The sequence below is a fragment of the Talpa occidentalis genome, unplaced genomic scaffold (genome assembly GCF_014898055.3).
Source record: "Talpa occidentalis isolate TD23 unplaced genomic scaffold, MPIMG_talOcc4v2.1 talOcc4.4, whole genome shotgun sequence".
NCBI lineage: Eukaryota > Metazoa > Chordata > Mammalia > Eulipotyphla > Talpidae > Talpa > Talpa occidentalis.
Genome location: NW_023604295.1, coordinates 118420012 through 119573444, shown reverse-complemented (window position 1 = coordinate 119573444; position 1153433 = coordinate 118420012). Strand labels below are relative to the sequence as shown.

The 1153433-nt window shown below is 39.7% G+C and overlaps 6 protein-coding genes, 1 non-coding gene and 4 pseudogenes across 33 annotated transcripts; 8 read left to right on the top strand and 3 right to left on the bottom strand.

Annotated features, from left to right (window-relative positions):
• The first annotated feature begins 7330 nt into the window (after positions 1-7330).
• Positions 7331-7951, top strand: ARL14 (ADP ribosylation factor like GTPase 14). Its single transcript, XM_037526680.1, has one exon. It carries the CDS (start codon positions 7331-7333, stop codon positions 7949-7951), a length of 621 nt encoding a protein of 206 aa, XP_037382577.1.
• A 15425-nt stretch (positions 7952-23376) lies between these two features.
• Positions 23377-126145, top strand: LOC119256976 (arylamine N-acetyltransferase 1-like). Of its 4 annotated transcripts, none has more exons than XR_005127944.2 (3): positions 23377-23491; positions 28408-28560; positions 32365-32776. XR_005127944.2 is itself a non-coding variant. In XM_054700964.1 (3 exons), the coding sequence occupies exons 2-3, from the start codon at positions 28558-28560 to the stop codon at positions 122718-122720; spliced, it is 882 nt and encodes a 293-aa protein (XP_054556939.1). In that variant the 5' UTR covers positions 23391-23491; positions 28408-28557; the 3' UTR covers positions 122721-126144. The 4 variants fall into 4 exon arrangements, 3 of the variants coding, with proteins under 3 accessions (XP_054556939.1, XP_037382096.1, XP_037382095.1); XM_054700964.1 differs by lacking the exon at positions 32365-32776 and adding an exon at positions 121842-126144 and having other exon boundaries at positions 23391-23491; XM_037526199.2 differs by lacking the exons at positions 23377-23491; positions 28408-28560; positions 32365-32776 and adding exons at positions 110273-110341; positions 121842-126143.
• On the top strand, positions 32629-62099 carry LOC119258233 (peptidyl-prolyl cis-trans isomerase D-like; annotated as a pseudogene).
• A 1956-nt stretch (positions 126146-128101) lies between the features above and the next one.
• On the top strand, positions 128102-132445 carry LOC119256975 (arylamine N-acetyltransferase 1). The gene is made up of 2 exons (XM_037524700.2): positions 128102-128156; positions 131469-132445. Exon 2 carries the CDS (start codon positions 131475-131477, stop codon positions 132345-132347), a length of 873 nt encoding a protein of 290 aa, XP_037380597.1. The 5' UTR covers positions 128102-128156; positions 131469-131474; the 3' UTR covers positions 132348-132445.
• Positions 132446-209689: 77244 nt separating this feature from the next.
• Positions 209690-717260, bottom strand: PSD3 (pleckstrin and Sec7 domain containing 3). Of its 8 annotated transcripts, XM_054700957.1 has the most exons (17): positions 676160-676209; positions 634889-635745; positions 522634-522742; positions 477333-478413; positions 474198-474593; positions 422490-422684; positions 422310-422390; positions 420537-420649; positions 417955-418013; positions 404026-404115; positions 311454-311497; positions 288330-288523; positions 269906-269976; positions 248062-248219; positions 245336-245480; positions 233760-233903; positions 209690-218246 (listed from the first exon to the last, which is right to left on the bottom strand). In XM_054700957.1, exons 2-17 carry the CDS (start codon positions 635624-635626, stop codon positions 218031-218033), a joined length of 3834 nt encoding a protein of 1277 aa, XP_054556932.1. In that variant the 5' UTR covers positions 635627-635745; positions 676160-676209; the 3' UTR covers positions 209690-218030. The 8 variants fall into 8 exon arrangements, with proteins under 8 accessions (XP_054556932.1, XP_037382093.1, XP_054556936.1 ...); XM_037526196.2 differs by lacking the exons at positions 634889-635745; positions 676160-676209 and adding an exon at positions 579819-579871; XM_054700961.1 differs by lacking the exons at positions 474198-474593; positions 477333-478413; positions 522634-522742; positions 634889-635745; positions 676160-676209 and adding exons at positions 439441-439485; positions 461386-461660.
• LOC119258232 (dnaJ homolog subfamily A member 1-like) lies at positions 668923-670038 on the top strand (annotated as a pseudogene).
• On the top strand, positions 696363-696471 carry LOC119258317 (U6 spliceosomal RNA). Its single transcript, XR_005128188.1, has one exon. It is a non-coding gene; the product is annotated as a U6 spliceosomal RNA (small nuclear RNA).
• Positions 710220-710352, top strand: LOC119258384 (U2 spliceosomal RNA; annotated as a pseudogene).
• A 52074-nt stretch (positions 717261-769334) lies between the features above and the next one.
• SH2D4A (SH2 domain containing 4A) lies at positions 769335-822221 on the top strand. Of its 2 annotated transcripts, none has more exons than XM_037526194.2 (10): positions 769335-769363; positions 774345-774726; positions 784677-784836; positions 785526-785697; positions 800649-800729; positions 804523-804634; positions 806813-807011; positions 809922-810046; positions 819521-819741; positions 820212-822221. In XM_037526194.2, exons 2-10 carry the CDS (start codon positions 774546-774548, stop codon positions 820302-820304), a joined length of 1344 nt encoding a protein of 447 aa, XP_037382091.1. In that variant the 5' UTR covers positions 769335-769363; positions 774345-774545; the 3' UTR covers positions 820305-822221. The 2 variants fall into 2 exon arrangements, with proteins under 2 accessions (XP_037382091.1, XP_037382090.1); XM_037526193.2 differs by lacking the exon at positions 769335-769363 and adding an exon at positions 769698-769741.
• Positions 782229-783028, bottom strand: LOC119257869 (60S ribosomal protein L7a-like; annotated as a pseudogene).
• A 4758-nt stretch (positions 822222-826979) lies between the features above and the next one.
• On the bottom strand, positions 826980-1131633 carry CSGALNACT1 (chondroitin sulfate N-acetylgalactosaminyltransferase 1). Of its 16 annotated transcripts, none has more exons than XM_054700947.1 (13): positions 1131546-1131633; positions 1129753-1129919; positions 1127607-1127674; positions 1024414-1024475; positions 990124-990214; positions 976989-977074; positions 902264-903180; positions 862907-863123; positions 851724-851825; positions 842523-842701; positions 841577-841671; positions 832030-832111; positions 827235-829190 (listed from the first exon to the last, which is right to left on the bottom strand). In XM_054700947.1, exons 7-13 carry the CDS (start codon positions 902886-902888, stop codon positions 828901-828903), a joined length of 1590 nt encoding a protein of 529 aa, XP_054556922.1. In that variant the 5' UTR covers positions 902889-903180; positions 976989-977074; positions 990124-990214; positions 1024414-1024475; positions 1127607-1127674; positions 1129753-1129919; positions 1131546-1131633; the 3' UTR covers positions 827235-828900. The 16 variants fall into 16 exon arrangements, with proteins under 16 accessions (XP_037382083.1, XP_054556922.1, XP_054556924.1 ...); XM_054700949.1 differs by lacking the exon at positions 1127607-1127674 and adding an exon at positions 1030325-1030411; XM_054700952.1 differs by lacking the exon at positions 1024414-1024475.
• Between the last annotated feature and the right edge of the window lie 21800 nt (positions 1131634-1153433).

Here is a 1153433-nt window from a genome sequence, read left to right as displayed (position 1 = left end):
AGGTATGGCTTAGCTGAACTTTCTACTTAGGATGTCACAGGTTGCAGTCAAGGCTCTGCCCTGGGGGATTCTCATCTGGAGCTTAGAATTCTCTTCTAAGCTCATGTAGGTTATTGGCAGAATTCAGTTTCCTGTTGTTGTTTGAGGCCTCAGCTACTAGAGTTTGCTCCTCTTCATAGATGATTCACAATATGACTGCTCTCTTCTAGGCCTACAGGATAAATCTTCTGCTTCTAGTTTCCATCTTCAGGAAGTGCTTAGTTCCTTGGAAGTGTTGTACTGATTAGGTCAGTTCCAAGGATAGGCTCCCTTTTGAGTAACTCAGTGTCAACTAACATGGAACCTTAATTATATCTTCAAAATCCATTCATCTTTGTCATACAATTTAATCAAGAGAGACACCCACAATATTCACAGACTCATCCACACTCATGGAAACTGAATTATGAACCATGGGGTAGGAATTTTGGGGGCTCCTTAAGGGTATAAAAATTATAGTGCTGCAATAGACATTGTAGAGCTTATCATCTTCTCTATTAAACTTTTTAATTTTCTTATATCCTTGTTCATTTTGTACAGTATTTTATCTCCTGAAGTGTAGTTCCTGTAAATTAGAGCATATAGTTTTTTTTTAGTTGATGTTTTCATGCTCTTCAGATAAATGCTCATAAGGTAAATCTAGATTACTTTCTGAAGTGTTTGCACTAGTTCACATTCCCATCAATAGTGTATTAGGGTTCTTCTTTCTCCCCATCCTCTCCAGAACTTATTGTTTGTGCCATTCTCAGGGGTATGAAATGATATCTCATGGTAGTTCTGACTTTCATCTCCCTTGTAAAAAACTGTTAAGCATCTTTCCATATCGCTATTGGCCTTCTGGATACCCTCTTTGGTGAACTGTATCTTCAGCTCTGCTGCTCATTTATTAATTGGGTTATTATTTTGTTGTTGAATAAGTTTTTTTTTAAATATTTTGGATATTAATCCAATGTTGATTTTGTATTTTGTGAGTATTTTCTCCTACTAGGCAGGATGTCTTTTTAATCTGCTTATATTTTCTTTCACTGTGTAAAAGCTTTTTAGCTTGAAGTAATCTCAATTGTTTATTTTTGCTTCTGTTTCCTTTGCCATAGGGGACAAGTCTCCAAAGACATCTTTATCATTATGAAATATATTATCAACATTTTTCCATATATTTTATTGTTACAGGTCTTATATCTAAGTGTTTCATGCATTTTTTATTTAATTTTCAGAATCAGTGATCCAACTTCATTCCTTTATATTTGACTGCTCAGTTTTTCCAGCACCATTTGTGAAATAGACTCTCCTTTCCTCATTGTATGGTTGTGGCTACTTTATCCTAAATTAAATATTGATACATATGTGAATTTATTTCTGGGCTTTTGATTCTGTTCCATTTATCCATGTGTCTATTCTTATTCCAAAACTGTATTAATTACTGTTGCTTTATAGTATAGCCTAAGGCCAGGTATTGTTGATGCTGCTATTTATTATCTAATCTCTTAGGATTGTTTTGGCTATTTGAGACTTTTATAATTTCATATAAATTTGAATATTTTGTTTTATTTCCTTAAAGAGTATAATTTGTATGTTTGTATTGGTATATTTGGTATATTTATAATTTGGTTGTAAACATGGAATAGGGAAGCTCTGCATCTTCAGCCTCCTGTCATCTTGCTGGACTCCCCTTTAAAAGATTTTTAAAAAGAAATTCAGGCCTCCCTGGTGGCGCAAGGGGTTAAGGCGCAACCTATGAAGCTATCTGCAGCTACTGCAGCACAAGTTCGATTCCCGGCTGGCCAGGGAACAACCCACATGGCGCAGCAGACCTCTCTTGTCTCGCCCGCTGCTCCCTTCAGCAATGTATTTCAATCTGTCTGTTCTGTTCCCCAATCTGTCTCTGGTGAATCTTCTCACCCCCCACCCATCTGGCCTGTACCCCATTTCTTGTATGCATAAATAAAATAAATCTTTAAGAAAATAATAAATAAGTAAAAGAAGTTCAACCCTTAGTTACTTCACAAAGGGTGAATTCTCAGTTATTCTGAAAAAAGCAGCAAGACAGTGTTCACAGTGTATATACAGTAAATGTTGAATAATCACAGATTTATCATGAGCTAGACGAGATGAGCAGCTGCAAAGAATAGAGACTTATGCAAACCTATGCTTTGAATCATTATTTCACCGAAGTGAAAGAGAACCACATTAACCAAAGTTAATGTGGTCAGCTTGCCCAACTAGTTCTTTCAGGTATCCTGGGTGCTGATTGAACATACTCTCAGAGGATATTGAGAGCTTGGTATGCAGCTGGGCCTAAAGACATTGAATCATCTGCCCTTACATAAATCTCCATCTTCACCAAGGCAAAGGTTTGTAACTGCCCTTCCAAATTCCAGGCAGAACCTGCAGACTACCCTTCTACTGTTGTACTGTCTTCTTGTTCATTTTAATCTTATTTGGGATGGGGAATAAAAATGTTGGGGACCTGGGGAAGAAGTTCAGCATAAATGGTTTATTCTGTCAAGGGGATACTCTAATGATAACCACTAAATCATTTTTCTTCTAGAAAGGATAAAAAATTGCAGGTATTTTATTTTTTTATTTCCAAGGTGCCACCCACCATGTGGCCACCTTTTTTTTTTTTTTAAGATTTATTTTATTTATACAAGAACCGGGGTACAGGCCAGATGCACGGGAGGGTGAGAGGATTCACCAAAGACAGAGCAGGGAGCAGAACAGGCAGACTGACAAAATACACTTTTGAGGGGAGCAGCGGGCAAGACAGGAGAGGTCTGCTGTGCCATGTGGGATTCTCGCCAGCCGGCTGAGATCGAACTCGCGCTGCAGAGGCTGCAGACAGCTTCACAGTGTGGTGCTCAACCGCCTGCGCCACCAGGGAGGCCCGATTGCAGGTATTTTTAATGCTAGCTAATACACATCTTGCAAGAAGAGAGGAAGAAAAATTGCATCAATCATGTGCCAACTTTTGTGGTGCTTTGACGTGTTTTTTTGTAATAGAATTATTACAATACCCATTTTTTAAAAAATCACCATTCAATACTTAGTAAGTTCGAGAGGTTAGATTTGAACTCAGATCCAATAGTATGCCTGTGTGGGGAAAAGAAAATCTCTCAACCTTTGCTAATGTGGATGAAGGTACTGGCTCTGTCATGGAGAAAATAGCCCTTGGAAAGTTTCATAGATTGTAATATAACATTCTTCACATCAAAGAATCTAGGCTAGGATCACAAATAACTGCTGTTCATATTTTATGTTTGGGAAGAATGTATTTCTGACAACTGAGGTCTGAAAGTTTTACTTGTAACAAAAATGGAAAATTAAAAATTAAGCCTAGTCTCAGTGGTGGTTACATGCATGTTTTCAATTTGTGGTAATTCACTGAGCAGCACATTTATGATTTTTGCATTTTTCTATATGTATGCTACACTTCAATTTTCCAAGCATTTATTTTTGAAAATACCAATAAAATGTTATTGTAGGAAAACAGGGGCTGTTCCAAGTTTGCATAAGCTAAGCATATCACACAACCTTATTTTTACTTTTTTATCTGTGAAAAATAAAGATAGTAGAATAAGTTACCACTTTCTTCCAAATGATAAGTTTCTATATCTTGGTCAGCACATGGCTGAGTTTCTAATTTAGAACTTTTTGCCTCCCACCTCCATGGTATGAAATTAAAGAAAATGTTTCTTTCGTTCCTTTATTTTAAAACAATTTTTCTGTGACACCACAGAGCCTACCAGGAACTCTTCCACAATCCTACCTTTATTAGCATAATGTTAGAATAATTTACAGAAAACAAATACCTTGCCATCTTTCTTGATTGGGAAAATGAAGCCATAAATATTGTAGAATTATAGGAAAGGATGTTGAAACACTTACAAACTTTTTCATGAAAATTAGCATTGCTAAACAAATTATTTTACTGTCTTTCAAAAAAGAGCCATATTTTCATTTGGATATAATATTCATTCAGAATTTAACCCTTCTTCGTCGCTTCTCGGCCTTTTGGCTAAGATCGAGTGCAGAATTTAACCCTTAATTTCCTTGGCTGTTCTGAAAAGAAAGTACAGTTGGTCAAATGGGAAACAGAGTGAAGTCATATAGGTCTGATCATCCTCATGATAGCCCAAACAATGTATTACCCCAGTGCTGATAGTCAATCTCATAAGGAATGTAGTGCCAAATTTAATATGAAATAAATGTCAAGCTTTTTCTTTTAAAATTTAATTTTCCAAAAATACTGAAGGAGGGAAAAGCTCAGATGAGAGTGGACAGAATCCCTAAATTCCTCTTTGGAAATACAGGATTACCACGTATATAAGCTATTATTTTTCTATATTACTGTAGACTGCACTCTAATGTGATTATCTTATTTCATTTATGTTCTTTTTTCCAACATGTTATTTTGAAAAATTTCAAACCTGCAGAAGAGTTAAAAAAAAAATACAATGAATATCTGATACTCTTCACCTAAATCCACCAATTATTGACTTTTGCCATATTTCTGCTCTGCATTCTTTCTGTGTACGTACAAAAGTGTTTTTCAGAACAACTTGAATTAACTTGCTGGTATCATCACTATGTATTTTATTTTATTTAATTTATTTTTTAAAGATTTATTTATTTATGCACACAAGAACTGAGGTACAGGCCAGAGGCATGGGGGGTGGGAGGATCCACCAGAGACAGAGTGGGGAACAGAACAGGCAGACTGACTGAAATACACTGCTGAGGGGAGCAGCGGGCGAGTCAGGAGAGGTCTGCTGCGCCATGTGGGTTGCTCCCTGGCTAGGGATCAAACTTGTGCTGCAGTGGCTGCGGATAGCTTCATAATGCTGAGACTGAATCCCTTGTGCCATCATGGAAACCCCAATCATAATAAAATTTTAACCCCTTGCACCACCAGGGAGGCCCACCACTATGTATTTTAGCATGTAACTCTTTGGAATATGGGCATCCTCCTTCCTAACTACAATGCTAGCATCCCACTCAAATTTTAAATAGCACCATTTAATGTATAGCTTATAAGCAAATGTCCCCAATTATCATAATAATTTCTTTAAACTTTTTATTTTATTTTTTTTAAAGATTTATTTATTTATTTATACAAGCACTGGGTACAGAAGTGCGGGAGGGCGAGAGAATTCACCAGAGCCAGAGCAGGAAACAGAACAGGCAGACCGACGAAATACACTGCTGAGGGGAGCAGCAGGCGTGGCAGGAGAGGTCTGAGCCCCATGTGGGACCCTCGCTGGTGGCCGGGGATCATACCAGCACTTCGCAGCCCAGCGCTCAACCACTGCGCCACCAGGGCAGGCCCTTCTTTTTATTTTTGCAACAGATCTAATCAAAGACCACACAATGTGTTTAAGAGTCATGTATCTTATAATTTAGAGCATTTTCCCACTTATCCCTTTGTAACGACAAGGGTGTTTTTGAAGAGTCTAGGTCTGTTGCCTGGTAGCATATCCTACAAGCTAGATTTGACGGATGATTTTCTCATGAGATCTAAACATGTTATAGAAAAAGACTATGTGCATATATTACACAGACCATGTCTTTAATAAATGCTCTTCCCCCGCTGCATCTCAAAGCTCAGTTTAATACTGAACCCTCTCTAGATTATTTCCCTGAGGTCCTCCATCCTGAAATAATCTTCTAATATCCAGAATACTTTTAACTTTTGTTTGAGGCATTTGCTTTTTTTTCAATTTTGAATTATTTTTATTTGTTCATATATCTTTTACTTCCTCCCCAGTGAAAGTTACTAAGGGCAGATTAAGACATTTTCTATATCTACTTTCTAAAAGATTTCCTCCAAACTACTATTGATCTTTTTCAAGCTTTGGAAATCATTTAAGAGTTTGGAAATTATTTAAGAGTTCTGTATTTGCTTCTGAGTGTCCTTTTTAACATCATCTATTTCTTTTCTTATGGATGCACCATTTTCAAATCCTTATGGAAATATTAATTAGAACTTACTGAAAATTTTCTTCTTTTCCCTGAATTACCTCTGTTTAAGCTTTCTTAAATCCTTCTTATTTTTATTCTTGTCTTTCATTCACATGAAAGACATGTTAGATATTAAGCATAGAAACCTTTGAGCACTGAAAAGTTGATTGGAACTCTGTGTACATGAATAAGGTTCGCCAACTGCCAGTTTGACTACAGGGTAATTAAAGGTAGACATTATGAAGTGGGAACTCCCAATTGCCATACATTGAGGTATTTTCTGACATCATTCAATTTCTTTAGAAAAGAACCCTTCAGGTTTTGCTTGAGGAGTAACATCTTGTTGCTTAGTGGTTACATAGCAGAAGCGCATGTGTGTGTGTGTTTTCTGTTTCGTATTCAGACTTTCAATTAAGCCTCTGATTCACTCCTTTAGACCCTCATTTTACCCCTTCTCTCTATATCTGGTGCATCAGCACACCAAGCCTCAGCCACATCGTGCTATATCAGTTACCACTCATCTTCCCTCTATTTCCCATCTTCCAGAATTTAAAAGTCTCTCATTTTCAGATGAACTCTCCTATGTCTGGAAAAGGAAAGGACGTGTATTCAATTTGCCATTATAAAAAGGCTGCTTAATTTTAAAAGCCTTTGCATTATAAACATCCGCCTTCTCCTGCTCCTGTACATTTCATCTGGGGATGATGTGTAGATGATTAGTAAAGGAGTGAATATATGATTATGGGAGTAAATGTTCACATAACCTTGGGTGGTTTAACATTTCCTATTGAGTAATCTGGATAAGGGGAAGGTAGTGACACTTGCTTAGGAACATGTGAGATAAACTCTTGTGACTTCAGCGGTCTGGTTACTCATTTACAACTGGGATAGAATAAATGGTCAAATAAGTAGAGAAGTTTTACAAATCACTTGTAAAATTTAGTTTTTATTCTGCTATCTAACCATGTTCCTATGCCTGTCTGAGCCTTTGATGACCTCTAGACTTCCATCTGGAAGGAACAAGCTGGAGCATCGCCCAGATAAGCCACTCCTGTCCTTTTCACTCACAAGGAATTTCCCCCTTGAGCTACTTAGACATAGCCTAGTTACTCAAACCACAGACTCCTCAGGATTGGCTGGACTGCACATAAAACACTGCCCACAATTAAGTTGATAAGCCACAACATAAATACACGCAAGCTCCTAATCTAACAATGTAATATAAAGCATTAGCTCTCTTCTTTCCGCCTAACAATTTCATGCAAGATCTACAGAAGAAACATTGCCTCAGCCAAAAAAAAAGTCTTTAAATGAAAAAAACAAAAACCTGAAAATGGGTCTATTGAGTTCTAAAAATACCAAAGTCCAGGAAGCCCGAATTCTTCTGCTGGGACTTGACTCTGCAGGGAAGTCTACTCTCCTTTATAAATTAAAACTTGCTAAAGATATTGTGACCATACCAACAATTGGTTTCAACGTGGAGATGATTGAACTGGAAAAGAGTCTTCTACTCACGATCTGGGATGTTGGAGGACAGGAAAAAATGAGAACTGTCTGGGACTATTACTGTGAGAACACTGACGGGCTGCTGTATGTTGTGGACAGTACAGATAAGCAGCGACTAGAAGATTCCAGGAGAGAGTTTGAGCACATTTTGAAGAATGAACACATTAAACATGTACCTGTTGTCCTATTAGCCAACAAACAAGATATGCCTGGCGCTCTGACTGCCGAGGACATCACCAGAATGTTTAAAGTAAAGAAGCTCTGCAGTGACCGGAACTGGTATGTACAGCCCTGCTGTGCCATCACTGGGGAGGGACTGACTGAAGGGCTCAGGAAATTAACTGGATTTGTGAAAAGCTATGTGAAGTCAAGAGGAGACACTTTCGCATTCTTCAAGCAGAATGAGGTTCAAGCCATGAAGGACACATTCATGAAGTTGAAAGGGTAATTTTTTATCCCATGTCGAGTGAGAAAAGAAAATTGCTGAGCTGCTTTGCCTTAGATGTTATTTTAACTAAAATTAATTAAATAACTCAGAATAATTTCCAGAAGATATTATTTTTGGCCAAGTACTTTAGCAAACAATGTGGTAATGATGATTAAGAATGAAAAATTTACAATTTTGTGCAAATTTCATGATTTAAAATAATTGCATATGGGCTAAATTATTGATTTAATAATTTTATATGGCTGCTAAACAATATTTAAGTAAGCTGTTTGCTAATAGAGTCAGAATTCTTTCAGATTGTTTCTTGCTGTTACAGATGTTGAATTTCAACAATGCTCCTATGTAATAGCTGGGTGATGTAAAAAATGAACTTTAAATTATAGAGAGGAAAAAAGTTGAATGTTAACCCCTATCCCTAACCCCTAAATATTTTCTTCTGGATCCCTGCTGGCTTTTTAAATTAAATAATTTATTTTTTTGTTTAATTATTATTTAAGAATTATTATTATTTTTTGCTTTAAAAAAGGATAACTGGGGAGCCTCCCTGGTGGCGCAGCGGTTGAGCCCTGGGTTGCGAAGCAGCCCGCAGCCTCTGCAGCGCCTGTTGGATCCCCGGCCGCCGGGCGAGGGTCCCACATGGCGCGCAGACCCCTCCTGCTGCCCGCTGCTCCCCTCAGCAGTGTATTTCATCAGTCTGCTTGCTCTGCTCTCCACTCTGGCTCTGGTGAATCCTCTCACCCTCCCGTGCTTCTGACTGTACCCAGTGCTTGTATGAATAAATAAATAAATCTTTAAAAAAAAGAAAAAAAAGGATTACTGTGAACTTCCAACTAGGAGTCAAACAAAGAACACCAGGCTATCTTCTTCTGTAGAAGCAGAAGTTTGTTTCTTACAGCTCTGAGACCAGGGTAGCACCTTATTTTAGGGGAAGGCTGGAGTTTAAAGAGCAGCTTGAAGATGCAGGCTGCAGGCCCCCTCCAGTTTCAGTAGAATTCAATAGAACAGTCATTACTTTGGAACTTGTGTATATCTCACTGTACTGATAAAACAGGAGCCAGTCAGACTTTGCTCTCAGAGACTTTCGGTTCCCAAGGGAAACAATGCAAAGCTAGTGGCTGGAACAGGACAAATAAGTGCAATCACAAGGAAGATTCTTACATGGGCAAACAGGAAGTGCTTAAGGCAGAAGGTGGTATTTGAGTGGGTCCCCAACTCCCAGAAACCTCATGAAAGGGCAGGTTGGTCACTGGAAGTTCCCATCACTAGAGCACTCTCCAGAGGCACTGTGGGAGAGGGCAGAGAGGAGAAGGAACTGAGATTGAATTGAAATTCCCGGGGGAGGCTCAGAACTCCTAGCTAGGTCCTGGAACTAACAGATAACACTTTCTTCCTACCCCACTTCCAATAAGGTTCATTTAGGCTAGAAGCTTGCCTCAAGCCCCCACAACATTCCTTGGGATTTCAAATCTCAAGGCATAGTAACCAATGGTGCCAGCACCAGATTCTTTTCATGGTTCTCTTCTCTTGTCTTAGCCATGATCTGTTCAGCAAAGATCTGAGTAGCTACTTGTGTGCTACATGATAGGGATTCAAATATGGAAGAAAATGAGCAATGTTTGTGTACAAAGTCTGTTTCCCTCTGCTTAGCCCTCATCTTGACTCTGAATATTAAGCTGATATTCTTCTCATTGTGGTGATTATTACTTTTAAATCAATACAAATAATAAAGTAAACAAACACAGAATAATGGTTAACATTGGTTGATTACTTGTGTGTACCAGGTGTAGTGATAAACACTTTAATACATTCTTATTTATATCTCATTTAATGTTCATAAGTATCCAGTAGAAATAGGCATTATTCAAATCAAAACTACAATGAGATACCATCTCACACCAGTAAGAATGGCACGTATTAAAAAAACTAGCAACAACAAATGTTGGCGAGGGTGTGGAGGAAAAGGAACTCTCCTGCACTGCTGGTGGGAGTACAAACTGGTCCAACCATTATGGAAAGCTGTGTAGAGATTCCTCAACCTACTAAAGATAGAGCTTCCATATGATCCAACAATTCCACGCCTAGGTAGTTACCCAAAGGACACAGAAACATCAATTCCAAAGAGCACCTGCACCCCTATGTTTATAACAGCACTATTTACAATAGCTAAGCTTTGGAAACAACCCAAATGCCCAAAAATAGATGACTGGATCAAGAAGATGTGGTACATATACACCATGGAATATTACTCAGCATTCAAAAAAGATAAACACATGCAATTTGCAGCAACATGGATGGAGCTGGAAGGGATCATGCTCAGCGAAATAAGCCAGAAAGAAAAAGAAAAATACCGGATGGTCTCACTCATAGCATGAATCTAGAAAACCTAAATAAGGGACCAGGAAAAAGAATAACTATAAGAAAGAAAAAATCAAAATCAACAAACAACTATGAACCAGAGACACTCTATGGGGTGTGGGGGGCGGGGAAAGGAGGGCTTGGGGTCAAAATAAGGGGGTTGCAATTGTATGGGGAATATAAAAATTAAAAAAAAGAACTAGGCATTATTAACTCAATTTTAAGATGAGAATATTGAAACTAAACACAATTGAACAAAATTAATTACTACAACAAAATCTTTGGCATTTTAACTAAGGGGTGCAGAGGCAAGATGCAAACTCAGGTTTTTCTGACTTTGAGACCTGTGCTGTTGATTGCCATGATATTGTTTATAAAGAAGGTGTGATTTCTTTTTTGGTGAGTTTATAACACACAATTAAGGATAAATTCAAACTAAAGTAAAAATATAACTCTGTCATATAACTTAGCAACCTCACTACTGGGTGTATATCCAAAGGAAACAAAATCACTCTCCCAAAAAGACACCTGCACCCCAATCCTCATGTTCACTGCAGCATTATTCACAATAGCCAAGACATGGAAACAACTTGTGTCTGCTGACAGATGAATGGATAAAGATAATGTGTGTGTATAAATACTCATGTAATAAAATTCACTCATAAAAAGGACATGTTAAACCTGGAGGACTTTATGCTAAGTGAAATAAGTCAAAGAAAAAAAGACAAATAGTATTAGATCTTTCTTATATGTGGAATCTAAAAAAGCCAAACTCGGGCCTCCCCGGTGGCGCAGCGGTTGAGCGCTGGGTTGCGAAGCTGCTCGCAGCCTCTGCAGTGCCTTTTCGATCCCCGGCCACCGGCGAGGGTCCCACATGGCGCGCAGACCTCTCCTGCCTCCCACTGCTCCCCTCAGCAGTGTATTTCGCCAGTCTGCCTGTTCTGTTCCCCGCTCTAGTTCTGGTGAATCCTCTCACCCTCCTGCGCTTCTGACTATACCCAGTGCTTGTATAAATAAATAAATAAATCTTAAAAAAAAAAAAATGGTACAAACTTCCAATTACAAAAATAAATTCTGAGGATCTAATTACAGCATGGTGACTATAGCTAATAATACTGTATTATATATCAGAAATTTGTTAAGAGAGTAAATCTTAAGCATTTCTACCAAAAAAAAAGTAATCATGTGGTGATGGAGTTAATTAACTCAATGTGGGAATCCTTTCACAATGTACATGTATATCAAATCATCACTTTGTACACTTTAATATATTATTATATGTAATGTAAAATATGCTACAATTTTGTCAATTATACATTAATAAAGCTGGAAAAAGAGAAGTCCAGCCAGCACATATTACTTTTACATTAAGAAAGTACTTTGAAAGAACAAGCTACACAGAATAAATAAAGTACAAAAGAGATGTAAGAAACATGGTGAAAGACTGGAAAAAAACAAGTTTCTGATTTGGGATGATCTCACTATAGTGGCAATGTTAAATCTTCAAAGTAGAGTTTTTCTGAAGTTTCACAAAATGATTAGAACCTCAAAGATAGAACTTAAAAAAAATGTCTTGACCCTTAGTAGTTTCCCTATGTAGTTCTCTGGAATTTTTGTAATAAGTTTGAAACTTAGGAGTCAAGGGGCCTCCCTGGTGGCGCAAGGGGTTAAGCACAGCACTATGAAGCAGTCCGCAGCCTCTGCAGCACGAGTTCAATCCCTGGCTGGCCAGGGAGCAACCCACATGGCACAGCAGACCCCTCCTGTCTTGCCTACTGCTCCCCTCAGCAGTGTATTTCAGTCAGTCTGCCTGTTGTTTCCCACTCTGTCTCTGGTGAATACTCTCACCCCTCGAATCTCTGGCCTGTACCCCAGCTCTTGTATGCATAAATAAATAAATCTTAAAAAAAAATTAGGAGTCACTAACACATATATAGAAAATGTCTGAATAAAAATAGAGAAAATGTCTCTTGGTATTTCTCAGTATTTCAGTAGTCTGAATTAAGTCCTGTGGGCCAGTCTTGGCAAAATGTAATATTCAGAGAAAATAATTCCCCCAAATATTTTTTAAAGATTTATTTATTTATGCATACAAGAACTGGGGTACAGACCAGAGGTGTGGGGGGTGAGAGGATTCACCAGAGACAGATTGGGGAACAGAACAGGTGGACTGACTGAAATACACTGCTGAGGGGAAGAGCCAGAGCAAGTCAGAAGAGGTCTGCTGTGTCATGTGGATATCTCCCTGGCCGGGGATCGAACTCATGCTGCAGTGGCTGTGGATAGCTTCATAGGTTGTGTCTTAACCCCTTGTGTCACCAGGGAGGCCCTGTCCCCCCAAATATTGAAAGCAATTAAAGTCTTTTAGAAAGTTCTAGATGTATGTGGTGGATGTGGAGGGCAGATGCATTCTTATTGTAAGAGCAAAACTTATACAATAGCTTTTTCCTATCTGTCATTTCAACACCGCTCCCCCAAACAGCAGCTAGTCCTTAAATTTCTGCTAATATTCTCCCAGAAGCTTGAACACTTTCACACTTTACCCCTTTCTTCCCTGGTAATCAATCTATTTTCTTCCATCAGCCCCTTGTTTTCTTTTCCAAGTAGATTTTATTGTTTCCTTTCTTAGGCATTTCCCCCTCTTTGCCCTGACATCTCCCCTATGCCCGATAAAACATCCCTCTTCCTCCAACTCTTTACTGTGACATACTAATAAAGGCCATTTTTTTCTCACAAAATCTTATGGGGAGATATTATAAATATTAACACTATTTTAAAGATACAAGGAATGTATTAAGCAGTTAGTAAACCTAGTCCTCTCATTTCCAAGATTAAGAAAGCAGTAACATGTAATTATTACCATACAATGAATTTAACAATAATGTGGTACATATTTATCATTATATTTTTTGTTTCTATGAATCAAAGGAGACTATGGCTAGAGTATGTCTATCTCCCAAAGTTAGGAACCATTTTTCTTTTCTCCTCTCCTGTCCCACATCTATCAGCTTTCCCTTCAATTCCCATCACTATTGCCATTGGTTCTCAACTGGATGGCCTCATTGTCCACACAGAATTCTCCAGGAGAGGTCATCTAAAACTGAATATCACATCACAGTACTGCCTTGACTTAAAAGCTTCTATTCACTTCGTGGCCCAGCTGGTGGCTACCTCCTATTCTTCCCTATTCTCTCCCCCTCCAGGCACATTTGCCTTAATGCCCAGCTATTGCTCTTGCCTCTGAGCCTTTAAACCTTTCCATAATCTCTCCCTTTTCTTTACCCCCACCCCACCACTCATATAGACTAATAGTTACTTTTCAATTTGAAGTTTTATGACCTAGTGCTACTCAAATTGATATCCATGCACAAGAAACCTCACTATCACCTGCAAGTTGCTTAGAAATAAAAATTCTCAAAACACATCCCAGACCTAGAAATCTGAGGGGTGGGATACTGGGGGGAAGTTTCTTAATTTTATATTGTTATTGGTAATGTTATTACCCAGTTCTGTCATCATTCTTTTTGATGCGCAAACTGTTCCAAATTTGCCTAGGAGAAACCCTTTGAAGCCAGCTACTGTAATCTGTTTATATTCCATTTTAGCATTTGAATATTTAGTTCTTTGTTTGGGACAAAACTGAGTCACCTTGTACTTTCCCTACTCGGCTGACTCAGACCTGGGGTCCTCATTTCTCTAAGGAGCTCTGATCATTTTATTGGGAAATGGTATGTAGGAATCAAATTATGACACTAGCTATATTTATTGTTAGTGGTATGCCACTGCTGATTGGCCTAAGTAGGAAAAAAAAAAGGAAATACATATATATATAGTAGGACTTTCCCATTCTTTATTTGCATCCTTCTTCTTCAAAGAACTCTGATTCTAAAAAGCAACAATATATATTTATTCCTTTTCTTATTGCTACAACTAAACAAAATACTTTCAGAATCACTATACATAACCACTATCTCTAATAAACCCAGTAAGGAAAGTTCAAGATTTCTTTTTTAGTTTTGTCCTTATTCAGACTGCTGTGCTGGAAAGTTACTTGAATTGATTTTTGGTGTGGTTATGTTATAAACATTTTGATTTTAGGTTGATTTTTTTCCTATTTGTAGTGTTTTTTTGTGGGTGTGCGTGTAGAACTGGGATGTAAGCCAGAGGTGTGAGGGAGGTGGGGGGTGGTGAGATGATTCACCAGAGACAGAGTGGGGAGCAGAATAGACAGATTTCCTGAAATACACTGCTAGGAGCAGCGGATGAGACACAAGAGGTCTGCTGCGCCATGTGTGGGTTAGCTCCCAGGGAGAGGGGCAGAGGGCCAAAGGGGTGATAGAGCTGAGACTTAACACCTAGGCCACAAGGGAGGCCTTATTTGTATTCAGTTTTAAGGTCTGACTCTGCTTGATCTTTATGAGTTAATATATTTTAAATGTTTGAATTCATAGAATATTTACATGCTTCAAGAGTGAAAACTAAATAAAAATGTATATTCAGAAAAGTCTCGCTTCCTAGCCATTCCCACCAATCCCTAACTTGTAACCATTTTTGTTGTTTTTTATCATTTTTTGTTCCCTTATTGTAAAAATAAGTAAATACATCTAATTGTAGTTTTATTTTCCCCCTCCCCTTACATAAAAGGCCAATTTTTATATACACAGTAGAAATAATTTTAGGACAGATTTGCTACCATGCTCATATTAAAGAATAAGTTTATTAGTACAACAAACTGATTCTCATACAGTCTTCCTCAGGTATTACATAAGGTACCATTGTATTTCTAAATTATGTGAATTTTTTCTTTCACTTTAAAGCATTTGTAAGGCATGCTACCACTCGTTTGATATGCCTACTGTCATTGCCTATTAAGGGGAGCATGAGCAATTGTGGTGAAAAGATACACCCTCTGTTACTTCATTATCCACATTGTCATCTTTCTGCTCTTGTTTAATAGCAAAAGATACAGTTTACATTTATTCTAAAGTTTAATCTTGTGTAAAAATATATGGACCTTAATTTATAAAAAGAAAATCCACTTATCTATACACACAAATATATGAACTTACATAGAAAATACAAAACACACCAAAATGTTTGGGTGGTTGCATTATAGTTGGCTAGAATTCCTTATTGTTCTAAATATTTTCCGAGTTTTGTTTGGAGAGTGTGTGTTACTTTTATATGGGGGGGGGGCGCATTTGTTTCAAAAGAGCTATTTAAAACATGAGTGGATAATGCATGGCCTTAGGACAGTCATTTCAAGGCATTCACCTCAAATAAGAAATTCTTTTAAAAAAAAGACCAGATATATTGCAATGTACAGACACTTGGGGGCATTGTAACCAAGCTTTTATAATTTAAGGGGAAAAATTCCAGAAACCAAAAAAACAAAACAAATTATCATGTACTGATCACACCCTGTAGGTCAGAGTTTAAGTATTTATATTAAATACTCATTTAATAATAATGATAAATAATAATGATAAATACTCATTTATCATTAAATTACCTCTATGGGGTAATTTAATTATTCTCATTTACAGATAAGAGATCTCAGAGTCATGCAGCCACAGCATGGAATTGTGAAAAGCATTTACTATGACCTTTTAAATATAATCAAGCTCTTGCTGTTAGCTGTATGGTGAGAATTCTATACTGTACCTGTGCAAAGGTTTAATTCTCTCTTGAGTTATGACCTACTTCATGTTCTCAAATCACCTCCCCATTGCTGCACTCAGAGTCTAAGAACAGCTAGGGAGCAGGGAAAAAATATTTAACAAAATTTGGTTTTTCATTAGAATAGAAAATTTGGGAACTAGAAAGATATATTTTTCTTCCAATTTTTATTTTTCTTCAATGTGTGTTTATAGTCAATAGATTCTTTTTAGTAATTTGGTAATTTGCTTTTTCCTTCTGTCACCACATCCATCTAATAAAGATACTATACATCCTTCATATTACATGTCTTTTAGAACTATCATTTTTGTGCTACATCATTTTCAATGAACTAGATATACCATGGCTTATTTAACTCTTTCTCTAATATTGATTTTTTCAAGTTGCACTCAATTTTTCATGTAAATAATTCACCAACATGCCTCCATATTAATGGTTGCCTCTCATTTATTTATCTCTTCATTTACTTAAACATGACTGAAAAATGAATAAATACCAGGTACAATATCAGGTTTTGGGTTTCAAAATCTATTTTCCCAAAGATAATAGTTAAAGGTTGAAATACTTTATGTGTCCATAAATATAGCAGACTACTTCTTAGAAGGTCAATATGAAGTTATTCTAAATGAACTCCTTAAAAGGAAATGAGAGGTATAAAAACTTTTAGTCATTAGGTCACTGAGGACTACAGCATTGTGTTGAGGACATCAAAATAAGTAGATAAACTTGCAGATTTCAAATCACTTATGATTGGAAATGATAACACAATTTATAATAGTTTTTGCCCATGACTCAAAAATCTAGTCACAATAAAAGAAAAAAGTGACAAATTCAGCTATAAATGAATTAAAGACATTGCAGCAAACAATAAAATTCAAGACACAAATATCAAGCTGAGGGTTAATACGCAACTGCAGATCTAAAACAACATATATGTGTAAGTTTATTCATTGTGGCATGATTTGTAATACTAAAGTATTGGAAATAACCTAAAGGTTCTTCAATAAGAAATTGGTTTTTTATTTTTTATTTTTTTAAAGATTTATTTATTTTTGTACAAGAACTGGGGTACAGGCCAGAGGCGCGGGAGGGTGAGAGGATTCACCAGAGACAGAGTGGGGAGCAGAACAGGCACATTGACTGAAATACACTGCTGAGGGGAGCAGTGGGCGAGACAGGAGAAGTCTGCTGCATCATGTGGGTATCTCCCGGCCAGCCAGGAATCGAACCCGTGCTGCAGAGGCTGCAGACAGCTTCACAGCGCTGCGTTCAACCCGCTGCACCACCAGTGAGGCCCAAGAGATTGTTTTTTTTTTTTTTTTAAAAAAGTCCATTCCTAGAATAAAATACTATTCAGTCAAATAAAAGAAAGAAAAAGGGGATGTACTAAAGGGAAACTAAAAGAACCAAGAGGCAGTTAGACCCTAGTAGCAATGAATACAGCTTAAGGTCAGCTCCTGGTTTCTAAATATCATAGCTCACTGAAAGGAACCAGAGCTCCTTGATGAAACAGAAGTCAGATCTGGGGCAGGTAAAGTAGAAGGTGATCCTGAAATAGCTTGTGCCCGAGACAGGAAAAAACACAAAGGCTGATGGAAATAGGTCAAAAGGTTACAGAAGCGAATTAAAGGGGCTCCCACTGACCTATACCGAGACAATTTTAGCATCAAAAAGAATACAAGAGGCAACGGATTCTAGCAGATTGAATAATAAATAAAAATAAAAAACTGTAAGTCCATGTTAAAAAAATAACCAGAAAGGAAAGGAAATAAAAAAGTGTAGAGTGGAAAAGGAAAGCTCATTTACACAGAAAATTGTAGGGATAACAGGAAGGTCATTACTTTGCAAGTGTAAAGTGATAACTAACCTTGTATACAACTTATTTGTCTAATAAGATCACAAGATGATTTCCTGGAGTATCTTCTGGCTCTGTCTTTTATCTAGGATTAACAGACTTCGAAATGGAAAGCCTTGATGAAATAAAGGAAGAACATACTAAAAGATTCTTGCTTTAGTATCTTTTATTCCTTTTCCCCTATAGCTGAAAATCACCCTTTACAAGTCCAATATGAGCAGACCCCCCAGTTTCCGAATCTTGACTTCTGCTCATCTTTTGTCATGTACCCACAAGGTATATTGGAACTACATGCTAAAGGAGGTTTTATCGTGAACAAAACAAAATCAAAGGACAAATGTCAAATTGGGAGTTAATACTTGCAACATATGTCCTAGCTAAAAGTCTAATGTCTATAACTAAACATTAGATTGCTCATATTGTTATGTATATATTGTGAAAGCAGTGGAGAGAGAGATCCTGTTTAATTTGTTGAGCCAAATAGTGTCCTATTTCTAGTTTAAAGCATGGATTTTCTGAGGAAAGTAAAGTCTCTCAACATCTCGTTGATCTCTCTCTAAGAGAGACAGACTAGAAAGTCTATAAAAATGTTGCTCCCAAGCCTCTCTGGTGGCGCAAGAGGTTAAGACATAACCTATGAAGCTATCCGCAGCCGCTCAGCATGAGTTCAATCCCCTGCCAGGGAGCAACCCACATGGCCCAGAAGACCTCTCCTGACTCTCCTGCTGCTCCCCTCAGCGGTGTATTTCAGTCAGTCTGCCTGTTCTGTTTCCCACCCTGTCTCTGGTGAATCCTCTCACCCCCTGCATCTCTGGCCTGTACCCCAGTTCTTGTATGCATAAATAAATAAATCTTAAAAAAAAAAAATGTTGCTCCCACTTAGGGTCGGGTCTCCATAGCTCATGCACCCATCTTGCCATGTCTAGTCAATTCAGTCAAGGCCTAAATGTGGGCCATAAATGACTATCTTACTTCTAGGACACCCCTGATGCTTTTCAGTTAAGACTTTATTTAGCTGATGTTGAAGGGTAAATGCCAAGGTAGAAAGAGGTAAAGTCAAATAATGAATAATTCTTGTTCTAATCCCTGGCACTGAGAGTATGGTACCTAACATGGCAAAAGGAAAAAGTAATTAAATATGTAGAGATGGAAAGATTATCCTGGGTTATTAAAGTGAATCCAGTCTAATTTTATGGATCCTTATAATCAGAAAAACTTTCCTGGCTATTTTTCTGGTTAGAGGAAGATGTGATTACAGAAGAATGCTCAGCGAGATGCAATATATGGCTTGGAAGGTACTAAGGAACATGAGCAGCCTCTAGTGGTTGGAAAAAGCAAGGAAATAAATATCAATAAATTCTTCAGAGTTTCCAAAAAAGACTACAGAGAGCCTGCCAACACGGTCAGAACCATAAGATAATACATTTGTGTTTATCTGTTTTATAATGAAATTAATGTAAAATTAATATCCTTGCAATTCATAAATGCCAGAAGGATCATCCCTGTCAGAGAAAGCCACAAAGAAAAATATGTTAATAATATACAACTTCCTGCTTTTTTACCTTTTGACCCCTTTCACCCATTTCCTCTACTGAACCACCTCTCCAACCCCCTGCCTCTTGTAACCACTAATCTGTTCTTTGTATCTCTGAGTTAAGAGTTTTGTTTAAATTTTTTTTTTAGATTCCACAGTAAAAGAGATCATAACATATTTGCCTTCCTCTGAATTATTTTATTTAGCATAATGCTTTTGAGGACATATGTGTAGATTTAAGTCATTTATTGACTATGTGGTAAATTTATGTTATTTTAAGTCATTAATTGCGTGGTACTTTGTTACTGCAACAATAGGAACCTAATACATGCAACTGACAACATTTTTAGTTGAAGGAGCCAATGAACCATCCATTTAACAAATATTTAAGTCCTACATATGCCTGACATTGTGGGCCTGCTAGGCTTAAAGGACTGCTTAAGTTGTCCTTTTCAGTACCAAGTCCATTTGGTTCAGTCAATTTCCTAAACTTAAAGAATGCAAACTACTGACCCTGCAAAGGTTCCTCTCAAGTTAATTCCCTGGAACAACGAGTATACGTCATGAGGCATGATCAGGAATGCCAGGGGAGCTGTATGTAACTTTGCGTCCCAGGGAATGATCAGCGGAATGCCTTGCTAATAAGATCCGAACCATGAGTGGGGGTCCGAAGCTTGATTTTGATCTTCAAACAGGGGTCATAAAACTAATCCGGATCCTCAGACTCATCGCCCCCAAAAGCCTAGATAACTTAAGCATACATTGGCTTCCTTCTAACTTTTTTCACTTTGTTCTCCTGAGTAATTGACTCTGTAAAATCATTCAATCAATAAAAAGGCCAGGTTTTGCCTTCTTGGCAGCATCCTGCTATAACAGCTTGCTCCACGACTCCTGTTTCTTTGACAGTGTGGTGTTGCCTGATGCAACATGACACAATAGTGAATAAGATGGACTTCTCAAGTTTATAGTCCTGTAAGGACATTAAAGGGAGACAATGATTGAACCATACAATTAAGACTACTATAAGTATTCTACAAAGGTTAGTAGAGGGTGGCATGTAGTATTTAACAAGAAAGAGTAGGAAACTAGAATATGCAAACATGCACAGAGGTTGAAGGTACATCATGGATGAAGGTGTTTGAAACTGGATGAAGGCAACAGTCAGCAGTAAAGTTTGGCTGAACTATCAAACAGAAAGGAGAGGGAAACAAAAGTACAGTTTGGAGCCAACTATTAAAGGACTTAGAATGCCAGGCTGAGTTTGGACTGGATACTTAAAGCAACAGGAAGATATTGAGCTTTAGAGCAGGGAAGGCATCATGATCATACCTGCATTTTACAGAGATACCTCTGCTATAAGCTCTACTAGGACAGAGTCCAATTTTTTTTTTTGCTTACTTTTGTAGGCACCAGCATCAATTAGACGATGGCAGATTTATGCTGTGGTAACCAACAATCCCAAAAATCTCAGTGCCTTAAGACAAAAGAAGTTTCTCTCTTTCCTAAGCTGCATGTTCATCATAGGTCCATAGGGGGCCCTGCTTATCTTAACCATTCAGGGATATAGTCTCAGGAAGCTACCACCATTTCACAAGCTGTCTGTTGAAGGGCAAGAGAAAAGGAAGAGCTTTGGAACACCTTCACATGGCAATCAACTGCTGTGTCTGAAAATAAGAGGGCTCACATCCACTCACAACTCTTTGGTCTTGGGCGAAGAAATATACTCCACTATGTGCTGAAAACGAGTAAAAGTAGCAATGTTTGGTGATGTTTAATGATACTTAATGATTAAGAATTTGCAAATATTAATTGAACAAATGAATCAATTCCAGAAGTATTTTAGAGATCACTTGACAAAGTCTAATCTAGTGGAAAACAGTGACCAAGAGAAGGAAAAAGAGACAGGAGTCAGTGTTTAATCAGATGTGCAGTGCATGAAAGCAGCTTGATTACTAGATTGTCTGGAGGACAGTAGGAAGGTGATGACAACTTAGGAAAAAAAAAAAAAAAAAAAAAAAAAAAAAAAAAACAGATGAGAAGTACATACTGGATGTGTGCGTAGATGTTACTAGTAAGGCCCTGTAGAGAAACCTACATTTTGACCTCACCTTTCGCTGGGTATATCTGCAATCTCGGTTTCAGGCCTTCTGTCAATATACTGTTTCTCCTTTGTGTTGAGGCGCTGGGGAGCCAGTCAGAAATCAGAAATGGTCCCTGCTCTGGGGTCGATGGGCAAAGGTAAATATAAGGTGATATTCACAAACACCATAAACACTTTATGAGTAATATATGGCTATATTCCTTTTATAGTGATGAGAGTTGTTAACCACCTACAATATGACTCTGCTGTGTAATCTTGAGCCAATTACTTGATCTTTCCAAGCTGTTGGTCCTTTCATTTTTAAAGGATTTATTTATTTATGCATATAGGAGCTGGGGTACAGGACAGAGTTGCGGGGTGGGGAAGGGGGAGTTAGGATTCATTGGAGACAGAGCAGGGAACGGAACAGGCAGATTGACTGAAACACACTGCTGAGGGGAGCGGCGGGTGAGATAGAAGAGGTCTGCTCGCCATGTGGGTCGCTCCTTGGCCGGCTAGGGATCGAACTCGTGCTGCAGAGGCTGCGGATTGCTTCATAGCGCCCTGCTTAACCCCTTGCGCCACCAGGGAGGCCTGGCCCTTTCCTTTTTAAAGGTGATACTGTAACAGGGTGGTCCCCAGGAAAGGGGAAGGTTCCAGGTTCCCTGCCCCACCCAAATGGAGGGTGGAGCTGAGCAGGAAGAGAAGAAGCTGCAGAGGAGACTGAGGAAGGAAGGAAGCAGGATGGAGGAGGCACATGGGGCCAAGAGACACATGAAGAAACTGAGCTTGCCTTTTGGTGGTGGACTGGGTGTAGGGTAAGGAAAAACGTGAGGCTTTTCTGCCCTCCTGCCATCAGGATAGATGATGGATCCTTGCGGTCCTGAATGCATGCCTGATGGCGGGCACCTGGAATAGGGTGTGGGCATAGGTAGATGGGATTCACCAGGGCTAAGACTGGGCTTTTAAGGTCGGCATCACAGGGACACCAGCAGAAGCCAAGAAGAAGCAGAATGAACGGAAGAGCAGAGAAGCAGAGAGAATGCCAGAGAGCCCAGATAGAGTGAAGATTTGCTGGGGGCTGGGAGGACTGCCAGCCTCCTGGCCCCCCTGCACTCCTGCCTGCCATGTACCCGCTAAATCCCAATAAAAGACCTGCAAAAAGCCACTGAGGACTCTGACTCCTCCTTTACCCAATCTGCTGGATCAGAAAACCTGAACTGTGTCCATTCCTGACCCTACACTGGGTGACACAGATGTGGGTGAGAGACCCGAGGGGAGGTGACAATGGCGGCTTTTATCTTGATTTTGATTTTGCTCTTTTCCTTCCGGGCTTGTCTGGTTGTTTCTGACCCATTTCTGTGGGTCCCCACTTTAAGATGCTTTAGACTTGCGGCAGGCTTTGGGGCCTTGCTCTGGGCCAATCCCATTTGGATGGACTTTTACCCACGAGGGGACAGGTAACTTTGGGTGCTTGATTTAGAAACTAGATTCTTTGCCTTTCCTGTATTGTTTCCTAATTGTATTAAAGTTCCTTCCCATTAAAGTCTCCTATGTTTTGTGTTGATGCAGCGGATGGCAGAACCCATTTACAATAGGCAGGTTTGCAGGGTTTGGGCTGCCCCTCTCCCTGCCCTGTAACAGTACCACCTGCATCGAGGCCGTGGGGACCCTATAATGGAGTAAAGACCGAACCCTTAACAAACTGCACACCAAGCACACAGGGCAGCTTATAGAATGACCCCTCACCCTGGGCCGCGCAGTCAGATGACATCACCAAGCCACACCCCTGCAGCCGCTGCGGAACGCGGAAGAGGGTGGAGTAGACACCTTTCCAGGCTCTCGCGGCGCGCAGACATTGCGTCTGCCAGGCCTCTCCGGGCTTCCGCTGCGTGCTGACTGACGTCGGGGGCGTTGTTGCTCCAGAGCGCCTGCCAAGCTCTCCCGTGAGAGCGCCGCAGGGACCCCAGAGCTGGGGCGTTGGCTCCTTAAAGTCGGCGGCTTGCGCTGAGACTGCACGCAGTTCCCCACAGTGGGGTAGGTGCTGCCTTTCTGGAGGGTTAATAGACGAGCACGACCTCTAATCGAAACTTCGTTAAAGAGGTGTATATACATGTTGCCCAATTTCTCGTTCACTCTTTCACCCCTTTCGTCAGTTAAAAATTAGTTATTTTAAAGTTAAAATCATATAAATACATTTGTATGTAAATATACAGGAAAATGAATATATCCACCCCCACCCCCACCCCCACCAAAGTCAGTTTATCTTACTAATGAGGAGCCTGTGAGATGTTACAAAGAAGCCTGAGAACTACATAAGCAGTCTGTAAGGTCTTCTGATACGAATTTACACCTCTCCTCCTACCGCCCCTCCTTCCAATAATGGCTCAGCATGTTCTTTAGACTCAGCTAAAATTGGATTCATTTCTGTTTTCACCCACACCATCTTAGTGTGAGCCCAAATCATGTGAATATGACTGCCTTTCTAGGTCCCCAACCCCCAAATTCATTCTCTACAATTCCCAAAGGGATTTTCACAAACAGAACAGCAAAAGTTTCTAGATTATGTTGCTCCCTTTCTACTGACAGTTTCTCCCTTACTTGGAGATTTAAGTCCACATCCTTCTGCTTGTGTACAAAGATCCATAAGATTAAGCGTTCCTTTTCACCTACCTCATTTACCACTCTTGTCACTCCACTATGCTTCAGGAATCTCTGGAAAGCTCTTTCCCCTGAATTTTGCATTTGTCCCCTCTCTTTTTATGTTCAACTCTTTATCTTGATATTACCTCTGCAGAGAGCCATTCTTAGAGCATCCTTTCTAAAATGGCCACTCCATCATCCAGTTTTCCACATACTAAATTTATATGAACCACAAATGATCCTGGATAGTCAAAGAAATCCTGACAAAAAGGGGTAAAGAATGGAGGTAACACATTCCCAGATTTCAAACTATACTACAAAACTATCCTGTCTTTTATGGACACTTAGTTTATAGCAGAGAAGTCAAAAGTATACAATGGAGAAAGGAAAGTCTCTTCAACAAATGGTATTGGGAAATTTAGACAACCACATACAAAAGAATGAAACTAGACCCACTATACCATATGCAAAAAGTAACTCAAAATGGATTAAAGACTTAGATATAAGACCTGAAACCATAAAACACATAGAAGTAAACATTGGCAAAACACTCCACAACTTTGGTTTCAGTAATTTCTTTGGGCTCTTTACAATAAGAGAACAAAGAACCCAATCAAAAAATGGGCGGAAGAGCTAAACAAACACCTCTAAAAGATGACTTGCAGATCGCCAACAGACATGAAAAATGCTTCTCCTTATTTGTTAGGGAAATGCAAATCAAAACCACAACGAGATAACTACCTTATACCTGTGAAAATGGCTCATATAAAAAATACCAGAAAAAACAACTGCTGGAAAGTGGAGAAAAAGGAACCCTTTCACACTGTTGGCAGAATGTAGAGTGGTCCAGTCCCTGTGGAAAATTAAATGGAAGTTTCTCAAAATGTTAAAAATAGAACTGCCCTATGATCTAGCAATTCTATTCCTATGTATCTATCTGAAGAATGCAAAAACATTCATTTGAAGAGATCTGTGTACTTCTATGTTCATTGCAGGACTATTACAGTAGCCAAGATATGCAGACAACCTAAGTGTCCAATGACGAGTGGATTAATAAGATATGGTGTGTGTATATATATGTGTTTATGTACATATAAATATATATTTATATATGCATGTATATATAAATATATACATATATACACATATAAAATGGAATACTGCTCAGCTGTAGTAAAAGATGAACTTTTGCCATTTGAGACAACATGGATGGAACTGATAGGGATTATGTGAAACAAAATAAGTCAGGAGAAAGACAAACACCAGACGATTTCACTTTTATGTGGAATATAAAGAAACAAAGCTAAGGAACAGACAAAACTAAGCCAAAACAAAATTTTGCAGAACTGAAATTTGCAGAACTGAAGCTACCAGAGGAAGAGAGTGGGGGGGCAGTGGGGAACAAAGTATGGAGGGGGCTTTGGTTGTATAGTAACATATGACAGGTGTGAACCTATACCTCTGAAACATATATATGTTGTAACCCTTGGTTACCTCAACAAAACAATTTAATTAAAGAGGAATTAGAAAAGGGTAAACTAACCCAAAGCAAGCAGAAGGTAAGAGAAACCAAAATTATAGTAAAAATAAATGAAATAGAAAATAGTGAAAAAACAATGAACTAATAAATTGGTTACCTTAATAAAAAGATAACTTGGAAGAAGTTAGAATGTTCTATGAGGTCATCAGACACTTAATAAGCCTTAAATATATTCATAAGGAAATTTTTTTAACGTAAAAGTAAAATTATAACTTTATATATTTTTATACCATTGTTCATTTTTGTACAATGTTTGATTTCTCCTCTCAGGTGTTCCATAAAATTACCACCACCAAGACACCCGAGAACCATCACCATGGACTGTTGTGCCCTTCCCTCCCATTTTGATTCCTCTCCTTGCCCCTCCCCTGCTGAAAGTCTCCAATTTATCATTTGCCTACTAGTTTTGTCACTGATATTTTTCTTTTTCCAGAAGGAAATTCTTTATCCACAACACAAACCAAGCTATAGCAACACCCATTTCTCTAGATACTTCTGTGATATATTATTTACAAACATAGAAGGGCAAATAAGAAAAGGGACATATGTATAGAAATCTGAGTAATAGAAAACTGATAGTCCTGATGTTATTTCATGGATAACTGCATAATATTTATCTCTGATGGGAATTTCCTTGGAACATGGGTGTGTAACCCACACAGTGGCACTAGATGTCAGTAGATCTGACAGTAAATGAAATCTTCCTCTGGGAATTCCCATCTACAGCCCAGTTTATTTCTGCAAGTCTGTCAGATGTATTATTCTGCTTTCTAGTAGCAATAAATATTTTAAACTCAAGTATCACATAATCTTAAAAATTATGGTTTATAGATGTTTGAATGAAGTTTTGTCAAGTCATCCTCATAGTTTTCAGATGAAAAAGCATTTTTTTCAATTTTTCAATTGAAAAAGCATTTAATACTTAGTTGGGAGTCCTGAATCTGTTTGTTTTCTTGTGAATTTAAATTGTCTTTGCTTCTCTTCCTCCTCTGAAGGTAAAATAAGTAACAACATAAACAAAGAAAATAATACTCCATTGCTACAGAGATCATGGTGTTTTATCTTGACTATGTAATTACTTTTTGCTTTGATAAAAGTTAAAGCTAAATTTAAAAGGGCTAAATTTAAAAGGTTCATATTTACTTATTTATTTTAAAGATTTATTTATACAAGCACTGGGCACAGTCAGAAGCGTGGGAGGGTGAGAGAATTCACCAGAGCCAGAGGGGAGAGCAGAGCAGGCAGGCTGACGAAGTACACTGCTGAGAGGAGCAGCGGGTACACTGCTGAGAGGAGTAGCGTGCAGCAGCAGGAGAGGTCTGCGCGCCATGTGGAACACTGCCACGGCTGCCGGGGATCGAACCGGCGCTGCAGAGGCTGCAGGCAGCCTCGCAACCCAGCGCTAAACCACTGTGCCACTGGGGAGGCCCGGTTCATATTTATTAAATCTAATGTGTGACTATAACCATTGCTTACTGGCTACTGGAACTAAGGTCAACAATTGAACAAAATACCCTGATGTAATACTTGGGACAAACGTCTTTTACTTAATATCTGTGGCCATTTTGTATGTCATTCACCCAGAGGTGCATAAAGAACCAGGGACTGATGAAACATAATTTGTAAATTCTCTTAAATACCACTATGAAAAAAAAATAGCTTAAAGTGATAGAGCTTTTCTCATTAGGGGAGGAAAAAAATACTGCAGAGTAACACATTTCCACCCCGCTTCCCCCTCACCTGCAGTATTTAGCAGTGAGATGCTTGCAATTCTGGCAAAGAAAGAGAGTAGAGCACTGGGACAAACAGTACGTTAATTATTTTGTTTAGTCATTAAGAAGTAATTACCTTTCAGTTTTCCAGATACTTGCTAGAAAACTCATCAAAATGCTTAAGCTATACACAGAAACAGACTCAAGGTGAACGTAGACTCTAGTAATGAGCATGAACGGATAGATCCAAAATGCATGAAGAAAGCCTCCCTACTTACCAATCATGTGGATGAGATCTTTAGCATTGAATTGACATCCTTGTACTGAATATGTTGCTGTTAATTTTCATAATATAAATACTCCCCACAAAGGGTGGTGGAATGCTGATGTCTATTAGTCCCTGAGTGAGAATTGCTTTATGGTGTTAGTTTTCTCATTTGCACCTGGCAGATTGAAAGTCTTGGGAAATAATAATTGTGAGAAATTAAGAGGATAAGAGAGACTGTGTGCTGTGTGCCTGCAGACAGAAATCTGTACACTATTACTAGTTACTTTGTCCTCTCTGGTTTAAAGATTCTCCACAATCCTGGACAACTTCCTGTAGCTGAATATCTTTTTGTCAACAAACCTGTTATGGCATGTTTTGCAAATCTGAGCATGAATGAAGTATCCATCTGAATGACCAAGATGTCAGACACTCGGTCCCTAAGAGAGGAAGAGAAGCTATAAAAGATGGGTTTCCTCTTGGATCTCTTTCTCTTTGTACCAACCAGCATTCTTAGCTACAACCTTCTATGTCAACTAGATTTTTTTTTTTTAAGAGAGGTAATGTATTGTGGGGATCATACACGAACTTTAAAATAGATAGAAAGGCTTTGGTGACAAACAGGAATCCTGAGACAAGGCTTAGCAAAGATCAGTCCCACTGAAAGAGGGTGCTCAGGTCACTGGACACTCAGTAGCTCTGCTGCTGGATTGTGCCCCTATTCACTGCCACAATTCTGCATCTACCATAGCCACCATAGTAAGACAACCTTGTTCTCTGTGTCACCCCTCAGGATTCAAGATCTGAGTGACAGATCAAATTGACTGAGTCTTGCCACTTGATCGGCACACACAGAATATCTACCTCATTTTCAGTTTCCAGCATAGAAGGTTGGAACTGCTTCCTCTTCTTGGGATTCATATCAGATGGGACATGTGTTTGGATGGTAAGCATCCCAAAACAACTGATAATCTTTTAGCCACAAATAAATTTTGACCTTGGAGATAAAGATAACTATAAAATAAGTGCTCAATTGTCAGATGTGACTGCTGACTACAGTGCTAGACAATACAGTTCTAGATCTGTTTTTCAATTTGACAAAAATTAAAGGAAATTAGGTATAAGCTAAGACTTTGAGGTAATAGAAAAATCTAGAATAGAAGTCAGAAAACTTTTTTGTAGAGAGCCACATAGTAAACCTTTTAGGCTTTGAAGACCTTTTCCTCTTCCCTCTCTCCCTCTTTCCGCTTCTGTTCCTTCTCTTCCTCTTTCTGCTTCTGTTCCTCCTTTTCCTTCTTACTCTTTTTATTTCTTTTACAATTCTTTAAAAATATAAAAAATATTCTTAACTCTAAGACTGTACAAAAACAGACCTTAATCTGCCTTCATCTGATTGAGCATGTGGACAGTCTATCAGACAACTAACCAAGATTTTCCCCAAAGTCAGTGTCATGTGGGAATGGGTGAGAAACAAGAGGGATTCCAGATTGACTGAGGTCAGTAGCTGACGTCAAAAGTATGAGTAGGTATGAGCTGAGGCTAGAGAGAGAGGTAGGCCATAGACAGAACATGTAGTGCTCCAAGAGACCACAGTAAGGTCAGCGAGAAGCCACTGGAGGTTTTTAACATAAGTTTAACCATTTTGTGGGTTATTCATCCCACAAAAACAGGTTCTCACTTTAATGTACCCTTTAAGTCATCCTAGGAAATAGTTATTAAATAACTAAATCTGAATTATGAAGTGCAAAGTTTTAGCATCTTATTCAGATTGTTTTTCATATAGAAGTTTTTCTTCCTATTTTCTTCCTATATTAAGTACAATGTGTTCTCTGGTTAAAAAAATGTGTAAAGTAAACCTTTTCTTCACTCTAATTTATGAAATCGGATACTAAACACAGTTCTGCATTATCTAGATCCTCTACAAATGAAGAACACAAATTAAAAAATATTTTTTCTATAAACAAGCTAAATTACCTAGGGGAAAGTTGTTGTAATTCAATAGGATTTATTTATTATTTATCTACTACTAAAGTATAGGATCAATATTCCAACATCCTTAAAAAGTTACTTTATTCCTTTCATTTTGAAAAATCAATTTTGACTAAGCCCACAGATTGTTAAATGGAAAGGTGGGAAGACAGAGGCAGCTGGGCCTGGAGAGGGAGGAATCTTGAACCGAATCTCTTCCAGACAGAATGATGAACAAACTGACTAATTGTCTGGGTTCATGAGAACTCCCACTATACACCCCAGAGCATAGGCTCCATATGTGCATGCCGGGAATTCTGACAGGAGTGACAGCCCTAATCCCTATCTCTCTTTGCTTTGGTGACCTTTTAGAGAAGGCAAACTGAAATGTGTTCAAGTTTGTAGCCCTGAACAGATTGAACAAGACTTGAGGGCAATGTGGGAACAAGGAACGTATAAAGAAAGATGATTTCATCTAATATACATGTTCTCTAGTTATGACAGAGTAATGAATTTTGAAATATACCACATTCCTTTCCTTCCTGAGGTCCTCAGGAATTATGCCTCTTAGCCTTTAGCAATCCTTAAAATAGTAAAACCAGAACTGGGATTGAGATTTTTAGTCCTCTGAAAGGGAAAGTAAAAATATTCTCTAGGAAGGGTAAGGATAAAATGATAAACTAGAAACACCTAAAAAGATATGGTTGAAAGGATTTGAGAACAGTCAGGGCACTATTATCCTGGACTATGTCATTAAGACCTAGCATGGTGGCAGAGGAGCCAGAAGTACCCATTTGAGTGTGGAGACAAGTGAACAGTTGACTTACTACCTGCCAAGGTAGTAAAGGGTGGGTCTTCCTAAAACATTCAGATAGGTTTTTATTCCAGAATGTCCAGAGGAGAGTTTTTCTAATATGTGTTACCGTGGCATATGGAGCTAAGATCAATTGAGGCCCTGTGGATTTCAAGAGAAATTGTTACCATTACCTTAAGTAATGAAGATATAGAGTCATCTACAGAAATAACCTTTTTCATCAGAAAAACTTATTTTACAATAGGGTAAACATCTAGAGTGCCTCGTTTTGTTATATGTCATCTGCTCCTTGTCTCATGAGACCCTCTACTTTCAAAACATGAAAAGGTTGGGTAAAAGGCATATCAAATCCTAAGCAAAAAATGAACTATTAGAAGAGAGAGAACTTACAGATCAGGCATGACAGGGTGGAAACTGTATTTGAACTAAAGCACAGATTTGTATCAGACTTTACTATTATTTTAGACTATTTACAATAAGTTGAATTTACATTTTTATCTATGTGTTAACCTATCTGCTTTCTCAGTAGAACATGCATTCTAATTTCTAATTCTAAGATGTATTTACAAAGTCTAAATGCATAATAAGTGGTCTTTATAATTTGAATAAATGACTACAAAATTTTAAAATAGCACATACTTGAGATCATAGTTGTGAAGAGCATGAGATGATGCTTAGCACAGTGTCTGACACTCACAGTAAGTGCTCAACCAATGTTACCTATTATTTGAGACAGGAAGAAGCCAAGTTATTATGCCAAGCTTTAATATTGTAAGGTTCAACCTAGAGAGCATCACAGACCTCTAAGTATGCCTGAAGCTGGCATTTATAGTCCAGGAGATCTATCAATTTTGAGACTCCCATCAGTGACAAAAGGGGAAGGAGAGTGATGGAGGATCCAGTGCTCTAGAAGGAGAGCTAAAAAGAGGGCATTAGCCCCAAGCCAAGGAAGCAAGCCCAGGAAAGAACTGATATTTTTTGGTTAACAAGGTAGAAGCCCAGTCACATAATTTGAGAAGATGTCTAATACATGGGTCTTTGGTTTATAGGAATCAGAATCCTAATCAAGCTAAATCAAGGAATGGAAGTGCTTTATTACAAAGATATGAGAGTATTTTATGAATCAAAGGGAGAGACTGTAGAAGCTTTATGTAGGACTAGAATAAGAGGTAACACTAAACATTTTACAATACAAGAGTAACTTCAGCCTTAGCCCTCAATCCTCCATGATGTCACTCTGTTAAATATCTCTTCTCTGGTAGAGTTGGTGCATTTCTCTCTGGCTTCTTCCTCACTAATTACCACTCAAATCCAATTTTCCATTACTCAAGAAAAATAACAACTTAATCAAGGCCTAAGAGCCCTTTTAATGTCTGTTCTTCTCTTTTACCTGCATGTCTTATAATACTTATAAGACATGACAGTTACTGTCTCTACATTTTCACATGCCACTTTGCTTCAACTTTAGCTTTTCAAACTATTTTCTGACCCCACCACTGCATTAAAACTCCTGCTGGGAAAGTCATCTTTCTAATTGCTCAATATGATGACCATTTCTCCATTCCTGTGTCTCTGATTCCTCATTCCAACCAGGCTTGTCATTTATGCTCCCTCCTTCAATCCATGTATCAAACCTAATAATAATACCTTTTCCTTTAAACCGTGACTCTACTGTTTCTATATGTAGAATATCATTTACTCTTGTGGTTAAAATGCTGCAATATTTCAAAGCCCAGTCAATGTACCCTAGAACTCTTAGCACTCAGCTATTAGTTATCATTATCTAGGTAAATATGTTAACTTCCTTATGAAATTAACTCCTGGAGGGATTACACTATAGACTGTTAATCTCTGCATCCTTCATGGTTTGCATTTAATGCACTGTTTAGCATATAATTATTTTAAAGGAATATTTGAGGAATTTAATTACACTGAAATTTCTGGATAACCTCTTCTCCTCTGCCCAAGAACATGAATGGACTATACATAGTCATATCAAGGAGAAATTCCAAAAAGAACCAGAGCCTCTGAAAAGCCTCTCTGAGATGGTTGCTGTTGCATGAAGATGATCGAGAGGTGACCTGAGGACAGCAAGGAAAGGGCTGACGGAAACGTTTGAGAAAACTCACTTACACCAGGGCAGAAAACCGCTCAGGAGGGACGCCCCAAACTTGCTTTGTCCTTGGAGTCTCCTCAGTCGTTACCTAGCAACAGAGGCCCTCTAGGGCAGACATGTCCGATAAGCTCAAGGCCTCACATATGTGGTGTGTGTATGAGCTCACATACATGGTGTGCGAGGTAAGGTTGTTTTGGCTTTTTCTGACTTATGAAAAAACGCAGATGTCTCTGTACCTATGCCTATAAAACCATGCTGAGAAAAATAAAGAATCACTGCTCCTTGCTCATAGCAGCCCCCAGTCTGGTTAGTACTTCACGATCAGCGTCCCAGGTCTCCGAGTCCGCTAGAGGCTCACAGTTGCCACTATGGATGAAAGCATGTAAAGCTAAATGCCCAAATTTTATTATTCTGAATCTTTCCTCAGAAGGAGGCCAGGACCTCTCATCAGGAGTGAGTATTACAAGTTTATTGTCAGTAAAGAACAGTACTACTACTACTACTACTACTACTACTACTACTACTACTGTATATTTATCTGAATAGGAACTCCTCACAGTGCCCATTAGACCAGATGTGTGCGTGCGTATACACACACATGTACACATGTAAATATGCAAGTGCACATAAGTGCAGTAAATGAGATAGAAATGCATCATATTTATTTGATCTGTCTCAGTTCAGAGAAGATGTGAAGGTGCAGTTCTAACATGAGCTTTAGGTTGTAGGAAGTGTGGTTTCTCAAATGAGGTCATTCTATCTGGCATTTTTATTCTTTGTCCCCTATAATAGATCTCTCTTGTTTCTCATCTCACAAAATTGGTATTCTTTGATATTCCTGCTTATTAAAAATCTCCAACATAAACATAGCATAGAAGAAAAGCAAGATTATTGTAGGTACTGATGTGAACAGAAACACAGGCCAAGGGAAAATAATAGAAACCAGAAATAAACCCACACAAATTTGGACATTTAATCTTTAACAAAGGAGCTATGACCATACAACGATGAAAGGAAAACCTCTTTAATAAACAGGGTTTGGAAACTTGGACCACCACATTAAAAAAAAAAAATCAAACTAGATCATTACTTAACTCTATACACAAAATCAATTAAAAAATAGATTAAAGACTAGGGTACAAGACCTGAATTCATATAATATATAAAAGAAAAGGAGGGGGTATGCTGGATTTACTGCAGGGATGTATCTGCAAAGGAAACAAAAGCAAAAATAAACAGATAGGACTATATCAAACTCAAAAGCTTTTGTACACAAAAGAAACCACCACAAAAATGAAAGGAAACCTATGGACTGGGAGAAGATAATTTGCACATGACATGTCTGATGAGGGGTTAATTTCTGAAATATATAAAGAATTCATATAACGCAACACCACCACAAAATGAAAAAAATAGACAAAAATCCTGAATAGATACCTCTCCAAAGAAGACTAACAGATGACGTCTAGACACATAGAAATGTTCAGTATCACTTACATTAAGGGAAATGCAAATCAAAACCACAATTAGATAATACCTCACCCTGTGAGAATGGCCTATATCAAAAAAACTAGGAACAAGTGTTAGTGAGGGTGTGGAGAAAAAGGAACACTCATCCACTGTTGGTGGGAATGTAATTTGGTGCAACCTCTGTGGAAAACAGTATGGAGATTCCTCAAAAAAACAAAACAAAATGGAACTACCATATGATCCAGTAACACCATTTCTAGCTATTTGTCAACATAGCCTCTTTATAACTTGACACTATTGCTTTGCACTAATTTCCTTTATGAAGTTCTTATAAACACTACCATTACCTACACTTTGTGTGTACCTGTCCAAATACCCCAGCATTCCAGGTCTAGGTTCAACATTGTGGTAGTGTTTAGGAAAACACAACCCTCTGAAAACACCCTAAATCTCAACATGGAAGTGATTCCACTCACTTCTGAAAACCTAAAACTTTTTTTTCTTTGCAAAATTTTTTTATTTTTAAATTTATTTATGTTTGTTTTACATCATTGTTCATTTTTGCATAATATTTCCTTTCTCCTCTCAGGTGCAGTCCCTGTAAAATTCCCACCACCCGTTCACCCGTGCACCATCACCATAGTCCCTTGTGCTCTTCCCTCCCCTGTGGAGGGAAGCGGACATTCCACTTCCCCTGCAGAATGTCCCTGATTTATAGTTAATGTTAATTAATTAATTAATTTTCCCTGATCCCTTATTTGGTTCTCCTACATTCCTTCCATAAGTGGAACTGTCCAGTATTTTCTTTTTCCATCTGACTTATTTCACTGAACATAATCCCTTCCAGCTCCATCCAGGTTGCTGCAAATGGCATGAGTTTATCTTTTTTTGGATTGCTGAATAGTAGTCCATTGTGTATATATACCACATCTTCTTGATCCAGGCATCTATTTTTGGGCATAAGATATGGGTTGTTTCCATATTTTACCTATTGTAAAAAGTGCTGTAATAAACATACGGGGTATAGGTATCCATTTGAATTAACGTTTTTGTGTTCTTTGGGTGGATTCCTAGGAATGGAATTGCTGGGTCATATGGTAGCTCCATTTTTAGTAGTTTAAGAAACCTCCACACAGCTTTCTATAGTTGTTGGACCAGTTTGCATTCCCACCAGCAGTGTATGAAAGTTCCTTTTTCTCTATATACGCACCAACATTTGTTGTTGCTAGTTTTTTTAATATGTGCCATTCTTGCTGGTGTAAGGTGATATCTCACTGTGGTTTTGTTTTGCATTTCCCTGATTACAAGTGATACTGAACATTTCTTTCATAAACCTGTTGGCCATTTGCATTTCCTCTTTGGGGAAGTGTCTGTTTAACTCTTCTGCCCATTTTTTGACTGGATTGTTTACTTTGTTTGAAAACATAACTTTTATTGCCTATATTACTCATTGGAGGAAGTTTCATTTTCAGGCTTTTACTAACATATGCCTGTGTCTTATGTTTTCAACTATGCTGAAAACTCCTTGCGGGTAAGACTCAGAGCTTATATTTATTCCTCCGTAGTAATTGCTCATTACTATGAATGATTATCAATATGTATTTTTTATTGTCCAGTTACATAGACTGTATAACTAACACTCCATGGAAACTTTCTTTCCAAATTTAAGGCTCTGAAATGTCCACAAGTGAAATGCCCTGATTAACATCACAGAAATGAATTCAGTAAAGAATGCCCATGAAATGGGCAAAGGATCCTTAGAGCAAAAGGAGAAATAATCACCAATGGATTTTTACCAACTTCATGATTGTCTTGATTCCCAATTTTTTCCATGTGCTCCCATACTTGGAATGGCAAAGGACATATTTGATTTGTTCCAGATAGCATAGATGCCTGGTTTAAATTGTAAACTGCCCATGGTCACCCAACTCCTCAATCCAAATGAGATCACATAAGTGAAAAATGAAAATTAAAAGTAACATGTGAGTAAATTCCAGTGTTTTAAATCCTTTGGTTTGCAAACATCAATCAATGAGGAAAGGTCCTCTGGAACATTTTGACTCAAGAATTTATAGGAAGTGGTGGGCTGTTATTTAGCTAGCTTTATTAACATTTCTAACACCTGCCTTTTATTTTTGACATGGATTTGAGTAATATAAACCAGATAAGTATAATATTGTTGAAGACATTTGCATTATTTAGAACCCTGAAGTCTTAAGCCTAGAAAATTTGGGTAGTTTGGGTAGGGTAGAGTTAACTGGGTAAAATTAGCTAGGTTACCATACATAGTTTGATATATACTATGCAAACACTCAAAAACTTAAATATGACAAGGAAAAAAATCCTAGAGCATATATGTAGATATAATAAAAGCCTGAAGAACAGATTTTAAACATTTAAAATACATTGGTAACCCTAGGGCTGACATGCATTTACCGAAGATATTTCAAGGGCTCCTCTAATTGCTTTCTGTGGGTAATGCACAACGTGGCAATTAATTGTTCCTAAGCTATCTTGCCGTAGAGCTATTTGTGGTGAGGCATGCCAAGTTGAGGAAAGCTAGATGTGAGCTCATGAGCACAGTGTGAATCTCCGCTTGTAGCAGTGCTCTTTTAATCATAGGGCTAATTTTTATCACAGGTAAAAACTAGAGTCAGGAAGAAACTTGTCACCAGGTCATACGTAGGTTAGAAGCAGGCAGAAAAAGCAACAACACACTTTTGCATTAGATCTTCTTTTGATGCTTAGGTCAGGAGTTATTTCATTTCAATTCAGTACAAATCAATAGACATTTATAAAAATCTAGATGTGCAAAGTACAGAACTAAGTACTTGTGGATTTGAGGATAAAAGTACTAGTGGATTTGAGGATAAAAGAGACATTCTCACTTATAAATTCACATGTTGTATTTTCTTTTCCTCCATATTCCTGAATCTACTTTAAAAGGACTCTCCTTCCACCCAATCTGATCATATTCTCTTCTATCCATCTTCCACTATTCTATTTTCTATATCCTAGCTGCTTATTATGTCCCTTATCTTTTTTACTTAATTTTAACTCATTCTTCAAGACTTGTTTCCATTTGCATCTCTCTTTCCCAGCCCATCCCTGTCATCACAGATTTCCCATTCCCCTTATTTCTTTTATTTATTTATTTTTTTAAGAGGCATGTATTATTTATTTATTTATTTGTTTGTTTGTTTGTTTATTTATGCACTGGGTACAGTCAGAAGCGCGGGAGGGTGAGAGAATTCACCAGAGCCAGAGCGGGGAGCAGAGCAGGCAGAAGGACCGAAGTACACTGCTGAGGGGAGCAGCAGGTGGCAGGAGAGGTCTGCGCGCCATGTGGGACCCTCCTCCAGTGGCCGGGGAGCAGCCGGGGATAGAACTGGTGCCGCAGAGGCCGCAGGCAGCTTGGCAACCCAGTGCTCAACCGCTGCGCCACGGGGGAGGCCCGCATTCCCCTTATTTCTGTGAGGCTCACTTTCTGCATCATTTCTGTCACACTTAAAATGCTCTGTTTGTACTTTTACCCAATTTTTCCTTCATATTACAACTAATCAATATTACCTAGTATAATTACAATGCTCATAGTGTGATGGATATTGCCAAGGGCTAACCCAAAGATGTAATAATAATGCAGAAATTCTGAATGGACAATGAAGATACTCCAGTGAGTATCAGGAAGTAGTGTTTCTTTGATTTTCCAGCTAATGATTTAGTGTGGGTGTCTTAGCTTCTAAAATGAAAACTAATGACATAAAAGTTGGATTTTCTTTGATCAGCAAAGGAAGAAAAGATGTGGATATTATTTGGTTGACATTTTCAGTTTAATGAATGTTAATTTTTCTGTTGGTAAGTTATAGTACAGAGTAACTCTTCAATTCATTTCAGAAAGAATAGAAATTTCTCTTTTAATACAGACCAGCCTAGTTTGAAGAGAAAGGGGCCCAAATCATTGCTTCCCAGTTCAGTGAGATTATATTTTGTGGGAGCTTTGCATGTGAAAGGAATGTGAATCACTGTAGGACACAGGAGGAACTGTTGTAGGTAGTCTTTGAAGATGTCTTGTAGTGATCCCCACCTCCTGCCATCCATACCCTTATATAATCCTCTCCCTGTAAGTGTGGGTTGAACCTAGTGTATTGCTACTTTCAATATTGATTTTTAAAAAACTGTGAACCTCTTGTCCCCTTCCCCTCTTCCTTGTTCTCATTGATGAGGTTAGTTGCCACGTAATGAGCTTCCCTAGGCAGATGTCTAAGTGGTAAGGAAGTGAGGGAAGCCTCCGAGCACAAAAGCAGTAGGGAACTGAGGCCTTCAGTTCAACAATTTGTGAAAATGTATGAGCTTGAGTGTGAATCCTTCTTCAGTCATATTTTGTCACACTTGACTTAGATTGCAGCCTAAGAGACCTGAAGTAGAGGAGCAAGCTAAGCCACATTTGAATTTCTGACTTAGAGAAATTATGAGATAATACATGTTACTTGAAGCCAATAAATTTTAAGGTAATTGACTATTGCAGAAAAGTGTATGTAAAACACCCATGAAAGACAGCATTTTTCTTATGCATAGGAATTGAATAGAAACACTCCATTTCCCACAACTTAATATTTTTATTTTAATAGTACACAATCTTAGTAGTAAAGAGCATGATTTAGATCTTTTTTTAGAATCTGTAAAAAACCTCTTACTTAGGAAGTAAGCAACTATGAATGGCAATGCAGGACCACAGCCCCCTCTCTGGATTCCCTGACCAGTGGTGCCTATCCCTTGATTTGAAACAATATCTTGATTTCTTATGTCTTTATCATGAAATTTGGAATCAGTGAACAAAAATATAGAGGGTCAATTAGTTGAAGAAAGAAAAATGAACACAACATGATGTGTGTGTGTGTGTGTGTGTGTGTGTGTGTGTGTGAAAGAAAGAGAGAGAGAGAGAGAGAAATAATGAGAGAATGTAGTAGATGAGCAAAGACCCCTGAGAAAAAAGGAGAGATGAAATGATAAACTGCTTTGGCTTTTGGTGGCTGTCCCTCAGAGCAGCTGTAAAATAGTTCCTGTTATCTGTAGTCTCACCTCTGAGTTTGCCTCGGTCAGTCTCTGTTGCTTAAACCAGAAGAACTTTGACTAGTCTAGATAGCTGCATAGATACAAGAATTTTTACCCTCTGCAGAATAAAGGAAACCTTTATACACTGTTGGTAGGAATGTTAATTGTTGCAGCCATTATGGAAAACAGTATTCAGATTCCTCAAAAAATTAAGAAATTCCATATAATCCAGCTATTCCACTTCTGAGTATTTATCCAAAGAATATGAAGATACTAATTCAAAGAGATATATGTACCCTCATGTTTATCACAGCATTATTCACAGTAGTCAAGAGGTGGACATATCCTAAGTGCCTGTAGATGAATGAGTTGATAAAGAGGTAGTATGTATACACAATAGAATATTTTTCAGCTAAAAAATATGAAGTCATATAATTTACAACAGTATGGATGAATCTTGAGGACATTATGCTAGGTGAAATAAGTCAGATAGAGAAAGACAAGCACCATATGATTTTAGTCACATGACATTGAAAATAAACAAATGAAAAAATAAAATTAAAACAAACTCTTAAAATTTAAGAACAAAATAGTAATTACCAGAAGGGATGAGGGGCTGGGAATAAATAAATTGCAAAAAAAGAGAGTGATTGTATGGTGATGGGTGGAAAATGGACTTTTGGTGACAAGCATAATAGAGTACATGCAAATGTTGATTTATAAATCTAGCCTTATAAATTATATTTCTGTACAACTAAAATCTATATAATATTATAAGCCAATGTTATGCCAGTATAAAAAAAGTCACATCTAGCTATCACCCTATCATGAGTCAAATACCTTGACATTAAAAAAACTCCCCTCTGGGCCTCCACTGGTGGTGCAGGTAGGTGGTTGAGCACCATGCTGTGAAACTGTCTGCAGTCTCTGCAGCGTGGGTTCGATCCTGGCCGGCTGGCGAGGGTCCCACATGGCAAGGCAGACCTCTCCTGTCACGCCCACTGCTCCCCTCAGCAGTGTATTTCATCAGTCTGTCTATTCTGTCTCTGATGAATCCTCTCACCCTCGCGTGCATCTGGCCTATACCCCGGTTCTTGTATAAATAAATAAATAAATCTTTAAAAAAATCCCCTCTGTCTTTAGGACTTAAAAATCCTTATTAATATACACAAACAATACATAAATAAATACATTTAAATCTCCATTGAAATGCCTATATTGCTAGTAAGCTGAATGTCCAGAATTTAAGTTTAAGATAGCCTAAAATGATAGGAATTTAATATGAACTACCATGTTAATGAAAGGATCCTGAATTAGGCCCAAGAAATACTAACATTTTTCTCCATCATTTACCCCTAGCTTCTGTAATACAGTTATAAGATTTGATTAAAGAATAATAGCTGAATGGGAATCAAAGTATATCACTATTAATAATTGAACAAAAGCCTGTTGTTCCAAGAAGTGCTGTGGCCGAAGATGAATTCAAATTTACCACTTATGTTTCAGCTTATTTTTTTTACCCAAAGAATTGAAATTCTAGAATCAGCTCAGAGAAGAAGACTCCTGGAAAGGAAGAAGAGAGGATAAAGGTGGAGATCAGACCACAAGAATCTGAGTTACCCACAAAACTGCCATGAGTATAAAAAGAAAGCCCACCTGCCCTAGGAAGCAGGTTTTTGACCCAGATTTGTTTACCACATGGGTGCAAGGTAATGAGAAATTAAGGGTGAGAAGTGATGTCAATATCATGGTGGTGAAAAATAGTTCTCATTTTGTTCTCCTTTCCCCAACACCCCCGCCCCCCATCTTTTAACTGACTTATATTCATGAGCAAAAGTACAACTGTGCATGTTACGCACCACTCTCCAAGAAGCGTCTTTTCCACTTACACATTGTATAATAAGGCAGAAGAACCTTAGTACAGGTTGTCTAAATGGCAGGAACCTGAGGACCAGGCTCAGCCCTTTTGGCTGTAGCATAGGAGTACCTGGAGAGTGCTAACTTGACACCTAAAGACAACAGAACCTTTGTGGAAGTCTTGGTTTCCTGAGGAGAGATTTCAGTATTCTGTTCGAGGGAAAAAAATAGTATGAATATTGGAGAGACTATGAGGGACTTTGCCAGCTCCATACCTCCCCCAAGGCAGCAGAACATAGAGATGAACTAACAGATGGCGCCTCTCATGCAGGGAAAAGGGAGAGCAGGGAGTGAATGCCTGGCTCCCCCAGTTTGAGAGACACTGCTGGAGAAACCCATTCTCTATAGAGGCCAAGGTGGTGTTGAGGCTGGACTTCTATGACTGGGGGGAGTGAGGACCCCAAGAAATAGGCACATAAGTCTATCAGAGAGCATGAAAAGGATGCAGTTTCTGCTGATTGTGTTCAGGGCTCCAGCAGAAGTGTACCACAAGTCACTGGGAATACGTCAACTGAAGACCCTCCTCACTGGCCTACTGATACTTCCTATGTCCAAGTGCCAATGCCATACCTTCTTCCACTCTGTAGCCAGCGTTTGTGCATATTTCCAAGGGTGGCAGTGAAAGTAAACTTCAGTAAACAAGGACTGAATCAGGAAAAACAGAAAGTCTGAACAAACTGGTAAGTAAAGAAATGTAATCGGTGATCAATACCCTCCCAACACAAGAAAGATCAGAACCAGACAACTTCACTGGCAAATTCTACCAAACATTTAAAGAATAAATATCAATCTTTCTCAAAGTCTTCCAAAAAATTGAAGAGATGATATTCCCAGACTTATGAGGATAGCGCTCTGATACTAAAACTACATAAGGACACTTCAAGCACACTGTAGACGAACATACCTAATGAAATTTAGATGAAAAATTCTCCACAAAACATTACCAAAAAAATTAGCAAAACATTAAAAGGATCATAAACCATGAGGGAGTGGATTTATTCTGGGATGCAACAGTGGTTCAACATCTACAAATCAGTTAAGCGTGATACACAAAATTAACAGAATGAAACTTGAAAAATCATATAATCTGAATGATGCCAGCAGTATAAAGACATAAAAACAGCTAATTAGAAATTCAGCCACGAACTGCCTCAGCAGGAGCTGTGAGATCCAGCACCTTATGTCAAGGAACCTGAAGGACTCTTGCCCAACTGGGACTCTTACCCAAGGGACTGAGAGAAACTACTTGCAGTGGTAGGGGGAAACCTGGAGAATGCTGACCTGGGTAGATACACACAGGAGAGAAAGAATTGTAGAAGTCCAGTCTGCTGAGGAGATACTTGGCTTGAGAGTGGAACAGTAAAGAAATGAATTTGGACACCGCAGAGAGGGAGGACCCACTCCACCCAGGGCAACACTGCACAGGACCTTATCCAGCAGTGGTGACCTTCCCTGCAGAGGAGGTGGAAAGCAGTGAGTAATCCCTGACTACTCTGCTCGTGCAGGTCCCAGCTGGAGAAAGAAATCCATTTCTATCCAGCATCACCCTCTAGTATTAAGGTGGGATCTCCTGGCCAGGGCACGAGGTGGGAGGTTGGGGAGAAAGGGAAGGAAGCAGTAAGTAATCAAAGGGCATTAAAGGAATGCAGATCTGCTATCTGCTTCACAATTATGGCTGGCAGTTCACTACTATCCTCTGGGACTACGCTCCACAGGATCTCCAAACTCAATCTAAGGGCATTCCCAGCACCCCAAGTGGTAAGCCCACACCTCCCCAGATCCTTTACATACACAGCTCTGAGAAAAAGTTGGGTAATGGGAATGATCTCAGAAAAATGGATCAGAAAAACCACAAACTGGAGCTACAGTGCCACCTTCTGGAAATTAAGAGAAGTTTCCCACAATCAGTTTAGTAAGAAAAAAGAAGAAAATAATTTTTAGAATTCTACCACATGAGGGAGCAAGAAGAGTGAAGCAACTCTATCCACAATCAATCTAGGAAACCTCAGAGAAGCAGTATTAAATCACAATATCTCATCTGAAGATAACCAGTAAAAATACTTCAAATGTGAAAGCAATAACACAAAAATAAAAGAAACTCTAGAAATCAAGGAAGTATACCATTTCCAAAGGATATCAACAATTTTCTAACAACTGAGCTCAAAGCCATGAAATACAGTTATCTAGCTGATAAAGAATTCAAATAGCTGTATTGAAAAAACCCTAATAAGCTATAAGAAAACTCAAAAGGATAATTCGGTAATGTTAAGAAAAATATAAGTGAATGAAATGAATTCTTTACAAAGACAGAGGCATAAAGAAATAGAAATTCTGGAGCTGAATAATTCAATGAATGAGATGAATACAATAAGAGAATGTCTGTAGTAGAGTAGAACAGATGTATTTAGAAGAAAGGAATTTTGAATAGAATAAAGAGAAAGGAATAAAAATGAGTGAAGAAAACTAGTTTATCTGTGGGGCTCAATCAAACAGGGAAGTATCAGGATAAGAGGAATTCCAGAGGAAAATGATCGAGAGAAGGGAGCAGAGCATTTATTTAAAAGAGATAACTGCTGAAATGTCTCAGCCCTGGGGAAAGACATGGGCATCCATGTTCAAGAAACCAATAGATCATCCTATTATCTCAATGCCAAAAGAACTTACCAAGGCACATTATAACCAAACTATCAAAAATCAAAGGTCAGAAATTAATACTGATTCTTGCTTTTCAGGGAGAGAGGAGTCCCTGGGTTAGAGCTGCCCAGTGGGCCTGTGCCCACTTCCAAACACATCTGCAAGTCAAAATATCCTATCTGTCCACTCAGGCTGAGCCCTCCAACACTAGTATACCCAGCATCTCCATCATTTGATATCGACATCGGAGGAGAGCAAGTTGGTTGAATTGTCTTTGATTTTTTTTCAGATACTGTACCCAAAACTGTAGAAAATTTTCATTGATTATGTGCTAGAGAAAAAAGGCACTGGACCTACCACTGGAAAACCTCTCCATTTCAAGGGATGCCCTTTCTGAATTATTAAGATATTTATGATTCAGGGTGTTGACTTTTCAAAACAGAATGGGACAGGTGGAAAAAGTATTTATGGTGAAAAATTTGAAGATGAAAATTTCATTTATAAGCATGATCAGAAGGGTTTGTTGAGCATGGAAAATGCGAGCTGTACTGTTGGTGGGAGTGCAAACTGGTCCAACCACTATGGAGAGCTGTGTGGAGATTTCTGGACCTACTAAACATAGAGCTTCCATATGATCCAGCAATTCCACTCCTAGGTATTTACCCAAAGGACACAGAAACATCAATTCCAAAGAGCACCTGCACTCCTATGTTTATAGCAGCACTGTTTACAATAGCTAAGCTTTGGAAACAACCCAAATGCCCAAAAATAGATGACTGGATCAAGAAGATGTGGTACATATATACCATGGAATATTACTCAGCATTCAAAAAAGATAAACACATGCAATTTGCAGCAACATGGATGGCACTGGAAGGGATCATGCTCAGCGAAATAAGCCAAAAAGAAAAAGAAAAATACCGGATGGTCTCACTCATAGCAGGAATCTAGAAAACTTAAATAAGGGACCAGGAAAATGAATATAAGAAAGTGAAAATCAAAATCAACAAAAAACTATGACCAGAGACACTTTTTGGGGGGTGGGGGCGGGAGAGGAAGGATTGGGGTCAGAATGGGGCGTTTGCAATTGTATGGGGGAATATAAAAATAAAATTTAATATTTAAAAAAAAAATGCGAGCTGTAATACAAATAGTTCTCAGTTCTTTATTACAACTGTTCCAACTCCTTATTTGAATGGGAAACGTGGTATTTAGTCAAATAATTAAAGTAATGAGTGTGGCAAGAATACTAAAAAATGTAGAAGTGAATGGTGGAAAACCTTCCAAGTTGTGCATAATTGCAGAGTGTGGAGAACTGAAGGAAGGGGGAATTGGGGAATATTCCCAGTAGATGGTTCTGGTGACAATCACCCAGATTTCTCTGAGGATGCAGATATGAATTTAAAAGATGTACATAAAATTTTAAGAAGTCTTTAAATATATTGGAAAATACTTTTTTCAAATCCCAGAACTGAGAGATGGCCACTAAAAATATAAAAATATATAGACAAGTGGAAGCTTGAAAGGCTGTTATTAATAAAACAGATAGATGGCAACTGCAACATGTAGCTTTTAAGCTGTGTGCTGAATATTGGTGCTTGTAAGCTGAAGATTTCAAATTGGCAGGGAGCAATAGACAGTTGTTTGGAGACTCTTGAAATAGACCCATAAAATACCAAAGCACTGTATTGCAGAGCTTAAGGATGGCAAGGATTAAAAGGATCCGACCAGCACTGGCTGAATGTAAGAAAGCTCGGGAGGTAGCACCAGAAGATCAGCCTATCCAGGTGGAGTTGCTGAAAGTCAAACAAAAGATAAAGGCACTGAAAGATAAAACAAGGCAACGTGTGCAAAAATGTTGCATAATAAGTAATTCAGTTTGCTTAAATATATACATTGTATATAGGCAACAAGAAACTTGCAGGTTTTTTTCTATTATGACACCTAATATGTTGACACTTCAGTTTCTTCATCATTTATAGTTTAGGAAAACTGATAAGGTTCGCTCTTAATAAAAAATGCTACAAAATACAGTGAATTTGATTTTTTTAAAAATAAGTCTCTTTGCATTATTCACAAAGACTAATGGTGTCTAACCTATTTTTAAACTCTAAAAGATGTGTCTTAATAAATAAGCAGATGAAAGCTTAAAAAAATTAGTATGAAAGGAAACAATGGTAAGTGAGAATAACCTACCTAGGCTATCTACAGATTACTCAGGAGAAAATCTAGACTAGAAACTCTGACTAGAAGAAAGTAGAATGACATATTCAAATTGCTAAAGAGAAATAATTGCTTGCCAAGACAAAATTTCCTTCAGATATGAAGGAAAATAGAGACTTCTCTAAACAAAAGTTAAGGAAGTTCATTAGCACTGGATCTGCCTTGCAAGAAATGCTGAAAGGAAAAGGTATATTGTTACATAAAAAATATAAGCTGCGGGCTCCCTGGTGGCGCAGTGGTTGAGCACTAAGCTGCGAAGCTGCCTGCAGCCTCTGCAGCGCTGGTTCGATCCCTGGCTGCTCCCCGCCACAGAGGAGGGTCCCAAATGGCTCGCAGACTCTCCTGCCACCGCTGCCTCCCTCAGCAGTGTACTTTGGTCCTTCTGCCTGCTCTGCTCCCCTCTCTGGCTCGGTGAATTCTCTCAACCTCCCATGCTTTTGACTGTACCCAGTGCTTGTATAAAAAAAAATAATAATAAGCTGGATAACCAAAAGAGTGGCATCTTTACAGACAAACAAAAATATGTTTCTATCAGCATAAAAGGGACTGGCTTATCTTGAGATTTATTATGTAAGAGCCTCATAATAACATAAAGCACAAATCTAGAGTAAATTAACAAAAACATAAAAAAGGAAAAAGTGAGCATAATTAATGGGAAATTGCCAATTTATAAAGGTAGGCAAAAAGAAGAAAACAACAAAAGAGATACAAAACTACCTAAGGTGAATGACAATGGAAGCAGCAGGTCCTCATATATCAATAATCATTGATAATAGGTACAATAAATTTACAAATAAAAAGATCCAGAGTGGCTGGATGGATAAAAAGTAAGACCTAATGATACTTTGCCTACAGAACTCATTTTGGCTCTAAGGATACACATAGGTTCAGGGCCTTCCCTGTGGCGCAGTGGTTGAGTGCTGGGTTTTGAGGCTGCCTGCAGCCTCTGCAGCGCCAGTTCGATCCCTGGCCACCGGCGAGGGTCCCACACACACACAAAATAAATAAATAAAGATACTCATAGTTCAAAGTAAGTAATGGAAGAAGATATTCTGTGCAAGTGCAATCAAAGGAAATTTGAAATAGCCATATTATATTAGGAAAATATAGATTTCAAACCAAAACAGTAACAAGAGAAAAGAAGGTCACTATATAATAATAGAGTTAACAATCAAGAGATATAACATCTAATAATATTTCATCCAAGACCTAAATATATAAGATGTTCTACATCTACATCTATATATTTGTTCTACATCTAAATATATAAACAGATACTAACAGATCTGAAGGGAAAAAATAATCAATACATTAATAGTAGGAGACATCAATATTCCACTTTAAGCAATAAGATCTACCAGACAGAAAATCAACAAAGAAATATTGGAATTGAAACATACTATATATCAAATGGACTAATAGATATATAAAAAACATTCCAGGGGGGCGGAGCAACATGGCGGCGAGGAGACACTGCGAGTAAGATCTCCCATTAAAAAAAGTTAATAGGGAGGAAAAGCGGCAGGTCCCAGTGAGAAGTGGGACACGGAAGATAAACGGGTGACGCCAGCGAACTGCCCGAAGAAGAAAGTGGCCATAAAAGAGGACCAGAAGGGAGGGAAGCGCAGAACCCTGCTCCCCTCCCCCGCCACAGAGGCGGCACTCTCCCACCGGCAGAGAGGAGGAAACAACAAACCAAAACGGCCCACAAGAACAAACGACGCAGCAAGCGGGACTGTGAGTGGAAAGGAACTATTGCAGCCACCACACCCCGGGAACGGGAGCTGAGGCGAACCCTGCAGGATCCGCCGCGGCGGTGAGCGAACGGCTCCGGGCGCCATTAGAGAAGAACAAAGACACCGGGAGACGCGCACACAGCCCGGGCTGCCGGTAAGCTGGCGCGGAAACGCGGCGCGCTCGGGGAGCTTGAAAAGCAAGGGCAGACCTGGATCGCGGCTGCCCAGGTCCCCGCGCCTGCGACCTAGGCTTGCGGGGAGACGACCTAGGCTTGCGGGGAGACGCACGGAGGTCCTCACTGAGGTGAAGGTCCCTCCCTGAGTGAGCAGGAACCAGGCGCCCAGGCACGGGAGCTGTGCAAAAGGCGCCATTCCCGCGCCACTGAACTGGGCTACAGCCCGTGTCCTGGAACTGAGGGCTTTGAACTGAGACCCGGGGCACGAAAATTCGGGGCGTGGGTTCTCCACGACGGTGGGGCACAAGGCAGACACAGCACCCCAAAGCTGTTGAGGTGTACCCTACCATTCCCGCTCTGTTCTCTGTCCCACGGGGTGGGGGGAGGCAAAAAACAGCCCCCCAAGGACAATAGGAGAGATCTCTGGCGCCACCTAGCGACCAGGAAAAAAAAAAGTCACTAACACCCTATAAAACAGGACATTTCTTAAGACTGCTTGAAAAGGGCAGAAGGTTTCTGGAGGACCCAGTGGCCAGCCGGAAGTTATTCCACGCCAGGCCCCTTCCGACCAGCAGTCTGAGCCCACAGAGGGAGCAGGCACCCACGTCCGGGGCTGGCCGGGTGCGCAGAAGAGTGTGCCTGAAACCGGAGGCGCAGGGACTGCATCCCGCTTCGCCATTTGAGAACAGGGACATTTCTTCAGTAAAAACTGCCTAAAACCAGCAGAAAGCTCCCCCAGAAGACAGAGATGGCTCCTGGAAGAGCCAGAGGGGAGCGGAGAAGTTCACCCAAGATGTCAGTCAGTCCGAGCAACACAGTGTCCCAACGCATACGACAAATTAGAAAACAGACAGTAGGGAGTAGAAGAACCACACGCAACCTAAAAACTCCTCAGGAAAGAAGCACGCCACAAAAAAGAAAACCACTCCCCAGATTGCAACGACAGCAACTTGGAAGAACTTCTGAGCCTTCCAGAAAGAGAATTTAAAATTGCCATGATTAAAAAAGTGATAGATCAGAAGAAGGAAATTGAGTCCCTAAAGAGGGAAGTAAGAGAAATGCAGGAGATCAAAGAATTAATGGAGGAACTAAAGAACTCTGGGAAAAGCAATGAAAGCAGAATAGATGAAATGGAAGAACGAATAAGTAATCTTGAAGACACAGAAATAAAAAGAACCAAAACAGAAAAGGAAAGAGAAGTACGAAGGAAAAAGAATGAAGAAAGACTTCGGGAACTATCTGACTCCATGAGGAAAGGAAATATAAGAGTTATAGGAATTCCAGAAGGAGAGGAGAGAGATGTAGGAACAGAGAAAATATTCATGGATATAATTGAAGAGAACTTCCCAAATGAGAAGAAGGAGCTGAAAATTGATATACAAGAAGCAAGAAGAACACCAAACTTCCACGACGAAAGGAAAAACACAGCAAGACACATAATAGTAAAGCTCCCAAGAATCCAGGACAAGGAAAAAATAATGAAGCTGACAAGAGGGAAGAAACAGATAACATTCAAAGGAAAACCAATCAGGCTGACATCAGACTTCTCTGAAGAAACACTACGGGCAAGGAGAGAGTGGAGGGACATAGTCAACAGACTCCAAGAAAACAGATGCCAACCAAGAATACTCTATCCCGCAAAGCTCTCTTTCCTCCATGAAGAAAGAATATGGACCTTCCCAGACAAAGAGAAACTCCGGAATTTCATTGCGACTAAACCCCCACTCCAAAAAATACTACAAGGAATCCTAAAGCCAGAACCTCAGAGGGACGAATAACAACGAAAGAAGACCAAAAAAAAAAAAAAGTTATTAAAAGAATAAATAAATAAAATCAAAGGAAAGACAAACATAATGGCAAATACAGATGCTAACATATCAATATTAACTCTAAATGTAAATGGACTAAACTCTTCAATAAAAAGACACAGAGTTGCAGCCTGGATTAAGAAACAAAACCCAACCTTTGCTGTCTCCAGGAAACACATTTAGCTACAAAAGATAAAAATAGGCTCAAAGTCAAAGGATGGAAAACAATCCTACAAGCAAATGGGCCAAAAAAGAAAGCAGGAACAGCTATACTTATATCAGATAAAACAGACTTCAAACTCAAAAAAATAAAAAGAGACCCCAATGGTCACTACATTATGATTAAGGGGACAATACTTCAAGAAGAAATAACACTCATTAACATATACTCACCAAACGAAAGAGCACCAAAATATATCAGACAACTGTTGTCCTCTCTGAAAACAGACATCAGAGAAAACACATATGTAGTGGGAGACTTCAACACACCACTATCAACAATGGATAGATCAACAAGACAAAAAATAAGTAAAGAAACTAAAGCTCTAAATAAGGACCTAGAGCATTTGGGCTTAACAGACATCTATAGAACACTAAACCCAAAAAAACGGAGTACACATTTTCTCAAGCGCACACGGATCATTCTCCAGGATCGATCACATACTGGGGCACAAGACAAACATCAACAGATACACCAAGATTGAAATCATACCAACCATCTTTTCTGACCACGAAGGCATCAAACTAGAAATAAATCATAAAAGAAGGCAAGGAACTATCCTACCTCATGGAGATTAAAAGCCACACTACTGGAAGACCACTGGACTAACGAGGAGATCAAAGAAGAAATTAAAAAATTCTTTGAATTGAATGACAAGGAGGACACCAATATCCTAAATGTATGGGATGCAGCAAAAGCAGTAATAAGAGGAAAATATATAGCAATAGAAGCTCACATCAAAAAACAAGAAAGAACTCAAAGAAACAACCTAATCTCGAAGCTCAAAGATCTAGAAAAAGAACAACAAAAAACCCCAGAACCAGTAGAAGAAAGAAATAATAAAAACAAAGCAGAAATAAATGAAATTGAAACTAAAAAAAATCCAAAAGATCAATGAAACCAAGAGCTGGTTCTTTGAAAAAATCAATAAAATAGACAAACCCCTAGCCAGGCTCACAAAGGAAAAAAGGGAGAAAGCACAAATACACAGAATCATAAATGAAAGAGGAGAAATCACAACGGACACAGCAGAAATCAAAAGAATAATCAGCAACTACTATGAACAGTTATATGGAAACAAGTTCAACAATCTAGAGGAGATGGACAAATTCCTACAACTCTACAATCACCAAAGCTAGATAAAGAAGAAATAGAACACCTAAACAGACCAATTACAAGCAGCGAAATTGAAATGGTAATTAAAAACCTCCCCAAAAACAAAAGCCCAGGACCTGATGGATTTACAAATGAATTCTACCAAACATTCAGAGACGAATTAGTGCCTATCCTTCACAAACTCTTCCAAAAATTGAGAAGGAAGGGACAATACCAAACACGTTCTATGAAGCCAATATTACACTAATACCAAAACCGAATAAGGACAACACAAAAAAGGAAAACTATAGGCCAATCTCCCTAATGAACACTGATGCAAAAATCCTCAATAAAATTTTAGCTATCAGAATCCAACAATGTATCCATAAGATAATTCACCACGACCAAGTTGGATTCATTCCAGGGGCACAAGGATGGTTTAACATCCGAAAATCAATCAACGTTATCCAACACATCAACAAAAAGAAATATAAAAACCATATGATAATATCAATAGATGCTGAGAAAGCTTTCGACAAAGTGCAACACCCATTCATGATAAAAGCCCTTGAAATTCTTGGGATACAAGGAACATACCTCAACATCATAAAGGCCATCTATGACAAGCCAACAGCCAGTATCATTCTCAATGGTGAAAAGCTGAAAGCAATTCCATTAAGATCTGGAACAAGACAAGGATGTCCACTCTCACCACTGCTTTTCAATATAATACTGGAAGTCCTAGCCAGAGCAATAAGACAAGAGAAAGACATCCAAGGAATCCAAATAGGAAAAGAAGAAGTCAAACTATCACTATTTGCAGATGATATGATAATATACATAGAGAACCCCAAAATCTCCACAGAAAAACTAATTCAACTCATCAATCAATTCAGTAAAGTGGCAGGATACAAAATCAACACGCAAAAGTCAGTAGCCTTCCTATACACAAACAATAAATCTGAAGAAGAAGAAATCAAAAAAACCACCCCTTTTATTATCGAAACAAAAAAAATCAAATATTTGGGAATAAATCTAACAAAAGAGGTAAAGGACCTATACAAAGAAAACTATAAAACACTGTTAAAAGAAATAGAAGAAGACACAAAGAAATGGAAAGACATCCCCTGCTCATGGATTGGAAGAATAAACATTATTAAAATGGCCATCCTACCAAAAGCAATATACAGATTCAATGCTATTCCAATCAAAATCTCAATGGCATTCTTCAAAGAAATAGAACAATTATTGATGAAATTCATATGGAATCACCAAAAACCCGAATAGCCAAAGCTCTACTGAAAAAAAAGAAGGAAATGGAGGCATCACACTCCCAGACTTCAAACTATACTACAAAGCCATAATCATCAAAACTGCATGGTATTGGAACAAGAACAGACATACAGACCAATGGAATCGAATAGAAAATCCAGAAATAAACCCACAGATTTATGGTCAACTAATCTTTGACAAAGGAGCAAAGACTATGCATTGGAGCAAAGAAAGTTTGTTCAATAAATGGTGCTGGGAAAACTGGGTCGCTACATGCAAAAGAATGAAGCTTGACCACTACCTCACACCATACACAAAAATCAACTCAAAATGGATTAAAGAACTAGACATAAGACCTGAAACCATAAAATACATAGAAGGAAATATAGGCGAAACACTACGGGATTTGCACATCAAAGACATCTTTACAGACACATCACCCAAAGCAGTGATAGTGAAGAGAAAGATAAACAGCTGGGACTACATCAAATTAAAGAGCTTCTGCACAGCAAAAGAGACAATAACAAAAACAAAGAGAAACCCCACCAACTGGGAGAACATTTTTGCACCCAACACTAATGATAAAGGACTGATCACAAAAATCTGCAAAGAGCTGATGAGACTCAGCAACAACAAAGAAAATAATCCAGTCAAAAAATGGGCAGAAGAGCTAAAAAGAAACTTCTCTGAAGAGGAAATGCAAATGGCCAACAGACATATGAAAAAATGTTCAACATCACTTGTAATCAGGGAAATGCAAATCAAAACTACCATGAGATACCATCTCACACCAGTGAGAATGGCACATATTAAAAAAACTAGCAACAACAAATGTTGGCGAGGATGTGGAGAAAAAGGAACTCTTGTGCACTGTTGGTGGGAGTGCAAACTGGTCCAACCACTATGGAGAGCTGTGTGGAGATTTCTGGACCTACTAAACATAGAGCTTCCATATGATCCAGCAATTCCACTCCTAGGTATTTACCCAAAGGACACAGAAACATCAATTCCAAAGAGCACCTGCACTCCTATGTTTATAGCAGCACTGTTTACAATAGCTAAGCTTTGGAAACAACCCAAATGCCCAAAAATAGATGACTGGATCAAGAAGATGTGGTACATATATACCATGGAATACTACTCAGCATTCAAAAAAGATAAACACATGCAATTTGCAGCAACATGGATGGCACTGGAAGGGATCATGCTGAGCGAAATAAGCCAAAAAGAAAAAGAAAAATACCGGATGGTCTCACTCATAGCAGGAATCTAGAAAACTTAAATAAGGGACCAGGAAAATGAATATAAGAAAGTGAAAATCAAAATCAACAAAAACTATGAACCAGAGACACTTTTGGGGGTGGGGGGCGGGAGGGGAAGGATTGGGGTCAGAATGGGGCGTTTGCAATTGTATGGGGAATATAAAAATAAAATTTAATATTTAAAAAAAAAAAAAAAAACAAAAAAAAAACATTCCATCCAACTGGCAGAATACACATTCTTCTTAAGTGCATATAGAACATTATTTGGGATAGATCATATTTTAGGACATAAAAGAAATCATAGCAATTTAACAAGATGGAAACTATACATGTTATCTTCTCTGACCACAATGGTGTGGAACTAAAAATTCAACAACAGACAAATAGAAAATCTATATTTATGTGGAAACTAACCAAAAAAAAGCACAGAGGTGATCTACAAAGGCTCCAGAGCTAGAGTGACTTGAGTTCAAGTTATCTCTGCCACATAGCAGACTTCAGACAAGTTGCTACAATCTCTGAGCTTCCTTTTCCTGCTTGAGGAGAACATATCATGAGGGATGTTGTGAGACTTAAGTGAGTTAATGTATTAAAGTTTATAAGATAGACATTAAGCACAGAGTAAACACTCAATAAGTTCTAGTTGCTGTAAGAGGAGAACATCTGAGACAGAGTTTGTACCTTTTAATAGACTTTTTAAAATTGAGCTAATCTGGTCCTAAAAAAGTTTGTTCTAATGAGGAAATTAGGAAAAATGTACACATATGTGGGTCTGGCAGGTGGGTATACCATGACTTTCACAGGCAGTCATAATGTAATGTTCTGGACTCTCAAGGCACTGAGTGAGTGGTGGAGTAAAGGGAAAAGAGAAAAATGTATAGGAAAAGAAACCCAGTCAGAGTTTTAAAATGCAGTATAGCTCTTCTGGAATGCTGACTATCCTCAATACGTCTCCAAAAGGACAGTGCTCCCCTTACTAGTAGCTGAACAGTAAAAGAGATCCTGGAAACTCAGAGAAATGTTCTGAGGCAAAAATATCAGTTAGGGATTTTAGAGAAATCCTACCTCTGAAGAGAACCTTCTTTATAAATAACAAGTGCCCTTTTCCAAAGCATCATTTCCATTGGAATAGTGTGCACATTAAAGAGAACATAATCTTCTGAGTAAAAATATGCCTTTTTTTCCCCACACTTCTCTTATTTGGGAGTGAGTGGGAAGCTCTGTTCTGAAAGAAAAAAAAAAAAAAAAGAAAAAGAAAAAAACCTCAAAAGGAAAATACATACACTTCTCAAATACACAAATCTACCAAACAAACACAATTACAATAGCCTCTATTCAAATACATTCTATGAATTAGTGGAAGTGTTAAGCAGAAAAGAAGTTCTCTACCCTATTACACAAAAATTTGGTATGGTGACATCATCTTTGATAACATTTCTGAGTAAAGAAATCAATAGCTTACTTTAACATTTCTTTTTAAATTGCCATATCCCTTAATTAGGAGTTTCATGACACCCATTTCCAACCATCAAGTTTTGTGTGTGTGTGTGTGTGTGTGTCATTTCTTTTGGCTGGATCTACCTGTTCCTTTAAGAATCATAGCCTGAATGCCAAGGAGCTAATCTGCTATTGATTATTTCCAAGAATGTCAGGGTGAGGTATGATTCAGACAAGACTTTTCTAGTAAATTGACACTGTGAGGTATTTGTTTTTGTTTAATTTGTTTGCCATTGATTCTCAAATTGGGCTGGATTAAGGGTTAGACTAGTTCCCTAAAACCCCAACATAATCTATAAAATATACTTTTTAAAAAGTCACTAGAAATACGTTAAAAATCAAGAAAGCTCCATTTACCCAAACTCTTCTCATGTGATTGTAAGAGTGGTTTGGCAATATAAGGAGGAGAGCGTGGGTGGTGAATGATGAGTGCCTCAAAGGGCAAATACCTTCCAAGATAGTAGCCTGCATAATTCTAGGGTTTTTATTTTGCTAGATAGGACATGGATTGGAGGCCAGAGCTGCGCTGCTGCTGTGCAGAGTATCTGCTTACAGCAAAGACTGAGTCACTTTCCGTTTCCTCCTTTCCATTCTTTTGTCTGTCTTCTAATAAATATTGAACAAATATTCAAAGGAATTACAAATTATAAACCTGCTGAGGCACCTATGCCTCAATCTGTCTCAAAATAGCTCCATCAATTTCAAGGGATGTGGTAAAATACCCAAAAGATACAAAAAATTTTACTAATTAAAAAAAATGTGTGCTTTTTCACAGCACTTTTAGGAGAAGGGAAAGAATTATAAAATTTGACAAACCATATCAGTCCCCAGGGAAGTGAGCTGAGTGAAAATACAGGCTGACTCTTGAAATCTTAATAATAGGAAGAATCCTTGGCCTCCTACACATCTGTTTTCTAAAGAATTTGGATTAGAATTCCAAATTTTTATTTATTTATTTATTTATTTATTTTAATTTAAATTTTATTTTTATATTCCCCATACAATTGCAACCCCCTTATTTTGACCCCAATCCCTCCTTTCCCTGACCCCCACCCCCCATAGAGTGTCTCTGGTTCATAGTTGTTTGTTGATTTTGATTTTCACTTCCTTATAGTTATTCTTTTTCCTGGTCTCTTATTTAAGTTTTCTAGATTCCTGCTATGAGTGAGACCATCCGGTATTTTTCTTTTTCTTTCTGGCTTGTTTCGCTGAGCATGAGAATTTGGATCCCTCTTTAATCAATACTGTAGAATGCCAGTCTTTCAGGCAGACACTCTTCAGAGAACTGAACCTTGAATCTATGTTAGCTAGCCCTTGCTTGAAATATCTGATATTTGAGAGAGATGAGTGGCATAATTGTTAACTTCCCATTCCTAAATGCTAACCTTTTCCTTTGAAGTAAGATATCGGGAAGGAACAGACACTTTCAATGTTAAAAGCATAACATTTTTCTCTTGCTCTTACCCCTTTTTCTTGCTGAAAGCTACATGGCAAAGATGTTTGTTTTTTCCTATCTATAGCATCAACTTCAGCTGTATTTTCTTCATTCCCAACCTTCATTTTCTCCAGTGTAATTAATTCCAAGTTAATGCTTCTTTATCTGTTGCAAATTGGAGCTGACAGCATTGCCTGACATGATACTCAATGACTTTATAGACAGGTATTCAAAATAGATTTGTCCCTGCATTCAGTTTCAAAAAAATTCTATAAATAAAATTGTTTACTTCAAAAAATGAAAACTATGTAATCCATTGTTTTAATTTATTCTTACCAGTTAGGATAATGAGAGCTAAATTTAGTACATATTATCAATAAATGGTTCATTTTCCATTGTATAGAGGAAGATCACACACCAATTAGTGCCACCACAAATTCAAGGCCATCATGCTCCGGGAAGCTCTACATTGCTTGGCAATCCAACTCTTTCCCTAATTAGCATTCTCATTGCATAAAACTTGAATCACTTTTCTCCCTCTGCCTAACCCAACATCATTTCCCTACTTGCATATTCTATTTCTTAGTAACAAAATAGCATTGGGCCTCTAGTTTGTCTTACTCCCTTGTCATTCTCTCTTCTACTTTCGTATTTTACAACAGAAGAGGAGGTCCTCCTTCCTTAGGCTGGCCTCTTACTAGTACTAATGATAATACTAAATATCAATCACTGAATGTTTAGGAGATGGAGGCCAATATGTTAAACAGTTTATAAGTGTGAGCTCATTGAAATTTCCTAAAAATGAGAAAATTATTTCTCTTCAAGATTACATGGCTGATTTATGAGTAATTCAAGAGTTGAAACTAGATCACTGTTAAAATGAAGACATTTGAGTTAATCCCACTAAGGCTTAATACCTTAAATACCTGACCTAACTTTATTTTCAAGCCTCCTCCTCCCTCTGGCAAGAATGTAGTAATAACTGATCCGTATGGAATTTTCTGGTCAGCATCAACTAGTTAGCCTTTTCCATGCATCAAAGGAAAATAAAATAATCTGTCGCAAGGTTCTTTCCATCCCATTTAGGTAGTTTACCTAAGCCTGAAATAATTCCCTCTTCACTTATCTTGCCCTCTTTCTGCCTAAAAATACTTTCTATTTGCTAGGTGGGATGCTGCCCAAATTCATGAATCGTCTAATAAAGTCAATTAGATCTTTAAAGTGAACTCAGTTGAATTTTTGGTTTTTACCACCACCCATCTCCAGAGCCAGTATTTTTAACCCCTAAATTATGCTGCCATGCTGTGCTCTGGTCTCCACTTCCTTCTGTCTTCTCAGTGTAAGACTTAATTAACAATTCCCTCTCTCCTATATCTTCCTTTCTTCTTTCTCCCACACATGATTATTTAAAGCATTTAGATGTCTCTTTAGTCAATAGCACAGCATTTTCCAGTAGAGATTAAATGTGTTCATGTCTCCCATGCTAAAAAATGTTCTTTATACTCTAGAAATTAGAGGAAATCCTTTCTTTCCCTCCACAGACATCATATTATAAGGGGTCACTTCCAGTCATCTCTATTTTCTGGCATTCTGTTCATTTATAAAACCACCATACTCTGCTTCCTATTCTTACTGCTCCACTGAAACTGTGTCAAAGTGAATAAGTCTCTGTTTTTAAATCTAGTGCATTGTTTTTCAATTCTTTTCTCATGTGTTTAGTCGATAACATCTCACATTTTTGCTTACTCATCTTTGAACTTTCTCTTTCTTTGTCTATTATGCTCCCATTGGTGATAAATGTCTTCAACTCCCTGTAGAAATGCCTTCAATGAATTAAAGTAAAACATTTTTCTCTTGTTCTCTTACCCCTTTTCTTTGCTTTCTAGAGCCACTTTCTGCTGTTCTCCACCCTGTATTCACCCTGGAGACTATGTGGATCTCATTACTATGTACTTTCCTTGTCCTCTGGACCCAACTAGGTTCAATTAATGGAGAAACCTGACAAGAGATTGGAAAGAGGGAGGAGAGTAAGGGAGTATCTATTCCATTGTATTTTAAGGACAAACAATTAAAAATAAGAGGCTTGATTCTTTCTGCTTTACGGGGAGCGCCTCCTCCTCTTTTTTGAGCATTTCATTAGAAAAATTGTCATTGTAAGTTTCTTTTGAAATATATGCAAATCTTTCAGAAGCTAAATAAGTCTCTTGCCAGCTTTATGACCCAGGAATAGCTTTCTTAAGCACCTGGGAGTTATCTCCGTGAAATTTAACATCAAGAATTATAGCACGGGCCTCCCCAGTGGCGCAGCGGTTGAGCGCTGGGTTGCGAAGCTGCCCGCAGCCTCTGCAGCGCCGGTTCGATCCCCGCTGCTCCCCGGCCACCGGAGGAGGGTCCCACATGGCATGCAGACCTCTCCTGCCGCCCGCTGCTCCCCTCAGCAGTGTACTTCGGTCCTTCTGCCTGCTCTGCTCCCCGCTCTGGCTCTGGTGAATTCTCTCACCCTCCCGCGCTTCTGACTGTACCCAGTGCTTGTATAAATAAATAAATAATCTTAAAAAAAAATTTAAAAAAAAAAAAAAAGAATGATAGCACCCCTATCTCCCAGTTTTTCTTTTTTTTTTTTTTTAAGATTTATTTATTTATTTATACAAGCACTGGGTACAGTCAAAAGTGCGGGAGAATTCACTAGAGCCAGAGTGGGAAGCAGAACAGGCAGACTGACAAAATGCACTGCTGAGGGGTGCAGCGGGCGCTGCAGGAGAGGTCTCTCGCACCATGTGGGACCCTCGCTGGTGGCCGGGGATCAAACCAGTGCTACAGAGGCTGCGGGCAGCTTTTCAGCCCAGCGCTGAACCACTGTACCACCAGGGGAGGCCCTGTCTCTCAGTTTCTATGGGAGAGTAGGATTCTAACATTAATGGGTGCCCTGCTCCATATTGTAAAACTACCTCCCTCCACACTTTGTCCCAACTGCTAGCCACTTTCTGTAAACCAACACAGAGCCTGTAGCTAGTCTGACCCAACCTATGGCAGCTCACCTTAGTCCTGGTAGATCTCTGCTTTCATCAACTCCCCATTCAATCAGGGGTTACTTTCTTTCTCCAGAGAGAGTTTGAAGTGTCCTCCCCATGTGGACTTATGTTCTCTGCAATGGGGAGCTACATTTCTGGGCACAGAAAACAAAAGACACTAACCATGGGCAGGAGTCACTGATGGAAGGATCTTTGGTGTGGGTTGGGGCTATGCTCACCTACATATCTCCCAGCCTGAGGCTATAACCTTTCCACAGCTTTCTTAAACATCTAATATTTTTTAAAATATTGCTTATGCTCAAAATAACTCAAGTAGATCCTGCTGTTGCAAGTCAAAACTTCACCTGGATCAAACACATGCAAAGCTATTCTTATAATCACTGACCTGCTTTTTATTTTTTAAAAGCCTTTTGTTAAAGTCAAAATAAAAGAAGTATTAAGTCTCCTCACCTATTGGTTGACCTGACATTAAAAGACACATATTACATGAACACCACTAACATGAAAAATCCAGAATCAATAAATCCGTAGAAGCATAAAGAATATTACTGTGTGTCAGGGGCTGAGGGTGAGAAGTGACTATTCATAGGTACAGGTTATATCTGAAACTAGATACGAGTGGTGGTTTGCAACATTGTGAATATAATTAATGCCACTTAAATGCATAATTTAAATAGTCAAAGTGTTAAATTTTATTTTAAGTAAATAAAATGGTGGCTGAATAAAATAAGTCATTAAATACATGTAAGAACAAACAAACAAAAATGCCATTATAGGGAAGAGGAATGACTGCTCTGGTGCTGTAGTTGTCTCTAGTTTTGTTTTAGAATCTGGCATTGAAAGAACTGCAGGAGCTGGTGAATGCTGCTGAGATGACGTTGACTCCAGGTACATTGAGGGAGAAACTGGCTCTGCCTGAAACTAAGCACTGGCCTGGCTTTGGGAACCTCTAGATCTAGAACTAAAACAGATAACACTCAAGAGCACTGGAATTGGAGCTAAAGTACTCTGGAGTTGAAGAGTTAATGATGGTACTCTTACTAGGGTTGGGTTAAATTCTGAAACTAGAACTATTGTTGGAAATTAATGGAGTTTTGGGTTAAGTGCTGAAAGATGGCTTTGTGGTGTTCCCTGGAAATTGAATTGGAATTGTTGCTTGATTTTCCTCTGGCTCTGAAATTGAGACCTATGTAGGTTTGTTCAAACTCTAGGGCTTAAATGAGATCTCTATCTTGAGTCTGTTCTGGCTCTGAAGTTGAAGAAGGTGTAGTTCTTGGACTTCAAATAAAACTATGATTTCTTTTGGGTCGTTCAAGGGAACTAGCATATCTGCCTGTTCTAGCTCTTGACCTAAAAAGGGAGCTTTGGCTTGATCCTGCTCTGACTGTGATGCTGAGCCTGGTGTGGTTGCTTGTTCCATATCTTTAGTTAAATGAGAATTTGAGTTAAAACAGCCTGCTCTGACTCTAAAAGTGTAACTGGATATTTACTTGCTCTAACTCTTCAAATTGAATAAAAACTGGCTTGAGTCTGCTCTTGATCTGAAGCTGGAGATGCTGGTTTTTGATCTAACTCTTAAGTTTTAAAGAGAGCTGTGATTTTAGCTGGATCCAGCTCTAAAGGTGAAGGTAATGTCTTTGTTTCTTCTAGATCTTGAGCTTGAACAAGAGTTAATGTGGCTTCAGTCTCCTCAGATCTTGAAGCTGAATCTAGGTTAGGTGCTTGTCTTAGATGGTGAGCTTGAAAGAGAAATTTGCCTTTAGTATCCTCTTTGTCTGAAGTTGTAGATGGTGTATGTGCTTGTTCTAGCTATTTACTTGGAAAGAGAACTGTTGTTTGAGTCTGCTATGGTTCTAACATTGAAGGTGGTCTAGGTGCTTGATCAGTCTCTTGAGTGCAATAAGTCTATTCCTATAGCATTATCAAAATCTGGAATATTAGATAGCATATGTGTTTGTTCTACTTCTTGAGTTAGAATGAAGATAGTTCCTTGAGCCTGAACTAGCCCTAAAGTTGGAGCTGGCAATGGTGATTGTTCTGGCTGTTGAGCCTGAAGGAGTGTTGTGACTTGAGTTTTCCTTTGGTTCTAAAATTGTTGTTAGCATATGTGCTATTCTGACTTTTGAACTTGAATGAGAAATATAGATGATACTGATTTTTTTCTTTTCTGGTAATGATGTAGGTGCTTCTGGTTCTTGAGCTTGAAGAAGAGGTTTTATTTGATCTTATTCTTGTTCTGAAGCTGGAGATGCTATAGTGTCTTGATTTAGCTATTGATATTGAATGTTATTTTTAGTCTTCTGCTTCTGTTCAGATGAAACTGGAGTAGTTTCTACTCTTTAGAGGTAGAACGAGAACTGTGATTTGAGCTTGCTCTTGTAGTGTATCTGGGAATATTGTTCATTCTTTTACTACCTCTTAATGTTGAATGAGATCAGTTGGTTGAGTCAGCTTTAGCTCTGAAGTTGAAGCTTGTGTAGGTGCATTTTCTACCTCCTTAAATACAAAAAGACATAAGTCTTATGCCTACTATGACTTTGAAACTAAATGTGGATATGTGCTTGACCTGAGCCTGATGTTGCTCTGAAATGGGAGATGGTGTTTGTGTGTCTTCTAACTCATGATCTGGAAAGAACTGTGTCTTGAGTCAGTTCTAGCTCATAGCTAAATCTGGGATAAGTGTTTGTCCTATATCTTGAGCTTGAAAAATAGCTGTGAACAAGAGCTGGCTCTTGCTGTGAATCTGGAGATGGTGTAAATGATTGCTCCAGCTTTTGATCTAGAAAAAAAGGGTAATTGCTTAAGCTGCTATGGATATGCAGCTGGAGGTGGTATATATACTAGTTTTAGTTCTGGATCTAGAGAGAGATAAGTGTTTTGAATTAGTTCCATCTCATAAATAAGTCTGGGATGATGTATGGCAGGTTTCAGAAAAGCTTCTCTAAGTTTCCCTTCCAACTATAGTCAGCCATGGGCCATATCAAGACCTCTGACATCAATTTCTCAGTGGGTAAGGCCATAGTCACTCTACCTTTGTCCTTCAAGGAAGTCATACTGGCCAGGAGGTTTGCTCTGAAAGCCAGAGGTTATATCACCAAGTGGAAATGGATGTCCGTCATCAGGGAGAATAAAGCAACCCTCTAAATTGATTTCTCAGTGCCATCTTGCTTGCCTTACCATTACTTGGACCCCCTGCAATGTCTTTGTTCTGGTGAACACCTCTGGTGACAGATGCATGCCCAAAACCTATTGAAATCTGGGCTACTGGCTAATCAACAGTACCATGGACCCCATGTGCTATGCTCTATGAACAAAACATTCAGAACCACTTTAAAGATTCTGCTATTGTGCCAGTATGACAGAATGAAGCAAAATAATACCAGCATAATGTTTTGGAAAGAAAAGCATGTTCTACCCTGGCTCCTCATTCACAATACAGAGGCCCTGTACAAAGACGAGATTTCTCCTCAGGTCTCCCCCTCTCCAGTTTACTCCTCTCCCTACACAATCCCAGCAAAGGGGCTTTGGAAAACCAGGGCTGTTTTCCACAAACCACCCTGAAGAAAATGCAGCAGAGAGGGGCCAGGGCCCCCGGCAGGACTGAGCACAATAACCTCCTAAGTCAGATTGAGCACCATGGTTTGACCAGACTGAGTGTAAGTGATCTCCTTTGTTGAACTCTTCAATAAGAGCTAAATCAAATCGGGGCCCCTCTGAGCTCAAAGAATGAACCACATCCACATATTTGAATTAATCATCCAGATATGAATGTTTCCAAACATTTCTACCAGCTAGACTGCTTAAAACACAATAATAGTGTCACATTTGAATGTCATACACAGCAATGCAAAAGAGACATTCACTGTATTGAATTTCTTGCCACTGGGCACCTTCCATGCTAAATAGCACTTACATCTTTGTTACTTAACAATAGCCTGAGCTTTCTGGTGTTCATTGTATGAACTTCATCCAATAATAGGTGGAGTTTAGGAAGCCATGTGTCCTCTGAGAAAATGTTACACTTTGAAAAGTATGACTCTAAATTGATTTCCTTACATTTTCCAAAAATTATTTTATATTCACCTGTAAATTCACCCAAAATACTAAATGTTCTGTTTGGGAGAGGGGAAGGGTGCTGCTGTTGCTGTCGCCTGTGTTGCTGCCACAGTTGTTGTGTTTCCTTCTTTCCCCTTTGCTGGGGTTGTGTAGGGACAGGAGGAAACTGGAGAGGGGGTTGCTGAGGAGAAATCTCACCTTTGTACAGGGTCTCTGTATTGTCAGTGAGAAGCCAGAATAGAACCAGTGTGTTCAGGCGAGGTTACAGCAGTAGAAGTGTATGCAGTAGTACTTGTGTTTCTGAACTATTTTATTTTCTGCTGTGTTTATGTGAAGAAATGCTTATGCATGCTTCACCAGTCTTCAGGGGTGGTGTCCTTTGTTTCGTTTTTAAAGATTTTATTTGTGTATACAAGAACTGGGGTTCAGGCCAGGGGTGCGGGGAGGCAGGGGTGAGAGGATTTACCAGAGACAGAGTTGGGGAGCAGAACAAGGTGGATCCGCTGAAGTACACTGCAGAGGGAAGCAGCTGGGCACAACAGGAGAGGTCTGCCATGCCTTGGGGTTGCTCCCTGGGAAGCCAGGGGATCAAATCCTCACTTCAGCGGCTGGCCAGCACTGTCTTTAACCCCTGCACCACCAGGGAGGCCCTAGTGGTGTCCTTTGAAAGTGATTCTTTGAGGTCCACTTGAACAATAAATAAGGCATAGTGAACTTTCATGTGGCTAAGAAGAGAAAGTCATCCTGCTGCCACCAGCAAGTCTGCAATTCTTTCTAAGTAATAAAAAGTCAACCACAGCATCAACATAAATGTTTTAAAACTACTCTTTACCTAAACCCAGTGGGAAGTGAACAAAGTGACTTGCCACTATTGTGCTTGAAATCACATGTAGGGGTTCAGGGGAGGGGGATGGATGATGTATTTTTTTTGGTCAACATTCAACTACAGAGCAAGAAAAGCCATAGACTATTATCTCACATGTATAGCAAATGACAGAATGTTATGTTACCCACCTAAATGTCTAGTGAGCACCTATATTCTATGACTTGCGATGACCTGGCACTAATAAATTCATGAATGCTGCAGTGATGGGTGAGACTTTTGCTAGCTCCTAAAATAAAGGCATTTTTGTCCATGATCAGATGACTAATTCATTGATTATGAGGGGAATAAAAGAAGAACATGTTATGCTACCATGTTGCTGACCTGCCTCTCAGTATTTTGGGGGGATCTATTGATCATGGGCATTCCTGTCTTTTCTATCTATCAATCTCTCCTGCCTCCTGCACCATTTTTTTTTTTTTGGAAGTTTTTTTTTTTTTTAAAGATTTATTTATTTATCTCTATAAGCACTGGGTACAGTCAGAAGCGCAGGAGGGTGAGAGAATTCACCAGAACCAGAGTGGGGAACAGAACAGGCAGACCTACGAAGTACACTGCTGAGGGGAGCAGCGGGCACGGCAGGAGAGGTCTGCGCACCATGTGGGACCCTCGCCTGGTGGCCGGGGATCAAACCGGCGCTGCAGAGGCTGCAGGCAGCTTTGCAACCCAGCGCTCAACCACTGCGCCACAGGGGAGACCCTCCTGCACCATTTTTGAGCGATTTGCTGAGCATGGATTTTTAAATCTGATTTTAACATATTTTTATCTTTGCATTCTTCAGATTTAATATGTCTAAACATAAACTTATTTATTCTACTTAAGATTTGTCTTGCATCTTGAATCTAAGAATTCATGCTTTTGTGAATTTTAGATAACTAATAGCAATTACCTTTATATTTGCCTATTTTTGTTATTTCCTTCTAGAACACCTATAAATTATTCCCTGGATCTTCTCATTTTATTCATGTGTAACCTCATCTCTGATATTTTCAATGTATTAATTTCTCCTTGCTACTTTTTATTTGATTTTTAAAAATATGTTAGTTCTATACTTTTTTCTCCAGGTGCATTTAATTTGCTGTTCAATTAATCTGTTGAAAATTTATTCTTATATCTTTATTTGTATTTCTAGAAATTTTATTTTTTTAATCAAATCTGCTTGTCTTTTTATAGGATATTGTTCTTGCCTTAGGGTTTGAATTTTATGTCTATAATCATTTGGATCATCCAACTGTAAATTCTCCTCAGAGTATTATTAATATGATAAAGTTATTGGGCTCTAATCCTGCCATTTGTTATATTTTCTGATGGTAAATTGATTACTTATGTGATTTGTCATTTTTATTTCCATCCCATCTTTAGTAGTGTTCTTGTTTTCTATCAGGATTCATTATGGTCTTCATTATCTAAACTTTGTCCCAGAACAAATTTTTATTTATTTAAGACACACAGTGTTACTAGAGACATGAAACCTACTATATGTTACATTTTTTATTTTGAATTTCTGGTAATGCATTTTTCTCAGCCTGAGACCAAGCAAATTTTGCCATTAACTTTTACAGATTAAAAAATACTTTATTGTAATCTTTGCTTACAAAAATTTGAAGTTCTTTGGAAGTTCTAATTCTAAGTGCAAGGTTTTATTTTCAATGAATATGAAGGTTCTCATATGCATCAAATTCCAAGCACTTTCTACCACCTTAAAACCTACCTTACACCCTCTTATTCCTAAGGGTACCTGAAGCAGTAGCTCACAGATTCATACTTTGTTTTGTGTTCATAGAATCTGTGAAAATTGAGGCTATCTTGTGGATTTTCATCCATCATTTGTGTTTTGTTGCTGCAATTCTAGTGAGTCCCAAAGTCAGTTAGCTGGAGATGACATTTCCCAATGTCCTTAGCAACTGAATGTGGTCAGGCAATGTGATGTGGATGTAACCGATATGGGCAATTTCTGTCTTGTGTGCTCAAGGGAATCTGCTTGCCCTATTATTTTTCTTCTTCTTCCTACTACCTGATACATTGCTACATTAGCAACTGTCATGACCCCAAAGATGAAGCTTTGTGTTGAAAATGATACCATTCTTTTCTTCTTTCTCTCCCTCCCCTGCCTCTCTTATTTGTCTATTATGTAAAAAAATAAAAATAAAAAAAAAATTTTCCCCCTTCATGAAGCCCCTGTATTACTAAACTTAGCCCCTGTGGTCTAACTAACACTTGGGGAATCTATTACTTACTTGGATTAACCAGGTAAGATGTTTTCAAAATACAGGATACAAGATTAGGCTGAGATGCTTCTGAATGGAGATTTTTAAGGAATATGTTCTTTCTTTAACCAATAAAATTTAAACTTCTTTTTGGGATAATTATCATAAACCATTTGCCCTTTTTAGAAACAACTGCAGTGGACATCTTTCCTTATGAAATACACGTAAGTCATTCTTCAATTCTTCTATATAAAAACTTAAGTGAAAAATGCTTTTCACCTAGGAAAGCTAAGCTTCTCAAATGGAAAAAAAATCACCTTGAAATATTGTTCTCAAATAGTAAATTAAAATGTCCTTGACATCCCTTCAAATACTGTAAAAGGAATGGTGAATACAGACTTGAAATAATGCCACAACCCTAAGCTAGCCAGTGTTTGGGAAGGTTATCTTTGACTTTTCGGAGCTGTGTTTTATGTATTTTCTGCTTCTCAAATAATTCCTGTCAAAGTTTCCCTAAACATATTTGCAATAAAGGCAGGGGAAGTTTTAAGCTAAAGATTCTACAAAGGATCTATTTTGAATAAGAATGAATAGCACAGATGTAAATTCCATTCCTTTCTTCTGTGGACAGTTCCAATGTCCTTATGAATCAATTACAGAACAATATTTGAAAAATGAAACATGGCCTGCTTTGTCTTAATTAGCAGATGATAATTCTTGATGAGTGCTTACAGATCCACAGATATCTGGATGTCATGCTCCACCTTTCACTGTGACTTATTACCTTGATGATTCTAAGCACAGTCACAAAATAAGGTGTGCCATATTAGGATAGCCAACATTCAGTTTTGGCAACTTAACCCCTATTTTCAGCATGTACCAGAAAGGCTTGCTCATATGGATTTGTATCTTCAGATTAACCAATTCTCCCTACTTTCTGCAACAAACATGTGTGTTTGTGTGTATGTGTATGTACAAAATACCCAATGTTATATTTTTCTCAATCAAAATTTGTATATCCTAATCTCATAAAGTGTCTTCTCTGTTCATGATATTCTGAGCAATTAGTTCTTGTAATGATATTGAAAGAAGTTAAAACTTTGATTCCCTGGTGTGAAAAGTGGTGTAACACTAAAATATGTTTGTAATTACTTAAGCAGAAGAGGTACATGAATGCTCTGTGCTCCATGGACTTGCACAAAATACTCAAACAGAATTAAATTAAAGTCTTTGAGACAGTTGTCCTTACCAAACATCTCAGTCTCAGAATTATTGAATTAATATATATTATTCAAGGCTAATATAAGCATTTGTGGTAGGATTTTTAGAAACAGCATGAAATGAATCATTTCTATTTCATTTCATTTTTTTTAAAGATTTATTTATTCATACAAGAACTGGGGTATGGCCCAGATGTGCGGGAGCGTGAGAGGATTCACCAGAGACAGAAAGGGGAACAGAACAGGCAGACTGACGAAATACACTGCTAAGAGGAGCAACAGGTGAGACAGGAGAGGTCTGCTGTGCCATGTGGGTTTCTCCCCGGCCAGCTGGGATCAAACCTGCCCTGCAGAGGCTTCACAGAGCGGTGCTCAACCACCTGTGCTACCAGGGAGGCCTATTTCAACCACTGGCAAATTTTTTGATAGCCAGACATCTGACACCTTCAGGTTATTGTTTTCAAATGTATAACTATTATAGTCTTATTTATTACCACCACCTATGAGATTCATAGGAAGGAGTAAATGAAGAAAAAAGAACCTGTTTAAAAGCAGAATCCAACAAACAATTCCTCAATCTGAAATGTGTCCTTGCAACAATGTCAAAGGGGGAGATGTATGTATGTTCAGTCTAGGTGAATTGTTCTAAAGAGAGTGAGGCAAGAATCTAGAAAGTGACTTATCCTCAGCGTCATCCCTCCCCCTATAATTATGCTACATTTTGAGTTTCCACTTAGCAACATATGAAAAGCCAGATGTATGAGAATATTATCTTAACTGGAGTTAAACATTTGATTTGGTTCGAACTCCACAAAACAAATGGTGGCATATCTGTGGCGATGTAATATTGGGGTGAGGCCAGAGGTGCAGGGATGAAAGAATTCACCAGAGACAGAGTGGAGAACAAAAAAGGTCAATTTATTGAAACATATTGCAAGGGAGCAGAGGGTAGGTGGGAGATATATGTATGCCTGGGAAGTAGGATTTAAGGCTCTCTTTTATATTCTGTTTTTGAATTTTGTATTTTCTGTTTTATATTCTGTTTTTCTTACTTGGGGTGCCAGTTTGCACCAGTTATCTGCTGGTCTCAGGCACTGGTATTTAACACAGAATGTGTCCTGCATTTTTGGAGCTGGGATGGTTTTTCTGGTCATGGTGGTCAGTCATATGGCCCAGTTTCCATGACAACCTTTTTGATTCCTTATCTATGCAAGCCTCCCAAACTAGCCTGCTGAGCAAGGAGTGGGGTCTTAGTTTTTAACCTTATTAAATGATACCCTGGCAATATGTGGCATGACCATAACATCTTGGTTGTGCAAAAACACATGGTTCAGAAAGTTTTTCAAGATAGTGCCTGTGCAAATGGTATGAGCTAGCAATAAATTGAAGGTCCTTAAATTAGAGTTTTAGAGTCCTAGGATTCTGTGTACTAGGATTTCAATAGTTGTCATTTCAAGGAGCAGACCCATCCATTCATTAGATAATTTAGCAAAGTAATATGTAATAATGCCAAAAATTGCTTCCTTGGTATTATACAGAAACAGAGTAGGTGGCTTATTCCCTGCAATAATTTTTTTTAAGATTTTATTTATTATACATACAAGAACTGGGGTACAGGCCAGAGATGTGGAGGGTGAGAGGATTCACCAGAGACAGAGTGGGGAACAGAATAGGCAGATTGACTGAAATACACTGCTGACGGGAGCAGCGGGGGACACAGGTCTGCTGCGCCACGTGGGTTGCTCCATGGCCGGCTGGGGATGAAACACATGCTGCAGAGGCTGCAGATTGCTCCATCGTGCGGGACTTAATCTCTGTGCCACCAGGGAGGCCCTCCCTGCAATAATTTGAAGGTCATTGTATTAGTCAGAGTTCTTCAGAGAATCTGAACCAGTAAGACATACATATAGATAAAGTTAGAGACAGCGATAGATATCCCAAGAGATTTATTTTATGATTGTAGAGGTTGATAAATCCAAAGGTCTGCAGTAAGCAAGTGGGAGACCCAGGAAAGCTGATGATGAGGCTCTAATCTGCGTCTGATGTCTGAATACCAGGACATCCAATAATATACATTCCAAACTGAATCCAAAAGCAGAAAAGTGATGTCTCACCACAAAGATAGGTAGAAAGAGAAAATTCTCTCTCTACTCTTTTAAAAAATATATATTAATTAATTTATTTTCTTGCATTATTGTTAATTTTTCGACAGTATTTGATTTCTCCCCTCAGCTGTAGTCCCTGTAGTTCTCTCACTGCCCTAGCTCCTGTGATTCATCGTAACACTTTCTTTTATTCAAACTTTCAATGATTAGATGAAAATGACCCACATTCGGGAGAATTATCTCTTTTCCTCTGTCTACCAAATGAAATGTTAATCTCATCCAGAAATACCCTCCAGACACTCCCAGAATAATGTTTAGCAAAACATCTGATCACCCCATGATCCAGTCAAGTTGGCACATAAACTAATCATCACAAATCCACTCATTGTCAGCTTGGCACCCATATTTATTTCCTTAAATTATACTTAACCCCAAATAATGGGAGTAGCAAGGATGTAATTCCACCTAACAGTAGCCAAGGGCTACAAACTGCTCCTTATCAGCCTCTGGCACTTTAAACACTATTTGTCGTGCTGGATCATATGGCTCAAGTAGCAGAGAGGCTTGCATATTAGCTGGCTTTGTTGCAGAATCTTCTCTTTTTCTGGGAACCACTCAAAACCAGCAGTTTTCAGGCCATTCAGTAAGTGGGTCACACTAGCACACTCAAATAAGTAATATGTTCTCTCCTCAATCCAATAAAACCCACTAGGCGTTGTGCCTATTTTTGGTGGCAGGAGGGGCCACATGCAACAACTTATCCTTCCCCTTGGAAAGGATATCTCAGCCTTCCCCATGTCCCTTCACTGAGAAATTTCACTGAGATCATAGGTCCCTGGAAGATCCAATCAATATAATTCCATCAATGCAATGATCAGTATGATCTCTTGCAAAAGGGAAAGGTGATCAAGATCTCTGCAAAAAGACTGGAGAGTTGATATATTCCTAAAGTAGAATAGTGAAGGCACATTACTGGTCATGTCAAAGGAAATGAAAATGCTTCTGATGGTTCTTATTGATAGATATGGGGAAATATATATATATATATTTCAGTTTTATTTTCTAAGATCCATCTTTTTTTTGAACAATACAATTGAATGGGGATATGGTGGGATGCACCACTCCTGTGTACTGTACATCCTTATTACTGGCATTAATCTCTGAGTCCCTCCAGAGACATAGTGTTGCTTTTGCTTTACTCTTTTCTTAGGTAGAAGCATTTCTAGTGGTTTCCATATACTCTTTTCCATCATACTAGTTCTCACCCCACAGATTAGGAAACTAATGTGGGGATTCTGCCAGCTGCTTAGTATATCTATTTCAATTATGCATTGCAGAGCTGAGAAAAGAACCATTGATTGAATTGGGGGAAACACTGTGCCCACTGTGAGATGGACCTTAATTAAAACTCCTTTGATCACCAGACTTCTGTAAGCCTCTATTCTGGCTGGGGGACCATAATAATACTTTGAGTTTCCTGGAATTAGTGTTAGTTCAGAACCAGTGTCCAATTGTCACCAAAAGCTTGGAGTGTTTCCTTTTTCCCCAATGCACAGTTACTCTGGGGAGACTATAGTTACTTCAGGAGAGGGTTAGGAAAGATAAACCCTTCCTCAAAGACATCTGAATTCCCTTCATTCAAGGGGTCTTGGGTCTATAAACTAACTCAAGAATGGGAACTGATTAAGGGGTTATGACTCTATTTTTACGCTTACTTGACTTTTATGCATTTATGCTTATTTGGTTTAAGAATTTAGTAGTCTTATCTATTTCTAGGAACACCATGATCAACTAACTAACATCATAGGCTTGCATGAGTCAGACTATTCTAATTGCAGCATTGACTTTACTGTCCATTACGGTAATCATGCCCATCTTGCCATTAGTGATTAAATACCACCATTTGCCACCCTGGGGTCCAATTACTTCCATTGCATTTAGTTTTCTCAATTTAGTGACTGCAGTTTCCATGGAAAATTTTGACAGAGAACAGAGATAATGGGGCTTTTCAAGGATGTCTGAACTCCCCTCACATATTTATTTCTCACAGTAGTGGTGAAATATGTCTTCTGGACCTTCTCAGTGTGAGACAGTAGGTCTTAAAGGTCTTAAATGACAAATACACTGTAATATTACAGTATCTTTTAGCCTTTGAATCCCCTCCTACACATTGAACTATTTCTACCATGAAACCATGTTTCAATCAACCAAACAAACAGAGTCCTTCCATACTGCCTGGGCTGCATCATTAAATGTTCTTCCTTAGAGAGCCCATATCAACAAGTTTGGCCTGATCAAACTTTATGTTCCCTGCTTCTGCCATTATCCCACATTCTCATCCATTCGCACACACGTTCCCTGGAGAGCTGTAGTATACATACATATAGATATGTTGTACCTTCTGAATGGGCCAGGGATATTGCATACTTTATCATGGGTCACACTTTGCCTCTCCCCTTTAAGGACTTTCTGGGACTTGAGTCTAGTTATGAAGCAAAAAGGGTTAGCAACAAAAAAGAGTTAGGTATGAGAAGAATCAACTTTGTCATTATATGCCAACTCTTCCATCAACACTCTCGCTTTAACATAAGCTCTGCAAGGCTAGGGTTCAACTTGTAATACTGCCAGTCACTGGAGGATAGTGTACTTGATTTTCAGCAGTCTCAGCCCTGCAGCTCTTAGTTCAATGACAGTCAGGCAAAATGAAAATTTTCATCCATTCTGCCTTATGTTCTCCCCAAACTTCAGTGGATTGGATGAGACCCACACACTTTGGGAAGAGATCTACCTTTCTCTGTCTACTGATTCAAATGTTTATCTCATTTAGAAACTCCTTCACGGAGATACCCGGAACAATGCATATCCAAATTTCTGGGCACCCTGTGGCCCAGTCAAATTGACATGTAGAATTAATCATCACAGTCATCAAGATAGTGGCCTGGTTCAAGTCTTCTCCCTGATCTAGGGGCATGGCACTCACTACCTGCTCCTGCCTCTTGTCTTAGAATTCTTACCTTTAGAATAATTCTTTTTACAAGTATTTGGCAAGACCCATGAAAGAATGATTCTTTTTCCTGTTATTTTAATTTTTCTACTGTAGGCTCTGCATCTAGAATAAAGCCTGCCTCAAAGTAGGCATTGATATGTTTTTGGACTAAATGAAATTAGTTCTGATGTCAGGAGGCAGGGTCCAGGAAACAGGCTAGAATTTGGGGGAAGAACATCTCTCTTACAGATTTTGAAAGAGCAGGTCTGGGTTCTGGATTAGCTATCAGGATTGCATGTATGATAGAGGTAGTTCTCAAAGACAAGTTATCAAGTTTTAGAATTATTAACCTGAAAGCTTAAATTATTCCTGCTTCAAGTCATGAATGATTCTGTAGTCTATGGTAGAGCTAAACCTACTCAAGGAAGCTGAATGGCCCATGTGTGGGTGAGATCTGCAGAGGCTTCTCTGCATACATCCTTTGGGAGTACTCCGAGAGCAGCACTTAGGAAGCACTGAAGAAAAATAAGAAAATTCCATAGTCATCCTAAAATCTTCCTCTCTCCAGTGGGCCCTAGACTCACATAACGTAATTGCTAGTGAGAGGTTATTGATAGGTATTTATGAGAAATCAAGTAACATTTTAATCCTTTATAATTAACTAGACAAAGAGTCTGTTGTTGGCCTTATTTAGGCAATATGCTGAAACACACACACATGTACACACACACACACTCCCAAACACACACACATTTCCCTGTAGAAAACAAAAGAATGATATAAAATTGTAACATCTTTCTTTTTACTACTTAGAGATTTCAGCAGAAAATGCATTTGTCATGTTCAAATGTTTTGTCCTGCTTTCTGCCTTTTGAAGGTTTCCCCCCGGAAATCTGTCTTCCTATTAAATAGAGCATCTCCTTACCTCTCTTATCCATCTGGATGCTGCCAGATAATCTCCTAACCACCCCCATCCATATTCCAATAATAATCAAACTTTGGTTGTGATAAAAAGGTCATTCTTTCAACAAGTGTTTCTCTTTCTCCCATACCATAGAAAGATTGTATTTCCCAACCGCAGGGTTTTCATTTGCAAAATGGTGATCTTCCCTACTTAAAGATTGTCATAAAGATAAAAATGTCCGTAAAAGTGATTTGTAAATAATAATATGTGCTATAAAATGTTAGATATCATGTTATAGTGACAATATTTGGCATTTACAGAAACTCATAATAAAAGCACAGAAATACTAATGACTTTTTTTTTAAGATTTATTTATTTATCTATACAAGCACTAAGTACAGTCAGACGCACAGGAGGGTGAGAGAATTCACCAGAGCCAGAGCAGGGAACAGAACAGGCAGACCGACGAAGTACACAGCTGAGGGGAGCAGCAGGTGGCAGGAGAGGTCTGTGCACCATGTGGGACCCTCACCCAGCAGCTGGGGATGGAACTGGTGCTGCAGAAGCTGTGGGCAGCTTTGCAACCCAGCGCTCAACCACTGTACCGCTGTGCCACAGGGGAGGCCCACTAATGTCTATTTTACAAAAAAAAAAAAAAAAATAGTAGTTAAGAAAAGGATGATATCCCTTGTGTGACACAAAGTGAGCATTTGTGCTTGTATAAGCTTGACTATGCACAAGTGGTTTCTGGAAGATTACAAAAGGTATGAATAGAAGTTATTGCTATAAAAGAAGACTAAGATCTTTTTTAAAGATTTATTTATGCATATAAGAACTGGGGTACAGACCAGAGGTGTGGGGGGTGAGAGGATTCACCAGAGACAGAGTGGGGAACAGAACAGGCAGATTGACTGAAATACACTGGTGAAGGGAGCAGCAGGTGAGTCAGGAAAGGTCTGCTGCGCCATGTGGGTAACTCCCTGGTGGGGGACCGAACTTGTGCTGTAGTGGCTGCTGATAGCCTCATAGTGCTGTGTCTTACCCTTGCACCACCAGAGAGGCCCTAAAAGAAGACTAAGATTTAAGGTGAGAAGGAAACATACGCTTAATTGCATAATATTTTTGCTATTGTCTGAATTTTTATTATGTGGACACATTGTTTTCCCAATTTAATATACTTTTTGATAAAACATGGTGATAGGATGTTTTAATATAGTAATGGAACCTGATGAATTTTAAATGTTAATCCATAATTAGGTACTGGCAAAAATGTAATTCGTTTTAGAAAATGTCTATTAGAAACTGTTGTATTTTTAATCTCTGATTTAGAACTGGAATAAAAAGCATTAATTGGAAGCTTAGAGTATAATGTAGTTGCCAGCAGGTGACTGTTGTTAGGTCAGCATCATATCATAGAAGAAACACAGACCAAGATTAAAAGACTTCTGTTCAAAGCCCAACAACCTCTTCTTGTGAAATTGAGCTTGGACATTCATTTTTTCTTTCTAAAAATAGAATTAATTATCTCTGCCCTGTCCATCACATGAGGTTATCAGGAAGATCAAACGAATGATTCCCCTGGCAAGACAGACTGTATCTCTAAGGCACTTATCACATGTTTCTGCCCATAGGGGAAACTTTTCTTTTTGAAAACAAGAAAAATATGGGGGGAGGGAAGTGTGTTATGCCCAAGGTGGCAGAATAGGAGAACTTGTGCTTACCTCCTCCTCTGTTCACAACAAATCTGCACCTAAATATGGACTAACCTACACAGAAGCAGACCTGATGAATAAAGCATTCCCAACAAAGGATAAAAGGCAGCATCCAGATAGACAGGAGAGGTAGAGAGAGATGCTCTTTCTAAGGAAGAAACTCCAGTATCAAGAGGGTCCATCTCTAGCATCCTTGGGCAAAAATGGGAAGACATCTCTAAGGTGCGGAACTTTTCCCTGAAGAATGGAGGGAGGATTGTTCTTAATACCTAGCACCCAATTGTACAATCCAACATTGTAGTGACAGTCTCCTAGAACTCCTGTATTCAGGGCCAGAGGGAAAAGAATATAGGAAAGCTAAGGAAAATGTAGGAACTAAGAACCAGCCCTTACAAGACCTATGAGAGACTCACTTGTTCTGTGGCCCAAAGTCACGACACTGTTCTGAACTGTTTAGACCCATATGTAAAGAAATCCCATACCCCTTCCTTTTAGAACTGGCCTGGGAGGCAAAGAACACCCTGGAATAATTTAAAAGCAGAGTCCTCAGCAGGTGTCATCTTGACAACCTTTTGTAACCTTGTCAATAACTGTGGAGGCCCTATCTTGGAACCCATTCTCAGTACTATTAGACACTGAAAGTGAATTCCTGATGAGAAACTCTGCCTACTCCTGGTAAATAACCAAGCTAGGTAGGGGTGGAAAGATAAAAATCAACAGATTCCTCTTTGGAGACAAATAGGTCAGGCACCTGCTAGCCACCAACTGCCTGCTGACAAACAAGCTGTGCACCCTTATGGATATCAAGTACCCCAAGTACTTCACAAAGCATAGCTAGCTAGCAAGTAGACCCACAACAATTTTCACTCATCCAATAGCCCAAGGCCTGTCATACCCACCTTTTGCTAACTTGTGCATGTGTTCCATCCCCTGTAAGGTCCCAACTCATGTGCACCTCATCATGGTGGTAACCTCTGCCTGTGTCCCCACAAGGCACACCATGCCTACCAGGACCACTGCATACACAACAAGGCTCCATATCCACCCATAGCAAGACCCAAGTAGAGAACCCATAGTCACATTTGTAATACCTATTGTACCCACAAGGCCTGCTTTTTGACCCAAGTCCCAGGGTTACCAGGCTCCAGGTAGCTACCACCATCAGTAGGATGATGTGCCTCCTTCAGTTTATTTGGCTAGCTAAGACCATGTTTCAAGAAGCTAAGTGCCCACTTGACAATGTGCGCTGCTATTGGCACTGTGAAATTCAGCAGGCCCAGTGAACTCCAAAATGTAGTAGGCAGCTTAGACACACTGAATGTTTGATGGTGAGTGTGTGTGTTTCAGATCCTGGGATAGACAGGATCAACTAGTGTAAACTACTGAGAAATTTGAAAGCTAAGAGCTAAAGGAACAAGAAGTCCAAAAAACTGTCACTATATTAGCCTGAAAATGTCCTTGGTAGTAAGCAAGCACTGTTAAGAGATTTTGTTTCTTTTGCCTATAAGGGACCTCGTCTTATTCTGCCTGGATACTACCACAAAATTTAAAGACCTTTAACAGGATAGCCTGTGTACTATGGTGTAGACATCAGGAATGAATTATGGAATTCATTGTGAATTTCCAGATCCTGGAGGCCCAATAGTTGCTCACCATGCCTATGTTTCCATGAGGGTTATATCAACAGTATTCTTTATGCTATTTTTCTGATAATAAAAAATAAGAATTAAAAGAAAATTATGGCCAGTGGCGACCTTAGTTTTAAGATTGGAGTATGACGACGACAGATTTTTCATTCCGTCTCAACTGAGTAGACATTGAGTACTGATAAGTATACAGTTAACTAGTCTGTCTGATAGCCACTTTTCACATAGAGAAAGACTGATGAGTGACTTACAATCAAAGGAGACATGGACAAAAATCCCAAGGATGCAATTATGTTACCTTTTTATGTTAGGTTGAGTCCTACCAAATGTATTCTACTCAAAATGATCTTATAAGCATACTTTCCTTTAGGAAGAAAGAGATGTTGATCAAGGAAGAATTTTCAGAAATTACTTTGTTTTCTCCCAAGATCTGTAAATATCAGAATCCTGGAGGATTTAGAGTATTTAAGGAGTTATCATTCAATTATTTTAAAAGGAGTATTTCTCCTCTCTGGTTTAGGATATATTTATTATCATTATTTCCCAGTAAAGATATTGTGAGACTTTGCAACCATTTAAACAACAGAAACAACTGTTCAGCATATTTTGTTGCAATTTATTATTGGCTACTTTTATTATGAAATTCTTTTTTTCATCCTTAAAAGAAAGAACCTTAGGTCTCTTTCCCATCTGTTTTTATAGAAGGAGACAGAGTTTTTATGAGTATATTGGTTAACTCAAGAGGAAAAAATTAAATGCTCCAGATTTCATTTGCTTCTGCAGTTAAACTTTGCATAGCAACCAATCTTCAGTGCTATGCTTCCCCTCTGTGCTCCAGGATTCGCACATAAAAGAAATTAATTGCAGTGAGGATTTAGTACTTCCAAGAGTCAGAGGCACTTACATTCCAGACCATTCAGGATTAACTAACCTACTCTTGGCCAATCACAGGTTACTACATTACATAGGAAAAGCAGACCAATAGGATTATAAAATCAAATAAAGAGACTTTGGATTTGTAAGCAAAAGTTTTGGATTGTGATTTGAGGGTCCCTGGAATAATTCCCAACTGAGATTCTATGTGATTCTCTATATTCTGATTCCTTTGTGAGTAGACAGTACAGCATTGGCAGATTAGTCACTTTCTGCATCATTTATATTGATCACTCTAGGTAGTATTTTCTAAAATTGTCCTCCACAGACCACCAGCAACAATTATCTCCTGGGGTGCTGATTTAAAATACAAATCTGGGAGCCCCTCTTCTACACCTAAACTGAATCAGAATCTCTCAAAGTGAGACTTGGATATCTGGGGTTTTAATAGAAATCCCAGTGGTCTTACATACAGTGAGTTTACAAGCCACTGGCTTGTAAGGAGCTCTTAAGGAGCTCTTAATTCATTGGCCAGGTCCTATAATGTCTTGATTTGAAAGCACTTAGTTAAGACTAAAGAAATAGGACCTCTGCTGTCAACGCTGGACTGGGGACATCCCAGCATCACTGTTATTACCTCCCATAGAGTCAGGGGGTCACTGCTACATCATAATCAATAGGGGCGGTAACACTCTTGTCTGTGCTTTTTCCGTCACTATCCCAGACAGGGTATCTATTGATTGATCCTAGTTCATAAACCCCAGACCTGGGAAAATACATATACAATGTTTTTAGCTTCCTAGAATGAGATGAAGAGTTTGCCACCCAATAAGATTCACAAAATTGGGAAGAGCATTTTCAGAGTTTTGAAGTGATAACAATAAATGAGAGGTCCAAACACACTGTGATCATTGTGACAGACAAGACACTGTGGAAGCTGGAGCACGGGAACCAGAGAGGCTGTTCTTGCTTAACAGCCTTTGATGAGGGCTGATTAGAAAATCCCTCTAAAGAGGTTCACAGAACTGTTCATTGCTGATCTCTCTGAAACCACCTGTTTAAATTATCTTTGCTTCTATTATTGAATTGAAATTGTTGATACTTTAAATGTTTTAGAAACCCTCTATCTTTAGTCCTTCCACATTTTTTAAATTTTTTTTTAAGATTTATTTATGCATGCAAGAGCTGGGGTGCAGGGCATTGGGGTTGGTGAGAGGATTCACCAGAGACAGAGGAGACAAAGTGGGGAGCAGACCAGGTGGATCTACTGAAATACACTGCTGAATGGAGCAGCGGACCAGTTAGAAGAGGATGTCTGCTGCGCCATTTGGGTAGATCCCTGGCCAGGGATGGAACTTGTGCTGCAGTGGCTGCCCATAGCTTGATCGTGCTGAGACTTAACCCCTTGTGCCACCAGGGAGGCCCCCTTTAACTCTTTATTCTGGATATCTTATCTCATCCTCTGGATCCCTTCCTCAGCTTTCTACGACTCCTTTACGATTTTATGTGATCATTTTAATTTTTCAAGTGACAAGAATTTTAGGAATGGCATGTAAAAATCAAAGTAGCTAACCGTGACATAGTTGAGTCCTAGATGTTTAGAATTCAGGAAGATAATTCACTTCTCTAGACCTTTGTCACCCTGTATTTCATATGCCTGCATGAAGCATACAGGTTTATTTCCACACACAGATGTCTCCATATACTTTTGTTTCATATGCCTCCTTTTAAGTTTAGCTGGATTGCATTTTTCTTAAAAACTTAAAGCAAAAGGCATTTGTGAAATATGCAGTTTTCTCTTTGTAAGCTGTTTTGAAGTTTGTGTATGCTATAATTCACTACTATTATTCATGCTAAGATTCTGGGGGATTTTCACCCCTATATTGTCATATGAATTTAACTATAATTTGCTATTTTCAGAAAATGATTGATTAGATGATGCCTTAATGCAATCTTACTTGCTGAGAGGTCATGAACTTGACATGAGTCAGTTTATGTTATTTTTTATTATAGCAAGCCCTTTAAAAACAACTTACACTTTATAAAAATAATGATGTTCATTATAGAAAACTGGGAAAATGCAGAAACATAGGTATATAGCAAGTCATAATTCTGTACTTCTCATAGGCAACTCTAATGTTAATACTATGGACATATGCAGTAGTATGCTCATACATTTTAAACAATTAACTCTGGATGTAATTCCAATACAAACATTGGTTGATATTTTGATTTATTTTAATGAGTAAGATGAACATGATAGAAACAAAGCAGAGTTTCTATTCATTTGTAAATGACATGAGCAGCCTCTTTGCTGATTTGGATAATAGCTTTCAAATACTGAAAGAATATTTCCTCAATTTTTTGTGCTATTCATAATGTAATATCTATAAGCATAGCATATTTTAAGTTGAATATGCATAATTAATATTTCCCCTTCACTTTCTTAATTCTAGATTAAAAAGAAAACAATTTTTTAAAAAAGACATAGCACAGATTAGACAAGACCAGTGTGGGAAAGAAGTAAAGAGTCGTAAGTCTGGATATATTTTGAAGGTAGAACCCTCATGAGTTGCTACAGAATTGTAAGTGGGATGTGAGAGAAAGAGAGAACTCAAAAATGATCCCCAGGTTTTTGGCTCATGAAATTGAGTACATGGTGATATTAAGATGGGAAACATTGGAAGAGGAGCAGGTTTAAGGGAGGAAAACAAAATGTGCTGCTTTTAGACATACTGAGTTGAAATTTCCAAGTGCAGATGATTAGTAGGTCACTGAATATATGTGTCAGCAGTTCACAGGAGAGGTTAAGGCAGGAGATATAACTTCCAGAATAATCATACATAGAAGGTACTGAAGGCCATGAGGTTGGAGGAGGTGTATAAGAAAGTGAATATAAATATAACAGAGGGTCTCCCCGGTGGCGCAGCGGTTGAGTGCTGGGTTGCCAAGCTGCCCGCAGCCTCTGCAGCACTGGTTCGATCCCCAGCCACTGGGTGAGGGTCCCACATGGCTCGCAGACCTCTCCTGCCGCCTGCTGCTCCCCTCAGCAGTGTATTTCATCAGTCTGTCTGTTCTGCTCCCTGCTCTGGCTCTGGTGAATTCTCTCACCCTCCCGTGCTTCTGACTGTACCCAGTGCTTGTATAAATAAAAATAAAATAAATCTTAAAAAAAAAATTTTTTTAATAAATAAATAAATAAATATAACAGAGATCACAGAAGTGAAATAGGGGAGATGAGAAAAATCAGCAAAGGAGACTGAGAAGGTGAGGTGGACAGAAAACCAGAGGAGTAATTTACCTCAAAAGCAAAGTGAAGAGAGCATTTGTTGAGGAGAGAGAGATTGGAGGAGACACCATTAGTGTCCACCAATCTTCCCTTAGCTCTCATAAACAACGACATCCAAAAATAAATAGTAGACTTTAGAAGGAAGAGACACAGAACAACTAACAGGGCAAGGGTCACAAAGATGTGAGGATGTAGTAAAAAATAATGCAAATAAATTTGAAAACTGTTTAGTAAAATGGGTAAGTTCTGAAAATATAAATTACCAAGAATAAGGCAAATAAAATAGAAAACTTGATGTTTCCTATAACCATATAATTATAATCATTAATTGAATCTTCCCTCACAAATAAAGCAAACCAAAAATCCCAGATGGCTTAACATATCAAGCCATCAAAGTTTCAATAACTAGATAATTTCACTTATAAAAGTTTTCCAAGGGACAGAATGAAGATACTATTCCCAAATTCATTTTATAAAGCCAGTAGATCTTTGTTCCCAAAAATCAAATGAAGATAGTATAAGGAAGAAAATGATAAGAGGAGAGAGGATCTGTCATATGAAATGACTGAACACTAAAACATTGTTGCCCTGAAAGACATTTGTGAAGGCCCATATCACTTGTAGTTGCAGCCATTTTTTGGACGGTTACTCTTCCTTTGAGAAAGGAAGCACCAAGCACATGTCTCAGCAGTACCATGTAACACTTTAAAAGAGGGATATTGGAAGGTTTAGTTTATCAATATCAGAGTAGGAGACCACAGTCCTACCCTGTTATAAAGATCAACAATTAGGCAGCTATCGAAAACAAAAACAGTCCTAGGACTGCTAAAAGCAAGAGAATAAATACATAGAGAAGGGAGACACCTTCATTTCTCCTGCATCATCCCATTTCCCAAGGGAGTGATCACAGTTCACAGTGGACTGCTCTACATACAAACACATCCCGTACGTTTCATCACTGAAGGAACCGACATCATTTCAGCAGTCACACACTTTCTGCAGATTTCAGTAGTTTTACACCCCACTTATTTGTATTTACTGATGTCAGTTACTTGAGTCCCACCTCACCTCATCCCAACAAATCCCACCAGATCCTGACAAGCAAACTAACAGGAGCCTAGATCACAGCTGACCTTCCCTGCCATTCCCACTATCAGAACTATTCCCCCCTATCCCAGCTGTGCACTTGCATGTCATTAGACTGATGCCCATCAGCAGCCTCCATCCTACTCTAAAGGAGAAATGATGACATCATAGGAGAGTACAACCAATAGTCAGGAACCCTGTGGCTGCTGTGGGCCCAGATCAGGTTATGTAGTCTGTTACTGGCTTAGCCAACTGCATTCAAAATGCAGCTTGCCATCCAGATGTATATCTACATGCCCCCGGAACCAGTTTGCAATAAGTAGGGGCTGGCATGACATAGCAATGACAATAGCGCTGAAGACAGCCAGGATACTCACAGCTATCAGCTTAGATTTAGTTTAAGGGACATAAAAAACAAAAAGGATGCCATTTTTGTAATTTCCCTCTGCCCTAGTCCAGCTCTTTTGTATTTTATACCAGAAAGGATTTTATATACTCATATGTAACCCCTATTTTTATTATTGTCAACAGAGACACCGCTAGATTGCTTAGTTTTGTGGCCGGCAAGATTTACAGTTACTGTCCCACAGGACAGTACGTATTTGCATACTTTAATAACCGCTGCCAGAGGTTCTGACTTCCAATTAGCCTAAATCTACATTTTGAGTGAGATTCCTCTCTTTGGCATACTGAAGAGTCTTGGCAAATCCTCAAAAATTGGAAACTGTTAAAAATAAATAGGTTCTGCAATCACAGAGGTTCAAAAGACATCCAGGAGTTAGTGCAAGGTTGAATGATAAAGTTCATCTCCTACATAATGGCCATTCCTTCAAGATTGGAAGAGGTAAGATCTTTTAAAATTGCTTTCTCAGAAGAAGTTAGGTAAGAAATGTCTATGCAGTATGAACCAAATTTAATATCTTTCCACAGTAGCTTCCCAAGCCCTCCAATTTGCTTTGTGGCATACAATTCACAAAACACTAACCTGCCCCAATAGGTAGTTGAAGTGGGGAAGCTCAAGAAGTACATAAAGGTTAAACTCTAAATTCTTGCCAGAGCTATGGAAAATGTATCACACTGATGTTGTGAATTGATTTACTGTTTTGTTTTGGGCTAATGATAAAACTAAGAAATCCTAGAAGATACATTAAGCATCTGACAAGGGGCTAATTTCTAAAATGTAAAGAGCTCATGCAACTCAACAACAAAAACAACCCAATCAAAAAATGAGAAAAAGGCCTAAATAAACACTTCTTCAAAGGAGCCCTTCAGGTGACTAAAGTACATGAAAAAAAATAGTAAACATCACTTATTATGAGGAAAATTTAAATCAGAATCACAATGAGATATCACCTCACTCTTGTAAAATGGCCCATATTAAAAAAAAAAGGAAACAACAAATGTTGGTGAGGATGTGAGATAAAGGAACACTCATCCACTGTTGGTGGGATTATAACTTGATGCAGTCTCTATAGAAAATGGTATGGAGATTCCTCAAAAAAAAAAATCATACAATCTAGCAATATCACTGCTAGGTATTTATCCAATGAATTTGAAAATTCTAATACAAAAAAGAAGAGCATGATGCACTCTTGTATTCATAGCAATATTATTCACAGTAACCAAGACATGGAACCAATCTAAATGCCCAACAGACAACTGGATAAAGAAATTGTGGAACATATACTCAGTAGAATATTACTCAGCTGTTAGTAAAGATGAAATAGTGCCTTTAGGAATGAAATGGATGAATCTTGAGGCAATTATGCTAAGTGAAATAAATCAGAACATGAAAGGCAAATACTAGATGTTTCACTTACTTGTGGAATATAAATAACCAAAGAAAACAAAGTGGCAAAGCAAAAGCAAAATTAATTCTTAGACTCTGTTACCAGAGGGAATGGAGTGGGGGAGGAGGAAAAAGAGGTAAGTGAGGGAAGGGGATAAGACATTAGCAAGGAGTCATGGTGGAGTAAGTGAAGCACATATGGAGCTGTGAAATGTACCACCCAAATTATATAGTTTTGTAAACAGCTACAAAATAATAATATTCAAGGGAACAAAACAAAACAAAAACAAACTCTTAGGAACAGCATTACAGATGTGCTTTGAGCAAGGAACTTGACCAAGGCAATGCCTATCTATCTATCTATCTATCTATCTATCTATCTATCTATCTATCTATTTTATTTACAGAGTCCATTCCCCATTTCAGTGTTTGAGCACCATGAGACACACACTGTAATGTCTGAATAGCTGTGGGGTTGTTCCTCTCTTAGTTAACCATAACATGATATCTGGCCAATCTGGAGAATACAGAGAATTTCACAAAGTTGTCTTTCCATTGACCAATGTTCCTTGAGCAAGGAACTTGACCAAAGCAATGCCTATCTATCTATCTATCTATCTATCTATCTATCTATCTATCTATCTATCTATCTATTTTATTTACAGAGTCCATTCCCCATTTCAGTGTTTGAGCACCATGAGACACACACTGTAATGTCTGAATAGCTGTGGGGTTGTTCCTCTCTTAGTTAACCATAACATGATATCTGGCCAATCTGGAGAATACAGAGAATTTCACAAAGTTGTCTTTCCATTGTCCAACTTTCTTATTTTCCTCCTCCATTTTGTAAAATACTAACTAATCCACAGTGTTCATATAGATCTTCTTCATAAAATTTAGTACCAAAAAAAAAGGAGTGCATAAATTCTCACAGAGAGGAGGAAATCAATTAGTAAAATAGAAAGAGCATGTGCTTGAGTCAGGAGATCTATGATCTGAACTTAATTCCAGTATTTGTGAGCTGGGTCAGTCGGGATAGGTTACTAAGCTCTCTGCCAAACTTATAAAGGTTTCTGATTGGGATCAATGTAGATGACAAATTATGATCTAGAAGAAAATGTGTCAGTATTCAATTCAGAATAATCTCTGTAGATTTTATATATTGATCTGGAAAGATGCATTTTTATGTGGAAAAAATGTTACAGAAATAGCCTGTATAGTGCTACCAATTCTGTATAAAGAAGGAAGTGAAAAAGGAAGGAAAGAAGGAAGGAAGGAAGGAAGGAAGGAAGGAAGGAAGGAAGGAAGGAAGGAAGGAAGGAAGGAAGGAAGGAAGGAAAGAAAGAAAGGAGGGAGGGAGGGAAGGTGGAAAAATGGGAAGGAGAAGGGAAAAATAGATAAATCAAGGAGGAATGAAAATTTAACCTTCTACTTTGTTTTTTAAACCTCCATATAATATAAATCACATGTATTACTCCTGGGTTTTAAATTTCCCAAACAATGGTGAACTGGTTTTTGTTTTTTTTGTTTTTTTTTTTTTTTTTAATTTGTGTGTTCTGCTGACATGGTGCTTTACCTTATGGTCAGTGTCTCTTTGGTCTGAATGCATTCTGTGTGCCTGGCGATACCACATACCTCTCTAAAGGAAAACTTCCCGAATGCTGGGCAGAATATTTTCCAGTGCAAGAGTCTAGGGAAGATCCCAACTTAATTTCTTGGGCTTAGTATTCACGGCATTCCATCCACGGCACCTCACATCTACCTAATACCCTACAGTTACAGTGAAGGTGGTCTTTTGTCCAACTGTTGACTACCACGCAATCCTTTCTTGGGAATTATCTCCTTCAACCTCTCAGCAATTTCACCCCATCAAGCCTGTCTTTCCCCCTCTACATATAGCTATACCTTTTCTTAAATATTAATTATAAAATTAAAATATATTTATTGAGAGAATTCAGAAATAAAATCAATAAGAAAAAACAAATTCATCACCACTTTCCACTCTTTCAGTATATGACCATCAGTATTTATTCAGTTTTCTCATTCTTTTTCATTGATAAACTATAAGATATAATTTTACAAACTTTTTATAAGCTGTTATAAGATTTCAGATAACTTGGGGGTTCTCCAAGTCTGTTTTCTCCAAAGCATGATTTCACGAATGTATCTTAATTTATTGAACAACTCCCTAAATCTGGACTTGTTCCCAGCATTTTGTTATTATAGAATATACTACAGTAAACATCTTTAACAACATCTCTAATTGTGTCATTATATTAAATTCCAAGAAATGGAATTTCTGGATTATGACAAAAAAACATGTTCAAAGGTTTTCAAACATAACAACAAATTATCTTCTGGGAATGTTGTGCAATTAAATTCCTACCAGCAGCAAATAGAGGCTGTTTTCCTGCATTTTCATCATCTATGTTACAACATTTCTTCTAGTTCTGGATCGAGGTCCATTATTTTATGAATGCCTAGACTTTCCTTCGTATAAGGATGGTCATATTATGTCCTTCCACATCTTACTACCACCCCCAGTATTTATATAAATTCTGTAATATTGCCTCACTTGTTTGTATCTTTCTACCATGTTACTAGAGAACAGACTTCCCTCCAAAAGATGGAACAAGACAGAATTTTCCCAACATGTATCATGTTGGTATGCAGAACAAAGATCAACGGAGACCCTGGGGCATTAAGAAACTGTTCTCATCACCTTAAATACCTATAGGAATGAAGATTGCCCAGATCTAGGCTCATTTCCAGATAATTTATCAGAGAAGCTTTTCTATATGGCAAACATCTAGCTATGGAGCATGTGTTTTTGTCCTATGAGTCACCCTCTCTCATGTGAGCTCTCTTCTTGACTCCACAGACCCCTATTCTATTCATTAACTCAAGGACAAAAACCCTTTGTTTGTCTTTACTCTGTAATTTATAGCCATGTAAATTCTCCATATTCTTGTAACTAAATTTGTTCTGTTTTGCCTACTTACCTGTCTGATGTTAATTTGATTGCCAGCCCAAGAAGAATCCAGAGGAAGAGAAGTTTTCTCTTCACCCCATATTACCTTTGTGCAATTTTATTACAAATCCCTTAAGAGTGTGAACGTATTTTCAGTACCTTTTGTTTATTATCTAATTCTAGTACATTCCATTCCCTGCTAAATTCTACCTACATACTACATTAATGGTTAGCTGTTTTTAACTATCTGGTAAAATGTATCCACAGACAACAATTTACCATCACTGAATGGCACATTGTGAAAAAAAATCCAGTTGAAATTTTAACCATCTTTCATATTTATAAACCAGCTGTATCAATTGCTAAATAGTCTCTCTTTGCATATGATAATATGTAATTTTCAATTATGCATAAAAGATCATTTTATCCTTAGAATATCCCTCTATCTCAGTAGAACTAAAACTGAACAAAAGGTAACAACTCTGTAAATGTGTGTGGTAATATTTTCCAAACAGGAACTATTTTAATGATCTATCTCAACTGACTGTCTTAATGTCTTTCTCTTATATGAATGTCTTGTATGTTTAGTATTAAGAAACATGTGGCTCTCTCACTGTTCTTGGTTTAATCAGAATCTCCTCTAGGAAGAAGAGAAAGATATAAAAGAATGGAAGAAGGAAGAGAGGGAGAGAAGAAGGGAGGGAGGGAGGGAGGGAAAAAACCTTCTGACTAAATTAAATGCAAAGATAGAATATAAAAGATTCCTCTCAAGAATTGATGTTTTTTGGTCTCCCTGGTGGCTCAAGGGGTTAAGACGCAACCTATGAAGCTGTCCACAGCCACTGCAGCAGGAGTTGGAGTTTGATCCCCAACCAGCCAGGGAGCTACCCACATGGCGCTGCAGACCTCTCCTGTCTCACCCGCTGCTCCCCTCAGCAGTGCATTTCAGACAGTCTGCCTGTTCTGCTCCCCACTCTGTCGCTGGTGAATCCTCTCACCCCCAACACTTCTGGCCTGTACCCTAGCTCTTGTATGCATAAATAAATAAATAAATCTTTTTAAAAAAAAGCGTTGATGGTATTTACTAATGTTAAGGCCATATTGTTTCAACAGAAACCTCAAGTACAATAAGGCTCAGTGAGAAACCATAGAATGGCTGTTAGTATTACCAAGGGCAGCATATTTGGGGACAGAGTTCCTCACAGCATGAGGAACTCACTGCAAGCGCAGATGGCTGTTGATATATGTGGGGACTAATTTTCTATGCTTGATGTCTTAGATCAACTACTTCTGTGTTTGAACAAACTGGAACTCTCCTCAGCTAGAGCCTGCTAGCCCCCTTTTCCATAACTACGTTGATTAGTCACTTTAAGTTAAATAAAGGTAACTAAATATCTCTTGCCACTAGTTTTAAAGTATATGCTCATTCTGGTCTATCACCAATTTTCGCCAAATTGTTAGCTTCAAAATAACCTTTTTATTATGATGCCCTGTTGATATGTTTAAAGGGTAGTTTCCGCATAATCACCCTTTTTTTGGCATTCCTGAGTGGGCACAAACTGCCATTTCCTTTGTAAAATAGGCATCTTCCATTCCATTCATCCTATTGAACCATCAGTTTGCTGAATGTTTCGTCAAAATTAATGTCAAATTCTTTTTTAAACTGAAGTCCTGGATTTCTCCACAGAGCACTCGTTCAGGGTAGAATGGATTTAAAGTTGCTTTTCCTTTCAAAAAATCTTGGATTCACAGGGAAATGCAAATCAAAACTACAATGAGATACCATCTTACACCAATGAGAATGGCACATATTAAAAAAACTAGCAACAACAAATGTTGGCGAGGTTGTGGAGAAAAAGGAACTCTCCTGCACTGTTGGTGGGAGTGCAAACTGGTCCAACCACTATGGAGAGCTGTGTGGAGATTTCTGGGCCTACAAAACATAGAGCTTCCATATGATCCAGCAATTCCACTCCTAGCTATTTACCCAAAGGACACAGAAACATTAATTCAAAGAGCACCTGCACCCCTATGTTTATAGCAGCACTATTTACAATAGCTAAGCTTTGGAAACAACCCAAATGCCCAAAAATAGATGACTGGAGCAAGAAGATGTGGTACATGTACACCATGGAATATTACTCAGCATTCAAAAAAGATAAACACATGCAATTTGCAGCAACATGGATGGAGCTGGAAGGGATCATGCTCAGCGAAATAAGCCAGAAAGAAAAAGAAAAATACCGGATGGTCTCACTCATAGCAGGAATCTAGAAAATCTAAATAAGGGACCAGGAAAAAGAATAACTATAAGAAAGAAAATATCAAAATCAGCAAACAACTGTGAACCAGAGACACTCTATGGTGTGTGGGGGGCAGGGAAAGGAGGGCTTGAGGTCAAAATAAGGGGGTTGTAATTGTATGGGGAATATAAAAATAAAATTTAAATTAAAAAATAAATAAATAAACTATGGTAAATAAAAAAAAAAAAATCTTGGATTCAGCCATAGATTCTGACCCATATCCTTGTAGAGGTTGGGAATATTGCTTAGACTCCTTAATTTTCACAGCAAAATGTTAACCTTGTCAATTGTTCCTAGAAACTGAACTTTAAAGAAATGATTTTAATTAGAATAATGGATTATCTGCCTATCAAGTCCTCATCAAAGAATAGACTTAGAACATTACTTTGCAACTCAGCTGAGGAAATTTCTTATGAAGGATATTCAAGGAAAATGCCATCTATCACTTCTACAGGTGTTCTAAGTTTCATACAATTTTCTAAGGTGTTCAAGTTGAGACTATAGTAAAATGTCCCAATGATAGTGTGTGATTTGAATAGATGGACAGGGCAGATATGATTCTATTTGTATTTCAGGTTATAGCCACTCACCCCAGGGTCACACAGCCAGAGGGAATAGCACTTAACTGAAACCTCCTGAATCCTCCCCAAGAATCATTTTAAGCAAACATATGCTATACATAGTACTTTCTATTCAGTTGTATAAAATGACAATTTACAGTGAACAATTTAGAAACAATTCTTTCTTGTTCTTCTCTATTTTCTTGCCAACCTTTCTAGACCACACACATTTAGATTTGGTGAAGACTCAACAAATGTTGCCCTTGTTTCGGACTATTTAATTTTCTGGTTGTCCACATAACTTTTGCAAAGAGTAGCAGGGTCACATCAGGGTCACTGGCTTACTTTGTCACATAAGGCCTAATTCATCACTGGTGCACTGGCCATTAGCCAAGTGGATTTGGCTCCACGAAAGCTGTGGAGCATGAATAGAAGTGCCCACAAACCCACAAAACAACATTGTTATGCTGTTAGCTCAAACTCTGCATTGTCTTTATTCAGTAATCTGATCTCAAAGCAGCAATTTTCATAGAAAATAGATACTTTCCTGGGTAAAATTGGGAAGCTACTATTTTATCAGTGAGTCCTGTTTCTCTGAACTGGCAGCAACAGGCCATGATTAAAGGTAGATATTAGAGGGGAGGCAGCAGGCCAATGGAAAGAGTTCTTGCCTGCAGCCCAGAGTATGAACAACAAGGTGATTCAGAAGTGCGTTTAAGAGAATGAGAAGCTTTCCTGACAGTTAAGTGTTATGAACATGTATATATAATTTAAGTTCTCTCCTTTACTAACCTTCAGTTTGTGGGATTTGCAGTTGATTCTGGTTTTGAGATATAGTAATATCAGCTAAAAAATATATTAAAACTGTACACTAAATCCAATCAGTATTGAACTGTATATCACTCATGGTGCCTTTGATTGCTTGTAATAGAAAACATCAATTCAACTGACTCAACTGATAAGGAAGATGTATTATCTTGTATAGTAAGTTCAAAGGTAGATTAGATCCAGGGTGGCATAATTCAGTAGCTAGATAAAATTAGGATCTTATTTTCTTTCCATCCCATTTTTTAATTCCTTGGAAGATTTCTCTTAACCATTCAGGTTAAGTTTGTTTTTAGATGCCCCCTTAATGGTTATAAGACTCTGTAGATATCCTGACCAGAACAATGTCAGCAGAAGAGCAAGGGCATTCACTTATATATGTATGTATCTTTCCTTTTTACCAAGCATACCTCATGTTTTATTGGCCAAGATTTATGCTACTCCAATGCCCAAACCAGACACTGGTGAGAGGAATGAAGTCCCCATTGATTGCTTTCAATAAAATCTGATTTGTCCCCTGAGCTTGGGGATCTGAGCAGCTTCCTCTTAAGTCCCAAATTTCACAGAAGAAAGTGGATATCTGAACAAAACAAGGATCCTGATAGAAAAAATAAGTGTAGTAGTAGAAGGGAAGGATGATATTTTGGTAGACAATCAAGAGATCTGATATAAAGAAGTGTTATTCATAGTAACCATAAATGAGTATGACTTGAGACAGAAGATGAGGAACTTCTAGAAGTAAGGTGAAATGTCAGATGTCAGAGAAAAATGGCAGATCTGGGTCTTTGAGACAGTAGGTATCAGATCTTCCCTGACCCAGGTGCTCTGGAAAGAAGAGGCTACATATATGTTGTGAGTAAAACTAATATGTAATGTTGGAAGCTGAGTCCTACTTTTTAACCTTTAACTAAGAGGATGGGTTTGGTGGTTCTTAATCAAATCTTAAAGTGATTCAGATACCCAAGAAAGACCTGATGTCTTTGGGCAAGTAGATATGACAACATTGAGAATATGCTTGATTCAGTGCAGGGACTGCAAGTGACCAAGGGTCCCATTTGCTCCACATTGGATTTCTACCTGAAATCCATTGCTATGCTTGCACTAGGATCACACTTCTAAGCTCTTGATGGAACAAGTCAGAAATAGTATGGCAATAGGAGATGCTGGACTCCTCTCCAACAGATTTGTCTTGAAGACCCTCTAAAGTTTTCACTACATTTTCCTTACACCACGCAGCAATGTAGGATACTTTTACAAACCTTGCTCTCTCTCTCCCTTGTTTAGAGAGAGACTTATAAAGTAGTCTGATAGCTCTCTATGTCTTCCCAGATTTCCTCTCACTGACTTTTTCCCTAATAAAATCATTGCACATTTACTCTCATCTCCCCGTTTGGATTGACAAATTGCCTGAATTAAAACCAGCATTACCAGTAGTCTGAGCCCCAGATTTTAGCATAGGTATTTGCTTCCAGATCACCCACTACCAGTGAAGAGAATGCTGTGCTAAAAGTAGGTAGGGCACAGATAATCTCTGGCACATGGTCGAAGTTAAATTGCTAAAGATTACACTCGTGGGGAACTTGGAAATCATTGAAGGTGTAATGATTTTGACATTTGGAATGTGTGGAGAGAACAATATTTACATGAAAGTGGAATTGGCTGGCTACTCTGAGATGTATTGATGCACTGAAGAAAATTAATGAGAAACAGAACTGGTAACAGTCCTTCAAGGTGCTAAATGTGCTCAATGGCCAAGTGTGAGCATCAGAAGTCCTCTATGTCCTCTTAGCTCCCACATTGGAAGAGCAGTCACAGCTGCATAGTAAACTGAATTTCTGTTAGAGTTGCAGCATTCCAGAGATTTTAAAATCATAAGTCAAAGCAGGCTATAATGAGGTCAAGGTCTTGGTGAAGAAAATACGGAGCCTAAAATATGGGACAAAGATCTGGATAGAAGCCCCTAAGCATAATGATTCTCCAACTTCTCGGGACCACTTAAGTCTGCAGGGGTAATCCCCACCCATCTCCAGCTTAAGTTAGCACTTCTGCTGCTGCCAAGATTCAGAAGCCTCTCCTGCACAAGACAATTAGGTACACCCCTGGGGAGTCGGACTAATAAACAAATTCAGTACAGTGGCAGGGTCAAAATGAATATACAAATTTTTTCTAACACTAATAATGAACTATATATAAAAGAGTTTGAAATAATCTTATGTATCTCAGTAAAGAAAAGATAAAATACTTAGGAATAAGTTTAACTGAAGATGTTTGCTGAAAACTATAAAACATTGCTAAAAGAAAATTTAAACAACAATAGAATGATTTTAAAGAAAATAACTTATGTCTGTGATGAACATGAAGTATCTGTGATCTATGTAGACAGTCACATTTATATTAAATCCTACCTTTTATTAAAAGGGATTACATTTCCTGGAGATAATTTAATCAACAATATTATCAGTTGAACTTGATATTGTAATATCAATTCTGACTAATACCCTCTCTGACTAGTCTGAATTAGTGAAGGCTACTATACTTCAATTTTGAAGTCTGAAGTTCCAGAGAATTTGTAATATAAAAGTCAGTTCAAATTCTACTTAAGTTCCTGCTATGAACCAAGAATTATGTTTGGTATTTTTTCCTATTTACATTGAAGGTACAATTCTAGTTACTTTCTTTGAGGACAAGACATTAATAATTAATCCCAGAGGATATAAACTGGTGCATTTGAAAAATAATTCACTCTGCATGAACTAGATTTCAGAAAATAACATATGTCTACAACCATGCCATCCTGAACATGCCTCATCTCATCAGAAAATAATTTTTTTAACTAGTAGAAGGAGACTTAGAAAGTAAAAAGGACTTGGAATATTGAGTTATAAATTCATTTTATGAAACTTTAGAAAAAATTTCTGAAAAAATGCAGGCAAGGAAATGATATCTCTTTAGAATCATAAAGCACAAGCTAGCGAATTACAGCCCATAGGCAAAATATGACCTACTGCCTATTTTTGTATTATCTGCAAGTTAACAATTGTTTGTACAGTTTTAGATGATTGAAAAATAAGATAAATAGCATTTCATGATATGTAAAATTTATATGAAATTAAAATTTCGGTGTTCATAAAGTTTCATTAAAACATAGCCCTGCTCCCTCATTGACAAAGTTGTTGAGACAAGTAACTATATGAGTGGGGGAAAGCACTTACTATGTAGCTCTTTACCAAAAAGCCTGCTAACCTTTGCCAAGACAAAGAAATCTCTACCACTGTATAATTCTACCCTTAGTACAATGGCAGATAAATAATTTAGAACTGCATAATTCTTTTTTTAAAGATTTTTTTATTTATGCATACAAGAACTGGGGTACAGACCAGAGGTGTGGTGAGAGGATTCACCAGAGACAGAGTGGGGAACAGAATAGGCAGATCTACTGAAATACACTGCTGAGGGGAGCAGCGGGTGAGTCAGGCAAGGTCTGCTGCGCCATGTGGGTCAGCTCCCTGGCTGGGGATTGAAATTGTGCATCAGTGGCTGTGGATTGCTTCATAGGTTTTGTGTTAACTCCTTGTGCCACCAGGGAGGCCCTCTTTTTTTTTTTTTAACAGAAAAGGCAGAGTTATTGAGTGCTCTGCAAGGGAGCAGGGGATGAAAAATGAGGACCTCTTGTATACTTTCTTAAGGTGCCAGTTTGTGCCAGTTATCTGCTGGGATGTCTAGCTTTGGGTGTTGACTTTTGACACAGTGTGTCCTAACTCCGCTTCTGCATTTCTGAAGCTCTGCAGGTCATGGTCAAGGTGATTGGCTTAGGCCTGTTTCCCATGGCAACCTTATTGATTCCCTTTATCTTTTCAAGCCTGAGAGGAGGGTGCCAAATATTTGGAAAAGGGGTGAAGGTCTGGCTTCTGTAATTGCTTGGAGTTAAATTTTGGGAGCATAAAGATGGTCCTACCTAGATTATTGTCATCTTGGGAAAGTAGGGTATGGGGTGCTCTTGTGCTTTTTGGCCAGGGTCAATTTTAAGTGTTATGTGTTGTTTTGAGAGACTATGGATGGTGCTGGGATACCCAAGAGTCTAGGTCCATGTATTCTGTACCCATTTGTGGATCTAGGTCTCAAAACTCTGTGACCAGGAGCTATAGTTTGATGATCTGTAAACAAGATGAAATTAAACAAAAAGGTTAAGCGAGCAGGGTCTTAAAAGGACCTTACTGCAGGAATTTAGTATAAGAGGTGTAGTTCCCTCTAGCCTCTAGCTTGAGGGCATATTGTAGCTTCCTAGGAAAGATATGAAAGTCCTTTGTACCCTAAAATAACTGCTTAAGTCTAAAGTGACATGTTTATTTAATGGTTTCTGATTTTATAAACTTAGTGACACTGGGACAGGAAAATGAAATACATACAATATACTCTCAAAAATAAAATATTAGAGAAATTGGAATGGTAATATATGTTTACTGGTGTATATTTCTTTATTGTCAATGTAAAAAGTGAGAATGCCGAATATGTTGTCAATACCTCAACAGAAAGGAAAAACGTTAAGTTTTAGCTTTAAGAAGACCAATAAGACCAATAGCAAAATTCTTTGGGCATTATGAATCGAGATATTTTTAAATAAGATGTTCTGAAATTCTACACACTTTCCTTTTTAAATTAATAATCAATAAATAACCTATGTTCCTGTCATTAATTCCTTTCTGGTGGGGATTTCTCTTTTCACATTTAGACTTCCTGCTCCTCAGACTTTGTGTCAGTTCTCTTGTATTCATCTTGTTCCATCTCCACACATTTCCATTTTCTTGTGGATTTTCTTCTTCATGACTCAGTCTAATTTCTCTTCTTTTCCTTTAGCTTTGAGCCTTACTAACACCTGCTCATCTAATCTCTAGTTCCCGCCCTCAGATCTAGGATCCTATCCAAATGCAAATTCGTCCCCCACACCCAAACACACCTGCCAACTGCTCAGCACCACTTCACACAATCAGTATGCGGCTCTACTCTCCCTGCTCCAATTAAGCCACCATCATTTCTGTGAGCATATGGTCTCTACACTGCGTCCTATTCCCTGTATCCGGAAGGACGTGTCCTGCCAAGGACACATAATCAGACCTGGAAAGGCTCACACATTGGTATTTCTATTCCACGCCATCTTGAGAAACTACAAAGCATTAAAGGACATATTCAAAAAGATTCTTCTGTCTATTATTAGATTTGATCCTGCCCAAGAGCAGAAAGAGCAGACAAAACCAGCAAAGAAATGAAATTAATAATCAAGGCTGAAAGAAAAAGAAAAAGATGCAAGAAAGAGAATAGAAGAAGTACACACACACATAAAATACATCTGTGCTTATTAATGAAAATCTCCATATTCCACTCCATCACATAATATGTTTGGCACAGCCATCCTTTCCTAATTATCTAAATCTCATCATTCCTAGTTATACCCACTTATCTGGGTCTCAAGGAAATCCAGCTAAAAATGGGGTTTGTCTGTACTTCAGATTGAATCAATACTATTCCCTGCACGTGTAAATATCACTTTATTCTTTTCAAGTTTCTTTCATGAAATGGTCTTATTTATTTATAGTTGTTAGTTATAAACAGTGCAGGAGCTGCTCATTCAGTATTTGGAGCTCATTTGGAGCTTTCAACAGAACACACTTTAAAGTCAGAGACAAATTTGACTTGCAAGATCATCGGCAACTTCATTGCTTTGGGAAACTTGTCATTATGATACGAGGAGGCAGTGCGATATCTGAGCCCAACTTAAAATTATCCACTATGTCAAAAGTTATCACAATTAAACATCATATAGAAAAGTTAACTCAAAATCGATGAAAGACTAAATGTAAGGCCTGAAACTATGAGGAGAAAACACAGAAAAAACTTCATATCACTGAATTTGACAATAATTTCTTAATTGTGACATGACAACAAAAGTAAAAATAATGCATTAGATTACATTAAAAGTAAAATCTCTGTATTAAAAGATACAGTTAGCAGAGTGAAAGGGCAACCTATGAAATGGGCTAAAACATTTGTAAATTCCATATTTAATACTGGTTGGTATCAAGATTAATATATTAAGAACTCTTATAACTTAATAATAGAAAAGCAAATAATAAATTAATACATGAGCAAAAAGGTTTGCATGTAAATTACTTCAGAGATGATATACAAATGACCAAGAAGCATTTGAAAAGATGCTTAGCATCACTAATCATTAGTAAAATAAAAATCAAAACTATAATGATACATTATCTCACACTCAAGAGGATGACTAATACTACAAAAAAAAAAAAACCCAGAAAATAATAAGTGTTAGCAAGAATATGGAGAAATTGGCACCTGTATGTACCACCAGTATGAATGTGAAAAGGTGCAGCTGCTATAAGAAAAACAGTATGAAAGTGTACCTCAAAAATTAGAAAGAAAATTACATGAGGGGCCTCCCTGTGGCACAAGTGGTTAAGACGCAGCCTTGAAGCTATTCGCAGCCACTGTAGCCTGAGTTCAATTCCCGGCCAGGAAGGTGACCCACATGGCGCAGCAGACCTCTCCCAACTCGCACACTGCTCCCCTCAGCAGTATATTTCAGTCAGTTCACCTGCTCTGCTCCCCACTCTGTCTCTGGTGAATCCTCTCACCCCCCCACACCTCTGGCATGTACCCTAGTTCTTGTATGCATAAATAAATAAATCTTTAAAAAAAAGAAAATTACCACATGATCTAGCCATTCCACTTCTGTGTATAAATTCAAAAGAATTGAAAATGAGATATCAAGGAGATATGTGCACATGTTAATAACAGTGCTGTTAGTGTCCATTTGAATAGATAAACAAAATGTAGTATATACATACATACAATAAAAGATTATACAGCATTAAGGAATAAAATTCTTACACATGCTACTACATAAATGAACTTTGAGAACATTACCATAAGTAAAATAAATCAAATAAAGAAAACAAACACTGTATGATTGCACTTAAATGAGCTATCTAGAGTGACCAGTTTATGGAAACAAAAAGGGTAATGGCAGGCGACAGAGGCTGGAGGAGAAGGGAGTTGCTCAATGTATATATATTCCCAGCTTTGCAGGGTAATAAATTTTTGGAGATTTGTGCCTAACAATGTAAATACACTGAATGCCACTGCAATGTACACTGAAGTGTATTGAAATGTACTGAAAAATGATTAAGGTAGTAAATTTTATGTTGTCTGTATTTAACCACAATTTAAAAAAAAGCTTATTGAAGCTAATGCCCTCTCATTTTATAATACATTGCACATTCCCCTCCCACATAACTCCTTCCTTACCATCCTTTCATAACAAGTAGGGAGCAATTGTCATGAAAGGGAACAGAAGGAGCTTTGGCATTTGCTGTTTGGTGAGCTGACCCAGTGATTTCGAAGACCCTTGACTTGATGCTATATAAAGTAAGATCCAATTCAGTATCCTTAGAGCCATAAATAAATATAGCCCCAAATACCATTATTATAAAAATCTTACATGGGCACATTTGGGAAAGGTGTATGACCCAGTTCTAATTCTAAAGTAGTCACACAGGAAAATTGTGAGACATTCAAAGTTCAACACAGAATTCAGGCTGACATCTGGTTGAGTATTACCAGCTCCCAGAGCACTCCAAAAGACTCTTAGCAGTCAAAGAGGAAATGAATGAACTCCATATCCACTGCAAGACCTTCACCCATGAACTGAAGGCTCATACAAACTCCCAGTTGAGTGTGTCCCCTCCTTACCCCATTACCCTTTAGTCCCAGGAATCTTTTTGCTGAACAGGTTTCATGTTTGGGAACAGTATGGAACAGTGATGGACAGGAGAGAAGAGTTTATGGGGTCTGTGATGCCTTTCACTATCCTTCCCTTCTCTGTGAAATAAATAACAAAAAACCTTACAAACACACACACACACACACACACACACACACACAAATTTTAAAGTACCTGAATTTTTTGGCATGGTCTGGGTGAGTATAAACATGTCTCACTCATAACCTTTCTGGAGGAGAGAGATTTTTTTTTTAAGATTTATTGCGGCCTCCCTGGTGGTGCAGCGGGTTGAGCGCAGCACTGTGAAGCTGTCCACAGCCTCTGCAGTGCAGGTTCAATTCCTGGCTGGCCAGGGAGATACCCACATGGAGCGGTAGACCTCTCCTGTCTCACCCATTGCTCCCCTCAGGAGTGTATTTCAGTGGATCTGACTGTTCTGCTCCCTGCTCTGTCCCTGGTGAATTCTCTCACTCTCTTGCACCTCTGGCCTGTACCCCAGTTCTTGTATAAATTAAAAAAAAATCTTTTAAAAAAAGCCTTATTTATTTATGCATACAAGAGCTGGGGTACAGGCCAGAGATGTGGGGAGTGAGATGAATCACCAGAGACAGAGTGGGGAACAGAACAGGTTGCTCTACCGAAATACACTGCCAAGGGGAGCAGCGGGCAAGTCAGGAGAGGTCTGCTGTGCCATATGGGTCACCAACCTGGCCGGGGATTGAACTTGTGCTGCAGTGGCTGCAGATTGCTTCACAGTGCTGTGTCTTAACCCCTTGCACCACCAGGGAGGGCCCTGGAGGAGAGGGATATTAAAAGAGAAAGGAAATAGATGGAGAAGAGAATAACATGAGAGGGCTCAACAACTTCAATGGCTTACAATGCCCCCAAATTATTGCACAAAACAGTTATCTGTCAGTGGAATTTTCAAAGAAGATGTGATAACGTCTCTGAGCAGTAATTCCTATGGAACAGGCATTCCTATGCAACTAACTCTGGAGGTATCTTCTCAATATGTGTATGAATGACTAAACAATGGGAAGATCACCATTGAACAAATGTAAATGCTAATTAAGGAAAATGTGGTATAAATTCCAGAAAATTATTCCATTAATAGCAAAGAAAACTTGGAGAGTTTTTTTTTTTTTAAAGATTTATTTATTTATTTATACAAGCACTGGGTACAGTCAGAAGCGCCGGAGGGTGAGAGAATTCACCAGAGCCAGAGCAGGGAGCAGAGCAGGCAGAAGGACCGAAGTACACTGCTGAGGGGAGCAGCGGGCGGCAGGAGAGGTCTGCGTGCCATGTGGGACCCTCCTCCGGTGGCCGGGGAGCAGCTGGGGATTGAACCGGCGCCGCAGAGGCCGCGGGCAGCTTCGCAACCCAGCGCTCAACCACTGCGCCACTGGGGAGTCCCGAAAGTGACTTTCTAAATAGAGAAAAAGAAGCAATATTTGCAGCTCAAATACTATATGGTAGTCTATAATTTTGTTTGTGTAATGATTTTGTGAGATTTAGTTAAGTTTTCCTTGGGATGGGAAACTTCAAAGTTATGACAAATGGTGCTCACTACCCTAAATCATGGATTTATCTAAGGGTTAGACATCAGTTTTCCTTTTATCATATTTCACTTGAGCAATAATAATAGTCTCCTGATTGGCATCTCATCATCCATTCTGGCCCCTTCCAATTTGTTCTCCATTCTTCAGACATAATAGCTCTATAAAATTGTGCAGCAGGTTATATCATGGTCCTAGAGTTTCCTTTGCCTGGAACACTCTACCCCCATCCCACCTCCTATTTAAATCCTATTCATTCTTCAGGTTGCAGCTTAGAGAAAGCCTTCCTTAATCACTCATTCCCCCCAAAACAGTTCGATCCCTTTTGAGGAGCTTCAATCACATCCTCACACTTAGCCCTCATGCTTGTTTACCTGAATTTAACTTGTTTGCCTTCCTGTCTTCCCCTTACATTCCCCATGAGTTCCATGGAAACAAGGAGTAGACCTGACTGATTCATAACTGTATTCCCAGCAACAGCACAGTTTTCAGTCCATAGAGAACATTCAACAAACATTTTTGAGTGCCACTATCTTAGATTCTCTTCTGACAGGGGTCCAGCCTTCTCTCCAATAGAGATGCTGTTGCCAAAAGTGATGAAAGGAGGCATCATGGTAGAGCTGTCCCCACATCTTCCAACAGCCCCTCATTCTCTCCAACCTAAGGATGCTCAAGCATCCTTTTCTCTCATGCCACAAGGCAGAGCCAGTGAGAATACTTGGCTTCCAAGTACAACCGCACTAATATTAAGATATTGATCATTCTTTCCTTGATAAAAGCTTCTCTTCCTCTGCAACCCACACAGCAATTTTAATCATTCCTCCAGGCTGCTTTCTCTCTGTGACAGGATGACTCCATCCTCCAGTACTGAGTTCATTGCCTTCCTCAGAAGAATCAGGGGTGGTTAGGCACTGCCAAGGGAACTTGGATTTCCATGAAATGCACTCTCTCTTTTCATGGGTGTGATCTTGTTTCCTTTTTTCCATTATTAATAGAATAATTTCTACTCATAAATATTTCAGAGATTTCATTTACCTAGTGCTTGAAGACATAGATGAAGCAGGGGATCTTCCTACAGGGAAATTATATATGCACTTTAGGGAGCAGCTTATATATTCTGGGCTCAACTGCAGAACCCAGAAATTAATTGTGAAGGCAGAATTTAGAGGCACTAGGAGATTTACAGCCCATTAGTACAATCTGAGTGTCAACAACAGATTTAGATTGGCTTAAAATTGAGGTAGACGCTTACAAAGTCACTTCCCACAAATACCACAGAACCAGTCACACACACACCACCAAAAGAACCTAGATGAAAAATGCATACCTCCTCATTAGCCTTATTCCTTAACACTCCTTTGAGCAGACTTCTTTATCAAATATAGTTGGCATTGACTTTTGCTTAATTTGGAATTTTTAATGTCCCTTTTACCAAAGAAAAACAGAGCAAGACAATGTTTAAAGCAGTAAAAACATTTCATTCAGGGCAGTAGCAACAGGGGAAAAGAGACCTCAGTATTGAACTTGGCTCAATTTTTTGGTTACCGCATGGGTAAATGGGAATTTATAGCTAAGAAGCAGGGTAGGGTCTAGTAATTAGGAAACTACTTAAAGGAAGTATCAAGATAAGGTAGATTCTGGCTACTGGCCTAACAGTATCTGCTGAAGACAGGGCAGGCGGGTCAAATGTCTCCTGGGGTGGGAGTGGGGGTGTGGAGAATAAGAAACCCAGTTAGTTATTGAGGGTGATCAACTAGGCAGAGGAGGAAACTCTGGCTGAATTGACTTAGCAGGGTCTGGCTAAAACTGAATTTTACAAGGAAGTATGCAGATGGGCCTAGGAGAAGGTCCAGGAGCCAAGCTAAAGTTTGGTTGAACGAATCTTTGTTACTCCACATCCCCTACTGTCTATTCAAGGCAAGATCTTGGAAGGCTTATTAAGGTGGGCTCACATGTTATCCCTCTATTAGGTTTCCAGGGTCACTTCCTCACTTCTCCTTAATGCTTACTATTTGTACCTTTACAGGGTCTCACATGAAATTATTTGTATATAGAAATGCACTAAAAATCCCCAGAGGACAGCTATAACCTTTAACTTGTCTTTTTGTTCATACCTACATTGTGTAGCACATAGTGAGTGCTTAGTAAATGTTAACATACTGAATATCATTGAAATCCTTTGGATTTGTGGACAGAGTTCAAGATATTAAAAACTCATTCTGGACCTGGCTTCTTGCTCCCTAATTCTTTATGATTCATCCATTATTCTGCCTCCCCTTGAAAATTTGGAGTCTTATTGAAAATTAGATCATCAGGTTTTTAATACATTTGTTAAAATTAATTGCATTTTGTTTATGATAGAATTGGGAGGAAATGGAAAAGAGAAATCTTTGTCAAGAATAATGATCCACAGGGCCTCCCTGGTGGCACAGCGGGTTGAGCACAGCGCTGTGAAGCTGTCTGCAGCCTCTACATTGCTGGTTCAATCCCTGCTGGCTGGCGAGAATCCCACATAGTGCAGCAGATCTCTCCTGTTGCCCTGCAGCTCCCCTCAGCAGTGTATTTCTGTTATTTGCCTGTTCTGCTCCCTGCTTTGTCTCTGGTGAATTCTCTCACCCTCCCATGCCTCTGGCCTGTATCCCAGCTCTTGTATAAAAATAAATTTTTAAAAAATCTTAAAAAAAAAAAAAGAATAGTGATCCACAATTATTGTCAGGTACAAATATTCACAAATGTGCCATTTGGGGGCTTTCTGGAGCTCTCTTTCCTCGTATTGGGAAGGCTATCCTGAACATTTTAGTGAATATGCTATTCTAAGACATATAAATGGTCACACATTAGTTAACTGAAGGACAATGAGGAATTCACCCAATGAAGTAAAGTAGTATTTCCTGCTGCCCCCTACAAAAGGATGGAGCAAATCTAGAATGTGGGACTTTCTACAGGACATGAGGACAAAAATAAAGACAGGGGGAAGTCCATAAATCAAATGAAACCAAAAATGACTATGAAACACATTTTGGAAACAATTAGGAAAATTTGAATAGAGACTACATGTTAGATGCTATTGTGTAACTGATGTTAATTTCATATGTCAAGGAGTGGGGGCACATACCATGGTTTGTTATATATAAATGTTTAAAGTCATAGGCCAAGCTGACATGTTGCTAAGTGAAGGATATCCTCCCTCTTTCCCCCATTCCCCCTCCCTTAATTACATGAATAAAAATTTGAGTTCAAACATTTTCAGAGGGATAAGGGACATACCTCTCCCCTTGTCCCAGATAAGCATTCTTATCTTCTTTATTTACCCTCTCGGTTTAACAACCTTGTTTTCTTACATTCCACGAGGAAAACAACATCCCTAAGAAGATAGCATCAAAATTCCTAACTATCAAAATGATTAAGCAGGTTGGCACCAACGTGAATCTCCCCAAAAGGCAATATAGTATGACTTATGCAATATTTAGCAATGGATTTCTATGATCTTTATTCTATCCAAACCCATGTTGACCAATGTTTGATTTGCTATATAAAACCAAAAAGTACCAAATATTTGAAAAATGGGAGAATTATTTCAGGATCCATAAATCAGTTTTCTTCATGACTGACAGCCCCACTCTCAAAATATCCAGATGAATCATAAATATTGATCAATGTAGAGGAAGATCTTCATTTTATAAAATCAATAAATACAACTAGAATGCAGAAATACCTGTTTTTACTGGGCTTGAAAAAATCATAAAATCATTCTTTACCCTAAAATAATATGTACAGACTAAAGGCCTCCATGAGTTTCTTGCAATTCTTATCATTATTAGAATGCTTTCAATCAGTTGTTCCCAGACACTATGGTTTTTGTGGTGGGTTACTATGTCAAAATTTTTATAATGGATGTTTAAAGACATGAATAATTAAAGAATAAATTGTTAATGATAACATAAAAGAAGAGAAAATTGTTAAAACATTAAAAAAATTAGTTTTGAAAAATATTTTTTAAAAATCTGTTAACATCTTCTTCAACATGCTCCACTAGCTAGTCAATGACCTTCTGTTTTTCACCATATTTAATCGCATAATTATGAATTACTCCATTCTATCAATGGTCTGAGCTCCTACTAGTCCAGACCCAAAGTTGGTTTTTTTATGTGTGGAGCCAAAATTAAACATACATCCTTCAGTTTAAAGGCAAAAGTAATACTTGATGAAGATTGATTTCATATTCTGTTTCCTAAAATTTGAGCATGATAAGGGTGACACTAGCCAGAAACTCATGGGAAGGGAAAAGCAGCGTGACCGTGATGACAAGCCTCACAATATGCTGGCACTGTCTCCCGGGAGGACATCTGCCATCTCCTCCTGTTTACCAGGCAGCATTTGTGTATGCCGGGATGTGGGATGTGTTTGAGATAATATATGTGTAAATAGAATTCCCTTCTACCCTATAGGAGAAACACCTTTCTTGATTAAAAAATAAAAAGTGTCCTTTTCCATAACTTAATCCTCCCAAACTGGCAAGCTTTGGGCCATTCCAAGTTTTAATAGCAGTCTCCACAGAAGAGAAGCCTGTCCTTGCACTTAAAGTAGTTTCCTGTAGCAGTTCTGTTGATTACCAAATGATCCATATGTAGTTTACCAGTTTAAGCAAAAAATAGTAATTTTGAATCAAAAGTGGTCACAGTACCCACATTGAGACTGAGAGTATTACTACTACCAGAAATATTTATATATGTGTCTCCTATTTTTTCTAAATAAATAAAATGCTTTTTTGGGCTTACTCTTGTGTTACTTGGTATATTGAATTAAGTATGTACACACACATACACTTTTTTTGGGGGGAGGTTCTAGAGTTAAGAAACAAAACAAAACAAAAAGCAAGATATTTCCTGATCTCTACAAGTTTGACTTGGTAAAGAAAAAGAAAAGTTACAAACACACACATACATCAGCATGATAAATGCTATGATAGCAGGCACAATGAAATTTAAGACATTCTTATAAAGTTTCAAATACTTAAGGGCCCCATACTTCATTTAGTATCTATTCTTGGCAAGACTCTATTCTGATTTTTATCTGTAGGTGAATATTCTAGCATATTATCTTTCTTACTGGTAGACAGCAATTTTAATAAACAAGGATATTTTAAGAATCAGCAAGCACTTTAAAAAACTCATATCTGAGGGAATCACATCAGGTGTAAAGCCTCCATTATCATGTCTTCCTCAGACTTTTTCAAAAGTAAATCTCATTCACTCTCACAGTCTTATTTACGACCTATAAATGGATGGCTAACAATGTCGTATTTTACTCTTGATCTCTCTAACTGCTTACTCAAACTTCTGATCAAACTAAATTCTTATTCAAACTAAATTCAAATTCAAACTGAAAGTTTCACATAGTTTAGAAAGTCAGCTTGTCCAAAACGGAACTCAAAATGAGGACTACCAGTTATTAAAACTGATTTAAAGGTAAGTAACTAAAATAAATTGGTGCCGGTTCTGGAAGAGAATGAAATACAAGAGAAATAAATCCAAATACATGTAAAAGTTTACAACAGAATTAACATCACATTTTAAATCTGGGGAAAAGACAAATGATTCAATAAACAGTATTAGACACTTGGCTAGTTATTTTGGGAATTGGATAAGATGAATCCCTAGCAAAAGCCAAAATAAATTCCAAGGTACATCAAAATGTTACCTGTTAAAATAAAATAATAAAAGAATTAAAACAACATACAAATGATTCTATTGACAACGATGAGATAAAGGAAAAATTTAAGCATTGTAAAGGTCATATAAATTTGTTATTAAAATTTACAACATAGGGCCTCCCTGATGGCGCAACGAGTTGAGCGCCACGCTGTGAAGCTGTCCGCAGCCTCTGCAGTACGGGTTTGATCCTGGCCGGTGAGAATTCCACACGCGCGGCAGACCTCTCCTGTCTCGCCCGCTGCTCCCCTCAGCAGTGTATTTCTGTTGTCTTCCTGTTCTGCTCCCTCCTCTGTATCTGGTGAATCCTCTCACCCTCCTGCACATCTGGCCTGTACCCCAGCTCTTGTATAAAAATAAATAAATCTCAAAAAAAAAATTACAACATAGGGGCCTCCCTGGTGTCACAAGGGGTTAAGACGCAGCACTATGAAGCTATCCGCAGCCACTGCAGCACGAGTTCAATCCTCAGCCAAGAAGGTGGCCCACATGCAGCAGTAGACCTCTCCTGACTTGCCCGCTGCTCCCCTCAGCAGTGTACTCATGTCAGTCTGCCTGTTCTTCTGTTCCCCACTCTGTCTCTGGTGAATCCTCTCACCCCCCATACCTCTGGTCTGTACTCCAGTTCTTGTATGCATAAATAAATAAATCTTTTTTAAAAATTAAAAAAATAAAATTTACAACAAACAACTTTTAAAATGTTCCGTTGATAGATGTTGATTTGATGATAAACACCTGAAACAAATAATGTTATAATACAATGTTATATCAATAACATTTTTTAAAATTTCTGTATGGCAAATAAGGCATAAAGAAATTCAAACTACAAATGATTTGAAAGCATATTTTTAACATCTGACAGCATCTGACATGATAAAGGAGTAATTTCCTTAACACATGTAATTTATAAATCAATAAAAATGTTCAAAGTTCATAAACAAATAGTTGAAAGAGAAAGAAAATATAAATGTCTACTAAATATATAAACATTTTAATATTATTCAGAATTATAGAAAAAATAATGAAAACATTATTAAGGCAGCAGAGCCTTAAGGGTATACAAACATCTTCTTCAAACACTATATGATCCAGCAAATCCACTCCTAGGTATCTACCCCAAGTGTGTAAAGATACTAATTCAAAGGGACGTGTGCATTCTCCTGTGTTTGTTGAAGCATTATTTACAATAGCCAATCTACAGAAACAAACTAAGTGTCTAAATACAGATGATTGGAACACGCAATATGGAATACTTCTCAGTTATAAAAATGGTCAACTCTTGACATTTGCAACATGTTATCCTTTACTATCTAGAAATCCCTCATAGAGTCTGAAACTTGTAGTTTTTAATCTGTAAGTCTCTCTTATATACAATAGACCAAATGATGTGATGATAAGGTATAATGAGGACAGAAGCTTTTTATAGTCCTATGATTAGTCTCAAAACTTTAAGCCTAGACTGTGACCCAGGGTATGAATTTAAAAAATGCTTCCCATTCCCCTTAGGTGAGGCATGAATGCTAGAGAGGGCTGAAGGTGGGTATTTCTCTTACTCCACTTTGACTAGGCTCTAATAAAGTAATTTCCCAGGAGGGGTAGGGGGAATAGAATGCTTTTGGCTTATTTCCAAAAGATTATACTTCTTGTCCTTTTGCCAGATGCATAGGGAGAGTCCTCTTTGGTTTTCACAGTGAGAGTCTGGCAGGGTTCCTAGAGGAAAAACTTTAAAAAGGATGAAGTTTTTAACTTCCAAGCTCCAAGAATTCACCAATTTAAATTTTAAGTGTGCTTAATAATACTGAATTCAACTATGGGTTTCTAATCCCGGGTTTCAGTTCCCAGTAATCTACATCTTCTATGTATGTACCTCACTGTTCCTCTACTTTTTAAGACAACAGTTTGCCTTGTGTCTTCAGTACTCTGATTGATCTAACTGACTTTCAGGTGTTGTTGATTTCAGTGAAAATAGTAGATGGTTTCCAAACTTTTACTTGTTAGAGCAGAAACCATAAGACCTGGGAATCTAATTTTAAGCAAATTTACTTAACAAAAAAAATCTTGATTTAGAGGACAATGTCTTCCATCATCCAAAGGAGAGTTTTATCATCATCTTATCTTTGCAAACTACAGGTTTTTTTTTCTTCAGCAAGAAAGTTAAAATGATTGGTCACGATTTAATATTTGAAATACAACAATTTAACACATTCAAATCTTTATAATACACTGATTCTATTATTTATTTTTTTAAGATTTATTTATTTCTGTACACAAAAGCTGGGGTACAGGCCAGAGATACAGGTCGGGGGGGAAGAGGAATCACCAGAGACAAAGTGGGGAACAGAACAGGCAGACTGACTGAAATACACTATTATTTTAAGTATAATTATTTTCTTTCAAGTAGTATGCTTACAACTTTTCCAACTGCATGTATTGGAATCAAGAGGGTGATTATGGGCCTCCCTGGTGGCACAGCGGTTGGTTGAGCACAGTCCTGTGAAGCTGTCCACAGCCTCTGCAGTGCAGATTTGATCCTGGCTGGCCTGGGAGATACCCACATGGCACGGCAGACCTCTCCTGTCTCGTCCACTGCTCCCCTCAGCAGTGTATTTCGGTCAGTCTGCCTGTTCTGTTCCCCGCTCTGTCTCTGGTGAATCCTCTCACCCTCCCACACATCTGGCCTGTACCTAAATAAAATAATTCTTTGGGGAAAAAAAAGGGTGATTATGTTAATATTACTATTATCTCTGTATCTCTGTTTCTTCTTTGGTGAGGAAAGTAGTTCAAGTATTTCTTAATTCAGTTATCTTTCCATATGAAAAGTCTAGGAAATAGTCATATTTTGATTTAAAAGTTTGGATAGACACGTTACTGGAGGCTGGAGAAAGTTCTCCAGTCCACTGATGTCCCAGAATACAACCTCAGGTGTTTTTGCCCTTAGACAACAGGTCTGATTGTTCTCTAAGTCACAAGACTCCTTATACAAGCTCCTGTGCCAGTTCTTGCTGGAGATCTACAAGGGTCTGTGTTACTTGGCTAAAGAAATAGGACAAAAGGGCCTCCCCTGTGCGCAGCGGTTGAGCGCTGGGTGGCGGGCGAAGCTGCCTGCAGCCTCCGTGGCTCCGGTTCGTTCCCAGGCTGCTCCCCAGCCACCAGAGGAGACCTCTCCTGCCGCCCCACTGCTCCCCTCAGCAGTGTACTTCGGTCCCTCTGCTTGCTCTGCTCCCCGCTCTGGCTCTGGTGAATTCTCTCACCTTCCCGCACTTCTGACTGTACAGTGCTTGTATAAATAAATAAATCTTAAAAAAATCTATAAATAAATTAAAAAAAAAAGAAACAGGACAAAACTCAGAATTATGAATTTGCTATCTATATTTTAATTCCAGTTGTCAAATTTCTTGGAATTGGATAGCAAATAGTCATACTTGTTTAAAAAAGTTACTCTTCCATATGTGTCAAACTGTACAGCCCAAAACCTGCATGCTGGGATTATATCCTTTCCCTGCAACGTTTTATTAACAAGATCTGTTCTGCAATCCATTCCTCATCTCTGCTGGCAATACTGGGTATTTCCTCACACCTTGCCATTTAATAAATGGGAAGTTTGAAATATCAAGAGGAATATGTAGAACTGCTCACGTTCACTATAAATCAGCAAAGTACAAACTAAACAACCCTGGACTATCACTTTGATACATAAGATCAATAGATATTTGAAGTTTGCTAACAAGTTGTCAGTATATAAGGGCACCAGGAATAGTTCCACAAAAGAGCATAGTAATACTCAGTGAAATTAAGTATGCATATGCCCTGACCCCAAACATCTCTTTCCTGATGTATATCCATTCAAAACTTCCATGTTCATCTAGGGCATATGGGTGAAAGCATTCATCACAGTGATGAATGTGGTAACCAGAAATTGGAGACAACCTAAGTGTCCTTCATCGGTGGAACTGGTTAGCTAAATGGTCTTAGAGAGGGTTCCACATTATATATTTATACCCATCCTAAACATGGGCACATTTCAGTCACATTGCACAGTGCCTTTGTGTGAAGTGGCAGATGGGAGTGAAAATGGACCTTGAAAGGAATAAAAACAAACACATGGACCTCATAGAACTGATGAAGAAAGGGTGTCATCTGGGGAGCTGATTTTAACCATCCAGCTTCTTCTCTTCCTCTAGGTATATGGGTTTGATTTTCCTAAACCTCTTGAAAATACTCCCCTCCCACATTATACATAGGACTTCTGACTTCAGGGTCCCTAAGAGCAGGGATTATGTCAAATACAAAAGGTCACACCCCCTCATCCTCACAGTTATTTATGGATCTTTTTCAATGAAGAAATTTGATTGAGAGGTGCACAAGACGCAGCTGAGTCCTCACAACTACATTTCCCAGAAGTCTCTGGGTGTCTGGGGGTGGAGCACTTTGGGAGGCCAGGGAGGACACTTCCTGTGCTGGTCCTGTGAGTGGCAGGACTAGGCAGCCTGATTCCTGATTGTGGGTCCTAGTGGAACTCGGTGAGTGACTTGTTTATCCTTTGAAACTGGGATTTGATGCTCTTTTATACTCTGTTTTCATGGGTTTTGGGGGGTCTCCAGTTTGCACCAATTATCTGCTGGGATATCTGGTCTCAAACACTGGCCTTTGACACAGAAACATCCTGACCTCTGCTTCTGCATTCCTGGAGCTGGGCTCTTTGTTTTCTGGTTATGGGGGTGGGTATTATGGCTTTGTCCCTGAGGCAGCCTCATGGATTCCCTTATCTATTCAAGTCCAAGAGACTGGCTACTGTACCACACCTGAATTTCAAGTCCTGAGCTTGTTCAAAAGTTTGGAATCCTGTGCTTTCCTGCTGTACAGCACAGTGGAGAAGACTGCAATGCAAATTGTCTGGGGTAAGGTCACGGGGACCCTAACTATGAGGACTTGGGCAGGTCCCTTAGTGTCTCTAAAATGCATTTTCTCCAGCAATAAAATGGAGCTAAAATAGTACTTCCTTAAAAGGGTTTTTGTGAGGATTGAAGTATTTTTTATTTAAAAAGTAAGGTGGGGCCTCCGCTGGTGGCGCAGCGGTTGAGCGCTGGGCTGCGAAGCTGCCCGCAGCCTTTGCAGCACTGGTTCGATCCCCGGCCACAGGTGAGGGTCCCACATGGCGCGCAGACCTCTCCTGTGGCGCCCGCTGCTCCCCTCAGCAGTGTGCTTCGGTCCTGCTGCCTGTTCTGCTCCCCGCTCTGGCTCTAGTGAATTCTCTCATCCACCCGCACTTCTGACCGTACCCAGTCAGAAGCTTGTATAAATAAATAAATCTTTAAAAAATAAAATAAAAAGTAAAGTGTATAATGTGTGTTTGTTGAAACTGGACTTCCTCCTGGAATAATTATAACAGTGATTTCCACTTCCTCATATCTGGATTTGGTTTGTCTGAGGGGCCCAGTTAGTCCTGAGGCAGCAAGTTCCCCACAAGTCCTATTCCTCCTGCTCATGGGAAATTCTCTACTGATCCCCAAAGTGCGGGGAGTCTGGGTTGTCTAGTCTGCACCAGTTATCTGCTGAGATTTCTGGTCTTGAGCGCTGGCCTTTGACACAGAAACGTCCTGACCTCTGCTTCTGCATTTCTGGAGCTGGACAGTTTTTTTTCTGGTTGTGGTGGTGGGTTTTATGGCCTTGTCCCTAGGGCAGCCTTATGGATTCCTTTATCTATTCAAGCTTCCCAAAATTGCCTGCTGGGGAGGGATTAGGGAATTTTTTTCTTTTGACCTTATTAAATTGTACCCAACATTTCCCCCTCTCCCTAGAAGATAATGACTAATCTTTGGAAATGGGGCAAAGGTCTAGCTTCTGTAGCTGTTTCAGGCTGAATTCGGGGGCATAGTGTTGGCCTTACCTAGGTTATTGTCTCAGGAGAGTGGGAATGGGGTGTGAAAGGGCACAAGATGGGCACACTTTGGGCTTTCATACCAGCGTCAATTTTAGGTGCTAAGTGTTGTTCCAAAGAGCTACAGATGGTGCCAGTTGTTCAGAATGGGCTACCCAAGCGTTCAGGTCCATATATACTGCAATTGTTTGTGCCTCTAGGTCTAGATACTCCATAAAATATTCTGTGACCTCAAGATGTAGTTTGGTGATGTGGAAATGAGATGAAACTAAACAAAAAGGTTAGATATACAGGGTTTTAAACTCAACTGGTGGAATTTTTGTAAAAGAGGTTGTAGTCCCCTTCATGCTTTTGGCTTGAGTAGATATTGTGGCTTTCCAGGGAAGATAGGAAGAAACTTTAATTGCCCCATAATAGAGGTGGTGCTATAGCAAGGATGGGGAATATGCGGCAATGTTACATTTTTATAAGCAAACTAACTTGTGTTTGCATTTTCTCTCTCCTTCACACAAACATAGTATGAAAAAGTGGTAGTATTTTTTAATATTCATGGCAGTAGGCCTATTTTTGCATAATGTTAATAGGGAATTTTGTCCCCTTGAACTACAAAATTGGAACTGTGTTTCATTATGTGGCTTTGATTGAAGTTCTTCCAAGAGTTGAATTTGAGCTGAGCCAAGAAGTGGGGAACCTGCTACTTTGCTTGTAGGGTTCCAGAGACCTCCACTGGAAGTGGAGAAACTTGCCTCCAAGGGCAGAACTGGAAAATGTCAGAGAGGAAACCCTGGGAAACTTGAGAAAAGGAAACCTAGGTAGAATCTGGTAAGATTGTGGCCTTGATTCTGTAGCCTTCATGGACTGAATGTGGAGAGCTCACTCTCAACCCATATAGAGTATTTCAACAAAGCCAACTAAATTACTGTTTGTTTATTCTGCCCTGTGACTTTATGCAAAAATAGGTAAAATAGCTTGGAAGTAGATTTAATTTGCAATAGTATTTTGCTCTACTGTTGAATATTAAATCGAATTGGGTTCAAGATGGAGAGAAATTTATTTTAAACAAGTTAAACCAGTTTTAAGATTTTTATCTTGTGAGGATTTTCTATAGCATCCAGAATTTTTTCCTTTTGGGTTGGACTGATGAACTATTTTCCAGAAATGGAGGACTTTGCCACACTGGCCATCCCTGGACAATGCCTAGTGAAAGATTGTTATTTCCTTTGAAAGATGAGCTCCAGAAAGTACTGTCATCTGAGACTGCATCCTGCATCCTAGTATCCACATATTTGACCTTCATCATCATGGAAATGTTGACAAAAATTGAAATGTGGAAACTGTTGGGGGAAGAGTATGTCCTGAACGAAATCCACTGATGTTTTATGGGCTCCATAAAACATCCCCCACCTCCATGACAAGAAGATCTCAGGCACCGAGGATTGCAACTCCCATCTGTCATGAGTCATGGTTCTATCATGACTCCTGACTTCTTGAAAGGGGGATTGTTGGACACTAAGGGTGGAGTTAAACAGCCAGGCTTGTTATATAAGCACAGACATGGGCCTGCGCTCTTCGTTGCCTGCCTTCAGAGTGCTCTCAGGGTCCCAGCGCCGACTGCTTTACTGGTAGGATACATTCACCAATTAATCCTCTCTCTCTCTCTCTGTCTCCCTTTGGGTTCCCCCTATTTCCATTTCCCTTTGTAAATAACTTTTGTTTTGTACTAACCTTTATTGACTGTGCCTGCAGTTGGGTCTTGTTCAAAGTTTTTTAAGTGTGTGAGTGAGAACTCACACTCAGGCCATCCAATTCCCTTTTGGGGTTGCCCTGTAACAGCTGGGCACCGGCCCTGGCAGCCACCATATAGTGGGCCTTTCTCTTGTCTTTCTCCTCTCTTTTCTTTCAGCCTGGCTGGTCTCCTCACTTGAAGGCTGTGTCAAAAATTATGGGGTGAGAAACTGAGACCCTTGTTCCAGTCTCTGGAGCTTGTGCCAGATGTCATGGCAAGACGACTAATGAAGTGGACTGCTAGGATGGCTTGTCTTTCTATAATCTCTGGGTCCAGATTAATGTACTTTTTCATGAACTCAGCAAGTCTAGCCTGGAATAATGCAGGATTCTGGGCTCTTGAGTAATCTCCCTCAGTTTGTCACAGTTGAAGGGCTCAACAATTGCCTTCCGCATATCCTGAAGGAGGCAGGTTCCTGCTTCTAACACCAGGGTCTTGGAATTAGCAACTCCACTGGTAGTCAGTATTAGGGGCTGTCGACCAGAATATATTAGATTTTAAGAAGTCTTATGTAGTTTAGACTACTCCTATTCGTTTACATCTATGCTGCAATGGTTAACCATTTTTCTGTAACAATGCTTCCTATGAGGTTTCAATATATTATATTAAAATATTTAATATCCAGGAAGTTGTCTGTAAAATTACAGATTTTTATAGAAAATTACAGATTTTTATAAATTTTTTATAAATTTTTATAAAATTTTTATAAAATTTTTATAAAAAATTACAGATTTTTATAGAAAAGTTAATTACCCAGAGTGACAAAGACTATTAAGAGCAGATCTATTTCTTTGAAAAAGCTCAGCAATGCTGGTAGTGTAACAGGGTGGTCCCCAGGAAAGGGGAAGGTTCCAGGTTCCCTGCCCCACTCAAGTGGAGGGTGGAGCTGAGCAGGGAGAGAAGAAGCTGCAGAGGAGACTGAGGAAGGAAGCAGGATGGAGCCAGAAGGAGACCTGGAGGAGGTGCATGGAGCCTAGAGACATGTGAAAAAACTGTGCTTGCCTTTTGGTTGTGGACTGGGTGACACAGATGTGGGTGAGACCCGTGGGGAGGTGACAATGGCAGCTTTTATCTTGATTTTGATTTTGCTCTTTTCCTTCCGGGCTTGTCTGGTTGTTTCTGTGGGTCCTTTTCTGTGGGTCCCCACTGGAAGATGCTTTAGACTTGTGGCAGGCTTTGGGGCCTTGCTCTGGGCCTCAACCATTTGGAAGGAGTTTTACCCACGAGGGGACGGGTAACTTTGGGTGCTTGATTTAGAAACTAGATTCTTTGCCTTTTCTGTATTGTTTCCTAATTGTATTAAAGTTCCTTCCCATTAAAGTCTCATGTTTTGTGTTAATGCAGCGGATGGCAGAACCCATTTAAAATAGGCAGTTTTGTGGGGATTGGCAGCCCCTCTCGCTGCCTGTAACAGTAGGATAATCAGTTAACCAAGCCTAAGGGAAAGAGCACCAAGATTTTCAGATTACCTTAACAGTCTTTAATCTGTTTTGGAAAGCTACTAATAGCAGTTTTAGTCCTCTTTGCACATGAAAAAGAAATTAAAATTTGGTTTCATATAAGAACACTACTGACATTAAACTTAAATATTCTTATAGCAAGTCATTTGAGCACATAAAATTTCTTTTCTAAGATACCTCTCTCAGATTTTCAACCCTTTCTTTTGCTTTCCTATTTTTTACAGCATTTCATTTCTAAGATAAGCATTTCATTTTGACTATATTCTTCCCAAGACCTTCAAAATATCCATTCCCAATACATTCTTTCCTTTTTAAATATACACTTTACTTGCATTTAGAATTGTTATATCTTAGTTTTTAATTTCTAGATTGTAAGATATTGTAGTAGTTATACTATCATTGCTTTACACTGTATGACTTACACATAAACAGGTGCTTTAATTTTATTCTAGGTGATATGACATTAAAACTTTAGTTTCCTTACAATAGGAAGCAAAAAGTAAACCTGAAAGCTCAGTCATTTTTAGATGACATAATTGTAGATATTTAAGAAATTTTCATTATTAAACTTAGTAAAACCTTAGTATTACAAGAGATTTGGGCTACCATTTAAATAATGATAAAAAGGAACAGATTTAAGATGGATATACCAGTTGTAGCTTTAGTTTCTCTTAGGACTGGAATTCCAAATTAATTTTAGGGTTGTAAGTGGAATAACCCTATACACCAAGGTTTTATTTAGGCTAGTGAATAAATAAGCATTAGATAGAGTGAGAAAAACAAGAAAAATCAGAGAGGCTTAATATCATGTACATTTTCTGAATATATGTGAGTCTCAGTACAGCTGAGTAACTTGTCCATGTGGTTTTAGATGCCATTTTGAATTCCTTAGTTAAGACAAGGGAAGAAAGAAGTCAGTCAACACATTTAGTAGGGGAGCAAAAGTATTTCTCCTTCAAGGGAGGGATAATTGGGTTAGTCTTCCTAGAAAAGTTCTTTATCAAGAGAAGCTGAGGTAAAAATCGTTAAAAGCAAATTTATTTTTGTTTTTTCTTAAAGTTTCGTTTATGCATACAAGAAAACTGGGGTACAGGCCAGAGGTGTTGAGGGGGGAGAGGATTCACCAGAGACAGAGTGGGGAACAGAACAGGAGGATTTGACTGAAATACACTGCTGAGAGGAGCAGCAGGTGAGTCAGGAGAGGTCTGCTGTGCCATGTGGGTGGCTCCCTGGCTGGGGATGTGCTACTGTGGCTGTGGATAGCTTCATAGTGCTGCCTCTTAACCCCTTGTGCCACCTGGGAGGCCCCTCCCACCAATTTATCTTTGTTAACATAGACCAGGTGAATTGCTGTTTCTTGCTGAGTGCCTTGTGCTTTCTCTTTAAGTAAAACATTTAAATATAGAATAAAAGTGTTAGCACCCAACATTACAAATTTAAGGCATGAATGTTTCAAACTAAACCATTAAATTTTGAACTAGCTCTTGTTCACCAAAATTCTAGATTCTGATCTCAAAATTTGTTTTTTTTTTCTATTAGAATTTAGAATTTATATCAGCACTGTTTCTAATTAATCTCTGAAGGCAAAAGAAGATGACAGACAAAGATCTCTTGATTTTCATTTGAAATTTTGGCCATATGTATTAATTTTAAGAAATAGATATTTTCCAAGTATTTGTGAAGGCACTGAGAACTTTTATTCATTTTGTTTTTAAGTAGTTTTTACTAACTCCTTCAGATACGACAACTTCCCTTAACTTTGTATTTCTAAGACATGATCCCTTGACTTTACATTGTTTCTGCTCTACCTCACCTGAGACCAAAGATGTTTCTAAAACAAAAGAACAATTTCTTTAGGGACTATGCGGAGGATAGGAGAAAAGATAGACTAAGTCTTACTTTGCAGCTTACCAGTTTCTAGACTCTTATCAGAAATCTGAAGTTTGGAATGTAGCTCACAGAAAGCTGCATTTTCATTCTATAATTCTCTTTTGTCCAATTAATTTTAATAAGAAACTTAGATTTTAAAGAATCTCTAAATTTTATAGGCCTAATACGCAATTCAGAAGTTTTTTCTTAAACTGAGTCTGAAATTGACCTTTTTCAGACTAGAAAACACAGGGAAATAGAATTTTCTTCCTGTGGAACAGATCAGAATAGTATCTCAAGGTGGACAAAAGGAGAGATCAGTTCCCCTCACATCTGGAAGGCAGCAGAGTCATATCAATGATCTTAGCACTGGAGCAAAGGTGCAAGCAGCTGCTTGCTGAGAAGCAGCCCACCAGCCAGCTGCAGTGGTGTCCCTCACCTTGGTTCCCAGCATTCTACATTTTGCCTCTGCTGTGACAAAAAAAGGTGTAGCTGGAGAATGGTGTGATAGCTGAGGCTGCTGTCTATAGGCCATATCTGGTCCTCTCATTTGTACTGGGGGCAGGCAGGATTGCAAAGAAAGATTAAGTGTCTCTTCTTTAGAGTCTGGGTCAGATTTGCTCCAGATTTTAGGAGCGTAGCTTAAGGGCAAGTTCCAGGTTGCTGAGGTAGAATGTCCCATGATCTCTGCAGCAACAAAGGGAGAGTATCCGCAATAAACCAATCACAAAGAGGAAGCAGGGGCATCCCTGCTGCTAGGTCAGAGGGCTCCCACTAGCAAAAGTACTAAATGGATAACCATAGATATGGTTTGGGGACTTTGCTCCAGGGAACTAGGGGTCATTCTGCAGATGCCCTACAATCCAGAAGGGACAGTTCCTCCCAGGAACTAGGGTATCAAGTAATCTTTATGCTGAACTGGGATAGCTGCCCAGCCCAGGACACCCACTCATGGCCTCCTGATCAGCTATATGCAGAGCCAGCCTGAGTGACTCACTGATTGTCAAGGAGAAGTTCATGAACTAGGGTTGCCCGGTGGGGCAAGAAAACTCAAACACTGGTCACACAGGGAAAGGCAGAGGAGGAAAGTGAAAGCACCTGCCATCCCAGCTATGGCAGACTGCCCATCTCATGGGGACCTTGCAGGGACACATGCCCAAGCCGTGATGACAGCCAACAGATCTAAAGGGTTTCATTTACTTTAGACAAGGAATGCCCTCTTGAATTCCCTTCAGGCTTCTGCCTTCCCTAGTTCATTAAATTGGTTCCTTCCTGTCTTGACATTTCAGTAATTTAACCAGAATATGTTCTAGAGATAAGCATGCTTGATCAGATTTTTCTAGAATCTGATCTCTTTGATCTTTAGATTAAATTTTTGCTTCTAACCCGTGGAGGCATTTGATGAGTTACTACTTCTGAGTTATATTCAGCATCAAGCTCAAATATTGGTTCACTACAACATCTATCTTGTTGATTCAGGCCATCTGCTTCAACCCTTTTTAATTTGATCACATCACATGCATAACCAAATTATTCATTTTATTCAATTATAATCTTGAACTAATTTTAATATACAACATGATGTATGGCATGTCAGGTTGAAGTTATAAACATCTGAGTTTAAACACTCAAATGATTGGAAATCTTGGGATATGATTTCACGCCCTTTTGTCCTACTTTCCTCATTTTAAAATAAGTCAATATCTACCTTAATGATTAAATAAAAGTATAGATATAGAATTCTCAAGTAGTAAGTATTCAAAAAATAGTAATTATTATATCTAATCTTTTGTTTACAATTATATTTTATTCCAAATGAATTATAACATTTTAGAGGAAAAGTAATCAATACAAATTGTAGTTATATATTAGGAAAACTTCTAGCATTGAGAGAGAAATGGGGATCAAAAATTATAAATAAATATATAACAACTCTATTTGGAAAACCAAAACAGTCAGTGAATACGGTAAGCAAGTCTGCTTTTCCTTATCACTTACTTACAAGGTTGCATTCCAAGAGGAGGGAGCAGGGTGGCAGGACCATCCAGGCCTTTCAGCCCCTTCCCCTTCTTTGATGTTTTCCCCTTGTTGCTCATCCTCCAGCTTCATGACCTTCTAACTCAAGTTGTAAACTACCCATACAACCTATGTGAAATTAACCAAGTATAAAAAGAAGCTTTTTGTATACTCAGGGCCCAGATTGTATTTGGAGACCTTTCCAGTCTGGTGCCTACTGGTGTGATAATCACTAAACCTGTACCTGCTTGACCTTAGAGTGCCAATTGGTCCTTTCCAGCCTGGCAAACAGTTTCCCATAACATATTAAGTTACATAGAAAAAGACTAGAAAAAAATGCACAAGATGTTTGATGGTTATTTTTTGTGAGTGGTGGTGAGATTAGGAGAAATTTTCACTTCAAACACCTCTGAATTTTTCTCACATATCATAGAGGGCTTTCAATATAATTTTGAATATTCAGTAGTTTAACCAGAATGCATTCCAATGGTGAACATTCTGAATGAAAGGTTACCAGAATTTGGCTCTCCTGATTTACAATTTAAATTTTTGCTTCATTTCAGGAAAATGACTCTTAATTCTTTTTATTCACTTCCTATTTCACTTTTTGGGTTATCTTTCCAAAAGAGCCAATCTCTCTATAATGGATTATTTTGACTTCTATTTATGTTTAATGGTTTCTCTCCAAATGTCTAATGGTTTTATCTTTTCATTATTTTTTCTGAGTGCCAAGCTTTTCTAATATCTAAGTTTATGCTCTTTGTTGTCTTTTTTCTGTTGATGATTAATTATACACTAGCTCTGCTTTTACTATTTATTTTGTTTATATATGAAATCTTTCTGTCCATAATACTATGCAATTTTTTGTCTCATAATGAACTCTTTTCTGAGTTCATGTTAAATATTCTATAGCTCCAAGTACCTGTGATAATTTCTTTCAATTTTTTCAGTATATTTTTTACCTGAACAGTTTGTCTTCCCCCCCCCTTTGTATGCTGTATCCTTTTCTTCTTATTCTTGTATTATAATATATTTGCGTACTCTGATTTCTTAACATTCAAGCTTGTGAAATTATGCCTCCAATTTTTACTCATTTTTTGTATGTAATGTTGCTGGTAAGATACCTAAGGCAAGTGCTTCAAGGGGAGGTGAGTTAGTTACAAGAAATTCAAAGGCTGATTTTCTGTTTCTGGACTTGGGAGGTCTCTTTTTCTTCTAGGTGACAACTATATTCAGGGCCTTGTCTTATTTATCGGTCCCCAAATATTGCCAATTATAATTCTCACTTAGAGGGAGATAAGGTGCTTTCACTATATTTGGTTTTTGTTGTGTGTGGGAAGTGGATCATGAACATTCATGCCTCTTTGCTGATCCCAAGGCAACTACTCACTGGTTGGCTGCTTTTGCGCCCTCTCCTGCAACCAGCAAGCCACTCCCAAGACCAGTCATCCATTCTGCTCTCTCCTTTATCAATGCAAATCACCACTTTACCCCACTCCCCTCTGTTTTGGATATTTAAAGATTCTTGTATTTTGGTCCATCAAGAACTATCCTTCTTGTTTCAAGGAAGGAAGAGTATGATAAATTCTTAACTATTATTTTTTAGAGTTTGGGCCAAGAAAAGAAATACTCTGAATCTTCTGAATTAGAATTGAAAATTATGTTCTGTCTAACTTTGCTAGAAAGAGATAGCGTGCCCTTCTGAGATCTTAGTGTGCTCCCTAAGTGTGTTCACTGCTTCCCTTTAGTCTTTGCTCTTGAACTCATGATCAGGTCCTCAGGAAGGAGTCTCTCAGGGCACAGCTGAGCTATAAAGCCAGTATATAAACTTCATAGTGTTTTCAGTCCGTTATATGTTCTGATATCCCAAGAATTTTACCTTAATTATGTTTTCAGTAGAACACAATCCATTATATTGAGTAATAAATATTCAAATATATTTTGATTATAACATTATTTGAATAAAAACCCCTATCAAACCTGGCTTCTGTGGAATTTTTGGCTCACCATAAGAGAAAGTCAAGAGATAATTTAAGACTTGATTCATGTCTTTTCTCTCCGCCCTTCTTTTTATTCCTTATCTTCATTGATTCCTTATTGATATTATTCTTCAGTAAGTTCTTCCAGTAACTTTGTGCAAATATCCTACCAGCTGCAAGAGAAGCAGTTTGGTTTTGACAAAAGTCCCTCAATAAAATCTCATTGACCTAAATTGGATCACTTGCAATCCATGAACAAAGCATTAACCTAGAGCACATGTGCACTGAGTTGTTCTCACCTGTTCATTCAGCTCAATATGTCACCCATGTTCACTGCAGCATTATTCTCAATAGTCAAGATATAAAAACTTTTCTATGTGTCCACCGATAATTATATCATTATAATTAAACATACATTTATAATGATACACAAATCATTAAACAATTATTATTACATGTATATAAACTCAGTCATGAATGATGGAAACCCTGTCTTTAACAACAACATGGGTGAAGTTTGATGGTCTTAGGCTAAGTGAAGTAAGTCAGATATTTATGTTCTCATTTACATGTGGAATCTTCAAAATAAGCCAAACTCATAAAAATAGAGTGATGGTGATTGCCATGATGGGAAAATGGGGAGATGTTGGTTAAAGAGTTCAAATTTCCAACTGGAAGGTAAGTTTGAATATAATCACCACAAACATCAAACTGTAAAATTGTGAGGGAGTGGACGTGTTCACTAACTTTAATATAGTAATTATTTTGCCATATATACATATATCTATGTATAGTGTGGATATGTTTATCTATACTATACACCTTAAATTTATATGATATATATTAATAATATGAAAATAAAGTTGGAAAAATTAATAATAAATTTTTAATATTTTCAAGGAATTATAAGTTATTTATAACCACTGTGTGTCTTTATATATTGAAAATGCATTCAGTAGTAATTGATCTACTCAAAGAAATTCAAGGACAAAAGTCACACTATTTGTTTTTGTTTTGCTTCCCATGCCTTAGGGAATCATGGACATTGAAGCATATTTTGAAAGAATTGGTTATAAGAACTCCAGGAACAAATTGGACTTGGAAACATTGACTGACATTTTTCAGCACCAGATCCGAGCCATTCCCTTTGAGAACCTAGGTATCCATTGTGGAGAAGCCATGGAATTGGGCTTGGAGGCCACTTTTGATCAAGTTGTGAGGAAGAATCGGGGTGGGTGGTGTCTCCAGGTGAATCATCTTCTCTATTGGGTGCTGACCACAATTGGTTTTGAGACCACAATATTAGGAGGGTTTGTTTACAACGTTTCAGGCAACAAATACAGCACTGGCATGCTTCATCTCCTCCTGAAAGTGACCATTGATGGCAGGAATTACATCATTGATGCTGGATTTGGAAGTTCTTACCAGATGTGGCAGCCTCTGGAATTAATTTCTGGGAAGGACCAGCCTCAGGTGCCTTGTATCTTTCGCTTGACAGAAGAGAACGGAATCTGGTACCTGGACCAAATCAGAAGAGAGCAGTACATTCCAAACCAAGAATTTCTTAATTCTGATCACTTGGAAAAGAGCAAACACCGAAAAATCTATTCCTTTACTCTTGAACCGAGAACAATTGAAGATTTTGAGCCTGCAAATATTTTCCTGCAAACACATACAGCATCTGAGTTTTTAAAGGAGTCATTTTGTTCCTTGCAGACCCTTGATGGGGTTTACTGCTTATTGGGGTTTACTCTAGCCTATAGGAAATTCAATTATAGGGACAATATGGATCTGGTAGAATTTAAGACACTGAATGAGGAAGAAATAGAAGAAAAGCTGAAAAATATATTTAATATTTCCTTGGAGAGAAAGTTTGTGCCCAAACAAATTCATCAATATTTTACTATTTAAAAAAACAAAAGCGTCAGTATTCTTTCAGATACTGAAACTCTTAAAATGGAAAACATCAAACAGTTTCAAACCCAAGAAGAATACAACAATGAGCTCCTATGTTTTCATGACCTAATTCATAATTAGGTGAAGATTATTCTAAAGAAAATTAGAAAAGGGGGTGGGAAGAGCACAAGGAACTATGGTGATGATGCACGAGTGAATTGGTGGTGGGAATTTCATGGGAAATCATACATTGTACAAAAATGAAGGATGATGTAATAAATATATATATATATATATAAATATTTTATCCTAGAAAATTAAATCTGCATGTAATAAAGATGGACCCATTTTTCTGTCAAAAAAAGAAAATTAGAAAAGATTAAAAATGAAATAATTCCAACATCAAAAAATTTCACCTATAAATATTTCAGTATATATTAATCAATGAAAACTTTCTTTAGAAAGCATAATCATAACCTTATCAAAATTAAAAATAGTAAGGACATTTTAAGGATGTTTTGGTGTTTTATAGGGCTCTTGCTCATTTATATTAGAAAGCTTTCAACACTGGGTGAATGTTGAATTAATAGAAAATGTTTAGTGGTTTCTTAATAAAACATGGAGCAAATCACTCCATTAAACTCAACTAGCACTTAATCTGTGTCTAATTTTTACAAAATACTGGAGGAAAAGTTTGTGACTGGAATTCAACAAATAAGAATAAGATACGATACTTGCTTCTAAATAACCTCATGGAACACAGGAAGAAACTCTAATCAATACAATGTAATATATAAGACTTTCTTTTGCACACATAAGACTTTTTTCTAAATACCTCTGATTTCATAAGACTTAAAACTTAAATCATCTTCCTAAAATAGTATAAGATGATGATTTTTAACCAATGCATTGTCATTGGGACATTCCATTGTTATAAACAGTCATTGCAAAGGTTAAATAACATCTGTCTTTTCACTTTATAAAGTACATGGCTGTGTTCTGCTCCTCACTCTGTTTCTGGTGAATCCTCTTAACCCTCCTGCACGTCTGGCCTATACCCCAGCTCCTCTATGCATAAGTATATAAATCTTTAAAAAAATAAAAAATAAATAAATAAATAAAGTACATGGCTGTAACTACATTCCTCTGAGCTTCTTTTCTACTTTCAGTTTGAGGCCTCCCAGTTTGCAGACACTTTTTTTATATGCCCTGTAAATTCTTGAAATTTTTTTATTTCAAGTTATTTTATTTTTGGCAGTGCCAACAGCAACAGCTAATTTTTTTTCACATATTTTTTATTTACATTTTAGCCTAGAGCATCTCTCTTGTCAGTACTGAATGTGAGACCTATTCAGCAGTGGCAAAGGTTCAACTCAGAAAGGGTTAATGACCAGAAAGTTAATGACCAAGAAAACCTTCTTGGGCCAGAGTGGAATGTACGGTAACAGAAAAGTGGGAGAGGATTGGCCAAGTTGATAAACTGGCTAACTCCCTTTCCGTCCCTGCTTTGCTGCCTATGTCCCTAACTCTTAGCTCTGACTAAACAGCTCACTGAATACTTGCATTTGATACTGAACACCAGCCTCAGTTTCCCTCGGCCAATAAAAGGAAACAGAGTTTGACAAATTAAAGTGGTTTATTTTGTTGACAAATGAGGAGTGCAACAGACCCACGTCTGAAAGACAACTGTCCTGCTCTTTGGCAGAGTGCAGGGGTATTTATACAAAGGAAAAAAAGGGGGAAGATGTGCAAGCGTCTGCAAAGGGGAAGGGCTCGGTACAGAGACGGGTGGGCACCAGCTTGCTTTTTTCAACAACTGCTATTTAACTCCCCTTTCCTTGGAATGCAAGAAGACAGACCAGTCAAACAAGGGGGAAACTGCAAGAAATATGGGGAAGACAAACTTGTTAATGCTTATGTGAGAGACGGGTCATAAAGAAGGCAAACCTGTCAAATAAGGGGGACACTGCAAGAGATGGGGGAGGACAAACGTGTTAATTATTATCTGAGAGACCAGTCATCTGTAACTGCATCACATATAACCCTTTGTCTAGGGCTACAATTTCTGGAGAAATCCTAGTATTTGAGTGGCAGTTAGTGTTGTGGAATGAATGAGGCCACCCAGGGGGAAATGTGTCACTGGAGAAGAGAATGTGTCCTAAGAGTAGGGCACTACAGCCCTTAGAAGTGAAAGAAAGCAAACCCAGAACAGGAGTCAGAAGAAGCAGCTAATGAATTAGGCAGAAAGAGAGTCAGGGAACATGGAAGACAAGCCAAAAATATGATTCAAGAAGTAGAAGTAGGAAAGAACCAATTTTTTAAATATATATATTAATTTTTTATTTTTTTACATCATTGTTCTTTTTTAAACAATACTTGCTTGCCCCACCCCCTCAGGTGTAGTCCCCATAGAGTTTCCTTCACCAATGCACCTGTGCACCATCACCTCAGTCCCCTGTGCTCCTCCCTCTGTCCCTCTGATCCCTCTCCCTCCTCCTCCCCTGCAGGATGTCTCTGATTTATAATTGTCCGTCTTTGCTTTGTTTTGTCTTGTACTGTTATTTTTTTTTTACACTGATGTCCTATTTGGTTCCCCTATATTCCTGCTGTAAGTGAAACCATCCGATATTTTTCTTTTTCCTTCTGGCTTATTTCACTGAGCATAATTCCTTCTAACTCCATCCACGTTGCTGCGAATGACATGTGTTTATCTTTTTTGATTGCTGAATAATATTCCATTGTGTACATATGCCACATCTTCTTGATCCAGTCATCTATTTTTGGGCATTTGGGTGGTTTCCAGGTTTTGCCTATTGTAAATAGTGCTGCAGTAAACACAGGGGTGCAGTTATTCTTTTGAATCAATGTTTCTGTGTCCTTTGGGTAGATCCCTAGTAGTGGAATTGCTGGGTCGTATGGTAGCTCCATTTTCAGTAGACTGAGGAAACTCCAGACAGCTAGGAAAGAACCAATTGTTATACCAGAACAAGTGTGAACCAGGACTGTTCTGACACACCAGCACAACCAATGTTTTACTCATCTTACCTCCTTAAAAGAGTATGTTTTCCACAAATGCTTCTTGAAAAACAGCAGGTCAAATGAAAGGGTATCATCAATAGGTCCACAGCCTGGATCAGATGGTATCTAGGACTTTGGACCACAAAAGTACACACTTCTCAATCTTCCCAAGAGCTCAGTTGAGAACAGAGATTTGGATTCAGCCTTGTTCAATGATTACAGTCAGAAAGGAACCTGGTATTTTTCAGGAGACCTGGAAATCTGCTAGCTCTGAGGGCAGCGAACATCAAGCAGTTAAGAACTTTGTTTCTCGAGATGTTATTCACATCGCTGTACTCTTATTTGTAAAATCTTTATACACACATAGTGGGAAATATGTACGAAATATATTGCTCTATGTTAATTATATCAATAAAGAAAGAAGTTGTGTATTTGGAAAAAAAAAACAAAACATGGCTGAGGAGTCCAACTGTGTGAAGTATGGGCCGAGTTCTACCACTTACCAATTATGTGCTCATGAGCAAATTAGGAACCACTCTGGGCCTCAATTTGTATATGATGTGGGAAGAAGAAGAATACTTCCCTTATAATCATTAACAAGGATTTAATGACATAAGCAAAATATAGTGCTGTGAACAGAAAAACATACAAAACCCACTCCATATGTGTTAACTATAATTACTGTTGCTGTTGCTGTTATACTCAGTTTAAAATGTGCCTCTTATTATACAATTGAACACTAGATTCTGGAGTGTCCAGTGACCAGCTAGGTCTCCTAAAGTGGCCCTGTAGTTTAAGAGGCATATAGTCATAATTCTAAATCAGCTGCTTAACTATGGAAGATAATAAATAAAAATTCTCTAGAGGAGTATTTTGAGATATTCCTCAACAGATGTATATTAAATATACAAGAGTGGGCTCCTTACTAACACCATGCTATTTAATTCCCAAATGGAGATTTGAAGAGTCAATAGGCATATGAAGACCTGCTCAAATTTACTTTTCTGATTATTGTCAGAGAAGTTCAAACTATAGCAACTCTGAGCTGTCACCTGGACACATCAGATCAAGAGTCATTTGAAAGTTTCTTATATAAAGAGTCAATTGGGTTATAAAGATCACAGGAATCTTTTTACAGAAGAGGATGTAACCTTAATGAAATCCTCCATGAAATCAATGATCATATGCTCTGTCTCCCAAAACATCTCATTTCTGATAGAAATCCATGCAAAGTTCTCATGTTCATTGGCAGGTACCTGTAGGAAAGCATTTATCATAATAGTGTTTGTCGTAACCAGGTGTTGGAGACAGCATCAGTGTCCTTCATGAGTGGGACTAGGTAGTCTTAGGTTGGGTTCTCCTAAAACTTGATGCTGAGGGGAAGATTGCATTCAGTAGCTTATTTGGGACGTGAGTAAAGGAAGTACCAATATGCAATTAGGAAAGGGAGATGGCCCAGTTTGAGAGTCAATAAAGGGGGCATTAGTGTGGCAGGTTATCTCTCTGGATAAAGGGCACTTAATACCAGGGGAGAACATGGGGCAGCAGTGCTGCCTATGTTCCCAGAGTAATCCATGTGAGTGGGTAGAATATGAGGGGATTTATCCTCCAGTACCAATCATGCTATGCTTAGTGGTGTCACCACATTAAGTTGCAGTTCCATCCAGCCTCCCTAACAGAGACCCAGAAAAAGCCTTCAGGTTAAGAATCCCAAATTAGTGCAGTAGGACCTGAGAGGCATTATTGATCAGAACAATTATTGCAAAGGGAGAACTAAAGGTAAACATTGTGTCATTAAAGTAGTTTTAAAAACATAGTGTAGAGGAAAAGGCATAGGAAATGGCAAGATTTACAGACCAATATCATTAATGTATATTAAAGACACAAGTACAAACAAAGAACATTCTATATTATACCCAACCTAAACATGGGCACATTTCAGTCACATTGCACAGTGCCTTTGGGTGAAGTGGCAGACGGGATTGGAAATGGAGCTTGAAAGGAATAAAAACAAACACATGGACCTCATAGAATTGATGAAGAAAGGGTGTCATCTGGGGAGCTGATTTTAACCATCCAGCTTCCTCTCCTCCTCTAGGTATATGGGTCTGATTTTCCTAAACCTCTTGAAAATACTCCCCTCCCACATTATACATACGACTTCTGACTTCAGGGTCCCTAAGAGCAGGGATTATGTCAAATACAAAAGGTCACACCCCCTCATCCTCACAGTTATTTATGGATATTTTTCAATGAAGAAATTTGAGAGGTGCACAAGACGCAGCTGAGACCTCACAACTACATTTCCCAGAAGTCTCTGGGTGTCTGGGGGTGGAGCACTTTGGGAGGCCAGGGAGGACACTTCCTGTGCTGGTCCTGTGAGTGGCAGGACTAGGCAACCTGGTTCCTGGTATTGGGTCCTAGTGGAACTCGGTGAGTGACTTGTTTATCCTTTGAAACTGGGGCTTAATGTGAGTCCAAGAGACTGGCTACTGTACCACACCTGAATTTCAAGTCCTGAGCTTGTTCAAAAGTTTGGAATCCTGTGCTTTCCTACTGTACAGCACAGTGGAGAAGACTGCAATGCAAATTGTCTGGGGTAAGGTCACGGGGACCCTAAGGACCTTAGGGTCCTTGGCAGGTCCCTTAGTGTCTCTAAAATGCATTTTCTCCAGCAATAAAATGGAGCTAAAATAGTGCTTCCTTAAAAGGGTTGTTGTGAAGATTAAAGAAGCATATTTAAAAAGTAAAGTGTATAATGTGTGTTTGTTGAAACTGGATTTCCTTCTGGAATAATTATAACAGCGATTTCCACTTCCTCTGATCTGGATTGGGTGTGTCTGAGGGACCCAGTTAGTACTGAGGCAGCAAATTCACCGCAAGTCCTATTCCTCCTGCTCATGGGAAATTCTCTACTGATCCCCAAAGTGCAGGGACGCTGGGCTGTTTGGTGGGCAAGGATTAAAGGGATACAATGGTATTGGCAGGAGACTAGCGGGCAAAGTCTCCAGGAATCATAAACAAGAGTCAGCACCATCACTTGAGGCAGATTGAGGGTAACTCGCCGAGCACAGCTGTGCAGAATCCAGAGAGAGGAGACTGCCTAGGAGGAGGGCCCTGAAGCCGGGGGCCTTGTGGCAGCTCCGTTCTGGGTGTGGCTCCCAGTTCTGCATGGTGGCCACATATAACCCGCCTGCTGGCTCCTTCTTCATAAACTGCTCTTTTCCTTCGGAGGACCCTCATTTTGGTTTCTCAGTCACAAAACATCTGACCCCTCCCTCTCACACTCAACAGGAAGTTGCTAGCTGTCAACTATTTAGCTGCATGCTGTCCAGAAATTTATTTTGCCTAGGCTTTGTAGGCTTAAAAAATTCAGAGGCAGCTTTATAAACTAGCATATTTCACCAGTGAATCTTGGTGAATCTGCCCTCCCAAGGAGGGCAAACAAAAAAATGAAAACCACTCCAAGTTTCCTGCTTCCTTGGTCTCAGTACAACTGTCTTTAACTGAAATCACTAATTTTCCACAGATGTCCTTTCTGGGCTGTTTCACAGACTCAGTACACTAAGCACTGTTGAGGGATGGTGTGAGTATAGCTTACTCAGCAAATTTTTTTCCATCCAGAAAATCATTAGCTTGGATGCTTGTCCCTGGAGTGGCCTGGGTTCTACTGTCCTTGCAGTGGCCTCAGAGACAAAAGAAAAGGAAGGGTAAGGAAGGGAGAGGAAATATATAAAAAGGCACACAGAAAGAAGAGAGACTCAAAACATTCCTTAAGATTCTTCTATTCAACTCCTCAATTCTATTACTGGGTATATACCCTAAGAATTGAAAACAGATACTGAAAAAAGTACTTCAACACAAATGCTGATGGCATCTTGTTCACAACAGGCAATGGTGGAAACAAGCCAACTGTCCATAAGGAAGGAAGAGATAAACAAAGCTGGTACATCCATAATATTGAATATTATTCAGTCATAAAAAGGAATGAAGTATTGATATGTGTTATAATATAAATGAACCTTGAAAATATTATCCTAAATTAAATGAAGTATTCACAAAAGGCTACCTATTATATGATTGCATTTGGAATACAGTGCCCAACCCTCAAGTTCCCCTTACTGTCTTTTGTACAATAAATTCTCATGTCAGAGTAAAAACCAAAGAGCAGCTTTCCTGTCTGCCTATGACTATACAGATGCCTCTTTCACTGTCTCCATTTCCTAATGAATCTGTTCTTTTAAAATAAAAAATAGGGGCCTCCCTGATGGTGCAAGGGGTTAAGATGCAACCTATGAAGCTAACTGCAGTCACTGCAGCACGAGTTCAATCCCTGTCAGGGAGCTACCCACATGGCGCAGCAGACCTCTCCTGCCTCGCTCACTCCTCCCCTCAGCAGTGTATTTCAGTCAATCTGTCTGTTCTGTTCTCCACTCTGTCTCTGGTGGATCCTATCACTGCCCACACCTCTGGCCTGTACCCCCGTTTTTCTGTGCATAAATAAATAAATCTTTAAAAAAATAATTAAGATAATTAAAAACCAAAGACTTGCATGTTCTCTGTCACCTGTCTGACTCCGTCTTAGCCCGTGCTCCCTCTTACTCTGCTGCAATCACTCTGGCTCCCTAGACATTCCTTGAACACCCTAGGCAGTTTCCATTTTCAGACCTTTTCACTTTCTGTCCCTTCTGCCTAGAGGAGGATGGCTCATTTTTTCACATCCTTGTGGTCACCATTTATTTTTGACTACTTTATTTGAACTCAAGCTCTCTTTTTATCCCTGGCACATTCTGTCTCCTTTTCCCCAAAGCACTTATCATAATCTAAGAAATTTCATGCTTTATTTGTTTATTCAGTTCACTATCTGTTATTATATCCTCCAGAAAAGTGTAAGATTTTTGAGGGCCAACAAGCACTGATCAGTAGCAAATACACAGTGGGATTTCAGCAGACTATTTATTGAATGAGTCAATAAATTAATGATCAATGAATATAAATCTTTGAGTGGGGAAGAAACTTTGAATGGTAAGTTTCAACCAAAGGGGAACTGTGTGTGTGGAGTGCCATGATTACAACATACTCTATTATATAATGCTCCTGTTAGAAACTAAACCCTGTCTCAATTGATACCCATTTAAACCTCTTTATTTCATCACCAAGAAAACCACAGGTAAGCTATTTATCACTTCACGTATCACTTTTTTTTAAAGTTTTTTTTTTTATTTAAACAAGAACTGGGGTACAGTCAGAGGTGCGGGAGGGTGAGAGAATTCATCAGAGCGGGGAGTAGAACAGGCAGATGGACTGAAGACACTTCTGAGCAGAGCAGCAGGTGAGGCAGGAGAGGTCTGCCACGCCATGTGGGTATCTCCCTGGCTGTCCGGGAATCAAACCAGCGCTGCAGAGAGTGTGGACAGCTTCACAGCGTGGCGCTCAACTCGCTGTGCCACCGGGGAGGCCTTCACTTATCACTTAATTTGAATTTTCAACTTCTGTTGAAATGTGAAAGAAGTGCTAGCATTTTTCTAATGAGATTATGTCAAGTGTTGTATGTGAAGATAATGCATACAATGAAAGTGCTACACAAAAGAAATGTAACTACTGATATTTATAAACATTTTGTGTATTTACATATTTAAAATACATTTATATATTAAAATGCATCACAGTTGTCATTGATCTACTGAAAGAAATTCAAGGACAAAAGTCACACTATTTGTTTTTGTTTTGCTTCCCATGCCTTAGGGAATCATGGACATTGAAGCATATTTTGAAAGAATTGGTTATAAGAACTCCAGGAACAAATTGGACTTGGAAACATTGACTGACATTTTTCAGCACCAGATCCGAGCCATTCCCTTTGAGAACCTGAACATCCATTGTGGAGAAGCCATGGAATTGGGCTTGGAGGCCATTTTTGATCAAGTTGTGAGAAAGAATCGGGGTGGGTGGTGTCTCCAGGTGAATCATCTTCTCTACTGGGTGCTGACCACAATTGGTTTTGAGACCACAATATTAGGAGGGTATGTTTACAACACTCCAGCCAACAAATACAGCACTGGGATGATTCATCTCCTCCTGAAAGTGACCATTGATGGCAGGAATTACATCGTTGATGCTGGGTTTGGAAGGTCTTACCAGATGTGGCAGCCTCTGGAGTTAATTTCTGGGAAGGACCAGCCTCAGGTGCCTTGTATCTTTCGCTTGACAGAAGAGAACGGAATCTGGTACCTGGACCAAATCAGAAGAGAGCAGTACATTCCAAACCAAGAATTTCTTAATTCTGATCTCCTGGAAAAGAGCAAACACCGAAAAATTTATTCCTTTACTCTTGAACCGAGAACAATTGAAGATTTTGAGGCTATGAATACATTCCTTCAGACATCTCCAACATCTGTGTTTACAAGCAAGTCCTTTTGTTCCTTGCAGACCTTAGAAGGGGTTCACTGTTTAGTGGGCTTCACCCTCACCTATAGGAAATTCAATTATAGGGACAATATGGATCTGGTAGAATTTAAGACACTGAATGAGGAAGAAATAGAAGAAGAGCTGAAAAATATATTTAATATTTCCTTGGAGAAAAAGCTTGTGCCCAAACATGGTGATCGGTTTTTTACCATTTAGAATCAGGAGTCAGTCAAAATGACTCAGGATTTCTTCAGGTATTGATTTTTTTATTATAAAAAAATTAAATATATATAAAATCAGAGAAAATAAAATAAACTGCTGTTATTTATCACTCTGTTGATAAACTTTCAACTGGTCACCTGTTTCTCAGATTTCCTCAATGCCGCGACATTGTGTTGAAGAAAATCCTAGATTCAAGTTATTCATCTTTAAAGATGTCAACATAAATAATAACTTCTTCGAGAAGCATAATCACATTTTCAAATTTGGTATTAATAATGATGTTTTAAGGATGGTCTACGATTTTCTTGGGAAAGCAGTGATTTATGCTGGAAAACCTCCCACAGTGGTTGCTTGTTGAATTCCTAGAGAGTGTTTTCCCGTTACACTCTGAGGAAATTGTTTTTATTACGGTAAATCAGTCACTATTCAATATCCAATTTTTACACAAATATCACACGTGGAACTTATGATTTGATTGCAACAAAGAAGAATGAGACATGACATTGCTTCCAAAGAACTTAATAGTATCAAGACAAGGCTTAAACCAACACATAGTGGCAGGTGATTAAGCACAAAGAGAGTGACACAGTTAATAATTTCCTACATGGTTCTTTTCGCAACCAGTTTTTCAGGCGCGATTTTTCTTAATTTTGGAACACTAATATTTAGAATTTCAAATTCCACAACTGTCATGTCTAAAAGTGATAGTTATTGTGAATTTAAAATGCATCTATCTGTAAGAACTGAATATCTTAAAAACTATGTTAGCACACTATTAGCTAATACGTCAGTCACAAAATTTTATTTTTGAAAGTTAAGATGTTATAGACTAAGTTATTTTTCTGCAATGAAATCTTCCTTGCATTGTCTTTCATGGGTCTCAGTTACATTGTTTTACTTCCTGCTACGCTTTGAAAAAAATGCATGAGCTTCAAAGTACACAGATCTAAGTTCAAACTCTGTGGACACTGGGGAATTGCTTGAGTAATCTGTGACCCAATTTCTGAGATAAAATGGGATAGTACTTCCAGAATTCACTGCCAGACCTAGAGTAAACACTCAGTAAATATTTGTTACATGAATGAATGAATAACATCAGTAATGTTTTTGACACTGAGTCAAGATTTGAAGAAGTTCTTTTATCTTGCTTTATTTTCTTTCAAAAACGTACCTTCTCCATATTGCTTTATTTCCCTCTAGCTTGAAATCCTAGTCCTGAAACTCCTCAACCTTCCTCCTTTTTCCTTTATTAAGTATTAATAGGATATCAGCTGGCCCAAATCCGAATGTAGTTTTATGCTTCAGAATCAGAGTCCTAATGATATCTCAGATTTTCTGCTCACTATTGTCCAGTCTTGGAGTCTAAAGAGACGGTGGCAGAATGAAGACACCAGGTTCTCCTACTCCACACATTTAAAACCAGGTTATAGCTAAACAATGACAGTGGCCCCTAAATAACGGACAGATGGCTATTATATGCGATCAGAGCAGCAACATGGTGGAAAGAGATGGGAAAACTAAACTGTGTTTGGAGTGATACCACTGGGTACAGCACACAAGAGAGAGGGGTGGTCACCATATAGAGCCTCTTTGCTATTAATTCTAGGGCACCTAGTTGGCACTATACTGAAGAAAAGGCTGCACAAGCTGAGAACTCTAGAAGTAAGGGCGCAGACTGGTGAATGTTGGCTTGAACATGTGACTGCCAAATGAGAACTGTTGGAGCCAGAACTGGCAGGGGAGAGCCAGACCTGTGTCTGCGTCTGCTTACAGAAAGGCTATTTGCAGCCCGAGGCTGTGATATGCAGCCCACCTGCCTTATCCCCACACAGGGGCCAAGCCCAGAGACTAGCCAAATATTCCCATTAACTAGATTTTGAAGCACCTGGATCTTAATAACATAATATATGAGTGAACATTAAGTATATCTTGTAAGGGGGTGAGTGAGGAAAGTCACACTGGTATGTGTTTAAAGGGTGTGACTGGAAAGTTTTCAGATGTGAGGTTGCCTTCACTGAGGGCTGGCAGTGACCTTGGAGAGACTTACTGGTCAAGTTGTTCAATAACTAGGAACTGAGCTCTCCTCAGAACCTCACTGGATCTGGAGCACGAAGTAGCAGAGCTCCTGATACTGAGGAAGCACTGCCAAAGGGACAATATGATACAGGGCAGGTGAGGGACACCCCCAAAACCCTAAACCTCTCTGCTCTAAATAGATTTTGCCATTGGCTGCATCATGACAAAACATACCTAGTACATAAGACCTTTAATGGAAGGAACTTTATTTTTTTATTTTTTTAAAGATTTTATTTATGCATACAAGAACTGGGGTGTGAGCTAGAGGTGTTGGGGGCGGGGATGTGAGAGGATTCACCAGAGACAGTGGGGAGCAGAATAGCCAGATGTACTGAACGACACTGCTGAGGGGAGCAGTGGGTAAGACAGAACAGGTCTGCTGCCCCATGTGGGTAGCTTCCTGGCTGGGAATCGAATTTATGTTGCAGAGGCTGGAGATAGCTTGATGGCTGAGATTTTAACCCCTGTGCCACCAAGGAGGCCCTGGAAAGGAACTTAAATGCAATTAGTATACAACAAAAAGAAGGGAAAGAATATAGTTTCCAAATCTAGCACCTGAAGTTACTCGTCCCGCGTGAGTAAATGCCCAGCCACACAGGGTTGGCCCAAAGCAGGGCCACTGAGGCCTGAAAGCCTGCCCTAAGTCTAAAGCACCTTCCAGCAGGGGCCCATAGAAAAGGGTCAGAAACAGCCAGAAACAACCAGACAACTCTGGGAGGAAAAGAGCAAAATCAAAATCAAGATAAGAGCTGCCATTGCTAACCTCCCCACAGGTCTCTCTCCTGCGTCTGTTTCACCCAGTCCACAACCAAGAAGCAAGTGCAGCTGTTTCACATGTCTCTCTGCCCATGTGCCTCCTCCAGGTCTCCTTGCTCTCCATCTGTCTTCAGTTTCGTCTCCATGTCTTCCTTCTCCCTGCTCAGCTCCACGTTCCCTTGGGTGGGGCAGGGAACCTGGACTCTCCTCTTTCCCTGGGGACCACCCAGTTTTAAATGGACATGTTTCTCAGTGGTAGTGTTAGGGGGAAAGGATGTCATGAGCTAATTCCATACAGGCTTTGTGGACTCCACCCCAACTCCAGACCAAAGCCATCAACACACAAACCCCATCATCACCAAAGGGAGGGTTGCTGGGACCTGAGGGCAGAGTTAAGCTGCCAAGTTTGGTGTAAAATCAGACATGTGAGCCTTGAGTCTCTCTCTTGTTCTCCTGGCTCTTGGCTCTTCACCAGCTCTCAGTGTGCCATTGGGATTCCTGGTCGGCGGATCGGGTAGGATGCATTTAAGACTTTATTTCCCTCTTTTCTCCCTGAGTTGTACATTTCCTCATTTTCCCTTCCCTTGTAAATAAACCTTTTATTAACCTTTTGTGTGCCTGCAGTTGAGTATTAATAAGTCCCTTTTAAGCGTGTGGGTGAGGACCCACAGTCAGGCAACCCGTTTTATATCAGGGTTGCCCTGTAGCAGTAGCTCTGAGGGAAGATGATCAAACACCAGAAGCCTCCTTACTACCTTGCATATATACCTTGATCCTGTGTGGTGATTGACCAGAAGCCTCTCTACTGCCTTCCATACACACCTTGATCTTAGGTGAAATCCTGAAATTAGAAAACTTAGTGTCAAGAGTCACTGGCGGGCATTTCCCATGGCCGGGCTAAACATGATTGTAAATGAAGAAATTGCCATTTGCAGCATCAATTGCCTATGAAAAATGGACACGGATGCTGTTTTAACCAAAGCTGAAATTCAACTAGACTTTGTTCTTTCTGTGACACCAGAGGCCGACTGAACCTAATTAAAGACTTTCTTGATCAATGAATGGTGGGAATTGTTTCAACCAACAAGATAAAAATCTTACTGATTTGATCCCCTCTGACCATAACCTGTTAGTATCTGATCATACAACCATTGCCAAGCTCCCCTTCTAGCCACAAAGATGCCTGACACTTTCCCTCCAGGAAACCACCTGCTAAATGCGTGAGTTCCTCTGCCAGGCTTTTTGATCTTTGGACTTTTTCTTTCCTTTGTAGAAAGTAAAGAGATGCTGTCTTCTTGTGGAGTCTGGGGACTGAGTCATTGATTCATTGCACAATCCAGTAGGTCATGAGGGGGACTATTGCTACAGTGACCAAATGTCTTGAAGGCCAAGAAATGTGTAGCCTCTATAGAGGAAAGTAATTGCTTGCTTTCTTAAAGCAAACACTTAGTTGTTCTTTCTACTCCCCACCATCTCTTTAAATGCTGAGATTTCAGTATTCCCTGGGGGCAGCTTATCTTTTGCTCTGAAGGAACCTCTTTGTGGATCATTTTTTTGCAAATATGAGGCAAAGCTGTCTCCAGGAAGGAGGGCTTTGTAGAATAGCTGTTGGGATGACAATGCAAAAGTGAGAAGCTGAGAAGGAGCAATGAGGCCCTCTTGGGAGAGGAGCAAAGATCAAAAGGTGATGGATTATTCTCTTGAATAATTTGGACCTATGGAGCAACTTCAGGGTCCAGGTTAACATGTGAGTCCCTGAATGAAAGGGAGGCCATGTGCCCTGCTTTTAAGAGCATTTCTCTGACAATTCAGAACCTATATTAAATGGTGGTTCCCCGTTATATTTCTAAGTGGTTGTTTTAGTTTGCTGGGGCAAAAATACCACAGGCTGGGTGCTTATACAAAGGAAATTTATTTCACACAGATTTGGAAGCTAAAAGTCCACAATTGAGTTGTCAATAAGTTTGGTTTCTTCTGCAACCTCTCTCCTTGGTTTGCAGATGAACGTTTTCTCCCTGTGTCCTCACATGGTCTATGGTTGTTTGAGTTCTAATCCTTTCTTATAAGGATACCAGTCAGGTTGAATTAGGATCCATTTGTCCATGTGACCTCATTTTAGCTTAATTTTCTTTTTAATTGCCCTTCTCCCAATACAGTAACATTCTGAAGTACTATTAGTTAGGATATCAACACTTGAATTTTGAGGAGACACAGTTCAGCACATAGCAGTCTACCCTCATCCAAGTTCATGTCCTTGTATGCAAAATACTTCCACCCTATCGCAATAGCCCTGAAAGTTTTAATCCTTTCTAGGCACCAACTCTAAATCCAAAATCTTATCTAAATATTATCTAAGTAAATGGTAAAGGTGAGACTTGAAGTATGAGATTCATTCTGAATCAAAATTCTTCTCCACCTGAGAACTTATGAAATCAGACAAGTTACCTGCTTTCAAAACACAATGGTGGATCAAACAAAGGTTATCAAGCAAAGGATAGACAGTCACATTCCAAAAGGAAAAATCAGAAAAAAAATCAAAAGAACCCAAGCCAAGTCCAAAATCTAGAAGGCAAATTCCTTTTGATTTTGAGGCTGGCAAATAATCCTCCCTGGGTCCGTTCTCTGTCCTCTGTCCACTGGCAGAATCCCAACAGTCTGACAGCCTTTGTCCACTTCAGTTTAATTAGCAGCATTTCCACTGAGGTGGAAATGAGTCATATTGTAATTGGTCTAGAGAGGGAATGTCTAGCCACACCCCTGGCATCCTCTCCAGAACATGCATTGTTTTTTGCAATATGGAAAGGCTGAAATTTTTCAATATCTTCAAGCTCTAGTTCCTTTTTGCTTAACAATTCCTTCTTCAATTTATCTTTCTCCTCTCACTGTAGCAGTAAGAAGAAAGCTGACTATACCTTCAAGATTTTGCTTAGAAATCTCCTCAGCTAAATATCCAAACCTATCACTCACAAATCCCGTCTTCCACAAAACACTAGGACACAATTCAGCCAAGTTCTTTGCCACATCATCACAAGGGTTACCTCCCCTCCAGTGTTGGAAGTGATTTAAATGCCAATATTCTTACCAAGAGTCTCTTCAAAGCAATCTAGGCTTGTTTTAATAGTTACCTCAAAACTCTTCCAGCCTCTACCCATTACCCTGTTTCAAAACCACCTCTACAGTGTTTAGATATTACAGGTTCAACATGTTCATATTCAACATATGAATCTGGGAGGAACTTAACTCAATATATAACACTGGTTATTGTAGTATTCCAAGAAATGTTTGACTTTTTGAGATCTAACTTGGATTTGGTAATTTTAAACCTTTCTTATTACTTCTAGTGGTTTTTTTTTATTAGAAGTAATTATATAACTATAACTGTTCTATTGTAACAGGATGGTCCCCAGGAAAAAGGGAGGTTCTGGGTTCCCTGCCCCACCCAAAGGAATGTGGAGCTGAGCAGGGAGAAGGGAAGCTGCAGAGGAGACTGGAGAGGGAAGGAAGCAAGACTGAGAGCAAGAAGGAGACCCGGAGGAGGCACATGGACAGAGAGACTCGTGAAGAAACTGTGCTTGCTTCTTGGTCGTGGGCTGGGTGGCACAGATGTGGGTGAGACCCATGGGGAGATGAAAATGGCAGCTTTTATCTTGATTTTGATTTTGCTCTTTTCCTCCCAGACTTGTCCTATTGTTTCTGATCCTTTTCTGTGGGTCCCTGCTGGAAGATGCTTTAGACTTGTGGCAGGCTTTTGTGCCCTGCTTTGGGCCAATCCTGTTTGGTTGGGCATTTACCCACGAGCGGACGAGTCACTTCGGGTGCTTGATTTGGAAACTATATTCTTTGTCTTTTCTGTATTACACACTAATTGTATTAAAGTTATTTTCCAGTAAAGATCTTACATGTTTTGTCTTGATGTAGTGGATGGCAGAACCTATTTAAAGCAGGCAGGTTTAAATAGGGGTGCCCCTCTCCCTGTCCTGTAATACCATATATATAATAATATCTGCAGCAGTAGTAAAAAATTTTTTCCATTAATTAAGAAATAAAAATGTGTGCTGGGAACTATTTTTTTTTAATTGTGGTAACACTGGCTTATAATACTGTTTGTGATTTAGAGGTATAGGTGTACCAAGACCTCCTCAGGTTTTGATACCACACCCACAACCAAAACACCCACAGTGTCCTCCGCCACAGTCAGTTGTGCTGCCTCCACGCTTTGTTCTTTTCCTCATCTCCCCCTCTTCGTTCTCTGGCCCTGCCCCTTCCCCCACCCCCACTGGAGCTTCAGTTCCACAGGTGGAAATCTCAGGTTTGTTATTGGCCTGACTTTATTTGACCCCTTGCTTTGTTCCTCTATATTCCATATATAAGTGACACCAATTGTTATTTGTCTTTCTCCTTCTGACTTATTTTGCTTAGCATAACCCCATCTAGTTCCATCCATGTAGTTCCAAATGGCTAAACTTTATATTTAATAATAGCTAAGTAATATCCCATCGTGTATATAACCACATCTCCCTGATTCACCCACGTGTTTTTGGGCATTTAGGTAGTTTCCATGACTTGGCTATTATACATAGTGCTTCAATGAACATAAGAGTGTATATTTCCCTTGGAATTAGTGTTTTTTGTGTTCTTTGGGTATATACTAGTATTGGAACTATTAGGTTGTGTGGTAGAAGCATTTTATATTTTAGAGAAACCGCCGTACTGTTTTCCACAGGGCATGGACCAGTCTACATTCCCACCAACAGATTAAGAGTCTTTCTTTTTTCTACATCCTCGCCAACACTTTTTGCTTCTGGTCTTTTTTTATGTGGGCCTTTTCCATGGATGTCAGAGTGGGGAACAGAACAGGCAGACTGACGAAATACACTGCTGAGGGGAGCAGCGGGAGTGACAGGAGAGGTCTGTGCACCATGTGGGACCCTTGCTGGTGGCCAGGGATCAAACTGGTGCTGCAGAGGCTGCGGGCAGCTTTGCAGTCCAGCGCTCAACCGCTGCACCACCAGGGGAGGCCCCTGACCCATCTAACTTTTTATGGAAACCAAATTCCTGGCATTGGTTGGGTTTTCCTTGTGTACGCACAAAGGAAGGATGTGTATTATTTCTAAAAATATTGCTGAGCTACATAATTGCTACTTTTAATGCCATCATGTAAAAATATTATCTCATTTTATGTGGTTATTTGGTACAAAGTTAAAAGTTAAGTGTGTAGAGTTCTAGTAATTACCCAGGTGTTATTATTATTTTTTAAATCATTGCAGACCAAGGAGAACAAATAATCTTGTTCATTTTAATGTCAACAGTAAAACCAACAGACCGTATGATCTTAATTTTATGCTGTGCAGATAAAGTCTTCACAAATACTTCCCCCAGACTATTGTTCCTAGAAATAACCTCCCCACATCTTGTGTTCAACCACCTCATTCTTTCCTAGAACTTAAATAATTGCTTTGAGACAAATAAACTTCAAATCTGTATCTCAAGCTTCAAGCTTTTCTCTAATTTCTGATACCTAACATGTAATTATCTACCAGATATCCACACCTAGATAACTTGCCAAGCATTTGAAACTCACTATATCTAAAACCCAACTCATCATCATCCTGCCCTCATCCTGCCTATTCATTTTTCCCCGTCACATATGATCAGAACTATCATTTCCGCTACGTTCGACTTTCCCCCCTCCTTACTTCTTAATCAAATTCAGCACCAGCTCCTGACAAGTCAAGGCCACAGTGCTTTGGCTTTGCTCCCCTCTAGTCAATTTCCCTGCTACAGCCCTAGTTCAGTTCTGTTCTAACTCCCCTGGACTGTGGCAGGAGAGTCTTCACTGACCTCCCTACTCCGGATTTTCCTGTAATCAGATGCGTCTCCCCAGTTCTGATCCTATCATGTCACCCCCTGCCCCAAAGCCTTCAGTAATGTCTCTTGCCAAATCCTTCACCCTGCTCTCCAAGGATGTGTAAAATAACATGTGCAAATATCCTTTAAAAATTAAAGAGGGCCTCCCCGGTAGCACAGCGGGTTGAACACAGCGCTGTGAAGCTGTCCGCAGCCTCTAAAGCATGGGTTCGATTCCCGGGCAGCCAGAGAGAGACCCACATGGCGTGGCAGACCTCTCCTGCCTCGCACACTGCTCCTCTCAGCACTTCGGTCCATCTACCTGTTCTATTCCCTGCTCTGTCTCTGGTGAATTCTCTGACCTTCCTGCGTCTCTGGCCTGCGTACCCCAGCTCTTGTATAAATAAATAAATCTTTGAAAAAAAAATTAAAGAACACTATTTAAATGTTATTTGCTAACAAAGCTGTTTCTTATTGTTTTATTTATTTATTTTTAAAGATTTTATTTATTTCTGCATAGAAGAACTGGAGTGTAGGTCAGAGACTGGGGGGATTAGAGGATTTACCAGAGACAGAGTGGGAGAACAGGCAGATCTACTAAAATACACTGCTGAGGGGAGCAATGGGTGAGACAGGAGAGGTCTGCTGTGCCATGTGGGTTAGCTCCCGGGCTGGCCGGGGATCAGACTCAGGCCGATGAGGTGATAGCGCTGAGACTTAACCCCTACGTCACCAGAGAGGCTGGTTTTATTTTTATTTTTATTTTTTTAAAGGTTTATTTATTTATTTATACAAGAACCGGGCTACGGGCCAGATTTTGCAGAAGGATGAGAGGATTCACCAGAACCAGAGCGGGGAACAGAACAGGCAGACTGATGAAATACTGCTGAGGGGAGCAGCAGGCTAGACAGGAGAGGTCTGCCGTGCCGTGTGGGACCCTCGCCGGCCCGCCAGAGTCGAACTGGCACTGCAGGGGCTGCGGACAGCTTCACAGCGTAGCGCTCAACTGCCTGAGCCACCAGGGGAGGCCCCCTGTTTTATTTTTAATAAAAATCCAGATAACCCTTTGGAGAAACAAGCTTCAAGTGAATGTCTTCCTAAAGGGATTGTAACAGGGTGGTCCCCAGGAAAAGGGGAGGTTCCAGCCTCCCTGCCCCACCCAAAGGAGGGTGGAGCTGAGCAGAGAGAGAAGAAGCTGCAGAGGAGACTGAGGAAGGGAGGAAGCAGGATGGAGCCAGAAGGAGACCTGGAGGAGGCACATGGGGCCAAGAGACACATGAAGAAACCGCGCTTGCCTTTTGGTCATGGACTGGGTGACACAGATGTGGGTGAGAGACCCGTGGGGAGGTGACAATGGCGGTTTTTGTCTTGATTTTGCTTTTGCTTTTTCTTCCCAGATTTGTCGGGTTGTTTCTGATCCTTTTCTGTGGGTCCGCACTGGAAGATGCTTTAGACTTGTGACAGGCTTTTGGGCCTTGCTCTGGGCCAATCCTGCTTGGGTGGACTTTTACCCACAAGGGGAAGGGTAACTTTGGGTGCTTGATTTAGAAACTGTTTTCTTTGCCTTTCCTCTATTATTTCCTAATTGTATTAAAGTTCCTTCCCATCAAAGTCTCATATGTTTTGTGTTGATGTGGCAGATGGCAGAACCTATTTATAGCAGGCAGGTTTGGGGGGCCTGGGGTGCCCCTCCCCCTGCCCTGTAACAGATTTGGCGTCCAACATGATTTAGAACAGAGCCATCCGTGGTTAGTCAGTCCCATGGGGAAATCGGGTTTCCCTAAGGCACTGGCTACCATAAGAGCAAATGTGATTTTTGGTTTCTCTAGTGTGTTTGTTTCATATGTAGATTTGCTGTTGAAAAACTGGCTTGGGCTTTGTGAAGATTCTGTGTGTCTGTGCGTAATTTGTTTGTAGTGACTTGCTAAGAGATTTGATTTTGTGGAAATTGTTCTGTGCAGCAGTTTTACTCAAAAGATTAGGTAGTCTGTTGGACCATGTGGCCAGATCAAACACGGTGTCTGAGGCCACTTGGCAGGCTTTTGTAAAACTCAGAGGTTCTTGTTGCTAGGACTTTGGACCTTTTTTTCTTTTTGTGATCTCTGCTGTCTCATTAGAATTTCTAAAGGCAATAATGATTCTTCAGTTATATGTTGCTTTGTCTTTGACTACTTCCTGACCTCTGCCTGGGGAGTTTTGCAAGCCAAGCTTGGGGCAGTGTTGTCTAAATTAGCAAATGCATGCCTGGGTGTTAATAAAAGAGTAGCCTTAAGCAGTAACTGGTAATGGCTGGTAGCCTTGATGGATTCTTAGAGATAACTTGAATTTTTGCAAAGTCTGCATCAGAAAAATTAAAAAGACTTTGTCTGAGTCTGAAACGATTTGCTGCTGTGAATTTTATCTACACAATTTGTTTTGGGCATGTTTGCCATTTGAATTCTGGATTTGTTCAATTGCTGGTGTAAGACAAGATTCTAAGTTTCTGCTTCTTACTGAGGAAGGTCTGTTGTGGAAAGCACTCTTTATGGTGCATGATGTAACTACCAGGTTTTCATACCCATGTTGTTGCTGTCCCTCCCTAGAGTGGGGGAGGTGTAATCTGTGCTTTGATGTTGAATCTGCTTTCAGCTTCTGTCCCAGAGTGGCTTAACCGAAGTAAGGAGATGACTCCTTTTAATTGAAAGTTTATTGCTGATATTTTGATTTTGCTCTTTCAGGTTCTGTTCCAGGAAACCCAAGGATTGCCTACTTGGTGGCTAACAAGAGATGACTCCTTTTGCTTGAAAGATAACTGTTGATTTTGCTCTTTCAGCTGCTGTGCAGGATACCCCAGGATTGGCTTCTAATAAAAAGGCTTGAACACTGAAAACCCTAAAGTGATAAACAAGGTCATGTAACTCTTGTGATTAATAAAACTTTTCTTCCTATTTCCAAAGTCTTAGGTTTATAGGATTGTTAGGGGGAAAAGGATGACAACTGGAAACTGATTTCTGCCAGCAACACTCCACATTTTTTTGGACTTTGACATTTTTTTTCTGAGCCTATGGAGTAAAACTGCAGTTACATAATATATTCCACATGGCATAACTAAAAAAAACTGTCTTTGTCTATATGTTGTATGTTTGAATGTCCTTGTGTCTAACTGTCTTGGCCTCTAGAGATTAAAAACTTGGTATACATGGTGCCTGTAGACATTAAAAAAAAGTCTCTAGTTATGAGAAAAAAATCTAAAGGTTATGGCTTGATTGTCAACACTGTACTACTGAACTAAGCCGGTGCCTTCATGGAGATTGAATATTGTTGTTGCTGTTGTTTTCTGATGTTTATGGCAAAGTTTCCCAGAAAACTAAATTCAAGTAAAAAATGTGGCAGCCTGTCATTTGGTTGATCTAAGGAAATTTTGTGGAACCTCAGTAGAGCTCCTGAGACTCCACAAAGTTTCTCCCTTCCCTCCTGGGAAAGGCATTAGATGAATTTGTCCTATTTGGTTTCACTAGTAAAGTAAAACTAGAAGGGAAGCATTGTCATTTGGGAAAATGGCAACACTTTGACATGTACGGAAATGTTAACATTTGTTTTGATGCCTGCGTGTGCAGTTACTCTCCAGCTGCTGCTGCTGCTTTACCACAAGTTCTTGTTTCGTGAAACTGTAAAAAGGAATTCACAGACTTTTCAGATAGGTAAGCAGAGAGAAGCAAATCTTGTCTTAGAAAGAAAAGTTTATTTTAACAAAAAGGACAAAGAAGAAAGACTACCAAGTAAGGGTACCTGGGAGGGGCCTGCTTTACGAATGTTTGTACTTTCTTTCCCTCATTATCTTAAAATTTCAGTGGTCTCTCCCTGATTGGTTAGTGGCCAGGGGGCCTCACTGTTACTGAGCTGGGGATCTTCACATTTCTTATCTAACAGGTTTGTCTCTCCCCATTTGTTGCATCTTCCCCCTTGTGTGAAAGATTTGTCTTTATGGCCCAGTCTCCCAGATGAGCGCCCCTGCATTTTAAGGAAGAGAAAGTTAAACATCAGCTATTGAAGAAAAACAGGCTGGTGTCCTCTGGTTTCAGTGCTAACCCCTTCTCATCTCCCCCTTGCATAAATTTCCCTGCACTCTGACAAAAGGGCAGGACCGTGGTCTTTCAGGCATGAGTCTGCTGCCCTCCTAATATGTCAATAAATTAAACCACTCTCCATTTCCTCAAACTCCACCACCCTTTATTGGCAGAGGGAAACTGAGGCCAGTGTTAACAATGTTGTCCTTGGTCCTGGGATGTTTATTATTCCCAGCGGAATTAGTTACATTGTCCTTATCTCTGAAGCCTTCCTCAACTCTTAGGAGGTCCCCTCCTGCAATGTCCCTAAAACTGCCTAATTACCCTAACTTGCCCTATGGCTCAGTTTTCTAAAACGTGTATAAAACCTCATAGTACCTGATATGTATGTAAATTGTCAGTGGTGATTGTCACCTTGTAATGTTACAGGGCAGGGAGAGGGGCACCCCAGACCCCGCAAACCTGCCTGCTCTAAATGGGTTCTGCCATCCGCCGCATCAACACAACATAAGACACTTTAATGGGAAGGAACTTTAATACAATGAGGAAATAATACAAGAAAGGCAAAGAATACAGTTTCTAAATCAAGCACCCAAAGTTACCCGTCCCCTCGTGGGTAAAAGTCCACCCAAGCAGGATTGGCCCAGAGCAAGGCCCCAAAGCCTGCCACAAGTCTAAAGCATCTTCCAGTGGGGACCCACAGAAAAGGATCAGAAACCACCAGACAAGTCTGGAAGGAAAAGAACAGCTTCTTCTCCCTGCTCAGCTCCACCCTCCTTTTGGGTGGGGCAGGGAACCTGGAACCTCCCCCTTTCCTGGGGACCCCCCCGTTACAGTAATATTGTGTACTTTAATTGTTTGATATCTACAGAAATTGTTTCTGTAAACAATAGGGGGAAAGGCCTCAACAGATTCCTGTTGATGGAACATTTGATGGGTTAAAAAAAATTTTCCTACAAAGGACTGAATAGATTGTTGGAGATATACCTGATTTTTACTAAGTTTTGACATAATACTAGAAATTTTGTTGCATTTTGTTCTGATTCAACAAAGTTTTCTTGTTTTAACTGGCAGCAATGTTAAATTATTTTTTTTCAGCAGAGCTAACTTGTGCTTGCATTTTCTTTCCCCTTGATACCAACACAGCATGGAAATAGTGGTAGTAATTTTTAACTACTCATGTCAATGTCTATTTTTGCATAACTTCCATAGGGATTTCGTCTGCTTAAAACAAAAACAATTGGAGATGGGTTTCATTGTGTGGCTTTGAATGGAGTTCTTCCAGGAAGTTGAAACAGAGCTGAACCAAGAAGAAGAGAACCTGCTGCTTTGTTTGTAGGGTTCCAGAGACCTCCAAAGAAGGTGAGGAAGTTTGCCTCCATTGGCAGGACTGGACAACCCAGAAAACGAAAAAGCTCTGGTACCCGTGAGAAGAGGAAGCTCAGGGTGGAGTCTGGTGAGATCAACTTTGTTCTTGAAGCCTACGTGGACCAGATGCCAAGAGTTTGTTTGATCCTATATGGAGTATTCCAACAAAGCCAGCTAAAATTACTGTTTAATTATTCTGCCTTGTGATTTTATGCAAAAATGAATAACATGGTTTGAAAGTAGATTTAGTTTGTGAACTTTTGCTATGCGGTTGAAACAATTTGGGATCAAGGTTGAGAGAAATTTTTTACATAAGTGAACCAATTTTAAGATTTTTTTTTCCCTGTGATTTTGATATATTTACTGTTTTGTTTTAGCTAATGCCTCCAGATGTTTTTTTTTTTTTTTTTTGGCTTGGATAATGGACTATTTTCCAGAATGAAAAACTGTCGTACTGGGCATTCGTGGACAATGCTGCTGACTAATTGTTGCTTCTTTTTCATACGTTGTAAACCTGAAAAAAGACTGTCTCCTAAGACTACACCCTGAGATCTGTGCCACCACAGATATGGTGGAATAAAAATTAAAAGTGGGGATTGTAACAGGGTGGTCCCCAGGAAAGGGGGAGGTTCCAGGTTCCTTGCCCCACCCAAAAGGAGGCTGGAGCTGAGCAGGGAGAAGAAGCTGCAGAGGAGACTGAGGAAGGAAGGAAGCAGGATGGAGCCAGAAGGAGACCTGGAGGAGGCACATGGAGCCGAGAGACATGAAGAAACTGCACTTGCCTTTTGGTTGTGGACTGGGTGACACAGATGTGGGTGAGAGGCCCGTGGGGAGGTGACAATGGCGATTTTTGTCTTGATTTTGATTTTGCTCTTTTCCTCCCAGACTTGTCAGGTTTTTCTGATCCTTTTCTGTGGGTCCCCACTGGAAGATGCTTTAGACTTGTGGCAGGCTTTTGGGCCTTGCTCTGGGCCAATCCTGCTTGGGTGGACTTTTACCCATGAGGGGAAGGGTAACTTTGGGTGCTTGATTTAGAAACTGTATTCTTTGCCTTTCCTGTATTGTTTCCTACTTGTATTTAAGTTCCTTCCCATCAAAGTCTCATATGTTTTGGGTTGATGTGGCGGATGGCAGAACCTATTTACAGCAGGCAGGTTTGGGGGGTCTGGGGTGCCCCTCTCCCTGCCCTGTAACAACTCCACTAACCCTGGGGACTTTTATGTCTAACCCTATCTGCTTTGGGATATAGCAAATTTTCTCAGGAAAGGAACTGGTGTTTTCTAATCCATATAACCACGAGAATCCTAACTGGTTAACCTGACAAACTGTCTCCTACATGTCTATTTATACCTGTAATGTCATTTCCACTACTTCTAACCTGAAAGAGACCTGCTGATTGAACAGTTTGTTATCACAGTTAATGTTTAGAAGTCCAGGTTTTACTGGATGGGGCAGGAGAATGCAAGGTGGGGGAGTGGAGTCTTCTTCCAAAAGGTGGGGAGAATGGTCAGTAAATATTTCTTATGCATAAGGAAACAGGAACTCAAAACAAAGGTGAAGTGTGAATATGTTAGTGAACATGACAGTGATGGAAAAGTTGCTTGAGTTGTTACCAATCCATATTCTTCTTTTGGCCACTAGGCACTTGAACAGTTTCAAACACTTGGCCTGAGGTCAGTGCAAATTCTGCAGTCACAGCTGAGTGAAGTTAAAGTGATGATGGGAAATCCGTATTTGTCTCATTAAATTTGCACCATCTTATGCCCTAGCAAGGCTCTTGTCCACAGCTAGAATTCTACCATTAAGACAGGGTTTAATCTCTGAGTCAGGCTGACCTGTGATCACGGGAAAGAATTTTATGGAATGAAACAGATTAGAACATTTTATTTCCTCATCCACTTTCCACATCTCAGTACTTTATTTTCTGTCTAGGATCTCCTTTTCCAATACAGAAAATTTTTTCTATAAATGTGGTTTAGTCTGAGAAACTCAGTTTGATCATGTAAGACCTATTCCTTGTTTTGAATAAAAGCTAGAGAAAGTGACAGGACTCTCCAGAGATTTTTAATATAGTAACATTTCTTACATGTATGACATCACCTAAATCATTCAGTAATCAAAATTTCATCCCTTAATACTCCTTGACATTTTCTCTTCAGAAAGCAATTATTCTAGAACTAAAAAGAGAAAAAATAAAGAGAAGAAGGAAAAGAATATATTAGAAAGAAGGCAATATTGCTTTAATTCCAAAACACCCTCAGAAACTTCTGAGAGCAAGATGAATGGCAGGATAATAGACTGTGATTCAAACCAAAGACAATGATGTCCCTCCTCACAGCTTATCAGTGGACAACCAGAACATGCATCCTGCGAGAGCCATCCCTGCTATCCTGGTACTAAACAAGTTCCCTATTTGCTCCGATATTAGTGGGTAGATGGAAATGACCTACAAACAACTATTTTCTTAGGTGATTTAAAAATTTGATTTTTGGGGCCTCCTTAGTGGTGCAAGGGGTAACCTATGAAGCTATCTGCAGCCACTGCAGCACGAGTTCAACTCCAGGCCAGCCAGGGAGCTACCCACATGGCTCAGCAGACCTCTCCTGGCTTGCCTGCTGCTCCCCTCAGCAGTGTATTTCAGTCAGTCTGCCTATTCTGTTCCCCACTCTGTCTCTGGTGATTCCTCTCACCCCCACACCTCTGGCCTGTACCCCAGTTCTTGTAACAAATAAATAAATCTTTTAAAACAATAAAAATTTGATTTTTGAAACTCAATTTTTAAAATACCACAGTTTTCTTTGGGACCTGTCCCTAATTTTGAGGATACTGAGCTTCAGGGAAATTGGACACTCTCTGCACCAGTTAAGCCCTCGTTTCTCCATGTCCATATCATCTGCGGGTTAGTTCATAAAAGAGTGATTGACTGGACAAAGAGTTAACCCTCATAGTCTGTAGTTAGGAGGCAGGCAGTGAGGATTTAATTTTTTAAGAAAGGGTATACTGTAATTCAGATTATGTTAGCATGATTATATATCCCATATGCAAGTTGACACTTCACGAAAGTTGTGTGGTATTTTAAAATTTTTTAAATAGACTATTAGAGATGCAAGAAACTTTGGGATTATCTGATTCAACTTCTTTTTTCTAACAGTGAAGAAATGCAGACTTGGTGAAAGGTTGTATCTTCAAGGTCGTATGGCAGGTAATGGTCAGCTCTGGAATTAAGTTCTCTGTCCAACTTTGTTTTCTTATCACTTGAAAATTCCTAATTAATAGCTAACGGATTTCAGTAACACACTCATATTTCAAGAACTACTTTTTTCAAATTGTCTTCCCAGGTATCTCCACTTGAAATTAATTTCTATCTACTCAATCTGATTTTTCCCAGCCCTGTTCCATATTGCACACAAACCCTGTTTTAAATGTTGGAAATAAGAAAATAAAAAGATATTTTCAAGATTACACATGCACACACTCCTAAGAAGTAGCCAATTTAATCATCAAGGCCTTCAGTTGCCTACAAATTATTGTGCAAGTCTTTTCTCTCCCTATCCATTATCACTGTCTTGGCTTATGTCCACTTTTTCCCACCTAGATTATTTTAATATTGCCTTTAATTTAATCTGTACTTCATATAACTCCAGAAGCATCCTGTTAAGATATCAAATTTATTCATTTTCTAGACAGTAGATGCCGCGGACCAGCACAGCAGTGAACGATGAGGCCGTCTCAGGGTTGAGAGACTGCGCAGGGTGGTCAGGGATTCGGTTAAAGAAATGACAAACAGACACACTTCAATAGAGAGTGTAAATCTGAGTGCAATTTTAATTAAGTTAGTGGCCAGTATATATATGTTTTTTCTAAAGGCATAGGATCCGTGAACATCAAAGAAATCAGCTTGCTCATAGGTTTAGCTTATCATTGACAGGGCAGTGATTTATGTCCAAAATACATCTGGACCTAGCCGCATTCCTAAGTAGACAGGCTATTAACTCTTTCTTATATTCTTGTTGTACTAACTACTACTACTACTACCTACTCATGTTTACTCATAATTAATTGTCATGGGTGAATTTATATTATAATGCAGTTAATATCAAAGGTACTAAAGTCAAGCACATAATAGAAAGATTATTAAACCAACAATTCTATTATAACACAGTGTTTAGTAATGTTTCATTTGCATTAGCCTAATTATTAAATTACATATGTTTTTTAATTAGCAATCAATGACCAGAAAAAGGAAAGATTTTAGAAAGACAGTTGTAGCAGAATAAAGTTTGTGGGTCTTGAGAAAGCGAGATAAGTTTCCAGGTGGTCAGCATTTCTTTTAATCATCTTTGTGGCGGCTTCTGGTAGTTGTTATCTCTTGGCAGGCATTCTGCTTCTCTGCATCTTAGGGAGTTTGCTGTTCTCCCCCTGCGCGCATGGTTCCTTGCCCACGCCGGACCTCAGGGACCATGGCAACAGCCATTAGCCCTGACGGTCACTGCAGGGGGAGGTGCAGCAAGTAGAGACCTATTTTTCAGTTTTTCTTCTAACAGCTATCATCCATAGGATTTATGGTTCTGGGGGGCTGACTCTAGTCCTTGACTATGCATTTTCCTGATTCACATCTGGAAAATCAGTTTCCCACCCACCCCCTGCTGTGATTGCTGAACCATTTGAAAGTACTCTTCATGATACCTCACTTGTAAATACCTCAGTGTACAGCTTCAAAAACAAGGACATCCTTCTGCTGACCACACTCAAGAAATTTTACATTAATATAACAACATTATGCTCTATATTTCATTTTCCCCAATTTTCCCAATGTCCAGTATCACTGTTTTTTTTTTTTTAGATTGTTTCATATATCTTTATTCTTAAATATATTTTTTACATCATTTTTCATTTTTGTACAATGTATGCATTTTCATCTTGGTTATAGTCCCTGTACAATTCCTACCACTCTTGTTTTGATCCTACTTCTTTCTCACCCCCCTGTAGTGTGTCTCTGGTTTATAGTTGTTTGTTGATTTTGATTTTTAGTTTATTATAATTAGTTTTTTTCCTGGTCCCTTATCTAGGTTTTCTAAATTCCAGCTATGAGTGAGACCATCTGGTATTTTTCTTTTTCTTTCTGACTTATTTCGCTGAGCATGATCCCTTCCAGCTCCATCCATGTTGCTGCAAGATGCATGAGTTGATCTTTTTTAATTGCTGCATAATATTCCATTGTGATATCACTGGTTTTTAAAAAATTTGTTTTCCTTTATTTTTTATTTCAGATCCAATTAACCATCACATAATGGCCTTGGTTGTCAAGTCTTTTTAAAATATCCTTAACTCTGGAATATTTCCCTACCTTTCTCTTTTCATGATATTTACATTTTTTAATGATATAGTCAAGCTTTCTTATACTGTCTCATAGTCTGGATTTGTACACTTATTTTCTCATAATTACATTCAAACTAAATTTATTCCTGGCAACAACTTAAGTTACTTAAGTCCTCAGTGCCTTATGTTAGAAGGCGCTAAAACTAGGTTTTGCTACTGGTGATGCTGTTTGAGTATTTCTTTAAGATAATGTCCATGGGTGGGGGGGGGAATAAAAAAAAAAGATAATGTCCATCAGGTCCCTCCATTATCACGGTGTGTTTTTCCCTTTGTAATTAACTAATAATCCTTGGTGTGATACTTTGGAAAATGTATGAATACCTGTGACCCATCAGCTTTTTACCCAATTGCTTTAGCATTTGTCTTTTCTTTTTTTTTAAAAGATTTATTTATTTATGCATACAAGAGCTGGGGCATAGGCCAGAGGTGTAGGGGATGAGAGGATTCACCAGAGACAGAGTGGGGAACAGAACAGGCAGACTGACTGAAATACACTGCTGAGGGGAGCAGAGGGCAAGACAGGAGAGGTCTGCTTCGCTACGTGGGTTGCTCCCTGGCAGGCCAGGGATTGAACTTGTGCTGCAGAAGCTTTGGATTGCTTCCAAGTGCGGTGCTTAACCCCTTGCCCCACCAGGGAGGCTGGCTTTAGCATTTGTTGATGAGGTTGCTGGAGACAGCTATTACATTAGTGGTTCCAAAATGCTAATTTTCCATCATTCATTTTATTTTTATTAACTAGCATTCTTCTGTCAACAAATGCTTCTCTGTACCCTTTTCATATTACTGTAAATTCATAGATTCTTCTTTTATTCAATAGGTTAAAATCCATTACCATTATTGTAAGTTGGGAAGCTCCCAAATTTGTCCAAAGGAGCCCTTTAAAGCTGGTTCCAGTGTCCTTTTGACGTTTCCATTAGTTTCTGAGTGTTGCCTTACTTTTGGGCAGAAACAGAAGGTAATTCTAGGCTTACTTTGACTTTCTTTACCCTAGATCTGATATGAGGAATTTCTCAAGGAAGCCCTGGTTTGCGTTACTACTGCTGTTGTTATTGGTATTTACTGGGGAATGAGATTTAGAAATTAGGATCTGGCTACTGAACATGCTATTTGCTGTTGGAATATCACTTCTTAACAATTCTTACATGGACAGGGCTAGGAAATTTTTCTTTAAAGATTTATTTATTTTTATACAAGAATTGGGGTACAGTCCAGAGATGTGGGGGGTGAGAGGATTCACCAGAGACAGAGTGGGAAACAGAGCAGGCAGACAGACTGAAGTACACTGCTGAGGGGAGCAGTGGGCGCTGAGAGAGGAGAGGTCTGTCCCGCCATGTGGGTTTCTCCCTGGCCGGCCAGGAATCGAACTCATGCTGCAGTGGCTGCGGATTGCTTCATAGGTTGCGTCTTAACCCCTGCGCCACCAGAGAGGCCCAGAGAGCTAGGAAATTTTACATAATCTGCTCACAGACATGATGTAGTATATTAAGCACTGGATTTACTTTTATACTTTAAGCAATTAGAAAATTGGATAACAAGACACACAGCAGGACTGTGATACTGCAGACAAGAGAAACAAGCAAAGTAGTTTCCACAATTTCCTTGACTCTTTGTCTGGAGGCACATTGCAGAATGATATGATAAAGGGAGTTCAGGCAGAGTGCGTGGTCTTGTCAAACAAAGGAGACAGATATCAGACTTCAGAGTTTCAGATGCCTGGAAGTTACAGGGCAGATTTCCAGAGAAGGAGCTTTGAAGGAAAAAAGTTCTTTTAAGTCTTTCTGAGATAAGGTGTGCATATACTAGGTAAAACTCTGCAAGGCAAAGAGTAATTGTGCTAGGTGTTTGGGTTGCAAAGCTTCCAGAGGTCACACAAGGCTGGGAATACTGAGTCTCAGCTGGCCACAGTGGAGTGTCCTTGCAATCTGGCAAAGCATGAAGTAGAATACCAGCAGGCAGCGTCTGAATAGTGAGACTGACTATCACAAGAGCAGAGATCATTTTATTTATTTATTTATTTTTAGAAATATTTATTTATACAAGCACTGGGTACAGTCAGAAGTGGGGGAGGGTGAGAGAATTCACCAGAGCCAGAGCGGGGAGCAGAGCAGGCAGAAGGACTGAAGTACACTGCTGAGGGGAGCAGCGGGCAGCAGGAGAGGTCTGCGCACCATGTGGGACCCTCCTCCGGTGGCCGGGGAGCAGCCAGGGATCGAACTGGTGCTGCAGAGGCTGCGGGCAGCTTCGCAACCCAGCGCTCAACTGCTGTGCCACCGGGGAGGCCCGAGCAGAGATCATTTTAAACATGATGTAGCAAAGCATTAAAAACAAGCCTCAAAAGACTCAAATTGGACTGAAAGAATCTATCTTCCAAGCAGAATAAAGACTAGTGTTCTATAAACACAATAAAATCAGATAATAAGAGACCTCCCTGGGGGTGCCGGGGGTTGAGTGCAGCGCTGTGAAGCTGTCCGCAGCCTCTGCGGCGCAAGTTCTATGCCCCGGCTGGCCAGGGATCTGCCTAAATGGCGCAGCAGACCTCTCCTGTCTCTCCCACTGCTCCCCTCAGCAGTGTATTTCATCAGTCTGCCTGTTCTGCTCCCTGCTCTGTCTCTGGTGAATCCTCTCACCTCCCGTCGCTCGCCTCTGTCCGGTACCCCAGTTCTTGCATGCATAAATAAAACTTTTTAAAAAGTATTTAAAATCAGATGATCAATCATGTAAGTTGCACAATGTCCAGTCAAAAACTACTAGACATGTCAAGAAGCAGGAAAATAACCCCCAAATGATAGAGGTGGTGGAGTAATTAGACATAACTATTAAAATGACTATTGTAATTATGCTTGAGAAATTAAAAGAACATACATAAGGAGAGAAGTGGAAAATAAAGCTGAATTACAGAGATGAAAAAAGTTCAATTCTTGTTGATTTAATTTCATTTTTAATATGTAAAACATTAATGTCAATATTTTATAGGAGTCAAGCCAATGTTGCACAGAAACATTATGTAAAACATTAATGTCAATATTTTATAGGAGTCAAGCCAATGTTGTACAGAAAGACATTTTCTTTCTTTTTTTTCATGTATTTTTCTTTTTAAGATTTATTTATTTATACAAGCACTGGGGTATAGGCCAGAGATGCGGGAGGGTGAGAGGATTCACCAGGACAGCAGGGAGCAGAACAGGCAGAAAGACCGAAACACACTGCTGAGGGGAGCAGCGGGTGAGACAGGAGAGGTCTGCCTCGCCATGTGGGAATCTCCCTGGCCGGCCGGGAATTGAATCGGTGCTGCAGAGGCTGCGGACAGCTTCACAGCCCTTTATTCAAGCCGCTGTGCCACTGGGGAGGCCCCAGAAAGATATTTTCTAGAAGATCATTCTCCCATCAGTAACCAGTTCTATTAGTTTCAAGATAATGCTTTCTGTTTCTCTTTGCAAAAATAAACAAATATGTTCTCTCTCTATTTTACTTCCACAAACTGGTACAATATAGAAATGACTTTGCCCTTGCTTTTCTATTTAACAATATACTATGGCAGTTAAAAACTCTGTATCAGTTTAACCAGCTCATCTTCATAATTTTTACTGCTGCATATAGAAATCCACTGTGAGGATGAATTGTACTTTATTTCTTAGGATGGGCATTTAAGTTTTTTCCAACATTTTGCTATATAATTAGTGTTGCAATTTATAACTTTGTGTGTGCGTGTTTTTCATATATTGGAGTTTTATCTTCAGGCGAAATCCTTAAGAGTGGGATTGTTGGGCCAGAGGGTCAATGCATATATAGCTGGTGAGATATTACTAAATTCCTCTCTGTATAGACTGCACATTCTGCTCTCCTGCAGCACTCACTGAGAGTGTTTACTTCCCCCGCTGTCTTGCCAACAGAATGTAGGCCAAGCTTTTAAATTTTTGCCAATCTGAAAAAATGAGAAATTACATCTCAGTGTAGTTTGAATTTTAATTCCGTTCTATAGGGGCACAAAAAAAATTCCCTTCCCTTCCCTTCCCCTTCTGGTTCTTTCAGGCTGGTCAGGTAAAAAAATTAACATCAGATGGAGAATTTACATGATTGTAAATTTACATGATTGTAAATTCTAGAATAAATGAGACAGACTGATGGTTTTTGTTCTTGAGCTAATGAATAGGATGAGGGTCTGGGGTGTCGAGGGCAGAGGAGGGTGATTCAAATGACAAGGAGAGGGTTATGCCCTGCCATAAAATAGGTTTTTTTTTTTTTAAAGATTTATTTATTTGTTTGTTTGTTTGTTTGTTTATACAAGCACTGGGTATAGTCAGAAGCGCGGGAGGGTGAGAGAACTCACCAGAGCCAGAGCGGGGAGCAGAGCAGGCAGAAGGACCGAAGTACACTGCTGAGGGGAGCCGCGGGCGGCAGGAGAGGTCTGCGCGGGGACCCTCCTCCGGTGGCCGGGGAGCAGCCGAGGATTGAACTGGTGCCGCAGAGACTGCGGGCAGTTTCACAACCCAGCGCTCAACTGCTGCGCCATCGGGGAGGCCCTAAAATAGGTTTTTTAATCCAAAGATTATTTTTGGAGATGATCTGGGTCATCTGAACTGGGTCATCTCCGTTCTTTAAGGTCATGGTACAGTTTCTTTTCATTCCCATGGGGTCTCTATTGACCTTAGTCCCACATGCCAAGGTGAGACTTACCAGAGAAAGCTACTCTGGATATTTTGTAGACCTCTATTCTTCAGTTCTTTTCTGAACACTAAATGAAGAGACATCTCAGCTGTCGATCCTGGAGATATATATTGATCCTCCCTGATAACCGTATCCTGGGTGAAACCTGGTCCTGTCCTCGAGAATGTCATTACTCTCCTGCTGGGTATGTACTGCTCCACAACATTTGCAGGCTGTAGTAGTATGCATTGAGCACTGAGTTACAACTGCTTTTTGTTTATAGTCCCTTGCTCAGCCATATTTCAATATCTGTGTTAGAAAACAGGCACATGTGTAAAACCATTCCTTCTCTGAGGACCCTCAGGCCTTGAAGGTATGTCTGAATCACCAACCCAGACTACCCTTTTGTTCCTGTGGGGTCTTGAGTGTCCTTTTCTACCAGAAGTCCTTGATAAGGCTGTCTCATCCAAGAAAAAAGATTCTTTTGGCTTGCAATCACTGGGATGATATTTGGGTTTGTGAGATGGAGCTCCCCCAAAGGGTTAGATGACTTTTCCATTTGTCCAGAGTAGACCATTTTTGTGTTAACTCGTTGCATGGAACTGAGGTCAGTGGAGACCCTGCTGGTCTTGGGAAGAGTCCAATACCATTATTTGAAGAATACAGATTATTTTGAGTGGTTAGCAAGGAATACCCTAGAGTTAAGGAAAAGCTCTTATTTTTCCTTTTGTCCTTTGCCCTATCCTTACTGTAAGAAAAGATCACTGTTGCCTCTCTCTACACCTAGAACAAAGTAGTTTGAAGGGGGGTTATCAGTGAACATGTCCTCTCTTTCTGAGAAACTCAATGGCTTTTCTACTCTTAAATATGAAGTCACCCCCAGCTTGTCATGTGAAACCCCCTTCTGTCTCCTTGTTTCTCAAGGTCCCTTAGCACAGGATAAATAACCCTGGTTTGCCACGTTTTACTTTAGAAATTACACAGCCATGTAAATTATCCAAATCTATGTTTTTAAGTTTTGACTTTTTCCTCCTATTACTCTGATGTTAATTAGTTTGTCTAGCTTCAGAAGAACTCAAAGGGGAGGGGAAACCTACTATCTCAGAATACCCCCTAGTCACTAGGCAAATTCCCAGACCACCTGTGACTACAAAGAGATGTTATTTGAAATAGTATTTATTAAAATGCAATTACAGCTCCTTAGATCTTTCTTGCATTTCTAAGGAGGACCACACAAAGAATTCTTCCCAGAACAAAGACTGGTTTAAGTAGATTTTCTTTTCATTCTTAAATCTGAAATAGCTTGCACTTTCTCTTATTTACAACAATTCATCTCTACCTTAGATCTGCTTTTCTCATCAGCTTACCCATGTTAAATATGGTCCTCTACCCAAGAAAAGATGATGGAATTCTGAAAACCAGCCAACAACCTTAGTGCGCAGTACTATAGCTCTCATGTGAATATCCATTTCATTCATTCATGTATAAACAGACAATATCCCCAAGTTCTTGAAGCTGGAACCACTTTCAATACATTCACTATTCTTTCAAGTTACTGTCCCAGCTAGATTATAAACCCTTTGAGGAAATAGCTATCCCTTTTGCTTCTTCTGACCAATCAAGGAGTATTTAATAAACAGTTAAGAACACAAAAGAGTTTTGGAATTTTAGATATTTGTATTTATCCCACCTATAAACTATAAATTGGTTGATAGCAAGAACTAGATTGCATTCATGCTTGCATCCATTTCTCCTACCCCCTCAATTTTTCTTCTCCAAATCTCAACTAGTCATAATTTTAAAAGCTGTTAATGCACTCATTGCTTTAGTCTACCAATATTTTGTGACTTTTTGTGTATATAAACCACAAAAATTTTCTTTTTATGGGGAGAATGAGATGGGAAGATAAAATGTGAGGTAAAAAGACTGGAGAACTTATACTCTGAAAAGGAACTCAGGAAAAAGTGAGCAACTCAACATAATCATAGGAAAAGAAATTCCAGGGGAAGAAACTGAGCAGTAGAATTCAATTAGTTCAATGTAAAATCTTGAAAAAAAACCACAAAATGATTACAATTGTCATTTAAAGCTTGTTTCACTCAAGCATGGGTCCATTGGTAGTTCTGGATAAAGAAGATCATTGTGTAGCTGTCAGAGCTGATGGGCTTCCTTTAATTAGAATATGCTCTTATCCAAATTATAGGTTTCAGACAGAAGAAAATCACAGAGCTGGGGTACAGGCCAGAGATGCGAGGGACGGGGTGAAAGGATTCACCAGAGACAGAGTGGGGAACAGAACAGGTAGATCCACTGAAATACATTGCTGAGGGAAGCAGTGGGCCAGGCAGGAGAGGTCTGCTGGGATGTCGGGCCTCCTTTAGTGGCGCAGTGGTTCAGCGCTGGGCTGCGAAGCTGCCCGCAGCCTCTGCAGCGCCGGTTCCATCCCTGGCCAACCGGCGAGGGTCCCACATGGCGCGCCAGACCTCTCCTGCCACCCACTGCTCCCCTCAGCAGTGTACTTTGTCGGTCTGCCTGCTCTGTTCCCTGCTCTGGCTCTGGCGAATTCTCTCACCCTCCTGTGCTTCTGACTGTACCCAATACTTGTATAAATAAATAAAAAATAAATATTAAAAAAAAAGCAAAAAAAAAAAAAAAAGCTGGGATGTCTTCTTACTGTACTCACTACTGATTATGCCTTGAACAATGCATTCAAATACTCCCTGCCTCAGTTTCCCATCTCTGTAAAAAAGATGTTGGGAGTTAATGTACCTAGCTATAGGAATACTGTAAAGGTAAATTAGATAATGCATATGAAAGTGTTTTGTGACGTATTAAGCAGTACCTTTCTTTAAGACCTACTTTTTTAAAAGTATATTTATTTATTTATGCATACAAGAGCTGGGGTACAGGCCAGAGATGCGAGGGACGGGGGTGAAAGGATTCACCAGAGACAGAGTGGGGAACAGAACAGGTAGATCCACTGAAATACACTGCTGAGGGAAGCAGTGGGCCAGGCAGGAGAGGTCTGCTGTGCCATGTGGGTTGCTCCCTGGCAGCCGGGGATTGAACTCATGCTGCAGTGGCTGTGGACGTCTTCATAGGCTGTGTCTTAGCCCCTTGCGTCACCAGGGAGGCCTAAGACCTACTTTGTAAGGCACTGTGCTAAGCACTTTGCAAGTACAAACTTCATCCTAAGAATCATCCTAGGAGGTAATATATACCTGCACAGGTGAGGACACTGAAGTGCAGAGAAACTGGAAGCTTACTCATAAAAATTGCTGGGTGGGGGCCTCCCCGGTGGCGCGGCGGTTGAGCGCTGGGTTGCAAAGCTGCCCACAGCCTCTGCAGAGCCGGTTCGATTCCTAGCCACTGGGCTAGGGTCCCACATGGCGCACAGACCTCTCCTGCTGCTCTCTGCTCCCTTCAGCAGTGTACTTCATCAGTCTGCTTGCTCTGCTCTCCCCTATGGCTCTGGTGAATTCTCTCACCCTCCCGCGCTTCCGACTATACCCAATGCTTGTATAAATAAATAAATAAATCTTTAAAAAAAATTGCTGGGTGGGATATTGTGATTAATAACAAGAAATATAGATTTGGTTTTCATCCTAATTCCTGGTGCAGAGGTTCTAAAATTCCTGGAATTTCCTAAGTGATAAGAGTAATAAAGGAGTCAAAATTATTCCTAACAATCCCCTGTTAGCCAAATCTGAGTTATGTGAAAGAAGAAAGTATGTTAAGATGGGGCTCAGGAGACTCAGCCACATGATTTAGAGGATAGGAATCTTTAGTTTCCAGGAGAGAGAGAAGCTGGATGTTGAATCATGATGGCCAGTGATTTATTCCAACATGCATATGTCATGAAGCTGCCATGAAAAAAACAAAAGAGTTGGGTTCAGAGAGATTCCAAGTTGGTGAGTCAGAGCACATCCACTTGCCGCTGTGCAGGGCCCAAACCACACAGGGACAGAATATTTTCTGTTTGAAGCCTCAGTCTATATATCTCTTCATCTGGCTGTTGATTGATATCCTTTAATATCTTTCATAGTGGACATATAATCTAGTGAGTAAATAGGTTTCCTGAGTTATGTGAGCCACTTTATCAAATGAATCTAACCCAGTGATAGGAGTTCCTGACTTACAGCCAGTTGGTCAGAAGCACTGGTAACAACTTGGGCTTGAGATTGGCATCTGCAGTTTAGGGTGGTCTTGTGGACTGAGCCTTTAGGCTGTGGAATCTGATACTGTCTCTGGGTAAATGTTTCACACAGCTTGTTTTAAAGAAATGCTTGGAGGTGTAGGATAAATCACACACACACACACACACATACACACACTGGAAACTGGAATTGGGTGCAGAATTAGAATTGGTGAGCAGAATCTGTATGTGACAATTGAATTCTGGAGCAAGGATTTGAGTGGACTACAAATTCCATCTTCCGTCTACTATCCAGAAGATCCCCAGCAAAGTAAGAAGCAAATGCTTTTTCAGAGAAATCTCTTGAGAAGTGAATTGCTCCCTAACAGAAATGAGCTCACAGACAAGTAATGCAAAAAGGAGGGGGGTGGGGAATCAATGGCTGAACACGTGATCTGGGTTAAGGCATAACTCATGAGAATTTTAGGCAAGGCAGGTAAGACAGGACACAAAAGCCTGGAGCACCTGAAATTGATGGCATTCAGCCCCTTTGAGATTTCACAGGCCTCACTAATCTTTACCCAAAATGAGTTTCTTGTTGTGTACTTAGTTTAGCCAATTTTGGGTCCTGCTCATCCATTTTTTTCTAACAAACTCAAAGCAATGGAGACGTGGGTGATTTTCAAGTTTTCTATTTTTGCTTTCGTATTCCCCAAACAAGCCTGAATGAAAAAGCATTTGGTCAAATAGGTGTCCCTCCCACAAAGGAGCAGAGTCTGAAACTCAGAATGTTCCAGGCATTAGCACATATTCATCTAAATCCAAACCTCAGGTAGAGATGATACTATTAAAATGGAAATCATGCAAGTATGCTTGCTTTGGTAACTTGTTTTGTAAAATTAAATAGATTTCCAGAAACAGTCAAGCACTGGGGATATGTAGTTATTGTTTAAATCTGAGATAAAAAGACGCCCACTTTCAAAAGGGAAAGAACTATTAAAAAAACCCTTGTATCTTGAAAGATGAATATGAATCAGAAGAATGAGACAATCTTACCCTTGAGGGGGAGGAAAGGGCTTTTCCTTTCGGGACTGGAGATGAAAAATTTAAAAATAAGAATTCAAAGCTCCAATCCTCCGGCAGGGCTTTGTGACTCAGAATTGAATTTATTAGTCTGACAAATTGGTTTTTATAGATGCCTTGATTTGAAAACCAAATATACTGTTTGACTGATAACCTCACAAAGGCCACACAGCGCACCGAAATGCCCAAGAGCTGTTTTCACCGTGTTTTTTTTTTTCATACAGGCGACTGAGGACACAGAAGGGTTTGTTTCCATCACAAAATAAGGGCCTTAGCACCTGGGTTGGGATTGGTTGTCTCTGCTGCTCTGCATTGGGGACTTGCCTAGTGAATTGCTAACACTCCTATTGTCTCCTAACCAACAGCCAAGAGCAAAGGAGCATGGAAGCAGGACATGATAACGGTTGTGTGAGGGAGGCTAAGCCAGGACTGGAAGCCAGACTCAAGTCTGGACTGAAGGCCATATCATTCCGGAGCAGCCATTTTCGTCTGCTTCACTTTCTCATGAGGCAGAAGAGAAAAGTGAATGAGTAGGACGCTGTGAAGTCAGACACACCTTCCGTCTGTGGGTCCTCTTTGAGGCTCTCAGTTGCCCTTGATGTGAAATAAGGATAATAGTGTTACTCCCATTGGATTAGTCAGAGTTCTTCAGAGAAACAGGATCAGTAAGATTCATGAGAATGCACATGTGTACAGTGAGAGAGATAAAAAGATTTGCTATAAAGAATCAGATCATGTTATCATTTTTTTAAAAAAGATTTATTCATTTATGCATACAAGAACTGGGGTACAGGCCAGCGGTGCAGGGGGTGAGAGGATTCACCAGAGACAGAGTGGGGAACAGAATAGACAGATTGACTGAAACACACTGCTGAGGGGAGCAACGAGCGAGGCAGGAGAGGTCTGCTGTGCCATGTGCGTAGCTCCCTGGCCTGCCGGGGATCGAACTCATGTTGCAGTGGCTGCAGATAACTTCATAGGTTGTGTCTTAACCCCTTGTGCCACCAGGGAGGCCCTTGTTATCATGGTTATTATGGAGGTGGGCAAATCCCTAATACATAGGATGGGGTGGCAGACTGAAACCCCCGAGATCTGATGTTCCAGGACAGTCTGTTGTAGAACTTGGAAAAGCCAACGTTGCACTGGCGGTCCGAAGGGCATCTGCTGGAGGCTTGCCTCTTGCTTGGAGGGGAGCTGGGTCATTCTTCGTTTTTCTATTCAGGACTAAAACTAATTGGATAAAAACCTGTCCACATTTTGGAGGGCTCTCTGTTTTACACAAAGACTACTGATTTAAATGTTAATCTCATACAAAACACCCTCAAAGAAACCTCCAGAATAATGTTTGATCACTTGTTTAGGCACCATGTGACCCATCAAGTTCACAACTGAAATTAACCATCATACTAAGGTAATTCTAACAAAATACTCAGAAGTATTATTTCTGAAGCACATACCACAGGCTCATACAATAAATAGCCATTATTATTCTTCCATGTACCAAACAGTGACAAAGTCAGGAGTCCCTGAGGAGTCCTCTGCTCTTAAGACATTTCCAAATTAACCCCTTCCTCTCAATATCATCTCTATGTACTCATTCACTGGTTCTTGATAAGGAAACTAAACATATTTCAATCAAATGAATTGATAGCACAGGCTCATTTCACGTTCTGGCATTTCCACCACGTTGTTACCACTGAGGAGCAAAATTACAAGTGTGTACTAAATCCCCTGTCCCCAAAGATCTATTTTAATGATTACATTATTCCATCCATTCCCCTCTTTGAAAGATCTCTCTCTATTTCCTAGCATGAGAAAAACCAAAGAGTATATATGGGGAGGTGGAGGTGGAAAGAGGAGAATAACTTGAAAACAAAATAAATACATAACGAAGATAAACATGTCAATGAAACGGGCATCAGCTTTCTCTGGCATAGCACTAAATCCCACAAACCAGGAGACTGAGGCTCTGGGTAGCAATCCCAACAATCTGTTTTGAAGAAAACAGGCAAACAGTCTCACTTGTAGTTGTTGAATGAACAGAAGAAGAGCTGGCAACAACTACACCCTCCGTCACTGTGACAACCGCAGCAAACCTTGTCCTTCCCACCCACACAAACTCCCTGCAGCTTGCTCATTGCAGCCCATCTTGCTCCAGCCCATTGTGAGTCAGCATGGGGACTCTTGGAAGCTTTTCTGAGGTCTGGGGACAAACTGGGGTTTCTCTCCTGAGTTATCAGGGCTGCAGCGGTGCAATTCTCACATGTTCCCAGGGTGAGGTCATTTGATATAAAATTGCCACCTGTGACCACACCTTCATATTCTTTCTCATCTGAGGAAGGCTCTCTAGTATCAGTAAAATATATTTATGATGCAGTTTCAATGTGTGGTTTTCATGGACTCAATATGAGAAGAAACCTCAAAGGTCTAACTCTCTATGTACAAGACCCTATTACAAAGGTCCTGTCAGATAATCGGGAAGCACATCCTCCCTATTACAACGTGGTAAAATCAAGTAGGCCAGGTGCTCCTGAGGGTAGTGAGTCCGTCTGCTGGTCACCTCAGAATGAAAAACTGTGATGTGAGACTCAGTGGTACAACCAGAACATCCTTTCATGTCAGTGACGTGGTCTCAAACAAAATGAAAATAAAGGCTGGATTTGAAGAAGTAAAAAGCTTCTGACATTAAGTGGCAAATGTCAGTTTTTAATGCCTTTCCCATAAGATTAGAAACCACCTTGTCCCCAGTATGACCACTGCTTTTTCATTACCTAAACAGGGAGTTTTGGCACAGAGTCAGCAGTTAACAGAACTATCATTTGAGATTCTTAGGGAGCAGGAGAGGCCATGCGCACTCCAGGAAGCTTAAACCCAAATTTCACTTCAGCTAAGAGCTCATAAGTAATATATTATATTTGTTTTTATACAGTGTAAAAATCAATTCCACAAACATTGAATGTTTTCAGCTACCAACTTTGCCTAAGGACCAGTTTTTAAAAAATTTTTTTAAAGCTTTATTTTATTTATTTATGCATACAAGGACTGGGGTGCAGACCAGAGGAGCACCCAGTCCTCTCTGGTGAGAGGATTCACCAGAGACAGAGAGGAGAGTAGAACAGGTGGATGTTCTACTGAGGGGAGCAGCAGGTGAGACAGGAGAGGTCTGCTGTGCCATGTGGGTAGCTCCCTGGCCAGGGATCGAATTCATGTGCTGAAGTGGCTGGTCTTAGCGTGACAGGGCTAAGACCTTAACCCCTGAACCACAGGGAGGACCAGTTTTAAAGAATAAAGAAATAACCAGGGAAAATGCTGCTTTAGATTTAATTCTGATGGAAAAGAAACAAGCACTGGGGCTGTAGGGAGAAACTGAAGGGAAGAGGGACGTGTTCTTAAAGTCTTGTATTGAGCTCATGTGCTTATTTCGGGGCTATGAAACATATCTCTTTCGTGCAAGGCTCCACAATTGAACAGGCTTTAGTGGGGGTTTTTGTGTTGGTTTTCTGTCTCTGTTTACCCCCTTTACCCTCACACTCACAACCTCTGACACCAGATATGTGGGAGATTGTCCCCCACCTAGCAATACACTGCAGTGCCAGCTTGTACCCTGCAATTTAATCCAGTTCTGACACTCCTGCCTTGAGACCCTTACCAAAGGGTAAGGGTTCAGTTCCACAAGACTTCTGATGCTGATTCAAATCACAGAGCTTCTGACCAATTGGCTACAAATCAGAGGTTCCCAGAATCTCCTCCTTTGGTTGGATTAACTGGCTAGAGTAGCTCACAGAACTCAGAAAAAACAGTTTACTTATTAATTTTTTTTAATTTACTTATTTATATAAGCACTGGGTACAGTCAGAAGCGTGGGAGGGTGAGAGAATTCACCAGAGCCAGAGTGGGGAACAGAACATTCAGACAGACGAAATACACTGCTGAGGGGAGCAGCGGGCGGCAGGAGAGTTCTGCCACGCCATGTGGGACCCTCGCCGGCTGCCGGGGAGCGAACCGGTGCTGCAGAGGCTAGGGGTAGCTTCACAGCCCAGAGCCCAACCTCTGCACCACCAGGGGAGGCCCTTACTTATTAATTTTTATTAAGTTTTTGCTTGACTCAAATTTAGCTTTATTTATAAATGTTCTAAAAATAGAGATGTCATTCTACCCTCTCCTTAAAATATTAAAACTGCCAGTTTTTAGAAAAAACATTTACATAGTTTTAATCTTTCTGCATAAAAGAATAATATAGGACAAACATGTGTGGAATGGTCACAGACATAAAAACAAAACAGAAAATCCAACTTGTCTATCGTGAATGTTCTATCGACAAAATGAAGAATTTAGAATCACACCCTTCATGTATTATTCCAAAAAAATGGAAATGTGATAATTTGGAAAGGTATTTGCTTTACAATAAAGTTTTCGTAAATAGTATAGTTTTATTATGGTTATTTAGGATTGCTCTTGCAGGCTAATATGCATGCTGATTAAAAAAAATCATCATTATAAGAAGGGCACAGGCTTTTATTTTTATTTTTTAAGATTTATTTATTTATGCATACAAGAAATGGGGTACAGGCCAGAGGTGTGGGGGGTGAGAGGATTCACCAGAGACAGAGTGGGGAGCAGAACAGGCAGATTGATAGAAATTCACTGCTGAGGGGAGTAGCGGGCGAGACAGGAGAGGTCTGCTGCACCATGTAGGTTGCTCCCTGGCTGGCCGGGGAATCACCAAATAATTCAAAATTAAATTATCCAAATTTCCTATTTATCATTTTATATAGAGTAATTTAATTACTTTTTTTTTAAATCCTTTAAATTTTATCTAAGAGGATAATCACTCTTGCCATTAGAGCTAAGGTACAAGAAACTTCAAAACGTTAAAAAAAATTCATCCTTAAGAAGTGAGAGAAAAATCTCTAAAAAAAAAAAAAACCCCACAGACATGACAGTTTTATACCTTTTAATAATCTTCACCATAGCATGAACTTTTATTAATAGTTAGCAATCAAATGCAATTCGATCTGGGGTAATTTCTACCTATGATTATCTGATCTTTTTGTAATGAAATTTTAAGTACAACATTAAAAAAATCAGATAAAAAGGGACTCTCATTTTATTGTTAGCTTTACATTTTTGTCAAGTGCAAGGAGGGCTAGCTATGTATTTTCCAATAATGAGGAAGCTCATGCCTTCTGTTGCAGCTCTTCCTGAGTCTCCATTTCCCCTACTGATCTTCACCCAAATAATAAAAGTAACACAATTGCAACTGAGTTTACTATTATCAGTGGCACTCTCAACACAGCTCTTAAGATCCAGTGAGATGCATTGGCTGAGACTTGGCTCCTCTCTGAATCTTTCAATTCCCTCCTTGTTCCCCAAGGAGGGTGATTAAGGGAGGGTGATTAAGGGAGGGTCCTTTGTGCAGGGGGCACTGGCGCTTGCAGAGCAGGGCAGCTGCAGCAGTGAGTTCAGGGTAGAGGCCACAGTCACCAAACTGCTGGAGGCCCAGCTGATTGCACCGCCACCGTAGGGGAATTGGGGCAACCACAGCCTGCCCTTCAAATTTTTAATTAAAAATTTAAACTTTATCTTTAAAAACTTGTTTTACATTTCTTTCTTTTCACAAAAGAGGCAACCATATCTCTAAAATTTTCCTGAAATGATGGATACGAGCTGATGGGTAGAGACTAATCTCTAGGTAATTTGGGGTAATTTGAGCAACATGAACGCAAGCTCAGCCTGAGTAGTCTTGGCAACCACTCATGTGATGCACCTGTGTTGCTCAGATACTTCTGGAAAATTCTATCTCAATGTAGACAACCAACTCTCCAAAAGAGCTGCTGAGGACAACTAGAATGTCAAAGAACTTTGGGACTAAAGACACTTAATTGAGCCTGAAGAGTAGCAAACTCACTTTGTGTTGTTCCAGAGAGAACAAGTAAAAATTAATGACAGCTACATTTTTACTTGGTAAAGATTTTTACTTGGTAAAGATAACAAATAGTAATGTCCAATAATAGGGTAATCTAAATTTTGAGCATTCTGTCACTCAGAGGTTTAAACCAAAACTTAAAAGAATAGTTAAAAGGTTGATGGGAGCAACAAATTGTCATGGATCCAAAAAGAGATTTCTTTTTTTTGTGTGTAGAAGATTTGGGATGTAGGCCAGAGGTGGGGAGGTGTGGGGGAGGGGAGGGGGTGAAAGAGACAGAGACAGAGTGGGAAGCAGAAGAGAAGGTGGATTTACTGAAACACACTGCTGAGGGGAGCAGTGGGCAAGACAGGGGAGGTCTGCTGTGCCACGTGGGTTAGCTCCCTGGCCAGAGATTGAACTCAGGCCATAGTGGTGATTGCACTGAGACTTAACCCCTAAGCACCAGGGAGGCCTCAAAAAGAGATTCTAATGTAACCTTAGCTTCAATGAATGAGGGCAAAGGAAGCATACAGGCCTTATTTTATGCTTACTGTATGGCAGGTACTGTTAGTGTCATTGCTATTCTTGTTATTGATGTTATAATTAAGTCATTGCATATTAAAGAGGTTTTGCCACTAAAGTAGTGCCAACTATAAGAAGTAGTTTTCACCTACTACTGCAGTCTCAGAATGATGAAGTGTTTGACTATACCCAGGACAACTGTGGGAGTATATAATATCAAAGGTTTGTTGAACTGCTTTGTCAGAATCTTGCTGGTTATTTCCTAAAGTTAATGTCAATAGAATTTTCAAAAACAATGGTAGCGAGAATGTCAAAATTAAAAAGTATAGATCTATTTGTAACATTTATCTGTCCAGTGTTATTAACCTCTATAATTTAATTAGATGAAATAGGAACGTCTTTTTTTAATTTAATCTCCTTTCAGATAATTTAGTATATACACTTTTGAGAAAGAGTATATACACTTTTGGAACTTTCTTAAGAGGAAATATTTTGGAGTTAATTAGAATTGTATTTGTAAGAAAGATTTGAAATGTGCTGATGTAATTAACTTGGTCTCCACTGAACTCCTGCCTTTTACCATGCCAAGAATATGCGTTGGATATTCCATGTACAAAAAAGAAGAGGGACTTGTTTAACAAAACGGGATATAACTCACTGTCTGGAATCATAGCTGAACCCCAGTCTGTGTCAGTAAAAACCAGTTGCCTCAGCGATGCATAAGAAAGAAAAGCCTATTTTTGAATGTCATTAAGGAAATTTAAACATGCAGTCCTTAGACACTGCTGCCTTTTGAAGTCTTGATAGTCCCTGTGCACACTGGTGCTATTACAGGACAGAGAGAAAGACATCCCAGAGCCCTCAAACTTGCCCTCTCTAAATAGGTTCTGCCATCTGCCACGTCAAGACAAAACATACTCTAGGGGGTAAGATCTTCAATGGAAAGGAACTTTAATGCAATTAGTGTGCAATACAGAAAAGGGGAAGATTTCCAAATCAAGCACTTGAAGTTACCATCCCCTCGTGGGTAATTGTCCAGCCAAATAGGGTTGGCCCAAGGTAAGGCCCAAAACCCTGCCCCAAGTCTAAAGCACCTTCCAAAATGGGGACCTGTGGGCCTCCCCTGTGGCGCAGCGGTTGAGCGCTGGCCGCAGCCTCTGCAGCACTGGTTCTATCCCTGGCTGCTCCCCGGCCACCGGAGGAGGGTCCCGCATGGCGCACAGACCTCTCCTGCCACCCGCTGCTCCCCTCAGCAGTGTACTTCGGTCCTTCTGCCTGCTCTGCTCCCCGCTCTGGCTCTGGTGAGTTCTCTCACCTTCCCGCGCTTCTAACTGTACCCAGTGCTTGTATAAATAAATAAAAATAAATCTTAAAAAAAAAAGTAAAAAATGGGAAGGAATAGGAAAAAGAGTTGTAGTCAACAGCTGGTAGTGCAGTCTCCAAAGGGAGAGTTTCTAGTGTTTCCATCTCCTTTGCCTCTGGGCTAAAAAAAAGAAAAAAAAAAAAAAAAAAAAGAAGACAAAATGGGGACCTATACAAAGGGTCAGTAACAGCCAGACAAGTCTGGGAGGAAAAGAGCAAAATCAAAACCAAGATAAAAGCTGCCATTGTTATCCTCCTCACGAGTCTCTCTCCCACATCTGTGTCACCCAGTCCAGGACCAAGAAGCAAGTGCAGTTTCTTCACATGTCTCTCTGCTCCATGTGCCTCCTCCAGGTCTCCTTCTGGCTCTCCACCCTTCCTTCTTCATTCTCCAGTCTCCCCTCCAGTTCTTCTCATCCCTGCTCAGTTCCACATTCCTGTGGGTGGGGAAGGGAATCTGGAACCTCCCCTTTCCCTGGGGACCACCCTGTTACATAACCATAAGGGAAATACAAGAACGGGACAAACTCACTGAAAACTTGTAAAATCAACTGTATGTTATCCAAACACCTGGGTGCTGTGGGACTCTGAGGACCTCCAGAGCCCGAACTCCACACCTCCGCTGCCTGCACCTCTATTCAAGGCTTGTCTCTTCCTCATAGAGAGCCCTGCCCTCAGCGTCTCCCATTTCCTGTTCCTGGTCTGGATCACACTACATATGAGCGAACTTTCTAAAGCACATTGCGGATTAGGTCCCGCACCTCTGCCTGATATCCTCTCATCGTTTTCTCTTCCTCAAGAGAAAGATAGCTCTTTCCCTGGTCGTGAGGCCCCATGAGACCCTCGTGAGCTGCGGTGCTTCCATTTCTCACCTCGCCCCATGGACCCTCTGATATAGGCTTAGTCAGGGTGAGGTTTTTGGAAGTCCTCAACTGGTCTGTGTTCCTCCCTATCTTTTTGACTCCATGACTCAGATAGGATATGGTTGCTATCTTTGAAATAGTGTTTTGCTCCTTTGTTTTCGGCATATAAGCATTGGCTTATTTCTGGGTTCTCTATTCTACTCCATTGATCAGTCAATGCATATATGTACGTATGTAGGTAGGTATGTATGTATGTATGTATCTGTTCTCGTGATAATACCATACCATAAGATACCTAACATTACCCATCCCCTTATGCAAAAATGCCCAGCTAAGCAGGGTTGACCCAAAGCTGGGGTGCTGAGTCCTGAAAACTTGCCACAAATCTCAGGCACCTTCTGGCGGGAAATGCTTTTGTCTTCCTATCTGTATCTTAGTTTCCTCATCTGTAAGGTGGGGACTAATGAAAGCTTCTACCTCTTGACTGGAGGTTTGGAAAAGAGTACTCCAAGAAAGAACACCAAAGGGAACCTCCCTCCCCAAGGCTGAGTTTCATGTGCTTTTTCATATGTTCTGCTTCAGTGGATAGTGGAGAAATCCACTGGGTTTTACTGGGCCAGAGCCAGTTCTACAGCATCAACTCAAGGCTACTGAGCAAGAAACCAAAGGCCAGAACTGAAAAACTACATATTGGTAGATGGGGGCCACCAAATTCTGTACACAGCTGTGCAGAAAAAGCCAGTGGGAAAAGACCTCCTCCTGCAATGTGCCTCCAGTGCCCTCTATAGACAAAGTTCAGTATTGTGCACAGGGATTCAGTTCCATTAATACAAGGGGGGAAGAGGGATGGTGGATTTGGAACTGAAAGACAACAAACTTGTAACTGTTGTCTACCAGCATTCATTCATTCTTTACCTGTTGAGTGTACTTTTTTAGTAGTACATGGGCTACTTTTTTTTAGTAGTGCATGGACTACTTTTTTAGTCCATGTGATCCAACAGAGTATCATAGTGATTAGTGCAGGCATGACATGTGACCCTAGCTCTCTGTCTGTGTATTTATCTATGTATCTATCTATGTATTATGTATGTGTTATGTATCTATCACATATATGTGTATGTATGTACGTGTCTCTCATGTCTGTCTATCCGTTTATCCATCTATATGTCCAGCTAGGCTTATACTGAGTCCACAAGTTAAGTCATTGTTATTTTTAACTGGTTAAACAAGGGAAGACCCAAGGCTTGCTGCTGGAGCAGCACATGGAGACTTCCTATAGCAGAAAGCACTGTCCAGAGATGCAGAATAGTTGTGTCCTAATGACCTTGTTTAAGCCTAAAAGATAGTCTTCCTTGAATTTTTCATTATGTAAACAAATAAACAACTACTTTTTAAAAGCACAATTGAATTAGGTTATTATGTTTTCTGCTACTGGCAATAGAAATAGTCTTAAGTGATATAGGACTTAACTGAAATTGTAAGGGGGCACAGAGCCTTAAGTTGTGACATTTTCTGCAGAAGCCCTCACCAACCTGTACATGTGCCGAAAACACACAAATCATGGCTAGTGCCTTCTTTATATTTCCTCCTTTTTGGTCAATATGATAATTTGTTTCTCTTCTAGAAACACAATCATCCATTTTAGTGAGATTTTAAAAACATAATTAGCACTAACTTTCTTCGGTTATTCTTTATGAGTCTATAATGGTATTCTTTGCAATGTTTTCATTTCTTTCTCAAATTTTCCTTGACTAACATTCCTGAAACAAGGAACTCTTTGTATTGGTTTCGTTTGGCTGTTGTAACAAATCACCACAAACATGGTAGTTTAAAACAGTGGACATTTGTACTCGTACAATACAGAGGGGAGAGGTCTGACATCACGTCCACCGGCCACACTTACTCCACTGTCGCTAAGGAACAAGCTGTTTCCTTGCCTTTTACAGCATCTTAGAGCTGCATCCTCGGTGTTTCTTGCCTCATGGACCATTCAGAGTCCTCTTGTTGGTGTGCTTGCGTTGGCTTTTTCTAGATAATTAAGTCTGCCTCTGCCTCCTTTTCAGAAGGACACTGTAGTTGTATATTTAGGGCCCACCTATACATTCTAGTCTCAAGAGCCCCATCTCAAGATCCTTATCTGCAGTCTCTTGTACTATATAAAGCAGCATGTGTAGTTTGGGAAGATTAGAAACTAGATAACTTTGTGGACAGTCTCTCAGTCTCCCACAGCCCATGTTCTGTGTGGGAATGACTTATTTTCTATGGCACTCAAGGATGTGTGGAATTACAACAAGCAATAGGACACAGATATTGATGTCAATGCATCATTCTCTTAATTCTGAGTATAGATGTACAAAAGGGGGAGCTTAATCAGGCTAGAATGCAGACTTTCAGAAGGTGGATTAGGCATAGAGCTTGAATCCTTTGGACAGGTCTCTCCCAAAATATTAAGATAGGCTGTTTCCAAGATGATCCGAGCAGGCTTTATCCAGCACGTGTCACCTTGGCACATGGTGTGAAGGTTAGTCAAGGTCCTGGGATTCTGTGCTTTAAAGAATGAAATTATCTACTTTAGGGTCATCTCTAGAAATAACTTTTTTTTTTTTTATCAGATAAACCTATCTTGAGGCAGGACAAACATCTAAAGGTAAGACTTTGTCACATGAGGTCATTCCCTTCACATCAAGTGAGACCCTCTCCTCTCTCCTTGACACGTCATGATCCTAATTCCATTTCTTTTTTTTTTTTTAAAGATTTATTTATTCATTTATACAAGCACTGGGCACAGTCAGAAGCGCGGGAGGGTGAGAGAATTCACCAGAGCCAGAGCGGGGAGCAGAGCAGGCAGAAGGACCGAAGTACACTGCTGAGGGGAGCAGCGGGCGGCAGGAGAGGTCTGCGCGCCATGTGGGACCCTCGCCCGGTGGCCGGGGACAGAACCAGCGCTGCAGCGCTCAACCACTGCGCCACCAGGGGAGGCCCCTAATTCCATTTCTTAGCATAAGGTACAAATCCTCAGTGAACTCCATTTACATAAATTTCCACAGGAAACACACTGGCCCAGGTGAGTGACCCAGGCATCCATAGCAGATAGCATTTTTAATAATAGGTAGACCGACTGGGCCTCCCCGGTGGTGAAACAGGGTGAGCACAGCACTGTGAAGCTGTCTGCAGCCTCTGCAGCATGGGTTGATCCCCTGGAGAAACCCACAAGGCGCAGCAGACCTCTCCTGTCTTGCCCGCTGCTCCCCTCAGCAGTGTCTTCGGTCTGTCTGCCTTTTCTTCTCCTCGATCTGGCTCTGGTGAATTCTCTCACCCTTCCGTGCCTCTGACTGTACTCCAGTTCCTGTATAAATAAATTTAAAAAAAAGAACAATGATGTAAAAAATAAAAAAAAAATGATAAAAAAAAAACATGGGTAGACCGAGACCAACACAAAACACCAGGTTATCCTCACACGAGAGTCATGGGAGCCAGAAGACCTAGTTCTAGCCTGGTTCTAGTCCCATTCTAGCAAACATTTTCCTCACTTTCTGTTGCTATAAATAGGTGACTTGCACTAAACGATTTTAATGATTTATCTTTCATAGTCCACTATTATTTAGTTTTACCTACATGCCAAAAGATACTAGATTAATGTCAGTTACTTAATACTCTATACATTTTTTATCATAGAAAAAGTACTTATCGTTCAGGTACATCTACACAGACAATTGATTCATATATTTTATTTATACTAGTCAATTTGAGTAAAATTAGCAATCTGGTATCTCTACATAATCTTTTTACAAATCCTAATATACTGAAATTTTCCAAATTTTTGCTAGGTTTTTTTACTAGAGCATTTTGGGAGAGGTCCCACACCTCTGAAAATGCTTAAATACTTAAGACATGCAGGATACCTATTAAAGTAAAGGCAAACTTGTTTCTATAAAAGGAGTTTAATATCTTTAGAATTTAAAAAGTTGTCTTGAAACAATGGCAAAAAGTATGCATAATATATTTAGCCTTGAAAATGTCTCATGGGATTTTAATCCAAAGGTTATTTGTGCAGTTAATTTTTTTAAATAAATATTTATTTATTTTTTTAAAGATTTATTTATTTATGCACATAAGATCTGGGGTATAGGCCAGAGGTATGGTGGGTGAGAGGATTCACTAGAGACAGAGTGGGGAGCAGAACAGGCAGCTTGAATGAAATACACTGCTGAGGGGAGCAGCGGGTAAGACAGGAGAGGTCTGCTGCGCAATGTGGGTAGCTCCTTTGCTGGTTGGGGATTGAACTCGTGCTGCAGAATTTGGGGACAACTTCATAGGTTGCATCTTAACACCTTGAGCCACCATGGAGGCCCTGAACAGTTAAATTTTTATAAGAGGGGGATTCCCTGATGGTGCAAGGGTTGGAGACAGCGCTATCAGGCTGTCGCCAGCCACTGCAGTGCAAGTTCAATCCCCGGCCAGCCAAGGAGCTAACCCACATGGCACAGCAGACCTCTCCTGTCTCACCCACTGCTCCTCTCAGCAGTGTATTTCATTCAACCCTCCTGTTCTGTTCCCCCACTCTTTCTGTAGAATCCTGTCACACCCCCACACCTCTGGCATACACCCCAGTTCTTGTATGCATAAATAAATAAATCTTTAAAAAGAGAAAAAAAGTAAATAAATTTTTATAGGGTTTGCAAATGTTGTCAAGGATGAGGAAATAGCTAATATCAGAGGTTGAAAACTAGGGCCAGGTTCTGCAGTCTCCACTACTTCCTGTCATCTACGTCCTCCATGCATTTCTTTAGTCAAGTCAATTCCTGCCCCTGTAGGAATTCAAGTTTACTCTTTCGCTCTTGAACCAAAACATCAGAAATAAAAAAACTTAATTTTTATGAAAGTCATCTGGTAGAGAACACAGAAAATTCTCTTCTTTTATCATTTATGGATATCTCTCTTAAGTTGAGAAATACCAAATTTACAGGCACAAACTTAGCAAGACCTCCCAGGCAGCATGAGTAGGAAGGGAAATGTCAGAAGAACCTCCTTGTACAGCTAAAGCACTGCATTTGGGGGGAATATCTGAGCCACTCCTTGTAACCCAGGAGTGATTTCCATCCTTTAGTTGTCTCCAAACGCCGGCCCATGGCCATGATGAAGCACAGAGATTGCAGCTCCTTCTCCTGGGAAAGTTCGGCACCATGTGCTAAAGGGGCTACTAAATAGATCTGTGAGTGTCTCCATTCCTAAATAGACTTTAAATAATTCTAGAAAGATAGACTTTCATGTGTCTGAAAATACATGGCTTGAAATGAAATTTGCCCAAAATTCAAATTATAGAGCAAGGATAAATTATATTTCCACATTTTCTTTATAACTTTGGCACCATTTTGCATAGATGTTTTAATTTAATTTTATGAATAGGTAATACATTCACATGATTCAAACACCAAAATGTATTTTAAAAAATGGTTAATTCCCTCCCACTCCTCAACATATGCGTCAAGTTTCCCTGCCCCCACCACATGCAATTCTTTTTTTTTTCCTTTGAGACAACTATTTGCATATAGGAGCAGATATATATTTTTTCTTCTCCCTCCTTTTAAAAATAATTAATATCATATTCCTGCACTTGACTTTTTTTCACTTAATATATTCTAGAGATTGTTACCCATTAATATAGAAAGAGACAACTTATTCTTTTTTATAGATATAGTCACTGTATAGGTGTACCATAATTTATTCAGCTATGCCCTATTGCTGGACGTTTGGGTTGTTTTTAATATTCTGCTACTATAAACAATGCTGAAATGAAAGATCATCAACATATTATATGTACATATATATGTATGCATACTAGTATCACTATGGAAAAGGATTCTGAAATTAGAATTGTTGGGGGAAGATAACATGTATTTGTAACTTTCATAACACTGCCAAATGGCCCTTCATAAGGTTAGCATCAATTTATTCTATCACCACTAATGTTAAAAATTGTCTGTTTCCAAATGGGACTTCATCAAACTAAAAAGCTTTTGTACAGCAAAAGAGACAACAACCAAAATAAAGAGACACCCTTTTGAGTGGGAGAAAATATTTGCATTCCATACAATTGATAAGGGATTGATTTCAAAGATCTACAAAGACTCATGTGACTCAGCAAAAACAAAGCAAACAGGAAACAGGGCCTCCCCGGTGGTGCAGTGGGTTGAGCGCAGCGCTGTGAGGCTGTCCGCAGCCTCTGCAGTGCAGGTTCAATTCCCGGCTAGCCAGGGAGATTCCCACATGGCGGGGCAGACCTCTCCTGTCTCACCCGCTACTCCCCTCAGCAGTGTACTTCAGTCCTTCTGCCTGTTCAGCTCCCTGCTCTGTCTCTGGTGAATTCTCTCACCCTCTAGCCTGTATCCCAGTGCTTGTATAAATAAATAAAATCTTTTTTTTTTTAAAAAAAAAAACAAAGCAAACAATCCAATGAAAAAATGGGTGGAAGAGCTAAAAAGACACTTTTCCAAAGAGGAAATACAAATAACCAAGAGGTATATGAAAAAATATTCAGCATCACTTATAATCAAATCAAAACCACAATGAAATACCACCTTATAGTAGTGAGAATGAACAATATTAAAAATAAACTGGCAACAACAAATGCTGGCAAGGATGTGGGAAAAAAGGAAACCTCTTACACTGCTGTTGGGAATGTAAAATGGTCCAACTAGTATGGAAAGCTGTGTGGAGGCCCCCCAAACTACTAAAAATGGATGTACCATACGATCCAACAATTCCACTCCTAGGAATCTACTCAACAGACACAAAAACATTAATTCAAAAGGCATTCTGGGGCCTCCCCGGTGGCACAGCGGTTGAGTGCTGGGTTGCGAAGCTGCCCGCAGCCTCTGTGGCACCGGTTCGATCCCCGGCTGCTCCCCGGCCACCTGCGGAGGGTCCCACATGGCCTGCAGACCTCTCCTGCCACCCGCTGCTCCCCTCAGCAGTGTACTTCAGTCCTTCTGCCTGCTCTGCTCCCTGCTCTGGCTCTGGTGAATTCTCTCACCCTCCCGCGCTTCTGACTGCACCCAGTGCTTGTATAAACAAACAAACAAAAAAAAACAACAAATAAATAAATAAATAATAAATTAAAAAAAAAACAAAAGGCATTCTGCACCTATACTTATTGAAGCAATATTTACAATAACTAAGGTATGGAAACAACCTAAATGCCCCAAAAGAGATGACTGGATCAAGAAGACATGGTAGGTATACACAATGCAATACTACTCAGCAGTCAACATTTTCAGCAACATGGATGGAGCCAGAAGGGATTATGCTCAGTGATATAAGTCAGAAGGAAAAGGAAAAATATTGGATGGCATCATTTATAGGAGGAATATAGAGGAACCAAACAAGGGATCAGGAGAAAAAAAACAACAAAAGCAAAAACAAAAATAGCAGGCAAAAGATAAATTGGAGATAAATTGGGGAGGGAGAGAATCAGAACAGGGGTGGGTAGAGCACAAGAAACTATGCTGATGGTTGATGGTGGGAATTCTATGGGGATTACATGAAAGGAACAGTGATGTAAAAAAACACACACACACACACACACACACATATAAATTGACTATTTCTCCACAGCCTGACCCACAGAACTATTAGGTGTTCTATAAGTCTGTTCTGACTGTGTATTCATACACTGGTCATGTATTCATGTACTTGGTAACTGGTTTTAATAACTAAGAGTTTATTGTTTATGTATTTGATAGGGTTAGTCCCCACTTGTTGATCTTTTTTTAATAGAACTTTTGGGCAATTCATTTTTTTTCCTTTTTTCCATATGAAATAAGGAATCGCCTCAACTAGCTTTTTTGATCTGGTTATTCCCCACTTTGTGCAAGCTGCGTGTTGAAATACAACTGTGCACATAGCCCCATCAGCCATGGAGAGCTACATCAGCACACCTGTGTCCTGGATCATATTGTATGTCTCTCCCACTCCATGTTTATGAATCTGCTATAAATTGAGTAAAAGCTACCTCAAACCCACAGTCAACACCTGGGGAGCTTTGTGGTCTAATCTCATTTAGAATGAGGGTAGAATAGGTGTGCGTGTCTAAAGGAAAAATCCAAATGCTGTTACATAAAGGAGAAAATGATGCTAAAAGCCAGATTTGTAGAGACCTAAAATCCTCCCACAGTCTTTAGGATTAGGTGAGTTCCCTGTTACAGGTTCCAATAACGCTCTTGAACCCTGCACTACTACTTGTAATATTTTCATATCTGTCAACCCCACTAGAACATAAGCTCCTAGGTCTGTCCGGGTATAGTTGTATTACCAGAAGTTAGCACAGGGTTTGCCAAAATAAACATCTGTTTACTGAGTCCCAAGAGCATGAAGCCTACCAGTAGGAGAATGAGATTTAGAATCTAAAACTCTCATTCCATTCAGTCTTCTTTTCACAAAAGTCCTACATCTCAAAATCACCTGGGACTAGTGCACATAATTAGGAAAGCTATGGAATATGGTTGCCCTTGGAGATTCCTCAGAACTCAAGTTTAGAGAGTATCTTATTAGATTTGCAATGATGGAAAGAAGCAAATAAATGATGGCAGAATGAGCACAATCTATATAGAATATAATTTTTAATTAAAATACAATTGGCATTTAATATTATATTAGTTTCATGTGTACAACATAATGTTTCAATGTTTGTCTATATTGTGAAATGATCACTATAATAAATTTAGTTAACATCCATCACTGCATAGTAACAATATTTTTTCAGCAATGTGAGATTTTAGGATTTGCTCGCAGCAAAATTTCAAATATACAATACAGTATTTTAAAATATAGTTACCATTCTGTACATTATGTTCCATGTCTTATTTATTTTTTAGCTGGAAATTTGTACCTTTTAACCTCCTCTACCATTTTTCCCATTCTTCATCACCTCTAACACCCTCAGATTTGCACTGAATATTGCTTTGAGAGCATCATTATTTTTTACAAAATTGCCAATCTGTGAAACTAAAAAAACAATCCAAAAGATCAATGAAACCAAGAGCTGGTTCTTTGAAAAAATAAATAAAATAGACAAACCCCTAGCCAGGCTCACAAAGGAAAAAAGGGAGAAAGCACAAATAAACAGGATCATCAATGAAAGAGGAGAAATCACAACGGACACAGCAGAAATCAAAAGAATAATCAGTAACTACTATGAAGAGTTATATGGAAACAAGTTTAACAATCTAGAGGAGATGGACAAATTCCTACAACTCTACAATCACCCAAAGCTAGATAAAGAAGAAATAGAACACCTAAACAGACCAATTACAAGCAGCGAAATTGAAATGGTAATCAAAAATCTCCCCAAAAACAAAAGCCCAGGACCTGATGGATTTACAAATGAATTCTACCAAACATTCAGAGATGAATTAGTGCCTATCCTTCACAAACTCTTCCAAAAAATTGAGAAGGAAGGGACAATACCAAACACATTCTATGAAGCCAACATTACACTAATACCAAAACCGAACAAGGACAACACAAAAAAGGAAAACTACAGGCCAATCTCCCTAATGAACACTGATGCAAAAATCCTCAATAAAATTTTAGCTATCAGAATCCAACAATGTATCCATAAGATAATTCACCACGACCAAGTAGGATTCATTCCTGGAACACAAGGATGGTTTAACATCCGAAAATCAATCAACGTTATCCAACACATCAACAAAAAGAAATATAAAAACCATATGATAATATCAATAGATGCTGAGAAAGTTTTCGACAAAGTGCAACACCCATTCATGATAAAAGCCCTTGAAATTCTTGGGATACAAGGAACATACCTCAACATCATAAAGGCCATCTATGACAAGCCAACAGCCAGTATTATTCTCAATGGTGAAAAGCTGAAAGCAATTCCATTAAGATCTGGAACAAGACAAGGATGTCCACTCTCACCACTGCTTTTCAATATAATACTGGAAGTCCTAGCCAGGGCAATAAGACAAGAGAAAGACATCCAAGGAATCCAAATAGGAAAAGAAGAAGTCAAACTATCACTATTTGCAGATGATATGATAATATACATAGAGAACCCCAAAAAGTCCACAGAAAAACTAATTCAACTCATCAATCAGTTCAGTAAAGTGGCAGGATACAAAATCAACACGCAAAAGTCAGTAGCCTTCCTATACACAAACAAAAAATCTGAAGAAGAAGAAATCAAAAAACCATCCCTTTTTTATTGAAACAAAAAAAATCAAATATTTGGGAATAAATCTAACAAAAGAGGTAAAGGACCTATACAAAGAAAACTATAAAACACTGTTAAAAGAAATAGAAGAAGACACAAAGAAATGGAAAGACATCCCCTGCTCATGGATTGGAAGAATAAACATTATTAAAATGGCCATCCTCCCAAAAGCAATATACAGATTCAATGCTATTCCAATCAAAATTTCAATGTCATTCTTCAAAGAAATAGAACAATTATTGATGAAATTCATATGGAATCACAAAAAACCTCGAATAGCCAAAGCTCTCCTGAAAAAAAAAAGAAGGGAATGGAGGCATCACACTCCCAGACTTCAAACTATACTACAAAGCCATAATCATCAAAACTGCATGGTATTGGAACAAGAACAGACATACAGACCAATGGAATCGAATAGAAAATCCAGAAATAAACCCACAGATTTATGGTCAACTAATCTTTGACAAAGGAGCAAAGACCATGCATTGGAGCAAAGAGAGTTTGTTCAATAAATGGTGCTGGGAAAACTGGGTCGCTACATGCAAAAGAATGAAGCTTGACCACTACCTCACACCATACACAAAAATCAACTCAAAATGGATTAAAGAACTAGACATAAGACCTGAAACCATAAAATATATAGAAGGAAATATAGGCGAAACGCTACGTGATTTGCACATAAAAGACATCTTTACAGACACATCACCCAAAGCAGTGAGAGTGAAGGCAAAGATAAACAGCTGGGACTACATCAAATTAAAGAGCTTCTGCACAGCAAAAGAGACAATAACAAAAACAAAGAGAAACCCCACCAACTGGGAGAACATTTTTGCACCCAACACTAATGATAAAGGACTGATCACAAAAATCTGCAAAGAGCTGATGAGACTTAACAACAACAAAGAAAATAATCCAGTCAAAAAATGGGCAGAAGAGCTAAAAAGAAACTTCTCTGAAGAGGAAATGCGAATGGCCAACAGGCATATGAAAAAATGTTCAACATCACTTGTCATCAGGGAAATGCAAATCAAAACTACCATGAGATACCATCTTACACCAGTGAGAATGGCACATATTAAAAAAACTAGCAACAACAAATGTTGGCGAGGGTGTGGAGAAAAAGGAACTCTCCTGCACTGTTGGTGGGAGTGCAAACTGGTCCAACCACTATGGAGAGCTGTGTGGAGATTTCTGGGCCTACTAAACATAGAGCTTCCATATGATCCAGCAATTCTCCTCCTAGGTATTTACCCAAAGGACACAGAAACATCAATTCCAAAGAACACCTGCACCCCTATGTTTATTGCAGCACTGTTTACAATAGCTAAGCTTTGGAAACAGCCCAAATGCCCAAAAATAGACGACTGGATCAAGAAGATGTGGTACATATATACCATGGAATATTACTCAGCATTCAAAAAAGATAAACACATGCAATTTGCAGCAACATGGATGGCGCTGGAAGGGATCATGCTCAGCGAAATAAGCCAAAAAGAAAAAGAAAAATACCGGATGGTCTCACTCATAGCAGGAATCTAGAAAACTTAAATAAGGGACCAGGAAAATGAATAACTATAAGAAAGTGAAAATCAAAATCAACAAAAAACTATGAACCAGAGATACTTTTTGGGGGGGCGGGGGTGGGAGGGAGGGATTGGGGTCAAAATGGGGGGGCTGCAATTGTATGGGGAATATAAAAATAAAATTTATTATTTAAAAAAAAATAAATGAATAAAAGTAAAAAAAAATAAATAATAAAAAAAAAAAACAAAATTGCCAATCTGTACTTTGTATCTATTAGCTTGGTTAATTTGGGGGGGGGGAGGCGGGGGAGGTGAGGGCATTATTTGCTTATTTTAGGTACACATACAGTGAGATTTGTGGTATTTAACTTCTTCTGTTTGACTTATTTCACTTAGCATAATGCCCAGATCTGTTCTGAGAAATGAACCTTTAGGTGATTTCATTGTTATGTGGAGGACATGGAGTATAATTACACAAATTACACAAATGTATGTATGTATTACATACATACCAAAGCTATGGGGTATAGCTTATAGAGACCGCCATTGTATATGATCAAAATGTCATTGAGAAACACATCATTGCAGACCACGTTTCCTTTATCCATTCATTCTAGCTATGTGTCTCTTTTTTATGCCTATACACACTGTCTTGATAACTACAGCATTATACCATAGTTTGAAATCAGAGTTCACAATGTTTCTACATTGCTCCTCTTTAACAAGTTTGCCTTGGCTATCCTGGATCTTTTGTGGCCTGCACAAATTTTAGAATTGTTTTTTCTATGTCTGTGAAACATGACATTGAGATTGTGACAGGGATTTCAGTGAATCTATATATTGTCTTGAGAATATTGTTATTTTTTAGACTAATGACTCTTTGCAACAAATCAAAGAACTCATCCAAGAGGTTTAAATGATTGGCTACCCAAAACTGGAGAATTAAGAACAGCTCTGAAATGAAAATGTTAACTATTGTTAGCTCTTCCTGCCAAAAGAAATACTGGAACTGTTTTGGTTATATTGATTTATGTATTTGAATGTATTTCTAATTTAATAATTGACAAACTGTAAACTATGTTTTATAAATTTTCATCCATCAAGAAGAAACAGTGATGAATTACATTTCTACTAACAACCTTATTAGAAAAGAATTAAGTCTTCATAGAGGAGCTTAACATTGGTTTGAGAGGGGATGAAGTTTTCTGAGACAAATGGCTCCTGATCAAACTTGGTTAAAAACAAAAAAAAGAGTGTACTGTGTTTGCACTGACAGAGTTAGAAAAATAAATAGTGTTTTCTTCCTTTCAGGAATTTGCAACTTAAAGGAAAAAGGGCTTGTTCATGAAGTTTTCCCTTTTTAGTCTTTTTCCTGAAAAAAGTTTATGTAGGTATGTGGTTGTGTGTATGTGTGTTTGAGTGTGTGTGTGTGTGTGTGTGTGTTTGGGTCCAACTATACGTCTTCTTTAATATGTTTCACTGTTTCACTGGACACTCTTTGTGTCTCATGCATTTATTAATTACAAAAACAATACACATTATTTTTTGAAATGCAGGTGACAAAAAGGAGAAAAGAAACAGTTATAATCTTACCACACAGAGATAAGCTCAGTCAGTATTTTAGCATAATTTCTTCAAGCTCATGTGGCCTAATGGTGCTTACTGCAGAGAATTTTTAATTGACCACCATGTGTCAATACTACTTATTTCTAAGAAGTATTTAAATTTTTGTATTCAAAGCAATCTTGAGGTTAAAATATGCAGTCAAAACAATCACCAGATAAAATGATGAGGGTCAAAACAGGAGACTACACCCCTACTAGAACAGTCACCATTGTAAGACAATTATACCACATGCACAGTGGTGCAGCCTCTTAGGAAAGCAGCTTGAAAGATATTTTAGATACTAAATATATACTTAACATGTGACTTAGTCATACTACTCCTAGGTAGTATCTAGGATATTTACCCAAAAGAAATAAAAAGATATGTCCATAGAAATACTTTTCCGTGAATGGCCATAGTGATTTGTAATAGCCCCAAACTGAGAGTAATCCACTATCCAGCAAGAGGTGATTAGATAAGCAAACTCCAGTATATCTGTACAATGCAATATGGCTCAATGTAAAAAGGAGTGAACTATAGATATACGAAACAATATAGTCCAGTCTCAAAAAGCTGGTTAATATAAGCCAGACAATCAATGACTCCATTTATATAAAATTCTAGAAAATATAAATTAAGAAATAGTGACAGAAAGCAGATGAATGGTTGACTATGGATGAGGGTGGTGGGACAGAGAGGAATGAGAAGGGACTAGAAAGAGAACAAAAAGTTTCATAGGTGATGAAATGCTCATATATTGCAAATGCAATGTCCAATCGTACTTTAAACATTTACTGTTTAAATATTAATATCTTCAATTTGTATACTTTAAATATGCAGCTTATTTCATGGCAATTATACTTCAGTATATTTGTTTATTAAATAAAGTAAAACATTTAATTAAATTTTTAATTACATAGGTCTGACATTTTTTAGGGAAAGAAAGAACTTAAAATTCAGGAATAAATACTTGGAGCCTGACAGTTTTCCATAAACACAGAGATAAACACTGTTAAAGTTTGCTGTATACTTATTCATTTCAGATTATTTTCCATGAACACACTAACTCAAACATTATGATTCTCATTTTATTTTATGAGTGGAATCCTATTGCATATCCTGTTTGAACTGTTTGAATACTCTTCAAATTAACCAATAAACTTAAATGTCTTATTTATTTATTTTTAAAGATTTATTTATTTATTTATACAAGAACCAGGGTAGAGACCAGATGCGCGGGAAGGTGAGAGGATTCACCAGAGACAGAGCGGGGAACAGAACAGGCAGACTGACGAAATACACTGCTGAGGGGAACAGCGGGCGAGACAGGAGAGGTCCGCTGCGCTTTGTGGGACCCTCGCGGGCCAGCCGGCCAGGATCGAACTGGTGCTGCAGAGGCTGCAGACAGCTTCACAGCGCTGCGCTCAACCGCTTGCGCCACCTGGGGAGGCCCTTTTTTTTTAAAAAAGAAGGCAGAGTGAAGGTACCCAGTATCCTAAGGTCAGATTTGGAATTAGGGAACCCATGTCACTGTGTCAACAAAGAGCAGAGATATAAACTGAAAGTCAAAGATCATAAGTCAATTTGAAAATAAAGTAGAAAAAATGCCAATCTCAACTGAAAAAAAAGTATAAAATACTTTGAAATCAACCCAGTCAAAAATGTAGGACACCTTTGTGAAGAAAATTGTAAAACTCCATTAAGGACAGAAACAAAGAAGAAATAAATGGGAGCCATAACAGTTATATTGATGAGATTTTCTAATCTACAGATTTAACAGACAATTCCAGGGAATGTCCTGCTCCTTCTCCCTGGTTTTTTTTTTTTTTTTTTTGCACCTTGTAGTCTGAATCCAGTTTTGGGTGAAAGCTTAGTGGCTGGATCGGGCCTGGGTGGTCTTCTTTTCTAAGATCTTATCTCCATGGCCTCTGCAACAAGTATTAGCGCTTATCTGGATCCAGTCTATTAACTGAAAGATGTGAAAAATGAAATCAGTGAAGTAGAAGAGGCAAAACCAGGAAGTCAAAGGAAAAAGGGGTGTTGAACAATGGGAAGTGCTTCAGACAGGGTAAGTAGTAACTGAAAAATAATCATTTGATCAATGATGATTAAGAGAATGGAAAATTTGAGGGAATATTTTCTCTAGAGTCACATGGAATCTTTAGCAGGGATCAAGGAGATGAGTGGTAGCAAGTGTATATGATTTTTTCTTGGACAAAAAAGGAAACAATAGAGATGGAATGTTAGCTCAAAGAGAAGCATGATGAGGGAAAACACTTCTGCCTGACAGGATAGAGAAGTTATTGCAATATAACAGGGAACAAAGTTCTCAGACTATAGTTCTCAACCTTGACTGCCTATAGAATCACCCAAGAGGTTATAAAAAAGTCTGATGTCTTAGCCTCATTCTAGCCAATGTAATAAGTTTCTCTGTGTGGTGTGACCCAGGCATTGGGAACTGCTCTCTTAGACATCCTTTGTTCCCTGAATAAATGGGAATGGGTGAAGTCTGAGACATTTGGAAACAGGGAGATTTCAAGACAGATGGTACTAATCCCTTGGAAAGAAAAAGACAAGGTCACTTGTTAAGAAGAAGTAGGATATTGGCCAGTTTGGGGTCAAACAGATAGTGCAAAAGGTTTAGAACAGTCATTAGATTAAAAACAAATGTCCAAGAAAATAAATGTCTCCATCATCCTTTTGTTTCTGTGGGATAAGGTCATGTAATGAATTGTGTCCCAAATGAAATACAGCTACTGCAACTGGAAAACAATTCAATAATTCAGCAAGTTGCAAAACTTAAAACTTAAAAGCAATGGAAGGAAAATGACTAAATCAACTTTGGAAAATAAGTCACGCGGAGGATGACATCAGCTGTGAGGATTTAACAGCAGGAACATGTAATGTCTGCTCAAGTGGTCATTTCAGTAGAATGTTTTATTCTCCTACGGAGCCCATGGCTGAATCACGCATCTGTGTTGCATCTTTATGAGGGAGTTTTCATAATTTCTTTTTCCATTTATGAAGAGACTTGGGGGCGGGCAGGTGGGTTATAGAAAATATTAATTTGCCCAGGTTAAAAAAAAAAAAGAAACATAATTCTATAAATTCAAGTAAAAAATTTTCAGGGCTTAGAAAAAGAAGAGAAGCTGATACAGCACAACTCACACACAAAGACTTTAATGTAGTGGAAGTTTTAAAATATAGCTGCAGAACATAATGAACAACATGAGACAGGGACAAAGTGCTATAAAACCATAAAAACAAACTCAGAAGATATTACTTGCGTCTACTCATTTATTAGAGAAAATTTCACATGCACGATGCAAATGCAGCTCATTTTTAAAATGTGGCTTAGCATTCATGAACAGGTGTTAAGGGATACACAGAGTGAGAAGAGAGTAAGGAGAGAGAGCTAAAACTACAAAATATATCACTGTGGGGTCAACATAAGGATGAACTAGAAGGTCACGTCAAAGACTCTCAACAATGAGACTCACTGGAGGCAAATGAGCAATATAACCATGATGTTAGGATGTGTCTCTCAGTGGTTACATTTGTAGGAATGCTAACTGGAAAAGCTAATAGGATATCTGAGTGGAGAGAAAAAAGAAAATGGGTATTTTTTTCTATTTATGTCTTTTGAAATTTTTTTGTTTAAATATTAAAGACATTAATTAAAGTGTACAGACTCTAGTGTACAACTCAATATGTTATAGGACAGGGAGAGGGGCAGCCCAAACCCCACAAACCTGCCTATTCTAAATGGGTTCTGCCATCCGCCACATCAACACAAAACACATGAGACTTTAATGGGAAGGAACTTTAATAAAACTAGGAAACAATACAGGTAAGGCAAAGAGTCTAGTTTCTAAATGAAGCACCCAGAGTTACCCGTCCCCTCGTGGGTAAAAGTCCATCCATATGGGATTGGCCCAGAGCAAGGCCCCAAAGCCTGCCACAAGTCTAAAGCATCTTCCAGTGGGGACCCACAGGAAAGGGTCAGAAACAACCAGACAAACCCGGAAGGAAAAGAGCAAAATCAACATCAAGATAAAAGCTGCCATTGTCCCCTCCCCATGGGTCTCACCCACATCTGTGTCACCCAGTCCACAACCAAAAGGCAAGCGCGGTTTCTTCACGTGTCTCTAGGCTCCATGCGCCTCCTCCAGGTCTCCTGGCTCCATCCTGCTTCCTTCCTCAGTCTCCTCTGCAGCTTCTCCTCTTCCTGCTCAGCTCCACCCTCCCTTGGGTGGGGCAGGGAACCTCCCCCTTTCCTGGGGACCACCCTGTTACAAATAAACACAATTATATATCTACCACTCAGATTAACAAATAAAATATTGGGCCTCCTCTAGTGGCACAGCAGTTGAGCGCTGGGCTGTGAAGCTGCCCGCAGCCTCTGCAGCGCCAGTTCAATCCCCGGCCACAGTCTGTGCACATGGTGCACAGACATCTCCTTCCAACTGCTGTTCCTCTCAGCAGTGTACTTCATCACTCTGCCTGTTCTATTCCCTGCTCTGGCTCTGGTGAATTCTCTCACCCTCCCACGCTTCTGACTGTACCCAGTGCTTGTATAAATAAATAAATAAATCTTTAAAAAAACAAAACAAAAAAAAATATTAACAGCATTTAGCAATCTCTTTAAATCTTCCCCCAGGTACCCGCCAATTACCAAACCCTACTCCTCAAAGGTAGCCATTACCCTGACTTCATAATTGTGTTTGAATTTTATATTCTATGAGCATGAGCTTGTAGCATACTATTTTATGTCTATGGCTTCTTTCATCCAGCATTGTTGATATGAAATGTATTGATGATTGCATATGTAATTGTTGTTTGTTCATTTTCTCTGTTGTATTGTATTCCATTGTATGACTATAATACAACTTAATTCTTCAATCTGTTACAGGACAGGGAGAGGGGTACCTTAGAACCCCCAAATCTGCCTGCTCTAAATAGGTTCTGCCATCCACCGCATCAACACAAAACATAAGACTTTAATGGTAACGAACTTTAATACAATTAGTAAACAATACAGAAAAGTCAAAGAATATAGTTTCTAAATCAAGCACCCAAAGTTACCCATCCCAAAGTTACCCAAGTCATTTTAACCTAATGACTTTTACCCCTCGTGGGTAAAAAGTCCATCCAAACGGGATTGACCCAGAGCAAGGCCCAAAAGCCTGCCACAAGTCTAAAGCACCTTCCAGTGGGGACCCATAGAAAAGGGTCAGAAACAGCCAGACAAGTTTGGGAGGAAAAGAGCAAGATCAAAATCAAGATAAAAGTTGCCATTGTCACCTCCCCACGGGTCTCTCACCCACATCTGTTTCAACCAATCCAGGCCCAAAAGGCAAGTGTAGTTTCTTCACGTGTCTCTTGGCCCCATGTGCCTCCTCCAGGTCTCCTTCTGGCTCTCCATCCTGCTTCCTTCCTTCCTCAGTCTCTTTCCAGTTCTTCTTCTCCCAGCTCAGCTCCACCCTCCTTTGGGTGGGGCAGAGAACCTGGAACATCCCCTTTTCCTGGGTGCCACCCTGTTATAATTCTTCTGTAGATGAATATTTGAGTTGATTCCACTATTTGAGTGCTATGAATAATGTTGCCCATTCCTGTATATGTCTTTTGAAGACAAATACATGCAGTTCTCTGAGTATACACTAGAAATGAAATTGCTGGTTATAGTGTATTTGACCTTTAGTAAATACCAACAATTTTCCAGGGTGGTAACTTTGAGAACCATGACACCGGAGGGTCCTTGGTGTCTTCAGAGAAAAGAATTTCAGGAAGCACCCAAAAGAATCCAGGACAAAATTCATTATATAGAGACAAGAGAGGAAGCAGGTGGCCTCAGAAAGGGGAATTGCTGCTCTGAGCAGTAAAGCAGGAGGGTTTTAAGGCTTTTTCCCCTCCTGGGTGGGGAGGGGTCCCTCTTTATTATGCACACTTGCTTCCAGATTCCTGAACTAATTGGTACTACCCTTCCCTCCCTCTCTTTCAGTCTTGCAAAAGTGTAGTTAAAAGATAGTCCCAGCCCTCCCAGGCCTCCCAGGCTTTCTTTGACCCTTGAAACAAAGTCACAGCCTGGGCAGGGGCTGGCTCTGGGGGTGCAGAGATGCAGCTGTGCTCCCCTGGGGGAGTGTGTGAGAGCCCCTTTCTATGCTGTTCTATACTCAGGTGGATGGAGCTTCCTTTTCCACATCTTTCTCAGCACCGGGGAGTGTCAGTCTTGCTGACACCGCTGTCCTGCCTGGTCTGCAGGGGTCACTCTGTGGTTATAATTTCTAGTTCCTTTACTACTGTAATAAAGTAGAGCATTTTTCATATATTTGTTGGTCATTGGGTTGTTCTCTTGGTGATTGTTCTAGTCACATCTCTTGTCCATCCCTTTCATTAGACAGCCTCCTACTTATTAATTTGGAGGAAATCTTTCCGTCCTCTGGATATGTGCCTTTGTCAGTTATATGTGCTGTAAAAATCTTCCCCCACTCTGTGGCTTGTCATTTAATCTTTTTATGGTGTTTTTGATGAAAAGACATTTTTTATTTCAAATGCTGTCCAATATATTGATATTTTCCTTTATGTTAAGCATTCTGTGGGTCTTGCTAAGGAAATCTTTGCCTATCCCAAGGTTAAATTAAATTGTTCTAGAAGTCTCTGAGGCTCTAAGAAATCAAATCATTAATCTTTGTGATTAGGGATTCCCCCGGCAAAGTACCTCAAGCTGTTAGATTTATCTTTAATTAAATGCTGAAATAACTGCACTAGTCTTATACTTTGTATTTAATGTTTTAAATAGTAATCAAACCTAAGAAAAATTTTCCAACAGAATTTAGGGATAAATAATATGAGTCAAGAAATAAATTTACTTGTATTAAGAAAATGGAGAAGGCAAAACAAAAACAATCAACAAAACCCTGAAAGAAGCTAAGTAGGAAAATTCACCATGACAACATTGAATTTGAATCTGAAGCAAGGGAGAGACCAGGAGTCTTTTTATATCTGCTGTTAACTTTCTTGAGCTAATTTTGAGCCATTACTTCAGTGATGTACGTCTCCAAGTATATTTTTTTCTCTGAATGGTATATTTTCTTATGTCTTGCATGTTTGAGATATTTTTTGATTGCCTTCACATACCACATGACTAAGTAATAAATTCCTGGATCACTGTCATTTTTGCTCAAGCTATAAATACCTAATTTTTTCACGTGTTAAGTGTTGTAAAATATCTGAAGTTAGTCTGAATTTTTTTCCATTTACTGTAAACTAATTTTCCTGCCTGGATGCTTAACAGGAGTTTTTATTTGACATTATATTGAAAGGTTTTGCTGCTTTATTACCACATATGGAATATTCTTTGTTGATTTTTGCCTGGAATGTAATGAATGCTTATGATTATATGCTGTTATTTTTTATTTGCAATTTTTTCTTCAACTAAACCTTAATTATTCCTTCATTCCAATTAGTTTGCCATGTTCACCTGAATACCCAATGGTTTCCTTGATTTTCTATTACCTATTCTCTTAATCAGTATTGTTCACAGGATTTAAATGACTGTATCCTTTTGCTCTCTATATGCTGACCTTCGTGTTTGCCCTTCATCTTGACTAATTTTCTCAGTGTCAGTTCTGCATTCTTCTCTGTGTACTGAGGTCTTTAATTCCACTCATTTTTATGTTTCTTTAGGGACAAAAAGAATCTTGCCAATCTTATATTTTGCCTGGTCTTGCTTTTTTTTTTAAATTTCAGTCTGATAGCTGTTACAGAGACAATACATTTCTGTACTTTATTAAGGATGTTAAGCCATTTCTTTTGATTCTTATAGTCTATTAAAAATAGAAAAGACAGGCCTAAAATGAAGTTGTTCATGCCAGGAGGCCCTTCTAAACTTAATACCTAATTCAATTGCAATTTCAACCTCTCCCTGTAGTATAACTTTAAACCACTCAATGTGGAGTTCCATGGTGAGCACTAGTGAGGCCAGCGGCATGCTAAGACATCTCCTGCCTTCCCTGGAGGAAAAGCGACTCTACCTGAAATAATCTATCTTTTCTTTTATTAATAAACTTAGCACCCTCTTCCTAACTATAAAAACCTTCATTTTGTCCAAAATGAAGATGCATGCTGCCCTGTTCATGCATCTTACAGCGAAGTCACTTAGATCTCTAAATTTATTCATATGAATTTTGTTTTTTAACGAATTATTCATTTTAAATGACTGACTCTGTCAGAGTTTTCAGAACATTCTCCTTCTCTTTGTACTGATTACCTTCTTATAAATTCCATGTTGTCCTTTTCTGTTGGTGTTCTCACTGAAGAAGTAGAAACTCCTTTTTTGGGTTTTATTATATTAGCAGGCAAGCTGGGGGACACTCCAGGAACTCCCAAACTTGCACACTGTAATGGGGTCTAGTCGTGTACATTCTCCATGTGCATGTAATTAAATTTGCCTTTTTCTCCTATTATGCTGTCTGATGTTAATTTATCTGCTCAGTCAGTTTGAGAACCCAGAGGAATTAGGGGAATTTTCCCCTTTTCCCCTGCACCCCTAAAGTTTGTATCATGAAATAGAGGTTGGTGGGGAGGGCACAACAGGACAGTAGAGAAAAGAGTATTAACTGTCCGTTTGTTATTGGGAGTTGTTTTGGCAGTCAGGGAAGCCATGATACCCAGCTCTCCACTGCGTCTATGTACATCCCAAAGACAGTGACCCTCAGGTCAGGGAGAATGGGAGTGGAGAGCAACAATCTGCATCCCAGGAAATTTATACCCAAAGACTAAGCTTTGCAGATAGATGGAAGACCAGGAAGTGCCCTGGCAGAGGTGCTTATAGGAAGCTAGTCCTTTTGATCAGAGTATCAGAAAAGCAAAAAGAGAAGAAAGAGAACACCCACTTTGGCACAGCAGAGCTGTACTGGGTGAAAACCACAGCAAAGAGGGACAGAGCGAATGTTTAAAGACCACTGATGTAAAACCAGCTATAAATGCCCATTCAATTTCATTCAGGAAAGGAAAAATACATCAAAATATTGAAAAACTCCAGAAACATTGCTGTGTTATCAAAGCAATGGCAAAGCTATTGAAATGGAAGCGTTTAGTTAGGCAATCTCACACAATAGCCTAAGTATTTGATTTACTAAAACCAAAATTCAGAGGCTGAAAGGTGGTTTAAGGATACAAATGCACAAAATACAAAACCATGTGAATTATTTAAAAAGCAATACAGAAAACGATGACTTTTTGTACATTTTTAAAAAATGTGACTTGAAGTTATGCATGACTACCTGAAATGATAAAGTAAAGGAAAAAAATCATGAAATAAATAAGCTAATAGTAAGAACTGATGGACTGCCAATAAACATAGAATTGCTTAAATAATTACACAAAATGTTGTTTCAAAACCAAAAAGCAAGATCAAATGATCCTTTGAAGGGATAATGTAAATGCACAAAATTCATTGCTAATATCTGGGGCTTTAATTCCAAAGGAGTTCCTGGTGGGGACAGCTGAGCTCCATATTATAAACAAAGGGAATTCTTTTAGCAGTTACATTCTTTGCTTTGCTAATTAGAAAATGTATGTTTTAAGTGACTTTTAAAATTATTTATTTATTTATGCATAGAAGAACTGGGGTGTAGGCCAGAGGCGTGTGTGGGGGGAGGTGAGAGGATTCACCAGAGACAGAGTGGGGAGCAGAACAGGCAGACTGACTGAAATACACTGCTGAGGGGAGCAGCCGGTGAGACAGGAGAGATCTGCTGTGCCACGTGTATTAGCTCCCTGGCTGGGGATCAAACTCATGCCATAGGGGTGATAGTGCTGAGACTTAACCCCTAGGCCATCAGGGAAGCCCCAAATTGATTTTTTTTTTTTTTTAAGTAAAAGCATCCACTAAAAATATTCAGGCAGGATACATACTTCCCGAAACCTCAAGAAAGAGAAAAGCAAAAATAAAAAGGACATTGGTCATCCAAAGTAAAGACAGAGAGGAGGGATGGAGAAGAGAGGAGAAAGCAAAAGCAGAGAGAGAGAGAGAGACAGAGACAGAGACAGAGACAGAGAGACAGAGAGAGAGAGAGAGAATCAGCAAGGAAAAATGAATCAAAACAAATAGATGAAAAGGAAACCAAAGACAAAGATCCTCTGATTAGAGGAAAAACAAATTTTAGGAACCACTATAAAACAGAAAATTATAAATTTAAAATAAAAGCATAACAAGGGTCTATGGTGATGGTTCACAGGTAAAGTGGTGATGGGAGATTCATGAGAACTACACCTGAGGGGAGAAATCAAATATTGTACAAAAATGAACAATGATATAAGAAAAAAAAACAAAAGCATACAAATTGAATGAGACCCAAAGAAAGCAGGAGTGCTTCCTTTTAAAAGTCAATATTAAAAATAAATAAAGAAATAAAAATATTTTTCAACAAGTGACTTCACATGTGTGAGGTGGTAGCTCATTGTGGTTTTGATTTGCATTTCCCTGATAAAAGATGTTGAACATTTTTTCATGTGCCTGTTGGCTATCTGCATGTTGTCTTTGGAGAAGTGTCTATTTAGCTCCTCAGTCCACTTTTTGATTGGACTCCGAGGTTTTGTTTTTTTTTTATGAGTTCTCTGCAGATTTTGGATATTATCTCATTGTCAGCTGTATGATGTGCAAATATTTTCTCCCATTCAGTAGCTTATATTTTTGTTTCAAGCCCTCTGTTGTGAGTTAAAAAATGTTCTGAATTGTGAGTGCAAAGGCAGTATAGGCACACACAGCAGACTTGCATGTGGAATGCTAGAGGCCAGAGCAGTGGGTTCATACACTGATGAGTGCAGTAAATACCTTAATTGAATCACTTAGCAATGACACTACTACCTACAGGTGTGGATTCTGAAGAGACAATAGCTGTTAATTGTTAAAACCTGAGCAATTGCCAAGACTTTGAAGAGGAACTCACTGATATGGTTACTAATTTGTGTCATTCATGGTTGAAAAGACATCCAGTACTTCTCACAAGGAGAAGTGGTCGAGAAGCAGAATTCCAGGGTCTTTTGTATAAGGGACAGAACCCAAATCCAAATCCAACTCCACACCCTCCAGAGGGGTGGGGCCATGTGGGCACCTGGGGTTAAAACTCACAAACCACTCAGACCTGGAATTCCCAGGGGCAAAAAATGGGTTTGGTTTTTGCTACCAGGAACAGCCAAGAGCTCCCGGGAAGGTCTGTGCTAAGGTTTCCATTTTGCAGACATTTAAGGTCTCATAAATAACTTGAAATGAAACTAAATAATATCATGATTATGGCTGGAGCAGGCCTGGCTGCTCAGGGAGAGGCGGCCAGAAAAGATCATTTTATATTAATTTTTAAAATACAACTCAGGAGGAAGATATAATACTCGTGAATATTTATATACCAAGCAATTTACATTAAAATATATAAAGCAACACCTTTATATATGTATTTGGAAATGTATATGTATTTGGAAAAACATACATTTGAAAATATATGTATTTATATACTGTAGAGAAGTGTGGACTATATGGAATTGATATGAAACCACTAGCATTAGAAGATTAGCATCTCTCAGTCTTGACGGAGTCAGTGGCAAAAAAATAAACAAGATGTCGGATATAGGATCCCTTAATGAAAGAACTCATTTAAAACAAAAGAGTGAAACTTGTGCATTACAAAATGTGTCTTCTTTTTGAATACCTAGAACATTTAAACTCTTAATGCATCAGTCCCTAAGAAAATCCTAAAACTCAAAGAGCAAAAATGACACAGTTCATCTTCCCAGATTATAATGCTATAAAATTCAAAATTACAAACACTTAAATTGCTGTCACCTTTAATTTGATATCATTATTTGATATGAGTGCTTTTTAGGAGACTAAAACTGTAATAAGCTCTTTAGAAATATCTTCTACCAGTTACTATTTATTCAAACACAAAAGATATATTTAAAGTTATACATATTAGATTAATAATAATACTAAAAATGAAAATAAATTATTAACTCGTATTTTGTTGGAATAAAAAATAGCTCAGCTACCTTTGAATTCAGTTTTACTCTTAGACGCTGAACATGTACTTAGCTTATGACACAGCAATTCTACTGCATGAATTGCAATGAAATGAAGACCTATGTTCACACAAAAACCTGAACATGACTGTTTACAGCAGCTTTCTTTATAATTGCTAAAAACAGAAAGTAGATGAATATCCATCACCTAGTAAATAAATCACGGAGCATTCACCCAATCCTCCCGTGCTAGAAAGGAAGGAAGAACTGACACCAGCAGTAATATAAATGACTCCCACAGGCATTATACTCCTTGACAGGAGCTGCACTCCAAGGGCAGTACATGGTACGATTCCAATTAAGTGGCGTTCTGGAAAAGAAAAACTATAGGCGCAAAAATTAGAAGAGTGGTTGCCAGGAGCCAAGGGAACTTTTCAGGGTGACAGAAATCCATCTTAATTGGGATGGTGGTTACACATCTTGAGCATATTTTTCAAAGTTGATGGAACGTCACACTGAAAATGGGGAAGGTGAATAAACCTGATTTTTTTTGAATCTTGAAAAAATGTATCACCCGAATCAAACCCAAATGACTGGGAATGTGCAAGTTCAGGAGAAAGGACTCAAGATACAACAGAACAGCTTCCACCGTCATCTTTCTTGGTCCAAAGCAGCAAATGGCAGAGGGCTCATGTCCGTGGGGTCTCAGGATCCACAGTAGAGCTAGGCAGCTGCTTCCAGGGTGTGTCCCAGCAGGCAGCGTGTAGGAAGGGCCTGCGAATTCAGGCTTCTGCACATCACATACTTCTCTCGCACTGCATCTTCTACCTTCTTGCCACTGTACCCAAACCCTCGCGACTCTCCAGTTCCAGAATTTATGTGACTGACACCAAGAAGGAATAAGAAATTCACCTTTCAAAGAAAGACTCTAAAATCCCCAATCCAGTTTACTTTTTGAATCTTCATTTGCTCAATCTACTGATTCTATAAAGGACTAGTAGGACTTACATACCTCCTGAATCTTCCTTCAACAAGGAACTGCATCCTAAGAGGGAAGAGACTTAACTTAAAAGGAATAGAAAAATAGCAATGGATTGTTTCACATTTAAAAGCAGCGGGAAGGGAGACTCAGTGATACCAGGCTAATTGTAGAGGTGATAACCAAACAATTAAACCACATGGACTCCATAAGCACCATCAGCCAGACAGGTGCCAACCCTTGGGCCCTTACACTCACTGTTATAGGGCAGGGAGAGGGGCAGCCCAAACCCCGCAAACCTGCCTGTTCTAAATGGGTTCTGCCATCCGCCGCATCAACACAAAACATATAAGACTTTAATGGGAATGAATTTTAATAAAACTAGGAAACAATACAGGTAAGGCAAAGAGTCTAGTTTCTAAATGAAGCACCCAAAGTTACCCATCCCCTCGTGGGTAAAAGTCCATCCATATGGGAATGGCCCAGAGCAAGGCCCCAAAGCCTGCCACAAGTCTAAAGCATCTTCCAGTGGGGACCCACAGAAAAGGGTCAGAAACAACCAGACAAGCCCTGAAGGAAAAGAGCAAAATCAACATCAAGATAAAAGCTGCCATTGTCACCTCCCCACGGGTCTCACCCACATCTGTGTCACCCAGTCCACGACCAAAAGACAAGCGCAGTTTCTTCACATGTCTCTAGGCTCCATGCGCCTCCTCCAGGTCTCCTGGCTCCATCCTGCTTCCTTCCTCAGTCTCTTCTGCAGCTTCTCCTCTCCCTGCTCAGCTCCACCCTCCCTTGGGTGGGGCAGGGAACCTCCCCCTTTCCTGGGGACCACCCTGTTACATCACCACAAACACTGCTCACAGGAGCGAATCAACATCATAAAGCTAATTATTAGCACTCGGGTGGTAGAAATAAAGCATCTCACTGATAAAAACCACAAGCAAAAGACTCCAAACTTGACATGTTACAAACTCCCAGGAATCAAAAAAATCAAATTTGGGCCTCCCTGGTGGCGCGAGCAGTTAAGCACCGCACTACGAAGCAATCCGCAGCCTCTGCAGCACAGTTTTGATCCCCAGCCGGCCAGGGAGCAACCCACATGGTGCAGCAGACCTCTCCTGACTCTCCCGCTGCTCCCCGCAGTGGTGTACTTCATTAATCTGCCTGTTCTGTTCCCCCCTCTGTCTCTGGTGAACCCTCTCACCCCCTGCATCTCTGGCCTGTACCCCAGCTCTTGTATGCATAAATAAATAAATCTTAAAAAAAATCAAATTTCATCACGCCTTCCTATCGAAAGGCTAAGGTGTTTTAGGATGAAGCACCGAGAACAAGGAGTCCCTGCTACTGTAAGTTGCCAGCATGTTTTTTACCATGAGCTGAAAAGAAAAGGCCACTCCAGATAGAATTCAATGTTCTAGCCCGGGGCGGGGGCGGGGGCGGGGGCGGGGGCAGGGGTGGGTGGGTGTGGGTGGGATGGGGTGATGGGGGTGGAGAGGTGGGAGAAGACCACTTTGAAAGTCAGAGGGGAGGGAGGGGCTGAAGGTGCCCTTCAGGCACTGTCTTTCCTTTTAAGACTGGCTGACCATGTGTCCACCCCAAGATGCTGGCCCAGCACCAAGCTTCCAGACCGTTTCCGGGATGTTCTCCAAAAATGCTCTGAATCACGGGAAGCGGGGCAAGGAAGAGGGCGAGCAGTGCTCTCCACTTCCACTCCCCACCCCGCCCCCACGCAAGTACATTTCTAGTCCCCATCCAAACCCCAAAGGCAGGAGCACACAAGCTCGGAGTCCAAAAGTCATTATGAATTCCCAGGAGAAGATGCAAGTCTAAGTGAGCAAAGCAGTTTAATTAGACACATTTCTTCTAATGAGCTCTGATGGAGTTTACTGACATTCTGGGAGTAGCAGCTTACACTCCCTGTAATTACAGAGCACGGACACAGTAATGATGCTGCTTGCTGCCAGACTCAGAGGGACCGGGCATCTGCTGGGGCCTGTCCAGGTTCTGCTGCAGGAGCTAAGGCACAAGGGCTGACACCCAAAGGTAAAGCTGTGGCCTGGTCATCAGGCAGATGGGGGGAGGGGGCACTTCACGTGACTGGAGTGAAAACAAGGTGGTAGGGTACAGAGATGGCCCCGAGCTTACAGAAAAATAGTGTGGGGACAGGCATCTCACATCCACACCGACCCGCACAGCAAGCTGAGATCGTCCCCTAAAGGTGCTCAGACCAAGGATAGTGGCAGAAGCACCTGGTCAGGGAAGGTTTCCTATGGAACTGGCACTTGAACAAATACCTGGAGGATGAGTAACTTGAGGAGGAGAGAGGAAAGGTGTTCAAAGGGAACAGTGATGAGTCCCAGAGGTGGGGGTGGGGGGACAAGGTGGGGTGCTGAGAGGACTGCAGTTTCTGAAAGTGGAAGAGAAACGAGAGGTGAGAGGCAGGACAAGTGGGGCAAGGGAGCCTGATCTTCACTCCAAGTGCAGAGGGAAGTCTGAGAAGAAATCTGAGATGAGTTGGAACCATATGAAATCGCCACTTTTGTAGGTCAGAAAAATGGCGAATGTTGGCAGCCTCATTTAAATTCTCCTATTTCCAAGGGGACTATTGCCCGACTTTTGCAAGTCTGACTATTTGTGATGGCGCTTTTAATTCCAAAGCGATCTCCGCATTTTCTCTGACAGGTAAACCACACTTTGGTGCCAAGAGAGGAGAGCCATGGGGGCTGAGGCCATCCTGCCACTTGGTGAGCTGCGGCATCACTGTCAGACTGTTCACTTTCTTCTCCGCCTTCCATGCCCCATGCGGAGCTGTGGGCTCACCAGACAAAGTGCCAACTCCCTGCCCGAGTGCCCAGAGACACTGCCTGCAGTGTGATGAGGACACAGGGAGGTGGAGGACTCCTGAGATTCTCAAGAAAGCTGCTCAAGTAGCACAGCCTCCCCCGACCCCTGCTCTGGCTATCTTTGGCCCTGAGTTCTCAGCTTTTTGATGCTTCTGTTTATGTGAGACCAAATCCAGGTCACAACTCAACTGGACACCACTGTACTGGAATTAGTCATTGTTCATTTCACAGCACTTCACAGGTAGAGCTGGTAAAGAACATGTAAAGGGAAGATCATATAAACCAAATCCAACTACTTGGGCCTAACCACAGAGACATACGTGATTCAAGCCTGATGAGCAGGACCAGCACGTCACAAAACAGCTTTAATTGGGATGTGCTAAGACACACTGGGGATGTGGATTTCAAACCCCATGCAGCACAGTGGTTGGGGGGAAATATAAGGATGATCCTGGGATACCAGGAATAATCTGTCTCTGTCTGGGTACTGGTCACATGTGTGGGTTCAGTTCATAAAAATTCATTGAAGTGGGGGGTCCTCCCCGGTGGCCTAGGGGTTAAATCTCAATGCTGCCACTACAAGGGCCTGAATTCAAGCCCCAGATAGGAGCTAACCCACATATGGCACAACAGTGTCCCGCCCACTGCTCCCCTCAGCAGTGTATTCTGTTAGATCTGCCTGTTCTGCTCCCCACTCTGTCTCTGTTGAATCTTCTCACCCCTGCCCCCACCTCAGGCCTATACCCCAGTTCTTCTATGCATAAATTAATAAATCTTTTAAAAATTCATTGAAGTGTACATTGATGATATCAACACCGTTTATATGAAGATTATACTTGAAGAGATGCCAAACCAAGTGTTTGAGTTGATGGTGGGGACAGCCCTGTTTATAGTTTGGCAAGGGCAAAGGGTGTGTGCAAGGCAAGCAGACAGCGGACAGGTCACGCACGTAATGAAGGGCAGGCACAGCACTTGGAGGAGTTTGTGCACAGTCTGAGAAAGGCAGTTTGGATAAAGCTGAGGTCTTCTCTTCCAGCAGACAGCCTCCATGTCCATGTAGCTATCTTCGAAGGGGACAGTGGGCATTGGTGTGTGAAGTCACAGACTGCTTCACCCTCCCATCCAGTAGACACCATTGACAGTGTCATCTCTATTCTTCCACTGATGCAGGAGGGATGAGATGTTTTTCTTAGGAATCACATGTGAAGGGGAAAGTAAAAGAATGGGCTTGATGGGAGCTGCAAGGAGAAGGACAGACAAGTAGGTAAGAACCTAGTTCTAGAAGGATTGCAAAGCCGAGCACAGGCATCTAGACAGGAGGGTGGAGTGGGAGGCCAAAGTGGGTGCTATGCAGAAATCCCATCTAGGAATGTGAAGGTGGAAGTGGTAGAACCAGACACTTCAACTGAATGTTCTCTCCAAGGATGACCTACCTGCTGGGAGCTATTAAAAAGCTCCCAAACACATATTAGGATTTCTAGGTTTTTATTTATTTTTTTTTTTTTAATAAATTTTATTGTTATATTCCCATACAATTGCAGCCCCCCATTCTGACCCCAATCCCTCCCCTCCCACCCCCGCCCCCTAAAAGTGTCTCTGGTTCATAGTTTTTTGTTGATTTTGATTTTCACTTTCTTATAGTTATTCATTTTCCTGGTCCCTTATTTAAGTTTTCTAGATTCCTGCTATGAGTGAGACCATCCGGTATTTTTCTTTTTCTTTTTGGCTTATTTCGCTGAGCATGTAGGTTTTTAAATAAGTTCCAAAGTGCCCCAGCTCATGACTTCAAAGCATAGTACAAAAATGACCAAAGTTGATGGAGAAATTCTGTTTCAAAAATACTATATTATTTGAAGGAAAAATAGAACTTTTTATAAACCAAGCTATAAAATAAGCTTTTGAAAAAACCTTTTGGGAAGACATAGCAGGATTAGAAAAGGAGGCCAGATTCCCTACAGTTCAGGTCCACAGAAATCGGTGATAAGGTTTAAAGTCACCAAGGTGAGCTTGGTACATACATGCTTACATGAAAAGCTTCAGCTGGGAACTCTAGAAATTATTTTCATGTCATTTTATATTTATAAAATGTTCACAGTAAACACACACTTGTTCTGAACAGCTAGCACCAAGAGCCAAACTGAGAGCAGCAAAGCATTATTGACAATGTGACTTTGGTGACCATCCAGATGTAGAAGAGGCCCTAAGAATTTTAAAGGAGAAGACACTTGAGTTAAACAGAGGAGCCTGGAAGACAAATTCCTTATGGGTATTTGCTTGGACACCTGCAATATTATTGATGCAAATCTTTGTCTGGACTGTTTGAGGTGCCCTCAGAGTTTCTGGACTTCCTTTCAACACCTTAGAAGCAGCATCATTACTCAGTGTGGGGAAATGAAAAAAGCCCTTAGGTGGGAGTCAGGAGACAGAGGCCCTAATAACGCTTGTGACAGTCGTGGTTTCTATCTGCAGCCTGCATGTAATGCTTAAAAGCCTCCTCTTTCATTCTCAAAAGTGACCCAGTTTAAGTGTAAATTATGTGATGGGACAGATTGCAAAACGGCCATTCCTCTCTCTCCAACATCCTATCCAAGGTGACCTTTCAGCTTTTCTATCAAAACATGGAATCTTTGCCTGTTTGTGAATCTGGACTCATGGCTTGGATTTTGGCAATAAAACACAGTGAACGTGATATATGTGTCCCAAGGCCTCGCCCCGGCATATTTTGCATATTTTCAAGGTTTCTCTGCCCAGCTGCCATGAGAACATGGCTGAGGAGCTACTGGAGCCCAAACCATCAGGAAGGCAGGGATAACTCTACCAGCTGAAGCCACACAGACCAAACAGGCCCCGGGTGACCGGGTGTATTGTGAGTCTCAGCCTATCAATAAGCTATATTGTCATTGTACCAACCCTTGTAGTTCTTACCCTGCTTGCAAAATGCCTTCAGCAGTAGCCATAAGGACCCTGAAGAAATAAAAGTTTATTACATATAAGACCTTGAAAGTATACAGCATACCTGGGTCACATGGCAAGGTCAGTGGTGATGGGGGGAGAGAATAGGTTGGGGTTTTCTGCTTTTATCAGGGTTGGGGTAGAGGCCTATGGTTTCATGAGTTAGCTATTTATTGGTGAATATAAACCATAAAAGTGGGAATTTAATTGATAAAAAGGAGGAAAAGGCAGGCAGGTAAGCAAGAAGGAGGAAGGGAGGAAGAAGGAAAGAACCCAAGTGGCCAGTTAGCTTAATCAACCAGGATCTCTAACACACAATGGAGATTCATGGGACTGGGGGCACAGCCCGACTCTTAGATGCCTGCCTAGTAATGTGCACTTTCAAGAAATGCCTCTTCTAGGTGGGTGCCTTGGCATCCAAGCTTAAGTCAGGCACTTGCACTGCACAACGAAAATCCAGCTGTCAGGGTTTGCACTATACTTAGCAACTAACTGCAGGTGCATGCCAACATCAGAAACATCAGTGAACATCAGAGAAACCACCTAACTGAGCCCAGATTAAATTTATGGTTACTTAGTATTGTTAGCTAAATAAATGTCCATTTTTTATAGAACTAAGTTCTGCATTGTTATGCATCAAAAGCTAACTGATACAAATAGTCGCCCTAGTTCTAATCAACTACTTGTCTATAGCCATATAACTTGAACAAGTCCTTTAACTTTGCTGGAAGTTAAATGTGTAGTGAAGAATAAATGTCAGGAGGCACATAAGATTGCCTGTATTAGTTTCTTATTGCTGCTGTGACAAATTATCAAACTCTTTTAAAAAAAAAAAAGATTTATTTATTTATTTATACAAGCACTGGGTACAGTCAGAAGTGCGGGAGGGTGAGAGAATTCACCAGAGCCAGAGGGGAGAGCAGAGCAGGCAGACTGAAGTACACTGCTGAGGGGAGCAGCAGGTGGCAGGAGAGGTCTGCGTGCCATGTGGGACCCTCGCCCGGTGGCCAGGGATTGTTCAGCCTCTGGTGATACAGAGGCTGCGGGCAGCTTCGCAACCCAGCGCTCAACCGCTGCGCCACCGGGGAGGCCCCAAATTATCAAACTCTTGATGACTTATGATAATACAAATTTATTCTCTTACACATCTAGAAACTAGAACTCCCAAACCATTTTCAAAGGCTAAAGTTGAGGTACGTGCACCCTAGTTCCTCTTGGGGAGAACTGTTGTCCCTGTTTTTTCTAGCTTCTGAAGGCCACTTGTATCTCTTGGCTTATGAGTCCTTTTTCATGTCATTCTAGCCCTCTGGCTTCTGTCCACACATCTACTTCCTCTGATAGTCTTCCTCCCTTTATCAAGATCCTTTAGTATAATCTCACCACCTCCAGATGATAATCACATATGAAAAAGTCTTTTTGACATGTAAAATAACATTCAGAGATTGTAGCTGTTAGAACCTGACTATCTTTGAGGGCCAGTATTCAGTTAACACACTGCCAAGAATTCTATGCCTGTGAGGCATTCTGTTGAGTACCGGGAACACAGAAATGCCAAGCACTGTTCTAAAGTCATCATGGACAGAATCATGCCATGCGTGGAATGATTTCCACGGATTCTTGAGCAATAGTGATTGATCATTCTTTATTGTTTTGCTGCCACAGTTGCCTCTTGTGTAGTACATGTTATTGCTTGGGGTGATACAAGAGCAAATAAGTTTCACTGAAGGGCTTGAAGTTCAAGGGCAGCTATTCTAGCACCCCATCCTAAGTGAGGCATCCAGGCAGAGTGCTTACACCTCACAGAGTCTATACCTGCGGCGGTGATGGTTTGGTAAAGGCAGCTGGAAAAGGAAGTGGAAGCAGAAAGAGAGGACATATGTCAACTCCAACATGAGAGGAGGGATGTTCTAAATATAAGCGGTTCGTTCAAGTGACACTTTGTAGAGCAATCACCTGTCTGTGACAGAGGGTGTAAGAGAGGACAGAGGGTAATGATGAGGAGAGAGCGAGCCAGAGGAGGATGAGCCCTAAAGAAACGGGAAAGGAAAAATGCAGAATGGAAGAAAGAAGAAACAGCTCCATTTGGAAATGCGAATCTAATAAAATACCAAATGGCACAGGGACCACATGCAGGCAGCTCAGGCGGAGTGAGAGGCGGTGCCCGTGTCCCAGGCCTCCTGCTGGGCCCCGCAGGCATTTGTCTCCATTACCACTCCATCTGCTTTTATGATTAATTGCTTTTGAAGAAGCATCTATTCACAGTGGAAAAATATCAGAATATTAAAAAAAAATTCTAGGAATGGTAAAAATGAAGGCTTGTCATACTCAGGTTGAATTGAGAGGGAAAACAGAGCTAGTACCTGTGCTACTAAGAGAGAATTTAGAACGAAATTAGTTCTAAAATTTAGAACTAAAATCTGCCGGGGATTTTTGAGGTATGAGGACTACGCGAAAGCAGCCAATGTGGGGAAGACTTGCAATGTGCATCAGAGCAACAATAGCAATAACAATAACTAAATTTTGCTAAGCACTTAATTTGTCCATGTACTAGCTTAGGAGTTTTATTTTATTTTGTTTTGTTTTTTAAGATTTATTTATTTATGTATACAAGAACAGGGGTGTAAGCAAGAGGTGTGGGGGGGTGAGAGGATTCACCAGAGAGAGCGGGGAGCAGAATAGGCTGATTGACCGAAATATACTGCTGAGGGGAGCAGTGGGTGAGGCAGGAGAGGTCTGCTGTGTCATTGTGGGCTGCTCCCTGGCCTGCCAGGGATCCTACTCGCGCAGCATCTGGCTATAGCTTGATAGCGCTGTCTTTAACCCCTGTGATACCAGGGAGGCCCTTAGGAGTTTTATATGCAAATAACACTGAGAAGAAAGAATCTAGGGTACAGAGACTTCCTGGTTCTCATGGAATAATGGCAAGAATTTAAACTAAAATACATCCACAAAAACTATAAAAAGTCAGATCTTTTTGGCCCCTGCTCAAGCTCTTGGGCCACCTACCAATTTTGCCTGCGCTAAGTGGAGACATTTTCTGACTCTACAGGATGCCTGTCCTCAATGCATTGCTCTAAACTCCCGCATCATTGCCTGCTCCGTGAAAATGGATCCGAACCTTGAAATATTTTTTCTTTGCCTATTGGCACAGAAGCTTTGCCAGTAGAGGATCCTGGAGAAAGATTATAGAAGGGAAGGATTTTCCTTTTTGGAAATGGCTAGCTCATTCAGCAGGTTTCTGCAATGCCTCTTCTGGAGTGGATGGGGCTTTCCTGCTGCTTACTTCCTCAGCACTAGCTTCTTCTTCAGCACTTGGTTCCTGCAGGGAGCCTGGCTTCTGCTGTGAATGTGTTATCAAGTAGTCAGATTAATATCAGACAGATTAGTAGAAGAACAGCAAATTTTATACATGTATATATATTGATTGTAATATATAACAAAGCCTATATAGACCATAGTATATAATATATATGGGGAATCTACATAAAGGATTCCAAGGTCACGAGGAGAACTGGGGTATATATCCTAACGAATGGTGTAGGGGCCTGGGACTTCAAGAAAAGAGGGGGATTCACATAATGAGGAAATGACAAAAACCAGATGCTTTGTAATTAGATGTTTCTCTGTCATGAGATAGGTTTCGCTGATAGAAAGATTATGATAAAAAGCCTAATTCTGGGCCTCCCAGGTGGCGCAGCGGTTGAATGCTGTGTTGCGAAGCTGCCCGCAGCCTCTGCAGTTTCTGTTCGATCCCCGGCTGCTCCTCGGCCACCGGAGGAGGGTCCCACATGGCGCGCAGACCTCTCCTGCCGCCCGCTGCTCCCCTCAGCAGTGTACTTCGGTCCTTCTGCCTGCTCTGCTCCCCGCTCTGGCTCTGGTGAATTCTCTTACCCTCCCGCGCTTCTGACTGTATCCAGTGCTTGTATAAATAAAAAAAATAAAAAAATAAAAAAAATTAAAAAGCCTAATTCTGGGTAATACCTCCTATTTTCATTCTTCTAGGCAGATAAGGGAGTGGTAAAACATTCTCATGAGCCTGCAGGGTCTCAATTGGCTTCAGCTTGAAATAACACACCTGCCAAAGAGACACGTCTTGGGGAGGTCTGTTGTAAACATCTTGGGAGGCTTATCCTTCAGTTGTCATTTCCTTCTCATGTAAGACTTATTTAAATCTTTAAAACTAGTCTTCCTTGGTTCGATGATGGGTTAGCTATCCCCAGTTTATATTTCTCATATTCCTCTGATTTCGTTGTTCCTGTCTTTTGCCATCCCAGCGGTGATTTTTTTTTTTTTTTGAGATACCTACACCCCGTGTTTATTTTTTTAAATTTTTTAAAGATTTATTTATACAAGAACTGGGGTACAGGCCAGGTGCGCAGGTGGGTGAGAAGATTCACCAGAGACAGAGCGGGGAACAGAACAGGCAGACTGAAGAAATACACTGCTGAGGGGAGTAGCGGGCGTGACAGGAGAGGTCTGCCGCACCATGTGGGACCCTTGCCAGCCAGCTGGGATCAAGCCGGTGCTGCAGAGGCTGCGGACAGCTTCACAGCATTGCGCTCAACTGCCTGTGCCACCAGGGGAGGCCCTCCCAGCGGTGATTTTTGCACATGCTTTGGTTTGTCTGCATCTCAGGTCTCAAGGCAGTTGTCTGCGTAGAAGTGCTCCCTATAGTGCTGGTGTGGAAGTTTTCCCTACCTTCCTTGTGTAAGGCACCACACTTACAAAGAGTTGTCTGATGCGACCCCTGTGGTTCTGGTGGCTACATGCTGACTTTGAACTTGCTGTGGAGTGAAGCTGAAGGCCTTCATTCTAATGTCCCATTTGACCTTGTAGAATTGTTTTTACTACTGAAATGTAAAATTTTACATACTTACATTTCACATTGATAGTTTGTCCAGGTTCTCTGCCTGCTGAGGTATTTTTTGAATCCTGATTCCGTCACTTAGTATTATCTTTCTCTCCCAGCTTTATGACATACCTATTTTTCATAATCTTGCATTTTGCAGCCTCAGTCATTTTGCAGATGGGGCCAAAGACAAGCTCAGCTGCAGTACATCAACAATGTTGGTTGATATGTATCCTTTAATTCACACTCTTCAAGTGGGGGTACACACCCACAAACTTGACAGAACTTAGATCAGATTTCTCAATTTTACCCAGAACCATTTCATTGAAGACCATTTTGAATACTTTGTTATGGCTCAGCTATTCTGTCTACTGCATTTTAAAAACCTACCTAACCTTATAAAATAGGAGATGACTGTAGACTGAAATGGTTCATTCTTGGGGCCACCTTGGCATCCAGTAATTGCTGCTTCCCTAGTATATTCACTCTAGACCCATGCCCAGAATTAATATTAAACTTACTGGGCCACAGCATATAGAACTCCTCTCACCTCTAATATTAGAAAGATAGGTCTGTTTCCAAGGCATCTTATTGTTTATCACGTTTTAAATAAAAATTGATAATGATTCAACAGACTCATTATTAAGTCTCAGTACTGTGAAATAGAATTAATCTGGAGATGTGAATCTAGAGATGAGTTGCTAGTTTTCTCATAATACTATCTTAATTTGTCCTGGGTTTTAGTTTGCTCTCATGAGTATTTGTCTTTTAAAAATGGTATCTTTAGTCCCTTAGGTTCTAATATCACTAATTGCACAACAGAGTACAACCAGATAAGCAAAACTCCTAGCTCTGGAGGACAGACAAGTGGGCATGAGGATTCATGTTTTTAATTTTTAAAAGACTGAGATATAATCAAGATATAACATATTAGTTTAAGGTGTACAATGATTCAATGTTTGTATAACTCATGTTTGAGATTTATATTCCAAACAGAATTTTAGTGGAAGCCAAAGTATGTTGAAGGATGTATCTGCCCTCTCTTCCCACCCCAAACCATTTAGTTCTTTGAGATGAACACATCATAGCAGTTTCACTGTCAGAGAGCAGTTTTATCTATGTTGAGGATGTAACCCATGCCTTTGCTTCAAACCTTGCAAGCATAAGACACCCTTTTCAATATTCATATTAAGTGATTAGGGTGGAAGTTTATTTTTTCATTTTCCAAACTAGCAGATGTCATTTTAAGTTTGGTTTTGAGACTATGAATGAACACACCAGGTACCATATAGCAGTGACCAGCATTTGCTTTCTCAGGTGTCAGAGTAAATGGGGATGCAAATGAATTCTTCAAATCACCCCAGAAAGTTTTTTTTTTAAGTTTTTTTTTAAATTTAAATTTTATTTTTATATTCCCCATACAATTGCAACCCCCTTATTTTGACCCCAATCTTTCCTTTCCCTGACCCCAGAAAGTTTTGCACTTTCCCTGCTCCAAGCTTGAAATGGAGAATGGCTCCTCAAATTTTCCCCAACACATTTGTATGAATGCATTTTCCACAGAAGTTAATAGAGCTGAATCAGAGTTAACAGCTGGAATTTCTCACTACCTTTGCCAATTACCTTGGCCAGATCTCTCACTGTGGGCTTTGGGGTTGTTTGATGAAAGGAGGTGTCATTTTTTTTTAAAGATTTATTTTATTTATGCATACAAGAACTAGGGTACAGGCCAGAGGTGTGGGGGTTAAGAGGATTCACCAGAGACAGAGTGGGGAACAGAACAGGCGGATTGACTGATATACACTGTTGAGGGGAGCAGTGGGCGAGACAGGAGAGGTCTGCTATGCCTGGCCAGGGATCCATTTCGTGCTGCAGTGGCTGAGGATAGCTTGATAGCGCTGAGATTTTAATCCCTGTGCCACCAGGGAGGCCCTGTTTTGACTTTTATTTTTATTTTTTTATAAGATTTATTTATGCATACAAGAACTGGGGTTGAGGCCAGAGATGCAGGGGGTGAGAGGATTCACCAGAGACAGAGTGGGGAACAGAACAGGCAGATTGACTGAAGTACACTACTGAGGGGAGCAGCGGGCGAGACCGGAGAGGTCTGCTGCGCCATGTGGGTAGCAACCTGGCTGGGGATGGAACTTGTGCTGCAGTGGCTGCGAATAGCTTCATAGGTTGCGTCTTAACCCCTTGTGCCACCAGGGAGGCCCCTGTTTTGACTTTTATTTATTTATATTCTTTTTTGTGTGTTTTTTTTTTTGTTTTGACTTTTAAAGGTATTTTTTCTAGTTGCTTAAGCAAAAAACAAAAAACAAAAACCACATTTCCCCAAATGATTGAAATTTGTTGGATTTATTTCTTTCTAAAGTTTGTACATTTACATATATCATATACATATTTTAAATCCTTCACTATTTTGCATGATTTCTATGACATAAAAACCATTTCAATGCAATAAATTTTGTTGTTGTGAAACAACAAATTATCCCCAACTTATAAAAACACAGGAACAGTTATATTCATGAACATTTACACAATAGAGAAATGTACTATTTATATATCACAGCTTCTATACACATCAGCTGACTCACTGGTCTACACGGTTTAGGTTTTACTTCAACAGTGAAATAGGGTAATATTTATATACAATTATTTTAATAAAAAATAAAGCAATTGTAAAATGTAAACTTAATTTTCAAAATAGTCTTTAAACACTTCAACAATATCCACATAAATTACTGTTCCATTCAAAAGATGACCACCACAAATGCCACAATTTCCTAGGAGATGGCATTTCTTGAATCTGGTGGGTGAGAGTGAGGAACAGGTTTCCAGTACAAGATACGGTACCGCTAGCTTACCCAAGTCTGCTAATGCTGACAGTTTGGCCACTGAAAAGGAGTAGGCTGCTATTTTGTCACTAATTACTTTCACAATTTGCAGGGACATATGGCACCAGGACTGCAATGAGACTGAAATGATTGGTGAAGAAAACTTTGAAGGTAAAGGAATGTTCCACATTGTCCATTAGTTTGAGCCACAGTAAATATAACCCAGTTAAATAGGCTGGAAAAGTTCAAAGCTTATTTCATATTCACAGGTACAATCCCCCACCCTTCTGCCTGCACTGCAGTAATCAGGGCCAGCGTGCTACTTCTCCACCTGTGTAAATTTGTTCTAGAAATGGGCTTCTACGAGTTGAGGTAGAAGGGAAAGCAGGGAGGCATGAGGCCTTTAGCCGGCAGCTCTCATACAGACCGAGCAGAATTGCTAAGCAGTAGGCTTAGTGTTCCTTGACCCTTCCCACATAAATGAAATGTTACCCATTTCCAGAAATATGGACGCAAAGGCAAAGATATCAACCATCCCTGGGTAGAACTCAATGTGCCAGCTTACATCTTGCGGAGGCAAAATACGTGGTCTTGACTTCAGTCACAGGGTTTTTTTTTTTTTATACCCATGTCATGTGTCACCCCGTGACTCAGTCCCTCTGTGTTCATATCTTGCCTTAGCAGGGTCAGCTCGCCGGGACAGCTGGATTCCTAAATCCAGGAAGGAGCATGTGAAGCCCAGGATGTGCTGCGGCTCAGAAGCCCCTGTGGAGGAGGCGAGGGGAGAAGCTCCTCTTTGCAGAGAGGCTACACCATCCCCCGCTTCAGTGCTCTGGGGCTCGGGGTTCAGAGCAAGGAGCCTCAGGCCTGCAGTGCTGCCCTTAACTGAGCCTTGTGGCTGGGACACTTCTGGGAGAGTCTGAAGACTTACAAATGCAGGTTCAGGGGGGAACAGGAAAGGAAACTTCAAAATTTTCTCTAGCCAACATTTTCAGGAATTGAAGTTAAGGTGCTTATTTTATAACACTATGAATGAGAGCTCAGTTCTCTACCCTGCAAAGGGAAATCTATTTTAGCTAGGTTCCTTCTCACATCCATCTTGGCTGTGGTTGCTGATGGAAAAGTGCCTACCTGTTCAGCATACAGCTCAGAGGGGAGTTGGACGATCGGCAGAGTGCTCCTGTGCTAAGTGCTTGCTGCCTCTGCCTTTGCACTTCCTTCTAAAAGGAATGCTCTCCAGAGCGAGCAGCAATGCCACCATGGGCAATGGTGCATACCAGTTTTCTGGCACTTTCCCAGGCTTCTTTGGGATGCCAGGATGTGGCTACTTATGAGATATAAGGAAGCCGTCAACTTGATGGGCCACCAGAAAGGATGTGCTATGCATCTTCTCACTGATTGGTTAAAAGTGCAATGCATCTCTGCGTTAAAACAATGGAGCTCAAGCACCTCTCTGGCCCTTGGAAAACATTCCTGTGATGCAACGTCCACTTCCTCCGTGTATCACTTTTACAACACCTTGGCCCTCGCTGTCTTAAGTTGTGTAACTTAAAACATTTACTATGTATACATGTGTGCAAGTGTCTGTACACGTGAGGCTACTCCCCTCACACATCTAAGGTTGCAGTGAACTGGATCTGAATCTCTCAGGACAGAGGCCTGATCACATGCATAGCTGCCCCAAATGGAAGGCAGCCTGCTCACCCCACCCACTATCCCCCATCCCACCCCCACTTCAGTTTGGTCTAGTTAATTATTCTTGTTCCTATAGCTTAAAAAAAGTCTCCTTATGGCATTACAAATCAATGTGCATATATACTCTCTATAGAGTGGATATTGTTATCCATGCCAAATGGTTACTTGGCTTTATAACCTACATGGCTTTACAGTAAAAGTCCAAACATTTCAAATGATTAAGGCCCAAAATGAAATTGCTACTCCTTTTCTATATGATTTCTGAATCAAATGGATGTTTTTGCAAACCACTATAATTCTTAGAAGGAAATGCACTCTTGTAGAACACAGACCCTGCTGATCAGTCACAGAGCCAGTTCACAGCATGTCAAGAACAAATGAAGAAATATGATACATTTGCAAAAATAGTTTGAGACTGTAGAGTTAATTGAAAAAAAAAAATCAAGTGTAACTACCAAGAAACCACCACAGCCTGGAGCAGAAGACTGGTCTCCCGCTCCACAGCTCCAATTGTCAGAATCAGATACAAAGAACACGAGGCAGTGTGTTGACACGAGTACACTGCACCCCACCACTCACTCAACTGCACTCAATTGCTAATTTAAATACACCAAACATGCTGGTTAATAAAATTTTAATCTCTATGTTATCTATTTACACACTGTAAGAGAAGCAGTAAGCTCAAACAACTAAGGCCAGTGGCTCTTCTTTGGGGAGAGGCAGGAAAAGAGACCTAAGTATAAAAATATTAAATAAAGTTTTAACCTGGTCCATAGCCTGTCCTGCAATTCTTTTACCTGTAACACTCGATGCTAATTTGTGCAACTGCAAACCTAGACAGTTTGCAGTATAGGTACCCGATTTGCAGAATACAGTACCCGATCTTAGGAAGCCCTGATCAACTTCAGCGCCTGGAATATTTCTGGAAGGTGAAGAGGGCCAGGGCAGGGCACTGGACGGGTGGTTCCGTCTACTGTGACACAGACACAGGTACAGTGATGACAGGACGGGTACCGATTTCATTCTTCTGAAAGCTCTATTTTTCTGGGCTAATTACAACAATAAAGAACGTGTGCTGTAGAGCATCACATTTTGTAATAAGCCCAAAGTCATATGACTTATGTTTAAGTGCTCTTTCTTAATACTGAACTTGTAAGACTGCACAGGCTGGCTGTATTTTTTTTTGTTTGTTTTGTTTTGCTTTTTTCTTTCTGTATATCCCAAATTATGAGCTACACCCTAGGTATTGTACACAGTACACTGAAATAGTTTCACAAAGTTAGTTCAGAGTCATTTTTGCCCTGGTGATTCAAAGCTCAAAGACGGACTTTTTCTAGCATAAAATATTATTAAAAAATTTAATCAAAATATCATTTGAATTTAAGTTTAATAAAACAGTACCACTATATATTCTCTCAATAACTGCATTGTAATCCTATGAGGTTTTTACTTGCTTTTCATATCACACTGGTTATTAAGAACAAAAATAAATTTGATGTACATATATCGTCTATTGATACACAATCTACACATTGATACATATACACACACACAACTATAAATATCCACAAATACAACATTGGCAAATGACAGGAAGCATTTTCTTTGATGTCTGACATAGACATACTATCTACATGAATTTTCTCCAAAAGCCTGCAAAAGTACAGATACACACATAAACTACAAAGAATGAACCAAAGAGACTTAAGGAAACCTACTATATATACAAGTACTTAACTTGTAGTATTTTCTTGCTGTTGCATTCAAGTCAACAAACTGTCATGCAGATTCAAGTATTTACTGACATTCTCTCTAGGAAGACATTCTCTCTACATGCAATGGGCCAGTTAATGCCCTGAGCAGAAGGCTGCCCACCGGGTTTTGGACATCGTAGATACAAAGGACTTAGGTGCAAAGGCTTAGGACTTCAGTTCTCTCTGAAGAGTGAGACATTAAACAGGAATGTGAAAGCAGAAGCAGTGACAAAGTACCTCTCTATTGCTTGTTGGGATTATTTTGTGGTAAACTACTGATGTCTAAAGTCCTCTGGTGACTTGATAGGGTAAGATGTCAAAAGACTGTTGGAGACATCTGCTGCCCTGGGCTGACTGGCGGCCTGGCAGGGGAGAAGAGAGTCACAAAGTTCTAGATAAAGGTAGGTCCAGAGGCGTGTCTGCCTATAAAGCTGACTGAACACTTTCTGTCAGAGTAACTTATGCTCTGTAAGAAAAGCAGATGCTATTTAAATCCAAAGTCACACTATTCCACATTAACTATACTCTATTTGTAACAAGTCCTAGGATGTCACATTGGGTCTCTGTTCAACAGCGCTAATTTGAGAACTGAAAAAAATTCTGTCATTTGAAAGGTGAAGGGATTGTTCAGTGTTGAAGTGAAGGAAGGTGGCCACAAACTTGCTGAACTACAAGAACTAAAGTGCAGAGACTTGACCTACAAAGTCAAGAAACTCCCTGTGAAGTCAGGCTTAGTGAAAAAAGTTTAACAGATGATTACAAAGAAAAATGCCAAAGGAATTCAAATGACAGCTAACTAGACCCAAGGAAGTCTTGACAGTAAGACAATGGAGGAACTTCTTTGAGGTCAATTGCCTCCAATTATCAAGATTAGTTGAAAAGGTAGAAGAGCTGCAGTTCATGGCCAGAGCAGGGCCTGCCTTACATAAGAACATCTTCCCAGGCTCCTTACCTGAGAGAGGGAGCAGCATGAAACTGTGACTTTGCGCTTAGGCAAAGGGCCTCCCTCCCTGCTCTTAACCAGCCTCAAGGGTCTAGGGTTTGGCCACAGGGTGACAAATCAACTCAAGAGACCAACCTAGGTTGACCTGGAAAAGTCAGTCGATTTTCCTCTTCCAGAGTTAATTTCCTCATATCAATTTATATTAGGAAGCAATCTGCATCTTCTGAATTAGAATAACAGTCAAAGAAATACAGAGGGTCTTCTGCAGTCGATTTCTATCCTCTTCACCTAACTCAGCAACAAAAAATGCTACCTAGAATCTTGGAAATACAGTTCCACCAGAGGACTCTCCCACAAGCCGGTTTCTCTGAGGGAAATTAAAATGCACAGGAGTATTGCTTATTTTAACTAGGCATTCCTAAGAGTAGCAAAACAATATTGAAAAGAGTATCCTTCAAATCATGCCTATGGTATGGCAATAAAATAAGGATTCCACATGCTAGTCATTAAGTTTTGATTGCTAACAAGGAATTTCTGATACCTCCCTGTAAAAGCCAACAAACCCTAAAACATTCAGACTTTATAAATGGGATACTTTGAAGGTCAATTTTGCAGCAAGATTATCACCAAGGTATTTTGATGCCCATCAAAATATTCTAAACTAAAAGTTAATATGAAGTATATTTATGTGAAGAGGAATAATGAGTTATCACATGGAGAGAAACCCCAAGGCTCCCGGTGCTGAGATACAGGTGAGGTATGGGGGTGCGGGAGGTGGAGTACCGTTAGACAGAAAGAACGAGGAGAGATCCCCTGTACCATGAAATTAGGCATGGAGTGGATGTGAAAGGAAATGTCATCAATCTCTTCTGACTAGCTACTATGGGTCTGAACTCATTACAAAAGAAAATGTAGCTAGTATGGGCAAGATTCTGAGAATCTAGTCAAATTAGGGACCATTTTCAAGCATAGGATAAACTCTTGGACTACAAGATGCACCAACAACAGACAAGAACCTCCAGAGGCCTCAGGGAGGAAGTGTTCTGAGCCCTGCTCCAATAGATGGACAACTTCAGGCCAGGACAATCTGGGATGCTGTCTCACAAAACAAGATTTGCCATTGTTTTTAAAGTGCGCCTGCGCAAAGGTGGTACACCGAGGCTTTAAAAGTGCCCTTCTCATCCAGTTAGCTTATCCACATATCCTGAAATCCCTGGAGGTAATGTTAGTGAATCCTGTCCTGCAACGAGAACAACACTATAGTGGTGCTGATGCTAAGTCGGCATTTCAGAGCCACTCTACATGTCAGACACACCGCGGCTAGGTACCATTCCATGTCTATTATATAATATAATTAACTCACAGAGACATTCTATATACACAGACACACTCACACTGCGGGCAGACACATTCAAGCCAGTCAGGGATGTTCATTTTTCTTTAGCTATTGAAACTCAGACATAAGGCCTAGGTGCCTCTCTCCCTTTTATTTAGGATAAGTAACTAGGCAGAACACAAACAGGAAGAAAGACGATTTCCTTGTGAAAATCTTGGAGTCAGAATCAGGTACCAGCCCAGACTGTAACTACCCTGTTGTTTCTGTTTTGAAACATCAATTTAGTCACTGCCTTCACCTAAGTGAGAGAGAGAGTTTTTCAAAGGTGTGGCAAGAGACATCATGAAGCAAGCAGTCTTGCAGAGGGGTTACCCTTTTCTGGGCACCAGTACAAACGGGCATTTATAGATGATGGAAGAAAATGTTAATAAATAATCCTACAACTAATGCTGATACATAAGGCCAATATGCCATTAGAAACTATCAGGGTTTAATAGCAGATTTCTCCTAATTAACCGGGACCCCGCTATTCACGCATGTCTCTCATTCTTTGGTCATAGTACCTTTATTCAAGAAACTGAGTAGAACTAGAACAAATTTCTGTAGGTGGGAAAAGGCATAGAAAGTGATTCCATTAGTTCTGAAGTTGTCATTTGTGGAGATTACAGCTTTAAGGGTCACAAATTTTTAAGGGTTCAGAATCATAAAGTTCTAATTCATAAAGAACTCAATTGTCACTCCTTTCTCTTTCTCGACAAGAGAATGTTCTGTTTGCCACCCTGAATTTCAAAGAGCTGTCGCTGGAACATGCTCATGATTATAGGGGTGATAGAATTATTTTGAGTAGATAAGAAATTATTTAAATGAGATAATAAAGACTTTAAGGAGAAAGTGAAGGAGGAGCAGAGTGCAGTGGCTATCAGAGAGACAGAAAACAATAGCATAGGTGACTCTGCATATGTAACCACCAGAATTTTGTTTTCCAACCACAATTCATTCAGACTGTACTCCTTTCAGATTTAATTTAAAGAATTGCTATTCTATTGCTGGACAATTATAGTTACCTTTCCCTCTCTTATTTTGTCTTTCTTAAGGAAAGAAGAAAAGGGGTTCCATTTTCAACATAATTTTGTTAGGAAGACCCCCATTATTCTTACAACCAGGAGATAACCCCACACCTATATATATGCGTTAAAAAAAACCCCAAAACAACAAAAGAACCTATTCCCAAAAGGCAGGGTACTGGTAACAGAGATGATTCTGGATTCCTAGTCTATACCCCCAGATGGGTGGGGTAACAATTTCCTGCAGACCAAACCCAGGCCTACTGCTGCAGGTCCCCCAGAGTCCATTGTTGCCATTGTCATCTAGCAAACAAAATGAACTTGGTGTCAGTCTTTCCACAACCTTTAATGGCAAGACGATTCTACTTCCTCTTTCCCTGCATGGCTGAAACAGAATCAACCCTTCAAGCAAGTGAACGTGCTTCCAGGTCCTCCAGTCCTGCAATCTTCACGCCTCCTTTCCTGGCTTCCAGCAGGGTCACAACTTAACAAGCGCTAAGACGCAGTCATAGCTGCATCACGCTGGAACGTCTTGATTCTCAGAATTGCAATCTTAATTGAACTTCTGAGAGTGCTCAATCCACCTCTGTGACTGGGCAAGGTTTCACATATAAAGGCTTATATTAACTCTGGCTAGAATTTACTAAACTACGAAGTTTGTCCAGTTAAGAGTTTCACAATAGATTAAATTTTTTAACCTTAAAAAAAAGTGTAACAGCTGATCTGAGACTACATAAAACAACTGAGCAGAGTGCAAACAAGAGAAAACCAAAGGAGAAGGGACACATAATTCAATCTGAAATCACGATCCCCTCCCCCTCACAAAAAAGGTGCATTAGTTATCAAATAGCAAAAATCATCAAAGCAAAGAAATCAAGAGCAAAGAGACAATCTGTACAGAAAACTAACAAAAATATACAATAGAAAAGGTTACTAATGCACCATTTAGTCACAGACTTTTTTTTTTAAATATATTCACGGATTTACCAGAAAGATCTTGAAAAACCCTATTTTGCTCCATGACCAGCACTTTCTGGCCACAGATGGACTCTAAGTAACTTTTTGCTTAATGCTTGGTGTTTCAGGTCGGTGATCTTTTCTCTCAGATACGTTACGCTTGACCTTGGCAATGACTGGGGATGAATCTGGGTTCAGTGAAGGACTGGAATGTGACTTCTTCAGTCCAGCAGCCTCAGTTTCATTGTTAATCAGGAAATTCTTGCCTCCTTCCTTTAGAATACTGACATACGTTTCATAACGGTTTTTCTGGAAGGAAAGTCAAAGAAGAATGTTAGTCAATGCATAGTTCACAAACACATGCACGCGGAGCTACCCACAGATGACTGGTGTTAAGCCTTGAAAACAGTATAAGAGACTGACTGATGGGCTCATTTATTTAGATTAGAAATTAAGTTAGAATTTTAGTTCCTGTTTGTTTTGCATTCAGAAGAAATGACAACTAGAATTACTGGCTATTAGATGGGGAAATTAAGATTCTGGAACACTCAGTAGTAAGAAGGGTCTACACAAGAGGTGCTATAACCATTGGGTTTTGGCAACTAGCTGGCTCTTATGGTTCTTTCTTGAGTCACCTGAGCTTCCCACACATGATCTAGGCTGTGGCTAAGCCTGGCTTGAAAGTGCTCATTCACTTTCCTTCCTACTCCCTGTAACTCTACGAAGACTCAACTCCAGGGATCAGTCCATGGTGATGATACTCAACCCTCTGCAAAACCACACCATTTTAAAAATATATTTACATATAAATATGTATATATTTGACAGCCTTGTTCATTTTTGTACAATGCTTTCTCCTCTCAGGTGTAGTCCCCATAAAATTCCCACCACCAAGACACCTGCGGACCATCGCCATAGTCTATTGTGCTCTTTCCACTCCTGTTTTAATCCCTCTCCCTCCCCTTCCCCTGCCTATTCAGCAATCAAAAAAGATAAACTCATGCTATTTGCAGCAACATGGATAGAGCTGTAAGGATTATGCTCAGTGAAATAATTAAGAAGGAAAAACAAAAATATTGGATGGTTTTACTTATAGGGAGTAATATAAGGGAACCGAATAAGGGGTCGGGGGAAAAAAAAACAAAAATAGCAGGCAACTATAAATTGAAAACCACAAGACTTTTTAAAAGGTGCTCTGGGTTTCCCATCACTGCTTTCCCGCTAGGATTAACAAGTCTCTACTATGTTTTAAACAGCTTGATTCTCTAGTGTGAGTATCTTTTTCTAGGAATAATTGAGAAAAACATGTCAGAGATTGTTTTTTCTCTAATCCTAACTAGCACTGCTTTTCTAAGTTTCTATTCAAGTCATTATATAGAACTATTCTATATGTATGTATGTATCAGATCCTTGATTTGACAGATTCTGGTCAAAATAAATATTTTATCATGCTGCTTCAACACATGAAGGATTTATAGAAGGCCTGAAGTGTTTTATTTCTAAATAAAAGAACAAGTCAGTTATAAATTGTCCCAACAAAGGCAGACAAATTCTGTTGACTGGATTTTTCTAGTCTTGAAATTCTGCATCTCAGTTTTAAGTTAGTAGTTACGAAGTTGAAGCTACTCTTTCAAGTTGTTTTGTTTGAAAGTGGGAAAAAACTGTGAGTCATTAAACTTATTTTGGGCTTGGTCAGTGTTGATGTGGCTGATGATAGTGACATTTTTGGAGTGCTACATACAGACTCTGGGTCATTCACACAGTGATCACATTCAATTGGTAATTGTTATCCCTGTTGTACAGTAAAGGAAATATAGGTAGAGAAACATCCTAGGTAAGAGTTAGCAAAAAAGCAAAGCTGGGATTTGAATTCAGGAAATATGACCCCAGAACTCATACTCTCCAGCTATGTTTCCTGTCTGGGTATAAAAATGTAGATATACACATGAATGTATGTTTTAGAATGACAGCTCTAACAGATACCATTGGTTTGGCCAATCAAAAGCCATTCACAATCCTGCCTTCTCTTCTACCCTACTACAAAGGCTGATAAAATTTAAATATTTGACATTCCTTCCCAGTGCCCCTACAGCAAAGATGGGCCATGGAATATTCTGCCAGTGAACTGCAAGAAGTTTTTTTTTGGGGGGAGGGGGATGGTTTCTGGAAGAAATGATTTGCTTCCTGATGAAAGGAACAGGGTTTAGAGGAAAAACTACTGGTCTCTCACTTATTCCTTCCTTGACATGGATGTGATTTCTAAAGCTACAACCCTGTGTGTCATGGGGCAGCGACATGAAGACAAAAGGACAATGTGCTAGACGTGAGAAAAGATGGACAGAAAAAGCCTAGGGTTTTGAAGACAAAATGAGCTAGATCCAAATCTAAGACTTCCTACAATCTCTAAATATCTTGTTAAAATAAATAATAAATATTATAAGTGGTTAAGCCACTGTTCATCAGATGTTAACTGCAGCTGAAATTGATACACATCCCAATTTTAATATGTACCAAAGTAAAATAATAAAATACTAAGCTTTTGCCAGAAGCCTACATAAAGGTTTATAAGGGAATTTGCTAATAAAAAAAAGTCATCAGAATTAGACATCAATTTATGCATCAGTGAAATCAGGGGATTGAACTCAACAATATCCAAAGGGCATACTGGTTCTTAAGTCCTATTTATTCCAGTACCAAATCTGCCCTCAATTACCTTGGTGGTAAGATTAAAATTCAGGAAAGAACTACTTGCAATAGGAATAAGGTTTAGCAAAATGATCTAAAGGCAATTTAAAAATAAAGTTAGGACGAAAGTGTAAGGCATACTATTTTACAATGCTGGGGCATCTACCTAATGCAAATGGTATGAAGGACAATTTTTTTGAGATGACTTGATGAGGGAACAAAGCAAGAGAAGATGATAGAGCCAGTTTCTACTGGTTTTTGCAGAGACTGATACTATCAGGAAAAATCACTTGAGAAATACATGAAGCAAAACCATTGCATCCACTCATCCTACAGCTCCAGCTGCAAAGATGTTGTCTCAAATAAATCACATCAGTGTCAATCAACAAACAAAAGGTACATCACAGAAGCGGCAGCACATGAGTCATCAGATGAGAAGAAAAGACAAAATAAAGTGCAGGGTGAACGGGGACCAGAAAAGCAGGAGAGCTTAGTTGCTGGTAAGGGAAACAAGGGAAAGGAACTACATGGGTTTATGAACTTCTTTAAATGGCTATGCTCTATTTCTGAGTTAGAAAAGGATTACTGGGACAGAGGCCACAAAATCCCAGTAATGTGGCCTCTGCTTCGCTTTTTTACATTCTCTGAGTCTAGCTCTCACTAAAACCAACCAAATAGCCCTTCAAAATATTTTAGGACAACTCATCTTAATCTCAGAGCTATTCAGCAGGTGCTGGCTCTAGCCAGCCTGGGCTAGCCAGGTTCTTCTGGACTACAGACTCATCAAAATGTGCAAATGCTTATCCAGAAGATTTGGGGTCAAAAAAAGATCATCTCTGAGTAAAGAAAAAGAATTTTCTTTGATCTCTCCTCATAGTCTCCCCTTCAAGGGTGGAGACATCAGACTTCCTAACTGTGCAACCATGTGGTCTCTTGGGGAGAGCTGATTTGCTTTCTTGCTTTCAGAGAAGATGATTCCTATCTTTTTTTCCCCTACGATCAACAGTAAGATTAAATTTTAAGTTAAAGCTGGTATGTAAGAAAAAGCAAAGCATCAAGCAGGAAGTATATTTGTAAATCAATTTTACCTGTTTGGAGACTAAAAACTTTATGATCATCCTGTCAATAAGCTCTGGGGACACAGCTGGATCGGTGTTCCACAACTGTCATGCTTCCCATCAGAGCACTGAGTTTTGGTCCCGAGTGATAAGACTAAAGGCTCACAAGCCACTGCTGAGCAAACCCCTGTGCTTGTCCTTCCCATGTCCAGGATACCTGACCAGAGGGGTGCAGACCCCACGTAGCACAAACCCTACACAGCGCACGAGGGGCAGGCTTGTGCTTAAGAATGGAACACTCACTCTACTGAGGGAGAGAAGTAGTTTATGTCATACTTTTGAAATTTATAAAATAGACATTTTCTGAGTACCTCTTATGTTGCAAAGGAAGATAAATTTTTATTATTCACTTTGAATTTAAAAATAAAATGTTAACCACTGCCTGTGGAACATGGTGGTTCTTCATATGAATAGGAATGAGATCTCATTATTCTCACTTCAAGAGCAGCCTCAAAAGAGTACCTCTAGCTAAAGCATCCCGTAAAGAACTAAGGACTCATCACTGGTTATTTATATCTGAATTCCCATGCCTGATAATTCTTATGTATATTTCCATGCAGAATCACATTTACCCTCAGGTAAAAACTTCAGTATTAACCTAAGATTCAAAGTTCCCTGGATCAGAGACTAGAAGCTTCATCAATATTAATAGCAGAGGGATCTGCTGTTGACACAAAACATGTAAATAATGACAACACTGACATTTTACACCTTTGCTCTGACGATGATGTTCATAACCAGATGGTGAAAAGGGAAAGAAAAAAAATGGAATGTTTCAGTTAATGTAATTTTATGCCATAAAGTAATCACTGTGCAAGAATTAACATAGCTCCAGGGCAGGTTAAAAATGAGAAGGACGGGGCCTCCCTGGTGGCGCAGCGGTTGAGCGCTGGGTTGCGAAGCTGCCCGCGGCCTCTGCGGTGCCGGTTCAATCCCCGGCTGCTCCCCGGCCACCAGAGGAGGGTCCCACATGGCGCGCAGACCTCTCCTGCCTCCCGCTGCTCCCCTCAGCAGTGTACTTTGGTCCTTTTGCCTGCTCTGCTCCCCGCTCTGGCTCTGGTGAATTCTCTCACTTCTGACTGTACCCAGTGCATGTATAAACAAAACAAACAAATAAATAAATAAAACATGCCTCTATTAAAAAAAAAAATGAGAAGGACGTAAATTGTGCCTCTGCAGGAAGCACTGTGGTAGTGAAAAGAATAGTCTTGTGCCCAGGTGACCTGTGTGACATTGCCACTCACTAATATGTATGGCCTCCATTCACTCTCCCAAGTCCTTATTTAGTCTTTCTTATGTAGCCTTTCAGGTATGTGTCTTTCATTAAAAAGGGCAGAGAGAGAAAGTTTGAGAATAAGATGTGCCACAGGGACAATTTCTCGTGTTATTAGATGTTGTCTTTAATCTTTGCTGATTCACTCTCAGATCCGTTGTAAAAAAATTTCAGTTGTAGGCTCAGCTTCCTTCTTTAGGAGTTCTTCAATAGTGTGAATAGATTTCTATCAGCAAAACTGTATAATCTAAGTCCACTATCAGAAAATCAACTTGAGCTGGGATTTTAACAAATCTAGTGGCCAGTCTCTGCAGACAAGCATCCAAACACTCTTTTTGCAGCTCTGTCCATTCGGCAAATTCTTTTCCTTAATTTCTTGCTTAAGGCTTGTGATTTTCATGAAGATGTTTGTGTGACCCTGAGTCAAGGACAATTCAAATGCTTAAAGGCATCTTTTTTTTTTTTTTTTTACTCTAAAGTTCTTTCTTCACTGTGCAATCTTCTTACTACATTTTCTGAGTGTATTTTTTTTTTTATTAAGTTGGTTTTAATTACCTGCAAAAATATTTCTCTGATATACAGGAAAAAAAATCCCTTTTTACTAGCTGCACTGACTCTTAGGGAGAAAAACTACCTAAGGCCCAGCAGCTGTTGCTTAGGTTGAATGTTAATTGCCTGCTGAAAAAAGTCACAACTACTGATATTATTTGAAAAGAAATTTAATCACTTCCACGTAAAAATTAGCATGTATCTGACTGAGCAGTTTCTCTTCTCCAGAGCACTATATATCATTTTCTATTTCATTTAATACAACACTATCTCCTGATCTCTGGCAAGTGAATATGACAGTAGCAACCTAAATGAAAATAAAACCATGCTGGCAATTTTCCTCTCCATTTGCATTCAAGCCTCACTGCTCTAGCCATCAAAACCTGAATACATTTCCTCCTGACATTTTCCCTTCCTAGGTAGGCAGGGGAAAAGGCCATCTTAACCTGAAATGAGAAGAAACCCAATCATGTCATGTACATAGCACAATACTTTCTGCTCCCAGGTCTGTACACTGAAAAACAAGGCAACAAGCCAAAATAAATAAATAAATAAATAAAACAAGCAATTAAAACAAGAAGGAGCTTTTGAAAGTAACTGTTCAATTAAATACTGGGTCTGTCTCTCTTTTTCATTCTCTAGGAGGAGACTCTGCAGAGACTTTCTCTTGGACCTGCAGGCTCACCCACTTCTACCTGGTAACTGAAGAAAGCAATTATATTCAAAGCAGAGCTTTCCATGTGTTCTTATCTGACAGTAATGCAAGAACTTATATTTTTAAAAGAAAATCTTAAATTCTCTCCTCTATGCTACTCCCCCATCAGGCATTTCTGAAATACAGTAATACAGACATTTTCAGTTTGTAGTTTTTATCTGTGACTTTGTTCAAAAACCTAAAAGATGTGCAAATTCCATTCTTTCATTTCAGTCTCCCTTTTAGCTCTATTGCTTTTTGAATGAACTTTGTGACTTTAATTTAAAAAATGTTTTTAAAGCTATATCCCTAAAATCATAGAGTATTGTCAATAAATGCTACCTCAATAAAAATGTTGTAATTGAAAAGTAAAAGATGATTAAAATAAAGTTTATTTTTTGTATAATAATAGGTCAAAAGACAATATAGACAAAGACTAGGTTGGCAGAAAGAGTTTGAGAGTGATTTTGTCTATTCCATTGCTCCTATATCCTTCTCACCCCTCCTATGGCATCTGGCCTTTGCCCTGCCCATTGCACCTAAAGAGTGTTCCATGGTCCTCCAAGAGGCTGGAGTGGTGAGTGAATGGATCTTCTCTCCTCAGGGCTCACCTCACATCAGGACTGCCCCCTGTGGTGCTCTTACCTTTGCAGGTAATATTCCTGCTGAGAACTAATTTTTAAACTCCAGTTAGGTCTTTCATTCTTTACACTTTGTTTCTCTAGTTATCAAAGCCCTTTCTATAAGCCAGTATTCACTGGAATTTAGTTTTTAAAAATCTTTTAAAAAATTAACTTCAAAAAAAAATTTTTTTTTTTAAAAGATTTATTTATTTATTTATACAAGCACTGGGTACAGTCAGAAGCGCGGGAGTGTGAGAGAATTCACCAGAGGCAGAGCAGGGAACAGAACAGGCAGAGTGACGGAGAAATACACTGCTGAGGGGAGCAGTGGGTGCGGCAGGAGAGGTCTGTCGCGCCATGTGGGACCCTCCCAGGTGGCCGGGGATCGAACCGGCTCTGCAGAGGCTGCGGGTGGGTCAACTGCTGCGCCACCAGGGAGGCCCAACTTCAAAAATTCTTAATTAAACCCTCAAAACTCACTTAGAAAACAGTATACCTTTGTTTTTCAGGTGGAATATTTAAGAAATAAATTATCTAATTCCACCGCACCAATAATGCTACAAAGACCTTTCACCCCCAAGCTTTTGTGCTGGGGTTCTCTCCAGTTATGCCTGTACCCAAGAGCCCATCTAACAGCCTTATATGAAGATTTGGACAACAGCTAAGTATAAAATTACTGAAAAAAAATCTTTTTCTTTTAAAACATGAGTGTATTAATGAGATTAATTGTATTAGTGAGACGTCAAAATTTGCTGTTCAGCAAAATGTTTAAAAAAATTATCCTTGGAAATACAGGGTTATGAAGTTAAGTTTCTACTTATCCAAGATAAGTAATTTGAGCTAGAGAAACACTATTAACAGAATAAAAAACTAACTTTAATTCTTTCCTTCTGGAAGTTACATCTAAAGCAAAATTTATGTTTGTTATGACAACACTTTTACACAGGTCATGCTCTTTAATCTTTTGGTTTGTATTTTGTTTATGCCTCTAATTAGATTGAATTCCCTAAAGTCACACAAGGAAGCCCTCACAAGCACATTCTAGGAGAGCGCCACTGCAACTTGTATGTATGTCACAGTCTCACAGCTGCAAAAAAGGCAGTCCTAGTCATAAGGTGCCAGGGTTGGTCTTTCCAGGAAGTTTTAAAGTAGGATTTGAGGGTGGCCTTAATCTCTTATGACATTTGGCCCCAGGATTTATTAATTGCTTTTGAGCGTAATGCAGTTTTACACCTTCATTATTCCCACTCCCAATGTTCCTTTAGACGGGCGGTCATTGTAAAGCATCCTTCAACCCTTGGAAGAACACAGAGCAACCAGACCCTGTTAAGTCCCTCATTCCTGCCAGGTGTCAGACCCTTCTGGGAAGCATGAGGGAATGGCCCACTTTCCAGGGGTAAACCTTCCAGGGTTTTCCAAGTAGGTGAGAACTACCTAGGAGCAAGATACATGGAAAAAACACAATGCTAATCCTTGGGAGGGAAAGGTGAACCAGAAGATGGGGAATGGAGCATTGAAGTGAAATGGAAAGACCAGTCATGATTTACTTATTTCACAATTACGGCAAAGGCCAGATGTGCTCATAGTAGAAACCTACAATGAGAGGACACTGCATACATTATATCATGTATAGGATAGTGCTGGCCTAGATCCCCTGACATCCCCAAGTAAAAATATATTTTGTGTTTAACACCCTTAGGGATATTCCTGAGAGTGAGTTAATCTAACCAAGTAACTGGTTAAGGTACAAGTAAATGTGTCATTTTCCTCAAAAAGATAGAGCTGGAAGAGACCCAATTTGGTCTCATTTATATAGCTAGAAAAACAGAGACCCAGAAAAGATAACTAGGTGGCAAACACATTAAGGCTAACATGGCCTCCTAATTCCAGTCTAGTCTTTTTTTCCTAATTTTACTATTGTATCATTGTATTCTTTCTCCTGCAGTCAGTACCTTAACTCAAAGCAGTGACCTTTATCAAAGCAGACATTTCAGGCATTAGGAAGAAGTCAGGGATAGGGAGTGATTTCAAGTCACATAAATTAGCTGTTTATTCTGCCTTTTCCAGTACGGTCCTAGCTCTTTTCAACCATCTATTTAAAAAATGGTTCAAAAGATCCTATTGCTAAGCTTCTCTTCCTTTAAAAAGCACACGTCATCAGTTATAATACAAACCTCTCAGCCCTCTTTCATCATGTCATACAAAATGCATTTTCAAATGGCAATGAAAGAATTATGTCTCATTAATCGGACAACTGCTGATCTTAACTTTCACTCATAATTATAACACTTTGTATCCTACTGAAAAAAAAAAAAAAAAGAAAATTCTTAAATTCCCCCAAGGATTCAATTAGGCTGTAAATCTTAGCTTCTCAGATGCCAACATATAATGACTTTCGTGATGATTTTGGTAAGGGAGATGACATTGAATTCTGGGTTAGACTTGATTCTGAGACTTGCTACACTAAGACTCAGACCTGTTATGAACCCTCTTTAAGTTAATGGGATTTCTCCCTTGCTTTCACTGAGAAGAAAAAGGGTAATAACTGCTATCTTTGCACTTTTATGATCACGGCCACTTATAACTTAATAGCTAGATCATTTTGTTTCAGAAGGTGGGTTTGCTTTGTGACAGCTGGCACTATATTGAGCTGTGCCTTTGCACTGCTTCTGTGGGAGGAAAAGTGGTCCATAATGTGAAAATTACTTATCGCAGGTTGACCAAAAAAACCCAAAACAGTCTGAAGAAACAGGGCTAAGATCACAACCAGAGAATTTGTTCAAAAAGTGAAAGACCCAATCACCCACCTACCCACCTTACCATGCAAAGAACAATCCAACAATACAACTGGGGGCTTACAAGTAGAAATTTATATTATGAGCACTACTAGATAGGACCTTGTTTTGAGTTTCCCTAATGATGCTACATGCAGAATGTGCTCTTATTCTCAAATATATCAATTTCAGAAGGAATCGTGCCACCTTTTATACCACCAAAAATTAGAAATTCAGAAGATGCTTCATGACTCAAGAATGTCCCAGATTTTTAGATTTAAAATATCTGTCCCAAGACATATATATGTCTTGTTATAGTGGACATTTGTTGTTTCTAAAATTGAGTTTCCTATCCATGTGGCTGGTGTGAGTCCTTACTGTCCTGAGCCATAAGCAAATGCTACTCCAGGTCATGATTTGGGAGTGGGCACTCAGCTGAATTGCAGCCCATCTAGTTAAGGGGACTTTATTCTGCATCTGGGCTGTGTCAGCAGGGAAGTGGACTTTCTTTCCTGATGGATTAGAACCTGAAAGCATATATACCTGGAAGCACCTGTCTTCTAACCATGAAATGGACAGTTGACACCAAAGCCCATGTTCAAAGATCTAAGACACAAAGTACAAACAACCACTGCAGTCTCTATGAAGAGAGACTGCAAATTCAAATGCCTTCAATGGCCAGGCCAGCAACTCAAACATGGAAACCTAGCAGGTATGACTAGAAAGTGGTGGGGAGGAGCCAGCTTGTCTTTCTCAAAGGCATTCAAATTGCAATGAAAGGAAACAACAGCATTGTGATGGCCAAAGTGTGCTGGCCAATACTGTCCCTGACATTGGCCACCAGGTTTTCACTTGGCTCTACAATGCACCTTGGGAGGCTCTATCAACTTGACCCTCAGTAATTCCTGGTCAGTAAATCCCTTACAGCCCAGTTACCCTTTAATAGCTTGGGCTGCTAAGCTATTTCCCTTTCCTTATTCAGATCTAAGGACTAAGTACTTGAGCCACTGGAATATCATAACTGTTACATGAAAAACATTAAAACATTAAAAGTATCTTTTAATTAGACTAATCAATACAAAGTAAAAATCAAAATCAACAAGCAACTATAAACCAGAGACACACGGGGGGGGGGGGGGGGGGGGGGAGGTAGGGAGCAGCGGGGAAAGGAAGGACTGGAGTCAAAATAAGGGGGGAAGTGCAATTGTATGGGGAATATAACCAAAATGAAAATGAAAGTGCAAAGATGAAAAAAGATGTAAGAATTATATAAAATAAAATATTTAAATAAAAAAAGTATCTTTTAATTGCTATTGTTTTTAAAGCTAAAGAAACACAAAACCAGATTTCTGGGGCCATCAATAGTGCTATCAAAGGAATTTATTTAATGGGGCTGTTTCTGCAAGGGCCCAGGAGTTTCCTGGCACAGACCAACATACTATGCTGTGACTGGCTGGATTTATGGATTTTCATATCTGGTATGAAACATCTATCGCCACATTTTGATGAATTTCCAAATGCACCACATGCATGGAGAGCAATTCAAACATTTTTAAGTGAAATGGAAACTGAATGGAGAAGGGATAAGTTACTTTATAAGGAAGTGAAGCTATTTCTGATATTTATTTCATGAAATTGGAAAATGATGGTGAGCCTTTTAATGTGGACTCCTGATGTCTAACAATTCTTTCAAAGGTGAGATTAGATTCCAAGGAAGTCTTATAAAAAAGTAACAGCCATAGCTTGGGGGCACCAATTCAATCAAAAACAAAACAGCTCTCCTTTCCCCCTAATTAATGATCAACAAAGGGAGAGGCATGAATTTTGTCAATTATAGCTTATTGTGAATGAAGTTTGGCTGTTTTAAGTAAAAGTGACTCTTACAGACTAAGTTTAAGATAGATGGATGCCTCCTTGTTCGCCTTAAAATTTTTTGTAGATTTAAAACAACAAACAAACAAGACCCTGACTACTTACTGTACAGAGTTTCTAATTATTTACTTTCATCAGGGCTTGGAGAATTTCTAAGGCACAGAAAGAGATATGAATTTAGCCCAATGTTTATGATCAAAGCAACTTGGATATAAACAACAGAGATGCATAAAGTTAGGAACAGCCCTTGGTGTTATTATTACATCTTAATATTTTAACAGAGTGAAAACATTTTTCCTTACAAAGACTGTGATAAGAAATCTCTGAAACTTCCTACAGGAAAGGGTGAGAAAGCTAATTCCTGCCTCTAAGTCTTCCTTGGTGACAAGGACTCAGGCGAGATCAAAGTCTCCTTTCCTGTCACTGCCCATATGAGGTTTACAGGGAATTGCTGAGAGTGCAGGCCATTCTCACCTGTCCACCAGATTTGTTTTAAGGGGAATGATTAAGCTTCCTCTGAGAACTACTTCCTCTGATGCTGTCTTTTATACACAATAATAAAATTCTATTCAGTCACTCAAAGATATATATTAAGCATACATTTGAGGTTCTAGAAACCAGGATAGGGCCATGAACAAAATACACAAGGACTGAGCAGTTGGCTTAGGGAATGGTGCTTATAAAGTAAGTACTTAATACTATGCAAAGACCACCATGAGCACACACAGAGGCAATTCTGGTGGCTGAAATAATAGCAAAGTGGACCCTACAAGATATACTACTTCAGTTTTAAGTTAGTGAAAAATAATGATTCATTTTTAAAGAAGGATTATTTTTACAAATCCTTTCTTAGATGATCTCTATAAAGTGAGGGACTCTCCTACCTCCCTGGTAGACACAGGTTAATGCAGCCTGACAGACAATCCAGCATACTTGGCATATTAGCATTTGAGTATGAATTTAATGAGTCAGGGTCCTGGAATCTTCAGGCTACTTGAGCTGACAATTTGATGAAAGCAAGACTTAATCCCCACAAAGCATGCTCTAAGATCCTGACAGGAAATGAAAATACTGGCTCTTGCTGGGTTGCATTTTCAGAAAAAGGCACCACAGAAGATCCAAAGACAGGGAGTCCTTCTAACAGTGCAATCTTTATGGTCTTGCAAACACGCGCCCCCCCCTCCCCCCCCCCACACACATCCTAGGTGTGGGCTGTCAGCCTCCAGAGTCAAGGGCTCAAAGCAAGGCGTGAGTGCTGGAAGCAGAGGACTGAGGTGTTGGGAAATTTAATTAGCATGTGTGAAACAAAATGGGTCTGTGGCTGAAAGTCACTCTGGAAGTGTGAAGAAATTTGATTGATTTTTGAGAACTTCCATTTCCCAGGAATGAACAAGCCTGGGGAAAGAGGAGCTGCTTAGATTTTTGTTGTTGCTGTTTGTTATTGTAAAAGTATTTTTTTCGAGTCTTTTGCTGGTAAGGCTTCTATAGGTCTTGCTTATAAACTGTATCTTCACTAAAATAAGGATTTCTCTTCATCTGTCCAGAGCAAGGGCTTGCATGACCTTAACCAATACATGGACCTACCATGGATCCAATGTCACGCTTTGTAACAGGAATTTTATAGCTCAGGAAGAGACTTTTTTGCTTCCATAAAAACCTGTCCAGTTCAACAAACAAATGTAGAATATACACCAGAAATGAATTTTAGGTAGCTGCACTCCAAGGGCTCATAGTTTTAGATAGGGGGAAATGCTATGGGATCCACTATCGCCACAAAGGCATACTGAAATAACTTCAACATCAAGTGAACTATGGTCAGGATTGTAACAGATTAATCTCAGCTAGTTACTATTTACAATAGCCAAGATATGGAAACAGTCTAAAATGTCCAGAACAGATAAATGGATCAAGAAGATGTGTTAATATACCCCATGGAATACTACAAAGCTATCAAAAAAGACAAAGTCACGCCATTTTTGGCAACATGGATGGAACTGGGATTATTTTAAGTGAAGGAAGCCAGAAGGAGAAAGATAAATACAAGATGGTTTTGTTAGGGGGAAAAGGCAGTCCCAAAGCAAATTCCATACAGGCTTTGTGGACTCCACCCCCACCCCAGGTCAAAGCCAAAGACACTGGGAACTCCAAATCCCATCACCACCAAAGGGAAGGTGGCTGGGACCTGAGGGTGGGGTTAAGCAGCCAGGTGGATACAAAAGGCAGACACGTGGGCTTTGGGGGCTCTCTCCATTTTGGGGCCCTCGGCCAGCTCGCGGCGTCCGTCTAGCTCTGAGAGTGACTTTGGGGTTTCCAGGTCGTCGGATCGGGTAGGACGCATTAAAGACTTTATTTCCCTATTTTCTCCCTGAGTTGTACATTTTCCTTATTTCTTTTTCTCTTGTAAATAAACCTTTTATTAACCCTTTTGCGTGTGTCTGTAGTAGAGTATTCATAAGTCCCTTTAAAGCGCGCGGGTGAGGACCCACAGCCAGGAACCCGTTTAATATCGGGGTTGCTCTATAACAGTTTCACTTATATGTGGAAACTAGAGAAACAAAAGATCAGACAAAAACAACTTTAAGACTGACCCTTGAAAACAGATCATAGACCTGAGACACCTAGGAGGGGAGGGGTGGAAGAGGGGAGAGTAAAGGACAGGGGAGTAGTAGAAGCTAGTGGACGACTGTGGGCACTCTGGTGGTGGGAAAACTATGGTGACTGTATCTGAGGGGAGAAATCCTATACTGTGAAAAAATAAGCAAGGATGTTTAAAAAAAAAAAAACAATAATCTCAGCTAGTAGGTTTCGAGCAGAATTTCATAAGAGGAATTTGGTTGCACTTGAAAGATGAACCGCATTTTCAAAATGAAGATGCGGGAAGAGCATCTGGGGCAAAAGGGAGTAAATGAACAAAGGCATAAAAGTGTGTTTGGAGAGAGTGGGCAGAAACATGACTAAACTGTGGAGGCTGCTTTGAAAAGACCAATGTTGTGGAAAGACAGAAGGACCCTAAATCCTCTCAGATTAAGGACTGGGACTATATCTAGAAGAAAAATTTGGGGGGAGATGGAGAAAATCAAGGGCAGCTGTTGAGCAGATGAAAGCCATAATTTATGTTAAGCCACAGAAAAAGAACTGTCAGGAGTACATGGAAGAGACTGGAGACAGATAGAAGGCAGCCCCAAGTGTCCAGGCGAGGGGTGGAACCCAGGATGTGAGCAGAGAAAGGATCAAAGCAGTGGCTATAGGAGGAGGGGATGGTGAGGGGGCACTGCAGAGGCAGGTGCAGGCTGCGGCTCCTGATTAGATCTTGGGGGTTGGCAGGGGCCAGAGGCAGGTGCTCAGGTGAGTCTAAATTTCAGGCCCAGGGAAGAAACCAGGTGGTGAGAAGGGAGTGAAGGAGAGGAGTGCTGGAGAGGAAAGTAGACTAGAGCTACACTGAAAAAGAACAAAGATGGAAGACGGCACACCCAGGGCGGTGGTGGAGGGGGGGAGGTGGGGGGTGGATATGAAAAATTCAATGTAATGATTTTTCATTCTTGGACCACATGCTACTGACTTAAAAAAAAAATAAAAGACATTTTAAATCTTAAGGTGGCAGTTGAAGAGGGAGAGTCAGGAATCCGCATAAATTATACTGACACCATCTAGTTGTGGAGAAAATGGAGCCAGAGTAACATTTGTACATATCCTGATTTCAACTTCCTTTAAAATTTCTACCTTCCAAGGTTTATGGCTCCTCCCCATGCTTTCTAACGCCCACACTCACTCTAGGCTATGCATGCACCTCCACTTAATTTCTCGACCCCTTTCTGGAAGGCAGTGAGTGGTGCGAGGCGGAGTGCCTACCCGGGGGATGGGAAGGGACAGCTGGTGCTCATGTGGCCTTGGCTCGGTCCCTTCGCTGAACTTTATTCAGTTAAACTCCGCCGGAAGAGACGTGGACACAGAGAAAGCAGCTGCCCACCCCGGCGTGTTCATCTATTGTGGCCGCCACCTTTTGTCACAGCAGCAGGCACACGCCACCCCAACCAGGCTTTTAAGTGTATTAACTGATAGTTTTGATGTTTGTTTGAGGGAGGTTATAATAGATTCATGGGGTACCGAGGTGACCTAAATAATGCCTGGAGTTCCAGGTTAGAGCTGGGGGCAAGGTACTGTAACTGCAAAAAACTTTTTTTGCCTTATGGGAAAAAATACATAAAATAACAGCTTATAACATTTAGGTTCATACCTCAAACTCCAGGTAGTGATCTTTCAGTTTGTATTCGTCTATCTCCTTGGCTTTCACTTTTTTGTCTGGGGGGTAAGAGCGATGCTCAGCCAGCTCGGTGGTAATCTGCTTCAGCTTGCTTTCGTGAGACTTCAGCTGTTCCTCCTGTAGAAAATTATAAAGTCATTTAGCATCCAGGAAATAAATCAATAAAAACTGTAGAGCACTTTAAAAAATCCCTTATGATGGATGATTTTAATTCATCAAAGCAGCCCAAGGTCCCTCTGCTGCCGCCTCTTAACCAACTTTCTCAGGCCAAGGTCACATGGCATTTGCAAAATAGCAACCATGGTGCCTTCCTAACCAGGCCCGTTGTCACACAACTATATGCTTTCAGAGCCTTCCCAGAGTCAATGGTCGAGTTGAGACACCTAAGCCGAGGTGTCACCTGGCTTCTCCATTTCATGTCCAGTCAGCAGTGCTGCTAAATTTCCCAACCTGTCACAATGAATGAAGAGTTGATCTGCATATTATTTTCCATTTTGGGGCAAGCAATGTCACTAAGAAAGGATTCTCTGAAAGCTATCAGATGATATCTCAAAAAAATGCAGCAACCAACGCTTTTTCCCTTCAGATTTGTAGAGGTTTGGATTTCCTTCAGCGTTATTGACCCAGAGTAGTTAATCTAGCTAATTAATTAAAACAGACCTAAAGAGTGATTATTGCCTGTAGAGTGTGGCTACAGGCAATGCACATCAATGCAACATGGATGATCCTGTGTCAAAGTCTTTCCACTCTAGGGCACCATTTATATCACCTAAAGAGAGACTATGGAACCCTCTGGCAGTATCTTAAAAATGAAACAAAGAGATTGGCATTCTTTCAAGTTCCTCAAATTGTATAGTGCTTTGCTTACTATTCCACCTTCACATATACATTATTCTTGTGAGTGTAAATGTCATGTATATAAGTAAATGAATGAAAGTAAATGAAGAGGAACCAATAAAACTAGATAGAAAAATACATTTTGTATAATATTAACATTGGTTCAAATTATAAAAACTACTGAAGAGGGTAATAATTAAAAAGACTACCAAGAAGTGAATAACTGTGGACATCAGGTTAAGATTAATACAATCAGATTTTCAGAAATTATAACAGTCATATGTAATATATTAGGAGTTTGTTATAATGCACATCTTAAAAGCCAAACAAGAGGGGAAATCCAAGTCTCATGCCATCAAAATAGAAGAGAACAATGGAAAATTTAAAAAAATTTTCTCAGAGTACATGAGAGGAAAAGTAAATTAGAGGCAGCAGGAAGTAGGGTGAATGAAAGATAACGAGATTCATTTTAAAACACTAACTAAAACAAAACAAAACTTAGAGAAGACCCAGAAACCTACAGGGAAAAAACATACCTACTGAGAAATAAGAAAGGGGTCTACACTACTCCAAGCCTGTCATTTGTACAGCCATAAAACTGAAAGTAAATGGTAACTTTTATTTACAACTTCCTCATCTTTCTAGTTCTTTCTCTGAGGACATTATAGACTATGTTATGGACTGAATACTTGTGTCTCTTCAAAATTCATATGTTGAAGCCTAATGTGGTTATAGTTGAAAATGGGACCTCTAAACAAGAAATTAGGTTAAAGGAAGTCATAGGGCAGAATCCTGATTCCAACAAGATTAGTGTCCTTATAAGAAAAAACTCAAAAGCTCTTTCTGTACCCACACACTGAAGAAAGGCCATGTGAGGACACAGCAAAAAAGGGGGCCATCAGTAACCAAGGGCAGCCTCACCACATCCTAATCCTGCTAGCTCCTTGATCTGTGACTTCCAGTCTTTTGAACTGTGAGAAAAAAAATTCTGTCCTTTAAGCTATCCAGGCTGTGGTATTTTGTTTTGGCAGTTAGCTTTTTTCCTTCAAAGTAATTTTCCTTTGTGTATTTACTGCATATAAATTAATTAGAATTTCTGACAAAAGATTTTGAGAATAGATCACACTGAGAAATAAAAACATGATTTATTTTTCTTTGTTTAATGTCACATAGACAGAAAGCCATACTGCATGATACATAAAAAACACTCGTGTATAAAGTACCCAATTTAATAAGTGGATGAGTATAAAAATAAGTTGAGACTCCTTTTTATCTACTGCATTTCTACTCGCCTCGTTTCTCTTCCATGCCATTCCTATACAAATGTGTGTATCCATGAAAATAGAGAATATGTTATGTAAGATTTTACACTTTCCAGGATACCTTTTGTAACTCACTTTTTCATTCAACACGTTAAGATTTATTCACATAATATGCCCTGCTTCCTTCTTTTTAACCTTGCACAGTATTCACTATCAGATATGCTGCAATTTCACTGAAGGATATTCAGGTTTTTTTCAGGTTTCTTGTTTTGAGGGTTTTATTTGTTGGGGGGGGGAATGTTATAAAAGATGTTACATTGAACGCGCCTATACATTGCCTAGCAAATACAATCAAGAATTTTCTGATAGCATAATCACCAAGAGGTGGAATTTCTGGCTTTTAGAATATGCACATTTTTAGATGACACTAAAATGTTTTCCAAAGTATTTCCACCAGTCTACATTTCCATAGCAGGCTTGAAAGTTCCCATTGTTCTACATCCTTGCCAAAATTTGATATGCTACACTTGAAAGTTTTTGCTAATTTCCTGGGTATGAAATGCTAAGTCACTGTAATTGAATTTACAATTCTCTGATTACAAGTGAGGATGAACATTTTTCCTATGTTTGCTGGGTCTCCTCTTTTGTGAACTGTTTTGTGAAATATTGAACCCATTTTTGTATTTGGTTGCTTGATTTTATAAATAGATTTGCAGTAGTATAGTTATTTATAGTATATTGTAAGAAGATGGTTTTTTTTTTTTTGTGAATAAAATGGCTAGAACCCAAATACTTTATTTCAAGTAAGGTTTTAGACAATTTGGGAAAAGAATACAAAATTCTCTGTAGTATTTGAATTGGGCTATGTGTAAATATTTAAAAAATTTTAGATTTAGACTTCTGAATCTTGAATATTCAAATGTTTTTCTTGTTGAATAAATTATAATTTCTACTTAATTTAATGAGGAATATAGGCCAGAACAACAATATGCACAGCACATTATATTTGTAACTGGCCATTACCGGGGTTTATTCCCTGTTATTAAGTTATGATTTATAAGTCTGATTACTTCTACAGTTGCATAAAGGGTTAGTCATTTAGGTTATATTTTTATGTTAAAAGAAATGTTGAAATTCAATGTGCACTGCTTTACTCCTACTTCACTGCCTTCATGAACCAAGAGTCAAAAAGGTGATCTCAAAATAAAAGCATTTAAAAATAACATTTCTTAAATCTGTGTATTTTGACCAATGAATAAAAATACCAAGTGCTCTATGGCAGATAGGTAGAGCATGCAAATGATTCCAGTGATCGACTCTCACAGCTCATGAGATACACAGACTGTTCCTGACAAAAACTGGTAAAAATGGAGGAGGGAGGCAGCAGGTATGAAGACATGGCACTGCCAGACTCAGGAAGACTATTTATAAGATGGTAAAGAAAGACAAAGAAGGACTCTTGGTTTTCTCCCTTTTTTCTTTGCTTTATAATGCAGTAGGGAGCACATATACTCTTCTAATGAGGCAATACTAGCAAGGGATTTCAGGAAAGGCAGGGAGCAGAGGTAGGGGCTGCAAGTACTCACTGATGCTGTTTTGGGTTAGGAAGTGATTACTTCAGGACTAGCAAAATGGTTGTGGTTCTATATCAATAGATGTAATTTGGTAAAACTATGATAATATTGATATAACAATGAAATTTTATCTAAAGGACAAGTTTTAGATGATATCACTTATGACTTACTTTTTTCCTACTTACATAGTACTTTGACTTTATAGGCAATTTCACCTTTTCCTTTAAAACATCAAACACTAATTGCATCTCTCTGAAGAAAGTATTTCTTAACTGGTTGGGGCACTGGTGACAGACAACCTGGTTGTTTAAGATCTCATGGCAGGTTAAAGGATGAGGTAGAGAGACCTCTGTTCTGATGCTGAGTTCCAAGTTCTTGCTCAAGGACACAGGGGTAGGGACAGTGGAGCAGTGGTCCCATTCTCTCGACTTCCAGTCATGAACTCACCTAGAACAACCTCTTAAAATCAAAGGGCTGCTGGAAACACAGGCTTCGGAAATTCTATTTCTTAATGTAATCTGCGCTGACCTCAGATTTCAAAGCTCTTCATAAACTGTATCGGTCCTTATGTTCTTTCTCTCACCTGGCTTCCAAACATGGGGGATGTACTCACGGCCTTGCTCCAAACTCCACTCAAAGCCAGTGTGACTCCAGTGTTCACGGGCTCTTCCTCTCCTCACTGTGATAGTAGTGCCTAGATATCTAAATGACATGCTTACTACAAAGTATACTCTGACTTGTATGTGAATTTTTATCCACTTTACTGATTTTATAATCAGTAAATGATTATATACAATGAATTTTTTTTTTAAGATTTATTTATTTTTATACAAGAGGTAGGGTACAGGCCAGAGGCGTGAGAGGGTAAGAGGATTCACCAGAGATACAGAGCGGGGAGCAGAACAGGCAGACTGACTGAAATACACAGCTGAGGGTAGCAGCGGGCAAGACAGGAGAGGTCTGCCACGCCATGTGGGAATTTCCCTGGCTGGTCGGGAATCGAACCCGCGCTGCAGAGGCTGTGGACAGCTTTGCAGCACTGCGCTCAACCTGCTGCACCACCGGGGAAGCCCTATACAATAAAATTTGAAGGCAAAGAAAAGCCCTTTTCATCTTCTCTCAAATCCTCCAGGGTCTAGTACAGCACTGAGCAGAGAAGACAGTATGTGGCATAGTTTTTGGCTTGTCTATATTACCTGCCTAGCACTAGCACATACCTTAAGCTCTCATTAGTTGAGAGTCAGACCAGTGTCTTTGCTATTTTTATAATGCCCATATACCTATTTAGTACCCAATACATCAGTCTCTCAGTAAACAGTAGTTGAATAAATGGATGATTAAAAAAAAAAAAATGAGACAGAGTACCAGGTATCTACCCAAAGGACGCAAAAATACTAATTCAAGAGGAAATCTGTGCTCCTATGTTTATAGAAGCACTATTTACAACAGCCAAGATATGGAGACACACAAATGCCCTAGAACAGAAGGGTGGATCAAGAAGATGTGGTGTATATACACAACAAGGGCACTACTTAGCAATCAAAAAAAGATAAACTCATGCCATTTGTGGCAATATGTATGGAGCAGGAAGGAATTATCCTGAGTGAAGTGAGCCAGAAGGAGAAAGATAAATAATGGATGTTTTCATTTATATATACACTATAGAGGCACCAAATAAAGGGTCAGACAATGACAAACTTTAAAACCAACCCTTGAAAACTGACCATAGATCTGAGGGATCCAGGAGGGGAGGGGGAGGGGAGAGCACAGTGGACTATGGTGGAGGGCTGTGGGTGCTTTAGTGGTGGGAGAGTTATGGTGATTAAACCTGAGGGGAGAAATCCTACATTGTGAAAAAACAAACAAGGATATATATATATATATAAAGAAAAAGAAAAAAAAAAGGGAGGGTATCAAGGGGGAGGACTCAGATGGTTTCCTTTGTGCTATTCTGAAAGAGATGATTTAGAAGGTAATGACATTTCTAGGACTGTATTAACAGTTTACAAGTCAGATTGCTACACATTGCAGCCCCATGGAATCCAAGCTGTATGGAATTCTGAATAAAAAACATCTGCCTTTGAATCAGCGTGTGTGGGGAGGGGGGGAGTGGGAGGTGGGGGAGGCTGTTGATGAAAGCACCCCTAGAAAGAGTTTATTTCATCATTTCATGTTTCAGACAGTTTTAAAGACCATAAACAGTGTTTAATGAGTTTTGGCATAATAATTTCAATGTGATTTAATTATGTTTTATTGACTACTTAATAGATGTTTAACACAGACCTCTAAGAAATGAATATGAAATCTATCCATTCTGGAAGTGTGGGCACCATTCTAAGGTGGTGTCGGAAGATTTGGAGTGTATCTGTCGACAAAAATGAGCCTGTTAAGGTCAAATGATGTAATACAAATCATATTTTAGCCAGAACTGTGAAGGATAAATTGGAAAAAGCAAGATTAGAGGAAGAGAAATCTCAAGGGGATAGCCAACCAGAGTTTTCCAAAGTGGGGAATGTGTATCCCTGGCATTGGGAAGAATTTTAACATCACCATTGAGGTATAATTCACATGCCACACAACTCACCTCTTTAAAGTACATGATTCAATTTTTTTTTTTAGTACATTTAGAGTCATGCAACCATCACAATTTAAGTTTATAATATTTTAGTTCCCCTAAAAGAGACCCCTTTGGACTGGAACTGCACAATGTAGATTTCTGTCTCTGGCACCCCTCACTTAGCAGTTTTTCAAGGTTCACCTGTATTTTTCTCAGTACTATACTCCTTTCTATGGCTGAGTGATATCACATTGTAATGGACATATCACATTTTATTCACCCATTCATCAGCTGATGGTCACATCCACCACTGGCTATCACAAATAATGCTGTTATGAACATACGGAGAAAAGCTTTTGTGTGGGTGCATGTTTTCATTCTCTTGATATCTAAGTAGGTGTGGAATTGCTGGGTTACATGTTAATTATTTGATGAACTACCAAACTGTTTTCCAAAACAGCTGTATCATCTTCCCCACCTGCTATGTATGAGAATCCTAATTTCTCCACATTTTCATCAAGTTAGTTTCCCTTTCTAAATTGAAAAAAAAAATTACAGCCATCCAAATTAATGTAAAATGGTATCTCATTGTGGTTTGGATTGGATTTGTAGTTCCCTAAAAATTGATGATATTCAGCTTTTTTTTTTTATGTTGGATTGATAGTAGGATATGTAGTAGATTTTATTTAAAAAATATATGTACTTGAGAATATCTGCTGGAATATTTAATATTGGGGTGGGAGGGTGTAGTTGGGACTCAACTACAAGAGGACGTTCCCCTTTGAAGTCCCACTACTTCTAACCCATCCCACTCATGTGGTCCGGGTACTTCCGTTCCGGGGTGTAACTGTAGGATGCTAGGAGAGGCAGGAAGCAAGCACAGGACTTTCCTTGTTTCAAATGAATGCTCATCACAAGGCCAGACCCTCAACAGTCAGCATTTAGTGATCATCTAGTGATTCACACTTTTACAGGAGAACGGCTGCAACCTGAAGGGAGCAGGACTAGTTATCAGGAGATGGTCATTTGAGTCTCTAGAGGAGCAGTGAAGGGAGGTGGGGACTGTTTGGATGCAGGGTCTTTAGTGAGGCTTCCACAACCTGTCACTGCACATGTGGGCGGCTCAGAAACACATATTCCCAGGCCCCTGGTCTGGACCTGATCAACCGGGGTGGGAGGCAATGTGCATTATGAAGAAGTGCCGAGGTAATTCTTGTGCAGGTCAGAATTTGAAAATGACTGCTTTGGTGAACAGAAAGGGAGGCACTGTGTAGATCCTGAAGAGGGAAGGCATGGAATCCTGAGTTTGGAGAGCTACACCAGAAGGAGGAACAAAACCTAAATTTTTCAAACTAGTCACGCCACCCCCAATAGAAGAAAAATGTGCTCTGGCAACACTGCCATGAAAAACAACTGAAGAAGGTGACTCCTCCTACACAGCAGAGCTGTTCAGAAGAACCACGCTGCACTGACAGTAATCAATTTTAATAATGAAGGCTAATATGTTTTGGACAGAAGACAAGAATAAATTAAAGCAAAGCTCACAAATGACAGGGTGATGAACATTGTGTCTTTAAAAGCACCAAAAAATCTTCTAATTGAACATTTGTTTTTTTCCTAACACTGTTTAACTTTTTTTCCAGCAGGGCATTCACATTGTTGTATGTACATTTCCCATATTAAATGATCCTTAGTGGGTCTGGCTTTTAGGGGAGTCATAGTGAGGTTGGGGTCATACAGAGAAAGGAGAGGTGGTTGGGCTAAAGCAGTGGTTCACAATAGCAGGTGGGTGGAGTTGACTGCAAATGACACATGATGTCTGGAGACATTTCTTTTTATGACAACTGGGGAAAGATATTGGCATCTAATGGGTGGAGGCTGGGGATAATGTTAAACATCCTAAAGTTCACAGGACAATCTCCCACAACAAAGACCCATCCAGGTCAAATATTAGTGGTGCTGAGGTTGAGATTGCTTGGGCTAAGGAATGAGGGCTGGAGAACTCACAAGTTCAAAGAGAGACACTCCAGAATCTGCTGAAGGTGCAGACCAGCAAAGACAATGCCCAGGAGTCTCTATTTGAAACAGAGGCCACCCCAAATAGAGGCCATCCGACTGCAGATGAACTCTTCTCCGCTCTTCTAACATGTTCAATTTTTATGTGTGTTCCTAATTGTCCTATTATACTGTCAAAGGTAAAACCTCTTTTTAAATTTTAGTTAACAAAAATAAGACCTGGGCCAAAACTGTATAGAGCTAGTGATAGAAGAGCATTCTAGAACAATCTACTTATTTTCCAGTTGGAAAACAGGCCTGCAAAAACTTGATGATTTATTTGTACATGAGGAATGCACAAATAAATGCACAAATAAAATGCATCTTACTCTTTTCCAGAGTAATTAACTTCCTCAAAGGGTTTGGTCATCTCGTCTTATGTGACACAGGAGGAGGCTGCTGTATGGTTCTTGCTTTATTTAAAACTGAATCCATCATTTCAGTTGTTATACATAGGCATTTTTTTTGCATCTTTCTGGATGTATGTTCAAACAAATGTCAAAAAATTTATGCATTCTATTATTAGTTCCAGTGTAAGACATTTGTTTAACATAAGAGATTCTGCCTTGGTAAAGGTGCTTTCTTGCCTGGTCTCAGTAAAAACACACAAATAGATAAACGTATCCAACTGCATATTTGAGTGACTTGTATAGTCTATATGGAAATTGGACAGCAGTACATTTTTCAAAGTAGAAAGTAAATACATAGTAATATAGGTTCCAGTGAGGAAAAGGGCAAATGTTGCTTTAAGTGGCATAAAGCTTCCATGACTATGACATGCTTTTTAATGTTCCTCTTTAACTTACCTTTTTCTCCCATTTTTAAAAATGGGAGTTATTGTTGAAAAAAAACAACAACAATCTATTGAAAAAATAACAATTGAACAATCCTGAGTGAAATTAATAGAGCAATATCCAATTTCTGATGGTACTTTTTGCCTCTAGGTGTTCATTTTTTTTTGTCCTTTTACCTTATGTAATATGCATCACTGTTTATATTAAGTACCCCAAATTAAAGTGGGGAAAAACATTTGCTTTAAGAGCTCACATTCTAGTTGAATACATAGGGAAGTTGGCCATACTTTGTGGTCATCAATAATAAGAGAAAAGCCTTGCTTTTCTTTTAGAATATTTATTATCCTTGAAAATGAAATGCCATTCTGCTTTATAAACTGAGCTGGCCTGGACTTTTCTATTAACAGCTTTTATTGGTAGTACATGAGCTACATAATGTAGCCCTGCTTATATGGTGAGCATCTGATTCACATGAATTATAACCATGAATTTACAAAAATAAAAGAATCCTTCCTGAAACCACGTCTCTTCTTACTACAGTTTGCTTTTTATAAACTTATGGCAAGACTGTGCAACCCTGCCTCCACCTCCTTTGGACCCTCCATGCCTTCCCCAAAGAAACCAGAGTGGGTTCTTCCCATCACTCCTGAGACTGGGACCCAATAACCTTCTTACCACGTCACAGTGAAGGTTTTTTGGTCCTAATTTTACCTGACCTCTCTCTCCTTTTCTTAGCACAACATTCTTTTTGCTTTTCTTCTTAATAAACTTTAAAATACTGTTTCTCAGTGTCTGTTTTGGTTTGTTTCTGAGCACCAAGCATGGCAACATTTGGAGGCAGAAAGAAGAAAAGGACCAAGGGAAAGGACTCTGGAAAGAAACGACAGGCGGGAGACCAGGAGAAATCCCTAGAGCCAGGTCAGACTACACAGTCCTGGGGCTCCCCAGGAAGGCAGTCCTACCCTTCCACTGGGCGAACCACATTCTAGACCTCCCAACCACTTCCACTTCTCTCATTTTTTCTATCACTAACTTAGTTTCATTTTCCTCTGCATTACAGAAAGTACTTTAAAACTAGTCTTTCTGCTTCTAGTAGTAGTTTCCTCCCCTTAGTACTTTATATTGTAGATGAGAATCTTTTTTAAAGCACAAATTTTGACCACATTACTTTGCTGCTTAACCTCGTATCCTAAGGATGCTGGGGAACCAAAGTGCACACAAGACCTTCCATTATCTGGCTATTGCTTATATTCACAAAGGAATGTTTCTTTCCTTTTCTCAACACCCAAGTCACACTGATAACTTATATGTGGTTCCTGCATCCCAGGACTTTTCTCCTTTAGGCCATTCTGATCTCCTGCTGGATCAATCTGTCCTTTTACACCTCAACTAACTGTTGCTCACCCTGTAAGCTTTGTGTTAGATGCCACACATGCTCCTTCACCTGCTGGGCCAGGAGAGGTCTGCTCCTCCCACCCCCTGACTCTGGACCATCCTTTCTAACCTCTAATCAAGCTGTGTTATGATTAAATTTCCTGATTTGTATTTCCCAATCCAATCCCAGAAAGTCTGTTTCATTTGCCTTTCTATCACTGATGTAAAGGAGGCACATAATGCATAAATGCATTTATTAAATAAATGTACCATTGATAGTCATGACATATGTAGAGGAGCCAATGAATATCAATACCTGGTTTATCAGAGTCAGAAAAAACTATTTCTATTATTGCACCAGTAAGAAATTTACAAAGACATAAAAGTAGTTTCCAAAATCATTAACTAGTCAACGGCAATAGGGGCACTGGAGAGGGTTTTAAAATTGGCATCTGTGGTTCTTAGAATAGAACTTTAAGAAGGAGAGGGACACAATAGATTGTTAGAGAGATCAATCCAACATCAAGAGAGAAGCTTATGTGAATATATCTGGAACAGAGTTCAATTGCACTTTGCCCCAGCTAGCTAGGAAATCACACACTCCGTGAAGCTTTGTCCTGAGGAAAGGAAATGTGCTACCCATTTGTACTAGGATGAGTGGATCCTTGGACTATTTTCATATTTTTGGCACCAAATACAGCTTGGGATATGAGAAATGCAAAATAAAGTCAACAAAAATGAATGCAAAAAGCTGGTTTCCATGCCAGGATGTCGAACATTAGTTAATCATTTGAAAAACATATGAGCTATTAGCAAAAGCAAAAAATCAGGCCAGTATGACTGACTGAGTAGTCAACTCATATAAATTCTAGAAACAAATTCAAAGTATTTGTCCTAGAAACATTGACTTGGTTGTATGCTTCCTGTGTAAAGTATAAAATTCAGTATATTGCATTTTGCCTCTTTTATACAACAAACCTTCTAGGGCAAGGTCTCACACTCTCTCCAAAATACAGAGTAATAGTCAAATACACATTAATAAGACTGTTTTACAAAATACTTTTTTCCAAGATTAAATACTATTAAAACAATTTACCTGAGTTAATTTTGTTGTAGTAGCAGGCAGAAGGGGTCGACTAAACTTCTTCTGAGACCCAATTGCTGCTGGAAATGGTGGTGCAGAAAACACAGCTGCAACACAATTAATTTTGTTTATCCACCCTTGCATTTCCTCTGGGCTCCTGTGAGAAACAGATATGCTTATATTAGGTTATTATCTTATTACACCATTACACCTTGCCCATTGCTCATTTCTGCTTTAAAGTAGCACACACAAAATCATTTACTCTTCTTGGTGCAATTAATCCATGACAAACTCCATTGGAGATTAACTTTTTAACCGTAGTACCCATGGTAATGAGGGTCCTGGAACTAATGATTATCATAGTGTAAGGCTGTGATTATTCCTCGAGGTAGAAAAGCAAAATCACTTGACATTAAGTATAAACCCCAATTGTCTGCTTGACAGTAGGCTAGGTCAAAAAGTAATTACTTAATTTCTTCCAATCACGTAAATTGACTTTTTAAAAACCCAACAAAGGGATAAATTGATCAGAGTTAAGGTACATCTACTTTGGAAAGCAGTTCTGACACCTCTTTAAAAAGTCAACTATACATTAATCACACAAACCTAGTAATCCTATTTGTAGGTTTATGCAGAGAAATTAAAACATATCATTACGGGTATTGTATGTAAATGTTCATAGAAGCAGTACTTATAATAGTGAAAAAGAGGAAACAACCTAAATGTCTCTCAATTAGTGAATGAAGAAAGAAAATGCTACTCAGCAATAAAGGCATGAAGTGCTGATAGACGCTACAATATGGATGGACACCCAAAACGTTATGCTGAGTGAAAGAAGCCAGACACAAAAGACCACTGATGGTATGATTCCATTTATATGAATCTGGAAACTGTAGAGACACAAACGAGATTAATGGCTTCTAGGCTGGGGGTAAAGATGGGGAGTGACTGCTAAGGGCATGGAGGATCTCTCTGGAGTAATGGAAATGTCCCAAAACAGGATTGCAACTCTGGTTGCATAGTTCTGTAAATTATAAAAAAATCACTAAGCTGTACACTTAAAATATGCAAAATTAAATTGTTTGTGAGGTATACCTCAGTAGGTTGTTTAAAAATTCACATGTGAGGAGGTAGAAATCATCTGATGTCATGATTATACTTCTAATTATGTCACATATATTCATTGAGTCTGACATTTAACAAATATTTGTGAATTATAATGGAATGGTAGAAATAGTCACGAAACAGGACAATTTATCCACCATGTATATAATCAATAATAGGAAATGGACAGAATTATCAGTCAATCTAAAATAATTTCCTTTAGCATTACTTTGAGGCCACACTAACCTAAGATCATTTTAGATATCAACACATGTCTCTCCATTCTGATTTCCTGGCTCTGTTAGCTCAATTGACTACTTTCTGTTATCAATTCTATTTGAAGTAATAACATCTCCTTAGTTACCATATCTGGTATTTTTAAAGAATGCTGGGGAATAGAATATTTTAAAGGATTTTTATGATGAGTAGCTGTAATTACACCATTAGCTATTTGGGGTGGTAATGGTGTTTTACGTCCACATTAGAAAAATCCATGTACCTTGGGTTTCCTTACAGCTTCCTCCTCACCTGATGTCAGCAATTTTAGACCTTCTGGAGTTCCACATCTACAAGTTGCCAGAGGGCCTGCTCTTGTTCTTATTGCTTTCTTTGATCTCACATTGATCAGCAAGCATTCAGATACCTGTGCTCAGTATTGTGATGTCAAATTTTAATTCCAATGCTAGATGTGGTCATTAGGTAGTATTTGTGGGGGTGACTCTGATGTCAAGTTCAGGCTACAAAAGGCATGCCACGGATGGTTAAAATGCTGCCAACACCGATGGTTGCTCCTATTAAAATTCCTGCTCCCAGGGCTCAGTTCTTCACTTTACAAACCTAATATTCTCCATGTAGGATATTCTATTTTAATCCAAAGGCTGTCACCAGACCTCTTAAACTGGCAACCCATCCCATTTCCTTGCTCCAGTGTGATTTTATCTTTTCCTTCCAGCTTAATCATGGACTATTAGAGTTCAGAAGGAAAAAAGACAGAATAAAATGGAAACCTATACTTATCAAAGGGTTTCTTTATGCCAGGCACTGTGTGAGGTCCTTTATATACTTGATCTCTTTTAATTCTCAGAAGAACCTTATGAGATAAACGTATTATCTCCATTAATAACAAGCTGAGGTTCAAAGAGGTTAAAGGACATGCCAGGACAAAGAATAAGGAAATGGTGATTTGAATCCAACTCTATTTTACTCATTGTGTGAGTAGTTGTACACAATATCATATTTTATTCATGAAGATATTAAATTGTAGAGATGGTAAATGGCTGACTAAATGTCATGGGCTACTTTGAAGCAGAACAAGAAACTTGAATCCATTGTGGGTCCCTTGCTGGTGGGTGCCGTATATTAACACAGACCTGAAGGGTGTGATCCTATACCTCTAAATTATATACCGTGTGGTGTATGAATTTTACCTCAATTAAAAAAACAAAACAACGTGGACCCAGGGTTGATATTTCCTTACTCCGGTTTTCTTGAGCAGTCCACCCTCTAGTAAAACTCATTAAGGACTTTTGACTACAATTCAAAAAATTTCCCCTGCAGATTCTGATTCTATTTCTCAGCATAAAGTGGTGCCATGCAAACTAACAAACCAAAGAAACCAAACCAACAAAACTTACTGGGCTTGAAAAAGCAAGACCCTCCAGTCGGCGGTTTTAAGTTTAAGCACATTGGGTTTCTTCTCATAGTCTGTGGCCTTGGATGCCAGTGCATGATGCACACTCACAGCATTTTTCAAATCCTCTTCAGACAGGGCCTTTTCTGGCTTATATTCATCCTACAGACAGATACAAAGGTGACAGAGATGAGACAAAATTTTTACTTCTCTTTTTAAAACCTGAAACTATAACACAAAATTTTTAGAAAATCCATAAAGGTACATGATAAAAGTGAAATGAATGGTAAAAACTCTTTGCTTCCTTGGAAATAAAAGTATTTATAAAAGCATTCTGTTCTTTGAAAAATATGGTCAGAATGAGAAAATACATATTTACTCTTAAGGGGCCTTTAAAAAAGAGCTAGATATAATAAATAAGGTAAACAAGGAAGGCCAAAGACAAAATATCCATCACACCCACTGCATAGTGATTAGAAATGAAACCAGGTCTAATAGTACCAGTGACATGGTTTGAGAAATAAATGTAAAAGTGTTGAGATAGTCATCAGTGTGGTGAAAGCCAAGTTAGAGTGTTCTTTGTGTTAAAGACACCACATTTTCCTGCTTTCTTTTGAGACTAATATTAAAAAAAAAAAAAACCCAAAACAGTAAAATAGAATTATTTCTCCAGTTCCTTGGCTAAAAGAAAGAGAATAATCAGTTAATAATAATCAGTTAATAATAATAATCAGGAAAAAGCTCAGCTCTACTACCATACATTTGAAAAGTGGGAAAATTAATATAAAAAGGAAGGGACCATGTGTGGAAAACATTTTTATTCTTTTTTTTTAAAGATTTATTTATTTATACAAGAACTGGAGTACAGTCAGAGGCACAGGAGGGTGAGAGGATTCACCAGAGACAGAGCAGGGAGCAGAACAGGCAGACGGACCGAAGACACTGCTGAGGGGAGCACCGGGAGAGACAGGAGAGGTCTGCCGGCTCCATGTGGGTTTCTCCGTGGCCAACTGGGAATCAAACTGGCACTGCAGAGGCTGCACAACTCATTGAACTTATAATGGTTCTTTTGAGGCTTTCTTCAAACAAACAAATCCCAACCAGTAAAATAATAAGAATTTAAGATAAACTTGATTGCATCACTATTAGTAGTAGTAGTGGTAGTAGTAGTAGTATATCTAGTAATTTTCATGGACCTAGTAGAATAATAGAGGTCTCAAAACCAATATAAACATAGTAGGCTTAACGTCTGTTATAGGAGATGTTTTTCAGTGCTTAAGGTCTCCCCTCTCATGATGCTACATAAACTCCACTTGTGTACACACACACACACACACACACACCTTACTTTCTAATTAGCAGTAAAAACTTAAAGGAAGACATTGTCTGTTCTCTTATCACAGTCTGGTTTTGCAAATTTTCAAAAAAAAAAAAAATTATACATCCTCCTCCTTTCCTCCTGCCTCAAGCAATTTGAAAGTACTATTGCCACCAATTCAAACTGGGTAGAAGTAAACAGCAGCTGTTGATCCTTAATGATGACTGTCAATGGAGGTTTTCCCTCTAAAATACATAGCAAAAGCCAGAGCAATATAAAGATTACCCCAATTCATACTATTAAATGATGAAATTTGTACTTTGAGATAGCAATAGCAAGTCCATTTTATTAGACCTTAGAGATTAAGAACTGTTGTTGACAATAATGATTTTCTAGAGAGGTGTGAATTTAAAAACAATCTTCTAATACAATGTATTTATATGCATCTGTTCTATAATTCCAATAAATGCATGATGACAATCAAGTTATAAGAGTCCTGTCTTTTATCAATGAGATTTTTCTTTGTGATTTGACATTCCAAAGAGTCACAATTCTCCTCCCAGGGGAATTCCTATTAGAGAGGAGTACCAGCTAGGCAGCAAGACCACTAAGTCCCCTCCAGCCTCATGATCATGCTTTAATGGAACCCAGCTTATCTGAGCATCCACTCAATTCAACCACTTAGTTCTAGATAGGAATCTGGGGAAGATGAATAATGGGGAGTGGGGTGAATGGCTAGGGCCAAATTATCTCACAGAATTTATGTGTTACCTCCATTTTGACATTTTCTTATTTCTAACACATCTGAATTTGAGTTTGCACAGAGGTCAGCCTAGAAATTTGTGTGCTCATTTTGGGTTTTTATCTTAATTCCATCTCACCAGTTTCCTGTGGTTTGCTTTTCTTTTATGAATTAAAGATCATTACTTAGTTCTTTTGTTTTTCATATTACTTAATTAAGAAAGAATTTAAGGCTGTAATTTTTATTCTGAATACAAATTACACATTACTTAAGAATTAAGAGTATTTTTTATTGCTTTCTAGACCAGTTTGTATTTTTTGACTGTAGGGAGTCCAAGTGTTTCTCAAATTTCAAGTACCTATAGTTTTAGGTATTTATCATTATTATATAGTTCTAGTTTTATTGGCTTGTGATCAGACATTGTGCTCTGTAAAATCTATTTTCCCCAAATCCTTTTCCAACTAATGTGTTGATTTTTGTTAATACTTCATATTCTCTGAAGGATGAGTACAATTTATATTCAAGTTTATTGATTTAATTCATCCATGTGCTTTTACTGTTTTTTTGACTAATTCATCCTCTTGCACTGTATTTTAAGTTCTAATAGTTGTTTTACATTTTAGTTGCTATGTTGCTTTGTTTTAGTGAATTTAGGTTTTGTTATCTTCCTTGTAACTATGCACTATTTATTATTCTAAAATGTTTTTTTTTACCTGGTTAGTACAAAATTACATATGATGGAAATAGAAAAGGTTCTTTAAATGCTCTATTTCCCTACTTCTTGTCCACATCAAAATGAACCTTAAAAATACTCTGGGCCTCCCCGGTGGCGCAGCGGTTGAGCGCTGGGTTGCAAAGCTGCCCGCAGCCTCTGCAGCGCCGGTTCGATCCCCGGCTGCTCCCCGGCCACTGGAAGAGGGTCCCACATGGCGCGCAGACCTCTCCTGCCGCCCGCTGCTCCCCTCAGCAGTGTACTTCGTCAGTTTGCCTGTTCTGCTCCCTGCTCTGGCTCTGGTGAATTCTCTCGCCCTCCCACGCTTCTGACTGTACCTAGTGCTTGTATAAATAAACAAACAAACAAATAAATAAATAAAATAAATCTTAAAAAAAAAAAATACTCTGACTTTCCTCCTTTCCACTAATCCTAAATGTTGTTGAAATGGTTTAGTATATTGCAGGGCCTCCCCGGTGGCGCAGCGGTTGAGCGCTGGGTTGCGAAGCTGCCCCCGGCCTCTGCCGCGCCGGTTCGATCCCCGGCTGCTCCCCGGCCACCAGAGGAGGGTCCCACATGGCGCGCAGACCTCTCCTGCCACCCGCTGCTCCCCTCAGCAGTGTACTTAGGTCCTTCTGCCTGCTCTGCTCCCTGCTCTGGCTCTGGTGAATTCTCTCACCCTCCCGCGCTTCTGACTGTACCCAGTGCATGTATAAACAAACAAACAAACAAACAAATAAATAAATAAAACATGCCTCTATTAAAAAAAAAAAAGAAATGGTTTAGTATATTGCAATCTTCTATTTTATTAAAATTATCTTGTATTATATATTTTCTGTTTTAAGAAACTTTATATAAAAATATATACACACATATATAACTTACACATTCCCTGAGTCTCTTTTTCTTCTAGATTTGTTTCCATGTTTTATTGCTTACCTACTTTCTATCTTTTCTCCACCTTGTGGTCTCTCACCTCTTTGCTATTTTCTCTTCTTTCAAGCAGATGGGTTCTTATTTTCAAATATCTCTCAATTTCTTTGACAGCTAGGGAACTGGGTTTAGAAATGCAGTCCTTTTCCATGCAGTAGTCTACAGATGCTATCCTACTGGTTTCTAAGCTTTCTGTTTTACAAAAGTCCAAAGCCAGTCTATTCTATTTTCCTGTTCTTGTATTTCTGTTAGGAATCTCACAGGGGTTTCTTTTCCCCTTAGAATTCAGGAATTTTTGCTAGGTTATGCCTTATTTTTCACCAATCTAGTCTGGGGTTGAAAAATTCCACTCTAATTCTTCCTTATATGATGACGCACTTGGGCTGCTTCACTGTTGCTAACAAAATCTGCTGGAGATAATCAACCCAGTTGTTCAGAGCTGTGTCATCACAGACTCACAGTCTCCAGCTATGGTCATAGTCAATGCCAATCGGCAATACTTTTACACAACCATGATAAATCACTCTGTTCCATTCTGCTAAATGTCCACTACTCTCTTCAACACTACTACTTAGAATTAAAACTATCTAGGCTCAAATTTCTAGCTCTGATATGGCATTTAATGTTTTTGTGCTCTTAGGTTAATTAAACATATCACTTTACTTCTTTGAGAAGTAATTAAATTATCTTCCTCATAAAGCTGGCAGATAAATTAGAAGACGTACTGTTTTTTAAACTCTTAATAATGTTCACAACATAAACACTGAATAAATACTAGTCTGTATAATTTCTAATAAGTTCTTAGTAGAATATAGCTTGATCTTGTTTTCCTAAGGTCAAACTTGTAAATATCAAATATTCTGCTTACATATCTTATAAACACCTATATTTTGTTACTACTTTCAACTTCTTTCTTCCTAAAATAGAGGCTAATCCTGTGTTCTCAGATCAACTTCTACCAGCTTTTCCTAGGATCTTATTTTGTTGGTTATTTTCTTTCTTTTGTATTTTTAATTATTCTTTATCTACTGGCTTCTTCCTCACATTCTATAAATATGCTCAAGGTCACTCATCTTTGTAAGATAATAGTTCCTCCTGAATATTGTTTCTCCTCTGGCTGTCACTCTTTCTTCCTTTATATATGATGGGTTACTAAGGTCACATTAACTGTTTTATATGTTAATTTCCAGTTCATCCTTTAACCGGGGAGTACATTTCCACATGTCATTGAAACTTCTCTGGCAAAGATCAGCTGTGGCTTCCTAACTGCAAAAGTCAGTAGGTTCCTGTTAGTTCTCATTTTCTAGCACCCACAGAGTCAACAACATTCTTGAAATTCTCCCTTGGTGTCTTGTTATAATATTCTTCTGTTTTCTCTACCTCTCTAACCATTGCTTTGGTATCTCCTCTTCAGCCTGTCCTTCAGATGTTAGTTTTGCTGTTGGCCTTATTCTTTCTCAAAGTACCCACTGGGATGATTACAACTCCTCTTAACAGTTAAACTCCCACTGACACTATGATTTTTTTTTTTTTAAGATTTATTTATACAAGTGCTGGGTACAGTCAGAAGCGCGGGAGGGTGAGAGAATTCACCAGAGCCACAGAGGGGAACAGAACAGGCAGACTGACAAAATACACTGCTGAGAGGAGCAGTGGGCGGCAGGAGAGGTCTACACACCATGTGGGACCCTCGCCCGGTGCCCGGGGATCGAACCTGTGCTGCAGAGGCTGTGGGCAGCTTCACAGCCCAGTGCTCAACCGCTGCACCACCAGGGATGCCCGACCGACACTATGATTTCTAACAAACTACTATATGTGAATAAGAAACACAAGATTGAAGATATTTATTCATACTGGACAATTTAGATCTTCACATATCGGAGGAACCATAATTATTGAAACATATTTTCTCTGTTAATACTTCACTTAAAACCAAGTTTAAAGGATGTAATTCTTCAATTGCTCAAATAGTGCACAGCATTTTAAAATGCAACATGCATAGTAGCCTTAAGTAAAAGCTAACAGTAATTGTCAACATAGGATAAAGGACTGATCACAAAAATCTGCAAAGAGCTGATGAGACTCAGCAACAACAAAGAAAATAATCCAGTCAAAAAATGGGCAGAAGAGCTAAAAAGAAACTTCTCTGAAGAGGAAATGCAAATGGCCAACAGACATATGAAAAAATGTTCAACATCACTTGTCATCAGGGAAATGCAAATCAAAACTACCATGAGATACCATCTCACACCAGTGAGAATGGCACATATTAAAAAAACTAGCAACAACAAATGTTGGCGAGGGTGTGGAGAAAAAGGAACTCTCCTGCACTGTTGGTGGGAGTGCAAACTGGTCCAACCACTATGGAGAGCTGTGTGGAGATTTCTGGACCTACTAAACATAGAGCTTCCATATGATCCAGCAATTCCACTCCTAGGTATTTACCCAAAGGACACAGAAACATCAATTCCAAAGAACACCTGCACCCCAATGTTTACAGCAGCACTGTTTACAATAGCTAAGCTTTGGAAACAACCCAAATGCCCAAAAATAGATGACTGGATCAAGAAGATGTGGTACATATATACCATGGAATATTACTCAGCATTCAAAAAAGATAAACACATGCAATTTGCAGCAACATGGATGGCGCTGGAAGGGATCATGCTCAGCGAAATAAGCCGGAAAGAAAAAGAAAAATACCGGATGGTCTCACTCATAGCAGGAATCTAGAAAACTTAAATAAGGGACCAGGAAAATGAATATAAGAAAGTGAAAATCAAAATCAACAAAAAACTATGAACCAGAGACACTTTTTGGGGGGTGGGGGGCGGGAAGGGAAGGATTGGGGTCAGAATGGGGCTTTTGCAATTGTATGGGGGAATATAAAAATAAAATTTATTATTTAAAAAAAAAACAATATATTAAAAAATTTGCTATTTTGAGAACCAAAAAAAAAAAAAAAAAAAAAAAACCTGGAGGAGTGGAAGGTTGTGTAAAAAAAAAAAAAAAAATTTTCAACATGGGATCACTGTACCATGGTTTTTGAAGAGGACTCAATTCTAATGCAGTTTCCTAAACTCTAAGATACATTGCTGCTTACCTTACATTGGAAGATAAACAATGTTTACAATTGAACACGGGATATATTTAACTAGTATTAAATAATAAAATCCAACTAACCAGCTTCATTTTTAAAATTTTTGTTTTTTTTTATTTATGTGTATTTTACATCATTGCTCTTTTTTTTTTAAAGTCCGTTCACCAAGCATTTGCTGAATATTTATGCTATGACAATTTCTGTGCCTGGCAATATACTAAGGGCTATGCCATTGCCTTTGTTGTCCAGTCTGGCGGGAGATATGCCTATTTTTTTTTTTAAAGATTTATTTGTTTGTTTATACAAGCACTGGGTACAGTCAGAAGCACGGGAGGGTAAGAGAATTCACCAGAGCCAGAGCGGGGAACAAAATAGGCAGAGTGATGAAATACACTGCTGAGGGGAGCAGCGGGCACGGCAGGAGAGGTCTGTCATGCCATGTGGGACCCTTGCTGGTGGCCGGGGATTGAACCGGTGTTGCAGAGTCTGAGGCCAGCTTCGCAGCCCAGCGCTCAACCGCTGCGCCACCAGGGGAGGCCCTCATTGTTCATTTTTAAACAATGTTTGCTCCCCCCATCCCTTCTCAGGTATAGTCCCCATAGAATTTCCTTTAACTGACAAAAGATTGAATTGGCTTTATTAAACTATTCATGAATCAGGTAGCATCCTATTTAGCAAGCAGAAAGGAACTACAAAGAGAAGTATAGAATGGAAGCCTTTTAAAGACATGAAGAAGAGAGAATGTTTCAAAATACATTACCTTCCTATGGGGACAGAAAGGGTCTACCAGGTAAATTACCTCATTAATGCTGGTTTTCCTGAAATTACCTCATTAATTACCTCATTTCCTGAAATTACCTCATTAATGCTGGATTTCCTGAAATCCCAGTTTTTCCATTTAAAGGTCACATTTTGAGAGATGTTGAAACTACACTTAGGTTAGGTATTAAGTCTTGGTAAATTGACATGGGGCTTAGCACAAGTGACTCCATATGGGGCTGATTGCCTCTTTCTTTTTTATATTAGGATGAAACTGAAGTCCAGGAATTTTCAAGTCTAGTAAGCTTTCACTTTTCTATAAAACCCCACCAAAATATGTTTGGCATCCAAAACTCTGATTGGATAATGAAGTTTCAAGTTTATAAAAATTGAGCAAAACTCAGGGTAGACTAGCACATTAAGGCTAACAATTGGATTTTAAAAAGTGACTTTATACTACAAAGTTTATCTGACATCGTTATTTTTCATTACTTAAAGTAGAAAGTGTTTAAAGGATGGAATTGGGAAAGAAGAAATAAGGGATAAATGATGATCATAATCAAACCATTTCAAACCTAAGACTCTTTGTTGTACAAGCTAAATGTGAAATAGAGAGCAAGATAAATTCAATTAAGAACTTTTCTATAAGATGCTCTGTGACATCTAATTACTATCTATTTTCTCAAACAAAGTAAGGGTGAAAATGAGGCCTAAAATGTGTTACTCTCTTTTTATGCTCACTGCAATCTACATCTTTTTATCTAGTATGATTCATTAAAACATCCACCACCCTAATAAGCACCAAGAATGTGATTCCACACTGCCACTTATTTAAATTCATTTAAAGCATGAAATAAAATACTTTCTTTTTTTCCCTAAAAAGCATGTTAATTAAGTCTCTTTTGAAGCTGAGTCATAATACATTAACACAAAAATCATCTACATATGCAAAAATAATTGATAACCGTCTGAAAGTTTGTACTTTCAGGTAAAAATAAAGTCCAATTTGGAAAGTGACCAAATTCCAATTGAAATTCATCAATAGCAATTAAAAACATGCCCAGAGTTTTTGAGGTATTGACTTCATGCCTCATTAAAAAGGTGAAATTGCTATACCCACTTTAAAACAAAGTCAAAATGGTCTTAATTTCCAGTGAGAGAATAGATATAGGAGAACTAAGAATGTGTGCTTGCTTGAAGCTATGAGGATATTAACACAAATGTAAGTAATTAAAATAAAACAGAGACCAAGCTGTATTAATTCCTGATTTTTAAAAAGGTACTAAAAGTGTTTTTCATAATGATGACTATCTTATGGAAAAAATTCTAAGTATTTCTGGTTATTTTTCTAAATCATTCAGCTTTATTTTTCTTTTACCAGGCAGCACAGAAAGTGTTCATTTTTTTTTTTTTTTTTAAGATTTACTTATTCATGCATACAAGAACTGGGGTACAGGCCAGATGTGCAGGAGGGTGAGAGGATTCACCAGAGACAGAGCAGGGAACAGAACAGGCAGACTGACTGAAATACACTGCTGAGGGGAGCAGCGGGAGAGACAGGAGAGGTCTGCTGCGCCTTGTGGGTATCTCCCAGGCCGGCCGGGATCGAATCCGCACTGCAGAGGCTGCGGACAGCTTCACTGCACTGTGCTTTATCGCCTGTGCTAACAGCGAGGCTCAATTTATTGACTCTTCTAGGGGAAAAAAAAAGGCTTTTGCTCTGTCCTTGATGTGCTTTAGAAGCTAATGAATACAACATACTCTAATCATTTACAGGTAGCTGTTTACTGATAGAGTACAAAGGGAACACTTTGGTACTGAGAATATGTAAAAGGAGTAACCAGAAAAAGGAGGTGTTAATCAGACTATCATTGTTCCTTTTTAGTAAAAAGGAAACTGACCTGGCACTATTTGAGAATTAACCAGGAAAAAAAGATGTAAATAAGTCCTGCCTTTGAGGGTCAAAGTCCTATTCGTTTAACTGTGGTCTCTATTTAAATATAAAGTGCTTTATTCCCATAAACCTGGAAGGATAAAAGCAATTCAAATGAAGGTATATTTTAGCTCATAACTCAACTAAGCATATATTCAAAAATCACTTATTTAAAAATCAAAAGAGGAACCCAGAGGAAAAGGGAGGGGGGTGCAAATGAACTATGGTGGTGGACTATGGGTGCACTATGGTAATAACACCTGAAGGAGGGACCCTAAATTTTTTTTAAAGATTTATTTATTTATTTATTTATTTATTTATTTTTAAAATAGAGGCATGTTATTTATTTTGTTTGTTTGTTTGTTTTGTTTATACATGCACTGGGTACAGTCAGAAGCGCGGGAGAGTGAGAGAATTCACCAGAGTCAGAGCGGGGAGCAGAGCAGGCAGAAGGACCGAAGTACACTGCTGAGGGGAGCAGCGGGTGGCAGGAGAGGTCTGCGCGCCATGTGGGACCCTCCTCTGGTGGCCGGGGAGCAGCCGGGGATCGAACCGGTGCTGCAGCTGCGGGCAGCTTCGCAACCCAGCGCTCAACCGCTGCGCCACTTGGGAGGCCCTTATTTATTTTTTATACAAGAACCAGGGTACAGGCCAGATGCGGGGAGGGTGAGAGGATTCACCAGAGACAGAGCAGGGAACAGAACAGGCAGACTGACAAAATACACTGCTGAGGGGAGCAGCGGGAGCGACAGGCGAGGTCTGCCGCACCATGTGGGACCCTCGCCGGCTGGTCGGGATCAAACCGGCACTGCAGAGACTGCGGACAGCTTCACAGCGCTGCACTCAACCGCCTGCGCCACCGGGGAGGCCTGGGACCCTAACTTCTAAAATACAAGTAATGATGTAAACCAACATTAACCCAATAAAAGATTTTTTATCTTTAATTTTTTATTATTTTTTAAAAGCTTTATTTTTATTTATTTATACAAGAACAGGGGTACAGGCCAGATGCGTGGGAGGGTGAGAGGATTCACCAGAGACAGAGCAGGGAACAGAACAGGCAGACTGACGAAATACACTGCTGAGGGGAGCAGCAGGCGAGACAGGAAAGGTCTGCCACGCCATGTGGGATTCTTGCTAGCCGGGATCGAACCTGCGCTGCTGAGGCTGCTGACAGCTTCACTGTGAGGTGCTCAACGGCCTGCGCCAGGGAGACCCAAAAGATTTTTTAAAAATGGGGAAAAAATCAAATACTTGATTCAAAAATCATAAAATTTTAAAGCTGAAAGAGTCCAAAGAAAAACTTCAACACAATGTTTTTATTAATTTGTCCGGTTAACATGTACATGCTGCCCATTTTCCATACCATCATGATGGGGAGGTGCTGGCCTGCAATAGGGGGTCTTACTTTGTTAGCACTGAAACACTTTACATATTTTTTTTAAAAAAATTATTTATTTATGCATACAAAAGCTGGGGTAGAGGCCAGAGGTGTGGGGGGTGAGAGGATTCACTAGACACACAGTGGGGAACAGAACAACCGAAGTACACTGCTGAGGGGGAGCAGCGGGCAAGACAGGAGAGATCTGCCGCGCCATGTGGGTTGCTCCCTGGCAGGCCCGGATCAAATTTGTGCTGCAGAGGCTGTGGATTGCTTCATAGTGCTGTGCTTAACCCTTTGCGCCACCGGGGTGGCCCCGAAAAACATTACATATTAACACTCCTTAGTCCACATAGATGTAGCACTTACATGGCAGGACTTTAAGTCTCATTGAGATGCTCTCTCAAAAAGTTCTCAAACAAATGATGCAAAAGAAAAATTTTAGGATAAATCTGGTGAATGAACCAGCAAGGTAGACTCTATCTAGCTTTTTTGATGATTACACAGCTGTGCTGGCTGAGAATTAGGTACAGATAGCCATCAACAATCTTAAAAAAAAGATTATAGGATTCCTTGCCTCAATATCTAAAGAAACCTAGGAAGTTTTTAAGTAGAAAAAAGAAAAATCTCAGTACCCTTCCACATTGCTTCCTAATATGATCATTAGGGGGGCTATTTTCTGCTCTGCTCTCAGTCCCCGGGTCACTAACACTGTTAGAGGCTGCCCGAGTCACAATGTTAAGGTGTCTACCTGTCACCCATGTTACCTATCACTACCCAGCTCAGAGTCCTGTGAGACCAAGTCAGTGTCTCATGTTTCCTCTATAATGTCACATGACTGTTGTGGGTCTAGAATATCCTGATCTTGAAAGGAAGGAGGGAAAGAAGCACTTCCCAGACTGAAGTAGCTCACAGGGAAAGATCTGACTCTATCTTGCACTCAAATAACTGGGAAGAAGTCACAGAGCACTGTTTCATCTCTTCATGGGAGACAACTCATTTGGAATAAACTAGTTTCTATTTGCTAGACATATGGATGGAAATGGTGTTTTAAAACAGAAACCTTCAGAGCACAGTCTAAATGTCTCCAACCCCGGAACCCAGTGTGTTTCCAGCTGCAATGTCTTTTCAAGAATTTATAGTTTTTAAGAATTATGATTATGTTCTAAATGTCCCTTGTTTTCCTTATATTTCTCTGCTGGACTCGGTAGTTAATCTAAATTATGACTACTGAAAACGTGGATATGATCATCATTCTCCCAAGGGAACAAGGCTTCAAAGCCTAGTGAAATATTTCCTTCACGCACTTTGCATTGTTTAGAGAATGAGGGTGGGTCCACAGCCTTTTTAAAGTGTGAAAGGGTACAAAACAGTTTCATAAAAGGCAATAAAAATGCCCAGAGCACATATGAAAACTTTCAGTTGTCAGGGACTAGGCCAGGATCAGCCAGCTCCAGGCACTATTGTGTTTTGTACGTCAGCCCCACCATCTTCAGGGTCTGTGGGCCCTTGAATCTTCAGCGTCTTTCTTCTGCCTGTTACTAGGCTCATTCTTAACATGAACTATATTTCAAACACTTCCTTTCCCAGTAAGATTTTTAAAAACCTTAAAGGCATTTGGAACAAATTTCTTCTAAGTTATTCAAAAATGAAGAGAAGGCTTAACTTCATGGACAGTGCATTCCCAGGATGTTGTGATAGCAAACTAAGTTTTTAGATAACAAACTGATTTCTCACCTAGAGATGTGGTAAAGGCAAATACGCTCAGGTTTGAGTAGTTGTTTTCTAGACTCCAGAGTTAAAAGACATTAGAAGATTCTCAAGAGGTTTACAGAAGATAATAATCAAGTGATTCACTGCTATGTAATAACCAACCACCTGCACCCTTCACTCTTAACCATTCCATCACCTGATGACTTACTTTAACAGTAACATAGTTCAGTTTTGTCACAACCAACCTCTTAGCAAGAATAATACCAAAAAGCTCACCCCTAAAAACTGGTTTCAAGAAAAAGGTAGAGGCTAGTAGGGATAGATACAAAGTCTATGACAGAAACCAGAGAACCTTCGGAGCTATGTGACAGCAAAGGCTAATCATCTGACTAGCAGATGACTCACTCTGTTAACAAATGGATATGAAGTTAATAGCCAAATGTCAACAGCGATGAATCATCAGGACCAACAAGAATTTAATTATTTTATCATCAATTCATAACAATTTCACATTTTAAGGCATACATGAAACTACATTAAAAGTTAAGACTTCTGCCATAAATATTTTATATTCCAATAGTAATATTAGCTATCCACGGGATTTCTTAGGTATGAGCTCTCTGGGCTCAGGGGCACTGAAAGTACTTGAATCAACAAAGATAGGAGTACATTCTTATTTATTTGGAAGGTAGACAAAACCCCTCTGCTACACATCCCATATTATACCTGATCCCTACTTGCAAAGTTTTGAATGTGCAAATTTTTAAATCAGTCCCTATCCTACAGTTGTATTTAATAGATTCTACCTGAATTCTAGAAACGAGAATCAGTTATTTACCCAAATTTATTTCATTTACCCTAAGTTTTTTCCAATCCTCACCTACACACTTGGTCATGTCATTAGCCACTCATTACATAAGACTGGTCTTCTCATCAGCACTATGCCCAAGCTCTTTCTGGGGGTAGACACGTGTTTATTTCTCACATAGCACCCAATATGACATTTTGCAAATGGTTCTGACATTATTGTTGTGATACTCTGTGGATTTACTTTTTGCTTGAAAGTCAGAGGCATATGTAACTACCGTTGAGTGAGAGGGCCAGAAAAGGAGATGAGTTGGTCACGAGGAAAACTGTGTGTAACCCAGAGAAGCAAAACAAGAGTCCTGAGTAATGTCAGAAAATGTCTAGAGGGAAGGAAGATAGGACTTATTTTACTTTAAAGACAAATCAATAACAGGAAAGAAAAGAGATTCAGTAGAAATGAGAAAGGCACAGGGGATCTGTTATTTGCAAAACTCAGGAAAGGAAATATGAGAAAGGGGGTTGTAGAGGAAAGCTCAAAGTTGAAACTCCAAGTCTCTTGAAAGTGGCTGTCTATATCCTCTCTGCCTCTGTCTTTAATTCTCATTTCAATATGGTTTCCACATCCTGCATGCCACTTAAACCACATTATCAATCATTTCCTTGTTGCTGAATTCAAGTGGCACTTTGCAATTCCTGTAATAAAACTTTTTCCAACATGGAACACTCCAATCATCTCTTGATGCCTGTTCCTCCTCAATCCACCCCCTTCCACCTCCTCCATACCCCTCCCCTTCCCCAGCTCTGTTATCATCTTCTTCCCCTTCCCTCTGCTATCATCCTAGTTCTGGTCATACAGTTCAGGCTCCTTCACTATCTATTCCTCTTAGGGCACATATGAAGTATCTGTGTTCTACCGATTCTGTCTTCTAACTTCTCATGCTACCAATCTGAGTGACATCATTTACTCCCATGGCTTATATGTTCAACTAATTTTTGATGCTCTCCAGATCTGTATTTCTGGACCTATCTTCAGCTCCAAATCTGAATATCCATGATTGTTTTTTGGATATAGCCATTTATTATCCCACAACCACTCTGAATTCAACACCAGAAATTGAACCCTCCAGTTCAAGTTAATCTGGTTTCTATGTTTCTGACCAGTTCTGCCTCCAACCCATTCTCCATCTTGTAGCCAGAAATGATCTTTCTAAAATATAAATATGATAATGTAATACCCGATATAAGACCCTTTGATGGCTTCACAGTACTCTAAAATTTCAACTTCTAAAAATGGTTTTCTAGGTCTTCGTAAACTCCCTTGCACACCCTATATACTCCACCGAACCTGCAGCTCTCCAAACATGTTGTGGTCTCTCGTATCTAGGCATCCACACAACGCTTCTCCATGTATGAACACTCAATATGACTAACTTGTATTTGTCTTGTAAATGTAGGTTTAAATATTACTTCATGAGTTCTTCCACAAACTTCTCATCTCTTCTTGAGGCTCAGTTAAGCCTCCTCCAAAAATGCTTATAGAATATGCTTCCCTCTTCATAGCACATAGCAAACTGCACTGAAAAATATATTTTTTTAATCTGTTGATCTTTTCACACAGAAAATAAGCTCCCTTAGCTTGTTCACAGTTATATCCCCACTGAAAAGCATTCTGAAAGGTGGGCTGAGTTCTGACCTAGTAGATGCATTCATTATTGATTTGCTTACAATTATTACCCTCTGTACTGAGAATGATAGTTTGTTAGCAAAGTTTAGCTACAACTTTTATGTGTCAATCTGGGAGTCTTCAAATGGTTGGCATGTTGACATTTCCATGATTTTTTTTCATGGATTCTGGAAGTAATCACATCTGAAAATGGGTTTATGTTAGAAACTCTCAAAAGGTCATTTACTTTAATTATAGAAAATGACCAGAGATTATTCTATATTCCAGTAAAAGAGTAGCTGGATGTGAGGCAGTGCAATCAGGCTGAAGGGTAACTATCAGTCAGCCCTTATGGAAGCATGAGCTTAAAGGGAGAGGAAGTAAATTTTTTTTTTTAATAGAGGCATGTTTTATTTATTTATATGTTTGTTTTGTTTATACATGCACTGGGTACAGTCAGAAGCACGGGAGGGTGAGAGAATTCACCAGAGCCACAGCAGGGAGCAGAGCAGGCAGAAGGACCGAAGTACACTGCTGAGGGGAGCAGCGGGTGGCAGGAGAGGTCTGCGCGCCATGTGGGACCCTCCTCCAGTGGCCGGGGAGCAGCCGTGGATAGAATCAGCACCTCAGAGGCTGCAGGCAGCTTTGCAACCCAGGGCTCAACCGCTGCGCCACCGGGGAGGCCCGAGGAAGTAAATTTTGTAAACTATGTAGTGCCAAAGTTGAACTTGATTGAGGCGGGAAAAGTCATGAAAAACTCACTGAAATAGCTTATTCTGATTTTCTAGTAATAAGAAAAGTCTCAATATAGAGCTTTTGTGTTTCTCCAAGAATAGCCTGAAGGAAAGAATACTAGTGTGGTTATTACTACCTTCACAATCCTGAGGAGGTTAGCCAAACTTTACGCCTTAGTTTCTTCATTATTAAAAAAAAAAAAAAAAAAAAAGGAAACAATATCCTCCTATGAAGTTGTGAAATTGAAATATAAAAAGTATCCTAAAAACTGCATCATACTAATACTTAAAAATACTAATAAACCAGTCTTACTTCTAGCTGAATGATCACTGAAGCAAGTTAGACTCAGTAAGTCTGCCAAACCATTTGCTATCTCTGTGATCTGTGATGCTCTTCTGGGGATGAATATTTTTTTTAGCTATTAGATATAAAGCAATTTCTGTACTTATATGTGGATATTGTCTTTTTTTAATATAGGAATACTGCTGTTAAATGTTCCTTCGATATGATGGGGGGAGCTCCTACTGTGTTTACTTATTTCATGTTTTTTGTCACATGGAATGGGTGTAGAGCCTACAGTTTGTCTTTTCATACACAAGGAGACCCATGTCAGGGTAGCAGCTGAATTTCTAGGGTTCAGGTGATGGGAAAGTGAGATGAAGCATGGGTCTATCTCTGGTAAACCAGCTCAAACTGGAATGAAGCCAGGCAGGTAGAGTAGGCAGAACTGATATCATACATTTAACTAACATCAATAGAAATAAAGGAGTGAGGTTATCATAGTGTCTTCGACTAGTGTCACACTGCTGGTTTCATCCAGAATATGAAACCCTTTGTCCTGCCTATTACTTATTGCACCAGTCCTATAAGGGCTCATGGATTGCCTATGGTGTCTCTGATCTGAAGTGGAGAAAAAGCACAGAGGGAATTACTTATCCTCAATAAAGTTAACAGGAAAGAACGGACGTGCATTTGGATGGTTGAGGTAGTTGGCCTAGTTCTTAACCATTTCCTCACAGTCGTTCACACAGGATTATGAAAAGACAGAGGAAAAAAATAGCATGTCTGGGCCAGTCACTATATTGCTTATGATTAGCAATGACGGGGAAAAAAACAAAAGGGAAAAAACATTCACTTATAAGTCATCAAGAAGGAAATAATATTTGTTATTCAACATCAGATGCTATTTCCATATATTAAAAAAAATCTTTAGCTCGACCATTAAGTTGGGAGGACCATGCATTCCTCCCATTTTACAGATGATCAAGCTGAGGTACAGAGAGGAAAATTAACAGTTCTAAATCAGAGAAGTGAAACAACAGATTTAGCATTTGACAAAGTCCTACTCTTTCAGCACTTTTCCAAGAGACTATTTTCCTGGAGGGTATGAGGAAATTGAGCAGAGATGGTCAGCCCAGCAAAGTTCTCACTTCAACATCTAAGAAGCTGCTGGTACTGTATGTGCTCAGGGGGCAGGCAACAGAGAAGGTTATAAACACACTTGCAGGGTTATAAAATCTAGAGGAATGAGATAGTTATTAACTCTATAATCTCTTCTAGAAGTCACTGAAAACCTTTGTGACAAGCTTGTTGTTTGGCTGAGATGGGAGTAAGGAAGAAAGTTGAGTAAATAAAGACTGAGAAGATTCAAAGTTCTTTCTCTGTATTTTCAGCCCTGTCTGGTTCTTTTTGATGACACATATTTTTTTTTTTTTTAACTAGTCTTCACTTTTAATGAGGAAATACTAATTGAATTGTCCTCTATGGGTAAAATCATTAGACTGTTTTCATAGTTGAGAAGTCTTAATGAAAGTCTTAAAAACAAAAGTAAATGATAAGTAACTGATAATGGAAGGAGATCCAAAATAGATAGCTATTCCAGTGGGGAAAGGGTGTTTCTGTGTTTATAGTAAAGGGGAGGTGGGTTCTTAAACAGCTGTCAGCCTGTAAGATCTCTTTAGAAGACTTACTTGATTCATTTAATCAAGAAAGTAGAGGCGTTGCTTCCTTCCTTCTGTGGCAATACTATCTCTCCATTACAGGAGTCAAGGCATTGGCAGCCACAGTAGGGTGGGGAGCAGTGATGGGGCATCTGCCCACCTAAGGAAAACAAGGGAACTCAGGAGGGAAGAGTAACTAGTAATGCTTGCACAGGAATCTGTGATGCTGAGAAATTTACATGGGGTAGAAAGGAGGGGGAAAGAAAGAATGATGGCAGCAATGAAGTATGCTAGTAAGACCCTAAGCACAGGTGCTAGGTCCTAGTATCTTTGTAGCCTCACATCAGGCATAGTGTAATGACAAAGCTAGTCTCTGCTAAACTGAATGAAACTAGTGTTGGGCGAGGGCAAAATGGGGGCCCTTTCTCATTAGCTCTTCTCTGATTAACAGAGAATTGACTATAGGTGGGAAGGAGAGGAAGGTGGGACTACTTCTTTCTCAGCTAACCTTGAATCCCCGGAATGTTATTATCAGCCTAAGAGCACAGAGGGGACAACAGTGGGCTACTTAGGGTGCATTTTTATCCACAGGTTACTTAGAGGGGCTGACAAGCATGCAGTATAACACTGTCTAAATCCTTTGAGTATTTGGGTGTCAGTGTGGGCAGAATACCACTCACAAAGAATTTGAAATTCTTTCAGCCAAGGAAACTGCTTCTTTTGTAAGGTGGCCAGTTTATAACCCTGTGGCACCATCTCTTTCATGTTCATGATGAAGTGGTTATTTGAAACATAATTTTTCATGTTTCTATTGCTTGCTATCCCACATCCATCCTAATATCCAAGTGTACAAAGCTGTTTTGCCATTCTTTGAGCAAGTCACATCCTCTCAAATCTATTATTTTCCTCCTTTCTAGTTAAAAAAATTTTTTTTTAATTGCCTTGTCTGTCTAGCAAAGTTCTGCTCATCTTGAAGGTATAAGTTCAAGGTCTGTTAGTTCCTCAGAGAGGTATTCTCTGACCTTTGTAAGCATGATTAGGGGTGTTCTATTCAGCAGGACTTTTCCATTCCTCTATTAATTTATCCCATTGTTTGGTGAATGTTCAATTTACCTGTTTCTCCTCTTATTTATTTTGTGAGTTCTATGTGGGCAGACTGTGTCTTAGTCACCTTTGTGGAAGCTCAGAATTTATCATAATACTTGACATGTGATGAACTCTAAATGGTTATTGAGGATATAAATCCCAAGCTGTACAAACCTCAAATCACTTTGCAATCATGTAATTTCTTGTATAGCATCTGCCATCATTGCCAGCAAACTAGGATTCCAGCAAGGTTAAGGATGAGCCAGCAATGGGACATTCTTAGCCCTTTGTAGGACATAACTTTCAACCAGGACTGAGTTCTGCTATAATCTAGAGGTATTCCAAAGAGGAAGAAGTGTGGATATCTACTACTGCTGTTTCCAATGGGCAGCTCAAATCCCAAAGGTGCTTCTCAAGCAGAAGTGTATCCAGTGGCAGTCAGCATCCTGCTAACTTCATAGTGCCTGGCATTTTCAGATGCAGATGCCCAAAGGGTTTTTCCTATTTGTATTGTCTATAAGCTTTCTTAATTTTACAAATCAAGAAGAAACCACTCAAACACTTGAGTACTATATTCATACCAGACCCTGCCTTGCTATGATGAAGGCTCCACTGACAGATGAGCTAGTATCTAGGATTGGTGTGAAGAGATTTTGATTGATTACTGTGTAGAGATTTCAAGCATTTGTCAAAATTTTTTTTACCCTCTCCCTTTTCTTTCTTTCTTTGTTTTAAAGATTTATTTATGCATACAAGAACTGGGGTATAGGCCAGAGGTGTGGGGAGTGAAAGGATTCACCAGAGACAGAGTGGGGAGGAGAACAGGCAGACTGACTGAAATACACTGCTGAGGGGAGCAGTGGGCGAGTCAGGAGAGGTCTGCTGCGCCATGTGGGTAGCTCCCTGGCTGGGGATCGAACTCATGCTGCAACGGCTGTGGACAGCCTCATAGGTTGCTTTCCAACCCCTTGCGCCACCAGGGAGGCCCTCCCTTTTCTTTTCTCTGCATTCTTCTCAAGAGTATTAATAAGAGAGAGGAGACTGTAGACAAAACATGGCTGTTCTATTCTCGACTTTTTCTCTCATTGCTAAGTAAGACTTTAGCAATGCTTGTATTCCAATTGATTCAAATGAAACAGCAACCTGACAGATCACCCATAGTTCTGCTTTGCATTCTCATATAAAAATGTGGACTTTCTTTCATGTCCTGTTTTTCACATTATAATGAAAGGAATTTCATCCAACGGTCTCTAAAGGCGTATTTGCCACATTCCAGAAGCACCATAAATGTGAAGATACAATGTAATTTTGGAGCTCTAATGCAAACTGATTATGGAGGTTCAAAGTTTAGTTTAAAAAGTTATTTTCTTGTCAGTATTTAGCCCTTTAATCTTCTATATCCGGATGAGTCTAAACCAATTTAATTCACTAATCTAAGGGGAAAGACAATGTGAAAGGAAAACCTGGTGACTTGGAAACAGCATCCCTCTCTGAATCACCTCTGTGAAATGTTGAATGCAAGAGTTTTTTTCTTTTTTTGCCAAGCTCAACCTGGGGTGGAGTGGGTAGAGATCCTGTGGCTAGGTTATTCAATGAAATGGTTTTGCCAAATACAGTCACACGTCATATACAGATTTTAGAGAAAATGAAATTTAACTCATAAGAAGATTTATGCTGGGGAAACAGCTGTGATATGTGAAATTTAATTTCAAAGGGTTGCACCCTGTAGGGACAAAATCATCTGAAAGGACCAGTATGAGCCCCGCATATCCTCATATGCTGTTCTGGCAGAGGTCAAAACAGTTTCTTATAAATTATAAATTGTGCTGACTCCATAAGGGAAATAAAGACATTACAGGAATCTGGCCAACTTAATCAATATCAACGACTCACTATCAACAACTGTCTCCATTTCTCCAGTTGTTTTGTCCCTCAAAATAATGCATACATTGTATAAAGATGCCCCAAATAATTTTCTTTGTAACCTTTGAGTTTTAGTTAACTCCACATCTCTCTACACAAGCAATTGTTTTCCATAAAAAGAGCACCGGTCCAAGGTGAAGCATCTCATACAGGTTAGAAAAAAGAGAGAAGATTCAAAATCAGAGATGAAAGAAGAGATATTATGAATGATGCTATAAAATTTAAAACAGTTATAAGAAATAACTATGAACAATTACATGCCAACAAATTGGGACGTGGATAAATTCCTAGAAACATACAATCTGCCAAGATTGAATCATGAACAGAAAATCAGAATAGTTCTATAACTAGTACAGATACTGGACCAGTAACCAAAAACCTTCCAACAAAGAAAAGTCCAGGACTATATGGCTTCACCAATAAATTTCACTAAACTTTTAAGGAGTAATCAATACCAATCCTTAAATTCTTTAAACATTTGAAGAGTAGGACACACTTAGTTTATAAGGCCAGTATTATCCCAATACCCAAACCAAAAAAAGATGAACCATGAAAAGAAAAGTAGAGCCCAATATCCCTGATGAGTATAGATGCTTACTTAGGAAATCTGGAATACATTTACATAGTTCAGTACCAATGCTTCCATGTGTTTCTACATTTAGGTAGGCTCTGTGAGATAAGTAACTAAATAAAGCTATGCTGTGAAATAATAAGTGACAGATATAACTAATATACAGTATAAATATTCACTAAAACAAGAACTGCCATGGGTTAGGACCGACACAGACCATGTGAAGTTAACTAACCAACTTATGTTCAAAATTTCTAGTTGAACATAGCTCATCCATTCCCTGTGATCTCATGCACACACACTCACACACATACTCATATATATAAAGTCTTATATATATATATATATATAATATGGAAGATATAATGCCATGTTTATAATCTCCAGAGATAGTTTACTAGGAAAAGAAAAAAAGTATAAGAATTTAGACGTCAATTAAACAATCTTTTGGGTATTTGATAGGTACAAAGTGAGTGTTAACTTATTTATCATTTCATAAAGATTTGTGAGTTTAATTTTTTATTTATTTTACCTTTTGCAAGTAAAGGACTGTTCCCTTCAGCACAGCGTAAAATGTTTTCCATCCTCGTTTTCCTCTTGGAGCTAGAAACAAAAAAGGGACAGTTTTATTTGACAGAAATGAGCATTGTAGAAGGCAAATGTAAATGATGAACATAGTGATTGTACTTCCATTGTCCTGGTTAAATTAGCTATCCATGTACTATCTCATTTAATCCTCACAATAGTGCTGTGAGGTAGTTACTACTACTTTGGTCCTTTTACAAAATGGAAGCACAGAGAAGTCACCTACTTATGGTCATATAATTAGGAAGATGAAGAGTAGGACTCTGAACCCATGTAGCATGGCTCTAAAGCCTAAACTCTTATAAAGATGAATTAGAGACTGGGAAAGCAAAAAAGACATACTAGAAATAGATATTAATCCAGGAGAAAGCTTAAAAGTTTGATTCATGTACCTGAGCCTTTATGACTTTGTCAACCTTTCTAGGAATCACGAAGAAAAAGTCTCATGAAAGACCCCCTCCTGCCACTTTTCCCATACATCCTGCAACCAGATTATAATTTTTATTATTATTACTCCTGTGGAAATCTGTGCTTACCTCTGCTGCAGATCTTGCCACCCTGAAATATCTTTTTTAATTTTTTTTTGGTCTAGATGTCTTTCAGCAGACTGTCAATGATCTGAGAGCAGGTACCTACCTATCTTTAGAATCCACAGAACCTGGTACTGTTTGAGGAAGACACTAGGTATCCTCATAAAAATTCTCCAAATTAATTCTTTAAGAAGTCCTTATGTTCCTTTAGTTTTTATTTTCCTGGAGTAGAATTTTTCTATTGACTTTTTTGAAGTTGTACAGTTTAAAAGCACTAAAGCAAAAGCACAGATTAGCAAAAACCATTTACTCCTGATTCTTAATATTAATAAAACTCTAAACAACTCTATCCAGATGTCATTTTTCTAAACAACTCTATCCAAATAGGTGGGGGGGGGCACTTAGTCTTATTCTTTCATTAACAATTATTTAACTGTCTTTAGGCAGTTTTTAAATTGGATACCTGATTAAATTAGGAATATATTACTCTTATGCAAATTCTTTAAATCTTCTGTGAAGATGCAAGGATCCTTTGAAACTGAGTGATTATCCACCTACAGAACACCAGTACGTCTGCCAACACCAAACTGAGTTATTTATCCACCTGGCAAAAAAGGACTAAACATCCACTCTTGCAGGTTTCCAGGGGAAATTTTAAAAATCATCCCTTGTGTTTCCATTATATGTGAACTAAAAAAAAAACATATAAAAAGTATACCATGATTTCCTATATAAGGAAAAAAAGAAAGAGAACCATAGGTGTCTATAATGTAACATAATAAATAACATGTAACAAATATCGACTATATTGTTCAATAGATGCCAGACTCTGCCACTGTCAAAGTGACAACAGGGCACAGAGGTGACCATGGCTACAGGATTCTGCAGAGCAGAATCCAAGGTACAATGGTGTGGAGGAGGCGTTTGAACTTATCCTCTTACCAACCAACCACTAACTGGATAACTCCTGACCAGACCTTCAACCTCTTAGGAATTCAGCCACCTGATTTTAAAATGTGGGTAATTCACATAATTTTTTTTAAAGATTTATTTATTTATGCAACAAGAGCCTGGGGTACAGGCCAGAGGTGTGTGTGTGGGGGGGTGAGAGGATTCACCAGAGACAGAGTGGGGAACAGAACAGGCAGACTGACTGAAATACACTGCTGAGGGGAGCAGCAGGCGAGTCGGGAGAGGTCTGCTGCGACATGTGGCCGGCAGGGGATCCAACTCATGCAGCAGAGGTTGAAAATTGCTTCATAGGTTGCGTCTTAACCACTTGCGCCACCAGGGAGGCCCTAATTCACATAATTTAAGGCAAAGCATTGGTGAATGCTAGAAAGCCACTTAGAGAAAACCTTTTCATTCTCTATGGAAGGAAAATAGGTCCTGAATTGTAACGAATTTCCCCAAAGCCCTAAGACCAGTTTAGGGGCAACTGTGATGCCTTCAAAGATCACAAATTATTTTTCTCCATGAGTTCACGTACATGTTCACAAAAATTTTTCACAGCTCTCTAGTATGACCACATTATGCCTACTAGAAACAGATCCCAAAGATCTCCCCAACTGAAAATTGATCTTAAGTCACCCATGGGTGACCACTGCTAAATCAGTCACATTAACCCTGTACGCACTCTCTACTTTCCCATCTCCCACAAAAGTGTGAAACTTAATCATTATTTTTGTTTTTTAATACCACTGAAACAGACATCATTATTTTCTATAAACTGCTATTGTAGGTTTAGATTTACTCTCATGTTTACTATTACTACTATCTTTCATTACCTCCTTTTGAGCCTCAGAATGGTTTTTAGGGGCCACTTTCAATTACTTCTTAAAGTCCATATATAAGTTCCTTTAGGGAGGATCTTTTAGCTATAAATCTTTTTCTGTTTCTGTTTATACAATGTATCTCTATATCATAAAAAATTCCAGGTTAACAATTACTTTTTCTTATGAAGATATTTTACTTCACTATCTTTTGGCTCCCATGAAGGTTGGAATGTATATCTGGAATCTAAATGTAATACCCAAGTATAGGTTACTTTAATTTTTTCGAGTTTGGTGTTCTTTGGGGCTTCCTGTATATCATTCCAAAAACTTGAAGTCATTTTATCTTTGAATTTTGTTTCCTCTCCATTGCCTCCACTATTGTAACCTGTTCTTACTCCATCCCAAAGGCATTAATCGCTCCTTCATATTTTCCATCTTTTTGTCCTTCTGTGCTAACAGCTGTGTAATTTTATTGCGAGTACACCTTGGAAACCCAGTTTCAGAGCTGCCCTAAGGGTTTTGTAACTCCAGGGTCAGCTTACCTCTGTGGATTTGTTCTCATGCTCTGTTCCTGCCCTCACAGGATTTCTCTTTCATTGTTAGAGGCTCATTATTCATTTAAAAGATGTTTAAAAGATTTTATCATTTTAAGGTATTTTATTACAGGAGATTTTCAGAATTTGTGGGCCATATTATCCAAAATAGACTTCTAGTTTTTTTCTTTCTTATTTTTTTTAAAGAAGAATTTATCCACAAATTTTGTAATCTAGAAAGAATTCACTTGCAGCAGTATACAGGAGATAGGGGCTAAAGGCAGAAGGCAAACTGGAATAAGGAACACCAGTAAGGAGGCTATTACAATATTCCAGATGAGAGGAAAAGGCCTGAATACAGAAAAAGATATGCAATAAATTAAGGTAAAGAAATGGAAAGGAAGAGAAAGCAGTAAGGCTACGTGAGCACATATATTACAGTAGGCTGGTAGTATATACCTACATTCTGTTTGTTCCAAACTTTTAAGTTAGGTATCATAATAACGTCTCCAAAATTAGTTAACAGTTGCCTTTCTCAGAGGTAGAGTAAGCTGCTGAGGTGGTCTATCTACCTAAAGATTTCGAAGTTGGCATACAAGGTAATTCGGATGAGGAAACATGCTTTAGGGAAACATGGAAGAAGGAGAAACTATCCAGGTGACAATCCTTCGCAATGGTCAGGCCTGCAATTTCAAAGAGGTGAGCATAGCGGGCAAGGAAAAGAGAGGACATGACAGGAGGGGAAAGTAAGCCAAGCATTCAATTTCACTGAACTCCAGAACCTCCAAAGATGTCTCTGCTCATGGCTATGGGTCTCAGAAGTGAGGCACAATCCTTGTGTCTGCCCTCTGAGGTGCTACCAATTTGGCATTTCTGCCCACTCTGAATTCAAATAAGAAACAAATGAAAAGCCAGGAGGCCTCTGTGATTTCTATTTTATAACACACACACACACACACACACACACACACACACACACACACACACACACTGCATTTCTGCAAAAGAGAAACTGGGAATTGTTGCAAAGATGGATGATATTGGATTATCATTAAATATTCAATATTACAAATCAGTTCATATTTTTCCTATCTCATCTTTATTCAACATGTGAAGAAATATATATTTTTAAAATATAAAATCCAATGAATAGTATTTTGGCTTCAATTATTTCCTCTGATATTTGTAAAATAGTTAAATGAATAACTGGGAATGATAGTACAGGCTGATATTCTTCTGTTCAGAGGAAAAAGTAAAATATCCCTGAGAGTAAAATAATCACTGAAGAATAATGACGACATATGCAAAAAATAAAGATATTTATACTTCAATCCACCAAAGGGTAAAAGCTACATCAGATGTAGCTTTTGCATGCTGTATTCTTCAACTTTAATTTTTTCTGAACTGAACTGAGAACAGATTGTGTTTAAGAGCTTACTGTTCCAGTTTTTCTATTTTATTCAAAGAGCACAGAATTTTTTTCTACATCAAGATCTCATCCTGTTTGACCACTCCTTACTCTGGATTCCCAGATCATTTACTTTTCTCTTCAAGTTTAATATGAGAAAGACAATATACATAGCAAGACAAATATACATTGCCTAATTTTTCTTTTACATACTAACATTTCTTTCCCACATGTTGGCTTGAAAAATATTCTTCCAATGCCCTAAGAAAATGACAAAGGTAGAGAAGGTCAGTAAGCTGTATCCATACTACTTAGAGGGAATTCTTGAGTTATGGCCTGAAGGCTAACAGTGCATGCACTGCCAGGCTAGAAAATAAGGGAAATACAAGGCTGTGATAGTTCCATGCAAAATACCTTCAATCTCCTTATGTTAATGGACATAAACACTCAAATATAATGCAATGTGAATAAGAGCATTCAAAAATAAACCCAGCACCTCACTGGACTTGACAACAAAGATGAGCTGAGCAAAAACTTCCCTACTAGTACAATTGGGACACATTTATATTAGATGTGTAAACGGTACAGGAAATTTTTAAAGTTGCTTTATTTCTCTAGTGATAGTATCTAAAAACTGGGTAAAATATTTGAAGTATTAAAGGATAGCCTCTCAAAAATGCGCAGAACAACTTTTTCCTATCTATGTCACTTTGGTATGTGGAGAGATGGTCAGTCAGGGTGACAGAAGCCTCAAGAAAAACTGTTACTATGATCTTAAAAAAATGAAGATTACCCAGATTTAGGGCCATCTCCAGAAATAAACTTTTTATTGGAGAAACCTATCTAGAGGCAAAGTTTTGTCATATGAGTTACCTCCTCCTTGTCATGTGAGACCCTCTTCTCACTCCTTGACAACCCAGGCCCCTAACCCACTCCTTAGCTCAGGATAAAAACACTCAAAGTTTGTCCTGTTTACTCTGGAATTTACATCATGTAAATTGTCCATATGTATTCAATTGAAATTATTCTTTTGCTCCTATTAATCTGTCTGATGTTAATTTTCTTGCTTGACTAGCCTGAGAAAAGCCTCAGAGCAGTAGGGGAATTTTCCCCTGTGCCCCTACAGCATCTGTCTTACAAGATGAAGAGAGATGTTACCTCAGTAGGAAGCAAGCTTGCGTTCCATGTGATTGATGCAGTGGAAGGTACAACTCAGACAGGGGAATGTTTGCTTTCTGCATTTTGTCTGCAAAGGACTTAAATAAATTTATAGCTGATCAACCCTTGAATCAGTAAGTGAAGTTAAGGGGAATCCTGGTATGTTTATCCCTTTCTTTCATAAAATAGTCTTGATTAATAAAGGAGCTCAGACATTTACAGATTACTCCCTGTAGCAATGGAGTCTAAGTTGTGTGTAACAGAATATGTCTTTGGGGATAAGTTACACTATATTAAGTAACTGATAGTATTGATCATACTTGGAGTGGTATAAATAAAATAGTACTACTCCTAGCTTATATTTATAAATAATTTTTCTTTGAAACATTTTAAGCAATTCATACATTTTTGAAAAATCAGTTAATCCTTATAATCTTTAAAATAGCTGTTATAGTCAAGTTTATTATTATATATAAAAGGAAAAACAGGGGTATCCTTAAAGGAACCATAGGTGCAACCCATATCTATTGTTTTCCCCAGGAAACAGTTCATTCTTTTATTTGAAAGGAAAAGTTTTATATATATATATATATATATTTATAGATTTATTTATGCATATAAGAGCTGGGATACAGGCCAGAGGTGTGGCGGCGGGTGGTGAGAGAGGGGGTGAGAGGATTCACCAGAGACAGAGTGGGGAACAGAACAGGCAGATTGACTGAAATACATTGCTGAGGGGAGCAGTGGGCAAGTCAGGAGAGGTCTGCTGAGCCATGTGGGTTACTCCCTGGCCAGCTGGGGATTTGAACTTGTGCTGCAGAGGCTGCGGACAGCTTCACAGGTTGCGTCTTAATCCCTTGCACCACCAGGGAGGCCCAAGTTTTATATTATTTACAGAGAATAGAACATAGAATGAAAGATGCCCCTATGGACTGATGTTCATTCTGTATAATTCCTTTAAGTAGTTAAGACTTTCACCCAAAACTGGTCTTTCTGGAATGACAGAAAACATCCTGGACTGGAAGTCAGGAAAACTGGATTTTATTCACACCCTGATGTCCACTATTTTTTGAGTTTTGTATAAATCACTGAACATCTCTGGTTATAAATCTATAAAATGAATATGCTACAACATACCAACATACCATAATTACTTTACAATGTTGATCAGTTATTCTAGGCACATAAAGAGTTTGGACATAGACACTACCATCAAAGAATCCACATATAGGGTTAGTTGCATTAACAACAAAGCTTAACACAACACAATAAACTGTATAAACCAAATGGTACTGTGGCTCTAACCTAAGAAAATCATTGTGGGTTTTTGGAGGCACTAAATAGAAGAGAATAAGTAGGATTTAGAAATCAGAGAAGATTTTAAGTGGAGATTTGGGACTTCAGAGGAATACAAGAGGATTTTCCTTTGATCTCTATCTGCTTTACAGTATATTTGGACTAAGACTGAATCAAAATGTGGATCCCAATTATGCGAGTCCCAGAAACTTGTGAATCAAGACAACCTTTGGACAAAAGTAAACATAATATTTTCTATAGAGAGTTCCTGGTTTGAAATTATGGTTTCACACTGAGTGACCCTGGATAAGTCACTCAGCCTCTCCTCGCCTCACTTTCTTGTAAAATAGTAATAAAATAGTACTTACTTTATAGGGTTGTATGAAAATTAGATACATGTGAATTCTTTGGAAGTGCCAGTTTTTTAAATGGCAAGCTAAAATTTCCATGTTAAAACACAAACATTTAAAATTCCATTCACTTTTTCAGATTTATTTTTTGTTGGAGTCAATGTTCTGAGAAAAATATCCTGATGTTATTTATGAATTTTTAATGGAAAGGGGGTACATGTGTCACCCTTAATTTAATTTGGAGAAGGGCAGAGAACAACACATTTATTATCATTTACTGTTTCTATTTTGTCCGAGGCCTGTCTTAACACTGGAGATATCAAGCATAAATATAAACAATAAAAGGAAATAACAGAAGGGCCAAAAGATGATGGAGAACATTTTACCCAATTAATAACCTACCAAAATGAAGAAATTGTAACTTATAAGCAAATATCTTGTTAATAAGCAGCATTCTTCACAATATCTAGGACAGGAAAGCAGCCTAACTAGATGACTAGATCAAGAAAATGTGGCATATCCACACTATGGAACACTATTAAACCATAAGGAAAGATGAAATGCAGCCATTTTCAACAAAATGGAGGGATTTTGAGAGAATTATGTGCAGTAAATTAAGAATGATAAAAACAGGGCCTCCCCGGTGGCGCAGCGGTTGAGTGCTGGGTTGCGAAGCTGCCCGCAGCCTCTGATGCACCGGTTCGATCCCCGGATGTTCCCCGGCCACTGGAGGAGGGTCCCACATGGCGCGCAGACCTCTCCCGCAGACCGCTCCTGCCGCCCGCTGCTCCCCTCAGCAGTGTACTTCGGTCCTTCTGCCTGCTCTGCTCCCCGCTCTGGCTCTGGTGGATTCTCTCACCCTCCTGTGCTTCTGACTGTGCCCAGTGCTTGTATAAATAAATAAATAAATCTTTAAAAAAAATGATAAAAACAAATACTGGACCCTTATATAGCAGACGATTTGATAAAGTAAAATATTTACAAAAACTAGTGAATGTTAATAAAGATCATGAGGGCTCTGAAGATAAACAGAGTGGGGGAGGAAAATGGACAAGATGATACTAGGGGAAAAGATGAAACATTGACTAATAATTATAGTAATGATGATAATGATTAAAAAAGAACTTGGGATTTCATAATGGGATAGATGCAGAAAAAAATAAAAACCTTTCTCCACTAGGTTAGGAGATGGTTTCACCAGTAGCATTAGTAAATGCAGAGGAGAATTTAAATGACTTTTACTGAGGACAAGAGGACATAATATGACAAAAAATGGATCATACGCTAAGGGTCACAGAAAAAGTGTGTAGGCAGCAATAAACACAAAAATTCTGAACACAAAATTATTTCTTCGGGAAAAACAAATGCTTGAGTTATATTAATTTTTTTCCAGAATTTTGACACTTGAACTGTACCTTACATTCTCTTCAGCTACAATGTTCCTTTCCTAAACACCATGACTTGCCCCTTCAATAAGGTCTCGGTTCATACGTCACCTCATCCAGGCATCTCCTCTAGCCACTCTCTGCAATACATACAGCACCTGCCACGTCCTTCACTCTCTCCTCACCTTGGGTTTATTTTTCTCTGGATCATTTAACATACTTTTAAAATTTCATATATTTATTATTGTGCTTCTAATAGGTACTTATTATTGGAACCTCTAACAGGTACTTATTTTATTTTTTAAAAAGATTTATTTATGCATACAAGAGCTGGGGTACAGGCCAGAGATGTGGGGGGGGTGGGAGGGGTGAGGATTCACCAGAGACAGAGTAGGGAACAGAACAGGCAGATTGACTGAAATACACTGCTGAGGGGAGCAGCAGGCGAGACAGAAGAGGTCTGCTTTGCCATGTGGGTTTCTCTCTGGCTGGCTGGGGATGGAACTTGTGCTGCAGATGCTGCGGATTGCTTCATAGTGTGGTGCTTAACCCCTTGTGCCACCAGGGAGGCCCAGGTACTTATTTTTGTTTCTTGCTTTGACCAGAGGGCAGATTAAAAGCTCAAGGAAAAAAAAAAAAAAAAAAAAAAACCCAGATATCCCAAATAGGCATATAGATGATATGATTCGACAAATATTAAAGGAACTTCTAAAAAAGTCATTTCTTTGTTATTTAGATGTAATACATTCGGAAACTAAGGTCACTTAAAGAGGAAAAGGCACGCTGCAGTTTTGGTCCAGTTTACTTCAGTAAGATTATACTGGGTATGAAAATAAGATATCACTAAAGACCCAGGCTCATAATGACAAATTACTTTGGATTTTCAAGGGTTAATTAAAGCACAAATATCTGCAGAAAGGGACTTCAAAATCTGAGGAAATGAATGCCATCTCAAAATGCTTACAAAGGGAAGGAAGATCCTGATGAACATGGCTGTTATTAGCAGCCATCTTAAAAAGCTGGACATAGTAAAATGTTACTGAAGTTCAGTGAATTCATTATATGTGAGTAGTCTGAACAACGAATCCAAGGCAATCAAGCACACTAATGTTTTTTTTCTTAATTTCTTAAGCAATTTATAGAATCATTATAAAACTCGTAAAGAGAGAAGTGCTCAAGTAAAATGTAAGGTTAAATCAGTCCAGTCTGTCTGAGAAGCACAGGTAACTGCTGAATCAGACAAACGGGCTAATCAAGTGATACCAAATCAGGTTGCTTTAACGTCCATGTACCATATGTCCAAGCATTGTCAGCCACACACCTGCTGAGCATGCAGTTCTACAAATAGCAAATCAAATAAGCTACTGTAATTGTAAAACAGCCCAAGGCCCACAGGCGCCTCTAAAATGCCCCTGGGCAAAAGCCACTGAGGGCCAATGAAAATAATTCATAGTGGCAAGACTGAGAATTCTCCAGAAAGAATCTGTTCCTTGGGGTATGTGGCCACAGTCTGTTTCCCCCCTGACCCCCCCAATTTAGAAACTCCCGGAGAGGTGTCAGATTCCTCCTGAAACAGGGTTTGTGACTGCTCTTCAGGGCCTCTCATAAACAGGAGCCAGCAAACAGCCTATTTCCCAGCCTGCATCTGAAGTGATGCCACTAACTCTTAGTTTTTCAATCCAGGCCAAGCTTTCTCCATTTATTTAGACTTCAGTGCTCTAAAGTGCTTCCCACTATCCTGTAAAAGTACATATGCATTTCCAAAAATTACCAAGTGCTGCGGAAACATGAAACATGTCCATTATTCTGTCATTCCTTCATCCCCAATTTATGGTAAGAACAATACCACAGCATTCATTCAGTGAATTTTTAAAAGAGAGGGGAAATACCCATCATCTTACCATGTCATTTTTTAACTGATAATCATGCTATTACAAATATTTGTTACACTTTTTTTCTATGCCATTATTTGTAAACATTCCATATTTTTAGACATAATGATATTTAAAATATTCCAATTTTTAAATGTAATTTTAAATGACAAATGCTTAAACAAATTCTTTAACAGAAAATACTGAATTTCCATAATAATCTAAATTTTATTTGTCCGGTGCCAAAGGCAAAAATAAAAAAGTAAATACAATATAAGAGAATGACAGAAAAAACACACATAGAAAAAATATAAAAATCATCAGTCTAAATACCAGCAACAACAACCGTGTTTATATATCTAACCTTTTAATTGTTTCACCATGTACATATTTTCCATATATCATATATCATTTAAAAAATAACTGAAAAGAATGACAGTTTGCTGTATCATGTATTACTCAATGAATCTTTTGTTGATCACTAATAAGTTTTGAGGTGATGAAGGTAAAGATGAAAATAATGATGACGACATTCTGCAGCTAAAGTAACAATTAGCATCTATGTGCCAGACACTGTGCTAAGGACCTTAACAGGTATTAGCCTCATTTGATCCTTCTTAAGGCTTTTGCATTACCTATTCCCACAGGAGAACTCTTTCAAACATCTTTGTGTCCAAAGATTTTATGGATTTCCTTTTGTAATCCGGCCCTCAGCTAAATGACACCTTTCCCTCCGTTCATTCTCATAATGTGAGTGTGTATAGCGCATGCTCAAAAGCATTTTCTAGAAGAATCAATAACTTATCTAGTTTCAAAGCTCAAATTCTCAAGTATAATAAAATTTGTGTACATAAATTTGTATTATCATAACTATTTCCTCTGGAAACCAGCATTGTGTTTTTAATTTCAAATTTTCATGATAAATAACCATAACAAAGACACCAAGATTTTCCTCTTTCTCCTAAATGTTAACTAGACTGAAAATGTAAACAGAATGAGTCAACAGAACAAATAGAATAATTTCTACAAATTAGCACAGTGAAACTGTGCATTTGTCTTTCAGAAAGAAATATATGATAGAACCAGAATCATTTCTTGGTGCTAATAGGCTGCAATTTCTACTCCATGGGTCCTTGTCAGCAGTACTGCATTGAGAAGAATGGTAGGGAAACTCTTCCAACCAACTGTACTCCACTACAGGAAAGGGTGGATCTTAAATTAAAGACAGGAGACGTCAAAATGAAACTTTAAAAAACCTAAAATGCTTTTAGTCTGACTATAAAATGGTGAAGAGGCATGCCCCATGGAAAAGACAAAATATCCCCACTGGGAAAATGCCCAGTGGGAACAGGTAATGTCAAGTGACAAACTAGTACTTGAGAAGTCCAGCGGCTACCCTCATGGTTCTGCTCGTTGACCTTGCAGGAACTGTTCATGTCTCTTCTTTATATACCCCACTGCCACTGAACAGCAAAGTAGAAAGAAGGACGGAACCTTAACCTGGTTTTAAAATAATTGCTTTGCTTTGCCTTCACTTAAAGTCTCTCATAGGAGGAAACAACCGTCTTCTGGAGAAAAAAAAATATTCCACTTTTATTATCTCTTAATTATAGTGTCGCTGTTCCCAATGTTACACAATAGCAAAGAATTCTGCCTGCATTGGCATTATAAACTCTATTTTCAGTATGTGTGACTCAGAATACCATCTATTCTCTCAAATATGACATGTGGGGCTAAATTTTGGAAATTTGCACTGACAAGCAAGTGTGTAAACTCCCTTAAAGGGAGTGAAGCTCCCTGCCCCTCTCAAGATACTACCCAACATTCCTTACCCAAATTATTTCAAATGAGACAGAAAATTGAACAAAATGGGGTTCTCACATCCTTAAAATGCTATGAACATTTCAATATCAATTTTTTCAATATTTTTAAAGTGATATGTCCATACTCTTGGACCCACGTCTTCCTAACTCCTCCAACTCTATTTTCCAAAAGAAACTACTTTAATATTTCTCTGGATAGTTAATTTCTATCATATCCCTAAACAAAATACTTCTACCACTATGTCATAATTGACTGTAAAATTCCTGATATGAGAGAGAAGGATTTAGCAAACTTCTTCCCACATGTCTTATTATGGGTTTTTATTTGCATCTCTGTTGGTTACCTCAATAGTTGGAAAGAGTGCACTCATAACATTATTTTCTGTTTCCTGAGCCCAGTCTCAGAACAGCATAAGAACTTTTACCCCTTAGCTTCTTTCATCTGAGTTCTTAGTGGGTCAAAGAAGATAGTACTTGTATTCTACTCTGGAGCCATAATTAAATATTTCACATTTCTAAAGTTTGAAAATATTACACTGTAGTAATAGTGATTATCAATTTTTTGTTTTTCAAGTTTTCTAAATATTTTTTCTTGCACAGATTTTAAGAAAAATATTCTTAACTGTTGCTAAATTTCCCATGTAATCAGATGTTCTACCAAGTCAAAAACTTTTTTTTTAATTATGAAACATTAACACATGAAAAGGTTGTTCAGAGCAATAAAGTAAGCATTCATGCACCTATTATCTAATTTTTAAAAACTGTCAGTATGGTTCAACTGCTGGGTACTCCTCACTGTCTATACATTTGTCCCACCAGAGGTAACCACTATCTCATATTTAATGATTTCTGAATGTGAACATGTTCCTACTAAGACAGTGTACTGTGCTCTTTAGAATGTTATATACATGCATTCTTGTGCAAGCTGCTCTCTTTCATTCAACTTTATGTTTGTGGGACTCATTTATGTTGCTACAACATGGAGCTCTAGAGTTCCTTGCTTTTCACTCTTTCATAGTTTTCTATTATATGAATATACAATAGCCAACCACATTCTTAATAAAGACCAGTTAACTTCTTCTGTTTTTAGCTATTACAATGCTGCTATGAATGTTTCCCCTCTTGTTAAATTGCAAGAGTTTCTGCAAACTACCTTCCAAAGAGATGATACTACTGACACATTCTCAGGATAGAAGAGTGCCCACAATTTGAAATTCTTGCCACTATTTGGTATTTTTTTCAAATTCTGGCCAATGTAACATGTATGAATTAATATCTCATGTATGTTTATTTGAATACTCTTGATTATTAATGCATATTAATTATGAGTATAATTATATATAATAATGAGCATTAATAATAACAAGGAGTATTAATATTGAGTATCTCATATATTTATTGATCGATCATTTCAGTTTCATTTTCTGTGAATGGTCTATTCAAATTGTTGCCCATTTTTCTACTGCACTGTCTTATAACTAATTTAGCACTTCTAATTAATTTAATAGCTGTAACACAGACATATATAGTGGATATTAAGCAACTATTAACAATATACTACAAGTATCTTTTCCAAATCTGTAGGTTGTCTTAACTTTTAAAAAGAGCATTTTAACACACAGAAGTCTTTACTTTTTGTGTAGTCATATGTACAAATATGTTTTCATTGCTTTTGTTTTTCTAAGTCTTAAGAAATTCTCTACTCACATGTCATAAAGGTTATTTTCCACATCCAAAAATTAAGATCTTGTCTCTCAAATTTTCACTTTAATCTATCTGAAACTGATTTTTGTGGCTGGATTGAGGTGAAGAACACACACACAAACATCCATGTCACACCACTCCACACATACCCATACATCCACACACACTCTAACACCTCTCACTCACTACCCCCCACACCCTCAGTACCATTATTGATGCATTTCTGTTATTCCTAATTACCTGAATCACTTCATTTATTATACAACAAGTTATCACAAAACCCAGAAATTGCAGTTTCTGGAGTCTGTTTTCTATTCCACTCTCCTACCGATGCCTTTTTATCTCGGAGAACACAGTCATCAAAGCTACAACTTAACTCTTTCCACTCAATTTTTAATCTTTTATGTGGTATTTTAAAGAACAATGTGTGCATTTCAATACTTGTACTGTGCATTCTAGGTTTTAACTATTCTTTCTATAAAACATTTAAATATAAGTTCCTTAGAGAACAGAGGCTATGTTTAATGTAAGTCTCTGTACGTACAGAGACTCAGGTACTCAAGGAGTTCTTAATTTATGTAGGAAAAAAATTGTTTAAGCACTTCAGTTTATTATGCAGGCTTTGGTAATAAAAACCAGACAAACATGTAATTTTGTCACATTGCTACCACTAATAACAAAAATACAACATTAAGTATGGTCTTGTTCATCTGTCTACCTCATCTCTTGCAGGCAACATCAATCTCAATAGGGAATCAAAACCTCAGAGGACTCGGGGCAGAAAGGTAGCAATTATTGTGTGAGGCCTACTATGATACTACATGGATTTGTGGAAATTATGGGCAACTGGAAAATGCCTAACTAAAGTCATGCAATTCAATAGACAAAAAGCCCTATGTTGACCAAGTAAAACAAATGGTCATGTTCCATTGGACTTAGTTTGAGATTTCTAGTCATCTAAATATATACTACAGAGTGAAAGACTAAACCAACCTCACAAAAAATGTAGAACTTAAATGTCTCCCTGGGCATATTTGCTCATGTGCACTACTTTCAACAATATGCTACAATTAGTTTGTGCTAATCAGATTTTATTTCCGCCAGATGCCCTGTTCATCTCCACTACAGCCTTGGCTAAGATGTTTAAAATCTATTCCCTATTCTGCTAAATGGGATAATAATACTTACTTCATAGAGTGAATATCAAATGATTTAATGATTAATATGTGATGTGCTCAGGACAAAGCTCTAATACTGAGTGATCACTTAATTATCACTGATACTGCCATCATTTAAAACACATTAAGAAATATTTATAACATATTTGAATAACTTGTTTCTAAGCATTTTTAGATTTCAATAAATAGATCAGTATTGATAAAACTTAGAGCTTACATTAAATTTTGTTATTTACTCTGACAAGGATCCAGAAAATGCATTTTGTTTCCCAAATTTGACTATTCATAAAGCTTTCCCTAAATGTCAGATTAAATGGGTCTGGTAAACATATACACCTCTATGGAAATTCTATTATTTGTCTCCTGGAGGTAGAATTTCTGAGCTAAGCATATCTTTAAAAGGTTAAAGAAGTAAACTAATTAATTAATTAAAATGAAAGTCTTCAGGGTTTTAAACATATTTATATTAGCAATTATGGATGCAACTTGACAAACTGAGTTCTTAGAATTAATTAAAAAAAATGAAAGCTATCAACTCTTGAGTCAGACAAGTGCGTCTTTAGACACAAGTTAATCAGAGTTTTACTTTCACCCTAGAGCTTTGACCCAAATCTTTACTTATTAAAACTTTTGGTAATATTTTTCATTATTGGCCATGTTTACAGGGATGTACAAATGCAATATAGCTGTGGCCACACCAAACATGATGGATCCAAATAAAAGTCGACAGACTTAGCAAGCTAAATGCCCAAAAGGTATCATTATATAGATTTCTCAAAAATTATCTGGAGTTCCTGTTTCAGGAAAGCTCAGTTGTGGTTGTTGTAATGTATTGTAAATGTAGGGTGGTATATTTCAAAGCTCATTAGACAAGAGCAATATAAAACATATTTCAAATTTGCTTATAGTTACCGCCTCTCAAAAGAGAATGGCAGATATATTCAGACACAATTTAGGCATTCTGGTACATTTCCAAACAGTACCAGCAGCAGCTGTATAACACCAAGATAATCCAGTTCAACCAGATAGATTAGGGAGGGAGCATCTAGCTGGAATGAAAATAAATCTCTTTCTGTATCTCCAAATGCATATGTAAGGAGTTTGACTGTATTCAAGTGTTTAGAATTCCTTTTCACTTTCATAGCTCTGTAAGTATTAGGCCTGAGGCAACTAGAAAGAAATGTGTTAACAAAAAGATCTGCAATCAGTTTAGTTCTACTTATGCTCATGAAAGATTAGCTACTAAAGAAACCACTATTATCATAACAACTGAAAAACAGACAATATATGCAAGTTTTCATCTTTGATGGTGAAGAGAAAGAAGTTAATGAGGTAAACCTACATAACTGCTTGAAGGAAATTTCTAAGCCCTGGTAGTGCAAGAAGGTACATGAGCAGACTTTGGAAGTCATCTGTATTGAGTTAAAGAGGGAGTGTGGTAAGGCTGAGGGGCCAGAATATATGGAGCAAAGTAAAACAGAGGAGAAAGCGGTACAAAGATAGAGTGTGAGGCATGCAAAGAAGTACCAGCTTTTAACTGGTGGATACACTGGAAATTATCCAGTGCATGAGAAAGAACCATCAAAAAACTCCTAGCTCACACTGGGCTAGGAATTGTCAGTAAGAAAGGAAAGACTTGGGCCTCCCTGGTGGCGCAAGAGGTTAAGCACTGCGCTATGAAGCAATCCGCAGCCTCTGTAGCATGAGTTCGATCTCTGGCCAGCCAGAAAGAAACCCGCATGGCGCAGCAGACCTCTCCTGACTCACCCGCTGCTCCCTTCAGCAGTGTATTTCAGTCAGTCTGCCTGTTCTGTTCCCCACTCTGTCTCTGGTGAATCCTCTCACCCCCCACATCTTTGGCCTGTACCCCAGCTCTTGTATGCATAAATAAAAATAAATCTTAAGAATAAAATAAAGAAAGAAAGGAAAGACTTGGACTACCACGCCACTTACTAAAGAAGAGTAACCATACTTTATTAATGGAACTGAATAAGCCCTAGGATAATATTCTCTTGACACAATGCAACAAAAGTAAAGACAAATTTCTGATTCAGTTAATTTGCAAGCTACTGATATGCACAATAGAGTAAAATACAACCGTCTTTAAAAGAATATACATAAATCCAGTCTTGAAAGATGGAAAAGTATAGTTTCTAATGTTCAAATAAAAATGACTAAGAGTGCAAAGAAAAGGAAAAGTATGGCCTATAGTCAGCAGAAAAATTAATATAAGTAGGCTCAAGGATATTAAGGAAAATGCAAACATAAGGGTAGAAATGGAAAATAAATTCACACTGCAGAAATAAAAAAATAACAGGGTAAACTTAAAGACATACCAATAAAATTATTAAAGTACTGAAAAAATAAAAAAGAGTTGGGAAAAATTAATAGAGTCTCAATGAATCTTTTGTGCCATATCAAGTGGCCTACCATGGAAAACTGAAGTCCTAAGAAGAGGAGTGGGTGTTTTAGAAATAACAGCTAAACAAATTTTCCAAATTGGTGAAAAATATAAACTGATGAATGCAAGAACTTCAACAAACACTAGACCTGAAAAAAAAAATGCCTTAAGACACCTCATAATAAACCTGCTGAAAAAGAGAAAAGAAAAATCTTTAAAGAAGTTGTACAGTGGCGCAAAAATAAAAAAGATAACAGACCTTTTGTATGAAATTATATAGATCAGGGAACACTAGAACAACATTCTAAAATAACTGGAAACAAATGCCTAAGAATTCTGTAAGTAGTGAACATTCCTAAAATTTAAATGCAATGCAGATTTTTTTAAACCAATAAAACACAAGGACATTTCTTGTCAGTAAATAAATAAAAGATATATTGAAGGATGTCAGTTAGCAGCAAGAAAAATGACTACCCTTCCACCTGTGCTTGGATCTCGACTCCCCTCACCACCACCCACACAGTTTGCCTGTGGGATGATACACTACTATTTTATGTATTATAAATTCAACGTTTCCCTCAACCACCAAAAATGAAAACAGGGACTTTCCTATCCTATTCAGTCCATTATTTTTTTGGTTTTTTCCCACTCCATTATTTTTGATGCCTGCCATACTCAGGTACTCAAAATTATTTGTTCAAGTTGGGAATAAATAAAGGTTGGAAATGTATAATATGTAAGAACACTTCCATCTTGAAAGTTCTATAATTTCATTTGGAGAAAATCAGGTGCGACAATGAACTTCTGACTTAGGGTTAGAGGTTTATCAAACTTCAACAACAGGTATCTAGATGAACATAATATTTGTCATCCTTGACTTTACTTCAGATAAAGTCACTTTATACTTAAGGCTAAAGATGAAATAAATAAAATAGGAAATGACAACAAATGATTCTTACTCTTTTTCCCATCCATATCTGCATGGATTTTCCGAGCCAAGAATCCACTCTTGTACACAGCAGCATTTGGATCATGAGGAATGTCCAAGAATGGGTTGGTAGTGCTCCCAATGCGAGTGAGGGTCTTTGGATGTGTTCCATTAGCCTTCTCATCAGTACCTTCTGATGGGGATTTTTTTTTCTCTTCATCATCTCTAAAGGGAGAAACACAAAGATTGAGCACCTATCACAATAGTTTTTTAGTGTAACGACCATGTTTTCCAATGGTCTATCTTGATAACAATAACTCTGTAAGGGCCTCCTTTTTTTTTTTTTTAAAGTAAGGGTCTCCCATATATCAAGTGTTAATGTACAAAGTAAGACTTCTACCAGTATCCTGCATAATAGATAAGGAAACAGAATTTAAATAAATACCAGTGGCCACAGATTCAAGGAAGATTAATTAAAGGAAGAGAAAGTAAAGACATGACTGTAAAATCTTTAAAGCTTTGGCTCTTTGCACCCACTATAAAGCCTTCATGACTGTCTTTTAAACAAATGGGGGTTCTTTGGCAAAGGATCATGATTTTGATTTTTGACCATTTTTGCAGAATCTAGCATAATGCCAAGAAAACAACCAATAATTACATATTTAGCCCATGAAAAATATAGACTACACCTGCCAAGTAACCAAGTTAATCTCTAATATCAAAATTCCAGGTAAAACCACCACTGGGTTAGAATGGTGGTGCCATGCACAGTATTTTGGCATCTTATAGCTATCAGTCTTCCAACTGCTAAAAGTGTGGGGCATCCTATCAGTCACTGAGAAAAATTGCCAAGCCCTCTTTATTCCCTGTTCCTTCAGGGACAAATTTATGAGACAAATTTATCTGAGGTTACAACATAAAGTATAAAGCAGGCAGAAAATGTATAGTCAGATTCAGTTAATAAAGAGGAGAGAAGAACAAAGCAAAGTTAATAAGCTCTGCTATACTCTTGGAAAACACAATAATAAAAGCATTTGTCTTAGTTGACCTATTTTAATTTCCTAAATCACTTCTGGTTTCTTTATTAAAATTTGATCATTGAATCTTTTCATTAAAACTTCAACAAAGAAAATCACCACAAAAATATATTTAAAATAAATTATAAATTGACAATTGTCAGAAGAGTTTGTTGATCAGAGAAAAACACTTTTTTCCTTCCATTAGTATTTGATAAGTTATTGTGAAATATATGAAAATAACACTAGACGCTTAGTCATCTACATTTTACTTTTATGATAATTTTAGACTTGCAAAGATAGTACACAGAGTTCCCATATGCCCATCATCCAGTTTCCCGATGTTAACATCTTATATAACCATAGCAAAAAATTCAAATGAAGAAAACAGTACAGTACTACATTTAAACTTCAGACTTCATTCAGATTTCACCAGTGTTTTCATTAAAGTTTGTTTCTCTTCCAGGATCCCACCCAGGACCGCGCTGTACATTCTATTGTCATGTTTCCTTTAATCTCCTCCAGTCAGTGACGGTTCCTTTTAGTCTTGTACTTTGTGACCTTGACATGTTGAGGAGTATGGGTGGGTTATTTTGTACAATATTCCCCATTTAGGCATGTTTGATGTTTTCTCATGTTTAGATTAAGGTTACGAATTTTTGGAAAAGATACTGTAGGTGGGGCACTCTCTCAGGGATCAGATAAGGGAGTGCATGTTTTATTACTATTATCAGTGACATTAACCTTGATAGCTTGATTAAGGTAGATATAGCCCAAGTTTCTATACTGTAAAGTTACTATTTTCCTTTGTAAATAATTTGGACACAATATTTTGTGACAATGCAACTGTCCTGCTTCTCAAACTTTTGGCCATGAATTTTAGCATTCATCAGTGGATCTGTCTTTGACAATTATTACTATGATAATTTAATGGGAAACTTTTATTTTCATAAGTTCTTCTACATTATAAGTTGGAATTCTGTAATTATGGTCTCACAGATATTTATTTTATGTTTTGACTATAATCAAACACTATCCATATTGACATTTCTCAAAATTTTCTAGCTTTGGTCATTGGGTGTTGTATCCAACAGACTCCTCTGTTGCTTTAACACATCTTATCCTTTTGCTTTGTACGTATTTTGTTTTGTGAGTATTTCTTTCCTTCAGGAATCAGATGTTTTAGAGTTTATCTTGTATTTTCCTTACTCCAGCCCTGGAAGCAACCATTTCTTAAAGTGTATGATTAATGTTATTGGAAAATGGCAGTTAGACACCAAATCGAAGGGCTCGGTGTGCTCTATTATCTCTAATATATTTATTTGTTCAATCCTAGTAAGCATATAGACTAATTTCAGAATTTTCTACCTAAATCCATGTGAGAAATTTATTTACTAGAGTGACTTAACAGTATGCAGTCAAACACCCTTTTCCACAGTTGCTCAGTTCCTTCCTCACTCTCTTCACAATATTTTAAGTAATTCATTTGCAAAATAATTATAGTCTATATTCTTTTTTGCATTCCCCATGTCCTGGCTGATTTTTGGTTAAAAATTTTTTTTCCCTTGGTTTGTGCAGTTCTATGGGATTAGATAAGGCAGATCTACTACCACAACAAAGAGAACATTGATCACCTCTAATTTCCTTCCTGCTGCCCTTTTAAAGTCAGTTCCTCTCAAGTACCAATTCCTGACAAATACTCACCTGCCTTCTAGCCCGACAATTTTCCCTTCTTCAGAGTAGCATATAATTGATTTCTTTTAATATATGGCTCACAGAAATTAATGTGATGGAGAATAGTGTTCATAATTTGATACTATATGGTTAAAAATTATAAAAAATATCTACATAGAATATGCCTGGAAGAAGAGAAAAATGGACAAGGTTGTATCTGGGGAATTAGTGGATGGCTAAAGTAGAGCAGGAGAGGGACTTGTTTTTCATCGTTTAGTCTTCATTTTTTTTTTTTTTTAATATACATAAAGTGCATGCATTGATGTTTCCCCAAAAGTAATTAGTCAAAACCAATAACTGAAAAAATAAGTACTTATCTAAAATAAATGAATGAGTTATTGGTGTCTTTTCCTTGGAAAATATAAGATTCACTCATATCATGCAAATCAATAGTTTGCTCCCTTTTACTGCCTGGTTAAGCCATTTTATGGTTACACCAATTTATTTATCCATTTGCCTCCCCTAGCTTTATTATTAAGATACAATTATATATGGTAAAATATTTACTACACCAAGTTGATTAGCACATCCACGGCCTCACATATTTACTCCTTTTATTGATATATGATGACATTTAGATCATTTTCTTAGCAAATTTCACTTATACAATGCAGTGTAATCAACTCTAGCCATCATGTTATAAATTAGATTTTTAGACCATATTCATGTTATAACTTAGAGTTTGTACCTTTTTATTAACCTCACCCTATTTGCCCCTATTTGCCCCTCAGGCTGACAACCACTTTTCTGTTTCTATGAGTTAAAAATTAAGGGAAAAGGGCCTCCCTGGTGGCGCAGCGGTTGAGCGCTGGGTTGCGAAGCTGCCCGCAGCCTCTGCAGTGCTGGTTCAATCCCCAGCTGCTCCCCGGCCACCAGAGGAGGGTCCCACATGGCGCGCAGACCTCTCCTGCCGCCCTGCTCCCTCAGCAGTGTACTTCGGTCCTTCTGCCTGCTCTGCTCCCCGCTCTGGCTCTGGTGAATTCTCTCACCCTCCCGCGCTTCTGACTGTACCCAGTGCTTGTATTAATAAATAAATAAATCTTTTTAAAAAAAAAAAAAATTAAGGGAAAAAATTCACATTCATATCATACCATGTGGATTTATCTTTTTCTGTCTATTTCACTTAATATAATGCCTTCTAGGTTTATCTATGTTGTTGAAAAATACAGGATTTCTTTAAGTTTGCAAAATATTCAATTATACATATATACCACATCTTTATCCATTCATCTGTAAACACAGAAGTTATTTCCATACCTTGGCTATTGTAAATAATGCTATGAATATGGCAGAACATTACTTGAAATGATGATTTTGCTTCCTCTGGCTATCTATCCAGAAGTGAAACTGGTAAATTATATAGTATTTCTATTTTTAATTTCTTGAAGAACCTCCATGCTGTTTTCTATAATTGGTTATAACTAGTTTATAGTCTCATCAACAGTGCAGCATTGCTAAGATTTTTTTCTTTTGTCTTTTTGATAATAGATAATGGGTGTGAGATGTTCTCTCACTGTGGCTTTGATTTGCATTTTCCTGATGATTAGTGATGTTAAGACCATTTCATATACTTGTTGGTCATCTTTCTCTTTGGAAAAATGCCTGGTGTAGGTGATTTGAATTTTTTTCTACTGAGTTATAGGAATTCCTTATTTGTTTTGGTTTATAAACCCTGGTTTGTAATATTTTCTACTATTTCATAGGCTGACCTTTAATTTTGTTAATGATTTCCCTTGTTTTGCAGTCAAGACCAATATGAAGGAGCTATTTTCCTATATATTTTTTGTTTTCCCAAGGGATTTTATAGTTTCAGGTCTGATGTTCAAGGCTTTATTCCAATGAGCTGATTTTTGTGTATGGTGTAAGAGATGGGTGCAGTTTACCCAACATCATTTATTAAAGAAATTATCTTTTCCTCACTGTAATTCTTAGTTCCTATGTCATAAGTTAAATTACCATATATGCAAAAATTTATTTCCATGCTCTCCATTCTGTTGGCTTGATCTACCTGTATATTTTATGCCAGTATTATACTGTTTTAATTACTATAGCTTTGTAGTATGGTTTGAAATCAAAAAGCATGAAGTTCCAGGATATTGTTTCATTTCTCTTTTGAAAGATATTTGGGTTGTTTCTAGGTTCTACGTTTTGTATTGTAGTAATTTAAGTATTGTTTATTGAAGATCACTCTATTCTGTGTATCCTATATAATTTTTCATGACTGTGCAACTAATTAACTACACAAAGCAAATTTTGATATCAGCCACTTAAAATCTACTTATCTGAAGGTAATTATCTCCTCAATTTCACCTATTTACAAAGTACTTAGAAATATTAGGTACTTTTATTGTTGTCATTTCATCTTATATTGCACTTGGTAGTTATAACAAATACCAGTTATAAGGTCTTCCCTTTCATTTCTAAATTTATTTATGTCTATTTTTCATGTTATGTCTAGATAACTGGTTGTCTGTTTTATTTTTTTCAAAAGGTTTTGCGTTGTTATAATTTATTTAAATAAGCTGAATTTCTAAAAAAGGTCCTGGAAACAGATGGTTGTTACTAAAAACAATTTTGATTACTTATAAAATTAGCAAATCCAGGGGGAAAATAATAGTAAATTTTATCAAGTTTTTCTTTTTTTCATGCAGCAATATTTAAAATTTATCACACAGAAAGTATTATTTTCTCATTTTGAAGGAGAAAACCAGGACACAGATTAAAAGTTAATGAACTGTAAACTGCTTGACTTCAACATTATTCATAAAGCTGCTCTCAATATTTGAGGCTTAATAATGTTTTTTGGGATTTCTGTTGTGAGTAGAAAACCAGAATGATTATTCATGGAATCAGGTTGATTATTTTAGACATTAAGAGCCTAAAGAAATTATTACTATAACTTTTGTTCCCAAACATTTCAAAAGGAGATTAATCTTTTTCTCATATGGAATAAACTAAACAAAAACCTCAGAATAGAGGTTGATAAAGCAGGTTTATTTTATGAATATAATGTATCACATTTAATGTAAAATATATCAATTAGAAAGGTGGAACATTATTTCACAAACACACAGTTTAGAAATCTTGGAATGTATATAAGAGTAGTCAGCCTCAGCAAAATTAAAAATTGAAAAATCAAACAGAACAAAATTCTGTTTCATTTTATACTTGTATAGTTACACAGTTTTATAGAAATTCTGATTTATGCAAAAAAGGAGCTATAAATGATAAAAGTTTTTACTTTAAATGGCCTACATTGCAAGCTTAGGCTAGTCTTTAATAGACATAAGACGGCTATAAAACTTTAATCTGAGATTTATAAAAGCAAGTTGGTACATGTAACACATTTTGTATTTTAAATTGAAACCACTTTTAAAAATACTTTTAAATGAATATAATGTAGAATCAAATTATTATCGAATCCTGAGACACTATGAAGAACGATGTTTCCAGTGAACACAAAACCAATCTGAAAAGCACTGTAGTATACAGGGTTGGCATCAAAGGTATCTTGCAATTATGCAAGATAATCTATCCCATAAAATCAGATGTTTAGCCGTAAAATGCAAAATAGGGGCTTTATTTCCTAATGATACAGTGTATTACATGTCAACCCAAATAATCCTAAAAAGTGGCTAGAACACAGTAAAAATGCCTATATATCTAAATAAAACCCCAGTTAATTACATGAGATATAAAATGCTTAAAATTTTTGCTTTCATATCACCCAACTATTATCATGGTTTTGAATACAGAGATGCTTTGTTTACAGTAACAGAATTCTTTCCTAACACTGGGTACACTCTTCAAAATGACTACCCATGAATGGCTTTCTATCAATTACATTTATATTATGTTTGAAACCTGCACCCCAGCCCCAGTCTTGTTTAAAATGTACTGAGTTTGGGGTATGCAAATAGGATTTTTCTCTACATAAATGTCAATCAAAAGTTGTAAAGTTACAACATCTAATATGGTAGCCACTAGCCAAATAGAGGTGTTGAAAACTTGAAATGTGCATAGTTCAGCTTGAAATGTGCAATAAGTAAAAAAAATACTAAGATTTCAAAAGACTTAGTATATAAAATTGAAATTATTTCAATAAATTTTGTACTGATTACAGGTCAAAACTACAATATTCTGGTTAATTTACAAATATACTATGAAATTAATTTTATGTTTCATTTTATACTAGTTATTAAATAATTAAAATTATACTCATTGTAATGTATGTAATGGCATGCATTACATTTCTTTTTGTGCTTTCCAATGAGCTGGCCACTCATGGGTAACTGTGATCTATTTGCTATCTATAAATCACAGCAGAACATTCCTTGATTACCTACAGAGTATAGCTCATATCACAAAGCAGACCCGGGGACGCCTAGGCCACTGTTGACCTGATTACATAACTATCTCCACGGTGGTCTCGGGATAACTCTGCCTGTGATAACATCATACTTTGCTGACACAAATGTCTCATGATCATGATGTCCCCTTCCCTGTCCCTTGTAATACTTTGTCCCCCATTCTTATCCACCCTCCAGAGTCTATTCCTCATACTATTGTCACATGATCAGCTTTTACTGTCCTACATGATTTCAATAAATGGCACAAGAACTTCTGCTCAAGTAGCAGAGTCTTGCCTTGCAAACCTGCTCCACATTCGTCATGTCCCTCATCATGTTCCTGCCACAAAGCAGCAACAAAGTTCCTGCTGCAATACCTTTTCATCAGGGCTGTTGTTGGAGATGCTTAAATCTGAATATCAAAACTAAAAGATATTTTACTAGGACAATAACAATTGGAGTAATGTCCAAGGGACTATGGCTCAGTGGAACCCCGACAATAAGTGAAAGTCAAAATTATTCAACCTTGCAAAACAAGTATTATTGATATTGGGAAGTCCAGTGAACTGAAGTCCAGCCTGACTTCATCGGGCTGAGAATAAAAATCTGTCCTGCTCAGAAATGCAAGTTGGTGCCAACTAGAGGTGGCTGTGCTATGGGCTTAAATGTGGATGGGCCTGTGCTGGCTGGAACTTCTAGGATGGAAGTGATATTAGGAATAATACTTTAAAGACCTTCTCCCTCCCTGGCAGTAGTGTCCTCTTTAGTGACCCACCCCATTCTGTATTTCTGCTCTTCTTTCCATATCTCCCCAGAACTGCTGCCAGGCTCAAACTGAGACAAGGAATTTCAGAAAATTGGAATCAGTATCCTGACTACTGGATTTACCTTATTCCTGATGCCTCAACAGAGATTTTTATAGATAAGTGACAGGGCCGCCTCACAAGGAGGGTATTTCAACTGTATACAGGAGCAAATATAAATTAATACAATACTGATAAAGAACTCTATAAATAAAATTAACTCATTTCTATAGTAAAAAGCTCCATCTAACCAGGTCTTTTCTGAGTATCCTGAACCACTAAGGAATTTTCAAGATGATGATACAAATGATTTTTTAAAAGTAAAATAGAAGAGACACAACAGGACTCACTGCCTTAATTGCAAAAAGAATGATTCATACATGCATATTTTGTACATTTAAAAAGCCTCCAAGCAGAATATTTTTTGCTGAGATTCCAGACATCTCAACACCTCACAACCTACGAAATTCCCCCATTCTTCAAACCAAACTATTATTCTCTCAGTAATCAGGGGTATGATTCATTGGGTAGTCTAAGTCCATGACTATTTGATAACCCAGTTCGTTTCAAGAATGGCATAAGCTCTAGTGCTAAGAGTGGAAAACCTTACACTCTGTTCTTTCTAAAGGGCAACTGTAAATCATAAATTTCCTATATTCTGCCTGATTTATGAAAGGCAGTTTTATTTCTAAGCAAAACTATCAGATAAGGAATCATACAAATCCAATCAAATCTTCTATTGTATTGGAACTCCACAAAGAATGGGAAAAATCTGCTTCCTAGAATTTACAAAAGCTGAACATCATTACATGGACTGACCCATTGAGTGGAATTTGAAATATTCCATTTTGGCAAGTTTCAGGATAGTGGGGTTTCAACTATACCAGGGTTGTTAAGTTAGGATCAGACTTGAAAATTAAGTCATCTTGAGGCATCTCAGTTAAGTGGAATTAAAATATTGAAATCAAATATAAATTGGTGGAGCTTGTGTGTGTGTTGGGTGGTAAAATAACAGTTGGAAAGAAAACACATTTTCCAGAGCAGAATTGGAATATTACTCAACCTTCACTCAGGGTGAAATCATCATTAAGTATGATACTGGAATTATGTAATAAAGATAAGTCAATTATGCCAGGCAGAAGAAATGAAAAGGGGACTTTTAGCATTAAGTGTGTACTCACCTCCTCTTTTACACTGGAGTAAAATATACTTTAATATAAAAGTTAGAATTTTAACCATGTTAAAATGGTACAGACTTGTGGTATTACACACATTTACACTGTTGTGAAACCAAAACAATCATCCATCTCCAGAATTTTTCATCCCAACGTGTAATTCTGTACCCATTAAGTAATTTCTCATTGCCTCTGACTCTAATCACTCACAAACAACATTCCACTTCCTACTGCTATGAATCTGACTATTGTAGGTATACTTTATCTTTGTGGAATCATAACAATATTTGCCTTTCTGTGACTGTTTTATTATAAACTTAAGCTTAATGACTTAATGGCTTATGGCTAAGTGTAGAATAATGCCCTGAAGAGTCACTAATGTGGTAACATTAGTGAATAACATTAGTGAATAACACTAATAACATTAGTGAGTAACACTTCAATGTGTTAATTTGCATTTCCTTAATGATCAGTGATGTTGAACATTTTTTTTTCAAGTGCTTATGGGCAGTTGTGTGGAGAATTATCTATTCAAGTTCTTTGTCCATTTTTTAATTGGACAGTTTTCTTAACTTGGTATTTTGTGCATTTTTATATTAATCCTTTATCAGAGATCTGATTTGCAGATATTTTCTCCCTACTCCATTGGTTGCCTTTTCAACCTAATATCTTTAGAGGCATAGACATTTTTAATTTTGTTAATATTGGGTATTTCTTCTGTTCTCAGTATTTCAGGTGTTAAAGCCAAGACATCCTTGCCAAATCCTTGTTTTGAAGCTTCTTCACTATATATTTCTTCTAAGAGTTTTATTTATTAGCTCTTACATTTAGGTCTCTGATCTACTGAATTAACTTCTCTATATAATGAAAGGTAAAGATTCAACTTCATTTTCTTACATGAAAAAATTAAATTTTCCTGACATCATTTGTTGAAGGGATGGTTGTTTTCCAAGTGAAAGGTCTGAGCACACACTGTGACAATTTATGTGCCAGGGTTCTCGGCTTTTTATTCTATCTCACTGGTGTATATGTCTGACCTCATATCAGTACCACACTGTTTTGATTACTGTGGCTTTGATAAGTTTTAAATGATGAAATGTGATCCCTTCAATTTTATTCTCCTTTTTCAAGATTGCTTTGGTTACTCAGGGTCTCTTTAGATTCCACAGGAATTTCAGGATGGGTTTTCTACTTTTGTAAAAAACAAACAAAAAAAAAAATCACTGGAATTTTTCCAGGAATTGCATTGACTCTTTAGATTGCCATGGGTAGAACTGACATCGTAACAATATTTGATGTCTTCCAATCCATGAACACAGGATAGTTTCCCACTCACCTGTGTTGTTCAGTGATATTTTCACTGCTGAAACTCTAAGTGTACAAGTTGCTATGGCTAAATCCAATCCTATGTTTTTTATCCTTATTGATGCTACTGTAAATAGAACTGTTTTTTTAACTACATTTCAATTATTTGTTGATGGTATATAGAGATGCGACTGACTTATATATGTTGATTTTATATTCTGAAACTTTGCTGAGTTCTAACAGTTTGTTTTTTGAGCATTTTTTTTTAATCTTTAGGAATTTCTACATATAAAACCATGACATCTGTGCACAAGAATAATTTTACTTCTTTCTTTCTAATTTGTATGTCTTTTCTTTCTTTTGCTTAATTTCTCAAAGTATTAGTCAGCTGAAGTTGTCATAAATTGGGTGGCTTAAACAATAGAAATTTATTTTCTCATGGTTCTGGAGGATGGAGACCCAAGGTCAGTGTGCTGGTGGGTTGGTTTCTCTAGAGGCCTCTCTTCTTGATTTGCAGAGAGCAGCTTTATTAGTGTCCCACTATGTCCTTTTCTCTGTGTGTGTGCAACCTCGGATTCTCTTCTTCCTCTAAGGACACCAGTCATATTGTCATATTGGACTAGAACTGACATAATGACCTTATTTAACCTTAGTTAACTCTTAGAATATAAAGGCTTTATATTCAAATACAGTCACATTGGGGATTGCAAATTCAACAAAAATTATTATAAAGAAAGAGGAAGGAAGAGCGGAGAGACAGAATTGTGTCACTCTTACTAGGATGTTCACTACTATGTTGAATAGAAGTGGTGAGGGTAGCCTTCATTTTTTGTTCCTAACTTGGAGGAAAGATTTCAGTTTTTCACCAATGAATGTGATACTAACTATATGTTTTTCATATATAGTTGCTATTATGTTGAGGTAGTTTCCTCTACAGTTTGTTGACTATTTCTATCATGAAAAAATTAATTTTTTTGGACAAATGCTTTTTCTGCATCAATTGACAATGTCTTTTAATTTATATATTTAGACCAATGAATTTTAAGTATTGTGGGTTTTTTTTTTTCATCTATACTTTTTTTTTTTTTAATATTAAATTTTATTTTTATATTCCCCCATACAATTGCAAACGCCCATTCTGACCCCAACCTTCCCCTCCCGCCCCCACCCCAAAAGGTCTCTGGTCATAGTTTTTTGTTGTTTGATTTTCACTTTCTTATATTCATTTTCCTGGTCCCTTATTTAAGTTTTCTAGATTCCTGCTATGAGTGAGACCATCCGGTATTTCTTTTTCTTTTGGCTTATTTCGCTGAGCATGATCCCTTCCAGTGCCATCCATGTTGCTGCAAATTGCATGTGTTTATCTTTTTTGAATGCGAGTAATATTCCATGGTATATATGTACCACTATCTTCTTGATCCAGTCATCTATTTTTGGGCATTTGGTTGTTTCCAAAGCTTAGCTATTGTAAACAGTGCTGCTATAAACATAGGGGTGCAGGTGCTCTTTGGAATTGATGTTTCTGTGTCTTTGGTAAATACCTAGGAGTGGAATTGCTGGATCATATGGAAGCTCTATGTTTATAGGTCAGAAATCTCCACACAGCTCTCCATAGTGGTTGGACCGTTTGCACTCCACCAACAGTGCACAAGAGTCCTTTTTCTCCACATCCTCGCCAACATTTGTGTTGCTAGTTTTTTAATATGTGCCATTCTCACTGGTGTGAGATGGTATTCTGTAGTTTTGATTTGCATTTCCCTGATTACAAGTGATGTTGAACATTTTTCATATGTCTGTGGCCATTTGCAATTTCCTCTTCAGAGAAGTTTCTTTTAGCTCTTCTGCCCATTTTTTGACTGGATTATTTTCTTTGTTGTTGCTGAGTCTCATCAGCTCTTTGCAGATTTTTGTGATCAGTCCTTTATCATTAGCGGTTGGGTGCAAAATGTTCTCCCAGTTGGTGGGGTTTTCTTTGTTTTTGTTATTGTCTTTTTGCTGTGCAGAAGCTCTTTAATTTGATGTAGTCCCAGCTGTTTATCTTTCTCTTCACTATCACTGCTTTAGGTGATGTGTCTGTAAAGATGTCTTTGATGTGCAAATCCCGTAGTGTTTCGCCTAATTTCCTTCTATGTATTTTATGGTTTCAGGTCTTGTGGGTTTTTTTTTTTTTTAAAGATTTATTTATTTATTTATACAAGCACTGGGTACAGTCAGAAGCGCGGAAGGGTGAGAGAATTCACCGGAGCCAGAGTGGGGAACAGAGCAGGCAGAAGGACTGAAGTACACTGCTGAGGGGAGCAGCGGGCGGCAAGAGAGGTCTGCGTGCCATGTGGGACCCTCCTCTGGTGGCCGGGGAGCAGCTGGGGATCTGCCTGCAGAGGCTGCGGGCAGCTTCGCAACCCAGCGCTCAACTGCTGCGCCACCGGGGAGGCCCAGTATTGTGGTTTTAACTGAGCAGTATAAACTGATTCTATTGTCCTTATTTATTATCTTAGTATATTAATTATATTTTTTACTTTTCTTAGTAGTTGCCCTATAATTTGCAACATAAATTTGCAATATACAATGGATCTAGATTCACTTTCAAATAAGACTTCATGGATAGTGGAAGTGCTTTACAATAACAAAATCATCCGAATTCCTGTCTCATGTTCCTAGTATCATTGCTGTCATTCATTGCACTTACACATAGGCATATATGTGTGTGTATACACATACACACATATATATATAAGCATATATAAACAAACACAATCAAGTATAATGTTGCTATTATTTCGAACAAACTGTTATCTGTTAGGCATATTAAGTATGAGAAAAATAGAAGTTTTTATTATGTATTCATTTATTCCTTCTCTAATGCTGAGTTTCTGATATATATCATTTTCCTTCTCTATAGGAAGGAAGCAATTCTGTAAGGCAGGTCTATTCAATGTTTGTCTGAGAAAGAGGTTCTCTACTGTTAAAGAATAAATTTCGCTGGGTACAGAATTTTAGGTGGTTGAGTTTTTTTTTTCTCTCAAAGCTTTAAATATTCACTACATTCTCTTCTTGTTTGCATGGTTTCTGAGACATAAACTGCCATTCTCATCTTTGTTATTCTATAGGTGTTTTTCATTACTCTGACTTCTTTCAAGATTTTTTTCTTTATATTTGATTTTCTGCTTTTTGACTATGATAGGCCTAAGTGTAGCCTTGTTCATACCTGTAGTTTTTATCCTGCTTAGTATTCTCTAAGTTTTCTGGAACTATGATTTGATGTGTGGCATTAATTTGGGGGAATATTTAGTCACAATCACTGTTACATCAAATATTTCCTTTGATCCTTCTTCTCTTTCTAGTATTCTCATGACATGTATGTTATACCTTTTGTAGTTATTCCACAATTCTAGGATATTCTGTTCCTTTTTTGTTTTAAGTCTTTTATTCTCTTTGCTTTTGCATGTCTGAAGTTTCTGTTGACATATTCTTAAGCTCAGAGATTATTTTTTAAAATATTTCCCAGTCTCCAAATAAGCCCATCTAAAGCATTCTACACTTCTGTTGCAGTTTTTTTGATTTCTAACATTTCTTTTTGATTCTTGCTTGGACTTACCACTTCTCTGCTTATATTGTCCATCTGTTCTTGCATGCTGCCTAATGTATTCACTGGAGTCTTTAGCATATTAATTATAGTTGCTTTAAAGTCCTTGTCTGATAATTCCAACACCCTTGCTATATCTGAGTCTGGTTCTGATGCTCTGTCTCTCCAAACCTGTTTATTACCTTTCAATATGCTTTATAATTTTCTTGTGATAGTGAAAAATGATGTGCTGGGAAAAAAGCAACTGCTATAATCAGACCTCTAAAATGTGGTGGTGAGGTGGAAAGGATGGAAGCATTCTATAGTTTGATGATCTGGTCTCAGTCTTTAGTGAGCCTATGCCTCTGAACTATGATTCTCACATGAGCTTTCTCAGTGTCTCAAGCAAAGCTCTCAGTCCCCTGTTTGCAAACTCAGTGAGACAGTCTCGCCTCTGCATCTTTTATGCTGGGTTTTCAGTCCATATTCAAGGTAGGTGCCCTGAGCCTGGCAAGAGTGGCAATAACTTAGGTCCCCATGTTCTTTAACCTTTCCTACTGCACCTTGCACTTTGGTTGTAGAGTGGATGTTTAGCTTCATTGACTCAGTGCAATGTATACATACTCTACTGAGGATATTACAGAAGGGAGTAGAGTATCAATCAGGCACTAAACTCCACCCTGAACCTCTAATCATTACCATAAATATCATCATCTCTTAACTTCTTAACCCAAGAAGGTAGATATTATCGTCTCAGACAGGTGAACTTCCCATGAGCAGGACCCATGGTAAGAGGTTATCTAATAGGATTCCTTGGGGAAGGTGGGGATTCCCTGATTTAAAAGGTTTGAGAACCACTATGCCCTCAGTAGGGACACCCATGGAGCACATGGGCAGAGCCAGAGGTCAAACCCCTATTCAAGTCCAAGAAGGCATCAATGAGAGTTCAGTAATGATTAGGAAATTTTAATTGCAAGGTAGTGTTAGGCAGTGGGAATATCAAAATGATTAAGCACCTTTTAGGGACTCATAGTTCAGCAGGGGAAATACATATACATAATAATATAATAAACTTTTATAGAGTATTGTAATACTCAATGGAGTTGTGCACCAAAAATAGGGGAATCAGAGAGGAGGGAAGAGTTCATATTGTGCATGCTAAATCACAGTACAAGGACTTATTATGACTGATAGTGATGGGGTGATGGATTATGGTGGTTGTTATCCAATCTTGTAAATTTATTATAAAAAAAGCTTGAAATATGACTTAATGGGTATATTTTATAGTATGCTTATTACACCTCAATAAATCTGCTTTATAAAAATAACGGCAATGGTTAAATGCAGGAATGGAGCACTAAAATGAATACCGTACTCACATATATAATATTGCTGTCAGATGATTGTTCAAAAATAGTGAAGAATGAACTTATAAAAAATGTTTCTATTATTTTACTTCATATTATGTCACAAGGCAGGATCAGTTTAAAATGGATCTTTTTCACTTACCAGAAATAGAAAATAAAAAAACCCCTGCACTTAGATTTAAAAATTCTGCCGAAAACAGGAAATACATCTTATTTTCTAAAAATACTGTAGTCTGCCACAGTCATCTTAACTGTAAAAAAGAAAATGCACTTTCATTAAAAATGTCAAGCTCCTTCACTAGCCCTTTCTCACCAATGAGATCACAGCCCGATATGAGGAGGATGTAGGTTATAGCCTGAGTTTCTGAAATAAAGGATGTGATTATATAGACAATGACTGTAGCATGCTTTCCAAACTTAGAAAAACTTAACTGTAGAAATTAAGGTAGTTTAAAAAAAGTTGTTGGAAATACTGGGTCAAGTCAAATGTTAGATGTTTCCAAAAGATATACTAGTAAAATTTTAATGGGCAATTAAAAATAACTTGATTCAATAGTATCAACCTGGTCAATGAAAGTTTTCTCATGTTTGAAAATGTGTGTACATATGTATACACAATGTACACATAAAATGCTCAAATGAAATGTTCAAGGCACTACATTAGTTACTGCATACATATCATGCTTCATTTAGAAATGATATTGTATTTTCTTGTTGTATCATTCCAAATTGATATAAATGATATAAAAATATAAATCATCAGTCTATTAGGAAAAATACTTTCCTTATATCCCAGCCTCCATAATTTCTTGTACCTCAGTGATTCTAAAATTGCTTTAGGACAAGTAGGCTACTAACATTATAATCACATTCCATCTGCTCACCAACCTGTCTGCTCTGAGTATTTTGAAGTTAAATGTGAAGGAAAGATAATATTTGTAAATTACATCACTTTCTAAATCATCTTCATGGGTATTAAAACTATTGTAACAAAAAAATCCTTAAAAATTTGAAGTACACACCTCATTCTCATCACTGAGAGACACCATTTACACAGAAAGCAGACAATTATTTCTTTAATGTGCCTTTTGAATGTTAAGAATTAGATGGTATTTTTTTCTAGTTTTCTATATAAAGAGCTTGAGATGGCTGAGAAAAAGGGGTACTCACGGATGATTCAGATTCTTAATAGAATTAATTTCACAGAGCTACGTAAAAGAATCTTCCTGAATTCTAAACCCTGAAATCATTCTTCCTTTAAATACCAAAATCCAAGCTCTAAATGTACAATGCAGATCTAGAAATACTGGTTCATGTTCAGCATTACTTTTAGATAACATTTTTTTAAAAGTGATATTAATTCTGTAGCTCAAAATCTTGATGTTATTGAGAAATGCCATAGTTATAGCATAACTATTTCTCTTTATTTCTTTTCTTATCTTATATTCAATGCATTTTTACTGAATTTATAAATAAACAATCACACTAATATTATCCCAGTCATTTACACTATATTATATATAGGTTTATCCTTAGGTAACTTTCATATAGTTTGTCTTTTTAATTTGTGATGAAAATCGTAGCATAAGATTTATTATTTTATGTGGAGTCCAGCATGATACTACATTTTCCATGGTAAGGTCTGAGGATATCAGGGCCAGTGAGAATGTTAACTCACAGCCTAGTTTTCAATGAGACACAATGCATATCTGCAAGATGTTTAATAGTATCAGCACTCCAATGGAGCTCGGAGTTATATTTCTTCTTTACAGTCAAATATCTCACACAGCTTTCTCAATTTTTCCATGGTTTTTCTTTTCATCCCAACATAAACTATCTTACTTTTATCCCAACCACTCAAAGGGATTTTTCTTTATATACTAAACTATATTTGTTGTATCTATAAACATTGTCCGACTGATGACAACTTCTCTTTGCCTTAATTTTCTCATGAGTAATTATTATTAACCTACAAGTGACTACCTTCAATTTATTTTATTTTATTTTTTACCTTCAATTTAAAATAAGAATCACTTTTGGACTCCTTATATCAAAGTACCACATAAATGTCTTGATCCAAAATAACTGATTTGAGTAAGAAAGTTTTCCTTTACCTACATCTACTATTAAGAATCACTTCATGTATCTAGATTCACTGAAGTATTAGGATAAAAAACTTATAAACAGGATCACTCATATAAGAATGAACAATCATGATTTACCATTTTTAAGGAATAATTTCACTTCACAGTACAAAACATTTTAAAATAAAACAAAGAAGCACCTTTTTCTTTAGGATACAAACTCAAACCTAAAAGCCACACATAGGGAATTTTAATTCTTCCTGGAAAACTCCAATGTTGGCAAAGAAACAAAAAAAAAATCAGGGAGAATTATAACAAATGAGAAAATGATTTAAAAAATGCAGAGCATTAAATTATAGTCTTGCTCTAGATGTGGCTCATCTAAACCATCTAAGAGAAACTCTCAGTGGAAAACTATACTTTTGAGATAAATAAGACTATCTTTTTGAAATGGGCCATTTACTATAGAAAAAAATTGGAATTACATTTTAATTGGCATATAATATTACCTAAAATAAAATTAAAATCATTATTAAGCTAATATGCAAAGAGGTCAAATAATGAAAGTAAAAGAATCCTAGAAAGATTTTTTTCTTGGAAAAACTTTTTTAAGAGACTACATAGCAGAGAGACTTAGGAAGCAGTTGTCAATTTCAGATTCATACTCTTACCTTGAACAGGGTGGAGGGGGGACCCAAAAGCACATTATTTAAAACGAGTTCTAATTAAAGTGAGAATGGATACATGAATTATAATGTGTATGTATTATATATGCATATATACACATATTAAATATGTATTATGTATGTGTATGTGTGTATTATATAATTATTATATATAATACATAAATAATACATAAAAATCATTATATCACACACACACATACACACACTTTTTTTTTTAACCAGGGCAAGGGAGGTTTCTTGCAATCCTTAAATATTGTGGTACATGAAATCAAAAGGTAAAAAGATAAATTTCTTAATAAACTGTATTGTCTTTTTTCTATTAATTGTTGCATGTATTCTTTGAAGATTCTCATGCAACTAAATTTTAAATAATTCTAACATAAGTTATAAGCTTCCATATTCATGTCAACTCACCTTACTCTGTTCTATCTCAATCAGAGAATAAATATTCCTTACCTATTATTTTATCATTTGCATTAGAATGCAAAATTTCTTAAGGCCAGGGAAAATGTCTTAATACTTTTGTTCTTCCAAAATTCCAGGTTCTGCCTAGTGCAAAGCAGTTTAACAAATAGATGTTTTATGAATAATGAACCATTGAACAAAGGAACTAGGGAAGAAGTGGTCACTATTGTCCTGCATAAGGGAGCTGAGGCCTTCGCTAAGCGCATTCTTCACTGAAATTTTTATGTTCTCAACTTTGCACAATCCATCCCACACATCTCACGTGTGCTCACATTAGGCAGAGAACCTATGTCTATTTCTTTTCTTTTAAACTGAGATGTAAAACTGGTTTACAACACTATCTGTGATTCAGAGGCATAGCATCACATTTCTCAGCTGCATGAACTTGTATCTTTTTCATTGTTGCATCCAGGGCACAACCCTGGATCAAATTCTGAAGCAGCTGCTTAAAGATTGTTTGTGGAATGATAAATGAATGATCCTGATCATCTAACTTGCAGGGAAGGAAACACTAGTAATTCCAGGAACATTTAATGAGATTAAAAATTTGATACAAAACTCTCTTGGGCCTCCCCGGTGGCACAGCGGTTGAGCGCTGGGTTGACAAGCTGCCCGTAGCCTCTGCATTGCCGGTTGGATCCCTGGCTTCTCCCCAGCCACCAGAGGAGGGTCCCACATGGCGCGCAGACCTCTCCTGCTGCACGCTGCTCCCCTCAGCAGTGTACTTCGGTCCTTCTGCCTGCTCTGCTCCCCGCTCTGGCTCTGGTGAATTCTCTCACCCTCCCGTGCTTCTGACTGTACCCAGTGCTTGTATAAATATAAATAAATAAATAAAAAATATTAAAAAAAAACAAAAACAAAACCTCTCTTAATTTCCACTGTATTAGTGGGTGGCATAGAAACACTCAGACACAGTCTCTGCCCAGCAAAGATTTTATAATTAGAGACCACAGCTACAGAGAAGCGGGGTAGCATGGCACTGCCAGGGGAACCAGGATTCCTGGGGATGCTGACCCTGGTTTTGTGACTACATGAATTGTATGACTTTGGGTGTGTGAATGAATGCTTCTATAAAATGAGAACACTGGACTGGAGTAGAACTTTTTCAAAAATAAGATTTGTAAGTATAATACCTTTTAGAAAATAAATATTAAATTGAACTTCAAACATATTTTAAAAGGGTAAAAGGGGGTTGGCTTTTTACCTTGAAGTGAAATAATTTTATTCCTTAAAAATGATAAATCATATAGTTCACTCTTACATGAGTTATCCTGCTTATAAATTTTTATCCTAGGCACTGATGCTTGTGAGAGGTAGAACTGGATACCCAGCCTTTTCCCCTGGGAGGTAGAAGTGGGTTCCTGTCATCTTCCCCCTTTTCCTTTACTCATAGTACCCAGGGAGATCCCCAGACATCTTCTGGGGCCCTAGATGTCCATGGAACCCAGTTAGAACTAACACCAACGAACTAAAAACTTCCGAGGTCCCTCCAGTTATAACATTCCATTAGTCTAGAATTATATTTCTTCTAAGGTTCTAAAATCAACACCAAGATAGCACCTATGCAAGTACACATTACCCTACAAATGAAGGGGCAGCACCTTTCTTAAAACTATTGTCTACACCACACAATTGAGAGGTTGATCTTCAAGGAAATGCAATCCTTCCCTTCCCTTCTATAGCCTTTAATGGAGAATTGATTACATAAGCACTATGCTCAGCAAAGTAGTGTACAATGGGACAAATGCAGACACATATCATTTCCTTAAAGAACTTACAGTCTAGTAAAATATTTCTACAAATAACTACAATGGTGCATAGGAATTGATGATGCCATTAGATGAAGCAAGTGGATGTTTAAGAGTTCAGATTCTTTCTGGCTGGTAAGAACAGGAAAAAGTTCATGGAACAGGGTGTGAGCTGGGCTTTAAAGGCTGAAAGTCTCTGAACACAAAGGTGTTGCAGTGGTGGTGGCAATACAGATTTTAAACAGAGGGTACTTCATGAACATGGGCAAAAAGGCAGCAGTAAGCAATGGAACAAGTGTGGGGAACTGTGCCTAGGCACAGCTTAATTGAAATGTAGGCTGTGTGAAGACAAATACTGGGGAAGAAATATATTCCTGGCAGAATGTGCAGAGCCTAATTGAAGTTTTAGAGCAAAGGAGTACTTCAATCGCATTCAAGTAAAGGAACAAGGCTAGAGACAGAGGCATTTATTAGGAGGAAAACGTATGAATGACTGAAGCAGGAGGGAAGCAGCAGGAATGGAGAGAAGGGCTGTTTGGAGCCATTTCTGCAGCAATGAATGAGAAGGAGATATTTTTTAATAAAAGGAGATACTCTAAGTTCCAGTTTTTGGAAAATACCAACATTAATGGCTAACAAGAGGAAAATGAGTCAGATATGTTGGAGGGGTACAAGGAGAACCGAGTGAGCAGAGTTTTACATAGAAAATTATATATATGGCAATTTTTATCAAGGAAAAAGTTTAGTGCATGTCCTGAAGGATCACAAATTGATAAACAGCAGGGATTTCTAAAGTACGTGGTAGGGAAAACTAACTTTGATAGCTGTTAAAGAAAAGGTGTTTTATGATCAAAATAGAAATCAGTGATTAAAAAAGTTGGGGTAATGGCCCTTCCTCTTCTGCAGAAATTCAAAGAGTGTATCAGATAGACCCATAAACATTTTTTGTTTTATATTCTCTAAATATAGCAGTGTTATGCAAAAAACACTAATACATAGTTAAAAAAAATTCACGGAACATTAAAATCAAAAAGGACAGTTATTATTTCATTCAATCCTTTCATTTTGTAGGTGAAGATAGGCAATTATATGATAAACAACTGAAGAGCCTTAGTTTTGGTAGGTGATAGAGAATAAATGTGGATATGAAAAAGAAAATGATAAATAAGAAATTAAGCATTTTAAAAGCCATTATATTAACATTTGAGTGATAACTGGCTTTATACTTAGTGTCTGAGAACATTTCTGTGTTAAGTCCCAAAATAATCACTTCAGTTTTAAGATCATGAATTCTTACTAATTTTAATGAGCTTTATTTGAAATTACAGGCTGCTTTTAAGTGAATCTCATTTTGTATATATTGAATACATTCAAACACACATGCTATTACATACATGCAAATATTAGTCTCAACTTAAACCTTAAATTCCTAATTTAAAGTACCATATGATCTTACAATTAGCAGAAATAATTCAAGTGGTTTTGATATTTTTTTATTCAATCCAGCATTATGTGTGAGATGCATCTAATTGCTAAATCCTTTTTTTCCAATGTGCATATGAAAGAATAAAATTTAACTCCCAAGTTATGATTCTACAAATGACAGTTCATTGCAGACTGTTCTATTAGGTTTCGTGGTAGAAAAATATTTATGAATGCTAAATATGAGTGAAAACCAAAAGTAAAATCCACTTGTAGTTCTATAATTAAAAATTTTTTTCATCTAATTTATCAATAACTTGATGAAAAATTAGCAAAGATTCTTCTCAGTGTTTTAAATTTTTTTTTTTAAATTTTTTAAATTTTTTTTTTTTAATAGAGGCATGTTTTATTTATTTATTTGTTTGTTTGTTTGTTTTTTGTTTATACATGCACTGGGTACAGTCAGAAGCGCGGGAGGGTGAGAGAATTCACCAGAGCCAGAGCGGGGAGCAGAGCAGGCAGAAGGACCGAAGTACACTGCTGAGGGGAGCAGCGGGCGGCAGGAGAGGTCTGCGCGCCATGTGGGACCCTCCTCTGGTGGCCAGGGAGCAGCCGGGGATCAAACCGGCGCTGCAGAGGCCGCGGGCAGCTTCGCAACCCAGCGCTCAACCACTGCGCCACCGGGGAGGCCCCTTCTCAGTGTTTTAAAAATTAAATTCTTAACTACTGCGTTGATCAGTGAAATTTAACAAGAGTGGCATTGTGGGCCTACATAGTTAAATGTAGTTTATTGATATCTGTAATAGTATCTCCCATAATATGTACCTGAAAACAACATTTTTTTCCTATCAAACAGGTTCAGGAAACATTGCAAATTCTATTCCTCTCTTGGAGACGGACAATATATGTTGGAATTGGATAAACTCTTAGAATTTTGCAGTTAAAATTTTTTCACTTTTATTTAATCCATTATTTTTTAAGCTTATCTATTTACAGAATCCTTTTTGCTTTTTTGCATAATATTTATCCATATCCTGGTAAAATTAGTGTCCTAGGAAATAGGATGGAAAAATCTTGATCATTATAGTGAGAGAGAATTAAAATAAGTGGGTACCAAAATCATTTGTATTAGATTTCTGAATGTATGTAATTTTATCAGATTTTCTTTTAAAATACTTTTTAAAAGGATACATTAAAAAAGATAATAAATAGCTTACTGGGCACAGCAACCAGATTAAAAGCACAATAGGAAACATGCTAAGTACCAAGAAAAAGACACAGATACTCAGGGTTTACTAGGTTTTATGCAAAGTAGGGAAGAATGAGAACTGGCCATGCATATTTAATCCTTCCCTAGGAGCACCTCTAGGCATAAAGAAAGACAGTAAGAAAAGAGCAAGTAGTTCATTTATTAAAAGGCTGACATCCAGCGTACTTACACTGCCCATTCAAGCTTCTCATTCTTGATTGAATTGTACAGAGCCTATAAAGAGAGAAAACAGGATAGAATTATTCTTTTCATTCTGTTTTACGTTTTGAATTTAGCAAATGACCAAAGTCAACACAACAATCCCAAGAGAATGGGTCTGATTCCCCTGTGCCATCCTGTTGGCACTGCAGAGAGGAGGACGGCACAGGTGAAGCAAATGAGCAAAGGGAGAGCAGCGTTTCATGAAACAGATTTTACACAAAGTAAAAAATGTCTTTTCTAAGCAAGACACCCAACACTGCATTATTAACATTAAGCCATGTGAAATATGGTCTTGCAGTTTCACCAGTTTGGATATTGGAGTACTCATACTATTTTCATTAATGGAATAAGTAGAACTGTTTTTACAACAACTTAATGAACAAAATACATTGGAAGGGGAACTGAAGGCAGATTATGGGAAACCATCTCAGAAATTTTAGTTTCTATAGCAATGACTTAGGCAGTTTTTGTCAATCTAACTTGGGAATTCTGTTTTATAGGCAGTGAACACTATACTAGTGTGTGAGGTAGTAGAGACAAGTTTCCTTAAAGCCTTGGTAACAATAATGACACAGTCACATGAGCATAAGATTGCCTCTCTTATTCAGCTCTGGCCTTACATGTAAGGTCCTTGTAATCAAGTGCATTCACCATGACAACTACCAAAGAAAATGCAACCCCACATTTACACTCTCTAGATTTTGAGTAAGATGTTCTAAAGAAATCATAAATGCATCTCTAAGACATAGAGCTGCAACAGCAAATTATATTGAAGACAATGATATTTTGTAGTAGCAAATTATATTGAAGAAAAAGATATGCTGTGCATAATAACATTATGATGATGTTGAAACATTTTTCTTCAAAGTAGGACTTGGGCCAATTAGGCTCAGCAAAGACTATAGGTTGAAATGGGGGATTAGATGACATCCAACCCCTCATTTTTTGACAGAGAAAATGACAGGTTCAGAAAGTTTCCAGGCAGAACAGAAGGCAAAGGGCCTTGTATTCCTATCATCTGCCTTTTTATATGTTGTGTGAGAGGCAGAAAGACTACATCAGCAGTGAATCCCCCTTTCAGTAAAACACTTCCAAATTCAGTAAAAATATATTTAGATTAGAGATTTAGCATGATTTAAGATTCAGTACATGTACTCTCTGCAAGTATCCTGATAGAATTCTGTGGAAGTTCTGCATTGTGGCTACATATTTAACTATTGGATAATTAAGGGAGCTAGCTAATTAAAATAAGAGGTAAGTCAAGGCACAGACATACTATAAATTGTATATTCTTTTTATATAATGCAAACTTAACTAAAAAAACCCTACAATCTGTGGTAAAGAATTTTTTTTAGAAAAATTTATTTATAAAGGTAGAAAATTGAAAATGATATCTAAGCATCTGATATTTTTCTTATTACATTCTGCTCCAGAACAAATTAAAAAAAATATTTGCCAAGAGAATATTTTGCTTACAGAGTTGAGCTCCAAATTAAAGTATTCTTGTCACTCCATCAGGCACAAAGCTCACAACAAAAATCTACTATATAGTATTTTGTAAAATTCAACAAACTTGCCATGTTGTAGGCCAGGTCCTCCTCCCATATGCATATTATAACATGACAAACCTAAAAGCTGGATGTTATCTCCTTGTTTTCAGCAACAAAATTACAAAGGGATTTTCCTGAATCAATATAATACTTTATGATGAGCCATTATTTTTCTTAATAAAGGGAAAATTGACCTTGCAAATACATCCAACACTCATATACACTCTCCACAGCTCCCTATCCTTTTACTTAACATTTAGTTAAGAACTGAATTCCCTTGATTCCTCTTTGTCTTGAGCTCAACACCCACGACTTACTTTCCTGGGCAGCCAAGAACTTGTGCTCCATCACCTTAACCAGTCTTTGTTCCACTGAACACTGATTCTTGACCAACCCTATCCTGACTTCTCCACATCTATATCCCATGTATTAGTAAGTTTTTTTTAGTTTCAAATACCAGTATCCAAACAAACCATGCTAGGGCAAGTGGAACCTATTAAGCTTATGTAGTGAAATCATTTAAAAAATATAGACAGGCTGGTCTCAGGGATACAGGAACTCTTCCCATTACCTCCTGTCAACTCTTCCCTTGATCCCCAACATCTCTATTCCTTGTTTCGTTAGTATACGAGAGGCTGGTCCACAACGAGTACTACCTACTTAGACTTCTATGTCTTTCAACAAGAGAAAAATAGTTCCTCCTTCTGGCTCCAATTTGAGGGTTAGGTTACCTGTCCTTGCCATAAACTGATCTAGGTGGCTCAGAGATGACGGGGCTCACCTTGAAATAAGGGAATTGGGGTCTCTAATAAAGAGGTGGCACCGATGTAATCCTGAGCTTTAGCCTCCCTATTTGTGTGTGACTGATTCAGCACTAATAGAGAAAATTAAACAGATGATGCCACTGAATATCCATCATCTGAAACTTCAGCAGAATCTTCATTCATGAACCTCCTTTAATGTCCCTAAAATGCATCTGCATGGGCACCTCGCCTTTCCTCCTCTGTGATGGAATGGAAGGGGTAGCCCATCTCGCACCTTTAAGCTCCTAACACTGATCTTACACTTTCCTTTTCTGTTGTAACATCTCTTCTATTAGTGCAATTTTCTCCTAGTCCCAATTTTGCACTTAAGTTACCACCTCCTTTGTTTTAACAAGTTTCTGGGAGCAGTTTCTGCAATTCTTATCTCCACTTAATTTTATCCTCTTCAGTCAATTTAGTTTTCACCCCGTTCCTCCATTAAAACTGATCATAATAAATCCATCGGCTGATATAAACCCTTGATTAAAAATCAGTGCTTAGCAAGTTTATCAAACCTTTCTCCAATTGATATTCCTGCAACCTAACCCAGGAGCTACTTAACAAGCAAATGCCTCCACTGAGACGAAACGGGATAGAATGATTCTTCAAATTTGAAGTTTGTCATTTTTAAGAATGAGAAAGGAAACTAACTAAATTGCTTAAATTACAGAGATTAAAGTATCTTGGTCTAAATTTACTTTTAAGTCTTTGTTCCTCACTTTTGACTGCTTCTTATAGAGATGATAAAATGCAATTTTATTCAAGGCATAGATAGCACCATCATTGACAGCCTACGCTTGGATCTCTGAAGTTTTCCCTATTACCATGCATTGTGTAACCATGAAGCACATTTTGAAATCTATGACATTCATGTATTTTAGTTCAATCATCTCTAAACTCCAATGCTTTTCTCCCCCCTCTTTGTGTTTGTGGAATTATTATCAAAAGTGTAGAGGATAACATAGCTTCCAATTTCTCTTACTGAGACTAACTGTGACCACTGGACTTTGTACCAGGAATAATGATGGAATCATAGCGTTGCACTCAACATGCTGCACCACTGGGGTGGCCCTCAAGAAGATTGTTATGTATATAATTAAACATTTCCCACTCTGGAAATTAGATCAGAAAAAGACTGACAGATATTGTTTAAAAATAAATGGCAAACTAGTTATCAAATGAATTTCAAACTTAGAAAAACTAAAAATATCTTAAAGGAATGGTCTTCAATTTTTACTTTCTTCATTATGTCTTAAAATAGTACTGTAAAGCTATATTGCCCCCTCATGAAAGGAAGCTTTCCCCAAACCAGAATTTGGAGTTGTCTCTTCCCATGCTCCTCTACCCCCTGGTAGTTTGTAAATTAGTGCAATGTACCAAATATGATTAGGTTTTTTTTGTTTGTTTTTTTTAAGATTTATTTATTTATTTATACAAGAACCGGGGTACAGGCCAGATGCGCGGGAGGGTGAGAGAATTCATCAGAGACAGAGTGGGGAACAGAACAGGCAGACTGATGAAATACACTGCTGAGGGGAGCAGCGGGCGAGATAGGAGAGGTCTGCTGCACCATGTGGGACCCTCGCCGGCTGGCCGGGATAGAACTGGTGCTGCAGAGGCTGCGGACAGCTTCACAGCACTGCGCTCAACCACCTGCGCCACCAGGGGAGGCCCTTTTGTTTTGTTTTTTAAGTGGTAGAAGGTAATTGTCAAGTAGAAATAAAAAAGGGATAAAGAATCTGAAGCTCTGACCACAAGAGTATTCATAAGTAGATCGGTTATAGGGAGTAGTACATACTAAAGATGAGTTTTTCTTAAAATTATATGTGTTCCCTTAGTCACCTAACCTTTACATGTACCCAAGTTTAGAGAGCAATACATTAAAGAACATATATTGACAAGCAATCTTGTAGACATTCATCTCTTTAGCTCTCATTCAGGGTAAGCATGTAAGCATGCTCAATATAAAGTAACTTATTTTGAGGTTCTTTTTTTTTTCCAATTCTATAGTTAGATCTATTTTTTTTTTTTTTAATCCAGGCATCATGTAAACAGAGTAAAAATCTAAGTCCTGGACAATTAAGGGAACCTTGCATTGTGGTGCAATAAAGGCCCAGCCAGCAGTTGCATAAATATCTAACCATTAAATGACTACAAAGAGAAGATGTGCCAGCACAAACCCCATATAGACAACAATATTAATTGAAAAGCCTTACCTCATTGAAAGGGAATGTGAAATATCTTTACTATGTATAATTTATCACATAATAAAAAAATTCTGAGTACATTCTATAGGGTAGAGGGTCATTATATTTGGTATAGATGAAACCATCTGCCTCAGGGACCTCTAAAGTAAGGATAATACACTGTGTTGCAAACATTGACTGAAACTTACCTAGTGGAGAATTGAGGTAACAGAACCAACTAACTTTTTACTGCCTTACAAAGTGCAAGACAATTTTATACATAGCAGCTGACATGTGACATCATATTGTTTTTATTTTGGTTAAGAGAAAAATTAAATAAAAGAGAAAACAGATCCATCAGGATCTAAGACTTGGACGGAGGGGGTGGGGTGGGGTGGGGGAAAGACACCTGACTGTCACTGACTTGCCCTTTTGAGACAGATCACTTTATTTACTTGGTTTCATGTTCTAAATACACAATATGAGGGAGTTGCCTAAATTTGCATTTTTTGATCCCCTTCCTTCCAGATCTACTATTCTGATTCTACTTGAAAAGGATTTCAGAAATCCCATAACAAACTTAAACTAGTTCTTTCCCCAGTCTTTTGCTAACCTTTTCCTATGTTACCAACTGGTTATTTTTCCTCCATGGTTATCTATTAGTAGCATCATTCCTGTCTCCCAAATTCCAGGCATAACACTAGTAAATTAATGAACATTTTAGAATGTTAAAAACAAGAATGAAAAAGGGAGAGGGGGGAAGTGGGGAGTTTAGGGTGGTGGGAGAGAGAGACTGATTCTATCAAAGGGAGAAAGGGTATATGGGGCGTGCCTGACTGATTTTTATCAAATGTATCTTTGTTATCAAATGTATCTTTGTGAGTTAAAATAGGAACCATCATTTCTTTAGCTTATTGAAGAAAAAAGTCCCAACAATAATATCAAAAAATTTAGTGAGCAGTTCTGGAGGTGCCCTAAACCAAACCTGAAAATGAATAGAAATGCAACTGCTAATTATCATTTGTACAAATGTGATGCTCCAAACTTTTTCTTAAAGATTTATTTTGTTATGCATACAAGAACTGGGGTACAGGCCAGAGGTATGGGGATGGGGGGTGGTGGTGAGAGGATTCACCAGAGGTACAGTTGAGAGCAGAACAGGCAGACTGACTGACATACGCTACTGAGGGGTACAGCAGGCGAGTCAGGAGAGGTCTGTTGCACCTTGTGGGTCACCTCCCTGGACGGAGATTGAACTCATGCTGCAGTGGCTGCGGACAGCTTCATAGTGCTGCGTCTTAACCCATTGTGCCACCAGGGAGACCCCTTGTGAATGTAAGTATATATGCATTCATTCATGTTGAAAGCAGAACTGGTCAATAAATCTTTATACAGAGCATATTCCTCCTAAAGTGCCTTTTGTTTACCTTACAATTGCCTTCCATTTGACAGGCTGCTGTGGCTTAGGGAAATTTTCTTAAATATGCTGTATAACAAACATAATTCCCAAAGTAAATAAAATTTTAAATTCTAAATAGCCACTAAGTTCCTTATTGCAAAAAAATTTTAAATAACTTTCCCCTTTGTTAAAAGAGTAAACACACCTCAACAAATCAATTTGAATGTCAAGTCCAAGTGCTGATCCAACATCAAAATGCAGACTGAGATTCAAGTATTTAGAGAAGTAGGCAGGTAACTTAAATGAGCAGAGACAGCTAGGGAGTTAGAGAAAGCTCCACCTACGTGGGTCCTCGATACTCTCTTGTGGCCTAATTTCAGCCAGGAGAGAATGTGCGGATTCACTGCTGCTACTTATTACTACTTTTCAGAGAAGTAGAAATTTGAGTTATTAGAAACCCACAAATTTTCCAGAGTGGAAACAAAAAGAACAACAAAAACCTGTGGGTCAGACAAAACACATCTATTGTCCAGTAGAATGATGTAATGAGAAAAGTATGGAGAAGAAACAAAGAGAATCACTAAATGTGTATAACAAAGTCTACTTTGCTTATGATTTAGAGATATAAATTTCTTTTGATGCTTCATTTAATGAGATTTCTATAACTTAGTGATAATGTTATAGTCATTTCTCAAAATCTAATTTTTCTACTGATAATAATCTGGCTATGAGGCCACACTGTGTGAGGCACTATGCTAAGAGATTTATTTTCACTTACTCTCACAGAATCTTCACAGTAACTGTACAGAGGAAATTATTATCCCCAATTCAAAAATGACATCACTAACATTTATAAAGGTTATGGAATTTATCAAAGGTCATACTGCAGAGCTGGGGGTCTGAAGACAGATTTACCAAGTGACAAAGTCTGTGCTTTTAACTGCCATAATCATGACATGATAGTGATATATTTACATCTATATCTATATATAAAACTTACTAGAGGTAGAGTTTATGAAGTTACAAACAGAAACACTTCAGATGATTTTATTTCTTGGTCCTTAATTTTCTATTACATCAGCTGAGGACCTGCCATTTGGTTTATAATATTATTCTATTGTACAATGCCACAACAATATTTTATAACATATGCTATGTCAGGAAAAGTATTTTTAAAGCTACTAGACAATGAGAAGAATAATTTTTGTCTATAATAGCAGACAGTATACTGTAAATTTTCATACAGTATATTTTATAAATACTAGAAGACAATTATTCATGTTTGCAACTGAAATATATACTGTAATAGTTGCAACAATTGTAATAGTATAGTAAAGCAATTCATTCCTTTACTCATGTAATCAATCAACAAATATTTCCTAGGGCTCTACTACCTGTCAGGATGCCAGCTATTAACATAGGCACTAAAAATCCAGTGGTGAACAACACAAAGAATATAGATTTAGTTGGGGGTAGAAACAGATAACAAAGGAATTAAAAAAAAAAAACAACCAAAACCCAAGATAAAAATGATTTTGTCATTTTCTGGTAGGCTACCAGATAATTATCATAAGATAATTAAAAAAAGGTACCTCCAAAGAGTAATTTTAGATGAATGATTGAGAAAAGCCTCTTTGCAAGAAAATTAAGGTCTGAGTAACATGGAGCGGCTGTGTGATGATAAAAGGAAAGAGCAGGGCATAGGTCCTGGCACTGGGCTTAGTGGGTTTGCAAAACACAAACAAGGCTGAGACAGCTGGGGCAGGCCCAGGGTGTAAGATGTGAGAAGGGCAAAGAGACAGACGTCACAGGTTATTCTGCATGTGCTGAACAACCATGGGAGGACTTAACTGGCAGAGTGAGTAGTTTTATGTTTTTAAGGGTTTTCCAGGGTGCCAACTGTAAGAGACTGAGAAACAGCAGCATGACTGCTGGCACTGGTAAGTGATGTGACGTGGACTGGAATATGGCAGTGGCAAATTTGGGATGTGTCAGGCTGTCTTAATTATGGGAGAAGGATGGCCTGTTTTCACATAACTCAAACACAATAAAGTGGGTAAGACAGTACCAGAGTAATAACAGGCACACCAGAGATATATTGCTATTCATTGTACTTAAAGTTATTTAAGCTAAAAGTGAGGCTGATAGAATATATTGTTAAAGGAAAACAATAAAGTGCAAAAACAGTGTTTGGTATGTTTCCATCTTGGGGGAAAATGTATATTTGTATTTGTGTGTGTGTGTGCAGAACATTTCTGAGAAGATGCAGATGAACCCATTGGCCATGATGGGGAGTGAAGTGGAAGGAGAATTTTTGATGTATATTCTGTATTGTTGAATGTTTGCTACACTATGCATACATTACACCTTCACCTAAAAATCTAGATGGCATGATTTTAAACTCCTTTACACAAGTTTTCTATTTCCCACAATACATCATAAATTGTCTTGAACACAGCCATGTTCTTGTTATATTTTTTACACCATTGTTCATTTTTTTTTACTTACAAACATCTTTTATTTATTTTAAATTTTTTTTCTTATCCATCAGTTTTATTTATTTTTTTTTGCTTACCCCCACCCCCAGTTGTAGTCCCCATAGAGTTTCTTTCACCAATGCACCCGTGTACCATCACCTCAGTCCCCTGTGCTCCTCTCTCCCTCCCTTTGATCCCTCTCCCTGCTCCTCCCCTGCAGGATGTCTCTGATTTGTAATTGTCCATTTTTGCTTTGCTGTGTTTTGTACTGTTATTATTTTTTTATACTGATGTCTTATTTGGTTTCCCTATATTCCTGCTATAAGTGAAACCATCCGATATTTTTCTTTTTCCTTCTGGCTTATTTCACTGAGCATAATTCCTTCTAGTTCCATCCACGTTGCTGCAAATGTCATGAGTTTATCTTTTTTGATTGCTGAGTAATATTCCATTGTGTATATATGCCACATCTTCCTGATCCAGTCATCTATTTTTGGGCATTTGGATTGTTTCCAAATTTTACCTATTGTAAACAGTGCTGCAATAAACATAGGTATAGAGGTGTTCTTTTGAATCAATGTTTTTGTGTTTTTTGGGTAGATCCCTAGTCGTGGAATTGCTGGGTCGTATGGTAGCTCCATTTTTCAGTAGACTGAGGAAACTTCAGACAGCTTTCCATAACGATTGGACCAGTCTGCATGCCCACCAGCAATGCAGTAGAGTTCCTTTTTCACCACATCCTCATCAATATTTGTTGTTGCTTGTTTTTTTTTTGATATGTGCCATTCTTACTGGTGTAAGGTGGTATCTCAGGTGTGGTTTTGATTTGCATTTCCCTGATGATAAGGGATGCTGAACATTTTTTCATATGCCTGTTGGCCATTTGCATTTCCTCTTTGGAGAAATGACTTTTAAGTTCTTCTGTCCATTTCTTGACTGGATTGTTCATTTTGTTTTCATTGAGTCCTGTGAGTTCTTTGTATATCTTTGTGATCAGTCCCTTATGAGTTGACTGGAGCGCAGATTTTTTTCCCAATCAGTGGGGTGTCTCTGTTTTGGTTAATGTCCCTTTTGCAGTGCAGAACCTTTTCAGTTTGATGTAATCCCAGGTGTTTATCTTCTCCTTGACTTTCTTTGCTTTGGGTGATGAGTCTTTAATGATGTTATTGCGATCTATGTCTGGTAGTGTTTTACCTATATTTTCTTCTATATATTTTATGGTTTCAGGTCTTATGTCCACTTCCTTTATCCATTTTGAATTTATTTTTGTGCACGGTGAAAGGTAGTAGTCTAGTTTCATTTTTTTGCATGTGGTGGTCCAGTTTTCCCAGCACTATTTATTGAACAAACCGTCCATGTTCCATTGCATATTCTTTGCTCCTTTGTCAAAGATCAGTTGTCCATATAAGTGTGGTTTTATTTCTGTGGTTCCATTGGTCTGTGTGTCTGTTTTTGTTCCAATATCAAACTGTTTTAATTATTATGGCTTTATAGTATAGCTTGAAGTTTGGAAGTGTGATACCTCCTTTCTCCTTTGTTTTCATCAGTAGGCCTTTGGCTAGTCTTGGTTTTTTTTTTTTGGGGGGGGGTTCCATATGAATTTCATCAGTATTTGTTCTATTTCTTTGAAGAATGTCATTGAGATTTTTTTTAAAGATTTATTTATTATTTATTTATACAAGCACTGGGTACAGTCAGAAGCGCGGGAGGGTGAGAGAATTCACCAGAGCAGAGAGCAGAACAGGTGGAGTGATGAAGTACACTGCTGAGGGGAGCAGCGGGAGGCAGGAGAGGTCTGAGCACCATATGGGACCCTCGCCTGGTGGCCGGGAATCGAACCAGCGCTACGGAGGCTGCGGGCAGGTTCGCAACCCAGCGCTCAACCGCTGCACCACCAGGGAGGCCCTCATTGAGATTTTTATTGGAATAGCACTGAATCTGTATATTGCTTTTGGTAGGATGGACATTTTAATAATGTTAATTCTTCCAATCCATGAGCAGGGGATGTCTTTCCATTTCCTTGTATCTTCTTCTATTTCTTTTAACAGTGTTTTATAATTTTCTTTGTATAGGTCTTTCACCTCTTTTGTTAGGTTTATTCACAAATATTTGATTTTTTTTGTTTCAATTATAAAAGGGATGGTTTTCTTGATTTCTTCTTCTTCAGATTGTTTGTGTATAGGAAAGCAATTGATTTCTGTGTGTTGATTTTGTATCCTGCTACTTAACTGGTTGATTATTTCAAGTACTTTTTCTGAGGAGTTTTTAGGGTTCTCTATGTATATTACCATATTTTCTGCAAATAGTGATAGTTTTCCTTCTTCTTTCTCTATTTGGATTCCTTGTATGTCTTTCTCTTGTCTTATTGCCCTAGCTAGAACTTCCAGTTTTATATTGAAGAGCAGTGGTGAGAGAGGATATCCTTGTCTTGTTCCTGATCTTAAAGGAAAGGCCTTCAGCTTTTTGCCATTGAGAATAATATTGGCAGACTACAGCCATGTTCTAAATACCATTTATTGAGAAGACAAGGACTTGAGTGATAGTGATGCTAAATATCATAATTAAGATGGGAGGAAGCAAACATAGAAAAAACAATGAACTAGAAAAGCAGACCAGTATCAAATCTGCTTCTTCCATCAGCTGTGAGACTTTAGCCACTAGCATTAACCTTTAACTGCTTCATATGCAAAGACAGTATAACAGGTGCCTCACAGAATTGTGAGGATCAAATGAAAGTCAATATGAAAACAGGAACTCTGTAAATAACACCTAAGCAAAAGGTACTATGGCTGTTTAATGCCATCTACTCCATTCTCTTTAGATTTTACAGAACATCCTAATGTAAACAAACAGGATCTATTCATTCTACTCCCCTTAGTGAATCACTACACTGTGCCAGACATATGCTGGGCATGGAGAGAATCACTTATTCTGAACCAAATTGGCAGTTTGGTGTCATGGACAAATTATGCTAATAACTAACATTTACTGAGTGCTTAATATGTGCCAGGCCCATTCCCTAGGGCTGTCTATGTATATCATTTATGCTTTACTACCACCCATAGGCATTGTTCCCATTTTACAAATGAAGAAAATGGGGGTATGGAGAGGTGAAGTAAAGTGTTAGTAAATGTCAGATCTTGAAAAAGGAATCAAAGGTACTTTGATTTTAGAGTTTAAAAAATTTTTTCTGGACTTTTTTTTCTTAAATAATTCAAAGCTTTTACTTCCTGCCAGCACTTGTGGATATAGGAGTTAGCTTCTGCTACATCAGTCTCCCCCGAAACTTTGGAAGGACAGTAGTACATAGTCTCTGATCATTCAGACTATTCTCTGGAGGATCTTAAAGTCTGACACAGAACTCCAGCTTGGCATCCCACACTCTTGATAGCTGAATGTCAGACAAAGGGAGGAACACCTCAGTTGCCATTCATTGAGCGCTGCTTTGTGCCAGGCTCTGAGCTGAGCACTTACAGGTATGATTTAAGTGAACCTTCTACAGCCTATAAACATGGATGACTTCCACTGACCTTAAAAATTGGGATTGGGTAGGTGGTTAGCAGCTGCATGGTATGTAGGTTGCCAGATCAAATGCAGGATGCCCAGTTAAATATGAGTTTCAGTCAGGTAAACAATGAGTAAAATTTTTAGCACAAGCTTGCTTCCAAGTACCAAAACTTATTTATGATTTACCTAAAATTCAAATTTAACTGAGTATGTTGTATTTTTATTTGTTAAATCCAGTAAGTCTGTCCCAATGGCAGAGCTAATTAAGTAGCAAAGAAGGAAATCAAACACAGGACTCCCTGACTTCAGCATGCACATTCCTATTCACTGCTTTACCAGTTCTTCTGTGTCCCTCCCCAAATGATTTTGTTACAACTATGTTAAAAACTCTCCTAGGAAGAGGACATAGACCCCAGGTTGAAGAGGTATTCACACTGAGGTACAGATGGAAAGACTGCAACATATAATCTGAAAGGACCCTCACCTTTCTTCAACCCAATCTGCCCTCTAAAAGCCTGTGTCTGCTTTTTGATTAGGTCCTTTTGTTGAGTTGTAAAGCAATTTTAAGATCTTGGATATTGGCCCCTTGTTGGATGTATGAGGTACAAACATTTCTCCCACTCAGTAGGGTGTCTTTTTGTTTAAATGGTAGTTTCTTTTGCATATGAAGCTATTTAGTTTGCTGTAGTCCTGTTTGTTTATTTTTGCTTTTGTGAAAGATGAATACTGGATGATTTCACTTATATGTGGAAAATAAAGAAACAAAACAAAAGAACAGGCAAAACTAAAACAAAACAAGCCCTGGAATATGATTGCAGAACTGAGGCTACTACAAGGGGAAATGGGAGTGGGGAGCAAAGGAGGTGAGGGGTCCAGTGGATTGTAGTGGACGACTATGGGCCCCTTGGTGGTGGGTATGGTGGTAACATTCTTCTGAAGAGGTGTGAATTATATCCCTAAATCATATAGTGTTGTAAAACAATGTCACCTCAAAAAAAAGTTCCCTAAAAGCCAAAACAACAAACATTATATAGATGTGATTAAATGTGGCAATCCTTAGAACTTAACAGTTTGGAAAATTTATGTAATTAAGGTCTCAGGGGGTCACCACCTCCTTCCATGTACGTTAAAGCTAACTTCCAAAGTATTCCTCAGCATACCTAATTGCTCTGTGGCCTGTTTTAACACCATGATTCTTAAATTCATTGTGAATTCTCAAATTTATTAAGTTCAGAGTCATCTTTAATTCTGATACCCTAATCCTCTGGCACTGTAATTTATTTATCAAAAACTCGATTGGATTTAGACAGCTTAGCCATGCTTTTGTAAAATATAACAATAACCAATATTTTGAAAGAAGATTCAGGATCATACTTGTCATAATCTGTTGTTAGAGACTCTCTTGCTGGTAAGCCTTACTTGTTGGGAAATGGAAGGCATGTAATTTAATAAAGGATTCTTCATAATTTTAGAACATAAGGAAAACAAATTCCAAGTGGCTTTTTAAACTACATACTGTAATTTTTAAATACTGAAAAAAACAATCAATTATATTTAATGACTATGGACATGATGATAAAGTTAAATGCACACAGTTAGAAAAATTGTTTGCTGAGTAACATGCAGAGTTCTTTTTATAAATGGCTTGTAAAAAAAAAATATCCCTGGAGGACTCTGACATTTAGAGAGAACACCAGGCATGGCATTTGTTCTCTGTCATTTCCATGCATTAGACAAAGCAATGAAGACAAACCAAATAGAAGAGTTTAACCAAAACAATCAATATAGCCAAATTAAATAATCCAGTGGCTACTAAGCTTTTGGATTTCATAAACAGAAAAATTTTCCAAAGACATTTTGGGAATCTACATAGAACTGCCAGTTTTTCATTTTGCCAAGTGTAGAAATAAATAAAACAAAACACTACCTACTATCAACATCATTTCATAAAGATAACAAGGATAATCTCAGTATAAAGGACTGTTACCCAAGAAAGGACCAGTCTTTCACTAACATGTTTACTCACTATAGACTGAAAATTTTGATAGCAGCCAGTGGCAAAACACAATCTAATCTCATAACATATGGGAGACATTGTTCCTCAGTATTTGTTAAATATAATGTTAATTAAGATATACAAACCATTCTAGTCACTGGAAATGATTCCCGTTTCATATGTACATGTATATGTATAATTCCAATTTTCCTTGCTATTCATTTTTAAAATTTTATCAAGGTAATACATGAGTATCATTTACTAATAAAAAAATTACTAAAAGGCATATAATGAATGTAACAATCCCTGATTTATCTAATTTTTGTTGCCTAGAGGAAATCTCATTCATTTCCTTTTTGATTTTTCTATTTTCAACATGAACTACTGGCTTTCAACTGTGATCCCTTTCCTCTCCCTGTACCCCCCCTTCCTCTTACTTACACACACACACACACACACACACACACACACACACCCTTGTTCTTTCTCCTCTCTCCATCCAAAATCCTTTCCATAAAAATTACATCACAATCACAATTTTGATGTAGATTTAATTCACTCCTGAATCATTTGTGCACTATGCTAGATTTACTTTTTATAAACTATTTCCCCCCCAGAGTTAATCATCACCTTGCTTTGTTGTCTTTATTTTGTTTTCTATCTATCTCTAATTCGTTTGCACACTCTCCAACAAACTGGGAATCTCCTTTCCAAATGGCCCAACAGGTCACATATTCTCATAGTGACGCTATTGGAAGCCTCCTTCCTGTACTCCTTTATTCTCCCACTCTAATCTAAACCATTTGGTTTCCAGCTCTTGAATGGCTGTTGTCCTAGGGCTTCCCTGCACCATCGTACTGGGGATTCCTTCTGCCTTTCTGCTATTTGATTTCCTGTTTGCTGGACTCCAAGCCATCTCTTCTTTTTTTTCTTTCTTTTTTTTTTAAAGATTTATTTATTTATACAAGCACTGGGTACAGTCAGAAGCGTGGGAGGGTGAGAGGATTCACCAGAGCCAGAGCGGGGAGCAGAACAGGCAGATGGATGAAATACACTGCTGAGGGGAGCAGCGGGCACAGCAGGAGAGGTCTGCACACCATGTGGGACCCTTGCCCATCGGCCAGGGATCAAACCAGCGCTGCCGAGGCTGCGGGCAGCTTCGCAACCTAGCACTCAACCGCTGCGCCACCGGGGAGGCTCCACGCTGTCTCTTCTTCAAGTAATTTGGAAAAACAAATGGTGAGATGAGAGGGAAGCCTCTACCCACTATGAAATGTGTGTGCTTTTCACTTAATCCTGATATTTTCAATGTAGAAATGTTACTATTCATGGGGGACTGAGGTGATGGTGCATGGGTGCATTGGTGAGGGAAGCTCTATGGGACTGCACCTGAGAGGATGGGGGGAAGCAAATACTGTTAAAAATGAACAATGATGTAAAAAAATAAAATAATAATAATGTATAAAAAATAAATAAATAGAAATGTTACTATTGGGCTTAACTGAGCTTGATTTTTTAGGTGCAAAGTCTCTGGGGCAATCTCCCCAGAGAGGAGTTGCAAAAGATAGTGGGGGTGGGAGAGATAGTTACTTGGCTATCCAAAGTAGGGGGGCATCTAAAGGGTCCAGTTACTAAGTTTATAAATTTTAAAGGGTCTTCCTGTTCTGACCCACTGCCTTCAAAGGTTAAAAAAAAAAATGCCTCCAATTCCTGGGCCTTTTCTGTGATCTGGGGGGAAATCAGTCCTTTCTTTGGCTTCCATGTCTGCAAGCCCTTGGGCTCAAGCTTTCTCAAGGATGTTAAAATAGTTAACAAGGATGCATTTCATCTTTCAAATTTTGTTGACCTCCTGAAGACATCCTGTGCCCTTTAAGATCCATGAGCTTTACTCTCAGTTTAGTGGGTTTATATGGGTGTAGAGCTAAAACATAGAAACACCTTAAAACTTTGAACCATGCTTTTGTAGCACGTAAATAACACTAATCATTAATTCAGAGAGCATATTGTAACAGTGGGTTGACAAGACATACAAAAATCCCCTCAAAATACTATCCAGTCAAAAACAACTGTATGTTGGAGTCTTTCTATTTTATCCGTTTTTCATTTATTTATTTTTTTATTTTAAAGAGTGTTCTGAGAAAGAGAACAGTCACAAATCACCACAGTAACTCAATCAGTCCCTTGACATGATAGTAGAGTCTCTTCTGTCAAAGCACTTTCCTGTGTCTGTCTGTCTATGTGGTTTGGTAAGTTTACTAGACCTCAATCCTTCCACGTTTACTTATGTTAGGAAGTCTTAGAAGCCTGTAATAAAAAGCTCAATAGTAATTAATTCTCTTGGCATGAGCTTCTGGGGCTCTAGCAGGTCCTATTGCTTGCTGTAAACACCTTGATATGCCCAACTGAATTTCTCAGCTGTAGAGCTGAAGCTGCCTCCTCTAAATTGTACCTGAGTGCAAGAAGATCACTGTATCGGAGAAAGCTCGATCATCTTATTTGATTTACTGGTATCAAACAAAAACTTGGCTCACCAGATTTGAATCTGCCAATAAGAGTGCACTAATGTCTCCAGTGGCCCTGGGTGTACCATCTCACATTCTAATATTTAACTGCAGTCTGCATCATGTCATGAAATGAGTCAGGCTATAAAGTGGAGGCCTCAACTAGCACTTTCTTAAAATTTTGGACTTGAAGCATTCTAAGCAATCCACTTAAAAAGAAAATTCCACTGAAATCAGACGATTTGCAGACATAAACAAATTTGGTCATCAAAATATGGTAGGCTAGATTTTTTTTTTTAAAAAAGATAATGAAATCTGCTTGAAGGTAAGATAATGCTCAAAAATTTTTAATTCAAATCAAAGATACAAGTGTAACACCCCTGGCAAATTACTGAGCAAGCCACTTCGTTCAGCTACTCATGGTTTCTGAATCACTATGGGTAAGGAAATTTTTAAAATGCCCCCAAAATTTGTTAGTTCCTAAACTGAATATAATTCCCAAATTCTAAACCAGGCAACTGATCTAACTACAGGTTGCAATAAAGGAAGAGTTGCATCCTCGATGGCAATGGATGTCTGGTTGCTGCGAATATCCCCACACAGGACTTCTGATGGTTGACTTCAGATTATTATGACTAATTGTAACCTCCTTAATCTTCACCAAATACCATCTTAAAAGTGTAGATTTTTTTTCCCCCTTAACATGTCATCTCTTTCTCTTGCCTGGATTCTGACAAGGACATTATACTAACTTGACAGGAGTAAACAGTAGGACAGCATTTTCCTTACACTATTCCAATGCTGCATGAAAACTATAATAAACATGGAAACTCTGGATTATCTGCTTTAGGGCACCATCACTGGAAGACTGTGTTCATACAAGGCATGAGTGTACCAGAACAAGAAAGCAATAAGCTTTCTTGGGAATCATTTTAGAGACTGAAACCAAGCACAAAGCCACTAGCACTTTCATCAAGTGAAAATGAGTGAAGAATGTGATGGTGAGGACCTGCTCTTAATTATATTCAAGGATTAACAAGTATCATCCCATCAGGAGTATAATTTGCTCAATATCCTAAATAATCATTTGAACATCTTGAAAAAAAAAAAAAGATGTTATTTTACATGAATGTACTGACAGGATCTGAGAAATTCAGAAAGGAGTTGAAGCATTTAGGGGTTGGAAAAACTCAAAAAGCAGACCCAACAACAAAAACCACTATCACTTTGATATTCTTCATAATTAAAAAATGAAACCAGAGATAGTTAAAGCTTCTGATTTGAGACCAGGTTGACTCAAGTCTTAAGAGGTTTAAATAGTGGCGGCTATAGAACTACCTTCCAAAAGGGGCAAGTCTCATCTTAAGACCTTCGTAGGGTAAGGATCATATGGAAATATCAGAATGTGTTAGTCTGAGGTCATGCAAGCTTCAAATGCAACTATTAAAAAAATTGAGAGTCTCTCCAGAAATACCCTTTTTATCAGAGAAACTTATGTCAGGACAGACATCTAGACAGGGCATTTGGTTTTGTCATATGAGTCATGTTCTCCTCCTCCCCTGAGATTCCCTCTTCTCTCCTTGTTGCCCTGGGCCCCTATCCCATTCATTAGCTCAGGAATAAAAATCCTGAGTCTGTTTCATTTACTGTAGAATTTATAGTCATGTAAATTCTCCTTATGTGTATAATTCAGTTTTTTTTTCCTTCTACTAATGTCCCTGATATTAATTTGTTTCCTTGGCCTGCCCAAGAAGAACCTCAAAGGTTGTGGTATTTCTCCCATGTGTCCCTAGAGAAGGCAAGTGACTTGGGTAGGAAGACAGTAAGACCAATAGAAGAAAACTAGAATTCTGGAGATAATACTGCTTTTATTTTTGCACTACCAGATACACTATGTGAAAGACACCACTCTGATTCTCTCATATTCCAGGGCTATAACTAGTTCAGAGATTATTTTCTTGATATTCTCACTACAATATTCTAGAACTACTGTCCTCTGTAAAGACGCAGCTAAAGGATGAATTTACGAGGTTAAAAGCTGTTCTGCTTCAGTTTAAGAATAAAAAATACATAAAGACATTTGCAAGAAATATTTCAAATTATGACTAAGGATTTTCCCCATATTATATGAGATATAAATCTTTGAATAGGCAGATAAAAATGACCCATTAGACCTACAGTCTTCTTCCCAGGCTCTAACCTTAGTCTAAAATAAAAAAGGGAGCTAGAAAAAAATGACAACAATCAGCAAACCTCTGATGGAAAATTTCAGGTTGCAAAGGGGCATTATAATGATTTCTTCACAGTTCCTTTGTGTATAGATTTGATTCACAGAGGGAGAAATGATTAACATTTACCTAACAATGCTAAAGAAATAACAAGCAAAGCCTTGAAAAGAATAGAGTTGATGGTGCCTTTCAACATTGTTGCAATATGTTTTACAAAGCAGTGAATTAGGCCCTCCCATTTTCCTTCCAGGCTTTTATGGTTAACATCTCTTAGTACAGGAAGAGGTTTATTCAAAGTGCATATAAAACTCACCTTTCCTGAATGTAGCTCAGTCTTTAGGTTTCTTTTACAGAGGAAATAATCCCCACCAACCCACGCAAAATTTCTAAAGTTAACACTGCTTAGAACAAAGATTTTGTTTTCTCAACTCTTGCTTTTTATGGATGAGTCTCAGGGAGGGAAAGTGACTAGTCTAGGCACACTTTGCTAATTGGTGTCAAAACCCAGCCTAGAACACTGGATGCAGCAAAGGGCCATTGTTTTCATTTTGTACCACCCAAAGTACCAGGGGTAGGACCCTGAAATTTCACTGTCAGAGAAATTGATTTCTTTGACAAACTAGAATAAAAGCTTTAAATGGTTCACTTGAATCCTACTAAAGACCTCATGATTTCATATCTAGTCTCATACTGTTCCTTAAAAAAAAAAAAAAAAAAAAAAAGCCCTCAACTATGCATGTTTCAGTCACCCATAACAACATAAAGAAACACAAGCTTCTGGCTTAACTGCCCCATATCTGTAAGTCTAGTGTAGTTGGCAGTAAGAAATTCAGAAGTAAAAAAGTGATATTATCAATGTGAACTTTTTGATTTATTTTTTAAACCTATAGTTGACTTGTTCAAGTTAAAAACTAGCAATACCAAAATAATTAATATTAAAGGCATAATTAGATGCAGAGGAAAAATGTGGAAATGTTTGGCAGAATAGAAGCTTAACCAGCATCTGCTTATACTGCACACACCAAATTCCGGATATTCGCTTTTTAAGAAACTTATTCTAAATGTCACTTCTGTCAAAGGCAAGGCAGCCAGCTGGGCCTGACAGCAGGAAGGTCTGCACTGCCCCCTCATGGCCAGGAGCTGCACTACTCTTCCAAAAGCAGACCCTTAACTGACAAATAGACGTAACTAATACAGTTTAATAATAAATGAGTTCTTCACAAGACCCATAAATATTCTCCCAAAACACTGATGTCTGTATCCATTTTATCTGCTTCAGAATTTGATGTAAGCAATGTTATCTGGAAAAGGACAAAGTCACACTCTATTTAGATATCTAAAGAATAGGACTTAAAATATAACCGAAAAAAGAAAAAAGGCCACAGAGAATGGGTTTTTAAGGAAAATAATATATAGACCATGTTTCAGTAGTTTAAATAATATTCAGACTATGTCAATATGAACCGCAAGGATTAGAAAATTCAATTCTCTTAACTTAAAGTGATTAGATCAAGGAAAGCTTTTAAGTTATTTCGCTAAAATCAAAGGCAAGAATATCAAATCCTTCCAGAAGTCCTTTAACCCTTGCTTCAAATGAAGAACAAAAATGAATAAACCAAATGAGAAGTGAGGATTACAAATGAATCATGACTTAAATAAGCCATTACATGTTTTCAACAGCCAACAAAACAGAAGTTAGAAACAAGGGAAATGAAAGTTTTGAAGGAATACAGAACATTTTATAACTTCAAGTCTCTGATAAGGGGCACTATTAATTCACCTATTCTAGAAAAAGCCAGAGAGATGACATGATAGCCTAAGACCACATCACAAGTTACCCTTCTGGGAAAGCGGGGAGGAATTTCTTCTAATCATTAAAGTAGAGATACTAAATTTTGTAAGAAGTCAGACAATCAAAAAGTGTTATTTACATGATTAGTAGGAACACTGATTTGATTTTAAGTGCTAAAAAAAAGCACTACTAGATATAACCAAGATGAATGAGAATTCTGATTATTAACCTTTGGAATAAAATGTGTACACTGTAGATAGGAATATGGATTGCTATGCATCTATACACACCTAGAATATAATTAAATTCATTATGTTTAGGGTACAAGCTTATATATTATAAGAATATAATTATAATATAATATATTACCTAGAATATAATTAAATTCATTATGTTTAGGGTACAAGCTTATATATTATTATTCAGTTTACTTTATTTGGTGAACAAAAATGGCTAGTAAAAGAATAAGTTTAATCTATCTAATTTCCTGTTCTAATGATTTTCCATTAGCTACTTCTGGTGTTCAATTTTAAAGACTACATAATCAAATAAAAATATCTCCTGTGAGATACTGGGAGCTTAGATACATTCTTGACTATACACTCCAGGACTTAAGAGACCACCTATGTCTCAAAAGATATAATTAAAGAAAATGACTATAATCTCCAAAGTACCATGTGATAGCCTACTAACTACAATTCTACCAGGAGCCTTTTCTCTCTTCACTTCTTCAATGCGTGTAATATTAAAAAAAAAATGCCTGGCTTTCTCTTGCATATCAAATAAGAGACCATGTACTATATAACAAACAGAGAAGAGAAGAGTCTTTTCATTTTGTATCTATGCTACATCTATGCTATCCAGCACTACAGTACACCACCATAATGCTGTCTGAATAGACTCATATCACAGTGCTTAAATTATCATCAGGATAAGTGGTATTGATGATGATCTGTTAATTTCCCCAAGCCTTTGACTGCACACTGTGGGTTTAATCCATATTAAAACAAAATCTAAAGAGGCTTCTTAGTACTCCTAATAGAAGTCAGTTTTAGAGTCATGTTGAGAATCACATTTATGCCCACATACATTAATTATTTAACAATATAGTGAGCCATCAGGTCTCTATCTCAGTAGGAGACAGTAGGCATCATACCACAGGAGGTTTCACAACAGTTTTGGTGGAAACCAATTCATGCCCATGCAGGTCACCATAACAGGGCTGTGAAGACACATGTCTCTCCCTAAAGCGACAGCTTTTTAAAAAAGAAATTGAGGAGAAAGGAGATCTGAAGATATTCTAGTTACAGGATTTGCTAAAGATTAATGGGCGTAGAGCCCACTGTGTCATAACATGTTTCTTAAGGTCAGACTGAGCCCTCCCTTCCCCATCCCCTATTTTGAGCAGGACCTGCTATTACCAGAGTCTTTCAACAACATGAATGTCATAGAATGGGATGGGAGGGTGAGAGCTCAGGGTCTCTCTCAGTGAGTCTGGGTAAATAACCCATGAGAAAATTGAGATGACATCCAGACCCATCTCCTGTATATTCTCAAACCTCTGAATCTCTATCATAATCATCTCCATCTCTAGCCCTAGAGTTCTGAGAGCCTATGATTCTATTATTCCATTTTTAAACCTGTGGAGTGGGAGTGTTTCTGAATACCCTGCTCACACAGATGGTGGTGGGAAGAATCTCAAGAATATGTTGCATGTAGTAAATGCCCATTTCACTACGTAATCATTCCCTTCACATTCCACATGAACAGAGATTATATTATCTTACAGGCAGTGGCAAAGAGACAGGTGATTAATGGCAGCACGGCATCAGCACACATGTAAGGAACATGAAAGGAGAAGCCTTCCCCATCACATATGCCTGGGGCTCAAGACTGAACAAGACAAGGATGTAGTTTAAGAGGACCAGGTCACTATTGCACATCAGTTCCACATACTGGGGGAAAAGCAGGGGGGGAAGGCAAGAGGAGCTAACTGAATGATAAAATCATACACAATGTCTTTATATTCCTGATGGTCTAAAAATACACAGCACTGACAATTCATTTGTCAAGGCAACCTTTCTGAGACTAAAAAACAAGATTAAGGTACCAACCAACAGTTTCCCACAATCATCTCATTTTGAGCACTGCTTCCACCTTTTTCATCCATGAACTGGCTCTTTACAAAGCTGACCCACGCCCCAGCAATCTCTACATCTGGAGTTCAGGTACCATCCCTTTCACCTGATCTCACCTGATTATCTTAGAGCCATTTTATACACCCTACTTCTCAGTATGTCCCTGCACATTAGCACTGGCAAAGGCTATCACATTTGGTTCACGCTAACATACAACTGTCAATATGGTTTAACAGGGATTTCTTTACCTTGGTCTCCTTAGCAGAAAACTCTGAGGAGTTGGAAATTTTCATAGACTTTGACCTGTGGGACTGCCGCCGGATAGAATCCTCCCGGGAGTATTTCACGGAACCTGAGGTCCTCACCCGCACCTTGCTGGTGCTCTGAACACTATTCACGCCAATCATTTTGCAGGTCGACTGGGGAAGGGGTTTGGAGAAATAAAAAGGCACTTTCCAACCGCTGCGAGGCTCTAATCCTGGAGGAACTCTGTGGGGTTGTGCCTGAGCAGCTCAGAGCTCAGAGATCTGCGTTAGCTTAAGACACACCAGGCTGCCTCCCCCAGCATCTTCAACTACCCTGTTTGCAGCGAGTCTGATTGTTCCAGGCACCGCTCACGTCACTGGCTGCAAAGAGGAAAAAAAAATGCAATCCCACCCCTGCTACTCGTCTCTCTTTTACACACACACACACACACACACACACACCATATTCACACACTGGAACAAATGGCAATTGGCCAGGCAAGCAATTCATTAGCATTCCAAATAGCAACACTATTTCCCTTGTTATATTGTGCAGCAAGCTCATTAATGTCAACAACAAAATAGAGATACCACAAAAGTCTCAAGTAATCTGTTAAGCACCATGTGTGGTAGGAACAGAGCAAAATCTCCAAAAGGGGAAAAAAAAAAACAGATGGGTAGCAAAGGCTCAATCAATTACAGGCTAATAAAAGGATGGAAGCCACAAAGGCACTTATTTCTCCGCTATTTCCTGTTGGAGGTCACATATTGTTTAACAGCAAATGCAATTGTATTACTTTTTGGAAAATTAAATATTCCTTATGGCCTTAGACTACAATTGCTAGATATTTAAACAGGAATTGTGTCGGTTTGCATGAGAAATCTAGAATAAAGATGTGATGTTATCTCCCTATTATATTGAAAAGTTAAAAAAAAAAAAGCACACAAAGGTCAGTTAGCACATGTTAACTTTAAATATGGCTTAGAGTGAAATCAATAAAGCTAACTCAAGAAATAAATAGCTTTCCTAAGAGCTATAAAAGCTCTGTGAGTGCACAAAAACATATACTACCTTTCTGAGTAAGATTTACAAATTGGACATTATTAGGAGACTAGATTATTTTACTTTCAGCTATATGACGTAAGTTTTGAGTGTATATGCCTCCTTAGCACCCTGGGGTAGAGAGGGTCAGCACATAAGCTTATTTTCCAGATAAAAGAGGTTTTAGGGTTCACATAATCAACAAAATTTTTTAAGAAGATGACAAAATACTATTCTGGGAAGAACCTATTCTACTCTTCCATTCTAAACTTTTCTTTGATGACTAAGGGATGCAAGTTTTTTATAGTCTACTGCAAGGCACCAGCTTTCTATTGTACTACTTAAGGTACACAGGTTGTTTGCCCTGAGTCGCTAAGCTCAGACAAGGTGATGCTTGCACTTTAGGTTTGGTTTCATCTCCACAGCAGGGGCTTCCTCTAGACATCTTCATTTTCCATATCCTACCTTTGAAGCACTTGATGCTTCAACGCTGCTTTCAGGAAAACAAAAGATATTAATTTTGTAGAATTTTCTCTAAAATAATAATAGAAAATATATTTTGGAAGGTCTTGGGGATCTCTCCTCTACAAATGCACTGAATTTAGAGTCTATGATGTCATTTTAATTACTTATGCTAAAGTTTCCTCTTCCCAGGTAATCTGAAGTTACTGAATAATTGTCACTTAAATTAAAAAAATTTTTGTCATGACTTTGTACTTCACAAAGCATGTTCTAAAGATATAAAAAGTGGTATATTGTAACATGATAAAATTGAGAGATCAGAATATGCACAATTCTAACTGAAGCATCTGATGGTTATATAGGCAAATGTCTTCACTTAGCACAAGTAAGCCTTAACATGAGGACTTCACAAGCCTGAAGTAGAACCCATGAACACAGCAGAGCCAAGATAAAAATTCAGAAAGTACTGTGTGAAAGACATGCGAGGCCGCCTCAGCCTCAGGGTGGTTATAAATACATTGGTTTAAAGAAACACATCTTTTGGATATTTGCCAGTCACCTTAATGAGGAGTTAAGAATGTCTCCTGAAGAACTTAATTTCCTTTTCTCCACCAAAAAGATTACATAAAAAGAATGAAAACCATGTGCTAGAGAGTACAAAAGTGGAATCTAATGTACAACTTGATTTCTGGGAAGTTTAGCAGAAATATGTTATCTTTACCCAAATATGTTATCTTTACCCAAAGACTATCCAACTGGCATTATTATTCCTGTAATGTCATTACTAATAGCAACTTTCATCTGTTTCACTCAATCTACCTTACAGAGGTAACATATGCTATCTCATTTCAATTCTCCATCGGCAATTTTGCGAGGTGGAGGTGACAATCAAACCCCATTTCACAAGCGACAGGTCAGTCAGAAGGCACGGACAGCGCAGCTCTCAGATCCTCACTTGTACCCAGGCTACAAACCTGACCGTCTTCCATAAGCTACAGCTCTTTACACTGACCTTTCCTTTTTACACTTGGAATGAATCTTTTTGCAAGTGAGGGAGAGAAAAATCTTACTTTGTTCCTTTGTTACGTTCTTAGTTCCGATCAAACTTCCATCTGGACAGAGTGAGGAGAATGGTTACAAGGCCTCTAGCATCTTCCAAGTAACAACCGATACCTATAATGCATCTGGATGTGTCCCCAAGAGGGAGAGAAGAGCTGGCAGTACCTCAGCACTCAGGGGCCCTTGTTGTTCTGCCCTCATCCTGCCCCCATAAAGTTAAGTCTACTGCTTCCAACACCGAGTTGCCTTGGTCGAGGCCTGTTTTTTCTTTTCAGGTTAACACACTGAACTGTAGCTTCCATTCAACCTGTACAGGGAACACAAGTTCACCTCCTGGCTGAAGACTTCCTGAATTACTTCCCATTTGCTGTCCTGCTTCTGGAACTCTGCTGCTCCACCCCCATCCTCCACATAGTTGGCTTCTCACTCTTCAGGGTTTGGCACAAATGTTACATTGACCAAGGGCACCACAGAGTCTACAACAGCGCCTGGTTGAAAGCAGGCCTTCTTAGGTAAACAGTAAGTGTCCTTTCTCTACTATATTTTGTCATTAAACTTAGAAAATTCAGAAAACTTCTTTTGAAAAATGAATACACTTAATACACAATGAATTTTTTTCCTAGTGGTACAAAAGAACATGTAGTAAAACTAAGTTTCCCTTCCACAACAATTTCCTAGTTCTCTGCCCAGAAACAAGCACGATTCCCAGCTTCCTATACATTCTTTCAGAAATGATCTATCCACATACAGTGTATGTGAGTCCTTTTTCTTATGAGCTAAACATGAAAACATGATATGTATTTTTTCTGTTTCTTCCTTTTTCCTGTTATCAAGATCATCCTATGTCAACACATATAAAGCTACTCACTCTTGCTAATAGTTGCATGGTATTCCAGTATATAGATGTGTCATATGTTAAAGGCTCTTTCAGTTTAAGGGACATTTAGTTTACAGTTTTGTGCTACCATAAATAAGGATGCAGGGAACATGCCCATACTATGTAAACAATATGGTTTTCCAACTGTTTTCTGAACAAGTCCTATTTTCTTCCTCCTACATTTATTTTGCATCACCCACAGTTGTGATGTTAGATTCCATATGATATAATCATGCAGACATATTGACGGCACTGTCCTGGCCCTCCTGCTCTGAGAGTCCTTGCCGGTGTGTCAATGTTGGCCAGTCACAGAGCTGCAAAACAAAGGCTGGCCCCCTGGAGAGCAGCAGCTGTTCAAAAGTCCAAAAGAAGTTTCCTTAAAAGCTTTTTCAAAAAATAAAGGTGACTTCCATATCAAATTGAAATTGTAGGAGAGGGTCTCCCTGGTGGCACAGCGGGTTGAGCGCAGTGCTGTGAAGCTGTCCACAGCCTCTGCAGCATGGGTTCCACTCCCGGCTAGCCAGGGAGATACCCACATGGAATGGCAGACCTCTCCTGTCTCGCCCGCTGCTCCCCTCAGCAGTGCTTTTGATCCATCTGCCTGTTCTGCTCCCCGCTTTGTCTCTGGTGAATTCTCTCACCCTCCCTCTGACCCTGTACCCCAGCTATTGTATAAATGAAAAATAAATCTTTAAAAAAAAGAGAAAAATTGTAGGAGAAATCTAACTATGCAAATTAAATTAAATGGAAGATAAGGGAATGAGTAATAAGGATGAGAGGAGGGGTGACAAGGACAGGTAAATCTGTTGCCATAAACTATAATGGTGAATACCCTCAGGATATCCCTGACCTGAAGACTTACAGGCCTCAAAGGAGAAAGCCAAGAGACATAAGCAGTAGCTAGGCAAGTGTTTCCTTCCTCAACAAGAAAACATCATGCCGCCATCAGCAGAAAAATCTAAAGATTGAGTTATAGCTCTGAAGAAAAGTCAAAATGGTAATAAATTCTAAATACTAATTGTATAGAGGTTCAATTAACACAATACACACAAGTATGGGTGTAAGGGGGAGAGACACCAGGAGGTGATAAGTACTTCAGTTTATCTTCTGATCAAAATGGTGGATGTCACTTTCATTTAATTCAAAAGGATCCCAAAGCTTTCCTTGGGTTTTCTGGATTGCACTAGTTTGTACGCAAATGGTGAAGCTGGAACTCTGATCTGAGAGTCACAGGTCAGGTGCTCATGAAGTTTTCTGACCAAAATTGTCTAATAGCCCAACATTTTCAAGATGTTTAAGGCATGAACGAATTATTTCTTTTGTATGCCACTCATTTGGACATGGTCTGATTGGCAGGACTGAATGAGCTTAAAAATAATCCCCTTCATTTTACAGGTAAAGGCACCTGAGATGAAGAAACATGAAGTGGCTCATCTAGGATTTCATGTAACTAAACAGTGACAGAAGTGAGATGCGTGCCCAGGTTTCCTAATTCCAGCAGAAGCTCTCTCCCAGGCTATTTGCTTTGTAAAGCTAATAAATTCCATGGCCATTATTTCAGATTGCAGTAATGATTACCTTGATGTGGAAAACTCAAACAGGGAGAATGGCTCCAGAAGTGAAATGGAGGCCACTCAGACAATAAACTGCAGAAAGGAGACTTGAAAAATCAATGCTGGTCCCCAGTGTTGGGGACCAGAAGAACATTGGACAGCTTCCTGTCCCTGGCAGGGCAGGAGTGAGATAAACATCCTTCTGTTCTCTATGCCCCAATCCTTTCCACACAGCAACATTATCACAAAATCAATTAACCTTCCAGAGAATGATATCCACTCTACTCTTGCTACAAAAATGTTTAAATCATAGTATGATTTAAAAAAATAAAAACCGATCATTTAGATATAAACTTAGGCCCAGCATTATTTTTCCCTGTCTTCTTTCAGACTTTCCCAGCTGATACTTTTCTAGTTTTCAGATTCATTTTTGACTTCAGCAGGGGGCAGCAGCCTCAATTCTTCTAGTGCTCTACACCTCTAGAACTAGATCCTGATCTTACGGTCTCACACTCTAGAACTGACTTAAGAGTGGGAACTGGAGATCCTGATTCCCATTCCCGGCTGCTCCCCGGCCACCAGGAGGGTCCCACTTACGGTCTCACACCTGCTCCTGTACCTGACATCTGACTTAAGAGTGGGAACTGGAACCCTATAACTATGTGCCAATTCATGAATTGGACACACCTCACAGACTACTTTCCAAAACAGGACTCAAAACCATCTCTCCTGGAATGGACACTAGACCTGCATTCCGATGTCCTTATCTTCCAGTCACAGTCTAGCAGCAAGTTTCATAGCCCATTCCTTTGTCCTGGGCCCTCTTTGGAAAGGTCTGATTGATTACGTTTATCTTACCCACCTCTTCAGGAAAGTGTAAAGTTTTGTCAAGCAGTGCAACTATGCATTTCATTGGTTTATAACTCATCTAGAACTAAGTCCATTTAAACTAAGTGCAATTTTAATGAACAATTGCTGCCTTTAGTAACTAGTAGCTGGAAGTCAAAACCCCTGTGACTTCTCAACCTGTGAGGACACACTCCTCCCTTGCACAGCCCTGTCTTGCCTGTACCATCACAGGCTTTCGTTCCATCTGTTCCTCAAACATACAAAGCAACAGGATGGGGGAAAATCTTTAAATAGAACCTTCTTACATTTAAAATTAAATAACATTCTCGAGGGGAAAAAAACACCCTGTAAGCGTGAAATAGTTCCAAACTTGAAAAAACATCATTTTCCCCTCATGAAGCAAACCCAGTCATGTAAGACGTTTAGACAAGGGGTGTATATTAGATTTGCAATTTAGAAGTACAGGAAAATATGGACAGAAGACTGCATCTGTGTATTCACAAGATGTAATTCTGCATAACTGACATTGTCACATTCAGCTCAGAACTTCTGAAATGATCACATGGGAAAGAAACACAAAGCCTCATTTTGAGGCTATTGAGACTTCTGGAGGGGTAGGAAAATCTATCAGGTATACCTGAGATATAAATTCTTTCTCTGTCCTCAGAAGGTACACTTCATTCTACCCCAAAATATATACAAAATGCAAAAACAGAAATGGTATCATTTCAGAGCCCCAAAAGTTATTTTTCTAGTGAGTAAACCAGTAATTACAGATGGGATGGTTAAGTGCTGAGAAAATACTCTGTTCCAGAGTTAATCCAATAAACCCAGCCATAACAAGCTCTTTATAATACTTAGTGTCAATTCAACAAATTTTCCCTAAGTGTCAATTTAATGTCAATCAACAAATATTTCCTAAGTGTCTAACGCATGGCGGGCACAGAGTCTAGGAGGAAATAAAACAGAGATCACTGCTTTGTAGGGTTTTCACACCAAAATCAAATTATCCTCTAAGTAAGAAACTCAATGTACATGACTCTACTTGGTATTTTTTCCCAAAAAAGATCAGAGAACTACGTTTGTTGCCTTACTTTCATTTATCAGAAATATTCTAAAATAACATTTCACTTCCCATCTCTTTAATTAATTCACTTGGTAGTTTGTATCATTTATCAGTTTCTATCAGTCCATATAAATTTCAAGTCGTATTCAATTTTACCCAAAAATAAATAAATAAAAAACAGTCGCCACTTGGTGCTACATAAGAGTAACAGCAAGTTCTATAGTAACAAAGACATTTGGTTTCATCACTGACTAGTTGTATAACTGGGTAAGAACCAGATTCTCTAAATTTCAATGAGAAATGGAGGGAAAATGACTCAGTAGACACTAGTTGGTTTTAGATTACTTACCAACAACAACTTCCTATTTTAGGGGAAACCCCTACTGTGTGCCAGAAGTGGTGCTACTGATATTCCCTGTCCCTGCTAGCCAGAAGCAAAGGCCATGTGAGCTAAGTTTGGCCATTTGATGTTCCCAAGGGAGTGGGACAGAGACATAGAGACAGTAACAGAACATCCTTACTGAGGTAGAGGTGGTAGCAGCTGCAAGCCCTGGCCACACCTTTCCCATGGAAGCAACTTGGCATTGTTCTCTTCCGTCAGCCGGCTTGATTGAAACCAGTTTCCTACTGTAATTTTCAAATAGCTTCCCCCTCCGTTTTGTGAACTTCTTGATGATCTAATAAATTTCTTTTACTCCTAAATTACAGATGGATAGTCCTTTCCTCTCCTCTTCTTCTTCTTCTTTTTTTTTTTTTTTTGTAGGCAAGAATCCTAGCTATTACATGACATTATGGGATGGTGGGGAGGAACACAGATGAAGCATTGCACCTGCTATGGAAGTATTGTATTTATGGTAAGTGGGTTGATCCTGATGCTGTGATAAAGACTTGGGATTTGGGGATCTGAGTTTCATGAAACAAATAATAAAATAACTATAATGGCTCAAGTCATAGCTTTGTTTCAGCAACAAAAGTTAAGGAGATCCTGGTACCAATTAAAGCCTGAGCCACTGAAGGAGTAAATAATCATTAACAAAACATCCTTGCTCCCTGTGCCTTAAATACTTACCCTACCCTCACCCCTGCCAGCCAACTTTGCTCCTCTGTTTCCACCCAAGCCTGTAGCAGACATTTACAGCATTCAAAAAAAAAAAAAAAAAAAAAAAAAAAAACAAAAAAAAAAAACAAACAAACAAAAACCTAGCTCTTAGATAGTAAAACAACCCAGGGGCCTCCCTGGTGGTGCAAGGGGTTAAGCACAGCACCATGAAGCTATCTGCAGCCTCTGCAGCACGAGTTCGATCCCTAGACAGGGAGCTACCCACATGGAAGAGCAGACTTCTCCTGTCTTGCACGCTGCTCCCCTCAGCAGTGTATTTCAGTAGATCCGCCTTTTCTGTTCCCCATTCTGTCTCTGGTGGGTCCTCTCACCCCCCACACCTCTGGCTTGTACCCCAGTTCATGCATGCACAAATAAATGAATCTTAAAAAAAACCAACCCCAATATACATTTTTATGTAAAAGGCATAGGAAATACAATAAAAATAAAAATGGAAACAAAATGTAAGACAACAACAACAAAAAAGGGACAAGAGGTAGCCTGTGTCATTCTCAAACTCTCTAGGGACGAAACTACTGCTAAGGTTAAAGATCTCTAGTAGAAGGAAAAAATTACCAAAGAATGGTATGACAAAGACTGAGAGCTATTATTATACTGGTACTGAGATCACAACTTGGGCTGATGAGGTAAAGGCTGACAATCTAAATTAAAATTTAATATCTCTTAGAGGAGGCTGCAGACACAAGAGTCATTGATACCTGACTGCCCCAAAGGAGCCTTGCAGGTAGGAAAGTGCAGGTGTGAGTGGGGTCAGAGAGTAACAGGGAAATAGCATCTTTTGTTGCTCCTACCCACAGTATGTTAGAAATGCAATTGGGTACAAAGACAAATACTTTAGAAACAAACTATTAGAGCTTTTCCCTAGACTATAAAGACCCTTGAGGGAATTCTTAAAACTATGGATAACTTCATATATTCCTTCTTTGGGGGCCTTTTGTTTTTGTTTTTTAAAGATTTATTTATTTATGCATACGAGAGCTGGGGTACAGGCCAGGGATGCGGGGGGTGAGAGGACCCACCACAGACAGAGTGGGGAACAGAACAGGCAGATCAACTGAAATACACTGCTGAGGGGAGCAGCAGGCAAGACAGGAGGGGTCTGCTTCGCCATGTGGGTTGTTCCCTGGCCATCCGGGGATTGAACTCATGCTACAGAGGCTGCAATTGCCTCTAGTGCAGTGCTTAACCCCTTGCGCCACCAGGGAGGCCCTCTTTGGGGGCCTTTTTTTACCTAATAATTCATACAGGCAAAATAATGTGTTATGTTTATATATGATATCAAACACAACAAAAAATATTAGTACCTTTCAAACTCTACCCCTAAGCAAGAGAAACAGAATAGAATCATCATTAGAACTTCCTGGGATCATTAGAACTTCCTGGGTTACACTGGTACTGTGATCTCAGTACCAGTGTAATAATAGCTCTCAGCCTTTGTCATACCATTCTTTGGTAATTTTTTCCTTCTACTAGAGATCTTTAACCTTAGCAGTAGTTTCGTCCCTATAGAGTTTGAGAATGACTCTTTCTATTACTCTGTAGCCTATTTTACTAAGGAGCACTTTGCTTAGCTATGTTAGTATACATTTCTAGATGCAAATAGAAGTGTATTTTTATGAAATATTTGTTAATTTGAGCACTAATTGTAATTTTCCCACATCTTTTTGCTCTTCCTTTGCATAAATACTTAGGAAAATAATTTGCATTAAAGTCAATTTGTCTACCTTGTGATCTAGCAGTTCATCTAGAAGCATAGTCTAGAAAAACTCTTACACATGTGTTCTGGGAGACGAGTTAAAACTGTGATTGTACCAGGAAAGCACAGGAAATAATTCAAAGGGTAAATTATGGTGACTTCATACAACAAAATAGCATATTTTCCTCTTTGTAAAACAATATTTGTAACAGGAGTGAAAAGGACAGGAACATTCCTGGGTAGACGCTGTGCTGGGTTGCCCAGATTTCCCTGCAGGAGGAAGGACACATCCAGCCTCACCTGTCAGTCTTCTGAGAACTGCCCTGAGATGAGGAATGCTGCCTGCCACAAGGTCACCACCACTTGGGAGAGATGACCTGCATCTTATGATGGGTGCATAACTGCTTATTCCTTAATTCCCCTGCAGGACAGCTCTGAAGGCTCCTCCATGGGTTTTAGAGAACCAGATGGGTCAGCTGAGGCCTTCGTGGAAACTGTCACAGTCCAACACACCCCACTACAGAGTCCTGCCCAGTGTCTCTCTCTCACATAGCATCCAAGCCCCCTCCCTGGAATGACTGGAAACCTAAGAACATAGAGACCTAAAACATCCTACAAGTTCATCTTTGACTCAAAATATGTTTCTTAAGAAACTGCAGTTACATTATTCCATTTAATCCATACACAAACCCTGTTAGGTAGATAGTAATCTCACTTTAGATAGGATTCAGAGAAGTTAAGCTAAATTGTCTACAGTCATTCAGCTAAAGTTTATATATACTCTTTCTATTACTCTGTAGCCTCTTTTACTAAGGAGCACTTTACTTAGCTATGTTAGTATACATTTCTAGATGCAAATAGAAGTGTATTTTTATGAAGTATTTGTTAATTTGAGCACTAATTGTAATTTTCCCACAGAATTACCAAGGTTTCACTTCATTAAAATAACACAGCATCATATTCATCAAGTCATGATGAGCTTACCAGTGTGTGAATACAATTTTAAGCAAGAAATATTTAATTTTTATTGGGCTAGTTCTAAGAAATCTTACTCCATCACTTTTACTTATTCTGATTGTAAAGGGGAGAGGTATTCAGCCCCAAATCATACCAGCATTAGTTTAAGGAAAAAGTTTAGAGCTATATGAAAGTTATATATGTAATTTAAAATTTTCCAGTAACCTCATTAAAATGAGTAAAAATAGGTGAAATTTTTATAAAATATTTCATTTAACCAAATGTATCTGTACTGTCTATGAAATCTTTTCATCCTCACAGAGCATCTTGGCTTGTCTAGCAACGTATCAAATGCTCAGTAGTCACGTGAGGGCAGAGGTTAGAGTACTGGACAGCGCAGGTAAAGGGAGGAGAGTGAAAAGGGCTAATTCTGAGATTTGAGAATTTCCAGTATTTTTATGAGGTATCCCCTTCCCTAGTCAATGTAAACTCCTGACATTAAGTCTCATAATTTGTTTTCTTTCAACTATGAAGCCCTGTCTCTGTGGTGCTTATACAAACCAGAGTAGGTTACAGAATATTCTACAGAAATATTTTATTTATAGTTATAAATATAGAGGGCTTAGGTTCATGATGAACTGAACTATTATTTTGTTGCTATCAGAAGTAGACCCGGGAAAACTTTTTCTTCTTAGAGTGTATTATTTTCTAAAAGAAAGTCTTAAATTTAGTTAGGTACAAGGTACTTTCTTTCTTCCTTTATGTTTGTTCAATTCTCAGAAGGTCCTACAATTAGGCCTCTGATCATGTGAATGAGCTTTGGCAAAAATCTATCAATTTTTTAGGGGGCCTGTGTTCCTCATCCATGAAATATAAGCATTGGATGAGATTACTTCTATAGTTATCTCCAAAAATCAGCATTTTGTGACTAAATTACCAAGTCTGATATGCAAACTCTCTTCTGAAAAGCAACCAGAAATTCACATCATTGTTCTATTGTTTTTCCATGAGAAAGGCTATGTATTATGTGTACCTCCTGCAGCAAACTGAATAATGATCTCCCCAAAGAAGTTCTTACCCTAACCCCTGAATTTTGGTATCAGTCTGTGAATGTGTTACCTTTACTTTAGATGGCAAAAGGAACATTTTTTTAAATATTTATTTATTTATGCATACAAGAACTGGGGTACAGGCCAGAGGTGCCAGAGGGTAAGATGATTCACCAGACAGAGTGGGGAACAGAACAGGCAGACTGATGAAATACACTGCTGAGGGGAGCAGCGGGCGAGACAGAAGAGGTCTGCTCGCCATGTGGGTTGCTCTAAGGCTGGCGGGGATTGAACCAGCACTGCAGAGTCTGCGGACAGCTTCACAGTGCTGTGTTCAACCACCTGCGCCACCAGGGAGGCCCGCAAAAGGAACTTTGAAGATGTAACTAAGGATGCCGAGGCAGGGAGATTATCCTGGGTTATCTCAGTGGGCATGATGGGATCATAAGCATTTTTATTAGAAGACTTAGGCATGTCAGAGTCAGAGGAAATGTAGGTCCAGAAGCAGAGTTTATTACATTTAAATTCTTTTAAGACACTAAGTATATGGCAGTTTGTTAGGGCAACAATAGGAAACTAATACACCTATATATCATACAAGTGTCCTCCCAGGCAGTATGTTCTCATGGCTTCTTTGTCTGAAGTAGGTGGACTGATTGCTTCCTACTTCATTAGGATTGACATGTTTTATGTTGGTTCTTATGTAAAAGAACAATAACATAAGAGTTCAATAAAAATACACTAGCTGTTCCTATAAAACATGCAGAAATATTAAAATTTAAAATGATCAAAAATCAAGATGGCAAGCCCATTAAACTGAATACATCTGAGGGCATCTGAAGATCCAAAGAGAAATATTCCTCAAATAGGTTCATTAGGAAATGATTGAAAAGATTATCCTGTGCTGAAGAGACTTCCTTTTGTCAATCAAAACCCCTCTTCCATCCATGGCACTGGGTTATTGCTGGCAACATCTAGAGCTGTTTCTCAGCCTTCTTTACAGCTAGATATCTGCCAGTGGAATGTGAGTGGAAAGCATAAGTGCCACTTTCAGGTCAAGCTTTTTAAAAACCACTCTCCACCCACCCCCCCTTGCTTTCTTGCCTCTTCTTTCATAAAATGAAAAGAGGATGTTATGTTTCTGCAGAGAAGAAAGCACCTGCTTACCAGGAATACATGCCTTGGATAACTGGATAAGAAATCAACTTCTACTGTGTTTGAGGGATTATACAATCTGGGATCATTTACTATAAATAGTAAATTAGCCCACCCAAATTGATATATCTAGTTAAAATTAAGAAAGGGGACTTGGTTCTTGAGTTTACATCCATGGCGACAATTTATGTAAAAATTGTAGCTATTTCTTAGGGAGTTGATTAACCTACTACTAAATGGCCAAATACTCTATTAAGAAGGAAAGTTTCCCTAGAAAATGTTTGCTAGGATGTTTATAAATGCTGAAAAAGATTTCAGATGGCATAAGGACCACTGGGCAATATGTGACAAAATACATGAGAAAAATAAAAGAAATTCAAATGGCATAAAAAAATAAATTAACCATAAGAAACTTTTGGGTAGACATATTGAGACACAGAATGAGTGAGTGGTAAGATTAGAAAAAGCAGTATGTGGAACATTTTAATTATTTCAGTGACTTACACCAAAGTTCATCAGAGTTCTTCCCAGCACTATACACTGAACAAATTATAATGAGGCCTAAAAAAATCAGAAATCAAGCCATAGATTCTGTTCTTATTTCTTCCTTTCTTTACTAGAAACCCATTGGTGAATGTTTAACTTTTTAACTTATTCCCAAGCATAAATTTTTCCCTATAGGCAATTAACAATAAAATTCCTAGAAAATTTTGACAGTGTGAGACCCTTTTATTTCCACTAGCACTTGATGAAACCTTACTTCAATCGATCCCTCTATAGTTTTCCTAAGCCAACAATCAGAGAAATGGATCCTGAGATGGTACCATCTTCTGGGGCTCTCAAAATAAGACTAAACATAATATATCTTTTAAGAACAAAAACAAGATAATACTGCAACTGTTTCCCTTTGACAAAAGATTTTTTAATTTAGTAGCCTAGCTTGATACAATTTAAAAGTCCAAGAATTTATTATATAATCTGTTAAGACATATAAATATTTTCTCGTTTCATGAATGAGTCATCAAAAGGGTATATATTTTTATTAATAATAGGCAGCATGATGTACTTTGTAGAGTGTGGTTGTTTCTGTTGAATCAAGTCCTCAAACACTATTTAAACAGTGTGAACACTGCTTAGAGGCAATATCCCACATCTATCATCTTAAACCTTTCTGTCACACTTCTAATAACTTGAAAACTGTTTGAGAAAATCAACAATTGCCTAGGGAACTAAGAATAAGCAGAAGCATGGTTTGTCATTTAGCAGGCCTCCTGTGGGCCTGTAGAAGGGAATAGTAGCTTCTAGGAAACTGTCATTTTATCATTAAACACAGTTACCTGTTTATAAATTATCTGAACTCTGGAGAAAAAAGATTTAAGAAACTTCATTTTATAAAACCAGAATGTTATAGGCTTGTTTCCCCATCAAAAATCAAACAAAAACAGGCCTGGTAGATAAAACAACATAGACAAGACAGTTTTGTTTTTATTTAAGAGAATAAAAAGTCAAATAATTTGCCCAAGTCACCAAAACAAGGGCAAAAAAACAGGAAAAAAAGCAAAGCCTTGGGCCTCCCTGGTGGTGTAAGAGGTTGGGACACAGCCTATGGGGCTGTCCGCAGCCATTGCAGCACGAGTTTGATCCCCAGCTGGGGAGATGCCCACATGGCGCAGCAGACCTCTCCTGTCTTGCCAGCTGTTCTCCTCAGCAGTGTGTTTCGGTCATTCTGCCTGTTCTATTCCCTGCTCTGTCTCTGGTGAGTCCTCTGACCCCCGACGCCTCTGGCCCGTACCCCAGTTATTGTATGCATGGATAGATAAATCTTTAAAAAAAAAAAAAAAAGAAAAGAAGAGCTTCCCGACATCCAGACCATAAGAACAGTGGGCTTCACAGCATCACACTACTAAGACCAATTTGTGGGAGACTGCACCATCCTTTCCTTCTCTTTTACTTGTTGTTGTTCTTTTCTCATTCCTTCTGACCATATCTAAGGAAAGAGTAGCACAGAAAATGTACTAGGCAGAGATTCAGAACACCTGAGTGAAGGTAAAGCCATGTTACATCCAGATGTACAACCTGGGATGAGTCCCTCACATCTCCACACCTCAGTTTCCTCATCTAGAAAGAAGGTATGATCTCTAAGGTCCTTACAAATTAAAAATTCTATAACTTCATAAACTAACATTTTATCTATAACTCAAAAAATACTTTTGTTATTAGGAAATACGTATTTTGAATAGGTATAAAGTTCAATGACAAAATAGCTTTTATTCAGCTGGCTACAAATTTTAAATCCATATATAGTAAACTATATAGTCCCTATGTGGAGAATACACAACTTAGGAAGTAGTCTATAGGTCCTAAGAAAGAAGAAATCTTTTATAGGGAAAAACAGAATGATGATGATTATCAAAAGCGTATACTTGACCATTTACATTACAGTCAAGTTAAAAGAAATGCATTTGTTGGTGAGGATGTGGAGAAAAATGAACTCTCCTGCACTACTGGTGGGAGTGCAAACTAGTCCAACCACTATGGAAAGCTGTGTGGAGATTCCTCAATCTGCTAAAGATGGAGCTTCCATTTGATCCAGCAATTCCACTCCTAGGTGTTTACCCAAAGGACACAGAATCATTAATTCAAAAGGGTACCTGCATCCCTATGTTTATAGCAGCACTATTTACAATAGCTAAGCTTTGGAAACAACCCAAATGCCCAAAAATAGATGACTGGATCAAGAATATGTGGTACATATACACAATGGAATATTATTCAGCAATCAAAAAAGATAAGCTCATGCAATTTGCAGCAACATGGATGGCGCTGGAAGGGATCATGCTCAGCAAAATAAGCCAGAAAGAAAAAGAAAAATACCAGACAGTCTCACTTATAGCAGGAATTTAGAAAACCTAAATATGGGACCAGGAAAAGATTAATTATAATAAAGGAAAAATCAAAATCAACAAGCAACTATAAACCAGAGACACACTGGGGGCAGGGGCAGAGAGAGTTGGATCAAAACAAGGGTGGTGGGAATTCTATGGGGATTATAACCAAGATGAAAATGCATACAGAGCCTCCCTGGTGGCACAGGCGGTTGAGTGCAGCGCTGTGAAGCTGTGAAGCTGGCAATCTCTGCAGTGCCGGATCAATCCCTGCCAGTCTTGGAGCAACTTACATGGCGAGCAGACCTCTCCTTTCTCGCCTGCTGCTCCCCTCAGCAGTGTATTTTGTCAGTCTGCCTGTTCTGTTCCCCTCTCTGTCTCTGGTGAATCCTCTCACCTTCCCACACATCTGGCCTGTTCCCCGGTTCTTGTATAAATACAATAAATCTTTTAAAAAAATTAAAAAAAAGGAAAATGCATACATTGTGCAAAAATGAAAAATGATGTAAAAATAATATATAAAATTTAAAAAAAAGTAAAAAAAAAAAGAAATGCATTTGTGCTAATGTCAGCATAAGAGTTAAGACCTTCATTGTAGAAAGAAACAGAAGAGTGTTTCTGTTTGTAGGGCACTTTTTGCCTACAGATTATATAAAAATTATGTGAAAGAATTAAAAGTAAAAGCAAACCCCAAAAATTCTTTAAGATGCCATTAGTTTTAACATTATAATTCTCAAGGAAGAATGTTTCCAAGGAATCATGGGGTTGAGTTCAGATACTCTGACATTTTCTGCTGCCAGGTATTCCACTGATAGTTATCTGTAGAGGAAGGCTGAACCAGCCAAATGGAATCAACAGTTCTGTACACTCAAGATCATCTGGAAATAGAAGAAACTGTTTATAACTCTTCTCCCTGAGCACCATCTGATTAAATCAACCATATCAAGGCAATACTGTCCACAGGCTCAGAAAGATGGGGAAACTTAGGCTACTTACACTTTCCAAATCTTTTTATTTATTTATTTATTTATTTATTTATTTATTAAAGGTTTATTTATTTCTACAAGCACTGGGTACTCTCAGAAGCACGGGAGGGTGAGAGAATTCACCAGAGCCAGAAAGGGGAGCAGAACAGGCAGAGTGACGAAATACACGCTGAGGGGAGGAGCGGGCGCAGTAGGAGAGGTCTGTCGCGCCATGTGGGACCCTCGCTGGTGGCCGGGGATAGAACTGGCGCTGCCACTTTTCATATCTTAATTTTCAATTCAATAAAACCAGGATATTTTATGTGGATGTATATACACACCTACAACCTACTTATGGGCTGTTCTCAGTTACTTAAAATGTCGGCTTACACCTTAAAGTGGTACTGTTTACAAGAGGAACTTTATTGCTTTGTGTACTGCTTAGCAGGGTCATTTTCATGTTCGACTGAAATGTCTATCTCTTTTCTGATGTTGTTTTGATTACTGTAATTTGTGAGGATAAGAAATGTGAAAAACCCTAGCAGGAGAGACTCTGACTTGCCTGCATCAAGTACTAGATGAAGTGTCCTTTAATTCTTTGTTGGTAGGACCACACTGAAAAGCAAGCAAGAGTCCTGCAGTGCCTGAGCTTTGCTCTGTTCTGGCTGTGGGGCTCTTTTCTTTATTGGCGTTTTCCAACTATGGCTTGATTTTTCTCATGCATACTCTGTGACTGAAAAAGAGTGTGAAGCTAAGTGGTCAATATGCAAATGAAACCTTAGCTCTATAGTGTCCACCCAGCTCAGAGAGGGTTTTCCCAGAGTTATAGTCACCCTCAAAGACAGAAAGTGCTGAATCAGACTTTTGGGAGATTGAAATCAAAATCACTTTCCTTCAGTTCTTCTTTATCACGTAACTTCTTGAACTTTCAGTACCTAGCATTTAATTTCAAGAAAAAGGTTAAAACAAACTTCTAAGAATACAAACAACTAACAATGTGCCACTTTTGTTGGTGTAATAATCACCCACAGAAAAGAGACTCCCACACAGATAGTTCCCTTAGAAGTGGATTTCTTAGTTAAAACAAATAATATGCAAATGACTTGCACAGAAGATTGGGTGATTATAATACAATGGGTGCTATTTCTGAAAGGCCAATTGCTTATCTTTAGTTGTATTTTTTAAAATATATGGTAAATGACAGGAGTGTATTTCTAATGTGAATATATATAACACTAAGTCAGAAAATTAGTAAACCTTACATTTGAAAACTGCATGAATAGAAATGGGTGCAGCTGAATCTCAAAGCAATAATTTTCAGAATTTGGTCTGAAGTATATAGACAACAAATTTCACACTAATCAAAGTGCTTTTAACCCTGAAAATATTGCAATATCACTGGTGTTCCTAAACTGTGGCACTGATTTTTTTTAAAAAAAAAAGTTGATTCATCAAAAAAGAAAAAGGAAACTTCCTGGCAGACAAGATCTAAAACAAGATGCCAACAAGATGAAAAAGCAAAAACCAAAGCAAAGCATAATGTACCAAATTTTGCTTCCTGATTGAAAACAGATATGGTCCTGTCTTCACTTCAAACACTAGCTTTACTGTCACTGAAAAAGATAATTTGCTTTATTCTGAACATCTGTATCAGTGAGTATACTATAAATGGAGAATATCCCCTTTTAGAGAGGACCAGACCAGTCTGAGAAGATGAACTCCAATGACAGGGAATAAGAGCATCTCAGGGCATCCTGTTCTTTGAGTTTCCAGCTCAGTCTTGCCTGGTCACTGTGAGATCTCCACCTAGTCTATCATTCCCACTTTCTTCTTTCTGTCCCATTCCACCTTGTGTCACCATATATAATGTCTTTGTTCTGTTAATATTTAAAACTGAAAGTTAAAAAAGAAATATACACATAAAACTAAACAGCAAACTAGAAGGAAAAAAGCAGCATAAATAACACACAAGGACAAAAAAAATCCTAAAATACAAATTTGAAAGATCGATCGGAAAAAATGATGAAAATTTTCAATTTGAAAGTTGGGGAAAAGTCAATTCAGGCAATTCAAACATAAAGAAATAATGTTCAATAAACACAATGAAATAAACTTGTATTGAAAAAAATGCAAACTGAGGCAATGAGATACTATTTTCACCTGTCAAACTGGTCCACAAATTGTACTGAACAAGCCTTTCTGGAGGACAATTTTGTAACACAATAAAAAGCACTAAAAATCTACATTTATCCTTTGACTCAATAATTCTCAAGGAAATGAAAATATGAAAAAAATATTTAAACAGCTAGTTAAAATAGCAAAATCTAAAACAATCAAAATGCCTACTAATGGAGGACTAATGAAATAACTTAGAGCAAGTATAATGAAATATGGTGTATATAGAAATAGTGAAATATGTATCATATGTGGAGATTTTTTAATATATGAATTGGAGAAAAGCAGACCACAATCACTTAAATTTACATGCATCAGAGCTATATTGTAAATATACTAAAGAATGCAAGGTGTGAGGCCTCCCTGGTGGCGCAAGCGGTTGAGCGCCACACTGCAGAGGTGCTCAACCTCTGCAGCTCAACCACACTGCAGAGGCGCTCAACCTCTCGCCGGCTGCTCCCCTCAGCAGTGTATTTCGTCAGTCTGCCTGTTCTGTTACCCGCTCTGCCTCTGGTGACTCCTCTCACCCTCCTGCGCATCTGGCCTGTACCCCGGTTCTTGTGTAAAATAAAAAAAAAAATAGAAGGAAAGAAATTCATCTATTAAAAAAAAAAGAAGAAGAATGCAAGGTGTGCTCTGTTTGAATGACTCTTCTTTGGGGAAGGGCAAGTGTCTTTTGCCCAGAGAGGGAAGTGTGTAAATATGCACAAACTGGAAAGTGGAATGTGGTTGCTGTATGATTGCATATGTGGGTATTGTATTCCACGAAAAACTATTGTGACTCAAACTATCATACATACTACCAGCAAGGTTTCCCAAGGAAATCTTCCAATTTCATTGAAGCTAGCCATTGCCATGTTGCCAAGAGAAAATGAAAAAATATGATTTCTGTCACATTCTAGAAGAAGATTTAAATGCATTATGTGGGTGGGCTCGCCTGTTCTTCCTTCTACTCCAAGATTGGGCCTGTTCACAGACTGTTCTGTCGGGCTGGACCTCTAAATGAGAAGACATTTGGAGGACAACAGAGCTCTTCCCTAGTCCCCCACAGCCACTGACATGTAAAGGGTGGGGGAAATATTTAAATCATTGAGATTTGGGGGTGTTGTTACATAACAAAGCTACTTAATAAGCACCCAAAGCAATGCTATTCTGCAAATATAATTATGGCAGAATTTTTTTTCATTTTACTTATCTATATCTCCTAATTTTTCTAATAATTATATCACATAATCATACAGTACTTCATAACAACAGGGTAGCTCAATAAACTAGAAGGATTAAATTTAACTTGACTGAATACATGACAGTATCTAAAACACTCATCAGTTATTTTCAACCAAGGTTACAAGAGCAAGAGAGCCACACACAAGAGGACCGGCAGTGCTCATCCAGGCGGAGTCCAGGGAAGAAGAAGCCTAAGCTAATGAGTGCTGATGTATTTTTGGTATAAGAGGAAGTCTCCTAGTCAGTACCTAGATGGATTCAGAAGCTGTAGCTAAAGAACGCTGAGGTTTGAGGTCTATTGGCACAATGTGTACAGCTGGGATTCTGAGCCCACAGCTCATTAGTCGTATGTGCATTGCCTCCTGCTAATTTTAGCTCATTATAATAATGTAAGACTCAGTGGAACTGTAACAAGATAGAGAAAAATTACTACATTCCTCTCCCAAAGTATACAGTGCGTGTCTGGAATGTTTGGGATGGGAGCAGCCCTGAAGAGGTGTGCCTGAAGATGGATACCAGCCTGCTTCCTTGGAGGGTGTGACTACAGTTTTTGTTTGGCCAAGCAGGACGTGAACATTCTGAGCCAGAGCTGTATTTCTCAGGACACACAGGAGGGGCAGGGCATTGCCACCAAACATTGTCTGCTCTTGTCCCAGGGAACAAATACCTTGCTGTTGTAATGACAACTATGTAAAGAATACTTCTTTACAAATCTTGGCAAAGGTGCCCAGACTCATCTGGAGGTAGGGGAGAGTGGGAAAGGGACTGAGGAAACACACCTAATTTGCAGTCAATTGTGTACATTTTAATCCTCTCACTTTTTCCCCCCTGCTTTTCATGTATGGGAATGAGAAAACAGGGATACAAATTATAGTAAAACTCCTTTTCTTTACTTGTGAAAAGGGATAATAGTAATAGCAACTCCTCTGAGTTGTACTGAAAGTCTGAAAAAAGAGACTGCCAAGCAGCATTTGACTGAGGCTCATCGAATGCAGTAAGTGTTTTCAGAGCAAATTTCTAACTTTCAATCTTAGCAGTACTTCCAGGGAGAGCTATCACCAACAAATTGTCTATGTTTTTCAAGAAATTTATATTTTATTCCAATCTTCAATAAAAAATAACATTTTCAAGACATAATACATATAATACAGATAGAAATATCTACCTACATATCTGAAATAAACATTTTATAAAGTAATACCTGTCTTTCCTATGAGTACTACATTCTTTTCTATTCCATTTTGACAAAAGAAATGCTAGCCACCGAAACACTAGATTAGTGATCCACTCACTTGCAATTTGAAAAACACTGATCTAGATTAAGATCTAAACACCCGATTCTAGAATATTTATATTATTAATATATTCAGGTATGTAACTGTTTATTATCTACCTGCAAAATGCCAATGCTTTCAGACAATATTTTGCTATTTTTATTTATTTTGCTATTTTTAAAATTGCCCTGGTTCATATTGTTCAAGAAAAGTAAGCACACTCTAAAATCTAAATTACCTAACTTGCCAATTGACAGTAATTATAAATGCCATTTCTAGAGACTTGAAGCCTTTAGACTTAGGCTTAATTGCTAAATATAACAGATTTTTTAAGAAAAAATAACTTGAAAGCATTTTAAAAACCAGGATCAAGGTGTGGCCTCACTGGTATAATCTATGGCAGGACTGGCAAACACAGGGCCCTGCTGCTCTAGGGTCGATGGCAAATGGCACTCACAGACCATTTATGACAGACCTACTTTTTCTTATAAGGAGTGGAGTCATTTAAAAGAAAATGTCAATTTAAAAAACATTGGGAGTGAGGGCAACTTGCCATGAGTATATTCTTGTTTAGCAATTGTCATATTGTAACTATGGTCTAAATGTTCTAATTTGCCTTTCTACTTACAAAAAATAATCCTTTAAGCTTTGAAGCTTAAACATGTTTTGCTCCAATTTTAAACATGCAGCAAAACTGCAGAAAGAGAATTTTTAAATACATTTGATATATTGTTTACTTTATGTATTTGCATTTAAATAATTTTTTTTCTCCATAGCTCTTTATCCCCCATAGCAGCCATAATATTGGCTTTGATGAGTCAGTTCCTGCCATTCTAACCAAGTCAGAAAGATAAAACCCATTACCTCCTGTGCTTTCTGTCTATGTAGGCTGCCGTGGTGATTTTTTCACACATAAATTAAGTTTGAACCAATCATTCTTTTCCCATTTCACAAACTTTTGTCTGCTCCAGCTCTCCCACATATACTAAATTAGCAGAAATGGGACCTGGCAAATAGAAGTATCAAAAAAAAAAAAAAAAAGGCACCACAGGATTAAACTAAATGCCAAAGATAGCCCAGAGGATTTGTGGTAGCCGGTCTCCAAGAAGGCACCCAGTGAGTCCTGACTCTAGAACTCGAGTTTCTGCACATACTTCCCAGTGTCAGATTTGAAAGAATTTTTTCAAGTATAGTTGGCAGCAAGGGAATATTTTCCTGTCTTTTCCAGGCGCTCTTGATGTACCTTCCCTTGTGAGCTGCCTGTGATTGTTTCTTAGTAGCTGTTGCTGCTCTGACAACCATTCTCCACTCACCCCCCTACCCCTGAGACACACACACACACACACACACACACACACACACACACACACACACTCCATTTCCTGAAACCTCATAAGGTTATAATGTATTTAATAGTCCTTTACTCTCACATTCTTTATTTTATCAATTCCCTCATTTATTTATTCCCTCATTCACACGTTCATTTGTATGGATCATAGAGCACTATCTACCTGTTTTCCTGTATTATTTATTACATGTTCACATTACCTTCTTCCTCCCATTAGGAATTATAAAAGAGGATTTCTAGCTTTCACATACTATTGTGTGTTTTGTTTTGATTCTTTGTGTGGGGAATAGACAGAGGCAGTGATTATAAAGAAGTTAGATTATTTAGTTTCATAGATTAGAAGGACTAGAAGAAAATGCCCCCAAAACATTATCTCTGGGCTTTAGGAACATTGAAAGGATTTTTAATACTTTAAAAGGTTTTGGGTAATAATTTAATATGTTTTATAATCAGAAAAAATATTAACAGGAAAAAACTATGACTACTGTATGATTCATGTCTTAACTGTGTTGAGCATAAGCTCTTCCACGACTGAAAGGTCATAAAATGTGATGTAGAAACCTTAAATGCCCTTAGGAGATGAAATATGGTGATAAGAATAAAATTTGAAATGACGACAGAACAAGTAGAAGTCAGGGAAATTTTCTACTTTAAATAATGAGTTTGAATGCAAAGAGGTTTAGTGCAAAAAAAAAAAAAAACCCACAAAACTAGAAACTAAACTAAATTATAAACAAAGCAGGTTAATAAGGAGGCAGATGAGGAGAGCACAGTTTAGCAGGAATGCCTAGACAATGTGCAAAATACAGACATCACAGAAGTTCAGACTCTACCCGACTGCCACAGACTTCTGTAAAACTGTCAGCAGCTGGAGAGCTCTTGTAAGAATAAAGGATTAAGGAATGTAAGTGATAACAATTATCCCAGATCAGGAGAATGTGGCTAAAAGAAAGAATGAAGACAGAGATTGAACATTAGGTGACTATGACTTCAGAGAGTCAAGGAGCCTGCTTGAGAAACACTAGTCTATTCTGGCTGATAAACAAGTTTCTAGAAGGCACCTTGAAAGAGAGAAGTAAGTGTACTCCGTTGAGACCACCAAAGTAACAATTTCAATGTAGAGCATATATGATGTTCCTCTTAATCAGACTGTACCGAGGTATTTGTCAACACCCAAAGTCCTTATGAAAATTTAAAAAAACTGAAATTGAGTTTCTGGCCTGAGGAAATGACCAATTCCAAGCTTTGCCTTATTTCAGATTTTAGAAGATTCTAAAATGAAAGAACTTGCTCAAGCCAAATAACCAACATTGGTACAAACACAAGACATATTCAAAGGCTTTTTATTATGTGCTATTAGGCATCTTGCTTTAAAACAACAGTCATATTGGTGCTAATAAAAGATATGTCATAGAATCTCATTTCAGCAAGATTTTAAGTCATTCAGTCCAAATATTATTTTAGCTGAAACCCTGTCCAACTAATCGCCCAGGTGATGGCTAAACACTTCAGGTCAAGGAAGCCATTATTTACCCAAGTAGTACACAGAATGTAAAGATACCTTCCATTGAGACAGAATGACTTGCTTATTTTAGTATACTATAGTATAGTATTTTGCTAGTATTTAGTATAGTATTTTACTTGTATTCCTAAAATTGCCCACATCTACTATTTTAATGTCAACTCATTTCATTTTACCCAAATAGCTTTATAGCAATGTAGAATATGTGTGTATAGCAAAATTCAGTATTTTATATTGTTTTGCCAAAATATATTTGGGTTTCAGGTAACAGATAAGAAAGCATTTTATATGCCATAAACCTTATGCTAACACATATATATATATATAATATAGATCATATCTCCTCTGTTCATAATGACAAATAAGATTTTATTTCTCAGAAAAATAAAGATATGCAAGTTTTCTTGTGCTGCAATGCACAAAGGTGTAAAGTAGAAACCAAAGGCAATTATGACTGTCCCATTCTGACCCACCACATTAAGGACTACTGCTATAGCCAACATGGCAGGACTTGTGTGTACACAGGAAATCAGCAAATATTCTCTGCAAATGGAGGCGTATGCCAGAAAACTTAAAATGTTCAAAGTTTCAGCTTTGGATGCAAAAAGGTAAACAAGTATTTCTGGAGTGGGCATTAAAGTTGAAAGCACATTCCAATCATTCTTCCTTACATGGACCACCAAATGTTTACTGAAGTACATTCTGGTACAACTGCATTCTCTGACCCTCTGCAGAAGACCCTTTGAAATGACATTTTAGAAAACATCTAGAACAGCATAATGTTGACTGAGTAAAGGACAAGCAATGTAGGCAACAATACTTAAACTATGTGTTTATAGAGATTTACAACTGGCAAGAAATATTAAGAATTAGAAGCTCTTGATGGGGTAAATATAAAACGTATAGGCAAACTGATCCAAAAAAAGGTGAAATGTTCTTAAAGAAATACATATTAAATCCACCAGAAAGAAAAATCCAGTCTTTAGTACAAACCTTCCTCTTCCACTTCCATAGAGTGGGAGATGGCATATGATACCCATGTGCAAGAGTGCAGTCGCACACACCCAATGCACTTTAAATACAAACATAACTCAAATTTTCAAGAAAAGCAAGTTCAAAGGTCACTTTCAAAAACAGTAATTTATTATTAGTGGGGTTGTTTTAACTTTTCCTATTTTTATCACTCTTGCCCAGCCTTAACAAATTAAGCCTTTATTCAAAAAGCAAGCATAATGATAGAAATATGCACATGGAAGGGTAAGCCTCATTAGCCAATGGGAATAGAGAGATTACATTACAAACATTCTACTGGTTTTCTTGGGGAAAGAAGCTTTTGCTCACTGCCCATGTCCCACTATGAACAAAGTTCTCTCCCTGAAAGCCCCAATGAATCATATTATTGTCATCTGACCCACAGGGAACTCCCTGAGAACACTTCTTTCTTCTGGCTAGTAAAGTAAGAAGTATGCAATTTTTGATTGGGATTTTTAAAGGAATCATAATGGTTTCCTTTTAGGGATCAATTATTTCTTAATAAAATCTGCCAAATTTCTAACAGGCTCTACAGGGGTTGAGGGAGGCAACAGCATTATTTGATGTAAGATTCATTTTGATGTATGCCTACAAATGTCTATCTGGATGAATCAACCATGCTTGAAGGAAGTAGAGGATCAAGTACTTGAGTCATTGGAGACCAAGGGCCTGTATTTATCTTTTTACATTCCCCAAATTTCTATAGCCTAGCTAGGAGCTTAAAAGCCTTAAAAAGATTGGCATTTAGTGAGATGATAAACAATGCCTCATTTTATACATGAGGAGAGGAAGGCTGTGTGTGGTTTGCTCAAGCCCACAGAGCAGCGTGTGACTATGACTAGGGTAGGGCTGGCTCTCTTGACTCTTGCTCTGGGAACCGCTCTTCATAAATAAATGAGCACGCTGGAAAATGTGTCCTATCTTAACACACAGCAGGAGAGAGTCATTTAATTACTATAGCAACTATTTACTAAGTGGTTCCCTAGATAAAGATTTGTCACACTTATTCGCCCAATAAATCCAGCCCATAGAGAATCATAGTCAGTATTTACTTAACCTCTTGATGTTCAAAATATGGTTGCAATTAATAGACAGCTTTGAAAAAAGCCTACAAGTCAACCAATGGTTGCACACATATTGTTCCCGCTGCAGGGACGACCATTTTAAGTAGGTCACAAATAGTAACGCCATGTAATTTAAAGTGTGATGACTAACAACACATTCAAAAACGGAAACCAATTTATTGTTACAATTTCTAAACTAGTGCAGACATAGAGACTGTGATTTTTGAGCCTTTTTTTTTAACAGTATAAATTATATTTCAACTCCCCTTTCTCCTAGCTGCAGTATTGAACTTAAATGTCTACTAGATCAGTGGGTGGAAGATCAAAGAACATTTAAAAATTTTAACTTTACTACCCACAAGGATGTGGGAGTAATATGTCAGTGGGACTAAAATGTATGTGACAGAGTCCTAGAGATTCCCTAATTCGACAAGGAGCAGGCTGTTCCCTATTTTAAAGCAGCAACACTCACTCTTCCTTTGCTTGGTCTACTTTATAGAGCTATCAAATACAATAAAAAAGTTCAACCAATCTAAAAATGTATCTGTTCTTAAGTTTTCTCTTTCCAGTACAGTAGAAACACTAATCACAGCTAAAACTCAGAGATTTCTCTATTTAGATGACCTTGTAAAAGGTTTTCCCTTTAGCTGGTTGTAATAAGTGATCTACACTAAGAACAAACTTAATCTTTATGAAATGGACAGATATTAATTTTCTCCCCTTTATTCCCACCCCAAGGGAGTACAGATGTGAATAAATGTATCTAGATATATCCAAGAGACAGATGTCAGTTTCATTTCCAACAGCCTGAAGCCAACCAGGAGGAAGCAGCAGCCAATGGTGGATGGGTCAAGGGAAGCACAGGGACCTCCTCAGCCCCCAAAAGGCTCTTCTGGGGTCTCCAACTGTCATCACTTCCTCTCAGTACTGCCCAGACATGTACAGCCAGACATCAGCTCAGCCATCTTCACTGTCACCCATCACTGACACCACTCCCCATCCTGCTTCCTCTCAAAACTTCCCTTCCCTAACCCCAGCAGGCCCCTTTTCCTTGTCACAGCATCCCCTTTCATCTGTCTAAATCCCATCTGTCCCTAAAAAGCTGATTTAAAATCTACCATCTCCATATTGCTCCCTGGGGTACTATAGCCCTGCCAAGTTCTTATCTTCTGAACTCTGTAAACACTGTGATGTGAAGCCCTGTAATTCATACCAAATCGCAGACCATCTTATGTTCTTTGCCAGTTGCAGCATATGTTACCAGTTTATTTTCCTTTCTACGTCATCTATAACATTAGGGAAAACACCAGAACTTATATTTTTAAAATGTTTTCCATTGCACTGACATGCAAGAGGACAAATAGGTGCTTGGAGAAAAAAAATCCTGTTACATTGAATTAACACAGTCAAACTCACGCCTCTTAGGAGCCGCCCACGATATTTCTTCCTTTGGCTATGTGTGCACTCAGATGCAAGTGAAAGCTATATGGCTGCAAATCACACTGCTGCTCTAGCTCTTTGAAAAGACTAGATAAAGTCATCAATATTATTGTTGTTGGTATTCATCTTCAGAGAAAGCTAAGTGCCTTAAGTAACACTTCGGCATGAGCTGTCATGAAAACCCCTCAATTGCCTTTGTGCATAGATAGATATAATTTCTCTTTCATTTCTGGATTTCATCATCCAGTGCACTTTCTCATTTTACAGCAAGTCATTAAAAGGATCCTTCAGTCAGCTATTTTAATGTAATATAAGTTAGGTCCATAGGCATTTCTTTACTGAAGATCTACGAAATGTCCAGTACCAAGCAACATGCTGGAAGAAGTATAAAGAGTATGACATTGTTCCCTTTCTCTTTTGTTAATTTTTAAATGTAAAAAGCACACACACATACACCTAAACACACACACACATTGTTCTTAAGGAAAGGAACAAAAACCTGTTCCTTCTGCATTTTCTAACCACTTTCCCAGTGACACACAAAAAATAACAGCTTGAGCCCATCAGAGGCATTGTATTGTTTATGAAATAATTACATCTGTAGGCATAATAATAGTAAAGTACATTAGCCCTTTTTAAATAAGCACTCATATAAAAGCGAAGCACATAAAAATAAATTAATATATTTTAAGAACATGTTTTCTGATGTGATGAGAGTTGATACTCCCACACTATGTCACTGAAAAACAATTTATTGAATCAAAATCTCCTCTCATGTTGCCCAAAGCAGAAATTCATTTGAGTGGCCACTTCCATGTCAATACACATCAGATCACCTATGGGACCTGCTGTTGCCTGCTTTCAGTCATTTGTATAAGTAAAGGACTGTAAATGTACATGAGTAAAGTTACACAGAAAATTCTTTTGAAAGTTAATGATAATAGACATAAAATAATGTATAAACTAAAGAGAAGACAAAAATATGAGCTGGCATTTACATCACATACAAGCTGGCAAGGGTGTAAAACCTCGTGTAGAGTGGGCATCCTGGGGACAGGTGTCTATTATCAAGGCCTATTACAGGGGTCAGTTACCAGAATACAAAGAAGGTGGCACAACATACTAAGTACCAAAATAAATAGCAGTTATGTTAAGACTAGGAATCTCTCTGTAATTCTTTCAGGGTGAAATATAGAAGTTACTGTGGACATGCAATGGTTAATATAGAAAAAGGAAATATTCCTTAAATGATTCTAGAGCAAATAACCTCATGGGTAAATGGAGGAAGGAATAAAAGAATGCATGAGTAAAATAAGGAGTTAGGGGACTGATCGCATGAGTTCAAGGATACAAGGGGGAGTAAATGGACAAAGAATAATCCTAACTTCTACACAGGAATACTGGAGTCGGCAGGTGAACTTGGCCAAAAAAAAAAAAAAAAAAAAAAAAAAAGATTGGCTAGAAAAAAAAAGGAAAAAGAAAACTTATGTATAAAGATTATAAGAGACATAGATAAAGTGAACTGAATTCTCCCATGTGAGAGATCATTGAGTAAATCCTAATTTTCTAGTTCTATTCTACCAAATAACCTTTCATTAAGCTTTCAGTGTAGAAAACATGTTCTATTTATTGGACCCCAATCATGTTATTTCTTTTGAAACCCATGTCTGTAATAAGCCTCCATCCCACCCTACCCCAATCTTATCCATCCATTAAAGTCTAACTCAAGATAAGCCTCAAGAACCCTTTCTTCTTTAGGAAACTTAGAAAACATCCAGCTTTGAGAAGAAATGTTACAATCATATAAGGGACAGAAATAGATGAAGAAGGAGACATGAGTAGGATCAGTGCTTGAGAGAAACTAATGTGACAGATTTCTTTGATTGGGATTGGAAGAACGATGAAAACCATGTCTTCCAATTACACTTTGTCTGAAGAGGTGAACATCCTTTCTACATCCTTAGGGGAGGCTAGCTTTCGAGTGCTGGACTCACTGGAGGGAATGGGGTTGACACTATTCTAGTGCTCTCACTCTCTGGGTAATTTCCCCTGCCTTGCAGTGGGCGGGGTATCCAGTGTATATTCATTTAGGATATATCCCACAGTAAAAGACAACCTGAGAGGAATGAGAAGATTCAGTAAGGACATTCTCTGTCTTTTATGAATTCCTCTAGCATTAATCCTGTAAGATGGGATGGATAATATCTCCTAGGTGATTATTTGAGAACACTGCCAAGACTCCAAGGAAATATAATGCTGAGACACTGAGCTGCTCCCAAAGAAACAAGGATGGAGGGGGAAGGCAAAATTAGTGGCACCAGTGGCAATGACGCAAAGAGAAAGAAAAAAAGGAAGAAATGCCAAGCTGTAGCCAGGCAATGCAATGCAAACCATTGCTTCACGTCCCACCCACTTCCACACCCACTGAGAGTGCTGTTCTTGGGGATGAAGAAAAAAAAAAAAAAACAGCTTGAGATAGCAATAGAAGAATCAATGCCAAATCATTCTTATCTCTGAGCCAAGATACTAACCTCACAGTTCATTGCTATTACTGGAAGACAAGAGACAACAGGAGAAGCCCTGACTGTGGGTCCCTCCTTACTAGTCCACCACTTCCCTAGCCCAGAAAGGCACTCATGTGCTAAATCTGTTAAAAATCATGTGAATCACTGGCCTCTGTTTCTTTCATACACTTGTTGTAGACTAACCTAAATTGACATCAATGAGCTTAGTAAGATATTGCAAGTAATAAATAGGCAAAGACATTAAGTTCCTGAACTTTTACAAAATGACAGCTTAGAATTTAAAAATGAAGAAATATTTTTGGTCTTCCAAATACAGAAGAAAAATATAGCTGGTTGAAAGAGCTCTGATTTCTTTATTTTGATACCAGTTGCTATATAAATGATTATAATCATTATGTGATTATATCAAATCCTAGATATAAAAATTTAAATAAGGATTATCTGCAACCTTAGACCCACCATCATCCATTCTCATGAATTTAAGTCATATTTGTCTCAGAAAATTTCCAAACACTCTCCTATGCAATTCTATTCTCTTATTAGGATGTCCACTAGAATGTAAACTTTATGACCAGCACAGGCCTTGTCTGTCTTGGGTACTTTATCACCTTACATATTGTGATAAGCAGTGAAAGCTTAAACAGATTCAACTGAATGAATCTAAGTCTGATGAAATCTCAGATTTAATTTATGCAAAATATCTAAATCCCATCCATAACTATTAGTCCTGTATTTCTCAGTGTTCTTACTATTCTCCTGGGCTATCTAAATTTATAGTTTTAATTTTTCTTTTGCCTTCACCTTCATCAGACAGTCCACCATCTAGGAAATCTTTACAAAATATATTGCTGAATTAAAAAGAAATCCAAACACACACATACATCCCCCTCAAAAAATGTCTTTAATCATCTTTACCTCTCTGCCACCACCCTCTTCCAAGCTGGATATTACCCCCATCTTGGCAATCTTGTCTAAGTTGGCCTTTTTGCTTCTTGTTTCTGCATACTAATTACTAACTAAAAGTCTCCTTTGCTCAAAGCTATATATACTTCTCCATTACCCACCTACTTTCCAAAGTAAAATTATGCTGTTAAGGGAAACCACTCAAAGTTCAACTTTGCAATATACTCTGCCCCTCAAGTTGGCCTCCTCACTGCCCTACTAGCATGCTAAGCTACTTTCTATGTTCATACTTAATTTGTTTTAATCCATTAGGATGTAAATTCACAAGGGCAGGGATTTTTCAGTTATATCTTGAGTACTTATAACAATGCTGAAATATAATGGGTTCTCAGAATCTATTTTCTGAATGAATGAATTGCTGTAAGAAAGAAAAACTGAAGGAAGGAAGAAGGGAAACAGTTAAAACATTACGTCAAACTCCCTCCTTGAGGAGCTTATCATTCAGGTCAACTCCTCATTTTCACTAATCACTTCCAGCTTCATTGGTTTCTCCTTTCAAACAATTTAGTTCTCAAATATTCATTCCAAGTATTCAACAAATAGTTGAAAACCCACCAGTGCCAAGGTCTGCTGTGGTGACACACCAATGAACACAACATTCTTCACCTTCTTTGAACTTACATTTTAGTGTCAACATTAAAGTCAATTAAAAACTAGATGCTACAGGGAAGGCTTCTTGGAGAAAGACACATCATCTAGGTGAAGATTTGAAGGATGCATACTGTTTCCATATAAAAAGTAATCGAGTGTCTGAGGTGAAGGGAACAGCATGAGTGAAGACCTAGAAGCAAGAAGCAGCAGAAGAGTGTTTAGGAATCAAAGTTCAAGGGTCTTGAGTTCAGAGTGCAAAGGGGCAGGAAAAGATGCTGTGGGGTAGCAGGAACCAGAAGGTGAAGGGTCTTGAAATCACCTTCATTTGCCCGTTCCTACCCAAGGGGGAAAAAAAAGTATAAGTTATCAAAATGAATATGAAGGGGTGGGAAGGGACAAAGGAAAGGAAGAGGCTATAAGTGTAGTTCTCAGTCTAGAGAATAAATTTCTTGTGATCGTACATTTTCTCAAAATATCTATTCAAAAAATGCAGTGTTCAAGAAGTTGACTGAAAACTTTGATTCTCCCTGCCCCTTTCCTATCCAAAGATAAAAGAGCAACTTTAAAATTTAACAATTGAACAAAGATTCTAATAAGCAACATGAAATGGAGATTTTATCAACAATATGAACCTTAATGTGTCTGATTTTTTTCCCCCTCTGAGACCCTGAATTTACACTGCTAGTCAGAGATTTCTGAACCAGATTCCCAGTGGAATCCACAATCCTGTAAATTCTCATAATGACAAGGCAATTTGTAAAAGCTTTAGCAAAGAACTAAGGAAGCAATTGATTCTGATCTCCCTTTTACTTCTGCTTCAACTGGGTCCTTAATTCACAGCAGTTCTTAAAATCAGTCCAAAATTCAATACCGATTTAATATGAATGTGGTATCTTGTTTGGGACCATCTCACTGTTTACCTTTAACATGACTTCTTCAAAACATCCAGAACTACTCTGGACACTCACTCATAGGAGGGCACTATGAAAAATTATGAATGACATTCTGGGGGGAAATCCTTCAGATCCATGTTTAAACCCACTCCACAAATAGGGGAATAAATTCCCTGCTAAACCTTCCTACTGAGGAAGTTACTGATTCTATTTTTCTTAGTAATATTGTTATAATGTATTAAGCAATGTTTTCACTCAGCAAAAACAACTGTCATCATCAAAGCCTAAATTCCACAGACTAGAAGAGAAAGCATCGCAAAAGAGAAAAGTGTCCTCTTTTCTAAAACAGGGGCATCATCGGTCACACTGGTTCCTGACTTTCAAAAGAAAGGAACACACTGAAGTATTGTTGTTTTCTAATTGGAAGTTGTATCTGTGCTTTCCCCACAATGCACCATTTCTTTTGAAATGTTCCTATTAGGGAATGTAACTCTGGGACAGCCGTAAAACTATTCATTCTACCTCAGGACACTAAGCTGAGAACCTGACATCAACCTCGCCATCAATTCTCATCTGTTAAAATGACATCTCTCTCTCTCTGGCCATAGGTGGCAAGACTTTTCCAATACAAACACACTCCCACATTACACCTGAAAAATCATCTAGTTTGAGCTCTATTGTTGAAATGCAAAATCCATTTATATACGTACATTACCTGAACTAGCAGGGACACAAAGCCTTTGTGTCAAAGCCTTCCCTATTTGTGTCAAAGCCTTCCCTCAGTACCTCTGAGGAAAGAGAAAGTAGAAAAGACACACTACATATCCCTTGTTAGAGTCACTTGACCTCTCACCCATACATTCATTGATTGTCTAAACTGTCTGTCAAATCCCACACATGGCAAAAACTTGGCAGCATGTTGGCCTCTATCCACTAAATAGCAAGTAGCATCTACCTGCCTCAAGGCAGAACAACCAAGAGGGTCCTCAGATGTTGCCAAATGTCCTATGGGAACCGATGTCTTAAGAGTTAAGAGCATGGTGCTACCATTTTTCAGAAATTTAAAATACAACTGCAAAACAAGATATACAGACTTGAAATATGTTTGAAAACACTGAAAAAAATACATAGTTAGCTTTTAATAGCATTTTAGAATTGGAGAGATGATGACCAAGTAGAAATTCACATGTACCTAGATAAGACTGAAATACAATATGTATCTTTAAAAGAAACTAAGGAAAGAGAATTTGCTCCTAAAATCCATTCCTTTTGTCCTCTATAGAGCCTCTGCTTCCTCCCCCTACATGCCCTCTTCATCACAGCAAAACATTCATTCTGACTACTGACTATAAAACTCACAGAATTGATGTTACTGAATAAATAATGACTGCAAATATGGGAGATAATAAATAAATCACTAAGGTGAGCTTGATATGATTCACTCTGTCAATTAAGAAAGGCAACTTCCATCCTCTAAACCCTGCCTCTTCTACAGATTAGATACTTCAGCTTTAGCTGGATCAAGTATCACCCCAGTCATTCTTTTTCATCAACTGTTCAGGAGATTTTGAGGAAAGGAATTGCAAGGCAGAAAGACAACAGGAAAAATGATAAATCTTTAATTAAAGTAAAAAAGCTGACAACAAAATGAGAAAAATACTACCATGAGCTTTCAAAGGAAATTGCTTATAGAAGCTGATACGAGGACCTCAGAACAAGCATTCATTTTTCTCAGGAAATTAAATTTAAAAATGGTCTCAGATCTTTCCAGAAATTTTAAAATTAAATAACTACCTTCTAAGTTTTCCTTAGAAAACCTGTTTAAACAGAAAACAAACATTACAACTCACCTGAGATTGTCTTAGCCTTTTGCTTCATGTTTTATCCCCAAACCTTCTATTTTGTTCTTTGTTCATCCATGAGTACAACAACATACAGGTACTCATGGAATCTGAGTGGTGAGTGTAGTCTAATTTGCGATATGTCCATAGACAGAAAAGAGCTCTTTAGAGAAAATAAGTCATTTGTTTTCTCTCTTTTAAGAGAGAAGTATTATTTTGTCTTTCCTAATCAACTATAAGAAATTGTTGTCACTGTAGCCTCCAGAGAAATGATCTTTCTGAGGCTTTTTGGGGGACACATCTACTTGGAGAACTACAAAACCCATTAAGAAAGAAAATAAAGAACAGTTGTGGAAGGATGTTTAACAGATTTCTACCACAATAAATAAAACACTTTTATACCTCTCGGAATAAAAGGTCATCAGTGTACTTGGATAAACAGTAATCAGATCCAAGAAAAGAAGGTAGAGTTGGAAGATACAAAAATCCAGTCTCAGGGATCTGTTGCTTTGCAACAAGCAACGCCAAATGCAGTGGCTTAAAACCATCTTCCACTTACTACAGAATTTGAGGAGGTATAGTTTGGTGCACAGTTCAGAGGGTAGCTTGTCTCTGCCCCACGAGGTGTTGGCCGGGCTTACCTGGGGCTAGAAGAGCCAATGTGCCTCCCTGCCACATTTTAGGGTGGACCAGGCTGCAGCAGGGCTACAGAAATCCCACATTACATGTTTCTCTCTCCAGCAGAACAGCTTTGACTTCCTTATACTGTGACTCAGAAACTGTCTCTTCTAAGTCATCAGAGTATCACTTTTGCCACATTCTGTCACAGTAGGCCAACCCAGACACTATGGAAAGGGGCAAGATAGCACTGCATTCAGCAATGGGAATAACCAATAGGAACATCTTTGCAGGCCATCTACCACTTACCCCATTGCTGTAAATAACAATAACACAAAGGAAATAAAGACAAGGAAAATTTAAAATGACCAGGATTGAGTGCCTTTTCTTCCTAATACACCCTATCATTAACTGTCCTTGAATCTTTGACTAATGAAAAACAGAATAGAAAGAACACACTGGAAGATGCAATGTAAATGATCTCATCATATAAATCCTTGATTACAACATCTAATCAGAATTCTTTAAAAACGTAGGAAGAGAAGACAAAAGAATGAGATCATAGAACCACTACTTGATTCTCTTACTACCTTTGACTTAATTTACATTTTACACAAAAAAAAGTTATAAAGGTCTGATACTAGGTAAAGAACATATAAATTGCTAGAGAAAAATGAAAAGTTCTCTTAAAAAACTTTTAAAAAAAATAAATTCAACTTGCTATGGTCATGAACTACAAGAAACAAATGAAGAATAGCCACAGCTAAAAAGTAAACTGTTAAATAAATGGTGGTGGTAACATAATAGTACATCCTGTAACTGGCAGCTGCCTCTTTGCTGTACCAGGAGCAATGCTGAGCAACACTGGTCCCTCTCAAGTGCTCAATCTCTGTGAATAGGAAATTGGTATTACTCATGCATGACCTTTGTTAAAAAGTGGTTGGCATGTGGGTTTACAAACAAATGTAGAGATATGATGAGATTATATTGATTCCCAAGAAACAAGTTCAACTGATTGTGGACCAAAATTTCATTGGAAAAGAAGAGGTTTATCAATTTCACAGAATGTGGACAAATTTTACAGTGGATTCCACTCATTTCCTAGTTTGTCATAATTCTTCTCCATTCTCCTCAATAAAACAAAAAAGGCAGTCTCTTCCTTCCAGCTATAGATGCTAATCCTCTACTAAGTGTTAATATCATTGCAGGGGCACTTGCAATTTGGTTGGAAAGCTTTGAAGCCTGCAAATCATTTAAGGAAACAAAATGAGGAAATCCAAGTCCAATTAGGGGAAGAAGAGAAAAAAGATAAGCCCTTCAAATCAAATGGTGCTGGAGATGAAGAATGGTTACTACTTGGGAAAAGAACTGGGAAGCCATGCTTCTCCTACTGTCTTAAATACAGACCCCTACACCAAGCCAGGACTTACTTAAATTCCAAAGGTTTTAGAGTCTGTAACATATCAATATAAAGAGCTGGGCTAAATAATTTCAATTACTGTTACTTATAGGTTTGGATAATTCTTTATATTGACAAACACTTATCCCTATACATAAAGCAGTATCTCTCTCTCTCTCTCTCTCTCTCTCTCTCTCTCTCTCTCTCAGAGAGAGAGGAGACAAGTATAAACATCACTAATCTGGAGGCAGAAAAACCAGATTTGAATCCTCACACTCATTCTGTATAACGTCCTGGTTTTACATGAAAACCTAACTTTCTTCATGTGTAAAAATTATGGATAAAAATTCCTTCAATCAATGAGTGGGTGCAATGAAAAAAGTTAATGGGTTCAATGAAAGAAGTTTATATGCTTCAAAAAGAGTATCCAATAAATGTAAACTATGCATTGATTTTGATCTTTTAGACAGAATAAGGCTCCCAAGTATAAGTCTATTTAATCACAAAAAAAAGGGCACAAAATTTGTAGTCAGAAGATAAAGTTTATAGGTTATACTTTACTACTTGCTAGCCTGACAATATGGGTAAGTCTTCTCTTTTTAAGTTCTAGCTTCTTTATTTATTCAGCAAACCAAACTGAGTACCTTCCAGGGCATGGACCACTGGCAAACAAGTTAAATCACGTTCCTGCCCTTATGAGACTTTCCATCTCATGGGGAGACATTGAAGAAACAACTGCTTGTGTCAGGAAATACCATCTATAAAATGAAGCTATTGGGTTACAGTATCTTGGGTTTTCCCACACCCAATTTAAGCCTACAAATCTAAGACTGTAAATATGAAAGTCAACAAAAAGAAAGATCACAATTTCTCATTCTGATGCTTTCTAAGGTGTTAAATCATTCTTACTAAAGCTGAAATTAAAAATTTCCAAAGAAGAGTAGCATGATTACAAAGCTTTTCTGTACTACAGAAGTAACAGTCCTCATCTCGGATGGAAACTCAAAATTATGCAGTTAAAAGGAAAGGTTTGCTGTTAAAGGGCCCATAATAATGACACATAAACACAGGACCACCCAGGCCTTAGTTTACATAATCACAATGGATGGATGAGATACTCGTACTTGTAATACTGGTTCACAAAAATTTGTTGAGATGGGGAATGGACTACAAATGAACACAAGAAGATATACTGTAGGCCAAGACTCACAGTGAATGGAAATATTTTATTTGCTGGCTTTATACATTTTATTGTTATCAATCATACATATGTGAAGCTAAGATAGTAAGGTGGAGAGTAGATTCTACAAGGTCGATTTTCTCTGAAATGTTTCTAGTTCCCTGTAGCATGGTGTTTACTGACAAACTCAAGTATGTAAGCTTTACAGAGAGAGACTGAGCTTTCAGAATGAATCAGACAAGGACTAGAAAATAATATTCATATAAAATGAGAATCAATACAGAGTTCTCAGACTGGAAACTGTAAGAACACAAAGGATCATTGCACATCAGCAAGGGTTTTTTAAAATGAGTTTTCAATGATATAGTCAGAAACTTTCTGTTTGAGTCAACTGAAGAAATACTCACTGAATAACAAAATTTGTTTTAGGAAATTTATTTGGCAAATTGGACAAAGATTGTCTAGTAGAATTCATTAAAAATCTACTTTAGAGAATAAATAACATAATTAGCATATAAATTGTTTTTATGGTAAAAAGCTTCTGAAGTAACTTGAGGTTTCTTAAAACAGCAGGTATTATAAAACAAATTTGAGTGTATCTATAACCTAGTTTACCTGTTTAGGTGGGAGCATGAACTGTACACCTTCCATGTAACTTCTTTCACTCCCAACTTCCAACTTGTGAACTAAGGGTAACTGACTTCATGAGCCACAAGGCTTGAAACTCTAGAGTGAAATATACCAAGGTTCAGATCAGATTCTTTCTGGACTTTCAGGTGAAAGAATAGAACCTAAATTCCTTAATTTTATATATGTGTTGTATATGCGTGTATGACTATAAAATAAAAAGAGTAGCTTCTTGTGTAAACTAGGTCATTGTATTTGTGATTTAAATAAAATAAAAGGAAACCTCTTGGCTTGTTATGCATTAGAAATAGCTCTAAGGGGCTAGAGACTTTTCATTTGAATATGCTATGTTAAATTCATTGGTTTAAGCGTATAGAATATACAAACATTCCTAAGAACTTGGAGGTGGCAAGGTAGTTAAAAATCAACATTCTTATTTTACAGATGAGGATATTTCTACTGACAGGAAAAGGATTACAGACAGGTTCTGCAGTAAGATGCCTTGTTCACAATTGAGTTCTGCCACTTCCTGTGAAGTCAGAGGCAAAATATGTCAAAATATGTACTCTGTACTTACCTGCCTTGTATTTTTTTTTTTACTTTTATTTTTATTTATTTATATTTTGTTTGGTTTATTTATTTTCTATAAAATGAATATAGTGATGTACTATTTCATAGGATGATTGCAACAATCAAATTTTCTAATTTATTTAAATGTTAGAACCATACCTAGTATATATAGTTAGAATTCCAAAATACTAGGATTGCATCATCTACTATGTTTATTAGTGAATGTGTCTACAGATCATTGAGCATCAATACACAATTAACTGTTTACTATGGTAGGGACTTCATTAAAACATTCTGCTCAATAAGCACTTGAGAGGACAATCTCCAAAACCCCCTCATCTCCTTCCTCTGGTCATCAAGGGACTGTGTTAACTGCTACGGTGAATTTCTCTGAGTTGACAGAACCAAGATTATTACCAGAGCAGAACAAGCAAGATGCTGATATGGTAATAATGTAATACAAATGAGAGGGGAAAACTTGGGAGCATTCTGACTTAGGAGATAACTTTGATGACTCATAAAGGTAATCTTCATGTATCAGGAAAGCCATCAAATAAAAGAGATTTATTATTTGTTTCTCCAAAGACAAATCTGGCTGATTATTAGGGTTTGTTTTTGTTTTTGTTTTTTTTTTAACAAATCTAAGATTCCCGTGGTAATAAACATTCCTTTTGACATGAATGTTAACATAAAAACAAGTCACTTTTCAAGTACTGAAGGACGGTTATGCTGAGGGCCTGGACTAGACATTAAAAATCTCAGAATTAGGGCCTCCCCGGTGGCGCAGCGGTTGAGCACTGGGTTGTGAAGCTGCCCACAGCCTCTGCAGCGCCAGTTCGATTCCCGGCCACAGGGTGAGGGTCCCACATGGCAGGCAGACCTCTCCTGCCACCTGCTGCTCCCCTAAGCAGTGTACTTTGTCAGTCTGCCTGTTCTGCTCCCCGCTCTGGTGAATTCTCTCACCCTCCTGCTCTTCTGACTGTACCCAGTGCTTGTATAAAAAAATTAAAATAAATAAATCTTTAAAAAAAAATCTCAGCATTAAAATAAAAATCTCAGAATTGCAGAGAATTAGAACTTGAAAGGAACTTCAAAGGAATTGGTCTGACAGCTTAGTTATCCATTAGGATCATCTGAGAAGCTTCAAAAAAATACCAGTCCCATCCAAATCAATTAAAATCAGAGCTTTCTGGGGGAAGGGGCTGACACAATTTTGTTTGCTTTGTGTTATCTTTATAATTCTCCCAGGTGATTTTAACATATAGCCAGAGTTGAGAAACACTGCATGAGTTCACAAATGGGGAAGTTAGGGCTCACTGTTAGAAAATGATGGTACTATCGTTTGAACCCAGGCAGGCATTCTGCTGTGCTATTTTGAATATATTACCTAGTTCAAAAAGTTGATTGCTTTATGACACATATAAACCTATTAATCAGTATTGCAGACAGAGGTTTGGGAGGGGAAGGAAGTATATACTTTTATTTTTTCCCCAGGGTATATAGATTATTCTTTAGTGTACTATGCCTTTTCTAACATTATAGCCAAGTTATCATTGAACTTTGGTAAAAAACAAAAAAAGCCACACGGAACTTATCTTGTAGCATTTACTTTTGATGGTGATTCTGACCTACCTGAATTTGATTTCCTATTGTTGGAGCAAGTTTTTCTCACATAGTTCCTTGTCTCTCATGCAACTGGTACTGGCTCCTTCTACACAATTTGTGACCAAGAGAAATAAATTGCTTGTAAATTCGTTTCCTTATAGGTAAGAAAGATTAAAAGCTCCTTTTGCTTAAATTGAAGAGACTTTAATAAGTATGAGATTGGGAGAAGAGAACAAGAGTGGGAATCAGGAAATTTGAATCCCTGACACAGGGTCATTGGTGAACAGCAGGGAACCCAGAACTGAGTGTTAATTCCATACCTTCAAATCTGCATCACATACTATGCCTACTACATTCTAGTAACCAGTTTCACGCCACATTTCAAGTGAGAGGTGGGAAAACCATGATAAAGGAAAGACAACTAGCTTTACTCATCTCTATTCTGTATTTGCCTATCCACACTAACTTGGACCTTGAACAAATCACTTTCTCTCCCTAAAGTCCGTGTTCTCATTTATCAAATGAGAGGGTTCATCAGGATCATCTCAAGGGTGACTTCCAACTCTAATAATCTGTGACTGGATAACAACTACATTGTCAAAAACAACAGAGCTAGTCTTTGATGTTTTACTATATATATAGTTTTTTTTTTGGAGGGGTCGCAATCCACTAGATTTGAATTCACATAGAAATCCATATCATAAATAAAGATGTATCATGTATATTGCACATTAAATTTTGAGAACTAATCATTATTGGAAATGTGAATTTCATCACAGGTTAACTATAACTCAAGTAGGTCTGAACGCCAAAGTGGCACGTTACTCTCAGCACAAAACTGAAGACTTATTAGTCACCAGTCAGATGTAAATACCATGCAGTTTGGATGGCTGATTTTATCTTTACTGAATTGGTCACTTTCTAGAAATGGCCCTTTTGGATTGCTAAAAAGACAAAATTAAGTTGTACTCAAAAACAAGAGATCTCTAACCACTTCTCCCTATTCCTGCAAAGCATTCTATAAAAAATTCTCATATTTTTTCCCTAAAATTATGTCCTTAAATGTATTTGAAAGACAAAAACTACCCTAGAATTATTTTATTTTTGTAAGAAGAACTGTAGGCACCTAGGTGTTATAGATGCTCAGAACAGCATGGACTAAAAGGTTGATCTTACCTCAGTGATACAGTTAACAAGTTCATTGTTCACATGGATACTGAGAAAAATTCAAGTGGATGAAAATTTTGTGATAACTATCTTTAAGAGGAAGGAGATAATATTAAACCATTGAAATACTCAGTAGTCTGAAAACTATTCTAAGTTATAATTGGTAACAAGGAGAAATGATTCTTTCAGCAGAAATAAAGACTTCAAGCAATAAACAAATCTTTTCTTGTGTGTGGAGGAAAGGCAACTAGGATATATAAGGAAAAAAATGGGTGTTCCTTTCTTTAATTATTAGTTATAGGCGCACTATTGAAATACCATGAGTATTTAAAGAAACAGAGAGCCAATCAAACCTGGAAAACATTAGATGTAATATAATGCATGTATTTGAACTCTATGCTGAACCATAAAATGTCCTAAAACATCTGGGACTTAGTCTAGGATTGGAAGTGAAGAAGAGGATTATATACGTTAAATTTTATTTTTTAAACTTCCATTTTTTCATGTGTCTATAGATACAAGTTTCATTTTATAAATACAGTTTTTTCACTATTAATAAAAAAGGTCACAGGATTCTAATTATCCTATTTTTCTAGCAGCAAAAATATTAACCAACTATGTCTAAAGAATGAGACTAGATGAAATGAACACTATAAGCTATTTTTAAAATATAAGTTCTTTCCAAAAGAATTTCAAAAGACCACAAGTAATGTAACAACAAATCTGGGCTAACAGCACACTTGGTAACTTTCTTCATGAAAAAGCTCAAAGGAACAAAACTGCAAGGTGTTAGCTATTAGCCAAATGCCGAAGAGCAGCACAGGCAGACCAGCCTGGAGGAGGTCCTCAGGCACCTTACCAGCTGCTACCCATGGAATTTCTGGACCAACTCCATAACCACGTACCAAGGCTTTGCCTCCCTGTCTTCTGTCGCCAGCTCTGATCTCCTGGCCCGTGGAGAACTGGACACTGACACTGGCTCTGCGCTGACAGCTCCTGCTGTGTTAACTCAGCCTGAATCACCCCCACACTGCTCTTACTAGGATGAGGATTTGGCAACGTACTCACTCACTCCTCAGAATCTGACCTCAGCTCTCCCCTTTTTTTTCCACTTCACTACTCCTCCTCAATTCTGACAGCTTGCAGTGACCTTCTCTTGCTACAAAGACAGAAATGCCTTGATGTTTCATGTGTAAAATTCTCAAGTAGAACACATCATACCTTCAGTCCTGTTCTTTAGGGCCTCTTAGCAATCTAATTACTCCATGCCTGTTAAAGCTGGGAATATCTGAGTAACCTTGACTAAATCTTCAACACTATCCTAAGGGTCCCTGAGTTTCTTCATCTAAAATTCTGGAATATCAGGTTAGACAACTCTTAAAATAAACTCTAGCTCTGATAAAAATGCTCCCGTATTCTTAATCTTGTGAAATGGCACCACCAGGAACCTAAATCCTAGATGTCATTCAGAAATCCTCTCTCTCATGCCCAGATCAAAACAAACAAATGATTCTCTCTATCCCTGACACTTTATTTCCTATTCTTCCTGATTTTGCCTAAGTAGCACTTCAGCCACCCCTATGGATTCAACCTTAACCCTCCCCAACCTTTCCACTCCCCCGGGGGTTCACACTTCTGCTTCAGGGCTCTCCCATGTCTCCTGGTGGCACCAGAATGTGAACGCCACTCCTTCCTTGGATGCCTCCCTAAGGACTGGGGGCTTAGGGAAACATCCTGGCACACTTGATGAATGAAGGAATGAAAGCTTATAAGGATTTCCAGACATAAGTATAAAGGGGGGGGATTAATATTACCTGTCGTCTGTTTTTTAAATCTTAGAAGACAAAACACTGAGCAAGTGATAGATCAGAACAAGAGGGATTAGGAAAAGACTTATAGGTACTAGTTATGGACAGAGGATGTGCTAAACTCTTGACATTTTATTGTTATATATAATTCTTCTAACAACTGGCGAAAGAAAGTGTTTTCTCTAATTTATTGTTGGAAAGGAAGCCTCAGAAAGCTTCATTAATTTGCCCAATGTCATAAAGCACGTAAGCAGCAGGGTGAGACCTGTATCTAAGATGACATAGCTTCAAGTATTCACTGCTCTCTCCCCAGTCCCTGTTACTATCACAATCCCAACTTCATAGAAATGGCTCATGTAAGGAGTGCCTACTTGAGCTAGCCAATTTTATACAATATTAAAATCCTAGAATTACAAAAAACAAAGTATTTGGGGGAAGGTGGCAAACTCCACAAATAATGCAGCGGTACTCCTCATGTGTGGACCCTACGCTCACATGTTGGCACTAACTATATATACTAGTACCTTTAAATGTAAACTCTGAAAACCCAGTCTTGTGCTAAAATTATCTGCCAGGATCAGTGCCACACTGCATTTTGAGCCACCCTCTCTCATCTTTAAGTTCTCTAGAGATTGCAAAGTGACAATCTGGGCTTTAGTGCATTCCATCTAATTTTATCACAAAAGAAAATGGTCTGCCATCTAGTTACCATTGATGAAAATGACTGCTGCAAACAGAAGAAAAATGCAGGAGGCGTTCTGAAGCAAAAAGTGGAACTTAAATGAAACCTAAATGATTTCAAAACAGCAGGTCAACTGCCGCTATATATTTCAACATTTTAAGTAAACTGGGAAATGTGTAAAAATGTTACAAATATCATTTTCAACAATGTGGATGGCCAAGGGTATTATATTTAGTGATATAAGACAAACACCTTACAATTTCACTCATATGTGGTATTTACAGACACGAAACAAATGAAAGAACTAAATGAAACCAAAATTAACTTTTTAGACTATAAGATGAAGTTAGCAGTTACCAGAAGGGTGCAGAGAAGTGGGTAAATTGGGTAAAAGGGATCAACTATATGATGAAAGAATTGAACTTTAAGTGGTGAACTTAAGGTAGCACATACTGCTGTTGATTTATAATAACACACACCTGAATCTTACATAATATTATGACGCAGTTACTTCAATTTTAAAAAAAAAGTTTAAATTACAAAGCATCAAATGAGGAAAATATACTTTTAACATTTTCATTTTTTTCCCTCAGAAAGCTTTTGGTGATTCAAATTTGAAGAATATGGGAACATGTGGAAAGGAACTGCAAATGCAGGGAAGTGGAGGAACATTTTACCTTCTATCCTAGTTTTTTGAAATAGTTTTCCTATTTCAGTGCAATGTACTTCTTTTTGACATTTCCCCTAGCTTCATTCTGTGATCCTTTTAGAAGTCTAGAACAGGCCCCAACCAAAAGATAGATAGGTCATCTAATCCACTGCATAAACCTGAATGATGAGCCTGCTTAGGCTTAGAGTCCTTGGCACCGTACAGAACCTTAGACCATCGAGATCACAGAAGCTAACTCTAAGCAAGGGAAAGGAAAAAAACCCTTTATAATCATATAAAACTGACATCATATCCAAAACATGGATATGAGAATATTCTTTATAAGTATGCAGTTATTTACATACATGTTCTATATATAACTATACCTATGCTGTATATAAATGTGAATGGCTTTTGTTAACAACTCATGCGTAAATTCTGGCTCCCACTACCACCTAGGGGTTAAAAAGCAATTGAAATCTATCCTATTTTAACTAAAGGCCTAAAGATTATGTCATTTTGGTGCTCTACTCCAGGGTTTAATCATTCTAATGAAAATTGCCGGAATTACTTATTTCTGGCTAAACTCTACAATTTAGGCCTTTTGGTTTATTTCCCACACAGCCAAAGAGCTGGTCACACCCACCCTCACAATAACCTTTCACAGCCTAGAATTATAGACTGCAGCCATTAAGTTCTTCATTTTCCAAGTTAAGTTCTTCATTTCCCATGTTCCAGGGGATCGTAGACACTAACTAGTTTTTAAGCAGCTGAGAGCAGAGTTAGGCTTCCTGTACTTTTCATTATGACATATGTCAAATCATATGACCTTAGAGACTATTCTAGAATTACTACTAATTCCCATAGGATTTAAATTCCTATATGGTTTTCATTTCGTAATAATTTCCATATAATAATTGTTGATAGCAGATTTCTTTTATTTATTTATTTATTTTTTTTTAATAAATTTTATTGTTATATTCCCCATACAATTGCAGCCCCCCCATTCTGACCCCAATCCCTCCCCTCCCACCCCGCCCCCCTAAAAGTGTCTCTGGTTCATAGTTTTTTGTTGATTTTGATTTTCACTTTCTTGTAGTTATTCATTTTCCTGGTCCCTTATTTAAGTTTTCTAGATTCCTGCTATGAGTGAGACCATCCGGTATTTTTCTTTTTGGCTTATTTCGCTGAGCATGATCCCTTCCAGCGCCATCCATGTTGCTGCAAATTGCATGTGTTTATCTTTTTTGAATGCTGAGTAATATTCCATGGTATATATGTACCACATCTTCTTGATCCAGTCATCTATTTTTGGGCATTTGGGTTGTTTCCAAAGCTTAGCTATTGTAAATAGTGCTGCTATAAACATAGGGGTGCAGGTGTTCTTTGGAATTGATGTTTCTGTGTCCTTTGGGTAAATACCTAGGAGTGGAATTGCTGGATCATATGGAAGCTCTATGTTTAGTAGGTCCAGAAATCTCCATACAGCTTTCCACAGTGGTTGGACCAGTTTGCACTCCCACCAACAGTGCAGAAGAGTTCCTTTTTCTCCACACCCTCGCCAACATTTGTTGTTGCTAGTTTTTTTAATATGTGCCATTCTCACTGGTGTAAGATGGTATCTCATGGTAGTTTTGATTTGCATTTCCCTGATGACAAGTGATGTTGAACATTTTTTCATATGCCTGTTGGCCATTTGCATTTCCTCTTCAGAGAAGTTTCTTTTAAGCTCTTCTGCCCATTTTTTGACTGGATTATTTTCTTTGTTGTTGTTGAGTCTCATCAGCTCTTTGCAGATTTTTGTGATCAGTCCTTTATCATTAGTGTTGGGTGCAAAAATGTTCTCCCAGTTGGTGGGGTTTCTCTTTGTTTTTGTTATTGTCTCTTTTGCTGTGCAAAAGCTCTTTAATTTGATGTAGTCCCAGCTGTTTATCTTTGCCTTCACTATCACTGCTTTGGGTGATGTGTCTGTAAAGATGTCTTTGATGTGCAAATCACGTAGTGTTTCGCCTATATTTCCTTCTATATTTTATGGTTTCAGGTCTTATGTCTAGTTCTTTAATCCATTTTGAGTTGATTTTTGTGTATGGTGTGAGGTGGTGGTCAAGCTTCATTCTTTTGCATGTAGCGACCCAGTTTTCCCAGCACCATTTATTGAACAAACTTTCTTTGCTCCAATGCATATTCTTTGCTCCTTTGTCAAAGATTAGTTGACCATAAATCTGTGGGTTTATTTCTGGATTTTCTATTCGATTCCATTGGTCTGTATGTCTGTTCTTGTTCCAATACCATGCAGTTTTGATGATTATGGCTTTGTAGTATAGTTTGAAGTCTGGGAGTCTGATGCCTCCATTCCCTTCTTTTTTTTTCAGGAGAGCTTTGGCTATTCGGGGGTTTTTGGTGATTCCATATGAATTTCATCAATAATTGTTCTATTTCTTTGAAGAATGACATTGAAATTTTGATGGAATAGCATTGAATCTGTATATTGCTTTTGGTAGGATGGCCATTTAATAATGTTTATTCTTCCAATCCATGAGCAGGGGATGTCTCTCCATTTCTTTGTGTCTTCTTCTATTTCTTTTAACAGTGTTTTATAGTTTTCTTTGTATAGGTCCTTTACCTCTTTTGTTAGATTTATTCCCAAATATTTGATTTTTTTTGTTTCAATAACAAAAGGGATGGTCTTTTTGATTTCTTCTTCTTCAGATTTATTGTTTGTGTATAGGAAGGCTACTGACTTTTGCGTGTTGATTTTGTATCCTGCCACTTTACTGAACTGATTGATGAGTTGAATTAGCTTTTCTGTGGAGTTTTTGGGGTTCTCTATGTATAATATCATATCGTCTGCAAATAGTGATAGTTTGACTTCTTCTTTTCCTATTTGGATTCCTTCGATGTCTTTCTCTTGTCTTATTGCCCTGGCTAGGACTTCCAGTATTATATTGAAAAGCAATGGTGAGAGTGGACATCCTTGTCTTGTTCCAGATCTTAATGGAATTGCTTTCAGCTTTTCACCATTGAGAATGATACTGGCTGTTGGCTTGTCATAGATGGCCTTTATGATGTTGAGGTATGTTCCTTGTATCCCCAGAATTTCAAGGGCTTTTATCATGAATGGGTGTTGCACTTTGTCGAAAGCTTTCTCAGCATCTATTGATATTATCATATGGTTTTTATATTTCTTTTTGTTGATGTGTTGGATAACGTTGATTGATTTTCGGATGTTAAACCATCCTTGTGCCCCTGGAATGAATCCAACTTGGTCGTGGTGAATTATCTTATGGATACATTGTTGGATTCTGATAGCTAAAATTTTATTGAGGATTTTGCATCAGTGTTCATTAGGGAGATTGGCCTGTAGTTTTCCTTTTTGTGTTGTCCTTGTTCGGTTTTGGTTAGTGTAAGGTTGGCTTCATAAAACGTGTTTGGTATTGTCCCTTCCTTCTCAATTTTTTGGAAGAGTTTGTGAAGGATAGGCACTAATTCGTCTCTGAATGTTTGGTAGAATTCATTTGTAAATCCATCAGGTCCTGGGCTTTTGTTTTTGGGGAGGTTTTTTATTACCATTTCAATTTCGCTAATTGTAATTGGTCTGTTTAGGTGTTCTATTTCTTCTTTATCTAGCTTTGGGTGATTGTAGAGTTGTAGGAATTTGTCCATCTCCTCTAGATTGTTAAACTTGTTTCCATATAACTGTTCATAGTAGTTACTGATTATTCTTTTGATTTCTGCTGTGTCCGTTGTGATTTCTCCTCTTTCATTGATGATCCTATTTATTTGTGCTTTCTCCCTTTTTTCCTTTGTGAGCCTGGCTAGGGGTTTGTCTATTTTATTGATTTTTTCAAAAAACCAGCTCTTGGTTTCATTGATCTTTTGGATTGTTTTTTTAGTTTCAATTTCATTTATTTCTGCTTTGGTTTTTATTATTTCTTTTCTTCTACTGGTTTTGGGGTTTTTTTGTTGTTCTTTTCTAGATCTTTGAGCTTCGAGATGAGGTTGTTTCTTTGCGTTCTTTCTTGTTTCTTGATGTGAGCTTCTATTGCTATATATTTTCCTCTTATTACTGCTTTTGCTGCATCCCATACATTTAGGATATTAGTGTCCTCCTTGTCGTTCAATTCAAAAAATTTTTAATTTCTTCTTTGATCTCCTCATTAGTCCAATGGTCTTCCAGTAGTGTGGTTTTTAATCTCCATGAGGTAGGAAAGTTCCTTGCCTTCTTTTTATGGTTTATTTCTAGTTTGATGCCTTCATGGTCAGAAAAGATGGTTGATATGATTTCAATCTTGGTGTATCTGTTGATGTTTGTCTTGTGCCCCAGTATGTGATCGATCCTGGAGAATGATCCGTGTGCGCTTGAGAAAAATGTGTACTCCGTTTTTTGGGGGTTTAGTGTTCTATAGATGTCTGTTAAGCCTAATTGCTCTAGGTCCTTATTTAGAGCTTTGGTTTCTTTACTTATTTTTTGTCTTGTTGATCTATCCATTGTTGATAGTGGTGTGTTGAAGTCTCCCACTACGTATGTGTTTTCTCTGATGTCTGTTTTCAGAGAGGACAACAGTTGTCTGATATATTTTGGTGCTCCTTCGTTTGGTGAGTATATGTTAATGAGTGTTATTTCTTCTTGAAGTATTGTCCCCTTGATCATAATGTAGTGACCATTGGGGTCTCTTTTTATCTTTTTGAGTTTGAAATCTGTTTTATCTGATATAAGTATAGCTGTTCCTGCTTTCTTTTTTGGTCCATTTGCTTGTAGGATTGTTTTCCATCCTTTAACTTTGAGCCTTTTATCTTTTGTAGCTAATGTGTTTCCTGGAGACAGCAAAAGGTTGGGTTTTGTTTCTTAATCCAGGCTGCCACTCTGTGTCTTTTTATTGAAGAGTTTAGTCCATTTACATTTAGAGTTAATATTGATATGTTAACATCTGTATTTGCCATTGTGTTTGTCTTTCCTTTGATTTTATTTATTTATTCTTTTAATAACTTTTTTTTTTTTTTGGCCTTCTTTCATTGTTATTCGTCCCTCTGAGGTTCTGGCTTTAGGACTCCTTGTAGTATTTTTTGGAGTGGGGGTTTAGTTGCAATGAAATTCCGGAGTTTCTGTTTGTCTGGGAAGGTCCATATTCTTTCTTCAAGAGGAAGGAGAGCTTTGCGGGATAGAGTATTCTTGGTTGGCATCTGTTTTCTTGGAGTCTGTTGACTATGTCCCTCCACTCTCTCCTTGCCCGTAGTGTTTCTTCGGAGAAGTCTGATGTCAGCCTGATTGGTTTTCCTTTGAATGTTATCTGTTTCTTCCCTCTTGCCAGCTTCATTATTTTTCCTTGTCCTGGATTCTTGGGAGCTTTACTATTATGTGTCTTGCTGTATTTTTCCTTTCGTCGTGGAAGTTTGGTGTTCTTCTTGCTTCTTGTATATCAATTTTCAGCTCCTTCTTCACATTTGGGAAGTTCTCTTCAATTATCTCTTTGAATATTTTCTCTGTTCCTACATCTCTCTCCTCTCCTTCTGGAATTCCTATAACTCTTATATTTCCTTTCCTCATGGAGTCAGATAGTTCCCGAAGTCTTTCTTCGTTCTTTTTCCTTCGTACTTCTCTTTCCTTTTCTGTTTTGGTTCTTTTTATTTCTGTGTCTTCAAGATTACTTATTCGTTCTTCCATTTCATCTATTCTGCTTTCATTGCTTTTCCCAGAATTCTTTAGTTCTTCCATTAATTCTTTGATCTCCTGCATTTCTTTTACTTCCCTCTTTAGGGACTCAATTTCTTTCTTGACCATTGTTTTCCCTCTCTAGGGACTCAATTGCATTCTTCTGATCGTTGATTATTTTTCCCTTATCATTGTTTTCCTTTATGACTTCTGTCAGTTTTTTAATCACGGCAATTTTAAATTCTCTTTCTGGAAGGCTCAGAAATTCTTCCAAGTTATTGTCTTTGCAATCTGGGGGCTGGCTTTCTTTTTGTGGTGTGCTTTTTCTCTGGAGAGTTGCTAGGTTGCGTGTGGTTCTTCTCCTCCCTACTGTCTGTTTTCTAATTTGCCGTATGCGTTGGGACACTGTGTTGTTGGGACTGGCCGGCATCTTGGGTGGGCTTCTCTGTTCCCCTCTGGTTCTTCCAGGAGTCATCTGTCAGTTTCAAGCAGCCGGGCGGCCGGGGCTGTGTGCTGGTGCTGGTCTCCTCCTGGGGGGCGGGGCTCTCTTTAATGGCGCCTGGAGCTCACCTCCGCTGCGGATCCTGCAGGGTTCGCCTCAGCTCCCGTTCACGGGGTGTGGTGGCTGCAATAGTTCCTTTCCACTCACAGTCCCGCTTGCTGTGTCCGTTTTTCTTGTTGGCCGTTTTGGTTTGTTGTTTCCTCCTCTCTGCCGGTCGGAGAGTGCCGACTTTGTGGGCGGGGGAGGGGAGCAGGGTTCTGCGCTTCCCTCCCTTCTCGTCCTCTTTTATGGCAACTTTCTTCTTCGGGCAGTTTGCTGGAGTCGTCCGTTTATCTTCCGTGTCCCAGTTCTCACTGGGACCTGCCGCTTTTCCTCCCTATTAACTTTTTTTAATGGGAGATCTTACTCGCAGCGTCTCCTCGCCGCCATGTTGCTCCGCCCCCACTAGCAGATTTCTTTTAAAACCTGCTATATATATTTCTCTAACTGGATACATTATGGAAGAGAAATTTAAAATGTTTTTTGGAAAGTGGAAGTTCCCTAACTTGAAGACCTTCCCACACCACCACTATTAACACATGAGTAACCACTCTTTGATTCACGCATGTGAATATTTTTAACAGAATTTCTGTTAGCATACGTAATATTATGTTGGGGCATTCCCCTCCCCCATTTATTCATAGGAAATAATAGAGTACTAATATTTTATTAATACTATGTGCTGAGTATTATCTTCAGTGCTTTATATGGATTTCCACATTTAATCTTCATACCTAGTCCAGAAGTAGATGCTATTATTCTTCCCAATTTACAGATAAAGACACTGATAAAAGAGAAAATAATTTGCCCAAGGTGACAGAATTGGTCTTAAGTAGTAAAGCAAGGTTGAGAGCCCAGACAGCCCAACTCTTTCCATTTACCAAACACATCATATTATAGGAATATAAAATAATTTACTTAATTCCTGATTTATGGACATTTGTGTTATTTTTAATCTTTTGATATTGTATATCATGCTGCAAGTAATGTCCTTTCTACATTGAAGTATCCAGCATCTTTTTTTTTCTTTAAATAACTTTAGAATTACAGAAAGGCATAAAAATAGTACAGAGTTCCTGTATACCCTTCACCCAGCCTTCCCCTAATGTTAACATCTTACATAACCACATCACGACTATCAAAATCAGAAAATTAACATTGGTTTATTAATTACTATTACTAAGCTACAGACATGATTTGGATTTCACCAGTTTTTTCCATTACCATCCCTTTTCTGTCCCAAGGATCCCATGCTGCACTTAGTTGCTGTGTTTTCTTGGTCGCCTCCAATCTGTGACAGTTCTTCTGTCTTTCATGCATGACCTTGACACTAGGAAGAGGACTGGTCAGTTATTCTGTGGACTAACTGATGTTTTTGCATGCTCACACTGAAGTTAGCTATTAGGGGAAGTGTACCACAGAAGTGATAGTGTAGTGTCATAGCAGAGATTTCATGAAATCCATATTTCTTGTCTCTGGTGATGTTACTCTTGATCACTTAGCTAAGGTGGTATCTGTTGTATACTTTACACTACTAGTATACTATCTGTTATATTTACACTGTAGAACTACTATACTTCTATTTGTAATTATCACTGAAATACTTTGAAACTGTGTAAATGTCCTGTTTGTCCTCTCACCCACTAACTTAAGCACCCATCCATGGATTTTGTGTGACTACATTACTGTGGCCATAACAGTGATTATCTATTTCCTTCTTTTCTTTAATGTTTATTAATTAAAATAGTTTTTTTTTAAGAAAAAACTGTCCTTTCTTTACCAATTATTTGATAGATATTCTGTTTTATGGGATACAAACTAATACTTTTTTTTTTTTTTTGCTCAAATTGCTACAGTTTTGGGATTAGGAGTCACTTCACGTGGGCAGGTTGTCCTTTTGGCAAGTCTCCCTCCAATTTTGAGCCCTTCCTTAATGTTTCTGGCACTACAAGATGTTCCTGGCCCATCTTGCATTTTCCCTGGCCCTGGCGTAGAACCAACCTTCTTCAAGGAGTTTCTAAATAGCATTCACCAATGAAAGGAATTGTGAATGGAATTTAGAAACCAACATCTGGGAGACAGGTTGGTCATGGCTACTGGGTGTCATTCCTTCTAGGACCTCTCAGAGGCTAAGCTAGGCAATATCTGCATGTACATTAATGCATGCCTACCCATATAGCTACATTTCAGTATCCATCTGTATTCAGTCTGTATCCATCATGTATATATTAAAAAGTATACATTCATTAACTCTGGATAACTCCAACCCTGGTCTAATACCACAGGGTTCATTTCAGCCAACCCCTTTCTCTAATTTGCAATCTCTTTTTTCCATGGAGAGAAAGCTGACTCTTATCTCCATGTATTTGCGTAATCCTAGTATATACATAAATTAATAGTTTCAGAATTGCTAGCTAAGTTTCCTTTGTTTATAGGGAATAATACAAAGTTTAGAAACATCAAGTTTTGAACTTTGAAAAGAGCTTCTCAAGTACAAATTGCACCAAATAATTCTCTATTGCTTATAATAAAGATGATGATAATAATGTAAAAACTCACCATAAATCAGAGTTTGGCCTTTTCAAAAAAAAATATATGATATTTACAGGAGTGCTGACACCCATTACTGGACACTAACAGCACTGGATCCATGAAATAAGTGTTAAATTAGACATTACAAACAAATAAATGACAAGAACTTGAATAACTTAGCTAAGACTGAAGTTTGGTTTCATGTATTTTTATTTTTTTTAAACATTCTTTTCTTTTCTTTTCTTTTTTTTTTTTAAGATTTATTTATTCACATATACAAGAACCGGGGTACAGACCAGATGCGGGAAAAGGTAAGAGGATTCACCAGAGACAGAGCAGGGAACAGAACAGGCAGACTGACTGAAATACCCTGCTGAGGGGAGCAGCAGGCGAGGCAGGAGAGGTCTGCCGTGCCATGTGGGATTCTCGCAGGCCGGGATCAAACCCGCACTGCAGAGGCTGCAGACAGCTTCACAGTGCTGCGCTCAACCGCCTGCGCCACCAGGGAAGGCCCCTGCTGTATTTTTAATTAAAATTTTCTTATGGAGAAGCCAGAAATATATGTAACTGATGTGGTGAAAAGGCAAAAAAAATTTTTTTAATATATACATATATATATATGTGTAGCACTGTGAAAATAGGAAGAGAAAAAAATAAGAGAAAGCATACAAAAGTGTGAAAACAATTGAAAAATCTGAAGTCAGAAGCAGTTTCAGGTGTTTTTTAAGTATGAAAGCATAAAGCTTTAATGCAAATAGCAGCAGAGACCATTCAGGATGGAGACAAGAAGGCTGCAATGTAATGAAGAAAACAGAGCTTCCTTGGCTAACAGCTGCATAATCTACTGCAGGGATGACTGTACACTATTCACTCAGAGCGCAGAAACTCCAAGAAAAAGGGATTTCTTTTCTCAAAGCTAGTGTAAGCATCACAGGAAAAAAAAAGGGGGGGTTTCCTTTATAAAGCAGACTTCTAACCATCTACGGGTTTGGATGGAATATAGAAGAGAAGAAAAAAAAAAAAGAGACAGGAAGAAAGGTTTGGAAAGATTGGAATGCTTAACATGAGCCAGAAGTTTAAAAAGCAAATGTGAGCCACCAACAGAAAGTGAATTTGCTGACTTTCACGCAGATCCCCATATTAAAAGACCCCTTACCTTTTCCCCACCATCCCTTCCCTTTTGAATTCTATTTTTCTATTTCTCATATCCAGCTTTGGTTAAAAAAAAAAAAAGGAAAAAAATACCAGTTAGCTGTGCTGGTTTCATTATTTTAGCCATGTGTACACATTTTCTAGAAGGCAGACTAAAAATGACCACAGGCAGCTACATCCTCCAACAGATTTTTTTTTTTAAAAAAAAAAATATATATATATATATTTTTTTTTTTTAACATCATTCTTCCTTTCTGTACAATGTATGCTTTCTCCACTTAGGTGTAGTCCCCATAGAATTCCCACCACCAATTCACCTGTGCACCATCACCATAGTACCTTGTGCTCTTCCCTCCCCTGTTTTGATTCCTCTTCCTCCCCCTCCCCTGCAGAATATCTCTAATTTATAGTTTGCCTGTTAATTTTGTTTTTTAACATATTATTTTTTTCTTGATCCTTTATTTGTCTCCCCTACATTCCTCCTATGAGTGAAATCATCCAATATTTTTCTTTTTCTTTCTGGCTTATTTCACTGAGCAGAATCCTTTCTAGCGCCATCCTTGTTGCTGCCAATGATTGGCAGGAAGTGTTGTAGAATTTTTATAAAGATCCATGCCTTTCAAAATAAAAAGGCATATACAATCATTTTTAAAGGCTTATTAAAAATTAGGTAAGGGGAGATAAGTGGTATAGATAACAATGCTTACAAAAAGGTACTTTTTCCTTTATGTGGAATTACTACTAAACAATCAGCTGATGAGGCTACAGTTTTGAGATTCCCTAGAGTCACAGAATCTCTCCACAGCAGCTGTGACTGTGGAGAGGTCATGGAAGGTCATATTTCTTGGTTTTCCTCATTATATATGAAGGTTTAGAAATGTTTAGATACATGGAAATAACTTTTTAGATTTTCATATGTAATTCTACTGGGTTCTAACAGCCAAAGAGAAAGTGGTACAAAAATCACACTACAAAATAGCTCTAGTCCTTTGAAAATTATATCTCTACATACTAAGTGTATGTTTTGACATTTCCCCTATTTTTGTACTTTGACCTAAAAAAACAAGAACAAAAATCCTGGTGTTACCTACAGTGGCCTGAAAGCTCAGTGTAATAACAACACACAAAGAGCACATTCCTTGTGGGACAAAAGCTGTGCTGTGTATCACCTGTTATCTCCCATTTTTTTCCCCACACTGGCAATTATATTATCCCACCCACCCAGAGTTCTCTTCTTCTGGCTCCATAGCATCCATCAGAATTGCCTTATAAATGGAAACTAAACGCAACCTCCTCAAAGGAGGTTTCCTGGATGCTCCCCAGTGGGAAGTCATTTTTCCTTATTCTAAAAAGCCAATGATATTTTATAAGTAACTATTATAGGCAGAATGCTAAAGATGCTGGCCCCCTAAAGTTCTCATTCCTTGATTATTTAACCAAATAGTCATCTAGGTGCTAGTTGGGAAGAAAGTTTGCAGGTAGATTAAGGTTATTGATCTCAATATATGAAGATTATTGTGCTTATCCAAGTGGGCCCAAGGCAATTACAGGAGCCCTTCAAAGCACAACAGGAAGGTCAAACAGTCACTCAGGAGATGCAGTGAAAGAGGAGAGAAGAAGAGAGATGAGGCAGAAGGAAAGTCAGAGATGAAGAGCAAGTAGGAGATGACCCATCACTGCTGGGTTTGAAGATGGAGGGAGGGGGCCATGAGCCACGGTATATAGGTGGTCTCTGGACGCTGAGAATGACTAGCGAACAGCCAACAAGGAAATAAGGGCCTCAGTCCTACAACCACATAGAACTGGATTCTTTCAGCCTTCTAAAACAGCCTGGAAATGGACTCACCTTCAGAACCTCCAGAAAGAAACAAACTTGCCTATACCTTGAGTATGATCTTGAGAAACCTGGAGCAGAAGAATCCAGGCAAACACAAACCTCTGGCCACAAAAACATCTGTTTTAAAATGCTAAATTTGGTATTATTTGTTATAATAGCAATAGAAAAAGAATATACTTTCTTATGTACTTCATCCTATTAAATAGTTCAAATCTCAGGAGACTTCAAAAATCACCTGAGGGGCCTCCCCGGTGGCGCAGTGGTTGAGCCCTGGGTTGTGAAGCTGCCCGCAGGCTTGCAGCGCCAGTTCGATCCCCGGCTGCTCCCCGGCCACCGGAGGAGGGTCCCGCATGCGCGCAGACCTCTCCTGCCGCCCGCTGCTCCCCTCAGCAGTGTGCTTCGGTCCTTCTGCCTGCTCTGCTCCCCGCTCTGGCTCTGGTGACTTCTCTCGCCCTCCCACACTTCGGACTGTACCTAGCGCTTGTATAAATAAATAAATCTTTTAAAAAAGTCACCTGAGGAGCTTTTAAAAATGAATATGGGCCCATCCCCAGAGATATGCAGTTGGTGAGAAGGAGGAGGACATGGCAGGGAGAAGACATCAAATTTTTCCTCAACATTTTTTAATATTAGCATCACCCCAGAAAGTGTCTGCAGGTCCACTCCCAGGTAATTCTCATTTTCATATCACAATAGGAAACCATGGTTATAACTCTTTTCCCCACCATTGGTTAACTTTCCCTATCCTAGAACTTCATATTAAAAAAAAATCATGCACTGCAAATGTTTGTGAAAAGCTTTCCCTCATGATATGCATGGTCAGTTGCCCATTCCTTCTTACTGAGTAGCCCATTGTGGGCATTATCCATTTACTTGTTGGACACTTGGGTTATTTCCAATTTGGGGAAATTATAAAACTATGAATAGTCTTGTGAAATATGCTTTCATTTTTCTTGAATTGTTGGATCACATGGGGAAGTGCATGATTAATTTTGTAAGAAAGTTTAAGGCCTTTTCACAAAGCATTTATACTATTTTAATAGTTTCTAAGAACAATTTAATAGTTTGTTACCTATTTTTTTAGGTAACAGTTTAATAGTTTCTGTTACCTATTTTTTTCTCCCTCATCCCAAATCATTTTAAGACCCCTATACTAGAACCATTCTAGTGGATTAAAAATTCCTTCAAGGCAGAGTTCATGTCTTCCTTCTCTTCATTTTTCCCAATATATTTAACACAGTCTTTACTGAGGCAGGGACTCATGAGTCCTATGAAATTTCATCTTGACCCAGCTTCTGACTCTTGTCATACATGGTAAATACTCTTAAGTATGTCTTCTACACCTAGACACAATTAGGCTATAATTCTGAAAAAGGCATTTCGCAATCTGTGTAATCATAATCTGTGTCCAAATTCTCATCTCCATAAGGGTGTGATCTGTGCCTGTCTTATGGGCTGCACTACTGAACTGAGCACAGAGCTTGGCTCATAGGAGGCCTCAATGATTTAACAATGGGCTTTAGATAAAGAAAACTCCAGGGCCTCCCCGGGTGGCACAGCGGTTGAGCACTGGGTTATGAGGCTGCCCGCAGCCTCTGCAGCACCAGTTTGATCCCCAGCCATAGCACCAGCTTGATCGCTGGCCACTGGCGAGGGTCCCACAAAAAAAAAAAAAAAAAAAGAACTCCAGGGCTTCCCTGGTGACACAGGGGTTAAGCACCACACTGTGAAGCATTCTGCAGCCTCTGCAGCATGAGTTTGATCCCCAGCCGGCCAGGGAGAAACCCACATGGCGCAGCAGACCTCTCCTGACTCACCTGCTGCTCCCCTCAGCAGTGTATTTCAGTCAGTCTGCCTGTTCTGTCTCCCACTCTGTCTCTGATGAGTCCTCTCACCCCCCTCATCTCTGGCCTGTACCCCAGCTCTTGTATGCATAAATAAATCTTAAGAAAGAGAAGAAAATTCCAATCTCCTAAATTTGTTTGTGTAACTTTAGTCAATAAGGTACATGTCCATACTCTAGGAGGTTCCTGAAACTATAGCTCTCAATATTTGAGGGAATAAAGACCCTTCTGAAAATCTGATTAAAGTGTGGATTTTCTCCCTCTCTCTCAAAAAGAAAAGATGGAATTATGCATACACTCACACACATTCATAATTTCACATACAATATCGAGTTGTTTACAAGGGGCTCACAAGGCCTACAAAAGGTGAGAAATCAGTGAAGTAGATTTTAGATAAAGCTATAATTCTTTCTTTCCCAAGTATTCATTGGCATATTTGATTTGTCCTGGAATTAAATTAGGTGTAAGAAATAATATGACCAACAAAATACAGTCTCTGTCCTTAAGAATTAGGACAGGGAGGAGGTCACACACAAGTGACAAGTAACACTACTTAATCAAAATTCCAAGATAAATTAACTACTAAGTTCATTTTGACACACAGCCATTTTAAGGAAACCGCTAAGGCAAGTCAATACTTAATTCTGGAGCAAATCATTTTATTATGACGTTTAATTCTAGATGTAATCAGAAGCAGTTATTCCTTAAGAATGTAATATAGATAAGTTATATTCAGATCTTCTCAAAATCCATAATCACTTTCAAAGATTTTTTTTCTTTTCGCCTAAGTCTACAACATAGGATCAGCAACTTGAAATGTAAACAACCCTTTAAAGTAATGTTTTCAATATACAGGTTCATCTTTCTGAAAGTTGGGGAAAAAGAGGAAAAAAGGAGCAACAACTTATGTTATATTCTTAAGGAATAAAAAAGTGTGCTTCCATTCACCAAGAGGTAGACTATCAGAAGTTTTGTACCTGCATCATCCAGCAAACACTGATGAGGTTTGAGACAATGTGGTCCCAGTGCTTCAGAGAAAGTAATATTACAGCATAAAAACCAGACAGCTTTCTATGAAATGTTTGAGGGATGGGTAGATGTTAACTAAAATAAAGATGAAATTTTAAAATAACAAAAATAAAAATCCAACATTGACAGGGAATGGAGTACAAGTTTTTGAGCAGAGAAATGAATTATTCTTTATTAGTGGATTTTCTGACAGAAGTTAATTTTTTAAATGCCAAAATCTTCATAAAATAGTTTTGTTGGCAATCTTTCCAAAATGATTTCATACTCCATTTCTCTTTAATCAAACAAAATAAATATAACATACTATTTTTGATGACCAATTAAGTGCATCTACTACTCTCCTGTGCTATATAATACAGCTGTTCTCTGAGAAGTCATTGACTACACAGATTTGCCTGCTCTCGCTCAGAACACTCCAGCTGCTCCATCTGGAGGGTCAGTGCTTTTAAAAGGTCACATTTTCTATTTATCTTATCAAATCACTTTTGCTCTAGCCCCTATATCTGATTAATGCACTCTTTAACTTCATGCTTACGTAATTCACAGCTAACTGTAAAAATAACTATTTCTTCAAAATGATTTCAGCTTAAAATTTTTAGTTAAACCTAAATATTTATGTTCTAATGAATTTGTTTTAGAAAATAAACTGGATAGGACTACACCTCTGTCAATGAACAGCTGGCTCAGCGATGATCAGTGCAGAAGGCAGGGCCAGGCCACAGTTTTAAAAAGCTGATTGGATAATGGCTTGGTTTCCACTGGGGTCTATATAGCCATTTGCTTAGAATATATCAGGAAAGAAGAACAGCACAAAACTTTTTTATTATTATTAAAAACAGGTCATTAAATGAGGGTACATTAGTGAGGTTCATTATACAGATTCTGTAATACTCATTATTCAGGTTCACAGTAATATTTTACTTTAATTTTTGTATTTTCAACACTGAGTCTTTTTCAGACAATTGACCTTCACATAAGCAAAATATTAATACAAGCACAAAGCAAATTATTTTCCTTCATGGGCTGTTTTTACTGTACAGCAACAAACATCATTAAATTATAATTTGTTTCTCTCTATCCTTAATCAATAGAACAGAATATCTGTTATAATACTTGATTTACCATTAGTTACAGGCCTGTTAAAAGAAGAGCATCACTCCCGAGGAAATCCCCATCCCCACCTGCTATCGTATAAGCAAAAAGGAGAGCAGTTTACATTCACATTGTCATCTATTACATTCCCACCAATATTACATGTTCATGCTTGAGTGATAGGAGCAGCATCCTTGGGGTAATTTTACGATGTTTTTAAAAATGCTCCAAATATACTAACACTAACTTCTGTGAATGCATCTAAATATGAAATTTTGTAGTATTTCTTCATGGTTAAATTTAAAAAGAATTTATCTGGGAATCATTAATATTCCATAATTACTGCATTTGTCACTCAAAGTTTTTGCCTTATTTTTGTGGGGGGAAGGGGAAAAGGAGGGATGTGTATTCTTAAGTAGCACCTATTCTGTCAAAATGGCCTAACAGACTTCTTTGTGATAGGCTTTTGCTTAAAAAGCATGGACATGATTTCTAGCTCTTCAGCTACTTCAAAGTATTATCCTCATTATCGTCACTGTTCTTCATTCACAGTCTGAAGCATACCAAGGCAGAATCATTATTCTGTCCGTGACGAGCATGTGACTGGAAGCAATAGCAGGATTCCAGATCTCCAAGGGGAAAGCAGAAGCAGAGACATACCAGGAACCTTTTATCACAACTCGGCTTGATTTATGTTATTGAAAAAAGCAGTATTCCATATTTTAAGCCAGGAACTTTAAAGCTTTACTCTCAAAAAGGTTGCTAACATAGCTTTTCTCTTAAAAGGCTCTCCTACTTATACAGCAGGATGAGCATCCCAGCCCATTTCCTCCATAGATACTGTTGCTACCAGGTTTCCATGACCTTCTCTCAGAGAAAGCTCACCTACTCCAGGCAACAGTTGATGCTCTTTTTTTAGCTACACTTAAATACCACCCATAAGTTCCTATTTTCAACTACATACTCTGAATATAACTCACATCAAGTATTTTGAGATTCACTTCAGGCTTTTCATTTATAAAACGTTCAGACTTTTTCAGACTATGGTCTGCTTCTTCCTCTAATTCTTCAGGAGTAATCCTTTGAGACTATGGCTACAGTAAAGGTAATTTATTTGGATTTAAAGCTGAACTTTCACTATTAAGTACACACTTCTTGTCCAAATGAAAATAGAATATGAAAGTCAAAACTTGAGAGATGATTTAAGTTTACAAATTAAAAATGTTAAAAATATTATCAATACTTGGATGGAGAGGATCCTTAAAGATCACCTACAGAGGAAACTGTGGCTCCTGCAGGGGAGGGGGAAGTCTGGAGAGTAAAGGGGGAGAGTAGCCAATGGACTGTGGTGGAGGACTATAGGAGTCATGAGGGAATTTATGATGTGGTGACTAACATACATTTGAAGAGGTATGAAACTAGACCTCTGAATCATAGTGTTGTGTTCTAATGTTATTGCAATAAAAAATACACACACACAAAAGATAACCCACAAAGTTTTTTCATATCCTCCATGGAACAGTTTGCTCAAAAGACATTGCACAAGTAAGTCTGTGCAATGACTTACTTGTGCAAAACAACAAAAAAACAGCAAGAAGTTCTAGTCCAAGTGGAGAGTATTGACAGGGCAGGAGTGGGCACTGGATTCTATGGGCACAGTTCAAGTATCTTGTTTTGCAAACAAAGAAACTAAGGCAAAAAGAAGTGAGGTTATCACCCAAAAGTAGTGGAGCTTTTTTTTTTTAATCAAAAGTTTCATTGAGATCATTATAGATTCACATACAAGTGTTAGAAAAAAATAGGTTTCTTAAACATTTTACCCAGTTTCCTTTGATGGTAACATTTGCACCTTGGGCCTCCCTGCTGGCGCAGCAGTTGAGCGCTGGGTTGCAAGGCTGCCTGCAGCCTCTGCAGCCGTGGTTTGATCCCTGACTGCTGGGCGAGGGTCCCACATGGCACGCAGACCTCTCCTGCCGCTCGCTGCTGCCCTCAGCAGTGTACTTCATCAGTCTGCCTGCTCTGCACTCCGCTCTGGCTCTGGTGAATTCTCTTACCCTCCCACGCTTCTGACTGTACCCAGTGCTTGTATAAATAAATAAATAAATCTTTAAAAAAATTTTTTTTGCACCTTGATAAAATCCTATTTTAAAATGGGAGAGGTTGAAGGAGAAATGTTGCTTAAGGTCAGCCCTTTGGTAGTAAGAAAAGTAGAGTAATTGTTAGTATTACAATTTCAGTCTTCTTCCTGGATGCAAGAGTCAAGTGAGAAAGGTAGACGTAACTCAGAAAATAAGCTGGGTTGGCTTTGTCTCTCTGTGTGTCTCTCTCTCTCTTTTAAAGATTTATTTATTTATGCATACAGAACAAGGGTACAGGCCAGAGGTGTGGGGGTGAGAGGATTCATCCGAGACAGCAGGGAACAGAAAAGGCAGATTGACTGAAATACACTGCTGAGGGGAGCAGCAGGCGAGTCAGGAGAGGTCTGCTGCGCCATGTGGGTTGCTCCCTGGCCGGCTGGGAATCGAACCCGCGCTAGGGATCAAACTGTGCTGCAGAGGCTGCAGTTAGCTTCATAGGTTGCATCTGAATCCCCTGCACTACCAGGAAGGCCTGGCTTTGTTCTTTTTTTTTTTTCTGTGGGACTCTTGCCCGCGGCTGGGGAACGAACCTGCACTGCAGAGGCTGGTGGGCAACCCTGCAGCCCAGCGCTCAACCGCTGCGCCACCAGGGGAGGCCCTTTGTCTCTCTTTTTAAGAAGAATTCTAACAGCTCTTGTTGGTACTTCATGCAAACAGGTCCTTTTCAAAGTTTGAGTTTATAAATAAAATTGCTTCTTTAAAGTCTTTAATGGTGGATGGACTGCTTTAGCTGACCTTATCTACAATGATAATTGATTAAAACCCCTAATGGTCATGAACCTACATAATATAATTTTATATTTTCTAAGTATGTTTCTCTCCTATCCAAGAAGACACATTAATCTTTATTTAAAATGTGTTTTTCTTTGTTGACCTTTTAAGTCTGTTTGTTTAAATGTTACCCACTTGACTAATTTCTTCATCATTTTGACAAATTATTTTTCCTTAAGAATACCAAGTGAGAACAATGCATTTAAAACAAAACATCCAATGTCTTCAGCTAACTACATATATTAAGGAATGAATTGCAGGTAACCTATATATTCTTAAAAACTTCTTTTAAAAGAACCTCACCTGGGTTCTCGCATGGGAAAGCAAGGGAAAACAAATACATCTGAACGAGAACTTTTACTAGGATTCTAAACAATAGAGTGGTTAATAATTTAATTCACTGATATTTATCATTCCATTAGTGGGATGCATGTGAATTCCACTAAGTCAGGCATGCTTGTTTACACGCTTTCAACTTAACTGTTTCTCCTCTTTATAATATACCCTAATGTGCACGTGCGTGCGCACACACACAAACACACATACACAAACACACTTCACCATTAACTACAAATCTAAGAGGAAGCTTATTTCAAAGTTAACAAATTCCCAAATAAAAGAAATAGAGACAATCAATTTCTACCAAAAATTAAATATTTGAAAAAAATTCTAAAATATTCAGATATTGCCAAATATTGTAAGAGGAGGTCATTTAGAGAATGGGACTGCCAGCTTACACACAACTGGACTCAGCAATGGGATGCTCCTCATCCACTCCCCAGCATTCTTGGAATGGGCATTCAGCTTGCTTTTCCCATGCTAGAAGCTTCCCCATGGATACAGCCTACGGAGAGTAATGTGGTGTGGAGACCATCTGGTGGTATAGGACAGAACTCAGTTAAGCCTCTGACAAGAAATAAGAAACAAACAAACAGGGCCTCCCCGTTGGCGCAGCAATTGAGCGCTGGGTTGTGAATCTGCCCGCAGCCTCTGTAGCACCGGTTTGATCCCCGGCTGCCAGCGAGGGTCCCACATGGTGCGCAGACCCCTCCTAACGCCCACTGCTCCCCTCAGCAGTGTACTTCGTCAGTCTGCCTGTTCTGCTCTTCGCTCTGGCTCTGGTGAATTCTCTCACCCTCCCGCGCTTCTAACTGTACCCAGTGCTTGTATAAATAAATAAATAAATTAAAAAAAAAAAAAAAGATTCTCCTGACTAAGAACTAAATTGGAGTTGGGAGGCAACTTGGAATCAGGCCACAGGCAGGCATGGGCACGTCCATCTCTGGGAAATAATTGAGCCTAATCGGACTCGCCACTTCCTGAATAGGCATCTACTAACAATGGGAGACTGACAGCTTGGAATGTTCGCCTGAGATTGCCCAGAGATTGGAACTTGAACCATTCTCGACTTGACAAACACCCTTTTTCCATGTCTGCACCAATCATACTACTTAGCCAACTTTCACCTAATTTACCTTTCACTAATTTATATGAAAACTGTTAGAAGGGCCTCCCCAGTGGCGCAGTGGTTGAACCCTGGGCTAAGAAGCTGCCCGCAGCCTCTGCAGCACCGGTTTGATCCCCGGCCGCCGGGTGAGGGTCCCACATGGTGCGCAGACCTCTCCTGCAGCCCACTGCTCCCCTCAGCAGGGTACTTCATCAGTCTGCCTGTTCTGCTCTCTGCACTGGCTCTGGTGAATTCTCTCACCCTCCCGTGCTTCTGACTGTACCCAGTGCTTGTATAAATAAATAAATCTTTAAAAAAAAAAAACTGTTAGAACTATTCATTTAATTTGCATCTCAAACATGAATGAGAACTACCTTGCCTATTCATTGTGGTTTTAGTCACTATAATCCTCCTCCATTTCCTCAACACCAAAGCATAGTTCAAGGACTTTAATCCGTGACTTAACAGTTGCAGTCCTAATAAAACCCCAAATAAATATTCATACTTTGCCTCAACCAGGTCTCATTTAATCTGGTTAGCAGTTTTACAAACTTAAGATTTGGAGGGCAGGTGTGGAGAGCTACTCATCTTGGCAGCCTCCTAAGACAAGCCTTGTAAGAAGTTCCTTGCTCATTAAAACATGCGCAGCAAAATAATCCAGAAAGAAAAAGAAAAATACCGGATGGCCTCACTCATAGCAAGAATTTAGAAAACCTAAATAAGGGACCAAGAAAAAGACTAATTATAATAAAGAAAAAATCAAAATCAACAAGCAACTATAAACCAGAGACATACTACGGGGGGCGGGGTGAGAAGGAGGAGAGGAGGGATTAGGGTCAAAATAAGGGGGGTGGAATTGTATGGGAATATAACCAAAATGAAAATGCAGACATTGTGCAAAAATGAAAAATGATGTAAGAATTATATAAATTAAATATATTAAAATAATAATTAAAAAACCTGTCACCCAGTAATCTGGAGTAGCCTACCTCTTTATTTGGCCTCTCACTGCTCTCTGTGTCAAGGCCAGTTTGTGAACCAAAATTAATCATAAACAACAATAAATAAACAAAAGGTGGTATGTTATTGACTTGCCCAAGTAAGATTTACTTACCTAGCTTTTAAATGATTTTCAGTGACACTGCCTAGTAGCACTATTCTTATAGCTATTTGTGCACTTAAACAGATTTAGGCAGAGGTATGACTTAAAACACCGTGAATTATGTTCAATTTTGTGTTTTAGTTACATTACAGTCACTTAAACAGGGTGGGGGTTTTGTTGTTTTTGTCTTTACCATTGCTCACATGATATAAAAACTCTTAAATTGAAGCGACTGTTTCAGCTAATTATTTTTTTTCCTAATTCTCTTTGGCACCAGTAGAATTCGATTGCTACCGAAAAAGAAAAAAATTAAAGACCTACCAGTGACGAGTATAAAAACATTAAGGAGAACATTCTTTGAGTATCAAATGGTAGGTGGCAATAAGAAATATGGGATAGAAAACAATTACGGTTTCATTGTCCAAACCTTCAATGTGAATTCTCCTCAAAGTGAAATTAATGTGACGTCAATAACAGAGTTTCCATCCTATACGTTCTTAAACCACTTCCACTGGCTCCTTTGCTCTTATTTCCTATTGTTTCTTCCCTTCTTTCATACTATATCTTGAAATGGCTACTTCCTCTCTAAATATTTGAGTAACTAGTGTTCTCACCGAAAGTCCCTATGTCTCTCCTTAGACGTAAAGAAAAAGGAGAGCAGACTGGACTGATGACACAAATGCAGCTTTTCCATTAAAAAAAAAAATGGAGTTCCAGGGGCCTCCCTGGTGGCACAGGGGTTAAAGACGCAGCGCTATCAAGCTATCGCCACTGCAGCACGAGTTTGATACCAGGCCAGCCAGGGAGCTGACCCACATGGCACAGCAGACCACTTCTGTCTCGCCCACTGATCCCCTCAGCAGTGTATTTCAGTAGATCTGCCTGTTCTGCGTCAACCCCCATCTCTGATAAACCCTCTCACCCCTCTCCCCACTTCCCTGCACCTCTGCCCTGTACCCCAGTTCTTGTATGTATAAATAAATCAATCTTAAAAAAAAAAAAGAATAGAGGTCCACAGGGATCTCAGAAGGAAAAAAATATATAGAACAGGAAGGTAAAGGAACAAGGTGCTACATTTTGAGAATGAGATAGAAAAGCATTCAAGAAATTTAATTTTAAAGATTATTCTAGAGAGAGCTTCAGAAACATGCATAAGATGACATGCCAGCACTCACACTAGTTCCTATGTACCTGCCCTGAGGAGACTGGGTGGAAAAGCCCAGTCCCCAGTCTCCTCTTTTATTTAAATATGTAATAAATGTCATTTAAAAACAGAAAGACCCTTCCATCTTTTTCAGTAGTTTGTGATCCCTGAGGACAGAGGTCTATTTGGTTCCAGCACATTCTTTAAGTCCAAACACCTGGTTACATGCAGTGGATCTTCAGTAAATATTCCCAACAAGCAATAACACTGTAGAGCAGAGATAAGCGGAAACATTACTTCTGGCCCAAAGAAATCTAAACAATAGATATAAAATCAAATGTTACTTTGATCCAAGGAAATCTAAAAGTAATAAAAGCCTCAGTTCAAGTCATGTAACTCTAAGCATCTCATCTCATAAATTAAAGTGAATATTGTAGATGACTATAACTTTTTTTTAACTAGAGACTTATATAACCTGCAAGATGATACCAAATATTTTGTGTTTATCTATATACTTGTATCTGTGTGGCATGTGTAAAATCATACTGTCAAAAAAATTCAAATTAATATTCCATCCAATAATTTATGTCAGCATGGAATCAAGATTTATCTATGGAGAAAGAAGATAAGATCAACAGAAAAATAAAGAAGAAAAGGAAGGAAAAGAGAAATAAAGAGAACAGGAGAAGAAGAAAGGGAGGGAAAGCAGGAGAAGGGAAGAGGAAAGAAACAGCCACAGAGAAAGTGAAATAAAACAAGACGGTTGGAGGAAAACTTTTTTGTTGAAATTTGCAGTAAAATCCAGATTCATAATGAAATATAAAATTCAGCTTGGGTGGGTGAGTCGCTGGGGCTTGTTATGAAAGGGAATCAATATTTTACTTGACAATTTTTATGCTAAATGCCACTGTCATTTAAGTGTCATTTCACTGTCATCTTCCCAAGTAAATAAAGAAAAGTATAATACATATTCCCCCCTAAGGTTTGTAAACATGATCTCAATTTTACAACTACAAGAAATCATCCAGCAAATTCTTGACAGAGTAAATTAAAGAAGCAATGTTTACCCAAGGTGAATGGTAGCCGATGGACTGTATGTTAACTACATTTGGTTTCAGAGAGCTTCATCAAATATTCTCTAAATCTGCCCAGTAATTTACACATAGTCACGCACGTCACTCTAAACCTACCACTAAAATCTAAAAGCTTCACTATGAGAAATTTTCCTGTCAATTTTTCATTTTTGACATAACTTGATAAAAGCCTCACAAATTCTCTTTGAGAGACTCCATTATTTTCCATGCTAATAGCACTACACTAAAAAAAGACTTGTTAACATATGTCTACTGTGTAGTTCCAATGGATGAACAAAACATTTATCATGTCCCAATCCAACACCTTTTAGCTCCCATTTCCATTTGGAATTGTAACATCAGAAAAGGGAATATTTGTTCTATAAAGGAACAATTTAAAAAATAGCTTCCTTATTTAATAAACGGAAGCTACTCTTATCCCTGCTTTTTTCATAATGTAATTTTTTAATGAGCTACAATTAAAGTCAGAAGATTTAGAATCTCATTATACCATATTTTATACCTTTTTTCATTTTCTATGAAAGTCTTTCAAAATCTGGCAGAACTCCATCCTGTATATTTTATATAGTTTAAAAATCAAATAAAATATAGGAATCATCTTTTGACTGGCACATTTCCATGTTATAGCATGATTCAAATGTGTTGCCTTCTTAGCAAATTCATTCAAAGGAACTGATCCCCAAAAAAAATCTGCATGGCCACATAATTTTTAAAAAGAAGGCTAGATTCAAATGGAAATCTGAAAAAGTCACATTCTCAACATATTCATCTTATACTGAACCTTTAAAATACTCACATCCATTATCAATAACTATTTTGTATTTGATCAAACAGACATCTCACATATACTGCTATAGAATGTTATGAGTTCCTACGTTGATTTTGTTGTCTCTTTGAAAACAATCTGATAGGGAAAGTCACACTGACTGCTACCAAGAATAAAGCAGAGAGAAAATTATTCAGGCATTCTAGATTTATTCAAATTTACTTTAATATATTTCCAAAGACAACCTGAGTGGTTCTGTGACTACAGACTGAATATAGTCAGAACTGCTTCCATTATAGTCTTGAAATATTTCAACTGCTTTTTGTTTCCTTACTGAATATACCTTTGAGTCTTTTCTCACATTCTGAGTCTACTTACAAATAAATTAAAAACTGCTCACTTAGTACTGGCATCAGCAATTATTTCAAATCTACGTATGATTTCAGTATTACAAACATGTGGACTTCAAGAAATTATTAATTTAAGAGTACTTTGCAGTTAGACACACCAAGGACAAGGCCCAACAGAAACACTGCCAATAATACCAAAAACAAAGCACTTCAATGATTCTTAGCCTATTTTCTATCAAAAGGCAGAAAATATAAGCATCGACATATTTTAAAAACCCGTATATCAATGCTTACTTTTAGTAGATCTCTGGAGAAGTCACTTCCTTCATTTACCCCCTGGAGGTTTGCAATGAACTCTTGGCAGGTCATCTTTTTTCCAATATTCTGGAATAGAGGCAAATAATACATCATAATGACATGTATGGAATTAAGATTAATTCTTAAAATGTGACTAAGCAAAGCAAGATTGATTTGGTTTTTCAAAACAAATACAGACACCGATCTATGAGTATGTGAATACACACACACACACACACACACTCACACAAACTTAAATGCATAAGAAAAACAGATGGCTCATTATGCTTTTAAAACTGTCATTAAATATAAAAAGCAAAATTATGCCAAAACTTTATTTTAACCTGAGAAAAAAATCTAAAAAACCTATGCTACATTTATATAAATAATATACAGTGGAGTTTTTTAATGAAAAACATGGATAAAAATGACATTTCTAAGCAGAGCCCTGATAGCTATTTATTTGCTTGTTTATTTGTACTTCCTACATAATGTCAAGAGTTGTGAAGCTAACAAGTTAGGCTGTCACAATCTCATGAGTGCTGGCAGAAGTAAGACTCTTGGGTCAGAGGTACAGAATTTATTACAATAGGAGGAGCTAGGAAATCAGCTTTTTCCTGCTCCATTTCCAAGTCCTACTCTCAGAGCAACTGGAACAGGGCCAGCTGGCACCTTCATTTGCAGTGGGCTGTGATACAGAAAAGGAACCCTGAGTTTTGGGAATCTGATCTTTGAAAAGGGCAGTAACATGCTTACCCCTTTGCTCTAAAGGGAGGGAGCAGCACTATCTTACAAACCATTGACTGTAGTCACTCGATCTTTCAAGCTGCTCACTACAGAAATAGTCTCGAAAAGATAAACCAGACAAAGGCAAGCAAAGCTCTGTTCACAAACCAGTAAGAAAACCAATAAGTCCATTAAGAATTGTCTCCCAATACATTTTTTCCAAGGTGACTTAGGATATAAGTTTAATCACAGAAAATCACATTTATTAACAAAATTGGATAAATAGGGTCAATTGTATGGTGAGTGACAGAACTCAACTTTAAGTGATTTATATTGATGCCCAGCTGACACTTACATAATGTTAAAAGGCAACATTACTTCAATTAAAAATCATTTCGAAAATCTAAACTACGAAGATAAAACAGAAATATGCTAAGGAAATCTGTAAAATTGCTATGAAAACAAATCACCTCCTATGTCTGTTCCCATCAACTAGGAGAAGGTGCCAGTTGTGAGGGATTCTGAAGTTCAATTTGGGCACCTAGAGATATCTGTCATGAATGCAGGAGAGGGATGTGGAAGGCAAACATACATAAGCATGAGATCTCCAGCAAAATGTGATTCAAGTGAAGAGGAAGTACACCATCATATTAATATTGCTGTACACAATACACACACAAATAAAATGTATGCTCCAAAAGGCTATTCTATTCACAAAAATTAAAAAAGAGCAGAACAGTAGTCTTCAAGCTGGGGCTGTATATTCCTGGAGATAAAGACTTTGAAAGGGATACGAAGCAAAGAATGGTTTTAAAGGGGTATATATAAACAGAAGCTTAACTTCAAGTCTAGATCAAACTTTTATCAAAAATATCAAGAGAACATCGCTAACATATTGAACCAATGAATTCTAAGTGTAATACCGAACAGAACTCTCATAAACACACACACACCTCACACATACACACATGAAACAAGTCAAGAACAAAGGATAATTTGGTATTAGGACATAGGTTGATGTAGTATAGCATATTAGGATGTAAAACATGAGAATTAAAAAATGCAGATCTGCTAAGGACATATACCTATTATCTTAAGAGTAATAATTTTCCACTTCCCTTTCATAACTGACTTTATACTCTATAAAATGAAACAATCAGACCCATGCTATCTAATTATAGTGAAAGTATTAAATGAATTTTTTAAAAAAAAAAAACCTTGTATCTTCCATTAAAAAAAGGACATAGACATTACATGAAAGACTGGATGAATGCTTTGATAATTAACTTATTTGGTAGATTATCTCCCATAATAAAAATATGCAATTCTATTTTTGATGAAAATTTATAGTACATAAAGGAAATTTAATGAAAAGTATGACTTCACAGGGCCTCCCCCGTGGTGCAGCGGGTTGAGCGCTGGGCTGTGAAGCTGTCCGCAGCCTCTGCAGCGCAGGTTCGATTCCTGGCCGTCTAGGGAGCAACCCACATGGCATGGCAGACCTCTCCTGTCTTGCTTGCTGCTCCCCTCAGCAATGTATTTTGGTCTGTCTGCCTGTTCTGCTCCCCGCTCTCTCTGGTGAATTCTCTCACCCTCCTGCACCTCTGACTGTACCCCCGTTGTTGTATAAATAAATAAATCTTTAAAAAGAAAAGTATGACTTCACGCCATTATACTGGAAAGGTGAAAGTAACAAAACAATCAAGTCATCTTGATATGATTTGGCAAATTCATAAGTTTTGGATATCTTCCAAAAATCTGAGAAATTAAATAATGAATAGGTAACATATTCTTTTCCAAGTCAGGTGGTTTCCAATTCTTTGCTTTTAACAAAATTAAAAGAAGACATAATTTAATCATCAGTTAAAAACCAAAATTTTTTAAAACATTTTTGATGATTTCAAATACTTGTAACATTATCTGTTTCTAAATTTTGTATGATTCCACCATTCTGAACAAAAACTTAAAACTTGGTATCTTTTAGTCATAATAGAAATATTTATTTAAAATATACATACACTTTTATATTTTCTGTTGCAAATAAGTATCAAATAATGATCAATAAATGACTACCAGGTATGAAAATGTTACATGAGAAAAAAGAAAACTAAGGAAATGTAGACAAACTATGACTCGTATGGGAAAAAATAGAGTTAAAAGTATAGACTTTTTATGATGTAATATCAACTCACTATAACTTTTTTAACACCAGATTTGTTGAAATATAACTCACATAACATTCACCCTTTTGTACAATACAATTTATTAATTCTTAGTTTCCTGATAACATTGTGCAGCTATCACCACTATCTATATTCAGAACACTTTCATTACACCAAAAAGACACTCCACCTTCATTAGATGCATTCCTCTCAAACCACTACCCATCTCCTCATAACCCTCAATATCCTTTTTATTTTTTTTAATTTTATTTTATATATATTTTTACATCATTTTTAATTTTTGCACAATGTATGCATTTTCATCTTGGTTATAGTCCCCATACTATCTTCTCCCCCCCACCTTATTTTGACCCTAAACCCTCCCCTTCCTCCATAGTGTGTCTCTGGCTTATAGAAGATGTGGTACATATACACAATGGAATATTACTCAGCAATCAGGAAAGATAAACTCATGCAATTTGCAGCAACATGGATGGAGCTGGAAGGGATCATGCTCAGCGAAATAAGCCAGAGAGAAAAAGAAAAATACCGGGTTGGTCTCACTCATAGCAGGAATCTAGAAAACCTAAATAAGGGACCAGGAAAAAGACTAATTATAATGAAGTAAAAATCAAAATCAATCCTTTTATTTATATGAACTTGCCTATGCCGGATATATATATTTACTTTATATAATTCTTACATCATTTTTCATTTTTACACAATGCATGCATTTTCATTTTGGTTATATTCCCCATACAATTGCACCACCACCCCTTATTTTGACCCTATCCTTCCTCTCCCCACTCTTTTCCTCCCCCCCTCCCCATAGTGTGTCTCTGGTTTATATTTGCTTGTTGATTTTGATTTTTACTTTGTATTAATTAGTCATTTTCCTGGTCCCTTGTTTAGGTTTTCTAAATTCCTGCTATGAATGAGACCATCTGGTATTTTTCTTTTTCTTTCTGACTTATTTCACTGAGCATGATCCCTTTTAGCTCCATCCATGTTGCTGCAAACTTATGCAGGATATATTTCAATGGAATCATATAAAATGTGGTCTTTTACAATTGGCGTCATCACTTAGTTGAGTTACACTGAGTTTAAAGTATGAATTTTATTTCATTCCACTTTGAAGCTCATTCATGTTGTAGAATGAATCAGTATTTATTTTTTCTCTATTCATTATGCAAAGTGAAATAACTCAGATAGTGAAGAAATATTGTATGCTCTCACTTATATTTGGCATTTCAAAAACAAAAGAAAGCAAAAAACCAAACTCATAGATATAGAGAACAGTTGGATTTTGTCAGAGGTAAGGTAATATATCCTCTTGGGTAAAGAGGTCAAGAGGTCAAGAAATACAGTTTCAGTTATAAAATAAGCCATGGCTATATACTGCGCAGCATGGTGACTATAGTTAATAATGTACTGCCTATTTGAAAGTTGCTAAAAGAGATTTTAAAAGTTCTCGTTACAAGGAAAAGTATTTTTCTATATATGACGACAAGTGTTAACTAGACTTATGGTGATCCCTTTGCAATATATTTATATGTGCAAATATATCATATATACACATATATATATACACACACAAACACATTGTGTCATACACTGAAACTAATGTGTTATATGTAAATTATATCACAATTTGAAAAAAGAAAAAAGTAGATGAACAAGGTACATGGCCATGGGTCAATGATGAACTGAATACTTGATTAGATGAAGCTGTTTATATTTGTCATTTATTGTCTTTCCCTGGATCACTGGTAATTCTTCTAAATAAGGTTTAGAGCAAAAGCCAAGGGTCAGATCAGTTCATTTGGCATCTCACTATCAGGAATATTTAAACCCTCTCTGAGCTTTTATACCATTTTTATCAGGAGTAACAGCAAAATTAAGCAAAATCTTTGTCATCAAGAAAGACCTAGAGTTTTTCTTCTTACAACAAATTGTATTAATATTTTGAAAGTACATAATTCAAGCAAGTACTGTTCACTGAATAAAGCTAACGCTAATCATTGACTTTGCATCTCAACAATTCACAGGTATTCAAAGAGAAGCTTACACATACCCTGGTTCTATTTGTTTTCTTTCAAATTGACTCATAACTTTGGGAAAAAACAGGACTGTCTGCTCTGAAACAAATGCTGGCCAACAGTATGCCAAGGCAGTACTTTCACAGTCTGTCTTATATTTGGAATTCTTTTCCATTAAATGGATAAAGCATGGAGATTTGGAAGGCCTCCTGATACATTGACAGGCATAGACATTGTCCCTGGAAATTAATGCAGCAATTTCAATCAAATTGGAGATGCCTAATCAATGTGACTCTCTGGATCATTATCCTTCAAAATCAAGAAGCATTTTTAATCAAACCTAACAAGATTAATATACAAAATGGAAAATTCACAAAAAGTAAGAATTCTCTTTGAAACCCCAAAGTATCAGGCCGACCCAAATCTTGAATACTTAGCCAATTAATGTATTACAATGAGACAATAATAATGAAAAAAGGAGAAAAAATAGACTGGAATTCCATTCACATCTTCAGACAAAAATTTATGACTATTTTCCAAAATGATTATATTGACATTTTCAAATAGATTTTCTTGCAATAGAGAATGTTTATTTTCTCCATCTGTTCTTCAAAGATATAGTGGGTCCTCAAATAACGTCCTTTTAGTCTAACATCGATGAGAAAGAAATCCCAGTCAAAGTTGAACAAAACAAGATTATCTGAGGATCTGCTTTTATTACATGTGATTTTGCTTTAAAGTCTCAGTTTCTAAGAACCTATCAGTGATGTTATGTGAGGATTTATTATACATTAAATGCCTTTAAAGAGAAATTCTTTGATTAATTCACTATTTCTGAAAAACTTTTTTTTTTTAACATGTTCCTATTAATAGCGCTAAATAAAGAGTCACAGTCAAACTTACTTTGCTTTGTTTGGGGGAGGGAGTTAAGGGGTTCATAACAAGGTTGAGTCTAGAAGACACAAATTCTGTAAACTTCTGGAGAGCCAGACAGGAATATTTTAGGTTTTACAGGTCTAAGGCCCTTGTTACAGACACTCAACCTTGTCATCTTAGTGTGAAGACAAACAAATGGCTATAGCTGTGTTCCAATCAAACTGTATTTAGAAAAACAGGTTGTTAAAATAAAAACAGGTTGTTTTACTTAGAAAAATATTTTGCCTAAGGGTCATGCTTTGCCAACCCCTAAGTCTAAAAGGAAATCTGAAGGAGGTAGCACCAGTATGCAAGCATGCAAACAGATTCAACATCCTGATGTAGTTTAAATCTTAATTTTAGGTTTTACCTTTGTTAAAGTTATGAAATGTTTTCCCACCCCAGTAGATAATCAACTTCCAACTTCAGTGTCAACAATGAGAACATTCTTAATAGAGTCACCAAGAAACCATAAATCAACATGAGTGAGTCCAAGTCTTTGCTCTTAGCATGCCTTCTCAGACATCTGGGGAGTGGAAGCTTTTATAACGCTCCAACCAAAACCCAAACTAAACTCCTAAATTATGAGCTGCTAATAGGAGTTGTCTCAAGTATTCATCTGACCTAAAGGTTGAATACTTAGGTAAAATAAACTCTAATTTTTCTTTTTTGTTAGTGTAGAGTCTGGAAGCTTTGTGGAAAACATGCTTTCAGAGAAACTAAAAGCTTTCATGATCCATTGGTAAAACCTGGCTTCATAACTTGAGATATTAAAAACACAGCAGGCATACCCTCCCACATGACAATTCCACCTCCTCCAACATGTTACAACAAATAGTGAAAAAGCATACTACTGATTTGGTAATTACTTCAGTTCTGTAGCTCTCATAAAAGCTCCTGGTTTTTTGTGTTTTTTTTTTTTTTTTTTTTTTTGCTTTTGTTTTGTAGGTCTATCAAGAAGGTTTGATTGTGTTATGCTGCCCTCAGGTGTCCATTTGTTTACATGCATGGCGAGTGGGCAAAGGAGAATTCTTTGCACATTTCCCAAACCAGGAAGGTATATAATAGCTGTGATATTCAAAGTGTTCTTTCATAAACCCCAATCATGAGTTAATCTGTTAAAACGGCCTCAATGGAGATCTGAAATAATAATGGGATTTTTCCCCCAATCACTTGTGCAGTAAAAGGATCTGGAAGTAGTATAAAGAAAAAATATGGCAATTGAAAATAAAATTACAACACAGTGGTTCTCAAAGTATGATTCAGGAATCCTGTTCAAGTTGTCCTTAGATCAAATCTTTAATTCTAGGAATAATAATAAAATAATAACAATAGTAATAATAATAATAATAATATTGCTGGTTATTTTCACTTTTTCTCTCACTAGGTATAGTGGAATTTTCTAGAAGCTACATGGCTTGTGATATATTGCCACAGACTAAATGCACAAGCAGAAAATCTGTCTTTTATTAAGTCAAATATTAAAGACATTTGCAAAAATAGTTTAAATGCTATTCTTTTAACTATTTTATTTTTAAGTATAATAACTTTCATAAAAGCATGTTTTTGTTTAATGGGTTTATTAGTGCTATCTTAAAATGATTTAATAAATATTTTCAAATATTATTTATTTTAGTTTTTAATATGGAAAAAATCAGTAGTTAGAAAGACAAACTCTTTGGGGTCCTCAAAAAATCTGAGTCATAAGGGATTCCTGAGACCACAGAGTTTGAGAAGCATTATGGTTGCAGATTCTGTCACTATTTCAAACAAAGTATTTCCTCTAAAATTTAAGATAAAGGACAGTGACCCTGTGATCAAAGCACAAAACTACCTAAACTCTGCTTTTAATTTTATCATCACAGGACAGATATTAATGAAGTAATGGGATTAGAGGTCAGAGATCTCAATCACATCCCTTATTCTACCTTCCTTCCCAAACCATTTTCAGAAAGAAAGGAAAAACACAAGCTGACTTAATAGTTTTGCTTGCTTTCCTTCATTACCCTCTGCTAATGAGTTGTGCAAATGTGAAAACTCCTAATGGTAAGAGAAAACTCCTGATGTAATAATGCATAGATAATCTGAGATCCCTAACTGGGCCCCATTAACTGTTAAAAGCTGTGTATTTTATTTTCTACATATGACCCTATTCTAGGAAAAGCAGAACTACCAAAATGGGGGAAAAAAGAGGGAGACAAGGCGGAAGAAAAAAAGAGCCAGCAGCCAAGAAAATCCACCAGAGCAGCATTAATTCTGAAACATCTAAATAAGGATCCCTGTTAAAATTTACACAGTTAGCAACTGTAAATTTCATTCCGGGGTCATTCTAAAATGGAGAAATTTGAAGTGAAAACATTTTTCTAGAAAACAGTTTCATAGCTGATGGTTAGGTTCTTGGGCTAACCCGTAAGTACTCATTCTGGAGATAGAAATATCAGTAAGAGTAAAACTGAACTTTATGACTGACTAGAAAAGCTTGGTAACTCATATCCAGGCCTGATACTCTGTGCATTCTGAGTATCACTGAGAGGCTCTAGGGGATGAGGGCCTGGTAGTGGTCTGTATCTGGGGAGCTCCCCATCAGTTGAAAAGAAAACAGCACTAAGCAGGAGGTAAAGAGAACCCCAGGGAAGGAGAATCCCTGGCTTAGTGGAAATTAAGAGCAAGACTGCAGGGCAAAGTTCATATAGAAAAAGAAATGAATGCTAGGGATGGCTTTCTTGGTCGAGGGCATCAAGAATGTGGGTAGCACAGATAGGAAGAGGGAGCCAGAGGAGACAATTAGGAGAGAAGACAGCAAGCAGTCAGGGCAGACGCCAGTTACAATAATGATCATCACAGACACAGAGATTTCCTGAGGATATTAATTACCTATCAATCTCATGAGGTCTGTGGTGCTTCTGGATGTGAAAATACAAAATACCACAATATGGAAAGTAAGAGCACTGGAATTCCTCAATAAAGTCATTATACTAGCTGCTTTTCATTTCTTTGAATAAATGATTTTATCCACCAGTTAAAATTGTAGTTTCCTAAGAAGTCAATCTATGGATTAGATTAGATTTCAAAATAAAGAATTCTTATCTCAAACTGAACAATACATATTTTTAAACATTATTGTTACAAAACCTATTTTTTCATTTTTGGGGGTTCCTTCCTTTTTTTCCTCATGTCCCTTTCCCTCCCCCTCCCCATTAATCTCAGAATCCTTGGGATGTTTGTTGATGTCCAGTAGTTTTTGAAAGTGTTTTATGTTGTTAAATGTTTGTTATATAAATGTCGAATATTTGTTGTTATTGTTCTGACTTGTTTTGCTATAAATTTTTTTTTCCAAATTCACTTTGTGCAAACTGACTGCATTTCATTCTTTCTTGTTATTATTACAAAGACCAATCTATTCCTTGATTTTTCTTCCCCCATCAGGATGGTATACTTGCCTTTGTTTTACTCTCATTCAAGCTATAACTCAACAACAAAAACAGTAAAGTCCTGCCTCATACATTAAACTCATTAAACTCAGATCACTGAGTAGAATATGCAGCAGCCTGAATCTCCCAAAGACAAAGGTTCTGCAGAATGCCTAGGTTGACAGAGACAGAGGCACCATCCCTATACCCACTGCACAGGGCAACTGGCTTCCACGAATACTTGGAAAGCAGAGAGAGACCTTGCATAAAACTTGCTACTAAAAATCTCTAGTCAAGGTGTTAAAGGGTATATTTTGTCACAAAATCTTGATTAAAAATAACGTCCTGGGTGCTGGTTCTCACAAAAGCCTAAACTTGGACAGTCATTGCTATGTGGATTTTTTTTCTGATCTTTAGTTGTGAAACTGTTCTGATTATGCATTCCAATCTGTACTGCAACGCATATCAATATCTAAGATTTCCTACCACCTCAGGGTCCAGGCCTGGTGAAGAGTTCCTGCCTACTGTCCTTCCCCTGCCACCTGTCTTCAGCCTCAGCAGTGATCCTGACAGATGGCTGAATCCAGACTAGAACTGAAATACAAAATAGTCAGCTGTAGTCAACAGAACACATTTGAAGATTAGTCCAGAAAAAGAATAGGTTTGACATGCAATTTGCAGCAACATGGATGGAGCTGGAAGGGATCATGCTCAGCGAAACAAGCCAGAAAGAAAAAGAAAAATACTGGATGGTCTCACTCATAGCAGGAATCTAGAAAACCTAAATAAGGGACCAGGAAAAAGAATAACTATAAGAAAGAAAAAATCAAAATCAACAACCATGAACCAGAGACACTCTACGGGGGGGGGGGGCAGGAAAAGGAGGGATTGGGGTCAAAATAAGGGGGTAAGGGGAATATAAACATAAAATTTAAATGAATGAATGAATAAATGATGCTGGAAAATTGGGGGGAAAAAGAATAGGTTTGAATGGATTCCAACATGACAAATGCTTTCACTCATACCATTTCCAATAAAATATAAGACAAAAAAAAAAACTCAACAATTTTCGATTTTGCCCTTGTCAACAGTTAAAACAATACTGAATACAGTAGCATAGTCCCAATGCAGCAAGAGAAAATTAAGCTCCAGAGTTTTTTTTTTTTTTAAGATTTATTTATACAAGAACCGGGGTACAGGCCAGATGTGCAGGAGGATGAGAGGATTCACCACAGAGTGGGGAACAGAATAGGCAGACTGATGAAATACACTGTTAAGGGGAGCAGCAGGTGAGACAGGAGAGGTCTGCTGCGCCATGTGGATTTCTCCCTGGCTGGCCAGGATAGAACCCCCGCTGCAGAGGCTGAGGACAGCTTCACAGTGCGATGCTCAATTGCCTGCGCCACCAGGGAGGCCCAAGCTCTAGAGTTTAATAGATATTATCTGCATGGTAATAGAAGTGTATCTGTAAGTCTAATTTACATAGATATTATATATTTCAAGGATGAAGAGACATTTTAAAAATATGAGATTACTTAGCAAATTAGCCATGTGACCACAATTATAAAATACTTATTTAACTTAAGAGAATAAACCATTTAAACAAGTAAAAAGCAAGTTAATACTATTGCTAAGAAAATGACTAATCATTCATATTTTTTTTAAAACATAGGTACTGAAGGACATCACCAGTCTAAGCTCCAAAGAAATAATTATGAAATCTGAATGTATTTCTCCCAAATATATTGTGTATATACTACAGATTGGTTTTTTTCCTAGCTTACTTAGTGATGTTTAACTCTAATGCAGACTATCTTCCCAGTGCTTTTCCACTTCAGCACCTCAGTTACCTGGTACCAGCTCCTTTGTCAAACCCAACTGAAGAAATTAGGAGGGGAATCTAATCAACAATGCCAAAGAGGAGATCTGATTTCCATGAATATTTCTTGTTCATTTCTGATCTTTACCCAAGTGGCACAGAACTCAGAATAGAATAGATACACTCTAAGTGTTTGTGAAATGAAAGGATAAATTAGGAAAAGACAGACCAAAAAACCAACATGTAACACTATTAGATTTATTATATTAGTACACATTCTATCACTTTATTAGTAAAAAATTAGCAGGAAGAACAAAGGCCCATACCAATGCACTTCAATTCATCATTCCTTACAATAAATCAAACCAACAAAGAACAGCCAAAAGAAGTTAATGTCCCCAAGTTACCCTTCCCCACAGAAAGCATGAGGACAGCTTGTCTCAGCACTTCTGAGAAAGGTCATGCTGTTGTTGCTACTGTGACATGATGGTAGGAAGAAAAAAAAAATGGTTTATTAGTTAATTCCCCAAGAGTATTATTTCTGGCATTGGACTAAGTAATGAGAGGTGATGGCCTAAGCAGTGTAGCAAGGAGAGGTACAAGGGGTAAATGTTAGAAATAATTCACTCTATATTCTGAATGATTCACTTTCATATGGGCCATGCTAATAAGTCAAACAGACACTATAATAACAAATCAAGCAATCATGATGCAATAGAAGCTACATCCAGAATCATGGATAAAAACTTACCACCTAGAAGGAAAATTTATTTTAAAAAGCATCCAGAGGTGGAAGATAAAAGAAACACATTTCATATGGTTAGTTCTTATGATAGCTGCTAAATGTTTACCACACTTATAACAGCATGCATTACCAATAATTTAAAAAACTATTTTAAATAGACAGAGCCCAAAACCAGACAATCCTAAGTATGTAGCTCACATTTTAAAAAATAAGCTGAGCACTAATAATTATCAAAAACATAACATTTTGAAATTTACAACATAATTACTTGTATTTACAGTTTTCTCCTTTTTATATGTAACTCTGCTACAATAACCAATTAACAATTGTTAACCAATTGTTAATTATTAATGATTAGCATAATTCAAGATAACATTAAAATATCCATTTATAAATTCTAGCTGCCAAAAAGAAGTGTGATGCTTCATTTAATCTCCTTTCAATTCCTCAAAAATGGTCTGAAGACAGAGAAAGAGCAAATCCAAGAATACAGTTCTGAACCTGTGGACTGCAGACACTGGTACCCAAGACTTGTCTCAACATGAAGCTGAGTTATCTGAGTAATGATTAAACCTCACAACTTTATTTGCTCCATTAAATTATTGTGATCAAGATGTCTATTTGAAAGTATTACTAAGGCAATATTAGCTTTTTTAAAAATACAACTTTTAATAGAAACAAATGCCCCCCTACATCTAACAACTCTCACAGATGTTCTGAGAGCCTCAACCTTTAGATAAGAAGTGAACTGTTACCAGATCATTTTTTCCCCTCTCATCATCACACATTTTCTCAGCCAACAGATGCTAAATGCACAACTGTCACATGAAAATGGGGCCTCAAAATATCTGATGTGAAGAAGATGCCTTGTGCTGGGAATTGCTGGCTTGGATCAGTGTTATATGTGGACAAGCGTACTCAAAATTATCTCCTTCTGCTGGAAGTTAGGTTGAGAAAATGAGTAGGAGAGAAAGAACAGGACAGGGTTCCAACTGTTATCACAAGATTGGCAGAGAAGAAAGCAGTGAAAACTTGCTTCACTAATCACAGAAAAACAGAAATCAGGCCAGTATACTGAGCGGTCATCCCCACAACAAGCTGCGTGAGATAATTAGACAGTGGAAATACCAGTGCTTCCATTTCCTCAAGATGTCTTACCCTAATGCCAAGAATGTCCACTTTAGGTATAATTTTAAGCCATATAATCTCTGGATACATGTCTTTAAGTCACTAAGTTATTCTAAATACACCTCTTGCAAGCTGCAAAAGGAACTTCCTGCTTGAGTACTGTGAATTTTGTGAAGTTTCTAAAATTATCATTCTAACACTGTCTCTCCTCATTTTTTTGACTATAGAGCCCTCTCTCCCCCTCAGTACATGTTAAAGATTCCATGCAGCTTCATTTTACCTTTCTTAAAGTTGAGCACTTTTAAGTTAGGAAATTCTGTGGTCTTTTAGAACGGTAAACAAATTCAGATTGATTAAGTACTAATTCTTTTAAATCATTTTTTTAATTTAAGGTAAGTCACATTCTCAAAATCAAGATTTTCTTTAATTATAAGAAACATTAGCTCTTCACAACAAATGGATGTGGGACTATGAAATAATTTCTGCTTCAAGTATATATTGATCAATACTTAAAACTAAAATATTTTCATTTTCTCCAGTATGTATACTGCTTAACTAAATGCTAAAATCCTACACTATGAAAGATGAAGGTTTATATAATTATATATTTAAGATGTTCAACCTATATTTTAAATATACTATGAGAAGGTAATGAAGTTGTTTTGGTATTTCAACTATTAAAAGAGCAGGTGATCTGTGGAGCATGGAAAAGGCTGCATTCTTAAGACGTACTATTGTACTTAGTGAAGACACTGTTGACATTTTCAGACATACTTCATTATATCCTCTTTCTATTATTGTATATCGGCCATTTCAATTGACCAAAATTCAAGTAAAAGCTGTCTCTGTCCTCTAGTGAAGAACAAAGACACAGAACCACACACATTACAGATAAAACAACTCCAGACACACAAACAATATGGTATTCACTGAGAATTACACTGTGTGTGTCTATTAGACAACATCACACACCTACACTTACATGGCCGTGGAGATCTGTATTAAGGAGCATCATTGCACAGGTCAGGCAATGGACTCCATCTAAGGAGAGAGACAAAGACAGAAAGTATTAATTCACTGTTTTCTGTTGGATTCTTCATTACTATCGCTAAAATAGCATACATCAAGAACTTTAAAAACATGATACTGTGGCTAGGCACAATAAATCATATTGCTTCAAAGAGACAGACAATAGGTAAGAATAAATTATTAAAAGGCTCTCAATGGACAGTTGGACTCTACTGGTTATCAAGTAAATTATTCCTGGCTCTCTAGAGAACAACTTGAGAGTACGTAAGCCTTGAAATAAGTGTCCTTTGACACAGTAAATTGACTTTGAGGGCTTTACACTAAGGAAATATGGATCTACACAAAATACATTGGTAGCCAATATATTGGTGTATTGGTAGCCACTATACGGAAACACTCCTTATAGTGGGGAACAAATAAATATTATCCTTCCAAAAACACAGTTCTGTTATATTGAAGTCATTAAACACGTTATTCAAATACACATGCTGAAAAAATATTTTGCAATCAATGACTATATGGAAAACACAATATATGCAGTATAATTTTATTTAAATATAAATACACCTAAGAGATTACATCACATAATATTAAAAGAATCCACAGGAGAAAGAATGTCTGGATACTGGAATTATAATTTTTATATTTTTATTTATATTTCCTCAATTTTCCACAACAGGTTATGGAAATGAAAATAAACTGAACACGGTTACTTTTGTACTTTCTTTTTTTGAGGGCAGCAGTAAAGATTAAAACCATGATTTGTATCTTTCACTGTATACTACTATTTAGGTATTTCTCTGGCTAAAAACAGATATGCAGGGATAGTTATCTTCTTTCTTGCCATTCTTTAAAGGCAACATTTAGGTTTACTGAGGATACTACGGATGAGACAAAAGTAAAACACTGAAATAATTTGTTAACATTAAACCATTAATAGGTGAAAAAAGTTGCCCAAATCAAAGGATAACTTTACTCTTATATGGAAATATCCTACATAAAGAGAGGGGAAAAGCACTAAAACCTGAGTTTCTCATTTCCAAATCTTAAATTTGTTTAACTCCTTATTTTCTCCCTGCCATTCTCAATCCAACTATGGCAGACAACAGCAATTACAGATGCAGAAAAATTTTATTGATTTATGCTAACTGTACAGAAAGGCCTGTCTAATTACTGAATTCATGAATTAAAGATAGCTCATTTTTCAGAAGTATGCCATTAAGTATAGATTTCTGTTACTAATATTTCCGAAGGAGATGCTACTAATAGTATGTTTACTTTAGTTCCAGTTTATTATCACATATTCTAAGAACATTTAAAACACCTTTCAGAAAGTATTTGTAAGACTCAGCAACTAAAAACTTTTATTTCAAAAACTTATTCACAGCCAATTGAGCACACAAATCCGTATCTCTTGTTTCCCTTTAGATTTGAAGAAAGTCCTAAATAAAAGAATCCTCATCTACTCTCTCATTCTCTAATCAATGCTGACAGAAATGAAGACAATGAATAAGTGGTCTAAACACAGTCAAAGAAAGGAATGAAGAAATACGAGTGCCCATTTTACATATAAGAATGTGGCTTTAATAATCATGTTTGGTTAATGTAGTTATAGTCTGTGAGGCAAAGTTAAGGGCAGCGTGTAACATTAATCAATATCAAGTATACTTATCCTAGTTAACTGGCAATAGTAAAGCTCAGAGATAATTACTATTTCTTGTGCATCTAGTCTCAGTGATTTATTCCAGAATTTATCAGTTTATGACAGATTCTCTGATGGGAGTGTGACTGACTTAAAAACCCTGCAAACTTCACTTTACTACAGGAATTGAAATGGAGAAAAATATTTCTCCATGGGCATTCAACAATTACAGTTTAAAGTAGATTTTTAAAAACAGTATAATACATATGAACCCAGAATTCATTAAAATCATACATCAAAGTAAGTGGTGAATGTTGATACAATGACTATAAAACAAAACACCAGTGAGCTTTGAAACCTAACCACAAAACTAAGCAGACATGCACCTCATCAAGAAGTTTAGAGACCAGGTGTATAGGAGAAGAAATAAGAAAATCAGTATTCATTTACTGCAGCACACTCTGCATGTAAAATCTCAGTGAAAAAGTGTGAGCAATTTTTAAAAAGTATATTATCATACTATGGCAGAAAGAGTATATATACAGTCATCAAAATAAGGGGGTTGCAATTGTATGGGGAATATAAAAATAAAATTTATTAAAAATAAAAAAAAGATGCTTTAAAAGGATATTTGATGACATGAGAAAATGCTCACACTGGAAGGGAAAGATAATAGAAACTAATGATTCCAATTTGATATTAAGTATTTTATATATAGAAAGAAAGACTAAAGGAAGTAAGTCATATTTAATAGTTATGTCTAGGTAGAGCTATCTAGATGATTTTCATTTTCACCTGTATAACTTTCCTTGTTTTCCAAAATAATGTTTAACTTTCATAATAAGGAAAATAACTGTAGTTAAGAAAAAATTGTAACACTTGCATCAAATTACCTTGTGAAGCAATGGTATCTGGGTTACAATAAAAATATCTATTGGAGAAGTGTATTAAAACTCTCTCTCGTTCTTGAGTTTCTCCCACAAGAGAAAACGCTTTAAAGAAATACCTAAAAAAGAATTAGGGGAACAGTGAAATTTCAGAATATGTTAACATACTTTCTGCATTTGAAAGTTCACTTCATATTAACATAAGATATTAACTATGCAAAGTAAGATATTCTACAGCTATTTCAAAAAAATGACTTAATAGATGGCCATTTAGTATCAACTTATACTGAAACTTAAATTCTGTCAAATGTCAGTATAAAAGATGACTGGGTAATAAAAAGGTGGCAATTCAAGAAAAGTCTCAGGAAGGTGAATAATTTCCTCATGTGAAGAAGTGTCAACTAGTCAATTTTAAAAGATCACTGGGTTGATAACACAAGTCTAAACACGTAACCACATAGGCTACGTTTTAAAATTCTCTGTGCATCAGAGGCTTTTCTCTTCGTCATTTTGTTATATATTGTAATTGTAATAACCACTGACCCACTGTTAAAATTGCAATTATATTTTCTTGTGCACAGATTTCTGATGTTTGTTTTACCTACTTTCACTGCATATATTATTAATTTGTTACATGAGGAGGAAATCAGAGATAAATCCTAATTTATTCCTAAAACTAGGAATTAATGCATGATAAAATTTCTTTGTACAACAGAACATATGCCAGAACCACACATTAATTTAAATCACCCTTAACTATGGGTGCTATTATGGATAAATCCAGATGACCCACATTTAATAAAATAGATGCATTTTCCTAAATGTAAAATGGGAAGAAAAAAATCATTTAAACTGTCCTATGAAATTTTACTATTGAAAGAAACATACAACAAATCTTATTTTTATTATAAAAATGTTTCCCTGTTCCTTTACTTTGTTATCTCAATGATATTAATCAAATATTTATTTCTCACAACTTCCTTTAAATGCTATATCAGAAAGCAAAGCAAAGCTATACTGTTACCTGTTTACTTTAGAATATCTATGAGGACCCCTGATTCGTGCAAAAAGCCACAGAATGAATCATTGTTGTAAATTCTATTCCAAAGATACTTTAATTCCGAGGCCTCGTTTTCATGATTTGTAAAATTAAAGGGTCATATAAAATAACCCCCAAATTTCTCCACGCTCTGTCACTTTTATAAAGTTGGTAAGATTAAATGATGAGTAGCTTTTACCTCCAGCTGCTTGGAGAAATTTACAGTAAAATGTGGTGTGAAAAGTGAGTATCAGTATGTTTAAGCCCCTTCATGTGAACAGATCCCCAAGAAGTGCTGCTGCCTGAAATAATGCAAGTGTTACACATTTTTTGCTAATTGTCATGTTGCTATTCACCTTTATTCCAATTATGTGTTAATTCCAAAGTACTGCCTTAAAAAGCTATTTGGCTATTGTAAACAAATGATTAGAAAATACATATTGTAGAATTATATATGTAAACTGTGCCTTTTCTTTTTGATCTTTCAAAACCAAATTCTCACAGATTGTGTTTTCTTCAAGACTTATCATTATCTTCTAGGTACAGAATATGAGTTCATCTGTGATCTCATGAAAATACATTTTTCTCACTTTCTACAACTTTTAATATCTAGAGTATACTCTAAGTGAAGTTTATGAAATAATCAGGGCTTAAAAAAATCATTTTAGATGCAGCATATTACTTGTTCTTCTCAGAATGAATTATTTGAGGCAAAGAAGAGAAGTGATGTTTTATCATACCTGAGAGACTGATCCAGAGTCATTCCTGTAAAATCAAAAAACTTCAGATATTCTTCTGCAACTAGTTTGCTAAATTCATTGCTATAAGAAAACAGAATAGATTTGGTTATTAAAATCAAAGCTGTTAAAATACACACACAAAAGAATAAACTCAGACGCCCGCTTTGGGACAGAACATACTTCTTGCCTAGGTGCTTTGCGACATCTGATCTTTTAAATCTGTCTAGTTGATAAAGGCGTTTGGCCAACCTTTTGGCTGCTTCTATGTTGCTGCTGGTACCATTACTGAGACTTTCTGCTGTCTCCTTTTCCACAATTTCAGTGCTCCCCATTTCAGAATGAGCCTCTAGCAGTGTTGTTTTCATCCCAGCATTGCTGTCAGAATTGAGAAAAAAAAAAAAAAAGAAAAAGATTTTTGTTTAACAAAAAAGAAAATAGCTATCATTATCATGACACTGTAGAACCAAGTAAATGAAAATTATTTCAAATCAGATTGTTTCATGCTTAATAATTCATATTTTTTTTCAGTTACAATACTTCATGCATTAAAGAATTGATGGCTTAAATACCAGACAAGTAGTTCTCAAACCTTTTGGTCTCAGAATTTTTACATTTTTTGAAAGCATGGTAGACTCCAAAGACCTTTGTTTATGTGAGCTATACCTATTAATATTCACCAAAATTTTCAAAAATCAGTTCATTTAAAAATAATAAATTCATTTCATGTAAAATATACTTTTGCTAAAAAAATAGCTATATTTTAAAAGTAACATAAAATTTAGTGAGACAAGCAACAGTGATACACATTTTTTTACAAATTCCTCTAGTGGTTGGCTTACTAGAAGATAGCTGAATTCTTCTCATAGTCACTTCCACATTTAATCTGTAACAATGTATTGGTTTTATTGAAGTAGATTAAGAAAATTGGATTCACACAGATATTCAGTTAGAAAATCAGTATTTCAATATCCTTTCTAGATAATTCTTTATTTCAGATATTCTTTTTTGATATAACACCAAAATAAGAGAAGGGATAATTGCAAAAAAGAATCTAAAATAGTATCAATGAACTTTTTGCATTCATACATTAAAACCTTACACTTGGACTGTATCTTTTATCCAGGCAAAATTCTGCAACATGCATTTGTTATTTGCAAAATATTTTTTTGACACATTTAATTATAAAACACAAAAAAAGTCACATTCATTAATGTGCACACTAATATCTTCAGAAAAGCCCTTAAGTAGTGAAAAGGTGTCAAGATTTTGGTAGCAAATATGTTTTCCAAATTCTAATTTTTGATTGAAAGCTCAAAGTTTGTCATTGCAAGCAAACATCACCAATTGTTTTCCTTAAAGCTCTAGTTTCAATAAAATGTTTGCCAATAACCAGTTTGTCAGCCATATATTCAAGAAAATATGGCATTCCATGTAAATAGGGACTAGTCTGTGGTTCGCAACTCAAATTACATACAACTGCTTTTCCTAGAGACAATCATAACAAATGCTTAATGCCTATTCTCTACTTCATCACATGTGAAATTAAAAGTGATGTCCTCATCACTTGAAAAGCAATTAATTTGTACTATTTTATCAAGGTCCTTTTTACTGGGCATTCTTTGTATCTTTTTTAAGAGATTAATTTTTTTATTTATGCATACAAGAACTGGGGTACAGGCCAGAGATGTGGGGGTAAGAGGATTCACCAGAGAAAAAGAGTGGGGAGCAGAACAGGCAGATCTACTGAAATACACTGCTGAGGGGAGCAGCGGGCGAGGTAGGAGAGGTCTGGTGTGCCATGTGGGTCAGTTCCCTGGCCAGGATCAAACTCAGGCTAAAGTGGTTGGCAATAGCTTGATAGCACTGAGACTTTAACCCCCCCGTAGCACCAGGGAGGCCCCATTGTTTGTATTTTGAATGCATAGAATTGAAGAACGTAATAGTTAGAACAGCTTAGTGCTACCTTGCTGTGTGCTTAGACTCCATCATTGCTTTTGTCCTCTCAGAGCAAATATCCACATAGTGAAGACGGAAAACAATGCTATACTGTTGTTCTAAAATAACCTTGACCTCACAAACTTACTGAAATGGTCTCAGGAAGTACCACAGACCACACAGCAAGAACCTTTACTCTAGAAAGAGGTCACAAGCTACAATCTTAGGCTGGCTGTACAATGTCACATCATACATGTGTAACATTAAAGCCAATGAAAACTTTAATTTCCAAATCTTAGCTTTTAACTTGTAACATTACAAAGCTATGTTCATAATAACCGACTACGCTTAAGTAGCCTTTCAATACAGCACAGACTTTAAGGCAGACATAGTTAGAATTCTTCTGCAATAGACTAGATAGTAAATACTTCAGACTTGCAGACATATCAGGTCCCTGCCACATATGCTTCTTTGTTTGGTTATTATATTTTAAAAATAAAAACCATTCTAGGCTAGACTGAAAGGGGTTCACAATCCTAGTGTGCATGCCCCTGCTCTATCCCAAGGGCTTGAATTATAAGCGTGACCATCTATTGTCTGAATCAGGACACTCTGAAGAGGAAACAGAGATGATAAAAATCATAATATATAGTTATAATTGTTCCAAAAAGCTAACAAGTTAAAAAAAGCATTACAAATTAAAGACTATAATGTTAAGTGACAAAAATCATTTCCCCACAAATGAATACACATTTGAGCAGAACTGCTTGATTTCTATTTTTCCGTTCTGCCTAATTTACAATTTCCTGATTCCCACTAATCCACCAACCCAGTGGTGGCCTGGTAGCTTCACTATCACTCCTTGTAGCTCTAGTGACCGCACAGCTCCTGGGGCTGCAGTGTCCCAGAACTCCCCACTGCTGCCAGAGGGCAAGCTCCTTCCAGCTCCCAGCTCACTGTATCAGCAAGAACCCCACATGCTGTTTCCTCAAAAGGGATCTAAAAAAGAGAGGTTATCCCACATTGTCTTTTAGATTCAGCTATTTGAAATTCTGTCAATGCACATGTCAACTCACACATTCCAGATGAGACTGCAGAGAAGTTGCAAGTACAAAGTGGAGGGTTAGCAAACCCATGCTGACTTATTTACTGTAACTATTAATAAAAAATACTTCATTTCTTAAAAGTCAAAGTCACATGCTAGATCACAGTCAATGCCAGGACAAGACATAACTGGAACTGACCTAAACAAACCAAGATATTTGGTAACCTTCAACCAATCGCCTTAAACAATTTTCCAACAGAAATACCCATCAATTTAAGAAAGTTGCTTCATTATGGTGAAATTTTAATGCAAATGTATCTGGATATTTTTACATCCTAAACTTTCCTTTACAGAGTTCTTCTTACCAGCTAGTTTTGAGAAATGTACCCTTCCAGAAAATTGAGTATTACAGAATAAAGAAAACTTAGGTATTACACACAGCAAAGCCACAATAAGTATACTCATAGAAGAAATTTCTTTTAAGGGACAACTCACAGTTGCTTTGTGTTTTCTCACATAATTGATAGAAATAGGAAATATTTACTCAGAACTATTTTAGCTACAATCAAGCAATTTTCATAATTATAAAAATAAAATCCTGGAGTTGTGTTCCATGCAGTTCTCTATATATTAGCTATCATGAAAAAAAAAAGTCAATAAAAGAATTTTCTTCTCAAACTGCTACTTACTGTTAATGTCTCAGGGCATACATTTATGCAAAACAAGAAATTATCTCACATAAAGAATACTACACAGGTTCTGTCCAAATACAAGAAACAGTCTAATGAGCAAATATTTTTTTAAATGTGGTCAAAAATCACTCCTATTTTTTATGTTTCTCATTTCTCATCTTTGTCTCTTCTTTCTACTACCTTGCCCAGCCCAGTCTATTCTACTTCTACCTTATTTTTCTCACAATCATCAGAAGAAGTCATTTAAAAATCTGTGTGCATCAGGCTTCTCTGGATCTTGTTGAAAAAATCTTCAGTAAGAGAAAATACGGAATGTAGCGAGGGTATACACTTCCATTCCTAAAGGCTTCATTCTATTGCATTTCATGATTTATAAGATTACGTGAATAAGAACAGAGATTGCTTTTAAGTCAGAAAGCCTGGAATATGATGGCAATGCAAACTCACCAGCAGTGAGACAGACCACAGGAAAAACTCATCTTGGAGCCGTGGGCGCGTCTGGGCCATTCTTCCCCTTATCACCCCCTTCCCAGCATACTTCTCCCCTCAACTCCAGTGTCTGCTGGTCCACCAGGACTTTCAAGGACCTGACTCCCTGTGAGGTCATATTACTATGACCTCACATTTTCAGCAGTGTTTATTGTTGGGTTTCTGTAATGTTTTTACACCCCCAATAAAAACAGGAGGCAGAACACAGGGCCACTGTCTCTCAAGAGTATAAACAACAAAGGCAGCCCAGCCACTTGATAAAGCAAACTGGATGATCCTCTCAGCAGGGATAACACCCCATTTTGTTTCCTGAAATACACAAGACATTGTCCATCTAGTCTGTTGAGCATTAAATGCTTTTAGTAGCTGGAATTTTCCCTTCTTTTCTATGGTTTCCCTTTTTTGTCCTGATCAAGTAACTTCACAATCTCATAAGGTAAAATCCCTTTTACTTAAATGTAGAAAAGACTTGCTCTTTCCTGGGACCTTACACTTCCAAACAAATGTGCCAATGCTCTTTCATCAAAACACTCTATCACCAAGAAAAGGGACATATCACTCAATCTGGTCACCAGGCCTTTCCATAACCTTTTCATCCTACCAGAGTTACAAGATTTTCCAAATAAAAATAATTAGAACACTCAGTTAAATCTGAATTTCAGATAATTTCTTAGTATAAATAGGTCCCAAATAATACCCAGGGCATACCTACACCAAAAAAAAAAAAAAAAAAAATCACCTTTCATCTGAAATTCAAATTTAACTGTGGTATCCTCTATTTTACCTAGTAACCCTATCTTCTGAAATATTTGTTCTAAGTTTTAAGGAATTCCAATAATGACGTTCTCTGAGTGTCAACTGGTAGCATGTTTTACAATCATCTTCCTTCTTGGCTTGTTTTGACCCGCTTTTATGTTTCTATAGTTTCAATCACCATCTCCTCTTAGTTGCCTATGATCTACTGATTCTTCTCTAATGTCCTATAAGTACAAAAGGAGAGCTCTCTTTTCTCTGCATTTTCACTCTTCTTTTCCAACCTGTACATTACCCTCACAAGTGTGATAAATATGCATCATTTACAAAATTCTTAGATGAGACAAAATCCATGCTGTGGTATGTCATACAAAGCCCTGCACAAAACAGACCCCAACTGCTTTTTTCAGATTTTTCACCTGCCATATTCCTCAGAAATAACAGCTGTGCTCTCATGCCCCTTTCAGATGCTGTGCCCTGAGCCACTCTTACTACCTCCAACCCAAATCTTACTGCTCCTATAAGAGTCAGGAAAAATAACTGCTTTTATAAAAACTATATTGCCACATTCTTAGAGCAACTGATATACACCTTTATTACAGCACTGCCTTTACAACATACCACCGGTCTCACTTACTGTTACCTTGAATTCTACTTTGTATCCACAGTACAAGAGGAGATTGAAGTTTTTAATAACCATCTGTTAAAACAGTGCACGTTGAGTAAGTAGCTGGGCCCACTTCCTCCACTGTCTTCTGTGCTGTGCCATCAATGACACGTGGCGCAGTCTTTCTAATTCATTATGTCTTATTTCATATTTACTTTGAATTTTTAATAATTTTTACATTGGTATTTAATTCTAATAAAAGTGAATATAAGGATAGTCTAGATAGGCTAAGGTATAAAAGCTTCCACATTTATAAAGTATACCCTGAGATTTGTGCATAAAAGACAATAGCAGTCACCTATGTCAATTTTATACATAAACTACCAAGTCAGAAGAAAGAGTTGAAGTAGAAAAATAAAAGAACGAGAGGGAGCAATATGACCAAATGACCTGATTGCCATTCTACAGGCTGAAAATACAGACACAGAGCCCTGGAGCTTACAGATTTGGGAAAGTCAGTACAAATGGCCAAACCCTGGGGTCGGAATAAAGGTCAGTCAAGAAGAGTTCAAAGTACATCAAAAGTGAGATATACTTAAAACCCAGAAACATATACTGCCTCTAAAGAAGGAAATATTTTTGGCCATTATCTTTAGCATTTATTTCTCAAGCATTGCAGAGAGAGTACATAATCTACTCTTTAAGAAAAAGTAAATGACAGAGTATTCAGAGTAGCTACAGCCCTCTAGTGGCACCACTCACCTAACAGTGCCTAACAGCCTAATTACTATGTACAGCGCTTCCTAGGGATTGTTTCATCTAATCCTCCATAATAATCATCTAATGAAATTGGTAGTAGTATGCCCATTTCACAGATGGACACTGAGGCACAGAGCTGAACATGTGACCAAATCCTTTTCTACTACTAATTATTTTTCAAATTAACAAATTCCCAACCATGTGACAGGCAGTGTTTAGGTGTTTCATAAACTTCATAAACTTCAGCAAACAAAACAGGGGGTGGGAAAGAGGGGAGAGTTAAAAATAAATAGCAATTATAATAAATGAGTTAGTTTACATTTAATAAAGTAGTGTCACATACAGTTATCCCACGTGATCATCCAATTAATAATTTTAATGATGTGGGGGTAGTGATGAAAATGGACGTGATCACAGCATTAAACTCAGAGAGTTAAAAATAGCAATTATAATAAATGAGTAAATTAAATGGTATGTTAGAAGGTGATAATTGCTATGGAATAAAAATATAAAGTGAAGAATGATCAGGAATCCCAGTTTGGAGTGGGGTAGATACATTTTTATATAGTGGTCATATACTATGGGTACTTAGGTGGTGGGAGAGTTATGGTGACCATACCTGAGCAGAGAAATCCTTTATTATCAAAAGGATGTAAAACAATGATACTTCATTGATAAATAATGTCATCATGAGAGGTTTGAGCAACCTGAAGGGCAGCTCTTTTGTCAACTAATATAAGGAAGACCAAAGCTGTGCAGGTATTGACGGCAAATTCCATGTTAGACATGGTCACTTCACTTTGAGATGTTTACATATCCAAATAGATACATGGATACGAGAACGAGAACATGGGAAATTTATGGAAAATGCCAGGCCAACCCCAAGGGATTCTCAGACTGCTAGCCTGCAGTAGGCCTTGACACTGTTCTTTCTAAAGTGCAAGATGACTCTGATGTAATGTCAGGATGTGGAGCCATGACCATAACCCATGGGAGAGCACTACAGGTCTAGTGGGGAACTATAATGATCAGACTTGGATTTGGTATGATCACTTTTGCTTGTAAGATGGAGGTAAAACTGTAGAGAAACAAAACTGAAGGCAGAGAAATCAGCTAGGACCATTATCAAAACAGGCTAGTCAAGAAAAAAGGACCTGAATTAAAAGGTAGTCCCTTCAAATATAAATGTAAAGTCAGCTCTGAAAGATACAAAGCAAATATTTTTAAAAAATGAACAATGATGTAAAAAAATAAAAAATTAAAAAAATTAAAAAGTTAAATGAAAGAACATAGTGATTGTGATGTATGTGGAGTTGTGTTTACACACAGAAAGTTTATTCTGACTTAGAAACAAGGTGGAATATGATGCTACTAAGATAATGATTACAAGAGGAATAAGAGGGGATATGTAACATAGTATGTATGTGCACGCAGAGAAAAACAGGAGACAGAAAGAGAAAAGAACATGCACAAATTTGGCTGAAAGACACAGTAAGTATAAGATTCCACAGGATACTCAGGTAGAGCTGTCTGGTAGCCACGGCAACCACCCACTACTCAAGGAAACTCAGAGCAGGCATAGCAGTCACCTCACATAGGTGCATGGAATCACCTGACATGCAATATGACCAAGGAATACTGAAATGTGCCAACATGGAATTATGTCTACCAATGTAATCATTTGTACACAATTTCAATATAATCAAAGAATTGGGAGGCATCTCTTGATTTATTAATGAGATTCTATATGCAAGTGTTCAGTATGCCAGTAACAATTGTTAATTTAGAAGATCCTGAAAGCAAGCAACTGCAGAAAAGCTCAAAATAGACTGTCAAGGTTCAAATACTGGTTCCATCAGTCATTTGCTGCAGGACTCTGGATTAGTATTAGTACTCTCACAGTTCAGTATTCTCTGTGAGCCTCAGTTTTTCATCTATAAAGTGGAGGTTAACATTACTAACTTCTGACAGTGTTGTGAAGATTAAATGCTTTTAGCACAGTGTCTAGCATGTAGTAAACAATTAATGCTAGCTGTCACCAAGTCCATTTTCATCACTACCCCCACATCATTAAAATTATTTATTGGGGCCTCCCCTGGTGGCGCAGCAGCTGAGTGCTGGGTTGCGAGGCTGCCTGCAGCCTCTGCAGCGCCAGTTCAATCCCCAGCCACCGGTGAGGGTCCCACAAAAAAAATAAAATAAAATAAAAAATAAAATAAAATTATTAATTGGATGATCACATGGGATAACTGTATCTGACACTACTTTATTAAATGTAAACTAATAATCACATTGTATATTTGCTCAGAAATTAATATTTGACTTCTCTAAAGAAAGTTGCCTGAAATGCGTTCATTTTTAACTTTTATATGGAATACATTTCTGCATCTTATACGTAGCTTCAGTGCTTTTACAAGAGAACCATAAATAAAACCTATCTATCAAAACCCTAAAGCTATTACTCTTTTCAGCACAGAAGCCAAAATTCACCTTTACCAATTAAGAACTTTAATAAGTATCATCTAGAGACTCTGCCCCCTCAGATCTTCTAAATTTCATTTTATTCAGTCTGCATTCAATATTCCAGAAGAGGGCACCAATGTGCAAGGCAATGGTACGGAAACCAACCAATTCATTTAGAGCATGGGCTACATTGGCCTTGGAAGCACTAATTTCTGATAAATAGACTCTTTATCCTCTAGGAGCTCATAATCAGCTGGAGGCATGATGCAGATGATGCAAGTTTTTACTCTTTAGCATTTTGGGATGTTTTGTTTTATAGTATAGACTTAGCTGTATCTTTTCTGGGTCATCTCTCAAAGGAGATCATATCTGCAAGATTATCACAGCAACCTTAATACAACCACATCATAAAAATATGAGATGAATCATTGGCAAAGCAACTATTACTAGATGTCCTGCTTGATAAATGGGAGGGAAAAATAATGCAAAAACATTTACATGTTCATTATTTGCACAGAAGTTTCTTTGTGCAAACTAGGATCAGAGAATTCCAATTCTAGTAGACAAGAAAGGAAGAGTGAATCATTTGCAGATTGACTAATTTGTCCTGAAATGCTCTTAAAATGTCATCGGATATTTGATATTTGTTATGTTATTTCACTGCCTTGACATGACATTAAAAATCTCTAATGACACCATATCATTCTCCACCCTAGTAAAAGGAAACAAAGCAAGAGATTCCTTGCATTCTATTTTCCTGTAAATTAATAAGTAGACAGTCTGGAGCTGAACATGTCCTTTAATGAGTGTGATTAAGAAACACTGCACATTCATTTGGAGACAGGGTGGTCTGATTCTAGACAACACATTTGTATTTTGACACAGAAAAGCACTGACTTTTCCAGGCCAAATACCACAATCCTTCCTGTTTCTCCAAATTCAAATTATCTAATTTAAAAAAGTTCATTTAAAAGAAGTAATGTATTAATCATCTCAATCAATCAATCAATCATAAAGTCACCAAGGAACGCCCTCCTTTGAAGGAGGAGTAAGAGGTACTACATGAGAAAAACAAGACAAGTAAGAGAGACTATCTCAAATGCTTGTGCTCAGTGACATTCTCCTGGGATTAGCAAAGCTGTTCTCAGTGCCTAATGGGAAGCAATTATAAGCAAACAAGTTTAGTGCCCTTATGCAAAATATTTACTGTAACACAGAATGAGGCCAAGTTTATGCTTCCAAAGAAAATGTATAAATGCCAAAATTTAAAGTCAAAAATTGCCTGAGCTTGCTCTTCTTTGTATTTTTTTTTCTCTCTGAAATGCCTACAAACTAAAAAGAGAGTCAGATAGTCACATATAATTTAAAAAGAAAATTAATGACAATAGTTGGTTTGTGTAATGCTTATGACAATATTATCCCTTAGTGCTTCCCTCATTCAATGATAAAATCTATCATTTAAAAAGTCAATTCAAAAGCAGTCAATTCCCTGCCATCTGAAAATTCAATATATGCTTCATTACTCAAATCTTAAAAATCTAATTTTTTTCTTATTTTTTCTAAAATACAAGAGTTTCTGGTGCTTGAAAATAATCAGTTTTCTCTTACTGTGGCTATATTCTTGAGAAAAAGGGGGAAAATACTCAATTTCAATTTTAAAAATATGAAGCGCTGAACAAATTTCAATAGGATCTTAAACCAGTTTCTAATTATTTCACATTAATGGATATTCCACACATTTTAGGCTGCAGTCAATAATCTGTATGCTAAAGTTTCTTTTCTGTCCAATTTTTGCTGGGTTGGATTGGAATAGTAGATAGCCATTGGGCATGTGAAGCTGGGCAGTAAAATAAGGTGTGAAGGTGGGCAACAGAGAGGGTCCAGGAAAGGGTTGTGGAGGACGTAGATACTGAAACCAATATAACTGGCAATAGATATTCCACAGAGAAGATGATCCTCACATGAAGAATGACTATAAGCTTAATATTTGTTAACAGTTTGTGAAATAGTGTCGTATCAGGAGTGGGCACACCTATATGAATGTAAATCTGTTTCTTCCTTAGCACGCTGGTCAAGATGCACCTAATGCCAGTCAAGGATAACCCTCCTCTACCTTGTAAGAAAAGTAGAAGAGTAAACAAATCCTAAGTAAAGTTGAGGGATTTCTTTTTTTAAATCAATCCCTCCTAGAGATCTCAAGTTGGAACATTTCTTTCTAATGTGTTCACTTAAGAATAAAAACCATTAGGGAAAGACAAGTAAACATCAGTTTATTAAACATTAGAATTCTACCCTTAAACATAACAATTGCTCAAAAATATACTTGTAAATAGAAACTTAGCTTGATCAAACAGCCCCCTTGTACACTGAGATGTGAAAATAATAGGATCTAGGAGGAGAACACTGAGTCATTTCTGCTTTTCTGCTATTCTCTCTTCCTTTTCTCTTCCAGCTTCTCCATCATTTCAGAACAAGAGGCTTTACGACTACTTTCTGTGGTTACATATCATTCCATTTCTACCATGGCTTTAGTGCTTCTGTTTCACTTCAAATTCTCACAAATACCTGTTATCTTTGGCCTGCACCAAGGTTCTGTCACACTTTTGGGGGCACTGGGCACTATGCCTCTGGCCCCTGCACTCTCCATGAGTTCTGACCACTGCAGCTGGCCAGCACCGGCCCCCACACTAAATTTCCCCTATGTATTACTTATTTCACCATATTGAAAGCTGCTGTACTTGTTATATGGAGGGTTTCTCAGATTCACTTAATAGCTTTTGTATAAAGTTTTAAAGAGTCATTTCCTTAACAAGAGCTCAGGAAGATCAACAGGAGGGTCATTCCCTGAGGAAATAAAATCCTCTCTGTCACTCCCTAGCTTCATCTCTTTGCCATATTGTAGCACACCTAAAGACAGATCAGTTTCTAATTATTCATATTATTTGGGGCTATGAAATAACCAAGGACTTTTTCCCTCTTTATTTACCATGATGAATGAGTTAGTCACATACATCTTGTTGTAACATTTTATAAACATATCTGCAATGTATACTGTGTTCTGTACACTATTCTAAGCACTTTATATTAACTCATGTGCCTCTTTTAATAACCCTATAATCATTCCCATTTTGCAAAGGAGCAACTGAGACACGGAAACATTAAGTAAAATCACATGGTCACATTGCCAGTAATTGGCTAAGCTGGGAGTGGCGGCAGGCAATTACAGTTGCAGAGTTCATGTTCATAACCAATGTCATGTGGCCTTTCTTCTGTGGCCTATTACTATAGGTTATGCTTCATGTATAAGGGTGCCACAGAGGACCAACTGTGCCTGCTCTTTAAAGAATAGCCATATAACTAGACATATTCAGTATAGCTGCATAATTAAATGTATACAACCAAGTTGGCATTAATTCTCTCTGCAATGACTCTTTTTTTTAAGATTTATTTATGCATACAAGAGCTGGGGTCCAGGCCAGAGGTGTGGGTAGTGAGAGGATTCACCAGAGACAGAGTGGGGAACAGAACAGGCAGACTGACTGAAATACACTGCTGAGGGGAGCAGCGGGAGAGACAGGAGAGGTCTGCTGCACCATGTAGGTTGCTCCCCAGCTGGCCAGGGGATAGAACTCACGCTGCAGAGGCTGCGGACAACTTCACAGTTTGCATCTTAACCTTTTGTGCCACAGGAGAGGCCCTCTGCAATTACTTATTAAAGCACTTACTGTGCGCTCACCGTACTTATAAATGCAGGGGATTCAACAATGACCACTGCCCTGTGCAGTGTTACCTGTGTTACCTGCACTGCCCTGTGCAGGAAGAGACAAACAATAAACCAAAGGCAGATCCTCCTTTCCTCCACACTTCCCTTCTATCCTCCCCAAAATATTTGTTGAGTATCTGTTCTAAGACTCTTTTAGGGAAATACTAGATGTTCAATAAAGCAATAAGCAGACAAAAGTCTTTGCTTCCAAGAAGCTAACATTAAGACGGTGAGAGTGATGGGTGCCTTGGAGATAAATACAGTCAGGGTGGGAACAAGAGAGGTTGGGGGGTTGCTATTTTATTTATGGCACCAAGGGAGTGCCATGAAAGTAAAGAAAGTGAGGGATATGGCCTTGAAAGGGATCTTTGGGAAGAGATTTCCAAACAAATACAAAAGCCTGGCAGGACTGTGTGTATAAGTTCAACATAGCACAGAAAGACCACTATGGCTGAAGAAGAGGCACAAGGGGTAGAGATGGGCCTGATTCACTGACACTTACAAAGTAGTCACTCACTCAACTCCCAAATCAATTGTAGTTCTCACACATCTATATTCAGAAAATGCACAACAGTTTAAGAGACTATTTGCATCATCTCTCTCAGGCATACTTGTGCTTCCAAAGTAAATGGGCTGTTTTTCAGTTCCTCTGCTAGTTCTGCAGAAATTTTCCATGACCCTCAACAGCAGGCCCAGCGATCACCAAATTCATCCTGCAACATGAGGATCCACTTGTGCTCTGTCTAGTACTGGCCCCATAGGGTTGGTCTGTGACTATTAGAAGACTGAATCCAATCTATCACTTTTCTATCCCAGAGCCTAAGACAATGGCTAGCACAGTTCGGTACTCTGTATAAGAGTCCTAAATCAAATCACGTCTGAGTTCCTGGAGGTGATCCCAAAGAAATTATTTAGTAATTAGGGCAACCACCTACTTTTAGGCCACATGGCCTTAAGAGAGAAAACTGCAGAACTTCTAGGCAATAGATCACATAACAACTCATTGTTCACATGACACAATCAAGGTTCAGAGATAGAACCCACTCTTAGAATTGTGTCTTCTGACTCCAAATCCAACACTGAGCACTGCACCATTGTCTAGAGCAGAAGTGACAGTGTAACTAACTGATGACAAAGTCTTCCTTCTCAAAGGGTAGGCTTACTCTCGACAAATGCTTGGGCAAATATTTTTCAAGCAAACTCAAAAGGACAGAGTCTGGTCAGGGAAAGAGAGGTATAGGAGGAGCACTCTGGAAGCCAAGAAAACTAGGAAAGGAGACGCCTTCCAAGGCACCACAGAAAGGCCCCTCCAGAACCAGCTCACAAGGCTTCCTAGAAGGGTCTGCAGAATGAGACCAGGAAGAACAGGGATGCTACTCAGCAGAGACTGAGAGCTCCTTCCCCTTCCTGTTTTCTTTTTCTCACTGATCATCCCCAGAGTTATGAGGCTAACGTAGTATTGTTTTTGGCAAAACTATATACCTACAAGTACATATCATATATTACTGATTCCTAGACACTTTTAATTTTTATATTTCATAGTCTCTGAAATTAGGATGGCTTCTTATACAGCAAGCAGGACACCCTGGTCAAATAGGTGTTTGTTATCTGTCTACAAAGGAAAATCATACTTGTTGTTTAATCTTGATTTAATTGATGTTTACAATGTCTTCAAAAAGATGTTATAAAGTGATATGGAACAAAAGAATTGTGTGTGGAGATGGACATTAAAAATGAGCAATGAGGGCCTCCCCTGGTGGCGCAGTGGTTGGGCGCTGGGCTGCGAAGCTGCCTGCAGCCTCTGCAGCACCAATTCGATCCCCGGCTGCCGGGCGAGGGTCCCACATGGCCTGACAGACTTCTCCTGCCGTGCCCGCTGCTCCCCTCAGCAGTGTATTTCATCAGTCTGCCTGTTCTGTTCCCCGCTCTGGTTCTGGTGAATTTTCTCACCCTCCCGTGCTTCTGACTGTACCCAGTGCTTGTATAAATAAATAAATCTAAAAAAAAAAAAAAAGAGCAACGAGGCCTCCCCAGTGGTGCACCAGGTTGAGCGCAGGGCTGTGAAGTTGTCCACAGCCTCCAAAGCATGGTTCGATTCCCGGCAGGCCAGGGAGATACCCACATGGTGCGGCAGACCTCTCCTGGCTCGCCTGCTGGCCCCCTTAGCAGTGTTTTCAGTCTGTCTGCCTGTTCTGCTCCCCGCTCTGTCTTTGGTGAATTCTCTCACCCTCCCATGCCTCTGGCCTGTACCCCAGTTCTTGTATAAATAAATAAATCTTTAAAAAAATTTAAAAAAGAGCAATGAATTGTTCTATGTAAAATTCTATAAATTTGAATTATTAAAATTATTAAGTTAAAAAGCACTGTGACTGTTAGTTAATTGGTTGCATATTATTTTTTGGTGGTGCTTAATGATTTGTCTCTGAGTCAACAACATCTTAGATTTTTAAGCCTAAGCTTGTTTTCTTTTTACTAGTATATACTTGCCTTAAACTTCAGTGTAACAGTTTTTAAACAGATTATATCCTGTTTCTTGATGTACTCACGTGTAGAATATAATGGTAAAATAAGAATGGCATGAAATTCTTTGATTTCTATTCCCTCTATTATGGACAAGATGAGTTACTTTGAACTCCTGCTCTTTATGTTTGTTTCTAGAAATGTATGGCCAATGCCTCAAACATCACCATTCAAAAGGTCACACACTCTGATCAATGCCTTTTAAGACACTTCTTCAGTGTAGATATGTGAGAACAATGTTTTAAAAGCATAATTGTTGTCCAGAGTGTACCAAAACCACATTTGAGATTATAAATATTAAAATTTTGTTTCTCCACTTGCAAGAAATGATCATACCAAGTTCTAAAACTCTAAACTTTAAGATTAACTATTTCTCATGAAAAAAACTATAAAGTAAATGGAGTTTATGTGAATTAGTTAAGAGCAGTACTTAAAATCAATGCCTAACAAATTAAATAAAAACTCAGGTTTTTCTTCTCTAAAGAAACCTGGATAATATTATTTCCACAATTTTGGACTAATTTTTATAGAAATGAAGACTATTTCCCCAGCTAATATAAATATTCCTGTAGATAATATTAAATATCCATTATGTTTTAAAACCAAAAAGTATAGACATTGTTATACATATATTCACACAAAATTGTAACTCCATATAGTATATGAATTTCTATACTCGTGGCTTCATTTAACTTTTTTTTAGATTTTGAAGCATAACCTGTTCCATCACTTCGAACTTTGTATTTTGAGAAAGCAATAGTGGGGAGAAACACCCGAGAGGAAAAATACCCTACATATTAAAAAAAAAAAAGGGATAACAAGTAATCTGAGTATTCTTTCACCTTATCTTAACCTCTCCCCGACTCCCAACCCCCCCCACCTCTACCCCACATGCCCAAAGATTCACAGGGCTCGTGAGTACTCTTAGTACTAAAAACTTGGAAGGTTTTCAGAAAGTTTGATGTTGTTTAACTTTGATAAAATGTTTTGTTTACTGCCCATTCACTTCCTATCTATTCTACATGGAACATACACTCTGTAAAAAATGCATTCAAGCCTTTGCTAGGTTATCAGGTGCATGTTGTTTCAGAAAGGAGCAATGGGAGGGTCTTTGGTCATCTGAATCCAACAAATGGGTGAATACTTCGGAGAAGAAAAGCAAACAAGGGGGATCATTAAATACAAGGTCACGTATGTGCCTTCCTAAAGGGAGGTTTACGCATCAGTCCTCCATTCTTCCCAGTCCTTTCCAGGGTGTTGCTCGGGCATCACTTGAGAGTAGGAGGGCAAGTCTGGCCCCTTCTTCTACAATACCGCCATTCACCCCCTGGAGTGCATTCCTAATACCCCTTTCACTCCACCCAAGCCAGACACACACTCTTAAGAGCAATGCTCTGCACCGTGGTACAAGAATAAAGTGGAAACATCCTCAAACTCAACTTTTAAAGTGGTAAGAGTGAATGACTAAGCTGTGACATCCTGGCTAAAACCACCTCTCCCTACAGCAGTACTCCCCCTGATGACAGTCTCTGCTTCCTGACCTACATGCCATAAGGTGTTGACATGAACACTAAGCCATACCTTATTCCTTATTTGCTGCAAGAAACTGCATATCAAATGAACCCAGAAAACAGCTTGCAATTACATTGTGTATGTCAGAGAACATGGACATTTCAGAATAAAATTCACCATAGAAATATAGAACTTATGTCCTCACTAGTATATTAACTTCACAAATACCTTTCTTCTAAAATTAAAGAAAAATGCATGTCAAATAACCAATTTCGGGTATTTTAAAGTTTAGAGAACAAGAACACTCACTTGCCCACCCTTCTCCTAGGTCCTGGCACCACTTAACTCCTATCCCTTGCACATACACGCACTCAAAAATGATGAATCGACCTAGTCAGTCCTAGGAAGTCTTTATTTAAGCTTCATTCTTTCACTTTATTTTTCAGTTGTATGATAAGTAATAGCACTGTGGTTTTATAAAGTAGGAAGACAAGGAGGAGGAGGAAATGAGGGTGAGAAGGAGGGGTACAAAGAAAACAAAAAACTAAGTTAATACCTAGAAAAACACCCAAGATACCAAATAACAAACCTACCAGTCTGAGACTTCCACTCGGAGGATACACTCCTTCCTTCGGGGTCTGTAGAAAACAGAATTTACTTTGGTACCCCTCTTAAAATTCATCTTTAAATTTCTCTTTCAACTGTAGTCAAATCACCTTAACACTCTTACTTTCACATTCTGAATTCCTATCCTTGGAGCTACGACTGATAAAACCTAACCATATTTTAAAAGTCAATCTTGCCAGTCCAAAGGATCTTTACCTCAATCATTTAAAATAAAAGAAAAAGTAGCAATAGCAGCAATGATGTGAGCTCTCCCCTCCCCTTCCCAGCAGAGGTGCTAAACATCCTAAAGTCCTGTCTTATGGGAGATCAGGCTGGTTTTTTGGTCCTGCCACACGAAATCCTAAATTCTGCAATCTGCTGCAATGCCCCCAGCTCCAAGCTACTCAAGAGATGACGTTTTTGCACCTTGTCACAGTGTTGTCACATGCTAGTCACTTCATAGCAGCCAAAATACTTGCAGAAGTAACTTCCATTGATATCATTTAAAACTTGTCCACGTTTGGGAGAAACTCATGATTACAAATGAGGATACCACTACCTGCTCTCTCTGCTGACAGATACAGATGGTGCTTTACACTAAACACACACACACACACACACACACACACACACACACTCACAGATGTTTCCTAATATTCCAGGGAGATGGCCTGGAAAGCACTATAAAAAGGGAGAAGTGAGGCTCAGAGATTAAGTAACTTTTTAAAGATATACAGTGACTTAAACACAAAACTAGAATTGAAACACATGTATGTTTTCAATCCTAGACAGCTGCCTACAGTAAACAACCCAGGGCACTATTCAAACCTTAAATAAATCTGAAAAGCAAACAGCTAAGAAACAAAATATATGTCTAGAGACTCAACAGACCTGGGATTAGCTCTCACTCCAACAAGTTAGCATTTCAGCCTCAGTTTCCTCATCTGCAAGTAATGAAGATTCTCCTATCGGGCCTCTTTGGTGGCGCAAGGGATTAAGCACAGCACTATGAAGCAATCTGCAGCACAAGTTCAATGGCGCAGCAACCCACATGGTGCAGCAGATCTCTCCTGACTTGCCCGCTGCTTGCCTCAGCAGTGTACCTTGGTCGATCTGCCTGTTCTGTTCCCCACTTGTCTCTGGTGAATCCTCTCAACCCCCTGCACCTCTGGTCTGTACCCCCCAGCTCTTGAATGCATAAATGGATGGATCTTAAAAAAAAAAAAAAAGATTCTCCTATCTGCCTCAATGGGTTACTGGGAAGATTAAAGTGTTGCTCAAAAATAGTGATTACTATTAAAGTATTTCTAAAAATTTAATGTTTTTTCCTTTTTCAGAATTCTTAATTTACAAAACAGAAAAAGCAGTTCCCATATCTTCCCAGAAAAAATATAGGGGCCATGTACCAATGCCCTAAGTTCATACTTTATTATCTGTGAAAAAACTCCAAAGAAATGTGCAGAATTTGGGGGCAGCAGTTAATTTAACGGGGGGGGGGAGCTTTGTTCAGTACCTGGCTGCAATACAGAAACATAACAGACAAACTAACCCCAATTAGAGCACCTATAATACCCTGTGCCCTGACACACACAAGTCTGCCATCACTTCTTTGATATGTCTCAAGAAACAGTATCCACAATTCCCCAGGGTGCTAAGCTCTGAAAGTCAGAGCAATACAGCAACAAAACTTTTTAACTTCCCAGAATTTCTCAAAATTACTTGACCATGAATCCTTTTATCTTGAGACATTTAATACCCAGAAAAATACAATTTGGAAAACTCCGGCTTTCTGTAATGCTGTCATCTACTAGTGCAGCTTTTCAAGCATATTAGTATTAGAATTATCTACAAAATTGATGGAAACACAACTTACCCAGCCCAATCCCAGACCTAAAGCTTGAGAACCAATGGGTCAGCTGTGTTTCAAAAAAGCTACTCAGGTTAAAAAAAAATTTAAAACCAGTAGGTTAGTGCTGTCAGCTCTCTCAGCTCTGACATCTGAAAGCATCACTCGGGAAACTTATTAAGCAATGTATGTTCCTGAAGATTCAGATTCATACACTCAGAGATGCACGTCAGTTTGAGAAGCACGCCTGTAGAGAAGAGAGTATAACTGAAGCTCAGTGTTGGCTCCCAATCCAGTTTCACCCTAAACTTTGCCTGAGGGGTATGAGTGTTAAGAAGGGAACCCTGTTCATTGGTAAAAAGTAACTCAAAGGTTTTAATACTATTTCAAATAATGATTATTTCCCTATTTTTTTAAGCTAAGAAATTGGGATGCATATTTTGAACACTACTGCTTTGACTCATCAATATTGTTGGCTGACAATGGCCTGTGAAAATGCAGTCTCTTCCAACTCATTGGTGGTAGGTGTACTGTGGTAACAACATATACCTGGAGGGTAGAATCCTATGTCTCCAAATCAAATAGTGTTGTAAATCAATGTTACCTCCATTAAATAAAAAAGTACTACCAAAATCAGAATATCCAACAGGATCTGTAGAGTTGATTCATAGTTGATTTACATTCTATCAGATGCCCAAGTTCTTCTGAAAATAAGGCTTCAGCACAGCCCAATCTCTATATCCCTACAGAAGTCATAGTTGTCCTCTGGGTAAGCTGCCCCCACTGCCTACAGGCCTGTAGGTATCTGTTTCCTATTTTAGGGTTCCTTAATCATAACCCAACTGACTCTGAAGCCAGAGCATTATGTCATCTTGGGGAAAAGGGGATACCATTGTCAGGTGTGGAAACACCTTTAAGAGTCACAAACTGGAGAAGTAGCTATGTTTTGACAATTTTAGGTGACAGCTCAGTTACTGGCACAGAATACTGGACTGTGTAGAAAAGCAAAACCACTCAGTTGTTTCAAGCAAGGACTTGGAAATGAGACCTTGGTTCACATCTTTGCTAGCTGTGTGTAATGGGGCAAGTTACTTCCCTGTGTTCAGTTTCCTCATCTGCAAAATGGGGTATGGGTGTCACCTGAGTCCAATGCATTTAGCAGTATAACTATTATTATTATTATTAGTTTGGTTTTGAAGCTAAAAAGTTGTATGATTTTAGGAAAATCACTTAACTCTGCTTCCTCATTGACAAAATTAAAGGGTTAAATCTAAGCCCTGTGCAACTGTAGAAGTGCTCTAACTTCCAGACAGCACAACCAGTCTGCCAGAATTAGCAGTCTCAACTTGCTTATTAGGCCTACTGCAATCTTGCACGCAAAAATCAGCTCAATTACAATGTGTTTATTTTTAAGAGTCCAAACTGAACCCTCAATTCAAGATTCTGTCAAATAGCAGAAAGATACAGATCTTTCCCCAGAAAGATACAGTATGGATAAATGATATATAGAAAATAATAATCAAAAATGTATTTGATGTTCCCATTTACAGTCAGTTCTAAGTTCAGTTTATAATATACAATATAATTTGTATGATAAAAAGTAAAAGATATGTTTCCTTTAATTTGAGGAACATTGAAACTATATTTCATTTTTTATTTGTTGCTAGTACTTTCACAAGATGGTACCACCCAAGCTCACAAAAGCAAATTTTCCTTTCTTTTGTCTATGAAAAAGCACCAACTACTACTTTTTTCATACACATTCCTCTTGTTCCTCCTACCATTTTTCATGGCACCTTTTAAAAAATGGTCTTTATTGTAGGTGGGGCTCCTGAACTTGCTGAGTCAGCCTGCCACTTTACACACTGTAAAAGCCCAGTGGCTGCACCACTGTAACCCTGAAGGGCAAATAAATTAAAGGGTAAAAGCATAAAGTATAGGGTTATATTTTCCTTCGTGTCCAACAGAGCACAGAGTTCATCCATGTCTGAAAGTGCCTTTTAACAGAAGGCAGACCTTCCCGTCATTTTCACACAGGTTCAGATAGAACCTACACGTTCTGAACGGCGAAACTACATGTTTCCACCACAGGCACACGCTGTCCCTATGCCTTTCTAGGCCTCCAACTTCCCCTTGCTCATCCCGGGAGCTCCCTAGAAGCTCACCCTCAAACCCACCAATTCCCCCATTTTCCACCTAATCATCCACTTAGGCATCATTTATGGTGTGACTGAAGCGTCAAATACCATGGTCAATAAGGCAGATATACACTCTGGCATTACAGCTTGTGCTATAGATGAGTAGCCATACCAGTTTTAAAGAGAGATGGTTTGTTTTTTTTTTCTTTTTAATTTATACAAGCACAGGGTACAGTCAGAAGCGCGGGAGGGTGAGAGAATTCACCAGAACCAGAGCGGGGAACAGAACAGGCAGACTGACGCAATACACTGCTGAGGGGAGCAGCGGGTGCGCCAGGAGAGGTTTGTCGTACCATGAGGGACCCTTGCCAACGTCCAGGGATTGAATGGGCACTGCAGAAGCTGCGGGCAGCTTCGCAGCCCAGCGCTCAACTGCTACGCCACCAGGGGAGGCCCAAAGAGAGATGGTTTTTAAAAGAAATTATGTTATTTCCAAGAAAATACCAGGTGTATTAGGGGTATATGTAGGATCCCTAACCTAGTGTAAGCATTCCTGAAGATAGTGATGCTGAAATTAACCCTGATAAAAGGCAAAAGCAGTTCACTCTGGTAGAAGCTGATGGGGTAGAGGTGGGAGATGCACAAAAGAACATAAAAGATAAAGGCAGAGGTAGCAGTTGCTGCATTTTGAAGGTGCCTCTGACATGACCACCAAAACACTTTCTGTTCCATTTAAGGTCCTTTTCTCAATTGTCTATAAGAATAGACAAACCTTCAAAAAAAAAAAAAAAAAGAATAGACAAGCATCAATTATCAGAAGAATCAGAAAAAAAAAAAATCCATGACATGCTACATTAGCAAGTACAATATGTTAACAGGAGGGGTCATATGAGCATTTTAACAGGGACTTTCTAGATGCAATGGCGTCACCAGAAGAGTGTAACAGTGAAATGTTCAGGCTTCAAGATAAGTCAATGAAGAAAATCTCTTGGGTCCCAATGGATTTTTTACAAGTATGTTACCTGTAAGTTCCCCTGCATTTCAATTATAGTGAGAATAATTATCCTTAACAAAATACAGTACAAAATAAAACTCATTCCCATTACGATTGTTGTTATCCTAACTTTAAAATATCTAGCACAGGGCCTCCCCTGGTGGTGCAGCGGTTGAGTGCTGGGCTGCGAAGCTGCCCGCAGCTTCTGCAGCACCGGTTTGATCCCCGGCCGCTGGGTGAGGTTCCTACATGGTGCGCAGACCTCTCCTGCCACCCACTGCTCCCCTCAGCAGTGTACTTCGTCAGTCTGCCTGTTCCGCTCTCCACTCTGGCTCTGGTGAATTCTCTCACCCTCCCGTGCTTCTGACTGTACCCTGTGCTTGTATAAATAAATAAATAAATCTTTAAAAAAAAAAACAAAACTAGCAAAATAAATTGCAAAGTGAGATATAAAAAGGCAGAAATAAAATGACAATTAAGTGCAGATACCGAAACTGTCTACCTGAAAAGCCAAAAGTATCAAGTAAAAAAGGTAAAAGGAAAGGAGTCAGTTGTAATATAAAAATAATAGTTCTAATAAGCAAAGAAGGACCAGATAGAAAACATAATTGAAAAACAATTTACTTAAAAAAGGAATAAAACTTTGAAAGTAGCTAGGAATAAACTGAAGCACATAACTTATGTAAGTCACAAGATTTTTCTGGGAGAAGTTAGCACTAAATGAACACTATGCTTCTGGAATAAATATGGCAAGGGTAGATCTTGGCCAAATTCCATAAACTTAATGCATTTAAGGGATATATGAAAAACAAAACCATAAAGAATGAACAAAATAGAGTTGAATGTATAATTTCTCCTATAGAAGGTATTTGTAAACCTGATACAAGCAGAAGTCATGATTTACTTGACATTTAATTACATGGCAAAAACACCAAGAAAAATTAAATGACAAATGAAGAGAAAAATACCAAGGAGATAAAAGACAATACTAATCTTCATATATAAAGGACTTTGTTTACCCATAAGAGATTTACACATCAAATCAAAATTTTGACAAAAGATCCTGTAATGAACATTCCAGTAGCTAGTGAAGAGAGAAGCTCCTTGTCACTTAGATGATGATGGATACCAGAATGGAAAGGTCATGTACAAGCAGGGGTTGACATACTTTTAGCAAGTCAAAGCCAAGTGGAATTAAAGTTATAAAGAGCAGAGAAGCCCTGAGAAAATGGAGAAATCCAGTATGTATAGAAAAGTACAAAGTGGAGATGATGGAGAGATGTTGGCTCTCCAGTTCTTATCTCTGGTGGGAGGTCTGACTTTTAATTCTGTTCTGAGACATAAAGCAGAGTACCTGTGATATCTATCCATTAAAAACAATTCCTGTAGGTTTTCAGTCCATGTCATTAGTGCTTGGGCCAAAACAGACACAAGTAAGCAATTCACAAAGGTGGATAAAAAGATGAGAACTAAGCATATGAATAAATGTTCATACATATAAAATTATCAAAGAAGTAGAAGTTATAAGTTATAAGAAATAGAACATCTAAGCTATCAAAGAAGTAGAAAGTCTACGTGGGTCCACGCCAGCTATCAAACTGGCATGGCAAAAAGGTTCTGAGAGTTGGAAACAATCTAAGTGTCCATCGACAGACGAGTGGATAAAGAACACATGGGGTATATACACACTGGGACACTACTCAGCTATAATAAAAAAGGAAATTCTGCAATTTGCAACAACATGGATGGACTTAGAAGGAATTATGTTGGATGAACAAAGTTCAGATGGAGAAAGAGAAACACTGCATGAGTTCATTCACATGTGGAAGATAAACAAATGAACTTAATAAAACGAAAATTAACTTTTAAACTAAGATCAAATTAGTGGTTCCCCAAGGGGAGAGACATGGCAGTGAATAAATCAGGTTAAAGGGCTTACTTTTATGGTGAAGGATGAATTAGACTTGGTGGTGAATATAATGTAGGATATACAGATGTTATGACTCAATATCATTTCAATTAAAAATTTTTTTGAAAGTTCTAAGATAATCCACAGTGAGGTATGTGAAGAAATACTGGTACTGAAGAGAGGAGTGAAAATTGCATACAGAGCTTCTGTAAGTCTTAAAAATGTACACATCCTAAAACCAGCAATTGAACTTATAAGCATTTACTTTAAGAACACAATCATAAGTGGACATAAGAAACTTACCACAGAGTTATTTATTAAAAAATCAAAATAAACCAGATAGATTATTTATATCATTGTTTCTCCTTCATGTCACTTTCATGACTTTTGCATGCTTACATTACATGTGTTGATTTACTTAATATTATTAAGTCAAAAAATAAAAATAAAAAAATATTATTAAGTCAGCTTATGATTTTTATTTAACCTACACTCTGAACAAGTTTTTACTGAGTGCTTACTATGTGCCAGGAACTGTTCTCAATGCTGGATACTCAACAGTGAAAAAACAGACAAAAATCCCAGTTCTTGTGGAGCTTACTTACATTTTAGTGGGGAAGACAGTCAAACAGGTAGCAGGTTAGTGATGTGAATAAGAAGAAAAAAATTAAGCAAGCAAGGGGAGTATTAGGCTTTGAAAGGAGGTGCAACATAAGAAAAGTAAGCAAGTAAATGCTCACCAGAAAGGAGTCTTTAAAGACCTGGAATGGAGTACTATTGGCCATGGGACAATCTGGGGGGACAAGCATTCCAGGAAGAGAAACAGCAAAGGCAAAGGACCCGAGGCAAAAGTACGTCTGGCATGTTCAAAGAGGGCAAAGAGGCCAATGGTAGGGGAACAGAGTGAACAAGAAGAGCAGGAAGAGATGAGATCAGAGAAGTGGGGGGCACACACAGGGAGGCAATCTAGACAGGGAGACCATCTTGCCAGAATAATAGACGCAGGTAATGGTGCAGATTCTGGCTTTTACTCTAAGGTGGGGCACCAAGAAAGATTAAGACTAAGGTGGGACACTAGTTAAAAGGGAATTGTAATAAACCATGGTGGCATTAGCAGTGGTAAGAGAGATGCACTAGGAAAATATTCTGAAGGTTGAGCTGACCAGATTGCTGTCTTGCAGAATACTGGAGACCTAGAGAAATCATCTAATGAGTGAGGGAATGAGGTACTAAAGAGGAGCTGAGGACTCCCAAATGTTAAAGGTCTTCCAGAGGCACTGTAACCATGATTACTATTAAAATAAAACGTGTATTCAAATATTTTCAACAATTATCCCATATCCACAACAGAGTTTGCACCAGATTTTGGAATGCACTCATTAAAAAAAAAAAAAGCATTTTGCACAAATGCATGTGCACATGCACGCAACATGCACACACACACATTAATATGCATGTACCAAAATGACAACAGAACTAGCTTTTTAAGTGCTAGAATAATTATTTTTTCCTTTGTGCTTTTTCTAATTATCTTCAACAAATACAGTCTGCAATAATGTGATTCCTTTTTCAGTAGTTGGATTTTTAAAACATGCAAGTCTTATTCAAATCAAGTTCTCAGTTTTTGGTTTGATCTGATAGTAAAACTTTTACCTAAGCATCCAGAAGGAGAGAAAAGAACTAGAGAGATACAAGGTAGGGATAAGGGATTATGCTCAAAACCTAAAGAGAATCCCAAATTTCACAGCCCAGCACAGAAAGCACATATAATCTTTAAAACCCAGTGGATGGCATACCAGATATACAAATCAAGGTGCACCCAAGAAGTAAAAGACAGTGGACAAAAGTGAGATACATTTAAACCCCACCCCCCATTTCACATCCCCCACCCCCCGCCGGGTCAGCTCTGGGCACTCCCTGGACCTGGGCTAGCTATCCAACCAGACTTCAGTGCTCTGGTGTTAACATAGTTGTCTGGACCTATGCTAACACCTAGTTACCAATTTTAATAAACACTCTACGTAAATATCTTCTAAAATACTACTTAGAAAGATAAACATGAGAATGCCACAGACAGCTTAAGAGAAGTAAGAGCAAGTTCAATAAAACTCAGAATGGGCTCTAAAAGAATTAGATTATGCTTCTCTACTCAGTCCCATTGGTATGATTTTCATAGGTAACGAGAATTAAGCAGAGGTTTTCATATCAAACGTTTAATTGGCAAAAGACCATAAATGTACATAGAAAATGAAATGAGCGAATAAATTCTAAAAGCATTCTGGTCAACTCAGATTTTTAAGTAATCCTCTACTTTACTTAAGAACTATGAAGGCTCTTTTCTAACCCTAATCAGATCAACGACTCATTTTATCTTCAAGAGATCTTGTGGTTCATCAGACAGGCAGTATTGGGTAAGGGAGAGGTGCTCTGGGAATGAAATGATAGAGGATTGTTCTAATACCTGTCATGTATAGATACAGCTCTCCAATCTCTCTAATAAAGAGCATAATTATGAGTGGCTTTAAGTTGTCTCATTTATCCAATGAATCATATGGCTCGACTAGTTAATCATGCATGACATCTGACAAAGCTCAAACCTGAATTCACCTTGCAGCCCTGAGCAGGGCTTTTAGTTTCTAAAACAATCTTCTGCCAATAATACCATAGTTTTAGCATTGACTTCATGCAGAGCTCTGGTTTCATGGTGTGGTCAAGCGACAGTAAATATAAACAACTATCCACAATGTCTTACCACTCTTGATAAGGAAAAAAATATGACTTTCCTCAAAGGAAACAGCCCGGCCTTCCCCTCCTTATCTATTCTGCTCTTGAAAAGCACTTTTATAATTAATAAATAGAAGTATTATTATTCAATAATGTGTCTAGTCCTCCATAAAGTAAACAAGTGAAGCTGGAGAAACTTTTTTATGTACATACAAACCAAAGTTCAATTCTTAAAATAATAATGGTCAATAAAACAAATGTAAGCCTTCAGGGGCTGACAACCTATTTCAGTTAACTGCATTTCAAAAATGTTTTATAACTAGACACTGTTTGTTTCTCAGTAATTTCAGTCAGTCTCTGAACATTCTACAAATGACCCAGAGGAAATGGGCTTGTCATACAAATGGAAATAGGAGACAACTCAAAACCAACTTTAAAACAAACAGATGGGAGAGGTCCTTGAAAAGGGAACTAAATCTCAAAACACCACTTCCTGCGCTCAGCTCTCTCAAAAACAGCTGGGCTATTGCTCCTCATTTCTTCTTTTTTTTCTTTTAATATTTATTTTATATAATTCTTACATCATTTTTCATCTTTGCACAATGTATGCATTTTCATTTTCCTCATTTTAACCAGAAGAAGCAGCAGAAAAGTGTGATAGCATCCTAACTGAAGAGCACACCACTGGCAAGTGTTATGATTGGCTAGTTCACCTACATTATTATTTCTTTAGAGCATAGAAAAGACATTTCCAGTCCAAATACACTTCCTCCACTGTACCTTTAGACACAAATCTACTGTACTTTTAAAGAAAATATTTTCTTACACATGAAAGGGGGGAAAAGACCAAAAACAAGTAGAGTGAAGCTTTCCTTTTGAAAGATCCAATATCAAAAGGTAAACTTCCTTGGCTTCTCTAGCAGCCTTATTTCTCCATCAAAGAGACGGGGCCTCTGCGCACAAGAGCAACACTAAGGCAGTGACAGGTTCTAAGGCACACAAAAGGCCTACTCAGAGAAGGAACACTTTTGCAAAGGTGAGCAGGAACCAAGATTACTCACCCAGGGAAAAAACAATTTCCTAAGAAGGTTTTGCAGCTCCAAGAGTTCTAGAACATACCACTCCCCATAGGTATCACCCACAGGAAATCAAGTCAACACTGAGCTCAAAGTACCAGCTGGGTGTCTTCCAAGTATCCTACTCAGCACACAAAGCAAGACTTGGGCTTGGTGGTAGCTCTCCCATGACACAGTGATGACACAATTAGCTCCACACGTCTCTCTCCCTACTTCCCACACAGCCTATGGCAGAGGGCTGACAGATATGGTAGTTACTTAGCAATACTTTGTGGTTATCTCACCCCCATCATTCACAGAGACAGACAATGCAGTGCCATCATTCCACAAAAAACTTTCCCTCCCCCTCCCACGCATGGTTCAACTCCACATAATAATTTACATTATTACATGGAGGAACAATAAATCCTGGCTCATGCCTAGTAGAAGGTAGTCATCTCATGAGTCTTTAAGGATCCCAGGGCTGATCCTTTTGTCCTCTGGGCCTTGAACAAAATTACTCTGCAATATTTCAAAGGAATGTGTTTGTCAAGCAGATAAGCCAGAGGAGTTTAGTAAGAACTACCTTCCACCAAGACTGTCCCACAACATCATGTTAAGCAGCTAAGCCCATGCTCACTCTTGAGTAACACATTGGGGCTGGGGATGTGGGGGTAGGGAGACGAGAACTCTGAGCCAAAATGTCTCAAAACAGTGAAAAACATGACAGTGAGAGAATATATTTTACTAACACTAAATGAACTCTACTTAGTCTGCTCAGGCTGATATAAACATTTCAGTGGCGTCCATAACAGAATTTATCCAATTGTTCTCCACTTCCATTCAAAACATTCAGACAAAAATGATAGTTAATGTGCATTAAGCACAAGCATTTTCAATGTTCCAGGTACTGGTCTGATTATTTTATTTTTTTAATTTTTTTTAAAGATTTATTTTTTATTTATACAAGAACCAGGGTATAGGGCAGATGTGCAACAGGGTGAGAGGCTTCACAACAGACAGAGCGGGGAACTGTTCTGATATTTTAAATGTGCAGTAATGCATTTAATCTTTTTAACAACCCTACAAAGTAGGCAGTATTAGTATGTCTACTTGACAGATGGGGGAACTGAGGCAGAAACGAGCAGAATGGCAGAGCTGGGATGTATAACTAGACAATCTGACTTCAGACACCATACTGTAAACTACAGCTTATCATGCCTCCCTGGAGAGGTCTGTGGTGGCCATGGGACATGGCAGATTCATACAGAAGTCAGATGCAGGAGATCCATGGTGAAGACAATCTGGAACAGCAGGATATATATGGAAGTTAAGAGAGCTGAATTATTGCTTCCATTTCATTAATAACTACAAAACTTGGGGCAAGTTAACTTACCTCTTTTATCCCAGTATATTCATTCATCTAAGAGAGAAAGAGAGAGAGAGAGAGAGAGTGTGTGTGTGTGCGTACTCCTCTGTGTTGCAGCATGTGCTGAGAGAGAGTCTATTAGAGGTAGTTCACATAAAAATGGTCCCACTAGGGGTGTAAGTGGAAAATTTTTTCACAGCAATCAGTATGCAAGTGTGTGTGTAGGAAGACTAGATGAATGTATAAGAATCTAAGGTATAGAAAGCAAAGCCTCATAATTTCTGTTAAATAAAAATCAAGTTTACAACCTAAACTGTTTAGTGACCCTTAGATAGCAGTGACAACTCTGTTAAGTAGCCCCTACAGTAAGGATGACTCAATACATTGATCCACTGTTATGGTTTGCTAACGTGTGTGCCTCCGTGCACACATACCCAGGTATAGCATGGAGGAGAAGAGAGAAAGACATATGTACTCTTTGTGATGATAACCACTAATTAGCCCCTGAGCAGTGCTGGGAATGTCCAGGATGGAGCTTAGTATTGCCCATTTAAGTCAGACAAACCAATTCTACTTTCCCACCTGCTAAAACTGGGAGTTCTTTGTAATATTTTCTTACTTTAAAAAATATCAATATAGTTAAACAAACACATGGAATTTTAAAACTTGCTAGTCTGGAGGAATCACCCTAACTTGCCAGGAGAAGAAAGGGCTCCCTAGATCCCCAGTGGAAGTGGAGAGGAAGAGTAGGCATTGTTTGCATGGGTTAAGAGGAAGGGTGCTGGGGCGTGGGTGGGCTGCACCCTGCTAGTAGGAATCAACCAGTCATGCCTAGATGACTCAACTTAAATGAAGACAGCCAAAATGATATCAGTGTTTCAAGAGACTACTGCCTGCTGCTAATAGGAATAAATGGTGCTCAGGAAATATTAGAAGGTGTGGGTTAGGAAGTCTTCTACACTGAACCATACCACTGGGAGAGAAAGTCTGTCAAATTCAGAGGCTAACAGAATGAATTTAAAATCATAAATTCACCAAAGGTTTTTGGTCCCTTCTATTTAATTAGAACCTACTCCATATGTAAGCAGAATACGCAAAACCAGTGGAGATGTGGGCAAGGTAGAGCTTATAAAGTCACCACGACTGCTAGATGGGCTGCAGATGGAGAATGATCAGGACTTCACTAGCCTCCCTTTTTGGCCTGTATTTCAAATGCCCTAGAACCAGGAAGGAAGCAGCATGTGGAGTCCACTGCTGGACACACAATGAGACAAGAATCTGCTTGCTGAGGATCACCAATTAGCACTCAGTCCACTAGTGCTTCATGGACCAAGACCACAGCAACCATGCATTGTCACCATGTGAATCCATTGAACCCAAAGACAGCAGTGCAAGAACTCATGGTTTTAAAGTACACATGCCTTTTTATAACTCCTCTGTGTTGCAGCATGTGCTGAGAGAGAGTCTATTAGAGGTAGTTCACATAAAAATGGTCCCACTAGGGGTGTAAGTAGAAAACTTTTTTCACAGCAATCAGAAGAATTTGTTGTTGTGAGTTAGATCTCACAAAATTTGTCTGGTTTTACTAACAGACAGTCTTTGTAATGTGGCATGTCAATGAGAGTTCAGCAAAAGGTTTTAGGGCAAATATTACAAAGAAAAGGAATACACTGATTAGAGAAAGCCTGGTCCAGTATTAATGTACAGAAGCCTATCCTTTATGCCAAAACATGCAGGACCAGATGCGGATTTTTCTTAAGTAGAGACCCATAAATGTTTCTATTATTCTAACTCCCATATGGGGATATTCAGTTTCCATGTTGTTTTTTCCACTATCAATACATTATTCCAGGTGACTTTCTCTGCTTTGGTTACTAGGGGGAAAAATCATTTGAAGGGTCCTAGGGACTCATTGAAAATTATTGTTCTAAATAGACAAGTTCCAACACAAGGAATTAAAATAGCCAAATCTAAAATTCTGGCAAGAGATTTTTGCTAGAGAAAGTCAGAAGAGTCTAACTTTTTTGTGTTTCCCTTTGTACAATAAAGCAATAGAAGAAGCAGAAAACCCTGTATCCTGGATCTGTAGTTCTTTCTCCTCTTCTAACATCCTGGTAACATCTCTTAGAAGAAGATATTAATTTAACCATCTTACAAAGGACAGAAGGCAAGATTTTAGCCCAAGGTATTACTGTCAGAAGTGGCCATATTGGGCTCTGAAGACAAATCTGATAATATTAAAAAAAAAAAAAATCTTAGCCTACACACAATACTATCCATGGAGTTCTAGCTTAATGGGATTTACTCATTTTGTTTATGGGAAGACTTGCATTAATACCTTTCAAATCATATAAATTATCCATAATTTATCTAAGAGCTATACCTTCCCAAGGAAAACGTACAAGAGTTCTAGTAATTATTCTTTGAATATTAAGTTATCATAGAGAAAAGGTAAAGGAAGCCCCAGCTCCCAATCCCCAGTTAATTCTAAAAGGGGTGGAATTTCCTATAAGCTATTCTTTTTCATTTAGAGACAAATCATTTGGTGCAAACATACTTATAGCTTCCATTAGAAACTTGACAAGTCTATCAATGACTCCTAAAGGATCTGACAAATTTTTTCTCTCTAGTTTCAGCCCTTATATGGAGACAAAGTATACTTTATCTTGGCTAACTATAATAATGATCCTCCTTCTATCCACCATATTTATAGTTCTAACTGTTCTGTACCCTTGAACTCAAACCACATTGAGATTGAATTACTTCCAGTGAAAAGACACTAAGAAAAATCAAAATAGAACACATTACATGTGTTTGCAATTTCAAACACAGCCCTGACTCCACCTTAAATAGGATGGACTGCTTTCTCAGGGAAAAATAAGATTACTAGAAAACCTAGACACACAAAAACAGTAACTTATAAGGAAAACTGTTCACCAGCAGGGCTTCTTTTGCAACAGAAGATTTTAATCAGGAGAAAAATAGAGTAGTAAAATTCCAGAATAATCAAGTTTGCAGAGCATTTACTTTGGGTATAAAGAAAATGACTTTGTTACAGAGTTGGGATCTGAAACAACTGTTCCATACAAAACGGGTTACAATGACCAGTTCATTTCAATTTTGTGGGAAAAGTTTTGCACTCAAATCTAGGAATGTACAGCCATGGATAGCTCAAAGCATATCACGAGTTCATAAACTAGCCAGATTTCCTATGTCTTATTAAATAGCATCAAATTTAACTTGAGTAATAGATGAGAATGTTTTCTCAAAAATAAATAGTATATTTCAGAGGTACCAGTCTGTTTTGAGATCTTACTCATTGAGGCTTGGCCCATCCACATAGGTATTATCTTGACGAAACAAGGAGAGGAGAGGCTGTCACATCACACAGAGCCAGAGGCAATCTGGAATCTCCTCAACTGCCTCTGGCCTTTTGGCACTGTACCATCATCCCACAGGCCTGATCCTGTCTGTGGTCCCAGAAAGGGTGACAGTGACATAAGCAGGGTGGTCATTCTCTCCTCCGTCATCACTTCTAGGGGTACAGGATGGGATATCTCAGGAGACAGGAATTCCAAATTGAGACAGTGCTGGAACCACCACTCAACACCTGCTAGTGGTATCCATGGTATAGGGGGGCTGCTGGCTCTGAGTTCTCTTCTTCCTCCCCAAGTTTCACTGGTCTCTTTGCCAAGTCAGTTAGGAAATCACAGAACAAAGAAACACGAACCAAATTGTCGCCTAATCTAATAATTTGGGAGAGTATACCAAAACTATTTTGGACACTACAAATGTATATAAATAAAATCCTTTATATTTCTATTGACCAATAGCATAGATAACTAAGTGCAATTGTAATTATCTCTGCTAGTATTTACTTTGTATGTGCCTAGATGAAGCGTTCTTCAGCACTGGGAGCACAGAGTCCTTCCCTGAGACAGGATGCACTTTGCTATTTTTTATTTTTTTTTATTGAAGTAAAATAGCATTTCAACATTATAGGTTTTAGGTATATATCATTATAGATAGATACCTACATATACTAGGAACACTACCAAAAGTCCAGTTCTGGCCTTCACATACAATTGACTCTGTTTATCCAATTTCCCCTCCCCTCTTCCCCTCCTCATTTAGTAACCACTAATTTGGTCTTATAAGGACATACTTTAAACTCAAGGCAATTTTCCACTCTAAAGTTGCTCCATGGTACTGAAAGAATGAAAAAAATTTCTTTAAAAAAATTTTTTTTATTAAGGTAACATTAGTTTACAACACTGTGTATAAGTCAAAAATACAGGATCTCATCTCCTCAGGTGTATATCACCACACCATACCCAGGGCACCCATGTCTTCCACCAGAGTCCACTGTTTCCCCTCCTTCCTTTCCTATTCGCCCTTCTCCTCCCCATCTGGCAGTCAGATTTCTGGAGTTTGTTTTTTTGGCTTGGTGTTGTCTGATTCTTTGTTTTGTGTCTCTATGTTCCACATATGAGCAAAACCACCTGGCACTTATTTCACTTAGCATAACCCACTCCAGTTCCATCCATGTTGTGGCAAATACCAAGAGTTTTTTTTTTTTCTATAACTGAGCAGTATTCCATTGTGTACATATACCACATCTTGCTAATCCACTCATCTGGCATTGGGCATTCAGATTGTTTCCATAGCTTGGTCATTAGAAATAGGGCTACAATCAACATAGAAGTGCATGCATCTCTTTGAATTAGTATTTTTTGCATTCCTTGGGGTAATTAAAAAATGATTTTCAGATCCTTTCATGATCAGAAAATTTTCTCAATTATCCAATACATATATGCTTGACCTTATCAACTGGAATACAAATGTTTTGATTGGCACTGTCATCATCGAACAGGGAAAGGCAAACAATTCCCTGGAGAAACACTGATGTCCACTGCTGAACCTCATATTAAGGTTCAAAAGGACAAGCAGGTCCTTCAACCCAAATGCCAGCAGTCATTTAATACAGACTGGGGAATAAGGAACACCCTTGAGTCTTTTGTTGAAGGAAAAAAAAAAATACAACAAAGAAATAGAGAGAGAATGAGAATAGGGAGATAGAGAGAGAAATAGAATAGTGAAATAGAGAAGATAGTGTCATTCCCCTGGAGAGAGACATTTTCCTTGTGAAGAGCACAAATAATTAAAAAGTTAAGCCATCTCTATGGCAGAAATTCAGTCTGGGAAGCCACTATTCTCTAAACCTGTTGGCCATATCTCCATCTCCATTCCTGATACAGCACTTACACACCTGGCATTTAAATAGGTATTGATCTACTTGTTAGAAAATCTATGCAGGGCCTCCCTGGTGACTCAAGGAGTTAAGCATGGCACTATGAAGCAATACGCAGCCTCTGCAGCAAGAGTTCGATGCCCAGCAGGCCAGGAAGCTACCTACATGGCGCACCAGACCTCTCCTGTCTTGCCCTCTGCTCCCCTCAGCAGTGTATTTCAGTCAGTCTGCCTGTTCTGTTCCCCACTCTGTTGCTGGTGAATCCTCTCACCCTCTACATCTCTGGTCTACACCACAGCTCTTATATGCATAAATAAATAAATCTTTAAAAAAAAGAAATTCTATGCAAGGTAAATATCTGAGACCCCACCTTTGGAAATGACAAGAAGAGTCAAATCCTGATCAACAGAATCTCCATTTATACATCAACTGGACTACAGATGGCCACACATTTGGTTATTCTGTCCATCAGACAAATCTGTATTCCTCTTCTGATGCCTTTGAAGCCAGAGTGTGAATTTCTTTAGGTCAATTGTTCAAAGAGAAGGATATTGTCCATGGCCTCTAACAGTTGCTCTAGCTGATATGTTCCCCAAGGGACTCACTAGACACACAAGATCCAGTGGCCAGTGACTGTCTCCCACTACTTGGGTCAGTCTCAAACCTTCTAATTCGCAAGCTGCAGAGATAGTTTTTAACTATTTGTTTACCTTTTAACAGCAAAGTACTGAAGAAATTCAAATACACCTGATCATTCTGTGACCTAAAAATGTAGTCTGGTCCTGGGAAAGCCAGACTGAAAGATTCACACGTGATAGATTTGTTCCTCTGGTCAGCAAATTTTAGATAAAGAACTCAGGAAGTCAGGATGGATGACTAGCACTGAGAACCACAGCAATACAAACATCTCCACACAGCCTGGCAGAAGTTTCTTCCCCTGTTCCGAAGGGATCAGTGCCTCCAGCAAAAATACTCATTCTCCATTTCCTCTCATGGTGGCATCTTCATTTCAGTTACCAGCTGCCATGGCATCATTTCTCTCTCCCATCAGGTACAGCTCCTATCACAACAGGTCTAAGGCAGGTAGGCCCTAGTCAAAGATGATCAGTTCTGGAAGACTATGAAAAAAGCAATGTTGAGACTGGTGGACTATAAGTAGGACAATACTCAGTTTTCATACCCTGTCATCCTTAAACAGTCTTCATTACATTAGGTCTCAGAAGTCTCCTCCTTCAGCTTATGTTTAGTCTCATTACGCATGCGTCTCATCTTTCTAGAAGATAACTATCCTAGGTCACTTAAAACGGGAAGCAGAAATTGGTCAATCACATGATAGATACAGCAAAGTAGAGAAAAATGGTAAAGGGAAGGTAGTCACATCTCCACCCCACCAGAGAAAGGCCTTTTAGTCCAGCCCTTCGTGTGCAGATGAGGAAACTGAAGAATCCAGAGAAGTAATTTCCTAGGTCTCATGGTTAGGAGGAGAGTTGGGTCAATGAAGGTACTCAGAGCTCAGCTGTGCTTCCCCTCTGAAAAGCAGAGTTTCAATAAAGGACCAGCTGAATCAACGAAAGGGCAGGGCTTATTTGAGAAAATTCCAAAACCTCCTTCTTCTGAAGACAGGCTGCAGGCAACCAGGAGTCATTCAGAGCAGATGGAACCAATGAGCTTCACAAAGAAGCAAGATAAATCCAATGACTAGACACTAGATAGCTACACTGGTCCAAAGCACAAATAGTTTAGTCTACCCAAATCAGTCCAGAAGAATAAGCCACTCCTTCAACAATCCTTTAGAAAAAATGTTAATAATCCATAGAGCACTGTGCAGTCTAAGTACTTTTACATACATTATTTTAAGGCCCCATTTTCCAAGTAAAGGACCTGAGCATCAAAGAAGCCTGGCCCAAGCTCACAGCTGGCAGGCAGCAGATGAAGCTGAGCCCCTATCTTCTAACTCCAAGTTCCGTGCACCTCCTTCTACACAGTCTCCACCCAATGTTTTTAATGACAAAAAGCCAAACACAACAGTAGACCAAAGGACTGACTGCACCACACCCTAGGCCAGCTCAACAAAAATTAAAATCCCTGCTGGAACCCAACACAGGCTCTGTCTCTCCAGAACTTCAGGATGGAGCATTTTCCCAGCAGGTTGGAACCCAGGTCTCTGCAGAGGGACCCTGATGCCTCAGCATCCAGATGAACTCTGAATGGATGATGTGAATACAGCGGTGTGACTGGAGCTGGCTCTGTCAAGTCGGCTCTTGGTGACACAACACAGCTGTGCAGGCATTTCCCTTCCTGGGAGCTCTGGAACATTCCAAACCCTGCACTGCAAGCCAGAGGGAGGACCTGCCTACACAGGGGGCTGGCAAATCCAGCAGAACTTTCCAGACCTCATCTGCACTTCTGCACTAAAAGACAATTCAAAACTGAGTCCCACAGAGCTGTGCAGACCACACCCGGCAAGGGCACCCTAGAAACTATCAGGAGGTACTTTTGAGGAGTGGAACCAGAGGGATTCCAATTGATATGCTTACCATTAAGACATATTCCATCCATGTTTTTGAAAATTTATTCAAAATTAAATTTAATAACTGTAAGGATTAAAGACTGCTCTGGAAAGTTACGGAGGCAACAGAAGACACTAGACTAAAATAAACTAACAATTGAAGTTATTTTAAATTAAAAACCTTAGACAGTGATCTAGACAAGACAACTTTATAATGCATAGTAGTATAAAGACTTATTTGTAAGTTATAAATTTGTTCTATTACAGAACAAATGGTAAAATCTTTGGAGAACCAAAAAAATTTATTTAGTACTTACTCAGTGGTAGGCATTTTCACATATTTTATCTCATTTAACCTCAATAGCCATGGGAAAAAGATGTTATCCACAAGTTATTATCTATGAAAGAAGGGCTGCTTTAACACAGTGCAAAGCTACCAACTCCTGGAGCATTAAGATAGAAAGGGCAAAAGCAGCAGCACAAATAAGCCAGTAAGAGCAGGCGGTCTGCACCAAGGAGGGAATACAGGAAGAATGGCCAGATTCTAACAATTATTGCAATTCTATTCCTAGTTCAGCCACATCAAGGAGGCGCATGTGCATGTGCCGCACCTCTCCATATCCAAAGATGATGCAGCGACACACTCGTGGATATAACCTTAAAGACGTTTTCACATTGTTGATAGATTTGCACTAACCTACCCTCTTTATTTCTCAACCCCCTTGCCACCAAAGACTACACCTGAGAAAGAGTGATTGAGAGTGATGGGGAGGGTATCTGGGGGGCTACCTGGAGCCCTGACACAAAGAAGCTCTGGCATGTATACAGTTTGAACTTCAAATTCATAACCACCATTCTCTTTGGTCTAAGTATTCTCATGAATCTCATATAGGGAAGAGCCATTTAAACATAAAAACAGCCAAAGTTTCTTAATATTTGAGGGAAATTTTGCTACATGCTACCTATGCATTGCACCCCAGTTAATCCTCACAACAATCATCACTAAGTTAGGTAACAACCTCAGCTTCACATGTGAAAAAAAACTGAGGTTCAAGTGCAGTTGAGTTATTTGCTGGAAGAAGCAGAGGTAAAACCTGAACCAATGGGCTGAAATGCTTAGGGTCAGAACCACTAAGCTTAACGCCTCTCACAAAGAATGCTTCACATACTTCTTTTCATATATTCTCTGTCCTTTATTTTTAAAGCTATGAAACAAGATACCTAACTATAAAGTGGCAAAGGTTTTATACTGATGGATCATGTAAGACAAATACATTATGGAACACTGAAAATATAAATTTAAAATTGTGAACCTAAAATCTTTAATCAAGGCTACATACACACAAACACCCCTGTTCCAATCAGGTGACTACCCTGGACATTCAAGCACTGAGTTGCTCACAGATTCTTGGGTGTTCATCCCAAGCATCCGGAGGAGGAATGTATTACCAATGCCCAGGCCTGGGGCGCCCATCTTCACCATCACAAACCTGACATACACCCTACACTTGTCCGTGCCTGCTGAGTATGGAAAGAGTTTCCCAGAGAAAAGCTGTAGAGCTAAAATTCTCTCAGCTCCAGGAAAAAAAAAAAGAAACAACCCTATGCCTTTTTTTTTAGATAATTGCTCAGCCTCTGACGCTTCAAACCCCATTCTGAACTCTAAGACAAATGGTGTTTCCAAACAGCATAGCCAGCCTTCCCTTTAGAGCAGTGACATACCAAATAAGAATGACAGCCTTGTGCAGTAGTCAGAATGGACCCACTAAATGACCAAGCTCAAATTGGTGACCTTCCAATGCCTGGATGAAGTTTCACAAAAGGTAGCTGACAGCACACTACAGTCTAGGAGCAGCCAAGCTCTGTGTAACCACCTCAACAAGCAGCACAGCTTTTTTACGAGAAAAATCTCATCCTGCCCAAGCAATCCAGACCCTGCAACAAACACACCCTCTTCATTTCATTTTTGTCATCCTTATTTAGAAAACAATATATGTTTGAATTCTCACTTTCCTAAGTTCCTCACTTTCCTAAGTAAGAAACAGTTTAAAATCCAAGGAATTTTCTGTAACTACAATTACACATTAGCCAGCCCTGCCTAGGACCAGACAAAGAAAATAAACTTAATTCTCGTTACCTCCATCAGCAAGCGTCTGCCCACAGTTTTGTCACAAATACAAAGAGCATTCTCCAGTCCCATCTGTTCAGCAACCCTTCCTCTTCTGCAAGGGCTCTTTTAATGCCCTTCTACAGCTGCTTCTGTTGTGAGTACAAACTGCCACACACTGACTCTGTAGTGACATGCTCCCAGAATGCCACTACGTCCCTCAGGGGCTGAGGGATGAGAACTTGAAAGAAGTTGAAGGAGCACTTCCCCCTTGGCCCAGCCTCCCTGCTCTGCTCACAGGCAGAACTCACAGGCAGCTTCCCTCCAAGAGATCTGCTTCAAAAGTCCAGATCGGTGAAGTCACACATGACCTCACAAACCTAAGTTTAACTCTTTAGAAGCCAGGCAGGAGGCTGACAACAGAAAGGACAACTGTCTCGGGTTTTTGGAGTGGCTGCACTAGGGGAGAAAGAAAAGTTTGCCCAACATCATTAAAAAAATAATAATAATAAAAGAGCTTCAGCATTTTTTTTCTTTAATAGCTCTAAGGTTTTTGAAGTAGTGTTTTTAAAAGACCATAACTTCCTACAGCACACATATTCTGGCCCTTAAAGGAATGGCTGAAATAGGGAACAGATTAGAGCTGATTTATTTACACTACATGAAATTCAGCAGAATGAAATTCACATTTAATCTTACATGATTTGTGTTTTTCAATTTCCTTTCTAGTTTTGTTTGTTTTTCTCCTATCACTGGTGAGCAACTATTCATTTGTCCAGTTGTTCAAATCCTGCTTTAGACCCCTACAAGTGAACTAGCAACACTCACAGCTGTCAGACCCCAGCGACAACCCTCAGGGCTGGCTGAGACCTGGGGACGCAGGAGTCCCGCCATACGCTGAAAGGACAGCCACCAGACCTAACCAATGGATAACAGAGCTGCAGCGGCACCCCTAAAGTAAGAAGACTGGTTTTCATTTGCTTTCCAGAGCTTTTCCTTTGGGCTGCTATTTTTCTTGGGATTTGGGAATTGAATCATATTCATTCAACTTCTATTCATTCAATCACATTCAAATTCTTTTGATTTATAACATGCTAAGTTATTTATTTTCTGTGTAGTATTCATTACAGGAATATATACTTTTTGCTGAGCAAAAAAAGCAAAACAAGATAGCATTCATATAAAGTCCATGGACATGTGAAAGAACACTATGTGTGGCTTAAGGATGCAAACCTGTACATACCAAACAGTTGTTTCACTTTCTGATCCTTTTAATTCGCAAATAACTAACTTAGAAGGTAAAATAACTACTTTAGAAGTAGAAGTATATACAATTACATACTCTCCACAAAAATGGAATATGCACTTCAAGAATGCTGCAGTCTACTCAGAAAAATTGTTACCATCCAACAGTTTCATTCCTAAATATGTATCTATTTTAGAGAAATTCTCCCATATGTGCACAAGAAGTCAGGAAAAAGAATGCTCACTACCATGTCATTTGAGGCAACAAAATACAAGACAATCAAAATGCTAGTAAGAAAATGAAAAATAATCATTTATATTCCTGTAATGACTACTACACAGAAAAAATAAATTAGGATGCTAGGAATCAAAAGAATTTGAATGTGATTAAATAGAAATTGAATGATATGTATCAATAGAATGAATTTGAAAAACTGAGCAAAAAAGCAAAACAAGACAGCATTTATATAAAGTTCAAAAGCATGTGAAAGAATACTAGGTGTTGCTTAAGGATGCAAACCTGTACCGAACAAATAACCACCCATGGGTATGGCTACCTTCAAGGACGGAGGACTGGAACCTGGGAGGCATTCACAGGCATTTGCCATTCATCTGCAATGTTTAATTTCTTAGATAGGATGGTGAGATCATTGGCATTTATCATTTTTAACTTTTTTTGGCACGCCTAAGATGTTTCAGAAGTTATGAAAAGTCAACTACTTTTTGAGTATAGCAGCACCTGTTTCATCTAGACGATTAACAGAACAGGAGGCACAAAGAGGTTTAATCTCCCTCAACTTCCAGCTCTCAATTCCCCAAATCCAGCAGCTGTCACCAATTCTGCTCAGTTTGGCTCCCTTTGTCTGCAATCACCCCGCCCCTGCTCCTGAGACCATTTACACATGTCCACCTCATTCTTTAAAGTCCAGGGTTAAAAGAGGCACTTCCGTGAGGGCCTCAGGACACTCCATGCTGGAAGCAGTCCAGCCTCCCCAGAACCTTAATGTCTGGGCCTCCAAGCCCTGCTTTAGAGTCATCCGTGAAGTTATTTTATTGGCCCCTCTCTAGGAAAAACCTCATTCCTAGAGCAGTCACCACTAATTAAGTTCATTCCTCAACAAAAACTGAGTGGGTCCTGGCACAGAGGTGCTCTTGAGTCTCAAACTAAAGACTTGAGACGTTCACTGCCCATTGGGAGACAGACCCATATTCCAGTAAGGACAATTATATGATGAATCTTAAAATAATTGTTAAATGAATGCTGAGTGTGAATAATGAACTTTCATGACTTTGTTTCACAATAATAATTATTTACTACCTCTTATTTTCTCTATGCTAAAGACTTTATATTTCTACTCATCGACTAGAAAGTGCCACCTTCTTTATGTTGAGGTGGGGCTGCTTTAGAATTAAAAAGACAGTAAAACAAACTATCATTATAACTCCACACCTTCAAGTAATCTAAGGCTCTCAGAATTATTATAACAGATAAACAACATCTCAATCCATCTAACCACAGTCCATTCATACCAGGTGACTTTGAAGACATTTAGAGACAAATGTTTTTTCAAGCAGTGTTATTACTGATAATAACAGGCAACATTTCTAGAGTACTCATCAAGCAGATGAGTACTTCCCCGATAAGGAAGTTGAAGCTTAGAGAGATAATTCACCCAAACTTGAGCCAAAGCAGCATGACTTAAGAACCCACACCCTTCCCTAAGAAGCCAATTTCCTTGCAGGAATCTGGATCAACCCCTACATTTCTAAGTAGGGACGCACACTCTGTGTTCTTTACACCAAAGATACACAAGCAAACATTACACAGCCAAGGCCAGTAACTTTACAGACTTCTGTCAAGAGATGACCCCCACCCCCCACTGACCAGAGACCTTTAATGGCCTACTCCCCAAGAAAAAGGGAGCTTTGTATTCCTGCTTTTCAGACTTTAAAGTGGTATGAGTCACTTGAATATTGATCAAAATACACATCTTGATTGGGTAGGTCAGGGATGAGGTCTGCATAACACATTTCTAATAAGCTCCAAGATGAGAAGCTACAACTTGGGCTGAATATAAGAATCACCCGGGAAGGTTTTAAAGCTGTCACCCTAGAACAACTGAAGCAGGTGCTATGGGGGTGAAGCCTGGGGAGTCAGAATGCAGATTCAGAGGTGGGGCCTGAGATTCTGTATTTCTAACAAGCTCCAAGTCAATGCTCCTGGCTAACAAGACAGTGAGCAGAAAGGTTAAAAATCCCAGTGGTTTAGTGTGTATGATTTATGACATTTCCCTTTCATAATTCTATCCAGCAAACAACCGAATACCTGGGGAGGTTGGGGTGCAGGCAAAGGAAATAGTATATGAGGCGTGGGGATGAGGAAGCCCTATATCTAACATTTGGTTTAGATGGAGTTTAATATTAGTCCTCATTAGTACTCATAACAAAGATTATGTTCAGCCTACCTTGCACTATGGCCACTCAGGTGCTGAATATTAAGGTTCTGCTAGGGGCTTCAGCCATTTCAACATGTACTCTATTTCAATTTATAGAATCCAATGAGATCCAGAGGAGAATAAAATCAAAAAGAAAACAAGAATAAAACCAATAGAAAAGCACTCATTTGGGTTTTAGTAATTGGTACTTCTATGTAAAATACCTTCAAATAAATATTCATTTGGAGAAGATCTCCATCTTTTCACTCAAACCAATGGACCAATGGGTAATATTTCTCATTCAGTATTGCCAGTCTGGTGGTAGGTGATGTCTATGGAGGAAATGTTATTTCTGCCTTTAAAAGTTAACTATTAATTGTTGACATGTAAATAAAAATATCGCAATAACATTGTAACGCGACCAACCCATACCAGGTTGGTTCATTAACGGTTCTAGCAGGCCTATTGTCTTCATGCTCTCAGCCTTCTGTGGTCGCCGTACTCAGTCGCGCTCTGTCACTCTCCGCCGCGCTCCTCCATCCTCAACACTGCACCACCACACAGCACTCTGCTGTGCCACCCTTATAAACCCAGTCTCTCAGCCCAGGTGTACCCACCTATGCATGCCCACACCTTACTCCAGGTGTCCACCATCAGGCACGCATTCAGGGCTGCAAGGATCCATCATTAAGCCCAATGGTGGGGGGGCAGAAAAGCCTGATACTTTACCTACCCTACAAACATCCTGAACAATTAACCACCACCAATCTATTTTTTGTAGAGAGCTATGATTCCCATTGTAATATCGCAGACTTCTGATGTCCATTATCATTTGAAGTTTTTTGATAAAAGTCCATTCACACAGCCAGCACCTCCTAGCACACTTCACATCAATATCCAGGGCATTATTCTGTTTCAAGTTTTAAACTACAGAATTTGAACATCTCTGGGAAACCCTATAGCAAATGCCAGGCCATTTCCTGAAGTCATCACCAATTCATACAAAAGGTACCCAATAAACAGGAGAGTCCAAAACCACCAGAGCAAGGGCCAGGCTTGTCTAGGGAATCAAATGCATACAAGAGAAGCTTCCATTCTAGGCTTTCTGACATTCGAGCTGTCAGAGAAGGGAGGAAGCACAGAGAACCGCCAGGAAACTCATCTTGAAGAGCACAGTTCTACAAAGATGGACTCAAAATACACAAGCAGTGCCAAAGTGCTCCTGGGTGCACATCTCTCCCCAGCCCACCCAGCCCTCTCCATGTCCTCCAAGATTTCACCTACTCCCACAGCTGCAAGCCTCACCTCTTAAATGCAGAGCTCCAAAGTCACCCAGTCTTCTTCAATCCCACATATTCTGCATGCAGGAACCCTCACTGTCCTCGAATTTAACCTATTGAAACCTACCTATAGGGTAAGGTAAAAAGTATCAGGCTTTTCTGCCCTCGCCATTAGGATAGATGACGGAACCCTGCGGTCCTGAATGCATGCCTGATGGCGGGCACCTGGAGTAGGGTGTGGGCATAGGTAGATGGGATTCACCTAGGCTAAGACCGGGCTTTTAAGGGCAGCATCACGGGGACGCCAGCAGAAGCCGAAAAAGAAACAGAAGCACCATGAGAACAAGGTCACAAGAAAAACGCAGGAGAGCCCAGATAGAGTGAAGGCTTGCGGGGGGCTGGGAGGCCTGCCAGCCTTCCGGTCCCCCAGCACTCCTACCTGCCATGTACCCGGTAAATCCAAATAAAAGCCTGCAAGAGCCACTGAAGGCTCCAGGACTCTGACTCCTCCTTTACCCCGGTCTGCATGGGATCGTAGAAAACTTGCACTGTGGCCTTCCTGTCACTACACTATCCCATCACTAGGTGCTCCGCTACAAACCTGCTTCTCTCCCAACTCCAGTGGATGGTTTCTTGATTCTATAATTGGTCAATGCTTAACACTGCATAATTTTGACTCAGTCCCACTTACCCTGTATTAGAACATACACCAAATCCTTGCATCTTTTTTCTTACAAGGTTTTTTTCTTCTCTATTAGCTTATGTTCCTTTGACTAGTACTAAGACCATAACAAATTCATAACAAGTCTAAAATGAATAGCCACAAGCCAGAACTTAGCAAATCCTCACAACAAAACTGTAAACTGGGTGATAAGGTGATTTTTATTTTAGCAAGTGAATCAGAGTTCCCCCAAGTGAAACCACCTATCCAAAATCAAGCAGCTGATAAAGAAGATGACTTCTGATGAAGGACCACTCCCGTGACCACCCATCTTCTGATCCCAAGTGCCATTATTAATGTACTGACCTCTGTAAACTGCACTTTTTGAAAAGAGAAGCTTCCAGAAGCCCAACAGTGAGGCTTTTCAGATAGTTTCTAGTGGGAGAACAGCAGCTGGCAGCTCCAAGGCTCACTCAGGGCTGGGTGTGGAGAGGAACGGCATGCTTACTAAGATTGCTTTTCTTTAGGTTACTACTAGTTTGATACTATTGATTTTCATTATTCATCTTCAACTATGTACCAAACATTGCCAGGCCACTTGATTATCTTGCCTTGATTTCTTTTCGCTTGATTCATTTTATCTGCTCATCTTTCCTTTACCAGATGGGTATTGTTCATTCTATTTGTACTTGGAAAGGTTCCCAGGTTTCATGCACCTATTAAGTAAATGAGGCACGATTTGAACCCAAGCTGACCTGGGCGAAACTGAGGAAGGCTCCACACCTCATCATGGGCAGGAATTCCTTTGCAGTTAAAAAAACAAAAATCACTAATTCAGTTGCTTCAGGAAGTTAGAAAAAGGAAAATGAGAACCTCTTTCTATAGAACAATTTTTAAATGTAAAAGAAAAGGACAAAGAGATTGTTAGAGCAACCGCAACCCAATAATGAGTTTCTGAGGCAGTAGAGTGTCTGCTCCAAACAACAGAGCAAAAGCTGGGGACTCCGTGGTCAGCCAAAACTCTAAAGACAATTTTACAAGAGCAAATCTTTCCTTTTTCACCAGCTTAACTCGTGTCACATTATTTTAATTTCTTATTTTAATATTTATACATTATATTAAAATGCCAGCAGGTTTTAAATTGGGGCAGCAATTTTTTTTTTTTTTGAATTTGCACTTCAACAAATTTATGTTAAGTATTAATCTTGCTTCAGGAGCCTTTTCCCTAGACAAGAAGATGCTAAGGAAGGAGGAAAACTGAAGAAGAAAAAGGATACTTCAAACACCAGCATTCCATTTGAGAAGGGGGAAAAACCAAGAGGAAGTCAGAAAACCACAATTATCAAATTCCAGTGGACACAAGACCTGGGAAAGCACTTTCCCCAGGCCTGTCAGTTGCACACAGATGCAATCCACCCCTTCTGCTGTACTGAGCGACATCTGAAGGAAAAATCAGGAAGCTGTCATATGAAAAATTCCTATCACACTAGATATTAGTAAAAAAGGTAATTTTTAAAAGCAGTTTATATATTTCAAAGAACCTGAACAGAAGATCCTGTCCTATTAATGTACTTGCACCTTCTTTTTTCCTATCTGTCCAAACTCAAGTTCAATAGAAATGGACACTATTCAGCCCTGTTAATGGTCACAGTGACAATATTTGTGCCTTACAGCCTACAGGTCAGAACTTACTGATTGGAGTTGTGGTCATCAGCAGATGGGCCAGCGCGAGAGAAGCACTCAGACACAAAGGAACCCATTGGAACATGTGTAACTGTAAGTCTAGTCTCTAATTATCCTTTCTAATTTTGGAGCCATGTGACTGGACTTCACACAGCACTGCTGACCCCGTCAGCCTGAGTGCTATATAGCTGGACCACAAAGGGAGGAGATGCTGCTCGGTGCTCCTGCATTAAAATACTGCGTGGCATCCATACAGTGAGCTATTTCCTGACCCACATGCAACTCCCTGGCCAACATTCAGGGTACAGTGCACGAAAAGTGCCTGAGAGAATTTAACAATTCATGTCCGGATTTACTCTACAATTTTAAGAGACTTTTTCACCTACAAAGATGGATCTATTAATATCAAAAAGGTATAATATAATTCTTTAAAATACAAACACTAAGCACATGTACTCTAAAAAAAGTATCCTTTGCAATCTGATACTAGATGACTGAAGTATTCTCTTCTTTGACTTAAATAGACAAAGTAACAGGGGGAAAAAAATCCCCCTCTGACTACGAAGCATGGCCAGAGCTGAGACTGGAAGGTGTTCCTGAGAGAACTAAGATTTGCTGAGCATGAGAGCCTGCTCATCACCCTCTCACCCTCCCAATCACTTCACCCCTTTTTTAAAAGAAGCAACACAAAGAGAACAGTGTCATCTTGGGTTCAGAGGAAATGACTGTCAAATACTGTCACTCAAATCCTCTTTAATGACAAAGTAATGGCACAGATTGGAAAAGAAAGGGATTTTTAACTATACGAAGGCAATGACAAACAAATATATTTTTGTTTCAAGACCAAAATAAATGGTCTCTGGAGCCTGAGTGCCTGGGTTCAAATTCTGTAGCATTTACCAGCTGTGTGACTGAGCAAGTTACTCAGCTGCTCTGTGCCTCAGTTTCCTTATGTGGAAAATGATAACATTAACAGTTCCTTCCCCCAGGTTATTGTGAACATTAACACCAGGGGCTACTCAAAAAAAAAAAAAAAATAAGACCTGTGGGATACATACGATACTTATAATATGAAATCATGTTCAGAGACTATCTCTAGTGACCTTATATTTTCGACAGTTGACAAGAAACATTTTATGTAGTAAAATGAATACCTCTATAGGGATGGCTTACTTTTCTTGGATCATGTCTAGTGAGAATCAAAGAATCATTATCAGGTAGACTCGGGGTAGTCCTGTCCTTCCCCTCCCCTCTCCACCTGCAGACTTCACTATATTTAATCTGCTCAGACCCCACCCTCCAGTCCACTGCCAAGGACACAGGAAAGGCCAGTGAACAGAAACAAAATGCTAGGCATGTTTTTATCACTTTTATTGTGTAAATATCACATTATTAATAAAATTGGAAAAAAAAATTTTTCCTTGAATCCTATCGCTTTGGCTCTGAGTGCTTGGCGAGGGAAGTCAGTGAGGTGTCTGGATGTCCTGAACAGGCTCAATACCACCGTCTACTTCCTAATCTCTGAAGCAGGATGCTTTAATGCAGAGGAAATTTTTAAAGGTTTCCTTATTGATTACTTTAAAAATTCATGGAGACGTTTATTAAGGATTTGGTAATTTTTTTTTCTCAAGTTGAATACCTACATCATCACCACCAACAGTAATCAAGTTTAAGACTACCAACTCACATTTCTGGATTTATGGAATTAATGAAATTAGATTTTAAAAAAGAAGATAGTTGAGGCCAGGCAACCTTGAACAGTGACTGTACCTGCTGCAGAATAAGGCAGTTGGAATTCTGGTACAGGATTTGTCACTAGAAAGTCATGTGGCTTTGGGTAAATCCATCTCACCAAACTGAGACTTGGATCCTTTACTTTAAAATAAGGTTATCTGAGGTCCCCTTCAAGCTGTAAAATGTCATAATTCTTCAACCCACGATATTAACAGTTCCTCTGGTGCTGCAACTTCTCCAAAGCATCAAGAAGGCATAGGGAGTAAAGAAAACATTAACATTATCCAGGTACTTTAAAATTTCCTAAGATTATTATTCAGCCTGCTCTACTTTTTAAACCCTAAACAGAAGGTAAACAGAGCCTCACCTATAAACATTATCTTATGCCAACTCAAGAACACAATGGGGTGCCCCACCCAGCTCATCTGTCCACATCACCAGTAGTGCTCAGGAAAGGGGGGACTTATCACGGGTCAGGAGCCCCATGAAGGAGGGCAAGAAGTCCACTAGGTTCATCTCTCAGAAGCTTCTCTTCGAAAACTGAAATATGTCCTCATGGCTGGGCAAGAGTTCATTAGTGACAATGCAAGTGACAAGCTGAAACTTTAGCTCAAGATGGCCTGCATTATATACCACTGTCTGGAGCAGAGATGCTAAAGTCCTGCAGCCTAGCCCCACACTCTATCTGAACTACTGAACTCTGCCTTACTCATGATGGGCACCTATGCTGGCCAAGTGATGACTGCTTCCTATTCTGAGTGTTGCAAAGCATGCATTTACAAAGCTTTTGATCTAATGTCTTCCTGTTCTGACTCACTAATATTCATGCCTTTTCTTCATTTACTTACACTCCCTGTGGCTTCTGCAGTGAAGCCTCTCAGCTCAAAACACCTCAGTTGTCCAATATGGTTTTTTTTGTTGTTGTTTCTTCTAGAAGAATCACTGTCTATTTACACAATTGCTGAAAAAACAGCTTCAAATCTTTAACCATAGTTGAAGGGTGATAGGAAACCACAGCTAAAGACCAACTAGTCCAGAACAAAACAGGCTGTCATGAAATAGTTCAAGAGATAAAAACAGTAGTAGATAATACTACATTATGCAAATAGGTAACTAATGCAGAAACAAGAGGACTTTTTTTAACAATCTTTTCATAATGAGGAAAATACTTTTGAACAATGGCGAGGTCATGATCAAACAGAGTTTATCAATCTCAGATGGACAGAGCAATGTAAAACAAACATTGTATATAAGCAATTTGAATTTTTTTTTCCATCCCTAGATTTCATAATAATGGTAACATTATTTCTTTGGTATAATTTTATTTATTTATTTTTTGTTCATTTACAATTTTATTTTTTATATTATTTTAAAAAATTTTTTACATCACTGTTCATTTTTAAACAACATTTGCTTCCCCCCAACCCCTCAGGTGTAGTCCCCATAGAGTTTCCTTCACCAATGCACCCATGCACTATCACCTCAGTCCCCTGTGCTCTGATCCCTCTCCCTCCTCCTCCCCTGCAGTATGTCTCTGATTTATAATTGTCCATTTTTGCTTTGTTGTGTTTTGTAATGTTATTATTTTTTTACACTGATGTCTTATTGGGTTTCCCTATATTCCTGCTATAAGTGAAACCATTCGATATTTTTCTTTTTCCTTCTGGCTTATTTCACTGAGCATAATTCCTTCTAGTTACATCCATGTTGCTGCAAATGGCATGAGTTTATCTTTTATGATTGCTGAATAATATTCCATTGTGTATATATGCCACATCTTCTTGACCCAGTCATCTTATTTTTGTGCATTTGGGTTGTTTCCAGGTTTTACCTATTGTAAATAGTGCTGCAATAAACATAGGGGTGCAGGTAGGTGTTCTTTTGCATCAATGTTTTTGTTTCCTTTGGGTAGATCTCTAGGAGTGGAATTGCCGGGTCGTATGGTAGCTCCATTTTTAGTAGACTGAGGAACCTCCAGACAGCTTTCCACAGTGGTTTGTCCAACCTGTTTTTGTTTTGTAATATGAACAACTTCCAATCACCCTAGAAAGTAGGGTTGGAATTTCAGTGAAATTGTCTGCATAATCTATCCTACAGCCTTTTGTCACAGCTGACAGTTACCACAGATGAAACAGAAGGACTCCTTCTTGGGGATGCTCTCCTCTCAGAGACATCCCCCTTCTCAGAGATAGAAAAAGTCTAAATGTGGGTTTATCAGTCAGCCAATTTAATTCAAACATTTATTCATGCTCCTACTATGTGCCAGGCACTATGCTAGGTACTTTAATCAATATTAACCCTTTATATCTCACAGCTACAGATGGCACTGAATATCATTAGCCCATTTTACAAATAAATAAATAGTTTTCCAAAAGAATAAGCAGCTTGCCCAAGTAATTCAGACCAAGGTCTCCAGCTTTATGAGACCTGTGTTCTTTTCATTGTCTCACTGGAAACTATTTTTTTTTAAAGATTTAATTTATTTTTATACAAGAGCTGGGGTACAGGCCAGAGGAGCGAGAGGGTGAGGATTCACCAGAGATAGAGCAGGGAGCAGAACAGTCAGACAGCAGAAATACACTACTGAGGGGAGCAGCGGGCACGACAGGAGAGGTCTGCTACACCATGTGGGATTCTCGCCAGCTGGCAGGGATCGAACCAGCACTGCAGAGGCTGCAGACAGCTTCATAGCACGGCGCTCAACCTGCTGCACCACTGGGGAGGCCCTCACTGAAAACGCTTAAGAAAACCAACATCCACAGTGAAATGTTCACTTGGAAATGAATAGTTACAAGGTTATAGTGTGCCGGTCTTACATGTGCTCATCCAGTTAATTATAAATCTATAAACTGGTTATAGAAAATGCTTAACACAGGACAACTTATAAAGAGAAGTTGTTTGGAAACCTATAATATGAATTGACTTTAAAAAATACTGATTTTTTTTTTCTTTCAAATAATTTATCACCCTTTAACGTCTCTCCTACCTCTCCCACCACAAAGGCAGTATAATCCAGGAAAAATACACCAAAATTGAATTCATAAATGAAGTTTAGCACTCTGCCCTCTGATGAAGATGCTACAGATAAATGGCCTGAGGATGATGAGCAGGAGGAAACGAAACACTGGATAATCCAAGGATTGACAGGAAATCACTAAATGATAGGCATGGTACCTATTACCTATATAATTTGTCATTTTACCTCCCATGGAGACTTAAATCTTAAAGTAGAAAGAGAAAATACTTATAGTTTTAATTAGGAATCAGCTCTATCAAGCTTCCATATAAACAGATCCTACCCCCACCATCCCAGGAATAGGAAGATTGCCTGATAGAATAGGACCTCACAGAGCGAAGGGCTGAATGAGACTTTGATCACCATCCAGTCCAACACCCCCAATTTACAAGGAATCTCTGGCTAAATCAAACAACGCCATCAACCAATGTCAGCGGCAGAAGGAAAGCCAAGCTCTCTCAGTGTTCTTTTCAGCCCTGAGCCACTGCAACCAAAGCTGCATCAGCAGAGACAACACCTACTCACCACCACAAACATTCATCAGGATCCAATTTACACAGAGTAACCCCGGAAATACCACGGAAATACCCAATAGAATGACCACGGCTTGCCGATTTGGCAGTATATTCTGCTTGCCCCTAAGACTCAAATTACTTTTCATTCGCATCATTTGCTTATATCCATAGAAACTGGCCAAATGCTTTTCAAATATATTACACACTCAGATTTCCAAAGAGAAAATGCTACAAAAACCACCAGCATGAAATTAATGAGAATGGAACTAGTACCTTCCCCAGAAAGCAATCTCCTGGATGCCTTTCGAGTAGATGGTGTCGCTGGCGTCATCCAGCCCGTTGGTGATCCCACTGGAATAGCCCATCACTATTCCACCATCTGCTGAGACGCTCAGGATGTCTTGCTGTCCTCCTGCTGATGTCCTCTCAAGGAACTGACCACCTTCCTTAATGCGCTGCTGTATCATTGGCGTAAGAGGCATTTCAAAGCTAAAATAGCTATCAGGCTCTGAGTATAATGTTTCCAAGGATTCAGCACTGTAGTATAAAGAAGTGTTGTCCAAAATGGTTTCAAACTGGGAGCTGTACACATCAGTGGAATCCTCTGCATACCCGGACCCAAGGATGTCATCCTCTCCTCCCCTGTAGTGCTCCTCTTGATCAAGAATCCTGGAAAGGTGGTAAGAATAAAGAATTTCTATAGTTGACTGATTTTTTCTTTTATTTTCCTCCCTCAATTATATAAAATTATAACATTCCACAGAGCTAACACTTTCATTCACTGGAGTTATGTCTTAATAAATATTGTACAAGGAAGAGATCACTGAAACCTATCTTGGTAAAAGAATTCTTAATGTACATGTGCTACACTGGCCTCCCAGTAATTCAATACAGTTTCAAGTTAGTTTCTTAGGAGGCAAATACATGTTTCCAATGAATATTTGAATAAAATATTAAATTCTCATTTTAGCCAACTAAATTCTACATATTCAGATTACTTACTGCTACCATCATTCTTAATTTTATGAAGCAGATAAATATACTGTGTTAACTTAATGGACTAAAAATACACTAAACTGTCATTAGTCTATTACTACTTTCTGATTTAAATAAAATCATATGTCCTAACAAGAATATATATATATTAAAATCCAAAGGCTGCCCCCTGCTGACAATAAGGCAATACTGCAGGGAGATTACAGGTCCAAAACCAATGGGGGAGGAGGGGCGTGCAGGGAATAAAGAACAACAGACACATTTATCTATAGTAAGGCTAACAAAAGAGAGAAACCTAGAAAGAATTTATAAAATTATATGAACAGGACATTAATTAATGTTGTTCAACATGTTCTTCAAATATTAAAATTGAACATTTAGGATAACTAAGTAAAATTTAAAAACTCAGAAAGAACAAGAGGTCAAGAGTTAGAGGAACCTGGAGCTGAGTCATGGATGTGCCAGTAGGAGACTTTACTGATCCTCTCTGTGAGGTACAGATTTCCATAAATAGGAGTAAAACAGAAATAGGTATAGAACTACCTCATAAGTAAACTGCATTCCTAGGTATTATCAGGATTCACATTCAACAATACAGTGTCTCGGCTATTTATAAATTACCCAAGTTCTACCATGTACACGTACTAAATACTGTTCCAGATTAACACTTCTCAATGGCTTTCCCTTGCACTTAGAGTCAAAAAGAAAGTTCCCCTGATGAAGCTCCTCCCTCCACATTCCCCATCACTGCCCTATGCACATCCCCATGCTCCAGCCATAATGGTGGAGTTTCAAATCTTCAAACTTGCCTTTGCCTCACTCAACTCCAAAACGCACAAACAGTTTCACCATCCTGCACTCCTCCTTTGCACAAACTGTTCTATCTAGAATATTCTTCCTTCCTAGTCTTTCAGTCTATCATTTCCACAGAAAGGTATTCCCCAAGCCATCAACTGAATTAGCCTCTCTCCTCTATTCAAATTAATCCTCCTGTTATAGCTGTGTTCTTCTTCATGGAACCCAGCAAAATTTGTGATCCTCTACTTACTCATGTGTTTATGTGGTCAGTGGTTATCTTCAGCAGTAAACTTTATGAGGACTGTGACCACAGGCCATATCTATTCTGAACATTTTTTTATGTCCAACATCTAGCAAGGACACAGAAGATAATAGAAAAACATGTGGGGCAGCTCTCCTGCCCACCTGTGACCAAGCAGGTGCTTCTTTTTTTCTTTCTCCTTTTCCTAATAAACTTGTCCTTTTAAAATGTGAGGGAAAAAGAAGAAAAATGTGGAAATAAAGGAGGGATAATTAATCAGCACAATAGCAAAATTCATATTTCATTAAGACTATGATTACTGAGCCACGTGCCACTTATCAAGACAGCTGTTGAGGGAAGTCTGGAGATGGTTTGTATTGGGGGTGAGAGGAGAGTGGAAGAAGAGGTGCCCCAATAGCCATCCTCAACAAGTACGGCTCTCGGTGGATTTGTTAATTAACTAAAGAGGAAAAGATAATTCTTTATACCAAACAAACAAGTAAAACATAAAATGCCCCTCAGCCTTAACACATACGAACTATAAAATGTGTCATGATAACTGGTGGAAGAAAAGATAACAAATTTGAAATGACAGTATACAACAAATGACTTCACCACATGGAACACTGAATGGTCAGACTATGAGCAAAGGAAGTGAAGAGAGACGGAACACATCTTCCTTATATCCAGTTTCTCAGTTGGTCCAGATGTATGAAATGAAGGGAAAGACCAGGAGATACTGAGATGCCAACCAACTTTACTTCTCAGGTTATATCCAATAACAAATACTACATGGAAGACAGGGTTCCCCAAGCAGTGCCATGGAACAACTGAATTGGAAACCTTCTGACCTTCTGACCTTCTCACTTAACGTCTGATCTCACCTCCTTTCTAAACCTAGACAATAGAGTCAGTCCACATGTTCACACACACTTGAGGGCTGTGTGTAGGCACTAGGGTTTAAAAACAAGAGCTGCCAAGTTAGGATGCAATGACTAAAAGATATGTCAAAAGAGTCCAAATCTTTTCCTATTGCGAAAGATAATTGTGGGGTGTTTCAGTTGTCTTGATGTTGGAAAACCTGAAAGCTGCCAAATAGAACAAAATGTCAGAAATGGATTCATACAGCTTAGTGTGCACAGACTCCCACAACCCTGCTTCCCTAGGCTTATGTCTGCTAGACAACTTTATAATAAGATAACTCCACTAACTTAGAAACTTAGGAGGAGTCTAGCTTACAGTAACTGCTCTTCCACTCTATGGTAATAGGACCCAGGACACTATGAGTTGTGATCACAGGGCCAAGCACAAGATAAAGTTTCTTAACTATCTTGCCAGGTGTCGCAGCCGGTAAGACCCCTTTGAGAGCTTACCTCTCCTTGTCTCTCTCCGGTTCCGGTTTCTTCTCAAGATGTTCCTTGTTTTCCTTTAGAAAGACTTCATCCTCTCCACTCTCAATGAGAGGCACAGGGGAAAATATCCCTGAGCTAGTGCCAGGTCTCTTAGCCGAAGCTTTCCAGGTTTCATCCCAAACACTCTCAGTTACTGAATCACACAAGCTGGCAGATGAAAGATGGCCTGGCACCTTGGAAAACTCTTTGCCTTCAAGAGAAGTTGTCCTTTCTGATGATACCTCAAAATCCATAGGATGAAGTGTTTCTTTTTTCTCCCCTCCTGTCCACACTATTTCTACCCCTTGAAATTCCACATGTTTCACCCGGCCTGGGCGCCCCATGGAGCCCCCTATGGATTCTCTCCCCATATCAGACCTCCTCTCCCTCAAAACGCCAATGCTGCTAGACGAGTTGTGGATTGTCTCTGAGCTGCCCAGAATGGACACAGGACAAGAAGTCTCCTGTGCATGAAGCGCCCCTTTCCTGCCATCACTAGTTGTCTGGGAAAGCTCTTCCTGAGTCTCTCCAGTTAACCGTGTAGACAGATCCTTCTGGACGCTAGGATAAAAAATCTCCCCAGTCGTAACATCAGCTGAAAGAGGTATATGTGGTGATTTGTCTTGGCTGGTAGGCAACAGTCTGTTAGCTTTCTGTGTTCTGTGACTGGCAGTGGTTGGCTCCTTTTCCACCAGGTGAACTGAAAAACTAGAAACAGCATCTTTGTTCAATACCTTTGTAGCCTGTAATGTTCCTGAAGTTATTCTGGCTTCTGTGTCTTTCAGAGCTGAGATCAAAGAGTCAATGGGTTGTAAACTTTGTTCCTTGAGGTGACTTTGAGAGGGGGGCTCTGTGACATTGTTTGGTCCTTCTGTAATACTGTGGAGCCCAGAGTGGTGACCAGCAGGAAGCTGAACCCCCTGCTGCCCTTGTGGGTTGCATGATGGAGATTCTGCATCCAACTCAAGAGTTCTCAGGCCTTCTCCGCTTTCCTCCATGGTCCCATATTCTGGAAATTCATTTGTGACATTCGGTGGGAGTAAAGTGCTTCCTCCATGATCACCTACAAATAGAACAGAATGGACTCGTTTTGAAAAAACAGGTTCCAATGTGTACTAATAAATATCCACATGTGTTAGGTATATAATAATGCTTATTTACTGAATTCTTTCACCTTCTTCTCCCTACCACCCTGAAACACACACTGCTCATAGCCTTGCCAGTCATGCCTTGCATGAGGGTAACCACAAAGGTTTGGGCCTCGAAGGAGAAAATCTAAACGTGCCATGTTTATCCTGCACATGATAGAGGCCCACGCATGCCAATCAGTTGCTGCATATGCAAAAAGAGATTAGCATAAGGATCTGTATTATCTTCCAAATACTACTTATAAAATAGCAACTAAAATATTAATTTGGGGAAGAACACCAGATAGCCCTCTGATCCAGCCAACAGCTTCTGTGCAGTGCCATCTTGGACATGGAGCCTCAGAAAAAAGATACAATCTATTTAAAATCAATAAATATTTTTTCAGCTGAAACCTCCCCTTCACCTTTGGGTCTCTATGGGGTGAAAAATGCTTTTGGAATATCTACGGAGAATGAAAGTGAAGTCAAAATGGAATAGCAAATAATGTGTTAAGAGAAATTTGAGGATCCAAATGCATAAAATTTAAATAGTATCTCATGCACAATCCCAATACATGAAGCAATGAAAACAATAGCTAGCATACATTGACGATATTGAGTCACATTTATATTTTATTAAAATGGCAGCCCACTGAGAACAATGAAGATGTTTTATCAAACCAAAATTTAAATTATAGCCATATCAATGCTAGTATCTAATTTTTCTCTCAACTTGATTTGTTTACTCTGTATGAAGAAAATCTTCCATCTACATTAAAAATGTGTGCTTACTTTGACAACTTGAGGAAAGAGCATATAACTGTTGTTAATTTTTTTAAATGCTGCAAATGCAAACCTTCCTTTTTAGTGAAAGATCTGATATATTTCTGAATATGTACACTAATACCACATGATAGACTTATTCCAAGGCATTCCACGATAGGTAACCTGGAAGTATTAGCTAACACATGGCATCCCACAATAAGGTGAAACTGTGATAGCTATACAACTGAGTGTATATTACCTCATATTCTATTTTTAAAATAATTTGAAATATATTTTTAAAATTAAACTTAAATGAAGTGTTGAGGGAGTCCAAAAAGCACTTCTCTGTGATGGCAATATTTATAATTCACAAAACAGAGTTAAGGGAATGTAGCTTGCTGAAGTCTGAAGAGAAAGAAATTTTCAAATCCTTAGTTTGAAAAAAGGGAAGACAGTTAAAATTAAGATCCCTCTTTCTAGGTGGCATATTGACATTTTTCATTTTTCAGGAGAAAATGCTGTAGGACTTCTAATTTTTTCCCTTTTTAAGATTCATGGCTTTTAATATATTTACAAAACTCTGCAACCATAACCAATATCTAATTCTAGAACATTTTAATTAATCTCCAAATAAAATCATATCCATTACTGTCACTTCCCATTTCCCATCTCCTTAGCTCCAGGTAACCACCAACCTATTTCCTGTATGTATGGGTATCTATTTCGGATATTTCTTATAAATGGACTCATATAATACATGGCCATACATGCATTTGTTACTGGCTTTTTTTAACTTAACACAATGCTTTCAAGGGTTATCCACACTGTGGAATAAACTACCAGAACTTCATTCCTTTTTATTGCTGAGTAATGTTCCATTGTGTGGCTATTCCACAGTTTCTTTATCCACTCATCAGCTGGTGGGAATGTGTCATTTCCACTTTTTGTCTATTATGAATACTGAACCTTTGTACACAAGTTTTTCCACCTAAATTTATTTTCAATTGGGTACACACCTATGAGTGACATTCTGGATTATAAACTGACTCTATGTTTAGTGTTTTGAGAAACTGTCAGTTTTTGAAAGCAACTACAACATTCTACATCCCCAGCTAAGTCTGGGGGTTCCATAATTGTCCATCTTCTTTATTATAGCCTTTTAATGGGTGTGAAATGATATCTCACTATAGTTTTGATTTGCATTTCCCGAGTAACAAGAACAAGAAAATGAGCATCCTGTCATTTACTGTTTGTATATCTTCTTTAGAGACATCTATTCCGATTCTTTACCCATTTTATAACTTGGTTACTTGTCTTTTTAATATTGGGTTGCACAAGTTCTTTTTATAATTCTGTACAGAAGTTCTTTATCAAATACCTACTTAACAAGTATTTCTTACTTTCTGGAGCTTGTCTTTTTCCTTAGCTGGCAGTGGCTTTTACAGCACAAAAAGTTTTTAATCTAGGTGAAATCCAATTTATCTGTTTTTTTTTTCTTTCATTGCTTGTGCTTTTATTATGTACCAAGTTTTGTCTAGTTTAAGGTCACAAAGATTTTTCCTATTTTTCTTCAAAAAGTTTTACAGTTTTGGCTATTACATTTAGATCTTTAATCCAAGTAAAGTAACTTTTTTGTATATAATGTAAAGTAGACCTCAAACTTCATTCTTTTGTGTATGGACAGCCAGTTGTCCCAACACTATTTGTTTACAAAATTATTCTTCCCTCCTGAACTTATTTGCTTGATAGCTTTCTACAATTGTCCATAAATATAAATGTTTACTTCTGGACACTCAATTCTACTCCACTGAGGAGCTAGACGTCTATCTTGATGTCAGTATAATATCATCTTTATTACAGCAACTTTGCAGAAAGTATGATTCCTCCTACTTTGTTCTTTCTTTTCCAGGTTGTTTTGGCTACTCTGGGCTCCATGCATTTTCCACATGAATTTTAGGATTAAGTTGTCAGACAGCTGAAAGGTTGGTAGGACCTGGAGTGAATCTGTAAAATACTAGCATCTTAATAATAGTATTGTTATCTTTTGATCCATGAACTATGAGCTGTCCTTCCATTTACCTATTTCTCTTTAATTTCTTTTAATGATGTCAGTGTTTTATAATTCAAAATTCAATATTACTTTTGTTAAATTTTCCTTGAAATATTTTATCTTTTTGATACTATTAAAAAGGATTGTTTTTTCAAATTTCACATTAAGAATACTCATTGCTAACATATAGAAATATAGTTGGTTACTGTATACTGAACTTATATACTAGAGCCTTGGAGAACTAATTAGCTCTTTTGTGTATTCATTAGGATTTCATATATACATAAATATGTGACATCATATATATAATATAGGGTTTCATATATATGCTTTTATATATATGTAAAATCATGTTATCTGTGTATAGAGGTAATTTTACTTTTTCCTTTCCTATCTGGATCCCTTTTATTTCTTTTTCTTCCTAAGTGCTCTGGTTAGAACAGTTGAGTACAGGTATTATAAACAGACATTGTTCCCGGTTGATCCTGATCTTAGGGAAAGCGTTCAGGTTTTCACCATTGAATATGGTGTGAGCTGTATGTTTTTTTTTCATAAATGCCAGAAACATGTTAAAGAAGACACCTTCTACTCCTAGTTTGCTGAGTATTTTTATCATTAAAAGGTGTTGAATTTTGTCAAATGCTTTTTCTCTGTCAATTGAAATGCTCATATGGGCTTTCCCTTTTATTCTAGTTACATAGTATATTACATTAATTGATTTTTATATACTACACCAACCTTGCATTTCTGAAATAAATTCCTACTTTTTAGATGTTGCTAGATTCAGCTTTCTAGTATCTCTCTCTCTATTCATAAGAAATGTTGGTCCGTGGTTGTCTTGTATTATCTTTGTCTGATACTGACATTAGGGCAATGCTGATTGTACAAAATGAACTAGAAGTATTCCACATGAACATTTGTTTGCAGCATTTTTACACTTTACAAACATTTTTCATGTTCTATACTTTTCTTAGGCTTTTAACAGTTTTCCTTAGTTGGGGGACTTTAGTTCTGTCAGCACTTGAAAGCTGTAAATTTATTGTTAAAATGCAATGAGAGAAAAAAGTGAACAATCCAAAAAGATGTTTTTCTTTTTCTTTAACACAGTAAAACAGCTTAAATAATGAGAGAAGTATTCAATCCACAGTAAAAAATATTTCCTTTAAATTTTATAATGCTTTTAATTAATTCTTTTTAAAAAATTATTTTATTTTATATAATTCTTATATCATTTTTCATTTTTGCACAATGTATGCATTTTTATTTTGGTTATATTCCCCATACAATTCCCAACCCCCTAGACAGAGTATAACTTTACAAAAACTGGAGGATCACAGAATATAACATTTCAAAGGTTGAAGGGGTTGAAAAATTAATTCAGCCACCTTCAGTCTGTTAAGAAAACAGACTCATAGGAATGACAATACTTAACAATATATAACACAACAAATAAAAATCACAGCTTATCTACTCTAACTCTGCTATACTTCATTTCTAAGAGCAATATTGTTACCAAACATAATAATGAATGAAAAAAAATTCTCCCAGCTGTGGCTTCTGCAGACAAGTAACCTTAAATATCATATGGATGTTGGTCAGAGTACCCATCAAAAGATTCAACATAATGACAAAATTTTCTTTTCTAATAAGGTACCCCTCCCGTTAGACTGCAGTTTATTTGGGCTGTTAGCATTCCTAGTCAGCACTTCAACTGTCTTTAAAAGTAAACAAAACTTTGTAAAGTATTAACCTGACCTTTTCACTTAGAATTTTTGATTTATTCCTCATGTCTAAAAATTGAAATTTTATGTGAGAATGATTTTTAAAAATGATTAATTCTTAACTTTTAGTTTGTTCCTTTTCACCTTTAAAATAGGACCACAGATATTTCCCATTAGATGCCCATGGTTTCCAAATTTCATCCACCAAATTCAACCATGATTACCTACTATAGAAGATTCAAACTAGAATATTGCCAAAGCATGAAATGTCTCTTTATCAAGTTAGAAAGCTCACTCTGTCAGGATGTGAAGGATGTAGAGGGGAGAAGGGAAAAGCGTAAACAGCCTGAGGAGTAACAGCTCAGGCTGCCAGCAACAGCACAGGTGGAATGGTGAATGTCTGAGCCAGGACAAAGGCAGAGTAGTTGGAACGAAGGTGCGAGGGCTGCCATGTCTCCACACAGCTAACCTGTCGTCTTCTCATCCCTCCCGTTAATCTCAACCTGCTTCTCAACTGCTCAGCCTATGCCCACTGCTATCAGCTCTCATATTTAACTTGCTAACGTTAGTCCTTTGCTTCTGTCATCTACCTCTATTACTAATGTAAGAATCCAACTGAAAACTGAAATAGCTATTTCTCCTCCACAAAGTCTTACTGAATTAGTCCTGCCCAAATTCGGTTTCATATCTGTGACAAAGGGATTTATATGCTAAGTATAAAAAAAGAACTTTAGCACTTACCTAAATATAAACCATACACTAGTAGAATCTGAATTAATAGGAGTTCATAGCTTTACTGCATTTATTCTTCCCCTTAAAGGAATGAAAATGTAGTGTAAAGTGTGTAGGAGGGGAGGGTGGAGAGAAAGAGAGCTTTTCACACTCATGTGAATATATATATTTTGGGGGGTATCTATTTATAGTCCCTAAGGAATTATCCTTTTCCATAGGGAATCTTAACTGTCTCTTTGTGTCAGATTCCCAGCAAATTGTTTCCTGTTGCTTAGTAGATGCTTTTCCTGAAATTACCCAAACCCACTGACTTTTTAAAAATAATTTTTTATATTAAATATACTGAGAAAGAAATGGGAAACCTTTTCATGTTTATGAGATCAATGTCAGTAATGCTTCAGGATGTACATTCAATATAACCATCCATTTCTGGAAATGAGGACTGTAAATGAAATGAAATGGAAATAGAAAAACAAATTCTTAAAATCATAGGGAAATGAGTTTGTTCCATACAATGGGCTTCAGAAAGCCCATGGCCTTTCTAAGAATGATCTTGTTTGAGACCAGCAAATGAGATGGATATTCTCCTAATCTGTGCAGCAAACTTCTTTTTTTTTAAGATTTATTTATTTATTTATGCATATAAGAACTGAAGTACAGGCCAGAGGTGTGTGTGTGGGGGGGGTGAGAAGATTCACTAGAGAGAGTGGGGAGCAGAATGGGAAGATGGACTGAAATACATTGCTGAAGGGAGCAGCGGGCGAGGCAGGAAAGGTCTGCTGCGCCATGTGGATCAGCCCCCTGGCCGGGGATCGAACTCGCGCTGCAGTAGCTGAGAAATGCTTCAGAGTGCTGCAACTTAACCACTTGTGTCACCAGAGAGGCCCCCTTAAAGGAAATGGTTGAAGAAGAAAGTAGTAAGAACTATATGGCAAGTCTACTACAGACTTAGTCACAGGAAACTGAAATATATAGCAAGCTAAAAAGTTGTCACAAAGGATTCTGAGCACAGGGATGTATATTTCCCAAGAGAATATGATGATCTCATCTATGCCCAGAGCTTTCAGACAACGCAATTGTCTATGGATTCGACATACACACATTCCCTAGAAGTTTGACCCAGTTGTTTTTAGGAACAGGTTTTTGTTTGTTTTGTCTCATTTCATTGCCAGTCTACATAGAGTCTAAAAGGCAAGAACTCTGCTTTCTATCCCACTATATCCCCAGGGCCTAGAACAACAGCATCTAGCTAACAAAATGGTTATACTTATTGAATCAATGACTAAATGAAGATTGTCCTTTAACTGAGATAATACCATTTAATAAGAACCTTAAAACAGAAAAGAAAAAGAAAAAAAAAACTCACAAAATGCTATTGTCAGTGCCATCCAAGATCCATCACCTCTTCCCAAGTGCAGGCTTAAATAGAAAGCTGGAAACATGAGAGTCCTTCCTAACTTTAGAGCTAGCTCATTCTTCCATTTGCTCAGCCAACATTTACTATGCAGCAACTATGTGTTGAACACTGGAATACACAGCAACAGGCAAGGCCATTCTGGCTCTTGCCATCAGGGAGCTTGTAATCCATCAACTCCATCTGTATTTACTTGTCCTATGCAGACAGAGTTCAGGCAGTGTTAAAATTAGGTAGAAATGACCCTGACCACAGTTCTAGAATTCTATATGATCCTCTATGGGATACTACCAAGAAGCACAAATTTCTCATTTTATTACCTCACTCTCTAAATGTTGTATTTCCCAATATGGCAGCCACAGCCACATGTAGCTATTTAAATTTAGTTTAATTTAAGTTAAATACCATATGTAGGTAGTGGCTACCATCTTGCACCACAGAGGACATTTTTCCAAAATCACAGAAAATGACTGGAAGAGCTGTGCTAGAACCTTTCTACTCGAAGTGTGGCCTTGAGACAGCAGCATAGGTATTATCGCTCAGAAGTTTGTTAAAATACAGAATCAGGTATTACCCCTAGATCTTCCACATCAGAATCTGTTTTCTAGAAAGAATCCAAAGTGACTTGTATACATACCAAAACATGAGAAGCTTGTCTCCAGAGAAATGCAATATCTAGAAGTTGTTCCATCTATATTTTAAATGACTGCTTTTTTATTCCAAAATATAGGCTCTAGAGTGCCTTCCTGCTAAATGAAAGGTTCAACTGTTCAATAAAATAGGCAACAAATAAAGAAAGCACAGTCTCTCACTCCTAGTAAGAGAAAGCCTTGCCCCTTCTGGTAGGAAGCTGCCCTCCAACTACCCAGGGACCTTTTTCAAGAGAAAGAGCACAACCTCTACTATGATATGACCTCTCTATTTCACAGTTCATTTATTTCCCTATGAGTGGTCAGTGACTCTATGCAAAAAGACCATAAATCCTAAAATATCTGCAAAGGTAAAATTAAGCATTGGTAAAAGTCTGTACATTGACATCTATAGACAATCTTAAATTACCTTGGAGCTTAAGAGAAAAGAAGTGAGGAAAAGAGAAAAGAAGTGAGGTGCTTCAATTTCTAAAAATCAATATATTTTCCCAGGCTTCTGTTCATGCCATTGGATAAAAAATTAAAATTCTTGGGCAAATTCACTTTGATGAGGTATTTGCAAGAGCACACTGGGAGCCTATCATCTATTTTCTCTGAATACAGTTCAACTGATTCTCAATCCTTTATAAATCATGGCCAACCCAGCCACTAGAAATCTGTTTTTCTCTCCATATAGGTTTGTTCATAAATGCAACATGTCCTTGCTGTTCTCTGATCCCTGATGAATATCTTCAGCAAACATCTTATAACTTATAGATGACAAAAGAACTATAAATTCTTAAGTTAGTTAACACTGGATAATTTACTAAACAAGCTTAAAGATATACTACCTTGCTTTGTCTAGCAGGAATTCAGTCCCATAGACAGAAGGGTGAACAATTTATCCCCTTTAGTCAAAAATTTCATAAATCATCAACAACAACAACAACAACAAAAAACCTGGGAGACAAGGTTCAGTTCACAAAACACATATATAAAGTAAGTCTTGCAGAGGTAAAAGAAAAAAACATTAAAACAAAACAAACAAACAAAAAAACATTTCACTTACAGTCATCTATTTTTGGCATTTGGGTTGTTTCCATAGCTTAGCTATTGTAAATAGTGCTGCTATAAACATAGGGGTGCAGGTGCCCTTTTGAATTAATGATTCTGTGTCCTTTGGGTAAATACCTAGGAGTGGAATTGCTGGATCTTATGGAAGTAGGTTGAGGAATCTCCACACAGCTTTCCAAGTGGTTGGACCAGTTTGCACTCCCACCAGCAGTGCAGGAGAGTTCTTTTTTCTACACAATGGAATATTACTCAGCAATCAAAAAAGACAAACTCAGGCAATTGGCAGCAACATGGATGGAGTTGGAAGGGATCATGCTCGGCAAAATAAGCCAGAAAGAAAAAGAAAAATACTGGATGGTCTCACTCATAGCAGGAATTTAGAAAACCTAAATAAGGGACCAGGAGAAAGACTAATTATAATAAAATAAAAATAAAAATCAACAAGCAACTATAAACCAGAGACACACTATGGGGGGGAAGGGGTTAGAGTAAAAATAAGGGGGGTGGGAATTGCATGGGGTCTATCACCAAGATGAAAATGCATACATTGTGCAAAAATGAAACATGATGTAAAAAAATATATAAAATAAAATAAATAAAAAATATTTCACTTATAAATAAGTATAATCCTTAACTGTGACTAATAGTGATCAATTTTTAATGTTTAATAATCAATAAACTTCTCTAGTAACACACTGATACATGCATGGCTCAGACCTGTGCTGCAATAGGAAAAGTTGTATTAAAAAAAAAAAAAAAAACAAGAGAATTATCTAATACATTTTTACTAAGCAATAGAAAATATATTTAGAATGATTAAAAATAACAAAATAAGTGTGAGTAATGACAATTTACCAGATGAGTAATCTAAGTACATTATATTCTGGTACATGCTCTTCACCCTAATGAAAGTCACACTTTGGAAAGACTACAGTAAGTAGTCGAGGATGCTGGCTATTTTCTGGTCACTAACAATTCTCTGAAAGCACAAATATTTAAGATTTTTACAACCTGTAAGAAACAGGAGAAGGTCTGCCAACTACTACACAAGGCATTATCATGTGCATATGAATAGATTGTTCCATTAATTGTGCACCCTTTGCCCTGTTGATTAATAGTTACAGCTGTGCTTACCTCAACTGAATTTCACATTCTAATGATTCAGAACCCAATTTTTCTCATTCATTCAGTTCTAACCCCCAGGGAAGTGATACTAGTGTACCCTTCCAGTCAATTTCTGAGGAAGCTATGTAGGCAGAGGAACAGCACCACATACAGCACACAGAAAATCGAAGGAGCAAGATAAGGAGCAGCCCATTCACTTTAAACCAAAGTCTGCAAGTGTGCAGAGTAGTGACCTGTCATGGAGACATACTGAGCTGTATGAGCTGAATATAAGCCTCGCTTTAAAATCATTACTTTTTAAAGCTCACTTTCTTTTTTCAAACAGATTTCTCCAGTTTTATCAATCATCCACCTCTCATAATTTTTTTTTTATATTCACACCATGTGCTTCTCCTTTCAACCTATTGCTTTTGATCACATTTGCTCCTCTGACTTCATCTTTTCTATTTTCCATTACTTCTTCCTGTTTAGGAAGCCATACTTAAAAAACCCAAATTCATTTGTCCCCAACTTTATTGAAATATAATTAACATGTGTCATTGTGTCAGTGCAAAGTGCAACACATGTTCACTTGATACATTTGTATATTACAAAATGATTACTACCATAGCTTGGCTGACATCTCCAATCATGTCACATAATTATCAGTTCTTTTTGTGGTAAGAATAATTTAACATCTAGAATCTTAGCAGCTCAGCAGGAAGCCTATACTATACAATAGTAATTATAATCACTATGTTTTATTTATTGGATCTCCAGAACTTATTTGTCTTATAATGGGAAGACTGTACCCTTTGATCAACATCTCCCTGGTTTCCCCAACTGCTCGCCCCTGCTAACCACCATCCTACTCTCTGAAAACCCAACTTTTAAATTTCTCTGACCTTCAGTAACTTTTCATTTTTATTCTAAGAAACAAAAAAAGTTTAGACTTTTAAATAACTCCACAATCTTGCTTACAATACTTTTTTCTGCCCAAATTAACATGAATATGGTAGTACTAATATAAATTCTTATATAAAATATTTTGTGAAAACTCATATTGCTTAAGAAATTGAAATCAATGTTTCAAAATAGTGTACAATTGTTTTTTTAAATATCGTGAAAGCCAAGCAGCTGGAGTTCCTTGCAGCGATGATCAGCTCCAGTTGTGGACCTGTCTAAACTGCTGCGTGTGGAGACAGATGTTAGGTACAGTGACAAGGCACCACCTCGCTCAGCCTCCAGTCTGTTATAAGCCTCATTTGATCCATATTTGGACTCAGCAGATTTTGTGCTCAATAAGGGACCCACAGTTTTGTTAAGGAGTTAGACTGCAAACTAACATTAGCAATAATAAATCCAAGTATATCTGAAAATGCAAATTTTACAGAAAGTTTAAAGTCAACTTCCCGGGTGAGAGAGGAAGTGTCTAAAAGTGACACTTTCAATAGACAAGAAAAAACACACTCCCGTATTTAAACCAAGGAATTAACATACTTATTATAAACCTCTCAGAGAGACTAGCTCAGCATCAACCACAGAGCTCAGTGTACATTTTTGGTGCTACCCTATAGCTAAACTTGTTCTCTTCTAGGCTGTTCAAACAGCCATGCTTCAGGGAGGCAAATGGAAAGGAGTTTGAGCTCTTTAAGAGAAACTCCTCCCCTATTCCCATCCAGCGCCACAAATTATGTCTTTCTGAAACTACAGGGCTAGCCCGTTTTCTTCTTTATTTCTATTTAATATCTCATAAACACGGAGCAGAAATTGGTTGATAGAATTCTGTTTCCCCAGAAAAGCCAGTAGAATTAAAAAAAAAAAATCCAATAAAAGAAAACTGCAGGTAAGGATAATATCCTGCTTCCTATTTAAAAATAAAATTTTGGAAAATCTCATGTTGGATGCTAAAATAAATATGCCAGGATAAAGCCAGGTGAGGTACTGGGCAGAGGCATTCAGAAGGCAGGTGTCATCTTTCTGGTGACTGGGGCATTAGAGAAGGAACGACTGGCGACTGGCGTGGGCATCCCTGAATAAATTCAGTATGCGCTTCCCTATGTCAGGATTCAGCAAAACCTGCTCTGGCCCAAGGAGTATCCTACTGGGACAGTCAAAAGACAAGACTAGTAAGCAAAAGCAGTCAATAATACAGACGGAGCATTTCACAGCAGCATTTTACAAGCGATAGATATATCAAAATATATTTGCCTGCATAGACCTACAAATAGAGGTTACTCACAGAGATTACTGTAGCTCCAGCAGTTACCCATTGATCATAGAAAATGCCCAGTTCATCAGCTTAACGCTTGAGAAAAGTTAGCTAGAAAAGAAGCCAGCTAATTCAAAATCTGCTGTTCTAGTCAACTGGAAGCAAATTAGTTTCAAATTTCCTGGCAGCCCCTTTTGCCCTGCACTGCACACGGTGATGTCAATGGAGCACTCTGAGCAGTAGGAACCCTCTCGCAGGAGCTGCCGCCTGGTCCCTCTCACAAAGGCTAAGCAGCCTGTGCGCTCGCTCTTGCTCTCCCTCTTCCTGCCTCTGTCGCTCTCTACCTTGGTAGCTTACCGAAAACAACCACCGTAGGGCTTTTCTATATTTGTGAAAACTACTTCCAAGGAGATAATTGAGATGACGGGAGTTAGCTTTAATGTAACCATTTCCCCAGTGCAGCAGCAGGAACCCGGCACAGGCTCGGGGAGGATTGTACCATCCTCGGTGACATCAGAGGTGGGGCTGTCATCTTAGTATTATGCAGCATTTTCTCTGATGCGAGAATGACACACATGAAAGGGGATGGATGGGGTCCTTCTCGAAGTGTATAATTCTTGTGTTGTTTAAACAGAAAAGGCAAGAGCAAATAGAATGTTGAAAAACTGCTGTGGGATGATGTATACACTGCTTTGCCAGTTCTTATCTCACTGCTAAATGATGCTGCCATCTGAAGTCATTTTACTGATGATTACATTACTGGCCCTGTGATTGAATTAATATTTAATGGGTAATTGCCATTACTTGGAAAATGTGACATGAAAAAATTCAAAGACACGTCCAGTTTTAAATAAATATGACGGCATAAACTTTTATATCCCTATAAATGAATACACACACACACACAAACATAATACTTTCAACACAATCTCAATAAAATACTAAATGGAAAAACTAATTTGTTAATGAGAAAAGTGAGATGAGAAAGAGCACAAGATGAATAGCATAATGGAATACTGGTCCTCAGTCTTGGTAATGGGGTTTAATATAAACATCCAAAATAACTCATCTTGGATAATCTTAATATTCCAACCAGTAAAAAAGTAAAGGAAAAAAACACAAAGCAATTGTTATTTTCATTCATTACATATATATTTACTGAGTGCTTAACAGGTGTGAGAAAATCTGTTAGGCTTAATTTGGAGTACACATTTCTGATAAATAATATAAATAAAATAAAAAATATTTACATAATGCTTACTATGTACCAGGCACTATACTAAGCACTTTTACTTATTAACTCATCTATTCCCACCATTATTAACCCATCTTACAGATAAGACTACTGAAGCACAGAAAGGCATGCGACATGTCTGAGATCACATGGCTAAAATTGGCACAGACAGGATTAAAACATAGGCCCTAAGGCTGCAAAGTTCACCCTCCTGACCACTAAGCTATGCTGCCTCCCAGGGGCTTCCTTGTCAAGTAAGAGGACTCCACATGAAGAATATAATTTTCAGGACATAGAACAATAGCAAGCCAAAAATAGCCATCTCTCAAGAAAACTGGCCCAAATATAAGAGGATATAGGTAGAGCATTTAAGAACATAGAAATATTACCCAGGAGCAGAAATGTACTGCTGTCTGCTCTAGTGACCTTGGGCCAATGGATTAAAATCTTTAAGCTTTAGTTTCCTTATCTCTGAGCTACAGATTCTTAAATTATAGGGAAGAATAAAAACGAGATGAAAATAAGCACACAATCCAGACTTGTAACCTGGGTTCATCACATTCCAGTTATATCACCTTAAGCAAGCTATTTAATCTCAAGGGGTTCAATATCCTTATATGAAAATTGAGGGAAACAATGGGGGTTGTTCTGAGGATTAAATGAACTATGCACATAAAGAAAGCATTCAGACTAGCAACTAGTAGTCAATAAAAGTTCAACATTAATTTGAACTACTATAATCATCACCTTCATTATATTGGCATCACATTTGAAAGTAAAGCTGCCAGTTTCCTCCCTTTTCAAAAAGCTATCAAAAAAGAGTTGTATTTTGCCCAAGTTGGATGGAAAAACAGAAAAGAAACCTTTGCTGGCTTCATAATAACATTGAGCAATCTACGAATCACGATTTCCCTATAAGATAAAAGCTGAAGTTGTTGGGTTTGGTTTCCAAGAAAGTTCTTCATAAGGGAAAGAAACAGGAGCAGGTACCATTTTCCCAGCCCCAACTTCTTCCTTCCTTCTGCCTAGAATATACATAAGGGGCTTGAGCTGAAGCAGCCACCCTTAACTATAACCAGCCCACTGATAAAGAAGGTAAAAGTGAGACCCACCAGAGACCTTTTTACCCCATCTTTTTTTATGTTGGAGAGAAAAAAAAAAAAACTTTTGGTTCAAGTATTAATTCAAGATTTTAACTATATCCAACTCTCCATGATCCTGATAGTTAAAAGTCACAATTTCTCTGCAGTTTCAAAAGCTGACTTGCAGGCTGGGCTATTTAGCATGCCTTCACTGTTTCATCCTCCACATGGGCTCTCTCTCCATTGCCAAGCCATTATGAATGGATGACCCTGGGGGAAACTAGAAAAAGCAAAATAGACTGCTTCCTAATATTTAGTAACTATGTTGTTTTATACAGAACAAAGGGTCCTGTGGGTGATGGCATACATAGCACATGATATGCTCCTCTTTCATCTTCTTCCAATTTCTGAATCAGTTCATATTCCCAATCTACATTACAAAGCTAAAGTCAAATGGAGAGGGAAAAACTCAAATACATGGATTAAATAAGTGCTTAATAAAGTCACTATTCTTATAAAAGTTATGTGACTAAGATGGTCTGAATTGCAACTTGTCGTGATCATGAGGAAATAAATTGTCTCAACTACACAGATGTCTCATTTCCAATGTCCAGCACTTTGCATTAGCCTTTAACACTTTGACTGAAAACCTAAAACTCACCATTAAGTAGAGCTCAAAAATAAACACTACATATTTTCTAGTATTGTATGGCAGTATCTCTAAAAATGCACCCACAGAAAGACCACTGTGAATCCGTAATGGGGTTAGTAGTGCCATCCCAAAATCCTCAACTGTTTGATTTTGTTTCTGAAATATAATCTAATAAAATGGCCACATCCTTGGAGAACAGATAATATCAGTGATATTCAGAGAAAAGAACCACTAAAAAATTCACAAGTCAATATTCTGTTTATACCTCTTCTGAAAAATACAATAAATTGTTTTCTAAAAACATTACTGACAGATGAACCAATCAAAACAGCCAGTTTTACAAAATGCAATGTTTTCATTAAAAGGAATATTTCTAAATATTTAAATTTAATTGTTTGAAAATATTTAAATTTAACTGTTTGAATATTTAAAGGAATATTTTTATTTTTTTTTAATTTATTTTTTTTTAATAATAAATTTTATTTTTATTCCCCATACAATTGCAGCCCCCCCATTCTGACCCCAATCCCTCCCCTCCCACCCCCGCCCCCCTAAAAGTGTCTCTGGTTCGTAGTTTTTTGTTGATTTTGATTTTCACTTTCTTATAGTTATTCGTTTTCCTGGTCCCTTATTTAAGTTTTCTAGATTCCTGCTATGAGTGAGACCATCCGGTATTTTTCTTTTTCTTTTTGGCTTATTTCGCTGAGCATGATCCCTTCCAGCGCCATCCATGTTGCTGCAAATTGCATGTGTTTATCTTTTTGAATGCTGAGTAATATTCCATGGTATATATGTACCACATCTTCTTGATCCAGTCATCTATTTTTGGGCATTTGGGTTGTTTCCAAAGCTTAGCTATTGTAAACAGTGCTGCTATAAACATAGGGGTGCAGGTGTTCTTTGGAATTGATGTTTCTGTGTCCTTTGGGTAAATACCTAGGAGTGGAATTGCTGGATCATATGGAAGCTCTATGTTTAGTAGGTCCAGAAATCTCCACACAGCTCTCCACAGTGGTTGGACCAGTTTGCACTCCCACCAACAGTGCAGAAGAGTTCCTTTTTCTCCACACCCTCGCCAACATTTGTTGTTGCTAGTTTTTTTAATATGTGCCATTCTCACTGGTGTAAGATGGTATCTCATGGTAGTTTTGATTTGCATTTCCCTGATGACAAGTGATGTTGAACATTTTTTCATATGCCTGTTGGCCATTTGCATTTCCTCTTCAGAGAAGTTTCTTTTTAGCTCTTCTGCCCATTTTTGACTGGATTCTTTTCTTTGTTGTTGTTGAGTCTCATCAGCTCTTTGCAGATTTTTGTGATCAGTCCTTTATCATTAGTGTTGGGTGCAAAAATGTTCTCCCAGTTGGTGGGGTTTCTCTTTGTTTTTGTTATTGTCTCTTTTGCTGTGCAGAAGCTCTTTAATTTGATGTAGTCCCAGCTGTTTATCTTCGCCTTCACTATCACTGCTTTGGGTGATGTGTCTGTAAAGATGTCTTTGATGTGCAAATCCCGTAGTGTTTCGCCTATATTTCCTTCTATATATTTTATGGTTTCAGGTCTTATGTCTAGTTCTTTAATCCATTTTGAGTTGATTTTTGTGTATGGTGTGAGGTAGTGGTCAAGCTTCATTCTTTTGCATGTAGTGACCCAGTTTTCCCAGCACCATTTATTGAACAAACTTTCTTTGCTCCAATGCATAGTCTTTGCTCCTTTGTCAAAGATTAGTTGACCATAAATCTGTGGGTTTATTTCTGGATTTTCTATTCAATTCCATTGGTCTGTATGTCTGTTCTTGTTCCAATACCATGCAGTTTTGATGATTATGGCTTTGTAGTATAGTTTGAAGTCTGGGAGTGTGATGCCTCCATTCTCTTCTTTTTTTTTCAGGAGAGCTTTGGCTATTCGGGGTTTTTTGTGATTCCATATGAATTTCATCAATAATTGTTCTATTTCTTTGAAGAATGACATTGAAATTTTGATTGGAATAGCATTGAATCTGTATATTGCTTTTGGAAGGATGGCCATTTTAATAATGTTTATTCTTCCAATCCATGAGCAGGGGATGTCTTTCCATTTCTTTGTGTCTTCTTCTATTTCTTTTAACAGTGTTTTATAGTTTTCTTTGTATAGGTCCTTTACCTCTTTTGTTAGATTTATTCCCAAATATTTGATTTTTTTTGTTTCGATAAAAAAAGGGATGGTTTTTTTTATTTCTTCTTCTTCAGATTTATTGTTTGTGTATAGGAAGGCTACTGACTTTTGCGTGTTGATTTTGTATCCTGCCACTTTACTGAACTGATTGATGAGTTGAATTAGTTTTTCTGTGGACTTTTTGGGGTTCTCTATGTATATTATCATATCATCTGCAAATAGTGATAGTTTGACTTCTTCTTTTCCTATTTGGATTCCTTGGATGTCTTTCTCTTGTCTTATTGCTCTGGCTAGGACTTTAAAGGAATATTTTTAAATAAAAGCATACCTCAAAACTGCAACCAATGTTTTTAATGAACAAAGTATGAGATTTATTTATAAAATATCTTTTAAAGATTAATTTATTGATGCATACAAGAACTGGGGTACAGGCCAGAAGTGTAGGTTGGGGAGGTGAGAGGATTCACCAGAGACAGAGTGGAGAACCGAACAGGCAGATCGACTGAATGCACTGCTGAGGGGAGCAGTGGACAAGTTAGGAGAGGTCTGCTGTGCCATGTGGGTAGCTCCCTGGCCAGGGATCAAACTCATGCTGCAGCGGCTGCTGATTGCTTCACAGTGCTGACACTTAAACCCTTGCACCACCCAGGAGGCCACATTTATAAAATATTTTGAATAGTTGTATTGTCCGTATCTTCTTATTTTCTATATTGCTGCTTTAGTGTTTGGAGTCTTAATGTTTCCGAGGCAGGCCCTGCCAGGGCCAGCTATTTCCTGGAGATAGCAAAGGACTCACCTGAGAGCACACCTTGGGTGTCCGAACCAACTAATGGAGAGCCACATCCCCAATCATCAACTTCATCTATCTTCATTTACTAACCTAATATTCCCCCTGCCCTAAATCACCCCAGATCTGGTAATAGAACCACCCTATAGACCAGAATGTAGGAAGTTATTTAACCTATCCAATGCTAAACTTACTCAGGTGTCTACCCTGCCTCACCCATTTCTACCAGCAAAATGATGCTCTTGCCCACTGCCTGCCTCCTCCCCCATGTGGCCCATGTACTGTAAATGTAATTAAGAATCAGTGGTAAAACTCTTCAGCTGCCCTAGAACAACTGAGAAGATGCTCCAAGTCAGCTGCCCTAAGAATACGCTGATGAGTGCGTTGGAACTAAGGCATCTTCTCCACACTACAAATGGTGTGGATGTGGATGTAGAAGGGGCAGAGGAGCAGGAAACCACACCAACACTTAAGATTCCTAGAGTCCAGGAACTGGGCAGATACTTTTCATCCCTTGGACCCCTCACCATCTTCTAAGTAATCCTTACTATATGTGTCTGCTCCCACCTGGCTGGTGGTTAAGAAGGAAGCTCTCAAAGAACAGAAAAAGACCCTATCACAGGTGTCTGTCACCATTTACTCAAGAGTCTACTATATAGTAGACACCCAATTAACTGTTCAGGCATACCTAAATATAAAACAACCCTAAATAACTATGGTAACCCATTACTTCCAATAAACTGCAGGTCACACTGAATACATATGCTTTGAGGATCAGATTCACTGATCAGATTCACTGATCAAATGGTTTCTGTCATATTTTTTATTATGTTAATGTCACACATGTATAAAATCATATACTATACAAAACAATAATAAAGAAATGCTTGCTTTTTATTCACTTACACTTTGGGAATTAATTTCTTCAAGCTTTTCACATGCAATTGGTCATAGGACTTCGACTAGCACTAGAGAGGCTTTTGGGGTTATATTACATCTTCAGTTTTGTCTTAAGTTGAGATACAGCAATTTTTAAATCTGTGTGGTGCTGTTCCTGGAAACTCTATCCTATTCTGCAGTATCTATTCACTTTATGTATTCACACTCTAATCACTTACTGAATGACCTTTAAAAGTCATCTTTAAAAAGCCAGTTCACAGCAACATCCAACATTTATAACTTTAGAATCATTTTCCCAGAAATAACCTGTACATGTATGTTAAATTTGTTTTCTCTCTCTTGTTACACTTGTTTTAGTGGTCTCTGTAAGCATCAACCAGCATGATCTGAATTGTTTCAAATTACGGTATTCTTTCCAAAAATTTTTTGTGCTTCAAAACAATCAAAATGTCCCTAATACAGAAATGGTCAAGAACTTGAATATAAGAGTACCTTCTTTTCTTATAGCTTTCTGAGGAAAGCATCCTTACACTAATCTGACAGGACATTAACTAACACACAGGACATTAACTCTTCATTATAAATCAAGAATACAAAGTCTAAGCAATCTAGTCAACACATAATTAGAAGAAAAAGAGAGCAAAAAATATTCCTCAGACCAAAGTTTAAAAGAAAAAAAGAAGTAATTCAGTTGGCAACCCAAAAATAAGAGCAGAAGGAAACCAACAAAACCATTACTCTATACTGAGCTTCATTCTGGTCTTTTATTCTAACATAGTTTGGCAATTTTAACTCCCCCGCCCCCTTTTAGTTGCTTGTATTAACTATTTACAATATTACTTATATCTTATTTTTATTAATATAGAAACCATGTAAACATAATTTTTAATGGACACAAAGTATGCCACTTAGTAGCATAATTTAATTATTGTTGCATAGTCTGGTTATTTCCGGTATTATCCTAGAGTCTTATGCTAGTTAGTGGTTAATGTGATTAAAATATAAGCTCCACTGACATTAAAAAAAACCTCCAAAGTCAGTGGTTTTGTGACTGTTTTGTTCACTGCTGCAACACATGTCACTGAGATACCAGGAAACATAAATGTCAAACTGCAAGGTTGATTCAAGATGGCATAAAACTGGAACTGCAGGTAATGGGGCAAGGAGAATTTTTACTGTCAGTTGAGAAGCTGCTTTCCTTGTGCACAGGGGCACAAGTGGACTTAGAACCCCAAGGTGTCAGGGTAGCACAGGAGCAGAAGAAAAGAACATCCATATACAAAGATCTGAAAGGCAAAATCTCTAAGAAACTGAATCTCTCTCAAGGTAGAAAACTCCAAGTGTTCAAGTGGCATTTAAGTGGGAACTAGAGGTATTCAGAAGGGCCCTATAAGTTGCACACGTTATGATGATTTCTGGCTAAATTTTAGTTAAACTAGGATTATAATCCTTTACCTTATAAACTTCTTGCTTTACTTTTTCTTTGTTTCAGTAAGAAATTATACTTAAAAATTCTCATCCTTAAAATAGTGCAAAAATATGAATAAGAACAAATTTTTAAAAAAGAGAAAAAACAAAAAATAATTTTTTAACTCTCACCTTGTATCATTCATGCTCAGTACAACATAACTTCCACCTCTCTGTGGGGAATATTAAGGGTTTTGGTTTGTATGCTGGCTGCAGGGACGCAGAACCAGACAAACCTAGACACTGGCCCAAGAGCAGAGCACAGGCTGATCAGCCAAGGGATGGAGGGGCATAGAATTTCTTTGACAGTCGTCTCTCCCACTGGCCATGGGACAATCTGCTAGGTTCTGCTGGCTTCTTCTGTCATCCACTCTGCTGTACTCCCGCTGCCCTTTAACTACAGGTACTAGCAAGAATTGATTAGTTCTCAGCTCTCTCCCCTTCTCACTTAATATGCTTTGCCTTCTAAAATGCAAGAACGTGAAAGAAACATCTATCATCTAACAAACAAACAGGTATGGTGGCAAGTATTCTAAATGAGTGAATACAAAGAAAGTGCTTAAAATAATAGCCAGCATGGAGAAAGTGTCCAGTGACAACTAGCTGATCATTACTCTACTGCTGTGAATCAGCCTTTGTTCCGTTACTTATCATGTGATTTGGGCAAGTAATTTTGCCTCTTTAACTCAGCAGTTAGCAAACATTTTTGTAAAGGATCAAATAGTAAATATTTTAGCTTCATGGGCCATCAGGTCTCCACACAAATACACAACTCTGCCATGGTAGCAAAAACAGCCATAAACATTTTATAGTAAGCTAATCCATGGCTATGTTCCAATCAAATGTTCTCTACAAAGATAGGAGAAGACTAGGATTTGGCCCAAGGATCACAGTTTGCCCACCCACGCTTTGCCATGTCATTCCAGTTCCTTTGCCCACTGGCCACTAATTCTCACCTTATTCCCAACTGTTGATAGCACTGTGTATCCGGCTTTTCTTTTTTTCTTTTTTTTTTTAATTTGTTTGTATTTATACAAGCACTGGGTACAGTCAGAAGCGCGGGAGGGTGAGAGAATTCACCAGAGCCAGAGCGGGGAGCAGAGCAGGCAGAAGGACCGAGTACACTGCTGAGGGGAGCAGCGGGTGGCAGGAGAGGTCTGTGCGCCATGTGGGACCCTTTCTCCTCCGGTGGCCAGGGAGCAGCCGGGGATCGAACCGGCGCTGCAGAGGCTGCGGGCACCTTCGCAACCCAGCGCTCAAGCGCTGCGCCACCGGGGAGGCCCCGGCTTTTCTTTTTAAATATAACAGACATGCTGTATAAAATTAAGAACATTCTGGGCCTCCCTGGTGGTGAACGAGCCAAGTCTCAGCACGATCACACTATCACCCATGGCTGTGGTCTGAGTTCGATCCCCAGCCAGGGGGCTGATCCACATGGCACACCAGACCTCTCCTGTCTCAACCGCTGCTCCCCTCAGTGTATTTCAATCAATCTGTTCTGCTCCCCATTCTGTCTCTGGTAAATCCTCTCACCCCCCACCTCTGGCCTATACCTCAGTTCTTATATGCATAAAATAAATAAAAATCTTTTTAAAAAATAAAATTAAGAACATTCTAAGAAAGGCACCAGTCTTACAAATTAAGAAACTGAGGATAGCGTGGTTAGTGTCTAGTCAGGTCTGGAAGCCAAGGAAAGAATCCATGCTATTTACCACCCTCCAATGCTGCTTCTCTATTGGTCAACTTGGGACACCACCTTTGGGCTTTGCTCATACGGTTATTCCCCACCCACGCTTTGCCATGTCATTCCAGTTCCTTTGCCCACTGGCCACTAATTCTCACCTTATTCCCAACTGTTGATAGCACTGTGTATCCGGCTTTTCTTTTTAAATATAACAGACATGCTGTATAAAATTAAGAACATTCTGGGCCTCCCTGGTGGTGAACGAGCCAAGTCTCAGCACTACCTCTCTCACTGTCTTATTCAGTCCTCATGTCTCTGCTCAAATCCCACCCCTCCCACAAGTCCTCCACGCCTCATCCAACTCATAATGAGCCCTTTACTCTTAAAATATGTTATCTGGAATTTCCTTTCAGTCCTTATAGTATCATAATTTCATATTGTCTACCCAACTTAATTTTGATTTCATACTTTCTACATCCTAGATAACTGTATCATTGTGTTCAAAAGTTATATGTAGGGTGATGATGTTAACTTGCAAGGCAAACCTTGGCTGCATGGACGTAAAACAATTCATCATTCCTCATCTTTATAAAGATTTTATCAAGTGGTCTCTGAATAGTACAGATACCATGTTTCAAATAGAAAAAAGAAATTAAAAATATAAATCAATCCCTTTGACATTTCTAGTATGAGGTACAACTTAAAAAGATAATAAAGATTCAGTAACTGAATTACTTAAAAGAGGCTATTTCATAATACATTATTAGTGTAGTGGATTTAGGGTGATAAATTGCATTTGTAGGACTACAAAAATATAATACCTGATTTTTTTGTTAACCAAATTTCAAAGAAGTTCTTCTCAACTTTTCTGGCATCATGGACTACTTTAAGACATCAGCAGATCCTATCCTGGTAAAACACACTCAGATGACTATTCACATTAACTTTGCATGAAATTTCTGAGGCTCACAGACCCTCTAAAGTTAGGAAATCCTGCTTCAGAGGGTCTCAGATTAGGTACTAAAAGTTCTCTCATTCACCTAAGAAATTTTCTCTTTAACTCATATCATTCAAAGAAATTTCTTTTTTTTTTTTGAAGATTTATTTTTATTTATTTATGCATATAAGAACTGGGGTATGGTCGAAGGTCGGGGAAAGGGTGAGAGGCTTCACCAGAGACAGAGTGAGGAGCAGAACAGGCAGATCTACTAAAATATACTGCTGAGGGGAGCAGCAGGAGAGACAGAAGAGGTCTGCTGCACCATCTAGTTTAGCTCTCCAGCCAGGGATCAAACTCGTGCTGCAGTGGCTGCTGATAGCTTTATAGTCCTGAGACTTAAACCCCTTGTGCCACCAAGGGGGCCTCATTCAAAGAAATTTCAGTGTACCAAAAGGATCTGACCACAAATTTTTTAAACATTTTTTAAAAAGATTTATTTATTTATGCATACAAGAGCTGGGGTACAGGGCAGAGGTATGTGTGTTGGGGTAGGGAGGGGCAGTGAGAGGATTCACCAGAGACAGTGGGGAACAGAACAAGCAGATTACCTGAAATACACTGCTGAGGGGAGCAGCGGGCGAGACAGGAGAGGTCTGCTGTGCCATGTGGGTTGCTCCCTGGCTGGGGATTGAACTCATGCTGCAGTGGCTGTGGACAGCTTCATAGGTTGCGTCTTAACCTCCTGCGCCACCAGGGAAGCCCTTAAACATTTTTGTAAAATAACTATCACACTCAAATCAGAAGATGTCAAAGACCTTAAGTAGTAGGGAGAGAAATTTACAGTTAAGAGCAAATAAGGGGGAGGAGAAGAGAGACCTTGTCAATGACAGAAATTTCAGTTTCATTTTGGCTGGGAAAGCTCAGCTGGACCTGAGAGACCGCCATGTGTGTGAGAAGCACAGCATAGACCCTATGCCAGCAAGTATTACTGCTCACCTTGAGCATTCCACGTGGCAACTTCATATCCCAAAACAACTTAAACTAAGAAATTCAGCATGAGCAACAGCTGTAACCAAACTCTTTTGAACTCAAATATCAGTGCAGTAACACACTGTTGAATTCAACAGCAGACTAATGAACCATATTCAGGAGACAAATGATCATATTCAGATATTAATGACACATGGTTGCTGACTTTTAATTTTCTTTCATTTAAGCTCTTTATAAGGCAAATTTGTTAAATATATTGCTAAACAGAATTTGATTTTTCTGTCTTCTGCATTCAGTACACAAGAATGAGAACAAGGTATCACCAAAATCTGAATTTTAAGATTCAACATGAAATGGTTGAAATCAAACTATCTGTAGACGTAATCCACACTGAATATATAGATAAACTGATGAATGTGCACTGAAAAACTGCCAGTTCCAATCAAGGTAATCAGGTATTGTCTTTATGAAAGAAAAACCTGTAAAGTAGAGCCTTTCAAAATGACTGTCATAAAAGAGGCAGACTCTAAAGGTACAATGGAGGCCCCCAAGAAAAGGACAGTCAGTCAAGTAGAGAGTGGCAGGGGGGTGAGGGGGGAAATCTGCTCAGGAGAGGGTTTAAAGATACACACTTCAAATCTCCACTTTCTGAGTGGATACTAATGGTTTTCCATAATCGTACTTTAATTCAGTTCTTCACCTGAGTCCATATTCTATTGTTTTCCACACCATGTCCATCTTCTGCAAAGAACAGTCTCCTCATTATTTCCATATATTCCAATGCCATCTGTCTTTCCAGGCACAGAACAAGTCAGCCTCCCTGTAAGGAGCCTCGTGCCCTGCTCTGCTCTCTCCTCTGCTGTTAGCAGCATGATGACTACACAGCCAGCTTCCCAGCGGCTCCAGATCTAAAGAGTGTGTCTCTATCTACACCAGTCCTCTCTCCCCTTCCCTTTCCAAAGAAGACCATGTCTGGATTCTATGCTGGACCTTTAGCACAGACGGAGTCATTGCTCCTAAGGTTTATACCAGCTTATCTGGTACTTAATTACACATCATCTTCAATTTAGTGGATGTCGTCTTGCTTACAAGAACATTAGCTTCTTAGAAACAGTGATGGGCAGTATTTAGCAAATACTAAACTAATAAATGTAGAAATCAATCAAATGCATTAAACAAGAAACACTTATTTTGTGTGTCCTCCCTATTTTTTTTAAACTATCTAGATATAAGAACCAAAACTATAGAAACCTCTTTTCCCAACAAATTCAGGGGAACCAGCCACCATACAAAGAATCTCTAGTCATTTTCCTTTTAACAGAAAATTTAAACAAGCCTTCAATTTATTTTTTCAATTCTATTCTATTTTAATCAGGACTAACTCAAAGTTCACCAAGCCAGCTGTTCCAAGGACAATTGAAAGGACCATATTCAGATATTTAACAGTCCATCTGCGAAAGGATGAGATCTCTAAATTACTTTTTCCTAATCATTGGGTTTGGCATTGAATGTTGACTTATTCCTATTCATGTGCTAGGACTCCTTTTAACCAACAAAAACCAACTGTAGAGCAGTACCTGATTATGCTGAAATAAAAGCTAGCTGTACCTTAAGATCTGACACTGCTTTATTAACACCACTGTCTTACCACATGAACTAACACTGACTGAATATTTCACTACTTCAATCCACAAAGGCACAGGCACAAGGAAGAAAAAACTAACATTGGGGGGAGGCACAGATAACAGAGCTGTGAATGAAAAGCTACATGGTCTTGCTCACTGATGTGCATCTTGCCAAGAATCTTCTCTAATTCTACAATGGTGAGAACAAATAGAAATTTTATGTTTCAGTGTTTTAAGTTTTTGTTTTGCTTTGTTTTGTTTTTCACTTCTACCATATTCCTGGCATTATAATTTCCAGCTGCTGGGAGGGAAGGGTTAGGGTGGTCGGAAGTTACAATGCAAGGAAAAGGAGGTAGGCTGGCTGGTCGAATTATATTGGATAAAGAATTCAGACATTTCAGTGTCCTAAGACAGAGAGGACTGCCCCACCAAGAGTTTGCTTTCCTCTGAATTTAATGGCCCGTAATATTACCAATAAAAAGGAATATGTATTAAGAATCTGATGCCTCAGGCCATACCTCTTTTCTTTCCAAAAGAAAAGTGTAAGGAGCTATCGTGCTACATCTATATCTGTCAAGAAAGAAGGAGTTAGGAGTTTTCCCTGGTGGCGCAAGGGGTTGAGCATGGTGCTATGAAGCTGTCCACAGCCTCCGGAGTGCAAGTTCAATTCCCGGCCAGGAAGCTACCTACATGGCACAGCAGACCTCTCCTGGCTTGCCCATTGTTCCCCTCAGTAGTGTACTTCGGTCATTCTGCCTGTTCTGCTCTCCACTCTGTCTCTGATGAATCCTCTCTCACCTCCCATGCCTCTGGCCTGTACCCCAGTTCTTGTATTCATGGATAAATAAATCTTATTCTTTTTTTTTTTTAAAGAAAGAATGAATGAGTTAGATAGGCTAGGAAATCATAGAATCAAATAGCTAAAAAGGTTTTAAATCAAAGTTTTAAATCAAAAAAGTTTTACCCTCAAATGATATCTAATACAGATTCTAATACAGAAGTGCAACATGTAAAACAGATAAAAGAGAGGTGCTTTGGGTTAACTGGGGGTGGACCATCAATACATAACATGCCCTCCTTCTCCAGCCTACAGAGAGACAGGGAAGCCTTGTTTTAAAGACTAAAAACGTGAAGCTGGAAGAATTCAACAGTTTATTCACTATTACACTGCCAGTCATGACAAAGTCAGAATTACAGCCCACTTTCATGCAAAGTTAGAAACAGGTGGTTGGAGTATAGTACACCTCGCTCTGATTCTGTATGAGGCTGCTGGGCCAGATGGAAAGACTTAGATTGGAAGTCACGCTGGTGTTGGTATCCACTTCCATGACTTACTTGCTTTGAAATTACTGAACTCTGTGAATCCATCTGTGATCTAAGGGTAGGGGGAAGGGTTTGAAGGGGTAAGGAGAATCTAGTATCAGAGGATTCTTCTGAGGTTTAAAGAATAACTAACACACAAATGTCCTGACAGAGTATCAGTTTCACAGTGTGTAAAATGTTCACTTCTGCATGCATTATTTGATAAGACAGGAAAAGGCATCTTTACCCTTGCCTCCCAAATAGCGTTTAATTTTACAATTCACATCACATAAAGATACTCACAACTGTGTGTGTGTGTCTGTGTGTGTCTCTCACTACTCAATATTATTACAATTGAGCAGAGAACTGTTCAGAATTGAACGAAAATATTAAAAAAAAATCCTATTCCTATTGTCAACCTACATCATAATTTAATATAAATCAAAACAAATGCAACAACTAAAAAACTTACCAGTTAAGAAAAAGCCAATTCAGGACTTTCCATATTAGTCTTTCAATTATTACATCCCCAATAATACTAATTTCTTTAGAAGTCTTTGCAAAATTTGTAATTAAAATCACATTGAGATACCGCCTTATACCAGTGAGAATGGCACAGATCAAAAAAAAAAAAAAAAAAAAAAACAAGCAACAACAAATGCTGTCGAGGATGTGAGTATGTGGTGAAAAAGGAACTCTTCTGCATTGCTGGTGGGAGTGCAAACTGGTCCAACCACTATGGAAAGCTGTCTGGAGTTTCCTCAGTCTACTAAAAATGGAGCTACCATACTACCTGGCAATTCCACTACTAGGGATCTACCCTGGAAACCACCCAAATGCCCAAAAATAGATGACTGGAGCAAGAAGATATGGCATATATACACAATGGAATATTATTCAGCAATCAAAAAAAGATAAACTCATGTCATTCGCAGCAAGCAACATGGATGGAACTAGAAGGAATTATGCTCAGTGAAATAAGCCAGAAGGAAAAAGAAAAATATCAGATGGTTTCACTTCTAGCAGGAATATAGGGGAACCAAATAAGACATCAGTGTAAAAAAAATAGTAACAGTACAAAACACAACAAAGCAAAAATGGACAATTATAAATCAGAGACACACTGCAGGGGAGGAGGAGGGAGAGGGATCAGGGAGAGGGAGGGAGAAGCACAGGGGACTGAGGTGATGGTGCACAGGTGCATTGGTGAAGGAAATTCTATGGGGACTACACCTGAGGGGGTGGGGGGAAGAAAATATTGTTTAAGAATGAACAATGATGTAATAAATAAATAAATAAACAAACAAACAAACAAAAAAGAAGCCTTTGCAAAATTTATATATAAAAAAAGCAAAAACAACATTCCAGATAGGTTTCGGCTACTATTTTAATGCATCTTATACTTAAGTGTTATTATTATCAGGTATGCAAAAATATCCATCTGAGTATATAGTCAGCAAACAATTCTATTTCAAAAACTTACATGTTTTTGCCATGAAAATTCCAACTCTTTAATTTCCTAACATCATGAGATTGAGACACAATAGATTAAAAGCATAGCTGTATACCACTGGAATTTTTATAAATATCACATTAGCTAAAACAGACAGGAAGAAAACATATTAACTAACCTCCAAAGCAAATTTGAAAGATGTCTGTTAGCAGCAAAAGGAAACAACACGTCACAATTTGAGCACTCCTGCTAAGAAGTGTTACACGCTCTGTCCACCGGAGGGTAGTGTTGTTTAACTAGTAATGCGACTCTGTAAGTAGCACTCAGGCATAAATCTTTCTACTTTCCAAAACTTTCCTACCAAGGTTTTCAGGAAAAAACAACAACAACAACAACAACAAAAAAAAAAAAAAACAGTGAAAGAAAACCTAGACATCTGCTGACAGCTCTCTGCAATTAGATTAAAATGATAAAAAATGGTCGCCCACTTTCAAATATTTGTGTCCCCATGAATGTATCATACTTCTAGCAGGATTATTGTAAAAGCAACATAAACTCACCATGCCTAATTCCACATGGCCAGGGCCATCACAGCTCTGGCCATTCCCTCATCCTCACTTGTATCCTCACACTAAAGCTCAAAGAAGGTGGTGATGAGTGGCGGCAACTGGGACCCGAACATTTCATCTCGAATATCAAACCATTTCATGTTTAGGTCATGCTAGTCCATGTATTGAATATCTGTGTCACCATAGCCATAAAATATCTTCAATTAGCAGTAAATATATCCAGAAATTTGATATGAGAGATTTAGTAACTGTCCTGTTACAGTGACAAAAGCCCAGAGTGGGCTGCCAAGGAGCAAAGGGCAAAAGATATGTAGAGAACACACCACGGGTAAAACCACCATTTACCCTGAGTGAATTTAAGTCATGTGATTTTTTTTTTTTAAAGATTTATTTATTCATTTATATAAGCACTGGGTACAGTGAGAAGCAAAGGAGGGCGAGAGAATTCACCAGAGCCAGAGCGGGGAACAGAACAGACAGACCGATGAAACACACTGCTGACCGATGAACAGAACAGACAGACCGATGAAACACACAGCGGGCACGGCAGGAGAGGTCTGCGCGCCATGTGGGACCCTCGCCGGTGGCCAGGGATCGAACTAGCACTGCAGAGGCTGTGGTAGCTTCGCAGCCCAGCGCTCAACCGCTGCGCCACCAGGGGAGGCCCTCATGTGATTATCTTTAAGTTTAATCGAAACAACTTTTATGCACAAACACATCCAATTGATATAGACACATAGGCACACACGCATATATATTTCTCTACTGCGTTCACTTTCCTCCTAATTGCTAGAAGCTTATCTTATTTTTGGCATAAATTACTCCCTTCCTGCTAAATCCTTTTTCACTTGTTTCCCAAATATCTTTCTGTTCTGATTTTCCTTCTATCTTTCTGGTTGAAAGTGCTGAATTTCTTTTGAGCTTCTTTTTTATTTCCTTTAAATAGATTACCTTTTCAGCATTCCCGTGTAGCTGTGGTCATGACACTAAATGAGATGCAACTGAAAGTGTTTGTGGTCATGTCTCCAAAGTATCCTTAATACAGATAGTGCAATGCCCTTTGACCATGCTTTTCTTCCTTCCTACTCTAGCGATGTGGCTAGAGCTCAAGCAGCCACAGCAGAAGATGAGAAATGTTCGAAGGATAGCAGACCAAACAGTCCAAAGGAGTTGGGTGGCCCAACACAGGGAACCACCATGGAGCTCTGAAGAAAACTGATTTATTTAAGCCCATGTGTGTGTGTGTGTGTGTGTGTTTGTGTGTGTATGTGTGTGTGTATACACCTTCCTAACAAGGTACACTGCATCTAGTCTCACCTCTCTCTAACCCCTATGCAATTAATTATACAGTTTCCAGACAGATTTCTAAAACCCAATATGAAGAATCAATCCATTATATTTAAAACTCACTGTCCAAAACATCTTTCTTCCCAGCACCCATCCAACTCATCCTCAGACACTGCTCAGATAAGCAGCTCTTCCAGAAGCATTCTCTACAGTCTAATTCAGGTCACTTCTAAAAGCTCCCAAGCTCCCCATTCCTACTTCTACTATAGCCAGTATCATATTAGTTAGAATCATCATTTTATCTATCTGTTTTCCCAACCCCACTTCACAGTCAGGCTGTATATGCTTTATCTGTGTATCTCTAGCCTGGTAACTTAGGTACTGTCCTGAAGAAGAAATCACACTCAGGAGCACCTTCACTGACTTGAAGGAAGTTTTTGGCATCTGATATCTGACATAAATGAAAACCCAGGCCTCTTGATTCTTTGCCCAAGCCTGTTTCCAGTACATCAGCATTTCCCCAACTGTGTTCCAATAACATCCGCTTAGGGAATGTTAATAATGCTAGTAACATGCTGGTTTCCAGTCACCCAAGACGATTTTCAGTCAACCAACCATGAAACTTCCTCCACCCTCAGTCTCCCCAGATGACCTGACCCTCTGGCATCTGCCTGGAAGGCGGACTACCTGGGCTCCACTCTTGTTCCACCTCCTACAACTCGCCCTTCAGAGCCAGCACCAGCATGCATCTGGGGAGGACACCCCACTCTTCCCCATACTTTTAATGAGCTGCTAAAATTTGCCTAAAGATCACCCTTTAACTCACCAGTCCTTTATTCTCCTTTCTAACAAATACAACAGTAAGAATTTAAAGTGTACATGGTGATGATTTGCTATTCATATACAGTGTGAAAGAAAGAATCTGAATTTTTCATGAGCATCCCAAGCAGCCAAGACGTCAATGCATCTCTGCTAGGAGAGCAGGCGGACAGAGCAGGGCAGGGCTGGGCAGGGCAGGGCAGGGCAGGGCAGGGCAGGGCAGGGCAGGGGTGGCAGGATCCCCACTCATTCACCTGCAGCCTGAAGCAATTGTCTCCAGCCACCTGGGGGTACAATACAAAGAGTACCATTCTCTAAGCATGACATGAGCTGGAAAACGTCCACAGAGTTCTAAGATTTCCTGGAGAACTATTAAATTAGTATTTCTAGCAGAGGTTCACAATGGACATTTTCTAAACATCCACGGGTAGTCTGATGTAGACTCCTGGTTAAGAAATATTATTTCAAAACAACTCTTTAAGAATGAAAATACCTCTGCATAGCAAACATTTTGCAGTACCTTCTTTATTATTATGAACTGCCTAAATATAAAATTCAAAATGATTTACTAAGTGCAGTATGTTTAGTAGTTTACTAAATGTAATACAAAGAAGAAATAAAATTAAAGTGACTTTCATTGTGTATATAGTCAAATGCTTATATGGACGTAAAGGCAGGAGCATCCTGGAAGCAAGGCTGGAGTCTAGACTGACACAGGTGTGCCACTCAAGAGCATGAGCACTGCCTTGTGGGATATATTTTGAAATGATGAACAATTTTTAGTAAATTTCCAGCCAAAGTAAAATCTTCCCTTAACTCACATGGCAATTACAGTCCTATAAAATTCACTGACATTTAAAACCACAAAAAAACCATTTTTATTTTTACAATCAAATCATGTTTTCCTATTGACATGACATTATCTTTTAAGTCCAGATCATTAGATACCTGGCTTTGGCCTACCTGAACGTCCAACATGATGTCTGAAGTCATGTAGCACTATCCTGTGCACTTAAAATGCCTAGCATTCCTGGCCACCCATCACAGTGGCCATGTAAAACAGCTCCACAAATTTTCCACTGCTTTAAAAAAAAAACATTCAACCTCCCCAAGCAGTAGAACAGAGGCACTTGTATCAGGCTACAGTGTCATCTTCCCTCATGCTGCTAACTTACATTGTAGCAACTCCATATTCTCTGTTTGATTCCACTTATACAACATTTTCCAAGACAAATATCTACAGGAATTCTAACATAACACAAGTTGCTGATGAAGTTCCACATAAAAGAGTAAACATTAGAGATATGAAAAATCTTCCTAAATTCTTGAAAAATCTAATACAAACTATTTTTTACAAACAAATCATGTTTTCCTACTGTCATTACATTTTAATTTCAGATATGTCCTCTCATTACCTGACTGGTGTTCAATTGAGAGTGGTACCTCAGCTTTGAAATACCTCAGCTTTGAAAGTCCATAAAGCCTATCAAACTACAGTTCAAATGTATTAAAGGATTCCACAATGAATTCTTTCAGTATTAAAGTGGTTTATAAATAGTTCAAGTAATTACCTTTTAAAATACAGTAGTTCTTAAGCCTGTATATGCATCATAATCATCACCTGGAGAGCTACTTAGAAGTCTAAGGAGTCCTGGTCCCCTGCCCACAGATTCTGATTCATAAGCCTGGGGAAGGGGGTGCTCAAGAAGCTTTATTCTTTTTAAATGATCTACAGTGGTTCTCATGCTGGCAGGGGCAGATCCACTTGTGACTCCTGAAACTTACACAATTTGGGGGTGCTCTATTTAAGAGAAAAGAAGAAAGAATTGCTAGGTCTCTCAGGCCTTAGCAAAGTCCCATGCATTAGTTTCTTAATAGCCCCCCCAGATGCTAGTCACCTCTGCAAAGCATGATACAGTAAGTGCCATTACTGGAAAATCTAACCAAAAGTGTAAAGTCATAGGCTGATTTCAAAATGCCACACATTATATGATTCCATTTATATGAAATGTTCAGAATAAACAAATCAATAAAGACAAAAATAATTACTGGTTGTCCACTGTAGGGGGAAGGGCAATACAGAGTGACTGCTAGTGGGTGTAGTCTTCCTTTGTGGGGTAATGAAAATGTTCTGAAGTTAATTATGTGATGGATATACAATTCTTTGAACACACTAAAAATCATTAAATTTTATACTTTAAGTGAGTTCATTACATGGTATATAAATTATATTTCAATAAAATTATTAACAAGTAAACCCACTTTTGGACATACATGATTAAAGGAAATAAAATCATTATCTCAAAGAGATTTATGCACCTCACATAAGGTATTTTTCACAACAGCCATAACAACTAGTGTCCATCAATAGAGGAACAGATTTTAAAAATGTGGTGTATATATATAATTGAAAGTTATTCATCCTTGACAAAGTTATTCAGCCTTGCCATTTGTGACAATGTGGTGGACCTTGAGGACATTACACTAAGTGAGTTAAATTAGACAAAGACAAATAATAGCTCCTGATCTCATTTATATGTGGAATTAAAAAAGTCAAAATCAGAGAAATAGAGTAGATTGATAGTTACTAAGGAGGTAGGGGAAATGGAAAGATATTAGTCAAAGGATATAAACTTCCAATTAAAAGTTGAGGAGGGCCTCTCTGGTGGCACAGGGCTTCAAGTCTCAGCGCTATAAAGCTATTGCTAGCCACTATGGCATGAGTTCACTCTCCAGCCAGCAGACCTCTCCTGTCTCACCTTCTGCTACCCTCAGCAGTGTATTTCAGTGGATCCACCTGTTCTGCTCCCCACTCTATCTCTGGTGAATCCTCTCACCCCACTATATCTCTGGCCTACACCCCAGTTCTTGTATGCATAATAAAAATAAATCTTTAAAAATAAAGTTGAGTAAGTTCTAGAAATATGTACAGCATGATGACTACAGTTAGCAACACTGTATTGTACCCTTAAAATTTGCAAGAGGATCTTAATTGTCCTCACCATACCAAAAAAAAAAAAAAAAAAAAGGTTGCTATGTATGGTGATGGATGTGCTAACTAGCTTTAATGTGATAATCATTTCACTATATATATATATATATATATGTATACATGTTAAATCATCATACTGTACATCTTAAACATACACAATGTTATCTGTCAATTATATCTCAATAAAACTGAAGAAAAATAATTACTTAAGCTTCTGGGTCACTATGGCATGCAGGCCTCCTCTTCTTCTCCAGACCCTATTAAAATGGGCTATTAAAAACCAGCAGATCTCAAAAGAAACTAAACTCATAACAGTGCTGAGAAAAAGAGGAACATTAAGCCAAAGCTTTTAATGAGTTTTTCAGAATAAAAAGGACAGGGGTCATAGCCATACACAGAATGAAGCAGAAGTCATAACCCAGAACTAACCCAAGGGCCACAGTCATCCTAATAGTAGAGCCACAGAGAAGTAAATATCCAGAGTTGGCAGGTATCCACACCTGGAATGGGAAGTAGAACAGATGTCACAGTAATTAACTAAAGAATAATCTAGAAACCAGCTTCCACACTGGCCCCTCTCCCACCTTCCTCCCACACCCAGATTTACCAGCATCAAGGCATTTACCCTGGTATAACAGGCCCACCTGCCCCTTTGCAGGCTCACACAGCTCACCTTAACCCACCAAGATTTGTATTAGCCCTGCCTATATCCAGGGCAGAGGCCTGCTGGCAGCACACTCCACATAGAGAAAATCTAGCTATGTATATTTAAGTTATGAATGGAAAAACAAACTCCAACAGACATTTCAGGAAAAACAATGCTTCCAAGAAAATTTCCAAGACTGAATGAAATGAAGCAGAAATTCGGGGAAACTAAAAGGTAATCTTAGGAAAATTATCTACTTCTTTAGAGAGATTCAAAATAGACTCTTCATAAAAGAATAGACTGCAGTGAAAATTTGGCAATAAAAGAGTAGGAAAGAGCTCTTAAATTATAGTTACCAAAATAGAATTTTTATCAGGAAGAATAGAAGGTAATATTTTTAAATAGGAGCAAAAAATTAAGACAGATTAATCCAATTCAGGAGCACCAATATCCATTTAATAGGAATCTCAGAAGTAAAGACCTTAAAAAAAAAGTGGAGGGGAAATTAAAAAAAAAAAATTACAATGCTTCTGCATGTGTCTTGCAGAAAGAACAATTAAAGATTCACATCTCTTGACTTATTAGTGGGCTGGGGTGGAAAGAACCCAAAAAGTGTCCATAGAGAAAGCTCAGATGAAGACAATGGAGAGCAGTGATGGACAGAGCTTAAAAAGAAAATTGTCATTTTCAGATATCCAAATCATTAGAAAATTTACTAACCCAGAACCTAGTATTACTAAGAGATAGATCTACCTTAAAAAAAAAAAATGAGGGCCTCCCCGGTGGCTCAGCAGTTGAGGGCTGGGTTGCAAAGCTGCCCGCAGCCTCTGCAGCGCAGGTTCAATCCCCGGCCGCCGGGCGAGGGTCCCACATAGCGCGCAGACCTCTCCTGCCGCCCGCTGCTCCCCTCAGCAGTATACTTCATCAGTCTGCCTGCTCTGCTCTCCACTCTGATTCTGGTGAATTCTCTCACCCTCCCTTGCTTCTAATTGTACCCGGTGCTTGCATAAATAAATAAATAAATCTTTTAAAAAAAATGACAAGAATGAGGCAAGGAATCCAAGAAGCAGCACATTTAATCAAGAATGCAATAAAGAGACCAATAGAGAAGAACAAAGACCCCGGGAGACGCGCACACAGCCCGGGCTGCCGGTAAGCCTGCGCGGGAAAGCGGCGCGCTTGGCTCCCTTGAAAAGCAAGTGCAGACCGGGATCGCGGCTGCCCAGGTCCCCGCGCCTGCGACCTAGGCTTGCGGGGAGACGACCTAGGCTTGTGGGGAGACGCACGGAGGTCCTCACTGAGGTGAAGGTCCCTCCCTGAGTGAGCAGGAACCAGGCGCCCAGGCACGGGAGCGGGGTGCAAAAGGCGCCATTCCCACGCCACTGAACTGGGCTACAGCCCGCGTCCTGGAACTGAGGGCTTTGAACTGAGACCTGGGGCACGAAAATTCGGGGCGTGGTTTCTCCACGACGGTGGCACAAGGCAGACACAGCACCCAAAGCTGTTGAGGTGTACCCTACCATTCCCGCTCTGTTCTCTGTCCCACGGGGTGGGGGGAGGCGAAAAACAGCCCCCCAAGGACAGTAGGAGAGATCTCTGGCGCCACCTAGCGACCAGGAAAAAAAAAGTCACTAACACCCTATAAAACAGGACATTTCTTAAGACTGCTTGAAAAGGGCAGAAGGTTTCTGGAGGACCCAGTGGCCAGCCGGGAAGTTATTCCACGCCAGGCCCCTTCCGACCAGCAGTCTGAGCCCACAGAGGGAGCAGGCACCCACGTCCGGGGCAGACCGGGTGCGCAGAAGAGTGTGCCTGACACCGGAGGCGCAGGGACTGCATCCCGCTTCGCCATTTGAGAACAGGGACATTTCTTCAGTAAAAACTGCCTAAAACAAGCAGAAATCTCCCCCAGAAGACAGAGATGGCTCCTGGAAGAGCCAGAGGGGAGCGGAGAAGTTCACCCAAGATGTCAGTCAGTCCGAGCAACACAGTGTCCCAACGCATACGACAAATTAGAAAACAGACAGTAGGGAGTAGAAGAACCACACGCAACCTAAAAACTCCTCAGGAAAGAAGCACACCACAAAAAGAAAACCACTCCCCAGATTGCAACGACAGCAACTTGGAAGAACTTCTGAGCCTTCCAGAAAGAGAATTTAAAATTGCCATGATTAAAAAAGTGATAGATCAGAAGAAGGAAATTGAGTCCCTAAAGAGGGAAGTAAGAGAAATGCAGGAGATCAAAGAATTAATGGAGGAACTAAAGAACTCTGGGAAAAGCAATGAAAGCAGAATAGATGAAATGGAAGAACGAATAAGTAATCTTGAAGACACAGAAATAAAAAGAACCAAAACAGAAAAGGAAAGAGAAGTACGAAGGAAAAAGAATGAAGAAAGACTTCGGGAACTATCTGACTCCATGAGGAAAGGAAATATAAGAGTTATAGGAATTCCAGAAGGAGAGGAGAGAGATGTAGGAACAGAGAAAATATTCATGGATATAATTGAAGAGAACTTCCCAAATGAGAAGAAGGAACTGAAAATTGATATACAAGAAGCAAGAAGAACACCAAACTTCCACGACGAAAGGAAAAACACAGCAAGACACATAATAGTAAAGCTCCCAGAATCCAGGACAAGGAAAAATAATGAAGCTGACAAGAGGAAGAAACAGATAACATTCAAAGGAAAGCCAATCAGGCTGACATCAGACTTCTCTGAAGAAACACTACGGGCAAGGAGAGAGTGGAGGGACATAGTCAACAGACTCCAAGAAAACAGATGCCAACCAAGAATACTCTATCCCGCAAAGCTCTCTTTCCTCCATGAAGAAAGAATATGGACCTTCCCAGACAAAGAGAAACTCCGGAATTTCATTGCGACTAAACCCCCACTCCAAAAAATACTACAAGGAATCCTAAAGCCAGAACCTCAGAGGGACGAATAACAACGAAAGAAGACCAAAAAAAAAAAAAAAAAAAGTTATTAAAAGAATAAATAAATAAAATCAAAGGAAAGACAAACATAATGGCAAATACAGATGCTAACATATCAATATTAACTCTAAATGTAAATGGACTAAACTCTTCAATAAAAAGACACAGAGTGGCAGCCTGGATTAAGAAACAAAACCCAACCTTTTGCTGTCTCCAGGAAACACATTTAGCTACAAAAGATAAAAATAGGCTCAAAGTCAAAGGATGGAAAACAATCCTACAAGCAAATGGGCCAAAAAGAAAGCAGGAACAGCTATACTTATATCAGATAAAACAGACTTCAAACTCAAAAAAATAAAAAGAGACCCCAATGGTCACTACATTATGATTAAGACAATACTTCAAGAAGAATAACACTCATTAACATATACTCACCAAACGAAAGAGCACCAAAATATATCAGACAACTGTTGTCCTCTCTGAAAACAGACATCAGAGAAAACACATATGTAGTGGGAGACTTCAACACACCACTATCAACAATGGATAGGTCAACAAGACAAAAAATAAGTAAAGAATCTAAAGCTCTAAATAAGGACCTAGAGCATTTGGGCTTAACAGACATCAGAACACTAAACCCAAAAAAAACGGAGTACACATTTTTCTCAAGCGCACACGGATCATTCTCCAGGATCTATCACATACTGGGGCACAAGACAAACATCAACAGATACACCAAGATTGAAATCATACCAACCATCTTTTCTGACCACGAAGGCATCAAACTAGAAATAAATCATAAAAAGAAGGCAAGGAACTATCCTACCTCATGGAGATTAAAAGCCACACTACTGGAAGACCACTGGACTAACGAGGAGATCAAAGAAGAAATTAAAAAATTCTTTGAATTGAATGACAAGGAGGACACCAATATCCTAAATGTATGGGATGCAGCAAAAGCAGTAATAAGAGGAAAATATATAGCAATAGAAGCTCACATCAAAAAACAAGAAAGAACTCAAAGAAACAACCTAATCTCGAAGCTCAAAGATCTAGAAAAAGAACAACAAAAAACCCCAGAACCAGTAGAAGAAAAGAAATAATAAAAACCAAAGCAGAAATAAATGAAATTGAAACTAAAAAAACAATCCAAAAGATCAATGAAACCAAGAGCTGGTTCTTTGAAAAAATAAATAAAATAGACAAACCCCTAGCCAGGCTCACAAAGGAAAAAAGGGAGAAAGCACAAATACACAGAATCATAAATGAAAGAGGAGAAATCACAACGGACACAGCAGAAATCAAAAGAATAATCAGTAACTACTATGAACAGTTATATGGAAACAAGTTCAACAATCTAGAGGAGATGGACAAATTCCTACAACTCTACAATCACCCAAAGCTAGATAAAGAAGAAATAGAACACCTAAACAGACCAATTACAAGCAGCGAAATTGAAATGGTAATAAAAACCTCCCCAAAAACAAAAGCCCAGGACCTGATGGATTTACAAATGAATTCTACCAAACATTCAGAGACGAATTAGTGCCTATCCTTCACAAACTCTTCCAAAAAATTGAGAAGGAAGGACAATACCAAACACGTTCTATGAAGCCAATATTACACTAATACCAAAACCGAATAAGGACAACACAAAAAAGGAAAACTATAGGCCAATCTCCCTAATGAACACTGATGCAAAAATCCTCAATAAAATTTTAGCTATCAGAATCCAACAATGTATCCATAAGATAATTCACCACGACCAAGTTGGATTCATTCCAGGGGCACAAGGATGGTTTAACATCCGAAAATCAATCAACGTTATCCAACACATCAACAAAAAGAAATATAAAAACCATATGATAATATCAATAGATGCTGAGAAAGCTTTCGACAAAGTGCAACACCCATTCATGATAAAAGCCCTTGAAATTCTTGGGATACAAGGAACATACCTCAACATCATAAAGGCCATCTATGACAAGCCAACAGCCAGTATCATTCTCAATGGTGAAAAGCTGAAAGCAATTCCATTAAGATCTGGAACAAGACAAGGATGTCCACTCTCACCACTGCTTTTCAATATAATACTGGAAGTCCTAGCCAGAGCAATAAGACAAGAGAAAGACATCCAAGGAATCCAAATAGGAAAAGAAGAAGTCAAACTATCACTATTTGCAGATGATATGATAATATACATAGAGAACCCCAAAATCTCCACAGAAAAACTAATTCAACTCATCAATCAATTCAGTAAAGTGGCAGGATACAAAATCAACACGCAAAAGTCAGTAGCCTTCCTATACAGAAACAATAAATCTGAAGAAGAAGAAATCAAAAAAACCACCCCTTTTATTATCGAAACAAAAAAAATCAAATATTTGGGAATAAATCTAACAAAAGAGGTAAAGGACCTATACAAAGAAAACTATAAAACACTGTTAAAAGAAATAGAAGAAGATACAAAGAAATGGAAAGACATCCTCTGCTCATGGATTGGAAGAATAAACATTATTAAAATGGCCATCCTACCAAAAGCAATATACAGATTCAATGCTATTCCAATCAAAATCTCAATGGCATTCTTCAAAGAAATAGAACAATTATTGATGAAATTCATATGGAATCACCAAAAACCCGAATAGCCAAAGCTCTACTGAAAAAAAAAGAAGGAAATGGAGGCATCACACTCCCAGACTTCAAACTATACTACAAAGCCATAATCATCAAAACTGCATGGTATTGGAACAAGAACAGACATACAGACCAATGGAATCGAATAGAAAATCCAGAAATAAACCCACAGATTTATGGTCAACTAATCTTTGACAAAGGAGCGAAGACTATGCATTGGAGCAAAGAAAGTTTGTTCAATAAATGGTGCTGGGAAAACTGGGTCGCTACATGCAAAAGAATGAAGCTTGACCACTACCTCACACCATACACAAAAATCAACTCGAAATGGATTAAAGAACTAGACATAAGACCTGAAACCATAAAATACATAGAAGGAAATATAGGCGAAACACTACGGGATTTGCACATCAAAGACATCTTTACAGACACATCACCCAAAGCAGTGATAGTGAAGAGAAAGATAAACAGCTGGGACTACATCAAATTAAAGAGCTTCTGCACAGCAAAAGAGACAATAACAAAAACAAAGAGAAACCCCACCAACTGGGAGAACATTTTTGCACCCAACACTAATGATAAAGGACTGATCACAAAAATCTGCAAAGAGCTGATGAGACTCAGCAACAACAAAGAAAATAATCCAGTCAAAAAATGGGCAGAAGAGCTAAAAAAAAAACTTCTCTGAAGAGGAAATGCAAATGGCCAACAGACATGAAAAAATGTTCAACATCACTTGTAATCAGGGAAATGCAAATCAAAACTACCATGAGATACCATCTCACACCAGTGAGAATGGCACATATTAAAAAAACTAGCAACAACAAATGTTGGCGAAGATGTGGAGAAAAAGGAACTCTCCTGCACTGCTGGTGGGAGTGCAAACTGGTCCAACCACTATGGAGAGCTGTGTGGAGATTTCTGGACCTACTAAACATAGAGCTTCCATATGATCCAGCAATTCCACTCCTAGGTATTTACCCAAAGGACACAGAAACATCAATTCCAAAGAGCACCTGCACTCCTATGTTTATAGCAGCACTGTTTACAATAGCTAAGCTTTGGAAACAACCCAAATGCCCAAAAATAGATGACTGGATCAAGAAGATGTGGTACATATATACCATGGAATATTACTCAGCATTCAAAAAAGATAAACACATGCAATTTGCAGCAACATGGATGGCACTGGAAGGGATCATGCTCAGCGAAATAAGCCAAAAAGAAAAAGAAAAATACCGGATGGTCTCACTCATAGCAGGAATCTAGAAAACTTAAATAAGGGACCAGGAAAATGAATATAAGAAAGTGAAAATCAAAATCAACAAAAAACTATGAACCAGAGACACTTTTTGGGGGGTGGGGGGCGGGAGGGGAAGGATTGGGGTCAGAATGGGGCGTTTGCAATTGTATGGGGGAATATAAAAATAAAATTTAATATTTAAAAAAAAAAAAAAAAAAAAAGAATGCAATAAAGAACTTTGTTAAAGTCTGAGGAGAACAGCTATATAAAGGTCTAGAAAACTTTATGCACAAATTAGAACAAGCTGTCAGAAGGTTCTGACAAAAATGTCTTCAAGATGCAAAAGAATGATCTGTTACAGATAATACAGCTAAACCTAATGGCAAAGACAAACAATTCATCAGTAATTGCTGACCTGTGGCCCTCCCCTCATTCTCGCCCCCTCTCTGTCAGGGGACCTCTTATTGGCCTTTGAGCAGCAGAGGCTGCAGACAGAAGATCCACTTCTCCTTCACATCATCTTCACTTCAGATCAAGCTGCATTGCTAGGATTCTGCATTTCATAAATGCCAGTGCTAGGTTTATATTTCTAGAGGCAACCTTGAGTGAAAGCACAGATTTCGTTATAGCCACAGAACAGAAGGTAGATGCCATAAGCCTTGTAAAAGTAAAAGGAAGAGAGGGAGGCTGAACACAGGACTCCCGGAAGCACTGGTTCTCACTGTACATGAAAAGCTGTGAGACCACTGCTTACACTGATGGCTGAAGAAAGAGTCCCACAGATTAATACTTAAAACCATAAAAGGAACCAAGAGAAAAACTAAAAATACAACTTTTGGTATTGTGGGGTAGATATTCATTCATGTGGGACAAATTCCTCATTTTTAGTATTACCGAATTAATAGATACTAAACAGATGAATAGTCCAGAAGTAAGTATACCACCTATGAGGCAGCTACCAAAAAACCCTTTTCAAAAATAAGTAGAAGGGACAGGAAAGAGTAGGGGGAGGGAATCAATATGGAAATGTCACTGCTACTGGGAAGCAGGACTTGGATCCAGGCACAAGAATAGTTTAATACACTGTATTGTACTATATTCTTCAGAAAGAAGAAGTTAAAAGTTCTCTTCATAAGAAAAAAGAATTTTGTAACTATGTACTATGTATTGGTGGCATGATGACAAATGTAAACTAGATTTATTGCAGTGATCATTTTGCAATACATACAAATATCAAATAGTTACATTGTATACCTGAAACTAACAAAATATATACATCAAGTCAATTATACCTTGATTAAAAAAAAAACTTCAAGAACATTTTTGAAATACAAAAAATAGGCCATCTTGTGTGAATGTCTGTGTGTGTGGGTGTGTGTATATGTGTAAAGATACACAAAATAGTAATTGCCAAGTCTTTTATATAAACATGCATCTTATACCCCTTCTGTAGTAAACAACAGCTCTCTCTGACTGGTTCAAATTTCCAAACCAACCCCTCTTGATTTATCTATCTAAATCAGTGCTTTAGTAACTTCCTTTTTGAAATATCTTAATAAAATGAAAACCCTTTGCCCTGTCTAAAAAGGTAGGGTCCAGCATGATTTTGCCCATTTCTAAATGGTTATCTTTCTAAACTTATCTCTCACTGATATGCTTTGCAAACCCGACTAGGCTATTCTCCTCCCTGTTCCTCAAACAATTTATATTTTCTGCCACCACACCCTTGCTCAGGACTTTCCCTCAATCGAAAATGCCCTTCACCCAAACTCTATTAATCAGAATACCAATCATTCTTTAAGAACTGGTTCAACTTCTACCTGCTCCATGAGGTCATCCCCAGCCCAGGTGAGAGCAATCACCCCTCCCTCCAGTTACTTCAAGACACGCTCCTCCCTAGTCATGAAGAAGCTTCTAAAGGGCAAAAACTACCTCTACTACTTCTTTGCAGTCTCAAAGTGTCAAGCACAAGTGATTAGCACAGAATACATATTCATTAAATCCATTTTCTCAATAAGTGTTTGCCTGCCTTCCTACCTGTAGAATACCACCACACTAAAAACAAATGATACCAATCATTTTTGCCTCAGCAAGTAAGATTTAAATTATCATTCTGGGGTCTCCCTGGTGGTGCAAGGGGTTAAGATGCAACCTATGAGCTATCCACAGCCACTGCACCACCAGTTCCCGATCCCCGGCCAGGGAGCAACCCACATGGTGCAGCAGATCTCTCCTGACTTGCCTGCTGCTCCCCTCAGCAGTGTATTTCCATCGATCTGCCTGTTTTGTTCCCCGCTCTGTCTCTGGTGAATCCTCTCATCCCCCACACCTCTGGCCTATAGCCCAGTTCTTGTATGCATAAATAAATCTTTAAAAAAATATAGAGGGGCCTGGTGGCACAGCAGTTGAGTGCTGGGCTGCAAGCGCCGGTTCGTTCCTCCGCCACCGGCAAGGGTCCCACAAAAAAATAAAAATAAAAAAATATAGAGTGTGTAGGTCTGGGTGTCCTGAGATAGTCAGCCCACTAACATGATGATGATGATAGAGATAATAGCAGTAAATATTTTTATACCACTTTTTACCTACCAAGAGGTTCTAAGAACTTTACACATGTCGATTTACTTAATTTTCAAAAGAATTCTGAGACCAGTATACTACAAGTTTATGGTTGAGAAACCAAGGCACAAACTGATGAGCTAACTTACTCATGATCACACATGTCATAAGTTACAAGGCCAGAATTCAAACTAGGAAAGGAAAATCTAGTCGAGAGCCCAGGCTCCTAACGTCTCTTTCCTACCTAACTCCCAAGATAAGCTAATATTTCCTTTATCTATTATTTTTTTCTCTGCCTGTATTGCTGTTTTCCTAATGTATCCACATTAGTCATCAAAACAATCTTCTTAAGATGAGGAATTCAGGAATATAAGATGCGACTTTTGTAAGCAGTTCCAGGTAATTTCAGTCCTTGGTCTGAAGAATTCTCAGCTTCCAAAATTTGAAATTTTAGTGGCCGTTCATATCTGTTACAGAAAGGGGGAGGACAGGAAAACACTTACTAGTATCTGGAGTTTTCTCTTCAGGTCTGCCAAACAAAAATTCATATTTGGCCTTGGCAACACTCTGGGAATGTGCTGATGCATTATTAACCCAAACAAATGTTTCTGCCTGCAAAATTAAGAGAAACAAAAATTGTTAAAAATACATTTTTAAAAAATCATAAAGCAATCAGCTACCAAGAGAACAGTGCAATTATGACATATCTACTTGACAGAATGCTATAAAATCATTAAAAATGAAAGACAAAGATCAAAATACAGGTTAATCACTGCAAGTTTATGACTATATTAAAGAGGTAAGCATGAAACCTATAGGGAAATAATGAAAAACAAAAAATTCAATGAAGGTTGTTACTTTTCTGCATTTAGTAAATAAAACTTTAATTTTGAATACTTTCCAAGTGATTATCACTACCCCACAGCCCATCTGAAAAATATTCTGTGAGTGGGTTCTACTACAATACACCAAGAAAAGTAGTCTTTCCACAAAAGAGATCACATTTTTATATAATCAAGAGCCTCACTCTGACAGGGTATAGACTAAAAGTTCCAGGAGTATCGTTTATACTAATTGTCCTAAATTTGAGCATTCACTTAGTGAGCTCTGGAATTTCTAAAAGTCTCTAATTTGAATGAAAAACTACAAAGATGATGGAAAGTGGTACATATTATGACTGTGAATTCCTCTGACATTTCTATCTACTTTAAGCAATTACCAAAAATCAGTAATGCCTCCTTCTCTGGCCTAGGAATTGGAACAATTAAAAATAAGTAACAAGGTAACAATATCAAAACACAATGATGTTTGTCCCTAGTCTAATCAGGGAATTGGGGAATCTTTACTCTAAACTCAAAAATTAACGAGGATCCCAACAGCACCCACACTGGTGTCCACCCTCAGAATGTGAGACACCTTTTCTCATGTATGAGCAGCCACTGACCACCTTGGAGGAGAGAGCATGAAGGGTTTAACAGCAACCAGGCCACTACTTCAAAGAGGGAAATTTTATGACTTCTACTGTATGCTTTGGAGCAGCAATGATTGACTGTAACCCATGATTGAGTTTTAATTCCATCATCCCACTATGGACCAGTTCGGTGGGGAGGACACTTTGTTCTTCAATACCAATATTGAAAAGCTAGCCTGCATAATTTTGAGACAGAAACTTCTTAAAAGAGCTCTGCAATCACTTAATGTTCATAATGTGTAAAATTTATCTTTTTGGAAAAGGCACACACTCCTCTTGAAGTTATGTGCTTGATAATTACAAGTTATTAATTATCCTTTTCCCCACAGAGAGGAAATATTAATTTGATGTGTTCAGGGAGCATCAGGATGGTAAAGAGGACCTGGGTCCCTATTTAGACAGGATGGTTAGGAGAGGCTTTCTGAAGAATGAACACGTGCAAAGATGAGAGGGACAAGAAGCTAGGGAAGGACAGAAGCAGCCATCTAAGCAGAAGGAGGCCATCCACAGGGCCCTCCTCTATGAAAGGACTAGGCTACTCAAATAACTGAGAGGAGGCCAATGTGACCAGAGAAAAGTGGCTGACTGGGCAAGTTTAGAGACTAGCCAGGAGAACCACAGCAGGAGGTTAACACTAGAGAGGAAGCAAAGTTCAAACACCCAGGGGTGTAAGTGAAAGAAAGGAAAAGGGTTTTAAATGGCACAGTGGTTCATTAACCACTTTTTAAAATATCATGTGGCTGCTATAGTGAAAGTGGACTGGAGTGAGTTGAGAAAAAGCAACCACACCCGTTAGGAGTCCAAGTGTGAGAGCATGGAAACTTAGAGTAAGATGATGGCAATAGAAACCGGCTAAAGTAGATGGATTTGAAATGTATTTTGTAGGGTGGATCTACAACATTCCGATAAACTGATGTAAGAAACAAGGAAAAAGAGAAATCAAGGATAATTACAATGGGCAACATTTATGAACTGTTTACTCCAGGCCAGGCACTATTCTTTTTTTTTTTTTTAATTTATTTATACAAGCACTGGGCACAGTCAGAAGTGCGGGAGGGTGAGAGAATTCACTAAAGCCAGAGTGGGAAACAGAACAGACAGACCGATGAAATACACTGCTGAGGGGAGCAGCGGGTGGCAGGAGAGGTCTGCGTGCCATGTGGGACCCTCACCTGGGGGATGGGGATCGAACTGGTGCTGCAGAGGCTGCGGGCAGCCTCGCAACCCAGCGCTCAACCGCTGCGCCACGGGGGAGGCCCAGGCCAGGCACTATTCTTATGTAATACGTGACTATCTCATGTAATGCTCAGAATAATCTATGGGGCGAGCACACTATCACCCCAGTCTCACACGTAAATAAAAGGAGGCAAAAAGCCATAGAAGTAATCTGTCCAACATTGTACAGCTGGTAAGTTATTAATGCCAGGATCAAATCTGAATACAGAACCCATGACCCAAAGGATAACTCCCAGGGATCCTCATTTAAGCCAGTTGTGTGCATGTATTGAGATGGGGGCATGGGAAAGGGAACATTATTAATAGCTTAGGTCTTGGTTTGCAGGTGACCTTCCAAGGTCTCAGTGAAACAACAGGAAGAAAATTTTAAAGAAGACATTCATTACTATGGTGCTAGGAAAGAGAAGGAAAAAAAAAAAAGATGACATCAATGAAGGAACAGTTTGTTTTCCTTTTCTTTTTTTTAAAGATTTATCTATTTATGCATGCATATAAGAGCTGGGGTACAGGACAGAGATGAGGGGAGGTGAGAGGATTCACCAGAGACACAGTGGGGAACAAAACAGGCAGACTGATGAAATACACTGCCTAGGGGAGCAGCGGGTAAGACAGGAGAGGTTTGCGTCGCCATGTGGGTTTGTCTCTGGCTGGCCGGGGATCAAACTCATGCTGCAGAGGTTGCGGACTGCTTCATAGTGCGGTACTTAACCCCTTGCACCACCAGGGAGGCCCAATGAAGGAACAGCTTTTAAGAAACTACATGAAGATCACTTTTTGGCATAAAAGTCTCAATTTAGTTTAAGAACAGTTCCCTAACAAAAGGTTCCTTCTGAATAGGGTTCTTAACCTTGGTTCCATAGGGGCTCATCAATAAAATTCTGGAAGACTGAAGTCAGATGGTGGGGGTCATATTTTAATTTTCACTTATCTTAGGCTAAAATTTAGCACTGTTTTCAAATATCAATGTACACAATAAACAACTGTTTCATTAGCAAAACTGTATTTTTGTCATCAATAGAAATTATAGCCATTTTCACATCAAGTAATAGTTAATGGAGATATTGTGAAACATGATTTATTCTTATCCCTACTTTGAAAGACACTAAATCTTATCATCAGGAAGAAAACACAAATATTAACCATTTCACAAATTGGTTGATTATTTTGGTAGCCAATATAATTGTTTTCTTTTGCAAATCTAAGTATATTATGATACACACTTCAAAAGCATTATTCTGACAAGAGACTCAGAGCTTTCCCAGACTGTCAAAAGAAGACTGACAGACCCTGCTCAGGAGCGTGTGTCCTCAAATTACAGCTCATGGGCCATTAGTAGCTCTTGTGTAGTGGTGATGATCAGACTTCTATGTATGTAAGTATATACACACACGTATACATGTAGCAGAATAAAACAAAACTACCAGAATTGCGAGCACAGAGTAAAAAAAGTGTTGTTTTATAAAACTTCTAAGGCACATAAAATATATTTCTCACCATGGGTCATGATCAAACTGTTTGAAACACGTGGCTCTAGAGTAGTTCTCAAACTTTTGCATGAATTAGCATCACATATAGAGTTTATTGAAACAAGTATTGCTGGGGTTCACCAAGAGTTTCCTATGCAGCAGGTTTGGGATGTCTGTAGTAAGAATTTGCATTTTCTAGCAATTTTCCAACTGATACTAAAGCTCCTGTTTTGTGAGCCACTGCTCTAGATTAATGTTTTTCTACTTTACTCGATATATGAATCACTTGGGAATCTTGTTAAAATATACTTGACTAGGTATGGGATGGGACCTAATACTCTACATTCCTCAAGTAAGTTCTCAGATGATGGTGATGCTGGTCTATTAGCTCCCTTTAGCTAAGGTCTGAAAGACAGGCCATGTTCAAAGTATATTCAGACACTCCTAGAAAACAACCATTTTTTAAAGGGATGGTCTACCCAGGAGTAAAACCCACTAAAAGACTCCATAATAATAAAACATTCCATCTGTGACAGATGTGGGGACCCTAAGGCCCACTATTCAGGCCAAATCAAAGCATTAACATTCCCTAATGTGTCTAGTGAAATAAAATCCATTCTGCTTACATTAGTTATTCTATTTTTTAAGATTTATTATTTATTTTATACAAGAACTGGGGTACAGGCCAGATGCGCAGGAGGGTGAGAGGATTCACCAGAGACAGAGTGGGGAACAGAACAGGCGGACTGACGAAATACACTGCTAAGGGGAGCAGTGGGCACGACACGAAAGGTCTGCCGCACCTTGTGGGACCCTCGCCGGTCGGCGGGGATCGAACACACATTGCAGAGGCTGTGGACAGCTTCACAGCGCGGCGCTCAACCACCTGCGCCACCAGGGGGGGCCCTACATTAGTTAATCTTAAACCTTTGAGCCTCACTGATACATCCTCTTACCATGCCAATGGTAATAAATCTTCACCTATCTGAACAACAGTTTTTGCCACTCTCAGAAAAGTTGTATTTGAAAACAACTGGCTTGATGGAAGACCCATTTAATTTAGCACTACTTTTTCCTTCTGTATCACTAATTGAATAAAATATTTTCTTTTCTTTTATCTCAGTCATTTTAGAAACATAAATCTTATTAAGAAGTATGGCCTTGAAGTAACAGTAGCAAGTGGACCATCAGTTGATTCACATTTAAAACCCAAGTGATACTTACAAGTAGTCTTTAGACTTCAGCTTCCTTATCAATAAAGAGTACTATTCAAATTTCTCTCTTATAATATCTTTTAATTCTGAAGTGCAGTGATTCTTCACACTTAGGAACCACCTTCACAGATATTTCATTAAAGAGAATAACATAAATCTTTTCCTTGTAATAAAATTACAATGACATGATGACCAAAAAATGCATGCCTTGCATAACAGTCTTTAACTTGCATTTTACATGGCTTTTAACTGTCTAGCTATGAAATAAATCAAGAGAAAAAAGTAGAAAGCTACAAGCACACAGTGGAAGAAATTTTCTGTTTATTTGGGAGGAGAAGGCAGAGACAGGGCAGCGCCAGTTGAGAATAGATGAGGGTAACACACTCCTTCCCTTTTTATTTCAACTCAGTATGATGTTCAGAGGTTATAAAAGCCTCCTAATCAGATGTGTATATTATAAAGTAATACTTCTGATCAGAGAAGATTAAAAAGGAAATACTATAAAAATATTTCCTAACTCAATTAAAATTAACAATTCCAACATGCACACTCCACATTTGATCCTGCTCAATCCCATCTGCTTCCAACACCCAGCAGAAGTCAGACCCATGGCAGCAGAGCACAGCACATGTCAAGCCAAGCACAGGCAGGGACAAGAAGCTTAATGCCAACACTGCAAAAAGCAATGATCAGGTGGTATGGGTTGAACTGTGTCCTACCCCCAAATTTGTCAACTGTAGTCTTAACCCAGTAACTTAAATGTGACTGTGTTTGAAGATAAGGTTTTTAAAGAGATAATTAACTTAAAATAAAGTCACTAGGGTAGGCCTTAATTCAATATGACTGGTGTCCTTTTAAGAGATTGGGACACAGACACTCACAGGAGAAAGATCCTCTGAAAATACCAGGAGAAGGCTGCTATCTGCAAGCGACAGACAGGCCCCCAGAAGAAACAGCCCTGTGACACAATGATCTTGAACTTCTAGACTCCAGGCCTAGGAGAAAATAATTTTCTTCTGGAACTATCAAGGTCACCCAGTCTGTGATCTATTGTTTTGGCAGCCTAATAAGCATTAGGAAGACTGAAAGTTCTAAGACCAAGAGGTAAGTTGTTTAGGATGACAGATAACTTAAGTACCATTAAAAGGCAATAGAACCAATTCAAGTTACAACACAGAACACTCAAAGGCCAAAGAATGAGGGGGTAAGAGGGAAAAAGATGGCTAAAACAAGTAGAACTGGTAACACTGGCTTCCCTCTGTGTTAGTGGATCCTAACAGGTCCACTTAGGACCAGACCTGAGCACCTTACACACACACACACACACACACACACACAAGCCCCCCAAAATATCCACATCTTAGTCCCTTAATCTGTGAAGGTTGCCTTTTGGCAAAGACTTTGAGGATGTGATTAAGATGCTTGGTATGAGGAAACTATCCTGGATTACCCAAGTAGGCCAAGATCTGAAACAGAAAAGACAGTCAGAGGAAAGCACAGTGAGAGGAAAGATCCATGTTACAGGCTTTGATGATGGAGGAGACCAAGAGCAAAAGAATGCAAGGAATGCAACTCTCTAGAGGTCTGGAATGGCAAGGAAATAGATTCTCTCTCACTGCCCTCCTGGTTCCTGGATTTCAGACCCAACCCAAATTTTGGACTTCTGACCTCCAAAACTATAACAGAATGAATAAATGAATGAATTTTTGTTGTTTTAAGCCACGACTTTTGTGTTACTGTGCTACAGAAAACAATACAGACATACAGAGAAACATAAATATATACATTTATAGGTATATGTCTATATCTATCTAATAGGAAAAACAAAGTTCATTCATTCATATATTCATTTTCATATACTTCCATAAAGTACATCTACCTCTTTAATTAATAACTTACTATTAATAAAGCAGTCACAAGACTTACAGTCTCATGGACTTTGTTAGTCCACCTACATTGTTCCTTGTCATTACAGTTCATCCACATATACTTTGCTCTTTCATTACAATTAAGAAATTTGTATTGCTGAAAAACAAAATATCCATTTCTTCAATTTATGTTGCCATAAAGAGAGCGCTCCAAATCCTAACATGGGCAGCATTTTTGACTTAAAAATAAATTTGCTACATGGCTGCACACATAAGCAAGAAGAAAGACACTGGTGCTTGGGAAGGGGATGGCCAATGTAGTTCACAACTCCCATGCAACCAGCCAAGCTCCCTTGACAGGCAAACTGGATAGATGGTACTAAGCCAGTTGTTACCATGTAGATTGGGCAGGGAGCCTCTCAAATGCAGATAGAAGATAAAAACAGTAAGGAGACAAATGGGGTTAAAAGAAAGCCATATCTGAGACTTTTAAAGGTTAGAAACATCAAAACCAAAGGGCAAAGCAAGCCCCTCCCTGGTGGCACAGGGGTTCAAGTATCAGCACTATCAGGCTATCCCCAGTTCGATCCCTCAGCTATCCTGAGTTCGATCCCTGGCCAGGGAGCTGACCCACATGGCGCAGCAGACCTCTCCAGTCTTACCTGCTGCTCCCCTCAGCAGTTTATTTCAGTGGATCTGCCTGTTCTGCTCCCCACTCTTTCTCTGGGGAATCCTGTCATGTCCCCTCCACACCTCTGGCCAACACCCCAGTTCTTGTATGCATAAATAAATAAAAATAAATCTTTTAAAAAAGGGGCAAAGCAAAAAGTGGACTCCAAAGCTGAGGAGAAAGGCACAAAAAGCAAGCCAGTTCTTCACCTCCTCACTATCCAGCCAAGCTGCCAGCTGGTTCTTAAAACAGTGTGCGTACAGAGACTAGAGCTGAATTCATGGCCTTTTTTAAAGCCCCCTGGAGGTCCATTCTTCTTCCCTATACCAGCTGCTACCTATTCACTCAGTTGGTTTCCTGAAAGCACACTCCCAGGAGATGGGGCAGCTGGGGGTGCTGCTGCTTATCCAGGCCTGGAGGCAGGGAAGTCAACCTAATGGGGACACACAGGGAGTCCCAGAGAAAGCCTTAGGGTCACTGTGCACCCTTTCATCAACATGGACACATATGTGAAGTCAGAGGAAAGGACATGAAAGCAAGCCTTTGGCAGAGTCAAAGGACTTTTTACAGACCATTTTAGTTGTCTTCTGACCAGACAGATGATATCCCCCCTGGAGGGACTGTGCCTGCTCTGGAAAAGGCTATGAATTCACAATATGTAATGGCTTATTACAAATGGTGATAGCTGCTTTGTTTTTTGAGGGGACTATGATGTGTAAAGTTAGGGACTAGGAATTAGGATGACAAACATTCATTTGTAATAAAGTCCCTCAGAAAACAAATGTAAGATGCAGGGATCAAGTTTTTCTCATAGCAACTTCACTAAGGCACTAAGTAAATAAAATGTTGTAAAGCTTCAAAAAAAGAATATATTTTTTTTTTAAATTAGCATCAAATATTAGTAGTTCTCAATATCTTCTGTGCCTGTCTCACCGTTTTATAATCAGTATTGACAGACAGGTGAGACCTTCAACAGCAAATGCAAATACCAGGAACTGAAGTCTTCACCTTTCCTTACTATTTCCCTATCTCCTCCTAGCTTTTCTTACCTTCCTCAGATTTTGGACCTGTTGTTTCTAATAATGTTCAAAAGTTATAAATGAAGCAGACAATATAAAGATCCAGGCTTTTTTTTTTTCTCCCAAATTATGTTTATTGATCTACATTTTTGTGAGATCCAGGATTTAAAAAAAAAAAATTCAAGTCTTTGAATATATCTCCTTATTTGTTACAGATGCAGGGCTCTGGTGCGTACCCAGAATACTTCAGGATTTATGCTAGGTGACACAAGGGAACACTGAAAAGCCACAGGGACCATCTAAAGTCAGCACAGCATAATCAGTATCCCTCTAAGGAAATCAACCAGACCTTGAGTAAATAACATACACAAACGCATCTCTATAGACTCTTATAAAAAGAACAATCAAAACAAGCACTGCAAAGCAGAGACTACAGGCTCTCAGTAAGAGTTCACAAATATTTTCTGCTGACTCCTTATAAACTCAGTAACGAAATCTTGAAACCTTGGCAGAAACTTCACAAAGAACTTAGATAAAGAAAAACTAAGTTGTCAGCCTTAGTAGTCACTTAAATCTAGGCTTTGTAAAATATATATGAAAATACCCATAGTTATTTCAAAGGTTCCGCTAACTTCTGAAACAAAATTAGATCAGATTTAATTTTTTTTAAAAAGATGTTGTCACTTTGACAAGAAGGAAAATGGGTGCTAAATGTGAATCTAAACTGGGGATTATGGCAATTGTCTTTCTCAGCTTAGTTTGCCACATCTTTATTTAACTTACAAGTCACCTCTGTGTGGCGGCTATGTATTTTAATGAAGTATGTACTACTTAGCAGTCTCTCTTACAAATACAACATGGTAAAGACTGTTTCTGATTAAGAAAAAATCAGACATAATTTTCTGATTTTCATCTCTTCTAAGGAGGTATGTGAGAGATCAGGTAAATTAAACCCAATATCCTTTTCTACCTATTGTAAAAAGCATAAGTCATTTCCCTAACCTTCCTGCATTTATCCAACTGCTTAGGCAAACACAAACATTTTCAAAGTCATAAAATCCATGCTGCAATTTAAGCTAAAACAGCACATGAAAATGATATGAATAATATACTCACTACATTAATTTCTAAAGAAAATATACTGTCCACCTAAATTTTACCAAAGCAAATTATCTCCCCTCTTGAAAAACACCAAATGATTACAAGCTGGTAACACACCCTTCTCCCCTGGGAAGTATCTGGTTCTGGCTGCAGAACATAAATCCTGACCAGATGACAAGAAACACTGCATCTCTGGGTGTTAACAGATGTCTATTATGAATAAATGTGCATGAGCTGAGGTAAAAGAGCCAGTAAATCAAGCATCTGTCAAGTCAAGGTAAAGAAGGACACTAAAGAAAACATAAGGTCCCGAAAATAGAAATTTAACAAAAAATTCCAAGTCAATTTTCAAATAATATTATCAATGGATGTGAAATGTTTTCCTCTAATTTAATTTTAAATAACAGTGAAAAGTGAAATACAGTATACAGATGTTTAGTACCCCTGTTGATTACCAGTAAAGTCATTTCTTCAAAATATCCTGACAAGGCAGGATGTGTTAATTGCCCAGTTTTCCACCGATAAATTCATGGCATCTAGCTTCAGGAAAGTGGTGATGGGCAGCCAATATGTAAAAAGACTTAAGCATCGTAGGATGCTCATACTACCTGCGATACTATAAAGGTCTCATTTTACATGGCTTACTTTTACAGAGATACAAACTATGCAATTATAAGCAAAAAATGAATAAACTACCTAAAAATCAGTTGCTTACATAAGCAAGCTCAAAGTAAATAATTCCTTTAGGACTTTCAGGACTTGTAGGTCCCATTTGGTCAATTACTTCTTTGAGAACATCAATATATGCCTGTCCTGACATCAACCTCACCCACAGGAGGAGCAAGTGATCCAAAATTGCTTGTTCTGGTTCCTACTTGAGAAAGGTAACAGAGGAGGAATGAAACATTCTAGAACAGTATTTCAGTGCTACTCAAACATTTTGTGCACTAGACTTTTTTAAGATTTATTTTTATTTATTTATGTATACAAGAACTGGGAGATAGGCCAGAGGTGCGTGAGAGGATTCACCAGAGACAGAGTAGGGAGCAGAACAGGAGGATCCATTGAAATACACTGCTGAGGGGAGCAGTGGACGACACAGGAGAGGTCTGCTGCACTATGTTTGGGCTAGCTCCCTGGCCTGGGATTTAACTCAGGCCGCAGTGCTGAGAGAAGTATGACAGCACTAAGACTTAACCCCTACGCCACCAGGGCAGGGAGACCCTGGACTAGATTTTTTGTGGATTAGATTCTTGCAAGTAGAGTTGCTAAAGGTCCAAAGTTCAAAGTTCCATGAATCCCAACTGAAGCAACACAGACGTATAAAAACAGTGATATATTTATAGCATTATCAGATTCATAATGCTATGACAAAACTCTGTATACTTCAAAAGTGGTCACAAAGCTTGAATGAAGTCCACACTGAAGCCTTGTACAGTCTGGCTCCAATCTTCTATCCATTTTCATCAATCCAGAACATTCACCAACAGTAATCATCTATTCAGTGTTTAATGCCTTATGATTCCACCAACCTGTTCTTCCACCCTTCTCTCCAAGATCACATCCAACCAAAAGAGAATGGGAGTCAAGATAGCATAGTCAGCACTGATAAAGGTGACTGAAGAAAAAGGTCTGTAGCAGACAACCAAGTCAATCATTGGCATAACTAGACAACCCCAACAGGACCAGGTCTATGAAGAAAGAAAAAGCCAAGAGCATCAAACCTGACAAAGAGTCCTGAAGAGTATTCTTTTCCCCAAATTTACCATTCAGGTAAAGTCACTCCCATTCACAAAATTGTCCCTCTTCTGGAAACAAGAAGGCAGGTGAAAGAAGGTTGCCTCCCTAATGCTCAACTCTGTTTTCAAGGCACAGTACAAGTCTCACATGACACATATTTATCATGTTGTCCTTGCCTTGGAACTCCTATAGCATTTAATGCCTGTGCTACTCTCCTCATTCAACATTTATAATAATCTCTTACAATATTTACAATAATATCTAATGAGTAGGCCATCAAGGGAATGTGGATAATTAGTACTAAATCCTGAGGCTCTATTTTATCTTTCTCTGAGTTTTCACACTTAGATGCATGCCCTGAACAGGGACAACACTCAACTATTCATTGATTTTGAAAAATTATGAATGCCAAAATGTGGAGTATAGTCTTTGATAGATAAGAAGGAATACTAATTAAGGGAAAAACATGATCAAAGAGATGTCCTCTGGTGATTAATAGTCAAAGGCATGTCTGATTGGAATACAAGAGACAGAAGAAGCAAGAGAGAAAAATAGTTGGATGTGATAGGAAAAGCATTCTTAGAATATCAGAGTAGCAATGCAGAAATCATAATAAAAAGCTATCCAACAAAGAACTAATTTTTTTTAAATCATGAGAAGTTATTTAAAAAGTTAAATGTGATTATAAATTACGAGTCAGCACTGTGTTAAGAACTTTATATATAATCTTACCACAGTAATCTTTACAACCATCTGAGTTCTAGATTCTATTGTCACTCCTATCTCAATGAAAAGGAGATATAGAAGGTTAATGTTCACATCAGACAAATGGTGGAACCAAGATCTGTCAGGATTGTTGGAGGAGCTTAGAGAGCTTATTATATTCCCATCCATTATAACCACAAATAATTTGATTCCTTAATTTCTGCTTCTAAAACTAAAAATTTCCTTCAAAACTCTTCTCATATACATCCCAAGTTCTCTGTGGTTTCTCTGTGCCATGGAGTCTCAGTTTATGAACTTTAGTTGTTGTGTTTTCTTATTTTATTTTACTGGCTAGCCACTAAAATGTAAGGCATCAACAAGACAAATAGTTCTCTACCTTCAAAATTATTCCAGGGTTAAGTAGAGACCATCAAAACACTTAAAAATCAGAACCACTGACTAGCTTCTTACGTTTATCTTGCCAGGGTATATCTGCTATACAACATAGCTGGAAACAAATAAGAAATGGAGGGTGATGGGTGAATGGTCAGTAGTAATGTTTCATGCATAAATTATTTATTAATAGTACTCCAAACTTAATGGATTGCAATATTTTAAGAGTTTACTTATAGTTGAACTATACAGTCTACATTATTGCAACATGAAGCAAAAAATGTCACTGGAAAACAATGACCTCCATCAAATGCATTCATTCATCCTCGTACTACAATATTAGTACCAGGTGCCTCCCTGGTGGCGCAAGTAGTTAAGCATCAGCACTAGGAAGCTATCCGCAACTACTGCAGCACAAGTTCTATCCCTGGCCAAGGAGGTGACCCAGATGGCACAGCAGACTTCTCCTGCCTTGCCTGCTGCTCCCCTCAGCAGTGTATTTCAGTAGTTCTGCCTGTTCTGTTCCCCACTCTGTCTCTGGTGAATCCTCTCACCTCCGGCATCTCTGGCCTGCATCCCAGCTCTTGTATGCATAAATAAATCTTAAAAAGAACGGAATATCAGTACCTACCCAGCCCAACAGGTAGGCATTCTTCCTGCTCAAAGGAGTTATAAAAAAAGCATGGAATTTATGCATTTTAGTACTTTCTACCAAAAAATACAACACTTTATTAAGAAGTCAGCACATATATGCTGTCTGTATTCTCATCTGGATTTGCCCGTACTCACAAGCAAAACTGTTGATTTAAAATAAGATACTTATCATAGTTTCTTAGAAATTTACTGTTTTCTAATTCTAATTAAGAACTCATTATACTGCACAAAGTTAGTGCTTTACTTCTTAAAACCTGAATCACTTAACTTTTTCATTTCAAGGATTGGGTTGCCTCATGACCAATTCATAGAAGAGGCAGTGATTTTCTGCTTATAGTGTTTCCTCTAACACTGAGCTACCAACCACTCTTAACTTCTCTAGGCCAAGGCTTCCCTTGATATCCAAAGCTGCTGGAGTGTTTGAGTAGCTCTGAACTGGCTGATTTTTTCCCAGAAAGAGACAAAAGACTCCTGTGTCTACAACTATTCTCAACTGACTCAGAGCCAGTGTCTCCATTTTATATCTAAGCCACCCTCTGCATACTCTAGAACTCAAAGAAAACATAAATTATAAACAAAGTGACACAGATTTCTTCATTGGGCTATCCAATAGGAGCTATTATTATAATTAACATTGCTTTTTTGGTCACATTTGTTACTTTGGGGGAAAGAAACCCTGAAATGTTTTTTTAATCCCAGCCCCTAAAATGTTTAACCAGACTACTAAAACATAATTTGCATGACCAACTTGTTCTTCATTGAAGCTCAGCTCATAAAAAGGTTCATTCATGTTAAAAAGCTATTTTTAAATGTGCCTAACATATTGCTTAGACTATACTAACAATTAAGCATTATACTTCAGTGGAATTTTAAAAGCTTAAAATTATATTGCTCCCATCCTTTTTCCACCTCCCCCCATTTACCATCCTGAATATCAACATTATTTTAAACTTTGCTGTTTTCCATGACAGTAGTCTCATTCATTGCTCATTCAGAAATAGTGTCTTTCTTAACCATCTGGCAACTGACTTTTAAACTCAGTTTTACCAGTCAGGTTTGGGCCTCCTAAAGAGATATGAGCACATTATAGCCAAAGCCCAGGGTAATCAACAGAAAGGTACCTAAGGGATACCTTAGTGCTCTGCAGCAACCAGCCCCACCTACTAAGCTCTTCACAAAAGGGCCAAAAGGCTTTATTCTCTCTCATCCCACCACCCCCTCCAGGGGAGGTGACACTGACCTATGCCCTGATGAGACTGCACATCAGGTGGCCAGAATGACAATTTACTACTCTATGAGGGCACAAAGTTTAAACTCTGCTCTAAAAATTACAGACTAGAATTATTGAAAGACTGAGTAACCACAAACAGATCTAAAGCTGCAAAATGTAGTAAAAAGCTATAGAGTGTCCAATCCAACAGGAAGAAGTCAAGTTTGCAGGATTCTTGAGACATATGGCAAGTTAAAACATGTGAGGCAAACAGGCCCACTCTTTATTTTGACACAGGGATATTATCATACCTACTCGACGGCCTCAGGCTTAATGCAGCATTTTATTGTTTAAAGAAACATGTGAATGAAATAAATGCAAGCTTAATAACACAGTGAAAGCCATGCAGTGAAAGCCATGCCTGAATAAAAATCCCTGGAAGTGTGACACCTTGTGGTTTCCATGCCCACTTCTTCCAGTGAGCTGAGGACACAGTAGTAGCCTGAGTTCACTAATCCTTACAACACCCAATGAGGGGACTAGGCAGCAAGTATTTTAATCTCCCTTTAAAAATTGGAGGAAAAATGTGCAGTATAATTTTTCCCAGGTTTATCGCTGGCACACAGAGCGAGAATCAGGGAAATAGTTGACTTGGATTTCAGTAAGGGATTTCTCACCACACTTCTACGCTCTAAACTAGAACAATCTTAAAAATGCATCTGTCCCCCAGACCTCTTGGCTTCCAGTTATCCTTGGCTTCCAGGAGTATCCTCAAATCCTCAGGGTTACTCACCATGCACAAAGGGGTACATAGTGTAGGGACCACTGGGCACATTTTCTTGTAGCTCAGGTTTGAATAATGGTGTTTTAAAACCTGAATTTCATATTAACATAAATATTTTTTGAAATGGAATGCAAAATTGGCGTGTATTTTTTAAGTGAGTCATAAAAGAAATGATGCTCTTGCAGCTGGCTGCTTCAGGATAAGCGCACCAGGGTTGGAGGAGGGGTAGAAGGCGATGTTACAAAGATTTTGCTATTAGGGGTAGTTCAGGGGAAAAGTTTCAGAAGCTCTGAAAAACAGAACTAAGAGACAAGAGAAAAAATTATTCCAACTGATTTACCCCATGTAAATCATTTCAGGCAGATGGGAATCTATCTTTTCATAAAGACTTTTACTTGACTTTCTTTTCACATAGCCTCTAAGATGTATCAGACGGGAATTCTACTTTAGAGCTATAAAAGTATTTGAAGATTACCACTGATGAAATGCTATATCCACATTAAACCTAGACAACATTAAACTGTACTTATTTGCTCACTTAACTATTTTTAGTCTACCTCACACATCCCAGGTTCGCCCTGCTGAAATCTTGTAACTGTATATAAGCTGGTCCATAAAGACACCTTACCTCCTTTGATTCTCAAGACAGTGTTCTCACTCTTATCACCAAAATTAGAAAAAAGGAAAGGCAAATGATCACATACATTGGTAGGGGTGATTCCTTTATACTTACTAAAAATATTCACTAACTGCCAAGATAGCCAGGCCTGAAGATGAAGGCACATAAAAATAATATTCTGGTTATCAGGAAAATCACTTAGCTGGGCAAACACAGACTTCTCCCAACACTTATTTCCAAGTGCATGGAATTAGGATGAGGTACTAAGGGTGCAATCAAATATTCCCAGAAACTATGAGGGGAACTGCTTCCAGGCTTAACAAGAGGCTGGTGAATGATCTAAAATCTAAGCCGCCAACGTGAAACTAGTCACCCCCTTGAGAACCAAGCTTCTGCTACCGAGACTGTCAGAGCAGCTCTTAGGAACAGCTCGGACAAATGAAAGAAGCAGGGCACAAATACACATCCATGTTGCCACGGTTCCTGAAACTGCCAGAACAGGAACAATTGGTTCTCAATTGTTTTGGACTTCAGGTCCCTTGTAGGAAACAGTGAACACATTATACCCTTTCCTCAGGGGCAGCATGCCCTCAGTTAAGATGAACCTGTAACCAAGATTTCCCAGCTCAGAGAAACTGTTCTCAATTTCAATTCTGATTAATCAGGATACTCAGGTATTGAAGATTTCACAAGCAGCTCATAAAGAATATTGAACTCTATTGTAAAAACAGAATTTATATATGTAAATAAATTATCCACAGTTAAACTGGTAAGCTGTGCATATTATTTCAAGGAACCCTGTGTGAATCCTTTAAATTCCTATTGTAAAATAACCTTCAAAGCCAGTATTTTTGGAGGGAAGTGGAAGGTTTCTTTATAGACATACATGATGTCGCACTAAAGAAAAATTGTCTCATAGCTTGCAATCTATCACCTGTCTTAGAGACCAAGGTTTAAAAATTGTTGCCTGTCTCAAAAATAAAATCCACCCACAAAAAACAAAGATCCATCACCACTGAGGATAATTTTTTAATGTAATGGAGGATATAAATACAATTTCAAAGAAAAAAAGATCCAAAAACATGTCAAACTATTGTAACATCAAAAAACTAAGTACATAGCTTTCCAAAGTGTCTATTCTGAAAAAAGATAAAATTCTTTAAAATCTTAAGTTCCAATATAAAATATATTTATTTAATAGGTGCAGAGCAATGAAATACAAGATATCCACGTTGTAAGAGCTGTTAAAAATTACTTTATACCAATTGCTTTTTATTAATAGCAATTTCTGAGGAGAGTTTACGTTATAACTTATTTGCAGAAATGGACTAATAAGCAAGAAAAATTTCCCTGAGATTTTTCAGCTAGATAGTGTAAGATCACATTATCAAATGCCCATGATATTTTGAAAGTTCATCTTTAGGAAAATTCAGTATCCAAATTGTTAGAAGGAATCTCTTATTACTATCAGCCTTGGCTCTCATACTTTATAGACCAGAATACCTGTTAACTTACTTGCACTTTAAAATAAATGGGTGTAATATAAAGTAAACCCAGGAATCTTTCAAAATCTGAACATTCTAGTCACTAGAAACAAATGTTCACAGGGGAGGAAGGATTGTTTTTAGGGTCTACAGACATCAGACACATGGTGTAAGGGGCAGGAAGGCCACAGTGCAGGTTTTCTGATCCCATGCAGACCGGGTAAAGGAGGAGTTCTGGAGCCCTCAGGGGTTTTGCAGGTCTTTTATTGGGGTTCACCAGGCATATGGCAGGCAGGGGTACTGGGGGGCCGGGAGGCTGGCAGTCCTCCCAGCCCCCAGCAAAGCCTCACTCTCTCTGGCATTCTCTGCTTCTGCTTCTGCTTCTTAGCTTCTCTCTCGGCTTCTCTTTCGGCTTCTGTTTCAGCTTCTCCTGGTATCCCCGTGACGTCGCCCTTAAAAGCACAGTCTTAGCACAGGTGTACCCACTTCAGGTGCCCGCTATCAGGCATGCATTCAGGATCACAGGGTTCCCTCATCTATCCTGATGGCGGGAAGGCAGAAAAGCCTGACATTTTTCCTTACCTTACACATGGTCTCCATAGGTATGGCCTACAGGAGGTTTTGTCTCTTAAGTCCTCCAAATTACATATAGCTTTAAAATTTTTTAAAGTTTATTCCTGCTAATGAAACACATATACATCTCTAAGCATAACATTAATTATTCTTGACTATCTGGATTTTTGGAATGAGAAATACATGCTAAGTTAAAGAAAAACAAAATCCCTCTTTTACCCCAATACAGCCAATCACCAATAAACCAACTTTTCTCATTTTCTTATATTTACGATTAAAGTTCTCCCACACAGTTTAGTAAAAACTTCAGTACTTCTAATTATATTATAACCTTTCCACCAGCCAATCAGACATAGTTTCACTTTTTTATAACACTTTCCATGTCCTAAATTCCAAAAATTCTGTCATGTTCCTTCCTGACCTCCTTCTCTGCTTTGAAAGGATCAAAAAAGTCTTTCCCATGAGTACTCTGAAAATTAATCAGTTAAGGATGAGAAGAAATAACTCCTAAGTGCCACATAAATAGCAATTATACACCTTAGGGAGTGCATTCCTTAACTAGCACATGCAAACCTCAGATGTGCTTAGGCAGGGCTGATTAAACAGCAGAATTCTATACCAAGACTTGAAAACAGTCAAATAAGGGCACACCTGGCTGGGTTCCTGATTAAAAACAAGGACATGTCTCAGATTAGTTTAAGTATAAAGAGTATTTATTTATTTTTTAAGATTTATTTATTTATACAGGAGCTTGGTACAGGCCAGAGACACCAGAGGGTGAGAGGATTCACCAGAGACAGAGTGGGGAGAACAGGCAGATGGACTGAAAGCACTGCTGAGGGCGATTACCCCACTGCACCAGGGGAGGCCCCTAAAGAGTACTTATTAACAAGATATTGGATAGCTTAATCTGCAGAAGGGCGGCAGATTAAGGCTAAGGCTGGGGCCAAGCACAGCAAAGCTCAGCCAAGGTGCTGCCACTGAACAGCACAGCTGGAGCCCCGGAGCCACTGCTTCACCACAGAGGACTTTTATTCACCTGGGTTTTGGTGAACGACAAAACCCAGGACATAGTCTACCAACCTGCTGCCTCCAACAGTCTTTACAGGCAGGAGCTCAAAACCACTCTTCTGAGAACTCAATGCCAGAGATCACACACCAGATTTGACTGCTAACGTGGGCCAGAGGACTGCCACTTCAAACTGCAGCTCAGCCACAGTTTTCCATTTGCATTTAATTCCCACAACAAAGGAAGAGAATCTGGCACAAAAAAAAAACTGTCTGTCGCAGAAGTGTCTAGAAGAAATGAATTGTTGGGTACTTTCCAGTTCTAAAATATTATAAGGAGTTCAGATCAAGATTTAATGCTTACCACACCTACACAGAGAGGAAAGGTATGAATCTTACTGATAAAAATAATAAAGAATGATTTGCCTATTTCCTCAGTCTATTTGCAGAGATAATGATCTGATAAACACTACTCACTGAAACAAACCAAATACAGTATCCCTCTGTCAAATAGGCTCCTCCTTTATTTATGTATTTCCAGATTCATTTATCTATGTATCTTTGGCTTATGAAAACCAAGTGGAATTGATTTTCTCTGATGATAAGTAAAATATTGCTATAATATTTAGTGCAAATGACAGGAGGGATGAGAGTGGTCTATGAGAAACTACAACATGAAGACAGAATATTTTCTGCTATTCTAGAGAAAAAAGTGAAATCTAAGACTAGAAGCTACATAGAGTATCAGATTTTGACTCAACATACACAGTCTTCCCAATACTTGCAGGAATTCAACAGTGGAATAAGTCCCATGGCAAAATTACAAGCTCCCACTGTTATGGGGAAATGATGTCCTGAGCTAATCCCATACAGGCTTTGTGGACTCCACCCCCACTCCAGACCAAAGCCATCAGGACATTGGGAAAGACAAATCCCATCACCACCAAAGGGAAGGTGGCTGGGACCTGAGGGTGGAGTTAAGCAGCCAGGTTTGGTATAAAAACCAGACATGTAGGCCTTGGGGGGCTCTCTCTCGCTTGGCCTCCTGGCTCGTGGCTCACAGCCAGCTCTCAGAGTGCCATTTGGGATTCCAGATCAGCGGAAAGGGTAGGACGCATTTGAGACTTTATTTCCCTCTTTTCTCCCTGAGTTGTACATTTCCTCATTTCCCCTTCCCTTGTGAATAAATTTTTTATTAACCTTTTGTGTGTGCCTGCAGCGGAGTATTAAGTCCTTTTTAAGCGCGCGGGTGGGGACCCACAGTCAGGCAACCCGTTTTAGATCAGGGCTGCCCTGTAACACCACTACTGGATGGAGCAGACTGTGCAGCTACTGTTAGGAACACAGTGCAAGGACTCACTGTGTTTCCCCCACCCCTTCACATGCATATGTTGAAAACCTAATCCCAACGTGTTGGTATATGAAGGTGGGTACTTGGGAGGTGATTAGGTCATGAGGGTGGATCCCTCAGAGTGGAATTAGTGTCTTATAAGAATGAGGGTTGGGTCACTCCCTTTTTACCATGTGAACATACAGCAAAAGTTTGACCACTGTAAACTTTTGACCACTGTAAAGTTAAGAGGCCTTCACTAGAATATGACCACACCAGGACCCTGATCTTGGACTTTCAACTCCTGAACTATGAGAAATAAATGTTTATTGTTAACGTCACCTTTTCTATAGTAATTTATCATAGCAGTCCCAACTGACTAAAGCACTGAGTAACTAGATTAGCTGGTTGGTCTAGACCTCTGAAGTCTTAGCCAATTAGGGTCCTAAAAGAATGACTTCTATAGTCTGAGGGGGGAAAAAAACTGAAGTTAACAAGACAAACTTTTAGATATGGGATAAAATATAGATGAAATATAGATTGGGGTATTCATGAGTGTTGGGGGCTTGTCCAGGCACCTACCTAACAATATCTTATTAGAAGGGTAGTGTTCAGTACCCCGTCTGCTCAAGCCACTTAGAAGTCTGAGTCCTCTTGGGGTTTCTCATTTTTAAAAAAGCACTGCACACCTGAAGCTGCAGTGACCAGGGTGGTAATGCATCCGAAAACCATTATGAGAGGAGAACTAAGATAAGATAGGGGTGATAATATAAGTATAGAAAAAGGATCTGTATAATCAGCTCAGGCTGCTATAAGATACCACAGACTAGTTGGCTTAAGAATCAGCGCTGCAATTGTATGGGGAATATAACAATAAAATTTATTATCTAATAAAAAAAAAAAAAGAATCAGCTTCCAGAACTTCCTCAGAGTTCTAGAGGCTGGAAGTCCTTGAGCCATCGGGGTCAGTTTCTGGTGTAGCCTCTATTTCTATCGTGTAGTTAGCTACCTTCTCATCTCAGTTGTATCTTTCCCTTCTTTTAAGAACATCATTCTTACCGGATTAGGGTTCCATCCTTCTGACCTCATTTAACCTTAATTACCTCCCTAAAGACCCTATCTCCAAATGCAGTCATTATCGGGGCTAGGGTTTCAACATATGAAGGAGAGGAATAATTAATTAAGTCCATGATAGGATGCAATCTTAAGTATATAAGAGGCTGTAACTGAAAAGGATACTGATTTGTCCTTTATTACTCTAGAAGGCAGAATTAGAAGCAGAGTAGGAGTACTGGAGTTGGACGTGATGAAGTCTATGCTTCTTTTAAACTCTACTAGCTAGTGTGACTATCATTATTATCTAGGATAGGAGTGACTGGGCACTTCCTATGGAACAAACGTTGTGTTCAGCATTATCTCACTGGTATTCATTCTGCAGTACACACTGCCCTTAGTCATTTGTGGTGCTTGTAAGTTAAGGCTCACTTCCATCTAGTGTCACTGTGTTGGCAAATGGCAGAAAGAAGGACGGCATCCCAAATATCAAATTCCAAAGTCACCTACCCATCTTTTAACCATTATATTCAACAGCTTCCCTTAATCAGTAAAGGGCAGTTAGTACAATACAACTGAGGAAATAAGGCCATTCATCAATAGAAAGTCACATAGAATCTAATTGAAACACTAACAACCACTTCCTACCACATTTATCTTTCTTCCTATGTGTCCAACGTTTACATATATATTAGAGTTCATCTCTACTGCACTCCAAGGAGGCAGGTATTTTGAGGAAACAGTCTCAGAAAGCTTTCCTCAAAACTCATACAATGACTAAAACCACCTGGAATCAGAATTCAAACTGTTAGGGGGAAATGATGTCCTGAGTTAATCCCATACAGGCTTTGTGGACTCCACTCCCAGTCCAGACTAAAGCCATCAAGACATTGGGAAAGACAAATCCCATCACCACCAAAGGGAAGGTGGCTGGGACCTGAGGGTGGAGTTAAGCAGCCAGGTTGGGTATAAAAACCAAACACGTGGGCCTTGGGGTGGCTCGCTGTCGCTCCGACTCCTGGCTTCACGGCTCCTGGCCTGCAGCCAGCTCTCAGAGTGCCATTTGGGATTCCAGATTGGTGGATTGGGTAGGACTCATTTAAAACTTTGTCTCCCACTTTTCTCCCTGAGCTGTACATTTCCTCATTTCCCCTTCCCTTGTAAATAAACCTTTTATTAACCTTTCGTGTGTGCCTGCAGTAGAGCATTGATAAGTCCTTTTAAGCACGCAGGTGAGGACCCACAGTCAGGCACCCCGTTTTGTATCGGGGCTGCTCTATAACAGTTTGGCGCCCAGCGTGGTTTCCAAGTTACACCCGTGGTTGACCAGCCCAAAGTAACATTCCTTGCATTGGTCACCATAAGCGCACTAGTTCTGCAGGACTCGCAGTGTAATATTTGTCTCAAGTCCTGAAAAGTCTGTTTTTTCCCTGTGCTGTACATACAGCCCTTGTAGGTGTGTTTTTGACTCAAATATGGCCTCAACCATGAGCCTATACAGTTTCATCCCTAGCTTGAGTTTTCTCAGTTTCCTTCCGGCCTTGAATTTGAGTAGCCTTCTTCCATTAAATATCACCACCAGTTTCATTAATGTAAATAATTTGATGAAGCCTGGTGTATGGCATGTGATTTTACTATCGTATACATACACGGGTGATTTACAAGCCATCCCTTTACAGTCTGTGCTTCTGGGTGTTTTTTTGGTAATATGTGTAAGCGCCATTTGCTACATTCTTGTTTCTATGAGAGGTAGATGTTCTACTTCACATACTGAGAATGTGCAACAACACATTCAGGCTCTTAACTAAGCCATGCAACAACAAATTCAGGCTTTTAACATGGCCATACAACAACAAAATCAGGCCTTTAAAGTCTGAGCCATTCCACATGAAAATCTTTTATGTCAACTACAACCACTCCTACTGGGCTCACACTCAGGGATCTAATAGACTTTAAAATCCCCTGGCTTTGACCAAGTCTCCCAGGGAGCACCGAACATGATCCGAACTTGTCTTCAACAGGAGGAGATCCGAGGAGAGCAAATGCTAGGAAATAAAACTATCAGACTTTTCACCACCCAGTTCTGTGGCCCATTCAACAAACACTTATGGTAGCCCTACTGTGTGACTGTGCCTGGGAACTGTGAACAGTATACAAAAGAAAACCTTTATATCCTGGTGGGTCAAGAGTGAATAACAAAATTTTAATACATAACATGTCAAGCCAAAAAAAAAAAAAAAAGATCCAGCATGTCTATGAGAAGAGCACCAGGGGCAGAGGATACCCCTGGGAACAGTGCAGAGGGGAAGGCAAATGAGCATAGCAGGCCTGCTAGCTATTCCATCTAGCCGGTCTGCCAGTCTTGGCTACAGTTTGGTTCTCCCTGCTTTTGGTTGAAGGAAGGGTGGACCACAGTGCTAACTGCAAACAATAGGTCACACAGAAAGAATACAAAGTCTCTTTCCCTGACCACAAGAAAATCAGTTACCAAATTTTATTGGGGAAATCCAGACAGCAGGACATTCCAGAGTCTGAAGGAAAGGGCCTATGAGGAGAGGACAAAAGCAATAAGAGGACTTACTCCTCGGGAGTGCTAAAGTCCACTAGGTGGCAGGCAGGAAGGAAAACTTTCTGAAGAGGCAAGACAGAGAAGTGTGAGGAAGGAGAGAGACAAGGCTGTCAAAGAAAAGGTTTGTAATTAAACCCTTCCATTTCCCATGTCCCTAATATACCAGGGATCTGGATGGAATAGTTCACAGAAAAAAAACACACCAAGTTTCTTAAGTACTCTATGTAACATGAGAATATTTCTAAATAGATATTTCCTGAAAATTTTGTTGAGTTTTTTTTTTTTTTAAGATTTATTTATTTATTTATACAAGAACCAGGTATAGGCCAGATTTGCCAGAGGGTGAGAGGATTCACCAGAGACAGAGTGGGAAACAGAACAGGCAGACTGACGAAATACACTGCTGAGGGGAGCAGTGGGCATGACAGGAGAGGTCTGCCAAACCACGTGGGACCCTCGCCAGCCGGCCAGGATCAAACCGATGCTGCAGAGGCTGCAGACAGCTTCATAGTGCGGCGCTCAACTGCCTGCGCCACCACCAGGGGAGGCCCTGGGTTTTTTTGTGTTTTTTGTTTTGTTTTGTTTTGTTTTGTTTTTTGGTCAAAATGCACCTCAGATTTCAACCAGTTAACTTACTACCCAATGTAAATATAAATACGTCCTCTTACACAAGATAGGACCCAGGAGTGGAGCTCACAGCAGAGTGAAAGGCACACCTGCTATAAGGTCAGGCCAAAGAGGGTTTATGTGCTATTTCTGTTGCTTACAACTATGGCACTCTGGATGAGATATGCAACCTACCTAAGCTTCTTATTCTTTATGTGTAAAATTAAAAGGGAAAGACTGAAGAGACAGTAGGCATAAAGGTTGACTTATACAGTTGACCCCTGAACAATATAGGGGATTAAGGTCACTGACTCCCCAGAGAGTCAAAAACACAAATATAACTTTTGATTTCCCAAAAACTACTAATAGCTTCTATTGATCAGAACCTTCCCAATATCATGAACAGTCAATGAACACATATTTTGTATGTTATATGCATTATATGCAGTATTCTTACAATAAAGTAGGAAAAATAAGGAAGCAGAAATATGTTTATAGTAGTATACTATAGTTATCAATACCATAAATTTACATTGTTTGTTTACAAGAAAATCCACATATAAGTGAACCCACAATCCCACTGTTTATCCCATGCGTTCAAATCCAAGCCCTTAAAAATATGTATTCCCTTTTATGCATCATGCTTTCGACATCATTGTAATGAGAAACTGGAAGCAACCATTCAAATAAATCACATTTCCATATAATGGAAAATACACAGTCATTTTAAATGTGTTGGAAAAAACACTTGGCAATGCATAGGAAAGATGAAGGGCTAATTTCCCTTTTTAAAAAGGGCTAATAAAACCTTTTCTTAAAAAAACAAATATCCATGAAACGACTCCCTGTCTTATACCATATACAAAAACTCAACTCAAAATGACTTAAAGACTTGAAAGAGCTAAAACCATAAAACTCCTGGTAAGCTCCCTGATATCACTCTTGGATTATATATCAAAGCAAAGGCAACAAAATTGAAAATAAATAAGTGGGACTACATCAAATAAAAAGCCTCTACACAGCAAAGGAAATTGTCATCAACAAAATTTAAAGGCAACCTACTGAATGAAAGACAATATTTGCAAGTCATAAATCTGTTAAGGAGTTAACATCCAAAGGCACATGGAAGTCATACAACTCAACAGCAAAACCAAACAATCCAATTTAAAATTGGGTAAAGAAACCAAATAGAAAATTTTGTGAACAAAATATGCAAATGGCCAACAGGTATAGGAAAAGATATTCAACATTGCTAATCAGGGAAATGCAAATCAAAACCAACAATTGAGATATCACCTCACAGCTATTAGAAGGCTATCATCAAAAAGACAAGAAATAATGAGTATTAGTAAGAATGTGGACTACAAGAAATCTTTGCACACTGTTGGTAGGAATGAAAATTTATGCAATTATGAAAACCAGTATGGAGGTTCCTCAAAAATTAAAAGTAAAACTGCTAAACATATGATCCAGCAATTCTATTCTATTTCTGGGTAGATATGCAAAGAAATGAAGATAAGATATCAAAGCGTTATCTGCATTCCCATATTCACTGCAGCATATTCACAATAGACAAATTATAAAAACAACCTAAGTGTCTATCAGGGAGTGCATAAATATGGGGTTGGTAGACAGACCGTCTACACCACACACACACACACACGCACACACACATGCACACACGCATATACACAAAGACACCCATACACTGGGAAATTACTCAGCCATGAAAAGGAAGGAAATCTGTCATGTGGAACAACATGGAGAGACCTTGAGGACATTATGCTACAGTCAGTCAGAAAAAGAGAAATGCTGCATGGCATCTCTTATATGTGCAATCTGAAAGAAAATAATTTTAAGTCAAATTCACTGAGTAGAAAAGTGCTCTCTAAAGGCTGAAAGAGATGGAGGAAATAGGGAGAAGTTGGTAAAAGAGTATAAACGTTCAGCTATAAAATGAATACAGTCTGAGGTTCTAAAGTAAAACATGGTAACTACAGTTGATAACTATAGTTGATAACACTGTACTATATAATTGAAATTTACTAAGAAAGTTGAACTTATATGTTCTAGCCAAAAAATATAAAATAAATATGTGAGATGATGGATGTGTTAATTAGCTAAAAGGGGGTAATCCTTTCACAATATCTATTTTAAAAGCTATTCAATAGAAAAAGGAAGAAAGGCAGTTTACAGAAAAATAGAAATGAACATTAAATGAATTTAATGTTTATGTTTATTAAACATAAATCAAAATGAGATATCACTTCTCACATATTAAAAACTGTGACATCTATGATACTTAGCAAGGGCATTTTGGTGCAAGTGTGTGTCATAGACACACCAGTCTCCTTCCACTTCCTGGTACAGAGAAGATACCAACTCCTTTGCCCCTTGAAGTCAGTTATAAATAGAGAGTGGTCAAGACCTGCTCTAGAAGCAGAAAGCTGAGTTCAAATTCTAGATTTTACTTGCTTACTACATGACACAAAGTGAACTATTTAACCACTTTAGGTCTTAACTGCAAACGGATAATAACAACTTACCTCCCAAGGATACTGAAAGATTAAATAAAATTTTAGCACAGTGAGTAGCATCTAGTATTAGTAGTAATAGCAGTAACTTTCTTAATATGTAACAGACACAATTCTACCAACTTAACATGTAGCACCTAATTTATCATTTAATAAAAATTAGTATTAATATAAGAATATTATTGTTGCATTACTTAAAATAGCAAATATCTAGAAACTACCCAACAGTCCAGTGAACTTGGTAACTAAAGCAAGGTACACAGAGGATGTCTATGTGGCTGTTATAGACAAAGAGCTCTGTGCATGTGCTGATAGAAAAAAATCAGTTGTTTTTTAAGTAAAATGCAGAGAAATGTGTATGATTCCTTTTGGATAAACATGGATGGATGGATGGATGGATGGATGGATGGATGGATGGATGGATGATAAATAGATGCTAAAATTGCCATAAAAGTATTTGTTTGCTTGGTTTTAAATTTTCACAGCATGGTACATGGGCAGGAGATGGACTCTGGGGTCAGAGGGCCTGGATCCTAATTTGGGTTCACTCCTCACTTGCCCTACAGTTTGCATAAGGTACTTAAACTTAGCCACAATATCCTCATCTGTAAAACAGAACTAGTGATAGTATTTACTTCTTACAGCTTTTATGAGGATCAAAGGAGTAAAGAGATAAAACAGCACCTGGCGTATAGCAAGCAACCAGTTAATGTGAGTTTTTTATTGCTAACATCAACCAATAGAAGATATCCACATAGATGGTTAGATTATCAACTTTTTTGCTGTTTGTATTTACCCATATTTAAAAAGACAAAGAGCTCTCTTTTGAAAATACAAAATTAAATTATGTGAGAAATATATAGGATATGAGAAACGAGAACTGCTAGTACAAAACATTATAACAGCATGAACACATTCTATTAAAATATATTTATATTTAATGTTATGCAAATAAATATACATAGAAAAACATATAGAAATGCACCCAACTATAATGGCTTCTCCAAGAGGTAGATTATAGATTATTCATATTTTCTCCATTTTATCCCTATTTTCTGATTTTCCCAAAATGAACATAAATTAGTTGTACAATAAGAAAATTATAACTGTCATAATTCATTTTCAATTATGGAACCTACAAAAGAAGAGGTTAAATTGAGAGGCTTCCAATGATGTAACTAGAGATGGACTTTAGAGTAAAAACAAGTGAACAGTACACGCTTTCCCAAGAACCTGTAAATTAGAGATCATGCTAATACCAAAGAAAACAGCTGATAACCAGCAGCTATGACTGCCATCCTGGATTGGGCCAGGCCCCCACCTGACCTCGAGAGGTCTGCTGGGCTCTAAGTGCCTGAATCTGGCTCCCACATAAATGCCCCAGTAGTGGTGAAAGTCCAGAGGGCACTGTGGACAACATACAAAGCAGTGCTGCACGCCACACACTGGTGTGTCAACACTATTTCCCAGCAAAATCTATAACTGACCCAGAGTGAACTGAGAAAGGACAGCTAAAATACTCAAAATACCTTCTGAAAATTCATTTTCATTATTACTTTTCTTAAAAAAATCAAACCCTGGCTAAGAAAGAAGGGACACAAAATTCTGCCCACATCTGGAAGTAGAAAAGGAAAAGCGAGGTTATAGACTCTTTTGCTAAAATTTGAAAAATCTGAAAACTGACAAATTATCTGCATGCAAATTCCAACGTGCTTGTTCTTAACATCTCTACATAACCTGAGACAGCTAAGTACACTGGCTGAACTGAAGTACAGTCAAAAAGCTACAGATGTAATAAGTTGCCAGTGGGGTTTACCCAGCAGGCACAGGATGATCCTAGATCCCCACCACTGCCAGAGTCCCCCACCTTGTGCAAGCTCCAGACACTGCTTCAGACAGCTGCTCTATCATACCACTTTTTTCTTTATTATCCACCTCGCCCTCTCTCAATCTCAGTCACTCTTCTCCCTCTCTCCTCTCTCATACACACACAAACACACACTCACAAACTCACACACAACCCCTCTCCCTTCTCCCTATCTCCTAACCCTCCTATCACTACACTAAGGGCAGCAAGAGGCGACGATGACAGCAGAAATTCTAGGCAGTAGGAAAACTCTTAAGTTTCAGAGAAAGGCAGCTAGAAGAAGCCCACGTCCCTAATTCCTTGCTACAAAAGCTCATTCTAGTCCCCTCACCACTGTGGGCTTATTCTCTCATCTGGTGGATGAGAGGTTCAGAAGAACTTCTGAGATCCTTTCTTGGCTTTGAAATTTTATGATTCCATGATAGTCAAATAAGATGACTAGGTCACTAAACAGGAGAACCACCGAGTCGCCCAGAAAAGCAGCACACAGTCACCTTTATTTCTCACTAAATATTTTCAAAATGTCTACTACAAAATATATCCAATTGGGCCCTGGCTTTATGTTTTGTTATTTATACATTTTAATTAAAAACAGAAATCCGTGCTTTTACTTTGGATTCTGTAATTCTTTCCGATCATAATGAGCAGCTCTTAAAGTTAACTGAGTTTTCTCTTAGGCAGCTCATTCTTACACAAGACAACTTCAGGCATTGGGACTAATAGAATCAAGAGAATCTTTTTTTCTGAAAAAGAAACTGCAGTTCTGGTATGCTTTGCCCAATGTTTTTTTCCAAGAAAAATATTTTTATTATTTTTAATATTTTATCATAGCTTTTATATGACCAAAGCATTTATTTTGGCATTAAATAAAGTACACTTTTCAAAGTACAAAAGAATATTCTTTTACCTGTAAAATGTATTTATAGAAAAGTAGGTCACTGGGTCCTTTACTGTATAAAGAAGTAGGTTTTATTTTTTCTCTGCTACGCAAACCTCTGAAGCATTGAGAGGTAAAATAGTATCCTTATGCAGAAGTCAGTTTGAACCTTGACTGAACTAAATAAGAAATATTTATTATATGAGTACCTATTTTTTTTTAGCATATATCATGGAAATTCAAATGTCAAACAGGTTTCTTCCCTGCAAAGTTTATAATCTCACATGGAAATCAAATGCATACACATGATAAACACTGGATATGGTATTTATGGATGCCAAATATCACCATAAGCCAAATACTACGTAAGTCACTGGGTATGTGAATAGGACTCCACATCTACCACAGAGGTCTCACAAGCTAGTGGTGGGCCAGGCCTCTATAACCTAGATGTGCCACATGCCAGCTCCCTGAATGACCTCCACTGCAATCAGTCTGGGAAGACCAGTGACCTTCCCAAGAAGGTAGTGGCTTCCAGGGTACAGGAAGCAATGAGGAGACAGGGGATTGTTATCTCATAATAACCTCTTGGTACTTCCTGAATTGTGATGCTCTGTCAAGTGAAAGCAGGACCTTGGTTGGTTTGTTTTTTTTAACAGCCTGATAATCTTTGTCTTTTAATTGGTGCATTTAATCCATATACATTTTTTTCTTTTAAAGATTTATCCATTTATGCAAGCACTGGGTACAGTCAGAAGCGCGGGAGGGTGAGAGAATTCACCAGAGCCAGAGCAGGGAGCAGAACAGACAGACTGACGAAATACACTGCTGAGGGGAGCAGCGGGGTGGCAGGAGAGGTCTGCGCACCATGTGGGACCCTTGCCCGGAGGCAGGGATTGAATCGGGGCTGCAGAGGCTACAGGCAGCTTCGCAGCCCAGTGCTCAACCGCTGCGCCCCCGGGGAGGTCCAAAGTTTCAGTTTTTTAAATGAGGTAATAAGTTTGGAATCTTGTAGTTCTACAGTATTTTAATTTCTCATATGTAGCAATTAAAAAGTGATGTTTTTGATTTTCCAGAAATAACAAAATTAAGTATTCATTATTATCTAATATAACAGACAAAAGATTAAACAGTTGTTTTGGAGTTTTTTTCTCTCTAAATATTAACACCTTAGAATGAAGTATTTTAGTAGCATAAAAAGGTCTCAGTATCAATACTAATTCTGTTTCTGATTTTGGGTGGTATATATTATGGTATATAATATATACACTCTATAACATATTCACTTTTTTTCCTGGAAAACAATTAAAGATTTTCTAATTAATTCAATTTTAATAAATAACCTGAAGTAACAACGCTACATTAGAACCTTATCTATCAGGCTTTGTTATTGATAGTCGACCTCATTTTATTACAAAATTTCTATTTAAAAACTAGGGTTCTACTGGAACCTCAAATTCCAAGGCCATAAGATATAAGGCAGCCCAGCAACAGGCGCTTCAAATTCTCACTGGGAAATGATGTAACAGAGCTCATTAACTCAGACTAACTGGGCAAGGTCATAACAAATTAGGGAGCTTTTACTTGAAAAGAAAGTGATTTTGATTTTGATTCTTTCCCATATACATGGGAATAACTGAATTACATTAATAGTAGAAATTGTTTAATAAACTGCATTAATAAACACAAAAATTATTATAGTCAGAATTTCAATAATAAAGTACTCAAAGTCACCTGAAAACAGTTTTATTTTCCTTTAGTGTTCAGGTTATTTTGGTTTGTATTTTGGTTTTGTCATCAAATATGGAGCACTGTGCTTACATGGATTATCTCATTTAATCCTTCGAATATTCCACGAGGTTGATATTAACCATTATTCCATTAAATAAGATAATATGCACTTGGAGACTGAAGCATTCAGAAAGGTCAATCTGGCTCTTTACCTCACTAGACATTTTCATCAAGCCCATCAGCTCTTACCTGATATAAGGAGACTGGTCAAATCAACCCAAAATACTCAATGTTTGAAAAGCCTCACAAGCATTTTTAGGTTTTATGTGATTTCGATACAAATATGTATATTAGTATACATATATACATGTTTTATTGATACTATATGCATATATGTATACGTATTGTCAGGGCCAGGAACTGGACATGGTGCAGGTTTTCTATGATCCAGCAGACCGGGTAAAGGAGGAGTCAGAGTCCTCAGTGGCTTTTGCAGGTCTTTTATTGGGATTTACCCGGTACATAGCAGGCAGGGGTGCTGGGGGGGCCGGGAGGCTGGCAGGCCCCCCAGCCACAAGCAAGTCCTCACTCTATCTGGGCTCTCTGTTTTTTTCTCCCCCTCCCCCCCTTCCTTCTGCTGCTGCTTTCTGGGCTTCTGCTGGCATCCCCATGACGCTGCCCTTAAAAGCCCAGTCGAATCCCATCTACCTATGCCCACACCCTACTCCAGGTGCCCGCCATCAGGCATGCATTCAGGACCGCAGGGTTCCGTCATCTATCCTAATGGCGGGAGGGCAGAAAAGCCTGATACTTTTTACCTTACCCTACATATAATTAATGCTGACTTTGTAAAGTTATAGGTGTCACTAATTGCTGAACGCCTAATCTAGCCCTGTGTGAGCTGATACAGAAGAAAGTATTCCTTTAAGAGAAGCCTAAACTGAGCAGAAGTGGGGAGATACACCATTGTCCTGTCTCAGTTACATGTTAACTGTGAACACTTGAAGAAAACCAGTTACCTGTCCTGAACCCCGTCCTACTTTCAGGGTGCTTGCCCCACCTACCTCACAGGTAGTGACAAGAGAAAACTACACAGAACATGTGGAAGCACTTGGTAAATTACACCTAGCACCATGTTAAAACTAATCTACATCTTTATTTTTGAGAGATTTATGACATTACTGCCATTATTTATTATGAAGCAAATTCTTGGAAGAGATTTAGCTTAAATTATAAAACTACAAGGAAATAAACAGGAATAGAGTTACAGAAACGTCTTTAAATGTTTTGCAATATGAGCTACAATTGCATAAGCTAAATCTGAGCATGCACACAAAATTAAAAACAGGGGCCTCACCTCATCATTCTTTCAATAAACACTGACCTAGTACCTACCATGTGCCAAACAGTAGGAGCACTAACACTAAACAAGTCTTAAATTGCCAGGTATCACCAAACCCTTTGTACCTTGTAGTATCTTCACAAAGTAAGCACCAAGCAAAGTTAAATAAGTCAATGCATACACGAAAAAGCTAGGTAGACAAGTTATTTGTACAGTGACCAAATAAAACACTCCAGGTTCTTTACAAAGACTTGACTATCAGCACCCTATTCAAACTGATGCACCAAAACAGTGTGGAGAAGGACATGGAAACAAAAGCAATTTTCACTCCAAAGTGAAATCAGTCTGTGTTTTCAAGAGAAATAAAAAAAAAAAACAGGAAATAAATCTCTAATTTTAAAAATAAGTAAATCCCCAAGTGTAAAACCTGCTTTTCATCAATCAAATAAATCAGGAAAGGCAGCATTTCTAGGCCATTACCCTTGGGTCGACATGGCACTTACAAAATGCCTTAACTAATTAGTCTAATCATCGCTTCTGTTCCACATGGTTGTAGCCACCTAATTACCCAACTGAAAACTGTTCACCCAGCCCCTACACTGAGCCCCTTTACAGCTCTATATCCTTAAACCAATATTTGCACAAAACATTTAATAGCACTAAAAACAAATATTGAGTGGGAAATGGAAGACACCCTGAAGTTTTTTCCTTAGGAATTTTACAGAACAGAATTAAAAACTCTACTATCTCTATAGAAGTTTGCAAATAAAAGTAGGAAAAACAACTTCATTTCTAAGATTCTTTGAACCAGCATTTTAAAAAAATTGTAGCAATTGGAGAAATGACAGAACAAAAAAAAAAAAAGGTAGTGGATGTGGTAGATGCTACAGCCCAAAGTATTTGTTGGGATGGAGGCCAGCATTTGGTCTGGGGACAGCAACACTAGCAGCAAAGCCACATGCTACAGAAAGACTCCAGATCAAGGAAGCTGGGGCTAAGTTGATATTTTTCTTTCAGACTACCTCTATTCAATTCCTCCTGTTTTAAAATTTCTCTTGGGAGGAAATAAAAAGCACCAGATAAAGCAACAGACATGAGTAAAACTAATCAGAGCAGTGGCTGAGCCCCTCTAACGCCTGGCAAGGCGTGTGCCTACATGTCAGAAGCACATTCTGTTAAGAGGGGAACTTGCCCAATAATCTTGGAGAGCCGTTGCAGGACCGTTGGACTGTGTTCCTCAGGTTTGGGCCTTTTCACGGGCACTTCAGAATGAGCTTTTGGATAAAGGAGGAAAAAGAGAGCCAACAGAAACTAAGAGAATCAAAGCACCACATAAAAGGTGTAGAGACCACCCAAAGAAGACAGGGATTGCCGCTTGGTATTTTATTTTTAATATGTAAAAGAACACCAAAGGAAAAAAAGAAACACTAAAATATTAACTGGAAGAACAAAAATAGGGTAGCTGATTTCATTAAAATACCCGGAATGAAAAAATGTTACATTCCTATCAATAAATTACCTAGGGCAAATTTCTTTAGCTCTGAAGTCTCATTACCTTTTCTATAAATAAAACTCATTTTAGAAAAATTATTTTAGACAAATTTGAAAAGCAACAACAAATACCATAACAAACAGGATCTGTTTTTGTTTCTTTAAGCCTCCGCTCAAGGTCCACCAAGGGAGTAGGGTTTAGAAAGAGGAGATGATGGCTATTCTTGTACTCAAGAAATGGACAGTCTAGGTAGAAGGAACTGAGTAACACAAAACAACATCCAACCAAAGAACTAAATCTCAATAATGGCAACTCCGTCAATTGTGTTAACCAAGTCAGAAAGCGATGTCATTCTTCCTCTCCTTACCTCTCAACCATGGTAAGATTCTGTTGATACATACAAAATTTGACTCATTTATCTCATTTGTCTGTATCTCGACTGCTGTCATTCCCATCGAAGAAACTGTTCAAGTGTCATGTACAAAAGCTTCCTAACTGATCTTCTTGCTTCCATTCTGCAGTGTAGAGAATGGACTGCAAGGAGAGGGATCTTCTTAAAAGGCTAAACTGCTTGAACCCCTTCACAACTTCCATACTCAAGGATAAAACCCAAGCACCCTACTTTAACTACAAGGTCCTGCCCAATCTGGCTTCAGGTTACTTCTTTTTTCCATTCCCTTCCTTTTGCTCCCCATCCCCCCACTCTGAACCTCCCTTCACTGGCTTGGCTCTTGGCCATTCAGTGCCTGATGGGCCACTTCTGTTGTTTCTGCTTGCCCGGCATAATCTACTAACAACAGAACACCTCTTTTTCTTCAAGTCTATTCCCATTCCAAACAGTTTGGCTTAGACTGGCAACTGCCAACTTCTCATCATCTCCACCAGGGTAATGCAGGTAGGTGAACACCATAGAACATAAAGTGTTTCCTTTACTCTCTGGGAGGACAAGATCCTGGGTAACAGAATAAGCACACACAAACACATATACACCTAAAACCCAGGGTAGGTCACAGTGAATCCATTATCTGGATGTCCTCTGGCTAGAGGTTACTGGGACCTCGAGGCCCAACCTTCTCTGCCTGCTTTAATCAATAGCCAAACCTTCAGAATTGGTCCAAAACCGATAATGCTGTGGAATGTGGAGGAGAGCTCTAGAATTTGCCCATGCTGTGACACCACAAAAACAGTCAGTGACTGTACAACTTCTCAATGTTGAAAAGGACTAACTCATACAAAATTAAGACAAACTGTACTCAGATAGAGATATTTTAAGCACTACTGCAATGTCAGGACTTTTGGACAAAGGCATTTAAGACATTCCATCTATACTTAAAATATAAGATTCTGAGTAAGCATCTCAAACATATCTTAAAAGTAATTTTACCCATTCTTAAAATTCTCTTGGCTACATTATCATAACAGCTTTGCTTTTATAGAATGTTTAGAATATGCTAGCTGAGAATTCCACATGCATGGTCTTCTTTTAATCATTTAAACATCATAAAAGTCTCACAAAAGCAGGTTCTACCCTATTTTATCAATGAGGGATCAGAAATTCAGAAATTAATACATTTTTGCCCAAAACCAGAGGACCAGTGAAAAGTGGGATATAAACTGAGGTTTTCAGGTTCCATCATGAAGTGATGATGTTTTTCAAACCCATATACAGTAGATTAATTTTTAGTGGTTATACTCATTTTATTGCAAACTTCCTTATATAATTAATAAGGATCAAATCTCTAACTGCAGTAATCATTTGTGTGCCATCTGGTCAAGAGGTGTGGCTCACTGAATCAAGGCAGACTAAGCTGGCTGAAAGTTCCAGGGAATCCTTTCATTTTATTTTTTTAAAAAAATACATATTTATTGGAAACCAGCAGAAGGCTCCCGGAGGAGCCAGAGGTGAGCTGGGAAGTTCGCCCATGCCAGGCCCCTTCTGGCCAGCAGTCCAAGCCCAGAGGGGAGTGGACACCCACCCCCGGGGCAGACCAGGCGCACAGGGAGTGCGTCCCTGCATTGCCATTTTAGAACAGGGACCTTTCTTCAGTAAAGACTGCTTGAAACCGGCAGAAGGCTCCCGGAGGAGCCAGAGGTGAGCTGGGAAGTTCGCCCACGCAAGGCCCCTTCTGGCCAGCAGTCTGAGCCCAGAGGGGAGTGGGCACCAACCACCGGGGCAGACAGGGCGTGCAGAAGAGTGCGTCTCCGCATAGCCACTTTAGAACAGGGACATTTCTTCACTAAAGACTGCTTGAAACTGGCAGAAGTCTCCCTGTGGAACCAGAGAGAAAGGTTCCCTGTGCAGTCAGAGGTGAGCTAAAGGACCCCACGAGCCTGGTCCTGCCTGGCAGGAAGTTGGAAACCAGAGAGGGATCCAGTGATTTGGAAGCCAGAGTACAATCCAGCTGCCACACCTTCAGGGATGTTTGTGGGACTTCAAGACACACCTTTGTAATTAAACACAGAAGGAGGAAATATTCTGGGACAACAATAATTAACATACTCAAAGTACCACTGCCTCATTAGACTTCTGGCATAACAGTATTTGACTCATTTAGACTGCCAGTTCCTGAACCCCACAAAGAGCACACCAAAAAGATGCTGGCCCGTACCGGCAACACACTGTCCCAAGGCATACGGCAAATTAGAAAACAGGCAGTAGGGAGTAGAAAAACTACATGCAACCCAGCAACTCCTCAGGAAAAAGGCACACCACAAAAAGAAAACCACCCACCAGAATGCAACGACAGTAACTTGGAAGAACTTCTGAGCCTTCCAGATAGAGAATTTAAAATTGCCGTGATTAAAAAACTGATAGAAGTCATAAAGGAAAACAATGATAAGGGAAAAATAATCAACAATCAGAAGAATGAAATTGAGTCCCTAAAGAGGGAAGTAAAGGAAATGCAGGAGATCAAAGAATTAATGGAGGAGCTAAAGAACTCTGGGAAAAGCAATGAAAGCAGAATAGATGAAGTGGAAGAACGAATAAGTATTCTTGAAGACACAGAAATAAAAAGAACCAAAATAGAAAAGGAAAGAGAAGTACGAAGGAAAAAGACCGAAGAAAGACTTCGGGAACTATCTGACTCCATGAGGAAAGGAAATATAAGAGTTATAGGAATCCCAGAAGGAGAGGAGAGAGATGTAGGAACAGAGAAAATATTCAAGGAAATAATTGAAGAGAACTTCCCAAACGTGAAGGAGCTGAAAATTGATATACAAGAAGCAAGAAGAACACCAAACTTCCATGACGAAAGGAAAAATACAGCAAAACACATAATAGTAAAGCTCCCAAGAACCCAAGACAAGGAAAAAATAATGAAGCTGACAAGAGGGAAGAAACAGATAACATTCAAAGGAAAACCAATCAGACTGACATCAGACTTCTCCGAAGAAACACTATGGGCAAGGAGAGAGTGGAGGGACATAGTCAACAGACTCCAACAAAACAGATGCCAACCAAGAATACTCTATCCCGCAAAGCTCTCCTTCCTCTATGAAGAAAGAAGAAGGACCTTCCCAGACAAACAGAAACTCTGGAATTTCAATACGACTAAACCCCCCACTCCAAAAAATACTACAAGGAGTCCTAAAGCCAGAACCTCAGAGGGACGAATAACGAAAGAAGACCAAAAAAAAAAAAAAAGTTATTAAAAGAATAAATAAATAAAATCAAAGGAAAGACAAACACAATGGCAAATACAGATGCTAACATATCAATATTAACTCTAAATGTAAATGGACTAAACTCTTCAATAAAAAGACACAGAGTCGCAGGCTGGATTAAGAAACAAAACCCAACTTTGCTGTCTCCAGGACACACATTTAGCTACAAAAGATAAAAATAGACTCAAAGTTAAAGGATGGAAAGCAATCCTACAAGCAAATGGACCAAAAAAGAAAGCAGGAACAGTTATACTTATATCAGATAAAACAGATTTCAAACTGAAAAAGATAAAAAGAGACCCCAACGGTCACTACATTATGATAAAGGGGACAATACTTCAAGAAGAAATAACATTCATTAACATATATTCACCAAACGAAGGAGCACCAAAATATATCAGACAACTATTGTCATCTTTGAAAACAGACATCAGAGAAAACACATACGTAGTGGGAGACTTCAACACATCACTATCAACAATGGATAGATCAACGAGACAAAAAATAAGTAAAAACACTAAAGCTCTAAATAAGGATCTAGAGAGCTTGGGCTTAACAGACATCTATAGAACACTAAACCCAAAAAAATCTGAGTACATATTTTTCTCAAGCGCACATGGATCATTCTCCAGGATCGATAACAAACTGGGACACAAGACAAACATCAACAGATACACTAAGACTGAAATCATACCAACCATCTTTTCTGACCATGAAAGCATCAAACTAGAAATAAACCATAAAAAGAAGGCAAGGTACTCTCCTACCTCATGGAGATTGAAACCCACACTACTGGAAGACCACTGGACTAACGAGGAGATCAAAGAAGAAATTAAAAAATTCTTTGAATTGAATGACAAGGAGGACATCAATTTCCTAAATGTATGAGATGCAGCAAAAGCAGTAATAAGAGGAAATATATAGCAATAGAGGCTCACATCAAGAAACAAGAAAGAACTCAAAGAAACAAACTAATCTTGAAGCTCAAAGATCTAGAAAAAGAACAACAAAAAAACCCCAAAACCAGTAGAAGAAAAGAAATAATAAAAACTAAAGCAGAAATAAATGAAATCGAAACTAAAAAAACAATCCAAAAGATCAATGAAACCAAGAGCTGGTTCTTTGAAAAAATAAATAAAATAGACAAACCCCTAGCCAGGCTCACAAAGGAAAAAAGGAGAAAGCACAAATAAACAGGATCATCAATGAAAGAGGAGAAATCACAACGGACACAGCAGAAATCAAAAGAATAATCAGTAACTACTATGAACCATTATATGGAAACAAGTTCAACAATCTTGAGGAGATGGACAAATTCCTACAACTCTACAATCACCCAAAGCTAGATAAAGAAGAAATAGAACACCTAAACAGACTAATTACAAGCAGAGAAATTGAAATGGTAATCAAAAACCTCCCCCAAAACAAAAGCCCAGGACCTCATGGATTTACAAATGAATTCTACCAAACATTCAGAGATGAATTAGTGCCTATCCTTCACAAACTCTTCCAAAAAATTGAGACGGAAGGATAATACCAAACACATTCTATGAAGCCAACATTACACTAATACCAAAACCGAGCAAGGACAACATAAAAAAAAGAAAACTACAGGCCAATCTCGCTAATGAACACTGATGCAAAAATCCTCCATAAAATTTTAGCTATCAGAATCCAACAATGTATCCATAAGATAATTCACCACAATCAAGTAGGATTCATTCCAGGGGCACAAGGATGGTTCAACATCTGAAAATCAATCAACGTTATCCAACACATCAACAAAAAGAAATATAAAAACCATATGATAATATCAATAGATGCTGAGAAAGCTTTCAACAAAATGCAACACCCATTCATGATAAAAGCCCTTGAAATTCTTGGGATACAAGGAACATACCTCAACATCATAAAGGCCATATATGACAAGCCAACAGCCAGTATCATTCTCAATGGTGAAAAGCTGAAAGCATTTCCATTAAGATCTGGAACAAGACAAGGATACCCACTCTCACCACTGCTTTTCAATATAATACTGGAAGTCCTAGCCAGAGCAATAAGACAAGAGAAATACATACAAGGAATCCAAATAGGAAAAGAAGAAGTCAAACTATCACTATTTGCAGATGATATGATAATATACATAGAGAACCCCAAAAACTCCACAGTTGAAAAAAATTCAACCAATCAATCAGTTCAGTAAAGTGTCAGGATACAAAATCAACACGCAAGTCAGTAGCCTTTCTATACACAAACAATAAATCTGAAGAAGAAATAAAAAAAAAAATTCCTTTTATTATCGAAAACAAAAAAAATCAAATACTTGGGAATAAATCTAACAAAAGAGGTAAAGGACCTATACAAAGAAAACTATAAAACACTGTTAAAAGAAATAGAAGAAGACACAAAGAAATGGAAAGACATCCCCTGCTCATGGATTGGAAGAATAAACATTATTAAAATGGCCATCCTACCAAAAGCAATATACAGATTCAATGCTATTCCAATCAAAATTTCAATGTCATTCTTCAAAGAAATAGAACAATTATTGATGAAATTCATATGGAATCACCAAAAACCCCGAATAGCCAAAGCTCTCCCCCCAAAAAAAAGGAAGGGAATGGAGGCATCACACTCCCAGACTTCAAACTATACTACAAAGCCATAATCATCAAAACTGCATGGTATTGGAACAAGAACAGACACACAGACCGATGGAATAAAATAGAAAATCCAGAAATAAACCCACAGATTTATGGTCAACTAATCTTTGACAAAGGAGAAAAGAATATGCATTGGAGCAAAGAAAGTTTGTTCAATAAATGGTGCTGGGAAAACTGGGCCGCTACATGCAAAAGAATGAAGCTTGACTACTACCTCACACCATACACAAAAACCAACTCAAAATGGATTAAAGAACTAGACATAAGACCTGAAACCATAAAATACATAGAAGGAAATATAGGCGAAACACTATGTGATATGCACAGCAAAGACATCTTTATAGACACATCACCCAAAGCAGTGATAGTGAAGGCAAAGATAAACAGCTGGGACTACATCAAATTAAAGAGCTTCTGCACAGCAAAAGAGACAATAACAAAAACAAAGAGAAACACCACCAACTGGGAGAACATTTTTGCACACAACACTAATGATAAAGGACTGATCACAAAAATCTGAAAAGAGCTGATGAGACTCAACAACAAAGAAAATAATCCTGTCAAAAAATGGGCAGAAGAGTTAAAAAGAAACTTCTCTGAAGAGGAAATGCAAATGGCCAACAGGCATATGAAAAAATGTTCAACATCACTTGTAATCAGGGAAATGCAAATCAAAACTACCATGAGATACCATCTTACACCAGTGAGAATGGCACATATTAAAAAAACTAGCAACAACAAATGTTGGTGAGGATGTGGAGAAAAAGGAACTCTCCTGCACTGTTGGTGGGAGTGCAAACTGGTCCAACCACTTTGGAGAGCTGTGTGGAGATTTCTTGACCTACTAAACATAGAGCTTCCATATGATCCAGCAATTCCACTCCTAGGTATTTACCCAAAGGACACAGAAAAAACATCAATTCCAAAGAGCACCTGCACCCCTATGTTTATAGCAGCACTGTTTACAATAGCTAAGCTTTGGAAACAACCCAAATGTCCAAAAATAGATGACTGGATCAAGAAGATATGGTACATATACACCAAGGAATACTCAGCATTGAAAAAAGATAAAAACATGCAATTTGCAGCAACATGGATGGCGCTGAAAGGGATCATGCTCAGAGAAATAAGCCAGAAAGAAAAAAGAAAAATACCGGATGGTCTCACTCATAGCAGGAATCTAGAAAACTTAAATAAGCGACCAGGAAAATGAATAACTATAAGAAAGTAAAAATCAAAATCAACAAACAACTATGAACCAGAGACACTCTATGGGAGGTGGGGTGGGGGGAGGGGAGGGATTGGGGTCAAAATAAGGGGGTTGCAATTGTATGGGGAATATAAAAATAAAATTCATTATAAAAAAATATAGAAAAAAACAAAAAAAATAAAATATGCTGTTTTAAAATGAAAAAATAAATAAACTTGTGTCAACTTAAGGATAACCATCATATTTATATATACATATTTTTATACAATTAATTTGTAGATATAAAAATAAATATGTTTGGATATATATCTCCAAAACATTTAGAAACAATTTAATAAAGGAAATTTCATAAATTGTACAAAAGTTATAAAAAGTCAAGAAAAAAAAAGAAAAAGAAAAGATGTTCATATACACTGAAGTCTGACACCCAGTCTTGAACAATCATTTTTATATGACTATAAGTTTCTAAATAATTATTAGTGACAGTTTGGTTAGAATGAGAACCAGAACAAAGATCATCAAAGATTCTGTTACCAGCAGTTGACAGTGACTGACACATTTTAAATAAAGCCCTTTGCTTTCACTTTCAAAAAAAAAACATATTTATTTATTAAGCATATACAATGTTGTAGACACGTTGGAAAATGCAGTAATTTTTCACCTTATTTGGATAAATTCCAAGAAGCACAATTGCTGGATTATATGGTCAAAAATGTCTAGTTTTGTAAGAAACTGCCCAGTTGCCTTCCAAAGTGACTGTACCTTTTTTCACTCCTACCAACAATGAATGAGAATTGCAACATATCCTTACCAGTATTTGTTGGCGTTAGTGTTTTAGATTTTAGTCACTTTAATAAGTGTGTAGTAATATCTTATTGCTGTTTTAATTTGCAATGCCCTGATGACACAGAAGCTTCTTTTCCATGCTTATTTGCCATTTGTAGGTCTTCTTTGGTAAGGTGTCTGTTCAGATCTTTTTTTTTTAATATTTTATATAATTCTTACATCATTTTTCATTTTTTGCACAATGTATGCATTTTCATTTTGGTTATATTCCCCATAAAATTGCACCCCCCCTTATTTTGACACTAATCCTTCCTCTCCTCACCCCTCCCCCCGCAACCAGGGAATCCTCCTTGAAACTGGACTCCCAAAACACCACACTCTCCCCGTACTTCTCCAACCTCACTGGCTGCTTTTTCTCAGTGTGAAGTAGGCCAGGTTCCTGAGACTCAATCTCTTTTCTATTGACACTCACCCTCAGACTCTATATTCTGACAACCCCAAATCTAGCCGCATCTTTCCTCTGAAAACTAGACTAGTATATCCAAGTGCTTACTGGGCGTCTCCAAACTGAGATCCCCCACAAACCAGTTCTATGCTAATTAATGCAATGTCATCCTTCAAGCTGCAAAGATCAAAAATTTTGCAGTCAACACTAACTTCTCTCACTCACATCCCACATGCACTGAATCAGGAAATTTCTTCCATTCTTCCTTCAAAATATATCCCTTTGGTCCATGTCACCACCATCCCTCACCTTTGTTACTACAACAGCCACCTAACTGGTTTCCTTATTTCTCCCCTCCCCAGAAAGTCTATTCTCAGAGACACAGAAGCAATATGTCCCCATAAAACCTAAGCTAGATCATCTCATTCTCTATCTGCAATTCTCACCAGTTTCTCTGCTTACTCTAAGTATAGGTCAAAGCTCTTAAAATAGCCTACAAGACCTAAAAACCTCCTGGAACTGAGTGTGCTCTCCTTGTTCACTCTCTCCCTCAAAGTAACCTTGTCTTCCATGAAAGCTGGGAAGCAAGCGGGCCTCAGACTTGCTGCATGTATTGCCCCACTGCTGGGTGTAGTTTTCCCAGATAAAGCACATGACTCCCTTCAACTCCTTCAGGTCTTTCACCCCCCAGTCATACCATTTACAACTACCATTCCTCGCCCAGTCCTAATCTCCCTTCTTAGTTTTATTTTTCCCCCAAGCACTACATACACACATTTACACAGACACATAGTCTGTCTCACCTGGAAAGAGCAAGAACTTCAGCCTATTTTATTGACCACAGTACCCTAGCACCTAAAATAATGCCTGTTACATAGGAGACACTCAAGAAATAAATGCTTAATGAATATATAAATGAATGAATGAATGAATGAGTGAGAGATGACAAAGACGCAGAATAGCATATGATCTACGGCAATACACTGTAGTCTTTTAAAGCAGCTATGGGGTACTTTGCATGCATGCATACACATATTCAGATAATGTGGAAAAAACAAAGCTGCTCAATTTGATAATTAAATTAACCTCATACAAAACCTGAATAATAGTGAAGAATCATTCTCTAAACTGAAAGATGATCTAAAGCACTCTAAAGGTACTAGGATTTCTCAAAACCCCAATCTTGCTTCATCAGAGCACAATGAAAAGACTGGTTACAACATGCATACCCTTCCCAATGCAGAGGAAAGTTGACAGGCCAATATAATGGACTTTGATTTCTTCAAATGATAGAGAAATTATGACCCAAAGTACAAAGTGCTTCAACATTTTAATAATATATAAAATCTAGGTGTAACCTATTTTCATAGAACCTCTGGACTCAAGAATGGGATAGATAAAAATTGTTACTGTGTCAATGCACTACTCAACAGAGGGGCATTGGTAAGTCATATTTTCATAAACCACATTTTTAAAAAAGATTTATTTATTTATTTATGCATACAAGAAATGGGGTACAGGCCAGAAGTGTGAGGGGTGAGAGGTTTCAGAGCGGGGAACAGAACAGGCAGATTTACTGAAATACACTGCTGAGGGGAGCAGCGGGTGAGTCAAGAGAGGACTGCTGCACCATGTGTGTAGCTCCCTGGTTGGGGATCGAACTCGTGCTACAGAGGCTGCGGACAGCTTCATAGGTTGCGTCTCAACCCCTGAGCCACCAGGGAGGCCCTCATAAACCACATTTTAAAAGAACTTAATCTTCCAGGTAAGAGGAAAGCAAAATAACTTCAAAACACATTTAGATGCAGAAATAAATTATTCAGGAGTAATTTTGTACACAAACAGAAGTGATGTGAGCATATAAAAAGCCAAAGTAATTTCTGGACCTACTAAACATAGAGCTTCCATATGATCCAGCAATTCCACTCCTAGGTATTTACCCAAAGGACACAGAAACATCAATTCCAAAGAACACCTGCACCCCTATGTTTATAGCAGCACTGTTTACAATAGCTAAGCTTTGGAAACAGCCCAAATGCCCAAAAATAGATGACTGGATCAAGAAGATGTGGTACATATACACCATGGAATATTACTCAGCATTCAAAAAAGATAAACACATGCAATTTGCAGCAACATGGATGGCGCTGGAAGGGATCATGCTCAGCGAAATAAGCCAAAAAGAAAAAGAAAAATACCGGATGGTCTCACTCATAGCAGGAATCTAGAAAACTTAAATAAGGGACCAGAAAAATGAATAACTATAAGAAAGCGAAAATCAAAATCAACAAAAAACTATGAACCAGAGACACTTTTTGAGGGGTGAGGGGCGGGAGGGGAGGGATTGGGGTCAGAATGGGGGGGTTGCAATTGTATGGGGAATATAAAAATAAAATTTATTATTTAAAAAAAAATAAAAAAAATAAAAATAAAAAAATAAAAAGCCAAAGTGATTTTAAAACAAATAGTGTTCTAATTTCTCTACCTTGTAATATTAACTCTCACATAGACAATCAGATTTGCTTTTGTTTCTGAAGTTATATATACAGCAGAAGTTCTTAACCAATCTCCAATTAGCCAATTCCAGGAGGAAAAGTCACCTTGCAAAGCCTCCTAGCAATGCCCATCATTACTGGGTTTTCAGAACTGATAATCAGACTGGCAAGCTCATGGAATTCTGTTCCCATCACTGAGTTGACGGTGACCACAATCAGTTGTGCCTGCTCCCAAACTGATTTGTGCAAGTTATGTTTGCTACTGAAATTGTGTAATTAAATATTATGCAAAACTGTTATATATGAGTATAATAAGCATTTTTTCCATGAATCTAAAAGGAATGCTTTTGAAAAAGGCATTAAACTATAAGATTATTTTACTTTTCAGCTATTTTTACTACAGGCCAAATATAATTTGTAAAATAATTGTTATATATGAAGATTCACAGTGCTAATATGACTGTATACACCAAGAAATACCCATTATCCTTTTAACTCCCCTGTGAACTTTCTTTACATGATGGATTTACAAATTAAAACATTTTCTCACTGGCTGAATAACCATAGATATATTTATTTCAATAATGCTTCTAAGGTGCTTGACTTTAATTACTCTTAAGTTATCAACTTCTTTTAAATATATAAACATTTATATGTAAATAAAATTAGATAAAAATATTTTAAATATATATATATATCTTTACTTAAGTTCTAGTTTTAGAATATTACACTGTTTCATTAGATAATTTGTCCCAAGTAGGATGCAAGGGCCAATCAACTGTCACATAAGCCACACAAGGAAAGAAGAATCAAGAATAGAAAAATGAAAGATGGAATTAGACTTTTAGTGGTGAATAAAATATCTTATGCTATAAACCTGAAACCAATATAGTGGCATAAACCAATGTTACTTCAATAAATGTTTTTGAAAAAAACAAAAGGAATGAAAAAATTAGATCAAGCCAAAAGGATGAATGCAACAGGCCTTTGAGACGATTACATTATACCAGGCAAACACAGCCTGTGTCTTCACCTACTGCTATCAGAAGCCTCTGCCATAAGCTAAGACCTGCATGAAGAAATTCACAGGAATACACTACTATTATCTTTTGTGTCCTAAGTTCCCATTTATAAGAAAGCCACATACCTGGAGCTCTAAAGGTATCACAAGAAGGGCAGGAAGGGAAATAGGATTACTTCAAAATAGAAAATGCAAAACCCATAATTGTGAACTTCTAGTGAGTCCGAACCTGGGACATGACAGGGAGGGAAATCAGACATGGGGGACTGTCATGTCCAGCATGCAATAAATCTTTATTGTCTTAGTGCTCATTATACACTATTTTAATTGCAGCAGGTGTAACATCAAAGCATACCATATAATGATAACATGTATGAATGATTAGTCTATTTTCTTACTATTATTTATTTACTTCAGACAGTAGGGTACCAGGTGGTTAGTTCTCACACACATAATCTTATCGCCCCCTAGCCAGAGTCTGAGAAGTTTGCTCATTATTTTTGTTATTCTCAAACTGTAAAGATGTACGCAGGTCACTTCCAGGCTCTCAATACCAAGTCCTGTCACCCAAAGGTTTTCCTCCAAAATGCATATGTTTTCACATGCCTTAAAGACTTGGGTCAAGGCCCTTCTGCTCACTGCGCAGGGTCTCTCCATTTTGTTATTCTCAGACTGGGGAGATATAGAAGCCTGACTCCACGCAGGTCACTTTCCAGGCTCTCAACACCAAGGCCTGTCACTCAAAGGTTTTCCTCCAAGACACATGTGTTTTCACATGCCTTAGGGACTCGGGTCAAGGCCCTTCTGCTCACTACGCAGGGTGGCCGCCTCCAACACATAATGAAACCAAAAGAGGGGAGATAAAGGGAGAGAAAGATTAGGCCAGAAACCATGCTGGGTCTGGCAAGTCTACTCTACCACAAGACCAGCCTGAATGTGAAGGATGTGCCTTGTCCATACATTCTTGGAAGAGTTTCTGGCCTCAGGGACTAATAGTCTGTGGTGTCCAACTCATAAACTGAACATATACTGAGTAATTTATGTGCCAAAGTACCATATAAACTACTAGAATTTTCCTCTTGGCCATCATACTGTATACCTACAGGCAATCACAGTGTAGGGTACAAGAAAGGCTAGTTTGATGGTCTAATTGCTGTGTGACCTTAAGAATGGAAATAATTGTGCCTCCCACTCAGGTAAGTACAACCTACCACTCAGGTCACATTAGGTCCATCACTGTTTCACTGTCTCTACTGCAGGCACTATTCTCAAGCATTAAGCAGTAGAGAGGTATTCCAGGAGGTAAGGAGGCAGCGAGCCACAGAGATGTTAAAATAACTTACCTAAGGTGACACAGGACACAGATCAGCCTCAGAATCAAAGCCACACTCTAACTACTATGCTGGGTTGCCTCTTCATGACACAATATCCTTTATGAGAAAGACGGGCAAATGCCTCTCTCGCTCCCCCAATTCAAGGAATTGGCCCAAACTCATATTTATCCAGTCATTTAGGAGACCCTGAACAAACCACCCAAATCAAGCAAAGTGTGAAGATTACATAAAATGCAACCTAGTTTCCTTTCCACGTCTTTTTCTCCCCACTGGATTTCATGGACATCTATGTGCTATGCAAGACCTTCAGGGATACAGCATTTGAATACATCTCAAAGATGAGGAAAGGAGGAGGGAAGACTTGATCATGTTCATGAACCTGACTTAATTTTTATGGTGTAACCATCTCTACTGTCTGAGAGGAGGGGTGAAGAACTTGGGTTGCGCGGGCTCAAGATCAGTTGCTTGGTAAGCCAAGCAGTCAGACAGGCCGGATCAGTTCTTTGTAATCACCCTCAGCCAGGGATGTTTGTCACCTGGAGACCACACCCACTAAAGAGTCTAATTAAGTTCTAGGGGAAACCACTAAAAAGTCATGATTAGCACCAGTTCTCAAGCTTCCTGATCTTAAAGATATGGCGTGATTAGGAAAAGTGCCACTTCAAAATACTGACCCAGAACCTTCAGGCAGCCCTGGAAATCTAACACCAGGAGATTCCTGTGATAAATAAGTTTGGGAAACACTATTTAGATCACAAAATCACAGGATCTAAATGATCAAGAGGGGTCTTCCTTTTAAAAGGTTCTCTATTGAGTCCAGTATGAAAGCACTATTTTCAACAAATGAAAGTCTCCAGAAAAACTACTTCAAAATTTCCTTTTACTATACACAAGGGTCTTAAATCCGCAAAACTTTGTAATTCTCCAAGGTACGAAAAGATTAAGTCCCTCCTTCCTTCCAAAAATAAACAAAAAGAATGATATTCATTCCACTCAACATTTTGCCAACAGATTTTAGCAAAAAATTGTGAGGACCTAAAAGTGTGCATAGTTGCAAAGCATAGTGATAAGAATCTTGTGTCTAGAATATATAAAGAACTTTTACTATTCAATAAAAAAAGACAATAATTTAAAAATGGGCAAAGGAACTCAGGCTGCATTTCTCCAAAGACAAACAGGGAACAAGCATGTGAAAAGATGCACAACACCATTAGGAAAATGCAATACCACAATGAACTATCACTTCACATCCACTAAAATGGCTGTAATGAAAAAAGAGAAAAAAAGTATTGATGAGTATGTGGAAAAATGGGAATTCTCAGATATAGCTTATGGGAACATAAATAGTTCAGCCCCTGGGACATACAATTTGCCAATTTCTCCAAGTGTCAAACATAGTTACAATGTCATCAGTAATTCCAATCCCAGATAGATACCCAATATAAATGAAAGCATACATCACCACAAAAATTATACATGAATGTTCATAGCAGCATTAGAATTAGCTAAAAGTGAAAACCCTGCTGATAAATGAATAAAAAGTAGCCATTAAATATTATTCAGCAATGAATAATGAGGTACTAATATAAGCTACAACATGGATTAGCTTTGAAAATATTATGCTAAATGAAAAAGCTGTCACAAAAAGCCACATATAGCATAATTCCATTTATGTTATTTGAAGAATAGACAAACGCAGAGACAAAGTAGATTAGTGGTTGCCTGGATCAAAAGATGGGGGCCACAGTGGGTCCAAAGTTTGTTTTTGGGAGATGAAAATGTTCTAAAGTCAACTCTGATGCTGAATATACAATTCATTGCTGAAAATCACACTTTAAAAGACTGACTTGTGTGTTATATAAATTTTATCTCAATAAAGTTTTTTTAAGAATCCCACTTAACCCCAATAAGCTTCAATTTCATTCTCTTGAAAACAGATACCACTTATATTATAAAGAACGTATAATACATATATGCATACACACGGTCACACACAGTGTCATGTAGTGCCTGTTACATAATTAATGCAGTATATATGTTAATCTTTCTCTTCCTGTTTAATTTTTGCATTGTTATGACTTTATGTCATTGTGTTTTCACAAGTTACAAAACTCAAAATTGGAAAAAGAGGCCTACCCATGAGAATTCGCTCATGATTTCACACATACTACACACTCTTGCTGCTTTAGTATTTATCCAAAATGGTAGGGTAAATATGTGCAAAATTTAGTAAAGTCAAGTCACAGCAAGCATACCAGGGGCAACAAAATAGTAAAATGGAAAGGACTGCCCAGGACAGCCAATGCCATCTATTAAGGCATTTTCACTTTCACATTGTGCAGTCCAGTATAACAGCCAATATATGGGGCTATTCACTGAAATTAAAAGGAATTAAAATTCAGTTCTAAACTCTCACTAGCAACATTTTGAGTGCTCTCAAGAAATATATGCACTACTGACTACTATGTGAACAACACATATATAAAATATTTCCACTATGCAGGAAGTTCTATTAAGCGTTTCCTTTCCTTCAGCAGGGAACATCCTTTCCCCCTACAGACAAAAAGCAAACCAACCCCTCCCCTGCAAGGTCTACTCTCTACTGGCCAGCTGCTCTCCCAGGACTTCCAAGCCCTGGGGCCAGAACCACTCCTTCTCCTGGGTTCCTCCATCACAACCTGTGCAGAAGTCTCTCCTACTAGAAAGCAAGCTCCTTGACAGCAGGAATCATGTTTTACTCACTGCGCTACTGGACTTGGCAAAAACTTATGCATATATTCAGTCTCAGTTAATGAACTGAAGCATCTGTTCCAGAATCCCACTTAATTTTCCAGATCTCTGGCTTCCCTATAATAATACCTGTACCCACTCATTATTCTGGAGTGGATTTCCTGAATTCCATCTCCCCATGAACTAGTCTCTAAAAAACAAAATCTTAATGATTTAGACTAATTTCATTGATTCTATGAGTTTGTGACTTCAGAGTTCTTAGGGACAGTATTTATAGATGGTTAGGTCTGACTCTCAGCAATATGACCCAAGTGCCTCTGGCAGGTTTTCTCACAGTCAGTGGACAAGGTTTTCTGAGTCTAATATAGACTAGGCAAGTGGTTAAGTACGTAATATTTCCTGAGTGAACGAACAGAATAATAATGCCTATACTTCAGTTTCTACTCTGATTTACTTACAGATATTAGACCACGGAAAGCAATGAGATTTTTTCTACATAGAGACATTTAGTGAGAAATAAGCATCAGCAGGTGGGATAGGCTTTGGATAGGATCTTTTAGAGCTAACAAATGAATTTTTTTCTTTTTCATTTCTTTAGAAAGGTTTATTAAAGTCATCTCTAGGGCCTCCCGGGTGGCTCAAGGGGTTGAGACACAACGTATGAAGCTGTCCGCAGCCACTGCAGCACAAGTTCGATCCCCGGCCAGGGAGATACCCACATGGAGCAGCAGACCTCTACTGACTCGCCCCCCTGCTCCCCTCAACAGTATATTTCAGTCAGCTTGCCTGTTCTGTTCCCCACTCTGTCTCTGGTGAATCCTCTCACCCCCTGCACCTCTGGACTGTACCCCAGGTCTTGTATGCATAAATAAATCTTCAAAAAAATTAAAATAGTCCTAAAGACTACACCAGAATACATACCCAGTTTATTTTTTTCTCTTCACCAAACCACCCATCCTCATGTCCCATCTGCATACTCCCCCTTTCCCCTACCCCTCCTTTGTAACCATTATCTTCTTTTTTGCCAAGTTCAAATTTTCATTCCTTCTATGGTTTATGTGCAATTATTTTTCGATATTTATATTCCACAGATGAGTGAAACCATCTGAAATCTTTTGCTTTTTGACTGATTTCACACAACATAATCACCTCAAGTTCCATTTCATTTTGTCCTAAATGCCATCATGTCATCCTTCTTCACAGCTGTGTAATATTCCATTGAACATATGACCTACAGTTTCTCTATCCATTCATCTATCGAAGGGCACTTAGGTTGGTTCCATAATTGAGCCATTATAAACATGCTGCCATGTACATTGGTGTAGATAGACCTTTTCATATTAGATTTTTCATGTAATTTGGATAATACTTAGTAGCAGTATTGCTGGGTCAGATGGAATTTCCATTTTAAATTTTTGAGAAATCTCCGTATCATTTTCCACAGAGGCAGTATCAGTTTCGTTCCCACCAATAGTGAATGAGAGTTCCTTTTTCAAAACAGCCTTGCCTACATTTGTTAAAATCACTCTCTTTATGTGGGCAATTCTCACAGGGGTTACGTGGCATCTCAGGATGGTTTTAATTTGCATTTCCCTTATAAGTGATGTTGAACATTTTTTTATATGTCTGTAGGCATCTGAATAACTTCTTTAGAGAAATGTAAATTGAGGTACTTTGCCCATTTTTTAAATTGGGTGGCTTGTTTCTTTGTTGTTGGATTGTGTAAACCCTTTGTAAATTTTGGAGACTAACCCCTTGTTGGGTGTATGGTATTTTTTTCCTATTTTGTAGACTGACTTTTGGGTTTTATGATGTTGAGATCTTTTAAGTTTTAAGAAATGAATTGGAAAAACATACATCTGCCCAAAGGGAGCTTTGGTAGTCAAATGTTTCATACCCAAGACATTTTGCTTCGTTAAACACCCACTACTTGCAGCTTTTAGAGATGTGAAGGCAGGTTCGGGGAGAGGCTATGGAAAATCACACAGCCTGCTGCCATTTCTCAGTATTTTCTCAATAAAATTTTGCTAGAAGACATAATCACCAAGGCAGCCATCATTTAATTGCATTGTCTGTGCCACTCACACTTATACCTAGATTTCCCCTCCCCTCAGTGTGCAGGGCTCAATTATATTGTGCCTATCAAATAACTCCTTGAGAATAAGAGTTGTTGAAAATGAAATTCAAAAAAGCCTGTAAGTGTTCCTACAGAGAGAAAAGTAGTTCCACTGGCCCTTAACCAATCATCTCCTGGAGACCAAACAAAAGAAGTTACAGCTGCTTCTATTTAATTTTTCTACTTCCCTTGTCTACAGACCAAATAGCCATAGGAAAAACTAAGCTGCTCTATTTCTATAATTCACTTTTTCTTAGCAAAAGTCTGAGAACAGAAGGCACTAGAAACAGGGAGCAGCTGCTACCAGATCTTCTCATTAATGCCCTCTGCTCATTCCCCATCCTCCTCCTTATTGTTTCAGACTCCTCAACAATCTAAGTCCCAGCTCGTGGGAAGAAATAACAAGGGAAAGCAGGCTTCTCTGAGTCAACTTCCATAGTTGTAGAAAAGTCTAGATCATTTCTATGAGCTGATATAATTGGAAGTTAAAATAGGTGAGCCTTACATTCAGCTTTAAATTGTTCATCTGTTTTACTCTGAATTCTCATTGATTATGTCTAACTATATGAAACCCTTACATGTGGTCTCATACTGGTCCTTTTAGACACTGCTTCTATTTTTTAAAGAAAATCACATCATTTCCATCACTTGAGTCAATCAACAGTCCTGGTTCCACTATTTAAGATAAATAAAATAATGTTTGTTACTGAATTAGTCATTCAATTTCAGATTCTAAGACCAACAGAACCTATTAGAGTCCAAAATGCAGTTTCTGCAACAACACACAATACTAACTTTGAGGACAGAAAAAGCAGACTGGTGATTAAGAACGCTGGACTGCCTAAGTTTAAATTGCAGTTCTGCCATTACTAGCAGTATTACTTAAACTTTACAGACTTTAGACGGGAGATAATGACAGTATAGACCTCATGAGGTTGTCACTGGGACTAAAGGACGTGATCTATATTAAAGTACTTGGCAAGAATGCAAAATGCAATACATATTAGCTGCGATTATTACAGTACATCATGCCTAACAACATCACTTAAAATAAGTATTTTCCAAAATTAGGATCTAAGATGAAGCTTAATGGGAAATGATGATGTTTTCCAGACAACCCACATGAAAATACTATGTAAGAGAAGAGCCCCAGACACAGGCCAAAATGTTCATTTTTCCACTTACCTGAAATCCCTAACTCCAAGAAAAAACTTATTAAAATGCCTATCCACATGTTCGGATTATTCTAATTCATCTCAATGATTTGTGGCCAGCAAAAAGGAAATGTCATGCCAGATGAGTGATGTCGGTAAGCATGCCCAGAGAAATGAGCGGCCAGGAATGAGAGGTCAGGGTCTGGCTCTGATACAGAGGAAAAGGAGAGAACCTGTGACACCACCCCTTACATCACAGGTATCCCCAAGAGAGAAAATGCGCCACCAACTCTGTGACCAGTAGTATCATCAAAGTCACTGCCCACTTGGCACCAAGTAGGCCCCAGTTCGTTGACCTTCTGGACACAGTGTAAACCAAGGCCTGCAGGGACACGTGCTATTTTTATATAAATAAGATAGCATAAGCAAAGATTCATTATAGATTCAATATTAATGTTATGAGTTCTACCTTATTTTAGAATGTGGCATGGAAATTTCATCACTAGAATTTAAGATAACTTGTTAACTACATGTTGCAAATTATCCTTTTCTCCACTCTAAACTGCAACAGTAGTTGACAACACCATTGCAGTCAAATAACACTACTTAATAATATTTAATTTAAACCACGTGAAAAATGTCTCTGGAAGCTGGTCCTATAACTCAGAAATACAGAAAAGGTAGAAAGGGACACACACTCTCAAAAAACAATGCCATGGCTTAAAGATTTTCCAACAAATCTCTCATTTGCACACGATATCACAAACAACACAAGCTGGCCCCACACGGACGTGGTGAACAAATCCCCTGGAGAATTTCATCTGGATCCTGTATTCTCGGACAATAACAAGGGTAGGTTTGTTTCACTGGGAAAGAACTGAGAGGCAGATTCAAAGCGAAAATACCTCTACTCTCATCAAAGGAAAGCCAATGACCTTTGTGTTTGGCCCAGACTGCAGAAGAACCCCAAAATGTTAAGACCCCTCAAAGCTTCAGTGATTTTAGATTAGACTAGACATCCTGCCTTCCATAAGCCTGATTCACATGCTAAAGGAAGTGACTTAGGTCACTTACCGATAACCAAGTTATTTTTCAGAGGTTACTTAAACCTCAATTAAGCCTGAATTCATTTCTGAAAATTGGGAAGGATCATCGTCCACTACTCACCTAATCCCAGCCCAAAGAAATGCTCTTTTCATAATTGCCAAATGACAACGTTACCTCAGATAAACTCAAACAAACCAGTCCGGGGGCCAAAGCAATACACATTTTAACATTCACACGGTTTTTGCCTTGGCACCTCTTATCCAAGACAGAGATTAATCCATAACCACACTGGTAATTAATTTTTGAATAATGCATAATAAATGATTCCAGGATTTCTAAAGAAAAAAAATCACCTCTAAATATAGTAATGTGTTGGACATAAACTTGTTTTTTCACTTTGGTTTTTGTCTTGTTTTATCTTTTAATGTAATGCCAAGCTAAATCCCACTCACATATTTTTCATCAGTGTCAGCAAACAAACATAAATATAAAGGTTTTAGAAAAGGAAGAGAGCCATTGATATAAAGTATCTCGGAATTTTTCTTTTCAAATGAGCTGATTTTGCCTTATGTTTGCATTTTAAAAACAATATTCAACAGTGGGATTTCACATTAAAATAAAGTTATTCTAATTTTTCCCCTTTAATCTCTCTCCCATATTCAATGGCCAGGATTAGAGTGCAGAACCATTCATAAGATATACAAACAGAGATATGTAGCGTGAAGTTAGGAGTGCGTGTGCATGTTTAGGCTTGAAGTTATAAAATGCTAGAGTTAGAAGCCTCTGAGAGAGCATATTTTCAATCCCCTCATCCTACAGAGGAGGAAACTTTAGTTACAGAGGTTACATGATTTGCCCATAACAGTGGCAAAAAAAACCCACTAGTCAGTGACAAAACCTACAAATCACGTGCTCCTACCTTCTACTCTACATGTTTCCTACAATATCACTCTGCTCTTTTAGGTACAAAAAAGCTTCCATTAATGAACTGTCAAACAAGACAAAATCATATTTTTTTATATGATTTGTGGATGGATATAAGAAAGTTATGGAAGGACAAGCATCCAGACAGTAAAAATTGGATGGGTGTCAGACGTTTCACTGTTACTGCAGGTTCCATTAAGCATATTGCATTTTTAAAAGCTGAATGGTAATCCAATAACTTTTTAAATGAAAATATCCTAATTTGCAAATACTGTAAGAAAAGAAAGGATGGTTGGGTCTACTTGGAAGAGGATAGAAAGTATTATTTCCTTTTCTTCAGCAGGGAACATCCTTTTCCCCTATAGACAAAAAGTCAACCAGTCCTCCCCAGTAAGGTCTAATCTCTACTGGCCAGCGGCTCTCCCAGGATTTCCAAGCCCTGGGGCTAGAACCACTCCTTCCTTCCCCTGGGTTCCTCCATCACAATCTGTGCAGAAGTCTCTCCTACTAGAAAGCAAACTCCTTGACAGCAGAAATCCTGTCTGGTTACTGGACTTGGCAAAACCCATGTATATAATCAACTGAAGCATCTGTTCCAAAATCCCTTAATTTTCCAGATCTTTGGCATCCCTACAATAAATCCTGAAGCCACTCGCAATTACTCTGGAGTGGAAATCCTGGATTCTTCGAACCAGTCTCTGGAACATAAAATCCTCATGCTCCTAGTGCGAGCTGGGTGTTGAACATCCTCTAAGGTCCATGGGGAACGGCAAAAGTAAACATTTATTTATTTAGAACTCCTACAACATCCTCAATCTACATTCTCTAAATATTAAGCCTGTTTTTAAAAAAATCCCAGCACGTCATTAACCAGAATGTACAGCTGAAAACAGCAGACAGAGTTAAATGCATGTAAAGCAGAATGACTGAAACCTCTTTAAAAGCTACTGGGAACATTACACGAAATTATCTTCCCTTGTCTGTTTGCTCACTCAATGCAAGTTTGTTGTGCTTTTTTTCTTCTTTTTCTTTCTTACAGAAACGTGATAGTCCCTGAATACAAGAGCTGACTTGGCAGAGTAAAAATCGGCGCATTAGATCTATAAAGCTTTCCTTCTTTTGATCATGAAGCAAGAGTGAGTTCTCGGGCACTCCTTCCGAGTCTCAGATTTTCCAAACGGAGGGTTGAATTAAATCCCCTAAACCTTAACGCCGCAAAGTTGACCCTTCTCGGCTCCTAACAAACACAAGGAAAGAAAAGAGCAAAAAGGAAAATAGTGACCAGGACCTGACGTTAAAGCGCAAACGCAAGTGGCTCAGGGACCCCGGGGGACTCAGGAGCGACAAAGCAAAGCACCCCGCGATCGGACGGTGCACCCCGCGATCGGACGGTGCGCCCCGCGACCGGATTGTGCGCCCCGCGACCGGACTGTGCGCCCCGCGAGCCCACAATCCCTCCGTCCCAGGCTCTGGAGCCTCACCGCGGCATTGCTTCCTTCCATCTTCCATCGCACGGCCGAAGCCGCCGCCGGGCCGCCGGGCTGCCGGGCGCTCGGGGCGCAGAGCCTCCGGGCGCGAGTGCGGGCGGGCGGGCGGCCGGCGCGGCGCTCTTTGTCGCCTCCCGGGACGCGGAGGGCGGCAGCGACGCGCGCACCCTAGCGGAGGCTGCGAGGCTCCCCGCGCGCCGCCGGCCGCGCGGCCCCACTAACGTCAGAGCGAAGGCGGCGGCCGAGGGAGGCGGGGCCGGAGAGCCGGGGGCGGGGCCGGAGGGCCAGGGGCGGGGCCAGCCGGGGGCGGGGCAGGCGGGCGGTGGGGTGGAGGGCGTGGCTTCCCGGTGGTGGGGAGGAAGCGGGTGGCGGGAGTGCGCCCAGCGGGTGGGAGATGGGAAGCCGGGGCGGAGGGGGTCCCCAAGCAAACCCTCAGAGCTGTCCGCTGACCGCCTGGCCCTCCACGACCTCCACGAACCACGCGTTCGCCCTCGCCCCACGTCCAACCGGAGAGCGGAAACCTGCCTGTTGCTTTGTCTTCGTCCCTAACAGTTTTCCCTCCCTAAGAAAAGTGAAAGGCGCTTTCCAAGGCTTCCCCACACAGGGACAACCGTGCGTGGAGAATCAAAAGCAGGGCGCCGTCTCACGCGGGTCCCGAACACGTGCCCACGCAGCCCCTCGAGGTCCCCGGCGCCAGGGAGGCGTCTCGGTGGTGGTCCTTCTCCCCTCGAGTTGGCGCCCACCTGGACAGGCAGCCCCTCTCGGCCATCCTGCAGACTTGTCTAGGGCGTGTCAGGGGCTGGTTCACTTAAAAACTGCATTTTTCAACTGAAAGTGCCACAGACCGGAGCCTTTTTCCTCTTCCCGTTGACAGGCAGAGAGAGGCAGGGGTTGGAAAAGCGCCCTCCCCTGGCACAGGGAGGGCGGGGGTACCTAAGGACTGTAAGGACTAGTTGGCTCTCTGTAAGATCTGTTACAAGTCCAGAGTGCTTCTTCACCTGTGCATGTGCCAGACCTGAGCACCTGGAGGTAGAACCCCATTTAGCCAATTGCATGCCGATATGGTAAGTTTGTGTTACAGCTTTAACGTTACCAAACACTAATCTTGCTTCATGTGACCCGCTGAAGATCTTCAAATAAAGGAAAGTGGTTAACATGGCTAGATTTGAGTTGGTCCTGGAGGATCAGGTTCCTCGATGGCCCAAGGAGCCTACCCACCAAGTCAGGATGCAGGACACACATAAGTCTTTTGCTCTGTCCTATTTATCTGTCAATTAGTGGCACCAAGTGGAGGAACCAGAATAAGTGAGTGCCTCCATTTAATAAAATCCATTCCAACCTCTGAAAAATGATCGAAGTCCATGCTGCTTCTGCCAGAGCAGGAGTGTGATCAGCTGTGTAGGTTTTAAAGCACCTCAGTTACTTGGGCATATTTCTCTTAATGGAGTCTTCCCTGGCCCTAACAAAATATCCAAAGAAGAAGTCCCTGTGTGCCTATTCCCAATAATCCCCTGCCTTTCTTGGCCCTTGGGGGTCTGATGATTTTGTTGGTAAAGAATCAGAAATAAGACCAAGTACAAAATATACTTGTAAATGTAGGGTTTGGCCACTAGCCTGGTGACCTTTACCTGGAAGATTAACCAACAACACAAAAAGTAAAGAAGGTCAAGGATTTTGAACTGAATCTAAAACCACACAAAACTACACCCAGATGAAATATTTTATTGGAGGCAGAGTGGTCCTAGATTTATATGAGTTTGCTACTTAAGAGACCCTGAAATAGAAACCTATAATCAGAGTCTCAATTATAAAGTGAGGGTAATAATACCTTGTGGAATTATTAACATTACAATTATGTAAATCTCCAAGCCTATAGTAAATGTTCGATAAAAGGGGATTTCAAAAGTCAAATAGCAATCACAATGAGATATAACCTCACAGCCATTAGGATGGTTGTTATCAAAAAGACAAGACACTAAGCCTTCCTGTTGGGCCAGGGGTGAAAGTCTCCGTGCTATCAAGCTATCACAGCCACTGAGGCACCAGTTCAATCCCTAGTCAGGGAGCTAAACCACATGGTTCAATAGATCTCTTCTGTCTTGCCCACTGTTCCCCTCAGCAGTGTATTTCAGTAGATATGCCTGTTCTGTTCCCCACTCTGTCTCTGTGAATCCTCTCACCCCCCACTCCCATACCTCTGACCTACACCCCAGTTCTTGTATGCATAAATAAAAAAACAAGACAAGAAACAAAAAATGTCAATGAAGATAGATCAAAAAGCTAATCACCCTACACTGTTGCTGGGAATGTAAACTGGTGCAGCCACTATGGAAAACAATATGGAGTGTCCTCAGAAAATTAAGAATAACAGCCAGCTATTTCATTTCTGGGTATTTATCCAAAATAAAAATGAAAATGCTAATTCAAAAAATATATATGTCTCCCTTATGTTCATTGCAGTAGTATTTACAAAAACCAAGTTATGGAAACAAACTAAATGTCTATCAACACATGAATGAATCAAGATGGCATAACTACACAACGGAATACTACTCAGCTATAAAAAAGAAAAATCTTGGCCTCCCTGGTGGCGCAAGGAGTTAAGACACAACCTATGAGGTTATCTGCAGCCACTGAAGCATAAGTTTGAGCCATGGCCAGGGAGCTACCCACATGGCACAGCAGACCTCTCCTGACTCACCCACTGCTCCCCTCAGCAGTGTATTTCAGTCAATCCTTCTGTTCTGTTCCCGCTTTGTCTCTGGTGAATCCTCTTATCCCCCCACACACACACACACCTCTGGCCTGTACCCCAGTTCTTGAATCCATAAATAAATAAATCTTTAAAAAAAAGAAAAAAGAAAAAATCTTGCCATTTTTGACAACATGAATAGACCTTGAGGGCATTATGCTAAGTGAAATAAGTCAGACAGAGAAAGACAAATACTGTATAATTTCACTCATTTGGGGAAAATAATGAGGAAATGAGCAAACGAAATAAAGCAACCTCTTAGATTCTTACAACAGAAGAGAAATTACTAGTAGTGAAAAGCGATGGGAGTGGGTAAAACAGGTAATCACAGTCACTTGTAAGATGATAGGTGGAAACCAGACTTTTGGTGTGAACATAATGTAATATACACAGATAAACCAATGTTACCTCAATAAGTTTTTTCAAAATTTAATAATAGTAATATAATAACATAAAGAAAATTTCCAGCATTTATAAATAAAAGCCGAGGTATTTATTCAACAGCAAAATACAAGCAACAGAAATGGATTTACCATTTTCATCACAAGGAAAATTTTTATTTTCTCCCTGAATCCAAAATATGTTCAGATTTTACCTACAAAGCACATCAAATATCTTGAATAATCATTCATCTTTCCCACCTTAAATAATGTAAGGTATAATTGCTGGAGACTCTGATCAGCATAAATTAACCAGAGTTTCACTTCTTAGTTGATAAAGCCTGAAGCAAATCAAACAAAGAATGACATTTAATTTTCCCAGCATGTGTGTTGTGTGTAAATATTTTGCTAGATTTTTTGAAATATTAAAAACAAGGTAAAAATTCCCATTTCTGTTACTCTAGCTCCCAGAGATCCCAGGCACTCAACTGAAAGAATCACAACTGTGCTCAAGTTCAGTATCAGAATACACAAACATTCACCTTGTTGATAGGAGAAAGAGATTAGCAGGTCAGCAGAGGAGCAGCAGACCCTAGGAGAGGAATAGGGTGGTGTCTATTCATCCAATACCGTAAGCCTCTCCTAACTCTACCCAGAAGCCTAATGTTTGCAGTGTGGAAAGGAAAAGAAATTACTATAAAGTAAGCAAGACATTAAAAAAGAAGAAATGAAAAGGAATTTGAAATTCTCTTATGCATTATTCAGGCATACAATTAATCCTCACTATTTCTTAAGGCCAATTTGAAATACCAGACTGTGGAATATTTGGGGGGTTTTGTACAAAAGTGAATTTTTTTTAGAATGGAAAGAAGTTCATTTCAATTACACATTTGAAAAAAAAGATATATTTATTCATTTTTGCATAGAAGAACTGGGGTGTAGGCCAGAGGTACAGAGGTTGAGAGAATTCACGAGAGACAGTGGGGAGCAGAAGAGGCAGATCTACTGCAATACACTGCTAAGGGGAGCAGCAGGTGAGACAGGAGAGGTCTGCTGCGCCGTATATGAGCTCCCTGGCCAGAAATAGAACTCAGGCCTTCTTGGTCTTAGCACTAAGACTTAACCCCTAGGCCACCAGGGAGGACCCTCAATTACAAATTTCTAAAAGTTAACAAATTCCATAAGCATCACCAAATCCAGATAAAGAAGGAAGTACACCTGGTACAGAAACTATTAGACCATTCTATAATCCTCTTACACTTCTCAGTTTCAGTACTGGTATTTTGGTTTTTCATTATAACTTTATGTGCACATATTTTTACGTGGACATTTAAGTACATATATATATGTGTATATTGTTTCTCTGGATATAGATAAAATCACTTTTACTGTATATTCAGATGTTTGAAGATGATTCTGAAAGGTTAGTATCCAGATAGCACTGGAAAAAATCCTACATCTACATCCAATGCATTCTACCACTGACACATTATAAAGACTGCAGCATTTCATATTTGCTATTCCTCATACCTGTGCCATCGAATTTGATAATTACTAGCAGTGTGTAGACATTTATACTTAAATTTAAATGAATTAAACTTAAAATTAATTAAAATTCAGTTTCTTGGTCTCACTAGGCGCATTTCATTCCTGGCTAATTAGCCACTCCTGGCTAATGACTACTATATTTAGATGGTGCAATAAAGAACATTTTTATCACTGCCAAGATTTCTATTGGACAGAGCTGCTTCACACCGGGTTTGGCACAAAGGAGAAAGAGAGTAAATGAGAAAAATGAAAGTTTGGCCCAATCTTACCATGTGATTGCACTTGCTTATTTTTCTGAAAGTACAGAACTTTTTAGCACAGTACTACTGTGTACTCACTCAATCATTATATCATAAATCAAATCTTTGCATAGCGACAGCTACTTTTCTATCTCACACTTGAAAACCTCCTACTTCACCAGTAAATGCTTCACCATCAAAATAATTGCTGAAAATATTTGGGAAAAAGTCCCTATTTCTCTAAAAAAAACCTCACTTTTCCAAATTAATTCAACAAATGAAAAGGAATTGTTTCAAAAGCAGTATTTTGTATTGAAGGGGGATTCCACATAAAACATTTCTTTGCTGAAATAGTATTTTTTCCCAGAGTTGAAATGACCTGTGGAAATTACCAATGCTGTGTGTTCAAATTGTTACAGTCGCCTGGCTTTTCTCCAAGAGGACAGACAGCACAACATAGTAACCCTTCTGCTCCGCAGGGAGTCATGCAGGAGGCAATGAAGATGACTCCAGGGATTCCAACATGTTCACTGCGGCTCAGGAGTCAGGGCCCCAGCTCACACAATGTCTTACTGGATGAGATGCTCCCTTCTCAGACCTCCATTTCCTTTCCTATGAATGGGAAAGATTGTCCTTCCCAATTGCAAAATTCCAGGTTTGGGGAATTTAAAGAAGTTTCAATTAAAAATAGTTTTTATTTTCACCATTGTTCACAGTGGCAAATCGCTAAAGCTAAATCTTCTGACACAATGAAGTCAGGAACAATCTGAAAAAGTACTAAGCACATAGGTGGGTGAGGCTATTTCCACCCTCCCCAACAAATAAATGGACTGAAAATTCTCCTATAAGGTGATTTTGATTGAAAGTTCTAGACTCATCACAATGCAATTTGGTGCTACTGAGGAAAGCCGGGAACATTCTGATGATAAATTCTTTTCTCTGCTTTAACTAAATAATGGTAGAAAAACAAAGTCACAAGCAAATGACTTAGATTCACAGAACTATAAGGGACATTAAACATTACCTAATTTAATTTCCTTATTTTACATATTTGAAACATTGCTATAGACTCTTGCCATGGCATGCAAGATAATTGTTTGAATAAATGCAGCATAATATTTTACTTAAAATTACTCCAAATTTTCCTAATTAAACACCTCCCATAATCTTATTTTGGACAAGTGATCTCCTTTCTAGAAGAGTCCCTCCTGTCACTCAGGACTTGGGAATGAGATGTTCAGGCACATGGAGGCTGCCAACCGGCAGCCAGGCAGTCCTCTCTCGTCATTTTACTGCCATCACTATCTTTCATTGTCAAATGAATTACAAGTAAAAATTCTTTCACCGTATATAAAAGACATTAATATTTGTCGAATATTTTAAAGAAATCAACTTTCATCCTCTTACACCAGCCCCAAACCATCAGATGCATGCACACACATAACTCCTCCTCATCAGTAAGATGTTGTTTATCTCTCCCTTGTGTTTACATGCTAAATATAATATGTAGAAACAAAACTGAAAGTCAAGTTGATTTATTGTGTAATTTAAGCTATATTGATCTGCTACTGAATTTTTTTCAGGTAAGAAAATCTTTCCAAAGAAAGTGTTAGTACTTTGTAGTTCATGGATACTCAACCTGTCAATGTAAAACTTTATTGTGTTTTGTTGTGACTATAAGTTGATTATGTCCATGTTGCTGCTAAAGAACCTCTGAAGCCATTAACACTAAGAAGAAGAGCTACTTTAATGGCCTAAAATGTATTATTTGGTAAAAATGCCACATAGATGTCACATACATTCACACACACATACAATAGGGGTCTATCTTCAAATCTATTTTGTTCAGAAAAAAAGACTATTTATGTGATTTTGAAAAGCTGCTTATTAGATAGAAATATACAAGGCTGTTTACTCACTGTTTTTTTCCTCATTTGTGGTTTACACGGGAAAGTGCCCGTTCTGGAAATACTGGTTTATACTGGCTGCACTGTTAGCATTTCTAGTGAATGATTGATTCTAGAATGGCTATCTTACAAAAAAATGACATGTTTCTTTCTATTTCTTCTGCTTTTCAAAGTTTCATTTTTATGCTCTCTAACACAGTGTTTCTGTTGCAGTTGAAGGATCTCTGTAGTGACAAGGCTTAAAGGTAAAAATCAGGACAGGTTTTAACCCTCTCTTCATTTCTCCTGTTTCCTTTCTCTCTTGTACTGTTTCTGTCCTGTCCTTTACCGTCACCTGCGTGGCCTCCCTAGGATTCATTCTCTCATTTCTTTTTTCCTGGGCTCCCTCTCAGCCTTGCTTTAAGGCTCTTAGTTAGGTTAGGTTGCTGTTGTTCTCAGTCTATCCTCATAGTGACAGCTGCCTCCCAGGAGTCTGTCTCCAGAGCAATTGAGATGGACCAGCAGTTTTGCAAACAAGCTGGTAACTGTGTAGTTCAGCAGCTCTGTGCAAACATTTAGCAACTGAGGGTCCTCCCTGGTGGTATAAGGGCTTAAGACACAAACTATGAAGCTATCCGCAGTCACTGCAGCACAAGTTCAATCCCAGGCTGCCCAGGGAGCTACCCCCATGACGCAGTAGACCTCTCCTTACTCACCCGCTGCTCCCGTCAGCAGTGTACTTTAGTCAATCTGCCTGTTCTGTTCCCCACTCTGTCTCTGGTGAATCCTCTCACCCCACCCACACCTCTGGCCTGTACCCCAGTTCTTGTATGCATAAATAAATAAATCTTTTTTAAAAAAGCAAACATTTAACAACTGAACAGAGCTGTCTTCAGACAGTGTTGGAGAGAGAGAGAAATAAAAAGGGAGAAAAATGATGAGAAGAAACCCACACTGTTTAAAACCTGGATTGGTTCACTGCCTGCTCTCTGGTAGAGAAGTTCAATGACAAGGTAAAGAGAAAAATTAATAGTTAGGGACATGTGACTATAGACAGAGCATTCTGGATAGTAAGGAAAATAATTTGTAATTTTAGAACACAATAAGCCACAGACTTAGGGAAACTAATTGGAAAAAACTTTCATCTGAAAATGATTGAAGGGGGTCTCAGAGAAAACCTGGCAGAGATTGGACAGTCAAAATTAGCCTGTTTTTTTCCAGAGTTAAGTTAGTTCAGGGCAGAAGTCTAAAAGAGAAATGTTTGCTCCATCTAATACCGTTTCACTAATGTATTGTATCACAACATAGATCCATCAAGTATTACACTATAGTAAGAATCCAATAGAGAAAAGGGTAAGGTTGGAGGATTAAAATAGAAGGCCTTCCTTCCCTGCCCCAAATTCATGGAATTGTATAGACCTGGAAATCATTGATTTCAACCTCATTCTCAAAGCAGGAAACGCTTATATGATATTTTTGATAGGTGGCCAGTTGGTTTCTGTTCATTGCTTCCGTTGACAGAGAAATGAGTCATTACTTTACAAAACAGCCCAGTTCACTTTAAATTACCATTTAAAGAAAAATTCTCTACCATTGTTCACTCTAGTCTGAACCCCAGAAAACACACCATCACTCTAATCCCTTTCCAACTCAATGGCTCTTGAGGCACCTGAGGACTTGTCTTCCCTACCCAGTCCTCACTAGCTAAAAATTAACAGGCCTGTGTTAACTCAGTAGCAAAATTTTAAGGCCTCTCATTCTGATGACATATTTCTTAGAATGGGTAACTGGGGGCAAATAAAATCGATAAGGTATAAACAGTTGAAATTTTCATTTTTGACTGTCAGTTTCAGTAAAGGAAAATATCTTATTGATAACAAATAAAAATTATAAATATTTGCTATCATATCTATCTGTGTGTACTTGCAAATCTTTTTATTACTAACATATGAATTGCCATTCCAAACACATTGTAACACTACATAATGATGATTTATTGCCCAAACTGAATTATGTTTTAGGAGCTAAGAACAAATTTGATGGGTGCAACCATTTCTGTAATGTCTATTTACTACCATGGCAACCAATTAAAATAGGTCTGTTTAATTAATTAGTTGTTAGTAAAGCAGTATGAAGATGAAAACTGCTATTAATAGATCCACAGTGTTTAGTATTAATGCCAGTGTTATTATAAGTGGTAAAGTGTTTATGACCAGAATAGATAAATTCAGTTTCCATGAATTCAGCAGTACAAATTTCACTGTTGAATGAGGAAGTGTTTTTCAAAACTTTTATTGACTTTTAAAAAAACAAACTATCTAGTTTCTCTTGGCCAAATAACCCAGCTCTTCTTATGCTCTCAAGCAAAAGGAGATAATGAACATAGTGATAGCCAGTTTCCTGGAAAAAGGGGATATTTTCTGATGGCATTATAATGTTCAAATACTATTGGTGAGTCTGTTAAAAGTTTCCTAAAGCTGAATGACAGATGTGGTGATTGCTGGGAGCACAGAGCAGTGGCAAATACCAAATCATCTACCAGAAACTATTACCAGAAATGGCACAAGGGCTTGTTTGTAGAAAACTTTTGCAAAAACTTGTCGACCTCTCCTAACTCTAATGAAATATGAACAGTTGCTTGCCATGCAGATGTAGCTCCAAGACAAGCTCTCCAGTTCGAACAGATTGGCCCCAAGACTCCTCAAGTGACGTTCTAAAGCTGCCTCTGCTCCTAACCTGTTTCTTGCTTTGACTTCTTGCATCTCCAGGGAGATCTTAGAGTGAGATACTATCTTAGAATTAAGAGTGGGAAGACCAGAAGTTCTCTAATCAGCTTATTGCATTCTAATAGGGAATAAGCTCAAAGTTCGGAGTTAGCTGAATTCAGAATGCTGGGCTGGGCTGACTCCATTTGGACTGTGGGAGGACTATTGGCTGAAGTGGAAGTTTTAACCAAAGGTAGATTGAGAATACTTTTCTGTTATTCAGTTTACACCAGATGCATGAACAACCACTGTCTGAATCCATGTAAATGGATTAAATGGACTTATTGCCAGTAATTCAAGTGTCCTCTTTTACATGATAGTGGTGATGAGTGAATGCCTATGCCTAACCTCCTTTACAGATGACAGCTCACTCCAACAACCACCTAGGGTCAGAACAGACCAAAAGCATGAAGGAGAAATTTTACTTCAGTATTTCCTTTCCTCTGAATGCCCTGTGCTTTCATGTTGTGACTCTTCAAACTTTGTATCAGTGTCTTTTCCTCTTTAATGTCTTCTGTGCTCTTCCTACCATACATTGAAGCTTTTGTATCCTGGAGTCATTGTCCTATGTCACAGTGACAATAGTCCTTGTCCTATTGACCAATGACTCTTACGGACAGGATATCACCAATGTCTCTATTCCCAAATTATATGCTTATGGTTTAAAAGAATCTGCAATCCTTGAAACCTAAGGAGTGATTGAAAGTGGCAATTTCAAGAAACCTATCTCAAATGAGTGGGAGAAACTTTTGTGCTGAAAAATCTGACCTGAAGAAGAAAGGTCTTCTTGCAAGATACCCAATGGGTGCTATTCAAATATAATGAATAGAAACTGCCTGTTGGAGATATTGTAGAGGTAATTCAGGGACAATTGAGTCACATTGTCTTTCAGATGCCTTCCAACCCTGAGATTCTAAAAAGATTGCTTTAAATTAAATAATGGCAACTTGATCAGTGGCAACTTGGAGAGGCTTACTTAGGGCATGCTGTAGGGATCGAGCCTTAGTCCTATGCAGCATTTATCAACTATATAGCTTCAAAGTATTGGAATTATCAGCCTATATAGGGCATTGTAAGAACTGGGGCCTCAAAAACTCTCAATAAGCTGAGACCGTGGACTAATCTAACAAAGAGACCCTGGAATACATTTCTCTTTATCAAAATATGCACATCTCTTATCCCTATAGCTCATGATGTGCTTCTATCCGACAATCTATCTTCTTTTCTGAAAAGTAGCCTGCACCCTGCACCTAAATTTGTGATCCATTTTCTCTTCATTAGAGAATTCCACTCCCTCAAGGGAAGTCTTCCCTTGATCATGCCAATCTCCAAAATTTATATTTAATCTTTCTTTTTTCTTTAAATTCCAAACTTCTACCAAGAAAAGCAATTATCTCTATTGATTGATCAGTGACTGTGTCAGTCACTAGACTAAGCAATTTAAACAGATTATCATTTATTTCTTCTAATACTTTTATGTGATAGATATTAATTTTATCCCAATTTAATATATGAGAAAATAAGTCTTAGTGAGCTTAAAACTCTTGCCTGAGGACATACAGTAAAAGCTGAAGTCTGGATCCAAATCCAGGCAATTTAACTCCTGAGCTTTTAATCACTTTATTATCTCAATCACCAGCAATATAACCTTTAACCCCATCTTGCTGGAACTGCCTTTCCTTCTGCCTCATCCTTGGTTCTACTTGACCTTCCTTGATTTTATGAGACATGTGAATCCCTTTTTCTCTGCAAACTTCTTCCATATGCAAAAGTTCTAGACTTTGCCTTTTCCCCTCCTTTTTTCCCCCTCTTCTTACTTTTTTGCTCCTTACCCCTGGCAATCTCATCATTTCCCAGTTTCAATTACAAAATCAAAACAGATCTCTGAGCTTATTTCTGAGCTTTAGTTTTTATATCTAATAGCACATGGCATCTGAATTTGAATATCCTATGACATTGCAGTCTCAGCATGTCCAAAGCTGAATTTTTATTTACTATTTTATCTATATCCCAACCTCATCTCTTATTGCTAGCTCAAGTAATGATGTGATGGAAAGAACATAAACCAGGGAAATCAGAAGACATAGATTGCAGTCTTTGATGTACTGGCTGAATGATCTTGAGGTCATCTTTCAATCCTACCACTAGAGTAAGGGAGTAAACCAGATGATAATTAGATGACTTCCAACTCTATATTCTTGTAATTCCAGATGTTCTACTTCCAGTGTCCTTATAGTTACCTGGAATGGAATCTTAGAGAAGGATAACATTTTTCTAATAATTTATTTATTCATTCTGTCAACATACACCTAAAGATTACCTACAATGTGATAAGACTGGAAATCACACTATATTTCCAGTGAGGAATGAAAAAAGGCTCATTCCATGAGGATGAAAAAAAGGCTAAGTCCATACTTTGTGGACTTATAATATGGTGGAGAGGCTGACATAAAAGTTGTGCACATAAACATGATAAGTAATATCAAAGATTATAAGAGCTGTAGAGGAAAAAAAAAAAAAAAGCAGGTCAAGAGTTGTGTTGACCTGGTGGAGGGTCTATTTCAGTTAGGATGGACTGAAGAGATGATCTGTCAATGAGGGAATGTGCTACACAAAGACGTATGGGAAAAACCCTTCAGCAGAGGCAGCAGAGTGCAAAGATTGTGAAATTGGCATAGCACAAAGCCATGTGTGGTCAGTACAGTGTGCTCAGAAGGACGGGAGAGAAGGTGGAAGAGAGAGGCAGGAAGCCAGGTCTTTGGCCTAAAAGCTCTAGTAAAAATTTAGATTTAGGTTTCAAGTAAGTAAGGAATACCTTACAGGATTTTTTTTTTTTTTTTAAGATTTATTTATTTATTTATACAAGCACTGGGTACAGTCAGAAACATAGGAGGGTGAGAGAATTCACCAGAGTCAGAGCAGAGAGCAGAGCAGGCAGACTGACGAAATACACAGCTGAGGGGAGCAGCAGGAGGCAGGAAATGTCTGCGCGCCATGTGGGACCCTCACCTGGTAGCCAGGGATCGAACCAGAGCTGCAGAGGCTGCGGGCAGCTTCGCAACCCAGAGCTCAACCGCTGTGCCACCAGGGAGGCCCACCTTACAGGATTTTAACCCAAGAATAATTTGACTTGATCTCCTTTTTAAAAGATCATTTGCTGCTGTGTGGAGATAGCTTATGGGGGTTGGGCAGGACAAGATTGATGGCAGAAAGACTTGCTAAGCCTTGCTTGGCCAGGTGAAGACTATGGTGAATTAGACCAGAATAGTATCTATGTGGGTGATGAACTTATTTAATAAACTACTTTATGAGCTGATATGTCCCTTATTATTGGAAGTATTCTACAAAAGGGGGGGAAATCAAGGCTGTTGTCCATGAGTCATAGTTGGACCATATTACCTTTAATTCCAAGATTCTACACACTATGAAACTTGATTCTGTTTTAGAAAGAAATTGCTTATCTACCTCTTAAGTAGCCTCATATATCCTATCATTTGTCAAAGAACAAAGTAAGTAGTGCTGGTCTAGCTAATTATCCTAACTTTAGTGTTACCCTAATTCAGGATCCTAATGTGGTAGCACACACTTTATAGCCAATGTGGCCCTTTGTATAACACTCATTTCATTTATCTATGTGGTCAGAATCCCCTGAGTGTTAAATGAATGGCAAAGAGTATAAATTTGTGAAGATTAAATGAGAGAATATATGTGAAAACCATAAAGCTCTAAAGTTCTATAGAAATCTAAGTTACTATTCTTTATTTAAATGCAATTCATTGTAAAAGGTACAATCAAGTATTTTCTAATGGGCTATCTCACTTTATAAAACTGTCACTGCTGGAAATGATACACTCCTTGAATGTACCTGGACCATCCACAAACACAGCTAAAAACTGTAAGTCAATATGTAACAGATAAACACACTAGACCATATGGCCAGACAGCTTTTAAACGGAGAGCAAAGCTATGTCCCAACACACTCTGAACAAGCAGAACTCCTCTGTTTTGATCTTGTCAGAAGAACTCTTTCTGACATTTTCTCATTAAAAATAAATCAAAAATCTTGATTACTATATTGTTTCAAAATTGTGCTTTTCCTCTGTGGATTTATACAGGTAAAAGAGCGGACGAAGGACCTCCCTGATGGCGCAAGGGGATAAGCACAGTACTATGAAGCAATCCACAGCCTCTGCAGCATGAGTTCGATCCCCGGCCTGCCAGGAAGCAACCCACATGGCGCAGCAGACCTCTCCTTACTCGCCCGCTGCTCCCCTCAGCAGTGTACTTTGGTCAATCTGCCTGTTCTCTTCCCCACCCTGTCTCTGGTGAATCCTCTCACCCCCCACATCTCTGGACTGTACCCCAGCTCTTGTATGCATAAATAAATAAATCTTTAAAAAATAATAAAAAAAGAGCAGATGAGTATATTTGAAAAAAGGAGGCAAGACAAAAGAGACAAGGACTGCATTTTGTTTTCAATTCTCTTTTGGATCCTTTAACTCGTACATTTTCGTAATTCAGGACTTTACATGAATTCAATCATCAAAGAAACTTTAAGGAAGAAAAGAATTTCTCTTTTCTTTAAAATTGTTTTATTTTATGTGTATGTGTTTATATGGGAACAAAACAGAACTAATGAGAAACAGCTGGATGAACATGTGGTTTTATAAATGTTACATAATAAGAGAAGGGAAAGATTCAGATTCCCACATTGTAACTAACATATGGTTTTCCATCCCTTAGACTCCCACCCCAGCCTCCTCCTTTTTAAAAAAAGATATCAAATTCCAAAGTGATTTCACAGGTAACCCAGCTTCTAGGATTACAGTCTGTAAAATTATTTTCCCTCCCATATGCTTGGTGAAATGTGGGGTGATAGCACCCAGAAGAGTATAGGTCTCCGATGTATTCTCCAAGCAGACCCAAGCATGTATTTAAAAGCAAAGTGTCAAGTATGATGAATCTGGGTCGATACTACATGAAGTAGAGGAAATCATATGTAACAGCAGAATATCAGTGATTGAAATATCAAAAACCATCAAATACACATCAGCAAAGCAGATTGTCTATTAAGCTGACCTGATCTAGATAGGTACAGATCTACTTGTTTTCTTTAAAAAAAAAAAACCAAAAAAACCCGGGACATGAGGAAAAATCACATCACGAAGGTCTTTATTCATGGGTCATTGAAACTCAACTGAAATCATGAAGAACTCAATGAGATACCATAAATCCACATAATGTTCTTGAACGTTCATAATGCCCAGGTTTGATGCCAAAAGTTCAATTTTCTCTCTGTTTTTAATTAAATCAAATGCCCATTTGATTTAAAAAGAGAGCACAACTTTAAATGAAAAGAATAATTGATCTCATCTCCAGTTAAATAAAACTTCCATTTTGGTAAGATTGAATAAGGGAGTATAGACTTACAGTGGGGTTACAGCCCAATAAACCCAAGGTAAATTGAAAATAGCTGAAGTTGAAAATGCATTTAATACACCTAATCGACCTAACATCATAACTTAGGCTTGCCTGCCTCCAACATGCTCAGAATACTCACATTAGTCTACAGTTGGGGAAAATCATCTAACACAAACCTTTTTTATAATAAAGTGTTGAATATCTCATGTAATTTATTGAAGTCTGTACTGAAAGTGAAAAAAAAGGAAAGCTCTAATTAGAAATTTGAAGCATGGTTTCTACTGAATATGCATCATTTTTACACCATAGTTAAAGCAAAAAATTCCTTAAGTCAGGGACCACCTGTATTTTACCAATGAGTTGGCAATAATGCAAATAGGAGGGAGTTACTCACAAAAAGAAATGATTCTTATTCATCCTACCTCTTTTCCCTAATTATCTGATTCTTGTTCATAAGCTACTTTGACCTTTTATACAAACAAAATGTTTCTTAAAAGGGGAAGAACAGAAAAGAGTAGAAAAAAGTAGTAAAGACCCAAGACTTGAAACATATTAACTAGGATTCTACACTGAATCAGACCACACATTTTGTCAAATATTACAGACTTGCAAATAGCATGTTTGGTCAAAATGGCTGTGGTCAGATCCCACATGTGTGGAATCATGCTACATAAACAAAATTTCAAAACAGTTTTCACGGTAGTTCAAGGTCAAAAACCTTTCCATATACCATGCTAACCAGCCAAACAGAGCTTACAAACAATCCTCTCATCAGAAAGTGCTTTTGCTGGACTGAGGAGTTAACTTTGTGTGCACAGGCCAGTATCCTCTATGAACCTGAGAATCCCCATAGAGAGAGAGATTGAATCCCACCTGGTGCTTTTGCAGGTGACCCTCAGGTTCATAGCTGGAAGGAAAATTCCATGACCACATATTGTGTCAACTCTCAAATACTCAAATGGACTTTAACCACACTATGAATTTTCTGCAGAAGCTGAGTCTTCTTTGTTTCCTATTCTACAAGCTTCTGGGTAGTACTGGAGCAGTGCCTGGGGCAGCTGACTCTGGGGATCTGGGCTCAGGACCTTGCACTGCCCCGACTACAGCATCCTCTTTCCCCCACCTAATCCCTCCACCATTTGAACCAAAGATGATGCTATCTGCACTGATGATCTCAATGAATCTGCTTTTCATTTGCATGGTTCTCAGTCTGGCAACTCCTTGTCAGTGTGTATCACTTTCATTGATTACCTTACTTATTCCTCTTATCCAGGTCCCCATTACCTCACAATCAAATTATACCACTAGTCTCCTAGCTGCTTTTCCTGCACTCTCAAATTCAAAGAGCTTACTAATAGCCTATAGCTTTGAGATGGCCTGTACCATTACTCCTTTCTGAGCCAGCCAGGTTTAGTGCTTTGGAGTGTCAGATGGGATTTGAATCTAGTCTCCACACTTAGTCCAAATAAGTCACTCTACCCTAAACCCATTTACTAATTTGTTAATAATTTGTAAATGTGTTAATCTCCACTTGATGGTTGAATAGATTAAAATCAATTATATACCAGAAAGCACCTAACACATTACCCAATTTATAGCAGATATAAAATGAATGTAAATTATCATGTATGTTCTTTTTCATTGTACTTACTGTTCTTTTTTTTTTAAAGATTGATTGATTGATTGATTGATTTATGCAAGCACTGGGTACAGTCAGAAGTGTGGGAGGGTGAGAGATTTCACCAGAGCCAGAGCGGAGAGCAGAACAGGCAGAATGACGAAGTACACTGCTGAGGGGAGCAGTGGGAGTGGCAGGAGAGTTCTGCACTTCAGAGGCTGCAGGCAGCTTCACAGCCTAGTGCTCAACTGCTGCGCCACCGGGGAGGCCCTATACTTACTGTTCTTTATCAACTCATTTTATTATCTTCACTCTAGTCATCAAGGCCTTCAATGCCTAGGTCTCAGACTCTACAAGCTTGCTGTCTCATGAGAACAAAGACAGTAAAAAAAAATAAAAGCAACAAAATGTGAAATTGCAATAAAACTGTGAGAGTGAAAGAATAATAAAAGTAGTAGATGAAACTTGCTCTGTAATGTTCCATAAAGCTGGAGGAAAGGGTTCTTCAAGGATGAATAGAAGTTTGGTAGAGAAATGGAGAAGACTATGTAGAAAATGTGAAAGCTTACATATATTCTGGGGAGAGAGGCAGATAAATTTTTAATGAAGTTAAGGTTTGAATTGTAATAAACTCTTGAATATCTTATAAAGGATTTGAGCTTTAATTCTTATAGGCAATGGAGTAGAAATTTTAAGGAGAGAATGATATAAAACCATAGTTCAACAAAGGGTCTGAATATTCATTCGTTCTGTAAAATCTTTTATCCCAAAGAGATAAGAAGTTTTAAGAAAGGACCGATAGTACCCAATCTCCCTTGAATACAGTTAAGCACTTTTCCCAGAGAAAATAGTAAGTATTTCTGAGCTTTTGAAAGTAACAGTTCCTAGTACCTGTTTTCTAGGACTGACTACAGAGTTTCACCTAAGTGATTAGAAAATCATTTGCTCTTGAAAAGATAAGGTCTCCATATAGAATGAGAGAAAGGTAGTAATGTCTTTGTTCATTAACATCTTCATGAAAAAAGAAATGAAATGCTAGAAATGGAAGAAAGTAAAAAAATCCAGTTATCTGATTCAGCCAAAATTCAGCTAGTGTTAGGAGGATTAAGAGGAGGCTATTAACACTTGTTGGGTGCCTTCTAAGTGCTAGCATAATGCTAGATGCTTTCCAGACATCACCCATTTAATCCTCACAATAACCTGCCAGGTATAGGCATCTTTATTCCGAGTTGAATTCAGGAGTTACATCAGTCTAATTTGATTTTCAAATACCTCCCTTTAACTCTTCTATTAGTTATAGGAGTCACCCCTTTTGCTGTCCTCTATAGACAATTATCAAAGAGAATTGAAATTTCATTTCAAGTTTGGTTTGGATAAGCAAACTTTTACTGAGGTTATCCAATAAGAGACAAGATAACATTATGTAGAATAAGGAAGAAATAGCTGGGTCTTATACTCTGAGGCCTGATGGGGATCCTGTACTCAGAAATTACTCAGAAATGGTAAATGTAATGCAGTTCTGCATTACATCCTTGCAGAATTGACCAACTGCCTTTCTTGGGCTATTACTATTCATCAACAAAAACAAGCTAAGTTCCCAGCACCATGCAACTGACTGAAGTCAGATTTAACAGTAGGTCATGCCTACCTTTTCTCACTCAATCCTGGCACCATATCATTTCTTGTCATTTCCTCCTGCCTCTTGAAATGCCCAAGTGTAAACTTGCCTTGAATTTCCACGGCAAGCTAAAACTGTTTTTTCTTCCGACTTTGAGGCAATTCTGGATTGCCCAAATAAAACTCCAGATGCTCATGCTTTTAGGAAGATCTGATGAGGTTTTGTTAAGGCTGACAAAAGAAGTTTCAATGAAATACTGTTGACACTGCTAAACGGTATTTAATACTTAAGTTTACCATGATGCAAGTCTTGGCAAGTGAAATGGTTGGTTAGTCCTGCAATTGAAGGAAAGAAAAGGCATTAAGCTAAAAAGGGACAGGAAGAAAGTTCTCATGTGGGCCTCAGGTGAACACTTGCTTTTGATTAAGAGTTGTCTCTACCGAATCTCACACCCACAAAGCACCTGAAAGTGAGGGGTTAAATCTTAAGACTGGCAGTCCTGAGACCAACAGCTGCCAGCAATTACATTTGTCAGCACGTCCTCTGAAAACCTTACTACCTCTCTGGGGCTGACTGCCAGCAAACCTCTTATTCTTATACACGTGGAGACATAAATCTATTTACAGGAAGCAGGAACTATGCTTGGTGCTTGAATAACGAAGTACTTAGGAGCTTCAGCAGAGAAATGCAGCCTTTTATTTGTTGATGACAAAATGCGTTGCTGATTTGCAAGCCTGCTGGTCTCCCTCTACCTCACCAATTCTTGGTCCCCTGGGGCAGCACTCATGTGCCTCCATGTGGTTTCCAGACCCCAGCTGTATCGGCGCACTGTGCAGATTTCATTACAAGCAATGAGTTCGGTATCATGTAATTGGAGGGGCCACAAGATGCTCACTTATTATAAAATATCTCCTAGCCATATGATAACATCCATGCCCTCAAATAAGCATCTTCTTTGGCCAGCCTTCTTCCTCAGATGCAATCCTCTGGGAGTAGAAGTGAGCAGGGAATGGGTGAATGGAGAGAAAGATAAAGAAGTGGGAGTATAGAGTGGGCAGGGAAAGAAATACGATCTTTGCCCCCCTGTACCAATATGATTTTGACCCGAAAGGATAGGGAATATATCTATCTACTCACCCATATTCTCCCACATCTCACATAATACCTGGCACAAGGTAGGCATTCAACAAGGAATAATGGGAATTAATGGTGCAGAGCCCTCTGGTCTCTAAGGTGGGAACCCATTACAACAGGGATCCTAAGGTGCTCCTTCTCTGGACTATCAAAATGCCCCGGAGCAGATCTGTAGCCAGATGGGCTTCCTGCTCTGAAATTTCTGCTGTCAGGTGATACCTACTCACAACCTACTTTAGCCATCATATGTCTTGTGGTTAGATTGTTTTTTTCTTTTTTTTTTTTAAAGATTTATTTATTTATTTTATACAAGAACTGGGGTACATTTGGAAGCGCGGGAGAGTGAGAGAATTCACCAGAGCCAGGGCAGAAAGCAGAACAGGCAGACTGAAGAAGTACACTGCTGAGGGGGCAGCGGGTGGCAGGAGAGTTCTGCACGCCATGTGGGACCCTCGCCGGTGGCCGGGGATTGAACCTGTGCTGCAGAGGCTACAGGCAGCTTCGCAACCCAGCACTCAACCGCTGCACCACCAGGGAGGCCCTGTTTTTTTTCTTAAGTGAAGCTTCAAGCAAACTTGCCTTCTAGGTTTGCTTATGTAGCAGCTCCTTTGAACTGTGAGGGACCTGGGCTTGCCCCCACCTAGAAACAGGTTGTAGTGCATACCCAAGGGCTTCAAAGAACAGGATACAAAGCTTCTAGTTCACTATTGTGACGCCTCTGCCAGAAACAGCAGCCAGGGTGAGGCCAGGGACGTGGTGCCTGCCCTCAGGGATGGAAAGGAACCCAAGTGCCAGAGCGCCTGGCAGAGCCATGGGGCCAACCTCTTTGGCTCATCAAAAAGAAGCGGCCCCACCCTCTCCCACAGACCAGAGTCCTCGCCAACCCATCACCTTGGAAGCAAGAGCAGCCAGAGAAATTTTTGATGGGATCCTTTTATGAGTAAAGGATGCACTTTGTCTACCTAATTTAAGTCCATGCTTTTGAAAGTCGGATTCCTAGAGAAATGGTTTACAGCCTTGAGCACGGTGAAAACCACTGAGCTTACAAAGATATATGGTTCAAATAGTGAAAGGTGCTTAGCTATGAATTAATACCTTCTGTCATCCAAACAATTTAACTGCCAGAGCACTGGCTTGTATGTCCTTGTAAGAGAAGTGACAGAGGCGATGCCAAGTCATCAGTGTGGCCAATAAATATGAGTCCTGTGAAACGTAGAGTTGAAAGATGTAGAGAAATAATTTGCTTATGAACAATAAGCAGCCTCATTCACAAAAAAAAGGAGATTGTCTCTTTAGAGTCGGACGGATTCCCAAGAAGCAGGGAAGCAAGAAACTTCATTAAATTTTCTCATTTTGCATAGATTAGGTAGAATTAGGGTCTACTAGAGCTAGGGGCTATTTATTTGCTAGGGTGACCATAACAAATGCCGCAGCTTAAATAACAGAAAAGTATTTTCTCACAGCTCTGGAGGTAGGAAGGCCAAGATCAAGTGTCAGCAGGTTTGGTTTCTTCTGAGACTGCTCTCCTAGGTTTACAGATAAACATCTTCTCCCTGTGTCCTCACATGGTCTTTGTGTGGTCTGTATCTTAATCTTTTCTTAAAAGTCAGATTGGATTAGGGTCCCCCAATGACTTCTTTTCATCCTAATTACCTCCTTCAAGACCCTATCTCCAAATACAGTCACATTATGAGGTACTGAGGGTTCAGACTTCAACACTAAGTTTGCTAGGGACTTGATTCAACTTATTTCAGGTTCTAAAAGGAGGTGACATAATCCAAGGAGAAGGGGAGGAAATACTCCCATCACTGTAGTCCTACTCTTAAACAGGAGGTCAGGAATCCCTTAATCTCAAATCACACGTGGATGAGCTTCCTGGGCTTCTAAGATTCCTCATACCACTAAGATCTATAGGAGAAGATGATGATGAATATGGCTTTATTTCTATCATCTAACGAAAGCCTAGATATTTTCTCTGCTCAGCTCTCTACTCTGTATTAACTAGTGAGACAGGAGTAGCCTGGCAAAAACCAGAGTCTGAAGTCAAACTCCCTGCATTTGAATTCTACTGGTTTAACTTTTTACTTGACTAATCAACCCATAAATGAAAAACAGTCACAACAGAGGAAGGAATGGAAAATCAAAATTTCTAGTTCTAACCAGTACCTAGCAGAAAGTTGAAAGTCTAGAAGAAGCCAGGCATTTGAAATCATAACACTTGTTCAGACAAGCCAGACAACTCATGATGGAGAGTGCAATCATTCTTAGTATGAAAGTCAAAGAGGCCTTGTCAGTTCTGCTAAGTTAGGCTTGGATGGCTGCAATTTGCAAAGTTAGAAAAAAGAAAGAGTTCTAACTACATGATTCTATCACTCCTGGGTCTGTGAATGCTTTTTCAACTAGCCACAGAAAAGTAGCGGGTTCTACCCATATCACCCGAGGCTTAGCAAAACAGAAAAAAATACAGGATCAAACAAAGTAGCTAAAGACCTCTTATGGACCAGGAGCTAGTCACATCCTTTCCCGGCTGTCTCAGCATCAGGAGGAAATCAGCCTGGGGGGGCGGGGATGGGAGAGAGTTCACCCAATATCATTGGGCCCATAAGACTTACATATAGAATTTATGATTACTCTTCCACACTCTTCCCTACATGGCAACTAGAATGTTTGTTTATTCACACATCTGATCATGTTCTCTCATTACTTAAAGACCTTCAAAAGCTCCAAGGTTTTTAGAATAAACATTCAGCTTCTTGCCCTGACCTGTGAGGCCCTCCCCCTAGAGTCTACCTGACCAGCACACATCCCAGCCTCCATGGCACACTCCTTCCCTCCAGCCAGTCTATATCTGTGTCCTGCTCCACCATCAGTCCCAAGAACTCTTTCGCAGGCTGCCCCCACACCCTTCCATCTTGCCTTAACAATCAGTTCTCAGTTCCATTGTCCCAAACCCAGGGAACACTTCGTTGCTTTCTGGGATTAGATCACACCCTCTGTTACGTTCTCAAATGACCCTGCCTTGCACTTACTTATGCCCCCTACTTATTTGTGTGATTAAATTTTATCTTTTCTAATTATCTATAAACTTGAAGAGTACAGGGGTCTCCAGCGCTTCAGTAATGCTGACACATAGTAGGCACTCAATAAATATTTTCTGAATGGATTAACAAATGCATTTGCATACATTTTTTTTCCTTTTTGATTTATTTTACTGCTGAAATAGGGAAATTGACTCAGAGGCAATAAAAGCCTTGAGGAAATAAAAGTCCCCCATCAGAATAATTGCTTCTTCACGTGAACAACTGCAGAACTATTTATCTAAGTGTCATGTTGACGTATAGTCAGGCGAATAGCACATTACCATCTTCCTCTATGAGACTAAGGGTAGGGGCCACATTTTATTCATTGTATGCACCACACTTAGCACAGTACTCTTACAAACACACACACACACACACGCACACACATTTGTTGAAGAGGTGAAAACCACAGAGTTTACTAAAAATGACAGGCTACTTTAGATGCTAGAAAGAGAGGGCATGATATGGGAAAGAGAACTCTTAGCTCAGATGTAAAGAAATTTGGAGCACAGGTAGATGAATGAACTACAGGAAGGAATGGGAAAAATTTCTTGCCTTGATACTACAACAAGGGAAGATAACAGATGTAGGAATAAACATAGAGAAAGTTAATGAGAAAAGATGGGGTATTTTTTGCCAGGTATCCACAATTTGCTTTGTTGGTGGTATAGTCCTCAAACAGTAGGGAGGGTGAATGGAAGATAGAGACTTGAAAAGAGCAGAGATGGTCCGGAAAACCCACTGTGGTGAGAAAGCCAGAAAGTTCATAAAAATATAGAAAGTTATAAAAAAGCAAGTGTCAGGAGCTGAAAATTAGTTTGCTATAAATATGCATACAGCTCCTTGGAATTTCTCCAGCTGTACTTTTGATACCTAAATTCAGCTGTACTTTCGATACCTTCAGAATACAAAGAGACAGTTTTCTCTGTTTTCAGAGATTGAGGGGTGAGGTGGAGGCTAATGTGTTAACACAGCTAATCAGGGAGTCCAGTTTGGGGAAGGAGGCCAAGGGTGCCAGAGGCAGATCATCCATCTAAGTGGTAGAAGTTCAGTCCCTGGAGATCTTGGTGATGGCTACAAGTCAGAGCCTGACAATAAGGAATGAGTGAGTCCCTAAGGAGCCCAGAACTTGCAAATCAGAACAAGGGGGTGGGGGGCAGCTTTTGGGGTACAGATCTTGTAACAGGGTGGTCCCAGGAAAGGGGGAGTTTCCCTGCCCCACCCAAGGGAGGGTGGAGCTGAGCAGGAAGAGGAGAAGCTGCAGAAGAGACTGAGGAAGGAAGCAGGAAGGAGCCAGGAGACCTGGAGGAGGCACATGGAGCCTAGAGACACGTGAAGAAGCTGCGCTTGTCTTTTGGTCGTGGACGGGGTGACACAGATGTGGGTGAGACCCATGGGGAGGTGACAATGGCAGCTTTTATCTTGATGTTGATTTTGCTCTTTTCCTTCCGGGCTTGTTTGGTTGTTTCTGACTCTTTTCTGTGGGTCCCCACTGGAAGATGCTTTGGACTTGTGGCAGGCTTTGGGGCCTTGCTCTGGGCCCATCCCATATGGATGGAGTTTTACCCACGAGGGGACGGGTAACTTTGGGTGCTTCATTTAGAAACTAGACTCTTTGCCTTTCCTGTATTGTTTCCTAGTTTTATTAAAGTTCCTTCCCATTAAAGTGTCATATGTTTTGTGTTGATGCGGCAGATGGCAGAACCCATTTAGAATAGGCAGGTTTGCAGGGTTTGGGCTGCCCCTCTCCCTGTCCTATAACAATCTGAGTGTGACTAGGGAGAAAAAATCTACCCAAGCAACTGAGCCTGTCTGTGGAGGGTCTGTGCTTGTCAGTTCCTCCAGGAATTACATGTCCACTGTCTCTAGTCATTACCACATGGGAAAGATAGAGAGGTAGCAGACAGGTGAATTTAGGGGCAGTCCTAAGAGGGTGAAAAACTAGGCAAGTTGAAGTCCTGGAGTGAGCAGATCTGGGCAGTCTGCCAACATGGGGACTACTGACTAGAATTTAATCCAAAGAAATCATGAGCCAAGGGTTAAGTCACCCTAGGAAAGAGAAAGTGGCAGGGAGAGGAGGGAGGTTGATTGGTACAACATGTTTAAGAAATGAGTATGTGCGGTGTTTCTGGAACCCGTGCTAAGAAGAGAAAACCCTCCTCCTACCCCAGCACAGGCCAAGTCTCAGCATGCATGTGCTTCTCTTCTCTCCTTGAAAGAGAGATAGAGAAACATTAAGTCCTTAGGGGATAGAATGCTGGGCCATAGTTATTTAGGGAAAGATAAGGAGAGGAAGTATGGCTACAAAGAGATTTACAATGACATGGAAAACACCCAAGATGCAGTCAAGAGAAAGTAAAACCCACTATGAGGCTGTGCTTCTGAGAAGTAGTACTGGATCAAACATGCCCTTGGCTTGTCCTAGTTTAGATCTACCTGCCAGGAACTGGAACTCATTGTTGATGTTTGCTCACAAATCACTTGGGGTCACCTGGTTTATGCTTGTGTTGTTCTAGGCTTGAGAAGGAGGACTCCTGGCTCCATTGCAGTGAACACGGTTATATGATAGAGATCAGGGAGCCACACTTGCACATTACAGATGCATTGCCCACACGAAAACTAGCCTGCTTGGTCAAGGTGAGCCAGAGGGTCTGGCATCTGCCCAAAGAAAGCGATTCCAAGGAGAATAACCTGGTCCTAGGGAGTCTTAGCACATGCATTGCCATTCTTCAAATCACAAGTTTGAGTTTGGTGAATTCTCTTGGAGATAATAAAATCAATGGAGCCCCTCCCTTTAGAAGAACTATAAAAGCATTGAGGGCACTAGGTTGTGGATGACAAATGCTACCTTCTTGGTTGCAGTCTCTGCTGAGATAGGCGAGGTAAGTTGCTGTGATCCTGTCCCTATCTCTCACCTCTCCCCACTGGGACCCTCAAACCGGGCTCTGTCCTCCCTCCTTCCCACTAGCAGCCTTTCTCTCCTGCCTCAGATGTACCTCTAAGGGCAAGAAGAGAAAATGTCTCCATTGGGGAGGACTAGTTGAGTTATTAACCATGATTAGGCAATTTGGGGGGTGAGGGGTGATATGGGAAGTAGATAAACAAAGAGAGAACCCAAAAAAGTTCAAATGTAATAACAAAAATAGAGAATGATATGTTGAATACTCATATACAGGGCCATCCAGTCTAAGCATTATGCCATATTTATTTCAGATTTTTGTAAGAGAAATTATACTTTATAGATAACACCTGAGACCCTCTCTTTGCCCCTCTGTCCCTCCTTCCTTGGACATAATAACTACCTGGTTAATATCGGTGCAGGCAGGCAGTGCACTGTTCTAGTCCTAGCCTATGTGGGTCGAAGAAATGTGCAGATCATTTCAGGCTGGGCTGTGGATGACAAATGCTGCCTGACAGTGAGAAGCCACTGAATAATTTTATTGGTCTCCTCTTTTTTTATTTGATTTTGCATGAGCAAGAAATAACCTTTGTTGTGTTACCACTGACATTCAGGGGTTGCTGTGTTGCCAGGGCACAGATGAACCTAGCCTAACTAAAACAACACAAGAGGGTTATTGAAGAAGCAGTGCACACCCAACTAGATATGTCTGCTTCCTAGATGAGTTGTCGACTTTGTCACCGACTGACATCACTTGTCCTGGGTGAAAGTATTAAACTATGTATTTCAATCTCAAAATAGCAAGAAGAGGTAAAGTGTCAGGAAAGGTAATGTAGTAGTTGGTGCTCAGAATAAAGGGCGTTGACAGGGTAAAATGAGACAATTAAGATCAGTCTGTTGAAATCTCAAACCCAGCTGAATCCACACCCCATTCTCTGACCTGTGGCCACAGAGATTTAATCTTCTGAATGGTTCCTTTTCCTGTATTCAGATTACATTAGGAAGCCATTCCACCAAACAAAGGTAGATAGAGAATTCAATACAGTTCAACTTCAGCCTCCATCCTGATGTGTAAGGCAAGAGAAAACATTGTTCCTGAAATTATCTGCTCTTGTATAAAAAACATTTCTACATGCCTTATGAAAGATAAATTCTACTGCAAGGTATCTGTTATCTTGAAAATCTGTGTTTCTTGATTTGAATTTTTTCCTTGCTGATGTTAAATACTGTGCCCCTTGTTGCTGTTCTTTGTTTGAGTTTTCATCTCATTTAAATGTGATCATTTACAGCAACTTTCTCATGGGATAACTTCCTTCCCTTTCATCTTCTTCAAATACAGGCAGACAAAAGATATTATTTCAGTGCAAAATCTACAACTCAGAAGCCACAAAGGAAACCTGTGGTGGCCTCCGGGGAGTTTATGTTGCAGATTTGCCAAGGAAGAAAGAAAGGTGACCCTCCTATACCACAATGAATCAAGCCAGGCAGAATCTGGGTGTCTGAATATTTGTATTAAACCTAAAATATGTCTGGGAACAGTTTCTGTCAGTAGTAGAGAAGCAAGCCAGAGTTTTGATTCATGTACAATTACAAGGTAAAGAGAAGAATCCTGATGGAAAGATTGGACCAATTCCATGTGTGCAATCTAACTAGCTCAGAAAAATGCATGGGCAAACCAAGAGATGGCTAAGTGGAGACCATGCTATTAAGGCAGATTTCAAACGTCTACAGGCAGAAAGCATTCCTTTCAGGCTCCAGAATTTATGTAGTGTGCTGTTTCTCACTCTGGCTCCTTCACCAGCTATTCCAAACCCCGCCCCAGTTGCCATATTCTGAAGTTAAGCAAACACTTATATCTGTCTGGTGCAAATATGCCAAAATATCCCTTGCTAAGCCATTCCTCAGGTGCAGATGAGATATCCAATGTAAAGTAGGCCCTTCTACCTCCTATTATTTTTACTCATTGTTCTCAATTATTTTTGTCTCCTTTTTCTAATCTTTCCTCAATTTGTAATTCTAGTTTTTTTGTTTGTTTGCTTTATTGATGATCTATCTTTTCTCCCTCATTGGACCATAAGCTGTAAGAGTATCAGAATCTTATCTCTTTATTTACCATTATAAACAAAAAGGCTGATAACACCACAAACTAACCAACAAAAAGCTTTTCACAACTAGCCATCTAGTCATCTGCCTAATGGTATTATTCTACAGAGAACAGTTCAAGTAACCACCAAAGAATAAATAGAAGCCCTTTACTCTTAGTATTATAAAATCAGGACTTAAATTATTTCACTGGCAGGGGCCTCCCCTGGTGGCACAGGTGCTGAGCGCCATGCTGTGAAGCTGTCTGCAGCTTCTGCAGTGATGGTTCATCCAGGCCGGCCGGCGAGGGTTCCACATGGTGAAGCAGACCTCTCCTGTCTTGCCCACTGCTCCCCTTAGCAGTGTATTTCAGTGGATCTGCCTGTTCTGCTCCCCACTCTGTCTCTGGTGAATCCTCTCACCCTTCCCCGCATATGGCCTGTACCCGGTTCTTGTATAAAATAAATAAATAAATCTTTAAAAAAAAATCATTTCACTGGCAGAAGTCAATGTAAGCATATATTTAGAATGTACCATCTTATTAAAGTACTTATTTGTAATCTGAGAATTTTCAGCTGCTGCTTGGTGGAAGGGCATAAAGAAGTTTACATGAGTTTACATGAGTATAAGTAGAAGAAAGATTACATGAGTATAAGTAGAAGAAAGTCAACATTTATGTGCCAGCCAGTGGGGCTGATATTCACATATAATATCTCATCTTTTCACAACAACACTCTAAAACAAGGTCACAAATTGACCAGACTTTGTTATTGCCTAGGGATATTTAAAATATTAATACTGTGTCCCACTTCAGCAGGTTTAATATATCTTGATAGCTCTGTATCAGAAAGCATGTAAATTGAATATCAAATCTTGACTTCAGACATATTTACTTATGGGGAAAAAAATCATGTAGGCAACGTATACTGACGTTTCCTGAAAATGCTGGTTAGCTAGGCAATCTCCCTGTAGAAGTCAGAAAACTCTTAGTATTTATAAACATGTCTAATCCAATTTGGAGAAATTTTGAAGGCTTCCCTCAAGGCAAAGTGATGAATAGACCGGACGTGCAGCTGTTCAGAAGTGCAGAATGCAGGCTTTTAGAGCAACTAACTAGCATCTATCTTCTTTTAATAAAAGGCCACTTTCCTATTATCTCACCTCCCTCATTGCCATAACGGCTAATATGAGTCTGTCTCCTCCCCTCATAAGTTGCAAGGAGAGAGAAAATGAGCAGTCAAGGAGCAGTTAAGGAGCAGTCAAGCTGACTGTGCTGGACCCTGAGAGCAGGGAGATTTGGTGACGCCACACCAGTCTTGGAGGGGATCCTTTAAGGCCCAGCGCATAGTAATTTTCACTACTCTCCAGAGGTCAGAAGATAACAGATGCACACTGTTGCCCTCTCCTCCCTGGCACAGGGGATGATAGATTCTGGTTTTCAGAGACTGCCCTTCCCTCTACAGGCCTTCTATTGATGGAAGGGTGAAGACATGATGGAAAACAGGAGATATGAGAGCTGCTCTATTGGAGGGATGCCTGTCCAGGCTGAGGAGTGACTACTGAGAGTAAGGAGAGGGTCTCAGATAAGATAAAAGTAAGAGGGTTTAATGAGACCATTTCTTGGAGCTGGATAGGAAGTGTAGAAACTATTTCAGTCATTTCTTCCACTAAAACTACACACGTAACACCCCACTGAGAAGGCAAAGTTTGGAGGTAATTACAGGTTAGTTTTCTCTACATTAGAAAAAATAGTTCTAAGGGGACACAGGTTTGAACCATATTGACATTTGGGAAATATGAACTAAATTAAAGAATGAAGTCCATCCAGTAAATCTATGGCTAGTGCTCCTTTGAACAACTGCAAATAAGTGTCCTGACCATGACATAAAGACCTGAAGAATGTCTGAGAGCAACAGTCTGGTGAAATAATTAGAATTGTCATAGGACTATCCTGTGTACAAGGCAGACATCAAAAAATCAGGAGGGTAGAAGGTACAGTCCTCAAGTATTTCGGAGAGGATCCCTTCAGGAAAATTCAATTAAGTAGATGAAAATTGTTACTTGTTTGAGAAATGAGTCAGTAAGTGCTTTCTCCAATTCAGGGAGTGATTTTAGCAGGGGATTCTTTTTTTTTTTTTTTTTCTTGGTACTTACAACTGAATGGTTGTTGGAGTCTTCCTAAATTGTTCCTCATAGAAAGAATGAGAAATTATGGTCATATTTTATAATGAAAACTAACAATTTGCAGCAAGTTTTGAGGAAAATTGTGTTTTATTTTTATAAATATATATATGTATCAAATACAAATAAGTATGTAGTAAAGGAAAAATTTAAAGTTTTCATATAGATTTAGTTGCCTAACTTTAACATATAAACTTTAACATATAACATGATTAACTTTTACCTGTAAGCACAAAATGGATATGTCCTATATTTTATTTTTTCCCCACATTCTAATTGCTTAAAATGTATGTCTTTTTACCTCTTGCTGAATATGTATCATCATATATTTCAGTGGGGTCAATCATTGCCTGAATTAGTTATGGCTGCATGGCTATACATTAGCAGGCAGACAGGGAAGATCAGGATTAAAAATAGTGCTGAGCTGGGGGTGAGTTACTACTTTTTTTCCTTCCAGTATCTTCCCCTGAATTGGAAGAATTGGAAATGTGAAATGAGTGCAGTGTACAATCAGGAGACACACTCTAAATCTGGCTTGCGATGAATAAAGGGAATTCCTATATTTCAGAGCATGCAGAGGCACACCCTTTCATTTTCTATTTTCTATAATCCCTTGGTCCCAGCCACCAGGTAATCCTGTAGTAGTGGTGGCAGCAGTGAGGGCAGTGACAATTCCAACCTGCTGAAGCCAAAACTTTCCAAAACTCAAAAGGAGAGGAGCTTCTCTCCATTTTTTGGAGTTGCAACTCAAAGAGATAGGACTAAATTGCTACTTGCCACTTGCACTTGTGGAAAGTTTCTGAATAGGGGACTTAAAGGAGAGACTCGTGAAGTAGAAAATAATAGGGAGATCATGAGAAAGGAACATCTTGGGAGACTGAATCCATAAAATTTAATAATTCCTAGACACAATCTGACTTGCTGTCATGTAAATTTTATCCTAACTAGCCTATCAAAGACTTTGAGAACGGGGGCCTCCCTGGTGGTACAGGGGGTTAAGATGCAACTTATGAAGCTATCCACAGCCACTGTAGCATGAGTTCAATCTCCAGTCAGGGAGCTACCCACATGGCACAGCAGACCTCTCCTGACTTGCCCACTGCTCCCCTCAGCAGTGTATTTCAATCACTCTGTCTCTGGTGAATCCTCTCACCCCCCACACTTCTGGCCTGTACCCCAGTTCTTGTATGCATAAATAAATAAATCTTTTTAAAAAAAGCCTTTGAGAATTGAGTTAATGGAAAGATTCCTACCAGGTCCCACACTGACCACTGAGAGGTGAACATGTGGGGAAAATCCAAACAGCACTGTGAAAGCCTTGAAAATTGAACTGATATTGCAGCTACAGACTATAAAAAAGAGATTGGAATTGCTGCCTGAACTTAACCATGCTGATCATCTATAAAACAAAAATGACATTTTCCATACCATTTAAACCACTCTTCAACAACTTGAAGAGTCTCATAAACTTATATTCCAAATGTCCAGGATACAATCCAAAATGACTTGGCTTAGAAAGAACTAGGAAAATCTTAACTCACGTAGGAAAAGATAGTCAGCACAAATGACAATAATAAAATTCATTGAGGTTGAATTATCTGACAAAGACTTTAAAGGAACTATTATTAAAATGTTCTAATAAGTAATTGCAAAGATTCATGAAGAACATATTTAAGTAGACAGTATAGTTATAGAGAGCAGAAATAAAGAAGGACCCGATGGGAATTTTAAAAATGAAAAATATAATAATCTTAACAAAAAGCTCAATGAATTAGAAAGGAATTAACAAAATTATCCCTATTGTTAGACTGCATGATTGTATATGTAGAAAAATCCAGTAACTCTACAATAAAACTCCTAAAACTAATAAGTCAATTTAGGCAGGTCACAAGATACATAGTAAACACACAAAAATCATATTTCTATAATTTTATAATATACAATTGGAAACTGAATGTTAAAAAAACAGTATAATTGGGGCCTCCCTGGTGGCGCAAGGGGTTAAGCACCGCACTATGAAGCAGTCCACAGCCTCTGCAGCACAAGTTTGATCCCTGGCCCACCAGGGAGCAATCCACATGGCAAAGCAGATCTCTCCTGTCTCACCCGCTGCTCCCCTCAGCAGTGTATTTCAGTCAGTCTGCCTGTTCTGTTCCCCACTCTATCTCTGGTGAATCCTCTCACCCCCCACATCTCTGGCCTGTACCCCAGCTTTTGCATGCATAAATAAATAGATCTTTAAAAAATATATAATTTACTTCGGGTATAATAATAAAGTACTGGAAAAGATAGTGTTGATGGTGGTGATAGTGCTATGAATGTACAGGATGTCACTATACTGAACATGTTAAAATGTTCAGTTTTAACAGGTTAAAACATAACTTTTATGTTATGTATATTTTACCACAATTTTAAGAAGAATCAACATTAAAACTATAATGTGACATACAATCCTTTTCTAAATTGCAGTATTTAAGGATAAATCTTTAAAAAAATGTTGATGAGCTATATGCCAAAATCTATAAAATGTCTATAAAAGAATTCAAAGACCAAATGGAGAGATAATATGTTCATTTATTGGAAGATCAACATAGTAAAGATGCCAATTCTTGTCAAATTGATCTACAGACTTAATGCAATACCACTCTAAATCCAAGTAGAGTCTTTTGAATATGTAGACAAACTGATTATAAAATTTATATTGAATAGCAAGGGAAATAGAAGAGATAAAATAGTTTCAAAGAAGAATAAAGTTCGAGGGATTATAGGTTCCAATTTTCAGACTTTAAGCTACAGTAATAAGACAAAGTATTGATGAAGAGATACACATAGATCAAGGGAATAGGATAGAATCCAGAAGTAGATTTACACAAATAAGACTATTTCATTTTTTACAATGACATTGGAGCAATAGGTCATCTTTATGCAAAAAAACAGAAGCTTACTCAAACCTCATAGAAAAGTTAACTAAAAATGGATCAAAGACTTAAATGTAAAATCTACAACTATCAAACATTTAGAAGAAAAACAAGTGGAAATCTTGTTTCAAAGAGTGTTCAGAGATGATGTTGCATAAATAGCATCTATAAAAGAAAAAAAGGATAAGTTGGACTTTATTAAAAAGTAAAAACATTTTGTGAAACACACTATTTAGAAAATGAAAAACAAGCTACCGACTGGGATAAAATATTTACAAGTCACTATCAAAGAATATCCAGAATACATAAAGAATGTTCAAAATTGAACAAAAGTAAAAAAGTCACTTACTAGAGATAAAAAGGGAAATTTAGGCCAGGACTTCAGAAATTACTTTACTAAAAACTCTACAAGAATAGCCATTAAAGAAGAGCCAAAACCAAACATTTTAAGTGAAAATAATTTATGCTGGCAAGGATGTGGAGAAGCTGGGTCTCTCACACATTGCTGGTGAAAATGCAACATTGTGGTGCTCCCCTGGAAAAAGCTTGTCAGTCATTTTATGGAAGTTCAATATACATTTATCATATGACCCAGCAATCCCTTCCTGAGTTTTTCCCTAGTGAAACAAAAACTAATGGCCACACAACTTTTGTACATGAACGTTTGCAACAGGTCTATTCATAATCACTCAAACTTGGAAACAACCCAGATGACTTTCAAAGGATAAACAGACAAATAGGGGAACATCCATACCAAGGAGTACTCAGCACATGCACAAGTAAGTCCATTTCAATATGTGATAAAATTTTTAAGTGTGTTGTCTACCAGCTTGGATAACTAAAATAACCCCTGTATCCCTTTCCTTTCCTTAATTTGGGGTGATTAAACACATCATACAAAAGCCCTCTGCAGTTTTGAGGGAAGGGTGCCAGCTCCCTTTCCAGATATTTTTGATAGTGAGTAGGTCATCAATACCTAGGCCAGCAGAGTAAAAAGAAACAGTAGTTGGAAAACCTAGGACAGAGAAAGTGAGGACATTGCCATTCCAGTTCTCTATGGCTTTGGGGACCAAGGAAATCCTTGCCCTAAGTGAGATAATGTGAAACATGGAACCAGTAACTTGTCATCTTCTGCAAAGCAGTTATCTAGCCTAAATGATCCAATGAACTGCTAGCAAGAGCATGGGAAAGTGTGACCAGCCCCCGATGTTCTTTTGGACAAGTTAGCTGTACAGAAGCTGAATGCTGCCCATGAAAATCTGTAAGCCACTACACGTAAATCCTCACTTTAGCAGAGATCATAAAAAACAGACTGACCAAGGCCTAAGTCATTGGCACTTCCCTCCATTAAATCTTAGGGCTGAGTCTGCATTGGCAAGCGGGCAACCAGATCAGGGAATGGCACCACAGAGCAAGTGACCATTTCCAGGCTTCTGGATTCCATAGACTTCCCCCTTGAAGGAGGTGGTCCTCTACCCTCCAGCCATGTTTCTGTTTCTGCAGAGGTGCAGCCCAAAGAAAAGATAGAGAGGCCACAAGAGGATTAGAAGAGCAAGTGTGTTGTCTACCAGCTTGGATAACTCTTCCAAGCTCTGAAAATTGCTACTTCTAGCAGCAAGAGCTGGAACAAAAAACTAGCCTGAGCAAGAGGGGGAGAGATTTAAGCTTTGAGGTAAGTCTGAGATTTAAACCAGTAGCAGGTAGGACTGAGAAAATTTACTTGGAAAGACACAACTCATCTCTCCTCCCTCTAAACCAGTAGCAGGCGGAGATTATGAGAGCAAAGTTTATTATTGTTATTAACAAATTTACTAACTTTATTATTAAGTTGTTTATTATTGTTATTATTACTAAGGTTTGTGAAGTATTGAACTGTGACCTTTAGTCATTTCCACAACAGAAAAAAAAGAGGGAGGAGATGATGAAGATTAAAAAAAAAAGGAGCGAAGAAGGAAAGAAAGAATATAAAGTTGAAAGTTTTTTCTTTCTCTTGGACCATTTTCTTTTTTCTTTTTTCCCATTCTGCCAAAGTCTCCATCAGCTACCTGTGGTCAGCTTCCTTTCCAGTGTCTACTTCTATAACCATGGAATTTCCATCTTTTCCTTGAGCCCCGTGCTACATCCCAAGCAATTGCTTTGAGAAAAAGTGGCTTAGTAAGCGTGCATGGGCTGCTGTCAAATCTGTGCTTGGGATGAGTGCTTTTGACCAAAGGCAACCTTAAATGTCACTTCCCTGTTAAATGATAGCCTTTATGGTAGCATGATAGTATTATGATATTTGGAGAATCCTAACTCTCTGAAACCTCAGGTTTTATTGAGAGGGGTCTGTCTCCTTCCTTACTTGTGAATAACATCAGCTGATGGACATGAATGCATTTTAAAGCTTTGACATTTAAAGGGGCATGTGGTTTCACATGACTAAAAGAAAAATGTTTTTAACTTTAAATTTTAATTGAGTTTTCAAGAAGCAGCTTTAGGAATATCTGTAGAGAGAGATTTTGATATCAATACCACTTTTTGATAAATATATAAAGATCTATAGCTTCATTTGCAGGGTTGTTGATTTCCTTATATGTAAAACTAACATTACTATAGGTCCAGAAATCTTGCTAGTGTGAACTATGGTTCCATAATGGAGACTAACTGGTAACTGTTTCACTGTTACACTTATTTTCCATTCACAGGATGGAATTCTTCTTTATGATTTCCTCAATCATAAAGTTAACTTAAGAGGGAAATGAAAGACAATGCATGGAAGCAACCAGTCATGCAAGGACACGAGGATTAAAAATCCAAGTGCTCAGAAGGTGCCTGTCCCTGGTTATCTAGATATCTTCTTTGGCAAGGTAACAACAGCCCCTTGTTGAAGGCTCCTGGCTTCTACCTATTCCAAATGGCCCTTTCTTTGTCCCCTTTTAATCAACTACAAACACAGTGGGACATATTCATTAGCCAGCATTTCCTTTATAGCCTTGGCATACTTAGCAGGCAACAGCCAGCTGCCAGCCTCTATGCATGGCATCTGATCATGCCTCTATTATTCTCACTCCTTCCCATTTTCCTATAGCAAGGTAGAATTTTTTAAAAAGAAATAATAAAATCATAGCTGGCAGTCCTTTAAATAAACATGCACACAGCCATACCACACTGACAAAAGAAATAAGCAAGAGAGATAAATCTAGTTGGTCAAGATCCTTATTCTTAGAGAATATTTGGGGGAGCAGGGATATGTTTAGCAACTTAATCATTGGTAAAAAGATGAACCACACTATGATTAACAAAATGACTCATTCCACAAATAGGTAGATTACAAATACTGTTCAACAGCTATTGTTTTGCTTCTTTGCTGATAAATTTGTTGAATCACGTATCAAAAAAAATCACTTCTAAGATTTTACACATATGACTAACACAATTTGAATTGTTCTCCTTTTTCTTGCTCCTTGTTTTAAACTCCCCTTCCTTCAAGGTAATGTCCTATTCTCCTTTCCAGACTTGCTGACAACTTTCCCTTCCCCATCCTGGATAAAGTTTGCCACATTCAGTTATATCTGCTCACCAAAATGGTTAACATGCCCTGTAAGTGCTGCTGGAAAGACGAGGCCCTTAAAAAGGGAAGAGGTCATTGTAAGGACAAAGACCATTTCCAACACTTTTCTTGATTCAAGAAAATTCCCATTTTTTAGATGAAGAACTGAAGTTTAGAAAAGGAAGTTATTTGATCAAGTCATACACATAAGAGCAGAAATATATCACTATTTCCCCAGCATCATTCCCTCTGCACAATTTTTGTTATATATGAATAACACAATTTTTATTATATATTTTGTTATATAACACAATTTGTGTTATGTATGAATAATGTGTTCAATGTCTAATATCTTTTATATAAATAATTTAAAAAGGAATATCTAGAATTATCAATAAATGGTAAGCTAGTATAATTTTCTCTAAGTAGAATATATATGCTAATATTCTTTAAAACACATACCCTTAAGAATAAAAGTAAAATGTGTTACCAACTGAAGTTTACATTTTTGGAAAACATTACATCAAAATCTATATTGGTCAATCAGATAGATTAGCCTGCATTTCACATAGATTTTACTATATATGTATGTTATGAGCTCCATTTGAGAAAATCAATCTTTTAGAAGTCACATCTACTTGATTTGATCTGTTTTACTCCAAATCAGAAAAAAAAAATTGGAACCATTTAAAGTAGCTAAGAAAAAAGTCTATTTGCCCTGAAAAAGTGAAAGTGATAATAAATATTCAGCAAAATGCAGAAGAAAGAAATTAATTAGCAGGCATGTGTGAGACATTAGACTTGAAGAATTCAAAATCAGTTAAGAAAGCAGGCAAAAAACAGCACTAATCTCTACCTGGTGATTTATTTAAACTTTCCAAGAATCAGTTTTAACAATCCTATTGACTCTGATAGATGTTTCTGTTTCTCTGCAGATAAAACATTATAGTTTCTGAATGCAAGAAATACTTAAGTCTTCTTAGTGGGAATTTTTTTTTAATTGGGCATTCTAGTTAACTGATATTTTATTGTAGCTTACTGAGAGTTAATCAGAAAATATTTTAATTACCATTGCTAGAAATAACTTTGGAAAATAAGAAGGCATATTTTCTGTCAGATTTAGTACAGAATACCAAATGTAATGTCACGTTTCTTTGACAGTGGCTTAGGCTAAATCTCACTTTTCAATGATTTCTGATTCCTGAGCACCTGTCATGAACTGGGCCTCTCTTTTTACTCCTGCAACCCATTTGACTTTTCCCACATTGCACACCTTTGTGCAGATGCATGAATTATACTATCAAGAAGCTAAACAATTTGCTTGCAGACAAGAATGTAATAAGGGACTGACTCTCAGCTGGGTCCATCTGCCTTTTAAGATCATTTCTTAATCCCAACAAGTTTAGTAGTGTTGCAGAATTGGAGTCCACAGAATTCTGGCCTGGGGTGTGTGTCAGCATGGCATTCCTTAGTCTTAAAATATTTGAGTTGTCTTTTAACACTTTATAATCTGGCAATTGCTCTTAAGCCTTGGAGCTTTTTGCAATACAAAAAAGAAATTCAAGGGAATCAAGACCTCCAGGTAGCGGAATTCTAGCTACTTAAGCTTTAATAGCATGTCATTCCTAATAATTAAAGATGTTTTGGGTATGCTCCTAGATGAAGTGGTATTGGACATGGTTGTGCTTAAATTGCTTCTTTTGAAGTTAAGGTGGAAACACTTTAATGATACTGAAAGAATCTAAATGTTGCCCAGAAAATCTATCTCCTGGAGGTTATGAGGCTATCTCTAGCCAAGAAATATGCACTTTAAACCTTTTAGAGCACTGCTTAAAATATCAGGAACAAATTTCCTCCCTTCCATCATTGTAATATTTCCTCATTATTCTTACATTTTCCATAAACATGTAACTCCCAGGATTGAGAAAAAGAACTTGCTGGAATCAATGCTTTTGTGATTTTACCTGGAATTAGTTTGTTACTGAAACAGTGAGCATGTTCTATTATCACCACCTGATAGATACCAGGTGGACTTTCATTAAAGTCATTATAGAATTTAATTACTCAAAGCTTTTTGGGATTTTATTACTCAAAGCTTATTAGAAAATTTAGATGACTCACTCAATCGATCTCAGTTCTGACAAAATTATACTTTAAGGAAATTTTGCTTGTAACAACACTAATATTTTTTTTACTGGTGTATCAACCAGTCTCTCTCACACTTTCTTGTATTACAATGCAACTTGTTTTTCTTCTAGAAACCTATCACTGTCTTAAGGGACAGAAGGACAAAAAGGAAACTCCTTTTAAATTCACACAACCAGCTGAGGCTTTCCTTCTTTTTTCGCATTGTACATGCCTTTGTCTCTGGACTCACCCAGCTTCCCTTCTATCCCAGAGTCATCAGAGTCTGTACAACTACATTCACTCATATCCGGCTGTTCCTTCAACTAGCTATGAGTCTTGTGCATGTTTTTTCACTTCTTGTGCCTTGATTTCATTTATCTGTAAATAGAAACAACAATAGATCCTACCTCTTGAAGTTTTTGTGGAGATTAAATGAAGTAATGCACATAGCATGCCCACATATAATAATTGCTCAAACAAATGTTAGCTCTTATTTTAACCTGGATAGTTATTCCTGACAGGAATTTTTCCCATCCATGGGTGCCCCCAGTATGCCCTACTATAGCATCCTGACCTTCGTAATAACACTTATCATACTTTTAATTATTTATTCAACGCCTGTCTTAGCTGGACTCTACACACCTCATGAATAGGCCTGTTTTTCAAAAATTATTTAAAATCCTAGTGTCTGGAAAAGATTCTTGAAATGCATATTTGTCAAATGAGTAAAAGTAAAAGTCAACTGTTGACTCTGTAAGATTGGTGAGTTCTTTGTCAGATAGTCAATTATCACTTTTAAGATTTAGTCAATTTCCAGGAACTATAGAGAGACATTGGTATTACCTTCCACCTTAGTCTGTGATATAATTTAAAGGAAAACATAGCAATCTTAATGACAGTTCTGAATTTTAAGCTTTCCATGCCCTCTTGTGACTTCTAAAGTGTTCATACCTTTTTCATCTCAGGACTGAGTTGGAGAAACTAGCAGAAACACAGACCAAAGGAATAGAAAAGAGAGCACATGGATAAACCCACATAATATGGACAGTTAATCTTTGACAAAAGAGCCTGAAGACAGGAAGTTCTCTTTAGCAAATAAATGGCATCAGGAAACTTGGACAAACATATGCAAAAAAAGGAGAAAGAAGCGAAGAGAAAAGAAAGAGAAAGAAACTAGATGTAATTTAACTCCATGCACAAAAACTAATTCAAAATGAATTAAGGACTTGGATATAAGACATGAAACCATAAACTATATTAAAGACAACATGGGTAATGGACTTCTAGACATCAACCTCAGAGATGTATTTATTTGGGGACACAACTATAATGGCAAGGGAAACAAAAGCAAAAATAAGCAAATGGGATTTATATCCATCTAAAAAGCTTCTATATTCTGAAAGAAATTAGCACAAAACCAAAAGAGGAATCAGCAGACTGGGAGAAGATAGTTGCATACAGCACATCAAACAAGGGGTTAATTTTTTAAATATATAAAAACCTCATAGAACTCAACCAAAAAAAAAAAATCAAAAAATGGGCAAAAGATCTAAATAAACATTTCTCCAAAGAAGACATTCAGGTGGCTGATAGGCACCTGAAAAAAGGTTCATTATCACTTATTATAAGGGAACTGCAAATCAAAACTACAAGGAGATACCACCTCACTCCTGTGAGAATGACTTATATCAAAAAGACTGGAAACCACAAAAGTTGGTAAGAATGTGGAGAAAAAGGAACTCATACCCACTGTTGGTGAGAATGCAACTTGGTGCAGTCTCTAGAAAATGGTATGGACATACCCCCCCCAAAATGAAAATATCATATAATCCAGTCATACCACTGCAGGTATTACCCAAAGAATATGAAAACAGTTATACAAAAACTTTTATGCACTCTTACATTCATAGCAGCATTGTTCACAATAACCAAGTTATGGAACCAACACAAATGCCTGTCATCAGATGGCTGAATAAAGAAATTGTGGAATATATACTCAATGGAATGTTCTTTGGCTATCAAAAAAAGAAATAGTTCCTTTTGGGATGAAGTGGTTGGAACTTTGGATGATTATGACACATGAAAGAAGTCAGAAAGTGAAAGACAGCTACTGAATGGTCTTATTCATTTGTGGAATATAAATACTCAAAGAAAACACAGTGGCCAAACACAGCAAAAATAATTCCTAGACTTTGAAAAATGTACTGCTTACCAGAGGAGATGGGATGGGGGTGGGGAGAGTGAGGAAAAGAGGAAAAAGGAGGAAAGGGGGTTGGTAATGGTCCTAGAGTTTTGATGGAGGGTGAGAAGCATGTGTACATATGTAGGGGTGATGTTGTATTCCCCCAAATTATATAGTTAAATTATATAGTTACATAATTATATAGTTATAATTTTCCAAAAGCTTGGAAAAGCAATAAAATTTGGGGAGGGAAATAACAAAGCTTTATTTGAGAGATAAGAAAATTGAAAGGGGACATTGCACCAAGAGACACCACATTCTTCAAAATGCCTCCTTCAAAAATACAAACAAACAAATGAAAAAAACATGCCCACTACAGAGCGGGCACCAGGGAAGCCTTGGAGTCTGACCATGTGCCCTACAAGCTCCTACGACTGTGTGTGCTGAGCTTCAGGACAGGACAGGAAAAGCTACAAAAATGGGCAGATAAAACTAGAAGGTGGTGCTAAGATGCAGTGTCTCCCCTACATTGTCACATGTTGACAACAAGGACTCGGGAAGAAAGCTGTTTTCTTATGAACTGAAGTGAACTACAGTCTGGTCTGCCAAGCAGGCAGGAGGTTCCTGAGAGGCCCACGGCAGTTGCCTCTGCATGACTCATTTCCACTCTTCTGAGCCAACTGGGTGACTTTAGGGCTTTTCAAATGCAGCCCTCCGTATGCTCTTCTGGCCAGCTTGGAGAAATGTTCCTGGCATCCTCCTACACATTCTGTCTCTTCTGCTAGTTTCAGATATCTCCCCTTAGCTTCTAAACAGGGAACACCTGGGGGGCTGAAAGACAATCCCTTCATCTGTGAAGCATTCAGGAAATACTTCTGATCACCACGTGGAAGAGGATGATTTTCTACATGCCTGAAAGTTCAGTCAAGTTCATCTGTTCATGGTTCAGGCCCATGTGCTGGGAACAAAGGCTGACTGCCTGTCACCTGACTGTCTGCTGTAGCTTACGTAAGGGGGACACCTACCAGGGTCCCCAGAACCCTAGAGGATACAGGGTAGCTCAGTGACTTACTTAGTAATAGTGGGGCGAAATGGGAACGCCAAGATTAGGAACATATTTTTATAATGAAGTCAGACTCAGATGGTCTTTTATTCTCACTTTAATCTCCCCTCCTGACAGCAAGTGGAGGTGGCAAGAAGAGCTGACTTGGAAGACTGCAAAGTGTGTCAGTACCATGACTTACAGACCAGCTAGAGGGGGTCAGAGAGACGGTGAGAACAATGGTGCCTCATTCTTGGCACCTCTGCTTCCTCTCTGGACAGGTGAGTGTTTCAGGAAATTCCTCCCACTGTTCCCACCCCTAAATCCTGCCTTTAATCAATAATCCTATAGCAAAGTCTAAGTTCCCACCCCTGTTTCAGCTCACAGTTTTGATGAGGACTGTTCACACACCCCGAGTAAATGTCTGGCTAACACAGGGCAAGTTATTTTAAACTGTCTAACCTCAGCAGAAGAATAGCCACCCAGTGTCATAATTATTTACTTTCAGCTGCTTGAACACAAGTGTCATTAAATCTTTACAACGGTTTCAGCGAATGCCATTTATTTTCATCTGTAGTTTCAAAGAATTACACTGGGGAGCTTTTCCATTTAATATGAACGATAAATCTTAAGCATGTTGTGGAATCTACGGGCCTATTAAAATGGAGTGAAGCAGTATCCACAGGGACTTAGCTTGTTTGAAATAAGAACAAAGCTTCATTCTTCTTTTGGGGGATGGGAAAGAAAAGGAACTAGGGGGATTGGAGGAGGGAGACAGCCAAATAGCTGGTCAACCAGACTCAATAGAAGTGCTTGGGCATGTGCCGTACTTAGGAAAATTTCAACTCGTTGTGCACCTGGTACGCGCCCATCTGCGTGGACATGGATCCTACATTCTACCAAAGGCGATAACACTTGGACGTAAAAACACTTGAAACTGGGTTGCAAATAACTGGGCCATCTGTCATTATGATAGTACCTATAATTTAGTGATAAATTATACTTGGTAGGAACTATGAGAAGTGCTTTATATCCGTTATAAAAAGGATGCTCACAACAACCAAGAAATACAAAGAAAGTGAGGTTTAGAGGAGTCAAATAATTTGCCCAAGCTAGCTAGATACAACACAGGACTCCAATTAAATTTGAATTTCAGATAAACACCAAGTAATTATACTAAAAAATATAAGTATGTCTTAAGTAATGCTATTTTTATTTGCTAAATCTGGCAATCCTACTCCAAATCTCACCCTATGAAACAATTCTTAAATAGTATAGAATTCATGACTAGGAGAGATTCTTTCTGGTTTGGAGTATCACAAAATAGCATATTGCCCATATGTGAGATCCTGATTTACAGTAAGACATACAGATTTGGTCTTTGTCCCAGTTCCTGGCACACAGCCCCTAAAACCTTTGAATTCCCTAAGAGGTGGGAACTATAAAAGTATCTTTTGTTATGTTCAGGAGGTGCCTTTTGGAATGTAGCTAAAGATGGGTCTGCATGACTAAGAGGTCTATGAGATCTTAATAATTATCTTGTTAGGGAGGGAAAGAGGCAGAAAATTCAATCTCTACATTTCTGTTGTGAACTAACATATTGAGAGATATCACAATTTTTTTTTAAAGATTTATTTATTTATGAAAGAACCGGGGTACAGGCCAGAGGCGCGGGAGGGTGAGAGAATTCACCAGAGACAGAGTGGGGAACAGAACAGGCAGACTGACGAAGATACTGCTGAGGGGAGCAGCAGAAGAGGCAGCAGAGGTCTGCAGCGCCATGTGGGAATCTCCCTGGCTGGCCGGGATTTGAACCCGCACTGCAGAGGTTGCGGACAGCTTCACAGGTCGGCACTCGACCAGCTGCACCACCAGGGAGAATATCACAAATTTCTAAACCTCAGTTTTGTGAAGGAGTTGTAGTCTTCTGCCTGCCAGGCTGGATCTCCTGCTTTGATTTGCTGTCCAGACAGCAAGATTGGCTCTGTGCACTGCAGCAAGATTGTAGTCCTGGCACAAGGACCCTCATCCAAAGACACATCCCAAGCCCTATTCCCTCTCCACTTCCCTGCATGCTTTGATCAGGAAATAACTTCAGATTCACTGAGTTTGATTAAGCTTCCAGGACCATGCCTATGTTTCTGCTGTCACTTAGCAACGCCTTGTTGGGTTGCCTTATTCAGTTGCCATCACCACCTGCCACCTGGGAAAGGAAATTTTCCAGGGTGAGAACTCCAGGACTCGGGGGAAGCTACCCTTCTCTAAAACAGGGACAAAGTGATCTAGGTTCAGATCTTCAGATCCTGATTTTAAATTCCCCAAAATTGCTTTAAATTATTATTAATGATGAAATATGTTGTTCTTTCCATGATATTTTATTTTTTTCAATAAATGTAGTTGAGAATTTTTAGTTTATTCCTATATCTTTGTATAAATTTGGAGAATGGAAAGTCTTAATCTTCACTTTGCAAAATATTTATTCTATGTCTAAACAATCATACAGTTATTATGTTCCTTGGTAATGAATAATCTTTACCATGAATTCAAACCCTCTCTGTATTATCTCAATCCACCAAACTATTCCTTATTCCACTCAGATGGCCCCGAAACCCATCTTCACCTGTCCTGACTAAATAAAACAGAGATAGTGACTCTTCTCCTCAAATTATTCGTGTGACAATAATTTGCACAACTTTCTCATTCAGATTTCACCCCCTGGTAGTCCCACCTTGATTATTACACAAAGTAGTAAACCTCTTTCCTTTTTCTATTGATGTTTCCTATCTAAAAGTACCTCTTTGTATATGTTTGTTTGCCTTAAACTTCAAGCTCATTGAACACATACAGATACTTTTGTCTCTGTTTTATGCTCTACAAAGAACCCACAGGAATATTTATAAATGATTTTAATAATCCTTCAAGTGACTTACAGATAGTCAGCAGTATAATTCCTGAAATACTTCTCATTGGCTTGTATAATGCCTTTTTTCAGAGGCTACTAACAAGACAACATAATAAATGGGGGGAAAAAAGGCAGCCAGCCACAAGTGATTCACAAAAAGGAATGAAATGATGGTTGAAGAGCAGTGCAGAGAGCTGTAAAAAAAGTTTCCTTATTAAAATAGATTGAAGGCGAGAAAGGAAAGAATTTTGCCCCAAACTTTCTAAAATGGCATGAAAAGTAAAAATGTTTATTTAAGCTGAAAATATTTATTCTATAGGTTGTTTAAAGCATTGAGCAAAGCTAGTTCTTTAGGAGCATAGTTATCCCTATTGGGAAGACATTGTTTACAAAGATTATTCACAAAATAGATTTAAAAAACTAGGTCAACAGGCTCAGCCAAAGAAAAATATTGCTGTAATCCCTTGGCCACATGCCCACCCAAGAACTCCTTAAACAGTCCCAGCCACAACAGAAATGCATTTTCTTAAAAAATGTCACACAGCTATATTTATGAACCCAAAGATAGTTTGAAATTTTGTTCTATTTTGGATTGATTCCAAGGATGCCAACCACTCCTAGCTTGACAAGTCACCTGGATGATCTCACAGTTAATACCTTAACAGGTTGAAATGGAGGAACAGGAGAAAGTGAGGAAAGACTTGATGCAATTAGTGAAAGAGGAGGTCACAGGTGATTTAGAAGTTACAAATATTTATAGAGCACGTATAAGGTACGAAGCATTTTATAATGATTTTTAAAAGAAACATTTCTATTTAAATCCTAAGCATTATGCACTGTAATAAATTAAACTTTTCAAGGTTACAAATACTGAAAGAATATTTGTATTCTTTGTTGTCTATCATTGCAATGAAATTTGATTTTGGGAAACCGCAAATCCTTGACAAACAGCAGTTCACCACCCCCGCACGCACCAATGCTGCATGAAATTGTCATACCCTTCGAGGTCTAGACTAAAAAATTTAGGAAAAAATTAGAGTTACTCATCATTTAGAGGGAGTTAAGCTCTGTGCCTCAAGGGTTCATTAACAAGATTAGGAAACGGAAGGCAGGTCTTGTTAAATCCTGTAAATCTACCGAGTAACTGTAGCAAAGTTGTTCATAAATTCACCTACCTTCCCCTAGTTTCTGAGTTTTTCTCCTCCTTAAAACTCTCCAACGGTTTCCTGTCATACTTAGAATAAATATCTAAATCCTTATCTGAGAAAATGAGGCCCTCTGACTCTGACTTTACCTGTAGCATTTGCTCACTAAGATACTTGGGACTCTCTGTTACCCCGTGCCTAGAACCTTCCCCTCCCTGATCTTCCTATGGCTGGCTTCTTCCTGCCATTCAAGTCTCAACTCTAAGGTCATCCTTCTCTGTGAGAACTTTTCTCATCACATCGATAAAACAGTTTACTCCACCACCCCTCACTCCCTTCTGCTATATTTTCTTCCAAGCACTTGTCACAATCAAAAGTCACATGTATATGTTTTGTTTACTTTTGCTTGTTCCTATTAGAATATATAAGCAGGGACTTTCTTCTATTTTTATCACACTCACCATTGTATCTCCAAAACCTAGAACAGTGCCTGATACACTGTAAGGGATCAAACAACATTTACTGAATGACGGATTCCAGAAGTTACTTGGCAACTTTATTAATTAGGGCATGACAACAGTCACAGAAAGCAAAAGCCATGAGGTCTGAGGAGACAAAACAAGAAGAAAAAAAATCTAGACTAAAAGTCACGAGGTTTCTTCCTAACTGAGCCACTCAACACCTCACATAATCTTTTCACTTTCACTTACACAATTAACAAATTTGCCTTAAAATTTAATCAAACTTGTTGTCTAGTTTCCTGGCCTTGATGGATTGAAGGGAGTATGTTAGGTGTAGTCACATTAATAGTAGCAAGGAATGCTAGGTCAGCATGGAAAAAACCAAATAATTGCTATAAGAAAAAAAACCCAAAAAACAAAAAACTCAGAAAGCAGAGTATTGGGGGGCATTTAGGATATAGAAGACATAAGCTTACAGATATAATGATGCCAAAAATACTGCTATTACTACTTCAGTTATCAAGAAAATTAAATTATGTTGTATATGTCTAAGGAAACTGGGAATTGGAAATATTAAATGATCCTTAGAAATTTTTTTACACAAAATGTTATTTTTATTGTTTTGGTGAAAGCTAAGCAAAATTTGATTTTCTAAGAGAATTAATTTTTGTAGACTATGTTAAAAGGCCTTCCCCTTCTTCCCTGCCTCTCTTCTCTCCTCTTCTTTCCTTCCTTTTTCCCTCCCTCCCTCTCACAATGTGGCCAACCATGTTTCTTTTAACTGGAGCAACAAGAAAACACAGAACCAAATTTGACTTTCAAACATAAGAGGTCTGAGGATTCTATGGCATGTGCTTTGGGGTTCTTTTCCTAATTTTGTTCTGATTTTTTCTCAATCTTGACCCCTATTTATATTATCCTAGACTTGAATCTTTATTACTATTTACCTTACCATTTTATTCTATATTATCAAACATTTGAAATATCTTATGGAAAAAGATGAGCATGTGAAAACAAACTCTCCTGAGAGCTGTCTGCTGATGGCAGGAGATAGATGGGGTGACATTTTCATTGTTATTTCATCATACAATCAAATTGAGAACTCACTAAAGAGTAATCAAGCTCCTTCCAGATAAAATGAGATTTTCTAATGATAAATCATTTCAAGTGCTTGAATAATGCCCTCGAGTGTTTTCACTCATAATCTTGTGAACTTGGTCATTGAAAGGTTAATGCAAAATCACACAACCTGAAAATTGAAAGTTAAATTCCAAAAAGTTAAAATTGACTAAATATAATCACAGGAAATATGTACAACACAAAAGGGCAGCCAAAAGAGAGTCACAGCTGCTGATTATTTTAGAATGAAGGAAAGTGAACTTCCTAAAAATGCAGCTCTGTAATAGTCCAATGAGGTTCACTGGATGGGGTCTTTCTTTGCCCACCTTTTGGTTTTTAGTTGAGATGGTACTGTTCAAGGAACATAATTTCTCTTTACTCCCTTATTTTATTGTTCTCACTTCTCCAATACTGTAGCAGGGAGCTTACTGAGTTGCTGTGAGGCAAAAAGATCACAAGCAGAATCCAAGTTTCTGCTTACTATAGATCCCTATTTTCACCTAAAGACTTTTATGTGAATAGATCTTGCAACATCTTATAATCTCTAAGAATCTATAAGGAAAAGAAAATCTTCAAAAGAGAAAATTTGCCATATCATAACCAGTATTAGATTTTGAAAGGAAATCTATTTATAAACCACATTAAGCAATAATTTAATTCTAATATATTATTTAGTTCAGGGATGCTCTTTTTAAAATATTCCACCAAAACTATAAAAACTGGCTTCCCTAAAATCTGAAAGGACTCAAATAGGACACTAATATAAAGCAATTACCAGTAAATTTTAGCAGGCAGCTCTCTAAATGTCACTAAGCTGTCTGTAATTGCTCCCTGCGTCTTCATGTTCCTTCACTTTCTAAGAATTGCTTTTTATCCAGATTTATGGAGAGCCCATCTTTGGATTTTTAGCTGATAGTACAAATGAGCTGCCCCCATCTTTGCCCCCACCATTGAAGATTGGGTGGGCACCCAATACACACTGGACCCAGGGGCCTCTCCCCTGGGGGACTGGGAAGCAGACCTAAGAAATTCCAGTCTTAGTCTGGATTGTCTCTAAAGAGAGAAGATGCAAATCTAGGAATTGCAGGTGATATGGTGCTCCCTGAGGAGTACCAGAGAAGAGGAAGTAGATGTGCAGAAAGAGAAAGAATGATTCAGAGTGGACAGAGAAGGGCAGGGAGCAGCAGAGATGAAAAGACACGAGTGCTTTGGTGTCTTGTTCCAGCTAGTAGTGAGGCCCACGTTCTACCCTTGACTTCTACAAGACCACACGATTACACGCACATTCTTCTAATGATTCCCCTCATTTGGAATTAAGTAGCCTGGAAATTTTCTTTTATATATTACAAAGAATCCTAACTTACTCTATAAGCAATAGAAAAGTTTTGTTCAAGGGCACAAAACTTCAAAGTTAAACTGAGGTAATCTTTTGGAATTGATTCAAACTAACTGAGTGAGCACAAATCTCATCATGATTCTGGATCCAGTTTCTAACTGGAATTGATTTTCAATATTTCCTTTGTTGAATAATTGATTTGAGAGACTGAAAAATGGAACGATACCTTTTGGCAATTTATTTCTGCTTAACATGGGAGGATAATAAAACACAACTCCTTGTAAAATTACAAAAACACAACTATTTAATCTTTTCATTCAAATTTCTCAGGCTGATTCTACTCCTTGACTAATAGCAACATTTTGTAAAAAAGATTTTACACTTGAGATTAGAACAATGGATAAATATTGGCATGAAATGTTTTAAACTGTATTTTAATTGCTATTTCTCCTTGGGATACTGGAGAGCCATGTAATTTTACCAACATGGAATTTCCCAGCATGTAGCAACCTCTCAAAATGATGACGTTTTAGAGATTTTTCCATCAAAAGTTGTAACTGTGGTTGAGTTTTCACATACACAGGCATATGTGGATTAACAAGAACTGACTTAGAATCATGGAGCTAGAAAGGAGAAAACCACAATCTAATCTTTCTTGACTGCAGATAAGGAATTACCAGAATGAAAAGACTTGTCTTTACTAGCTACCTTGCATCAAAGAAAGGCCCAGAATCCTTATGTCCTACCTCCCAATTCAATTGCTTTTCTATGTGTCCCAAGGACACCTGACTATTAAGTGGTTCATACAGCACCGGCCCTCTCCTTCCAAACAAGATGCTGAGATGTATGTAATTCTATGAAGGACACCTGTACAATGATCTGCAGGACTTATGTGTGTGAACGTCAAAGAAAAGGCTAAGGAGAGAAGAGAGTGAGGGAACGTTGTCATGGGAACACCAAGGAAAATCACAGGATGAAAAAGAATTGAAACCCATTCTGCTATCTCAGGCTTTATTTATTCAAGTAATAAATCAAGACATCTGCGTCAAAACCAATGCAGTGTAAAATAGATTAAAGATAAGTCTTTCAGTCCAATCAATACTGCCTTGTAAACAACAAGATCTTTTTAAAAGGATGCTTCATTGCACACATATCTATATCACTTTTAAAATTCTTGTATGGGCATTTGGGTATGCTCTGTCTTTGTTCTAGCTTCTTTTTAAAAAATCCTAAATTTCTCACCAAGAAAGCTGATTAGAAAGACAGAATTGTTTAGGATATTTTATGAGCAGAAAAATTTCTAAACCTATGACAAGCCAGAATAGTCAAATAGGCGTGGATAATTAAGCATTTACCTCCAATGAGACAAATAACTTCTCCCTTGGGTTAAGTATACCAGGAGGCCAACTCCCAGAATGGATTTCATTCAACAAGAATCTGGTCAGAGAAAGAAATATCAATCACTAGAGGACAGGCAGCTTGTTATTCTGGCTTTAAAATTCTGTGGTGGGAATTTGTGTTGTTACTCAAAGAAGGCATCCACTCTTTCAGATCATTGAATGACTTTAAAAGCTCCTTCATTCATTCATTCATTCATCTAATTGTTAAGTGTTTGCCATGTGCCAAGCACTGTACTATTCAAGGATATAACCATCTTAGTTCCCCATTAAAATCCCAAATCTCCCTAAAGGAGACAAGTGCACTGCATGTAGCTTCTCTGGAGTGAAGTCATTTGACAAAATAGTTCATCTCTGGGGACAAGCTGAGGTAAATGAAATTAAATTCCTTTAATGATTTTATTTCCTTTAATGATTTTATTTCATTTTATTTATGGATTCATAAACCCATATTTATTGTAAAATGAAAAGAAATGAGATCACACAGCTTTGTTCAGTGAGTTACCATTAGCTAGTTAACTGGCAGAATCAGAGCTTTATTTTCATCTTTTGAATCCCAGTGACAGAGACCATTATTCTAAGTAATGACTTTCCATCAAAAATTTAATGTACTTTACAAACTTTTATTTCAGGCATTGGTTTTATTTAAGACAAAAAAATCCAAAACAGAGAGAGTTAAAACCATTTTCTCAGTCGGCAAGACAGGACTGTCCACAGGGACCTATTTTGCATTTCCATTCACTGGCTTAAGGAATGACACGCCCAGCCCATACTCTTCCACACCAGCCTCTCATAGATTCCCTCTCTGTCTTGTTGATTTACATCCTGTCTCCTGTACCCTGAACACTCATTGAAATTAGTGAGAAAACTCAAAAAGCTCATTGTTTTTGAGATGAGAGGAAGAGAAAAATGAATACTAAAATTAGAGAAGTAAAGTTTCTGGGAAATTTAAAGATTCAGGTGAAAATTTTATAAGGTTTGTAAAAATCACACTTAGTAATAAGTATATATTTAAAAAATTCCCCTAATATTCTAACATCATTTACATATCAGAAGTCATATGTCACAACAAAATATGCAAGATATAAAGAACCAGTAAAGAAAAAAGTATGGAAACTGATGACTGGATCAAGAAAATGTGGTACATATACACAATGGAATATTACTCAGCAATCAAAAAGATAAACACATGCAGTTTGCAGCAACATGGATGGAGCTAGAAGCGATCATGCTCAGCGAAATAAGTCAGAAAGAAAAAGAAAAATACCAGATGGTCTCACTCATAGCAGGAATTTAGAAAACCTAAATAAGAGACCAGGAAAAAGACTAATCAATACAAAGTAAAAATCAAAATCAACAAGTAACTATAAACCAGAGGCACACTACGGGTGGGGGGAGAGGGGGTGGGGAGAGGAAGGACTAGAGTCAAAATAAGAGGGGGTGCAATTGTAAGGGGAATATAACCAAAATGAAAATGCATACATTGTGCAAAGATGAAAAAAGATGTAAGAATTATATAAAATAAAATACTAAAAAAAAAAGTATGGAAACTTCCCAAAATGATCGTAGAGAGATTCTTTTCTCCTCTGTTTTGAGTTGTGGTTGGTTTGTTTTTTGTCTTCATGTGGACTTTATATCTTCACTCTAAACTCAAGTCACACATGAACAGTGCCTTGCGTTCCCACAGAGAGGCAGCAGAATCTGGGGTCCAAGAGATGGTTGGGTAGGCTCTGGCCCCACATCATGGAACATTTTCTGATTCACACTGATGGACTGACCACAGGAACGGTCTAGCCCTCAGTTGGCACTGCCCAAAACCAGAATCCACATCTTCCAAATCCAGACCTTCACAACTTGAAAAAAGCAGTGTTGTTCACACAAGGCCAACTCTCTAGACCTGGCCTGCTTGCAGTTCTTTCTCTCGTCCCCTCTAATGGAAAAATTGGCAGTGTAGCATATCCTACCAAACCCCAGAAAATGAGGATCGCCTTCCCAGGAAAGTTCACTGCCTCAGAAGACAGTGAGAAAAGACCAAAAAGACTCTGACCTCACAGAAAGAAAAAGAAAAATACCGGATGGTCTCACTCATAGCAGGAATTTAGAAAACCTAAATAAGAGACCAGGAAAAAGACCAATCAATACAAAGTAAAAAGCAAAATCAACAAGCAACTATAAACCAGAGACACACAGGGCGGGGGGGTGGGAGAGGGTAGGAGGGGAGGGGAGAGGAAGGACTAGAGTCAAAATGGGGGGGTGGAATTGTATGGGGACTATAACCAAAATGAAAATGCATACATTGTGCAAAGATGAAAAATGATGTAAGAATTGTATAAAATAAAATATTAAAAAAAAAAAAAGACTCTGACCTCAGAGAAGACAAACCTAAATTCTGCCCTGAGCAAACTGCTGTTTGTCCTCAAGCATCTGTCCCCTCATCTGTGAGGATGTTTGAGGTTTTAATAAGAGGAAATAGTGCATTGGATTCTCTCTGTAGTACATAGAATGTGAAAATAATTTTTTTAAAGATTTATTTATTCACACAAGAGCTGGGGTACAGGCCAGAGATGCAGGGGGTGAGAGGATTCACCAGAGACAGAGCGGGGAACAGAACAGACAGACTGACTGAAACACACTGCTGAGGGGAGCAGCAGGCGAGACAGGAGAGGTCTGCCACACCATGTGGATATCTCCCTGGCCAGCGGGAATCGAACCCACACTGCAGAGGTTGCAGACAGCTTCACAGTGCTGCACTCAACCCGCTGTGCCACCGGGGAGGCCTGAGAAAATAATTTTTACTAAAACCCTAAGTATAAACTGAGAACCAAGTGATTTGATTCACTGCCTTCACTAGTATGATACTTGGAAAGATACAGGCAAATATTTTTGCTCTGGAACCCATTTGTTACAACAGTGAGAGAATAAATGTAGCCATTTGAAGTACTGTGAAAAAGACACTTTCTACTTAACATCTATATTTTTTGGCTTAGAAAGTTGATACAAGAGCTCAACTCCTCTCAACTTTAAGATATATCTGTAGGAATAAATTTTGCTTCCAAGTAATACACATCTCACTTTAATAAATATAATTAATAACAATTTTCATGAGTCTATCATTCAGAGTTCTAACCATTCAGAGTTGAAAAGACTTTGGAAGTCAGCCTTTGACCACTTTACTGTGACTAAGTGACAGCAAAATTCCAAAACATGAAAGGATTGGGTAATTCTCATGTACTCATTTACCCAATCCAGAGGACAGGGCTGGGCAGATGGAAAAATTATCTCTTGCTTCTGCTCTTTTCTCTAACATTTAACACCAGGCAGGAGAAATCAGGGTATTAATAGCCATAATGAATTTAAAACCTTGTCCTGAAAGCATTAATTTCCCAACTTCTTTCTCCCCACGTCAGAGAATCATCACATCATTTGCCAGCAAGGTCAAGACATATGTTTGTGGTCTTCCTCACTCACCAGGCTCCAATCTCCACCCACATCGACACCTCTAACTGCCCCTATGTTATACCTCACTCATTTTGCACCTTCTCTTCTGATCCATAAAACAAGGCTACGGGGGTCCCTGTTACTGGCTTAACATTTAACTAAAGTCACTATAGCAACGCTAAGGCAGGAATATCATCTGTTTCCAGATGGGAAAACTGAGATTAAGACTAGAACCTGGGGTTTCTAAGTTTATAGCCAGGAATCCTGCAGACTTTATTTCCGGAGAGGTGGATGTTTGCGGATCCATTAGCAAAAGTGGTTAAAGAAGACTAAAAGGCAGAAATCTTCCCACTTGCACCAACTCCCTGGAGGAAACACAACAACTCTGAGGCTTTGGCTTATAACCAGAAGGTGGCAGCGGCAGTGGGGCAAGTTGGAGCTTTCAAGTCATTAGGTCAGCCTTAAAGTACATAAGTAACCACTGTGTGACCCCACAAAGAGGGACTGGGCTCTGACACATAAGTATGTCATTCCTCTTAAACCCCTGAAGGAAATGAGTGATAAAAGAACTAGGATGGAATGTAAACTATTTCTTAAGGACACAGACTAGAATCTTCCTTCTTTCAAAAGTTCCCCTCCCAAGAGAACATGGGCCCATCCTCTCTCCTTGATTCTTAACCAGGGCCATACAGACTCCCTATTAAAAGGAGGAAGGGGCTGGAGGGATGTGTCTAGGAGCACATAGGAGTCACAGAATCTAGATGAGGCAGTAGCACTTCCAAGCCTAGGGAAGGTCCCTTTCCCAATGTTGTGAATGTCACTGATTTCTCCTAAGACTTCCCTGAGATCTCCTCCACATCCATTTTCTACATGCCCCAAGAGTCCCCCTCCTTCATCTCAGCCCACCAATCCCAACACACACAGTATTCCTCACTTTTACCCCCTTCACTGGCACAAGTGCAAAGTATAGCAAGATCCCTTGCTGTGGTGAAAAAAGAGGAGGGGAAGCCTAGCTCTTAATTTTGTCTGCCATTTTGGGAACAGTGCCCCTGAGCTGGGTGAAGAGGCAAGAAGGGCTCAGGTACCAGCATGAGGAGGAGAATGAGACAGAGATGCAGAGAAAAAGATGCAAAGAGCAAAGGGCAAGTACAGCAGTGATTGGCGGTGGAGCTAGAAGAGACCCTGAGGGCATGTGAGGCTTTCCTTTCCCTCCCCTTAAGCTGAAGGCTGGGAGGCTGATGCCCTGGGATATACAGGGGGCAGATGGGAAGTCGATCTGGGCCCTAGGAGATCACGATGGATGACCCTGGAGATAAAGATGACCATGCATATTCACATCTGTCCCAAAGCTGCTCTCCAGTTCTGGAATCTTCCATAAAACTCAACAAAGCCTTCCCAAGTCCCCAATATTCACTCTAGAGAACAGGTTTTCTTCTGTGTTTGTCTTTTAGGAAGGAAAAGGAAGATTTGTTCCCAGTCATTTCTCAATTCCCTCATCTGAAACTAGAGACAGGAATTCTATTTCTCAGGGGGATTATGAGGATAAAGGGGTGTAAGAACACACCTTGCATAATGGCTGGCTCAACATAGGACTCAAAAATACCTTGGTGTCTCTTCAGTCTTTCAGTCTGGTCTTCTTTTAGAAAGTGTGCATCTCCTACCTGCCTTTCCATCTACTATCTTGACAGAAACCTGGGGAAACAGTTATTCTCCCTCTGCTTCCAAACAAAATGTTGCTAATACCTGGGGAGGTGGCAGAGCACTGAGGAAGGAACTGGAAGTCCTAGAGACAACTCTGTCCCCTGTCTCCAGTCTCTTTAGTGGGAACTGCTGGTCCAGGGACTAAGTCATATATATATTCTTACCTTGAGAAGTGGAGCAGCAGGTGGCACCGGACAGCTCTTGCTGGTGTGAATGGGTGGACAGTATATGGAGAGTCTTGCCCTCCTTGCCTGCATGGTGGGAACTGTGTCCTCTTCGCAGCTCCTGGGGAGTACCTGGCAGGTGGCAACCCCTCTCCTCAGCATGGGCCTGTCCGCCGCATGGGCCAGGGTGGCTAGTGAAACTGAGCATCCCAAAGCAGTCCAAGACTGCGGGTCTGTGCCCCACGGTTCTCGGGAGGCAGTCACGACCGGCCAGTGCTTCCAGTCCATGGATGGATGGCCACTCCCACTGCTCATACTGGGAGCTGGGCTAGGAAGTCTGCATGACAGGGGCTGGAGCCGGCCACATTTCCTGGAGGCAGGGGCCAGGGAACGCCTGTGATGTGGAGTTCTGCAAAGGCCACCCCTCCTTACATCCAGATCCCGAGGCTTTTCCTCTCCCTCCTCCTCCTGCTGCGCAGAGTAACCGAAAGCAGCTGGTTCCTCTGTCCCACGGCCCTCCGTCTGCAGCAGGCTCGAGGGAGGAGCAGCCCAGTCCTGCGGGTGCCTGAGGTCCCAGCCTGCCAAGATGCCTGTCCTGGGCCTTGGGAAAATGTGTCCTTCTTCCAGGCCCCCTGGGGTTGCTGTCCACAGGGCGGGGTGAGCTCGAGCAGGGGGGGCCTGCAGCTGGATGAAAAGGAAGGAAGTTTTCATCTGCTGGTGGTGAGGCTGCTCAGCCATTTCCTCCAAGGGGGTAGGGCCAATCCTTGCAGGGGTTGAGTGTCAGATCTCAGAACCCAGGGATGCAAACGCCAGCAGCTGTGGGCAGATGTGTCTCGGCTTCATGGTAGACAAACTAACTGCCAAAGGAAGCAAAGGACACACTTTAAGACCCAGGAGGCATCTTCAAGGAGCAGGGATCTGGGATGTTGGCTGGGCCTGAACTGGGTACTCACTTCTCGATCTAGGATTGAGGGGTGGGAGGATGTTATGCCAGCAAGGCATGGGGCAGATTTTCTATGGATTCTGGAGACAGGTAAAGGAGATTCCTGGAGCCCTCAGTGGCTATTTCAGGCTTTTGATAATCTTTCTACACCATTTGTAGCGAGGCAACCAGGTACAAGAGGGTCGGGGGCCAGGAGGCTGGCAGGCCTCCTAGCTCCCAGTGAATCATTACTCTTGGGACTCTCTCTGGTATTGTCTCATGGTCTCTCCACCGCACACCATCCTCTGTGATGCTGCCCTTATAGGCTCAGCCTCCAGGCTCAGGTATCCCTACTTACACATGCCCACACCAGGCTCCAGGTGTCCGCCATCAGGCATGCGTGCCCTGAGTCCACACTCCCAAGCATTGCTGCTACATTCAAGGCCACAGGTGATAGCCACAGAGGCCAACAGCACAAAAGCCTGAGCCATCTTCATTTACCCTACAGGGATAATGAGGATTTGTTTTCTCTCACCCTCATATGTCTGATGGAACTCCTTTTTCTTGATGGTTCTCATTCTATCCCTGTTATCTGGTGTCTGACCTGTAGGATGCTATGTGATTGATAGGTGAAACCTTCAATAAACTGCAAAATGTCCTTTTAATCTACTGGCCTGCATTAATTTCTACTAAACACATGAAAGAGCTCTGTGAAGTATGACATACAGCGATAAATAATTTCATATTTTGATTAATTTCTACTTTCAATCCTGTGGTTTCTAGGGAATTCCCCAGGGTAACTCCACAGCCCTACATCAGCATATTTGGCATCACAAAAACAAAACAAAAAAAAAAAGGAGCCTCCCTGGTGGCGCTCAACCGTGGCACTGTGAAGCTGTCCCCAGCCTCTGCAGCATCGGGTTCGATCCCTGCCGGCGGTGGGTGAGAATACCACATGGTGAAGCAGACCTCTCCTGTCTCATCTGCTGCTCCCCTCAGCAGTGTATTTCTTCAGTCTGACTGTTCTGCTCCCTGCTCTGTCTCTGGTGAATCTTCTCACCCTCCCGCACATCTGGCCTGTACCCCGGTTCTTGTATAAAAATAAATAAATCTTTTTTAAAAAACAGGGAAATAGCAATAAAAGGAGAAATGAAATAAGAAAAAATATCCAGGTAACAAATCAGGGAGGTTTTTTGTTTGCTGTTTTTAACTAGCTTCTTAATCTGTGAGAATAGCAAATCACCTGAAAATTCATTCAGAGTTCCCATTCTGAGTATTACCATCTGTTCAAGAGTTGTCAGGATGGAAAACAAACTTTTGAGTCCTGCTGACCTTGTTCCTGGGGAAAGTAGGGTATATGTGTGTGTTGGAGGTGGAGGAGGGGATACCTGTCACTTTGAACTTGACTGAAAGGGAACCAGGAAACTATCCTGAGCATGTGGCTGGGTATGTTGACTGCTCTGAGATCACTCCCTCTCTCTATCACCTCCTGCCCCTCATATTATAAGCACCCAGGAAGTAGTTGACCCTGGCTAACCACCACTAGTCCACTAGTCAAGGTGAGTTTCTGGAAGTTCTTAGGATGGGTGGTTGGGACTCTGGATGCTTTTCCCTTTTTAACATCACACAGGTCTTCCCCTACCTCATTATAACTTCCCTGATCACATTTCCAGACAACTGACAAAGGAGTTAAGATACTTCCTTAGCATTTGGGAATCTTTTGGAGGCTGGGGTTCTGCAGGAGATGTTAGGGTAAACACCAGACATTTCTCTGAGTCTACAATGTGGCCATATGACTTTGGGCAAAGTACTTAATCTCTTTGATAATCAATTTCTCTTCTCGAAGATGAGATCTCAATACCTACTGCATAGGGTTGTTGAGAGGATTAAGTGAAAGAATATAAAGGGCTACTTAGTGTAGTATCTGCCACATATGGTTTCTCGATAAATGTTAACCACTCTTAGAATTTATACTTAGACACTTCTGAGATTGAGAGAAAATTGTTTGGCCCAGTGGAACAATTTGAGCAGGTTTTTAGTGCTTCTTATCTGATGGATAAGCACGTAAGCACCAAGGAACTAACTGGAATGAGGAAAGGTTAGTGGTGAATTTGGGACTGGAGATACATGTATGAGTCTTGATATAATCATATATTAGCTGTGACAGCAAGTTCTGAATCTCAGTGGACTTTTTATAAATAAATAATGAAATAATTTTCTGCTCTTCCAGACTGACAGAATTTTTTTGAAGGATAAGTGAGATGATCTATGTAAGAGAACTTTGTGAAACCCAAATTAATATATATTAAATCTTTGTATCAGGATGGTGTTGTCAAAATATTATTCATAATAACACTAGATGAAATAATTGTCTCTCATTTCTCTGAAAACTCAAGATTACTTTCCATGAAAGGATTCTAAGTTGACTTTGTGTCTTTCCACCACCACTCACCTTTGGGATTCATAAGGTGTATGAGCAAACAGCAGATAATTTAAAGTATATTTTTGCTAGCGATTTCTTATCACTCTTAGAGAGAAAAAGGACATTACAGAATCTTAACAAGGGTGGAGTGGGGAGTGGGCACTGGAGAGTGATATCAGAGACCTTATTTCTCTTATACCTTTTGACAACCTTAGGAAGTGGGCAGCATGAGCCTCCTTTTAAGAATGAAGAAAGACAGTAAGGAGATGAGATAACTGGCTTAAATCAACCTGGTTAGGGAAGAGGTGGCTAAAGACTCTATCTGGTCTAGCTCTTGCCAATCCTCTTTATGACTGGTGGACCCAGCACACACAGCTTGTCCAATCTCTCTGCTCCTCCTATCCCCAAAGATTGGCTTCTCAGGAAAGATTCACCCACCCCACTCATGTGCCTCTGCTGACCAGGAACTTTATCCTCTCTAAAGCTATTTTACCACTACTTTTAACTGCTTAAATGATTCAAGATTATAGAAAAAACTGTACCTTATCAAAATCTTTGTCTGAGTAATTCTGTCAGGAGTAGGGATTGCAGAGAACAAGTGTTAGAGGTTCGTGTCCCAGATCTCAAGGGTTCCTGGAAATATTCCATTCAGAGTTTCAAGTCAAGGGTGTCACAACCTGCCTCTTAATGCTCATTTTTCTCTCAGAAGGTAGAGTCCACACCTGTCAGTCCCTGGTGGAGAGGCCCCTCAAGTCACTGTACCCACTTTGGTTGTGACCTGCTAGGCAGTTACAGCCTGTTAGGAAGAAAGGAAGGTATTGACTTATCTCTCCTGCTGTAAGGATAGGTTTGAAAAATGCATTCTTTTTTTTTTTAAGATTTATTTATTTTTATACAAGAACTGGGGTACAGGCCAGATACGTAGGAGGGTAAAAGGATTCACAGGAGACAGAGCGGGGAATAGACAGGCAGACTGAAGAAATACACTGCTGAGGGGAGCAGCAGACAAGACAGGAGAGGTCTGCCGTGCCATGTGGGACCCTCACCAGCCAGGATCGAACTGGCGCTGCAGAGACTGCGGACGGCTTCACAGTGCGGCGCTCAACCACCTGTGCTACCAGGGAGGCCCAGAAAATGCATTCTTGAATCAAGAAAGAATGAGACGGACCTCCAGGGTGGTGCAGCAGGCTGAGCGCCGCGCTGTGAAGCTGTCCGCAGCATCTGCAGTGCAGGTTCAATTCCCGAGTGGCCAGGGTGTGGCAGACATCTCCTGTCTCGCCCGCTGCTCCCCTCAGCAGTGTATTTCAGTTGTCTGGCTGTTGTGCTTCCCACTCTGTCTCTGGTGAATCCTGTCACCTTCCCATGCCTCTGGCCTGTACCCAAGCTCTTGTATAAAAATAAAAATAAATCTTTAAAAAAAAAAGAAAGAAAGAATGAGAAAAGGCAGAGGTAGGAATGGAGCATAGAACTGGTGGAGCACGGACAGAAATGAAACCTGAAGGGCCAGGAAGGAATGAAGAGGCTGAGCGAGGGCATGTCAACGGCATGGACATCAGGATCAAACTGGGAGACGTGACCTAAGAGAGCCAAGAAATGCCAAGAATAAGCATGATCATTCCTACCCCTACACTATCAAATAAGGCTTCAGTGTGGTAGCTTAGTTTCCTCCATTATTATAAAGGGATTTGTGTAACTGAAATTGTGTACCAGTGATGGCGATGATGGTGATAATAGCTACTATTTATGCCTGATGTAATGTCTACTTTATGTCTGCTATCTGCCTGACACGGCATTGGGCATTTTATATGTATTACTTCTAATTCTCAGGACAATGTAAATACTAGATCCTCTGCTTTAAAGACACAGAGGCATGAGGTTTGAGGTGTTTATGCTTTGAGAAGTAGCCAGAGCCCAAGGCTACAAGTCCTCTACTTAAGCTCTGGTTGTTCCAAATTGTTCTTCAGTGAAACCATCTTCATTGTGATTTACTGGAAACTGCTTTCAAAAAAACTTGATGAGATGAATAGAAATTATTTCTATGTACACATCTAATTAAGTAATCAGAGACAGTGGCCTGTTCTACTGAAGTTGGTAATTTTATCTAGTGCCTAGCACTTCCTGTTTGCTATCCAATTTAGTCCTCAAGGAGTACTAAAGAAAGAAGAGATGGGGCCTCCCTGGTGGGGCAGCAGTTGAGCACTGGGTTGCACAGCGATTGAGCGCTGAGTTGTGAAGTTGCCTGCAGCCTCTGCAGTGCCAGTTTGATCCCCGGCCACCAGGCAAGGGTCCCACATGGCGCGCAGACCCCTCCTGCCGCCAGCTGCTCGCCTCGACAGTGTACTTAGGTCCTTCTGCCTGTTCTGCTCCCTGCTCTGGCTCTGGTAAATTCTCTCACCCTCCCGCGCTTCTGACTGTACCCTGTGCTTGTATAAATAAATAAATAAATCTTTTTAAAAAAAGATAATAAATAAATAAACTTAAAAGAAAGAAAGAAGAGATGGAAGTCCAGGTAGATGAAGCAACTTGCCCAAGGTTACTTACAGGGGAAAACCAACACCTGAGCCATTCTTGTGGTAATTCTACCCTTGGGTCTGAAGTATAGCCAGTACACTCGAGTGCTTCTCAGCAACAACCTGTCCCATCCTCAGGTCACTGCTATGGAGTCCTTCCAGTGCTTATCCCATCAACCCATCTCACAAACTGCTGCCAGAGCTGTCTTCCAAGACCCCAAGTCTTAGAGCTATGACCTATGGTAGTGTCTCCAACAAAATCCACCCACAGCCAGTGTTTCCAACTTAAAGATGGACCCCACAGTCAGTGGTCTGCCTACACCTCCCCTTTTCCAGACTTTTCTTGCACACTCCCCTGAATGATCCTTTCTGAAAGGACAGGCTTCCATCCCCACAATGCAAAGCTCAGACTTTTGCTGGGGGCCTTCACCTCTGCAAACAATACTGCCTTCCGGGAGCCTGTCTTGAGTCCATCATCTCTCTCAGATCCTCACCAGACACCCCAGCCATCATTAATCCTCCACTTTCTAGCACTTTTTGTCACTATTTAATGCTAATCACAAATTGTAACCTGCGGTGAAAGTAACAAAGAGAAAACACTGGAAAGAAAGAAGTTTTCAAAAGACTTCAGAAGCTTTATTCTGGCAAATTCCTAATCATTTTCAAAAGCCATCCAGATTATTTTGATGTTGCAACTCTTCTCTCATAACTAAAATATTTGGCTCATTTATAAACTCAGATCAGAACTATGTTCTGGTGATTTTATATATGTATACCAGACAATCAAATTCACCGAAATGCAATGAAAATACGACTAATTCAGCAACGAGTTTGGACAGCTATGTGTGTGATATATCAACTTGTACAATAAGGCACTATTTTAGTAGAAGTGTAGGAAGTTTTATTAGGTTTTCATAAAAACAATGATTGAACACATTGGCTAAGTGCCTACTTTTCCCCTGAAGTAGCATTATTCTCCAGTAATGGCTCCCCATGATGCCTTCAGAAGGGGAAAAACACAATGGTGTTCTTGGGGAGTTGCATCTTTTACCCATTCTCTAATTTCTACAAGGACAGAATGATCCAGAAGTCAAGAACCAGTCATCTGGGTCAGCACCAAACATAATTTGTTTCAAGAAAGGTATAATGTGGTCCCTTAAGGTACAGGAAGGGAGAAATCTAGAATCTAGTAAGGCCAAAATGAAGTTCCTGCTTGGTTTGGGTATTTCTGGGCTTCCACTATACTTATTTGGCAGATACAACAGGTTAAAGAAATGAGATAGGCCTAGGTTATGGTTTGGAGAAAATGATGAAAAGGAAAGAACCTTAAGCCTTAAGCTGGTCCCATACCTCACCAGCAGCACAAATGTGAAAATTCAACTTTTTTTTGTGTGTGTGTGTGTGTGTGTGCAAAATATAAAAATGTCTTTATTATTCAGAGTGTTACTGAATAATTACCCTGATAAGACTACAGAGGAGAACTGGCATCCTGGGGCTTTCTTTTACAACAAAACAAATCATTTGAACAACCAATGTGCTTAACATCAATGGGGCCTTGTCATCGCCATGAAGTGACTCAAGTTCACTATTTCAACATTGTTGTCAAGCATCTGCTGTGTGCCAGGTACTGTGAGCCCTGTATTATGGGGCTACAGGGTAAGGACATAGCAGCTGGAAGCAGCTTATACCTGGCAAAGAGCCTACTATGTGGGTAGTTCTGACTCCAGGCATAGACAAGTAAATATCCCAAAGGCAACAAAACCAAAGTGCTACGAGGCTTAGAAGAGGGGACATCACATCAGATTGATCAAGTTAACAGAAGACTGTCCTTATGGACTGAATGCTTATGTTCCCCTAAGATTCTATGTTAAAATCCTATTGTTTGGGGCCTCCCTGGTGACCTGGGGTTAAGTCTCAGCACTCTCAAGCTATCACCACTGCTGTCTGAGCTCAATCCCCAACCAGGGAGCTACCTACATATGGTGCAGCAGACCTCTCCAGTCTTGCCCACTGCTCCCCTCAGCAGTGTATTTCAATCAATCTGCCTGTTCTGTTCCACACTTGTCTCTGGTGAATCTTCTCACCTCCTGCACCTCTGACCTATACCCCAGTTCTATGCAAAAAAAAAAAAAAATCCCAATGTATGGTACTTGGAGGTGGGGTCTGTGGGAGCTAATCAGGTCATGAGGCTGGAGCCCCATTAGTGGGATTAAGACATATATGAGTCAGAGAGGGAAGAAACAGATAACATTCAAAGGAAAACCAATCAGGCTGACATCAGACTTCTCTGAAGAAACACTACGGGCAAGGAGAGAGTGGAGGGACATAGTCAACAGACTCCAAGAAAACAGATGCCAACCAAGAATACTCTATCCCGCAAAGCTCTCTTTCCTCCATGAAGAAAGAATATGGACCTTCCCAGACAAAGAGAAACTCCGGAATTTCATTGCGACTAAACCCCCACTCCAAAAAATACTACAAGGAATCCTAAAGCCAGAACCTCAGAGGGACGAATAACAACGAAAGAAGACCAAAAAAAAAAAAAAAAGTTATTAAAAGAATAAATAAATAAAATCAAAGGAAAGACAAACATAATGGCAAATACAGATGCTAACATATCAATATTAACTCTAAATGTAAATGGACTAAACTCTTCAATAAAAAGACACAGAGTTGCAGCCTGGATTAAGAAACAAAACCCACCTTTTGCTGTCCCAGGAAACACATTTAGCTACAAAAGATAAAAATAGGCTCAAAGTCAAAGGATGGAAAACAATCCTACAAGCAAATGGGCCAAAAAAGAAAGCAGGAACAGCTATACTTATATCAGATAAAACAGACTTCAAACTCAAAAATAAAAAGAGACCCAATGGTCACTACATTATGATTAAGGGGACAATACTTCAAGAAGAAATAACACTCATTAACATATACTCACCAAACGAAAGAGCACCAAAATATATCAGACAACTGTTGTCCTCTCTGAAAACAGACATCAGAGAAAACACATATGTAGTGGGAGACTTCAACACACCACTATCAACAATGGATAGATCAACAAGACAAAAAATAAGTAAAGAAACTAAAGCTCGAAATAAGGACCTAGAGCATTGGGCTTAACAGACATCTATAGAACACTAAACCCAAAAAAACGGAGTACACATTTTTCTCAAGCGCACACGGATCATTCTCCAGGATCGATCACATACTGGGGCACAAGACAAACATCAACAGATACACCAAGATTGAAATCATACCAACCATCTTTTCTGACCACGAAGGCATCAAACTAGAAATAAATCATAAAAAGAAGGCAAGGAACTATCCTACCTCATGGAGACTAAAAGCCACACTACTGGAAGACCACTGGACTAACGAGGAGATCAAAGAAGAAATTAAAAAATTCTTTGAATTGAATGACAAGGAGGACACCAATATCCTAAATGTATGGGATGCAGCAAAAGCAGTAATAAGAGGAAAATATATAGCAATAGAAGCTCACATCAAAAAACAAGAAAGAACTCAAAGAAACAACCTAATCTCGAAGCTCAAAGATCTAGAAAAAGAACAACAAAAAACCCCAGAACCAGTAGAAAGAAATAATAAAACCAAAGCAGAAATAAATGAAATTGAAACTAAAAAAACAATCCAAAAGATCAATGAAACCAAGAGCTGGTTCTTTGAAAAAATAAATAAAATAGACAAACCCCTAGCCAGGCTCACAAAGGAAAAAAGGGAGAAAGCACAAATACACAGAATCATAAATGAAAGAGGAGAAATCACAACGGACACAGCAGAAATCAAAAGAATAATCAGTAACTACTATGAACAGTTATATGGAAACAAGTTCAACAATCTAGAGGAGATGGACAAATTCCTACAACTCTACAATCACCCAAAGCTAGATAAAGAAGAAATAGAACACTAAACAGACCAATTACAAGCAGCGAAATTGAAATGGTAATTAAAAACCTCCCCAAAAACAAAAGCCAAGGACCTGATGGATTTACAAATGAATTCTACCAAACATTCAGAGACGAATTAATGCCTATCCTTCACAAACTCTTCCAAAAAATTGAGAAGGAAGGGACAATACCAAACACGTTCTATGAAGCCAATATTACACTAATACCAAAACCGAATAAGGACAACACAAAAAAGGAAAACTATAGGCCAATCTCCCTAATGAACACTGATGCAAAAATCCTCAATAAAATTTTAGCTATCAGAATCCAACAATGTATCCATAAGATAATTCACCACGACCAAGTTGGATTCATTCCAGGGGCACAAGGATGGTTTAACATCCGAAAATCAATCAACGTTATCCAACACATCAACAAAAAGAAATATAAAAACCATATGATAATATCAATAGATGCTGAGAAAGCTTTCGACAAAGTGCAACACCCATTCATGATAAAAGCCCTTGAAATTCTTGGGATACAGGGAACATACCTCAACATCATAAAGGCCATCTATGACAAGCCAACAGCCAGTATCATTCTCAATGGTGAAAAGCTGAAAGCAATTCCATTAAGATCTGGAACAAGACAAGGATGTCCACTCTCACCACTGCTTTTCAATATAATACTGGAAGTCCTAGCCAGAGCAATAAGACAAGAGAAAGACATCCAAGGAATCCAAATAGGAAAAGAAGAAGTCAAACTATCACTATTTGCAGAATATGATAATATACATAGAGAACCCCAAAATCTCCACAGAAAAACTAATTCAACTCATCAATCAATTCAGTAAAGTGGCAGGATACAAAATCAACACGCAAAAGTCAGTAGCCTTCCTATACACAAACAATAAATCTGAAGAAGAAGAAATCAAAAAACCACCCCTTTTATTATCGAAACAAAAAAATCAAATATTTGGGAATAAATCTAACAAAAGAGGTAAAGGACCTATACAAAGAAAACTATAAAACACTGTTAAAAGAAGTAGAAGAAGACACAAAGAAATGGAAAGACATCCCCTGCTCATGGATTGGAAGAATAAACATTATTAAAATGGCCATCCTACCAAAAGCAATACAGATTCAATGCTATTCCAATCAAAATCTCAATGGCATTCTTCAAAGAAATAGAACAATTATTGATGAAATTCATATGGAATCACAAAAACCCCGAATAGCCAAAGCTCTACTGAAAAAAAAAGAAGGAAATGGAGGCATCACACTCCCAGACTTCAAACTATACTACAAAGCCATAATCATCAAAACTGCATGGTATTGGAACAAGAACAGACATACAGACCAATGGAATCGAATAGAAAATCCAGAAATAAACCCACAGATTTATGGTCAACTAATCTTTGACAAAGGAGCAAAGACTATGCATTGGAGCAAAGAAAGTTTGTTCAATAAATGGTGCTGGGAAAACTGGGTCGCTACATGCAAAAGAATGAAGCTTGACCACTACCTCACACCATACACAAAAATCAACTCAAAATGGATTAAAGAACTAGACATAAGACCTGAAACCATAAAATACATAGAAGGAAATATAGGCGAAACACTACGGGATTTGCACATCAAAGACATCTTTAAAGACACATCACCCAAAGCAGTGATAGTGAAGAGAAAGATAAACAGCTGGGACTACATCAAATTAAAGAGCTTCTGCACAGCAAAAGAGACAATAACAAAAACAAAGAGAAACCCCACCAACTGGGAGAACATTTTTGCACCCAACACTAATGATAAAGGACTGATCACAAAAATCTGCAAAGAGCTGATGAGACTCAGCAACAACAAAGAAAATAATCCAGTCAAAAAATGGGCAGAAGAGCTAAAAAGAAACTTCTCTGAAGAGGAAATGCAAATGGCCAACAGACATATGAAAAAATGTTCAACATCACTTGTAATCAGGGAAATGCAAATCAAAACTACCATGAGATACCATCTCACACCAGTGAGAATGGCACATATTAAAAAACTAGCAACAACAAATGTTGGCGAGGATGTGGAGAAAAAGGAACTCTTGTGCACTGTTGGTGGGAGTGCAAACTGGTCCAACCACTATGGAGAGCTGTGTGGAGATTTCTGGACCTACTAAACATAGGGCTTCCATATGATCCAGCAATTCCACTCCTAGGTATTTACCCAAAGGACACAGAAACATCAATTCCAAAGAGCACCTGCACTCCTATGTTTATAGCAGCACTGTTTACAATAGCTAAGCTTTGGAAACAACCCAAATGCCCAAAAATAGATGACTGGATCAAGAAGATGTGGTACATATATACCATGGAATATTACTCAGCATTCAAAAAAGATAAACACATGCAATTTGCAGCAATATGGATGGCACTGGAAGGGATCATGCTCAGCGAAATAAGCCAAAAAGAAAAAGAAAAATACCGGATGGTCTCACTCATAGCAGGAATCTAGAAAACTTAAATAAGGGACCAGGAAATGAATATAAGAAAGTGAAAATCAAAATCAACAAAAAACTATGAACCAGAGACACTTTTTGGGAGTGGGGGGCGGGAGGGGAAGGATTGGGGTCAGAATGGGGCGTTTGCAATTGTATGGGGGAATATAAAAATAAAATTAATATTTAAAAAAAAAAAAAAAAAAAAAAAAAAGACATATGAGTCAGGCCTCCCTGGTGGCGCAGCGGTTGAGCGCTGGGTTGCGAAGCTGCGCGCAGCCTCTGCAGCACTGGTTCGATCCCTGGCTGCTCCCCGGCCGCCGGAGGAGGGTCCCACGTGGCGTGCAGACCTCTCCTGCCTCCCGCTGCTCCCCTCAGCAGTGTACTTTGGTCCTTCTGCCTGTTCTGCTCCCCGCTGTGGCTCTGGTGAATTCTCTCACCCTCCCACGCTTCTGACTGTACCCAGTCCTTGTATACTGTACCCAGTGCTTGTATGTATGTGTGTATGTATATATGTATATATGTATAAATAAATAAATAAATAAATCTTTTTAAAAAAGGCATACATGAGTCAAAGGAAGTGTTCTTGCTCTCTCTTCTCACTTCCCTCCCTCTCCCTCTCTCCCTTTTTTTTTCTCTCTCTTTCTTCTATGTGAGGAAACACTGAGAATTGAGCCAATGAATCAGGAGGGTGCTCATAGGGCACTAAATTGGCTGACACCTTGATCTTATATTTCCCAGCCTGCAAAGTATGAGATGGAAGCTTTTGATGTTGATAAGCTACTCTGTTTATGGCATTTTGTTACAGCAGTCTGAGCTGACTAAGACTAAGACAGAGATTGGTACCAAGACATCAGGTGCTGCTATAACGAACAGCTATAAATGTGAAAGTAATTTTGGAATTGGGTCATAGGTAGAGACTGGATTTGTTTGAAGTACATGCTAGAAGAAGCTGAGATCATCACGAAGGGGCTCCTAAAGACAATTCTGGTAAGAGCTCAAAAAGGGAAGGAGAACCACAGAAAAGGTTCCAGCTTAGAGAATACATAAATAATCATGTACATAATGTTGGTAGAAATAAGGACAATAAAGGTCATTGATGAGGTCTCAGATGGACATAAATAACTTGTGAATAGACAATAGAGAAAAGGTGATCCTTGTTACAAGGTGACAAAGCAGTTGGTGGAATTACATTGGTGCTCTAGCATTCTGTGGAAGGCAGAAATTGCCAGTGACAAAATGAGATGTTTTGGAGATTTCTAAGCAAAGTGTTGAAGGAACAGCTTGACTCCTTCTGACTTCTTATGGTAAAATGTGAGCAGAGAGAAAGGACTTGAAGATGGAATTGTTCAACAAAATGAACTGGAGTTAGAGATTTAAAGAACCCTCAGCCTGTGCCTACTACAAAGAGAAAGTGTGTTTAGGAGAGAACACCAGGGTGTGGCTAAACAACAGTTTGATAAGGAGATTGGTGTGGGTGAGAGCTGCCTTGTAAAAAGCATCATAAATGCTTGATTTGAAGATCAAGCTGAGAGTGGGACAAGAGGACAATGGCGCAAATATTTACTCACTTATGAATGAGTCTCTGCAGAGAAGGTGTCACAGCACACAGCACCACATGTGGCTACAGATAACCCACTCGCCCACTGAGTTGTTGGAAATCTGTTCCCCAGGGCTGGCACCTAGTCCCCAGCAAGAGCTTAGCACACAGTGGATGCTCAATAAATATATGCACATTGAAAAATGTGGCACTCAACTGGCACATTCTTGCCTTTAATAAACTTAAAACTTAATGGAGAAGACAGAAAACTCTAGAGCTTTAATATAAGACAGAATGCAAAAAATATTCAAGAGAGCTATGAGTTGACATGAATGGAACAGAGTTGTCAGGGAAGGCTTGTGGGAGAAGTGCCATTTGAGGTGGGCATTGCAGGTCAGCATTTCAACGGTCAAGGCTGGGACAATGCACACCCAAGCCTGAGAAAACTTCAGGAAAGGCATAGAAATGGAAAAGTAGATTAAAGTTAAGGGGGTCTCAAAGTGATGAAGTTAAAAGTTAAGGGGTGTCTCAAAGTTATGAAGCACGTGTAATGGGAAGTGTGGAGGGTCTTTCTGGGGGCCTTGGAAACCATGATAAGGAAGGTTTCTTAAGGCTTTTGAGGGAGAAGTGACTTTGAGTATACGAAAGCTAATATAAGTTCATTGTATTTAACTCAATCCAGGAAACCTTTCTGTAATATCTGGTAAGAATATGTGGAATAACTGGTTCATTCTGAGCCAGGCATGAGGGAATAAGCTGATGGAGGCTTCATTTGCCAGACACATCATAGATTGCACTTTGCCAGTTTCCACTTACCCACTGACACCCCCAGTTTTAGACATGGAAATGGAGTCCCCAAGGGTAACTTGACGAAGCAGCAGCCTCACTAAGTGGTAGTATCTGACAGATGTCAAAGTCAGCCTTTGCAGTACTCGGACCACGTCCCTGCCAGGATGCAGACACTGCCTGTGAGACACACTGTGCCATTTTTGCTGGGAGATCAGAGCCCACCGGGAGCACTAGGGTGGGTGGGCACACGGTCAGGTAAGCAGGCAGAGGCGTGCTGCAAGCCAGGCATCATCAACCACCTCGACTGGATGGGAGTCACAGGCTTCTCACAGCCTTTCAGGGGGAACCTTGCCATGGTAGGAAAAAAAGGCCCTATTTATCTTGAAAGGCCACATCAAGTGAAAGAAGAGTGAGGGGTGGAGGGCAGAAAGCAACACTTAAAAGCACAACTGTTTGAAAACAGAATGCTTTTCATTAGGTTGTGCAGCTGTTTAAATAATGGAAAATGACTGCTTCTTCCATGTACCAGGCATCCACACTAGGGCCCCTTTTTCATCTTAATATCACTGTCTCCCTCGGTAGTCAGGACGGCCTGACAGGAGAAATCCTTCCATAGGATGCATCTTGAAAGATGTTAGGAAGGTATTTGCTGGCCAGGGTGACACAACCGAAAGTTCTGGCCATAAGGATTAATTTCTCAAGGTGGGGTGGGATGTCCCTTCAAACACTATTACTCTGGCTGGTGCAAATCCATGATGCTCCTAAGATCTTGGTGCAAGGGCTTTCCTCAGACGGCTTCCTTGTGGACTGTCCAGTGCACAGCCCCTGGGGATGAGGTAGTGGGATGAAAGAACCCGCTGTAAGCTAGCAGCTGCCCAGCCTTCCAGCACCCACCATCCCAAGTGAATGCCCCAAAATTAAGGACTAACGAGGCTAAAGTTCCACGACAGCACAGTTTCTGGGGCTCCTTGTTTGCCCTGGTGGCTGGGAATTTTCCTTTAGCTGCTCTCTACTTTGAAAATATGTGTAAGTGATGTAAAATTTTTTTTTGAAAGGTAAGTTTTCATTCTTTCCAGCTCCCTGCTGTTACAAATATTTGCTTCTAAAAGAAATACACTAGTGTGTACACACACGTGACCCTGCATTGTGTTTGTTTTGCATTTAGTAACAGGGAAAAAACAACACTCTCGAGCCGCTCTCAGAACACTGAGAGCAGCAGCAGCTGTGAGGAGGAACATGTGCACAGGGTACTGATGAGTTTCCTCCCATCCTAGACTCCCCCCTCTTGGCCAGCAGAGGCCCATGCTAAGAGGCAGACCCTATGGTGCCAACAGTGACGAGGAAGAAATGGGAGATGAAAAAGCAGTTGTTGTAGAATCAACTCCTTAAGTGCTTTGGATCCTCCTGTTCCTGATGGGCCCCACGCCCACTTTAAAGGAGACCCTGGCCTGGAAAGGAGACCGCCTGCCTCTGCCATTTCCAGACATGGTAACGTTGGGACAGTCACTTGGGCTTTCTGATCCCCATCTGCTCACTTATAAAACATTGCAAATGAAAATGCCTCCCCCCAAGCCCTTGCAGAATAGAAGCAAAGGCCAGAGAGGAAATATGAAAGGAAGCAATTTGTAGAATTAATACAGTGATGTTCAGGTGAGTTACGTTTCTAAACAGATGACTCCTCTCCAGGTTACAAAATACCCCTGATGAATGAACATGACCGTCTGGTGATTCTAACTGAAATCTCAAAATTTGAATCTGAAGTTGCCAAAGAGGAAGGAGAGCATTTGTGAGCAAGGGCAGCATTTAGGTTTTGATTATACAAAGCATAAACCCAAGGAAACCACGAGGTGTGCTGTTTGCAGGCAGGCTGGGGTGTGCAGACTGTGGGCTGGAGCAGGAGTGGGCAGAGACGAGCCCTGGGGCTTTGGCTCAGCAACACTAAATAGAAGGTCTGAGGCAGGAGCTCAGTCTGAGGGCATTATCTGTCTTGTTATTGGGAACTTGGATCTAGGACCTATCAGTTATGTTTAATAAAATTTTAACAAACATATTTTTAAAAGTTTCTGTGGCAAAGTAATTTCTGGAAAGAGTGAGCGTGAAAGAATTAATTCTGTTTCTTTACTGTAGTACTTGTCAGTCTTCAATATGAAAGTTGTACCATGAATTATCCATCTGCAATATTGCCTCACCTTTGGCCATAGGACCTTTTTCTGAGCCCCACTGTCTCATGCACTCCCACCCTCACAGATTCCATTTTCTAGCTCCCACTAGGGGCAATGCTGTCTCTGTGCAGAGCCACGGGGGCAGGCTTCCTGCTGGTCTGTGCTTGCATATGTCCCTGTGGGTTGCAGCTTTTCCTCATCACCATCTGCTCGCCAGACACTTTGCCAAAGCTCTTCACATCGGCCTGCTTCTTCACTAGTGGATGAACTCACTTCCTACTTGACAGAAAAGATAAATTCCAAGCCAAGGGGTCTCTCAGCCTCACACAGGTGGGTCTGCAGACTTTGTCCTAAGCAATTCCTGCTTCTAAAGGTGGCTGAACCCACTTTAGTCCAAGAGGAGGAAAGAATTCTCAGAGAAGTGAGGCTACCTCTTTGAAATTGGAGAGCTAGGAAGAGTCAGACTCTGACAGGAGTCTTTCCGTTGGTCACCCTGCCACCAACACCTCCCATCAGGCCCCAGAGGTCCAAGAACATAACAGATGAAGGCCATTAATACATCTTTTATACTGGCATGAAATTACCTAGTCATAGTGTGTCTATGGGTATTAATCTGTCAAGTTTCTTTCAACAGAACTGCTTTGTTTGTTCGTTCCTGGGTTTCGGCACCAAAAAAACAAAAAGAACTGCTTTGTTTCCTTCTTTTCACTGTACTGTGTCTTCAAGATAAACTATTCCAGTTCCAGAATTACAGAGGAATTAATATAATTCTTTCTGACCTAACGATGAAAACGAAAACTAATTTATTCAGCTGCCTTTCATGGAAGCTTCATTTTTTTCCCTCCCGCATTTTCTCTGGGGTACCACAGTAGGTGAAGTGCCCCAGTAGGTGAAAACAAGAGTGCCCCAGTAGGTCAAAACAGAGGGTACCCACAACTGGAGAGCCCATGGAGTGTGAGGCACGAGATCTACCTTTATTTCTGTTGGCAGCACACCTGGCCTCCCTCTTTTGCTCCCTCCAGCATTCCCGCCACAACACCAGCAAGCCCTATGTGTTTGCTTCACTTCAAAGTTTTGGGTTTAGAGACAGTACATGTATAAAAGATTCACTTAAAGTCCTTTCCCTGAGGCAGGCTTCTTGGCATTAATTCAATTCAGTTCCTCACCTTTCTTTCTCCACTGTCCATTTCTCTTCGCACTGAGAATGGAGCCATTCCTAGCCTCTTTATTTTCCAGATACTTGGGTAGAATTAGTTTCTATTTATTTGCTTTAAATACATCTTCAAAATCTGTATGGCTATTTATGAAGTTTTCAAAACTCATAGCTACTTCAATCACTTTTTCCAGGCACTATTTCAACCCAGATACTTTGAAGGCACTGGGCCTCAGGATGTCAGGGCTGGCACACACGTGTCCTGAATAAGCGTGCTTGTTCTCCAAGTTGAAAGCAATCTGATTTGGAAGGGGGGAGAGGTTGCTTGTGTCTAAAAATAGCCAGCTGAATATGGGAGGCTTTTTCCAATTACTGTGGAAAGATACTTTCAAGCATGATTAGCCCCCAAACCACAAGCTATAAATGTTTAAAAGCTTGTGGGCATAAATATATTGTGAGATAATCTGGGACATTCATTCAAAAACTAAGACCAGTGGAACATCACTAACCCAAAGTTGAATGATTTGATCAAGTTAAATACTATTAATTCTTAATGAAGAATATGATTACCAAATGTAAGTGCAGCCAAAGATTTCTATAGTCCATTTACCTTCTGAAAGAATATATATAGCTGCTGAATCACTTTATCCTCTCAGCATCTTTCTTTCTAGCTTAATCCATTCTTCATACTGCTACTCAGGAGATTTTGCTATAGTACATTCATAAAGGTAGGGCAGATAAAAGAATGTATGGCATTTGTAAAATGCAATTGCATGAATCACACAGTAGAATATGTGGTTGAACCTAGGCAAGAAGGAGGCATTTGTGAGGATGTTGGTTGGTAGTAAGGGGAGAATGAATGAAGTGGAATCCATAAAGAAATTGAAGAATTTTCTATTCTGGATTCTTGAACAATTAAACTTGAAGCATGTGGGGAGCTTGCTGTGAGTGTGCTACATTGGCCCCCAGATATTTTGGAGGTGCTACATTTGCCCCCAGATAGCTACTAGAGTGAGTGACTAAAGCAAGGGAAAGAAAAGATCATTTGAAATAAGTTGGTGAAAAATCTTAGATATCAGGGATTGAACAGCCTTTCCTGGGAATGTTGGAGTTAGAAAGAGTGACAGAATTTGGAGTGGAGAGAAAGTGAGGGGAGCAGCGGACAGAGAAGAGTGACTGAGAGACGACAAGGACAAGTGGGTCAGTGTGAACTTCAAAGGACAAAGATTTTTTTTTTAAGATTTATTTATTTATACAAGAACTGGGGTACAGGCCAGAGGCACGGGAAGGTGAGAGAATTCACCAGAGACGGAGCGAGGAGCAGAACAGGCACATAGATTGAAAACACTGCTGAGGGGAGCAGTGGGCACGACAGGAGAGGTCTGCCGTGCCATGTGGGTATCTCCCTGGCTGGCTAGGAATCAAACCTGTGCTGCAGAGGTTGAGGACAGCTTCACAGCACTGCGCTCAACCCACTGCGCCACCAGGGAGGCCCAGACAAAAATTTTAAATGAAAAGGGTCTGGAGGTGCCGTGAGCTCCTGCTTACATAGAATATGGAAGGAAAAAATGGCCTTTGATGGCCATGGAAGTGTCTGCATAGAATTCCATGTTTCAGAGGGGAGGTGGTTATGTGGACAAGTTTTAGGAGGGTTGGGTCACATTAGAGCATTTTTGGAGAGTGTAGGGAGGGCTCAGGTGAAGGATGATGGGGATTCAGAGACCTCCAGGGTGATCATAGCAGAGGGGGTGTGCTGGCCTGTTGGAGGAGGGGTTCAGCCCTGGTGATGTGGGGCTGTAGTCCTGCTGTGGTCAGACACCCCACAAACATGCACTCCAGCTGTATCAGGATCCTCAAAGTTCTCCCACACACTTGAGATTCCCCCCTCTGAACTCTGCCCTCCCGTGCTCCTCTAAGAGAAATGTCCTATTTTAGTCCATCTGTCTTTAATGGCTTGACACAAATGCCACCCTTTCTGCAAAATCCCACGGGACCTTCCCAGAAATAACTGCTCCTGTTTCTCAATTTATGTAAGTGGAAATGGATGTGAAATTTAAAATGGAATGTTTTAAAACAATTTTTTTCCTTCCTCAGCAGAAAGCTTTTTTTTCTGCACATTCTTGAGGGTGGAGATATATCTTGCAGGGAGGCCCCCTATGTGTCTACAGCCCTGCAGCTCCCTTCCAGGAGGGGTAAACAAGGCTCGTGGCCAGGGCTGAGGGCTGGGGCTCTGGTTTGAGGACCACCCGGGGCTGCCTAGGAAGGGACAGAGAAGGAGGTTTTGGTGAAGGAGCACTTAGGAGGGTGTGGAGGAAGCCAGGAAGGGAACTGAAGAGCCTGAGAAAAGGGACAAGATGAGACTCAGCAGAGTTCAATGCCTGAGTCCATTCTGGGACCCTGGGATCCTGCCCTTAGGAATGGCGAGGGGAAGAGGGCCAGGGAAGGCTGCACAGAGGCAGAGCCTGGACCAGGTGGACTAGAGTTCCCTCCTGAGTGGGTACATCGCCCACCTGTAGCAGAGCCCTCACCTCTCTGCTGCCCAGGCACTGTGTGACACATGAGTGCAAGTCTTTGCTCAGAGTGTGGGGGCTAGGTATTGGTTTATATTACAAAGCTTCTTGTAGTTTGAGTTGGGGAGATGGGGTAGGTGTCATCCTTTGTACTTTACTCCAGGAGATTCTGAGGAATAACCAGTTTAAGATGGTAACTGCAGGGCCTCCCTGATGGCTCCAAGGGTTAAGTCTCAGCACTATCAAGCTATCACCAGCCACTGCAGCATGAGTTTGAGCCCCCTCAGGGAGCTACCCACATGGTACAACAAACCTCTCTGTCTCACCTGCTGCTCCCCTCAGCAGTGTATTTCAGTAGATCTGTCTGTTCTGCTCCCCACTCTGTCTCTGGTGAATCCTCTCATCCCCCACAGCTCTGACCTGCACCCCAGTTCTTGTATGCATAAATAAAAACAAATCATTTTTAAAAAAAGATGATAACTGCAAATGTATGTAGCCAATAACTGACAATGCAGGAGCAATGCTCTTCCTGCACTAGAAAGTTGTTGCCATTGTTTGAGCTCAGCTAGACAGTGCCCTTGAATGAAGGCAATGGCAAAAAATACGGAGAGAAAGGCAGACTTCATGATTCTCTGTTTTTTGTTTTTTTTTTTAAAGATTTATTTATTTATTTATACAAGCACTGGGTACAGTCAGAAGTTGCAGGAGGGTGAGAGAATTCACCAGAGCCAGAGGGGAGAGCAGAGCAGGCAGAGTGACGAAATACACTGCTGAGGGGAGCAGCGGGCGGTGGGAGAGGTCTGTGCGCCATATGGGATCCTCGCCCAGTGGCCAGGGATCGAACCGGCGCTGCAGAAGCTGCGGGCAGCTTCGCAACCCAGCGCTCAACCGTTGTGCCACCGGGAAGGCCCCATGATTCTCTGTATTAAAGTGATTCCTTTTAAAAAGAGATCTGTAAAAATGATCCTTTGTTGGTATAAACAAAAGGCCTCTCAACGATAATTTCCTGATATAAACACTAAAATAACAGCAGTATAAAATTTGGAGTGGATGTGTACACTACCTAGGAAATAATGCAAAATTAAACTAGTTGTGTAGAGGTAGGTTGGGGTTGTGCATAATCCCCCTTGACTTTTCTTCAATTAATTCACTAATTTTTTATATTCAATACAAATGCTTACAGAAAGTTGAATTTTACAATAAGGCAATAACTAATTGCATGGGTTGCATTGCTGTTTAAAAGAATCATAGCTAACAAAATATTTTCTTGTCTCTGCCCCTGGAAGACAGTGAGAATGTTCTTTAGGTCACAGCAGTGTGGGCAGCCCTCCACACTGGAGGCATTCCACTTGGGGTACAAAAAGCTCTGGGTTGTAGTGGGGATGTCTAAAGATCCAGTGCCAGGACTGCAGGTGCCTTTTGTGGCTTTGTTCATTGAAATGCATTGAGTAGGAAGCTGGGCTGGGGAAATGGGAGGGAGGTGATACTTCACATGATCTTAGCTTTGTATTATCATTAAACATTACCCATCATCAGACCTCCCTGCCCAACTCTCATCAGCTGTCCCCCTGATGCTTCCAACTGGCAGATCTTGAGCAAATTCAGATGAAGGTAGATATCTGGGGACACTCTGATCCATTGACTGTTGGGACTCAAATAGACTTGGTGCCATAGGTTGAAAGTCAGGGGTCCCGAGGCATCCCATGCACCCGAAGATAGAGCCTTCCCTAGTCCTGCATGTAGGAGAAGGGCTGTAAAAGTCAAGTCTGACCAAATGAATCACTGTTTTTTAGAAGGTGGGATAGTAGTGACCTTGAAGGTGAATGGGTAGCTGTGGGAGAGGTGTGAGAAAGAACTTTTGGGGTATTAGTTTCTCTCTCTTGATCTGACACACTTGGGTGTATTCGGTTTGTGGATGCACTGAGCGATTGTACACTTAGTATGCGTGTACTTTTCTGTATGTGTATTATAGGTGCCTCCTACCCATCCCATCCTCAGCTTCACCTCCCATGGTTTCAATTACCCATGGTCAGTGGCAGTCTATAAATATGCACAATAAAACATTTTGAGAGAGAGAAAGATACCACATTCACATAATTTTTAGTATGTTTTTATAATTGTGTTAAATTATGTTACTGATATTAAAATCACTTACGGGTATAATTTAGAAATCAAACTTTCTCCTAGGGTTGTGTGTATAGGAAAAGGTCATTACTATCCTTGGTTTCGGGCATTCACTGGGGAATTGGATCATATTCCCCCACTGATAAGGGGGAGACTAATGCATTATAATTTAATAAAAAGTCAAGAGGAAGAAAGGAGGGGATAGAGAAGGAAAACCTGATAATAAAGCCAGATTGAGGAGTATGAACCTGATTCCATAGGCAATTGTGGCTACTTTGGGGTCATTTAGCCGGAGTATGACAGGACAATGGTGCTATTATAGGAAGATTGATTTGACAGTGGAGAGCCGTTTAAATGAGAGGAGGCTGAGACAAGAAAACAAGAAAGCTCACCATGGCCTCAATCTGGATGATGAGGGCTTAGATCAGAGTCCTGTGGAGGGTGATGATATTTAAGAGAATGGTGGGGCCATTTGCCACAACAAGCCAGTTTCAAGATAAGCTATCACATCAAAGAATGATACTCAGCTTGAGCTGTAGGCTGCTTTACATAAGTTAATATTTAATATTGTGTTGAAGTATGAAATTGTGATCATAATTCTCTCCAGAGCTCTGGTCTGACAGCCTCTATTCTCAGCCATGTGTCCTATGTCAGAGGCACCCAGTGAGGGAGATTGACATATGATTGGCAACACAAACCTTGTTTACATGTTTCCGTTCCTATTTTATTTAAGTTATTTAACTTTATAGTTAGCTATATTTTTGAAGTAACATTTGTTTACAACATTGTATGTGATTTAGAGTTATAGTATCACACTCTTCAGATGTATGTTACTGAGTCACAGGGCAAGCGGAGAGCCCTTAGTGTCAGAACAGAACAGGAAAAGCCTCAGAGGAATAAGGAAGGCTCCAGAGACAAGGGCAACAAATTCCAAAGGCGACTAATCAAACACCCCAGGACTAGGGACAACAGGACATGGAACAAGGATGATAAAGAGAAGTATGCTAAGATAAGGGCTGGGACACAGACTTAGTTCTGGGCACAGAGACATTTAGGCAGTGAGTGAGAAGACCAAAAACTAACCAATCACAAAGAGACAGGTGGGAAATAAGAATAATTAGGGGAAAGAAGGTGTATATTCCCTGAGGCACCACTCCACGGGGGCTTCCTTGCCCCTCCCTGGCCTGGTTCCACCTGCCTGGGAGTCCCATTTTATTTCTGTTCCTTTTCTCCTCAATAAACATTTTCTTTCTCTAAACAAAAATTGTTTCTTTTCACTTGCTTGCCTGAGCGTGTATGAAGTTCCTGCTGCGGCTTCGTGAGACACCAACCCGTGGTGGTCTAGTGGCTGGGCCTCAGGGCTGCCGCTGCAGCCTGGCATCCGTTCCTGGCTGGGAGACTAGGCCTAAAAACCTGAAATTATGGTATCATTACCACACCACACCTACCACAAGGCACCCAGAGTCCTCCACCATAATCTATGGTGCTCCCTCCTTCTGAACTCTCTCCCTCCACTTCTGGTAGCCTCAATTCTACATTCAGATTTCTAGGGTTTGTTATTAGTTTGGTTTTATCTGAGTCTTTATTTTATTCTCTGTATTCCACATGTAACTGAGAGCATGCAGTAACTGTCTTTCTCCTTCTGACTTATTTTACTTAACACAATCCCCTCCAGTTCCATTCATGTTGCCTCAAATGCCAAGAGTTTATCTTTTGTTACAGCTGAGTTGTATTCCATTGTGACTATATACCCCATCTCCAGATCTTCTCATCTGTCTTTGGGCTGTTGTTTCCATAACTTAGCTGTTGTAAATAGTGCTGCAATGAACATAGGCATGCATATATCCTTTCCAAATTAGTGTTTGGTTGGTTTTTAATACATCACAATTATGTTGGTATAGAGTGATTAGTCTGCCAGAAAAAACTACTAACTGTTTTAGGATATGTTCAAAAGATTAATTTAATGGTTGAATGTTTGTAACTTAAGAGAATATTGCTTTCCAAAGTATACAATAAAGATTTTTAAAGATTGTACTGAACAGATCAAAGCTTGTCCTTTGGAAAAGCTATATGAAGCATATTAATACAGGGTCCTTAGTAGAATTTAGATTTATGCAAAACTTTGTTTCTCTATAATCCAAAATTAGCAAGCTCAGAATGACACAAATTTGTTGGAGTGTAATGCAAACTAAACATTTTAGCGCATCTTTCTAGAATTTAACAGAATGTTGACACAAAATTCACATTATGCACCTCATTTAATTTCTGCATGATGAACAAACAGGCAAAAATAGATGACTCGCTGACACACTTCTTTCTAACTCCCAGGAGGGAAACAAAGGTTTGCAGTGAGAGAAGAGGGAGAAGATCATCTGGCTCATTAGTTTGCATAAATCCATAATTATGTACAAAAGTAATTTGTATGTACTATACTATTAGTATTATTATTTAACTTTGATTTGATGGCAGTCATTGAAACATAATCTATTTTTACTAAGTCACTTGAAGACTTAGAGTCTTTGCTACAAGCCAGTCTCTGCTCATTAGCATTGGTCTCTATGGTTTGTTTATTTGGATTGTTTTTTGTGTATGGTCCTCCTGCCCCAAAGTTAACACTCCTTTGTTTCATAATTCATACTGTCATTGTGCCCTCTTGACCCAGAGGAGAGGCAGATGAATGGACGTATTGATGCCAACTTTACAGCTTCTGCAAATAGGCCAGAGGCCTGAATTCCTAGTCATTTGGCTCTGATTCCTTTGGAAACAAAGAAGGCAGGCGGAGAAAGAGAAGATTCAAACAGATATTTAAGGCCTTCATGAACTCATCATTGAGTAGTTGTTGTAATGTGGCTAAAGAGCGCTCGGCACATAGGAAGTGTTATGTAAATACCATTTATTCTTGCTGTAGCCTTTTGCCAGTATTTTTGAGCCCCTCTACTAAAGAGGCACACCCCCTAGAGACTTTGAGTATTTCATTTCTATTATAATTCCCAACCAACTGAGGGACCTACTATCCTCATCAAAAAAAAAAAAAAAAAAAAAAAAAACCTCAAATCATGGGCCTCCTTGGTGTCCTAGGCATTAAGTCTCAGTGCTATCACCACTATGGCCTAAGTTCAATCCCCAGCCAGGGAGCTGACCCACATATGGCACAGCAGACCTCTCCTGTCTCACATGCTGCTCCCCTCAGCAGTGTATTTATTTCAGTAGATCCTTCTATTACGTTATCCACTCTGTCTGTGGTGAATTCTCTGCCCCCCCCCATCTATGGCCTACACCCCAGTTCTATGAAAAAAATAAAAACCCTCAAATCAGGAAATAAGTCAGGTAAAATTATCAGCAAGATTGTTGTGCTATATGAGGACGTACAAAAGTGAACCAGGCTTAGTCTGCAAAGACCAAGTAGCATTATATTCCAAGTTTATAAAATCTAAGTGGCAGATTTCACATGAGTTAAACATGAATAGTTCCTAAATCTAGAAGCATTCAGATGATAAATAGACATCATATGTGACATGCCCAAAGTAGATTACACTCATGATGTCCAAAACATTTGGTTCTGAAATACGTCTCACCCCAGGAGTTTCAGATAAGGAGCTGTGAGACTGTCCTGTGGGACCCCAGAACCCAGAAGGCAGGAAAGAAAGGACCCTCAGCAACCTGATTTTCTACTGACTCAGACACTTACTCAAAAGTGACTTTCCCCTTCTATGCTTAAGTTCCTCATTTACACAATTCTGCCTTGATGCAAAAGTAACTCAGTTGATGGCTTAATGGTGGCCAAATGTTCAAGATACATTGAGATAAAGTACATGCTGTCTCTTTATGAATGAATGAATCTGTTTGCAAGCCTACATCAAATTACAGACATTCAAGTTACCTTCTCTAAACACACTAAGATAGAAAAAAATACAGGGGATCTTTTTTAGTATAACCATCAAGAGAAAATGAATTCCACAAGTTAGAAGAAGTGAGTAACATGTGAAGATGTTGTACTGTTGCTAGGATTATAAATTATTTTTGAGAAATTATGCAACATTTTAACCTATGGAGAGAGTTTGGTTGGTGTCAAATTTCCTATTGAGAATTGTGATTTTAATTCATTTTCATGAAAGAGTTGAAGGATTTGGGTAGGAATTGGCTACTAAAATAGAATCAGATCTGATTTATCTTAACCAGGAAGTTGGTTTTTTTTTTTTTTTTAATCTTATACTGTTTTTTTAACAACACTTCTAATTACCGATTTCAGTGAAAGCATTTCTGATTTTCTTTCTTGGAAACATTTCCTTAGTGACTATTCATATATCCTTAGTGACTATTCACACACCACTCCAGATGGATGTTACATAGTTGTTACTGCTTATTGCCCTTTGGACCTAAACTTCATTTTGCATGATGACAGAACATGAGAAAACGAAACACTGGATATAGACTTTACTTGTCTTAGAAGAAAAAATTTCCATTTCTCTCTCCCTGGGAGCGGGTTCAATATGCAAATTTATAAAGCTTATAATACACAGTGATTATAGTCAAATATCTGTCAAATTACTATTTGTTTGCTTGTGAGTACTACTGCTCTGGCATAAATTCACAACTCTAATGTAGTCAGCCTACACAACACATAAGACAGAATGTACCATTCAGACCTTGTGCCTCCTACAGAATTTCTACCTGCCAATCTATTTGGCCCCATCTCATCCCTCCTGTGTCCATGGGGTTGTCTCAGCCATGACTTGAAAATCCAGACAATCACCTAGTGACAAGCCACTACCCTCCCTAACCCCAGGCTCCCATCACTGAAGCTACTGCTCCACACACAGCACTCTTGGCTTGACTGTCAAGAACCATGCTTGTATTCCTGCGCTAAAAGTTCTGCAACTTTTGGGGCTCTCCAGTGGCGCAGCAGGTTGAGTGCAGCACTGTGAAGCTGTCCACAGCCTCTACAGCACGGGTTTCATTCCAGGCCAACCAGGAAGCTACCCACATGGTGCGGCAGACCTCTCCTGTTCGCCTGGTGCTCCCCTCAGCAGTGCTTTCAGTCCATCTGCCTGTTGTTCCCCTCTCTGTCTCTGGTGAATCCTTTTACCGCCCCCCCCCACCCCCACATCTCTGGTCTATGCCACAGCTCTTGTATAAATAAATAAAATCTTAAAAATAAAATAAAAGTTCTGCAACTTTGTGCTGCTTCCCTTGTATCTCATGGCTCTTAAACCTGCTGCTGATCGGTAAGTGCCTTTATGAAAAGGTCCATCAGACTGTTTCTTCGCAAGACTGCCACTATCTCACAACAATGAGCATTTATTTATCATTTTTTAATTGAAGTAACACTGATTTAAAACAGTATCTAAGTTTCAGGTGTGTGCCATTACAAATCAGCATCTGGATGTACTACATTATGTTCACAACTAAAAGTCCAATTCCATCCTTCATCATGAAATTGAACCTAACTGTAAGAGAATGAGTATTCTGTTTAAGTCAAATAGTTTGTGTACTTTGTTAAAGAAGCCATTGGAACTTAATGTGGTAATCAAGTAAATATGGATTTGAAATAACAAAGATAATGCATTCTCTATGCATCAAATTTATATTCACCAAACCTGTAATGGACAGAATTAGTAGGTCTGATAACATTATCACAAATAGTAATGTAACAGTATTTTACAAGCAACTGAAAAAAGATGTTTGTAGTTATATCCGTGTATACTTTAAATTTTCCTGATATAAAGCACATATTGTTTCAAAACATATTTTAGAAATACAATATACAATCTCTTTATTATTAGTTCCATGGAGCTAATTGACTTTCACAGAAAGATTTCTGTTAGGTTTTGATAAATTCTTGAATTTATCAAATTTATTCTTAAATTCCAGAATTACAAGTGACAAATAGGTATAATTCTGACATTTATGTTGGTTGATATTTAGCTCTGTGAGTAATAAATGTTTATGATATTATGTTCTCCACTTTTTCATATGTTTAAGATATTTCAAATAAAAGTTTTTACCTAGTTCCCTTCTATAAAGGTGTTCTTACTTCAATGGGTATGAAAGAGAAAGGTTAATGTTATTTTCTTGCTTGTTCCCATCTACTTTTACTACACAGATTTTTTTAAGTAGCAAAGATTAAGAAATAGAAGCATCTTCATAACAAAAATATCATAGTGTATGGCTTGGTCTTATGAACTTAGAAGAACCTACTGCATGTATACACTCTACACACTTTTGAATTTTTCATTTTCTTCCCAGAATAGGAAATATAAAGCATCAAGAAAATTTTGCTTGATTTAATCTAGCGCCATGTGGGTTGCTCTCTGGCTGGCTGGGAATCAAACCCACACTGCAGAGGCTGTGGACAGCATCATAGAGTGGCGCTCAACCTGCTCTGCCACCAGGGAGGCCCTTAATCTAGTTAGACCAGAATTCTCAAACTTTTGGGTCTCAAGACCCCTTCATATCCTTAAAATTATAGAGGACCCCCTAACAACTTCTGCGGTATGTGTGTGTGTGTGTGAGAGAGAGAGAAAGAGAGAAAGAGGGAGGAAGAGAGGGAGAGAGGGAGAGGGGGAGAGAAGGAGAGGGGGGGGAGAGAGAGGAATATTATTCAACCATAAAAAGAATGAAATCTTGGGCCTCCCGGTGGCGCAGTGGTTGAGCGCTGGGTTGCGAAGCTGCCCGCAGCCAATGCAGCGCCGGTTCGATCCCCGTCTGCTCCCCGGCCACCAGAGGAGGGTCCCACATGGCGCGCAGACCTCTCCTGCCGCCCGCTGCTCCCCTCAGCGGTGTACTTCGGTCCTTCTGCCTGCTCTGCTCCCCGCTCTGGCTCTGGTGAATTCTCTCACCCTCCCGCGCTTCTGACTGTACCCAGTGCTTGTATAAATAAATAAATAAATAAATCTTAAAAAAAATGAAATCTTGCTATTTGGGACATGTATGAAACTTGAGGGCACAATGCTAAATGAAACTAATCATACAGAGGAAGAAATACCATATTATCTTACTTGTATGTGGAATTAAAAAAAAAAAAGCTGAATCTATAGACAGAGAACAGATTGGTGGTTACCAGAGTTGGTAGGTAGGTGGTGGGTAAAATGGATCAAAGGGGTCAAAAAGCATAAACTTCCAGTTATAAATGAACAAGTCATAGGGGTGTAATATACTGTATGGTGACTATAGATAATAGCAGTGTATTGTGTATTTGAAAGTTGCTAAGAGAATAGATTTTAAAAGTGTTCATCACAAGCAAAACTTTTTTCTAACTATGTATGTTGATAGATGTTAACTAGATCAGTGGTGATCATTCTGTAACATAAACAAACATTAAATCATGGCGTTATATACTTGAAATTAATACATGGCAATTACATTTCAATACAAATATACTGACACAAAAATTTGTGCACAAATGTTCATAGCAGCAATATTTCAAAATAGCCCAAAGCAGAAACAACCAAAATGTCTATCAACTGATGAATGTATAAACAAAATGTGATCTATCCACACAATGGAATACTATATAGCCATGTAAGGGAATGAAGTGCCAATTCATGTACAGCATGGATGAACCTTGTAAACATTGTTAAAGCAAACATTTTGCACAAAGCCAGACACAAAAGGCCACATATTGTATGATGCTATTTAAATGAAATGTCCAAAATGGACAAATCCACTTAGAGTAAAGGGAGATTAATAGTTGCTAGGAGATGGAGAGAAGGAGAATGTTGAGTGACTGCTAACAAGTATAGAGGTTCTTTTTGAAGTAATAAAAATGTTCTGGCGTTAGATAGTGGTGATGGTGTATAACATTGTGAATATACTAAAGCCACTTTAAAATGGTGAATTTTATGTCCCAGGAACTATATTCCAATTAAATATTGCAAAATATATGGTGTCCTCCAAAAATTATTTGGAGCTTTAGAGATAAACTTCATAGTCCAGAAAGAAAGCAAAAGGATAAAGAAGACTGTACTGTGGTTTTCTTTGAGGAGGAACGTAAAGAGAATTCTTATGCCAGATCAACTGTGCCTCAGATAAGCAACGTGGGCTTAGTTCTCAGCTCACTGCTCCATGACAGCAACTGTCATGGTCGAAGTTTGAAAATGCACCTGTTCAAGCTCAGTGAACACAGTAATGATGGGGCACACTAAATCCAGAAAAAAGTATTGATAGGCCAGTTTCAGGACAAAAAAGAAAGAAAGAGGGCCTCCCCCGTGGCGCAGCAGGTTGAGCACTGCGCTGTGAAGCTGCCCACAGCCTCAGCAGTGCAAGTTCAATCCCCGGCCAGCCAGGGAGCAACCCACATGGCACAGCAGACCTCTCCTGTCTCGTCCTGCTCCCCTCAGCAGTGCTTTCGGTCCATCTGCCTGTTCTGCTCTCCACTCTGTCTCTGGTGAATTCTCTCACCCTCCCACACCTCTGGTCTGTACCCCATTTCTTGTATAAATAAATAAATCTTTAAAAAAAAGATGGAAGGAAGAAAAGAAGGGAGGGAAGGAGAGGGGGGAGAGAGGGAGGAAGAAAGGAAGGAAAGAAAGGAAAACGAAAGAAGGGGATCATATGGGAGCTCTATCTTTAGTAGGTTGAGGAATCTCCACAGAGCTTTCCACAGTGGTTGGACCAGTTTGCACTCCCACCAGCAGTGCAGGAGAGTTCCTTTTTCTCCACACCCTCGCCAACATTTGTTGTTGCTAGTTTTTTTAATATGTGCCATTCTCACTGGTGTAAGATGGTATCTCATGGTAGTTTTGATTTGCATTTCCCTGATTGCTAGTGATCCAGCAATTCCACTCCTAGGTATTTACCCAAAGGACACAGAAACATCAATTCCAAAGAGCACCTGCACCCCTATGTTTATAGCAGCACTGTTTACAATAGCTAAGCTTTGGAAACAGCCCAAATGCCCAAAAATAGATGACTGGATCAAGAAGATGTGGTCCATATACACCATGGAATATTACTCAGCATTCAAAAAAGATAAACACATGCATTTTGCAGATAAAAACATGGATGGCGCTGGAAGGGATCATGCTCAGCAAAATAAGCCAGAAAGAAAAAGAAAAATACCGGATGGTCTCACTCATAGCAGGAATCTAGAAAACCTAAATAAGGGACCAGGAAAAAGAATAACTATAAGAAAGAAAAAATCAAAATCAACAAACAACTATGAACCAGAGACACTCTATGGGGGGGGATGGGGTAAGGGGGGATTGGGGTCAAAATAAGGGGGTTGCAATTGTATGGCATCTTTGAATATAAAAATAAAATTTTAAAAAAAAGAAAGAAGGGGAGAAAGAAGAAATTTTCACAATCACATCTTTTTTTTAAACCTAAGGTAGTTTATAAAGTTCACAGTTGTTGACTTTGGGTGAAAAAAGTTTTATTGCAGACTAGAAGCTCATCACAGAGGCGGGGAGGCTGGTTTCATGAGTCACCAATGTGCCACCCTCACCAGTTCTCACTGAGAGAAGAACAAGCCCATAACTCAGCAATTCTACTTCTTTGACTTAATTCCACAGATGCTTGACTTATACCTTCATCCAGAAAGCTTTGGCTCCCAAATTTCCATGATCACTTTAACCCAAAAACATTATAAATAATACAGAAGATTCGAGTGGAACCATCCTTGCAGCTCATGCTGGTGATTCCATAGGACCTTCCACCTTAGCTTAGCTCTCTTGGCTCCAGCTTTTGTCTTGCTTTGACTGTTGTTAACCCAGTTTTTGTTGGTGCCTTTTTCTCCTCAATCATAACTACCTTCCTCCTCTCTGACCCAGCAACCATTGAAGAAGCTCCTATCTGGCTGTACTGACCCCTTGTAGCTCATGTCTGAGGGCAGGGCTTTTGTACCCACATTTGGTTAGATATCACTGTTCTCACAGGAGAGTCAGAAGGTGTCAGGTTTGGAGCATGGAATTTATTTTTTTTATATATTTACTTTGTTCTCAAAAAATCTATAGAACTAAGAAGGAAAATAAAGGTTACTAGAAACTAGTTTGTCTCCATCTCCTAAACATTTTAAACACCACGGAATAGAGGAAAGAACACAGTTTGAATTAAGAGGCTTAGACTTGAGAAGGCTTGGATTTATGTAGTTTAGGTTCCTCAGGCTATTACCATATCAGAAAAGGAAAACAATAACATGCCTATCTCACTGGGCTGTTATGAAGTCAAGCAAAAGAATGTACCTGAAAGAGTTTTGTAATCTCCAAGGCCATGTTCAAGCTGCTACGCAAGACAGTAAATATGCTTATGAGTACTGTTGGCTGACACAGTGTTCTAGCACTTTCTACGTAATTACTAACCTTTTTAAAAGGGAGATTTTACATGAAAGCCTGAATTTCTGTCTCTCTTTGGCAGTCCTGGGCTGACGTTTCTGGGAGCACAACCAGCAGGAACCTCACCTGCCTAACTGCCACAGAGACCAGGTGACAGCCGCCACCTATCACAGACCCACCTCTTGTGTTGACTACCCTGGAATTTTTCTTGTGATAGAGTAGAGAGGAAAGTGAGATTTCTCTTTCTCAAAAATAAGAAAATCAAGCTAGGCTGAGAGCCTCAGGAAAAACAAGAGGAAGTGTGCGTTAGTAGAAGCTAATAATATTCTTGCATGGTTAGTAAACAAATAAAGTATACCTATGCCCCAAGCATGCCCTAAATAAGGCATGCTTTTATAAAACAAACCCAGCCTGAATATTTGATGCCTACTGTAACACATTATGTAATGTTAGCAAGCATTATGTCAGCATGCACTTATTATTTATTTCTCCTCCTCTTCATTTAGCAGGATATGAATTGCTCTGCGATCTTGAAGCACCCTATCATAAAAATTTGCAACATTACCTAATAAATTTCCAGGATCCACAATCTAAGTTTGAATCACTTATTTTTAATCTCTCCACATTTCCAACCTTAGATTTCAATTTATATTAAAACCATTAGCATTGAGAATGATTTTTAAATTTCTTAAATGGAAGTTCATCAATGAGCCCAAGGTAATGTTTCATAAGCAAAAGAAGTAGTTCATTTTAAGATGTGTGGTGTCACATCAAGTATACACATGAAAGAGTGACTGATACTTCTTTTTCACCTAGAAGTCCTTGCATCATGCAGGCAGACCTTGTAAGAAATGGAAGGCCAGACCATGACTAGAATCCACCATGTGCTGCAGGAAGTCACTACACAAAGTGCAAAAACAGACTCATAGTGTGAGAGTTGTTATGAAGTCTAGAAGCCAGTTTGTCTTTCCTCCTGGGAGACACCACTACCAACTTTTATAATATTCCTCAGGGCTCATCTATTTTAACTGGACGTAGTGACATTTAAACACATGCCCAGTTAGAGACTCAGACTCAGAAGGTCATTTTTCTGCTTCACCTTCCACATTAATTAGGTTACTGTGCTTCATGAATTCTACTCTAAAATGTCTGTCATTTTCTCCATTCTCACTGTTACATTATTTTCACATTTGCATTTTTTTTAACTTTTCTGCCTTTCCCCCATCTTCACTGCAATCTTTATATTGTATGCATGTGTGTATAGACCACCATGATAAGAATCCAAATGAGGAAGAAAAGCTTAAACAGATTTCTCAAGTATCTGAAATGCTCTCTGGTGGAAAGAAAAGGGACTTATATGCAAAGGAGAATAATATGCCATTAAAGACTGTGGAGCAGGTGGCAGTTTTGGCTCCTTTGTGGACATCTTTGATATGTTTTTTGGAGGAGGAGAAAAAAAGATACAGAGATAAAGGATAGATAAACATGTTATGTATTAACTCTAAGTAATCTCAAAAGAAAGCTAACTGCAAAAGAATATGATTTGTGACAAATGTGAAGGCAAAGGCAGTTAAGAAAGTGGAGTACCCCAATTGTCAAGGTACTGGAATGCAAAGGAGAATTCATCAGATAGGACCTGGAATGGTTCAGCAAATTCAGATAGTATGCATGGAATGCCAGGGCCATGGGAAATGCATCAGTCCTAAAGATAGAAGCAAAAGCTGCAATTGAAGGAAGGCAGTTTAAGAGAAGATGATCCTAGAAGTTCATTTTAACAAAGTTATGAAATATGGTAAGAAGATAATATTTCAGGGAGAAGGAGACTGGAACTGGAGCCAGGAGATATTATTGTTTTAGATCAAAAGGACCATGCAGATTTTACCAGATACATGGACATAGTGCTGGTTGAAGCCTTGTGTGGCTTCCAAAAGTCAATATCTACTGTTTTTTCTTTTCCCAAATTATTTTTATTAAGGTAATGTTGGTTCAAATCATTGTATCTTTGGGGTTCATAGGTTAATCCTACACAAATGTATATTTCATAGTCATCACCTCCCATCCAGTTCAGATGGTGAAGAATTGAGATATCAAGTGTGCTAAGTGAATGCATGCCAATTTATCATAGGCTATATGAAAAGGGTCACTTAATCATTGAATTTTAGGTAAACTTTCCTATTTCTTCTATAAACTCTTTGCTGGAAAAACTACTTTGTGAGGGAAAGGAAGTTGAAGAGATTGATGAGATGGATGAACCAGGTAAAACTGGGGGACTTTAGTCCAAATCAGGAAAGATGACACCATTGCATTTGAGAAGCTTATGAAGATGATGAAAATCATCTTAGTGGTGGTGCTCAGCATCAGACTTCTTTTATTTATTTATTTATTTGTTTGTTTGTTTATTTATCTATTTATACAAGCACTGGGTACAGTCAGAAGCGCGGGAGGGTGAGAGAATTCACCAGAGCCAGAGCGGGGAACAGAGCAGGCAGAAGGACCGAAGTACACTGCTGAGGGGAGCAGCGGGCGGCAGGAGAGGTCTGTGCACCCTGTGGGACCCTCCTCCAGTGGCCGGGGAGCAGCCGGGGATCGAACTGGTGCTGCAGAGGCTGCGGGCAGCTTCGCAACCCAGCTCTCAACCGCTGCACCACCAGGGAGGCCCAGCATCAGACTTCTTAATGAAACCGGTGCATAACACTCACTGCTGGCATTTATATGCACTAGTGAACGAGTGAAGGACTTTAATATGCTCACTACTTGCAATTGTTTCTGTTTTAATATTCACCTATAGTAGTGTTGAAGCATAAACTCAAATGTAAAAGAGGATGGTGCTTGAACCAGCATGGAAGCAACAGAGCTGGTGAGATATGATCAGATTCTAGAGCCATTCATGAATCCAAAAGAATTTGCCAATTTTGTATATGGGGTCTAGAGACTAGTCAGTAGTGACCTGCAAAGCATTTGGCTTGAGCTACTGAAGGATATGGTTTTATGAAATAAGAAGACCATGGAAGAAGCTGATGGGGATGGAAGTAGAGGACTATGAAGCTCAGTTTGGCATGTATTAAGTTCAAGAGGCTTGCCAGGTATTCCGGTGGACATCTTAATAGGCAATTAGGGATACCTAGCCTCCACATGCAGGAATATCAGAGCGTCTATCTTTTCCTCAATACCTCATTCTCTAATGTTTATGTCTGTCTTACACTTGTTTAAATGTACTTTCCTTTTGGCCTCTACTTTACCACCTATTGCATTGCATTGTAATGACTATTTTAACTATCTGTTCCTTCACCACACTGTCCTGCTATGCCTGGTACCATATAATCAAGGAAAGTTCATTGAAAGATTGAAACTGCGGGAGTCATACATTCTCAGTTGTTAGATTCCTTAACACACATTGCTGATTTTCCTCTTCCACCAAAAGAGTTGTTTAGCACATATTGTTTTACTCGATATGAATTAAATTGTATTTTTGTTGATGTGCTTTTGTCATATTCCCTTGGGCACACAATTTATGAAGCATGAGTAATATCTGGCACAGTGTCTCAGCTTCCTTTCACTATTAGATCAATGATTGCCTGAATTATTGAGAAAGAAAATATCTAGGAAGAGAATGCCCGATTCCTTGAAAATGGTGCTAAAGAGAAAGCACAGTGTGATAACACTAACAATGAAGTTGGTTTGGGGGCACTTGAATCCTTATTTATGGCTACTTGGAACCATTTTTAAAGTATATTTTCTGCAGCTAGTGACTTAATAATGATAGTTTGATCTCTGAATATTAGATGCATTTATTGTGTCTTTCTTTAATGTTTGATTTATTTTAAAAGATACATTAAGAAAAACAAATTCTCCCTCACATCTCTCCATCTTCTCCCATGCCTAACCCAGTAAATAGTTTGATATCCTTATTTTTCCAGAGACTGTCTAAGCTTTAATATATTTATATCTGTCCCTTAAATGGAACCCTATAGCAATTTTTTATCACATGGTTTTCTTTTGTTTAACAAAGCTTAAGCATGTTTAAAAAAATATAGCATGTGTGCTAATACCCATATCAATACACCATTTTTCTCATCAGTATCAGTAGCTCCATAATATCCTACTTTAAAGATGGGCCATAATCTAATTTAAAATATCTTATTGTTGGAATTTATTATTAAGTGTTTAGCACTGGAAAATACGCTGCGGTGAAAAACTTTATGTTATATACACATGTGTCTCTAGATATGCATATGCAGACCATGTACTTTCAAATATATGAGCATTGAACATATTATACATACATGAATATGTAGATATATATGTATATAGGAAGCTATCATATACTTAATGCTACTATATCTGTAGGACAAGTTTTTAAAGAGTATTTGCTGTAATATTTGGCATATAATTGACAAATCTGAGAAACCCAGCAAGATACAGTTGTCCACAAACACATACTGCACAAAATTTAATCAGGACACAGATTCTATTATCAAAGCCTCATTAACCAAGCCGTATATGCTCATTTTTGAGATGCTAGCTGGCCAAAAAGTAAGTAACAGATGTTGACCTTGCAAAGGTTAACTTAATAGAGCAGATTCAATCACGGCCCCCAAGAGGGCCAAATAGTGGACTGTAGTGGTGGTGTCGTGGTGTTGTTTTGCATGGGTTGATGCTCAAGCATGACTCACACCTATGCCCTGAGAGGCTCCATTGTCATTTGTTTCTGGGTGAAGTGGGGATTTGACTCACTCCTGACTCAATCCAGCAGCTGACCTTCAAATCCGCTGATAGGGCATCCATGTGGGGACATTAACGTCATCAAACCCTCCTCCCTGCAGCTAAGTAAAGGTACAGAGAGTCTCAGTATAGGACAGTCTTCTCTTGTCCTGTGATCCCCATTGCAGAATGCAGCTTATTCTTGGGACTCTCCTCCCCTCTCCCACCTTCTCCCACCCCTTCATTCACTCCCCAGTTTCTTAATGACACTTTAAATGCAAGGGGAGTAATTTAAGTATAATTCAGCAAGCATGGTATGGGTCATATTATGACTAAATATTTAATTAAATCTATGTGCCTAACTACAGATCTATAATTTATCTCAAACCCAAAATGAGTGTGGTTTGAGCTTCAATTGCTCCTTACTAGATAGATGATGGTTTCATAGTTGGGTGAGCAAGCTTTATCTTTGATTGAGTTCTTTATCCTCTGCTAAAGCTCCATGTTTTCTGTATTGATTCTAGAGTCATTTTACATGTTCTTGTTGACATGGTTATGCGTGTCACAAGATAAATCTATGCTGCCAGTTTTTGGTCTTTTTATGTTTTCCTTTGTTTTCTCCTTCATTCTCCCCCAAATATTCCCCTTTTGTCCACCTTTTCCCTGTTGTGTTAGCACCTGTATTAAATCAATGCTTGAACTGTATTTGTTCAGATCTAGGACTGCCTCTTTTCATGGTGGGAGAGGCTATTTCTCTGTCATTCAAGAAAGTTTATTAGTGGGCCAGGAAAGACCAGTTCAGTAGTCACCAGGAAGAGATCTCCCTCCCAACCCCCAACCCACTAAAGTGAGCCCTCTCTACTATAATTACCGCTGCTGCATCTTAGAAGCTACTTGAGACAGACAGGAGTGTTCCCTTAGCACTTTCCCTCTTTAATCCTATACTGCATCCTTGCATTCTCAAGCTGTCCTGAGGTTAGGAAGTTAGCAGATGAGAAGAAAGATGTGGCATGCCTGGGTAGAAGGGATGAAGCAGAAAGGAAGTAAGTTTGTTTCATCATCTAGGCAGGATACTGGGGTTTGGATAAGAAGGCTGTGATCTTGACCCTTGCAATGATACTTTTTTTGAGCCAGCTTTTAGATTTTGCTGCCTTTCACAAGTTCTTCCAAATTTGCCAGTCAGAAACACAGTATGCTATTAACAGAGACAGTTTTTCATTTTCCCCCACCCCCTTCATTCCATGCTTTGAAGGTACAACTTGTTAAGAACCAGTAACACAGATGGGCCACATCTCGGCACACACTGAGAGCAAGAGTGCTCTCATGTCGATGAGAAGGAATAAGGAGATCTTAATAGGAGACCTGAACGGTGGCTTTGATTCTGCTAATTTTTTAGCTGTGTGGCTTCAAGGACATAATGTAACTTCTCCTACCCTCCTGTGCATAATCATGTGAAGGCAAAGGACTGACACATGCTTCTCAAGGTCCCTTCTATCTCTAGTATCTGTGAACCAAGCAGTTAGTTTATTATTGCCTCATTCTCCCAAGGGGGGGAAAAAATAGAAGTACAAATAAGAGATTACGTAAATCCTATGAGGTGAAGACAATTACATTAATGGAAAAGCTGCTGTAGTAAGACCAGATGACACTCCAGATTCTGGGATTCCTGGAGTACATTACTTTTACTTTGAAATAATGGCATAATAGAGTGGAAATGAGGTCATATAAAATCTGCTCAGCATAGTCCCTAGAACACAGTCAACCATAAGAAATGAGACTTCTAATAAGAATAATAATTCTTGTGTTAATTTCTTGTGTAGAGTATCCCTGATGATCTACTTAGTCAGGTATATTGTCTAGCTACATGGTTTCCATTCAGCAATTAGGAATATACATTTTAATTTAATATATATTATCCATCTATGAGATGATCTTCATTTCAATTCTTCATATCTATGGTCTAATTTTACTACACCAAATAAAAAGTTTAGGAACTTGATTACTTGGGAGACAGATGGGCCAGTAGGAGAGAAAGGGATGACCTGGAGTTCTTCCTGGCTGTAACACTTCAGGGCTATGAGGCTAGACATGGTGTTACCTTTGAAGCAAGGGTGTTATCTGCTATCCTAAGGTGTACATAAAGTACATAAAGTCTCAGCTTGGACCTGATCTCAGCCAGAGCATATTTGCCTTTGGAATGTACAATCAAATCTTATTCATTTTGTTAAAAAAAAACTTATTTAATCAAATGAATATGAGATGATTTATTTAAATAAAAAACATTTAAATAACTTTAGTGATGTATATACATTGGTGCATTTTATTTGATTAAATTTATTGTGTGAATTAAATAAACACACTAGAAAATATTTTAAAAATTCTATAAATCAGTGAGAAAAGGCAAACATAATAAAAATGAATAAAACACATTACCAGCTGAGTCACAGAAGAGGAAGCTCAGAAAGTCCACAAACACCTGGGTACAAAGGAATGTTACTCCCTCCCAACACCACCTTCCCTTCCTCCTAGACACAAGGATGCCTGGAACTAGATTACCTGGCCTCCTCTTAAGAATATGCCTATATATCCATAAAAAAGTTTTGCTAAGAAAGTGAATGCAAGGGATGTTTGTAACTTCTGCCTAATTTGTCTATAAGAAAACTGTTTTCCCAAACTTCCCAATCTTTTCCCAAGAGTTGGTAAATGGCAAAAACCAAATTTCAACAACAAAGACAGGGAAGATGCTATAAAGGATGGCAGTGTAACAAGCTGAAGCATCCCTGAATCACCATATGGAGCCGAGCCACTTCACTAGTCTGGACTGCTTCACATCAGATTGTCATACAAGAGAGAAATGTCTTTCTTATTTAAACTATGGTGCCAAGGGCTCTTAGTTACAGCAGCTTAGCCTTTACCCTAATTAATACAATATTCAACCCAACCGGTAATCTGGGAAATGCAAGTTTAAACAACATATCATTTAATACCCTAAGGTTGGCAACATTTAAACAGTCTGGTGACACTAAAAATTGGCAAGAATAGGGAAATGAGAAACTCTCATACACTACTTGCAGGAGTATAAATGGGCATAACCACAAGGAAAACTATTTGTCAATATTAATAAGGTAGAAATGAGAATCTCCCACAACTCATTCATTTTACTTTATATACTAAGGCACATTCACAGGACTATTACAGTACCACTTGTATTAGCAATTGGAAATAACCTAAATATACTGAATTAATGAGAAACTGGATAAATTGCGATATTTTCATATAATAGAGTACAATCAGCAGTTAAAATAGATGAACTACATCTATATATCAATATAAATAAATTTTGAAAGCATAATACTGACGAGAAGTATGTATACTATGATAGCATTAAGTAAAACTGAAAATATGCAAGGCATAACTATGCATTGACTATACTCATGTGTAGTAAAAGTATAAAAACATAGTCTGGGGGCCTCCCCGGTGGCACAGCAGTTGAGCGCTGGGTTGCAAAGCTGCCTGCAGCCTCTGCAGCACCGGTTCGATCCCCGGCTGCTCCCAGCCACCAGAGGAGGGTCCCACATGGCGCGCAGACCTCTCCTACCGCCCGCTGCTCCCCTCAGCAGTGTACTTTGGTCCTTCTGCCTGCTCTGCTCCCCGCTCTGGCTCTGGTGAATTCTCTCACCCTCCCGCGCTTCTGACTGTACCCAGTGCTTGTATAAATAAATAAATAAAAATAAATCTTAAAAAAAAAAATTAAAAAAAAAACATAGTCTGGAAGAATACATACCCGACTCTAGAGAGTGGTGTCTCTGGGAGAGGAAATGGGAGGCTATAGATCTGTACAGAGAAACAAAGAGGACTTACTTCAACATGATTCATATTTTTTTGTTTCTTTTGTGAAATAATGTCATGTAAAAATTGTTCATATTTGTTAAGTACAGCTATCAGATTAAATCAGTGATATACATACTGGAGCTGCATTCCACTGGGAAAGTGGACTGTGGGCCTCTCCTCCCAACTCCCCATTCAGTGATGTCACTGTGATAGCATGAAATCCATCACAGAGCGAATACTTACACTGTGGAAATCAGCAAACACCATGAACCAGAGCTTTGTCCTTCTGCAGAGTCTGTTGTTAACACTGACCTACATGCTCTTGGGTTCAATGTATCTTTTAAATTAATTTTGATACTTGAAGCTTTTCAAAATGTAAAAAATTAGAATTCCATCTTACCTTTTTTTCAGGATTATGCTTTTTGTACAAAGCATCCTGCATGTATGTTTTGCTGATAGAGAAAAGTAAAATATTTCTCAAAGAAATCTAATTGAAGGTTAGCTTTTGTTTGGCTTTAGAGAAAACCTGGTTCATTTAGGTTAGAAGAAAATTTTGGACTTCCTACTTATTACACAATTTCAGCAGCAAGTGTCTTCAACTTCTTTTCTCAAAGAAGTTCAGTATTTCATGATTGCCAGAATGTCTGTATCTTTTTCACTAAATTCCAACGGTTGAACTACAATTTTCATTTTTACTTGTGTAAAAAAAATCTGGATAAACGAGTTTACAATATGGTCTTGAGCCCCATGTGGTTGTGCAGGCCTCTGCGTCCATAAAGAGGGTTATGGGCATCATGTTTCCTGAAGCCCAAATCCAGATGTGTGACTATATGTGCAGGGAAGGATGCCTGACATCAGTTCTGACATTATGTTTCTGGGCTTTTGATCCTTCTAATCACAGTACCAGGTAACAAAGGCAACTTATTCCTCATTAGTAACTCTGAATGCTCTGTTAGCCCTAATTCTTGAAATGCTTATTTTAAAATAACTTCCATATTGTTATTAAAAAGTAAAACTTAATTAAGGGTATCATGGGGATGAAAAGCATGATCAAGTTGGCAGATATGAACCTGAATCCCCAAATTCAAGTGGAGGAGAACTCACACTAAGGGTGAGCAGCATATGACCTATGAGAGAGACCTTTAAACAACAGGAGAATTTGCTAAAATCAAGAATGATGGATCCATGTTCAGTTGGACTGGTACTTTGTAGCACAGATGAGTACCATAAAACCTACTATACTTGTCACACAGGTTTCAGGACTTTGCTGGAATTGTCATCAGATGACATGCTTCGAACTTATTTCAACTTAGAACTGGAATGACACTTTCTGGGAACAATATGATTTGCTTCCATGATGCGAAAATTTACTTGACAGATTTGAGGATTTGCAGAAGTCATGTTGTGATCCATTTAACATACACAAAAAAACTAGCCAAAAAAATTTGCATGTGATTCACTTAGATGATGCCACTTTTCTGAGTGCAAAATTTGGAAGACAGCTTGTTACTGGTTTGAAGCTTTGCCCAGAATGTACACAGATAATCAATGGAAGTGTAGATGCAGATTGTTAAGGCCAGGAGCCAACAGGGGCAGGAAGGGGCAAGAAGGATTGTTTCCTAGAGTCTTCAGAGGGGTCATGACCCCATGACAACTTGATTTCGGATTTATAGCCCCCGGAAATGTGAGAGAATAAATTTCTATGGTTTAAGTCCCCCTGTTTGTTATTGCAGCCCAAGGAAAGTACCACCTCATCTGGATGTTAAAGCTTTCCAGCGGCAAATTGGGATAGTGCATGAGTGGAAGGAAATGAGAAAGCTGGTGTAAAGTGTGTGAGCAGTTTGGAGGAAGCAGTAATTAACGACAATGGAATTCAATAACTATTACTAAGATAGGTCAATACTCTAGAAATAAAAACCTGAGAGTGATTTACAGTTATTGAGAGTCAAATGTGGAAGAAGGTCTCCTTGAAGCACAAAGAAGTATGCAGGGAGAAGACAGAGAAAGCTGACATCCAGAATGAGGGTCTCACAATAAAGAAGGTGACTTCTAGTTAGGGACATCTAGGCTGATATCAGCTCCCCCTTCAATTGTAAAATACCTAATTCTAGGCCTGCAGAAGTGAGTCATTCTCTCTATTAAAAACAACACTGTCCCCTTGCTTGGTAGGGACACTGTCCCCAGAAACACCTATTGCCACCTCACCTCTTGATCCTTCATCCCATAACTCAGGTCAAGTTTCAGCTGAGAAGAATGCATTCTGAACCTGAGGGTTTCTGAGCGCCCTTGCAATAAACCTCTTGGGAGCTCAACTCTGTCTCAGGACCTGTTTTGGGAAACCCTGCCTAAGGTAATAAATATTGTCATCACCCCATGAATTTGACTATTTGCATATAGCATCATGTTTTAAATAAGTTTCTATGTATTAAAAAAGGACATTGGGAAGTATGAGTGGTGACACCAATGCCCATAAATCTGTCCACAGCAGATCTGACAGCTCACAGAACTCCATAAGTGGCTCATAAATTTTTGGAGCTTCCCACCAGTTTTATTAATGAATTTCAGAACATCTGACCTGTAGTTACTCTATGTACACTTACGATTTGAAAAACTGCCTGAAGCTGAAAGCAGGCTTTGCACAACAAAGTCTTCTTGCATGTTGGACACAGAGGGTTCCCAAGAGATTTCAGGTTTACAAAGGCACATTCATGCTTGGAAATTTCTGTCTTTAGCATATCCTGTTAGATCATTTCATAGCTTTAGGTTTTAGATCAGAGGACTGAGAACATGTAGGCATGGTCATGGGACATAATTGGAAATAATGAAGCTTGCTTGGGTGCCAATCCAAGGTAGACACTTGATTTAAAGTGCATGCAGTGTGCATCATGCCCTCCATAATTAGATTATCTGGGGCTAACATGTGAAGAAGAATTCAATAATTTCTTAACACAACAGAAAATAAATATTCATGGTGATGTGACCAAGAGGAGACAGCAGTGATGCTGCTACTTTAGGTTGAAAGGTTTTGCTGATCCCGAACTCTAGTTAGGGCAGAAAGGGCTCCATCTAAGTGACATTGTTTTAGGGGCTGCTTGTCAGGGCATAACCAGTTGATACTTAGCCCATAGTTCTAGATTCACCCAATGCAGCTGGTATATGACTAGAGCAAATGTGATTGTTTTTGCTGTTTAAGAAGTTAGTCTCAATCAGCACTACTTTAACTTCCTTCATGCTGTCAAACTAAACAGAGAAGTCAGGATTTGAAGACAAGGGCATGAGAATCACAGCTCTCAGCATCCTATAAAAATTGAAGCAGCACAGAGGCATTGGCTTAAGATTATCTGGGACTAAAAATGTAAGGTTTAAGAGCCAAGGCGTAAGAGCCAAGGACTTCACTCTCTTAAACCATCAAAAAAGCAAAAAAACCAAAAACCTATAAATAGGAGAAAAGAATTACAAACCATTTCTCTAACAAGAAACTGGTCAGGTTTAAAGAACTCATAAACCTCAATAAAAAATAAACAAATAACCAAATTAAAAACAAGCAAATTCTGAATAAATATTTCTCCAAAGAAGATATACGAATGGCCAATGAGCACATGAAAATATGTTCGAATCATTAACCACTTAGGAAATGCAATTCAAAACCACAAGATATCACCAAGATACTAGAATCAAGGAGACAGAAAATAGTAAATGTTGTTGAAGATGTAGAGAACACTATATATTGCTGATAAAAATGTACAATGGGTCTGTTGCTATGGAAAACATTTGGGCAGTTCTTCAAGAGATTAAACAGAGTTGTCACAGGATCCAGCCATCCCACTCGTACGTATATCCCCAAGAGAAAAGAAAACACAAATCTATACAAAATCCCATACATAAATATTCCTAAAAGACAAAAAAACAAAAATAATAAAAGCCCACCAACTGATAAATAGGTGGACAAAAGGCCACTTATCCACACAATAGAATATTATTCAGTCGTGAAAAATTATGAAGTACTGATACAGGGCACTCAGGCATGAACCTTGAAAACATGAAGTTAGGTAAAGAAGGATGTTTCAAAAGACAACATATGGCCTGATTCCACTTCTACAACATGTCCAGAATGGGCAAATCTGTGGAGGCAGAAAGGAAAGTAATGGCTGCTAAGGCCTGTGGGACAGCTAATGAATCCACAGTTCTTTGTGGGGGTGACAAAAATGTTCTAGGGCCTCCCTGGTGGCGCAGCAGGTTGAGCGCAGCGCTGTGAAGCTGTCTGCAGCCTCTGCAGCATGGGTTTGATTCCTAGCCAGCCAGGGGATTCCCACATGGCGCAGCAGACCTCTCCTGACTCGTCTGCTGCTCCCCTCAGCATTGTATTTCGTCAGTCTCCTTGTTCCGTTCCCTACTCTGTCTCTGGTGAATTCTCTCACCCTCCCGCACCTCTGGCCTATACCCCAGCTCTTGTATAAAAATAAATAAATGTTTAAAAAAAAAAAAAGCACTCATAAAAAAAAATTTTTTAAAAACTTAAAAAAAAAAAGATATAACAAAAATGTTCTAAAATCTAAAACTAGATTGTGATGATGGCTGCACATTCTTCCAATATCTTCTAGCCAGGATTGAATGGTACACTCTAAATAGATAAATTTTATTATGTGAATTATATATCAATAAAGATGTTTTATGAAATTTTAATGAGCTTCATTCCACTGCGATTCCATCATTTTTTCTTTAAGTCTATCATCCAACCTGGAAAGTTGCTGCTCATTCTTAGTCTCCCGAGGGGGACGCCTGTGTGTTACTCTATAGCAACCTGTGTTTTGCTTCATCTGTACATATTTTCTTTGCAGGCTAGAGCTATCTTTGTAACAATTCCCCAACTAGAAATTTCATAGGGATGGAAAATTAGTGTGAAAGAGCTTTTTCAGGGTAGTTACTTAGCTTGTAGTACCTTTGTTATAGCAGTGTGTCTCCCCTACATATCTGCTTTCTTTCCATTCTATATTCTTCATTGTCTTTGTGGTAGATTACATTATTTTTTATTTTATTTTATTTTAAAGATTTATTTTATTTATTTATGCATACAAGAGCTGGGATATAGGCCTGAGATGGGGGAGTCGGTGAGAGGACTCACCAAAGACAGAGTGGGGAACAGAACAGGCAGACTGACTGAAATACACTGCTGAGGGGAGCAGCGGATGAGTCAGGAGAGGTCTGCTGCGCCATGTGGCCGGCAGGGGATAGAACTCGTGCTGCGGAGGCTGCTATTGCTTCCTAGTGCGGTGCTTAACCTCTTGCGCCACCAGGGAGGCCCTACATTATTTTTTAGTAAATATCCTCTCATCTATGAGGGACAGAGGCTCAGAGAGCTTGAGGGATCCATGGAAGTCATACAGCCAGTTTCTTGGTTCTCCACTTTGTGGTTACTTATATTTGTAATAATTATCACCCTCTGCATACTTTTCCCACCTTGCCCTGTGGGGAGTTCAGCTTAAAACTGAATGCAAAGGGTAGTAGTTTAAGACCTAGGCCAACTAGGGCAGTTCGAACTCCACTTGAGTCAACTGGGTCCTGCAGACACAGGGTTCCATGGGGGCCAGAACACAGGATTGTTTTCAAAATTGACCACTGTTTGGTAACAAGGTTATTATTTACAAAGAGGAGGGAATAGTGTGGGTCAAGACAGAGAAGTAGGAAGAAAAGCCAGGCTCTAACCTGGGGGCACATGAAGAGTGTCTCCTGGTTAAGATGGGGCTGTGCATCTGCTAGGAAATGGGGGTGAATTTGCCCCAACAGAGACCAGAGAGGCTCACACTCCAGAACAGGGCAGGTTGTTCTCTTCACTGGCTGCTGCTGCAGTAAGAGTAACTAGAGATCCTGTGCTTCCCCACCTCTACTCCTGCCTGACGATGATGCCAGAGAAGTCTCTGGAATTTCTATCATCCCTCAGAGTGGGAGAAGAGGGCAAGCAAAATCATAAAATGACTGAAAAAGCTGTGCAGTGATAAGTTTACTTGGAGCCCAGTAGAAATTCTATTTTCAGGAAGAATGAAGGCTTAAGTTAGGATCCAGGTTTAGGTAAAGGAAAATGTGGGCAGTTGGATTTCTGGACACCTAGCCTGTACCATGAAAGCAGGCTCACTGCACACACAGGAAGAGAGTGGCTCCTCCACAAGAGATCATGTGTCTTAGGGGCCAGGTGTTTGGGTTCTTGTCCAGATGTCTTGTTCCTTTTGATAACTGTTCCATTTCATCCCATTTGCTAAAATAAAGTCCTATGAATTTTCCATATATTATGCTATGACTAAGACCTAAGTAGAATCATCAAAGCCAAAAGAAAAGTCAACACATTTGCTTTTTTTATATATATTGACAGTGCACTGGAAATATGGAATTTCTCCCAAATGTTTCTAACATTTCTACCCACAACTTCTACCTTGCTTAAAAAATACATTTATATTAAGGGAAACCTGAATGTGCCTGTACTACAATATGCTAAAACAAATCACAAATACACTGAAAAGACTCAAAACTGTGGTAAAAGTATACATTTTTAAAAGTCTGAATTTTCCTATATATAGGAAAATATACCCTTCAATTTCTTTCAGTCAATTTTAGGATAATCACTAGGTATCCATAAACTCTTAATGCAAACCATTGTATCACCAACAAACTCCTGGAGTAGGCCTGGTTCTTTTCCTACCTTTGCCAGGACTTACCAGGAGGCTTGGCAAGGCCGTGCCTACTTCTGGCTCGCTTTTCCTCACCCTTAAAATGAATGGGTCCTGGACAATCTCTAGTCCTTTCCAGCTGTCATACTCTTTTACTATTTTTTCTCCCCTTGAAAATGTTTAGATTCACAGCTTGACAACTGAATCCTTTAGAATTTTTTTTTTTTTACCCAGTTTCCTATGCTTTGATCCAAGTCCATTGGAATTAATTTTATTCATCTTCCTAAAGACTGATTCAGAATTTCTCTTTATATACGTAGTCATGAAAGGAATGTTAATGCTCCACACCCTTTCATCTCAGTTCAATTAACTCTACATTGATGACTGTAATGATTGTAGATCTCTCAGTAAGGAAAGGTGTTTTCCCAACAAGAGGAAGTTAGAGTAATTTTCTCTTTAGGAAGAGAACCAATATTATTCCAGCAGAAGCCTCTCCTACAAACCCTGCTGATCCCTCTTTCCCCATTGGACTCACTGGGAGAGTCAAAAGTAGTGTTGAATTTGGGAGCAGTTTACAGTACTGTAAGTTTTCTTTCAAGCACAATTTTGCCAAATGTAAAGCTCAGCAGCAATTGCCATCAGTGTCATTCTGTACAAAGCATGACATATCAGGAGATAGTGCCTCAGTTTACAAAGAAAGGGGAGAGGAAAAAAATAAAATGATTTTAAAAGATCCCAGAAAAGAAATTTAACAACATCTAAAGTTTGAATGGGAAAAGGTATTTAAATGGCAGTAGGACATAGTATAAAAAGAAGAAAGGAATGGATTCAGAGAACTGAAAGTAAACAATGGAAAACAGGGAATTATTAGTCTGAATGAAGAACCAGTATTTCAGAAAAGTAAGATGGAAATAATGCATAGATACTCCTAGCCTTATCAGCACGGCGGACTCTGTCTTTATCACTATGTTCTCAGCTAGTTGGCTTACTTAACCTATGCCTGTGTTATTATAGGGTATTTATATATCCTGACAATATACTCTAAAATGGCAGATAAATAAACAAGTCAAAATGATGGAGGATAAGAATAGAAAAACTGGAAAGGAGAAGCCACAAGATCAGAAACCTGGCTCGCACAAAGCCAAGAGCTGGAGGTGGGGGCAGAAGCGATTAACACAGTCATTAATCCAGATCTAGAAACTATCAGACTGCTGTAGGGAGTGTCAGGAGCATGACCTGAAGGTGAAGATATGGAGATGAAGGAACAAACCATCCACCCACAAAGATGAGCCCCTCCCTACTGAAAGAAGATGATAAAACCTAATGCTGGCCCCAGGAAGAGGTAGCAGTCCTTCTGCCCACCTGTGACTATGCAGGGGCTTCTTTCCACCGGCTCTCTCTGAAGGGCAGCAGCTTCCTGCCTGCTGGTGACCTCTTCCTGCTGGGGCTTCTCTTCACTGACCTCCCTTCAGAGGAGGCAGCTCTACTCAAGGCCACCCTCCTGCAACCATGCAGGCCTCTCTCAGCAAACCCGCCCCTTTTGGGGCAGCTCTTTCTGCCCCCTTGTGTCTATGCAGGTGTCCTTTACTCTTCTGTCCCTTTCTCTAATAAACCTGCTCTTTTAAACTATAACGTTGCTGTCTCGTGGAGAACCTCGCCTGGGAAACCCATCGTGTCGCTGAAAGGGGAGCTCTGGTGAAACCGTTCCCAGAGTGAACCCAAGGACCCCAAACTCCAAACACACTAACTCCAAAAACGACATCAAAAAGTCACTACACAACATATATACATACAAAATAATTAAATAGGTGGTTGCCAGAGGGAGGTGGGGAGAGGGGTGGATAAATCAGGTAAAAGCGGCCAATTGTTGGTGAAAGGAGGAATATAGGTAGAGGTGAACATTATTATTAATACAAATGTCAATGTATAATGATGCCCACCTCAAATGCCAATTTAAAAATTTAACCCAGGATTAAGATAATTGAACTGGAAATAAATAATACTCTTTACCTTCAGTAAAAATATTATTTTTCTTGGAGTATATAAATTAAATATAAATAAATTTTTATGGCTATAGCATCAAAGATTAGCTATCAGCATTTATAAAGTTTTTTTTCAAAGGTCTAGATTCTTAGAGCGTTAAAGTCCAAGCTACATTGACTATTTTGAGGAACATTTAAGAAATATGACCAGAAACATCTTCCTGATGATGGATTAAAAAGAGTAACAGAAATGATTTCAATATTTTAAAAATATGTTAAGAGGTTCTTTCTCAAAGAGTGCTTGAAATTTTGCTGCTACTCACTGAGTCATAAGTAATTTACATTTAAATATAGCAATTAAAGGGCTCTATAAGCCAATTCAGTGTCCCAAAACTAGATCATAATGTTATGTGGTCTTTCTTTGGAGAAATAAGCAACATTATTTACTGGGAGCTAAGGCATCAGCACAGCAAGGAAAGGAGTGTGGAACCTCAACCTGGCTCACCCAGCTCATGCCTAGGTGAATGGGTCCCTAGGATTTGATTTTTAGAGCCACCTCTCCCCATGCTATTATCATTGTATCTTTACTTTCTCTTAGCCCAATATTCTAAAAAGCTCTGTTAAATATCTTAAATATATGGCATTTGGTAAAAGAAAGGCGAACCTTGGTTCCCTACCAGTAAGAATTTAATGTGTGGTTGCAAAAACTATGCAGTGTAGCACTTGCCTTACAAGTAGCTTCTTTTTAAGGAACAAAGAAATTCTGCTAATTTCTGTGCTGATAATCAGAACTCCAGATCTACACCCCAAATTTAATTACTGCCTTGTTCTATGGTCTTTCAAATAGCACTTATTGAATAAACATCTTTGGAGAAGTGCTGAGCTAATAATGTTAAGGATCCTCATTTTTTGAGTCGTGTACTATCCTGAAAACTTTCCATGTATTAAGTCACTGAACCCTCAAAACAATCTCACAGCTAATATTCTTTTTTAATTTAAAGATTTATTTATTTATGCATACAAGTACTGGGGTGTAGGCCAGAGGTGCAAGGGGATGAGGGTGAGAGGATTCACCAGAGACAGCTAATATTCTTATCTGCACTTCAGAGTTAAAAAAAAAAAAAAAAGACACAGACAGACTGGGTAACTTGTCTATATTCACAGGGAAAGTGGCAGGGGCAGGATTTAAATCTGGGCAAAGTCCAGCTCAATGGAAGGGACAAGGTCTGTGCCTGCAGGGCTCCAGGGCTGGCCGGTGGGCAACTCAAACAGTGGGACTGATGTTTTGAATAGTGTGGGTGGGTGGGTATGTGGGAAGAAGGGGTTACTGTTACTGTATTTGACTTTCTTTTTTCATTTGTCTTGCAGCTTGAATGCCAAAGGGAAAAGCAAGCATTAACATTCAGAGTCTGCCATTCAAAATAGGATTTTTCAATTATAAAATAGGCTTGAAAGGAAGGAACTATTGAGGGAGATGAGAAGGGAAGAAAGCTATATTAAGCATCATGCTGGCTGTCCAGACCAGGGAAGGGAGACAGCCAGTCAGGAAGAAATGAAGAAAAGCCCCCTTTGTGCTCCCAAGGGTAGTAGGAATAAGACAGTCAACAGCAGCTGTGGCACATTTGATAGAACTTGGAAATAATGAGGGTAGGAGAGTTTCTGTCTAGCATAGTATAGCTTGTGCAGGCAGTGGAAGGGCCTCATTACCCCTCCCAACCTTTCCACACACCTCCGTGGGTGGGGAAGATGCTAAATTGAGAGCCAATTTGTAGCAGAAAAGCTGGGAATAGACCAGCCTGAACAGAGGAGATAGAAGACATAACAGTAACTTTGAGGAATCTATAGCTGGTGAAGCAAAGGCAGAAGGAAGCAGCCACTAGGTCTTCCTGAACTGAGAAATAGCCCAGTGCAAGTTTAGTGGCAGCAGGCGCAGCAGGATGCCAGGAGAGTCTGTCTCAGATGGATTAGAGAGGGCCAGAGACCCTGACTCACCCATCAGAGGCAGGACATCCCCCCTCCCTTCCAACCCAGAGGAGTTGGGTAGGCATTTGGAGAATTGCAAATAAGAATCTAAGCATTTTTATCCCAACAACAGCATTGTCTATGGACTATTTAAATTGTTGGCTCAAACTTAGTTTGCAAAACTAGAGTAAAATTGGTTGCTTTATTACCCAGAGAAAGAAGGGTAGAGGTGGCAAATTGTCATCTCAGTAGGATGCCCAGAACATCTATAAACAAATCAAAGAAACTATACGTTATCTGTACAATTGAGTTATAGCAATGTTTGTTTTCTTTTTTTAACTCCAGCTTTGCATATAAAAGTTAAGTACAATGAAGTTTGGGAAGTTTTATAGGAGAATAATAAAACTGGGCTTAGTATGTGTCAGACACTGTTCTAAGCATTTCACATCTGTGAACTCATTCATGGTTCAAAGCATCCTCCCAGGTGGGGCTGTGTTTATCCCCATTTTTCAGATGAGGACATTGGGAAGCAGAGAGGTTAAGAAACTGGGTCAAGATCACACAGTTGATAAATGGTAGAGCCAGACAGTCTGGCTCCAGAGTTCATGCTTTTAACTTTCACATGACACTTTGCATCTACAAAGTGTGAGGAAAATACAAAGATGATGTGACCCATTTCTCTACCAATTTACTTTCAGAGAAAGTATTGTTGGGGCTTGGCTGTGAGGTGACCAAGAGAAGCCACAGGGAAAAAAACAGGAAAGACAGATGTACCAAATCCTATAGGAACGTAAGTTCAGGGAAAAGTAATGCAGTAGACACTTTAACATGCATAAGGTATAAATTTGAAAGTTTTCTAGAATATTCTATTTGTGAATAGTATAATAACTGCTACAGAATGGAATGCATTGACTCCAAGATATCTTTCTTCTAATTTCAGAGATCTCTCCATTTCAACTTTGACTTCAACCACCAAGCGATTTTCTTTCTTTCTTGGGCTTTTTGCATAAACAATTTTCACTACTTTATGAGAATGCCCTCACAATGAATATGAAACAATAAAGTACAGTTAATTGGGGCCCCTTATCAGTCCAGTAGGCTCTCTCTGGCTAAATAACTCACTGATGATCATCAGCCTCACGAGACAAGGATTCAAAGTCATGCCTCAGTAGAGCATTTCACAAATAGTCCTCACCAGGAAAGTTGGATCTGAGAATGCTGTGAGTCTGTGACATCCTGTGGCTGGACTAGGAGGTGCAGGGGAGCAGCGGGAGAGAGGGCTGGAAGGCAGCAGTAGCTGCATTCAGGACATGCTGTGAATCTGAGAAAAACTGTGATGGGGAGGACTCTCAAAGCAAGATTATTGTCCCAACTTACAAACTATCCTAACATGCTTTTTTTTGGTCTTAGAATATTCACTTACCTGTTTACTAGCCAATGAATTTCTTATTTTGTGAATTTTCAATGTATATATTTTGCCTTATTTATTGACTATCTTTTTAATACTTGGATCTTTTTATATTCTTAGAATATTAACTAATTAATACATGTTGTGAATGTTTTACTCACTTTGTTATTCACTTCTTTAATTTTTTAAAAGTGTTTTTACATGAAAGGTTTAAAACTTCATGTGGTTTAATCTGTACATTTTTCTTTAAGGCTTCTTCATTTATTTATATTTCTAAAAAGTTCTCTGTTATCCCAGCTCAGGGCAAATATTTTCTTTTATCTGCTTCTGATTACACTGCAGCTCTGTGTCCAAGAAGAGTGAGGTTGAATCCTGGCTCTGTCCTTCCTGTCTGGTGGAATTTCCCTTGTTTTGTTTCCTTACTTATTATTGGATTTGTGAGTCAACAACCTACCAAGAGAATCACTCTCCCTATTATGAACATGGGCAGGTTGCTAGTTAGAGAGGTGACATTACTTGTGGAGAGATGCCAAGAAATAGGATCTGGAACTGGACTCCAGTTCTCCTGTGCTTTTCCCGGTTATATCCACACTTTACTGAATCACATGGACATTGTCACTTTACTCTGTTACCATATTATAGGAAAAATATTGCAAGTATTTTATTTGTGATATTTGCATCTGTAGTCAAAAGTTACAACAGAATGCAGTTTTCCTTACAGAAAGGCTTCCTAACCTTGCTGTTTGAATTCCCTTTTGCCTCTGGCTGGTGTTCAGAACCTCGTTATCTTCTGAGGCTTTAGTTATTGTATTTGATTGGCCCATATCAAACACACCATTAATTCCTGGGCTTGGCACATGGTCCTGCCAGCAGGACCTACAAAGGACAGAAGGTCGGAGAGAGAACAGAGCAGAACCTCTGCTTAATTGGGAGCATATACTATGTTTTCCTCTCTACAGGATGAAATAAATATGCTGTAAACAGGTGATAAGAAGATTCCATTCCCCCAGACCTGCTTCAAGCAAGAACTGTCAGAAGATGGTGTGGGTTCAATTCTGAGTATGTTTCTAAATTTCATTTAATTTGATTAGAAACAGCTGGAAAGTCAGAACTGCATAACCTCTCCAATGATGCAGACGGAAAGAATGTTTACCAGTGCCATAAGCAGAGGTTACCATTCTGGCTGAATTCAGACAAGAGAATAATTTGCATTAGTTAAATGACAACCCCCAAACTTCCTTCCCTTTCAGTGTTCACCTTTATGTCTCTTCAGATTAGTATTGCCTCTGTGCTACTAACTCTGGTTCCAGTGCTGATTGTTACATAATTATCATCTGGTTTTTTCCTTATAAATGCTTTTTTAAAGTATTTGTATCAACATAAGTTATATCAATCACCTTCCTAAATAATCATTTTCATTTAATTACAGGCAAAGGGAAGACGAGTTTCTATAGTCAGATGGGGGACTCAGATGTTGACTCAGTCCTCAAGGTCTGGGCAAAAACTGTGCCCAGGAGAGCAGACTGGTTCTGTTGCTGAGGATTCAGGCCCCATCCTCAGTGGACCTGATAGAGGCCAGGCTCCATACTGACCCCTGCAGCCCATTCTCCCAGGCAGTGGCCCAGACTCTGTGCTGAGATCCTTGGTCAAGTCTACTACTAGTTTCACAGAAAACTTGGCACAATTCTTTGCTGAATTTGTTATTCTCTACTTGGGTAATGTAAAAAATTAAATCAAAATCCTAAGTGTCAACCTCACAGAACTGATGTTTGAATAAACAGTAAAACTCCTATATAAAAATAAAGCAAGGTGTTTGAAATAAAGCAAGGTGTCTTTAAATAATAAAAAACTAATAATATTTAGTTTTAACGTGTAAAAATATAGGAAAGAAAAGAGATAAAAGAGAGGGCAAAGGTAGACTATCACCCCACTGCCTCCAAACAGCCACTGTTAACATATTTTTATGTTTTTTCCCATGAAAAAGTATTTTATTCTTTCTCTCTCTCTCTCCTTTCTTTGTCCCTCTTTTATCCAAAGACCATGTGGTTTACTTTCAGTCACAAATAGGACATCTCTGTGATGAAAGGGAAGTGGATAAAATGGTGTTCTTGCTTCCAAAAAGTTGCCGGGTTTCTATCTCTCCATGGCTATGGATACCCTTCCTGCCCCAACTAGACCTAGAATGTTTATGGTATTATTAATAATCTACTACTACTTAGTAGGGATGAGTCAGCCACTTCTCTGAGCAGAGGTGTGGTAAAGAGAAGCAGCATGTGGATGGAATAGAGAGAACCAATTCCTCCTTGCCTGGATGGTCCTAGCCAAGCCCTATAAGTTCTAGGTGCTGCTAAATCTACCCCGCCTCATCCCATCCATGGTTCTCACGTTGCCTGATATAGATTTAAAAATTTTTCTTTCTACAGGCATGGCAGAGACAGGGCTCACCAAACATTCCATTTGCTCATCAACAATCCCAACAATTCTACAATTAGGCAAGGCTGCATGACTAATTCTCTCTTCCGTTGCTAACGAGGCTTGTGTTCCATCCAGATGGTGCAGTTACAAGATGAAATACCTAGGGATTATGTGTCACAAATCTCATGTAGACCCATGTGGACATGTGGTGTGGGAGGCAGAAATTAATGTGCTTGAAGCCTTTAAAGTTTGGGGTTTGTTTATTATTGCAGCACATTCTAGTATATTCTGACTAATACAATTTTAAAGACTTTCAGTTTGCACATACTCTGATCTTTTTATTTTTTCAAAATAAGAATTTGGCCATAGGCATACCTTATTTAAAAATTATCAGGAGCTAGCCATTACGTAAACGATGCGGTCCAAATGCCTTACCTGGCAGACTGTCTAGTTGACAACCTAACCATGTGCGCTAACCTCCTGTTGTTCTGCCCCCTACCTATATCCTAAGTTGCATACAGCACCATCTACAGGAAAAGTGGAAGTTCTGCACCCTTAATACATAGAAAACCCAAAAATGAGGAGATGGGAAAATACAACAAATGGCAACCTGAGTCCTCAGAGGAGTACTACAGCACAGAAAAAGGACAAATCTCTGGAAACATCCCACACACACACCCCTAAAGAACATATTCCTATTGGACACAGAGTTCAAATTTACCATGATAAATTTTGAAAATGGAAGAAAAGAGAGAAAAGAGATCAAAGATATACAAGAAAACTCATAAAAACAAATAAATGGCCTGAGAAATAAAATTAATGAAAAGAAAATCTAAATCGAAGCTTTATACAACAAGTGTTGGTAAGGATGTGGCAAAAAGGAAACCTCTTACTCTATTGGTGGGAATGCAGACTGTTCCTGCCCCTATGGAAAACAGTAGAGAAGTTTCTCAAAATATTCAAAATGTATCTACCACAATAATCAGCAACTCCCTTCCTAGGTATCTACCAGGAAGAACACAAAAACACTAATTTGGGGCCTCCCTGGTGGTGCAGAGGGTTAAGACGCAAACTATGAAGCTATCCACAGCCTCTGCAGCATGAGTTAGATCCCAGGCCAGCCAGGGAGGTGACCCACATGGAGCAGCAGACCTCTCCTGTCTTGCCCGCTACTCCCCTCAGCAGTGTATTTCAGTCAGTCTGCCTGTTTTGTTCCCCACTCTGTCTCTGGTGAATCCTCTCGCCTCCCACACCTCTGGCCTATACCCCAGTTCTTGTATGCATAAATAAATCTTTAAAAAAAAAAACACTAATTTGAAGGGAAATAGTCACTCCTATGTTTATTGCAGCACTATTTACAATGCCCAAGCTATTTTTGGTTGGGTTCTTCTTTGGTTGTTATCTAAGTACCCCAAAACAGATGAATGGGTCAAGAAGATGCTGTATACATACACTGTGGAATACTACTCAACTATGAGAAAAGGTAAACTCTTGACATTTGCTATAACATGGACAGAAATGGAGAGGGTTCTGCTAAGCAAAATAAGGAGAAAGACAAATATTGGTTGGTGTTGCTATATATGGAATATAGAACAAAACATACCCCAGAAATCCAACTGTAGAGTAGAGGCTATGGTGGTGGGAATAAGGAAGGGGTGAGAAAATGTGGGGAGGGATCACAACAGATGTTGATGGAGAACCATGGATGTGTTGGTGGTTGTAAAGCAATGCTACCTCAATATAAAATAATAAAATAAAAATAAAATACATTATACCTGCATAGTCTAATATCTATTTGATTGATAATGAGCCATATAAACATCATCTTTTAGTGTTTTATGGACTCTTTATGAGTTTTCAATGTCCTCAGCATATTCATCCAATCTGAAAAGTGACCCGATATAAGGAAAGTATCTTTTTGAAATAGTTTACAAAGAAAATGATACATACAATCTAGAACAGGTCATCCAGAATTACATGACAGCTTGAAATGTTTTTCCAGAATACTTATTTTCAAAACGTGTGTGTGTGTGCGTGCGCGCATGCATGTGCATGTGCATGTGTATGCTGGGGTGTTCTGTTTGAGTTTCTGGGTAAATATTGGAATGTTAACCTTGGAAAATGGGAAAAAGAAGAAAACCAACTATGTTTTCATTAAATTCTAGTCCATTGTAACAACCCATTAAGTGAGATCATAATGTTTATCATAGTCAGAGAATTCACCAAAATGGAGCTGCTATTCACCTTTCTGTACTATTCCACTGCAAATCATTTTACTTTATTCTTATTTTAATCCTCCTTCTGCATTTTTTTTCTTTCCCATTTAACAATGCCCTGACCTCTATTATCTTTTTTAAATTCTCCTATGTCATTTTCATTATCTATTTTTTTTTCCCTGGCTTTAATAACTCATGCTTATCTCCATGAGTTTTAACTATTAGAAACTTTTCTTTTCAGTGTCTATTGTGCTAGGAGAGTTTTTGACATTTTAAGCTCTGTCAGTCTTCTTTTGGTATACAAGTAGGGGTTCCATTAAATTACTTTCTTAATGTATTTGGAATTTAGTACAAGTGATAAATTTAAATTTACTTATAAATTTATTTATAAAGCTTAACTAATTTGAAATTAAGACCTACACTAAAGCAACTCAAAGGCAATTTTCTAATTTCCGTTTCTATTTTTCTCTTTTTTCTTTTTATTGCTGCATTGTCACATTGAGCTGTGTTGCTGTTTAATCAAATCGCTTTTTTTTCTGCCCCAAATACTGGCTTTCTGATGGTCATTGTGTCAGTCAGTGACTACTTGGCACATCATTTTCTCTGGAACCACAAGACATTTTTAGGACAAAATATATTAGATACCTCAGGCCCAGCATTATATGTTAAGATGCATATGATGGGTCCTCTCTGGTGGTGCAGGGGGTTAAGATGCAATCTATGAGGCTGTCTGAATTCGACCACTGCAGCACAAGTTCAATCCCCAGCCAGGGAGCAACCCATATGGCTCAGCAGACATCTCCTGGCTTGCCCGCTGCTCCCCTCAGCAGTGTATTTCAGTCAGTCTGCCTGTTCTGTTCCCCACTCTGTCCCTGGTGAATCTTCTCACCCATCCCACCCCCCACACCTCTGGCCTGTACCTCAGCTCTTGTATGCATAAATAAATTTAAAAAAATGCATATGATGTTTCCCTCATAGGAAGTGCTGGTATAAGTTTCTGTCTTAACCATATGAAAGATCTGATCAATCCATCTCACTGCTTTCCAACGACAAAGAAAAATATTGCACAGATATTTGTTTTATACACTGAATTACTGAGTCTACTCCAAAGAGAAGAGCATTTCCCTTTTGACTGGGAACTCTATAGAAAATGGGCTTTCTACCTATCATTTTAGATATCTGATAATTGGATGAATTTTCCAGACCATTTTCTGTCTCTACTTGTTTCTTCTCCATTATCCAGCAATCTGAGTGTGGTTGCCACTGGATACATGCTCATCACAACATGACCTCTGAGCCTGTATCATGTCAGTGTAGTATTCAGATCAGTGGAGGGGCATAGGATCCCCTAACTGGGACAGCTTGAAATGATTTAACCATGCACAAAAGTGACTGTAAACCCCATAAAAAAAATCCCACTAACCCAACTAAATGCATCCCCAATTTAACTTCCCTTTAAATGGGAGAAGGAAGGATAAAGGTGCAAAGCAAAAGTAGACAGAGACAGAAGTCTTGACCAATAGTACTTACAATATCTCTTTTTCATTTAGGGGGCATATTTTACAAGGAAATCTGAGTGGGTGAACACATTGCCAAGATTTTGAAAAAATTCCATGAGAGAGAGGGAAGCCCCAAAGAATGAGTTTTAATAGAGTCATAGTAAGTCAGTCTCTGCTCTCATGTCAGCCCCAAGTCAATGTTCCAGTGCATGGCCCAGATACCTCAATTCTCTGCTATGTCAAGGTACCCCATCCATGATGCCCTATTTGGGAGGGGATGTGATATTTGGGAGCCGATGTGACAGCTGCCTTCCAATCATTGCTATGTGTATTTATAAAGTAAAGGATGAATAACTTATCTTGGGGCAAAATAACCTAAATTAAATCAAATGAATTAAAGTGAAAGATAATTAGGGCCAAGTGTTGTAAAACTCCATTAGGCTATGGAAATGTCCCAAAGGAGATGCCATTACTCAGAACTGAGAAAGGAGCAAGATGACTGAGTATGTTCAGGTACCTGCACTGCGTTCCTCCTAGGGCTCCACAAGGGTGTCCAGGCACATACCTGTAGCTTCCCTTCCCTCACACCATGATTCTGTGGTAGTGGCATCTTGGCTTATGCAATGCTAAATTATAAGGACAAATTTCTTCATTAATATAATACTTAAATTCAATGACTATTGCATAAAGAGTTTCATTAAAGTCCTAATTAAAATGTGGTCATCTCATAAAATAGCCCAATTTTCCAGGTCAGCCAATCAATCTTGATACTACTCAAAGAAAAATGTTAAACTGGAAAGAAAGATGAGAGTTGGGGTAAAAATAATAACAAGTCTAATTTATTAATAGTGCTTTTCTTGGAACTCTAGGTTGAAAAGCATTTTAGGAAAATAATATCAGTATCTATTACTGATGTCTGCCTTGATGTAGACAAGCTATCAAGAGCTTGTCCACCATTTGTAAACGTCTCCTAGACCACAGTGACAGGAAAGAACATAGTGTAGACTCCCTGTGCCAGGGTCTGGCATGGGGTTTCTGCTCTTCCTGAAAAGGTTCCAGCAGTAGCAAGAGACTAGGAGCATATATTTTAGGTGCTCTACCTTAGGCTCATCAATTCAATAGTGTGTTATTTCACTTGACAGTCTTTCATTTGTGTTTTTCTCTCTCTATTAAGGTAGCTAAGGATGTCTGACAGTGGGAAACCCCCACTTTCTTTCTTCCAAGGCTTGGCAGGACACAGACAGAACAGGTAGAAATAGCATCTCATATCAGCAAAAAGTTGAACATCTCTGATCTTTTTCTCAGGGAATGTGATTAAATATATATTCAGGGCATGTGAACTTTCTTCTTTGCTTTACTTACTTCCTATGTTTGACCATAGGTCACAACAAGGGCTGATAGTTAGCAGGTATCAAGTGGGAGGATCTTCTCTCCTGCACAGACAGAAACAATTCCTGGTGTGGGGCTCTGGGCATTTGTTTTATTTATACATGGAGTGATTTGACTTGCCACAAGGCTGGTGTTGCTTTAGCAATAACTAAGATTTCACCAAATGAAAATGAAATTAAAAACAGCAAAATGGGGGCCTCCCTGGTGGCACAAGGGGTTAAACACCACAGTATGACACAATCCGCAGCCTCTGCAGCAAGAATTCGATCCCCGGCCAGCCAGGGAGCAACTCACATGGCACAGCAGACCTCTCCTGTCTCGCCCGCTGCTCCCCTCAGCAGTGTACTTTGGTGGGTCTGCCTGTTCTGTTCCCCACTCTGTCTCTGGTGAATCCTCTCACCACCCCCCCCACACCTCTGCCCTGTACTCCAGCTCTTGAATGCATAAAAAATTCATCTTTGAAAAAAAAAAGGCAAAATGGTCTCCTTAATCCTCAGAATCTCTTTATTTTCAGAGTTCCTGAGTAGATGCAACTATTCCTCTAGTCTCCTGCTGGATGTGTACATATACATATAGGTCTTTGTAAGGTGTCTGCATCTGCATCATTTTCCAATATTTCAAAAGGAGTGTTCACTTTGGCAGCACATTTGCTAAAACTGGAATGATACAAAGAAGACCAGCATGGCCCCTACTCAAGGATGGCACCCAAAATTTCAAAAGGCAATCTCAAAGTTTTCATGTAAAGCTCTTAGCATAGTGACCAGCACATGGAAAGTATTAGGTACAGTTAACTATTAATATAATTATTATAGTTTTTGGTGTGTTAAGTACTACCATACTAGAGTATATAGTACTAGGTTCCTAAATTTCATATGCACAGCCACATTCGTACATTATAGGGGGAAAGCCAATGTTCTAGGTCAAAGCAGTTAGAACAGAGAATCTCTCTTATTCTGGAGACAATTAGCTTTTTTGATCTATTTAGGCTTTCAACTCTCTGGATGAGACTCACCTATATAATGGAGGACAAGTTACTCAATCTACCAATTTAAAGATAAATATCATCCAAAACACCCTCGTGAGGGCCCAGAAATAAACCCATATATACGTGGACACTTAATTTATGATATGAAGCCAAGAGCATACAAGCCAAAGAGCATATTGAAGAAAAAATCTCTTCAATAAATGGTGTCGGGAAAACTGGAGAGCCACATGCCAAAGAATGAAACTAGGCTACTATCTCACGTCATGTACAAAAATTAATTCAAAATGGACTAAAGACTTGAATCTAAGACCTGAAATCATAAAACACATAGAAGAAAATGTGGGCAGAAAACTCTCCAAAATCACCCTTTAACAATGTCTTTATGCACTCATCTCCAACAGCAAGGGAAAACAAAAGAGAAAGAAACAAGTGGCATCACATTAAACTAAAAAGCTTCTGCACGGTGAAAGAAATTGTCTTTCAAACAACAAGGTAACCTACTGAATGGAAGAAAATGTTTGCAAATCATGCATCTGATGTGAGAGTCATATCCAAAACATATAAAAACTCATACAACCCAACAACAAAAATGGACAGAGGATCTTAATAGATAGTTCTCCAAAGAAAACACACTGATGGCCAACAAACACATGAAAAGACACCTCATCATCATTTATTATTAGGTAAATGCCAATGAAAACCACAATGAGAAATCACCTCAGACCAGTTAGAAGAACTACTGTCAAGATGACAAGCAACAGGTGTTGTTGAGGATGTGGGAAAGGGAACCCTCATAATGTAAACTGGTGCAGCCACTATGGAAAATCCTATGAAGATTTTACAAAAATTAAGAATATAAATCCAGCTATCCCACTTCTGGATATTTATCTGGAGAACACAAAAACATGAATTTGCAAAGATACATGCACCCCTATGGTCGTTGCAGCACTATTTACAACAGCTAAGTTATGGCAGCAGCTTCTGTGCTCATTGACAGATGAGCAGCTAGAGAAGATGTGGTATATATACCCAATGGACTACTACTCAGTTCTCCATATAAAAAAGGACCCTGGTGGTGCAGCGGTTGAGCACTGGGCCGCGAAGCTGCCCGCAGCCTCTGCAGCAAAGGTTCGATCCCCGGCCGCTAGCGAGGGTCCCACATGGCGCAGCAGACCTTTCCTGCCACCTGCTGCTCCCCTCAGCAATGTGTTTCGTCAGTCTGTCTGTTCTATTCCCTGCTCTGGCTCTGGTGAATCCTCTCACCCTCCCACGCTTCTGACTGTACCCAGTGCTTGTATAAATAAATGAATCTTTTAAAAAAATAAAATAAAATAAAATAAATAAAAAAGAATGCAAGCCTGACATTTGCAGCAACAGAGAACACCAATAGTTACACAATTCAGAGTTTCCATGAAAAAACAACCCACTTATTCAGGCCCAGTACTGGAAGAAGGCATCACGTGGCCTTCTACAATATCTTTACAGTAAAGGAGGAGGGGAGCTTTGCAAGGCTGTTATTATTTTATCTATACAAGCTAAAGATATTGGGTCAAACCACATTTCACAAAGAGTAATCCCGCAAGGGGTCCAATGAGATGCATTCCTGCCACTGATTATAAACCACAGTACTTGACCTGGTCTAACCCGGCAGTGGAACACAGAGAATCTAAAGAAAAGGATTGTTTGTACATTCTTCAGGAAAAACTCCATGCAGGGTCTTTTTAAAATTTCTACATATATTGTTATCTACCTATACTAAGTGACATTCTGGAACATTCCTAATCCAGAAATATGGCCATTTGAACTAAAATAAACCCTGTCCCTTTTACAAATATAACATATAACCAAAAATTGTAAACACATAGCCAGTAGTAAAAGAACAAATGAACCTTCTCTAACTACCACCAACAGCAAGAAAGGTCTGTGGTAAGCTTACAAGCTGCATCTAGTACCCACAGATATGTCAAACATGATTTTAGGCCCCTCAGGGCCAGGATTTAATATTCCAAGAAGGGCATTTTGATGTGGTCTTAGTCCTCTGTAGAGTAAAGAGCTGAAACTGGGCAATGCTTTATACAGCCAAGCCGCTGGACAGACATGCTAGAAAAGCTCTACAATCTGGTCTCTGGAAAAGGCTCTGATTTAAAAATAAAAATCAAATAAATGCACACTAAATGTCCTCCTGTGAGAAATGCAATCCCAATCCTAAGTCACTCACAAGTGTAGAGTCCTAATTTATGGGACCATAAACTGCAAAATTAACACAGAGATGTTTTCCACACTAGTGAAACTCATGGAACATTTGGCAAAAGAAAATGCATAGCAAGTCTGCTGGCACATTTCCCTAACCAGGCTCATGGACACCCTCAGAAACAAACAATCTTGGTTGAAGATGAGCTCACAGCAGAAAGTTACAAACCACAAAAGAATATGAATCACCACAAGGGGAAAGTCAGCAGATATAAATATACAGGAAAATATGTACTCCCTGCCAAACTGAAATATTAGGAAAGGATATATAATTACTATGTTTAAATAATTAAAAAGTTTAAAGAGGGAATGGAAACCATATGAAAGATCAGGACACTAGAGAAAGGAAAATCTAAACAGATCTAAAAGTGATATACAGTTATTGAAGTTGGAAACCTAAAATGTGGGTTAAAAAATAAATCAGATATAATTAAGGAGAAGAAATACCTAAAAGAATACCTCAGAATACAGCTCAGAGATAAAACAATTCGAAGATAGCAAATGACAGTGAGTTCAAGATCATATTTAACTTTAAAAATACATAGCACTTACTTTGGGCAGACACTGTACTGGGCCTTTTATAAATAGCATCTCACTTAATCCTCATGTCAGTGCTTCTTTCTGTTGTCACTTCTCTCTGATGCACCATCTATATACCACCCATCAAATCACACTAATGATTTTGTTTCCCAACATAAAAAAAATCCTTTCTTGATCTTTTAGTCTCTGTGGGTTTTACCAAACCCAACATTTTGCCTTTCTCACACCAAATTTATAAAATATTTCTACAAAGCATCTTGACTTCCTCTCTGTTATATTCTCTTCAACTCACTCATCCCTCATCTAGAATATACTGTACTGCACTGAGAACACTGCTCTGAGCTGCATCTTCGTATCTGAGACAGCCTGCTTGCTATCCCAAATTTAACTTACATAAAACTGAACTTTTGATTCCCTTGTCTCCCTCATTTTCATTACAAAAACATAAAAATATATAAAAGTAAATTACCTCCCTGAAAGATGAGGTATTTCTCCAGCAGAAATAGTTTTATCAAGTAAAGTTAATCACCAGTGACGTGACAAATAGGTATTTTGCTACTCCTAATAGAACAACACTTCTGTGGTATTCCTGCCAAAAATGTATAACCTGAATCTAATCATAAGGATATATCAGACAAGCCTGTGCTCTTTAAAATGTCACAAAGCATACAGTGTTGTAGGATGATGAAGTTTTAATTCTTCCCTATTAAATGGATTCAGTTAAATATCTTTAATATCAGAAAAAATTATTTCTGTTTTACTTTTCTTGCCCAAATACAACAACTGTTCAAGCTGTTTAATAATTAATGCACAACGCAACTGAGAGAGCATACACAACAAATGCATCAGTTACACCGCCTCAGAAGAAACCGGAGAATTGGCCAGGAAACTTCCACAGAGCCTGCCAAAGTTCCAAAACAGGCACTGCTGGTCCTCCCAACTTTCAAAACTCTCTTTCCCCAGCACTCAAATTCTCTGCTTTTATAAATAAGTCTGTTTACTGATGTTTGCGACATGAAGTTCTTGCTTCAAAGACGCAGTATTCATTTGTTTAACTGATTTTTCTTAAATGTTAGGTATTTTCTATTTTATTTTTACATCATTGTTCATTTTTGTATAATGTCTTTAACCGATCTTAACAAAAACACTACAGAGTTTCTGTATTTTTACACTCAATCCCCTTGGACACCTATAATTAATGAACAACTGAGATTGCAGTTCTAGTAACAAACTCACTAATGGCCACTAATTTGCTGGAAATGAATGGCTTGGACCATTAACTACACAGGACAGTTAGTCCAGGATTTGCACCTGTTGTCCACATGTAATCATTGATAGTTTTCCTTTCTTTCTTCAAAAATGTTATTTGATCAATAAATTAACATGGTCACCCTACATAAGGTCTCCTCTCAGCCTAGTGTTCTAGAATTCTTAGTACATAGATGATAACACTCCTCAAGTAGCACCTGCACCACATAAAAATTGCAATATCCATGCTATTGTTTGTCAATGCATTGCCATGCTGTATTCATTTCCTGTGGCTGCTGGGTGACTTAACACAATAGAAATGTATTCATTCACAGTTCTAGAGGACAGAAACCTAAAAGGTTTAGGTTTTGGTTTCCCTTTATGGCTGTAGGGGCAAATCGTTACTTGTCTGCCAGCATCTGCTGCCCAGCAGTTGGAATTCCTTAGTGTTCCCTGACTGTATCCCAGTCATCCCACGCTCTGCCTCCTCCTCATGGCCCTCTCCTCATCCATCTGTGTAACCTCCTTCTGCTTCACCCTTAGAAGGACACTTGTTATTGAATTTAGGTGCCTCCAGACTAGTACAAGAAAAGGATCTCGGGCCTCCTTGGTGGTGCAGGTGGTTGAGTACCCCACTGTGAAGCTGTCCGCAGCCTCTGCAGTATGGGTTTGATCCCGGCCGGCAGGTGAGAATTCCACATGGTGCAGCAGATCTCTCCTACCTCACCCGCTGCTCCCCTCAGCAGTGTATTTCTTCAGTCTGCCTGTTCTGTTCCCCGCTCTATCTTGGGTAAATCCTGTCGCCCTCCCACACATCTGGCCTGTACCCCAGTTCTTGTATAAAAATAAAAATAAATCTTTAAAAAAAGAAGAAGAAGAGGCTCTCTTCATCTCAAAATCCTTAATTACATCTGTGTAGACATTTTTTGTCTTTGTAACAGTCATATTCACAGGTCCCAGTTATAAGGACATGGGTACATTTTTTTGGAGGCTGCCATTCAACCTACTCCACATATTAAATACAAGCTTACCCTTTCTAATTATATTTTGAAAGTATGGAATTTCTGCATTACCTTAATATGGGTCCCATTGAGTCACTTATATCTGACATAATTATATCTCAGATGTGCTGATTACAAACCTACACCTTCTCTGCCTCCTGCCCTGGAGCTCTGCTTTCTGTCACCCTCTTCACAGCTGATTATTTTCTTCTCACTAGTTCAATTCATTTAGAGAGCCCATCAGTGGGGTAAGGGAGGGGAGAGAGGCACAAAAATTAAGGGGGTGCCAGAAACCACAGTCCTCAAGACAAGTGATATTCATTAAATATATGAATATTATTTGCTCAGTGACTGAGCTTTCTGGTCCCCATGGAAGTGTGGACCCAAGGTGAGTGCATGTGACATTTGCAGATCACTAATTCTAAACTATGTTTTGGAGAAGTTATATTGAGAGTTTCACATGCTGAACAATAAAGTAACCTGAGAGTTTGTTAGAAAGCCAATAGAGATTCCAGTTTGAGACTGAAAATGAAAGAATAAAGACAAAAAGAATAAAAATGAGACTGAATAACTTGGAAACTGTAATTGAGACCAGGTCTCTTTGGTTATAGCTATAAAAGGATTGTTTCTCACATGTGGTTTGGATAATCAGCATCTGAATTCATAGCTATTTTATATGTTAAAAAGGGGAGGGATGGGAGAAGGAAGAAGATAGAAGTAGAACAAAAGATACCAATAATGAAGAAAAGGAGAAGCTAAGACTGGGAGGATTTCCTGGGCTCTTTGGCTCTTCCTGGTGGCAACTGCAACCTCTGCACTCAATTCCCACTTGGAAAGTGAAGGGAGGCCTTCCAGATGAGGTAGGTCAGAGAGAGAGAGCATATTTGACAGTCATAACCAAATGCATGACTAGTCTCTGCTCAGTGAGTACTATCTGGGATAGGATAGACAGCATCTGGCCATATCTGGCCAAGTGTTTGCTTTGAGTCATCTTCTATAATTACAAGCATATAAGTGAGGACCCACCAACCAGGTCAACCCTGTTTTAGTTTGTCACCAAATCTTGTGGTTTATTTGCAAGGAAAGACAAAGACATACCCATAGTAGAAAATCACTGAGCAAAAGATGATTTGACTTCTTCACCTCAGGTGTTTTATATGTATTATGTTACACTTTTGCAGTCACAGGAAAGAATAGGTTTCTAAAAATATAATTTTTCTCAATCTGTGTTCTTCATCAAAATATTAAATTTCCTCATTAGTCTTTCAGTTTCTCTTGCATACACTGAGAATGGAAATAAAACCTGATTTTAATCACTGTGTATAATAACCACACTTAGCTTTGAGTAGCAATATCTTAAAATGCAGTCCCTGTTCAAACAGCATCACCATCACCTGAGAACTTGTTAGGAGTGCAAATTCTTGGGCTTCCCCACAGTCACTGAGTCAGAAACTCTGGAGGTGATGCCCAGCAATCTGTGTTTAATAAACCCTCCATGCAATTCTCAAAGTCTGAGAAAAACATTGATTGTATTACTGATTACAGTGACGTCATTATATAAATGAAGGCGAAACCACAGGATGGCAAGTCGTCTGTTCTCCTATCTGCTATTCAACAAAACAGATGGTTTGGTTTTGCTGTATTCACAGGTATGAAAAATAGAAACCCTAGACTCTTTCAACTGGAAATGGGATTCTGAAAGATTCTCTATTGTTTCCATTCAGTTTCCAAAGAAACATCAGATCCTGAAAAAGAAAACTTTGCATCTTAGTTGTCAATGTTGTGTCTAAAGGATGGGTGTTATGTCATTTCAGACCTGGGTGTTTGAGTAGACAGGGCAACTTAAATTCCCACAATAATTAGTGAGGGCTCAGTGCAGAAAAGAAATGTGAAGCAAAACTAAACACAAAGGAATAAACAGCAACTTTTGTTTGGATTTAAATGGATGGAAATATTTGGAGACAGAAGGAAAGAATAAACAATATACAATATCTTTAGCATGATCAACTCCTTCCCACCCAAGTTACTTCCATTTTAAATTAGAGCTGTGTTTTATTTCAATGTAAACCTTGAAATTGTTTAGAATATACAAAAGTAGAAAATAAAGGAAAGACACAGAACCACTTTCTGGAAATCTTTACAACTAAAAGCATGACTGTAAGTAAATGATTCTTGGAAAAATTATCAGAAGTATTCACATTCTTCTAAAAATTGAGTCTTAAAAAAAAAAAAAGGAAAACTAAAGGTCAGCCAGAACTTGATAAAATCAGAACGTTTACTTCCTCCCAAAAAAAAAAAAAAAACAGTACATTGGATTTTTAATGAAAGCTGGAAATAACTTTACCAAGATATGTGAGCTGTGTGATATTAAATGAAATTTTAAATTTACAACTATCTATCTCAGGTGAGTTTTATTTATTTTTTCTTTTGAAAAAAAATTTTTTTTAAGATTTATTTATTCATTTACACAAGAACTGGGGTACAGGCCAGATGTGCGGGAGGGTGATAGGATTCACCAGAGACAGAGTGGGGAACAGAACAGTCAGACTGACAAAATACACTGCTGAGGGGAGCAGCAGGCACGACAGGAGAGGTCTGTTGCGCCATGTGGGACCCTCACCAGCCAGCTGGGATCGAACCAGCGCTGCACAGGCTGTAGACAGCTTCACATCGCTGCGCTCAACCACCTGCACCACCAGGGGAGGCACTCAGGTGAGTTTTATAAGACTGAGAAGGGTCTTTGGAATTCCTAGGGCCTCCTTGACAGGTTTTCTGCTTTCCTTCTCCCTCAGGGTCTGGACAGGTACTCAATTATTAAATCTTTTTTCAGGTCTCATTGCTACTCTTCAAGAAGTTTTCCTCTCTCTGTTCAGTATTTGCACAACTTTCATCATCTGTATCTTCTGCTCTTTGGAAGAACATTGAATGTGAAAATTTTCAAGGGTTATTAATGGTTTCCAAAAAATAGTTCCATGAGCAAGAAGAAAAGGAAAAATGAGAAAAACACTACTCTAGCCCTACTGACTTGGATTCTCTGGCTAAGGCCCTGTGTTTTAACATGTTCTCTGTTATTCTGGTGTGCCGACAAGTTTGGGAAGTAATGTTTGCAAGCAAATCCCACACATTATGTCCTATCATCTGTAAACATTTCAATGTGCATCTGTAACTGACATGTGACGTGTAACAGAGTGAGAGCAATTCCTTAATAACATCCAACGTATAGGAGTCACAGGCCCCTTGGCCCAGATCACTTCAGTTGATAGCTGTTGACTCAGAATAATTACTGATATCACCCCTTTCACTCTCAAAAGTGTCCTAATTAATACAACACATTTTATGGTCACTGTTCTCAGCCTGAGTCTAAACTTTATGAACTTGATATGCAGTTAAGGACATTTGCTACCTGTCGTATTCAGCGTTAAAGATGCTTTGTAATACTTTTAAATTATGTAAACTATTTCCTGATTCTGAAGTAAAGATGATAAAGCAAGACATCTCTATTTCCTACACCCTTTTCTTGCCTTCCCTAGGTAAACATTTTTATTAGTTTTTGTCTAACCTTTATTTGTTCTTTTTGGAAACTATGAGTAAGTCCATATATTGATTCTCTTATTGCCTCTTTTAAACACTGTTCCATTGCTCAAGTTTTAAAGTAATACATCAAGAAGATAACTCCATAGCAGTGTTTAGGATTATTCCTGTGCCTTTTACAGCTCCCTAATAATCCTTTGTATGAAATAATAGCAACCAGACTTGTACTGATAGATTTTTGGATTTTTATAGCTTTTACAGTTTCAAATAATGCAGCATGAGTCTGCTTATAATTTTTCCTGCAGATTTTGGATTTCTAGAAGTGGGGCTGCTGGGTCAAAAAAATGATGTGCGTGTAATTCCACTAAGTATTGCACAATGCCTGCTCCATAGGGGCTGTATTATGTGCACATCTACCAGCTCTGCACTGAGTGCCTAGTGCCTGCTCCCCAGCACCTTCTAGGGAGAATGTATACTCTATCTTTGGGATGAGTGTCTATCTGGTATGTGAGATGTGGTGTCTCAGGGCACTTTGCTTTTTAACTAAGTATAATAGGCTCACACAGAAAAGTACAAAGCGCATGGATGATGAATTTTTATGAATTGAATACCTAGTATAACCAGTACACAAATGAAGGGACAGAAAATTACCCACACTCTAGAAGTATCTTCATGTTCTCTTAGTGCATTTTAATTCTCTTACTTTGAGCACAGGCAAACTTCTTTTCTGTGAAGGGCCATACTGTTTTTCTGTGAAACCTTCTATTTAAATACTTTGCTATTTTCCTACTGAGTGAATCCCAGTATGAGTCACAGAAACCCACAATGTTTTTTAGGAGACTTGCAGTAGCAGAATCATCATCAACTGGAACATAAGAACATAAATTGAAAAGAGATCTTTTGACCCACAATGTCTACAGACAAGAAGTAGGATGGAGAAAAGATACAACTGCAAATGCAGGCTACATTTTGTTCAAAGGGAGTAACTGACACCAAAAAGTACAGTCAAGAAACCTACAGAGTCAATCATAGAGCTCTGATCACGAACCGAATGATATGTGTCTGGCTGGTTTCAGGACTACCAAGTGCTGCCTGTTTCCCTCCTTTTTCAATGGGAGCAGGTGTGGAGATTTTCCACTCTTGCCTGGACTATAGAAGGCAGCAATAAAATTATTGGATTGCATACTTTTGATACAGAAGAGACAACTGAGCTGACTTGTGAGCATAGATTTGGTGTGAGATTGCAGAGGCAAGATGGCATCACTGCTTCTAGAATTTGATTGTAAAAACTATTCATCCTTGGGCCTCCCCTGGTGGTGCAGTGGTTGAGCGCTGGGCTGCGAGGCTGCGGGCAGCCTCTGCAGCGCCTGTTCGTTCCCTGGCCGCCGGCGAGGGTCCCACAAAAAAAACAAAAAAAAAAACAACTATTCATCCTTGAGTAATCTTTTAGAAAGCTCTGTGTTTTTCTTCTGAGAGCATTTGGAGTCTCAGCAAATTTCCTCATAACTAATGGGTGTTGCCTCTTCCTCATTAGTGGGTTTTATTTTAACAGGAGATTGGGGGTGTGGCTTATTTTGTTTCAATTTTACCCCAAAGATTGAGAAATAATAGATTCCAGGTATTGCCAAATTCCAGTAACTACCTAGAGAAGCCATACAAGAATTGAAAACTGCTTTTATAAAGCTTAATCTATTACCCAACTTGAGTTGCAAAAAGACTGGATGTGGAAAGGCAGAGAGATTTCTCTGACTGGATGAGCTGTGCTGTACCACCACCCAGCTGTGCGGGAGGAAGAGAGGAGGCCGCATAGATCATAGGCCAAATAGAGTCATGTGGGAGCTTGGCACAAGGATAATCTGAGCTGGGGTTGCTAGATCAGCCTCATGTGGCAGAGCAGACAGAAAAGGGGCTATATTGGAGGACACACCTATGTTGGGCATAACTCCTCATCCTCCAGAAAAGGAATCAGCTGTGGAAATTCACTGTACTCAGTGAGTACTCACAACCTATTAGGTTGGTGTTAGACCTGCAAAAGTTCCCCTTTGCCCCAGTTTCCCATTTCTGGGTGTGATCAGACTATTCACTTGTGTTGTCAGGGTAGAGAGCAAGCAGGAAAGCAAGATGGGAATGGAAAATGAAATTACAATAGTCATGCCTTTTATTTTCTGTATTTTTTCTACTTTGACATCTGGGGCTTTGCTGCCTAGAGAGATGGGCCCTCCCATGGCCAGTCAATTCCTGCAAATAGTAAATGATACATCCAGGAGTGTGTCTTTTGTGGGCCTGATCACCTGCCCTAGTCACCCCATGGCCACGTAAGTAGCCCTGCTACCCCAAAGTCCACTGAAGTCATTCATGCTAGTCAACACTAAACCCATTTGCCGTGTCTCACCTGTCCCCTTAGAAACCACATTCAAGATGTTGCCGCAGTTGTCTTCTCATCTCCACTCTCCAAACTGACCCTGGTGCTTCCTCCACAAGCCTGCCTCTTTATTTTTTTTTTAATTATTATTATTTTTACTTTACAAAACTGTGCCTGTCTTTTTATTGTTTTATATTCCCCTCCGCCCACCATCACTTGTGTCCCTTTGTCCCTTCCCTCCCTTCCCCTTTTCACCACAAAGCCCTCCAGATGTTTCTGTCACATGAGTAGCTTTTCATAGACTTCTTCTACAGTTTCCCTAATTGCATACATTCTAATTCTTATAATCAGTCCCACACTTTCTATCACTCATAGTTCTGCTCTTCTGATTAGATTTTAGCTGATACAACAGTTAAGGGAGATGTTGAGTATATAATTGTCTAGAAGAGTCACTCAGGCCCAAGGGTCCCAACAAGAAGGGCAAATATGGGAGTTCTCAACATGTAAGTGGCATTTAAAACCATGAGACTGGAATGTATTTCCCAAAGAAAATGCATGTAAATAGAAGATGTCCAAGCCCAGGCCTTTGGGAACTCCACAGTCAAGAGGTTGGGGAACAAACAGTGATGGATTCTAAGAAAAAGTGCCTAGTGAGATAGAAGGAAAATCAGAAAAGCACAGATAATTCAAAGTGGAGAAAGAACATTTATAAAGGACAAAGCAGCACTAACTGTGCCAAGTGCTAATAACTGGTCCAGCAAGATGAGGACTAGAAATGGTTATCAGATTTAGTAAGATCAAGGTTATTATTGACATTTTGAATAGTGCTTTGCTGAACTGGGTGAGTAAAAGTCTGATTACAGTAAGTTCAAAGGAAATAGGATCAGAAGGTCATGCTTGGGAGATCTCTGTTAGTAGAATCAGTTCAGAATCATTCATGATTCCTTCCTCACCCTGCTCTATTCTCCTTTAACTCTTTTAGCACCAACTTTAATTTTAGCTTCCAACTTTTCTCCTTGCCTTGATCATCCTCTGATTTATCCATTTCCCTTCCTTACTGTGATCTTAATGCTTTAGTATTATGATTCAATTGTGTCTTCATGTTACTTCTAGTTCCAGCTCAGGGCCACCCTCATAGGTCTTAGTTTTCTGTGATGGCCAACACCCTCTCTATCACCGCTTAGGCAAGACTAACCAACTGTGTTTTTATAGTTCATTCTCCAACTTGTATTTGTTTACAAAGGGCAGAAATTTTCTCTCCCCTCTCTCCATAACAGACACTCTATGCCAAGCACAAGCAGAGAGGAATTAAATTGGGCTCATTCTTTTCACAAATATCTTGAGATTTAGAGCGTGGTGCCAGCACAGTAGAAGTCTTAGCTTCAAGAGCAGCCATAGTTCAAAGACTTGTCCCTCCTCCACTGTGTGAGTGCTTTCCTTCAAATATTCTGCTTATAAGAAGTTGCACTCTTCAACTAGTAATTCTGCCATAAAATTGCAACAGATTCACAGGCCCTCTGAGGTCCACCCAAGGGTGGACATTCTTAAATCCCATATACCCCTGAGGGTTTCTCTAACTTGGTAAAGATCTCTTCCTGGGAATTTCATTTCCTCCTTTTCAAAGTCAAAGAGTATGCAGAGAAAGAGCAAAAGAGAAAGAGCGAGAGAAGGCCATGTTCCTTCCTTCATCTCAGGGAAGTAAATTTCCCAAGACAGAGAAGAAGGAAAAATCACATCTCATGACCGAAAGAGCTCTTCCTAAGAAACTCATCTTCCCAGTTCTTATGCACAGAAGATCACGAAAGGCTCTCTAGAGTGTCCTCCCCTTCCCCACGCTTGTCCTTGAAATTACACTCCTAGGCTTCTCTCCTGCCTGTTTATCTAATTGAGCTATGGGATTGGGCTGAAACGCAATCTGCTCACTTTCTCGCATATTAATACTCAGTCATTGTAGTTGATGATGCTAATTGCAATGTTTATTCTTCTCAGGAACATAGAGCCTAATATGAGTGGCATGATTTCTAATCTTTGTTTTTCCTAATTATTTATAAGCTATGTATTTTGTATTGTAATCAGTTGTCTTTAAAGGAAACAGAGACATTTCCTGTGATTAGCAACTGCTCTGCATGGCAACCAATTACCTATAATATGCCTAGTTAGCTAGTTTCTCTTTGACATTTTCTATCTCCCCACTTACTCGATGAAGGCAAAGGACTACATATGAAATGACTTACTGGGCCCATATACCCACAAATATGACAATTTTTATGAATAAATAGAAAGTAAAGTGCTATCTTTTCTAATCTCTGTTTTTTTGAAATTTAAATGTCCAGCTCTTTTCTGGAAATATGTGGCCTTTTATTCTAATATTTTTAGGTTTTTTTATAATTTATTTGTCATCAGTTCAATGCTTTTGTTATGATTTTGTCTCTTTAACTTTAAAGATATTAAATAAAGTACAAAAAGCAACATTTTAAAAAGTGGAACTAGATTCTTCTTACATCAGATTGACATGAGTTTTACATAAAATCATCCCTAGTATGTATACATGAAAACTCTACATATCATCGCTTCTCGGCCTTTTGGCTAAGATCAAGTGTAGCATCTGTTCTTATCAGTTTAATATCTGATACGTCGTCTACATGCTCAGTGAAATAAGCCAGAAAGAAAAAGAAAAATACCGGATGGTCTCACTCATAGCAGGAGTCTAGAAAACTTAAATAAGGGACAAGGAAAAAGAATAACTATAAGAAAGTAAAAATCAAAATCAACAAGCAACTATGAACCAGAGACACTTTATGGGGGGTGGGGGGCGGGGAGGGATTGGGGTCAAAATAAGGGGTCGCAATTGTATGGGGAGTATAAAAATAAAATTTATAATTAAAAAAAAAAGAAAACTCTCCATATCCAACCTGTACTTCATAGCCAATCAGCACTACAGAATATATTGTAAGAAAATCATAATTCCCAGCTCATCAACATGCTTAGATCCTCAAACACTAAGCCGCTGGCATTTCATTTTTTGTTAGCGTACATTTAGATGGTAAAACCAAGAAATTTTTTTCTGACTTTCCTTCCTTCAAAAGAAAACAGCCCAGCAAAATTCCAAATCATCCCTCCCACCATGTGGGATTTTCACACAGTCATAGTCATAGGAAGATAAAATTTTTTAAGGACCCAAACATTTCTTCATAAATTCTTGCTAGAATTTTTTGCTAGGATGAAAGTTTCAGTCTTAATCAGGGACTTACTTACCAGGCTCGCATCTCTCAGTTCCTTGGAGAGGTTCCTCTTTTCTTTGAGGTAATGTCTAAAACTTAAAATATAAAATGCATTCAGTTAATGCTGCCCGATGGTAGCGCTTTCTTTATCAGTGGACTCCACTAGAGAATAAAATCCTTTTCTGTAAAATCTTCAAGTTATTTTCTCCTTTATCCTCTTCTTTTTTACACTTTCAGCCATGGACGAAAGCCCCGCAAATTTGCAAAGAAAAGGTGTAAAATATACATGCATCAAGCAAATTAGGAATCATCCATTGCAAAATGATTTAAAGGTTTCTTCAAATAGATGTAACTAAACAAGTTACCTCTTTGCTTGTGCATATTTGGCAAAAGAGAATGAGTTTTTTTCAGTGCTAGAATGATAGAAGTGCAGGAAGGCACACTTCTGCTAGCCAGAGAGAGGAAGGGAAAGTGATTCTAAAACAAGCAGGAGGGTAATCAGACCTTTTGGCTCTGACAATTAATCCACAGCACGCGGCAGGAAGTGCACTGGTTAGCTAAAGTTAGGGGAACAGCGGTCTCTCACGGAACCCCAGATGTCTCACTGATTATATGCGGTGTGGTAGCTTGTAGTTTATTTTGTCAGTACTCTAAGTAAAAATATAATGAGAGGACTGCAATTAAAAAGTCATGTTAGGGGCCGCCCTGGTAGCCCAAGGAGTTAAGCACCGCACTATGAAGAAGTACACAGCCTCTGCAGCACGATTTCGATGCCCGGCCGGCCAGGGAGCAGCACACATGGCACAGCAGACCTCTCCTGGCTCGCCCACTGCTCCCCTCAGCAGTGTATTTCAGTCAGTCTGCCTGTTCTGTTCCCCACTCTGTCTCTGGTGGACCCTCTCACCCCCACCCCCACACGTCTGGCCTGTGCTCCAGCTCTTGTATGCATAAATAAATCTTTTTTAAAAAAAAAAGTCATGTTAGGACTTATTATTTCATTTCTATAAATAAAATCAAAAAGTTCTCAGTTAGTTATTATCTTCTATTCTTTCTTCCTTCCTCCTAGTCATTTTAAAGATGCAAACCTCCAATGAAATTCAACTTTTTAAAAATTAGAAAGACATGTGAATCTTTGTACTCCTAATGTTTCTTATCATAAGTAAACCATCTTACAGTATTTATTTTGATAACTTAAATTGGAAAATAACTTACACTCTCTGATTTAAACACTGAGAAAGGCCTTCCATTTCTTCGTAGAAGAATTTGGCCCACCTGGCACATAAAATACAGACAAGAATCACAAAGATTGAGAGGTAGTGGGAAACAACAAGAAATTCAGCCGGGGGGCTGAATCTGACCATCTACATCCCTTTGTATTTAGAGATCTCTGACCTCCACCAAGCCAATCCTAATGTGCTTCATCCTGTTATTAATGGAAGCCTGGAGAAGAAAATTTAGGATGGAAGTTTTTGCAAGGTCAAAACCAGAGGCAGGGGGCCTCCCTGGTGGCGCAAGGGGTTGAGACACAATCTGAGGCTGTCCCCACCTCTGCAGCATGAGTTCAATACCCTGGATGGCCTGGGAGCCACCCACATGGCTCAGCAGACCTCTCCTGGCTCACCCGCTGCTCCCCTCAGCAGTGTGCTTCAGTCAATCTGTCTTTTCTCTTCCCTACTCTATCACTGGTGAATCCTCTCACCCCCCGCAACTCTGGCCTGTACCCCAGCTCTTGTATGCATGGATAAATAAATCTTTAAAAAAAAAAAAAAAAAACCAGAGGTGAGGGCAAAAAGGATCAATTTTTACAGAAAACCAATCCAACTCAACCTCAGGGCAATAAATCCCATCAAAAAACAATATATACGAATATTTTGTGCTCTGACATAAAGCAGCTCTTTGCCCACCTGTGTCTATGCAAATATCTCTCTTTCTTTCATAAACATGCCATGTTCTGCTGAATGGGAGACTCTGTTGAATTCATTCTCAAAGGGATCCAAGGACCCCAAGCCCAAACCCTAACATCACAGCAGAGCAGAGAGTGGGCAGGGGTGAAGAAAATTACTTGAGAAGACTTCCTAAACCTTAAGTAGTGTGCATTCAGAGGAAAAATATACACAGGTAAATGTACAATACATTCAAAGATAAACCTTAAGGAAGGTTCCATTTATCAGTAATGTTTCTGTCTGTTAAAGATAACTCCCACCATTTTCAATTTAAGTGATAATACAAAATCATATGTAATAACACATTTAGCAGTCTTTAACCTTAAGTCAGAGAGTGTTCTGCCACTCCATGCTGCCTACATAGTAGCCCTGTCATGTCATATTTTGTTTACTAAGTACAAAGCCAAAAATGACCATGGATCAATATCAATATCAAGACTCTGAGATAATTATTCTAAGGCTTGTCAATCATTATTTTCCTCAAGGGCACATTTGTGGTCTTGTATCCCAGACATTTTATTTAGTTGTTTAAAATTCATAAAAATTCTCAGCACATAAATGTTTCATAATGTCCCTGGATGGTCAATTTTCATTTATGCCCAAATGCACATTCATTGAGAACATTTTGCAGTCCTAGTGGAAAATCAAGATGAATCCTGGCAAAGATTTCTTTGAGGTTAGCAAACCTAATGAAATACTTTGTACAACTAAGCATTGTTTGCAATTGTGACATAACTGCATTCTTATCTGCTTCCGGAGTTGCTTTTGTATTTATCTGAGCTGTAAATCGCTTCCAAAGGTCAGGCTACCTTCCAAAGAAGAACTCTGATTTCCTTTCAGTTAAGGCAATATCTCTGTTCTGTTTTTGCAGTATTTTATCATATTTGCTCTGTTCTCTCTTCCCTATGAAAATCTCTCTCTCTCTCAGCCATATCTTATAATGTATTCCACTCCTCTGATATTTTTCAAGACAAAAAGGATACCACTTCTGTACCTATTATATGCTGTTTTATTGAAACAGTTATGAGAAATGACACATCTTCAAGTTTTAAATGTTAGTAGTTGATCTCATTTTTTTCCTTTTTTCTACGTATTTTCTCATCATTAAAGTAGGAAATGTTCACTACACAAAATCTGGAAATTCCAGAAAACTGCAAAGCACAAAAAAAAATACAAATTAGTCACAATACCACCAGCTGTTGAAATCCAGCAGCTAGAGATAATCACACTTAAGCTTTTCTTTCAGTCCTTTTTTCTATTTGTCTATTCATTTGTAATAATATTCAGAGTATTGTATCTTGTTTCTTCCACTTTCTATTTTGAATATTTATATCCCCATATCCTTCAATGTGATTTTAATTTCTACATAATTCTCAATTTCTAAATTTCCCTCATTGCAGAGAATTTAGATATCTCCTTTATTTATTATTTTATATGTCATTCTAGGCATTCTTTAATTGTTCCTCTCATTCAAGCCACCCATTAATCTAATAGTCTCTATCCATAACAAGTTCCAGCCACCAGTGAGACAAGGGTTGCCTTCACATTTTTTTTAATGAGTGGCCTAAAGAGACTGACTTGTCTGAGGTCACACAACTAGTTATTTAAAACTTGGAATTCTTTAACTTTTTTACTTTCTCTATTTCTCATGTTCAGTCTAATTGTATCTATCCATTGGAATTGCCTTTTGAAAACCCATTTAATTCCACTTTATACCAACTCCTGCTACCCCATTGCACCCCTTCCTTGTACCCACATGCCTAAGTCACCTCGCTGAGCTTCAAGACACTGAGACTCCTTGTTCTAATTCCTCCTGCACACCACTGTCTTTCTTTATGCCACTATCCAGTTCTAAAACCTCCATGCTGCATGTACACCTGTGCCTGACTCTTAGAGGGGCATTTCCCCACCCAGTCTTACCTCATCCTCTCCCTTGTCTGCTCGTCATTCCATCCTTGGTTCCTACCTTCTCCTTGCTATATTCACCAATTCAGAAGATTATTTTATTTCCCCACATCTCTTCAAATTTTACTCACTCAGCTAAAGCCCAGATCCAGTTTCATCTACTCCATGAAATAAAAAAAAACTTCCCATTGTCTCTGAGGTTGGTCGACTTGAGTTTAAATCTCTGCCACTTTGGCTGGAGGGAGGTGGGGGAAATAATTCACTCCTCTGAGTTTATTTCTACATATGCAAATATGAATACTTATAAAAATACTTGCCATATAGCAACCTCCCAGAATCTTAGGTTGGACTGAACATGTTGCAAAGTTTTGGTAAGATGTTAAGTGTTGTACAAATGAGAGAAAAGATCATCTACAAAGAACTGGTTTAGTACCCAGGTCTGCCCACATAAAGCATTTTATGTGCATTTTATCTCATCATGCTCTCACAGTCTTTTATAGTGTGGCTCATTTTTATCTCAGTTTAGCTGTGAATTGTCCAAATGCAATGCAGTATCTTATATTACTACTACAACCCTCGGAGTCTAATACTGCACACTGTTTCAGTGATCGTTTCTCAATCTAGAGTTCTGTCTGGTAAAATCTGGATTCATGTCACAGTGGGATTAAAATATAAATGAAAGAACCCTGACTTCTAGAAGTCTCCTGGAATAGGAAAGTCTTACCTTTGTGGAGTCTTAGAAGACTGGGGTCAAGCTTAGCATACACATTTGTGAAGTCTACGAGAATATACTCTCAGTTTGAATCTTGCCTCTCAGCGTTATCACTGGCTTTTCATAGCAACCCTTATTAGACACATTTACTGAAATCAGAGAACAGAAACCAGGATGTCATGCAGGCATGCAGAAATAACACCTAGACCTTTGGATGACTTTCGCAGAAAGGTCAGGCCACCTAATCTTGACATGTTGTTAAGGACAACCTGTTGATGACTTGCCTATAAATTATCATTTAAACTGAAATTCATTTCTCAGGTTTGATTGCTTAGTTTCTAGAAACATAAAGAACGTTCCCCCTAATAATTCTACCTCTTAAAAAGTCAGTTCTAGGGCTAAGTTTAGAGTTAGTGATAAGACATAAGGTTAAGGCTAGAGTTAGGGTTGCTGCTGCACTGAGGTGTGGAGCCAGCTATCATTGGGTTGGTGATTAGTGTTAAAGTTAAAGCTGGGAATGAGGTGGAGATTTTGGTGTGTTGATGCGGATACAGATGCCTGCTAGACTTAGTGCTAGTGTCAGCACTTAGGTTTAGGGTTGGAGCTAGAGTTCGGATTAAGGCTATAGTTTAGGGCTAGGGTTGACATTATGGTTAAGTTCCTAGACATGGAGGACCCTCTGACACACAAGTATTCTTGAAAGTTTTAATTTGTGTGCTAAAAGATGGCAGGTTTTCACAGCTTTACCAACTTGCAGGGACTAATTCTAACCCCGTGGGATAGAACCTTCATTTTACAGATTTCCAAGGTTAACTGCAACAATACAATTTGTCATAATTTATCAGGATATTTTTTAAATCTTCAGTCCAGGAAAGAGAAGTAGTACTTTCAACATCAATGTTAAACTCCTAAAGTTCAATTTGTATATTATATTCACTTTGTACTGCCCTCCTTCCCTGACCTGCCTACCTCCCCCCACAACATAAAAGTTGGCTCCACTAAAGAAAAAAGCCGTGATCTCTAACCCACTTTCACTTTACCTGAAAACTATATTTTAAATTAAAATTTATGTACGTTTGGGGCACTAGTCATTTATCAATTACCATAAACAGAAAACACAATCTGTTTTTAATATAGTCGTCTGTATTTCCAGCCTAGACCTTTCTCAAAGTACAAACCTGGATTCTCCATAACTAAATGATGTTCCCCCATGGCACTGAATTTCAACAGTCTAAAAGTGAATTTACTGTCTCCACAGCCCTTACCCAAAACACCTGCCTCTCTTTTCCATAATATTTTAATGTAAACACCATTTACCCAGTGCTCCTGAACAAACACCTTCACTCAGCTCTTTTTTCCTCACCTTTCACCCTATTGTAAAAATTGTCTCAGATCTCCTTTGTATCTCTCTCTCTCTCTCTCTCTCTCTGTCTTCAATTGGGTCTTTATCATCTCTTGCCTAAATCATTGCAACTGCCTCTCAAATTAACTTCAAATAATGTCCCCACTGACTTTCACGCTCTTCCTTGTCCAATCTGTGGTCCCACTAAAATATGACTTTGTCATGTCATCCACCAGTTGGAATTCTTTCCTGGTTTTCCTTCTAGAGTCTCTTCTATGAAAACCTTCTTGCTCTTCTGCTCCCCTAAAGTTTTCCAGTTCCTCCTCTGCATCCTACCATGCCTGGTACATCTGGGGTTGCACTTACCATGCTTTATTTTGTTTATTTCCATGGAGGAGACGGTGAACTTCTGGAAGCTGAGAACATGCCCCTCATCATATGCCACAGTGCGCTGAACATGCCTGGCAGGTAGAGAGGACACAAAATTTTTCTGAAAGAAAACAGTTTGTAGAACTAAGTAACTCTCACAGAACCTCTTTATATGTTACTATGCCAGTCCCAAAATAAAACTTATGCTGTGTAAGGTTTCTTTAAAAAGCACAGCCTGCATCTTAACAGGAAGTTACAGATTAATAAACAGCTGACAGGACAAACTAAAGACTGAATCACCAGTCGACCTTAGATGTGCACCAAACATCATTATTCCTTTTGAGGAGATTTTCCAAGATGCTCAAATGCTCCAGGTACCTGGCACTATGACAAAAGTTCAGGCACTGAAAAGAGCTATAACAAAATGAATTTGGGAGTCTAGTGAATGCAGAAACTGGATGAACAGCAAGTTGTGGTCGCAGAATCTCCACCACACCCTGCCATGTCATCCACCTGTGTAACCTTGAGCCTTGTGGTGTATACTCAGCTTCTTAGTTACAATCATGAGAACATGATGTGTGATTTTCTGTAGCCACTGGCTACACTGCAATAAAACTATGGAGGTGGGCTGATTTCACATTTTTTTTAAATTTTTAAATTTATTTTTGTATAGAAGAACTGGGGTATAGGCAATAGATTCAAGGGGTGAGAGGATTCACCAGAGACAGAACAGGGAGGAGAACAGGCAGATTTATAGAAATATACTGCTGAGGGGAGCAGTAGGTGAGACAGGAGAGGTCTGTTGTACCATATGTGGGTTAGCTCCCTGGCCGGGGATTGAACTCAGGCCATAGTGGTGACAGCACTGAGACTTAATCCCTAGGCCACCCAGGAGGTCCCTGATTTCACAATTTTAAAATCAAAGTGTTCAGCTACCCATCTTCATTATAAAGCTGAAGGCCCATAAGACACAACCCCAGGTTGGTACCAGATGCCTATCACTTAACTGTTTTTTTGTGAGGAGAATTTGTGTGTGTGTGCAGGGGGTAAAGGGTACCCAAACCCCAGCACCTTGGAAGGTTCAGTTCTACTGGGAATGCCCAATAGTAGCTTTCACTTTGAAAGGGGTGAGTGGCCAGAGGAAGCAGAAGTAGATGCCTGGTAGGAGATAATTTACTGTGAAGGAGTTGTAGCCAAGCCAATCAGAAAAATAAAACTTTGGCCTAGGATCTCAGCATACCAACATTGTTAAGATTTGATCAACAAGTGCAAGTCTCCTTAATAAACATTAATTTAAAAATCCTGCCATCCGTCATGCTTACAACTGGGGACCACTCAGAAAATGTCAAATGGGCTTCCCAAACCAATCCCCTAGGACACTTGCCATTGATATAGGGCAGCAAGGGGCACTAAAACTGGCCAAGAACACTGTCAAAATGGTTTACTGGTTTACAGTCTGAGTTCTTCACCTGCATGCACAATTGCAAGACTACTCAGGTTCAGAGAATAACAATAGTGGGATTTATTTAACAAACCAGGGAAAACAAAGAGGCCACAAATGGCCATTTACCTCACCTGAAGCAGTGCCCAGTGTTTTAAAGTCCTAAATGCAAAGTCTCCCCAGATGGTGTCTTCCCACCACTGCAGACCTGGAGCAAGTGGCAGCCAGACTATAGGTTGGTATCCAATTCACAAAGACAGCAGAAGACACAACAGGAGATGCTCACCAGAGCTGCCCAGATGCCCCAGCACAGCACCAGACAATCGACACTCAAAACAGCAGCTGCAGCAGCTAAACAACCTGACAAAAGGCCACACTGACACAGCTCAGCGAAGCACCCAGCTCTGGGTCTTCACCTTCCCTGCCAGGCTGTAACAACAGCAAAGCTGGGAACAGTTTCCATCGCTCCGCTACCTGCAAAGCCTCCAAACTTTTCTGAAGTTGCTTGCTGGAAGCCTCTCGTCATCCTTCAGGAAGATCACAACACTCTTCTGGAAGATCAGCATGGTGGGGCAGAAATCAGAGACCCCCCAGACCAGAATCGCTGAATTGCTGAAAACACTGAACTCCTGAATGCTGAGTCCCAACACTGAATCCCACTGGTTGCTTCTGCAGTACTTTGTATTTCTTATCAGTCTCCACCCCCACTGATGCTTTGTTCCTATTTCACCTGGGGCTATCTATCCTCACCAGCACCTCCTCCAGGAGGCACCACCTGTAAGAGTCTTCAGCTTCAGTGTCCTGTTACACCTCCAGTTGCCCCAGCTCAACTGCCTCCATCCTCTTTCTACCTGTAAAACTTTCTTACTCCCCTCTGCCTTTGAGTTGTCACCCAACCCAGGTGAAAGTGATTGACTGCCCTGTCATAGCAAGTTCAGAATAAATAGTCTGGGCCTCCCTGGTGGCATAGCGGGTTTAACACCACACTGTGAAGCTGTCCGCAGCCTCTGCAGTGCCGGTTCAATCCCCACCGGCCATCGAGAATCCCACACGGCACAGCAGACCTCTCCTGTATCGCCCACTGCTCCCCTCAGCAGTGTATTTCTGTCGTCTGCCTGTTGTGCTCCCTGCATTGTGTCTGGTGAATCCTCTCACCCTCCCACGCCTCTGGCCTGTACCCCAGCTCTTGTGTAAAAATAAATAAATCTTAAAAAAAAAACAGTCTCTAAATCATTTCCTTACATATTCACTGCACATCCAGTTGATCTCAGGTAATCGACTCTGTACTGGGAATAAATAAGACAAAGTCCCTGCTCTTCAAGAGCCTAGTAGACCTATCAGGGGAGTCAAACACATAAGAAACTATAAGAGCAGTAATAATAATCACTAACTTTACCAAGTGCATCACAGATTCCAGGTACTCTCAGCATTTTGCATACTTCAGGAAGATTGCAACAGTCTTCTGGAAGATCAGCATGGTGGGGCAGAAATCAATGACCCCAGACCAGAATCACTGAAGATCTGAAAACACTGAACTCCCAAATGCCGAGTCCCAACACTGAATCCAGGGGATGCTTCTGCAGGCCCTTGTATTTCTTATCAGAGTCTCCACCCCCACTGATGCTTTATTCGTATTTCACCTGGGGCTATCTAGCCTCACCACTTTATTGTGGTGTCACTGTCAGAGTGCTTTTGGCCTCCCCTCCCCCTTCCCTTAGAATAATTATGGTTACTTATTAAAGTTTTTTGCTAGGTGAACTCGAAAATAGAGTCGATCTTTACGGGCAGGGAGAGGGGTATCTTAGAACCCCCAAACCTGCCTGCTCTAAATAGGTTCTGCCTTCCTACCACTACACCTATTCTAATTTCAAAAGTATTATGATGAAACACAAACCTAATAGAAACCTTAAAACAGATTTTTAGTGACTGCTTAAACAGCTTACTTCATAGAAGTGCACTTAATTACTTGCAGTAATTCATCTTTTAAGCTGTTTTTCAGTAATTCCATTAAAATTTTTTATCCATGTCATTTTCATTGAAACTTGGGGTGTTGTCTGTTTATCTTCATGACATAATCACATTTTTCTCTTTAAAAATAGTGACCAGCATATTTCTTTGACAACACAAGATTAACTTGTTCATTGAGAAAGTTGGTTTTTTAAAAAATGCAGGAAAGCACATCTAAGTCACCTTGAAATTGGAAGGATAATGAATTACTGTAAAGGGATGTGCACAGTAACTTTCTAAGAACTCTTCATCAAATTTTATTTACCTCCTGTTTCATACAAAATTTTATGCATGTACCCTGTGTTATTGTGCCTTGGTAAGCGAAGGTCTTCTATATTTAAAGCCCTAAGTGCATTCATTAATCTGGGAAAAGTACAATAATGAATATTTTATTTGTTTCCTGGTATTTGGACAGTCCATAGAGCATACATGGCAAGGTCTTGGGACTAGCAATGGTCATTTGGAAGACTGGAAGGCAAATAGATCACAAAATAGACTAAGAAGGAGTTGTTTGGAAGACAGGAGAAATGCTACACAGGGAGTAATTCTAAGATTTATCTCTGGGATAAACGTAAAACCAATGTCACAGAAAATCTTTCAAGGAGAGAATGGTCACGCATGCAAAATTCTGCTGAGAGAGCAGTAAAATAGAACAAAGCACTGAACACTGACTTTAAGAGCTACAGGTCATTAGTGATCTTGGCTAGAATTTTAAAAGTGATAGGAATGAAATTCCAGTTGGTGTTGGTGTTGGTGGAGGAGAAAAGAGGAGTTGAAGAGAGGACACAGTGAGGAACACAACCGTTCTAAGGAGGTTTCCTGTGATGGGAAGTAGAGAAATGTGTTATCAACGAGGGATAGTTTTTTTTTTAAATAATGGTTGATATCCAGTGATGTATGCAAAGATGACAGATAGGTAGATAGATAGACAGACAGATAGACAGACGGATAGATAGATAGATAGATAGATAGATAGATAGATAGATAGATAGATACATACATACATACATACATACATACATACATACATACATACATACATAGACGGATAGATAGATAGATAGATAGATAGATAGATAGATAGATAGATAGATAGATAGATAGATAGATAGACAGACTGATAGACAGGTAGACTGATAGACTGATAGACAGATGGATCAGAATGACCCAGTAAATAGGAATTGATGATGCTAGAGAAATACAGAATACTTACAGAGGTATAGCTCTTATGAAAAGAGCAGAAACAGAACACAGAATCCTAAAAGGAGAGGTTCACCTTGGAGAAGCTAATGACACTTTTTTGCAACAGGAGGGAAAGCAGAGTGAGGGAATTAAGTTACAAGTAGGTTATTACATTTAGTGATTACAAACTGGATGTTATTGTCTGCATGTATTTTTTCTCTGATGCTTGAATCAAGGTCATCCTCTAAAAATCATGAAAAGAGATGATTACCTGGTAGTGTTGAATGTTCATTTGATGTTTGTGGATTTAAATTAAAAACAATTGAGGTGTTGCTAAGCATTCGATGTGTTCTTCCTTACTTCAGTGGCTCATCCTACACCAGTGTCCTGACATTTCCCGCATCTAACCCACTTTTGAATTTTGAATTCCAAGATCACACCCTCTCATCATCATTTTTTTTCCAGTTTTCATTCACATGTGACCACTACACTGTATCATTATGAATGTCACCATGACCTTGGCATCTCACATCTCCCGGTCTGCTGGGTCATTGAGGCTTCATTTACTTCTGTGTGTTGCCTGGATTGCACAGCCCATTACTTCAGCCATTTTCTCCTTTAATAACTTCAACTCTAATTTTCTTAACCTTTTGTTCATTCATTGCGCATATTCTATAAAATTCAAGATCAACTTAATTGTTTGCCTTTTCTATTCTTACACTCACACTTTGTAGGGCAAGGCTGTGCGGGATAGAAGAAAAAAAGAAAAGCTGTGTGAGTTTTGCCACATATATTCAGTTTTTCAATGATCATGACATTTCCACTGTGTCTCCATGTGAGTTTCTTCTTTTATTCTCCCTCACTAGTTATTGTCCCATCACATTTCTGAAGTTTCATCACTTTCTCCACTGTAATTTGAAGTTGACTTATTCTTACTTATGCTAAAGAAAATAGAAGTCATCCGAACCCCAAATATTGCTGCCCCCCTCCATCAACTATATTATACACTATTTTCTCATTTCCTTTCTGCCTTATTTGGCAGAGACATCCTAACTCCCATTCTGTTTTAATCCCTCCTTGCATGTCTTACCTCCCTGCATCAGTCCTGAAAGACTTTGGTTGTGACACCCAACTTAAGCAAATAAGCCCTAAAGATGGGGCTGGATTTAACCACACCTAGTTGGAAGTGTTGTAAATTTTTCAGATTCAGACTTTGTCTTTCACTTCTAAACTTTTCCTCTTCCATTCCTCAATCCAAGGAAGATAATTCCATATAGATAGCAAAGGACACAACCAGCAACTCTAGCTTTCATTGTCCTTACAGGAAAGAAAATTTCATTTTCTTGATGATGGCTTAAGAAAAAAAAATACCAGGAAGGACTTTCACTGCCAAACTTGAGTCACCTGTTCATCTCCGAAATAGAAAATGATCAGATGGGCCACATGTATATCTCAGTGTTAGAAAGTGGAGTGGAAAGTGGGCACATGTGATTGCTGATTAACAGGTATTGGCATTTCTTCAACCAAGTCATCACACATATTCTACTTATACCTTCACACATATTCTCCTTATACCTTCCTAAGACCTGCATCCATAAAACTGCTCCATATCTTTAACCTCCTTTACTTTCACATATACAGACCTTATACACATAATACAAATGCTTGGCACATAGTAAGTGTTCAATAAATGTCAGTAGTAGAAGGAACAATAATAGTAACAATAAATGCTTCCTCTTAAGACAGTTTTGGCATTTTCTTCTAGCTTTCTTTAGTTCTTTGCCCCATTTGCTTGCTAAGCATAACTCTCTCTACTTCAGCAATATACTCTAATCTGTCTTGCACTTATATCACTCCACTGACAAATTACCAACAGCCTCCATAGTCCCAAGTCAAAAGATATGTCCCTCACTTTTCTCAACATCTTCAACTTTTGATACTGTTGACCACTTTGTGCTTCTTGCAATTCTCCATTCTTGTGATGCTTTTCAAGGGATTTTTCTATGTTAGTCACTTTGTCCTCTTCTTTAGAGGCTACTTTCTGACTTTCACTATTAATTTGAATCTAATGATTCCCAAGATGGCCCACATCTCTTTACTATAATGCAGGTTTTCATAATACAACTTCTTATGAAAGAATTACACTTGGGAAGGAGTCCAGCAAGATAGCAGCAGAGTGGACATGCCAGGTTTACCTCCTCCACTCTCTGCCTACTAACAACTAAGTTACAGTAAAACAAACCAAGCAAAATAATATTCTGAGAGAAGAACATATGACCCTAGTACACGGTAGGAACAAGAGTATGGTGAAGGGGGTAGAAAAGTGTTTAAGTGATCATTATTTATAGTGATAATGGAACAGGAAAACCCACAAGAGGTAGGGGTGGCTGTGGAGGCAGCCTAATACAGCTGTGGTATTGGGCATATGCCAACATCAGGGCCATGGAGACCCACAACTGCACTTGATAAGGAAGTGCATGAGCTAGCACCCAGGACGGAGAGTGCACTATGGGGAGTGGCAGGGGTAGGGGTGCACAGCAAAGCTTAGTGACTTGAGCCCGAGACTCTCAATATGGAAAAGCTGGATCCTGAGTCAACAGGGAGAATCAGGTCAGAGCACCCACCTCAGAGAAGAGGCTACTCCTAGAAGCTGAGGTTATATTCAAAACACCAGCCAGCCCCCACCCTTTACCCGACCCCCACACAAGGCTAAAATCAAAACAACAGAACCCTTGAATAAACTAGAACTCAAGCACCTGTCAATAACAGACGCAAACACCTCAAGATAAGGTTCCTGCTGAACACTAAAAACCTCCCTGTGCTTGTCCACATGGATAGTCCTGATAAACTAGACAAGTCCCCAAACCTGCTGACTAGCACAATCGCCTGGGAACACTTGCTAAAAGTGCTAAAAATGCAGAATGATGTTAGAATTACAGTCCCAGCAAAGCTCTGGCATTGGGTATCTGGCAACGGCATTGGGAAGGTGCCTCGCAAGCCACACCAGGGACTGCACAAGGGCATTGCTTACGTCACTACTGAATCCCTTTTGTATGTGTGTTGTGAAGTCCCCACGCTGACCTTGGGGCAAGATCCTTCCTCTCCCTGGGCCTCAGCTGCTGCGTCTAAGAAATGAAGGTTTAGATTTTCTTCCAACTTGGACATTTTGCTTGTTCATTATTCAGATACCATGCTCCCTGGCGCCTACACCTGTCTTTCCTAGTAAGAAATCCTTTGTCCAGGGCAGGCCCACTGCAGAATCCTGAGGTGACATGTCTTTCAAATCTTGTGTTCCCCAGGTGAGGTTCTTTTTTTTTTTTTAAGATTTATTTATTTATATAAGAGCAGGTATACAGGCTGGAGATGAGGTTCTTTTTAAAATCAATTAATTATAATTTATTTTTAATTGAAGTAATATTTGGATACCCCCATTAGGTATTGCCACCATAATGCTACCACCTAATCTCCCATAATCCAGCACCACAGTCCATTGTGCTTTCATACCTCTTTGTTCTTACCCTTCCTCCTATTCCCCATATTGGTGCTATCAAGAGTTAGTTTTTAAGCTTGTCTTTATCTGACCCTATAATTTATTTACTTTATATTCCTTATACACATATTAGTGACAGTGACACCATCCAGTATTTTTCTCCTTTTGACTTATTTCACTTAGCATAATCTCTTCCAGCTCCATCCATGTTGCCACAAATGGCATGAGTTTATCTTTTTTGATTGCTGAGTAATATTCCATTGTGTATATATGAACTCCTATGTGGGGTTCATTGAACCATCCTCAACCCTCACAAGAAAAACAGATTTGCTAATCACTCAGATTCCAAGGAGGTGGTCTGGCTTTCCTAGGGATGTTGATATTTTAAACAAGGCCCTCAGGCATGAGTAATATTTAACCAAAAGAAATAAATTATTAGTGAAATTAAATACCTACTTGGAAAAGGTATGGGAGACTAGGAAGTGGGAAGTGTGACAAGTTCTTTTCTTTCAGACATATCCTTCAATGACCACTCACATTCCCTGCAAGAAAGGAAAACCCTACTTGTCTATTCATCTTGCATTATTAATTAATTCATTTCACTTTGAATGAGTCAGAGTCCCCGAGCTCCAGCTCACTGTCATAGAGAAAGACATAATTTCAACATAAACAGCCAGGGGAGAAGAGACCCCAGAGCTGAGGGGAGGTAGAAGCCCTACAGAGAAGCTGACCTTCTACTCCCTCTTGAAGGGTGAGCAGAGTATCAGGAGGAAGAGCGGAGGGAGAATGAGAATTAGCCAGTTTACCTGACGACCAGTTCTCGTAGCATGCTTGCTGTTGTCTTGGAAGCTGTCAGCCAGAAGTTATCTGGGGAGACTCCTTGCCCCTTTGTTCAATCTCGGTGCTTTTTTCGGGGAGTCTTCTACTCTCTTAATAAAAGTAAATGAAATCATTAATGCCCATATATTACTTTCTTCCTACTATGAACGGATTTAATTATTCCTTTGAGAAGTCTGAGTTCCATATCATTAAATAATTAGTGACCTGAATGAGCACTGTTTTAAGACTCATTTGCTGCTTCTTAGACTATAAAATAAAGCAGGCTCAATTTTCTAATACTTACCAGTCTTAGAGAAAGGACCAAATTAATCCTGTTAGGCATCAGTATGCTGTAATTGATTACTAAGGAAGCAAGCCTCTCAGCAGCCTTCTCCCGGCCCCTGTCAACGTGGTCCCGGGGCTGTTTGGGTGGGCAGTGGGCAGGGTAATGTGAAAAGGTCTGAGCGCCTGATCATGCTCAAGTCTGAACTTTGGATTTCAGTAATTAGTCCAGCTCTGCAACTTGGCCTGTTTTTGTTTTTGTTTTTGTTTTTTTTTAAGATTTATTTATCTATGCATATAAGAAGTGGGGTATAGGCCAGAGGTGTGTGTGGTGGAGGGGGAGTGAGATGATCCACCAAAGACAAAGTGGGGAACAAAACAGGCAGGTTAACTGAAATACACTGCTGAGGGGAGCAGCGGGCAAGCCAGGAGAGGCTTATTGTGCCATGTGTGCAGCGTCCCAGCCGGTCGGGCATCGAACCCACACCGCACTTGCCGCAGATAGCTTCATAGGTTTCGTCTCAACCCCTTGTGCCACCAGGGAGGCCCAGCTTGGTCTGTTTTAAACAGTAGCAAACTAATTCAGGAAAGTGAAAGTTCACTAGAAGTGACCTATTCCCATTATCACACTAACTGGAGGGGCATGCAAATAGCCTTTGCAGCAGCGTAACCAGGTGCTAGGAGTATGCATTGGAATCATCTGTGGGCCGTTAGGAACCCAATATCCAGATCCCATGCAGACTTATCCCATCAGACCATTCATAGGGAGGATCAAGGAATGTTTGTTTTATTTTAAGCTCTTAGGTGATCTGAAGAATCCTTCTGGTTAAGACCCACACGATTACATGCTCCGTATATGCTTGAGTGGTTTGGTTCACTTGGTTTGTTTGTTAGTTTCTCCCATTAGTCAGTCTACTTTTTGTTTACACAGCATATTTGAAGCCAAAATTTTGATGTGTCCCTAAGATTATTTTCCATGTCCCTAAGATTATTTTTCATGCAGACTTTTGCTAACTCACCTTTGTATGTTCTCAGGATTGCAGTGCTGAGGAAGGCTGTGTGCACTGATTTCCCACATGGCCTCTATGATTGTCTGGTCTATGAAAGGGTCATATGACAATGCTGTCAGATTCCAGGATGAAATCTAGGGCATGTGACTCTGTCCTTGAACAAATCAAGAAAATAAGGTAGGACATACACCTAGTCCTGGAGCCAGGGTTTCCTGAGCCTCAGGAAGCCTCCTGTGCCCCCTGCTGGAAGACCTTTTTATTTCAGGCAACTGCAGTGAGCTGAGAGTGGTGAACCAGAAAAAAAACAACATATGAACATATTCAGCCAGCTCCATTGATACCCATGTGTTGCAGGCAAATAGAAGGTCAGTGTGTAATGGCAAATTCTGTCCAAAGGAGAGAGGAAAGAGAGGGGTGAAGAGAGGAAGGTAGGAAGGAAGGAAAATGATTTCTTGCCCTTCAGTTAGGCAGTTACTTGTGACCCGTCCTATCTCTAAAGCTAATGCACAGCTGGACAGCTGTGAGGTGCCTGGAAGTAGCAGTTCCAATGTAATATAGAGAATATGCCCATGAAGCAAACAGCAAAAGCAAGATTTTAGAGTGGGTGGGCCAGCTCCATGATTAATAAATATTACCTTTCATGCATACAGGAGGTTCTCAGCCAATCAACACAGCCTCTGTTCAATACATCTTGCTAAAAATTACCCCAAGGAAGTTATCCAGCCCTAGTTTTCTACTCAGTTAGGCGCAATAGTGATGGGCTTGGACAGGTTTTGAAGAGGGAAGAAAAAAGGCACCATTCCACAGCACAGCCTGGCAAACAACAACACAAATAGGAACAACACCCAGGAAAAGCACAATATTGGGATAAGCCAGAAAATAAAACCCAAAGATTCAAATAAAACCCAAAGATTCTGGGGATTTTAAAAATTTATTTATTTATGCATACAAGAACTGGGGTACAGGCCAGAAGTATGGGGGTGAGAGGATTCACCAGAGACAGAGTGGGGAACAGAACAGGCAGACTGACTGAAATACACTACTGAGGGGAGCAGCGCACGAGTCAGGAGAGGTCTGCTGTGCCTTGTGGGTTAGCTCCATGGCCGGGGATTGAACTCGTGCTGCAGTGGCTGCAGATAGCTTCATAGGCTGCATCTTAATCCCCTTCTGGGGATTTTAATCCGGGGTTTTTCAGTTCTATGAACATAACAGTTGATGTGGGCTCTGGCCAGGGCGCCATGATCACAGCCTTTGTCCATCACAGCACTGGTTTTGCTAACAATGACAATGTCTGTCTGGGTCTAGGTGTCAGGATGTAAAACCTGGCTTTAAAAAGCACAAATGTTTTACTTCCTCATTCCACATCTAGTCAAGGCTCTTATTCTGTGTATTCTTTTCAAAAGCATGATTTCCTGAGTATATCAACAACAACAAAGTTGCTATGTAGATGACATGGAGGATGCTGTTGAGACCAGAGTGGGTTGGGCAGGGGTTAATGTCAGGATTTTTCAAAATGAAATTATCTTTGTCTCTCAAGTGCCCACCAGGAAAGTCTCAAGCCTTTCTGTGGTTAACTAAAGTTTCCACAGAGACTAAGATTCCAGTGAAGTCGCTTTTATCTCTAGCTCCCCCTGCTTCACAGCTGGGCCGGTTCATGTATTCAGTAGGATCTGGACCTCTTCAGATTCTTTGGCATTACTTAAGAACAGAATATGTCCACTGCTGGTGATAGGGCAATTCTCATCTCGAAAGAAAAGGCAAAAACTTCCAACTGGAATCATTGTATAATTATATTTCTTTTCTTTTCTGCCAGTCTCAGCCTAAATGTTTCTAAATGTCAGAATGGGATAATATGAAGGACATGAGTTTTGAAGTCAGAGAGACTTGGGTTCAAATACTAGCTCTACTGTTTATAACTGGGTGACTTACGCAAATATAATTTACCTTTCTGAACACCGGATGCTGCATACATGAATTGGGAGTAAGATGGCACCTGACACTATGAAGCCTTCCTAACAATCGTGGAAAGAAAATGAGAGAGTATATGATATGTTTAGCCTGCTACCGGATGCATAGAAAGAGCCCAAAGAATGAGAAGGGCAATGCCTGGAATATAGGGGATAATGCAGAAGAAGGAAGAGGATATTGGCAAGGTTAGTCTCCAACTTTGCAGTCAGAAAGGCCGAGGAACCAAGAGAGGACAAAAGGCATGCTCTGCACAGTGGGTCATTAGCCCTAAAAACTGCTCCCAAAGAGCGTGATTAGGCAGGGAGCCATTTGTCAGTCTCCATGTCTTTCTCTCCTCCTGTCCCTGGGCCCTCTTCAAGTGCCTCAACAAGTGGAGGCAACATCTTTCTCTGCAACTTGTCCTGAATACTGGCCTTTACCTTGCATGCCTCAGTGGCCCAGTGGCTGAGGAGGTAAAGACTGAGGTTCCAAGAGAAAAGGCTTGTGGGATCCAGGATGAGGATGAAGGACGGGGCCACAACAATCGGCAGTGGACATCTTCCTCTCCACCCTTCCAGGCACAATGCAGTGGTACACGACACAGGTACATGGGAGATGCTCGGCATGTCCTTGTACGATGGAGTCTCTGGGCTGGGGGACAAGGGTACGCAGAGAGAGCCAGGCCCTGGACACTCAGGATGGCATCTCAGGATGACAGTGGTTTCTCAGGCAGTGTGTCCTGGCTCAGCTGCTCACTAGCCTGGAGGCATTGCACAGATTACTTACTCCTCTGAAGTTCCAGCTGCTCTTCTGTGAAGTGGGGTTGATGGCATATAATAAAAATTAAATAAAATTTGTCATCTTCATTATCATATTATTATGTAATATAATATCTATTAACAGTCTGGCTTCATGCAGATTATGTTATTCTTTTTTTTACAGCTCAATCCAATTTTTTAATATAATTTATTTATATCTATTTTCATCATTCTTCATTTTTTTACAATGTTTGCTTTCTTTTATCAGGTGTAGTCCCCATAGAATTCCCACCACCAATTCATCTGTGCACCATCACCACAGTCCCTTGTGTGCTTCCCTCCCTTGTTTTGATCCCTCTCTCTCCTCCTCCCCTGCAGAATGTCTCTGATTTATAGTTGCCTATTAATTTTGTTTTGTTTTTTATTGTTATTATTTTTTTCCCTGCCCAAACAAGTGTGTTTGGTTCCCCTATATTCCTCCTGTAAGTGAAACCATCTAATTTTCCTTTTCCTTCTGACTTATTTCCCTGAGCATAATCCTTTCTAGCTCCATTCATGTTGCTGGGAATGGCATGAGTTTATCTTTTTGATTATGCAGATTATGTTATTCTTAAGTCCTGGTTTCCCAGTCTCAGGGTACTCCGAAGCATAATAATCAGCCCTTAAGGTAAAATCATCTTGGATCACTGCTTAAGGCTTCCTCCACCACCTAGGGAGCAGTAGCACTTGGATGCCCAGTGTAAAGCATGGAGAGAGACTCCTGTGGTTGCAGAGCGCCCTCTGCGGGTAGTGATCCTCCTCCTACAAGTCGTGTTTATTCAAGCCGTGTTCCCTGTTTTTTGGGCTGTTGGATGCATCTTGGAAAGTTTGGGTCTTTGAGGGCTGAAACTATAAACAAGCTACAACCCACATAATGGGGCGGTTTAAAGGGGCCCGGAACTTACATGCACCCTCTGGAAAAGGTCTCCCACATGTAGAAATTTTCTTCCAGGCCTAAAATTTGGTCCCCAGGGAGTCCTTCTGCATCTTGAAGACATGACCTCAGGAATGCAGCTACATGACACCACTCTTAGATAAATCACACCGAGTAAAACAGCAGCAGTGTAAAAAGAGTATTCAATATTATTTGCATTCTTATTTTAAGCCATGTTCTGTGCCGAGTGTTCGATGGGCATTATTTCATCAAATTCTAACAACTTTTGATGTGGGTATTAATAGCTTCATTTTATACAGAAGGAAACTGTGCTTCAGGGATTAAGAAACCTGACAATGTCACACAATTAGTGATGCTGGGACCAAGCACAGTTGTGTACATAGTACACATGACATTCATTAGACAAAATTAGGTTCAGCAATAATTATAAAACAAAACAAAAAATTTATGAAATCCAGGAAAGAAATTCAGATGGTGAAAATTGTCTCTTATTAAGCCCCAAATATATTTATGCCAGTAAAAAACTTTCACTAAGTAAAATTACAATACAAAAAAAAGAAAAATGGATTCATAAGAACAATGGATTCATACTAATTATATTAATGAATATTTTAAGGGGAAATAACTATGAAAAATAATCATACTGATATTTAATAACAACAAATTAAGAAAAACACTTTTTTTCCAGAAAGGAATGAATTCTAATTTTAAAGACATTATCCAGCTTTAGCATACTAGCCCCTGAGGGCCACCATGACAAGGTACCAGAAGCTGCGCAGGTTAATAAAACAGAAATATGTTCTCTCAAATTTCTGGTGGCTAGCAGTCCAAAATCAACATGTCAGCAAGACCACACTCCCTCTGGAACCCGCAGGGGAAAGTCTTCCCTTGCCTCTCCCTAGCTTCCGGTGGAGGTCATCAGTCTTTGGTGTTGCAGTTTTATCACTCCAATGTCAGCCTCTCTGTCACATGATTTTCTCCTTGTTGGTCTGTGTCTTCACATGGCAGTCACCTGCGTGTGTCTCTGTCTCCTGTTCTTACAAGAACATGTGCCGTAGTGAATTAAGGACCCACTTGACTCAAATGCAACCTCATCTGAACTTGACTAAAGATATCTCAATGACACTATTTACAAATGGAGTCATGTGGGCCTCCCCAGTGGCGCAGCAGCTGAGCACTGGGCTGCGAAGCTGCCTGCAGCCTCTGCAGCACTGGTTCGATCCCCAGCTGCCGGCGAGTGTCCCACATAGTGCGCAGACCTCTCCTGCCACGCCCGCTGCTCCCCTCAGCAGTGTACTTCGGTCCTTCTGCCTGTTCTGCTCCCTGCTCTGACTCTGGTGAATTCTCTCCCCCTCTCGTGCTTCTGACTGTACCCAGTGCTTGTCTAAATAAATAAATAAATCTTAAAAAAAAAAAAAGAGTCATGTTCGAAGGTACTAGAAGTTGGGAATGCAATGTGTTTTGTGGGAACACAATTCAACCCAGAACATATAGTAAAACATGTGTCATGTGAACTAAAGTATGTGCTTTCCAAACAAAAATGTTATACCTTACATGTCACACTCTTTAAATAAATTTTATTTAAAAACTCAAGGGGTGACATGGAATGACAGAATCAAAGGATTCACATTCTGTTTGTCTTTACCATTCCTGTGCTATCTTTGGTTGAAATCTATAGTTTAAATGAAGTATGTGTATAACTGCCAGGGATGGAGACAGACACTGTGCCCCCAATAAGTTCAAATCATTCTAAATCATTATGAATTTATCCTCTGCACTAAAGCAAGTAATTTCGTCCTTGTGCAAAAACTCGTACAGTTAGCAGATGAAATATAGGGATGCCTGGTTAAATTTGAGTTTCAAGTAAACAATAATTTTTTAATGTATTTTTTTAATGTAAGCATGAGATAAAGCTATGCTAAACAAATTATTGTTTACTTGAAATTCAAATTTTAGCGGCACCCTGTATTTTTATTCATCAAATCTGGTAACTATAACCGGGTCATCTCTGAATTAACTTTCAGGTAGAATGCAAAGCTTATTAAAGACTCAGAAACAATAAATGTGGTAAGTTGAAGCTTTCCTGTATATTATTATTATATTATTATTATTATTCAATGGTAACCATAATAATTATTTGGAATTCAGACCCACAAAAGAATTTTTCTTATCATTTATGTTACTTAGAATTATAATGTGTGGGGCCTCCCTGGTGGCACAAGGGTTTAAGACCAAGCTATGAAGCTATCCACAACCACTGCAGCATGAATTTGATACCCAGCCAGGGAGCTACCCACATGACGCAGCAGACCTCTCTTGACTTACCTGCTGCTCCCCTCAGCAGTGTTTTTCAGCCAGTCCGTCTGTTCTGTTCCCCACTCTGTCTCTGGTGAATCCTCTCATCCCCACACCTCTGGCCTGTACCCCAGTCTTGTATGCATAAATAAATAAATCTTTAAAAAAAAGAATTAAAAAAAAAGGAATTATAATGTGTGGGGTCCATCCATTCTAAAACCAAGCTGCCGATTCACCTGAAGTCTGATCTTATGAGACCTTGAAAGCCATTCTGGGTGTGACCAGGCTGATGTGGATAGAAGACACATGGGGTCGTGATTATGGGAGAAACTCCCAGTCCTATATTGAAAATAAGGCCGTGGGAGTTGTAAAGGAAACTACCTTCCTGTGTCTTCATTAGGGACACTGCGGGAGGGCCCGCCTCCTGGGATAGGTCCAAGCGTCTCAGTCTTGTTAGGATAGAACTGACAAGGTAGGGACAGCTGGGGGCCACACTACACTGCCAATGTCCAGCCTGATCTCACACAGACAAGCTTCTTCCCTGAGAGTCAGAGCTTAAGAGAGCTTCTTAATGTTTCCATGGCAGGATGCCCATCATGGCAGATACTGGAAACCTGACTCCCACAGACACCTTGTATATCTCCTGCCAATTGGCCCTAAGGGTTCTGGCTCCAAGAACATTTTCCTTTTGATTTCACAGTACTGTGGGGAAACTTGTGCCCAGATGCTGTGTGTGTGTGTGTGCGCGCGCGCGCGCATCTGTATGTGTGTGTGTGTGTTGGGGGGGGTAGCCTTCCATTCACACAGGCTTGGGGGCCCCACATGCCTGAGGGTGAGTGCCTGTGGCAGCCTCCTGCACAAGCCTCTGCCTCCCCAACTCTGTATTCAGGCTCACTGGAGTCAATTCCCTAATCTGGGCCATATAGAGACAGGCTGGGCCACAGAGGAAAGTGCTGGGGGAAACCCCAGGCCTCCAAATGCCTTCTGCTCCAAAACATTGTTACTGATTTCCTGAAACTAGATCTCAGAAGTCATTCCTGGGCTGACAGAGCTCCCTGGGATTGAGAGATAACTTGAGAATAATGGATTCCAGAGAGGCCTCAAGGCCCATAAAGCCAGTAGGCCCTTGAAGTTCTAACAGCAGCCTCCAGTCAGGCCTCCTTGTGGCAGAGAACTGCTTGTCCTAGGAATAGGGCCCCGCGTTTTAGGGCCCACCCTATCTAACAGGGCCAGAGGACCTCATTCCTGAAGGCAAATTGTGGGAGCAAACCATACAAGCACATACCCACGTGACTCAACATCCAGGACCCCAGAGATCTGTCCCAGGGTCCAGGCCAGGTCAAAATAGATCAGGCCACAGGTAGAGATTTCTGGAGATGTACCCTTGGATGATGTGGAGCCCCTTCCAATCCTTAGCCTCTTCCTGAAGCCAGATCTCCTAAGCAACTCTGTCTACCTGGCAGTGCCAGGGAGTGGGTTCATGAAAGACATCTCAGGTACCAACTCCCTCAGATGCCCTGTGTGCCTTGGGAAAAGAGGCATCTGCAGGAAAAATCCTACATTTGCCTTCAACGTCTCTGTGAGGAGGGGTGATTCATAGCTCAGATGCTTGGGAACTGTGTGAGCAAGGGATGCCCTAAAAAAGCTAGCTGCCTCAATACACTTGTTCCTGGAACTGCACATACATGTGGCAAATAACGGAAATAAATGGCTGTGGATAGTGGTGGGCTGTCCTTTCCTGCAGGCAGTTTGGCCTGGGCCTGAATAGAGGCTGAAACTCGAGTTAGAAAGTTGGGAGAAGTAAAGTTAGAGAAGGATGCGCAGTTGTCCCCTGCTGGTTTCAGGGCTAGCAGCCAAGGTGAGAGAATAGGAACATAATTGGAAACCTCAACACGCAGTTTTGCAAAATTTGGAGGACGCAAGCTGCCCCGGATTAAGGTGACACTTGTGACAGAGCCTGGTTAGGAAGACTCACTGGGAAAGTGAAAAGAATGACAAGGAAAGTGATGGGGATTGACAATTAAAAAGACAGAGCTCCCCATGCTGTCTGACCCCTAATGCAGGAAATGTCTTACATTGCAAATTTCTTACATTGCAACTATGCTAGACTTCAGATAATAGCCACATATATTGCATAATTCCTAGGAGAAATCTTGCATTCCTTCTCTTTCTCACCACGTCATTGAAACCAACACCCCAGGCTGCCCACAGAGTCTGGAAAAAATAAAGGTGGGGGAAACCTGGATTTCATTGACTTAAAGAAAAGTAAGCTCTCCCATCAATAGCATGCTTAGGTAAAACAAAACAATTTACTTTCATCTGCTTGAAGGACCGTTTTCTTGGCCTATTAGCACATTTCTGTTGGGATTGTGAAATTTCTCTTTACCTTTTAAGGAATCTGCCTAAAAAAGAAAACTTTCCCTGTCTCTCTCTCTCTCTCTCTTTTTTTTAAGATTTATTTATACAAGAACTGGGGTACAGGCCAGAGGCGCGGGAGGGTGAGAGAATTCACTAGAGACAGAGCAGGGAGCAGAAGAGGCAGACAACCGAAAACACTGCTGAGGGGAGCAGTGGGAGAGACAGGAGAGGTCTGCTGAGCCATGTGGGTCTCTCCTGGCTGGGAATCGAACCTGCGCTGCAGAGGCTGTGGACAGCTCCACAGCACTGCGCTCAACCTGCTGCGCCAACCGGGGAGGCCCAACTTTCCTTGTCTTATGAAAATAACTTCCCATTTCCTGTTGTCTTTAATTTCTAAAGAAAACTAAGTTTTCTCTGCTAAAACAGCTATGTTTTTTATAACCTTGTACATATTTGCGTTTGTCTTGAAACCTTTGTCACTGGGTTCAATGGGTAACTAAGATCAATTTGGCTTCAGGTGAGAGGGCCACAGTGGACTTTCCAAGTGCTTCTCCACAGCTACCTGCACAGCTGTCACGGGACAGTAACTTGAGCTGCATCTCCTTCCCCACATCGGTAAAATGGGACCATCACATGGATGATGTCATAACAAGTGAACACTTGCCTCTGCAGCAAGACACCAAAGGCTCTGCTGAAATAGCTGCAAGGGAGAGGATGGGCAGTGTGCCCACAAAAAAATCAAGGTTCAGACACTGCTGTAAAGTTTTGGGGAGTTGTCTAGGTAAGACACACATTGTCCTTGAAACAGTCATCAATAAGGTGCAAACCTATCCACCCCCTAAGAATGTGAAGAGGTGCAAGCCTTCATGGGTATTGGAGGGTTCAGAAGACTTCTGTTCCCCACCTGACACAGTGCCTCTGTCCCTCATATCACCTAGCAAAGAAATGGCACCAGTCACCATTGAGAAGGCAAAAAAATGCAAGTGAAGCAGATGAAAGTTCTAGGCATCCCCCAAGCACGGTTACCATTGAGTTATCTGTATGGTGACTCGAGAAGGTATGGATTGGGCACCGTAGTGGAAAGAAGAGAAGGGGAGAGTCCCTCCTCGGTTTAGCAGGGCCAGAAACCCAACATACCACCACCAGCTCCTGCAGTGTACGCGGCAGTCCTCCAGATGGAGCCTCTCGGAAGAAACAAATCACAGCAGCCAGTGGGCAGAACTCAGCGATTTGGCTGATGATTACTCATCAGCTCCGGCCCTTAACCCGTAGCACTGACAGTTGGGCTGTTTACAAAGATTAACCCTGAGGCTTGGAAGCCAAGGGGTGGATGAGCATAAATGGGCCCTGATGGGGTCAAGATATAGGGAAAGAATTTGGGTCAGCCTGCAATCCTCAGTGTTTTCCAGTTCTCGGTTCCTAAGATACTGTCACCTCCCCCAAGTCACAAAACTGATGTCCTAGCTCAGGTATGAGCTTCATCAGCTGACCCTTCAGTAGATACAGCAGCTTGGGTGCGGTTACCATAGTGCCTGGGTGAGGTGGTATATTCACCAAAATCCTGGATTGCCATCGAAATAAATACAGTGACTAGGTTAATGTATGACCCGTGTGTTTTAAATAATTCCCAAAACAACTGCCGAAGAAGTGTGGGCCATCCACAGTAATTTCCAACAGGTGGGGGATTGGCAAATTTATTATCTTGGTCCCCACTCTCCAGTGAGAGTTCTAAATATGCCCTGGTTTGTGAGGACATGGTACCTGGTCTCACCCAACATTTCCCCTGTCACCAAACAAAACAGGCTGCTACCATTAAGGAATTAGAGAAGCTAGTTAGGGTTCTATATACACACACCCTCATTGAATAGTGACGGGGTCACATTTCAAAGGTCATGATGTGCAAGACTAGGTGTAGGGCCAGGACAGGCCACTGAGCAGGTTTTCTGATCCAGCAGACCGGGTCAAGGAGGAGTCAGAGTCCTCATTAGCTTTTGCAGGTCTTTTATTTAGATTTACCAGGCACATGGCAGGCAGGGGTGCTGAGGGGCTGGGAGGCTGGCAGGCCTCCCAGCCCCCAGCAAATCCTCACTCTATCTGGGCTCTCTCTGGCGTTCTCTCTGCTTCTCTTCTTCTCTCGGCTTCTGTTCGTTCTTGGCTTCTACTGGCGTCCCCATGACGCCGCCCTTATAAACTCAGCCTCTCAGCCCAGGTGTACCCACTTCAGGTGCCCGCCATCAGGCATGCATTCAGGACCGCAGGGTTCCCTCATCTATCCTAATGGCGGGAGGGCAGAAAAGCCTGATACTTTTTCTTTACCGTACACTAGGTAAGAGAACATACTATTTCTTGTCATTAAAGCATCAGGTTAAGTTACTAACAAGTAAAACCCACCTTGGCCGAGTGGTCTAAAGTACTGCCCCTGATTTGAATACATCTGAATTATCAACCAGTAGAGCCTGTTGTTCCCATGTGCCAGAATGGGGACCCCTGCCAAGGCCCCAAACTCTGCAAAGGTATAGGAGGGATGGGAAATTACCCAGCTCTCATCCTAGCACCGCATGCTAACCTGCTGAGAATATCAAGCCCAGCAAGCCTGGGAAAGGCCTCATCTGCTAGAATTTGTAATGAGGTCACACTCCTAGGTGAAGGAAAAATACTACATCCCCACTGGGATCCTGTTTATGGCTACAAGTTGGAACTGTTGAATGCATTATTCTTGGGATGGAACATGCACCATTACAGAGGGGAGAAGGTGGGGATCCTGGTCTGGATCTCCCAACCCAGTCCATCTCCTCATACCAGCATTATGATCTACACCATTAGCTCAAGTTCCTGAAGCTGCCAAGCTCCCTCTTCTCAAGACTTAGTGGGCATGTTCTGTTTGCACATAGAAGCGCTTAACCAAATGCACCCAGTAAACCTTAGATGAGAGCCAGCAAATTCTGTCCTTATGGACAGAGATGTTTCTAATGAGAAAAGCTGTCCTCCAAAATGGAATGGCCTTGGACATTGTGCTGCCTCGAAAAGATGCGCTTATACCATTATCCAAATAGAATGTTGTGTGATCATAGCTCATGAATCTGCTAATGTGCATTCTTTATTAAATTACAAATGAATTAAGTGAATGCCCTGAATGATCTGACCTCCCAGCCTACTTAATGAACCACTGGTTTGGATCATGAGACTCTTGGTAGAATAAGTTGTCACTAATTTTGAGGAATCATTGTCTTTATCTGTGTTTATTTTTTCTGGCATATACCTGCATCAATGCTGTGGCATCTGCTTTTGGTGCAGCCAGCTAACTACCAAACAAGTCACCGCTATGCTAGTGACACCCCTTGTTGACCACCCAAGACACATTGCAGCAGAGGGTGCATATAAGGTTTAAAGAGCCCTCTGAGAGGTAGAATGTTGGGGAGGTTATTGAAAGGACATGACCTCTCCCCACCCCCAGGAGCTGGACCTAGGCAATCAGCAGATCCTCACCTCCCGCCCTATCCTTGGAATGTGCTCTTTTTGACCTCTTTGCCCTCAAAAACTGCACCAAGGACATAGCCTAGAGATAATAAGGTGGTGGTGAGACCATCTGAACAGTATATGCTCTAAACTCAGGTAAGGCCTCTATGTAAACTGCTAAGATCTGGTTAGTGGTTGTGTAACAGGGTGGTCCCCAGGAAAGGGGGAGGTTCCCTGCCCCACCCAAGGGAGGGTGGAGCTGAGCAGGAAGAGAAGAAGAGACTGAGGAAGGAAGCAAGATGGAGCCAGGAGACCTGGAGGAGGCACATGGAGCCTAGAGACACGTGAAGAAACTGCGCTTGTCTTTTGGTCGTGGACTGGGTGACACAGATGTGGGTGAGACCCATGGGGAGGTGACAATGGCAGCTTTTATTTGGATGTTGATTTTGCTCTTTTCCTTCCGGGCTTGTCCAGTTGTTTGTGACCCTTTTCTGTGGGTCCCCACTGGAAGATGTTTTAGACTTGTGGCAGGCTTTGGGGCCTTGCTCTGGGCCGACCCCATATGGATGGAGTTTTACCCACGAGGGGATGGGTAACTTTGGGTGCTTCATTTAGAAACTAGACTCTTTGCCTTACCTGTATTGTTTCCTAGTTTTATTAAAGTTCCTTCCCATTAAAGTGTCATATGTTTTGTGTTGATGCGGCGGATGGCAGAACCCATTTAGAATAGGCAGGTTTGCAGGGTTTGGGCTGCCCCTCTCCCTGTCCTATAACAGATTTGGCGTCCAACGTGATTTAGGACAGAGCCATCCGTGGTTAGTCAGCCCCATGGGGAAATTGGGCTTCCCTATGGCACTGGCTACCATAAGCGCAAATGTGATTTTTGGTTTCTCTAGTGTGTTTGTTTCATATGTTGATTTGCTGTTGAAAAACTGGCTTGGGCTTTGTGAAGATTCTGTGTGTTTGTAATTTGTTTGTAGTGACTTGCTAAGACATTTGATTTTGTGGAAATTGTTCTGTGCCAGTTTTACTCAAAAGATTAGGCAGTACATTGGACCATGTGGCCAGATCAAAGATGGCGTCTGAGGCCACTTGGAACTTTTTTTTTCTTTCTTTTTGTAATCTCTGCTGTCTCATTAGCATTTCTAAAGGCAATAATGGTTCTTCAGTGGTCTGTTGCTTTGTCTTTGGCTACTTCCTGCTCTCTGCCTGATGGATTTTGCAAGCCAATTGTGGAGCAGTGGTGTTCAAATTAGCAAATGTATGCCTGCGTGTTAAGGAAAGAGTAGCCTTAAGCAGTAACTGGTAATCTCTGGTATCCTTGATGGATTCTTGGAGATAACTTGAATTTTTGCAAAGTCTGGATCAGAAAAATTAACAAGATTTTGTCTGAGTCTTGAAGGATTTGCTATTGTGAATTTTGTCTACACAATTTGTTTTGGGCATGTTTGCCATTTTGAATACTGGATTTGTTCAATTGCTGGTGTAAGACAAGATTCTAAGTTTCTGCTTCCTACTGAGGAAGGTCTGTTGTGGAAAGCACTCTTTAGGGTGCATCATGTAACTGTACCAGGTTTTCATACCTGTGTTGTTGTTGTCCCTCCCTAGTGTGGGGGAGGTGTAATCTGTGCTTAGATGTTGAATCTGCTCTTTCAGCTTCTGTCCCAGAGTGGCTAACAGAAGTAAGGGGATGACTCCTTTTAATTGAAAGTTAATTACTGATAATTTGATTTTGCTTTTTCAGGTTCTATTCCAGGAAACCCAAGGAGTGCCTGCTTGGTGGCTAACAAGAGATGATTCCTTTTGCTTAAAAGTTAACTGTTACTTTTATTCTTTCAGTTGCTGTACAGAACACCCCAGGATTGACTTCTAATAAAAAGTCTTCAACACTGAAAACCCTAAGGTGATAAACAAGGTCATGTAACTCTTGTGATTAATAAAACTTTTCCTTCCTATTTCCAAAGTCTTAGGTTTGCAGGATGACAACTGGAAATTTTTCTGCCAGCAACACTCCACATTTTTTTTGGACTTTGACATTTTTTTTTCTGAGCCTATGGAGTAAAACTGCAGTTACATAACATATTCTACATGGCATAATTAAAAAAAAAACTGTTTTTGTCTATATGTTGTATGTCTGTATGTCCTTTCCTTGTGTCCTTGTCTTGACCTCAAGTGATTGACAAATTGGTATACATGGTGCCCATAGACGTTGAAAAAAAAAAAGAGTCTCCAGTTATGAGAAAAACTAAAGGTTATGGTTTGATTGTCAACATTGTGCTACTGAACTAAGCCGGTGCCTTCATAGAGATTGAACATTGTTGTTTCTGTTATTTTTCTGATATTTATGGCAAAGCTTCCCAGAAATCTAAATTCAAGTACAAATTTGGTAGCCTGTCATTTGGCTGATGCAAGGAAATTTTGTGGAACCTCAGTAGAGCTCCTGAGACACTCCACAAAGTTTCTCCCTTTCCTCCTGGGAAGGCATTACATGAATTTGTTCTATTTGGCTTTTACCTAATGAAGTAAAACTGGAAGGGAAGCATTGTCACTTGGGAAAATGGTAAAAAACTTTGGTATGTCCAATATGTTAACAGTAGTATCGGGTATGTATGTAAATTGTCAGTGGTGATTGTCACCTTGTAATATTGTATAATTCAATTGTTTCACATCTACAGAAATTGTTTCTGGAAATATAGGGAGAAAAGGTCTCAACAGATTCCTATTGATGGAACTGTTGAGAGTAAAAAACTTTCCTGCAAAGGACTGAATAGACCTGGAAATACACCCGACATTTACTAAGGTTTCTTTGACATAATACTGGAAATTTTTTTTTTTATGCATTCTGTCCTGAATCCACGAAATTTTTGTTTTGTTTTGTTTTGTTTTGACTAACCAGGATCTGCAGAAAGGTTGTAATTTTTTTCCAGCAAAGCTAACTTGTCACATTTTCTCTCCCCTTGATACCAACACAGCATACAAATAGTGGTAGTAATTTTTGCTACTTATTTCAGAGTCTGTTTTTGCATAACTTCCATAGGGATTTTGTCTGTTTTAACAAAAAATTGGACGCGAGTTTGATTGTGTGGCTTTGTGTGGAGTTCTTCCAGAAAGTTGAAAAAGAGCTGAACCAAGAAGAGGAGAACCTGTTTGCCTTGTTTGTAGGGTTCCAGAGACCTCCAAAGAAGGTGAGGAAGCTTGCCTCCATTGGCAGGACTGGACAACCCGGCCAACGAAAATGCCCTGGTACCCTCGAGAAGAGGAAAGCCCAGGTGGAGTCTGATGAGACCAACTTTATACCTGAAGCATACATCGACCGGATGCCACCGGTTCGCTCTGATCCTATATGGGGTATTTCAACAAAGCCAGCTAAAAATTGCTGTTAGTTATTTCTGCCCTGTGATTTTATGCAAAAATAGGAAAAATGGTTTAAAAGTAGATTTAGTTTGCAAACTTTTGCTATGCTGTTAAAAGTTTGGGATCAAGGTTGAGAAAATTTGTGTTTTACATCAGTTGAACCATTTTAACATTTTTTCCCTGTGATTTTGATATATTTGCTATCTTGTTTTAGCCAATTCTCCAGATTTTTTTTTCTTTTGGCTTGGATAATGGACTATTTTTAAGTAATGAAACTGTCATACTGGACATTCATGGACAATGCTGCTGACTAATTGTTGCTTCTCTTACACACATTGTAACCCTGAAAAAAACACTGTCTCCTAAGACTACACCCTGAGATTGTGCCACCATAGATATGGTGGAATAAAATTAAAAGGGGGGATTGTAACAGGGTGGTCCCCAGGAAAGGGGGAGGTTCCCTGCCCCACCCAAGGGAGGGTGGAGCTGAGCAGGAAGAGAAGAAGAGACTGAGGAAGGAAGCAAGATGGAGCCAGGAGACCTGGAGGAGGCACATGGAGCCTAGAGACACGTGAAGAAACTGCGCTTGTCTTTTGGTCGTGGACTGGGTGACACAGATGTGGGTGAGACCCATGGGGAGGTGACAATGGCAGCTTTTATTTGGATGTTGATTTTGCTCTTTTCCTTCCGGGCTTGTCCAGTTGTTTGTGACCCTTTTCTGTGGGTCCCCACTGGAAGATGTTTTAGACTTGTGGCAGGCTTTGGGGCCTTGCTCTGGGCCGACCCCATATGGATGGAGTTTTACCCACGAGGGGATGGGTAACTTTGGGTGCTTCATTTAGAAACTAGACTCTTTGCCTTACCTGTATTGTTTCCTAGTTTTATTAAAGTTCCTTCCCATTAAAGTGTCATATGTTTTGTGTTGATGCGGCGGATGGCAGAACCCATTTAGAATAGGCAGGTTTGCGGGGTTTGGGCTGCCCCTCTCCCTGTCCTATAACAGTTGTGGCTGCTCAAGACAAGCTTTGTCAGTTCTCTTGCTTCTAAAACTGCCACCTGCCAGTCTGAAGTGCTAACTCCTTCAGTCTTTTCTTGCCCCCTGTAGATGGGACTGGTTTAAGATTTCACCTAGAACACTCCAAGTTTGCAATTCAACAGGGGTAAGGGATCAGGTTCAAAGGACCCTCTTCTTTCTGCCTCAGGAGAGCAGGTGCAGGGAATCTCGGTCCCCAGATAAACGACCAGCTACACAGATGGCGGCCCCATAAATCTAGAGGTTCTAGATTCCTGAGGGAAGGTGTACAGGTAACAACAATACATTTGCATGCTGGGCACCTCATCTAGGCCCCTGAAACCCAGCCCAGGGTGTGGGAGGTGTACAGTTAATTCCAAGTGTAGGTGTTGACTTCCAAGCGTAAGTGGGTGCACTTACAAGGGCTGCCAAGTCTATCCTGCTTCAAACTAGAGTTGCAGTTCCCTGAAGCTATATAGCCCATGATCTGGGAAATGTTTGGGCCTGCGCAGAGCTGCATGGGAGGAGACAAACCTGGGAATTACAATTTCTGGACAGGCCTCAGATCCCAAAAGCCAGCAGAGGCCTGTTGAGTCTGAGGATAGCTACCTTTTCAGCTTCCTCATCAATGGCCCCAAGAAAATGGCCTGTGGGGGAGGGCAAGTCCTATCTAACAGGCTAGAGGGCCTGAGGCCTGAGGGCAGGGTTACTGAGAAAACTATGCATTTACATACCTAAGGATGAGTCCTCTGGTCTGGGCTGTGTAGGAATAAACCCAGCCACAGTAGGGGCTTCCAGGGGTATGCCAAGTTGCCATTGTTCAGCCAGTTCTAAAACAGGGGTGCATCTTTTCTTGAAGCCAGATATCTGTAGACTCTGTGTGTGTGTGTGTGTGTGTGTGTGTGTGAGTGTGTGTAGTAACTGCACCATAACACATAGAGCAAAAATATACTTCTTAATTCCAAAGATAAATTAAATTAGATATTTTTTGTTCCATAGTTAATTTACAGATTTAATATAATTTTAGAGCTGGCAGGGCACTATGAAGCCAACCACCTCGTATGTCAGAGGTGGCTTTGTAAGCCGCTAAAGGCACATTGCAATATGTATACAGAGTCATTAAAACTATTAAAGCTCTTTGGCCCACAATTCTACTTATGGCAATTTATCCTAAGGAAATAATACAAAGTATGAGAAAAACAATATGTCCATATATGCTCACTGCAGTATTTATAATTATGAAAATTATAAATGCTAACTAATGGAGAATAATTATGGTACATCACAGAAGGAACATTATGTAGATATTGAAATTATTGCATAGAAAATAATGTTGAGAATAAAATGCAAGTTTTCATTGTTACAACTAGTAAAAAGCTGAGCAGCAAATGTTTTTAAAATTACACTTTATAAGTTAGGAAGTAGGTGGCTTTCTCCACACTAAATGTTCTGCAATTTCCCTGCAATAATAAGAGGAAGGTAAAATAAGAGCATAATTGAGTTAGAAAAGTGTACTTTGTTCCTTGTGATTCAACTAACCACATTAGAATGAAAGACAAGAACTTTCAGCCTACTGGAAACTGCTCACTTGTTAGTTTTTCTCTTTAATTGCAGACAAATGGCAAAGACAACATTTCTTGAATGTTTTTGGAGTGTCTTGGAAACCAAACTGACAAAATGATATTCTAAATCCGATTGGTCACTGCATCAAGCAGGCTGGGCCACCCATCCACTCTTCACAAATCACACCTCCAGGCTGCTCTGCCCACCCATCTGCGGGGTTCAGAGGGCAGGGTTCAGGAGGACACCTGGCTCATGGGCTCGCAGACTTTATAATATAACCAGAGGGCACATTATGGGAAAGACCCAAAGAAGAATCAATGGATTTATCACAAATGGGACAAAGACCAGTGTTTTCAGTCTCTCACTACTATGTCCTGATTAAAGATACCCTACTGAAGTGTATATTTCTATATGACACCTCTAATCCCTACTGGAACCTAAATAAAATGTCTAGATTTAAAAAAAAAAAAAAACAAACGTTCTGGTTGGCGGGGGAAAGAGGTGAGAATGGGGAGATTGTAGAACCCTTTTTAAACCATTTTCCTGCCTTCACAGGGGCCTAGCTTTGGGCAGGGGAGATGTGTGGTAGGGGGCTACTATAGAAAACAGTGCAGCTTGGGGCCATTTCCATCATCACAGAAAGCTCTGTTGGACAACAGGGATCTAGAAAAGCTCCCATTAATCCGTGGAAGTCTTGGTCAGTTGATTACCCTTTGAAGTACAGACAATGGAGAGCCATTAAGTCAAATCTTGGCATTGGGATTGTACCCATCTGGGTCCTGGGAGAAAAAAGATGGTGCACGTAGAGGTTAGCTGAAGAGAATGTAACAGATTATTTACAGAAGTGTTAATAAGGCTAAGCAGCAAGAGATAGTGAACCGGGCAGAGACAGAGCACTAGAGCCACTCACACTACCCTAGTGACAGAAGCCTTGAGGAGACAATGACATCACTGGACTAACAGCCACTGGCAAATGGATGGCCCTGATTTGGGTGACAATACGCTGACTCTGTCTTCCTACTCTCAACTGTTTGGCTGGTGTTTCCCAAAGACCTTTAACCAGAGCCAGAAGGCAGAATAATTTGGAGGTGCAGCCAGAAGGCAGAATAACTTGAAGGTGCAGGCTGCTGAGGCAGCTCAAGGGACACAGAGTTGGATAGAAGGTTGGAAAATGGAAACAGAGAGGAATCAACCCACTGTCACATGCAGTGCAGGGCAAAGGGCAACGTGACTGGCTGGGTGAGGTGCCAGTTCAGGTGGAGCTGATGAGGAGGGTTGTAGTGATGCTGCCGGTGGCTGGGTTCTCCAGGGGTCCACTTACAGAAAATCCACCACTTGTTTTGTTCGGGCATGTTCATGAGGCAGTTTTTGCTCTCACTGCAAATGAATACACTGGCAAGTTTGGTGGACTTAAGTGTTTCTGAACCTGCAAGGCCATTGTGCTAAGCACTGCCCTGGGGAACATTTTGGGAAACATTGACTGGCCTCCTAACACAGACTCCAAAACACCCAAAGGCCTAAGAACAAACAATTTAACTCCTACAAATAATATTTTTAACTCCTACAAGTAATATCTCCCCTGTGGGCTTGCTGAGAGGGTTCCAGTGCATGGCTTACATAAAGAACCTAGCACAGTACACTCAATGCAAGACCATGTGTTTGTTCACTTGTTAAATACTTGATAAGAAGTTATGACTGCCTGGCATGGGCCAGGCACTGTTCTAGGCTCTGATGATGTAGCAGTAATAAGACAGACAAAATTCCTGCCCTTGTGGAACTTAAATTTTAGGAGGGAGAAGTATCATAAGCATTGCAGGTAAATAAATCATAGAAATTAGATAGAGATGTAAGTTAGATAGTAGTAAGTACTGAGATAAAAAATAAAGCAAGGGATGAGGATCTGAGAAAGGGGCATGGAATTATAGGTAGGGTATCCAGGGAAGGCCTTCCTCAGAGCTGGACATGAGGGCAAAAGGCAAAAGATCACAAAGGAGCTAGCCCTATGGCCATCTGGAAGAGCATTTCAATGGGTGGAAAGCCTGTAAGGAGGACCTTAGCTGAGGGGGGCCTGACATGCTTGGGAATAGAGAGGTGTCAGAATGGAGAGGAAGAAGGGAAAGGAAGAACTGGGGAAAAGAGATCAGAGCAGATGGTAGCAGTTGGATGGGAGATGATGCGGGCCACTGCAATCACTCTACAATAGAACAGTGACTCGGGCCTCCCCGGTGGCGCCACAGGTTAAGCGCAGTGCTGTGAAGCTGTCTGCAGCCTCTGCAGTGCAGTTTCGATTTCTGGCCAGCCAGGGAGAGACCCACATGGCTCAGCAGACTTCTCCTGACTCGCTCACTTCTCTCAGCAGTGTATTTCAGTCAGTCTGCCTGTTCTGCTCCCCACTCTGTCTCTGGTGAATCTTCTCATCCTCCCACATCTCTGGCCCGTAATTCTTGTATAAAAGTAAATAAATTAAAAAAAAAAAGCTCTTCAAATCCAGCATTACTCAAAAGTTACACTTAAAAAAAAAAAAAGAACAGTGACTACTCTACCTTGCTACGCACACTGTCCACTCACACTGCATGGAAATCAAGTTCTTATGTAGCATTCTGTCTGATCTTTGGAAGCTCATTTTGAGTATCCTGAAAGCAGGGGCTCCTGTTATTTACATATTTATTATTGACATATAGATAGATGTCAATTCTATCTGTCTATCTATCTATCTATCTATCTATCTATCTATCTATCTATCTATCTATCCCATCTTGCCCAGCATGGTGTCTTGCATCAAGTTGTTGCCCAATGAATGCTTATAGATTGATGCAGAAATTCCTGTGGGGTCTTCAATTTACTGCAAAAACAGTCATTGATGTCCCTGTCCCAGTGTCACATGAACTTTTGAGAAAGACAGCACAGCTTTTGTAGTTTGACAGCAGAGTGAAATAACCTTAGCTTATCTGCATAGTAATAAAAACTCAGGTCAAAAACTCTTCAGGAATAATATCTTAATTCATCATTCAAGCAATAAAAAAATACAGAATAATTTCAGTGCCTGCCTGTGTGAGCTTTCAAATAATCTTTTGACCAGGACCACAACCATATTCAGCAACCTGACAACAGAGGCTGAATACACAGGGCCGGGATTGATGGGCTCTCTGGCTGGCAAGGCAGCCGCCAGACCCTGAGTCAGCTGCGCCCATACATCACCTGTCCCTTTCAAAGAAATGACAACCTGGGAACTGTGCTGTGCCAAGAGACTTGATTGAAATTTCTCAGATAAATCAAAATGAACAAGATATGTTTGCACTTGAATTGAAATGGGGTTTTCTTGTAGCTCAAAGAGAAAGCAAGACTATGGAGGCAAAACCCAAGCTCAATTTCTTTTACAGTGGTACTGTTGTGTCTGGCACTTTCTGTGGGCCTCAGACAGCCTGCCTTTTGGGAAAGAAAAGGAATTACTTCTTTTTTTATTTTGGTGTTTCTCTCTCCACCGACTAGTACTCTGGCCTTCATTTCTTCATCTTTTGATGTCCTTGCAGATCCCCACTGTCATACAGCAAGTCAAATTGTATCCTAGCATTTATCAGTAATTAGGAACTCTTTCAGTCCCCCAACTGTCTTTCTCTTGTTTTATTTCTTAAATGGTTCAGAATTTGGAAAAGAAAGAGTGGTGTTATTTAGGCGACACTTTGGACACCCCAGTTGAAGAGTCTGGTAACTTTCTGTGATGCTGACAAGGCCAGCCAATACAGCAGGAAGAGCTCTGAAAGGGTCTGTGTACAGGAAATGCAAGAATAAGAAAAAGGCAGCACTTACCATCATGATGTGTCTAGCGAAGTTCTGATTGTTACTTTATCAATTAGCTATTAGCTCCCTTAGCAAGGCACTTTGTTTTGTTCACTGCCAACTCATCAATGCTTAGAGTTCTGCCTGGCACATGGCAATCACTCAATGTGCACCTTTCAAATTAATAAATAAAACACAATTGCAGTGCTTGACAGATGCATATACTCATTCAAAGGGAACTTCATTTCGCAGGGAGAAATTTCTAATTCCTATAGAACCCAGGTTCCCTGGCCCTTCTTCCAGTGGTGTCTCCACGACAAAATGTTGCCTTTTCCTCCAGGCAGCCTGCAACTCCAGGCTCTTGGTGAATTCTTACTTTTTTTTTTTTCTTTGTGGGACCCTCGCCGGAGGCCAGGAAACAAACCGGCGCTGCAGAGGCTGCCAGCAGCCTCCCAGCCCAGCGCTCAACCACTGCGCCACCAGGGGAGGCCTGGTGAATTCTTACTTTTAATCTAATACACCTTAATGTTCTTTATACACTAAGAGTGTTTCAGATGAGTCAGGCAAAGTGGTTACTCTCCCACAAACATGACTCCCTTGTTCTCATCTCTGAAACTCTGGGCAAGCTCTTCTCACTGACTGAGAGTCAGTGCTTCCATCAATCAGGCTCCTGTAAATCACCCTTAACATCTTCTTGCCTCTAAGAACTCCTTCCTGAAAAAAAAACTTACCAGCTTTAATTGTACCATAAAAATATTTGTTTATATATTTGTGTGAGCTACATTCATCTGAGTAGGATTTAAGTAGGACAGAAAGATATTGGTATGACCACCCAGCTCTCCTCTACTTGCCTTTCTCAAAGAATTGCCTGCCTCTACCTCCATTCCCACCTCAGACCCAAGGTGAGATCCACAGCTGTGTTTGTACTCTTCAGATACTAGCTTCTTGGCCATCAGTGGTTAATCCATGTGCGGACAGCTGACTCTGCCTGCGCTAATCAGATCGTAAGAGTGTGATAGCCATAGAAAGGGGAGGTTCCATGTTCCCAGCCCCACCCAAGGAAGTGTGGAGCTGAGCAGCGAGGGGAAACTAAAGGAGACTGAGGGAAAAAAAAGGAAGGAAGAGAGAAGACTTGGAGAAGATGCTTAGAGCAGAGAGACATAAGAAGAAGTAGCCACACTTGTGTCTGGGCCTTGAATCTGTACCAGGGTCTTGGGGGACGTTGAAGAAAACGCTTAGAAGAGACATGGGTGAGAGACCCATAGGGAGGCTGCCAATGGCAGCTTTTATCTTAATGACCTGTATCTTCTACTCCTAGCCATGTTGCACCTCACTTCCTACCCTTGGGAGAAGTTTTAGAGTTGCATTTAAAGGAGGGCTGTCCAAAAGTACAGGTCCTTGTCCACTGTCTTACATAGAAGCAGAGCTGCAGGTAAATTCTAAATCTTCAAGCTTGAAGTATCAGCCATCACCACCTAATGTTATGGAACCCAAAACTTGGGGTATAATTCTTGGGGATGTTATAACTCGTGCAGATTATCCATGGAATATTATTTTTTAAATTGTGCTTTTCGCATTACTGAACCTTAACTTAGTAACTAATGAACACAGAGCCTCGATGGCTGGTGTGGAGAGAACAAGGGCAAAAAGGCCATGCAGGCAACTCATATTTTATGAAAGGGCCGTGCAGGGTGGAGAAGGGATGGAGGCACAAGATGGAACACACTCCACTGGGGGTTCCAGGCTTGATGGTAGGAGTGTGCTCTTTCCTATATGCACATGGTGGTGGCGTGCAGGGAAAGAGGGAGACAAAAAAAGAAGAAAATGACATGTGTGCAAAGTAGAGAGGGATAGAAAAGGCCCAGGAGACCTGAAGGAAGCTACTCCAACATATGTTGGAGCTACTCCATCATATGGAGCTACTCCATCATATGTCTCTCTGCTCCAAGTATCTCCTCCAAGTCTTCGCCCTTTTTTCTAAAAACAATAAAATGAAATTAAACCCTGACTATTTTACATATTTAAAATTCTATTGTGAGAAAAACCGGTATATTTGTTTATGGAATTTAATGTCTTTCATCAACTCACATTATTCTTTGATTTATTTTTAACATAACTTTTTCAATAATTATTCCATTGTATTCCCAAGAATGGACCATTTAATTCTAACTTTAGAATCAAAGTACAAATGGAAACTTGTGGTCCTTTAAGGAGTAATGGGGAATATTTGTTTTCAAAATGAACTGTGAAGTTTAGTTTATCATGTCAGGCTTGATTGTTAGTACCTAATGATAATTTAGTACCTGTGTATTTTCTATTTAGCTTTACACTTTCATTTATTAGGGATTGCACTTATTATGCCCCCAACTATCCCCATATGTCCTTAAAGACATAGAAATCTATATGTAGGGGGCCTTCCCTGGTGGCGCAAGCAGTTGAGTGGCGCGATGTGAAGCTGTCCACAGCCTCTGCAGCGCCAGTTCCATCCCAGCCGGCAAGGGTCCCACATGGCGCAGCAGACCTCTCCTGTCTCGCCCACTGCTCCCCTCAGCAGTGTATTTCATCAGTCTGCCTGTTCTGTTCCCCGCTCTGTCTCTGGTGAATCCTCTCATCTTCCTGCACATCTGGCCTGTACCCTGGTTCTTGTATAAAAACAAACAAACAAAAAAGAAATCTATATGTAGGAACACGACTTGAAACAATCTCATAACAATCTAAGACAGAATAGATCTGTATCCCATGGAAGTTAAGACACAGAAGATGATTATATAAATGTTTATGATTTCAGAAAATGATTTCCCTTTCAAAAGCATTACACTGATTGACTACTCAACAATCTAAATTTTAAAAAGCACTTAATGAGAGCAAAACATTATGCAATGACTCCAAATACTCACAAGTGTCATTAATTATGTCCTTAAGTACTTAAATCAAAGAAAAATGATTTTCAAGCCATGTTTCATAACCACTTAAATAATACCATATTACAAGGAAGTTAGAAAAGTATAGAGAAATCTTTAAGGTGATTTCCCTGTGTGATGTCAGTTGAAAAGCCAGTTGGGCAGCTTCACTTCCAGACAGGCATGCTGACTTGGAAGGCACAAGCTCCAGCCAGATGCTCACAGTATGAGTGACTCAGGAACATGCTGCTTGCTTTGTGGCAGCACAGACTGGCACGGCAAACAGATCCACTTCTGTGGACACAAATCGTATTTTGGTAATACAACTAGGTTGATGCCAATTCAAAAGAAATGTGAAATGTGGCAAAAAGACTCTCAATCTATTTGTTACAGCAGGACAGTAGGATATATAGTGGTTAAGGATACATAGGGGAGTCCCAAAGCCTGGATTGGTATTTTAGTTATACCACTTTTTAGTTGTGCAATATTAGGCAAATAACTTCTCTGCCCCAGTTTATTCATCTGAGACAGATATGACAAATGGCTTACTATGGTGGTAGAATGAATGAAAGTATGTAAGATACGTGGCATCTGGCACACAGGAGATAATCAATGTAAGCTGTCTTTTCACCTACATCTATTTGAATTGTTCCTTAAAAAATCCACCAGTCCACACATGGCAGTGGCCTCTGGATTGTTTTCCTCAAGACCACATCCAGTTGTATAAACTAGCAAGAGAAAAGAAAAGGTGAGGAAGGACGCAGTCCATGTGAATATTTCTGCATGGACTTTCCCTATCCTTTCTGTCTACAAATGTACCTACAATCTGTTGTCTATTCACGATGAGAGATCTAGAACTACACAACATTCAAGGAAGACAATTTCCAGAATAGAAGTAGTGAACTGTAGTCATTCAGTTCATTATTTCCATTTCAAAATATATGGTGAGAAGAGGACAAAAATAGAAATAGACAAAATGAGAAGGGGTTATAGGAGCCTGAGAGGGATGGCTCTCCCAGAGAAATGAGGAATGCTACCTTATCAGTGTTTTGAGTACTTAAATCAATTCTGTGATATTTCTTTCTCTTTTGTTAGCTATTAATCAGATTTTATTTAATCATTTATATTTTATAGTTGAGTTATTAATCCTGTGACATTTCCATGGCCCATTGGTCTATTAGAAGATTGTGGTAATCAGGGTATCTAATGTCATAGTAATGTTTTTGTCCAAATAAACCTACTCTCTAGCACAGGAGCCTTGTAGAAATGTACATAAAATCTTTGCTATGTCAGTCTAGAAAATGGAATCCCTTCCCAATGGACTGAAAACTTCAGAGTGGAATCCTTGTCTATGCTGTTTTTTCACATATGCCTCTACCCAGCACTGTGCTTGGGACATACTAGCACTCAGCACATATTTTTTGATTACTGGATCAGAAAAGATCTTGAAAACTTGTCACCGAGGATAATTCAAATAGTTTAGCACTGCAAGGATGCTCACGCATGTGTCGCTTTGGAAGTGCTGGAGGACAAACTGGGGAATGTGCAATGGATGCAGAAAGACCATGCAACTGTTGGAAACCCACTGAGGTTTCTAGTTTCCCAAGCCTTACAGGTCACTAACCACTGAGTAATCACCACTGAACAATGGGACCTAGACCTGATGTCATTTGATCTTTGGCAGATGGCAAAGGAATTTCATTTTGAAATTCCTGTAGGTGATCATCAGGAGAAATACCAGAAGGACCTTTACCTCTTCTAGATCCTTGTTCTTATTGAGGCTTCAGTAAATTGCCCTTGCTGATGAATATTTATGTGACATATCAACGTTAAATATATCTGGCCTGCCTTCAGATTTCAGGTAGATCTTGAAGAATGAAAGAGAAAAGTTAAATGATAATAGGAACACACCTCTAATCCTACTGACACAACAAGAATTTCTAGTATTTAATCATTCCTCACTAATGCCTCGACTTATTAGGTGCCTGATTTATGAAAGGAAAAAGTAGATGGACAACTGGATAAATCTTGCAGTGGACTGGAAAAACCAAAGCAAAGGCATTTTCAGACTCTTCCCCATTTTGTCTTTATTATAAATATATATAGAATATTTGTTGGAACTTGGACATTCATTGCCTATACCTTTAACTACATTGAACTCACATTCTCAGCTAATTAGTTGTTGACTTCTTAAGATTCATGGGGCTGTAGAATTTCAGACTTTTAGACTCCTTTCCTTAAGGCTCTCATTATATAGAAAAGGGAACTGGGACTGGAGAAAACAGTGACTAAGCCCTGATGCTCTGTATGTTCTGCTACAGCCAGGTTTCCCAACTTCTCTTTCCATTCTCAGTTGCTCTTTACTCTGCTCCAAACTTTCATCTGCCCTTCAATCATAGGTGCTGGCTATAAGACAATAGGTAAAAACTCATTTCTGGAAACACAGGTGTTTTCATTAATGACTAACCCATTACTTCCAAAAGTGGAGCTGCAAAAAGATTCTTTTATTCTCTAATGAAGTTAGTTTCCTGCCAAAGAACACAGCCACACCAGATGTGGGGAAACAGAAGCTCAGTAATACTGAGATCCACCGAGAAAGAAGGAGAGGCTCCTTGATGAAATAAGCTTTCACTATGATGACAGAGAGAGCTCAGGGGGACCGTGCAGAAGGAGGGTAGTGACCTGGGGCTAACTGCTGGCATGTCCCCAAGGAGGGGGAGGAAAGAGTTTCATTGGGGGTTCCAATGAATTTAACAGCACTGTAGGAACCAGAGTGTACCTCATTGGGGGGCTGAGAACCGCAGGGATCCACAACAATGGAATAATCATCTTATTCCATTGGCTCTTATTGAAACTGGTCAGTTAATCTTGAGCTACAAGGTTCATGAAAATAGCCCACCAACCCTTTCAAGTACCTTAGTAAAAGTCAATTATATGCTCAAAATTTAAACATACATTTGTGCCTAAAAAACTTTATATTACTTCTTTATGACACATTTTTTTCATCTTCATTATCCTATAATATTTACAGGTTGTAGAAGTGGACTGTTTACTAAGTAAAGAGGAAAAGGCTTTTTATCTGATTACATTTGCTCTGAGAGCCTAAATTCTAGCATTAGAAGGGTTTCCTATGGAGCCATACCAACATGGATGATTAATGGAGGAAAAAAAAGAGTTCAATGTTTTCTTTAATTAAAATAAATAGATGAACAAATGATTTTCTAAAATTTATATTTCTGGCTATTTAGTCATGTCTGAGGTCCAACAGTGTTTTTCATAGTGACAAGTGAAGTGGATTTTATTGTTCCGTTTTCATGGAGAAGGATGAAGCATTTTGTTCCCTGTCAAACCTACTTTGTAGACTAGTATTCTGGCACCTTTTGCAGTGATTTTTAGACCAGCTTAATGATTGTCTTCAAGAGGATCTCAAAATAATCCCTGAAATAGGAGTCAGACCATGTGAGTATGGAATTTGTCAATTCAAGAAATATAAAAACCTTTGAAAATGTAATCATTGTCATTGCATGTACTGAGAACTCCTTTCTTTTTTAAGTGTCTAAAGGAAACATATTTACCACCCTGTGCTATTTATTCAACTCTACTTTGCTAATGACTCATATATCTCATAGTATAACAACTGATCTTTTAAAATCTCACCTACAGTAAATTCAGCCTGAAGATTGTAACACATTGGATAGTGGACTTACCCTTGGCATAGTCTCCCTTCTTATTTTGCTTTCCAACCTTCATGACCATGATTTTCCAGTGAGCCCCCAGGTCAGTGTAAGAATTGCTACTTAATTTAGGCAAAAAGGTCGTTTATTCTGCTATGCTTCTGATCCTAATGGGGCAACTGTGTGAATTTAGCTTTTAAAGTCCTTTTAGAAATGTGTTTTGGTAGCAAATTGTCAGTCTTAACTACAAGACTGTTAAATGAAAAAGACACTTTTCATATACAATTGGTGGTGCTATAGACAATGAAAGGATTAGTATTTTGACACCAAAACCTGATTCCAGGGCTTGGAAAGGCAACCCATTATTCCATTCATTGTTCTGACATTAATGAAGTATTTACTTGCTGCCAGACATTTCACCAGGTTCTGAGGTTACAACAAGGAATGAGATAAATTTTCCCCTTAAGAAAGTTACAGTCTCGAAAGGACAAAAGAACTATTATAACTTGTTATAAAATAGCAAATGAATACTTCAAGGAGTACATAGCAAACATTATGGGAGCCATGGATGAGAAAAAAGGTCAGAAAAGTCTTTGTGGAGAAACTGGTGTCTGAGCTGTTTGAAAAGGTGAGGTAGAGGTAGCCAGTGTCTTCTGGGGGAGAGCTGCAGAGGGGCATAGAGAGGAGAAAGGGAAGAGCAAAAGAGGTGTCCATACAAAAGATGGAGAGGCCCCAAGTAGCATGCAGAGAGAAGAAATTAGATGAATTATTACTGTTGTTGAAGCCAAAACTGTGCCACAGGTAGTATAACAGAAAAGACTGGGGAGAGAGGCAGGAACTCGTGTTGGAGATACAGAAGTTTAAGTTTGCCCTCTTAGTGCTGGGTTTGAGATGTAGCAACAACTTAAAATTTGTAATTCTTCCCTTTTTTTGTGACAATATAGAAGATGGATTTGGGGAGGATTGATGGGAATAAAGGAGACAAGTTAGAAAACCAGACCATTTAGACATTTAGAAAGAGATGAAGGCAAAGCTGAAAGACTGTGACGAATTTGAGAAATATTTAGACATTAGAATGACATGGCCAGATTAGAACTGACGTGGAATAAAAGGTAATATAGAAAAGGTAATACAGAAAATCCAAGAATAACTCAAGTTGCTGGTTGATACAGGTAACTAAAAGACATTAAAGGAAAAAAATATTAATTCTGTTTGTGCTATGTTGACTTGACATTCAAATGTGATGTTTAAGTGAAAATATTTAGAAAGAAGATGCAGCCAGAACTAAGGATTATGAAACTCAATGTAGAAATAAATAAGGAAATACACCAGGAGAGGGTAAAGGTGGTCATAAAGTTTTGGTTGTCCTCAATTGGGTAAATGGTGATTTCCAGAAGAAGAGACAAGGTAAGCAAAAACTAATCTCAAATTTCAAATATCCTAATTTTGTTCTAGGTACCAGAACTAAGCCACACCTGAGATCACATGAGACTCATTCATATGTTTGAAGATGTTCTCACATACCCCAAGTCTTCTTTTGTTTAGACTAATCACCCCCAATTTCTTTAACTATCCTTAATTCATTCTTCTTTGGAAAAACTGCACTTGGTTTTAATCAATGTCATCATTGATTAAAATCAAACAAAATTTTCCAAAAGCTGAAGGAGAATATGGTGGAATTATCTAAACTTTCTTTCTGGCATCTTGAAATTGCCTCAGTGAACCAAAAGAAAGACCCTCCTTATCCCCATTACCTTTTAATGTACTTGTGCTAAAATAAAAATTTGCTCATTGATGACAAGTGAGGAGAACAATGTGGCTGTTAATGATGGAGATGATGATGATACTCCAAGCAAGCTATGGGGATCTCACGGAACTAGCATTAACATCCATGCTTGTTTGTTTAACCTGAATTTTATATAATAAACAAAGAATATGTGACTTGCTCAAGGACCTCCTATCCTAACCCCAAGTTTAAATCAGGTACTACAAGCATTAATGTGGCTTCCAGAGATGCCTAACTTATCCATATAATGGTGTACATACTGGAAAATTCATATTAATACAAAAGGCACAAAAGGAAGAATACTCAGCATTCTGACCCTAGTCATCACTCTTGATCAGTGAAGTACATCTCTAGGTTAAATGGAAAATAAAATGTATTTTATTTTATTTTTTTTTAAAGATTTATTTATTTATGCATATAAGAGCTGGGGTATAGGCCAGAGGTGTGGGGGATGGGGGGTGAGAGGATTCACCAGAGACAGAGTGGAGAATAGAACAGGCAGACTGACTGAAATACACTGCTGAGGGAGCAGTGGATGAATCAGGAGAGGTCTGCTGCGCCATGTGGGTAGCTCCCTGGCCAGCTGGGGATTGAACTCATGCTGCAAAGTTTGTGGATGGCTTCATAGTTTGGTTCTTAACCTCTTGCGCCACCAGGGAGGCCCTATAAAATGTATTTTAAAATGTACTTTGAATTCACTTGTTACCAGCTGAGGTTTGTATGCTACGGATGATCTCTTCTGATAAACAACCCAACTTATATATATTAGACCATAGTCCCCTAATCATAAAAGCAGCTAAAACAAGGTAAGCCAAAGATAATATAAAATTTGGGGACTGTGAGGTTTGATGCTACAAGACCTAATTTGAGGCCAATTTCTCTTTAACGTCTCTATTAGTTTATCCAGTTAATGTTAAACTTGGTGAAAATAAAATTAATGAGAAATTAGGAAGCGATGAGGGATCATTCATAGTATTGAAAAGTAGAGGAAAGACCAAATGGGATAATTAGAAGAATAGAAAATGACATAAAGCCATAGAGGAAAAAAAATCCTCAAGTGTGTAGGTAAAGTAAGTGAAACTGCAGACACCAAGCCATGGAGGATGAAGAGGGAGGGAGCACGTGTGCAAGGATCACTAGATTGCAGTTTGTGCAAAGATCACAAAACAGATGTGGATTCTAGTTTTTTTTTTAATAATATATTTTATTTTATATAATTCTTACATCATTTTTCATTTTTGCACAATGTATGCATTTTCATTTTGGTTATATTCCCCATACAATTCCCACTCCCCTTAATTTGACCCTAATCCCTCTTCTCCTCCCCACTCACTCCAGTGTGTCTCTGGCTTATAGTTGCTTGTTGATTTTGATTTTTTCTAGTTTTAATGCCCCCTAAGCCAACACAGGCAAGTCATTGTTCCTCTTGGTCCTCAGTTTCTACATTTGTCAAATGAAGGGCTTGGAGGGATTTATTATAATAAGTTCAAATATTTAAATGATTCTATGAAAATAGCAGCAGAAAGAGGGATGACAGAGAGGCAGGAAAAGAGGGAGGGAGGTCTCGTAGGAACTACCACAGTGGCTTATTTTACTTTATGAGTTACGCAGATACTCCACATTAGATATCTGCAAAAACAAGTCAACCATCCCAGGAGACAGGAATATATTCCTGTACAACCCTGTAATTCCCTGGGTATGCTGTTGCTCTTCTAGAGAGTTCTGTCCTGCACTATGGTAGATTGTTACACTAATGGTTCCCGGTGAATCACACTCCCAGCGGCCCTGCTAAACTGCAATTCCTGCTACTGTGACTCAAGCCTTGGCCTGGTGGCCTCAGTCATGGGGACATCAGCACATATGCTGCAATATACTGGGACAGCCCAAGTGGAACGCACCACGTGAGGAAATGCACTCCTTGAGGGTGAGAGAGGACGCACAGGAGGCTCAGCTGTCCAGGCTAGCCCAATTTACCTAACTCACAATCGTGAACCCAGGCTAGACCATCAGAATCACCATCCTGCCCCACTACAGGCCCCTGCTATACAGCAGTGTTTTTACTTTAAACTTACTTTTAACGTTGGGGGTGTTTGTTATGCAGTAAAAGACAAGCAATGCAAACTAGAAAGATTAAACCAGAGGGCTAAAAATATCTGTTAAAAAAAGTTCCTAAAATTCTAGAGCCTTGAAATCATATTGTGTCTAGTCTTTCTGACAATATGAGGCCTCTAACTGCTTCATAAATTTCCAACCTGCCCTCACCAGTAACCTCTTGGGAGAAGGGGGGATGTAAGATAAGTTTATGATAATAATGGCGTTTACCACACATGTGATGCGGGTCCCTCCACGTGATAAAGTCCACAACTTTATCTCCGGCCTTTGTGGTATTTATACTTTCTTTTTATTAAATTGTTTGTATTTGTTTTTATTCATGACTTTTCTCCCTTTTAGATAGAATGCTCACTACTATAAGGATCTAGTTCTTTTCCTTACACCTCTCTCCCTCCACTTCCCCAGCCCCAGCAATAGCAGGCAGGTGCATGACAGACAAACAACTAAAAACAATCATTCATTTCCCTTTCTCTCCAGCAGTGGAAACTAAACGTAGGTTTTAAGCTTTATTTGAGTTGGAAGAGAAAGGAAAGTAGGCAGGAAGGAAGAGCCTCACACGTGGCTTCTCTTCTTAACTCAAACATCTTAAAAATAGTTTCCTTAATTCTGGCTACACCTTTTGCTCTACCAACAAAAGTTTCATTATAAAAATATATAATGCTTTGGGAATACTATGGGGAGTTTAGGAAAACAGAATTCCATGCCAACTACAATACTGGTTAAGTTGTGATCATGATGAAATTTAAAAAAATATTCTGTCACAAGCATTTTTCAGACCCCACTGAAAGCTGCATCCAGGAATGCTATCTACTTTGCCTTAATTTATATACTAAGAAATCTCACTTTGCAAAGTCAGGTCTTCATGAGTCATGATGGGGATATCAACAAAATACACAAAACTTGATCTGAAGGAATTTAAAATCTGTTTGGAAAGCCAAGAACAATAAAACTATTGAATAAAAATTCAAGACAGTATTTTATGAAAATTGCAAGACCAATATTGTAAATAATAATTGTTCTGGGTCAGAGTTCTAAAATGTTGTGTTTCAAAACAATAGTTACTCAAATGTTTGGCATGCCCATGGTGGAGATATCATTGCATATGATGAATGATAATTTGAAAAATAATACAACCTCAAAGGAAAATGAAAATAGAGGCATTTTACTCTGTGGCAGGAAAATAACATAATCCCCATGAGATATCCTCTCCTTTTATAAGAATAGCATCTCATCTCAGAATATTCAAGCTACACGAGTCATTCCCTGGAGTTAAGATAATTCTACAACATATATTGACGATTTCTTAGGCTACAGTGTTAATTAACCTTACTTTCTAAAAATGAGCTTATGCAGAATATTTAAGGAGCCATTGATTTTCCCTGGGTGAGCCCAAATTTAGATTTATTCTTCAACACACATGTATTAAGTACCTAGTGTGTATTATACACTAATCTAGATCCTGGGGATACAAACATTATGAAACTAAGTTCCAACCTTTCTATGCTTGTAGACTAAGTGAGGAAAACGATATATTGCCAGAGGCAGTAGGGTGAGCAAAAGGAGCCTTAGACAGATGTTAGAAGTCTGGAATCCCAGCCCAGGGACCACCCATACTTAAGAAACTATGCCATCTAGGCTAGCCATTGAAATGCCATGGACTAAAATGTCCTCATTTGTCAATTAAAATCAAAAGGTCTATGTTGCCAAACTTGTGAGGGTTGAATAGCTTGAAAGTGCTCAGCAAAGTGATGTCAGTTTGGAGCAGTGCTGAGTTCAGAGAAGGGGACCTTGTATAACAGTGTGATATACATAGAAAGGGGAGGTTCCAAGTTCCCAGCCCTACCCAATAAAGGGGCTGAGCAGACAGGAGAAAAAGAAAAGTGACTAAGGAGAAGACTTGAAGGGGGTCACTTGGAGCAGAGAGATATGTGAAGGAGAAGTTGCACTTACTTTGGGTCCTGAACCTGGAGGGGACAGGTAACTGGTGTTTCATAGGAAAACTATTTTAACTATATTCTTTCTCTTCTCTCCTTCCTACCGCACACAAATTCTCTATTGCACACTTATTCTATCCCAGATCTTTTCAATTGAAGTCTTATGCACTAAGAGTATGTTTGTCCTTATGAGGTGGATGGCAGAACCATTTAGAGCAGGCAGGTTTGGGGGTCCTGGGGTACTCCTCATTCTGTCCACTAACACTTGGGTTACCTCTGAGAAAAGTTTTAGCAGAGCCCCCCTCTCAGCAGTACAAGGCAAGTTTACCTAGGAGACAAGACATTTGCACAGACACAGGCAGGTGAAGTTACATTTTAAAAGGACAGGTTTATTAGGAAAAGGACAAAAAGAGAGGCCCCTACATGATCACAGGTGGAAGAGCAGAAATTGTACTGATAGAGTCTTCTTTTTAGGAGGGGTTCATTCCTTTGTGGAATTATTATCTATTGTTAAAATAATTACTTCTAGGTGTGAGTAGGCTAATTTTTAAAAAAGATTTATGTATTTATGCATACAAGAACTGGGGTATAGGCCAGAGGTGTGGAGGGTGAGAAGATTCACCAGAGACAGAGTGGGGAACAGAACAGGCAGACTGACTGAAATACACTGTTGAGGGGAGCAGCAGGCGAGTCAGGAGAGGTTTGCTGCACCATGTGGGTAGCTCCCTGGCTGGCCAGGAATCAAACTTGTGCTTCAGTGGTTGTAGATAGCTTCATAGGTTGCGTCTTAACCCTTGCACCACCAGGGAGGCCCTGAGTAGGCTAATTTGTTAATTATTTCTACTCCCACCTTGAAATTCTGGTCTTGTGATGCCTCCATCCTAAATTTTCTATTCTTAGCCTCCATCACAAAGTTAATCTATAGAGAATTATAGTTATGATCATTTATAGCACACTCAGAGGCTTAGAGGCCTATTTCCATCTGATCCTGACATGTCATCTCTTTAATGACAAACATTATTTCCTCAGAGCCTAACTAGGAAATGTTATTTTAAAAAACAGTAAGATTTGAGTCTTTAGCTCCTGGGTATTTACTTAAACATTTTATTCAGCCAATTTACAAGGGCAGCTCACCATGTCGCAAACCTAACAGTAAAATTAATGTTTTTAAGCTCAGTATTGACCAGAAATTCCTCTTCTTCCATTAAAGACACTCAAAACATTTATGTTAAGGTTTATTCTGCTCCTGCCTCTCATGTGAACCACTCCCTATAAAAAAGGAGGGTGGATTTGAGACTCTGTGGGAAAGTATCAAGAGAAAGTCAAGCTCATTTTAAAAATCAACTGAATTATGTGTTCAATTTTAAAAATCTCATCCGTTCTTTGTTATTTTGCTGGTTTTGATTCCTCTGTTCCTTCTCATTTCCCCCTTCTCCTTCTGCTTCCTAAGCATTTAGCTTAGGTTCAGAGTCTTCATTTGACCTAAGGAGACACTTGGAATTAATTGACTATTCTATCAATACCTGCTCATTAAACCTAAGAGGTTTGCAGCCTCAGCTTTGTGTGTTGGCTTGAAAAGGACTTGAGGGCCTCCCTGGTGGTGCAGGTGGTTGAGCACCTCACTGTGAAGCTGTCCACAGCCTCTGCAGCGAGGGTTTGATCCCAGCCGGCTGGCGAGAATCCCACATGGCGCAGCAGACCTCTCCTGTCTCGCCCGCTGCTCCCCTCAGCAGTGTATTTCGTCAGTCTGCCTGTTCTGTTCCCCGCTCTGTCTCTGGTGAATCCTCTCACCCTCCTGTGCATCTGGCCTGTACCCCGGTTCTTGTATAAATAAATAAATCTTTTTAAAAAAAAAGAAAGAAAAAAGCTTGAAAGTTTGGGGTGTGGCCTGAAGTCCTCATTGAAACCCCAGTGCTGCAAACAGAGACAGGGTAGAGCCCTGCACACCACACAGCTGGCCTCCCACCATGGCAGCTCTGCAGGCAGCTCTCTTCAGCCTGCGCCTTAAGAGACAGGGGTGTATTTACTTAGGAGAGGAACACAGGTAATGGCTCTCTCCACTCTTACTCCTAAATTCTGTGAGGTAAATGAAATAGCTGATTTAAAGGAACATAATAATTCTGTCAAGATTATGTGTCAGAAGCTCTGTTTTAATTCTGGATATGCCATTAACTAGTTATATGATAGTTGACCTTCGTCTTCCCCCATTTTTTTTTTAACAGCTACAAAATGAAGTCTAGATAATATCCAGATCCTTTTAGCCCCAAACCTTGTCTGATTTATTGTCTTTTAATGAGGACTTGTAAAGATGTAGCATTCATTACCAATGAGGGTTGGCAAGTGTGACCATATAAATTCTAGATGGACATAGATGCCTTTCTCCAAACGGAGTCTGCAATTTTTCATATTTCTCTGTTTGCATAGCATGATCCATCATTATTGGCCATAACCTTCCACTATACTGGATGCTGTACAAATTTCCTTGTCATTAAAATACTAATGTGCCAGTAAAAACCAACTCTGTCTCAAATTTAAACAATGGCACTCACCATTGAGGCCATTATCTGGCTCTAATTCAAACACACACTTAAGAGGAAGAGCTAAAGAGCTTACTTTACCCAAGGGTAGAATGAACTTCAACTTCCAATTAGAGCAGTCTTCAGGAAAACAGCATATAACTGAGGGAAGTGGCTTTGAGAGGAGGGCAGGGTTTCTGTTGGAGAAACAGAGCTACTTCCAGGAAAGATAAGGAAGTGACAGAGAAGACTTGGAGCCAAGAGGTGTGGTGGGGCAGCCCTGGGGCCAGAGAGGAAAGTGCTCTCCTCAACTAGAAGGCCAGAGTGAACATCTGGTTTCATAACCAGGAAGCAGTGAAAGGAAGGAGAGATGCAGAACTTAAGGTTCACAGGACAGCAATAATGAGCCAGACACTGCCACTTCCTGCATTGTATTTAATCTTCATGCTGTTAAATGAGAGGCTGTTGATGTGGGACATCAAAATAATTGAAGATGAGAAACAAGAAGATAAACATCTAACTTCATGCTTATCTTAGTCAAATCAAGAGGCTTCCATTACTGCCCCTTCAAAATCTCTTAGAACCAATTAACTTTGTTGCCATATTATTTCAGTGGTTCTCAACTTCGGTCACACACTAGGATCTCCTGAAGAGTTATGAGAAGATGCTCATGTCTGTGCTTCATCCCACCATAATCAATAAGAACCCCTGGTGGGAGGGGACAAAACACAGACATGGAACCTCCTTAGATTATTTTAATATATGCTTGAGAACTACTGTGCTCAGTGGCAGTAATTCTTATAAAACTTTGTGCAAAAATTGTACATATGAGGGCCTCCCCTGTGGCGCAGCGGTTGAGCACTGGGTTGCGAAGCTGCCCGCAGCCTCTGCGGCACCGGTTCGATCCCCGGCTGCTCCCCGGCCACCGGAGGAGGGTCCCGCATGGCGCGCAGACCTCTCCTGCCGCCCGCTGCTCCCCTCAGCAGTGTACTTCGTTCCTTCTGCCTGTTCTGCTCCCCGCTCTGGCTCTGGTGAATTCTCTCACCCTCCCGCGCTTCTGACTACCCAGTGCTTGCATAAATAAATAAATAAATAAATCTTTAAAAAAAAGTTGTACATATGAGAGAATTAGAGAAATCAAAATCTGAGTGTGTAACTGGACTAAGAGAGCTGAACTTTAGCTTTATTAGTATTAGGAGCTCTACTCAAAGCTGCCTGAAAGATGCAAGGGTGTCAGAATACTAAGAATCTCACCCTCCCATGAATCTACCCAGGTTCTTGTATAAAAATAAATTACAGAAACACAAGTAACCCAGACCATGGATTTTAAGGAAACAATTCCATAAAGTTCATTCAAGGGAAAAACATTGAAATTAAAGCACCCTAATTAATTCAAAGTTGAGTGTAATGGCCAATCATTTATTTTGATACTTATGAAGATGAAAAAAAAAATAAAAGCCCACATAGAGTCAGTCATAAGTGAATGAAATAATTTAAAAGCACTAATTCCTGGCAGAAAACTGAAAACGTATGTTGACCTTCAATACATTTTTTCATATGATGGATGAATTTACTGAGATCTGATCCATTTTTACTGACATTTAAATGTTTTGTCTTTTTCTTTCACAACTACTTTATATTCCTTGTAGGGCAAATGTAAAACGTCTTTGAAAATTAAAAAAGTGGTTGGGCTTTCTGATGCTAAAATATGACAGGAAAAATAGTATTGGTGTTTATAGTATTTCCTTTTATAAAGAAAAAATTCTGAAGATAACTTTCATATTCTATAGAACTTAAACACATACTCACCTTTACTTATGAAAAGTGAGAAGTGGCTCTTTCTCCTGGCAGCAATAAGATTGCCTTGTTTCATTGTCCAGGGGCACTGACGGAGTGTACCCCACAGTTGTAAGGTCCATGTCATATTGACTGTACATGACAGCTCTGTACAGCAGGGTTCTTAAGGAACACTCTAAAAGGAATATCAGGAAATATGTCCATTAAAATGCAGGCTATTTGTTTCCTGGTACTTATTACTACAAATTAATGACAAATTAAAAAAAAATAGTATATAATGTTACAGGGCAAGCCAAGGGGAAGGGGGATGGCTTACATGCGAGTCCTCACCCATAGGCCTAAAAACTCAGGTCAAGACTCAAGGGCAGACACACAGGAAAAGGTTATTAAGAGGTTTATTTACAAGGGAAATGAGAAGAGGAGCAACATCGAAAGAGAGACTAATTTTACCAGTAATTCGATCTGTGCTGGGACTTGGGTGCATGCTGAAGGCTGGCAAAACCCAGCCCCCACAGGCCCACATGTGGTCTCTTTTATACAAAGCATGACTGATTAAGTCCACCCTTAGTTCTCAGCAATCCCCCTTCAAGAAGTCAAGGGTCAAGGTAGATCCATGGCATAATGGGAGTTGTAATCCTTTTTGCCTGGTATCTCTTTGGTGTGGAGGTGAGGTGGAGTGCATAAAACATCAGTGGATGGAGTTCATTCAGGACATACTGTTCCCCCAATGTAAATAGACATTTAGCTTTTCTCTTGGAACACAGCCCCGGGATTGGCAGGTGATACTCACCATGCAGATCTCTGGCTCACCTGTAGACAGCTAGGGAAATACTCACACCTGTTACTGCCAAGCCTGGTCACCCAGACCTCCCCTCTATCAAAAGTGTCTCATGTGAAGGCCACCATCCTTCCCCTAACACACCCTATATTGTGGAGCAGGGAAAGCTTCTCTACTGAGAGCACTGGCTCCAAAGGAGGGAAAAGTAATTGAGGGCCTCATGAGAAAGTAACAGAGCCACTTGGGATTTTTTTTTAGAACAATGTGAAATGCTACTGTCTACTTTTGAAATTAAGGGGGCAAATGTACATTTTCTGTTGCAGATTCTGCCAACAGAAAGAGGGAATACTGGGAGATGGGGAAGGCAGCTAAAAGGGAAAGTGCTAGAGAGAGAACTACAGAAACAAGAGGTGGAGAAGAAGGAAGATCTTTCCAAACACAGGGAAGAAGCATCTGATGTGAGTGATGGAAAGGAGATGAGAGAAAAGGAAGGAGATACTGAGTTCCACACTGAGTGAGTGATTGCACTATTTGTACACTATGTGCAGCCTACGTTCATTTGGGCTGAAAATATCCATTTAATTAATGTGCACTGAGTGTTTATTGGGTGCCTGAGAGCTGGGAAAGATCAAACTTGCAGAAGACTAGTTCTTGCTATCGAAATGTTTTCAGGTGTAAAGGGGCATAAAACATACACACTCACAGAGAGTGCTGCCTTGAAGACAGTAGCAGGGCCCCAGCTGTCTGCTATCTGTCCTCCTCACCCTGCCCCCTCACTCCGGTGCTCATTAAATGGTTTATTAAGTGGTTCTCAGACGTGTTAAACCCTAACTTGTGATACAAAAACTATACACCAGAAAGAGGCAGGGACTGTTTCCTGCTGATCAGCAGGAAAGGTTTCCTAAGGCCTGATAGAAGGAGGCGGGATTTTTATAAGCCAAGTTGTGGGGCAAGACCTTTTAGACAAAGGCTACAGTGTGAGCTGCAGGGCCCGTGTAGGTTTAGGGCCTGGAACATGCCAGATTTTATGAATGCAGGGTTTGTATTTAGGAAAATGTTATGGCTGAGGGAGATTAGTGTTAGATTGTCCTGGTCCTTGAAAGTCTTACCTTGGATAAGAAGGAAGGGTGGGCATCAAAGATAAATTAGCAACAAAATAAAAGATCAGAGTTAATATTTAAAAAGATGGATCTGACAACCGCATTCACGAATGTCTGACCTGGAGAGCTTGCTGCAGAGTTTCTGAAAGCATGACCTGTAGCCCCATCTTTGACCTGATCACTTGGAGTGCTTGTTCAAAATGCAGATACCAGGGACTTGCACATACTCTTTCTTCAGTCTGAGGTGAGGTTTTGTGTTTAAACAAGCTTTCTAGTACATGGGATTTCCTGCACAGGAGGGCTAGCTAAAACAGGCTTAGAAAAAAAACAGTGAGGAGTTATATATAGGTTATGCGTTGCCATGTCATAAATTACCCCAAACTTAGAGGCTTAAGACAACACAAATTTAGTAGCTCAACAAGACATGAGAGGAGTTTGAGTGTGGCTTAACTAAGTAGTCTCATGAATTTGCATTGAAGCTCCCAGCCAGTGCTGCAGATATCATAAGCTTTGATTGGTATTGTAGGATCCTTTTCCAAACTCATTCTGGGGCTTATGTTGGGGTCCTCAGCTCCTCTCCACACCGGCCATTCCATAGAGCTTCTGACAACATAGCAGTTGGTCCCCTGAGAATGAATACTCCCCCCCACACACACACAGTGGGGGAGGGGGTGTGTGTATGGGTGGATGGAGAGGCCAAGATAGGAACAAGGTCTTTTACAACATAATCTCAGAAGTAACATAGTAGGAGGTGGGGATCACTGAGGCTAAGAGAGTGTAGGTTCCAGAGGGGCATGTGAGGCAGTAACTTGAAATGATAGTGTGCATTGTGAAATAAAGTGAAATGGTGTGTTTGAGCACTTACCACAAGGAACTGCTCTAAACACTTCATAGGTACTGACTCATTTAACCCTCACAACTTCTTAATAAGGTACGCCCTGCTAGTAACCATAGAGGGAAACTCAGGTACAGAGAGCCAGCAAAGTGGGAATACTAAGACTTTTCAGGATATAGAGAGCAGTTGAGTATGGAGGGAGGTGCCTGGCCGTTGTCCTAGGAATTTTTCCTGGCTGATGATCCACACTTTGTACTTCTTCAATTGTTTTATCCATGCTGTCAGGATTCCTTTTGCATTGACCACAGCAGTTAACCAAAGGCAAGTGACACTGCACTGGATATCATTTATTAAGGAGTATAAACCAAGCCTAAACCTGAAATTCTCTCCTGATACGATCCCCAGACTTGTTCCTAAATAACTAGGTCTCAGGACTCATCTCCTTGTCAACACTCTTTGTAACTGAGTCTCTTCTGCAGCTTCTGAGAAAGCTTCATCCTTTAAAGAGCAAGTGAGCCTTCTGAATGTCTGGAAGAGCCTACTTTTTTGCATGTTTCTCCAACACCTGCGATGTGGAGGATCACCTAAGCAGGCTGTTTCCTCTGCATTCTGGAAGTTCCTCACGGTAGAAAATGCCCTCCAACCTTTCCACTCTGCTTCTGCTGAACTTTCCTCTAAGAGGTTTGTTTTTCCTGTCCTCAGTCAGTTCCTCCCCACATGCACCACCCCAACCTGTTCTTGCTGCAATTCACAAGATTCATTTACCTTTTTTCCTCCAGATTTTTCACTTTCTCTCACTATCTCTGTTGTTTTCCGTTTCCATAGATCCCGTCTTTTCCCTCTTGATCCTGTCCTACAAAGACACACTTTACAGACAAGTGTCCAGGGAGTTTGGTGGCTTCCTTCAAGTCAACAAAAGGGGCAGGGGGCGGGGGAGTAAAACCCCCTCTGGGGACACAGGAGCAAAACCCAGAGGTGAGCAGACTTGACTTGCGGGACCCAGTCTGGTGTAACTGAGAAGGGCCTGGTTGCCTCCGAGGGCTCCACCTTGCAAGAAAACCTGCGCTCCAGAGCAGAGAGGGGGCCGCACCCCTCACGTTTGTAAGTTCCGCGGGAGATGGTGGAGGGCGGTGGCCTGGCCCAGGACCTCTGCAGCTGGGGCAGCGCGGGGACAGCGCGCCTGGGTGGCAGCCGCCCTGCCCTGCCTGGCCCAGGCCGAAGCTGGAGCTGCTCCAGACGCCCGGGTGGGGCGCACACCCAGTCAGTCACCCGGCATGTGGGCCGCGGGTGGGGCGGCGCGGGCGGGCGGGGGCTGAGGGCGCTGTTGGCCCACAGCTCGGCCCGGGTGTCGGTCCCGCCAGCCTGTGCCACTCGCGGGCGCCTCTGCCGGCCCCTGGCTCCCCTCCCTGGCCGCCCCCGGACGTGGCCGGTGCTGGGGGCGCTCTGCCGGCGAGCCCAGGGCGGTGCCCAGGTACAGAGGTAGGTGCGGGGTGGGGAAGGGAAGCTGGCACAGGGGGAAGGCGGGACGATCTTCCAGCGCCGACGGGAGGCGCGGGCCTGGGACCCAACTTGGGGCCTCTCTGCGTCTCGGGGCGGCTCAGGTGCGGGGCTGGGCCGGGTCCGGTGTCGGGGATCGGGTGTCTGGAGCTGCGGGCAGGTGAGCGGCGGAGCCGGAGGGCCCGGGGCTGGAGGTCGTGGTAGGGGGAGCCCGGAGGAGGCAGTTCTGGGCTTCGCAGGGGGGTTGGGATCCTGGAGGGATATGGACAGGCACAACCCGCTGGGTACCCCCGGGAGGAGCCCGGCGGCCGGCCAGCGTCTGCGGCTGCGAGGGGGGCGCCAGGCCAGTCTAGAGCTTCTGGACTCTAGAAGTGGCCGCGCGTCTCTGCCCTCAGCCTCCCGGGGCGTGGTGACCAGAGCCCCATCTGGTGCGCTGGGGGAGCCAGCACCTGCGCTCCTGTGGGGCGGGCTGTGGGAACAACTTTAGCCCCTTACCTTCTCCCAGAGTCCAGGAAATGGGTTCAGCCCGCTGCGCTGTCCTGGCGCGAGGGCACCCCGAGGGCACCCACACCCAGAGGTGCCCACATGAAGTAGGGGCACCTGGCCACTAGGTCCATTGTTAGGCAGAACCAGATGGCGGCCCTAGTCAGGGAGGCAGTGACATTCTTCAAGCCTGTGGACATGGCTGATGCTCCTAATCTTGGGGTTCTTGCTGGAAGGGTATGGGGGTAAAGAGGCAGTGAGCAGTCACTATTTGTATTTTTCTGGAATTTTTCTTTCCCTCCCCAAGGGCCTTCTCTCTCTAAGCTTTTCCTCACCTAAAAAGGCTTTTGTGTGATTGAACTGATGAATAGAACAACTTAGATACATTTTTTAAGTAAATAAATGAGTGGGTAAAGATTGGGCAAATGAATGGAATTTTCCAGGTAAATCTGTGAGCACAGCAATTTCAAGTTTATGAAGAATGGGATATGTTTACAAAATTTAACAAGTTGCTCTCATCTCTGGTAATTCATTTTATACTCAGAAATAGCCCTTCTGCAAATAAATTAATAAAGTAAGCTTGAATAAGATAACTGAAAGTCTGAAAATAGAGCTGACTGTGTTTTAGAAGAATTAGAATTCAAACTATATTCTTAACATTGAGGTTATACTGTCCATATCACAGTATTTTTGTGGTTAAAGCTGTATAGCAGGTCTTAGAGTCTTCAGAAACACTATTTTTGTATAAGAAAAAATGTGGAAGGTGTGAGAGTCAGGCCAAATTTCTGGGTACCCTGGAAAATAACTCATCCTATGACCCTTCAGAAATTTGTTTTTGGAATAAACAGCAGCTGTGGATATGTTGCTTGTTATTTCTCTCTTAAGCAAAATGCTGTATAAGAAGAAAACCAAGTTGGACGAGGTTTTCATTTTGTTAGCACTTGCATAACTGGAAGATTGTTGCACTTGATACACGAGGCAGGAGAAAGTCAGTCTGGGCAATGACTGTCCAGTCAGGAGTGAAAATGGAAAAAACCCTGGTGCATTAATTTCTCATTTCTGTTTCCTCTCCCCTAGCTGCACTTGTCTCTGTAACTTTACCCTAGATGATATGACATAGTCCTCAACAAACATTCACAATGCAGGACCTAGTTTACAGATGAGGAAACTGCGTCCCCAGAAGTGAAGTGATAGCCCAAAGTCACACAGCCTCTGAGAGGCTGAGCTGGAAGTCGGGCTGATGTCCCTGCTGGGTCCTGTGTATACTGTTTGCTGTTTTTGAGTTTCCCATCTCAGACAGGAAGAAAAATTCCACAGCAGTGGAATCAGCAGTCTTAGAACAGCATGCACGTTATTCAGCAGCCTGATCATATAAGACAGTGGTAAGCTGGGTTCCAACTTTGTATCTCTGAGGTCAAAGGGAAGTCCATATCAGTCCTTCAAGATCCACTTGAATACTAAAAAATTCATGTTTGCTACAAAATAAAACAGAATTAAAATTGTGAAAGAGCTTGAGTGTCTCATCAGAGAAGTGTTGCTGGACTTGTGAGCAGCTGGACCATTTGTGACACTCCAAGTAGTTGAATAAAAGGGAAACTGAGGGCACAAAGTGTCCAGAGAGTAAAGTGAGCAAAGAACATTAGCCCCTGGGCCAGCATGTCAGCCAGCTGCAAGCTTTCATTCTTGGGATGAGGTCTTTTCAATGTCTGCCTTCCCTAAGTTCATCTCCAATTATCCTGCTGAGGCATTTTCTCAGAAAGGCACCGTGTACAGCAAACTTCAGTTAACTTTTCTCCTGCTGCAAGAATTTGCCGGTCTTCATTCTGATATTTCACATGTGGTACCACATCCTGATGATGTTCTGATTCTATGCTCAGCAAGAAACCTTTTGCACTGGTGAAGGAGTACAGCAGAACTGACCCAGAACCAGACTGCCCAGCCCTGCCACTTTCCATCTCTTCATCTGTGAAGTGGGGTAGTAAGGGAGTGAAGTCCAGGTTGCTGTAGAGACTGAGTGAATTAATACAAGTCAAATGCTGAAGGTTGTAACTGGCGCAGTGAACGTTAGCTCTTATCAGACAATCTGGATAGGGAAGAGGGGAGGAATGTGATTTGATGGTGTCAAGGTTTACCCTCACCATCACTGTTGCTAGGATTCACTCCATTCAAAATGGGGACAGCAGAAACCCTGGACTACTCCCTCTCTACCATGTTTTATTTCTGTGAAATCAATCACTAGAGTCATGGAATGTCCCGATGTAAGAATGTTTACTGGAATGTCAAGGAGTCATTCATTGTGGTTTCTCACCACTAGTTTTTTCACTGGAGTCAAGTGTGCCCAGGAAGTACTTCCTGTGGCTCTTATCATTTGCAGACAAGAATCAGCCTGGAACCTCTCTTTCGGTGTGGACTTTGTTGGCCCTGTCCCTCAAGAAGGTACAGGACCTAAAAGTCAAGACGACATTACAAAACCTCAATTCTGTGACTATTACAGATTTTGAAGGTCACCTCAACCCCAAATACAAAGCCAGGAAGGCGGTTAGGGAAGAGCATGGCTGGCTGAGTTAGATTCAGACACTGCTCTTCATTCTCTCTAAATTTTCTCTTAATGTTATGTCCCATTTGGGTTCTGGTAGTTGAATGCTGCAGGAGATTACAGGGTGCAGCTAGGAAGAAAAGTGGTAGCTTCAATAACTATACAATAAATAGCTAGTGAATCGAACTATGCACTATGCACTTCAACCACACTGGGTTCCTCAGATGTTGAGCATGCTTATCTCAAAAGACTGGTGTAAATGGAGAATCAGGCTTGCAAGGATGAGGGAAAGCTGAAGGAGTTTCCCATAAATGGGAGGAACATCGCCTGGCTGAGGAACAACAAGGTGAAGGAACTAGGAGGAGCCAAGATATGTTAGGGTGACAAGTCTGAAGTTTAAGAGTATTTGAGCTTGCTATGGAGAAACAAGATATTTGAGGTGGCATGGCTAGATGGTGAGATTATTAAGGCATTGCAAGCACCAAATTATTTGTCAAGTTCTTAGGACGTAGAGGATACTGAAAACTTGCAGTCAGTAAATTTTTTGTGTGTGTGTCATTTTGTATTGAGACAAATTGAAAATCTTTTTTTCTCCAGAGTGGAAAAATATTTCCTTCTGATTACAAAAATATGAAGACTTACTATTTGTTATTTTTTTAATCAAAAAAATAGAGATGTGTGAAGTAGAATGAAACCTCAGTAGACGTGCTAACTAACACCCCTCTAACCCTCCATGGAACCACTGTAGATAGCACTTGTGCTTGATTCCATGGGAGCCCCATAATAAAGCCCTATAATAAAGTCTGTACTAAAGCAAGGCATCTTTGTAATGAGCCTAATCACCCCTTATTCACCCAGTTATCTAGTCTGTAAATTTAGATTTTATTAAATTAGGTTATCTGGAGGAAGTGCACCTAATACCTAGTGACCTTCCAGAATGCACATGAGTATTCTCTCCTGCACCTGTATTGCTTTCATGGTTCTAGTAGGCATTGTCCTTTTGCGAAGCTGAAAGTGTATAATTGTGTTTATTTAGTGCTACTTTCAAGGGAAAGTAGGAAAATGCATTGTAGTCGAATTTTTATTTCTTCTTTGAGCACGATTCTGTTTAGTTTAGGGGTTATACTCTCTGAAATCTCAAAAATTGTGTTTTCTTTTGAAATAAGCTGTTTAGAGAGAGCCTTTTAGTTTCTTCCTGTGCATTTTTTTTTTGTTTTGTTTTGTTTTAATTCTCTATCAGCCATTCAGCTGGTAGTTTGTTAGGCTCTGAGGTAATGTTATGTTTGCTCAGCTGGGAGTAGGCCAAACCTGTGTTACAATTTTTTTATTTCCCTGAGACTGACCTGTAAAAAGTTAGAGTTTGTTTTGTTATTTTTGATAAAGTATCTCTTGGAAATTATAGGATAGAGGTTACACAAGCTCTTAACAAAACTCTCTCAGCCTTTCTTCTTTCCCCTGAAATGAAAAGCGACACTCTATTTCCTTGAAGCTTTATTCTTCAGTCTGTCCTTACCCGGCATCTTCACATTTTAATACTGACTGATTTTTGACTGCTGCTCTTTACAGGCCCACGAACGGCATTTTGATCAGGATGTTTGGTGTTGGAAACCAAGAGCCTGTTTGCTGAATGCTCCTCCAAGTCATTCAGGATCACGCTAGTCTCCGGAAGGGCTGAGGGTGCAGCCAAGTGCCACCCAGGGAAGGCACACCTGGAAGCCATTTTCAAGAACTTTTGCCACAGGTGTAAAAGACGCCAGACCTGCAAAGATGCTGAAACAGATACTGTCACAGATGTACATAGATCCGGATCTGCTGGCAGAGCTCAGCGAAGAACAGAAACAGATCCTGTTCCTCAAGATGAGGGAGGAACAGATCCGCCGATGGAAAGAAAGAGAAGCAGCAATGGAAAAAAAGGAGTCGATGCCAATGAAATCCAGACCCAAGAAAGGTACACTTGTGTGAATGTGTTAGTAGAATGGTTCCCAGCTTGTTTAACATTTCACACTAGTTAGAAGCACAGCAGGTGCAAGTTCCAGTTTGGTGTGGTGTTGAGGTGCTAATAGTGCCTGAAGTCTGTGTGCCTGCACGTACTTACATGCACATGCACAGCATTTGCCATAGAGCTGCATCTCTCTAAGTGGGTCTCTTATTTGAAGCCAGACTGATCTTAAGCTGAAATAAAGTTACCCATTGAATTTGATTTCAGGGGTATTAAGGAGTGTTTCTATCCCCTTTATTGTCACAGATACTGAGTCTTCTCTCAGCATATAAAATCCTTGTAACAGCCTCTTCAAAGCAATCATGTTTGCATTTCTGGGACTTCATGAGATTTTTCTTTGAGTTGACTTTTTCAGGGAAACTCCTTCTTAAAATCAAATTCTGCTGCAAGGAAAAAAGTCATGATGCTTATTTTGTAGCAGAGTTAAGTTTTCAGGTGTCCTTCCTGACCACAGGGTCACTGGTAGCTTGAGGGGGTTTCTGGAGACCCCAGGGGAGGAGTTCTTTGTGTATCAAGACTTAAAGCATATACACAAGCAGACCTAGAAAAGTACACATTAACCACCCCTCCCCACCCCAAATTCTGTCATGGATGAATACCTAAGCTTTAAAAAAAAAAAAACACACACACAGCCTTCAAGGTCATTTACAGAGGCTTTTAAGACCAAATTCTCATTCCTCATTAAGCCAGGAAAATGAAAATTTGATAAAAGCATTCAGGGTTTCACTTGCATGGGTATATACACACAGACTCAAAAAGGAAGCCAGTGCAGTAACCTTTAGATTCTACTGCCTTTTGTTAAAATCTTTTTCTAAATAAGCCGTTATGGTATGGAAATGATATGGAAATACATGAGTATCTCATTCATTATTATTATATTCTTATCAAAAGCAGCTATTTATTAGATACCTATTTTTGCCAGCCACTACCCAAAACACTTTTATATACATTATGTTTCATCTTCATAAAACTACTACAAAGCTGCTATCAATTTGTCCTGTTTTACAGGTAGAGAAACTTAGAATCAGCAGAGTAAATATATGCAAGATCACACCCCAGTATATGCCTGGATTACTATGCTGGACTTCACAGTACTCTACACCACTCAAAACAGAATTTTTCCTTCAACAAGAAACATGTCCCAACTGAAGTCAGAGTTTGCCAGCTATAACAGGGCCTTGTTGGGCCCCATGTCAGCGAACATAACACATGAATGTGGTGGGTGACTTTGGGGATGAGTAAGGCTGAAGGATTCTTGCCCCAGTATCAGTGGCCCAGAGTACAACTTTGGGCATTTTACATTTGGACTCCTTGCAGTAACTTAAGATAGTAATTCAGTTTCTTTGCTTCAATTCTTCCTTTGCAGTGTTTTGAATCTGCCTCTCAGAAAACCTATATTACTTTGTTAAGGTTCATGAAAAAACATATTAATATACCTGGTGGAAGTTCTATCAGTTGATAATTTCATGTCAGTAGTTTATTATCCCCTTAAATTTAACACTTGAAAAAAATAAATGTTGCACTCAATTAGTTTCTCTTTTGATTATAGAAAAAGTTTGAGGTTCTTCCTACAATTTCCCCTAAAAAGATAGCACTTCTCTACCTTTCATTGTTTTCTGTCTTTAAAGATAAAAATCACAGATAGTCCAAGGTGGTATTATCATGGCTGGTGCTCCCAAAATCTCCCTTGTGCTGTGGACCCATTAAGCCCATGGCCACTGTTTGTTGAGGCCTCACCATATGTTTTTCTGGTTTTAAGCCTATTTCCCTGCCTCCCCCACCCTACCCAATCCAGCCGGCACTGACCGGGTTACATTCTTCTTAATTCTCAGCCCTGCTGTGGCTTTGGAGACTGTACCTTTCTTGCCTCACTAATAATGTCTTATGTCTACCCTCATTCCTTTACACCATTCTAGAGCATCACTAACAGCTCTTTCATTGTCATCTGGTATTTATTTTTCTCTACAAATATAGAGTCTATTATAGTGAGTTTTTCCAAAAAGGATTTGCAAGTTGTGTAGCCCAGGAAACTCTCAACCTTTTAGTAATTGTAAGGCTACAGTAGGAGGTATACTGAAAAACCATCAAAAGGGTGGACTTACTGAGTGATAAATCAGAAAATCATCCACAATGTGGTGGGGAAATGTGCTTCTTTGAGGCAGAGAGAATTATGAACTGCTCTGCTTGCTGGGGTTAAGTAAAGGTTAAGGTCTAGGGCTGCGTCATCCAGAATGGAAGCCATTGCCACATGCAGCTGCTGAGATGTGAAATGAGGCTAATCTAGATTGAGTGTGCCAGAGTGCAAATTACCACTTTTAAAGCCTTCTTAGGGAAAAAACAATGTAAAATAACTTTATATTATTACATATTGACATGTTAATATTTGGGGAAAATAAAATATGTAATATTAAATTTCTCCTGTTTCTTTTGATTTTTTAATGTGGCTACTAGAAAATGTATACACATGGATATAGATCACATTTGGACATGTTGCTCTAGACTGTAAAAGTAGCTCGCTGTATCAGAGCCTGAGCTCATGTCTTAAATATATTAACTCATTAAATAATCACAACCAAGCCTAAAGCTGAACTGCTCGCATTGTACAGAAGAGGAAAGTGAGGCTGAGGGATACTCACTAACTTGCCCTGGTCAGCAACAGTAAGTGGTGGAATTGGACTAGATTCCACATCAGACAGTCCCAAAGCCAGTGCTTTTAATAAATGTGCTGCCTGCAGTTTCATAATGGTTTCTATTGTCTGTAGGTGTTTGCACACATTTAAACACGTGCTTGCATTAGGGCTGTGCCATGGAGACGTGTCATGTATGACTTTTTTCCTGTAACACAAACAGAGGAGGGCCTCCACTTAGCAGAGGGTTGTTTCACCAGATCTCTCTAGTTGATGGAAACCTAACACAACAGGCTAGCATCTGATCTCTATGTGCGGTGCAGGGCAGCCTCTGTGTATCCTTGAAACAGATTGGGACTCATGACACTTCCTCTGCTGTGCAAAGCCTTTTCTTGTGCAAAGCCTTTTCTCATTCATTAGAAATAAATAAAGCTATTGCTTTGTGTTCCCCCACCAGGCCTTTCTCCTCTCCTTGCTCTTGAACCCGCTGAGGTGACTCCACTCCCAGACATGGTCTGATATCAGTAGATTCCTCAGTGTCAGGACTGCTGAGCTGCCTCTCAGAGCCTCTGTCTCGGTGTCGTGGGTCATTTGCTTGCTCCACGACAGTTTCCTTTTCATGTCTGTCTGACCCTATTTATCCAGGGTTCTGAGGGGGGGCCTCATTCTGCACTGGTTTGTAACCCTGAAATATGGAAGAGGGACTCATGGATTCATTTGAAAATTTACTGAAAACTAGGTGCTGGGAAATGCCCACAGACATTTTGTGTAGTTTCACAATGTTCACAGACTCATAGGTTCACAGCTCCTAGGTATGGGTAAGATCCCTGTATTGTTTCCCAGTGTCCCTTTTCTGCCTTTTAGGGTTACCTGCCACACTATGCCTGTGTCTCTCCAATCCACATTGCTAAGCCAGCCTCTCACCTGCACTTTGGTCTTGTGTCAGTTACCTGGTAAGCATCTCACTGGGATGACTCATAAGTGCTGCAAGCTTGAGGCAAATCCAGTTCATCAGCATCACCCAACTCTCCCCATCACCCCCAGGACTGAGGCTGCCTCTCATTCTCTGTCATGACCAGGGGTGTGGCTTTCTCCTCATTACTAAAGCAAGAAACTCAGGAGCCACCTTGGTTATTCCCAACCTCACCACACACCTAGTCCCTGAACTCCATGGATTTTACTTCATCTGCTCCACTCCATTCCATAGGGCTTTTCCCCCACCACAGTACTGGTCCATCAGTATGTGCCAGGCATTGATGTCTGTGTTATATTTATGCACTTCTATTTAATCCTCATAAAAATTCGGCGAGGCCAGTGTTGTGCCCTACATTCCTACAAATAAGGAAACAATCTTAGAAAACGTAATTTGTGTGGGTCGCTGGGAGAGCTGGGATTTGAATTCATGTCCAGCTCAACTCCAAGTCTGTTCTGAACCACTGGTCCTGGCCCCACCTCCTGCCTCAGTATCTGTCCCTCTAACTCTGAGCTTGCTCCTGTAACTGGGTTTGGCTTCCCCAACATCCTTTCAGTCTTTTTGCCTCTAAAATAAGCATAAAGATTTATTTACATTTTAAAAGATGCACTTTAGTGTTAGTAAGTACAGGATTATACAAAACTAGCAAGCGATGGAGGAAGCAACAGTGGTGAGTCATTTCAACAGGACTTGACCTTGGCCTTCACTAAAATGCACCTGGGCTGGATCTACCCCCCCCTCCCCCATCCTGATCTGTGGGCAGGACAGAAAGTGACGAGGACTCCACACATCCCAATTGGCTCAGCCAAGCCTTTTTTATATTCCTTTCCTGATGTCCCTTTTGCTGGGTTCCCTTTTTGCTCCTAGAAGTGCTACAATTTGGATGTCACATTATGAGGCTGCTCTAAACACAGATTTTTGCAGTTTTGAGTTCTGGTTCTGATTGCACTAGCTCTATGATTTTAGGCAAGTTACTAACCTCCCTGAGTCTCAAGTTTCTCATTGTAAACTTGGGCAATAACCTTAGAAGATACTCTAAATATTCCATGGCATGTGTGGCACAGACATCCATCAGAAGGGACATGAGCATAGCACCCTTCGCCTGCAGGCACTGCTACCCAGGCATTCTTTAGTGTCTGGTTCAGGCGGTGCAGTATTCTACAGGAGAGGCTGGTATGGTAGGAGATGCTGGGATGTTGGAAGTTTGGGGAACTCAAATATAGTGATATTTTTAAAACCTGGGTATTGGTCATTACCCTGTTTATACCTTCCCTGATGACACCCTAAGTGCATTTAGTATGTACATTTGTTAGGAGGCCCCTGCTGTTGAGGCTCCTCGACTTCTGTTCACTCAGTCCTTGGTCTCCTCTTTGTGGGGACAGACTGGACAAATCTCTAACACTCTCTTACCCTAGCCCCTCACATCTCATAATATTCTTGTCCTTCCAATTGAATCCAGTTGCAATGGAGAGTGGTGCTGACTGTGCATTGTACAGTCCCAGCCCCTGCGGGCCCTGAAAGATGCATGACCTGCACTGGGGCAGAGGGTCCTGCCTGCAGCCCCAGACCCCTGCTGGGCTAACCACCCCTGCAGAAATCTGACACTATGGGGATGTGAGTAGCCAGGCTCTCATAGAAGACTGGAATCAGCCTGGCCGTTTCCTTGCCAAGGATGTGCGTCATCCTGTTTTTATGTGATATTACACAACTCTGCCCAGTTAGCATTCTATATGGTGACTGAGGCATGGATAAGAGTCATTAGACAGGGCCTCCCCGGTGGCGCAGCGGTTGAGCGCTGGGTTGCGAAGCTGCCTGCAACCTCTGCAGCCGGTTCAATCCCCGGCTGCTCCCCGGCCACCGGAGGAGGGTCCCACATGGCGCGCAGACCTCTCCTGTCGCCCGCTGCTCCCCTCAGCAGTGTCCTTCGGTCCTTCTGCCTGCTCTGCTCCCTGCTCTGGCTCTGGTGAATTCTCTCACCCTCCCGCGCTTCTGACTGTACCCAGTGCATGTATAAACCAAACAAACAAACAAATAATAAATAAATAAAAATAAGACATGCCTCTAGAAAATTAAAAAAAAAAAAAAAAAAAGAGTCATTAGACAGTGGTTCTCTGTAGCGTGGTACCAAGCAGAACTGACCCACTATTCTAGAAAGTTGGTTTTAGAAGAACTCAAGAACCCTAAGATAGCATACACGATGAACACTGCAGTATATAAATATGATTCAAGGACTGGAGGAAACTTATAATTAAATGGAAGTGCTATAAAAAGTTCCCTCTCTCAATTTCCTCTTATTAAAGAGTGCATATAAATTCAAGGTGAAGGAGACAGAAAATCCAATGTCTGGACAGCATTAAATTAAGGCAAGGGGCAGTGCCTACCTCAGGGTCCTGTGACTTTGTACCTTTTTCTTAAGGGGGTTTGCTAGGGAGAGAAGCGGGGTCCTACACATATCACTTTTCAGCACTGAGAAGACTAGCTCTTCTTGTCAATGCTGTCTTCTTTGCCTGTGCCCGGCACACCCCTTTATAGAGAGGCCTTAATAGTCTTCCTGCATGCTGGTGTGCAACTGAGGGTGCAGAGACAACACTCAGTTTACGGCAATGACTTCCCCACCTGCCAAAACCTTAAGGAGGGACTCGAGTGGAACCATTAAAAGCCCCTCCAGTATCTGGGCTTACAGATCCCTTTTAAGAGCTTTGTTGGTGAGGAACAATTTGAATAGGGATGATGGAGTACTGCTGTGGCAAGAGTCCATTTTTTTGCATCTGGCTCAATCTGATTTTCTGTATCAAATTCCGTCCTCTTGCCTGAAAGAAGCCACTGTTTCTTATCTTCTCCACACTCTGACCTCGCCCTCCTTCACAGTTTCAACATCCTGGGCCTCTCCTTTGGGTCTCTTCTCTACTTTTAGTTTCTAAGCACCCTCTTGTGTTCATAAGCGATGCTAGGATTTCTCTCCCACTCCTCTGGCCCCCAGAGCAGCGGCTTCTCCTCTGAGATTACCCCATAGCCCAAGCGCTCCCAGGAGGTGTTTTTGGGAGGGCATGCACCGCACTGCACCAAGCAGAGCTGCTGGACTGTCCTCATTCTCCTCCTGACACCCTGGCACTCTGCCACTCACCTCTTGGGTGTCTTCCTGCTGTCAAAAAGTACTAGTAGAGGGGGCCTCCCCAGTGGCGCAGCAGGTTGAGCGCAGCGCTGTGAAGCTCTCTGCAGCCTCTACAGTGTGGGTTCAATTCCTGGCCCACTGGGGAGATACCGACACGGCGCGGCAGACCTCTCCTGCCTTGCCTGCTGCTCCCCTCAGCAGTGTATTTCAGTCAGTCTGCCTGTTCTATTCTCCACTCTGTCTCTGGTGAATCCTCTCACCCTCCCATGCCTTTGACTGTACCCTAGCTCTTGTATAAATAAAAATAAATCTTTAGAAAAAACCCACACAGTTTGGTTCCAGTACTAGTAGAGTTATTTAGATGAAGGTTGAGAGATGGACATAGTAAAAAGTATTATTAGTGGCCCTGAGAGTGCAATGTACGGAGTTTTATGAAGTATGGCAGCTTTCTAAAGTTAATGAACCACTTGCATTTCCTCAAACACTGGAGCTAGCAGGAACAGCTCGTGAGGACACTCTGGGGTTGCTTTTCCTTTCATACCTGGGTGCCACTTATGCTGTTTGTCCACTTGTAAAAACAGGGTGAGACCAGTTTCTCTGAGTGGTACATTTGATTCCTTTTATGGTGAAGACTGATTCTCCCCGCCACTTTCCTCCTCACCCCATCTCTCTCTCTCTCTCTTTTTTTTGAAGGAGAATATCGATCACTTTTGTCTACAGAAGATGCAACAACATATGTTTAGCCCAGTTTAGTGGCAAATTCTTTAGCCTTTGCCATCTCCAGCTTGACAATATGAGCCACAGATTTTGGACCAAGGATGTTGCCTATACGATGACAATAGATGTCATCATATCTGTCATTATAGTCAGTCCTGATAGCTTCTACCAGCTTAGCCAGGGTCCCTTTGTCTTCCAAGTTAACCTGTGTGAAGGTGACAGCAGCACACGTTTTCTTGTGGGCTGGACACCCCAGCCTTATCTTCCTTTGTTAATACAGTCGGAAACCCCCATTTTCCAACACAGGGCAGGCAGGAAGATGACCAGCTTGTTGGGGACTATGTCACATGCCGTCACCACCAGCTGGTCCTTCTTGTTCTCCACCAGGGTGGGGACAGTATTAACCTCTGCTTGACAGATAGGTGGCCTCTCCATGGGGACATCCCCTGAGCCAGCAGCTTCTTCTCAACCCAGGCCAACAATCTTTGCTTCTTGTCTTACTTGATCTCTGATGCGTATTTGGGGACCAGCTGAGGCCGTTGAGCAGCTATTTGGCCATCCAAGGCCTAGTGAACTGGTTAATTGCGGGGCCAGGGTGGGTACATTCTCAGCTGCTTATAGAGAATGGCCCTGGCCACTGCAGCCTGCTGTAGGGGACCATTTGACACAGCGCTAAGATCCCTTTTGGGCTGACTGTCCTGTTCATGCCAAAATTCTTAGGTCTCTTCTCAAATGAGATTTGCCACATTGTGGCCTCCTGCAACTTCACACTGGCAGGGTGGAGACCACCTTCTTCCCGCTGGCCTTCTTTCCTTTCAGCATTTTGGACAGCAGCAGGAGAGAGTCCTCTCTCTCTCTCTCTTCCTTCCTTCCTTCCTTGCTTCCTTCCTTCCTTGCTTCCTTCTTCCTTGCTTCCTTCCTTCCTTCCTTGCTTCCTTCCTTGCTTCCTTCCTTCCTTCCTTGCTTCCTTCCTTTCTTTCCTTCTTCCTTTCTTTCCTCCTTTCCTCCTTTCTTTCTTTCTTTCTTTCCTTCTTTCTCTCTCTCTTTCTTTCTCTCTTTTTCTCTCTTACTTTCTTTCTTTCTTTCATTGAACTAACATTTGTTTAAAATACTGTGGTTCAGCGACACAGGCTCACACATCCTTAAATATATGTCACCACTCCACAGCCACCACCAAGTCACCTCTAGTCCTCCACCAGAGTCTACTGGGGGGACTTTCTCTTACAGCCTCCATTTCACAGTCAGAATTCTAGGGCTTGCCTTTGGTTTCATCCCATATCTTTATTTAGAATTTTGTTATACTGCAGAAAGTCTCCACTGCACTGAGAGAGGGGAGTGGGCCAACATAAAGAACAAATCTGACTTTGAGTAGCCTGCTTTCTAGAAGTTAACAATAGAGTGGACACAGTGGACAGAAGATGATTTACTTGGAAACCTTCTTCTACTGTGTGTAAGAAGATAAGATCCAGGCCTAGTGGGGCTTCCTATCCTGTAAGCACAGCCTAGCCCAGCTTCCCATCAGGTACCCTTTTCCATATACTCAGCAGGAATCAACTATGAACCACAATTACCAGGAAGGTCTGTTCTAGGTGCTTAGCTTTAGGGACTGCACCTCTTGACTTTCCTAGATATGCCCCATCTTACCCAGCTTTCAGGGAGGATGACTTGTGTGTCTACATCTCAGGAGCATGGGAACTAGGATGTAATACAACCCCAGCCACCAATGCAAACAACGGTTATTTAAGTAACTTCACCAAGTAGCTATCACACTGCCCATAGTACTTTCTTCTCACAATCTGGTGTGAATCTCTGAGTCGCCATGTATGTAAATAATAGGAGAGTGATGATAGCAGTTAACCCCTCATGAACTGCTATTATGTGGCAGTCACTAGGGCAGTACCTGGTGCACCTCACCTGCCCAGTGCCCTCAGCAATCCTAGGTAGTACATATTAATATTCCCATCTTGCAGATGAAGAAATTGAGGCTTAAAGGAATTAAATAATTAGTCTAAGTCACACAGTTAGCAAGGGGCAAGGCTAGAATTTGAGTTCTAGCCAATCTAACTCTAAAACATATGTTTTTTACCCAGCAATGAGCCTTAAAAGGAGAGTAGAAACACCAACCCCTGGAGCAGCTGTGTATTCCTGGGTTATAGGAGATTCTTAGACTTCAGAGGTCCTGATATCTGTTAGCTTGGTGACCCTAAAGGATAATGCCAACAATGTGTGTCTGCTTCTTAACTTCTTTATTTATAAAATGGGGAATTGCAAAACCCAACACTGCTGTGGCCTCTCCTGCTGCTGCCCTTCCCACTGCTCCCTGGGGTGGACTTGCTCCTGAGCAGGGTGGAAGTGCTTTGCCTCATCTAGTAGTTCCCACTCTCCCCCTAAGACCTAAACTGTCTAATAATGGGAGACATGATCTATGATTGAAGATATTTGTTCAATTCAAGTTTTGTTTTGCTTACAGAAAATGGCAAATCTGTCCACTGGAAACTGGGAGCCGATAAGGAAGTCTGGGTCTGGGTGATGGGGGAACACCATCTAGATAAGCCTTACGATGTGCTCTGTGATGAAATTCTTGCTGAGCGGGCCCAGCTGACAGCAAAGCAGGATGCAGAAGACCTCAGGTATGAGATCTGCAAGTCAGTGAGAGGCTGCCAGGCTTTACGGAACAGTGTAAAGAAGCCCCTTCCCCACAGTGAATGGAGTGGTATTTGAGGAGCTCAAAAGAACTTTAGATCTCTCTGGAAAGTTTCTTTAGACTTTTGGGGGTTTTCTTCCTTCACACAATGCTATCAACTCACCTGTCCCACGCCCCATTTGTCATTCCAGTTTGATCTGGATGTGGCTTGCCCAGGGATCTCTGGATTCACCAGAGTCATCCGTGAACAACATAGACCAACCCAGCTGGTGTCAATGCCCACAAACTCCTATAACTTTAAAACCATGCGTGGGCACATGGACATACAGGAATTGTCTGATCGTGAGAGGGTTGTGTGCTCTAGCCATTTAGTTTCTGAATCAGGAGTTGAACAGACTTGGGATCAAATCTGACTATACTGTTAAGTGATTTTGGAGAAATTATATAATTGTTTCGAGCCTCTTACAACAAAATGAGGATAACAATCCCCATAGGGTTGACATGAGGGTTATGTTAATTCTTCAAAAAAACCTAGTAAAGGGCTCAGTGTAGTGTAAGTTCTAAGTACATAGTATCTATTACTGTTTTTCACATAATTTGAATGTTGACATCTGATTTGCAAAATCTTTCCATGTTGAAGAATGTTTTTGCAAGTCCTTATTTGTTTCTCTCCAGAAAAACTCAGTCCAAAGAATGCACGAACATCTTGAAAACAGCATCACATAGCTATGATCTGCAGACTCCAGATAATTGGGAGACTCAGAACATCAGTAAGAAAGCAGCAGGAGAGGAAGAACCAAAGCAGAATGCTAGATCAGCACCCACTCTGGAAAGACAGACAATTCCAGTGAGTCCTAATATCTGTAAACATGAGGAATTTCATAATGGGGGAGGGAAATATTGGGGTCATTGACATGCGTGGAATCTTAAATTGATTTTTCTGGGAAAAGTCCCTTACAATGTGAAGGCCTAGCTGTTTATTTCATTTTAGGAGGTTTGGCTCACCTGCTACTTCATAAAAAAAAAAAAAAAAGGTAAACTATCCCTTTTTCATGGGGCTAAAGGTGTGAGGAAAGAACTCTCGGAATAAAATTCTGCATTTTAAGAGAATTTCGGAGTTTATTTTTCCCAGCCATGTCTTTTGTAACAGGGACTATATTTTCCTGTGAAATGCCAGAAGTAAACATGCAAGGCTTTGTGGGACATTTGCTCTCTGCTCTGTACACAAAGGAACTGCATGGCCTTGCTCCAACAGAACTTCACCTACCAAGACAGGCAGAGGGCTAGCTTTGGCCTGTGGGTGGTAATTTGCTATCCTCTAACTCCGGCATGTTTGTATCTAGATGATGTTCCACTGACTCTTCTTGCTTTTGTTGAAGACTGAACTTCAGTAGCTCTTTCTCCTCATAAATCCTTCCTGTGATTGTAGGACAGCTATTGCCCTCAAACAACAGAATTTTATACTCGGTTTCTGAGTATAAAATTTTATGTTTCAGGTGGTTTTAAAAGATCAAACATAATTTGCTTCTTGGACTATAGTTTGAAAGAACAACACAGCTATATCATGAAAGTGCCTTCCTTATCAGGAATTCAATTACCCTGAGAATTACCAGGGGATTTGCAGTTGATTGACTTGATTCAAGTCTTCAGCGCCTAGTCACTGCCTGTGTGTGTCCTTGATCCCTTTGTGGTTAGCAAGCAGCAATTCAGTTATCTCTCCTGCCTACTTCATGGTATGGTAATACTCTAATAATTAATAAGCTGAGGGTCTTAAAATGGCAAAGCAAACTGCTAAATCTCTCATCTAATCCTCACAACAGTATAAAGCAGGGACTGTTTTGTCCATTTTATAGGTAAGGAAACTGAAAGTAGGTATGAGTGCTCTACCTGCTCAAGGTCTCTGTGGTTGGTAAAGAGCTGACTCAGGATTCAAAACTAGATCTGCCCCACCCCCAGGTTATTCCTTAACTATTGTACTCAATTGCTTCATTTATGTGTGCCATGTGAAGAAGCTTTATAAATGCCTATAAAAATGAGGCTAAAATATTTAAGGGTACAAAATTCTAAAATGTGGTTATATCCCAGGGTACTTTCCTCACATCTGCATTGAAGCACCTAAGTTTCCCCAGACCTGCTTTGCACTCAGTGTGTTTGATAACAACTCTCTCCAGACACCAAGCCCCTATCTAACACCCCTAAAATGAAGGCCAACACAGCAACAAATCCCCTTCAACAGTAGTTCATATATGTTCTTATCTGTGTTCTTGAATTACAAACCTTTCCTAAAACATATTTTTTTCAGAAGTATTTAATACAAAATATTAAAATAGTAATTAAAATAGATGCCAGTTATTATTTTACTGTATCATAAATATTACATGGAAAGTGGCATGTTCCATTCCTTAGATGTCTGCTAAACTATCATATGGAAAGAAATTGGGCAGGTGGGGAAGGAAGCATTTGGGTACAAGGAATATTTCAGTTTGTCATATTATATATTATATTTACATATATATTTAGAAAAAGAGAATGATTGAGGGATTCACTCATTCATTTCAAAACTGTCCTTTATGTGCTAGTCACGGAATTACAATGTTGGAGTAAAAACAGAACCACTGCTGTCATAAACTCTATAACTGAGGAGGCAGGGGAGACTTCCCATACTATTTACATGACAGTAAGTCTCCAAGGAAAAGGATATTTTTCTATGTGCCTCCAATCCAGTGGAGTTTGAGCAATGCCAGTGATGCAGGGTAGCTTTGCAGAGGAGGTAGAGATGATGGCAGAAGCATGACTGGGGCTGGGGTTCCAGTAGGAGCTGTGGCGTTGAGGAACGAGGCTTTGAGAACCAAAGAAGGCTGTGTGGCTGGAGTGACTGCGGGGAGCATCAGACTAATGAGGGGAAGGGAAAGCTGGACAACAGGATCTTGGGGCTGACTTCACTGTTTTTGATTCTGTTTTCCAAGAACTATTAGAAATTTTCAGTGATTTTTGAACCAGTCTGACCTGATCCAATTTATATTTTGGAAAGAACTGATCATTCTTGGATCAGAGTAGGTAGAACAACAAGGTATAGTATAACTCTAGTTTTTAAGCTTGAATCCTGGGAGAATGGGCGGGTGTGTCATTAGCATAAACAGAACATCTGGAGAAGGACCTAGTTTCAAAAGATAGCAAATGTCTAGTTTGGAGACATCAAGCGTTTCTTATGCTACTCGAGGTTGCAGTAGAGATATAAGCTATTTTTTACTTAATAATAAAGCACATGCAATTTGACTTAGAGTTCACAAAAGTTCTCATGTACTTGACTCTTCACAACACTCCTGTGAAGTAGTCAATGCAAGTATTATTTCTTTTGTACAGATAAAGAAACTCGAATAGATACTCAAAGAAATTATGTGCCCCAAAATTACAGTTAGAATGTCCTCTCATATAACTTGGACAGTTTAAAACAGAATTCATCATCTTCCCTGCAGCTGCTGTCTTAGACAAGAACTCTGGTGAGAAAGGCAGCCCAGTGCTTTGGCAGTCATCCAATCATATATGATTCCAAAATGCAATTCAGGTTTGCATAGTGAAGGTTTCCATGTTTCAGCTGTAATTTATTTCAGCTATAATATCTAGAACAATATTGTCATGCCTTAAAATTGTCATTGTCTATAAAAGGGCTAAAATTTAATGTAAAAGGAAAAATCTTCAAGCAGTTTTTATTGAAATTAGTGATCATAATGAAAAACCATGGAGAAATTTAAAGGGCAATCAATCAATCTTCCAGAATTATAAACACTTTTCAAGGAAAACTCCCTAAAGTGAAATGAAATGATCGTATGTTAGATTTGTAATTTCCCACCAGAAAATGTGCCCCATGTTCTAATCAGGATCTCTGAACTGAACCTGGGAAATTACCTCATCTGAAATCTCATAAGAGCTATTGAGAGGAGGTGAACATTAAATTCAACCCAAATATTGATGTGCATTCTGCATTGTAGAAGCTCTTGCTAGAAGTCAGTGCTTCCAGTTAGTAATTGGCCCTTACGTTGGTTCCCAGATGTCACAATAGACTAGGTTTCTGCATTTATATCAGTCAGTGTTTTCTCAACCCTGCTCTGATTAACTTATGAAAGGACCAGAATAGGGCCTTCCTGGTGGCACAGGAGTTAAAAACACAGCACTATCAAGCTATCACCAGCCACTGCAGCACTAGTTCGATCCTGGCTAAGGAGCTGACCCATATGGCACAGCAGACCTCTCCTGTCTCACCTGCTGCTCCCCTCTGCAGTGTATTTCAGTAGATCTGCCTGTTCTGTTCCCCATTCTCTCTGGTGAATCCTCTCACCCACCCCCACACACCTCTGGCCTACACCCCAGTTTCTTGTACACATAAATAAATCTTTTTTAAAAAAGAAAGGACCAGACCAACCACTATGGAAAGCTGTGTGGAGATTCCTCAACCTACTAAAGATAGAGCTTCCATATGATCCAGCAATTCCACTCCTAGGTATTTACCCATAGGACACAGAAACATTAATTCCAAAGAGCACCTGCACCCCTATGTTTATAGCAGCACAATTTACAATAGCTAAGCTATGGAAATAACCCAAATGCCCAAAAATAGATGACTGGATCAAGAAGATGTGGCACATATACGCAATGGAATATTACTCAGCAATCAGAAAAGATAAACTCATGCAATTTGCAGCAACATGGATGGAGCTGGAAGGGATCATGCTCAGCGAAATAAGCCAGAAAGAAAAAGAAAAATACCGGATGGTCTCACTCATAACAGGAATCTAGAAAACCTAAATAAGGGACCAGGAAAAAGAATAACTATAAGAAAAAAATCAAAATCAACAAGCAACTATAAACCAGAGACACACTTGTGGGAGGTGGCAGGGAAAGAAGGGTTGGGGTCAAAATCAGGGGGTTGCAATTGTATGGGGAATATAAAAAAAAAAAAAAAAAAAAGAAAAAGAAAAAGAAAGGACCAGAGTAAACATGTGGGTTCTAACCCCTATGGGCCTATATAGGACTTGGGGTAAATCCCATTCACTCTTTCATTATTGTCCCCCTTCCCCCAGTAATAGTTCAAGTAAGGTGAAATCACGTTTAAAAGAATGTCAAAGCTGAACATCAAGGGAAGAAAAAAGTATATCCTAGGACCCTGGGATGTTCTTTGGGGGGGCAGGCAGATTAGCCTAGTAACTGGTGATAGTGGTAGGGCTGAGGAATTGGGCATTTGACATAGATGTAGCTCTGTACAGCTTTCAAAAGACTTAGATTCACTCTTTCACTTCATCGTCACAACCATAGGAGGTATGAAGCAGAGTATTGAATTAAGGACATTGACTTTTGTAAGAAGCTGAGCTGTAACTGGATCCTTCACTCTGGCCAGCCCCAGGGGAAGTTGTCACACCTGTATCTTAACCATCGCTGTTGGGATTAGTGCTTTTGCTTCCACTCTCCCCTCCTGCCCTTTGACAGAATGCTTTAGATCCAGATGTTATTCATTTTTTAAAATAGAGCAGAAGGCCTTTTGATAAGAAAACATGGAGAAAGAGAAAGAGGAGTGAGTGAGGAAGCAGTGGACAGAGGAGTAAATCGAACTACCTGGATATCTCCAAACTATCTGATTCAAGTCAGTGGTACCTCCAGAGTTGGGGCTCCACTGTGCCCCTTCCCGCAGCTGTTTCTCACATTTCCAGCAGCCTTTCTACCCTGCATCAGGACAGCATTGAGCTGAGGGCAGGGTTTATCTCAAGGGCTGGTGGATGGGGAGTGGGGGCATGGGAGACAAATTTCAGAATCTTGTGACGCTTCTGTTTTCTCACTTTTTAGAAACTGGGAATAAGCAACCTGTCTTGTTTATCTCATGAGTATTTTTTTTTTTGGTACAAATTACATAATATATTTGGAAAACTACAAATCCCATTAGAATTCCAAGGAGTTATTTTAACTAGAGACACTGGAAGCCTTGTCACCTCTGTCTGACAGGGTCCTACCCATGGGCGGCACTGTTAGGCTCCGGGATGAATCAATCCTTCCCTGAGCAAATATTTGTCAAGGGCTTAATATGAGCAAGGATAGATATTAAGGAGCTGCAAGGGAAGCACAGGACAAAGTCTTCACCTCTCAGGAGTTTTAAGCCCACTGAAAAGAAAAGAAGCACTCAGAAAAGGCAGTGTAAAGCCTAAAGTGGACACACTCAAGCTCCAGGTGGGGGTGGCTGACTGGTTTGTGGGAGACAGGGATGAAGCTGGGCTTGACATCTGGGGAGGAGGAGCCTGCAGTTCTAGAGAGCAAAATGTTAATGGTAAGAAAGTGAAAAGTACCATGTGTTAGGCAGTCAGGGAGGAGAGCAGCCTGGCAGGATACAGTGCTTTGGCTGGGGCTTAGGGAGGTAAATTTGAGTAGGTGTTGAGAGGCCTCATAACAGAAGAGGAACTGGGCTTGTCCCATTATTAGTTTTTTTATTACTGCCATAATATGTCACTATAAACTTAATGACTCAATATAATACCCATATGTTATCTCACGATCCTTAGGTGTCTCTTAGGTCAGTCTTCTGATTTAGTGTGGCTGTGTTTTCTAAATAGTTTCTCACAAGGCAAAAATCAAAGTGTTGGTGATGCAGGTTCTTATTCAGAAGCTCTGGGCAGAACTGCTCCCATTCTTACAGATTGTTGGCCAAATGAGTCACCAACAGCCCTGTTTGCTAGCTGAGTATTAACCTAGGAGAAGCCTTTGGTCCTGGAGACTGCCCATGTTTCTTCTCAGGCTTTGCAAGAGCCCTCTTCAGTAATGGTAGATCAAATCCCTTTCCTGCTTAGAATTTAGAGATATTCCAAGATCATAGAGACTTTACCTTCTGCTGTATCTCTCAGACTCCAACTAGAGAAAGTTCTCTGCTCATGTGATTAGATGGGGACTACTGGATAATCTTCCTATTTTAAGGTCACTAGTTCATAATGAACATCTGTGAAGAGCCAGACATTAATACCATTTATTTACAAGTTCCAGGGATTAGGGTGTAGACATGTTGGGGGGCCATTTTAGCAGCTCACACCTCTGTAGTTCATAGAGTATAGTACAGGACTGCCATCCCTTACCCAAAACCTCTGAGCCAGATGTGTTTTTCAGATTTTCAGGCCTTTTTAGATTTCATAAAGGAAAGGTTGCACGATACTATATAAAATATAATCATACAACATATAGGTGATTTCTCCTCTAAGTTGTTGTCCCTGCAGTTCCACCACGGTAACACCAGTGGTCCATCTCCCCCACGTCTTGCGATCTTTCTGCCCCTATTTTGATCCCTCTTCCTCCCCTGCTGTATGCCTCAGATCTATGGTCAGCTTGCAAGTTTTGTCAAAGATCTCTCAAAAGCGAGAGACCTTTAAAACAGTTTATAACCACAAGCACAGGGCCAGATCATTCCCATGGCGGCAACCAGGTAGACATCACTAATTCACTCACTGCAGCGTTCCTTCCTGACCTTCCAGGGCAGGCCTTACACCTGTGAACAGGCTGCTCCCGAGAGTCTGCTCAGTCCCAGCTGGAAAGATGCAATTTGTTTGCTGAGATGATTCCTCTTAAGTTTCCTCCGGCTCTAAACTGTCATGATTCTCAACAATACCCATGTCTCTTAGACCTGAAGTTCAGTATTTCCTCCTATCACTACAGCTGTTAAGGGGGAATTCCATACCATTTCAATGGAGAAGCCCCACCACAGGCCTGGGTTTTCCTAGTCAGTGACAGTTAGGTAGGTATGAGAGCCAAGGTGGACACAATCTCATTTCTGGAAATAAAGCACAAATTCTGTCTTCCCCAGTCACATGGCAATGCTATCCTAGCTGTTTTTCACTACAGTCTCCACCCAGACTCAAAACTGTTACCTCTTGGCTTACCTGGGAAATAGCTAATTTTCTCACATGTAATAAGTGTAGAGTTATACTCTCCCCTCAGGGAACCAGACAGTAGGCGGCCCAATCTGCAGATTTGTACTTAGATTATTTTATACAATGGCACAGTGATTTATTTTCTATCTTTGCTAGCTGATGGCTTTATACAAGGAAATCCTTTCTAGCATCCTTTCTAGCACAATGAAAGGTTAGCCTTAATTCTAAGGGTGAGGCATTTCTCAGCAAATCTGGGTTTTGTTTTTTTTTAAAGATTTATTTATTTATTTATACAAGCACTGGGTACAGTCAGCAGCGTGGGAGGGTGAGAGAATTCACCAGAGCCAGAGCAGAGAGTAGAACAGGCAGAAGGACCGAGGTACACTGCTGAGGGGAGCAGAAGGCAGCAGGAGAAGTCTGAGCGCCATGTGGGACCCTCCCCTGGCAGCTGGGGATCGAGCCAGCGCTGTAGAGGCTGTGGGCAGCTTCGCAACCCAGCGCTCAACCGTTGCACCACTGGGGAGGCCCGCAAATCTGGGTTTTTGAGAAGAGTTGTTTGGTCCCCACTTTGGAGGTTAGAAAACTTGAGGTCTAGTCTCAGAGCATCTTTCTACACATTCGGGATAATCTTTGTAAAATATTTTTTAAGAATATATTTATGTTGGTATAAATTTTGTTTTACCTAGCAGATAGCCAAAAGTCAGCCCCCCTAATTAAGTACCAAACACCAGGAAACTGCACTGCAGGCCCAGTGTAAGACCTGTAGTCTAGGATGAGGTTTCAGTCCTCAGATGCAGCTCAGGGCCTGGGGCACATCCTTTAAGGAATCCATTCCACTATGTGTACTAAAATTAGCAACACTGTTTCTTCACCAAGGGAAACTGAGAAGATTTATAAACAGGAGGATGCTTACTCAGTATCATCTGATGGAAGTAGCTAGAATTATCCCTGGAAGTCCTACCCTAATAAGATCTGGTTTTATCATGAGCCCCACCTTGGTCCCTTTCATTTTCTACATAAAGAATTGGAGGCAAAGGAACCTGGTAATTTGTGCAACCGAGAAGGAAGCTGAAGTGATGCCTAGATTACAGTGCAGTGCATGATTTCTATTCTGCCAGCCTGGTGTCCTCTACAAAATACCTGCCTTGACCTTGTTTCTGGCAATGAAAATAGTGTGGAAAACTCAGAACTGATACTCTGCATAAGATTAGTGAGTGTTGTGGCTCTCAGTGGATCACAGTTAACACTGTTATTGGTGCCTATCACTGAAGAGAGATGATAGTAAATGTCAGGATTTAGCTGTCACCCAGCCAGGATCTGAGACATGCGGGTTGGGAAGCAGATGCCATTCCCAGGTGAAGACAAACTGATGAGTTAATAGGAGCCAGAGTATGTGACAGGTGCAGGATGTGAGCAGATACACCCTCATTCGGGGAAAATTAAGAGCACCCACAGCTGATTGGGGATCCTTAGGAAGCCTCAACATGGGCAGCCCTCTGAATACAGTGTTTTTCTCCCTCTCCTGCAAAAGAATTTGGAAGACAAAAGAATAGTTCTGAGTGTCATTGTGAGAGTGACATGAGAATGCTAATTCAAAGATCAGCCCCTTTGAGTTTTTCTGCTTATATGTAATCTATAGGTTGGAAACTCATTAATCAATAGACTGTCCTTGTCCCATAGGGGACCTTACATAAAACTGTATCTGCTCACTTTTAGATTTTATTACCAAAGAATTTCTCCTTGTTCTTACAGAAATGGCCTTCAGCTGGTAGGCCATATTGCAAAACAGGAGATTAAAAAATTAGAAAAGAGTCATCCCGGGTTCAAACATACCCCACAAACATACCCCAAAGACCTTGAGGCTGGCAGGTTAAAAAGATTTTTTCTCTTTATAGCTTCATTAATCAAGTGGAGTTAAAGGCAAGACCTCTTGCCCTTCTACCTTCATCATACACAAGTGAGTACGTGTGTGCACCCCCACATATAACACACACACAAACACACTTCCCATACTAACCCCAAAATGCTGATATGTGTCAATTCATGATAACAACTGATAACAAAAATACATACTAAATAGTACATTTTGATACTAAAATTGACATTGAAACCTTGGTGGTTTTCAGATATACTTTTAAGTGTCATTCTAACTCACAGCAATAGGTTCCCATCAGTAGACAGCAGTGAAGAAGCAACCTGTTAAATGGTTTTTTGACATACCGAAAGAATTTACCTTATATCTTCCTTCTATATACCCATTCCAAACCCATATTAAGCTCACTATCTACTCTGAAACCAGCACTTCCTTGAAAGGATAGAAAAGAACATGCTGATTTTTTAGGGGCCACTTACTCACCTCAAGATGCTACTGCAGAGCAATCAAAATTTGGGTTTTATGTGGTTCGGGCTTTCTGTGAAGAGTGAAAAGCATGGCCGCCTCCCCTGGTGGCGCAGGTGGTTGAGTGCAGCGCTGTGAAGCTGTCCGCAGCCTCTACAGCACCGGTTCAATACTGGCTGGCCGGCGAGGGTCCCACATGGTGAAGCAGACCTCTCCTGTTTCGCCCGCTGCTCCCCTCAGCAGTATATTTCGTCAGTCTGCCTATTGTGTTGCCCCTGTTCTGTTGTCTCTGGTGAATGCTCTCACCCTCCCGTGCATCTGGCCTGTACCCCAGTTCTTGTATAAATAAATAAATCTTTAAAAAAAAAAAAAGGCGAAAAGCAGTGGCAGAACTCAGCTCCATAGGTCATTTAATCCTTAGGTGAGTATGGAAGCTTAGTTAGAAGATGGGGTGAAGTCTGCACTGGAACCCGGAGTAGACACTCTGACCAGGGTTTGGTGGAGCCATCGTGGTGTTTCCAGGCTTCTGTATGCGGGCAGCCACATTGCCAATCCCTGAAATGGAGTCAGGTTCATCTTATAACAGGGAGCCCACTGTAAACAGAATGGGAAAAGTATCCCTAAAACGTAAACCAAAATTTTGAGTAGTGAATTGGATCTGAAAAAAAGAGTAAGTCTTAACTTAGTGTTTTGTTTTCAAAAGTAAGCTTTAACCTATAAATTCAGTTTTATCTTCACCATCAAAATTGAGTGCTGAAAATAGTCATTTTATTGGGACTCTGATTTGTCTGAATTAAAGGCACTTGGCATTTGATTGCACAGCCCTGCTTTTAAGTAGAGTAATAGTAACTTAGAATGATATGTTTTTCAAGCCAGTTTAAAGTTATTATGATTAGAATAGGGGTCTCCCTGGTGGCCCAGGGGTTAAAGACACAGTGCTATCAAGGTATCACCAGCTGCTGTAACATGAGTTCCATCCCTGGCCAAGGAGATAACCCACATGGTGCAGCAGACCTCTCCTCTCTCACCTGCTGCTCCCGTCGGCAGTGGATTTCAGTATATCTACCTGTTCTGCGCCCCACTCTGTTTCTGGTGAATCCTCTTACCCCCACACCTCTGGCCTGCACCCCAGTTCTTGTATGCATAAATAAATAAATCTTTTAAAAATATAATTAGAATAATCCTCATATGACATATAGTCTGCAGAGGGAGATAACCATATAATATTGGTGTTACTAGAAGCAAATTTTGATAATCTGATTATGTAAATTTGAATTGTTGTACTTCTAAGTTTAATGCTAGTTAAATATATACTCAGCATCCTTTAGTCAATGCAGATGGACTCTCTCCCAAGTCTAGCCAGACCGTACTGATTAGAGAGTCATTCTGATCACATGGTTGCAGGAAAGCCACTTGCTTCTGATGTCATTGATTTCAACATTTTCTCTTTTCTTTTGGAGCATGGCATAAATATGCCAATGCAGTTTTATTTATTTATTTATTTATTTTTAAAAGTTTATTTATTTTTTATACCAGAACCGGGGTACAGGCCAGATGTGCGGGAGGGTGAGAGGAATCACCAGAGACAAAGCAGCGGGGAACAGAACAGGCAGACTGACTGAAATACACTGCTGAGGGGAGCCGGGGGCGAGACAGGAGAGGTCTGTCATGCCATTTGTGTCTCTCCACAGCTGGTGGGGATCGAACCGGCACTGCCAAGGCTGCAGACAGCTTCACAGCGCTGTGCTCAACCACCTGCACCACCAGGGCAGGGCTTTATTTTTAAATAAAGCAAATGTGAAAAAGATAAGATTGCTTTAACTCTGCCCATACAGTTAGAGCAGCTGCAGAAGTTTCTGTGATGTCATGATAGGAGGTATCTGCTGTGCTGTGGCTCCATACATGACAACAGACACATGTTCTCTCAGGCATCCCATGTACAGAGCAAGCTTAGACACCAAGAGGACATGGGTTCACCTCCTGTCTCCTTATTACAGGTCATTAGCTCTTTGGTAAAGGGACAATTACTTTTACCAACCACCCTTCTGGAGTTGATTTGAAAATCAAACAGTGTATGGGACTTGAAGGCCCAAAAATTCTGTAATTAAGTAGATGGGTAGTTTTCTTTCCTTGGTTGCAAATAGCAATAATTAAAGACATATTCCTAGTACATAGCATCATGTCCAGAGAGGAGGGTGTGACCTCCTCTCTAAGGCTCCTCCTCACCCTGGGAATTCTGATGGCAGCGTCTTGCCAGAACTTGTCTTTCACTGTATTGGCATCATAAATCATCACTTTTGAACCAGTAATCTGGCTGTTTCTTAATAGAGGAACTCTCAGATCACGATACTTTTCAGCCTATTGCATTGTTCTTGGTTTAGCTCATGGATTTGTGTATGTAAGTGTATCCAAACAAACATGCTTTCCCTGGTGCAAGGAAGGAAAAGCAAGTCTAAATGAACATCCTCAAATTATTTTAATGCTTTGGAATAATGGCAAATCTTGGTTCACCCTGAAAATCAGAATTTTTATAAATGTGGTTATTAGTATGTGTGGATAGTTTTAGAATTTATAGTATCTTTTAGACACAGAATTATTTGAATAGAAATGTCTCTCTCTGGGATGGTTGTTAAATGAATCAACTATTTATGCTAAGAATCTGCTACTCAAGAACCAACTTTGAGCTTTGATATACTAAAAACAAAGCCTAACACTTCAAAGAAAGGATGCCAGCTCTGTCTGGTACCAGTAGATGGTGCTGACAGCCACAGTGGTCCCTCCGGTTCATTGTCTGCTCATGTGTCTGGGCTGAGTTTTGAGTTTTCAGGAAGGCAGTTACCCCATCCTGTATGATTAAGTGCAAAAACATGAGCATCATGAAAGTGCTAATAAGAAAAGGCATATGATGGTAGAAAAAAAATTAAGGTAATTAAAAAAACAAATGGTAGGAAAACAATGTTGTATGTATACATGAGATGAATATTTCAGATGAGGGATTAATTCTAAGGGACAAATAAATCATACCATAGTCTAAAGTGTGGTGTTTATGCAAATGACACTAATTGGTGTATGACAAAGTAGACAGTACTTGGAATCTATGAGTGAGAAGAGCTATGTCTGGAGCCTATTAACATCATGCTAATTCAGGAAACTACTAAGAGTTTGTTCAAGAGCTTAAAGTCTGAGCATGGTGGAGGCACAGCTAGCAAAAACTCAGTCCAAATCTCTGCTAGTTCATAGGTCCAGCTCCTTCTGCAGCAGGCAAGGCTGGGAGCACAGATAGTGAAGTCGCAGCATCGTCTGTTATACTGGAGGGGGTATCAAGGTCTCCTAATTTTCAGCATTGAATTAACTGATTGTTTTTGCAAAATTATGCCCCACAGATCTTATATCACCAAGGAAAAGGGGAGTGAGTCTGTGCTTTAAGCGCACATTCATTATGGTGGAAATGTATTCAGAAAATGGATACTGGATACAAGCCCTTCACAGTCACCTTGGACTTTTGAGCAGATATCCTTATGTAAGGCCTGTTGGGACAGTTCTAACCTGTTCATAAATAGAGGGTTACTGAACTGTACTGTTTCAGATGCAGAACAGCTATGTGTCCTTTTATAATATTAAAATTTAAATGAGCTAGAATAGGGCAAAGAGCAATTGTGAAGCCTAGAGGATGCATTACTTTGCTAAGTAATGAACATGAAATCTTTTGTCCTACATCTCATTTTTCTAGCATTATAATGTGGACATAGTGAGGAAAACACAAGCTCTGGCACAAACCAGTGTGTGATCCCAATTCTCCTGAGAATACCTGTCTTTGTCTACATTGCACCTAAAGGCGCCCATCCATCAGAGGTGTTGTGAGGAGTGAAAACAATACTAGTCACCAACACAATGCCTGGTCATAACAGGCTATCGGTGATTCATAGCAATCAGTGGAATGACCATTAATAGCGCTCCCCTGATTAGGAAAAAGTCTCAGGAGAGAGGATGAATTGAGCCACCTGCAGTTTTATGAGTTTATTTAGATTAAGTTGAGACTACCAGATGGGGAGGAAGAGGGTGGAAAGTAAAGGGAGGAGGGGCCCAATGGACTGTAGTGAGGACTACAGGTGTGCTGGTGGTAGGTGTGATGTGGCGGCATATATTTAAAGAGTTATCACCCTATATCTCTAAATGATATATGGTGCTGTAAACTAATAAAAAATAATTCAATTAAAAAACACATTAGAAGTTCATCTTTTTCCTTATAACATCCAGGTAGACATCTGGTCCAGGAGGATCCAGACTCACACATTCAGGGACTCATGATTTAGGTGGCTCTGTCTTCATGGTGGTGTGACTATTGTCACCATTCCCACCCAGAGGAAATGGGAAGTGACCTGGAGGCAGGTGTGAAGAGGGTTTGAAGGGCTTGCATAAGAAGTGGCAAATACTAATTGTTGCCTGCACTATATGACTTAAAGATAAATTATTTACAAGTGCACACCTAGGTGCTAGACTGCTGGGAAATGCAGTGTAGGTGGGAAACCATATGCCCAGCTACTGTGAAAAATGGGCACAATGTGAGGTAACCCCACTTGTGTATTCCTGGGCACAGCAATGACCTTAAGTACCCTCAGTGTTTCATATTGAATCCTGGTACCAACCTTTTTCTGGCAGTTTTGATCTGTGCCAAAATTCAGGAGTGGGTCCTCAGCAAAAGGCATGTAAGTCATGTGTTGTGGAGGGGTGCTATATGCAACTGTATAGGGCATTTGTCTACTCAGGCTGGGACTTGGTCCAGACTCTGCACTCAGATAGGAACAGGGTGGCAGAGGCCTGTGTAACTGACCTGGCCTTCAGAGGCACCCAGTGTGATGCCAGCTGGGTCATTATGCCAGAGGGGTTAGCATACAGCAGGCAGGAATGAAGGAGGGAATCCAGGCAGTGTGTCTGGGAATTCCATTGGCAGGAGCTATCTCCTGGGAAATCCATCTAGAACAGCTGAAACCTACATGGTGGGCTGGGTAATGAGGGCAGGAGGAGGAGAGGAGTGTGATCAGGCAGGGAAACTGGGCTTGGCTCCCAGGCACCAAACTGGTATTCCAGGCATGCCTCCATCCTAGAGGGGGAGCAAGGCTTGATTAAATAGCAGAGACTAAGTGTTTTCTCTGGTCTGACCTAAAACAGGGGATGGAGTAGAGCAGGGATTGAGAGGAAGAAGAAAATTTAAATTAGGGAGTAATGTTAATGTCTAGAAGTCATCCTAGAGGCCCCAGGGGCAAGCTCAAGCTGGGAGCAAGACGCACAAATACACTTGTCATAAGCAAACAACAATTTCTGAGCTCCTGGGCAATAATTCATTTCTAAGCCTTGGAAATGGGGAGGCTGAGGCTTCACACAGCAGCTGCCTCTGTCAGGGTTGGCTTGGGAACACAGGTGTCCATGGGAAACTTTGGTGGATCCAGCTGTCGGGTTGGGGACAACACTAGGGAACGTAGAAATGAAGAAAGCATGAACGGATTATCTTCTGAAATTGCATTGCAGCTCTAAATGGCATAAAAATGTGTTTCATTTAATTTTTAGTCACCCTCCTGTTCCCCAAGAAATATTGAACAAATGTTGGCAGATTCTATCAATCGTATGAAGGCATCTGGATTTCACCAGGTAAAAGACTTATATTCTGTCTTCAGGGGGCTAAATGCATAGCCATTTCCACTAATGTTTCACAGGCTGGTGTATCAGTCTCATGCAGACATGTAATTAAGCAGCAGAATGTGAAATTTGTCTTAAAGGCTTGTGAGCATAGCTATTCATCTTTACCTACTTATCTGGAGTTGGAACAGTCTTAAGTATCATGGAAATAACAGATGCCAAGACGTATCTGCTAAACTCACCCAAGATCTCAAGCAATGACGCTGTCCTGGGCAGCTGCAGACACAGAGGGAAGACTGATTTTGGAGTATGACAGGCAAAGCATTGACCTTGGCAAGAATCTGTGAATTCAGATAAAGTTCCTTTTGTGTTTGTGGCTTTGTGATCAGCAGCTTCTTATGCACCAGTGTCAACTATGCCAGTATCTTTTGGGCACACAGAACACTCCCATCCATCTGGATGGGACATCCCACTGGATTGTTGCCACATCCTTATTTAGCTCACAGCAAATGAGGTATAGGCTGGCACTTAAAATCTTAGGATTTGACCCACAGAAATTCTGAAAAAGTGGATGCAGGCTGTAGAGTGAAGGGTCTGCATCATCACAGGTCTGAGGTCATGGCTGTGGTGGAGGCCAGTCTGCAATCTGAGCTCCTGTGGACAACAGAATCGATTTCTTCACTCCTCTGTAGGGACATGCATGAACTGAGAGAGCTCACACTTTTGAGACTTCAATAAACCATGATGAATTTTTTGGAGCTATAGTCCTGGTATGCATACTGCTGATATATTATGTACTTTCTTTCTAAAACCACAGCAATAGTGTCTAAAGGAAATTTTCAGTGTATATCATTTTAAATAAGGACAGATGAGAAAAACAGTGTCATTTATTCAACCAATGTTTATTGAGTTTCACCTATATGTTAGCCACTGTTAAGGGCTTTGAAGAAGGTGAATCAAACAGAAGAAATCCCTACTCTTGAGAAGCTGATATTCTGGCTGGGGGAGTCAGACAATAAACATTTCTATGAAGTCAGGTGACCGTAAGTGCTAAGGAGGAAAATAAGGCAGGACGAGCTGAGGAATGATGAGAGGATATTCAGAGAAGGCCAGGCCTAGAAGGTGATACCGAAGGGGTGAGGAGGGACCCTGTGGAAAACTGGGGAGAGTGTATTCCAGACAGAGGGAAGAGCAAGGATGAAGGCACAGAGGCAAGAGCTTGCTTAACACAGTGGATGAATGTCACAGAGGTTAGTTAATGAGAAGGGGCATAAGGGTGGAGAAACCATGTATGTGTTCTGTGGTCCTTCAAGGAATTTGGTATCTAAGTGTTGTTTCCAGCCATGACTCAAAATGAGATCATTTGGAGAATGAGTTTAGCTGGAAAGAGAAGTGGTCAGAAGCACCACAGAATTTAGACTGGGTCTGAGGTCTCTTGCCTCTAAAGTAAATGGGGTGGACTAGATCGTGGTTCTCACATATTTTCAGATGTGACACAGCCAGACTTGCACATTTCCACATGCTCTCATGAGCGAGCCCGAAGCCATATGCCATTCATTCCTCCTTCTCTAACTGAAGAAGTTATATCAATTCAAGAAAATGAATGAGTACTTACTAATTTCTCTGTTGGACAAAGATAATGAAGTAGGCTTCCTACTTCCAGAGTGAGGGTCTAATGAGGAAACTTCCTCATGAGGAACTGCTTGCATCTGCAAGTACAGATGACAGGCTTTCTACAGACACATCCACACCTTGATGTTGAGCGTCCAGACCACTGTCTAATTTTTGTCCTTTTGTCCCTTCACTCCAAGTGATCGCCTGATTTTCCCAGGCCTGGTCACAGTCCCCATCCTACCCTGCAATACTCTTCTAAAAGACATAATGATGATTTTCTAAATAAAGACCAACTTGTAAAGTATTTGCTAAAATAGTTTCCTGGAGGAATTCTTAGAGAAACTCTGAGCAAGTTCTTAAACTTTCCAATTGCTTTGAGTAAGTTCAATTGCCAGAGCCTATTCCATCTGTTATTACTCTCTGAAACTCATTCATGTGTCTCCTTTTCCACTGTCCCATATATAAGTACACCGCAGATTTAAAAGGAACATGACTTACTAAATATAGCATATCAGCATCATCTTATCAACCAAGGACCTGCATTATTATTTACTTAATATTTTTCCAAAGCAAACTCACTTTGTAAACTGTCTGCTTATCCTAAGCAACAATATCCACGCTATCATATTTTAATGCAATATCTATATCTTTTCTAGTCATTTAAAAATAAGTACGTATGCATGTCAGAGATGAACAAAACTCAACTTTCATTTTTTTTCCCATTTAAGCTTATAAATTGCCCACAGCACTCACATATTTCAGGGTTGTAAATAGCTTCAGTTACTGGGTGGCAAATTTCAACAGCCATTTCAAACCACAGAAATCTGTGTTTTGGTTTTTATAATACTAGCAGACAAAGGGGGCTTAGCTCTAGGCAGGAAAAGAATGTAAGGATAAAATGAAAACAGTAAATGCAAAATGTTTAGTTACTTCTGAAGTGAAGAGCAGATTGTGAATTATCACCATGTTCTATGTCAACTGAGATTTGTGACTTCCCACAGTGAAAGAAAACAACTTTTACCACATCAAGGTTTATATTTTAGTTGTGAGACAATTCAACAGTAAGACAGTCTTTATCTTTCTATAGTAAAACACAAAAGAAGAAAATCTGTCATTTTTGTGATAAAGAACCCAGCCGACTTTTTTTTGACCTCAGCTTGTTTCATTCTTTACTAGTCAAGGCTTTTATTCAGTTCACTGAGTTGTTAGTTTGCTTGTGAGCACTCAGAAGCTGTATCAAAAATGCAAAGTGCTATTTAGGTCTGAGTTGGTATGTTACTTCCTTGTTAGTTAAAAACAAATTCTCTTGACTGCACATGAAGCCACAGAATAATATACTTACAAAGGGGTTATGTGGTAACTGTTATGTTATATATATTTCACGACAAATAAACCCCACCAAATTCCTTTTTAAAGGAAGACTTGCATTTCTTATATTTTCCCTTCTCACAGAGGATGCTTTTTAAAAAAGAAATAGTTTTCTGTTATTGTTTCAAAAACAGAAAAATATTCTTTGTTGAGCCACCTAAAATCAAGTGTAAGCGCCACACCCCCAGGTACATGGGTGAAGGGCATGTGGAGGTACAGCTGAGATGGCTCAGGAATGCGCTGCTCTCCTGTGGAAGCTGCTGTGCTGTAGTGTTTACTCCGGTGCCAGGAAACGGCCTTTAGCCACCACCTCAGGGAATTCATTTTGACGCAGATAAGTGCTAAGTCTGAGGGAAATGAATATTTATTGAATTCTTACTATGTGTTACACACTTTGCTACCCACTTTAAAATATTGAACCCTCATCATAACTGTGTGTGTGAAATATTTTTAATTTTCTAATTTTACTTAGGGGGAAAGAGCTGAGAGAGTTCTAGTAGCCAACAAGTAGTATAACTAGGCTGTGGTGATCTGGCTGCAGGTCTGGCAGCTACCAAAGCCTGGGCCTTACCCACAACACCAGACTGCCTCCCCAGGGGACAGAGGGTGTGCAATGGAAACCTGGTGTTCCGCATGCCCTCCTTGGGCAGAAAACTATGGGAATGCAGACAAATGTTTGCCTTTTTATAAACTAAGGTATAACTGATGACGCATAATACTGTATTAGTTTCAGGTGTGTAAACGTCATGATTTGTTATCTCACACATTAAGAAATGTGTACCACAATATGTCTACTTAACATCCTATTTGTTTTTTTAAACAGAAGAAAGAATCCATGAAGAAAACACAAGATGAAGAAATAAAGCAAGTAGAGGATGAGAAAACCAAGCAGATTTATAAGAGCTGGAGGGAAGACTCGGAGTGGCAGGCTTCCTGTGAGTGCCCGGGCCTCCCGGCCCCTGTGTCTCTCTAGGGTGACATGCTCACTTAATTAAATGATCCATTGGGCAAACACTTAACGTGGTCATTGAGAGATATTTTCACACTAAATTGTTACTCAAAGGGTTATGAGCTCCTTGTTGAATAGAAGGAAGTTTTTCAATTCAACTTTGCACTATAAAAATTAGACTATATCGAAGTGACAGAAGGGTATAGAGCTATGAAGAAAAACAAGTTTTGGGAGAGTGTTTAATGGCCTTAGAGTATGTTTTCATCTTTTAATCTTAGAGAAGAAGAAAGCAAAATAGTATGAAAGATGTCCTATGTTAAAACATCTAAGGAAATAGGGCCTCCCCGTGGCACAGCGGTTGAGCGCTGGGTTGCGAAGCTGCCCGCAGCCTCTGCAGCGCCGGTTCGATCCCCGGCTGATCCCCAGCTGCTCCCCGGCCACCAGAGGAGGGTCCCACATGGCGCGCAGACCTCTCCTGCCGCCCGCTGCTCCCCTCAGCAGTGTACTTCGGTCCTTCTGCCTGCTCTGCTCCCCGCTCTGGCTCTGGTGAATTCTCTCACCCTCCCGTGCTTCTGACTGTACCCAGTGCTTGTATAAATAAATAAATAAATAAATCTTAAAAAAAAAAAAAAATCTAAGGAAATAAAGGAAAAATTGGAAGGTTATTAACATGTTAATATTAGTTTTCTTGGACAGGTGGGGTTTGTGATTATTTCTCTGAAATCATCTTGTTATTCTGTATTTTTCTAAATTTTCGACAGTGAACACATCTTAACTCGGTTTCAGAAGAGCTCAGGCTTACAGACTGGGACTATCTGCTTCCTCCCAAGTCCATGGCCCAGCCCTGACTCCTTTGTAAGTTAGCACTGCCGAGATGCCCTCCTCAGGAACTCGTCAGTGCATATAGAGGCAGGGCAGACATGCCCAGGGAACGTAGGAAATTCAGGTTTGAAACAGGTCTGCAAAGAAGCCTGTAGGCCACTTGAGGAAGAGAACAGGGACAGGAAAGTGAGAATCCTAAATTGAACCTTAGTGACATTACAACAAACATCATTAATATGTCAACTTTTGTGAAATGAAAATATTTGCAGGAGCCATTCATTTCTACACCATGAAATCCTATGGTAATGAAAAATTGTTGGCATCTTTGAAGTCAAACATTACAGTCATGCCCAAAGTGTAAATACACTCAATAAATATTGTTTTTAGATCCCTTATTAGAGTCCTTTAATACCATGTTGCTAAAATAAAACAAAATGGTAAGCTGTCTATTTTACAAAGTGATACTAAAAGGCAGCCCTGGGGAAATTTTATGTATACCAACATCTTCTCCGATTACCTATGATCAAAACATCACTGGTTTTTTTTTTTTTTTTTGGTCTGTTTGGCCAACTCATGTTTGGTTCAGCTCAGAGGTGGTCTCAGAGTGTTACCACCTTGCTGCTCTGTCACTCTGTCCCCAGCCACAGCACTGAGGAGGTCCTGCTGGCCCAACCTTTGCTAGCGGCTCAGGCTACATAACATCCCGAATTTGGGTGTGTGAGGGACATGACATCACCTCTGATGACTGAACACTCCGCACCCCTTGTCCCACAAGCTGGATACTCACTCAGGCTCCAGCTCATCATTTAGCCTTGCCAACTGCAGGAAATTCTTCAACATGTGGTTTTTAATTTCTGTCTCGTCCCTTCTCCTCTTTCTTCTTGCTCTCTCTCGGAAAAGTCCCCAAACTCCTGTATAGAAAGAGGAATGCTGCAGGGCCTCCCTGGTGGTGCAAGGGGTTAAGACGCAACCTATGAAGCTATCTGCAGCCTTTGCAGCATGAGTTCGATCCCCAGCCAGGGAGATACCCACATGGCGCAGTTTTTACCCCAGTAAAACCTCTGGCCTTTACCCCAGTTCTTGTATGCATAAATAAACAAATCTTAAAAAAAAAAAAAAAGAGGAATGTTGCAGCGAATGCTGGGCACTTCTCAACGTGCAAGCCCTATCTATCTGAATCATAGGTGTTGGCAGTGATTGTGCATTACTGTCAGCGGATGACAACATCTGCTGAAAGCCTGCTCTGGTGACCATCTGCAGCTCTGGTGACTATCTGCAGTGCTGACTCACCAGCCAGCTGTGTGACTGATGAGTTCCTTCTCAAACCCCATTGTTTTTCTAGTGCGGAAATCCAAAGCTGCCGATGAGAAGAGAAGATCCTTAGCTAAACAAGCCCGGGAAGACTACAAGCGCTTATCCCTAGCAGCCGAAAAAGGAAGTAGTGGTGAAGGGCGCCCAAGTATTCCACAGAAAACAAAAAGACCCCCTCTTCCACCCAAGCCTCTGTTCCTGAGCCCAGTAGGACTCCTTCCACAACTTAGGTAAGAAGCCACAAAGGTGGGTTTAAGCATAAACATTGAAATGGGCTGATTAAAGGCAAGTTGCATGATGGGCCACAGGAAGTGGGCACTGAAGGAGCAGTTGGCCCCTGTGTAATTAAATTTGACACCACCCCCCAAGCTGGTCTTCCCAATGTACCTGGACTGACATTCATGGCCTTCGTATTGGTAAAACACCCCCAGCTGTTATAATCAATACAGATGGACCCTGACTTAAGATGGTTTTTTGCAATGGTGCCAAAATGAGGTGGTGCAGTCAGTTGAAACTGCACTTTTTTTTTTTTTGGCCTTTTCCTGGGCTAGCGACATGCAGTATCCAGCTTCCCTGTGCTGCTGGGCAGTGGCAGCGAGCCACAGCCCCCACTCAGCCTCGTGGTCATGAGGGTACACCTTCCACTTTTCACTTTCAGTAAGTATTCTATTAATACAAGAGATATCCAACACTTTATTCTAAATCAGGCTTTGTGTTAAATGATGTCGCCTAGCTGTAGGTTAATGTGAGCGTTTTAAGAACGTTTAAGGTAGGCTGAGACTTGGTGTTCAGTAGGTCGGGTATATTTGGTGCATTTTCAGCACACAATATTTTCCATTTACAATGGATTTAGCAGGACAGAACCCCATGGTAAGTTGAGGTCTGTGTACCCCGTCACTTAAAGAAGTTGTACATTGAGATGGATGCACTTCCTGTGTCACCTGCCCTCCCACCCCTACCCCATCCAGTGCCAATGGGGAGCTGGTGAGGGAAAAGAGGAAACAGCTGGGATTTAGTTACCATTCCACATAGCTGGTGGTTGTAAAAGAACATCTAAGGAGGCACCCAGTTCTTGCTGACCCATGACTTCAGGAGAGCTGCATTAGCATTGCTCAGTGTTAAAGATTCGATGGTAACTCTCATTCTGGAATACATAGGCTGAGAATTTGCAAATGCTTCTTTTTCAAATGAACACTCTGACGTGGAGATAATCTTTGCCTTCTAGGCTATTGGGGAATTAGGCAGAACAATTTGTTTTAATAAACCTCTGAGGAAAAATACAATGTTATCACAGCAAACACTTCATATTCCATATGTGAACCAATTATAAAATTGTTTTCTCCTGATTATTGATATGATTTCTTCATATTATAACCATGTAGAAAGAGAACATTTAATATAACCAGGAGAAATCAAATATTTATTGAAACAACTTTTTAGAAACCTTCCTGCTGAAATTAAACTAAAAATACTTCTGTTACATGTACAAAGAAATAAAAGACAAACAAAAATCTCTTTTTACTTGGAAGATAAGTAGTTATCTTCAAGGTTTTCCTAACAGAGATTATGAGTCAGAGGAAACACAAAGGTGGACGTCTTCCACTACTGTAATTATTTCTACTTACTCACCTCAAAGATTCTATTTGGGGGATAGGGGAGCGACACAAAATGACATGTTCTACAAAGTGACGGTTTGGGGAATGGCTCTTTTCTTATGGACAACACAAGGAAAGTAATCAGGAAATGGGTGTCCTTAAGGTTTGTGACCAGGTCACAAAGGAATGAGTGAGCTCCTGGGCAGGGCCCTCTCTGGAGCCCACACTGGCCTGTGTGCCCTGGCCACAGCGCCCCAGTCCTGTCCTCCCTCTCTCAAGTCTCCCAGGGGTGGGAACTGGACTTGTGATCTACCCTTGCCCTCTGAATCTTAGGGCAATGTGACTGAGAGCAATGAAAGAGAACTTTAATAAGGGCATGCCATCAACTCATTTTTTCCAACTTAAGACACTTAACGCTAGATTGTTTTAGGGCTGGGACATGATGAAATCAGCTAGGAGCCAGCCCACAGACAGACTGTCTCCTTCAGTGTCCTTGGAGTTTTTGCCTGATTTCCAAAGACCACAAGGAAAAAAATTTAACATCAAAGCTAGTGTGAAAACTGATGATGTATTCTCATGTGTGTGCTCCCCAAGAAAACCAAACATTAGGCACTGCCTTCTCCAAATTGCTATGCATGGATGCATGCAATGTGTGTGTACATGTCAATAGGTGCATCTAACATGTCACATGTTTCTCATAGTTATGTGTGCTATAAAATGCATCAAGAACCATAAATTAAATTACACGAAAGGACATTATCATCCAAATTTGTTTTTATATTAAACTTTGCTCAAAATTAGTGGACTGTTGCATGGGACTTGGAAATAGGTTTACTACTTTGCAGTGCTACATTTTATCATGGAAATTGACTTACATCCCAGAACTTAAGTTTGCTACTGAATTTATTTCAAAACTATTTTTCTGCCTATATCTTTTTCTTAGCAAGCTTCAAACACTCTTCTGTCTTTTTCTTCATACTTCTGAGACTATCTTTTGGCAGAACCAAACCTCTTCAAAGAGTGGGAGTGAAGAAAGCAAGTCAGGAAGGTTAGTAGAAACAGGAGGGACTGAAAACTGAAAATGTGAGGAAAGCAGTTTATGTTATTGAATTTGATTTATTTTGTTTGCAAGTACATGCCCTCCAGGAAAATAGTGCTGGGCATGTATTTTACTTTTTAATGCTGATTTTCTCAAATTTTAATTGGGAGTTAATGAAGCTTCTAATTCATCTTTAAAATGAATTAAAATCTGTGTTAAGACAGCAGTACGCATGACTAGCCCTATAGGGCAGGAAGTGAGAGTTGTGTTCTTTCCTATTTCCTGCCCTTGAGGGGATTGTAGAATGGCAGAATGTAGGGGTTCAGCCTCTCATTAGCTCAGCCATATGATTAAATTTTCATATGCATATAGTTCCCTCCCCACCTCAATTTGTGTGTGTGTGTGTGTGTGTGTGTGTGTGTATACATAAATATGTTAGAGTTTTTTTAGGCATTAGCTTTCCAAATTAGTTAAATCTAACTTGAAAACCTACTCTTACATGACAGAAATCCAAGTGTGAGGACAGCATCCAGCTCCGCCCAGGAGATCATCCGCTGGTTTAAAGAGGAACAGCTGCCGCTGCGAGCAGGGTTCCAGAAAACCTCAGACACCATAGCCCCCTGGTTCCATGGTGAGTGCCAGGGCTCCTCCATGGATCCTCTCCCGTAGTGGGGAAAACCAACCAATTCACCACGAAGGCCAGAAAGAATAAACACTTCCTTTTATTCGTGCTGCCCAAGAAGAATCTTTGAAATGATTCTCACAAATCCATTTCTCTGAGGGTTCTTGGTGAGCTGCATCCTATGACATGTTTGGAAAGCAGTCCACAGTAGGAGCACTGCTTGCATTGTGAGTAGTTCATCACCATAAATAAAACAGCACTCAGTGGTGTTTTACATACAGCTGTACCTCCTGTTCACGAGCACTGGGCACTTGGCTGTGACTCCTATCAAATGGCAACCAATGCCTGTGGTCCACCAGCCACAAGGAGATGCAGCCGTAGTATGGTGGGCTGGGCAGCGTCTAGTAACCGAAAGGTCAGTCCTTCATTAACTAGTTGCATCACCTTAAGCAGATCATCCTCTCTCTTTGCAGCAAATCAATTTTTCTGAGCCTCATTTTTCTTTTCTATTAAGTGAAGGAGTTGTACTTTATGATCTTTAACTTAAAAATTCTGTTTTTGATCCTTGTTTCTGGTACATAGTTAAGGCTCCAAATTGGATTTGTTGGAGCCTGAGCCGATATCAACTAATAAGCTGTGTCTTAATTTGACCTTAGAAAATTGATTAATTCAGGCCTGTGTCTGTCCAGCTCACACTTCACTGATCTCTCAGTTTCTTGAGCTTCTGGAAAAGGAAGTGGCCTTTTCCCCCTGTTGGCTTCCATGAGGTCTGCAGTTGAAGTGGACTAATTGGCTCTATGTAAAACAAAAGTGCTTTAAAACAAAAATAACATTCCCTCACAGAACACGCTTCTCTAAGAATTTTTAGGGTATCATCCCACACAAAAGTACATCCACAAAATAAGTTCCCAAACACATAACTTGGCAAACTCTTCTAAAAAGAACAAACAAGATGATTTGTGATAGGCACTGCATGTTCTTTTTCTTTTCTTTTTGCATTACATGTCCTTTGGCATCCAGACTTTAGTAATTGTCCATTCCCAGGTAGCTCCTCTCCCTCCCAGGACCAGGTCAGGAGCCTCCTTCCTTTCCATTCTGCTTTGAACATGTTGGGAGAAAGAGTGACAATGGCGAAAAAGACTAATAGCAAGAACCCAGTATAATTACACATTTGTCATGGCTGGCTCTGCTGTTTCATATTGTCTCTTTATTTCCCTTGTACTGTAAGCTCTGAGGCAATCAGCCACTTTGTAATTTCTGTGTCACTGGGCAAAAGATGCTGTCATCCCTTGTTACAAGGGTGGCAGATTTTTTTTAATAGCAGGAAGTGAGAAATTGGAAACATTAGTTGATGTTTCAAAAATCCTGGTACTTGAACAGGTAGCTCTATTTGAAATAGATGCTCAAAGCTAGGAAGACAGTTAGACTAAAAATTCATTTGAAGTCTCGGTTAAAAAATTAGACTCTTGAATTTTACATATAAGGACTTAATCAATTATCATTATTGCTTTGTTTTCACTTATACAAATATTTATCAGTCATAAGTAAAATTAAAAATGTTATAAAAATATAATAAATAATACACAGCCATGAAATCCATATAAATTATTATCTTCAGTTTTAGGGAGATAAAATTTTATGTTTTTATGAGAAAGAGAAGATGGATTACTTGTTATCTTTTTGAAATGTAATCATTTATATTATAAACATATAGATCAGGGATGGAAGCTCTTCTGTATTGATCTACTATCTTTCATTATCATATACTCCATAAATTACCCTTCTTAAGTTATTTTGGTCACCTAATTTTTTACCCCATAAAAATTGATACTGTCACTTTTTCATACTTGCTCTTTTTCTTTTCTTTTTTTTAAAGATTTATTTATTTATTTATACAAGCACTGGGTACAGTCAGAAGCGTGGGAGGGTGAGAGAACTCACTAGGCAGGGAACAGAACAGGCAGACTGATGAAATACACTGCTGAGGGGAGCAGCAGGCGCAGCAGCAGAGGTCTGTTGCACCATGTGGGACCCTTGCCGGCGGCGGCCGGTGATCGAACCAGTGCTGCAGAGACTGTGGGTAGCTTCGCAGCCCAGCACTCAACTGCTGCGCCACCAGGGGAGGCCCCCATACTTGCACTTTTTCATACTTGCACTTTTTCACTTTTTCTAATTGGTCTTAGATTGGGATGGGAGTGGGTAGGAAGGGCATGGGAAATGAAGACAACTGGATCTTTGGTTTTGGGGACTGGGTGGAAAGTGGCATGCTGTCTACTGAGAAAAGGGACATAGAAGGGTGCAGAGATTAGGGCAAGGGAGAAGAGCAAGAGACACACTGAAATAATTTGCTGGACTCTCTTTCCTGAATGTCTTTTGATGATCTCAAGGAGACCTAGATATGCCAAGTCTCCGCACATCTGTGCTCAGGAAGAACTTAACTCTTTTTTCACAGAGCACACAACTCTGGGAACACACTGCCTAGGTTCACAGTTCCCCACCAACCAAGGCCATGTGGCCTTGGAGAAGTCACATGACTTCTGCACTTTTGTCCCTCAGCTATATAATGCAGATAGTACCTGCCTCAAAGGACTGTTCTGGAGATTACATGGGTTAATGTATCTCAAGTATTTAGAACTGTGTGGCACATAGGAAGCCCTAGCTAATGAGTGTTAGCCATTAAGGTAATGAAGTGAGAGCAAATGTCATTTCAACCCTTAGGTTATTAAGGAAACATTATGAATAAGATTTTAAGAGCACTTTCCATTTTTCCTCATCCTTGAGGTCTCCAGGGAAAGCTCGGCATCATAGTGTCTCTTTTTGTACTGAGGGTGAGGCAGTCCCACAGCTGCTCTGAAATTGCTCCTTTAAATGCTGAATGGTGAAAGAAATCGAGTGGAAGGCAGCCACAGAGGGAAGCATAAAGCCCTTGTCTAAGTTCAGGACTTCCAATGGATAACATGGACACACAGAACCAGCCAGACTTGCAATTTGGACATAAAGTCTTTCATTTACTCCTTTCTCAAGGCAGATTGCAGTGTGGGACTCTGAGGCCACTTTAGCAGAGATGCATTCCTTCAGAAATGTTGTCACCATGCCACTGTTCCTGCAGCAGTCCAGGGCAGAGCGCAGGACAGAAGAGCTCCTGGCAGAGGTGCTATGGTGCAGCACACAGTGGCTTCCCTGGGCCCAGGGCCTGTGTGGCCCAAGAGACCAGGAGGCTAGAAGCACTCTGGAGCTTTTCAAAACCCTATGGCAACAGGGGCCTATGCTTAGGGGGTGCAGAGGTCATCATCTCCACTGCCAGATAGCTATACTTAGTCACTGAAAAATAAGCCTTCCCTACATAGTCCATGGAAATGAGCACCTCTTGCTGGAAAAACATGCTCTTACTTTATTTTCAGTCCATTCCAGGAAAATTTCTTGAGCCCAGTCTAGTGCCACCAAGCACAGGATAGGTTTACTATGGATTCAGGCTCTGAAGAAGAGTGGATTTTTCAAGTGTTGTCTCTCAGGGAACCAGGCACACAGGGACACCAGGCAGGGAGGCTGGCATGCAAGGAAGCAGGCAACTGAGCCTCCCTGCCCCCCATGAATTTTTATGCTTTTTCTGGGCTCTCTGACATTCTCTTCTGGTCTCGCATCTTCCGTAGTCACAACACTCATCCTCTCATTGTCTGTCTCTCTGAGTGATACCACCCGTATCTCCCTGACCTCTAGGCTCAGGTGTGTATAGTTACACGTGTGTACACACCCATACTCCAGCTGTCCACAATCAGGCGCCCCATGCCCCATGCCCACACTCCCAAGAACCTGCTGCATTAACATGATCAAGGCTGCAGGTTATAGCCACAGAGGCTAGTGGTGTAAAAAGCCTGATTAATCCACTTACCCTACACCCAGTTACAAACCAAATACTAGAGTGGGGCATGAAAGACCTGGGCTATAACTAATCCAGTAACCTTGGGCATATGCCTTTTTTACCTTAGTTTTCCCATCTGTAAAAGGGAGATGATCATGTCCATTCTTTCTGCTTTAAGTACTTTGAGGATTGAATGAAACTGTCAATGGAAGCATGTTCAGTGTGATGTGGCGTGGGTGGGGGTTTCTGGTCAGGCAGTGAGAAGCTGGTTTCTAGGTTTGGACTGTGGCCTTCTTCTGGCCTGAGCGACCTCACACATGTTGTGCACTCTCTGTGATGCAGGTTTTCTCCTGAAATTTGAGGGCAGTAGCAGTTCTGATCTTTGTCAGGCCACTGTGAGGATTCAAATAATGTGAAACACACTTTGGGGAGTTCCAGGCAGAAGTTAAGAACTCTAAGTGCTGTTATTATTGGGTTGTCTCCTGTTTGGTTTAAGTGCATATTTTCCACATACCAGAAGCGGGCCACATGATATAGACATATCAACCAAGTTGGGTCTGGTTGTGCTTCAGACCATTAAGTGTATCCCGCCTGTGACAGCAATTTTCAGACTGGAGACAGTGGCTGAAGAGATGTGTCCTAGAGGAGGAGGACTTGATTGCAGGACAAAGTTTTCTATTAGACCTTTTCTGGCAGGTGCTGCCAGTATGAAAATAAAGACAGTGGCCCTTTAGGAGGTCACAGGAGGTGGGCAGAGAAGTCCAAGCAGAATGTGCTATGAGCACTCTGCTGGAGCTGTCAGTAGTGGATGCTGAGCTGGAGGTGGAACCAGGTGGGACCTCAGACAGACCAGGGAGTATCCAGGTGGAGGTGGGAACCAGGTGCTCAGCAGGTCTGGAAGAACCCCAGATTTGCTGCTCAGAGAGAAATTGGAAAGCATTGTGCCCTTGAGTTGAATCATAAAGAATTTTGACTGAAACTGGAGAAGACCTCTGCAGTGCCAGCAAGACATGGGGCATGCTCTCTATCCATTCGTGCAGACAGGTAAAGAAGAGTCCCCGAGGCCTCTGTGGCTGTTTCGGCCTTTAATGCTCTTCCTATGCCAATTGTTGTGGGGCAAGCCCATAGGCTGGCAAGGCAGGGAGGCCAATGGCCGGGAGGCTGGCAGGCCTCCTAGCTCCCAGTGAATCTTTACACTTTCTCTAGACTTTCTCTGGCACTCTCTTGTGGTCTTCCTCTCGAGAGTAGCTGTTCCGCTGTAGCTGTTCCTGTGTGACGCCACCCTTATAGCCTCAGCCTCCAGGCTCAGGTGTGCACATTTATGCAGGCCCATACCATACTCCAGGTGTCCACCATCAGGCATGCATGCCCTGAGCCCATGCTCCCAAGCGCCCCCTGCATTAGTGCAATCAAGGCCATAGGTGATAGCCACGGAGGCCAGCAGTGTAAAAGCCTGACAAATATTTACCCTACAGCCTCATTGATCTGTCTTCTTCCTGTGGGGTAGCTGCTGCCTCTTGGATCTCCAACCAGGGCCCTGAAAGGGTTTCTAAGTTACTTCAGGCCCCTTAGGGTCTGCTTACCCTCTCCTGTGCAAAACATAGTTCTCCTGGTCCTGTCCCGGTGATAAACCTTCGCTACAGAAAGGTTACAGCTGTGCTGTCCAGTAAGGTAGCCATTAGCCACGTGTGCTTCCTTATCTTAAAAAATTAATTAAAACTAGTTAAAATTTGAGTTCAACTAGCCATATTTAAGGCGCTCAGTGGCCACAAGTGGCTAACGGCTGCCACCTGGCTAGCACAGACGACGTTCCATCATCGTAGGAGGTGATGTCGAGTACCATGCTCTAGAGGGTGCCTGTTCATTTCAAAAATTGATGAAGTAAAAGAAATCTCTTTTTACTAGCACAGAAATCCTCATGTGACTGCAGATGGGGTTGGTGTTTGTAATACAGATGCAAAGAGACAGTCAGTAGGAGGTGGCCTGGAGGTGTCCAGGCCCAGAGCAAGGCTGGGAAAAAGATCACTGCTTCAGAACCCTAAATGTTGTGCACAAGGCAAATCAGGGGAGATTAAAACTGTCAGGGGATTTCCTGAGCCCACAGAGATTAATATCTGACACTGGATTTTGGCTTCGCATTCAAGAACAGTGAGTTCGGCCAGGCCCCCTTGCACACTGACCTGCGTCATCAGAAAGGCCAAGAAAGAGAGTGTGCACTTCAGGAATAATAAGCCTGTTGTAAAACCAAAAGAACAAAGTCTAGTTTCCAGAGTGCTTACCTTCTGAACCTGCCATCAGTGCCGCTATGTTCAGGGAGTTTCCATTATGGCCTGTGCTTTGCCATAAAATCATTTTATTGTCTTCTGTTATCTCTGGAGAGTAGAAAGTGCCAAGACCTGTGCGTAATGGGTAATAATTAAAGAGTGAGAGGCTCACAGGCAGTTTGATTTACAGCTACAATATGACCTGATTTTAGGGGAATTTGACTGAAACCCAGATTTAGTTATACTTTTCCAGAACAGCTTTTACTTTAGGAATACAAATCCATCTGGATAACATCCAGATGTTGTAAATTATAGCATCTGCCCCATCTGTTGAAGAAACTTGGAATTTCATATTTAGCTTCTTAGTAAGTCTAGGAGGAGAAAGAAATCTTTTCCCAAAGTGCTGCTTTCCTTCATTCTTGGCCTCTCAGCCTCTCTGTTACGAAGGGGAGTTTCCAGTGTCAGTGAGAAATATCTCTGGTTTTATAGACAGTCAAATTCAGTCTTCAAACCTCAGACATACGCAGCCCCTGGGTAATCTGTTGCCTGTACATTGTTTTTGCCTATCGTTGACATCTGTAATTTATCAGTGGGACCAAATGTGTTTAAGTTTCATTTTTTGTTTTTTTGGGTTTTTGAGGTGATGCTGGTTTCCAACACTGTACATGATTTGGGAAATAGGTTCAGACCTCCTCAGGTGTATGTCACCAAACCACACCAACCACCTAAGCACCCATACATAGTCCTTCACCGAAGACCTTGGGCCCCTTCCCCTCTTACCTCTACCTCCATCCTCCCTCTCTAGCAGCCTTAGTTCTGCAGTCATATTTCTAGGGTTTGTTTTGGTTTCGTTTTGTCAGTTCCTTAGTTTTTGTTTGTCAATATTCCATATATGCGTGAGATCATCTGGTGTATGTCTTTTTCCCTCTGACTTATTTCTCTTAGCATAATCCCCTCCAGTTCCATGCATGTTGTCACAAAGGGCAGGTATTTTTTTTTAGAGCTGAGTAGTATTCCTTTGTGTACCTGTTTCACATCTAATTTGTTTTTAATTTTTTTTTAAGATTTATTTATTTATGTATACAAGAACTGGGGTACACGCCAGAGGTGCAGGGGGTGAGAGGATTCACCAGGACAGAGGCAGATCTACTGAAATACACTGCTAAGGGGAGCAGGTGAGACAGGAGAGGTCTGCTGTGCCATGTGGGTAGCTCCCTGGCCGGGGATGGAACTGGTGCTGCAGTAACTGAGGATAGCTTCATAGTTCTGACGCTTAACCCCTTGCACCACCCAGGGAACCCCCTGTATCACAACTTAATCCACTCCTCTGTTACTGGGCACTTAGGTTGTTACAACTTGGCTATTGTAAATAGTGCTGCAGTGAACACAGGCCAGGTGTATTTGGAAAGGTGAAAGAGACAAATGAACCAGCAGTCGATGCTGTGGGAGTTGGTACGGCATCATTCGGGCCCCTGAGGTGGACAGTGCCCAGCTCCACAGATGCTGGGGCCACTGTCTGCGGTGTGTAGGGCTGGGCTTTGTTAGGGGAAGGGTGAGAGGTGACCGGTGTCAAGACCCTGCTGGGCACCAACACAATTGTGCCAGAGGGTCTATAGGAGAGGCCACAAATCTTCATTTCAGGGACACTTCCTGTCTATGAATGGGGTGCAATGCCAGGCCTTGTCACCACCCAACTCTATCCCACCTCTCACTGTGGTGGAGCTCCTGTGCTGGAATTTTGAAATGCAGACCCTGGGGCCTCCTGAATAGTGCAAGGGAGAAGAGGAGGTGGGACAAGGGATGGTGGGTTGGTCCTCACTGGGGGAAAATAGGTGATTTTTTAAAATCCTCCCCTTTATTAAAAGTCTATTTGCTAAGAAAAAGAATAGAAATGGTTTTATTTTGCTTTACTTTGGATAATTAGGGTAAATTATCAATTAACTTTACTAACAAGAAGACCAAGTGGCTGTGCTAATTCATTGCCTTCTCATCAGGAGGCTTTTTTGGGTCTTTTTCCTAGTAATAAGATGCTGAGTATAAACAAGGAGCTAATTGTGGAACAGACAAAAGAAGGCAAGAACTTCTGTCTGCTGGAATAAAAAAGAACACTAGGAGAACACTGTTCTTACACACACACACACACACCAACTAGTTGTGACTAAATAATTCAGTGACTTAACCATCCTCCCAAAATGTGTTTGTATACTTTCTATATGTTTTATAACATTATCTAATCATCTGAAGAATTGCAATGAGAACAAGAAGGGGAATTTGGAAGATGAATCAAACCTTATGAATCTGGAATAATCTACCTCTCTTTCTTTCTTACACACACATACACCAATCTTAATATGTCAGTTTTGTTTTTTAATATATGTGAAGATATATAAACATATTTGTGTACACGCATTTATTCATTCATTCACTGATTTAGGAAAAACTACAGAGGGTATTTGGTAGACTTTTGTCTGTCGTGGTTTTGACTTTGGGGCATTTTGTGTTGGGTGATTCTTTGCTGTGCGGGGCCGGGGTGGGGGGCGGCTGTCCTGTGCACTGTAGGATGTTTAGCAGCATCCCTGGCTACTGGATACTAGAACCCCCATACACATGGCCCTGAAAACTAAAAATGTCTCTCAAACACTTCTAGACATTGACCTGGTTGAGAACCATCTAGCCCAATCAAATGATTCCATAAGTGATAGGGTCCTCACGGGTAAACTGAGGTGGCTAGCCTGAGGAGACATCTAAAGTCCCTCTTCAGCTCTAATACTCCTAGTGTGACTGTCAAGGATCCCACCAGAGCCTCCCTGGGGGCCTACGGGTTAAATCTCAGTGTTATCACCAGTACAGCCTGAGTTGGCTCCCTGGCCAAAGACCTTACTCACATACGGCACAGTAGACCTCTCCTGTCTCGCCCTCTGCTCCCCTCAGCAGTGTATTTCAGTAGATGCACCTGTCCTGCTCCCCACTCTGTCTCTAGTGTATCCTCTCACCCCCCACGCCTCTGGCCTACACCCCAGTTTTTGCATGCATAAATAAATAATAATTTTTTTTTAAAAAAAGGTCCCACCAGACTCAGAAGCCACCCAGTACCTGTGTTTGTTATAAGTGGGTGTCTGAATGGAGATGGATTCTTCTGAAGGTTAAACTTTTACACATCTCAGCATTTGCTTCTGGAACCTACCCTTCCCAAGTTTCCAAATACCAGAAAATGAATGATACTTTACTATATTCCTAAGAACCACCAAATGCACTTAAGAATGTCCTTATTTTTTACTAACCTTTATCCACACAGATGTATTTAACAGGAGAGAGTTTTGGAAATGACTTGGCTGGAATACTTGCCTTTCTTTCCCATAGGAATTCTCACACTGAAGAGAGCAGATGAACTTCTGAGCACCTGTGTGCCTGGCAGTTTTCTGATCCGTGTCAGTGAAAGGATTAAAGGCTATGCCCTGTCTTATCTGTCTGAAGACGGCTGTAAACATTTCCTCATAGATGCTTCAACGGACTCCTACAGCTTCCTGGGTGTGGACCAGCTGCAACACAACACCCTGGCGGACTTGGTGGAGTATCACAAGGTGATCCCATGTACAGACTTAACTGGCCCTGGGAATTGTCTTGCAGCAGCTCTAACAATGAAAAGCAATTACAAGAAAAAGGATTGAAACAGTAATGGGGGGGATTAGTGTTTGATAATTCCTCCCGATAATCAGGATTCTTAATTGCATTCCCATTATCATGGAACCTAGTTCTTCCTTGAACACTCAGGGAGACTTTGGGGGGCAGAGAATACAGGAAATGCTAACAAATCTGTGCTACTCACTGATCATATTTGAGAACACTCTAGTAAAGAACGCCATCCTGGGAGGGAGAGTACATGGCAGTTTGCAGACAATCCTTTGGGATTGTCATAAATAAGAGGTTGTAAATCAAGGGTGGGGAAGATCTATTCTCTGGAGAGGTAGAGAGAGCATGGCGATATTATTTATACTGTCTTAACATCTCACTCACCCACTGCCCCACCTGACCTGTGACTTCTGATTCCCAGGAGGAGCCCATCACATCTCTGGGGAAGGAGATCCTTCTGTACCCCTGTGGTCAGCAGGACCAGTTGCCCGACTACCTGGAGCTCTTTGAGTGACAGTCCCCATGATGCCATTCTGCACTCCAGGCTGAGTTTTTCTCTGGACAGACGCCATGTAATGGGCATTGGTGTGTGAAGCCAAAATCCCCCCTTCAGCAGAGCCAATATTTATCAACTGAAAGTATCCTTCGAATTCTATGGAAATCTCCCTTCTGCAGAAATGCTGGAGTTCAATGTTGTAAGAAGAGGACCTCTGCCTCACATGCATTCCCAAAGTAAAATGAGGGGATTCCCAATTTCAGTAGCTACTTGACACGAAGGATACAACTCTAACGCTGTCTATAAGCAAAAATGAACAAAAAAGAAATTGTAAACTTATAGGAATTCAGATTTACTTCAAAAACCAGTAGCTTGTGTGAAGGATTTCATGACCTCTCCCCTCCCTCATTGCATCACCTCAAAAGGTCTCAGGTCCTGCTTTGTGCATTTTGGAGTCAGGATAGAAGAGACAGAAAAACAGAACTTGGGAATGTAAATTGAATGATGAGTTTTAAAACACAGGATGAGAGACCGAACATGTACAAAAATACCAGACGGCAGGAGAATGAGCACACCTTTGTGAGCACATCTCCTCATTCTGGAGAATCAGGACGGCACCTGCCTGGCTACCTTGGCTTGATCTGAGCATGGCCCGGGAAGGCTGGCACCCACGCAGAGGGGCTGCTTGCTGGTGCTGATAGAGAACAACACAATAGTGACCTATTTGGATACTACTTGTGCGTTGAATTGCAACCCCAAAAGATATGTTGAACCCCCTATATCTGTGAATTTCACCTAATTTGAACATAGGGTCTTTGCAGATGTAGTCAAGTCAAGATGAGGTTCTAAATCCAGTGACTGGCGTCCTTACGAGGACATAGGGATTTGAAAACAGAGATACATCCACAGGGAAGAAGGCCAGAGATGTGACTGAGGCAGAGATTGGGGTGATGTTTCCGCAAAGCAGGGATCACCAGGGCTGGTGGCCACCAGGTGCTGGGAGAGCTGCCTGGAGCTGTCTCCCCAATCTTAGATGTGAACACTCCCTGCTGCTGATACCTTGATTTCAGACTTCCAGCCTCCAGAACAATGAGAGAATAAATTTCTGTTGTTTTAAGCTACTGAGTTTATGGTAATTTCATGGCATCCCTGTCCTAGGAAATTAATACTGATGCTTTTGTAATTATTGAAGCTGATATGCATTTGTACCATTTGTGACTGTGCAGCCCGCCTTCCTCATAATGAAGTAAAAATGGGAGATGAAAGGAACCTCCCAACTAGCTATTTTCAACTCTGGGAGGCAAATTCGTTCAGTCAGGAATCCTGAGCCTCACTGCACCCCACCCCACCCCACCCTCCAATGACTCTCCAATAAGGGGGGCAACCTCTGGGCAGTGACTGAGGGGGCTCAGAGCCACTGAGACAGTTCTGGAAAGAGGGAGACTTATTTGCACTTTCCAGTCTCACTGCCTGGCTCCCTATTCCTTTAAAGGAAGGTAATTGTTCAAAAGGATGTAGCGGTTTGTTCTTAAGGTTGTTAGTTTTGTAAAACACTCCCTGACAGTGTAAAACGAAGCCAGAGAAGAGGGCAAGTGATGTGCCTCTGTGTGTGCATGTGGCTGTGTGTGTATGTGTGTGTGTACACGCGTGCATGGACACGCACATCTTTAATGAAAAAGTATTTAAACACACTACATTGGTAAGTGTTTCTTGGAATATTCCATGTGGTACCTACTGTCTGAGCTAGCCCGGTTTTGTGTTCCTAACTGTGACTCAACAGTCATGATACTATAGAACTGTAAAGACAACACAGGCTGAAGTCAAAAACTTCTATTATGTTCCCATTCCTTCCTGCCATTAGCTGTGTTAGCATGACCAGGTCACTTTATCTCTCTGAAGCTCAGTTTTCACTTCCAATAAAACAAGTTTTTAATTAGGCAATCTTTAATTTTTTTCATCCAGCTTTGAAAAGTATCTTACGGTCATTCAAAATTACAACATCACCCTCTTCTTAAAATTACTTTGGTGAAAATAAATACAGTTATATTCAGACATAACTACTACAAATGACCTCCCTTTGGAGGAAGATTTAGAAAACAGGAAAATACCTGAATTAACGTAATTATTACAAAAGGAAGAAGATTGGAGTTCTGCTCTGTCTAACCCTGTTGGTTATTGATATTCAGAGGAATATATTGTCCAGTGTTGATGATATGATGGCCCAGAGTAATACCTAGAATACTTAAGAAGGGAGAATGGTTTATATAATTGAGAAACGTTATGACTAAATAGGCTTGAAGAGGCCTGAATTCTCACCCTAGTTTTGATATTGGTCTCAGTGTTTATGGCAAGTTTGTTTAACCCTGGGGATGTCCATGCCTTCTGTTACCCCAACAAGTTGCCCAGCACCCTCACCTGCCTGCCTGGGATTTCTTGGTTTAGGGTGTTTCCCTTGTGTTACTGTCCACGTTCTCAAACCAGGGCTCTGCAACCTAACTAATTCTTTGGGTGTGTGCACAAATGCCAGTTCCTATGCCCATAGATTCTTGTCTTCCTTGGCTCCCTCACGAGACTGTGGAGCCTCCTCGTACAGTCATCCCAGATGCTCTGGCTGCCACCTCCTAACTGCCAGACATGCTTCACAAATCGTATGGAGAATAACTTTCTTAATGTCTGATTTTGACAACCCCAGAGTTAGCAGTGACCAATCTTTACCCCATAACTGGTGACTGACAAACTGATTCTTGGGACTCCTGGTTATAAATTCCCAAGCAGTCGCCTTCCTTTTTCACCAGAAGATTTAATACAAGCCCAGACCCCTTTGGGATTCACTCTGCCTTGCCCCGTAATATAAATCAGTTTGTACTTTTCTTCAGATTAAGATTTCCTTCATGAACTCTTCCCACCAAGACTGGGTCAACATCACTGAATCTCAACATGCACCGAACCTCAGCAACCAAACAACATGGCAAGCCCCTCATCTTTCAGAGTTTCTGTGGGTGCTGTGGCAGAGCTCCAGAAAAGGCTTCCCAGACAGTCCACCCCCTACCACTCCTGAAAGCCCCACACACAATGGGTGGAATTTTACACCAGTCTTGCTTGAGGTTAATAACTAGAAGAATGGACAAGCAGTTAAATACATTTTCCCTTCAGTCTTTTTTTGAATTTAATTGGAGGGCTTTACTATGTTTTTAATTTTTTTCTATTTAAAATTTTCACCTTTCTAATGGACCCTAACATCTTAACGGGCCAGGTGATGTTTATTGTTGTAGTTCTCCAAACATTGGAGTTGGAAGGGGATTTGGTGGTGGGCTGGGATTAGAAGCTTCAGGAAAGATGACTGGCATCAAGATAGAGGGAGTTGCCAGTGATATCGTACTCACCCTGTTTTGTGTTAGATTGTCTCTCAAGTTGATGAAGAGTAAGTCCGGTCTCCAAGCCTCCCACCTGGGCGCTGCCTGCAACAGGCAGGTCATCTGCACAGCAGCCCTTCAGGTGGAAGGACATTCCGGCAGGCCAGGAGGCAGAGGCAGAGGCACTCCCTGCACCTCTGGGTGTCGGTGGAGGCATAGGTAGCCCTAGGGGAGCCCTTGTCTCCCCCAGTTGCCACCTGTGCTCCCTTCATGGGCCCTGGGGTTGACTACTCCTGAGGGCATGTTCAGGAACTCAGTAATGTCAGGATGTTTTGAAAGGCAACTCTGCTGACCGAGAGAACACAGTCTGTTGAAAAAACCACCACCCAACTTCCCCAAACCACTGGCACAAACCCCATAGCTTTTGGCAGCAAGAGCAAAGCATTGAGTCTTGCCAATAGAAACAGCTTTGAATTCAAATATAAAGCTAATCAGAATATGGATCACACTAAGCTGCCAGCTTTTGATGGGTGTTGGGAGTCAAACACACCCACCCTTCTAAGGGACCGCTTATGGGCATTATCTCTAATCAGCAATTCTCAAAAACAAAGGTCAAACCTCTTTCAAAAAAGCAACTATTCCCACCTGCTGACACCTCCAGGCAGGTTTTAACCTTTACAGATCCGGTGGGGGTGGGGGTGGGGGTGAGCATTCAACCTCCTGGAGCTAGGTAGAGAGGGGGCCTGGGGGGCTCAGCATTTCTGGATCATTAATCACAGTTATCAAGTTTTGTTTTGCTTTGAATGTTTACCTTCCTTTATTAGCACAAGATCCCTGACCAGGACACAGTGATGTATTTCCTAATCAGAGACCTGTGCACAAATGGCATACTTTCCACCTGCCCAGGTCTCCTTACACTTTGCCTACTTCATACCTGCTATCATTCACTGTCATGGATCTATCAGGTGGGACTGGAGAGCAGTCAAGGCACAAGAGTCAGGCTCTGGACTTGCCCCAGGCCTGGGCACACTCCCCCAGCCCTTTCAACCTCAGGAGCCTGCCTGGGAATGGAGGCGCCAACCACTTTCTGGTCAGGCCTCTGAGCAAGTTCATTAGCATTTCTGAGTCTCGGTTTTCTGCACCTGAAAATGGAAGTAAGAAAATTACCCACCTTAGGAGGTTAGCATTATGTACAGAGGTGCCTGTCTCGGCTTTTTACTTCAAAAGCCTCTAATGTCTCTCAACTGCCTAGGGTGTCAACAACTCAAAATGACTGAACATGGAGTTGAAGGTACAAATTATCCATTTTAGTTTATAGTCCTAGTAACCCTTCTTCTGAGAGATTGAGATTGCTTTCAGAATGACAAATAAAGGACAACAGTGTACACAATGGGTTCACAGTCTCTATGTGTGACCCATATGGCCTCTGATTGTACCCAAGAGGTGCTGGCAGCTGGGCGGCACAGCAGACACTGCCAGCCACACAGCAGTGAGGGAGGACTAGGTGGTGAGTAATACAGTAGCTGGACATGAATACCTGCTATGCCCTGATGTGTACAAAGGACTCTGCATATGCATTCAATCAGCCTTCACAGCAATTGTGGGATACAGATGTGACTGCATGCACCACCCTGGAGGAAAGACTGCAGAGCGACTGGCTTAAAATCATACAGGCTGTAGGTAAAAGAACTGGAATTTGAACCCAGGAGAACTGCCTGGGGAAGCTGATATTCACGACCACACTGAACTGGATCCTGGTAAGATCAGATACAATTAGAGAACATTGGACGGTTCTCCCTGAAACAGAAAGTATTCAAATTAAGCACTGGCTAACTATTCCTTTTATGTTTTTTACTTTTCTTCATGTTCGATGTCTAACATGGTTCAGACAAAATCTTTAGAGGAGGCCTGGGTGAATTTTGGTTACCCATTGAAAATTCCTGCCCTGGCCCGCTCCTCATCACTGATATTGGGAGATGAGCGAGTTGGCTACATTTATGAATGCGAAAGAGGGGTAGATGACTAGAGGGGAGATGACTAGAGGGGAAAAGTGGGCACTGAGAGAACAGGTGTGTCCCCTGAAGGCTGAGGGGTGTAGGCTAAGTAGTTAATGGGCGTTGGGGGGTGGAGGATAAGGGAGGGAGGTCAGGTAGAGCCTTTGTCAATTGCCAGCTTCTAGTGGTGTAAATACTCCCACTGAGTCTTAGGGCAAGTTAGGGTTAATCCGGCAGTCAGGGACAGCGCAGGCAGGGGCTTGGGGAGAGTTAAAGAGGCTTCTGAAATAAGGGAAACAAAAGACATTAGAGAAGCTCCAGAGAGAATGACAATAACTCCCACAGGGGGGTTAATCAAGCGCCCCAGGACTAGGGCCAGTGGATGTTCCTGGACAAGGGCAATAAAGAAAGGTATGCTAAGATAAGGGATGGACACAGAGACTTAGTTCTGGGCACAGAAACAGTAAGACAGTGAGACCACCAAGAACTAGCCAATCCCAAAGAGACTGGTGGAGCTTTAAAATAATTAGGAAAGAAGGTGTATATTCCCTGAGACACGACTCCACTTCAGCTTCCCTCCCTGGCCTGGTTCCATGGCCTGGGAGCCCTACTCTGTTCCTTTTCTCCTTAATCAATTTTTCTTTCTCGAAACAAATCTGCCTCTTCTCACTTGCTTGCCTGAGCGTCAGTCAAGTTCCTGCTGTGGCTTCATGAGACACCAACATTTGTGGTCTAGTGGCTGGGACTCAGCGCTGCCACTGCAGCCTGGGATCCGTTCCTGGCTGGGAGACTAGGCCTGAAAACCTGAAATTACACCATCACCACCATGGACTGCCATAAGGAAGGTGGGAAGAGGTGCTGACGATGGGCTTTCAGGAGGCTGCTGATGGGAGGACACCAGAGGTTTATACTAGACACCCCAACTCCAGGGGAATGATTGGGACTAGCTACTGGTGATTCATATAGAGCAGGGACACAGGGAGCAGCATGCAGAGAATTGGAAGGGTCTTAGACAAGCCCAAGAGGGCTCCTCTTAGAAGACGGGATGTGACTGTCCTAAAGCCACAGGCTCAGGACCACTTTCCTTGGCTGCTAAAGGTCCTGACACAGGACGTAGCAGTGGGGCCTTTGCCTACGCTTCTGTTGCATGCAGGTTCCCTCTGAGGTCTAAACACAGAATTTTCCTATTTGGTATGATTTGGTAAGTTCTTTTTGGGGTCTAGGAATGCTCAAACTTTTCCCACATAGATGTATGGTAATCGTACATGAAAATATGAAACAATTAGGAAATCACTTCTCAATTTACTATTTAAAAAGTAAGTAAAGTGCATTAACAACCAGAATGTTCATTATGGCTGTCTCTTCCTGCTAGAGCAGTGGTTCTTAACCATTTTCATTTGGCCCCCAAGGGCACTTTTGGCAACAACCGAAGACACTCTGGTTGTTGACCTAAGAGTGTGATACTCATGGCATCTAGTGGGAGAGGCCAGCGAAGCTGCTTAAGATGCCACAGTGAACTGGGCAGCTCCCACAACAAAGAATAACCTAGCTCAAGCAATCTGTTGTGCCAAGGCTGAGAAACCCTAATCCATGCACAAAATACCATTTTCCTAAAGCAAAAGACATAACATTCTTAATAAGAAGAAATTATATCCACAGATCATATTTTATTAGCTGTCCATTGCCACCTTCCATTCATGGCTTGTGTTTTAATTAAATTTTAGGAACTACCAGGACAAATCTATACAACGTATTTTTTGACACACCAACCAGCTTGGATGTTCTTGAAGCCTTTAAACAATGAGTTGACTGTGGGCAAACAAAGGCAAGAAATCAGAGGGGGAATTAGCTCATGCATCTGGTGCTGGCTAATAAATAAATAATTCTCACATGAATGTAGAAACTACTCACTATTAACTGTATTTTTTTAAGTTGTTGAAATCTATAATAAAATGCATATTTCAGAAGCATCTTAGTGACTGAGTAGAACTGCTTAGCTTAAAAAACAATTAAGTTACTTCCCCCATCTTCTGTCCCACTTGCCTCTGGCAGGTGGAATGATCCTTCACAAATACATTTTTCTCTATTTCCTTTCATGGAACCGGACGCCAGGAAGAGCACCCTGCTTTTAAAAAGATTGTTTGGTTCACACAGCACACTTTGGTTTATTTAAACAAACAAGTAAGAAAGTGGTCCCCCATTCTCCTGTGGAGAAACTGTGTTTTCTGACTTTTGAAAAAGTCAGGTTATCACCAGTTGCAAAGAGTTTCCTTTTCTGGAAGGAAAAGCATATTTTCTTTCCCTCCAGTGTTCAGCTGCTCCTTGTCAGAAATCCTCTTCAGATGAAGTATCTCTATGTCTTGATCTGTCAGTCACCGCTCATCAGGCCTTCTGAGGGTGACTGAGGGTCTGCCGAGCAGAGCCTGCAGGTGATCCTGCGTGCCCCCGGACACGGGTATCTGATGCGCTGAATGGAGAGTTCTCGCGATACATGTAAAAACATCTTTTAAAAAAATATAAAAATGTATGCTAACTTGTGCTCTCAGTAAGGCTTGCAAATTGATATTTAAATAAGCAGAATACAACTCAAAAGCAAAAAGAAATAGAGTGCTTTAAAATAAAATTAAGATATGAAGATGATTAAAACTATAACCAAAAAGGTGAGCAGATTATTTTTGGTTAATCTTGGCAGGAAGGAATGACATAATAGTTACAGTTTCTTTTTCTTTTTAGTCCATTTGGTTTGGCCTAAAATACCCAAAAGGGTGGCCATGCATGTTCTTTGCATTTCTCACGGGTCTCTTTGCCCGCCTTCTGACATTTTAGCATTTCTAGACACCCCAGCCCTGCTGGTACAATCATTCATATGGAAGAAATGTGCTTACTTTTCATTCTAATGAACTTTTTACAAAATTCGTCTTAAATCATGAACATTTCAATGAGCATAGGAAACAACAGATCTCACTTTGCTGTAAACACCATATAAAACCTCCACGCTGTAAGGGTTATTATCTCACAATCATTCTGCCTTTGACAGACACTGCAAGGGGAGCATCTGGGCTGCTTTTGCAGGCAAATGGGAGATTTTAATTCCTGTTGCATAAAGCCAAACAGGTAGAGAGAGGCTGAAGCCCTCTCCTCTCTTTCTTTGACTAATCAGTCAGATTCTTTCTTTTGCCCTTTATGGAAATCATTTCCTTACTGCAGCCACTCACGTGGCCATCACAGAAGGAAAAATATGAAATGTCTCCCCAAATTACTGGGAGTTCATGTTTTTTTGCTACTTGTCTTCTGTTTCTGCTTGCGAAGGTGCGCCTCTATCTCGTGCCTGAAGACCAGCATGCCCAGCTGTCCGTGGGATGCCTCGTTCATGGCCTTGGACTGCATGCACATCTTGTACTGCTCAGGTGTCAGCTCGTCCACGCAGCGCTTCTCGTGCCACAGATGGAAGAGCCCCCGCACGGGCGTCCGCACCACTATGAGGTTGCTGTGCAGGTATTTGCGATAGAGGTGCACATCCTCGCCGCCCCAGCCTTTGATGTCCAAGTCAAACCCACCTGTCAGGAGAGAGGACACACCACATCAGGTTCTGCCCTCCACCTGGTTTACTGAGCTGGGTGTTCAGGAGGGATGTGTGTGCCCCTGCCCCTCTGTATTTCCAGAATGTCTGTCTGGGTCAGGGGACTGAGGAATCCTAAATGGAGGGGACAGCAAGGCTGCCAAAGGGATCTCAGCACCTGCCAGCTTCGAAGAATGAGCAGCAATGTTGGGGAAGAGCCCCCTGCTGCAGATTAAGAGCTGTAACACACCCCAAATCTTTCAACTTAGATCCACGTCACCAGAATTCTTGTGTCTGTCTGAATGTGACCTTCTGCTGACATCCAAAGAGAACAAACCTGGGGCTTGCAGGGTAAAGGTGTGACACGGGAGCTCAGTGTGAAAAAAAGCATGTCCACAAAGGCTCTTTACCTTTCATTTTTTTTTTTAAAGATTTATTTACTTATACAAGCACTGGAGATTTATTTATTTACTTATACAAGCACTGGGTACAATCAGAAGCGCAGGAGGGTGAAAGAATCCCCCAGAGTCAGAGCGGGGAGCAGAACAGGCAGACCAATGAAATACACTGCCAAGGGGAGCAGCGGGCGTGGCAGGAGACATCTGCGCGCCATGTGGGACCCTTGCTGGTGGCCGGGGATCGAACCGGTGCTGCAGAGGCTGCGGGCGCTTCTCAGCCCAGTGCTCAACCGCTGCACCACCGGGGACGCCCTCTTTCCCTTTCATGATTAAAGAGGACCCACAAAGCTGTGTGACCCCTGGTGGGTGAAAAAAGGCATCTGAAAGAGACTGGCCTCCCAGTCAGTGCTGATGTTCTACTCGGAAAATCTTGCTTCACTTTGTTGTGGACTCTGTCACAAAGTAATGGTCCCCCAAAGTCTCACCCTTGCAAACTGAGATGCCCCATATCTGTTACCCCAAAGCTCACTGCATCCCAAATAGAACCAAAGCAGCACTATCCTTTTTGTCACTTGTCCTTTCTCACCAAGGAGAGTTCCTTGACTCTTACAAGAAACTGACTTGTTGTTAAATATCTTTCTCAGTTACTGCATATGTCCCCACTTTCCACTTATAGCTGGAATCAGAAAGGGGGGCCTAAAGCCAGGGAAACTCACAGCGGAGTCGGGGCCCTGCAGGTGAGTGATCTGTGACCACAGTTGTGGGCAGGCAAAGAAAGACACGCAACCATGAGTCTAAGGCATTGGAGTCTAAGTTCTCTTATAAGCTGGCACTATACTTCTCTAAGTTTTCATTTCTTTATGCTGAAATGAAGTATCATTAACAGATGAGACAGTAATGTGAGGGGCAGTGCTGAGTGCTGTAATGATTTATTATTATCATAGCTATCATTACAGCTTATTAAATGGAAGTGCACAGGTAAGATGCTTGCAAACAGACACAAGATTGCAAAGAATGAGTGGGATTCAAATGTGACCCAAGAATTCTGAGGTCAGAGCGAGTTTACTGAGGCAGAGTTTCCTTCTTCACCCACCATTCCCACATTTTTCTTTTCCTAACGTAGCTTTACTTTTATTATTTTTATTTTTATTCAGGTAACATTGTTTTTTTAAATCATAGCTATGTCCCATCTTCAGGGAAACCCAATATATTATAGCTCCAAATCTCATAAACATACAGCATCATAAAATCATCTTTTCCTCGTACATATAGGAATGAAACAGCATTTCTTGAAATGGAAAAATCCTCCAGAAAAGTTTTAAAATGTCATTTTTGGAAATCTGATTTGCACAAAATTTAGAAATATTTCTTAGCAAAATCAAAGAACACCTACGGTTAGCTGCTGAGCATCTAAGAGCAGCCACCACTCCGAGACCAGCATCTTGGGGGTTCTGCTGCTGCTTGCAAGACTTAAGTACTGTTTTTCCTTCAATAACCCAGTGATTCCTGGGAGGGTTCATAGTCCCTGAAGTTCACCTCACCTCTGAACAAAAGCCTGGAGCTACTCACTGGATGAGCTTCAAAATAGATGCCCTGGGCCTCTGTCTAGGAGGGACCAGGATGAAGACTCCTGGGAGGCCCACAGTGGGCAGCAGGTGGGGGTCTCCACACTGTTGAGGGGAAGGCCTCCCTGACTTCATCCTGGCTCAGAGTCTACCCAGGGTTTGAGGCTGTACATCACATCCTAGGCAGGTAAAAGCCCCAATTCCATTCTCAGAGGTATAGGGGTAAGCACCACCATGAGGAGGGGGTTATGATATGCCAAGAGGGGCAGGAGACCCTCTGTTGTCATTCTGACTATGTCGCTCACCTGCTGAGAGGGTCCTTTGCCTCTGAGAGCCACGGTCTCCTCACTGGCAACCTAAGTGCTTTCTTCTCTGTGCTCAGGGAACGTGTGTGTGTCTATGTGTGTGACACTTAGGGCTTAAAGTAACATCTAGAATTTTCAAAGGTTCCCAGGGAGAAACTTAGATCTTTTCTGGTGCATGATTTTCCGAAATCCCCCCACATTGCCCTTATTTATTTTTAATGGCTGCCGTTATTATGGAGGCCCCAGATATGCTGTATGAGAAGGCACAGGAGTCAGACCCAGCAGGAAAGAGGCAAGAGGGGACTTGCTTCGAAGTTGCCTGTATGCAATAAATGGCCTCAGGTTGGTGCCTTACATGGGGCGACTGAGAGGCACTGGTGGAGATGACAGAGGCTCGTGTGCCAGACGCTGCCAGGTCCAGTACATGCGGAAGGGCCTTTCTCTGGACATGGCACTACCTCTGCCACCAGACTCCTTGGAACCTGAGGGGACATCCTCGTGGCCACACAGGCCAGTGGCCTCTGGGTGGCAGCAGAGAAGCAGTCTCGCTGCAAGTCCATCTGTCTTACCTATGTTGATGAAGTCTGAGCGATACTGACATGTCATCCCAAATCCAAAGTCTCTCCAAAATCCAGTTTCCTTCTTTATGACCTGCAGGGAGAGCACTGTCATTTGAGGGGAAAGGACAGGGTGGATGCAAATAGTTATTTGCAAACTCAGGTGAGCAAAGTGAAACGAGAGCCACAGCCCAGCCCTGTGTGGGAAATGCAGACGAACTGAGTCCTGTCAGGTAGTCAGGAAGACTAAACTCACCAGTCCCCAAATGAGGCCTTGTGATTTTTGGCACCTCTGACTTGGAATGTTTCTAGGGTATAGGCATGAACACACGCACACACACACACACACACATGCTCACTCACACAGGCACACACACACACACTCAAAAACAAACCAGGAGAGCAAGTTTTTGAGCAGCACCGTGGAAAAGCCACCTACGTGTCTGGCCCAACAACAGTACCAGTGAGAATTCGAGGCCGCAGCCAACCCCTCACACAGGGCCAGGCAGGGAGCCAGCAAAGGGCTCAGGAAGTTGAGAAAAGGGATAGAGAACAACTCAGAATTCAGCTGCCCTGGCACAGAGCACAAATAGGACTCCCTCAGGGAATAAAATGAAAACCCAAGATTTTAGTGTGTCGTTGCAGCCCAGTCAACTCTCACTTGCTGAGGAAAAGGGCCCTAAGAGTCCAGGTTCTGAAAAAAGACTGTCCATTCATCTATAACACCAAACGGCTCCAAAAAGCCTCTGCAGTGGTGCCAGGCTGCAGGGCTGCCGAGCAGCCATCCAAGCAGCGCTGCCTTTAAAAAGCTGCTTGGCCCTGCTCAGTCTCTTCCTCTGCAAGTAAATTTCCAATGTATTTGCTGAAGCAGCAAGACTTAAAAAAAAACTGTTTATATATTTTTGTCCGAGGTAATTCTGGGGATGATTTTAGGACCTTCAGGGTTATCTATCATGATTCCTTCTTGTAGTTCACACAGGTGCTTAGATGAGGAGACCTCTGCCCACAGAAGGAGGGGCGGCTGCAGCAAGTTCCATCCTCTCAGAGTCAGCAGTTTCTGCTGGGACGTGCTATATAAACAGTTATTAGTGCAGTGGGGGAGCAGTGCCCACATCTTGTCCCAGCTTGACCACTGGAGACTTTCTGCTGAGACAGGTGCACACTTCTTCAGGCTATGTCCTTTCCTGCAAGCGAGGACTGTGAGCCTAGTCACCCTACATCTCCTGCAGCTCCAACACCCAAGCCTTCCTCCTCTCACTGCCATCCCACCTTCCAGAAGCTTCGCCTATCCTTTATCTCCACTACTGGTGAAATCGTATTAGACAAATGGCTTGCAGAAGATTGATGAATTTAAAATTTCTTTTACCTTGTAGCCTATGGAACTGTCTTATTTTCTTTTTTTTTTTTTTTAAGATTTATTTATCTATGCACACAGGAACTGGGGTATAAGCCAGAGAAGGGGGAGGGTGAGAGGATTCACCAGAGACAGAGTGGGGAACAGAACAAGCGGATCTACTGAAATACACTGATGTGGGGAGCAGCGGATGAGACAGGGGAGGTCTGCTGCGCCATGTGGGTTAGCTTCCTGGCCGGCTGGGGATCACACTCATGCTGCAGTGGCTGATGATAGCTTGACAGTGCTGTCTTTAACCCCTGTGCCACCAGGAAGGCCTGGAACTGTTTTATTTTCACTTCTACAGCACCTGGATGTTGCTGACACTGATGCAGCTCATAGGGACTGCCTGAGGAAATGAGGACCAAGGGGTTCAGTGGGGTAGAGCTATCCCTGGCAGATATGCTCCAATTCTGCTCTAGAACAATAGCCTGTTATACAATATCTCCCAAGTGACAAGACAATTTCATTAGTATCAACTGAAAAGATTGTGCAGTGCAGGAAAGTCTGGAAAAATCTCCACTGATTCATCTTTTTTCGAAATGGTTTCTGTTCCATCCCAGTCCTACCAGACTCACTATTTCTGCTGCAGTTACTGGCTTAATGCTTCCTGCTTGCCAGGACACCTAAGTCCACTAACGTCATGGGTAAAACACACTGAGAGAGAAGTGCCAGTATTCAAACTTCAAATATTTGGCTGAGGTCTACATGGAATCTAAAAGAGAAAAGGCCATACGAGAAGACGAATGGACCTGGTCCCAGGAGGAAACGTAAGAGGGATGAAGAGGCAGCCATCCCATGCCCTGGGCTCAGTGGATGCCATACCTGGTGAGGTTTAAGCAAGGGGAAGAGTGCCCTGGGGACAGTGTGACAGGGACCAAGTGATGTGTAAGCTGGGAACATGCTATGTAAACAGTTATTAGTGCCGGATTCAAAGCTGGCAAACCCCACCAAGCCACAACTAAGGAGCTCTTTGGTGGAGATTGATTTGGTGGTGCTGCAGAGTACAATGTCAGGGTAAGTGGGAGCTCTCCTTGGAGGCCACTCACCACCACTGAGCCAGGTCACTACCTGGGTGGGACACTCCAATATACAGCACATCACAGCACGTTCTCGTTTAAAAATATGCAGTGGCTTTAACTGCATTCTCCCTAATGCATTAGGCTAAAATCCACAAAGTGACCTCTAGTCCACAAAGGCCCTGCCTGCCTCGGTCATCTCATGTCCTCCTTATATATAGCCCCTTATTTATATCCTGACTCTTGAAGGCACCGGTACACAGGGCTCCCAGGATGGACACTGCAGTCCCCCTGCCTGGTCACCCCTTCCCTGCTCATCACTGGGCTCTGCCCCTTCCTTGCTCACAGCTTTGACACTCCCTCTCCCCAGTTCACTCTCTCACCTATTTATATTCTGGAATATTCTCTAACAGCATGGCTCTCTGAAATTGCCCTGTGTATACATTTCCTCATTTGCCAACTATCTTCAGCCACTTCCACAGGGCAACACAATCTCAGAGTCTCAGTGTTGTTTGCAGCTATAGCTCCAGAATCTGAACACTGTCCAGCACACAGCAGGTACTCAATAAATACTTCTCCTTTGAGTGAGTGGGGCACAACTCCTAGGGCAGAGATGGCTCCACCCGGTAGAAATAGACTCTGTCTAAGTAGGGAATTCTTGTCAGTTTTCAGAGAAGGCCTGGGAATATCAGTGGGGAGCTCTTAAAATTGCGTGGCTCTAAACCAACATACACAGCTGTTTCCCCCTTCTGGGGTCCATGCAGAGTGTTTGACTCTTCAGAACCTTGGGCCCAGTCTTAAGGAGCTACAGTAGCCTACCTCAGCACTGTAGAGACACACCGTGCCGTCTCCAACAGCAGAGGACAGGAAGCCCTAAGAACATCTCCTTCTGTCCCAAGTTTCATTGATCTGTTTTTAAGGGCTATCATCATTTTTCAAAGTCTTTCAAGGACTGGCTTCCCCTAACTCTCCATGGCACCCTTCTCTCCCACTGCGGAGTCCAGCAAGCACTGCAGGCCATGAACACACCACACCACAAAGGACAGTTGTCAAGTCCTCCCGCCCACAGGAAGTTTTCAGACCCACAGCTCTGTGGGCAAGTCATGTGACTGGGGCGATTATTTTCTATTTGGCCCCAAACACAAAGCACAAATCAGTGTCTCTCCCCAAAGATGTGGGAAGGCGCTGCCCAGCAGCTGCACAGGGATCCAGAGGGCAGTCAGCACTCATCTGGTTTAATGGTGCTGGCTTGGACAACCGCCCGAGAGACAACCCAGGCCCTAAAAGAAAATAAATAACAAATACTCAAGCAGATCATTTCTTCCTAATCCAGGAGAGTCTCCCAAGAATGGAGAATACCTTTGACCAGCCTCACATTTACCAGAAATGCAAGTGGCATGCACGCAAGCAGATAACAGGCTGCATGCTTAGAATCCTGTGACCCAACATCAGGCTCATTGCCTTCCACAGAGTGCTTTAGGACAGAGGACATGGGCCCTGCCACTCAGCATCCTCAGCCCATTTTCCGTCACACAAAGCACCTGATCCCCACCCCAGTCACTCAGCAAGTGTGGGAGCCTGGGCCAGTACCTTGCGCTGATGAGCTTCCAGTTTCTCATCTGCAAAATTAGCATAATGATGCCTCTGGCCTTACTGAGCATTTCAGGAGGTAACGCATACAGAGCAGGTTCACAAAGGTGGCACAGACAGGGCCCGCTAACATCACGCCAGGTACACAGTAAGAGTCTGCTTCCTAATAACTGAAGACAGATCGCAAGGATGTACTATGGCTAGTCGACAATTGTTTAGAAGTTTAAGCTGAAACACAGGTCAGTGGTAAAATTCTTTTTGAAGGGGGAAGAAAGGTAAGGCTGTCATCAGAGAGAGGACGAGGATGAGAGCCAGTGTACCAGCGCACACCAAACAGAGTGGCACAAAGATATCAGACTGAAGTGACAGGTAGGACTGCAGCGCTGACTGAGGGTATTCAGGCCCGGACCTCAGTGCAAGGAATCAGGGAAGGTGTGCAGGCCTGGCAGGGGCCTGGCTTGGGCGTCCACTGTGCTGGTACCTCTTCCCAGGTGCTGGGGATTGCAAACATTTCCTCTGTACGCAGGCAAAGAGTCAGTTTGTGGAGACATTAGTCCCAACACGACTCAGGACGGCAGGGCTGAGTGGGAGTCGGCTGGTACCAGCTCCCCACCCTGGTGCAAGTCTTCTCAGCTCTGTGTTCAGCGGCCTGACTGATGGTCTCCAGTAGCTCACAGCAGAGGGCTGACACCACGGAAAATGCAAACACTAGAAATCAGGGTCTTCCCCCTGATTTCTTCTTCTTCCCTTTCAGAGAATGATGGTGAAACATTTACTGGCACACTATTGAGCTTATGCCATAAAGTTGTTTATTTTTTTAATGGAAATAATTTTTGTTTTGGAAACATATCTCTGGCAGAGGGTGAGTTAAGATTGGAGTTCAGGGGAGAGAAGTCGTTTAAGAGAGAAGTGGTAAGAGGTTTCTCAGTGGCCTCAACAAGAACTGAAAGGAAAGTAAAATGTCTGAAGTTAATAATCACTTTAGATCCTCCCTTTCAGAGAGCTATTTCTACATTAAAGCATCCACAAGTTTCACCTTAAGGATTAAAACTCAATAAATTAAATATTAGTAAAAATCCCATTACTTCATCTATTACTTATTACTTAATGGTCTACATTCAAAGTGTATTTGTCTATATAAAAGTAAAGGAAAAAGTAGTTTGAATTTGTAAAAAACCCAAAAAACAAAAGGATTTGGGTTTCTTGCTTTTGTCTGTAGGTGAAATGTTACCAAGTGACAGTGACAATAGCCAGGAGAGGTAAAAACTGGCATGTCGACCAACCACATCATAATTGCAGGGGCTACAGGAAAACACTGTACTGTTTGCAAGGTGACTTTTTTTTTTTAAAGATTTATTTTATTTATACAAGAACTGGGGTACAGGCCAGATGTGCGGGAGGCTGAGAAGATTCACCAGAGACAAAGTGGGGAACAGAACAGGCAGACTGATGAAATACACTGCTGAGGGGAGCAGCGGGAGAGACAGGAGAGGTCTGCTCACCATGTGGGTTGCTCTGAGGCTGGTGGGGATCGAACTGGCACTGCAGAGGCTGAGGACAGCTTCACAGTGCTGAGCTCAACCACCTGCACCACCAGGGAGGTGCTGCACAGTGACTTTTGTAACAGTGAGGTTGTGGCTCTGTGTCTTTCCTTCTCTGATAGTGACGTATTTCTGATTTCCAGGGAAGGCTAGCAAGCATTCATTAGTAAAACTGTGTCATATTTTTCAAGGCTGAGCCAAAATGAACCTTTGGTAGAAAGATATTCCTGATTTGCTATCTTCAATCATTACTTTACACCTTCACAGTCCCTGCATGTTCTAGCTCTAGTACATTGCCTTTTGCAGTTCACCTTTGGGATTTCTGTCAGGTCATTTCCTTTTTTTTTTAAGATTTATTTATTTATTCATTCATTCATTCACTCATTCATTCATTCATTCATTTATACGAGCACTGGGTACAGTCAGAAGCGCAGGAGGGTGAGAGAATTCACCAGAGCCAGAGCGGGAAGCAGAAAGGCAGACTGATGAAGCACACTGCTAAGGTGAGCAGTGGGCACAGCAGGAGAGATCTGCGCACCCTTTTCCTTTATATTTCAATGCTGATCTAGATCTAAAGCAAATCTAATTCCACTGCACTAGTGTGTAGAAACCCTAGTTTTGGACTGAGCTCTGCTACTAGTTGACTGCATGATCTTGAACAAGTCTATAAAAAGAAAAGTGAGCAAGTGAGATGATCTCCAGAATCACTTCCAGGTATATGAAATGTGAACTGTGTCCAGGTATAGAAGCCATTTCAGTTCATCTGGACTCCTCCACTCGCACTCATTCTCTGTGGGCAGCAAGTGCTCAAGAAAAGGTTAGCTCAATAAAGAAAATAATCAATACCTCTTTTCTTTTTTGGATGGAGCACCCTTTCAGAGACAAATGCTATGCTTCTCTGGGCTTAATAGTCATAAATACTGAACTCTTGAACATCAGGCCCATGTGCTCTAAAAAGACTTCAGCGTATTTGGAAGTTCATGTTAAAGATTACAGGGTAATCTAGAGGCTCCAGTTATTGACACAGTAGTGTGAGTTCTGTGTCTGGTATGATCACTAAAACTCTGGATCTAAGAAACTGGCTCACTCACACCCTCCTTACCTCCAGCTTCCCTTTACACCTATTCCCCTTTTCCCCTTCAGGGACAGTTATAAAAGAATACAACTCTTAAATTGTAAAATGAATAGAATTCCTTGCAAGCAAATAAAGTCTTTTTGAAGTGGAAACATTCATTATATTTGATGTCAAATGTAAAGCAGTACTTTATTTAAAATCAAAGGAGTTTTTATTCTGATTATTTGAAAGAAAATGAAACCTGTACCCTATTCTTCAAGCCCTCCTAAAAGCTTAGAACTCTTACAGAAAGAAATTAGTTTCTCAGTGGGGGTGATACTGTCCGTGAGTAGATAAAAACTGGTTGGGAATGACAAATTCAACTATGTATAAGGCACACAGACACATACAGTATGTAAGGAGATATACCGTAGGTCTGTGGTATTAGAATTTCATGGGGGTATTAAGAACTACTTTTATTATTAAATATATTTAATTGGGATACAGGTTGGGATGGAAAACGCAGGTTTTGCTATTTCCAGAAGCTTAAACACAAAATCATTCCATCAAAGAATTTCACAGAATACATGTTTTCAATGAAAATCAGTTTACCTTCTGTTATATTATAGTTTACAAGAAATAAATATAGAGATATATATATCTATACATCTGGCCTGTGCCACAGGTTCTAGCTCACAGCTCTCAGAACCCTTGTAATTTTCACAGTGATTAGAGCAATGGGAGCATCTTTTGTTAAAACAGTTGGTCTCTTGTCCTTGGTTCTTGAGAATGCTTCAGAGCCTTAAAGGTGAAATGTTGTCTTATTATCCATAACAAATCCCTTTCCACTACAGTGGAATTTAATGAGGTGACTTTAGGAAGTAGCTAGGGTTAGGGCTGGTTGCCAAGGAATCAACTATGAATAGAGCTTTCGAACTTTCTGTCCCAACCCCTCACTGGAAGGGGCTGGAGACTAATCAGTTGCCAAAGGTCAGTTATTTAATCAATCATGCTTAATGAATGAAGCCTCCATTAAAAACCCAAACAAGGAGGAGGTTCTGAAAGCTTCTAGGTTGGGGAACCAGAACGCTTCCTCATGCCACTGCATCAGGCCCTAGACCCTAAGAGGACACAAGTTCCTTTGTTCACAAGCTCAGCCTGTGTATCACTCCATCTACTGTTGACTCCTATCCTTTAATGTTCTGTGTAATAAACCAGTTATCTGGTTTATGGGTTTCCAGTTATCTGGTAAATGAGTTTCCTGAATTCTGTGTGCTTCTCCAGCAAATTAACCCACCCCAAGGATAGGGTTGTGGAAACCTCTGATGTATAGCCAGTGAGTCAGAAGTCCAGGTAATAACCTGGACTTGCCATTGGAGAGGTCACTGGAATCTCCACTTTGTAGCTGACTGGTAAGAAGAACCTGACTTCAGACCCCCAAGTGGAGGGCACCATGTCCTTTACCTGTGGAATCTGATGCTATCTCAGGTAGATAGTGCCAGAATTGGGTTGAATTTAGGACACCCGGTTGTTGCCTGGAGAGTTGTTCAAAGAAGGGGGAAACCTGGCCTCCATCTCCCCAAGTTAGAATTAAGTGAGCAGAACCCAAAAGACTCTCCCATAGAATACAAACACAAGAGATTGGATCCTATCACTTCTTCACATTCATGCACCAGGCTTCTTTTCTTGCTCCCTAAGAGGGGAAGAAATATGGGAAGAAATATGGCTTTTCCTCAAAAGGAGATAGCTACCCAAGACAATGAAGAATAGACAGCCTGCAGATCAGAGGTCCCCAAGACTCAGCAAAAGTTCCTCCACCTTTAGATAAACCAGAATCATCTCTGCCAACTCCTAGCCCAGCTTGAGCATGGGAAAAGAGTCTCCTTCTCTCTGCCAATGCTGAAAACAGTAACGGTAAGTTTAGTCTGGGAAGGGCAGGCCAAAAGCACACAGAGACTCTCTTCTGACTTTACGCTTCCTACTCCCCCTGGCTCTGTGTCTCTGTTAAATGTCACCACTACGGTGGAGACATCTCAGCCTACAGAGATCCTGGGGGCTGTCACCCAAGCAGACAGGATCTCAGCAAGTCTCTCCAGTATTCCTTTCAAAGTCACCTTACCAGTGACACTTTCAATGTGCCATCCCTCCACGGCACTGTGATATGTGGGATGGTGGTGAGATGGGAAGGGCACTGGAGCTGGTCCTTGCCTTCCCAATGACTCAACATGTGCCCTGAGGTGAGAACCACTTTCTGACTTCCTTTATTTATCTGTTGAATGAGAACATAAATCTCACCTTTCTTATCTTGTAGGATGTGTAATCAGAAAAAGAAAACATGCTACATACATCTATAAGGCAATGCAACTATCTCCCCTAATTCAAGGGGATCTATTCTAAGAATGCCAGGGATGCCTACACCATGGATAGGCACAAAAATCACATAGATGCAGTATGTCTTTTCTATACATAATTATAAAGTTGAATTTATAAATTAGGCACAGTAAGAGATTAACAATGAGAACTAATGATAAAACAGAATAGTTATAATAATATACTGAAATAAAAGCTAAGTGAATTTGGTCTCTTTCTCTGCAAAATACCTTATTGTAGATAGTATTTTCCAGCTGCAATTGACCGGGGTAACTAAAACCAGGAAAAATAAAACTGTAGATGAGGGGGGGGAATACTATAATGACAACTTCCAATAACCATAGAAGAAAACTATGAAGGTGTGAAATTACCTTTCTGTACAGAGCTGTTCCTATTTATTTTCCACTTTTAAATATTGCAAGGACTGTGAATCAACAAGGCACTGGAGCAAAGGCCAGAACATGTGCCAAACTTAAAAATTACTCTGGGAATCAATCTACAGGTTAGACTCCCCTTTGCTCATGGTCAGGTGCCCCTGGTAATGAAAGACACAAAGCAGCCACACAAAGGCACCTCTTGGGTAATTACTCACCAACTGCTGTTCTAAGGGAGGGATGGCATCGTGATGGCCGTAGATTATGCCAGGGTTGTACTGACTGAAAAGAACTGGATAAAACACCTTCTTCCCTGCAAAGTAGAAAATAACGTCCACATAAAGTGACAGATCAAACTATTAGGTTTATTCATTTACAATCAACCCTTTGAAACCTCCCAGATGCCAGCATCCACTTTTCCTTTTCCTTTCATGCAATGTGAAAACAGATTTTAGAAGTTCTGCACCATGTAGACCACACAGGCCTTGCACAGGCCTGATATTCAAAATAATGACAGTCAGTGGCCTTGGGTATCAACGAATGGGAGTGAGTGTGAAGAGAATTCTGGGGCTCTCATCCTGCTAGATACTAACCCTTTATGTGCAGTTTGAAGCATTGCCAAGGGGGCCCAAGTGACTTTGGGCAACAGGATTAGACTTAGGTTTCCCAGACACTTGTCTTTAGCAATGATCACAGAATTCCAGTATTATTAACAACTGACATAGTCATTCCAGTAGTTATCAGCTGAGTATCAGCCACTCAGTATCAGCCTGAAAATAAGTTTTATATTGTTGGTTTTTCTGCTCACAGTCCTTCTCCCTGGATAACCGGCCCTAGTTACGCCTTTCTCTTTAGTTTTAAGCAGCTTTTCCAGGTCCTTGTCTCTCCCGAGACAGGTCAGTAAAGCTGACCTCCCCACTGAAAATCAAGAAGGGGTTATAAACATGAACTTGGGACAGAGCCCCAGAATCATAATGGCTGGCAGACATCATATTGCAACACCAAAGGAGAAAAACCAGATGATTTTCCCTCTGTTGTCACTGGGTAAATAAGGCTGATTCAGTAGCAGGATGTCAGAGAGAACGGTGGAGAGAAAGAGCCTGACTGTGAGCCAGCTAAGTGCCACCTCACAGGAGACAAGGAGTGGATCCAGCAGACCCATACCTGGTTGTGTGTTCAGCCTACACGTATTGAGGAATTCGGAGGTGAAGTAGATGTCAACGTCACAGAAAAAAAGAAGGACGTTGCTTCCCTTCCAGAAGCGGGCTCCAACATCAAGTCCCTTTCCTCGAGAAAATTCTCCATTCAGTTGGATGAAGGTAAAGTTCCTGAAGTTGGCAGCTCTAAAAGGGAAGACCAGATAGTCACTAATATACCCAGTGCATGCAAGGGCGACAGAATCCCCTAGAAAATGCATGACCAGACCCCAACCAGGTCTTGCCACATTTCTCTATCACCCTGAAGGCACTGAGATGACTCAGTTACAGAATGACCCAGGCTCAGTGGAAAATCAGTGGGACTACAGGTACTAAGATACCTAGTGAAGTTTTAGCATCAGTTTATTTCATTTTTCTACCAATTGCACCATGTTGAAACCATACTGTTATAATTACCAAATTCTCTTTGTGATGAAGAACACTTGAACCAGAGAAGACTAGATCACAGAACCCAGGGAAGTTTCCATGTCCCCTGAGCCATCCAAATGAAACCACCAGGTCAAAGACATAAAATCACATTGAAATGGCCCCAGGTAGCACCTTATCTATTCAGCTCCAGGAGTCAGGTACAATAGCCTTGATGTATGTCTGTCCTCAACAGATTCCAACCTGGATTCCCTCCCCACCTTCCGATGAAGCAGGAGCACATGGTAGAGAAAGTGGCAGACTTGGATTCAGAAGACCCAACTTGGCTCTCCTACAGACTAACTCTGTGATCTGTAAACCCATTAATCTCCCAGAACCTCAGTTGCTTCATCAGCAAAATAGGAATAATAACACCTTCCTCAACTATCTCACAGTTATTAGCGAAGTGCTGCCAAGTGTATAAAGTACACTATAAGCATCAGCTACTGTTATTAGTGTGGGCGAGGATTCCCACGTGTGTGGCAGCAAAGCCAATATGTCTCTTCATTTGGCTGTAATTTCCCAGGTACAGAAGAGCCTTTGGAAATGGAGCACATTTGAGCAAAAATTCCAGGAATTCATTTAGGACCTAGTGAGACAGGGACTGTCTTCTACCAGATGAAACCAGAGAACCACTTTTAGTTCTACACTAGCTTGTAACTACTTATGCAGAAGGTTGGCATTTGGCAAATCCCCCTTTTCCTGTTGAAATGACCCTTCTTATGATTTCCTCTTCTGCTTGCTGAGTCCTCTCTGCTTTGCAGCTTATCCCCATTCACCAGCTTTTCTCTAATCTTGATATATTCAAAACAAGCACAATAACCCATTTCCATTTTTTTAAGCTTGTATTTTAAGTAACTATCTCGGGTAAAGGTCAACACAAATATAGAATAAAATTTCAAATACTATGTTGCACTTTTATCTGGCAAATTAATCTGTGAAACTCGTTCTGTTACTCTTTCCTTGACTCATCATCTTTCAGATCTGGGAGTGAGCTTGGTTTTTTATCTTGGGGATCTGTGGGTCCAACCTTGTCTGAGTCTGATGCCAGACATGTTTTTCAGATTGAGATCAAGGCAGGAGGCCGGCTGATTGGAAGATAACTGGTCTACGAGTCAGGGACCCAGATCCAAGGCTGAGAACCACATCTGGCCTCACTAGGTTGCTCAGTAGATGTTTGTGAATAAATATGTGAATAGATGAATGGTTCCCATTCTGGTTCTGCCTCTAATTTATTTGAAGCAAGTCACTTTACTTCTTTGGGCTCAGCTGCCTCCTTGCAAAATCTGATAGAGAGCTCAAAGGCCCTTTACACCTGAAAATTCTATTTTCCTATGATCCTGCATTCAGTCCAAGCACTCTACATTTGAAGGGATTCTCCTTTTTCAAACTTTATCTGATTACTCTCTCTGGATGGGTGACAAATAAGGTGATGGCCTTATGTATTCTTTTTAATGAAGTTCTACTGTTTTACATCCTTGTTAATTTTTTGACAATATAGAATTTCTCCCCTCCGGTGTAGCTCTTCCACCACCAAAGCACCACAGTCCTCCACCAAAGTCCACAGTGCTCTCCCACCTGTTCTGACCCCTCCCTTCCATGGGTGGCCCTCCTAAGGTGAGTGTTGCCTCCTAGCTCTAAAGATGTTTGGGTGAAGGGAGGTCTTAACAGTCAAGCTCTTATCTCCTGGAGGATTCTACAAACCATTTCCGTAAGTTGACCTCAACCCACTTCTCCCTGCACCATCAGATCCAATTTTAAGAAAGTATCACCCTGAGAGCTGCCTGGATTTTACCTGCTCATCTAAAAGAGTCTTTAGTTGGATGTCACAGGACTTGTCCATCATCCTGTGCACATAATCTCACATCCAGGAGCAGGTCTTTTTCTTTTTTTGTCTCAAGTCTTATACTCCTAGGGGCCCTCCCAGCATACAGGGATATCTGTTAGCAAATCTGCAGAGCAGGAGGGGCTGACATGCTGAAACAATGAATGAGCAAGGCCTTCCTTATCCAGGCTATATCTAACTCATAATTTAGGTACCTCCTCTAAAAGATTTTCCAGGATCTATCATCAGAGGGCTCAAATACAAAAATACTTGGCATCTGGGCCTCCTTGGTGGCGCAGGGGTTGCAGACAGCTCTCTCAGGCTGTTGCCAGCCACTGCTGCTTGAGTTCGACCCCCAGCTGGCCAGACAGAAACCCACATGGTGCAGCAGACCTCTCCTGGCTTGCCTGCTGCTCCCCTCAGCAGTGTATTTCGGTGGATCTGCCTGTTCTGTTTCCCACTCTCTCTGGTGGGTCCTCTCACCCCCCACACCTCTGGCTTGCACCCCAGTTCTTGTATTTATAAATAAATAAATATTTTAAAAAATACTTGGCATTTGGATACCAGCAAGCAACTTTTGCTAAGGGAAGAGGAATGCAGTTTCTGGATATTCTGTATTAAAGAAACAGCTGGATTTTCTTCCTTGAAAACCAGATAATCTATCTGGGTAGAGATACCAAATACTTACAAAAATCAAGTTATGTTGAATGCTTGAATACAAGCTAAGAAAACAGAAAGGCATAAGAAAGTGAGGTAATAGCATTAAAAATATGACAAGACTAGGGCCTTCCTGGTGGCCCAATGGGTTAAGTACAGCACTTTGAAGCGATCCGCAGCCTCTGCAGCACGAGTTCGATCCCCGGCCAGCCAGGGAGCAACCCACATGGCACAGCAGACCTCTCCTGTCTCACCCGCTGCTCCCCTCAGCACTGTATCTCAGTGGATCTGCCTGTTCTGCTCCCCATTCTGACTGGTGAATCCTCTCACCCCCTGCACCTCTGGCCTATACCCTAGTTCTTGTATGCATAAATAAACAACTCTTAAAAATTCTTTTTAAAATATGACAAACCTAGAGGTAATTAATTGTTAAGAACATGATAGACAGATGAACTCTACAAATTTAGACAGGAGAGTGGTATCTCGGTCTGCAGATGACAAACCCTGACTTATGATGGTCCAACTTAAGACTTTTTTTATTTTACTGTGAAAGCAATGCATATTCAGTAGAGATGGCGCTTGTAATTTTGATCTGTTCCCAGACCAGCAATGTTCAAAGTGATATATTCTTATGACACTGGTCAGTGGCAGCAGCAGCAGCTCCAAGTGAGCCACATAGTCACCAGCATGAACAATCAATACCCTACAGGGAGCTGGGTTACCAGCATCTTTTGGATATTATGTTTTGCATTCCATCATGTCCACAAAACCCCCAACTGTGTCTGAGATATTCAACACTTTATGATAAAACAGACCGTGGTCTTAGATGGTTTTCTCTCACGGTATGAGAATGTAAGTATTCTGAGCATGTGCAAGGTAAGCTAGGCTAAGTTGTAATGTTTAATAGGTTATGGGTATTAAATGCATTCTTGACTCACAATATTTTCAGTATGAGTTTATTGGGATGTCACCCATTGTGAGTTGGGGAAGATCTATACCTTTACTGTACATAAGTTCATCTTAGTGCTGTTCAAACAGTCCCCATATCTTGGATTGAGCTGCTGCTAATAAATTCTGTTCCCAGCTTTGCCTGACAGGGTGGGAGAGAGAGAGGCCGGGCTTGTGTGTCTGTCACAGTCATGGACAAAGGGTGGGAGAATCATTGTTACTAGTGCTGGAGATGAACTTAATTTAGAACTTTTTAAAAGGTCTTACCCAATCAAAAAATGGGCAGAAAAGCTAAATAAGAACTTCTGCAAAGAAGACACACAGATGGCCGAAGGGACATGAAAAAATGCTCACTGTCATTTATCATCAAGGAAATGCAAATCAAAACCACAAAGAGATACCATCTGACACTTGTGAGAATGGCCCACATAAAAAAGTCCAGAAACAACAAATGTTAACAAGGATGTAGAGAAAGAGGAACCTTTGTCTTTGTACACTATTGGTAGGAATGTAGACTGGTCCAGTCCTTACAGAAAATAGCATGAAGGCTTCTCAAAAAATAAAAATATATCTCCCATATTATCCAGCAATCCCGCTCCTAGGTAGCTACAGAAGAATGCAAAAGCACTTCTACGCACTCCTTGTTCAATACAGCACATTTACAATAACCAAGTTATGGAAATAGCCTTAGTGCCCAAGGGCAGATGAGAGGATTAGGAAGATGTGATATATGTACACAATGGAATACTACTCAGCTATGTGTATACACACACACACACACACACACACACATATGAAAATGAAATCTTGCTATTTGTGATAACATGGATAGGACTGGAGGGAATTATGCTAAGCAAAATAAACCAGATGCAGAAAGACAAATACTAGATAGTTTCACTTGTATGCAGAATATAGGAAACAAAACAGTCACACAACACCAAACCAAAATCAAACCCTAGAACTGTGACTCTAAAACTGAGGCTACCGGTGCAGGGGTGGGGTGTGTCAGAGAGGAAAGGGAGGATAGGCCCCAACAGAACATGGTGGAGGCTACGGATGATGTGGTGGTGGGTGTAGAGATGTAGCATATACCTGAAGAGGTGGGATCCTGTATTTCTGAATCCTATACTGCGTTGTAAACCAGTAATACCTCAATGAAGAAAAAAAAAAAAAACAAAACAGAAAGTCTTAATCTATGCTTCAATATGTTGCCTCTGGAGAGAGACTTCAAGAAAACGGATGCTGAGGTCTCTCCATATGGTCTAATGGAAAAGGCAATCTGCTTCCTTTTCTCTTCATCCAAGGATAAGGCAATTCATGCTCTATCGGTGGTGCTACCCAAGCTGGATCTGCATGTCAAACTCACTCAAACGTGTCTGCAGGCTGGGAAGAAAACTGGAGAAGCCAGCACCCAGCTCTTTCCACAGAACAGCCCCTCTGCCCCAGGAGGGCCAGCGCATGTCCTTCCCTTCTCCCCGACACGGAACCCTGCCCCACCTGCTCTGCCTGAAGGAGACCCGCACCGTTGCTGCCGGGCTGGCCGCATGCCCAGCGATGACCTAACTTGAAGACCTGGTTAGGGAGCAGGCCACAAGTGCACACACAGGCCAGCGGGGACAGTCATCACTGGCCTAGGAAGCATCGTCAGCCAGTCATGGGCTGGAAAAGACCCAGGACTAACTTTATCACCAATCTTTGGTTCCTCATGTGGGTCAGATCAACGTGTTCAGCTAGGAGTCCGCTGCAGATCGATAATGGCACCTAGCACTTCCAGGCAGAGAAACCCCACCTTTTCCCCTCTTGCCCTCAGAAAGGACCGCTGATTATAAACAAGCATTCTCTGCTATGAAGGAGGGCTGAGTTGGAAACATTAGAGAAAGAATCAGAACAATCTCCCTGTCCCTCTTCTCCAAAAGAGAGAGACTACATTGTCAAGCCAAGGGCCTGGGGGCAGGCTGCCCTCCCCTCATCTCTAATTCACCAGCGCCTGCTCCAGAACAGAGGCGGCAAGAGAGTGGAGAGAAAGTGGCTTCTGCAAGCGAGCTGGGTCCCTTCCCGCCACAAGCCCTGTATCTTTACACAGAAATGCTGCTTCTTGGGCCAGAGCAGCCCCTGCTCAACAATGTATAAAGCAGTGTGTGAAGAGAAGTGAGGCCATGTAAAAGCAACGACATGTTTCAGTGCAAAACACTCATGTGTCCATGGGTCTGACCGTTGTGGGTTTGGGGTGTGCACAACATGGCCAGGCCACAGGCCCAAAATGCAGGCCATGGAGATGCACAGGCTGGACCCCATTTGGTCCTCTCTCCATCCCACATACACACAGTCACTGGGCTGAAGATGGTCACTGATGGTGTGGACATAGCCGGGGCCTCCTGTCTCTGCTCAGGGGGCCTCCCCATAATGCACTTTCTTTCTCCACTCCAATAAAAATCCCACTCAGTCTTCACCCATGTCCAGTGTCCCTGCCTCCCATGCCTTGCTGTAAGCTGAGTCCCTCTGTGGGCTCCCAAGCTTTCTGCCCATTCTGCCTCTGTCCTCCTGTCCCAGTGCCCACTATGTCTCTGTTTGTACAGACATGCACACAAAGGCCTAATCCTTGGAGGACAAGGACTGCCTTGCTTTCTTTTTTTCTGTCTTCAGAGATTATCTGACACTGTGCGGTAAGTGGCACACACAGGACACAGTGGGTGAGCAACAGACACCGGGTGGATTGAAAGCCTCATCAATGGAGAACACTGAGACACATCTCAGACTGAGCACTGCTGGAGGGTGCTGTCCTGCGTGCCTCTTCCCTTGGGCGGTTCCCTCTGTACATCCTAAGTCCACCTCCACATCAGAAAGTGGGTCCAACTAATGGATTCCCAAGGACAGACACAAATCCAAGCTTTTAAGAGGATGACAAACATGTAAGTAACTGAAAAATAAGCTGCAATTTAATTTACCCATACAAAGAAATGTAATACATAGTGGCATGCTGAACGGTCTAGCCTAGCAAGGGCCCAGCATTTTTCATGGCGGAATGAGGGCACTATATTCTACACTACATAAGTTCTAATTGTGAATTGTAGTATGCGATTCCAAAGGCCGCATGGTTACTCACGATTATTTCTTCTCAAATTGTATTATTAACTGAGAAAGCGCTTGAGTTTCTCACTCAATTTCTTTCTTTTATATAGTAAGTCTGGTTCACGGTACTCTTCAAATTATCATCATTCTAACAGAGGTTATAATGACCCGAGAAAGCTACTGTTTCCACCGGAGATTTAATTTCTCTAATTGACTACATTTCCCAGAATCGTTGAATTAAAAATGATAAAGGATCTTGCTGTCTAATATGATTTACTCTAATACAGGCTTCTTCCCATCATCACTAGGAAATTCTCTTAATGTGATAATTCCCACAATAGCCATTTATTTAAAAAAAAACAAACCAACAAACTTTAAGTAGAAACCAGTATTACCTTCAATGTATAATTTGAAATTTTAAATCTAACTGCTCTAAAGACTGACATTGATTATGTGTTCTACTTACTAGAGACATTTGAATAAAGAATTTAAAACTAAACATATTCCTAGCTACTTTTTCATAATCAGCACTTTATCCTGCCAGGAGGAAAGCAGGAAATCTCCTCCCCAAACTTTTGTTATTTATACTTTTATTAAAGGGGGTCAAATGCTCCAAATTATAAATCCTTTGTTAATAAGTATTGACATGCAGCAAAAATCAATTGATTGGAACTGAGGTGGTGGCAGAGGTGATGGTTAGAAGGTGGACCAGGGTGGGAACAGTGGGGGTGGGGGGTTAGGGGGATGGCCATGAGGAAAATGGCTCCACTGACTCAGGAAGTGAGTTTTTCTCACTCCAAAGGAAAAGGGGGTACAGAAAAGGGTGGCAGGTGATGAGGAAAGAAGGGAGGTGAGGAGGACAGTTCTAAATTTTCCAAAATTTTGAGTAAACCTTTTTAACTGTTCAAATGATTTGATTTTTCTTGGCCAGATACTATTTATTCTTTGTTCACCAAGCAACCTTCTGATGGAATAGACGGCCTTAATAAGAGACCTAGTCATTAGAGAGTCTATTTCCCAAAACAATGTTTACACTGGTCTTCATTTATCCATGAGACTTGTGTAACTTTGATCATATGCTTCTCCTAACAAATATTTGGCCAACCTTTGTTGATCTGGGAAGGTGATATGCCCCACGGGATGGGGGTTCCCAATCCTGGCTGCAGAGGAGAGGTACCTGGTCAGCTGCTTAGAAATATAGTTAACCCCTGAACAATGTAGGGGTTAGGGGAATTGACCCTGCACCGTCTAAAATTCATGCCTGCTGTTGACTGGAAGTCTTACTGATTACAGAAGCAGTCTGTTAATACATATTTCATATTATATATATTAATACATCTTTATATATTATATGCTATATATTCTAAGACTGAAGAGAATTCTTAGAACAAAGTAAGCTAGAGAAAAGAAAATGTTAAGAAAATTATAAGGAAGAGAAAATACATTTAAGAGTATTTTTGACTATGCAAGATTCAAGGGTCAACTGCATATTTATTGGAAAAAAATTGCATATAAGTGGACCCGTGCAGTACAAATTTGTGCTGTTCAGTGGTGAACTAGCTGTACATTGTAATGGGGATGCTGGCTGCAGTCAAGATTCTCCTGGGCAGCCTCTCGGGTGAGCCACCACCTTCTCAGACAATGGCTCTTAATCATGGCTGCACAATAGAATGATAAAGAAACTTAACTGAAAAAAAAAAAATCCATGTCCAGGGATGAACACTTCCAGAGATGTTAAAAACTGTCCACCGACAAAGGACATGAATTTGAATCATTCATTCAGAAGGGTGAGAAGTGTGAGACTATTTGCTAGCGATGAGACCCAGCATAGGTATCACTCTTAGCCTTATGAGCTGTGCCTTACGAGATGGCACTCACTGCCCAGTGAGCTTTCCCCAGTGCCCCATCTGCCACATCAAGTCCCTGGACCTGCAATGCCAAGAGTGCTGGCATTCTGTCATGTGGATGCCTGAAGCAGCCCATGTTCCCCAACCTTGCTGCTCAGGGTAGTTTATATCAACTGTCAAAGTCAACACCCAGCACAATAAGGACCAGTGTCAGGCAGTGTGGTCTCCCAGGAAGGGGGGCACAGAACTCCCCCTACACATGGCCAGCAGCTCATCAATCTCCAGCTTGTTCACAGTGTTAGGGAAAACAAAACAAAAAGAGAAGTTCCAGTCTTGAATCTGTACTTGTAAACTCAAGTTACCATGGTTCCTCGTTACAGCTCCACATCGTACTTACTTGGAAGTGTTTTCTAGAATTCCTTTGACCTCATTCATTTCTTCTTTGCCAAAGTAAACAACGGTGAGATGAATTCTCCCATCCTGTTGGATGCACATCTCCCTAGAAAACAAAACACAGGTATGTCTGGTCCTCTAGTCATAATAACAGGCAAGGCCCAAACAAGAAGTGCAAATAAAGTAAATGAACTGCTGGGAGAATGGAAAAAGGACACTGAGACACTTCTGGCCCCACAATGCTCTGTATTTGCATTTATTTTACCAAGAGGACAGTGACACTTAATATATAGATCTACTCAATGAAAACTCAGCTGCAAGAGGCCATAGGTTCATCTGCAACAGCTTCAGCCCATGGGGACACAGAGTGTCATGAAAAGGACTTTGGTCCTCATGTAAGAAACCAATGAAGTATAGAAACAGCCATGCCATGTGACAGATGGAAAGTTAAAGTTCAGTTAAAGTTCAAGGTAAGACGACTCTTGTCAGTGACCTTCCTTGTGTGTGCCAAACACAAATGTCTTAGAGACTGAAGGAGCAAGGGTGAAAAGCCATTCTTCCACTGAGGACCCTAGTGTCAGCACAGCCAGCGTCATGACAGCTCCCCTTGGGATGGCAGGGCAGGCAGACACAAGTACTGTCATCACCTCCCCATTTCTCTTTCTGTGGCTCTGCCTGTCCTCACACTGGACACCACAGGTTCTAGGGGCCCAGCTGCCCTGCCCGGCCAGCTCTGGTTCTGCACTGGTCTACTTCTGCTTCCCCACAGAGACCCCTAGTTAATCTGGGGAGATCCTCTGCTGAGGGTTTGTCTCATATGTACATACAAGTGTGAGTAAATGCCTACGAGTGTAGACATATATGTATATGGATATATACATGTGTGAATATATGCCTTACATGTGTGAATATGCACATATGTACATGTGTACATGCATAACTTTAACAGGAATTCTCTGGAAGCTAGTTAATGGAAAATATCTACTGGTGGGATATTTTATGATATTTTGCATGTCCTTCTATCTGTTCTTTTTGTCTCCATGTAGGCTACTTTCCTTGACTCCCAAACAATCCACAACACAACTTTCCAGAAATTCCTGAGCTCTAATTGCAGAAGCCAATTTATTCAATGCTTTTATAATGGCATAAAAAATGAGTGACTGCCTTGCAGGGATTGCTGAGGAGAAATTCAAAGAAATAGAAGATACAGTTCCTGCCCTCTAAAACATTTACTTGAAAATAGAATGAACTCAAAAATAATCAGATACCTTGTGACACTGATAAAAAGTAGACAGAATTCAGAAAGCAGAGTAAGTCCTGTGGGCTGGAATCTGGGGTCCTGAACGATGGGCTGGGTTTAGAAAGATAGAGAGAAGGAGGGAATTCCAGATGGAAAAAATATCAGGGAAAATATATTGACCCTGGGCAAGAGGCACGCAGGGTTCACCTTGGTTCTAGGCTTAGTTCTGAGAATTTTGTTTCTTTCTTGTAAGAAATATGTGTTGTCTCAGGAACCCAGACTGATGACAGAGCACTTAGAGATCAACAGGAGACATGGAACCCAGGCCTGGAGAATGATAGCACACTTCGAAACCAAGCGCTTCCTCTTGGCCTTTCCTTGCAGACTGAATCACCACCTACCCACAACAAAAGCCTCTGGGCATAAAAGATCCCTTTTCACAAACTTGCCAGATAATGTTTTCACTTCCTGTGCCAGGGTAGAATAAAAGCACAGACACAGCGCCAAGCGCCCAAAAAACTGTGCTTTAAAATTGTGTGTGCAGTTGGAAAAAATCCATCCCAGAATCAGGAGAGGGTCACCCACTGAGCATGCATAAAAAGAATTCTCATTTTTCTAGTAGCATCTTTGCTGACATTTTAAAATCCATTCAAAGCACTTCCTGTTTTCAAGGAATAGAACAGAGATACATTGGACTTTTCTCCTTCATTCACCAGCTGAGGCTTCCCACAAAGGGTAAGTGGAATTTGTTCTGATGTCCACCTCTAGGATTCTATTCCATTTATTCATTTATTCCTTTCTTCATTTATGCAAAAAGCAGCAACTAAACAGAAACATACCATGCGCCGCACACTCCCTTAAAGGAGCTTTAAAAATGAAGAAGACATTTCTGCCCTTGAGAAGTTCTCCATCTAGTGTGTGCGGCAAAAACTAAACACAGTTAACACATACTCTGTGAGAACAGGAGGACGGTACTACAGAAATACCATTGCCTGCTGTCTGAAGGCTCTCGAAATTTTTGTGCTTTTTCAGAACAATTCTCACTAGACTCCATCCTCTGGAGAGTGCATATGTGGGTGACTGTGTACCTGGAGAGATGTGTTTGGGTGTGATTATTTACACCTGGACATATGCTGCCTGGCTCCCTTAAGCTAACTTGGGTGCATCAATAGCACATCTCCATGACAACCATGTAGTGTTGTAGGGAAACTTATGGATGAATCTTGGGGAATCCCAACTTCCTGAGAACCTTTGGGGGAGCTCCATTTCACACTTTGCTTTGCTTTGGTGCCACAATCCTGCTTGGTCATTCTTAATCTGGAAAAGCCTGAACATTCTGTTTCTGTGTCATAAAGATCATGTCTTTTCCGGCAGTTTTTCCTAGAAAACAGTTGCTTCTCCCCCAGGATATTTTAACACAGACTACAGAGACCAATGAAGATATATTTTCAGTCAGAAAACACCTATCACAGTTACTTATATGCCTATGTTTCTCTCCCTCAAGGGGCCCAGTGAACGCCTGCTCTGTGAGTTCTGTTACTGATCTGTTCAAGTGCACCATGGGCAGACAAGCTGGACAGTTGTCCATACCCCAGCAGATGGGCAAAGAGACAGCTAGGCAGGCCAGCCAGGCTTCCCTAAGACCAAGCTGGTGTCTGCCTCCCCCCCAGGTCACTGTAGCATGATGAGGGATGTACATAGTCTTGCTGTTCAAGACTCCACCACCAAGCTGAGCGGTTTGCAGGGCCGGGTGGGAGGAGACTCAACAAGACTCCAAATGCAAACTGGAAGGACTGGGCACCATGACATCCTGCAGTCTGACCCCAGGCCTGTTTGGAAGAGAGCTGAACTCTTAGCCTAAGAACTCACCCAAAGGCAGGATTTCTCAGCCTCAGCACTACTGACACTTCCCTATCGCAGGAAAAGCAGTCATGTGCCTTGCAGGATGTCAAGCAGCATCCCTGGCCTCTCCCCACTGGACGCCGGGAGTACTCTGGTGATCCCAATTGTAATGGCACATCTCCAGACCTTACTACATGACCTAGGACAGTGGTTGCAAAACTGCACCTGCTTCCTCTGTCTTAAGGAAGAATCAGAACAACACCTGAGTCATCAGAGGGAAACGTGACTGAAAATGATGCACATGCTGGGGTCTTCTGCTCTCCAGCTGGTTCCGAGACTCGTGGGTGAGTCCTAGGGAGAGTGGGAGTTGCAAGAAACACCAAGAGGCTTTCTTTACAGAAAACTAAATGATGGAGGCTGCTGGAACTCAAGCCAGGATTTTGGGGGAATTAATATGGCAGTGCAGCCAGGGTGGTGGTGCCAGTGGTGGGGGCAGCAGCAGGCCCTATGGCATCAGAGAATGCCAACCACTTTGCTATTCTCAGAGCAGTTGATGTGCTGCCTGCGGCTGATGCCTGAGCAGTCGGCGGAGGCAGAACTGGAATCTGAACAAATGAGACATCCCTAAGGATTCCTGGAGACTGGAGGGGACAGGAGACCAGAAAGCTCTGTATTGCAGGTGAGAGAAAGCAAGGAAACTGTATTCTCATACTTAGGGGAACCTGTTTTTCTACCCCAGCTGGGAACCTTTGGAAACAGAATCAATAATCAATGTTTATTAAGCACCTTTGTTGGGCTTGATATTATTGGGCTTTGTATTCTTTTCATTGCATTAAGATGTGAAAAGAACAATCACAAACGGTTTCTGCAGGGGGACTGCCCATCCAAGTTTGCCCAGGATATACCACATTTTAGCTCTGGATGTCCACATTCCAGGAAACACCTCAGTCCCAAGCAAACTGGGGCCTCTGCTCACCCTACCTGGCTCAGGGATTTTCCAGTGTATTGGAAGGAAAGGACAGCTGAAGAGCTATACTATAAGGCAGGGTGGATACCTATAACATGGGCTCCATGAGCCAAGAGCATGTAGAGGAGAGAGAGGTGATTCTTAATAAGTGATGGGGAAGATGTACCAAGGAAGACAAAGCATCCAAGCAGAGTCCTTGCAGGTGAGTAGGCACCACCCAGGGGGACAGGAGCAGAGAAAGGACCCTCAAAGGTAGATGCAAGGAATTCCCATCATTCTTCTCTTCTAAGTCAAGTTTTTACTCAAATAAATTAGGGATGAGGAGAACAGCTACACTGGCAGTGATTACATCCCATTTAAATGAAATAATACATAATGGTCCATCGGTCTCCAAACTCTACCTGTGGTCTGTAGTGACAGCAGGAAGAGCACTGTTTAGTGACAAGGGGAATGGAAATGAAGACTAGGGGCTAGCCTGAAGGAGGAACAGAGGCTTTAAAGAGTAATATTCTTCTTCTACTGGTTTTGTGGGTCCTTTCTCTTCCTCCACCCACAAGCTGGAGTAATACATAATTCCTCTACTCCACTATTTGAGTAGTCTGACCAGTGCTATAAGAACTGAAAGCGAATGCTGACTATCAGCCAGCAATTGGGTCCTACTTTCTTGGTTGCCTGTTTCAGAACATCAAACGAGATCATTTACCAACTCACCATTTTCTACATAACACGTGGCTCAAATGAGATAACAACTTCTAGTAGACCTCCAAAGGTAAGTGTTTATGCAAATAGAGTGAACAATGCAGATTTCTGTTTTTCAAGTATATTAACCATAAAATTACCCACAGTGCACCTCTGCTGTATGAATAGAGAAAGGGTCACAAGAGAGGTAGCAGAGAATGGCAGAGGTGGGGAGCATACGATGAAATGACATTAGTTTTCCTTTTCAGAAACACAAAGAAGTCCAGGAATTGCTTTCAGTCACAAGCCTACATTTGGTGGCCTGAGGCCTCTCTGTTGTTACATCCCCAAATTATACCAGCCAGCCTAGCCATGCATTCAAGGTTCATTTTTATCTCAGAGATTGTATAGACGTTGATTAAAAAAAAAACAAAAAAAAAACAAAACAGATGTCCAGCAACATTTCAAACGTTCTAGGCAGAAATAGAATTTTTAAAATTGCTTAAGAAAATTCAAGTAAGAGATGTCCCTGATACTGCCCTAAAATATCATAAACACCATGAGAGGAACGACAAAGGAGTCAATAGAACGAAAAAAAGGAGAATTTCAGAACAAAAATAACCAACAAAGTCTAAGGAGAGTCATGGCAACATGAAAACAGGAGTCTCAGTCTTTCTGGAGGTAGTCAAAATAAAAATAAAGCTAACTTGGTGCAAACTGAAAAGGATTTTTAGAAATCATAAAAAAATTTCCATAAAAATCCATTTTTTTTTCTGGGCGACTCAGAGAGACACAAAGACAATCTATAGCTTTGCTACTGAGGTCGCTCCTGCTGTCATAAATGACACAATGAAATAATAAATGAGCTTAGAACCTGGAAGACAAGGGAAACACAGTGGCCGAAAAGCAAATGTAAGAATAAATTTGAAAAAAAAAAAAAAAAAAAAAAAAAAAGAATAAATTTGAGAAACTTCTCCAAAGAGGAAATGCAAATGGCCAACAGGCATATGAAAAAATGTTCAACATCACTTGTCATCAGGGAAATGCAAATCAAAACTACCATGAGATACCATCTTACACCAGTAAGAATGGCACATATTAAAAAAAACTAGCAACAACAAATGTTGGCGAGGTTGTGGAGAAAAAGGAACTCTTCTGCGCGGCTGGTGGGAGTGCGAACTGGTCCAACCACTATGGAAAGCTGTGTGGAGATTCCTCAACCTGCTAAAGATGGAGCTTCCATATGACCCAGCAATTCCACTCCTAGGTATTTATCCAAAGGAGACAGAAACATTAATTCAAAAGGATCTGTACCCCTATGTTTATAGCAGCACTGTTTACAAGAGCTAAGCTCTGGAAACAACCCAAATGCCCAAAAATAGATGACTGGATCAAGCAGATGTGGTACATATACACCATGGAATATTACTCAGCAATCAGAAAAGATAAACTCATGCAATTTGCAGCAACATGGATGGAGCTTGAAGGGATCATGCTCAGCGAAATAAGTCAGAAAGAAAAAGAAAAATACCAGATGGTCTCACTCATAGCAGGAGTCTAGAAAACCTAAATAAGGCACCAGGAAAAAGACTGACTATAATAAAGTAAAAATCAACAAGCAACTATAAACCAGAAACACACTATGGCCGAGGGGAGGAGGGAGTAGGCTCAACACAAGGGTGGTGGGAATTTTATGGGGACTATAACCAAGATGAAAATGCATACACTGTGCAAAAATGAAAAATGATGTTAAAAAATATATAAAATAAAATTAAAATGCTCATTAAAAAAAAAAGCCCTGTCATGGCCACGAGCAGCTGAGTCACAGCACACACAGGCCTCCCAGCAGCCCAGGCACCAGTGCTGAAGGGTCCATCTGCTTCCCAGGAGGAGCAGGTTCTTCTTTCCCCCACACTGAGAGATGAAGTTCTTCTAAGTCTTAGAAATACCACTCATTTAATGTTTGCTGTCTCTTAAAAAATGGCTCTTAGGAGCCAGTGCAAGAAGAAAGTTGGTCTCATCCATCAAGTAGTGAACTTCTTTTCATTAAAACTGAGGGCTAAAGAAAAATAGTGACTTCTTTTCCCCCTGGTCTCCCAAGTTCAGAGATGGCTGTGCTGATGAGGTGGAACTGTTTCCCTTAGTCCCTGCTCCCAGGTGTGGTACCTGACCCCTTTCTACACTGTTGCTGAGTCCTTATCCATTGAGCTTCACTAAAATTATTTTATTAAATTTGTGTTTTTGTGTAAATACAAACAACTTTTAGGATTAGCTGAGATAATTATAATGGCAGTAAGAATGAAATATAATGACAATAAATATTGGTCCATGTCTTCCATGGCGCAGGGGTTAAAGATATAGTGCTATCAAGCTATTGGCAGCCACTGCAGCACGAGTTCGATCTCTGGCCAGGTGCCTAACCCACATGGCGAAGCAGACCTCTGGTCCCCTCAGCAATGCATTTCAGTCAGTCCACCTGTTCTGCTCCCCACTCTGTCTGGTGAATCCTCTCACCTCCTGCACCTCGGCCTACACCCCAGTTCTTGTATGCATAAATAAATAAATCTTAAAAAGAAAGACTAAGGCATTAGAAAAATAGAGAAATTGAGGTGACCTGTGAAATATATAATTGTCTGTGAAACAGAAAATACAAAAGAAGAAGTACTCAAAAACAGAATGCATATAAAAAAAAAAAAAAAAAACTCCCTGAAATGGAAGAATCTACCAAACCGAAAAGGAAACTGATTACAGGAAAATCTGATAGAGAACAATAGACACTGAAATGAGACATATCCTGATTAAGTTATTTTGAGTCAATACTAAAGAAAGAATTCTTTAGGTATTCATGCCCAAGAAAATAATTTTCAGGAGAGACAAAATAAAGTTTGTCCTAAAACTTTTTCCTGGCATTATTAAATGCCAGAAGAAAGTCAAAAAAGGTCCTGAAGAAAGAGTGTCTCAAGCATATTAAATTCAGGTAAGTTACCCTTGAATTATAAAGAGTGTAATTAGACATTCTATTTTTGAGCACTTATGACCCTTCCTGAAAATATTTCTTGTTCATGAAATCTAACCAAGAACGCAGGAATAGAGAAACTGCTGGTAGAAGATCACTAATGAATCCACCAAATGCATTTAAAAATAGGACTGTGGTTACAAAACAGAATGTAAAAGTTGCAAACCCTGACAAGGTGAAAATAATACCTAACAAAAATTGAAGACAAGACAAAGGAGAGGGAGAAAATATAATTGCGATGATTTCCTCTTAGTGTAATTTTTCAGTAAATCTAGTCTAAAATTAAAATGGGTAGTAGAAAATATATACTTATTCTAATCTTTTCTGTTTTAAAAAATCGCTGTGATCTCTTTGGTATTAGTATCACACACTGAGAAACACTTACTTAAAGATCAGCAATTTCTTCTTCAGATTATTAAATATTTTTATATTTTCTTCTACAAAGTAAGGTAATTCTTTAATTAAAAACAGAGTTTGTATTATATCTCTTGATGTATTCAATTTTTCCTTCTATCTGTATATACTCAAGGAATGGTGCCTGGAACAGCATTCAGGTAATGTTAAAAGTGGTTAATTTATGGAGGCAGGGTCAGGAGTGATATTTTAAATAGTTTATTCCTTATTGTGTTCTTTATTGTCTAACCATCTTATAATAATCATGTATCACTTTTACAAACTAAAAAGTCATGTTTAAATTATAAATGCCAAAAAACACTATCACTGAATTTTTAAACAGAACATAAAACATATGGTAGCTACATAAAAATTTACAAAGCAGAGAATTCAAAAGAAGGAAACAAAAATCACTCATAGTGTCATCTTCAGTGCAAACCAGTTAACAGTTTCCAACCTTGGGGTGGAAGGGGCTTCATAAAGCCAGCATCAAATATTTAATAAACAGCCTTACATTTTCTCCAAGTAATTTTATGGCCATGTTAAGTGCATTTAAATGTTTAGTTGACTGGAGTTTATTTTGGGTTTTGGCGTGAAGCAAGAATTACTTTTTTTTTTCTGCTATGGTTGGTTAGTTGTCCTGAAACCATCTACTGAAAACTCCACTCTCTGTTGGCTTATTTGAAAGGCCACCTTTACTAAGTTCTAACATGGAATTAAATACCTTCAGTTTGAGTTCTTACTCCTTTTTTTCCCCAGAGACCTCAATGTACTCAGAATCCTCTGGATCACAGAGCAAACTCCCAAGCCTGCCTTCTGCTCACTGTTCTCTATCCTGGAAGTCCTTTTTATATCCACTCTCCCTCATCTCTATTTCTGCTACAGCTTCGAGCTCTGTCTGCATAGATTCTACTTTCTGTGTTGGCAGGTACTGCGTCTTCAACCTGTTCCTGGCACACATGCACAGGCCCTCCAGACACCCAAGCTAACCATCAAGGCTCCCCATCTGTCCTCTTCTGGTTTCATACAGGGATGGGCATCCCAATAGTGCAAATCAAGAGAACAGGGCCTCAAATTTATTTTTTTAAACATTTAGTAGAATTACTTTCATTATGTCACCTCAATTTTGAAGACTTAAAAGCGATCAGTTTTACTTTTTCAACAATATTTCCCTTCTAGTTTTATTCTACTATTAATTACTTGAATCCTTGTGACTCTAAGATAACAGTGATCAGATACCCAAGAAAATCCTGCTATTTCAGCACCGAGTCCTACACGGAGGACTGCTAGGGTGCCATCCACACCACACCCCGCACAGTGGTCAGCAACGGCCCTTGTGCTGGGGTGACTCTCGGGGCCTGACTCTGGCAAGCCCCAGGCAGCATCCTTGCCAAAGGAACCTGCTATAAACTAGCCCTAGAAATGGTCACACCAACTACTGGGAGTAATAATTTGATTTAATGCGTTATGCCAACCACAGGGTGGGTCATACTTAGAACATAATGCTTAAGCAATTAGTAGCACTCAGCCAGGATGGGGAGGCAAGAGGAGGTAAGGGAAGGAAAGGGGAAGACAGAGACACCAAAGGAAAGCAGGAAGAAACCAAAGCTATGGAGACATTTCAGTACTGAAGGCGGAGGGACGCCACAGACCAAGTGCTGTCCATAAAGAGACCTCCTGCCACTGGGAACAGAAAAAAGGTCAGCCCACCCTCCTCTAGGTTATACATGGTTAGCAGCATGGTTCTTAAGCCTGGAAAAGACCAAGGGATTTGTGAAAGCCTTATCCAACTATTTGAAAGGTTATGATGTTTAAGAGGAAATGGATTTGGCCATTCATTTCTTCAGAGGCTGGAACTAAACCATCAGGAGAAATTACAGGAGGCAGAATCAGGTCCATGACAGCAGCTTTCTTGCTAGAAAGCTTTCTTGCTGGTCAACGTTGACACAACCTGCCTCGTGAAGGGGGAGTTACCTGGCGCGTGCGTGCACATACGCGCACACACACACACATACATACACACATGCATGCATGTTGGGGATGCTATGGGTTTTCTGAACTAAGGGGGGATTTGACCAGATGATCTAAAAGGTCTCTCCTAAAATTACTGGATTCTGACCTTAAAATTTACCTAGAAGAGAACTACTCTTCAAATGTTACCAGGAAAAAGTTTGTTTCCCAGAATCTTGAGAAGTTATCAAACACACCCGTACCCTGAGCAGTATTGACTTTTAATAATGTGAACATAATGATAAGAGATGAAACATTGTTAGCACTCCCAGATTTATAAGTAGACACTTAATGCCTTTCCATTTTTAAAACAAGCTGGTTAAGTAAATTAATTAGCTGATTAACCTCAACTAGTTTGTGTATGTCAGCCGCGAGAGCTCAGAAGGTACCGCAGCACACAATAAGGAGCTTAAAGACACGTGTGTAAAAACATTACTGCATCTGAAAATAAACCCACTTAGTCTTCTTGGGGAGCAACAAAAATGAGTGTTTGGAAACTTGTTGGCATAATCCTAAATTAATCCCTGAGGAGATGTCAGTTAATACACAAACTAGATTCTGAGTCGATGCATTCTGGTTGCAGCTGACAGCATGGCAGCAGGAGAAGCCAACCCAGAGCACCTTCTGGAATAGTCTCCAGCACAACTCCACAGGCCACATGGGCACTGTGCCACCATGCCCCCTGGCATCTGGGAGAGGGCCCCACTCATGCACTGGCACGGGCCCTGCCATCGCCAAACCTGAGCCCATCAAGTCAGACTGAATACAGCAGGCACCAGGCCATCCAGTTAGAGATTGATGAAAACACGGTCCCTTCTAATTTTCACTTCTGAAGGTAAATATGCTAATCTGGCAGTTTCCTAATTTCTTTAGGGAAAAGGCAAATACAAATGATAAAACTTTATATGAAAAAAACAAAGTTGAATGAGAAGAGAAAGGGGCCTTTGTATTTGGCAGGGGAAATGAGGGAGATGACGGGAAATGATATCACATTTAACACATACCACACGGAGGAAGATAAACATGTGCAATCAAACGAACCTGAAGTTCTGCATGAACTGCCGGAATTTGTCCACTCTCTTTGCCAGGGGGACGATAACATTGATAAGCGTGTTCGCCATGCTGAGTTTTTCCTTTTTCACTTTCACGATAGGACCAAAGGGTCGAAATAAGACAAGTCGTCTGAATTCGTGTTTGTGGTCCCCTCTGAACGTGAGCTCATACAAAGTGCCTTTATCCTTTTCTGTTCGGTAGATACCTGTTAACAGAAACAGAAGGAAAGATCATTTTTAAGTTAACCTTGACTGCTGAGTGCTTATTTTCTAACTTGAGACCTAGGACAAAATGCCCCTTGGGCCTCCCTGGTGGCGCAGGCGGTTAAGCGCTGCACTGTGAAGCTGTCTGCAGCCTCTGCAGCGCAGGTTCGATCCCCGCCGGCCAGGGAGAAACCCACATGGCGCAGCAGACCTCTCCTGTCTCGCCCCCGCTGCTCCCCTCAGCAGTGTATTCTGTCAGTCTGCCTGTTCTGCTCCCCGCTCTGTCTCTGGTGAATCCTCTCACCCTCCTACACATCTGGCCTGTACCCAGGTTCTTGTATAAATACATTTTTTTTTAAAATGCCCCTTAAAAAAATTAAGTTAATATTAAATCTCTACATCAATAATCACAAGAAAACTCAAAGTGCTCCCAACTTAAAAATCCCCCCCAAAATCAAAATACCATCAATTAAAAAATCACAGTTATAAAGACTTCATGAAAATAGGGGGGAAAGTTTGTAATATTGGGTATGAAATTGATTTATGCTATGTGCAACTATTTTAAAAAGACTAAGGATATAGTCAAAATGAGACTGTGATGTGAAATGGAGGTATGTCTTTTTTCTGTTATTATCCACATTTTCTGTATGATGACTAGATAAATATTATCATTATTATCTTTGTTTTATAAAGTATGTTAAAATGATCTCTGGGAAATTATAGCCATTTGGAACTGAGCATAGACAGAGAACATACTGATGGTTGCCAGAGGGAGGGGAGAGGATGTTGTGGGAGAAAGGGCTGAAGGGGGTCAAGAAGCATACGAGTTTGATCCCCGGCCAGGGAGCTACCCCCATGGTGCAGCAGACCTCTCCTGTCTCACCTGCTGCTCCCCTCAGCAGTGTATTTCAGTCAGTCTGCCTGTTCTGTTCCCCACTCTGTCTCTGGTGAATCATCTCACCTCCTGCCCTCTGGACTGTACCCCAGTTCTTGTATGCATAAATAAATAAATCTTTATTAAAAAAAAGTAATAAACTTTAAAAAAAAAAAGCACAAATTTCTTATAAAAAGTGAGTCATGGGGATGTAATATACAGCGTGGTGACTGAAGTTAATAATAATATATCATATGTCCAAACATTGCCCAGAGACCAGACCTTAAAAGTTCTCGTTGCAAGAAAAAATTTTCTAAGTGTGTGTGAGAAATATTCACTAGACTTAGAATGGTGATCACTCTCCAAGATACACACAGAGCACATCATTGTGCTTTATATCTAAAACTACTGTTGTATGTCAATTATTCCTCAGTTTTTAAAAAGCCTAGCTGTTTCAGATGAACCAACCATAGTGACATGTTTGGGGCACCTGGGAGAGGCTCAGTGTCAGTCACATGGTTATATGGCTCTTCGGAACTTCCAGAAGCATTAAGGCAAACCAAACAAAGTATTCAGCACAATGGCAGGCACACATCTTTGTTAAATTCATACCTTCCTTTCTGCCTTTGAGATGCAGCATAACTCAGGGTTTAAGAGCCAGAATGCTTGGGTACAAATCCTCATCCTCAAGGTTTACTCTGGAAAATTACATAAACTTCCTATACCCCATTTTCCCCATAGGTTATAAATGTGCTAAGGAATAAATGTGTTAAGCCATGTGAGGAGGTTAGAGTCTAAGTGGCACATGGCACAGCCTCCATAAAGGTAATGCAGCATCATTACTCTCCTCTGTCAGTCTGCTGTAACAGGGCTTATTGAGAAGTGATAGAAGCAGGAGGGAAGTCTATTCATGAGCTCCCCAAACTATTCTCTACCCTACATCTCTGTTACTGAAACTCCACTTGTCAGGTTGAAGATGGGACGCAACCTCTCAGCTCACTTCTCAGGTGGAGTCTCCTGAGGGCCTGACTTGACAGAATTTCCCCATCAAATGAGCCAGCAATCCCTGACCTCCAGCCTTCTTGTCTTCCCACTATCACTGGTGTGGTGGGTACTTTGCTATAGTCAGGAAAAAATGCTGTAAAATTCAACAATTCGCCAGATAAGCTCCTTCATCTTTTACCTTAGTTTGTCATGCTTCCTAGCTCACATCTCTTTCTTCCTCTCAATCCCCATGTTAGCTAGAATGCACCTCCCATCTGCTTGTGGTCACCTACATGTTTCATGGCCTCTCACAACCCCCTTCTTTTGTGGGAACCACACATCTTCACAAACATTGCCAAGTTCTCCATGTTCAGCCTTTTAGGAGCTTTTCATCCTATAGTTCTGGTTTTACTGCTTCTTAGATCCTGTTCAAAGTTTGGATCTCTTTCAGATGCCAGAGAAGAGTGTGGTGCTGCGAATTTTCAAGGTCCTCTCATTTCTCACAGCTGTCCCCTGGGCCTGCCTGGAGAGTCAAACTGTGCCATCAGCTGGCAGCAAAGCACGGATGATTTAAGGACCTGGGCACAGAAGTACAAGGACTAAGCTCTCTTCTGAAGCTTCACTGATTCCTTGGGTAGCAGGGCATATGGCTCAAGGCCCTCAAAGGCTGGGCAACTTTTACCTTTGTTTGCTGAGCTCACAAGAGAACATAATTCAAAGTCCCTGCCAGGACAGTCATGGAAGAAAGTTCATTTCTTAGGAAACCCAAAGGTCTTCCTTGAAAATATTTAGTGGTTCCCGTCAAGGTCTGCTCATTTTCTCAGGCAATTAGCCTTCGCTGAGGAAACAGGCTATTCCACCTCTAAACGCTGTCCAGAGCAGCTGGGTAAACCACCTGCTCTCAGGCTCTGAAGAAGGTTAGGTTGTGTCAGAAAGGGGGATGTTCATGACAGAGCCATCTTCACAGCTGAAACAGGCTTGCTGGGGCTGATGGTCATTCAGTGTCAGCAAACATGCCTTCTCCACACAGCAGTGAGTGTGCAAAGGGCTGCTGACAGTTTAACAAGCAGATAAAAATGCACATGGGCGGGGATTGCTTCTGCTGTTTTCTTTCTCAGCACTAAGATAAGAATCATTAACTTTTAAAAATCCAAACCCACAGAGTTGAAAATACAGGTAGACATAGCTCAAGCCCATCTTAAGAGATGGACATCTGTTTGTAAAAAGCCCAGAGAAGGTAGTAATTCCTATTAATAACCAGTCCCATAACCTTGCAGGAATAGAAGCCTCGTGGCACATGCCTTGTCACCTTTGGGATGGTTTCTATGCTGCTCACATCCAGGCTAATCTCAATACCACGGTATCAGCTACTTTCTCATTGTCTTCCACACAGGACGCCTTGGAACACTTATTATCCTAACTTTTTTTTTTACATATTTCCTCATACTCTGCCTAATTAATTTAATGATGCCTTATAAATCTGATTTTAGATCCCTTAATTCCACCTATTTTAAATGTTAGTTAAAACTCTCTTGCAACCTATAGCCACCAAAGCCTACACCCAGCCATTCACCCACCACACCCACAGGCACAACCTTCCACACCCCTGCCCCAGGGCATTCCCCAGCTTCTTCCAGCACAAAGGACAACCAATGATCCTTGCGCCTGCTGGAAACCTTCAGTGCAGGAACACAAATAGACTGAGAAAAAGGAGACAGAAGCATCCTGATGGGGTGGATTTTCTGCCAATAAGTTATTTGAATACAATGCAAATTCAATGCAAATCCAGCCACACACACACCTTCCTTATAGCATTTTATAGGATAGTATGATTTTTATGTACTATGTGAATTATAGATCAAAATAAAAACTCTGGAGCTAGCTTAGATCTTAGTTTAGACACCCTGACACCTTTTTTTCCTTCTTTCTTTTCATAGGTGTTCAACTTTGAGTTCCTGCCCCTTCTGCAAGCATCCTAATGCCCATCCTATCCTACTCAAGAGGGCCAGCTGAGGACCACTGCGTAAGTGGGGACACCTCCTGGTACCCAAAACTCAGCTCTGCAGTCTGCTGCAAATATCTAGCACTTTGGTAGGCAGGAAATAAGCAGAAGCAGGCCCCATCTCTGTATCATGTCTTCAACTTAGGACCTCAAAATTCATGATGCTGAAGTTCCAGTAGGCACCATTCTGTACCTTCATATCCCTCCCTCCCTCAATATGGTACATAGGTTGTGCCAGTTTGGCAATGCTGGACCCAGAGAGTTGCCACTTTCATCCTTGTCTTTCTTACCTTTCTACAAGAAGCCTGAACCTTCAAGCTCAATAACTGCAATCATCTACCACTTTCAGGGCCTAATTCATCCTGCATCTATCTCCTTTGTCCTTAATCTTCCAAGAGTACCACTCTAATGAGCCTGGCTTCACAGAAGTCCTCATCAGATTCCCAAAGCCTAACAGAATAAAGTATCACTACAAGGGCCAGGCCTTCAAGCCTCTCCATCCTCTGGCCTCAGTCTACTGTCCTAATTGTAGTCCTGCCTCTGCCATATGTGAAGTCTGTGCTGTAGACCAGTTAGTTGGCTTATATTGTGTGCACGCAATTGTTCTTCCTCCCTGGAGAAACTGAACGTTCATGCAGTGTGGGTGAGAATGGAAAATAGCTCAGTCACTATGGAAAATAGTTTGGCAGCTCCTCAAAAAGTTAAATATAGAATTATCATACGATCCAGCAATTCCATCTCTGGGTATAGACCCCAAAGAATTGAAAACAGAGATGCCAACAGAAACTTGGGCACATTTGTTCATAGCAGCATTATTCACAATAGTCAAGAGACAGAAACAAATCACAATTAGCTAAAAAATGGATAAACAGAATGTGGTATACACATATAATGGAATACTACTCAACCTTAAAAAAGAATGATGTTCTCACGCAGGCTACAACATAAATAAACTTGGAAAATATTTATGTGCTAAATGAAAGAAGCTAAACACACAAAGACAAATATTGTCTGATTGTACCTGTATGAAGTAGCTGGAGTAGTCAAATTCACTGAGCCAGAAAGGAGACTGACAGGTAGTCACCATTCTGTTTCACATGATGAAAAGTTCTAGAAATGGGTAGTGGTGAAGGGCACACAACAGTGTGAATGTGCTGAATGCCACTGAAATGTACACTTAGAAATGGTTAAAGGGGTAGACTTTGCTATATGTATTTTACCACATTAATCACTATCCTCTAAGAAGACCTTGCCTTTCTCAAGATACACATCCCTACCTGTTTGTCCTTCCGTCATCCCTTCTAAAACAGACCCTCCTCCTCTGGGAAGAGCCTCAGGACATCGCTATCCAAAGTGATCATTCAACCCTCCAGACACTTTGGTATTAAAAGTTTTTTGGGTTTTTTTTTTTTTAAAGATTTATTTATTTATGTGTTCAAGAGCTAGGGTACAGGCCAGAGATGGGGGGAGGGGTGAGAGGATTCACCAGAGACAGAATGGGGAACAGAACAGGAAGATATACTGAAGTACAATGCCGAGGGGCGCAGCGGGCAAGTCAGGAGAGGTGTGCTGCGCCATGTGGGTTGCTCCCTGGCCGGCCAGGGATTGAACTCGTGCTGCAGAGGCTGTGGATTACTTCATAATGCAATGCTTAACCCCTTGCGTGACCAGGGAGGCCCTTAAAAGTTTTTAAAGTCTTCTTGTTGAACTCTTTTTTGGCACATGAGAACATGAAAGGACCTTGGAGACCATCTAGATCAGATGAGCAAATGACCCAAAGAAGTTACAATTTGTTCAAACTTACTCGTGACTGACTGGAACATGCTACGTCCAAGAATTTTCTCTCTAGAGGCCACTGTTCACATGCCAGTGACTCAGAGGAGGGACAGGAAAAAGAACTCTGGGAAGTCAGAATAAGCCAGTAAAGCCTGTAGCAAAAAAAACCTCTGATCTTAGCTCATTTATCCAGATAATCACAGCTACCCTTTGAGCTGTTGTTTTAAGACACAAACGTAGCCATTGTTAAATAACAATTATCTGAATTTATAGTCTGTAACACATTGAAAGTAGTAAATTTAGAAAAGAAGGGTTTTCATGAAAAAACATTTTCAACGAGAAAAAGAAGAGTATATCAAGAAAAAAACACTCCATGTATATAAATTGCTTTGGGAATATCATTGTAAAAGCTTCTACTTGATTACTCTGTTATATTCTAAGAGCACAGCCTCCTTACTAGACTCAGGAAGAGAAATATCTGAGAAAGGTAAATAACAGAAAAGGGAAACACCCGAGATAATTTCAAAATACTAATCTTTTATGATTTTGGTGGGTGCATCAGATATCTAGAAAATACTGCCTAGATGAAATATCTCATTCCCAGACCACATGAGATAAATCAGACCTCACTACACTGCCAGCTGTTGTCAGCTCTATTTTCTTACTGAAAATCATATCCATTTAACATTTGTGAAAGAGATGTCCTAAGACTGCCATGAAACCCCAAATGTTCACCAGAGAATAAAGAATTCCCTTCCATAAAAGACAATAAGAATGCATCTTCCGGGCTTCCCTGGTGGCGCAAGGGGTTGAGTCTCAGCACTATAAAGCTGTCCACAGCTGCTACAGCATGAGTTCGATCCCTGGCAGGGGAGCTGGCCCACATGGCGTGGCAGACCTCTCCTGGCTCGCCTGCTGCTCCCTTCAGCAGCGTATTTCAGTCAATCCGCCTATTCTGTTCCCCACTCTGTTTCTGGTGAATTCTCTCACCCCCTGCACCTCTAGCCTGTACCCCAGTTCTTGTACGCATAAATAAATCAATCTTTAAAAAAAAGGAATGCATCTTCCAAGGCACCCCCTAATTCGCCAGGTTATGGAAATGTCTATGTGAACCCCACCATCTCAGGCATCACGGAGCATTGTTCACAGGGGCACTTGGACATGACCTGACTCAAGTGTATCCCAATTTCAACTTTTACTAAACCTCCTTTCACTTGGTAAGAAATGGTTGCATTTATTGATATCCTGGCTAAAACAATTCAGCAATTGCCTTTCCTCATTTCTACTTGTTTTATTTGGGTGTATTTGTTCCTGGTATAGGTCCACACAGACACATTCAATACTTCATTCTTAGTATCAGAAATAATTTTTAAGAAGCTCACTTACTTAGAGCTCATCCTCACATCAACATTAGTGCTAATCAGCAGTCACTTTATTTTCAGGGCCATATTTTCCCCTGCAAAACTACAACCTACCTATCACTTCACACAGGCTGCTCTGGATTTGAGTAGATAGGAAGCCAGGGTGGGCTATGATCCCTAGGCTGCAGCGGCCTGGGCTCTCCAATAGTCTTCATGACTCATATCCAAATGACACGGTTGTTTTTATCCTTATTGAGTTTTTTTCTGGCTATTACTTATTGTGGAATTTGCTTTACAGATAGAACGATGCACATAATAAAAAATCATTGTGCTTTCAGGATTCACATTCTAGTGAGGAAGGCAGATAGGCAAGCAAAACAGACATAAATAGCATGTTAAATACCTTCAAGAGTCTGGTCCTGGTAATGGGAAAGAAAGGAGGAAGTCTCCACCTGCTGGAGGGTGTGGACATTTTGATAGAAGCTGTTTCTCTAGAACTGAACACTGAATGAGTGTGTGCTTAGACTACATCAGAGAGGGCATTCTAAAGAAAAGAGCATAAGCCTCTGCAATTTCTCTCCCATCGTGCTCTGCAGTGGACCATACCGGACAATGTGCTTCCCAAGTCCCCAACTATTCAACCACTTTTTCATCCTCGATTCTTATTCATGGAGAGTGGGTTTCTTATTTAGAAACAGCAGATCCATCTCTTTCCATAAATTTACTTTAGGTAGAAAGTTACACAGACTAGACAACTACCTGGACTAACCAGAGTTTAAGAGGCAAGACAGTCATGGTGGAGACTTAAGAGAGTGGGGAGTTTTGTAAGGATTCCAGAAAAACCAAGAAAGGGAAGTCAGAGCAGCCATTATCAGGGCAGGTTTCCTGACAGCTGTGGAACTTCCTATCAAAATACAACAGGATGTTGCAGAAAAGCAGAAAACTCAAGATACAGGCAGCAGCAATAGCAGGAATTAAAAGGTCAGAGAACAAGAAATGTGTGACCACACTATTGTCTTTGACTAACCATTGAGTGTGCCTATGCATAACTACCTTACAGCAACTTACAACCAAATTAGAATACACAGTCTAGCTGTTTGCATCACCCCGACTTATGTCTGCTTTTCAGACCACATTCACAAATACCATCTTGATTCTAATTACATCTTCCAAAAACATTAACCATTTACCCATGTCCTTTAACAAATGGATGCATTGATAGAGGGGTGTATTAATAATAAATGGGTGTATTAATAGAAGTTAAATGAATAACTTGTTCAAGGTTTCAAATGATGTAATCATAGTGATGGGCATAATGACTAAATTTAAGAACATGTCATGTTAAGGCTCTTTAAAAATAAATTCACTTTAATAGCAAAAGAATTCTTATAACTTGTCCTTCTTTTCTTCTCTTCCTTTCTTTCTGAGATTGACTTTTGAGGATAAACATCAATAAAGACACTTCAGAAAGCAAATCAACTGTCCAAATATCAGAAACATCAGTTTAAAAACTCATCTTTGAAGAGTAAGATAATGTATTATTGATTCACTGACATAGATTTCCTCATCTTTAAGAAACAGGATTAACAATAATACTGATTTCTTCATAGAACTGTTGTAAAGATTAAATAAGTTAATATATGTAAAACCTGTATGCCTGGTACATGGGAAATACTAAATGATATTGAAACTGAAGCTAAGTGGTTAAACTGGTCTCAGACCGTAAGAGCACAAAAGAAAAAAAAAAGGCATCAAACTTTTTCTCTGAGGCTTGCTTTTACAGACACAGCAGAATCTAGAGGCTTATCAATTAACCTCCCTTGAGTTGAGCCCAAGAGGAGGGGGAATGGCCGAGGTAAATTCACTTTAATTCTTTAAAGTGAATTCTTTAAAGAATTTTAAAGAATTTAATTCTTTAAAGCCACCATAGAAATCAAAACTTCAATCTGAAGGAAAGCTTCTTCATACTTCTTTATATGTGAACTAGCCAATAAACTTCAGCCAAGTCTACATTTCTTTGCCCTTAACTTGTTATTCTACCAATAAAATCAACTTCTTTGTTCTCAGCTCTTGCCCCTAAACCCTATATAACCTCATTCCCTTTCTTAATCAGTGGAGCAAATTTGAGTTTATATCCTGTCTTCTTGCCAATTAATTCACAATAAAGCTGAGTTCTCTTCTCAAAGCCTGATGTCATGACATCAGTGTCTGTGTACATCAGGAGCAACCTCATTTGTTTGGTAACAATGTTGGCAAAAGCAATGTGCCAACAACTGTCATTCCCACTATTACAATGACATCATCTCCCTTTGTTCCATTGGCCATTTTATGTATTACGGCTCCCCATCAGCCAGATCAGAGTTCTGGGGCCCTCCTCTTGCTCTGCCATACACTGGCATTAAAATATACTTGAATTTCACTCAAGCAACTATTTTTTTAATCAGTACCATAGATCTAGATGTGAAGATTCTTGATATGCTGATAAAAAAAAAGTCTGGTGAAATACAAATTAATGTGGTTGAGTCAAGGTAATTTTTTAGCAACACTGAAACAATAGCAACACTGCTATTGCCTGAGAAATGAATTTCTAATGTGAAATATCAACCAGAATTTTCAAATCATTGATCCCAGACCCCTTCATGTTCACCATGGCCTTTTTCTGACTATCTGCCCCTCATAACACCTTGCACATAACATCACACCCACCCCCCATCACTAGCATAATTAGAACAGCTTCCTTCCTGATGCGAGACACACCAACCAAGTTCCCTGGCTCTTGCTTAACTCACTTCTACATAATCTATGAGTCAAAGAGAGAGTCTCAAAGAAAATTTAAAAATCCATGTAACTAAATAGCTAACTTGCTGTATAAGGCTGTGAAATATAAAAGAATTGACGTTATAAGACTTCTACCACGACAAAATATTTTGAAAAGATTGATTTTAAGTTGTTTTCTGACAGTGACCCTACAGGGCCAACACCCATTCAGAGACTGGCTTTCTGACTCTGGCTTCACCACTGATTTAGTCCCACCTTAAATAAGATACTCAGTGACCTGGTGCTAATTCCTAGTCTTAAAAATTGAATCACAGTGACATTCAAAGTATCAACTGCATCAACTGCTTTGTGCTTCAAGGAAAATCATACATTAGGATTTCTTATAAACACTTACCTTTTTGACTAACACTTTTTTTCTTAAAGATTTATTTATTTATGCATACAAGTACTGGGGTACAGGCCAGGGGTGTGGGGGTGCGGTGAGAGGATCCAACAGAGACAGAGTGGGGAGCATAACAGGCAGACTGAAATACACTGCTGAGGGGAGCAGCAGGCAAGTCAGGAGAGGTCTGCTGCACCGTGGGTCACCTCCCTGGCTGGGGATCTAACTCGTGCTACAGTAGCTGCACATAGCTTCATCATTCTGACACTTAATCCCTTGAGCCACCAGGGAGGCCCCTTGACTAACTCTTCTAATTAGTGAGTGATAAGAATTCATCTTAGTTTTACTAATAGTTTATACCATGGGACATTTAGGGGAAATATATATTATTTCTGCAAAACTATTTTATTTTATATATTTTTTACTTTGCATTTTCATCTCGGTTACAGTCCCCATGAAATTCCCACCACCCATTCACCCATGAACTATCACCATGGCCTCTTGTGCTCTTCCCACCCTTGTTTTGATCCTACTCCCTTCTCCCCACCCTCTTACCCCTCTGCAGAATATCTCTGGTTTATAGTTGTCTGATGATATTGATTTTTACTTTATTATAATTACTTTTTTCCCCTTGATCCTTTATTTGTATCCTATACATTCCTCCTATGAGACTATCCAGTATTTTTCTTTTTCTTTCTGGTTTATTTCAGTGAGCATGATCCCTTCAAGCTCCATCTATTTTGCTGCAAATGGCATGACTTTATCTTTTTTTAACTATGGATGAGCCACAGCAAGCTAAAGAGCAACAAAAGGATCAGAAGGTCCAGAACGTAAGTCACAATTTTTAACCATGACAGACATTGATAGTTATTTTTAATTTAACCTCTTAGTGAACTCTCTAAAATCAAAAGGTACACTTGTTATGTAAATAGTTAACTTGGGAGACATAAACTGTAACATATCAATAATTACCTTAAGTCTTAATGTACCAATTAAAAGGAAGAGACTGGAAGCACAGATTTAAAAATACACAACTATAGGTTGTTTACAAGAAACTTGCTTCAAATTCAAAAAATGACAAGGAAAGTTAGGAAGAAAATGATGGAGAAAGATAGAGTGTGCAAACATTAATTTAAAGAGGAGTGTTATTATAAGATAAAGTAGACTTTAGAACAAAGAAAATTATTAGAGACAAAGAGGAACACTATAATATGATAAAAGGACTGAGCCACAGGAAGATATAATTCTGTATGTATATAAACTAAACAACAGAGTCTCAAACATGAAACAAAAACTGATAAAGCTTAAAGAATAAATAGTTCCATTTATAGTTAGGAACTTCAATCCCCTTGTCAACAACTGATAGAATTACTAGACATAAAATCAACCAAGGTGATATAATTGACATATGTAGATTATTCCACCCAACAAGAGTTTAATATACATATTTTTCAAGCACTCATGGAACATTCAACTTGGGCCATAAAACAAATGAATCATTTCCAAAGAATTAAAAATTATACAGAGTGTGTTCTCTGTTCATAATGGAATCAAACTAGAAGCCAGTAACAGAAAGTCAGCAAGAAAAGCTCTCTGAACATTTGGAAATTAAATTACTCACTTCTAAATAATCTACGAGTCAAAGAGGGAGCCTCAAAGGAAATTTAAAAATCCACATAACTAAATAGCTGACCTGCTGTATAAGGTTGTGAAATATAAAAGAATCGATGTTATAGGACTTCTACCAAGAAAAATTATTTTGAAGCGATTGATTTTAAGTTGTTTCCTGACAGTGACCCTACAGGTCTGTTCTGTTTAACCATCCCTAATTCAATAATAATAGGAATATGAGAAAGAGTATTTCAGCAGTGGCTGGAACATCAGAGGTAAGTGCTCTATAAGTATTTGTTTTGATTGAATCAGTGCTTGACTTTTTGTGCAGATTGAGAGGCAGTAGATTAGGAACAGGTAAAAATTCAGGCTTTAAGCCAATGTGCCTGGGTTCAAGTTCAGCTGTGTAGCTTGGGGCAAACAACTGAAACTTCTTTATCTCTGTTTCCTCACTTATAATGACAGTCATAATAGATTACCTGTCATAGGTTTGTTATTAGGGCTGAAGTACATATATCAACAATTAATCCACAGAACATTTTAAGCACTCAGTTTTTGGAAGTGTGGGAAGAAAGGCTTCAGTTCAATTCCCCAAAAAAAATGAAGGTCAAGTACTAAAGAGACTGGAAAAAAAAAAATAAAGCATTAAAGAGACAAGGTCAAATAGATTTCATGATGTTCCACAAACAGTATCACAATTTCCAGAGTCTCTATTCTGAATAGGCAAAGGCTTGAGAACTCTCCCTGTTCGGTTCCAGGCCTGTTTCAGCTCTAGATCCGGCCTTCCCTTCAAGGCAGTGGTCCATGCTTGTGGCTGCACCCCGGAATCCCCCGGGAGCTTTAAAAACACTGATGCCAGGTCCCACCCCCCATAGATCCTGATTTAATTAGACTGCAGTGCAGCCTGGGCTCCCGGAGAGATTGTAATGTGCAGCCAACGTTGGAAAGCACTACTTTAGGGAATATGATTTCAATGCTTCCATAATCTAGTGATTCCCAAATGCCAGCAAAGTCATTCACAGGCGGTCACGGAGCATGGGTACTATTCAGAATGACTCTGGGAGTTCAGTAATCACAAAAAGAATGCCTCCCCTTTCTCCACAGCCGAATCTTTCTATTACCCTAAATTGCATCAGTAAAGGAGCATTAATGTTGCGGAGGCCTAATGTGACAGAGGTTTTTATGCCGTGAAGGTCTAATGTTCAAATGAAATGAGAGTGAACAACGGTGGAATCAAAGAGCATTTGGTGATCTGCACCTATTATTCTCCTTAGAAGGATGTGGAAGTACAATGCACATCTTTGCCACGCATGGTCCAGGGATGAGTGTGAGGAGCCCTGATTTTCCATTACATCAAACTCATTCTAGAGTGCTAGTTAAGATGGTGGATATTTCTTCTTCTTTTTTTTTTTTTTTAAGGTAACACTAGTTGACAACGCTGTTCGTGTTTTAAAGATATAGGATGTCCCCTCCAAAGCACTTACAGTCCTTCACCACAGTCCTACCTTCCCCACTTACTCCTCCTCTGGTAGCCTCAGTTCTATAGTCAGATTTCTAGGGTTTGTTATCAGTTTGGCTTTGTCTGATCTTTTTTTTTTTTTCCTTTTTCTCTGTATTCCATGAATAAGTAATACCTGGTTGGTGGATATTTCTATAAGAACATGAAGAGGAAATATTGGGGAGCACAAGAAATCATGAATGCCCAGTAATGGCTTATTTGAGGGTGTTATAGATGTGAAACTCAAAGCAAAAGCCCAAAAGGGTAGGTCTTAAGAGAACTGCTATTATGAGACGTGAGTTGTTACAATGTGAGGAGATGGGTCTGGGAAGAGAAGTGAGAAAATATTATACTTTGGGACAGGGCCCCATCATCTGTAAAACTTGTGTGAAAGTTGTCCCTGGGCCCCCAGCCTAACTATTCCAGCAAAGAGGGCAGCCAGCACATCACAGCTGTCACGGAGAGAATAAGATCCTTTGGGGCCACAGCTATGAAGAAAAGACTCCAGACTCTGTCCCTCTTTGGTAAGTCTTCCTCTCCGGGTCTCTGAGGATGGTCAACAGAGTCATGGTAATGGGGTTTCAAAGCCATCTGGGCAACAGCTATGCAGGTGCCCTGCAATTGGTCTTTGGTTATATCAATGTTAATAATTTGATAGAGCCAGATTTTTTCTTCTTTTTCTTCCATTACTATTATACTATAAGGACACTTTATGCTTCATTTTTTAAATTCTGTCTTATTCTCCTGCATATGCTTATGATATTTTAATAGCAGTGGAAAATTGGCACATAACTTAAGAGTCAGCCATCCATTTAGGTGCTTCCACATCTCAGGACTCAGCCCATCCACATCCAGGCTGGCTGAATCCGTGAAAGAGGACCTGAGAATAGAAAAATATCTGCCTATAAGTAGACCTGCGCAGTTTTTGAAGCTATTAAAGTCAGTGGGTCAACTGTCATTAATATTCTTTTTCCAAGTTTTAAAGGCTGTCATTCTCCAGGCACCAGCATTATAATGAGAGTGATGCTCATGTGCAGCTAATGAAATCACAATTGCATTTTACAATCACAGCTTGCCCCTGCCCTTCCTTAGTGACCATGGCTCCCCCAGACCCCTTCTGTACCCAGGGTATCTGCCACTGACAGTTGCCTCCCTACTCCCTTTTACACCTTACTAATCACTGTCCTATTTTTATCTTTTTGCAGTTACAATATCTCATTTTCCCAACTACAGTAGGGGTTTATTTTATTTTAAAATCTTTGCTATACTGCAGGCTTAACAAATGGACTGACACTGAGCAGGAGCTTAGTAAACACGTGTAGGCAGTTGTAACCTTGGGGGCTGCCATGCAGCCAGGGATGTGAGGTCACAGGTCTCTATCTACCTACTCTGCTCAAGATCTTCAGCAAAGGCTACCCAAACTCCCCTCAAACTATAGTATGGGGCCTACCCAAGTGTACCCTGGGGAAAGAGTTCAAAATTAGGGACATGAATACATTGTTAGAGTAAAAATTTTACAATCAAAATTCATTTCTATACCCTCAATGCCCAGTACAGTCACCAGAGCATACAAAGCGCTCAGGATATGTTCCCCATGTGATAATACAGCACATTACATGACTAGAATGTTAACACCTGATAGTAAATCAGAATTTAAGATAACAAATGTGCATCAACCTTATTTTATGGGCAAAGCTAAAAGACATGAAGATATAGGGATAAAACAATATTTCCTCTTAAGTAAAAATTTTAACACATCTAGCTGTCTTCAAAATAATTTTATAAGCGTTTCAAAATGCTGGTGGGCGTAGACAGGATCTTTTTTCTATACACTACAGCTACCTGATAGAACAGAGGCAAGCATACACATGCATTCACACACAAGCTCTGTCCATCAACCCTAGCTATCATGTCTCTCTCATTGAACACACACACACACACACACACACACACACCCCTACCCCAAATATATATACACAGTGCTAAGAATAGCTACTGCTCCATGTCTTTCCTCTCCTTCACAACGAAGCATTTAGATCTGCACTGTCAAATAGAATTTTCTGTGATAATAAATATATTCTTAACCTGTGCTACCAAATGATGACTGGCCACTTGAAATATGGCTAGTGATATTGAGAAACTGAATCTTACATTTTCTATAACTTGACTTAATTTCACAGAGCCACATGTGGTCATCAGCTATCATGTTAGACAGCACAGTTCTACATCAGTTCACTTTCTCTTCTTTTCTCAAACCACAGCAATCTTATTTCTGTCCCTGCCACACCACTGAAAATGTTCTCAGCAACCCAGGCATCTATGATTTCTTGTGGCTGAATTCAGTAGCCACTGCAAGTTCTTATCTGGCTCTACCTCTCCATATTCAATGCAACATTCATTTTCTCCATCAAAAACTACTGTTTTTCCTTGGCTTTTAAGGTTCTAGGGTTTTCTGCTTACTTCCCTGGTTGTTCCAGCATAGCCTCTGCCCCAGGTGCTCTTCCTCTCCCTGTCACTCAGTAGGGGTTGTTCCTCAGTTTTGATCTCAGGTCTTTTCACTCTAAACATCTCCACCAGAGAATCTCATTCATCTGGACAGTGTAAATTTACCAATAAGTCCCAACTCAATAGTTCCAAATTTAACTTCTATCTTGAGTTCCAAACCCATATTCCAACTGTCTTAGCCATCTCTCTTATGTGCTCTCAAGACACCGACCAAAACAGGGCTGATCATGGCTCCTTGTCCAGCTCTCCCCGTGCTGCAGAGCAGAGAGTAGCACCAGCATCCAATGAAATGCCCACACCTGAGATTCACCCTAAGCACCCCCTCTCCACACCATACCTGGCAAGTGAGCATTATGTGAACGTTAGCTCTCATTATTATCAAATCAGTCAACAAGCCCCACGGCTCTGTTCCCCAGTATCTCACAAATTGTCTGCTTCCTTTATCCCTGATTCTGCTACTACAGGTCAGACTAGCATTGTCTCAGCCCTGGCAGATCTCTCTACCTCTGGGCTGAGTCCTAATTCATTCGCCACAGAGCAGCTGACACAATATTTCCAAATACAATGCGGATAGCATGACCCTCTGGCTAGCCCCTTTCAAAGGCTCCCTGGTGTGGGCAAGGGAAAGCCCAAAGGCACGTAAAGTTGGAGCACTTCATCATCTGGTTCTCAGTGACATTCCAGTCTCACCTCAACACACCCTGACCCCAAACCCAAAGCTCTAGTCACAGTGGATTCCAGCCCCAGGAACAACAAGTCCTGCCCATCCTACAGCTTTCTACCTTGCCACTACTGAAGCCCCCCTACAACCCCCTTCCCATCCCTGAGCACCCACTCATCCCTCAGAACTCAGCACAGAATATCTTCCCCTGGGAGCAAATCCTTCCACATCCTTCATGAGTGGGTTTGACGCATCCATGTAATCTGTGTGTGTGTGTGTGTGTGTGTGTGTTTAGGAAATCTATTATATATTATCAGATTCTGTTTCTTATAATCATCTCAAAAAACAAACTTCATGCAGATTAGACATTTGAAAGACACCTGCAACTTGCCAAACAGGCCCCTGTTCTTCTCCCCAAAACACTCATCCCCACTCCTGCTCACAGTCCTCCCACCAACTCCCACAGTCCTCAGAGCAGTGCACCTTCCAGTTGCTCAGGCTAAAATCCCTGAGTCATCACTGAGTCCTCTCTCATCCATCCATCAGCAAACCACTCTGGTTCTACCTTCCAAGTATGCCCAGACTCCATCCGCCGCTAACCGCCGCCACTGATCACTGCCAACACCCTGTCCCATATGCTGCCAGGTCATGTGACCACCCCCTAATGTTCTCCCATCTCTACCCTGCCTCCCACAGTCCACTCTCAATACAGAAGCCAAAATAATCCTTTTAAAGCTTAAGTCAAATTGTGCTAACTTTCTGCTCAAACAGCCAGGGTCTCCCCACCCCACTGAGGGTAACAGCCATAGTGCCCATCAAGGCCCACATAATGGGCCCCCCATGCTGGCTTCCCCTCTCCCATGCTGGTTCCACGACAGCAGTCTACCTCCTGTGTTCCTCCCATGCCACAGCCTCCTGCCCAGACCCGGGGCACCAGTTCTCTCAGAAACTCTCTTCCTCCTGATGTATAAACAACTCACTCCCTCACCTTCTTCAAGTTTCTGTTCAGCTGAGAACTTCTCAACAAGGATTCCTCTGACTGTCCTAAGATTGTCATGTATTTCCCCACAGCCCCCACTTCCCTTAAACAGCTTTATTTTTCCCCTATCAGGAAATCACTGTTTCTTGTATATAAACTGCTTATTTAAGCTGATGCTCATATGCTCTTCTCCAGCTAGAAGTGCTTTTTGACACACTTCTGGAGCCACGGGCCTTTGACAGTGCCTAGCACACAGTAAGTGCATAATTATGGTTGTGAACAAATGGGAATGAAAAGGGCTTTCTGTTCTACAGCTGTGTGATCAGGTCTTCAGGTTGACTATGTGTCCTCTAAGAAGTTAATGCAAAGAGAAATCCTTTAACCATTAATTTTGGAGGGAGAAAGTTAACCTACATTCAGACGCCAACTCACACTGTTATATGATGTTTTCTTCTGAAGAGCTACCTCAATGTTTCCTCAAACTGACAACTCTAAAGATCTTAAATTTTATTCCTGAGAGTTAGTGCTTTAAGTTTTTTACTGTTCTACCCCAGAGACTCATCTACCATGTTAATATTTGAAAAGCACTATGATGTAAGCTATATCCTAAAACACTGCATTCCTTTCAAAAGACAATTTTGCTCCAACACCCAAAAGAGATCACTATTTGACCTCTTAACAGCAACCTTGGTGTCTGGAAATAAAAGGAAGAGTTTCTTCTACTGTTCTTAGTCATTCAGATTCCTAAAATGCCCTGCATACCCTGTATTTGTAACAGGGAAGTTCTGGGGCAGAGTCTGAGTGGAGGAAGAGGCTGCCAGGGGTCACGACCATGGTGGACTTTTACTGAGTGAAAAGGGTCAAACAAATGGGTGCTAGGCCAAAGAAACCAAAACTGAAGAGCAATTAGCATGATGAATAGATAGTAAGAATGGGTATAAAACCCCATACAAGAAAAATGGTTGGGTTTAGAAGGACTTAGCTGTTCATAAACTCCTAGAGGGAGAGCCACAGCCCCAACAAGTTTTCCTGCAACTCCAGCTGAGGGGTCTGGACTTGTTTGCTTTTCACAGATGTGTCCTTTCTTAAACCAACTGCAGTATTCTTCCTATGCCATCCACTTTCTAAGAGGATTCTAAGTAGAAAAACATTGGAGAGACCATGAAATCATTGAGCTCACTAGTGAAAGAAGGCGTGAGGTTTTAGAATGGAACTCAGTAGCTCCAAGAAAGAAAAGAGAAAGCATAAAAACACATTCCAAGATATGATGAAATAAATGTGAGTGAATATTGATATTCATCCTACATCAAAAATTCTCCACATCATACACTTCCTGAGATACCCTCTTATCTCAATAGATACTGGTTGCACCAAAATGATTAGTATGATAAAGACATTTTTAATATGACCATTGATAAACAGAGAGTTAGTTCAGAATCCTAATTCTGTGAACAGAACATCTAGAGATTTCTACATGGAAAATCTTTTAATTCTTCTTATATTAAAAGATAGTTTGGAGATGAGTCAAGAAAGGGAAATGAGGGCCTCCCTGGTGGTGCAGGCGGTTGAGCACCACACTGTGCAGCTGTTCGCAGCCTCTGCAGTGCGTATTCAATCCCAGCCGGCTGGACAGAATCCCACATGGTGCGGCAGACCTCTACTGTCTCGCCCGCTGCTCCCCTCAGCAGTGTGTTTCGTCAGTCTGCCTGTTCTGTTCCCCGCTCTGTGTCTGGTGAATCTCCCGTGCATCTGGCCTGTACCCCAGCACTTGTATAAATAAAATAAATCTTAAAAAAAAAGAAAAGGAAATGAATGAATAAAGAAGCCTAGGTGTATATAAACAATGGAATATAGCTCAGGTATAAAAACAGATGTAGCAACATGGATGAATTTGAAACTATGCTAAGTGAAATAAATCAGAAAGAGGAAGACAAATACCATATGATTTCACTAATGTGGAATATAAAGTAACAAGGCCAATGAACAAACAAAACTTAAGATTTGGACAATAGGTGGTTTGGGGAGGAATGGATAGGGGGTGTCAATTAGACGGCAGTGTAAGGTAACCAAACCTTTGGGGGTGAGCATGGTATGGGATATATAGTTGTCGAGGGATGAGACTCTGTACCTGAAATTTCGGAGTTGTAAGCCAGTGTTACCTCTGTCAATCTATCAATCGATCAAGTAAAGAGAAATGAATTGACCACAATCTCAATGGAGTCTTAAAGAAAATCAAGTATAATTTAGGAAGGCTTCAAGAAGCCAAGAAAATGTTTAAAAATTTTCTGGAGCTATAAAACTGCCCTCCCCAGGGCTGCCAACAAGTAACAAAAACAGTAACAGTAATTATTAACATTTATTGTGTCAGGCCCTGCTATAAAAACATAACAGTATATTAATACACATATTTCTTGCAACAACCCCAAAAGGTATTAATAATGTCCATGTCATAGAGACAAAAACTGAGGGTGTTTTATGCACCCTGTGTGGATAAAACAGTTAGTTAAATGAGTGGGTCAGCTGAGATTTACATCCAGGTTGATTCCAAAGTCAATCTTGTAAGAGAAGATAACAGGGATGGAATTGTCTAATAAATATTCCTTGCCTGTGCATCACAATAGCACAGAGGTGGGGAGGCCAGGTTAAAAGCAAAAGCAGTGGTTAATAGCAAAAACAGGAATGAATTGTAGTGCTGCAAGGGTGTCCTGGGAGGAGAAGCAAGATGAACAAGAGAGAAAACCAGGATGGTTACTAAAATAGTACCTCAAGTGTACAATTAAATTAATTTTCACTTTGAAGACTCAAATCAAAACAGTGAGATATGAAAGGGGAAAAGTATCTTATGAAATTGTCACTGTCAAACATCTGTTGAATAGCACAGTGGTTACTTGTATGTGCTTAGAGCTGAAATCCCTCGTCTCTCTCCCAGAGGAAAAATCAAATAAGCAAAAATTTAGTCCTCACTTTGCACAGCCATCCTTTGTCCTGGTCTGAAAGGGAGCATTCTCCCTCCTCTCATATAAGGCCAATCCCTCCACCTGTGCTCTTACTGCTGCTCTCTCTGAGAGTTCATTTATTCACTCATTATTTATCAGTGTCTATGTACCAGGCCTTCCGGTTAGCACTGGGGCAAGGAGTGGCATGAGAAATGGTCCCTCAGCTCAGTCTAGTGGGAGAACCAGGAAAGTCGGCAACACAAATGCTTTGAAAGAGGAGTTAGGGCTTTTCGTGGGCTGGCTCCCTTGACAATGACATTCTTTCCTAGCCCTAAAAAACAGAGTTGCATATCTTCAAGTTTAAATTGAAAACAAAAAACAATATTTCCTGCCATCTTTTTGCTAGAAGCCCTATACTTGCGCAGCCATATTGAGCCACTATCAACTGCGATGAATCATTTATAGCCATTTTGTAGCCCTTCATGTTCTAACCGAAGTCTCTGTCCACAACTTGAATGGCACAACAGAAGCAAAATTCTGCTCCAAGCCCAGAAAATGACCAATTGCCTCCATAGACTAATTACCACGTGGGCCAGCTGCTTCACAGACCATCTGTTCACTTGCTGTTCCCAAAATATCTCTAACTTCTGGGATTCAAGGATAAGCGCCAACAGCATCCAGAAGCCAATCCTGATCAATAGCCTTGCTCTTCCATCTGACTTTCCAGCTCCTCTTTAAATAGCACATGGAACACTACTAATTTAGGCATTCTAAATATATGGCACACAGTACAGACCAAGCTACAGATGGAGGCCACATACAAGAGGCTGCTGCAGCTCACACTTGCTTCACAAACAGGCTGCGAAACATATTTTTGGGAAAGAAAGGAAAAGAGAGAGACTGGTTAAAAAAAAAAAGGGAACTGTTGACAGTAGGTCTTTTTTGAAGAGAAGGAAGAAGAGGTGTTTTGTTCTCTTCTTGCCATTTAAAACTTCTATTCCTCTCATAGGAGCAGTGGGAGAGCTAAAAAAAAAAAAAAAAAAAGGCAGGTGTGTAAGATGTCACTAGGAAGGGATTCAAAAAGCACAGAACTGCTGGTGATGGTGATGTCGGTAGAGAACAGCTTCTGTAAAACTGTAGTTTAGGGGCGATGAAGACCCAGAGCTGCTGCCCTGCAGAGCTGATAGATGAGGGGCGCCTGCACCCGCATACAGCTGTATATGGAGTTGCTCCCTCCAGCACTGATGCTGGCTGGAGATCCTAACAAAGGAGAAAATGGAACTCAGGGCACAAAGAAGCCATGCTCAAATTTCTTCCAAAACGCTGACAATCCTCTTTTGCAGGTTGGTTGCCTCTTCCAGTGCAGTGATCTGCAAGTTTTCTTCTCAATTCTGCAAAGGGACTAGTAAGGAGGAAGGAAATGCTTCCTATTCCACCTTGAATTCTGTGTCTTTTTCAACCACCAAAAGATATTCAAGCGTAGGTCAAACACCATTTTCTTTTCTCACCATGTCAACATGATTCAATTTTTTTTTGCAAAGTTTAAGAGTCATATTTTCAAAATATTGATAGAGTGTCTGTAAAAATACTATCACCTGTAATTTCATCAATTAGGTGTAAAAAACAATAGATGTTTTTGATAAAGCTACATAGAAAACCCAAGAAACTACACTAAGAAACTGGTAGGAATAATAAATCAGTACAGTAAAAAGGCAGGGTATACATGTAACATACAAACAATGAACTAGAAGAAAAGGAAACCAAGAAACAGTTCCACTTACAATCATACCAAAAAGGACTTAAGTACCTAGAATGAATAAAGGAGATGAAATACTTTCAAGGTGAAAATTATTAGACACTGTTAAAAGAAATAAAGAAGACACAAAGAAATGGAAAGATATTCTATGCTCATGGAAGAACTAACTCTTTTAAATGGCCATTTTACCCAATGCAATATACAGAACTGCTGCAATCCCTACTAAAATGCCAGTGACATTTTTCAGGGAGATAGAACAAACAAAAAAATTACTAGATTTGTATGGAACCAGAAAAGACCCTGAATATCTGAAGCAATCCTGACAAAAGAATGAAGACATTATGCTCACAGACTTCAAATTATACTGCAAAGCAATAGCAATCAAACAGTATGGTACTGGATTAAAAACAGACACAAATTAATCATGTAGAAATGAGAGCCCAGAAATTAAGCCACACTTAATAATTTATGGACAGTTAGTCTACAACATACATAATAAAATCATACAATAGAGAAAGGAAAATCTATTCAGTAAATGACGTTGGGAAAATTGGGCAGCCACATACAAAAGAGTAAAGCTAGATGATTATCTCACATATACAAAAAATTAATTCCAAGTGGATCAGAGATTTGGAAGTAATACACAGAACCATTAAATACATAGAAAAAAACCCATAGGCAAAACACTTCAGGCCATTGCCTTCATGGACACCTTTGGTGTCAGGAGAAACAAAAGCAAAAATAAACAAATGGAACTAAATCAAACTAAAAAGCTTCTGCACAGAAAAAATATCCAACAACCTATCACTAAAAACACAAAGACACCCTACAAAATGGGACAGTATACTTTCACATCATCCATCCCACAAGGGGTTAAAATCCAATATTAACAAAGAACTCATACAAATCAACAAAATGAAAACAAATAACCAGTCAAAAACAGGGACAGATGAGCTAAACAGACAGTTCTCCAAAGAAGAAACAGATCCCCAACAGGCACATGAAAAAGTGCTCATCCTCATTTATTATCAGGGAAATAAAAATCAAAACCATAATGAGATGCCACCTCACCCCTGTGAGAATGACTCGTATCAAAAAGAACAGAAACAAGTGTTGGTGAGGGTGTGGAGAAAAGGGAGCCCTCATTGACCACTGGTGGGAAAGTAGAGTGGCCCAATCCCTATAGAAAATAATATGGAGATTTCTCAAACATTAAAAATAGATCTACCACATAATCCAGCAATTCCTCTGCTAGGAATTATCCAAAGAATACAAAAGATACTAATTCAAAGGGATATAGGCTCCTATGTTCATTGCAGCCCTATTTACAACAGCCAAGCTATGGAAACAACCGAATTGCCTCACAAGAGATAAGTAGATGAAGAACATGTAGTATATATACACATATACACTATGCAATACCACTCAGATACTAAAAAAAAAAAAATATATGAACTCTTGCCATTTGCAACAACATGGATGCAACTGGAGGAGATTATGCTAAGGGAATAAGTCAGAAGGAGAAAGACAAGTACCCGATAATTTTGCTCATATGTAGAATATAAAGCAACAAAACAAAGGAACAGACAAAAATAAAACCTTATAATCTGACTGCAGAATTGAGGCTACCAAAGAGAAAGGGGCCATGTAGGAGAAAAACGGGTGGGTGGGGTCAATGGACTATAGCAGAGGTCTATTGGGGCTCTGGTGGTGGGAATGGTGTAATAACATCTATTTACAGAGGTGTGAACTTAAACCCCTAAAACACATACAGTATTTTAACTCAACATTACCACAATAAACATAAAAAAAAAAAAACAGAGCTTACATCAGGCTCATGTATAGCTTTAACCAAATAAATTGTTTTTAGATTTTACTGTTAGCATTTCATGTGTGTCTCTCTGTTGTTCAACCATCTGCAGAAGATATGACTGATTAGAAATAAATGTGGTACACAGTTGAAGGGTACTAAGATCTAATTTTACATCCATAAATTTTATGTGAGACCATAGAGTGTGCTGTTTTTCACAAATTCCAGTGCAATTTAGTATGTGGGTAGAGGTTACATAGATTAATGATTCCATTAAACATGGAGGGAAGGCCAAACCACACTGCACTATTAATAAACTCTATTTACTTATTGACCTCGAACATACCCATAATGTGAGACGCTTCAGCCATGAACTTGAAGATGAATAATGAGTTTAAACAGTTGCCTTACAGGAACATTGGTAACTAGTGAGAATCCTTTAGAAAATATCTAGAAATTTATACAATTTAAGCAACAAAACATTAACTACAGGCAAACCATGAAGACACCTTTGCAGAAAAGCACACATCCAGGCAGTCAAGAGCTCCTGCCTTTATCCTGAGATAACTAACATGCCTAGCGCTGTGCCTGGCATGCGGCAGACATTCACCAAGTGCTGAAAAAGTAATTCTCCCAGCGCGGTCAACTCACCAGCCTCGTCAGGTTCCAGCACACTGCTGCTGGCCTCCTGGCTCAGATTGCATCTGCGTGTTTGAATCCCAAACCTATCCATGTCCAGACGCTTGAACTTGGTGCCATCTGCCCCACATGGGCTGGTCCAATGCCAAGCCTTGCCTGTGTCGGGTCTGTGCCTCAGTGTGACTTGGTTTCGCCCTGAAGGCTTTTACGATAATGGCATCTCCCACTTCAACACCAACTGCAGGCCCAGCTGTGTGTTGGTCTCGTTGCTGTTTCATCTTGCCAGCCCGTAATCGGCTATGTGCCGCCAGCTGCTGGCCCAGCAATGGCATGCATTGCTTTTGGTCATTATGCTTGAATATTTATCCTCAAACTAATGATAACATGTTAGGAAGACTTTTTCCAGATTGGAAATTCATTTTTAAGGCAACCAGTTGACTATGATCAGAAACATATAAACAGATTTTTCGTAATTTTGTCTGTTGAATTAACCTTATAGCAAAAATAATATTTGGGTCTTTTTCAGCCCCTACCGCATCTTCTGTGCCCAGTGTATGCCCATATTTATGTCTTAAATAAGGATGTGATTTAGCACTTACATAAATGGGAGAGATATTTGACATCAATAAATAACACAGCTGTACTAAATTCTTTTTTGAAAGTCATTACATAAATAAATGTGTTCATAGTAGTTTATTCATGAAATACACTTGAAAAATGTCAGTAATTCCTCAACATCACAATCTCCTGAGCATATTAAGCACCCTTCCTACTCTCTTGTCCCACTTATTGTACCCCCAATTCTGGAGCTCCCATCACCTCAACTATTTTGAATGCCTTTTCATTTGTTTGCCAGTTTTCACTGTTTTTTAGGGAGGAAAGGAAACAGATTTTTGTCATATTTAATTCTATTTATTTATAAGTAGCTTTATGGAACTATAACTCACACACCAAATAACTCAGCATTTAAATTATATAACTCATTTTTCCCCTATATTCACAAAGATGAGCAATGATAAATAATTTTAAGAGCATGTCATCTTCCCAGATGTACCCATATGCATGTTATCCCTACACTAGGAACCCTATACCTATCAGCAGTCACTTCTCATCCTCACCCACCTATCCACCTGGAGTCCCAGACAACCAGTAATCTACTTTATGTCTATAGATTTGTCTATTCTGGACATTTCATATAAATGGAATTATACAATATAGTCTTCTGTGGCAGGCTTCTTTCAAGGGATATTGAAGTTATAGCATGTATCAGTATGTCATTTCTTTCTATGAGCAAATAATTTTCTATTACATGTCCATGTCACATTTAGTTTATAGTCCATACACTGATGGACATTTGGGTTGTCGCCACCAATTGGCTATTATGAACAGTGTGATTACGAACAGCATGGACAGGTTTTTGTGTGAATATATGTCCTCATTTCTCTTGGAGATACACGTAGGTGTAGAAATGCTAGGTCATATGATAACTCTATGTTTAACCTTTACAGGAAATACCTGACTGTTTTCCAAACCTGCCTCCATCTTAACCCACTCCTGCTATCACAGTGACCTAGTCAGAAAGCAAATAGAGGGGCCTAACCTGGTGGTGCAGTGGTTGAGCACTGGGCTGTGAAGCTGCCTGCAGCCTCTGCAATGCCAGTTCGATCCCCAGCCACCAGTGAGGGTCCCACATGGCGCGAGACCTCTCCTGCAGCACCCGCTGCTCCTCTCAGCAGTGTATTTCATCTGTCTGCCTGTTCTGTGCCCCGCTCTGGCTCTGATAAATTCTCTCACCCTCCCACACTTCTGACTGTACCCAGTGCTTGTATAAATAAATAAATAAATCTTTAAAAGAAAGCAAATAGAACCACGACAGATTCCTTATTTAAAACAGCTTAAGGATTAGTTTCAAATTCTTAGGTAGTATACAAAGTTTTGATAACCCTGGCCCTGCCCAACTCCTTGCCATGCTCTCTCCTCCTATCCCGATCTGTCATGGAACTGACATTCCAGTATTGTCTGATGATCTGTCATTCCCTGAATACACCAAGCTTTCACATGTGTCCAGGTTTTGTCTATGTTTCTTCCATTGCCTAAAACACTCCCCACCCCACATCCCAGACCTGAACCAATTCTTACGCATCCTTCCAAACTCTGCTCGAAGATAACCTTCTCCGTGATGGCCTTCCTGACCAGGCTACCCTACAGCTGATTCTCTCCACTGCCCCACTATTAAAGGTTTGGCCCTGTGTACGTGGCTACCCCTCCCACTTTGCTCAGGGCCCTGGAAGGGGACAGGATTATGTGTGCAGCTCTGTCCATCTCCAGCAACAATAATGCCAGTGGACTGGGCATGTCCAATGAGAGAGCAGACTAGTGACTAGTCAAGTCTTCAAAAGTCTCGGAGCAGAAGTCTCATGTGTCTCATTGCCCATCTTGTCCTATGTTTAACAAACTACACAGTAAAAGGTAATGCTAAAGCTAATCACGTCCTCCGGCAATTTAATCTCTTTTTGGCTCTGCTCTCTACCATCAGAATCCTCCCTACAAAAACCTTATGATGAAGTCACCTCTCAGAACTGTGTTTTTCATACCAATTGCTAAGCCAAAAAGAACCAAGTGCGTGTGGAAAGGTCTGTCCCTTCCCTTCATCTATGTCCGCAGAAGACAGGAGGCTGCAGGCAGGAGGAGGAGGAGGACCTGGTGGGATTCAGGAGGCATTTCCATGATGGAGCTACTCTTCCTACTGTTGGTCCCTCTCCCACCAGCTCCCACAGGTCCTGTAATGGGAGCAAAGTCAACTGGGAAATAGGCTCAGCAGACCTTCCACTCCGTCTGCAGAAGAGCAAGCCTAAATCTCTCTGAGGATGTGAACTTCTAATCAGCATTCTCAGTGGAAACAGATGGAGAGGGAGGAAAGATGCTTTGCAGACCTTGTCTCCTGCTCACAGTCAAAATCATCTCATCACTTCCATCCATACGCTCCCTTTGCCAGAAAATCAGAGATTCTGACTTGTGGTGCAGAGAAACCTTGGCTGGGCTGACTATGACATTTATAACCAGGAGGAAAAAGTTTATTTGTAAATCACTCAAAAGGCAGGGAAACAATATTATCTGTTGTGGTGAAGTTCTCAGACCAGCCCACTAAAGCCTCTCTTTTTTAAAATGTTTCTAATTTTTTTTTAACATTAATCACACTGGGATGAACATCAGTGCATTTACATTACTGTATACAATAAATATTATCAGTATTTTTTTTCCTGGAACACATCAATACCTCTTCTTTTTATTAGTACATTTCCAAAGGATCTTTCAATGCAGCAATGTATTCTTAGAGGCTACATATCCTGAAATTATTCAACTTTTTGAAACAATTATTTATTTATTTTGTGTAAGTCTTCTTATTCTCCAAAAAAAAAAAAAAAAAAACTCTAGGTGTAGAGATACCACTGGAGAATGTGTCCATTAGAGAAGCTGGATGCCCTAGTGGCAAATCCTTGTCATTTTGCATGTCTATAGCACCATCAGTCCCCAGAGCTTCAGTCTGTGAGCAATTGGCCTAATGCCCAATTTACTATAATTTAGTCATGCATGACCCCTTAATCCGAGGCAGTCAATCTCCTTTAGGATTTCTCTGTGTTTCTCCCACCACCATTTCTTATATCCTCTTATACCCTCTTTTCCTCTCTCTCCCTCTTAACCTCATTTCTCTTATTAATGATCCCTAGCTTTTAAATGTATTTTATTTTATGGAACTGTCCACTAAGTAAATGTTCAATATTTGCCTTGGTCATTCTGACTTGCTTTATCGTAAAAGTCTCCTTAACCCATCACGTGCCTGCACGCAGGAGTTACAGCACTATTATATAATCGACTGAACCATGTCACTGTGAAATTCATTCACACTCATAATTTCAACAATAGAAGAAGAAACTATCCTGTCCCCCGACAAGCAGTGTCTAGGGACAGATGAGAGCCGCATCACTGGTGATGCTTCCTTAGGTCACAGGCTCCAGGTCTTAGAGATGTGCAGGAAAGAAGGAAGCAGAGGTGAACGCTTAGGACAGAGCCCAGAGGCAAGGACATGAAAGATTCAGAGGCGTGCATGGTCTCCCGCAGTCTTCAAACTATGGCTTTGCTTCTTAGCCAAGAGTTTGTGTAGGGTGATGAGAAAGATGGAGACAGAAAGTATTGATACTTCACCACCACTATGTCTTCAGGTCTGCAGGGGTAGGTACAGGCAAGAAGAGGGGGGTACTTGAGGTCGAAACCAGATGCTACTTTTTCTCTTCCCTCTACTACTCTTTAAATCCCTGAATCCAGCTAACCCAGATTTGGGTCAACACTGAGATGAAAGTATTAGGGATGCTAGGCAGACTAAGATAAAAGGAAGAAATAATAGAATTTCCCCTGCCCCCCCAAAAAAGGGTGTAAAATAATAACCCCAAATTCTGGCAATGAGGAAGGCAGAGATGGCTCCACACACCAGTTTGGGGAAGTATGTTTGTAAATTATTAAAGTAAGAATAATTTTACTTTTCATGATAATGCAGCTTTGAGAGAAAAAAATCTAAGCAGCTAATACTTAAGTAAATATTAAAATTCAAAGAATACAGATATGGTAAAAGATGGGGTTTTAAGAAACAATGCTGCTCTTTGATTCATGGTCATAGAAAAGAGATCATGGGATTTGAGGTTTTTACTCAAAATAAATCTTCTAATAATGGACTTCCAGATTTGGGACATTACCACAACAGTCCTACTCATGAGTAAAATCAATGCAATTCAGTTCTTTTAAGCTGTTGGATTGCACATGATGGTTGAGAGTAGGTTGTGAGAAGAGGTTATTGATTTCCAGAGAAATGGAAGTAGACAAAGTAATCAATAGATTTTAAATTATTATTTTAAAAAATGGTTTCACACTTCTGCTTCCACTCCAGGATATAATGAGCTTGAAAAAGCATCTCTTACAATGAAAAACAGCCAGATTAATTTCAAATGCAAGACCTTTTCAAACTGAGTGGACAACTGGAGTCACAGAACAAAGAGTTGGCCCAAAATCTGAGGAGAGACAAGTGCCTACCAGGAGAGTAGAGGCATGAGCACTGAAGACTGGGAAGAAGAAATTAATGAAGTGATGAAAGCCAAGTGCAGGCTGACAGGATAGGGAAACCCCTGAGGTTCTAAAACGTGCAAAGTCTGCACCCTCCTGCAGACTTTCTCCAGGAACCCCATTGGATACTCACATAAAAAGCAAAGAGCCTAAATAAAGTGGTCATGTAGAGCAGGCCTGGGGGAGAGGGATTGCAGCCATGAGACAGTGGGCAAAAAACTCCTCCAGGACCCTTCTTTCCTGCTTCCTGAGGAACAAACACCTTATTGATGGGCAGAAGGCAACACCCTCACCCTCAGGGAACTGGAAAAAATTCACTACAGCTGAGGGAAGGGAGGAGTAGAAAAACCTTATTCCTGAGGTGGGGCAGAAGCACACCCCAAGAAGCAGTGATATGGTGCCTGCCTACGACTGGAATTTAACTGGGTACCAGAGACCGCCCTCTCTCCACTGCCCTGCAAGGCTAAGACAGTGAGCCTGAATATCAAGTGACAGTGGCAGCAGGACAGAGGCACAGGAAGAGCATCTCCATGGGGCAGAGCACTGAAAGTCACCATGGCAACAACACACCTCAACCTGGCCCAACTGGGGTTGGATGGACTCCCCCCACACAAAGACCTAGGAAAGGGAAAAGTGTGCCATTTATAGGCGTGGTCATTACTCATCTCAGTCTCTATCTACTAGCTACGCAAGATGACCAGCTTTCAACAAAAATGTGCCTCAACGAGGCACAGGAAAGGCAAGAAAAAAATCGAGACACAAAACAATGATCAGAACCAGACAGAGATCTGACACAGATGCTGGAACTATCTGACAGAAAGCTTAAAGTGGTTCATATGTGAAAGGCTCTAGAGAGAAAAGTGGACACCACGTGCAATCAGATGGGTACCTTCAGCAGAGATGGAAATGACAACAAATGAAAATGCTAGACATGGAAAACACAGTCAGAAATAAAAGGCACAGTCATGTGCCTTGGATGGGCTCAGCAGCAGCCTTCTCTCTGCTGAGGGAAGAATCAGTTAAATGGAAGTGAGTCAATAAAAGTTACAGAGACTAAAATGCAGAGGAGAAACATTAAAACAAAGAAAGGGACTGAAGACCCAGGAGCTGGGGGACAATGTCCCATAACAGTGGGGCACACAAATAATTGCTGTTCCAGAAGAGGCGAGGAATTGAGCTTAAAAAACTGGAAGAAATATAGCTCAGAATTTCCCTGAATAACTGACATACCCAAGCCAAGGTCTAAGAAATTCAGCAAACACCAAGTAGGAGAAATACAAAGATGAAACAAACAAACAAAAAAAACCTTAGGCATGACTTAATTATAGTATTGTACCAATGGTACAATATGTATCTGGGTTATGGGAAATATTGACATCAGAAGAAGTTGGGTGAAGGGTATACTAGAAGTCTCTACACTAGCTTTGCAATGGTTCTGTAACTGTAAAATATTGATAGTAAGGTTTTAAGGAGGGATTTTAGTGTTAGGTACTATGTTGAGAATGTAGTAATGCCTAAGACAGAAAAGGAAAATAACTTTCTAAAGAAGCTATTTTCCACACCTGCTTCTCCCCGCCCCTACCATTTGTATCTCTGAGTTTGGAATTTAAATCAGATGTGTGTTTATCCCAGGAATCCAAGTACTATTCAAGGTATTACTTCTAGAAGAAGTGCCCTGAAATCCAAACAACTCATTTACAATGGAACTTTAAGAGCAGGGCAGATCTGTAAGATGAATATTGCAGATACCTTGGATTTTCTCTAAGCTTCCCTTCCAAAAGGTTTCAAGCAATTTCTTTCATACATATTGACCGTGCAGTATATACACTGGGTGTGAAAGCTGAATGAGATGAGGACCCAGCCCTCTAGCAGTGCAGAAAAGGCACATGGAAGAGTAGGAGGCTAGGCTCTGGCCCCTGCAGAAGGACCCCTCAGAGTCAGGCTTCTCCAAGGCTGGCTTGGCAAAGACGGCTGTGAAGGCAGCGCAATCCAGGAACAGGAAAGCTTACTGTGCTCCAATTTCTGCTGCTAGAAGCCATCTGTAAAGACTGTCTGAATCTAAATGAGAGTTATAAAACCAGAAGGACTTATAGTACAACAGTTTATTACTGTTTTATTAGATACTGATTTATAATGATGCACAGCTGAAAGTTATATAATGTTATAATGCAATGCTAATTCAATGAAAAAAAAAAAAAAACAGAAACACTAGATGGGGTCTGAGAAGCGCTGCAAGCACAAAACACTGGTTTGGGAAGAACAAGAGAGAACATCCAGCTGGAAGAATCAGAAAAGATTTCAGAGAGGAGACAGAAGGTCAGACAGACATTGAGTAGAGAGGTTGGGGTGCTGGGTTTTTTGCGTGAAGGAGTCTGCATAGAAAGGAGAGAGGCAGTGAATGCACACAAGAGAGAAGGAATCAGTGGCAGGAGGGGAAGGGCAGAAAAGCTGAGTTGGAATCAGATTGTGGGGTCCTCATGAGAGCCTACATTGTGGATTTACTAAAAAGCTAAACCTCCATGAACCACTATATAATGTAGAATATACAGAAATGTAAACCCTCTCTCTTCCCTTAAAGAACGGACAAGCACTCCAAACAGCTCGCCCCTTAAGGGCTCTCAACTAGCAGCTCTGAATTCAATATTCCCTCCTGACTCTTCCAGCTCTCTGCCCTCCCCATACTGCGCCAGTGGTTCTGAGAAGAAACACAGTCTGAGAGCAGTTTAAATACAGCTTTTCAATTTCCAGATGTTTCTACCTCCGTCAAGTGAAGGATTTGTGAGCCTCTTCCTGTGTCTCTTCTGCTCATGTCTCCAGGATCATGTGCTTTTCCTTCTTTCCTAACAACTCTTTCCAAGGAAATTTATACCACTCACCAGCGTAAGACCTCTCCCAAGGGTGTCTGCAGGCCTGGGTATATTCTAAAAGATTTTTCCGCATCATTCCTGGATCACAGAAGTGTGTGGATGGAGGCAAAGCCCCTTGGAGGTGAGAGGGGCAGAGTGAGAAGCAAAGATCCAAGGCGTGGAGCCGAGCCAGGCTCTGGCATGTCGGCACCATCACCAGACAGTGAGTGACCTAGGGGACAGTACCTAACCTTTTTGAGTTTTGCATTCCACACTGACAAAATAGGGAGTATGAGAGTGTCCACTTTACTGGTGGAGGAGAAGATTAAATAAGCTAGTGTTCGTGAAGTGTCAGGAAAAGTGTCTGTTGCATGAATGAATGAACCATAGCAGTCCCCATCTCTGACGACTGAGACAGAAGCGCCACAACTGTTTGTATGCTTGGGCTCACGGCAAGAAGAGGCAACAAGGGGGCTACTGGGACTCAAGAACTGAACTCACTGCCTCCTGGGATGGAAGGATCTCCTAACACCAGATTCAAATGGTTTGTCTGAGCCAAACCACTATGGCCAATGGTCAGGTTCCTTGTGATTATATTGCTGGTGACTCCCACGTCCTGCCTGCTGGTTACGCTGATATCCCTCACCATATACTACAATCCTATTCCCAGATCAGTCAGTTTTCTGGTACCCTGCCCTCTGACACCAATCGGTTCCCCACCTCACTCCCTTTCTGGTCACCTTTTCTCACCTCTCTGGACTGGCTCAGGTACCACCTCCTCCAATGTTTCCCTGGTTTGCATCCAGATCAGTTCTGAAGCCTGAGGTACCAAGAATCAGACTTCCCACCTCCAACCTCAACTGAATCCTTAATCGCATAAGAGTTTTGTCTCCCTGTGGAGGTAACCGGACCCTTCAGGATTGAAATGTGGCATTCTCCTCCTTTCTCTCCCCCCAAGCAGCTAGGGACATTCTGCACAGTAACAGGAGTTCTATCGGTGCAGGTGGATAAGCTTTGGTGCAGGAGCTCATCCATGACCCCAGCAAAGGATAACTGGGGATCTGGTTAAAAAACTACAGATCCTGGGCCTCCCTGGTGGCACGGCAGTTGAGCGCTGGGCTGCGAAGCTGCCTGCAGCCTCTGCAACCTCTGCAGCCTCTGCAGTGCTGGTTCGATCCCCAGCCGCCAGTGAGGGTCCCACATGGTGTGCAGACCTCTCCTGCCGCGCCCGCTGCTCCCCTTAGCAGTGTACTTCATCAGTCTGCCTGCTCTGCTCCCGCTCTGGCTCTGGTGAATTCTCGCGCCCTCCCACGCTTCTGACTGTACCGAGTGCTTGTATAAATGAGTAAATAAATCTTAAAAAAAAAAAAAAAAAACTACAGATCTTTTCCTACAGACACCACTCCCTAACCAACATGGCTGCGCGGGGCTGAAGTCTGAGCAGCAGCTCCACTCCCCCACTGAGGTCACACCAGTGACTCATCACTTGTGTGAAGGTGGCCCCTGGCCTGCCTGTCAACCCCCCACCCAAACTCACACACAGAAAGTATGTCTCCTGTTAGTGTGAGGTCTCTGTTCAGACCCACCAGGTTCAAGTTCCTCCACCTTTAACATCCCGCAGCACCACAAGAGCTCACTTACAGCATGTTCTTAATAGGAAAGATAAGGCAGAGAATAAGAATACCTCTTTTTTTTTCTTCCAAAAAGCCCCTGGGAACCAAACTGTGTTGAGTGAGTACAATAAAAACAGCAACACCAGAATCATCATAATGCAAAGTCAGACTTCCTAGGCTCTGCAATCTTGAGACAAAATATTCTGTACACAGAAGATGTCTGTCAAACCCCAGCCCACTGGATTCGCCCCAGCCCACTGAAGGCCCATGGAGCTGAGCCTCAGCAAAGGCATCAGGAAGCCTGGCTAAGCTGCTAATGCCATCTCCCGCTTCCCTCCTGTCCCCTCACCTGGCGAGCAGGGTCCACTGCAGAATGAAAACATGGAGTCCCTATTCAAAATTATTATTAAGAACTTCAAAATAGTCCATCACAGCAGAGCATTACTCTAGCATGGAGTTCTTTGGCTGCCCTGACAGAAGGGTTCCTTTCTTTCCTTACTTTCTTTTTCATCATCACAACCAGGAAGAACCCGCTCTATAAACTGTAGCCACAACCCCTTAATTTGCATGCAAGCCTCTCATCTCTGATTTTGGAATCAAAAGCATTTCTCCCTCCTTACAGCAAATAATGAGGAAACTTGAGGGAGGGAGTGGGAGAGGGGACCCCATGAAGGGAGAGCAGAAGCAGGCATCATGGAGCCCTGCGTGAGGATGCTGAAAAGGGTGGTGCTGAGTTCTCAGGCCCTCGCCACCCAGGAGGTGCTTGCTGAGACCCACAGCCTGACTCAGGACTTAAAGTCCTCTTGCTGTCCTGCTTACCTGCAAATTGCCCCCAGCAACTATCTCTCCCTCCATGCCCTAAACATGGTTTAGACCCCTCACTGTGCAGAATCTTCACTCTCTGTTATTTCTGTACCAGATGTGCACCTCACTGGTGGAGGAGAAGATTAAATGAGCCAGGGTTCGTGCATGCTTAGAAAGTCAGACTTCTGCATGCTCAGAAATGCCCCTGAATGCCTTTCTACCCCAGGATACAAAGTCACTGACAAAGAAGCAGATAGCTAAAATGCACATTAAGGGACCATTTCCAATCCTCACAGTCCCAAAGGCGCTGTTCTCCAAACACCCAGGATCTGAAAGTGAATTTGACTTGTCTAGAAAAATTTTAGAAAGTGGTCACATGGCATCCTTTAAAGGGTTGATGATACTTAAAGTCCAAACTTCAGTATCTACAAGGCTTGACTTAACTTTCTGGAGAGCAGAGCGTGAGATCTCAGCTGTAGAGCAGGAAGTTGGGGGTTCACTGGGGTTCACTGTGCAGGCAGCTATAAAGGTTTTATAGCTATTTTCATAGCCCACTTTGTAAAAACGTATTTGAGGGGGCACTTAAAACCTGCACGTCTTGTGGATCACAGTTTGGTTCCATCTCATCCCAAAATGAAGGATTCTGGATTTAACTACTCTTGTCACCACCAACCCTGCCGAAGTTGGAGGGAAAGAACAGGCTGGTAACAGAAAAATGACCCCATGAAGATAGGACACAAATGCCTCACAGAGAAGTCACATTATCTGAGGTTTGGATTATAAGCGAGGAATACAGCTGACCCAGTTCAAACATGGGTTTGAACTGTGCGGTTCACCCATACACAGTTTATTTTCTATCCATTGGTTCCACATTCATGGCTCACCCAACCATGAACATCAGCTGGCTAAATCTTCAGATCTGCAACCTGTGGATACAGAGGGATGACTACAAGCGACTTGAGTATCCACAGGTTTGGGTAACTACAGGGGTCCTGAAACCAATCCCTGAGGATACCAAGGGACCGCTGCAGTCAAATTCTAGGGGGAGTCCAAAGTTACACGTGGGCAGTGTTGCTCAAGGGTCAACTGTAACCCAGAAAGCTAAACTGTTTTATGAAATGATATCAAATGATACCCAAGTGTTCTACTTAAAAATATGAACTCACAAGAGTTGTGCCACTCAGATGTAAATAGCAGTCTATAGATCCCACACTGAAGGAATAACTAAACCACCAACATAAAGATTTTCTGTCTCCTAGAGAAAATAAGCAGTTTGGCATTCTAAGGCACAGGATCTGATTGTGTTTCTTGACTTTAACTTATTTCCCCAGATGGTTGTAAAAAAGCTGTGCTATTATGTGAAAATTCAACACAAAAATCAGGGTTAACAAAGCATCTGGGAAAGGGAAGCAAATGTTGTTCTCTCTGCTTTACAGGTAGATAATAATTAAATTAAATCAGTTTAGATAATAAATTAGATAGTCATCAGTGTGCCAGTCTCCCAGCACAAGCCTTATCAAGTTGTAGAAAGAGTCTATAGACAGATAAAACCTTATAAATAATTCTCCAGCCTCCATGGTCCTCATCCCAGAGTTGGGACCCTCTAATCATGTGGCTGGTTCTCCTAACAGTCCTCAACTTTAGGTATTTCCAAAAGCTACCTTATTCACATAAAAAAAACACCTTTATCACTCTCAATACTTTGGAAATTCCAAGGGTTTGGGGAGCTCTGAGTCAGGAACTGTGGACAAAGATGACCAAATATATATAAGATACTAAGATACCTATATATCTTATCTGATATGTCTGAATGATCAAATATATATTTCTTATAAATCATATATGGTACCTTTTTTTTTTTTTTTAGAACACTGACAGTATAAAACAACCCTACTTGTAATCCATAATTTCCCCATGGAAATTCTAACTTTTGGTTAACTTGCTCCAACTTTTGGAGCAAAATCAATCTACAAAAACAATCTCCCCAAGGTTATATTTAGGTTATTTTAAAGACACACTCCACCCACATAAGCCCCCATCACAAGTTTTAGCTCACAGTAAACAGATCTCAAGTCGGACCCTTTCTCTCCCTTTCTTTTCCCTCTTTTCCTAGTATAGATCAAAGAATCATGCAAAAGAATTGAAAAGGTCCTCAAAAGTAACTCAGTGCAACCACTGCTCTGATACCATGTGACGTAGACCCTCCAGGCCACGAGAATATCCAGTTAATGACAGAATTCTTGTAGTGACAGAAATTCCACTTTGTTCAGAAATATCACTATTGGAAAGCTACGACTTATGTTGAATTTAAATTTACCTTCCTGCAGTTTCTTCTGACTCGTGGCATCTTTCATAATGCCCCACTTCCTGCAAACATGAAAGATTGCCTCCACAATCTTGTGTTAAGAATTTTAAAATGAAATTAACTGTGCATATAACAGTTGAATATGTATAAATATATTTCAAGTGTTTGTATCAACTTACTCATCATATGAAAACAGTTGATTAGACTGTCACCAGATTTGGAAGGTATCTATGTATGGATGGATCTGCCTTCCCAAAACATAGGCTGTGCACCACACAAGAAGGGAGCATTGGGTAGGTATGATAACTGCATCTTCATAAAAAGTCTGCCATATCTGAGAGCAAATAAACTCAGGAACAAGAAGTCTGTGCCACTGCTGATGGAGAACAAAGGGCCTTATGCATTAAGACCAGAAAAGTAGGCAGAGATTTCAAATATGAATGCAGATTAAAAATCACCAGGGCAAACACTCCAAATTGCTGGCATTGATTTGTAATCAGGTTCCTTTGAAATTGCTCTATATGTGGGCAGCTCTGTGCAGTACACTCCAGGGTGAGTGGGAACCAGGTTTTGTATTTTAAGGATGTTCAATGATTTTCCCTGGGGTTAGGCTAGTAAGATAATATATGTGAAAATGTGTCATAAACTGTAAAGCACTATAAAATGTGATGCTGTGTCATGATATTTCAAACTCTGAGTGATCGCCGTGTGCTCACACTTGCTAGCTGCCAAAGGGGCCAGGCATTTTTTAATACCTCATATAAATGAATAAAAAAAAATCCTCACACCGAAAGCTTGATCTTGTAAAAGATTTCTTTACATGGCACTAGGTATATGAAAAATGATACTATACCAAAATTGCATGAAATTATGGTTCACACATATAGTGGGGGAAAAATCTTAAGATGGGAAAATGTCCAAAGAGAAGAGGCATAAATAACAGCCAGAAGGTTTTTAAATGACTACAGAGAGATGTCTTGCCTATAGGTTGATGCCATGGCAGTTGCATAACCCCAGAAGAGAGAGATTAAGTAGACACAGTTCCAAGTCTGGGAAGCTGAAGTTCATTCTACACAGACAAGGGGAAGAAATGGATGCCCTAAGCTGCTTCCTCTCCCAAGTTATCAGTTGGTTTTTAAACCAGTAACAAAGGGGAGATTTGTATCAGGAGAGACTAATGAGCCTTCCAAGAAACTAGACAAGGCTGCTTTCTTCTAAAATTAAACACAATCAAACACAAATCAGCATTAGGTTAAAAAGTCGAGCCCTTTATCTCATTCACTTCCAGCACTTTGACAAGCTGTACAATATAACCTACAGGTTAAGGACATGGACTCTGAGGTCAGACTGTCAGGGTCCAAATTTTGACTCAGTCACTGGCGAACTAAATGAAGTTGAGTCTCCATTTCCATATCCCTTAATGGGATCCTTATGAAGAAAAAGTGTAAAGTTCCTAGAATAGTGCCTGGCAAACACGAGAGCTGCAGAGTACATGCCTGCTATTCTTGGGCTCCCCGGCACGAACACCAGGCCCAATTACTACAAGTGCCTGGGAGAAGGGATAAAATTAAAAATGCCTTTCATATTCTATTTGGGTTTCAACGTTTTATGTTTACATATTGTCTTATTTTATTTCTTTTTTTCCCCTAACAAAAGCATTTCTACCTTCTTTTGCCAAAGAACAATGAACCTGTCCACCAAAGACTGTGGTTTCCATGAGAAAGTAATTGGAAACAGATGTTTCTAAAAAATAAAAATCCATGCTCTATATGCCTTAGGCGTCACTCACATAAACTTTCAACAGTCACCCCCAAAGCCAAGTGCACTCTCCCGCAGCTGTGACCTGCCCGGCGCCCTGGACCCAGAAGCCTTTTCTTCTACTGTCTACCCCAATCCACAAACTTGCCAACCTTCTATGAAGTCCGAGGCGGTGTAAGGACGCTGATTGGGGCTGCTCTCCGCAGGGCTGTTCAGGGTCTCCAAGGCCGACTCAATAGCTTCCACCAACTCGTCCCGCTTGTCCTTCCTCACAGGTTTCTCCTCGGGGTGACGGGTCAGGCCCGTCTCCAGCTGGTACACCTTCTGCAGGGTGAAACTGTCAAAAGGCACGGCCGCATACTCGGTGGCCAGCTTGACGCCGGCGTGCACCTCCGCTCTGTCCACTTGGGAGTGCAGGAAGGCCAGCAGATCGGCCTGGGTTTTCTCAGGGGGCCCTGGGTCGAGGCCCGGGGCATCACCCGTGTGGTGCTGTGTGTTCTTGAGCTGTGCGCTCCTCTCCTGTAGCTCCTCCTTGAGCTGTGCGATCTGCCGCTTGAGGCTGCTGATATAGTTGCGGTGTTGTTCCTCCCACTCCTGCAGGACAGCCTGGTACCCCTCCTTCCCCGTGGGGCCGTTGGCCCGGGGCAGCCCCAGCTGTTCCTCATCGCCTTTCGGAGTGCAGGCCAACATATAGAGCACAGAGACTGCACAGCAGAGGAGCACGAGTAACACCACCACCCGCGAGATCCACGCAAGCAGCCCCCGGCGAACCATCATCACTCAGCTATCAGCCATGCGTGCAGAACTGGAGACATCCCAGAATGCCAGGGCCGTGCCCGAGGGCTCCCTGGACGAGATCACAGGAAGCACGCCTTTGGGTCCCCTGAGCTGCCTTCATCCATTTCTTCCTATGAGGAGTCTTGTCCCTGGGAGTCAATCACCACGTGGAGCATTTTCCTGTTTCTAAGGGATGGTCTTCCAGGCAGAAGCACTGAGTTAGGTGAAACCTCCACATTTTCCCATTCCTTCCCATTATAGCATTCCAGATGTGCAGCAGACAGCGAGAGACCTGGGAAAGAGACCAAATGACAATAACACTTAATCAAGATAATAACACCCTTATGTGTGGATATGGCAGTCAATATTCAATAGTCCTCCCATGAGGTTTATGGCAAATGCTTAGGACAGATGATTAAATATTGTTAAATGTTTCTAAATCAGAACATAAATATGCATTTTCAGTGTAATGCATCAAGAGCACAGGATGCAGAAAGAGGATTAGAAAGAAATACGGCAGAATGAGTAATTTTCTGAGGGGGGAGGATTAATGGTGATTTTTCAGTATCTTGTAAATTCTCCACAGTGATGCATTATTTTGATGGTTAAAAGAAAAAGAATCAAAACCCCAATGCAATGGAAATTACAGGCAAGGACTTCTCCCAGCAAAGCACGCCCAGCATCGGTGGATGCAAAAGGTGGCGTCCACCCCAGCTCACCTATGCATACTCACTCGGGGTGGCTGAAAGCCGGCTCAAAATGGTTGTCAAGCTTTTTATGAGGCAGTGGGGAAACACCTGGAGGCTCAGATATGTAATTAATAAATGTGGGTGATAACTTATTTAGACGGGATCAGGGGAGTTGTGCCAGCAAACTCTCCAATTCTGCTAACAGCCCTAGGGGATGAGTTTACTATAGGAAGGGATGGGAAGGAGAGAAAACAGACCCAAAATATTGTCCTGTCAGTACCTCAGGCAGTTCTCTGCTCCTGCCTCTAGGAAGAATTCTGGGTCCTGACCGCTCATCATTTTGTTCAAGACATATTCTGCACCTCAGCTCCAAGCTCCTTGTAACGAACGAGAAGCCAACCCCCCTCCCACTTGACAACCTGACCCTTCTCCCCACCTGCATCTGACATGGACATCTCCACGGTACATTCTTTTGTCTGTGTTCTCCCTCCTTTAATCCTCTCTCACTCTCTCTACCCAATGTAGCCAGAAAAAAATGAATAGATAAATAAATAAATAAATGAACCACCAAAGGAAAGATTAAAAAAACTGTTTAGAAATCTTAGATGCATCTTTTTATATCACTTGCCTTAAAAACCAGCTCCCTGAGGGTGTGTGTACTGCCCATTTAAAAAAAAAAATTGACATTTTTCACAGGCCCCACAATAATGAAATCATTTTTTATGTAGTCTTTACCCAACCCAGAAATCCAGATTCTGGGTTAATAATTGTCTAGCTTACTGGTGTTCTATCCCTGTACTGACGGGAAGAAGGATTCCAGTCAGTTAGCAAACCCAGGACCCTTGGGAGAAGACAAAGATGTTGCTTCTATCATTCTTCCTTATGCTAAAAATCTAGTAAATCACAACCTCCTGACTTTATCCGAAAATTTTCTTACTATGTATGGTGGTCACAACTGAGAGTTTCTCTCCTATTGCTTAGCATATGTGCCTCTTACAGATATCATTATGTTATTGAAATAAGTTTATTTCTCATTTTTTCTTAAAAACTCAACACATAACTTTCTCTCCAAATTTTCCCTTGGCCTGAGGATTCTCTCTCCTATAATTTAGAACAATACACAGTTATTAGTGCTAAGTTTAAAGTGCATGTTTAGCCCTGGAAGCCTTTTCTGCGTGATGAAAATCTTGGGATTTGTATAATTACTATAATTCTGTGATTAAAAACATCTCAGCTTTGGTATTCAGGCACCTTGCTGTTTTTAATGAAATCTCTCAGATGAACTCATTATATCCAAGTATTAAATTACTAGTGAAGACATGTTATCACATTATTCTGCCACTTTAAAGACTTTTACTTTAAATGGGTTGTCATTAAAGACAAAATAAGCAAAGCAAAAAGTAAAAATGGAACATTCAACACAATTTATTGTGTTGCAGAAACTTCAGTATGCAAGCTTCCAAACAGATTTTTTAAATAGAATAATTGTTACATTTGCATAATAAATTGAAATCATGTTGGTTAACTGAAGCAATATAGTAAGGCTATAGCTAGAGAAATATAAAACTGTACAATAATTATTTCATTCTGCTTTATACATCTCTTTAAAATGTAGTCTGGCTTTTGACAAGTATATATTTTAGTTATTTGGTATTCCATTCTTCATGTAAATAAGGAGAAAAATAATTTTTAGAAGAAATAACAAAACTCATAAAAATTACTGCCTAGAAAATAATGAAGTTCTCATTTTTAAAATGTCAGTAGATAATGTTCTTCAGAAGCAAAATTATGTATCTTTTAAAAGACAAAACTTTTTCTAATGATTCAAGCAGTCTAATAGGCAATCAAAACAGAAACAACTAGCTAAAGCAGTGAGGCTAGGGTATCTGTTTGCTGATCCCTCAGACTCATGCTTCTAAGGAGGTTTCAGGTTTTCTATTCAACAACACAGGACATCATTCTTAAGAGCTGAGGTTACTTTACCAGCTCTCCCACATCCAGGAAAGAACACCTCTATGACACATGCTGTACAGCCAAACCAGGTGTGCAGCCGAGCTACAATGGTACCTCGCCATCTCTCGCCTCTGCAGAGGTGTTGGGAGAACTAGAGTTAACATTTACAACGTGTTTACAGACTTGCAGATGGAAAGCACCGTGTAATTACCAAGCACTATTACAAGTTAGAGATGACAGTGAAAATATAGCTTTATGTGCTCACAGCAGCATTGTGCGACTATTTTAAAATCTTAGAAAAGGCATCCAGATTTTATACGAACTCAGTGTTTGGGGGTGGGAGGTGGGTGCAGGGAAGGAGTGGAGAGCAAGAAGGGATCCCTCTGCATAAATAATTTGAGGATCTTTGGGGAAAGAGAAATCTACATTCCTTTTTTGTTAATTACACAATATCCTTTGTGCTCATGAGATTTCTTAAAACTTGTATTTTTAAATGGCCACCCCACAAGTGCTTTCCCCAGGACCCTCCTGCCTCTGGCCAAATCCCCAGGATGGCTCAGTGACCTACCTTTGTTCACAATACTGGATTTATACATTAGACTAAAGAGAATACCAATATGGCTTTGCTGCCATTCTTACAACCTCCAGGCAACAGAATAGCGGGGAGAAGCTTTCTTCATAGTCTACTGTGAAGGCAAGACAGTGCTACAGGGAAGTGCCTACTGGTACCCACCTAAATTGGAGCCATCTAGAGTGCAAACTGGTCCAACCACTATGGAGAGCTGTGTGGAGATTTCTGGACCTACTAAACATTGAGCTTCCATATGATCCAGCAATTCCACTCCTGGGTATTTACGCAAAGGACACAGAAACATCAATTCCAAAGAGCACCTGCACCCCTATGTTTATAGCAGCACTATTTACAGTAGCTAAGCTTTGGAAACAACCCAAATGCCCAAAAATAGATGACTGGATCAAGAAGATGTGGTACATATATACCATGGAATATTACTCAGCATTCAAAAAAGATAAACACATGCAATTTGCAGCAGCATGGATGGCGCTGGAAGGGATCATGCTCAGCGAAATAAGCCAGAAAGAAAAAGAAAAATACCGGATGGTCTCACTCATAGCAGGAATCTAGAAAACTTAAATAAGGGACCAGGAAAATGAATAACTATAAGAAAGTGAAAATCAAAATCAACAAAAAACTATGAACCAGAGACACTCTATGGGGGGTAGGGGGCAGGAGGGGAGGGATTGGGGTCAAAATAAGGGGGTTGCAATTGTATGGGGAATATAAAAATAAAATTTATTATTAAAAAAATAAGCAAATAAATGAATAAATGAATAAATAAATAAATAAATAAATAAATAAATAAATTGGAGCCACCTAAAGCCAGGTTATTCCAGAAACTCTCAGACTGAGAAAAAGGCTCTCAGTGCAGAACAGAGTTCCGATGTCCTCAGAACAGAACCACCCTAGGTGCTTTCTCCTAGTATGTACAGGTAGGGGTGGTGAAGGAATTTATAGCACTTTCTGATCATTTTAGGCATGAAGTCTAAAAGACATAGTGTTCCTATGCTAAGGGGTCCAGCAATGGAGTGGGTGTCTCAGAGGCCAGGTGCAAGTTGCCTGCCTGCCTGGCGTCCTGCCCTGAACAGGCATCACCCAGATCTCCAAATGACATGGCAACAACCCAACCATGGGTCCAAGCTACATTCTGCTCCATCAACCACATCATTGTTTTTCATCCTAATAAAGAGTTACTAAGTATCTGTTACATTCAAAGTGCCATGTAAGAAATTACAGGAGACAAAAAGACAAATTCCAACGTCAGAACTTCATACATTGTAGAGGAATGAAGGTTATGACTGTAATATGAGCCCCAAACAGGAAATGACATTAAAGTCATTAAAGTCAGCCTTAATTCCATGCTCCCATCTCCAAAATGTATATGGGGTTGAGAAATATAAGTAAATAAACTTTAAGATGACAGAGGCTTAAAATAAATGTTAGGAATCAACACCACTTGTTAAGATAAGCAAGTAACTATGACTACAGTTTATCCCTTCATCTCAGAATGGAAACTTTTATTGGGCCTCCCTGGTGGTGCAAGGGGTTAATAAGCACAGCATTATGAAGCTATCTGCAGCCTCTACAACATGAGTTAAATCACCAACAGGCCAGGAAGCTACCCACATGGTGCAGCAGACCTCTCTCGACTCGCCCACTGCTCCCCTCAGCAGTGTATTTCAGTAAATCCACCTGTTCTGCTCCCCACTCTGTCTCTGGTGAATCCTCTCACTCCCTGCACCTCTGGCCTGTACCCTAATTCTTGGGCACATGAATAAATAAATCTTTAAAAGAAAAAAAAAAAGGATGGAAACTCTTAGTGAGTGAAATCAAGATAGGTCCAAACTGGACTGGAGTCTGACATGTACCTCAAATGGACACAGTGGGTGCTGGACTCTCTAGGGCCAGGACAGATGTGACTATCAGGATGGGTGTACATATTTTACTCTAAATACCCCAGAGGACATTTTGGTCATGAGGACTGTGTACTGACAGAGGGCCTGCTGCTGTCTTGTAATGTCCACAAGGGATTTATAAGTCACAAAGGACTCTAGCATGACCTGCCGATGAAGTGCTTTCAGGGTCAGCAGCAGTCAGAAGGACTTACCTCAGGATAAGTCCAAGGCACATATCCCACTCCATTGCTGGACCCCTTAGCATAGGAACACAATGTTTTTTAGACTTCATGCCTAAAATGATCAGAAAGTGCTATAAATTCCTTCACCACCCCTACCTGTACATACTTATTTCAGGGTCAGCAGCAGTCGAGGACTTATCTCTCCACAGTGAGGCTGTCAGGCACTATAATGACAGGCTTGTGAGTGATAAAGGAAACTATTCAAGAGGTGAGTGGCAATAAATTCTACAAGACATCTCCACCCCGTGTGCAGGCACAACCAAGAGGATTGATGAGGAAAAAAACAAGCAGTGTTTATTGGGCCAGGAAGCGGTAGACCAAAGCCCCAGCACCACCGTGTGAGTCTACTCCACGTTGGCACACACAAACAGGTCTTTGATGGCAAGGGCACAGGCTAAGCTTCAGTGAATGGATTAGCTGTACTAAGAGAACATAAACTGAGGTCATATCTCTTGGATAAACACACCATCCTGAATGCGTGTGGAAAAGCCACCCTGCAAGGATTCTTACTCAAAGAGTTTGCAAATGCTCTCAAATATGCATATAAAGCTAATACTGTAAATTTTACTAAAACACATGGTTCCATTTAGAATTCCCTGCACCTCAGCTTCACTCATGCATGCAGGGCGTGGAAGCCGGCTTCCAAGATGGCACCATCCCGGCCTCCTGGCTTTCAGGCCATTGTGTTACGCCTCCCACACTATACTAGGGGTTTGAAGTGAGTGACCAACAACATACGATAGAAGTGGAGGAACATTCAGCAAAATTCAGGGAAGACAGACAAAAGTCAGTCTGAGAGTAGAAAGATCCTAAACCTCCCAGACCCAATTCCCAGCACATTCTGTTCATGACTTTTCTAATTCTTTTTTTTTTCCATCTGTCTTCTCTTAAAGGAAATAAGTATATACAACTAGTCTCTGCCACTGCAATGCTGAGTCAACAATTATTTGCCTCTTACATACACTTAACTAGTTTAAGGGTGAGGTACTTGCATAGTTAAAATGGCCTGAAAATGGGCATAACAACAGCTTATAATCTCACCAAACCACATCCCCTGGAAGCTGCAGAGCAAGGTTCCTCTGGTGTTGTAGATCTTTCTGGAATGCAGGTTCTTTTATTTCACTGAGGCTTTAGTCAGCATCTACTTGTGTGCCAACTGCTTTATCCTTAGGTGTGTCCCTGATAGCAGTTGAATGCTTGAGGCAGGATGCAAACAGGAAAGGTTAAACCCCAGCACAGGGAAAGGGTTTCCACATGAGGTCAAGAATCAAACACTGAGGGCCTCCCCTGGTGGTGCAGCGGTTGAGCACTGGGCTGCGAGGCTACCCACAGCCTCTGCAGCACCGGTTCAATCCCCAGCCGCCAGCGAGGGTCCCACAAAAAAAAAAAAAGAATCAAACACTGAGTGTTCACTCTCCCAACATCTTTCAGCCCTGACCCCAGTCTCCACCTCCTACAGAGGGGGGTCCATGGGGCTGAGACCTCTGCCAGTCCCGGCAAGACTAACTGCTTTCCTCCTCTGACCCTGACATTCCAGATCAGCCGTCTCCAAACTTGTTAAACATAAATAGCACATTCTGAACAGTAAATAACTTGTGGACATGTATGTAATTTATTCATTTATAAGTTACAGATAAGATTTATGGTGTTATTGGATTATGTATCCATAAAACAACTCCAATAATGAAGCTTCAAAATAATATTTCTTAACGTTAACTCACCCCCAAAGGACCATGCTGGGCACTCCCCTGAGGCCCTGATAGATTCCCACATACCTGACTTGATTTTCACAGGACAGAGGTCTTGCCACAGTTGATGCCAGGGCCCCAGTGCCAGGCTCCTGTCTCACTGCCTCTGCTCCTACCCACTGACTCCACCCCAGAGTGCCCATGCCTGCTGCCAGGACATACTCTCAGACCACTGCTGGGCTCCGCCAGGATCTCACTTCCCTCCCTTCCTAATGGGAGGAACTGGACTCTTAATGGGAGGAACTGGGCTCACCCTTCAAGGTGCCCCTCGAAAGTTAGCTGTGTGAGCCCCTCCCTATAAGCCAGCTCTAAGAGCATGTGTCCAGGGACCCACACAGGGGGCCCAAAGCAATGGTCTGATTGCTTCTGTGCTATCATCAGAAGATCATTTCCCCTTCTCACCCCCAAATCCACAATAGTTTCCTGAAAGAACATGTCCATTCCTTTCCCCCTACTTTGAATCAGGAAAAAGGAAATGTGGCAAAAAGAAACTGGGATGCACTCACCAAAAAATGAAAGCTGGTGACCTAAATGCAGAGGAAAATTGAGGCAAACTCAATTGTCAAATAGATTCATTTTTTTCAAAAATAGCCAAAGGAACTGCAATTCAGATACAAACTGTAGCAAGTTACAGGTGAGTCCATTGCAGTTTTGCAATAGGCTGGTCTAAGTGGCAGGGAATGTAAAGAGAAGAGAGTTCAGTTTGCCTGTTAATATAAAAAAAATAGACCAGCCTGTTCCTGGAAATTTCCCAAGCAGACAAAACCAGCCTGGTGATAGAAACCAAGACCAATCCAACCCACTTTGTGAGACCAGCCTGACATGGGTCACTTCTTGCTTATGTCTCTGGAAACCATAAGCAAAACTTTCCGATAAGCTTCCGTTTTCTGTAAATCGGGCACTTATTGGAAACCAGTCTCTTGGTCCTTAGCAGTCCTTAAGTTTTGTTTTCCTGAGTGCACATGCAGGAGATTTCCCTTTTTATATCCTCCAGTTCCATTTTAGATTGAAATTCTTTCACAAGGCACAGAGAACAAGCACAATTTCACACACAAGTCAGTAAACAGGTCCAAACCCTTTTTGCTATCCTCTTTTGTTCTGGGTTTTCAATTTGCTGGCAAACTTTGAAGAGAAGACTTGATAGAGAGGATCTTCCTGAATATGCATAGATTTTCCACCCACTTCCCAGACCACTTTTGTTTCAGGAAGAATCTCCAGCAGCGACCACCTTGCAGTCCAGAGAGTGAAGAGAGATGGTTGCTGGCACCAGAAGCACCACTGAACGACTTTGATTAAATAGAGCCTTTACCCACAAGAAGACGTCTCCAGCATATATATATACACACAGCTGAGTCAGCTGCCAAAACCTTGCCTAGTCTCCCCCTCCATCCCTCGGGGCTCCTTGAGGCCGAGAGAGCTGCCCTGCATCACGAAGTGAGAACCCCGAAAATCCAGACTTCCATCACCCTCCTCTTGCTCATAATTACAACCACTTACTAAGTATTTACTTTGGGCCAGACATCAGACTAAGCACTTTATAAACATTATCTCATTTAATCCTCAAACAATCCTATGAGCTAAGTTTTATTATCCCTGCAAAAGATAAGGAAACTGAGGGTGAGCCCACTGAAATAACTTGCCCAAGGTGTGCAGTCGGCAAGCAGCCACGCCCGGTTTCAAATCCAGTGCTAACACTCTGCCCCTACCCATAAGGCTTGACTGCTCACCACCCTTCATAATCCTCAACTGCCTGCTCAGACCCGCTCATTCTTCCTGCGCGCAACTTGTCCAATTCTTCTTGTTTCTGATTTCAGAATGAGTCTTCCTATTTATGAGCTTGCCCTGCCCCTCAGATGCAGCATTAAGCACTGTTTCTCCCTACATAATATTTTTGCCTCCCCATTAACTGTGATTTGCAATTCTACTTCCTTACCAGCTATACTCACTCACACTCTATCTACAAATAATGGCCGTTCCAGCCATGTCCAGCGCAAGTCCCACTCACTGTTGGGGCCAGGACAGACAGTTCTGCAATATTCAAATGCCTGTGAGCAGATACCAGGGACTTCAATCCACATATTAATTAGGTTTAAGACAACTGAGAGATGTACTTTGAAAGGAGAAAAAGAGACACCACGCAGTCAGTTAAGATGCTGGTTAGTGTCCCCACAAACTTCACTCCTGCTGAACACCGAGTTCTCACTTCTTGCCTCCCAAGCACAGCAAAAAGCAGGTGCTGGCACCACGTGTCACTCAAGACCCTTACGTGCAGGCAAAAGTCAGTGAACCCCAGGAAGGCAGGTCTCCAGGTCACACAGCACCCCTTCCAGGGAAATGAATGATAATAATTAACAAGGAGGGGTCTAATTAAAAGTGAGCAATGCTCCACAGTCAAGGACCTTCTAGCTAAGCCTAAGTTAGAGCCCTGGGCAGATGCCAGGAGGAGTTGCTGAATTGTGAATACCAGCCCGGAGGTGAGGTCAGTGGTGTGGTGAATCACACCATGCTGCTGTGTGGGGCTGGGGAAGGGGAGCGCGCTCACTTTAGAGTGACAGCAGCACAGAGAAGAGAAACAGCTCCCTCCTTCCTGCTAAGATGATATGTGCTCCTTATTAGCACACAGAAGGAAGAGGACCATGAGAAATGTTTACAGAACATCTCTACCCTTTCCTAATGGTTTTCAAACCATCTCTAGACAGCGAGCTCCCAGAACAAAGCATAGGGAAAGCCCAGTCATTAACAGCTACAACAAAAGAACTCACTTGAGGGTCACAGGCAGTGACCCAGTATCTTTTCAGGCAGCCCTGGAGTGGCCTCCATTGAAGGCCAGAGAGAATTCCCTGCCCTCATGCATGACCTTCGTGCTACCTAAACTGCGTGTGAGTCACTGATCTCTATTCTCTGAGTTTGGGGTTCAGGGAGGCGGCAGTAACTTTCCCACTCAGCTAGCGGTGTGACATGCACAGAATTATACCCAACCAGCAGAGGGGAGGCAGTGCCCAGGGGCAGGGCCATGTAGCAGGGAAGTGGCAGAGACAGGAGGAAACACAGTCGTTAAAGACAGTTAGAGGCAGGTGCCAGGTCCTAAAATGCAGAATGGCACTGTGACCTAAGGTGGAGAGTTGGGGTGCATGCGACACTCTCCACCCCCTCCATCACAGGCTACCCCAGGGGAAACACTGATTTAGTGCAAACAGAGCTAGCAAAGCCTGTTTTTCTGTGGTACCCATGGTCACCTCATGACTGCTGTGTGTCACCCCCAATCCTGAGCATCAGTCAGCAGGATGGGTGAGCTTGGTCCTTCCTTCCCCACCAGCATGCCCTCAGGAATGACCCCCAGAAACATCCTGAATGTAAAGGTGCTGCTGGGACCCATTCTCCTGAGTCCTCTGCTATGTTTCACTGGGTGTCAGAGGTTAAAAAAAAAAACAAAAACCAAGGTTAAGAAGGAAACTGCTACTTTTAGTGAAGATAAAATAAACAGCGTAACTCCTCTCTGTTCCCCTCATCCTTCCCCACCTACAAGGAAGACATCAGCATACAAATAAGGGGCTTTCTTTTAGAAAGTGGTTATTATATAACCGGACTAAAGAAAGCACCACTTGTGCAGAATGATTTTAGAAGCCCGGTGAGGCTAGTTCAGCAAAGCCTTCTCTCTTCATGCCATCTATGTAAGTGCAGAAATAGAATCAATAATGCAGGAAAAATTAACAGGGGAAACCCAGTATTACATAAATGTAAGATGTATTATTAGTTTTTCACAAAAATAAAACTGAGAGTTGGTTGCAAATGACAGTTTTAAGGTTCTGGTTTCAGCCCAGCACTCCGTGAGCTTGTCTCCTGGTTGCTGATGCTTTCCTTGGCTTCCTTTCCCGACACGCAGTGACCACCCGCCCTAACTTGTAGTCCATTACCCCTGGTAGGGGGTTCACTGATTACTAAGCTATTCGCTAAAAATATTTCAAGATATTAACTTCTATCAAGAACTTTCTCTGCAGAGAGTATTGTCCTATTTTTACACAAGGTAAAGGGTACAGTGTGTATTCAGTACGAATTTGTTTTAGTTTAGTACTAATCAATGTTCTCTCTGCATTACTCTGTGGCTGTGGTCCAAGTTCTTTCTGCAAATTTTCACCTTTTATCTGTGACCCGCTCTATTGGAATCTTCTCCTCCACTTCTTTAATGTCCCCTATGAAGCCGGTTCTGTTATCTTTTTACTACCATTTTGCAGACAAGGACACTGAGCCAGAGGTTTAGTCACTTACTCCTTTCACTCAGCAACAAACTGACAAAACTGGGTTGCTAAGCCAGGTAGCACGTCTCTGTTCTCTATGTTCTTGATCACAAAGCCACCCCGCTTCTCTGTAATATTCTATGTGCTGTAACAGAGGTCTGTGCATGGCATAGGGAATGCACAGAGGCAGAGAAGGCTGACCTGGGGCGCATGACAATTGTTCAAGGGACAGTGGTGGAGTGTGAGGCAAGAGTGGGGACAGGGGAGGCTTTCCAGCAGAGGGGTCTGCATAGAAGATTGCTCTCACCAGAACCCAACCACACCGGCACTCCGCTTTCTGACTTCTAGCTTCCAGAACCATGAGAAATAGATGTTTGTTGTTTAAGCCCCCCAGTCTATGTTATTTTAGAACAGGAACTTGTACTAAGGCAGGGAATTGAAAAATTTGTCCAACAGGCAATGGTCATTCAGTTGTCTAATAATTTAAACAAAGGAGTCACATGATCAGAACTGGACTTTAGCAAATGAACAGTTCTGTGCTAGACTGAGAGGGAAAGATGGGTATTAGGCAGGCCAGGCATGAGGCCACCATGCCGCAATGTTCCAAATAAGGGATGTGGAAGCTACAGCACTAAATGGGATGGGTGGGAGAAACGGATTCAAGGGCTATTTTTGGATACCATGTCCATGACATGGAGACGATTCAAATGAGGCAGAAAGAGAGTATGCATCAAGAACAAGAGCCAGCGTACAGCAGAGTGTCTCAGAGGAGGCGCTCCACTGAAAAACTCAACACACATGAGACTTAGCAGACAGATGAGTTTGATTTGGGATGTGCCAACTTGGCATGGCTGGCACCAATGATATGTGATCGAGGACTTATGAGGGAGTGCTCTGTGGCTTTCTTCACATGATCTGCATAGGCAGACCTGCTCCGCCAACTCCTGTACCTTGACAAGACTTTATGTGGATGTGCTTTGACTCCCTAAAGTGCTTGCATATTGCAAGTCTCCATTCATCTCAAGGGTGAGAACACAGGTTCTGGGTTCAAACCACTTGAGGGCTAGACCTACTTGGCTTCTTTCAGCCTGTGTTTCCTGAACACAAGCTGGTTCTCTTCTGCTTCCTCAACACAGTTTGGGCCTCAGGACAATATACTTCACCACAGTAGGCATGAGATTGCAAGCAACCAGTGTGCTTTCTGTCTAGACCGACCGCTGGACCCTGGGCATATTCGGCTGAGTTTTGATCGATCCGTCCCTATTAAAAGAACAGCAGCACTGTGGGAGAAATCTCAGAACCTCCCAAGATATTTTTGAAATGCAATTTTCCAGCCACTCAAAATGGTATGATTCAATACACCAGTGTTCTAACTTCAGCTGCTGGTACCAAAGCTATTCCTGAGGCTCAAAAAGAAATTCAGAACAACAATAAAAGCTGCTTCCCAAAATAAGGCTTCACTCATATCTCTGGAGAGAGCAGTTCCTGACCCCCTCCTTTGACTCATACCATTGTATGTAACAGCTCTCATCCCAAAGCTTCCCTGAACAGGCATAAAATGCCTCTTCCTGAAAAGTAAATTGGAATGTCATCCTTTGGATTAGACACAGGAATCTGAAACAGTTGCTAAAATTACTACAACTGCACTACACAGTCTCAAAGGAACAAGATAGAGTTTTATCCAGCTACAAGAAGCTAAGGGCAGCTGCTGCAGTTCTGAAACCACCACACAGCTGTCCACAGCTGTCCACACCCATCCTGCTTCACTGGAAAGGGGGCAGATTCATAGGCAGCACATGCTCCATAGTGACATGAAGACAGAAATAACTTTTCTGAAATTCAGCAATGATGTTACAATTAACATGACTGTTACCCACCCACTCACCACATAGGTAATTGAACGGGTCGCTTACTGTGTGAAAGGGACAGTGTCAACCACAGCAGGAGATAAAGAGAAGGGTCCTGTCTTCACAAGAGTAATGACAGTGGGAAGGACAGGTGGAAAATAACGAGGGGAATAACGAGGTGGTGAGTCGTTGGTACTGTAAACAAAACACTGTCATATTTCAGAGAGAGAGAGAAGTATTGGTGGGAAGATCAGAGAGGTTTCAGATGAACTTTCCATTTCAAGGTGGATATAATTTCCTACGTAGAAATGGGGACACTTGGGAGAATCCCTTAATGATCACAGGTATAAAATATGCAGCAGATCTAATTAAGGTTTCTCCACGCCCACTCTAATTTCACTATTCAGGATGTATATCATCATCATCATCATCATCATCATTTTTAAAAAAGGTGATTAGAGAAGTCTAAAAAAATTACTGATGGCATCTAATTTTTTTCTAGATTTTTTTTTTTCCTCGTCCGATTGTGTCTCTTGGTGTTCAAACCTTTTTCATACACCCAGGGCAAGGTGAAAATGCCACGGGCCTTGTCAAACTCCTTATTTATTTTTTTTAATATTAGCTCCTTGTAGGTAGAAAGAGTTGCCTTTTTTTTCCTTCTTGAAACCAAGCTAATGGATCTCAAGATTGATTAAAAATGCAATTATCTTGTGGTGGAATGAGTGTAAGAAGGGCTCAGTTTTAAATGAACATTCTCTATCTCTGTTAAAAGCTTATACTAAGATAAGATTTTTAAGAAGTCTCCTTAGCTACAGAAAGTTAACAACACCCTTGCTTGCTGACATTCGGCAGATATTTATCTCCAAATTTCTGGCTCGATGACAAGACTGACATAAGCAAAACCATAACAGAGTGAAGGGTCTCTCTGTCAAACATTCCACAACCTCAGTTTAAAAAACAACAAAACTATGAAAGGAAAAGGAGACTATCTCCTTTACAGATGTTTGTAAACCAGCACATCCTATGGTGTGAAACACAAACTGACCACATCTTTAGAAATTTGTTGCTTTGTTACCACTTTATCTCTAACAATTCATCCTTCGCTACAGGAAATTTGTGTTCTTCCTCCAATTTATTCCCCAGACCATGGTCTCCTTCCAAGGCACATATCCCAGCGGCAAAGCTGAAGAAAATGGCATGTGAATTTTCTTTAAACACATGTAAAAATGCTTTGCAGAATACACAATCAGACACTCACAATGTGTAGTGTCCTTACTGCTTTTATCTTCATGATGATGGGCACTCAGAACTTGCAGAAATTCCAAAGGAATACAGGAGGCCATAATCAAGCAGGGTACCTCCTTATTGGCACAGGAACTTAAGTTCAAGCCCAGACTACTTCCAGATCACTGACACTTGCCTTCCCCTTCCCCTCCCTGCCTCCACCCCAGCCGCACCCCTACACACTTCCCATCCCATACACAGGACCAGGTTTGTTCTGAGGGGCCTTCTCTGCTCTGCCCTGCCCAGACAGCTTCTATCTCTGAGCCTCCTGTTCACTCAGAGACAGGATGGGCAGCTGGCAGAGACTGCTCAGTAAGGGTTTGGCTCAAAAGATGAGCCAGCCAAGCCCAATAAATACCTCACTCAGAGCATTCCAAAGGGAAGTTCCCACTGGAAGCAGGGCAAGCAGCTGGCCCTGGGAGCACAGATGGGTCACAAGGGAGCTGCTTGCTGTCAACTCCCATCTGCCTGTGCCCCGAAATCCAGTGGGGTAAGAGCTAAGTCAAGAAGAGGACCCAGTTCCTGTTGCTTCATGAGTCTCTAGGATTTGTCTCTAAAAATATTTTATTGATCATCACTGCAACTCTCCTTACCTGTCACTGACTAGTAAGTATTAAGAAGAGGCGTGATGGGTAAAAAGGGCCAACCGTATGGTGATGAGTGCACAGAGAATTCTGGTGGCGAATATAATGTGGCACATATAGATGCAGATTTTAAAGGTCATGGACCTGAAACCTGTAAGAAGTCATAAACCAAGTATGTCAATCAAAAAAAAAAAAAAAAACGAAGAATAGTGATGAATAAAAAGATGATATGTAAGAATGGTACTTATACACTAAAACCCCCAAGTTTTGTATCTATACAGCTGTATATAGAGATAAAGATATAATTTACATATATAATTTCATATTTGTAACTCCTTCATAATATAGACAAGTAATAAGCTTTGTTTTGTAATTATTTTCATCATGATATACTTTACTATAATTCACATGCTACAACTCTTGCTCCCAAAAAATTGTGAAATCAATAGCAAAGCAGAAAAGCAACTGTCCCCTGTTTATAAGAAAGGGACTGGTGAAGAGTCCCACGAAACAAGTGACAGGAACAATCTTGTTCAACACACACGTCTCACCACAATCTAGCATCTGGGAAGCCGCTGCTTCCAACACAGCATGACCCACATTTTGGCCACTTTCAACACAAACTCACTGCATGACTCTTAGCCCAGCTGGGCCTGAGTTCAAGTCTGGAACTTCAGTTGTGCTCTGAGTTCTAAGAACCCAAATCAGTGGTTCCTGGAAATAGCTGCCACGTCCTACTGCATGAAAACAGGATGGTGATCAATTTAAAACCTCAGGCCAATTCCAGGGCATCTGAAAGTCTTCACAGACAAGACTATTTCCTAAATCCTCATGAGACGCTGCTGAAGGAACAGGTGCCTATAGTCCTTAATTTTAGAGAGGGAAAAACTTACAGTCCTCAAAGTACAAGCTTTCTAGATGAATGTAAGTTAATTGATTGATTACTCAGGCTGCCAGAATGTTCACTCATCTCTGTACATAATTAACAAAGGAAGGTACATCAGATGGAATCGATATTAATTTCACTCAGTCCATCAGATGAGTAGCCTAGACTGAGGAGAAATTCCAGAGAGTTCAGTTCAGCCCTAACCAGAAAGACCATGGTGAGCGGCTAAAGTCATTTTAGTTTCTTTATTCGGAAAAACTCTAAAGTTGGATTAGATCATTCTGGGGTCCCTTTGTTTTCAATCAAAATTGGTGCTGCAGCGGGCCTTCCCACCACTGCTTACTGACTAACTAACCTTGGCAAACCTCTGGCCTTCTCTGGATCTGAGTTCTTCAAGTGTGAAATGAGGCAAGCCTTCCCCACCTCCAGGCTGCTGTGGGCTCGAACATCTCATCTCTTCAGAGAGTAGCCAAGGTGAAATTCTATGTCAACAACTACTTTGGAAGAAAAGATTTTTTATTTTCTACAACTGAATTCAACTTGGCTTTCACGCCCAAGTCCACCTGAAAGTCCACTGCCTATCCTTCATGGTTTGGATATACTCCCTGCAATCCAGAGATTGTTTTCGGCCAGACTAAAATATTAATGTGTCACTGTCCAGTCCAGCGCTCATTCCCTTTCCCAGAAATAGAGCTCCAAGATCTCTCCCACCTGCCCCTTCCCTTTTCTCTGGAAACGGATGTCCCTGCAAAGGAGCAGAAAGGCCGTCTCTTTGCAATCTCTCTTTTTCCTGCCTGCATTCCTAGAGTTTCTTTTCTATTCTTAGGAAAACAGTCCTGACACCGCACCCCGCAAGGACAGTATGGCTTACTATAAACTGTCCATTTCAACTATCAGCTTTGCTTGTAGGAAGGCACAGTTCCTTTGATGTTGTGCTGCTTCCTTCTATCTCCCTCTTGACAAAGCCTGGCTTTTGGAAATACTGTAGCATGCTCACTTTCAGAGTATCTTCTCACTAGGGACCTTAAATTCTTGTTTGGATCCTGGCAGCCCAGCCATGGCTGTTTTATGCAGGCGGTACCCACCCTCCTCCAGAAACAAACAAAGACCCCCATTTCAATAGATGGAAAGCCACACATGAGCGAGGAACAATTAAGGGTTCCTGGGAACAAGAACCCATTCTGTTCAGTATTTTCCAACAATTATCCATGTTATATATAAAAGCCTTTTGTACACTCCCTCTCTCTTCTACTCCCTTAACCATCTCTCTACTTTAGGTTCTATTCACTACAAAAGTGCTCCCTAGCCGGTCTTCCCACTCCGCATCCGGTTCCATGCCTGCTGTTATAGGTTCTCTGCCTCCACAGCTCCAATCATGATTTTAAAATAAAGTAACTGGAGACTTCATGCTGCCCTTCAAAGTGTCTTTCATCTGGACCTCTCCCTGCACTCCAGCCTTGCCTCCCTCCATGATCCTGTGGAAGGGACACGCAGGTGGCAGAGATGCCTAAAGAGGTAGTGAGCTCTCCGTCTCCAGGGATGCCTAAGTTCAGGCTGTTTGACTTCTTGGCAGAGTTGGCGCAGAAAACTAGGTAGCAGCTACATGGGTCAATTTGGAACTATGTAGCCCTGGGAACAATGTTTACACATACCCCCCACTTCTCTGCACTAAAGTTGAAGTAGAAAACAAGTTGCTTGTCTATCAGGGCTGGGGGTGCCCCATGGACAATGGTGCAGGATTACTGGTGTCTTGGTGATGGGCACAGACATTTGAAGGGGTCTCAGCCTATATACATTCACTTAAAGCATATAGACAGTATTATAACTGTCTATATAGACATATAGACAATGAGTTATAAACTCACACTATCTCAATAAAAAAAAAATTTAGTCAGAAAGAAAAAAAAACAAAAGCATGATTTATAAAAGCTGCATAACAAGAGTCTTTCAACAAAAATGCTTCCAGAAGACACTGGTTAATAAAATGTCTTAGAAAAAAACGTTGTCAATCATACCCAGCACTTTCCTACAGCTTTACATTTGTTCACGTTACTAATCTTTCTCTAAACAGTCTTCTTTTTCATTCATTACTTTTAATGTATCCCCTTTCCAAATCTCATTCCTTCTTCAAGACTTCTCTTAAATGTCAAGTTGTTTCCGAAGATTTCTTTCCTACTATTTATTATATCCTCTTAAACACTTCAACTTCATTTTTTTCAAGCCTCACATCATATTCTGTCTCAGACCATATATTTTTATATACTTTACATCTTCCCAAAAGATTGCAAGCCCCCTGAGAGCAGGGACAGAGTCTTGCCTATATTTTTGTGTATCAGTAACAGGGAGGCACAGTGAGGCACTTGGTTCCACTTTATGGAGCACCTCACAATAGATTTCTAATGCTTCTTGCTGTGGGTATAAAAGAAATACCTAAAGATCCTTTTAGCCAAAGAATAAGCTATCTATGTGGAGAGGGGGAAATCAGATACATGAAAAACAAAACAAAACAAAACAAATTTCTTAAAAAGGTAAAAATAAGATGTTCCAATCATGAGGAGGGGGGTTAAAAATCTTTAGTATTTAGTGGTCATATAATATGGCCTCAAAATCTTCTGGCAAGTCTCCCCTTGCCTTTCAGCAAATCAATTGTTTGGAGGTGTTAAGCATCAGCATTTGGTCTTCTTCCCTTTCAGAGATCTAAATTAAACTAAATATAATAATGAAAATATATCTTATTCAGTGATGTGTGAAAAATAGAATAAAGTTTGGAAGAAAACCACACTTCATATTAGCAAGCTCAGAGTTGGATGCAATGTTCAGCTGCAAAAGAATGGTTATATAATAGAGAAGCAAGTTCCAAGAATCAAATGCTGATCTCTTCGCACTGCTGTAGATGGTGGTATATAAGTGGGAAAACATACTGATCGTGACCCTGCACAAGCCATTAAGCCAGGGACTGGAGAAGATTAAATGAAATCCACCAAGAACTATTTCTTGGAAGAATCAAAGGCAGAAGGAATAGAAAATTGAATCAGAAATGGAAAAGCCCCAAGTGACCTAAACTCTCTCACACATATCTAAAATGCACCGGGAATGACAGTTTAAAGAGGCATAAAAAAATGCCTGTAAGAAATCAAATAGTAATAATAGACAGTTTATTAGGACTGATCTTGCATTTGGCAATATTTTTTTTCCTCTGCAAGCCACCTGGGGAGTTCGTAATCCAAACAGTTTTGGTGATTATAACAATATATATTGTGTCTATCTGCTGCATTTCACAGTATTTCCTCCCAGAAGAAGCTGAAAATTCCAGAAAGCTGCTAAAATATATGTGCTACATATATGTGACACGGCCAAAAGATGGTGTGAGTTAAAGTAGGAGGACATAGCAGTTAGGAGCAGAGGAGTGTTTAGAAAGGAGATGAGCAAAGGTTTAAGGCTTAAAACCAGCTGTGGTAAGGGGAAAGTGTGTTAAGGACAGATTCTAATACATTATAAAATGTAAAACCTATTTCCAAATCACCAACCCTGAGCCTATTCACGACAAGTAGACGACATCATTAAATAATAAACACTCTTTCCCATGTTTAATTTTATAGAGTAATTGAGGGAAGCTTTCCAGCTCTCTAAAGGCCTGAAAAATTTTAAGGGTGTTCTCTCAGCACTTCAAAGAAGAATTCATCATCCAAGTTGCTGCTTAAACTATTTCCAAAACTGATGGCCTAAGATAACTTAGTAATTTACAACTTCTATTCCAAAGATAGCAGTAAAAAATGTGATAAAGGTTGAGTACTATTTAAAAAGACCTCCTTGAAATGGGTGATTCATCAACTGAAATCCTCTGATTAGAAGGCTTGGAGAAAGCATACACTCATTTTCAAAATCACTATTTAATTAAACGTTCGTTAATAACAACAACAATAACATTTTAAGCATTTACAATCATTTAAACAATGATTAATAGGCCCAGACTAAGAACAGAAAAGTGTTCCGATTCAACTTCTGGAAATTCAAAAGCTTGAACATCGTTCCATTTGCAAGATGGCAAATCAATTCCATGCCATCGAGTCCATGCAATTCCATGCAATTAATCTAATATAACACATCATATATTAACAGATTATTGAAGAAAAATCACATGATCTTATCAACTGATGCCAAAAAGTATTTGACAAAATTCAACATCCATTCACATTAAAAATTCTCAGAAAATGAAAAACTGAATCCACTCCCTACATTTGCTAAGAAGCATTTACAAAAAGCCTACAACTTGCACACTTGATGTTAAAATACCAAACTAGGAACAAAGCAAGGATGTCTATTTTTACAACTTTTATTAGATCTAGTATTGGATGTTGTTCTAGTTAATGTAATAGTCAAGAAAAGACAATTCAACATGAAAGAAAACTGACCATATTGCAGGTGATTTGACTGCCTATGTAAAATTACAAAGATCTATTATATTTCTCCATACTATCAATGAAAATTGGACAATGAAACTAAAAATACAATAGCATTTACAATCACCCAGAAAATTTAAATAGATGTAAATCTAATAAGATATATATGACCTATGTACTAAAAACTATAAAAAAATGATATAAGACTTCAAACATCTAAATAAAAGAATTCAATGATTAGAGAACATATTAGGGGATTTGGGGGATGTATTAAGACATAAGATATAAATTCTTCCCAAATAGATCCACAAATTTAACACAACTCCTGTAAAAATCTCAGCAAAATTGTGGTATGGGCATGGAAGGGAAAATCTATATGAGAAGGAGAAGGAAAGGAATAGCCAAAACAATTTGAAAAAGAATAAAATGGAAGGAATCAGCCTAGCCATTCCAAGAATTGTTATTCAATACAAAGCTACAGTAATCTAGACTGTGTGTGATACTGGCAGGATAGACACAAAAACCAATGAAACAGAATGCTGGACCTGAAATAGACCCACCTGATATTTCATAAGCCTGCAAATGTAACTCAGTGGATGATGAATAGTCACAAGTGGTGCTAGAGCAACTGAATATCCAGAGACACTCCTCTCAAAAAAATCTCACACCTTATACAAAAATTAATGCAAAGTAGATCACAGATTTAAACATTAAGACATTAAGAGTTTTTAGGAGAAAACACTTGGGATCTAGGAGTTTCTTGACTTGGCACAACATATACAATGAATAAAAAGAAAAAAATGGTAAACTGGTTTCAGTTTACTGGTTTCAGTAAACTTCATCAAAATTAAAAACTTCTGCTCCACAAATGACTTTGTGAAGAAAATGAAAGATAAGTTATAGACCAGGGTGAATATTTGCAAAGCACATATCTGATAATGGACTAGTACCTAGTATATATAAAGAACTCTCAGAATTCAACAGTAAACATTCTTTCTGTACACTTGATTATAAAGGGTTATAGAATACTTCTGCCTTGGTCTTTTTATTCCCATGATGTTCCCACATTGACCTGCCATTCCTTCTCTAAGCCCACCAAGCTCACTCACTCTTACCCTCAGACTCATATGCATGCCAGACTCTCTCTGCCTGGAACATGCTTCCCAAGATTTCTGCTCTCTTGGCTCTTTATCTGTCAGGTCTCAGTTGACATATTTTCTCCTTAATGAGCCAGTACTGTTCATACACCAAAGAGCAGTACTTGACCCCAAAGCATTCTCTATCACATTCTGCTTCTTCTTTCTTTTAAAAGAAACTATCTAAAATAGTCTCATTATTAATTTCTTATTTATTGTCTGCCTTCCTTCCCACCCACCCACACTAACAAAGTTATGTCTATTAGAACAGGGATTTTCAGTGTCCTATTTTCTGTCATAATCTTAGTGCTTAGGACATAGTCTAGCATATAGAAGGTTTTGAATGTGAACTTTTAGACTAGAAGGGAAGGAGAAAGGGAAGGAATTTAGACTCAGGTTTCTGTAAATCATGAATATCAGGGAAACTGTTAGATAGAAAACTGACCTCTTAAAAAAGGCCAAGCAATATAATACAATCAAGATATCCTCATTAATACATTCCCAGATTAAAGGAGGTAGTAGTCCCCCTAATTACTGCACTAAGCACAGCATCAGGAATATGCATAGTGACATCAAACACAGCAATATTTATCTTTGAGGAAAAAATGGAAACAACTGATACTAGAAAAATTAGTCATGGTGATGGTGATTCCTTGGCTGTCCCTCCCAGCCCCCTTTAGCAGGTTATCTGGTTATTACTTGGGAGTCTATTTCTTGCTATCAAAATAGTCTAGTGACCTAAACATGCAACCAGAAAAACCATATCTTATCCAGCTAATTTTGGTTCTTCTATCTTGTTGAATTATTCTATAGGTCCTTAAAATGATTGCTAAAATGGCTGTGTGGTAAACACATACTTATGTTGTCATGCCACTTGTCAGGATTATAAAGTAGAAGTCTTCCACCTCCATTCCCTGAGATCCTGCCACACTGGCTCATTGTGCAGATGCAAAATTGGCAAAATTTGAGCTCAAAGTTTCTGGCACATATTATATGCTTATAAATATTGTTATCAAATAAATATTACACTGTGATTACAATTAAGGAGAGGCTACTAAGCAATTAAGTAAGAAACTGGAAGGAAAAACACCAAAATGAGCATCTTCTAACCTCTTAATACTTCAGGTCATGTTCTTTGTGATATGATCTTCAGTCACCTCCCCTGCCTCAACTCTTAGCCCTTACATCTTAGATTCTGTGCTACCGCTATAGAGGCTGATGATGATTCTCAACATGTTGCACTTTTTTCTTACCTAAAGAGCTTGTCCTGTCCCCTTTGCCGGGCAAGTCTTTCCTTCCAACTCCCCTGCCTGAATAATCCCCATGTATCCTTCAGCATCAGCTTAGATGCCTTCTAGGAAGTCTTGTGTGACCCCAAGTCAAATGCCCCACTCATGTGCTCATCTGAAATAGCATACCTCGCATTGTGCTGTAGTTGCCTGTTCACCCCACTCTATCCCCAGATTGTTGGTCATTTAAAGAAAGAACTGTCTGTTACTCACGCTACCTCCATAATGCTTCCTTATAACACAATCTTAAATGTTTTCCCTGGATAGGAGACTAACAAAGACTTTTTTACCATTGTTAGTTTAGTTCCTATAGGTTTTTAATATTTATTTTTAACAAAATATAATTTGTAATAGAAAATAAATATAATCCTTGAGTGTTTCCATTCCTTATAATAATGAAGACCACCTTAAAATGAAGTCCCTTTCAGCTCATGGGGAACATCACTTTTGGCAGTTCTCATTTGAATCTCATGGCATTTGACAGAAAAGGTCTTCAGTTATCAACAAATACTGGAATGGAGACAAGACATGTTTATACAAAAGAAGAGGAAAATCTGGCATGGGTACATTTTATTATGGAAAATATTTCCTATCCAAGGAGACTGCCCAGTTTTTAAGGAAGTGTGGGGGGAGGGAGGAGTAGCTAAATGACAAGGAATCATTTTCTAAATGTTCTCTTCTATGAAGCCTTTGGTTTTGACAAGAATTTCATTCCAAGTACCCAGGAAAAAATAAAGAAAGCATAAAAGCATAAGGAAATGTTTGTACACACCTGGTTTGCATGCCTCTACACACACACACTCACACACACACACACACACACACACACACATACAGTGTTATTGGTAGCCAAAATCTATTAGGTAAAGACAAAGGAAAGTCAATCAATTCCTTATCAAGAAAACACTGTCACTCACAACAGAGCTGTCTTACCTAAGCCATGACAAGAAGGGAACTGTGTTGGTGGCAAATATATCATTAAATATTTTATTTATTTTATTTTTAAATATTTTAAAGACAGACTGGGCAGTATGGTTCCTCTGACAGTCTTCCCAGCGCCAGATCTCTCAATCTATTTTCTCCTTTTCCAACAAGTTCCAGCTACCCTCCTCATCTCAACCTCCTGAGTGACACCCTGTGAAATCCTAACAGAATTGTAGAGACAAGAGAGGATGATTCATTTGTATTGGGGGCGTTTTAGAATCTGTGTGGAGGAGCAAGACACACTTGTCTTTCAGCATGAAGACAAGTAGGCAGCCACTCTGCTAGCCATTTCATCATTTTTAATTATTTACCAACCTAAGCTTCTTGAGTCATTTGATTTTTAAGAATAGTTGATCTTCAAAGCAAAACCAAAATAGAAAACACAATTTCTAAACTGTTTTTGTTGCCTACATACTATAAAACCATTGGGTTAATTTTATAAAAGTAACATGGTAAGCCCTTTATGGATTCTTTCCCTCGATTACAATTCTGTTCCCTGAAAAATCCAAGTTGGTTTCCATATTTCAGTATCAGAGAGGTATTATGAGCTAGGTCAAGTATATTCACCCACAGGTATACTCACCCAGCAACAAGAAGACAGCATATTCTAGTCTAAGCTGATGGCACTAAGCATCCATTTAAACTACATGATGTCATGCCCAAGGATTTCAGAAACAGGCACCTCCATATGCAAAATGTAACCCAGGTGATGACTGAATTGTAATTAAAAAACAGTAGACTTAGAAGGTTCATGATATACATTATAATCTGATGCTGTCAATGCAATGCATTTTCTATTATGAAGACCCTACTGTAACTTTTTATAGGTTGTCTGCTGCTATCTACTTCATAGGAAAAGAATAGTTTGGTGACCACAGGATATGGCTGTCAAACTATAGATTTAGACAGAGTCTGAATAATATATCTGCTCTTTGCCAGAGGCAACAAAATGGAGCAGGGCAGACAGCTGGAATATGTACTACCACTACAGAAACTAAGATTGTTTCCCTAATTCAATTTTAAGAAAAATATAATTTTATAGGATTCATCTCCACTATTTTTAAAAATAAATAAAAAGATATTGCAAATAAATCATTACTGAGTAGCCTTTATTATGAAATAAAGAACACAAGAAACTTGAAAACTCAGATGTTAAAAATATGGAATTTTTTCTCCAAAAACCATAGTTTCCTGATAACTTGAATGGGAAAAAAAGCTGTTTTTTAAAACTAACCTAAAACTGACCCCAAATAAGTATACACCTGCTGAATGACATTCTTTTTTTTCTTTTCCAAGTAATGTGTATCAAGGTAAATTAGATATACATTTTTCTTCCTTTTAACCACTCTGATGTTACAATTTCAAGGAAGATCCCAAAACTGGGCTATCCAAATATTTCATTGTATTTCTAGAGAAATATAGGATCGGGTCCCCTAGCAATGCTGGGAGAATGCCAGGGGTAAATCAATGAACCACTAGCAGCTAACTGTTAAACAATTCTTGTATATAGTTTTGACTATACAGTAGGTCTGACCTGGAACTACCTTGTTAGAAAACTATGCATACACAACTCCTCCTCCAAGCAGAAGCTATACAGCTAAGAAACGAGGCAAGTCCACTAAGAAGATAACAAAGGTGAGTATTGTTCATAGAAGAGACTTCTTCAAGCCTCTTTCCTTTCAAAAGAAAAGGTGGGACCCATGGAAGAAACCAGCCCATTTTTTAAGACACCTTCTATTTTCAATGACAGCCCCTAGGAAGAGGAGGAAACCACACCTGCTTAGAGCCCCCCCACCAACCCTGAGATTAGCACTGAGCTCAGCAGGGCCACTCCCAAATAACCACAGATGCCAGAAACACATTTTTTTTCTATGAAACTGTCAGTCATATTTCTGGACTCCCCTGACCCAGGCTTCATCTTCCTGTCACAAGGGAGCCTGTTCATAGCACTTAAATGCCACCATACTTGCTATCTTTGCAGCTATAGCAGGATATAGGCTACCCTCTTGGTCAAGCAGAGAAAAAAAATGAATGAAATCCTCAAAGATTTTAATAGAACACTCACATTTAAGTTCATAGATAAACTGCCCATGGAAAATGAAATTGTGAGAATCTTCTCACAGACTTACCCTAGAAAAGCAGCCCCTTCGCCTAAGACTCTTCTTTGATAATAACTAAAGCTGAGAAAATATAAAATGCCATCATTGATTTTGCCAGATGAGTTACTGGAAGCTGAGTTTGCTGGCAGCAAGAACTCTGCCTTTTGTTATTCTTTCCCAATGCCTGGTACAGGGCTTCAAACCTAATGAGTACTCAATAAATGTTTCTGGATGAATGAAATGAATATGTTAAAAAGATAAGGTAATAAAACAACAGATAAGAAAAAAACTTTGAAGAAGTAATGAGTCAGATTACCAAACTAAAACACAATACCCGTTCCCTCCCAGTTTTTAGGAAGTCAAAGATGAAAGATTCTGGTGATAAATAAATACAGCAATACCATTTTTCTAAAACAACAAAACAAAACACAAAAAAAAGCAAATAAGCAAGGCACATAGATTATGAACTGCAAGTACGGTTATGGGATATGACAAAGATCTAGATAATCCAGAAAAACTCAAACCATGTTCCTAATGTTGCCATAGTATTAGCTCAAGTCAGTACTTCTCTCTTCATTTAACACAGGGGATAAAAAATTTTGCAAGGAAATGGGGTACCGATTCTTTAAAAATAAAAAGGGCTTAAAGTAAAAAAATAAATAAATAAACTTGCAAGGAAACAAGACTCAGTATGTTTACATATGTAATTCAATTACACAAATAGATGGACACAGATAAATTCAGTAGAGTAGAATACTTGGTACTTTAATCCAATTTCTATATTCATCAATATTTACATATCAAATATATCAATGCATTAAAAATACTTCACTGACCTTAAGTGAACATTTGTATAACAAGTGCTGGCTGGAAAAGATATTGAGAAAGAGCTTGTACACTGTTTGTGGGAATCAGACTGGCCCAGTTCTTATGGAAAATAATAAGGAGTTTTCTAAAATATTAAAAATAGATCTACCCATAAGATCCAACTATCCCATTCCAAAATATCCACCCTAAAGATGCAAAAACACTAATTAGACACAACCCATGCACTCCATGTTCACTGTAGCACTATTTATAATAGCCAAGTTATAGAAGCAACCTAAGTTCCTAATGTGACATACTGGAATACGATTCAGCTATTAAAAAAGATGAAATCTTCAGGGGAGCAAAGAGCACAAAGGACTATGGTGATGGACCATAAATGTTATGGTGGTGGAAGAATTGAGGGGACTAAAATGAACAGTGATGCAAGAAAACAAGTAAGTTTAATAAAATATATATATATATGTGTATATATTGCCATTTGTGATAACATGAATGGAACTAGAGGAGGTTATGCTAAGCAAACTAAGTCAGAGGGGAAAAGACAAATATTGGGTGATTTCACTCATGTGAAATATAAAGAAACTAAACAAAGGAACAGAATATCAAAACCAAAACAAACCCTAGAAATCTGACTATAAAACTGAAGCTATCATAGTGGGAAGATGGGAGGAGGGGAGTAAAAGGTAGGAGGCCCAGGGGACTGTGGTGGAGGATTATGGCTATTTGGGTGGTTTTAATTTAATTTAATTCTAATTAGAATTTTAATTAAAATTAAAAATAATTTGACAATTTGTTACATATATTTTACTAATTTAAAAAAATTAATGACATACTAAAACCACTGAGTTGAATTGAAGACTTTAAATAGGTGCTAATTTTTTTTAAAATAGGTATGTAAATTTACAACTCAAGAAAGCTCTTTTTAAAAAACAGCTGGCCTACCCAAAGTGACAAATGCCCAATTTAATTCAATCAATGGCAACTGAGACCCTCCTCCCCCAATAAAGACAATGCTGTAATTAATGAATGGAGCCTGACTAAATGCAGCAGTTAATTAGTAATGGCCAGAATCAGGCTGTTTAAAGGGATTGGCCTTTAAACATGGATTGGCCATGTTTCTCTCTGCTTGAACTGCAATCCACCCCTTGTTCCTCATGCAATTACTTATGCAGTCCTGATAAGTTGCTAATAAAATAGTATCATAACAGTTGTCTTGATCTCTCTGCAAACTGAAAAAATAAACCCAACTGTTCTTTGCAAAGAACTTCAATTGACCAAGCAGTGATCACTAAGGCCCAGGATCAGCATCACATAGGTCCAGGGTGCAGGTTCTCCTGTGGCTCACAAAGTGGGTTAACTGCCCATATACTCTTCCCAGAGGGAGCTGACAGTGGCTGAGTCATCGGAAGCCTCTCTCCTACAAATATCTGACAGTGATTTTCCAAAAATGTTTTCTGAGGACACACCAGTTACTCCAAGTAAACTCTCCTGGTATTTTTAAACACAAGAAAACAACAGATTCAAAAAGATATCCAGCATCTTACTAGCTAAAAAAAGAATATGTTAGCCAAGATGCCAACGGGTGATGCCATAATAAAAGCACATTTCACTGTAAGTCTGCTTATAACATCTGGATTTTTTGAGTCACAATGTAACATACACCGGAGTAAGGAACAGAAGTAAAATCTCTTGCTTCTTATTCATGGTCCAGACCTGGTCATTTGAAATTAGAACTGCATTTAGGTGCTTTAGCATAATAAAGAACAGTATAGCCTAGGGATTTGCACTTACATCAAGAATAATAATTTAAAATTCCTTGGAAAAAGAGAAAACACTGATGTCTAAAATGCATTCTGGCTACTAAGTAAGGGAAGAACAAATCGTACAGAAAGGGCAAACAGGACAAGATGACCACTGCCTGACCCTGAAGGGCGGGGGTGTGCTCCCAGTGGGAGCATTGTGATTGATGGAAGGGGAGAGCTAATATTTCACTAAGTTTCAGCCATATTCCAAGAATTCCATATGACTGAGAAACACAGCAGTCATACTATGAGGCTGAAAGTCTGGATGTGGTCAAAACTGAAAGTAGGCCGTTACATTGAATATTATGAATAGGAATATTTAATGTTTCAAATAAACAGAGCATTCACATTATTTCAGTCAAATGATAATCAACACCAATCATTAAAGCCAGAAGATGTAACTTGCCTATTTCATAACAACTGGAATTTTCTGAAGGAAGGACAATGTGAGTCCAAAGTTTCTGGCATCTTTTTCTAAGGCTTACTAAACACTAAAGAATAAACAAGATACTATCTGTGTGAATAACAAAACTATTCTCACAACTCCCAGTGCTGAATATCAAACCAACATAACTCTGAATTCAAGATTCATGACAAACTAAAAAATTGTTACCTATGCAGTACATTCCAAAAACACATTCTTGTTAGTTTCTCTCAAATAAACATTAACTTAAAACAGTATTTTTGATATATATAAATTTATACATGCAAATACATTTTTATGTAAATGGATTTACTTTACTTTCATCAAAATAACACATGGACATAATCTTATTTATTTTTTTTTATTTTTTTTTATAGAGGCATGTTTTATTTATTTATTTTATTTGTTTGTTTGTTTTGTTTATACAAGCACTGGGTACAGTCAGAAGCGTGGGAGGGTGAGAGAATTCACCAGAGCCAGAGTGGGGAGCAGAGCAGGCAGAAGGACTGAAGTACACTGCTGAGGGGAGCAGTGGGCGGCAGGAGAGGTCTGCGCGCCATGTGGGGCCCTCCTCCGGTGGCTGGGGAGCAGCCGGGGATCGAACCATCGCCGCAGAGGCCGCGGGCAGCTTCGCAACCCAGCGCTCAACCGCTGCGCCACCGGGGAGGCCCATGGACATAATTTTAAAATTCAGTGGTGCCACAAGGCTGACATTTAAAAGTCCTGTGTCCTCTCTTCCCTCCCACTGTTAAATTCCAGTGACCAAACTAATATTTGACAAAGGAGCAAAGAATATGCACTGGAGCAAAGAAATTTTGTTCAATAAATGGTGCTGGGAAAACTGGGCCGCTACATGCAAAAGAATGAAGCTTGAGCACTACCTCACACCATACACAAAAATCAACTCAAAATGGATTAAAGAACTAAACATAAGACCTGAAACCATAAAATACATAGAAGGAAATATAGGCGAAACACTACATGACATGCACCTCAAAGACATCTTTACAGACACATCACCCAAAGCAGTGATAGTGAAGGCAAAGATCAACAGCTGGGACTACATCAAATTAAAGAGCTTCTGCACAGCAAAAGAGACAATAACCAAAACAAAGAGAAACCCTACTGACTGGGAGAACATTTTTGCACACATGACTAATGATAAAGGACGGATCACAAATCTACAAAGAACTGATGAGACTCAACAAAAACAAAGAAAATAATCCAGTGAAAAAATGGGCAGAAGAAAACTTCTCTGAAGAAGAAATGCAAATGGCCAACAGGCATATGAAAAAATGTTCAACATCACTTGTAATCAGGGAAATGCAAATCAAAACTACCATGAGATACCATCTTACACCAGTGAGAATGGCACATATTAAAAAAACTAGCAACGACAAATGTTGGCGAGGTTGTGGAGAAAAGGGAACTCTCCTGCACTGTTGGTGGGAGTGCAAACTGGTCCAACCACTATGGAGAGCTGTGTGGAGATTTCTAGACCTACTAAACATAGAGCTTCCATATGATCCAGCAATTCCACTCCTAGGTATTTACCCAAATGACACAGAAACAGTAATTCCAAAGGGCACCTGCACACCTGTGTTTATAGCAGCACTATTTACAATAGCTAAGCTATGGAAGCAACCCAAATGCCCAAAAATAGATGACTGGATCAAGAAGATGTGGTACATATACACCATGGAATATTACTCAGCATTCAAAAAAGATAAACACATGCAATTTGCAGCAACATGGATGGCGCTGGAAGGGATCATGCTCAGCGAAATAAGTCAGAAAGAAAAAGAAAAATACCGGATGGTCTCACTCATAGCAGGAATTTAGAAAACCTAAATAAGAGACCAGGAAAAAGACTAATCAATACAAAGTAAAAATCAAAATCAATAAGCAACTATAAACCAGAGACACACTATGGGCGTGGGGGGGGGTGGCCCCGGGGAAAGGAAGGACTAGAGTCAAAATAAGCTGGGGGTGGGGGTGCAATTGTATGGGGAATATAACCAAAATGAAAATGTATACATTGTGCAAAGATGAAAAAAAGATGTAAGAATTATATAAAATAAAATATTTAAATAAAAAAAAATTCCAGTGACCAAACACAATCACTTTCAATATTTTATTTCTTTTTTTCCAGTCCTATTGAAAAATAATTGACATACATAACTCATAAAGATATAATAAATAGAAAAGAAAGAAGAAAAAAGAAAAACAATCTCTCCTTGTGATGAGAAGGCTTAGGATTTACTCTCAACTCTCTTCAATCTCATATAGCAGTGTTGGCTGTAATCATCAGGTTGTACATTATCTCTCTAGAAGGTATGTATCTTGAAACTGGGAGTTTGTACCTTCTGACCACCTTCCTCCTGTTGCCCCTTCCCTCCCCTCTCATTTCCTTTTCTATGAGGTTTCTTTTTTTTGTTCCAGATAAAAATGAGATCATACAGATTTTTCTCTTTCCCCAGCTGATTCATTTAATAATGCCTTCCAGGTCCATCCATATTGTTACAAATACTAGGACTGATTACTTCATTTTTTATGGCTCAACAATATTCTTTCACACATATTTCATATAACATATATGTGATATATATGTTCTTTTATCCATTTATTTACCCATTTTCTTTATCCATTCATCCATCAACAGATGTACAGGTTGTTTCCATGACTTGGCAATGAGTACAGATATCTTTTCAAGTTAGTGTTTTTATTTCCTTTGGAAATAGTCCCAGACATGGAAATGTTGGCTTCTATTTTCAATTTCTTGAGGTGCCTGTTTTCTATAGTGGCTGCACCAATTTATATTTTCACCAAAAGTACATCAGAGTTCCCTTTTCTCCACTATCATGCCAGAATTTGTTCTTCTGGCTTTTTGATGATGGACATTCCAACCTTGATGGAATATGATATTATAGTTTTGATTTGCACTTTCCTAATAACTAGTGGTGCTGAGCATCTTTGCATGTGCAATGGGTAATTTCAGTTTGGGTTGGCGGTTTTTTGTTTTGTTTTGTTTTGATTTGTTTTGCTATTGAGTTATGTGAGTTTTTATGTATTTTGTCTATCAACTGCTTATCAGATATAAAGTTTACAAATGTTTTCTCCCATTCAGAGGATTATCTCTCACTTTTTTGATGGTTTTCTTTGTTGTACAAAAGTTTTTTGTATTCCCACTTGTTTATTTTTATTTTGGGACATGTATTTCTAAGTCATATCCAAAAAATTATTACCAAGACCCATACCAAAAAAAATTTTTTTTTTATTTTTTCTAGAGGCATTTTTTTATTTATTTGTTTGTTTGTTTGTTTTGTTTATACATGCACTGGGTACAGTCAGAAGAGCGGGAGGGTGAGAGAATTCACCAGAGCCAGAGCGGGGAGCAGAGCAGGCAGACTGAAGCACACTGCTGAGGGGAGCAGCAGGCTGCAGGAGAGGTCTGCGCGCCATGTGGGACCTTCCTCTGGTGGCCGGGGAGCAGCCGGGGATCGAACCAGCGCCGCAGAGGCCGTGGGCAGCCTCGCAACCCAGCGCTCAACAGCTGCGCCACCGGGGAGGCCCACCAAAAAAATTTTAATCTTATGTTTTCTTCTAGGATTTTTATGGTTTCAGGTCTTCATTTCAAGTCCATTGCTTCTGTTAGTCGTTAACTTCATATTTTAACTAATATTCTTTAACTGTTATTTCTTACATTTTTAATGTCTATTGGCTGCTTACTGTGGAAAATTTAAATCTCTTACCATCTATGCATACTTCCCCTACCAAAATTCTCTCAACTTAACTACATCACAAATTTTGATGACAATAGTATTCAATATTTGCATTACATTATATGTGTTTAAATATTCATTACTGAGCCTAATAGCTTACTAAAATTATATTTCTTTCTTTATACAACTTTGTGTTTTTTCTGACAATAACAATTATCTCAATTTTTCATTTGCTTAATTTTTTAACATATCTAACACTAATTTCTCCCATATGCTAATACAGAACCAAAAAACTCATCACAGATAAATATTAATATATTGGGTGATCTGTGTTGTTGGTTCCTGGACCCAACTCCACAGGGGGTGCATGGAAGCTTTCCCACAACAGTCGATTCTTAAATGCAGGCAGGGTGTCCGAGAATTGTAATCAATTCTGACACTACATGGATAGCATCAGATTCCACAGGTTAAGGGCTTAGTTTTCCAAGACCACCCTCCACCATAGATGCCAACAGCAAGCCCCATGCCATTACCTGTGCTTTTGTCCACAGCTACAGATCAGAGGTTCCTGCTACCCTTTCTTTAGACTGCAGGCACCAGTCACAAGCACAGATTATTATCTGTGATTCTACCAATTGGCTATAAATCAGAGATTCCTGGGACACCCTCCTCAGGTTTGATTAATTTCTAAAACAACTCACAAAACTCAGGAAACTCATTTACTCAGTAGATCACCAATTTATTACAAATGATACTAAGGTTATAAATCAAAAGTCAGATGGAAGAGAGGCATTTGGCAAGTTATGGGGGTGGGGGAAAGCATGGAGCATCTATGCTCTCTCCAGGCACACCATTCTCCCTCAAGTCTTCACAACCCAGAAGCTCTCTGGAGTCCTATCTTCTTGGATTTTTATGGAGGCTTCATTACATAGGTATGACTAACTTACTGGTTACTGATACTTGAACACACCCTCCAACCTTTCTCTCCTTCCTGCAGGTCTGGAAGTTCTGGGGATGGGGCTGGAAGTTCCAACCCTCAATTCTTCTTAGTTTCCCTGGCAACCAGCCCCATCCTCAGGTATTTCCAAATGTTGCCTTCACTGATATAACAAGAGATATATTTATCACTCTCAACACCCAGGAAATTCCAAGAATTTGGAATTTCTCAAATACATATGTGAAGAAATATGTTTGGTCATGGATGATCAAAATACATATTTCTTGTAAATCTCAATATCACATGATCTTTCTAATCTCCTGTGGTTTATTTCTATCTCTCCTGGCCTCTCCATCCTCCAGTCAGAACTGAAAGGGCTGTCCTCCAGGCCTGACACAGGTGATAACCAGGTCTGGAACGTCTCTTTACTTCCCATCAGGGAACTTCCTTTGCTTTCCCCCAGTTCTCAAATAATTTTTGGCTTATTCCATGCACATGAGAGGCCAGCTCTTTCAACCTTGCATGTTTCTCTGAAAGCATCTTTATTCTACCCTTGCATTTGATTAACAGTTTGGTCAGATGCAGAATTCCAGACTGGAAATTAATTTCCCCAAGACTTGGAAGGGATTGCTCAATTTCTTCTAGGTTTCATTACTACAGTTAAGAAGTCAGGTTCCAGTCTGCTTCCTGAGACTTTGTTGTGACTTACATTTTCCTCTATTAAAACATGTAGGGGGGAAAAACTCTCATTCACAAACTTTATCAGGAGTGTCTGGAACAAGCCTTTTTTCATCACCACTCAGTGTCCCCTTTCTATTGGAAATGTATGTCCTTTAATTTTGGAAAAGTATTCATATAATTCTTCTATAATTTTCTCCACTGCATGTTTTTTGTCTTCTCTCTAAAACTCTTCTCAGGGGCTTCCCTGGTGGCACAAGAGGTTAAGCCTCAACACTATCAAGCTATCACCAGCCATTGCAGCACAAATTCAATCCCAGCCAGGGAGCTAACTCTCCTGTCTCACCCACTGCTCCCTTCGGCAGTGATTTCAGTCAATCTGCCTGTTCTGCTCCCCAATCTGTCTCTGGTGAATCCTCTCACCACCTCACCCCCCGCCCCACCCCAGCCACATACCTCTGGCCTATACCCCAGATCTTGTATGCATAAATAAATTTTTTAAATAAATCTAAAAAAAAAAAAAGAATCTCTCATTAAACTGACTTTGAACATCCTAACAGGATCCTTTTATCTTCCTCTTTCTCTCAGGTTTTCCATCTCTGCCTTTCCATTCTACTTTCTGGGCATTGTCATCAACTTTTTAACTCTTCACTGAATGTTTCATTTCTGCTCTCATATTTTTAATTTCCAAGTCCTATTTCATGATGTAATGATCTTCTGTAATGTCTCAAAGATTATCACTTACAATTTTGAAGTTTTCTTTCTCCCTGCTTTTCCTTCTGTTTCTTCTGAGCCTCCTTTTCTGATTGTTTCTTTTGGTCCCAGTCATTCCTGTTAGAGATGATCTTCAAATATGTGGAGGTCCTCAGCTGTCCACTGGGGATCCTATAAACTGAGCGAGGTGGTATGGGGACACAGATAACTTATGGGAGATTTCCAATGTCTTTTCTCCACAATTAGTCATTTTCCCCAGAAGAGAATCCTCTAACAAAGGACTGGAGAAATATAAGCCTGGCTGTCAGAGTTCCCAGGATCTAGGAGATAGCACCTCCCATATGTAGCCTTTTACCGAATACTCTCTTTTCCTGACAATGTCTCAACTATACTCTCATCTATAACTGTTGTTTCTAAGTCCCATGCTTCTTTGGACTGATTTCCCTAGAAAATATACCTATTAGGAGTATTTGTCCTGGTAGGTATTTGTCCCAGCACCTGAGATGGAGGGGAATCTAGCGATTGATTTAGATTTCCCACTCGTCCCAGTTTCGGGCCTCGCCCATCATAGCTTGTGGTTCCATGTCTGAAGCCCTTCTGGTCCTGACCACAAATCCATTTCTTCAGGTTGGTTTATTTCCCTGTGGGTGCTTAGCTTTCCATTTTCTCCCCTCTGCTGATTCAATTCCCATTCATGCATTTGCATTCTATCTTACAAAAATCTATTGGCATCCCTCATCCAACCAAGTCTCAGCACCTGCTCTCTTTGTCCATGTGCATTTGTGTGTAAACATTCTCTATCTGTCACTTATCATTTTGTGTAGTCTTAGGAAGCAGAGGTAACCAAGTGTGCTCAAACTGCCATGGGTAGGCTTAAGTCCAAAGATTATTTTATCATGGAAAATCAGGTTAGCTGTCTTGGCCAGAAAAATCTTTAAAAGAGTATTGTTCTGAATGATTAACTAGCATTGGATCATACCGTGGCAACCTTATGAGGTTCAAGTTTTGATTCTATAAACCATAATTTGTAGATGACATGGAAAGAATTCAGATATGACTTTAAAAATAGCAGTTAGAGGATCTGCAAACTGGCTTAAGAGAAAGACCTAAATAAATAGATTATATCACAAAGAGAAGGTTGATGTAGGACTTAGTAATGCCCATGATGTAGGATTATTCTAGACACAAGATGGTTAGTCCAATTTCTGTTTCTATTTGAAGCAAATAAGAAAACAGGCTGAAGATGCAGCATAAAGAAAACTCACTGATGGTGAAACATATTAAATACTACCAGGAGAAGGTGTGGAATTTTCATTTCTGGATTACATTAAAAGGAGAATGGTCCACTTCTTAGAAGTAAAATCCTACACTAAATGACATCTTAAACTCCTTCCAGCTGTATGTTTCTTTTCCTTCCAAAAGACCTGTATGCAGACAATCATCACTGCTATTCCAAACTTTTTTTTTTCTTTTTTGGCTAAAAGAAGCATTCTTCTGGATATAAGACAGACTATTAATAAAGCAAGTTCAGTTCAATTTGAAAATTCACATTTGCAAGTTCCAATAATTTTTGACAAAATTAAAGATTGACTTTCTACACATGGAAAGCATGACTGCATTCAAAATGTAGGTGGCACTTCAATACTGAGAGAAAAATGAGCATCTCTGAAATTTCAGGTTTTGCTTCGCAATAAGTTTCACTTTAAAAAATGATTTCATTTCCTTGAGTAAAAAGACTCATGAAAATAAAGACAAACTACAGCAAAACTAAATGCTTATAAGATCAAAAGATAAAGCACTTTTCCTTTTCCATTCACCTTCAAGAACTTACTGACCGAGAGCAGGTTGGGGGGGGGGAGCGGTGGGAGGGTACAGAAGGCAAGAAGACAGGCTCCCTGAGGAGACTGGGGTAGAGAGGATGGGTGGAGGATGGTGAAGGGCTCAACCACATGAGGTAGTGCTTTCCACCACCTGCTTGATTTTTATGTTGCTGTTGCTAAAGAAACATAGATTTGTGTCCATTTGGTTTTAGCACAGAAATTTGAACCTGACCTCAGACTACACACAAGAATCAATTCCAGATAAACTGAAGACCTAAATGTGACAAAGAAAGTTTCTAGAAAAAGAGGAGTAAGATAACATCTTCTTGGCCTTTTATTAGGAAAAAGATTCTGAAATAAGACAGAAAAAAGTTGATCCCTTGGACAACATTAAAATAAAAACCATTTGTTAAATGATACCCTATGGGAAGTTAAAAAACAAGTCACAGAGTGGCAAAAGATGTTTGTAACACATATAACTGGCATAACTGGCAGATCATTTGAAAGCAAAATATGTTGGGCTTTTTTTTAATGCCAACAACTTGAAAAGAAAATAACCCAACAGCAAAGAAGAAATGCAGAGGGGCAATTGACATGTAAAAATGAGTCATCATTAGTCATCAATAAAATGTAAATAAAAGCTACAATAAGATGCCCCTCTAGACTCACCATAAAAAAGAATTTTTTTAATTGGACAGTATGTTGCATAAATTAGTAGAAGTGCTTTATAAAATCGCTTGGCAGTGTCTAGTAAAACAGAAGATAGACATGCTCAAGGACCAGCAATTTCACTCCTCAGTGTATACTTAGCAGAATAATGAGTGTACATTTATCTGTACAAGAATGGTGGTACTAACAGCATTATTGTCAATAGTGTAAAACTAGAAACAACTCAAATGCCCATGAATAGCAGATTGTACAAGTAAATTATTATGTATTCATATCATGAAATATTTTGTAGCAATGGAACTGAATAAGCTACAGTTACATCCAATCACAGACATGCATCTTAGTAAAACGAAGTTAAGTCAGACACCAAAGAATATCCCATTTAGACAGGACTGTATATTATAATTTCACCTAAGTCCCAAAAAAGTCATTGGGAATCCATTCTGAGGAGGTAAAACTGTAAGAAACTGCAAGGGAGCAATAATCTTACAGATGTGGAGAGTGGTTACTTTGAGAAGGGCAGTGGGATTGGGAAGGGACTTCACAGAGCTTCTGATGACCGGTGGTTTCCTATTTCTTAATCTGGACAGTGGCTACATAGGTAGTGACTTTAAATTATTCTTTCAGCTGTACATTTATGTTTTTGTATACTTCTCTTTATGAGGTTTTATATCAAAATGTAAATAGTTAAGGAAAACAAATACAGCATTACATAAAGTAGATACTCTTACTCCTCATCCACTGACAAAGTATCAATAACTGGCATGTATCCTTCCAGATGTGCCTGCATAAACTTTTTAATAAGTCCAAAAAAAGAGAAAAAAATGACTGAGAAGAATCCAAAATGGAATTAATGCAATACCAATTTCACTACAGAAATCTCACTGTGAGATGTTAATATACCGTCTCCTCACATAAGTAAATCAAAAATTCATGGTGACTCCTGGAACTCATAGCAATTATAGCAAGGTCACAAGATATAAAGTTAATATACAAAAGTTGATAACTTTGCTACACACAAGCAGTGAACAAGTGTAATTGAAATTGAAAACATAATCTCTCTCACATTCACGCCCTAAAATATGAAATATTTCAGCATAAATCTAAAAAAATATTAGAAGAGCTATGTGAGGAAAACTACAAAAGTGATGAATATGCTCAAAGAAAAACTAAATAAATGGAGTGATATTCCATGTTCAAGGACAGAAAGATGACAACACTGTCAAGGTGTCAGTTCTTTCCAACTAAAAATTTAATGCAATCCCATACAGTTCCAGCAAGTTATGTTGCAAATATCAACAAACTGATTCTAAAGTTTATGGAAAGAAGCAAAAGAATAAAATAAAGCTACACTAATCAAGAAAGCTTAGTATTGGTAAGAGAATAGACAAATAGAGCAACGAACATGAAACATGATAGAAAACCCAGACATATGCTCACGTAAGTACAGTCAGTTGATATTTGACAAGAAGCAAAAACAATACAGTGGAGCAAATACAGTCTTTTTAATAAATGCTGCTGGAATAACAACTGGACATCCATACATTAAAAAAAAAAATCAGTCTACACACAGACCTTACACTTTTCACAAAAGTTAACTCCAAAGGGATTATACACCGAAATGTAAAATGCAAAACTATAAAATTCTTAGAAGATAACGAAAGAGAAAACCTAGGTGACCTTGAGATTGGGATGACTTTTTTAGCTGCAAGATCAAAGGTACAGCCTATGGAAGAAATAACAGATAAGCTAAAGTCCATTAAAATTAAAAACTGTTCTACTGTGGAATGGGGAAAAAAGTGGCAAAAGATACATCTGATAAAGGACCATTACCCATAATATACAAAGAACTCTTACAACATAGTAAGAAACCCCAATTTAAAAAATGGGTCAGGGCCTCCCCAGGTGGCACAGGCTGTTGAGCGCCGCACTGTGAAGCTGTCCACAGCCTCTGCAGCGTGGGTTCAATCCTGGCCGGCCAGCGAGAATCCCACATGGCACAGCAGACCTCTCCGATCTCGCCCGCTGCTCCCCTCAGCAGGGTATTTCGTCAGTCTGCCTGTTCTGTTCCCTGCTCTGTCTCTGGTGAATCCTCTCACCCTCCTACGCATTTGGCCTGTAACCCGGTTATTGTATAAAAATAAATAAAATCTTTAAAAAATAATAAAATAAAATAAAAAATGGGTCAAAAACCTTAACAGATAACTTACTAGAAAAGATACACAGATCGCAAATAAGTATATGAAAAGATGTTCCTCATATGTTATCAGTGAAATGCAAATTAAAATAAGATACCACTACACATTTATTACAACAGTCAAAGTCCCAGACACTGACACCACCAGTATTAGGAAGTGAAGCAATAACAGCTCTCATTCTTGCTGAACCATACAAAATGGTTCAGTTACTTTGGAAGATAGTCTGGTAAGTTCTTACCAAAATTAACTTACTGTACAATCCAGCAACCATGCTCCTTGGTATTTTCCCAAAGGAGTTTAAACTTATGTTCACACAAATACCTCCTCATAGCTGTTTATAGCAGTTTTATTATAATTGCCAAAACTTGGAAGCAATTAAGATGCCCTTCACTGAGTGAACAAATAAATGGTGGCATATCCAACAAAGAAATATTATTCAGCACTTAGAAGAAATGTCCTTTCAAGCCATGAAAAAACATGGAGGAAACTTAAATACATACTCATAAGTCAAAGAACCCAATCTGAGAAGGCTACATACTGTAATAAAATGGCAAATATATGACCACCTACTAACGGAAAAACTATGGAGATAATTAAAAGAAATCAGTAATTGCTGTGGATGAGGGTGGGATGGGGGATAAACAGCAGAGAATTTTTTAAGACATTGAAAATACCCTATATGATACTATGTCATTATAATTTTGCCCAAACCCATAGACTGTATGACACCACAAGTGAATCCTCATGTAAAAGATGGACTTGAGGTGATTATGATTTGCCGATGTATGTCCATCAATTACACCATATGTCCCTAGTGGGGCAAACTGGTAATGGGAGAGGGTATATGCACGTAATGGGAGCAGAGGGCACAAGGGAAATCTCTGTACCTTTAAAAGTTTTTTGGATAGAATTATTATTCTCAGAAAGGTGAAAAAAAAATAAGTTCAGGATGTAATGGAAAAAGCAATCCCAGATGAATTTATTTTCTAATTAATAAAAGCTTGGAAGATAAAGCATAGAAAACCTTCCATAATATTGAAAAATAAGAAAATATAGGCCTCTAAATGGTAATTTCTGGTTTGTCCTATCGACTGCTGGCAAAGGTGAAACAATTAGTAAGAAAATAATGGAATACGCATGATTTTTTTAAAGCACACATCTGAATACAACATGGGGAAATTTCAGAAATGCAAAGTGAAAGAGAACAGTCTAAAAGTTTCTAAAGAAAAATCCCAGATCAAATAGGTTGATATGAGACTTAACAAACAACACTGGATAACATAATGTAGTAATGTCTCAAAACTGAGCAAAAATAAATTTATCAAATAAATGGTATCAATTTTGATATCTGGAAAGTCAGTGCACAGGAAAGAGAAGATGGGGAACGGGGGTGGGGGGGCTACAGGGAAGGATGGAGGTGCTATTTCTCAGCCTCTAAATCAGGGATCAAGTGAGTCCATCTAAAGTGATGAAGCAAGAAATCAAATATAACTAGATTACTTAAATTACTCAATAGAACTGAAAATTGTGATAGATCTACATTGGGTAAAGGAGGGAGGAGAGATGGGAAGCATGGCAGGAAACCAGTAGGTGCTGTCCAAAATTGATAAATGAGGAAATGACAATGTAAGCACAGAACTTAGATACACAACAACAACTACCAGAAAAAGCAGTTACAGGAGTTGAATGTGGTTCCGCTTGGCAGAGGGAGGGGGACACTGTGAGGCAAGGAAATGATGTTTTCATTCTAAGCCATTCTTCACTATTTAATTTTTTAACCATGGGCTCACTTTGTTAAAAAAAAAAAAATTAAAAGCAGCTTTTTTATAAAATATATTTAGGAAGGAAAAAAGATAGGCTAAGACCTGATTATTGATTTATGTTGCAGGGGAAGTTGTAAGTGACTGAGAAGGTACTGATGGGGGCAGAATGAAGAGTCTGGTGGGGAACCTGTAGAGTTTGAGGTGCCTATGGCCCTGCCAGGAAGGAATGACTTACTGGAATTGGATACACAGAACAAATGCTCAAAGGAGAGGTCTGGGCTGGAGATGACAGCTGGACAGGCCTCTGTCTCCAGATGAGTTAAAGCCAAGCCTGTGAAGGAGACTACCCAGGAAGAATCCAGGATAAAGCAGTGGGCCAAGGACTCTACAGAACATCAAAACCAAGTAGAGGGAGGATCCTGCAAGAGACCCAGAGATGTCTGGTGTTAATGGAAGTCAAAGGGGTAGAGTTTGAAGAAGGAAAGGGACAAACCAAGAGAGGTCGAGGTCAAGGGCTAGAACTCCCAAAGTTTTCAAGATTTTACGTGCTGCCCATAAGTACTCTCAGACCTAAGTATCTGAAGTCTCTCCAATAGCCTGAAGCGTAAATCCCACATATTCAATAAGGAACAAAATGAGACCGAGACACTGGCTCAACAGGAAACATCTGTGAGCATTCAAACACATCTCTGTAGTTAACATGCTGCTTCACTGTACACTTTTAGACTTCACTTGGCATCTTCCAGCAGGTTATGCTCCAGGGGAATGAAGACAATCCATCTCTGCTCATATTTGCTTATAAAGCAAATGCAAGCTCTGCATAGGCTCTGCCTAAAATGTGCTGTATCTGTTTTGTGGGAAATATTTAACCTGGTGTAGAAGCTACTGAAAAGGCAACTTTGTGGAAATACCAATCCACACATTCCTCTGCTGGTAACTTAGCAGTGTGGGGAGACTAACAGAAATGGAAGTAAAATGCTTGTCTTCATTCTGCCTCTGGAGTCCCATTTTAAAAACAACCATCTGGAATGTGTGTTCTGTGGTGTGTTTTCCCCTCAAAGATAAGAATGGCAATAACACTGTAAGTTGTGATGATAAGCATGAGCAACATTCTGCATTAGTAAACTACATTGTTGAAAGGAATATTTGATTAATGAATGATATCCTGATTTGACATGTTTTTCTTCTAGTCTGAAGGGGGAGGAAAAACAGACAACAATAAGTATTCACGAAATCCAATGGATCTGCCTTTGGCATCAATTCAGAGTCAAGACTCGGTGTCACTGCACCACAGCAAGGAAACTGCTCTCCAATGGTGCTGTTCCCCAGCCCATTTAATGAGTTGGCATAATCGGAACTCCGCATTATTGGAACTGTTCTGTATGCAAGCTCCTGTCTGCTGCAAGCAGGCCCAAGCTAATAGATTCTTTCTCTCTCTCTTTTTTTTTCCAGGATAATTTCTTTAGTGCCAACACCCAGAGCCACAACCATCATGTTAATGCAGCATCAATCTTGAAGCAAATCTAACTTCAAAAAGACCTAGCAATTTTCAGGTCAATGCTGAGATTAAAACATTACGAAGTTGCTAGATGTAAACTGAAATTGAACCAGGTGCAGACATTTAAAGTAAATCAGATACAAAGTTAGTGCCACCTGTGGGCAGGTACACTATAAATAAATCATACCACTATAGAGACACAGGATCATCTGCTAACAAAGTTTTAAAGTTGACTTGAAAAGCCTTCGGTTTAGAGGGGGGGCGGAGCAACATGGCGGCGAGGAGACGCTGCGAGTAAGATCTCCCATTAAAAAAAGTTAATAGGGAGGAAAAGCGGCAGGTCCCAGTGAGAACTGGGACACGGAAGATAAACGGACGACTCCAGCAAACTGCCCGAAGAAGAAAGTGGCCATAAAAGAGGACGAGAAGGGAGGGAAGCGCAGAACCCTGCTCCCCTCCCCCGCCCACAGAGGCGGCACTCTCCGACCGGCAGAGAGGAGAAAAACAACAAACTAAAACTGCCAACAAGAACAAAGGACGCAGCAAGCGGGACTGTGAGTGGAAAGGAACTATTGCAGCCACCACACCCCGTGAACGGGAGCTGAGGCGAACCCTGCAGGATCCGCCGCGGAGGTGAGCTCCAGGCGCCATTGAAGAGAGCCCCGCCCCCCAGGAGGAGACCAGCCCCAGCACACAGCCCCGGCCGCCGCCCGGTAAGCCTGCGCGGAAAGTGGCGCGGATCCCGACCGAATCGCAGCTGCCCAGGTCCCCGCGCCTGCGACCTAGGCTTGCGGGGAGACGCGGAGGCCCTCCCTGAGTGAGCAGGAACAAGGCGCCCAGGCAGGGGAGCGGGATTCAAAAGGCGCCATTCCCGCGCCACTGATCTGGGCTACAGCCCGCGTCCTGGAACTGAGGGCTTTGGAACTGAGACCCGGGGCACGAAATTAGGGGCGTGGGTTCCCCACGACGGTGGGGCACAAGGCAGACATAGCACCCCAACGCCGTTGAGGTGTACCCTACCATCCCCGCTCTGCTCCCTGTCCCACGGGGTGGAAAATCAGCTCCCCAAGGGCTCTAGGAGAGATCTCTGGCGCCACCTAGCGACTTGACCCCAGCACAGGCTCCTGAAGCAGCTAGTGGCCAGCTGGGGAGTTAGCCCACACCTGGCTCCTTCCGCAAGTAGTCTGAGCCCACAGGGAGCGAGCACCCACAGCCGGGGCAGACCAGGCGCGCAGAAGAGTGTGCCTGAGACCAGACGCGCAGGGAGTGTGTCCCACATCACCATTTTAGAAGAGGGACATTTCTTCAGTAAAGACTACCTGCAGAAGGCTTCCTCAGGAGCCAGAGGTGAGCGGGGGAAGTTCGCCCACGCCAGACCCCCTCTGGCCTGCAGTCCAAGCCCAGAGGGGAGCAGGAACCCACCGCCGGGGCAGACCAGGCGCACAGGGGAGTGTGTCCCCACATCGGCATTTTAGAACAGGGACCTTTCTCCATTAAAGGCTGCTTGAAACTGACAGATGACTCCTGGAAGAACCAGAGGGGAACAGAGAAGCCCACCCAAGATGCCGGCCAGTCCCAACAACACAGTGTCCCAACGCATACGGCAAATTAGAAAACAGACAGTAGGGAGGAGAAGAACCACACGCAACCTAGCAACTCTCCAGAGAAAAAGCACACCACAAAAAGAAAGCCAGCCCCCAGATTGCAAAGACAATAACTTGGAAGAATTTCTGAGCCTTCCAGAAAGAGAATTTAAAATTGCCGTGATTAAAAAACTGACAGAAGTCATAAAGGAAAACAATGATAAGGGAAAAATAATCAACGATCAGAAGAATGCAATTGAGTCCCTAGAGAGGGAAAACAATGGTCAGAAGAAAGAAATTGAGTCCCTAAAGAGGGAAGTAAAAGAAATGCAGGAGATCAAAGAATTAATGGAAGAAATAAAGAACTCCGGGAAAAGCAATGAAAGCAGAATAGATGAAATGGAAGAACGAAGTAATCTTGAAGACACAGAAATAAAAAGAACCAAAACAGAAAAGGAAAGAGAAGTACGAAGGAAAAAGAATGAAGAAAGACTTCGGGAACTATCTGACTCCATGAGGAAAGGAAATATAAGAGTTATAGGAATACCAGAAGGAGAGGAGAGAGATGTAGGAACAGAGAAAATATTCAAAGAGATAATTGAAGAGAATTTCCCAAATGTGAAGAAGGAGCTGAAAATTGATATACAAGAAGCAAGAAGAACACCAAACTTCCACGACGAAAGGAAAAATACAGCAAGACACATAATAGTAAAGCTCCCAAGAATCCAGGACAAGGAAAAAATAATGAAGCTGGCAAGAGGGAAGAAACAGATAACATTCAAAGGAAAACCAATCAGGCTGACATCAGACTTCTCCGAAGAAACACTACGGGCAAGGAGAGAGTGGAGGGACATAGTCAACAGACTCCAAGAAAACAGATGCCAACCAAGAATACTCTATCCCGCAAAGCTCTCCTTACTCTTTGAAGAAAGAATATGGACCTTCCCAGACACAGACACTCCGGAATTTCATTGCAACTAAACCCCACTCCAAAAAATACTACAAGGAGTCCTAAAGCCAGAACCTCAGAGGGACGAATAACAATGAAAGAAGGCCAAAAAAAAAAAAAAGTTATTAAAAGAATAAATAAATAAAATCAAAGGAAAGACAAACACAATGGCAAATACAGATGTTAACATATCAATATTAACTCTAAATGTAAATGGACTAAACTCTTCAATAAAAAGACACAGAGTGGCAGCCTGGATTAAGAAACAAAACCCAACCTTTTGCTGTCTCCAGGAAACACATTTAGCTACAAAAGATAAAAATAGGCTCAAAGTTAAAGGATGGAAAACAATCCTACAAGCAAATGGACCAAAAAAGAAAGCAGGAACAGCTATACTTATATCAGATAAAACAGATTTCAAACTCAAAAAGATAAAAAGAGACCCCAATGGTCACTACATTATGATCAAGGGGACAATACTTCAAGAAGAAATAACACTCATTAACATATACTCACCAAACGAAGGAGCACCAAAATATATCAGACAACTGTTGTCCTCTCTGAAAACAGACATCAGAGAAAACACATACGTAGTGGGAGACTTCAACACACCACTATCAACAATGGATAGATCAACAAGACAAAAAATAAGTAAAGAAACCAAAGCTCTAAATAAGGACCTAGAGCAATTGGGCTTAACAGACATCTATAGAACACTAAACCCAAAAAAAACGGAGTACACATTTTTCTCAAGCGCACACGGATCATTCTCCAGGATTGATCACATACTGGGGCACAAGACAAACATCAACAGATACACCAAGATTGAAATCATATCAACCATCTTTTCTGACCATGAAGGCATCAAACTAGAAATAAACCATAAAAAGAAGGCGAGGAACTTTCCTACCTCATGGAGATTAAAAACCACACTACTGGAAGACCATTGGACTAATGAGGAGATCAAAGAAGAAATTAAAAAATTTTTTGAATTGAACGACAAGGAGGACAACTAATATCCTAAATGTATGGGATGCAGCAAAAGCAGTAATAAGAGGAAAATATATAGCAATAGAAGCTCACATCAAGAAACAAGAAAGAACACAAAGAAACAACCTCATCTCGAAGCTCAAAGATCTAGAAAAAGAACAACAAAAAAACCCCAAAACCAGTAGAAGAAAAGAAATAATAAAAACCAAAGCAGAAATAAATGAAATTGAAACTAAAAAAACAATCCAAAAGATCAATGAAACCAAGAGCTGGTTTTTTGAAAAAATCAATAAAATAGACAAACCCCTAGCCAGGCTCACAAAGGAAAAAAGGGAGAAAGCACAAATAAACAGGATCATCAATGAAAGAGGAGAAATCACAACGGACACAGCAGAAATCAAAAGAATAATCAGTAACTACTATGAACAGTTATATGGAAACAAGTTTAACAATCTAGAGGAGATGGACAAATTCCTACAACTCTACAATCACCCAAAGCTAGATAAAGAAGAAATAGAACACCTAAACAGACCAATTACAATTAGCGAAATTGAAATGGTAATCAAAAACCTCCCAAAAAACAAAAGCCCAGGACCTGATGGATTTACAAATGAATCTACCAAACATTCAGAGACGAATTAGTGCCTATCCTTCACAAACTTTCCAAAAAATTGAGAAGGAAGGGACAATACCAAACACGTTTTATGAAGCCAACATTACACTAATACCAAAACCGAACAAGGACAACACAAAAAAGGAAAACTACAGGCCAATCTCCCTAATGAACACTGATGCAAAAATCCTCAATAAAATTTTAGCTATCAGAATCCAACAATGTATCCATAAGATAATTCACCACGACCAAGTTGGATTCATTCCAGGGGCACAAGGATGGTTTAACATCCGAAAATCAATCAACGTTATCCAACACATCAACAAAAAGAAATATAAAAACCATATGATAATATCAATAGATGCTGAGAAAGCTTTCGACAAAGTGCAACACCCATTCATGATAAAAGCCCTTGAAATTCTGGGGATACAAGGAACATACCTCAACATCATAAAGGCCATCTATGACAAGCCAACAGCCAGTATCATTCTCAATGGTGAAAAGCTGAAAGCAATTCCATTAAGATCTGGAACAAGACAAGGATGTCCACTCTCACCATTGCTTTTCAATATAATACTGGAAGTCCTAGCCAGGGCAATAAGACAAGAGAAAGACATCCAAGGAATCCAAATAGGAAAAGAAGAAGTCAAACTATCACTATTTGCAGACGATATGATTTATACATAGAGAACCCAAAAACTCCACAGAAAAGCTAATTCAACTCATCAATCAGTTCAGTAAAGTGGCAGGATACAAAATCAACACGCAAAAGTCAGTAGCCTTCCTATACACAAACAATAAATCTGAAGAAGAAGAAATCAAAAAGACCATCCCTTTTGTTATTGAAACAAAAAAAATCAAATATTTGGAATAAATCTAACAAAAGAGGTAAAGGACCTATACAAGAAAACTATAAAACACTGTTAAAAGAAATAGAAGAAGACACAAAGAAATGGAGAGACATCCCCTGCTCATGGATTGGAAGAATAAACATTATTAAAAATGGCCATCCTACCAAAAGCAATATACAGATTCAATGCTATTCCAATCAAAATTTCAATGTCATTCTTCAAAGAAATAGAACAATTATTGATGAAATTCATATGGAATCACCAAAACCCCGAATAGCCAAAGCTCTCCTGAAAAAAAAAGAAGGGAATGGAGGCATCACACTCCCAGACTTCAAACTATACTACAAAGCCATAATCATCAAAACTGCATGGTATTGGAACAAGAACAGACATACAGACCAATGGAATCGAATAGAAAATCCAGAAATAAACCCACAGATTTATGGTCAACTAATCTTTGACAAAGGAGCAAAGATATGCATTGGAGCAAAGAAAGTTTGTTCAATAAATGGTGCTGGGAAAACTGGGTCGCTACATGCAAAAGAATGAAGCTTGACCACCACCTCACACCATACACAAAAATCAACTCAAAATGGATTAAAGAACTAGACATAAGACCTGAAACCATAAAATATATAGAAGAAATATAGGCGAAACACTACGTGATTTGCACATCAAAGACATCTTTACAGACACATCACCCAAAGCAGTGATAGTGAAGGCAAAGATAAACAGCTGGGACTACATCAAATTAAAGAGCTTTTGCACAGCAAAAGAGACAATAACAAAAACAAAGAGAAACCCCACCACTGGGAGAACATTTTTGCACCCAACACTAATGATAAAGGACTGATCACAAAAATCTGCAAAGAGCTGATGAGACTCAACAACAACAAAGAAAATAATCCAGTCAAAAAATGGGCAGAAGAGCTTAAAGAAACTTCTCTGAAGAGGAAATGCAAATGGCCAACAGGCATATGAAAAAATGTTCAACATCACTTGTCATCAGGGAAATGCAAATCAAAACTACCATGAGATACCATCTTACACCAGTGAGAATGGCACATATTAAAAAACTAGCAACAACAAATGTTGGCGAGGATGTGGAGAAAAAGGAACTCTTCTGCACTGTTGGTGGGAGTGCAAACTGGTCCAACCACTGTGGAAAGCTGTATGGAGATTTCTGGACCTACTAAACATAGAGCTTCCATATGATCCAGCAATTCCACTCCTAGGTATTTACCCAAAGGACACAGAAACATCAATTCCAAAGAACACCTGCACCCCTATGTTTATAGCAGCACTGTTTACAATAGCTAAGCTTTGGAAACAACCCAAATGCCCAAAAATAGATGACTGGATCAAGAAGATGTGGTACATATATACCATGGAATATTACTCAGCATTCAAAAAAGATAAACACATGCAATTTGCAGCAACATGGATGGCGCTGGAAGGGATCATGCTCAGCGAAATAAGCCAAAAAGAAAAAGAAAAATACCGGATGGTCTCACTCATAGCAGGAATCTAGAAAACTTAAATAAGGGACCAGGAAAATGAATAACTATAAGAAAGTGAAAATCAAAATCAACAAAAAACTATGAACCAGAGACACTTTTAGGGGGGTGGGAGGGGAGGGATTGGGGTCAGAATGGGGGGGCTGCAATTGTATGGGGAATATAACAATAAAATTTATTAAAAAAAAAAATAAATAAATAAATTAATTCCAAAGCAAAAAAAAAAAAAAAAAAAAGAAAAGCCTTCGGTTTAAAACAAAAGCAAAATTAAATCCTGGAAACTCTTTCTATTGTAACATGGTCGAGTCAGGTGAAAGAAAATAGACAAAACTGCTGGGGTACCTGGAATTTCCCTTAGATCCCACATCCAGTGCTGCAAATCTTGTGGTTCTGCCATTAAAATGTATCAAGAAGCCATCAAGCTGTCACTATCTCACTGCTCTGAGTGTCTGGTTTCCATGGTCTCTTACCAAACACTGCTGTAGCCTCACACCTCTAGCCCTCTTCCAGCCTTATTTCTCTCCAAACTGCTCTACAGCAGCCAGAGTGGATCATTCCAAACCAAAATCAGATCATGTTATTTCCTTGCTCAAAGCTCTCCAATATCTTCTTGCATATTTAGAAAATCCCAAAGTCCTCACATGGCCCCCAGGCTACTAATAATCCCTAGCCCATCTCCCACCTCCAGGCCCACCACCAAGACTTACCTGCTTTAGCCACACTGACCTTGGTATCTAGGAACCCACCCAGCATCTGCACTTTGTTCTTTTTTCTAGAACATTCTTCCCTGGATTCCTACAGGGCTTATTCCTTCATTTCATTCAGGTTTTGTCCCAAGGTCATGTCCTCAGTGAGACTTTTCTTGCCCATTTTACCCAGTACAGCATTACTTATCAGCATTATTCCTTTTCTTGCTATAGTTTTCTTCTCCCCACTCAACACCTGTCATTTCATTATTTAGCCCTTTGTTTGTTGCCAGTCTCCAACTTTGGAATATAAACCCCACGAGGGAGGGATTTTACTTGCTCACTATCTATCCCCATTAAGTAGAACAGTAACTCACACATAATAAATTCTCAATAAATTTGTGTTGAGTAAGTGAAGTTAAAAATAAAGTTAGTGCCAACTCTAATAAAAAATGCCTTTCTGATCTTAGCAATTCACTGGCCTCATCTCTGGGGCAAGAACATGAGACAGCATGGCTGTCTCCTCTCATTCTAAAACCTTAATATTTCCTGAATCATTGCCTTTGCCACCACAAAACACTGGAACACTGCCATTTCAGTAGAATAGATCATGTTTGTTGTAGATGGTATTAATAGTTCAAGTATACATTAAAATGACCTCTTACCACACTTTGTTAAATTTCCTTCTTTGTGAATTCATGGTTTTTTAATATATCCCGTTTGTTTCAATAGTCAGTGGCCATGATAAACAATCATACAAACCATATATATGCATGTACATATACACCCATGTATGCACACACACGACTGCACAGCCCCTCCTGGGAGGCAGGCACCCTTTCCTCAGGCTGACTACTTGGCCCTCTGACCTGCCCAATACTGCCTCTGGGGTGTGTGTGTGTTTCATATAATTAGGGATCGAAGGGCCCCTTTGTTTGAGCAAGTTCTACCATTGAGGTTCTCAGGTGATTTCTGAACACTTTTCAAAAGAATACATTAGCATATAAAAAACTTACATAGGATCCAGAAAGTAAACATCAATCAAAATTACATTAGATATGATACATCAAATGGCCTTTATCTAGAGTTTGACTTTTTTAACTTACAACACAATGAAAACTTGTTTTAGAAAATAGAGTATTCAACTGCTGACTCAATACTCACTATCTAAGACAAGAAATATTTGCTCCACATTGACAGTTTAATTCAGAGATTGAAGTGGTATCAAAACAAGTTTCAACAATACTTACCTAAAAAATTATTTTATGAAAGGATGAGGACACTACAAACATGTTGCCAACATTCTCATGAAAATATTTTGAAAACAACTCTTTCTCTATAAAATAATTTTCTCTATTAGCCAAATTGAAACATTCTGAACATGATTTCCAAAGAAAACCAGTTCCTAAATATTTGATATTCCTTAAACTACATGCATGGGTAAATAGCTCTATGTCAATGCAATTGTGCCTTTCACATCAGAAACACTTGATTTTTATTCTTCAGGGAAATTCAGAATTAAATTAAATATTTCAATGCCTTATTTTTAACAACAAAGATAGTGTAAGAAAGGAAAATCATAGACTACACACTCTCATGACACAGATACAAACCCCACTCAAAACTTTAGCTAGCCAAGTACAATAATATGTAAATTATCAAGTTAATTCTATCACAGACACTTAGTTTGTTTAACATGCCAAAATTAGGAACTTAATTTCTCACATTAACTCAGAAAAATCATACCTCAATAAATGCAAGCAACATATTTAATAAAATTCAATCTTCATTCTTTAATGCCCTTAGAAAAATAAGACTAGGAGATCAGTTCTTTCCCCTTTATTAGATTATCTGCTCCCACCCAGAACTGCCATAGCAATCATCATACTTAATAGTTAAAAGCAGAAAATTCCCCTTCAAAATTAGCAGTAGAATGCCTAGCATCAGTAATTCTAGTTAACAGTCAAATGGGACCCTAGCCACGCGTAAGTAAATAAAAGGCACTAGAATTAGAAAGGAAGAAATAAAGCTGTCATGACTCACAAATGATATGATTATGTTTGTGGAATAGCCAAAGGTACTTACAGATAAGTTGTTAGGCTAGGAGAAAATTTAGCAGCATAGGAAAATCAATTAGCAATGTAGAAAACCAACTACTTTCTATATAAGAGCAAGCATAAAATTGAATCTTAAAAATATCAATTTAAAAAGTATTAAAAAAAACATATAGTACCTAGCAATAACTCAGCAAAAGATACGTAGGATGTTCAAGGAGAAAAAACTGTAAAATCTTATTAAGACATTTATTAAAAAGATTTATAAAGACTCAACATTGTAAAGCTATCAGTTTTCTCCAAAGCAATTCAGAAATTCAATACCATCCCACTCAAAATCCAAAAACTTTATTTAGGGGCAGGTGGAATTTGATAAGTTGATTCTAAAATTTTATACGGAAATGTGAGGGACCAACACTCTGTTGAACACAAATGCCATCTCAAATATTAACTTGATTTAAAGAGACATCATAATTAAACCAGTGTGTTATAGACAATGAATAGACTGATAAAGCAGACCAATGCTCAGAATCAGAATTAAACTCTTAAATGTTATACCTCACAGAGGTAGCAAGGGGTCTTTTCAATAAATGGCAGTAGGATAATTGTTATCTCCATAAAGAAGAAATTAATTTGTATCTTTACCTCACACTACACATAAAAATTAATTTCAGATGAACTTCAGACCTAAGCAAGAAAGGCTAAACTCTACAGGTTTAAATTTAAGACAGAAACTATCCTCCTGACCTCGGGATAGGGAGAGATGTCTTAAGCATGAAACAAAAAGCACAAACATAAAGGAGATGATTTCTAAATTTGACTACATCAAATTAAAATTTTCTGTTTACCAAGAAACACCATAAGGAGAGTTACAAGTCAAGCCACCAGGTAGGATAAGAAATGAGTCATATCTATGTCGAACAGGAGACTAAGATCCAGAATGTGTAAGGAATTCTACAAACAATTCAAAAGAGGTAGACAACACAACAGAAAAATGACCTGCTTCACAAAAGACAAACTCCATATGGCCATAAAGATGAAAGGATCAACCTTACCAGTAAACAGAGAAGAGAGAGTCATAAAGAGAGATGAATATACACCCTCATCTTAAAAAAGCAAACAAACCCTACTAAACATAGAGCTTCCATATGATCCAGCAATTCCACTCCTAGGTATTTACCCAAATGACACAGAAACATCAATTCCAAAGAGCACCTGCACCCCTATGTTTATAGCAGCACTGTTTACAATAGCTAAGCTTTGGAAACAGCCCAAATGCCCAAAAATAGATGACTGGATCAAGAAGATGTGGTACATATATACCATGGAATATTACTCAGCATTCAAAAAAGATAAACACATGCAATTTGCAGCAACATGGATGGCACTGGAAGGGATCATGCTCAGTGAAATAAGCCAAAAAGAAAAAGAAAAATACCAGATGGTCTCACTCATAGCAGGAATCTAGGAAACTTAAATAAGGGACCAGGAAAAAGAATAACTATAAGAAAGAAAATATCAAAATCAACAAACAACTATGAACAAGAGACACTCTATGGGGGGTGGGGGGTGGGGAGGGGAGGGATTGGGGTAAAAATAAGGGGATAGCAATTGTATGGGGAATATAAAAATAAAATTTATTTTAAAAAAAAGCAAACAAACAAGAAAAAGGTTTGATAATACTAAATGTTGGCAAGCACATAAGGTCATCCTGGGACACAAGAAAGGTGAGGAAAGGCATGACCCACGAGTCAGCAACTCCTCTTCCAGGCTGATGAAGAAACTCGGTAGGATGCAGTATGAGATTATTCACAGCAGCATCCTTTGTATTCCCCAAGCTGTGAACCAAAGAGGTGCATAAACAGAGTGGTCATATTTTCATTCAATGAGATTCCACATGCCAGTGAAATTTAGCAAGCTATAGTTACACACAACTAAATAAATGTATCTTATAAACCTAACACAGAACAAAAGAATGAGACTCAAAAGATGTACAGTCTAATTCCATTTATATTGCATTAAAAAATAAGTAAAATCAAATGACATTATGAAAATAAGATTATTTTCTAAAGCAAGAAAAATTAATGTCATGAAAACGAGAAGAGTGGTTCCCTGGGAGGAAAAGGAAGGAGTGTGAGGGGCAAGGGACATGAAGGTTGGGGCAGGCAGGTGGTGTACCGGCTGTACAGGTGTCTACTTTCTGATTAATCATTAACCTGTACATCTATGGATAGCTTTGTACAGTCGTTATATTTTATAATGAAAGTGGTTGAAAAGAAATACGTAAGTTTTACAGTTTTGTTGGAGGGTTATATAGATAAATGTTTCATTATCATAGACAAATCCCAAAAGATAAGAGAATGATAAGAAATAGACTAAAATTAAGAGTGGAGGCTATTCCCTATTTACTAATCCCTCTTCCTGGCCCCGCTGGTTTCTTTATTTGCGAGTCCGCCACAAATCACAGCCTGGGAAAATATCCAGATGCAAGTGCTGCTTTAGTCCGCTGCTGAGGTACAGAAACACAGTCCGCTGCGCTGTGCTGTGCTCCAATGAGCAGGATATATGAGCCCGGCTTGTCTTCCTCTACAAGGGCAAGCAGAGAAGAGGGAAGGGGCAGGGCGCACAAAAGGAGGACTCTATGACCCCATTTGCTTTGTTACTAGAAACTAGCACAAAGTCAAGAGCAAAAAGAAAAGCAGTGAAGCTAATTCTACTGGCAGCAAACCAAGAGTCAGGAAGACCCAACAGAAGCACTAGAGGGCTGAGGGAGAGAGGCCAGAAGGGGCTGAATGGAATCTGTGTCCAGAGGACTGGGGAGGAAGCCCTGTTCCTGCATAAACCTTTAATTCCCACTGTGATTGCTCAAGTATCTTCATCTTCCCTCACCTTCCATCTGCCCCATAGGACCTGCCTGGGGCATCCCCTGACCAGTGAAGGCTTGTGGGGGAGCTGCTGTGGCTCCTGTGAGCACTGCCCTCCTGCTACAACCCTGGGTCCCCCCCATTGCTGGTCAGGATCTTGGCCCCCAGACAGCTGGCTCTCAGGCTTTGAGCTTTCTATTCGATCTCTGCCTTTGAAAGGGACCTTCATAATTATTTAAAATATGTTTACTTGCCAGGTTGATTTGTTCATTCCATACAAATTCATTAGGCTCACACTAAAAAATATATTTTGAAGTTCCCTTTAATACTTGACTTAGAAACAAAATCGTTTCAGCATAAACAACTAGAAGTCTTAGGCCCCTTGCACTCACCTTTCACAGCCCCCACTCTAGGAAAACCCATCCTCCATCCTCCACATCCACCCTCCAAAGTGTCCAATTCAATTGTCACCATCATCTCCCTAAATCTGCCTCGGGTCCTCATCTGTGGTTCTCTGTGACTTTCCCCAGAGCCTCCAAAGCACTCTTCCTCCCACCACCATTCGGTATCCTGAATCCAGTTTTCTGAACACGGATCTGCTCACACCCCTCTAAGTCAGACATACTCACTAACTCCCGCTTTACTTAAGGATTCCACTGAGAGTCCACTGATCCTAAAATAATATTCCTTACCATTTCAAAACCCAGATTTACCATGTCGGTTCAAATCAAATTTGGATTCCTATGGGAACAAACAAAACAACAATGGATCCCAGGTTCTGCCTCATAGATGCAGATTTAATTTGGCCAAGATAAGATAATTTTAGAGAATTTCTGTAGACATTTCTAATGTGAAACCCAGATTGAGAACCACAGCACCATGTGATCACACTAACTCCCTCTCCCATCTCACTTTCCCCTCATGAACCCTGCACCCACTATGCTTCATTTTTTGGTTCCTCAAAGATGGCAAGCTCGTTTTAGCTGGGACCACTGCAAAAGCTGTCTCCACAGCCCTGTGTGCTTCTGCACCCACCGAGCCACCATCAGGCTCATTCTGTGTCCTCTCAAATTCATCCTAATATCATCTCCTAAAAGAGGTCTTCTTGAATCACCCATCAAAAGAAGTCCCTGGGGCCTCCCCTGGTGGCGCAGCGGTTGAACACTGGGCTGCAAAGCTGCCCGCAGCCTCTGCAGTGCCGGTTTGACCCCCGGCCACCAGCGAGGGCCCCACATGGCACTCAGACCTCTCCTGCCACGCCTGCTGCTCCCCTCAGCAGTATACTTCGGTCCTTCTGCCTGTTCTGCTCCCCGCTCTGGCTCTGGTGAATTCTCTCACCCTCCCCCACTTCTGACTGTACCCAGTGCTTGTATAAATAAATAAATCTTAAAAAAATAAGTAGTCCCTGGTCACTCTGTAGCATATCTTATTTCAATTCTCTGCCTACCACTTATCATTCTCTAATATTTCTGTTATCTAATGATTGTCTATTTTCCTCACTAGAACATACACTCCATGAAACTAAAATCCATACCTGTATTGTTTATCACAGTTTGCCAAGCTCCTAGAACAATGCCTGGCACACAAAGGCATCCAGTAAGTATTTTTTGAACAAATGAATGATAAGCAAATGAATACAAGCAAGACATCTCCATCCATGATGTTGCACTGTGCTTTGCACACAGAACAATCTCAATGAGTCCATTCCACTCAGGAACTGAAAATAACTACTCTATTACAAATCTGGCTAAATTTTAAAGGCTATATTTATTATCATTCTCACTGAAAAATATCCTTTTCCGACCTTATATACAAAGAGCAGAAGTAAATATTAAAGACTAAAATATCGCTTTCAGAAAAGTTCTAAAATTGATAAACTTCATACAAAAAAGTTATCAGACTCACTCCCAAAGTGAGTGAATTAAAATTTAAAAAAAAATCCCTTCATTGCACACAACACTAACGATAAAGGACTGATCACAAAAATCTACAAAGAGCTGAAGAGACTCAACAAACAAAGTAAATAATCCAGTCAAAAAATGGGCAGAAGAGCTAAAAAGGAACTTCTCCAAAGAGGATATGCAAACGGCCAACAGGCATATGAAAAAATGTTCAGTATAACTTGTAATCAGGGAAATGCAAATCAAAACTACCATGAGATACCATCTTACACCAGTGAGAATGGCACATATTAAGAAAACTAGCTACAACACATGTTGGCGAGGATGTGGAGAAAAAGGAACTCTCCTGCACTGCTAGTGGGAGTGCAAACTGTTCCAACCACTATGGAAAGCTGCGTGGAGATTCCTCAACCTGGTAAAGATGGAGCTTCCATATGATCTAGCAATTCCACTCCTAGATATTTACCCAAAGGACACAGAAACATTAATTCAAAAGGGCACCTGCACCCCTATGTTCATAGCAGCACTATTTACAATAGGTAAGCTATGGAATCAACCCAAATGCCCAAAAGTAGATGACTGGAACAAGCAGATGTGACATATATACACCATGGAATATTACTCTGCAATCTAAAAGATAATCTCATGCAATTTGCAGCAACATGGATGAAGCTGGAAGGGATCATGCTCAGCGAAATAAGCCAGAAAGAAAAAGAAAAATACCGGATGGTCTCACTCATAGCAGGAATTTTGAAAACCTAAATAAGGCACCAAGAAAAAGACTAATTATAATAAAGTAAAAATCTAAATCAACAAGCAACTATAAATTAGAGACACACGGTGGGGGGGGGAGAGGAAAAGGAGGGGAAGAGGGATTAGGGTCAAAATAAGGGGGGTGGGAATTGTAGGGGGAATTTAACCAAGATGAAAATGCATACAAAATTGTGCAAAAATGATGTAAAAAAAATATGTAAAATAAAATTAAATTTAAAAAAAAAATCCCTTCAATTTCCTTTGGGCAATATGGCATGGCTGGTTATTTGTCAGGGTACAAGTGCTACATTCTTCATTGTCATGTGACATTTTCAATTAAATCTTTTTTTTAAGATTGATTTATTTATGCATATAAGAGCTGGAGTGCAGGCCAGAGATGCGGGGGGGGGGGGTGCGAGGATTCACCAGAGACAGAGTGGGGAACAGAACAGGCAGACTGACTGAAATACACTGCTGAGGGGAGCAGCAGGCGAGACAGGAGAGGTGTGCTTCGCCATGTGGATTGCTCTCTGGCAGGCCGAGGATGGAATTCGTGCTGCAGAGGCTGCGGATTGCTTCATTGTGCAGTGCTTAACCCCTTGCGCCACCAGGGAGGCCCTCAATTAAATCTTTTAACCTACATTTATGACATGCATTCATACAACCAGTTTGTCAGGGTTATCTTTCAAAGTAGGGTGCTCTAATAATTAACTAGTAAAAATAAGCATGAAGTCCAAAGAATAGACAAAGGGATATTCAAATGTTATTTTCTCTAGCTGTACTTTCTGGATACTAAAAATAGAGGAATCTCTACTTTTGTATTAAATAAATTTTAGGTTGATCTAATCTTTATGTTCCCATTAGTTATCCTGAGAAAAATACTGTCACCAAAAAATATAGTGGGCATTGATTAGTGAACTGAATGGTGGTCTCCAAAAGAAATGTTCACATCTTAATCCCCAGAACCTGTGAATATTATCTTACAGGGCAAAAAAAGTAACTATTACCTTATCATGGCAAAAGATACGATAAAGTTAATGATTATGACAGGAGGAGCTTATCCTGGATTCTCTCGATGGGCCTGAAATGCAATCCCATGTCTCCTCATAAGTAAGGAGCAGAGGGAGTTTTACCACAGAGAAGGAGCAAGCAGTGTGACCACAGAGCCAGAGACTGGAGCTGCCAAAAGCCCACGAATGGCTGCATCTTCCAGAAGCTACAGGAGATAAGGAATGGATTCTCTCTTAGAGCCTTTAGAGAGCCTGCTAACACTTTGATTTTTTGACATTTTGCCTCCAGACCATGAGATAATAATTTCCTATTGTTTTAAGCCACCCAGTTTATAGTCATTTGTTATAATAGCCACAGGAAACTAACACACACACTTACTCCATTGACTATTACTATGTGTTAGACATTACAAAAAGAATGACACAAGAAATATGAGTCATAAATTCATCCTTTCATTGGAATGATTTTAAATCTCTGCCTTATTTTTTAGCCATTCTCCCTGTTAGAGCTGCCCTTAAATATGGTGGAAAGAACAACTTCCCTTAGTGTGGTATTTATAAAGCAGCTTTCTCAAAGTTCTCCATTAGCCTGAAAACATAAAAATTCAAGCATTAATGGTTAATTCCTTTGAACTGAGACACTATGTCTCCTGGAATCCGTTTTTAAAAGGAAAATATTTCTTGGAGGAGATAACATAAATGAGCCATTATCCAATTTTAACGCCAAATTGAATTTGCCTGACTCAGAAGCAAGATTTGGGAAAATCAATTTGATAATGTAGAGGAGAAAGACAAAGTACTTTTACAGAGGCAGATTTGGGAGTACCCTGTGCTACCATTTGCCAGGTGGGTTGGCCGAGTTTGTATCCTGGAAAGTTACTGAGTTAACAATGCCACTGAGCTGCAGGGAAAACGAAAAGGCACTGGAGACAAGCATGATGCACTTGACAATTTAGCAGAGGATAGACTTAGTCCTCATGACAGCCAAAATTTGGAAAACAAATTGTCCATCAACAGTAAAATGGATAAACTATAGTATATTCATACAATAGAATACAACAGGCAACAAAAAGAATAATTCCCTTGACCCCTCCCCTTCCCATTACATACAGCAACATAGATCAGTCTCACAGACAGTGAGGGAAGCCAGATACAAAGGAGCACATACCTCATAATGACATTGATATGACATCCAAGATGGTGATTAGAACAGAGGAAAGAATGGTGGCTATCTTTGGTACTATTAAGTATGAGAAAGGAGGAGAGAGGGACCCTTTTCTGGAATTACAGGTGTTCCAAATCTTCAAATGTGTGGTGGAGACACAGGTATAGTCACATGCAAAACTTCATGGAGCTGTACACCTAATATTTGTGTGCTTCATATAAATTATACCTCATTAAAAAGGTAAATAAGAAAAAAATGTTGGCTGTTTCCCAATGTTTAATATTTGTTTTAATCACTTTAATTATGGGAAGCCAATTTTCTTTAAATATATTTTTGCTCTTGGCTATAATTTGAATGGATGAAACTTGAAAGGACCCTCTAGCCAATCAAATGAGTAGTGCTCTCCCTATACAGGTATATAAGTCATTTAAACTGTCTCCATAGCTTGCTCCTGGAATCTTAATCAAAATCCAAACATAAATGGAGAGCCAGAGGTAATGAGGACAGGGGTATGAAAATGAGCAGCACCTCCAACTTCATGATTGAAGGGCCCTCATGGGAATAGCTCCCACTGTTCCTGAGGGTTCCACTAATTTAATAAGACATGCACAGAGATGACTGTAATTCTTGAAGCTCGACATCTGAAATGCATAAGACACTCATCTGCTGAACCATCTGTCTTATATGAGGCAGTCCAGAGCTCAGACCTGTTATTTGGGGAGACACAGAGGTCCAGAGTGGAAAACACTTGAGAATTATTACTGACATAAGTCTGGTGGAAGTCCAAAAAGCAATGGAGAGCCATCAAAAATCAGAACCAGGGAAAAAGTTAACTCTTTCTCAATTGACTAATGTGGCTACCAAAAAGCATTTACACTAAAAGGGTGCTAAATATATTTGTTAATGATTAAAACAGAAAGGAGCTATTTTTTTAAATACTCCAGATGAAAATTGTTAATATTTAGGAAAATATCTATTGAAAAGTCATAGAGAAAGGCAGTCATTTCAAATTTCATAGCCAAAATTCACCTTAAAATGGCCTCAGCTACTTTAGCCACTGACTTTTCAGAACTCTATAACAAAACCACATGCCACCAGCAAAATGGGAATAGAAACTTTTGCCTTCCTTGCTCAAGACAATGGCTACATTAAAAAGCTAATGTATGCTATATCTGAATTTCTAAGAAGATACTCAAGTTTTCTGTGGGGCCTACATCGATAAGTTGGATTCATTTAAAAATATTTGGATTAAAATTGCCTGCCTCATTTTCACCAACAAACAAGTCATCGCCTTACTGTTTTCTCTTTAGTTGACGTCCCACTTGAATGGGAACACATTCATCATAATATGTAACATCGTAATTTTGTCTTTTAAATGGCTAGATAAAAGCATCCACCAAAACACTTGCAAACAGTAAAATCTGCCTGTCAAGTAGAAAAACATCAGCAGCAGCAACAACAAAACAAATGTAAATCCTTACCCTCAAAATAATAATCATGTTCTCACAGGTTCCTCTTCATTTTACAGTTCCGTTTCCCTTCCCCCATAGCTCTGCAGCGCCACTTCCCCAGACGACCTAAGTGCTTATCTAAATATACAACTTCATCTCCCTGATAAAAGTGATGAAAGTTTTAAAATCCATGCCATTAATTTTTCCCCTTCTTGCCGTTCTTCATGGATATAATGCAGGGAAAGAGGAGAGCTATGTTAGGTTTACCACTGATTCCAACAAAAGAATCACAGTAATTTTCAGAACTTAACATAGGAGAGCAAGAAAGCAGAGTAGCAAGAGTTCCTCCTGGGACACTAGCCTTGCAAATGATTAAGGGTCTAATATCAATAAAAGGACAGAGGTTTCTTTGGCCAGCACAGGCATCACTATGTGTATGTATGCATGTATGTATGTATGCATGTGTATATGTATATTACAAAGAAAAAAATTTAATTTGGCAAACATAATACATTATTTCAGTAGTTCAACTAATTCTATTTACCCAACTACAAATAAATAATTTACCCTTTGGGTAATGTTGCAAGGCATACTTTCTATGCAAAAAGAAGGGAATTGGATGTCAAATATTCAAAAGAGTATTTCATAAGGGCTAGTAAATGTTTACACAATTTAATGTTTTATTATTTGGTGTCTCTTATGATAAAACCACACTAAAGCTTTACATGGAAGTCCATAAAAGACAAAAGACACTGTTTCTCATTCGGTCTCAGTTAAAATAAATAACCTGTAATGAGATACAGTTGAGTACTTTCTGTAGAAAACTGCCATGACCCTAAAAATCATGTGCTTGTTACAACCTGAGAAAATGACAGAGAAATAAATCGACAAAGGATTTATTTATTCTCTCACTGGAGGATCATTTAAAAGAACACACTTCTATGGTTTCAGCATTAGAAATATTACTTTGATATCAAGACATGAAAAAGACGGCGGGGGGGGGGACTCCCTGATGGCACAAGGGGTTAAGATACAGCACTGTGAAGCTATCTGCAGCCACTGCAGCACCAGTTCGATCCCCAGCCAGGAAGGTGACCCACATGGCGCAGCAGACCTCTCCTGTCTCGCCTGCTGCTCCCCTCAGCAGTGTATTTCAGTCAGTCTGCCTATTCTGCTCCCCATTCTATCTCTGGTGAATCTTCTCACCCCCTACACCTCTGGCCTGTACCCCAGTTCTTGTATGCATAAATAAATAAATCTTTTTTTAAAAAAAGACATGAAAGAGATAGTCATCTTGGCTCATCCACTCCTCTCCTGGCCACACCCATCAAATTAGCTCTCACCTATTCGTTCACTCAAACACTGCCCAAATCATCAAGCAGAATGTCCAACAAGCACAACTACAGAATGTGATCAAAACAGACTCCTTCCTCTGCCTCCCCCATGAGCTTCCCTTGCTCTTGGGGAAAACTTGGGCAGGTGTCAGGTCCTCTTTGTTCACTTTTAGGTCACTGAAAGTCACTTAAAATCCTAAAACAATCTTCACTCAGAGATTAGACACCCCAGATGCTTTTTTTTTAAACATTTATTTATTTATTTATTTATACAAGCACTGGGTACAGTCAGAAGCGCGGGGAGGGTGAGAGAATTCAAGAGCCAGAGCAGGGAGCAGAGCAGGCAGAAAGAAGTACACTGCTGAGGGGAGCAGCGGGTGGCAGGAGAGGTCTGTGCGCCATGTGGGACCCATTTCCAGTGGCCGGGGAGCAGCTGGGGATCGAACGGGCACTGCAGAGGACCCCTGGTGCTTTTAATAATCAAGAATACAAATCTAACTTATCAAATCCATCCCCCCTACAGATGCATAGTCATGAGGAGTGGGGACGGGTTAGGTTATGTCTTCTTGACAGCCACTGAACACCTCAAGTGTTGGGATGCAAGAAAGGAAAAAGAAGAGGAGCAAGAAAGTTCCTACTAAACTGATTTCATCCTAAGCTTGGTCCTCACAGATGTGCTCTTGTGTGAGCAGTGTTAGTGGCTTCTTGGGAGATTCTCACTGCTGAAAGTCCCTCCTCCAGGCCCCTGACCTGGGTGCATGCCCAGGTTTCATCTCAGCACCGTCATGCTCCACAGCTCTTGGAATCTGGCATCCATTCCCAGCATCTTGCTCTGGCGCCCTTCCATACAGCCCCACTTATCAGACAGAACAGGAGAAGACATGCTGCTCTCTCAGTTGCACAGACAATGATCATTCAGCCTCTCGTGGCTCAACAAATGCTGCTGGCCAAGCAGATCGCAAAGCCACAGCCAGCCCATCCCAGGCCCCCTGAGGTTCAGAAGCCCCACTGCCTGCTGCCCTATAGCCGAAGTCACAGAATTGTTGGCCCAAGGAGCCCATGTCCATGCTGAGAGGTTCAAAGTAAGAGAGCAGGCTGTGCCTCTAATCCTCTCCTCTTTCCACAGTCTAACCAGCCTAGCACTATGGGTCTGGTTTCCAGAACTGCCTTGCCTGCCAACTCACACATCTACAGAATTTAGATCCCTGGTGGAAAATGCAATTTTAAAATTCCATTACACTTCTCTATCACCAGAGTCGCTGAAGAGGTTTGACTTAATGAATAATAAACACAGTGGTTTTCTTTTTTCTAATAACTTTTACAACTAGCCACACCCTGTACGCCCCTCTACCCCTGGGAAGTAAGCACCTCAATTCTCAGTCTATCCCAAAACATTTTTAGCACTATTTTATTTTTATTTTTATATAATTTATTTATTTAATTATTTATTTATTTATATTTTACATCATTGTTTATTTTTGTACAATGTTTGCTTTTTCCTCTCAGGGATAGTCCCCATAGAATTCCAAGTCAACCGTGCACCATCACCATAGTCCCTTGTGCTCTCTCCTCCCCTGTTTTGATCCCTCCCCCTTTCTCCTCCCCTCCCCTGCAGAATGTCTCAATTTATAGTTGCCTGTTAATTTTTTTATTTATTGTTATTATTTTTCCCCTGATCCCTCATTTGGTTCCCCTATGATTCCTCCTAAAGTGAAACCATCCAATATTTTTCTTTTTCCTTCTGACTTATTTCACTGAACATAATCCCTTCTAGCTCCATCCATGTTGCTGCGAATGGCATGAGTTTATCTTTTTTGATTACTGAATAGTATTCATTGTGTATATATACTACATCTTCTTGATCCAGTCATCTATTTTTATATCCCAAACATTTTAGTTGCTTCTAGCTATTAAAATAGTCCAGAATATACAGCATTGTCTATGAAGTATCCGCCTCTAAAAATAATTAAGCCTGACTCTAATCAAGTTTCTAAATCTACTTACTGGTTTACTGGTACATCAGGGATAGAGAAACAAGATAATCGTCACCACTAGGAAGCAACCACTCAAAAGGGTGAAACTTTCAATAGGACAAATGAATCTACTTTTACATCAAATCAACATAGTGAACAACAACAAAAAAAAAAAAATGAGGAGCTGCTACATAATAAAAAGACTTAGAACATATAGTAACCAAAATCAAACTACGCCTTACATACAAATTTAGAAAGCAACTATGGAGGGATACCTTTGACAGTGGAGAAATCTGAATGTGGATTGGTTGGTATATGATATTGAGGAATTAATTTTGTTAGTAACAATATGGCATAATGTTTTGCAAAGCAAGAAGTCCTTATCTGTTAGAAATACAAGCAAAAGTCTTTGCACATGAAATGACATGATAGCAAGGCTATGCTTTAAAAGATTCCTGCAAAAACAATATTGGCATGTTGGTGACTGTTAAGGGTGGGTGATGGGTTTGTGAAAGTTTATTGTATTCTATTTTTGTATATTTGAAGGTTTTCTGAGTTATGAGAGCCTCTGTGACAGTCCAAGTCAGTCTTCCCTCTGTGATGAGGTGTCAATACTTGGCTTGCTCCTGAGTGAGATTCTATGTGCAGGCTCCTCAAAGACCATGAGTTTGAAGGTACAGTCTTGGGTCCTCTGAAACCAGTCACACCATCATGCCCTCTCTCACCAATGCTCTTCTTGGAGCTCTGTTAGCACAAGCACAGGTCTAACCAGTCTAGACAACAATTGAATAGACACCCAGTAAGTATACTACAAATCTTCTCTTCTTAGAGATGCTAAGAATTATATAAGCAGTCCCCAGCCACACTCCTCCAACTCATCTCAGAAGCATGGCAACCTCCAACCCCCCTTCATTTCTCTGCTCTTCTTTGGAAAAGGAGAGAAAAGAAATAACCTGTATTCACAAGGATTTTATCAAAAAGCCACCTTCTCTATCCAGATCTGCTCTTATTCATCACTGATTCATGTTTGACAAATCAGGGCCTTTTCTTACATCTAGAAATGGACTGTAGGCTCTGTTTGGTCTTTTTGTTCTCAACAGTAAATTAGCTGCACTCTTAGGACTGAGGAACTAGCATAAAAAGATCTCAATTAGCACCTCCCACCACCCTGTTGCATCTACTTAGGAATCAGATTACCATGCCAGGCAATGAAAAAATAAAGGCAAATAAGACACACTCTCACTGGCTTTGAAATAACAAGAAATGATCTGGATATAAGATCTGCTACTTCCCAGCTATCTAATTTAAATAAGTAAGAAGCTGAAGCCAGAGTTGGAGTTAAGATTTTGGATATATAACTAGAAAATGAGAGAGGGGGGCTGAGATGGCCTCCCAGATCCTGGAATATGCTCAGCCAGTGATTGAACAAAACTAAAGCAAGACCCCCACATGAGTCTACTCTGCCACAGTTCATTCGAAAGGGCTAGCTGGCATGCAAGGTAAGTGGATCCTGTAGGTGTGTTTGTACTGAACCAAGCAGTGGAAAAAATTACACCAAGGCCCTAGCCTGCTTTCACTTGGCCGACAGGCTGGTGCAGGTTCCAAATCAGTTCCAGACTCAAGTTCAAGGTGCAGGTGGTATACATTGGCAGAAGGTAGGCTACAGATGCTGCAGTTAGATCTATTCCCCTAGCAAGTCCCTCTGCCACTGGCATTTAGAATCATAATTTATCATCATCGCTAACATTAGCTCTCTCAAAAGCCCAGACCTCAGCCAGCTGAGCGCCTTTCAGACAATTCATTATAGTGGGCACTTGTCATGCTTGGGGACTTTTGTACACTTTTGCTCTACTTAGGAATCAGCCACCTATGATCCTGTGGCCCCAAGGAAAAGACATTTATTTTTCAAGACTGTTGAATTTGGTTGAGCTTCAGTACTTTAAGTGAAAAAAAATAATTCTTATTTAATCACTGCATTTGGGGGTAGTTTAGCCTGTATTTTAATACAAGCAAAATGAAGACTGCTCTACAGGACTAGACTCTATCATCTCTGTATTACCTACCAATTTACACTCATGTGTGTGTGTGTGTGTGTGTGTGTGTGTGGCAATGACTCATAACTGTGTACCAAGTCCCCCCCCAGCTCTGCACAGCCAAGTCTCTCAAAACAAAGTCAGCCCTAGTTGTCTCAATTTTCTCATCTCCCCATGCATTGCTCAGTCAGACTTTCACTCCCAACACTCTACTCAAACGCTTCCTAGAGCCTGAGTTCTTCCTGGGGTCATCCCGATTTCCTTTCCAAAGTCCAAACTGCCAAATTCCAAGGACACATTTGAGTTCTAACCTTCCTTTATCTGGTGACTGCTAATCACTCCTTCCTTCCTCACACGATGCTTTCTCTTGGCTTCTCATCCCACCCTCTCCTGGAGACCCCCAATCTCTTATGTCACCCCTGTCAATCCCCTCATTCCCCAACTCCTCTCCAGGTGTCCCTGAAACTCCTGTCTTCCTTCTCTTGTCCTAGTGGTTCTTTATAACTTCTGCCTACACCTCCTCTCTGGGTCTAGGGCACATTTATCCAACTTTCTACTTACCCTCTGCACTCCAATGTTTAACACGTTTAAAACATCCAAAGCAGAGCCTCCCTGGAGGCGCAAGGGGTTAAGACGCAACCTATGAAGCTATTCATAGCCACTGAGGCAGTTCGATCCCCGGCCAGGGAGCAACCCACAAGGCGAGGCAGACCTCTCCTGTCTCACCCGCTGCTCCCCTCAGCAGTGTATTTCAGTCAATCTGCCTGTTCTGCTCTCCACTCTGTCTATGGTGAATCCTCTCATTCCCCACAGCTCTGGCCTGTACCCCAGCTGTTGAATGCATAAATAAATAAATCTTAAAAAACAAAAAACATCCAAAGCAGAAGCTCTGCTTCCCCTGCCAAATTCCTCCTGCCTTAAGTTCTCCAGAAGGGCGTGTGCAATCACTGAGGCATTCATGGCAGAAAGCAGGTCATTATCTGAAGCCCATCCTTGCCTACACCTTTTTTCATTCTAATTTCAAATTTATCTTAAGACTGTTCACTTGCTCCATCGCTGGCAAAACCCTAGTCCAATGCGCTGCCACCCTTGCCTGCACCACTGCTTCCTGATGGGCCCCCTGCTCCCAGGCCTACCAACTCCAGGCCATTACACACTAACAGCCTGAGTGGTCCTCTCAACCTGTGGATTTTCACTATTCAAAACCCTACAGTGGCTCCCACTGCATTTAAGGAAAAGTCCAACTTCCTTAGCATGGCTAAAAAGACCTGACTACAGCTCATCTCACATGACTCCTCTGTCCCACTCTCTACACAAACTCTAGAAACCACTCGGCATTTTCTTGTTCTTTACATGACCAAGTGCTTAGTTTTCAGGTCTGTATACATATTATTTCTTCAAGAAACCACTTCTTCTGTCACATGCCAAATTCCTTTTTAGCTTGCAGGTTTCAGTCAACGCTTCCAAAAGGACACAATCACTAAAACCTTACCCCTTACACTTTTATTCTCTTTAAGAATTTTTTTGTCTTTTCTTCTGAAGCACTTTACAACAATTTGTAATTATGTATAGGGAGATTGAGACCTAAATATCTGTCCCCACTATGCTACAAGAACCCCCGAAACAGGAATTAAGCTTATTTAGGTAACAGCAAAATCTTCAGTTTCTAACATGTTCAATAATAAATAAAGAAAAAGTTAATGGATGAATACAAAAGTATGTGCCATGATTTTAACTTAAAAACAGTCATATTATTTGCATACTCTTTTTCCTGTAGTAAAACCATGTTTTGAATAAATAATATTTTCATATATATTGCAGTCATAGAAAAACATGGCTTGCATAAGAATTCTAAAACATAAAATGGCAGCATTGCACTATCTCCCTGAGAGCGACTATGAAAATTGGACTGAAAACAAAGAAAAGAAGGAATAGGAGGCGGGGGGGGGGGGGAGGAAAAGAGAGAGGTAGAGGAAAAGGAGTAAGAATAGGAGGAGCTGTTTGAAGATGCTGACAAGTAATACAGGCAGACAAGAGTCGAGGGGCCAAGAAAAACACACTGAGGTAAGACCACCTCCCCACCTCCCCTTGCTATTGCATGATCTTTCAGGGCACTAATCAATTCCCAGAGTGGCCATAGAGACAAGGAGACAGCTGCAGTCCATGGCTTGGCACAGTCTCAATGAATTGGGGAAATAAAAAGTGGTATTCAGGTTACCAGTGTAGCCAGGACATGAGGAGTCAAGATCCCTAAGAAAAAGGAACCTTAGAAAAATGAACCAAATAGTCTGCTCAGACTTTGCTTTTGTATTTGCTAAATACAAAGATATAAGCTGCAAAAGGAGGAGAAAACAAACAGAAAGCTGCTGCTAAGAGGCTAAAAATTTTTACAGAGTTTATTTTTATTCTCTTTAATAACTGGCTATCTTGTTCTGGCTGGGAATTGAAGTTCTGGGTGTACCATGGGCAAGGAGCCCTGGAAATACCCCATATAGTCAGGTAAAACCCTCAGTGGGCTATCCATTAGAAGATAACCCCAATCATAATTGTTGACTGCATCTAGGTAAAACAGTTTCACTCCATTGCCCACCAGAAAAAAAATTAAATCTTTGCCAAAAAAGATAATAGCATTCAGAGAACTTATAAATTTTCAGATAAAATGTCAAGTACTTAATAAAAAACTATAAAGTAGGACAAGAAGCAAGAATACATGATCAACAATGAAGAGGAAAAATGAGTAATTTATCAATTAGGTTCATTTCTGGGTGATCTCAATATCCAAGTATCAAAAAGAAATTTTAATATAATTACTATGTTCAAGAAAGCATTGTAAAGATGGAGAATTTTATCTGCTATCTGGCATTTATATAAAGGAATCAAATGGAAATATAATCATTGAAATTAAAAATGCATAGATGGGTTTAATAGCAGATTAAACAGAGTAAAAGAGGAGTTCTCTAAAGTGAAAGCCATGTTAGTAGAAAATATCCAACTGAAGCACAAGGAGAAAAAAAGACTTGAAAACACAGAAAAGTGTAAGTGACAATAAGACATGAATAGAGAAGAAAGAAGCAATAGCTACAAAGAGTTTCCCAAAACTGATTAAAGATGCCATGTCATGAATCCAAGAAGTTCCATGAACCACAATTAGGGGAAATATAAAGAAAAACACCTAAATCCCATTGCAGTAAAACTCCTGAAAACCAAATATAAAGAGCAAGTCTTAGCAGCATCCAGGATTGGTAGGGGAGAAGGGTAACGATGGCAGATATAAAAAGTATATTTGGGCCTAATTAAATGAATTCCCTGCTCAATTATGGGATTTTGTTAGCCTCACGCATTTAGCTATTAAGGACAAAAGTTCAGATTAGGCCCTCTTAAAGACCCAAAGTTAAAAGTTTTATTCATTGCAGAATCTATTAATTGCAGAATTCTGCAAGACATCAGTCGTGGTACAGGTACACAAATAGCTTTTCATTCTTATTCTACTTTCTTTTTTAAGTTTTAAAAAATGGCCAACTCTATAAGAAGAAAAGATTTTATTGAAATCTGATACTTCTTAACTCCTAAAATGAATATAGAAAATACATCATCTTCTGAGTATGAATAGTATATTAATATATACTCATAATTTCACTACCCAGAAACCAAATGCTCATAAAGTAGAAAATAAAAATGAATTACTATCTGGATTTGGCTGGATTTGATCTCAATATGTGGAGAGTTTCTATTACACATATTGAGGAGTGATGAGTTCATAATTTCAAAGGATTCAGAAATTTATTCTAATTTAGAATAAATCAAAACTAGGAAAATTCTTCATTTTAGTTAACAGGAAAATAATTCTCATGCAAAGTCTTCACAAAGATAATTGTGTGATAATAATCTATCAGCCCATGCTCTATTTGAGCTATCTGTCTTTCCCCGGATGAGTCTTGGAAATGCTAGGATACAAAAATAGACCTAGAAAGCAAAAGTATCAGGTCACCCTGCCCTTCCTCAAGAAGATCGAGGCTGTTACGAGGCACTGCAGCTGATGATATATCTCCATTTATCAAGACTTTAGATATGATCCTGGTGCATGGCAGCATAATACAATAGAATATGATTAAAACTTTCACAGATAATTCAGAGAAACCAACAGAAGAATCTTGGGGTGGGGAGTGTGGATCAACATTTCCACTGAAAGGCTGACAACTCAGGCCACTTTAAACCTGTAATGCACATTGGCAATGCTATAGTATGCAGATTAAGGACAAGAACCCCCGCTGCTCATTTCTCTTCAAAGTACTGACATTTTCATTTTAAATACCTCACAGAATTGACTGAAACCAACACTTTCTCTGGTTCATATGGGGAAAATATCATCAGGATTCAGGAGAATTAAACAATGACCAAAATCTGATCAACTAAGTACGTCAGGACTTCGGCCACTGGGATTGGTTTGGAGATGGACATGTGACCCAATCAAAGCCAATGAGAGTCAGTCTTGGAATTTGCTAGGAAGACTGAAAGAAAAACACAGTCACACCAGCCAGACTCAAATCTAGAGATGCTGGGAAATGAAGCCAACATAAAGAGCAGAGCCAAGAGATCTGAGCCTTTGAATCAAGAAATCCCAGAAGTGAGCTGCCCCTGTGAATTTCTATAAACCATATGTTCTCTTTTTCACTTGAACCAGTATGGGCTGGCTGGCTGTCTCTTGAGAGTCTCAACTAATATGCTCGCTTGGAGAACACAGTCATCCTAACAGATACCGTTGTGAAATGCCTCAAAAGATTTCTCAGTTGGATGTCCTAGTGATTGGAGTGGGCCAAGAGCCAGATTAGACCACAGAGAACACACTGACAAGGACACATATACACTGGAGAAAAGAATTATAAGCTGCACTGAACCCATGCAAAACGACAAAGTTCATATAGCATCAGACCAGCCTCTGATATTAAAATAAAAGTAAGGTCAAACGATTCCATTCGAAGTAACCTTTTCCCAACACTTATCAGGCTACCAAATTTCTCAGTTCTTTATGATAACAATAAGCAAGTATAATTCAGAACATAATAAAAGAGAACTACATGTAATTATCACCAAAATTATCAACCACTATAAATCCAATTACTTTGACTATAGGCCTTGCTTGGAATTATGCTCACTTGCAAGCACCCAGATTCAGCTTATTTAAATTCTTCCAGTCACCTTCCTGGTACCTTGCACTAGACAAACCACACAGTCTTCCCATTTGGGGTTGAACCAGCCAACAAAGAACCCATGATTGCTTTGCGGTAGCTGAGCAACTGGAACAAAATTTCAAAGCTTCCACCTGCTCTTACTTTGGGTTTGAAAGGACCCAAACCAATGAGGCTGAACACTGACAACTGTCACTATGCAGCCTGCAGCTTTGGCGGCGTGTTTATGTTGGTTGGTTATGATTAAATGACACATAAGAAGCACAAGGAGGGCCAAGTCTAAGAGTCTGCTACATTTATAGGCTTGGCTAAAGTGATTCTTAAATATAGTCCAACTAAACGCAACTTGGTCTATCATGAAAAAAGAAATTGTGTCCACTACCCACCAGCTTTGTGACTTTGAAAGATCACTCACTCACCTCTGTACTTTTTTCATTTGTTCAACACAAATCAAATGAAATGACTGCCGCCCACAGCTAACATTTGAGAAATCTGGGCTCCCTAAACCTGGAAGCTTACAGTCATGTGCCTCCCAGACAATGGTATTTGGTATTCTGCAACTAGTTACACAGCCAGTTAATAACACTCACACTGTGCCTTTATATGTCATTGGTGATTTTCACATTCAAATTTCAAACTGAGCTGAAATAAAGTAATTTTTTGGCAGAATAAGGCTTAGCTCGGATTTTGAATTAAGAGAAAGCTTAGGCTAACAGTTAACCTTGGATTGATATTTATTTTACTAATGTCAGCTTTATATCACACGCTGATATTCTATTTTCTCCAGAAAACTTTATATGCCATTATAAAATTCTAACTATTGCCACTAAATCTAGATGTAAGACACACTGCCAGAGAACACTATTAATTGCTTTTTCAGAATCCAACTGCTTATTTATAAAAATCAAAATGTTTAAGTATACTCAGAGGAGAAAAATGAATGGATCCTCTGCTCTCATGTTATTTTCCCTTGGAGTTTGTGCAGAATGCTAGTGACAAGAAAGCATTCTCATGTTCCATGACTGGACAGTAAGTATATAATAAGCAATAGATTATTAACCATAAGGAGGCTCCTTTCCTTTCAACCAGCTTAACTTCAAAGAAGATACTCAAAACCAAGAGTGATGGCACCACCAACATGGGTGACAGCAACAGACAGCAGAATGGGGCTGGAAAATATCTAAGCGGATTTGGAATCAAACACATCTACATTTGAATTCTAGTCTAGTCATTGCCAAGCTGTGTACCTTTGCACAAGTTATTTTCTCTTTCGCTGGGCCTACATGTCTCATCTTTATTTAAAGAACTAATAAGAAGTATTATCCAGGATTGTTGTACAGAATAAATAAGGGAGTTACATATGAAATAGATTACATAACAAACCCTAGAAATCAGACTGTAGAATTGAGGCTCCCTGAGGAGGATGGGGTAGAAATTGTGGAGGCCATCCAGAGGATGATGGTAGAGGACTGTGGGGGCCTTGGTGGTGGGTGTGGTGTAGTAACATACATCTGAAAAGGTGTGACCCCATACCTCTGAATCATATGCACTGCTGTAAACCAATGTTACCTCAATTAAAAAAAAAAAAAGAGGAAAAAGTATTTTAAAAGAAAAAGAAACACAATGCAGGAATTGGATCCCTTTTCTTTTATTTCTGGCCCATCTTAGGCAAATCACTTCAGAGTCTGACAAAGAGAGAAGCAGTAAAGGCTCTCTCCTCCACCCATAAATTAACAGGAAGGGGGCTGTTTTCCATTGGAACTTACTTTCTCTAGTAACTATTGGCATAATCTCAGTAGCCAAATGTGACTAAAGAAGAAAGGTTCTCGTCAAGGCACTTGGTCAGTCATGTGAACTCAAGCTTGAGTCCCTAGTTTCTGATTAAGCATCCAGCTACTGGGCTTTTTCCACAAGTCAGGACACACCTTTGCAGTATTGGTAGATTTTTCTCACTTGTTTTCAGTGTCCTACATTCTCCCCTGTGGCCTTTCTTGGGAAAATCCATTAGAGAAGCCTGTGGATATGGCCCAACATTTCACTATCCCTGAATAAATTCCCTGAGTAGTAGCTATAAAACCCCACTAATCTTACCAAGCTATTTCCTGCCTGGTTTCTCACAGCAGGGTGCAGAGGAATACAAATTCTAAAGGAGGTTAGACCATGATGTATAACAGAGAAGAACATGTAACGGTGAACATTTCTCCAGGAGAATGTCAGATCAACCTCCACATCCCCACATTATCAGCTTACTGACAAAGCAGAGTTCCAGGTGCGAGCAACACCCACCTTGAGGAGTTAAAGACAGGAGCCTTGATGGTGCTCTTCCTCTTTGAAGTCCCCTTAAGCCTTTCCAGCAACCTCCAGGATCACACCTGCATGGGAAAAGCACCAGTGCTGGAGTAGGAATGAAGGTAGGGGGTTGAAGGTTGAGGTTCTTCGAGCCATAGGTCACAACAGTGTTCTTTCAAAATGAAACCAATTCCCTGTAGGAAACATGTCTGCAATATTGTGTCTTTGAAGAAAAATATATAGTTGGCCATGCAGATGACCAAAATATGTATTTCTCATATATACCTGGTCTTTATCCATAGTTCCTTACTCACAACTCCCTAAACCCTTGGAATTTCCTAAGTGTTGAGAGTGATAAAGTGTCTTTTGTTATGTGAGTGAAATGACATTCTGGAAAGCATCTAAGGATGGGGTCTAGTGGCCAGGAGAACCAAACACATGATTACTGGGTTGGAGCTTGCAGATCTACCCCCAGATATCCAGAGAGGGGAAGATGGCTGTAGGTTTAAACAATTGCCAATGATTTACCAACTGTGCCAATCTCCACAAGGACAGAGGATCCTTTATTAGGACCTTGCCCTAAATACCTCTTCATTTCTGAATGTGTCCTGGAATCTACCCTTGGAACTAGAGTACATGGTGGGACATTAGAGACCGACTCCACCTACACATCAGTTTAGAATCTGCTCATAGGAACCTGTTTCCCACTTTTCCCCATCTGGGATGCTACCCTAAACAATTCAACACTTTTCTAACTTGTTCCCAACATACAAACATCAGAAATAATAGCTACCAAGTTGCAGATGGAAATGAGACTCTGCTCATACCACCCAATTCCTGGAATAGAGTTGACCTATTTGAGTCAATCAGACTCCATCTTGTCTCTAGTCTGCCATATTGAGATTTACAGGTGGAAATTAAACAGCAATATTAGCAAGACTGCAAGAGACAGGAGACATTTGCTGACCTGATAGCGACCCCTACAATGCAGTCTTTTGTCTAGAGACATTTGGTCGGCAATCACGGATAGACAAATGAACTTCGGAAACAATCCAAAGTTTCAAAGCAAATGACTTAAATTCAGACCATTTTCCTGCCTGATCTTTTAAAGCTCCCTAATATGCTGACCCTGAGGGCACACACCTTGGCAGTGCAACCAAATCATAATTCTTAGTCTTGAATAAACATCTTTCCTCATTAAATTGTAGCCCAATTATTTATCAGTCAACCAGGTATATTCACACTCTCAGTGACACTGCAAACCTGTATGTATGTACTTTTATCCATAAAGATGATAATGTACGAGTTCAAGCTGCTATTTTTCTGAAGCTAGTGCCAAGCACACAGATCCTGCATCACAGGACAGATCCTAAAAGGAAGATACCTTCCAACCTCGATTAAGATAATGCAGTTATCTAGAGGTCTGGTTTTCTTCCGTTTCCCTCCTTCAACCCCATCCCTTGGGATTCAGAATTTTAAATCCTCAACACAAGCCACAGACTTCCAGCTGGGGTCAGTTTCACACTTGGACACCCTTTGTGAGCAGCATTAGAAACAGGCAACCAAAAATTTTTGTTTGACAAAAATTAACATTTTAATGACAAAAATTGACATATTTTTGATGACAAAAATACTAATATAATACTACCATCAATATCATATTCTAACCAGTGAGAACACATCACAGACTTACTATTTCTATAGGCTGTTACTTGAGTCTGAGTAACTTAAGAAATAGAGTTCATCCAAGTAAACAGAATGAATGCGATAGCTCACATTCTACCAAAATACTGATTACCCAAGTATAAATATTACCCACCAATAGTGCCCATGGCAGTTTGCCAATACACTCAGTCAATAAATTTGCTGAGCATCACCTATATACCAGGCAGTGTATTAAAAGTTGGAAATAGGGCCTCTCTGATGGCACAAGGGGTTAAGTCTCAGCACTATGAAGCTATCTGCAGCCACTAAGGCACGAGTTTGATCCCCCGCCAGGAAGGTGACCCACATGGCATAGTAGACCTCTCCTATCTCTCTCGCAGCTCCCCCCAGCAGTGTATTTCAGTAGATCTTCCTATTCTGCTCCCCACTCTGTTTCTGATGAATCTTCTCACTCCCCGCACCTCTGACCTGCACCCCACCTCTTGTATACATAAATAAATCTTTGAAAAAAAACAGACTTAACAAGACTTAAACAAGACTTAAACAAGAAAGAAAAACCCCTGCCCTCAGGAAGCTTCTGTTCCACATGTCTAAATCCAAATACTACATCAATTAATTGGATTTTTTTCATTTCCATTTTCATCCAACATTTACTCATTTGAACCTCCTTGCTGTCTTTGACCACAAAAACCTTGTGATCAAAGAAATGACTTCAAATGACTCAGGCAGTTCTATGCATGGTATAAACTCCAGACAGGCAAGCAAGGAGCCTCCACCCTCACTGCACTTACACATATGACCTGCAAGGACCCACTGTCCTCATCTGTTAACCTGGACTCAATTAAATTAGACTCAAGTATAATTTTTGAAGGGTGTTTAGAAATATATGACGGGGCATTCTGATTGACACTGAGTGGGCCTGATAAAACCGAATGCCCTGCACCTCACAGGACAAGCCTGGCCCCAGGCATGGAGTTGATAGACCCAACGTGGAGCAAGGCTCAGTGTAGCTGTACACTCAGCTACACTCAGAGCACCATGCCATTCCATTCTTTGAAGGCTAATTGAGTGTGATATGCTCCAGTTTTCATGCATTTGGAGGAAGTCAATAAGGCAGGGAGATCTCCGTCATGGGAAAGCCATCTGTCAAGACCCTCTGTGCCGAAGTCCTCATGCTAGGCAGGCAGGTAGCCTGTGGTTATTAAAGCACCCAGATTTTCAAAACACCCCTGATTCTTATCAGGAAATTCCTTTCATAGCTGAAGTTCCAATACATAAAATTAAAATTACGTCAACCCAATCTAACTTCTACTAGACTCCAGCTAATTTGCACAGTTATTGTATCTTGTTACACAAAGATATAAACCTTATTACTACCCTGGTTTAGAGAAGATTTATAGCATGCTCCCAAAGCCACAGTGGATAATGCTAAAATATTTTACAAACAAATCATTAATCCATAGAAAACAGGCAGCTGGTGAAGAGAGAAAAAGTGAACCAATGCAAAAAGTTAAGTAAAGAAACCTTATCAAATAAACAATGCAATTAAACAGCAGTTCTCTTCTTCACTGTTAAGCAGGGTGTAATGCAATATCATCTATGGAAAAAAAAAAATCAGGCCTTTCTAGCTGAGTCATATCATAAATGAAAGAAAGAATTCCATTTTTTGCCAATTTGGTTGAAATCTCTTTCTTCTGTCTGTGTTTGGTGAAATTATAATCTTGCTCCTAGCCGACTCTTAAGGCATGTATTTGGGGGCTTAAGGATACAGGATTATAAAACATGCCAGAAAGTCCTTTTACATAAGTCAGTAATTCCCAAAGTCTGCACTAAGGCTCTGCAAGGCAGCAGAGGGAACCCAGGGGAATGCCTTTGGAATATTTTACAATTTCCAGCAGAACACAGTGATACAAGACCTCTGTTGGACGTGACACAAACTACTGGCTGCAGGTAGTTAACACTATCAACACTAGATTGAGCTACATTCCTTAGGTTGAGATCACCTCTTTGTGAAACTTCATTATCAGCAGTTACTGTGACAAAAAGCAGCTGCTACACACACGGAAGAGGTGGAGGACACGGCCACAGCTTGAGAGGCTGAGCATGGCCAGAGACGTGCACACATGCCGTTATTAAGTCATTGTGACTCTTTAAGAATGAAATTTTTAAAAGACTATTGTTTTTCTTTCAATGTATCATATTATTTTTTTCAAGAAGTTATTAAGTTGCTAGGACATACATGTCCACAAGCTAGTGGGCCACACACACCACTTATTAAAAAAATGTTGGTCTTTTTTCTAGTCAAGGAGTTTTGGAAAAATTAATGAGACACTTCATGGGACCATAAACAGAAAAAGTTAAACTTCTGACATAAACATCTCAATCTCCAAAATAGCACAGAGAACAGGAAAGTTTCTTTCTCAGAAAGTAAATATTTGAATAAAACAAGCTGCAGGGGCCTCCCCGGTGGCGCAGTGGTTGAGCATTGGGTTGCGAAGCTGCCCGCAGCCTCTGCAGTACCAGTTCGATCCCCGGCCGCCAGGCAAGGGTCCCACATGGTGTGCAGACCTCTCCTGTCGCCCGCTGCTCCCCTCAGCAGTGTACTTCGACACTCTGTTCTACTCTCTGCTCTGGCTCTAGTGAATTCTCTCACCCTCCCATGCTTCTGACTGTACCCAGTACTTGTATAAATAAATAAATAAATATTTAAAAATAAATAAATAAATAAAATAAAATCTGCAGCTCCTGGGGCAATCTCAAAAGCACTCACAGTGGCAACTGCAGCTGCAGGAGTGCCTATGGAAGGGTCAGGATCACAGGTCATAAGTATCCCCAGTCCCTCACGTGGTATGGCCACTGCCACCTTTGCTTCTGGAGGACTCAGATGTGGTGGGCGGGGAGAATGATCCAGCATGTATGGTAAACAGAGCCCACAAGTTAAAGGCATATTTCATATTGTGACCAGACTACAATTTTTTACTATGAACTTAGGAATGTAGGCTCTTCAGAATCATTCAAAATGCTACAAAATATAAATATTTTTTTAAAAATCAGTGACAATTACTTCAGTTCCTTTTCAGGACTTACAGTCATCAATTTTCAATCTATCCAACTGAGACAGATCATGAAATAAATTTCAAGTGGGAGCTTCAGACTTAAGTCAAACATCTTAATTGTAAAAAAACAGGCTTTAAGGATGCTAATTCCATTATGAGCAACTCATTGATAGATACCAAAACAAGATATCTCATTAATTGTAAGGAGAACACTCATAGCCATATAGTGAAAAAATAGGACATCACCTTGCCTGGGTCATGAAAATTAGCATCGCCAACAAGTCTGGATACATAATAAAAACATCACTCAAGCAGAATTACTACTAAAAATGCATAGCCTGAAGGAGAATCACTCATCTAGCCCAAGAGGAGACTATTTTGAATATTCTGAAATTGAAGAATTTTTACTGAAAGAAAAAGATTTTATTCAAGCAAAAAAGGAGAGCTCTTCTTGAGCGGAAGGTATATTCTAGCAAAGAGGAAAGAAGAAAAATAGTAAGTCAGTAAGCTAACTGAAGGTTCAAATCCTTTGCCACATTCTACCATTTTCCTTATCAGAACAGCAGGAGGTTCCATTCACTACTGTCTCACACTCACCATTCATTTAGCCAGTAAACTTTTACTGTGCACCTGTTATATGCCAGCACCGTGCTCAGGATGTAAAGTTGTCCCAGCAGGGTCCAGTATCCTCAAGAAATCACAGGCTAGTTGACAGCAAAGAAAGGCAAGAAAACCAAATGGCAATATCCTCTTTCATAAGTGCCATAAGTGGGGAAGTTAACCCAGAAAGACAGCCCAGGAGACAGGGGTCCAGGAAGAAGGGACTAAGCCAAGTCTTGGAGAATGAGTAGAAACTGGCCCAGCAGATGAGTGTGGAAGGACATACCAGGGAGAGAAAACAGCAAAGGTCTTGGCCTGCAAAAAGAGTTCATGCCAGGAAGCCACATGGGCTTGGGATGGTATGGCTGGCACACCAGAGCACCAGTCACCCTGACATGTTGGGATGCTAAAAAAATTCTGAAACAAGGAACACCATGAACGAAGATCCACTGTGGTGACAGGGTGCGGGCAGAGAAGGCAGGGAGACACATTAAGGAGAGCAGGGCAGTTGCTGCAGTGAAAAGTGATAGAGAAGGACTCGAGCTAACTCCAAGTGTGCAAAAGAAGGGGGCAGGCAAGTTTGAGAAGGGGTGGGCAGCATGATGTCACTTGGCAAGAGACTGTGATGAAAATGTGGAACTATAAACCAGAGACATTCTGCATGCGGGGGTAGGGGGAGTAGAGGGGGAGTAAGATCAAAACAGGGGTGGGAAGAGCACAAGGGACCATGGTGATAGTTCACGGGTGAATGAGTGGTGGGAATTTCATCGGGACTATAACCAAGATGAAAATGCATACATTGTACAAAAATTAAAAATGACGTAAAAATTAAATAAAATAAAATAATAATTACCCAAAAAAAAGAAAGCGTGGTGATGAAAGTAAGGATTTCAGGGGTGACATCTGGATCTGGCTTGAGGAGCTGGGAGCAAGGAGGACTGGGCTGGGGACATAGAGTGGAAGGCATGGGGACATGCAGTGAGGAGAGGAATATGAACTGAGGGCGCAATTTTTGAAGTGCACAGAAAATGGATGAAAGTTTGCCATGTAGACCAGAAGAAACTACCCAGCTGATACAGAACAAGGACTACACAATGAGAAAGTAAGGAATGTCAACATGTAAGAGCTGGAAACAAGACTACAAAGGGAGAGCCAAGGAAGCAGGGGAAAACTAGAAGAGTTCATTATCCCCTTATATAAGCCAAAGGAAGTTGGAGCGTCAAGGCAGGGGTCAAAGGTCAAAAGCTGAGTACAGTCAAGTAAACTGATACCAATAACCTGACTTTCGAAGTACTGAAAAGAGTGATGTTGCCTTGCATGAAACTAAGATGAGACAATCACACAGAAAGTGAGATGAACAATAACAGTGAGACAGAAACACACAACAAGGCCTTCGGGTAAAGAAAGGTCTGGTGATCACGTAACAAAAAAAAAAAAAAAAGAAAAAGCAACCAGTCCACATGCTTTTAGTTCATCTGTACCAGGTACAGTTCTCATTCCAACTTTAGGTCATAACTCAAGATAATGTTCCAAAGCTACAGATAAGTGATTAGTTCTCTCTGCTGCAAAATCATTATAAAAGTCAAAAGTTTTAAATCATGCAATGGTACTGTTTTCTTTTAATTGTGATATAATTGGCATAACATTATATTAGTTTTAGGTGTATGAAATAATGATTATATACGTGTGTGTGTCTGTGTGTATATATGGAAATAATCAACACAATAAATCTAGGTAACGCCACACATGATTACAAATCTTATGAGAATTTTTAAAATCTACTCTCTTACTGTATTTCAAAATTACAATATTGTCACCTGCTGCATATTACTTCCCCATGACTTACTTACCTTATACCTGGGAGTTTATATACCTTTCCACTACCTTTACCCAATTCCCACCGTGTCTGCAGCCACCCAACTGCTTTTTCTGTTTGTTTGGCTGATTTTCTTTTTAGATTCCACAGAAATAAATGGAAATCACATAATGTAACTTAATTTAATTTTAATTCAATTTGTTATTTTCCCCTGTCAGGACCTCTGTTCCTTGGCATATATCCCACAGGCTTGGGACAAGGATGGCTATTCACATGTTTCTTAAACTTAGAAAACACGTTACTGATACACGTAATCCTGCCTGCTGGTTTTTATTATGTATGGGATTTTTGGTTCTCCTACCAATTCTATGGACATTCTTCCAGAAGTTCCCTTCCTGCTTAGTTCCTTTCTAGCAACCAAGAACCATAAATAATATCTAACATTTTAATTTGCCAAGAAACCATTATTTTTAATTAACTATCACTATACCTTAAAAGAAAAACTACTTTAAATTGTAATAAGAAAAAAGGACTGGAATTTCAAAGTAAGAATTTTTTCTGTAAAGTGAAGTTTGACTCTTTGAAAACACCACCTTATTTTTTTTTCATTTCTCTGGTTAACTGACACCTTCACCAGAAACTGGTTCCAAACCAAGAACTAGCACTTGGTAGGCACAAAGTGTATCTTAATCCTTCCATATAATATATCTCAATGTATGTCTATTGAACTGAAAATATGAAACTCTTTATCAAAACATTTAAATATAAACATTAACTAATGACCACATATTTTTAAAAGAAGTTTAGAAAAAAAATATAAAGTAACAACTTGGATAGAAAGTTTCCTAGTAACAGGGATGAATTTTGTTTTTTTCTAGTGGCCATGACTATCGTAGTGTTTATAATATTAAAACAAAACCAAAGTAATGACTGAGCTGGAAGTGCCCACTTTCCACCTCTACTTTTCCTGCCCACTTTCCCCTGAACCTTTTCACACAATTCCATCAGATCACTGCATTCCCTTGGAGCCAACACACCCCTAGGATGAAGGGATTCAGTTTCATTTTAAATTCTTCAGGAGAGATATTACCCAGTGGGTCAGAACCTTTGAGTAAAAAGAGAACTGCTTCTTAAGTGTTAGCTGAACATTTTGAACTTGTGCTCTTTCTAGCACCAGAGTGCTATTTACAGTTTTAGAGCGATGGTTTTCCACATGACAGGTCCATTAGTGTGATGAAAAAAAGACTGAAGTAGCAGTTCCTGGTGGGCAATCAGACCAAACCCTGGGGCTTGTCATGCCCTCTGCTGTGACAGAGCAAATATTTCTGCTCTTAATCATAAAAATAATTTTTTAAGTGCCACGCAAATATTTTCAACGAGCAATAAGATCCTATTATCTTTGTTGAAGAAAAACAGGTGAGGAAATGGATAATTTGCATCAGATTTTAACGACAAATGCACACAAGAAGAAGAAAAGGCATAACAAGGTCTAAAATTAAATCCCAAACATTTTATCAACATAAATAAAATGTTTTTGTTACAGAAGACATTTCTAAGATAAAAAGTGATTCTAAAATCTTAGCAAATTAAAAATAAAGCTCAAGGAAAGTCCCCAAATCAAAGAAATTCTTTTCAATTGTTTTTACTAATACAGGATAATTACCTTTTCAAACCAAGGTCTTTGGTTTTTTAAGTTTTTTAATTATGCTGAAATACATATAACAAAAGAGTTACCATCTTAACCCTTTTTAAGTGTTAAGTTCAATAGTTAAGTATTTACATTTCTGTGCAATCAATCTCCAGAACTCCCTTATCTTGCAAAATTAAAACTATAAACCAATTAAACAACCCTACATACTTCCCTCCCCCAGGCCCTGGTATCTACTACTCTACTTTCTATCTCTATGAATGTGCCTACTCTAGACACCTCATAAAAAATAAATAAATCCTGAACAGCATTTTGTCTTTTTGTGACTGGCTCATTTCACCCGGCATAATGTCCTCAAGTTTCCCCTCTGCTGTAGCATTTGTAAGACCTTCCTTCCTTCCTAAGTCTCAATACTATTTTGTTGTACTTATATACTTCATTTTGTTTACCCATTCACCCATCAATGAACACTTGGGTTGCTTCGAACCTTTTTTGACTTACTTTTTATAAACAACTTATTTAACTAGGTAGGCACCAGTGCTGGAGTCAGACTTCCTCAACTCCATAGTAGCGGGGGAAAAACACGTGTTAAAAGAGAAAGAAGAAAGTAAAGGCAGGCTCAAGGTCAAGTGCTCAGCAAATTAAAATAGTGACACTGCTAGATTCTGGTGAGGGCTTCCAGAGACCAGAAATCCACTCAAACATTTGCTTGTGAATATGAACACGTACAGACATATGCCAGTACTGCCAACTGGGAGACAGCCTCCTTCAAGGGTAATGCCAACAGACAAACAGCTCCAGGTGAGTAACGGGACAATGGGGGAAGTAAGGAGATAGATACACAATGGCCAGCCCTACCCCAGGGGTTCCGGGGAGGTTTTCCAGAGGAAGACCTAGAGAAGGAAGGGAGTCAGGAGGGCACAGAAATCTCTGCAGCAAGACAACACAGGACAAGACAAGGTGAGAAGCTGACATTCGGGCTGTGACAGAGGAAAGACATCAATATGCTTAGGCCCAAAAACAGAATAAAAAAGACAGAAAATGAGGCCTAATGAAGTGCCAAGCAATAGAAGGCATGCCTCATGGGTGCCGGGTGAGTCTCCCCACTCTTGCCTGGTGTAGCTTCATCTGCTAAAAACAAACTGTGGCTCAGGAGTATAAATTAAAATTAAAGGGGCCTCCCCGGTGGCGCAATGGTCCTCCCCAGTGGCGCAGCGGTTGAGCGCTGGGTTGCGAAGCTGCCCACAGCCTCTGCAGCACCAGTTTGATCCCCGGCTGCTCCCCGGCCACCAGAGGAGGGTCCCACATGGCGCGCAGACCTCTCCTGCCGCCCGCTGCTCCCCTCAGCAGTGTACTTCGGTCCTTCTGCCTGCTCTGCTCCCCGCTCTGGCTCTGGCAATTCTCTCACCCTCCCGCGCTTCTGACTGTACCCAGTGCTTGTATAAATAAATAAATAAATCTAAAAAAAAAAAAATCGCTGCTATCCATTTAAAAAAAAAATTAAAATTCTAGCAGGGAAAGCTGACATTCATTAAAAGCTTACAGAATTTACAACTCATTCTATTAAATGGAAATTTTTCAAAGTCTAGAACATACCCAAAAGAAGGCTACCTTATAAAACACAAACGGCTCGACTTCATTCTCTGGTTTTGCCAATATGAGCAACTTGCCAAGTCACTGCGTTGTAGTTTCATATTACTATTCACTTATAATACCCACTTCCTTCCAACAATGATTGAACTAATGACCATATTATGTTGTTTGGTTGTCATCTTTCCTGGGTTGTTAGAACCTCAAAAGAACTACAAGGTTATCTACCGAGTTTGTATTCCCCACACACTACAAAAGAAACGAACCAGATCACCAAAATGAGCTAAGAAAAAACTACCAAGACCAGATAAGAAAGGTCTGTGCCCAGCTCAGGGGTCACTGTGCAAACAGTTGTGACAATGCAATGACATGTGCAGCAGAGAATGAGGAAGTGGCCAGGGGACTAAGAGGAGGCATCGTTGGGTTGGGATGTCCCACTATTCTTGTTTCCATTCACTCACTAGTACATTCACTCCTTCAGGGCCACATGGGTGCCAGGAGCTGTATCAAGTGCTGGAGCTGTCTGTACAGGAAGGCTCCAAGGCAATGACTGCTGCTGAAGGACCAGTACGAGTTCCTTTGAGGCGGTGGAAGGAAGAAAGTACTCCAGACAGAAAGAACATTCTGGAAGGAGCAGGAAATTGGTGAGGGGGTAAGGACAGAAGGCTGAGCAGGAAAGGGTATGACCCTCAGGTTTCAGCAGAGACACTGCCAAAGAGCAGCACACCTTTTCTTTGACGGGAGGAAGGGAATTAAGGAAGTGTGAGAATGTGGATACACTTGGAGAAGGTGTGGAGAGAGACAGAAAATATAGCACTAGGGCATAGATGGGGATAAAAAACATTCCCTCTCAATTCACTGAGGGAACTGGGTGAAACAGGCACCATGAAGAGCTTGTGTAGGACACCAAAGTATCCCTATTGCCAACCCTGTATGGCCTAATGGTATTAAATATTTGAATCAAACAGTTAATTTTCCTTGCTTGGAGGCCATGATCACCAGCTATTGTTATGGAGTATATGCCAACCAGTGAGAGAGAACGGCCATCACACTCTTCCCAGTTCACCGCTTGTTTCTCACAGGGCTGATGAAGTGCCCCTGCTTAAGGGCTTTCAAGTCCCTGAGACTATACAGGACTGAGTCTATAAGGAGCAGCTTCTGTAAAACCAACTGTCCCAAGTGAGCACCGTCTAGGAGTCGCCTGGGCCCCTGGAGATAGCTCCATCCCTGCACAGGACCCACAGCACTGTGACTGCCACTAAAACCCAGCCCGGATTGTTCAGTCCTGACTTTTTGCCATCCATGCATTCCCTGTCTTTCTACTCCAATGGCTTCATCTTAGAACATAAACATACTCAAACTTTGCATTTGCCCAAGTAGTCCTTAATCAACTCTTGACTGTTCCTCTATTATGTAAAGTTTACTTTGGTTCTTTCCTACTTTGATCTCAAGGTTTTAATGATTATGATCTGCATGGTGTTCTACCGACATTGTTCTTTTTGACATCAACGACATTCAAGTCATTCTCAAAAGCATTAAACATGACAAGATGGAAGATAAGAACAATTCCATATGCCCCTCAAGTTGGCCCTGAATCACTAGGCTACATAGACAGGCGGAAAGAATACGTGAAGAATTAATTCTTTGATTACTTTTATTTGTTACTAACTTTTGGTCAAGATTTTTCTTTTTCTATTATTACAAACTCAGATAAATCCCTTTAAAATGCCACACACTATTGTTTTAGTACAAAACAGTTCATTAACGCAAATCAAGTCAAATGCTTTGACTTCACTCTTTTATCATTAACATGTAACAAAAGCCAAATCAAAAGCTAGAAAATCATGAATAAAACTTTTATACAAATTCGCTAAAGGAATAAGAAAGGCCAAAAGAGCTTCTGAAAGATATCTACGTGCCGAGCCCAGCTTACCTTTTTTCACTTTTATATCTATTGAATCATTTCTAGAGAAAACTAAAAACAGCTCTGTAAAGATAGGAACCATATATAACTTCCCATTTCATACTGTAGCATTTCCACATTAATGACGTCCCTAAGGTTCTTGGTTGTTTTTTTCAAATTCAGTCTTACCAAAGACAATAAAATATCATATTGCAAAGAAACTCAAAACTACTGGTTACAAGAACAGAACTAAAACAACATTCCAGAGATTTATAGTTGTCCCCAGACTAAAACCAACCATCTCATCCATTAGAGTACTATTTTCAATAAATTCTAGTAAGTACACCCCTAAATTATTTTAATTGAAAAGAAGGATCACACTTCAGCTTCCTAAACCATTTTTATTTAAATAATTACTTTGTGGCATGGTCAAAATTATGGTACCCAATTGATTATAAGCTAAACATTGAGAAGATTTAATAATCTGTTACAACTTCCTAAAGGAGAACAAATGTTTCTATTCAAGCAAACAGTTTTTTAAAGAACTATGTAGTTCTTCAAACTACATTATCGTTTACGTCATTTGCCACTTTGAGAGGAGATAAATTCTGAAGAAGTTGGTGAAGCTAAATGCATATGACAGACTTTACGAAAAGAATGAAGGATTCAAAGCAGACAAGGAATTGTATTACTTTTAAAAAAAGTATTAATATCTTGAAATAATTTGCTATAACCAAGCTATTGAAAATAAAATGAAATTTAGCGCATTTCAAACATAGCCAGAATACTGACTACAACTGAGACCAGACAAAAGTCGGTTTCTTAGGTCATTTATGGTTAACAGATTCACTTACCTGGAAGTATAAGAAAAGGTTAGGAAGGAGCTACATCATTCCTCCACTGGATAAAAATTATCTTGGCTTGTCTCCTTGAAGTGAAAGGAATCTAAAACATAAAAATAAAATAAAGTGCAATGAAAACAGGAGGCAGACCCTGTGAATTTCCATGCCTTAAATTTAGATGCTAGTGCAAAATGGTAAAATTTTAAATCATTTTGGATATAAAATACAATTCACCAGAAGTATTGCCCCTCTCAAATTAAGATGGTATTTCCCCCTCCCTACTTTAGTAATAAGCAAGATGCAAAATACTTGTTTAAAAAACAATCAAGGTTGAAAAGAAATGGTGAAAGCCGTGTCTAAGTGTGTGTGAAGGCAAATCAAGAAAGAGTCACGGTCATTTGATAAAGAATCCCTCTAAAAAGCAAACCTCCCAGGAAAGAAACGTGCCCGCCACCCCCGGCTGTGCCCCAACTCGCTCCGCGGCTCAGAGCTCCCCGCACTGAAGTCACCAGGCTTGCAGGCTGGGGCCAGGAGTGCCAGTGCTGCCCCCCTCTGAAAGGACCGCGTTCCTTGCCACCACTTTGTGATGGTTGCACGCAAAGAAATGTTAAAAAATAGAAAATTCTCATGGACGTTTTCCCCAAGGGAAGGAAGGGACCCACAGGCTACGAAAAGCTGCGAGGTAGGCAGGAGAGTCAGCGATCAGACGCGCGAGGGCTCGCGAGCAGCGGGGAGCGCTGGGCATCGGGGTGCACCGGGCATCGGGGTGCGCCGGGCATCGGGGAGCAAGAGCTGGCGGACAGGTGCGCCTGCTCTTTGCTCTCACCGACAGACAAGCGCGCCCCGCCCCGCGAGCCCCCAGCGCAGCCTCCACCTGTCCTGCTGCAGCTCGCACTGTGCCCCCTCCCTGCCCCCTGCACCGGGAGGCTCAGCGGGATACAGCAACTCTCTCTGCCTTTAGGAATTCCATTGGAGGACACGGATGTGTCAAGGAGGAGTCCAGCGGCTGCGGGGGAGGGGGGTAGGCAGGAAGAGGAGCAAGCGAGCCACTCTGGAAGCAAAGGCAAGGAAAATATTTTGGAAAGGGACCAAGCCCGCCTGTTATATAAGTTTTAATAATGCCATCTTTCAGGTCGTTAAGATGAGGTCGTCTTCCCCACGAGTTTTCATGATTTTATCTCCTCTGTCTTTGTAATTCAAGTAATAACAACAACAACAAAACATTAATACTATTGTTCCCATTTCACATGCAGGACTATAAAAGATCCGAAGTGGCTCTACAAGACCTCTGTGCTCCGTCCTGCGGCCCCCAGTCCCTCTCTCCACAGAACGGCCCCCTGGAGAGCAAAGTGGATTTATCACAGTTGGCTTCGGCTTTCACCTAAGTTTGAAAATTCTTTCTGAGGCACGAACATTAACAAGAAGTATAAGGTGTATCGTTGCAACCAAGCCAGTCCACTGGCGCCCACAGATTCTTACCAGTTGCCTGTGGGTTTCATGTAAAAGCAGGCTGGGCCAGCCTGAGCCACGTTTCTTGGGCCCACGTTGGGGCCCTCCGTGGCGCATGTGGGGTGCTGCGCGGCGGCTTGGCTTTGCTCTCACAACCCACTTCCGTCTCTGCCCAGCTAATTAATCTATGTCTAAATGGAATTGCAGTTGGCAGAAAGGCAGCCATGCCAAAGTGGAATAATCACTTGGCCCCAAATCTGAGTTGTTTTCCATCCTTGACAACAAATAATGTTACTCCGGGGCCTGCAGGCCAAGAGTTGGAACAAGTTTATAATTTGGCGTCCAATCTCACATTCTCAATCTCCAGCACTTAAATCTTTTCTGTCTTTGAACATAAAGGGGGAAGGTTTGGCGGCTAAATCACTGACATGGTCTTTATGGATATCCTTCATGAATATTCTTTGCCATTGAAATAAAGAGGGACAATTCACATGTGTTTTAATAATGAAATTAAATAGACTGTCAGCTCATACCTGCATGTAATCATTAATCTAATTTGTGCTTCTCATGTTCTCAAAGAGAACATGAGTATTGTCTCAAGCTAGTAATGGAAAAGGAGACAGGAAGGTAGAACCACTATCAAGAATCCGTTAGGGGCCTCTCTCGTGGCACAAGGGGTTAAGCACCGCAGTATGAAGCAATCCGCAGTTCGATCCCGGGACAGCCAGAGAGAAACCCACATGGCGCAGCAGACCTCTCCTGACTTGTCCGCTGCTCCTCTCAGCAGTGTATTTCAGTCAATCTGCCTGTTCTGTTCCCCACTCTGTCTCTGGTGAATCCTCTCACCTCCCTCCCTCCCACACCCCCACCCCTGCATCTCTGGCCTGTACCCCAGCTCTTGTATGCATAAATAATTATATATATAATTTTATATATATATATATATATACACACACACACACACACACATTAAAAAAAAAAAAAAGAATCCCTTAGAAATCAAGGTGAAAGGGGAATAACCATCGTGGAAAATTACTACAGGTGAACCTCAGGTATGTGAACAAGAAGTGGGTGTGTTCAACTGACACATCCCCCAGTAGGAGACAGGATCCTCTTATGACATACCCTCCACAGTGCTGGCTGCATGACATATGGATTCATTCTGTTCCAACAGTCCCATGGATACCTGTGTTACTATTCCCCTTTGACAAATGGGGAAAATGAGGCTCAAAGTGTACAGAAAATTCCCCTGCTAGAGTATGATAAAGCCAGGATTCTTCTGCCTTTAAAACTGAAACTCTAAAAAGAAAAAGGAAAACAAGTGTTTTCTTTTTCTGCTATGCAACGCTGCCTTACCTGCAGTACTCATCTCATCCTTACCACAGTTCTCTAACTGAGTGAGAGGCTTATAAAGGTGTATACTGCATTAAAGTGGTGGCCCTAGCAGATTTAGTGCTGCATCCAAGCACTGCCACAGAGGCCTTGGGAACACAGCCCCTCCCCCATTCCTAAATCCCTCATCCTTCAAAAGAAATCACAGTGAAAAAACACTCTCGGACAAGTCTTCCTGAGTATCAAAAACTAGACAATAAGAATGTGCTAAAAATAAGTTAAATGCAGGAAACAACTGCAGGCACACAGAGCAATAGAGTACCTTGTTTTTGTCCAACTCAGACAGTAGTTTTCAACAATACTCCGTGCTTAAGTATTTGAGTCCAAGTCCCCTCTTTGGTCATCTGACATTCAAAGTGTTTGCCATAGTTTGGCACAGACAGGGAGGATTATGAAGAAATTTATATGACTTCACAAGTGTTGGTTATAATAAAAAGTGGGCAAGAGAAAACAGAATGAGTGCATGAAAGTGGTTGGGAGAACAGCCAAGGGAAAATCACAGAGTGGGTTTTGAACATTTCTCAGTTAGGATTCTAAAGAATGGGAAGTCTCCTCCACCCCACTCCCAAGGTAATAGAGTTTGACATCCTCCAATTAGCAGCATCTCATAAATAAATCAGCTTTCAATCATGTTAAAAAAAAAAAAACTACCAAAATTCATCTACTGAAAAGTGCAATCAAATACTGAAAATCAGTACATTGAAATCAATTACAGTTTAGCGACCTAGGAACCCATTCTATTTGATGTACATTTAAGAAGGGAAAGTTAGTAGCATTTTGATTTCCAAAGAGCTTCAAAAACACAAGTGATCCAAAAGACAATACCCCTTCGTGTGCCTTAAGTTCCTCATCTTCATAAATGTGTATCTTTGAATCTTTAGTTCACCTACACATAAGTGTCTGAAATGTGAAAAACCAAAAAACTAAAAAACCCTTTCATCATTACCATGCCCAAAATAACAGATGAGAAGCACCACAATGGGGCAGTGGGTAGATGTGCATCTGCCAACTAACACTGCCTGATGAGATTTATTCTGTACATATGTGGATAATAATATCTATGTTTTAAATCTTGATGGTAATGGTTTTTATGTGTATAAATCAATGGAGTCCTCTATGTTATGGTACTGAAGACAGAACAGAGACAGTGCAGCCAACTTCTAAAGTTACTTTTCTCTAACTATATTTCAGAAAAGAAAGTATCCTTGGATGCAACACACGTTACAAATTGTATGTTACTATAGTCATAACCACATTCCTTCCACATTAAATAATTTTACTGAAAATAGTATATTTTAGTGCACAACTGATTTTAAAACTCATGAGTTCTTCCCTTAAAATGTTGTTCTTCCATTATACTGTGAAATAAAAATCAGGATGTCCATGCCCAGTCTAGTGTGTGCAGAAGCAGATTAAATGAGAAGATATCTCTTTTTCATTCCCATTCTTTTCACCAAAGTAGGTCACTTATTTTCTTCGCTTCAATTTCTCACTCTGATAAATGGGGATGATCTCAGATACTATTAGCAGAACTACCAAGACTCTGAACAAAATTATGTCACTAAATTATTTTAATTCTCTTTCAAAATGAATGGGTCTATTATTGCCTCAGAGGGCATAAAATAATGTTTCCTTATACTCTGAGGATTTGCCAAGTGCCTCCCAACCTAGGCAAGGGAGTCCCTGTAAGCTCCTTGCTAAGCCTTCTTCATACTGTCAACACGTAAACGACCAGCACGATGGAGAATGAAATGACCCGCAAACTAAACAGAGATACAAATAATATGCTGTTAGAGCATTAAAAAATAAACTAAACTAAACTAATTTGGGCTGGAGATCAGAGTTATATCTAGTCTCCAGGAAAAAAACTAAATTGCTCTGCTTACCATTGGTTGTGAGACCAATAATACAATCTTTCTCCTAAATTAGTTGAGATCCAGACAGACGGTTGATATACCTCCATAAAATAGAGCTGTTTTCCAGCACACGGTCTGCAGTTTCACAGTTACATTCACAGGCAATGTTCCCTTTATTAGACACCCTCTCCCAATAAATGCCTCTGGGCCAGCCCTGCCCCTTTACATATTGCAGCTGCTCAGCAGTGCTGGATACCATCACAGATGCTAATGAGGCATGAACAGAGTTTGGGAGATCTGTGAAGAATAAGAGACTTGGGTTTTCATCTGTATGAACCAAAAGTGTCCCCCTAAAATTCATATGTTGATGCCCTAATCCTATTGTAATGGTATTTGGAGATAGGACCTTTGGAGGTAATGGTCATGAGGATGGAGCCCTCAGTGCGTGTTTACCAGACGCCAGAGGGCTGGGTATGTGAGGACACAATGGGAACTCAGCTGTCCACACGTGCAAGAAGGTCCTCATCAGAAACCAGCTATGTTGACACCATGATCCTGCACTTGTGGCCTTCAGAACCATGAGAAATAAAATCCTGTTGTTGATAAGCCACCCAGATTAAGGTGTTTGTTAAAGCAGCCCCAAGTAACTAAGACCTCATCTGAACTGCATTGCTACAAGACTCTAGACAAGTTCATAACTTCTGAGTCTCCATTTCCAGATCTGTAAAATGAAGGGGTTGTGCTAAGTCAGTGATGCAGAGTGAGGGAGGATAATTTTTATCTGTTGCCTCTCCTCCATGCTGAGATGCCCCGGATAGACAAAGATACGAGAGAGATGGAGACACAGTGAACATGCAAATGTCACCTCTCATCATCACCTTTCCACCACAGAGCTGCTGGAGAGAGTAAGAACTACTCTCCATTCAACAAAATAAACTCACCCCCAAAGTGGACACAATGCTCAAGAAGATTAGCTCATCAAGCATGCAATGTCCTAGGTAGCAGCGACCCTTACATGGGCAGCTCAAACACCTGACACACCAACACATCAGCCCCAAAACAACAGAAGACATCACAGAAGGATGGCACAAGGAGTGTGTGTTTCAGAAATCCAAGATCTAGTTCCAATTCTTCCATTAAATTATGCTGTAACCTAGGGCAAGTCACTTGCAAAATGGAAATTTGGTCTACAAAATCTCCACTTATCTTCCAGTACAGAAACTGCACTTATTTTTGTTGTCCTACATAAAAATCTGCTACCAGAATCCTTGTAGCATCTTTAAGGTCAGTCTGTCCATTACAGGCTCAGTTTTAAATGATCACTTTCCCAGGCTTCTCAGGCGAAGAGAACATTCAAGAAAACTGCCCAGAACTCCTGCCCACTATACTGCCAAGTCTCCATACTTCTGGCACTGATGTCTGATCAATCCATGATATTCTTAGGGCTGGTGACGCTGTAATAGAGGAAGAAATTTACTTTTTCACCAAACTTAAGCGGGTGTTTTGAATAGCAATTTTTATCTTCTTCCTTCCCAGATGCACGAAAAGCAATAGTTGATATTGATATACTATAGGTAAAAAGTCATAACAGAAATGGACTTGCCTCCTAAATGATTTCTCATTATCTTACAAATACTACTTTTGCTTTATCAATTGTTTAGTTTATTTCATGCTATGCTTTGACTGCAAGGGAACTGAAAACATACTATCCACATGTTTAAAATAAAAGTAGTTAACATTAATAGAATAAATATTTTACCATGAAAATATTTGTGTAAATATTTATGTATTGAACTTATTCAGTCAATTCATTAGGTTAACCAAAGGAAGGATTTTTTAGATTGAGAGTCAGAGTCAGGAGTGAATTGTAATCTCAACATTCAAATAAATAAATAGTAATGTTGCTAATAAACATCATTTTAAAATATTCTCACAGAATGCAAATGGCTGTGTTAGTCTCGGGAACCTACAATTACTATATACTATTGACTATGTATATGGATAAAAATGAAACAGAAAATAAAAACAGGAAACATTTAATCAATAAATATTTTTAAATCATTAAAATGTGTTTGCATTCCATATCATGGCCAGATAAGAAGTGTGAACAAAGAACAATTTATTGGAGACCTCAGCAATAAAAGAAAATGAACTATTGGTACATGTATCAGCATGGATAATAATCATGCTGAGTGAAAAAAATCACATAGAAAAAATACTGCATGACTCCAATTCTGTAAAATTCTAACAGATCAGTGTTTGCCTGAGGTTGAGAGTGGGAGTGGGAGGTTGGGAAAGGCCAGAGGGAGCAGAAAGGGTAGGATGGTGAGATTACCAAGGGGCCCAAGAAAAATTATTGGTGACGGCTTTGTGTATGTATTAAAACTCATCAAGTTGCATACTTTAAATATGTGAGTATATTAATTATACTTCAATAAATTATTGATTGAGTTGAGAGACAAAAATAGGGAGAAGAATTGAAGATAAGGAGTAGCTACATCTGGGGGTTGATTAAGGTAGCTGGTGGATAAAAAGTTACAGAAAAAAATAAGACACACTAGACCCATAAAAATACTACCAGAGAAAGATTTGTGCTTGTTAGGTGTTAAGGAAGTTTTATAATCTCAGAGAAGTCTTTCTGAGCACCTAAGGACTATGCCTGGAAAATGACCATCCCTCCCTCAAAAAGCAAAACAATTAGTGATATATTTCTTTTTCCTTAAGATTTTGGACAGAAATAGTTGTAACTACCCTAAGAGTGATAATAATAGATAGCAATTATTGAGCACTTACCCTAAACCTAAGAACTTAAAGAGATGGGTATTATTATAATCCTCTGTTTTATAGATGAAGATACTGAAGTTCAGAGAGGTTAAGCATTAACCTGCTTACAGTCACCCCATCCTAGTGGTGGATCTGGGCTATGAACCCAAGTGGTCTGATTCTAGAGTGGAGCCCTTGAAATTAAACTTCTCTTCCTCTGGTAGGCAAATGGAACCCTGGAGCAATGCTATATATCGACTTTCTGCATCATAACTGGTGGCTTAAAAAAACTCTTTGTGTATTGAAGAGCTACAATTCTAAGTTTGTCTGGTAGATACAGAAAAGTTCAGCAGTAAAATGTTGGTGGAAGGTAGGAGACTTGCAGCAAGGTAGAGCAGGAAAAAATAATGGCCTGAAATCAACAACTTTGACTTTGGCCTTGTCCTCACTAATGACTGTAAACTTGGATTTGTGTCTGTTTCCTGTTTGGCAAAATTAAGGGCTTTGGCTTAATCAATTGCTAGGACTCCTTCAAGCTCCATGACCCTGCCAATACTCTTCTGGGGAATAACCCCTTGTATTTTGAAACTTGGGCCAAACATTTTCCATGGCACTGAAAACAATTCAGATACAAGCTTCCTCCATCCCCTGAAATGCCTGGAGGAGCCTTGCAAATTTTGATTTCTCAAAGGTATTCATTCTGCTCCCATGGGACTAGGAAGACCCAAGAAAAGGAGGCCCAGCCCTCAACCAGAGCCTCCGAGATCCGCCATGTGCTCTCTTCTCTCAAAAACACTATAAAATTGATTTGGACTTTCAGGTGTGAAGAGGCGGCACCCCCCCACCCCCTCACCCAACAGCCTATTTCACTTTCCCAGACTAGCTCCTGACAGCTGAGACAATCCAGAATACTTCGTATGTTGTGTTTATAGGTGCCAGACTCCATTTATTTCCATTTCTGTTGGTTCTCGAAAGTGGCTATTCTCTCTTCCCACTAAAAATACATCATTTTCTCTTTTAAAATGATGGATTTTTTGACCCTTTGCAGAGACATAAAAAATAAAAGCAACTAAATAAGACAACTGTGAACCATTTCAGCATTTATAAAACTTTCTCCTTTATCACAAAAGAAAGGAAAGGCGGATAAGCAGCCGTGAAGACAACCAGCTGACAGAGAACCTGATATCCCGAAGAACAACTTTGCTCATGAATTTTTACACCATATTTTGGGGTTTTAAGCTGACTTGAAAAAATTATTGCCGGGAAAAGCATTTCTCACATGTGAGAACTATTTTCCCACAACATTGGTAAGATAAACTCTTAAAAGTTAGGGGGAAGATAACGTCTATTTTTGTATAACTCTACCTATATATCAGGCTCCACATTCTTACTCTGTATTTTATAGTGTCTCTTTTCATGGATACCATGTTCTATCTCAGAATATATAATTTGTGTTTTCAGTTTATTTTTATTGACTCATTTAGCAATCACTATACTATAATAAACCAAAAATTTAAATATAAATCACCTTTTTCCCACATAAAACTAAGGATTTACAGAGCATACTTCCAATTTTTATCATTGCACAGACATGGGTATTATGTGGACAGGTTCACTATTCACATACTATTTATTTAAATTTTTTGCTCAAATTCTTCATAATTCTACATAATTCCAGTATCTGTCATTTTAGATGAAGCAATTTTCACTGAATTATTAAAACAGCTTAATTAGTCAACTTTCGGCTGTCTCACACATCATTATAAAGCAGACAAGCATTTTTAAATAAATAAATTTTGTTATTTCTTTTTGGACTATTTCCTCAGGCTGTGGTCCCTAAGGTGGGATTAACAGTTTAAAAACCATAATCAGTTAGATGACTTTTATTATAAATTGCCAGGCCACTCTCCAAAGGAGGTAATACCAATTGGCCATGTCAGCAAAAAAATATGAGCCTAACATTTTCTTCACAGTCTCTTTAACACTGAGCCTCTTGGGGCCTATTTATTTTGGGGTGATTTCAAAAGAATGATGTAAAGTCTTTTAGTTGTTCCGTCTGTCATAAGTTTGTCTAATACTCTTAATAGCTCTATTAAAAAATATGTATTGATCATCTACTAATGCCAGGTGCTTTGTGTGCCTTATGACTCATTTAATACCCCTGCCTGTCTCATAAAGTAACTACAGATTTTATTTTCACTGAGTCTCAGAATGTTAAACAATGTGCACAAGATCACAGGCCTACTATTTGATCTCAGGATCCAAACTCACTATCTATTTCCTGGATTTTCCATTACCTCACCCTGCCTTGTAAACCACAACCTTTAAACATCTTGTCAGTTTTTCATTTTTTTTATCTTTTGCTCCTTTCTTTTCCCTCCCTTCTCTCCTTTCCCTTTCTTATTTTCCTTCCTTCCTTCCTTTTGTTTAGTTATCCTATTTATTGAGATAATCAATCACAAATAAGGTGATAAACGTGCCCTTATCTCAAAGGTACAGCTGAATGGATTTTTACATATGATATATACAATAGAACCAGCATATCGATTAAGATACAGAATGTTTTATCAGCCTAGGGGCTTTTTATTTTCTTTACCTTTAAATATAAATTGGTTTCATCCTTCTCATTCCATACAGGACCTAGTACTGAAGTTATGCCAAAAGGTGCTGACTAAACTGTTTAGTCATAGAAGATTAAAGCAAGAAATGACCTCACAGACAGTCCAACCTCTTAAATGTCCAGATGTGGAAAATTAAGTTCAGAAGGAAAGCAACTTATCCAGGACCTAAGAAAGCAGAACTATTCCTGCCACACCATGCAGCCCTCATGCAGGGCCGGTAGCTCTCCACTCATATTAAAGGACTGCAGGAGTGTAAAAGAGAAAACAAGGGTCTAACTGAAAATGTTTTAGAGTCTTGAAGTAAGCAAAGGGTGACACTGGTGGAAAAATACTCATTAAACTGACCATAGTGAAAACACACACATACACACATATCTCTCAAGACTTTTAAACTGCATGAATTTTACCCTCAGAGTAATCTACTTGGGGGGCTAGCCACTTATCCCAATAATATTCCAATGCTCATGACTTCTTTTTAATGCCCTTTTAAATGAACTTTTAGAGCTAATTTGAGTCAAACAAATAAACAATTTTTAAAAGCTACAGAATTAGCAACATCAGAATTAAAAGTGTGCTTTCAAATCACTAGAAAGAAAGCAAAAATATATCTATAAAAAATAGAATAGCAAGAAGCATATAAAGTAGAATTTATTATACATAAATTGACAAAAGGTCAAATCTATAAATATAACAATAAATATAAATGGGTTAAATATCCCCAACAAAGAAACAGATCCTCAAAATCCAATTATATGTTGTTTATAAACTGAATGACTCAGAAACTTAAAATGAAGGGCAAAACGCATCTAGAAAATACAAATGGGAAGAAAATTTGAATGGCAATATTTAGAGCAAACAAAGAATTTCAGGGAAAAGAACGTTTAACAGGAAAAAGAATACATGAAAAATTTCAACCTCACTAATAATAAAAATTCCACTTTTAAAAAACAGTTTAACTTACCAAACTGAAAAACATTAGTTATAATGCTTTTATTATTGAGGGTATATCGAAATAGACATATCCTATTAAGAAGATAATGGAAATATATATGGATGCAAAATAGCATGGATCCATATGTTAGAACAAAATGTAGCCACCAAAAATCAATTTTTAAAGCATATTTAATGAATGGCAATAATTTTTTTTTGTTTCAAGTATTGTTAAGCTTGTCGACTTAATATTATTTTGGTTTTTTATATATTTTTTATTTTTTACATCATTGTTCATTTTTAAACAATATTTGCTTCCCCGCAGCCCCTCAGGTGTAGTCCCCATAGAGTTTCCTTCACCAATGCACCCGTGCACCATCACCTCAGTCCCCTGTGCTCCTCCCTCCCTCCCTCTGATCCCTCTCCCTCCTCCTCCCTGCAGTGTGTCTCTGATTTATAATTGTCCGTTTTTCGCTTTGTTGTGTTTTGTACTGTTATTATTTTTTACACTGATGTCTTATATTTTACACTGACGTCCCCTATATTCTTGCTATAAGTGAAACCATCCAATCTTTTTCTTTTTCCTTCTGGCTGATTTCACTGAGCATAATTCCTTCTATTTCTATCCACGTTGCCGTGATAATAATGGAATAATATGGATAATAATGGAATAATATTCCACTTTATATACATGCCACATCTTTTTGATCCAGTCATCTATTTTTGGGCATTTGGGTTGTTTCCAGGTTTTACCTGTAAATAGGGCTATAATAAACACTGGTGTACAGGTGTTCTTTTGAATCAATGTTTTTGTGTCCTTAGGGTAGATTCTTAGCAGTGGAACTGGAATGGAAATAATTTTTATCATACAATACTAAGTGAAAGCCAATACACAAAACATAGACAGTAGGATTTCAATTTGTATTAAACAAAATATATGTGAAGTAATTTTTAAATCAGAAAAAAATCAAAACAATTTGGCTAAATTAAGGGATATACTTAATTATTTCCTTATGTTATTTTTGTTTAAAAAAAAAAAAGAGGGCCAGAAATCCAAGATAAATGAAAAGATAGCATGAGGGGAATTTGCTTTCTTAAAGAATTCAGTTGTCAGGCATCCAGACGTCCAGATGCAGAGGCAGAAAAACTTCATCACACGCCTCCAACAAGAGATGAGAAAAGAATTTTTGTGTTGGATGACAATTCTGAACCTCACATCACCTTTAGGCTTTAAACCTCATCATTTTTATTGCTTTTTCCCAAACACTGATTAATGTTTAACTGTAATATAGACTATGTTAATTTTCTTATTTTAGTCTAAGCTCTCCAAACAAAATACGCATTAGTTTCCTAACTGGAGTAAGTAAACTAATAAATAAATAAACAAAACAGCTTATCTGTTTTGTTTTGTTCAATTACCTGCTTTGTTCACAGATCTGTCCTACAAAGACACAGATTTGTGCTGCTAGAAAAAAAGACTGCAAGTTTCCAATGAAATTCTGAACAGAAGTTCCAAAAATAGTTTCAGTGAAGGCAGTCTCGTGGAGCTGTCTCTCAAACTATCTTCATTGAGTTCCATCACATGTATGTTAATGTATATATTTTGACATGTTAGGGTAACTTCAGATTGCACGGATTTATGTTAACATGTCATTTATTTAACAATTTGAAAGAAGGATAGATAGGATTTTAAAACGACTCAATAAAAGTCATTATATTCCTTTATGCTTAAAATGAGGTCAAATAATCATGATTAGGTAATAATCAGATTCCAGATCTTTTGGGAAGTGTGTATATATATATATATATATATATCATATATGATATAAGATATGATATAAGATGATATAAGATGATATAAGATATGATGATATAAGATATTATATATATATATGATATAAGAGATTCTTAACTATTATGCAATACCTACTCAAGAGATTATAATACAAAGGACTATCGAGTGTTACCATAAAGCTGGTATTCAGAGACCTAAGAGAGCCTTAGTGGCAAAGCCTTCTACTTGATGGTGGGATGCTGCCCAATTCATGAACCATTTCATAAAGCCAATTAGATCTCTAAAAAGAAAAGAAAAAAAATGGACCTTAGCATTCGACTTCCCATTCTCCCAGAAATCACAGTCCACAGAGGTAAAATGACTCATCAAATTCTTAACTAGTACTTTTTCCTAGCATAGCTGCATCTGTAATTTCTTCTGAATTTTTCCTTCCAGATGGATTTACATAGTTATTATCATCACCATCCATATTCTTGAAATCTTTCCCTCTTAAGGAGAAGAGAAAATTTTTAATGGAGTGGAAGACAAGTGAATACCAGGCAAATCTCTCATTTCTCATTCATCCAACAGAAATATATCAGGAGCCTCGGAAATACCAAGTTCTATGATGGGTTACCTAGTCCTTGTCCTCAGGGTGCCCACAGAGGACCCGTTCCCTCACAGGGTAATAGGATATGGAGAGACAGGGCAGGGTTCTTTGAAAACAAAGGAAAGTGCATCTAATCTATTAGGCTAATTAGACCCATACACTAATCAAGAAAGGTGGAGATGGGGAAGTGAACACTGAAGGGGGCATGGAGATGGGAAGAGTCTTTTAGGCCAGGAGACATGAAAAAACAGACAGGAGAAAGTATGGCAGAATTTGGGACCTGCAAGGCGCTCGACAGGGTTGGAATTTCAGATGCCCATGGGAAATAGAAGCTGGTGAGGTGATAGAGGAAGGCTGGGAACCTCCACTGGCTGAGGCAACTCTGCCTTAAAGGCAATAGTATAATAAAGGAATTTAAGCAAGAAACTGAAATGGTCATATTTGTGTTTTAAATTGCTCACTGAGGCTGGGCTGGAAAGGTGATGATCAAAGTTGTAAAAACATCCAGAAAGTTCCAGAAGCTACCCAACTGAGGACTGGGAACTTGTACCAAGGAAAGCTGTACCAGATGAGGGACAGATAAGAGACATCTAGACATGAAATCAGAAATCAGGAACTGCTGCTCATTTTCACATTAGGATGAGGGAGAGAGAGGAATCTATTCAAAGTTATCACTGTCTTCTTCAAAAAAAACATCTCAAAGCATTTACACATTCATGGCATAATAACAAAATGGCCCTTTCCTCAGACTTAATGTTTCACAGTATACTAACTTCTGAGAGTGAAAAAAGAAGCTGAGACCAGTGAGTTGCCTGAAAGACAAAGGAAAAACACATTTGCTGAAAAGCCAAAGTATAAAATAGTGGTGATGGCACCAGATGAAATGGAGCTTGAATCCCATCAAGCCATTTGAAACCTTGGGCAAGTTGTTCTTATTAAATCTCCATTTTCTCATTTTTTTAAATGAAGAGATTAATATAAGAAGAAAGTGCAAAATATAGCATCTGGTCCAAAATGACTTTTCACTGAATAATCAATATTAATATATACAGAGGATTTCCAAGGGCTTGAAAAATAATAATTTTTAAGTGAAAATATTAGTTTTTATTCTTCAGAATACTGAATTCTGGGTATTGAGAACATCAACACCCTGGGACATGGCAAATGACAAGCTACTGTCTGATGCTCCACCTCATTTTCAAGTTGGATTATTAGAAAGTGCAAAGCTCCCCAAATAAAGCCTCTGAAATGCCCCCAAAATGCTGTTGGAAGGATTCTGGAAAATAAAAGCTTAAAAAGTGAGGACACAGTAATAGCAAGATCTTTTAGGCAAAAGGAGAGGAATTATCCATTTTCTGACTTGATAAGCAGAGAAACTTTACATCTGTTAACTTCTACCATAGGATTTTTAAGTTAGTACACACAATAGATCTGCCTTAACTGCAGTTTTGGAAAATTTAGGTCAGTGGTGTGTTGGCAAGTATTTAACAACCAGTTATCCAGGAAAAAAATTTGTCTCTATATTTATGCACTCAGTTTATTATAAACTTTACTGATTTAGAGTCCAGCACACAATTACAAATAATAAAATATACAATGTTCTCTATCCCAAAGTCTATATAACTAAGTTATTACTTTTGCCAAATTCTCAGATTTATACAAAAACCTATGGTTGCAATTAATAAACAAACATAGTTCTCAATGAATGTTTATTGGTATTTTCTTTTACTTTCAGAGTAAAACAACACATCTTTCACTCAATGGTGAGAATGATTCTTTGCAGAGTTAGATCATTGTTTTTGAATCTTAGAAGACTATTTCCACATTTTTTGTTCTATTTACGATGTAATGCTACCAACAGGAGATATTCATCTATGGTCTGCAATTTTAGTCATCATTTTCTTAGGTCTAGAAAACAAACAATAATTCAAATTTTCAGATGTAGTCAATACTCCTACAAAGTAAGTGACTCAATTTAGCTCAATATCAAGCTACCGCATGGGCACCACTGAAGAGAGTTTGGAAGAACTGCCATGAAAAAGTATTTCCATCACACAACTACTTCATTCTCATACATTTACAAACTCCTAAATTTATTCCTCCAGATCATCAGAAAAGTTGCCCACATTGACTAAAATTAACAAAACAGGGTTTCCTGCTTTATTGTTTAGAGATTTATAATCTTTAAACAGTTTGAATCTTTGGATGCTGAGATGCTTGTAATTCTAACCATCACCTTTATTAAAGCTGAATACCATGTAAGAAACGGTGGAGTCCTTGAAGCTACTCATATTGGTTCACAAACGTAATAATTAAATTTCCAAGAATTTTAGAATATAAAGAATGTGTAATTAGTAAGTCAATAAAAGAGAGGGGGGGAAATGGAAAAGTAAAAAAAATACTTCATTGAAAATAAAATGAAAGGGCCTCCCCTGGTGGCACAGCGGTTGAGCACTGGGCTGCGAAGCTGCCGGGCAGCCTCTGCAGCACCGGTTCGATCCCCAGCCTCCTGCGAGGGTCCCACATAGTGCGCAGACTTTTCCTGCCTTGCGCTGCTCCCTTCAGCAGTGTACTTCGGTCCTTCTGCCTGTTCTGCTCCCTGTTCTGGCTCTGGTGTATTCTCTCACCTTCCCATGCTTCTGACGGTACCCAGTGCTTGTATAAATAAATAAATAAATCTTTAAAAAAAAAAAAAAGAAAAAGAAAACAAATGAAAAAAGACGGGGAAATTACCCAAAACTGGTGGGACAAACAGAAATCACATAATAAGATAATAGATTGCAAATAGATCTGTATTTCATTAATGACAAACTAGTCCAATTAAGAGACAAAGACTGACAAACTAGATACACAATAAAATTTTACTAGGCTCCTTCTAAGAGACATACTTTAACTTTAGGATACAGAATGTTTGAGCAATAGGATTAAAAACATGTATCATGCAAATACCAACCAAAAGAAAGCTGCAAGGGCCTAGTTAACCAAAGTAAACTTTAAGGAGAAAATCATTGTTGCAAGACTAATACAACAATTATGTATTTGTATGCATGCAATAACATGACCTCAAAACATATAAATCAAAAAGTGAAGGAACTACATAAAAGCAAAAAATAGAAGAACTAAAAGGAAAAATAATCAAAAGTATCCATCCATTATCCATATCTCTCTCAGCAGAATCAGGAAAAAAATCAATTTTTCCATCCTTTTACTTTTAACTTCTATACCCTTAAGAAGTGTCTTTCTCAGCAACATAGTTAGTCTGACACATTTTTTTTAATTGGACAATACTATTAACACCCCAGAACACACCCAACAACTGTAGAACATGCATCATTTTCTGGAGCAAATAGAATGTTTACAATTGACTACATGCTGGACCAGAAAACAAGATTCAACAAATCTCTAACGATTAAAATTACATAGAATAGGTTCATTGATCACAGTGAAATTGAAACAGGGATCTGTAACAGAAAGAGCTGGAAATCCCCAAGTGTCTGGATATTAACCAATAAACTTTTAAATAATTCATGAATCAAAAACTATTGAGAATTGCATTTGCAGCCACCAAGATTACTACTAACACCAACGCCACCTCTATCTCTCCAAGCTCCAGCCCTGGGGCAAGGAGAGTAACTAAAGAATCTGCTGACTGCCTATAAATCAACCTGTGGCAAAGCACCTAGGAAGCAAGTGGCTACAGAAGCCGCTTGCAGAGTGTGCCCTTTATTGGAGGGGTGAAGAAGCCTCATCAATATAGGCCAGGTACTGTGGCACTCAGTGAAATCAAATCTTACCACAAGTCCACTGAACTTCTGGCTCAGAAGTTCTGATTCAATATTTCCATTCCAGTGTCTGGTGTGAGCAATTGCTCAGGACTTCAAAAAAATATCTGCACTTCCAGAGCGCAGCTATTGGTGCTCTGCAGGAGGCAAGTGAGGCCTATCGGTTGGCCTTTCTGAAGAAACCAACCTGAGTATTGTCCATGCCAAAGGTGTAACAATTATGCCAAAAGACATCCATCTAGCATGCCACATGCATTCGTGAAAGAACATGCTTTAGAATTCACTATGATGGAAACATTTCAATTTCAAAAAAAAAAAATTTCTCTTTTTCTGTTATTGGTAGTTTAGAATTAGATACTTTTTTCCCATGAGGTCGGAAGGTACCTCTGTATATGACTGCAAGCAGAAAAGTAGGGGACAGAAATCAGATATTGGCAGTTTTTTCTTCTTCTACATTTGTATGTGAATTTTTAATAGAAATGCAGGGACATGAAACATTCATGAGGTCAAAATGTTTCAATGAACAAATTTCAGCATTTCAACTTTATAATGATAAACCTGTTCATTTTTCTAAACAATGACAGCATTTGAACGTTTTTCTTAAACAAGTAAATTTCTTATTCTTGGCAACTCAATGCTGTTCGTTGCATTTTTATCATATAGTAGATTCCATTCATTCACTCTGCTTTTCTGAGTTGTCCTACATGCAAGTACATGTTTTTTAATGTTGTCTGTCTTCAGTGCTGTTCTGTAAGTCTGTTATTAAAATACATTAAACTATAAAAGAAAAACTACTTAGAAATGAATGAAAACAAAATTATAAATCCCTCCAGAGGAAAATCTCTAGCCAAGAAGGGTCTTTTGATCCATTCACTAAAAGTGGTGATGATTCCTGCTCTCCCCAATGATATGCTGACCTGAATGTCTGTCATTTTTATTAATGGACCATATATTGAGCCTGTTCTAAGAAGGAGCTGTTAGGGGGAAATGATGTCCTGAGTTAATCCCATACAGGCTTTGTGGACCCCACCCCACTACAGACTAAAGCCATCAAGACATTGGGAAAGACAAATCCCATCACCACCAAAGGGAAGGTGGCTGGGACCTGAGGGTGGAGTTGGGCAGCCAGGTTGGATATAAAAACCAAACACGTGGGCCTTGGGCTCTCTCGCGATCGCTCGCCTCCTGGCTTCACGGCTCCTGGCTCGCGGCCAGCTCTCAGAGTGCCATTTTGGGATTCCTGATCGGCGGATCGGGTAGGACTCATTTAAAACTTTGTCTCCCACTTCTCTCCCTGAGCTGTACATTTCCTCATTTCCCCTTCCCTTGTAAATAAACCTTTTATTAACCTTTCGCGTGTGCCTGCAGTAGAGCACTGATAAGTCCTTTTAAGCACACGGGTGAGGACCCACAGTCAGGCACCCCGTTTTGTATCGGGGTTGCTCTACAACAGAGCTTCATATAGTCCTAGGTCCAGGAGGTCATTTGGGTAAAAGATCAAATACCTTGGATCTGGACATAGGTAGCCACCCCATGGAACACATAGTGAGATGATTGTTAATTACATGCTAAAGATCCTTGCCTTCCCTTCCAGTTCCCAGCATCAAGCTCTGAGTGGCAGAATGCCCAGCCCCTCCTATGTACACCACCTCCTCAACAGTTTAGAGTTACTAAGAATCTATACCTTCTGTCACTCTGGTTCCTGATGGCCCTTATCCTTAAGGGATTATTATCTAGACTATTACCTGACTAGGCGACTTAACTTATGATGCCTGAGAATTACATTTATACCTAACAATACACAAAAACCACAAATGCATAAAACCCACAAAAAATTTTAGTTTGAAAAAAAATTTTAGTCACCACAAATGAAGATTCGATAACCTCCTGTTGAATTGTTTAATGCAGTTACGTTATCAATAAATGGTGTGTGTCACAAAGTATTTAGAGTATTATAACAAATAGAATATTCAAAAAATCACTTTATTTTTAAGTTGTTAAACATCCAGTAGTATAGTAAGTCACTGGAGAATGAACACTGTGTGCTGTAACCCAGCCCCAAAATCTCAGCAAAGACTGAGTTCCCAGATCAAATGACCTCCTGAGAGACTTGGGAGGTCACTTACCCTCACTGAATCTATTGCAAAGAATGATTACTTTTTCTCTATTGAAAAATGATGGAATCAGGCTAAATGATCGCTAATCCCTCTTCAGCTCCCTGATAATGTGAGAACCGTAAAGTAAGGCAATAAAACAAACACAAATGAAGAAAGTAACAATAGCATTTAAAAGAACAGCTACTAATCCCAGCAAGAAATTATGTAGCTATAGACAAGCTTCTTCCAAAATTTATATGAAAAGCAAAACAATAAAATAGCTAAAAAAGAATTTTGAAAAAGAATAAAGTTAGAGGAATCACAATATCCAATTTTAAACTTACTCCATAGCTACAGTACTCAAGAGACAGTGTGGTATTGACAGAGACACATAGATCAATAGAGAAGATTTAAGAACCCAGAAATAGCTCTACAAAAGAATAGCCAAAGGAATTTTTACAAAGATACAAAAGCAATTTAAGGAGGAAGAATACTATCTTTACCAAATAATTTTCGAATAATTTGACTAGTCACACACAAAAAAAGAAAAAAGAGAGGGGAAAAGTGGGGAGGGGGAGGGGAGGCAGGGAGGAGGGAAGAACCAAGGATTTTGATCTAAACTGCACACCTAAAACAAAAATTAAAGCAAAGTAGATCCTAGCTCTCAATGCAAAAAATAAAAACTTTTAAAAAATTGAAGAAAAATATTTGTGATTTAGGATTAAGCAAAGACATAAAACAAGAGCATGATCAATTAAAATAAAAACAATAGGGACTCCTGGTGGCGCAGTGGTTGAGCGCTGGGTTGCGAAGCTGCCCGCAGTCTCTGCAGCACCAGTTCGATCCCTGGCTGCTCCCCGGCCACCAGAGGAGGGTCCCACATGGCGCGCAGACCCCTTCTGCCGCCGCTGCTCCCCTCAGCAGTGTACTTCGGTCTTTCTGCCTGTTGTGCTCCCTGCTCTGGCGAATTCTCTCACCCTCCCGTGCTTCTGACTATACCCAGTGCTTGTATGTATAAATAAATAAATAAATCTTAAAAAAATAATAATAAAATAAATAAATAAAAAAAAAAAACAATATGCTGAAAACTTCTACTCTACAAAAGTCCTATGAAGTATATAAAAAAACACAAAAATGGAGGAAAATACTTGCAAATCAAATAGCTGACAAAGGACACATATTCTGAATATATAAAGAATACCTAAACTCAATAGTATGAAAACAAAGAATCTGGTTCTAAAAATGGACTAAAGAGTTTAAAAGACCTTCCCAAAGAGAATATATGGATGGCAAGTAAATATATAAAGAGATGTTCAACATCATCAGCCATTAGGGAAATACAAATTAAAGACACAAGGAAATACCACTTCACACCTATTAAATCACAAAAGGAAAAAATAGTGTTAACACCAAATTCTAGCAAGGATGCAGAGAAAGTGAATCTTTCTTTTTTATTATTATTTTTTAAAGATTTATTTATTTATGCATACAAGAGGGGGTACAGGCCAGAGATGCAGGGGGTACGAGGATTCACCAGAGACACAGCTGGGAACAGAACAGGCAGACTGACTGAAACACGCTGTCCAGGGGAGCAGCGGGCAAGACAGGAGAGGTCTGCTTCAGCATGTGGGTTGCTCTCTGGCCAGCCGGGGATAGAACTCGTGCTGCAGAGGCTGCAGACTGCTCCACAGCGCAGCGCTTATTCCCCTGCGCCACCAGGGAGGCCCGGAAGTGAATCTTTCTTGTGTTATGGAAATGTAAAATGGCACAGCCACTAGAGAAAATAGATTGCCAGGGGTTTTTTTTTTTGAGTTACACATACATTTAACTTATGCCTCACAATCACACTTTTATGTATTTATCTTTTAGAAATGAAAACATGCTCACACAAAAAGTAGTTAAATAAACAAACTGTAGCCCACCATGCAGCAGAATATTAATCAGTAATCGAAAAGAATGAACCGTTGATACACGAACAACTTCAATGGATCTCAAGATCATGATCTCAAAAGGTATGATTCCACTTGCATGACAGTCTCAAACTGAAGAATAATATAGATCAATGGTTGATGGGAGTAGTGATAGAAAGTGGGTATGTCCATAAAGGCACAGTCTTTGTGGAATGGAACAATTCCACATCCTAACTGTGGTGGTGGTTACCTGAATCTAGACATGTAATAACAGTTCATTGAACTACACACACACACACACACACACACGGATATAAAAGATGCATGAAAACACTAGTGAAATATGAAAGAGGTCTGTAGTTCAGTTAATAGTGTACTGATGTCATCTTCCTGGTTTTGATAAAGTATCATAATAATGGAAGATTTTATCATTGGAAGAAGCTGGAGGAAATACACATGGCACTTCCTACATTATTTTTTTCAACTTCTTATGAAGTTGAAATGAATGAAAACTTAAAACTAGCTGATATTTGTTGAGTGCTCAAAGTAAACCCATTGTCTAGAGTCTTACCATACACTGATGTGTTAAATATTTAAGCCTTTGCATTCATCTTTTTTTTTTTTTAAATATTTATTTATTTATTTATACAAGCACTGGGTACAGTCAGAAGTGCGGGAAGGTGAGAGAATTCACCAGAGCCAGAGCGGGGAGCAGAGCAGGCAGAAGGACTGAAGTACACTGCTGAGGGGAGCAGCGGGCGGCAGAAGGGGTCTGCGTGCCATGTGGGACCCTCCTCCGGTGGCTGGGGAGCAGCCTGGGATCGAACCAGCACTGCAGAGGCTGCGGGCAGCTTCGCAACCCAGCGCTCAACGCTGCGCCACCGGGGAGGCCCATCATTTTTTATAGATGGGAAAAATTGAGTTTCAGATAAATTAAGTCATTTGAGCAAGAAAACGGTTGGTAAGAATATAGTGGCACCCAAATCCAGCAAATCCAGTTCCACAACCCTCGGTTTAGTCAATAAGCAATATTTTTCAAGAAAAAAAATTAAGCAGAACAATGAAAAGGTTAAACTAGCAGTCAATAAGACAAAGGAAAGAAAGACAACACAAAGAGATAAAGTAAATGAACAGGGCACGCAAAGCCCTGGTAGTGATCCTTCTAGCATATTCTACCTATGTCAATCCACTAAGAAAGTCTGCTTTGATCAGAGTATTTCCGAAGACTAGTAAAGAGAAAGCCAGAGAAAGGTGAGGTGCATTTTCAATGGAATATTAAACAGCTCCTATTGGAACATGTCTGAGTAATTGAGGTTATTTAATCTAGAGGAAGTCAAGAAGATAAGTTTAATTACCACCTCTATGAAGGCTTTAAGTATATCCAGAGGGTATGGGACAAATGAAGGAGACTTAAATTGAAAAAAGAGAAAGTTTAGCTTGACATTAGAAAAGTCTTCCTGACCATCTGAGAAGGTATAACACTAGGACACATGGGAGGGCCATTGACTCTTCTGAAACCTTCGGAAATTCAAATTAAACCTGGTGGATGGGCAGCCTGTGCTGTGCCAGGCCCACAAAAGTGCTTTAACGTTCTACATGTTTAGCTAGCTAGTACAAAGTTGATGTGCCCATTCCCATTTTACAGTTAAGGAAACTGAGCTTCAGAGTGACTGAGTGCTGCCTCAGGCCCCTCGGCTGCCTAGGGGTAGACACGTAAGATTCAAGCTCAAATGTGCACTGTTCGGCTTGGAGACTGACAGACTTGGAGAATCCCTGACCACAGGCATAAATCTGAATCAAGTACTCAATTATGGCTCCTTCCCCTATCAAAATATCTACCTCTCAAAATGCTACTTACTTAGAACTATGGGGATTGCACTTGAGGGGAAAAACCAAATACTGGTCAAAAATGAAAAAACAATGTAAGAAAATAAATATATGTAGAAAAAGTAAAATAAAGAAAAAATGCTACTAACTTGATTTTACATCAGCTCCAATTCCCCTCACCTCTATCTGGATCTTGTTTTAGGAACTCAATTTTGTCTAAATTAGTTAACCTCTGTTGATAATGTATCTTTCTCTAGGTTTTCCTTACAGCATTCCTATGGGATATGGCAAACTGAATTAGAAGAAACTAAAAAGAAAGAGGAATCACAATGACACCCACTTTATAGATGAGAAACTGGCTGCCCAGTAAATTAAGGATGGGATCAAAATTGTGTATGAATGAATAAGAGATGAGGGGGGAACTAGAGTGGGATGTTGCAAATTGTTCATTTTTGTACAACGTATGCTTTCTCCTTTGAGATGTAGTCCCCGTAAAATTCCCACCACCAATTCACCAGTGAACCCTCACCAGAGTCCCTTGTGTTCTTCCCTCCCCTGAAGTCCTGAAGATTTTAAATGGAGCTCAACTTAGTACCACCCAGTAGAAGCCACCACAGGGAAAATGCCTCCTGGGAGGACCTCCCAATCCAGCCAACAGGGGCCACCGACCTGTCGTCACTCACTCCTCAAGCCTCTGCCTTGGGCAGATGATTATGGAGCCAGGCTAAGATGCCAGAAAAGCTATGCCACCAAAGTTCTGTGTGTGTGTGTGTGTGTGTGTGTGTGTGTGTGTGAATGCACGTGCGCGCATGCATTCCAATCAAATTTTATTTATGGACACTGAAATTTGAATCTCATTTTTTGCTTCTCTTTAAAAGTAATACACTTGGGGGCTCCTGGTGGTGCAGACAATTGAGCACAGTGCTGTTAAGCTGTCCGTAGCCTCTACAGTGCCGGTTTGATCCCCACGGGCCTCAGAGCAGCCCACATGGCGAGGCAGACCTCTCCTGTCTCGTCCACTGCTCCCTCAGCAGTGTATTTCATCAGTCTGCCTGTTCTGTACCCACTCTGTCTCTGGTGAATCCTTTCACCCTCCCACATTGGCCTGTACCCTGATTCTTGTATAAAATAAATAAATCTTAAAAAAAATTAATACACTTCGATTTTTTAGAGAAGTCGGAGGCTTACAGGAAAATCTGAGCAGAATGTTCCCATATATTCCCAAGCACCTTCCCCAGCCTCCTCTATTATAAACATCTTGCATTGAGATGATACATTTGTGACAACTGATAAGCTGACATATGTTGTTATTAATAAGAGACCACAGTTTACAACAGGATTCCGCTCTTTGTAGCAAACAGTTCCATAGGTTCTCCAAATGCATAATGACATGTATCCACCATTACAGGATCATATAGGATAATTTCACCACCCTAAAAATCCTTGTTCCTCCTAGTCATCCTCCCTGTTGCACCACCTGGCGACCACTGAGCTTTAATATCTCCATAGTTTTGTTTTTTCCATAATGTCATATAGTCACCAGGTATACCTGTTACAGGTTGGCTTCTTTCACTTAGCAAGAAACATTTAAGTTTTCTCCATGTCTTTTCATGACTTGATTTTTTTTTAATTTACAGACTTTTAAAAAGCAGTTTCAGGTTGGCAGAAAAATAGATCAGAAAATACAGTTTCCACATGCCCCTCCCACACTCTCACACACAGTTTCTCCTGTTACTTTTCACTTGTATTTGTGTGGTGCATTTATTACAATTAAAGAACCAATACTGATTAATTATTATAACTGATGTCCATATTTTAACAATACAGTTCACTGGGTTTTGACAAATGTACAACGGCATGCATCCATCATTAGCTCATTCCTTTCTATCACTGAGTAATATTCCATTGTATGGATGTTGAATGTACCACAGTGTGTTTATCCATTCACTACGGAAGGACATTTTGGTTGCTTCCAATTTTCTGCAGTTATGTTCAAAAGTGCTGGGTTTTATGTGGTCATATTTTTCCATTCAATTAGATAAATGTCTAGGAGCACAATTGCTGGAGCATCTGGTGAGAATATATTTAGGTCTGTAAGAAATTGTAAACTGCCTTTCAAAGTGACTCACCACTCTGCTTCCCCATGAATGCGAGTTCCTACTGTTCCACACCCTCACCAGCCTCGGACGTTGTCAGCACTTTCAATTTCATCCATCCTAATAGGAGTATAGTGCTACCTTATTGTTTGCATCCAAGTGTCTATTTTTTAAAGCACACTTTTCAACTCTCTACATTAAAAATCAAATCCTAATAAACTGTATAATAAACTGCCAGGATCCAGCCCACAACTGCCACTCTCAGAAATTTCAACCAAACAAAAAAGCTGTATTGATAGAAAAAATACTCTGAATTCCTTTTGCTTAAGGAAGGACTGGCTTCACATAGTACTGAAATATACGGAGCTTAAAGAAGCCAGAGCAAACTGTGTCCCTGCAACACTAATATACTAAAATGAGCTTTCAAAGGCAAAAGGACATCTGAAACACAAAGATAAAATTTGTCTCCTATTACCACTAACCATAAATTCAAATTCTTTAACATTGTTGGATTTGGCATTGATTAACGAAGTATTTCTCAGATTTAAATAAACATCTTGTAGTTCTAAATTGTTTTGTACTATTTCTAAAACATTGTAAGTTGTAGGGAAATAGGGAAAGTTGTAGGGAAATGAGATAAGGAAGGAGGTCTGGGTTTTTCCCTCTTCTATGACTTATCTAGATACTCTATAACACATTTTATTGGAACTATAGCAACAGAATAATGGGAAGAAAATTTTTGATGTATATCATTACCCCTGCTATGGCTTGAATTTTCAAATAGTGAAGGATATTTCCTTACTATATCTATGTTGAAGAATCATTTCACACTTGCATGTTTATATAATGGCTTGATGCTGATTAATTCTAGAAAGATTCAGGCAATAAGCAAAAATTTCTTATAGGAAGAGTCATTCAATTTCACTTTTTTTTTTTTTTTTTGCAAAAGTGAACTTGCTAGTTATGATGTTCTGGTTATGAAGCTTAACACAATGAAAAATCACGTAGCACATCTACCTTGAAAAATTATTGGCAAGCATCTTAAACTTTCAAATGGCCATTGTATGTTCCCTTCTTAATAAGCAAGATAGAACCACATAAGGCAACTGCTTTTTCCTCAACTATCACAGCTTCTCAAAAGTCTTGGAAATACTCCATGATTAGGTGGCAAGGGTGTCTGAACTTTGTCAAACCAAATGGAAAACATTGAAAAGAAGCACCAAAAAAGCATTTGCCAGGCACAGGCAAAACACTGGAATACCGTGCCTCCCCGGTAGCGCAGCGGTTGAGCGCTGGGTTGAGGGGCTGCCCGCAGCCTCTGCAGCGCCGGGTCAATCCCCGGCTGCCCAGCGAGGGTCCCGCATGGCACGCCGACCTCTCCTGATGCTAGCTGCTCTCCTCAGCAGTGTATTTCTTCGTCAGTCTGCCTGTTCTGTTCCCTGCTCTGACTCTTGTGAATTCTCTCACCCTCCCACACTTCTGACTGTACCCAGTGCTTGTATAAATAAATAAATAAATCTTTAAAAAAATAAATAAAATAAAATAAATAAATCTTAAAAAAAAAAAAAACACTGGAATACCTTTTCTTTTTGTTCTTATCAGTGCATTATAGAGGGCACATTTAAACACTTTTTAACCACTGGATATGCACAGGAATTGATGCAGGATGTTCCTGTATTTTACATGGCAACATCCCTTTGTGTAAGAAAACCTCAAGTCAAAAGCTGAAACACCCACACTTTTATAGAGCTAAGAAAAATCTTCACATTTTTTTGTTGTTAAGTAAGAAAAGTAACTATGTATCCTGCTGAGAGCTTTTAAAAAGGGAGTTTGAGGCTGGTAAAAATCAAATATAGCATGACTTTTCTAAAATTCCAGTGAGTGACTTGATTATCATTGCTGAATTAAAGGTGTCTTCATCAAGCCAACTATACAGCCTTACTAATTATGTTGTGGAGTCTCCTGAACAGGAGATCTGCAGGTGTTTAACTGCATGGGTAGCTGGAAGATTTCTGTAATCCATTCATTTCCTTTCCCACCCCACAGCTTGATAAACAGCCACACCAACTGTTAAGGGGTGAAAGTGCGTCTTCCTCCCAAATTAAATTGAAGTCCTAATACCCAGTTCCCCAGAATGTGACTTTATTTGGAAATAGGATCCTTGCAGATATGATTAGCTAAGATGAAGTCATACTGGGGTCATAGAGTGGGTTGCTGACCCAATTTATGGCTTCAGTCCTTATAAAAGACAAAGTGAAGACTCGGGGAGAAAACACGATGACAGTGACAGAGATAGGAGAGATGTAGCTGCAAGCCAAGAAAGGCCAACCATCAACAGCCAGCACCAGAAGCTAGGAGAGGAAAGAAGGCTCTCCCCTACAGATTTCAGGGGAATATGGCCCTACTGACACATTAAAGACTTCTAGACAACACTTTTCTGTTGTTTTAAGCCACTTGATATTGCAGCAATTGTTGCAACAATCCCTGAAAGCTAATACACAACATGATCGAATAGAATTTATCCCTGGGATGCAAAAATGCTTCAAAATACACAGATCAATCAATGTGATTCACCACATTAACAGAACAAAAGATAAAAATCACATGATCAACTGAATAGATGCGGAAAAAATATTTAATAAAATACAACATCTTTCTTGTCATGATTAAAACACCCTAACAAGCTGGGTACAGAAGAAACATACTTCACCACAATAAAAGCCATATGACAAACTCACACTAACACATATTCAATGGTGAAAGGTTAAAAGCTTTTCCTTTAAGATTGGGAACAAAAAAGGGTGCCCATTCTCACTACTTCTATTCAAAATAGTACTAGATATCTCACTTAGAGCAGTCAGGCAAGACAAACAAATGAAAGGCATTCGAATAGGAAAGAGAGAAGTAAAATTGTCTTGGCAGATGACAAGATCTTATGGGTAGAAAATCCTGAAGCCTAGAACTGATAAGCTAGAACTAATCAGCAAATTCAGTAAAGTTGCAAGATAGCAAATCAACATATAGAAAACATCTGTGTTTCTATACACTAATAACAAAGCAGCTGAAAAAGAAATAAAGTAAAAATTATTATTACATTCCATTTACAATAGTATCAAAAACAACAAAATGCTTAGGAATACATTTACTTATTAGAGTAAATTTTTTTTAGATTTTTTTTTTTTAATTTGTACAATAGCTGGGGTACAGGCCAGAGGCGGCAGAGGGTGAGAGGATTCACCAGAGACAGAGCGGGAAGCAGAACAGGCAGACAGACCAAAAGCACTGCTGAAGGGAGCAGCAGGCAAGACAGGAGAGGTCTGCCGTGCCATGTGGGACTCTCCCTGGCTGGCCAGGAATTGAACCTGTGCTGCAGAGGCTGCAGACAGCTTCACAGCGCTACGTTCAACACGCTGTGCCACCAGAGAGGTCCTAGAGTAACTATGTATAAGAAATACTTGTAAGAAAGTATAGGAAATACTTACAAAAAATACGTCTACATATAAGATTAACAAGTTCTGGGGATCTAATACACCATATGGTATATAGCTAAAAAGACTACATATACTTGAATGTTGCAAAGGGAATAGGTTTTAAATATTCTCACCACAATGAAATAGCAAAATATGACCTGATTTAACCAAGAAGATGAAAGATACATACACTGAAAACCACAAGATTTTGAAGGAAAAAAATTGAAGACACAACGGATACCTTTGACAAGTTTATGGATCAGAAGAATGGTTAAAATGTCCATTTACCAAAGTCAATTACAGATTCAATGCAATTCCTATCAAAATTCCAATGGCATTTTTCACACACAAAAAAAATCCTAAAACACACAAAAAAGAATCCTAAAAAAATAAATCCTAGAAAAAGTCCTAAAACTTGTATGAAAACAGTAAAGACCCCAAGTGGCAAAGCAATCATAAGAAAGAACAAAACTGGAAGCATCACACTTCCTGATTTCAAACTATACTATTGTACTGACATGAAACAGACATAAAAGACCAATGGAACAGAATGTGGAACCCAAAATTAAACCCATCTGTATACAGTCGACTAGTATTCAGCAAAGGCACCAAGTATACATACAAGTAAGGACAGTTTCTTTACTAAATGGTACTGGAAAAACAAGATAACTATATTCAGAAGAATGAATTTGGACTTTTATCTTACACCACTCACAAAAATGATCCTGAAATGTAGAGGGAAGTGTGAAGATGTCGGTCCAAGGGAATAAACGTCTACTTATAAGATTAACAAATTCTGGGGATCTGATACATAGTATGGGATATTGCAAAGAGAAAAGATGTTAAATATTCTCACCACAACAATGAAATAGCAATGATATGACCGGATGGAGGTGTTAGCTAATGCTGTGGTGATAATCATTTTGCAATATATAATGTATCACAGAAATACCTTATGCACTTCAAACATAACACAATGTTTTATGTCTGTTACATCTCAATAAAGCAGGGGATAAATACAAAATCAACCATCAAAAGGAGAAGAAAGTACTACACACACTTTGTGGAAAGTGAATACTACAGTCAGACAGGGATTCAAACCCCACTGTCTGACAAACTCTCATGACGTTCCAAGCTGCTCTGGCACTGAGCCCCTGGAAGACGTCCTTGGATTTGTGAGTTTGTTTTTTTGTTTGCCTGATATTTAATAAAACACAGAAGTTGGAAAAGTCATCATTTCACCTCAAATTTTAAGTGTATCACTGATATATCCTGTCAGATTTATTAATCCTAAAAATATTGTATTACTTTTACACATATAAAATATCTTTGCCATACAAACTGTTGACACGAATTGAACTGTGTTCACTGAAAATTCGTATATGAAACCTAATGTAATGGTATTTTGGAGACAGAGCCTTTGGAAGCAATCAGGGTTAGATGAAGTTAGAGGGTTAGAGTGGGACCCTCAAGATGGATTAGTACCCTTGTAAGAAGAGACACAGATGGAACTAGAAGGGATTATTCTAAGCAAAGTAAGCCAGGAGGAGAAAGAGAAACACTGCATGGTTTCACTTACATGTGGAATCTAGAGAAACCAAACAAAGGGACAGAGAAAAGAGAAAACTTGCAAGCTGACCATAGATCTGAGGCAAACAGCAGGGCAGGGTGAAGGAGAGGGGTCTCAAGAGGAGGTGACAGCCCAAGAGACTGTGGTGATGGATCGTGGGTGCTATGGGAGAACCACAGGAACCACACCTGAGGGGAGAAATCAAATACTATGCAAAATTTAGCAAAGACGTAAGAAAATAAATAAATAAGATGAGATACCAGAGCTTCATCTCTCTTTCTTCCTCTCTTGCTCACATTCTACCTGTCATATGAGGAAGAAGGTGGCAGTATGCAAGATAGGAAGGACACACCCCTTTGCTGGCACTGGACTTTCAGCTTCCAAAACTCTTAAGAAAATAAATTTTGTTGTTTAAACCACAACATCTGTGGTATTTCGTTATGACATCCTGACTTACCCAAGAAGTTGTCATATATATGAATGAGAACACAATTTAATGCAATGATGGGGCTACCTCAAACACAGCTGTGATAATCAGGTAACAATTATCTCCCTCATTAGAATTTTTAGGAGCGTTAACTACAACAAATAAATGAATGATTGCATTTAAATTAAGTTTCTGTGCTCCTCTGCTTCCACTCCTAAATAAGAGCTGTTTATTTCATATTCACAGTACTGCCTGTGCCACAGAAGAAAGGGAGGGCACCTTCGGTCATCCACCACCTCCACTTCAGCACACACTCCTTGAGAGCCCCTGCTTGGTCTGACTCCAGCCTGGCCCTCACAGTCCTAACACCAGGCAAGGCCAGGGCAGGTCAGACTCAAGAGCCTGGAATGAATGGAGATTGCTTCTCTGTCTGGTGCCCAGATGCCTGCTCTGCCCCTCCCACCCGATTTCATGTGATATGCTGAGATAGATAGATAGATATATATATAGAGAGAGAGAGATATCTTTTATATATATATTATATATATATATATATAAAAATATATATATGAGATGTGAGAGGACAGAACTCCAGAGGAAACAATCCTCTAAAATCAGCACCATGTTTGCATATTTGGGGTCCCTTCAGAGAGAAGGGCTGACTTTTTAAATATTCTGTTTCTTAGTCTCTGAAAAGTTTTTTTGACATTACACAAACAAATTTATTCATTGTTGATATAACTACAAAAAGTTATATGTAACATACAGACTTTAATATTATAGAATTTGGCTTTCTAATGAGCTAGCATACATATAAGCAATATTATTCTGTTTATCTGTACTAACCCAAAGTTTTATACCAACAGAAGTTCTCCCATAGCTAGTCAACAGATGATTCCTTCCCTTAGATAAGAAGGGGAAAGAACAGAAATCCCCAGCCAGGGAAAAAAAAAATTATTAGCCTAGGATTATGAAATCTGCTGAAGTTTCAGCAGATCGAACACTAGAAATAAGTTATGGGTAATCTTACTGAAATCTTTTACCTAAATTGTATTATAGCACAATATGGACCAAAAAGAAGACACAGGCTTCTTATAAAACTTTGTTTTAATGGATCTTAAAATTCTGTGACAGATTTTGGTCAAGTTGTTCCATTGAAAATGACTGATTTTAAAAATTAGTAACTTAAAATTTTCTCCCTCCAACACACAAAGAAATGATTCACAAAATGTTTTTCTTTCCTTCTGAGGGTTTTGTGATATGTTGCCATCACTAACCAGTCTGTTACTATTCATCTTAAATGGCCAGCTGACACAATCAGCTCTGGGATGGTTCTTCCACCACTGATTGACAGGACCCCCAATAACACAACAGTTTATTTTTATATTCTTAGGCAGCCCATCTGCCCAAAATCAATGCCACATCAATTATGGTTCACTGGTGCCACGAAAGCACAAAGCACAACCAATAGTGTTTTTCCCAACTTTAGAGAAACTGTAACATCCTCTGGAATTCTCTGTTCAACATGAAGAGCTTGAGAGTCTTTTTCTCAGAAATTTGATGAAGCTGTTTACCTTGATTAGGTAATGCATCATTTTACACCATTTGAATATGGAAACTTTCACAGGCAATTCAAGATCCTTGACACAATGGTTTCAAGTGCATCATTCATTAAAGCAAGCAACGATTTCCGTTGTGTCATCTATCTTCATTAAAAAGTCTTAAGGAAACGGTTCTGCCTTAAAGGTTCTCTTTCCTAGCTGATATTAACACCCCCTTCTTTCCCATGGAAAAAAAAACCTTTATTTTCTCAAGTTAGCGCTGGTGATTTCAATATTTAGTGATAGCAGCAATCATTCTTCTTTTATTTACCATATGCAGTTGGTAAGATTTTTATTTTACTCTCTCCTTACCAGTTTATGATAATGTTCTTTTCTGTATGATAATGTCATAAGCCTAATTTTCCCTTCTGTTAGGTCTTGATTATTCCCCCCAAAGGCTGATATTTAAAATAAAAGCATTTAAAACAATGTTAGCAAAATAATTACATGGTCATGTGCCTATATAGGAAAATAAACCTACAGATACTGTTAATATTATCCCATGGAAATTAAATCTCATGCAGGACATGTAGTAAGCAACTTCCCTTCAGGGCTGATCTAATTATAAAAGTGAGGCTAAAGTCTTTAAAAGGTAATATGAGGGAAGGCAAATAATCAGTTTGACATTGCTTTTGCGACACTGACTACTGAGTATTATTTGCATTGACAAGAAAAATTACAACCTAAGACTTATACCCATTGTATGGGCATCTGCTCTCAATTAGCCTGACCAGTTTTTGTTGTTATTTCTTAACCTCTGTTAAGTCACTAGAACTGGCGCCTCTTGCAGATATCAGTTGTGGTTGGCCAGTAGGATCAGTTAGACAGCTCCCTTCAAGGTTATCTGGAGACTGACTCAACAGCAGGTTGAATGAGACAGTTGGTTAAACTGAAGCCAGAGGACTGGGTTCCAGGAAGTGTTAGTTTCAGGACAGCAGGAAGTGGCAGAGGATCAAGCTTTGTGGCTTGACAACCAGTCTAAACTGTCAGTTCCTGGAGACACGCACATTCTAAATAAGATTCATTTTCAGCTTCCCAGCCTCCAGCACATGTTGAAACATTATAAGCCTGAAAGTCTTTTCCTGCCTTTTAGCACAGCTGGGTCCATCTCACCTTTACAGTCTCAGCTGAATGTCAACTCCTAAGAGCGGCCTACCCTGGAGCAGCCCCTGCCCCAACTACATCTGTTGCCATGGAAAGCGAAACAGAGAATGAGAAACAGACAAGGGAAGAAATGGACCTGAGGCTGCTCATATAGCGGCCACGCCCATCAATGTCTACTTGTCAACTGAACCTGAACCTACCCTTCTTCCTGCTCTATAAGATTTGCAATCTCACTTGGTTCACTGTGCTGACAATGTTATCCAAAGCAGAGTAAAAGAAACTGGAGGCATTGGAAAGGGAACAATAAAAGGAAAGAATAACAAAGGGGAAAGGGATATTTGAAATGTATTATAAAGGGATCTTTGCAAGAAGAGGTGGTCATGCAAGTGGACCAAAAAGAACAGAAATAGAAAGGCAGTGTTGGGCCTCTCCTGGTGGCGCAGGCAGTTGAGTGCAGCGCTGTGAAGCTGTCTGCAGCCTCTGCAGCGGCAGTTCGATCTCGGCCAGCCAGCTGGCGAGGATCCCACATGAAGAGGCAGACCTCTCCTGTCATGCCCACTGCTCTCCTCAGCAGTGTATTTCAACAGTCTGCCTGTTCTGTTCCCCTCTCTATCTCTGGTGAATCCTCTCACCCTCCTGTACCTGTACTCGGGTTCTTATATAAATCTTAAAAAAAAAAAAAAAAAACTTAAATAAATAAATAAATCTTAAAAAAAAAAAAAAAAAAAAGAAAGAAAGAAAGAAAGGCAGTGTTGCTAAGTGGTCCCCAAACTAAGAGATCACAACAGGTTAGATTTGCTGCTCACCTCTATGAAAGCACAGAACTAAGCCTCTGGGAAGAGATCTTATAAGTTCAATAGAGTGTTACTGTTTTTATAGTTTACATCCTGGTATAAAATCATATACAAAGACTTATGTAACTTCCAGGGTGAGTTAAAACCACCACATCTGTAATTTACCAAAGGCTTTTAATAGTACAAAATGGCCACTTTCTGTGTTCTTTTTCTGATCTTTTATGGCTTACCAATAAAGTGATGTGTCATGATGATCTATTCACTAATGAATCCTCCCTGTCTCTTCAGGATTCTGAAACGGGAAAATCAGTAGTAAATGCAAACGTCTTCCTAGCCCCTCTATAAGTACAAAATTAAAAAGGCCCATTATCCCATAATGAAAATGTTCTACTTAAATGAAATCTCATTTCCAGCTGACCCAACGGCAGAACAATCAACAATAACAGGCTTTATGTCCAAACAGGAGAGGGGGAGAAAGGCATAGCCGGCTTGCCCTTGGCTAAGAAGGGTTATATTTAAACAATGAGGGATAAACATGTCTAGAAGATGGGGTCTGAGAAAAATATGATGGGTATTTTTTTTTAATTAATGGGAATTTTGCTCCCAATTGCCACAGAAATCTTTTTCTTTTCTAATCTTATTACTCATTGCACTATTAACCATTGCCAGAAAGAAGTCAGAGAATTGTAAAAACCTGTTACATCACACCTGAAGCAATGTGGTACAGGAGTGACATAAGGTCAGGGTCTCCGCCTCCCCCGCCATGGGCAGCACGTTCTGGGTGATTGAGAGCAGCCAGGCAGGGCAGAGGAGGAGAAGTGCCTATAAAACATCAAGCTGAGTCTATTGACAGATGACTGGATAAAGATGTAGTATATCTACACTCTATCATATTACTCAGCTATTTAAAAAAAAAAATGAAATCTTGCCAATTTAGACACCATGGAAAGATTTTGAGGGATTGTGTGAAATGAAGTAAATCAGAAAGAGAAAGACAAAACCAAGTCATTTCCCTTATACGATGAATATTAAGAAACAAAGCAACAGAACAAAGAATAAACAAGCAAACAGAACAAAAACAAACCCTTAGGATCAGACAATAGAACGGTGCTTACCAGAAGGGCAGGAGGAGGGTGGACCGAGAGGGTAAAGGGTGGCTGGTGGAGAATGGAACCTGGACCCTAGGAGGTGGGTGCTATGTGGTACATCTGTTTGTCAAGGTGTGAAGCTGTACTCCTGAAACTTACATAGTTTTGTAAACCAGTACTTCCTCAATTAAAAAATAACAAATAATAAATAAATACATCAAATCTGGGAGATCATCAAAATAGGAGACAAGTATTAAGTACCACAATGTTACACCAAGTTTGGGAGACAGCAGAACAGGGCTAGTAATTTAACACATTTGACCCAAAAAAAGTTCCCCTCCCTGCTGATATCTACAAAGGAAGAGGGTTGTTTTTCTTAATTAGGTCACAGACAACATGCACCTACTTTGACCCACTGTGTCACCATAAACATAAGGCAAAATATTTAAGTGTTCCCTCAAAATACAGTGACATATCCATTTGCATTCCCTAGAAATGCTCTTTTAAAAGAACAGTTTTTGAAAAACATGTACTAAAAAAGATGGGGAGAAGAGGGATTAGAAGGTAAGAGCTAATAAATTTAATTGACCCTAAACATTATGTAAGTCTAATGAAATGCCTGAAAACATTACATCAATGAAGTTAAGCTTTATAAATGTAACCTATAGTATGGGCTTTTAGAAGCAAAACAACTAAATGGACCAAGACTATTTAAAAGGTTTACTTGGTTACGTGTGAAAAACCTGCACACAAGACCAATTCAGAAAGCGGGTGTCAGTAATAACACCGTCCCATCTTTGTACAGTATTTTATGCCTCTCCAGGTGCTATTATATGCATTACTTTTATTACCCTCGTAGTAATTATTATACCCGTGTGAGGAAATCAGCTCAGAGAAATGACTTGGCTGCATGTAAAAGAGTCAGTGATGGAATCACTCCTATAAACCAGGTTCCCAAACCTCTAATCCAGTTCTTTTATTATTCTCACCTTCATTAAGGTCAAGTTTTCTTTAGAAGAATATTAATTTCCTTGAGAAAGGTAGTACTGCATCTGACTAAGCATATGAACTTTGAAAACAAGCAAACCTAAGTCCCAGGTCTTACACTACCATATATCGGCTGTGTGACTTTGAACAAATAATCTGTCTGCTCTGGGCCTCAGTTTTAGCATTATAAAATGGGGGCGATTGTATAATGGACCTACAATCACATTATCATTATCACGAGTTTCCGGTTTTCCTGCCTTTCCCAGCACTTCTCAGTCATCAGCAGTTGGATGGTGCCAGGTGACTACTTCTGACCAATGAAATGTGAACACGTGTGTGGCACACTGCTTCCAGGTCCAGACAGTGGAAAGTCCGTGCAAAATGGAAAGTCTGTGTGTGATGCACAGCCTGTCTCCACCAGGCTTAAGTTGAGATGGCAGAGTCGTGCTAGACCGGATCACAGACTCACTCGGGGAGAGCTGGTGCCCAGATTACAGTGGACTTAGTGCTACTGAGTAAAGCCACTGAAACTGCGGAGTTTCAACCACAGAATAACCTAGATCCTGATTAACGCATTCCTCGTGGGTTGTTGTGAAGATCAAATGAAATTAAAGAGGAAATTCTTGATACAGTGCCTGTACAGTCACCCATCAATAAAAGTCAACCCCCATTATTATAATTGTACAGTGGCTAAATGTGAGAACTAGGGTTGTAAGCTCAAGACACCTAATTTACAGTCCATTTATTCCCTCTACATATTGTTGACTGAGTATCTACAGAGTGCAAGATACTACGTTGGCAGCTGAATAGAGAGATATGATCTAGACAGACACTGTAGCTCAGACAGCCCTGAGGAAAAAATGCAGCCTTAAAAATTCTCCAGATACCCCTTTCTGAGAAATTTTAGGTATAATTCTTCATGAATATGTATGGATATGTTCTAGCAACTTGGAAAGGGATGAAGTCCTGCTCTGGCAAAGCTTTGGGGTATTACAGAACTCATCTAGGAAGTCCCAAAGCCTCCACTTGGCTCAGGCACAGGGCTCACTACTGGCTGATGAGCTCTCAGTGCCCCGTGCACCTGGTGAACATGACAAAGAGACACAGTGAAAGATCCCTGATTTCCAGCAAGGATACTATGGTGCAACAGTTGGCTTTTCGGAATGCAAGTGCCTGACTTAAACTTCAGTGGCTAGGCATCCACTTAAAAGTAATCTAGCTCAAACACATTGCTAGCCAGCTGCAGGACTAGAAGAGTCGGGCTCCCCCACTGAGGCTCCTTTGCTCTACAGGTCCTAGCTGATTTAGACAACTGACCAGTTGGAACTGACTTATGGTTTCCTGTCTTTTCCTTCCTCCTCCTCCTCCTTTTGTTTCTCTTCCTATGCTTTCAATTCCCACTTCATGATCTAAATGCATCAATAGTGAGTCCATAAAACCACAGTCCCCCTCTATCCTCAGCCCCAATAAGAGATGGGCCCCAGGTTCATCAGGGATTCATCCCCAGGTTCATCTCTCCCTACACTACCCCCACACCTCTACCCCCTCAACCTCACTATGGCCCAGATGTGCTGTGTAATTTTCAGATCTTGTATGTAATAAGCTTCTATGTTTTCAGTTTCCTTGCCGCCATAAGAAGAAACCCAGAGGCCAGGTCAGTCACAATATTTGCTTTAAAGGGAAAAAGTCTATGGGAAACTCACCAGGCCCAACATTTCTTGCCAACAGTCATATTATCAACAGGCTGATAAACTGCTCTTCTAGTGAGTAGATATCCACTAGCTTTAACATCTCACAACACATACCAGGCATGGCATTGGTGTAATGAAAATAACTGTATGTCCAGCTCATCTTACTATCTATGTATTTCATAAAATCTGTTTATTTAGGTTTTTTGTTAAGATGTCTGTGGGGCCTCCCCTGGTGGCGCTGGGCTGCGAAGCTGCCTGCAGCCTCTGCAGTGCCGGTTTGATCCCTGGCCACCTGCAAGAGTCCCACATGGCATGCAGACCTCTCCTGCCGCCCGCTGCTCCCCTCAGCAGTGTACTTCGGTCCTTCTGCCTGTTCTGCTCCCCGCTCTGGCTCTGGTGAATTCTCTCACCCTCCCACGCTTCTGACTGTACCCAATGCTTGTATAAATAAATTAAAAAAAAAAAAAAGATGTCTGTGTGTGTATGTACACACACACACACGTAAGCATATATACACATTATATATGTATGGAAAACAACTGATGATGAAAAAAAATTCAAAATACATGATCCCACACACATAAATCTCCCAATACTTTCATAGTACTATTTTCTCCTTGATTTTGGAAACTATACTTTTCTTGAACAGGAAATTCTCCAAAGATTCCCTGGAGTTCAGCTGCTAGAATATTCTTGACTGATCACCAAACTGCTACAGACACATTCTCAACATAACAACACTGATAGAGTCATATTTTCATTCACTTGGGTAAAATGGAAAATATATATAGTTGGACTCAAAACCCAAAATCAGTACCCCACTGCATCAGAAAAACAACAATATTAATTCTAAGCATAAATGTAGAATTGAACAGTGAGGCACTACAGAATGTCTCAGTAGTCAATCTGTCATGCTCAAATTTAATTCAAATTTTCAACAACTTTGCTTTAGAAGTTTTTCCATGAAATTTGGTCTTTGCCTGACTTGCTGTAAATTCTATTAACTGAACTCTGCAGGGCCTTACACGACTTTTGAATAATTCTATCCTTAAAAAAAATTATGGAACTTCTAGTAAACACCTACAATATGTCAAAAAGTGAACTTACAAACTTAAGAATTAAACTTTGGGGTTTTTTTTCCCTTTAATATTATCCAAAAGACAGGATTCAATACCTGAGGTAAATCATATTTTCCAAGATAAAGGAGAGTATTCCTAACAAAACCCTGTAGTGCTTGGACCCATCCATGAGACTTATGCTACTTAAACATGAAATCAACTCTCACTTGGTCTTTTCCTGCCCCTTCTTCAGCCACAGTGGAAACATCTGGAGGAGAGGTAGCGCCTCTCTGGCCTCTTCTGGCTCATTTCTACCTGTGCAACCAATAATAGCGAACTATAGACTCTGTCTCTGCTTCCCACCATTTCGCTCCTTCTTATGTCTCTTCCCAAGAGCTGGCAAAATTTTGAAACTCCTTGAGGATAACTAGAAGACTGCGAGGCTGCTTCCTAGACCGGGTCTACTGGGCCCACCCTCTGGGACCCATCCTGGCAGGGAGACTGGGCTTTTTCCATAGGAGTTAATCCATTAATAAACCAGATCACATCAGGCTAACAAAATGCCTTAACTTAGTTAAGAGAATTCTATCAGTGCTATTGGGGTTTAGAGCATGAGGGCAGACCTGGGGACATGGCTGACTTCTGCAGCCCTGCCAATGTTGCTTTTCATGGGCAGTTGTTGACCTCACCGGCCTTCCTTCAAGGGATAGAGCATTAAAACAAGATGTTCCCACAAGCAAGTATGCTCCTTCCTAAAGAAATAACTTTTTTTTCTTTAATTTCACAATACACACTCAAGGCACTTTTTTAAATCTATGAAAACATATTTTGAAATATAGAAAGAAAACTAAGAAAGAAAGAAACAAAACCTATAGGCATTCATTCATATCCTCACATAAGATGACCTCAAATGTATTAAACAAATAAACAAAAACCTTCCCAGACAATATGCTGAAGAGGTAGAAAGTATACAAAAGCTGTGACTCACAATTAACACATTGTGAAAAGCTGACATTTGTGGAGTCACTTTTAAATGGGGCCAGAGCCACTACTACAGAAAAAACACATTGCTGTCTTGTTTAAATTGGGCCAGACTGGTTGGGGACTAGAGGGGAGAAAATGCCCAGAGGACTATTGTGGAAGATTATGGGCGCTAGTTGGTGGCACAGTGTGGTAACATACATCTGCAGAGGTGTGACCCTCTTCCCCTAATTATATACAGTGCTGCAAACCAACATCACTGCAAAAAAAAAAAAAAAGAAAATTATATGCGTGTGTGTATACGTGTGTGTATGTGTGTGTGTGTCTTTTACTGACCTGAATTTGTTGGTTAACAATGTGAACTCCAAAAGCTGTCTGTGTGCTTGCCAGTGCTTTGCAGCACTGTGCCCTTCATAACTCTACCTGGAAAGAGGCAGACAGTAAATATTTTTGGCTTTGTGGGCCTCCTAAGGTTTCTGTCACTTATTTTTGTTTTATCTTACAGCCCTTTAAAAGTTGTGAAAGGCCTCCCTGGTGGCTCAAGGGGTTAAGTGCTAGCACTATGAAGCAACCCTCAGCCACTGCAGCAGAGTTCGATCCCCAGTCAGGGAGGTGACCCACATGGCACAGCAGACCTCTCCTGTCTCACCCGCTGCTCCCCTCAGCAGTGTATTTCAGTCAGTCAGCCTGTTCTGCTCCCCACTCTGTCTCTGGTGAGTCCTCTTACCCCCACACCCCTGGCCTGTACCCCAGTTCTTGTATGCATAAATAAATCTTTTAAAAATAAATAAATAAAAGTGTAAATACCATTCTAGTATGAGGGTCACTGGCTCACAGCACTTGGCTACAGGCTGTGTCAGACAGTTCTGCCCAGAACATCATTGGTGCTGACCTCTGGCCAGACAAAATTAAAAATTACAGAAAACTAAGAAACTTTGCTAGAAAGGGAGTTGCCTTTCTTTATAGGCACTAAAAGAGTTCAGTTCTGCCTAAATCACTTCATTGCCTAAATCACTTGTTCTGCCTAAATTACTTTTATACAATTCCAGTAGAAATCACAGAGCTCTCTGAATCCTTTGGGGTTTTATTTTGCTTTTTTTGCTCTAGGCACTTGCTCTAGGCACTGATGAGGTGAAGGGGTCGATCAGAGGAGACAGAGGATAAAGAATTTGACAAAATTATTCTATGATTTAAGATAAATAAAAAGGTTAAAATAACTAAGTCCCAGTAAATATTGGTAAGAAGCAGAAACACAATTTCTCAAGTAATTAAATATATTATAAAACTACAATAATTAAGAGTGCAATTCTAGATCAATAAAACAAAATTGCATAGAAATAGACCCTAAGATATAGAAAACATGAGTACATGATGAAGTGATAACAGAAAATCTTTGTTGATACAATGGCTCATTCAAAACAAAATTGCTGGGTCAACTAATGAGCTAAGGGAGAAATCAGATTAGTGTTTTTTTAATATCAAAAAAAACCTCCAAAATCAATACCAAGTAAATCATAAAGTTAAACTTTTAAAATTCTATTAGCAGATCTAGAAAAATATATAGTTAAATATGCTTATTTTCTTTCTGTATGGGGACTTTCCAAATATGGTAGATACTACACACACACACAAAACACTTAAAAATTAAAATTAGCAAATTACATAGGTTTTTATTTTTACATAGTATTTATTTTTACATAGTAAATTACATATTTTATAGTATAAATTAAAACACTGAAAGAAGATTACTAATTAAGCACATGTAAACATCAAAAACAATTATTAAAAAAATAAAAGCCACAAATAATTAGGAAAAGATTTTCAACTAATAAAATAAAAAATTAATATCCCTTACAAATTGTAAGAAATATATATAGAGATCCCTTACAAATATATAGAGATCCCTTACAAATTGTAAGAAATATATTAGACTTCAAAAGATAAAAAGTAGAGTTTTTAAAAGAATATAAAAGTTAATATACAAAGAAGAAATTTTTAATTTCAGTGGTAGCCAGAGAAATGGCAATTGAAACCACATCATTAGTTTTTGCTTATCAAATTAGCCATGCTAGTACACAATGCCTATTGGGGTAATAAGCCCCAAGCGCTCACAGACTGCTGGTTGGGACAGGAATTGGCTCAGTCCACTCCTGCGAAGAACTTGGCAAGCATTTAAGGGTACTTGGAAAGTACCTTTAAAGTGGTCATGCTTTTCAACCTATTAATTTCACTTCAAGCGTCAATCTAAATGATCACAAATTTGGACAATGATAGACACACTAAGATACAAATACAAGCATTATCCATGAAGCTGAAGACAATTTAAATGACTAACATGGGGAATGGTTAGTAAGTTAGGTCATATACATATTATTAAATATTATATGGCAAAAAATTATGCTTATGAAGAGTTTTTAATGACGGAGAATTTATTGTGATATGTTAAATGAGAAAGAAGAATATAAAATTGTGTTTGTGTTAGGATCTCAGATATGCTAAAATTACATACACACCCACACACACACACACACACAAACTGAAAAGAAATATGCCAAAATGGTCAATAGTGGCTATCACTAGAAAGTAGGATTACGGGTGGTTATTATTTATTTTATTCCTTATGAGTTTCTGCATTTCCTATGTTTTCTACAATTAGTAATAGTCCTTAACCCTTCAAATAAGTGACAGTAGGTTCCATGGTAGCCAAGTGGTTAGAATTCAACTCTATCTAAAATAAGAGACAGTAAGAAAGAAAATATTGATACTGGGCCTCCCTAGTAGCACAAGGGGTTAAATCTCAGCACTGTGAAGCTATCTGCAGCCACTGCAGCACAGAGTTCAATCCCCAGCCAGGTAGCTGACCCACATAGCACAACTTTCCTGTCTCACCTGCTGTTCCCCTCAGCAGTGAATTTCAGTCAATCAGCCTGTTCTGCTCCTCACTCCATCTCTGGTGAATCCTCTCACCCCCTGCACCTCTGGCCTGCACCCCAGCTCTTGTATGCATAAATAAATAAATCTTTTTTTAAAAAAGAAAATATAAAATATCGATACTCATCAAGTCAAAACTTATTCCAAACCGAAATTACAAGAAAATGACCTCAGACATCTAATTTAGGATTTTTGTATTACATGTTGAAAAATCTGTACAGAAAATCATAAGCACTTTATGAAACTGAGACATAATCCAAATTTATCCCAACCAGCAGTGAGCCCAATATTAATAATACCCTATGTAAACATCAGCAGAATTTCTATATAGGCGAACACAGGTCTAACAGTAAAAACTAAATAAATAAAAATAAAAAATAAACAGTACTGATAAAAGGGTCCATGCAATAACCATATATATAAACAACGAAGTTTAATTCATTAAAAGGAAAATAATCAATAACTTTGATTTTGAAGTTATTAGATTGTCAGAGCAACACATAATAATTAATTTAGACCTGCTCTCATTGTGACAGGAAGCTGAGAAACAGGATTCACAGGTTGGTTGATTCTAATACAATGAACAAAGGAAATAATGTACTGGGATTATTGAGCAATCAAACAGGGAAACAAGAATGACTCCAGGGAACATGAGGCAATAGTATTAAGATACAGCAGTAGGGAATATCTGAGACACCATCTAATTAGGACATGAAGGATCTAATTCAAATGAAGATAACAAAAGGTGTAGAAAGTATTCAAGTACCAAGTTCACTTTGACAGAGAGGGCTGTGGTGGAAGGAAGGTAGACTGTGGACTCCCACAGACAGGGGTTGAAATTCCAATTGGTCCATTTACAGGCTGTGTGTTCCTGGGAAGATTCTTAACCTCTCAGAGCTCAATTTCCTGGGCTGTCAAGCAGAGATAGAAATTGACCTTGCAGAATTAACCTTGAGATAGTAGATACTAGACACCTGGCTCAAAGCCCAGTAAGTCTAACAATGAATGAAACCATTCCTCTCTATGACAGACCAAGGCCAGGCCCAGACCCCTGATGCTGTGGGCACTGCTTCCCCCTTCGTGGCAGACTCCAGGCACTAGGGAAAACCTGGCTTGGAGCTGGTAGGGGTATTGGTAGAGGTAAAAAGAAAATGAAAAGGCAGCAACCTGAGTGACTATATGGAGCCCAGACCCTAACTGTCCCTTGCAGGTTCCCTAGACATTGCTGGTCTGAACTCTGCTCCACCATACCCCAGCACAGTCTTCAAACAGCCTGGAATAGAACTAGGCACTAAAGGAGTGAAAAATAAAATAGCAAATTATATACTCCTCAGAGAATAACAAAATAATAGGGCATCATAATGTAGAATGCACATTATAAAAAATACAATAAGCATTAGAATTAAAAGAAAAATAACAAGAAATAAATTAAGAATGACAAATCAACAAATCTCTAGTAAGTGTTTTGATCAACACTTTAAAAGAAATGTTGATGAGGGAAACTGACAATGATGTGAAGAATGAATGAAGACAGAAATCAGTATCACTCAATGGAAAGACCAAAAAAATTCTGGAAATACAAGGTAAATATGTATAATACCAGAATGCTACCTGATGGGCATCAGGATCCTAAGAGGATTAGACAATGATGAGAGAGAGAGAGGGAGAGAGAGAGGGAGAGAGAGAGGGAGAGAGAGACAGAGAGACAGAGACAGAGAGACAGAGACAGAGACAGAGACAGAAAGAGAGACAGAAAGAGAAACACTGGTGAGTTTGCAATTGCTAAGCTCCAACTGTCACCAGAAGCTAATGAAAGATAGATCCTGGGTGCTATTGCTAATCATTAAAAAATTAAAGGACAATTCTGACAACTTGTCAATGAATTAAGTCTCTGTTTTCAGAAAAGTAATAAAGATAATTCAAGGAGATAATGCAAATCATTAGCAACATTAAAATTGATCATGCATTATGGGAAGTTGCACTAGGAGTAATAACGAGCCCTTATTTAGAAAAAACAATTGGGTCAGACAAAAGTGATGACTCCTTACATTGGTAGAGGCAGAATAACATAGTATGTAAGGAAGCCCCATCTGCAGTGTGAGAAAGACTTGGGTTTAAATCTCAGGTCTGTCCCCCTTACTAGTTTATCTAGTAATCTAAGGCTCAATTTTTCATCTACTTCATTGGTCTTTGTGACCATTAACAATTAATTGATAAAAAGTCCTAGCACACAGCAAGAGGCACATAAAAAGTACTGATTGTAAAAGTTAATGGTATCTATTAGGTTGAGCTAAATTCTAAAAGGGGAGGGGGACAGGGGGAGATACACTTTCTCAATGTCAAGATCTAGCCAAGTTGCTAAGAAAGAATGACAGTCATGTTGATAAACTCCTCAGAGGATACACACATTATTTCCTTTGGTCCCAGCAACAAAGTGAGCACTAAAATGGCTGAGTGATTCAGCACACTACAGAGACCTATGAACCCCCTTTGTTTACTGGTCCCCTAAAAAAGAGAAAATCTTCTGTGATCCTGTGGCCTCCTCCACAGATGACCTCATAAATCCACAGTTGCCAAGACTTTTAGGGCACCCTAAAAGTCATTTCCTGGAGACCAGGTTGGAATACGTCAGCTGCACATCACCTTGACCAGGCACCTTGTTCAACACACTTGACATCCAACAAGTATTTCCTGATTGATGCCAGTGACCAAAAACAGTTGTATGTTTGCCTGCCTCTTGAAATGTAAACTTAATCCTCACTTCTCTTTCAATTCCTCAGCTCATCTGAATACTCAGAAAGAACCCAGTGATCATCTGCTAAATGGATTATAAATGTGCTTCTCAGTGCTAATCATAATTCTCACCACAGGCCAGAGTTGTGTTTCAGGAGAGCAGTATATTATGCATTCCACAAAATTCAACGGTTGAATTATTTACAAAATGTAAAATAGATAAGAAGAGGATTGGAAATATTTCAGAATGCTCAAAAACAGTAATAGTAAGTGAAGATCATATGTTACAGAATACTAAATTCTGGTCTTATTTACTTTGGAGGTTATATTAATATTTAAAAGTATTTAGAAGACACTGTTTCACTGACATCCTAAATAAAAGCTGTATGGTCAGCTCAGTTGGCAGCAAGAATCTGTATAATGAGACAGTGGAGTTAAAGAAAGAGGCTCTCTATGCTGTGAGAATCTCAGAAAAAGAAGGCACTACTAGACGGCTGCTGAGCCAAGACACTAAAGAGCTCTGGAGAGGCCAGGCACTGAAGCAAACTCAAATATGAATACACTGTTGCTCAGGGGTTTTCCAAACTCTTTGCTTTCAGTGTCTAATGAATACTTTAGAAGTCAGTGACTATAATGACAGTTTGTTGCATATTATTCAATTGGTTCCTCTTTAAAAACAGCTCACTATACCACTTTGTTGTTCCTTAGAACACCTAAGAACAAAATATCTTTCAACCCTCCCCCTTTGATTATTCAGTGTGCATCTACATGGTGGGAAAATGTAGAATCTGATACACTAAGTCTAGGATGGGACCCAGGATTTCTCACATACTCCCAAATGATGTCTGGGGGTGGGGGTTGTGGGGGGAAGGAGAGGCACATCACATTTTGACATTTTGAGTAACAAAGCGCTTAACAATGCATGTAAGGCAATCGGGTAAATCAAGTCATAGAACTTGTAACTATTAAAAGCTTAGCCCCTTCAGAGGCATTTGAAGATTGGGCAAAGAAATCGATTTGAATAGATTTATATTTTCTCTTGAAAACTGAGCAGTGTGACACAAAGGGGAAAAATATACCTGTAGATACGGTGCTTTCAAGTTTGTTCAATAATTTCAAGTACATTTCAAAAGATTCAGGAGAGGGTCTGGTTTTAAGAGCCGTTGAAAGGGCTAGTAATTAGCACACCATTTCAGGCATAAGTGAGCAATTTTGAAGCACTTAAATTTTTTTCAACTTAATCGAAATCCATCTGAACGGCACCAGTAACAGGCTCAGCAACTGTGGAACAAGACGTACTGATGACAAGGTCAACATGGTGCCTGTCCTCCAGGAGGTTAGACATGGAGACAGCACCAGAGTCCCCAGCACAGCAGGCTCTCTCCGAAGACGACTGGACTGGAAAGTGCATGTATGAGATGGATCATACACTTAAGTGCTAAAGAAATTCCAAGCACAGAAACTAATGCACTGAGACAGAATGGGTGAAGGTTTTGGTAATGATTTCAGAGAGGAAGAGATTCATGGCTTCTTAGACAAGGTGAAGAAAAGCAACTCAAGTAGCTTAAACTAACACATCCTAGGTCTTTAGGACATCAGGTTTTCAGGAAGCCCTGTGACAAGGTTGTAAGAGCAGGGGGTGGGTCAGGGTAGGTTTAAATTTGATCTAATGTGCAATTGTAACTGGTGTAAGTTCCTGATGAAGGGGTTACCAGAAAATTCTGAATATGCAGCATCAGGAAAATGCCAAGGAACACTGAAGAAAAAAGCGCTCTTAGAGATGGACGGGAGATGGAGGGATACTCTTAAGTCAACAGTCCCTCTGAGCCTTGGTTTTAATCTTCAGGAGTCAGCAAATTTTTCTGAAAAAGGCCAACCAGTGAATATTTGAGGCTTTGCTGTTGTTCTACAAAAAACAGCATATTCCATGAGGAAATGAGTGAATTATAACATGACCATGTTTCAATAAAACTTTACAGAGCAGACAACATGCAGGCTGGATTCACCGATGCCCCTGAAATATAAAATGGAGGTAATAATTTTCCTAGTGTTAATCCAGATCTAGGAGGAGTTGATATGCAGTTAAGTGACATTGCACATCAATTTAAATATACACTGGCAAAAACTATCTGTGTACAGGTAAATACATTAGCATCAGCTCTGTCTTTATCACCACCCCTCCTAATTCACAAGTTAAAGTGTCTCTCTACTGCAAACTGGTCCAACCACTCTGGAAAGCTGTGTGGAGATTCCTCAACCTACTAAAGATAGAGCTTCCACATGATCCAGCAATTCCACTCCTAGGTATTTACCCAAATGACATAGAAACATTAATTCAAAAGGGCATCTGCACCCCTATGTTTATAGCAGCACTATTTACAATAGCTAAGCTTTGGAAACAACCCAAATGTCCATAGATGTCTGGATCAAGAAGTTGTAGTACATATACACAATGGAATATTACTCAGCATTCAAAAAAGATAAACTCATGCAATTTGCAGCAACATGGATGGAACTGGAAGGGATCATGCTCAGCAAAATAAGCCAGAAAGAAAAAGAAAAATACCGGATGGTCTCACTCATAGCAGGAATCTAGAAAACCTAAATAAGGGACCAGGAAAAAGAATAACTATAAGAAAGAAAAAATCAAAATCAACAAACAACCATAAACCAGAGACACACTATGGGGGGGGGGGGGGGAAAAGGAGGGATTGGGGTCAAAATAAGGGGGGTGCAATTGTATGGGGAATATAAAAATTAAAAATTAAATTAAATAAATAAAACTCTTATAGTAAAACAAAAAAAAAGAAGAAGAAAGTATGTACTTCAAAGCGTTAAAAATAAATAAATAAAGTGTCTCTCCACCCAACACCCCCTACCTCCTCAGGGGCCACACTCCTTAAATTTTCTCCCCTCCAGTAGCTTCAGACTCCCTCTGTCTATTGTCTCTTTCCATTAGCACACAGACAGCACAAATCTACCTTGCCTTCCCCCTAAAATAATAACCACCTCTTTGACCACATCCCTCTACATCTACCACTCCGCTCACAGCCAACTGCAGGGGACTATCACCTGCACCAGTTTTCCTATTCTCAGCTCTTCCACTCAAAATCTCTGTGTTAACTGGATTAGGACCCTACCCCTCTTTTGTAGTAGTTTTGCCAAAATCAATACACTTCTCAGTCATTAACTTACTCGAGCCCACACCAGCCATGGAAGCTGCTTACAGTCATTCCGTCCTTCAAGCTCTCTCCTGACTTGGCTAACCAGATGAAACCAGCTCCTTTCACCTGTGGCCTTTCTAGTATTTGGACTTTTTCACTCCTCTTCCTCCCTCAAATGTTTCTAGTCACTAGGTTTCTGCTGTGCCCCTCCTCTCTGTATATGAAATAATTCATGTGATGGAGGCTTGAGGACCATAACTTCTCATTTTAATTAAGCCATGGATGGAAATGAATTATTAACTGATGAAAACTGAACCCACTCCCTTCTCAGACCTGCTTCACCCTCCCAGATTCACTATCCCTCCCAAGGGAACCAGCATCCATCTGGTTACAAATGAATTCAGTGAATACTTTTCTGTTTTCTATGACCTGAGCTCTTGGCAGTGTTGACTCAACTGAAGAGCCCCTCAGATGGCTGCCCTCCCTCTCCTGATTTTGGAGGTCCTAGGCCACTTGCTCCACTATGACTTGGAGGTTCCTTTTAATGAACTGTTGTGTACTTCAGGGTCCTGCCCTTGCTCTTGACCATACCCCATAAATCCCATCTTTATGCCTTAAGTATCAAACCAGAATCTTTGGCCACACGTTCCCCCTCAGAGTCAGACCCCTACATCCAACTACACTCTTCCTCACCACTGCACTTCTCCATTTTGGTTATCCAGAAGCACAGGAAAGTGGATGTAGCTTTTGACTGCCTGGCATGCCTCCACGTCCCCTTTATCTAAAAAAGAACTCCTCCACCTTGTGAGGAAGCCACTCCGAGGGCTTCCCACCACCCTAGTCCATCAGAACCTTGCACTCTCCTTGGTGTGCCAACTCCATGAAGCCATCCTGAAGACACCCCCACTGATGACTTGTAGAGTACCTCAGTGCATCCACATCAAGACATGAACACTAGTCATGAAGTCATAGTCACTGAACATAATATTTTCCAGCTGTTTCTCCAAACACAAAGTAAACAACAGAAACCAGAAATGTTCATTTTACTATAAGGTCACATCCTGTTAACGTAATAGTAAACTTTGAATTTCAAATGGAGAGGGAGGAGTTTAAGCATGAGAAATCTAAAATCTAATCAAATAATCCCATTTAAAAAAAACAAACTGTGACTTCATGGTACACAGGAAACAAACCAAAGCTTTGCCGTCCTATCCGTGAATGGCAGAGTAACAAGGACAAGTTAGTTTGCCTCAGTTTCCCTATCTTTAAAGTGAGGAACTTGGGGGAATCTTTAAAGTTTAGATCAGGTTATTTATAAAAAGTTTTCAGTACTAAGAAAATGTTCCAGAAATAGTAAAGCAAACAAGCTTTTTTTTAATTGAGATTTTTAAAGAAAACACTTTTCTAGTTATAGTGAAAAAAGTTCTAAAATCATATTATATTGAAAAGGAAAAAAATTGTGGCATGTATGCATTCACTTAAATTGAGTAAAATATATTGAGTAATAATCAAATAAATTTTAGGGCAGTATTTTGTAGATCAGAAATGTTCTAATCTCACTGGGAAAAAAATAAACAAAATTGGTAGAAACCATTTTCCTGGAATGATACAAAGATTTTCCTCTATCACAGACATCTCTGACTTGATTATGAACAGATGGTTTGCCAAATCACTCTAAATTCAGACACTGAGACAATGCAAAGAAATCCAAGCTCTTTATAACACAGGACACCATCTCTCAGAAAAGGTTTTTCCTTATTATGACAGCCTTTCTGAACGATACATGAGAGATTTTTTAAATCTTTATACACCATCCAAATTGATAACCTTTTATAATATTGTGTTTAATAGGTTCATCTCCTGCTATTCAATTAAATTCTTTCCTTTAATTATTGAAATGTTCCAACTATCTGCTTAAGTCTTCCACTGAAGAACAAAGAGCAAAGAAATATGAATAAAACATATAGCTCTCAGTTTGGTAATGGAAATAAGATTTTAAAAGAAAAATTAACAAAAAGTAGTATATTTGCAGTAAGTGTATCACTGCTACAATGGCAATTTAAAAAAGGGAGATGCATGAGGGGTTAGAGTGAGGACATTAGGGGATTCAATCTTCAATGCCTTACTCAAATATACCTCCTTCAAAGTAAGGCATTGAAGATTGAATGGGACTTGGTATGGCAGAATGGGGTGGGATACATTTTAAGTAGAAGTGAGGTCAACTTATGCTTCACACAACTCCAGAGATAACATTCACTTCACAGCCATTTTGTACTTTAAATTTTGTGCCTGACAGCAACAAAGTAGCTTGAGAAAGGAATGTTTTTTTCTAATTTGCACATCACCATGTAACAAGCAATATGGTTGCCTCATAGGAACTGCAAGAAAATTTGTCTCAAACCTTAGCAAAAGGTGGAGGGAAAAACTCCACTAAAAATTTGTTATCAAAATCTAACCCTCTCACAGGACTCCCAGTCCAAATTCACAATACTTGGGTGACCTAGATAACCTCAATCTAAAAGTTTGTTTTAAGACAGCCCCAGATTGGTAGTATCCCCAAGAAATCTGGTAGTGGCAAACATAAATTTTCTATAGGAATTCATCTTGCAAGTTAGACCTCCAGGAAGCCCCACACATAAATATACCACCAAAAAAAAAAAAAAACCTGAATTTACATTTAAAAATCACAAGTATACAAGAGCAAGAACCAGCAAAAAATATAAAACCAGACGAGCAAAGATTCTGGGAATTGGAATGATCAAACACAAATATGAATTATGTTTAAAGAAATAAAAGTAGTAACTGATGAGTAGGAAATAGGAAACTTAAATATAAGCAGATTTTTTAAATAAATAAAACTTTTAGAAATAGAAGCATGTAAAATAAGCAACATTTAAACCACAAAGGGTATATTTATTAAGCAGACTAACACCAATGAAGAGACAATTTATGAACCTGAAAATAAAGCTGAAGAAACTGAGAATAGGGCCTCCCCAGTGGCGCAGCGGTTGAGCGCTGGGTTGCGAAGCTGCCCGCAGCTTCTGCAGCCGCCGGTTCGATCCCCGGCTGCTCCCCGGCCACCGGAGGAGGGTCCCACGCCCGCTGCTCCCCTCAGCAGTGTCCTTCGGTCCTTCTGCCTGCTCTGCTCCCTGCTCTGGCTTTGGTGAATTCTCTCACCCTCCCGCGCTTCTGACTGTACCCAGTGCTTGCATAAACAATAAATAAATAAATCTTTAAAAAAAAAAAAAAAGAAACTGAGAATAAAGCAAAGACAGAGATGGAAAATTGAATGAGAGGTTAAAAGACAGGAGGATACTGAAGACATCTAACAGATACAGTTGCATTGCAGATACAGTTGCATTTTCATGAAAAAAGAAAGAGAAAAGATCCAAGATAACATATGGAGAGATAATGGCTGGGCATTTTCTAGAACTGATAAAAGACACCAATCCAAAGATGCAAAAGCTCCAACAAATCCAAAGAAGATTCATTAGAAGATCTCCATACCGGAGAGTTGTGTAGAGATTTCTTGACCTACTAAAGATAGAGCTTCCATATCATGCAGCAATTCCACTCCTAGGTATTTACCCAAATGACACAGAAACATTAATTCAAAAGGGCACCTGCATCCCTATGTTTATGGCAGCACTATTTACAATAGCTAAGCTTTGGAAACTACCCAAATGCCCAAAAATAGATGACTGGATCAAGAAGATGTGGTACATGTACACAAAGGAATATTACTCAGCAATCAAAAAAGATAAACACATTCAGTTTGCAGCAACATGGATGGAGCTAGAAGGGATCATGCTCAGCGAAATAAGTCAGAAAGAAAAAGAAAAATACCAGATGGTCTCACTCATAGCAGGAATTTAGAAAACCTAAATAAGAGACCAGGAAAAAGACTAATCAATACAAAGTAATAAATCACAATCAACAAGCAACTATAAACCAGAGACACACTACGGGGAGGGGGTTGGGAAGAGGAGAGAAAGGACTAGGGTCAAAATAAGGGGGGGTACAATTGTATGGGGAATATAACCAAAATGATAATGCATACATTGTGCAAAAATGAAAAATGATGTAAGAATTATATAAAATAAAATAATAATTAAAAAAAGAAGACCTCCATACCTACGATATCATAGAGACACTTCAAAACACCAAAGACAGATTCTAAAGGTAGTCAGAATGGATATACAGTTTACCTTAAAAAGAACAATTAGCTGAAGTCTGCAGACTACCAACACATCCAAACTCTATGGAATAATAATTTCAGTATGATAAGAGAAAATAAATGTCAATCTAGCATTAATACAGGCTCAGGAGACGTCTTAAGAATGAGGACAGGGGGCCCTCCCTGGTGGCGCAGCGGGACGAGCACAGCCCCAGTTCAATTCCTGACTGGCCAGAGAGATACCCACATGGCACGGCAGACCTCTCCTGTCTCGCCCACTGCTCCCTTCGGCAGTGCTTTCAGTCCATCTGTCTGTTCTGTTCACCCACAACTCTGTCTCTGGTGGATCTTCCCACCTTCCCTCACCTCTGGCCGGTACCCCAGCTCTTGTATAAATAAATAAATCTTAAAAAAAAAAAAAAAAAGAATGAGGACAAGATCAACATATTATGGAAAGGTCATTCTAGACAGACAGAACAGAAGGTCTGGAGCTGGGTACATGCTTGGGATGCTGGGGAAATAAGGCCAGCATGACAGGGCAGAGCAATCGAAGAGGAGTGGAGGCCAGAAGGCCTGACAATAGCACGGGGCAGATATGTGGTCCTTTGTAGGTAATTTTAAGGACCTCAGCGCCTCCCCTAGAAAAGTCAGTGGAGGATCCAGCAGCACATTGACTGAATGTTCAGAGACAGGTTAGACGGCCTGATGCACAGAAAACTCAGTGATCAGCTTGGTGGTCTAACCAGCTGATCTTTAAGGTTCCTTTCAACTGGAAATCGTATTCTAGCAGAGTAATGGAGGAGAATTTTGGTTATTTTAACCAACCAGACTTCATTAAAGTATGTTTCAGGAACTATCAAGAAAAAAAGTCAGAGAGGAATTTCCAAAATCCATGCAAGATGTGTGCCCCATCAGAGTTTCATCAGCCATGGAGTTTAAGTAAGCTTCAACTCTCATAAGGAAATTCTGAGTAGAACAGCGTGTTCTAACCTGATAAACTTTCTATGTGTTGAGCAGGTTCTTAGGGTGTGATATTCAAAAGCTAGTACCTGATAGTTACATTTGTTACATTATGAATAACTAGCTTAATAAATGATTGTTTTCTCGAATCCAAGTAATGGGATTCCTTGTTCAATTCTCACTTGGAAGAGGCATAGGTTGTTTTTTTTCAACTTACAGTCTCTGTCACGTACATTTTTAGTACAACAGTTTTGGCATTTTAATGTCAAGTGTACTTTTAAGTGGATATAGGTAAATATTCTGGGAAAAATTATCACTGCTTCAACCAGAAGTGTACAACTACTTTATCATTTTAAATTCATACCAAAAAGCAAACTTCCACCTGGCCCCACTTCGCCTGCGTCTACCATCTGTGTCTATCATGTCTCCCAACTGTAATTGTCAACTCCAAGCAATTCTGTCTTTTCTTCAATTATGTCATAATCCTTTACCAAGGTCCTAGAGGCTCTACATACTTTCTTTGCATCACCCCAAAACATTAGTTCTCATCACCAATTCAAACACTTCAACAGTCTTTTGTAAGAAACTGAGTGTTTCCAACAAACTGAATGTCCCTCAGAAGGAGACAACTGGTCATGTAACTCATCCCGACCCCAAACTTGTATCTCTGTACTGAGATGGATGCTAGAAATATTTGAATTGAATCTGCCTGGACCTTGTAAATTACCATGAAAGAATTTTTCAACTAAATTGCCTATCAGTTAAAATTCTCATTGTCTTTTTTACATGAGTCTAGAACATACATCCTGTTCATTTCTGCCTGGACATTGGCTAAAAACTAGCAGGTCACCCAGCAATTCCTGCTGCTGGCAGCTTAGGGGAATTTGCTTAATATGCTGCCTGGAGCAGGGTCTGCCAAGATCCTGACTATCCAGGCACAAAACCCTCCAGCAAGGTACCTCTCAAGGGGACAAAGCTGTGCTTCCTGCCAACCACAAAGTGCCTACCTTTTCTCTTCCTAAGAGACCTTAGCAGCAAACTAAGGTCAAAATAATAATGGCTTACTTACATTTATTGAATTCTTATCACATGCTAAACTCTGCTCTAAGGCTTTCTAGGTAGTAATTAATTTAATGCTCTAATAACGACACAATATGTACTGTTATTGCCCCTGACTTATATATGGGGAAAGTGAGGCACAAGGCATTTAAGTAACTAGCCCAGTATCATATTCAGGATGAGGCCAAGCCATAATTTAAATCAGGTCAATCTGCTGGATTCTGGAGCTTCATCTTAACCATAGTATCACTGTATGTCTCTAAAGGGCATACTGGACTATTTCATATTTTTTACCAAGGATCAGCAAAGATTGAAAAAATCTGCTCCACACACAAAAAAGAGGACATGCAGACTTATGAGTGCAGTCCTGGGGCTAGACAGACCTGCGTTACAGTCCTAGCTCTTTTAACTACACAACCTCAGGCAAATTACTTAATCTCCCTAAGCCTCAATTTCCTCATCTGTAAATTGGGGATAATTATACCTTCTATCATTGATGATGAGTGGCAGAAAGAGGATTCAACCCCATAATCTTTCCATAACACCATGGTGCCACATCCTCCAGAAGATTACAATCTTTCAAAATTGTGGGGAATACCAGTGTTTCACTGTTGTAGCCGGGTCGGAGGCAACAGGCAGAATTTCCTAGTTCCATGACATCTGAAAGAGCCTGGGGTTCCTCTAAGTAGAATCCTCTGGTCCCACTATATCTAAAAAGTTTGGAGTTCTGAGTGAATCAGTGTGCCATCCCATAGGACATACTAGAGAGTAAAGAAAGTTATCATTTAGCTAAAGGAGTGTTCTCAGAGCTGACCTCCATATAATTCCCTGTATCAAAGGTGACGGCATCACAGATGAAAATTACTGGCAATGAGAGCAACATTTTCCCAGAACACACACCCTCTCATACACACACAGTTCTTACAAAGGGTGTGCATCCCCAAAGCCTTCTAGAGTGACCTCACTCTATGGGGATAGGACTTTCAATCCTACCACTGCAGAGCTGAATGGACCTAGAAACTAGGCAAAGCTCACACAGAGCATGCAAGATGAGTCACTGACTGGGAAGTATCTCATGCTAGCGCCATGCAGTCTAGTTCCTTGGTGGAAGGCTACAAATGCACTCACTATGTAACACGGAGCAAAGCTAATCATAAAATGAAGGTAAAAAATTAAATGAAAATCTATCTAGAATCTATGGAAAGTACCAGACCAAGAGTGCTGTGTGAGGGTTCTGGTGTCATAGCTCATGCTCTTTTAAAGATTTCTCAAATGTAATACAGCATGATCACTGCTATATAGTTGTTTTTTTGTTTATTTGTTTGTTTTAAATTAACACAGATAAAATGTAGCTAGCCTGGATTGGAAAAGACATAAGGACCAGTGTCCCTGGGCTATTTCATGACCACTGTGTTTTGTTCCCTATGAAAGTAGTATAATGGGACAGACATCTAGAATGTTCTGTTATTATAAGACATGGTCATCCCTTCTCATACACCCTAAAGGCCAGATACATCTCAACTCATGACAGAAGCTGCTTATGGATCCACCACTGACACACAAAGTCATGATTTGTCCTGCCCAACAATGCCCTAGTAATAAATTTCATGTGTGAACTGTGTCTCCTCTTAGGAAAATTAATTTATTTTATCTTTTTAATTGAGGCAACATTGGGTTACATTGTTGTTTGTATTTTGAAAGGGGGGATCCCCTGTTTTCCAGTGCTGTTACCATAGTGTTTCACCACCAAATTACCCACATAGTCCACCATAGTCCATTGTGCACCCTCCCCATTTTGTGCTGGCCCCTTCTCCTTCCTCTCTCCTTCTGGATATCTCAGTTCCATAGTGTGCTTTCAAAGACTAGTTTTTGTTTGGCTTTATCTGATCTTGTGTTTGGTTTCTCTATATTGCACATATGACACCATCAGTGTTTGTCTTTCTCCTGACTTATTTCACTCAGCATAATCGCTTTCAGTTTCATCCCTGTTGCCATAAAAGACATGAGTTATCTTTTCGGATTGTTGAGGGTATTCCATTTTGTATGTACAGGAAACTTAAACTTACTTTTACCAAAGAGTGACCTTTCATCCTAATGTTTCAAGATTTTATTTATTTATTTGTTTGTTTGTTTGTTTATTTATACAAGAACCAGGGTACAGGCCAGATGCGCGGGAGGATGAGAGGATTCACCAGAGACAGAGCGGGGAACAGAACAGGCAGACTGACAAAATACACTGTTGAGGGAAGCAGCGGGCAAGACAGGAGAGGTCTGCCGCGCCATGTGGGACCCTCACCTGCCGGCAGGGATCAAATTTGCATTGCAGAGGCTGCGGACAGCTTCACAGTGCTCAACCGCCTGCACCACTAATGTTTCAAATTTGACGAACAAGCCCACGTTCCACCTCACCCATACCCCTTCCAGATTTTCACCCTCTGGGATTAGCAGTTAGATATTGTTAGAGTCTTCCTACTAGCAGCCACTCCTGTTCAACCTCTCAATTAAAGTATTCCATCTGCATTTCCCCCAGCTCCAGCTCCTTATTGAAATTCAGTAATTAAAACAATTGCAACATAAGTTTATGTTCCAAACAAGCTTACTGGTTTAAAAAAATCAAAGTTAAAATGTTAAAGTGATGTTTTGGCTAAAAATGTTTGTATCATCCAATAATTGCATGCAAGCTAAATAGTTAGCACCCAGGTATTACCGGTAAACAGTATTTCCTCTGCATGGGAGAGCCCCCTACTTTTCCTCTTTCTTGATAGGAAAACTTTAAGCCCTGAAGTGAAACACACGGCTGGCCCCAAGCACTGAAAAATCATCTGCTAAGGACCCTGAAGTATATGTAGCAAACATATTAGCAAGAGAAGATATTTGCTCAGTTTCGCTCTACTGGTAACAGTGGTGAACATGGTGATACCCTCATCTGGCTCTGTCACCACCACCAGCACTATGAGTGATGGAGAAAGGGTGAGGCCATCTGCTGCCACATTAGCAGAGCTGCCATCAGCCCCCTGCTCTCAGAAGCCACACTGCACCCAGCTATTCTGAGCCCGTAGCCACTCCAGAGAAGAAAAACACCTCCTGCTCTCAGCACCCCAGAGACAGAACCCAGACACTAGCTTCTATAGGATAAAGCATACCTATAATAACAAAAGGAAAAGAAAAAGAACTGCTACCATTACAGGTTTGGAAAAGGACACAAAAATTCTCTGTGCCTCTCATATCTCATTAGACGGTATTGCTCTGCCAATAATGCCACAACCCCCCTCCCAAAGAGTTGGGAAACACTTCTCTGCAATATCAACATATTTCAAGACAACCATGGAAAAATCCTGAAGATGGACTTTTCCATCTTCTATGACTCAGGATTGGTCAGGTCTGCGCGTTTCATCACCTGTAATGGTTTCAGGTTATGAAAACCCTATGTTTTCTTTGAGTGATTGCTTTTCTTTTTAACTGCTCCCTCACCCCTAGAAAATTTAAGGGGAAAGCGTATCAAAAATCACTCATGTTATAATTAAACAGATCTTACATTAAAAACAACCATTGATGGAACACTCCAACTTGCTTTTCCTCCTAGAATGGAGGGCTGCCTCACTGGGCTCCCTTCCCAATAGCATCCATGTTTTCATGAGCTGGGAACAGACCACCCTGGATGCTGGCAGTGTTTCTTTGACCTATGACAACTCCAACCTTGGACCAAGATATCAAGAATGATTTCCAATTGGGGGTAGAGAAGGGACAGAGGGAAGTGTACGTATGATACTTAAATAGACAAATGTATTACCTGAAGCAACCAGGGGGAAATGTAATATACCACATTTCTGTTGAGCAAAATTCATCAAGAGGGACTCTTAGGTATGAGGACTGAGAAGAGTAAGTTCTCCTCCCCAATAGCATGATTATCTTAATATCTGGTGTGACCCTGATATTGCCTTCAAATCTAGAGTTGAGGTCACAGTGGCAATTTTAAAACAATAGACAAAGATCACTTTCTACATAAGACTAAAAATGACATTCTCTTCATTAAAAAAAAAAAAAAAAAAAGGCGGAAACCCCAGCTGGAGAGCCTGTTCCTCCAGGACACTCTCCATTGCCCTTGGAGGTGACCTTCAGTGGGGGCAAAGTCCTTGGAAACAGAGCAGTTTTGACCCCATCACCTTGGTATTGAGATACACACCCCAAATGTTCCTCAGATTCATATCTAATGCTGAAAGCATTTTCAAAACTATAAATCTAGGAATGGAATGAAGACATTACTAGTTTTATAGGGTTGCTGATAAAGAGATGGCATTTTTACTCAGCACCAAATTATTCTGATGAATAAATTAGGGACTTGATAAAACTAAAAGACAAATTCGTTTGTATAAGTATTCACTACTGAGTTATGTTAAATACCTTCTTTTAGGCTTTTAATTCAGTACTTAAAATGTTACAAAACCAGCTGGCCACTTGAGATAATACATAGGAGCCAGAACTCAGAAGGATCAAGAAAAGGCAACTGACTCAACTGATTCAAAGGTACTCAGATTATGAGTGGATTTTTGATAGAATAAATGCTCTTATTCACAGTTGTGTGTGTCGAAATCTCCCTGCATAACAATGACTCACCACACCTCTTCCCAGTATCAAGCCTGGGATGCCACAGACCTCATCACAGCCATTGCTGACTTGCAACCCCAAGCATTAAATAATAGGGTAAAGCTTAAGGAACTTAGATCAACTTGCTGAACAAAGAGGAAGAGGATACTCTATCAGCATTCTTCCATAGCACCAAAGCCAAGTTATCAGCCTTCTGTGGTAAAATCACAAATGTTTCTGCATGGGGGAATTATAAGCAACCAACCCTTTGCCTTTGCTTTACAACTAAGGGGCTGGTAGCCCATGGAAATTCAATAGCTTGCTCCCTTACAAGGTCTCTGGAAGGAAACCTCATTTCCTTTACTTCTTCCTAATCTAGTTAACTACTTTACCCAAGTCATTTTATTAACATTTTCTCCTCAAAGGACATAATCTGTATTCTACCAAAGTACTTAAAGCGTGAAGTGATTTAAGTGTTACTTCACACAACAATGGGAAAAATGGGTCAGCACTGTTACATTCCCTTTGAACAAAATATGACTGCAGTATGACAGGAGTCAAGATCGGAAATCCAAAATGACCACAGACAGTAAGGAAAGGGACTGCAACTCAAAACCTAATACCTTTCTCTCAAATGAAGAGCACTTTCAAAAAGCTGAGATGATTATTTGCTGCTTCGTGAGAAAGAATTTGTAAGTCATAAATCACCGTAACTTACACCACAGAGAATGGGATGTAAGATTGTACCAGCCACTATTTTCTTTATAAAAGTATTAAATATAAGTAAGAATTTAAAATTTTGATAAGACATGAAAAAATCAACCCCTCTGCATGATAATGGAATTTCCTTCAACTAAAAATTTTTAAGGGAATATTAAAATACAGGTGAGAATTCTAAAATGAGGATAAAGTTTAAAAGAAGGAACTAAAAATTCAATTATTGGAAGAATCTAGAAATGTATTAAGAACGTGAAGGGAGGAAGGGCCTGAACAGTATACATTACATCCTTTAATTCTCTAGGGGAAGAAAAAACTGACGCCAAAATGTAAAACACACTGACCTACATAATGGGGGGAAAAAAGCAAAATCACATAAAATGTTACTATTTCTTTTACAAGTATATAAAAAATTTGTTGTTCTTCCATTCCTTCAGCCCCACACCCCTTCTTGGAACCCCTTCAAAGATGAAGTTTAGGGACAGTCATTCCTCAGCTTGTTCGTCCACTCACAGAAGCCTGGCTCAGACAGCTAGACAGACGCAAGCACAGACATACACAATTTTACAAAAACAGGCAAACATCTCCCATGTTAGTCCTCAGTTTATTTTGTGAATATATTTTAGAACTTAAAAACAAAAAAAAAGTGAGTCAAATCTTTATGTAGGACAAAAAGAATTTTTAAGTAATTGATCAATAACTTTAAACCCGGAGCCTTAGGTACACAGTCTCAATTGCAAATCTACTTTAAATAAGAAAATGGTATAAATCACAAAGCACTAGGAATCACACTTGTTAAACCTCATGAAATATTATGAAAAACATTTATGAGTTTCTGGTGATCATGGTTTGAATTTCTCTGACAATACTTTCAAAAAAATAAACAACTTGTTATATATGACTATTGACTTGTTATATATGACTATTGACTCTGCATGAAGCAATAAACAGCAGTAGTGTGTTCATATCAGAACACTCATAGCACATAGTGTCAATCACATTGCTAACATTCTGAAAATCATCACAAGTAGGTTTCTGGTCCAGACACAGGGATTCTATTCAAAAGTATTTTAATAATTTGCTATATGGGGGCCTCCCTGGTGGCGCAGGCAGTTGAGCGCAGCACTGTGAAGCTGTCTGCAGACTCTGCAGCGAGAGTTCGTTTCCCGGCCAGCCAGGGAGCAACCCACATGGCAAGCAGACTTCTCCTGTCTCGCCCGCTGCTCCCCTCAGCAGTGTATTTCATCAGTCTGCCTGTTCTGTTCCCCGCTCTGTCTCTGGTGAATCCTCTCACCCTCTCGCACATCTGCCTCTACCCTGGTTCTTATATAAAAAATAAATAAATCTTAAAAAAAAAAAAAAGAAGAATTTGCTATATGATTTCCACAAAATAATTTAACTATTCAAAATTTACCACCAGTTCTCCAATAACAGTTTGAATAAATTTGCAAAGTCAAGCACTGATCCAATTCATGGATCTGTGCAACGATGGTGTAGGGGCAGGGGTGGGGGAGAGGAAGAGGGGCAGCAATGGAGGGAAGTGAAAACTTTTTTTTTTTTTACATAAACCTATAGATTTTGTGTATCCTTACTTAACAAATTTCATCATGAGATGAAAGCACTATCATAAATACCACAAATATCAAAAGCATATGGTTACTCTTTTATTTATCAAACCAAATAAACACGATAAACCTTTTCTTTCAAAACCCATTTCTAATGCTGTAGACTATCCAAATGTCTCTCTGGAGGTTGAAAACATAGCTTCCTATTCCAGCATAAATGTTCTCTCCAATCTACCTTTTAGCGTCATCCCCCACACTCCTCACCTGCAATTCTACCTAAGAACAATCCACTATGCCCAAAAAAGTTTCTCCCCAACCCCTTTCTATTTTGTTACCTCCACATGGAATCCTTTATTTCCCCGCCTACCAAAATTCATAATTCCAGGCTCATTTCAATGTCCCCTATTCCTAGATCACATGTAATCTCTTCCTCCTTTTAATCCCCACTAATGTCTCCTGCTACTTCTCTTGGGCATTGATGGTTTACTTCAAGTCTCACCTCTCAGAGTCCAAGGACTATTTTCAGCTGACATTTACAGTACCCTTCAGTGCCTTTCGGAGTACCTGAGAAATAATAGAATCTCAATAAACATTCACTCAATTGAATATCTAATATCCTGCTTCTAAAAAATCAATCTGTATTCCCTGAATAAAAATTATACAATTTTAACAGCAGGTTACTGCAGCCAAGTGTATCCTGAACATTGCACTTTAGTTTATTAGCTTTTTAAATTATTGATGCCAAAGTGTCATTAAATATATATGTGCATACATATATAATGTCTTCTAAGACACTTGAATCACTGCCCCGTATTACTCTGATGCCATTTCTGAAGGGTCAGAAATGACATTTATTTTAGACATGGGAAACTGAGGAGCAACCAACAAGTGTATAATAATCAGCTCTCAAGCCAGAACTGTCTGCTCGTTACTGAAATCAAGAAAAGTAGAAAATAGAACCCTTTTCTCAAGCAGCTTGTCATTTACTTGCAGAGAAAAGATAACACACGAGACAAGTGGAGCATATGTACTTAAAGAAACTCTATGGTTTCTGTCTCAGAATAGATTCCACTCAGCTCCAGCAGCTGTGGCTCTGGCCTCTATGGAAATGTCCCCTGGAAACATGGCTCCCCAAGACCAGCTGTGAACCCTTGAGCCCAGAACACCAGGCAGGGCCTTGATGAGTGCGATGTGAGGTGGCACACTCCCCAAGGGAACCCCAGGGAGGAGGAGGCCAGAGTAGTAACAGGAGACCAGAAAAAGAAGGGGGACTCAAGCTGGCATTTAAAGAAAACAGAATTGGAAGAAGTGACAGCCTGCGACTGTGAAGGCAGGATCAAGTGTGCAGGCAGCAGTGAGCACAGAGAGTGCTGAGGAGTAGTGAGCAGGGAGGCTCCAAACCCAACAGGGGCAAGGGTAGAACCCAGGCCAGCGCCTCCAGGTCCTGAGGTCCATCTACCACGCATCTCCAGTGGCAGACTGGACTCTGCCTGCTTCCAGAGTCCCCTCTGCCATGTCGCCCAGGTACACTCACTGGGCCTCTATGAGGAGTTCATAGGCAACAAGATCTTTTTTTAGGTTTTTTTCTATCACTATAGAGATAAGAAAAATAAGAAAAAAATCAGAAAAGTAAAAAAAGAGAAATTAACAGTCATATAGATGATAATCCAACCACAAGAGTTTCTACATCCTTTCAACACTCAGTGCTTACTGCAATCTGCTATGGGCCACGCCCTGCTGTAGCTTTTTGGACACATCAGTGAGCAAAGTAGGTGGAAAAAAATCCCTGCCCTCCTACAACTTATATTCTATTAGGAAAGAACAATAAGCTATAAAATGAACAAGTAAATGGTGCAGAATGTTAGCAGTCAGACCGAGTAGGGTAGGGTTCTGGAAGGGCATGGGAGGTGTGGAGGGCTGCAATTTCAAGGGCCACCCAGGAAGGGTGACTGAGGAGGCAGCACTACTAAACAGAGCACATGGCTTATAGCACTCTCACCCCACTTATTAAATGGTGAACACTTCCCCACGCCATTAAACATCTTTTGCAATATGATTTTTAACGACCACAGAGGGCTCATGAATGTTCTGTAATTAATTTCCCCCTCTACTCTCTGGGGCAATTAGATTTGCTCTTTTTTTAAAAAAAAAAAAAAAAGGCTAATATAAATAATTTGTCTACTTCAAGAGAAATATAAAGTAGACTTACATAGAATTGGGGAATGATATGAAGACTCGTGGGACATTATCAGCGCAGGGTAGTGCTCAGATCCTTCTCCCTCTCTTTCTTAAAGGTTCCTGCCACCCACACCTGACAACCTCTTCATCAGGCTCCAGAGGTTCTGACTTCTCCATTTCTCCACCATTAGCTACTCTGCACATTAGAGAGGAGCTCTTCCCTAGATGCCTACCCAGCAGTGACTGCTAAAGAAAAAAACAAGTCATCAATATCTACTGTGTTAATAAATGAACCAAAAAATGAATGAGAACTCAAAAACACTCCAGTTTTCATACAGCCAGGGAGAGGCTTAAAAATGTTCCCTCCCATTAAGTCCTTCCTCTAAGAGAAGGCAGTCATATCTCAGACATATTCAGCATCTTTCTAACAGAGCTGCACAGCATTCCCCTTAATGCCTTTAGGATGCTGGAAACTACTATACTCTCTGGATATCTAGAGATTACTATTAACTACCTAAATTAAACACCAAATAGCATACTGAGATTACACAGAAAATACCTCCATTATTCTCCCTCTTTCTAATTATGAAACGACAACAATTATATAACACCTTGCTCTTGAAACATAAACTTTTATTAGTTCATAAACCTCTACTCACCCAAATCCCAACCACAGAATTATTAAATTACTACTTTCATCAAAAATTAAAATTTAGGGCCTCCCCTGGTAGCACAGGTGGTTGAGCGCAGCGCTGTGAAGCTGTCCACAGCCTCTGCAATGCCGGTTCAATGCTGGCCAGCCAGCCAGGGTCCCACATGGTGCGGCAGACCTCTCCTGTCTCGCCCGCTGCTCCTCTCAGCAGTGTATTTCATCAGTCTGCTTGTTCTGTTCCCTGCTCTGTCTCTGGTGGATCCTCTCACCCTCCCACGCATCTGGCCTGTACCCTGGTTCTTGTATAATTGAATAAATAAATCTTTTTTAAAACATCTTTAAAAAAATTAAAATTTATACTATCACATAAGGAGGGACAGTCTTAAAATGATGTGCATAAAACTTGTCAAATGCTATTGGGTGCACTCAAAACAACAAAGAAAAGAACAACAAGACATGCAGTTACCTACTACCTAAGCTCATCTGTTATGGGGTCATGCTACTGAGCAATAATAACTTCATTGTTGAGCAATGGAAAAGTCTGAGCTGTAAGCACTATAGTTCATTTTTAGAATAACATCCTTCTACCTAGAATTCACTTTCAGAAGTTAGAAGTAAATCCAGAAAGGCATCTCAAAGGATTTCCTAACTTATAAAGTAGCCTTAGAAAGAACAAGCGGCAGGGGCCTCCCTGGTGGCGCAAGGGGTCAAGACGCAGCACTCTGAAGCTATCCGCAGCCACTGCAATGCCAGTTCAATCCCTGGCCAGGGAGCTACCCACATGGTGCAACAGACCTCTCCTGTCTCGTCCACTGCTCCTCTCAGCAATGTATTTCAGTCAGTCGGTCAGCCTGTTCTGTTCCCCACTCTGTCTCTGGTAAATCCTCTCACCCCCACCCCTCAACATCTCTGGTCTGTACCCCAGCTCTAGTATGCATAACTAAATAAATCTAGAAAAGAAAGAGAGAACAAGAGGCAAATGCCCTCTTACACTCACCACCAGTGGTTACTCACATCCTGGGCTCGCAACTCTCCTTCTGGTGAATAACCCACGTGGACATTCATCAACTGCACTAAAAATGGAACTGGATGCCAAGAACAAAGGTGATAGGATTTCAGAGTCTTCTGGGTTTCTGGGTTTCATATTTGAGTTACATGCCTACTGTATATTCACCACCAACCTGGCTGAAAATACAGATGCGAGAGGTGCTGAAAATACAGATGTGAGAATTCTAGACAGAGCAAATGGCTGCTTCAAATTGCTCACATTAGGGGCTGTATATCTGCAAAACAGCTCTTCACTCCATCCTTCATGATCATGGGCCTGGTTACAGTAGAATAAGAAGGTGAGTATAATGAGGCCGAAGTGGCTAAGGACAGTGCGGTCCATGCAGGCTTTACCTTGCTATAGCCTGTTCCTGTGGGTCTTCCAGATGCACTATGGACACAAGAGTGAAAGTTAAGTACTTTCATCTTTGACTCCTGTAGCTCACCTTAGAAAAATGGCCCTGTGGGAACCAAGCACCTAGCCCAAGTATGTTATAATAAAAGATTAATTCATCTGTTTCCACCAAGACCTCACTGTTCCATATCCTATAGTGATTTTGGAAAAGATTGAAAAGTAACTACCAAATTCCTTTTTATAAAGAAAGATTCTGAATATATTGTTTGTCTGGAACAATATGAATGAACAAACTAAATTGATTCAACAAATATTTACTGAGTGATGACTGTGTGCTAGGGACCTAAGATACAACACTGGAAAAATAAATACAAAGAAGTCATCATCAAAGAGCTTATGCTAATGAGAAGAGACACATGAACACATACAGAATATGTCAGGGGCTAGAGAGTTATGGGTATGGGTGAGAACTCTCAAAGGAGGTGATATTTCAGCAAAAATTGGTGGTGGGGGAAAGAGAGTCTTTCAAATACCTGGTGGAGGCACATTTTAGGTAAGGAATATCAAGTACAAAGGCCTCAGGCAGAAGTATGATAAGAGGGTTGAAAAACACCAGGAGCTGCGAGATAAGAGTCAGAACAAAAAGCAGAATGAGGGATGATAGAGATGACCTAGGACCTTAGAAATCACCATGGACACTTTAGTTTTTAATGCTATGAGGAATTAACAAAAGCTTGACAGGCTCTGACTATGGGGGGACACCAAGGGGGACACAGTGGGAGCAGGGAGAGCAGTTACGAGGCTATTACAGGCTATTGCAGGTCTGTCCGTAAGAGATGATGACAGAGTGGAGATGGGAGGAAGCTATGGGTTCCAGTCACACAGGTCCAGTCAGATAAATCTGACAGAGAAAACTCATCTGTCTGATGCTTGTGAGTCAAACATGTGTGGGTGAAACCACAGATGGGAGACAGCTAAAGAAGGAGATCCCCTACTTCTGCGTGTGAACCCATCCAAGTCTGAGGCTTACGCTTGGGTTGCATATGCAGGACTTCTCCAAAGGAGAAGGCAGATACTTTGACAACTCACCTGCTTTGGAACTACTACCCAGAAGGAGTGAAAGAGGGCTGTTGCCATGTTGACAACAGCTAAAAAAAAACACCCCAACATTCTCCAGGATTACGAAAGAACCCAAAGGTTACGAAACATAACATTTACCATGTTCAGGCCAAAGCAAATTACTCAATGTACAAAAGACCTGGGGAACGTGACCAGTGTCAAGGGAAAGGACCATCAACAGATGCCAACCCCAAGGTGACACCGAGAGGAGAATCACCAAGCAAAGGTTGAAAGCACCTAATTAGCAATATTCTAAGAGGTAAATGCTCTTGAAATCACTGGAAGACTGGGGCTTCCCAGCAGAGAAAGGGAAACGATTAAAAAGCACCAAGTGAAAAGTATGGAACTGAAAACTAGACTATCTATAATCAAAAGCTCATGGGATCATCTCAATAGCAGATTTGAGATGACAGATGAAAAGGCAGCAAACTGGACACACGGTGGAAATTACCCAATCTGAAGAACAGGGAGAACAATTATTTTTTGTAATTTAAACACAGCCTCAGGAAACTGTGGAAAGTATTTTAAAATCTAATATATATCACTGCAGTACAAGAAGGAACCCAGAAAGACATTAAGACCAAAAATAAATATTTGAAGAAATGAAGTCATGGAAATAGATAACACATCTCTAAAGTGAGTGGAGAGAGAATAAAAGGGATTTGGCAACTGAGTTGAGGATGTCCAGTGTTTAGACTTTGGGGTGAAAAAGAGAAACCATCTACAAGAGGCTGAAGAGAGAGGAGGGAGAAGCGGGGCACTGAAACCAAGGGAAGAAAATCAAGAAGAGGAAGGATTGTGTCACTTGTTGATGATTCCATTATGAATAGAATTGAGATCCAGTCATTGTATTTCATAACATAAGAGGTATTAGTGATCTTAAAACAACTTGTTTGGGAAAGCATAGGGATAAAAATCAAACTAACAAGCAGGCAGGCAAGCAGGGAGGGAAGGAGGAGACAGGGAAGGGAACGTAGATAATTCTTTTGAAAAGTGGTACAGTCATGGAGAGGAGAAAATAGAGTAGTAGCCACAGACAGAGTGGGTTCAAGAGTATATTTTTTAAGCTGGAAGATATTTCTATATGCTGAAAGGGTTGATCCAACAAAAAAGAAAAATTAATGATGCAGGGAGAGAAGGAACAGCTTTAGAGTGATGGTCAGTGAAGAATGAAAGAGGAGAGAATGCAGTGCCAGAAGAAGGGCAGGTCTTTGTAGGAATGTGGATAAGAGTGTGGACATTTCAGTAGAAGGGAAATCCTAGGCTGGAATCTCCTGGTGGGTTTATAGTTTTAACATAGAAAGGATGTATTTCACTGTGCAAAAGGAAGCAAGGTCACCAGCTGGTATCAAGGATAAGTGAGATGTTGGAGGCTTGAGAAGAAAAGCAGAAGTAGGGAAAGTCATTCTAAAGAGTGACAGTGGCTCAGGACTAGAAATTCAGAAATTCAGCAGGGAGGTAGGTAGGATTCCTTAGTAGGTTACGTTAAAAGACATAGATGACAAGGATTTTGAAGTGATCTGAAAAACATTCTCTCCACCTCAATGCTATTCAGCCACATTAGAAACACATTTCCTAAACTGTTTTCCATCCAAACACTAGTAAGCACTTTAGCCTTGACACCAGCATTCTGGGCAATGAGACAGACAGGAGGTATCAAGATCTCTGTGTATTTGCTTTGTGGCCTCAAGGAGATCTCATGGTGTGAAATACTGAAACCTGGCAAACAGACAAAGGTGGGAGAGTGAGAGGGAAACTCCAGGCCAGAAATTCTACCAATAACCAAAAACAGAATGCAAAAAAAAAAAAAAAGATTCCAGGAGAAGCCACAAAAAAGGGGAGCTCAACTTCAAAAAGTCCTGGTTAGCTGAGCAGCTACTGATGATGTTTGACATAACACAAATCAGGCACCCAACAGATAAGGCAAAAAGGCTTAAGGAATATCTCCAGGCCCCAGCTTAGAAAGAAAAGAAGGCCCAAGACAAATGGTGCCCAGAAAAAGGTCAAAGGCACAACTGAGAGGACTCAGGAGCAGAGAGAATTCAGTAGTAGTTCCTGAGATGTAAGAAATCAAATCTTGAAACCAATGGTATGGGGAGCCATGCTACTCATGTCGTCTGACAAAAGTCCGGGCATGGGGCAGATTTCTGAAAAATCAGGAATCTTGTTAGCTGACTCCAAGATTCTCCTCATTTGTTTATGGCTAGTTTCTACCATTGCTAAAAATACGCATTTAAAAGTAAAACTGTAAATACTGATCAATTACTGAATAACCAATTTGATGGCAAATGGCACTGCACGATACAAATATTACATTTTTTATAAAATTAGTCTTTCTCTGCCAAAAGGCAGTCAACATTTGGCCTTACATTAACAAGTGAAAAAACTTCTGGGAACAAAAGGCTGTAAACATCCCTTGGCCAAGTCTTTAATATGGAGATGTGGTCTTTTGAGGCAAGAGCTAATTGGAGAAGGAAATTCTATTACTTTAAAGATAGCAGTTGGGTGGCAGACGTGATCCATGCTCCAAGTGTAAGAAAATTCCTGATGAGCCAGGAGGCGCCATAGCTAACTCCTGCTAAATTCTTCCCGTTTGTTTAGGGCTGATTCCCCTGGAGGTGACAATTGGTATGGTAGCTGTTAGAGTATGCATTCAAGAATAAGTCAACAGCAATTTTATGACTGGTCGAGCTAAAACAATATAGATAATAATTTCTAAATAAAAGACTTCTGTTTTTTACTCTAATCAATTAGTTATATGTTGGTCTAAACTTTGTAGGTTAGTTAGAAAAAATTCCTTTGTCTCCCTTTCCCCAGGTAACTTCCTGCCCTTTGTTTCCCTCAGCCCATAGTTAATTGTTCACCATGGCAAACTTAGAAATGTTAATTGTAGACACATACACTTTTTGCTAGTAATAAAATAACTGTTAGATTGTTTAAAGTAAATAACTATTTTGAAAACATTTGTTTAGCAACTGTGCCTTCTTTAAGACAAAGAATAATAAATGTTACACCTGCCAGAAGGCAAACAGACCCTTGGCGGCTCCTGAAAAAGGACATGTGATGATTGTTATCTTCCTACCTTATGCTTGTGTACTCACGATTTGCTTAGTATAAATAAAGGACTGCTGAGACCCTCAGGAGGATGATGTCAGCACCCTGATCAAGTGTCTGTGTCTCCTCATTCCCTCTCCCCCTTCCCTTACTATTTTTCTCTACAATTGTGCTGACGCCTTCCCATCCTTCAGGAACCCCTGACACCCAGACTGCTGCGGCTGGCTCCCAACACAGTGGGAAAAAAAAAAAAAATAATAAATCCTGTACCTTTTGTCCCCTGAGAGTTCCTCAGAATATGAAAAAGACTCCTCTGGGGTGACAGAAAATACCCCCAAATTAAGGAGAAGGCACCAAAAGCACAAAAACCTGTTAAGGAGCAAATAGGAAGAGCCTCCTGGGTGAGAGAGGAAGTCCCTAACCACAGTGATGTAAAAAGAATGGAAACCACACCATTAGTAACCAATTAGCACAGTTCGGGCTGGTGTTCACTGCTGGCATATCATCCTGACATATCAGTGTAACATTCATACAGATGACTAAAAGGCCTCACAAAAGTTATATAATCAGTATTACAGAAAACAAATCTCAAAGTTCTGAAAAAAATAGGATTCTATGTACCGAAACTCCTAAAGGTAAGGAAATTAAAAACGACTGCAAGGCCATAAAAAATACAATTTAATACCACGTGCAGATCAACCTTTTGTTTTTTTCTCTCTTTTATCTAGGATAATTTCTATCACTATGTCTTCAAATTCACTAATGTTTTGTCTTGCAATGTTTTGTTTTTCTTTAATTCTAGAAAAGGCAGTTTTGTTGTTGTGTTTTTCCCTACTACCAACCCTAATACCTCTTTGGTCCTTTCTTTCTCCCTACAATCTCAGAAGTCTCATTTCATTTGTGTCTGTTAGTTTTTATATGTATTTTGTTTTGTCAAATCATCTGCTATGTAAACATCCAATATCTGTTTTGTCAGTCTGACTTGCTCTACTACACAAATCCCATCCATTTTGCTCTAAGTGGCAAAATTTCATCTTTCCTTATGGCTGAAAATATTCCAATGTGTGGGGACACCACCTCTAAGTCTAATCCTCAATCAGCGGGCACTGGGTTGTTTCCATGTCCTAGCTTTTGTAAATACTGCTGAATTTCAACATAGTGGAGCATATAATGTTTGGAGTTGACAGCTTCATGTTCTTGGATGAACATTGTTGGGTCACATGGTTTTTCCAGCTTTAGTTATTTTAAGGTAACTCCAGATCACTTTCCAAAATGATTGCACTAGTTTACATCCCCGCTAACAATGTATTAAGGTTGCTCATTATTCAAATCCTCTCCAGCACTTGGGGGTCTTTTTAACATGTGCCATTCTCACAAGTGTGAGATAATATCTGATTTTGGTTTTGACCTGCATCTCCCTTATTAAAAATGATGATGAACATTTTTCCATATATTAATTGACCTTCTAGATATCTTCTTTGGTGAATTGCCTCTTCAGATCTGCTGCCCATTTATTAATTGAGTTGTTTGTTTTTATTGTTAAATTGAATAAGTTTTTTTTTATATATCTTAGATATTAACCTCCTTTTAGTTGTCATGATGTATGAAATATTTTCTCCTAATCAACAATAGGATGTATTTTTAATCCACTTATATTTTCTGTTGCTCAGGAAGAGCTTTTTAATCTGAGGTCATCACAATAGTTTAATTTGCTTTTATTTCCTTTGCTTTGAGGTCAAGTTGTTATAGGACAGGGAGAGGGGCAGCCCAAACCCCGCAAACCTGCCTATTCTACATGGGTTCTGCCATCCGCCGCATCAACACAAAACATAGGAGACTTTAATGGGAAGGAACTTTAATTAAACTAGGAAACAATACAGGTAAGGCAAAGAGTCTAGTTTCTAAATGAAGCATCCAGAGTTACCCGTCCCCTCGTGGGTAAAAGTCCATCCAAATGGGATTGGCCCAGAACAAGGCCCCAAAGCCTGCTACAAGTCTAAAGCATCTTCCAGTGGGGACCCACAGAAAAGGGTCACAAACAACCAGACAAGCCCGGAAGGAAAAGAGCAAAATCAACATCAAGATAAAAGCTGCCATTGTCACCTCCCCACGGGTCTCACCCACATCTGTGTCACCCAGTCCACGACCAAAAGACAAGCACAGTTTCTTCACGTGTCTCTAGGCTCCATGGACCTCCTCCAGGTCTCCTGGCTCCATCCTGCTTCCTTCCTTAGTCTCTTCTCCAGCTTCCCCTCTTCCTGCTCAGCTCCACCCTCCCTTGGGTGGGGCAGGGAACCTCCCCCTTTCCTGGGACCACCCTGTTACAAAGTCTCCAAAAACATCTTTGTCACTGATGTCATAAAATATATCACCAATGTTTTTCTCTATATATTTTATTGTTGCTGGGCCAATATCTAAATCTTTAATCTATTTTGAATGTATTTTATGCATGGAGTTAGAGAGGGATCTAACTTCATACATTTACATGTATCAACCTCATTTTAGAATACAGACAGGACACTCTTTGAGAACACTGATCAAATGACCTTATTGCCACCATCAGACTGTTAAAAGCTAGAAGAAGCTTGCTGCTTCTCTTCAAACATCTTCTCATTTTAACAAGGTCACATGTATAAAATCTAACGTGCACTCGTGGTGCCAACAGTCCTCCATGTGTATCCAAGGCTCCTGTGTGCACAGGTAATGGGGCAGCACCCTGAGGTTTAAGGTCACCCGGCTCCCCTGCATGTCCCCAGGAGCCATCTATCCCCAAACACCTGCTGACACCCCAAATCCTCCAGTAATCAGAATGGCTCTCTGACTGTAAGAGGGCAGCAAGCTAGAATGAGAGCCTGGTGTGTGTTTGGCTTTATACAAATCACCTCATATTCTCTGAGGGCCATTTCCTCACCTCTAAAATCAAGGGAGGTGTCTGAAATCACAGACCTTCAGAGCTGCAAGAGGCCCCACACATCAGGTTAGATTTGAGTCAGTCCAATTACTATGTACACAGAGCCCCTTTCAGATTCAAAATTCTAAAAATAACTGCCACAATGACAAACACGTTTTGTTCTGAAAGTTCATTTGTAAATCAGTTATTTCAAACTGGGAACACATTTCTTTTCCATAGAAAAAAATGTTATTAGAGACATTTAGGTTACCATGTCAACCCACAAAATCCCATTAACTTGTAAAATACCTGAATATAGTACTACTATAATAGTAACACAGGAACTCCCTGGACACAAGGGAAGTCTCCCCCTCCTCCCTGAAAAGCCCCCACTGCCCCTGCCAAGGCACCACCACCAAGCATCAGGAAGAGAGAAATTCTCAGGCAAAAGAAGAATGGAAAATGCGTGGTAACAAAGTGGAAAGCTAGGTATTAAGTAGTTGGCGGTGAGGGTGGTTTGAGGCAAAAATGAGAACCAGACCAGTCTTATTGCTGGCTTCTTTCTGGACACCTGTCCTCACCAACACTGAAGCCACTTTAAAAGGAAGAAACAGGCACTGGGAAGAAGACAGGTCTAAGCTGGGTGCAGGACACATCCTCCTCTCTATCAGATGAGGGACAATCCATATAATACTGCCCACAGTCCAGAAGTAATAAATGGGCATTTCTAAGATCACAATTTGGCAGATCCCAGGATCCTCAGGTCTGGGTGCTTGATCTCAACTCACCTGTCCTAGATAGAGTTGCAAGCTCCCACCTGTTCCACCTGCACTTCCTCTCTCCATTTCCCACCTTGAGAAACTAAGGTTGGACAAGGACTGGGTTCATGCTTAAAGGGGCCTGCTCACACCTCATCCAGTCATGCCACCTCCATCAGGCAAGCAGCTCATGGACCCCTTGGGATGTGCCTATCAGACCTTGTCCCATCTTTTAGACCATACTATGGTCTCTGGGGCCAGCTTCAGTACCTGTTCAAGTCTCTTCCTGGGTCTATTCTCTCAATAGTGGACCAACCACCACTTTGCACTTGGAAGGCCATTGGAGTGGGACCAGAGAGACTTGGGACTTGTGGCCAGAGATATCTTCACATATTATAGGGAGATTTGGGGGCAATCAGTACAAGATTTCTAATTTTGAACCTGGTTTTCCAGGCTGTTATGATGTTATATTTATTAAGATAGGAGAAAAGAATTTTTTTAAAGCTAGATGAACTTTGAAACATTTATTTAGACACAGCATACCTGAGCTTCCATTTGTACTCCTGCCCCACGCCTAGCAAATGTTGCAGGTGGGGCTGTCTCTCTTCTCCCTGCCTCCCACAGGTTATATGCCAAGGTGGTCTAATCAGCTAATGAGCTGGCAAGCTAACTTATTTCTCGTCCTAGGGGCTCTTCTTAATTAGAAATAAAATGGCTACCAGCACTCCCCAAACAGAAGGTTCTCCAAATTTCACTCCCACTGGGAACACTTCCCTCTGCAACACCCACACACTTGAGATCACAAAGATGACCCCTGTGGTCACTAAATTGCTCTGGTTCCTGAAGTAGGACCCACTAATGCCCACTGGGGTTTAGAGCCCACAAAACATGTTGTTTCATTGTGAAAAAATGTACAAGTATAGGTGAAAATCAATCACAGGTAAGTCTTAGATCCAAGTCTTAGGTTACTGGGCTGCAATTCAGCACAGCACAGCCTGAGCAACACAAGCCTGTCTGCCCACGTTTGAAATTTGATTTTAAGCAGCCTTCCTCACAAGCATATTTGAGGGATAACAAAGTCCTGTGCTACCCTCAGAAGCAGGAGCTGCAACAAAGGGCCCCCCAAGAATCCAACAGCAAATCACCAACCAGCTAACACAAACATTTAAGAAACCCCTATGATTTCTATTTATCTATGGCTCTTTCAGTTTGGTGTGGTCCTTTATATAGTGCACACAGAACAAGTTCACCCTAAACATGGCATCCTCCATACGACCCTGAAGAACAGATGCGCCACTGCCAGGCCACACAGACAGGGCATCTGATAACAGCCAGGTACGAACGCATGCCCAAAATCCAGTAAAGTGGAAGATTCAATATGTGATTTGATCGGTGCTGTGATTCACATTTGGTCAGGCTTTCAATGATGACGATAAACTCCTTTGCTCAATCACAGTTCTTATGCTCAGGGATCCTGCCTGGTCAGGTCACCATGGCCTGGCCATGATCCTGGTCAGGTCACCATGGCCTGGCCACCTCTCATGACCAGGAGGCAAGTCACTGCAGCTTTTGACCAGGATTCTGTTATAGAGCAACCCCGATATTAAACGGGTTCCTGGCTGTGGGTCCTCACCCGCGCGCTTTAAAGGGACTTATGAATACTCTACTACAGACACACGCAAAAGGGTTAATAAAAGGTTTATTTACAAGAGCAAAGGAAATAAGGAAAATGTACAACTCAGGGAGAAAATAGGGAAATAAAGTCTTTAATGCGTCCTACCCGATCCGACGACCTGGAAACCCCAAAGTCACTCTCAGAGCTGACCGGACGCTGCTGCTGGCCAAGAGCCCAAAAATGGAGAGAGAGAGCCCAAAGCCCACGTGTCTGCCTTTTGTATCCACCTGGCTGCTTAACCCCACCCTCAGGTCCCAGCCACCTTCCCTTTGGTGGGGATGGGATTTGGAGTTCCCAGTGTCTTTGGCTTTGACCTGGGGTGGGGGTGGAGTCCACAAAGCCTATATGGAATTTGCTTTGGGACATCCTTTTCCCCCTAACAATTCTAGTCATCAGAAACCACTCCAAAAGGGTCTCAAAAAGTGGAAACAGGTAAAAGGTTTGACAAGTACAAGATTATTAGAATTACTAAGAGTTCGGTAAGATGTCAAATTCTTTTTTTAAAAGCATTCCTACATACCAACGACAGCCAGTTAGAAAAGATTGTGGGAGGGGGATATAATAGCCCTTTCATCACAAAATTAAAAATAACACCTAGAACTGAACATAAAAATTTGCCCCAAAAAAATACCCCACCAAGCACATAAAAGGAAAATGGAAAAAAATGAAGAAAAATGCCACATTTCCGGTAAATATATTTAATATTATATAGATTTCAAGTCTTTAGTAATTAATCTAAAGTTCATACTAAAGCAATCAAATTCCAACAGAATTTTTTCTGGAGTTTGGCAAAAATTATTCTAAATATCACGTGGAAAAATAAAATATGTGAGAGGAGTTAAGAATTTTAGTTTTTAAGAAACTATTGAGAAAAGAGGGCAAGACCTTATCCACCTTACCCTCCCTACCCTCTCAAATGAAAAAAACCAACCTAAAATTCTAAGTGTGGAATGGCCCACAACAAACAGGTCAATCAATGCAATGGAACAGAAAATCCAGAAACAGGTCCAAGCATATACATTTCAATATAGGGTAAAGATTGCATTTCAAATCAATTGGAAGGTGGATTAGTTAACAAATGGTACAGAAGCAACAGGTTTAGATTTGGAAGGAAATACTGATAATAAATTAGATGCCTACTCCAAAAATCAAACTGTAGCTCTAACAGAGACAAAACATGAAGCCACAAGATGATGAGAAGAAATGCCACCATCTTGGAAATGGGGAAGGAATTGTGTCACCCTGCTGGGTGACTCCAGAACTCCTTGACACTCAGCTGGAAAAAAGAGGCCTCCTCCCCTTACTCCACCCCTAGGATGCATCGTCTTGCCCCACATACTGCCTCCCACTCCACCCAGGCTCAAGTAGCAGTGGCCTCCAACGCTGGCCCCGGGGTGGGACAGTCAGGTTCCAACTGGAAGCCTTTTTACTCAAGTTATTTTGGTCAACTGCCTAAAGAGCTCAGAAGAGATAAAGAATCCTGAGTCTCCAAAGCTGCAGTGATGCTTGTGTTATCTTTTCTCATTCTATGCAAAATTCACTTTTGTATTGTATTTGATATTCAAATTTTATATTCTTTTTCCCAACAAGAAACCAAAGTTGCATAAGCAGCAGGCCCCATACATCCTGGCCCACTTCCACACTTCCTCCTCCCACGCCTGAGGCTCACAACCTTGCACAGTCCACTCACTGCTGCAGGAATACACTAGGGAGAGCGGATGGTGGAGGGGGGTGGCTGCTCAGTGAGAGTGAGTGTTTCCTACACAACCATGTATGTGGTGTAACGCATACTGTTATGTTTCTGGCAAAGAGCACAGCCTTTGAGATGAGACAATCTCTTAGAGCTTCAGTCTCCTTTTCTGTAAAATGAGGATTCTAATACCTCGTAAACCTGGCAGACTTGATGAGGTGAGATGTGTGAAAATGCTAAGAACAGTATCTAACACATGGTAATAAACACATAACAGAAAGAAGGTCTGGAAAAACATATGTTAAAGGTGGTTATTTCTAGGTGGCAAAATGCGAGATTTTCCTTTTCTTTTATTTGTATTTTCTAATTTTTCTTTACCTTTTTTTGGCTTATTTGTATTTTGTAATCTATCAGCAGTAAGCACATACTATTTGAGAAATAAAAGGAAAAACGAAAGTTGTTTGAGGGCCAATTTGGTATTAACTAGTTCTTAAATTAGTATTATGTGGCTGGGGAGGAGGGAACAGTTCCAAAAGAATCTGGGTACTGTCCTGCTGCCCTGTGGGCTGAATGAATTGGATTTAGACCATTGTTCCCCAGTAAGGAGGGCAGCAATGCTCACCACTATACCACCAATGCCAATGATCCCCAGTACATTCCCGTTCCATCCTTGGTCAAGAGTACACCACTGCAGAGCCAGGTGTGTCTCGGATGGAGTAGGGAGTCAGAGGTCTTCAGCCACCTGATCTTCCCAGGGAATGGGACTGAAGCCAGATGCCCAGGGAACTCAGAACAAGGATGCTCACAGGCACACACACCAGCGGGCCACTGTTCTTGCTCAACGGTTCCTCTTCTGTAACTCTTAGCAGCTGACTTTCTGAATCTCAAAGGTGTGCTCTTTCAATGAAGGCCATTTTATTACAAGGCTAACTGACACACCTGAGTGGGCAGAAAGAGGTGGTTTGGGAGTCAAAAGGCCTGGGTGAGAGTTCTACTACTGCCAGTGAACAGCTTGTTATAGGACAGGGAGAGGGGCAGCCCAAACCCCCGCAAACCTGCCTATTCTAAATGGGTTCTGCCATCCGCCGCATCAACACAAAACATAGGAGACTTTAATGGGAAGGAACTTTAATAAAACTAGGAAACAATACAGGAAAGGCAAAGAGTCTAGCTTCTAAATGAAGCACCCAAAGTTACCCGTCCCCTCGTGGGTAAAAGTCCATCCATATGGGATTGGCCCAGAGCAAGGCCCCAAAGCCTGCCACAAGTCTAAAGCATCTTCCAGTGGGGACCCACAGAAAAGGGCCAGAAACAACTGGACAAGCCCGGAAGGAAAAGAGCAAAATCAACATCAAGATAAAAGCTGCCACTGTCACCTCCCCACGGGTCTCACCCACATCTGTGTCACCCAGTCCACGACCAAAAGACAAGCGCAGTTTCTTCACGTGTCTCTAGGCTCCATGTGCCTCCTCCAGGTCTCCTGGCTCCATCCTGCTTCCTTCCTTAGTCTCTTCTGCAGCTTCTCCTCTTCCTGCTCAGCTCCACCCTCCCTTGGGTGGGGCAGGGACCCTCCCCCTTTTCTGCGGACCACCCTGTTACAAGCTTACAATCTTGGGCAAAGCAATTAACCTCACCGAGGTCATGTCATCTCCTGCACAAGATGCACAGATGGTCTCAACGAAGCTAAGTGATTAGGATCCACCTATATTCAGACCCCAAAACAATGAGGAAAATGAAGTGCCCCACAAAGGTAGACACTACAGCAACAATGACCTTCAACCATCCATAACTAAGGAAGGAGACTAATTCCTTCCATTAACCACCTTGGCTAATGGCAGATGGGAAACATCAGTTCTCGGCCCGGCCCACCACCCAGGGAGGAAAGAAACCAGCAAGGATATTCCAAAAAAGGAGGGCCAAAAGAGAACATGAAACAAACAGCAACCTGGAGACTTCAGGGGTCTCCATGTCAGTCAGGACTGGGTAACCAGTATGAAACTAACACTTGCCACCTTTGGAAAAAATTAGGAGACTGGCAAGAGCTCCCTCTCTATTTATGCATGGGAGGGCCAGACCCCCCAGGAGTGCTGTGCCCCAGCAGTAACACATCTAACCATTTTTCTTTTTGCATTGCTCTTCAAGTTTCAAAGCTCCAGGGAGGAGCTTCCAGTTGGCTGAGCTAAGATGTGTCTGTGCCCAGCCGGAGGGAATGCCTGCCTTCCACCAAGATCACACAGAGCTGAGGAGTCCCTGAAATGCAAAAGACAACAAAAATCAAAATACATGTGCCCTTGGGGCTAAACACTACTCTCAGCACATGTGCAATTATCTATCAGCTACAAAGAACTCAGGCCCCTTAACAGACTGGAAATCGTCACCATTCCTCCTTCCCACTATTCTTATCCTAGATCATAGTCAGTGCAGCAGAAGACAAGCTGGCCAAGGAAGAGCATTCCAGAAGGTAGCAAACCCAAGAGAGACAACACCAATCCGTTGAAGCACCCAGGAAAAAACAACAGAGAACGGAGTCAGGTGGTTTCCAGACAAGATATGGGGCCAAGAACAGGGTGGGCCTCATCTCTCCCCTTCTCTGACTCTATGCCTAATTCTGTCACCTACATCTTACCTCTGTGTTGGGGGCAAAATCGTACAAAACACAGATGGGCACACCTAGGAAATGCAAACACTCTTTGAGTGCTCCCTGTTATCCCAATGTCATTTATTAATGCAGTTTGGATATATTCATGGTCTCAGGGCCCCTGCTTGCATTAAAAACTGCAAAAATGTGCAGAATCTGATAGTATGTATGACTTTTGCTCTGTTAGAATAAAACCTCAAACCACCAATCAGCTGTTTTCCACTAGGCACCTTAAACTACAAAATCCCCCACAAAACATTTAAGCATAAATCTCTACCTGTGATCACCTGAACACACACACACACTTCCTCTACTGAGCAGAAAAAACTCAGGAAATAAATGTGCAACTTGTGACGTATCCTTTGTCCCCAATAGAAGTTTTGGGTTAGAAAAGATTGTAGTTGCTCTGAAAGAGATGCCTTACTAAAGAAAATACATAGACACATCACACAAGTAATCTAAATGTCAGTGCTGTGCAGATGTGATGCAAATTATTGAAAATGAAAACAGCAGTTAATTATCACAAATTATCAACTGAATTATATTACCCTCTCTATGTTGTACAATTACCACACTCACATGAGTAATTTCTGAAATGTCTTCAACCATTTCTCATGTGTCAGAGAAAATCTGACTTCTAAAGATATGCAGTTCCAAGGATGAAATGCCACTCTCCCATTGTTTACTCAGTGTTGGTTAGTTTTTCTTTTCTTTTCTTTTTTCAACGTTTTAGAAAGAAAGAAAAAGACTACACAGAGCAAGCACTGCTATTTCTGTGTCTATTACAACTGTAGATCATGAGGCAAAAAAATCCTTGCTATTGTTCCATTGCTGACACTTCCAAGGCAATTTCTTATATAAGTCAAAAAATGGAAAGGTGACTGAAGCAGACTATATGAACCTCAGAGAAAAAGCCAGGTCTCTAATAAAACCCAAACACCCACACTGGCCCACAGGACCACAAATAATCAGTTCCTTACAGTTACATAGTGCTCTGCAATTTACAGTTTGGAAATCACTTTTAAAAGAGTGATGGATCTCACAACCCTCACTCACAACATGCCCCTGAAGTCGGTGCTTCAGCCCCATTTTAGAGATGAGCAGTTGGCACTCCAAGAGACTCTGACCAGGACAACATTTGGTCCCTGAAGCCATGTGTGAGGGCTTCTGGAAGCCCACCGAGCCTAAGGTCTTCCTGGAGACTCTCTGCTTTGGTGGGAAATACATGGGAAAATTGTCTGTAGACCTTTGTTGTGAGACCATTGAGGGCAGGTTGAGGTTGAGAAGTCAAGTCCTTACAAAGGCTGGTGGAAGTCTCTGGCATGGCCACAGCATCCCTCACTAGGGGAGAGTCATTGTTATTTAAAGTTTCCTTATCTGTTGTGAAACAAAATGGCAGCAAAAGCCACACCCTGAAGCAGAAGGAAAGCTGTCACTGCAGGTGGTAAGCAACCCCACAAACAACATTTCTCTGCCTGCGGAATTCCTTTGTTCTACAGCAAGTGTTTATCACGTGTCTGTTGCATAGGGCATCCTGCCAGGATCCTTGTACTTAAGAAAATCTAGGAGCAATTAAGTCACACAGGTGAATAGGAACAATACCACCATGTACTTGGTATTCGCTGCTTTACTGTCCCATCCTTGAAAGAAAGAAGAAAATACAACAAAAGAAAAGGAAAGTCTAGTTGTCTGCTGCCCTCCTGTTACTGCCCCTTCTCTCTTATCTCAGCTAAGCATGCTCTACACCTGCTGTCTCCACACTGTCATCTTCCAATTACTCCTGGCCTCCCTGCAGTCTGATTTCCATCCCTACCACTCCAACAGCCTGCCCTCACCCAGGAGCCACCAGGGGCAAACCAGGGAACACCATGGAGCCTGTCCTGGTGGGCCAAGAGGCTCCCAATCAGCTCATGAAATCACAGACAGGCACGCAGCCTCCCTCTAGCAATAAGTCAGCAAAAGCCATTCACTGAGTACCACGGTTTAACGTCCATCAGAGTGCCTAAGACGGTGTGGAAGCTTAAAAATCTGCTCTTGAACTCTTTGACATTCCTCTCATCAACAGGTAAGTCCCCTTCAAGTCCCTTCAAGTCAGGCCAGCCAGCAAATGTGAGCAGAAGAGCCAGTAGAACAAATGCCCAGGCTGTTAGAAGCAAAGTCTCAGATTGGTTGCCTGGGGATGGTGGCTTTTAGAACCCAGCTACAGTGGTATGAGGGAGCCCAGTGGCTGTGGAGGGTCTTTCAGGCCCAGCTGAGCTCCCAGTCCACAGCTTGGCCACCAGGCGAGTAGCTGTGGTGGAAGGGGACTCCTGGGCCCCTCCATTGAAGCACCCAGCTGACCTGCATGGAACATACTGTGCGTGCCAAGCCCAGCCCAAATTGCTTATTTGTAATCTCAATAAATAACTTGTTGATTTGAGCCACTGTGTATGGGAAAGGTCTGCTCTGCAGCGATATATAACTAATACCCAGGACTACAGAAGATGCTGACCTCTACCTAAAATTTCTAAAATAAAGATGACAATTTTCTATGGACTTAAACCACTATACAAAACACAACAGTGTATTTTAAAGACAACTGGAAAACTATAGGCACAAATTTACCAGAATCTGAATAAAACTATGTTTCTGATAAAAGCTCACAAGCAGTTATATTCTAATAGATTGCCTAGTGTTGACTGGGCAACTAACACATGAATACTTTTGAAATAAATTCCTAAAGTAACAGAAAATATAATTTTACATCTTTTCTTTCCAGACAGCAACATTAACTGCATGTATAGCCAAGTAAACCTGCTTTTAAATCTCTATTATCCAGATTAATTACCTACATTGATATAGATTGATCCATTTTTCTACTCTAATTCAGGTCCCAGGACATAGATTTCTTTACTTTGGGTCTTAACTCACTCTTTCTGCTAAGGAAACATGATGGAAGCCACTGCAAGTGTAACATATAGAACTATTAAACAGTAAAACACTTCACATTTCTCCTAACTCAGAACTTGGCTACTTTACCAGAGTGAAAAAATACAAAGCATATATTCAACAGCTTTTTCCCCTTATAAGTAAAGCCCACTTGTAATAAACCACATGAGATATTCAAATTTGCATGATCATAATAGAACTGTTTAAAAATACATGGCTAGAATTCACATTTGCAGTTTGCAGATGGAACAATAAAGATAGTCTGAATTAATAATTAATATGTGATTTAAATCCAATATGGAAGGAGACAGTGTGTTCTGCACACTATTTCACCCTTTTCTCCTTCAAGTCCTAGGTCTCCCTGTGGCTGTTTTGTTCAATGGATAACTTGGGAAATCAGCAGGGTTTTTGGTGAGGTGTCTGAAATGGGGAGAATTCTTGACTCCATGAAAGTCACTGAGCAGGCTGCAGCATTCACCAATATGGAAGACTGCTTTTATTTCAAACATCCTTGATTTGTTGCAAAACAAAATTCCAGGCAAAAAATTTTCTACCCTAAGGTAGATGAAAAGCAAATGTTCCACCCTGTGAGCTGGTGCCTCGGAAGTTGGAGCAAAGGTCAGTTGTTTCTATAGAGACTCCCTCCCTGAATGCCACAGGCAGGATTCCTGGTCCCTGCTTCTAGTCACCCATCAGGCATCAGCCATCAGGGGCATTATACTAAAAGGGAAAAGGCCACTAACCAGTACAAACAGGGTCCACTCATCTTTAATGTAATCCATCAATTCACTCTTGCCACAGAATACAATTTGAGAAATTCACTAGGGGTGTATAAACCAAACTACAAATTCCACAAGCGCTCAGTGGGCTGGCTCAGGGAGGGTGGGAACCATTCACCCAGTCCTGCAGTACCGAAGTCCTAGTGACAGTCCAAGCCTGGTCATCATGCTCAGATGGCCTAGGAGACACCAACAGCTAAACATGGACCTTCCACTCCTGCTTCCCAGCCATGTGGCCTTCAACTAATGTTGTAACCTCTTTAAGCCTCTGCTCTTCTGCTGTAGGATGGAGACACGACGTGCCCATATCTTTGTGTAGAGCTGAGGAACTCATGCTGCAGTTTTCAGAGTATGTCCTGGGATAAGCAGCATCTGGGAACAAGTGAGAAATGCAAATCTGGAGCCTGGTCGCTCCACCCCCTGCCAGACCTGCTAAATCAGATACTCGTGGAAGCTATAAAGCCTAAAGCACCTGAATTTTCACAAGCCCTGTAGGTGATTCTAGTCACACTAAAGTTTGAGAACCAGTGGTAACTTTTCTTGAAGCATTTCACACAGCGCCAGGTATCCGTGAATAGTTAATAAATAGTTCTGACTGTTACAGAGCTGAACTCAGCTAACCTCATCTTCTTGCAACACAGAGAATACAATATTCTACTTGCACTATGATGATGATAGTGGAGATGGTGATGATAGAGATGGGGGGGCAAGTTTTCCATAAAGAATGACTGGAAGGGGAACAGAGACCCAAAGGGGCCCAAATGCATGGCTAAGCATCTACAGGACTAACCCAGAAAGTTGTTGTCTCTGGGGTCATGCAGGACACGCAGCCATGAACTGTTCTTTATTTTAGTACTCACTATCGTGGATTCTCCATCACTTATCCATACAGAGCATCAGCCACTCAGAGGGAGGTTGGGGAGACCTGGGCAAAGGCCGGCTGCTGAGTCTTCACACAGCGCCAGGAAGCTTACCGTGCCTGCCACCTCCACCACACACCCACACCTGGCTGACCTTCCAATGAGGCAATGAAGCCTAGACAGCTGACACAGGAAAGCAAGAACCTTAGAAAATCGGGATCTTGACACTCCAGGCTCTTTAATCTTTCGTGAAAGATTTGCTCACTGATCCAGTAGAATTACTAGGCCATGGCCTTTCGTGAGCACAAAACTTCCCAGGAGTCCACCTCCCTCCCTGCCCAGCCTCGTGCCTTTGGGCTGCTCATCTCCTGTTTGGTCACTTCCCTGTACTTCCCCTGAAAACTTCATCTTTTCCAGATTTATCTGCCAGCTGACTCCCGCTCACTTTAGGTAGATGACTGGAGAATGAGATGGAGGAAGAAATTCAAGTATTTCTTCCTTTTTCTCTGTATTTTAATTAATTTTTTTTCTTACATTGTTGTAGTCTCCATAGTTCTCCTGCCGTCATATCACCCCTGAACCATCGCCATATTCCCTAGTGTTCATCCCTCCTCTGTTTTGACTCCCCCAATCCCCTCCTTTGCTGTATGCCTCAGCTCGATGGTCAGCTTACTAGTTTTCACTTTTTCTTGAATTTTTGCTTGGTTTCTCTATACTCCGTTCTCTCTCTGTTTAGGATAATATCTCGAGCACTCAACCACTATGGAGAGCTGTGTGGAGATTTCTGGACCTACTAAACATAGAGCTTCCATATGATCCAGCAATTCCACTCCTAGGTATTTACCCAAAGGACACAGAAACATCAATTCCAAAGAGCACCTGCACCCCTATGTTTATAGCAGCACTGTTTACAATAGCTAAGCTTTGGAAACAGCCCAAATGCCCAAAAATAGATGACTGGATCAAGAAGATGTGGTACATATACACCATGGAATATTACTCAGCGTTCAAAAAAGATAAACACATGCAATTTGCAGCAACATGGATGGCGCTGGAAGGGATCATGCTCAGCGAAATAAGCCAAAAAGAAAAAGAAAAATACCGGATGGTCTCACTCATAGCAGGAATCTAGAAAACTTAAATAAGGGACCAGGAAAATGAATATAAGAAAGTGAAAATCAAAATCAACAAAAAACTATGAACCAGAGACACTTTTTGGGGGGTGGGGGCTGGGAGGGGAAGGATTGGGGTCAGAATGGGGGGTTTGCAATTGTATGGGGAATATAAAAATAAAATTTATTATTTAAAAAAAAAAATATCTCCAGCACTGACTGCATGGTCCCAGCTACTTTTGGAAACCTCCATGTACGTTCAGTTCTTGGTCCCTAGTAACTTTGCTCCTGCTGTTGTTAATCTTGGGGTGACCTCATCATCCCTATTTAGCTTTCAGACTTTCCAAAGACCTTTATACTGACGTTCCTTGTGTTAAAAGGCTTTTCTCTGAGTGAGCCATGACTAATGCAGCCTCCTCTCACTTCTTCAGTCTTGAGCATGCCTTACTGGATGCCCACCCACACGGACTCAGCTCCCTATCCAAGACTTTCCTTGGTGCCATCTTTTCCTATGAGGACCCCTTTAGTTTATACCTATTGATCACCAACCAGTTTTGACAGTAACTGTGTCCTGATGTCACCCCAGCCCTGATCACCCAAATGTGTACCAAACATGAAATCTATTTCACTTTAGCGCTCCTGGGGAAATGGCCAGTCTGTACTGGCATTCGCCACCTGTCCCTCTTTGAACTCAGTAACTAAATAAATATATTCTCTGAAGTTCTCAATAAATATTTCACATTTTTAATTTTTTCCAGAATTAAGCCAACAGGTTAATCACAAAAATAAATCTGGGAATTGAAATAACTATCTAACCGGCTTCAACTCACCTGATACTTTTACAACTTTATATTTCCTTTTGGCTACAAAGATACAACAGATGTACAAACTAGAGTCAGAACATAGTGTTCCAGAAAATGATTATGGTTTTGGCAACTACCCACAGCAGTGCAGTAAATACAGTATTAATGACTATACTTGATTGATGCTTCTTTTACAGAGAGAGTTACCATTTCAAGAAATCAATGAATTATCTTTAATGACCAACTTTAACTTTAGAAAGCTCAACTCTCTTCGTTCATTTTTTAAAAAGCTAAAAAATTTTAAGGTCAAAACAGAAACAACTGCAGATAACAAAGATCACCGTGTTGTTGACTTGGGATTAGAGCCAAGACTGGCAAATACAATGCCTTTCCTGGGCAGGCAAGCACTGTCTGTATCCCTGTTGCTTTTTGGGAAAAGGCATGTGTTTCCCTAAATGTTAAGTGAACTGCTAAAAGTGATCGACTACCCTAATATGTGCTTCTGAGCCCTCTGTAGTTACTTGGCTATTCCCAGTTTGCCCTAAGCAAGTGCAGGTAGCTGTCTTAAGAAAAAGCACATTCATAAAAGAAGAAAGGGGTGCAACAGGCACAAATTCACAGGTTGTTTTCTACAATGAGCCACTGCACAAGTTTGTGCTACATCGCCCGTGCAGCAAGACACCCGCCTGGTGCACCGAGACACCCGCCTGCGAAAAACAGACACTGAAGGGACCACCTCACCTTGTGCTTGTGTGCTAACAGTCTAGTATATCGACATCACCTCACAATGCTAACAACGATGTAAAGTCATGTATAAAATATCAATGTGTTCTATATATGTCTGTTAAGCCCAAGCACTCTAGATCCTTATTTAGAGCTTTAGTGTCTTTACTTATTTTTTGTCTTATTGATCTATCCATTGTTGATAGTGGTGTGTTGAAGTCTCCCACTACGTATGTGTTTTCTCTGATGTCTGTTTTCAGAGATGCCAATAGTTGTCTGATATATTTTGGTGCTCCTTCGTTTGGTGAATATATGTTAATGAGTGTTATTTCTTCTTGAAGTATTGTCCCCTTGATCATAATGTAATGACCACTGGGGTCTCTTTTTATCTTTTTAAGTTTGAAATCTGTTTTATCTGATATGAGTATAGCTGTTCCTGCCTTCTTTTTTGGTCCATTTGCTTGTAGAATTGTTTTCCATCCTTTTAACTTTGAGTCTATTTTTATCTTTTGCAGCAAAAATAGATGACTGGATCAAGAAGATGTGGTACATATATACCATGGAATATTACTCAGCACTCAAAAAAGATAAACACATGCAATTTGCAGCAACATGGATGGCGCTGGAAGGGATCATGCTCAGTGAAATAAGCCAAAAAGAAAAAGAAAAATACCGGATGGTCTCACTCATAGCAGGAATCTAGAATACTTAAATAAGGGACCAGGAAAATGAATAACTATAAGAAAGTGAAAATCAAAATCAACAAAAACTATGAACCAGAGACACTTTTTGGGGGGTGGGGGCGGGAGGGGAGGGATTGGGGTCAGAATGGGGGGATTGCAATTGTATGGGGAATATAAAAATAAAATTTATTAATTAAAAAATAATAATAATAAAATAAAATATCAATGTGATTCCAGTGCACGTTCAAAGAACATTACTCTTACTTTCCTAAAACCACTCAGGTTCAAATTCCTGCAGAACTGGAAATAATTTAATTCATAAAAACAAGGGTTTTTGTTATTTCTTTCCATTCCAGTTTTTGTATGATTTTACTCCTGAAAATTTACCAAAGGAAAACATTTCAACCAGGAAATGTTGTGGGTCTTGGCCTAATTCTTTGTTCTGTCGCTAACTAGTCGAAATGAGTGCACTTCCTAGTCTCTCTCCAGACCTCTTCTCGTCCTCGTGAACATGGTATTTGGACTCTTTCCAGACTAAAATGTCCTGATTAAAATGTATACAACTGGTTCCAGAATAATACCCTAAGAAATGCAGATTTTAGTTCAAAATAGTTTTGTTACATGAGGAAATAAAAATGTTTACTCTTAGAGTTCTCAAATTATTTTTGGAGGTTTAGGGCAGAAATTGTGAATATGAGCGAAACAACAAAGTAAGGACAAAGGAACATGTGTGATTTACAACAGCTTCCAAAAGTAACTAAGGTTTCACATCACATCATGCACATGTGTCTTGTGTTTTACTTTTTTTTTTTTTTTTAATTTGGAGTCAAAAGCTTTTTCCTTCAGTACAGAAGATTTTGTAATATTTCTAAATGATCTAGCCTGGCAGCATTTGGAATAGAAAAAAAATCAAACATTACACTACATGAGCTTTCATCCTGTCACAAAGCTATTAGAGCTAATGAAAAACGATGGTATTGTTAAGTTTTATTTATAGTTTCTTCTTAATAAAATAAAAAAGAACAGAAAAACACTCTGAATATAAATTTTTAAAGACTTTAGAGCTCTAACAGCAATAAGAAAGGTATATATGTACACACAGCCTATAAATAGCCTTTTTTTTTAATGTGTGGAAAGGATTGCTTATGGTTCCTGATGAGTTTCACATTTCTCCATCATGAACAGTTATATATCACGCCATCCACGTCACAGCCATCAGGAATCTGGAGTCCTAATAATGTGAAAAAAATTCTGTCCCCAACTTAAATTTTACACAATTTGTCCTAAACACTACTAACTAACAACCTCCCCCAACTGCACCCCCCCACCCCACTCCACCCCCACCCAAGACACAGAGTGCAGGAATATTAAGTGACCTATACTCAAGTCCACTGACTACAGGATTCCCCAGCTATGTGAAAGTAAAGCATTCCTATGAAACCCTTTATAAACCAGATGGCATGAAGTGAATAAGTAACTGCCTTAAACTTATATGGAAAAATTCTGAGCTGTGTTCCCAGACCCAAAAGGTAACTACCAAATCATATCAAATAACACACAAAACCTAAATCACATTAACACAGTGTAAAGCAGAGATGCTATGATAAATGCAGAGCCTATATAAAGCATTCTGGGGAAGGAGCCTTGCAGAAGCCAGGCTTGATGACATGCCAGGGCCTCCACAAGGGCTGCTACAAAACCAAAGTTGAACACTATTCTTGGTTTTCACCTTTTGTTATAAAAATGCAATCTTTCAGTTAGGGAAAACAGGTACTGATGTAGGTCTTTCATAAGAAGCAAAGTAATGTTACTTAATTTGAACGTTTGAAATTGCAGGGAATACCTATTGTAATTACTCTAAATAAGATCAAGGAGCAAGAAAAAGAAAAATAATATTTATTGGACTTCCCTGGTGGCATAAGGAGTTAAGCACACAGCACTATGCAGCTATCTACAGTCTCTGCAGCATGAGTTTGATCCCCCGGCTGGCCAGGGAGCTACTCGCATGGCACAGCAGACTTCTCCAGTCTTGTCCACTGCTGCTACCCTCAACAGTGTATTGCAGTCTGCCTGTTCTGTTCCCAACTCTTTCTGGTGAATCCTCTCACCCACCACACCTCTGGCCTGTACCCCAGTTCCTGTATGCATAATTAAATAAATCTTTTAAAAAAAATAACATTTATTTAGCACCTATTGCCCAATGCTTCACAAGCTTTATCCCACTTAATCAGACAAGCAAGGCCAAAACACTCTACACTTTTTAATAACCCCTGTTTTAATACATAATATCAATAACAATAACACTGCTATTTAATAGCACTTTAAGCAGGGGTCAACAAAGTTTTCTAGTAAAAGGCCGAAGAATAAATGTTTCAGGCTTTGTTGGCCAAGAGACAAATTGAGAATATTATGTAGGTACTTACATAATGAGAAAGCAAATTTCCTCACACTCATTATTGACAAAATTCAAAAAAGAGCAACAATTGAATATAACATATATCTACTAATGAGGTAGAACAGAATTCTTTGGGGAGGGATAACATTTCACTTAATTGGGATTTAGAGTTAGTGTTTCCTATCATCATATGGACTGCAAATATTCATCTGCAAAACCATTCTAAGCTGCAGGCAATGCAAAATCAGGCAGCAGGCCAAGTTTGGCTGTTGTTGGCCAACTGCTTGACAACTTAGAATATGCTTTCACTAATCATGCATTCAGCTAATAAGAATTGATCCTTGACTCTACAAGCAAAGGGATGCACAAGGTTTTTTGGTTTTGAATTTTTTTTTTTAACAAACTGTCCATTCACTGGCTGCTTCTCTCTCTGAAATTTTAGAGATGGCAGCATTCTAAACCAAATAGAGAACACATTTGAGTTTCATGGATATAATGTTAGAAAAAAATTGACACTTGATTCAAGAGGCTGATTATAAATATTATAAAAGATCACTTTTCCCTCTCCCACCATCCCATGTCACCTTGACCTTTCTCCTTCCCAAACTTCCTTAACCTCAGAAACCTCCTTCAGTTGTTCTTTAAAAAAAATAATACTAATAAATTGATGAATGGCCAACAGTTATATGAAAAAATGTTCAACATCACTTATAATCAAAGAAATGCAAATTAAAACTACAATGAAATACAATCTTATACCAGTAAGAATAGCCCATATTTAAAAAAAAAAAAACAAAAAACTGGAAACAACAAATGCTGGCAAGGATATGGAGAAAAAGGAACTCTCCTACACTGCTGGTGGGAGTGCAAACTGGTCTAACCACTATGGAAAGCTGTGTAGAAGTTCCTCAAAATATTAAAAATGGGGCCTCCCCAGTGGCACAGCGGGTTGAGCGCTGCGCTGTGGAGCTGTCCACAGCCTTTGCAGCGTGGGTTGGATTCCCGGCCCGCCAGGGAGAAACCCACATGGCGAGGCAGACCTCTCCTGCCTCACCCACTGCTCACCTCAGCAGTCTTTAGTCCATCTGCGTGTTCTGCTCCCCGCTCTCTCTGGTGAATTCTCTCACCCTCCCGCGCCTCTGACCTGTACGCCAGTTCTTGCATAAATAAATACATCTTTTAAAAAATAAATAAATAATAAATAAATAATAAAAATCTGCCACACTATTTCCATTAAAAAAAAAAATACTAAAAATGGAGCTACCATACTCTTAGGGATCTACCCAAAGGACACAAAAACACTAAACCTGCAATCCTATGTTCATGGCAGCACTATTTGCAATAGCCAAGATATGGAAACAACCTAAATGTCCCAAAACAGATGAATGGATCAAGAAGATGTGTCATATATCCACAATTGAATACTATTCAGCAGTCAAAAAAAGATAAACTCATGCCATTTGCAGCAATAGGGATGGAGCTGGAAGGGATCATGCTCAGTGAAATAAGCCAGAAGGAAAAAGAAAAGTATCAGATGGTTTCACTTACAGGTGGAATATAGGGAAACTGAACAAAAGGTCAGGAAAAAGACAAAACTCACTGGCAAATAAATCATAGCTCTGAGGCATACAGCATGGGGGAAGGGATCAAAAGAGGGAAGGAAAGAGCACAAGGGACTATGGTGATGACTGACAGGTGATGTGGTAGTGGGAGAATTATGGGGAGTACACCTGAGAGGAGAAATCAAATATTGTACAAAAATGAACAATGACATAGGAAAAAAAAAATAAATTGATGAGCATGTGCCACGTGACAGTGCTTTACTGGATGATTAGGATACATAACGCAGTCAGGGTCCTGGAGGCAGGGATACAAGTATGACTTAAAGGCAGATCTGCCCTGGACAGACTCACTGTATGCTTGAAAGAGAGTATACTTAATGCCATGGTAGGGATGTGTTGAGTCAGAGAGAGGGTAGCACAAGGAGGGAGTGATGCCTCTGATACAGGCAGGGCTGCTCTAGTGATTAAGGACCCAAAGTCTGGAATGCCTTCAGAACCCAGTTAGTCACTTGCTAACTGTGTGGTTCTGAGACTTTTAACATCTCTGTGCTTCTGTTTCCCAATTACAAAAGGAGAATGATAATAATGATGCCTACCCTGTAGGTACCACAAGAAAGTTGTTGGGAACACTCAGCAAACTAATTCATATACAGCATTTCCAACAGTGAATGGCATACAGGAGGCACATACAAGCACTGGCTGCTTTCGCTATGACAGAGAAGGCTCTGATGGAGCTGACCCCTAAAAGATGAGTAGGAATTTCCCAGGAAGGCAAAGTGGAGAGAGTCCTCCAGGCAGAGAGCCCTGCATGCAAACATATACAAGCATGAAAAGCAAACCCGAGTGGTTTGGTGTTGCTTGAAAATAAAGTGTGCGGGGTTGAGAGGCAGGAGATGCAGATGGAGAGGACAGATCGCAGAGGGTTTGTGTGTGACATTTATATATATATTGTGGCTCAACCCCACAAGCAAAGGAATGAATGAGTTTTAATCATTTAAGCGTATCACATTGTAGGATCTAGCAGCAGAGCAGAGAATGTCCACGAAGAGTCAAGGATGCAGACAAATGCCTGGACGCAGGGCGTTGGCAGCAGATATGAGGAGAGCTGCAGCTTCACAGCATTAGCAACCCTTAGCCATGGGTTACAGGGGATGGGGAGTGGGAGGAGCTTGAATAACAGTCAGGTCTGTGCCCTTGGTAAAAGATGAATATGGGAGTGAACGCCATGACAGGAATTTAGGTGGAGGGACACCATGATGGACAGGGAGGGCATCCGGATAGAACTGTGAGCAGGATTAGCACTGTGGGAGGTCTGGTTATAGTCCCAAAAATAACTAGGCATGAAATCCCAGGGGTGGGCAGAAGTAGAACAGAAGGGAAAGCTAGATTAACAGTCAGAAAAACCTAAATACTGGACCAAGTGCAGCTGGCGGGGGGGCTAGGGGTGAGCATCAGAGAGTAAGTGGCTCCAGGGCTTCCAGGAAGGGGCACTAGCAGGGAAGACAGTCAGGAGGAAAGAAGTTGTAAGAAGCAGTCTGGAAATAAGGTTTGAGGGTCATCAGAAAATACGTGGTGGGTACTGTCCCCACCTGGAGAGAGTAAAGGAAAATTATTGGATGGGCAGAAACAGGATACTAACAATTCTCTAAAGGGAAGGGAAAAATCAAAAGGGAATGGTGAACCAAGGAGGAAAGTCAGGAATGCATTGGGGGGGTCTCCCTGGTGGCACAAGAGTTAAGTCTCAGCACTACGAAGCTCTCTGCAGCCACTGCAACATGAGTTCACTCCCTGGCCAGAGAGGTGACCCACATGGGCACAACAGACCTCTCCTGACTCACCCGCTGCTCCCCTCAGCAGTGTATTTCAGTCAATCCGCCTGTTCTGCTCCCTACTCTGTCTCTGGTGAATCCTCTTATACCCCACACCTCTGGCCTGTACCCCAGTTCTTGTATGCATAAATAAGTAATTTTTTTAAAAGATTTATTTATTTATTTATGCAAGCACGGGAGGGTGAGAGTATTCACCAGAGCCAGAGTGGGGAGCAGAACAGGCAGAAGGACCGAAGTACACTGCTGAGGGGCACAGCGGGCGGCAGGAGAGGTCTGCGAGCCATGTGGGACCCTCGCCGGTGGCCAGGGAGCGAACTGGTGCTGCAGAAGCTGCGGGCAGCTTCGCAACCCAGTGCTCAACTGCTGCGCCACCGGGGAGGCCCATAAATAAGTAAATTTAAAAAAAAAAAAAAGAATGCAGTGGTAACAGCTGCCAAATGCTGCCAAAAAAAAGGCAAGAAAGACAAGGAAGATGGAGACCCAGTGCATCCCTAGATCTAGCAATTAGAAAGTCATAGTGACAGTTACAGATTCAATGCTATTCCAATAAAAATTTCAATGATATTCTTCAAAGAAATAGAACAAATATCGATGAAATTCATATGGAACCACCAAAAACCGCAAATACCCAAAGCTCTCCTGAAAAAAAAAAAAAGAAGGAAATGGAGGTATCACACTCCCAGACAAGCCTCTGCAGTGCCAGTTCAATCCCAGCCGGCCAGCGAGAATCCCACATGGCAAAGCAAACCTCACCTGTCTCACCCGCTGCTCCTCAGCAGTGTATTTCAGTCTGCGCATGTTCTGTTCCCCGCTCTGTCGCTACCGGCCTCTGAATTCTCTCCCACCTCTCTCCTGCGCATCTGGCTTGTACCCCAGTTCTTGTATAAATAATAAATCTTAAAAAAAAACAACTGCATGGTATTGGAACAAGAACAGACACACAGACCAATGGAACTGAATAGAAAATCCAGAAATAAACCCACAGATTTACAGTCAACTAATCTTTGAATGAGGAGCAAAGAATCTGCAATGGAGCAAAGAAAGTTTGTTCAATAAATGGTGTTGGGAAAACTGGGTCGCTACATGCAAAAGAATGAAGCTTGACTACTACCTGACACCATGCACAAAAACCAACTCAAAATGAATTAAAGAACTAGACATAAGACCTGAAACCATAAAATATATAGAAGGAAATATAGGCAAAACACTACACGACATACACCTCAGTAACATCTTTAAAGACACATCACCCAAAGCAGTGATAGTGAAGGCAAAGATAAACAGCTGGGACTACATCAAATTAAAGAGCTTCTGTACAGCACGAGAGACAGTAACCAAAACAAAGAGACAACCCATGGGTAGGGAGAAAATTTTTGCACACAACACTAGTGATAAAGAAAGGACTGATGACAAAAATCTACAAAGAGCTGAAGAGACTCAACAAAAACAAACAACCCAGTCAAAAAATGGGCAGAAGAGCTAAAAAGAAACTTCTCCAAAGCAGAAATGCAAATGGCCAACAGGCATATGAAAAAATGTTCAACATCACTTGTAATCAGGGAAATGCAAATCAAAACTACAATGAGATACCATCTTACACCAGTGAGAATGGCACATATTAAAAAAACTAGCAACGGATGTGGAGAAAAAGGAACTCTCCTGCACTGTTGGTGGGAGTGCAAACTGGTCCAACCACTATGGAGAGCTGTATGGAGATTCCTCAATCTGCTAAAGATGGAGCTTCCACATAATCAAGCAATTCCACTACTAGGTATTTACCCAAAGAACACAGAAACATTAATTCAAAAGGGCACTTGCACCCCTATGTTTACAGCAGCACTATTTATAATAGCTAAGCTATGGAAACAACCCAAATGCCTAAAAACAGATGACTGGATCAAGAAGATGTGGTACATATACACAATGGAATATTACTCAGCAATCAAAAAAGATAAACTTATGCAATTTGAAGCAACATTTTGAGCTGGAAGGGATCATGCTCAGCGAAATAAGCCAGGAAGAAAAAGAAAAATACCAGATGGTCTCATTCATAGCAGGAATTTAGAAAACCTAAATAAGGGACCAGGAAAAAGACTAATTATAATAAAGTAAAAATCAAAATCAACAAGTAACTATAAACCAGAGATGTACTATGAGGGCGGGGGGGAGAAGGGAGTAGGATCAAAACAAGGGTGGTGGGAATTATATGGGGACTATAACCAAGATGAAAATGCATACATTGTGCAAAAATGAAATATGATGTAAAAAATAAATAAAATTTAAAAATTAAAAAATTTTAGAAAAAGAAAGTCACAGTGACAGGGTCAGAGCAGTTTTCAGGGAAGTTGGAACTTCAGGGCTTAAAGAGTGAATGGGAAGTTATAAGGTCACAGCAAAGGTAGGCTGATGGAATCCCACTTCAAGGTATATACCCAAAGGCTATGAAATCGCTAGCAAGGTATATACCCAAAGGCTATGAAATCGCTAGCTCAAAGAGAAATCTGCACCTCCATGTTCATGGCAGCAAAAATAGTGACAACAGCAAAAACAGGGAAACAACCTAAATGTCCATCAATGTATGAATGGATAGCACTCTGAATGTAGATTACTGTGACCAGCTACACGTCGTGAATGTACTTAATGGCACTGAACTGTAGACTTAAAAACAGCTATGATGTTAAATTTTATGTTGTGTAATGTATTCCACCAGAATTAAAACAAAAACGTAGGTATTATTTCTTATCTTACAATAATGAATAAGGCATAAAGAGGTTAAGCCAATTTTTAAAAATTATATAAATTATTGGGCCTCCCTAGTGGCACAGGTGGTTGAGCGCCGCACTGTGAAGCTGTCCGCAGCCTCTGCAGTGTGGGTTCGATCCCGGCTGGCCGGCGAGAATCCCACAAGGAGCGGCAGACCTCTCCTGTCACGCCCACTGCTCCCCTCAGCAGGGTATTTCATCATTCTGCCTGTTCTGTTCTCTGCTCTGTCTCGGGTGAATCTTCTCACCCTCCTGTGCATCTGGCCTGTACCCTGGTTCTTGTATAAAAACAAATAAATCTTTAAAAAAAATTATATAAAGTATTTACTGCAGATCTGGACCCAAACCTAAACCTCCCACTTGTGGGTGTGTGATATTAATAGTGCTCATGGGTTTGTTTTCAAGCTTGACTCTAACTTGAGCTTAAGTAAATCATTCTAAACTTGTTGCCATGGTCCTTCCTAGTGTATAAACTTTGTCTGATAAGCTTTCATATCTTCAGAATCAGGCTTATTACCTCCTTTTTCTGCATCTCATGACATCTACACATGTTCTCATATGCCAACCTGTCTGTGGATGGAAATATAATGGGCAGAATGTGGACCACAGGAGCTTTCCTCACCATTAATCAGGGAGCAGCCATTAGATGACCCACAGAATGTATCATTAGATACAAACTAAGACTTAACACACACACAAACCCTGATGCTGACAACTAAGTGAGTAGAAAACATTCTTTGTGCCCATCTCTTTCTGTTGTTTTCTTTTCTTACTTGAATCAACTTCTAAAAGGCAAAAACCCAAAATATGATGAAAACTTAGATTAGACTACTAGAAGCTGATGATCTGGGAGAAGGCTATTATGATCATCACTACCTTAGAAATAGACAACAGTCTTTGAAGCCCTTGAGGTAACTTTTCTGCAGGGAGGTCCCACTGTGGCAGAGACCACCAGCTACCCACATAATACCAACCTACCCCTTGCCTTAGTAACAGAACATCCAGATTAGGGGCGGAGAGACAAAAATGCCTAGAGAAAATTACCTTTCTCAACATCCCTTGAATATAGAAATAATCAATAAGGTATTAGTGGAAGTACTTAGGATTTCTAGGAAAGAATTTTAAAGAGATTTTATTCAACTGGCAGGTACCCACTTTGACATTTCACCTTTCATTTTTCCTTCTGTAAGACAGATGTGATGGCTGGACCTACTCAACCATCCTGAAGGAAGGAGCGAAGAGAATTTCAACTACTCTGACATCCTTAAAATCCAAAGCAGTGCCAGCAACTGCTGACCTCCACTCTTCTTGTCATGATAAGAAAATAAATCTTTAGGAGTTTAAGACCATGGGATGGAGAGTAAGTTACTCTCACCCTCCAGAAGTCGTTTACTTAGAATAGTAAAAATATACTGCATCTCTGAAAGATATTTATTATAAATAAATGTTACTAGATGGTGGTGGTGATGATGATGATGATGACAACGACAATATTTATGAAGGGCATCTGAGGTGGCAGGTACTGAGGCAAAGAAAGGTTAAGTAACTTACCCAAGGTCTCATGGTTAACAAGTGGTGAGGCTAGTTTTAGAATCCAGCAATTTGGCTCCCAAGTCCATGCTTTTAATCACAAGACAATAATAATATCAAACACTATACAAGCAAATCTCCACAGACACACTAATCTTAAAGAAGCTCTGTTGATTCATAAATGAAAATTCTTATTATATGTCACCCATAAATTTGCTCCTCTACTTGAGAAATTATTTGCCGTAGGAAATAATTTTAATCATGGCAAAACATTTCATTGGCTTCACAGATGTTGTAAATGAACTATTAAATACTGCTGGACCACTGCCATAGTCTCCTGATAGAAGTCCCTCCTCCCACCACCTACCACTACAAGATGAATCTTTGCTCACATCATAGCCTTTCAAAAAAAAAATTGTTAGTGGATCTACTGCCTGAATCAAACCCACACTATACCCTGCATCTGCCCAAGCCCCTTTTCCACCTTCCTGCCATTCCCCTTCATAGTCCACAGCCTCCAGTCAAACTAGTTCATTAATGCTGCCCTCTGTTCACCTAGGATTTTCCATTTCAGACCATGGCGCATATGCACAGCTTTCTCCCATTCCACGTCCAGTTCCATGCATCCTCATCAGATATCACTCTCAATAACCAAGGCAAATGCCTCGCACACCATGTTAATGGCTCTTCCGGACAAAGGTTAATACCCAGATAGACCTAGTTGAGGGTAATAGCCCTGGGCTTCAGAGTCTCCCATAGGGGTAGCCCAGTACTGCTATGGCCCAGGCCACCGACTAGACCCCTTTCCTCTAACATCTGCCCTCCTTGGCCCCCTCCCTAATGAACCTTCACTTCCCTCCATACCCTATGTTATCAAAATCAACACCACAGTTTCAAGCTAAAAATACTTCATAAAAGGGAACTCTGTAGCCCTAAGGATGGATGAGAAAGGAAGAAGGGAGGCCTAGGATGGAGGGGTGGGGGGTGGAGGTGTAGTCTCTTGCCAGCACAGAGAGCTTGGCAATATGACGTTTGGCTTTCTGATCTACTGACCAAATCGCTCAAGTCAGAGAAATCCAAAAGGTCTTCCTTCACTCAAGGCTGTTATATCATGAAAAGGGGCCTATTTCTCCTCAGACGCTCAGGTAACTGGGAGGTTAATCACTTTCCGTTGCATAGAAAAACAGTTTAAACAAAGACAAAGAATCCTTTTATGGTTGCAAATCTCACTGACTGATACAAAGTTATCCCATTCACTTCCTCAAAACAATATATTCTAAACCCAGCCTAGCACAATAGCCAAATCTGGACCCATTCAGTCTGGCTCATTTTAGTTCTCCTCTAGGTGACCTAATGGTGTCAAACTGCCCATTCACAGCACAATACTTGCTTTCCTTTCTCACCTCACACACCTCTCAGAACCCTCACACACATATGTGCACAGCGGCTTTTCCATCTTTCCCAAAAGCTATCAGCATCTTGAGGGCAGCATCTAAGTCTGATTTGCTTTCTCAGCCTCTCATAAAACTAATAATTTCTTAAAACTTTGAATGAATGAAAGTATGAGAATGCACTGAAGGAGCCCCATTTAATGGTAAATCAGGCAATTCCATTAGTTATTCTCCTCTTGGCTGCATCATCCCTGCTCTCCCCTCACCCCCAACTCCTGGAAACACAAGGCACTAAATGAAATGCTGTTAAGAGGGGATAAGAGAAGTGACAGGGCACTTGAGTGCCACAGCCTTCTGGAGCCAGGGTTATAATGGGGGCTCAATGGATTTTTTTCTCAAATACCGTTATTTGATATAAACATAGCTTTCTGACTTCTTCATCCCCAATCATACACGCCCTTGCAAATAAACACGGTACAGAGGAGAGCTGTTGACACCTTCCTCTTTATTTATGAAACCACTAACCCAACCCTGATTTAATAATTAATTCATTTAAAGAGAATTCTGCTTCTGGCTCAAAAGGGATTTCACAAAAGGGCAGCGACATTGTCCCTGTGTTGTGAGCTAAAGCCCAGCTCATTCCATATCTGTGTTGTGGGGAACAGAATTTCCTCAACATCCTCAAAGGAAATGTTACTTCCTAAAAGGAAAACTGCTGCGTTGCCGACAGCCACCTTCAGGGACAGCAGACAAGCGGCACACCGGGCGCAAGAATGTGAAAAACGCCAGCACTAAAACCAGACTGTAAATCAGCTTAGAAGGCGTGCTTCGTCCTTGCCTGAAGTCCACAAAACTCCCAGAAGAATCTCTTCTCAGATTCCAACCAAGCAGGAAGGAGAGGAATCATTTTAATGGGATAAGAACAAATAGCAATAATAAATGTCTACAGTGCGGCGCCCAGGGGCATGTGGAGGTCAGGGTCATCGAGAGCGGTGACGCCAAGCACATCCCTCATGTGGTGGGCTCTCACTTCCCCCCAGATCTTATCGGAGCAAAATCAACACTAGAACCAGTCCTCCAACTAAAAATACTTCACAAAAGCGCCGAGGGTTCCAGCTACTGCCTTTCTGATCTACTGACCAACATCATCCAAGGTCAGAGAAGTCCAGAGGGCCACTTCCAGAGGAAAGCAACTTGAGGTTAAACAGGATTTGAGAACAACAATGTTGATGGAAATACTGTTCCTAAAGTCAGAAACTTCATGGCTGGTGGACAGATGGAGCCATTCTATGTCTAAAAGCATAAAAACCACAACTTCTAAACCCCAAAGAGTAGCTCTGTGAACTAAGGGACCCAATAACATCACCCTCACCAGCCTATTTACTAATGATTTCTTTTAATGCCGTCCCACTTAGGATAACAATTTACCTGTGAGATGGGTCAGGAGGAAGAACACATCTCCAAGCACCGCACACAAGTCTCTCAGCTTCAGAGATGAAAACGTTTGTTTAGTCACCAATCAAAAATGGGAAGTTGCGGAAAAAAACATTCTCGAATACATGACCCCTATAATTTATCCTCCAAAGTGATACACTTCAAAGACTGAAGACTTCCCTATTAAAAACTACGCTGCTGGGACAAGAGACAGCAAAGAGGACAGTCCCGGGCAAACCAGTGTGGAAAGTCACCCTCCTCTAGGGCCACATACAAATGAAATCAACAATGGAGGACTAATGTTTAACTAACATGGTTTTTAAAATCCATCCCAAAACACCCTTAAAACCGTCAGTCCATCCTGAGAAAAGATAAGAAGCTAAACAGACATGAGCACAAAGATAGGTACTAAGGTCAGGGAGCGAGGGAGAAGCAGTTTAATTTGTTCTGAGGTCAAACTAAACTCATTTTATTTCTCATGTTTCCATGGTTGAACAGTATCTCCTCCACGCAGAGGAATGAACTGGAGCATGCCTCTAGTTTATGAGCTATGCTAGTAAGTTCATCACCCATGAGCCCCCATCCATCTTAGGACCACACCAGCACCAACTCCATGATATTCAACCACAATTAGAGCATTCACAGCAGTTGGCTGCAGAGGGGAGGCTTCCTACATAGGCCATCTAAGAGAAATAAAGCCACACAGTCCCATGACCTCACCGAAAAAGCCTGCGACCCAGTGTTCACAGTAAGTTAGGAAGGTGTGCATGTACCCAAGGTGTGCATGAACCATGACATTAAAGGTACTCAGCTACACATGAGCCAAAGACTCCGAGCTGCACCCAAAGAGAGGATGCCACGTAAAGGCAGAAGTGAGAAAGATTTCCTCCTCATCACTCCATTCTTTCTCCAGTTTTATTCACTGTCCTTTCCACTCCTAAATTTTTAAAAAAGAGAGCACAAAGGAGCAGAAGCAAGGCTGTGAGCATTGCAATGGAGGGCAGATGACATTCCCCAATCCCTGAGACACTCCCTGTCCATCCTTCTCATGGGGCCTCAAATAGATATCCACTCCAATTCCACACTACGTATGTGCACTTGTCATGCTATTTAACTGCTCCACACCTATCTCATCATCTGCACGTGATCGGTCCCATCCCATAGGAAAGGATCAAGTCAGATAAAGTATGAGCGCTCCCTGAAGCTGGTTATTATTGTATCCATGTTTGTCTCTGTATTTTGTTGTTATTATTATTCATTTGGACATACTGAGGGCATACTCAGGAATCAGGCCCAGACTGGATTCAAGGACATGTTGCCTTAAACACTTGCAAAAGCACACTTTTTCAGGAAAGACATTAACCCTTCTTCAGCTCTTAGAAAAAGGACTTAAATTTATGTACAGTGGCCCTAATGCACCTTGATATTAGAACTGATTCTCATTTAACAAGTATCTTATATATGCGTATTATGCCAGGCACCGTACAGGCCCCAGGAATATAGCCAATGAAGGAGGTGTGAAATTAGATACCTGAAACTTATGAGGTGTTGGAAACCAATATTACCTCGATGAAACCTTCTTTTTTAAATAACAGGAAAGCAAGGTCCCAGGCCTTCAAGGAGCTTGTGTTCTAGTGCTGAGCCAACGTGGAAACAACAAGCAAGTGACAAATTGACAATTTCAGATGACTCCAGCGCTAGGAAGGAACAAAACAGGGGGCAATGCTTGGGATCAGCTGGTGAGAGGTGGGGGATTGTTTGAGACAGGCTGCTCAAGGAAGGACTGTCTGAAGTACAATTTGAACTAATAAAACAAAGTGGTTCCGGTAAAGGGAACAGCATCCAGAAGCACTTGGCAAGTCCAAGAGCACAGAAGAAGGCCAGAACGGCTGAAGGCTGAAAGCAGAGCATCTCACCCTGGCAAGCAGTGGAATCCCTGGGAGAGTCTCGGAAACCACTGATAGTTGAGTCTCCACGCACCCTTCAGATGTGATTGTCCAGGGGTGAGCGAAAGAGAGTTCTCCAGGCTCCCCCAGGGGTTCCTGGGGCACAGCCCAAGCTGGGAACCGAGATGGCAAGTGAGCTCAGGACAGAGCCCTGGGGACTGGGACCACACCCTCCTCTTTTAAAGGCTACTTCAAAGCATTTGGTCCAGTCAGGGCTAGACTGAACGTGGAGTGAAGGTCAGGGAGAGAGCCCGTCCACAGAAAGTACAAAAAGACTAAGTATTTATTTTCACTTCACAGCCTGGAAGGAGGCAAGACAATGTGTGTGAAATATTTACTCCGTGGAGGCTTGAGTTTTCCTCCTTAAGGAACACATGCAGGAAAACATCGCAGTTATATTGGCTTAATCCATCCTTGGAAATTATCTCCAACTTCTGATTTAAAGTGTTAAAAAAAATAGCCAAAAAAGAAGGCATAAATTAATTTTAATTGTCTCTTTCACTCCATAAATGCGTAATTAAAAATTAACACAGCATGACTACAGATGGGGAGTGAATCGGGTTTATAATCCGTATGTCAGGAAATAATGACCAGCTGAGAGTCAGCTGGACAAGGTTGCTGCGATCATTTAGTCTATTTTATGGCACATGTCATAAAGCGGTAACAACATCTGTAAAAGGATGAGTCCTATAAAAGAAGTAGATGACCACTATATATGCTTGGTGACAGGAAATACACCAAATTCACCACTCTGGTCTCCCCTGGGAGGAAGAACAAAGAGTCCATATAAGAAATATTTTATTTCTTTCATTTGAAAAAATCAAAATCAAACAGAGTATCATGTTAATATTTATTAATACTAGGGTATAGCCCAAGAATGCCTATTGTATCACTCTCTGTACTTCCCTGTATGAAAAAAAAAGAGAGCAAGAGAAAAGAGAACATGTTTGAAGGGTAAAACTTCTTCATTTAACACTTCTTGCATAATGTGTTAAATTGGGCTGAAACCCTGAAATTATTTCTTACCATTACTGTTTGCCAGTTTCAGAGGCAATGCTCCTGAATTCATCATTAGCATTTGTGTTCCTGTTATATTTATACATGAGGACTAAGAGTGCCATTAAATACTTCATAGATTGTCTATTTCACATTCTCCTCTTTTATTCAATTGAATCACTGCCTCAAGCTCTTTGTTGATGTTTTACTGAAAACGACAGAAGGAAGAAGGATTAATAAAACAGTCTCCATAGTCTCCAGGGAAGGCTGACTGGGAGGGTCAGCATCCCCAGAACCTTGCCACTGCCTCCGAAATTTGGGGTCAATCTTTACATATTCTTGTCCCTTTCTTAATTTATGTTTTCAATATAAATATATTGCCGAGTGTAACTGAAGTCTAGATTCTTATATGTCTTGAAAGGGTAATTCATTGTCCTTGTGCTAACACAGGCCCACTAAAAAGTAAATAATCATTAAAAGTGATAGCTGAGTTTTGTTGTGGCAGGGGAGGGGGTAGGGCAGAAGCTAAAAACTTTAAAGCTGATATTTCCATCCTGAAATGTTTATCAATTTTACAGCAGCAGAAAAGATTTCCCTCCTGCTGGAAAGGAGAAAGAGAGGAAGCAGAAAAGTAACAAAGTCAACAAGTTCAACAATAAATTTTAGAGGCATCACTTTGGTGATGAAATACAGAAGATCAAATCCTCTGTGATAAACAGCAGGCAATACCATATGCCAACACTATGGGGTCTATTTAAAGGAGTGTCACAAACATAGCTTAACTTCATGTTAGGCCCCAAGGCAGGTCATCCAGTGTGGCATGTTAATTTTTTTGTTGTTGAGGTAACAGTGTTTACAATACTGTATGTGATTCAAAGGCAAGGGGTTGCACCTCTTCAGATACACGTCCCCACCAACGCGTCCTCCTCCCTAAAGGTCTTCCCTCCCCCTCTGTTGAACACTCAGATTGTTAGGGGGAAATGATGTCCTGAGCTAACCCCATACAGGCTTTGTGGACCCCACTCCCAGTCCAGACTAAAGGCATCAAGACATTGGGAAAGACAAATCCCATCACCACCAAAGGGAAGGTGGCTGGGACCTGAGGGTGGAGTTAAGCAGCCAGGTTGGGTATAAAAACCAGACACGTGGGCCTTGGGCTGGCTCGCTATCGCTCGCCTCCTGGCTTCACGGCTCCTGGCTTGCAGCCAGCTCTCAGAGTGCCATTTGAGATTCCAGATTGGCGGATCGGGTAGGACTCATTTAAAACTTTGTCTCCCACTTTTCTCCCTGAGCTGTACATTTCCTTATTTCCCCTTCCCTTGTAAATAAACCTTTTATTAACCTTTCGCGTGTGCCTGCAGTAGAGCATTGATAAGTCCTTTTAAGCACGCGGGTGAGGACCCACAGTCAGGCTCCCCGTTTTGTATCAGCGCTGCCCTATAACAAGATTACTAGGGTTATTGGTTTGGGTTTGTCTGGCCCTTTGTTTTGTTTCTCTATATTCCACAGCATGTTATTTTGAAAGATGGCCTACTCTGTACGCTGCCAACCCTTCAGTGATCCTGCCCTCTCCTGAAACCACAGTCCTGAATCCCAGCACATAATCTTGCTCCTTCCCCAGGGGTTGAGATGTGCTTTCCTGTTTTCTTCTCTGGCCACAGTCAGATTTTACCAACATCCTAAAAATGATAGTGCTTGTTGCCCTTTTCACAAAATAAAGTTTTTGTTGTGTGGGGGAGATGCAGGAGAAGAGTTTAGGGTGAGTTTCTTGCCCTCTTCCAGAGCAGCGCCTGTCTTCAGCAGTCTCCTGTCCAGGTAAACCATTGCTTGTGTCTTGTCTCTCCCTGCAGGGCCCGTCTCTCCCTGTGTTCCGGGCCCTGCAACCTCAGTACTCTCCATTGGCTCAGGATCAGCTGTTACCCTACGCTTTGTCCAGTTTTCATTTTTTATTTTTTTCTAAAGATTTGTTTTTTTATGTATAAGAGAACTGGGGTACAGGCCAGAGGTGCTACAGGTGAAAGGATTCACCAGATACAGAGCAGAGGCCAGAACAGGCAGGCTGACTGAAGCACACTGCTGAGGGGAACAGCGGGTGAGCCAGGAGAGGTCGGCTGCGCCATGTGGGTAGCTCCCTGGCCGGCCAGGGATAGAACTTGCACTGCAGTGGCTGCAGACAGCTTCACAGCACTACGCTTAGCCCGCTGCACCACCACAGAGGCCCTGTCCAATTTCCATTCACTGTAAGGTTGAATGTGAAGTTCTTGCTATTCTTCTGTATCTCCATCCAGACACTGAAATGCCGCTGCATTTTCTTCCTATTCCCTCCACCAAGGATGACCTCCCTACTTATTTCCAGATATCAAAATCCATCTCAAATATTACAAATGATTAAATACTTATAAGTCCTCATTTTTCCCTCTCCTTCCTCCATGCTCTAGTGAATGCATATATACCTCTTTCTGCACTTAGCACATTCTGTCTGGCAGGTGGAATATTTCTAAATTTGTTTTACCTCACCTAATATAGGGTTTTCCTATAGTGTCAAGTTTACATCATTATTATGCAGATATACCTCATTTTATTGCACTTTATTTTACTGTGCTTCACAGATATTGCTTTTTTTTTTTTTAACAAATTAAAATTTGTGGCGACCCTGCATCCAGCGAATCTAGGACACCACTGTTCCAGCAGTATGTGCTCACTTCATCGCTCTGCGTCACATTTAATTAAGGTATGTATATTGGGTTTTTTTAGACATAATGCTATTGCATACTTAATAGAACACACTATTGTATAAACATAACTTTTATATGTGCTGGGAAACCAAAATTTTTGTGTTGAAAATTTTTGTGTTTCCTTTACTGGGGTGGTCAGGAACCAAGCCTGCAGTATCTCTGAGGTATGCCTATATAACTGCACTTTCTACACAGGCTTATCTCATATCTCAAGCAAAGCTATTTGTTCTTTGATAATACAATATAAACTTTTTCTTTTTTAAATTAATGTCACTTTTATACTACTTCAAACTCTCCTTCAACCTCCAAATACACAAAGAGCACAAAGTTCAGTTTCACTGGATCCTTTTCTGTTAGTTATTCAGGATCAGCAGGTTTCACATGAGAGTCACTATTGTCTGCTCACTAGCTCAGGGCCTCGGGCAAATGATTTAAACTTCTAAGCCTCAGTAGAGATAAACAGGGCAAAAGTTAATACTTAATTCACAGAATTGTTGTGAAGATTAAATGAGATAATGCATGTGATAAACACTAAGTTAAGTTGGTTTTTTTTTATATAATTATCATTTTAAAAAATAATTGCTTTTGGCAGAGAGGGAATAGAGGGAGCATTTACTGCATCCCAAGAACAGCACTCAGTGCTTTTGCATTACCTATCTATTATAACTGAGGCCTGATAACTTAAAAGGAAAAATGTATTGTCATCCAAATTTTTGACATGAGGGAACCAAGCTCCACTAACTTGCTGAAGGCCACATAACTGACAAGACAAGTGGCAAAGTCAAGATTCAGGTCTAGCCCTCTGAAGGCTGTTCCCAACACCCAGCACTGCTCCCTGGCCTCACTGGATCTAGTGATGTATTTGGTGATTTCACAGAGACTCTACTCACCGTATACAATGACACCTTGTAGGACCACACGGCTCTGGCCTCCTGACACAAACTCTTGTGGTCATAAGGACAGAGGTCACGAGGCATTGGGGTGGGAGGCTAGTGAAATGTACAGCCTTTCAGAAAAGACCATTACAGAGAGAGAATGTGTCATCCAAACCTCTCTGTCAGGCCTTAACCAGGCAACAGGGAAAGAGAGGACACCTGCAGAGCACGCATCCAGAGTGGCCACACAACCACAGAGGACAGCTGTGTCAGAATAACCTTTCCTTTACTACTTTGTATCACCTACCAGGCTAGGCTCACTGAGTAGCTAATGAGCAGCTTTAATTTCCTTGGAGGAAGATACTGTGCTGTTACTTCATGCAACAGAAGCAAAGCTCAAACAAATTTATTACATGTCAGCTGACAGAGCCTTTATAATATACTTTCTTCTTAGTACTGCAGAAAATCTCTTAGGGGTGGGGAATTTGGGGTCATAGAGACTAGAACTACACAGAAGGACACTCCTGAGCAAGTGGAACATAGTGAACTTGGGGCCACAAGGCTGTGAATTAGTTCACTGCTAGACTGTGTGTACAGTTATATGGGTTTTGACAAACATGACGAGTCTCATTATCAGCACACAGTACGATCTAGGGTACTATCCTGGGCTAGGTTCCTTTGTGGGAGGGTACAGAGGCTTTCCCGTACCACAAGCAATTCTCAGACACCAGCAGGGCTAAGGGCTGGGTTTCCCAAGACCACCCTCCAGGTGCTTCTGCCAGACTGGCTACAAATCAGAGTCTCCTAATACTCCCTCCTCAGGTTGGATAAATTGCTGGAACAGCTCATAGAACTCAGAAACCCATTCATTCACTAGAGCACTGATTTATTACAAAGGATATAACAAATAAAACAGCAAATGAAAAGATGCTCAGGGCCAGGTAAAGGGAGAGACCACAGAACTTCCCTGCCCCTCCAGGCACACCATTCCCCCCAAATCTCCACATGTCCACCAACCTGGATGCTCTCTGCAGCCCCTTCATTTGTGATTTATGGAGGCTTCAGTACACTGGCATTGCTGATTGAATCATTGGTCATTGACAACTGATTCAACCTCCACCTCCTTTCCCTTTCCCAGAGGTCTGGGATGAAACTAGAAGTTCCAACCTTCTAATCATATGGTGAGTTCTTCTGGCCACCAGCCTCTAACCTTAGGGGCTTCCCAAAATGTCACCTCATTAATAAAAAGAGACATTTTTATCACTCTCAACACTTGGGAAATTCCAAAACTTTTGGGAGCTGTCAGGAACTCTGAATGAACTCCAGATATAAATGAGAAATATTTCTTGGTCACGCGAACAACCAAATATCTATCTTGCTTATCACAATATTGCAAACACCATCAAACAGAGTTCCATTATTAAAACACTCCTCCATTTTGCCCCTTTGTGTGGTTCTGAGATCAAAACACTAAACAGGTAACACTAACCAGCTGGCATGCCCAACTGCCTGGTCCTCAGGACCCAGTTTCCTGAGCTTCTGATTGGGACCAATTCAGCTTGATCACCCAGGGACCACAACCCCAAATCTTATTTCTGCAGGCTACTTCCTTCAAGGCTAGAAAGTTTCTCACACTGGTATGTGGCAGGCACCAAGTATCTCTGTGGGCCAGAAGCCCACTAGGGCCCCTGCCCTGTCTACCTGGCCTCAAGGCTGAGCAGGACAGACAGAAGCCTCAGGAACTCTCTCCCTTCAGCCCATTACCTTGCTCAGTGCTGAAAATCCCCACCTACAATGCCTGAAAAGTTAAAAATGTAGGGCCTCCTCTGGTGGCGCAGGCAGCTGAACACAGCACTGTGAAGCTGTCTGCAGCCTCTGCAGCACAGGTTCGATACCCAGCTGGCTGGTGAGATACCCACGTGGCGCAGCAGGCCCGCTGCTCCCCTCAGCAGTGTATTTCTGTCAGTCTGCCTGTTCTGTTCCCCGCTCTGTCTCTGGTGAATCCTCTCACCCTCTCACACATCTAGACTGTACCCTGGTTCTTGTATGCATGAATAAATAAATCTTTTATTAAAAAGTTAAAAATATAGGTTTTCTATTTCTTACCTATTTTTCCATTTATAAAGTAGAAGCCAAAAGATTGCAGCGGAAACAAATTTGCACAATTCCTATATTCCTTGGACAGAAATGCATGATCACAAAATGCATTTGTGCTTTTAAATTGATCTAGTTGAAGATACATGCTTTCATTTTTTCTTGCTATCAATGTACTGTTTTTATTTTATATGAACAAATAATGATTGCATGCAATGTCTTCCCATTGTGAGGACTTGGCAATTTTCAAAAACATTGCTTTGATCATATCATTTTCCTGGCCCCAAACACTTACCACTGTTTAGCTGATAAAGTCCAAACCATTTAGCCATCCCTACACGTGCCCACATTGCCTCCTATGATACCTCCACACAAAGTCATGCTCTGCAGAAAGAGAACTTATTTCCACAGACCCTTATCCTGCCCTTTCTGCAAGTGTCACCACCTCCATGAAGCCCTCTCAGACCACACTGAATAGGAACAAACTTCCTCCCTCACCTGGATTTCTATAACCCAACATCATCATCCTAAGCAGGCTTGAGGTTCTGTGATCTGGGGTATTGACAGGGTTCCTCTCCACTCTATGAGATCTCTTAAGATGAGAAAGAAATGACCTTCTTCTGTGTAATTGTCTTTGCTGAGGACTGCTTGGATCCAGGAAGTATATAGACGATAACAGCACACATTTTAAATAATAACTGCAACTTCGTCCCTGACTCAAATCATAGGCTCTATGTTTTCTCTTTGACTCACTAGTCTGATTTACAATTTATCTTGTTATGTACATGTATGTCTTTGAAGGGAGGATGAGAATGTGTAAGAGAAAGTAAGGCTCCTTCCTGACCATGTCTAACATAAACCTCCTGCATTCCCCATGATGCAAAGTTGGAAAGAGGGGTCTTAACCTGCAGATATTTGCCACATGAAGCTATGTATGGAAGAAAGCACAGTTCTTCAGGCTGTTGTAGATCAACCAGGACTCATTAGGTGCTTAATACTGTTGTATTAAATAATACTGAGGCACTGATCTATCTGCAGATAGATAGATAGATAAATAGATAGATAGATAGATAGCTCACACATATATACCTATATAAATGTGACACACACAGTGGAATATTATTAACCTATAAAAAAGAAGAAAATCCTGACATTTGTGACAACACCGATGAATACAGAGGGCATTATGCTGAATTAAATAAGCCACAGAGACAAATACTGTGTCATATCATTTATACGTGGAATCTTAAAAAAAAAAAAAACTTAAACTCATAGAAAACAAAAAATAGAACAATGGTTGTCTGGGACTGGAGGTTGAAGGAAATGAGATGTTGACCAAAAGATAAAAAATTCTAAGATACTTATATTCTGAGACTACAGTATGGTGACTATAATTAATAGTACTGCATTGTATAATTGCAATCTGGTAAGACAGCAGACATTAAGCATTCTCACCAAAAATAAAACTTAACTGTGAGTTGATAGATGTGTTTATTAACTGGAGTATGGTAATCAGTTCACAATGTATACTATAACAAATCATCACATTGTACAATTTAAATGTATAACAATTTTATTTGTCAATTATACCTCAATAAAGCTGGGACCAAAAAAAAAGTGAAACTACAAGAAGTCAATGCATGTCAAGAGTTAAATGCTCAAAATACTCTTCTGACATTGGTCAGAGCAACCTCTAACAAAAATCCCTGAGTCGTTACTTGGTCTAGACCTTCATCTTCCCTCCTGCCATACAGTTTTGTGTTTAGGCCACTCTTGCAACATGCATTTGTGTCATTCTAGATGGGAGAATGTCTGATGATACTAGCTGTCTACATTCTAATTTCTTCTTTACCAATAGGGACCCAATTTTGGTCCAGGCAGCAATGTATACTCCCTATTAGAAAATAAAAGAAAGAAATCTTCATTTCCTCTGACTCCCTAGCAGCTAAGGATGATGGAGTCTGTCCAGTGAGATGTGAGCAGAAGCCTACTGGCTGGGCTTTCAACAAACCATCATATCCTTAATAACAAAAGGAGGACAGCCCGCTGGCCCATACCTTCTGACCTCACCATTTCCCCTTCTGACTACTGAGAGGGCAGATGTAGTGATGGAAGAAGAAGAATCATTCTATAAACCTGAGAATGATAGAAAAGCAGAACAAAATAAAAAAGGACCTGAGGACCCTGGGACATAGAAGCTTGGCTGCGCCAGTCCTGGGTCACAGCCACCTTTGCAGCTCTTGCTGCACAAGAAATACCAAACTCCTACATTTCAAGCCAGAGTTTTAGGTTTTCTATTACATGCAGCTAAACTCAAAGCCTACATGACGCAGAGAAGCCATGTGCTTAATAACAAGAGAAACAAGTAAGATCTGATCCCAGCTCTCAAATGGTTATAATCTACTGGGAGGAGCTAGAAACTCCAAGCAATAATCAACACAGAATGGAATATGACAATACAGAAACCATCACTGGGTTTTTTGTTTTGTTTTGTTTTTATTTTATATATTTTTACATCATTTTTCATTTTTGCAAAATGTATGCATTTTCATCTTGGTTATAGTCCCATACAATTCCCACCCCCCTTGTTTTGATCCTACTCCCTTCTTCCCCCCAACCCGTAGTGTGTCTCTGGTTTATAATTGCTTGTTGATTCTGATTTTTACTTTATTATAATTAGTATTTTTCCTGGTCCCTTATTTAGGTTTTCTAAATTCCTGTTAAGAGTGAGGCCCATCACTAGGTTCAGAGAGTTCAGAGGAGGGAGAAACAGTTTCTAGCTAAAAGCATTTGAACTGGGGGCCTCCCTGGTGGCGCAAGCGGTTAAGCATAACACTATGAAGTAATCCACAGCCTCTGCAGCATGAGTTCATCCCCGGCCAGCCAGGGAGCTACCCACATGGCACAGCAGACCTCTCCTGACTCGCCCGCTGCTCCCCTCAGCAGCGTATTTCAGTCAGTCTGCCTGTTCCGCTCCCCCACTCTGTACCCCAGCTCTTGTATGCATACATAAATAAATCTTTAAAAAAATAAAAATAAAAGCATTTAAACTGGGCTACCTCACACGAAAATATCGTATTTATCCCTCCTGGAGAGACACTGTTCAACCGGAAAATAAATCTCTACTGGCAGAACTGCCTGTGTTTGAGCACTTAGGAGTCTTTCCAGCAGTGCCCCCGCTCTCCACGGACAGGGCTGAGCAGGGCGGCTGTCCCAGACAGGGGCACGGACCCAACACATCCCTCCAACCCCTCCCTCACCCTCCCTCTGCCTTCCATGCACCCAATTTGCTTCAGAGAGTCCTAAATATGTGTTCTCAGAGCCTGAAGGGGGAAACTCTCTCCCTTCCCCCTCCAGATGATGCCATTAAGCCAGCTCACACCCAAGATGACTCTGGCCTCAAGAAGACTTCTGATCACGTTTTACACCATCATCACAAAGCCCTCAATAAGGACTTTGAGCCTGACACCAGCATGAAAGGTGGCCCTTCTGTGGTCACCACACTGGCAAAGTATAGTACTCTCTCTGAGCTCATTAGCAACAGGGACTGCATGGCCAAGACATCCAAGGAAACACACCAAGAGCTTTGAAGTCCTGTTTTCCAGACCACACTTAATCTGGGCAATAAATATGGGGTCCCAAGAAACCACAACCAAACTGCGCAATCCCCCAACATGCTTCCCACTGGGGTCGCCATTCAAGACTGGTGCCTATGAACCATCTGGGAAACACCTACGTGTCTTCCATTCTGACTTACCCAAGAGTCCTCTGCGGCTGGCAATCCCACAACCTGCTCCGGATGCTATGCCTCCTGCAGGTGTGCTGAACTGGCTCCCTCTTCTACTCGAGTTCCCCACTCACTCGGAGTCCCCACAGGGGCGCCATCCTCCCCCTCCCACTGTGCTGTGAGCAGGCCTTAATCAGCATCAGCATCTCCAACCCCACCCCCTCCAGCTGTTCATTGTTCACATTCTATCTAGAGAACCACAACTTCCCCTGGAACTCAGGCACAAGTTCACCAGGCTAGGCTGAGCATAAGCCCCACCTTATCTCCAAAGCTAACCACTGCCACTGACCCCCAGGTCAGCTTACCTCGGCTGTACCCTCTCTCTAGAGGCCTCAGATCTTTACTGTAAATAACACCGTTCAGTCCATCATACTAGCCACGCAGACAGCCCAAATAAGAGCAGGTTCCCCAGACAAAACCGCACGCCATTTACTTCTGCCCTCTTGCCCCACACATAAGGAAGATTCTGACCAAAAAAATATGGGAAGCTCTACTTTCACAATGGAATCAGTAACTACGAAAATATTTTATCTAAAAAGCACAGGCTGTAACAAGTCAACAGAATTCTGTTTGTCATTTCAAAGGTTAAATTTGAAAAGACAGTCATGTCTTCTCACCATATAACATAGTTGAAAAATATGCATTACTTTGAAAACACTTTTATGCCTAATGAGTTGGGATACATATGAAAATTAATATGTGCTAATTGGCTTTGGCTGTTTCTTTTAGATAAAGTTAATAATTTTATGGATGATGAAATGTATCCTTAGCATATTAATTTCAATAGAAAAATTAATGGCTATGAAAACATATTCTCTGATATAACTAATACGTAAAGATTTAAAACTAAAATGTTATTATAGCAGTGTCTTAACATGCTAGCTAACAACACCTAATAAGTCTTCCACTCAAGCAAAAAATAAATGTTGTATTCAATTTTTTTTTCTGTAATTTAAAACTGATTCTAGTTTAAGTTCAATGTAAACACTTTGCTTACATTTCAAATGATTTAATTATGTATTTATTATCTCTGGTTTTCTTTTTTCTAAATATTTGAGAAAAAAGAACATAAAAGCCAATAAAGCAGCAAGAGGGATCAGGCCTTGAGGCTGAACGGCCTGCCCTGTTTACTATTCTGTCCCAGGGATTCACACAGCTCCATGTCTGATACAGAGAGAAGCTCCATCAATACTTTTTCATAGCTAAATGAATAAATGAGTGAATAAAGAAATGTGCTGTTCGAAATATACTATGATGCCTCTAGCTAATAAAAACAATACCAATAGCTTAATCTTGTGTGCATTACTTCACTTTGCTGGACCTCAGTTTTTTAATCTGTAAATTGACCCAAAATCAAGCAGCTTTCAGTGACACAGCGAGACAGAAATGCAGGTGTGACCGCAAAACTCTCCAACACCTGCATATCATTTCCCTATTTTCATGCCCAGGCTATATCTGGGGAAGTGTGCACACAGAACACATGCCACCAGAAATAATCCGACCACCTGGAAGCCCCGCCGCCCTGGGGACTTACCACATCCAGGGCTATGTGGGGGAATGGCCTTGTACACTCAGAAAGCTGGTTTAGCCAGCAAATGTGGAGTCATGGAAGAGAGTGACTCAGATCAACCAGCCCACAGTGCTGGGCATGCCTGGAGCGTCGATTCTTCTATGATGGGAAATCACATCACAGGAACCAGCATCTTCTCCACAGTAGCAACATCTGTAACATGGGCAGCCAAGTCATCATCTGAATGTTGCTGGGGAAACAAGGGTGCATGCAGCCTTCCCACAAGTCTTCAGAGCAACTAAACTATTTGGATTCCACTACCTGTCACCAGTCTCTATTCAGGACAAAGGGCAGATAGAGAATTCCAACGTGTGTCCTAAGATTTTTCCTTTCCTGACTCCACCTTTGAGCAAGTTTCCCTGTTTACATATACCCATTAACTAGTCAGGTTACCCTCAAGCTGAAGTCCTGAGAACCCCCTCACCTCCTTAAAGACATCCAGCATTCTGGGCTCTGACCAGAGACCCAGAAGATTGATATAAAAAATTCAAGCCAATCCTTATTTACCTCATTTTCAAGTTTTTATATTTGGAAGGATTTTTGGCATAGGCCTAAAGAACTAAAGACAATATTATACCTGTTTGATATTTCTAACAAGCTAATAGAAGGCAATGTGCTAATAACCAAAAGGAAAAAGAATCTGGCCATTAGCAAAGTGTTATATTATTATTCAATCACGGAAAATGTCACACCAATTTCATACTACTCCAATATCAGGTACTATTCTGAAAAAAAAAAAGAAAAATGTTTATCTCAAACCTCAAAGTTAGCCAACTTTGTTGGTTCTCAGGTTAGAAAGAGTAAAAAAGGAAACAGAATTAAAAAAAAAAACCAAACCACTAACAAGCAGATGCCACTTGCCACTGGGATAAAAAGAGAAAATGAAGGCAGTAGAAGCGGGAAGTCGACAGGTTTATTTTCTAAATCAAGTGCACAGAGGTCATGATTAGCTCCTCCCACACTGTATCATCTTTTTCAGAAAAAGTATCTCCTTTGAGAAGCTCATAATTAAGCTTAAATATACACCTTCACCACAGAATGGTACTGCATACGAGAAAATTCTATAAACACCTTGGAAAATTCAAGTGCTATATTATGATCTATAAATAGTCCAAATTCAAATGAAAATAAAAACAGTTGGTGTGAAACAGAGTTCTGACCTACAGTTTCTCTCTTGACCAAAGAGTTTATTGAATGGGAGAGGTGTTTTGTTTTGTTTTTTAATCAATAGACAGTATATTATCATTTCCTTCAAAGAAGTGGGGCCTCAAATATAACATTTCTACAACCTTGGAATTCTCTGGCTCTTAGGTGAATTTGTGCCTAAATTCCCTCCACTAGGAGAGGTTTCTGCATAAAACCTCCCTGAGGCATCCTGATTTCCAATCAGCAAAGCAAGGTTTACCCAGGGGGAAGTGCTCCTTTCTTGTGGTTGCTGTGACAAATTATCACTAATGTGAGGGCTTAAAACAACACAAATGGGGCCTCCCCTGGTGGTGCAGCGGTTGAGCCTGGTGGTGCAGCGGTTGAGCGCTGGGTTGCTAAGCTGCCCGCAACCTCTGCAGCGCAGGTTCGATCCCCGGCTGATCCCAGGCCGATCCCCGGCCACCGGCGAGGGTCCCACATGGAGCGGCGGACCTCTCCTGCCGCCCACTGCTCCCCTCAGCAGTGTACTTTGGTCCTTCTGCCTGTTCTGCTCCCCACTCTGGCTCTGGTGAATTCTCTCACCCTCCCGCGCTTCTGACTGTACCCAGTGCTTGTATAAATAATAAATAAATAAATAAATAAATAAATAAATAAATAAATCTTTAAAAAAAAAAAAACACAAATGTATTGCCTTACAGTGCTGGAGGTCAGAAGTCCCAAATGGGTGTCACTGGGCTACATCAAGAACTCAGCAGGGCTGTGTTCCTTCTGGAGAATCTGGTAGGGAAGAATCCATTTCTTTACCTTGTCTAGTTTCTAGAACAATCTCCCCATCACAAGCTCCTGAACCCTAACCATATATGAAAAGCCCTTTTTGTCATATCAGGTAACACATACAGATTGGCCATCTTTGGGAGGCCATTATTTTGTCTTCCACAATACACCCAACTAATAGGTAAAGAGTAACAAAATGTATGAAGGGGCTCTGAATGTCATTCTAATGAGTCATGACCTTGTGGAGAGGCTAGAAGCCTGGCATAGGGGTTCAGGTGGGAGAGAGATCAACACATGTTCTTGGTGCTCTCACATGACCTTTCTCATCTGGTGCACAGCTCTCCAGATCCATCTGCATAAGCAGGGAGTTTGACCTACAGATGCTCCTTGGCCCCTGATACCTCTAATGGAACTTTACTGTGGCAGTTGGACCCTTGAACTCCAGCCTTGCTGTTGCCCATGGTTCCACCTACCGAAGACAACTGCAGTCTAATTTGACCCTGATTTCCTCCTTACCCAATAAACAACATGAGACTGAGAATAAGCATAGCCTTCCTCTGATCGTGTGGGTAACTGCCTAGTTTCAGATGGCACTCATCTTTGGCCAGCATCTTGCCAACACAGCCTACCTTCCATAGTAATTAAAGAGCCTGGTGAATTCTAGAACATATGGCTATCAGAATCAATGCCTGCTGGCCGCTCGGGACACTGGGGGCATCCAGAGTAGTTCTGGAATGCAGTTCAAAGAGTAAGATAGAGCCCAAGATAACGCATTGAGAGACCTAAATTTCTGCAAAGGCAATATGGACATATCACCTGGGGAAAGTCAGGGGGGCCTTGAATTTCCTAACAAAACACTGACAATTCTTTCTGACCCACATATATGTTAGAAAGCATATAAGCTCCACATATTTGGATTTTAGAACATACTGTAGTTATAAACTTAAGTGAAAATTAAATTTTCATGTAACAATATTCAGGACCTTTAATAATCCTAAAATGATACATAATAAAGAAAAAAATGTTCATTTAAGACATACCAAAAAATTAACTACCTTAATAAATATGGAACACCCAATGCAAGCTATTCTGCAGCTACTTTTGAGAAATGGAAAAACACTAATTTTTAGAAAGGGCATAAAATTAGATGAACAATGTAATATTGAATATGTCAAAAACATATTTAAGACAATGGAAGGAAAATACATCAAGTGTTGGTAGAGATTTCCTCTGGATAGCAAGTGTATGGGTTAAAGAACTTTAGCGGCAATCAACAGGGACTAAGTTTCTGACTAAGATGCACAAAGGGGTTTTACTACCATACTGGGAACTGGGGGGGGCTGAAGCTGGGAAGCCAAGCTTGCAAATGAGTGAGAACTAAGGCAGCCTGAGACTTCCAGGTGGCAACTTCAGGAATGTCCTCACACAGGAACGCTGGCCAGGGTGCCGCCACCAGGAATAAATGAGTGCTGGCATTTTAATTTCTTTGCTGCTCTCTTCAAATCATTGGAAAAGCACTTTCTATTTACCCAGCCTGGGTTCTGGCAGGGCAAAGTGCTGCTTTTCTTGACCACCAGGTTCTATCTTATGGGGAGAGGTATAATCTGCATAAGGAATTCAGGATTATAGGAAAGAGCAGATAATGGACAGTTTGAAATAAAAAAATCCATGTCATTGGAATTAGGAGTGACTTTTTTCTCTTTTTAAATATTTTCTTTACTTGCCAGGTTTCTCATAATGCTATTCTTATCAAGACAATTATCTTTTCTTTGTTACAAGTTGTTATTAGACTCTACTCTCCCTGTGTCCCTAAAACTATGGCTAGATTACATGTTCCATCTTTCCTTGCAAGGAGAATGAGTCAGATGTGACAGGTTCTCTCCAATGAAAGGTGAACAATATATTGTACATCACTCCTGGGACTAGAAAGCCTTAGGGCAGAAAGCATGCAACTCCCACAATGGGAGCAATTTCCCTTCCCAATGGGTGGAATCTGAGCTCCCATCAGACAGATGACCACGGTTCCCTAGTGACTATGGAGCAATGGCTTGGAAGGAGCCGGGTCCTCGAAAGACTCTATGTGGCAAGACTGCCCTGCTCATCTGGAAGGCTCCCCTCAGACCACATGGGAGGGAAATTAAAACTTCTATTTCTTTAAACCACTGAAATTATTATTGAGTCTCTTTGCTGTAACCTCCTAGCTGGTACAACAGAAGCCAGATGACAAGGGAGATTGTAGTTGTGCTGGCTACTCCCACAGAGGTTATGACATAGAGTGACCAGGAGTCCACACTCAGGAAAGACTGCCAGGATTTATCCCTGTCACCCCACTCACCAGCTGTATGGCCTGGGTTATTGAGTCATTCCATGCCTCAGTTTCCTCATCTGTAAATGGAGCTAGTGGCAATGTCTACCTCATACAGTCATTTTGAGGATTAAGGGAATTAGCATAGCATATGAGTGATTACCACAAGGGAAGCACTATTAAAATCTCTACATAATTTCAAAGGAAGTAATTTCATTTCATGGTCATATTTCTGCAGCGTGGGTTTGATTCCTGGCCGTCCAGGGAGAAACCCACATGGTGCGGCAGACCTCTCCTGCTTCACCTGCTGCTCCCCTCAGTAGTGTCTTCAGTCCATCTGCCTGTTTTGTTCCCCGCTCTGTCTCCGATGAATTCTCTCACCCACCCCATGCCTCTGACCTGTACCCCAGTTCTTGTATAAATAAATAAATCTTAAAAAATTCTTTTTAAAAAATATAGTGCATCCTACAAGTCAGCCCTGAAAATAAAAAGTGAACAGGGATGAAGGCTAAAAAATAAACATTCTTTGAGTAGCAGGATTTATTAATGCTACAGTAACAATGATCTGCTAGAACAACCCAGAGGAGAGTTTGAACTTATTGGTTGAGCTGCAGATAGTTTAGTGTTCTGTGAGTTCAGGTCAGACTTTTAATCTTATTTGCACAAAATCTTTCTAATCTGAACACACGCCCTCATTGATTCAGAAGCCAGGTGCTCACTCTACATTTCAGCCCACGATTTATACAGTTGTGGAATAAAGTGCTATTCATTTATGAAAAAGTATGTTGCTGCTACATAAAAAGGTGGCTTGTTAATTCATTTCTCAAGTTTTAATACTTTCTTACAATTTCTACCAAAAATTCTGGAATGTTTTTAAGTGTATATTACTGAACTGCAGTGGGAGTGGGGAAGGAGATTAACCCTTTCCTCTACCACAGACAACTTCACTCACCTCTAGCTTGGGCTTTTCTAGAGGTGAAATTAAAGAGGATTAAAATAAAACTGCCCGTCAGGCACGCATCGCACCGTGACTTCTAGAAAGCTAGCTACAAATGTCATGTTACTAAGTGAGTTTACTAGCAGAAAAATTTTAACTGTTCCTTTTTTTCTTAAGCTATTTAAAAAATGTATTTCCCCAAGGCAATTAACACAAATTTCCTTTTATTTTTTCTTACAAAATATCTCATGAATATTTCCACAACAGTATAAAGCAGTTAAATACGACCTCCCACAGTCAACTAAGAGTGAGTTGAAATGTACCTCTGTTGTAAGAAGCAAAGCAACCTCTTATTGGAAACTGTGGCGAATATGCACTCAGAAGTTTCTAACACGTGGGTGAAGGGGAATCTTAGTTCACTCTGATTAACTCATTTATTCTGGTGTTGCTTGTTACCAGATTGGGTGCATACTACCAGACAGCATTTATATGCAAACTGGTACACTTTCCTAACCATCTGTCATGCCTCTAAAGGGCAGAATGTAAGACCAATATCAGAAACTATAGAAAAATATGGAAAACTATCAAAGTGAGCCATCCAGAATCAAAGTGAGCTTGCTGTACCCAGAAGTATTCCAATCCAAACTGGACAATCACAATGTATAAAGAAACTTCACATATCAGAGAACTAGCTAGATTAGATACAGGTTCTTTTCACCTCGGAGACCCTAGGGCCTTACCAGGATAAACTTCCTCCCTTTCATTCCTTTCATTTCAATCTAACTTTGTTTTTCTCCTAAACCACCCAGCCCAAGAAGAGCTCGCTGTGGGAAAACGTGGGGCACGTATCTAAGAATGTGACAAGAATGCCCTTCTCCCTTCCTTGCCCTCTGTCTTGTCTGCACAGAGAAGGTAGCCCCACCTTACCCGCAGCCTGGCGGGGCTCCCTTCTGAAGGGCATTTTACAACTTTAGGAGGAAGAGCCAGACAGGATCCCACAGAGTTCCCAGCCTTCTTTTCTAAGGGCCGCATCATGTTTCAAGCCCCCACACCTTCAGCTCCTTGGAGGGAGCTCAGATGAACTCTCACAGCAGGAGAAATCAGTACATGAGCAGGGCACTGATGTGACCCACAGAATATTTAGAGATCTCCAAACTCTAATCACAACTCATTTGCTTTGGTTATAGAAAGCAGAAAGTCCATTCCTTGAGAAATGCAAAGCCAAAATCACACTGAAACCACCACTCTCCCTTCTTGAGACTCTCAACATATCCACTCCTAAATCCATATTGTTCCAAAACAGGCACAAGATCACGAAGGCAAAGAGAACAATTACTGGGAATTGGGGATGGCTCCATGTGTGGCACAGACTGGTGTGCAGGGGTTACAAATGCACTCACTAATAGAATTTGCCTATAGGAGGACCTCCAATCAAGTTGCTAATAGAGAAACTGCTTATGCTAGAAGACTAAAAATGTTCTGCATTATTAAGCTTGTATTATCTACATGCTGAGGTTGGAATTACAATGTTTAAGTGAAATGATGTTCTTAATTGACTTTATTAAAAAATACATATATATTTATATATGAGCAAAAAAGTAAAATGTGTAAGGTGGACCCACAGGAAGGAATAACTAGGTCACTGCTCTGAGCCCAGTGCTGTCTGTCCTTGTGTGCAGAACTGTGGACATGTGTCCACCTGGCAGCTGTACCTCCCAGCTCCATCTAGGATCTAGAGCAACCTGAACTCTTGTACTCCTACACCAATATGTCCTTTAGCTGGCTAGTATTTAATTGTCAGTAGCACTTAAGTAATTCTCTAGTGTTCCATCATTCTAATCATCTTGTGAACAAGACTCTAACTGCCACGGCTAAACTTCTCTCTAACCTTGAACCCAGGTAGGTAGGGAGTCTGAAACCAGCCCCCACACTGGGGAGACCAGAACCTGGCCTCCTGCCATTTTTATGCTACCAGGATGCTGGCAGATATGTTCTGCTTGCAGGGCGCTAAGCAGATAATCCTGGGAGGTGGGATGGGAGCACTCATGGAAAATCAGGGAACTAATATGAACAAGGATCCCACTGGAATGAGGGAGCGTGGGAAGTAGAAGGGCACTCTTAAAGAAAGGGAATCATGAGTCCTCTAAAGATGGGTGTTTGTGACACATCATCTTAAAACTTAAAGACTTGAGAAACCTGTGATGCCACCTTTCCATAACAAAATTCCATCAGGCTAGCTAGATCACAGCACCTCAAAATAACTAGTAATAAAAATAAGTTCCTGAAAGCTCTGGAGGTAGATGATGGCAAAGGTTGGGCAACAGTGTGAAGGTACTTAATGCCCTTGACCTGCACACTTAAAAATAGTTAAGATGGTAAATTTTATGTCATATATATATATATATATTTTATCATATACATTTGTGTTTTATCTATCTATCCATATATTTTTTTTTTAAAGAGCTCTTGCTTAGGCTTCAATTCTTGATCAACAAAAGGCAGATATTTGTCAACATCCTCATAATTTTATATTAAGAACTTCTGTGTTTCAGATTTTAAATCACTTCTTTCCCTTTTTTTCCCCAAATTATGTTTATTGAAGTAGATTTACACTCTTGTACCTGTTCTGGGGGCCAGAGGCTCAAATGTCTACAAAAATATACTGTGTCACACCCTGCCCTTCAGCAGTGCCTGGACAATTCTTCACCATGTTCCACTGGGCCTCTCCCTACTCCTTTCCTACCCTCTACCTCCCCCTCCCTACCACAGTAACAAAGTATCAGTCAAAACCAAATCAGTAATAAACTCTTCACATCTGATTACAAAACTGAAGAACCTCTTTTAAACTGTTGCGTTGCCACAGTTTATAATTTTGAAAATGAATTAAAATGTTGAATCAAATAATAAGTAGTCAGGTCACACTGCAACTCTGTCTTTGGCACTTTGATTGTGTTTAACATGAGAATGTGTTGAGAGAATGTAGAAAACACGACCATTTCTTAAAAAGTGCTACTTGCCCTTTCCTACAATCAATGCTAAGTCTTCCAAGTTAAAAGAACTGGATAGGGCCTCCCCTGGTGGCTCAACAATTGAGCACTGGGCTGCAAAGCTGCCTGCAGCCTCTGCAGCGCCAGTTCGATCCCCGGCCACCGGTGAGGGTCCCACATGGCGCACAGACCTCTCCTGCCGCCCGCTGCTCCCCTCAGCAGTGTGGTTCGGTCCTTCTGCCTGCTCTGCTCCCCGCTCTGGCTCTGGTGAGTTCTCTCATCCTCCAGTGCTTCTGACTGTACCCAGTGCTTGTATAAATGAATAAATAAAATCTTAAAAAAAAGGGGGTAATTAAAAAAAAAAAAGAACTGGATAATGTAACTAACATTGCAATCTGAATCAATCTAGCTTTAATGAGCTCTCCCTTTTTTCCTAGAAATTTATGTGAAAAACAGCAGTTTTCAAAAAGACTAACATAATGGTTAATTGTATTCCTCTACTGTCTTTGATGTATATTAACTAACAAAAATCTGCACTCAAAAATGCTATTTTTAACTTCCTGGTTATAGAAGCTAGAGAGTTTTTTACAGCATTTCTACAAAATATACCAATTTAAGATCAATAATTGTCTATTATGGTTAGCTCCATTTATCAGCTGCTCTCAAACATGTATCAGAATTAGTTGCTGTACTCATGGACCACCTCTTGATAGCCAGAACATGAAAACAAATTCTGACTCATCCAAACCTGAAATTAGAATAAAAGGCTGTCGTGTCTTCCTGTGACTTTTCCCCAACACCCATCAATGGTGATTTTTAAAGGGTGATTATTATTTTTTTAGGTGTGGAAAGGGCATAGCAGTAATGTATATAATAAAGATCATGTCAAGTTAAAAAATACATAATACTCAGGAGGCACAGTTTCCCCTTGACACTCAAGGAAAACTCTAGCAGATCCTCTAATCCTCTGGTTTCTTATAACAGAAAGTCCTAAAGTTACTTAAAGTAATAAAATAGAATCGTGATTCAGGAAATGGAATGTTCAGGTCAATATATGAACCAATCCTTGAAGTAAGACCAAAAAACTAAGACTTCTTGATCCACCACAGGTGCGTGGATAAGATCTGCACAGCTGGCCACTGGCTTCTGTCTTCCCTAGCCACCTCCTCCCCCATTTGTTAGCTGCTGTTACTGTTCCCTCAAGGTTAATAAGTAGAGAAAGAAAGACCACTTGACTACTAGGTACATGAAAATGAAGTCACAAAGTCTCCCAATATCCATTAGCCCCTCCTCTTTACAAAAGAATCCTGATTTTAAGATAGACTTTAAAGGTCACTGAGCAAGCAACAAGTTTACATATCCTAGCCTCCCTGGAGCCACAAGAGGCCTAGGGCAGAGATGCTGCTAATGAGATGAAAGCAAAAAGTTGGGTGATGTATCCTAAAAGAAACTTAACAGGGAGGGGACAGACCCTTCCTCTTCCCGGTCTTTCCTCCTGCTGCCTGGAACAAACCGTGATGTCTGGAGCTTTTGCAGCTTCCTCTGACCACAAGTATAAGGACTATATTCGTGGACCAGGGGAGCAGTGAACTGGGAGGTTCACTGATGATAACTGCATGGAGCCATCTTCCCAGCCCTGAATTACCTACTTTCTGACTTATTCTACATAAGAAAGAAAGAAACTTCTATTTTGTGTTACCACTGTTCTTTCGTTTGTATGCATGCAAATCCACTCCTCACTAGTATAGGAGGTGGTTTCACTTTGGGGACCAACAGATACTTACACCTGACTCTGATTCTCCTGGGCACTTCTTGTCTTTGTTTAACAAGTTCAGGATTTCTAGAGTGCTAACTTTCACAGAGCAGGACTCAAGCCGAAAGTATATAATGACAGTACAAACTTATGGGGGAGAATGCAGATTATAATGATACAAGTATACAATTCAAACTGGCAGCAAAGAAGGGGGAAGAGATACTGAATCTCTTGGCAAAGCTCAGGAGACTGGCAAAGCAAAGTGCACAGGACCTGGTAGCACCCATCTCTCGGCAGAGGTGGGGGGCACTTTTCAGGACAAGAAGAGTCCCTCGTAACTCTCACCAAACTGGGAGAAGGTGCCAGGACTCCAGACATGATGTCCATTCCCACCTCAAATGCCTTAAATTTGGTGCCTATGTTTATACCATTTCTCAGAGACATTATCAGGACCATCTGTTAATTCTGACTTAGGTGGGAACTCTACATACAGACTGGTTTTTATCTGCCCTGGCCTTTCGCATGTCTATCAGTGTGTTCAGAAACAAGTGGCTACGTTTTCACCAATAAGTTAGGTTGTTCGATCTCAAATGGCCCCGACTTCCCATCAGTCAGGTCATTCAACATCAATATATCTGATATTTTTCCAGGGGCTCCCCTCAAAATCCTTGTACTACAGGTGATGCATTCAAGACCTGTGTTTTTTGACACATTCTGAAACCCCTGAAAGTCACTGCACAAGTTCTCTGAGGGCTATGCCTCTTGGGTAGAGGTCAAAGGAGATCCAGGCTGGCTCCCCACATCTGCAAAAGCCACATGCGGTCCATGAGAAGCACACACAACCGCCCCAACAAAGTTGGCAGTGGCAGGAGCCCCAATCCAGCTGATTGCCTCTTGGCCATGCCACCTAAACACCTCCCCAGTGTGAGGGCCAGCTCACACACGCCTGGCTGGAGGGCACGCAGAGCACACACTTCAGGCAGCCTCTCTCCAGTCCTGGCATGAAGGACAGTACCCCCGCTGCACACGTCCTCCAGGAAGAAGGGATGGATACAGACTCACAAGCAGAAGTTTCTCCAAACAAATCCCTTTACAAATCCTGTATCGATGCTTTTTATACTCTCAGAGTGATGAGGATTTTCAAGAGCTGTGAACCCAGCATTTCACATTTCCTTTGAAAATCTCCATTTCAGTCTTTCTCACAACTTATTTTAGTAACTGCTATCTAGTGTGTCCTGAGGCGTTAGTCAAATTTTCCAATTCAACAGCCTGTCACAAAAACAATAAATTATATGGGGGTGAACACTGGTGGCAAAACTCTAAAGAAAAGCAAGGAAACCATTAACACAATATTTGGAAGAACAATCACCCCTGTGGGTGCGGGTGGAAGGAAGAAAGGAAATGGATCCAATAAGCACACTTGAGGGGCTTCAAAGACAAGGTTGTAGATGTTTACCTGTGGAGTTATTCAAGTAAAAGTGTACAGGTGTGTTATATATACATATTTATTCATAACTTAATAAATATTTATTTACTTTTAAGTTAAAGTAAACCTAACTTAAAAGTAAATAAAAGAATAAACACAAGATAATCTCTAACTCCACAGCAAAGCAATTTGAAAATAAAACTTCACTCTGAGAATCAGGCTATAAACTCAACACAAAATGGAGGAAGTTGGTCTACAAAAATGACTTTTAGAAGGAATTGAAGGATTTCCTCAAAGGGCTGGAGGACTACTCTTAGGGGCACTTGCAGTGGTGGTTAATTCTGTGGCATAGACAATATCCTTCACATAACCAACTACTTAACTGCCTGGATGAGACATTAGGGAAAAACGTAAGAGTCAATCAAAGGTCCTTCAGAGCTAATGGCAGGAGAAAAAGTCATGAGCCCTCAGAATTGAAAGGGAGTCTCACCAACAGACTCAAGTGAGCTGACCTCATTGGGCATGCTGCCTTGGCTACCCTGAACCTGTCGGAGCATGGGGACGTGTGTAAAGCCATCTGAATTCTCTGTGCATTACCTTTATAGTTGCCAAAACAACTTTCTGATTATGATCTAGCATTTGTGGAGCCAGTCTATGAGAAAGGAAGGTGCTACTCATGTAGGTTTTATTGTTGTTATTAAGGCAACATTCACTTTATTATAATTAATGGTGACAGCTGATATTTCTCATGTGCTTATCCATTTGATCCTCACAATAATCTTTATCCTACTGAGAAGCAGCAGAGAGGAAAGTGATAAAGAGCAACAGACTGCCCAGGTTCAATCCTATTCTAACCCTTAATAGTGCTGTGACCTTGAGCAGTACATTGTCCCTCTGTGGGCCTCAGCTTCTTCATCTGTTAAGTGGGAATAATGGTAGCACCTAACTCATATGATTACTGTGAAGAGTAAATGGATTTATATTATTCCCAAAGCACTAAGACAGCAGTTATCACAAAGTGAGTACAACAGAAATGTTTGCTATTATTCCCATTTTGCAGACAAAACAACTGAGGCTTATAGTTGTAAAGTAACCTGCTTAAATTCCATAGCTAGTACATGGCAGCTAGTCTAACCCAAATACATTACACTTCAGACCCCAGGTGCTTAACCTTAATCATGCTTGCTATACAACCACCCTGACAGGTATTTGCCAAAGTAAATTAACCCCTGTGCTTGCGGGGGCATGTTGGCCAGATGACTCACTTAGGGCCTGATAATGGTCACTGCAGGCTCTAGGTCTTCCAAACAGGAGAACCTTCCCTCCAACTGAACACTGCCCTGGCCCAGTATCAGTCAACCTTCCCTTAGACACTCCAGGGACAGCTGCCTGCCATCCCGACTCCCTCCCTCCTTGAGATTCTCAAAGGTAGACACGGGCTTTGAGTTTTCAGTTCTTAGCAATATGCCACCTAGCTATATAAATTATAAATTTTTCTGTAACCCCAGACAGGTTCAGATTATACCCACCTTCTCTCCATCTGGTTACAAGGACGGAATCTTTTCTCCAAATCCTTTCTAACCTACCCAAGCCAAAGCACACTATTCCTGTGAAGGACCCATGAACGGGAAATGGTCCACATGAAGTCATGATCTGCCAAGGGACTCCACTGTCCCAAAGGAAAAGTGCAGGAGAAGAGGCGGAGCTCTGTCGGGGTCTTTTTTCTGTCAGACTCCACTGAACACGGTTGAGGCATTTTGTCTCTCTGAGCTTCAGCTTCCCCATTAGGAAGCAGAAAAATTAGACCAGATGCTCTGAAAGTTCCCCTTCATTCTTTGATCTTTATATCCTTATTTTAATTCGGAGCCAAATCTCATTTTGATGTGACCGCATTCAAAAACAACTCAAAATAAATTCTCACTTTAAGGAGAGTTACAGGCCGTCTTCCCTAATGCGTAAATGGAAAGCAATGCTGTGGCTATTTGCATTTGTGAAAGGATAAAGGCACTTTCAAAACACCAACATAAGTTGCCAGGACCACTGAAAGGGAAAAATCCATCAGTCTGATAACCATACATTACATGAAACTTAAAGCTTAAAAGCTTTTCTTCCCTGAGCAGCATAAGCAATAAATTGGGCCTATTCCTAATATGGTTCATGTCAATCAGTCCCAGATTACACATGTGAGCAGGTATGTGCTTGTATGTGCATGCTCATAGCAGAGTGCAGATATTTAAATAATAAATGATAAACTACTGTGACAAAAAAAGGACAACGCTCATTATCTCAAAATGATGTTCGATAGCTTATCAAGGATACTAGATATAAACTTATTTCTGGCCCTGTACTAATAAAATGCTTGCCACTAAATCTATAGTGCAAATAAATTTCTGAATTAGACTGCACTGAAGAAAAAAGTTCAAAAAGTAAGTAACAGGGCCTCCCCGATGGTCTAGGGGGTTAAGTCTCTGGGCTATCACCACTATGGAATAAGTTTCGATCCTTGGCCAGGAAGCCAACCCACATATGGTGCAGCAGACCTCTCCTGTCTCACCTGCTGCTCCCCTCAGCAGTATATTTCAGTAGATCCACCTGTTTTGCTCCCCACTCTGTCTCTGGTGAATCCTCTCACCCCCGACAACTCTGGCCTACACCCCAGTTCTTCCACACACAAAAAAAAAAAAAAGGAAGTAACAGACCACCACTAGGACTTGCAGGTGATACTGGCTTGGTATCTAAAAGTATTCTTTTTATCTGCAGCATGTATAAGATGTACCTACTGACTGGTTTTCTCTTCTCCCAAATATCACTATAACTTGTATTTTTATCCTTTAAAGCTATTTTAAGATGCTTTAATTTAGTCAAATTAATTTCATCAGCTATATCTGTTCAGAAGCCTGAGTCATGAAAAATGCAAGCTATAGATAATTTCTCCACTCATTTTTTGAAAGATTTTAGAATCTTTATAGCATGACCCTTCATAATAGCCCAACAGTGCTCAACCATCCATCAAAGTCCCATGCACTGTATTTGCTACATGGGCACTCTGTAGGAGGGGGGTAAAAGACAAACGACTCAGGCAGCTGAGGTATGTCACAGGTAATGACCAGGCTATCATTCTGAATAATAATGCTAACCTTGCACTGAACACTTTGCCTAATTAGACTTCACACAATGGGGGAAAATGCTTTAATATTTAACAAGTATAATGGTGCAATCAATGTACACAAATCAGCCTGATAAGGAATATTGCTTATTAAGGAGAAACAGATGGCTACGGGGAAGGTATAATCATTGAAAGTGAAATCTCACAAGCTCTAACTGTGAATACCAGCCACCTACTTTCAAATTACCACTCCAACCTCAGACACTCCATGCATTATTTAGTCCAGTCCTCTTGCTCAGTAGACTATAGTTTCACCCACAACACAGATTTAATAAGATAACTTGGTTCAAATAAATCATCTTTGCTGTTTCTTCAAGGTGTCTTTTCTCAGCCACTTTTGCTGCTGTCAAAATCCCAGTAAGTCAAGATGTCCAACATCTTTCTTATAATCATTTCAGTTAGGTAATTAGTCCTCTTTTTTATTACTTTCAAGAGCACTTAATGTGTTGGAAGCCTTCCTGACTCTATTAAATCCATCCAGACTGCCATAAGATTATGAATACATAATGTGTTTATAGGTAGCGTTTAAAAAAAACTCTATGCAGGAAAATAGTTAACAGTGGGCTTGCCTAAGAACTACAAATTATAGCAGAAGAGAGATATCTAAGGGTGAGTTATCTGTTTGGTTTCTCCAAGGTCAGTTTCACACTCAAATCCAGGGATCCTAGAAAGTAATTTGTCCATTCGTGAACCTGGCTTCTTGTGAACCATGCTGACTATTAAATTGCTGCATTCACTCATTCCACACATATTTACAGAAAACCTACTGCACCTGCACAAATGCTACTTTCCTTGGGATACATAAAAAAATAAATACACTAGTGTCCCTATGCTTCAGGAGTCTGCAATCTTGTCCCCACAGGACATAAGAGCAACTACAATGCCCAGTGCCACATAATTCTTCATCACACTTGGTACCATGTTATCTTGGGAGTAGGGACTTAAATGCCAAAGAGACCTAGGTTCAAATGCTGGTCCTGCTGTCATTGTCATCTGACCCAGCCAAGTTACTTCATCTCTCTGATTCTCAGTTCCTCAAGTATTTTTGGAGTTGTAATTTTTTTTAACTCCACAAATAAAATGCTTCCAATAGTGTGTAGTACATATATTTCTTTCTACTCTGCTGCCATTTCTGCACTCCCAGATGAAGAGTAGGCTTCATTTTAATTAAAAAACCAATTATTCAACCCTTGACCCAGCTGCAATGACAGCCACATCTCCACATCATGTTTCCAGAAAGATTATGGATTTGAAGCACAAGAGGGCAAAGGATTTTAAATGTCAACCCACTAGCAAGATGTGTACAGATGAAGTTGAGATTATTTAGACTTCATCTGATTCTTGAAGCTTCTTGTCATCATTTCCATTTCTGATGTTGTAAAACCAACAGGAAATAAAAACCAGTCCCTGCTGGCCTTGAAATAACCACTGAGAACTTACCATGCTCAGGGATGATGTTCCACATGTCAGTAAGTCATAGCTTGATATTTTCCCTTCTTTGTATTGACATTTCACTCTATTATGAGCTCCTTGAGGTGAGAAATCCCTGGCTTTTCATCTACACATCACTAGCACCAACCACAGTGCCAGGCACATGGTAGAAGATTCCAGAACCAGATTCTGAACATCATGCAGATGTGTAGGTGGCAGCATTGTAGGGTCACCAAAAATTACCTGCCAGCCAAATATGGTACCTAAGGACACTGCCTGGCCTATCAGGAGCAGCATGCAGAAATAGGTTCCATTTCCAATAATATCATTCCATTAAATAACTGGATTCACCATTGATGATTCACTTCACATCTCTGGGCCTCTTTCTGTTCATCTACTAAATATGGGACAGTCCAGATGATTTCAAACATGCTACTATTTCTGCAAAATAACTGACGATAGAACAAAAGAAACAGCAATAATGCTATTTCTGAGATGAGATGTTCTTCCTAACCAACAGATCCTCTCATTACTTCTTACTCCAATAAGCCGTTGGTAAGACTACTAAATGAAATCTATAAACTCTCCAGGACCAAAGCGTCCCTTTCTTTTTTTTCCCCATAAGTGACGTTACTGGGGAAATCAAGTATTTAATGAAGGCTTGGGTCGGGTGATTCTACAGCAATGTGTTTCATGTGACATTATAACTCAGAGGTTTTTCACTACAGAGATTGGGTGAGGAGATAAATACATCTGGGAAATAAACATACTGCATTTACTGCTGAAGATGCATGATTCTTATTAAAGGCAGTATATAAATTTGTTCAATTTCGTTTGATCTGTTTCTTTCAAAATGCATTTGACCATCACGACTGCCATTTTTGAAGTAATTTCTTTTTATGCCCTTTGAACACTGGGAAAACTTCTTCTAAGGCTCTCTTCCTACCCTGAGACTTTGTATGCCAAGGAATCCCAAATTCTTTTTAAAAGAGACATGACTTTGATGGATGGCAGCCCTTTTAGACATGATGCTGTTTCTAAGAATGAGATGGTGACTCTAGGGCTCTGTAGATAATATAGGGTCAGTTTGCTTATGTTATTTGAGATCAATGTAATTGTTAAAGAGAAATAATAGGAGTTATGACAATTGTAATGATAAAGAAAGACATAAGCCTGTAAGAATCTATCTGTTTGAGAAAATCTCTTTTATGTTATTTGTGTTGTTCTTTCTTTCCTTCACCCAACCAGCAGGACCAGCATTTGATGGGGGAGGGAGGTAGATGGGGTATGGCCATAGGTGGTTTGGTAGGGGCAGTGTCCCTTTCAAATGCATTATTTTGCCATTTCAAATATTCCTAATTCATGTCAGTAATCAGTGAATGTGACCAGCTTTATCCATAGCTTTTTCTTTCATTCTCTGACTCTCATACCTAAGTGATTAAAAGCAATAGTAATACTGGTTCACTGTCCCCAAAATAATCAGTCACTTACAGGACCAAAGAAAGGTGTCGAAAGAGGCTGGTGCCTCCCAAGCAGCTTCACCCCAGACCAGATCATCTCCAGAAGTAGAACAAGCATTTCCTCATGCTTTCAGTCAGTCAGATGGTTCTCAAAAGAACAAATACCCACCTCCCATCTACCTCACTCCGGTGAAAACTGCACTCATTAGTAACCCTGTTGCCACCAACAATATTTACCATCTTGAGAGGAGAGGTAAGAGAGTCTAGTACTGGTAGCCAGTGAGCAAATGACTTCAAAAGCCGGCTCCTCAGCAGAGTCTTGAGTAAGAGACAAACCAAAATGCCTATAGTTCCTGCAACTCCAACCCCATTTCCATCAAAATTGAATATGAAGCCACCTTCTCTGCATAGAGGGCCTAAGGAGATATTGTGATCTCTGTTCTCTACACTAAAACTGATCCAGGTACTGTAAAACTGATCCAGGTACTGTACTGATCCAGGCTTCCTTTTGGAGGAAGACAAAAAGGTAATTGCAGTGAAGCTGGAAAAATTCCCCTGTATACCAAAGATATTCATGACAACACCCCAGTATCTTTAATTACCTAAGTGAATACTATGTACATAGAAAATCCATTTTTGAAACGACCCAGAAGCAAAGACATTGAATCAGCTTATTTGATTCAACTGAGTAACTAGTTTAATGCTCAGTCTTGGCTTTGGCCACCATTTGGATTGATGAATCCATTCACAGTCCATAAATGTCATTGCTTTGCATTCAAATGCCTGAGTCTCAATGATTAAATTGCTACTTTAGGGATTAAGAATTTGCTCATGGCCCCAGAGTGAGTCAGCTCTGCAATCCTTTTTCTACCAACCTAGTCTCTTTTTATTGCAACTTGTCTACACCTCCATCTAGGAGAGATACCAAAGGGAGAAAACACAAAACCCCTCAACTGAGCGCTCTCCTTTTATGCAGGACCAGAAATCTATGAGCCATGAGTTTAGTAAAAAAAAAAAAAGCAGCAGCAGCAGCAGCAGCAGCAGCTCACCACCAAAGAGTAAGCTCTAGATAGAAGCCAGAGCTTGCAAATCATGGGTCATCCAAAGAAACAGCCCCCTAAAACATAAGTCTTCTCCCTTGGTTCTCTATTATGCAGCCACAAGTGTTCCTAAATAAACCTTTTTTCTATGTAAATATATACCCCAAAATACTGGGTGTTTTGAATTACTTACATGTGCAGAGGCCCAAGAAGTACTTACTTCCAAGATACTGTATATAAAGGAGATGTGAAACAAGAAGAGGAAAACTTCTTTGAACAGCTAATTCAAGAAGCCAAGGAATATCAGGAATTCAGTCTTTAATAGTAAGTCCCAATCACTGTTTTGAAGGCCTCAGTTTAACACTATACTATTACACAAAAGGATACTGAGAGCGATTTTACTGCGGTTAGTTTCCATACCTAAACACCTTATCTTAATGGCAAGTACACTGTGGGTGTCCAAGGCACATTTGATTATAACTATCTAGCACTGAAGACATTAAAAAAAAAATTGCCCAAGAAAAGAATTAGAAAACTGAAGGTCCAAGGCTTATATAGAATGTTTCCCCTCATATTCCAAATGCTCTTTGGTCCTTCTTTTCTTTCCCATGCTTCCTGCCCATGCACCTTGCAAAAACAGCTAGTAAGTATGAAGTATTTGTCATGTACTAGGCAGAACATATCTTGCCTAAAACAATGAGCAAACTGCCCAATAACACAGCACCATTATCCTCATTTTGTAGATAAGAAAGCTGGGATCTAAGAATGGAGAATATGCTCAAGATCACAGTCAAGAAAGAATGGAACTGTGAACCTACGTGAACTAACTTCAATCCCATTCTCCAAGGATGCTGTTTCCTCATTCGCTTCATTATTGCCCAATGCATATTCTCACTTATCAGCATACATTTATTCTGCCCAAGAGCCATATGAAGAAATCTGGATATAATTCAAGGACAATTCTTCTTCCCACAAATCTATCCTTCTGCTGTTTTTGTTTGTTTTTCTTTTCTTTTTTTTTTTTTTTTAGTGTGCTTGTTCATTTCAATTTATTATTAATTATAGAAAATGGGTTTTTGAAAATTACAGCAACTTGCTTTAAACAAACTCATCCCCAATTCAACACTGTTTTTAGTATTTTAGAATTTTTTACATTTATTTAAAAACACCAAATCCAGCTTCCCTTGCACCTGGGAAAGTTCTGTTTGCTTATTCACAGGCTGGTGTGTGCCTATGTGCCGACGCATAATAAATAGAGTCAGGACCTGCTGCTCCCTGGCTGAGGTAGCTGTTCTTGAACTGTAGTGATTTTGTAAAAACCTGCATTCCCCACCGACCACACACAGCATCCACCCTGGACACCAAACAAGGCAGCCCATTATCATGAAACCACTAGAAACACGTCTTAAAAACACTCCCTGATCTGACAACACAGCTCACTATACAGAAATGCCAGCAGCACCCTTTATGGGCACCTGAAACGACCCAGCTCCCTACCGTGCTATGAAACAGAGCTGGGTGCATTTAACCAAATCTTCAAATGAGAAAGGGAAAAAAAGGCTGATTTTCCTGTGACACCATCTACTCCTTTGAAGATCTACAGTGAGAACAGGAAGTAGAACAACGGGGAGCATGAAGAACAGGGTAGACAATGCATTGGACGTGGGGATGCACAGGGCCACAGATTCTTCTAGCTGGTCAGCAGAGACATCCAGCCTCAAGATGCTTGTCTGAGTCACCTGCCCCAACCCCACAGCCCTCAAGAACAAGCTACTCAGAGCCTTGCCTTGCTCACCACAAAAGCCAAAGCCCTTTCCACCTAGCCCACCTCAAACTTCTTTTCTGACTTATTTCAACTTCCATGAGCCATGAGTGCCTGGTTATGCCCCACAATAGCCTCATCCACCCCCTTGGGCCCAAATCTTATTCTGTAACATAGGCACCTATCCTGGGCTCCAAAATGCCATGTGGAGTTTGAAGTCACTGACCCACTGGGTAACAACCCAGTGTCCTAGGGGGCCCACCACTGGACCAGCTCAGAGAGCACTCAACCCTGCTCCCAGGTGTGTCTCGGTGGCCCCTTCCACCCCACCCCACCACCCCTACCCCCCAACCACATCATGAGGGAAGACCAGAAAATAACATCTTAAATGAATTCATCTGTCTACCTTGGATTTTAGATATGATTATCTCTACCACCTCCCTATAAGGGGGTAGAGAGGGAAGAAAGGAACAAGCAAGAGACAAGCAGGAAGAAAGTAGAGCAAGTGCACTATCCGTTGGTGCTACAGCTTGGCACTTACCTATCCATCTCATTTAATTCTTGTGACAGTCTCTAGGGTGTTGTTATCCCTACTATTCACACAGGAAACTAAGCTTAGCCTCAGAGATGTTGGAGGATGGGTCCAGTCAGTAAGTGGTAGAGGTAGGATTTGAGTCCCAGACTGCCCAGTCTCCAGCTTCCATATCTTTCTGCTTTGTGCAGTATCTAGCAGAGTGCCTTCATCTAATAGGTGAATGATAAATATTTGCTGAAAGAATGTATGGATGGTTGTCTCAGTCTTCACACCTTAATATTCTGCAACCCACACACTTGATTTTATTCATATATTCTGCTTATAACATGCTTCCAAAGTGCCTTGATAAGAAGTTAAATGCTGAACAGATGTAAGTTGTACCTCATTGCATTTATTGTATTCTGAGCTATTAGAAAAAGCTACCCACAGAAATCTATAAATAAAGGCTTTCCTGGTGGTGCAAGGAGTTGAGCACCGCACTATGAAGCTGTCCGCAGCCTCTGCAGCATGAGTTCGATCCCCGGTGGGCCAGGGAGCAACCCACATGGCACAGCAGACCTCTCCTGTCTCGCCCGCTGCTCCCCTCAGCAGTGTTTTCAGTCGTCTGCCTGTTCTGCTCCCCACTCTGTCTCTGGTGAATCCTCTTAGTCCCCTGCATCTCAGGCCTGTACCCCAGCTCTTGGGTGCAGAAATAAATAAATCTTTAAAAAAAAAATCTATAAATAAAAAGAGCCGAAGCAGACCCACTGATAAAAATTCATTTGTCATCTTACTCTAACATGTCCAGGAATGGATACAAATACAATAATCTAAGTAAAATCAATGTTTTCATGTTTTGCTAACTCAGGCTGCCAACCCAATGAGTATTTCTGCTGGAAAAGAGAGCACAGAGGTTCCGAGTGCAAGGCCTAGAGCCAGACAGATGTGGACTCAAGGCCCCGTTCCACCACTCACAGCTGATCTGGGGCAAGTAGCTCATCTTGTACACCCTGGTTTTCTAATCTGTAAAATGCAGATAATGATAGTGAACTCTTTCTTAGGAGGCTGTGCTGATTAAATGAATAACTCATGGACCATGCCTAGCAGAGGAGCTGCTACGTGGCGGGGTGCTCCGTGTTAGCCATTTTTATCATGTGAAGAGTGAACAGCAATGAGCATGCAAAGAAACATGAAACATGATTACCTGCCTTTGAAAACATTATTATAAGCACTAAATTCATCTGAATCCTCTATTCCAGATTGTTGTGACTACTAGAAAGATCTGCCCTGATGCAACAGCCACCAGTAGTGATGCATCTCATTGACTGTGTGCCAGCATGTTCTAACCACTTTTACAGACAAGAGCATCACCTACAGTTGTGTAGTTGCGTCACACCAGAGTGCCGCGTGGGGGAAGCATGGGGCTGAAGTCCAGTAGGTCTCTGCTTTTGCTTGGCCAAACCCAGCCAACAGTTGTCATTTTGGTCCCTCAGGAGACACCTCCTAAGTGCAGGAACCCTGGCAGGGAAGGTCTACATACACGGGCACCCCACGGCTAGCAGTAGCCCTGTTTACATACATTAACTGATACATTAACTGTAGCAAATTTCTAGACAATGACAGAAACAGAAAGTCACTTTTTGTAGTACACAGGACCCAAGTTGAAAAGCATTAATTTCACCAACAGAGAAGATGAGTAGACCCCAAATCACCAGTAAACAACACCTATTATCAAGCTGCACAGTGTGTGCCCATGTGCCTTGGGAATGCGAAAACAAGGCGGGCCCTAGTGTTGCTTATAAATACAGAGTTCCCATCTACCTCCTCCCTGTTTCCGGCTTCCCTTTGCCTCCCTCAACTCAAATGTTCCTGTGTGTGAAAATGAAACAAAGCATCAAAAGTGACCCCAGGATAACCAAAACAAAAGTGACCCCAGGACAATGTTTTTGCATTGTCTAAAAACAACAACAGAATGATCTGTACAGCAAAGCCATGTTTTACTAAGTGATGAGTTCAATACAATTCTTTGCAAAATCCAGCCAACAGTTGTCATTTCAGTCCCTCCAGCAGAAACCTCCCAAGTGCAGGTTCCTAAAAATGACTCCCAGGTATAAAGACTCATTCATTTCCTCCCACTTCGGACAGCCTTAATCTTGGCCAGCACAAGGGACTCTTACCGAAATGGAAACACCTTGTTCTTCATACTGCTGGAGACACATCACTGTGGCTTAGACCCAGCCTCAGTCTGGGAAGGGGAGAAACAGGGAGACACTGTGGACTTCACAAGCTGGATGTTTGAGAACAAAAACAATACTCTTCCAGAAGCTTCTAAGCATTAGTTGTACAAATGGGATCTGTGTAACTTTTTGATATGCTCAGTATCCTAAAAATAATCCCAAAGTTAGTTTAACCAGAGGGAAGTGATAATAAAAATTCTCTGCAACCTTCAAAAGTTATTCCTCTTACCTGATTCCCCTAAGAGTACTTATGACACTAGACACTGGTAGAAAAAGAACAGAAATCAGATGGCCTTGTTTTAAAATTCCTCTATGTGAGAACAGAAATGGATGCCTAATAATTTTCAGAACTCAGAGACATTCTGCTAAGATAAGAAATCCCTTGATAAGAATTTGGACCTGTAGCGGGCCAAACATTTCTCTGTTAATTTTACTTTACAGATTAATAAAGTAGTCTGTTGCTGTAGTTAAATTTCACTTAAAATATTTTCAATAAAAATGTTTTCTTATACACATCATCAGCATTTTGTCTACCAAACAGCAAATCATGCCTGAAAAATAAAAACACCAACTCATTTTGGAATTGTTCAATGGTCTCAAGTCTACCTTCGTTCAAATTAGGATTTAGGAATAAGAGATCTTTCCACAAACTCACAGAAAAAAAGATATCTTTCAATGATGCATCTTGGATTGTAAAATACCGTATTTTTTAAAGGTGGGATTTAATGCAGCCTCCTTTTAGAACAGAAAAGACATAGGGGACTCCTACTGACCACAAGAATTCCTTGATAAACAATTCTAATTGTGAATGCTACAAGCACTTATTTAGGAAATAAAACAATTTAAAAACCATTAAAAAATAAAAATGAGTTCCACCAAAAAATGCCCCCAAAATTTGAAAACACCAACAGCTTTCTGTAGTGGCAAGACAGGGACACACAGTGCAGGTTTTCTATGATTCTATGCAGGCCGGGTAAAGCAGATCCTGGAGCCCTCGGTGGCTTTCCTCAGGCTTTTACTAAGCTTTTGCATGTAGTGCAGCAACCAGGTACATAGCAGGCAGTAGAGCCAGGGGGCCAGGAGGCCTCCAAGCCCCAGCAAGTCTCTACTCTGGGCTGCTCTGTAGGTCTTTCTCCTCTTCTTCTCTCCTGCCTCTCTCTTGCCTCTGCTTCTCTTGGCAGACCATCTCAATTACTGAGCCGGGGTCCACAGAAGTAAGCAACACAGCTTACAACAATATAACAACTGCAGGTGCCCCATCAGGCACAGCAATCATAAGGGTGGGAGGGCAGAAAAGCCTGAAAATCATTTACCCTACACTTTCACTTTACATAAAGTTTTCTAAAACCATGTATTTGAATATAAGAATATGCAAAACAAAAGACCTGATTTGAAATCTCCTTTAAATGTTTAATTCTTAACTTATTCTAAAACAGTACTGAATTTGTCACTAAGACTGTTTTCATTTATTTTTAGGCTTTTGGTAATGCTTTTCACACAAGGTTGCCCTTTTCTAATGAAGTATCCCATGTCGAGAAATCAAGCAGTTAAATTCCTTTGCTACCTTAAAAGACAGAATAATGGCAATAAATGAGTCTCGCTGATACACTAGGCAGAGGAGGCCCCTAGTGGTGAAACTCCTTATAAGAGGATGCATGAAGAAGGCACAATCAATAGATAATATTAAGTCCACCTGGGCTGTACCTCTTTCCTCCCCTCTACTAGTTCTAATATGTAGTGGGGCTACCGTTTCGAACCCCCAAGGTCCCTTCATCAGGATTTTTTAAAGGATCCAAACTGAAGAGTAACATCATTGCACTCTGCATTTCAAATCAGCAAATATTATTGAGCCCTTACACTGTGCCAGGCACTGGGCTGGGCATGGAGAGACTGGTAAACATGAGCACCCACACGAAACTTATCGTTATTTCCTCTCAATGGAAGAACATTACATTAAGGACAGAGCTAGAACAATACAAAGGTTGGGAAGTACAATTCACTATCATAAGACTTTAGGATGGATTCTTACCAACAAGAAAATCCTGAAGGATTACCCACCTCCACCCCCAAATTGTTAAACACTCACCTAGTGTAGCACCAGAGGTTCTTCAAAATGATGGTTGAATGAGTAAGTAAAGGCAAAGTAAAGTTCCATAGGAAAAGGAATTTTAAACTTTAAAAAAACGTTGACGCATGTCAGAGCTGGGAGTTCCTCGACGTAGGCAAAGAAACATTTCTGACGCACTCACTGGTCTGCAGACACAAACATAAGTTCCTAAATGTTATTCCACTCTCCCTAACATGCATAAGGTGAGGAGCATTATTGGCATTTTATGAAGTAGAAAACCAAGGCTGGGAACGATAAGTGACTGGCCCGAGGTCATACAGTCAATAAAGGGGAGAGGCTTCTGGGAGTCCAGGTATGCAGACTGGCAAAGCAAATGTTCTTTTCACTCTACAATAGAATGGTAAATCCAAATGTTTGTGATTTTGCTCTGAACCCCATTAATAGTTAGCAAACAGAAATATGAGATTTGGAACACAAAGAGGAATTAACGCATTTCAATATTATATAGAGTACACATGGTTGTTCAATGCAGAGGAATTATTAAATATTTATAGGGTTCCTACAATGAGTATGGCCATATGCTTTCCAGGAATTGACATTCTGTGGGAACACAACCCACAATCCCATGATCCCATATCTGATTATGCACAATTACATGTACTGAAGTCCCTTGTTATGCCTAAGGATTTATGGTTTTGCTTTATGCTTCTATTTCCAAGTTTGAAAGACTTTTCTCCTTCCAATTAGCAGTATGACAGCACCACACCAGGCTTATTAGAGCTCATTGTTGCAAGAGACATCATGATAATCCTGACTTCCTTGCATGAACAGTGTTAAAATTCAAGAAACGCGGTAGAATTAAATGTAAAGTTCTAGTAAAATATGTGAAAGAACACTTAATTGTCTTTATTATCTAGACCTCGCTAATGACATTTAAGTAAAAACTACTCCAAGGCTTTGAAATGAGAATAAAAGTGGTGTTTGCGAAATAACCACTCCACCATTTACTAGTATTTCCCAAGGCTCACTGTTCCGGCATGTGCAGGGCTGTTAAGATCTTTTCCTCTGCCATCACTCTTTCTCTGCTCATCGATGAAAAGATAACTTCAAAGTCATTGACTGTGGTGCAGGTGCAGGAAGTGTCGCGGAACAACAACTTTGCCTTCTCTTTGTACAGCTTTCCTGCTCCCCGCCCTCCAAAGCCCTCTACCCCCAGACCATGCCCTGGCACTTCTCTCCACTGCCCGCACAAAACACCTCCTCCTCGGATCGCGGGGACCCCCGGGGACCGTCCCCACGGCTGGATCCGCGGCAGGAGAGCTTGCTGCCCACCGAGTCGCCCTCGGCACGCCCCCTCCACCCTCTCCATCACAGCAAGAATAACACCCCAATGCCAGCAAAGTAGTCACGCGCACACGTGCCCAGGCTACTTTCTCAGTGGGTGTTTGAGAAAGTCATTAAAGAGCTAATGGCCACGAGGAAGGCGGGTGACGCCAAAGGGACCCCGGGCGCGGCAGCCGCCCGGGACCCTCCGCGTCCTCGCGCGCCCACCTGGAGACGCCGCGCCCCGGGCGGGCCGAGCCGCCTCCGGCCCCCGCGGCGCTGAGCCCCTTCCCGGCCAGCGCCCGCAGCCCCCGTGGACCGCCACGGCGCGAGGCCGGGCGCGGCCGCGTCCTCCCGGCTGCACCAGCCACCCCGAGGTCGCGGGCTGGGGAGCCCCGGCTGCGCCCGCGCCGCGAGATCCGCCCGCCGCACCGACGCCCCCGCGCGGCTCACGCGCCCGCGCGGCCCCGGGAGGGGACCCGACTCACCCCGAGGCGCCCTCTCGGCTGCCGGGCCGGCTCCTGCAGCTCCCGCTGCCGCTGAACTTTCCCTCCTGCGCGGCCGCCGCGGGCTGGGCTCCACCTCCAGCTCCGGCGGCCGCGGAGCCTCCAGGGACCCGGGGGGCGGGGAGCGCGGCGCGGCGGCGGGCGGGCTGAACCGCCGCCAAGCCCCAGAGCCCCGCCGCCGGGTGGGAGCCGGGCCCGCGAGCCCGCGCGGCGGCGCCGGCCGGGGGTCGCGCCTGGCTGCGCCCACCCGCCTCCTGCTCGCCGCTCTGCAGTGCGCCCTTCTGCCCCGTCGGAGCGGGGCGCCCTGACGGAATCCGGCGCCTCTCCACCCCGCGCGCCCCAAGACCGGGGGTCCCTGGCAGGTGGGAGGGTTTGCGCGTGACAGGTCACCGCGACTCGGAGGTGAGGGAAGGAACCGAGGTGCCGTGGCGCGCGGGTGACCCGGGAGAGGGCTGATGCGGGGTCGGTTTCACAAGGAGGTGGGCGTCCCTCTGTGAGCACAGTTCCCAGGCCCCTTCCCCCGCGCCCCCCCCCCTCCAGGGTCTTGGGGGGCTTTGCCCTTTCCTGGGCTGCCCTCCCCGCCATGAACCGGCTTACTTATAAAAACTTGGCCAGTTGCACTTGGGGAAATTAATTCTGTAGTCGGTGTGTCTGCTGCCGGTCAGTAACAAGGCCTTCACTAGAGGGTGTGTGTTTACAGCGAGGGTCCGGACCCCTTTAACTCTGAGCCCCCACCACCGTCTGAGTATTATGTCCGCAGCGACTCCTGATCGCCACGGGGGGGGGGGGCTGGGAGAGGAGGGAGAAGAAGGAAACGCAGACCAGAGGGATATTCACTAATCACCTTCCCCCGCCACGCCACGTGCGCACAAATGGAAATGAAATCAATCCTGAATTTATCTCCCTCTTTATTCTAGAGGACAGAAATTGAGACAGATAGGGTATGCGCAAGTAAGGAATTTGGGAGCGGGGGGAAAGCAAGTATTTACACACAGAAACACACTGGTGCGAGAGCTTACACCCTAGAAGACCACAGGTCGCCTTTAATTTGTAAGCGCTCTGGCAGTTCTCTAAGGGAAAGGGAATTTGGGGAGTGTTATGAGCCTCAATCTCAGTATAAGGAAGGAGATTCGCAAATTATCTGAGCTGGGCTGGAAAAGTTCATTTTTCTATCTGCAGACACAATGTGCAGAGGCCCAGGGCATAGCCAGAGCTGGAGACCAGTCTTATGCTCCTTCTACTGCTTGGTCATCAACACCCAAAGCCCCAACCCAGAGATTTAGATGTTCCACTACTCCTGGGGAAAGAAAGGCAGTCCTGAAGCAACCTTCCTGTACCCATTCCAACCTTGCTTCCTACCAGGTCTCCCCAGCCCACCTTGTCCATCCCTTTCCAACCCAGGCTGCCCTGGGACCTCAGGGGCTTCTGTCCACATCCCCAAATGAGTTACTCTTGTGACTTGAGGTTTGCCCAACTGGGTTTGGGAAAGAGAGATTCAGGTGTTTACCAAATGAATGAAAATGTCAATATCAATTCTGTCACCACCCCCAAAATGTTGTACAGTAATGGCAGTCACAAGTAGTTAGTACAGCATTCACATATATGTACATATAAACCATTGGTCAAGTCTCATCTATACATTAGCTCAGAACAACTCTGTGAAGTAAATTGTATGACAATCCCCATAGTGCAGATGGGGGGATAGGGAACGTGGAGGTCAGTGTTGAGGTGACTAGTGCAAAGATTATCGTCTGCACAATCAAGCAATCTTTGGGTAAGCTTCCAACTGTCACCACAATATTTCCACACCGTCACCACAATATTTCCACACCTCCATATATTGATAAGTAGGTTGTTAAAACATTGATTTTTCTCCTGAGGTATCTCCCATCTCTCTGTTCAGCAGTGTCTCCAGAATTCCTATATAATAGGGTTTTAATTTGGAATATGGGCCACCAAGGAAGCAGGCTTGGCATCTTTATACACCAAGGGACTCAGAATCTAGATTTCTGTGGACTGGCTTGGGAAAATTGGAGGAGGCAGCCTCGTTGCTGTAACTGTCCCCATTCCTGTCACCTAGAAGAGGGCAATCACTTCAGGACTGATTATACCTTTCCTTGTGACACTTGCAAAGGTACCTGAAGTTACTATTTTCCAAACTTTTCTGGCTGGGTTACTAATATATATCAGCACAGCAATGTACCAATCAATATGTATCATATCACTATACATCAATATATATCAAGCCATAAAGCCAATGCTAACTTAGGTTTTGGTGCCTCTTGGTACATTTTTTTTTAAAGATTTTATTTATTTATACAAGAGCTGGGGTAAAGGCCAGAGGCACAGGAGGGTGAGAGGATTCACCAGAGACAGAGTGGGGAATAGAACAGGCAGGCAGACTTATTGACATACACTGATGAGGGGAGCAGCGGGCGAGACAGGAGAGGTCTGCTGCGCCATGTGGGTATCTCCCTGGCTGGCCGGGTATCAAACCCATCCTGCAGAGTCTGCAGGCAGTTTCACAGCACTGCGCTCAACCCACTGTGCCACCAGGGAGGCCACCTTTTGGTACATTTTGACAATAAGTAATAAATGAAAAGTTAAGGGAGTTGAAAACTGATAAAACTGCAAAAAAGTAATATCACAATGTGAGAAAAGGTACATTTTTCTGGATGTACTATCCTGAAGAAAGGAGATATGATTTTGATTGTTATGTAGTAGATAGTATTTGTATTATCCTTTGGGAGCCACTATTATGAAGCAGGATCAGTCACCCTTAGTCTCCATGACTAAGAGAAACAACGTTAGATGAAGAGAGAAGACCAACCAGTTTATCTCCACAGCGCCCATTCCACAAGGAAGTCTAGCGGAATTAATACTGTGAAAGCAGTAGAAGGATGGTTTCCTTTAGACTTCAAAGACCAAAGGACCAAGATAACTAGGTTAAGTCCCAAACCCAGATGTTAAAAAGCCAATTTTTAGGGCCTCCCTGGTGTCCTAGAGGTTAAGTCTCGGCAGTCCCACCATGACTACCTGAGTGTGATCCCTGGCCAGGGAGCTGACCCACATGTGGCATAGCAGACCTCTCCTGTCTCCCCACTGCTCCCCTTAGCAGTATACATCAGTAGAGCTGCCTGTTCTGCTCCCAACTTTGTCTCTGGTGAATCCTCTCACCCCTGCACCTCTGGCCTACACCCCAGTTCTTCTATGCAAAATAAATAAAAATCTTTTAAAAAAAATTAAGGCCTACTACCAAAAGAAAGCTTTTTACATGGATTTTAGCTGTTAGCTATGGTATTCTTATATAGTTGAATAGTTTTCTGTGCATAATGATTCGGCAGTCAAAATTTACATATCTGAATTTCTAAGCACATAATAAAGGTACCTTCACATGGTGCTGGGAATGTGGTAAGACTATACAGAAATATATAGAAAGTTCCAGAAATAAGTAAGGTCATAATGCCAGAGTACTTTTATCCTCTTGGGGGGAAAACCAGTCGCTTATAAATAATAATTTTTAAAACAGTACTACAAAGTTTCAAACTTCTGCATTTGTAAAATGCAAAATATATAATGTAATACAATATGTAATGTGATATTTATTTAATAACTTCTTTCAAATATCAAATGCACAAGTACTAAACTTCAAGTATAGAAATATCTCACACAATTCAAGGTCAGACTTCACAATCTCACAGGGATCCTTGAGAACCTTGACCCAGAACCACCCAGGAGCCAAAAGAGCAGTTGTGAAGCTCATTCATTAAAGCTCAACTATGTTACTTTTTAAGAGACTCACTCAGGCAGTCACTCAAGTCATGTTGACTCTTACCTTAAATAGCTCTAATAATCAGGGTTATCTGATTTCTTAGATCACAGTAATGTGCTGTGTAGCCTGAGAGAGCTCATTAGATGGGAGAGGTCTATTGCATTCAAATATAAAGACTGGTCAGACAGTACCATTGTGAATGGTGAGTCACTGAGATAGGATCTAATTATATTCCTGACAGAGGACCTCAGAAATCTTGAAAATATGCACTGTATTTCCAAGGAGGTTTTTAACTTAAGAGGAATAAAATAAAAAATGTTTGGTCCTAGAAAAAAAAAATCACACATATCCAAGGATCTCACACCATGAGCACTGTGATTCAAACACAGTAGGGACACAATTAAATTTGCTGACCAAATAAGGGATGGTTTTAACTTCTTCTGGATGTTTACACTAACATCTTTAAATATACACCTCAAATCAATGAGTTGACTCCCAATATTTTCAATCTTACACTCTCCATTGTGATGTCATTTCTCTCCAGGTCAGGCCAGGAGGAGGACTAGATGCAGAAGTAGTCTCCTGGGCTTCCCTGGTGGCGCAAAGGGTTAAGCACCACAGTAGGAAGCAATGCAAAGTCTCTGCAGCACAAGTTCAATCCCCAGCCAGCCAAGGAGCAACCCACATGGCGCAGCAAACCTCTCCTGTCTTGCCCGCTGCTCCCCTCAGCAGTGTATTTCAGTCAGTCTGCCTGTTCTGTTCCCCACTCTGTCTCTGGTGGATCTTCTCACCCCCCACATCTCTGGCCTGTCCCCCAGCTCTTGTATGCATAAATAAATAAATCTTTTTTTAAAAAAAAGTAGTCCCCTTATCAACCTCTCTTCTCCAAATGACAGGCGTCTGGAGCAATCCCTGGTTGTGCAACTGAGATCTCGCATAAAACCCTCTAGTACACCAGTACCTCACAGGATGACCTTTCCATTCTTATTTCTTCTTCATGCTCTACATGGCCACTCCCCTGTTTACAGAATAAAACAAAAGGGTTACAGAGGCAACTATAGCGAAATAAAAGCAGGGAAGGACCAGAGGCCAATCCACATCTGGTCTGCATCTGCTACCATAAAATGCAAATAGCTGAAAACAAATCAGCTCAAAAGGTACCATCATTTCCATGGTGCTGCACTAATTCACCCATTTGCCCTTCTAGCTCACTCCGGTCTTTCTTTAGGAACAGGAATGCTGGTTTTCAAACATCTCCCTCAGGTAATTCAAGTCTCCCTAACTTTCACTTGAATTTAAACTTTCACTTGAATTTTTAACTGTGATGGATAGACTATTTTAAATTATGGCTGTTTCTTTGTAAACATTATTAGCATCTTTTCAAGTAGATTATGATTCAGTTAAGTCATCTACAAAGTCCTCTCCCACTTCCAGGCCTCATTCAGTACCCTATCGCTACTATAAATATACATTATGGTGAGATCCCCATTAGTAAGAAAAATGTTTCAACAACACACATTATTGTGTGAATCTTTATTATTGACCGTAGAAATAGGAGGTATAAAGAAGTACTCAGGATGACAGATCAGGAGAGTTACAGCTAAAACATTAACACTGAACATGAAAAATGGTCTAGGACAGCGAGAGCAAGTGCAGTTCAAATTGATAGACTCACAAGAAAAGCAACAAATGGGATATCCACCAAAAATGATAAAGACATAGAAAGGCAAAGATGACAAGACAGAAAACAAGCTTTACTGATTTCAGAAACAAGGGTGTGTCTTTTCCTTTTTTCCTATGTATCTAAAATCTGTGCATGCATGAGATTGGTTGTATATAAGCACACATGTATATCTGAGGAGGAATCTGCCTTCCAGCTAGATGATGCCAGTACTGCTGTCTTTCTTGAGAAGTCCTTGGCTTTTCTATAAACACAACCAAGAAATGTTTTAGTCAAATCATTATCCACCCAACAACAGTAAGGTAGGACATGGGTGTGGGCCAGGTGCTGTGGGAACGACAAAAATGACTTGACAGTCTTATATCTTGGGAGGTAAGTCTGAACACAATGTTATGGGAATTCAAAGTGAAAGAGGGATCCCTGAGGTGCCCATGGATAGCTGGGTTAGAAGTGGCTTTTCCTAGGTCTGGGAAAATGAGGACTTTGATAGGCAGAAAAGAGAGGAGGGTGGTGCCCAAGAAGTAATGCCTGACCAGTGAGGCCAGGATGCACAGGCTGTGTCTGTCCTGAAAATGTGACTCACAATGGCCAGAACACAAGGGACACTGTCTAAATGTGTCCTGAGTCTAGAGCCGGGGGGACTCTGCCTGCCCCCAGCTGCACCCCCTCCTTACAGCACCTTTATGTACTGAGTACTAGGGTTGGGCTAGGTTTTCTAGCGATAAGAGTTCTCCTCTGCTTCAAAGCCTGACTGCTTGACCTGGGACTTGATACTTTCTTGTTTTTCCCCAGTTTCACCTCCTCCACTAGTCCCTAACTGAATTCCGCTCTGATTTCAACAGCCCAAGCAAAGTTAGCTTAGATCTCTGAACCTGAAAAATAGCACCATCTCTATACCCAAACTTCTGTTGTCCACCCCAAATCCCCTTAAAAGTACCACATGGATCACTCAGATCCATGTTTGCTGGATCACTTTGGGTAGGACTCTTACCAACCTGGTCCAAGGTGCCAGAACTACTATCTGGTTAATTCAAATAATAACAACAATAGTGTTGTTGTTGTGAAAATTATTGCTTTTGCCAGGTTCCACGCAGGGCTCCCTGTAAATACTGATAACCTTGCCACATCCCATGAGAAAGTGAAGCTTCATGAGATTCTACAGCTTTCCCAAGGCTGTATAGTTAGTAAAGTAAGACCAGGATTCACAGCAGACCAGCTACTTGTCCCCATGACACATCCCTGGGGTCCCCATGTCTTAGCCTGAGATAAAAGAATTTAGATACGCAATCTTCCAAAACGGATCTACTGGGCAAAAATAACAAAATAGGCTTATTTGTGGTAGAAAAGTTGGGAGCCTCTAATCTCTCAAATACACCCTTCTTAGAACAAGGTAGAACCAGAATCCAGCCTGTCTATCAACCCAGTGCTCATCCGCTGTGTTCCTCTTCTGTGTTCTTCTAAGTTTTATTTATTTTTTTTTTTTTATAGAGGCATGCTTTATTTATTTGTTTGCTGGTTTGTTTGTTTTTTGTTTATACATGCACTGGGTACAGTCAGAAGCGCGGGAGGGTGAGAGAATTCACCAGAGCCAGAGCGGGGAGCAGAGCAGGCAGAAGGACCGAAGTACACTGCTGAGGGGAGCAGCGGGCGGCAGGAGAAGTCTGCACGCCATGTGGGACCCTCCTCCGGTGGCCGGGGAGCAGCCGGGGATCGAACCGGCGCCGCAGAGGCCGCGGGCAGCTTCGCAACCCAGCGCTCAACCGCTGCGCCACCGGGGAGGCCCTCTTCTAAGTTTTAAACATCACTGATGACAATTCTTCGGAAATGTGACAAAGTATTACCATGGAAAGTTAATAAGATTTAAATTAATGGACCCGCTTCTTTAGTCATTCATTTCATTCTTCAGTGATATGACACGACGTTTCAGACTAATTGAGGTGATAATCTATATCATTTATGTATTCTCAATTATTAAATCAACACCCAAAGTCACACTAACAGTGCTTACCTAACAAAATAGATAAGCTTTTTTGTTTCTTTTGCTTCTCACAGAACAGATACTTCTTGTTCCTAATTTTTTCTTTTTTTTTACTAGCATCTTGGAAGACTACCAGTCCCAGAATCTATAAACAGTGCTTCCCTCCAGATAGATCTTTTATCTTGATTGGGCAGAGAAAGATGGATTGCTCTCTCACTGATAAAGGGCTTTTTGAAGACTTTCACTTGTGCTATGTATTGGAGAATAATATCCAGGAAAAGGGGCAGGGATGGGGGAATATTGTTTATTGCTGCATGTACAGTTCTGTTTTCTAAGAGTAATGTGGTGATTGCAGATAAAATAAGAAAATAAATAATTTAACAATATCACATTGCACTTGAATTTCATCTAAAGAGAATTCGGCATTTGTCCATTAACTTTTGGGTAATTTGCACATGTTGTCTCTTTCTCCAGGGAAGGAAGATGCTCTTGGAGCCAACTCTTCCTGAGAAGTCTATCAAAAGCCCATCTAGCATCAGCATTGGCTACACTCATCTCTCCTCCAATCCTGCCACCAAGCAACCCACATAAAGAAAAATTGAGAAATTATACCATATTTTGAAGTGATCAGAAGCTGTCACACTTATGCAGGAAAATTTCCCCTGGGGGGGTTCCCTATGGTCATCTCCTTGTAGAGGCCCTGATGTAGCTCTGAATTTCAAGTTAGAATAAGCTGGACAATAAGTGTGACTATGCTATTTGGATTGCATACCTTGTCCTAACTGTTAGAATGTCTTTCTTCAAAGGGACTACTCAGCCAGATGAATTGAGAAGCCAGTCAGGCAGCTTCTGGGAGTAACAATCTATTACAGGAGACTAACATAGCATTGAAATAAATCAGAACTATAGCTCCAGTTAGCCAGCATAAAATGTAATTGGTCTCACTATTCACTATTGGAGTGGAAAAACAACCCCTCCCCACACACACACACACCTATTTCTGTTGATTATTTTGTTAATGTTCTGTGCTAAATAGTAATCAGTTGCCTTTAGTCAAAATTCTGAAATCAAATAATATGTGGCATAGTGTTAACTGAAATGCATCAGTTGTTTATTATCCCAAATTTAAACCCTTTAATGTACCTCTTAAGATATTGTCTGGTTCATAAAATCACAAAAGGAAATGGAAGTGCAAACAATTGTAGAAAAATAAAAAACAAATTCAAAGAAATCTATCATCAGCCAATGAAGTAAATTAGTGGCTCTAGCTCTATACTATGTTCATCACTATAAACTAGTTTCTTCCCACACCCATTAAATAAATGCTAAGTAATTATTTAAAGAATATAATTTGAGTGATGTTGCATTACTAGCTTGGTTGGAATGCTCACATGAAAATATCGAACCTGTGTTAGAACCACTCACTTTCCACCACCCTCAAAAAAGGAAGGAAAGGATTGGGGTGGGGGGTGCTCTGAGAGAGGGAGGAAATACAAAGGAAAATTGGTTTGTTCATAGCAGTGTTATTTGTAATAAGCAAAAACTGGAAACAAACCAAATGTTCATAAAGAAATCATGGTATATCCGTACAAGGGAATACTTTTCAGAGTAAGTAGGAATGAACTATTCATACACTCAACAACCTGGATGAATCTCAAGACAATTACACAGAGTAAAACAAGCTAGACCAAAAAAAGAACATATTTTACTACTTCATTAATATAAAATTCTAGAACATGCAAACTAAACTATAGTGACAGAAGGAAGAGATAAGGTTGCCTCAGTGTGGAGTGGGCAGGAATAGGTAGAACAGAATTACCAAAGGACTTGAGAAAACTTTGCAGGGGGGTTGATAGATATCCTCACAATCTTGATTGTAGTGATGTTTTTGTCAAAAATTAATAATGTCAGTATACGCCAAATATTTGTTGTTTATTGTATATTAGTCATACTGCTATAAAACTACTTGAATTGTAAAATTTTTATTTATTTATTTTTTTTATTTTATTTTAGATACTCTTTTTTTTGTTTGTTTGTTTATTTATTTATATATTTATACAAGCACTGGGTACAGTCAGAAGCGAGGGAGGGTGAGAGAATTCACCAGAGCCAGAGTGGGGAGCAGAGCAGACAGAAGGACCGAAGTACACTGCTGAGGGGAGCAGCGGGCGGCAGGAGAGGTCTGCGCGCCATGTGGGACCCTCCTCCAGTGGCCGGGGAGCAGCCGGGGATCGAACTGGCGCTGCAGAGGATCGAACTGGCGCTGCAGAGGCTGCTGGCAGCCTCGCAACCCAGCGCTCAACAGCTGCGCCACCAGGGAGGCCCGAATTGTAAAATTTTTAAATAGACCTCTGTGTTTAAAAGAATCCCTTCTACATTCTTTCATTATACATTATATACATATATTAATATATTATACACAAACATTACTGCTTTCAGTAAGAACCAGAAATAACCTTTGGAGACTACATTAAATAATGGTGACCTTTTAGTTAATAGTTAAAACAGTGTTCTCCAGGCATAAGAATACTGATTTGAAATGCAGATTTCAAGGTGTATTTAAAATAGTTTAACAACTAGATCTCCAAAAACAAAACAATGCAGGCATTCTATACATACATAAGCATTTGCTGATAAAAACATTGTGTAGTACACAATTTGTAATTATTATTACAACATTCAATGTTTTCATTGTAAATTTCATAAAACGAATTGATTCTTAGAAAACACTTTTTATATTTTTGCGAAACTCTTGCATCAATAGCCAACTTATAGTTGTGAATGATGAACAAGTGTAGTTCCAGCATGAATGCTGATTGATATTTTCATACACATTAGTGAGTAAAACAAAAGTGAAACATCACTTATTAATGATGGGAGGGACTTCTTTGTAGAATTGTATAACAGTTTTTGAATATGGAAAGAAAATTTTCTCATACTTTGTTCAATTCAAAGTGTGATGGTGGGCCTCCCTGGTGGTGCAGGGGTTAAGACGCAACCTATGAAGAAATCCGCAGCCACTGCAGCACAAGTTCGATTCCCGGCCGGCCAGGGAGAAACCCACATGGTGGAACAGATCTCTCCTGTCTCGCCCACTGCTCCCCTCAGCAGTGTACTTCGGTCCATCTGCCTGTTCTATTCCCCACTCTGTCTCTGGTGAATCCTCTCACCCCCACCATGCATCTCTGGCCTGTACCCCAATTCTTGTATAAAAATAAATAAATCTTTAAAAAAAAAAATGTGATGGTGACAGACATGGCATTTTTCTAAGTTTAATCTGCATTGTTAACATTTTCTCCATCACTTTCTCATGTCTAGACCATCAGCAAAACAATAAGCCAAGCATGGTTGATATTTGCCAGTGTCCATGATGTAAATGCTCTCATATGGCAGATTTTGAGCTACCACCAAATGTGCAGCTGGGAGGAGATGCACAGAGACACACCATGTTGCAGTATTTCTACCGAACAGATCAATGGACATGACCTCAAGAGCAGAGACAACATTCAAAGGTATTAAAGCCTGTGGGAAGCAACAAGCTTTGAATATTCATTTCCTTTGTTTTTAATATAATTTACTTAATTTTTTAAGTTTACATAATTTAATATTGAGTGATTTTTTTAGTAACTGGCTCATAACATTCCTTAAAATTTAATAGCTGGTTCTCAAGATGCAGTGTAAATGAGCTCCAACAAACTATTGATTTCACTTCAGCCATAAGGAATTTAATCTTTTGAGAATGGGACTCAGGAGTTTGCATTTTTAATATGTCCCAAGATGATTATGTTATAAGATACTGGGCAAAATTCAAACTGCATTTTTTTTTTCCTTTTTTACCTAGTAAGTGGGTAATCTTCAGAGGCAACATGTTATGGGGAGCAGTAAGGTTCTCACTCAAGTTCTACCACTAATTATATGGCCCTAGGCAAATGAGTAACCCTCTTAGTTTACTAACATAACAAGAAGGGAGTAGGACTAACAAAGGATTAGTAGATGCAATTTTAAAAAGATTTACTTACATACTGAAGTGTTTATGGGTTTAATAATCTGATATCTATGATTTGCTTTAAAATGCTTCAGGGAACAAAGGGAAAAGGTTGGACTGGAAGATAGATAAAATAAGGTTGGCAAACTGTTCTGGTAATGAGAACATGAGGCTGTATTATACTATTTTGCTTTTGGATGTGTTCAAATTACTCCATAATAATTTCTTGGAAAGTCACTAATAAACAATCTTCTGGGATTCCTTCTATCTATAAAATATGCTTCACAGAATCCTTGGGTTTCTAAATTCTTTAAAGGACAAGGGTCAGAAATTAGCATCTACTATGTATATGATGCTTAGGAATCTGAACTACTCATATGACTCAAAAGAAATAAGTGGGTGAGCTTGAATTCTAACAGTCATCTTCTGGGCACCAAAGTCCATGCAGCAATTTCAGTGTCTGCGTCTGCTGGGTGCTGCTGTCCGCTGGGTGCTGCTGTCCACTGCGTGCTGCTGTCCACTGCGTGCTTCTGTCCACTGCAACATCCAGTGGGAACACAGACATGAGAAAGAGGGTGAAGTGAGCTGTTGACTCAGATCTTCCTGATCAATCTCAAAGTAGATCATGCTTCTAATTATATGGAAAATTGGGTGTGAACAGTACCATAAGCCTTAAAAAAGCCAGTCACGGATAATCCTTTAAGCAGGTTCTGGGCTGTTGAGAAACTGCTTGAAACTTCCATTTCCACTGATTAGTTCAGCATGAAAATAGGAAAGAAAGGGTGAAATCATGCAGGTCAACAGAATGTTTTCTTTGTTTCAAGTAGGTGGCATCTGATACAGAGTTTAACAAATAGTAAGCATTCAATACACGTTTAATGTTAATAATTTGATGGAATCTATGTAACTTTGAACATTTTTAGCTACTTGTAAATGTGGCAGATTTAAAACTTCTATATTGTAGATTAAATTAGTAATTTTTATTCATCTATTACTAAATTATCATGTCGATACTACTAAAAATTTCAGTTTGGGACTATTTAGCTTCCTTTTATATTAATCCCATATTGTTGTAGAGCAACCCCGATACAAAACGGGGTGCCTGACTGTGGGTCCTCACCAGTGCGCTTAAAAGGACTTATCAATGCTCTACTGCAGGCACACGCGAAAGGTTCATAAAAGGTTTATTTACAAGGGAAGGGCAAATGAGGAAATGTACAGCTCAGGGAGAAAAGTGGGAGACAAAGTTTTAAATAAGTCCTACCTGATCCGCTGATCAGGAATCCCAAATGGCGCTCTGAGAGCTGGCTGCAAGCCAGGAGCTGTGAAGCCAGGAGGCAAGCGATAGCGAGCCCCCCAAGGCCCACGTGTTTGGTTTTTATACCCAACCTGGCTGCTTAACTCCACCCTCAGGTCCCAGCCACCTTCCCTTTGGTGGTGATGGGATTTGTCTTTCCCAATGTCCTGATGGCTTTAGTCTGGACTGGGAGTGGGGCCCACAAAGCCTGTATGGGATTAGCTCAGGACATTATTTCTCCCTAACAATATGACAAAGTTATAAGCTTCAATTAAAAGAGAAATTGTTAGATTATAATAAAAAAGCGAAACTCAATATGCTGTCTATAAGAAACCAATTTTAAATATAAAGACTTAGATTAAAAGGGTGGAGATGTTACAGGGCAGCTCCATAGAAAGTTACACCCTTATATTAAAATCAGGTGAAGATTTACAGCAGAAATGTTACCTGGTATCCAGAGGGGCATAATGTAATGATAAAGGGTTAAGTTCACCAAGAAGACATAGTAGTCCTAAAGTGTATGCACTTAACAGGTAAGATTCAGAGTATATGAAGCAAAAATTGATAGAACTGAAAGGTGAAATAGAAAAGGATCTACAATCCTTGAGTTCATCATTAGATCTGGGAGCTAAACCTTAGATTCTCACATTAAGTTGTGTCTTCCGGCAGGATATTAAAGTTATCCCTTTAGTATCAGCCCCAGGCACATACTAGAAGGCAAAATAAATCCTTTCTGAAGAAAGCATCCTTGTTTTAGGCCATCAGAATGCCAACTGATCAAAATCAAACAAATCTAAGATCCAACATGTAAGGAAATAAGCAACCATGAGCTAACGTTGAGAGACAACAAACAATAAATTTAGAACTCCAATAAATTTAGTATTGGGGATTATCAGACACAATATAAAATAAATGTATATGCAAAGGTAAAATTTATAAAAGAGGGGCAAAAATGAGCAGGGAGAAAGCAACAAAACATAGAAATGAGCCAACAATTTTTTAAAGGACCAATACATCTTTAAAATATAATTATTGGGCTTCCCTGGTGGCGCAGAGGTTGAGCGCTGGGTTGCGAAGCTGCCCGCAGCCTCTGCAGCACCAGTTCGATCCCCGGCTGCTCCCTGGCCACCAGAGGAGGGTCCCACATGGCACGCAGGTCTCTCCTGCTGCCCGCTGCTCCCCTCAGCAGTGTACTTCATCAGTCTGCCTGCTCTGCTCCCCGCTCTGGCTCTGGTGAATTCTCTCGCCCTCCCGCCCTTCGGACTGTACCCAGTGCTTGTATAAACAAACAAACAAACAAACAAACAAATAAATAAATAAATAAAAATCTTTAAATAAATAAATAAAATATAATTATTGACACTAAAGACTCAATGAATGGGTAAAATGGCAGATTAGATGTAGTCAAAAAGAATTGACCGATGAGGATAGACTAGAAAAAATAGCACCAGTTGTGGCAGAGACAGGGAAATCAAGAATGTGTCATGGAATTGTTATAGGGCAGGGAGGGAGAGCCCAAACCCGCAAACCTGCCTATTCTAAATGGGTTCTATCATCCGCCGCATCAACACAAAACATGAGACTTTAATGGGAAGGAACTTTAATACAATTAGGAAACAATACAGGAAAGGCAAAGAGTATAGTTTTTAAATTAAGCACCCAAAGTTACCCTCGTGGGTAAAAGTCCATCCATATGGGATTGGCCCAGAGCAAGGCCCCAAAGCCTGCCACAAGTCTAAAGCATCTTCCAGTGGGGACCCACAGAAAAGGGCCAGAAACAACCAGACAAGCCCGGAAGGAAAAGAGCAAAATCAACATCAAGATAAAAGCTGCCATTGTCACCTCCCCACGGGTCCCACCCACATCTGTGTCACCCAGTCCACAACCAAAAGACAAGCGTAGTTTCTTTACATGTCTCTAGGCTCCATGCGCCTCCTCCAGGTCTCCTTCTGGCTCCATCCTGCTTCCTTCCTCAGTCTCTTCTGCAGCTTCTCCTCTTCCTGCTCAGCTCCACCCTCCCTTGGGTGGGGCAGGGAACCTCCCCCTTTCCTGGGGACCACCCTGTTACAGAATAACAGGCATGAAAGAAAAAACTAATTTTAGACATATTTTGTGAAACTGGAGAACATGAAATAGAAAAGATCTTAAATACTAAAGTAACCGTAACAAAGATATCTCTATAAAAGGGGGAGGTGCCATGTTCCTTACCCCCATTTATATGCAGACACCTTGGACTAGCTACTGAGAACTAGTGGGCACTGCTGAGCAACCAGGGGAAGCAATATAACGTGGAGGCAGGTGGGCTCTGGAGAGGCATGTGGAGAAGGGCTGCTTGTTTCTTGGCTTTGGATTTGCACTAGGGAATTCGAGGAGACGGACTTCGAGGAGACACGTGGAGGAGAGAGACATACTGACAATGGTCATTCCTTGACTTATACTTTGATTTCCCTCATTCTATCACAGAATTTACCTGGCAACTTTTACCCACCTCTGGATTCCCTACTGATGGAGGACAAGAATAGAAAAACTGGAAAGGAGGCCTCACAAGACTAAAACCTGACTCACACAAGGAGGTGAGGGTCGAGGGGAATAATGTGACCATTAACCCAGCTGTAGAGGTTGTGACCCTCAGGCACCAGTACCTTATCACAAGGCAGGAGACCCAAGCAGGATCAGAGGCTACAGGGAGTGGAGCACAGACCTGAGGGTAAAGATATGGCGATTGGGCCCACCCTGGAATCTCTATCCCTTCCTGGTTTTGCCTAGTTATCCCAAATCAGCAACAAACAGGCCACTCCACAGAGGAGTGACCCCTCCCAAACAGAAGGGGACTATATCAGTGCAGTCTCTGCACAGGCTCAGGGCAGCACTCCCACTGCCCACCTGTGACTATGCAGGTGCTTCTTTTCACCAACTCTCTCCCTCCGCAGGGCAGCAGCCTCCTGCCTGCCCGTGACCTGTACCTGCTGACCTCCCTCAGCAGAGGCTGCTCTCCTCAAGGCTGCCCGCCTGCAACCACGCAGGCCTCTCTTGGCAAAGCTGTCCCTTTCCCTTTCCCTAATAAACCTGTTCTTTAAATATGACTAATGTCTCTGTCTCATGGAGAAACTTGCCTGGGAAACTCACCGTGTGCCGCTGAAATGGGAGCTCTGGTGAAACCTTTCCCGGAGTGAACCCAAGGACCTTGCAACTCTACAGAACTCCATCACTACCAGAAGGTACATTGGATATGTGGCAGGATTGTAGGCCTCAGCGACCCCACTTCATGTTGATCCTGTCTGGTTGGAAATTTACCCATCGGGGGATAGATTACTTTGGGTGTTTTTCTGGGGAACTATTATCTTTTTTTCTCTTCTCTCTGTGCACACTAATTCTATTAAAGTTCTTTTACATTAAGAGTATGCTTTGCCTTTGTGCACACAGATGGCCTGGCCCTTGTAGAACGTCCAAGTTTGGTGGCCCCAGTCCCCCTTGGTCACATGCTAACATAACCGTATTACTTATTGTTTAAACTAGGGCACTTTTTGAAGTCAAGGAAGGCATTTTTAATTGTTGTCCTAAAGGACAGATTTAAACTGGGCTGCCCTGGGCAAGCCCAGAGGCAAGGTTATCCTATTATAGCAGTGAGACAAGAAGATCCCCTCCCCAGAATGAAAATTAGACTGACATCAGACTTCACACCTGCAATGACAAGTCTTGGTTCTCTCAAAGCTGAGAGCAAGCTACAATGGACCTCAAATTATGAACTCAGAAAAACTGTTTCAAGAACAAAGCTGAAATAGTAAGGGTGTTTTCAGGTAAACAGATACAGAGGGTTTATTTTCAGTGCTGCTCCACCAAAGAAACATCTGAAAGAACTTTAGAAAGGAAAGAAAAAACAAAATCTGCTATAGGAGGAAAGTGAGACCTAAGAAGGAATGAATGAATAAAGAAACAAAGAAATGGTCTGTGTGTGTGTGTGTGTGTGTGTGTGTGTGTGTGTGTGTGTGTGTGTGTGTACCTAAAGCACATGTTATCTTTTAAAAATAGTAATGTCTGATTTAATGGGTTTTTAAAAAGAAAGTTAAATTGCTGGAGAACAGTACCATATAAGTTGGAAAAGAGTGTTCACCACTAAATATTCTAAAGCTTTTGTATTGCTAGGGGCAACCACTAAAATAAAAGTAAAGTATTTAAATAGGTAAAATGGAATAAGAAAATTCAATTGAAAAAATCAAGAAGAGCAGGAATTAAGAAGTCTGATATAGCGCCTCCCCAGTGGCGCAGGGGTTAAAGTATCAGTGCTATCAAGCTATTGCCAGCCAGTGCAGCCTGAGTTCCATCCTGGCCTGCGAGCTAACCCACATGGCACAGCAGACCTTTCCTGTCTCACCTGCTGCTCCCCTCAGCAGTGAATTTCAGTAGGTATGTCTGTTCTGCTACCCTCCTGTTTCTGGTGAATCGTCTCACCGTCCAACTCCTCTGACCTACATTTCAGTTCTTATATGCATAAATAAATAAAATAAATCTTAAAAAAAAGAAGTCTGATATTACTAAATATCATCAAGATTGTGGCGTTATGGAGGTTTTTATATGCTTTGTAGAACTACTTGGCACTATGTTAGTGATATGTGTATAGTCTATAACCCAGCAGTTCCACTCCAGAATATAAAGTAGAAAAGCTCCTCTACATATGTGTAAAAACAAGAATGGCTTCAGCAGCACTGTTCATAATATTAAAAACTAGAAATAATCCACTATTAATTTGCTAGAGTTGTCATAACAAAGTACAGTTTTGGAAACTAGAAGTCAGAGAGCTGGATTTTACATCTTCTGAGGCCTCTTTTTTTCTTGGTTTACAGATGGCTAACTTTTTGCTGGGTCTTTTCTCTGTGTATGCACATTCCTGTTCCAAAATTCCTCTTCTTATAAGGACACCAGGAAGATTGGATTAAGGCCCATCCTCAGAGCCTCATTTTAACCCCTCGACCTTAGCACTATTGACAATTTGGACCAGATAATCAATTCTTTGCTGTGGAGAACTGCCCTGTGTCACTGCAGGACGTTCAACCTCATCCTTGGTCTTTACCACTAGGTGTCAGTAGCACATCCCTGCCCCCACCCCTACTCAGGACAATCAAAAATGTCTCACAAGATTGCCAAATTTCTCTGGCTCAGCACCTAGAGCTCACTGTTCTAGAGCATTCTTGATGGAAAGACACTGAGATAGATTACATGGAAATTAATTTTTTTACATTACTTCATTTTCCTGTCTTGCCAAATAAATCCCCATTTTGTACCTTAATGTAAGAGTTTAGTTAGCCACCAAATGGGTGGCATTGAAACAGTAGTGATAAATGAATTTGATTTTTAAAAAATATTTCACTTTATAAAACAGCTATGGATATATAGTGAAGAGAAGGTACCTAAACTTCTTTGTATTGTTCTGGTAACAATCTCAAACTTTAATCTTTTATAGTTGTGAACAAATGCATGATTTCATTTAAACTTTCCAAATAATGCATGAAACTGTAAAATATTATGCAAGTACCTTTCTTCCTATTTTTCATATAAAACACTTTTTATATTTAAGATTATCTCTTAGAATGGATTTACCATAAATGAAATTACTGGCTTAAGGTTAGGAATAGTTTCAGAGCACCTGAATAATTTAGAATCCTTTGTAACTGCTTTCCATAGAATTGTGCTAATTTATATAACTACCATCCCTGTTTTTAAATAATACCACTTATTAGATAATGTGACTAAAACAAAAAGTTTTTTCCACTCACTTTGAGGATACTTACTTTCTCAGTTCTTTGGGATGCTTCCCAATTTCTAATTGGGAAATTCAAATCTAAGAAGGCTACTTCTGAAAGGAAATTTCTTCAACATGATAAAAGTAATATATAAAAAGCCCACAGCTAACATCACACTCAGCAGTAAATGAAAGCATTTCCTCCAATCAAGAACTAGGCAAGTATGCCCACTTTTGCCACTTCTGCTTAACATAGTACTGGAAGTCCTTGCCAGAGTAATTAGGCAAGAAAAAGAAATGAAAGACATCCAAATTATAAGAGAAGTAAAATTATCTCTGTTTTCAGATGACATGATATGTAGAAAATGCTAAAGATTCCACATACAAAAATGCCTGTTAAGACTAATAAGTGAATTCAACAAAGTTTCAGAATACAAAATCAACAAAAAAAATCACTTTAATTTCTATATGCAATGAACAGTCCAAAAAGGAAATTAAGAAAACAATTCTGTTTACAATAGAATCACATAGAATAACACTTAGGAATAAATTTAACTGAAAAAGACATTAATAAACAGTAAGATATTCTATACTTATCAATAGAAAATTTAATATTGTTGAAAATGGCAGTATGATTCGAAGTGAACCACAGGTTCAAAATAATCCCTATCAAAATGATGGTTTTTGCAGAAATATAAAATCTTATTTAAAATGTATATGGAGGACCTCTGTGGTGGTACAAGGGGTTAAGTCTCAGCACTATCAGCTATTGGCAGCCACTGCAGCATGAGTTCTATCTCTGGCCAGGGAGCTGACCCACATGGCAAAATAGACCTCTCCTGTCTCCCCGCCCTGCTCCCCACAGCAGTGTAATTCAGTCAGTCTGCTTGTTCTGTTCCCCACTCTGTCTCTGGTGAATCCTCTCACCCCCACACCTCTGGTCTGTACCCCAGTTCTTAAATGCATAAGTAAATAAATCTTTTTTAAAAAATAAAATAAAATTCATATGGAATCTCAAGGAACTCCAAATAACCAAACAAACTTAGACATTCTTACTCTTTTTGATTTCAAAATTTACTACAGAATTTTAGTAATCAAAACAATGCTGTACCAGCATATAAACACAGATAAACCAATGGAATGGAACTTAAAGACCAAAAAGGGAGCTCTTATATATATGGTCAGTTGACATTTGACAAGAATGCCCAGATCATTTAAAGAGGAATGGAAAAACTTTTCAGCAAATGGTCTGGGAAAACTGCGTACCCTCATACCCAGTACTAAAATTAACTCAAAAACTAACAAAGATTTAATGAGACCTAAATTTAAGAGAGAAAACTTTTAGAAGAAAGGAGAAAGTTTTCATAATTTTAGTTTTGTCATCTTGGATGACAACAAAAAATAACAAAAGAAAAAGTAGATAAATTAGACTTCATCAAAATTTAAAACTTTTTTGCACCAAAGGACTCTATCGAGTAAAAAGACAGGGCCTCCCTGGTGGTGCAAAGGGTTAAAGTCTCAGCACTATCAAGCTATTAGCAGCCACTGCAGCATGAGTTGGATCCCCAGCCAGGGAGCTGACCCACATATGGCAAAGCAGACCTCTCCTGTCTTGCCTGCTGCTCCCCTCAGCAGAGTATTTCAGTAGATCTGCCTGTTCTGCTCCCCACTGTTTCTGGTGAATCCTCTCCCCACCCCTGGCCTGCACCCCAGCTCTTGTATGCATAAATGAATAAAATAAATCTTCTTTTAAAAAAATTAAAAAGACAAAAATAAAAGAGTAAAAATACAACCTCCAGAATGGGAGCAAATATTTTCAAATCATTTATCTGATAAGAAATTAATATTCACAATGTATTTTTTAAAACTCCTACAATATAACAACAACAATAATCAAACTACTCAATTCATGAATGGGTAAGGACTTGAATAGACATTTCTCCAAGGAATATATACAATACTGTGGTCAATAAACACATGACAAGATATTCAGCATCATTAGTCATTAGGGAAATTGCCAAATGAAAATCCCAGTAACATACCACCTCACACCCATTAGAATGGTCATTATTTTTAAAAAGGAAAACAAGTATTTGCCAGTATAGGGAGAAATTGGAACTCTTATGCCCTGCTGATATGAATTTAAAATGGTGCAGCTCCCCTATGTTTATAGCAGCACTATTTACAATAGCTAAGCTATGGAAACAACCCAAATGCCCAAAAATAGATGACTGGATCAAGAAGATGTGGTACATATACACCATGGAATATTACTCAGCATTCAAAAAAGATAAATTCATGCAATTTGCAGCAACATGGATGGTGCTGGAAGGGATCATGCTCAGCAAATAAGCCAGAGAGGAAAAGAAAAATATTGGATGGTCTCACTCATAGCAGGAATTTCGAAGACCTAAATAAGGGACCAGGAAAAAGACTAATTAAAATAAAGTAAAACTCAAAATCAACAAGCAACTATAAACCAGAGACACACTCGGGGGGGGGGGGAAAAGGGGGAGGAAGGTTTAGGGTCAAAATACGGGGTGGGGGAGGGAAATTGTACGGGGACTATAACCAAGATGAAAATGTATACATTCTGCAAAAATGAAAAATAATGTAAAAAAATAAAATAAAATTTAAGAGACATTAAAAAATAAAATAAAATGGTGCAGCTGCTGAGGAAAATATTTTAGTGATTACTCAAAAAGTGAAACATAATGATCATGATGTAGCAATTCTACTCATAGGTCCATATCCAAGAGAACTGAAAGCAGAGATTCAAGTACATATAGATACCGTATAGATATTGGATATGACGTTCATTGTAGTATTCACAATAGTCAAAAGGTAGAAACATCTTTTGTGCCCATCAACAGATGAATGGAAAGAAAGACAAAATGTGGTCTAAACATACAATGGTATATTATTCAGCCATAGAAATACTACATGGATGAATCTTAAAAACCTTACACTTTGTGAAATAAATCAGCCATTAAAGAGCAAATATTATATGTGATTTCACTAATATGAGATGTGTAGAATAGGGAAATTCACAGAGACAGAAGGTATAACAGCAGTTAGTAGAGAGGGGGCAGGGGTTGATACCATTTAATGGGTACAGAATTTCTGTTTGGGATAATAAAAAAGTTCTGGATGGATATGTATGGTAATGGCTATAAAACATAGTGAATAGGGCCTCCCTGGTGGCACAGGTGGTTGAGCGCAGTGCTGTGAAGGTGTCCACAGCCTCTGCAGCGCAGGTTCAATCCCTGCCGGCCAGGGAGATATGCACATAGAGCTGCAGACCTCTCCTGTCTCACCCGCTGCTCCCCTCAGCAGTGTATTTCAGTCAGTCTGCCTGTTCTGTTCCCCACTCTGTCTCTGGTGAATCCTCTCACCCCCCACACACTTCTGGCCTGTACC

Bases quoted from the DNA above. Each gene is read 5' to 3' on its own strand.
- ARL14 (XM_037526680.1), top strand. From the start codon at position 7,331: ATGGGTCTATTGAGTTCTAAAAATACCAAAGTCCAGGAAGCCCGAATT.
- SH2D4A (XM_037526194.2), top strand. From the start codon at position 774,546: ATGCTGAAACAGATACTGTCACAGATGTACATAGATCCGGATCTGCTG. The intron at 784,837-785,525 runs GTATGAGATCTG...GTTTCTCTCCAG, and splicing joins CAGGATGCAGAAGACCTCAG to AAAAACTCAGTCCAAAGAAT. The intron at 810,047-819,520 runs GTGAGTGCCAGG...TCTTTCCCATAG, and splicing joins CATAGCCCCCTGGTTCCATG to GAATTCTCACACTGAAGAGA.
- CSGALNACT1 (XM_054700947.1), bottom strand. From the start codon at position 902,888: ATGATGGTTCGCCGGGGGCTGCTTGCGTGGATCTCGCGGGTGGTGGTG. The intron at 863,124-902,263 runs GTTGGCAAGTTT...TTCTGTTAACAG, and splicing joins CGCCTCGGACTTCATAGAAG to GTATCTACCGAACAGAAAAG. The intron at 841,672-842,522 runs GTATGGGTCTGC...TCTACTTTGCAG, and splicing joins TAGGCTGAACACACAACCAG to GGAAGAAGGTGTTTTATCCA.
- LOC119256976 (XM_037526198.2), top strand. From the start codon at position 113,154: ATGAGTCATGGTTCTATCATGACTCCTGACTTCTTGAAAGGGGGATTG. The intron at 113,322-121,841 runs GTAGGATACATT...CCCATGCCTTAG, and splicing joins CAGCGCCGACTGCTTTACTG to GGAATCATGGACATTGAAGC.
- PSD3 (XM_054700957.1), bottom strand. From the start codon at position 635,626: ATGGCTGAGCAGCCTCACCACCAGCAGATGAAAACTTCCTTCCTTTTC. The intron at 404,116-417,954 runs GTAAGTGTAGGT...CCTCTATTCCAG, and splicing joins ATACAGATCTCCACGGCCAT to AATATTGGAAAAAAGATGAC. The intron at 311,498-404,025 runs GTAAGCATTGAT...CTCTCTTTATAG, and splicing joins TCTCCAGAGATCTACTAAAA to GCTCTGTACAATTCAATCAA.
- LOC119256975 (XM_037524700.2), top strand. From the start codon at position 131,475: ATGGACATTGAAGCATATTTTGAAAGAATTGGTTATAAGAACTCCAGG.